Here is a 1,153,433-nt window from a genome sequence, read left to right as displayed (position 1 = left end):
GTGAGCAACCTCTGCTGCAGGATTTTGGGATGTGTGATTGAATGACCAAGCGGGCAAAATGCCTAATGGGGAAAAAGTTATCAGGTTATGGCTGAAAGCATATAAAACCACCATCTTGCTGAAGATAAGCAGATCTGCACCTGGTCAGTGCCTGGACTGGGAAGCCTTGCATTCAACAGTGGAAAACTAACATCGGATATCACCCAGTATCAAAGCTATGGTTTATGTTTTGCCTATCTTCTTGAAAGAGATGTCAGGCAGCAGACCCCAGACTATGCAGTTACTATGCAGTTACTGAGGAATGCAGTGGTTTACTTTGGAGTTGATCCCAGCTTGCCCCAAAGAAATGTTACGTACTTAGTTGTTAGCACTGAATATATATGCGGAATTGTCAGATCCACTTGGCTTCCATTTGAACCTACCTAATTCAATTACCATTCTGAATAAACTGGTCAGCATATGACATCAAGGCATGTGTGTCACCCAGAGACAGCATTTTAGGCGGCACTCCTGCACATACTTTCGCTTGAGTAAATCTCGTTGAACTCAATGGGGCTTACTTCTAAATAGACGTTTATAGGACTGTATTGCTAGAGCTGGGTTCAGTGAAGCTAGATAACACTTTACAGACCACTTTGGAGACAGAGAAATGAACTCATCGTTCATTTTTAATGGCTTTTACCTCAGATGAGCATACTTCCTGCTTTCATAGCAAAAGGCGTCAAAATCGCATTAAAATCAAGTGCTTAAGGACAAGTTTTCTATTTTTAAAATGTATTCTTTGCCTTTCAAGCACATAATCAGGCAGCTGTTTTTATTTGTTCAGACTTCTAATCCAACCCTATGCTTGGGATAGGTTATGGTTTGAGTTGAAGCATTTTAATTGATCAGCTAGATTTATCGATTTAACAGTTTTAAGATTCCATTTACTGGTAGTTTTGCCTCTGGCTCTGCACTACCCACCCTTTCTTAGCCCCTACATTTTTAAATTTCATGGTTTTTTTCTTGGAAAACAGCAGAGGGCAACGAAGATAGCTGCAAATGCAAAAGGCTTATACAGACAACTAGTTTTGGTGGTGGTCAAGGAACACTTGCAAGCATCTGCATGACTCATACAAGCATTTTGCCTCTGTTGTAGGGAAATCAGGTTACACAAATTGCAGTTGCTGGTGGAACTGTACACTTTAATTAAAAAATGTGTGTTTCTACTAATATGCCTGGTTGTTGTTGTTTAACTGTCCTGGACATATGTTGGATAGTGCCCACAACCATCAAGGTAATATGAGATGTTTCCCTCATGCCTTCACAGTTGCTAAAATATTGCTTTTTTATTATTAGATTCTGAGAAAGGTTAGCTCAGCTCCGATAAAACTGCATAGGGACTTGCATGGTCCTTTTGCAATAAGGGAAGGTGAAACTGCTACCTCTGCTCTGAAATAATGTACAGTACTGAGATATTTATCTTAAGTGGGTTCCCCCCCCCCTTTGAAGAATGTGTATCCTAAAAAGAAAAGGACACTCAAGGGAAGAAGAGTGGGAGAAAAAGGCACACATGATGGAGCACATTTGACAATCCATGGTGAATTATTAACAGTTTGGGCCAGGCAATATGCGTTTGCTGTTTTCTTGCTTGGATGAAAATGGTAGAACTTCCCAGAGGTCTTTTTTTTTGCCACCAATCCAAGGACCTTCCTTTCTGCAGTCCCAGGGCAAGTGGAGGTTGGAGCAGTGTTTGGGGCAGTGGTGGTGGGGCAGTACATAGCACTGGCCTCTCTAGAGAGACAGTGATCTTTGAATGGCAAGGATACCACGGAGGAGATGGAGATGAGGCTGTAGGAAGCAGGGAGTTCATTCCTGATCGGCTTGGGTGTGCCAGCCGATTTCCACGAGAAACTAGCTGATGTGCCTGAACCTTGGAGAAAGTGCTCCAGAAGGTCATAACCACAGCCCGAAAGATTATCGGTCACCCCCTCCCATCTCTGGAAGAACTATACAGTTCCCCTTGCCTTAAAAAAGCAAATAGTATTTTGCAGGATTCATCTCATCCTGGATATAGTCTTTTTGCACCGTTGCCTTCGGGCAAGAGATACAGAACAATTAAATCAAGAACAAATAGATTAAAAAACAGTTTTTGTCCAAGAGCTATAACCATCTAAAATGCTGTAACTAAATAATATGATCTTGGGGAGTTGTGGTGTGTGTGTATGCATGTGTATGTGTGGTTGTACTTGTGTTTTTGTTTTTATGGGATGGCATTCAATTTCGTTGTACTACGGTATGTACAATGACAATAAAGTATCTTTCTATCATCTATCTATCTATCTATCTATCCATCCATCCATCATCTATCTATCTATCTATCTATCTATCTATCTATCTATCTATCTATCTATCTATCTATCTATCTCAGGATTGAACTCCCTGCGCAACAGCTGATATGTGATGAGTTCAATCCTGCTTCGACAGTATCTCCTACTGAAGTTGGCAAGCTAGGATGGGGAGATAGAGATCTGGCCCAACAGGGTTCCCCAGAGTTCTAAACAAAAGACAAGTAGATCTCAGAAAACTGAAGTCTACTTACCCCCCCTACCCTCTGTAACAATCCACTACGTTGCAAGCACTTGGATCTCTGTTTATTGTTAATCAAAAGCAAGTTATTTTGAACCCAAAACGATGCTTCCCCTCTCCATCTAATTTCAGAAGCCTCGGAACATCTTCATTTTAACCTCAAGTGGTGCGTTGCAGCATGGTTCCTGGAGAGAACTTAATGAGCTGTTTGTTTAGCAGTAATAGGTATTAATCATGCAGTTGTCTGGCTACCACTGAGATAATTTCTCCCCTGAACACATCCTGCCACAATATCTTCTAACAGGAATCTATCAAAATAAAAGCAACGACAAATTGCAGCACTGGCAGGGTACACTCTTGCAACTGGGCAGTATCTGGAACCCCGACTCTATAACTTGAGATTCTATAGCATCACTGCAGGTGAAGTATGAGCCTAAAGAGTGACCCACTTCTCCCACCTCCATTTACTTTGCAGTAGGGATAGTGAATCCAGCTCCTGTGGACAAAGAAGGCTCAATGGATGGTCTCTGTGCCCTTGCCTGAGTTAAGCCATGAGCTCTGGGCCAAACATGGTGGATCCAAGAAAGCACTGGTGCAACGACATCAAATGTTGCTATTGCTGCAGGCTAGTACCTAGATATTTCTCGTGCATTGACAGTACGACTCTTAACACTGGATCCTATATATTTCCGCAGAAGACTGCAGGGATGTGAGCCTGCATGTATGCTCTGCATTAAAAATAATAATCTGTACCCACCTAGGAAATGCAAATTATGCATCATGAAAAGTTGCATTCTGCAGCTAGTATATATTTTGCAGACCAAACAGACATGTGCAATTTGTGTTTTTCAGCCACGGCTGTAATGCTACACACGCTTAGCTAAAAAGCTCTGTTGTGCACAGTTGGACTTACTTCCGCCTAAACATGTACAGTATATGTTTGCAGTTGCTTCGTTTGGTCATCAGGTAGGGCCCTGAAGCCTCATTTGCAACCTCTTGATCCCAAGACTGCAATGAGTATTATCCCTCTCCGTATACTTTCAAGCATATATTTTTGACATAAAGGCAAGAGATTTGCTTTTTGATGTGTCTGTATACATGCATGCACACTATCAAGAATGTGACTGCCACAGCTAGCACTATGTTCTACGTTTTTTCTGCACACTTCCAGAATCATTGCATGCACGCAGTCTGCTCATTAAGGGTGTGGACCAGTGGTTCCCAATTAGGAATCCAGAGACCCCTGGGGGTCTGCGGAACACACCCAGGGGGTCTGCAGGCCCATCCTTGCCTCACCCCCCCCAACTATTTTTTTTTGTCCTTTTTGCATGGTAATATCACAAATTTTACAGTCTGTTTTTTAGTATACCCAAAATCCTTTGCTTATTCAAGGCTACCCCACATTTTGTTCAAAAAATTGCTTTGCAGCAACTACCATAGTTATCAAAATTTTCAAAAGTAGCAGGTCCATGGCTTGGATTTTGAAAAATAGGGGGTCCTTCGTAATTAGCTAATTGGGAATCACTGGTTTAGACAACAAGGTAAGTTTTATTTAAATCTACAACCTGACTCCCTTCTCTTAGCAAAGGCCGAAGCGTCAAACCCTGCTCACAAACCTTACGTTTATTGCCACTCAGAAGCCACTGGGGAAGCTGACTCAGAAGCAAAGAAACATGCACTACTTCCATATCTTTTTGACCACTGTAGAAAACAGAAGGTGGTTTGCGGTGCCATGCTGGAGAAAAAGAAGGGCATGGTAGACTCCAGCCTGGATCTGACAAATGCTGCCCACAGCCGTTACCTGGAAGAAAATCTGCAAAGCCCCAAGAATTACAACTGGGGATTTTTTTGAAGGCATTCAAAACTTAGAATCATCATCCTATCCAGGTTGCTAACAGGACTCGACACACACATTATCAGATGTACCTGCAGCTTCTAACAGTCCGATCCCATGCCTGTTTATTCCACATTTTTCCACTACGTGGAATCTAATGGGTTTCACTTTGCTGATGGAAGGCATCTGTTAGCAAAAGAGGAGGGGTGCAAGCTTTCAGCAATTCCCCTCCCCGTCCCCTGCAACCTCTCTCAAAAATGGCTCCAGATGCAATCCTCTGGAGAAGATTTTGGGAGGTGGTACAGGGGGAGGAATTGCTGAAGATTTCCTCCATCCCTGTTCTGCTGCCAGTATTCCATCATCAGAGTGACACCCAGTGAACTCTACCCAATGAGTTGAATAAGACAACCTCCAGTGTGCAGGAGTAGGATTGAACCCACCAAACACCATCACCACAAACCTGAGTATCTCAGTTTGTTGCTCAGATTTACGAGTTGTTCCCTCTGACTCCTAAGTCACATATTACACAGGCTAATTCTGCCTAATATTAGACAGACGCAGGAACCCCCTTGTGTAAAAAGGGAAAAAAATGTGGAATTGGCATATCGCTTGTAAGATCAACAGTATAATTCATTCCAAAACAAGACCTGCAAATGGCACCATCAATCAATGCAGCTGTTTCCAGATGTTTTCTGAATGCTACTCCTAGGTATTCCTCGACTTGTTTTTAAAAATCATTGTAATGAACCATCTGGAAGATGTATGAAAACTTGCTTCTTTGTACCATAAGAAAAACCAGACACAAAAAGTGAATTTTTGAGAAAGCCCGTACTCACGCCAGAGTCTTCTGCCAAGAGCTATTTTCTTACCACATTCATCTATCCATTTTTTAAAGAACACATACACAGAGATAGTTTCACAGAGTATCAGGATCTTCTCTAAAACATTTGGGCAAAGGCAGCTCTTTCAGAGTTCAGGAGGAAGTTGAAAGATTTGTTCCAAAGTATTTTAAATTTAAAACATTTTAAAATGTGTGTTGATATTCCCCCCCCCAAAAAAATTAGCATGTTGATACAAGGCAGTCACTGCTTTTATGGCAGCAATAAAATGTGCACCTTATGTATTTGTAAACTCATTTATGTGCACTTTATTTTTTCTTGTGTAAACACCAACACTAGCTCACAGGGTACAATAGCTGCCTGTGAGAGCCATTTCCAAAGATTAATCTACACGTGGCCTGAGAACATGAGGGGTGTGTGCACTTCTCTTCATAACTGAAAGGGGAAATGGCCTGACTCCTTCCATTTAGATGCAGAACAAAACGTCCCAGGGGCCCTTGACATCCTCTCAAGACCTCTTATGATATACGGCACTGTTCTCCAGCAAAATCCGTCTCTGAGCCACTAGCAGACGCTTGAGTGACCTAGAAACAGGAATGTGTGTCAATTCCCAAGGTAATAAATGACTTGGAAAGGAGTGTAGAGCCGTCGGTCTCCTTTTGCCAGACAATCGCTTGAGAGAGAGCCTTTAACCCTGCCAAACCAGTGAACGTCTAACATCGCTGAACTAGTGTGGTGCTTAGGGAAGCTCAAATGGTACACTTGTACACAACAGCAAACATCAGTTGTCTGAGGGCTGTTACGGCGGAGGAAAAAACTGCTTTTGGTGAAGACAAGTCAGTGTAGAGGACAATCAGGGCCAGATTTAGGTTTGATGAGGCCCTAAGCTACTGAATGTACCGTAATGGGGCCCATTATACGTCCAGCTGTCCTCGTCAACAACAAATAGTCACTGTTTTTTTTTGTGTGTGTGTTGAATATATGCTATATGGTAATTTATGGACCTAATAGGTATCTAAAGCCACTGTTACTTTATGTAGGCTTTATTTTATTTGTTTTTTAGCTTATATTTTGGAAATATACATCCAGTGTTTGTTTCCTTTAAAATTATTTTGGGGCCCCCAAGAGAGTGGGGCCCTAAGCTGTAGTTTGTTTAGCTTATACGTAAATCTGGCACTGAGGACAAGGATAGTACTTTTACCACATTTCCCTGATCTAATGCTCTCCTCAGAGAAGCAGAGGGGAACGAGATATCTACCTCCACCCTTTTCCACCTCCCATGTGGCTTTTCCAACGCCATGTCCCAATGGCGTCCTTCCCCCACATTGCAATTCAACATGTGTGATTAAAGCCCACAGACGGGAAAACTAGGGAGATGGGAACTTAGTTGTGATTTTTTTCTTCAAATAAGTAGCTTCCTATGAAACGCGGGTGGCGCTGTGGTCTAAACCACAAAGCCTAGGGCTTGCCGATTGGAAGGTTGGCAGGTTCGAACCCCCGTGAAAGCACGTCAAAGTGCAAGTAGATAAATATGTACCGCTCTGGCGGGAAGGTAAATGGCGTTTCCGTGCGCTGCTCTGGTTCGCCAGAAGCAGCTTAGTCATGCTGGCCGCATGACCCGGAAGCTGTCTGCGGACAAATGCCGGCTCCCTCGGCCTATAGAGCGAGAGGATTGCCGCAACCCCACAGTCGTCCGTGTCTGGACCTAATGGTCAGGGGTAAGGTAAAGGGACCCCTGACCATTAGGTCCAGTCGTGACCGACTCTGGGGTTGCGCGCTCATCTCGCATTATTGGCCGAGGGAGCCGGCGTACAGCTTCCAGATCATGTGGCCAGCATGACAAAGCCGCTTCTGGCAAACCAGAGCAACACATGGAAACGCCGTTTACCTTCCCGCTGTAGCGGTTCCTATTTATCTACTTGCATTTTGACGTGCTTTCGAACTGCTAGGTTGGCAGGAGCTGGGACCAAACAACGGGAGCTCACCCCGTCACAGGGATTCGAACCACCGACCTTCTGATCAGCAAGCCCTAGGCTCAGTGGTTTAACCACAGCACCACCTGGGTCAGGGGTACCTTTACCTTAATACCCATCCAATATGGGGTTTTGAAGTACAGTATACGTGCTTGAAAAATCCATTAGAAGTGGGGAGGGCAGAAGAGCGCAGTGTGGGGAAATGAAGGTTGGGAGGGGGGATTTAGATGCTCCTTTCCCCTGCATCTCGATTCCTAGTTGCACTCATTAGAACAGGCATCCCCAAACTTGGCCCTCCAGATGTTTTGGGACTACAACCCCCATCATCCCTAGCTAACAATACCAGTGGTCAGGGATGATGGGAATTGTAGTCCCAAAATATCTGGAGGGCTGAGTCTGGGGATGCCTGCATTAGAAGCTGCTGTTTTTAAAACTTAAAATGACCACCAGACTCCTGCTATATGTAGTTGCATAACATGTAGCTTGGCCATAAGTTCAATTATTCATGGATCAAAAGTATGCGGTTGCCTGAAAACAAAGATGGGGCATATTAATTAAAACAACCAAGCCAGTGAAAAGATATGTAAGGAACTGCAGGATCCCGTAATGATTTAAGAGATAATAGGACCTGAGCTTTGGGGAAAGTCTGGGTTCTGCTTCTACATCAAAGGCAAAAAACTAACCTCTGTGGCTGTCTCTGGTAGTTGGACTGCATGTTTCATAAAGGAGATAAATACAGATTAGAGTAATTAAATTACTGGGCCAGAAGGATAGAAATCACCCTATGCCAGGACATAAGCTGGGACTAGGCTATCTTCCTAATGGTAACCACATACACAAACCTCATTGGGTAGCTAGATTGTGTGTGCAAAAGAGAATATATGCTCACACACTTATCTGAGAGAAAGTATATTTGAATCTTTTGATCACTATGTTTAACTCTTAACACCCACTCCCGAGGAGTACCTGCCAAAAAGTCAAGACCTATTAACGTAAACAGATTCTTCGTGCCCAAAGACTGATATTGATGCACTGCAAAGATATGACTGCACTTGCAACTTATGAAAGGATTGCTTATAGACATAGACTTTGCATGAACAAGTATAAGGTTATATGAAAAGCATTTATACAAAATATGGTAGGGGATAGATAAACAATAATACTTATTAGGTAAGTATATATGGAATTGTAAGTGTTAACTTTTATAATGCAATAGGATACCTTTCATTTTTATTTCATCCATTAAACTGTTCTTTAAACGTATTTTATTTTGCTTATTAGTTACATACGACCCATCATCAAAAGAGGGTGGTTCATCATCATCAACTTGTTCAAAACTTTACATATTGCAGCCACAGCATCGAAGCCTAGACTAGAATTACTACAACCACCACCCACCGAGCAAAATAAAAAAAAATAAAAATGATTGCTGATTTTCTTCTTTATGTGCTTGGCCATGCCAAGTGCCAAATGTAAGCAAATGGAGAGACTTCCAGTTCCTATTTGAACAATGGGCTTAGTAGTTGTAGTTGTAGTAGTAATATCCCTTCTTTAATCCCACTCTCCATCCTTTGTCAGAATAGGTACACTTGTCTCCTGTCAAGATCAGCTTGTTGCAGCAGGAAAACCAGCAAATGATACGTGATGTTGACCTGCTATTCTGGTTAACATAAACTTTAAAAAATCAAAACATAACAAAATACTAGGTTGTAAATTGGTTTAACTAAATTGCAAACTCCAGTTAACACTGGTGATGTGACTTACATCTGCTTCTAAGTATGTTTACTCACACACTCGGTTAAATGGGACCCTTTTCCTGGAAAGAGTGCTCAGGACTGCAGTCCTAGTTTCTACTGTGTTCTGTCCTTCATAAGACTTTACAAACTTGAACATATTTATTCCACTCCCCTGCTGTTGATTTTAACATTTTCCACTTGGCAAACATTAATTTTCTTTTGTCTGGGGGCAGCTGAAATCAACATGTCTCTTGTTATTTCCTTGTCATTACTTCCTGGTACACTTAATTGACCCATTATTGTGGTTAATGGTAGAGTTCTGGGAATGACGTTTTGAAGCTAAAGTGCTATTAGAAAGCTTGCCAAAGGAGCAGGGCAAAACAAAAATAGTACTACCTGATTATTCCTGCTTTATCTTTGCAGTTTAAAGTCAAGGTACAAGTCAAGGGATCAGAGACTTTGGGATCGGAGTGAAGAAGCAGTGGAAGACGATTGGAAGAAATTTAAAGTTTATTTAAAGAATAAGCGTGTAACAGAACAGAATTAATGGAAGTAAGGGAGATACAAAGAGGGTGTAGATAATACAATGGTGAGAGATAAGTGTTGTTAGAATTAGATATAATTGAGTAAAAAGAAAGGATATAGTTGGGAATGTAAAATATTAAGATATAAAAGATATAGAAATAAGTTAGTATTAAGTAAAATTTAGAGATTATGTAAGATTTAGAAATTACTAAAGATGATTTATAATGGAACGTAGAAAGAGGAGGAATGAGGAAGTCAATAGATTAGAAATAAGGTTTATAAGTTAGAGTTTTTGATTTGTATGTTTTTGTATGTTTGTTGTTTTTTGTATTTCAGTATTTTTGTATTTTGTATTTTTGTATCTTTGTAGTTTTATGTATTGTGTAGTGTGTGGTTTGTAGTTGTATGTTGTTGCTGTTATAAAATCTTAATAAATATATATATATTTTGAAAAAATTAAAGTCAAGGTACAATCCTGCCCGTTAAAATCAGCAGGACGTTTGCCACTGATTTAGTGGGAGATTAGATACTTAATCTTTTGTCAAGGCAAGACGAAAAACAACAACAATCATTTTGAAGATAAACCGCATGGTGGCTAAATTTGGGGCACAAATAACTTGCAAGCAGTCAGCTGCACAAAGTTGCTGCTTCCTATCTTTTTTCAATATGCCTAAGTAGAGTATTAAAATAAGGGTTGGACTTTTCTAAGCAAGTTTCTAAATGTCATCATTGTGAGGCCAGAAATGAACTCATGCAGGCAACATGCACAAAATGCTTGTGCCTTCAGAGTGCAGAATTGTTGCATCTTGTGTGTTTAACCTCAGGATTTTGCATATTTCACAATTCTGAACATGGAACAGGCCACATAATTCTGAAGATAGATTTCAAGCATTCAATGAGGAATAATGAAGTTTACAATAATCTGGTTTCATTATCTTTCAGAAACATGTGTGATTCAAAGACAATTGCTGTCTTATATTAACACAGAAGCACTGTGTACCTAAAAACTGGAAAGAAATGTTCCTGTCTGTCTCTCCAGCAATGGTCACAGTCTTATCTGCAGTACTGCATTCAGTTCTAGATACTGCCATGTTGAAAAGTTAAATCGCATTCCAATAATGACATAGGCAAAGCAAAGATACAGGATGCTTGAAACCTAACCACCTAAGAGTTGCCTTGACAATCTACTTCTGCAGCCTTGGGGGCCTCAATTGCCCTGACTGTGGCCTGGGGCCAAAAGTGACGGACCTGGACAAACCAAGCAGACTCTGTAAGACAGCTAATGCTTGCCAACTGCCTATAAATGGACTCCATATTATGGATCACCTGTGCTCAGGCACAACATTACATAAAAGTATTATGTCTTTCATCTGAGCTGAAGGAGTGTGGAATCTTTTCCATAGGAAACACAAATTGAAATCTCACTCAACAGCAAGGAAATACGTAAGTTGGGATGCATATTAATAAAGAAGCAGTAAACTACAAAGTTTATAGATTCATTTCGTAAGTTATTTAGAAGAATTTTAAGAAGACAGCCTAATGGCTATTCTAAGACAAATCTACATGATGCAGAGAAGCTAGTGTTGATGTATTTGCAATTGGCAAATTGGACTGAAAGGCAGGGTGTTGTCTATGTTGTAAGAATCCAGATCATTAAGACTTTACTGAGGATGATATTACATATACAACACACATTTGGTTGTTGTATATTAAGTGATCAACGTACATTTGTTCAGAGAGGTTATTCGTGGCCATTAGGCTGCTTTTCTTTTTGATTGTTAGAAAGTTTGTGAACTTCCTAGTGTTCTACATTGAGAACTATACATCTCAGCTTAAGCATTTTCGCCTGGTTCTGAGAGCTTGAAAGTTTCCCACCTTGAGAAAACGATGGCATTAACATTTTGCTATACCTTAATGAGTGTTTGAGGGTTCATCAGCAGCCGAACATGTTTAGATGTAATAAATAAAATAGCATCTGCAGCTGAATGTAACCTACCCAAGCAAACCATGAACTAGACCTTATACAAGAATTTAGGCACCAATTAATTACAAATTATCTCCAGCTTCTGTGATAAGAGCAATCTCGGACCAGTTCCTTGCAGTCTAATGTTCTGTTTTACCTGGACAGTACTACAATAACTGACAGTTGAAAATTGGGCCATAATTTGGGCTAATTGCTTTCCCTATTTTCTCCCCTTGTTAAAGAGTTACAGTTTTTCCTTAATTTGCAGTTGTGTGCCTGATTAATAGAGCCGATGTTCAAGCATACAGGGATACATTCATTTAGAAGAGAATCTGTGTGGCACTATGACAGGCTAAAACAATGGCTGTTTAATATAAGCAAGAGTAATGAACAAGAGTTTTGTTTTCCTCGGCATGCAGGGGGTCACTAACCAATGAAGCCATGTTCAATTAGTTATTCAGCAGTAATGTAGGATGCCCTAACTGAACCAAATAAGGCGTTTTCTCTCTCTACCACACCAGTGTTTGCCTCCCTTATATAATAAAATGTTTCAGAAACCGGTGCATTGCTGAACCTTCTCGTTTTGACAAACGTATGTCAGAATAAACTTCTGAAACTATACTGTGGGTTTCCCCCCCTTTAGCTATTGAACAAAAGAAAGGAAAAGTCCACAAACATTTGAACAGATGACTAGAATAAGAAACAAAACCCAAAATCTCAATTTCAGCAAAGATTTGTTCCTTCAAACTACCATCTTCCTTTGGGTAAAGGCTCCCCCTCCTGGATTAATATTGCTACTGATGTATCTGATGAAGCGAGCTCACATTCACCAAAGTTTGAAATAAACACTTTGGTCCAAACTGGCATAAGGGTCTTTATAGTTTCTGTTGCAGCAGACTAATATGGCTACCTCTCTGGAAATCAGTCCTATGGTATGTTAGGAACATTTGACACTGATAAACATGGGGAGGGGAAAACCCAAAATACTTTATTTACATTGCCAACAGCTTTTACAGCATGGTCTATTAATATAAAACACATGATATGTTAGCCTCAATGAGGCCGATATTTCTTTTGCATTTTTTTACACCAAAAACTGGTGAAGAGCCTGCAATTCTTCCATGGCAACCATGGATAAAACACACAATTGCTCACTGCACAAGCTGAGGTGCCCGGAAATGTTGAACTTAAACTTGCACCCGGTTCTGCAGGATGGCAGCTGCCTTGCAGTTCTGAAAAGCTTTACACAGGTTGTGTCTATTTTGCAGTTACATACCATTGCAGCCTGCATTCTATGCTTGCTCAGAGACATTGTTTGCGGCAGTTCCCGGCGCTTTGCTGGATGCTGGAGTTTCAGCTGCCCGCGGAGCCTGCTTTGGGAGACAGATGGGCACATAGACGTTGGAAGTACAGTGCTCCTTAAGGTATTCTCCACCCTTTTCTTCATAGTCTTTCCTAGTAATCCAGCCTTCATCATGGTTCATGTACTCCAGGGCCCACTCTCGAGCTCCATACCATGCATCTAAAACAGGATTGGAAGCAAGATGCACCTGGATGGCAGCAAGACAATAAAGGGATCTGTTTAGTGGAAGTCAAAGGCCACAGAACTAGAATGGCAACACATGAGCAAAGCTACATGGTGCAAACACCTGACAATCCTATTTGGTATGAAACAACCTGTTCCTTAAGGTTACCTTCTGAGGCTGTGCTCTGGATACCCGACCTCTGACGCTGGCAATGTAACAACCAGAGCGAAGGTCTTTTCTATTCTGCTAGCTCTTGTTTAGAACGCATTCCCCAGAAAGGTTTGCTGGGTGTCAGTTCTTCTTTCTTAGACACCAATCTAAAATGCTTTTCTGTTCCTCAAAGTGTTTAAGGAGTGCTTTTATTGCTTTTTGGATTTAACATTTTCATATTCTATGGTCTGCCCCTTGCAGTGCATTCTCAGAACTTGTTCCTTTGATCATTTGTAAACTGCCTTGTATGCTGAAAAACGGGAAGGAGGGTTACCTTTATGAAGACACAAAGCAGAATGCAGCAACCATGCCCCTGTTTGTTGTTCTATTGCCAGAATATGAAAGCCAAAAGCTTTGACGAACCAAGAAAATGTTCAAACAAAGCAGGACTACCAATAGCTCTCCCACATTGTTGCTTCCCACCAAGCAAATTCAAGGTCATACTGTCCCTGAACATGAAGGTTCAAGTGCTGGACAATTTTTTTAAAAAAAGTCCTCCCAGCAGGAATTTTTTTTATTTTTTGTTTCAACTACATCAGACCAACATGGCTACCTACCTGTAACAAGTGCTGGACAATATTTTTGCCTTTTTCTACAGTACTTTATGCTGCCCAGCATGGTTACCAATGTATTCTATAAATTTATATCTCTCTGTAAGCTTGCTGCCCAATTCAGGAGATTTTTTCAAATCAGTTCAAATGCCCCCCTTATCTTCACATGTGCAATAAAGTTTGGTCATTGTTGCCATGTACAGTATTTGGGTGTTGCATGTAGCCATTGCATTGCTAAAGCCAATACTACACCTGAAAAGACGACTGGAATGGTCTCATTTCAAGCAGCTCCTTGTAGATTCTGGCTTTCATTCCAGGATACATCATGTTCCCACCAGTAAGGAAGACATTCTGGACAAGTTTTTCCTGCTGCTCTTTAGGATACCTGAAGAAATAAAACTCCCTTAACAGATTCATAGTGCTTCTAGCTGGCTGGGATTGAGGATAGAGAATGGAAGGTAAAATTCATTTGTTGTTCTGCCCTCTTTTGCCTCTGGCCCCACCAACCAGAAGGTGGCACAGAAAAGAATGTGGCCCCTGGACTGAAAAACATCCCCCACCCCTGTGCTAAGGGTGGATGGGAAGAGAAAGTCCATGTAGTGGTAGAGGCAGATTTAATGTTTAAACTATTTCAAGGATTAAAGCACAAATCTGATTTTAGTTTGTTCCAATTCAAAAGATTCTTCCAGTAAAAAGCTCTTCTCTTCAGACTGCCTGTTAATTTACATTTTAACAGTGAGAGATTGGGGGGGGGGGCTGTGTGCGTACATGGCATTCAAATGTGTCTCTCAACCATCTTCTTTTATATAATTTGTGCCCTGCATCATGCACTATGCACAAGGCAGCTAACAAAATGTATAATCACACAATGCCTTGTTTAATGTGGTGGCATCCCGCAGAATCTTGTGAAACTGAGGGGTTTTTATATATATAAAAAAGTGAGGAGACTAATTATTTAGGTTCTACGGGAGAAAAACCAAGTACTCTCTGAACAGTGACAGCTTGTTCTTAAATACACAGAGGCTGCAATGCTACCCACATTTACCTGAGAGTACCACTGAATTCAACTAGGCTTATTTCCAGATACACATGTACAGGATTGCAGTGTCATTTAAATAGGATTTCAGTTTAAAAACTAACCTGTCCAGGACAAACTGTATGGTTTCTGCCATCCCAGCCTGCTCTTCTCCTATTAAGGATGGCTGGAAGATAATTTCAGGAACTCGGATTCTTTCCGTGCCAATAAAGAGCTGGTGATACTCTGCCAGGTTAAACACGGGCTGTAAAAAATCAGAGTCAGAAACGTACTGCTACTTGTCAGAACCTTTTATGTAATGCTCGACATTTTATTTAAAATATGTTGTAAATATGGATTAAGCTCTATCACCACCAGAATCTGTATTGTTTGCCCTCATCCAGAGAGAGACTTCAACTTTTTAACACATTCTGTTATGAGATATTATAGGTAGTTGCAGCAGCAGGAGAGATGAGATAGCATAAGATACTCTATCAGCTGGGACTGAAAGCCTTTTGGCTTCTCCCCTCCCAGAACCATTTCCCACAACCACGCTACCTGGTCATTAAACATTTGCGTAACTTTTCGAAGAATTAGTTCCTGAATTTACTTCCCCAGTTCTTTTCCTATGCCTTGTTCCTTTTGTACTGCATTTACTAGATTCTAAGCCCTCAGGCATGGACGAGTATTTTTTAATGTTTGGTGTAGTTATCTAGAAAATGTTAGGTGCTTACAGTTTACATTATGTCTGTGGTACGAGATATAACTGGTATAAACTGTGATCAAGGTGATAGCAGATACTCTTGGGGATGTTTCTTCCTATTGCTACAAGCATTTTTGGGGAGTGGAAATTAACACTTCTCCTGTAGGTCAATCATATGCATGTATACTTGAAAGCAAGTTTCACAGAGTTACTCCTAAATATACACAGAATTACAGCCATGGGTTGAAGTCAATGGGATTTGGTAGTCAGTGTCTGAAACATGAGTTTACAATCTTCATTTTTCAATGCTATGGGTTTAAATCACTATTATTATTATTATTATTATTATTATTATTATTATTATTATTATTATTATTATTAACAGAGGATAAAACTTCAGCCAAGGGATAGATCCTCTTCCAAGGACTTACTCAGTGAGGCCAGGGCTCAAAATTCATGCCCACTGTAGCTGACTGAATGCAAAAATATATACAGTCATACCTCTGGTTGCGTTAGCTGCGGGTTGCGTATTTTCAACTTAAGAACGTGGTGGACCTGGAAGTGTTTATATCCGGGTTTCACTGCACGCACATCTGCAGAAGTGTTCTACGCGCTTTGCGCATGCTCAAAAGTGCCACTCTGGATGCATATTTTTTGGAGTGCAAACGGCACCCCGGAATAGATCAGGTACGTATCCAGGGGTACCACTGTATCGTAAAGTAGACTAAGAGATAGGATGTGTATAAAGACAAACCTGTACTGTAGTAACTGGCTTTTCAACTTCAGGTTGCTCCTCAGCAAATAAGGGCTCAAATTCATTCATGCTTTCTACATCTTCCATTGATTGTTCGCTGCCCATTGGATCCAGATCAGGCATCTTGAAAACGAAAGAGACCACAGGTTCTTATATTAAAACAAGGAAGCCACAGAAGCTGGCTTGGCAATGTCAAGGTCTAAAACCAGTTATGACCAGAATGAACAAGCCTTTCCTGCTGGCTAAACACCAGCTATGCAGTTCTAAGACGATGCAATTAATCATAAAGTCCCACCAAGTTCAAGGGGGCTACTAAATGTGCTTAGGACTACAGCCTTAGTAAACCTTTCTCCCCCTCAATTTTTTGGTTTTATCTTTTTGTAAACTGCTTTGAGGGGTTTTCTTTTACCATTAAGTGGTGTATAAATTTTATGAGATAATAAAATCAATCAATATATTTACATACATCTAATTACTTTAACAGTGTTATCCACTTTTTAAAAATCCTCTGTTCAGAAGCATGCCTAATCCACATATACATAAATAAATAAATAAATGATACCAAAAGACTAGAGTAAGTTTAGAGCTTCAGGATGGCATAAACTTGGTGCATTTAAGACTCATCAACAGGTTTATGAAGTATTTTAGTCTGTTCATGTGAAGCTGGTAAACCAATATTTGCAGTCTAAATAAGTGGTTTGTAAATTTTGGAAAATTGCTACTTTCAGGCAGCAAAGTTCAGTGAAAGTAAGTATTATGCCAGAAAGGGCCACAAAGACCAGGCTGCTAAAATGACTGAATCAGGATGCCACCATAGTTCTACCGGTGCTGGCTGAATATATTTTTTTTTTAAAAAAACTATTTACTGAGTGAGGTTTCAAACCTGAGGTAGGCTACTTTACTTAGAGCTGTAATGCTAAGCAATTGGGGTTTGGGAATGTCATGCCAAGAATTTGGTTTTGCCAGCTGTAAACCAAAACAGGCTATTTTTGAATTTAGCAAATATGAGAAAGTTTACAGAACTTATAAAAAAAGGCTTACATAACGATAAAGATTAAACATTTTTCTGCATGGAAGTAAAAACATATCCTCAAATAACTCTTGCTTAGAATATGTCACTGCTTTCATGGTTCTCCTTTGCCCTACACATGCTAGACAAATGCTCATGAAAACAAAGCCATTACACGACCAGTATTCATTCTCATAGTTTATGAATATCATAGGCTCAGAATGTGGTATGCAATGCCAAGTTATCAATTAACATTCACACACCCTTTTCTATCATTCTCCTTATACTTGACATTAACGTTACATCAGTTTCATTAATCCTGGTTTATGACCCATGATCAGGGCTTTTTTGGGTGCCGAAACTCAGTTCCAGTGAGTTCTGGCTGAAAAAAGTCCTGCCCGTGATACTGGTAAGTGGCTCAGTCAATAGGCATCTTCACTTAACCTCACCTTTTGAGATGAGTAAAGGTAAAGGTAAAGGGACCTCGGACCATTAGGTCCAGTCGTGACCGACTCTGGGGTTGTGGTGCTCATCTCGCATTATTGGCCGAGGGAGCCGGCGTACAGCTTCCAGGTCATGTGGCCAGCATGACAAAGCCGCTTCTGGCAAACCAGAGCAGCACACGTAACACCGTTTACCTTGGAGCAATACATAGTTGCTTCAAATGTTTCCAGAAGAGGCATGAGTGTAAGTACCGTATTTTTCCGTGTACAACATGCCCCCATGTATAAGACACCCCCTATTTGGGGGGACTCAAAATTAAGAAAATGGGGAAGATTCCCCCGTGTATAAGAATACCCCCCCTTTTAACATTATTTTTAGTATAAAAAAAAACTTAGTCTTATACATGGAAAAGTACGGTATATTCTTGGCTTCTACCCAATTCTGTTATGTGAAGCTGACCCTAATTTCATATTCCATTTTTCAACTTTTTTTTTAACAGGGCACGAGGAATGCTCAAGAAAGATGCCAAATGCCAAGGAGGAACCTTTGCATAATTCCAACTTGAATATCCACTGCTTTCCTATCCTCAACCTCCAATAGGCCATATTTTTTAAAAAATTTTTTTAAATAGGCTATGGTCTGACTCAAGAGTACTCAAAACAAACGGCAGCTCAGTTTTCTGCAAGGAGATGAGGCTACTAAGCTCTGAGAACAGCAAATATTAGCATAGCCTCACAGAGCTTTTTGGGGAACATTTTCCTCCATGTTTTTATATTTTGCATTTCTGCATATCTTGAGATACACCAGGGCCCACTCCTACGGTACTTCTCAGCAGCTCCACTGGAGAGTGGAGTGGCTCCTGTTCAGTCTTTCATGTCCTTTTTTCACGCCAGCCATGTCCTTCTCCAAAACACTTTGTTCCTCTAAACCCATCCATTTCCCATTCCCCCCCCCCCAGACACTAAGCATTCTGTGACCCCAAGACCATGCTCGGTCCTCATTGGGCAATTTACTATCTTTTTCTACTTTTGCAACCCCTTGGATTCTCTCAAGCAATGCATTACAGTGGTGCCTCGCTTAACGAATGCCCTGCTTAATGAAATTTCCGCTTAACGAAAGGTTTTTTCTAGCGGAGGTTGCCTCGCTAGACGAATTCATTTTACGAAAAATTCGTCTAGCGAATCGCTGTTTCCCATAGGAATGCATTGAAATTCAATTAATGCGTTCCTATGGGCAAATTATTTTTTTTAAAAAAAATTCAATACATTCCTATGGGATTCGCTAGACGAATTTTTCGTTATAAGAAAAGACCCGTGGAACGAATTAAATTCGTCTAGCGAGGCACCACTGTACTTCCCTTCTGTTTCTCAGTGGCCCTATTTTTGCTGCAGTCCTGCTGGCACTCACCAACTGATATCACTTATGAGATGGAGGGATGGTGATGGATGGCAAGGCAAAAAGGAGACAGCAGGAGAATATAGCAATAGACAACTTGGCAGAAAGTTGTAATACAGTCAATAAAATACAGTCTTAGAATGGTTTTGCATATACTTATGGTTATGTGCCAACATAATTAATGCAACCTTACTGCAGTACCTCTGGCTTGCTATCAACAACGTCCACTTCAACGCTCACTTCTGCCTGTAGGATTTTCTGCTTGGTTTGCTCAATGGCCATACTCAGCTTATGAATGTAAGACTGAAGTTCCTCAGCAGAGTCCATGTTCAGTTCCATCAAGCCTTTGTGAAACTGATCCATTTGACCTTCCTCCAGTAGTTCCTGCACACAAAACACAATGCAATGTGATTTCTATTGCCCGCAATATAACTAAGGGGAATATCTCAGAAAAGCCCAGGGTGGGGGAACATTTCCAAATGAGCGAAAAACTTGCCCTTATTTTCTGGCGACTGTGATATCTGTAAATCTTTCACTGAGATGATATCAAAGTGACCCCATGACATTAAGTATTTTCCCCCAAGAATGAAATCTGGTATTTTCATATCATGTTCTCCTGCCATCAGCTTCTCCTTTTCAACTTCCACAAAGCTGCATCTCAAACATTGTGCGGGGTTACCTGAACATAAAGCAGCCTGTCCAACCTCTCTTGATCAAGCTGCAGCTTTTCCTCTCTTCGGCGAGCATTGAGCTCCTGGAGCCGTCGAAGTTGTTGCTGCCGCCTCTCCTGCTTCTCTTCAGATGTGAGGGTGCTCCCCAGCAGCTTATTTGAAAAGGGCAGCTGCATCTTATGCACATGGTTCTCATAATATTCAGGGGACCTCCACTTCTGCATTTCTGCTCAGAAGTTTCAGAAGCATAATAATGAGTTTTGCAGGCACAACTCTACAAGGTCTCTGCGCTGCTAAACAAATGCCTTTGGCAAGTTTGGATATTTGGAAATTACAGGGAAAGCCATCTGATAATCTATAACAAGAGGTTATCTTTAAAAAATGTTGTGAGCCACCTTGGGAGGTTAACTCTCAAAGGTAGCTTATAAACAATGAAGCAAACAGCCTGCACTATTACTGTTCTTGCTTACTTTTCAAATTGAAACTGCTATTGTCTGTTAGATACACATAGTATTCCCGACAGTTTTGCACCAAGTAGGAGACATGAATGAAAAGGAAAGGAGCAAAAGGTACTCAGGTCCCAGACCCTTGTTCCAAGGAGGGTAACTATGCTTCAGAAGAATGAGCAAGTAGAATCCCTAGAGCAGGCATGTCAAACCTGCGGCCCTCCAGATGTTTTGGCCTACAACTCCCATGATCCCTAGCTAGCAGGACCAGTGGTTGGGGAAGATGGGAATTGTAGTCCATAACATCTGGAGGGCCGCAGGTTTGACATGCCTGCCCTAGAGCCAACTCTCCCTAATGCAAACCTAGAGGGAGAAAGCGTGCAAATGACATGATGCAATGTGACTTGCTGGCAGTCTGGAGTAGGATGGAGAATAGACACAGCCTTTTATTGTGTCTGCCAAATGGACATCCTAAAACCAGTTGCCGACCAGATTCAACAAGATAATTCAGCCCCTTTAACACACTTTATTATTTATAAGGGCACATAATAAATAAGTTTGCTCAAAGCAATCTGCATCACTAGATACTGCTTGGGACAAGCTGCTGCATCTGAGGGATTATTCACCATACAAAAGCTTAATAAGGTAAAATCAGGTTAACTTTCCAGTACTGACCATAGCTCACATTAGTATTTTAAGATATGAATGATTTAGGTCCCAAATATCTGAAAGATTGGCTCCATCCCACCAACCTTCTTGGGTGTTCAGATCTGCAGAGAGGACGCCCTTGGTAGTCTCACCACTCTCATAAGTAAAGAGGATGGTGGCCCTGTGAGGGGTGCAGCTAGCCTGTTCACTGTTCAGATTTTGCTGTATGCTAATGACGCATGACTTTACCCTTTGACAAGTAAGGTATGTTGTTTGGTGGGACCTACCTCTTTTCTAGAATGCATACTGTTCCTATAATTGCAATAGCTGTCATTGTTATTATAACTGCATATTTTATTCTTGGACCTTATGTTGAAGGGTGTCTATTCAATCTTTATAAAGTGTTACACCTACAATATACTTAATGTTAACCATGCATATCAAATCTGAACTCAGGTTTAAAACTAACCACGATTAGCATTTTAACATTTAAGATATTTTCATACCTCTTTAGCAATATAAAATTACTTCTTAATATATTTTTTTCTCCTGGGATTGCCAGAACCCTAAGAGAAAAAAATATTTTTACCAAACCATGAGGGAATACAGTAGTATGTAACTTTAAAGCTGCATGACAGCCATTAATAGCAATGCTTACCATCCTTATAATCTTCTGCAACATAGCTGTGCTCATGCAGTATTTCCTCTACACGGCTGAGAGTAATGGCAGCAAAATGCCCAGGATATTTAAGCTGCAGGAGACGCTGAAGGTACAGAGCAGCCTGGCACCCTCCAATATTTATACGCTTACAGTTTCTAGCATCCAACCTACCAATCCACAGAAACAAAGTAAAAGTGAGTTGGTACACAACATAGGAATGGTTCATTAAATTCTTTCTACTAGAGTTCTCAATAGCAGGTTATCATCTACCTTAAGATTTTTTTAAAAAAAACAACCAGAATTCTGAGCAGCTTAAAATAAATGCTCTAACATAATTCAGTGTCCACATTTTAGGTATACATTTCCACACTTTATTATTATTAAATTTATATGTCACCCTTCCTCCCAAAGAAGCTGAGGAAACCCATACAACTTGCAACAGGTAGAGATCTTCATTTTTGTGCGAGGACAAAAACAAAATTCATAACAAAAGACTTAGGCTATGTGAAGCATTTATATAGGAACATTTCTCTTGTAAAGCTCATAAAGCAAAACAGAAAATCCTTAAAGTTATTCAGAGCACAGAATCTAGGTTATTTTAATGTTTTCCGCCTTTACTCATATTTATGAACAATCAGGAAGTTTAAATATAAGCACTCCAGAAGAATACAAGAAAAGAAAAGAACAGAACAGAACACATCAACTCCATGAAAAGGTACTTGATGGTATCACAAGGGATAAAATCAACATCTTCACCTGGCTTATAAAATACAGCATATTCATATATCCAACTTTTCACTTTAACTACCTAATCCAATGAAATTGAATGAAAATAATATAAACAATCCATATAGCAACTCTCTTCTGTTGCTTCAGGAAATATTCATGCAGCACAAGTACAAACTATTTTCTCGGAACCAGGGATGGCCCACTGCATAACAGAGTTCACTCACTCGAGGGAAACTGAGGGGACAACAACCACCCCATGACTATAAACTATAAACCTAACTAAGCAGAATTAAGGTGCTAGCATCTACATATTCTAGCAACTTCTTGCATACAGGATTAGTAAAAGTCAGACACAAAATCAATGGATCAATTGCAGTGGTAAAGATGACAAAAAGAAGGAAAGAAAGACAGCTGCACAGATTCCTTTTCCCAACGCCTTTCAAAAACATTTTTATCAAGGGAGCATAAACATTAATTTGATAAAGATGCTCAGAACATGTTGGGAACACCAAACTGTGCAGCTGCCTTTGTTTCATAAATTGATGGTCATCTTTAGAGGCAGAACTTCACAGAATTTTAAAGTATCAAGCAAAAAACTGAATTTAATCCAACTAAATTTTACTTAGAGTGGACCCACTGAGAAGTTAGTAACGTCCACTAATGCCTGGATACAGTTTATTGCAGCCAACTCACCGGCCATCCAAGACTGGCAAAATATGTGTACATTGATATCCAGAGGAAACTATGAGACCACTGCAAGGCCAGCCCTGCCTCTTGTTGTGATATAAACTGTACAAACTGTCCACGCCATAAGAAACCTTGGGAACTTGGTAACATTCAAACAGGAGCTCCGACATCATTTGTCTTGAATAGAGAGGGTTGCAGACTGCTTCAGTGACCACAACTGGGTGGTCAACACAGCCCTGTAATGAAATGGCAAGAAATGAAGACACGAAGACCTGGTTAAAACAGTTTACCTATGTTTGAAAGTTATTTATAGAGCTATAGATGAAAACAGACTTGGACTAGATGATCAGGAGCCCCTTCCAACTCTACAGCTCGATGATCTACCGTATGAATCCTGAGAGGCAGTGACTGGCAGGCCAGTCATCAGCATCTGGTGGGAAGCAGGTTGGGTACCGCTGTACTAATGAAATGGAACTATATACGTTGAGTATCGCATGCATAAACTCCTGGGCAGGTCCGTTGGTCAGAGTCTGGTGCTGATCATGCCACGGTTGCAGGTTCAATCCCAGGAATGGGACAGTTGCATATTCCTGCATTGCAGGGGGTTTGGACTAGATCAGTGGTTCCCAACCTTTTTTTGGCCATGCCCCACCTAAGCATCTCTAAAAATCCTGACCCCCCCCCCCGGGTGACATATAATTCTTATTATTCAAAAAGTAAACTCCTATTCACGTGGAGGAAGCCTAAAAGGCCATTAACTTGGTCTAAACAAGCTTCCAAAGAACATGGCATCTGTGAAAGAGAAAGATAAAAGAACGAAAGGACAGTTGAAGTACTGGGGAAGAAATCACTAGGAAATTGTTTTAAAAAATAATACAGTAATATGAAGTGATATGAAAAAATAGTATTTTCTGTATAAATAACCTCTCCATTGTTACCAGCTGACCGTTTACAGTACATTCCGATTTTAATTTTAACAATGTGTATGTCACCATATATATTTATATACTTGTTGTTTTATTTATTGTAGTTTAGAAATTATTTATTGTAATTGTTAAGCGTAGATTTCCGTTTAATTTTTATAAGCTGATATTTAATATTATTCTATACTATTCTAATGATTGCTGAATGTTACTTTATTTGAGGTAGGTTGCTCATTTTAAAGTTATGTTTTATTATCACATTTTTGTATTGCATTACATTGTTAGAAGGTGTATATTCTTTGTTTCTTCAGCTTGTAAACTGTCTTGGTAGATACAAAGACGGTATGCAAATTAAAAGTGATGGTGATGATATGAGGCCCCTAGAACCATAAGAAATGAAAATAAAATAAAATAGTGTTAACAACTCGATAAAATGATGTGTCCCACGCTGGGAAACACGGGACTAGGTGGTCCTCAGTCCGCCTACCTGCGAGGCGACCCCGAGGCGCTGGAAGCCGTGGTCGAAGAGCAGCTCCTGGAGCTCCATCTGCACCGGCACGTTGCGGTCGAAGGGCGAGCGCAGCAGCCAGCGGAGGGGCTCGGGGCTGCCCAGGTCGTTGCCCACCTGAGTCTCGGGGCCGGCCCCTCCGCGCGCCCCGCGGCTGCGCGCCACCAGCGATCGGAATCGGAGCAGTGGCTCGCTGGGCACCTCGGAGGCCCGGCAGGCCCAGCCCAGGCGCAGTTGGAAGGAGCCGTTGTCCAGCACCAAGGGAGCCGGAGAAGGCACGCGCACGGCCGGGCTCGGCTCCAGCGCCGGGTCCGGGTCCCAGCGGACGTCGCGGAAGGGGAAAACCCCTCCGGCCTCCTCCATCGCCCGCCCGGCACGCGTACGGAGGGGGGTGGATGGGGGACGCCGCTCCGTCGGACCTGCCTCGGCTGCTTCCGTTCCATCCGCCGACTGGAAACCAGAGCGGAGTTTTCGAGGTTCCGCTCTTCAGACGGGCCCCCGTAACGAAAAGCGGGGTTTCCTCGCTCTGTCGCTCAAACATACAAACGCATTTGGAGTTTATACCGTGCAACACGTTTCTTAGCATTCAAGGTGCCGCAGCACTTGCAGTTTACACGCTTCTCCGGTTTCTTGGACTGGTTGGGAGTTTTCCTGGAAGGTTTTTCCCGGGAGGCAAGATGGAATTAGGCTGAGCTCCAACCCAAAGTGCATGCTGTGTTCTTGTATTGCCACATCAACCCCAGACAAATTTAAAGCATGGAAGACCCTCACAGCTTCCCTCCCACCCTTCACGTTCCTTTCTCTTTAAATTATTTTTCTTTTGTATGAATGCCATGTCCATCTATCTTTGGGACTGCAACCCCATCCGTCCTGTCCATTGGTCACACTGGCTAGGGATGGTGGGAATTGTAGCCCAAAGGTTGGCAGCCTCGGCATGTTGTTGAAAATCTGACCCCTTGCCCTGATCTTCACTGCGCCTGATTTATGTCATTTCTGCACCATGCATTTAAAGGAGTAGTATCATACTAATTTAAACAGGAATCCTGGGATCTGTAGTTTAATAGGAACCGCTATAGCGGGAAGGTAAACGGCGTTTCCATGTGCTGCTCTGGTTTGCCAGAAGCGGCTTTGTCATGCTGGCCACATGACCTGGAAGCTGTACGCCGGCTCCCTCGGCCAATAATGCGAGATGAGCGCGCAACCCCAGAGTCGGTCACGACTGGACCTAATGGTCAGGGGTCCCTTTACCTTTACCTTAGGGTTGTTAGGAAGCAACTCTGTTCCCCTCAGAGGACTATGATTCTCAGAATGAAGATAATTAGCCTTGTGCTGGCCGTTTTTGCCTCTGCAGAGGGATATTGTAATGGCAGGGAAAGGTTGCAGGTTCTTCACAAAGCTGTTTTTGAGACCCAGTATCCACCCAGCCCCCCATCAACCAGTGAAATACACCAGACTACATTTTTGTGCTATACTGTACGCTTTTTTATTCCCTCCACCTGCAAAACAGGCCTAATACTACTTTGCAGTGCCCCGCAGTATTGGAAAACATTGCATGTGAGATGAGATATAACTTTTTTTTAAAGTAGGAATATTTGGTGATGGCTGTGAAAAGAGAACACAATATCATTATTTTTTGGGCCATTGGTGGGCCTAATAAAGGAATTTGAGGAGCTCTGTTATTTTCCCATTAGTTTGTTGTTTCTAATTACAAGTGGAGGAGGTGTCATTATACCAGGTGTGCTGCAGGTTCTCTAATTAACCTCCATATAATCTTTGTGTTCCTCCCTTAATGGGATTGCAGCCTTTTTTAAAAAATCAGCGGTGTTGGAATGACAGCATAGCTGCTTTGTGAGTCATGCTGTGACGTAATAAGCAAGTGTAAGTTATCTTAAGGTGCTTAGTGGAGCACAGCAAGTATTTAGTAAAACATGTGCACAGTCAGCTGAGGTGGATTTTGGAGCAGAGATGAAGTACCCTCTGGTCCCTTTAATTAATGACCTAACATTTCCTGTCCTTTTCTTTTGGTTTTGTTTGCCTTTTGCCATATTATTGATCCTTTTCATTTTCTGGCTTCAACATCTACTTAATGATGGTAAGTCTTGCTGTGAGACAGCTAAGATGTGCTTGTGTATTAAGGCTTTAGGTATTAGCTTTCCTTTTAAAGCATTGTGTTGCAAAACTATTTTTAGCTTAATGCTGATCTTGTGTGTCAGGCATTTAGACAGTTTCAAAAGAAAATAAGACACGGAAAATTTATAGTTTTTGATAGCAATGTTTTAAATAACTGTTTTTTAATTCAGGTTTAAAAGAAACTTTGTATCAGGAATGTTTGTTAACGGTTGTGGTATACCCAAATAAGCCTTGTAATTTGGTTGAAACCTGTACTGCACAGTACTTGCACACCTCACGATTGTTGGTATGAAAGAGAACATATATAGTAGCTGAAAAGGGAGAGTTGATGCAACTGAGGAGAAATTTCTTGCTTGAATTCCTTTGGCTTGTTCTGCTTTGTCCATTTTTATATTTTATTATTTCACTTCACATACACAATACTATGCTTGCTCATGTTTTCAAATAACAAACATTGCTATTGCAACTTGCAAGTTCAAAAATCTCGAACTGGACAGAAAGGAGTTTACTGCAGGCACTGTAAGTCATAATCATTCTTGAGATATGTACTCTGCTGTGAAATGGCTAGCTTCAAACTATTTTTACCTCTAGTGTGTACTACCGGTATTTGTTAATGGCAGAATCACTAGTACTGTACTGAAAAAGGAATGGGTGCTTAGTCTAGTCATTTGTCTTTCGGTCAAGTTTGAAGGCATAGTGTACCTCTTAACTACCCAGTGGCAGATAAAAAATTAACAGGCTTGACAATCCTAATGGGAACGGAAGCTGCTTTGCTTTGTAATTTGGAAACAGAGGCACTAGAAAAGCTTTAGAATATTTCTTTCTCCATAACTGTTCATTGTTGAACTGCTATTTTAATAGAAATATCTTGAGCCCATTTGGATAAGAATGCTTTATTATCTCATGTTTCAACTTCAGTTTTGCTTTCTGTTCAATGTTTTTAATAACTTGTGTGTTGGTGTTCTTGAGATTGCAACACCTATAGTGCAAGTACAGTAGGTACAGGGGGCAGCCTAGCTCATTTCACCATCTGAGGCGAATCGGGAAGGTGCCACCCCTGCGCTGAAGCCTTGCTTACTGGGGTCGTGTGGTGGCACCCGCTGGTGCAATCTCACAGAACTCTTGCAAGAGCTTGTTGGAAACTGTCACTGTGTGATTCTGGCAACTGCAGCAGGATCCCACCGCTGGAGGCAGGCTGCTTCACTCTGCCTCATGGGTGGGTTGGCCCTGAATAGGTATCTCTTCAGTGTTTTGCAGCTTGTAAAATTTTAATATGAAAGGAGAGGGTTTCACAGTCTGTTGCCTTTAAATGCATCCTAGGTGCTTCCTTTCTAATATGGTGAAGGATTCACCACTTTATTGTCCTGTTAATACAGATTTCTTGAGGCAGAAACCAAAGACTCTTGGGATCCCATGGTTAGATGCTCTGGGGCAAAGGCTACTAAAATGGTACTTTTCTAGTCAAACCGTGCCCAGTGAAAGCACACTTGAATGCCTACTAGTTACTAAGTCTGTAAGTAAAACCCCCGTTATGTTTGCTCTGATACAGTGGTATGTTGGGGGCCAGGAGTCACTGTAGCACAATTATTGCTTTGGAGTGGAACTGCTGCTGTTAGGACAAAACTGCTTTTTGAAACATACTATGTTAAAAGATGTCCTCTCAAACATGCCACAGCTCCCAAAAAAATTATTGGCACATACCATCAAACATACGGTATATAGAATTTATTTATGCATAAGTGACTAAAAGATACAATCCTATTTGGGAGTAAACTCTTAAGACGCTAGGACTTAATTTTGTTTGTATCCATGTGTGTGGCTATGCACAAAGCGTTCTAATTATAGGAATTGGAGTGACATTGCTGAAGTACAGTAAGTCAGCAGCATTTCCACTTGAATAATGGTGAACACTTCTGTTTTTTCCAGTGTAATAGGCATGTTCACTTACATCACTGGGTTTATTATTGGGTCAAGATCCATTTTGTTTGCAGCAAGGCTTAATGGTGAAAAATGATGTTAAACTGTCACTTGCCTTCTCCAAAGCACCACACTTGATAATGAGAAAATTCATTTTTGTTCAGAGTTGGGAATGTGAGTATGCTACTTCCCATAAGCTATTTTATGGATTTTTCAACTGTTCTCATCCTGAGAGTATTATCAGTTATGAAAGCAGTTTGTCACTGGAGTGGGTCCAAGTCTTCATTTGTGCCTGGGTAAAGGTATAATATTGATATTGCAGAGGCAATTTAGCCCTTGACTTTCCTGAATGACTATCTAAAGGAGAGCCTATTCCTGTTATACAAAGCTGGTGCATTTCTAAACAAAAAACAGTTTTGTTCAATGTACTTTCATAGCACAGCTGGTGCAGTTTTTGTAATCTGACTAAAATTACCTACCATGTTACTGAAGCTAAACTTTTGTTTTCAGCCCAAGTTTCCATCACTAAAGAGATAAAGATGCCACCCTCTGATAATTCTGATGGGAATGCTGACCTCGGATCAGAAAATGAGTTTAGAGAAAATAACAGCCAGGGCGAGATACACAGAAGAGCCTCAACAAGTGACATTAGGACAACTCTACCTGTGAAAAAACTGAGACCCAAGCCTGCCTATCTGAGTTCAAAAGAGGCTGTCCAGATAAAAGGCCTTTCTGCCTTTATTTCAGACAGATTGGACCAGAATGTAAAACAGTATTGCTTGGACAAAAATTCATTGTATAACACAGTAATGGTAAGTTATACTCCTTTTTTTCAAATGAGCACAAAAAGGTTTTTCCCTCTCTGTCTACTTCTCAGAGCATATTTCTGTAGGCAAGATGGAAAGGACCAAGTTTGTATCAAATTAATCTGTCCCAGGTCGTGGAATAATAGGTTTGGGATTAGAATTCTAAATCCTTTTGTGGTTTGCATCCTACATAATGACCTACAATCCTGAAGAGGCAATGGGTAGCACACAACCACAGGTTTTCACATTTCCCCCCTGTGCTATTTCACAAAACCACAACTGCTTCCTAAAATTTCCTTCAATAGAATAAGCTTTTGTACAAGTGCTAGCATCTCACAATGATGAACACACCTTTAGGTGAAACAGAGCATATGAAGTTTGCACATTTTGGTGGTCTGATAGTAGTGTTAAGACCTGGATCAGTCTTGCGAAATGCTTGTTACTTTCCTGTTTTGGGCGTTTGCTTTTTTGGGTGGGGTGGGTGCTCAAAGCTAGCTAGCTAAAAGGAATTATAAACCCCTTTTGAGATCAATAAGAGTTACAAAAATCGACAAGTCACAGTAATAGAAGCCAGTTGGTTGAGCAGTGAAAACTGATGCAGTGGGGGCGGGAGACAGAAGGAAAGACTAAGTATTTCTTGGGACTGCAGCCTAAAAGATATGAGTCCCTTATCTATTTGCTTCAGCATTACATAATAATTGCTTTAGATACTATTAATGAATTTCTAGGCTGCAATCCTATATCCATTGCACTGTAAGTGAGCCCTATCCCGCTAAAGGGATTTACTTCAGAGTAAGGTAAAAGGGATGTGGGTGGTACTGTGGTCTAAACCACTGAGCCTAGGGCGGTTCGAACCCCTGCGACGCAGTGAGCTCCCGTTGCTCAGTCCCAGCTCCTGCCAACCTAGCAGTTTGAAAGCACATCAAAGTGCAAGTAGATAAATAGGTACTGCTCCAGTGGGAAGATAAACTGCGTTTCCGTGCACTGCTCTGGTTTCACCAGAGACAGCTTTGTCATGCTGGCCACATGTCCCGGAAAAATTGTCTGCGGACAAACGTCGGCTCCCTCGGCCTGTAAAGCGAGATGAGCGCCACAACCCCAGAGTCGTTCGCAACTGGACTTAACTGTCAGGGGTCCTTTACCTTTTTAAGGTAAAAGGTAAAGGACCCCTGGACGGTTAAGTCCAGTCAAAGGTGACTATGGGGTTGCGGCGCTCATCTTGCTTTCAGGCCGAGGGAGCCAGCATTTATCCAGAGGGTTTCCCAGGTTATGTGGCCAGCATGACTAAACAACTACTAGCGCACAGAGGACTGTGGAGAGTGCCAGAGTGCACTGAAACGCTGTTTACCTTCTCACTGCATTTATCTACCTGCACTGGCATTCTTTCAAACTGCTAGGTTGGCACGGAAACAGGTAGCGCTGTGGTTTAAGCCACTGAACCTCTTGGGCTTGCTGATCGGAAGGTGGGCAGTTTGAATCCCCGTGACGGGGTGAGCTCCCGTTGCTCTGTCCCAGCTCCTGCCAACTTCTGAGTAGACAAGCATAGAACTATGCTACTGATTTGCTCTCAAGTCAAAGGGGGCGTAGTTGATTCTCCAGTCATATTTTCACAGCAGGTACCGGTAGGTTAACCTGAGGAAGAGAGCCAAAAACTAGCCATGATGGGACCAGCCATATTTATACATGAAGGCAGCCATAAGAATGACAAAGTGTGTGTTTGTAAATATGGTCTAAGGCCACACATGTAATGGAATCTGAACCCTTCTATCTTATTTTTTTATTTAAAATAATTATATACTGCTATATCAAATATATATATATATAGAGGCAAAAAGAAATTAAAAACAAACATCAATAGACCATTGTAGGGAATGTGCTCTTAAATACTTGCATAAACATGCCAGAATAGAAAAGTTTTCAGCAGACATTTAAAAGTTGGTAAAGAAGGCGCCTGCTGAATATGTCGGCAGGGTGTTCTGCAGGACTGGGCCAATGACACTAAAGGCTTGATTTCTTGTATTCTTGGTGTTCTTGTCACCGGCCTTTGCCAGAGCCTCAAGATCAAAAAGGCCACTGCTTAACAGTCTGCAAAGTGAAAAGGATAGCAGAGAAGATCAGATGAAGTTGTAGAGAATTGGGTGGGTGAGAAGTGAGTTTGGGTGGGTGGGCAGATGTTGCTGTATACGATCAGGCACTGAAGATTCAAGGCAGGTCAAAATTCACACATTTGAGCAAACCTTTTAGAGGAGGGCAATTGTGGCCTTGCATGTGACACAGGGCCTGGTTTTGATACCTTTATTCAGTGCATACAGTGGTACCTCGTGTTACGGACGAGATCCGTTCCGGAGGCCCGTCCGTAAAGTGAAATGCCCGCAACTCGAAGTGCTGCATCTGTCCAGGCGTGTAGTACAATTGGGCGCTTCTGCGCATGCGGCGAAACCCATAAATAACCCGTTCCAGTACTTTCCGGTGACCGCGGGATGTAATGCGAAAAGACGCAACATGAGGTATGACTGCATGTATATATACATGTATATATGTGCATATATATGTATATGTGTATATATAGAGAGAGCAGGCCTGCAACAATAGCAGCAGCAGCAAACTGCCAAAATCAGTGCTTTAAATTTTTCCTTGTGTTGCCTCTTGAGCCTTGTTTAGGCCTTGGGTGGTTGTTGAGAGTTTAACAGGTGTATTAAACAAGTTTCTATCTAGTTCTCTGGCAAGGATTTAAAGAAAGGTGGGACCAGATGCTGATTTTACGTATTTACAGAGACAGTACCAAGTTAATTCATTATGTCTGAATGCATTCGCAGCATAATTGCATGGGGGAAATGGCCATAATTGTTGCAGTGTTCATTGTTTTGTGCAATGGTGATCTTGTTAACTGCCGTGAGCAGATGTGAAAGATGACTTCTTCCTCTGTTCTTTCTTAGCTGATCTGCACTCTGCTGGTCTCTCTCCTCTTCAACCTTCTCTGCCAGTTGCTCGAGGTCTCAAATGTTCTACGAATCCAGCTGCTGCCTTCATCTCTGGCTGTCCGTGTGAATCAGCTCTTTGCCTGGGTGACCCAAAAGCCTGCAAAAATCATGATTTCCTTGAAACAAGAAATTTCTGCTCGATCAGCTTCTCTCTTGGGGAAGAGAGAGAAAAGAACTTTTGGGGCTAAAGCGTAATGCTTTGTACAAGGCAGGATTAAAATATAGTGACTCCACTCAACAAACTTTGTGTGGTGTATATTTGTAGGAATCACTTTTTCGGCAAGGAAACACTAGAATGTGCTTCATCACTCAGATAATTATTAGTAGTATTATTTTTCAGCAAGGAGTAGAGGGTGGGGGGAAGAGTGGTATGCCTTTTCAGTTTTTCCATTCCACAATGAGAACCAAAGCATAAAGCATTATTTGCTTATCTTGAAATAACAACCCTTCTTCTAGAGAACAATGAGGCTCTGATATGCATACCAGCCTAAACATATTTAAGAGCAATAAATGACTGCAAATATTATAATAACTTTCTCAAAGGGGGGTTAGTAAGGGATAGTGCAGTGGAACATCTCTCCTTCTATGTCACAAGGATTTTCTGTTCCTTGACTTCTACTCCAGTTGCAAGCTGTCCTCTTCCCCTCCAGCTTGCCCACAGCTCCACCATGGGGTGGTTGGCATACATCTGTCCTGAGAGACAATGGAGTGTCTCTCCAGGGGTGAAGTCAGATGGATGTGTTAGTAGCGCCAAAGTTACCTCCCTGGGCCTCAAGCCTAAATAGTGTGTATGGAGGTCCTGCCCAGACAACAAGACCTCCCTCCCAGCCTTGCTGATGTGGTCCAGAGGAAAACAGAGCAATACACTTGGCACTAGCTTGGCTGCAGGAGTTGCTAGAAGGGGGCATACGAGGTGCCATCCAACTTAGGGACTCTTACGTCTTAGGGACTCACCTCCAGATTTAGAGTTTACTCCTTAGCGTTTTCTTCAGAAGATATCCCACAAGGCAGCTGGGAGGTGTGGGTGGAAATGTGCACAAGATTGGGGTGGCCACTTCCATTTTTGCTTTGGCCACGCCCTCAGCTGTCATGTGGTTGACTAACAGTGAACAATCCTTGGGCCAAAATAAGGTTGTTTTCTAGAAAAAACTGCTTTCTACAAATAATTCAGTAATCTAGTAGCCATCCCACTGCATTTTTAAAGCTAAATCTATACGCCGGCTCCCTCGGCCAATAATGCGAGATGAGCGCGCAACCCCAGAGTCGGTCACGACTGGACCTAATGGTCAGGGGTCCCTTTACCTTTAGTAGCCATCCCACTGCATTATTAAAGCTAAATCTTTCACAAGCACTTTTGAGCATAGGAACTCTGGAATGTGTGATAATCTTTAAATAAGGTGAAGACATAACATTCCTGATCGTTGTGGGTTTTTAAAAAAAAACAATTGCTAGAAGAACAAGATCTGTGTACACCCTCATCCTTGCTCCTTGTACATAGAACTTATCACCTTTCCATTTACGGTATTTTTTTGGGCGTTTGTCAGAAGGTAAGTGTTATGTCTGTATGGCTGCTAGTTTCAAACCAGAGTGTGAAACTGAACAACACTGCAAAATATATCTCCTAACTCTGATTAAAGCTATGCTCTTAAAGAAGCATGAGAGTGCCCCTTTCATTAAGTAGATGGACAACAACAACAACAAATGTTCTCCCGTTATAAGCTTGTCAACTGATACCTGTCAAGTAAAAAACTTGAAATGCTCTACCTGATGAAGTCTATAGATGAGACAAATTTCAAACCGATCCAACTAAAATTGCTGCAACTACAGCAGCTTTAAAACTGTTAGAAATTAACACACTGACTTTGTTTTTACTCCAGCTTTTATACAAACATACCACGCTTGTAGGATTTGGAAATCTGAAAAATACATGCCTTGCAACCACACACAGTAATATTTTATTATTATTCCAAAATGTGATGCCATAAGCTTAGTAGTTTAAAATAAACATTGCTTGACTTGAGGCCATTATTTTGTCTAAATTTGTATTGTAACACTTGTGTCTATTGCACTTGAGTCTGCTGTATGCAGCCATTCAACACGTTGCAGTGCAGTGTAGAGCTTGCATGAGCAGAAGAGCAAATGTAACTAAAAACTACCACTTATTCAAAAACTAACAGGGTTATCTTGTGCTACTTAAAGAGTAGGAGGAAGATAGCTCTGATACAGTGGTGGCCAAACTTTGCCCTCCAGCTGTTTTAGGACTACAATTCCCACCATCCCTGGCCACTGGTCCTGTTAGCTAGGGATGATGGGAGTTGTAGTCCCAAAACAGCTGGAGGGCCAAGTATGGCCCCCACTAGCAGATTTTCTTTTCTTTTTTTGCAGGAGTGGATTTTTGCACTGAAGAGCTGGGGGCTCCCTTCAGCTCTGGAACTCCTAACAAATTCCAGAGCACAGAATTCTTTAATTCTAAGTGTTTGGCTGTGTTCACAGAGTAATTGTGTGCCCACTGCATTTTCTGTGCTGGGTTTTAATCTGTGTCCGCACAATCCTATCCAAAAGAAGAGGAGGAGGAGGAGTTTGGATTTGATATCCCGCTTTATCACTACCTGAAGGAGTCTCAAAGCGGCTAACATTCTCCTTTCCCTTCCTCTCCCACAACAAACACTCTATGAGGTGAGTGGGGCTGAGAGACTTCAAAGATGTGTGACACTACGGTAGCCCAAGGTCACCCAGCAGCTGCATGTGGAGAAGCGGAGATGTGAACCTGTTCACCAGATTAAGAGTCTACCGCTGTTAACCACTACACCACACTGGCGTATATCCTGTACTATATTAATAAATGCTATTGTTTGATGGGTTGTTTCTCAAACCAGCTTCACACCAACTGGAGTCTTTAAGCAGTTCCCAATTTGCTTCTAGCCAAGGTGTGAACATATTTTGCTAGGGTAAACACATCCTTGCCCCTGTCAACACCCCCTACTGTATACACAGGCAAAAAAAAAATCTGAGAGGAGTTGTAGGGCAAGAAACTTCACTACATTTTAAGGTGGTAATGTGAACCCATCCTGTCTTTTGCACCTACTCCAAGGTGGTGGATCTTGGGGTTCTGGCATAAAGTAATTCCTCATGCTTGATGTCTTCCCTACCCTGTTTTCTAATTGCTTTGCATGGAAGACTGCAGTATTTTCTTATGCATCTGCAATAAGGAGTGGCAAACGCCAGCCAAAGTTTCAACTATTATGGCCATTTTTGAGAACTAGCCATTTGTGGGGCTTTACATCTGTGCAAACATGCATAAGTTATGTGTAATGCATAACTTACTTACACCACCTAGAAATTATTTTTATTACGTGGTTTAAAAGCTTTTCTAATTACAGTATGAGATTTGTTTGCAAGCATTTCACTGATACTTTTCTGCATCGACCAACGTCTTGCCCCAGCGCTGTTACAGGCGCAGCTTCTACGGCAGGCATGTCAAACCTGTGGCCCTCCAGATGTTTTGGCCTACAACTCCCATGATCCCTAGCTAGCAGGACCAGTGGTTGGGGAAGATGGGAATTGTAGTCCAAAACATCTGGAGGGCCGCAGGTTTGACATGCCTGTTCTACGGCAACCCTTCCTAAACAGATAACCGCATTACTCTGCGCCACTCACATACTTGCAGCGCTTCTTCACCGAAATGTCCTAGGCCAAGACAAACCTCTGATCCTCCTTTCTTTGGAAAGCCTGAGCAACAGGCCAATCCCAGTTTAGAACAAGCCAATCCTCTAACGACTCCCTGATGTTTCCAACGGCCTCTTTAAAAAACCCATTTCTATAGCAACCAGGACAAGGTTATGGCAATAGCAATAGCCAAAAGAGAATGACCGAGGTTTTTCTCCGACGCTCTGCATCGCGTTCCCATTCGCTCGACTACCCAGCCGGGGGCGGCGGGGGGGGGCTGAGGCTTTCCAGGGGAGTAAAGACGCCTATCCCTTTCCTCTCGAGCGTTTCCCACCACTTCTAACTCAATTCCCGTCTTACCCTTCCCCCAGGCTTCTTTTATCTCCCATTTGTGAAAGACCCGCTTTGAAAAAGGACAGGGAAACGGTCTGCAATTGCATTCTCCTGCGGCGGCTGCGCCCTGGGTAGCAACTAGTTTGCAGCTACTTTGCAGAGGCGCACAAGCTCCCATCACGTGCAAAACCCGCGCAAGGTCCGTTGCTTTTGCTCCTCCTTGACCGGACAGGGGCTATTATTCCTCCCCTTCGTCGCCTGGGGGCTCCGCCCTCCCTCCATTCAAACGCTCCCACTCGGCGGCGCTCGCGCACCCGAAGCGCATCTCATCCATCCGAGGAGGCGAGAAGGAGGACGAGACGCTTTCGCTCGTTTCTTCCCCCCGTCCGCGCCCACTGGGATCCAGCAGGTAGGGAAAGAGGCGCGTGTCCCTTTGTTCTTGCAGGAGAGGCGCTTTCGAGGGCGGCTGCGGCAGCAAAAAAGAGAGAGGGATGCAGCGAGCGCTTGGAGAGGGTCTCCCCTGAATCCTCGGATCTTGGAGGGGATACAAGGCTGGCGATTCTCGGCTTGCGGGAATATCGGGCAAGGACTTTCAGCGGATTCTCCTGAGACATCCTGGAGAAACGTTACAAATATACAGTATATATATTCCATTTCCATAACTGTGTCTGCTGAAATAAAGAAGAAACAAGAAACGGTGCTTTAAATGCGCGGTGCGGTTGTGTCCTTGTTGCTTCTGCAAAACGGGAGGCGACTTCCCCTTCGCGTGGCTGGGGATAGGGAGGTCGGTTTTTAAAGAACTGATTCAAAATGTAGATCAGGAGCACCCAGAGGGTCTCTCCCCCCCTTTCGTGGAAAGGATTGGGAGATTATGAACTGGATGGGGAGGCATCAGTAAGAGGTCTAGGAATGAAGGAGGCTCGTTTAGGCTTGCTGAAAATTTCCTTTAATAAAATTTAGAAGGAGGGCTTTCATGTCGTCCGCCACAGCCCAGGCGTGTCCTCAACTTTTGCCGTTTTGATCTGGCAGCCTCTGGGTGGAATCCGCCACTGCAGACCCGTGTCTACTTCGAGGTAGGCAGGCAGCAATGGTGTTGAGCGGGGCTTGCTCTCTCTAGTTATAATTGTAGCCCAAAGTTCTGGGCTTCCTTGTGAGTAAGCATGCACGGCAAGGCGCCGTGAGGAAGGGACACTTGTATCCCATTGTTTGATATACGTTGCTGCCGCTGTAAATTTTTCGTACTTTTCAGCTGATCTTGAGCATGATTCATTGAAAAGCAGGATATAGACGTTCTAGACAAATGTCCAAGACAAGATTTAAATCTGATATGCAAAGCAGGGGGTGACTGTTGTAGTGGAAGAAACTAGATGACTTTTAGAACGGATCCAGTATGATCAAGAGAGAACTGTGTAGCATTTTTACCCTATTCTGTGCTAGCACTTTGGTGGTGTCCATCAGGCTGACAACTTTATTATCAGTGGGTGGTGTTGAGGGTTGCTCTCTCTCTCTCTCTCTTTGCCAGGAAAGAAATGAACGGTTAGTTGTGATTGCCGCCTCTCTCCTTACAAGAAACACATGCTGTTATTGTTTGAATTGAAGCTTTCCTAGTGTTCCCCATAGGGCGACTCCTTCAAGAAAAAAAATGATGCTTGGGAGAACTGCTTTTTTAAGGAAAAAAGCAAAAGTGATTTTGGTATCGCAAAACCAATATATAAGAAGCAGGGCCTGATCCTGCAATTACCAATATTAATGCAACGTGTCAATTTTCTTCGAACGTGTCATCTGCATGTACCGCATTTTGGAGCTATGTTGAAGCTAGGCTATAAAATACAACCTGGTGGTCTTCATACTGCGGGATTGAAAAGGGTCTGCAGGAAGCATTTGAGTGCTGTTTCTATAGTACACTTTAACATATCAGTTCGTTACAAGTGCCTTTTAATAAGGCCACACTTCTGCTTCCCTTTCCCATCAACCAAGCTCTGGTCTAGTTTGTCTGGTCTAGTCTTTGGCAATGGGGAAAGGCTGTAGATTTGAGGCAGAACACAATGCTTTGTGTACAGAAGGTTGCAGGTTCAGTTCCTGGCTGGTAATTGTCCACTTCCTGAAACTCAGGAAGGCTGCCGCTGGTTAGTTTGGACAATGACTTTTATCTGCAATAGCCGTAACAAGGACTATTCCAATTTTGGGAAGGAGGGTTTGTTTCTAAAGTCTGCTTGTGCAGCAATATTTCCTTCAAAAGTGTTTTATTGCAACTGGAGCTGTTATAAATTGGGGGTTGCAGGATGAAGTCATGCAGGACTTTGACTTCTTGGAACATAGGAAGTGACCTTGTACTGAGCAACGCTCAGCACATACTAGTGCGACCAAAGAACAAAACTCTGGATAGGTTGTGGCAATGAGGCTATGTAGATAGGCATGTATGGTTCTTAATGTCAGTTGATCAATCAGATTGATTTTTTAAGAAACAATTGGCGTCGCAAAAAAATCAAATTGTATTTTCAGTGGTTCCTACTGACTCCTGTGGAACAGCAACATTTGCTTTCCCTGACCTGCAGCCACTTTATTTGATCCTAAATGTAAATGATTCCCATTGATGTCTGTAGGGAAAATTAAAGGGGTGGTCATGTGTTCTAGCCTGTATTGATAGGGATTCATATTGGGTGTGCCTTGTGTTTCAGTGCAGAGAATCTGACTGATGGTTGAACCAGCATTTGCTTCATCAGTAAACAGGACTCAGTGTTTAAGTATCAAACTAACTGTGAAGGGGGTGGGGGTAAAGAGCTTTCTATAGACATCTGGTTGGCCACAGTGAGAACAGAATGCTAGACCTTTGACATCATCAAGCAGGGCTCTCCTTGCAGAAGGTGGGGCATGTCTGCTGGGACTGCCTACTCCATAGAGCAGGCATAGGCAACCTCGTCCCTCCAGATGTTTTGGTACTACAACTCCCATCATCCCTAGCTAGCAGGACCAGCGGCCAGGGATGATGGGAGTTGTAGTCCCAAAACATCTGGAGGGCCGAGGTTGCCTATGCCTGCCATAGAGCTTTCTCTTCCCTATACTGTACGGATTTTCACTGCTTGGCAGGCATTTTGCTAATAGAGGAAAAAATGTGGAAGCGGCAGCCTACTTTTCTGCTCAAGTTGTAAAATCTAAATAAAGATGGGCACACTTTTTCTGTGGGGGTCCCCGCATTCTCTCTAGGATAATCTCTCAGGGGGCACATGTGGATGAGTCTGATGTCAGCGGTGGGTGGGGCCAGTTAAAAAGTGGGTGGGGCTACAGCTTCTATCTCTCTCTCTCTCTCTCTCTCTCTCTCTCTCTCTCTCTCTCTCTCTCTCTCTCCCCCCCCCCCGGTACCTACCTTTTTCTCTTGCTTTTCATCCTTGCTCAGTAGGCTGCTGTAGGAGTGACAAATGAGCTTCCAGAATGAGGCCTGGGACCATAGATGACCCATCTGTGATCTAAAACGAAAGGCAGCTTGCCTCTAGAGCAGTGCAAGTGGCCCTAAGAGGAACTTTACAACCAGTATATTGTCTGTACATGTGATTATCCCTTGTGTTGAGTATAAGTTCATTAGATCAGTGTTCTTTGGAGCGTAACTTCGGGGGGGGGGGGATGGAAACAACATTTACTACTACTCATTCAGCCAACTCCGTTCCCTGTGGTCTAGAGGTGTTCTATCCATATGGCAAGTCTGTGGACTCATTAGGAGCCCAGCAAAGGCTTTGCTGGTGTGTTAGCCGAGGTGCAATGTCAACAAGACATCTTCCTCCACTGCATCTTTCTTCTGGAAAGTGGAGGGGGGTGGATTTCTCCTTAAGTAATAAACTGGAGATGTAGGAGAACTTGATTCAGAAGTGCCCTTTAAGCAAGCGACTTGACTGCTTATCTACAGCAGCATTTTGTTTTGCACTAGCTTTGTACCCTGGATTTTAAGTTCCTTAAAGAAGATGGTATCTAAAATTTAAACAGGTGTTTGGTACTTCTGCTGTTAGCTGTACAAGCACAGGATGTTCAGTGTCCTTCCTCCAAGAATTTTGGTTCTTTCATTGTGTAAACAGCACACTTGATTGCTTGTCTTGCAATGCTTGCAACATCCAATTGCATCAGTCCCCCCATCCCTTTTAAAAACAAGAAGGTGCTTGGGTCAGTGTGTGTGTTTGTGTGTGTGTGTGTGTGTGTGTGTGTGTGTGTAAATTGCCAGAAAAGGGCAACCAGAATAATCAGAGCATCTTGCAACTCATAATGTTTGGAGCTTGGTAGTTAAGGGAAAAAGGCAAGAGGGGAAATGGCATTAAGTTATGCATGGAGTGGGGAAAGTGGATAGAGAGAAGTTTTCCTCCTCCCACAGCACTAGAATCCCAGGGTTATCCAATGAAAATGAGTGCTGGGGGATTCCAGGGCAGATCAAATGAAGGATTCATTTATGCGGTGATGTTGCTGCCACAAGTGGTGATTGCCAACAACTTAGATGCCTTTAAAAGGCAACTAGACAGTTTCATAGAGGATAAAGCTCAATAGTTTTACGACTATAACTGCGGTGCCTGGAGAGAGGCAGTCAAGTCATGGATCCATAGCAGAGGAGAGATGACCGCTGGGAGGAGCACAGAGAGAAGAAATGCCATGGTACGTCTGCACCAGCACAACCAGATTCCTTCATCTGCCCCAGCTGCAGCAAAACAGTCTCTCCCGCATTGGTGCCTACAGCCACAGCAGGCACTGCAATCTTCGAATAGCTTGACCTCACCCCCAAAGGCCCACTCCTCCATTGTCTCCCGAGACAGACAGATGCCAACCAACCAGTTTTGATGGCTGTATGATACCTCCGGGATCAGGGTTAGCATGGCTCTGAATACCAGTTTCTAGGGATCCAGAGTTGGGGAAGAGTGTCCTCCTTGTGGGTTTCCCATAAGCACCTGGCTGGCTACTGTGGGATACCACATCTTGTTTCTGGGCTAGATAGGGCTTTGTCCTGATCCAGCAGGGCTGCTCCTATCTTCCAGACCAGGGGTTCCCAACAAAATTTTCTCGAGGACCCCTCATCGAGCCGCTATTGTGACAAGGACCCCCATTAATTCCTAATCCTAAAATTAAAAAGTGAGAGCCAAATTAAGAGTCTTTTTATATTTTTTATTTATACGTTTTTTACAGTTCTTCCTCTTCATCTGTAGGCCTTTGTCATTTTAACGAACCACTTTTTAACCAACGGTTCATTTTTAACTACGCAAACTGTAGCTGCCACGAAAAACAACGCTTTGTTTACAAACACTACTGTTTTGCAAAGAGGCAGCACGCGCCAGGGAGGAGGGAGGGGAATGGAGAAGACAGGGTACCTGCGCAGTAGCGCACAAATGAAGCCGACGCGTGCAAAGCATCTTGGGGAGGTGAGCGTTAGTAGAATGCGCGCGCTGCCTCTTTGCAAAACAGTAGTGTTTGTAAAGCGCCACCTAACGGCATACAGCAGAACTACTGCCTCTATCTACTTCTAGTTTTGCGCTAGACTCTGCTCATGCAGGAAGCGGCCAAAACAAAAAATCTGTTATACGAAATATATTTAATATATTTTTTATTCTAATAGCATCTTGCGGACCCCTCTGGCATAGCTCGCGGACCCCTGGGGGTCCCCGGACCACCTGTTGGGAACCACTGTTCCAGACTTTCTAAAAATGATTTGAGGAGGTGATGATACCCGAGGCACGAGCTCAGCAATACTTGAGTACTTAACCTGCATTTGCTTACTCTTTGAAACCCTTAATGCACAACTAGTCATACTGTTTACTGCCTATCAGGTTTTCTTTGGAAATCAGAAGTTTGCTGAGTGGATACATGGCACCTCACCTTCAACTGTAATGTTTGTGTGTGAACCAGAACCCGTTGTGCCATTTTGAATTTATTTATTATTATTTCATTGATTACATTTATATACCACCTTTTCCAAGGAGTACATGGTGATCTTCCCTGTTTCATCCTCACAACAACCCTGTGATGTAGGTTAGGCCAAGAGATCTTGACTGGCCCAAGGTCACCCAGTGAGCTTCATGGCTGTGTGGGATTTGAACCCTAGTCTCCCTGGTCATAGTCCAACACTCTAATCATGCTGCCTCATTCCTGATGAGAATTTTTGACTCTGGAGAATCCCTTCCTTTTAATTACCATCTGATCTGGAAACACTGGAGGGCCTGATGCTGCGCGTATTGGAGACTGCAAGGCTGGCAGCGAGAGTTGGCACGTCTAGTGGTTTCTCTTATTTAGAGCTAAAGAGTAGGTTTTCCCTGGGAAAGCAGTGGGGCAAGAGGAAAACCGCACTGACCCATGCTTTCTAGGCATTGGACAAACGGAAGTGTGTGCAAGCCCAGTTTGCAATGTGTTTATGCTATGTGATAGCCCATGGACAAAACTGCCCTACTTTTGTCCTTGGTGAGCACTGCTTGATCTCAAGTTCCCAGTTCAGCATTGTTCCTGTTAAATTGTGAATTTCCTTCCCTTCAGATCTACTGTCCTGGTGACAAATTTGCATTCAACCCCCCCCCCCTTTGTCCTTAGCACATATCCTTTCACACAGTGCATGCAGGTCCATGTGTACAACACCATTATAAAACAGGGCATTGAAAACAGAATGGAGAGAATGGGAGGCAGAGGCTTGATGGGCCTGATGACTTGTAAATGTTCCACTTATAGAGAAATAATATCCCACCTACTGTGAACTATGGGTTGCGTTCAGCTTAGTTACTGGGTGAGCTCCCCTCCTGTCAGGGAACTTCCCCTCCCTCTTGCTGCCTCCCTGCCCCATCCCTATATCTGCTTTGGAAAGTTGGGGGCAGTGCTAGGGGTGAGAGAGGAGAGGAAGTTGGATTGCACAAACAGAAGTTCCACTCGTGAAATGATGTAGCTGGATACAACTCACAGACTTACCATTAGGTAAGGTGACACATAGTGTCTCAGACAGTCAATTATGTGAAGCCATTAAAAGCAGCATATGGGCAATTATTGTTATTACGTTTTTATTAGCATAGGGTGCAATTTGGATATTCTGCCTTGAGCGCATTTGTTCCACTCTTTTGGCTCTCGGGCCATTTGCCGTTTTAAGTCCATCTTGCTCCTTTGCCTCTGTGTTCTCATAAAATGACAATAAAAAGTATTGCGGTACCTGAAAGACTGTTTTTGTTTGGACAGACTACCTTTGTAGAAATTGTCTGATTCTACGTAATTCAAAATAACTGCTCCCCCTGGTGGCTGGTTCTGCTCTTTTGTTTGTGTTTGGTAAATGTGGAGGAAGTGCAAATATAAACATCTTCCTCCGCACCATGAAGTCTAGAAACCTTTTCTTAAAAGAAATTTAAGGTTCTCAGAATAGTTACAGAAACAATCTATTTTGTCACAACCCTTTCCTTCCAGGTGCAAGGTACACTATACCTTGTGGTGGTTTTTTGAAGCCTGCCAGCCAAGGCCTACTGTTAAGTGTAGTGAGACAGATGCTGTAAGCGTAGCCCATCCATCCATCCCTCTTTTCTCAGGCAGGTGCTTAACTATATGACCCATCAATCAAAACGCAACCTGCTAGCTATTTATGATAACCATCCAGAAGCTCAATTGACCTGTTTTTGCTCCCTCTATGGATCTGTGTAATGGAGCCGTGTGGATGGATTTCAAATACCTTGTGAGCCACAATACAACACCTTGTGGTGGGTGATGTTTACCTTGGTGGACCACAACATGTGTAGGCTTCCGTCGTGTGTATGAAATAATAGAAGTTAATAACTCCCTTCTTCTAGGGAACATTCAGGCTGTGGGCCTAACATGGGCTGCTAGGGGTTCAGATTCAGCCTCTAAGATTTTCTCCAAACTCTGTTTATCTATCCCACACTGGATATCATGTGTGGCATCTGGTGTGAGACCAGTAGGAAAAGGAAAAGTACCCCATGGCAGTTAAGTCCAGTCAAAGACAACTATGGGGTTGTGGCGCTCCCCTCGCTTTCAGGCCGGTCTTTGTCCACAGACAGCTTTCCAAGTTAAGTGGCCAGCATGACTAAACCGCTTCTGGTGCAATGGAACACCGTGACGGAAACCAGAGCGCACAGAAATGCTGTTTGTCTTCCTATTTATCTACTTGCACTGACGTGCTTTCGAACTGCTAGGTTGGCAGGAGCTGGGACAGAGCAATGGGATTCAAACCGCCGACCTTCTGATCAGCAAGCCCAAGAGGCTCAGTGGTTTAGACCACACCACCATCCGGGTCTCAGTAGAGACCAGTAGAGATGTGGCTGTCAAGGAGCCAAAAACTACACTGGCAAAGGAAGATGGGATTTTATTTTAATGCCTGCCACCTGATGGACAGTGAAGCTGAAGCCTCAAGCACTTTAAAGGCTCTTTGCAAAGCTCTGCATGGCCCATTTAGGATCAGGGATTGTAAGGCTGTGAGGCAGTCGTTTTCATTTCCATATTTTATATTGAACTTTCATTACTTATGCTATTTTAATTGTGAATTACCATGAGTTTTGGGAAGAGCTGAGAGAGAAATGGGAGTGGGAAGAGAACAGTCACGGCAGGTTTTGACTGGCCTCGGTTCCTACCTTTGTAAAACGATGTTTCATAGGTAGGGTGATTTAAATACTGTGAATGAATAACACAGATTGTAATTCTTGAATATTACAAGGACTGACTCAGCTCCTCCTTTGAAGTGCTGTGCAGCTGAAACATGCTCGGTGTATTTTTGCGTTCCCATTTGGCTGCCTGAATCTCTGTTTGCAGTTAGTGATTCAGAAAAGTCGATTTGCTGTGATGCACCAGGCCAGATATTTCTGTTAAGTGGCTAATTAGTACCCATACTCCCAGCTGTAGTTTTCACATGACCCTTGTAACTATCACATGGCAGCTATTCAGTGGAATCACCCTATGGAGGGACAGCTGTTTTGGGTAGCCAGTTATCTAGATGCTGATCTAGATGCCGTGTCATTTCATGCATGACAGGCTCATCATACAAGAGCTGCCACCTGATTGCATGAACTTGCCCCCTGCATGTGTGTGCTTCTGCAATACCTGAGGTCAACATCTCTCACACACCCCCAAACACCTCCACTTCCTACTGGAAAACTGACTGAGTGAAGCAGGGAGAACAAATCTATGGAGTGGAACAGATCTACCGGTATGAGTAGAACAGATCTATGGAGCTGGGCGGGGGGTGGCAGCGGGCAGAGTCTGTGGTGGAGCTGGACTTAGCTGAGATGGCAAAGTTAATGTGCTTAATTAGAGGGAAAAACACCATTGACATTTATTAAGGATTGGAAACTTCTTGTGGACTTTTTGTGTGAAAGAGAAAATGAACTTGTAATATCTGGATTTGAAGATTGAAAAGAGATTGGCTTCTAGAAAACAGAATAGTTGGATGCTGATGAGTGAATACTATATTTAGCTGACAGACAGAGAACCAGAAGTCTTTTAAAAAATCTCTTTCCATTTTCTTTCTCCTTTTCCTTTTGTATATCTTTGGATAAGTACGAACACCCCATTTTGACCCATGTCATTGGCAGAGAAAGCATCTCTCCGGAGGGACGCCCGTGCTCTTGGAGTTTTCTGCAGGGGTACTTGCAGGATTTGGGGACACAGTGGGTTGGGGTGTGTAGGAGCAGAAATGCTGCCCTGCACTTAGTGCAGTTTCCTGTGGCCCAGTCATTGACCAAATGCTTGTTGGGAGTTGGCAAGTTGAGCTGTGATCTCCTAACCTTTGATTTGAAAGGCATACTGTACTATACTATACTATACTATACTATACTAGGCACATATACACACATGTATCATGAAGTGGTGTAAAACACACACGTTTTGAGAGCTGAATTGATTTAACAATACTACAGTTAACTCTTTCTCTTCCCCCCAAACCAGGGGGCCTGTGTACGTCTAAGGGCCCACCTGTGCTATACACTTAAAAGCGGTATTGCACCACTTTCAACAGTCAAGGCTTCCCTCAAAGAATCTTGGGAACTGTAGTTTATTAAGGGTGCTGTTAGGAGGCTCCTGTACCCCTCACAGAGCTACAGTTCTCGGATTGGTTTTTACAAGCAATCTCTTTTCTCAGAGATCTCTAGCTACCGTATTTTTCGCTCCATAAGACGCACCTGACCATAAGATGCACTTAGTTTTCAGAGGAGGAAAGCCCCATTTTTTTTTGGGGGGGGAGAATCAGCTCACAGTTGTGCAGCTTCTTTTGCAAAGAGGAAAAGCCCCATTTTCAGAGGAATAAGGGGCCTCCTAACAATTCTTAGCACATTTAACAAACCGTAATTCCCATTATCCTTGGGGGAAGCCATTGCTATTTTAATGCATAGTGCAGACGGCACCTAATTCAGAATTCCCATCACCTTTCCCAAAGGTTGTTAGTTGCATTGAATGACCACAGGTTCCTTGCTCTTGCTCTAGATTTTTGGAGAAACAAGGATAGCTAAAACAACTATAAAACCAGCACTTTATCTTAGTTTATATCTAAGCGGTAGTCATTTCATGATTATGTTGTCTGCCATAGGGAAGTAGTTTCCCCCCTCCCTCAGGTGTATGGTGCTTTAAAAACAAAAAAAACAAAACCCAGTTTGTAATTGAAGCAGCCTGATGGTAAACCTGTGAGGAAGTTATGTTATGAGGAAGAAGCCCTTTGTATTTCCCTCCCATCAGTCAATCTCTGCCTCTTAAAAATTCCCTTCTACGGGTCAAACTAGATGTGACATTACCTGCGTTAAACTCTGGATTTTTTTTCGCCTGGACCGATGAAGCTGAACAGTTTGGGGACCAAAAAAAAATTTTTTTCCTTCCAGTAGCACCTTAGAGACCAACTAAGTTCGTCATTGGTATGAGCTTTCGTGTGCATGCCTACTTCTTCAGATACCATCTGGGATGGGGGAGAGAGGTTTAAATATATCTCAGAACGCTTTTATTTGCATTTCAAGAATCATTCCCCAATGGTGCAAATAGTCTCTTGCGATTCTCCACGCTAAAGAATTTAGACTGCTAAAATAAGAGCCTGCGAGATGTGGGGTTTATTGTGTTAGTTTTCCTCATGATAATGCTAGCCCTGCTGCCCAGCTTTCTAATGTTCCTTTTATACTCCAGCACCTGTTGTGTTACGGACCTGTGGCTTTTTGTTTTGATATACAGTCATACCTCTAGATATGAATGCTGTGGGTTGTGTACAACATGGGTTACGAACGCGCCGAACCCGGAAGTAACGGAACAGGTTACTTCCGGGTTCGGCAATTCGCGCATGCACAGACGCGCCAAATGATGTCATGCGCAGAAACGCCGAATCGTGCGGTGCTTCAGGTTGAGTACTGCTCCGGTAGTGTGCGGGGCTCCGGAATGGATCCCATTTGCATCCAGAGCTACCACTGTACTGCCATGTTGTGCTAAATTTAATTCACACACAACACCAAACGTTACATGACATGTTGCCGCCACCCCCACCGCTTTCCACACATGCACACCTCTGTCCCTCCATAATTCACCGTGGAGTGTTCCAAAATACTGCCCAAAATTTCAAAATGAAACTGTGGAGGTGTGATCCATGAGACCCACAGATGTTTGCAACACAAAACTCCAACACAAAACTCCCTAGAACTTCCCATGAACACATTTTTTTTTCTGGCAACAATTAATGCAGAAATGAAAGCTATACTTCTGCTAGATTTTCAGAAGTGACATTTCCATCCATAAATTCTAGGCAAACCTCCAGGGTTTGCATGAAAGCTGTGGGAGGGGGCAGAGGGGGAAGTGAGCTGGGAATAAATGTGAATTTTACCTTTGTACAGTAGGCTAGTTTCGTCACACTTTCATATTCCTCTCTATCCCCCAGCCAGGATTTACTGCAGTTACTACTGGAATTGATCTTCATTATATTTCCAAGTCATGGGCATAGCTGGAGGGGAGCAGGGGGGCAGCTGCCCCCCCAATCAAGTAAATTAATTAAAATACTTAACTAACTGAGGTTCCGCCCCCCCCCAACATGAAGCTTGCCCCGCCCCCCAAACATAAACCCCTGGCTACACCCATGTTCCAAGTCCTGAATTTTGTGTGACAAAGCCAAGGTAGATTTGATTTAAAGCAATTCAATTTAAGATTTAAATCACTAGTCAGTAAGACTTGATTTAAATCATTTTTTTTACGGACTCAATTCTTGCTGGTATAATCTTAATATTTACAACAGATAAAGGTTTCATTTTTTTGAATAATGCATTTTCAGAGTACTTTTTACAGTTATATCAAAAATTACTGATTTGGTTATACTATTAGAAATACATTGACAGATAATTATGAAATTACGGTGAGGTTTAATAAGTTAACTGTTTATATTTGGACAACCGTTCTGCTGTACTTTATTGGAAGGAGAAAAATAATCATTTCCTTAATAACAATTTAAACAATTTATTTAAGTAAAACAATAACATTATAGCATATGTATCCATGTTTGTTAACTGATGTGGTTAAACAATTTTAAAAACAAACAAACAACAACCTTAGACTGAGTTTTAGCACACATGAAAACAAAAACAAATTTCCTTTGGACTACAATGTAACTTACCGGTAAATAGAAAACTATCTTTAGAAAGATTTTTCCTCCAAAAAATTTTTGTTTTAAAAATCCATTTATTTATTTATTTAAAAATCCATTTATTTATTTATTTAAAAAATCCTTGATTTTTATCACCCTGCTCAAAGCAAACCACCCTTCATTCCCATAATGGGTCTCTAGCCTTCCTGCTTCTAGAATCTAGACTGAGGTGGCAGGGATATGAAGAGAGACAAGCCAGCCAGCATACCAAAGCTATTAGTCACTTTAGGGCTCTCTCGCTATGTGATTTCTGTCATACAACTCTAGTTGTGTGTCAGACAAAGGGCTGCTTCACATATGCATTCATGCCGCTTAGCCATAATGTGACACTTCGAGGCGTTTTAATTATAGATGGGAGAAAACTTTCACGCTGCCTGATTTTCAGCTCACACAAAGCTTTTCAGCAGAGAGCATTCACACCTTCAGCTGAGATTTCTCAAATGGCGCTTGTGAGAAGTGCGAATTGGAGCTCAACTGGAGATGAAAAAATTCTGGGAATTGTGAACTGGAGTTGGGTGGGAAGGTATTCCTTCCCCGCAAAAAATAATGGATATTTTTTGGAGGAGAACGGGAATATACACAATGTTTATGACTTCAACCTAAACGTATGTTACTGATTTTGCAATGTTTTATTTAAATCCTAGTTAACATGTGAAAGTGTGCTATTTGACATGTGACAGAACAATCCTATGCATTCTTACTTAGATATAAGACCCAGTCTGTTCTGTGGACCTTAATCCCAGGTAAGCACACAGAAGAATTCATCCTCAAAAGTATTATTGCACGCCATCCCAATCTCTGAGCCTATAGGGGTTCTAGGTGTCTATCTAGGGTTCAGTTTCCTTGAAACGAGGTGCAGCAGAACCTGTGGCTACTTTTTGACATATGGTTTATTTACACATAAACACAACCTGAGGCTAAGATGGAGGGGCTCACAGTATTAACACCCTAGTCATGGGCATGGCCAAACTTGGCCCTCCTGGTGTTTTGGGACTACAACTCCCACCATCCCTGACCACTGGTCCTCTTAGCTAGGGATGATGGGAGTTGTAGTCCCAAAACAGCTGGAGGGCCAAGTTGGGCCATGCCTGCCCTAGAAAGTCCTGCTTCTCCCATAGCTACAGCCTTGAATTCCAGCATAAATTGGGCATGGCTCTCACCCTCTGGCTTCTGCCTGCTTCTAGCCCAGCTCTCACACAGTTCTGGCTATAGTACTTCTCACTACAGTACCAGCCAGGTGAGGGGGGCACACTCATTTGCTCCCTATTTTATTAAATTACGACCATTAACTTGCTGGGGAGCTTATCTGCACCTTTCCTCCACTCTTTCCAGGCACTGTCTGCGATTTAAAGCTCTGTGTCTGAGCACACACACACTTTCTGTTTTGGGGGGGCTAAGGAGTTTTCCCTGCAAAAACCTGCTCTTTAAAGCTGTATTGGAGCAAACACCAATCTGCAGAAAACCCAAATTGATGTTTGCTCTGATTTAGCTTTAAAGAGCGGGGTTTTTTCTGGGAAAGTGTGAGGCAACACCCCTCCCCCCCCCACAAAAAAACCCTATTGGAAACAGAGCGTTAAGGGGTGTATCTCTGCCTTGAATGAGTGGGGCAAAAGGTAAGTGTGGGTAACCTTGTCTGGCTTGTTCAATAATAGAATCCTCCGTTAGATTTCAACCCTTGCTGGATTGAAGTCCAAGAGGCTCAGCATCATGCAGGCCGACTGACCCCCCTAAACTCACAATGGCATAAGTACCTTAGTTTTGTGCCATGGGGGAGACGTGAAAAGTTTGACCACAAGAGAGGGGCCAGGTCAAAACAGCAACACTTGTAGTGCACCCAAACTAGATCCAAGAAAGCAAGCCACAGTTCAGGAGCAATTAAGTCCCCATGAACACTTTCTAAGTGTAGGAATGCATGTTTGATTTGGGTGTTGTATGTGCTTATTGCACAGTATATGCAGGAATTATTCTCCAAAGCCATATATGACTTGGACAATGAAGTTGGCCTTGGAGCTGCTGCAGAAAAGGGCAAAGGTTTGCTCTTGCTTAGTATAAAAGCTGTAGAGTGAGCCAGGATTATTGTATTGTTAAGTCCTGCTACTAGCCCAATAGCAGGTGGCCTTCATGTATCATGGAACAGGAAGGATATCCTTTTGCAGGGGGAGATGGATAAACAAAACACCATCTCCCCCTGCTGAAAATCTTGTAGAGAGCTGGCACTTGCAAATAACACCCTTAGCCCAGTCGAAGGAAATCCTGTCCTTTTGTGTTGGAGCCAGGGAGCAGGGTTGGTGTGTACAGTATACACATCCGTAGTGGCTGATCTGAAAAGCAGCTTGTTGGATTTGAGATTAGTGTTTTTTTTAAAATTACACCTTCACATTAGAGTGCAACAAGATATTATATCCCTTTAAAATTTCCCCACCTAGCTGAATAAGGTCAGGGACTGCATGGAAGCAGTCTCCTGGGACTTGATCCATCAGTATGAGGGGGTGCAAGTTGTGGGCTTGCATATACATGTCCCCTTTTGTCTCCCTAATTCCTCTTCCTATCCTTTCCTGTATAGGGACGCGGGTGGCGCTGTGGGTTAAACCACTGAGCCTAGGGCTTGCCGATCAGAAGGTCGGTGGTTCGAATCCCCGTGACGGGGTGAGCTCCCATTGCTCCGTCCCAGCTCCTGCCAACCTAGCAGTTTGAAAGCACGTCAAAGTGCAAGTAGATAAATAGGTACCGCTCCAAGTGGGAAGGTAAACGGTGCTTCCGTGCGCTGCTCTGGTTCGCCAGAAGCGGCTTAGTCATGTTGGCCACATGACCCGGAAGCTGTATGCCGGCTTCCTTGGCCAATAATGCGAGATGAGCGCCGCAACCCCAGAGTCAGTCACGACTGGACCTAATGGTCAGGGGTCCCTTTACCTTTACCTTTATCCTTTCCTGTCCTGAGTTCACAAATAATATCTGACTCTGCTTAATGTGCTGTTCATCTGAACTTAAAATATCCTTGAACACCTTATATGTGGACCATGCCGGCAACCAAAGAAACTTGAGAGCAGATTTCTGAACTCAAGTCTAGTAGAGAGGCATTTGTTTTGAAAAGAAATACACTTTTGTATAATCAGACAACTACAGAAAGCATCACCATTACCTGCAATTATATGTGCATGCTGCTTTTCAAAGAACGAAGGGATATACTTCTGTTGGAACAGTGAGTTCTCTTGAAGAACCCAAGATTGCATAGGATATGCATGTGTGCAGGTAGGGTCTGTGTGTGAGCTGAACAGTTGGATCCAACTGTGAGTGTGAGCAGGCACAATTTAAAGATGATCCACATTAGCCATTGATGCATGTAAATCAATGCAAAATGTAGCATCATATGCCAAATGGGATATTGCTTGGGTGTCACTATGGTAAAGCAAAAGGACCCCTGGACGGTTAAGAGCCAATGTGGTGTAGTGGTTAAGAGCGGTAGACTCATAATCTGGTGAACTGGGTTCGCGTCCCTGCTCCTCCACATGTAGCTGCTGGGTGACCTTGGGCTAGTCACACTTCTCTGAAGTCTCTCAGCCTCACTCACATCACAGAGTGTTTGTTGTGGGGGAGGAAGGGAAAGGAGACTCCTTAGCGTAGTGATAAAGCGGGATAACAAATCCAAACTCCTCCTCCTCCTCCTCCTCCTCCTCCTCCTCCTCCTCCTCCTCCTCCTCCTCCTTCTTTGGGGGTTGCAGTGCTCAACTGGCTTTCAGGTCAAGGGAGCCAGTGTTTGTCCACAGGCAGCTTTCCAGGTCATGTGGCCAGCATGACTGAACTGCTTTTGGCGCAACGGAACACCGTGACGGAAACCAGAGCGCATGGAAACACCGTTTACCTCCCCACCGCAGTGATACCCTGTTTCTCATATTTTAAGACATACCCATAAATTAAGCCATAGCAGGATTTTTAAGCATTCAAGGAATATAAGCCATACCCCGAAAATAAGACATAGTGATAGGCGCAGCAGCAATGCCGGCCGCGGCAGGAGGAGGAGGGAAAAAATAAGACATCCCTTGAAAATAAGCCATAGTGTGTTTTTTGAGGAAAAAATAAATATAAGACGTGTCTTATAATATGAGAAACACGGTACCTATTTATCTACTTGCACCGGCGTGCTTTCGAACTGCTAGGTTGGCAAGAGCTGGGACTGAGCAACAGGAGCTCACCCCGTCACGGGATTTGAACCATCGACCTTCTGATCTGCAAGCCCAAGAGGCTCAGTGTTTAGACCACAGCGCCGCCCGCGTCCACTATTGATGGTGCCAGTATTGATAGGGCAGTGGGTAGCTACACTACAGCCCAAGGCCCCACAGGTCTTCATGGAACTACCCTTAGCTGTACCACATGGTTGCAGTGTCCTTCTGCACATTGGTATCTTGGGACTGTGTCTGTGATTTTAAGCTTTACTTCTGACCATACATGCTCACATCTTGATAATTAAAATGCAGGCTGCTTCATTACCAGAACAACCCTATTAGAAACAAAACTGTGTAAAATACCAGAAATGTTCATCAGGACCGAAGGAAAAAAAAGCCTTTCACATTTCTACCCATTTTTTTTCTCAGAGTGCAAGTCACTCCTAACAAGCGGAAAGTCTATGAAGAGGGAAAAGGAAGCGTTTAGGGAACCAGGAAACAAAGTTTGGCTGTTGGGCAAGACAGCTGTGAACTTAGATAAACAAATCTATTGGAAGCTTAGTCTTAAAATTAACAGCAGCACTCATGCTGTACAGGTGCAGAAAGAATACTGTATGCATTTTGTTTGTGATTGGTCTGTTTGTTAAGATGCGAAAAGGTGGAGACAATGGCTGGCCTGAATCCAGAGGTTATTCATATTAAACTTCACCATCTCCTCCCATCCCAAAGTAGAACTTCAGCACAGACCCACGTACTGTAAGATCTGTGCAATTGTTTTGCCTGGTGCAGCTTGTGTGTATGATGGTGCATGTGAAGAACTGTTGTTGTGTATGTGTTCCAACAATCACAATGTCCTGACTGTGCTAACACATGAGCCAGGAAATGGGATGCTGTAGTGCCCTGGCTAACAGGATGTTTTCCTGATGCCTTCTTAGAGGCAGCCTTGACAAAACTGATCTAACCATATGCTTGTAATGCTGGACTTAGTCAAATAATTCTAAAATGGTTTGCACCGTACTCTTTGATTAAAATAAACACATTGGCTTACAATAATACAGTATATTAAAACATAGTGGGCAGCATCGAACGTGGGAGCAGATTTCTTCTTGTGCAATGGCAGTTCTCTTTTTTCTCTTCCACTGCAGCCCCCTTGTGCACCCCAAAAATTTACTCCAAGGAAATGTCTCGTGGTCAGGGATGATGAGAGTTGTTGAGACTTTTTACTGTAAAAAGCTAGTGATAAATGAAAACAATAATTCATGTGGTGCTGTGGTCTAAACCACTGAGCCTCTTGGGCTTGCGGATCAGAAAGTAGGCGGTTCGAATCCCCGTGATGCAATGAGCTCCGGTTGCTCTGTCCCAGCTCCTGCCAACCTAGCAGTTTGAAAGCACACCAGTGCAAGTAGATAAATAGGTACCGCTGTGGCAAGAAGGTAAACGGTGTTTCCGTGTGCTCTGGCTTCTGTCATGGTGTCCCGTTGCGCCAGAAGCGGTTTAGTCATGCCGGCCACATAATCTGGAAAGCTGTCTGTGGACATTTGCCGGCCTGAAAGCGAGGTGAGCCTTTATTGATTACAGGCATACCTCTAGTTGCGTTAGGTTCAGGTTGTGGATTTTCGGGTTGCGAACGCAGCAAACCAGGAAGTTCGTACTTCACACATGCGCAGAAGCGCTCTATTGCGTCATGCACACCGCAGAGGCGGCTCTCTACTTACGGACTTTTCGGGGTGCGAACGGCACCCCGGAATGTATCGCGTCCGTAAGTAGAGGTACCACTGTAGTATGAATCATTTTGTTTCATCTTGGGATTACAGTGGTACCTCGAGTTACAAACGCTTCAGGTTAGAAATGCTTCAGGGTACAAACTCCGCTAACCCGGAAATAGTTTTTCCGGTTTGCAAACTTTGCCCCAGGAAGAGAACGGAAATTGTGTGCTGGTGGTGCGGCGGCAACGAGAGGCCCCATTAGCAAAAGCGCACCTCAGGTTAAGAACGGTTTCGGGTTAAGAATGGACCTCCGGAACGAATTAAGTTCGTAACCCGAGGTACCACTGTACTGTTTGGATTTGTGAACTGTTTTAAGTGCCCTGGAAGCAAAGATAATAAATCAGGTAAATAGACATCCTCTAGGATGAGAATGTATTTTATTAAGCAAAGGCACTGTTCATTGCACAGCAATCCTTCTGCAAATCAGATTTTCCTTTTCATTGTTTTGTTTTAAAGGCCCTTCTTTGTCACATTTTACATGCATAAAGGGTAAGGTAAATCACCTTACCCTTAAATTATCTAAATCACATGCATAGGTGTGATTTAGTTAAGTCAGAGGAATACTTTCCTCACTCCCTCTTAGATGTAAGGCAAAGCCCTCAATTTCATTTTGCGTGCCATTTTGTAGTATAGAACTTCTGTCCATGTATTTCAGTAAAATTGCCTCACTGTGTGGGAAGTTGTGGCTTTGGTGTGCCAACTAGCCTCCTCGTACCAGTTTGTCAGCTTTCGAAAAGGTTCACCCTTCCCACACCAAAGAAACTGGCTGTTGTCCAAAGAACAAACCTGTAGGGTGGCATTTAATTCCCAGAGAAACCAATACTCATTCTCTTTCTCTCTTTAACCCACAGGCAGCTGGAGGTGAGATTGCTTTTGATAACATTTGCATGTTGTGGTTGCCTTTCTCACTTCTCCAAAGAAAAATGGCTGCCTAGCAGTAGGAGCCATTAATTATTTTCTTGTTATTCTTTATTGCACTCTATATCAGGGTGGACGTAAATGGAATCTCCCGCCCTCCCAGCGACAGGGATCCCTTTGTGGGACTCTTCTGGCTGCAATGGTCTTGGACTACACATGCGCTATGCTTCTAAGGCATCTGCCAAGAATCCTAGGAATTACAATTTAAGGATGCTGGGGGTAGTAGCAGCCTCTGCAAGATGTAAACTACTCTCGCCAGGATTCCTTGCTGGGGGAGAAGGGGATGATGTACTTTTACATTTATGATATATGTGTGGCCTTAATTGGAAGAGTTGCTGTGGTGTGCACCAAAATTACCTTCTGGTTTCGCATGTTATGGTGTGCAGGGGAGCGGGGGCGGTGGAAGTACCTGCCCCCATTGTGCTGGAAGGTTCTGTGTGACTGCATTTCAGGGGCAGAGCAGGTGCTTTGCATGCAGAAGGTCCCAGGTTCCATCCTCTGCATGTCTAGTAGATGCAGCTGGGAAAGACTTCTGCCTGAAGAGCTGCTGTTATTCAGAATAAACAATACTGGACTAGATGGACAAATAGTGTGATTTAGTAGAAGGCAACTTAGTAATGGTAAAGGTACCCCTGACCATTAGTCACGGACGACTCTGGGGTTGTGGCACTCATCTCGCTCTATAGGCCAAGGGAGCCGGTGTTTGTCCGCAGACAGCTTCCAGGTCATGTGGCCGGCATGACTAAGCCGCTTCTGGCGAACCAGAGCAGTGCACAGAAATGGCGTTTACCTTCCCACCGGAGCGGTACCTATTTATCTACTTGCACTTTGATGTGCTTTTGAACTGCTACCGGTAGGTGGGCAGGAGCTGGGACAGAACAACAGGAGCTCACCCCATTGTGGGGATTCGAACGGCCGACCTTCTGATCGGCAAGTCCTAGGCTCCGTGGTTTAACTTTAGACCACAGCGCCACCCGCATCCCCTATAAGACAGCAACTTTTGCCTATATTAATGTTGGTTTTATTATTTTGATTTACATGGCACCTATCAATAGCATTTTCTAGGAATGCCAGGGCTTATTTGGGCGTAGAATAGTCAAGGAGGGTGCAGTTTGTCTGCCTAGGATTGTGTTGTTCAATCTGTTCTGGATGGGACTTGCACACCTCCTAAAGGAGCAGGTTTGCAGTGGGGCGTTTTCCTGTCAATGGCCTCCCTTTTTCCATTGCCTTATTTTTTCTTCGGAAAATTTCCCATCTCATAATTTCCAAATTAGGTTCCCCTGTCCTAGAGAGTGACCCATTACCTGGTGGGCCAGATTTTGACCCAGCACGGGTCCCACTTTGGTCTGCAATGCAGTCCCCCCCCCCAAACCACACACACCTGCCCCTATACCTGATATCACTTACCATGTGGCATCATAATGGAGCAGGTAGAGACTTAGCTGGATTGAATGCACGGCTGAGTTCTACATCGTCTGTGGCACAGTGTGCCTTAGAGCAGTTTAGACTGATTCATCAGCTACTATCTGTTCTAGACAGATAGCCTAGAGCCTCAGTCGTCCTTGCTCCCATCACCTCCATTTGACTATGGCAATGTGTTGCATGTGGGGAGCTGCCTTAGGAAATGGTTCTGTAAATGCAGCTAGTTGTTCAAAACACAACCTTGAAGCTGCTAACTGGGACCGGTTAGTGGATAGTATGTCTCGAGTGCTGGCTTTCAGTTTGTTTCTGGGCTCAAATTAGTTCTGGTGCTTACCTTTCAAAGCCTCTCAGGGCTTGAGACAAGTCTGAAGTCCTATCTCCATGTGCACTTGTTGAGACACTGAGACCCTCACCTGAATGCCTCCACCATTGGAAGTACAGTGAGGGTAGTGATATCCTGTTTGTGAAACCATCTCTCTCCCTACTGGCATTGACTCTGATGACATTTCAGTGACAGGCAAATGTAGTCCTTATTTTCCCAGGCCTCTTAAGCTAGAATCATAGAGTTGGAAGAGACCACTAGGGCCATCCAGTCGAACCCCCTGCCAAGCAGGAAACACCATCAAAGCATTCTTGACATATGCCTGTCAAGCCTCTGCTTGTTGTTGTTGTTGTTTAGTCGTTTAGTCGTGTCCGACTCTTCGTGACCCCATGGACCATAGCACGCCAGGCACTCCTGTCTTCCACTGCCTCCCGCAGTTTGGTCAAACTCATGTTCGTAGCTTCGAGAACACTGTCCAACCATCTTGTCCTCTGTCGTCCCCTTCTCCTAGTGCCCTCAATCTTTCCCAACATCAGGGTCTTTCCCAAGGATTCTTCTCTTCTCATGAGGTGGCCAAAGTATTGGAGCCTCAGCTTCACCATCTGTCCTTCCAGGGAGCACTCAGGGCTGATTTCCTTCAGAATGGATAGGTTTGATCTTCTTGCAGTCCATGGGACTCTCAAGAGTCTCCTCCAGCACCATAATTCAAAAGCATCAATTCTTCGGCGATCAGCCTTCTTTATGGTCCAGCTCTCACTTCCATACTCTGCTTAAAGACCTCCAAAGAAGGAGACTCCACCACACTCCTTGGCAGCAAATTCCACTGTCGAACAGCTCTTACTGTCAGGAAGTTCTTCCTAATGTTTAGGTGGAATCTTCTTTCTCGTAGTTTGAATCCATTGCTCTTTGTCTGCTTCTCTGGAGCAGCAGAAAACAACCTTTCTCCCTCCTCTATATGACATCCTTTTATATATTTGAACATGGCTATCATATTACCCCTTAACCTTCTCTTCTCCAGACAAAACATACCCAGCTCCCTAAGCCGTTCCTCATAAGGCATCGTTTCCAGGCCTTTGACCATTTTGCTTGCCCTCTTCTGGACACGTTCCAGCTTGTCAGTATCCTTCTCGAACTGTGGTGCCCAGAACTGGACACAGCACTCCAGGTGAGGTCTGACCAGAGCAGAATACAGTTGTACTATTACTGTGCTTCCCTTGATCTAGACGCTATACTCCTATTGATGCAGCCCAGAATTGCACTGGCTTTTTTAGCTGCTGCATCATTAAACTGTTAGTCCTGGCAATTGGATCTGTGATGGTCATAAATGGTTGGTGGTGGTTGTTTTGTAAGAGTTCTTCTATTTATTCTTTGTTAGCGTAAGCCACCCTTGGAATGTGGATGGATGGTGAGGTAAAAATATGTAGAGCAAACAGCATGTCACAAACTAGCTGTCTAAACTGCATTGGGTGTCTCGGCATATGGATCTTGCAGTCTCTACAACGCTGAAACTCTCAAATATGGGGCAGAGCTGTGCCATTTCACAAATATAGGGCAGAGCACATAGCAAGCCAGGAAGTGGAATGAAAAGCAGCGTAACTGTCCTTCACTAGAGCGTGCCAGGCTATAATGTACTGTATGTATTTTGTCATGTGCATACTTTTCATTGTTGTATGTAAACATAAAAGCTTTTATTATGATGCAGGAAGAACATAATATATGAAATGATCTTCAGTGCTGTACTGATCAAAAGCTACCACTTTGTAGACTTGAAGACTATTTTCTCAGTGCTTCTCAGCAGTTTAATTAGTGTTCAGTTTTAATAGGTAAGAGTGGTTCCCTTCTATAACTTTTGTATTTCTGAAAAATGAAGCTTGGGTGGAGACTAAGCAATCCCAAATGATTGGCTGAGGTTCACTGGTATGTTGTTGGGGTCTATGAGAAAGGAATTTGAATTCTGTGCCATAAAATCCTACAACTCCAGAAGACTGGGTCTGTGAAAAGAGCTAGTTATTCAGGTTTGGTACATTTACAGAAATGTGCAATACTTGCCTAAACACCACATTGGTTGTATGGATTGCTTTTTGGCATCTAGTGGGAGAGTCAGGTTGGGCTCAGAATATTGGGAGGAGAAGAGGTGGGAAAAGGAAGGCTCAAAATGGAGTGAAGTTTCTGGAGTTTTTGCCATGATCTTGCTGGTAGGTTCCAAAACCTGACCAGGATTTTTATTTTATTTTAAATAGCAACCTTTTGCAGCACAATTGACTGGTCTGTTGCTTGTTGCTATGTATACAGTGGTACCTCGGGTTACAGACGCTTCAGGTTACAGACTCCGCTAACCCAGAATTAGTACCTCGGGTTAAGAACTTTGCTTCAGGATGAGAACAGAAATCATGTGGCGGCGGCAGGAGGCTCCATTAGCTAAAGTGGTACCTCAGGTTAAGAATAGTTTCAGGTTAAGAACGGACCTCCAGAACTAATTAAGTTCTTAACCCGAGGTACCACTGTATGTGGTAGGAACTGCCATTGTAGGGTTGGGCAGATCCAAAAGTGTCCATAGGTTCCTTTTGACAGATGGCAGGTTCCCCTACCTGTAAAATTGCTTGACATTATATGATGTTGGGGGATTTGTGCCTGCCAGAATGAAGCACTGTTGGACATGAAAAATCAGGAGTCTTCTCTTAGCTGTGTGAAATGGATTGTTCTTTCACAGGGCTTACACCCAACATTATTTAAACTTGGTGCTGAATGCAAGTCCTGATGGGACTGGTTATTCAAAGAAAACCTTGATCAATGGCTAAGGAGAGTAGGGGATATTATGCTGATGAAGAATTGCATGTCATATCTGCCTTTCAGAGGGAAGAATGAAAACAATCCAGATTTTTCAACAAAACTGGTTGTTGTTTTTATTTTGCAGAAGGAATGAAGTGATACATGTGGACATTCTCACTCTGATATGACAGTATTTGTCATACGATGTGTGCTTGCTGCATGATTGAAACAATATTTTGTAATTATGAAATCAATTTAAGATAAAAGAAGTGTGAAGAAAAAAGCATGCATAGGCTACCTTAAACCATAAAAACAACAACGAAAAGGTTTTTCTGCCTCATGGCTTCCTCTTACTAAGTTCTTCCTCAGGCATTAAAATGTCTTATGTGGTTTAAGTTTCAATATTGATCAAAGTTACAAGGCACGGGTTCATGTTTGGACAGGCATGCTGTAAGGCTGAAATCCATTAAACAGGAAATATAGATCATAACTTTCCTCCATGTGCTCCAAAGACCTAGTTTTTATATGAGCTTGTGGGACTGCTGTATGGTACCCCAGTATGCCATAGTATTTGTACTCTTTGGGGTGCATGAATTTTTGGATAGTTTTCTTCACGACTCCACTCTCTGAGCCTGGTTATCTATCATGCAAACCTACCTTCCCTTTTTAAAGGAGAAACTCTGGGTGGTTCTTCAGACTGTAGTTCAAAGGCCACATTGGTGTGCTGCCCTACAACCTCGTTCTCTCATGAGTGAAGATAGTTGAGCTATATAATAATCTGGATGCCATTTTTCAGTGAGGGGCTCACACTTACAGAGTACATGACCTTGTGTGATATGAGTTCACTGATAAGGATTCATGGGAATGTCCACTTTCCCCCTCAAGCCTGAGGAACGAATGAGCTTTTTAAAGGATTCCCTCAAGAGGAAGTCTGGCATCGGTCAGCTGTTTTTTTTTGGAAAAGCCATAGGATCTTTGTACAGGAGAGATGATATACAACCCAAAAGGAGACGTTGACATGAAAGTGTGGAAAAATCTCTTATCTCTCCAAGCACTTTTCCCTTCCTTAAGTGTGAAACTGTCACACCTTGATTAAATTGGATAGAGCCACTTGATAAATTCAAATTCGGTTTGTGGGCTGAGTTTCGTCATTCCCCTGTTGGGAATTGGCTTTTAGTTGAGAGTTGTCAGATGTGTACCAGTGGGCAACATATATATCTGGCCTTTCCTGTTCCACCTTCATCTCCATCTGCTAGTAACTTGCTTATATTATAAATACAAGTTCTTTGCTTCTAAAGGGCAGTGCGCTTATTCCCCACCTAAAGGCCTAATCTTCTGTTTGTCACATAACACGCTGGTGCTTTTAAAGCAGCTTAGGAGTCTCCATATGGAGGCACATCATGCCCTCCGTCATGCTGCTCTGGGCTGTGTGATCTGATTAGGTTTTCTGCACTTAGGAGAGCCAAACCTCTTTTAGCAATTGGATTGAGGAGGCGAAGGCCTCAATGACTATGGTGCTTTTCGCTTGCTGCATGTTTTGCTTAAGCGGTTTTGAAGGAACGTCACCGCTGGAGTTCTTCAAGTACCGGTAGCACCCAGTGCTAAAGTGACAATAGTGCTTCCAGGCACCGAATCTGTGGTGGTATGGATCCCACTCATCCATGTTGTGGTGTTTGACACTGGTAAGTGGAGGGAGATGCATGGGATTGAAGCTGGAAAGTTTTTACCCAACTATCAAAGGCTTGCCACTTTATTTTACTCTTCTACCATCCCTGGCTGACAAAATATTTTTTTAAAAAAAACGTTCTACAAACTCTCTTTTAAGATACCCGTTTGCACAAGCTGTTTTCTGAGGATTCCCTCTCCCACCACCTCATTTCACCCCCACTATTCATATTGTAATCTCTTGGAAGTTAAGCCGTATGATTAAAAACCACAAACCACTGCGGTCACCAGATAGCATGATGGTACTCCATTCTGTTCTCTCTCACCGCTCAGTACAGTGGTACCTTGGTTCTCAAATGCCTTGGTTCCCAATCTCCAAAACCCCAGAAGTGTTCTGCTTTGCAAACGTTTTTCGGAAGCCGAACGTCGGATGCGGCTGTTGGCTATTGTTTCCGGGGCGCCTGCACCAATCAGAAGCTGCTCCTTTGGTTTTTCGAATGTTTCTGAAGTCAAACAGAGTTCTAGAACGGATTAAGTTCGAGAACCAAGGTACCACTGTATTTGGTGCTTTTGTTTTTGCTATGTATTTTGCGTTTTTGTTTTTGAGGCTTTTTTGGTTAATTTGTTTTTGTGACTGTGTGGAGCGCAGTTCAGCTACTGTTTGATTGATTATGTGACTGTGGAAATGGATAAAATCCCCCCATCCAAACAATGACTATCATCAGTGCAGGTAAGAAAAAATAATAACATTAATTTTTATCATCTACTACAATACGGTCTTATTTATTTTATAGTACAGTACATTGATTATTGCTTTCATTTTATGGATCAATGGTCTCATTACATACTAAAATTCATGTTAAACTGCTGTTTTAGGGGTTGTTTTTAAAAGTCTGGAACGGATTAATCCGTTTTGCATTACTTTCTATCGGAAAGCACGCCTTGGTTTTGGAACGCTTTGGTTTTGGAATGGTCTTCCGTAACGTATTAAGTTTGAGAACCAAGGTACCACTGTATTCTTTGCCCACTGAGCATGCCCCATCTGTGGTTTGGGTGTTATCTGTCCCTTTAGGATGTCCTCCCCCCTCCCCCCCAAAAAAAGTTTTTTATTTTTTCAAACATCTTCAAGCGTTTTGTTCCCCTAAGCCTGCTGAAGATTCCTCCAATTTGTGCATTGGTGGTGCTGTTTCGATTACGTAAGAATGTACCCTCAGAAAGTGAGTTTGGTATGGACATTTGTGAGGAAGCGGTTCTGTGACTGGATTTTCACAAGAGCACTCTGTCCTCTAAAGAATAGTTTACTCAGGACAGACCATCCACCTCAAAATAATTGTGTGAATCAGCCCCGTAATCTGTCACCCGCGTTTGAACACTTCTTGCTTTGCTTCTTAGTTTGTGTCAGAAATAATGATGAAAAAGTTTCACAAATCACTGTAGTCAACTATGATTAGAAGAGAAGAATTAAATGAATAGGGAGAGCATCATGTACAATATTTGAGAAGGTAAAGTTGCATTGTGGAAAATATTCTTCCATCTCAAAATAGTTGTGTGAAATGACTCCAAATTCTTCCTGTTGTTGTTGTTGTTGTTGTTGTTCCTTTTCTAAAGTTACTGTGTAGTTTTATTGACATGATTATTTTCAGGACACCTCGCATGCTGCGAGTGGCTTCCAAATTGAATTTTTTATAAGGAAACAAAACAAAACATTGAGATGGGAAGGAGTTGTGCAATGTAATGGGGATTTGGGGACAGATAAGAGGTTGCAACAGGGCAGTGGGAGAAGCTGTTAAGTGGAGCAGATGTAGAGAAATGAGAGGAATTGGAAGAATTTTAATAGGCAGGGCCGAGTAGAAGGTATTGATGATACAGCAGCTCTCCCACAATCAGACACTTGTAATAATTCAGTGGTGCCAATTTGGAGTAGCCACCAATTTTTGGACTAGAATTCATGCAAGGGTGCTTTGTTTGGAAATTTGAATGACCCAGGCAAGATGGTAACCATATAGCACAATTTGAAAGACATGTTTAACTTGTAAGTAGTCTTGTCTTGGAAGTTTTGAATTGCCTTTCCAGGAAGTGTTGGATCTAGAAATGAATGCCCATTGCACTGTTGTATAAGTGGAAGAGTGGCGAAGTTGTGAATATGCAGGAATCTAGCATACTGGAATGCTGCAATACATTTTGCAGGTGTAGCAGCAGCTGGCCTGATCTACTGTAATGAATTGTTAGGGAAAGAAATGAGACTGGTTCCTCTTTTGGATCACTCAATGCATTTTAGGTGCCTCTCATTGCGAAACCTACCCAATTATTATTTTTCTATGAAAATGCAAAGTTTTAACATAATTTGCACTATTATTAGGTGTTTCATGAGTAATTTGAAATATTTGGCAACCTGCTTTACAAAGATTTTAAAATGATCACCCATGCATGCACAGTGCCTATCCTTTCTAGACAACACATCTGGTGATCCCTTGGTACAGTAGGTACAGTATTTTTAAGTTACAGGTGTGCTTGGATTCACAGAAAATAGTGGCAGACTTTTCACTGTTCGATTGCCTGCTGCATTTGTTTTCCCACTTGTGTTTTCGTTTTTCTATTGCGAAAATTGCAGCAAGGATAACATCCGTGCTGTCATATAACTCTTGTTCTTTCAAGGCTGTGAATCTTACTGGGCTTTCTTTACCTAGAGGACTAAATACTTAAAGACTTAAATTCACATTCTGAATACTGCAAGAAAGACTTCAGTGGATAGCCCGAAGTTCTAGTACAGGCATCCCCAAACTTCGGCCCTCCAGATGTTTTGGACTACAATTCTCATCATCCCTGACCACTGGTCCTGTTAGCTAGGGATCATGGGAGTTGTAGGCCAAAACATCTGGAGGGCCGCAGTTTGGGGATGCCTGATCTAGTATTACCTGAGATTGCTGCACCTGAAAAAAAAAAGGAATTGCAGCATTCCAGTACGTTAGATTTCTCCCCGTCCACTTTCTCAGTCGCTCCATAAGAGCCTATGATATTAGCAGTGTAGACCCAGACTCTAGGCCTCTTTCTTCAAAGTAACAAATACCTGTGTGTTGGGGAAAGATTTTGCTTGAGCCGTCTTTCTCTCATATATATAATGCGTGAGAGAGTTGGCTCTCCTTCCATTGCACCTGATTAAGAGGTAAAATAAATATTTACAAGATGTCATGTTATACCAGCAGGCATTGATATAAGCCGCAGGGGTGGCCAACTCCCAAGAGACTGCGATCTACTCACAGAGTTAAAAAAAAAACCTGGCAGTGATCTACCGCCTTTTTTTAGGGCTTCAGGTTAGGGTTGTTGACCTTTTTTAGGGAGGGGGAAAGCCATGCTTTTTTTGGCAGGCAGGGCAAAAATATTGAGCTTCTTTTAGGGGAGCCAAACTTGTTGAGCTTCTTTGGGGGGAGCCAGTGATCTACCACAGATGTCCAGTGATCTACCAGTAGATCACGATCTACCTGTTGGACATGCCTGAAAGGGAAAGGTGCCATCTTACATATTTTAAGGTTGCTTTTCTTATGAAATACATAGGGATCTGTGCGTGTGTGAGAGAGAGAGCGCGCACGCATACTATTATTCGATTACTTACCCAACCCTTCACCATAAGGTCTCAGGGAAGGTTACAACAAAACGATTCTAAAACAAAATGGTTACAACCATAAAATAAAAGAAGTGTGCAAATGGCGACTTCATTATACACCTGTAAGCGCCATGCGAAAACGTTCTTCTTCAACCAGGCCTTGGGCTGATTAACAGTCTATGTCCTTTTAAATATGTTTGCAAGAGCAAGAGGGTGTGTGTTTTTTGTTTTGTTTCTGGTTATGTTCTTTGTGGTTTTATTCTGTATTTTATGCTGTGAACTCCCCTGAGATCTTCAGATGAAGGCTGGTATACACATTTAATAAGTAATAATGAATAAGAGTAACAAAACAACTTCATTTGTAAAACAATCACATTTATTTAAAAAATGCAAACATTTAAAAAATTAATCTATAAAGTCAGTTACAAATAGTTCTGAGACAGATGCAGACTGGGATAATGATCTCCACTTAAAAGACTTGTTGAAAACATGCGGGATATGTTTATCATAAGGAGATCTAGGGCAGGGGTCCCCAGACTACGGCCCCCGGGCCGGATGCGGCCCAATTAGCCGCCCAATCCGGCCCGCGACGACCCCCGCCGCCCGCTGCCGCCGCCCGCTCTTACGGCACGGCGGCGATCTTCAAAATCGGCAAAAAATCGCCGAAAATCCTTTGTGCGCATGCGTATGGGCCTCTCCCGACCCAGAAGAGGTCACTTCCGATGCACTTCCGGGTCGGGGGAGGCCCATACGCATGCGCACAAAGGATTTTCGGCGATTTCCCCCCCCCGACCGTGTGCGTGTGTGCATGCGCACGGGCGCGCACTCCCCTGCCCTCCGGCCCGCTGCGCGCGCACTCCCCTGCTCTCCGGCCCGCCGCACGGTCGGCGCGGCGGGCACCGGCCCAAAGCCCGGTAAGTCTGGGGACCCCTGATCTAGAGTTTCTACGCATCATATATTTAGTATATTTAAAGTACATCCCTACCAATAATCCTGGGAACTTTACCCCTCCAAGAGCTACAATTCCCAGCACAAACTACAGTTCCCAGTTTTTACTTTTGCGGGGTAGAGGGAGAGAAGAGAAATCTGTTTTAAATGCATGGTGTGTGCACAGCCAAATTGTGAAGAAGCAGACTTCAGACAAGGGCACCATGCCATCTTTTTGAGTAGCATGTGTGTTCGTCTTTCTGGATTTTCTAGTTGTTGTGGGCATGACTTCTGGAGCCGTACCAGAGCCTTTAAAGTGCAATATTTAAGCTTTTCACTCCCTGCTGTCTTGACTACCAAAAGTAACTGTCTGTACCCTGATAGCATTCGTCGGGGCTAAACTTGCTTGTAGATTGACCTGGTATGGACAGGTATTTCCCGTTTTGTTCCCACCTCGCAGCCGACAAGAGATTGCCCAAAAGCAGTCAAAGTTTGGATTCTGCCGGCTTCGCCTGTCACCAGTAAAGCCTTGCTTTTCCAGCTTGTGCCTTCCTTATGAGCCAGGTATCCTTTGCGTTCCAAGCACGAGGTGGTTGATGACTGTTCTTGGACCGAAGTCATGGGTATGTTGGCTAGATTTTTATCTCTCCATTCTCACCCTGCCGTATATGAGGAGAGAAGGAGGAGGAGGATTTGCCGTCTAATTAGCAGCATTCCTGAGACGTGACTGGGTGGTGCTGCCGCCGCTGCGCTGTTGCTGCTGCAGTCAGCTGCTCAACAATCCAAAAGTGTTCCAGGAACTTACTCTGTTCGGGGACTATTTGAAGAGACACACAGATGGACTGGTGGTTGGCGCTTCTCTCAGCAGAGAAGAGCAATTTGTACTCTGTATAAAGGAATATGGATAAATTTGGAAAGCATGGCAGGTCCGGATTCATTAGGACTCGCATTCCTAGACCTCAGGTCCTACTGCAGCCAATCCAGCCTTCTGGTCATCCAGGTGTTTGCAGGTAATTCTCACACCTTTGTTTTGGGATGCCTCCTTTTTGGTGATTTACACTAGCACAGAAGGTGGCATGGAGTTAGGAAGACAGTATTGTACTCTGCTGGTAGTGTAATCAAAAGGAAAATCCCAAACTTAAGGGACTAATAAATTTCAGATTGTAGCGGATAATTGATTTCGCTTATTTGTTTTTTGGGTGGGTTGTGGTTTTTTTGCAATAGCAGTCTAAATTGGTGCATTTTAAAAGAGCTTCTTAGTAGTCTGTTTCAGGAAATGTAAAAAGTTGTTTCAGTGTTAGAAACTACTGCATAAACCATTATTAAAGAAATGATAACTTGTCTTGGAAACTGTTTCTGAGTAAAGGGAAGTAAAAGGGATAGCATAACTTCTAATGGACTGAAATTTTCTCAGTTATGGTTTAGAGCCAAATGTGGGAGTATGCCCAGAGTTTTTTATATAAGATATACATAGGTTACATTTCTCAGCACCCTTGTTTGCTTGTTGGTTCCAGTGAAAGCAGCTGGACAAGCTTCCAATGAGATATACTTAGGATCACAGTGTTCGTATATTTATTGTGGTATTGTGGATATTTAGTCAACTATCATGCACTCTGACTTGGGAAATACTTACCATTATCCATATCAATATAAGGCGGATTGATACATCAATACAAGTTTGGTAGTTTTGTTTTTGTTTTGACGGGCATTTGTTACCAGGAGTTTTTTCTTTGCTTTATATACTTCTCATTCTAACAGGATAGTTTTGGGTTTTTTGGTGGGGAATTCATGACTGAAGGATGGGCCTATGGGAAATTGTCAAAAAAGCAGTGGCAAATAAAATAAGAGGAGGGTCTATTTCATTTTGAAAACTTTTATAGATGGCACAGTTTAAGATGACTGTGGGTTTTTTTATTTAAAAAATCTTGGAAGTGTTTATAAGGATCTGAATTTCAATATATTTGTTGTTGTTTTTGCCTCAAACTGCATCATGTATGGGATTTTAGTATTGCAACCCCAGAGTCGTCCGCGACTGGACCTAATGGTCAGGGGTCCCTTTACTTTAAGGCCTAATGATGGAAATTCAAATATACTGCTTAAATTGAAATAATGCATGCATGCATGTAAGTCACGCAGTGCTTGCATAATGAATACTCTGTTACGTATTTGCAGGCATGATTGATGGTGCCTGTGATTACGTGATGCTTGCAAAACGATATGCCAAAAATCCCAGTAGTTTAATTGCTCTTCCGAATGGCCGCATGTTCAATTAGTGTCCTAGTAACCACAGCATCCGTACTGGATTGCCATTAAGATGCCTAGCCTTGTTGAACCCCGCAGTCTTCCGTGCTATCCTTTCCAAGAACTGTTACTAAGGCTGTGGTTATTGATCCAGATTCCCTTGCATCATCATCTCCCTCTCCTCCTCACCCTTCCAAATTCTAGTCGATGAAGCCTGTATTTCTAGTGTCAGCAAGCTGACTGAGAGCCACCTGTGCTGCATTTTCTCGCAATTCAAAAAAACCTGACTCGGCCACATTCCACAAGGTGACCAAACTTCATGCAGGAACTATTCAGTGCATTTTTGTGGCGGGGTTAACTTGTCTTCGAGATAAGCCTTAAAATAAACACCTATCCCTTTTTCTCTTTGTCTGTGACCCTGAATTTAACCCCATCTGTACATCTTGCTTCAAAGAAGATGTACTTCTAAGTGGCAGGTGCAGTGCTGAAGTGTGGATTTGGTTTTGTGAGCCAAACTGACCCCTCTCCATCTGGGTGGGTGGGTGGGGAAATGGTGACTGCAAGAAGCTTATGGATCTGTGCTTTTAATTTGCATTGCCCGCAAATCTCTTTAAGCATGCAGCTTAAATGGATCCTCCTTGGGTTCTGTTTTGGTGGCATTGGAAATAGTTCATTCCTCTACTGTTTACATCATTCCTTGCTAATCACTGAGCCGGAATAGTTTCTGTTTCCCAATGTTCTTGAGCAGCAAATGCTTCCCAAAAACGGGGAGGGAGAGGAGAGAGAGAATGCCTCCATTGTTGTATGGTGGAAATTTGGTCACCTCTGAAGGATGGGGTTGCAGAACCGTATTAAATTATATGATAGGTTTCGTACTGATCGAGTTAGTTGCATAACAGTCTAAATCGGCCTTCGCCAACCAGGCACCCTCCAGCTGTTTTGGACTACAAGTCCCATCAGCCCCGCACACATGCACTAGCTGGGGCTGATGGGAACTGTAGTACAAACAGCTGGAGGGCAGTGGGTTGGTCTAAATATGGTGGGAAACGCTTTCTGTCTAAGAATGAAAAAGGAGAATAGCATTGTTTGTACATTATACATATCATCCTGTCTGGTGGAAGAGCATGTTAGACATGTATCGAAATGACTACAAGGCCTGATATTTAAAGCACATGCTGTTTAAAACCCAACTGGAAAACGGTGGTTACCCTTGCAGACTTGTGAGTTGTGGGAAGTGAGGAAGGCCTCCTTTGGAAAGAAATTCCAGAGGGATTTGGTGGAGGGGAGAAGAAGGAATCATAGATGTTCCTCTTTAAAAACATTTCAGATTCTGACTTTCTGTTCATTTCAGTGGCACCAGTAGTGTTCCACCAGGCCTCTCAGGGAATCTTAGAACCATAGAATTGTCGAGTTGGAAGGGACCATGAGGGTCATCTAGTCCAACCCCCTGCAGTTCAGGAATCTTTTGCCCAGCGTGTGGCTTGAACTCACAACCCTGAGATTAAGAGTCTCATTCTCTACCGACTGAGGAAAGGTATGCAACTTCCTCTCTCACTGGATCACTCCTACACTTGCCAGGGAAAGTCTGCCACACATCTCAGTGTATGTATTAGTTATGCATTGGCTGACTAGCATGATTTATAGCACCCTGCAGGGTCAGACAGAGGATATTACAAGTATTGAAACAGCGTGCTCAGCTGCTTATGAACCCTTTGTTTGTTTGTTTGTTTCATAACATTTATATGCCGTTTGATTGTAACACACAAAAGAATAAGCAAAAAGAGTAAAACAATAAAGTGATCAGTCAAGAACAGCTATTTAAAACGAAAATAAAATAAAATTAATGGTAAGAGAAGCAGAGATTAAAAGACATGCCAGAATTCTAGATATCTGAGTAGGCTTGCCTAAACAAAAATGTTTTTACAAGGTGCCAGAAAGTGAAAGTGTCTGCCTGATGGCAATAGGCAGGGAGTTCCATACTAAAAGATCAATTTCTTACTAATGCAGAACAAGTATTGTGTGGCAGCTATGTAACACAGCCATTTTCGCAGATTGAAGTGGTCACGTGGTCATGTAAGGGGTAAGGTGGTCCTGTAAGTAAACCAGTCCCAAGCTGCGACAGGGTCTCACTCCTGCCAGCAATTGTGCTGCAGCATTTTGCACACTGAGTGTAGCTTCTTCAGCCTAGATAGCTCAGTTGGTGGGAGCATAGTGCTGATAATGCTAAGGTTGCACGTTCGATCCACGTATGGGACAGCTGCAGATTCTTGCATTGCACAGGGTTGGACTCTGCAATTCCACGATGCTACGATTCTAGATCATGTGCAAGAGAAGCCCCAGATAGAGCATTAGAAGTCGTCTTCTCTTCTCCACCACCTCTAGACGAGTGGGACAAAGGCCTTTATTGTACATCAGATTGTACATCAGATGTCAAAGAGATAAACAACTACCTGACATTTAGAAAACATCTGAAGGCAGCCCTGTTTAGGGAAGTTTTTAATGTGTGACATTTTAATGTATTTTAATCTTTGTTGGAAGCCGCCCTGAGTGGCTGGGGAAACCCAGCTGGATGGGCGGGGTACAAATAAATTATTATTATTATTATTAATTATTATTATTATTATTTACTGAAGTCTAGTCAAGGAATTGGCAGCTGAGCTTAAGAGAGAACCTTGATGTTTGCCTTCCACATCCTGTCCAACCGTCTTACAACTTGAGCCACACTGTTTCCAAAACAGTTTTGAAATAGATGAAAACTGCAAAAAGCTTCTTTAAATTGAGAAAGAAAAGCTGCTGTTTGTTATCAGGTGAAGCAAGGAAGAGCTTAGGTTAGTAGGCAAAAAACCAAACAAAAAAACACTGATCTTGGAGGAAATACAAATTGCCCCACATTGTGCTTTTGGCTCAGCGGCAGAGAAAGCAGGAGATCATCATATACTGTACGTAGTAAAAGTTGTTTCATTTTTACCCCTTCATTATTGATAGTGTAACGGGAAATGGAGAACACAGCTCATTCAGCATCCAATTCTTTGCCATATTATGAGGCGCATCAGGGATGATTTTGCAGAGGGGTTCTCAGCTGCTTGGGCCTCCTTTGAGAGAAGTTCTCTGAACTGTGAGAAAGCCTGTCCATTTTGTAATTCGCTAAGAAGCCTGTCAGGACCCAGTTGGCGCTGTGGGTTAAACCACAGAGTCTAGGGCTTGCTGATCAGAAGGTCGGCGGTTCGAATCCCTGCAATGGGGTGAGCTCCCGTTGCTCGGTCCCAGCTCCTGCCCACCTAGCAGTTTGAAAGCACATCGAAGTGCAAGTAGATAAATAGGGACCGCTCCGGCGGGAAGGTAAACAGTGTTTCCATGCGCTGCTCTGGTTCGCCAGAAGCAGCTTTGTCATGCTGGCCACATGACCCGGAAGCTGTCTGTGGACTAACGCTGGCTCCCTCGGCCTATAGAGCGAGATGAGCGCCGCAACCCCAGAGTCGGACACGACTGGACCTGATGGTCAGGGGCCCTTTACCTTTAAGTAGCCTGTCAGGGTTACATGTAGCAGGTGCCAATCCCATTGGACTTGGTTGCTTCGCTTGATACAGTCTTTGGGAGTGAAGTTGGTCCTGTCTCAGTACCCTTTGATTTTGACTTGGCTCATAAATTTGATAAGCAGGTGCTCTCCTTTTGGTTGACCTAATTGCCACAGATGTTGAGAAACTGAATGCCATTTGTGCCTGTAGAGGCAACAGCCACCCTAGTGCATATAGGGAAAACCAGAACTGGGAGTGGTGAGAACTGCCCTGTGGCAGTTACACAATTACTTCACCTCCCCGTTCGTTGCCTAATCTTTTTATCCTTTTACGCTAACAGTTTCCATCCACGTTAACACTGAATTGGCATTGGTGGAACACTGAGGAGCCCTGCTTTGAGCATGTCTACTTTGAGCATGGAGTTTTATTTATTTTACAAGGAAATTCACCAAGATAAAAGGAAAAATCTAGGCATAATTAATAAAGCCAAACAGGGAGAAAAGGAAGAAAGGTCATATATGGCCATATTCCTTAGCTCAAAATCAGTGGTCACACATATGCTGATTAAACAATTTCATTTTCATTTTCAAAAAATTATGAAGCCATAACTATTATACAAGGATCGACCTTGTGTTCTACAATGTTGAATAAATACATTCAGTCAGGAAATGTGTGTGAGAAAGAAATTATGTTCTCTTGCTTTAATGAGATACCTTATCTTGGCCATCAGGGTATAATCTCAACATCTATTAAAGCACTCTGTGATAGATGGAATGTTCCTTGACCTCCGTTTGGAAATAGGTATCTACAGTATTGGAATTTTAATCTATGAAATTCTTAACCTGTTGTGTTGCTTTGTTGAACTATTGGCTTGCACACAAGAGCCACATATACTGGTAGTGGAATTAGACCTGAATTCAGATCTGCATTCAACTGTTAAAATTATTGGATGGCTATTTGCCCGTATTCTGACTGACCGCCTTTGCAGGGTTTGTGAGAATAACATGAAGGGAGGTGGGAGAGTGGAACAATGCATGCTCCTCTGAGGTCTTAGGAAGGGTAGGATAAAATGCAATTGAAAAAGGAACTAACCTCCACTGGCCTCTTGTAATGTAAAACCATAAAACAGATAAGCATCATAAAACAACATTCCAGCAGCAAAGGGAACCAATTCTTTGAATCAGTTACCTCCCAAGACCTGAAGGAAGAGATGCATCTAAATGTGAAATCAGAAAACAAGCAATGTGTGCGGACAACAGTCAAGTCCACAAGCTTGCTTCTTAAGCTTTCTCTGAGCTGATTCACACAACATACTAAGCCACATTTAGCTTAGCAGGACCATGCAAATGTGCAGACTCCAGGAGATGAAGTCACATCCGCTTTGCTATTCCCTAGTCCTATTTTGTTGGTGCTCCACACTAAGCAAAGCCAAAGGTTTGGTTTCACACATCTTCCAAACTGGGGATCCGGTCTCTCCTGACAAACCATGAGCTTTAACCAAGGTTTGTTGCTGGCTGCTGCAGCTCAGGGTTAGTGAGGAGGGTGTTTAACCTTGAGTCTCCGTTCCAGTGGCATGCCAAGCCAAACTGGCAGCAAACAAGGATCTGGGAGGAGCAAATTGGCTCTGGAGCCCAAACAGGAGCCCACCTGTTTGGACAATCTCACAAAACCAAGTTTAGCTTAGCATGCTATGTGAACCAGGCCACTGGTACAGTGAACAAACGTTAAGAGCCCAGAAGTTCGAACCCCATATGGGACAGTTGCATATACTTGCATTTCAGGGAGTTGGATTAGATGAGCCATAGAATCACTTCCAACTCTACGATTCTGTGTATGCATAGTCCTACTAAGCCAAGGTTTGGCATGTTGTGTGAACCAGACCATATCCGATAACAGCGCCACAGTGCCAGATACCAGTAGCCTCTGGGAACTGCAGATGTTTGTGGAGAGGCAACAGTCTTGGTTGCAGTTAATGGGCTGTCGTCTCCACATTCTGTTCTAATACAGCACCTATACTGAACAGGTCCTTAGCAGTTGCTAAGAAGGGACTGACTTCTGTTTCAAGTGTATCTGAAGAAGTGTGCATGCACACGAAAGCTCATACCAAAATAAAAACTTAGTTGGTCTTTAAGGTGCTACTGAAGGAATTTTTTTTACTCCTGCCCTATCACCATATCTCCCCTTGCCTGTGCCCCTGTTGATCTGCACGCCCCAACCTTACCTCCCTCTCCACTGTCTCCAATTTTTAACTCTCCAAGGCACATATCTGCCTGCTTTCTCACTTGGCTGCTTTCCCCACCTCTTTTATGATTATTGTTGTTATTACTGCAAAGTTCCTGCACTGCAAGGGAGTCCTTGGTATCAGTTGATCAGGCCAATGTAGGTTTAAGTACTGGTAATTGCTTAGTACAATCCGTTATTGCAGCGAGAGTGCTCCAGGCATAAACTTGGAAGCAAATTAAAGAGGGACTTAGTTTCCCACTTCATTAACCCCCTCCCCCTTGCTCTTTTTTTATCCCTTTCATCCATCCTCTCTCTGCCAACTGATTATTTGACCTTGAGAGACTAGTTGAAGGTTGGCGGAAGAGCTGAATTTCTTAAAGCTGTTTGTCATTTCCTCTGACTTCCTACAACTCTCGGCACCCCTCTTTAGCAAATCCTTATGTGGTTATATGTGTGGTGTGTGTACTATGTATACACAACTTTGTGGCCTGATCCAGTTGAGTGGTCAAGCTTTCACCGGGCTCCTTGCACAGCTGTGTCTGAATAAATCCTTTCTGCCTAAGCTCGGATAGCTCGGATAGCATCAGGCTAAATGTCAAAGGCTGTTGTTGCGACTACTCTAGAGTAACGGCGCTCCACATTCTTGTCTTTAGACAGTTTTATTTGGTGCAGTCTATTTACAGTGAAATGGGGGTGCAGAAACATGTCTGCTTAGTCCGAGCCAGAATCCGGGAATGGCGCGCCCCTCGTCTTCTTCCAGCATAAGAGTCTCGGCACGCCAAACCTTCTTCCCCGCCTTCTCCTGCGTAATTCCGGAACCGGAGGAAAAAGGGGCCTGCGTTCCATGTTTTCCTTCTCCCCCCTTTCCCCCTCTCTTTCTTCCTCCCTCATGTGTAGCAGGGGCTCTTTGGTGTTGCCAGAGCCCTGCATCCCTCTTCCTCCTTCCTCACTGGACCCCTCCCCCTCCCCGCTGGCATTGCTGCTATTGGAGGAGCTAAATAAAAAATTTTTTTTCCTTCAGTAGCACCTTAAAGACCAACTAAGTTTATATTTTGGTATGAGCTTTCGTGTGCATGCACACTTCTTCAGATACTGCAGATGTAATTGGAGGAGCTGCTCTTGATGATGGGAGGGGGATCTCTGTATTCCCTTCCCCTTACACTAAAGGACCATTTAGTTCAGCATCCTGTTCCCACAGTGACCAGTCAGATGCAACAGCACTCTCCCCCAATTGTGATTCCCAGCAACTGCCATTCAAAGGTAGACTGCCTCTGACAGTGGAGGTACTTTGCCCCTAGAAATCGCTCTAGTATTCGGAATTTTCTTCTCCCAGTTTCGTTGGCATGGATGTCTTTGAGATGCCGCCGTCACCATTTCCGCTTTTATTGCAAAGCTAAGTTGGAACCATTGTAAAGTGGATCGCATTATTGTTGGCTTCTGCTTGTGGCAAGCAAGTCTACCCTTTAAAGCAGATGAGAACAATAAGAGGAAATGCTCTTTATTAACACAGCTGCTGAACTGGAAGGCTGTCTAATTCCATCCTCCATGTGGAAAGGGCGTTGAGAAATGCAAGGCAGGAATCCAATAGATTGCGGGGGCGGGGGGGGGGGAGAATCTATTTGGGTGGAATGATTCAGCCTTGGAACAACTGACTGCATATAGCAACCTTGGCTTGTGTTTACTGGTCAGTAACCAGTGCAAGGGGCATATTTTGGCCTCGTGAGCATCTTTTCCCTTTCCCCCGGGGGTCTGTCTTTATGGTGACGAATATTGAAAGTTAACTTAATGGGTTCTAATGTTGGGTTAACAACTGGGAATGTCCACTAGGGTTATGTACCACATTAGTGGCTTAAAATGCAGCAAGGCTGTTTTCGCCTTCTGAATTTCAAGTCATATTTGCATGGTGATGTACACATCCTAAGAGGAAGTGGGGATATCATCATCACTGTTATGTACTGAGCTGAATCCTAGAACAATAGGATTCAGAATCAGCGGGAGCTACCCAATCCAACTCCAGGTGGAAGTGAATCCGCAACCTGATTGGCCTGCTGGAGCAGCCAATCAGGCGGCTGGCAGAAGTGAATCTGCTACCTGATTGGCCTGTAGGAGCAGCCAATCAGGCTGCAGGCAGAAGTCAATCCACAATATAATTGGCCCACAGGTGTAGCCCTGAAGTAGCCAATCACGCAAGGCCCATTGTGTAAATAATGTATATAAGCAGATGGTTTTGGGAAAAGAGCCATTCGTCTTCTCTTCTTCTCCTTGATGAATATGAGCTGAATAAAGAGCATGAAATTCACTCTCGACTCCGAGTATATTTCAATCACCCAATGTCCATGGCCTGTTCAGACACACATGCCCTGAACTCCTGTTCATGAAGCTGTCATTTGCAAATGGGCACTTATGAGCACATGTGCGATTGCTGTCTCAAGTGTGCACATATGTCTTAAGTTTGATGTGAATCTGGCTTGTTTTCTAGTTGGATTGAAGCGGGTTAGAGGGGGGGGGACACATCAAAAGCAGTATATCTCAAGAAAGTCAAGGAATGATATGGTTTGTGGCTACCATCATGTGTATATGACTTCAAAAACTAGCAGAGGGAGTGCACTGGATGCAGAGTAAGTAGTAAAGCACACACAGCCCTAGATTGCAATTCTCTGCACCCTTAGCTGGGAGTAATCTTCTTTGAACAACACATCTGACATAACATGCATGGGATTCATCTGCTGGGTGACTTAATTTCTTCCAGGCATGCCACAAACCAGGTTAAGAAGAAGAAAGCAGTTTGGATAGGAAATTAACAGCTAACCATTTGTGCTCTGGGTCCTATAATGAGATTCAGGCATAGCATTGACAGGCCCAGGTTTTGACTTCAAAATGTATGCATTTGCTGCAGGAAAAATGCTGCTTTGTAATACATGCTATTCCTCAAGCAATATGAGGGCAGTGCTATATGCGACTTGGTTGTTGGATTGGGTGCAACGCAACGCCAGCACTTAAGGGTGCAATCCAAACCCGCAGTCCACTTCATGTGCGTCGGATAAGATGAAGTTCTCTCTTCACCCAGCTCAGAACAGCTGTGGAATGATGCTCCCTGTTCCGCCCAGGGGCAGAAGTAGGTACTGCTGGTGTACTCTGTATAAAGCCTGGAAATGGAGCATTTTTGGGGGGAGGGCAGGGGTGGAGACAGCCTGGGATCCACTGGTGACATCATGGCCTTCCTCTGCTTGACAGGGGTTTGGATTACCCAGTAAGGTTTTTTTTGTTTTGTTTTTAAATGAAAATTAAAATATGAGAGTTCAAGTGAACTTGATTTATTCATCATCTTCTAACCCTCCTCCCCACTGCGCTATTGTAGCAGCTGCCCCCAATGATTCATTGCCAGAATAATCTGCACTTTATCTAAATTGCTACTCGCCAGAGATCACTCAGTGTTCCTTCCTTGCTGTCTTCAAAGGGAATTCGACTTAACTTCACTGACGCACACGTTGATTCAGCGACCTCCGTGTTTCCAGATGTTGCTTATTTTTCAAAGTATTTCTTGAATCCCATACATTGTGTTTTCCATAAAACATAGCAGATTCTAATCTACATCAGAAACAGCAACTTTGAAGTGTGTGTATGTGTATGTTCAATTTTTTTTTTGAAAGCATAATTCTCTGAAAATGTAGCACAAACTAGTTTCTTCCGTGACTGCTACTATTAGTGAGCAGAGACATTCAAATGCAACGAGTTTAAAGTTGCACTCCTTCTCTATGCATGGTTAGTCCTTGTAACTCATTGCCATAGACATGGGTAGGCAAACAAAGGCCCGGGGGCCAGATCCGGCCCAATCGCCTTCTAAATCCGGCCCATGGATGGTCTGGGAATCAGCGTATTTTTACATGAGTAGAATGTGTCCTTTTATTTGAAGTGTATCTCTGGGTTATTTGTGGGGCCTGCCTGGTGTTTTTACATGAGTAGAATGTGCTTTTATTTAAAATGCATCTCTGGGTTATTTGTGGAGCATATAATAATTTGTTCATTATCCCCCCCCCCAAATGTAGTCTGGTCCCCCACAAGGTCTGAGGGACAGTGGACCAGCCCCCTGCTGAAAAAGTTTGCTGACTGCTGCCATAGGATGTGGTGGTTTAAAATTTGAGTATCTTTTTAATGAGTGATAATGACCTACATCTTCCTAGCAGGAGTGTTTAGTCTACCTAAAATTGGAAGTGGATAATTGAGACGCAGTACTTAGCAGAAGTTTTGTCCTGCCTGGTCAGCATCTTTACAAATAAAAGGAAAGCAAACTCAAGACACTCATCTGGTCCATTGTCCTTTAACCTGTAGCGGCCTATTGGGTACCTAGAGCAGTGGTTCCCAACAGGTGGTCCGGGGACCCCCAGGGGTCCGCGAGCTATGCCAGAGGGGTCCTCAAGATGCTATTAGAATAAAAAATATATTAAATATATTTCGTATGATAACAGATTTTTTTGTTTTGGTCGCTTCCTGCATGAGCAGAGTCTAGCGCAAAACTAGAATTAGATAGAGGCAGTAGTTCTGCTGTATGCCGTTAGGTGGCGCTTTACAAACACTACTGTTTTGCAAAGAGGCAGCGCGCGCATTCTACTAACGCTCACCTCCCCAAGATGCTTTGCGTGCATCGGCTTCATTTGTGCGCTACTGCGCAGGTACCCTGTCTTCTCCATTCCCCTCCCTCCTCCCTGGCACGCGCTGCCTCTTTGCAAAACAGTAGTGTTTTTAAACAAAGCGTTGTTTTCCGCGGAAGCTACAGTTCGCGTAGTTAAAAATGGACCGTTGGTTAAAAAGTGGTTCATCTCATTAAGAACTGAAAATTAAAACTAACTTATACTGATGGAGTACTCTGTTGTGACTGTAAAAAACGTATAAATATAAAATATAAAAAGACTCTTAATTTGGCTCTCACTTTTTAATTTTAGGATTAGGAATTAATGGGGGTCCTTGTCACAATAGCGGCTCGATGAGGGGTCCTCGAGGAAAATTTGTTGGGAACCCCTGACCTAGAGAAAGCCCACAAGCAGGAAATGAAGGCAGTATCCCTGCTCTTGCTGCTGTTCCCCAGGAGCATGCTGGATTTTGCATATAGTTGTAGCCATTGATTTCCTTATCCTCCAAGGATTTGTCTCATTGACTTTTAAAGCTATCTAAGTTGCGTGACTGGTAAGATGCTCTCCCAAATAGCTGGAAGGATCAGCCCATCTTCCAGGCAGCAATCGCTGCTGGGCAGAAAGTCTAGCACAGGTGGGGCAGCACTGGTTCTAGGTTGCAGGGGATTGATCAAAGTCATGCCCCAGCTCCAGTGAGCAGAGCTGGCCAGGCCGGAGTCGAATTCCAGAAAGGCCAGAGAACATGAGTCTGGTTCCAATATGAATGTCAGTTGGCAGCAAAGGATCAGGCTCTAAGGTGGCCGCCATGAGTGAGGTTCCAGGAATGTGCCCAGGCAAAGTGAAGTTTAGGTCTTTAATAAGCGGAAGGAGCCGCATGGAGAGCTGTGAGCCGTACTGAAAGCTGGGCAAATTGAATTTGGACGTCGTTCTGACAACTAGCAGATCCAGACCGGAGAAGCTCTGACAACTAGCAGATTCAAGTGGCTGGCTCCTTCCCCACAATGAATGAGGATTTCACTGTGAATGGGCAACTGCTTACTTTAGGAACCTTTGAGTGTGGAGGTGACTGCAGCCTGTTGGTGGCTATGGTACTGGATTCCAGTGATAGGTGCTACCTCCTCAGCATGGTGTGTGTGTGTGTGTGTGTGTGTGTGTGTGTGTGTGTGTCGGGGGACTGTTTTGTTGTCCCTTCCCACTCAGCAGCTACCCTTGTGGCTTCTCACACTTCAATTAAAAGTGGATGATGTGATGTGGTAACTCCTCCCATGGGTCTTTTTTTGTTTGTTTGTTTGTTCAAGAATGGAATGGTGTGCAACCAGAGAAACTGCAGAGCACTGGATAAATCAAACATTTGCAAATTTTTAAGTGTACTGCAAAAGAGGCAGAAATACAAAAATGCCTTTTGCAGGTGAAAAGAAATTGGAAGACAGTTTTGGCACAGCACAAGATCTTATTGCTGGTGTCAGAGCGAGGCGCTGCCTTGGGCCTCTTCCACTGAGGAGGTGGGATTAGGAGGCCCCTGGTTCATTACATCCTTTTTACTGGAGGCATACCTTTCTTATCCTCCCTACCTCAGCTAAGGACGATGTCATCTGGGTCTGTGCCTGTGAAAAGGATCAAGGGAAAGGAAGCTGGAGTACAGTGGTACCTCGGTTTAAGTACACAATTGGTTCTGGAAGTCTGTACTTAACCTGAAGCATATTTAACCTGAAGTGAACTTTCCCATTGAAAGTAATGGAAAGTGGATTAATCCGTTCCAGACAGTCCACAGAGTACTTAAACTGAAGCATACTTAACCTGAAGCGAACTTTCCCATTGGAAGTAATGGAAAGTGGATTAATCCGTTCCAGACGGGTCCGCGGAGTACTCAACCTGATGTGTACTTAACCTGAAGTATGAGTGTAATTGGTTCTGGAGGTCTGTACTTAATCTGAAGCGAACTTTCCCATTGAAAGTAATGGAAAGTGGATCAATCCATTCCAGACGGGTCCGCGGAGTACTTAAACTGAAAGTACTCAAACCGAAGCGTACTTAAACCAAGGTATGACTGTATTGGTGTGAGACTAAGCCAGAGAACTAGGTTTGAGCTCTGGAGAACACCTTCTGGACTGTCTCACAGGAGAGCTGATACGGGCACAAGAGACTTCACTGTTTGTGGAAGTAAAGCTTTGTGTCCACATCTGCTCAACTTGCTTATGACTTGCTTATGTGGTATCTTTGCCTCACGGTGCCATGTCCTAAAATACCAATCTTGTCACAGTTACCAATGCCTGGCGATACCTACATTGGATTATGGTTATTTTAATGTTATTTATTTATTTGAGATATTTCTACACTGCTTTATTATTCCCCTTTCTAAGCAGCAGACATTAAAAAAACCATCAGAAAAGGGGATAATAAAACAATAAACAATTTTTGTGAAATCAAACAGAACCTTGAAATGCCTGTTGTAACGCATTATACACGGGGCTGCTTGTGAAGGAGGTTCAGAAACAAAATGGAAGAGGTAGGTTATGAAGTTGGAGTTGATCAAGTATTGATCAGTACTGAAAGACCTTCTTGGCTCCTGAGTGGTTTCCAGCCATAATGCATAGTACGTTGTTTTGTTTTGTTTGCCTGTCAAACCATAAATAGCCTAGGATCCAGAATATCTGAAGGACCACCTATTCGCAGATGAACCTATCAAAGTGTAGACATAGTCAGATGAGGTCCTGCTTTTGAGGTTCACCAGCTTCAGGAGTGTGGCTTGTCGGTGTTGGTAACTCTTGCAAACACTTTCTGCCTGGTGCTCACCCTACTATATTCCCAAGTCACCAAGTGAAACCTGCCCTATTTTCCCAAATTTTTGGCAGGATGGAATGATGGCATTGGCAGATGACTTTACCTGTTAATGCTGAAGCTTTTCCTGCCTGATTTGGATGACTTCATTTTGTATTTTATTGCTGCATTGTCTTAACTGTGTATGTAAGTTGCCTTGGAAATGATTGATTTGGTATAAATCATTAAATAACTAAAAGTTTGGATGTGTGGATGAGTTTAGGTAGGTTTTGTGAAAGCTGAATGCAGTGGGAAATGTATTACACATGCTTTGAACTAAGTGACCTCAAGACCTATTGTTTCAAATGAATTAAGGAGGCAAATAGTATACAATTATTCTGGATGATTTCATCGTTCTTGAGTGAGCTTGACCTTTTTGGGCCCCCAAAGGAAAGGTGGCTGCAGCAGGTTTTCCTCCTCACGTGACTGTGATTTCCCTCCCCATTGCAGCATTGGCTGCACGGAGGGGTTCCTCTTTGCCTTTCAGCAATATAAGGGGAATTTAAGATGGGTCACCTGAGCTCTGGGATGGGCTCTGTGACTATGCTAATAATATAAGAGCTTGCTGGATCAGGTCAATGACCTATCTAGTTCAGCCTCCTGTTCTCATAATAGCCAACCAGATGTGTGCCGGAAGCAGGACATGAGTGCCACAGTGCTCTGCCTATCTCCATTTCCGGGCAACTAGTATTCAGAGGCATACTGATAATAGCCATAATGTATGTGGTATGTGTGCATGCATGTGTGAAGTTAAGAAGTAACAATGCCCACTGCATGCCTGCAGCCCTGGGGGTCTTGCAAAAGGGGCAATGTGACCCTTGGGCTGAAAAAGTTTACCCACCCCTGTGCTAGCCAATAGCTGAGTTTGGCAGGGTGCTTTTAGTGGGTTGTATGTGGCTTAATAGGGTGTGGGTGGCACTGTGGGTTAAACCACAGAGCCTAGGACTTGCCGATCAGAAGGTCGGCGGTTCAAATCCCCATGACGGGGTGAGCTCCTGTTGCTCGGTCCCTGCTACTGCCAACCTAGCAGTTCGAAAGCACGTCATCATCAAAGTGCAAGTAGATAAATAGGTACCGCTCCGGCGGGAAGGTAAATGGCGTTTCCGTGTGCTGCTCTGGTTTGCCAGAAGCGGCTTAGTCATGCTGGCCACATGACCCGGAAGCTGTACGCCGGCTCCCTCAGCCAATAAAGCGAGATGAGTGCCGCAACCCCAGAGTCATCCGCGACTGGACCTAATGGTCAGGGGTCCCTTTACCTTTACCTATGTGGCTTAAAGTGAAAGGAGATGAAAACAATAGCCTTTTTCAAGGTCAAAGGCTTACAGCTTATATTCAGCTCCCACCTCAGTTTTATGTGGGTCCCACATGCTGTTCTTTCCCATCACCCTGCACCCAAATAGGCACACACAGAGACCAATGAAGTGAAGCCCCTCTGTGCTCATGCCATATTTAAAAGGCTTCCTGGTCAGACTCTCATTTTCCTGGGATTGCAATGAGTTTCCTCTTCAAGTTTTGGAAGCTTTGTCTCTAGGTTTAAATCAGCTCTGAATCTTTTCCAAGAACCAGAAGCTCTGGTGCTTCCTTTGCATGAGTGTTCCCTTCTAGGTCATGTACAGGACAGTTCAAGGAAGCTTGCATTGTTGCAGCTCCACTCACGTCAGAACGCTGGGCTCGGTTTTATCATTCAGCTCACATTATCACTAAACAAAAACAGAAAAATAAGACACTTTGGAATTTTATCTTTCTTCTGGATGTCATCTTAGTTAGGAGAATGATGGGGTTTTTGTGTGTGTGCGCAGTAAGCATGAATGCCAAGCAGATACCGTTCAGTCTTTGAAACGTTTGTGTTCCTTTCCCCTCCCCATTAGAAATTGTGCTTGCAAAATGAGCCGCTTTCCTCGGAAAAGTTCCTCAGAGCTCCTGCAATCAGAATGCAGGCATTCCAGGGCAGATTCCTCGAGCAACTTAGCAATGGATACTTTTTGGCTAGAGGTTGAGAGCATCAAAGAGAGTACCGAATGTGAGCCGGACGAATGCGACCTTACGGATGCCAAACCCCCAGAAGGTAAAAAGTGTCTGTAGCTCCACTTGAGTTGTGGGAACAAAGAATAATGTGCAAAAGTACCTGTTTGCTGGAGTCATCAGTTGAGTAAGGTGCTTTAAGGGCGGGGGGAGGCATTTTTTATCATTTATTTTTGTGCTGCATTTATATCCCACCCTTTCCTCTAAGATATATGGTTTCCGCTCCCTCATTTAATTCCCCTGTGAGGTAGGTTAGGCCACAAGGTTGCAGGTTCAGTCCCCTTAAAGGACAGCTGCATATTCCTGCATTGTAGGGGGTTGGAATAGATGACCCTCAGGGGCCCTTTCAACTGTGATTCTATGAAATCCTTCTGTGTTTGAGGGGCAGAAGAAGTCCCTGTAGACACGTGACTGGTTCCCAGATGATGAACTGAAGTTCTGAAAACCAGTTTCTGGAAACTGCAGGGTGGGGGGGGGGAGTGCTCTCGTGCTCGAATCCTGCTTGCAGGTTTCTTAGAGGCATCTGTCTGGTCAGCAACTGTGAGAACAGAACGCTGGACAGCGATTGCACTGATCTAGCAGGCTCTGTTGTGTTCTGTGTTTTTAGGGGTATGGAGTTTGGGTTCATTGTTGTGAAACTTGGGGCATGGAATTTGTTTTGAAAATAATGCTTCAAAGTACCCTTAATTCCCCACTCCCCATTTTTTAAAAAATAGGATTCTTAAAAACAAACAAATCTAGACATACTAAAAAACAGTTGTGTGCACACCTTTCTCCTTCACCAAGAAGAATTGGGCTATAAATGGATGCCAAGTTTTGTGGTTCCACCCCCCCCCCCCCAGGGGTATGTTGCATGTCTGGCTAGACTTAAGGGGAGAGGAAATGAAAACTCCTATGGGGAAACAACTACCTCTGCCTTTAATAGGAACTGAGTAATAATCATTGCTTGCTTGGAATTTCTTGCTTGTGACCAAAGCTTGTCAGAAGAAAACTATACAACAGAAGGTTGTATGCTGCTTTTCGTGTTAATACAGTCATACCTTGGTTCTCGAACAGAATCCGTTCTGGAAGTCCATTCAACTTCCGAAAACGTTTGAAAACCAAGGTGCGGCTTCCGACTGGCTGCAGGAGCTTCCTGCACCCAAAAAAGTTTGCAAACTGGAACACTCATTTCTGGGTTTGCGGCGTTCAGGAGCCAAAACATTCGAGTCACAACTCACAAGGCGTTCAAGAACCAAGGTACAACTGTATGCAGTCTGTACCTTAGTTTCACAGAAAATGCTGATGCTACACAAAGCCTAATTGTTTGAAACCACTAGGTGGTGCTACAAACAATCTATTTTCCAATAGCCTGTTTCTCTGTGTTAAGCATCTTAGCTGGCCCTACTGGGGGTTGCTGCAGGTAGTCCATGATCTAGTAGCCCTATTGGAGGTTTTCCAGAGCAATAATAAACTGGAGCATGGGAGGAAATAGTAGGGGATATTATCCTCATTTTAAGAGAAATTGAATTTTATTCTCAGCAGAAAACAAATGTTTATCCATGGATAAAACGCTAGATCAGACAGACAGACAGAACCAAATATATCCATAACTATATTCAACACAAAATTGGAGAAACTACAGATGTATTTCCAGATGAGAAAAGGCTTAACCTGTTGAAGTGTTTGCCCAGAAAATAAGACAGTCACAGTAAAAGTGCATTAAAAGCGAAGGGGAAACAGCAGGTCTTTAGGACCCTGAGGGTTCCTATTACCTGGTGTTCAGACAACTCACCAGCCAGAGTTCTGGCTTCACTCATTGGCTAAAAGAACTGGCCGGTGGGATCAGCCAGTTTTGCTTAATTTAAAGAAATTGCTTAGAATGGTACCTGTATATTTTGCTGCATAGCTTGCTTTAGAGGAGAGCTTGAGACTTTGTTTTTAAAAACAGTGAAAGCTCAGAGTCTTGCGACTGTGGGGCCCAGGCTGGCGACCTCAGATGTGGAGCATACAATCTATTGCAGTAATCTATTGCAACTAAAGCATATGCTTCCTTAGCTAGATAATATTTCCCCAGGAAGAGTCACAGCTGGTGTACCAGACTAAACTGAGCAGAGGCACATCTGGCCACTGCTGCCACCTGGCTTTTCAGATGTAAAGCTGCACCCAGGAGCAGTCCTAAACTGCAAACCTACTTCTTCAAGGGGAGCCACCCCCATCCAAAACAGACAACTGTCCCGTCTTGATTTAGGCCTCCTTAGTCCAGCTCCAGAACTCTGCATCCATGCTGGTTCATAGACTCATCATTGTTTTGTGGGTTTACTTTGGGCGTTTTCTGTATTCCAGCTTTTGAACTGCCCATGATAGGTGCTATGTAACTGCTTTTGGAAACCTCAAAGGAAGGCCACCTATGTACGTGGTTTCAGCTAGTTTGGTGGAAGTGCCTTGGCTTGCCTCCCTTTCTTCAGGAGAAGGAGGGACCACATCACATAAATCTTGCTTCTGGGAGTTCAGAGGTTCAGTCCCTTTTGCAGTAAGAGAGGATGTTGGGTAAGGAGGACTGGCAAAGACCCCTCTACCTGAAACAGTGAAGAGCCGCCACCACGACCTGGCACAGTCCGTTTGCACCAGATTGACCACTGGTCTAGCCCAAGACTTTTATCTGCTACGCACCTTTAAGAGCTGAATGACAGGTAGAAATCCAACACACTTCCATAACTCCCTAGCTCTCTGTTTGGAAAAGCTCAACATGCTGAAATTATGCCTGTCACACATCTGTTAAAAACATTGTCTTGGCCAGGTTTCAGTGAGGTGACAACTGAACCTAGCTAGGATAAACATGGTAACCTGCCAGGAGGCTGGGAGCTGGGCAGGCTAGCCTACCAGGATTTACCAACTCTGTGGCTCTTCTCACTTTTTGACCTTGCCTTCCTCCTTGTTCCTTGCCTCTCAGAAGGGGAAGCCGAAGCCGAATGGCTCCAAGACGCAGGGCTTTCGGATCTAATTGGGGACCACGCCGCAGAGAATGGCAACAGTGTCCTGCTTTCCACGTTGACCAAGACTCAGGCTGCAGCTGTGCAGCGACGGCTTGACACTTACACCCGCTCTCGGAGAAAGAAGAACAAGCAGCCTGTCCGTGATGTCAGAGACATCTTTGGAGTGGTTGGCTCTGTGGTGTGTTTACTTCACATGCTTTGCTCTGCGATAGGCCCCTGACCCCACTTTTCCAGCTCTTGTTCCTCCACTAATAGAATAGAGTTGAAATACAATCAAGGAACTACTGTACAGTCACAGAGGTATCCTGATTCAACCTGATAAGGGCTGAACTCTGCTGCACAAATATTCATGATGTGGGCATACAGTTCCCCTCTCTTACTTTCCTTTTTGCTTTTCTATTATACTATCACACCTGAACTGAAAGTGTTTTTTAAAAAACAACAACAGACAAGTGTGCCCTTATCTTGCAGCCCTACCCAGCGGGTTGTCAGATGATGGAGCAACCCAGTTTTAAAACAACCGTAGAGCTTACAGTCCTAATATTAAGCCAATTTAACAGTGCCCTGGGGGACAAATGGACTTAAACTCCACAGTAGATTTGTTTTGTGTGTGTGAAAAATCTGTTGAAAAAACAACTCTGGGCTCTAAACTGTAACCATGAGCTGCCAGGTACAGGACATCAAGACTTGTCTCAATTTCTCTCTGTTGGTTAAATACCAAGAATTGTTTCCTTTCCCCCTAGCAGCTTTGATTTAATTTTAGAACTTTTGCACCCCTCCCTGAGTAATCTATTTTTGGTTGACAAAACAACCTGGTGGCTGAGTGCCACACACCCAGATTGTTCAGTGACTCTCTAAAAATTTGGAGCATTTCAGCATCATGTAGCGTGCCTTCTGTGCACTGACCCAAAGCTACTATGTTCCTGGGACGTCTGCAGGTCTTGTTGAAGGAAGAAGAGAACAGTGAAACTTCTCTGACTCTGATTGTCTCACTTGATTTGCATTAGCACTGATCCGCTTTGATCTATGACTGTATGACATCAGTGTTCAATTTGAAATAGAGCTTAGCAAAGAACCTTAGTTCCCAGGTGAAGCACTGAAGCAAATGCAGAAATCATGACAACACCCCAGCTACGCGAAGAATGCCCTTTCCTTTTAAGCACCGAAATTAGAGCTCATAATTTCCAGGTGGGAAGACAAGGCTTTCAGGTGGGATTGGTTCCCGGTCCCTCTCTTTGAAACTACACCTTGATGCTGCTGTATAATAAGATCTAGTGTACCCCCCTTAGAGAATATTAAGCACTGCATGGCAATCATAATAATGAATAGTTGGAAGCAGTTTTGAATTTGGGGAAAAGAATTGGCTGAAATAGAAACCCTAGGGTCTCCATTATTCCCTATTGACAGGAATCCTGCCTAGCTACAACATAGACCTCAGTTACGAATACCTTCAAACCATACACTACCGTAACTTGCTATAATAAATGTATAAACTAATACAGAATGAGTACAAAAATTCTCATTATTATATACACAAAAGCAAACTATGTCAAAGGCGAGGGTACAGTCCCAAAACTTAAAGTGTTAATAGAGATTGCAGTCCAAACAAATAAGATATTGGAGGAGTACCCCAAGAAAAGAGGCGCAGCAGGCGCAGACCAGACGCTCGTGGGTTCACTGGCAGGAGGGCGTGGTGGGCCCAAGTCCAAGAAATGGTAGCGGATGTGTCCACCGGTGCCAGGCTCAGCACACAGGTACCGTCCATAGGAAAAGGAAAGACAAGGTTCCCGGGTACATCCCTGTTTCGCCCAAAATGGGCTTCTTCAGTTGATAACTACATTGTATGAAAGAATATTGACAAAATATCATAGAAACATACAAATACAATAGTCAAGGAACAATAATTACAATAAAAATTACAATAAGAAATTTTCAAAGGAAAGTACATACCTTGCACAAGTAAGTTAATACAAACTATAAGCTTTCAAGTGAAATGCCATATGTTAAATGCATAGTCCAAAGGATCACAAACTCAATATAAAGGTCTTGGCTACAAATCAACAGGTATAGACAATCAGAGGGATCAATCATACATTCTTAAAGAGACAGTCCATGGAACAAAGCCTGACAAATCAACCAAATCTAAAATAGTATTACATAAAAAGATGAATCACAAAAAGGCACTATAATCAATCTCAGAATTTAAACCATTGGGATGTAGGGAATTGAACAAGAAAATAAACTTGGTTTCCTGTTGCATGAGTCTCTTTTGGGCCAATTCCCCAGGACCTGAATAAACCCATATAACAAAAAAGGCCAAATCCTGATCTGAATGTGATGCCTCCATGAAATGATTAACAAGTGGGGCATCCCAAACAGTGTTCCTAATTCTTGTTAAATCCTGCATAAGCATGGATGTTGGATCCAGCTGTTCATATCCATTAGGCATTGGAAAATATATCCCGTACGTGGATGTGCTCAAGAAAGGGGGTTCATTCTTCACGTGTTGCAGAACTAATCTGGAATAGCCCTCCCAGCATTCTCACAGGCCCATATAAGATCAGCGTAAACAGTTGGGCCGATGAGCACTTACTATTCCCAACCCTAACCCTGTGGAAAGCCATCTAATGAGACTTTAATTTGATTTTGACCTGTTTTTAGGAGGTAGTTTAATTATTGTTTGATTTTATACCAATGTTATTTATCTGATGTTAGCCACCCTGAGCCCGACTTCAGCCGGGGAGGGCGGGGTATAAATAAAAGTTTATTATTATTATTGCCTATGCATTTTGAGTTTTACTCAAAAAGCTGGTAGAAGTTCTGCATTAAAAAGCTGTACTTATACCTACCAATGATAGCATATTCTTGGTGGGATTATGCCACTGACCAGCTGTGAGAGTTTGGAGCATGTCAAGATTCTAACACTTATTCTGGACAATGAGTTCCTTTTAAATATTCCCAGCTTCCTCTTCTCCGTGACCAGTGAGGCATCCTTCTTTATTTTGGGAGGAAGGGCTGTAGCTGTGTTGGTAAAGGAAGTGTTTTGAGTGCAGAAGCTCCCAGGTTCAATTTCTAGGGTCTCCAAATAGGACAAGCTACCGATTCAGTTTAGACAGTACTGAATGGACTGGTTTTGTCAGACTTGCCATAAGGCAACTTCCTACGTTTCTGTTTTGCTTTATGTTCCCTGTGTCTAGGGTATAGTTCGCCTGGTATTCTGCTAATAGATTTCATGGAATGTGGCTTCATTTATGTTCTTTGTCCTGCATGTAGGAGACTGAGCCAGAGACAAATTTGGAAATGGACAGATCACACCGCAAGTCTGCATCATCAAACAACATCCAGAAAAGTAAGACAGTAGCCGTATTGTCATGGGTAGAGAGAGGGAATAGATCATTTAAAAGTCTTAAGTCTAGGATTCCAACGTGGGACTAAAAGCTGCATAGCTCTTCCTTCCTTAAACATACAGTGAGTATGCAAAGGAACTTGTAATGATGGTTTTTTAAAAAACAAACAAACAAAAAACTACAGTCCCGTACATGCAGGGAATAATGCCCCATTGAACTGAATGGGGCTTAGTTTTGAGTAGGCATATACAGGAACAGCGGTAGATAGGCTTAATGTTACACAGCATTTTGCAAGGCAAGTTTAGTTAATTCTTGCTTTCCCATTGTCACAGAGGGCAATGATTCATTCATTCAACGTACTTAGGATAGCTGAAGCTCCATGTGAACCTTGGATATATTATAGAAATAGGAGTGTGGGATATGGAATTTTAATGGGAATTTTGTGGGAATTGTGATGTCAGTTTGCAAGTGAAAGTGACCCAAAGCAGGTGAAAAAGTGAAACTCATCAAGCTGCCTTGATTGATCAGGCCAGACCTAAAACATGGGAATAGCCTGCATTGTAACATCATTTCAAAAGCAGCTAGATTTGCAAATCAAAAGACTTTGTTGTAGCTTTGTCACTTACAGAAAATTGCCTATTTGGATAAAAAAAACTTGATTTTTACTAGTAATGGATTAGCTGTATTTCAGAATATAAACTCAGGTGATTTTTAACTACTTAGTTGCCTTGTGTGCTCAGCTTTATGTCTTAGCTAGCCAGGCTTCTGCAAATATGACACACTCCAGATGTTTTTGAACTACAACTCCTGTGAGACCCGTCAAGCATGGCTGTGCTGACGGGAGTTGTAGTCCAAAACATCTGAAATTCTCCAGGTTAGAGTAGGCTGGTATAGGCTCTTGAAATGGTCCAGAATGTGGTCAGTGCTCAGTCTAAATGTGAAGGCGACCATGCATTTCAGGTGTCAGTTATAATTATGAATTTAGGTTCAGGTCCATGTTGTGTTGCAAATCTTGAATGCAGCTTTGCATTTTTTTTTCCCTTAGCAGATCCAACGGAAACCCAGGACTTCCCATCACCACTGAGAGGCTCTGCAAGAGAGGAGCTATTCAGCACAGAAATTGCTTATTCTGAGCAGGCAGCCATCCTGCTCAAAGGATCTTTCCCAAGGGAATCCAGGAGGATCAAGGATGAGAGTTGTTTACCTGTAAGTGCAAGACTTTGCTATATCCTAGCGGATTCCTGTGGTTGTGCTTTGACAATTATGATAATAATAACAACAACCAATAAAAGCAACAGAATAATTTGCATTGACTCCAATCTCCATCCCTCTGTCCTTCTTGCTTTAGAAATTTAAGATCCCCAAGGGGAGGCTGGGAGTGACCAGGATAGGAGACTTATCTCTGCAGGATATGAAAAAGATTCCCACGCTGGCACTCATTGAGCTGACTGCTCTCTGCGACGTCGTTGGCTTGGAGCTGAAGAGAAACAAAGCAGTAAAGCGGAAGGCTGCAGGTACCTGTTTTCCCGCTGTTTCTTAGCATGAATTTGACATCTTGTGGTTCTTGTCACTGACTAAAACCAAGGAAGGAAAACTATTGGTAGTTCTTAGATATCTGAATAAAAGGGCTTATCTGCAAGCGGTCTCCTTTTAGGAGAGATGGCAAATGATTTATTCAGCAGATTTGGTGTATGTACGGCCGGCATAGGCAAACTCGGCCCTCTAGATCAGATATCGGCAACCTTCGGCCCATGGGCCGGATCTAGCCCACAAGCCACCCGCTTGGCAAGCCCCTGTGCCCTGTGCTAAACTGGCGCAGGGTGGGGACTCGCTGAGTGGTACCAGATATGGCATCTGCGCATGTGCAGATACCAGAAACCGCGTCTGCGCATGCCCAGACGCCGAAAATCGCTTCTGTGCAGGCGTGATTTTCGGCTTCCGGGCATGCGCAGAAGGGATTTCCAGCGCCACAGACATGCACAGATGCGATTTCCAGCATTGTGCTGTGCATGTCTGGCCCACGGACAATTGTCCATGGGAATGATCTGGCCCACGGCCGGAAAACCTTGCCAGCCCCTGCTCTAGATGTTTTGAGACTACAATTCTCATCATCCCTGACCACTGGTCCTGTTAGGTAGGGATGATGGGAGTTGTAGTCCCAAAACATCTGGAGGGACGAGTTTGCCTATGCCTGATGTCTTGCAGGTATTGTCGAACTCCCATGCCTCTCATCCCTGACCATTGGCCATGCTAGCTGGGCAGGTGAAGTCCAATAATGCTTGGAGCACCCCCATGGCTTCTCCATGCCTGATCTGAGACATGTGTGCCTTGAACTGGATCAGCACGGGTTCCCCTGCTATCCCTGTAACAAAAAGGGAGAGAGACGAGTGTGGACTAGCATTGGCTATGCACAATCTACACTCTGGGCATTTCTACATGGGTGCTTAGTATTATAAGTGGGTCATTGGGGTATTGCAGATGGGTCATTGGCAACAGGGTTTTGTTTTCTTGTAAAAAAAAAACTGCTACCAAAATCTTGCTGAATTTTCCTTGATAAGGGTAAACCTGATGGGGTGAGGATATAGGCTAGTATTTTGATTATAACAGTATTGTGTGAATGTGGCGTGCATCATGATAATTTGCCCTTCGTGGTGACACTTCCTGGATTTCTGCGGATGGCTGTGTGTCCTTACTTATTAATTGAGGAAACAGAAATATTTATTTATTTGTGGAGGAAATATTTTTTTAAACGCTTGTAACATGGTGTCTTCTATTGCAGAGCGCAAGCTTTTTGGGGTTTCGCTTGGCACTTTGTTAGAAAATGACGAAAAGCTCTTCCCAAATACCAGGGTTCCATTGATTCTGCAAGCAGTAAGTTTATTTCACAACTTCATTCGTTTTTCTCTTGTTTTTTTTTAATAATAAAATTTATCATTGCCTATTCTTTGCTTTGAGCTTCATTGCAAACATTTTGCTGTCTTGTTTTATAGTTGCTGTCGTGTTTAGAAAAGAAAGGACTGGACACGGAAGGAATCCTAAGAGTTTCAGGATCACAGAGCCGCATTAAGGTAGAATTCAGTGGTCAAATTAATATACTATGAAATGTCCTGAAGTTCCTTGAAAATATAGGTAGAATCATAGAGTTGGAAGAGACCACAAGGGCCATCCAGTCCAACCCCCTGCCAAGCAGGAAACACCATCAAAGCATTCTTGACATATGCCTGCCAAGCCTCCGCTTAAAGACCTCCAAAGAAGGAGACTCCACCACACTCCTTGGTAGCAAATTCCACTGCCGAACAGCTCTTACTGTCAGGAAGTTCTTCCTAATGTTTAGGTGGAATCTTCTTTCTTGTAGTTTGAATCCATTGCTCCGTGTCCGCTTCTCTGGAGCAGCAGAAAACAACCTTTCTCCCTCCTCTGTATGACATCCTTTAATATATTTGAACATGGCTATCATATCACCCCTTAACCTTCTCTTCTCCAGACTAAACACACCCAGCTCCCTAAGCCGTTCCTCATAAGGCATCGTTTCCAGGCCTTTGGCCATTTTGGGAACATCTCATGAGGTGTTCCTCATGAGAAGGTCAGCATTTGTGGACACACGTCCCTCATAGATTTTGAGCTACAGCTACAGTATCTACATTCCCCTGTGATATACAGACACAGGAGAGTGCTGGGGATGATCCAGACCAAGGTGGATTAAAAAAAAAGGATACCATGGCCTATCTCTGGATTACTAATTTATTGTGGACAACCTAACACCTTCTGGTTGCTGAGATTCTTGTAAAAAAAATCTTGGACTAACAAGGTAGTTGTGCCTGCAGTAAAAGGACAGGGCTTAACCTGCTCATCGTCACAGCTGGAAGGCACCTCAACCACCATGTTTCTGGGTAATCATGGGGGAAAGATTGATGGTAGATAGAGGACTGATGCAGTTAGGTCTTCATATCCCAAAACGAGCATTTCATATGCAAGTGTGCATAATGGGAATCACTTGACACATACTGTTTTAGTTCTGAGATCCTGAGGGTGCCCGTTATCCCTTTGTAGTTGTAAAGTGGACTGGCAGACCCCAGAAGAAATAGGTCACATAGGTCAACCCACTGCTGCTTTCAAGCACATACTCAGTTCATGTGAGGTTAGTCAACGGAGAAACCCACACAGTGCCTGAGCAAAGTGTGTTGTTGAAAGTCATGCTCTGGAACCTTCCGTAATACGCAGGAGTCTTAAGAGATTCCTCATCCGACAGGTTGGTGTGGAAAGTGTTCCCTGGGGGTAGATATTCAAAAACTACCTGTATGGTGTTGTGTGTTGATGGAAGCAAAAGGTTCAGTGTGTCTTCCTTTGCCTGCCGTTGCTTGTGGAAGTTTCCCTGTGAATAACTTCTTTAAAAATGTGATAGCCTGTATTTCTGGTCAGACCAGAAGGTCTGCAAACAGAAATAGTCCTCCTTTTGCTGAACTCCAAGCCATAGAGTAACCTTCCCACAAGCCTGCTGGAGTTTTGAACTACAGCTCCCATCAGCCCCCACCAGCACAGCCAATAGTCAGGGATGATGGGATATGAAGTTCATTACATTTGAAGGGCAGCAATTTGGGGAAGGCTGGCATGAGAGATATCATGGTCTGTCTTAATTACAGGGGTGGATTCTCCGCCCCCAAAGGTGCAATAAATCATAGGTTTTACTTGCATGTTACATTGGAATCCTAGGTGATTATCCTCATGGGAATGTTTCCCCTGCTGAGACATCTCAGTCTTCCCAGTTCTTTAAAATGCAGTACTTTGTCACCAGGGAAAGAAATCTCACCTCTTCCCTTATCCTGCCTCCCAAACTCTGGTTTATTATTAATATTCATAGCTGCTTTTTATTGCTGTTCTGTTTTATTGCTGTTCTCTTTTTATTGCTATTCTGTTGAAACATTGCAGTCATTTCTCCCCATCCCTTCCCATGTTTACTTTTTACCAGATCTTTCTACCTTCAGTATGTGACTTTCCCCTCTTTCTCTTTTTCCTCCAGAGCCTGGAACAAAAGCTAGAAAGTGAGTTCTATACTGGTTTCTTCCAGTGGGATGAGGTCCATCAGAATGATGTCTCTGGCTTGCTGAAGAGGTTCATCCGGGAACTGCCCACCCCTCTGCTGACGGCAGAATACTTACCTGCCTTTGCAGCTGTGCAAAGTGAGTGAGGCCTTGGCCAAAGAGATCAGGCCCTGCCACCTTAAGCACCGATTTCTGTCTTCTTTCTTGTTGAGTATATTAGGCGGCCGTTGTATAGCAGATACATTGTTGGACATGGACGTCGGATAACCAAGGTCAATTTCTTGCTCAGCCATAAAGCTCTCACTCAAGAAACCTTGGGCAAAGTCATGCTCTGTAAAGCTAAGCCTAAATTTTCCAGAGCTTCTTGGGGGAGGAGTGTGATACAAGTGTCACTGGTGGATGGCTGTGAGCCAAGGATGGGGAATCTGCTGCCCTCAAGATGGTCAACTCCCATCACCCCAAAGATGACTGTAGTTGTAGCCCAACAGCAACAGGTTGTCTTTCCACACAGTAAGGGGTGAACATTTTCGGGTGATTGAATAGGAACAATGGCAGATATGCCATCCTCTTAAAGGTGCCTGGTGTTGTCTGTGTGCATTAACTGTTTGAGTAATCCGATAGTTCTAAGGCCATGGGAGTTGTCTTCATCTCATGCTAAGCCATACACACTACTTAAGAAACTGCCTAGGTATTACATGCTGGTTACTGCATACAAGAGACAGTGAGTGAGTATGAAATAGTGTGGCCCGGATACGTAAAACAGTCTTCTACTGCAGTGGTTCCCAACAGGTGGTCCGGGGACCCCCAGGGGTCCGCGAGCTATGCCAGAGGGGTCCGCAAGATGCTATTAGAATAAAAAATATATTAAATATATTTCGTATGATAACAGATTTTTTGTTTTGGCCGCTTCCTGCATGAGCAGAGTCTAGCGCAAAACTAGAATTAGATAGAGGCAGTAGTTCTGCTGTATGCCGTTAGGTGGCGCTTTACAAACACTACTGTTTTGCAAAGCGGCAGCACGCGCATTCTACTAACGCTCACCTCCCCAAGATGCTTTGCGCACGTCAGCTTCATTTGTGCGCTACTGCGCAGGTACCCTGTCTTCTCCATTACCCTCCCTCCTCCCTGGCGCGCGCTGCCTCTTTGCAAAACAGTAGTGTTTGTAAACAAAGCGTTGTTTTTCGCGGAAGCTACAGTTCGCGTAGTTAAAAATGGACCGTTGGTTAAAAAGTGGTTCGTTAAAACGACAAAGGCCTACAGATGAAGAGGAAGAACTGTAAAAAACGTATAAATATAAAATATAAAAAGACTCTTAATTTGGCTCACTTTTTAATTTTAGGATTAGGAATTAATGGGGGTCCTTGTCACAATAGCGGCTCGATGAGGGGTCCTCGAGAAATTTTTGTTGGGAACCCCTGTTCTACTGGTATAGTCAAACCTCGGTTCCCGAATGCCTCTGTTTTGGAATGTTTCGGCTCCCGAACACCGAAAACCTGGAAGTAAGTGTTCCGGTTTCCGAACATTTTTCAGAACCTGAATGTCTGACGCAGCTTCTGCTTGAGTGCAAGAAGCTCTTGCAACCAATCAGAAACTGCTCCCCGGTTGTCGAATGTTTCGGAAGTTGCGCGGTCTTCCGGAATGGATTACGTTTGACAACCATGGTTTGACTGTATATAAAATGCAGTTTTAAAGAGGCAGAGCTTTTAGGCCAGTGTTTTCTTCTTCCCAGTAATTTTGGATGTTGATTGTTCCTTCCATTGCAGATATCCCAGATCTGAAACAGAGGCTGCAGGCTCTCAATCTGCTTATACTGATTTTGCCAGAACCCAACCGAAACACCCTGAAGGTAATGTCGCCACCTCCTGGGGATCGTAGTGCCCTGACTGTAGAGTGCAAAATGATATATACAAGCTCATCCTTTCAGAACTGCGGCATTGCTGTACGGACAACATTCTTACATCACAATGTTGCAAATACGTTGTCTGCAAGCGCTCTCTCATATTCATCACCTCAGAATCCAGAAACAAATTGACTTCTCTCCCCTGCTGCCTACAGCTGATGTTTGATAACGGAAAATAATTTTCCTCCCCTCTTTCAGGCTTTGCTGGAGTTTTTGAGGCTGGTGGTTACCAGGGAGCGGAAAAACAAGATGAATCTTTGGAACGTTTCCACAGTCATTGCTCCGAATCTCTTCATGCACAAGGGGCTGCCAAACAAGATCCCGGAAGGGAAGGAGAAACAGCTGGCCGAGGGTGCAGCGGATGTGGTGCGGATGATGATCCATTATCAGGATTTACTCTGGACTGTAAGTTGGGGCCGTATTTTCTGAGTTATCCTTGAATTGCCATTGATAAAACTCTATATTGATTTTTTAAATAACTCTTTGGCCCATCTCATCCAGCTATCCTGATCTCACAGTAGCCAACCAGATGCCTATGGGAAACCCAAAAGCAGGGCCTGATTGTAGCTAGAGCTGGGGCACATATTGGCAAATTGTCTGAAACCAGTATGACATTCAGATTGTGATACCGCTTCTTGAGCTGGTAGTACATCATGGTGGCTGGAGAGCCACGATGTATTCCTAGCTAAAATTGACTGCAGACAAATTGATTTCCTTCCCCCTCCATCCTGCCTGCATCTGATGTTTGACAACAGAAATAATTTTATTTGCTCTCGGCTTCCATCTTCCTGCCTGCCTGTGCCTTTGAGGAAGCTGCCCCACCCCACTCCCCGGCTCATGCAAGTCAGAGAGGTATGGGGGCTCACTAAGTTTAAGGAAGCCCTAATGCCACTCCAGTTCATGCAAGCCGGAGTGGTATGAGGACTTGGGCTGGGTGATGTATCTCTGCTTCCTCCCCTAAGATGGGAGAAAGAAGCAGCTGAGATACATTCCAGACATCGTGATATATTAGAATATCGTGGAGTTTAGCTGCTGATTTATCACAGTGTTGAAAACAAGATATCACCCAGCTCTAATTGTAACAGCACTCTTTGTGATGCCAAGCAGCTGGTAGTCAGAGATGTGCTGCTTCTGGCAGCAGAGGTAGAACATAGCTGTAGATACAGAGTTTTGGAATAAAAGATCCTAAAAAGAAGGTCTGGCCTGCTGTGCCAGAAAGGTTTCTCACCAATCCACCGGAAGTCGCTTCTACGCATGCTCTGCCCATTTCCAAAATGGCCGCAGCGTCAGAAATCGCTTCTGCGCATGTCCAGAGACTCCAGACATGTGCAGAAGGAGCCTCCCCGGGCCGGTAAGAATCCGGGGGATTTACGGGTTTTAAAAAAATCCAGGCTGCCAGCGGGAAACGGCTGGAAAAACGGGGGTTTCCCAGGGAATACGGGAGACTTGGCAGCTATGCTCCAATCCACCCCTCCGTACATACCTTCTGTTTCTCCTCTCTTCAGGAGATACTTTCAGAATGACAACAGCCTCACACCTCTTTCTTTTTTTGCATTCCCTTTTAGGTTGCATCTTTCTTGATAACTCAAGTGAGAAAACTGAACGAGAGCAGCAGCAGGAGGTACCAGTTCTGTGACAGGAGGATAAAAAACCTGTTAAGGAAGATTAATCTGGACAAGGAGAAGACAGAGAAAAACCATGGCGAAGTGAGTAAAATCCTCATTGCCCACTGCATTGTTAATGCATTGTTGAGGCGTTAAGAGCATCCTTCGCCAGGCTGGTGTCCTCTAGGTATTTAGGCCTACAATTCCATAAGAACTTAAGAAGAGCCTGCTGGATCTGGTCAATGGCCCATGAAGTCCAGGATCCTGTTCTCACAGTGGCCACTTTGATCCCTCCTGTAGGGGCTCAAACAAGACCCAAGCATAAGAGCACTCTCTCCCCTGCGGTTTCCAGAAACACATATTCAGAAGTACTACTGCCTCTGCAGCCATGCTGGCTGGGGCTGATAGGAGCTGGGAGTTGTACTCCAAAATACCTGGAGGATTCCAGGTTGCTGAAGGCTGCATTAGAAGGTGGAACTGGGGCCAGCCAGGCCCACTTGCAATTGTCTTTTGGCACATGCAAACTGTAGGATAAGTCTTCCCATGTTGACTCGTTTCAGAGTTAGGGTGCATTTGCAAGAGTGAGTGATTTAGCAGAATAAGCTGGGAGAGCTACAGATAGAACTCTCAAGGGTAAGTGGGCCATTATCATGCTTGGCCGTTGGCTGAGTCGATAGGCCCCAAGTGAGTGGTGGTTCTCAGAGAGGCAACAGCAGCAGTTGTAGGATAGGTTCAGCATCAGAGCAGGGGATCCTGTGGTTTGATGCCTCTTAGATCTGTACAGTGGAACCTTGGTTTACGCCTACCTCCGTTTACGAACGCCGCGGACCCGGAAGTGTTTACATCTGGGTTCCGTGGCACTCGGATGCGCAGAAGCGATCTGCGCAGCTCGCCCATGCGCAGAAGCGATCTGCGCAAAAGAAGTGTGCCTTCGGCGAGCGAACGCCTCCACGAAATGGATTGTGTTCGCAAACCGAGGTACCACTGTACTTAAAAAGAAAAGAACTCTGCTAATCTGAGGGAGGGCACTTCTAGGTTTTGTAGGTGGCAGCCAGCCATGTTCTTACAGATCCAGGTTGTGCAATTAAAAAGGGACTGACATTCTGGCATGGCATGCCACCTTAAGAAACCCAGAATTGCTCGAGACAACACTGTATAACCTCCCTGCAAACAAATTGGAATGAATGCTCAGTGAACAGCCAGCATATGTTTATAACCACCCTGCAAACCTTGTGCAAAAAAATCAGGACGAGAGTCCAGTAAACAGGTTATCTGGAAGTGACCTGGGCCCATCTGATATTTCTTGTTTGCTTTTTTAAATCAAGTGATTCCCCAGAAATCTGTTTTGTGTGGACCTTTTGGTTCTCGGAGGCAACCAAACTCTGAGATGCCTGGCATGCAGGTTTTTGGTGTTTTTAATTGCTGTACAGTATATGAAATTTGCTTAATGGAGAGAGAGAAATTCTGGCTGGTGGTGACATTTTCTGCTTGAAACCAACTTTCCCTTGTGTAAACACCAGGGGGCACTCATGCTTACTTTATTAACTCTAGTCGAATGCTACTGCTTCTCACTGTGTGACTGAATCAAATTTAATATTTATTGCTTTGTATCCATCCTGTCCTTTGCCTGTTTATGGAGATGTGCATACACAACCATTTTACTTGGAGGACAACAAGCATTTTCAAACAGGGTGTTTGATTATGTCTTCATGTTTTGTGCACACGTATTGGATTTTCAGCCTTCTTTATGGTCCAGCTCTCACAGTAGTGATGTAAGGAAGTGAGAGCTGGACCATAAAGAAGGCTGATCGCCGAAGAATTGATGCTTTTGAATTATGGTGCTGGAGGAGACTCTTGAGAGTCCCATGGACTGCAAGAAGATCAAATCTATCCATTCTTAAGGAAATCAGCCCTGAGTGCTCACTAGAAGGACAGATCCTGAAGCTGAGGCTCCAATACTTTGGCCACCTCATGAGAAGAGAAGACTCCCTGGAAAAGACCCTGATGTTGGGAAAGATTGAGGGCACTAGGAGAAGGGGACGACAGAGGACGAGATGGTTGGACAGTGTTCTCGAAGCTACGAACATGAGTTTGACCAAACTGCGGTAGGCAGTGCAAGTCAGGAGTGCCTGGCATGCTATGGTCCATGGGGTCACGAAGAGTCGGACATGACTAAACGACTAAACAACAACAACCTCTAAGTTTCCTCCCCCCGCCCCCCTAACGCTACCTCCTTCATCTTCCAGCCATCCAAAATAGTGAAAGTCCAGGCTTCCCCGTTCCTAAAGGATTCCCTGGAAGTTCGCTTAACCAGTGCAACCAAAGCTGCAGATGTCCTGAGGCAGTTCCAGAAGAACCTCTGTCAAAACGGCTGGAATATTGTCAACACCGTCAAACTTATCAAATGGTAAAAGCACCTCTTCCCATCCCTCCTTAGCTTAGAAGGAAATGTAGCTTGTCTTCACATGCTTCCTGCGTGATTAGGCAGGAGGCTTTTTTATGTCTGTTGAGATGAGCAACATTTAATGGAGGGCACTTTCACTGTGTCACTTAAATCGGTCTTTTTGTTTTCTACGAGTGGAATCCAATGTAGAGCTACGCCAGTGCAAGGATTTTTCTGTGTCAAAGGGAACGTTCTCTCCCTCTCAAATTTTACACTGAGGCTCCGAGGGCTTTCTGGCGGTTCCCTCACTGAGAGAAGTGAGGTTTCAGGGAACCAGGCAGAGGGCCTTCTTGGTAGTGGTGCCCGCCCTGTGGAACGCCCTCCCATCAGACGTCAAGGAAATAAACACTATCTGACTTTTATAAGACATCTGAAGGCAGCCCTGTTTAGGGAAGTTTTTAATGTCTGATGTCGTATTGTGTTCTAATTTGTTGGAAGCCACCCAGAGTGGCTGGGGTAACCCAGTCAGATGGGTGCAGTGCCGGATTTACATTATAAGCTAAACGCGGGTGGCGCTGTGGGTTAAACCACAGAGCCTAGGGCTTGCCGATCAGAAGGTTGGTGGTTCAAATCCCCGCCACGGGGTGAACTCCCGTTGCTTGGTCCCAGCTCCTGCCAACCTAGCAGTTCGAAAGCACATTAAAGTGCAAGTAGATAAATAAGTACTGCTCCAAGCGGGAAGGTAAACGGCGTTTCCGTGTGCTGCTCTGGTTCGCCAGAAGCAGCTTTGTCATGCTAGCCACATAACCTGGAAGTTGTACGCCGGCTCCCTCGGCCAATAAAGCGAGATGAGCGCCTCAACCCCAGAGTCGGTCATGACTGGACCTAATGGTCAGGGGTCCCTTTACCTTTACCTTTAAACAAGCTATAGCTTAGGGCCCCCCTAAAAAATATAAAGGAAAAAAACCTGGATGTACATTTCCAAAATATAAGATCAAAAACAAACAAATTTGATAAAATACATATTTTGTTGTGTGCAAACGGCTTTAGATACCTATTAGGTCAATAAATTTCTATTTTAGGGTCGTCATCCCCCCAATGGTCTGGAGCAGATCTGGGGAGTGCACAGGATGCGTGTATGAGGAGGGGCAGAAAGCCCCATTGTGCACTGATGGGGGACAGTAGTTGATAGCTGGGAACTGTGTGTTCCATGTTTCTCGATACAGGGGGAGACTATCCAGTGGTTGTGGTCTTTTTAAACCATTGCTGGCAACTCCTTAGGTTAGCTTTGGGTGCTGTTCTTAAGAGCCCCTAACTTTAGAGAAAAGCTTTTTTCAGGTTGGGGGGGAAACTGCTATTGGGAGGAGAAGCTAAAAGGGTTTATGTGAGCATGAAACACCGGTCCACAGCCCATGCATTTATTTAATTTGAATGTAATGGGTAAGAGAATACAGTTGTACAGTGGTACCTTGGTTTAAGAACAGCTTAGTTTATGAACAACTTGGATTAAAAACGCTGCAAACCTGGAAGTAGGCATTTTTGTTTGTGAACTTTGCCTTGGAAGCAGAACACATTCGACTTCCTGTTTAATGTGTTCCATATGTAAATTGAGTCCCCCGCTGCTATGGGAAAGTACGCCTTGGTTTAAGAACGCTTTGGTTTAAGAGCGGACTTCCGGAACGGATTAAGTTCGTAAACCAAGGTACCACTGTACCTTGGAAGTTGAACAGCCTAGTTCTTGAATGTTTTGGCTCCTGAATGAACTCCTGAACAATTGAAACCCAGAAGTGGCTGTTCTGCTTTTTGAACGTTCTTTTGGAAGCTGAATGTCTGACGGGGCTTCCGATTGGCTGCAGGAGCCGCACTTTTTTGAACGTTTTTGAACGTTTTGAAAGTCGAGCTGACTTCCAGAATGGATTCCGTTCGACTTCCAAGGTACAAATGTATACGTATCAGAACCTTAAACCCGCTCAAGTTTTTGTATGCCCTAAGAGCATTTCCTTTGATAGCCGTTCCTTCCCCCCAGCGAACTCCAGGATTGTAATTCTGCGAAAAGGGGAAGGCTTGGGATTGCTAACAGGCTTTTCAGCTTCTGAACTACAGTTCCCAGGATTCTTTGGGGGGGGGTAAAAGGAAGGGAGTGAGATGCAAAAATAGAAGTTTGTGTGTGTGTGTGTGTGAGATAGATAGATAGATAGAGAGAGAGAGAGAGAGAGAGAGAGAGCATTATGCAGAGAAAATTGTTCCACAACTTTATGAAATTAAAGGGTTATAGAAACCATGGTCACCTTCCTGAACACATTGACTGGTAGTTTTAAATGCTTGATTGGGCATGTAATAAAATCATAGTTTTCTTCTACAAGTGGAATATGAATGCTGATTTCGTGCATAGATCTGTTCAGATATGCGGTATCTATGGCAACCAGAGGACTGATCCCACCTTGAGGAAGAAGAAATACACTAGAGTGAACCCACTGACACCTGTGACTCAAACAGTTGATACTCTTGAACAAGTTTTGATGTTATAAAATGCCAGGGGCAGTGGGGGGGGGGGGGGAGAAGAGAGCAATGAAGCATTTGGAAAAACCTTATTGAGTTTTTTTATTTGCTTTACTTATTTCAAAAATACTCAGATACAACCTGTCACACAAAACTTATCGAGACGGTATACAAAATAAAAAGACCAGAATACATATCTATTACTTAAAAGGTAAAGGACCCCTGACAGTTAAGTCCAGTCGCGAACGACTCTGGTGTTGCGGCGCTCATCTCGCTTTACTGGCCGAGGGGGCCGATGTTTGTCTGCAGACAGTTTTTCCGTGTCATGTGGCCAGCATGACTAAGCCGCTTCTGGTGAAACCAGAGCAGCGCGTGGAAACGCCGTTTACCGGTACCTTCCCGCTGGAGCGGTACCTATTTATGTACTTGCACTTTGACGTGCTTTCAAACTGCTAGGTAGGCAGGAGCTGGGACCGAGCAACAGGAGCTCACCCCGTCGCGGGGATTCGAACCACCGACCTTCCAATCGGCAAGCCCTAGGCTCAGTGGTTTAGAGCACAGCGCCACCCACGTCCTTATACAGTGGTACCTCGGTTTAAGTACACAATTGGTTCCGGAAGTCTGTACTTAACCTGAAGTGTACTTAACCTGAAGCGAACTTTCCCATTGAAAGTAATGGAAAGTGGATTAATCCGTTCCAGACGGGTCCGCAGAGTACTCAACCTGAAGCATACTTAACCCAAAGTATGAGTGTAATTGGTTCCGGAAGTCCATACGTAACCTGAAGCGTACTTAACCTGAAACGAACTTTCCCATTGAAAATAATGGAAAGTGGATTAATCCGTTCCAGACAGGTCCGCGGAGTACTTAAACTGAAAGTACTCAAACCGAAGCGTACTTAAACCGAGGTATTACTTAAAATGACCCATTACATTTAATGTGCATGTGTGTTTTTTTAAGGCAACTTTAAAGGGTGCTTGTCTGGATCTTTCCCATCCACTATACCCTTTTAACATGAGCTGGCCTTCCTCAGGTCTAGAACAGCTTTCCCCAACCTAATACCTTCCATGGCTGATAGTCAGGGATGATGGGAAATATAGCTTTGAGCTAGAGCTGGAAGGTGCAGCCGGTTGGAGAACTCTCATTTAGAGCAATTCCAATAATATATATATTAGCATCTTTGTCTTGGCAATGGTTATAATTATAAATAGTGTTTTGTTTTTATAATTTTGCAGTAATGGTTCGGTAGATACGATGAACCTGCTCTTCTATGAAGTTGGCGGCAACATAAGTATGCAAATTTGAACGGTTGTCATTTTATTTTTCATTGGTGGGGAATGTGAGTTAGTGGGTTAAGAGGTGAGGTTGGGCAGCTGAAGCAAACAGTTGTCCTAGGAATGAATCAAAACGGGGAACCACTAGGAATTAGCAGGCCTAAGCCTTGCTGGGCCACATAGGGTTGCTTAGAGGCATTTCCTTAATTATCGAGCAAATAATCAAGCAAGCTGGTTTAAAAAAATGTCCAAAGTGGCTTTGGACCAAGAAAACAGAAATACATTTCAAACAAAGAGTACAGAAGCAATTTCATAGCAACAATTTAATAATAATAATAATAATAATAATAATAATAATAATAATAAAAATAAATAGCAAAACAATAGCAGATATAATAATGTACAAAACCCACATTTCAATGCTATAAATATAACAACATTACCTAAATGACAAGCAGTATCCAAAAGCAAAAGTAAGAAGAGAGCTTCACAGTTTCACTTAGTCCTCCTAAAAACACTTCTTCCATGATGTGGTTAATGATTATGCCTCAATCTCTTGATTAGGAACATAGGAAACTGCCTTATAACAAGTTGGCTCATGAGTTCCTGTAGCTCTATACTGTCCTGTTTCTCCTATAGCCACAGCCTTGGATTCAAGCAGAAATCAAGCCTGGCTTCTGCCGGCAGTCTGCTCCCAGCCCAGCTCCCACACACTTTTGGCCCTTGTCCTTCTCACCAACACCCAGGTGAAGAGGGCGGTGGCACACCCATTTGACTTCTGGCACAAAGCCACTTCCTTTGCTACCCTAACAACCCATACTTAGAGTGGCCTTTAGCTCACCAAGAAGCTGGCCTGGCTATTCCAGCAATTGAATCCTTGGTGGATCCAGGAACAAGAAGGGTCTCATACATATAAGCAACCCACCCACCCCACAACTCACAATACTTGTAGTTCAGAGAGTGATAGGAGATAATATTTTCCAAAGTCCTGACACCGTTAGGGAGTTTCTTTAAAAATCTGAAACTAAGTTACCCAAAGTTACCAGGCACAGGAGGAATAGTGAGATCTAGATTTTTTTTGGAATGGTTTCTTTAAAATAATTTTTTTCTCTCTCTATCCCAACAGGTGAACATTGCTTGGACCCAGACACATACCTCTTAGACCTGTACCATGTGAATCCTCATGCAGAATGGGTTATAAGACAAAACCCATCTTTTCCAAGGACACTCTAGGAAGACTGACGAGAGGAAAATGATCTAGCTGGAAATAATGTTAAACAAATAGTTAAATGGGGGCGGGGTGGGGATGAAATTTTTACTCCTGGATTTTTATTTTTATTTTAATGGGAGGCTGTGAAGAAAGAAGCAATTCCCTTTAACTGTTCGCATGGACTTGTGGCTAGTTGAAGGTTACATTGGGGTAGCAGAGCATCTATAGGATGTGAATGCCTGTAGTAAAGGACTTCTGGAAAGAAAGTTTTTAAAAGGAACAGTCTTGTCCCTGAAGAAATTGATGGAGATCTGTGGATCTGTGCAATGTCTTCTGGGATGCAGCCTTGACATTACAGTTCAGTGCACAAACATGTATTTGTGTGTGCCCACACACTTCCACAGACATGTTGCTTATTTGATTAGAGTAAACCATCTCAGTATTACTGTTTAATTCAACCTTTTTAATGTTCAGATTGGATTTCACATCCCTGTCTGGTTGTAATAATTCCCCCCCCCCCCATAGCGATACTCCTCAGCAGAGACTTGTCTTCCTGTACTGGGCCCTAACAAGTCTTTTCGTTGTGACCAAGACAATCCGGAAACACCTGAGCCATATAATGTTCTTAGTCTTCATGTCGTCATTGTTTCTTTGGTGTTGCGTTTTTAAAACGTCGTGTTTGTAGGTATATTTACCAAAAGCCTGTTGAAATGATCTAGGCTATTCTGGGAAAAGTGATGATCTGTACTTAAAGATCCTCCTTTCCTTGTTTGCTCACATTTTTTAAAAAGGCCAAAGTATCTACCTAAATGTATAGAGGGTTTCTCAAAATTGATAGTTTTGAATATCTGTATTTTGCACTTGTGACTTAAAGAGGGCCTATTTATTTTGAAAATGTCAACTAATAGAGACATTTAAAGGGTTATTTCATGTTATCCGCTTCCAAGCTAGTGGACGTGAGAAAGCTAAGCCCTTTCTCAGCCCAAACGCCACAGCTGATGTTGTCAGAAGAGCAAAATATGAACACATATGCTGGAAGATTGCCTCATTTGGACATGAAAGGGTTTAGAAGGAGGCATTTTGTCAGCATAAGAAAGGAATTTGTGCTTAAGAGTGGATGAGTAGGGCAGGGAGTCCACCTTTAATACAAACATGCATTACACATCTGATCTCTGTAGAAAAGCAGCTTTGTAAGGAAGGAAGCATGTATCTGAAACCCCATTTCTTCTTTTGCAGCAGGGAGGGGAGAAGCGGCCTACACTAGGAGGGAAAGGGTTAATGGCCCTCCCTGCTGCTCAGCTATCAATCTTGCCCTCCTAAGGCTGCTGTTTTGAAGAGAAGATCAAGGGCTGTTGCATGTAACACCTGGTGAATAAGTTGCCATTTGGATAGGAAGAAAGCAAATTAACCTGTGAAGTTACTTTCCGCTTGCCCTGTACTTTCCTTCCTTAGCCCAATTATAGTCTAATTTGACTGCTTTCCCTCCAGTGTAAATGTGTGCTGTTGAGAGGTGATGCATAGGTAGTTCACGAATCCCTTGGGGGTTTATTGGAGGTCGGAATGAGAAATTGCATGAAGATGGGTCTCCTGCTAAAAACGACAACAGCGTGTAAATATCCATTTCCTTCCCCCTGTGTCGAACTTCGCCCCATGTCTTGGTATCTTTACTGCCAGTGTTTTCTTTCCCCAACCTCATTGACAGTCAGTGCTGGGGGCAAGGAAGTAGGGAATCATGGTGACATCACAACACAAAGCAAGTTTTATTTAACCATACAGATGGGGACGGAATAGTTCATGCAGAAGCTGTTTTCTTCTAAAGCTGTGTCGCTTTGTTCTGACCAGAGTGCAGGAGTCATGTCTTGCTCAGCATATACATTTCCAACTTTGCATTTCTCATCCTTTATAGACTTTTACTAGAGAAAGGATAGGCGCAGGAGTCCATTAGAATTTTCTGGAAAAGTACTAACAGATGTAATGAGCAGCACAGGCTGGATGACTCAGATGGGTTTAGGAAAGTATCTACATGTCACAGCACAGTCTTAAAAGAATACAGAATTGCCTACAAAATCCCTTGAGTATTTTTTTATAGCACACTCTAAATCCACTGTGCAAAAGTGTTTCATGCCAATGCATTGAAAGGAATCTGTACAGAGCAGTCTTCCCCAACCTGGTGCCCTCTGCATACTCCCACCCAGCTAGCATGGGAAATTTTCAGGAATGATGGGAGTTGTAGTCAAAGCTTGGGGAAGGCTGGTGTAGAACTTTAAGAGCATAGCAGGCTTGCCAAGCAGAGAGTAGGCTTTGATCCTGTATGATAAAGGGTGCAAGGTGCCTAGAGGAAGGAGCACTGGGGTGTGTGTGGCAATTTTGGTAATTCCGAAAAGGCCAAGGTAGAAGAGAGAGGCCAATCTTAGCTTCCAAGATATGAAAATTAAGTTTTGTACTTGGGGCCAATTTGAATGAATAGCTTGGGGGATGAAAGAAAATGACTACGATTCCTCAAATGCTAACAGAGTAATGTGAAATGAGTATTGGGGAAAGCTATATGTGCAGGAGCAAAACCCGAGAGAAACTAACATTTGAGGGGGAAACATGGTGTTATGCCCAAATCTGTCCATAATATTGATGGTCTGTCATCACTTTCACTGTCCTTTTGTGTCTCTCGAAATTTTATTGATGGCAGTTAAAGTGGCAAGGCATAAAATGGTAAAGCTCACTTGTGTGTGTGCGTGTGTGTATTTTTTTTAAAACGATGGTTTATATTATTTTTAATGCTGTATTTAATCAATAAAGAACTAGATACATTTCCAAAATGTCTTCACTTATGTTTTGTAGTTTATTTTGTCAGTAGCTGGATTTGTTTCTGTTGATGAGAGAGGTTCTGTGAACTAAAAACAAACAAACGGGGAAAGAAATGGTTTTGTACTAGACGTAAGAAGGAAACAGTATGAAAACACACTTCAGTAGCTAAGAAGGCGAGTAAGCAAAGACCCAGAAAGAGATACAACATGGGCTCGAGACATGGTTTTCAAACCCTTTGTTGGTCTCTCAACCAATGGCCTTAAAGTTGTTGTTTTTGTTTAGTTGTTTAGTCGTGTCTGACTCTTCATGACCCCATGGACCATAGCACGCCAGGAACTCCTGTCTTCCACTGCCTCCCGCAGTTTGGTCAAACTCACGTTCGTAGCTTCGAGAACACTATCCAACCATCTCGTCCTCTGTCGTCCCCTTCTCCTAGTGCCCTCCATATTTCCCAACATCAGGGTCTTTTCCAGGGAGTCTTCTCTTCTCATGAGGTGGCCAAAGTATTGGAGCCTCAGCTTTGGGATCTGTCCTTCCAGTGAGCACTCAGGGCTGATTTCCTTCAGAATGGATAGGTTTGAACTTCTTGCAGTCCATGGGACTCTCAAGAGTCTCCTCCAGCACCAAAAGCATCAATTCTTCGGCCTTAAAGTACAGTCCAGAAAACATCCAGTTTTGTTCTAACATGAACAGGGTTTTTGACGAATCACCAGTAACCAGTGGTGGTGCAGAACCATCCTCAAGGGTGTCACTGCTGTTTACCTGTTTGCAAGTGGTTGAGGCCATGCATTTGCACCAGTAGAATTGCTGGATTAGCCAATCTCTTCACCTCTCGCCTAGCCTGGTCCAGGTAAGAAACAACAAGGCTGGAATTGGGAGGGAGATTCCGACCCACCACACGCACACAGGCATTGTGCCATTGTCAATAAGAATAAGCAAAACCATGGCTGCAGGGATGGGGAACCTCTGACTTGGGGCTGAAAGCAATCCTCAAGCGCTCTCCCTCTGGACCACGGGTGTCAAACACAAGGCCCGGGGGCCTAATCCGGCCCGCCAGACCTCGCCATGTGGCCCGCGTAGCCGTCACCGACAATAATCGCTGACAGTAGTTCTGGAGCCTGCGATTGGCCGAGGGTCAAAACCAGGGGTGGGGCTGCAGGCGGAGGCCGGGGCGCTGGAGCTGCGCTGACGGCCTTGGCCAGGGAATTTCAATTTCGAATGAGGCTGAGGGAGGCGGTGGCACAGCGGCCAGACGGGGAAGTGAGATGCAGGAGGAGGAGGAGGAAGCCCGCCGAGGAGGTAGGAAAGCCCTGCAGGCGCCGCCGGCAAAGTTGGTGCCGGGACGGAGCAGCGCTGGATATTTTTTTTGGCGGGCTTTGCTGTTGTCTCCGAGAGAGAGTGAGGCGGCACTGGGGAGCCGCCGCCCGCCGCTTCCCTTCCTCTCCTCGGCTGCATCCGGGAGGTGGGCGAGCGAGCGGGCGAAAGGGACGCGGAGTGAGCCTGAGGGGGAAGTAGGCGAAGTGCAACAGTCGCTCTCTTGATGGAGCCGGGTTTCTCTTCCCTCTTCCCCCATTTTCTCCTCATAGACACTCGGGAGGGTGCCTGGCTTTTGCTCTGCCCCCCACCCCCGAGCCGCCCTTTGGCTTCTCAGTTCCGGCGGAGCTGCTCCCCGGGGGGCGGCCAGGAGGGAGGCGGCGGCGGCGGCACGGGTTCCTGCTCTTCCCGCTCTGCCGCCGCCTCCTCTCAGCCCCTCGTGATGTAGGGCTCCAGATGGAGTCGCCTCGCGGTTTGAGTAGGTGGGAGGGGAATTTTTTTGGGGGGGGGGAGGTTTTCAAGCCTCCTCTGCCTGCAGTCCCGGTAGGGAGAGGCGGCGGCGAAGACGACAACAGCGCGGGTGGGGGGAAGAGCAGCTCTGAGGCGAAGATGCACATCCGCTGGGGCTGCCGCTGTCTTCCTCGGGAAATCCGCTGCCCTCCCTCAGCGCGAGGGGAAGGGACTCTGGCGCTGAGGAGGGAGGATGCAAAAGCAAAGCAGGGAGTTGGCGCTGCACCGCATGTTCCTGCCCCTCTCCAAAGCATGGGGTGTGTTGCAGCGTGTGGCATCCTGCCTAGCGGGGTTTGGGTGTGCGCAGGGCGGGAGAGGGAAGCCCTCTTTCCATCTGCAGGTTTTTAATCCCAGCAGTGGCTTTCTCCTTCCTGCCAAAGGTTTGGTTGAGCCCCCCCCCCCGAAGCCATCGATCCCCACCTTTTGTTCAAATTTCCCTCGTTTACATCCCCTCCCACACACGCGCCACGACGCAGGAATGTGATCCGCGTGGGGGCGGGAATGAGCTTACATTATTACAAAAAACAGTAATAATTGAATGCAGTGACAATAATTTATGATAATAAAGAGTGGACACATAGTCCTACAGACACAACCGGCCCTTTGAGGGTGACCAAACTGCTGATGCGGCCCCCAATGAATTTGAGTTTGACACCCCTGTGGACCTTGGCACTTTGCCCGGGGGCACATCCTTGAACTGTGATAATGTCTCTTGCTTGCCTAGACGTGTGTGTGCACATACAGTATATGAGCACTGCATGGTTGCATAAAGGAAATAATACCATCCACAGCCCCATTTGGTATTGACACATGGGCCCCAGAAGGTTGCCTTTGGGCTGAAAAAGGTCCACCATTAACCTACTGGATGCCACAGCCAACAAAGCTCTCTTAATTACTGCCTGACTATCCAGAAGGTGGGAAGACTCTTAAGAAGGGCAGCAGAGGATGATCATGTCAGGGAGGAGATAGTCTTTAAGACACTTGCAGCTGAAGCCATCTTCAGGTCATTTCCAGCCCTTTCCTAATTGTGCTCAGAATGGGTCCTGACTGTGGGCATTCAAGTGGATGAGAGTAGAAGCCCCAACATAATTTGAAGGTGTGGTGGGCAGGCTTTGCGTGTGGGTCCCTGAGCACCTGAACCCACACCTTTGGAGTTGTTGGTAAGGGGATAGAGAACGGAGGCTGAAATAGCTGTGCAAGACTTAGGGGAGCTGTGGCAAATTGGTTTCTGTCAGGTGCAGGTCTGAGAATACTGTAATTAACTTAAGTGCGTGTCTCCTACTGCCTTCCATTACAGCTTTTTATGCATGGATGTAAATTGCGGTGGCAGTTCTCATCTGTGCTGATGACACTGGGAAGCTGTTCTCTGGACACAAGAGGCTGCCAAAAGGGGAATAATTGGGTCTTATTTATAACAAACCAACAGAGCTGGTTGATGAGCTGGATTCCCGTTTACAAGAGACAATTAAGGATATTGCATTGTTTTTCCTTTCTCCCCCCTCTTCAAAAAAAGGGAGCAAAGTCGCAGGGGTTCTCTAATAGCCCTTCTGACTCTGCTTCATGTCCTTAGAGCACATTTGTTGTGTGTTGCATTTATTATGATCCACTTGTTATTATCCCCTAATTATTTTGCTTGGGGGAGGTCTTACTCAACAGCGAAATTTGTGACTTGATGATCACTCAGCTGCCTGCATTTAAGGTAAAATTACTGCAATTAACGAACTGATCAATCCCGGTAGCTGTTTGACTTGCTCGGGACAGAATAAAGGGGCGACAAAAACGAGAGCAGCTTTAGCGGTATCAAGGCGGGGAAGGAGGGCTGCAAATTATAGGAATAGCAAAAGTGGGTTGCATCTTAAGGTTCCTGGTAACAAGCCAGAATGGAAATCTCTGCAAATCTTTCTTCTTGGGCCATTCTCTCTGCAGCCAGAGCACATTGCATCCACTCTCAGAAACTGGTACAGAAAGGGATAATCAGGGAAAAGAACAAATTCACTGAAGATGTCCGAAAGCACATTTTGTAATGTTTCCATGGGTTAGTGAACTGTTTTACAAGCCAGATCAGGCCAAGATTGTGTTCCCACTGTATATTTAAAACACATTTCCCCTTTCTCAAATCCTGGGAACTGTAGGGGTAAATAACAGTTCTCGGGATACTTTTTTGGGGTCTGGGGGATGTTATTTAAATGTATGATGTTTATGCAGCCCAAGACATTTTGTTGCCAAAAGAATCCAAAACACCCTGGGGCTTTTTTGTGCGGGTGGGGGGGGGGAGATAAGGTCCTGGATATATTCAAGTTAAATAGCAATTTCTTTTACAATTTTTGAAATATTTATTGTAGTTCATAATCATCAATGAGAGGGGAGTATTTCTGAGTAGTAATCATGTGTTGTTTGAAACGTCCAGTAGAGTAGTGTGTCTTCATAAAATGTAGCCCCCTTTTATCTGATGGCCCTGGAAGATCTCACAGCATAAAGGTAATGATAGTCATCTCTTATGGTTGGCCCCTGTTACCTAACACCCACCAATCTCTCTGAAGATTGCATTTCCATTTAGATGTCATGAGTAACAGTTGCTGACAGGCCCTTCTTACTTCACACAGCAATAATATAAATTAAGGTTAAATGCATTCTGCACGTCTGTAGATTCATATCTTGATTTGAAATGCCTTCTATGTTATTCATAATGCTTGTATGTGGGAGTCCATTATGCTTTCTCTCCATGGAGGATCAGAATGCTCTGCACTCCTACGGTATCTAAAGAAAAAGCAGCAAAACTTTCTGTAATCCTTTTACTGTGCAAAGTTCCCCTTCTCTGGCTCAAAGGACTGCAGCTCATAGGCCCTAGTGCATACATCGGCAACCTCTGGCCCATGGGCCGGATACGGCCCACAGAGGCCGTTTATCTGGCCCACGAGCTGCCCGGTCACCAAGCCGCCTGTTCGGCAAGTCCCCTGCACGCTGCGCTAAACCGACGCAATGTGGCGCGGGGACTCGCCGAGCAGCGCTGGAAATGGCACCTGTGCAGATGCCGGAAATCACATCTGTGCAGCCGCAGAAGCGATTTCCGGCGCTGCAGACATGCACAGAAGCCATTTCCGGTGCCTCAGACATGGGCAGTGCAGCGCCAGAAATCACTTCTGTGCATGTCTTGCCCACAGACGATAGTCCATGGGAATGCTCCAGCCCACGACCGGAAAACGTTGCCGATGCCTGCCCTAGTGGAATTACAGCTTTCACTCTGTCAGAGTCAACGACTGCCAAAGCAGGCTGGACCTCTTTTAAATAAAGCGGTTCTATCACTGAAGGCAGAGCTAGCATCTGAGGTAGTGCTGAAACATCCTACAGTATTTCAGGCTTAGGCTTTGAGCAGAGCTGTCCATGGTACCATGGAAGCCTTGCCCAGATATTGCTGAGGCATTTGCTCAAAGCAGAATACGAACAGCATCACTGGGCACAGCTGGATTGCAAGGCCTACCTTAGAGCTATTTTTGTCATGCAAATATTTTTTTAAAAGAGAAACTACAATAACAAAAATCTTGATTTGCAAGAATGTTGTAAGAAACAACATTCTTGGAAAAAATTATACAGAATATAGAAAATGTTGGATAGCATGCCAAGGGCCTTAGAACTATCTAAGCCATAATAAAGGTAAAGGGACCCCTGACCATTAGCTCCAGTCGTGACTGACTCTGGGGTTGCGCGCTCATCTCACATTACTGGCCGAGGGAGCCGGCGTATAGCTTCCAAGTCATGTGGCCAGCATGACAAAGCTGCTTCTGGCAAACCAGAGCAGCGCACAGAAATACCGTTTACCTTCCCGCTGGAGCGGTCCCTATTTATCTACTTGCACTTTGATGTGCTTTCGAACTGCTAGGTTGGCAGGAGCTGAGACCAAGCAACGGGAGCTCACTCCGTCACAGGGATTCGAACCGCCGACCTTCTGATCAGCAAGCCATAATACTTCAATGCAATTGCATCCTGCAAATTGCATGCATGCAATTGCAAAATTACATATTTGCAAGGAAACGCCTCTGAGACATTTTCTCCTATATTTTGCTCTTGCAGCAGATCTTCAGGCCGAGGAAGGAGCTGCAATTGCATGCTTTGTGCAACATCAAAGCCCTCTTTCCTTTCAGCTGCTTCCCTCTGAACAGCTGATATATGGTACAATACCAAGTAGATTGAATGAAGTCTGCTGAGGGCCGAATTTATAGAGCACTGCCAGATTATAGGTTGCATCTTAAAGAACAGAGTTGCAAATAAAAATATCCAGGCTCTTTATTAAGGGATTTATAAATGAACTAACCCAGGAAAAATATATGTTCATCTTTTATAAGTTAGTACTATTGTTGGACTACATTTCTTCTGTACTCTGGCATCTGGTGAATCATTGACTTCAGTTTTAGAGAACAGAATTCTACTCTGTGTTGAAAATTAAATGTACACAGTTTTGGATTTAAAGCATTCATTGGGTCTGCAATTGGTGTGTATATGTTTGTTTGTTGGTTGGTTGGTTGGTTGGTTTCTGTTTGTTATTAATTTCTCTTTCTCTTCCCAGCTGTCCTCCATTTTGGAAACTAGTGGCTGCATATCTGTCAGACATTTTGCTGCTCATACTCTATCTTGTTCGTCTGTCACTTTCCATTGGGCTTTTCCTGTCCAAACTCAGGAGGCATTTGTGTTTTGGAGGGGATGTCGCATGGCTGCTGTAACTGTCGCATACATGCGGGGAGAACCTGTGTTGAACCGTCAAAGGCAAGAGCCAACAGCATTTGAAAGCTTCATTAGCTGGCCTTTGTTCTGACTCAGTGCAGTCAGGCGGGCAAATAATGCCTTGAGTGTTATCAGCCATGTGCAGGCCTCAGTTGCCTAGCAACCCAGATTGGTCTACATCTCCAGTTTTCTGGGAGGAACGGGTGAGGGGGAAAATACTCATAATTTTCTTCAATTTAGCTGCAATGCAAATGAGAATTTATTTCTAGCTACATATTGATAGGTTTTTTTTATAGAAAACCAAAAACCAGTTTATGCCAAGAACCCTTGGTTTTTTTCTTACAACAGTTCAAGTCTTCAATGCACATCAGCTTACCCCCAGGTCTGTTTTGGACTCTTTGATGCTATTTTTAATCTTACGACTTAACGTGCTTACTGACTGGCTCTCTTTCTGCTTCCTGCTGGAATCTGTGTCATTCCCTTCAGACACGTTGGGAAGGTAGGGCTAGGGGATTCCTGTTGTGCAATCTGATTGCATTACTATTTTTAAATCACAAAACTGCCACAAATAGACTGCTTGTTTCTAAATATTTGTGTTCCCAGCATCGATGCAGAACCTTTTAAGCTGCTTTCAGAAACCGGGTCCATGGCATACATATGCAATATCCCGTAGCCATTTATTTGTGATAACAAACTTATCACTTACCACACTACCAACTTTACCCAGCTTCTCACCCTGGCAAAACCTGGAATTTGGCTCCTTGGAACTTGCAATATACTGGCCACTTTGCCAATGAAAGAGGATGGATAAAGGGCATGTGCTATTTTATATGTATATGGATGGATGGATGGATGGATGCAGTATATCTCACCATAATGGAGAAGACTATCACCAGGTGACCTGTGTGCCGGCTCAGTCTGCTGTCCAGGTTCTAACTGTTGATCTCTTCTTTTCCCCCTTCTTAGGGTTCTTGACCATTGTTGTTGTTGTTTCGTCGTTTAGTCATGTCCGACTCTTCGTGACCCCATGGACCATAGCACGCCAGGCACTCCTGTCTTGCACTGCCTCCCACAGTTTGGTCAGACTCATGTTCGTAGCTTCGAGAACACTGTCCAACCATCTCGTCCTCTGTCGTCCCTTTCTCCTAGTGCCCTCCATCTTTCCCAACATCAGGGTCTTTTCCAGGGAGTCTTCTCTTCTCATGAGGTGGCCAAAAGTATTGAAGCTTCAGCTTCACGATCTGTCCTTCCAGTGAGCACTCAGGGCTGATTTCCTTCAGAATGGATAGGTTTGATCTTCTTGCAGTCCATGGGACTCTCAAGAGTCTCCTCCAGCACCGTAATTCAAAAGCATCAATTCTTTGGCAATCAGCCTTCTTTATGGTCCAGCTCTCACTTCCATACAACACTACTGGGAAAACCATAGCTTTAACTATACGGACCTTTGTAGGCAAGGTGATGTCTCTGCTTTTTAAGGTGTTATCTAGGTTTGTCATTGCTTTTCTCCCAAGAAGCAGGCGTCTTTTAATTTCGTGACTGCTGTCACTATCTTGACCATTAGATTCAGCCAATGGTCCATCTAACCCAACATCCTGTTCTCACGGTAGCCAATCAGATGTCTATGGGAAGCCCACATGCAAGACCTGAGTGTATGGGGAATCTCCCCTTCCTGTAGTTTCCAGAAACTGATATTCTTTAAAAAAAAACTTTTTTATTAATAAATTTTATTTATCCAATACAAATGAATACAAAATACAAAAACTTTCCAACCGATATACAGAATCAACTTGTAACTACCCTATATCCCCCCTCCCTCCCCTCCCCTCCCCTCCCATTCCCCAGCCCCCCCAGCCCCCTTCTCTTTTTTTCTCACTTTTTCCACCTTTGATACTGTTTAAACCAAATGTTTTAAAACAACAATAACAAATGTACTAAACAATAATTTGAATGCAATAAACAATATATTTGTACTGTATCTAAATGTCTGTGCCGTTTTTTCTTTTACTTTTTCTTCTACAGTGAGAATAGGAGGAGAAGGAGAGCCTATTCAATGTCCTCTATACTTGTTTTTAGTTCACCTAATGGACTTCCTGTCAATTCCTGATGTATATTTTTGCTTTAAAGACGAACGTACATAACACAGTATACATCTCTATAGCAATTTTCTAATACGTTCTTACCTCCTAATGTACCAAACTTCGAATCTGAATCTTATCTTTTCCCAATATTCTTCAAATAGAAACTGATATTCAAACACACAGCCCTTGGTGTTTATACTATTTACGGAAGCTTTCTGGGTGGCTTCCACGATAAAAATATATATGACAGACTTAAAGTAATAATAAAGTAAAATGCAGCAAACACAACGCAACCATAGAGTTCTAAAAGGCCACTTCTGTGAACTGCCCTGAGACCTCCAGGTATAGGGCGGTATATAAATTCAATTAATAATAATAAATAAAATAAGATACCTGGTGCTCCTTAATGGACATGGATGAAATGTTTTTCTAGCCCTTTGCAATGTTTTGCTAGTGTTTCACGCCTGTCATTTCTGTCTCCTTTCATAACTGCCCTTCAGGCTTGCATGAGTCATTGTCGAAATTGGTTTGTTGTGCTCCTGAGGCAGCAGCTGGCCAGTGGATTTTATTTTTCTTGCTCAGGCGGCATTTGCACCTATAGCCAGGACCTGACAATCTCATTCACTCCCCTTACTATAGTGAAGAGGGAAGCAAGGTTCTGGCAAGTGAGGTAAGCTTATTTCAAACCATGGAGCTCTACAGGAGAGAGGGTGAACCCCAATTCTTCTCAGACCAAAAATTTGGCTGAAGCTTGGGGTTTGATTTGGCTCTGCATTTTCCTGAAGCAGAATCATAATAAGCACCTGTTCCCTCACCTCCCATGTCCAAGGGGAGGCAGGGGCACATTGGAGCCAACTTCTAGGAGCCGACGTCCCTTTGCCCCCCTCCAAATAAAATATTTGAGGGGCTCATCCCCCCTTCCAAAGTTGATGGGCATTGCCATTCAAATTGTGATCGATTATGCATGGTAGGGCTTACCTACCCCCCCAATATTTTATTCAAGTTGGCACCCCTGCAATGGTAGGCTACGCCCTTCCACCCAGATCTAAGCTAGGCTGGAGCCCAATCTTCCTGCTCTCCGCTTTGTCATTCATAGAACGACAGAAAAAAGAAGATGGTATTTATGGAACTTATTTCACCTTGATAGTGCAAGTGGATTTACTGACCATGTTTAGCACCAGGGTGTGGGACGCAGGTGGCGCTGTGGTCTAAACCACTGAGCCTAGGGCTTGCCGATCGGACGGTCAGAGGTTCGAATCCCCGCGACGGGGTGAGCTCCTAGTGTTCAGTCCCAGCTCCTGCCAACCTAGCAGTTCAAAAGCACGTCAAAGTGCAAGTACAGTCATACTTCGGTTTAAGTACACCTCGGTTTGAGTATTTTCAGTTTAAGTACTCCGCGGACCTATCTGGAACGGATTAATCCACTTTCCATTACTTTCAGTGGGAAAGTTCGCTTCAGGTTAAGTACGCTTCAGGTTAAGTACGGACTACCAGAACCAATTACACTCATACTTCGGGTTAAGTACGCTTCAGGTTGAGTACTCCGCAGACCCGTCTGGAACAGATTAATCCACTTTCCATTACTTTCAATGGGAAAGTTCACTTCAGGTTAAGTACGCTTCAGGTTAAGTACAGACTTCCGGAACCAATTGTGTTTGTAAACCAAGGTACCACTGTAGATAAATAGGTACCGCTCCAGCGGGAAGGTAAATGGCATTTCCGTGTGCTGCTCTGGTTCGCCAGAAGCGGCTTATTCATGCTGGCCACATGACCCGGAAGCTGTACGCTGGCTCCCTCGGCCAATAACGCGAGATGAGCGCTGCAACCCCAGAGTCGTCTGCGACTGGACCTAACGGTCAGGGGTCCCTTTACCTTTACCTTTAGCACCAGGGCTGGCCCACTCAACCTATGAGGCTATGTGAGACAGCTGCCTTGGGCGAGATCTTACTAGAAGCAACTGTCACTACACAGCAAGTGCCACCACCACTCAACCCAGGTAAGGGAGGCTGTGATGGTGTGGCGACACAGCACCCCCCCCCCTTTTCATCTTAGGCAGCAAAACGGCCTGTGCCACCTCTGCACAAGACAGTCTCATGTTAGTCTGATCGTCCCTAAACATAGCAATTATTGTACAGTATTTCCAAAGGTGATTCATGAAAACCGTATAAAATCTTTCTGAATGAGCATTATTGCTAAGGTTAAGCTATGCTGTTTTCCCCACTTTAAACCTACACACAGAGAGAAACTGTATCTTTCTTGAGTTTCTCATACTGGTGGAATCCCTCCTTAAATTGGCAAGCCATTTCTATTTTGCAGAGCATTTTAAGTTGGAATCCTTTGACTCTCCAAATGTTGCCACTGGCTATGTTTGCTGGACTGGTAGGAGTTGGAATCAATCAACATTAGGAAAACCGCAGGTTTTCTCCTGACACCTCATATATTTGGTTTCATTGTATATTTTAGTGTTTTATGATGTGTATAATTCATTATTTATACTTGTTCTTCACCATAAAATTTGAATGTAGGGCTGCATGCAAATGTTTTAAATAAAGTAAGTAATTGTATCAGGATTCAACACCTCTGAAAACTGCAGTCTGCTAAATGGGCGTTCCTTCTTTAGTCTCAGTCTCTACTCCCAATATTTCAATATCCAGAAATGATAGATTTTCCTTCTGTCTCATTAGTGATGCAGTTTGTGGATTCATACAGATTAACGACAATTCTCTGTGTATCAGACATTTAAAAAGAGAGAGAGAGAGAACCCAGGATGTTTATGAAAAGCAATTTCCTCAATGCCAAACAGTTTAATATTAACTCCAGAGTCAATGGCATAGAGACTCATTTATTTTGAGCTGCATTTCGAAACTCTGACGGGTCAAGAATACATAAATTTCTTGGATGGCAGATTTTTTTTGACAATATTGGGTTTTAAGGGAAGAAACCAATCTGATTGTCAACACAATGCCAGTTTGTTAACAGAACTGACTGGGAAAGCATGTGTGTAATCAAGCTAAATTTGGGGTAAGGTTTTCATTTCGTGAATGGAAATATTTGGAAATATTTCCTAGTTCTTTATTTTAAAAAAATTAAAGCCGTGCTGTTTGCAGTCAATAAATTCTAGCCTTTTACAACCTCACAGACAAATGAAACAGAAATATTATGACAGGTTGCTGATTTGAAATGCCCCCCCCATGACAACTGGAATGTTGTCCCCCCCATGGTATTATTTATTTATTAAAATATTTGTTTGTTTGTTTGTTTGTTTATAAAGGAGTTATATACTTCAATCTCAGAAAACGTCATGGTGGTGTAGAACAGGGGTGGCCAACTTCCAAGAGACTGCGATCTACTCACAGAGTTAAAAACTGGCAGTGATCTACCCCCTTTGGGGGGGGTTCAGGTCGAGGTTGTTTAGCTTTTTTTAGGAAGGAAAGCCACCCATGTTTTAGGGGGTTCAGGTCAAAGTTGAGCGCTTTTTTTTAGGAAGGAAAGCCCTGTTTGGGGGGCTTCAGGGCAAAGATGTAGAGCTTTTTCAGGGGAGCCAAAGTTGCTGAGCTTCTTTGGGGGGAGCCAGTGATCTACCACAGATGTCCAGTGATCTATTAGTAGATTAGTAGTTCCTGGTGTAGAACAATATGTACACAATAATAATGAAACACCATTTGAGGCACTGCAAAATAATTATTAAAATGACTTTCCAATCAGTGTTTTTAAAGAGCTGAACATAAGAAGAGCTAGATTAGACCAATTGCTCATCTAGTCCAACATCTGGTTTTCACAGCAGCCACCTCTGGGAAGCCCACAAGCAGGAGCTGAGCTCACAAGGGCACCCTCTCCTCCCACAATTCCCTGCAACTGGTATTCAGAAGCATAATTGCCTTTGACCAAGGCTGCATGGGCCTGTCAGCATAAAATGGTTTTCAAGAGATGCTTGAAGTGGTGGCTGGCGCCCATTGGGACCAGAGAGGCCAACTGTAGGTGGAGCCAGAGGCAATGACAGGCAAAGACAGTTCATTCAAGTTTTCCTCCGATCCTCTTCCCTGCTGAGTTCTACAAGGGCAGAGCAGTGGCGTCGCAACAGGGGGCGGGGGCAGTGCGCCCTGGGTGCCATGTCTGGGGGGGGGTGACAAGAAGGCACCCCACGGGGGCTTGCCCCGCCACTGTGGCACAAGCAGCTATTGCGTCGCCGCCGCTACAGCCACATGTGAAGGATCCTCCGTTCGCGGCTGCAGCCGCAAGCAGAGGATCCCAGCGCTGGTGGCAAACTGCTATGTACAGCGCATGCGCTGTGTCGCACTCATGCACTGTATGTAATGATGCCACATATGCGCTGTACATAGCAGTTTGCCGCCGGCGCCGCTCGAGCGCCATATGGACAGTGGTGGGATCCCTCCGTCACTGCTACAGCCACATGTGAAGGATCCTCCGTTCACAGCTGCAGCCACAAGCAGAGGATCCTGGCACCGTCCGTACGGCACTGGAGTGGTAGGTCTGGCAAACTGCTATGTACAGCGCATGTGCGGCGTTGCTACGTATGACGCTGCACATTCGCCCTACGTGGCGACGCCCCGCCCAGGGTGTCATGATGCCTTTGTTCGCCCCTGGGACAGACTAAGGAAGAAGAAGCTAACAGGTAGTGTCACCCCCTGGACTGGATGTAAGGAAGAAGGTAGGTGGAGGGCTGACTGAAGTTGGTGGGGCAGTGCCCAAGTGGTCCTAATGGACCAGTCTCCATTGGACAGCTGAAAGTCAAAAGTGGAGATGCCTGCTGAATCTTTGCTGGAAGAGGGCTCCAAGGGACCAGCAACACTAATTGCCTGGTTTCTAGTGGTGGTCAGTTGAGCATCTGTGACATGGGGGACAACTAGCAGCACACTTCCAGATGATCTCAGTGATCAAGCTGAGATAGAATAATACAATCATAGAATTGCAGAGTTGGGAGGAACTCTGAGGATCATCTAGTCCAGTCCCCTGCAATGCAGGAATCTCTGCTAAAGCATCCATGACAGATGGCTATCCAACCTCTGCTTAAAATCCTCCAGTGAAGGAGAGTCTACAACTTCCACTGTCTGACACATCTTACTGTCGGAAGATTCTTACTGACGTTTAATCAGAATCTCCTTTCTTGTGATTATTATCACTATTATTAAATTTGCATACCCAATACAACATAAAATCACAAAATAACAACACAAAATGCGTAATAAAAACAAGAACAAGAACAACCCTATTCTGTATATTATAGAGTTCTAATTCTGGAAATTAGGTGCCATTGGTTCAAGTCCTGCTCTCCAGAGCAGGAGAAAACAAACTTGCTCCATCTTCCATATGGCAGTCCTTTAGATATTTGAAGATGGCTATCATACCTCTTCTCAGTCTCCTTTTTTCCAGGCTAAACATGCCCAGCTCTTTCAACTGTTCCTCATAAGGTTTGGTTTCCAGACCCTTGAGCGTCTTGGTTTCCCTCTTCTTAGTTATATCCTCCTCTGGGATATAAGAACTCAGGTGGTCCTTCATGGCTTTATATATCAGCACAAGCACCTTGAACTTGGCCCAGTAGCATAACCCTAAAAGAACCCCTGCTCATCTGTAGCCATTAAATGTTTTTCCAAATAAGGACATCGAGATTTGGCCACTTGTAGCAAGGGTTATGCCAAATGCATTAGATTTCAAATTCTATGGCTTATGAAATGCTCTATTGTCATTGCAAGCCTTTCAGCAGGACAGGGGGGCCGTGCGTTTAAAAATCTAGGCTAATAAAATGGAATCATGGCTGACTTTTCAAGAAGAGGTCAGCCAAAAAAGAGGAACCTTTGCTTCCTCCTGTCAGATGCTCCTCCTTTCATTTTAAGGCTATGAGCTTCATGACTGCAGAAATTAGAACTTTTGGCATCTCTCTGTGCCCGTATGAAAAGGCTACAGCTGGCAGGCTAATGAGATGGAAAAAATAATCATTCACCTTGGATGTACCCCTCTTGGTTTATTCCATTACTCCAGGCATGTTTGCCCTCCCCTGCCTGAAAACGGGGGTTGTTTATGGCATACATATGGCACAGTGTACTGGGAGGGTCTCCTGCAAAGTGCCGTCGTGATGCAATGGGGTTTCATTTCAAGGGAGCGTGTGCAGGAGAACATCTTTTGTGTTTGTTGTCCAAATATAGCCAAGCCTCTTACAGTATCTCAGTCTTATTTGTGATGGATTAAATGGGAAAAACAGATTATCCATTCATCCATCATCCCTCTCTCCTCCCTGGTCCCCTGTCAAGCAAGGATATCTCTGCATTCAAAGACACTTCTGAGTCATCACTAGATGAGCTAGGCTGCAGGGGCAATGACTATATTTAAAACGCTGGAACACAGAACATCACGGAGGGATGCCCTCCAACTGCTACATCTGAAGGAACAGGAGCGATCACTCCCCCCCTTAAACTACTTAAAATTTAAGCAGTCAGTGTCACCCCAAACATTTGCAACACATCCAAAGCACTTTTTTTTAAAGGTCTTCTCCCAAACAATCTTGGGAACAGAGCTACGAAGCTCAGCACACTTAACAAACTACATTTCCAAATATTATCCCAGGGGTGGGAGTCATTTGTTTTAAATGTGCTTTGGATGGGCTTTAAATGCAAGGCTTGGGTCTGCTCTGTGTCTTTGCTTATATGTATGAGCTGTGGTTTCTAAATGCATAATTTTCAGAACACTGCATGTGCACTATTTCAATGCCACTTTACAGGAACCCTGAAAAAGTAGGCTGGTTAGCTCCATGAAAATGTCAGCATGCAGACAGTTTTTTCATTTTCATATATAGTTAACATGCTCTGTATCATTTTAAAGATGATTTTTCCAAAGTTTCAATCATAGAATCTTAACATTAGAAGGGACCCCACAGGTCATGTAGTCCAACCCCCTGCAATCCAGGAATCTCACCTTAAAAACCTCCAAGGAACCTCTTGTGAGTGTCTGTTCCACTGCCGAACAGCTCTTACTGTTAGAAAGATTTTCCAATTGTTTAGTCTGAATCTCCTTTCTTGTAACTTGAAGCCATTGCCTCGAGTCCTACCCTCCAGAGCAGGAGAAAACAAGCATACTCCCTCCTCCCTGTGACAGCCCTTAAGATATTTGAAGATGGCTATGATATCTCCTCTCAGTCTCCTCTTTTCCAGGTTAAACATACCCAGCTCCTTCAAGCACTCCTCATAAGGCTTAGATTCCAGACTCTTGATTATCTGACAAAAGTTTTTCAAAAAGGGGATTTTGCACATTATTAAAAGTACCAATATTGGTGTTGATAGTTTTACTTTCTCATTTGGTGAAATGACAGGAATTTTTAAGTTAGCAACAAAATTAGATGGGCTTAGGACAGCAAAGCTTGGGTTGCTTGAGAGTGTTACGTTAGTCACAAAAACACATATTCCCCTTCTCAAACAAATGAAAAGACAAATAGATTTGAACTAAACTGTAGTGTATAATGGTATATAGAATTGTATTGTATAGTATAGTAGTGTAGTGTAGTGTAGTGTGGTTGTGATTGTGTGTGTTTTGTATTATATGTTATATATAATACATTTTAATAATAATTAAAATTGAAAAAGAAAAAGAAAAAGAAAAGACAAATAGATATATTTGAACTTTATTCTTATATTTGGAATTCTTAGCATTGCAATAATGAGGTGCAATATTAACTTAAATGTGTTTTACATGTAACATTTCTTGTGACCAACATAACATCACAATGGTGCAACTTACATAACATAAATGTGTGCCATCTCTTTTTAGAACTGTCGTATTTTCTTCCCTGAGAATTTAAAAATTATTAGGGGGGAAGGTTCTATGCACAAGAAACTGGCGTGAAGCAAATAGGTGTATGTTAAGCTGGGGCAACGTTACACCGGATCCAGACAGGGATAAGTCCCCACTCTCTGATCCCACCCCTGATACACCCCTGGAATGCCTCTTTTGGGGGGGACTTCCACCAATCTTGGCTCAACTAGCTGAATAAATTATGCTGGCATATCTTTGGCTGAACAATGGGCAAAGACTTAATACCAATGGAGAGTCACTACATCATAATTTGCTCTTTCCAGTCAATATTGCCACTGCATTGCACCCAAAGCCTATTATAAGTACCATGCCATCGATGTATTTCATTTTACATTGATAAGGGGGTCGATGGGCATATGTCATTGCTTTGAGAAGAAATATATGTGTTAATGTATTTAGTCATCTATTACCTTGTAAGCTTAATTTTCACTAATTTCAGTGTGGGCGTGGTTTAGAAAAGTTCAGAATTTACACATTTCTCTGCTAGAACCCCCCCTCCATCCTTTCTTGAAGCATGAAGAGACTTCTACCAGCTCCCCCTCAGTTGCATCATCCTGACTACCTCTCCCATGTTGGCTAGAAATACATGTTAGGGGGCTTGGGTAAACCTCCCTACTTCAGCATAGTTACCTGGGCTACAGCCATTCCCCGAAGCTGATTATTCCAGGGAAGAAGTACAGTGGTACCTCGGGTTAAGAACTTAATTCGTTCCAGAGGTCCGTTCTTAACCTGAAACAGTTCTTAACCTAAGGCTGCTGCACTGCTGGCGCACGATTTCCATTCTTATCCTGGGGCAAAGTTCTTAACCTGGAGCAATCACTTCCTGGTTAGCGGAGTTTGTAACCCGAAGCGTCTGTAACCTGAAGCATCTGTAACCCGAGGTACGACTGTAGAGTGCAAAGCACACAAGAATACACAACAATTTGCAATCTGCATATTCCTGACTCCTTGCATTTCATCCTCTACCGCTGAGTCACAACTCTTTTGCTGCATGCTTGAGGTCTCTAGTTCTGTTTTATGACTGAGCAAAAGAGAACAAGAGGTGTTAAGACTCTGGCCAAGCCAAAAGCACCGGAAGTGATAGCATGTTCCTATTTTCATCTGCTGTCTTGCTTCTACGCCCTATTTCATTCCATTCTATTTCAATGGGAAAGGCGCCGTTCTGCTGCGTCTTAAAATATTGGCATGCCGCGAAGCTTGCGTGAAAATCATCTTGGCAGTTTAAGAAAAAGAAAAGCCATCCACCGTTTTAATCAACAATCCTCTAGATGCAGCATATGAGACGTGAAGAAAGCCCAGGTTTAAATCTCATAATCTGTGTGCTCTCAGGATTGACGTACATGGTTAATTCAGACTAAATAGCTGAAGATGCTTCCCCAAGGCTAATAGCAATATAATAATAATACTAGGAGAAAATACGGGGATGATTTAATACAAGATATCAAGGGCTACTCTGATAAATGATCATGTTCCATGGGTACACATCACGCTAGCTGAGATGGGCTTGTGTTTTTGAGGCACACTCACAAAATCCAATCAATCATCAGGCCAGATACAAGGCGGTTCGAAGCAACTGTTTGTGGACCGATGGCCAATGTGTTTATGACCCAGCAAATGCAAATAATATATCAACGGCTGCAAGCAAATGGAAAAGGTTCCACTCACACTTATGAGTGCTAGCCCTTCCATTGACTATTTAATATCAAAGCTTACGTGGGAACTTTGGAAGCTGCTTTATGCCAGGTCAGAACATTGTTCCATCTACCTCAGTATTGTCAACACTGACTGGCAGCAACTGTCAGGGTTGTTGTTGTTGTTATACACCATTTTTTTCTCTTGGATCTTGTCTGGACTAGGTGACACCTTCAAGGTGAAGCTATTTGCTTTTCTTACAGAATCACAGAATTGTATAGTTGGAAAGGGTCGCAAGGGTCATCTAGTCCTCTGACAAGTGGTCATCATCAAACTATGTAGACTCTTCCAAATTTTCAAACATTCCAAACCTGATTTAGGATTAGAATATAATGGACCCATAACATAGCACACTAGCTACCGGGTTGAACTCTTAATTGAGCTACAAAAGTCTGGATAACACATATGTTACTCATGTGAAAATAGGGATTGAGTAACCTATTCTTCTCTTTTCCCCTCAACCAACAATGTGCTGGGATGTTCTTGGGGGAAATGTCGTGTGGATGGTCTAGTACACAAGGCTCACTCAGTTGGAGCTATGCTGTGTTCCATCAATGTAATTAAAAATAAATAAATATCAAGTTTATATCCCACTCTTCCTCTCAAAGGAACCCAGGGTGGCAAACACCCCAAAGTTGAACCGATATTTACAACCTACCTAAAATGTGAGTAGAATCCGTTGGCCCACTGGCTCGAGATGCAACAGTTCCTGGTTTTCTGTGCCACCCTCAATATGTACAAAGCCACCACAAGTTCTCATAGTTCTTGAAGCAGAGAATTAATTTCTATTACTCTACTACTCTGCATGCTACAAACAATGGGAGTAAGTCCCCTTGAATGCACCCTTGGGATAATCTGTCAATATTGATTTATCTCAGTTTCTCATTTTTCCAACCTTAAGTTCAGGGCTTCACATTTCCCTATCAGTTTGTGATTCCCCCCCCCCTTAAGTCCTCATGAAAATACACACATTTTAATGTGAATAAACACATTTTTATATGCATTCTTTCCTAATGCACGCATTTCTGTGAGCTTGTTGGCCTAATACAATGCATTTTGTATGCCATTTTCATGAATATATTCATTTTTATGCACACTTTACCTAAGTTTATGCATTTGTATTGGACTCATTTATGGCTGGAGAGCTGCATTGGAAAATTTGGAGAAGTGCGGGGTTCAAAGGACGGCTGTGTTTTGGTTTGCATATTCCTTTGGAAAGTGTTGTTTTGGTAGATTCACTTTTAAAGGTGAACTAAATGAAAATTTCCCCCCATTTCTACTTCCGAGGAAATATGCATAGGGTTGCGCTGTTAGCATAAAGGATGGAGCTGGCCAGGAATAGAAGAGAAGAGTGCAAAGAGTTTCAAACCTTACCCTGTCTGCACAATTGTGCGTTTCTCTGTGAGGGGGGAAGAAATTGTGTCAACAAATAGTTGCAAATGACGATAATCATTTTCCAGAGACTGCATCTGAAAGAGAACAAAGAAAGCTGGCAGTCTCCTGATTGCGCCCTCATGCAATTTAATGCTCTGGTTAAGAGCCCCCCCCCCCAGTTTTTATCTTCATTACCAGCCAGGGGCTTCCACGTAGTAATGTGCAAAAATTATTTTTAAAAGGGGGCCTCTCTTTGAATATCCAGGCAAGATCAATGCCGAAAAGAACAGGGGGGGAAATTGTTTATTATAAGGAAAATTACAGCATTGTGAATAATGGGGAAGGAAATGCAGCTGAGGGCTCAAATGGAACCTCCATTATTCTTGTGATTAAGGATAATGTGTGAGGGGAAGAGAATTGCAGCGGGTTGAGTGGTGCGGGTGGAAAAATATGCTCTTTTGCTGTCCAACTCTTGCTTTGTTTCATGAAGGTCGATACTGTGTAAAGAAGGCTACCATATTGCAATCCCACATGCAAAAGCACAGCCAGGAGCTGATGTTGGTTTTTAACATTCAACTTTATTATAATACCATTTAACGCCATCAAGTTTCTAGCTCTTGTGGCTGTGAAAATACACATTAAAGCAGGAGTGGGCAGGCTTCAGACTTATGGGTTCTACTTTGCTTTGTGTGTTGTTGTTTTTTACTAGAGTCCTGAGATTTACCCAATGGAGCCTGGTACAAAAGGTAAACACTTAGAAATAAAGAATTCTGAGCCTTGGGATTTCGTTTTGAGTTCCAGAACGAAATGGAGCTCACAGTCCATCTTACACAAAAACACACCATTCTTGTAATTCTAAGCTTTCTCCATTTCTGAAGTATAATTTAGGGGGAATCATTTTGTTACTGCTATCATTAAACATAAGAAATCCTTGTTGGTCTACTGCAATTTACTCAGAAATTTACCTGTAGGTTCAGATTTTCCTTATATTCACCCCATATGTGGGAAATGCCAATTGATTTTCAAAACTCAAAAGGAAGGTTGAAAAAGATTACAGTAATACTGAAAGTGAATTACAATCCTATTCAGAAATGGAGGCATGAGGACACATCAAAACTTTCTTCTCAGTATAACTCTCTCAGTGGGACTAGGGCATTGGACATAGGCTTAAGGACTGGGTAAAACCAGCACTCTTGCCACATTAGAAATGGAAGCATGAGGAGACATGCACTTTCAATTCTTTGGGTTCTAAACTGTGATACAGGTGTACTTTCCCCATAAACAAAATGAAAATGTGCTCCTGTTGGTTGAGAGAAGGGGCAGTTATATTGGGATGGTAGCTGGGGAAAGGTATGTCATAGACACATGAGCAAAATGGACTCTACAGGGTGAAGATGGTGGGTCCTTCATATCTTTTATTCCTATTGGTTGGATAATGGGCAGGAGCATGAAATCAACTTAACACACTGGGGGATTTTAAACACTAGCCAATACGTTGTGGGGACTAAAGCTACAGGATTTTCCGTCACCTTGGAGGGACTCAAAACAGATTCCTTAGCATCAGGGCCAAAGTGGGTGGTGTACTCTCCAAAACAAACTTTACTATCATCAAAGGCCCTCTTTAGAGCCATTACATAGGTGGGGAGGGCTGGGGACAGGACTCAAATCTGCTCCTGCAGCTTGGCAGCAACACTCTATCATGTACGTAGGTAACACAATACCCTAAAACAAACTGTTTGTGTGGTGTGTGTGTGTGTGTGTGTGTGTGTGTGCAATTTATATCAAACAATATAACGATTATATCAAACAATCTAGCATTTAAATGGTATTTATATTCTGATGAAAGGGATGGGACTTTGGTGGAAAGGGGACAGGACACCTGTCACTTATTTAGTCTGATACAGGATAGTCCCTCAATTCTTCTTACATGCCACAAACCAGCACAAAACTCTAAAACAGCCAAGAAAAAGAGATTAAAATGCATTCAGTCATTAAGAAAAAAATATTAACCACAACAATTAAAACCTCTTTTAAAAAGGCACCACCATACATTCCCCCAAACCCTTCCTAAATGGGACGTTTTTGACCATGTTACAGAAAGCCACTTATTAGAAACTAGGCCAAGCAAGCTAGTATTATATCTGGTCCACTTTAGATGTAGTTCTGCATCTACAATCTAATGAATTGTTTTGCCTCCACACATGCCTTCTGCCCCGTTTGGGAAATGGCTGCTATCAGCAGCCTGCAGACTTACTTGGTTCTGGCTTATCTTGAAGTGGCACCGAGAGGTCAATGTTGGTTGTTAATCAGCTCAGTATCTGTGGGGTGGGGTCCTTGAGAAACCTTAACAATGGCTGCATCCATGTTATAGGCTTGTTTTCACTGCTCCTTTGTAATGATCTTATAACTCTAGACAAACACTGCCTTACTAAGGACTTTATTTTTGAACAAAGTTTCAACTGACATTTCATAATAATTTCCCCTATGTTCTGATCCCAGGGAAAGTAGCATTCCCATTAATGAAACCTGTAATGAAATCCTCTTAAAAGGTAAGTCCAGTCACGGACGACTCTGGGGTTGCGGCGCTCATCTCACTTTACTGGCCGAGGGAGCCGACGTTTGTCCGCAGACAGCTTCCGGGTCATGTGGCCAGCATGACTAAGCCGCTTCTGGAGAATCAGAGCAGCGCACGGAAATGCCGTTTACCTTCCCACCAGAGCGGTACCTATTTATCTACTTGCACATTCCCATTTTAGCCATATCAGCTTCTGTATTACTCTTAAATCTGCAGCTCAGAGGGGGGGTTAGCACAAAAGTCCCTACATGACTGCTTGAATCCTTAAAGCCAGCACAATCACTGAGATCACCTGGACAGGTGCTGTTAGCTGTCTTCCACGTTAAATATGGCTGACAGGCCTCAGCTACTACCCAGGTACTTTCCAGCAGAGATTTGGTAGAGGCAACCTTGCTTTTGACATTCAGGCATCTCCTAAAGGATATTTTATGCCAACAGGTCTTTTTAACTGTTTAAGTTTTAAGCTTTTGATTAATCATCTCCTGTATTGTTTCTAATGGTGTTTAATGTTTTAATGTTGTACATCACACAGATATTTTATGATGTGACAGTACTCTTATAAATAAATAAAATGAACAAAAGTTAGGGTGGCAGGACCTGCCCCTTGCCACCACCCTTCCCCATATATTAAGCAGTAATTTCACATTCTTACAGTTCACTTTTCAGCTGGTTAACCAAAGGACTTTTCAGTGTGAATCCTGATTGCTGTATTAGGGGTCAGGATCCCCTTGATTCCCCACTACCTAGATTAAAGTGTGTTTGTGTGAGTGCATTTTGCCATGACATGTAACTTAGTTCAGTTGCTCAAATTATCTGAAACCAATTTATCATTGGGTGATATTGACATTTCTGCAGAATGTTGCAGAGGATCCTAGGAAGTGATCAAGGGCACACACTCAGTTCATAGGGGATGCTATTAGATTCTAACACAGGGCCTTCCGGCAATCAATATGAGCATAGTTGCTGTTTGATCTGACATTTTAAAGAGTGGATTTGGAGCTGATTGCCTGTCCTTTTTGTCACATGTCTCAGTTATTGGAGAGGGAGTGTGGTTTTCCTTTCCAAACCAATGATGGGTTGTGCCCAAATTGAGAAACATGATGTGCCCAAAGCTGCTACAATATATCCCTTTGGGTTTTATTCCCCGCTCTGGTTCTTTCCACTTTTTGCTGTTCTATCATGAGCCAATCATAGGTGAAATCAGATGGAGGTTAAATCACACAGTGAGCTTTCTTGGGAAGCAGGGAGAGGTCGAGTTTGGCAGTTATCCTGAGGGTGTGACAACTGACTTTGAACTGTTGGACTGCAATATTAGGTCCCATTGAGCTTTTCATTTGTACAGGAACATTATCACACTTGTTTTGACCCAGGAGCAAAAGGTTTTCATCGATCTGCGTGGATTTAACACTGTGCCTTTTATGTGCTATGTAAGATGGCAGATGTAGAAATACTGAGAACATAAGTAGAGTCCTGCTGCATCAGACTGTGAATCTGTTTAGTCTAGCATCAATAAATGCATAAAGGCTTCCATCTTTACACTCATAGCATACTTTCAGTTTCTGTTATTTAGAGGTAAATTTCCTCTGAACATGAAGATTCCTTTTAGCTATCATGATGTTCATCTAGATCAGTGGTTCCCAAAGTGGCCAGTACCACCCCCTGGGGGGAATTACTCCCACCATCCTTGACCTTTGACCATAGTACCTGAGGCTGATGAGAGTTGGAGTCCAACGACATCTGAAGGACTTCCAGTTCCTCACTGCAGCTCTACACGGATATATGACTGGGTGTCTCATCAGAGGATGGAATCCGTATCTGTCAAGGTTCAATGGGGTCAGGGGCAAACAGCAAAGTCCAAACAAGTTCCAAAGCAGGAAGAAAAGTTTCCCGAGGGACAGAGGTAGATAACATGCTCTAACACATGATGATGGTCAGGATCCGTATGAGATGAGGAAAGATTCTGTTTAGTAGCTTCTCTCACAGACACATTGCTCAAGCCTGGTCCACTGTTACTGAGCCTAACTCAATCAGCTCCTAGTTATTCAGTGCAGTGTCTCTGCTAATAGCTTGTGTGAATTTTTGTGTAATATTTCTAACCCCCAGTGATTTCTGAGATATTACTGACATATACTCACATCCCAGATAAACTGGTAATTTAATTAAGGAGGGGAATCAGGGACAATAAACAAATAGCAGTCTCTTAAATGAACTCAGTGTTTCAGAGTAAGTATTAGCATAGTGAATCCCCTCCACTATCCCCAACAGACCTAACCTTCTGCTAGTGTGGAACTCACAGCCAGGAGAAATTGCAAGCACGATGAAGCCCTGCTCTTCTCTGACTCAGCAATGTGCCAGCAGAACCTATGGAGTGTAGCATCAGGGGAAGACCCCATATTTCTTACACACACACACACACACACACACACACACACACACACACACACACTGCCCTCTCTCTGTTTATCCAAGGCTTATCTGCTCTCATTTCTTTATGTTGTCCCTTGCACACAAGATCTGGCATGATGAACTCACAACAGCCTAATGGCCATGTTTGTTATGTTTTGGAAGGTGAACCACACATCTCACTTATTGCACAATTCTGTGTATTCAAGTCATGCACATCAATGCAAACATGAAGTGGCTGCCAAGGTCATAGCTGCTCATATGCCAGGCGTTTGGGCAATTTTTGTGGCAGAAGGATATACAGCCTGTAGGACTAAAAGTTGGAGCCAACCCAAGTGACTATTCTCAGTTGGTTTCATGACCTTATGGCCTCTTGTTTCTCCCCTTGTTTGAGAGGTGAAGATCAATGAGATGTTGTGGCAAAGTATTATTGGTTATCGCCCTGATATAAGTTGGTTCTCCAGATTGTTGCCTTGCAAACTTACTGAAAGAATCAGATTCCACTGTTGCATTCTGCAAAAGCAATTAAACAGCTTCAGAATGTTAACTAGTGTACCCAGTTTATAACCCATATGTGTCTTAGTTGACTAATCAATTAATCTTCCTCATCTGATCTAAATTTGCATGAATTTCCCTGGTGCTAAAAACAGTGGGATGCTAAAAACAGTGGAAACTGTTTTTTTGGGGGGGGCTTTCAGTTGATCAAAATTTCTATTAGTGCATTCAGCTGATTGGCTGAGCAATTAAAACTCCTCTTTGATTGGTGACTGGATGTCCTCCCACTCAGATCTCACAGCATTCCCCCTTCTACCCACCAAATGTACAGGCAAATAGGAACACCATCAATGAAATGTCTGGTGGCATTCTGGAGGTAGGGAGGGGGTAGGGCTAGGGCCAGAATTAGGTTTGATGAGGCCCTAAGCTACTGAAGGTAATGGGGCCCTTTATATGTCCAGCTGTCCTTTGTCAACAACAAATTGCCGCTGTTTTTTGTGTTGAATATATGCTATATGGTAATGCAACCAGTCCATGTAGAATGTAGGCACCCTATATATAAAATGAGCAAACCAGTGATATTTTAGGGAGCAGGCTAGCAGGCGGGGCCCATTACTTATATCATAGGGGCCTACACAACACCAAACACTGTTGCTGTATGTAGGTTTTATTTTATTTGCTTTTTATCTTATATTTTGGAAATGCACATCCAGTTTTCCCCCTTTAATTTTTTTGGGGGGGCCCTAAGAGAGTGGGGCCCTAAGCTATAGCTTGTTTAGCTTATACAGTGATACCTCGACTTATGAAGGCGATCCGTTCCACAGCGCTCTTCGTAAGTCAAAACCTTTGGTTGTCAAAGTGTCCATTTTGCGCATGCGCGAAGCATGATTTTGCGCTTCTGCGCAGGTGCAGAACGCACGCGCGGCGAAAAGACTTCTGGGTTTGCCGACTTCATAAGTCGAAACCTTCGGGAGTCGAGGCATTCAGATGTCGAGGTACCATTGTATGTAAATCTGGCACTGGGTAGACTAAGCTGATTCAATAACTTTTAAATTCCAAACTGTGTTGTTTTTTTGCCGTCACACAACAGCATGCCATGCCAGTTCTAGGTTGGTGCAGTAATCTCCCTGCTCCCCCTTCTGCCTTGGCTGACATGAGCAGCAGGGCTGTGGACCAGCAGTGGGCCTGCTGTTTCAAAAAGCCCTGCCAGCGGAGTGTGGTGGGAGGCCTGGATTGAACCCTAAAATACATCTTAAAGTGTTCTTGTAAGTATGGATTCACAAGTTATTTGAGAACATTTCTGTTGTGCGAATCTTGAGGCACTTCCACAAGGCAGTTTATGGGTGCTGCTGATGCCTGTAAGCTTTGCGCAGCGTCCGCATGGTGTCATCCTCATCTAAAAAGTCCTCCCTCGTGCAATCCAGATCTACCAGTTTTGCTGAAAACAGCAGCGCAAACAAAACAACTCCCAAACTAGATTAGGTATGTGGGGTGGGTGGCTGCTAATGGGCTGTTACTTTGATGAGAACTTTGTCTTATGGATGCTGTGAAAAGCTTTTGTGCATGAACAGCACTAAGTCCACAATAAATTGCCATGTGGAAACATTGTCGTCAAGTGAGCAATACCTCCCCATCCCCACCATAAAACTACTCCCAGTTAAAGCATATTTGAGAAGCAACTTCTTTTTAGGGGGTGGGGGAGAGGAGCTGTTGATATTTATCTGCACTCCAGCCTGGTCTGTTTGCTCTGCTGCTGTCTGTTAAACATATGCCAACGAAACAGAAAAAGAATAAATCGAGCTTTGGCTCCATATTTGGAGAGCCAAGCTAACAGAAGTGCCTGGAACTGCCTTGGGAGGACGCAGGCTGTAATTGAGGTTATTAGCTGTGCTTCTCCGCTCCCCCGCCCTTTTGCAGAATGGCAGGATGGTCTTTGAATGCGCTGCCTCCCCTTCCATCCAGCACTTTAAAATTATTGCATGTAATTGCCTTCCGTCTCAAAATCGGGCCTCCCTCCCCTCCTCAGCTTCTCCATTTTTTGTGTGTGTCTGAAGGGTTGCCCATCCCCTCTCTCGCCAGGGAGCATTTGAAATGACAGCCTGTCTGTTTAAAAATAAAATGAAAATTTAATGACTACAAAATACCTCTCTATCCATCAGACTGTGTGTGTGTGTGTGCGCGCGCGCAATGAGGAATAGGAGGACAAAGGGCACCTGGGGGAATATGTGATACACTGGGAATTGAATGGCTGCTGTTTGTATTTTTATTCTGCGGAAAGTCTTTGGGGGTACTTTGCTTTCCTGCATTTGTGCTCTGTGTTCATAAATCTAGGGTATTACTTCCTGGTTTTAGAGCTTGCATTCACTAATTTGGCTCAAAGATGCTGTCAGAGAAGGACTTTGGGGCAGTTGTCCAGGACTGCAGAATGAGTAGGGGGCAGGCCTCCCACACAGTGGGGTTGCTTTGTGAAGTAATACTCATTACCATCTAAAACGTGCTCTCCCTCATAAGAGTGTTAAGTTTATAACTACATAACTTTGCAAGCTGGTGTGATTTGTGCACTGGTGCCACTAGAGCCAGGTTGGCTCATCTGGAGTTGACTTGTACTTTCCACCTGTAACAAGGTAAATGTCCACATCTCAATGATCTTACTTAAGGGGTGGATCAATACATTGTCCAACAACAGGGTGGTGTCTGAACAATAGCCCCATCTGTGCTATTCATTTAAAGCACTAGTATTCCACTTGAACAGTTGTGGCTTCCCCATGGGAATTCTGGGAGCTGTAGTTTGATAAGGGCGCTGAGAGTTGCTAGGAGTTCCCTGCACAGAGCTACAGTTCTCGGAGTGATTTAACAATCAATCCCTTTTCCAAGGAAACTGGCACAGTGATCAAGCCTGGCTGTGGAGCCATCTTAGGATCCCATAGCTATAAAGCTCAGTTGGTAGAGCATGAGACTCATAATTTCAGGGTTGTGGGTTCGAGCCCCACGTTGGGTGAAAAATTCCTTCGTTGCAGGGGTTGCACTAGATGGTCCTTGTGCTCTCTTCCAACTCTACAGTTCTATGATCCTATGACCCTGGGCTAGCTCCACAGGCTGCCAGCAGCAAATATTCTACCAGTGACACCTGCACCCAGCTGCATATTTGCTGAGTGATGCTAGTATCACTCCATGAGAGGAGGCTAGGAATGGAGGGAATCAGTTCCGTTTGCATTCAAAGAGAACCTACCTAATTCACACATTCCCAAACAGTATGTGAAATGAAACACAGCCATCCTTCGAAATTCACATTTCTCCAAACTTTACAAAGCAGTGGGCTCAAACAAAGGCCTAGGTTTGGATTGTGCCATTGATTTCTGTGGGGCTGTTCTTAACATGACTTGACTAAGTTCTGGAATCAACCGATTACAGTCTTAGGAGGTCATTGTATGTGAACTGCCTGCCATGGTGCCAGGGTAACACAGAAACTGGTCTTAGCTTAACAACCATTCCATGGATTTTGCAGAATGAGTGGGTAGAATTTCGGACACATAGCAAATATTGTGAATAACAATATGATGCCAAGTTTTTCTAGTGTATGTAAACATCTTCCAGTATCAGGTGAAATAGGATGTCAGGGTTAAGGCTATACTGAAGGTTTCTTTCTGAGGTACTTGTTTACTATATTAAGGGAAATTTGCACATGGGACAATTTACAGATACAATCCTAAGCTACAGTCTGAAATGGTGCAGTCTAGAATCCTGCTGTCTCAGTCTGCATAATGAGTAGTAAGGCTCTGAGTTGCTCTCAAACTGTGTGTGTGAGAGAGAATTCCATTGACTGCACTGCGGTCAAATATGAAAAAGGAAATGAACAGCTAGAGTGTTCCTGGAATTGTAATATGGATGTGTGGATAGCAGCTGCAGTGTACATTTATTTTGATAAATGAGATTCTCTTTCTGGATTAATCTTCTCTTTACAAAGCTGAAGTGAATTGTTCCTCAATGCTATCATGATTTTAGATGAGCAAATTAAAATTCCTTATTGAATCATTTATATTGGTCATTTTGTTTGAATTTGCAATAAAACCCTGTGTGGGCCTAATGTCAATTAATTGTTTTATTTTAGATGTATACCCTACAATATTCCCTCAGGCCCAAGACTGGTCGCAGCAAATTCTTGTTTGCTTTGCTATCATAATACCTCTGAAAGACAGATCACTATTATTCTCATTTTACACATGGATCATAGCATCATAGAATTGTATAGTTGGGCAGGACTCCGAGGGTCTTCCAGTGTATGTAATGTAGGAATCTCAACGAATGCATTTATGACAGATGGCCATCCAAGCTCTGCTTAAAAACCTTTAATGAAAGAGAGTCCAGTGTCTCCCAAGGGAGTCCATTCCACTGCTGAACAGCTCTTACCATCAGAAAGTTCTTCCTGATGTTTAGTCACAGTCTCCTTTCTTGTAACCTGAATCCATTGGTTCAAGCCCTACCCTCTGGAGCAGGAGAAAACAAGCTTGCTGCATCCTCCATGTGATAATCCTTTAGATATTGAAAGATGTCTATCATATCTCCTCTCAGTCTTCTCTTTTCCAGGCTAAAATACCCACCTCCTTCAAGCAATGCTTGGTTTCCAGACCTTTGGTCATTTTGGTCGCCCTGATCTTTAAACGTTACAGCTTGTCAATAACTTTCTTAAATTGTGACACCCAGAACTGGGCACAGTACTCCAAGTGTGATCTGACCAAGGCAGAATAGAGCAGTACTATGACTTCTTTTGGTCAGGATGCTATACTTCTATTGATGCACCCTAAAATAGCATTAGCATGTTGTTGTTGTTTTTTGCTGTTGCATCACACTGTTGACTCATGTTAAACATGTTGTCTACTAAGACTTCTAGATCCTTTTCACATCTGGTTCTTCCTGCCTAAGTGAAGAACCTTACATTCGTCCCTATTAAAATTTATTTTGTTAGATTGAGCCCAGTGCTCCAATATGTTCAGGTCAGAGTAAATCCCAATTCTGTCTTCTGCAGCATTAGCTACCTCTCCCAGTTTGGTGCCATCTGCAAATTTGATGAGCAACCCCTCAATCCCTTCCTCCGAGTCATTTATAAAGATGTTGAACAACATTGGACCCTGGACAGAACCCCTGTGACACCCCACTTGTAACTTTTTTCCATCATGATGAAGAACCATTTGTGAGCACTCTTTGGGCTCAGTCAACCAACCAGCTACAAATCCACCTAACAGTTACCTCATCCAGCTCACGTCTTACCAGATTCTTCAGGTTGCTGTAAGGTGGTGGTGGTGTTGATGGTGGTGGTGGTAAGAACCTTACAGAATCATAGGATCTTAGCATTGGAAGGGACTCAAGAGTCATCTAGTCCAGCCCCCTGCAATGCAGAAATCTCAGCTAAGGCATTAATATTATTAATTTATTTATTATTTATGCCCCGCCCATCTGGCTGGGTTTCCAAGAGAAAAATAAAATAATTGATTAAACATTAAAAGCCTCCCTAAACAGGGCTGCCTTCAGATGCCTTCTAAAAATCTGGTAGCTGTTTTTCTCTTTGACATCTGATGGGAGGGCATTCCACAGGGCGGGCGCCACTACCGAGAAGGCCCTCTGCCTGGTTCCCTGCAACTTGGCTTCTCGCAACGAGGGAACCACCAGAAGGCCCTCAGTACTGGACCTCAGTGTCCGGGCAGAACGATGGGGGTGGAGACGCTCCTTCAGGTATACTGGACTGAGGCCATTTAGGGCTTTAAAGGTCAGCACCAACATTTTGAATTGTGCTCGGAAACGTACTGGGAGCCAATGTAGATCTTTCAAGACCGGTATTATGTGGTCTCGGCGGCTGCTCCCAGTCACCAGTCTAGCTGCCACATTCTGGATTAGTTGTAGTTTCCGGGTCACCTTCAAAGGTAGCCCCACGTAGAGTGCATTGCAGTAGTCAAAGCGGGAGATAACTAGAGCATGCAACTAAAGTATCCATGACTGATGGCCATCCAACCTCTACTTAAACACCTCCAAGAAAGGAGAGTCCACAACCTCCTGAGGGAGACAGTTGTACTGTTGAACAGCTCTTGCTGTCAGAAAGATTTCTTCGTATTTTTAGGCGGAATCTCCTTTCTTGTGTAACTTGAAACCATTGGTTCGAGTTCTACCTTCCAGAGCAGGAGAATATACTGTCCAGAGCTCCTTGGAGAATAGGTAGGACTCTCCCACCTCCAAAGTAATAAACATAACTGAACAATTATGTATACCAGCTCCAAGTTTTATAACCTGAATGTTTTGGGGAGGTGTGCGGGTTGAAAAGAAAAGGGGACCAGATATTACATATTTTCTTGGTACTGGACTGTTCTTCAAAACAGAGATCATAACACTATGAAAGAGCTGTATGTCTTTCAGTCTGTGAGTATGGTCCATGCACAAGTAGGCTGTGAGAGATTTATGTACATGCTCAACTCTCCCATTATTGTGTCCAAGTGCAGGGAAATTTCCCCATCCTGCAGATGGCTTTTTATTAGCATAGCTCAGTGACCGACTATAAATAGAAAAGAAATAGACATGCAGACTGAGGAGAGCAGTCTGGGATTTTTTTTCCTGGTGCTTTCTTGCCTGTGGTTTTCCCTCCCCCCCCCACAACTGATAAATAGGTAAAAGGCAATTAGAATGTTAATTTGTTGTGCTAATGTGCTACAGTGGGATGCAAAGGAAAGACGCATGGACTAATGTGGTGAGCCAGTCAGTTTGAATTAACAGTTCAAGCTACCTAGGGGATTCTCTGGCGCTGAGGGGAAAAGAGAGACAGAAAGAAACACAATCAGTGTGTTATCAAGGTTGACATTGAAAACGATGCAATCACGTTCAAGTGTCCCTGAAGGACCAAAGCACTGAATAAAGATAAAAGTCACACTCCACTCTTTCTTTTATCACTCGGGTCATTGAGAAGGGAGGTATATTAATAACCGATGTGTAAATTTCACTCCAGGGTCTTCTATTCTTGGTTTCCTGGTGCTGTTTGCTTTGCGTGTATGTGTGCATTTTCCTCTGAGTTATGTAACAGCGCCGGGTAAACATAGAAGAATATATGCTTTTAGGGTACAAAAGGGTTTTTCAGTGCTGCCACAATGCAGATAAATCCGCTTAACCGAACACAACTGGGACCTGCAACAAAATGTAACAGCTCGAAGTGTCCCAGTCAATCTGCCACATCCTCCCCCCACAACTCTCATCTCCATGCCCTCCTTTCTCTGTGCCCTCCACCTCAGTTGTCAGTATTCCATGGCCACTGAGAGAGCTCAGTGCTCAACTGCTCATCAAGCTATTTGGGGGGTTCCCCTCCTTAGGGTATATAACAGGCATCCCCAAACTGCGGCCCTCCAGATGTTTTGGCCTATAACTCCCATGATCCCTAGCTAACAGGACCAGTTGTCGGGGAAGATGGGAATTGTAGTCCAAAACATCTGGAGGGCCGAAGTTTGGGGATGCCTGGTATATAACTTTTGTAAACCTTGAACCTCTTGTGGATGGATGATTATATAACCATTTGGGCTACATAAGGATCCACACACACCTCTGAACCTTGGAAACAGAGGGAACAAGTGAGGCCCTGAAACAAAATGTTGAGTGTCAAGTGTTTCTGTTCAACTGATTTAAAAAATACCTCCTCCTTGTACAAATTAGAAAATGGCTTGCACAGAAAATGAAACGGTTCTCTCTACATTTTTATATCTATATGTGTCTTCTTTAATGTTTGCCTTCCAGCCACTACATTTCATTCCCCCTCCCATCTGGTGTACAGGTTTTCACCCCACTTCTTCCTGTCCTTCCATGGGTATTGAGCATGGTCAGTCCTCACTGGGACCCTTCCCAGCTACAGAAGTTCTTTTCCATCTCTTCAAATCTTGGGGCCTCCTGAGTCTGCAGGTGCCTCCATATTGTGAGTTGCTGCTTCCATTTTGGCCACAGTGCGTGACAGCTCTTGAATTGGGATTGGAACATGGGGTTATGATGGTGTTGAAATGCAGCTGCCATCTTCATGATTCTCTGACTGTGCCGTGTAAAATATGGGTAGAATATCACAGAAGGCAAAAAACATTTAGCTCTTGCTGAAAGCACATTCATGCTTCACTAAACTGAATGGGAAAAAATCAATGGAAGTTCCAATATTTCGCTTTGGCTGAATTCTGCCCTCTGCTTACCATCAGTTTAGGTGGGATTCTGCTTCCTTTTAAGTTCACGGCCATTGTTGCATGCTTCTTTTTTGTCATATTGATAATAAACTGCTGTATTTTCTTCTTCTTTTCATGTAGTGGAACCATATGAGTGATGAGAATGAGAGGAGGCCATATGACTATTTGCTAAAAAATAAGCCACATCATAAGCCTAATGATGTACATTACATGCAGCTGCTCTTTCCCCAGCTTTTCTTCTTTTTTAAAAAGCTATCACAAAGTTCAGTGAGTTAAATCAGATGATTATTTTAAGGGGCACTAATCTGTTTCTACGCTTTACAATGCTCCTATTTAAGTACTCAGCGGAAAGCCAGTTAAAACCAACCTATGTGTGTGGCTTCTACCTTCATGCATTTAATGATGTAAGGATTTGCATCAAAAAATGAAAATAAAAACCAGCCCCCAAAGCCGAACTGAAGTCTACAATAAATGTAGATCCTCTGCTAAACAGCCTTAGGCATACCAAGTTAACTGTTTTCCATTGTTCTATAGTGGCATATTCTAGGGGTAATGTTGAATCAAACATTTTGTCCCTACCTTGAATATATTTCAACAAAGTTCACATTAAAAACCTGCATTATGGAGCTACCTTAGTATGTAAGCTAAATCAAAATTCCAAGTGTCCCCAAAAGGATTCCTGATGAAGGGCTCTTCATTAACCAAGATTGTTGTGGTTTTTAAAAAGAGAAATGGGGAAAGCTTTTAACATCAATTTACAAGCAATTTAAAAGTCTCTTGTGGCTATTTAACATCACTTAGCAACACACAGTGGAAAGTATGCATAAAAGTGCCTAGAAAATAAAGGTGTAAAGTTTTAAAGCTCCTTCATCTTTGCCACTGTGCACTGTAATGGTCGATCTCAAATAAAAGCTATCGGAATACTAGTTTTGCAAACTATTTTTTTTAAAAAAATGAAAATGTTTGAAATATTATGTGTCCTCATTTTGGTGCTGTGAGCTGTCTATGGTGCTGAAATCAGCATGTGTGTAAAATACTAAAAATGAAATTTGAATACAGTAAGTGGAAATGAAATTTGGAGTATGTAACTTAGATATTTTTCATTAATGTAATAAACTGGTTCCTTTTTTTTAAAAAAAAAATTGCATTAAGAGCATAACCATCTACATTCCTTCAATGGGAATTATTCCCTGGAAAGTGGGTGCACGATTGCAGTCAAGCTAATAAATCTTGCAAGTGTCTCCAAGATTTAAACAGGTAATTCTAATCTGTGTCAATAATTATGAAAAACAACCAGGGGCTATATCAATTCCAGATTAATTAGTTCATAACAAAAGGCATGGCCTCTTGAGGATGCATCCAGCTTTAGAATTCATCTGAACCTAATCCATCGTCTGCTGCTGTTCTCACAACATGTTTTTACTTCAGTGCTGCTTCCCACATCCATAACATTTAGCTATTCTAGCCTAGTGGCTAAGTGACTGAACTGTGAATCAGGAGGCCTTCTGCTCAAATCTCACACCTGCCATAAACTGACAAGCTGATCCTGAGTTCACTTTGCAGTGAATGACTTCATATAATTCACTGCTTGCCTCTTGAAGACACTAGAAGGATTTTTAAAAAATCAACATTTTTCTGTGTGAGTCTGTAGAGGTTTTTAAGCTATCCTCTTTTTAGGCTGAGGGTTGAGAAAGTATTTACTGCTTCACCCTTCTTGTTCAGAAAAACAGGAGGGAGGGAGACTGTTATTACTCTCATTTTTAAATCCTACTGGACAGTGAAAATAGAAGTGAAATCCATAATTCTTTACATGCTAACAAGGGGTTTTGCTTTTGAAAATGCTTTTGTGGGAATTTGAACCCAAATAAAGTTAATGTAATTCTTTTAATGGGATTTGCCTTTATGGTGGGAACTACCGGTGCTTCCTAACAAAAACACACAGGATTTCACTGTAAGGAGAACTGCCAAGCTCAACAATGGAGTTGGCAAATGAGGCACTGCCTCAACCACAATCTGAGTTCTGCCAGCTCCTGCCTTCTTGCTTACAACCAGTTCAGAGGATAGCACTGCCTCATCTTCCTCCTCTTTGATGTGCTCAAAGGTGTTGCCCTTGTAGAACCTCCCCAGCAGTGGGGAGGACAGGGACAAAATAAGGACTAGTTGGTTCTGCCTGCCATTGCCTCCACTGTCAGGCTCTCTGCCTTCTGCCCTACCATTCGGGGGGGGGGTGTCATCCTCCACGGATGCTTAACTTACAGGGCTGTATCCATCCCACAACGACTTTTAGCTGTGCAATGTATCTTCCTTACACTCTCTTCTCCCTGTGGGCCCCAAACACCCCACCTAATTCTGCTTTCAGGGTTCCCCAAACCTCATGGAGCAGATTTAGGGGGGCACATGGCATGAAGAGGATGTGGGAAAGGTACATTGCAGAGCTAAAAGTTGTTGTGCTAACCACAACTGTTGAGTTGGATGCTGCCCATAATGATTTGGCTCATGTGTTTGCCTAGTGTTTCTTTGAACATTCCCCACCATAAAGAATCCCAAAGAATATTATTCAGGTCCTTCCTACTCATTACACAGAATAAGGTGGTAACTGGAAGTGGTAGCATATGACACCAAACTGCTTCAGACTGCAGGTGGAGGCTCATATCCCTACCCCACCCTCAACTATCAAACATTTTTTTAAAAATTATCTGCATGTAGTAGACAAGACAGAGTACAAATTGTAAAATTAAATTTTGATGCCATGCCTGCCAAGAAGTATCAGAATGGGGTGACTATTCTTTTGACAAAAGTCAAGATATTTTATATTACATTGGCCCCATATTTGTGAGGGACAACCCTAATGTTATTTCCATATGCTTTCTTTATAAAAATTTGGGCTTCACTAGGTGGAAGTCAACTGAAATTTACTCAGAGTAGGCCATTAAGTTTAATGGCCCTCACTTAGTCATGCCCACTGTCATTTATCAACATATATTTCAGTACTCTATTTTTGTGCATTTAATTACATTGTATTTGTAGGTGCATGCTGTCTAACAGAAATTCAAAACCTGCATAAATGTAAAAACCCTTACCGGAAACCTGAACCCCACAAGTCTGGAAAAGGCTAATTTTCTATGTCCTGCTGGGACCTGGTGTGTTTTTCAAACCCTGACCATAACACTGCAGTATTGTGTGCATTTTCCGCATCACTAGATAGTCAGATAGGCAGCAAATGGTGTCGGCTCTAGGTCAAAGAACATGAAAAGCTGCCTCCTGCTGTCCCCCAGTAAGGTAGAGTTATTGCATTGATCATCTTGTAATTGAAGGAATTAGCAGCCTAGAAAATAACCCAGAAGGGTTGTATCAAAGAATCAACATAAGAAGAGATTTGGGAATAATCAAGTTTTGGTTTTTTAAAAAAATTGCTGGTTATCAGTGTGTTGGGAGGGGAGGCCCTGAAGTTACAGGGCTGAATAGATATACCGGTAGTTCATTGAGTTCAATATTTTTCAGAAAAGCACTTCTCACTTCTTCAGAAGCACTGTAAAACATAAAATCTCATACCTTTAGGTAAATAATTTCAAGACTGTTGAAGATATCTCACTGAATTAAAATAAATTGAAACTGAAGATACTTGAAAAAGCACCACAGATTACTAACAATAATGAAAAGCAGCATGTTACAAATGGGACAAACTTGACCAGAAGTAGTTTTAAAACAATGTAAAGTAACATTGTTTATATCACTCAAAAAGGAACATCAACCAAAATGACTAGGATCATCTCATCAGTTCTAAGGACTGGTCGGTCTATGTTTGCTTTCCGCAGAGTGGTGTCTTCTGAAAGTTTTGCAAAACAGTTGACACCTTCCCTGGTCATGGGCTACGCTACTTGGGACAAATGAGAGTTGTCGTTTAAAACATCTGGAGGGCTCCAGGCTGGTGAACGTGTGAAATTGAGATTTATTGATTTGCTCTGACATGCATTCACTTTACGCCTCAAATTGCATTTTACATTTTACCTGCCGTGAGTCCCATCGAGGTGGCATGGAGCTTGGTAGCGTGGTGTTGGTGACAGGAGGGCACAGAGGAGGTGGTGGTGGAACATGTGAGGAGGAGGCAGCGGCAGGAGAGTGGGTGCAAAGGAGGCGGCCTCAACAGGCAGTCATTGAGGAGAAGGTTATGGCAGTGGCAGGCAGCACACTCACTGGAGGTTGGATTTGCCATCTGAGGAGATTGCCTCTCCTCGCTTCATGGACATGCTGGCCCTGCATACATCACAATCCACTTGGAGAGAACGGTGGACCAGCTTGGTCTAATAAAACTTCAGTGGCAGACAGGAAGAATTCCTTCCAATGATATCCTCAATAGGAGGGTCTGAATTCTGAATCCCAACCTGATTTGTACGACCATGTTCACTTTCAAGTCTTATAGATATAGGAGCTATTACCATGCAGAGCGGACAGGGAAAACAACCACACAAAGGGATTGAGTTGATGGTGTCTCTTATCTAAGGAAGAAGGTTGGCAGTACTGGCTCCTCCTGGGATCTTGCAGAGCAGGATAAAACAGATATGACGGCCTGTGTTGCATAAAGAAAGGAGATAACGCCAAAGGGAAAAAAAATCTCCTTTGGTCTAAGTCCCTCATGACCTGCAATCTACATCATCACAGCCCTTTGCTAATGTACCTTTGGCAGTTACTCACAAAAACACACACATATAATAACAGAATAAAACATGTCTTTGAGGTTCCATTGGAAATACCCTGCGTCAATTGTGCCTGTTTCCTAAGGAAGCAATTGGAGCTTTGCTTTGTTGTTGCTGTTGTTTAATATCTCTTATATATTGATCCCTAAGACAATAAAAGGCAGGGGATAAACACAACAACCCTGCTGGCAACATTCATTCAAACAGCCTGAAGGATATCAAAAATGTCTGGATCACCAGAGGGACTAAAACCATGTCGTTTTTTTTAGGGCTGCAAATTTCCGCTAGTTTATATGACCAATTAATCAACACAAGGTTAAGTTGATTAACTGGTAGGAATAGTGTAGCAGTGAGTGCAGTTTTTAATCAGTAGGCCTGGGGACTTCACAGAACTTCTTAAGGCTATAACATAAGCGACAGTTAGGAAAGGGAGGGAAAAGATTGTTTTTCTGTATGACAATGAGTGATAGCTTTTGTTTATTAACTTGTAAGTTATATCGCTCATTCATAACTTGTAAGTTATATCGCTCATATCTTAAAAAGGAAACTAACTGAGGTCTGAGTAATATGTCAGCATCTTTAAATTTAATTGATTCATAATTCAAGTAAAATATAACTGATTAAATAATAAAATTTAAAAGCAGATTATTTATCAGTGAAGCATTTTAACTGGCTGGCAAACAAACACTGTTTGGAAAACAAACAGTGAATAAAAACAGCCTTATGGAATTTATAAACACATCTACAGCAGCTCCTATAAAGCAACAACTATTTCACCAGCACAAAATCTCTATTGAATGGGCTTTGGCTGTAGATACAGCAGAAGCGGATTTAGGGTTGTGCAACCAGTGCGATTTCACTGGGTGCTGTGCTAAAGAGGATGGCAAAACAATGCTGTAGAATGGAGTGTGAGAGACCATGTGTGTGTGTGTGTGCGCCAAATTTTAGCTTTGCGCAGAGTGCTGTGGAAATCAAGTGTGCCACTGGATACTGGTATCCTCCTACCTCTGAGTGGTATGGGAGAACTTGGTAGAGTCTCTTTCACAGCCTATAATTGTGCATCCAAAACCCAAACGCCTTCCCTTCATCATATTGCATTGTTCTTTGCTGATTTCCCAGAGGGTCAAGGGCAGTGATTGTGGATTGTGGAGGTTGACGGTAGTGTGGGAGTTAGAGGGGGTTCTCTTTTTGGTTTTGGACTTGGTGGAAGAAAAGAACCTTTGTGAGATATCCAAGTCCCTATATTTGTATGAAAGAAGTTGGAAAAGCCAGTGGTTTGTTAATATGCATTATCTCAGTTGTGTGCAATTTATTCACACAAATTATCTTCATGGACATGGCATATGTCAAACAGTAGATAGTTGCAGCAGATGCTATCTTATTCTAAAATGTGTATTTTATGATGCGGGGAATTTGAAAAACCTTGACAGATGTGCTTAGAATGAATGATGGTTCAGACACATCTTGTAGCTGGACATTTTGATTAGCCTCATTATTTCTGACATTTTACCATTTTTGTCCATGCATTGAAATTGATGTGAAACTCTTGGGTAGAGTGGAATATAACTCCTAATAAATGCATATATAAAGATTTAATCTCTGGTTGTTCTTTTGAGATTGAATCTGAACTTGGTATCCTCAACATTAGTTGCTTCAGTTCCTCTGAAGCCATTTCCATTCAGCCAGTGTGCACACTTGCAGTCCTGTTCTTTTTAAAAATACAGGCTGGGAGCCCCAGGAATCATCAGAGAACCTCTGGGATCAGTAAAGTGCTCTGGAGAAGACCACTTGCTATCTCAAGGCAGAGGTGGATCGCAATGAAAGTATCAAAGTGTGTTTGTAAATTAATCTAAAAGAAAAAAACCAATAAACAATTCATCTTTAAGTACAGTGATATCAAAATGCCATTGCAGACCTCACCTGGAATACAGTTCTGGGCACCACAGTTCAAGAAGGATACTGACAAGCTGAAACATGTCCAGAGGAGGGCAACGAAAATGATCAAAGGCCTGGAAACGATGCCTTATGAGGAACGGCTTAGGGAGCTGGGTATGTTTAGCCTGGAGAAGAGAAGGTTAAGGGGTGATATGATAGCCATGTTCAAATATATAAAAGGATGTCATATAGAGGAGGGGGAAAGGTCATTTTCTGCTGCTCCAGAGAAGCGGACACAGAGCAATGGATTCAAACTACAAGAAAGAAGATTCCACCTAAACATTAGGAAGAACTTCCTGACAGCAAGAGCTGTTCGGCTGTGGAATTTGCTACCAAGGAGTGTGGTAGAGTCTCCTTCTTTGGAGGTCTTTAAGCAGAGGCTTGACAGCCATCTGTCAGGAATGCTTTGATGGGGTTTCCTGCTCAGCAGGGGGTTGGACTGGATGGCGCTTGTGGTCTCTTCCAACTCTATGATGCTATGAGATGGGTGGGGTATTATTATTATTATTATTATTATTATTATTATTATTATTATTATATAAATTATAGCACCTGAACAGACTTTCCTATATTGCTTTTGAGAGAGAAAGGCCAGTAACTTGGGCAGGGTTTTTTTTGAAAACCATGAGCCACCAATAATAAAGCTTTAGATATGGTCATTGCCTGACACACCTTGATTGGTGGAGGCACCTGCCCAGACCATGGTCTTCCCCTTCTTTAATAAGTTTATTGCACAGTAACAGAGACTGATCTGCTGAACTTATTCCTCCTGCATTTTAAATAGATGGAGCCCACCAAGTGATTTAATTTGGTGCAACAGCTCAGTGGTAGATCACCTGGTTTGCAAACTGAAGGTCATAGGTTCAATCTCTGCATCTGCAGGTAGGGATGGGAATGCCTCCTGTATGAAACAAATTCACAGAGCACAGGGCTATCAGTGGCTACTAACCATGATGGCTGTGTTTGACCTACACTGTCAGAGGCAGTATACTTCTGAATTCCAGTTGCTGGGGGAGAGTGCTGCTTGTGGGCTTTCTGTAGGCATCTGGGTGGCCATTGTGGGAAGAGGATGGTGGGCTGGATGGACCTTTGGTCTGATCCAGCAGGACTCATATGTTCTAAACCTGGAGAACTACTTATGGTCAGTATGGACAATGCTGAATGAGATAGTCCAACTAGATAGTCACTATGAGATAGCTTCCATTATTCCTATGTCCCTAACCATTAGGAAGTGTTTTTTAAACAGCAAACATTGATTTCTCATTGCCAGTCTCTGCAGGAGCAAAGTGTGAAACATCCACTATCAATGAACAGTGAACTTTGGATGGTGCTTCTGGGTGGCAGCCAATGTTCAAGCAAGTTATCAGACTTATATGCATATCCCTGTATAAATAGCAAAGCTTTGACACTGACGTGCAATTAGACAAAGAGGGAAATTGTCCAACAATAACAAGACTATCCTCCGACTCCCATTCACCCTGCTCCCTTGTGGTGGTTATAGATTTAGATTGTGAAATAAAACTTTAATTCTTATAAAGCTCTGAAACAGACACAGGAGGGGCAAATATTTATTCTGCTACTGACCTTCTCCAGCAAATAGTGCGTGAGGCTGCGATGGGGCTTGCGGTTTCACACTTCAGGGAAATGAGAGATCATTTTAAAAAGAAGGTGAGAAAGGGTTGAGGGGGAACAACAGATTGCTCCAGAGGACTATAATGAATTCTGCAAAGGACTGCACTCTGAAAATCCATTATCACAGTGAATCTAGCTAAATAAAATCCTTGGGTTTTTAGAGTAACATCTGTCCAAACAAAGGCAACCTTTCCCTTACTGTGATGTCAACATTCCTGTCAAGTCTACTGAGTTGGGGAAATGATGAGTGCCTGCTTTGAGCTGTATGCATAACTGGATGCCTAGTCAGGACTGTTCATGCAGCAGCAAATTCCTGGCCAGCTTTGACAGCGCTTTCCATCTTAGGGTAATACGAGGGCTCTGGGTTCATGTCTTCCTCTTCCTCAAGAGCTCCCAAAGCCAACCACCAGCTGCATAAGTACATGGATGCAGATCTTCATGCCCATAATTGCATGACAGCATATAGGTTTTGTGGGCTGACGGTCTCAGGCTCAATTCCTGGCGTCTCCAGTTGTGGAACTTGTGGCCCTCCAGATGTTGTTGGACAAAAGTCCCACCATCCCTGACCATGCTGGGTGGGAATTTGGATTTGCCAGCATCTGGAGGGCCACACATTCCCTACCCCTGAATTAAGTAATCATTTCTCTGCTTGAGATCTAGGAGACTTGCTAACAGAGTAGACAAAGCTTTTATTTCTTTATTACATTTACCCATATCCCACCAAGGAGCTCAAGACAGCACTCACCATGCCCTGAATTTTATCATCACACAACCCTGTGAAGTAGATTAGGCTCAGAGGTAGTAATAGTCCCAATATCCTCCAGTCAGCTTCATGGCTGGGTAGAGATTTGAACCCTTCTCTGTGCCTGGCACTCGAACCATGACACCATGTTGATTCCAGTGGCTTGGCTTAATATAAGACCACTTTATATGTTCAGTGTTCTATAGCCTCATCAAATAACCATTCCTTCTGTGATACTCTACCGGCACATTCTCCTCTCCCAATAATATCAGAGTGGCAACAGAACATGTGGTTTCTGTGTTTAATGCTGAGGTCCCCTGACAGAGTTTCTTTTAGGTCAAAATCTTCATTCTTTAACCAAGCAGCCCTTTGACCCTTTTATCATCACTCTATTAGCAGCTGCTGGAGCAATGGGATCTTGAAGCATCTCTAAGAGAGTGTGCATCAGAGAGATGATTGTTGTATGACAGGAGGTGGCAAGAAAGGTGAGTGGAAAGGAAACAACAATCTAAGCACTGAGAGGCTTGTGTACACGATGGCTGAAATGTGCCCAGACTTTGTTCTCAGGGCTTCAGTATCACCTTTACATCGGAATATTTGTCCCTTTTAATAGCATACGATCGGGGTAATGTACATGGAGAGGTGCATAATAACTGGCCATTGTACACATTCATCACACTCCTCTAGGGCTGGTTATAGGGAACATATGACATACTTGAACAGTTCCACAGGCTACCAATCTATTTTCCAGCATAAAGTTGCTGGTTCAAAGTGCTGGTTATCACCTCTGAATCCCTACACAGCTCGGGTCCAAGGTAACTGAAAGGCCATATTCCCGCATATGAACCTACCTGGGTTTTGAGATCTTCGGGGTAATCACGGGCATGCTTGGGAGGGATGCAGGTGAGGGTCTTCTCAATGGCTGCTCCCAGGCTTAGGAAATCTCTCTCTAGAGAAGCTAGACTGGCTCCCTCCTTGCTGTCCTTCCACCAGCAGGTGAACACTTTCTCTGGGCAAATTAACTGCCTTTAATTGAAGGGCTGGTGCCATGCTGTTTTTATTGTAATTATTGGTACATTTTAAACAGATTTCGTACAAGCATATAATTTTAATTTTATTGATGCTTAACTGTATTTTAATGATTGGTTTTTCTATGTTTTTAGCTGTTCTTGTTTTTATCTGTAAGGCACTTTGAGTCCCGCCAGGGGAAAAGGTGGTGTATTAATAAATTATTATTATTATTATTATTATTATTATTATTATTATTATTATTATTACTCATGGAGAATGTGCACATAATCTGTCCTTGAAGAGGAAATTTTGTACATTTCCCAGTCATTATACAGAATCTCAACCAGGCCTTGGGGAACATGCATATCTCGACTGTATTTTTTACAACCATCCGTCAATATGAGCAATCTCCAAGCTGTCTCGGAGAATCTGCATATCTTGACTGCGTTCTGTACATATGCTGGTCATTATGAACAATCTCCAATGGGGCTTTTTAAGTACCAATGTGGAGAGAGAGAGAGAGAGAGAGAGAGAGAGAGAGAGAGAGAGAGAGAGAGAGAGAGAGAGACTATTAGACTCTGATGCAACATAGTAGCTGTGAGCCAGGATGTACCTACTTTCAATCTAATCTTCATGGAATTGGGGGGGGGGTTATCATTCTGGCAGTGCCCACTGCTGACATCTGGTCTGGGAGCTCCTCTTAACATATTTTTGCTTCAGGCAGCTGGATCTGGGAGCCACAATTAGGTACCTCCATTGCTCGCTCCAGGGCATTGTGGCAAATTAAAATGATGCACCCTATTGGGGCCTAAGAGCTGCCTTTACCATGTCCAACAGTGCTCTGTTGTCCTGCTACATGTGACAAACATTGAAATTAAAATGGTGGCTCCATTGGAGCATTGCTCCTACTTACCACTGCTGCTAAAAACTACCAGGGAGCCCCACTTTCGTAGGAGGGGACTCCATAGATGGCATTTTACTGAGAGCTGTTAGATCTGGTGGCAGCCCTGCGTACATTAGCCACAAACACACCAAATGCTCTTCAGCAAGAAGATATGGAGGGGAAATAATTGTCAGACTCAGCTCCACTGATAACCTGTTTGCCGTATAGGTTATGGCTCTTGATGATGATGATGATGATGATGGTCGACCTTACAGAGCTGCTGTAAGGATTTCCGACCTAATGTTTGTGAACCCAAATTCACTAGAAAATTTTTGTCACTTATAAATCTAGCGGGGGTCTGCCCTATGGCAAAGATCTACCCCAGCCTGTGTTGCTGTCATTAAATGTGTGAGCTTGCTGCTCTGCCCACATGCGCATGATCTGTGTTTAAAAACACTAAGAAGAAGTATGTTATTTTAATCACCCAACATTCACAAAGACATTCCACAGGGGAATGAACACAAATGTGAATCAGCCAATTCCTGTACACATAGCATGCACCGACTCGTTTTGCAGGCTACATGTGCAACTTTTGTACCAGGTGAAATGGTTGAAGGCAATGGCCAGAAAGACAAGGCATGGGGGGAGGGCAATCTCTTCCAGTCAATACATAGTAAGCCAAAAGGACTGGGAGTAATTTAGATGCTTCCAGGCTCTTCTTTTTTCTTAGGTTTCATCCTTGTCCAGTACTGCCTATGAGTAGGAGGCCATAGAGAAGCAAGAGCTTCAGGGTTTGTGTGAGAACCCAGCCCTATATAGTCCACCATTACAACACTTCCACTATCATGGGCATAATACAGAAATATGTCTCGGTGGCATAAACAACCAAGGTAAAATCTGTCTAGAAACTGTAAAAATCTGTATAGAAACAGAAGTAATAAGCAGCCCAACTGCCATATATCAGATGAATAATAGGCAGTCCCAAACTATATACCAGTAGAATAACATTTGCATTATGCATTTTCATGTCATTACTTTGGACTTTAGCTGATTAAACATTCTACGGCATTTAAACTGCAGGGTTCTTTTGCTACTATGTTGTGTGTTTTTGTGTTTTTATATTGTAAACTGCCCTGTGATCCTCAGACAAAGGGATGGTATATAAATTTAATAAATAAGAATACTTCTTCAGAAACTACTAGATTGGATGGCAGCCAAGCATGACTCTCTCCGAGATATCACCGTGGCCTTTCAAAAAAAAAAAAAATGAAAGGCAAAACTTTTTTCTCCAAGGGGATAATTATCCCACCAATAAGCCAAATGCTTTCTAAATATTTTTTTAAGAGAACTAAAATTCCATAGGGAGGTAACTTGAATCTGGTTGCCATCTATATGCTAGTAACATGCGAAAAGGACTGAAGGTAGTTCCATTCTAAAAACAGGCAGATAAGGTTACATCAAGGCAAGCCAACATGGATGCCTCCAGATTGTTTGTTCATTCATAAAAATATGTATAGACCACCCTCTCATAAAATATTATGGCAGTGTACAACTATATAAAAACATAGCCATTAAAAGCAGTACAGATTTCTGGACTGCAAGTCCCATCAACCCTAGCCAACATAACCAATAGTGAGGGATGATGGGAGTTGTAGTTCAACAAAGGAGTACAATATTGGCTAGCCCTATGTTACATTTTTATTTTTATTCTATTTTTTGGTATAGTGAATTGTTTGCAGCTTGGAGCCAGAACTTGTGCATGCATGTGCATTCTGGCACCCATGCACACTCCCAGCTAGTCGCCGTAACCAGAATTGGAGGTGAAGGTGTGCAGCAAGGAAAAGGCTACCATTTTTGGTTCCTGCATGAGACTTTGAAGGCATCCACATGAGTTGCTCTACGAACATCTACTGGCCTCTCTGAGACTGCCTAGTGTCAGTCAACATCACAGTTGCTGTACTGGGCAGAGATGATCGTCTCTATAATGATGCCATTCATGGCTAATTGTCCAGGATTGAAAATGAACTGTAGCTGCTGCGGCTTCAACCTCTGCCGCATAGCAACGAGGGCAGAAAGTCAATTAATTACCTTCTTTCTGGAATCCAGGGGCCCTTTCATCCTCCGCTCAGTCGAGTGTGTAATGGAAAAAGGGAGAGAAACAGACTGCACTTGGCCAATTGGGAATTGAATGACAAAGTGAAAGATGAGCATTGGGGAGAAAGAGTTGGGGGGAGCTGGGTGGGGAACCTGGTTCTATGTCGTGGGGGGAGGAATTGCTCCTGATAACATGATTCAAACTATTCTAGTGCCTGTTTGTAGCCATCCTTACTGTTTTCTAGTGTTTGCTTTGAAATCCCAGATTCTGTGTCCAAGGCAGCTGTCTATCAGCTCCATCTGGTACGCAGGCTGAGACCCTCCCTGCCTGCAGACTGTCTCGCCAGAGTGGTGCATGCTCTAGTTATCTCCCACATGGACTACTGCAATGCGCTCTATGTGGGGCTACCTTTGAAGGTGACCCGGAAACTACCACGTTTCTCCGAAAATACGCCATACCCCGAAAATATGCCATACCCCAAAATAAGCCATACCCCGAAAATAAGCCATAGTGATAGGCAGTTTAACCTACAAGGTTAAACTGTACCATACTTAATAAAAAAAACAAGACATCCCCTGAAAATAAGCCACCGTGGTTTTTTGGTGTTTTTTTTGAGGAACAATAAATATAAGATGGTGTCTTATTTTTGGAGAACACGGTACAACTAATCCAGAATACGGCAGCTAGACTGGTGACTGGGAGCAGCCGCTCTGACCACATAACACCGGTCTTGAAAGATCTACATTGGCTCCCAGTACGTTTCTGAGCACAATTCAAAGTGTTGGTGCTAAAGCCCTAAATGGCCTTGGTCCAGTATACCTGAAGGAGCGTCTCCACCCCCATCATTCTGCCCGGGCACTGAGGTCCAGTGCCGAGGGCCTTCTGCTGGTTCCCTCGTTGCGAGAAGCCAAGATGCAGGGAACCAGGCAGAGGGCCTTCTCGGTAGTGGCACCCGCCCTGTGGAATGCCCTCCCATCAGATGTCAAAGAGAAAAACAGCTACCAGATTTTTAGAAGACATCTGAAGGCAGCCCTGTTTAGAGAGGCTTTTAATTTTTAATCGATTATTTTATTTTTCTGTTGGAAGCCGCCCAGATGGGCAGGGTTTAAATAATAAATTATCATCATCATCATCATCATCATCATCATCATCATTATCTATCCTTGCAGGTTTTCATGATCATACCATTGTGGAGATATTATCATGGTAGTCTTGGTAGTCTTTACCCTGACCTTGAAGACCTTATGGCTTGAAGCTGCTTGAACTTCCTGCTTACATCACCAGCTTGTTAGACATCTTCCATGACTCTCAGTGAGCCCAATCTTTTGAAGAGTTGCTGTCACTTATTATCATGGTAGTCTTGGTAGTCTTTACCCTGACCTTGAAGACCTTATGGCTTGAAGCTGCTTGAACTTCCTGCTTACATCACCAGCTTGTTAGACATCTTCCATGACTCTCAGTGAGCCCAATCTTTTGAAGAGTTGCTGTCACTTATCATCCAACACTTCTCTTTCATCTTTAGGCCGATTCTCTCCTTGCCCATATTGCTCCTTTTGTCATTTTATGAGACTTCTATGATGCAAAATCACGCACATAAATCATCTCATTGACTTTTGACTGGTCCCTGAGAGCCAAACAGAGGGAAATAATGTATGTTTTTGGGATGCAATGTCCGCTACGTTGCAGGATATCTTCAGGAGAAGAAATGACTAAGGAGTAAATCCGGAGTAGAGTCCCTAAGACAGTTGGATGGTAGATCCAATAGGTAGATAAACAGGTACAATAGGTAGATAAATCCTGTGGAGAGATGTTCATGAAATGTAGAAATGTGCAGAAAAACAAAGTATTGAGAGTATACTTCTTGCATGTTGCCTGGAGAAATGTTGCAAAAATATCCATCCTCCACACATCCATTTCTACATTTCATGAATATTTGCCTATGGCTTGGATCTCATCCTCATGAGTCAAACCTGACGTAGATGGTACTGTCATTTCTTCTTCCATCTTTGAGTGCAAGAACACATGCAACTCAAGGGACAGAAGATGTTACAGACAACCCACTCTGGCAAATGTAAAATGCCAGGTACAAATAATAGTTTTACCAAATCATTTCAAGGGGCTCCTGTGGTCAGTTAGTGACAAGTGGCTTTGATGTACCGTAGATGAAAATCCCTGAAGCTCTAGGACAGGCTTCCTCAACCTCGGCCCTCCAGATGTTTTTGGCTTACAACTAGCAGGACCAGTGACCAGGGATGATGGGAATTGTAGTCTCAAAATATCTGGAGGCCCAAGGTTGAGGAAGCCTGCTCTAGGGAAGCATCTCCCACATGGACAACTGACTTGCATGTAGAACTAATGATCCTATGCAAACTAGCTTTTATGCAGCAGAACAAATGGGGAAAATATTACCTGCCTACTAAATCTGTCCAAACGTCTTACAGCTTCTAATGGCGACAGTCAGTGTGTGTGTGATTAGGAACTCTATTATTTCCCCCCAGGTAGAAGAATCATGAATAAAGTCAGCAACCGGTCTCAGAAAAACTTACCAGCTGCAAGCAGACTCCTGCTGCCTTAAGAAGATGATCAAAAGTGACTAAGAGCAAACACCCACGTCTATCGCCAGCCTCACAGCAAGTCTTGCCATTTTCTTAACCAAGCCACAGATATGAATACGTCTAAATCTTCAAAGCACTTTTCATTGACTGATTAATCCTAACTACATCCCTCAGTGATGGAAACTAGTATTACTGTCTCCATTTAGCTGATGGCTTAGATGGCTTTGCTTAAGACGGGATGGAGATAGAGATTTAGGGGGAAGAGGGGGGAATTGAACTTGGCATTTTACAGAGTTCTTACTTTTCCTTAAAAACAGCTTTCAGAAGGTCCCAAATTGTAAGGATGTTTAGCTTTCATTCCCAAAAATACTCTTTAAATCAGCTTACTCAAAGTTGGCCCTCCAGATGTTTTCAGCCTACAACTCCCATGATCCCTAGCTAGCAGGACCAGCGACCAGGGATGATGGGAACTGTAATCTCAAAACATCTGGAGGGCCAAGTTTGAGGAAGCCTGCTTTAAATAATGAATGGCTAACTACTTTGCTTTTGTATGGAGACCCCCATATCCATAGCAGCAAATTGGAAATTCCAAGACGTATCATAAAATGTAAAGTTCAAAAATACCAAAGCAAAATGCACACATTAATATCACACTTTAATCATAAGCAACACATTAAAATGCCCAGTGCAGACTCATCACAGCACCAGGTCAAATAAAACCATAAACAAAGCAGCCATCACTGACAGTTAACAAGTGTGGTTTAATGCCTGTGCAAATCACAGAATGGAGAGGCCCATAGCTGCCAAGTTTTCCCTTTTCTCACTTGGAAGCCTATTCAGCATAAGGAAATTTCCCTTAAAAAAAGGGAGAACTTGGCAGCTATGGAGAGGCCCCAACATGGCACTTTAGGGAGGGGACTCCATACTTCTGGCACTGCAATCAAAAACTCCAACCTCTGTGCCCACCCATCATATTTCCACTGGCAGCAGAACACCGAGTAGGGTCTCAGTTTATCTTAACATACAGAAAGAACATAATGCGGGGCTGCAAAATTTTGGGGCTGCAGGCCAGTTCTGGACTGCCAAGAGGTGTAATTTGGCCCCCAATGCCATTATCCTGGGTAATGTCAGCAGATGGGTGGAGAGCAGAGCCCAGTCCAGCTCCCTGCAGGGAATGTGTTGATGAAGCGCACACAGGTCAACTTTGACAAGTGGGTAGGACTAGCTACCTATCAATCACCTGACATCATCATGATGTTGAAGTGAGTGGGCATAGGCCACGGGTACGTGAAATGGGCATATGCTTCTCAAGTATATAACTTCAGGAATATAAGCCATTTTGTCTTTCTGAAAAATCCTATATTCTGTCTCCCTTTGCCCTACTAAGATACTGTCCCTATGACAGTCAGCATTGCCCATGTTTACATAAAGCCACCTGGATATAGAATGTCCAGGACGTTTAGTCATAGGCAGGGCCGTCTTAAGCTTATCTGGCACCCTGGCGCTGTGGTGCGAAGAGCCCTCCGGCCCCGCCCCCCGTTTCGCAGCGCGGTTGTCTTGCGGGCGCCGCTGCGCGCCGCCGCCCTGACGCCTTGCGCCACCCAGCCTTGCCTTAGAGCCGGCCCTGGTCATAGGAATAGGCCAAGCTTAAATTGCCTTGAACGCCTGCCCTTCAGGAGATGCAGGATCCAGGGCAGAGGTAACTTAGTGGGTCACAGTAACCCCAGATGTTCCCAAATAAGGTTGGGATGAGCTCTTCCAATATGGGGTAATCCCAGATGTCCCAAATATGGTGGGGGATGAGCTCTTCTAAGAAGGAGGAGATGAAATTCATAAAGGGTAAATGGAATGGGCCTTGCCTTCACCGATTGGTAGTTCTCTGTTCTAAATGAGCCAATCTGATTGATTGTTCTGTAATGTATGGCTACCCAAAGGTACCGTATAACTATTTGAGACACCCATTGTTCTGGGCTCGGCTTTAGGAAGTATCCTCTGAGCCATTGCTTGCTGTCAGCAAACAATAAAATTTACTTTCCTTTTCTCTATTGCTGCGTGGCGAAGTTTCTTCAGTCTGCGTGGCAACCCTGCAATGTCAGATAGGTGACTGCCTCACCTGTCTAAGGTGGCCCATGGAGTGGGGGGAGATAAAGATCAAAAAGGTTCCTCACCCCTGCCATAATGGAAAAGCTTGTTCATCAGATATCCAAGTTTGAGATAGCTTTAGGCAGGGGTCAGCAAACTTGTTCAGCAGGGGGCGTGTCCACTGTCCCTCAGACCTTGTGGGGGGGGCGGACTATATTTTGAAAAAATAATAATGAATGAATTCCCATGCCCCACAAATAACCCAGAGATGCATTTTTAATAAAAGGACACATTCTACTCATGTAAAAACACCAGGCAGGCCCCACAAATAACCCAGAGATGAGTAGAATGTGTCCTTTTATTTAAAATGCATCTCTGGGTTATTTGTGGGGCACAGGAATTCGTTCATTTCCCCAAAAAAATATAGTCCGCCCCCCCACAAGGTCTGAGGGACAGTGGACACGCCCCCTGCTGAACAAGTTTGCTGACCCCTGCTTTAGGGATTAACCCCGGAACTTTTAACTGAGCTTGGGAGCAAATAGATATTATGTTTGTTTGTGTGTTCAGCTTGTATATCACTTTATATTTCAAGAAATCTCTAAGTGGTTTACAAAACTCAGGCAAAAAACCCAGTGTATATTATATAAAAATATAAATTCCACATTCAGAAATACTACTACTTCTACTACTACTTCTAATGTGCACTGTTTTAAGAAACGCAGTTAAAAATGAACATTGTACATAAAATAATATAAATGAAAATGAAAGTGAATCATATACAAAAGAAAAAACAAGTCAGGACACAACCACTTAATTATGTGGTTTTACAAGCGAGAGAGATTATTTAATATATAACATCATAAATTCGGAAATATGGGCAACATTGCTGGGAAATGAGAGGCTTTTTTTGCCTTATGGTGAACGAGATGCTGAAAACAGTTGACATAAAAAGATGGAAGCCGTGTTTCAATTTCTCTCAATGCTGTAAGTTTTTGTGTGTGGAAATTGCTGTACAATCACTGTGGTACAGGCCCTATGGGATGGTAATGAGTGGTTTGGCAAGTAGTGAGCATTTATTTACCTCTTGACCTAGGAGCTGCAACTACCCACAAACTCCATCACTTTTGTAAATTGTTTCTGCCCTGCACATAAATGATTTGCCTGAGGGAACAGCTCAGCAGGACATTCTTCTTGTTGAGTTTTCCCTCATACATTGCACATATAAGCACATTGCAGCTGTTCCACTGAATTCAGCCCCACTGAATTCTGAATAACCATGCCTATAATTGGACTGAAATCCAACCTCAGAGTTTTATGACAAGACAGGACAAAATCTAAAGAATATCAGTATGCATATAATGTTCTTTACCCTTGTTCTGAGGAAGGAACAGGGGGAAGGCTGCCCAAGAAATATCGTGTTTTATATTGTGGATTCGCGAACTGTTATGCTCATTTTGCCTTCAGTAAATAATTACTGGATGAAACTGATGGTGTCTGGTCTATTTTTTATTTTTATTTTTTGGGAACCCTGCATCGTGTTTTCTCTGATAACTAACACTTAGGTTTGCTCTGGATCGTTATGGAACAAAACCCTGACATTTTATTTGTCTGTCTTTCTGCTGAGTTACCGTATATTTAATCGGTTGTTTCATTTATCACTTGTTTTCCAAATAAAAAATGGCAGGATTTCCATTTATGGAAAAGAATAATTGAAAATGTCTTTAAACATTTGATGAGCACCTGTCCTGCGGCTGGGAAGGAGGCAGATCCGACCTCCAAAAAGGATTCTGCAGCCATCTCTGTCACTGTGGCAGCAGTGGGCAACACATTCCTTGGAGGTTGGATCTGCTGCCCCTGGGGTTTCTGCCACCAGAGGTTGCAGCCTCACCTTGCCTCGTGGGTGAGCTGGTCCTGTACAGAGGTGAACCTATAACATGTGTTGATTTATTCTAGTTTTTAAAATCCCTGTGAAACTTTTAATATGCTGTACAGCAGGAGTGGAGAACCATTTTGGTCCAGTAGGCAGCGGCGAAGCTGCATGTTCCGGCACCGGGGTGGAAAGCAGGCGTGGGCGTGGCTGGCACTCCGGGGGCGTGGTGCATGGCATGGTGGGGGGTGTACGGCATGTGTCTGGGGGCGGCCACGATGGTACCCCCCTCCCCGATGGTGCCAGGGCAGCGCACTCCCCCCCATTCCTCTGCCAGTGCCAGTAGGCCAGATCATTACCGGTCCTCATCCCTAGGGCCAGCTGTAACAAGTGGGCAGAACAACCCACCTGCCAATCATCTGATGTCACTATGACATCAGATGACTGACAGGTGGCTTGTTCCGCCCACCTGTCAAAGCCCCTTGCACAGTGCTCCCCAAATGTCTGAATGCCAGCCACTCAAGAAACACAGTGCAAGAGGCTGTTGTAGACAAGGTTGTTGTAAGGATTATAACATGATCATGTATGTGAAGCACTTTAAACATTTTAAAAATATTCTATAAATGCTTAGTGTTACTGTAGATTAGGTATAAGAAACAGGGATAGATTGGTTAAGGAGATGGAAGTCTGTCCCATCTTTGCATATGAATTCTAGGACAAGGTGCAATCAGGACAAATGAGGCATCCAACCAGCTTCAATTTATACCCCTAAATCCTTTAATCTCACTCTGCTGGGATTCATTTAAATCACAAAGAAATCTTTTATCTTCCAAAATGCCCACTTTGAGTTTAGCAGGTGCAGAATGCAGCATAAAGAAATAAGGTTTCCTTGTGTGACATTAAAGTGATCCTGCTTTTATGTCTAATCCCATGAGATGTTGCATCTATGTTTTAAACCGCCAACGTGTCTGTGTAATCATGACACACTCAATGCTCGTCATGTCACTGACCCAGCACTATATAGGTAACTCTACTCCACTGTAAGCATCTGTTGTTCATATCAGAAATGGTGGTGCTGTGATTATGGGGACTTCCAGGCAGATATCTATCATGGAATGAGTCCTTCTCATGACCACCATTCTTCACACACACACACACACACCCAAGCATTCATACAACATAATTGGTATCCAAATGCCAGCCCATGTTCCTTCTTTATATTATCCAGAGTTGCCCTTGGAAAAATTCTCAGCACCCTTAACAAACTACAGCTCCCAGAATTCTTTGGGGGAAAGACATGTCTGTTTAAAGTGGCATCATAGCACTGTAGGGTGTGAATGTGGCCTGAAACTATCTTACAGGCTCATTATGACGATTGTGATGAGATCACGCATGAGAAGCATCTAGAATACCCTGAAATATTCTTGTTATTATTGCCATTTTCGGGCTGACACACAGTAACGTTGTGCGGTGCCACGTGGCTGCAGCTTTGAAAGGCCTCTGCACTGGTAAGTGTTTGCTAGTTTGGATTGTTTGACATAAAAAGCAGACAACCCAACGCAAATGAATTTAGAAAAAAAACAGATGTCTTGGCATAGTAAAACAGCATGACCAAGAACCCCACAGAGGCCTTCTCTCTACAGAACCATATGTGAAATATCCTTCGACAGACATACATGGTGCCACATAATATGTTTCTGCCATGTTGTGAACACCATACCACATATGCACACACACCCCTCCCTACAAAAGTACGCTTTATTTCTTTTATATTCTCTTGAAATCCCCAGGTCCCTTCAGAGTTATTAACAAGGTCACAAAGCTGTTCCCAACCCAGCAGTTTACCTAATTGCCTTTTTATAGTGTTTCAATGCAAGTCTTCATTATTCTGTCAGAATTCTGCTCCAAGGCTCAGTGAAAGGAGAAGGCGGGAGAGATGAGAGGAATAGATTCCCCACTAAGTACACACACACGTGCAGGATAAAGAAAAGGAAGGGATGGTAGAAAGAGAGAAGCCTTAATCTGGAGATGTCCTTTACCAACAGGAGATGTCCTTTAGCTAACAAACCAGAGTAATCAACATCTACTTTAATTTTTTTAAAAGAACTATATGGACTAACAGAAAGCTGTGAGTTGTATATTTCTTCTTTAGTTTAAAAGAGGTTGAATTTAATGATATATTTAATCCTTAGCCATTGGTCCTCCTAGGTGGGGCTGGTGGGAGATGGAGCTCAAAATGGAGAGACAGTGTGGTGTAGCGATCAGAGTGTTGGACTAGGACCTGGAAGAACAGGGTTCAAATCCCAACTCAGCTCTGATACTTACGGTGTGACCTTGGGCCACTCACAGTCTCTCAACCTAAGCTGCCCTGCAGGATTGTTCTGATGAAGGCTCTCAACTCCTTGGGGAAAGAATAGGATAAAAGTGCAGGTGCTGGTAAGCCGTGATACAGTACATTGCATGTACGTGTATTGCATCCCACAACTTATGAGAAGAATACATTCCAATTTTTACTATGAATTAGTTCTCCTAACATGCACACAGAGTGAAAGTGGTATGTAATATTCCTCTAAGACATTAAAGGGGATACCATGCATACTTATATTAGATACACAATATACATTATAATTAATAATATATGTGATAATTAAGTCGCGAGGTGTCCTTGAACTTGAATCATCTAGCTTGTTAGTTAGGTCAGCAACCCCAACAGTATCAGTCTAGCACAGTGGTTTTCAACCAGTGTGCCATGGCACCCTTGGGTGCCTTGAATGAGGGTCAGGGGTGCCGCAGGCAACACTAGCTTCTGTCCCTTTTTCCTTCCCTCCCTCCTTGGATGGCCTCTCTGCCTCACAAAGGCTTGCACAGCTGTTTGTTGCAACCCTGGCTACAAGCTCCACTTGCGAATGGTGCCTGGGGCTGGCCAGGGGGTGCTGGTTGCCAGGAGCTGAGGTGGCATTGAAGCAAGCAAGCAAGCAAACAAACAAACAAATGGGTGAGGGAACCCAGCCAGCCAGTCCACCAACCCTTGCTGCTGGGAATGGACAGAGAAGTGGGAGGCCAGGCAGGCAGGCAGGCATTGCACTGGCCTTTCTTGTGCTTGCTGTGTGTAATGCCTGTCTGGATGCCCAGTGCATCCAGGTCTGGCAGCACCCGCTGCTGTCACTGCTGCCTCCCAAGGTAAGTAAGGTGCTGGCCTTACATTCACCTCTGGCCACTAAGACTGGGGGCAGCCTCTTTCCAGGCCCCTGTGGGGCAGTGTGAGGAGGCACCTCTCTTTGGGGGCGTGGCTCAGAGACCAGGGGTGGCAGCAGAGGCTACATGGAGGACTCCCAAGGAGAGGGGATAGGAGAGGAGTTTGAGGGAACACTCCACAAGGGAGGAAGTTCAAAAAAGGGTGAGAGGCTGCCAGCTCTGCAGGCAAAGGGTGACATAACTGGGCTCCTGAGCCCCACAGGGGTGCCACAGAAAGAATGTAGTTGGTCAAGGGAGGGAGCCATGGACTCAAAAAAGGTTGAAAACCTCTGGTCTAGCATTCGAGGAAAGGTAAACTCGGGTAAGGTCAGAAAGACATTCTAGGAAGCTTGGAGGTTCCCCTATCCGTAGACTTTCTCCACACGCAAACCCAACACCTTCAGTGCAACATCTCCCAACACTTTGAACGTGTGTAGATTTCCGACTTTTAATTTAAAAGTATAATAAATGCACTGTTACGATGATGCCAAAGCTGAACCTTTGCTGCACCTTCCTAGGACAGCCCTCACTGAACATTTGTTAGCAATCATGAGAACTAGAAACTTGCCTTAAAAAGGAAAACTGATACTCTTGCTCAGTTGTAAACAAGGGAGTTGTCGTTTTAAATGAAAGCCTAAGAGGAAGCAGTGGACGTTAGGAGCGGCCTCAGGGGAGTTATCAAAACTGTCCTGGTCGAGTGCTGAAACTCTGAAAATCCAATATTTTGGGCTCAGTCTACCTCCTTACTCCCGTCGCCTCTATCCATCCTTTCTTTCTCCGTGAGAATCTGAGCGCTCGGTGGCTTTATTCTGCGGGGGTTGTTATTAATGCAGGTTGTGCAAAACGCTGCCTGTTCCGAGGAGATAAGGGCAAAGCCGTTTAACCCTTTGGACGGCAGCTTATCGCCCTGCCCTTTGCAACACGACGGCTCTCTGACGGGGCTCGGAGGGGGATTTACCGTTTCAAGCAGAAATCTCTGAGTCAGGGTGTTCCTCCCCGTACCCCCTTCCAGGAATAAATACGCGAGCTCTGGATTTCTGAAAAACGTGACGTCCTCTTAAAGAGGGGGCGGGGGCGGGTGGGAAACGAGGGGAAACGGCACATCTTTTTTCCTTGACCTGGTTTAGGCTCCACAAAAAGCCTCCAGCTATCTAGTGTCTAGGTACTCACAGCCCCCACCTCCCTGCTCTCTGACACACGCGGGCACGCGCGCGTCTCGTTGCTTGGGAAAGCGAAGGGGGTTGCCAGTGGGTCTTCGCCTGCCTCTCTCTCTCTCTAGCTCCGTCCATTCTGAAATTATTTGGCCATCAGAATCACACGCTCCAGACCTGCTAACCTTTGGACAAGATTCGCATCCATCACCCTCCGTGGGAATAATTATTACCGCGCGTCAGTGACGCGGTGATCTATCCATCGGTCCGTCCGTCCACTCGCTCGCTCGCTCCCTCGCCTCCCTCTCTCCGCTGTTTCAACCCCTCATTCCTTGTCCTCTTGCATATGGAACGATGGATCTGCAGGCAAAGATGAATCCTAGGTAACCGGCACGTTTCCCTCTCTGCTTCTCTGTTCCTGATCCATTTCTCTCTCTTTCTTCCTAAATACGCTCTTCCTTCTCCATCTTTCTTCCATCCCTCTCTCCTTCTTTCCTTTTTAGTTCTCCCTCTCCCTCCCTCTCTTTCTCTCTTTCTCTCCTCCTGACCCGCTTTTCACGGGACATTTCCAGTGAAACGCTCTCGGTGAGATCAGCACCAAACGTGTGTGAGAGAGAGCGCGTGCGTGTGATTTGACGATGACGGTGACCGCGTGTCATCGAAATCCATCGACAGAAGCGAGCTCTTTTGCCGGCATCGGACCACCGGAAAGTTTCGCACTCTTGCGAGGGCGGGCAGGTACAGTATGAAAAGCGGCGGGGTGGCTAGGGGGCGGCACACTTTTATTGGGGCGTTTTTGCGGGCTGCTGCAACCCTGTCATGCAGGAGATTGTCTCCCTCCCGCTCCCCCTCCCTTTTGTCCATGTGTTTCTGCGTTCAACTGGCAACCAGTTCCTCCCCTCTCCCCTCTTTTTCCTTCTCTTTTTCTCAAAAGTCTGAAATGCTCTGGCTGCAGTCCTGGGCATACTTTCCCAGAGAACCAGCCCCACCGATTCCAGTCCTTTAGAGCGAACAGGAGCATCGGGCAATCGAACAAGGCGCTTTTATCCGGTTCTCTTCTGAAATGCAGCCGGCAGGGGTGGCACGCGAGGCGGAATCCGCTGGAAGAGCCGTACCGCGCGCGCCGCGGTCTCCCCGTGGAAGCCTGGCGCGCGGACTGCAGGCGCGGTATAAAGCTCTCCTTGTGTCGCGTGTGTGTTTGGCTGTCTCTCTCTGTGTGAGTGCGTGTGTATGTGCAGGAGGAGTCCTTGAGATATCTTGAATTTTAAAGAAGTCCTGGCTCTTCCTCTGGCAGTCGACAGGCTGAGAAACGCGCTGCAGCCGACGGACACCGGTCTAGTTTCGTGCGCCTCCGGGCTTGGTCAATTTTAATCGCCGTACGAGGTCGACTGCTTCGCTGCCGAACTTGCTGGATTCCGAATCAAGCCTTGCCCTCCCGGGAAGAGAGAATAATACTAAGGTTTTTTTTGGAGGGGGGAACGTTTAAAAAGAAACCGATAAATGAAAAGCTGTTCCTATCTCTCCACCCGCCCTCTCCAAGTTGTTAAGGCTATAAAGTATGCACTGAGCGATATCTAGCTACACGTTACAAACTACTAACGCCCATAAGAAGACAACTTTTTGAGCAATTTATCTTCGGAGGGAAATACGCATTTGGGGCGTCGAAATGGGGCGGGGCGTCTCGTCTTCTTCCCTGGCTTCCCCGCGCAGAGTTCAAAATGCGCGCGCTGAAAGGAGGGTTTCAGATCCCGTAGGATCCAAATAGAAGAAGAATCGCTGGCACCACCCCATTTCAAACCCAGTTTGCTTGGAAGAACGCGTCAGTGATGCACCTCTCTCGTCGTTTGATTACTAGCCGCTGAACGTGTGAACTGCCTACACTGGGGGGTGGGAACCCTTGTGCTTCACAACGGATATGATTGAAAACACTCGTCTGTGGGATCTGATTGGTGTGTGATGTGATGTGTGTTTCACACAGGCATCTCTCTGATGAAATTTATTTATTTATTTATTTATTTATTTATTTGGCGCCATCAATGTGCTTGGCGCTTTGCAGATTCACAAACAAAAAGGCAGTTCTCTGCCCCAGGGAGTTTACAGTATGAAAGAATGTGCAATCGGTTGTGGGAGACTCTGCATGTGTGGATTTGCTTTTGCTTTATTTTTGTTTAGGAGCGGGCTAAGGACATGATCATCTTGAAATGTGAATTCACCCCCAGAGATGTATACTCAAGAGATGACAATGCGAAATCCTCTTTAAATCCTTTTGAAGGCTGTTAGGAGCGAGCAGTGCTTCCGGATTAATTAATTCGGGAGAAACAGATTTATTAATAAATTTGAGATTTTGCCTTTCCCTTTCCCTTGTCAGCGTGGTGGTTTGCCCCCAAGCAACTTTTCTGGGTGATTGCAGTCAGTTAATCTCACTGGTTTCAGAAAACGAATCAGGTTAAATTCAAATAAACATTTCGTGTGTGTTTCGCGTGTGGATGGAGCCGGAGCAAAACAGGCAGAGGAAGACAACGATGCATCGATCTAAGCGTGCCTTTGAATGAATGCACTAATGAATAATGATTTCACAGGGACTAGATGTTTGCATCCAGCAAAGATCCTGAAATGTCTGCAATCCCCTGAAACAACTGGGTGTTAAAAAGAGAGACCTTTGTGGATTGTTTTTTTGGATGAAATGTGTCCGATTAAAAGCAAGATGTAATCCTGAAACCTATTCCAGACTATATTGTGTCTTTAATACCGAGACGCCGTTCTGGTTAGTATAGTTGTTTAAAGGACAACTATATAACTATTTAATTAGTGCAGGAGGCTGTACAAAATTGCGGAGGCTATGAAAAAGCTGTTGGAACGAAAAAACAGCCAGGAACCGGTTTGGTTGGACCTTGGTCTTGGGAATAGCGTTGCGAGGATGATATTGTGGGAGGTGGGATATCAGTCCACGCGAGAGCCGGGGCTCTTTGGGAGGAGGGAGGAGGTTGGGGGACACCCACGTCATCAAAAAACGAGAAAAGCTTAATGAAGACAACGGGGCTTCCCTGGTTTAGAGTGTACAAATAGACGTCTCCGAGGAAGCCGGCCGACCATGACCTTTTCCAGACCAGACAAACAACAAAAAGGCTGCTCGTTGTTTGATCTGACTCCTTTTCGTCTCGTTGAGAAAATCTCTGTTACGCCTTCCGGCGCCCATGTTTTAAGAAGGTCTATTTAAAACGGCTCATATAAAATATTGCCTTTATAATGAAAATCACAATAATGTGCAGATCTTGCCAATTCTATCCAGATTTTTGTGTGCAGAGGGTCAGAATTTTGTTTCCTTTGCTGAGATGCAAAGCAAGATTCCAAAAGGGAGTTAAAAGGCCATTCAGTCTGGTCTGTTTAGTAGCCTAAGAAGCGGGGCATGTTCAGTTGTCTATCTAGTTAGATGCTCATGATATTGTTTGGTTCTGCCCGTTAGGGTTTATCTCTCACACCCCTGTTGAGGTTCATCCGGGCTCTTCAGTGTTACTTCGTGTGAGAATCAGTTCTAAAAAACACGAGGGCGACAAACCAAACCTCCGGGGATTTTGCTTCAAAGAGATCGGCTGGGTAGATATCGACAAATGGTGGGGAAAGGGTAAGAAAGGAAGCAATGTAGTGGTTAGAGTGCGGTACTAGGACCTGGGAAAACAGGGTTCAAATCCGCACGGTTATAAAGCTGGCTGGGTGACCTTGAGCCATTCACTGCCTCTCAGACTAACCTACCTCACAAGTTTGTTATGAAGATTAATTCAGGAGGAGGAGGACCATGTTCGCCACCTTGAGCTCCTTCGAAAAGAGGTTAGGATTTAAATGCAGCTGCAGCAGCAACGTCTCAAGCGCTTTAAGGATCTTTCTTTGGGTTCCAAGTAAACTTGAGTCCCAGGCAGGTGTGTGGATTTGCGCGTGCGCGCGTGCTGTGAGCTGGGTGACATTACCTTCCGTGTGTGTTTTCTGCAATAAAAATTAAAACCTGGCTGCGATTTGGTCCTTCATTTGTGCCAGACGCATGTTGTATCTTTCTAAATATGGAGCGAGGGGGGCGGGCAACTCCAGGACTTGTCTTTCTCGACCTACTTGTGCAACGATATGTGATAATTCCTTCTCCAAAGCCAGGATGAAGCCTGGTTTTACTAAACATCGGAGCTCGGCTTCGAAATTGAGGTGTGTGTGTGTAATATTGGCAAGAAAGGGTTCATTTTGACCGTCCTCACTCACAACATTGGCGACAGAGGCCGCTTCCTTTAGCACAAAATAAACCCACCGATTTAAGATTTGTAGTTAGAAGCGCCATCTTTACTTGGAAGTCTTTTTTCTTACTTTTTTTTTCAAGCCACCACCGGGATTTGTGGCTGCGCAAAAGGGCTCCGAATCGTGTTAGGAATGCCGGCTCTTTTGAACCCCAGACAAGGTAACATAGTTGGGCTACGATTTCCTGCAACTATAATAGACGTCTTTCGAGAAACGTCACAGCCTTGTTCGTCCTCCTTTCCTCCAGCTCCCTTTTGGTTTTGCAATGTGATTTGGATCCGCTGTAAAATAAAATTCGGGAGCGATTCGGATCACGCAAAGGAAACAGCAAATAAAATCCAGAAAGAGCATTACGTCAGTACTACAGCGAGATGCTATTTTAGGAACATTTAACAATCAGTCATATTAAATGAAGAGTGAGTGGTGGGACGGCGGGGTGGGGGGGTGGGGGTCGGACCAATCAAACGAGGAACGAGAGTTTGCTGAACAACACGACTTTGTAAAAGCGCTTGGCTGGGATCCACATTTCCCCTTTCCTCCCATGTAAGCTACCAAATCGGCGAAGCTTTCTGCCTTACAGTATTTTAAAGGTGCTAGGGGCTCTCTAAACATCGGGCAAAAAGAAATGGCGTCTCATTTTTTCCTCCTATGGTATCAGATTACCAGGTAATAAAATTATGAGACCATCATTTGTGGTTCCCAAAGAGGAACATATTTGTAAATCTAACAGACGTACCGGGAAGAAATGAATTACGTATATGAACGTGAAGGTTTCCCTTGTATCTATTCTGTAATAGCAACAGGCTTTTTGAAAAACAAACAAATCTATTCCATCTTATTCTATTTTGGGGTTTACACTCTCATTACACGTCATAGAAGCAAAAGGATGAGCAGGTGCCACTCTACGCTTGTCGACTATGAATGAAGTCCTATGGAATTCAATGGGCCTTGCTACCAGTTACAGGATTGCAGCGAAAATCTCCCTGTCTCTCCTTCTCTGTGCGTAATAAATTCTCCCTCTTTTTAGGCCTGACTTTCTGTCCTTACCTCCTCTTGCCTCACGTTTTGGCACTGTTAATCTGCGGGGTGGGAGTGGGGATATGTGTGTGTGTGTGTCTGTGCAAGGCGGGGGGGGGGCAGAGCGAGAGAGATGATCCACAAATATTGTTGGGCGGAGGGAGAGATAAATCTATCCAGCGAGTTGGGAATATCTTTTCCCTAGAAATATCCATCATGGATATGATTGCCTTTGGTTGGTGGGTGAAGGTGGGCGGCGGGGCGGAGGGAGAAGAGGGGCTCCCTAGGCTGGGTTTTGTGGCATTCTGAGAACCAGGCTTGGAACAGAACAGAAACACCATGTAGAATTTAAATCGTGTCCCCCTCCTTTCCATCCGCAGTGTTTCTGAGGCGTGGGTGTTGCTGTTGGAGGAGGAAAAGGGGTGGGGGGAGTAGATTTTGGTGGGGACTTGCAGTACCTCCCCCAGAAATGCAGCAAACCTTTCCTCATCCCGCTGCCCCCCTCCCCTTCCTCCTGATAGATGAACGCGTGGGGATGGATACGTGTTGTGCACAGCAAAAGGCTTGCGTTGGCAATCTGGTGATCACCGCACGTCCCTCTTCTTCTCTCTCTTTCCCTTTCTTTCTCCCTCCCTCCCTCCCTCCCTCCGTCCCTCCCTCCCCCCACCCCCAGGCTTCTCTGCACTGCATTGGCACCGCTAAGGCTGGAGAGACAACCCACCCGCCTCTCTCCTGCTTAGGAGGAGGAAGAAGAAGAAGAAGAGGGAGGAGGAGGAGGCTGGGGAGAGAGGAAGACGAGGAGATTTCTTGGGAGAGGCGAGCCGGGCACCCAAGCAGCAGACATCCCCACGACCACCCCGCAGCCCTGCCCTCCCCTCATGCACCAGGTAGAAGGCGACAGGCTCATATGGAGGTGCCAAGGTGGACCCTCTGAGTGGTGTCATGGTCCAAGGGACACTGCGGAGGAGGAGAAGGTCCAATTCCATCCAGGAGTGGAGATAGCGCCCTGCTAAATCGCATCGCCACCGTCGGCAAGAGCACACGAGCGGAGCCTGGATCGTGCTTGGCGCAGAATTCCACCAAACCCCTTAAAAAAAACCCATAAACTTAAAATTTTCAACTCCCCCTACTTTTTAGGAGCGTGTTGATTCTCTCCCCGCCCCAACACACACACACAAACACGATTGAGGCGCAGCCAGAGCCAGCATCATGGCGACTCTAATCCGCAGCAAGATCTCCAATGTGGCCACCTCGGTTTCGAACAAGTCTCAGGCGAAAGTCAGCGGGGTGTTCGCCCGCTTGGGCTTCCAGGCGGCGACGGACGAGGAGGCGGTGGGCTTTGTGCACTGCGATGACCTGGACTACGAGCACCGGCAAGGGCTGCAGATGGACATCTTGAAATCCGAGGGCAGCGAGGAAGGAGGGGAGCCGCCCTTGGAAGGGGACATCCACTACCAGCGGGACGGCACTGGGCCCCTGCCTCCGTCCGCCTCCAAGGACGAAGGCGTCTGCTCCGAGCTGTCCGGCCAAGGGAAGCCCAGGATCACAGCCTGGGAAGCCGGCTGGAATGTCACCAACGCCATCCAGGTAACGCAACCCCATCCCCCAATTCCTATTGCTCTTCATTCGGTGATGCGAGGTCCTGGCTCCCTTGGAACCGGCGGCAGAGCCTGGCCACTGCCTTGCAGAGAGCCAGGACGCCCTCCCCCCCACCTCCTTCATAGGGGCCCGTGCCCATCATGGTTCGCCCTGGAGCGAATTCCGTAGCAGATGCGGCTCAGCCCTGCCCTCGCGCTCCCTGCCCTCATAGGACCCTAGAGGCGGTGGAGGAACCTCCAACGGACCAGCTAGTCCAAAGCACTTCTCCTAGGAACGTGTGGACTCCCGAGACCACGTTGCACATGGGTGATTGCACATAACATAACAGGGGCCGGGACATTCAAGGATTAGGGGATAGGTCGAGATTCGGGAGCACATACTTAAGATCACACGCATCAACAGCCAACAACTTCTTCTTTTAGGTCAGTTAAGAATGGCCAAATAATTCTCTCTCCACTTCAGTCTTTCTCTCTAGCCTTCTCTTTTCTCTCTCTCTCTTCGCCCCCTCCCTCTCCCCACCTCAGTTCGGTCCATCTTATTCCTGCAGTGATGATGTTAATCCGTGTTTCTGATGTTGAGAAATCAAAACGCAGACATTGTTACGAACACAAAAGACTGTGGTCTTGAGAATGCACCTCGAGATCCGAATGGCCCTTCCGCCTCTTCTTCCTTTCCTCCTCAATTCGGTGTTTTTTGTTTTGTTTTGGTGCATAGCACCGCTTCTGGCTCGATGCTGCACCTCGACATAACCAAGGCAACAGATGGTCCAAACAGGAGAGCCTCTTCCCTCCTCCCTTAGGCGTTTCAGAGTCTGTATTAATTTTCATCTGCCCATTCAGCTAATAAAAAGAGAAAGACGCGCATTTGGAATGTGACTCGCCTAAGGAGTAAATGGAAAAACACACAGAGACACTATACATTAACGTCTTTTTGCATCGTAGTACTTAAACTGACGGTTCCTGGTTTTAATTTCCCAAACCAAACTGCACAATCTCACTGAGCCCCCCTTCCTTTAAAGAGTTAATTTTGTGTGTTCAAAAGTGCAGGTGCATAAAGTCAAGAACTCCTGTTACAGACAATTTTTTTTAAAAAAAAGGCGATGTAACGAAATGACATCTCGGTGTTATTCGGTTTCAATCGGATATGCTTCAGATCCGAAAGGAGGAAAGTAATAATTGATCAGGAAATGCTTCATAGGAAGATAAAGTTGCATTTCCATATTTGTGATCGATTTTCGTTTGGTATTAAAAGGCTGGAAACGGAATGAGAGACTCCCAAGACTGTCTATTGATATTTTAAAAAATTCACTGTCCAATTTATTGCCAGGTCTGATAAAATTCAATTTAATTTATAGCCAAATCGAATTTTTGTTAAAAAAGAAAAAAGAAAAGTTTCCTTATTTAAAAATGGGGCGGTTTTTTTTTTGTATTTTGTTTTGGATACCTAGGGGGATCTTCGATTATCAAGACTGCTTCTAAAAATGCCCTCTCTAACGATTCACCAATATGGCTTATAAACCAGTCCAGCCATAGGACTGGATTCATTTGGCTGAACTGGTTTTCAGTTTGCATAAGGAACCTAATGGGAATGTCTTCTATCTTGAACTATGGCATTTTACATTTGCAATAATGAATTTACGAATGTTTCATTGCAGAATCGCATATTTGGGAGGGGGGGGGGAGGAGAGGAGAGGAATTGTTCTGATCCTCAGATTATAACTCCAAGCAGTTTGAAACAACACCAAAACTTTATTATTGTGTCTGATATTGCATCAGGTACTATGTACATTTTTTTATATTTTTATTTTAAAAGAGCAGCAAATTGAGCCAGCTGCTTACAGTCTTAACAAGATACAAAGGGGAAGGGGAAGAGTTAGGGATATTTGTCTTCGCTACTGATTCAAAACATATCCTTCCAATTTGCAAAGAAGGGAATGAATTTGAGAGCTGCCAGCCACTTTCCTTGTGTGAGATATTTTCAAGATTGCTTCAATGCTTTGGATCTTAAAAAACAAAAACCCAGTCAAACGAAAAAGGGCCAATAGCCATTTAAAGAAATGCAGTGAATCCATTGCATTCTTACCTAGAGGTAAATCCTATGGTGTTCAATGGGGCTCACTTCCTTGCAAGTGTGTTTAGGATTGCAGTCTTAATGTTAGTTAAAAAAGGAAAAACACCTCTGCAAGCAAGGACGATGATTTATTGCAATTTATTCCAAGACATTATGGATTACTTAACTGGGTTTTTTAAATTAAAAAATAGCTTTGAAATATTTAACTATTTATGCCTCCCCCCCTCTCTCCAAAGCATGCAACTTTAAGTTTTTTAAAAAGAAAGAAACCACAGACTTTAAATGACAGAATCCCACCACCACCACCTTAAATAAAGGTTTTGTGATTACATTCAAACATTTAAGAATTATTACATGCAGAAAAGTGAAGTATGCCATTTCTTTCTGGGGTCTTTCCTGATTTTTATTTTTATTCTATGGAAGATTGGAGGGATTGGGGTGGGTAACAGGCCCTTGCATTTTGTTTGTGCCCCTTCCACTTCCACCCCCCCCAGTTGTCACGTGCTAAGTAAAACTGAGCAACACAGTCTCCATTTTGTCTCTTTTTAGGGGATGTTTGTCCTTGGCCTGCCCTATGCTATACTCCATGGTGGATACCTAGGACTCTTTTTAATTATTTTTGCAGCAGTGGTTTGCTGCTACACTGGGAAAATCCTCATTGCCTGCCTCTATGAAGAGAACGAAGACGGGGAGATAGTCAGGGTGAGAGACTCCTATGTAGACATTGCGAATGCTTGCTGTGCTCCCAGGTTCCCCTCGCTCGGGGGCAGGATTGTGAATGTGGCTCAGATCATAGAGTTGGTCATGACCTGCATCCTCTATGTGGTGGTCAGTGGCAACCTGATGTACAACAGCTTCCCAACCTTGCCGGTCTCTCAGAAATCATGGTCCATCATTGCCACAGCCGTGCTCCTCCCTTGTGCTTTCTTGAAGAACCTCAAGGCTGTCTCCAAGTTCAGCTTGCTCTGCACCTTGGCCCATTTTGTGATCAACATTTTAGTCATTGCCTACTGCCTCTCCAGAGCCCGCGACTGGGCGTGGGACAAAGTCAAGTTTTACATTGACGTGAAGAAGTTCCCCATCTCCATCGGCATCATTGTCTTCAGCTACACCTCTCAGATCTTTCTGCCTTCCTTAGAAGGGAACATGCAGAACCCTAAGGAGTTCCACTGCATGATGAACTGGACTCACATAGCTGCTTGCATCCTGAAGGGACTCTTTGCCTTGGTTGCCTACCTGACTTGGGCTGACGAGACAAAGGAAGTCATCACAGATAACTTGCCATCCACCATTAGGGCTGTCGTCAACCTTTTCTTGGTGGCCAAAGCTTTGCTGTCCTACCCGTTGCCGTTCTTTGCAGCTGTGGAGGTCCTGGAGAAATCCCTTTTCCAAGATGGAGCCAGGGCCTTCTTCCCTAATTGCTATGGAGGTGATGGCAGGATCAAAGCCTGGGGACTCAGCCTCAGGTGTGCCCTTGTAGTTTTTACCTTGTTGATGGCCATTTATGTCCCTCATTTTGCCCTCCTGATGGGCCTGACCGGGAGCCTCACAGGTGCAGGCCTCTGTTTCCTCCTCCCCAGCCTCTTCCACCTCAAGCTCTTGTGGAGGAAGCTCTTGTGGCACCATGTCTTCTTTGATGTGGCCATTTTTGTAATAGGGGGTATATGCAGTGTGTCTGGGTTCATTCACTCTTTAGAAGGCCTCATTGAGGCTTATAGCACCAATACAGAAGACTAAAGGATGAATTGAGCTGGTTGCATTTAAAGGGAGGGATTGCGAGAGAATCACACAGGACATCCACATAGTCAAATGATTATGCATCCTCATCAAAGGAGAAATGTTGTTCTTTCTTTTTTTTGTTTTAGTTACACCCAAGAAATTCTATCACAGAACCTTAAGCAAAGTTTCCAGATCAAACACTTAGCCCAGCAGACTTTTTAAATAAGAAGACTCATATATATATATATATATATATTTAGATATTATCAGAGAGAAAATATTTGAAATATTTCCTTGTCCTGTTCATTCACTAGTCTAAAAACTTATCTTTATAAGGAAGATGAAATTCCATATTTGGAAATAATGAGAGGCTTCCTGGTAATATTTCTGCAAGTATTATGCAAGTCAATCTTGTTTTTTAGAAAGAAAAGGCACACCAGTCTCTTGGGATCCTTGTGCTGGGACACTGGGCAGCATAATGACCAGATGAAACTTAATGCAAGATTTAGATTGTATGAGCAACTAGTTGAAATGGTTTAAGTGACCAATGATGAGCCACAAAAGCTGTAGTGTTTACATTGTATATTAAAACAACTAGTAAGGACTGCTTAATACTTCCATACCAACTCATGTCCAATACCAGCGCTTCCCATTTTGACCTTCCTTGACCTCCATCTGAGATCAGAGACTTGGGAGTTCAGTTCTGGATTGGGTCATTTTTATTTCTAAATTACAAAATAAAATAAAATGAAGCTGTTGGATTTGAAAAAAGTATTCTGGATATGAAACAAAAAACACACACAAAAAACCATTCTGTGCAACTACCAGATCTGTGGAGCTGTTTCCAATGTATGTGTGGTGTAATTGTGGTAAAAAAGATGAAAAATGTATATCAGAAAATCTATCTTTAACATATAATGTGGTACATAAATATATCAAACAATAAAGAGAAACCATAATAACTTTGGCTGGCATGGTTTGTTCTAGGGGACTGTAATCTGGGAGCACACTGGGCTGCATCCAGACTGAGACTGTAGTCTTAACTACCGGTATGGCTACTCAGAAATTAGCTCCATTGAATTCAATGGGGTTTATTCCCAGGTAATTGAGGTTAGTATTGTAGCCAAGGCTGCAGTCACTTACCTGGGAATAAGTCTCATTGCATACAATAGGACTTCCAAATAGACATGGTTAGGATTGCTCGGTTATGTATCTGAACTTAAGTTCCATTGAAATCAACGGGACAAGCTGGTCATTACAACTAAACTGGTATGAACAATAGCATCCTACTGTGTTCAAACCTAGCATTTCACATACATTATCTCATGGCAACAAGCCATTAAGGTAGGTCAGTATCAGCACATTATTACAGATGTGGGGAAGAGGCTGTGAGACAAGGGCTTGTCTAAAATTCCTACCTCTGAGTAGGAATGTGCTGTTAACTATGTAGTGGGGTCATGGCAGGTACAAGGTTTGACTTGGCAGCTCCTTGACTCACATGACACATAATGTGATTCCTGTGTGACCAACTCCTTGTGCACAGAAATATGGTCCAAGTTTCTTCGCTGCTATGTTACATTAGCTGTCCTCTAACCAATACAAAGTCTATCATTTGTGATCGAGCCTACACACGATGAGGATTATCTTGTAGGGGACAGTTGCCTTGGCTCCTCCCATCTCAGTTTATGTGAGTGTGGCTCAGGAAGGGAGGCTAAAATAAGGATTGGGTGTGTGCCTCTGAATTTTGCTGATTGTGTCTCTGCGTTTTCAGTTCCTCAACCCATTAATAATTGTTGCTGTTATTTAATTCACACACCATTTTTAATGTACAAAGTATTTCTTTCCATAGCATATCTGCACAACAGCAGCATGCCAAAAGTGGGTAGTATTATCATTTTACAGATGGGAAGTTGAGGCTGAGCTCAGCTCTTACTGAGATGGGAATTAAACCCCAGAGTCTGACAAGTCTAAAAAGCGAAATACACATTCAGAACCATCCTATGGTACAACTCTTTCTGGACTGTATCTTTTCAGATTATAGGTAGGGGGAAATCACATGAATGAGTTTCCCCCCATATAAAATAATCCTTCCTGTCTGTAGTAAGATAGCATGTAAGGGTAAAGATTGCAAAATGTAGTCTTCTTTCTGATATTCTAGGTTGTTTTTCTTCAGGTTTTTTTTAAATAGGGTAATTAAAACACACTTTCTGAAGTGAGCCAGTCCTGACAGGGCCATGCCACGTTATAGTTGAATGTGTAGTTGGACTAGTGCAGAACTGAAATGAAACAGTGAGGAAATTTCTCATTTATATGTTTTCATTCCCCCACCCTCCCTGCCTTGTGTTCTCATTCAAATCCTCAAATATCAAATTTGCATATTGATATTTGAAAAATCTGAATAGCTCATCTTGATATCTGAATTTTCAACTTCTTATCTGGGATTTGGGTTATTTGTGGCTTTCCAGTGTAATTATAGCTTTGGTGGCAAAAGCTGATGTTCAGCAAAGAAGATAATTTTTTTATGATGTTTCTTTGCTCTTAAATGTATTCTGAAGAATTAGATTTGTGTAGTATTTTAAACTCTTTTATGTAACTGATGAGGAAGAAAATTATGCCAGTGATTTCTTAAATGTGATTTACCAAATATTCCAATATTTGAATTAGTGGCAATTTTGAAATTTGTCAGATTTAAGCAAATTTGTCGTTCAATTATAGTAAAACATGCAGCCCTTGTTAGTTCCTGGATATTGAAATTCATGCCAGATTCCATCCACTGCAGTAGGAAAGAAAGTATTTTATTCAAGCCTACAGAGGACAAGATGTTGGTGCTCATGTTTCCTTTATAGAATATATCATCCTAGTTCTAAACTGTTATTGTGCTATTGCTGGAGGCAGCATAAGACATCAGAAATGAACAGTCTCTTTTTAAAAAACAATCTTCTTACCCACCCATCTATTTCCCCTTATCTTAACTGGCTAAGTGAGTTTCATTGTACAGTATTAATTTTGGAATTAGGAAATTCCAAATAGCGCCTCCTCGTGGGCAGATAAGGTTTATTTTTCCCAGTACTCCAAGCGAACAGCATTGTTTGAAGCTTCTAGAATATCGAATGCTTTGAGATCTTGTATAACAGAGCAATCATTGAAGTAATAAGCTGCTTAGCAAAGCGTTCTACATAGAAATACCCTAGGAATTGGTGTAACGGGTGGGAAATGTTTTAACATTTTCTCTTCCGTTTTTCAAAGAGAGCACGGTGTCTCATATATATCTAATATTAACTCCTGGAATTTTCTAGCAGAGAAGAAGCAAGGCGGAATTTTCTCCTTGAAAGGGAAAAGGGCAGAAATATAAATGTATGTCGTCGTTTGCATTGCTCATCTGTCTATCTGAAATACGGGAATGGCCAAACTGAAATAGCTTTACTGTATATATCTAATATATGCCGCAATAACAAGTATGCAATTCTATGCATGCTTTCCTTGGAGTAAGGCCCAGTGGATACAGTGGGACTTACTTCAGAGTAAACATGCACAGGCTAGTGTTGTTTATTTATTAGTGTCGCATATATTTTAGATTCCATTACGTTACACGTTTTTGTATTTGTTTTTAAAAATACTGTATTATAATTCATTCACATGGCTTTTAAGTCAGAGGAAGGAAAATGAGCTATAATCTTCCCCCGCACAACGTCACACTGTGACGAAGAATTGCATCACCACTTCTTTCCCAGGCATGCAGCTGATGAATTGCGCCGTGATTTATTTTTTATTTTCTGCTGGAGGCGTAATAATCATAATCAGCACCATCGACTAATCGTAATTGATGTTGAAATATAATTCGGATAAACAGTAATATGATTTGATTCGCTTGTGTTACTTCGTAAAACTGGAAAACCGTTCTTTAATGAAAGGTACGGTAGTCAGCTTCCAAATTAATAAAGCCTTTGAAAAATTAAGGGCGAGGATACTGGTAAGTCGTTTTTTAGACAGGTATGTAAAATGTTATGAAAAAAGCGTCCTGAACTACCCTCGACCCCGGAGATGAGGGTTTGCCTTTTATTCTAACCACCCAGAGCAAAGAATTGGGCACTCCATCAGCGCAATTAACACAGAATTCTCGTCCCATTGATTCTTCTCGTAGGTTTAATTCTCAGCTCCACTTACATTAACAGCACGATCGTAACCATGCGATCTTCTTCGCGGGAAGGAAAGCGGTGATGCCGCCAGGAATGAATGCGCTCTTCGGCACTCGAGCGCAGTTCAAGCCTCTCTTAGTGGCAATTGATGAGGATTAATTTTTTAAAGAAACCATTGACGTTGAGGCCATCCTGTAGATGTCTACGCAGAAAGTTCCATTGAGTCCAGTGGGTCTTTCTCTTAGATAGTGGGGTTAGTGTTAAATTAAGTCAGGCCAGTCAAACAGGTCTCCGGAAAGGAAATCTGGATGTGAATAGAATGGCCCTTTTCTGAGCATTTATGGGCGCACGTGTTCGGGTTAGGAAAGCAGTTGGTCCCATGTTCTTCTTGCGGAGTTTTCTGTTTGCCAATAGGTCTGCAATGCAGGAAAGCGAGAGGGAGAGGGAGAGATTCGTCCGCAGAAGACGGTGAGGAAGGGGAAGAATTGGGCTACGAAAAAAGGAGGCAACTGGAAAGAACCAAGAGGCAGCGAGAGGGGAAAATCACCTTAGCGCAGATTCCTCCCTGAAGGGACCCCAAAAGGGCCTGAAGATCACCCCGCAGGATATTAAGTTGGCTCGATTCGAGATCGTGCGACGTTTAGCCGCAGAAGTCCACTGTAGGGCAGTGGCTCCGCGGTAGGGCGTCTGCTTTACGCGCATCTCCGGGTAGGCCCGGGGAGAACGTGCCCTTTCTGAAACCCCGGCGACCCGCTGCCAGCCAGCAGAGACAGCCCTCAGCTTAGCTGGACGGACTCTGGACGCATGATGGTCTGACTTGGAATATGAGGCCCCTTCCCCCACCAGACTCCCAATGCACCGCTCATGTGGCCAGCTTGGTTGCCTGCAGGGAAGAGCCCGCTTATAAAGCGTTAATAATATAGTAAGCTTCATTTAGGAAACACGGGGCCTCAAGCGAACGAAGCCTCCCCAACCTAAGAGCTGGCAATCGCGCGCGTGCGTCAAATTGAGCGGTTTAGAAGCCCTTCCTTTTAGAACTCAAGCCAGCCAGCCGGCTCCTTTTGCTCGTCGTTCTGCTTTTTATGTTTGTGTGCTTTAGGGGATGTTAAGGCGTTTGTAGCCGCGGGTGGCGCTGTGGGTTAAAACTACTGAGCCTAGGGCTTGCCGATCAGAAGGTCGGCGGTTCGAATCCCGGCGACCGGGGGAGCTCCCGTTGTTCGGTCCCTGCTCCTGCCAACCTAGTAGTTCGAAAGCACATCAAAGTGCAAGTGGAAAGCGAGATGAGCGCAGCAACCCCAGAGTCGTCCGCGACTGGACCCTAATGGTCAGGGGTCCCTTTACCTAACCCTGATGTTGGGAAAGATTGAGGGGACAAGGAGAAGGGGACGACAGAGGACGAGATGGTTGGACAGTGTTCTCGAAGCCACCAACATGAGTCTGACCAAACTGCGGAAGGCAGTGGAAGACAGGGGTGCTTGGCGTGCTCTGGTCCATGGGGTCACGAAGAGTCGGACATGACTAAACAACAAGCCATTTGTAGAGACCTATTGGATGACTAACAGCCCCTTATTCCTCTTTCCCTCCCCAATATTTTTTATTTTTATTTAACATTTAGCCCGATCGAGAATTCTTTTTTTGTATATAAATTTTATTAAGTTTTCTGTTTTACAATTTAAAGTACTCATTTTCCATCCTTAAGATATCAATGACTTCCCTTCTTCTCTTTCCATGGTTCATTTTACATACAGTTTCATAAATTTTACATATTTTACAAAAAACTATACCATTCAGTATTCCATCATTGCTTCCATCAAAACTTGTTTCCACTGTTGAATTTATCTTAATGTTGCCAGCGTTTTCAGCTGTACACAATTATTTCCCATATATTCAATAAATGTTTTCCAATCTTCTTTAAATATATGTTCTTCTTGTTCTCTTATTCCATATGTTGAGTCTGCGAGGTGCATATTCTGTCAATTCAAGTTGCATTCTTCTTTAGTTGGGACCTTGCTCATTTTCCATTTTTGGGCTAAGAAAACACAGGCCACAGTAGTAGGTAGCATACATATATAACCTTTTTTGATACCTGGGAATTTACTCTGAATTATCCCCAACAGAATGGACTCTGCTTTTTTTTGGGGGGGGGGAAAGTACTTAAAAATATTTTTTGCAATTCATTATGGATCATTTCCCAATTCTCTTTTACCCTTTTACAAGTCCACCATATATGAAAGAATGTTCCCTCCACCGATCGAGAATTCTGAGGCACTTGAAAGGTTACACATTATTCATTGACATTTTGGGTGGTCTAAGAAAGATGTTGCCCAAATAGAGACTTTGGGTTTTTTTTTCTTATGGGCCAAGACCTTTGCTCTCAATATGCACCACTCTCTCATACTCCTTAGCCTCTCTGCCTCCTAGTTTCTTACACATGGATTTTCACTTTGTATATGATGTATCCTTTTCTGAAAGTTCTCCGAAAGCATCACATTGAGAACATGGACTTCTAAGCATTTAAGTGGTGATTTGGAGGAGTGTGGGTATGTGCATGGACAGATACATTTGATACATATGTAAATTAAAAATAATAATAAAGGAGCAGGCAATCACCACCCAATATTTTACCTTCTGACCCAAGAATTGCTGTTCTGGACAATACTAATGATGTATTGTCCATGGAAAGGATCAATCAGATACTCAGTTTCCTGCAGCTCTTTCCTGTGGAATGTATCATCACTGAAGCAGGCAAGTACAACATTTTCCTCTTGCCTAGAGTGGACACACAGGGGAATGTGACTCCAGACAGGGAGGACTTCCTGTCATACCTGTTCTGGAGCCTCCTCCCCTTGTGTGTGACCAGGTAGATGGGCATGACCCTAGCAGAGGGTAAAAGGGCTAGCCCAGGGGGCGGCAATTTGTTTTAGCCGCGGGCCAGACCACTGTCCCTCAGACCTTGTGGTGGGCCAGAGAAGTGGCACCGGGGGGGGGGAGCTGGAAGAAGAGGCAAGGGGGGCAAGTAGTCCTCCTCCCCAGCCCCCAGCCCCAGCTGCTGTGCTTACCTTCCCTTGGTCCACCGCCGCCACCGCCACTGCTGCTGTTTCTCGTGGGTAGGTAGAGTGAGCTCGTCCACTCCACTCTCTGGCCCACAGGAGCACCAGGGCGGTGGTGGAGGGAAGAGCAGCGTGAAATGGCTGGCTCCACAGAGGGGCTACTTAAAATGGTGCTGTAATGGTGTTGGTAGCTTCCTCACGAGTAAGCGGCTCCAAACCCCTTGTTTGGTTTTTACAGGGTTTTATTATCGCCGAAGAATTGATGCTTTTGAATTATGGTGCTGGAGGAGACTCTTGAGAGTCCCATGGACTGCAAGAAGATCAAACCTATCCATTCTGAAGGAAATCAGCCCTGAGTACTCACTGGAAGGACAGATCATGAAGCTGAGGCTCCAATACTTTGGCCACCTCATGAGAAGAGAAGACTCCCTGGAAAAGACCCTGATGTTGGGAAAGATTGAGGGCACTAGGAGAAGGGGTCGACAGAGGACGAGATGGTTGGACAGTGTTCTTGAAGCTACCAACATGAGTTTGACCAAACTGCGGGAGGCAGTGGAAGACAGGAGTGCCTGGTGTGCTATGGTCCATGAGGTCACGAAGAGTCGAACACGACTAAACAACTAAAACAATTATATACATATGTACAAGACAGAGCATCAAAAAGCATGCCTGTACTAATCCGATTCAGAATCTGGAAGCGCCTCCCTTCGTGATTTTCGCCAGCATAAACCCCGGGGCACCCTGAACCTCCTCCATTGGTCCAGCCTCTTTCTCCCACTCTGTTGGGGTGAGGGTGCTGGTGGAGCACCCTCTCCACTAGAGCTGGTCAGTAGAGGGACCAGCGCTGTGGCTCCTGGAGCCTCCTCCTCTTGAGTGCTTGGGTCCGCCCTCTGCAAATCTTCCTCTGGAGCTCCCATTTCCACAACATCCCTAAGAGTTTGCATCTCCTCCAGAGATGCAAGGCGCTAGGCGGTGGGGCTCTGGCAGCATCCAAGAGCCCTTGCTCCGATCCACCAGACTCTCTGCTGACCCCCGGTGGTCCCCTGACAGGTGCCCAGCCAGCTCAGCCCAGCCCCCTTCCTCCTCTAGGCAGTGTGATGAGAAGCCAGGAGGAGGGAGGGAGGAGGCTCCGCCACAGTGTGTGTGTGTGTGTGTGTGTGTGTGTGTGTGTGTGTGTGTGTGTGAAAGTGAAATGAAATGGCGCAGAAAATAAATGGTGCAGCCTGAATGAACAGAATCCCCACGCTGATCCACAGACAGTCTGCAGGCTGGATCCTGAAGGCAATTGGGCCTGATCTGGCCTGCGGGCCTTAGCTGTGTGGCTAGCCCAGGGGTCGGCAAACTATCTTCCCATTTTTCCATTTTCTCCTTTTGGACTTCTCTCTTGGACCTCCTCTTTTGGCTCTTAGCCAGCACATGGCTCATCCTTACAGAGCATAGCTGCCAAGTCTCCCGTATTCCCCGGGAAACCCCCGTTTTTCTAGCTGTTCTCAGCTGAAAAAACGAATTTTTTTGTTTCCCCCCGGTTTATTCTGGCGCGGTGGCCATTTTGGAACTGGGCGGAGCATGCTCAGAAGCGACTTTTGATGCAGCTCTGCCCAGTTCCAAAATGGCTGCAGTGCGACTTCTGGCGTGGCGGCCATTTTGGAACTGGGCAAAGCAGTATCAAAAGTCGCTTCTGAGCATGCTCCGCCCAGTTCCAAAATGGTGGCAGCGCTACTTCCGGTCTGCTACTTCCGGTCCGGTCCCTTATTTCTCCCACACGAACTTGGTAGGTATGTTACAGAGGATGGAAGCCACAAGGTAGAAAGTCCAAGGCCTAGCTCAGACTTCTTTACTCTACAAATGTAACTGTAACCACAAGATAAAGGCTGCCTTCAGATTACTGCTGTGAACTGAATGTAAGTAAACTTTACTCTTATTTTTAAAGAATACTGCCGTGTTATTATTATTTTAAGAGAGAAATAAAAGGAGAAACTTCCAGGAACAATCCAGACTTGGACAGGCCAGACTGGATTGCTGAATTTAAATGATTCTGATGAATCCATCAACTTGCTTCCAGCAATCTGCAAGGGAATGTCCTCTGCTGCTTGCCCACTAGCATGAGTGAGGAGGGATAATATTGAATCAATATATCTTCTCCTACTTTCCTCAACATTCCCATAATTCCTTCAGTGATCTTCAAAGTATATCCCTTCCGGCTAGGTAGTTTCAGACTTATGGATGAATGGTCTTATGGATTTCTCCTAGTAAAATATTATTATTATTACAGTGGAATTTCGCCTTTCCACCAAGAACCTCAAGGCTACTATCAGTCAAACTTTAAAGAGACAGGAACCTCAGCAAAGAGGTCAAATGTACAGGGATACTCTGGGAATCTGGTGGTCCCTTAAGCTGTCTGTTTTAACACCGTCCAAACCCTCTGTTGCAAGCTGAGTTGCACCCACGCTTCCAACAGAAACCCACCAAACAAGGTAAGCAGAGAAAGAGGTAGGTTACATTCGCATGCCTGGCAAAGAGCTAAACTACCATTTTTCTTCTGATAAATATGTCCCTTTAATATGTTCATCTGAAGTGTCACAAAATAGTGGGCAAGCTTTTGACTCCACAGAAGTCTTTGTCAAGCTGGATGAAGCAAAGTATGAGGCGGATGAGAAGGAAAAGGTTGGTCGATATTGAAGCCATGGTCAAAAATTCATAGACACCTGCAAGTCTGAATTTACCACTACCCAACTGCTGACTAGCAGAGATCTGTGTAACATAGAAGCTTGATGTTCTACCCAGACAGGACCTTCAAAGCAACTGCAGGCTTCACAAGACCAGCAGACTTCCAACAATTTGACTTCACCCCAAAGGTCCACTCCTCCACTGTCTCTCAAGACAGACTCAACTCAACTCAAAGATGGTGGTGATGGTTAAAAATGGGAAAATTCCTATTGCAAAGACCTTTCTGAACAATATCGTTCTCAAGAGGCACTTGAAAGAAGGGAGAGAATGCTTCCTGCTGAACCTTTACTGGCAGGGAGTTCCACAGGGCAAGGCTTGCCACACTAAAGGCTCAGTCCCTAGGGCTAATGAAACCTCTGCCTGTGGGGAACTACTAAATGGGACCCATCAGAGGATCTCGGTGATGGAGGTAGAGCAAAAAGGATCTGGTGGTCCTTAAGGTACCTTGACCCAAGTTGTTTAGGGCTTTGTGAATTAACACAAGTACCTTGAACTCTCTCTGCCCCTCAGAATTCTCCCCAGGCCATGTTTCTCACACCCTCTTTGAGTGTTTTTGTCTGGCTGCATGGGCGTAGCCAGGATTTATTGGGGGTGTGTGTGTGTTACAGGCTTAATGTGTGTGGGGGTATTGTTAAAGAGAATGCCACTCAACCTCGTCCCTTGTTTTCCCCAGCCTTCAAAACAATGTGTTTGAAGGGTGAGCAGGTGACACATTCAGAGAAGAGGTTGTGGGGAAATGGCTGTTTTGCAGGCAGAATGTCCCTGGTTTGGTTCCCAGCATCTCCAGGTAGAGCTGGGGTGGTCCCCTGCCTGAAACCCTGGAGAGCTTCTGCCAGTCAGTACAGACAATACTGAGCTAGATAGACCAATGGCCTGACTTAGTATAAGGCAGTTCCCTACGTTCTTATGAAGTTCCATAGAGTGGTACTTGCCCCAAATCAAAAAGAGGGAGCTGGTGTTTGGAGGTGTATAGTGAAGAGACCACACCTTCCCAGCTGAAAAAGCCATGCATGGTTCAAAGGAAATGCAGGAGAAGCCAACATTCACTAAGATTGCCCCATGAAGTTCTGGTCAAAAGGAGCTCTCCTTTGTTAGGCCTTATGAGGGCAGCGTAAGAAGATGGCAGTAGGTATTTTGATTAACTAAAGACAACTGAAACATGGAACCTAATACTGGCATTCTCCAGAGAGGAATATTTGGGAGCGAGCAATACTTACCTCCCCATAGAGCAGCCTTTCTGAACCTTGCATCCCCAGATGCAACTCCCATCATCCCTGACCACTGGTCCTGCTAGCTAGGTTGAGAAAGGCCTCTGCAGAGGGCATTCTACCAAAAGGACCACCACAGAGAAGGCTCCATCCCTGGTCCTCACTAATCTAATAGCTCTCACTGTGTGGATCCACTAGCCACACCCAGAACAAAAAAAATAAAAATCTGGTCACACCTGATAAAATCATGTACTTGATATGGTCATTCAAATCATCAGTCAATTGTTAAGGGCAATTACTGCATCATATTTTCATAAGGAAATCATTTGATCGCAGCTTTTAAGAGTTTTTTTAGACCACACCACGGGTGGTGCTGTGGTCTAAACCACAGAGCCTAGGGCTTGCCGATCAGGCTCCCTCGGCCAGTAAAGCGAGATGAGCACCGCAACCCCAGAGTCCTCTGCGACTGGACCTAACGGTCAGGGGTCCCTTTACCTTTACCTGTTTAGAGTCACAGCTGATAATAAATACTGACATGTGCAAGGCAGCACAGCTGCTATTGAAATATATATTATGTGAGGGCCATTCATGGAGAGCCAGGAAGGAAGGATTTTGGAGGAGAGAGCATTTCCTCCTAGTTTTCCTCAGGAATTTGGCAAAGGAAAAGCATGTTGCAAGGAACTGGATCACTGTCACCTCCCCAGTTTTGGGAGCCCACCCCCTGCATATAATTTCTGGTGAGAGTTCACACCATCTGGAATATGTCTGGATTGAGCTTCTCTGGGATCACTGGTCAATCAACAGAACTGCTATCTTCTCGGCAATCAAGAGTAACTGCTCTTCAGAGTACCTGTTTCCACAGAACACCTGGTTTGTTGATGGAGCTCTTCTGTAAGCCAGGTAGCCACTCTGCATCATATTAAAGACAACCAGACCCAAGCCTTAAGCATATCTTTTTCTGTAGTGCCATCTTACGGCCATATAAAATACTACAGTACATGCTTTAAGAGTCAGAACAGAACTTCAGTGTTGCGTAACATTACGTACTTTGACTAATGACTAGTGCTATTCCCTTAAATATCCAAATTATGTTTTATGTTAAATAAAACATCTCCATTAGAATAGTGTGCTGCATTCCAGTATGCTGAAATATGTGGGGAACATCTGAAATGGATTCTTCTTTATCTTTTACTGTTGGGCAAAGAATTTAGATAACGTCACTTTTTTTTAAATATATACTTTATTACATTTTAGATTAAAAATACACTCAGCACACCCCAAAATAATACAGATACACCAGATAAACATTAATATATAAATAATGATATACAAAATCATATGAAAAACTAATAACGCAACCCATAATAATATAGAAAGAGAAAGAAGGAAAGGAAAAAAAGGAAAAGAAAAAGAAAAAGAAAGAAAAAAGGAAAAAAGAAAGAAAGAGAGAATCAAAAGGAACATACATTCCTCTCACCATACATATCCAAGAAAGACCATTAACAATATTTCATTAGGTCATCAAACAATATTTTCCCTACCAAAGACTTCCCCTTATCTCTATCTCAGATTTCATTAAGTCTTATTTACTGGTACTGCCTTCCTAGTTCTGTATACTTAACCAATGATAATCACCTATGATATAAACTCTAGTGGCATTCAAAATACCCAATAAAATGTGATAAAGTAATATAATAGATGAGTCATCCCTTTTCAGTTGTCTCCGTGTGGTTTTACTCAATATGGCTCGATACGGGGTACTAAAAATAAACCCAGGTCTTTACCTTGGGGCATTGTCCCTTCATGTATTCCCCAAACGTCACTTTTTAAAGGACTTTCCCCAGCACCTTCAGATGTACAAATATAAGAAGCATGAATGGGTCACAATTATTGCAATCACATATATAATTAACATACGCCAGGGCATTTGAATATTCTGCCTCCAGCATAGCATAGTGGTTAGTGTTGAACCCTGGAAACCAGGGTTTGAATTCAGCCGTGAAGCTCACTGGGTGACCTTGGGCCAGTCACTGCCTCTCAGTCCAAGCTACCTCACAGGGTTGTTGTGAGGATTAAATGAGGAGGGAAGAACCATGGACACCACTTTGAGCTCCTTGGAGAAAAAAGATGGATATTAATGCAATAGACAAGCAAATGTGGGCAGGCCCGATCGCACAGGTCTTTCCCAAAGAATTGGCATTCTTGCAAATTACTCACACAACCAGTCCCTTATTGTTTCTGTTGTTTCCTGGAAAAAGGTAGCTGTGACTGTGCAAAGTATACCAACCATATGTACCAAGCATTTGTTCTAATTTACTCCCAATTAATGAGCTTAGCACCTGAGTGTATGAATGATAGGGGGCAGAACTCTCAGGAACCCAGTTCCAGCACCTCTCAGGTGGGCTCCATTGGTGAGTTCTGGCACCTCTTTTTTTTATATAATAGCACTATCTTTACCTACTTTCCTTTTGTGTGTGTGTTTTACTTCCAATGTAGTAATTTATGAATCACAATCAGGTTTATTACATCGATGCCCTCTTGTGGAACAGAGTGTTTGTGCAAGAGAAAAAGAGAGAAAGTCTCAATTTTATAAACACTCGTCATATTTGTGATATTCACAGAAATGTGAAAGCATACGTGGGTAGGGATGGGACAGAACAATGTCAAGTAGTTTTCTTAAATAATTTTTTGTTCTTTTTACATTTGTAGAAGTAGTAAAAGATTAGAGGTGTGAGCTGACCTGCTCTTTTCCATCAGCTGAAGGACCTGAGGATGAGACAGAAGGTTCAGGGGCGTAGCCAGGATCAAAACTAGGGGGGGGGGCAAGCCATGGTCGTTCAGGGGCGGGGCCAAGGCACAGAAGGGGAGGGGCCACAAAGTGGGCGGGGCTAAAGGGCCAACGGGCCTGATGACATCGTGGCGGTGGCAGCAGCGGCCACCTTGTGCTTCTGGGGCTGGTAGCGTTGGCGGCTACCCTGCTTGGCTGGAGAGGACGGGAGGGTCGGGCAGGCGAGAGGGGGTGGCAGGGGGGGCGAGGGCGAGGCAAGACACGGCCGCAGCCACGACGGCTCCGAGGCGTTGCTGCATATCAGCATAATATTTCAACCATGGTTCAAGCCCCACCTTAGGAAAAAAATCCTGCATTGCAGGGGGTTGGACTAGATGACCCTTGTGGTCCCTTCCGACTACAATTCTATGATTCTATTGATATATTACCATAGCATATGCATCATTCTGCTTTCTTGAATTGTCCTACTCCTAGGCATAGCATCCAACTCCTAGAGGCCTAGGTGCCCCCCCCCCAATTACTGGTAAATACCGTATTTGAAAGAGTCATCCCCCCATGTTGATGGGCTTTCTATGTGGGGCTTATCTGCCCCCCCGTATTTTATTAAGGATGGAAGAGGGAGGGAAGGAAGGAAGAAATAGAGAGAGAGATAACTCATATTTGTGGGTGTCTCTGGATGACGCTGTGATGCTGGAACTCTGCAGCAAGAGGACAGGAGGGTCGGGCAGGCGAGAGGGGGTGGAAGGGCGGGCGAGGGCGGGGCAAGGCATGGCCGCAGCCACGACGGCTCCGAGGCGTTGCTGCATATCAGCATAATATTTCAACCATGGTTCAAGCCCCACCTTAGGAAAAAAAATCCTGCATTGCAGCGGGTTGGACTAGATGACCCTTGTGGTCCCTTCCGACTACAATTCTACGATTCTATTGATATATTACCATACCATATGCATCGTTCTGCTTTCTTGAATTGTCCTACTCCTAGGCATAGCAGCCAACTCCTAGAGGCCTAGGTGCCTCCCCCCCCCCCAATTACTGGTAAATACCGTATTTGAAAGAGTCATCCCCCCATGTTGATGGGCTTTCTATGTGGGGCTTATCTGCCCCCCCGTATTTTATTAAGGATGGAAGAGGGAGGGAAGGAAGAAATAGAGAGAGGGATAACTCATATTTGTGGGTGCCTCTGGGTGACGCTGTGATGCTGGAACTCTGCATGTACAGGAGCCTTGTAAGCAGCTTTCTCTCTGCTTGATTTACAGCAGGCACGTCCAACAGGTAGATTGTGATCTACCAGTAGATCACTGGATGTCTGTGGTAGATCACTGGTAGGTCACTGGCACCCCTAAAAAAAGCTCACCCAAAATTTTCCTCCTCCCTCAAAAAAGTTGAACTATGACCTGAAGCCCTAAACAAAAATGGGCCTCCCTCCCTCCTAAAAGAAGCTCAACAAGTTTGACCTGAACCCCCAAACACAGGGCTTTCCTTCCTTTAAAAAAACTCAACAGCTTTGACCTGAACCCCCCCCAAAAGGGGGTAGATCACCCCCAGTTTTAAACTCTGAGTAGATCAGAGTCTCTTGGGAGGTGGCCACCCCTGATTTACAGTATACAGATGCAGGAGGAGGGGCAGACTGGAACACCAATGCTTTTTATAAACATCACTGTGTCTGTCAAAGCTACAGCCCCCCCCCTTTCTTATTCACTTCTTTTTAGCCTTGCAGAGCCACCTTAGTCAAATTGAATCCTCTGAGTCTGCACCCTCATTAAATCGCCAATAGAACTCTTAATGCTCCTGAATGCTCATTAACAACTCCCACTTAAGAACAATAGGGTGAAATGGTCAGCTATCAAATCTTGCCTGGGGATATATGCTCCATTGTCTTAACTGGTTAACTACTGGTAGCCACTTTGCTTTATTTATTTGATGTGTTTTTGTTACTGCTGTGTCCCCCCCCCCCAGCAAGCGGAGACTTAGCTGCTCTTGCTAAAGCAAAGCCCTTTCCACTTCAGTTTTTGGAGGGGAAAAGTGCTGGTTATGGTCTGTAAAATACATTAATTTTTTGCTTCGGGGGGGGGCAGCTGCCCCCTCCTGCCCCCCTGCCTACGCCCATGAGAAGGTTCCTCATGCCACTGGAGGTGAAGAACCACCAACCCTGCTGAAATGGAGTTGTGGAAGGACCATGGCTTGGTGCTAAAGCATCTCTTTCCCACACAGATCCCTAAAATTTCCAGTTAGGGCAGGAGGACCAGATGGAGAGCTGCTGCCAGTCAAGTGTAGACAATACTGAGTGAGATGAACCAGGGCTCTGACTCAGGATAAGACTGTTATAGGAAAATCATTGGGCTCACTTGGATTGCCAAACAAAGACACCAGCCAAGAATATAGGTGCAAAACAGCAGCATGTAGGCTTGATCTTTAGTGTTGCAACAAGGCTTCCAGCCACAACATGGAAGAAGAAGGAAGAAGCCCCAAACAAAGGATGGTTTGCCTTTTTACCCACAACACCCTTAGTGAAGCATCATGCATACATCACAGATACATCATAGTTATGTCACAAACAGGGAGGGGTCTTCTGGCAGAAACTTGATCATCAGGTTTGCCCCCTCTTCTCGTTTGCCCTCCACCTCACACCCATCAAGTGATACAAAAAAAAAAAAAAAGATTTACAAGTTCCTGTTTTTCCGGTCAAGGTAATCACACTCTTTTGTCCAACCTAATCCATTCCTGGATGGTCTGCTATTGTCTATGGCAGGGACGTCCAACTCCAAGAGACTGTGATCTACTGGGGGGGGGGCAACTGGCAGTGATCTACCCATTTTTTGGGAGGGAGGCAGACCAAAGTTGTTGAGCTTTTTGGGGGGGCTTTCCATAGTTGTGTAGCTTTTTTTAAATAGTAGGTGTACAGAATTTATTTAAATCGCTCACCAACAACACAACCGCTAATAGACAAATGCAGCACTACAGCAGACAACAAAGAAACGCACACTGAACACAACACAGGGAAAGACCAAGGTGGGCAGAGACAGGATTCTAAACAACGTGAAAGATAAGGACTCCACGATCGCGGTCGACCGGTTGGACACCCCTGGTCTATGGGATGGCTTCTTGTCTGTCACCCATCTGCCCGGATGCCAGTGAATATCTCTTGTGCAAGAGGCAGCTGAGTACGTAATCTCGAGGTTCAGGAATTATGTCTGCCCCAGCCCACGTCCCAGACTCCCCCCTTGGTAACCATTCCTTTCCTGAACAGAACAAAGTTGGAATGGCACAAAATCCAATACTGGAGTGCTTTTATATGACTTTCTAAAGTTTCCCCATTGAGTCAGTACATAGATACATTTATCAGTGAATTGTTACATTTGGTAATGTGCAGCAGAGGCCCTTTGACTAGAGATTGGGAGGGGGGGACCCTGTGTAATGAAGTGTTTTGTGTGGACATTTGCAGGAGTGATTGTGTTGATTTTGGTAGTCGGGTGGGGTGGGGTGTGTATGATGTCTGCTGGAGGGGCGACCACCCCAACCTTTACATAAATTCCGGACATGGATGTTGCCCCCCACCCACCACAAAAAAGCACAAAACTCCATTTTTCTCATAGTGAAACATGATAACTATGGGGTGGTAATGTTTGTCTTGCAATCTTGTGTGCTGCCAGTGAATTTTTTTTAAAGGTGTGCCACACAAGTACAGAAACAGGCATGCCCAGAAAACAGCATGGGAATTGTTATAAGAAAAAAACTGCTCCTTTCCCCTTATGGGGTACCCAATAGCCTTTATGTAGGTTATCTATCAGCAGGAGAAAATAACAGGCCAGCCAGAGAATGTTGAGAAGCAAAGCAGCTACGGTAGTAAGCATGATTTGTATTAAACTGTTGCAGCAGGGTGCTCACCCCCCCCCCCACGCAGGAGGGAGGAGGAACCCAGAACAATGGTGTGCAAGCCCTTATATTGTTGTTTAGTCGTTTAGTTGTGTCCGACTCTTTGTGACCCCATGGACCATAGCATGCCAGGCACTCCTGTCTTGCACTGCCTCCCACACTTTGGTCAAACTCATGTTCGTAGCTTCGAGAACACTGTCCAACCATCTTGTCCTCTGACGTCCCCTTCTCCTAGTGCCCTCAATCTTTCCCAACATCAAGGTCTTTTCCAAGGATTCTTCTCTTCTCATGAGGTGGCCAAAGTATTGGAGCCTCAACTTCACGATCTGTCCTTCCAGTGAGCACTCAGGGCTGATTTCCTTCAGAATGGATAGGTTTGATCTTCTTGCAGCCCATGGGACTCTCAAGAGTCTCCTCCAACACCATAATTCAAAAGCATCAATTCTTTGACAATCAGCCTTCTTTATGGTCCAGTTCTCACTTCCATACATCACCACTGGGAAAACCATAGCTTTAACTATACAGACCTTTGTAGGCAAGGTGATGTCTCTGCTTTTTAAGATGCTGTCTAGGTTTGTCATTGCTTTTCTCCCAAGAAGCAGGCGTCTTTTAATTTTGTGACTGCTGTCACCATCTGCAGTGATCAAGGAGCCCAAGAAAGTAAAATCTCTCACTGCCTCCATGTCTTCCCCTTCTATTTGCCAGGAGGTGATGGGACCAGTGGCCATGATCTTAGTTTTTTTGATGTTGAGCTTCAGACCATATTCTGCTGTCCCCCTTCATGGATCAATGCCTTGTCGTGGTGAAGGGGCTTGAATAACTCAGAGAAGCTATGAGCTATGCCATGCAGGGCCACCCAAGATGGACAGGTCATAGTGGAGAGTTTTGACTAAACGTGATCCACCTGGAGAAGGAACTGGCAAGCCACTCCAGTATCCCTGCCAAGAAAACTCCATGGGCAAAGACAACAAGCCCTTATATAGACTTTTGAAATTGCCACCCTGTAGCTCAAGGCCACCCCCCAATACATCATACATACATCACAGAAGAGGTGGTCTACAGCAGAATCCTGTCTGCCAGGATACCTGTAAATGGTCACTGATTGCTTTTACCTGCCCCGGGCAGCCAGGCGGCTAGCTACACCACTGATAACAGAATATTCTCACAACTTGGACCAGCTACTGAGTGTGTGCATGGTTGCATGCCAGTAGTATATGCAGGAAAATCAGATCTGAACGGTCCATTTGTGAACTAAAGCCAGCAGCAGGATGCACTCTACAAAGTGGAGTGAGTTAGCTTCATTGCTGTACAGGAGCACAAAATCACACCTTTCCAAAAAAGCCTGGTGTGGGAGGCTAGTTTAAAGGCTCAACTGGGCCCCATAGAGATTTCTCCCCCCCCCATAGCAGGCCACACAGGGAGGGACAGATTGTGCCTCACAGTTTCAAATGGGTCCTTCCAGAAAATTATTCTCCCATCTCTTACTGCAGCATGGAAGTTCTGCTCCTGAAACCTGCAAGAGAAATTTGTGCCGTTCTCGCCTTTCATAATGTAAAAGCCATTTTAAAAGGTCGTGAGGTCTGAAAACATAAGAAAGGGAAATGCTGATTCCCATTGCTGAAAAGAAGCCTAACCTACATAAGTTTTGCGGACTGGATTCAAAAGAGCTGTGAGTGGTAACAAATCCAAAAACCTTCCAATTTAATAACTGGAGGAAAGAGTCTTTAATCAAGCCCCCGTATGGAGGACTTTCATCCTCCTGGCCAGGGGGTCTAAGATTTCTCATGACACACTTTACCTTCATTGGCTCTCTCCAGCGCTGTGTTTTTAAAAGGACTCTCTTATTAAGACAGATGTTTCTAGGGTGCCTCCAGCCTGTCAGGATTTTGAGGGAGAGATTGAAGCACACATCAGAATTTTAGGTTTGTGCATTTAAAGTGGATCCAAGAACTCTGCTGCCCTAGTGCAACAAATGTACTTTAAACACAACAACAGGGTGGGCCTTCAATTAAGCTTTATGAAAGGTAAAGGCATTGAAAGGCATGGGGATGAATGAAGGACTAACAGGAAGATGCATCCCACAAGGAAATCAGGAATAAATTATCATTGTCACATAACCGTGCTATACACAAATCTGAATGAATGCTCAGTGAGGACAAAATACAGGAGGGGTGGGGGGAAATCTTCCAGCCTAGGGACCACATTCCATACTGGACAAACTTCAGGGAGGCTACATAGCATTAATGGGTGTGGCAAAAGTCAGACAAACGCTTTTGGGATAGCTCAGTCAGTAAAGCACGACTCGTCATCTCAGGGTCATGGGTTCAAAGATTCCTGCATTGCAGGGGTTTGGACTTGATGACCCTTGTGATCCCTTCCAACTCTACAATTCTATTATTCTCTCTGCCCTCCATGCAGGCCAGCATGAGGTATTATCACAGTTCAAGGATATATTCCAGCCAGGTAAAATCACTAGAGGACGCAGAATGAATGCTCAATAAATCAATGTCATATAACATACCTGCAAACTTTGTGCAGACAGTTCACGATGAATTTTCAATAAATAGGTCATCCGGAAGCAACCTTAATATCATCAAAATTGCAGTTTGCTTTCTCCCTGTGTCTGAGGAATCGGGGTGAGTCAGCTCTTCTGAGCATCACTTGGCCTTCTTACAACAGCCCAGTCCTCATCATGTTTACTCTGAAGTAATCCCTATTAATTCAGTGAGGTTTACTTCCAGGAAACCAGGGTTAAAGACTGCAGCCTTAGATCTCTCGGAGACCCATCATGAGATACCAACACACCTTAATTAAGTCAGGGTACTGTCTCAGGATAATCTACAATGGTAAGCCTAATGGCAAACCCACAACATTATTAGCACAAAGAGGGTCTTGGAATTTTGGAATGTTCAACACCCTTGGTCATTGCCTTTTCCTGCCCCCATGGCAACAGGCAAAGAATGCTTTGTTCTGCCAAGCTTGGTGTAGTTATACCTTTTCAGACGTTGCAGAATATATCTAAGGACCAAACTAGACATGATTCAGATTTGCGAATAGAAGGCTGATTGCTGAAGAATTGATGCTTTTGAATTATGGTGCTAGAGGAGACTCTTGAGAGTCCCATGGACTGCAAGGAGATCAAACCTATCCATTCTGAAGGAAATCAGCCCTGAGTGCTCACTGGAAGGACAGATCGTGAAGCTGAGGCTCCAATACTTTGGCCACCTCATGAGAAGAGAAGACTCCCTGGAAAAGACCCTGATGTTGGGAAAGACTGAAGGCACAAGGAGAAGGGGACAACAGAGGACGAGATGGTTGGACAGTGTTCTCAAAGCTACTAACATGAGTTTGACCAAACTGCGGGAGGCAGTGGAAGACAGGAGTGCCTGGTGTGCTATGGTCCATGGGTCATGAAGAATCGGACACAACTAAATGACTAAACAATAACATGTCCCACTTTATAAGCACTTCTAGTAGCTATGGATCAGGACAGTGGAAGTGAGGGAGGAGCAATTAAACCTCCCTCCCAGAATGCTTTCCCAAGCTATTTGCCCAGAAGGAGGAAACCTACAGGACCATGTTCCCAATCTAAATTTTGTACAACCATTATATTACATGTAGTAAACATTGGTTTCTTGCTTGTTGCAACCTAACCACAGATCCCTTCCTTTCTACCCCAGATCTGGTCTCCGGATCTGGTGATATTGTGTTTGCAGAGCCCTCTTCATTGTCATATGACAGGTGGTTGTGTGAGTGTTATGGGCCCTCTCTTCAGTACTGTATTGTTTTGTGAAATGATGCAGGATGGATGATATAACTCTCTTCATCTCAAAGCCGATGCTATTTTGTGAACTTTTTGTTACTTTAAAGTGCCTAATTACCATTCATCTGGAGAAGCCTCTCAGTTGTAACACTTACCAGAGCCCTTACCATCTGCAGTGCCAACACTCAGCAGGGTTCGGGAGATTTATTTCTACATTTATTTGGAACTTTGCATGGAAAGCAGAAGCCAAGAAATTGCTTTCTTTTTCTTTTTTATAAAGAAAAAAGAAGTATTTATGGCTGCAAGGTCATATCACAGCAGGATTAGGTCTTTACTGTTTTTATTTCTTCTCTTTTGATTATAATTACAAACCTGAAGTTCTGGAACACAAATTCCACTGTTGGGTGCTAAATTCCTGCCCAGAAACTGAGTTCACACATGCATATCTGCTCTACCAGTCCAATTTATGCAATCATATCCACACATATGAATACACGATCAAGGGACTGGATCAACGCTCCCCCCAACACACTGACCTTTAACAGGTTCAGTCCCAAGACCCACCCCTGACTCCCAACTTGCAACCTGGGATGCATTTTCATAGAGATACCCTAGATATGGATTTCCCTCTCTGCAAATAATAATAATAATAATCATACAGTAATAATAATAATAATAATAATAATAATAATAATAATATCATCATCATCATCATCATCATCACCATCATATATTTATACCCTGCCCATCTGGCTGGGTTTCCCCAGCCACTCTGGGTGGCTTCCAACAAAATATAAAAATACATTATAAAAATACGTCAAACATTAAAAGCTTCCCTAAACAGGACTGCCTTCAGATGTCTTCTAAAAGTCTGGTAGTTGTTTTTCTCTTAGACATCTGGTGGGAGGGTGTTCCACAGGGCGGGTGCCACTACTGAGAAGGCCCTCTGCCTGCTTCCCTGTAACTTGGCTTCTTGCAGTGAGGGAACTGCCAGAAGGCCCTCGGTACTGGACCTCAGTGTCTGGGCAGAACGATGGGGGTGGAGACGCTCCTTCAGGTATACTGGTCCTAGGCTGTTTAGGGCTTTAAAGGTCAGCACCAACACTTTGAATTGTGCTCGGAAACGTACTGGGAGCCAATGTAGATCTTTCAAGACTGGTGTTATGTGGTCTTGGCAGCTGCTCCCAGTCACCAGTCTAGCTGCCGCATTCTGGAATAGTTGTAGTTTCCGGGTCACCTTCAAAGGTAGCCCCACATAGAGCGCATTGCAGTAGTCTAAGCAGGAGATAATTAGAGCATGCACCACTCTGGCAAGACAGTCTGTGGGCAGGTAGGGTCTCAGCCTGCGTACCAAATGGAGCTGGTAGGCAGCTGCCCTGGACACAGAATTAACCTGTGCCTCCATGGACAGCTGTGAGTCCAAAATGACTCCCAGGCTGCGTACCTGGTCCTTCAGGGGCACAGTTACCCCATTCAGGACCAAGGAGTCCTCCACACGCACCCACCTCCTGTCCCCCCCAAACAGTACTTCTGTCTTGTCACGATTCATCCTCAGTTTGTTAGCTGCCATCCATCCTCCAATGAACTTTCCCCCTGACACAGTCCAATTTCAAGTTGCTGCGAGTGGGGTGAGGATGATGTGCAATCCCATCTCCTGAGCACTCTCTCCTCCCAAAGCCACCAGACCCCTGCCATCACTTCCTGGGGCCCCATCACTGCCGTGACGACTACCAAGCTACCCCAGCACAGCTGACACTTCTCCATGCTAATTCCCAGTAAAATTCCATTCCAGGAGAAGCCCAGAAAGCCAGAGGAATAGACTAGAAAGTGGACAGAATGCCCCTGTTCCATAGAGAGCTCTCATACTACAGGCATAGCTGTAGGAAAGCAGAAACACCTCACTGAAAAAGGCTGATTCCTTTCTCCTGCACTCATGGCAAATTGACAAAATGAGTGTCTCACCAACAGAATGCATCCTAGCTGAGACACGGCACATGGTGCACCTTTAGCTAGGGACAAGGTGGAAATGGCTTTGCAGTGACCCACCTAGGATGGCGTGGCAGCCCACCTGTGTGTGGGTCTTCAACTCACTGGTTGAAGATCTATACCCTGAGAAGAAAAGTTACACTGTTTTGCGCTTTTTAGTTGGGTGGGTGAGGTACTATGGAGGTGTTCTGCTCATGGGCAGTTCTTATTTTGGATCCAGAGGCAATAAAATATATGCACATAACTGTGCAGGTGTCAGCAATTGGTTGCAAACCTCTTGTTGTGACCCACTTGTGTCTTTACCTGCCCCACACCCATAGCTGCCAAGTTCTCCCCTTTTTTTAAGGGAAATTCCCTTATGCTGAATAGGCTTCCTCGCGAGAAAAGGGAAAACTTGGCAGCTATGCCCACACCAGATGGCAAATATGATATCAGGTTTAGAGCAAGTGAGCAGCCTCAAGTGGTCTCAGCATCCTCGTGGGCTTAGTTAGGTTTATAGGTTGGAAGTTTACCAATGTGAAGGGAAACTCAACCCTCCTTTCCCTTTGTAACTCTTCCATGGCATCTCACCATCTCTGTAATTGGTGATAACTTCTATTATGACGTTACTTATTGCTTGTAAAATAAGTGAGAGCCTCCATTGCATTAAAAACAATCAATAAATAGTAATTGAAAAAGAACACACACTACTTTTCAATGGAAGCATTTGACCGATTTGGTAGTAAGTAAGTAAGTAAGTAAGTAAGTAAGTAAGTAAGTAAGTAAGTAAGTAAGTAAGTAAGCAAGTAAGTGTCTTTAAAGCCAGGTGTATAAGAAGCTGCTTTATAATGGGTCAGATTATTATTGCATCTAGCTTAGTATCAGATACGCTGACTGGCAGTGGCTTGCTAAGGTTTCAGGCAGGCAGGGAGTCTTTTGCCTGGGCTTATCATGGAACTATCTGCATAGAAAGCATGTCCTGCCAGCCACTGAACCTCAGTCATCCTCCGTCTGTGTTATGGCAATGTCTTTACTGGGACCAAAGAAATCTTTGTGACTTGGTTAAACCCAAGAAGCTGGGTTTTGTATTGTTGTTTTAAAGTCAATAAATATTATTTGAAAAATAAATAAATAAACCCAGGATGCTGATTAATCAAGTTCTGCTGGGATTTGCAATGTTAGGCAGGAATTTTGCACTGTTCCCCCCCCCACTATTGCGGTAATGTTTGGAACATTCCACAAGGTGGCGATGTTGCATTGGATTACAGCTCACTTCATTGCCATATAAATAAATAAGGCTAACTGAAGGTTTATTCAGCTAACACTGGAAGAATACCTGCATACCTGATGTGGTCACTCAAAGCTCACCTGTTTCCCATGCTAGGGACTGGCATGAACAAAATGGCAAGGTTGCAAGGCTCCCCAAAGCATCTGGTTGGCCACTGTGAGAAGCGACGTTGCTGGAGTAGATGGGCTGGTAGTCGGAGCCCACATGTTCTTAAAGCAATTGAGCATGTGCAGAGTGTCTCTCCTTCAGCAGTGAATCCAGCCAGCTCCAACATTTAGGCTGCAAACTTGGGCATGCATACTGTGGAGTAAACCTCATTGAGAAAGCATTAATAAACATGCACTGTTGGAATTAGAAGCGCTGCAAGCAAATACAGGATCTGGTTTCTAAGACAGTTTCCTTTTTAGAAATCGAGAACAGGTGTGAATGTACAGGCATGTTGACCAACTTTGCTGTTAAATTAGGGATACTGCTGGCTCATTTTAAGATCACTTTTCTCTGCACTCTACCTTGTTTACAGCAGTAAGATATATATTGAATGTTGTGCTGGATTTATTATATATATGTTTTTACCTACCTACACAAAAGCCTTGGTAATCAAAGCTGTCTTTCACTGTCAAGTGTTAATGTACATTTTGTACCAAACCTAACTCATCCTGATGGGAATGCTTTGGCAGATCCACTTCCTTGTATTCATTTGTATTTATTTATTTATAAAATTATCGCACAGAGCCTGTCAATTTAATGTCTTGTGATGGCTTTCCGGATTTGGAAACATTCAAGCATTTATCCACACTGTAAACCTAGGCTGTAAATTTTCCTGCGTGCTAAATTTCCGAAGCAAATATGTGCATAGAAAACAGACATCCCAAGAGAGTAGCAAGTACAGTTTTGTGTATTCAGGTGATAGTCTCTAGTTTATTCCTCTGTTTGCACACCGTTGGTGTCTTCATCAGCATCGGCACTGGGGCTTAGCAGAATTCTGGAAGGGTTTTCATTTCTTGGTTAACTCAAACAGAATTTATCCACAAGGATTAACCTACTTCAGAAACAGCTTTATTTTGCTCTTGATCAGAACCAAAATAAAGACCTAGCCTATGTACACATTACCATTTACTCCATCTCCAGCATGCTGCTACAGCTGGTGTTTGAAGCTGCATACACAGGACCATAAACCACAATTCACATGTGTCCTGTAGTTTCTTGAGAAATGGGACGTGGGTGGCACTGTGGTCTAAACCACTGAGCCTCTTGGGCCTGCTGATCAGAAGGTCAGTGGTTCAAATCCACGTGATGGGGTGAGCTCCCGTTGCTCTGTCCCAGCTTCTGCCAACCTAGCAGTTTGAAAGCACACCAGTGCAAGTAGATAAATAGGTACTGCTGTGGCAGGAAGGTAAACGGCGTTTCCGTGCGCTCTGACACTCACCACAGTGTGCTGTTACACCAGAAGCGGTTTAGTCATGCTGGCCACATGACCCAGAAAGCTATGTGCGGACAAATGCCGGCTCCCTTGGCCTGAAAGCAGAGATGAGCATTGCACCCCATAGTCAAATTCGACTGGACTTAACCATCCACGGGTCCTTTACCTTTTGCCTCTTGAGAAATATTGCTGTTTGATGTCTTTCCCCTCAAACCTGCTTCCAACTGTTTTGAAAACATGCAGTTAAGCTGAGGTGTGTTCATTTGAGACAGCTGTTGCGCATGTCCAGATGGCAGCTTTGTTGACTTGGAGTTCAGGGGGTTTGCAGGTGTGGGGAAACGAATCAAGTGATGCACATTGGGAGAATACATCCTTGTCTCCTCTCTGGTGTGTAGAGCAACATAAAAACACAGCTTGAAACACAGGGGGGGGGGAAATGACCTTGCTGTGTGTCAAACTGCTAATGTGCACATAGCCCTATTCTGATGTAGCATTTATTTTCCCTGGAAATGCTTTCGTGAAGATGCCAACAGAGGAGGTAGTGGCAGAGGAGGGGAGGCAAATCAGAGCAGTCCTGACCCTGATGGTTGCAGAGGAAGTCGCTGGCAGAGCAAAAAATGCAACGAAACACAAACTCTCTCTGAGTTTCTGGTCCATGGTCTGTTTCAGCTTCTGAGGAATTGATACAGCTCCTTGCCAAGGGCGCAAAGGCGCCTAGGTACACCTCTGGGGCAGAGGGATGGAGCCTGCTAGGTTCTATCTGTGGTGAAGCAGGCTCTGCCCTGGTAGATGTAGCGAGTTGCACTGAACAAAATTAGAATGCACCTCTTTGTTTGTTATGTAAAAGCACAGCTAGTGCTCCCCCGGGGAGGGGGGGGTACTCAAGGGTACGCAGTACTGGCACCGTTCTTTTCCCTAGAAGAAAAGCACTGGTAAAAAGTGTGGCACTCACTGTAACAACTTCATAGTGAGTACTGGCACCTTTTTCTAGAATAAAGAAATGTAGGTTTGGAAGGGACTGCAAGGCTCATCTAGTCCAACCTCCTGCAATGCAGGAATCTTTTGCCCAATGTGGGGCTCGAACCCATGACCCTGAGATTAAGAGTTTCATGCTCTGCCGATTGAGCCATTTAGATTGCTTTCCCTCTCAGGTGTGAAACAGACTGTAATTTCTCAGTTTGGCAACACAGTCTAGGATAATTTTCAATGGTATATTGTTTCCCTTATTAAAAGTCTGGTCCTTTCCATTTCCAGAGCAAGGATAGGGAACCTGTGGCTCTTAGGGGGCTCTTGGACTACAACTCCCATAATACCTAATCAGGAGCCATGCTGGCTGAGGCTGATGAGAGATGATGTCCAACAGTACCCAGAGGATCACAGGTTCCTCATCCCTGAATAAAGTAGGGCAGGGCCATGCCTTAAGGTTACTCCTGTGATGAAAGCCTGAAAGTTGAGAAGTGCTCTGTTCTGAACATTCATTGTGGATCCTCTGGTTGGGCTGGCTGAGACAATAACATCTCCACTAAGCCTTTTCTCTGCAGGAAAGATTACTATTGCATTTTGCAGAATGAGTTATGTCTGGCGCATAATTAATTCCCCCCCAAAGGTGAACAGACTGAAAAGGTCTTAAATAGTCATTTGGCCTCAGTCAATGCTGAGTAGAATCGTAGGCTTTTTTCTTTATTATTTCAAAAAGCTGCAGCTAAAGTAATTTTTTCTTTTTTAAAAAAGAGTTGAAAAGCACACAAGCAGAAAGATGTAGCTGCTTAATTCTTTAGTCCTTAGCTTGGGGTTGCATAATATATGCCTGCAAATGACCCTCTCTCTCTCTCTCTCTCTGTGTGTGTGTGTGTGCGTGCGTGCGTGTGCACCATCTTATCCTTGAAGCTCACATTAGCCCCAGGAAGAAAGATTCAAATGGTACCAAGAGGAAGGGGGTTCAGCAGAACCGCAGCACATGGGGGAAATTACCGATCCCTAAACCCCATGGTCCCAATTTTGCTGAGTCCCTCCAGTAGTGGGTGGCAAGCTGGGGCAGCATGATTCACCTGACCTCCTGTTACTGCCATCTCTGTAGCATACCAGGAGGGTGGGAAGCAGTGAGGTTGGCATGGTGCAAATGCTGCCAGAGTTCCTGCAACCCTCCAATTCACTCTTTCACACTCTTAGGACCTTACCCAGGGCACATCCTCATGGGTCCTGCTCCACACTTTCCTCCAGTTCCTTTGCCTGGCTGGCATATGTCCTTGAATTGCAATAACATCTCCTGTTGTACATGCAGAAACCTTTGTGTGGTTGAAGTGTAGCAGCCTTCCTCAACCTCGGCCCTCCAGATGTTTTGGGACTACAATTTTGAGGGGAAAGACTACAATTCCCATCATCCCTGACCACTGGTCCTGCTAGCTAGGGATCATGGGAGTTGTAGGCCAAAAACATATGGAGGGCCGATGTTGAGGACGCCTGAACTGTAGGCTACTGTACAAAGGTAAGAGTTGTCTCCCCCACCCACTGCTGTGGCATCTGGCTCCTGGGAGGTTAGCCTCCTACCATCCTTTTCCATTAGCCATGCTAGTGGCAGCTGGCAAAGCCACTTCCGCCTTTGAGAGGAGGTGGTGTTGCGGGCAGTCATGGCCTCCCCTCGTGCACAGGGGCTGGGTGCCCAGCCCCTGCACAATAGGGGGAATCCTGGCTGCGTCACTTGCCAGGCCGACCAATCTGGGCGGCCTGGGGGTGTGGCCTGCCCCATTTAAGCAGGACGCAGCCGGGAGATCCTCCTGTTCCCAGCTTCCAGCTGCTCCGGTTTTCCCACTCACCCACCCTTCAAGGTTTGCTTTTCCTCGACCTTGCTATGGACTTCGGTCGGTCTCCGTTGAGGGGCCCGGTAGGAAATGTTCCACTTGGCAAATTGGCACCAGCCATTTGGTTTTCGCCTAGCAATTTGTCACAACTCTTGGTTTGGGCGGTTAGGCATTGGAATATTTCTGGAGAAGAGAAGAGGGGAGGTAGCGCCATCACCTGTCCCCGCATATTGAAGGGTATTCCGTTAAAGGATCCTGGGGGGCGTGGCCCTGTCCAAAGCCTACGGAGGTTAGGGCCTAAGGCATGCCCCCAGTCGGTGACCCCAGGGGGAGCTCCTAGTTGATGTGCATCAGCAGGACTCCCCCTACTGGTGGTTAACCCTTCCTGGACTCCCAGCAGATAGGCTGGAGTAAGATATAGTCAGTTAGATCCAATGCCTAAGCCAATACCACTCATCATCTGTAACCAATAAAGTTGTGGCCTTTTCTGCTCATTAACCTTATTTATTGTGTTATGTGTCATTATTTTCCTTGGGGGCTGGGGGCTGGGATATCGCCACACAGCTAGCAACCTCTGGAGGACACCACATTAGCAACCCGTGTCCTAGAAGGTTAGCATCTCCCACCATGGTCTGACTATCCCTGGGCTACTCCATGGGGTGCCTAACCACTTTGTTTCTTAGTGGTGGTGGTGGGGTGGTATACAGCAGGCACCCCCAAACTTCGGCCCTCCAGATGTTTTGGACTACAATTCCCATCTTCCCCAACCACTGGCCCTGTTAGCTAGGGATCATGGGAGTTGTAGGCCAAAACATCTGGAGGGCCGCAGTTTGGGGATGCCTGCTATACAGGTTTTTTATGGGGTATTTTAGGAATATTTTTAGAATATGCAAAAATAATTAAAATTAAAAAGACAGGGAATTCTAGCTCTTGGAATATAGCTAGTGATATTGGAACTGAAAGTCAATCCATGCGGAATATTGTATCAGCCTTTGCAGCTGATTAGATCATGTGTTCTCCTGGTTTATCACACACCTTAAAGATGTGACAAGGGAAGAAACACCAGGACTGGCAGAGGATGAAATGCAAACATTTGCTCATTTGATTTTGTCTAGAATTGATATCTCCCCCCCCCCCAGTTTTGATCTATGGCCACTTGTTCTAAGGATCTCTCTTCTTGGCATAAACTATATGGTGGGAGCAACGTGGGAGTTACTCTCGCTGACATTCACATTGAAAGGATTAATTTTTCTCTGTTTATCAAGCTTTAATCTCTCCTCCAACTAAAACACCTGACAATGAATGTCACCTTCACATTGACACAAAATGCAGCAATTGCAAAAACCTGCCAGGAAATAGAGTAGACAGGTGATAGCTCTATCAGGCTGAAGTTCTTCTGTGCAAGGACAAATATTCCTTTAGGAGAAAAGAAAATACTATTTAAGGTTAAAGCATTGCCTGCCTAATAATACACACAAAAGATTTACAAGGCTTTCAAGACACAAAATACAAGCATTTAGTAAAAACATACTCCATCCATCAATCAAGAATTATTATTAAATCCATAGTGTTATACAGTTCCATTGCATTAGGAGGGCCTTCCTACCAGTTTCTGCATTGGCACCCAACATATTACATTATCTATCTTTATTTAATTATTTTTATTTAATTAAAATAAGAATAATGACATCTTGAGCTGAGTGTGCTGTTTGGATGCACTGATAATGTTTCTTTCTTTCCTTCCTTCCTTCCTTCCTTCCTTCCTTCCTTCCTTCCTTCCTTCCTTCCTTCCTTCCTTCCTTCCTTCTTTCTTTCTTTCTTTCTTTCTTTCTTTCTTTCTTTCTTTCATATATTTATATGACACCTGTTATTCTCAAATGCCAGGGTGGCTCACAGAAAATATTAAGATATCATATGTTAAACAACAACTTAGAATATTAAAAACAAATTGCAGAAAAGTATAAAAACATATTAATATAAGTTTTCTAAATCAGCAAATTTATGTTGAAAAAGACACCAAAATAAGTATTTAAAAGGCACTGAAACACAATTAAGGTTGGCAGATGTTATTCTTAAGGGCAAGGGGATTCCAAAGGTTGAAAGTCACAATCAGTAGAAGCTGATCTATTAGGGCAAACAGGGCACTGCCTTACCAACCTGTTCTCCCTCACCCTCACCTGCTTGTATCTTTATGTGCAACCAGTCAGAATGTGGCTCTCTCCGTCATTGGCTCTGGCTCCACCCCCTGTCTGTCTTCTTGCCTTCCACCCTACCAGACCCAATGGGCACTAGCATCCACTGGTCACGACAAGATGTATATCTGCAGCTGATGGAATACTTAGGAGAACCTGAACTAGAGATCTCAATGGACAAGCACATCAATATTTGAGAAGGTGCTTTGCTCAGATAACCAAGTAAGATGACATGTATTTAAGACCCCTGCTTGATCAGACCAAAGGTTTATCTAATTCATCATTCTGTTCACACTGTGGCCAACCATATGCCTATGGCAAGCCGCAAAGCAAAACATCTCTCAGAAGAGATTATCAGGGTTAGAGTGTCAGTCAATTATCAGTTGCTTATCAATCAGTTTTCTGTGAGGGGGGAGCTTTATTCTCTCTCTCTCTCTCTCTCTCTCTCTCTCTCTCTCTCTCTCTCTCTCTCTCTCTCTCTCCACTGCAAACAAATAGCAGCACAACAATAATGTAAGATCTTGACACCAGATTGTGATCAAACAACTCGGTTCATCCAAAAGCCTGAGAGTTTTAATCAAACTTGGGAAGCTCATGAATGCTGTAGCAGGATGAGCCTCTGATAGTTCCTTCTGCAGCCTGGGAGTCATGTCCCTGCATAACAAGACAAGTCTTTCCCTCTGAACTATATCCAGCCGCTCATGTCTCACAAATGTTAGGTTATACAGACATTGCATGAGTTGGATAAATTACAGGTAGGTAGCTGTGTTGGTCTGCCGTAGTTGAAACAAAATTAAAAAATTCCTTCCAGTAGCACCTTAGAGACCAACTAAGTTTGTCATTGGTATGAGCTTTCAGCATGGTTTAGATTTTGTTGTAAGTGATGGTGTTTTCTGGTCACATCCATTTGTATTCTGTGGCGGAAGCAATTGATGTACAGATCTAGTGTGGTATTGCATCCATCAGGAGGGGTCCACGTGGAGTCCCTTTTTGTGTAACATTTTTTCGGTGGTAGTTGGTGGTCAATGTTCTGTTCATTAATGTGTTGGGAGGGTGGTGGTTGTTCCCCAGTAGGTTGAGAGGTGTTGTGTTGTGAAGATGTTGTTTGTTCTACTTTGTCTTGTTCTTGGGTGTGTTAAAGTACTCCTTCGGGCGTAAATGACAGAAAAATGCTTTCCAAGTTTTTAGCCATCTCACCCCTTGTTTTTTCCTGTAAGACCAATTGCAGTCATTAACAGTTGTCAACAGGTTTACCACACCTATCAGCCAATCACGCATTCCCACCACCCTTCTGAATAATACCCCTCCCCACCCTCCCACTATATATAAGGGTCTGGTGACTTCTGTTTCAGTGTATCTGAAGAAGTGTGCATGCACACGAAAGCTCATACCAATGACAAACATAGTTGGTCTCTAAGGTGCTCCTGGAAGGAATTTTTTTATTATGAGTTGGATAAGGAAAAGCAGAAGGCTTGGGGTTAGAGTTCTGGAGTGTCTCCATCTTTGTTCCTGGTTGAATTGTCTGAATCTGCTCCAGAGGCTACACCTGAATGATATAGTTCCTAGCATAGCTGCCAAGTTATCCCTTTTTTTAAGGGATTTTCCCTTATGCTGAATAGGCTTCCTCGCGAGAAAAGGGAAAACTTGGCAGCTATGGTTCCTAGGGTCATTGTGCATATCTCCTTGTCAACTTTTTTATCTTGTTTTAGCCTCCTCCTTCTATCTGCCTTTCTAGTTAAGGGATGGGGAAGCTGTGGTTCTCCATATATTATTGGACTGGCCATGCTGTCTGGGGTTGATAGGAGTTGATCAACATCTGTGCATACTACAGGCTCTCCATCCCTCTTCAAATGCCCAGAAATTTCCTTGGTGGAGCCTTCCTAGATCTCATCCAGATGGATCTTACTGTAGACACCAGGAACATTGTTTTGCAGTTACTGATCCCTGCAGTCTGGGATGTGTGGGGTGCTTTAGCCATGCATAATCTTTGGTTTCTATACGGCTGTGAATTTGACAATAAATCTTGATGGATGGAGTGCCACCAATCCACATGGCAATGGTGTGCCTAACCTATGTCATCTATGCAGTTGGCTCGCCATGCTGACCACAGCAGTTACCTGGAGAGAATGCCATTAGCTTAGATGGCTTTGTAGAAAAGGGTTAGACAAACTCATGGAGGATAGAAGATGCTAACATCAACGCAGAGGAAATATACTTTGCTTGTGATCTTCCAATGGCTAGCCCAGATTCTCTTCCAAATTAATTCCCCTCCCATTTCCCCCCACAAATGAATTCCTGTAATTAATTGGTCCCTCTGCTTCCCAGCAAATACATATGAAATCTGAGTTGATTGAAAATTTGTATGATCAGTCAGTAAAATCAGCATATCTTGGGTTAGGTACACCATCTGAGAAGAAGCACCCTTTCCTTTTTCTCACTTACACAAATAAAGAAATGGCTCTTGTAAGGTGATGCTCTCAATACAGGCATTTGGTATATGCATTTATATTTAAAACTTAATTGTTTTAGAAATGTTGCAGATTTAATCAGAGACATGTTTTAAATAGATTTTTTAAAATAAATTGAACACTCTAGTCAACCATCAGCTAAATGTTGTAGGCTTACTGGGGTCACTCTCATAACCCTCGTGGATTCTTATGAGACACCCTGATAGTTTTGTTCGGCTCTTTGGCTGTGTGATCCACACTACTGTGTTTGCGCATCCAGTGAAAGCACATAAGAATGTTAACTGCAAAGCAGATAGAACTCTAGGAAGATTTTTCAATCCAGATTTGTTCTATTGGAAGGAGCTAAATTTAATTAAAAGGAAAATGTCCTGTGGCACATCAGAGACTAACACACACATTGTGGCATATGCTTTTGTACGCAAGCACCTATTTCATCAGATGCCTGGCGTTCACATGTTTCATTTTGAATATTCATTACAGTATTCCCCCCCCCACCCTCCGCAACCCCCCCTTCCAAATGGTACATCAGACATCTCAGACACTTAAGGAATGTTGATGTACAGTTTTTGAAGCTTAAATAATACAAGCCAGCAAACACAATCACAACTGGCTGCTGCTTCCTCCAACCACTTCTTAGACAGCCTTTTCTCTCATGCATTTTGAGCAGGGGTGGGGAATCTCCTGCCCAGAGACCAAACACAGGCCTCCAGGCCTCTCTGGCCCTCAGAACTCTACCAGGCTATGCCAGAACACACAGGTCCTGCTCTGTGCTCTCTTTGAGTGCTTTTGGCTAGCTGGAATGTATCCGTGGACCATTTTAATGCTTTCAGCTTGTCTGGATAGAGAGAGGGTGGAGTGGTGCTTCTAGCTTGCAGCCTCTGGAAATGCATTGAGCTGGTTCACACGACAGGCTAAGCCAAACATTGGCTTAGTGAGACCATGCAAACATGATGGCTCCTGGTGAGGAGCTTGCCATTGACTTGCTCCTCCTAACTGGTCTTTTTCTTCTTCTTCTGCCATGCTGTAGGAAGTCACTGTTTGGCTTACATGGGACTCATGGATAATCTTTCTCCCTGCTAAATTGGCATTGCTATAATGCGGCTATTAATGCAATGATATTGGAAAACTTCTCTCTCTCTCTCTCTCTCTCTCTCTCTCTCTCTCTCTCTCTCTCTATATCTCCCCACTAACTATGAGCTGTAGCCAAGGGCAGACGGGGTCGTTATGTGGTTTTAAATCAAGGATGGGGAAACTTTGGCCTTCCAGATGTTGTCCTTTATCTCTCATCAGTCCCAGGTAGCATAGCCAGTGAGCAGGGATGATGGGAGTTGGAATCCAGCAACATGGAAGGTCCCAGGTTCCCCAGCACTGTATTGTTGTAAGATGGCTTAAGTACTGTGTGGAAAGACAGGATGCAAACATCCCAATCAATCAATCATTATTGAATATGTTCATAAGGAGAGGAAAGGGGTCACTAACCCTGATGCTATAGGAGCCAGCTCCTACAGGCTGTAGGGGCTTCGGCCCCCACAACAAAATATTTGAGGGGACCACCCCTCCAAGTTGATGGGTATTCCCATTCAAATGGTATGTGTGCACTGTGTCATGTGATCCATTATGTGGGGCGGGCTTACCTGGGCCCCCACAATATTTTATTCAAGTTGGCACCTCTGCCTGATGCCATTTCTCCTGCCCCCAGCTGAAAGAAAGGAAGAAAGAAAGAAAGAAAGAAAGAGGAAGGAAGCCTCCTAATTTGGGTATGTTCTGGTTAGTTTATTATGAGAATATGGTAGCTGCATTACAAAAATCCAATAGTTTGGCCCAATATTTTGAGAGCACAAGTTTTCATCAGCACTGGTGCCATTTTGTATTAAGGAATGATCGTCCACTATCTTCCAAGATAGTTGAAACATTTGCTTCCCGCAATCTGTTCCATTTCTGAGAAGAAGGCTTTACATGAAACCACATATTTCTTTCATGTGTCCCACATGTCCTCAAAAACCTACTTCTGTACCAGCATAAAAAGCCAATCTGAACTAAGTTCAATCCCACCCCACTCTAAGGAGGACTCTACTTGCCTTAGAAAGCTGCATTATATTGAGTTAGACCATTGTTCCATCTATTCTAGACCAATATTGCATATGGTAACTGGCTGTGGTTCCCCAGGTTTTCAGAAAGGGTTATATCTCAGCCATACCTGGAGATGACAGGGATTGAATCTGGGTCCTTCTGCATGCAAAATGCATATTTCCCAAGATGCGATGTGAGCCCCGTGCAATGGCAACTGCGGCCGGAAGTGCAATGCAGTGATTCAAATTCATGGGTGCCATGTTCCGAGAGGGTTATGAAAACTGTCACCCACAATGTACAGAATATTTTGGAAACTGAGATGAGTGCATTCCCGTATGGTGTAAAAATGGTTAAGTTACAGAGAGAATTCTTTGGAAGAAAAGTTTAGGCTGCAGTTTGGTGGAATTGCATACTTTTTAGGAAATGAACCCAAAGTGCTAACCATTGCGAGAGCTGAACATCACTGCTAGCAGAAAATGACTCTCCACTTTCAACAAAATACCAATAATGATGGGTTGGAAGCTTCAAAGTCAATTTGGATTCAGTTAAAACATGACCCTTATAAGATCTTGGAATTGCCGAGGACATGTAAGGTCCCTAAATCCTTCTAGAGACACTGAATTCATTCTTCATTGCAAACATTTCCCCTTCCTTCCTTTACAACCATCTTCTGCTTCTCTCTCTCTTTTTCTCCCTCACCCCCTCAGAAGAGGGTAAGATTCTTTAACAATGTTGAAATTGTCATGGAATGGAGTAATAAACGATATATTTGCTGAGCTTAAATTGAACATTTTGACAAGCTCTCCTACTGTTTTCTCTCTCTTTCCAGTTACTTATGTATTCAGTGACAACCGCTTATCCTTTTAGAATTGAAACACAGATACCTGTGGTTTGGGCTTATAGGGCTTTAGCAATCTACAAGGACTGTCTTGGAGGGGAAATTAGAAATTGTACTGTCACAGCCCTATTGTGCCATTTTAGACAGCACCTTTTTTTTAAAGGAAAAAGTGTATTGATCTTTCATCTCAAACTTTATGACACAGGCTATTAAAGCTTTTCTATTTGCCTTGGTTGGACAGAACAGCTTCAAATGATGAGAAGTTCCTCTTTTGTATGCCAAAAAGTAAGATCAAGGCAGCACCCGAAGGCCAAGCAACAGAGTATAATAGTCTGCAAAGGTCAGAGGGGATTCTGAGGGTTGCATTTGGAATATAACTCCAACTGAGACTGAATTCAGAATTGCATTTTTTTTTAAAAAAAAGAAAGAAGGAAAGAGAACTTATAGTCATTTTTCTTTAATTCTGCTGGGACTCAGCTTTATAATCAGAATTCTGAAGGAAGAAATATTGCAAAGAAGTAAGGAATGACTTTAAGTCCAGCGGAATTTTTAATGTGGCTAGAAATAGCTCTGTAATTACATATTTACCCAGACAGGAAAATCCTTGGTGTTTTCTTCCTGTGGGCTATTGCTGCATTTGTTATCTTTTCTGCTGTGTGAAATGCACATGACATAGGTATATATTTTTAGAGGGGATATTTAATCCTCAGGAGGTACGATGAAAGGTTTATATCAGCACTCCTGTGGCAAACAGACATCACTTTACTGACTGAGCATCATCTGCTATTTCTGGGATCTGTATAACACACTGCATCTAAAACCATGACACCTACCATTTTGACACTAATATCTTCACACTTACAAGCCTGGCGGTAAGAAATATCAATACTATTAAAATCACATCACACAAAGTAGAAATGCTCAAACTCCCAAGAAGCAGCAGGGCCTTCATAGAGTGGGAGCAGCCACAGCTTTCTAACCAAGTGGAAACAGCTTAGCTTGGGAACAGAAGCTAAGTAGCCAATATTCAGACCATGGAGGCAAGAGCATATGGTGCCAGTAATAGCTGGTTTGGGGACCAACTCTACTGGAGTCAAATTGGAATGCTGCTTCTCACACTCCTGTGAACCATTCGCATAAATATTTCTGGAGGGTCTTGTCCATGTCTGAAACTAAGGACCAACATGCATAGGACAGGTTTTAACACATCTTAATGTCAGGGCCTGGACTGAGGAGGATGGGGGAGACCACCCACCCTCCTGAAACCTCCATAGAAGAGGAAGACAGTATAGGTTTACAGCAGTGGTTTGCAGAAGGTCACGACTCAGAAACAGAAGAGGGGCAAAGCTGGGAGATAATGGGAGAAGGGGGTGGGGAGAAGCAGAGCTGGAGCAGCTGGTTGACACGTTATCAATAGAAAGCATTCCAGACCCCTCTTCTCCCAGAACTCGTTGAGCAGTGAAAGTAGAAGAGCAAAGAGCTAAGAGGCAATTGGCCTTAAGCAGCCGCCGTAAGGGGGTGCTGCTGCTGTTGACAACTGAGAACGGAAGAGGTGGAGTTTACTCAGAGCAACAACATTACTCAAGGAGGCAGCATTTCCAAGCCTCTCTCTCTGAATATTGAATAAAAGACTTGGTAAGAGCATCTTGTCTATATATTACTGGCGGCCTGCCGTGGGGGGAGGATCGGATTCCCTGAAATCTGACAATTTAACATTTAAATGGGGAATGTGACAAATGTGTGTTTGCAAACCTCAAACAATAAAAGAAGGCATTGACTTGCTTTCTGGAGACAATGACCCACTGACCCCTTGAGTTGGGTGAGGAACCCTTGAAGGGCTAATATACTCGTAAAGCTGCCTTGTGTGAAAATATTGACCCCGACCACTTGCCTCACCTTCCTTGCTGCTTTCTTTACCAGTGAGAGTTGCCTGCAACAGTAAACTCCTGAGATCTTCCTGAAAACAGTACTGAGGACAAATGTCCCATCCAAAACAAACCCAGCCTTGAGGTCTAACTGCTATTGATAAGACACTGACTTGCTTTGGTGACATTTCAATATATGTGTTTGTGTGCCCATGTGAGAGGAGGAAAGAGAAAAGTGGATGGAACAGGAGGAGATATTAATATGAGAGAGAGAGAGAAAGAGAGAGAGAGAGAGAGAGAGAGAGAGAGAGAGAGAGAGAGAGAGAGAGAGAGAGGAGAGAGAGGAGAGAGAGATGATTTCATCAGCTTAGTTAATGGCCTAGTTACATCCTGCTTATTTTCAACCTTGCTTTGGAGGCTGCTAACTGAAGATTTAAAAGGAAGGATATTCTTCTGCCAGTCCTTTGGAATCTGTAATCCTGAGCTTTGAAGAGGTCTGGTTTTATGAGGCAGGGAACAAATCCTCACCAGAGTAGACTGCTCGTCTTACGCTTGTCATTTTTGGGGAGGTGGGTGGGTGGAAATTGTTAATGTTGCATGGGATTGGAAAATCAATGTTATAGTTGCAGATATAATTGCTGGCAGAGAACTCTTATTTCTCGTCAAAGTGCCTTGCATGTGAAAATGAGTTCACTCAGTGATACAGCTGCTCTCTAATGGGATCCTATTCACATGGAATTCACTTGGTGAACCATACTGTGTTAAAATGCATGGGAGTTCCTTGGGAGCTCAACCTTATTTTTAGAACCTTCTTTCTTTACAAAGTAGATGTAATATAGCGAACTATGATAAAACGAATGCATACATATATAAATTCATTTCAAATGGGATTTGTGCAATAAAAATCTACTTACACAGTTCTTCATATCTGTGGGTAGGCCCCACCTGTAAAGAGCTTACCAAGGAACTTCAGAGACTCTTCAGAGAGTGATGTACTCTTATATTGATTTAGGAAAGTGTTTTATACCAAATCAGACCATTGGTCCTTCCAGCTGTATTGACTGGCAGTGACTCTCTAGGGTTTTAGGCAGGGTTGTCTCCCAGCTCTATCTGGAGATGCCAGGGATTAAAGATGGGACTTTCTGCATGCAGAGCAGATGGCTCTACAATTGAGCTACTACCCTTCCTCAAAATATTTGAAGTAGCCAGGCAAATCACTGGCCACAGGTGTGCAGTTCTGCATCATTACTGCACATGTTCCAGGACCGTACATGGCACTCAAAACATTTCCCAGGACGAAGACCTGGGAAAGAGTGTTTCTTAGGTCAAATTAAGCCTGGACCGTTAGTATCTGAACTGGTAACTGTTTCAAAGTGGCTTTCAAAGGTAATTTCCTGCTGAAATCATTACAGTAATCCATGCTGGATACGACAAGGATGTGGGACATTATAAATCTGCTTTCCTACAATGTGCCAGAAAACAGCTACTACTTTAGTTCCCAACAATGCAGAATACAAAAGATAAAGATGTGGGGATGCTTTGCACATTCTGCAGTAATCCTTTTCAACACACTATTGAAGCACGGTGCTCTTTCCCACCCTGAAATAGCATCCACTTGCTTACCATCGCTACACTGCATTTTGACTTTTGCTTTCACATACCTGTGGAATTACATGTATTTTAGCAACTGCCAAGAATGTATCCGGGTGGTTGTTTTTCTATGCATCAACGATATACCTTCACTGTCTTCCCCATTATTTCCTTCATAAGCATCTGCCACCTAATCAAAATTGCTTTTGGATTACTGTCTATAAATAAGACCACTCCAAATAGAAAAAAAGTTCCATGACTCTATATTCCCAAATGAAGAGACTGGAATTTTAATGAGCATTACTGCTTCCTTGAAAAATGAACAGTTCTGTCCATTGTTGTATCTCTGCTTAAAAAAAAAAAAGGGGGGGGGGAGAAAACCATAAGATAAAAAAATAGTGTTTCAGTTGTCCATGGTGTTTAAACAAATGACAGCATATCATTTTAATTATCATTTTTACTGGATGATGATGATTTTTTATTCTGTAAAACCTCAGATTCTCTGCACTGTGATTTTGCAACCCATCTGCTTGGGTCTGAAACTGTCTGACTCCACTGTGATATCAGACTAACTTGGGTATTGACAGCAAGGAACTGTGACACCCTGTCCAACTGGGGCTGCAGGCCAATTAAATTGATTAAATGTATGAACTATAACAATCAATCAGTTGATTGCTCTGTTGATTAAGCTTGCATATGGGAGGAACCAATACTTCTTCAACATTAAACATCCTTTCTTTGTTTTTTGAGAATGCACACATGTGTACACAGCATCATCTTATAAGGGGATTTTGCTCCTGTGTGTGAGAAAAGGAGGAATATCTCTTTAACTCCAGTCTGTGCAGGTGTCTGTTAAGAGTTCTGAAATGGATGCGGGTGAGCAAACGGAAGCATAACAATGCACTCTGGTTGTGGTAATTGCCTATTCCAGCTGATTCTGGATGGTTGTGCTCCTTCTGAAAAACCAAACTCACAGCTTGGTCAACAAACTGAGACTCAATCCAGATGGGATGCAAGTACTGTCGGTCATTGGGTCACCTACTCTTGTGAGTGGTATTCAACCTGTTCTAGATGGGCAGGTCTTTCAAACAGAGGATGGATACTGCATTTTCAGCACTCACTGAAGTGACCTCTCTGGGGCACAAACCTGGGCAGTTTGTATGGAGGTCCTGGGCTGCTCAGAAGACAACACCCCCCCCCAAAGCCTTGCTGGTGTGGTCCAAAGGAAAGCAGAGCAATAGCACCAGCTTGGCTGCAGGAGTTGCAGGAAGGAGGCCTACAATATGCCATCCAACTGTCTTAGGGACTCCACTCCAGATTTGTATAGGGCTTCCTCCTTAGTCTTTTCTTCTCCCAAAGATGCCTCTCAAGGCAGCAGGTATGGCTCATTCCTCGGGGTTTACTCCCAAAGCCTTCTCACGAATGAATATAGCTGCAAGGCATATCAGAGATTTCCTTCTCCTAGATGGGCTACCTTCCCAAGTTGCCAAGCCCCATCTGCCCCTCTCCAACACAATGCAGTAACTGCCTTCATGACCAGAGCCCACCTTCTCATGCAAGGAAAAGAGGGTGGATAATGAGGTCTGAAAAGAAGCCTTCTCCAACACCATCACTGCTGCTGGAAGGTAAGCTGAGGAAAGGGAATAGGACCGGGGAAGCTCGGAATGGTCCATGCCTAGCCCCAATTCAAAATAAATTTAGAACCTTGTTATTACTGAACTGAGTTGTATGTATTTTTTCCCTAACATGTGCACTCAATTCCAGAACTTGAGAGCAACACTAGTGGCAATAAGCTGTACCTGTGGGCAGGTTGACTGTGTGGTACATACTGGTATATACCAGTAGTAAACATCATATTTAGAAACATAGATAGATGCCCCCACCAGCACAGGTACGTGCAACCACCCAAAAAGTTACAAAGGAAGACAATGCTCCTGCAAGGTCAAAAGAAGTTCAGTCCTGATTACCTACGAAAAGTTCCCCTTCTCATATCAGCTCAGCCATAGAACTCCTTTCAATGAGACCTTTTTGTTATATCACCCAAAATGTTTGCATTTATAAAATCTTTATCCTGAGTGTTCCGCTTGCATAGCAAAAACTGTTATATGAGATTATGGTTATGATATCTGGCTATTGATTTAGCAGGATATTATCTCAAAGCATTTCTACCTTCCCCTCCTCTCCCGGTCTTTGAGAGACATATCGTTCCCTCTTTAAAACAGCTCATCGCAGATGTATCACCCGAGGATCTATTTCTGAGTGAGATTTCACACTGAATGAGCATTATCCTTGATAGAATTTTTAATACATAGCTAGCAACTAGGCATTGATCGAGAAGAGTTAAGCTGGGGCTGAAGGCTACATAAATATAAATGTGTCGTAATTGCTTACAATAACTAGTTACAGGCATCGAAATAAGAGTGGCTATCTCCCAGAATACCTCCTCCTCTGTTTTCTAGCGGTGTTAATAGTCTTATGAGAGAAATATTTCCAGCTATCTTTCCCAGCACTGGAGCCAAATTTGTTTGGGGGATAAGATGGGGCATGACAGCAAGATGCTATAATCCATCAATCATTAACTGGCATATGGCTCATGGGAGGTTAACATGGACTACAATCAGAGGCGGAGCAAGGCGGGTGCGGCGCGCTCCGGGTGCCATCCTGACGGGGGTAAGGGTGACATTCCGCCCCCCGCCTGCCCATGACTCCCAAGCCTACACTGGCCCTGTTGGGGCCACTGCCGCATGGCAGCAAAGCTGCGAAGGAGCTGCTGCACGCCGCTTTGCGGCTCCCCCCTTTCCCTGGCTCGCTATAGGCTTGGGAGTTGCGGGCAGGGGGCCGGAATGTCACCCCTGTCAGGATGGCACCTCAGAATAAATCTCTGAATGACATCTTACAGAAGTTTCAGGCAGAAGAGTAACAGCATGGGAGAAATAATGGAACCCTGAAAAACCTCAAAGCACAACTGCAAAGGTGTTGAGCAGTAATCCCCTCAGCATCATCTTCTGGAAATGGCCACGCAAGGAAGAGTAGAACTTCTGTCAACTGCTAGTGGTACTTTCTACACCTGATCCAGACAGGGTACCATGGAGAGGTAGACTTGAAGGGAACCGACAAGGTCACACACACACCTGTCTTTCTCTTGACAAAGGTCATCCCACAATGCAACCAAGTCTGCTTCTTGATATCTGCAGATCAAGAACCCAAAGAAACTAAGTGAAAAAATTGGGTGTGTGTCATCCCCCAGACTCCTTGATTAGGAGTTAATCTATGTCTTCTAAAGCATTTCAGTAAATGAATGACATAGCTTGCTTTCCCCCCCTTTGAAATCTTTCAAAGTTATAATGGTTTCATGTTCGGTGTAAAATTCATCAAAACACAAGCCCTGCATTGGACAGCTTTTGTTTACCCATTCATACTTGAGTGGAACAATTATTTCTCTAATAACTTATATTATTAAAGCTTTCTATGAGCAGAGAGTGATAAGGGAGTGATGATGTAATTAGCAGTGCATTCATTGCTTTTCCTGGTAATTGTTTTCAAGGAACAAATTCACAGAAAAATGATTGCTTTTTAAAGAATTTAACCAAGTTTCAGGTGTAGGTCACAAATCAGATGAATTGAGTGTTCTTGGCTCAGTTCCCTGAGAACATTCATCTTCAACAGGAAAATTACCATAATTCCTGGTTAATTTGTTATTTTTTTAAAGAAACAACTAGAACTGGAATAGCAGAAGGGATGTATTTGTGAGTCAAAATTAAAATCTGCAAGCAGTGATGTGCGGGGGAAGCTCACACAATTCTATCTCCAGTCGTCACTCAAACACGGCTATGGAAAGAGTAAAATAAAGAAAACTGCTTCATTGCTTCATATTCCAGTTCTTCTACCTTTGTCACAACAACAGGGATAAAAGTAGATTCCATTTCAACACCAGGCATTCAGGTTGCATGTACACAGCAAAAGGAAAAAAGGCTGCAGTCTTATCCAAAATACTGGCGTAAGACACACTGAACTCAGTTGGACTTATTTTAGGTAAATATGAATGGGATTGGGCTGCATTTATGCAATCCTATGCACAGCAAGAAGTGATGTATATTAGTGCACAGCACAGGCCATTCCACATTGACAAAGGATTGGCTCGGCTTAGAGCAAAGGTGACTCAAGCAACCTGAATAAACAAAAGAAGCAGATCCCAGCCTTGCGAAGCAGTTCGTGGAAGGCGGCATAAGAAGGATGCAATGCATTCTTCAATTCCAGCCTCGCCCTCTGATCAGATCTCAGCCTTGACAAGCCTTGGCTGGCTCTGGGAGGGCAGCGTGATTGCCCAGGGCAATCGCCCCAACAGCCCTCCCCCGCTTCACCCCTGGATGAAGAATCTTTTTCAGCCAGAGGGCCAGTTCACAAAGCCGCTGCTAGTCAGTGTGCAGGGCCGGTGCTAGGGTATTTTTGCGCCCTAGGCGAGATCACCTTCTGGCGCCCCCCCTTTAATAAAAAACAATAAATAAATTAATAAAAATAGGAAAAAAAAGAAAATAGAAAAAAAACAAAAAATAAAAAAAAACAAAAATAAAAAAAAACAGCTGAGAGCCGCTTCTTCCTTCTGGGCCGTGTTCAGAAAGTTGGGGGGGGGGATGAGTGCTCAGACCCCTGGGCTCTCACTTATTGGGGTGCCTCAGGGTTCTGTCCTCTCCCCCATGCTTTTTAACATCTACATGCAGCTGCTGGGAGCAGGGCCGGTGCGTCCATGTAGGTGAACTGGACAGCTGCCTAGGGCGCCAAAATGGAGGGGGCGCTGGCCAGCCTACCTGCTGCTGCCCGCCGCCCCCTGGTGTGCCTGGGGCTGCCTGCACTGCGCCTGTCAGCTGTTGAGCGGCTTCAGGCAGCTATCTGCAGGCACGTGCGCGCCTCAGGATAGCGGCCTGAAGCCGCTCAACAGGTGACAGTCGCAGTGGAGGCGGCCCCAGGCAGCACCGGGGCGTGGCAGGCGGCGGGCAGGCTGGCCAGCGCCCCCTCCATTTTGGCGCCCTAGGCAGCTGCCTAGTTCACCTAAATGGATGCGCCGACCCTGTCAGTGTGGATTATACTGGGCTAGATAACTCAATGATCTGACAGTTTCCAGTGTAAGGCAGTGTCCTATGTTCACAACTAGAGCTTTACCAAATTCATTAGCAAAATACAGCAAAATAAGCAGAAAAAAGTGGGTAGCAATCAGACAACTTGTACTGATTTGGTGCATGTATGAAGAATAGCCCTTCCATTTGAGCACCACTAGATGGTGCTCCTGTTTTTGTGTTTATTTTCTCTAGTCCCCCAGATGTTGCTCTAATACCAGCACTGAAAAAAGGTAGCCAACTCAATATTTTCCAGAACTATAAAAATGTGATTGGCATATATACATGTGATTTCCAGGATAATGAATGTTGGAGAAGTCAGGCTGTTGGAGCAGAAATTATGCATATCTGTATGTGGGATGTGTGTGTGTCCATTGATGCATCCATTTGGGGAAGAAACTTTGGAAATAAAACAATTACTGGGTATGATACCCAGCATCCCTCTCTAGCTGCTGCATGTGGCTGTTTATGACCTGGTGTTGGAAGAACATCTTGAATTGGCTACAAATCTGTTAATTACAACTCAACCCATTGCTGTTCATTGGAAGTCAAGCGCTCCTCCTATTCCAGACTGGTGTTTAGAGCTACTCTTTTAAATCAAATTCACATACTGTAGAATAATTAAGGAAAGAAGATATCTAGATTCATACAGAAATGAACACTTAAAATGAGTCAGAAAGATGATCCAACAAGCTTAGTGTTGTCAACATTGATTGCCTGTGGCTCTTTGGGATTTGGGGCAGTGGTCTTTCCCAACCTTACCTGTAGATGACAGGACTAAATCCTTTTGCATGCAAAACAGATGCTCTGTCTCACTGAGCTATGGGCAGTCCTATATTTATATTGCACTGGGTCCAGAGATGTACTACTGCTGTACTAGCAGAATGGCCACAGCCTCAATGGCACAGTTAGCAATGATGCCACGACTGTACCTATACAGACAATGGGTTGCGTTCCTACAGTATTTGGCCCTCATAACCACTGCTTTATGAGCACTCAACACAGCATCCGCCAATGTCTCTGGCAGGAGGATTGTAGAGAGCAAATAGACAAGACTCACCCAGAGAAAGAAAGACCTTTTTTGAGAAGTGGCCAAGGGGAGAGTCCAGGGCATACACTGACAGCATAGGGCATGGGTTTAAAAAGCAGAAGAATCCCATCATGGCAAGCAGCAAATCTGGCCCATTTACCTTTTGGACACCAGGAACACATTAGCCACAAAAGCAAAAGAGAGGAAGCCACTGGGACTTGAAGCCACACTGCAAAGTCCACAGAGTGCTTCCCTAACCACTCAGCTGCAGCACCAGATGGCAATCACAGATATCCTGGGCCATTAGTCTTTCCCCAACCTTCAACCCCAGTCATGTTTGGCATGCTGGAGGTCCCAGTTCAAATACAGAGAACAGCCCACAATGGAGAAGGAAGAGACGGACTCCACTTGTCCCCACTCCAAACCCAGACATATTGAGCAACAGGAGTGCTACATGGAGCAATAGCAGTGTTGCTGTATTCTTTTTTGGAGGATGGGTTTTTGGAAGACGCCTGTGCATTAATTTGTTTTATGTGTGTAGATCAGTGGCATGCTGACCAACACACAGTCTTCGCAGTAAGGCTCTATTCCGATGGCATGAGTATCACGATGACCGGTAGATTCTTATCTACTGCAGCCTTCATGCGCCTTCACAGCCGTTGTAACATACCACTTGTTATCACCCGCCTATTCTGCTGTTGAGGACTTCTTGGATCATTCTTTGTCTAGCTCCTCCCCTTTGATCTTGCCGCCTTGGGTGTCCCTGCTGGGCGTATGAGATTTCCGACGGCTTCGCTCACAAGGGTCATAGGAATGTGGAAGCCCACTCATCATTTCAAGGTGATGATCCTGTGAGTGAGTTGCTATATTATTGTCCTCAGCCTATGCCCTGAGATTCCATTATAGAAATTCATTGCAGAGAAAAAAAACAACCATTAGGCTATTTTGGGTTTGGGGAGGCACAATCCCATTGTATTCAGTGGCCCACTTCCTCAGAAAGTTTATGGAAAAATTCTGCAAAGTGCTAGGTGTCCAGCTCCTCATTTGCTTATCATCTCATTGGTCACATCAAGCACCTGACAGCACTGGGCTGTGCTACACGAACTCTCTCTCTCTCTCTCTCTCTTTTAAAGGAACAAAGCAATGTATAAGGAACTCCTCTTTTGGGGCCTGACTGTTCCGAGTCCTTTAATCTCAGGCTTGAAAGAGACCTTCATACAATAGTACATCTTGACTAATGCCCAAATGACCCAGGCATGAATGGCATTCATTAAATCAAGATGCTGGCACTCGGAACTGAATCCGCACATTTTGTAATAAAAAACCTCGTAGGCTAAAAATACTTTCTATAGAGGATGTCATATGTAAGCAACCATGGTGCCTTTGTAATGCACACATCTCCCTGGACATTTCAGTGATTAAGGGGAAAAATATATGAAATGAAACTTCTGCAGTTTCCTTTGCACTAATTGAATTTCAGTCCATAACCTTTACCAACATTAAGAGAGATGCTGTATAATTACCTTCTCTTCACCTCCCCCCCCACTTCCTCTATTTTAAAACTCATTGTGTTGTGTCATTTTTTAGGAGTTGGGAATAAATCTTTTGTTAAACACATGAATTATTATTCCAAGTACACAAAGAGCATTAGAAGAAAAGAGAATGAAGAAAAACTGGATGCGATTTCTGAATTTCCCCTTGCTGCATAATTGAAAACGATGAGGAGACCTCTAGGTTTGCTAACGTGAGCTCATTTTTGTGAAGAACTTTCCTCATTCTCTGACACTGAGGTCCAGGAAAGGGCAACAAAAAAGATCAAGGGGAGAGAGTGATTCGCCTATGAGGAAAGGTTGCAGCATTTTGGACTTTTTAGTTTAGAGAAAAGGTGAGGAAGAGGTGACATCATGGAAATTTTTAGAACTATGTATGGCATGGAGAAAATAGATAGAGAGAAGTTTTTGTCCCTCTCCCATGACACTAGAACTTGTAGGCATCCAATGAAACTGAATGTTGGAAGATTCAGGACAGATAAAAGAAAGAACTTCTTCACACAGCACATTGTTAAGCTAGGGAACTCACTCCCACTGGAGGCAGAAGAAGACGGGCAAGTTCATGGGGATAAAGGCTACAGGCAGTTGGAGCTTACCGGAACTCGGTTCCTTTAAAAAAAAATAATTTATTTAGTTTTTCAAATTAAAATTTTACAGAGATATATCAAACATAAATCATAAAAACAAGATTCCAAGGAATCTCCTGGATTTTCATCCTCCCTTTTGTGGGTCCTATTTTAATCATTTCCTCCCACATCTTTTATGATGATCCAAACATTTTACATCTCCATTGTGTCTGGTATTCACCCTTAAACTACAAGTGATATTCCAACCCTACTAACGATATTAACTGTTTACAATGGTCTTTAAGATAGTTTATAATTTTTCCCCATTCCTTATTAAAATTTTGGTCTTCCTGATTTCTGATTCTTCCATTTTAGCCATTTCAGCATAGTCCATCAACTTCATCTGCCATTCTTCTCTGGTAGGAACTTTATCTTCTTTCCATCTCTGGGCCAATAACATCCGTGCAGCCGAGGTCACATACATAAATAGTATTTCCTGCTCCCTTGGGATTTTGGCACCTAGAAATTCCTAAAAGGAAGGCTACCGAAACTCAGTTCCAGCACCTCTCAGGTGGGTGCTGTTGCCATTATAAGAGAACAAGGGAGGTGTTCATGGTGAGTTCCAGCACCTATTTTTCTAGAAAAAATAGCACTGGCTACTAGCCGTGGTCGCCATCCTCTGCCTCCATGGTCAGAGGCAGTAATGCTTCTGAATACTAGTTGCTAGAAACCACAAGAGGGGAGTGTGGTCTTGTGCTTGGTTCCTGCTTACTGGTTTCCCTCAGGTATCTGGCTTGCCTTTGTGACAACACCTGCTCCCCATTATCCATCCTCATGTTCTCTTGTGTTCTTCAGGCAAACAAGCTACCAAATGAAAAACATAGGTTATAGGGACCTGGCAGAAAGTGAACCACCATCAGTCCAATTATTATTTGTTTCAGATGTTTCCAAGGTAGGGCCTGCACATGGAGAAGGGAAGGGGTTATCCTCCACCACCTGTCAGAAGCATTTTACCCAAAGTCATACAAAGTTAAGTGGGGTATTCATAGTGTGCTTCAGACATCGCACACAAGTTACTGCTGCTGTGATGATATACTTAGTAATTAAGGTGCATGAAATGGGGAAACCTTTAAGCAAATATTGCAGGCCAGTAGGAGACCAGGAGACTTTGACAGTCATCCTAACGAAAATGGCAAGCATGGCTGGATGACGTGACGGAGACTGGGCAGAATGAAACACATCTTGAGGTCTGTGTGCATCAGCAGCTACCTTTAGTGGCACATCCATGCTGCTCTATCTCACTGACTTTGTCACAGATCTTGCATCTTGTGGTCTCATGGCCATAGATTGTGTTTCAAAAAGAACTACCTAATTGAAAGAATGGGGATCTTATCATTTGGGATGAGATCACGTCAGTAGAGGAACTCTGTGGTGTGAAAGGCTATGGACCAAACAAGGCTCAGCATCTCCATTTGCTCTGCCCCATTCTCTAGCCCTGGGTAATTTGAAAAGGAATTGCTGCCTTGAAAGCAGCTGCCAAAGGGACCTCTAAAAATTGTGTGACCCTTTGGAGAGCCTAGCCTGGGGCACAGAAATTTTACGCATCCACTTCAGGGAGCCAGTCTCAGATTTCTCATAACTAAGGGAGCTACAGACTGCTGAAAGCTGAGCTTGGCCATCTAGCCTCTATGATTCAGCTTCTCATCATTCTTTTATAAGAGAAAGAAAAAGAAAGAATGTCAGCTCATATCATCTTCTCTAGTAGATTGAGGGGGACCGACACGGCATCCTGATGTCATACACACAAAGTTGTGTGACATCCTTAGTTATTAGACTATAGACCTAAAGGTAAAGGTACCCCTGGCCGTTAGGTCCAGTCACGGACGACTCTGGGGTTGCGGTGCTCATCTCAATCTATAGGCCAAGGGAGCTGGCGTTTGTCCGCAGACAACCTCTGGGTCATGTGGCCAGCATGGCTAAGCTGCTTCTGGCAAACCAGAGCAGCGCAGGGAAATGACGTTTACCTTCCCGTCGGAGTGGTACCAATTTATCTACTTGCACTTTGACGTGCTTTCGAACTGCTAGGTTGGCAGGAGCAGGGACCGAACAATGGGAGCTCACCCTGTCACAGGGATTCAAACCACTGACCTTATGATCGGCAAGCCACAGCGCCACCCACGTCCAGACTATAGACCTAGCTACCCTTATATTTGTAATTCAATTTCCTCTCCACATTTTGCTTCTTAATCATCATCTACACCAGGGATGGGGATCCTGCAGCCCTCCATATGCTGCTAGACTACAACTCCCATCATTCCTGACTGTTGGCCATGCTGGCTGGGGCTGATGGGAGTTGGAGGGCCAATATTTGGAGGGCCACATGTCTCCCCACCTGATCTTTGCCAAGCTGCCATGAACTGAGAGTTGATCAACTGTAGTTCAGATCCTCCTGGAGAATGTCAATATGCATGTACCATTAAGGGGACAATGTAAGTTCAACAATGTTGGACAGCAGAATATCACATTCTTATCTGAAGGGATATATATGTATACCCAAGCAAAGGAAGAGTTTGTGGTAAGAGTGTCTCTCAATCTGCATGGTTAATATTTGATTCCAGTGGAGGCTTATTAACATACCCAGACTGAAACATCACCCTGCCAATTCAGCAGCAAAATGGAATTAAGTAACTTTATTAGACTGTGCAAAGCACACAGAGAGATTTAAGTGAGAGTGAGATTATTTGGCTTGTATTCTACAAGATGACTGTAGACAGTTGGTAAAGGACCAAATGCAAATAAAAAATAGAGAAGGCTTTTTCGTTGTTGCAAAGCATTGTAGTGAGCGAGTGAGTTGGTCAGTTAGTCAGTCTCCCAAGTTAGTTTGTCAAGTAGTGCACAAGGGCAGAAACCTGGGGTCTAAATTTGAGCTTCAACAGTCAAGGGTGTGTGTGTCAGGGGCTGGGTTGAATGAAACTGTCAATTTTGGTTTCTCTCAGTTTCTCATTTTTCCAATGTTAAAATCTGCTCTATGCACTTACATGTTAGTTTGCAATTACTACTGTACTTTTCCATGTATAACACAACTGGAGAGTTGCAGTGCAAAAATCAAAAGTGCAAATTTCAAAGGATGGCTGTGCTTTGGTTCACACGGGGTTTCAAAAAGTGTGAATCAGGTAAATTTGTCTGTAAATATTATTATTATTATTATTATTATTATTATTATTATTATTTATACCCCGCCCATCTGGCTGGGTTTCCCCAGCCACTCTGGGCAGCTTCCAATAGAAAAATAAAATAAAATAATCGATTAAACATTAAAAGCCTCTCTAAATATGTACTGAATTGAATTTCTCCCCATCTCCCATTATTAGATGCACATGAGAAAGAAACCTGGAAGAACAACCTCCATCATATAGTTCATATCATTATATGCTTATTCTTTGATTGTTTTCCTGATTATAATGTTAGTGCTTCTATCCCATATGCTAACATTCCATTTATACTGCATTGCATGTTGCATTATGAAACTGTGACTTTTTGATCAATATGTTGCCCCATCATGCTAAATTTTAAATGGCAGGAAAGAACTGTATGCCAGAATACCACCTTGAATGTCATCACATGAAATTTTAACAACAACCCCCTACCCCATGATTTTACTGTTTGCGGAGTTACAAATCAGTTTTTCTTGCAAACAAATAAGACAGAAATTAGTGCGAATAGATTCCACTAGTATCATTGAAGCTGTTTTTATATCATGTGAAAAATCACACTAAACACGGAAATCACCAGGTAAGGAAATGACGGGAAAATGGAATAAAGTGCTATCTGAATGCTGGCCCTTGTCTGGCAACAGATGGAAGTGGGAACAACTATCGTGGCTCAGAAGTAAACAAAGCACGAGACTGACAGGCCCTTTCTCACCTTAGCCATGGGAACAATATGATTCTATCTTCACAATGCTTTGAAAAGTAAATAAAATAAATAAAACAAAATAGCAAACAGTTGCTCTGTCTTCTAAATTCCTTTCCTATCAGTGCAGAGAACAGAATGTGTGTTGGTGTCTGGCACACAAGTACTGATGGCCCACACAGGGCAGATGCATTGCAGAAGACGAAGCACAGGAAATCACAAGTGTGCGACAAGAATTGAATGACTAATTCCTTAAGTGCCAGTAGTTTTGCACGCTGAATCCTACCCAAGGGTTTAAACTGAAGGTGGAAGATCCTGGGGGCTAGGCATCTTTAATGGAAGCAAATGGAGATAGAAAAGGGGCGCTATTATTCCTACAGTGTGTCACATGCTGCTGGTATGGTGAGCCATGAGCTCACTGCTTTCAATCTCACCTTAGCCACTGACTCACTAGGTTCACTATTCTGACATCCGTTTACATATGAAGATAATGCTTCTGTCTGACATTACAAGGTAGTTTCAGTGTATGTGATCTAAAATGTATGTGAAGTGCTTTGAAGGTTCCAAAATGCTGCTGCTATTTTCTTTCTGTGTTAATCCCTGCCTCCCTTTCTTCTGTTGTTTCCCTGTGTTGAATTTTAGACTATAAGGTTCTTAGGGCAAGGACCTGCCATTCTGTAATCTGTAAAGTGTTGAGTATAGATAATACATGAATGATTATTATTATCCGTCCTTTTGCTTCTTTCTTGGGTTTTCTTTTCTGCAGGGCTGGACAGAAAAATCTTCCAACCTCAACTTTCTAGGAAGTACAGGGTGGGGTTCTTTAGGGAGAGGGACTTATTTGGGTGTATTTTCTTACATTTACAGGAACAACAGGTTGGATGTCACATTGTATATCTCCTTCTGGAAACTCCTGCACCCAAGCTGGTGCCAAACATATTGCTCTGCTTTCCTTTGGACCACATCAGCAAGGCTGGGAGGGACGTCTTCTTGTCTAGGCAGGCAAGGACCTCCAGACACACTGTCCCGGCTAGTGCCCTTGGAGGTCATTTCAGTGCTGCTAACATAGTGGTTTGACTTCACCTCCTCCCACAAGATGCACTCCATTATCTCTCAAGATAGATGGATGCCAACAGGTACAACATAGGAATCTGCCTTACACCGAGTCTTGTTTCCATCTAGCTGAGCTGTTTCCATCTAGCTCATTAGTGCCCATACTGACTTGCATTGGATCTCTAGGTAGGGTTCTCTCCAGTACTACCTTTTGATGCTGGGAACTTGAACCCATGACCGTTTGCATGCAAAGCAGATGTTCTACTACTACCATTTGATCCCCCAGAACAAACATAATAAAAGGGCAGAATGTGCCTCACTCCCAAGTAAGTGTGCATAGATTTATATTATTGTGGATTAAAACAGAGAAAAAGTAGCTTGAGTTGCTCAGTAGGAAAGGGGGTGTTAAACATAACCTATTCATGTAAGTAGGGTTGCCAACCTTCTCCCTCCTCATCCAGCTGGACCCATGTGCCATTAACATATGCATGATTGGATGAAATTCAACCGATGAGTCTTTTCGTGGCATGGAGTTGGTGACATGAAAAGACCTCATTTGCTGAATCCTGATCTCAGGAACACAGCATTCTTGAAAAGAGGGAAGCCCAAGGGTTAGGTTTAGGCTAGCATTTTAGCACCCATTTTTGGAATGGGAGAATTAGTCTGAGAGTTGCCCAGCCAATAAGATGCCAAATACATTGCTGCATTTTTTTTCTTTCTGCTCTCCAAAACTGCTCCAGACGGACGATCTGTTTAAGGATGCAAAAAACACAGTGGCAAAACCATGACTTAAGCAGAAACAAGCTGGAGCCAATGTCTGGGTGGATTTGGCCAAGATCCACTGATAGCAGATGTTAAAAGCATGGATCAGTCTGGCTGGTGTCATTTATGGATCAGAATAGGATAATTCAGCTATGATACATTTCTCTGTAGCACTGCCTCACTCTAGACTAGAAAGAGTCTAGTCATAGAATGTAGGGAAGGTTTCTGGGCCCTCACTCAGTGACCAAACCTCTAAATGCTCCAAATCACAAATCCCTGTGCTTCCTGCAGGTTCCTCCCCTGGTCACATTGTCCACCTTTTCGACACATCCATCCAGAGGTTTCTACAGGACTCCAGGTAAATGCCATAACAACATAAGAATGTGGGCAGGAAAGAAGACCAGCGGAGGAACAGGATGGAAGGCACAAAGGTGCCTCATAACATTTATGTGACATTCATATACTATTATTTATTACATTAGTCTTTATGCCCACAAACACATTCTTAAAATAAACTCAAAATCACATAGACCACTAAGAAAACATCCAAAAGTCGTATTTAAAATAGGCACAGTAATAATAATAATAATAATAATAATAATTAATAATAATATATTTATACCCCACCCATCTGGCCGGGTTTCCCCAGCCACTCTGGGCAGCTTACAACAGAAAAATGAGATAAAACAATCTATTAAACATTAAAAGCCTCCCTAAACAGGGCTGCCTTCAGATGTCTTCTAAAAATCTGGTAGCTGTTTTTCTCTTTGACATCTGTTGGGAGGGCGTTCCACAGGGCAGGCGCCACCACCGAGAAGGCCCTCTGCCTGGTTCCCTGCAACTTGGCTTCTCGCAACGAGGGAACCGTCAGAAGGCCCTCGGTACTGGACCTCAGTGTACGGGCAGAACGATGGGGATGGAGACGCTCCTTCAGTTAAAAGAAGAATCTTATAACAAGAGCCTACTGGTTCAGGCTAATGGCCCATCTTGTCCAGCATCTTGTTCTCACAGTGACCAACCAGTTGACTGTAGAAACGCCTCAAGCAGCACCCAAGCACAAGAGCATTCTCCTGTCCTCTGGTTTCCAGCAACTGATATTCAGAAGCATTGGTGCATCTGCCTGTAGAGACTGAGCATAGGAGTCATTGATAGCCTTGTCATCCATGAATTTGTGCATGAATTTAAGGCTGCCCAAGGTGGTGGCCATCACTGCCTCCCGCAGGAGCAAGTTCCGTAGTTTATGTGCCGATTGAAGTACTTTCCATCAACTGTCCTGAGTCTTCCACCACACACAAAGGTATTAAAGTTTCCTTTCTCACAATGCTAAACAAATGCTTTATGCATTACAGTAGGCCTGTGCAACAGGTCGATCGCGTTCTACTTTGGCTCCCTAAAGAAAGCTCAAGAACTCTGGAAAAAAGCTCAACAACTTTGGTCAATACAATGGGTAGGTCACTGGCAGTTTATTTTTTTAGTGGGAGTAGATTGCGGTCTCTTGGAAGTTGGAAATCCCTGCATTACAGGATCCATGGGTGTACCTTTGTGTCAGCTGTGGGAAACCTTTCTCAGACTAAGGGCCACCTTTTCCTTGTGAGGTCCACATTCCAGTGGTAGGCAGGGCAATAAGGGTGGGTGGGAGCTGTAGATGTGATCCCAACCTTTATACAGTATGCTATATTCCAAATGGCAGGGTGGCGCTGTGGTCTAAACCACTGAGCCTAGGGCTTGCCGATCGGAAGGTCAGCAGTTCGAGTCTCCACGATGGGGTGAGCTCCCGTTGCTTGCTCCCAGCTCCTGCCAACCTAGCAGTTTGAAAGCACATCAGGTTATCAAGTCCAAACTCTTCCTCCTCCTCCTCCTCCTCCTCCTCCTCCTCCTCCTCCTATTCTTCTTCTTCTTCTTCTTCTTCTTCTTCTTCTTCTTCCACTGAACGGTGGCTCTTCAGTTAGGCAAGCTGTTTGTCATGCTTTCAGCGTGATCGGTTATCTTCTTAAACTGTGGTTCAGGAGACCACCAGCATTCCCTGATGGATAACACCTGAGCATTCTCAGGACCATGATGAAAAGTCATAGTGGGTAATACTGAAGAGGAAGTAGTAACTTAGAAGTTTCCAAAAGGATGAAAGTGGTGCCAAACATCCATTTAAACTTCAAACTGAAAAGCAGTACATGCTAGTGCAGGGGGAAATGTCTGACATGATTTTCTACAAAGGCAGATACTGTTGGTTCTCAAATGCCTTGGAACTCAAACAACTTGGAACTCAAACACTGCAAACCCGGAAGTAAGTGTTCCAGTTTGTGAACTTTTTTCAGAAGCCAAACATGTTCTGTTTTGAGTGTTATGTTGAAGTCTGTTTTTGCTATTTATTTTGCATTTTTGCGGCTCTTTTTGTTTTGTTTTTGTGACTGTGTAGAACCCAGTTCACCTACTGATTGATTGATTGATTGATTGGGTGACTGCAGTACATTGTTTATTGCTTTCATTTTATGCATCAATGGTCTTGTTAGAAAGTAAAATTCATGTTTGAGTTGCTGTTTTAGGGGTCATTTTTAAAAGTCGGGAATGGATTGGTCCATTTTGCATTACCAAGGGAAACTGCACCTTGGATTTGGAACACTTTGGTTTTGGAATGGACTTCTGGAACAGATTAAGTTTGAGAATCAAGGTACCACTGTATATAAAATACGGTATGACTTCCCCTTGGGTTAAAAATAGGTAGGAGTCTTGTGATGTAAGGCACTGCTTTTGATCTGTTCCCATCTCTTCTGGATTTCAGAAGCAAGACCTTTATTACTATTGTTCCAACAGCTATTTAAAACGTATCAAGAAGTAATGAAGTTCTACTTTGAGTCCCTGCTGCTGTCAGATTACTTTTTGTAATACAGTAGTGTTAGGCCTGTGCTTTTATCCGCTTGTATTAATATTTTGTGACTCCACATGAGTTTTTTTTAAAAGGGTAATGATTATACACTTTAACATGTATGAATTAAATATAGAATTACTATAAATATATAGAATCTGGTACTCGCCAAGGAATTCAGCAGTTTGTGAATCTCATTTTATTTTTAAGAGGTTGTAAATCATTACATGCCTGTTTTTATCTCAATGTTTCTTAAATAAATATTTTTTTTAAAAAAAAAGTTTACCTTAATAGTTTTGTGCACTTTTTAAGTTTGGAAAATGGGCTACAATTGTACATTTTAAGATGCATAAATTAATTATGGAATTGCTGCAAAAAGAAATGCAGAAACTGGTACCTGCTGAAGAATTCAGCATCTTGAGATCTCCTGTTAATATTTTAGAAAACCAAAAGTTCTTTTCACATTTCAGTTCAAAATATGGAGCCTTTGCTTGCTCAGACATTCTGCAGGATGAATACCATACCTTTAATTCAGCATTAGCAGATGCCTCTCACCCTCCCCACATGATAGTGAGGTAGAATAGAAACACTTCAATCTCCTGGCATTTAAACTGGGGAAAAATAATGTTTATCAGTCTACTTATTTGATTACAAATTTAAACAGATATGCAATTATTGAGAGAGCCAGGAAAATGTATAGTGGCTGGTCTATGATGACCATTGGAAAATGGCTTAACTGGAAATAAATTGGCATCTTGCTTACCACCTGTGTGAAATTAATGCAAAATGTGTAACCGATGCATGTTTCTTTTTCAGTGAAAAGAGTTTCCTTATGGAGTTCAGTGCTCCAGTTCAGAAACACTTCACAAGCACGGCTTCATCATAAATTATATAACAATTCATTCACACAAGCAAATAAAACTATGCAGAGAGCCTGGAGCAGGAATCTGATATGGTTGCTTTCTTCAAAGCATTTCTTCAAAATTTCTTGTTTTGAAATTGATAGCTGTATGCTCGTTTGAAGTGCCCTTTAATACTAAGCTACCAGTTATTATATAATATCAACCTTCAAAATTTAACAAAGTTCATTCTCTGTGGCTCATTGGATTCTATACCTATAATCCAGGGACTCTATGACAGGACGGCCATGTTGCACTGTGCCACACTTCTGCCTAAAAATATAGTGTTAAAATGCGTGGAAGGCTAAGACTTGCCCCAGCCAGGGACAGATGGCTTGATGATATAATCGATCTGGTGACTTGGGAAAGGAGGCACTCTTGATGTGTTGATGAACTTCTAAGAAGAATCCCTGGAATTATTTGCTGAATCCTGCTATACTTTAGCACTTACCCCACTGACTCCCCCATATTATCTCTCTTTCTGCATCTTCCTCTTACTTCCTCTTCTTCATATCTTCTCTTCACAAACTTTTTCCTCTTTTCAAATTTTCCCTTTCAACATAGCTGTCTGCCTGGTCTCACCACGGCTAAACTAAGGGAACACCAAGATGAATAAGAATGGGGGGGGCAAGAGAAAATAGTAAGAATGGAGGCTAGCTTAGAAGTCACCAGTCTGGGGTCTTCCTGGTTTGTATTGTTTCATAATTTACCAAAATAAATTGATAAAATTATCAAGAAACAGGCAATGCAAAGGAAATTGCACACCTGCACTGTAATTCTGTATGCATCAACTCAAAAGGAAACCTCACAGGGTTCAGTGGGGCTTACACCCAGGTAAGTGAGTACAGGATTGCACTCTAAAACTGCTTTTCTACTCAGCAGTTCCTGAAAGTGGAAAAAAATGTTAAAGCATGGGCTTTCAGCACTTGATAAAAGCATGTTGTATAGAAATACTGTATAACAAAACTGCTATTCACTTAATTCATTATCTATGAATTCACAATGGGGTGAGCTCCCGTTGTTCAGTCCCAGCTCCTGCCAACCTAGCAGTTCAAAAGCACGTCAAAGTGCAAGTAAATAAATAAATAGGTACCGCTCTGGTGGGAAGGTAAATGGCATTTCCATGCACTGCTCTGGATCACCAGAAGTGGCTTAGTCATGCTGGCCACATGACCCAGAAGGTGTCTGCGGACAAACGCCGGCTCCCTTGGCCTATAGAGCGAGATGAGCACGGCAATCCCAGAGTCGTCCGTGACTAGACCTAATGGTCAGGGGTACCTTTCCCTTTATGAACTAAGTGGTCAGTCTCAACAGAAAACAAATCCTAACAGAATAGAATCATAGAACTGTAGAGTTGAAAAGGACCATGAGGGTGGTGTGTGTGTGTGTGTGTGTGTGTGTGTGTGTGTGTGTGTGTGAAATATCCAATTCCGCAGTTTCTGAGGGAACAGAAAAAGGAGATGTCTGTAAGAGACGGAGGGGCTTTGTGAATGTGAGAGGGATCCTGTCACTGTGGCACAATGGAAGGACAAGGGGGAGAGATAAGGTGCTGGCAAGGTCAGTGCAGTGCAAACACACTGGTGAAGCCAATCCAGTGCTCCTGCCAGTGCGTTTACACCATGCCAACCCTTCCAGCACCTCACCCATTTGCCTTCCGGTACACCACAACTGGACATTCCTGCATTGAAGGGAGTTGGACTAGATGGCCCATGAGTCCCTTCCAACTCTACTATTCTACTATTCTATTATCTGGTTCCCCACCGTGCAGGCAGAATGCTGGACTAGATAGACCTTTGGCCTGATCCAACAGGCTCTTCTTCTGCTTTTTGAACTTTTTCAAGGTTTCTACAGTTCACTTACATTTGATTTTTTTTTTAGGAATGAGCCACTCCTTCCCTCCCTTGCCCAACTTTGCTTTCTGTCACTTCCTTTCACCTGGAACAGTTTGCATCAAACAAACCAGGAGTTAATTGAGTACTTTATTTGCTTTTAGTGCAGCCCATGGCCCTTCTTCAGATCAAATGAAATGCTAAGAGCTACATTTAATGAACACAAAACTCAGAGATCAAAGCTGAGTGCTGTAAATACTCATTATTATTCTCCCCTCCCCCTCCAACATCCGCTTGAGTCTCTTTTAGTGAAATCTGAGTGTGAGTTGTCACATGCTCAGGTGTACAATTAGCAAACCAATTTGACATCCTATCGTCTGGAACAACTAATGACTTTAAAATCATATTTACTGCTCGTGTTCAGTGCTGCATCAAGAGTGGGGTCAATTTGCAGTAGAACTAGGCTATGCCAGTGAAAGCCTTAACTCCTGACATATGGAATTTGCAGTGTTATCTCTGACCAAAATTATGTGCAAAATTCTGTTATCATTCCTAGGTATTCCTTAATAGAAATACAATGATACTTTCATCTACAGGTAAAAGGCAGTGACTTTCATCCTATGGAATGAAGGGAAGTTTAGAAAAGCCAGAATGAATGAATGAATGAATAGTAGAATCTTCACGTTTTGTTACTCTACCAAAGATCCAAGATTTTTTCACCAAATCACTAGTAATGTACCAGACCTGTGGGAAGGGCTACTTGATATGTGATTGATTCCATCAGAAAATCATAGAAATGTAGAATTGGAAGGGACCATGAGGGTCATCTAGTCCAATCCCCTGCAGTGCAGGAAAATGAAACTGTTGCATATGTGGATGATAACCTTGGTGTTATCACCACGTTCTAACCAACTGAGCTATCCATGTATCCAAGTGAACGTATTTCGCAAAGGCTGTTATCCTATGCAAACATACTTTGGAGTAAATTCCATTCTGCTCAATGGGACTTACTTCTGAGCATATAGAAAGGGGTCCTTGTTTTGATGGATCTGCAGTTATCTGAAGATAACTGCTGCCAAAGAATCATGTTTTTCTCTTTCACTATTCAGCCTATTCAACAAGGGTGGCGCTGTAGGTTAAACCACAGAGCCTAGGGCTTGCCGATCAGAAGGTCGGCGGTTTGAATCCCCACGACGAGGTGAGCTCCCGTTGCTTGGTCCCTGCTCCTGCCAACCTAGCAGTTCGAAAGCACGTCAAAGTGCAAGTAAATAAATAGGTACTGCTCCGGCGGGAAGGTAAACGGCATTTCCATGCGCTGCTCTGGTTCGCCAGAAGTGGCTTAGTCATTCTGGCCACATGACCTGGAAGCTGTACGCCGGCTCCCTCAACCAATAAAGCGAGATGAGCGCCGCAACCCCAGAGTCGGTCACAACTGGACCTAATGGTCAGGGGTCCCTTTACCTTTACCTATTCAGCTTAAGCCCTTCCTGGAGCTGTCCAAGGTACTCTTTGCTGACCAGTGATGAAGTCAGTGCTTGCAACAGAACAGTATTCTAGGTGTGCAGTACAGTGCAGCATTTGATTTGTGTTTTAGACACAACCTAATTATCCCCAAGACCTCCAATTAACTTAATCCTACTTCCTGATTTCTTGAAAAGATAGTTCTATGATAGGGGCCTTAAATTACTTCATTGTTCTGTACAGTGCTTGGCTTAACCCAGTGCTAATACCAAGAAATGAGCTAGATAAGCCAGGATGTCTTTTCCACCTTTAGCTTACAGAACTCTGTGATAAAAATAAAGCACACTGTATAACAAAAGCACGTGTAGCAAACCAGTCACAAGAGCTGGCTTAATTATTCATTGTGAATCTCACACGCACACTCCTGAAGAATCTATTCTATCTGCTTGATAAAATCTCTCTCTCTGAATCGGATCAAATTTAATTACTATTGTTACCATTTAACACTTACCTTAGCACCAGGAGCAGGATAGACAGATACCCTGGTTCCTGATTTTCTCCACTAAACACACAATGGAGAAAAAAAGCAATTAAATCAATAGGGACTGTGCGTGTTCCAAAAAGCTAACTGTGTGAAGACGCAGTTTGATTTGAAAGCCAAGTTAGATGCGATGTCAGGAGATCTGTGATCAGATATCTTTTGCAAGGTAATTGCATCCTGGGATAGGGGAGGAGAAGAGCTGATTTGGACTGGTATTGTGGCACCAGAATGGGATGGTTCATATGGCACCATTCTGCTCCCCCCCCAGCCCCCTAAAAGACTACTAAGGATAATGCCTTATTCTATTATTTATTTTATCTATACCCCACCTTTCCTCCAAGGAGCTGAAGGTGGCATCCCTTCCTCATTCTGTAGGTTACACTAAGTAGGTTACACTAAGAGAGAGTGGCTGACCCGAGATCACACAATGAGATTCAGGTCTTGTTACAACACTATAACCATTATACCACACTAGCTCTAGTATGGAAGTGGGGCAAGGAATCTCAGGAGTCAAACACCACTGTTTATCTCACAAGGGTGGCGCTGTAGGTTAAACCACAAAGCCTAGGGCTTGCCAATCAGAAGGTTGGCGGTTTGAATCCCCGCGACAGGGTGAGCTCCCGTTGCTTGGTCCCTGCTCCTACCAACCTTCCTTTCACTCCCCTTAAAGAGGCTCAAAGCGGCTAACAATCTCCTTTTCCTTCCTCCCCCACAACACTCTGTGAGGTGAGTGGGGCTGAGAGACTTCAGAGAAGTGTGACTATCCCAAGGTCACCCAGCAGTTGCGTGTGGAGGAGCAGGGAAGTGAACCCGGTTCACCAAATTATGAGTCCACCGCTCTTAACCACTACACCACACTGGCTCTCATGCTTTCCATGCTTTCCATGCAGCAGGTCCCTAATTCAGTCTCTAGCATCTTCAGGTTGAGAATACTGAGATACATGGTCCAATGGCCTGACATTATACAACAGTTTGTTATCTCTCTCATGCCTTTTCTAGAAAACTTCCAAGAAGCAGAGGCTGTTTACATAATGCTGGAGCTAAGCCTACCTTTCCTGTAGTTTTAACGTTGCTCCGCTTTGAAAACTTAATGATGCTAGTCTGTGATATTGATACTTAGAAGAATCAACTTCGGACATTTTGAACTGATAGAGGCTTTGAAAAACCAATTAAGCTGGGAGCCTGTGGTGCCATTTTATGAAGTCCCATTTGAGAGAACAAATGCACCTCAGTGATCTTTATTATTTTGAATCATTCCATTGAGTTGACAATCACAAGGAAATGAATGTAAAGTGGCAACCTGAGCACTTAATGTTCTGTCGCTAGCCAGGTGTTTGCTTTCACAGTCCATTGGGATGGAAAGGAGAAGATGCTTTCGCCCGGAAGGCAATATTAGCAAATGTATGATGGAAATATGTCCCCCCCCCCGGAAAGAGGAAACTAGTGTATAAAAACGAACAGATGTTTCAAAAGAACAAGTTTTTCATCCAACAGTTCCATCAAGGTACCTTTTCGTCTGCAACCCATTGGCATTTCATTTCACCTACATTATTGATATGCTAACGATTTTTTCCTTCCCAGTTGTTGTTGTTGTTTAGTCGTTTAGTCATGTCTGACTCTTCGTGACCCCATGGACCAGAGCACGCCAGGCACTCCTGTCTACCACTGCCTCCCGCAGTTTGGTCAAACTCATGTTGCTAGCTTTGAGAACACTGTCCAACCATCTCATCCTCTGTCGTCCCCTTCTCCTTGTGCCCTCCATCAGGGTCTTTTCCAGGGTCTTCTCTTCTCATGAGGTGGCCAAAGTATTGGGGCCTCAGCTTCAGGATCTGTCCTTCCAGTGAGCACTCAGGGCTGATTTCCTTCAGAATGGATAGGTTTGATCTTCTTGCAGTCCATGGGACTCTCAAGAGTCCTCCTCCAGCACCATAATTCAAAAGCATCAATTCTTTGGTGATCAGCCTTCTTTATGGTCCAGCTCTTACTTCCATACATCACTACTGGGAAAACCATAGCTTTAACTATAAGGACCTTTGTCAGCAAGGTGATGTCTCTGCTTTTTAAGATCCTTCCCAGTTAGGCTCACGGAAAAACCATGAATTACATCAAGGCATCTTTTACCAGACCCCAAGATTATCAGAAAGCAAAGCTAAGACAGCAAAGCGGCTTTTAGCAAAGAGCTCCAGGTGATGTACATAGTCCTCCCCGCCCGCTCTATTCTATATCACAGCAAACCTGCGAGGTAGGCTAAGGCTGAGAGACTGCGAGTGGCTCAAGGGCATGCAGTGAACTGAATGGTCAAGTGAGGACTAGAACTGTACTGCAAGTTCGGGCAGGTTAACACGTTGTTTATTGGAGGCAGCCTTGGGGGTATAAAATATATCAGTGGCAGTGGTGAGATTAATAAGTAGGAACGGCTGGTTTGCTTGCCTCTCTTCTTCCTCATGGTACAGAACACAGTTCATGCTATCACTTGTATTCACCTTCTAGTCATGTCACCAGTGTAACTGCTTCTTAATAGTCAAGGATTTTTGCCTCCCTTGAAGTTAGCTTTGGCTTCCCTAGTCACGGAGCTGCCACCCCTTCTTGACCTCACATGACATTAAAAGCAAATGCTGCCTCTGAATAGATTCAGCCTTATGCATCATAAACTGCTACCTAGTACATGGAGAGTTTCTTGCTCCAGTAGTCTTTATGGTGTTCTCTCATGGTGGTGCCTTGTTCTGGGTTTTTAAAGGGGCTCTGTGTCCCCTATTGCTCATTACCACTTCAAGGAACAGCTCTTATAAGCCCACGTATTAAACAAATAAAAGACATTGAGGGAACTTAAAGCCACTTGCAGCTGCTTGCAAATTTACAGTTCCAACATTAAGCTTTTGTTAAATGCGCTTTAAAAATATATAAAGCAAAGCTTTATTCTCAGGGTTGGTTTTTTTTTTGGAGTCACCTACCTGTGACAGTAGAACGTGGGGTTATCAAAACATACTGGCTAAACGAGAGCATTTCACAACTGAAAGTTTATTGGCCACATCTTGATCACAACACTAAGTGCCTTGGTATTTATTTCAAATTGTCATGGAGGAAGTGTCCTTTAAAATATCCCCTCCCTCTTCACTAAGGGGAACTCTGTGGAGGTTTGAAAGCTTTGTTTTGATTAAGAAGAAATTCATTGAAAAGAGGCTAATTGTTAAAGAATATAGAGTTGGGGGGCAATGAACCCTGAAGGGGAAGGTTTCCAAAGCCATAGAAGGCAGAAAGAAGATAAGAAGAGTTCTGTTGGAACACACCAAAGGCACCCTCTTTTCCACAATGGCGAACCTGGTGCCCCTGGGAAGCCCAGAAACAGGACAGGAGGGCAATTGCCATTTCCAGCAATCGTCCCCCACCAACTGGTATTCACAGGCATTGGAATTCCTGGAGGAAGCATGTACCACCATGACCAGAAGCCATTGATTGTTTTATCTTCCATGAATTTGTCTATACCCTTTCTAAATTGCTGTTCGTCACCACAACTTGTGAATTCCGTAGTTTAACTATGCAGTGTATGAAGAAGCACATCCTTTATTCTGCTGCCTTTGGTAGATTCTATATCATCTCCATTCCATTGTGGTCTGGGGAACCAGTGTTGGATTTGGATCCAGGAGAGTCCTATTCACCAGGGCCGGCCCTACTATGAGGCAGCTGCCTCAGGCGACAAAGATTTAAGGGCAGCAAATGGAGAGAGCTCTGAGTGTGCTAGGCAACCTGTCCTGCACCCCTTAAACTAAGCCACGGCCCTTGGGGTGCAGTGGAGGATGCTGAAATAAGATTCAGTGGTCTGCTGAGCTTTCATACATGGAATGGGACTGGGAGGAGGCAACTTCTCTCCCTTTGCTTCAGGCAGCAAAATGCCTTGGGCTGGCCCTGCTATTCATAGTTACTTCAGAAAAAGTCTCATTGAGCTCCAGGGGACTTATTTCTGAGTAAGAGCTAGTACGATATAGTGATTAGAGTGCTGGATTAGGACCAGGGATCAAATCCCCATTTAAGCATGATGCTCACCGTGTGAGCATAGGCCGACCGCTGTTTCTTACCCACAGGTTTGTTAGGATAAAATGGGGAGAGGAGCACCATGTACAGCATCTTGAGCTCCTCAAAGGAAAGGTGGGATAGAAATGTAACAAACGAAAAGTTAAAAGAACAATATGACAATTGGATCAAGAGGTTTAAGTTAAGGGGAATGCTTGTCTAAACAGGCATGTCTTCAAGAACCAGCAGAATGTAAGTACCAATGAAGCCAATTGCATTTCAGCCGGCAGTGCATTCTCCAAAACAGGAGCCACAACACTCTTGAACGTTCAGGTCTTCTGAGTTCTTTGGCCATCTACTCATCTGACCTCAGTATCCTGCTGTTCCCCACACTACCAGAATACTGGGACACAGCACTCTGCATTATCCCATCCCATCTTTTGTCTACATTCTGCTGTATGAGTCCCCACAGAGCAGTGGTGTCACAGCAGGGTTTGTTATTGACACCACACATTGCTATCCCTTACGCGTGTATTGATGGAGAAGCCTTGTTCATTTCCATCCTGCCTTGTCCTGCTTTCCTTGTATTTGCATACAAACACCTCCGAAACTTCTCAGGTGACCTACTTTCCACACAGTTATCCCCTCCCCGTTTTGTTTACCAAACTTCTTTCTCTTAACAGTTTCCTCACTCCTCGGGGCTTTGTTCTTTTCAATTTTTTTTTTGTTGAAAATACATATATCAGTACATTATTTTTTTCTCTGCCCACCCATATGTTTATTTTATGCACCGTTTCCTTTCTCTCTTAGAAGTTCTATAAAAGCTGGCCTTGATATATCTGCCCAGTAAACTCAGTCATTTTTTTAAAGAGAATTTTTGCAGTCCCGGTGGATTCTTTAAAAAACTTTCACCTAGTTCAACATCCAATACAACAAGGATCAATGTAGTGCCCTCCAGATGTTACTGGCTGAGAATTCCCATCAATTTCCAACCTGTGCCCTCTGGCTTGGGTATCCACAGACGCAGCAGCAGCAGCAGCAAAAACTGATCTTGATGTTCCCATAATGCCTTGGAGTCATGTTACATTGTAAATCCACTTACCTTAAATGGTCAGCAGCGTTGCAGCCTGGTCTTGTCAGCTTTCTACACTTTTGAGTGACAGCTGATCCAGGGTTATTTGGTGTACCTTTGTGGACAATTGACTTGGTAATGTCTCTGTTATTGTATCAAAATCCGTTACAGAATGTGCAGGTTTGTCATTTCAATCACTGTATTTTATTGTAATGGATTTTGTTTTATATTATTGCCAGCTGATGAAGAACATTTATTGAAACAGTCTATTATCCCGGAAAGATTGTCCTGTTCCCGTTGCTGTGTTTGGAGCACCTACCATCATTCTTCAGTGTTGCTGTGCTTATAGCACCATCTCACTCCAGCCCACTCTCCTATTTTCTGTATAGGATATTAACTTTGGAAGGCGTTTAGCCTCAAAATTCCGATATGATCGTTTCCTTTCTTGGAATATCTACTTGACTCTTATTGGTTCATGACTCCATGTACACATTGTATCTTTTCCAATTGTGAATTTAGAAACAGTTTGATAATGTTATATAAATATTGTTAGTATATTATTAGCCTACGTGTTGCTTTATGTTTATCAGCTTGTCAGTGAACTGGCAGTTGGCCAGGTGCAGGGGGACAACTGCAGGTCTGCCTGGAGATTGGCCAATGGCAGGCAGGTCTGGGTCCAGGGATTCCCCAGGGGGAGGGGCCAGCTGGCCAATGGGTGTTGCTTGGGTCTGCCCCCGGGAAATAAATTGAGGCCAGCCCAGCATTCCATTCTGAATGTGCTTAAAGGTATGGTGTGCACACAGCCTAGACCAGGCATCCCCAAACTGTGGCGTGTAACAGATTAGCCCCAGGATGGGAGATTTATTACACCCTGGATTAGAAAGAATTAATCCACCTCCAACTTAACTGACAGCGCATCTTTAGGAGGCAGGATGGTGCCCGGTTTAAAAAGGAGGGAATAACTGTTTTGGCAGTTGGAAGAGGGAGAGTGTGGTGACGAAGAGGGAAGGAGAAGGGTGTGGGGCCAGGATAGTGGTGGTTTGGGTTAGGCTTAGGATAACTTGAAGTTAAAGTCTGACAGAGTTAATGTATAACTGTAACTAAGCTTGTAAACTTATGCATCGTTAAGAAAAACCTATGTTCTCAAGAAAATAAAATTCATCTTCTTTTTGTGCCAAAGAGTATCGTCTTGTTTATTCCAGCAGCGTATTAAAACTCACAGAGGTGGAGACTCAGAACAGGGAAAAACTTACCTAAGGAAAAAGGGATAGTTTGTGTCCTAGAGTCACACAGGAAGGGCAGTATGGTGAAAACCTAGAGTGCCACAAGTTTGCCAGGGTGATATGGCAGACTGATACAGTAGGGATCTGAGTTGAGGGAGTCCCTGTTCTGTAGGCAAGAGGTTGTTCATTCAAATAGCCCTGAGTGTTTGTGAGATCAGGCCACGAAAGCTGGAATTAGACTCTCTTTACTGAGAAGCCCAGAGTTGAGGGGTTTGTTTTAAGGCGTAAGGAATTGAGTGGGGATTGCTTTACCCCTGTACCCTTTTGTCTCATAATCTATCGGCAACATTGGCGAGGGGGTTCGTCGCACGGCCCTCCCTGGCTAACAGGACCAGTGGTCAGGGATGATGGGAACTGTAGTCCAAAACATCTGGCGGGCCGAAGTTTGGGGATGCCTGGCCTAGACTGTTACAGGAAGAGGCCTCCATTTTGTGATTGGCAAAGTAGGTGTTGTAAGCCAAAAAATGGCTTATCTTCTGAGTTAGCCAATAAAACTCAGAGACAAGAGGAGTTAGGAGTCCATTTTGTTCATTGCAAAGCAATAAGGTTACAGTCGAATATTTTCGCAAAACTGCTACCCCGCCCAAAGGCCAGGCAGGGGTATTTATAACATTTCAGACAAAGGATTTCAATTTAACCAATCACATAAATCATTACATCATTTTATATTTAATATTCATCATCTCATTTCATATTTAATACGTACATCATTACCTAATCTAATACGCATGCGCAATAAGCGTTGCTAACTAAACTTTGATTCTTACCATGATCTGTTACATATTGTTAGTTTGCATGTATGGGAACCTGTGTTACGTGTGGATGTAACAATTTATGTTCTAGTTTATGAATTGCTTCTTTGTGATTTACGTATTAGCTGACCTTCTATCCCAGTAGGGATGGCTTCTTGCTGAATCATCAGTTTCTTTAAAGCAACAGGTTACCATAATTCACTAATATAAGCATATTCCAGGATTTATAAGGATTTACATTATCACCTTAATTGGGGCCCTTTGGGCCCCTGCTACATAGGCACATATGCATTTGTCAGATGTGGAAAACTGAATGGATGATTGGTGCATTTCCTAATACAGAAATCACAGTGTGAAATATGAGCCCAACGTGACTGCATGAACACCACAGGAATGCTTTGCCGTAACTGAAGCCACTTGGTGGAGATTTGCGTGATGAATGGGATGGAGCAGAGTTCACCACAGGAAAGGGATTTTCGTTCTCCTCTATCATGCAATCCTTTTCAAAGGCAGTACACAAGGCCACCCGAGAAGAAAGACAACTATAATTGAGGTGGTTTTTTTTCTGCTCTGAAAAAAAGAAGAAAAATGCCTCAGAAATGTAGTCAATGCACGCAAAAATAGATCAAATGAACACGCCAGGAACTGTCCGACATGGAAATGTCCCACGGAGTCCATCCCAGCGCAGTAATGATTATCTAAGAATTTAGCCAAGTATACTTAGTTTTAGAAGAATAGCTGAAGTCACCCTTATTGAATATAATTTCGTTTTAACATATTGCTCTGTGCTTGAGTTATTATCTCCACTGTGCTTGGAGAAATAAATTACATTGAAGCCTTTATTTTTGACCTGTGACATCAATACACGCCATGGACCGATTCCAAAATCTTATCAGCTTTGGCATGGCTATTAAATTATAGTAGTGAACAAACCTTTTTAGAAATGAAAAATGCTTTTGGAGCTTTGACCTTTTACATTTCAATTCACCAAGCGCCTAGTGCAAATGGGAAATGCTGATCAAATCCAGTTACTTTAATTTGCCACGGTGTCCTTTCCACATAACAAAGAACAAATTGTATCTCCATGCCTACAAGCACTTGGGATCACCGCAGCATATTTTGCAGGAAACCATAAGGGATCCTTTACTAGGAAAGACATCCTTGCAACCTACAAGGAAATAATGTGCGCAACCTAAACAACCTCACACGTAAATAATCAGACATATGTTGACATGACTTTTAAATATCTTTTTAGCCTACTGCTGATATTAATCACCATTTGAATGTTTTTAAATACCATTTTTACTGTCTTTTTTGATAATTTAAAGATGTCATTTTTTTGGGGGGTAGATGTCTTAAGAGGTTTAACTAAAATCCAGAAACATATACATTTTGTTAAATAAACAAATGAATTGCAAATAAGCTTTCTTAACATCAAACACTCAGCAAGATTCTCTGATATACCAAGTTCCCAAACCAGCTACTTTAAGGATTTAAGCCACAAAAACAAAGCAGTATACTCCTACATATAGTAACCAGAGAGTAAGTCAAAACTCACTGAGACATACTTCTAAGTAAATCTGTTTGAAGGTCCTCCTGTTATACTGGATCCATTCAACTGTACTCTTCATATGAGACAGCCCAATGAGTTGAATGTTCCCACTATGTTTAGGACTTTATTCCTAACCACACTGCTTACTTCTGTTTAAGAATCTTTAGCACATATCTCCCAACGATAGCATTTTCAGTTATATGCATATGGGAGAATCTCCCAACACGAATACGGTAATAGCCATTGATATAGAAATAGGTAATCAACCCATCTTCTGAATCCATTTTAACCTTCAGTTTTAAGGACTTTCTTGGGGAGCATACCCCCATAAGTTCAGTGGGATCTACTTCTGTGTAAACATGCTAAGGATCACACTGTACATCATAAAAGTTTAAGATTGTAACTTCCGAGTATTCTTCTTTCTTGGATTCATAGTAACTACAGTGGTACCTCTGATTAAAAACTTAATTAGTTCCAGAGGTCTGTTCTTAACCTGAAACTGTTCTTAACCTGAAGCACCACTTTAGCTAATGGGGGCTCCTGCTGCCGCTGTGCCGCCAGAGGACGATTTCTGTTCTCATCCTGAAGCAAAGTTCTTAACCTGAGGTACTATTTCTGGGTTAGCGGAGTTTATAACCTGAAGCGTTTGTAACCCAGCTTTGAGGTTTGCCCTGGATTTGTCTTTAAAAAGCTGCATTTTAGTTTCTGCTTTATTGCCCCGTTTAAAAAAACGAATCAGTGTAAGTTAGGCAAGGTTTGTTTTCCTCACTAAAATAAAAGTTGGCTTCTAAATTGCGTGGATAGGCGGAGTCCCCCAAACCCGGAGGCGACCCCCCCAAGTGGAATAAATACACGAGACAACGTGCTATGGGATTCAAATTGGCCACAACTTTATTCAAATTCAGATGTAGGGAGACTTTGGCTTCAGGCATTGGGCGTTATCCTTCCCAGTCCCCAGCCAGGGTCCTGGGACGCTTTGGGGTCATCCACATGTATGGGGGTTCGGACTGGCTCTGGAGACCATATGTTCAAGCCTGCCCCCTGTTTGCTGCCACTGGTAGGGGGAAGTGATGACACCTATTGACATGGTCAAGGCTTCCCCCAATACCCCAATCTTGTCGCCGCAAGGGGGTGAGATCTCTGCCTCACATCCCTCCCTCTAGGAAAATCGCCAAAGAATTCCACCCAAGGCCTGACACCGCCAAGTTGTGACGTATTGCTACAGGAAAGGCGAAACCTGCCAATGCAGGGAAATTCCTTTCCGACCCTTCAACAGCGGCCTTGACTTAGCAGCACCTGAGAACCTGTAGAGAAAAGGTTAACCTGCAAAAGAACATGAATGAAGGGTGTGGAGGGTGGGTGAAGCTCTGGAACCAACTGGTGCTTGGAGGTAAGATTCAAATGCTATTGTCCAAGACGGTTTGTCCCTCCCCTTATGAAATATACTCGGAGTCGAGAGTGAATTTCATGCTCTTTATTCAGCTCATAGTCATCAAGGAGAAGAGGAGAAGAAGATGAATAGCTCTTTTCCCAAAACCATCTGCTTATATACATTATTTACACAATGGGCCTTGCGTGATTGGCTACTTCAGGGCTACACCTGTGGGCCAATTATATTGTGGATTGACTTCTGCCTGCAGCCTGATTGGCTGCTCCTACAGGCCAATCAGGTAGCAGATTCACTTCTGCCAGCCGCCTGATTGGCTGCTCCAGCAGGCCAATCAGGTTGCGGATTCACTTCCACCTGGAGTTGGATTGGGTAGCTCCCGCTGATTCTGAATCCTATTGTTCTAGGATTCAGCTCAGTACATAACACCCCTCCCCTCTAAGTTCCAGTCCTGCCCGGGAAGTTGCATTCGTAGTCCCCAAGGTCTGCTGGCCGCCTCCGTGTGCGTTGTGGCCTGGGGTGTTCCTTGGTCAGGGGTTCTGGTTCTGGCTCGTGTTCCGAGGCTGCTGGCTGTGCCGGGGCTGTCTGGTCTGGCGCCACTGAACCACTAGGTTGTAGCTCTGGTTCCGGTGTCCTTCCAGCCTCGGGGCGCCCCTCTGTGCCTACTGCTTCTGCTTCCCCTGCCCACCCCTCTCGCTCTACAGGCCTCACTGCCCTGCTGTCCCCTTGGGACCCCTCTGTCCCGCTCTCCTCCCGGGTTCCTCCTGGGAATCGTCGCCGTAGCTGGTCGCAGTGGCGGCGCCAGCATTGCCCCCCTTCCGTCAGTACCTCGTACGACACGGGACCGGTCACCTTGGTGACTGTGGCGGGTACCCATGCTGGGCCTGCCCCAAAATTCTTTGCATACACTGGGTCCTGGGCCACAAATGTCCGGGGGTTCCTGCCTTTCCCCACCACTACCTCATCCTGAGCTCTGTCGGGGTGAAGTCGGTCCAGTCTAGTTGCAAGGCGCCGGCCCATTAGTAGTTCAGCGGGGCTCCGGCCCGTCGTTGTGCTTGGGGTGCTGTGCTGTGCTAGAAGAAATGCGGCAAGGCGGTATTCCCAGTCCCCTTGTGTCATGCGGCGGAGGCTGTCCTTGGTGGTCCGCACCATGCGCTCCGCTTGGCCATTGGTGGCAGGGTGGAATGGTGCTGAGCGGATGTGGCGGATGGCGTTCTGCACTGTGAAGGTCTGGAACTCCTCTGACGTGAATGCGGTTCCATTGTCCGAGACGAGGGTGTCAGGGAGCCCGTGGGTTGCAAACAGCTTACGTAGTACCCGGATGGCTGCCGCCGTAGAAGTGGACGGTACCAGTGCGACCTCCAGCCATTTGGTGTAGGAATCCACCACTATGAAGAATGTTTTTCCCTGGAAGGGGCCAGCGAAGTCCACGTGCAAGCGTGACCATGGATGTCGGGCGGACTCCCAGGGCTGGACTGGGGCCCTTGGGGGATCCGGGCGGGATTCTTGGCAGGTCTGGCAGTGTTGGACCCAGGCCTCTATCTCTCTGTCAATCCCCGGCCACCACACATAACTCCTGGCAAGGGCCTTCATCCTCACTACCCCTGGGTGTGTCTCGTGTAGGGCTGTGAGGACCCTTTTGCGGAGGGGCTGGGGAACAACAACCCTGCTTCCCCATAACAGGCACCCCTTGTGGGCCGACAGTTCATGTTTGCGGTTTGTGTAGCCAGCGAATTCTGGCCCGGGGCTGCTGCTGGGCCATCCTCGCCACACCCAGTCCAGGACCCGGGAGATGACCCTATCTTTTGTGGAATGGTGCGCAACTTCTTGTGCCTGAATGGGTCGGTCGGGAAGCAGCTCCAGGGTCATAACCTCTTGTGCAGGCGCTGGGTCGGGGCCTGTTTCTGGTAGTGGTAGCCTGCTGAGGGCGTCTGCGTGGCCCATCGCCTTCCCAGGGCGGTGGATTAGTGCATACTGGTAGCCGGCAAGGAAAATTGACCACCTGAGGACACGTGGAGACAACACTTGGGGGGTCTGCTTCTCGGGGGCAAACAGGCCAAGCAACGGCTTGTGGTCAGTCACTATGGTAAAGGGCCGCCCGTACAAGAAATCATGGAATTTTTTTACGCCCTTCACGATTGCCAGACCCTCCTTGTCAATCTGTGAGTAGTTTCGTTCGGCTGCAGCAAGCGTCTGGGAGAAGTATGCCACCGGCACCTCTCTTCCATCCGGGAGTTGGTGTCCCAGGACAGCGCCGATGCCATAGGGAGAGGCGTCGCATGCCAGCACCACTGGCAGCCTCTCGTCGAAGTGTGCCAAGACCGAGTTCGAGACGAGCAAGTCCTTGACTGCCTGGAATGCGGCCCTTTGTCGCTGGCCCCACACCCAAGGGGCCCTTTTATCTAGGAGTCTGTGTAGGGGCTCCGCTACCGCTGCCTTATGGGGAAGGAAGGCATGGTAAAAGTTCAATAGTCCCAAGAATGACTGAAGTTCGGGCTTGCTCTTGGGCGCTGGGGCCTCACAAATGGCCCGTACCTTGTCACCGGTTGGATGGACCCCTTCTGCGTCCACCTTAAATCCCAGAAAGTCCACCTGCGGCACTCCCAGTAAACACTTTTCCCGCTTCACCTTGAGGCCCGCCGTCTGGAAACGGTGCAGGACGGAGCGGAGGCGGTCCTCAAATTCCTCTGGTGTGGGCCCGGCGATCAGTACATCATCAAAGAAGGGGGTGACGCCAGGAATCCCTTTAAGGAGAGAGTCCATTAGATTCTGGAATATGCCTGGTGCCACGCTAACGCCAAATTGCAGCCGCTTTACTCTGAATGCCCCTCTGTGCGTCACAATCGTCTGAGCCTCTGCTGTGGCTTCGTCCACAGGCAACTGTTGATACGCTTGGGCCAAGTCCAGTTTGCCAAAGATTTTTGACCCAGCCAGGGTGGCGAGGACATGGCTGACCACTGGCACTGGGTATGCATGGGCCGTGAGAGCCTTGTTTATGGTGCATTTGTAGTCTGCACAGATGCGGACCGAACCGTTAGGCTTGACGGGTGTGACAATTGGAGTTTCCCAGGGGGCGTTGGGCACCGGCTCCAGCACTCCTTGCTCCACGAGCCGGTCCAATTCCTCGTCTATGCGGGGTTTCAGGGCGAACGGGACCCGGCGGGCCTTGTGCCTGATAGGTCGTACAGCGGGGTCTAGCTGTAGGGCAATGGGGGGTCCTGTATATCGTCCCAATGCCCCATCGAAAACCCCTGGAAACTCTTTGCATATGGCGTCCACGTCCACTTGTAAGCTAGTGCGGTTCACCCCGGTAACGGCTAGCCCCAGAGGTCCAAACCATGCCAGTCCCAGTAAGCTAACGTAGGGGCCCTTAACTACCAGCAAGTCCAATTGTTGCTTTCGTCCTCGATATTGCACCCTGAAGGTCCCCACCCCCATTGTAGGGACCTTACGTTTCTGGAAGTCCCGGAGGGTGAATGGGGCCGGCCTTAGTTTGGGACCCCCATTAGGGCACAGTTCCCTTAATGTTCGGGCCGAGATTATGGATAGAGTTGAACCCGTGTCCAGCTCCATGCGGCATGGGGCTCCCTCTATCTGTACCTCTATATAAATTTTCTCTGTGCTGGGATGGGGCAACTGGAATACCTGGTAGTCCGTGATCTCCGTCGAGTTGCCTTGGTGCATGGTGCCGTGTGACCTGGGGCTCCTGGGTCGGTCATCTGATGCTTGTCGACGGGTGAGTCGAGCCCGACACACCCGGGCGATGTGTCCCAATTTTCTGCACTGCCTGCACTCTGCGTTGCGGAAACGACAGGTCCTCCTCTCGTGGTTCTCCCCGCAGCTTGCACAGTTCCCTCCTTCTCGTCGAGGCTGCTGTGGTGTGTGTGCTGCTTGAGTGCGCCGCTGTACTCGGTGTACTTCCTCCCTGTCAGATTCGGATTCGTCGGTGAGGTCTTCGTGGTAGACCCTCGGTTGGGATGGCGGGGCCGGTCGTGCCTCTTGCGATGACCTCTCGGCTGCTTCGGTTGCCAGGGCTTCCTCCAGAGCAATCTGGAACGTGAGGTCTTTTTTGGCGTAGAGGCGTCGTTGCAACATCTCGTCCCTCAGGCCACCGACGAGGCGGTCACGAAGCATGTTCTCCAACTCTGAGAAGTTGCATAACCGGGCGGCTTGGCGGAGGGAGGTCGCAAACCCAGTTATGGTTTCCCCCGGGGCTTGCCGCTTTGCGTAGAAGGCATTTCGGCAAGCTACCACCGAGGGCTGTGGTGAGAAGTGCTCCTTCAGCCGTTCCATTATTGTTTTGTAAGAGACGGTAGCGACATCTCTAGGTGCAAGGAGAGCCCGGGCGATTTCAAACGTCTCCTCTCCACAGACGCTGAAGAATGTCGCCCTCTTCATGGCATCGTTGGTGACTTCTTTCGCTTGCAGGAGGAAGTTGAAACGGGCGGCGTACCCTTCCCAGTCTCCTGATGCTGGTTTGAATGGCGAGAAGCTGCTGTCGGTTGCCATTCTGGGTTCCTTGGGTCCTGGAGCTGAAGCCTGGATGCACGGTGCGAGGCAGCGGTGCAGCAGGTGGCGGTGCTGCGGTGCAGTGCGTGGTGGCGGTCAGCTCAGCAGGATCCCACCTTCGTCGCCAGTGAAATATACTCGGAGTCGAGAGTGAATTTCATGCTCTTTATTCAGCTCATAGTCATCAAGGAGAAGAGGAGAAGAAGATGAATAGCTCTTTTCCCAAAACCATCTGCTTATATACATTATTTACACAATGGGCCTTGCGTGATTGGCTACTTCAGGGCTACACCTGTGGGCCAATTATATTGTGGATTGACTTCTGCCTGCAGCCTGATTGGCTGCTCCTACAGGCCAATCAGGTAGCAGATTCACTTCTGCCAGCCGCCTGATTGGCTGCTCCAGCAGGCCAATCAGGTTGCGGATTCACTTCCACCTGGAGTTGGATTGGGTAGCTCCCGCTGATTCTGAATCCTATTGTTCTAGGATTCAGCTCAGTACATAACACCTTACCTGGCCATCCCCTGGCAACACCTCCCCAGGCAGGATTGGATGCCAGGCTTGGGGAGGCGGAGACCCCTGGCATCCTACCTGGGAAGGCGGTGCCAGACCTGAACTTCCAGGGAGCCACCCTCTGGGATCAGGGGGCTGCGCGCGTCCACACAAAAAACGCCCCCCATTGATGTGTGGAGCGGTCATTCTCCACACCACTGACTCCTGACTCAGCGACAATAGCTATACAGTCATACCTTAGTTTAAGAACGCTTTGGTTTGAGTACTTTCAGTTTAAGTACGGACGGACCCATCTGGAATGGATTAATCCACTTTCCATTACTTTCATTGGGAAAATTTGCTTCAGGTTAAGTACGGACTTCCAGAACCAATTACACTCATACTTCGGGTTAAGTACGCTTCAGGTTGAGTACTCCGCGGACCCGTCTGGAACGGATTAATCCACTTTCCATTACTTTCAGTGGGAAAGTTTGCTTCAGGTTAAGTACGCTTCAGTTTAAGTACTCCGCGGACCGTTTGGAATGGATTAATCCACTTTCAATTACTTTCAATGGGAAAGTTCACTTCAGGTTAAGTACGCTTCAGGTTAAGTACAGACTTCCGGAACCAATTGTGTACTTAAACCGAGGTACCACTGTATAAGACCTCCATGATCAACGGTAGCATACCTCTGAATATTAGCTGCTGCTGATGTACAACAGAGGGAGGCTGTTGCATTCATATTCTCCTTGGAAGATTCCCCCAGGCATCTGGCTGACTTTGAGGAAAGCAGAACAGTAGATTAGACGGATCCTGGAATCCCAACTGGACTCTTCTTGCGTTCCACGCCTTCAAAAAGTCATAAGCCTTCCCCAAAATTGCATGTCCTTTGATGTGCAGTGCCCTTTTGCACCACATAAGGGGAATTACGTGTTATCTATAGTATATTAGTTGGAAGGAAACTAATAAATCAGAGTAATGATGGCACTGGCAGTGGAGGATGGTGTGAGACATAACGAAATGTATAGGCTGGGAAATAAAACCAGTGCTAGCAATAATACTTCAGCATATAATTTCATCCTTCTCATCCACTACTGACAGAACTTTACTCTCCTGTGTGCAAAAATTATGTTTGGCTCCACAGCAGACAGCATGCCAGACATAACGGTTTCTGCTAGATCCATAATTCTTTGCGCAATCATCCTGTTAAATCCTGTTAAATGCAGGAATTTGTTGTCGTTACTTCAGCCATTCAAACTCCCATGACTCAGCTGATCCTTAGCTTTAAATTATACAGAACACCTCAGGATTTTGATTAATTAGAATATCTGAGAGAGGAAAATTGATTTCTTGAGACCCTGAACCAGAGAGCATTCTAAATTTTCATAAACATAATTTACTGACTAGGCAAATTGTAGCAAAGGTAGCTAAAATACAAGAAAGGGGCAGGCTGTGTAACAGAAGCAGAGTTATAAGCTGTACTTGATGTTTGATCCATTGATTAAACACCCACAATTATTACTATGAAACATAGATAAGATTATGCATAGTAAAAAAGGGTAAGGCTTCCAAATGACATTTTTCCTGCATAGAAAACAACACCATGTTGTCCTAAAGCAGAGAATCCTATAATTTTGAAGCAACTGTAGAAAATGTTCTGCTCCACACTTCTACTGAACTCATCTGCTGAGCAGAGTAGTAGTAGTAGTAGTAGTAGTAATAGTAGTAGTAATAATAATAATAATAATAATAATAATAATAATAATAATAATAATTTATTTATACCCTGCTCATCTGGCTGGGTTTCCCCAACCACTCTGGGCGGCTTCCAACAGAAAAATGAAATAAAATAATATATTAAACATTAAAAGCCTCCCTAAACAGGGCTGCCTTCAGATGTCTTCTAAAAATCTGGTAGCTGTTTTTCTCTTTGACATCTGATGGGAGGGCGTTCCACAGGGTGGGCGCCACCACCAAGAAGGCCCTCTGCCTGGTCCCTTGCAACTTGGCTTCTCGCAACGAGGGAACCGCCAGAAGGCCCTCGGTACTGGACCTCAGTGTCCGGGCAGAACGATGGGGGTGGAGACGCTCCTTCAGGTATACTGGACTGAGGCCATTTAGGGCTTTAAAGGTCTTGAGTTTTACATTAGGCACAAGCAAAGGCATTCTTTATTTATTCAGAAAAGGTCTCTATCTCTTTATATTCAATAGAATCTCAAAACAATGTACAGAAAATAGAAACAAAATGCAACAGTTTCAGAACTTTATAAAAAGTTAAGATCATACCAAATAGACAGAATGTACACAATAAAGTAAAAGATGTGCATATGCATAGAATCCCATAATTTCGAAGTGATTGCAAAAGAAGGTTCTACTCTACACTTCTACTGATCTCATCTGCTAAGTAGAGTGAAGATAGATACATTCTGACCCTGATACACAGTCTGGGTTTGTGCATAAGGCACATGCATTATGGCTATGCAAATGAATTCATCTGCTATTTACACTGGGCATGAAAACGAGGAGCATATTTGGGCAGGAAATGGTTAAAAAGTGTGTAAAGCTCCTCTGCTCATCACACCATCAAAAATAAAGTGTGTGTGTGTGTGTGTGTGTGTAGGAATCTAATATATGTTAATTGAATGCCGATTGACTAAACTTATTCATTGAGGTTTCACATCTAGGTCATAAATAATGAATCTATTACATACTTCTTAAATCTCATTAAATAATTGCCAAGTGGTATTTAACATGCAATATGTATCCAATGAAACGTTTCCACACCTTAGTTAGAATATCTCAGACTCTCCTGTTGATTCATTTAGGAAACGAAGTTATCATCAAAGAAAATTCTAAGCCTGAGTTTTCTTGTAGGACTTAACTATAGATGGGTACTGTTCTGCTACAATTAAATGCCAGTTGAGTTAAAGGGCACAATTCATCAAGTTGTCTGGCTGGAGGAGGTTTCGCACTCTGAAGGGGCAACGAGGTTGTTCCGCTAACCATTTTCATGACATCATGTGACTTCTCACTCCCCAATGCCCATGCATTGGAGAGTGGATGTCTGCATTAAGGAAACTTCATTTGAATAGCATAGGTTTGCCATATTCTCAACAGTGAAAATCAGGAGAAAGTTGGCGGTTTGTGTTTTTTTTGGGTCAAAGTTGTTGAGCTCCCTCCCCCCACTCAAGTTGCAGAGCTTTTGGGTGGAACGTCTCCCCCAAAATTTTAAAATTTGGAGCTTTTGTGTAATTTTTATGGATTACTATCCCCCCTTGCCTGGACGCCATTCTGCTGCCCAAATCCCAGTTGTGTGCAGGAAAATCTGGATGTATGGCAGCCCTGGTATAACTATTTAGAGGTCTATGTGCATAGACTTTCTTGGGCTTAATGATAAAGTATGCTTTAGCATACTCAGGAATCAAAAGTTTTGTGTCTCTTTTGTAGGAAATATATACTTTTTTGTGCATTCTGCAATCTCCCTCCCTTTCCCAGGGAGGCACATAAAATTGGGGATGGAACAAAGGGCAGGAACGTCTTCCTCTTCAGTATATGAACACCCCTTTATATGGCTAGTGAGTGAGGGGGCTAGTGCCTTTGCAACATTAGCAGCTGCGACACCAATCCCAATCTTCTTCTCAAACCTATTTGCATGCTTAAGAATCAACACAGTAAGGAAAGAGGTTATTTTGAGAGGTTCATATAATTGCAAATGCATTTGATGAAGAGGAAAACGTCTCTGGGGACACCTTGGCTGATTGCAACTTTAAATAATTCCATGGATCAGTTCATTTTCTGGTCACTTTCTAGATTGTTTATATCACAGTCCAATATTAATGGCAGCTGTGCAACTTTACTCTACATTGTGCTAATCATAGCGACAATTGTGGTGCTACAGGGAGAGGAAGAGATCACCTAATCCTAGTACTAAATTAATGCAAATGCACAGCCTAAAAACATGGATTCTGCACATCAGGCAAGCAACTGCTGAATCATTGTATTAAAACAAATTGAGCGGAAGAACCCTAGAGGAGGAAGGAACTGCTGGAGTCTAGAATATGTTAGTTTATCAATAAAAGCTGAACTGTCTAGAAGATTCTGAACTGATGCCAACAGGTAAAACGCTCAATCTTTTTTGTACTTTCTGAATAATTAATTTGCACTTACAATGGCTTCAGTGAAGCTCTCAAAAGTATTTTACAGACACTAATTAACAGCTCTTGAGGCCTGCCTGGAAACCACTTTATTTAATCTATTGTGTTCATTGAAGTAGGGTTTAAGTAAACTATTAAAAAAAAGGAAGTTCAGGACATTGTAGAATTTCAAAGACTTAAGGAGGCTGGGATAGAATTTGAACATTCAAAAGCTCTCACCATAGCAATTTACGGAAATGAGGAGCTGGTGCTGACATGTGGCCACAATCCTGGTGCCCAACTCCACTCACTTTTGTGCAAAAAAGATCGCACAAAGGACAAGAGCAGGCAGGGCACAGGATGGCCAATTAAATGGGCGTTTCTTGACCTCAGACACATGCATTTGGGGCACTGGAAACAGGAATCACCTTGGGTATGGGCATCAATATGTGGGAAAGGGAAATATTAGCTCAAGGATAGAACAATCAGTGCCTTCCAGATGTTGCTGTATTCCAACTCCTACCAGTACTAGCCAACATGACCAATGGTCAGGGGTGATGGGTCCTATGTTCTCACAACTTCTAGAGGACACCACACTGGCTACCACTGCATTAGTTAATCTAATATAATCAGGGACTTCAGCAGAAGCTAATGGGAGTGCCTGATCACCTCATCTGTCTCCTGAGAAATCTCGATGTGGGACAAGAAGCTACAGTTAGAACTGGATATGGAACAACTGATTGGTTCAAAATTGGGAAAGGAGTACGACAAGGTTGTATATTGTCTCCCTGCTTATTTAACTTATATGCAGAATTCATCATGTGAAAGGCTGGACTAGATGAATCCCAAGCCAGAATTAAGATTGCTGGATGAAATATCAACAACCTCAGGTATGCAGATGACACAACCTTGATAGCAGAAAGTGAGGAGGAATTAAAGAACCTTTTAATGAGGGTGAAAGAGGAGAGCACAAAATATGGTCTGAAGCTCAACATCAAAAAAACTAAGATCAGGGCCACTGGTCCCATCACCTCCTGGCAAATAGAAGGGGAAGAAATGGAGGCAGTGAGAGATTTTACCTTCTTGGGCTCCGTGATCACTGCAGATGGTGACAGCAATCACAAAATTAAAAGACGCCTGCTTCTTGGGAGAAAAGCAATGACAAACCTAGATAGCATCTTAAAAAGCAGAGACATCACCTTGCCTACAAAGGTCCGTACTGTATAGTTAAAGCTATGGTTTTCCAATAGTTATGTACGGAAGTGTTAGCTGGACCATAAAGAAGGCTGTTTGCCAAAGAATTGATGCTTTTGAATTATGGTGCTGGAGGAGACTCTTGAGAGTCCCATGGACTGCAAGAAGATCAAACCTATGCATTCTGAAGGAAATCAGCCCTGAGTGCTCACTGGAAGGACAGATCGTGAAGCTGAGGCTCCAATACTTTGGCCACCTCATGAGAAGAGAAGACTCCCTGGAAAAGACCCTGATGTTGGGAAAGATGGAGGGCACTAGGAGAAGGGGACGACAGAGGACGAGATGGTTGGACAGTGTTCTCGAAGCTACGAACATGAGTTTGACCAAACTGTGGGAGGCAGTGGAAGACAGGAGTGCCTGGCGTGCTATGGTCCATGGGGTCATGAAGAGTCGGACACGACTAAACGACTAAACAATAACAATATCCTTTCCTACTACCCCTTCAACCATTTTGAAACTTTGATTGGCCCCATTCTTGGCATACTGATTGGCCAGGAGGATTATGTAAACTTCTGTTACCTGTGTGCAAATGCACTTAATTTGTGTCTTAGTAATTTCTAACACTCCATAAAAGAAATGGTGAGCTACATTAAGATGAATTTGAATGGGTTATTTTTGTTGCTTTTCAGACATTTTCTGCAAGTGGCAAATGCTGGGTTTGAGTAACAAGTGTCTCATCAGTGGTTTTGCATATAATGGCAGCTTTGTTGATCCCCATCACAGCCCCATAGAGTATACTGTATTCCTACAATTTCAGAAAATAACAGATGTTCCTTATTTCAAAGCAGTTCCATCGAATGTAATTTCAGAAGACACAGCTCCAGAAATCCCTTATTTTGGAAATGTTGATAGTACCACCATAGATCTCCACAACATGTTATTTCTCAGTTTCTCTGCCTCATTTAATAAAGCTCAAGGGAAGGGAAAGAGCATATTAAAAGTCTCACTCTATCAAAAACAGACAGACCAACCAACCGACCAACCAATCAGGGAGGAAATTTATAACAAAAACATTCTTAAATGAAAATGAATGGGAAGAAAGTGGAGAAGAAAAGAAAGACAACAATTCCCCTCCACTTGTTTTGTCTTCTATCTCGTGAGAATTTTATAATTTATAATTTAAATTATGTAAACCAGGATTTAGCACTTTTTGAAATGTTTGTTTGCATGGATGGTGGTTACCATGCTGGTCAGTAAAAAGTCAGATACGGTGGTACCTTGGTTTATAAACAAAGTCTGGTTTGCCTACATTTTGGATTACAAACACATCAAACCCGGAAGTGTGTGTCCTGGTTTGCAACCTTTATTTGGATTACAACCCATTTTTTTCGGATTACGAACAAATTTTTTTTGGAGGCCCGATTGGCGAAAGCGCGCCTTGGGTTACAACCTGTTTTGGTTTACAAATGGACCTCCAGAACGGATTATAGTTGTAAACCAAGGTACCACTGTATTAGGAAAAGGGCCAAAATATACATGAGTTTCCATATATAGGTGCTTGCAGAGCTTTCTTTCTCTCTCTCCATGGGGAGAGAGAAATGGCCAGAGAACTGGCAGCCATGACACTCACTCAAAAATCCATACATGCCCGCAAGCCTGAAAAGGTTGGTGACCCCTGTGTTCATTATGTAAATAATATTTGTCCAATCCCATGCATCTTTAGTCAGAATCAAGTCCCACCGAGTTCAGGCTTATCTATGGGGAAGTGACCCTTAAGTCTATAAAACTAAGTTAAAGTTGTTTATGCAAAAGTGGTTTGTAAAGTTTTTGGATTTGAACTTTTACTTCATCTCCCCTCCTCTGAGGCTTTTAGGTGTGGGAAATACAAGAAATTTAAACACAACATTTTTTGGGGGGAAAACATTACCATTGTCCTCTTTAACAGGGAAAAAAATAGCTACATTTGTGAAAACAGATGAAAAATGTAAAAGGGAATAAATGTGTGAGGTGTGTGTGTGTGTAGTGAAATATAATAAATATCGATTCTAATTTGATGCAAAAATTATAAAAGCAGGCAGTGTCCATAAGGTTCAGACACCGGCAATGAACACAGCACAGCTCATCAACGATATAGCAATGAGCAACCTTATAAAATGCCACTATAAAACAGTATTGCATCACCTTTGCATTTATCCTCTTGTTCCAATTATGCATCGTACGGTACTAGAGATGTACATGCATGGTCCTGTTACTTCTTGTTGTTTATAAATTTTCTATTTCATTGAGAGCTATAATGCACACCAGGCTGAGCATTTCCAGGGAAATGTTGTAATTCACTGATGGTTAATCACTTGGCCTTTGGCCTCCTGCCTTATAATTCCATTTGACATGTCCTATAATTACTACTTGGAGAGTTTTATTACTTAATTATCCTATCAGCTACTGCAATTTAACATGCCATCAATCTCTTCCAACAACCTCCTCCAACCCACAAACAAATCCTTACTCTCAATTAAGCTCCTCCACAAGTTTATGCAACACGACGAATCACAAAACTTTGCTTTGATCGGTAAGTTTTCTTTTAAAAGTAATTTTCTCTAAACTCTTTCTCACTGCTTTCTTCCGAGGCTGTTCTATTTTCCAGTGCATGTAATTTCCAGACTTTTTCCAAAACATAGAGTTATATTTACCAATGCTGGCATGAAACAGCTGCATCTCCTCATCCTTTTAAATGTGCCTCCTAAATAAACAAATTAGGAGCCCATAAGACAAGCTGTTGGCTTGTTTGAACATCTGCTTCATACTTCCTGGATTGCTTACAGAACATGTAAGTTACCTAGCTGCACCATCCAATAGACCAGTGGCTAGTTCAGGCATCCCCGAACTGCGGCCCTCCAGATGTTTTGGCCTACAACTCCCATGATCCCTAGCTAACAGGACCAGTGGTCAGGGATGATGGGAATTGTAGTCCAAAGCATCTGGAGGGCCGAAGTTTGGGGATGCCTGGGCTAGTTCTTTTTAACCAGTTAAGCTCTGCATACACGACAAGGAGAGGTGATAAGGCAATGGGCACAATCCAGCAAATGCTAATTATTATGGTAGTCCCACTAAAACTAGTGCTGGTTGGACCATTGGCTTGATCTATTCGCTCTTTCTATGTTAATCAGACAAGGTAGTCATGAGTAGGTCCCATTCTGTTGCTTTCATAAATAGAAGAACTGGGCTTTGGCTGAGTCAGTTTGAGACAGCCCTGGATTTCCCAGAGATGGGTTGCACCACCTAGAAGAATGTGGAACTGTCAGGAGGCAGTGCAGTGGGGAGAAGGGGGAGAAGCAGGCACTGCTAAGAGCAGTGAGGGGCTCTTTGCCAGAGGGCTTTCAAACAGCCCAGCACTTCTCTTTGGCTGCCTACTAGGGTGATGACTTTTTTACAACCTCATTTCCCTGTATCATAATTTGATGAGCTTTCATTAAAGATTAGATAAAATCTTACTTTCAAAGAGATTTGATACAAAAACACCTCATGCACAAAATGATTTAAAAAAATTTATTTATCAGTTTTTTGACCATTGTTGAAGTCACTGTAGGCAGATATAAAATTGAACCCAAGCTTTAGAGTCACATATATACAACATTATATAGGGTCATCAAACACACAAGGAAGCTTTTTTTAGCTGCAGTAACAGTATAGACGCCGCTAGAGGACGATGTTTTGCTACCTCTTCCTGTAGGTTCTTTTCCCAGCATGCCCGGCAGGGTCTGCTGGCTGAGTTTTGAGGTTCCAAAAAGGGGCTTTTACCTTGTGCAGGTGTGACATTTGTATACCCTATGTTGCTAAGAACACTCTCCATTGTGGAATGTGGTGTTGTGTCCAAATTTGATACGGAATATATATATATATAATTGTTAATACAATTTTATGAAATGGTAAAACGCCATACAAAAAAATAAATAAAAACGGTTTGTGCGTAACCTTTTTAAATATTTCAATGTAATACACCTCATTTTAGTCATTAATAGGCAAAAGTTCATCCATTTGTGCTACAGGAAATAATTTTTGAGAAAAAAATGAAAAAGTCATCACCCTACTGCCCATACCTGTTCCCAGCAGTCAAAATTTGCTCACCCACAAGAGATGTACTAGGAAAGCAGACCACAGCAGGATTTCACCCTCTGCTCACCAGTCGGTTGAACATAAGGTTCTGTCTTGATCTCTGCAGTGTGTTTGGTGGTGGTGGTAGGGAGGAAACACAGTACAGTATCTCCTTCCTGTACCTCCTGGATTCTAACTGTTGATGGACAACCTCAAGGCATCTGCTCTCCCTTTACTACAGTTCTTTAACTTTAAATTGGACAGCCCACCAAGCTGCCTTGAAACAGTTCTTTAACTTTAAATTGGACAGCCCACCAAGCTGCCTTGAAACAGCACTGCCCCCTTCCAGCCTTTCAAAGGGATTGTCCTCTATAAAGTAGGACACCTGGCCACCTGTATTATGTATTTCCTCTAGATTTCTTCCATATTTTAATCTCAGTTTGGAGACTTCTAAAGCAAAAAAGCCCACACAAAGAAGCAGAACATCTTTAATTTACAAAGCTTTTTGGGCTGTGGAAAACCTCCCTTAATTTTTCTTGATACACCCAGTTATTAACTGGCGATGGGGGAATAAGAAGAAGCATGCATGCATTATTTCTGTTCTTTGTATTACCTGTATTGAACACCTGCTGGATTGTGTTCTATTCTTACAGAGCTGAAGTCCACTCAAAATAATAGACCCTGTTTTAAAGATTTATAAAGCAGAAAGCTTCTATCTAGCTACTCCCCTGGAATTTTTTCAGCTCAGTCTCTAACAAACACGTGACTGATGGAAGATGTAAATGTATCAGAACAGAGATGGGCCCGAAATTCTGTACACAGTTAACCTCACTGAATAAAGCAGGACAGGGTTTACTTCTGAGTAAGCAGTCCTGGAACTGAGCTGCACTTGGTTTTTATAAACAAGAATATAGTATACTGTATATCAGACATATGTAAAATGCTTCTCATAGGCATCTGGTTGGCCATTGTGGGAACATGATGTTGCAGTAGATAGTCCTCTGGTCAAATTCACCAGGGCTCTTCTTACCATTTTATAAAATATTTGTGGGATTTACTGCCACAAGATATGATGATCACTAACTTAGGGTTGTATCTAATGCTAGTCCTGTACAACCCTTAGACCAGGTGCTTGCTAGGGCTGATGGGAGCTGTAGTTCAGCAATACGGTCATACCTCGAGTTAAGCACGAGTTAAGCACTCAGGTTGAGTACTTTCAGGTTAAGTACTCCGTGGACCCGGAAGTGTTTACTTCCAGGTTCCGCCATGTGCGCATGCGCAGAAGCAATCTGTGCGCTTCATGCATGTGCAGAAGCGATCTGCACACTTTGTGCATGCGCAGAAGTGCTCCATTGGCGCTTCGCACACACGCGCTATCACCGCTCGGGTTAAGTACTTTTCGGGGTGCGAATGGCACCCTGGAACCAATTAAGTATTTAACCCGAGGTACCACTGTATCTGGAAGGCCAAAGGTTGCTCACACCTGCCTTATATGCTTAGAAAGGGGATCACTCAAATTAATTGAGGATCATTCATTGGGAAAGGGCTCTAGCTGAGTGGTAGAGTTTCTGTTTTGCATGCTGAAAGTCCCAAGTTCAATCATTGGGGCATCTCCAGCCAGGTAGTGTAGGGAAGGTTTCCTGTGTGAATCCCTGGACAGTCACTGCCAGTCCGTGCTGACAATACTGAGCTAGATGGTCTGCTTTGGCTCAGTATGAGGCAGGTTTCCATGTCCCTAACAACAAAGCTCAAGTCCTTTGATGTCTGTTAGTCAGGATGGCTACATGCCAAGGATAGGGAACCTCAAGCCCCCAGGTCTAATCAGGCTCACCAGGCCATTTCAGCCAAGCCACACTCATCTACAGCTGACATCATGAACGATGTTAGTCATGCAACAGGTCAGCCCACCGCTTGGGTCTGAAAGGGTTTTTGCAGGTACCACTGGTCAGCTGATTATCAGATCTTCAGAAGGCCTGTTCAAAATGCTACACAAAATAGCACTTTTAATGGTGCTTCTGAGGACCCCTGCTAGTAAAAATAATAATAAAGGTCACATGTGATCATTGTGACTTAGGCAATTGACAGATGGGTGGTTCCATCCATGTCTCAGTTTGGGTCCACAAAGGGTAGTGAACTTAACAATCTGGTCTACCAGGCTAGAAAGATCCCCCACCCCTGTTCTAAGTTACCTCCAGATGCAGAGACAGTCTGCCGCTAAATAAATGCTGGTTGCCAAGGGCACAATAGCAGGAGAGGGCTGTTGCCTTCATGTTCTTCTTCTGCATTTGCTGGAGGCATGTGGTTAGACACTGTGGGAAGAAGGATGCTGGACTAGTTAGAACTTTGGTCTGATCTTCACGTGTTTCTATTCATGAAGCGCCTCAGAAAAAGCACTGTGCCATAACTGATTTTTTAGAGGAACAAACTCTGCCCTTAGGCTGTCAGTTTCAAACGACAAAGCCACCAGGGTATGGAAAAGGAGACAATAAGAAGGCAAAAGGAGGAGAGGTTCAAGGAGAAGAAACTGCTTCTGAATAAAGGGCTACTCATCAGTAGAGCCCTCCTCACAAGGAGGACTCTCTCCAGAGTCGCCTAAGATGCTACAGCTGGGCCCAGGGTGTGCTACTGGCAGATGCAGCTTAAAAGCCTCAATGAGAGGCTGAGAGAACAATGTATTGTTACTAATGCTGTGTTTTTATCTGGCAGTTTGCTTGCCTGGACCTTGGGCTGCCCCTTGATTTGCCTGTTACCTGAGTCCTTGTTCAAACCACGGCTTGTTGGGAATTGTTGCTCCTGTCGGTGCCCATGATAGCCTTGAAAGGTCCCCTGCAACCTGGAACCCAAGCTAGGACAACCACACATCATCTGTTGAGTGGGGAGTAAAATCCTACTTTGAAATGATCTTCCCTGTATCTGTGGGTCAACTTTAACTGGGTGATCCCACCCACCTGTTCAAGTTGGCCTCTGGAGTGAAGATAAATACCTTACCTGCAATGGAAGCCAACAGAGGCAGTGTAAATGTTGGTAAAATGCATTTCCAGAAAGAAAAATAAACAGCCTCTGGACTAAAGAATAGAAGAGGCAGGGTAAATGGAGGGCTGGCTGAAGTCATTGTGTTGGCTGAGATAAAGGACAAGATGGTGCTTGGACATTAAATTTACAGAAGCTGACTGGACTCGTAGCCGAATCTTATTTCTATCCTGCCACCTTATTGGGTACATAACATGTGTAGTAAACAGAACTCTGCTCTCCAAGAGAAGGGAGTGGCCAGGGGACTCAGCAGGAATGGCTGGGGGTCTTCTACTGCTGTCCCCTGGCATCTTTTGCCTGAGGTGATTGCCTCAGTCTGGCTTGAGCAAATGTGAGAAAGAGGTCAATGCCAATTGATTGATTTTGTTTAAGACGTTTGTATAAATCTGCCTTTCAGCTTTGCCTCATGTTCTGGGATGGCTCACAACACCTTGTACAAGGAAGAAGAGGTGGGTGACCAATTGCTGTTGTACAATTGGCTTCATGCATGACAGATAGCACAATACAGCATGGAGAAAAAGGGCCCTTGGAGAACATCTGAATCAGTCTTAAGTATGTCGTACTGTAAATTACAAGTGGTGCTTTAAATTACTAATGGTTCCATTCTCCAAGAGCTCCTTAATGTAGCTTGTGTCTAGGGATCAATACAAAGCAGTGCAGTTGGTGCAATGGTCTTGCATGATGGTAGTTTGAATCAAACAATGTGTATCATGTTAATATTTCAATCCTGTGTGAACACAACACTTAAACAATTTCCTAGGTTTCAGTGCAGAGTTTAAATAAAACTACATAAAATCACCCTTCTGGATTCTGCCAATGGCTCACCTAGGCCAGCATCCTGTTCTCACAGTGGCCAATTAGATCCTTGTGGGAAAACAGGATTTGAGCACAAGAGCACTCTCTCGTCTTGTGGTTTCCAGCAACTGGTATTCAGAAGCACTGCTGATTCTGGATCCTATTGTTCTATGATTCAGCTCAGTACATAACAATTACTGCCTCCAACTTTGGAGGTAGAGCATAGTTATCATGGCTGGTAGCCATTGATAGCCCTCCATGAATTTTTCACATCCCATTTTAAAGTCAACTAGCTTGGTAGCCATCACTGCTTCTTGTGGGAGCATAGCATAGTTCAACTACGCACTGTGAAGAAATACTTCCTACTATCTTTCCCAAATCTTCCAACATTCAGGTTCATTGAATGCCCATGAGTTACGAGAGAGAACTTTTCTTTATCCCCTTTCGCAATGCCATGCACAGTTTTATGGACTTCTAACTTATCATTGCTTGCTCGCCTTTTCTCTAAACTCAAACAAGGGATAGGAAACTCAAACAAGAGCAGAATGTAAGTCCAGTTGGTCAGTGGGTGCTGTGGATGGGAGCACACAATACCATTTTGGATATCAAAAAGAAGAACTTCCATGGATAAAACTGTCCTTCCCATCAACTGAACTTCAGGACACAGGAGCTCCTTGAAACTGCCTGAAGTTTGCCCAGATTTCACAGATAGCTTTGGAAGGGTACAGAGGACAGCGGCTTATGTTTGATTTATGAATCCTTTGTGTCAATAGAGGCCCTCACGGAGACATGCCTTCCCTGGCCTCACAAAATGCTCTTCATGAATTTTCATGGGTTTCAATGCCCATACTGATAGCAAGCTTGACAAAATTATAGGGTTTCAGGTTATGAAATGGGTAAAGAGAAACTTGCGACCTCTCTGCGGTTTGATGCATGGATCAGAGGCAATGACTTGAAATAATTTAAAACTCCCCTAACTGCACGAATAAAGGGTGCAGGTAAATCAACTCCTATCTAATTTTCTCTGTGCAAATTACTAGTCATTCCCTATATGACCACAATTCGTTAATGGCAAAAGCTACGGCAAGAAACTGGTTCCTATACCTTTGTACTGATGTGCCTTGCATGAGTAATGAAGTGTGTACAATTCATAGTGCACCTTAACACACAGCGCTGGAAGCACGGAGATGTTTATTTATTTATGTAATATATTAAATCTCGTCTTCCGGACACTTTTTGTCTCCCAAAGCGTCTCGCATCTTTCTTCTTTTTAATGAGAGGCAGGCCCTGACACTTGAGATGTATATTTTTATGACCCACCTTAATTATGTTATTTTAACACCCCATACACCAAAATTTGATAGAGGGGCAGCATATAAATGCCTTAAATTAACAAATAGAGTGCTCCAGTTCATAGGTTGAAACCCCATGTACGCTTACTCAAGAGTGCGCTGTTAGTGTGGCTTTATGGTGGACCACTTACTGGAGACCAGGGTTCAAATCCCCTTTCAGAAAATGAAGCTCACAGGGTCTCTCAACCTAGCCTAACTGTCGTTGTTGTGAGACTAAAAAGGGGATGGGGAGAACTTTGTTTGCCACCTTGAGCTCCTTGGAGGAAAGGTGAGATATAGATGTACAATTATTTTACTTTAGACAGGTATAGGCATACCTGCCAAGTCTCCCGCTGAAAAATGCTGGACGCAGCACTGGAAGTTATGGAGAAGCAACTTCCGGGCCACTCTTCCCATGTGTGGGCACCGGAAATAGGGCAGAGCGGCACCGGAAGTCGCTTCTATGCATGCCCGGCGGCCATCTTGGTGGTGGCCGCCGGGCATGTGTAGAAGCGACTTCTGGTGCGGCTCTGCCCTATCTCCAGTGCCCACACATGGGAAGAGCGGCACCCAAAATGGAGGCTCCCTGGCAGGTAGGAAATTCCGGGGGATTTCCGGGATTTTTCTCCATTCAGGAGTAGGGTTGCCAGACTCAACAGAGGACAGGACTTCTGTGCCTTTAATTGCCCTGCTCTCTTTTGAGTCTGGAAACCTTAAAGAGAAACCAGCAGACCCTTTGCTTGGAAATTAAACAAAGGGTCTGCTGGTTTCTCTTTAAGGTTTCCAGACTCAAAAGAGAGCAGGGCAATTAAAGGCACAGAAGTCCTGTCCTCTATTGAGTCTGGCAACCCTATTCGGGAGAACAGTGTGAAACGGATTAAAATCCGGGGGTTTCCCGCGAAAAACGGGATACTTGGCAGCTAAGGGTAAAGGACCAAGCTGGGAAAGAAAACAGAAAGCGTTTTTTTGTGGAGTCACTAAGTTATCACCAAACACCAATGCCTACCTGTTGTTTGATAGCAAATGGGATTCAAAGAAACATAGGGAACACTACAGATGCAATTTGCTTATCCCCACAGGATATCAAATGGAGAAAAGACACACAGCATCCTCTTTGATTAATGTATGCCCAAGGTCATACATGCAACTCTAGCAGTCAATAGCAATCAGATTAGTGTGATGTATTATTCAGCGTTTATGGTAGCAAATTTTTTATTAGTGGCTGAAAAGTAACCTGGAGTCTCCTGTAGCATTCTCTAAAGTGCTGCCTGATGTTGACATACAACTGAGACGTTTGCACAAAAGCTGTAGGTGAAGAACACTCATCCTGGCAGCAGTAGAGTTGGTGCTCTTTCTGAGGATGCCAGATTGATTAGCCCTAATTGTCCTTCCATCAATTAATAATTGTAGCTATTGGCTCCAAAGGCATTGCTTATTTAAAGGGAAGATAGTGAATTAATAATTAATTAAAATAAAACACTATAAGCTTACAGAAAGACAAAGATGGTGCATATCGAATCAACTGGGTTGACTAGAAAGTTGTTCTGCTTTGTTTCAAAATGGCACAGAAAATTTCCCACCTTATGCAACCAGGAAGCAAGCTTCTATCTTCCCATTGAAATATGCTATCATATATTAACAATGTGGAAACCTCAATTCAGATTGGGTTTGGGACATTAATAGCTTTTCCCCTGAGTGGCGGGTGGAATCCAATGGGTGTTGGTTCACTGAGGGAAAATATCTTGTCAGTGGAAGAAGGAGGGTTCCCATCCTGTACCCCCTCCTCCAATTGCTCCTTGCCCTAGATGGTTTGAGAATCCTCTGGAGCAGTTTTTTGTGGGGGATGTAAGACGTTTCAGGGTAAGGATGAATTGCCAAAAATGGTTTCCTTCCATGTTCTGCTGATGGCTGCCTTCTGTCTGTTGAGCAACAGGCACTGAATTTCACCCAGCACAGGGTGGGAGTGTTATTGTCTTTTTTGAGAGTGGGTCCTTGACAGATGTGGCAATTACAGGAATTGGTGATTGGGAAGTGGTTTAAGTGAAATACAGCTATCAGGGAGGGCAACTTATTTATTGAGGTTGAGTAAGTGTTCAAATAGGGACCCAGGTGGCGCTGTGGTTAAACCACAGAGCCTAGGGCTTGCTGATCAGAAGGTCGGCGGTTCGAATCCCTGTGACGGGGTGAGCTCCCGTTGCTTGGTCCCAGCTTCTGCCAACCTAGCCGTTCGAAAGCACGTCAAAATGCAAGTAGATAAATAGGAACCGCTACAGCGGGAAGGTAAACAGCGTTTCCATGTGCTGCTCTGGTTTGCCAGAAGCGGCTTTGTCATGCTGGCCACATGACCTGGAAGCTATACGCTGGCTCCCTCGGCTAATAATGCGAGATGAGCGTGCAACCCCAGAGTCGGTCACGACTGGACCTAGTGGTCAGGGGTCCCTTTACCTTTAAGTGTTCAAATAATCAAGTTACACCTAATATTCGAAGTGTTCGTTGGGATTGATGAGTGCCGACAGCAAAGCTGTAAAAGTGGGACGCTACCTTCAAATATATCCCTTGGTTGCAAATAGAGCAAAAGTTTCATAGAAAGGGTGCCTGACTTGTAATAAAAACGTGTATTAATAGCAGTGAAAAACCATACCCTGCACTAATTCTTTTGCAGACTCTGTCAAAATCCCTGCTCTTCTGCCCTCATCCTTTTCCCCATTTTCTTCTTCTGCTTTTCCTCTTTTCTCTTCCTTTTATTTCCCATAATTAGCTGAAGAGGAATTGTCTGATTCCTGAGCAACACGCAAGTACCAACATCACCTGTACAATGCCATTTATATACCATTTGCAGTATGAATGTTTGGAAAAGTCCTTATGTTAGATTTCTGAACACTTTCTGGGAGAGAAAGGGCTTTCTCAGAACCACAGTTCCCAAGGTACCACAGGAGAAACCATGGAAGTTTGTAAAGGGATGCCTGGTAGGTACTTAAATCACAAGGTGTTTTACATTTTTGAATCTTACATTTGCATGACAAAGCATGTACTGTAGACATGTATATACATATGCACTCCACCCTCAAACAATGTAAACTATATACATTCCCAAGGAGATGGAACCACCATCCCCTTCAAACAGTCAGCCCAGAGTAGATACAGATGTGTTTTTAAAAACCAGTGTTCCCCATGCTGGTATATCTGATAGGGAAAGTTATTTTGCTTTGGCATCACCCAGTGGCTTTTGTTTTGAAAGAATGAGGAATGGATATTCATAAGATGAAATCTTACATTAATTGCGCTGCAAGAATCAGGGCTGAGGGAAGAGATGAGTGAGGGGAGATAATTAAGTAATTGAGGTGAGTTGTCATACTTAGGAGCAAATGAGCAGACGTCAGCTGTGGACTCTCTGAAAGGGTGTAATTAAATAAACAAGAGCTGGACCAGGCAGGGTGTAAAGGAAGCCATTTGTAATAAAGACCAAGTCTTCTCCCCTAGCGGTATTATTGATTTGCAAGAGAAGACCCATCAAACATTTATAGCACCTGACCAAAATTTGTTCCACGGTAAATTATTTTATACAAGTCTGAAAGTCTTACATGAAAAACTAATTCTTTTTAATTGCATTCGGATATAAAGCAGCCTCTGATGGATTTAAAATGTATTTTAAGGACCATAAATAGAAGATAGCAGATTGGCTTTGAACACATCTCGTTAGGAGAAACTGCCAATCAGAGTGTCTTGGGGCAATTGTTGGACCTGCTCTTATTTAATAATGACATTAATGATCTGGAAAAAGAAAGTAAATGGTATGTTAATTAAACCCACAGATCATCCTAAAAATGAGAGGTGTTGCAAACACTGGTGGGGATAGATATATGAGAGATGAATCTATGATGGATTATCATAATATAGAAAATAATATAATGTAGCAAATAATGAAAAGTAATTCATCCCAGAAAGATTAATCTGTTTTGCCTTCCAAAGATGAATTTGTAATTATTATTTTTTTTTAAAAAAAGGTATCCGGAAGCAGAGAACTGTATTTACTTAAAGCAGAGCTGGATGAAGCTAGTGCTGTGTGAATGTTTGCAATGCTCAATGAAGGGCCAAATTGTTCTGTGAACTGAATGCTGTGGCTAGTGTAACTAGGGTTGCCAGACTCAATAGAGGACAGGACTTCTGTGCCTTTAATTGCCCTCCTCTCTTTTGAGTCTGGAAACCTTAAAGAGAAACCAGCAGACCCTTTGCTTGGAAATTAAACAAAGGGTCTGCTGGTTTCTCTTTAAGGTTTCCAGACTCAAAAGAGAGCAGCGCAATTAAAGGCACAGAAGTCCTGTCCTCTATTGAGTCTGGCAACCCTAAGTGTAACCCACTAGGATGTAGAAACTGCAACCTTAATTTTGGGTAGCCCCATTTTTGGGTAGCTTCCCAACTGATAGACACTCAAAACTAATTAAGCATCACTAAAAAAAGTGAGGACGAGAGAGGACACAGGTGTGAATATACTCATTTATACTAATTTTGTAGAGGACTATCATGTGCAAGGAAGGAAAAATGGTCACCTTAGCTGAGTTTAATGTTAACATTATGGTACATTGAATCATAGCTTTGAGCCCATCTAACTCAGAGGTGTATTTCCCTGGATTTAACTATGAGTTTGTGGGTGCCAGACTCCTCTAAATTCCTGGATCCAGTAAGTGTTAGATTTTAATCAAGGCTTGGGGGTGTTAAACTGGGTGCATCAAAAGTCGCTTCTGAGCATGCTCCATCCAGTTCCAAAATGGCGGCAGCGCTACTTCCGGTCTGCTACTTCTGGTCCGGTCCCTTATTTCTCCCACAGGAACTTGGTAGGTATGCCATTTCTTCTTGGTAAGCAGCTTCTGCTGTAAAGTGCCCTTGAACTGTTGTTTGGGGAGAAAAGAGGCATGTTTGAGTTGGTCCTGGGAATTTCCCTGCTTCTTTTATTAAGTTTGCTTTATTTCTGCTCTGTTGTTGTACCTTTATGCCCTCTGCTAAGTGTACCAGAATCTTATTGACATTTTAATATTAAATTACTATGACAAGAAGATTTTCCATTTGCTAAGTAATTTGTTTTAGTATGAGGAAAATTGGAAGCTGCAGAAAAAACCATTATGAAAGATTAAGATGGTAGAGTGATTCTGACTGATACAATATGAATTATTATTTTGTCTGCTGCACACCTCTGTGCGCTAATATAAGTTTCTTAATGATAAAGCTAACGACTATGAGAAACAAATCTTTTTTGGCGAAAACATATAACTTGCATAAAAATGAAATTCAAGGAGAGTTAAAAGTTGGATGCAAAAACACCACCAAATTAAAGAACAAACAGCCAGGAAAATTGTTTATAAGTGCTATTGCATTTAAATTTTATTTGCAGTTATCAGTTTCTATTTCAACATGATTCCAATGAAGTCACTTTCAGGTTTATGATATGCTAATCAAATTTGGTCTCTTGATATTCATTCAGATCTAACATAAATACAGATCAAGAATCAGTGGGGGTCTTTTTCTACATTAGGGATTAACTGCCACCAGGCTCTGATGCCTGTGAATAGTAAATTGCTGCATGTTACTAATGGCCCAAGATCAGCATGGTAGCATATTGTCTGGCGTTCAGTCAATGACTTGAAAAGAAGGGTAAGAAACCTTGTGTGCTACATAGTTAAGGAAGGAAATTTCTATTGGGAGGATTCCTCCCTTCCCATTTTGCTCTAAAGGACATAGCGTTTGACCCAGATTAGTTGCATGGAAACAGAGAGCTGTTCAACACAGTAGTTTGTATCCTAACTTCCATTCTGGGAACAAAACAGAGTTGAAATGAGTCCTTCCTGTTCCTGCTTCTGCCCACTCTGTCCCACAAGAAGCTGCTGCTGGAGCTTGGAGGACCCATAGCTGCCAAGTTTTCCCTTTTCTCGCGAGGAAGCCTATTCAGCATAAGGGAAAATCCCTGTAAAAAAGGGATAACTTGGCAGCTATGGGAGGACCCTCACAAATGATGTAGACCAGTAAGCCCCCCCCCCCGCATAATCAATCACATGATGCAGTGCACACACACCAGTTGAATGGGAATGCCAATCAACTTTGTGAGGGCCTGCCCCCCTGAAATGTTTTATTGTGGGGGCTGAAGGACTAGGACTTGGCTCTTACGATGTAGATTTCTGACTGATTTAATGTTTAAATATCAATCAGTCGTATACCATCTTTCATACCTGTCAGGGTTGTAGTGACTTTTTTATTGGTGCACATTATTTACAGTGTAACGAACTGCTGATTCCATGTCTACCCGCTCGAGTCAGATTCTTGCACTGCCCCCCTCCATGTTCTGGACCAACATAAAAGCCTCAGAACTGAGAAGTGCCTCCCTTTCCTCCTCCTCCTCAATTCCGGCGTTGGGGGGGGGCGGGTCTTCTGTCTGAGCGATTCCTGTCCTCTCCTTCCGCCTCCCTCTCTTCCTGCCTATGGAGCAGGGGCTCCCTTTCCTGACCCCCTCCACCAGACCCTTCGCTCTCATGACTGCTGGGAGACGGGCTGCTTCGGATGAAAGGGGGGGTTATCTATAAGCCCTCCCCCTTACAATACCAATCTCAATTTCTATTGCATCAAACATATGTGCACAGAAGCCGAGGTCCCTTCAGCCACCACAATAATTTTTTTGAGGCGGCTGGGTCCCTCCCCCCCCCAGGGTCGGCTCTACGGCCAGGCTGGGTAGCGCAGTGCGCCACGGCACCGGCCCGCCAGGGGGGGCGCCACGCAGCTGTGCCTGCCGGCCGGCCACTCCACCGCACCACAAGCCCGCCCGCCCGCCGCGCAGCAGCGCCCTCGGTGACTGCGCTGCGCGCTGAGCCCGCCCGCCCGCCACGCTGGAAAACGGGGCGGCGGGGGGCGGCGGAGGGATCCGTCACACCACAGCGCAAGGGCGCCAAAGGTGCTTAAGATGGCCCTGCTTCCCCCCCCCCAAAGTTGATGGGCATTGACATTCAAATGGTGTTGTGTGCTTGTGACTGATAATGCAGGGCAGGGCTTGCCTGGGCCTGCACACTATTTTATACAAGTTGGCACCCCTGCATATGCATAGGGAATGAAATATCAGTATGAGTGAGTGAGAGGTGTTGCAGAGAAGAATGAACATGACACTCAAACTGATGCCTAAGTGAGTTGTACATTGTATCAAAAGGTTCCAAACTCTTGGGTTGTGGTTGTGTAGCTCGGTAACTTCTGAGGGGGAGAAATGGAATTGAGGCAAGAGCTTACATCAATGCAAGTTTGGTGCCTGCTGCAAAACACCTTTATTATTGAAGGTGTTCAATGATCATCAATACCAGTTGGACCTAGTAGCTGCTGCTCTACTCAGAATTTTGTAATTTTATTGCTTCCCCCCCCCGCTTTAAATCAAAATGAATGTTATTATGTATGAAAGGGGGTATATAAATCTTTAAATAAATAAATAAATAATAAACAATAATTCTTAGAAAAAGGAAAATAAAGTATTTTGTGCAACTAATGAAATATATAAATGAACACTCACCATTTGTTATGAGTTAAAGTTATGAAGAGGCTTTGGGTAGCAACCAAAAATATCAGGTGCTCATTAATAAGAATCCCAATTATGGAATTGTCTTGGAATAAAGTTCTTGCTTGGGCAGAAAGGTGCAGGACCTTTGATGCTGAATCTTCACTTGCTCTCTGTAAGTGATCTTGGGGTTCTTTCATCAGGCTTTAAACAAGATGGTTCTCTGTCAGTATAAAGAAACTAAGCTTTCACATAAGATTCCATTAATGAACCAGCAAAAGAAAAGACAGGCTTCAATAACTCTTCAATTGGAGTGTCACAAATATATATGACACTGAACTCAGGGCCAAGTAATGTGATCTGAACTAAAAAAAAAACCCCTCATTGACTTGGAACTGAACCTGAATTAAAGCAGACTTTCAGATGACTCAAAATTAGCTCTTTGGATGCTAGACATGTCCTTGGTCTAGACCAGTTTTATGTCATCTGAGACCTCTTTCCCCATGACAAACGAAACAAAAATGCTACTTGATCAGCCTTGGATAAGTGCTTCTGAAGACTGAACAAAGCTTTCCAGAATTTACTCAGGAATTATTTAAATAGAGGTACTTTCAGAGGGCAGGAATTCATGGCGGATTCACTCTTGGTTATAGTGTTGGGTAATTAAACTTCATTTTGGATAATTGCAAAATTTGTCCTACTCAGTTCAGAATGAAGAAAGGCTCTTTCTAGCTTCTCTTTACCTTTTCTGGTCATTGGAGACAACACATTTCTATATGCCAGATTCAACTGAACAGTTGAACTAGTGGGAGCCGGTGCAATAACTCCTGCTAGTGCAACAGCAGGGCTGGTGGCAGTTTTGGGGGACAGCAGGTTGGAGGAAGGATAGACTAGCACTTAACAAGGACAAGGGCTCAGTAAATGGACACTAAATTCGGGGAAATGTATTGAAGGGATGACATGGTTTGGCATTCACTGGTAAGGATGAGATGCCTTTTGTTGTTTAGTCGTTTAGTCGTGTCCGACTCTTTGTGACCCCATGGACCGTAGCACGCCAGGAACTCCTGTCTTCCACTGCCTCCCGCAGTTTGGTCAAACTCATGTTTGTAGCTTCGAAAACACTGTCCAACCATCTCGTCCTCTGTTGTCCCCTTCTCCTTGTGCCCTCCATCTTTCCCAACATCAGGGTCTTTTCCAGGGAATCTTCTCTTCTCATGAGGTGGCCAAAGTATTGGAGCCTCAGCTTCAGGATCTGTTCTTCCAGTGAGCACTCAGGTTTGATTTCCTTAAGAATGGATAGGTTTGATCTACTTGCAGTCCATGGGACTCTCAAGAGTCTCCTCCAGCACCATAATTCAAAAGCATCAATTCTTTGGCAATCAGCCTTCTTTATGGTCCAGCTAACACTTCCATAAATCACTACTGGGAAAACCATAGCTCTAACTATATGGACCTTTGTCGGCAAGGTGATGTCTCTGTTTTTTAAGTTGCTGTCTAGGTTTGTCATTGCTTTTCTCCCAAGAAGCAGGTGTCTTTTAATTTCGTGACTGCTGTCACCATCTGCAGTGATCATGGAACCCAAGAAAGTAAAATCTCTCACTGCCTCCATTTCTTCCCCTTCTATTTGCCAGGAGGTGATGGGACCAGTGGCCCTGATCTTAGTTTTTTTGATGTTGAGCTTCAGACCATATTTTGCGCTCTCCTTTTTCACCCTCATTAAAAGGTTTTTTAATTCCTCCTCACTTTCTGCCATCAAGGTTGTGTCATCTGCATACCTGAGGTTGTTGATATTTCATCCAGCAATCTTAATTCTGGCTTGGGATTCATCTAGTCCAGCCTTTTGCATGATGAATTCTGCATATGAGACGCCTTAGTGACAGATAAATGTTCAATTAGGATCTGTGATATTGGGCATTACGTGCTATATTAACATTTATTATATTCCTATTGATCTTGTCAGCTCCCAATTTGGCAAAAACCCATAACTGTATAACACAGCTAACAATATCCTAACAGACTTATCTTACTGGAACACTAGGATTTGTTCTTTGAGCCTGCTGGGGGCTTTTTGCTCATTCAGCATTCAGGACACTGAAAATCCTTACATTATTGGGATTAGCTGCATTCTTAATGTGATTTTTTTTAATCATTAGCTTTTTAATTGTAATTTCCCCACCTTCTTATTTTATGCATGAGTTTTAATGACTCAAATCTGCCATAGACACCACTATTGGCTGAAAGCAATAAAACCTTTCTTTGTCCACTTTCACAGTATTAGCATTCCTATGCGTTTGGGGACATAACTGAATTTGTAAAACTTTTTTTGTATCGCTTGCACAACTACATAGATAAAATGAATGTGGTGCAGGGGGTGAGCTTATGAAAAAAAATCACAATGCCCTTGGCCTTTTCAACAACATGGCAGCTCATATCTTTCTTTAGGTTCAGGCAATTTTCCTGGGTCTTACACATGTAGTGCCACATCAGCAGTGATAACATTGATAGATAGGTCTTGCTACATTGTTGCCAATGTGCTTTTTTGTCCAAAATCCCACTAACCTGAGCTCTATAAACCTAATGGGGGAATTAATCAAACTCCACTATGATGATGCCCTTTTGCTATGAATTAGCTACAGGGAACACATCTTGGAAACACAAAATGAAGTTGGTAACTACAGTACATCACCAATTAGACCTTGTTTTACAAGTAGAATCCAGCAATGGTGTTATGTACTGAGCTGAATCATGGAACAATAGGATCCAGAATCAGCAGTCTGATTGGTCCACAGGAGCCACCTAATCCAACTCCAGGTGGAAGTGAATCCGCAACCTGATTGGCCTGCAGGAGCAGCCAATCAGGCGGCCGGCAGAAGTGAATCCACAACCTGATTGGCCTGCAGGAGCAGCCAATCAGGCTGCTGGCAGAAGTCAATCCACAAACTGATTGACCCACAGGTGTAGCCCTTAAGTAGCCAATCACGCAAAGCCCATTGTGTAAATAATGTATATAAGCAGATGGTTTTGGGAAAAGGGCATTCTTCTCTTCTTCTCCTTGATGACTACGAGCTGAATAAAGAGCATGAAATTCACTCTCGACTCCGAGTATATTTCAAATGGCTTGCCTCGTGGGGCAGAGCCAGGGCAATAGCTTCCTGGCAGTGAAAGGCAAGGCAAGAATGAGGTCAAGGCTAATCAGTCATAAGTATAAGATTTGTTTTCTATTTTTTTCTTCTTTTTTTCCTTTTTTTGTTTCTCTTTAATGTTTTTTTTCTTTTTTAATTTTCTCTCATTTGTATGGTATTTTCTTGTGAATGTTAAGTGTGATCCTTATATGTATCAGAAAATCTTAATATATTTTTTTTTAAAAAAGAATGAGGTCAAGGCTCTGTGGAAGTACTGGTGGAAGCACCAGATTGCATCTGCTAATGCAGCCATGCAGCCCCAACCTAGACACCATCTAACCTTTCACCTACCTGGTAAACCTTAGCGATTCCACTACCAGATGTGCTGCAGTTTTGCTCCACTGAGTGAGCCACTCCTGGTGGAATCAGCTATTTCTGCACCCCATCCTCCCCTCCCCTCCCCCCCAAAAGCCATTGGTTCATTCTCCCCTCTTTGATGGGAAGAGTCAGTGACCAGGTCAGATAGACCAGTGTTTCTCAACCAGTGTGCCTCCAGATGTTTGGGGACTACAACTCCCATCATTCCTGACCACTGGTCTTGCTAGCTAGGGATGGTGGGAGTTGTAGTCCCAAAACATCTGGAGGCACACTGGTTGAGAAACACTGAGATAGACAGTCTGAGGGAGATGGTCCAAATCCAATCCTGGCACCAATTGCTTCTGACTGACTCTCATCCTGCTTGGGTTCTTCCTGGCTATCCTTCATTATAAATATCCGACGACAAGGGTACATCAATAAGAATATAAAAATACAACATCATACAACATAATAAAAAAGCTATTGCAGAGTTATGAATGCAATAAAACATAGTTCAATAGCAATTTTCATACCAGTACTGGAGACTAAATATCTCATATATAAGGCTACCACTACCTAATTATGCTGCAGCTAATAAGCAGAGGCAGCCTCAGCATAAATGGATGCTTTTAATTGGTGCCAAAATGCACAGAGCAATGGTGTAAACTTTAGGCAGGGATGGGAACTAGTGGCCCTCCAGATGTTATTGCACTCCAACTCCCATCAACCCCAGCCAACATGGCTACTAGTGAGAGATGATGGGAACTGGAGTCAAGGATATCTGGACAGCCACAGTCTTCCCATCCCAGGTTTGCAGAAGCTCATAGTTCAGAGGCTGCAGAGGGGAGAAACTGGGAAATATTGGGAGAGCAGCAAGAAGAAGAAGCAGGAGGGGAGAGACAGCTGACAGACTCAGTGTCTTTAGAAAGCATTCCTGACCTGCCCCCGCTCTCCTAGGACCAGGCGTCATTGAGAGTAGAAGAACAGAAAGTTCAGAGGCAGAAAGCACAGATCAGCCGGCGCAAGGGTTATGTAGAATAGAAGAGACTGAAGGGATGAGACTTTACTTGGAGCAATGCCATTATCAAAGGGAGACCCCATTCCTTTGTCTCTCTCTGTGAATATTGAATAAACTACTTTGGTAATAACTCTTCTTGTTTTTCTGCTTCCTGGCTGCCACCTTTGGAGGGATAGGATTCCCTGAAGCCTGACAGGTGCACAGAGGACGCCATAACTAGTGCATCTGGAAGGCCACTGAGGGACATAAGGAAAGAGGCTACGTCTAAGCCATTTAGGCTTTTATAAAGCAAATCAGGATCCTAAATTGCACCCTGAAAACAAGTATGGACGTATTGTGGACATTTAGCACACTAGTTTTCATGCCAAGTGTGTGACCACAATGCATTCTATGCAAATTGAAGCTTAGGAAGAGACTTCCAGGGCAGGTTAACATCAATTGTATATCCCCAATGGCCAACTTAACTGCAAAAATGCGGCAGCAAGGCAATGAAATACGGCAGCAAGTTCATACAACTGTCTTACAGGGTTAAAGGTAAAGGGACCCCTGACCATTAGGTCCAGTCATGACTGATTCTGGGGTTGCGGCGCTCATCTCGCGTTATTGGCTGAGGGAGCCGGTGTACAGCTTCCAGGTCATGTGGCCAGCATGACAAAGCCGCATCTGGCGAACCAGAGCAGCACATGAAAACACCGTTTACCTTCCAGCTGTAGTGGTACCTATTTATCTACTTGCACTTTGACGTGCTTTCGAACTGCTAGGTTGGCAGGAGCAGGGACCGAGCAACGGGAGCTCATCCTGCCGTGGGGATTCGAACCGCTGACCTTCTGATCGGCAAGCCCTAGGCTCTGTGGTTTAACCCACAGTGTCACCTGCGTCCCGACACCTTACAGGGTTAGGGAACCTCTGACTCGCCTAATATTGATGAAATCCAGAAGCTATATTTCAGTTCCCATCATCCTTGACCCCTGGCTGTGTTGGCTGGGGCTGGTGGGAGTTGAAGTCCAGCAACATCTGGAGGACCCTCTGTGATCCAGTAGCTGGGCTTACGCATGAGATCCCTGTCTACCTTTTCTGCATAACAGATAGGAAGGGTCTTAGTGTTTCTTTTGTTGTTTTCCAGAAAGGTTCTGCATATTTAGTCCTACCCTGCTTAGCTACATGCTCCACACTTGATTGGATTAAGCACTTTTGTTTTTGCTGATTTTTGCAATACCAAATATAAATGTGCCCCTTTAGAAATACTGTATCGCTCCACAAAACAAGTATATTGCAGGCAAGTTGTGTTCTTGTTCCCACAATTGACCTTGTTCCAGAGGAGATACCTTTCCCATTTCTGTTTAAACCTGTTACTTTAGCAGAAAAGCATTTGAATTTTAAATGGGATGTATTTCCAGGAGTCCATTGCACACCAGTCAACATATCTTGATAAGTTTATTCAAGTTAATATAATGTTTTGTGAATCCTGAATTCCTCTTGAGCTCACTAACAACACAGCACAGAGAATTGTCACTGGTTCTCTAGTGTGATTCACAGGTAAGGTTTATTATGAATGGCCTCCAGCTATCCCCTATTGAATTTGCCATTTTATTTTCATTTGAAAATATGGGAGGGGGGAGTTATTTGAGCTGGGCTGCTTTAAAAGACAGTTTCAAGGGATGGAATGAGAAACAGTTGAAATCTCAGAGAAAATTGCACTGCTAATCGTATTTCCATAAGCAGCCCTCTGTAGCATTACAGTCACACAGTATATTTCTAATTTGGTTTATATGAGCTACAGTTTAGGTTGAAATTGGTTTCCTTTTCATAATGTCATGTTTCTCATTTCCTTTCTGAATTTCAGGCTGTTTCAATCTCTTATCAGCCTTTAAATCACTCGAAAACATACTCCGTAATTAAAATGCAACAGATCCTCATGAATCAATTTAAGTTTTTTTGATTTGTTCTAAAACACATTTAAGTGAAAGCCGAAAGCCTGTTAAAATGTGATATAATGAACATGAATACAAATGCAGGAGGGGGAGGAAATGAGCGTGTGGCAAGGAGGAGAAGTTGGGTGTGCAAAGCAAGGGAAAATTGCAGATGGGACTGTGTGCTGATGGAGAGCTAATGCACACTTGCAATATGAGGTATGAAGTGTAAATGAGACCTTTAAAAATTAACACACCTACCTAAGAAAGATGTGAAATATGACTGTGTGATAATAATTGTTCAATCCTATGGGTCTATGCAGAAGTAAGTCTCACTCACTTCTTTTCAGTGGGGGTTGCTAACTTCCAGGCAATCATATGTAGGATTGCTGCCTCAATGTAGTGCTAAAATTCATGCCATTGATATTTTGTGGAGGGAAAAACTGAAAAATTCAATGATGCACTGCAAAACACAATCCTATTTAATTATTACTTTTGCATCTTAAATGTGCTGCCCAGTTAATTCTTGCTTTATAGCTCTGAGTACCAAGACCAATATTAATTATTCTTTCATATTGCAAAGCCTATGAAAGTGGCTCTGAATTTTGATCCTATTCTGACGCCCTTCAATCTCTTCTACTGTCGGGATGTATAGCTAGTTGGCCTGGGAGATAGGAACTTTTCACTCCTGGCACCCCAAATTTGGAATGTCACTAGAAGAGGTACATGTGTCTGTGTCATTCTAACTGGCTTGTTCAGAATATTATTTTTAGAGAATTCCTATGCAGAAGCACCAAGAAGAGTTAAGACAATAGTTTGAGTTCTTAACGCCACGAATTACTCATTTTCTGGTATTTGGTTAAAAAACAACTGATCACCTGCATTTATTTTAGTTTTCCCACTGACCATACTGGGGAACTGCACCGAAATATTTTGGGGGCAATACTAGGTATGACATTTATTGCATAAACATTTGGAAAAATGTAAATAGGAGCTGCAGGGGGGTAGGGGAACACTATTGTGACCATAGGACTGGGTGGGGAAATGTTTAACCTTTGCACTCATGCGTTGGTCCTGACAAAAACCACAGTCCAGAAACTGTTATTCACCTCAGAAATGGAGCCAACATTGGCACCAATGGACTGCTGCCGAGAGCCTTATACAACTGCAGTTTGCATCTGGCTCCTCTCAATTTCTCATTTTTCCAATCCTAAATCAGTTTGCGATTTTTTAATTTATTTTTTTAATCCTCATAAACATTTCTTGAAAATTTTCCGTGCATTTTTTGCAAGCAATTTCCTCTAATATAATTTCTTAATTTCACCAATATATGCATTTTTATAGGCACTTGCTGCTAATATACATGTTTTCTGATTGGAAAACTTCCTTGCAACATTCAGAAAAGTGTAAATTCCAGAGGATCAGTGGCGCCGCAATGGGTGTGTGTATGTGGGGGGGGGGGTCTGGCAGTTCACCCTGGGTGCCATGTCTGGGGGTGTGTGACAAGGAGGCACCCTGCGGCACCAGGCAATAAAAATTTGGCAATAAAACCTAGAGATCTTAATCTTTACTTTAAAAAAACCACAAATGCTGAAAAGCAAGCATAAAAACATTGAGCAGATGTGTGAGAGAAGTTTAACTGGAAAGCAAACAAGGAACCTTTAAAAACATTTCCATTAGGCTGTGATATAAGCTTGGCCTCAGAGTCCTGTCTCCCGTACCCACCCCTCAAATTCCCAATCACCAGAAGTTGACAGAAGCTGCCTGCAAAATCCTCCTGCTTCTCTGATCAGCTCGACAGTAGATAAATGCTCCATGGCGAACTCCGTTAAGGAGCTTACTCATACATTTACGCTTAATTGTCAGCAGTTTTGATACTTCAGACAAAAAAACCCCCACGACACTGGCTTCCCCCCTTTCCAGCTTAGCCCTTCCACCTGCAGTGTGAGAAGCTTTAAAATGTGGTTTTTGGTGACTTAAATTAAAAAGTCTGCCTTTTGTAAATGTGCATATGAATGGCAAACCAACAGCCAGCTGACATGGTGTTTTTTGATGCTCTATTTTCCTCAACTGGCACAAAGTTGAAGGCAACTTAATGCCTGCCCTTATTCTCTCGCTCACCCATGGTTTCAGGTATAATAGCTTCATAACACTGCTAAGAAAACAAGAAGAAGATGGGGGAAAAATCTGAACATTTTGAAGCCATGGTGAGGCCATTTTGCCTATAGGGGAATTAAGTAAGGAGGGTTCACACCAAATTCCCAATCCATTAGATTTTATTTAGTAATGCATTACAGGACAGAGTCATAGAATCATAGAATGGTAGAGCTGGAAGGCATCCTGGGAATCATCTAACCCAATTGGGCAATGCAGGAACCTTTCTGCCCAAGGTGGGGCTCGACCCCACAAGCCTAAGATTAAGAGTCTCATGCTCTACCAACTGAGCTATCCAGCCACTGCAATTGTTCTCTTGGCAGCAACTTCTTGCAGTTGCCTTCATGCCCCTAAAGGATGCCTTCCAACTTTTTGTGTTAGTTTAGGTACACCTGATTAATTTTATTAATTTCCAACGCTTACATCCTGCCTCTCCAAAGAAGAATCACGGTGGTTCGCAAATAAGTAACAAAGCAGCAGTCTCAAAACAGAAACTACCGCAGAGTTAAAAAATGGGAATAACAGAATCCTACTCAAAACAAAGCTCCGTTGAGGTCGATGGGACTTATTCCCAGGTAGGAGTGGATTACATCATAAGAACAATACTCAGAAAAGTGATAGAAAGAGAATGAACTAGAACAGATCCTGGGTACCACAGCTGAAAAGGCTTTATTTCTCATGCCCACCATCCAGGAGCAGCCAGTGGAGTAGGAATATGCTGTTGCTCACCTGGCTTCTCAATGTGGAGGCTGCTTCCACTAACCAAGAGTGAGATGGGAAGAGCAAGATGGCAGGGGGGGGGGTTAATGGGGTGTGGGTGCAGCACCAAAGCTAATCCAAAGCTCCTGCCACCATGCCTCCACCATGCCAACCAACCCTCTCAGTTGATGGCAGTGACCTCTTTGTTGGGAAACCAGGTAAGCAATGCTGCTCCACATCGCCAGCAGCTACTGCCACCTTCTGCATTCAGGTACAGTGGTGCCTCGCTAGACGAAATTAATTCATTCCACGGGTCTTTTCTTATAGCGAAAAATTTGTCTAGCGAATCCCATAGGAATGCACTGATTTTTTTTTTACTTTTTTTTTGCCCATAGGAACACATTAATTGAATTTCAATGCATTCCTATGGGAAACTGCGATTCGCTAGACAAATTTTTTGTAAAACGCATTCGTCTAGCGAGGTAACCTCCGCTCAAAAAATCCTTTCGTTAAGCGGAAATTTCGTTAAGCAGGGCATTAGTTAAGCGAGGCACCACTGTACCTAACATGGGAGGCATTCAGAGAACATGGGAACAGAGGAAGCTGCCTTGATCAGAACCCAATATTGGTGAAAGTTGGGTTCTCCTGCATTTCCATTGAATCATCAGTGTAGTTTCTATATATCTCCAAACACCTCCTCATTCTTTTTTATTTGGGACAAGTACCACTCTATGGCATTGCAAAGAAACATCAGGAACTGCCTTATACTAAGTCAGACCATTGGTTCATCTGCCTCAGATTGCCTGCACTGACTGGCAGCAGCTCCAAGATCTACCTGGAGATGTCTGGATGTCTACATGCAGTGAACCATTAGAAGCAAAATCAATCAATCTTGATCTTTTCTGGCAGCTGGCCCCAACGCTTTATGCACTCTAGAATAACAGGTTTGTTAAAAAATAAAAATACTCTGAGAAATCTCTTTGACAACCATTTTCACTCTGGTCATCATGTTCTTTGGTAAGGGCTGGTAATTGGTAGCTTTTAGTGTCAAGCAAGCCTTGGTATGCAAGCCTACTAAACTAAGTAACTAAAGGGCACAGCTTTTTAGATTTTGATTGCTATTACCAGTGAACCTCACAAAAAGAATTGGCTTGTATATCTCCCCTTTTCCCCCGGAGAAAGGAAGTGAACAAGAAACATAAGTGCCCCCTAATAATTAAAATTATTTCAGCTGCATGTTTAATTACTTGCCTAATGAGCCAGAAGTACAGTAATAGGCAGGTGAAGCTCAGCTTAAATGTCCTTTTTATTTTTTGCATTTTAAAAGTAGGTCCTGTACAAAGAAAAGGGAAATTGATTGGGTTTATATTAAGCCTCAGACTTTAAGGGTCGCATGCTTGATATCTCATCACTTGTGGACTTGTTACCCTTACCTGAATTTGTGAATTAGTCCACTGAGACTAGTCACATTTTAACCAGCATCTGATGATATAAAGTTCTGCAGTGTCTGATCCATGATTGATGTTTCAGACCTCATCAGCCAAACGAGGTTGACAAAAGGCACCCCTTTTAAGCGCTGCGTGGGCAGAACTACAGCAGCAGTGTGTGGGGGTGCCAGCTCAGCAGACGGAATCATTTTTCCAATTCATGGATGAGTTATGCCTCCTGCAAGGACATGATAACCAATAAAACGAAATAATAATAATGGGAGAGTTGTTTGTGATGGCAGAAGGTTGCTTTACTTTGTGCAGCTCCTATATAAAAGTATCTTTCCCCTGTCTAAATAAAAGTATGGAAGTTGTCAACGCTGTCAGGCAAGCACCTGCCACAAGCGCTGGAATTCCTGAGAGACCAATAAAAGGCTTTTTCGAAAGTGCTGGGAACACAGAAATGTTTTGGTGCCTCTAATGATGAATGTGTAATATCTGGATTCCCAAGTGTTTAGAATGAGACTGTATCCAACGGGAAGAAATGATAACGAAATGGCTTTGCCCACATGACACGAGCGCATTTTTCAAAGAGCCCTAAGATGTTTTGGGTTGTGCTGAATTTGCACCAGCTCGTTGTTTTGCACTATGGCATGTGTTGGGTAGTCCAAGAGATGTGAAAGCCCAGAAAGCAATGGGAAAATCTGCGGTGGAAAGTCCCCGCCCCCAAGTTCCAGGAAGCCACATGCCTGTGGTGGGTGGAGCCAGAGGAAACAGTGGGCGGGGCTATGAGTACCAATTTGAGCTTTGTGCAATAGTTAGTTTCTACACATGCTCATATATGCTCTCTGTCTTTCATCCATTCAAGCAAGAGGTATAATCAGAGTTTAGGGGCCTATTTCAGCCAGACAAAAAAAATACGAGGGTGCAAAGCAGGGGCAGGCAAACTGTAAGGGCTGGGGAGAGCGGGTGTTGCAGGGGAATGGGGTGCTGGGGGGGACAGTCCTAAGGCCCCCAAGCCTGAGGTTCCACACCACTAGGTTAGGTGAAGAGAAACAGCTTTTCCTTGTGCCCCCAAACCTCCCTGTGAGAAGACCCCCATCCCTCAGTGTCCCAAACACAGGGCCTTCTTGGCAGTGGTGCCCTCCCTGTGAATAGGGTTGCCAGACTCAAAAGAGGACAGGACTTCTGTGCCTTTAATTGTTTAATTTCCAAGCAAAGGGTCTGCTGGTTTCTCTTTAAGGTTTCCAGACTAAAAGAGAGCAGGGAAATTAAAGGCACAGAAGTCCTGTCCTCTATTGAGTCTGGCAACCCTGCCTGTGGAATGCTCTCCCATCAAGTGTCAAGGAGATAAAGAACTACATATCTTTTAGAAGACATCTGAATGATGTCCTGTATTGGAAAGTTTTTAATGTTTTACATTTTATTATGTGCTGGAAGACACCAAGAATGGCTGGGGCAAACCAGCCAGAGGGGTGTGTAAATAATAAAATTATTAATTATCCTCCTCCTCCTCCTCCTCCTCCTCCTCCTCATCATCATCATTAACCTGTAGCCTTATCAGCTACTAAGGGTCCTTTAAGTTGTGCCCAGGCAGGACAGAGATAGTCAATAATGACACCGGGGGTTGAATTCAGAGAAAAAAAATTAATTTCTTATTAATAAGAGACTCAAGGTGATCAGCTCACGACAAGAGTAAAGAAACACAAATTGCAAAGCTTCTTATACACTCCTTGGGCTTCTTTCCCCCTCCCCTGTAAATGTGCGCACGCAAGGGGGTCACAAGTACATATATGGATCTTCCTGTGTCCGGTCCTGTGCATAAACACATGCTGACTCATGCTGCCCTGGTAGCATCTTCCAGCAGCCTTGAGTGCCTGTTCTCTGTGAGTCAGACTGATAGCGTGATAGCGTCAAACCTTGATAGCTTAGCAGGGCATTCTGTCTGGCTTACCCTTTGGCACACAGAGAGGCAAAGAGAGCAATGGGGGAGTGGTGGCTAAGCCATGCACTCAGGATTATACAATGCAGACTTAGCTCAATAACACAATTGGCAATTCTCTCCCTTCATTCAATTCCCGGCCAACACACACAAGTTTTTAATGTTTTACATTTTATTATGTGCTGGAAGACACCAAGAATGGCTGGGGCAAACCAGCCAGAGGGGTGTGTAAATAATAAAATTATTAATCATCATCATCATTAACCTATTTCTCCTTTAACCTATTGGTGTTCCTCTGTAAAACAAGCTGCTGGTCTCTGTTGCGGCTCCACCAATTCTAGTCCCGTGTTCCACTTCTGAAGAGCTGGCAACCTTAACGATGAGGTTTTTGTGGTTCTGCACTTATTTGATTAGTTTGCAGACAGCCTTTTTATTCTCCTCTCAAAAGCACCCCTCCACGTCCATTGTTCTCATGCTGTTGTTATTCTGCAACACGTTAGGCCATTCGCCTTACCATTATTTTTGCAAGTGTCTGAGTTTATTGAAGCTTCCCCAGGATTATCAGGTGAGAAGATAATAAAGAGAGTTGGCCTCTGCAGGTAGGGAAATAGGTGTGTTAAAAAAGACTCTAGCATTGACACACGCACACAAGCATTAACTCTGTTGGGATTTATCCCTCCTCCAAACCTAATGAAAAAGGAATTAGAAAGCCTCAGGAAGGTGGGGGAATAAACATCCTCAACCTAAATTAAAGCAACAAGCTCTAGTTAATGTACAAGCTTAGCTGACCAATTCTGAATGCATTTTCTGATTCCATTTCAAATGCACATAATTAAATATTGCATTTTATCTTTATTACCCTTGCCTCTGCAGAGAGAAGACCAGCAGCTCATGTGGAAAAGCTTCAGCCAACAGAAGAAAAGCAATATATAGGCTGCCATCTCACAAAACTCCCACCCACCTTGACTTCACCAGGCTAGTAATTAAGAAATAATTGGAAAGATATTAATAGTTATAAGCACATCATTATCACCGCCATCGATTGGGTGTAGCTGAAGTCCCTGTCAGAACCTGAGAAATTGATTGTCCTTCTTTATGGGGGGAGGGTGTGTGCAGGAGAAAAATAATTGGAATTACAGCTTTTTATTGCTTGCATGCTTCAGATTATTTATTGCTATACACCCTTAGATGGGAGCGAAAGATTAAAATATCAGCTAAACTTTAAAATGCACACAACTGCTTTAGAAAAGCACAGGACAGAATTAAGCAAATTCGAACAAAGGTTATGTGTTACTGTACTCCTTTGAGTGACAGATTTTATACTGTGGCAGGATGGACAAGCAAGGGGTGCATGACTCCCACACCCTGGTAGTAAGAGGAGGCTGAGCACCCTTGTCAACACAACTTCCCTGGGGGGATATTTGGCATAGGAGTTACGTACATGGAAGGAGTGTGATGGAAGGCAGCGGAGCCATGTTGGAGGGAGGAACTGAGCCATGTCAGAGGGCATAGTGGCAGACACTGAGTCAAGAGGAGGGAAGAGGAGGGCTGCAAGTTGCCAGGTCAGACCAGGGGCTATGAGGGTTGAACTCTGGATGGTGAACTGCTATAGGATGGGGCACTCTGCCTAAGTGCGCCTCAACCTCCCTCCACAGACCTCGGCACCAAATGCTGACCATGACACGGGTTGATTAATTGGAAGGGGGAGAAGAGGAGGTGGAGGCAAGAGCGCCCCTGCAGGTTGAAGGTTTAACTGTAGCATGACAACAATCTAGTATCTTTACTATAGAGAAAGATATGCCATGTCAGGCTAAATTTACCTACATTCTATAAAATCCTATAAAAATTCAAATATTATATATAGAATAAGTTCTGCAATTTCTATATATATGCAAATATGAACAATATCGTAAATCATTTTGTTGATAAATCCTATGTAGGTAGCACAGGCTTTGCATACCAATAACATTATCCTACAAGGGACTGCCAATGTGGTTAGGGCCCAGCTCTGCAGCATGGTTTAATTGAACTTGGTCACACAAGTGATGGAAGTTTGTATTTTTGCAGTCTGTACAGTGGCTAATCTGTGGATCAGCACAGATAACAAAATTCTCTTGGTAAATTCCTTTACAAATGTGAACAATCCTTTTCTAATAGCATAGTGCAGAAATCCATGCGTTGCCATGAAGCCAGGGCATTACAGAGGCTTGTTCTCAACTTTTAAGAGTGACGTACTTATCAGTCTATGTTTTGGACAGAATTCCATATGCAAATTGCAGCAACATAAATTCTTAGAGGAGCTAAACTACCCAAGCTGTTTCTTTGCCCTTTTGAGCAAATTTAGAACAAAGTTTGAACTTAATGCATTTGTCTCCGTGAGTTGCCATGACTGCAACAAAGATGTTCTAAATTGGGGAGATTATATAATCGTTGAGAATGACTATTTATTCAAGGAGGTTCACTTCACAAAGAGATTCAGCTGTATGATGCAGTACATCGAAAGGCTGCTGCAGCACCCTGGCATTAAGGAACAGCAGTAGGACATTTTATCCCTTAACACAGGAAACAACAGCAATAAGCCTTCTGCAGATCAGTTGGATGTATGGAAGAAGAAAGAACAATATTATTTTGTTAGGGGAAATGGTTGCAGACAGGCATCTGGTAGCATCAGAGGCAGAACAGGTGCAAGCAGATGGGCAAGGAAGGGCAGTGCACCCTCCCCTTCCCCAATACACATCTGGATTAAGAGTATTGTCAGATCCATTCAACTCTGGATGTTCTAGAGAACCTCTCTGGAGGGTCTATCAATTCTGGTTTCTCTCCATCTCTCATTATTCCAATCTTAATTTCAGTTTTCCACATTCTCATTTATGATTTTTTAAAAGGAATCTTAATAAACATTTGTTAGGATTTTAGTGACTATTTTGTATGCAATAAACATTTTTTTGTCAAGCAGTTTCCCCTAATATAAAGCACGTTATGTGTTGTTTTCACTAGTATATGCATTTTCACTGATCTTCACATTTCTGTATATGTTATTTGGTTTGAAAACTCCATCACAACAATGGAAGAACTGTGGGTTTAGGAGGATGGATGTGCTTCTGTTTGAATATTGTTTTGCAAAGTTTGCATTAAAATTCAAGCTGCTTTGATTCTCCCCTGTCCCCCCCCCCCAAAAAAAACCCTAGGAGGTTAACACTGGAAAGAAGCAATTGAATAGCTTTTTATCTGTAAATTAGCTTGGGTGAAAGGGCCCCAGATACCTAATAGTATGTGTGAGGTGGAGGGGGCAGTGCTTGAGATGGGGAGTAAGAGGGAAGCCTTTGCAGCCTTGGTACGGATGCCAAGACTCCAACCGTATAGTCCTTCTTATAATGTGGTGTTTTCCTTTAGGTGGTTTCATCGCATGGCCTCACTAGTACACACCTGGGAGCCAATAATTGGATCTGCCAATTTTACAAGCTGCAAATGATACCCTTGTCTCTGAGCTCTTTGGATACCCATAGGTTGGAGGGCAGCACTAGTTTTCTCCTGCCAGGCATGACAGCAGAGCCTTGGGGATTTCTGCACAGTGGCAGTGAGCAGCCAGAGAAAAGCTGATCGTGGCATCGATCAATGGATCCATTAGTCCAACCCAATTGTGTCTTTCTCACCCCTTCCAGTTTCTAGCATGATAAACCTTGAGCAAAGCTATGGTTCAGCACTAAGTGACAAAGAGAAATGGGTTGTGTTACTCTGGGTAGCAAGGACAGAAGAAAATGTCTATAGCTAGCACAAAAACTATATTAAAAACATTAAGGTTGTGCAAAGAAATTCAGTTAGAAGAGGGTGATACGCTGCACGGAACTGCTACGCAATAGGCTATGGAGGGAGGGGAAAACATCTTGCATCTTCCTTTATTGAATTTCCAGGGTTTTATTGCTGCCCTTCCAATTCCAAACTCGATTTAACGTACATATGAGTGACAATCTAGGAGTTTTTATACACCGGACTGAAAATTGTAGTACAGTGGTATCTTGGTTTACAAACACAATTGGTTCCAGATGTCTGTACTTAACCTGAAGCGTACTTAACGTGAAGCGAACTTTCCCATTGAAAGTAATGGAAAGTGGATTAATCCGTTCCAGACGGTCCGTGGAGTACTTAAACTGAAGCGTACTTAACGTGAAGCGAACTTTCCCATTGAAAGTAATGGAAAGTGGATTAATCTAGTCCAGCATCCTGTTCTCACAGTGGCCAACCAGCTGCCTGTGGGAAACCCTCAAGCAGCACCTAATAATAATAATAATAATAATAATAATAATAATAATAATAATAATTTTTATTACTTAAAGTCAGGTACAGTGGTACCTCAGTTTATGAACTAAATCCGCTCAGGAAGTCCGTTCTTAAACCGAATCCATTCTTAAACTGAGGTGCGCTTTTGCTAATGAGGCCTTCCACCGTTCAGCTTCTGTTCATAAACTGAGGTAAAGTTCGCAAACCGGAACACTACTTCCAGTTTTGCAGAGTTCATAAACTGAATAGTTCATAAACAGGGGCTGTGTAGTTGTTTATTTCCTTGACATCTGGTGGGAGGGCGTTCCACAGGGCAGGCGCCACTACTGAAAAGGCCCTCTGCCCAGTTCCCTGTAACCTCACATCTTGCAGTGAGTGAACTGCCAGAAGGCCCTCGGAGATGGACCTCAGTGTCTGGGGAGAACAATGGGGGGTGGAGACGCTCCTTCACATATCCTGGGCCAAACACTCTCCCCTCTGCCGCAACTGGTATTTAGAAGCATTATTGTCTACTAGAACATAAAAATAAAATGCCTGTGGTGTGATATTATTATGACTTCATAGAGGTACATGAAAACCAGATTTTCTCTATAAATGGAAGGTTGAATTTGCCAGGAAAGGGTTGTACTTTACAGAGATGGCGGAAGCCATCATGAAATCCCTCCATAATGAGTGAACATGAGAGGGGAAGGACAATAGGACAATTTGGAGGCAAGAGAATGGAATTACCGTAAATATAAAGGGTGCATATCCAGGTTGCAAACTGGCTGTGAAAATATGCAGATATGGCTATTCAGAAAATAGTAATGCTCATGAACTTTGGTATTCAAGACCGTATGCAAGTTTATGGCTGAGATTGCAAGTTCATTCCTTGCATCTTCATTTGGCGATTACAGTTGCAGTTGCGCCTTTATTCCTCAGCAACATGGCTCACTGCTTTGCAGATGAGCAGAGTTATTGCTGAGCACGTAGATGACAAAACATATTTCACACCTCAGTAACATATTTAGCTGTTTGTTTTGCTAAGTAACAATGCAAGTTTGCAATGCTAATTTCACAACCATGGTATCATATTTGCCAGATAACCATGTGGTTTCTAGAAGGAGAGGAAAATGTTTCAGGGCCGCCTCAGATGTGACAACAGCTGGCCACAATGCTGCTGAGCTACTATCACATGATGAAGACTTTTTCTGCCCTCCAAAAAAATGTGGTGGCCATGCTTAGTTTGATTTTACTCCTGCCCCTGCCTCTTAATCCTTCAGTGCTTTGCACTGATTGTTATGATTTTATGGCTTGTTTTCCATTGTACTCTTACCTATTTATTTTCATTTATATGTTTTGAAGGCCTTTGTGGTAATTTTTTAAAAATTAAAAGTGGTATACAGTGGAACCTCGGTTTATGAACACCTCAGTTTATGAATTTTCAGTTTACAAACGCTGCAGACCCATCTAAAGGTAAGGTAAAGGTAAAGGGACCCCTGACCATTAGGTCCAGTCGTGACCGACTCTGGGGTTGCACGCTCATCTCGCATTATTGGCCGAGGGAGCCGGCGTATAGCCGCTTCTGGCAAAGCCATTTCTGGCAAACCAGAGCAGCACATGGAAACGCCGTTTACCTTCCTGCTGTAGCGGTTCCTATTTATCTACTTGCATTTTGACGTGCTTTCGAACTGCTAGGTTGGCAGGAGCTGGGACCGAACAACGGGAGCTCACCCCGTCACAGGGATTTGAACTGCCGACCTTCTGATCAGCAAGCCCTAGACTCAGTGGTTTAACCACAGCGCCACCTGGGTCCCGCTGCAGACCCATCTGGAACGGATTAATTCACTTTCCATTACTTTCAATGGGAAAGTTCACTTCAGTTTATGAACAGACTTCCGGAACCAATTACACTCATACGGGTTAAGTACGCTTCAGGTTGAGTACTCCGCGGACCCGTCTGGAACAGATTAATCCACTTTGCATTACTTTCAATGGGAAAGTTCGCTTCAGTTTATGAACGCTTCAGTTTATGAACAGACTTCCGGAACCAATTGTGTTCATAAACCGAGGTACCACTGTACAAGAAAGAACAACGAAGGAATAAATAAAAATGAATGTAACGTGTATGTGTTTTGTTTTGAGTCTGTTGTTGCTAATGTGGTTTTATAACAAAGTTTTTAGTGATAATCATGTGTCGTAGTTAGGTTTGTTTTTCATTTTCGCTGAGATTCATATTTTAGATTGTAAACTGACTAGAGTCTGATTATTATTATTTTTGCCACAGAAAAAATGGACTATATGGCCAAACAAAGAAACAAACAGCAAGAGTCTTTACTGTGCTTCTGGTCTCCCAGCATCCCAGATTGCTTGATTTCATCTTGAAGACTGCAACAAAAGGAACTAGGGAGTTCGATTTTGTGTCGCACGTAGTCCTGAGAGAAAATCTATAGGTCAAAACCAACAGGTGGGCCCTGGGCAGAATTCTTTTCTTAGTGCCCTCTTGATCCAATTGGCGTAGCCATTGCGGTTCTTCTTTCAATGCAACTCCAAATTGCAAGTTACTTCTTCAAAGAGCCTTTTAAAATGAGCAGAGACATTGCAAGTTGGCAGACTGCTGAAATGATGAGCTCAATTTGTAAGCGCCACTTCAGAAGTGAGCAAACATGAGCAACGAAGTGCCAATGTTGTGCGAATAAGCTCAGAGTTGCAAACTTTGGTGAGTGCAGAACAGTGTTGCATGGGAGAAAGGGTCTCACAGTTACCATCAGTGTATGGAATAAAGTGATATTCTAAAAACTGCAATTCTACATGATGGGTATTTGTAAATCATGTGCATATTTCAGACCCGGTATTCATAGGGTTGCCAGACTCAATAGAGGACAGGACCTCTGTGCCTTTAATTTCCCTGCTCTCTTTTGAGTCTGGAAACCTTAAAGAGAAACCAGCAGACCCTTTGCTTACAACTTCATCATAGGGAAATTCTTGTAATACCGGTAGTACTGAAGATGTTCACACTGCAGTGAGAGTTATCACACCATTAACAGACTCTAGGGAGCTGACACTTGAGTCTTGTGTTATCACTTAGTTTCTCTTGTACAATACTGTTTTCCTGAGTACGCTGGCAGAGTGATGTTGCGAGATGATCCTGGGAAAAATAAAAGCCTCTTAACATCCATCCATTTCTCTCTCTTGCTCACAGATGAGCCCCACGAATGAAACGGAGATAGGGGAGGCAAATTCTTCTCGTTTAGAAAATCCTTTGCTCTGTGGATATTTGGGATCAAGTACTCCAAACCACCCTTTGTGATTATACCTTCATTATTATCATTATGAATATTAATTAAATTTCTACACCACCCTTTATCCAAGGATCACTGGTTTACAATATAAAAACACAAAAATCCATACCATGGGAGCAAACAAAAACAATACCCCACAGTTTAAAATAAGGCCATAGATGGATTAATTAGCCAAAGACAAGGGAGAAGAGGAATGTTTTTGCATGGGGGCTAAATACCTGGAATGAAGAAGCCAGGCAAGCCTCCTTGGGGAGAGCATTCCACAAGTGGAGAGCCACCACAGAAAAGGCCCCTTCTCACGTTGCTGCCCTCTGGACATCTTGTGGAGGAGGCACATGAAGAAGGGCCTCAGATCATGACTGCATGGTCTGGGTTGCTTCTTATGGGGAGAGGTGGTCCTTGAAGTATTGAGGTCCTGAGCTGCTTAAGGCTTCATAGGTCAAAACCAGCATTCTGAACTAGGGCCAGAAACTAATTGGTAGCTAGTGCAATCGGGCCAGGATTTGCATTATGTTGTTTATAAGTATTCTAATCCCTGGATTTAGCAAGTGTTAAAAGCTTATTAAGACAGCATAGACGCCTGACTCATGTCCTCATCAAGAGGACAAGGGGCTTGTCCAAAATGGCAGATGGACCGCCTCAACAGGTTAGGAGTGACGTCATGGAAAAGAAAAGCAACAAGATGAAAAGCCAGAGAGGGGAAACACCATGTTTAATGCATGTTTGAATCCAAGGCTTTGTTTATGGGGAAAACAAGACCATTTTGGGGTGTTGGTGCTGTCAATCATTTTAGGCTCAGGTTGTATCTATGTCCAAACAAACTGTCTATACTAGTGACATCACAGTCTTTGCTACGCCTCATTTCCTAAAGGAAACATGTACTCTGGGTAAGGACCTGGGACTCCTGGAGAGTGGTATATGCCCAAACGGCATTGCCCTGGTGAGCAACCTTGCCACTGAGTTCTGCACCAGTTGAAGTTTCCAAACCGTCCTCAGCAACGGTCACATGTTAGTGTATCTCTTTCTCTGCATTGCCCAAGACTGTACTCACCTGCATTTTTAACAGACTGATTGCAGCTCAGGATAGCATCTCACTTTATTCAGTATATATTTTGTTTGTGCTCCAGTTGTAATAACTTTGATTAAAGGCAGCATAGAAATATTATCCCCCCCAGGAGGATTTGACACCCAATTAACCTCTGATTTTGCATTGAAAGTTCTGGCAGGTGATATTTCGAATAAGTCCTAACCCTAAAAAGAACCTGTTTGCTCCCACAGCACTACTTAAATGTTTTTAGGATATAGCTCTGAACTGGACACGTACAAATTTTTTAGAGCCCTGGGCATTTTCATTTCCAGTTTAGTACAGCACCAAAAAGTAAAAAAAAAGTGAAATCTTCATGCATTCTCAGTATGTGGTTTATAAGAAGCGATTAATCTTCAGAAAGTGGAAGCCGGCAACTGTGTACCAAAATCAGATGAGATTTGAGTTTATTTTCCTTAGCATCCTGTTGTTGCTGAATTGACCCTTACATTCTCATTTTTAAAAACTTGTTTAGATAAGACATTTGAACCAGGAAAGGAAATGGAGGGAAGTCAGGAGGTTAAAGACAACCTCTGAAAAGATGTTATTTATTTATTTTACTTTAGTTCTATTATTTCATGTTGGATATTTTGTATTTCTCATTCTTTCTTTTTTGATGGGAAATAACTGTAGAAGTTGAAGTTGTAAAAACAATAAAAATTTATCCCTTCCCCAAAGTAAAATCTTCATGCATTTTTAGTATGTGGTTTATAAGAAGTGATTAATCTTCAGGAAGTGGAAGCCGGCAACTGTGTACCAAAATCAGATGAGAGTTGAGTTTATGTTCCTGTTGTTGTTGAATTGAGTCTTACATTCTCATTTTTTAAAACTTGCGTAGATAAGACATTTGACTGCCTTTGATAGTAGTATAACAAAGAACTCATTGCTCTTGTGTTGCTTTTCACTTGAAATTTTGTGTACCTGAAATAGTTTAACCTCTCTTTCCTAATTTAGCTGCCAACTTGAATAAAATATTGGGGGGAGGACCAGGTAAGCCCCACCCCACATAATCAATCACATGATGCGGCACACAGACACCATTTGAATGACAACGCCCATCAACTTTGGGGAGGTCCCGTCCCCCCAAATATTTTATTGGGGTGGAACAAAGGGACCTTGACCCCTAGAAGTGTTTTTTTTTAAAAAAATTATATTTGATTTTACAAATATAAAATTATAACAATACAACCATATACATCAACAGTTAAAAAATTCCTCCAAATCTCTGGACTTCCCACCTTCCCTTTTATAGCTCCAATTGCTAAACCTTTTCTACTGCATCTTTCCCAATAGTCCACATTTTATATAACTCCATTATCTCCACAGGTCTTTCTACATTGCAAGTATTATTGCAATCCTGCTAGTGTTCTCATCTGCTTACAGTGGTCTACAAGATCAATTATAAATTTCCCCCATTCTTTGTTGTAGTTTTGGTCTTCTTGGTTCCTGAGCTTCCCAGTCAATTTCTCCATTTTGGCATAGTCGAACAGTTTAATTTGCCATTCTTCTCTGGTACCAACTTTAACTTCCTTATATCTCTGGGCTAATAGCATCCGTGCGACTCGTTGCATACATAAAAACTTGGCCCGTAGAAGTTGGCTTCTATGCCTCATGTCCTTTCTTAAAAATCAAAATCAGGGATCGTAGAATCATAGAGTTGGAAGAGACCACGAGGGCCATCCAGTCCAACCCCATGCCAAGCAGGAAACACCATCAAAGCATTCTTGACATATGGCTGTCAAGCCTCTGCTTAAAGACCTCCAAAGAAGGAGACTCCACCACACTAGATGTAGTCAGGAAGTACCACTTGTGGTTGTAAAGACTCATGGGAAGGTCCAAAACCTGGGGGAATGTCTTCAGAAGATCCTCTTCCTAGCTAGATGTCTGGGGGAGAACAAAGCCCTGGTTTTGTTATCAGGAAGGAAAAGACTAGTGAGAGATATATTACTTTTTTATTGTCTTTTAAAAAATATTTTTTATTAAGTTTACATTTATATCATTTCCACATTACATTGATTCATCTCATCACCAAATGCATAGCTCATTCTGAGCTTCGACTTCCCCCCATCCCACTCTCCAGCTTCTTGAATATTCACTTAAGTCTTAGCATTGAATATTCACTTAAGTCTTAGAATTTCCATAAGCAACCTATGTACCTTCTTCATTTCTTAGTCAAATTTCCTTGTTAAATGTAAACTGGTCCCACAAATTAACATTACAAAATATTTTAACTCAGACCTACAAGCGTTTTCAAGTGTGTACAATATTCTTTTATATATTGTGTAAATTTACTCCAACTTGTCGCGCTGGTAATGGATTTTCCTTACTTTTTCATTGTCATACAAAGTGCGAATGGTGGCTGAGCAGACTATAGCATTTGCTAGATTTCTAACAATTCATAATCTCTAGTTAGTGTGTATGCATTTGTCAAAAAGCAAGGGATGCCTAAATACAAATAGCAGATCAGCACCTCCACATCTCATCTGCAACCTTCTAGATATTTGAAGAGAAAAACACTAGTGTTTGGCTACTGGCTGAAAGGCTTGACCCATCCAGTTTTCTTACAATAATACAGAGTGGAAAAACTAGGGCAAAGATACTTCCATAACCTTCAGGGACTGGGGTGTTTTTGATGGTATTTTCTGACTCCAGTGCAAATTTCAAAATGCTTCTTCTAAAGCCTTGTAAGAGCTGTGAAGGAAGTGGAGCATACAACGGAGATAATAATTTGTTTTTATTTATAGCACCTGGACTCCCAGGGAGATAAACTCTTAAGATAGTCAAGTCCGGTTTGTCCATGTCAGGAGAGCAGGATGCAACAAGCAGGATTCAAAGAAAGTTGTTTTGCTTCACAAGCGCTTGACAGCCTAACTATCCCCAGTCCCAAGTAGGCAACAAAAGTAGGCGGTTTACAGAACACTTGGCGGCCACTTGGTGCACTCCAGGTATACAGTTCCTGATCAATAACTGCCTCTGTTTTGTTCTGAGGTGTTTGTTGGTGTGGGAGTTTTGGATGGTTCTGTTTGAAAGCGTTCATATAAGTTCTTTGATTCGCCACTCTTCAGGTAAATGTGCATTTTCACAAGAAAGGCTTATCAGGTGCCATCGGAACAGAGGAGTCAGACCACTGGTCCATCTAACTCATTTACCGGCCACACTGACTGGCAGTGACCCTCCAGGGTTTTTGACTGGGGACAATCCTAGTCCTTCCTGAAGATGCTGAGATTTGAACCTGGGACCTTCCGCATGAAAAGCAGGTGCTCCCTTCCCCCCCATATGCATTCTCCATTTTGGACGCAGCCTGGATAACATTTGATAGGACAATTATGTTTTTTTTCTGGTGAATCTGTGACCCAAAGGACATTCACCTTTATTGCTTTTAAATGGGAGACATAGAATACAGCAGGTGGAGGAAAGTTTTTTTTTGTCAATGTAGAGGGAAGTTTTCAATGTTTGATGTTTTATTATGCTTTTACAGGTGAAACTCGGAAAATTAGAATATCATCCAAAAGTGCATTTATTTCAGTAACGCAACTTAAAAAGTGAAACCAGTATATGAGATAGATGCATGACATGCAAAGCAAGATATGTCAAGCCTTCATTTGTTGTAATTGTAATTATTTGTCGTTAGGCGGGTCAATTATAAATGGAATGTAATTAATGAAATCTCATAGCGATGTTTATTTTTGTTTATTTTTGTATTATTGTAACTATTTGTTTTATTACTGTGGAATTTCCAAAAGAAAGCATTTGTAAAAATTAAAAGAAAAATAAAAAATAAAAAGCTGCATTACTGAAATAAATGCACTTTTTGACGATATTCTAATTTTCTGAGTTTCACCTGTATATTTGTTGGAAGCTGCCCAGAGTGACTAGGGCAACCCAGGCAGATGGGTGGGGTAAAAATATTATTATTATTATTATTATTATTATTATTATTATTATTATTATTATTATTATTGGCAGTAGTAAAGGGGGCCCCCTGACCATCAGGTTCAGTCGTGTCTGACTCTGGGGTTGCGGCGCTCATCTCGCTCTATAGGCCGAGGGAGCCTGTGTTTGTCCGCAGACAGCTTCCGGGTCATGTGGCCAGCATGACAAAGCTGCTTCTGGCGAACCAGAGCAGTGCATGGAAACGCCGTTTACCTTCCCGCCGGAGCGGTCCCTATTTATCTACTTGCACTTTGACATGCTTTCGAACTGCTAGGTGGGCAGGAGCTGGGACCGAGCAACAGGAGCTCACCCCGTTGCAGGGATTCGAACTGCCGACCTTCTGATCAGCAAGCCCTAGACTCTGTGGCTTAACCCACAGTGCCACCTTAGTAGTAGTAGTAGTAGTAGTAGTAGTAGTAGTAGTAGTAGTAATGGTATGATGGGACAGCAATGCTTAGTGTTCCAATAAGTGTCTCACCAGCACAGTAGTTTCTCTACTATGCCAGCCTTTCTGACATGGGACTCCAGCTCCCATTAGCCTGAGCCAAGGTCTTGCCCAAGGTCAAGGATGATGGAAGTTGTAGTCCAAAGCATCTTGGGGGTGGGCACCAGATTGGGGTAGACTGATCTATGTAATGAAGGAAGGTATATCACCATTCACAGCTAGCAGCAGAATGAATTCACAATTTGTGCCGACCTTTTCTAAAACAAAGAGTGGGGACAACGACGGACTAATAAGAAAACATCTGTAGGCTTCCTGCAACTTATGAGGAGGTTGGATCCAACCAACAGGTGAACTTATGTCATCAGGCACAGTGCTGTTTCTCAGCTACAGGCATTAGTAGAATACCATGATGCCGAGTGAAGTGGCAACCTCAGGCAGCTGATGTTGAGTGACATAGAAGGGCAGCAAGGTATTTAATTTGTTATTGTTGTATTTTTCTTGGCAAGACTGGAGAGAGGAGTTTGTGGGCTTTTCTGCCTCAAGTGCCAAAATAATTTGACTGGCCTTGGATGCCTGGGCAAAGGGAAGGGCACAATTTGTTGTGTTCCTCATGCAGCAAAATGACCTGCACTGCCCCTGATAGGATGTGTTCAGACTTGGGATTTCTGTTTTATGAACATTTCAGCTACAGCACATGGCATTGGCAAGCAGTAACTCCCAAAGTATAAAATCATATCCTAAGAACCATTTGTCTTTAAAAATAGAAATGGAGGATTATGCGATGAACCAAATAAATAAATAAACAAACAGGGCTGGGCCTAATGCAGGCTTCCTCAACCTCGGCCCTCCAGATGTTTTGAGACTACAATTCCCAGCATCCCTGACCACTGGTCCTGCTAGCTAGGGATCATGTAGACCAAAAACATCTGGAGGGCCAAGGTTGAGGAAGCCTGGCCTAATGAAGTCATTGGGCAAATAAAATAACTGCCATTTGTGTAATGGAACTCCCCCTGCAATCTCCTAGATCTTCTCCAGAGGTTGGAGAAAGCCTTGCTCGCCCTCCGCCCGCCCTGTACAAATTTGGGTGGGGTGGGGGTTGCACAGTGAGAGAAAAGGAAGGGGAAGTTCTGTTGCATGACTGGAAATCATTCAGCTTACACAATGACTTCATTGGATACAACCCACAGAAACGTAAAGGTCAGATGAGGGGAACCTTTGACCTTCTATAGGTTGCTGAACTACAGCTCCCACAATCCCTACCCATGTCCATGCTTGCTGGGGTCAATGGGAGTTATAATTCAGCAATATATGGAGGGCCAAAGGTTTCCACAACTGATAGAGGCTTTTCTCTCCATTGCCCATACATATATGATAGGGGACATGGGTGGCACTGTGGTCTAAACCACTGAGCCTTTTGGGCTTGCCAATTGGAAGGTAGGCAGTTTGAATCCGTGCGATTGGGTGAGCTCCCGTTGCTCTGTCCCAGCTCCTGCCAACCTAGCAGTTTGAAAGCACATCAGTGCAAGTAGATAAATAGGCACCACTGTGTTGGGAAGGTAAACAGCATTTCCGTGTGCTCTGGTTTCTGTCATGGTGTTCTGTTATGCCAGAAGCAGTTTAGTCATGCTGGCCACATGATCTGGAAAGCTGTCTGTGGACAAACGTTGGCCTCCTCAGCCTGAAAGCGAGATGAGCGCAGCAACTTCATAGTTGCCTTTGACTGTATATAACCATCCAGGGGTCCTTTACCTATACCATATGATGTCTTGAGCACAGACCTTGGAGGAGCAATATTGCCAGCACTGTCTTGCTTTTATGAGCATCAGTATTGTTATGAGTTTGGGGTGTCAAGCTGGGTGCCAGACCCCTCTAAGCCAGGCATCCCCAAACTGCGGCCCTCCAGATGTTTTGGCCTACAACTCCCATGATCCCTAGCTAACAGGACCAGTGGTCGGGGAAGATGGGAATTGTAGTCCAAAACATCTGGAGGGCCGAAGTTTGGGGATGCCTGCTCTAAGCCCTGGATCCAGCAAGTGTGGGAATTTAATCAAGGCTTAACATTCTTGGAGTAGCCAGGCTAGCCTCCTGGTGAGGTGAGAACATGGGTGATGAGCCATTATGGGAGATTAAGGGGATCCCTGCAAGAGGGCAAATGTGTGCCCTCCCCTCAACAGATAAAGCCAGCATTTAGAGTGTTTGGAGCAGTGATGTGACATAGAAGTAAAGCAGCCAGTTGGAGAGAGAGTCAGAACAACATTTGATTTCTGTTTAAATCCAAGTCTGTGGGAAAAACAAGACCCTTTGGGGGGAGGGGTTGATGCTGTGAACCCCTCCGCTGCAGGCTCAGATTCTCTCTTTCTCTCTTTCTCTCTCTCTCTCTCTCTCTCTCTCTCTCTCTCTCTCTCTCTGTGTGTGTGTGTGTAAAAATAAATAAATTATAAAGACACCACAGTCTCTACTGTGTCTCATTCCCAAAAGTGAACAAGACCCCCTGGAATCTCGCACCGCTCAGAGATTGTGGTGATGTCAAAAACAGTATTACGTGTGTTTTTCACACAAATGCATTTCCACACAGGTGCATTTATTAGCGAAACTTAAGATAACTAGGAGATGAGCCTAAACAATGTACCTGTGCAGGAAAAGTAGCAAAGTTCTCATTGGCAGCCACACCAACAATTCATTTGCCGAGATAAAATGAAATATCACATTCTTCTCTGGAATTTGATGCTTCACAGTTGAGTGCATCGTTTGCTTTACACGTTACAGCCACTAGATGGAGCGAGTTGCCCTTAGCTACTGCTTCCCTGCTTCCTCCTGCCCCTTTTGTGAAGAAATCTGAAGCCTAAAGAAGTGTAAGTAAAATGCTATTAGGTCTTCTGGTCATTGTACTTTGGGGGCCATGGATGTCTCCCATTAATCCAAATTCTGCTATTGATCAGGGAGGGCAAGGTGTCAGTTTGCATGAAAGGGGTTCTGCTGCAATCTCACTGAAAAATGTTCACTTCTGCCTTTAGAAGCAAAAGTTCAGATTAATGAATGTACTGTTTGCCATGTTTGGATGTGAAATGTATAACAGTAATACTAGCAAAACCAAGATGGCAACATAATTATTTCCATACTGCTTGTAAACATGCGTTTTTGTTTTTGTTTTGTAAAAGTTTCATTTACTTTTTATTTATTTTGGTAATTTCTAGCCCGCCTTTCGTATAAGCATCAAAGTGGTTAACAAAGTAATGAATCAGAAAGACAGTAAGTTAATAAAAAAACAATTCAGCAGGAAATAAAAAGAATAAGAATACTGAGCCAGTAGGTGACAACTTTAGAATAATATTCCAGATTAAAAGGGAAGGAAAGAATTTATTAAAAGGCCACCTGAGGCTGCAAGCCTAACCTCATTTACCTGGGAGTAAGCGCCATTCAACAACAGGAATGATTTCTTGAGTAGGCAAGGTTAGGATTGCACTAGAAGCCATTAGAGCCAGGGGAAACTGGGCAGACCTTTTCTGGTCAGATTCCTTCACATTACTCCAATCTTGACAGAACCACGAGAGTTTCCTGTTCATTTCCAGACCCAAATTAAGGTGCTGGCATTGACCTTTAAACCCCCGAATGGCAGAAGAGCCTCCTTCTCAGTCATAGGGGGAGGCAAAACTGCCTTTCAGCCTCCCGAGAGCATAAACACCAGAAAGCACACCATCCAAGTGTCCCTATTTTCCAGGGACTGTCCCAGCTTATAGAAGCCGTCCTGGTTTCTGATTTGATCCCAGAATATTCCACTTTTCCTTAGGACATCCCTATTTTCATCAGAGAAATATTGGAGGGCATGGTAGGATGTCCTTGTTTTCATCTGAGAATGTCATGAGGAAAGGGGGTTCGAGAACAGAATTATGTGCCTGCAGCTTCCCCTGACTGGGCTCTGAGAGATCAGCTGGTAGAAAATACTTCCGGCTGCTAAACTTTTGCAACCTGGCTTACTTTCTTTGCTGCACCACTTGACTGACCTCCTGTCTCAGTGATTCTGCCTTTTGTTTTGTGCTAGATTCTAGGTTGCTTTATTGTGTTTTGGCCTTGGCTTCACCCAGACTCTGCTTTCTGGATTCCCTTTGTCTCTGACCAGTGTATTTATTGTGTTTGACCTTGTTGCATGGAACTGGCCCAACCAGTATTCAAGAACAGAGACTTGACCTCACTGGAGCCGGGCAGCAGCAATCCGTTATTGTCTCATATTACTCACTTGCTTCAAATGGTCTTGTGGTAGACACTGTAGAGGACATGACTTCCCAGTGCCAAATGTGGTAAGTCAGGCCTGCTGGGCTTGGGAATCCTCCTGGTCATTCTGCTAAAGCAGAATGTCAGAGAATTCTGGTAAAAACAGGAGTGGAAATTGCTGGTGTTTGCTTATTCATCCCATGTCTGGAATGGAAATTAAAGCAGCGACTGTGATTGCTATCCACTGTTAGTTTTGCTTTGACAGTTATTATCAGGGCCGTCTTAAGCACCTCTGGTGCCCTGGCGCCGTGGTGCGATGGATCCCTCCGGCGCCCCCCCGCCCCATTTCCCAGCGCGATGGGCGGGCGGGCAGGCGCAGCGCGGCTGCCGAGGGCGCTGCTGCGCGACGGGCGGGCGGGCTCAGCGCACAACGCTACTGCACAGAAGAGCGGCTGGCGGGCTGGCGGGTGCAGCTGCGATGCGCCCCCCTGGCGGGCCGGCGCCGTGGTGCCCTGCGCCACCCAGCCTGGCCATAGGGCCGGCCCTGGTTATTATGTCTCTTCCACCCCCCCCCAAAATGAATGGGGTTGAATAATATAATGACAACATAAGTTACATGATTTTGCCATAGTGGGCTAATAACGTAGTTTTTTGGTGGAAGATGAACTGCAGAGAATGGAAACCACGGTGCATGCAACAAATACAGGGCAGAGCAGAAAGCAAAGCCTTCTTACATCCCTAGTTGGGCTCTGGACTTCTGGCCTAAAGTCCTCCCAGTGTGCATTACTGGTGCCATCCCACCCTCAGGGTACCCAGCAGTGCTTTTTCTTGGGGGGGGGATGCAGGGGGTACGCATAGCCCTAAACATTTTGTGAATCTAAGTTTGGCCTCATTGAGGGGCAGTATTTCAAAATGAGTAGGAAAATGAGAGTACCCTTAAAGATTTTTCTTAAGAGAAAAAAAAAGCACTGGTACCCAGCAAACTTCTCAGGTGAACAAAAATGTGAACCCATGTCTGCTTAATCCAACTCTAGCCATCACTATACTATCTCTGACAAAGATCATTCTTTCTCACCTCCAGTCAGAGTGTTTACAATAGTACAGTAATGGGATAATGGTGTTAAGTTACAGCAGGGAAAGGAAATCAATATACCAATTTACAGCAAACTGGGGGGGGGGGGAATTCCAAAGAAAGTTATCAGCTGATGACAGCAAGTGTGATTAGGCTGGATAACTATATGCGGCCACCTCAGCCAGTTTGGAGGAGGGCTTATCGTGATAAAATGGGGAAAAGAAAGTGTGAAATGGATGTTTCATTCAGTTGCTTGTGCCGGGTGTCAAATTTGGTGCCGCCTGTGTGGCCTGAAGGTTGTGACACGCTTCCCAAACTCTGTCAGGCAGACCCGAAACTTATTTGCAGTGGGACGACATGGATTTTGGTCATAATAAAGTAAAGAGAGCAAGGGAGGGGGGAATCTAATAGTGTAGCATAACTGGGCTATGGTTAGAGGGCTGTCGCATGCTTTCAAAGCCTCACCAAACAGAGAGTTCAATTCAACTATCTATATTTGAAAAAATCATGCTTATATATCAATCTCCGAACCGAGATGTGCCCTCCAATGCAGGCTTTGATGTTCACCTTGGAGACCACTTCAGATTCCATCGTAAATAGGTTACACTTCCTTCTTGACATTCTGATGGAAATGTTTTCACTCTTTCGGCAAGGAATTTTGGATCACAGTACAATATACAGTCGTGCCTTCCTTGTTAGACATCTGAGACGTGGATTGCAGCCGGAATCAAACCAGTAGCAAAAACACGCCAGTTCTGGGAGTGGCTATTGATCCTTACAATACACATCTGCACACTGTTGCCACACTGGGACTGTGGATGGGTGAACTTCACTTGTGGCGCACTGGCTAGTTTTCTTCTTCCTCTAGAAGAAACAACAACACTTTGTGTTATGATGATATTGTTCTGTGCAGCCTGATTCAGTCTTCTTTATTATGGTATAAAAGCCTTTGCTGATAGCTTATTTTGATTCGACCCCAAACGCAACTGCTGTTGTGTTCATCTTCCTTGCCTGGTTTGCACCGTAGCACAAATGTGCCTGTTTCCAGCCCATATAGATCTGCTACCCTGTGAGAATTGTTGGAGCACTTAGTTGCCAAGCTGAAAATTGTGCACAGTGTCAGAGGTGCACATTCCCCTGCTCCCACTTACCATGCTGTGAAAAAGCATATGGGATGGGGAAACTATGAAAGGAAATGATCATTCTCTTTACACACCCTATGATAACTTTTCAGAGACTTGAAAGCGGTATGGGGAAATGAATGCTGCCTACAGTCCACCCATTCATTTCTCCTGTCCTCTTTTGATCTTGAGTCAAAGAGATCTGAAGTCTCTCCCCCCCTCCAAAGTACAGTACTAGAAAAACCCACAAAACCTAATTGACAGCATGTGTGGGGGCAGGGATGAATGCATGTACTAGTGTTGTGCCAAAATACGTCCTCCAATTATCTCAAAAGTTTTTTCCTGTGTGAAAGAGAATTCCATTTTGTCTGCCAAATTCTGAGGGCACTTTTTAAGAATAGAACTTTACTTATCTGTGCAATGGCAATCCCTCCATGTGTTCCTATTTTCCAGGGAAAGAAGCCAACCCAGTTTCTGATTTGATCCCGGAATGTCCCGCTTTCCCTTAGGATGTCCCTATTTTCACTGGAGAAATGTTGGAGGGTATGGAGTTATCCAACACACACACACACATACCCGAGCCGTCTGAAGGTAATCCTGTATAGGGAAGTGTTTTTTTAAAAAATGTTTACAGTTTTATTATGTTTTTATATATGTTGGAAGCTGCCCAGAATGGCTAGGGCAACCCAGTAAGATGTGTGGGGTATAAATAGTAAAATTATCATTATGCAATGGGATATCTCTATTTTCATCGGAGAAATGTTGGAGGGTTATGCAATGGCCTAGAGTAATGGTGCTGCTGGTGTGTACCAGTATGTGTGTGTGTTTCTTTCCAGTTGATGTAAACAAAATCTGCTCCTTTTCCCTTATGGGGTATCCAAGAGCCTGTATAGAGTCTTTAGGTGGGTTTCCTATTGGTAGGAGAAAATAACAGAGGTCAACCAGAGAATATTGAGAAGCAAAGGAGCTAGTAAGCCTGATCTTTATTAAACTGTTGCAACAGGTGAAACTCGGAAAATTAGAATATTGTCAAAAAGTGCATTTCAGTAATGCAACTTAAAAGGTGAAACCAATATATGAGATAGATGCATGATATGCAAAGCAAGATATGTCAAGCCTTTACCGGTATTTGTTGTAATTGTAATTATTTGTTGTTAGGCGGGTCAATTATAAATGGAATGTAATTAATGAAATTTAATAGTGATGTTTATTTTTGTATTATTGTAACTAGTTGTTTTATTACTGTGGAATTTCCAAAAGAAAGCATTTGTAAAAATTAAAATAAAAATAAAAATTAATAAGTTGCATTACTGAAACAAATGCACTTTTCGACGATATTCTAATTTTCCGAGTTTCACCTGTATATAGACTTTGAAATTGCCACCCTGTAGCTCAAGACCATCCTGCCAAAACTTCATGCATACATTACAGAAGGAGGCAGTCTACAACAGAAATCCTGTCTGCCAGGATACCTGACAATGGCCAGTGATTGCTTACTTGGGCAGCCTGGCCATTCTTTTGTGATGGTTAATACTTTATTCCTGAATCCAGATCATAGGCTCATGCAGTGGTCGGCAACCTAGCAACACAAGCGGCCCATGGGGGTCATTTAACCAGCCCAGGGAGCCCCTCCACCCACTCAGTCAGCTCCTGGCATGGAGCAGAGTGGGGACCGCCTTCTGCAGTGCTGGCCGGCTTCCCATTGGCTGCAGGAAGCTCCGGTAGCCAATGGGAAGCTGTGCACACCTCCTATGCAACAGAAGGAGTGCCGGAAATAGTGTTTGCGCATGCGTGCATGTGCGCACATTCGGCCCACCGCAGCATCTGCAGGACCGTGAACCGGCCAAGCCACAAAAACTTTGCCAACCCATGCTATTCAAACACAAAGATGTCCTAAAAACAGGTAAGCAAAAGACAATGGAGAGGTTTTCCCATTTCCTTCCTCCTTGCAGGGAGACATTTGAGGTCAATTTGGGAGAGTCAAAATGGTTTCAGGATTGTTCTCCTGTACTATTTCAGACACGTGGTTTACATATTTATGTGTGTGTTTGCCATGTAAATGTATGAACATTTAATTTACATATTTGAGAGCTTAAATTTTTATAACACAGTAAATATTGCTCTGCTACTCTGAAGCTTCCTAGGCTGCCCCTGCTTGCCGATATGAAAAGCTCCATGGAAGAAACTATCTCATGGTGTCTTCTCCTGGGCTTTAATTTAATTATGGACATCTGGGAAGGCTGCAGTGCACAGACCACTCCAGTGCCCAGGGTGATTTAACAATCAGTCCCTCTTCCCAGGGAACTCTAGAAATTGTAGCTGTGTGAGGGGAATACAGTGGCACCTCATGTTGCGAACGGGATCCGTTCTGGTGGCCCGTTCGCAACATGAAAAGGCCGCAACATGAAGCGCCGCATCTGCACCCGCACGTGACGCAATGCAGCGCTTCTGCACATGCACAAAGCACAATTTAGCACTTCTGCGCATGCACGCAGGTCATGGATGCGCCGAACCCGGAAGTAACCCGTTCTGGGACTTCCGGGTTTGGCGCATCCGTAACCTGAAAAGATGCAAAATGAAGCGGATGTATCCTGAGGTATGACTGTAAGTAAGGGTCTCTCAACCATTCTCATCATCCTTAACAGACTACAGTTCCCAGGATGCTTTGGTGGAAACCATGACTGTTTCAAGTGATGTGATGTTGCTTTAAATTTATAGCGCAGGTGGGCCCTGTCTCTGTCTCCTGAGAGCTCTTAATTTCTAGCGATTTTCTCTCATCGAAAGCTTTTTCCGAAATGTTGTAGCCTTGCCGAGTGAGCCCCTGTGCATTTATTTCCTGCAGTACTTCATTAATCACGCAGGGCAGGTTTGTTGTGCAGAATTCTGATTGAAAGTCTGCCTATTTGCTTGTATGGTTCAAAACTGGAGTTAATGGCTCGGCACCTTGGTGGAATAAAATAAAAATAAATGTTGTCAGGGAAGCAGATAGCGTCTATCTTGTCCATTGTTGACCCCACTGATTACGTCGACATCTCTGCCTCTGAATTTTTGTTTTTGCTTTGCTTTAGAAAAGGGACAAACAGTGGTGCTTCTTGCATCTTTCAATGTTTTTTTTTTCTTAAAAAAGGGGGGGATATCTAATGTGCTCTTAGTTACAGAGATAGAAGGATAAACATGCAGGCTGTATTCTACCCAGTTCCTTGTAGCAGAATTACACCCCATTTCACATTTCTTCATTCAGATTATTTTCCTCTTTGTACAATGCAGACACTTTGGATATTTCCATTGGAAGTTTTCTAAAGACAATTAAAGCTTCTTAAGCATCTCCCTTTGTTCTATGTTTCTGATGAAATTAGGTCCCCAAGCTGCTTTTACTCCCCAATCCCCACCCCTGGAAAAGATATTGGGAGAGGCAATTTCATCCCTGGAAAAATGGTTCCAACTAAAGGACCCAGCATTGTTTTGTGACTGTAAGTTTTTGAAAACAGTTTTTAATGTTGTGTTTTAAAATGTTGCAATGCACCCTGGGACCTTAGGCTGAAGGGTGGAACAACAACAACAACAACATAGTGGTTCGCCTTAAATATCTGCAAGTTTCATTCTACTTAACTTCATAGCACCTGATTAGGCAGGAGTTACACACACAAACAATATCTCAGGATAAAATCCTTGCTGGTTTTCTCAATTGAGAACCTGCACTGAAATCACAGACTAATTAATGATATCAGCAAATCTTTTCCCAAGTTGGATGGAAACATTTTAATATTTATTATATTCGTTGTAGTGGGCACATTTCCTGAATGGACCATGGACCATGGTAATGCTGATTCAACTAATTAGAAACAGGGTGGATGATTTTCTGAATGAAGAAGAAGAATGGCTAATTTGTGACACAAGTTGCTGAGTTGCTTCATGAATGCATCAATATTTTGCTCATTTCTTGCACTATTTTTCTTAAAAACAAACAAACAAGCAAACATGTGATTAATAGCTATTATTATTACATGGGGGAAAGCGCAAGACTTGGACTCAGACCAGAAAAACTTCAAATGACTGTGGGAGGAAATCCAATCAATCATTTATTTCTTCTTAGCACCTTCTACAAAGCATTGACGGACCCATTACACAGGCAACACACAAAAATCACTTCTGAGACTTTTGAGTTTTCTTCATTTTTTTTTGAAGGAATGTCTGTGTTGGGACAGATTGGAGGGAGGGAGGGAGGGGAGGGAGGTGCCCTGGAATATGTGACTCTGTATATGTATGGATTGATTGCAGCGCAACCACGTTCTGCGAAGCCAAACTATTAAAATAGCTGAAATTGTGACCTCAAATAAGGAACATCACAAGACTGAAAATCAGAGGAATGCAAAAGGCTTCAGGGGATGCAATTGGCTGTTAGAAATTAATGAGTGAGGCTACTGCTGGGCAGAAAATGATTCCTTCCCCTCGCTGTATTTTTAATGAAGGTGCACAAAAAGAACTGTTTGCTAAGCCAAGTAAGAGGAGAACAACTTGAAGATGGGGTGCAGCTTGAGGAATGGGGAGATGAAGGAAAAGGAGGGTAACCGTGATATGGGCACTGCAAGATATATGATGGGGTGGAGAGAATAAGTCTCTCATATTGATCTCTACATCTACACAGCAGGCACTGTAACCTTCCACCCGTTTAACTTTGCCCCCAAAGGTGTATTCTTCCCTTATTTTTGTTTTCATGCCATGCTTGTAAGCTTCCTACAGGCATAGGCGTGGTCACTGGCTGGAAACCATATTTTGGAACACTAGATAGACCTCGGATTCTCTCAGGACACTTATTATTTCCCAAAGAACCACATCAGAACAGCTTTCCTAGCTCTTTGGAATAGCACATGTCATTCTGACTTTGGTTATAACCATAGGCTTCACAATGCGCTCAGTTGTGGTAACTGAATGCCTTGTTCAATCAATATAGAATTCGTTTGACCCTGATGCTTGGTTACCTTGCTCTCTGAAATGCTAAATGTCAGGATGAAATGTACAAAAATGGCTATCTTTATCTTGCAGGCCTTGCTTAAGTCGCCTACAAATTCGGCTGCACAAGTTGCCTCACCAGCTCTCCCAGGGGCTGTGCAAACAGCAGCTAGTGATTCGGATGTGCAAACAAAGATGCATGGCTTTGATAAAGCACTTGGCAACACTGAGGGTTATTTAAACATACCTTTGTCTCTTTCACACCATAGGCTGTGGGGACTATTGATATCTACCGAGTGGTAAAGGACAACAATCTGCAAGTGGAAGAAAGGCAAATGCTTTAAAGTGAAATGATAAATAACAATTAGATCCTGCCGTTTTTATCAGACAATTCAGGCAGACCTGTAAGAACTTGGCAAAACAATTGCGGGACCAAAGGGGCTGAGTTATGAGAACAGATCAAAGGAATTAAATATGCTCACTGAAGCCTGAAAAATTGATGACACACACACACACACACACACACACACACACACACACACACACCAGGTTCATATTTCTGTTGCAGAATCTTGTTGCTTTCCTTGTTGTTGTTGTTTAGTCGTTTAGTTGTGTCCGACTCTTCGTGACCCCATGGACCATAGCACGCCAGGCACTCCTGTCTTGCACTGCCTCCCGCAGTTTGGTCAAACTCATGTTCGTAGCTTCGAGAACACTGTCCAACCATCTTGTCCTCTGTCGTCCCCTTCTCCTAGTGCCCTCCATCTTTCCCAACATCAGGGTCTTTTCCAAGGATTCTTCTCTTCTCATGAGGTGGCCAAAGTATTGGAGCCTCAGCTTCACAATCTGTCCTTCCAGGGAGCACTCAGGGCTGATTTCCTTAAGAATGGATAGGTTTGATCTTCTTGCAGTCCATGGGACTCTCAAGAGTCTCCTCCAGCACCATAATTCAAAAGCATCAATTCTTCGGCGATCAGCCTTCTTTATGGTCCAGCTCTCACTTCCATACATCACTACTGGGAAAACCATAGCTTTAACTATACGGACCTTTGTCGGCAAGGTGATGTCTCTGCTTTTTAAGATGCTGTCTAGGTTTGTCATTGCTTTTCTCCCAAGAAGCAGGCGTCTTTTAATTTCGTGACTGCTGTCACCATCTGCAGTGATCAAGGAGCCCAAGAAAGTAAAATCTCTCACTGCCTCCATTTCTTCCCCTTCTATTTGCCAGGAGGTGATGGGACCAGTGGCCATGATCTTTTTTTGATGTTGAGCTTCAGACCATATTTTGCGCTCTCCTCTTTCACCCTCATTAAAAGGTTCTTTAATTCCTCCTCGCTTTCTGCCATCAAGGTTGTGTCATCTGCATATCTGAGGTTGTTGATATTTCTTCCAGCAATCTTAATTCCGGCTTGGGATTCATCTAGTCCAGCCTTTCGCATGATGAATTCTGCATATAAGTTAAATAAGCAGGGAGACAATATACAACCTTGTCGTACTCCTTTCCCAATTTTGAACCACTCAGTTGTTCCATATCCAGTTCTAACTGTAGCTTCTTGTCCCACATAGAGATTTCTCAGGAGACAGATGAGGTGATCAGGCACTCCCATTTCTTTAAGAACTTGCCATAGTTTGCTGTGGTCGACACAGTCAAAGGCTTTTGCATAGTCAATGAAGCAGAAGTAGACGTTTTTCTGGAACTCTCTAGCTTTCTCCATAATCCAGCGCATGTTTGCTATTTGGTCTCTGGTTCCTCTGCCCTTTCGAAATCCAGTTTGCACTTCTGGGAGTTCTCGGTCCACATACTGCCTAAGCCTGCCTTGTAGAATTTTAAGCATAACCTTACTAGCGTGTGAAATGAGCGCAATTGTGCGGTAGTTGGAGCATTCTTTGGCACTGCCCTTCTTTGGAATTGGGATGTAGACTGATCTTCTCCAATCCTCTGGCCATTGCTGAGTTTTCCAAACTTGCTGGCATATTGGGTGTAGCACCTTAACAGCATCATCTTTTAAAATTTTAAATAGTTCAGCTGGAATATCATCAGTTCCACTGGCCTTGTTATTAGCAGTGCTTTCTAAGGCCCATTTGACTTCACTCTCCAAGATGTCTGGCTCAAGGTCAGCAACCACACTACCTGGGGTGTACGAGACCTCCATATCTTTCTGGTATAATTCCTCTGTGTATTCTTGCCACCTCTTCTTGATGTCTTCTGCTTCTGTTAGGTCCTTACCACTTTTGTCCTTGATTATGGTAATCTTTGTACGAAATGTTCCTTTCATATCTCCAATTTTCTTGAACAGATCTCTGGTTTTCCCCATTCTATTGTTTCCCTCTATTTCTTTGCATTGCTCATTTAAGAAGACCCTCTTGTCTCTCCTTGCTGTTTTTTGGAAATCTGCATTCAGTTTCCTGTATCTTTCCCTATCTCCCTTGCATTTTGCTTGCCTCCTCTCCTCCGCTATTTGTAAGGCCTCGTTGGACAGCCATTTTGCTTTCTTGCATTTCCTTTTCCTTGGGATGGTTTTCATTGCTGCCTCCTGTATATTTCTGTTGCAGAATCTTGTTGCTTTCCTTACACACCTGAGAACCTCAACCATTCTTTTTAAATAGGCAGGTTTCTAGCCCATATGACTATGGAGAAATCCTGAAGCAAATTACTCAGAGAAAACATTGAAAATGCAAAAAAGCCTACTGCTGGGAGGCTAAGAATTGATTCTCTGATTAGCAGCACCCCAACACACCATGACCAGGGCCAGTCCAATACATTTCGTTGTCTGAAGCAAAACGACAAGATGGTACCCTCCCATTCCTGGAGGGCATCGGAGTTCCAGAAAATGCCTGTGGATACCTGGTGCTGACATGCTGCTGTCATAGGAGTCAACTCCTAGGGGCTGAGGTCCCTTTGCTCCCACCAATGAAATATTTGAGGGGGCTGCCCCCCCTAGTTAATGGGCATTGTCATTCAAATGGTGCGTACACCACACCACATGATTAATTATGTGGATCGGGGCTTACCTGGGCCCCCCAATATTTTGTTCAACTTGGTACCCCTGTTGCCTGTACTCAGAATAGGATTGTGCCCTGAGTTATAATGGGTGAAGCCATCATGCACTTTTTTTGTCTTTTCTTTTGTTTTAATGGTTACAGACTTCGAAGCCATTGAAAGTGTGTTTGGTGAAAAGCTGAAATAAAATCGGGAATCAACCCAGGTGCCTAAGATATTTGCGGTAGCTTTGTTCTAAACACCTTTGAATGCAGAACATAGTTAAACTATGGACCACAGGAGGCAGTGATGCCCAACAAACCTACATAGCTTAAAAAGAGGATTAAACAAAGTCATGGAGGAGAGGGTTGCTAGCCATAATAGCTATGATCAGCCTCTACAGGCAGAGGCACCAATGCTTTTGAATACCATTTGCTGGAAACCAGAGGACAAGAAAGGGTTGTTGTGCTCTGGTTCTGCTTGTGTGCTTTGGCCACTGTGAGAACAGGGTGCTGGACGAGATGGGGCACTGGCCTGATCCAGCAGGCTCTTTTTATGTTCTTATGTTAATCACAGAGAACTTGTAGGCTAAAACCAAAGCAATGTTTAATTTAAACCCCTCCACGGTCCAATAAAAGACCCCATCCCATCTACTTCACTTGTGCAAAAAAAAAAAGGTGTGCTGAAATGTCTGTTGAGGACAGATAATTAATTTCAGAGTTTATCTCTGGGAAACCCAGTTGGCATTTTCTTATCTTAATCACTTTTGATTCATCAAACCTGCTTTGAGACTAATAGTCTCTATTGATGAAGTTCAGGTTCCTAATGCTTTTTCCAATAGGTATTCCAAGTGCTTCTTCCTATTTTAATCACCCCCCTTCACTAATCTGAAAAGATGCACATTTATAATGCATTGAGCCAAAAAGAATCTGAAGAACATGTTTATTAGGCACTTTTGACACCTACATATTGCTTCTGACGCCCAGGAGACTGCCAAGCAAATCAAATTTGCATGTCTCTTTTCATTTGCAGTGTAGCTAAGTAAAAGATATCAAAATGATGACCAGTGATGGAACTTCAGAAACATTTCCTGCTGTGCAGACAGGGGTGACAGAAACCTGTCAGATGTCATCCCAAAATACCACTTCCAGAGGGCATTTGAAGCATTTAATGTTGTTAAAACAACATTAAGAAATCCAGAGATGTATTTCTCGTTTTGTAAATTCCCCTGAAATGCTTCAGAATTGCCAAATGACTAAATAATAATAATAATATCCACAGGCTGGCCTGGCCTGCTGTTTTGACTTCCATGAAGAATCCCACTGGAATGGCAGGTGAATCCTATTTTATCACTGGGGACGGGACACAATCCTCCATTGCACCTGAGTGCGGCAGCTAGTTCAGGGGGTGAATGTTCCCTGGTATAGTACATTTTGTCCCTGTGCTCCATAATATATGTTTTTGTACATTATTTTCACAAACATATGCATTTTTATACACATAAGCATTTTTGTACATATAACTTGGCTGCAGAACTGCACTGCAAAATTCAGAGAAGTGAAGTGTGTACAGTGGTACCTCGGGTTAACAACTTAATTCGTTCTGGAGGTCCGTTCTTAACCTGAAACTGTTCTTAACCTGAGGACTCCCGCTGCCGCCGCACAATTTCTGTTCTCATCCTGAAGCAAAGTTCTTAACCCGAGGTACTACTTCCGGGTTAGCGGAGTCTGTAACCTGAAACATCTGTAACCCGAGGTACCACTGTATTTCAAATGATGGTTGTGTTTTGGTTCTCGTTTCTGAAAATACACATAAAGCAGGTACCCCTTCAAATGCAAGCTGAATTTAATTTTTCCTCCCATCCCTTAGTGGGAACCTACCTCCATGGAAAGAGGACAGCTAAACTGCTGCCTGCAATATCTACCCTAAGCCAGTAGGTCCAAAGAACTGCAAGTATCCCAACAGTCAAAGCTATGTGGCTGCTAAATCCAAGAACATTTCTTCTGAGGTCAGCCTCAAACCTCACACAGGTGAGCACGTAAATGGAGCAAAGGTTATCACATCAAATTAAAATAAGCAAGACCCTGCTCAGAAATAATGGAACGGAGGGTTTTTAAAGCATGTGTTGTGAAAACCGAGAAAGCCAAGAGGAGTGGCAACCAGCCAGTTATGGTACTACTAGAAAAGAGGGCTGCTTGGGGTTTTATTGACCGGGATCCTTAAATCATGGAAATAGACCTGCCTAGCCAATGATTACTGTGGGCCATGTACTGGAACCCTGTCTAGAGGCCTAACTCAGCTGCTGTAGGTCTCTTGTAGGTGACACCTGGCTTGAGAGCAGTACATGTGAAAAGGATCTAGGAGTCTTGGTAGACCACAAACTTGACATGAGTCAACAGTGTGATGTAGCAGCTAAAAAAGCCAATGCAATTCTGGGCTGCATCAATAGGAGTATAGCATCTAGGTCAAGGGAAGTAATAGTACCACTGTATTCTGCCCTGGTCAGACCTCATCTGGAGTACTGTGTCCAGTTCTGGGCACCACAGTTCAAGAAGGATACTGACAAGCTGGAACGTGTCCAGAGGAGGGCAACCAAAATGGTCAAAGGCTTGGAAATGATGCCTTATGAGGAACAGCTTAGGGAGCTGGGTATGTTTAGCCTGGAGAAGAGAAGGTTAAGGGGTGATATGATAGCCATGTTCAAATATATTAAAGGATGCCATATAGAGGAGGGAGAAAGGTTGTTTTCTGTTGCTCCAGAGAAGCGGACATGGAGCAATGGATTCAAACTACAAGAAAGAAGATTCCACCTAAACATTAGGAAGAACTTCCCGACAGTAAGAGCTGTTCGACAGCGGAATTTGCTGCCAAGGAGTGTGGTGGAGTCTCCTTCTTTGGAGGTCTTTAAGCAGAGGCTTGACAGGCATATGTCAAGAATGCTTTGATGGTGTTTCCTGCTTGGCAGGGGTTGGACTGGATGGCCCTTGTGGTCTCTTCCAACTCTATGATTCTATGATTCTTCCACAGCTGGCTCTCCAGTTCTGTAGGGTTTGCTTATTTTATGAACCCCATGTTCCATCTTCACCACCACCATCCCAGGGTTTACTTTAGGGATATATTATCAGAATCTCCACTTCTAAATCCAGTGCTGTAATTAGAGTGCTATAATTGTTTCTCGTTGATCTTTTGCATTTGCCACCAACACAGGTCAAAGCGACATTGGCTGTTAAGTCCTTTAATTTACACTTCCTCTCTCTTACACACAAAGATGCAAAATTATGTTAAATTAGCAGGCTATTCCACAGTGGTCTGTGCAGTGGCCTCCTGCATGCCTAAACTAGTGTTCTATAATAAAAAATGCAAGAGAAGCCCCGCTGGATCAGACCAGAGGCCCATCTAGTCCATCATCCTGTCCTCACAGTGGCCAAACAGATGTTTACAAAAAGCCCACATGCATGCCTCGAATGTAAGAGCAGTCTCTCACTTCTAGAGGCAGTGGAGGCAGGACCTGGGCTTCATTCAGACAACACTTTATTCCATTTCCATGAAGTTTCATGATAATCTCCACATTCCGTGTGAACTTTCTGGAAAGCAAGTGGAAGTTTAGCACTCATTTCCATGATTTTGTTTCCGGGGGGGGGGATCCCCAAAGCCATTTGCAACTTTGTTAAGCTAGAAAAATAGAGGGAGTTTTGCACTGTCATTTCATGTGACAAAATTTAGGATGTTATCCCAGAATACAGCTCTTTCCCACCATTTAAAATTTAGTGTGACTTTGTGGCATATCTATCAAAAAGCCACAGTTCCATAATGCAACAGGTAAAGGTTGCAGTCGCAAATGACTCTGGGGTTGCACTGCAGCGCTCACCTCGCTTTATTGGCCGAAGGAGCCAGGGTACAGCTTCCGAGTCATGTGGCCAGCATGTCTAAGCCGCTTCTGGTGAACCAGAGCAGCGCACGGAAACACCGTTTACCTTCCCGCCGGAGCAGTACCTATTTATCTACTTGCACTTTGACGTGCTCTCGAACTGCTAGGTTGGCAGGAGCTGGGACCGAGCAATGGGAGCTCACCCCATCGTGGGGTACTGCAGTGTAAAACAGACCTTAGAAATGAGGACAGAAGCACTAGCATTATGACCAGTAAAACTAACACAATAAATTCCACATCTGACTATAACCATAGTTAGTTCAATGTCTTTGCTTTCCATTCTTCTTGGACCAGGCAGCACTCTGTGTGTGCTGTTGGCCATGTAGAGACCTAGTTTGCACCATTCTTCTCCTCTTTAAAATATCCAAAGAGAGGAGAGCACACCAAATGGGTCTGCATGTGGCATCACATGTACAAATAGATGCCCGGTTCACATAGGAAACTGTGTGATGGAGGAAAGGAGCTTGGACCATTCTGCCACCACACTGCTACATATGTGGCAGAAGAGACGTCTGGCTGATACAGGGGTAGCCAAGGTGGTACACTCCAGATGGCTCCAGCTTCCATCAGCCCCAGTCAGCAGGGCTGAGAGGGATGATGGGAGTTATAGTCCAGCAACACCTGGAGGGCAGTGTATTGACTACCCCAGGGATGATATGTTTGTGTAACTAAGCAAAGGAGTGGTGCAATTTGCTGGAGGTGGTACCTCGACTTACGTTCCGCGGCGTTCTTCGTAAGTCGAAATCTTCGGTTTGTTGAAGCGTCCATTTTGTGCTTTGCGCATGTGCAGAATGCGCGCGCGGTGAAAAGACTTCTGGGTTTGCTGACTTTGTAAGTCAAAACCTTCGTAAGTCGAAGCATTCGTAAGTCGAGGTACCACTGTATTTGTATTCCATTTGCACGGTTAATGCATTCTTACCATTAACCTATTTAAAAGTGAGGCAATTATACATAGATGATCTACCTTTAAAATGAAATTATAAAATGAGTTGATCCATAAATATAACATTTGCGGATATTTATATGCTAGTGATTTAAAAGGCTTTGTCATGCTGGCCACATGACCTGGAAGCTATACGCCGGCTCCCTCGGCCAATAATGCGAGATGAGCGCGCAACCCCAGAGTCGGTCACGACTGGACCTAATGGTCAGGGGTCCCTTTACCTTTTATATGCTAGTGCTTAGGGAATGCCTGATTAATGAATATGACTGGCAAGAGAATACATGTCTTGTTATCCAAATGGTACTATAAAGGCAGAGGTAATCAGGCTTAGGTAAACAACACATCCATTTGATAGTCTCCAGTCTTTAGTATAGCCATTTCCTCCCTTAATCCCAAGGAGTCAGATATGAAAGGAGGCAGAATTTTGTCTACATATAAGCTAAATAGGATAGGTATCCAAAAGCATGCATACAAGCTGTCTTAAGAAAAAGTCAGCATGGGACAAATGGGGTGGGGAGGGGCACATTCTGCAGGAAGAAACAAATCACATACTTGCAAGTCGTAAATAACCGGAGTGGTGGAATGCATGTCAGAGATCTGGTTGTTGTGAAGATAAAATAGGGAGGAGTAAATATGCTGTCCTAAGGTTCTTGGAGGAAGGATAGGATAAAATATTGCAGTAAATAAATAAGATGGCTTGGGGGTAAAAAGAGAGTGGAAATGTCACTACGAGTGTTGAAAGATTAGGTGGGATGTGGGGCAGCAGGGAAAGGTAGGTGTCTAAATCAGGAATCATGGAAAAGGACTAACAATGCTCTCTCTCACTTGAAATTCTGCTAAAGTTCACTTTAACTTCCAGTAGATTGCCTAACTGCTTATATATTTTCATTCCCACCTCTGCTCAATCATGAGGGCTGCAAACTTCATTAAAAAAAAAGATACCCATGAAATTTCTGGTTTAATTCAATATACTCAAATGAATATGACTTTTATCATAAAGTTTGGCCTGAACATCCTAGTAATTAAAATAGGAAGAAAGTTGGTGTAGTCAGTGGAAACAGAGTAGAAGGAACTACTTGCTGCCACAAGCCCATGATGTCCATGGTGCGGTGTGGGGCAGACCGTGGAAATAAACCCAGGAGATTTATATTTGGGTTGAAATAGTCCACAACTTTATTGATTACTGATTCTAGTAGGCTTGGCAAGGGCATTGGATATGTATCTGGTATCAAGCAACCTGCCTGTTGGTTGATAATCATGGCGAGGTCGGCACTGAAGTGGGGCATCGCCCGTGACATGGTCCAGGTGCCACGACCCCATCCTAGGTCATCATTGGGAGGGATATTTTTGTCCATTGCCCCCCCCCCCCACGTGGGTTCCCAGACAGAGTCACCCCTCCTGCACTCATTTACCTGCTCAATTAAGGATCCAACTCAATGCCTTATCTGCCAGAGTTGTGACAGTTGCTATGAGTTTGGTGAAAACCTGCAGACCAACCAATTTATCTGCAGGAAAAAATCCTCCTTGGCCCTGAATAGGGTGACCAGATGACACCATAGCAAGATCCCAATGCCATCCTGCCCATTCACCTTCAGGCAGGCCCCTTCCAGCCTGGGTTTGTGGGTGGTGAATCCTTCACTGACCTCCCAAGAGGGTAACCTACATGAGGCCATCCTCTTAAATACAGTGGGGGCAGGCTTGGCTCACCCCCCCCCCTCCACGTGACCTGCTAGACAGGTCCTTCTTCTTGTTCCGGCATGGAACCTGGCTTCCATCTCACCAAGACCGAGCAGAGACTGTGCCGTGCGGCCATTGCCACTCCCCCAGAGCCCCAGGTGAGCAGATATTCTTCATGCAAAGCATAATAATCCTATGTTATTGATTGCCACAGAACAATGCTTTAGCTACTATTGTAAATGGTTTGAATTAAATAATTGGATAAATACCTAGAAGGTAGATCTGTAACCAGAAACAGCCTCTGTACTCAGCAAAGGTATATCTCCGACTACCATGGAAGCAGATATGTTAGCATTCCCTCCTTGTGAATATTCCTGGGTTTTGCTTTGGTCGTTGCTCATGGGGTGGACCATTAGTTTGACTAGCATATCAATTCAGCTAAGTTCTTAGTTTCAGTTTAATAAAGATTTTCATAGCATTCTGCCATTCTAGAGCAGACTAGTGAAAAAGAAAGCTGAGGGAATTGCTTGTAGCTGACTTAAGTTTTACTCAGATTAGACGAATTGAAATTAATGGGCCAAAGTTGGTCATCTTCATTCTTTTTAATGGGCTTACTCTGAGTATGACTGGAAACAACTCACAGTTTCCATCTGCCTTCCCAGTCACATTGCATCATCTACAGTGGGATTGATAACCTATGATTTTCCAGATGTTTTGAACTACCGTCCTTCATCCCTGACCTGGAAAATCATAGGTCATCAATCCCTGTATCCTGGCAACTGCATGTCTTCTGTCAGGGACTGGGCAGAAGAGGAATGGTGGACATTGCCGCCCCCTGGCCATTCCAGGGAGGAGGAAGAGGAAGACAGTATAGATTTACAACAGGGGGTTGAGGGATGTCACAGCTCAGAGGCAGATTAGGGGGAAAGTTGGGAAATCATGGGAGAGGCAGAGCAACTGGCTGACATTAGAAAGCATTCAAGACCCACCACCTTCCAGAACCTGGAAAGCCTCAAAAGTAGGAGAGCAAACAGCTCGAAGACAGAGGGCACCCATAGAGGAGGGGATGATGATGATGATGAATGAGGAAGTGGGAGAGACGGGTGTGTGTGGAGATTCACTCGGGAAAATGCCAATATCCAGGAGGCTGGGTTCTATAGCCTCTCTCTGTAAAGTTTGAAATAGAAAAGGACTATAAGAAACGTTTCCTTGTCTTTCCTGGACAACCAGCCAGGAGCCGCTGACAGCATTCTGACACTTCCACATTTTCACCACCCACTTCTCAACTGAATTGTCAGAATGAACTTTGCATCATTCTGCGCTCGTTCAGGGTGGGTGAAAATTGACCGAACCACATTTCAGGGTGCTGGATTCTGCTAATGGTGGCTAGCTAATGACCCATCAGCCCACAGTTACGTGGTGCCAATGTTCTCAGAAGTACATCGAAACATCTGCTTGTCAGATGTGTGTGTCAATTACTTTGGCAAATTTGCATAGCATGTCACCTGGAACTGCAGAGGGCCTGGCATGTATGATTGACTAACAAATATTATTGGATCAGGCAGGCCTGCTTTGTTATCCTACACACTTCTGCACTATCTTTCACCTGATACACATTTGCTGAAGGGAATAAAAGGAAATATTTATGCTTCAGATTGTATGCAGTGAATATATCAAGAGTGAAGCAGCTTCCTGCTGGGTATATTTGCATCTGTCAGACAGGAAGGAAAGCAAGAAGAGACAGCAGAAAAACAGAGAAGAACTGCTTTTGATCATTTCAGGTTTGTGACTGAGCGCTACTATGTCTCTCCAGGTAGATGAACACAACCATCTTGAGTTCAGTTTCCATCTGGATAAAATGAGCTGTAGGCTACCTCTGATGATGAATTTCCTCCCTATAAATGTAATGAATGCAAGAAGATTTAATGGAAATGCCTAGCACTCCACATATCGTTGTTAGTAGCAAAGTTTGCTTGGCCTTCCAAGATTTAAGCCAGTTGTGACCAAGCTGCAAAACAACAGCAGCCATCGTTCTGCAGCTCAAGTGATCATTAGCAGATTAATTGGGCTTGTCTGGGGTTTTTACCTAACTCACAGCAATCGTCACAACTTTGGTGGATCTGGCATTGGGTTAGTTCCTAGTCTTAGGTGGCGGGGGACTTGAGACCCTCTGCTTCTCCCTTTTTGGTGGTGGGATATCTTGATAAAGGAATCCGCTTGGCGATGCTTCTGTGCATATGCCCAGGTGGGGACTAGGGCCATAGCATTCCCCAACACGGCAAGTCTGTGGGGACTGCACCTCTTGAATATATGTCATAGGTCAACCACAAATCAGGCTTGACCCCCAGTATTCCTCCAGCAGGAAGGCTGGAGACAATGGAACCTACCCAATGCCAAGCCAAACTCACTTCTGTAATCAATAAAGTTGTGGCCTAATTTAACCCCACTAATGTTCTCTGTGGTCCTTAGTTTTACTCATAGGGCCTGATGGGGGTGAGTTCATGGTGATCATTATGAGTCCTGAAACTTCAGGGGGATAAAGTGACTTCCTCACAAGCTTTCTGCGTTCTCTGTAGCTTAGAATAAGAGCTGCATGTTCTCCAAAATCTGGAAAGGACCAAAGGTTCATTTCAAATGCCAACTCTTCAGTAGATTGCCTAAGTGCTTATACATTTTCAGTTTCTTTCCTCTTCAAGAAACAGAACTACAAACATGATCTTTTAAAACACAAACAAACAAACAAATGACAGAATACACCAGAAGCTGCAGGTTAAATTCCCTCCCACAATATTTTTTAATGGGATGTATATTCAACTAAGTTCATACAGAATTCAATGAGAGACAAGAAGGAAAACTTAATAGTGCTTTCCATAATTATACACCCAATTTTAAAGAGTTCATAAAAATCAAATAAACAAAAAGAAATTGAAAAATTCCATTAACAAAGATATAAAACAGAAACCATTAATTATCCTCCATAGCTCAATCAGCATGGATAACAACACCATTACACATTAACAGGTATCATAAACAAAATAAACAGTCTTTCATAAATTAGCTATCGGTTTCCAGGTGGATCATAGTTCCATGACTATTAGAATGTGATAAGACCTGTTTACTGATGGTTCTTTAGGTTTGTTTTCCATAGGTATGTAGTTTGTAGTTTGGGGATTTTGACTATTACTCCCAGGCTTCTGATGATATTTTCTTTCCCTCGTATCACCCACCAATTTGGTGGAAGGTAGAGGCAATGTTCAGGCTATTTGCTGTTGGTTTGTATATTGAACAAAGTCATACCAGAATGACACTTGTTCTTTGTCCACTTACAAGTCTCATTTTTCTCCATTAATATTTTTCCAGGAAGGCAACATGTCAGAGTTAATTATATGAAACATATGGGTGGAATTTAACGTTGCCCTACAGGGAGCATTCCATCGACACATTTCTGCTGGCCACATGTAATAATCTCTCCCATGCCGTGTGCTGTCCTGAGAGTTCTCCAGACCCATCTGCAAGGGAATTTGAAGACTCCTCAGGGGGCACATGGGGGAAGGGAGAGCCCTGATGTGCTAGCAGGACTCATTGCACTGTTTCTGGATAGCGCAGCAATTTAGTTGAATCTATGCCATGATCCTTTCAGGTTTCCCCACACTCTGACCATGACTGATCTTGGTGCCATTAGTATATTAAGTCCTTATTTTTCAAACTCATGTTTTGGTTGGTATATAAGTGCCAGTGTGGTACCATATCAATATTCTGCAGGCACCAGGTTGCCAAAGGCTATCATAGGCCCGTTGGGCAACACTGTGTTGTGTTCTGGTCTGATGCCAGTGGACCCACAAGGTGTTGCAAGATCACAAACAACGCCAAGTAAACAACTTACTCTGACAAAGGTTAGGCACAGGCTGTTAAGTATAATTACTTAAGTGTACGTTGAAATGGGAAATGACCCTGTGTGTGTATTGAAGTTAAGAAGAGCTCTCTGAGCACCTAATTGGGTTGATAATTAACTTAGGATGTTAAGGCAACATTCGGGGAACTTATGGCCCTCCAGATGTTGCTGGACTTTCACTCCCATAACGCTTGGCCACTAGCCTTTGCAGTTCAGGCTGGAGTCCAACAACATCTGGAGGGCCACAGGTTCCCTGGCTTGAAGCCCATTGGAAAAGAATGCATTTGAAAAACATATATATATATATATTCTAGATCTGTCAGTCAATTCAACAAGAAGTTCTACTCCATCTGCACTGATTGACGGACAGTGAGGTTATACTCCATCCCAAGGCCACACCAAGAGTTCACATATACTAGATTAGGAATAAGAGAGGTCAGGAGGGATTCACCTTTCTTTTAACAGAAACCACTACCTTCGCAGATAGGTTTGCTTCAGGCTAGGTCAGCCTCACATAAGAACGGTGAATTTAGGTGGAACTATATGTTGAGTTCTCCTTCTCTGTCTGTCTGTCTGTCTGTCTGTGATGTGAAGCAAAGTCATGACATCATCATGTTGTCTATTTCTTTGCCCCTGCCAATAGCACCCAGTGATGCGATTCAGGGGGGTAGCCTGCACACACTATTATTATTATTATTATTATTATTATTATTATTATTATTATTATTATTATTATTATTATATTTTAGGAGACATCTGTAGGCAAAACTGTATAGGATTTTTTTTATTTTTTTTACTGTTTGATGTTTTATTGTGCTCTCAATATTTCGTTGGGAGCCACCCAGAGTGTCTGGGGCAATCCGGTCAGATGGGCGGCATATACAGTGGTGCCTTGACTTACGAATGACTTGACAACCGAATTTTTCGACTTACGAATGGGGCAAATGGCCGCACGCTTACGAATTTCTCGACATCCGAATGGAAACCACGGCGGTTTTAGATAGGGTTTTTTCGACTTACGAATTTTTAGATGGGGTTGCTTCGACTTATGAATTTTTCCATTTCCAATGCATTCCTATGGGAAATCACGTTTCCAATGGCGCTTTTTGACTTAAGAATTTTTCAACCTACGAAGGTGCCTTCAGAACGGATTAAATTCGTAAGTCGAGGCACCACTGTAAATAATAAAATTATGATGATAACGAAACTAAAGAGGAAGAGTAGAAGTCAACAAGACAATGCCCATTCTGGGCGGTTGTACCATTATTTAGCACAGGGGTTCCCAACAAAATTTTCTCGAGGACCCCTCATCGAGCCGCTGTTGTGACAAGGACCCCCATTAATTCTAAAATTAAAAAGTGGTTTTATTTATTTTTCAGTTGTTTTCCTCTTTTCTTTATCCTTCTTGGGGGGGGGGGCGTTGGTGTGGTGGTGGCTGTGGTGGCAGCGGTGTGATGGCCATCTGGGGGTCGGGGGGTTTCCCTCTGGAGGGGGGGAGGTTTCTACCCTTTCAACTGGGTTGAGGGTGGTGGTGGGGCCCTCTCTTCCCTGTCGTTCCCTCTTCTTTTCTCCTCCTCTGGGGGTGGCTGTATTTGCGGCGGTAGCAGCGCCAGCGCCAGCAGGTTCAATGTGGCCTTTGTTCTTCGGGTCCCCACAAGGCTCCCCGTGTGGCGCGCAGGAGCTGCGGGATCGGGGGCCTTTGCTTGGGGGGGCTCCTTCCCCCTCTTGGGCAGCTAGGGGTGATGGCGACTGCAGTCGCGAGGCAGGCCCCCCAGGATCGTTGCGCGGTGGGAGGTCTCGGGCCATGGAGCTCCGCTCGGCCGTCGGCCGGGCGCCCTCGGCTTCGGCCCGGCGGGCCTGCGGGGGACCTCAGCGGCTCCTCGCTTGCTCCGCCGGACGTTTCCGACGCCCACGCGGTCGCCGCGGGGTCTGCGGCCTGGAAGGTGGTTTCGGGCCTCTAGGCCCAGGGGTTCCGCCGAGTCTCCGGCCGGGCGCACTCAGCCTCGGTCCGGTAGGGTCGCGGGGGGCCTTCAGCGGCTCCCTGGTTGATCCACCGGGCTTGCTTGGCGCCCGCGCACCGGCGGCGGCAGTTCTGCCGGTTCCGGCGGGCCAGAGGCTTGGCATCTAATAGCATCTTGAGGACCCCTCTGGCATAGCTTGCAGACCCCTGGGGGTCCCCGGACCACCTGTTGGGAACCACTGATTTAGCATAATGTGTCAGTCATTAAAACTTCCTATGACTGACAGCGGTGGGCCATCTTTTTATTGGTTATTTCCCAAGGAAAAGAAATGTCCACACTGTGGCCCACAAAACTGCACAAACAGCAGCCCAGTAGGATGTATTAAATTCAAAATGATGATCATCGCAAGCCTAGCTGAGTGATAGAAATTAATGCGCCATCTGAGCAGTTCCCTCTTTTTATCTCCCAGCTCTGCACTGATGTTCCTCATTTGAAATGAATCTCTCTAGACCTGAAGGGTATTCGGAAACAGCTGATGAGGCCTATAATAAGGATTCCAATCTTTAAGTCTCTGCTCTGAAATTAGACATATGTCCTGGTGTGTTGACATTAATTTGCCCTGTTGTAGCTGCTATAGGGTTTATTTTGGAGCATTTTAATAGAATTGCAAGGGAGATAGCTGCTCTGTTGAAAAAGAAACCGGGGGGGGGGGTGATGTGCTGAGAAAGTGTAATTCCAAAGGTTAATTTGAAACTGCTTCACTTGTCACAGCTTTTCTCTGTTTTAATACTTTCAGAACAGGTATTGCAAACAGGTATTTCACACTGAATAGTGTTTCAGATGAGGTATTGCACTCTGGAAAAAGAAGGCACAGCCCAGTGATAATTCATGTTACAGTGTATTATTGCTTACAGGAGGAAGTTTGGTTGGTATTGTGCTATAACTAAGTTGATCTAATGGTATAGTGCTTGCACACATGGACATCTTGCCTCAAAGTAAGCCCAATTTAACACAATGGGATTTACTTCTGTGTAGATATGTACAGAATTGCCTTGTAGGAATCTGATTTGTAAACCAAATTTTGCATGGCACTATCTAAGTCTCAGATCTGATTTGGCAAATCAGGTTTATTGTACCGGTAATACTAAGTTAATGGGTATTTGAATACTCAAAATTGCTACATACATGCTTAAGAGTTGCTACATACATGCTTAAGGTGCTGGAGGACACTCTTGAGAGTCCCATGGAATGCAAGAAGATCAAACCTATCCATTCTGAAGGAAATCAGCCCTGAGTGCTCACTGGAAGGACAGATCCTGAAGCTGAGGCTCTAATACTTTGGCCACTTCATGAGAAGAGAAGATTCCCTGGAAAAGACCCTGATGTTGGGAAAGATTGAGGGCACTAGGAGAAGGGGACGACAGAGGATGAGATGGTTGGACAGTGTTCTCGAAGCTACGAACATGAGTTTGACCAAACTGCGGGAGACAGTGGAAGACAGGAGTGCCTGGCGTGCTCTGGTCCATGGGGTCACGAAGAGTCGGACACAAACTAAACGACTAAACAACAACATGCTTAAGAACAACAGCTGCACCATTAATGTTTGTCCTCTTTAGACAGCATAGATCCATGTGAAGGCTGAGGTATTTTAAGGCTTGGAAGTTATAGGGACTAATAAGAACCCACATGCAAAGTGATCCGCAGACAGATATACAGGATTAGCAATATACCTACATAAAACAAACAAAAAGTTCAAAAATTAATGTGGGTAAGCAACAGTACCAAAATAGTATTGTGTCCAGAAACTATAAACAGCCTTTTTTGGCCTTTTGATGGTATTGGTATTATCTGGCAATGTATCAGGACCGGCTTTATCATTAGGCAGAGTGAGGCAACTGCCTCGGGTGTAAATGCTTGGGAGCAGCAAGGGCAGTCTTCATGGCTATTGCTGCCAAGACCCTTCTGTTGGAAGGCAAGAGTTGTGCATGTCAACTCAAGGACAGTGAAGGACATTGTCCCATTGCCAGTGCCAGCACACGCGTCAATCCAGTTGGCTTTTGTATGTAGTATGGCAAGGGGCGCCATCTTGTCCTTTGCCTTAGGCGGCCAAAAAGTCTTGGGTTGGCCCTGCTTTATATGTGAACTTGCTCAGTTGATAACACTCAGTTGCATTACAAATGAAGTGTCATTTCCCCCCAGAAGCTCTTCTGTTACTCAGAGTAGTAAAAGAGATTCTGCACCTCCATGATCAGCATTCAGCAGACCAGGCATTCCAAAAGCCAACAGCTTTGTAGCTGGATGTGCGAAAGTCCTTTTCATGTCCAGCCTTTACTTCCAATGCAACTTCTGTTAATTGCTGTGAAACTATATGAATTGCAAAGTCAGCTTCTTTGTAGAGGCAGCCACAGAAGTTCTTAATATTAAGCCCTCGCTCTTGACGAAACACTCACTAATTGCTGTGAACTATGTGACCCTGCCACCCAATCAAGCAGCCTTTTATTTGGAGATTTTTATTTTTTAATTTTTTAAAATGGGCCATTTCTTTGAATTGTTTCCTGAACATTTTTGATATAGAGTCATTTCCATCCCAGAAAACTTGGGAGGGTAATTTATTGTGACTTTTTGGTGTGAGATGATATCAGAGACCTGTTGTTGTTGTTGTTGTTGTTGTTGTTGTTGTTGTTGTTGTTAGGGTTCTAATTATTTATCTATCTGAAATGAGAAATCGTCCATTATCCAAAAATGGATTTTTGAGGGGGAGGGGAAATCAAATTCAAAATTACAAGATAAAACAAACAATCAATGTAAAAAAAAGTATAAGAAGAAAAACCATCTAAGCCACAGGTCAGCAAGGCTTACTGGCCATGGGCTGGATCACTCCTGCGGAGATCGTCCGTTGGCTGGACCGGAAATTGGTGCTGGAAATTGCTTCTGTGCATGCCCAGACGCAGAAAATCGCGCCTGCACAGAAGCAATTTGGGGCGTCTGGCTATGCGCAGAAGCGATTTCCAGTATCTGCACATGCACAGATATGACCCCTGATCTAAGCAGCCAAAAATGTCATAATCTAAACTGGGCAAAACCAAAGGGTGTATCAGTGGAGGATTTAGCCTTCTTCATTCTTAGCTGAAGTGTTTCCATTTGCTGCAGAAAATTGCCCATAGAAATCAATTGGGGCCACCCAAGATTTTGATATAGTTGAATTAGATGAGGATGTGGTCAGATGAGACAAATCACCATCCTCACCCAGCAGCTCCTCAGCCACAGGCTCATGCGTACACAACATGGATACTCTGCAACATTTGGTCACAGGGTCCTAGTATCCAAGAGGATTTCCTAATCCAGGGCCATGCTTAGACATTGTGCTGCCTGAGCCAGTACAGTAAATGGTGCCCACTCCCTAAGGTAAGGTACATCCATATTACCCAAAAGTAGCCAAGTTATTATCGTACGTGAGACAGAAAAAATTCCACAAGCGCCTCTATCCCTTCCTGGCAGCTTTTTTTTTAAAGCAAAAATACTAAATCAACTAATAATTTAATTGCTTTTCCTGATACTGAAAAATCAGCTGCCTTAGGTGGCCAGTTCATTCTGCCTAATGAGAACCCAATGAGCAGCAAGGCAGACTTTCCCTAACTCATTTGTGGATGAAAGTAGGTGCAAACATTGACTAGTCTGGTCTGCCACCCAGGTCCCACCACCCACTGATTGGCCCAAAATATTTGAATTTTAGCAGGCAGGCTGCGATTGTGAGGGGACATTCTGCCCCCAGCAGACTACCCATATTCCAATGTTGCCTCCAGGAGTAGAATTATGGTTCAGTCCCTTTCCACCTCCAAAGTTTTCCACCCCACATTTCCTGTTAAAAATCATTTGAGTAGGAAGCTTAACCCCTCAAGTTGACATGCTACTGGAAACTGAATGTTTGTCATTTGAGCTAGATAGTCCATTGATTTAACCTAGGAGTAAGAGATCTCTTTATTAGCAAACTTCTGCTTTTACAGTGAGGATGTTTTCCTTAATATTCCACTTAGGTCCATACCACTGCAACATATTCCATACAAACAAGGGAATCAATAGCTTAGTTACAGAACAGCCAGTGTTCCACCACAGAAACAAGAACGTAAAGTGTTGATGAAATCTCTAAATCAGATCCCCTGAAATGAGAGCTAATCAATTCCATTCCAGCTGACTGAATTTATGTACACAAGAAGAAATTACACTGCAATCTCCCCTTTTGAGACTGAGAGAGAGAGAGAGAGAGAGAGAGAGAGAGAGAGAGAGAGAGAGAGAGAGAGAGAGAGAGAGAGAGAGAGAATCCTCAGCAAAACGTAAGAGGGTAAGCTCTAGCTTTTGCTCTTCATATCGTCTGGTCTTTTATGAGGCCTAATATTGATTGAAGGCTTTTTCCAAAGAGAAAATGGTGCAAAAGGTTCAAAAGAATACATGAATGGAAGTAAGAGCAAAATAAGGAATGGTTGTGAATATTAGGCAGTAGCAAGAGGACAAGATGGTTGGACAGTGTTCTCGAAGCTACGAACATGAGTCTGACCAAACTGCGGGAGGCAGTGGAAGACAGGAGTGCCTGGCGTGCTCTGGTCCATGGGGTCACGAAGAGTTGGACACGACTAAACGACTAAACAACAACAACAAAGTGGCCTGGGAAATTACTTTTATATTTACTTAACTGCATACTTGGGGTTTTTGCATTGCCTGTCACTCAAATCTAAACTAGATGTGATGACTGCCATGTTTCAGGGTGTTGTATAGATGGTTTTTGTTATACAAACCCCATAAGCCCACTTACAGGATCAGTCATAAGAGACAAGGCCTTTTCTGTGCTGGCCCACAGATTACAGAACTCCCTGCAGAGGTGCAGATGGACCCCAGCTCTTCACATTTTAAAGCAGGGTTTAAAAATGCATTTATTCCAGGCCAAGTTTATTTATTTTTATATTTATATCCTACTTTACCTCCAAGGAGTTCAAGTCCCCCCCCCTCTCCCCATTTTATCATAAGAACAGCCTTGTGGGGTTTGGCTGAGACACGGCGACTGGCCCCAAGGTCAACCAGAGAGCTTCGTGGATGAGTGGGGATTTGAACCCTCATCTCTCAAATTCTAGTCTAACACTTTACACAGTGCGCCACACTGCCTCTTAATCAAGACTGTTCTTTAATGGATGACATGTGTCTTGCACTATTTCATTGTTTTGTAACTTCCCTGTTTTTAAAGACTCCTACTGCTGCTTTTAAAGAGTTGGTGTTTGACATTAGTGTGTTTATATGAGATGTATGCCTCCTCGGGTGGCCTGTTCCCCAAAAGACAGACTATAAACAATTTTCTAAATTAGTAAGAATGGATAGGACAGGAGAGCTTGAGCCGATTCGAGACTGGGGCACCCATGGGAACTTTTATGCTATTGCGAACAACGGGCGTGGGGAAGCTGGGCAATGAAAAAGAGTTCAATCCTCAGTTCCTATAGGTGGTGTATATCCATTCAAAATATTTCGTGGTGTGTTCAGACTACACTGTACAACGTTTCTGATGTAAGAGAGCATTTTATGGGACATAAAGTATCTCAAAATATTAGGGTGCTGTCATAGTTGTTGTGGCATTTGACTTATTAAGTCTGCAATCCTGGGTACCTGGGAGGAATTTTTATTTTTTGCTCCAGGCTGGTATAGCTGATGGCCACAAGGACTAGGTCCTTTAGGAGATCCATTCTCTGGGTCCAGAGCCACTGATTCAGTAGCCCTGTCCTGCTTCCTTTATTAAAAAAACAAAACCACCTTTGGGGACTTTCTACTTCTCACCACCAGCAAGAGAACCACCCACCTCTTCAAAGCTGGTTCTCTGATCCAGCAGAACCCCCTCCAAACAGCAGTGTTTGCTTCCCTCCACTGATGGAGGCCAGTAGAGAGGAGACCACATGCAATCCTCTCACACAGCCATCAACACCGGGGGGTGGGTGGGTGGGTGGGTTAATATTGCACTCTCAAGGTGGAATGTTATGCACATTTACCTGGGCGTGAGGCTCTGATCGCCATTGAACTCAACCGGCCTTATTTTCAGGCCTGCGCTGCAAGAGGCAATTTGCTCGCCTCTCCTGGCTAAGTGCAGTTTATTTTCAGAGGAGAAGGCGCTAGTGTAGGAACAAGGAGCTCAAAGTGCTTGCATTGTTATTTATTCAGTCCAACACACTTTGATTAAAGTCTTTGATGGGGGCACAGCAATCTCGATACCGGTACATATAATGGGAAAATTCAAACAAATTTATTAATAGCATTGCTTACCCTTCCTCTGTTCTGCCTGTGGGCTGGAAGGATGGCTTCACAACTGCTGCTCTACCACCCAGGGATGGGAAGAAGCAAAAGGTCAGATACATACTGCACTGCTGTTTTCACATATTAAAACAGTCGTCAAATAGGTGCTGACATTATAAGATAATATTCCTTCTGGTGTGAATGTTCTTTATAGTTGTTACCTTATAATAGCTGCTACTAACCAGTATTACAGTGAAAGCAATTAGGACTGTTAACTCCTGGCTCCCAAAAGGGAATGCTTATGGATTTTTAGATACAGGGGTGGGGGTGAGAAATTCAGCTAGTATGGCTTACCGCTTGAATTTTCTGCAGAATAAGGACACCATTCAGGGATGGGCAGTGGGGAGGGTCATCATTAGTGAATGGAAAGTCTGAGGGGAGCAGAAGGGTTATCTTGAACTTCCCCCTGCTGCTGGGGAAGCCAGGCCAAAGTTTCTCAGAATGTTTTGCTCCCCCCGAGAAAGTTTTTGAGATTTTTCTTTTTTGCACTCCCGTTTTATGATGGGTGCCATTATACGTTCCAATGCCCTTGAATGATACTAGATCCAGAGCATTGCGGGATGTGCAAAATAGTGGCCTGGTTACCAATGCAGGTGTGGGGGGGAATAAGAAGAAGTGCTACCGCGAGCCTCTCCCCTCAGAAACTATTGGAGAATTTCTCCCTGACCCACCCGCCTCACCAGAGAAATTGATAAAGCGGTCTTCTCAAAAGAGGCCATTGGCTTACATCTTGATCACAAAACAGATGAACAAAAACCTCCATCGTTATCAAGAATGCTTGGATCTGTAGTTTTAATTTTACCTTGCTTAATAGGTTGAAAAAGAAGAAGAAATAAGCAGTGTTTATCATAGTGAATGCTTATCATAGCTGGTGGTGAATGAAGCTGGCTGCTGAGCATGCTCATAATCTTATGTTTTGTCACAGAGAACGCTCACCAGCTTCCTCTCCCTCTCCATTTCTCCATGCTTATATTGATGTGGGCAGGAAGAGGAAAATGGAAGAAGGAAAGCTGACTCTCCTGAAGGAAACTGATTATGTGCCAGCCTACACTTTGGATGGAAATTTGGATTGGCTCATAACTGAACTGGATAAGCTAGATTCTGAAGTCTGATCTGATGGGCATACAGAGGTTGATGCACCCAATGTTCCGGCTTAGATTTTCATAACACACTTCAGCTCCTCTCATGGAACAACAGGGTTTCTAGTCAAAAGATATGCAGCCTCCTGGATCAGGCCAATGGCCCGTCTAGTTCTGCATCCTTTCCCCAAAGTGGCTAGCAAGCTACCTATGGGAAGCCTGCAAACAGGATCGAAATGCAACAGAACTCTGCCTCTTTGTGATTCCCAGCAACTGGTACACAGAGCCATACTGCCTAGGAGGGTAGAACATAGACTTCATGGCTATCAGCCATTGACAGCCTTATCCCCCATTTGTCTAAGCCTCCTTTAAAGCCATCCAAGTGGGTGGCCATCTCCACCTCTTGTGGGAGTGGATTCCATAATTTAACTGCATGCTGTGAAAAGAAGTACATCCTTTCATCTTTTCTGAATCTTCCAACATTCTGTTATGCTTTGAAAACCGTTGCACAAAGTTAACAGCAGCAGAGGGCTGAAGGAAGGGGATGGAAAAAAACCACCCCTTCTCTGATGTTTGGCAAACTTAGCTGGAAGGAAAATGGAACGCCGACACAATCCAAATTGTGATCTTTTGAAAAATGAAATTTATTTGAAAGGCAGAGCTGGTGCAGGTCAGGCCACCTCTTAAAAATAACACTACTGTATATTTTATTATTCTAGAATTGCATCTGACAACAAAAAGTCTACAAACTGTCACATTATGAAAAGCAAAAAATATATATATTATATGAAATTGTAGTTCCTGTGTTCCATATGGAAGTTGCAGCTGGGGTGGAGGAACCAATCTTTTGATTTTTATAATGTGTCTGCGTAGAGTGCACAATTCAAGTGGATTTTTGTGGCAATTCCCACTGTCGCCTGCACATTTCTGCTCTCTCTCCTTTTTGCAGTCTGCAGTTGTTTTGACTGTTTAATTAACTGATTCTCACTGCTCAGGTTAGGGTCAAGGGTGCCACATTGTCCAAAAGCTGCCTCAGTTGAAGGGAAGAGGAGGCAAAGGGTTGTTTATCTGCAGGAGCTGTAAAATGCTCTTCTTTTCTATACTTCACAAGGCTGCAGAGTACATTCTTTCTTTTTCCCTTTTTCCCTTTTCATAATTCTTTGAGAGCTGATATACTGCTAAGGCACTTGAACTCTATTATGATGTCAAGCATCTGCTACTTTCTATTATCCTTGGGACAAAAGCAAATCAAATCCCAGATATGTTCTCTAAGACTGAATTCCTCGGAGGTAATTGTGCCTCTTGCCCCATGTGCCGCCAAACCTATACAAATTAAAAGAGCTTAGTACCATATATATTTATGAACCAATATATTTCGCTCTCCTTCCAAATAACACAATTATGAGCATATAGCTGGTCTGCTGAGGACTCATTTTACCATCTTATTTCCTTCCTCGCAAATCCCTCAAGAAAAGATAAAGCTCTCTCTTTTTATCGACTGTGATTTGGATTTAATGACTTCTCTCTCCTCATCCTCCCCTTCCTTTAGGTCAGTTAAGAACACTGTGTGTGTGTGTGTGTGTGTGTGTGTGTGTGTGTGTGTGTTGCCTTCCCTCTTTTATTACCCATTTTCTTTTGCACTATATTTCTTATCAGGTCAAAGGAAGAAACAAAACCCAGGACAGTAAGGAGTGAAGCCTCTCCTCTCAAGCATCAACATATCAGAATCCTACTCATTATTTTCTGGCTTGACGGCACAGCTAGTTGTAAGCAAAAGCTAGTCTGTGTCTAGGTCACATCCAGACCATGCATTTAAAACACTCTTGTACCACTTCAAGCAGCCTTAACAAATTCATGATTCATTGGGGGGAAGCCATGCCTCTTAAAGTAGTTAAGGGTTCTTTGGTATGGATGTGACCCAAAGCTGAGCCAAAACCACCCAGATCATTTGGGTAGCATTGTCACCTATGGGGCAGGGAAATACCACTTTGTTTAATTTTATTTTAGGGAAGCTTTTTCCATGGTTTTTTTTTTTTGCCAGCATGTAGCCACACAGTCAGCAAGCAAGCCCTAAAGGAGTGGGGCAACCTTTGCCCCCCACCCCGATGTTATGGGACTCCAACTCTCATCAGCATCAGACAGCATTGCCAATAGTCAGGAATAATGGGAGATGTAGTCTTAACAACTTCTGGAGAGCTGTAGGTTTTCTACCCTCTGCCCTAAAAGGATTTGCTAGGAGAAGCTGCCCAGCCTTCCATCATCTTCTTCCCAAAAAAACTCTTCTACATAAGGTAGCAGGACAAAAATAGTCTGGAACGCTTGCATCTTTAATAGTTCCTAAATATCCATTAAATGTGCAGGAGCCCTTAACTCTCACCCCTCTCATCTGGCCAGGTTAAATTTCTGCATCTACTTCTTCTCCACTGCAGATGTGCGCAGTCTCCCAATGCAAGGGCACTTTTTGCATCTCACCATAGAGCAAAGATGGGAAAATTCTATTTTGGATAAGGAGGCTGTTCTTTCTGTGCTCCCTGCTGGGTCCAGGTGTCAAGCAGCCTTTGGGCACTGTGACCTGCACGGACTTGTGTGAGGGATTCCCCGTTTCCCACCCATCACTGCTTTAACAACAGAGGCTCTCCCTGTGCTTCTATACAAACGGAAGTAAACCTCCAGTGTCCAAACTGGACTTGTCTCCAGGGTACCTCAGGGCTCTGCGTTCGAAACCTATTGCCATGAGTGGGGTCTCCTTCCCATGGATCCCTACTGCTACAATTTGCCTCTCCCTTAGGCAACTATGTGGCTCCCTTGGCTTCACTAACCAGCCCTTTGTATGACAGGAGAAAAAGCAAAGTTTCCTCTTCCACAGGAAAGCTTTGTTCTCGCCTCTTAGTCACACCTCTGAAGGTACTGAGACATTGCCCGAGTCCACGAACGTTTAGGCACATTTAACTTTATTATTTAACTTGAAAACATGGATTTCTCTGGTTCTTAAAAGTGCATATCTGCTTTTTATATAATACGGACTTGTTAATACATCTCCTGCAGCTTGATAATGACGGTTATAACCTTTCTTCCCATCCACCCAAACCTCCTGCTCCCTCTCTAACCCTCCACTCCCCAACTGCCAAACCCCAACTGCCTTTCAACAGTTGTTCCCTCTCCATTTAGAACTCCGTCTAGCTCCGCCTCCCAGGGAACACCTGCCTATCATGGGAGTGATAGGTTAACCCATGATGAACCAGAATCATCATCAGGTACTATTTCCCCACAACTTGCCTCTTTCTTATTGGTATTGCACTGCTCGTTTGTTTTTTGCAATATGGGCAGACACTCATAGGAGAGGGCAACACAAGAAGTGATTGCTGCTGGACCTTCTCCTAGCTCCTTGTCATTGGTTACATGCTGTCAGGTGCGGAGAGTCCTCCCCTCCCTTCAGTAACATCACAGATAAGAATTATTCCGGGTTCAGCGCCAGCGCCGATCGGCGGGGTTTCGTCTCGTCTCCGAGACGGCCCGTCCCTGCTAGGAGTGGGGAGGGCAGCGAGAGCGACGCTGCGCCCCTTAGAACCTCGGGAAGGACGTCCCGGGGGCAATTTGCTCGGCACAGCCCCAATCCGGACTCCCCAACTCTTCGGTTAGCTCTAATAAGAGCTCCGGAGCGAGGAGGGTAGAAGTCGCGGGGGCCATTTTGAGCGGCAACGTTATTCTAGCAGGGAGAAGCTTCAAGCCGAAGGCGGAGAGCGCTGGATTCTTCCGAAAATAAAACGATTGGAAAAGACTGTAAGTAACCTCACGATTTGGATTATAAAACAATTTGGATCTGGGAGAGAGGGGAGAAAAGAGGAAGCCACCCCCCCCCCCACGGCAACAAAAGAGACAGTAAATAGAAACCCGAAGCCATAAACAGAAGATTTGCAATTCAAAAGGATCCCTCAAAGGCATCAAAGAGAATCTCCCCTTTGATGCAGGGTGAGAAGGGGAGAGAGACTGTGGTTTATGACTGCCCTGCAGCAAGAGGTAAAGACTGAGAAAAATCTTTCTTTTCCTCGGGAGCCAGCAGCCCAGACAACCCAGTGAGCTGATCAGGATTTATGAGTCAACTTTTATTTCACTTTGTATTTCTGGATTTTGTGGAATTTCTTTTTTGGTTTAAATGTTTGTGAAATGTGAGTTCGAACTTTATTGTTAATAAGACTTGAAGAATGCAGCCAGCTTGTTAAAATGGAGTCGAGAAAATAAACTGTGATCATATTCCACCCCACGTGACAAGTTTTGACCTTGGCAGGATTGAATTATGTCAACAAAAAAGTGTTCCCCTGAGTTCCAGCTGTCTGTTTTGACCTTAATGTGGGAAACAAGAATAGAGCTATGTCAAGAGGAGACACGACGGCAAGAGTTACAGAAAAAATTTCAGATGGTGATGGCAGAATATGATTTTTTAGGAGATGAAGCTTTTGACACTGAAAAAGATGAATGTGAGAATGACAATGATGATGACTGTGATTTGGAAGGAAAGGATGAAGATGAGGACTGTGATAATTCAACACAAAATGAAGCACACCACGAAAAAAATGATGACTTTACTCTACAAAAAGTTGGATGGAGTGCCCTGCTTTTGAGGGGGGCACGATTGGTATTATTGGAACTCCAGAACGCCCACAGGGAAGAAGGAAAAAATATGCAGAGAAGAGAAGAAATTCAGGGGTCCTGTATGGTGGCCTGGATGGCAAAAGACTGTAAACAGGGGGTGGGGTGAAGGGAAAGTGATGTTGTGATTATATGGATGGATTAACAGGTTTATAACTGGTCTGCTGATTATGGAATTTGCTGGATTGGGGGGGTGGAGCCGGTAATCGGGGATGTAAGGTTAAATTGAGAATAGTTATAGTTTTAAAAGTGAATGGATTTTGGAAAATGTGAAAATATGGAGGCTTATAGAGGGAGAAAAAATTAGGCATGGGAAGATAAAATGGGAGTTTGATTTTTCAGTGATTTGAATATTAGATGAAAATGTTAACAATTGATTTATAAGTTGTATAAGATACAAAGGTGTATTTTTATAAAGTAAGAAACTGTTGCAGATGATAAAAAAGGGATGAAAACTGGGGAAGGGGGGGGAGGGGAAGCCCACAAAATATGGTTTTACAATCATGAATGTAAGAAAATTTTTTCTGTTTTGTATTGTTTTTTTCTCTTTTTTTGCCCTTTCTTTTTTTTCTTTTTTCCTATTTCTATTTTTCTCTTTTTTTGGTATGACAATAGATGGTTGGATGGATGGCCTCCTGCGTACTGCCCTGGTTTGCTGGAGCTCCCTGGTGGCAGGGGGGGGGGGCTTTGGGGTCAGGGGAGGGGGAGGAGGACAGAAATCCGAGCATAAAATGGACCATCTCTGACTGTTCACATACATGGGATACTTCTGTGGCAGGGGAGGACCCATGTGGGTGGGTAGGAAGGAGGTGGAAAAGGTGTTTATGTATGTACCGTTTTTTTTTGTTTTTTTGTATTCTGTAAAATTAATAAAAAGTATGTTTAAAAAAAAAAGAATTAAGAACAGATAAGAACGAGCAGTTGATAGAGTTATAGACCTTTTATTATAGTGTCATGTTGCAAGCACAAATACACAGCTCTCCACAAGAATGGTTGCCTAGTCTTCTGACTTCCACAGCCTTTTGGGCGCCAACAGGAAGTTCCTCCCTCCCTCTGACTCCTTTGTTATCTGATATGTTTGTACCTCCAAGTCCGAGGGGAGGGGGAGTTCCCCACGCTCTCAAGAGACATCTCAGCTAGCTGTCCCCTCCCTTCTGGTCCTGTCGTCATTACCTCATAACTGGGTAACTCCTCCCTAAGCTGTTCAGCTTCTGCCTGTCTCTCTGCTTCTGAACACGGTGTGGATGGGTGTGGATGGGTGTGTGTGTGCTTCCCCTTCCAGCTCTCCATCACAGAGAAGCTGGTCTGCCATAGAATGCATTCCCCACTCCTTGTCTTCAGATCACTCCCTGGCACATGTTTAGAGAGGATGTATGAACAGTCAGTAATAGCCAAAAGGAGGGAAAACAGCTCAAGGGAGATCTAGAAATTTGCTGGACTCTTAATGAATTGGGGGCCTTGGCAAGTGCCCAGTGATTCAGACCTATGACACCAGCCCTGCCTGCGATGTATCCAGACCCTTATGCCCTAACCCAGACAAACTAGCTTTTACACCTCTCCAGCTTCTCCTTTTAAGCAAACTATAGTAGAAATATTGCCACAGGCCTAGGTTAGGATCTCTGCTGAGGAGCTACTGTATATAAATTAGTAAATAAACCAGTTAAGTTACCAACACTGGGTGCAGCTGGAATGCAATAATCAAAGGTTAACAGACACTTTTACAATCCCAAATTTGCCTCAAGCATTGTAAGCGGGAATGAACAGAAATGAAAGATAATAAGTAGGCTAGATTTCTTCTTCAATATTCCTCCAAAGGTTATGGTTTAAGGTTTATTAAATCTGTATATCGCCCTCCACTAAAGAATCCCAAAGTGCTTTACTGTAATTTATTAAAAGCACACCGTATCACTGGTACAACAAAAAAATGGTCTCCTATCTATGCAGTGGAAGTGACACCAAACATTCCTCATATACTTGTGATTCGTTCAGAACATATTCAAAGGTTGTCTTTTCTTTCTTCCGAGTCAATAGCTTCTCTTTCTCCAAGGTGGCCAAGCTCAGATCACGTGATGAAGGGGTGGTGTCAGAAGGCCAGTGCTTCTTTCATGTAGCAAATGACTATGAGATCTTATCCCCTGGTATGATTGCAGGTAGCAGGCCTTTTCTTGTTCTGGTTGCCAAGGAAACATTGGCTTTACTGACTTGAAACAGAAAGGGAGGGAAACAACAAGAACATAAACAAGCAAAATGGAGCAAATCCTATATGTGCTCTTTGAGGGGGGGGGTCCTTCCCTCTTCTTCTGTGTGCCAGAAGACTGATGAGGAGGGGAAAGCTAAGGTCCAATAGAGAAGGTGAACTTCTACCCAGTCAACAGCCCCTGTATGATAGAAGCCAGATCTGTTTATATGTATTTATTTGTTTTCATTTATAAACACTTCCTATAGACCTTGCAGGTGTCAGAAAACAGCTGATTAGTGGTGCCTGAAAACAGCCTTTGGCTCAACTGCTTCTTTTATCCATAGGGCAGGTGGGCATCGCTTGGTCAAAATGGCCTCATGGACTAAACGGAGAGACTCAGAGGCCAGAGATTCCCCACCCCTTCTGTAAATGGATTTGGTTTGAGAAAGGCAAGTCACACGGAAGTGCTCCAGCAAACTGTGAAAAGGCTACAGCAGACTTGAAACTATAATGGAAAACATGGATGCCATCTGCCTGTAATAGAGTTTAGGTGCCATCTGTCGATAATATTTTGTCTGATATTTCTGTTGAAAAAGAATCCATTCTCATGTTCCTTAATCCCCTGACAAATCACATTTGATTATTTACACCACTGGCTTAGCATAAAAGGAACTGTGCTGCAACCATATGTGGGCTGAAAGAGCAGAGAGGTTATTATTAATGGAATAAACATTGTCTTCCTTTCCCTTCCCCCCTCCCCATCACAATACCTTAATTAGCTTCAATTAGTGAAGGAAATCTGCAGACATTTTCCTGTGCAGAGCTTCTACCACCATGTATAAAAACACAATGGCATTTTAATAAGTGGAAGATTAAAGTGCTGTGCATAGCTGCCAAGTTTTCACTTTTCTCGCGAGGAAGCCTATTCAGCATAAGGGAAAATCCCTGTAAAAAAGGGATAACTTGGCAGCTATGGTGCTGTGGGATAGTGGTTAGAAGAAGAAGAGTTTGGATTTGATATCCCGCTTTATCACTACCCGAAGGAGTCTCAAAGCGGCTAACAATATCCTTTTCCCTCCTCCCCCACAACAGACACCCTGTGAGGTGGGTGGGGCTGAGATACTTCAGAGAAGTGTGACTAGCCCAAGGTCACCCAGCAGCTGCATGTGGAGGAGCGGAGACGTGAACCTGGTTCCCTAGATTACGAGTCTACCACTCTTAACCACTACACCACACTGGCTCTCCAGTGTGAGATAGATCCTGGCGGTTTCAGTTTGCCTTGATGGTTGGAACGGGTTCCTGGTCATCTAGGAAAGAGGATGGTGTGGTTTAGGGCATCTTGGCTGTGTGGGAATATGCAGACTGAGGAAGGTCTGTTGAGATGAAGCATAATTGGGGCTATTATTAAAGAGTATATAGCAAGGATGGGGAGCCTCTATCAGCCCAAGCGCCACATCACTTCTTGGCAATGTTTTGGGGACCATGTACTGATGGTATGCAAGGCCAGAGGCAAAAGTGAGCAGAGCAACAAACTGAATTTGATCTTTGTACAGCAGGCTATTTTCTGAGAGGAGGTAATACAGCCATCTTCAAATATCTAAATGGCTGTCACATGAAAGATGGAGCAAACTTGTTTTCTCCTGTTCTGGAGGGTAGGACCTGAGCCAATGGCTTCAAGTTACAAGAAAGGAGTTTCCGACTAAATGTCAGGAAGAACTTTATGACGGCAAGAGCTGTTCAACAGTGGAACAGACTCCCTTAATGAGGTTGTGGACTCTCCTTCATAGGAGGTTTTTAAGTAGAGGTTGGATGGACGTCTGCCACAGATGCTTTGCATGGGGTTGGACTAGACTCTTGGGGTCCTTTCCAACTGTACAATTCTATGATTCTGTGTTTCTCTATTCTTCATCCAGGCAAGCAGGAAGCATGATCAGAGTTCAAATACGCATTCTAGCTAAGTCAAACCCTCAGGGTGTATGCAAAGTAGAGCTGATAAGGGGTGTGGCCTGAGGAGACTCCCAAGGGCCAGACACAGAAAATTTGCATTTGGCCCCCGAACCTGCAGTTCCCCATCCCTTGAAAGCATGTACAGTACCTACTAATGCATTTACAGATCTCAAAGCACTCTTACAGTGCCATTAGGCAAAGATTTTGTGTCTAGGGCACCAAACGTAACTTGGGCAATTTTATCCTTCGATTTAACCCCCTGAACAACATCAGTGTTCAAAGGCTCCCTCATTGCTAGAGCATCATAATCCAGCAGTAACACACACACACACATAATTGTGTCCCCTCCCTTTCCCAATATCTGGCGTCCGTGCATTCAACAGAGTTGAACTGATCATAGAAAAGCATTTTAGCAAGCAGATCCCATTCTCTAGATGCGGGCAATTATCCACAATTTATCCAATTTTCATTCCCTTTAACTGTCTCTATTTAACCAACATGGTATCTGTTTTCTAAGAAGTAGGAGGATGTTCAGTTATTCCAGGAAAAGGCTGTGTAAACATTCCTGGCTTGAAACAAAGCTAGGCCATTTCTGTTTTGAATTCAGATCGAAGCTGGTTTTGGGGGGGAAATGCATGAAAATATAGCATTTCATTAAAACTGACAGGATAGGTGTGGATTGTGGTTCATGCCATATGCACACTGCTTCCCAAACCAGTGGTGGATGCAGAGTAAATGGAAATGTGCACAGAGCAGAATCTGTACACATACAATGGCAAGATGGGAGCAGGCAGAGTGGTCAGTCTCTGACCTGTTTCCCTTGCAAACTCTCTCTCTAGACACAACCTTTAGATACATTTTGGCGCCAGCTGCAAAATTAAAATGCAAGACCTAATTGGAGTTAAGGCTACAATTATATTCAATCCCAGGCATCAGAAACTGAAGTTAACTAATGCAACAATAATATTGCTGACAAAGGGGGCAGGGCACCGGTCACACTCTTCCGCCTCTCTCTTTGGGCAACACCCCCCTGACTTCAGGCAACAGATCAGGGAGTTAACTACCAGTGCCTTTGCCTGCTCATGGGAAAATAATGCAAGGAAGGACACCAGAGAGGTTCATATCTCCCCTGCCAACTATCCAGCATTCAAAGGAATAAGCCTCTCAGGGACCCAGGGGTGCCCCCTTCCTTTGCAGCCAATAATCTTTCCTCCAGGGAGGTGACCTTGGGTGCTTACAATGGCAGCTCAACTAAACCCTCTCCATACTTACAGTACCTGCCACAAGGGGGAGTCAGCATAAGCTTGGTCACCCCAGTTTTCTTGGCTTAATTTTTGTCCTGGGTTAGAGATGGAGAACTGATGGTCAGGGAGGGGCTAAATCTTGTCTTTCACAGACTTTTAAAATCACAGACTTTCTCCCTCGTAACTTCCATCATAGCGCTTCAGTATGCTGATGACAATATAGTGCAGGCATCCCCAAACTGCGGCCCTCCAGATGTTTTGGCCTACAACTCCCATGATCCCTAGCTAACAGGACCAGTGGTCGGGGAAGATGGGAATTGTAGTCCAAAATATCTGGAGGGCCGAAGTTTGGGGGTGCCTGATATAGTGTGTGGATAACCTCCAAACCATCCTAAATATCTTTGCAAAAGTTTACAAAATGCTTGGCCTATCACTCAACATCCAAAAAACCAAAGTGCTGCACCAACAAGTACAAAATAACCCCTCTGCAGCGCCACAAATCCAACTCAATGGTATAACATTGGAAAATGTTGATCACTTCTACCTAGACCAGTGGTTCCCAACAGGTGGTCCGAGGACCCCCAGGGGTCCACGAGCTATGCTAGAGGGGTCCGCAAGATGCTATTAGAATAAAAAATATATTAAATATATTTCGTATGATAACAAATTTTTTGTTTTGGCCGCTTCCTGCATGAGCAGAGTCTAGCGCAAAACTAGAATTAGATAGAGGCAGTAGTTCTGCTGTATGCCATTAGGTGGCGCTTTACAAACACTACTGTTTTGCAAAGAGGCAGCACGCGCATTCTACTAACGCTCACCTCCCCAAGATGCTTTGCGCGCATCGGCTTCATTTGTGCGCTGCTGCGCAGGTACCCTGTCTTCTCCATTCCCCTCCCTCCTCCCTGGCGCGCGCTGCCTCTTTGCAAAACAGTAGTGTTTGTAAACAAACCTAATATTTCAGAAATAATGGACTCAAAGGACAGATTTAACTCATCTCATTAAGAACTGAAAATTAAAACTAACTGAATACTGAAGGAGTACTCTGTTGTAACTGTAAAAAACATATAAATATAAAATATAAAAAGACTCTTAATTTGGCTCTCACTTTTTAATTATAGGATTAGGAATTAATGGGGGTCCTTGTCACAATAGCTGCTCGATGAGGGGTCCTCGAGAAAATTTTGTTGGGAACCCCTGACCTAGACAGCTATCTTTTCACAAGGGCCAACATTGATGCCGCTCGCCTGAGCTCTGCGAGTGTGGCTTTCTCTCGATTGAAGTGCAGAGTGTTTGAGGACCATGACATTCACAGGGAAACCAAAATGCTTGTTTACAATGCTATTGTACTACCAACCTTACTATATGCTTGTGAAACATGGACCATTTATAAACACCATCTCTAACTCCTCGAAAGATTCCATCAACGGTGTCTCTGAAAAATTTTACCCATCACTTGGGAAGTCAGGCGAACTAATATCAGTGTACTTGAAGAAGCAAAGATCAACAGTGTTGAAGCAATGATTCTTCAACATCAACTTCGTTGGACTGGTCATGTTGTTCAGATGCCTGATGATCGTCTTCCAAAGCAACTACTCTATTCCAAACTTAAAAATGGGAAGCGTAATGCTGGTGGTCAACAAAAGAGGTTTAAAGACTGTCTCAAGGCAAATCTTAAAAAATGTAGTATAAACACTGACAACTGGGAAACACTGGCCTACGAGCGCTCCAGTTGCAGAACAGCCTTTACCAAAGGTGTCATGGGCTTTGAAGACACTCAGGATGCAAGGGAGAAACGTGCTAAGAGGAAGGCACACTTGGCAAATCCACATCATGATCAACTCCTGCCTGGAAACCAATGTCCCCACTGTGGAAGGACATGTGGGTCCAGAAATGGCCTCCACAGTCACTTACAAACTCATTGTTAAAACCATGTCTATGGAAGAGAATCTTACTTGGCTACAAGTGCTTCGCCAAAGCAGAAGAAGAAGAAGAAGAAGAAGAAGAAGAAGAAGAAGAAGAAGAAGAAGAAGAAGAAGAAGAAGAAGAAGAAGAAGAAGAAGAAAGAAGCTTCTCCCCCATTTCAGGACACAAAAAGTAATTTACACATTTCCAAGCTAGTACTAGAGACTCTGTCTCCAGATCCTGTATTACATGGAAGAGCAATCTCCAATTAAATTGGCCCCACTGGTTTTATCTGTGTGCAAGTGGTCCTGGAGGATAGCGGACCTGTCCCTGGAGTCAGCATCTCTCTGCTTGTGTAGACAGAATGTGATAGGAACAAGAATGTGGTCTTCATTTCTCAGTGGGATCCCAAGAGATCAAACTCACTTTGTTGAAGAAATGAATATCCAAAGTGCTAAATATTCACTTCCAAATCAGTAATAACTTGCAAATCTGTCAGTCATGAAATATGCAAAGAGACTGTTGTCTCTTTCCTTTCCCCTCCCCTTGTTTTATACTTATTATAATACTTATAGCAAAAGGTGGAGGAAAAATGGTTTGTAACCTCAGCACCTTTATTTGATCTTTCTCAGTTAATTTATTTCCTCTAGTTCCTTCCATCCATTTTTTGTTTTAGTAGGAGATTTATGGAAGGCCATATTTGTTACTACATTCTTTTGGTAGAAGGGAAAATATTAGTATTTAGACTAGAAACTATTAAGATAAACTAAAGTTAGGAAACTATGTCAAATACATTGGCCTTGTTTACAGGTCTAAGCCAAATCATACCTTAGGCTGAATTCACATGGCAGTTTATTTCATTTTGACGACTTTTCACTGGTAAGTTCTGAGCTTTCGCATAGCATAAAATCTCTTCCCGTTCGGGGGGAGGAGATGTTGTGGGCACACGAGGACTTCACGTGGAGGGGGAATGGCTAGCGTTCCCCCCAGCCCATTGGCTGCCTCCCCGCCGCGGCGTGCCCTTGGCGCATCCAATCCCGATCCCTCGCGGGGGCGTGGCCTGTGCATTTAAGCAGGCCTGCGGCGGGGAATCAGCCTCTCTTTCTTCGACCCATCTCCTGCTTTTCCCACCCACCCTCCCTCTTTTTAGGCAGGGCCTCGCTATGACGCTGCTGCGGACTACGGTCGGTCGCCATTAAGGGTCCTGGTAGGACTTTTTCCCACTTGGCAAATTGGCTCAGGCCTGTTGGTTTTTCGCCTACCTCGTAGCAATTCGTCACAACTTTGGGGTTGGCGGTAGGCATTGGATTCTCTGGAAGGTACAGGTGCGGGGGGGAGGTTGCTGCCATCACCTCCCCCAAATGCGGAAGGGTACTCCCTTAAGGAGTCCGGGGCGTTGCCAAGTCCGAAGCCGTGGAAGGTGAGGGCCAGTGGGCACACCCTTAATGGTGGCCCCAGGATGGGTCCTAGTTGATGTGCATCGCAGGACTCATCCAATGGTGGTTAACCCTTCACAGACTGCCAGCAGAGCGGGCTGGAGTCAGATATAGTCGGTTAGATCCAATGCCTATGCCAATACCTCTCTTCATCCGTAATCAATAAAGTTGTGGCCATTTATGCCCATTAACCCTATACCAAGTGTCTTGTGTCTTTATTCTTTCGGGGAGGACTCGGGTATTGCCACACAAAAGCCACATCTGGAATGATAGTGGAAAGTAGTGCAAACTGAGTGCTGATTTGCATGTTATTTGCTTCCAATAAAATAATCCATTCGCAAATGATATGGAAATGAGTGCCAAAACACATTCCACTATAGTTCCACAATATTCCACTTTCATTCCGGAAATGGCTTTAACATTGTGTGAAAGCTCAACTATAATGTGGAAATGAACAGTTAGGGAAACGTCATGAAAAAGGAATAAACTTCTGTGTGAATGCAAGACCAAAAGCGCAGCCATTTTGCACCTCCCTTGGTTGTCCTGCTGCCATGCTTCCTGGAGGTGGGCCCTAGTCATGCAAATCCAGGCTCGTGGTTTGTCATACTCCCAACAGGCCATCAGCAGGAAGCCAAGAACAAACCTTGATTACATATTGCAAACAATGACTTAGTTCTGGGTAGTGCAGAAACAGCAGCACCAAGGGAGGAGTGCAGCAGCTTTGACCTTGACTCTGAGTCAAGGTCTCAGCTTGCTCTTTCTTGGTGATCCAAGGTTTGCATTAGCATGACGTGTGAACTGAGCCCACAAAGTAAGCATTTGTGTAGATAAAAATTAACTGTGAAATTGTGTGAAACTGAAATTGTATACCCAAGCTAGGGTCTAAAGGTACAGTGGTACCTCGGGTTAAGAACTTAATTCGTTCTGGAGGTCCGTTCTTAACCTGAAACTGTTCTTAACCTGAAGTACCACTTTGGTTAATGGGGCCTCCTGCTGCTGCCGCACTGCCACTGTGCAATTTCCGTTCTCATCCTGAAGCAAAGTTCTTAACCCGAGGTACTATTTCTGGGTTAGCGGAGTCTGTAACCTGAAGCGTCTGTAAACTGAAGCATCTGTAACCTGAGGTACCACTGGACAGCTATTGAGGGGAAATCATGAGCCTACTTTTTGCCTCTTCCTTTTGTTTGTTTGGCATGTGAAGATGTTGGATTCAATTTTGTATCACAGAAGGAGATGAATAGGAAGTTTGGTTGTCATTTTGTGGCTTCCTTCTTTTTGCTATTTTTTCTTAGATCACTGCAAAAGAAATGAAAATGTCCACCTATTCTGGAAGCATTACCTGAACAGGCTTTATTTTCCCTCATATCCTAGACTAGCTAGAATCACCAATGCAGATACACAATGTTGCCTTCTGTGATGTGAGCATGTTAGGGAATCTGATGAACTCTGCACTGCTATGACACCATCACATTAATTTATGATTCCTGATTATCTGGGTTGGTGAAGCATGATTTAACAAATGAGCACTCTGCCTTTAAAACAAACATACTGTATTTCCAGTTTGAATAGAAGAGGAAATGAAGCAATGAGTAGCAAAGATATTGCTTTTATTTTTTTTATCTGTGCTTTTAACGTTACGTTGCCCCTTTTCAGGGGAAGGGGTTATCGACAAAGTGACATAGATAATTTTAAACTAACTATTTATTCACATGTGTGGCCCGGAGGGGATTGTCACCCATGCTTTGCTGTCTTGCTTCATTATTTTGGAGAAAGAAATCACACCTATTTGTAAACTAGCTGTTTTTGTTTGATTCTAACTCTTCTAAATAACTGCTGTTTTAACATCTGCAAAATAATAATCTAAAACTGGCTATGGTGTCTCAGGAAATTCACCATATTTCACACTATACATGACAACATGAGGGACGTGTAACCTTCAAAGGTACATGTTTCCATTCATCACCATTTGCCTACTGCCCAGACCTGAGTTTGAGTCTTTGTCAAGTCTCGTCAGAAGCCTGATTTGGGTTGTGGGGTGCTGAGATAAGAGGGTAGTCCTCTTAGGCTGAAGTATCCGGCTAAGCCGAATTTTGTAGGATTTGGGGTGAGCAGGGCAGAATGAAACTGGGCAGCTGTCCATCTCCATGCTCCCCCTGAAGAATGTCCCTGGGAATGACTGTGTGCCATCACATAAGAGGTGTTCAAGTATTGCCTTCAATGCCTTTACAATCTGTATATCCAGGAGCACAAACCGTTCAGCGTTCTTTCCAGGAACGTGGCTGGCTGGAGTAGTGGTATTGCCACTTGAAGTGGTGGCAGTTGTATATGGAGAATAGGACCGTCCCACCCATGAGGCAGACATTTTGGACAGTGAAACCCCAATACATGGGGCCTTTGCAGCACCAGTGACTTCTGGCAAGATCTCGCAAGATCTCGCATGCTTTGTGAGATGTCGCAAGAGCTTTGTGAAGTCTCACTAGAACTCACTGCTGCCATTTTGCAGATGCTGCTGCATGACCTAGGTAAAGGAGGCTTCAGCAGAGGGGTCTTCTGTGGCAGAGTGGCACCTACTTGTTTGACCTCAGGTGGCGAAACAGGATCGTCCTATCCAGCTGGAGGGCCCTGAAAGTATTGGAGGGCCCAGATGTATAGAGATAGGATATGTGGTTCAATGGATTGAGGACTATATACTACCGTAGGATCTGGGAGGGAGATATTTAAATCCCAGTTCAGCTGGTATCTGTGAGCAAACTACTGCCAGTTTCGGTTTTCCATTTGTGAAAAGGGAATAATGATGCTGAGCTCCCTTGTGCAGTTACTATGCATGACACTAGGTACCATAAGTATTAGTTTTCCTGACTCCATAGTGGAAGAAAATTGATTAATATTCTTATTTTATTGATTGAAGGAATGGTAAGAGGGAAAAAATGCAAAGAGTTTAAGGTGGTCTGCGTGATGTAAGGACATTATGCACTTTATATAAGTTCGCATGTCCTTGACATTAAGATTAAAATATATTTTTATTTCTACATCAAAGGGGAAAAAACATGAAAGTGTGTCCCAGTTTACAGATATAAGGTGAATCTTGTGTCTGGACAGGTTGAACACCACTCCTCTGTGTTATGGGAGTTAAGAAGAACAGAGCTTATATCAGTGATTAAATTATTCTTTCTAGTTTTCTTTTACTTTGCACATTAAATAATAATAATAATAATAATAATAATAATAATAATAATAATATATTATTTATACCTTGCCCATCTGGCTGGGTTTCCCCAGCCACTCTGGGCGGCTTCCAACAGAAAAATAACATACAGTAATCTATTAAACATTAAACGCCTCCCTGAACAGGGCTGCCTTCAGATGCCTTCTAAAAATCTGGTAGCTGTTTTTCTCTTTGACATCTGATGGGAGGGTGTTCCACAGGGCGGGTGCCACTACCAAGAAGGCCCTCTGCCTGGTTCCCTGCAACGTGGCTTCTTACAACGTGGGAATCGCCAGAAGGCCCTCGGTGCTGGACCTCAGTGTCCGGGCAGAACGATGGGGGTGCAGACGCTCCTTCAGTTATACTGGACTGAGGCATATATATATATATATATATATATATATATATATATATATATATATATATATATAATGTATATTCTAAAATATATAACACAGCATCATCAGAAAATCCACCCGCAGTCCTAAAAATAGTATTGCTATCATGAGAATATAATTAAATGACATGCTGTGAACCATGAATTTCAAATATTTATTTGCTGAATATCTGTGTATTTATGTCCCCAGCCTTTCGATCTGTTTGCAGATAGAAAAGAATGGGAATTTATATAAAAATGAATGGGGAAAGGCTAGCACCCTCATGAGCTGGCACCCTTGTATTTTAAAGCGCAATTTTCCATGTTGTTTCCAGTGCAGAATAATTAGTAGATTATCCTGGCAAATGGAAGTATACAATGGCACAATGGTTTTCAATAGCGATTCACATTAGTGGCTCAGGTTTATTACACATATATGGGCATTATTAAATCTCTCTCTCATAAAATCTTATAACGATGGTAATAAACTTCAGAAGAAAAATTCATTTCGACAAACCTGTCTGCGCTTTCTACCATGTGTAGTCTGAGATAATTGCTCATGAGCCAACTGCTGAGACTCTGAGCACAGCAGAAATGGCACCAGGCTTGCTCCAGTCAGTTTTTATATGACAATGGTGGTTAACAGATTAGGAATCAGGCTTAGCAAATCCCCTTTCCGTCTTAACAGGTGCCCCCCTCCCAAATGTGTGAGTTATCTGTATAACCAAGTCCAGAGATGTTAATTCTGCAAGCCTTCAGTTCAGGGAGCGGAAGTGTGATGGCCATGATGACCCATAGAAGTTTCCTTGGCACCTCCAGGGTCAACTCCTTCCCCAGAAATGGGATGGGCCCTGCCCCTGTCTATTCCCTCCAGTCTCCATTTTCACCCAATGATGGAAACTATCTGTCATTTTAAATTGCCCACAATTGGCCCATTGAGGGACGCTTAAAATAATGGGCAGCTTGCAGTTGCGCATTGCATTTGATAACAATGATTGATTGATTGATTGGAATGATTTTTACACTGCCCTTTGCGCAAGACAGGGGGTGGTTTACAACAGACAAATAGAGAAAAAGATCCATAACATAGCACAACCCCTTGGAACAGGCATCCCCAAACTGCGGCCCTCCAGATGTTTTGGCCTACAACTCCCATGATCCCTAGCTAACAGGACCAGTGGTCGGGGAAGATGGGAATTGTAGTCCAAAACATCTGGAGGGCTGAAGTTTGGGGATGACTGCCTTGGAATTACCTTGCTAAAGAACCACTGCTAATAGGAGCAGCAGCAATCAGATATCTCCTCCTCTAACTACACATCGAAAATGATGTGCCTCTAACTCTCTGCCTAAAATATTATCCCTCTTCTCCTCCCCCCCCCAGTGGCTATACAGCATTATAAAGCAAAACAATATAATTAAAACGTGACAAAATTTAAAACTGCTGGGGGGAAAACCCCCACACTCAACTATTAAAAATATATTCAAGATTAATTTCCAGTTGTATGCAATAATCATGGCACTGCTGCTGCCATTAAGCTGCCAGGAAAGGACTCGCAGATGTCAGGGTTATTTGTGCCAGATGGCACTTGTATCAGAAGTCCACTTGAACCAAGAGCTGGCTTTGCTTCCCTCCCCTCCCCTCTCCTTTTTTCTTTCTACTAACCTATTTTCCTATATGCTCTCTCGCTATTTTCAATTCTCCGGGAATTAATAGATAGTTGTCTGTCTTTGTATGCATACTGATTATTGGATTCTCTTGTTGATCAATAAAATACTATTATGCACGCAGGTGAGGAGAGTTTACAGCTGATGGAATGAGGTTGACGCAGGCCCTTTCTTCACTAAACAAATCCAAGGTGCCAGGTTCCCCCCCCCCCCACTGCCAAGTGATAGGATGCCAGTGAGCAATTTTGTAACAAAGAAATCAGGCAACAGCCCAGTGAAAACCTCACTGAAAACTTCCCAACAATATGGAGAGGCTTATGTCAAACATGCCAAAAATAATAATAGGAAAAATGCAAGCAATTGCCGCAAATTACGCCCCTTCTCCAAAACCACATAAAGTCCAATCCAAAAGAAAGCAGAACAAGTCTGCAGTACACACAGTGAAATAGCTGTGTTTAAGAATTATGATTATACTGCAGAGCAAACAAATGATGGATGGTGTACAATCTCTAAAGAGAAACGTAAACATCATTTGATAGAAAATGCCTATTTCAAGCCCCCCCCCTCCTAATGCATGATGACTTTCAATAACCAGAGACAAGAAAATGAAGCTATTCATTCAAGCAGATGTAGAGGGAAAGGGAAACAAGAACTAGAGAGAGTGTGTGTCATGGGCATTGTTCTCCCTTGTTTTGAAAAACTCCTCTACAGGCACCAAAGAATTGCATTCGATTGCAATTTTAGAACACCACATGAACTGCTGTGCCGGGATACATCACACAATTTAGCTGGAAGTACTCTAGACACAACATAATTTTGGGTGACCATAATCACTTTTAGCATTTAAGCAAGGTTGCAGGAGATCTCTTTGCAAAAATAACATGAAATAAAAAGGCAGGTCAAAGGTGTAGCCAGTGTTCCAAGTGATAATGTAAGCATCCTCTTTTTCTGGGCCTGGAATTGAGTCATATTATGGCTGCGGGAGACTGTGCACGATAAAGAAAAGAACTGCATACGCCTTCAGGAGACTTTGCAATACTTTATTGGTTATTAAAATAAGAAAAAAATACATGTGATTGAATATTAAATGTATTACAAATGCAGTGGTACATTGGTTCTCGAACGGCTTAGTTGTCGAACAAATTGGCTCCCGAACGCCGCAAACCCGGAAGTAATTGTTCCGGTTTGGAAACATTTTTTGGAAGCCGAACATTCGACGCGACTTCCTCTTGAGTGCAGGAAGCCCCTGCATCCAATCAGAAGCCGTGCCTTGGTTTTCAGGCAGTTTTGGGAGTCGAATGCTTTAACTTCTAGTGTTCAGAGGGAAAAAACCCCTAACAGGTTGCTTCCCACCCCCAATGCAAGGTGGGGAAGGCTGAAACTTGGAAAAAGTTGTCTGTGTTGAAATATTGTTCTGAAATATCGATGGGATGTGCTGAAAACAGTCAAATAAAAAAGTAGCATTTGGCTTAGTTCAGATTGAAAAATTAATCTCTTGCAACCTTTTACTGATCAGCTCAGAGTGCATTATCTTTTGCTTCTTTGGCCTGGCCTGATATTAAAATGCCATAGATCCCTGATGAAAAGGCCATCTTGACATGCGTGGCTGTATTTGCTGAAATCTATTAACTTTTTTCCCCCAACCTACTCTTTATTTTATATTATATATTTCCAATTTTTCTATCAAGTAAGGACCTAAGGCAACATCTGCCCTAACCCAACCCAAAGTAAAATTTAAAACGCCACCAGCATAAACCGTTGCCTAATAGATCGTTCAATTTTAGGTGACGGTCCAGTCCAATGAAAGTTAGCCCTACCAAAGTCCGACTGAAATCTGTGGGACGAGTTTCCTTTGTTTAAGTTAAGTCCCATGGATTGAAATGGAAAAGTATGCACCCTCACATCCATGAACTTCAAATGCATGGAAGGAGGCTGGAGTTGTACCCCTGACTTGTGCTCATTAATGGAAGGTGAGGCTCTATGGATTTTCATCTGTAAGCGCAATTTGTATTTTATTTCTTTGTTTAGAAAAGAAAAAGAACTAGGCAGTGTTCATAAACATTATGTGGCACTTGTGAAAGTGCAAGTTCTGCAGATTGAAGCCGTTAAGTAAGCAGATATGGGGTAATTTTTCAAGGAAGCTGGTTCTGAGCTGCTAAATTTGGAACCCTGTTTGCAGTTCCCCAGGTCCTGATCCACACTTTCATTGTGCTTTTCCCCAACTGGAAATTGTCCTTGGACCCTGATGATGCCTCTTGCTTGCTTGGATGGGCATTGGCGCAGGGGTGTAAAAACCCTTAAATTTGTGGGGCTGGAATAGTTTACAAAAAAAAAAGGTTAAAACTCCCATCGGTTGCCCTAGTCACTTGTTACCTCTGGCAAGTGGCTCCCAGATCAGTGGTCATAGAATCATAGAGTTGGAAGAGACCACAAGGGCCATCCAGTCCAACCCCCTGCCAAGCAGGAAACACCATCAAAGCATTCCTGACAGATGGCTGTCAAGCCTCTGCTTAAAGACCTCCAAAGAAGGAGACTCCACCACACTCCTTGGCAGCAAATTCCACTGTCGAACAGCTCTTACTGTCAGGAAGTTCTTCCTAATGTTTAGGTGGAATCTTCTTTCTTGTAGTTTGAATCCATTGCTCCGGGTCCGCTTCTCTGGAGCAGCAGAAAACAACCTTTCATCCTCTTCTATACGACATTGTTTTATATATTTGAACATGGCTATCATATCACCCCTTAACCTTCACTGCAGTGTGGCTTTCAGGCTTAAAAGGATTCCCAGCTGTGCTCTATCCTGGGGCCTGTTTCTTGCTTTGACATACCTGTAGGTAGTTCCCTTTAATTGTTCATAACAGTCATTTACCATGTAGAGTTAATGAGCTGACAGATACCCCAGAGGAATTGTTGCAAATGGTCTGAAACTTGTGGCAGAAGAATCTCCTTCCAAATGGGGCTCCATACTTCTTCTTTTTCTTCTTCTGTATTTATTTTGTGACAGCCAGAGAGCTGCAGCTACCAGGGATTGCAATTAGGGCTGTGCTGAATGTTTGCAGGCTGTTAGCTGTGATGGTTATATGCAAAATATACCTATGAATATCAGTTGTAGCATCAACAGGAGAGACTATTGCCTTCAAACGCTGTTGCTTGTGGACTTTCTGACCACTGTAGGAAGCAGAATGCTGAGAAAGATGGAGCTTTGGTCTGATCCACAGGGCCTTTCCTGTGTTTTAATATATTGAGTTTGACCATGTTTCTTGGAGATGATGAAATGCTGTATTTTTGCTGCTGTTCAATGCTCAGTTAGCATCTGCTTTGCCACTGATGAAAAACAATGAGCTGCTTTATGCTGGCTAGGAAATGCAAGCCTGTTGATGATCATGCAGTTATCTTGAGGATATTATGACACAACAGTAATGCCACAAAGCCAGTTTGGAGTGAGGACAATGCTTCCCACTTTCACTTGGAACAGGCAAACATTTTTGCCCCTGTTTGCAGCCCCCCTCCAACTGCTGAAAGTAGGTGTGCTTTTAGCAGCTTGGGGGAAGCTTTCACCCCATGTGCCTCCTACTTCAGCTAAATGTTAGCAGGCCATTATCTTGATTATATTTATTACTGAATGGTAGCTGTTTTTCCATCTCTAATCGGTTTTCTTCTTACATTATAGAAACATAATCCATTTGCTGCCTTTGACAATCTTTTAACAATGTTATTGCACCATCTTACAGAAATTTAAAACCTTTATTAGGGTTCAATAAATCTAGGTGGGAAGCCCTGCCAAAATTGGGATAAATGAATTCTAGCAAACATTTTGCAGCATTGACTACATCTTAATTATTTGCCTTTGTTGCTGCTGTGGAAGAGACTTCCTCTGCTTTATCGACAGCAAGAGCATGGATTTCCCTTTGTGCCTTCCTCTGTACTCTCTGGCCCACTCCCCAAGCATTACCTCATGAAGCCATGATTGTGTTCAGTAAGGAATTTGTTTTTATTTGCCAATATTGTGCAAATGTTTAAACTTCTCTGAGGAAGGGATGTGGAAGGAAAGCAGCCTAATCCAGATGAAGAGCTTTCTTGCTAAGTACAGTCATTTAGCTGTGTTATGATGGCAGACAAAACTAGTAGGTGCCAGGGTCCTGAGTGCCTCAATTACTCTTTTGCTTCAAGATGTTGCCTGGAAAGGCAGAGGAGTTATTACACTGGATAGAAATGTACATCAGGAAAGTATTGCTGTAGTGCACAGAGCCCCAGCTGGCCTATTTGGCTGCCTGGGATTGGAGAGCAGTTAGAAAATAAGTTCTTGTTGTGCTACTGGTTGCTCTTTTTCAGTTAAACCATTCAGGGACATGAAATTACTTATCAGGTAGCTTTAGCATTATATGTCCACAACACCAGAGGAAAGAAAATACTGTATACAAAACTCTAGTAGATTTATGACTTCCTCCTTCCTCCACATTGTACTAAACTCACAGTTCTGACTTTCAGCCTCTGAAATGTCATTTGTCCCATTCAAGTTCCTTACCTAAAATCTGAGATTGCCCACTTGGTGGGTTTTGTAGAGAATTAACCCATGTTGCAGATATTGTTTACGTAGAAATGGTGAAGGCAAATATAAATGCTTCAAACCATTCCTTACTTTATCAGCCCCAACACGCGCAACTGTGATGGAGCACATTTAGAATTTCTTTGAGGGAGGAGTGTGGATGAAGAGAAAGGAGGGGGAACAGAGTAAGATCTACAGCAGCTCCCTTCCTTTGCAGTGTTCCATAGTAGATAGCTCCTATTTTGAGTTAAGGGACTTGCCAGTCAGAAAAACAACAACAAACCTCTGAATTATGGACTATATGTCTACCATGGCAGGACTGAGTGGAATGGGTGGGGAACCTTTGGCCCTTTGGGTGCTGTTGGGCTCTTAACTCCCATCAGCCCCAGATAACATGGCCAATAGTAAAGAATGATAGGAGTTGCACTCAAACAACATCTGGAGGGCACCGGGATCCCCATCCCTGATTTACTGTATCCCATCGAAAAACATCCAAAAAGCACTCCCATAGCCCAAGGCAATAAAACAGTAATGAAGAACAAGGGGTATCTAGTCAGATAGTGAGGCCCATAGCCACATGCTTTTGGTTTGTTGGCTTTTAGAGGAAAATGTCCAAGAGGTCAGGGGGAAAATGGAGATCAATACAGACGTACCTTGGAAGTTGAACGGAATCTGTTCTGGTTCCGGAAGTCCGTCCGACTTCCAAAACATTCGACTTCCAAGGTTTGTTGTTTTTCTGACTGGCTCGTTGTTAAAATCATGTTTATGGAAGACAATCTTACTCGACTATGAGTGATTGCCAAAGAAGAAGATAAGACTTCAGAGAAACTAACTATGGACTGATTAGGTTACTGTTTCTTCTGTGCATGTATACAGCCTAGGATATAATGGCAAGCGTGCAGAAGGAAAAGCTGAATGATGTGGCAATCTCAATTGCTATATAACTTTCTTTCCCAAACTAGATAGATGAGGCCTGTTTCATGTGTAACTTAACATAGGACAGTGTGGTTCTATGCTTTTCACTTTGGGGTACCCAGATCAAACTTTTAACTCAGTGGGTTTGTTTTTAGATACCTGTTGCTGGTGTATTATGAAATACACACTTTTTTCCAAAGGGGAAGGGGCAGAAGAAAATAAAGTATGACATGGACCCGTAATGGTGCTCAGACAGACAGCATTTAAAGCCCTAAACTGCCTCGGTCCTGTATACCTGAAGGAGCGTCTCCTCCCCCATCATTCAGCCCGGACACTGAGGTCCAGCACCGAGGGCCTTCAGGCGGTTCCCTCATTGCGAGAAGTGAGGTTACAGGGAACCAGACAGAGGGGCTTTTTGGTAGTGGCACCCGCCCTGTGGAACACCCTCCCAGCAGATGTCAAGGCAATAAGCAACTATTTTACTTTTAGAAGACAACTGAACTGTTTAGGGAAGTTTTTAATGTTTGATGCTGTACTGTTTTTAATATTCGTTGGAAGCCGCCCAGAGTGGCTGGGGAAACCCAGCCAGATGGGCAGGGCATAAATAATATATTATTATTATTATTATTTATTTATAAATTATTATTATTATTATTATTATTATTATTATTATTGCATGGATACTGTGAGATTCTGTTTTATCTGCTCTTCTCCACCTAGCTATCATTGTTCTGTGCACAGAACACAAATCCTCTACATTTAAAATTTACAAATGGCCCTCGCATGTTCAGAAATGAAATGGCTCTTTAAAGCATGTAAGCCATTTGCGAATGTTCACTCTGAATAAAAAAAGCCTCTTGTGAGAGCTTATTAAAAACCCATGCCCCCCCCCTAGACGTTTGTTCAAGAATTTGCCAAGGTGGTCCTTCATGGTAATTATGCACCTCCTTCATTTCTCCAGGCTTATGTCTAGATGGTAGAAATCGCAGAGGCAGCTCTCTAAGGTGAACCCTATAATTACATTTCAATTACTCAAGCTGGGTGTTTGTATTTTTGCTTGAAGCTGGTAGGTTACCTGTCAAGCACAGCCTTTTGAAGCTGAAGATAAATGGGAAAAGGTCAGTGCTCTCTTGGTGTTATTGCCTGAGCTTGTCTACCACCCTCAGTAAGATGTTGGTGAAATTATTTTACTAAGATAATGGTTTATTAAATGCTTTATTTAAAATATATTTCTGCAAGTTAAAACAAAAATACCCCACTACCACATGCTGAAGTTAATTTATTGTACTTGATAATCCCAGATTTCGTTGTTAACAATCATTTACACTATCTTCTCCTTCTCCTTTTGATGGGCCTCTTCAATCACCTAAAATAGTTTATTCGTTTCTAGATTATAGGAAGGAAGATGTGTTTTGATGCTGCTATTTTTGTTGAACAGATTCGGAATCTACATGGGCAGGCCTATCAATAGATATTTTGTGGTTGTGTGGGCTCTAAGGATTGATGGTGGTGTGTGTGTGTTTTGGGAGGTAAAAAAATCTGGTGAATTTTCATGAGGACTCCTTTAAAAAGACATTCACAAACTGATGTGAAAATGTGGAGAGCTTAAGAGTGGGAAAATGAGAGAGAGAGAGAGAGATTTCAAAATGGATTTCCAAAGCACGAAGTGCTAGTAAATAAATAGGTACCGCTCTGGCAGGAAGGTAAACAGCGTTTCTGTGTGCTGCTCTGGTTTGTCAGAAGTGGCTTAGTCATGCTGGCCACATGACCCAGAAGCTGTACGCCGGCTCCCTCGGCCAGGAAAGCGAGATGAGCGCCACAACCCCAGAGTCGTCCGCGACTGGACCTAACTGTCAGGAGTTCCTTTACCTTTACCTTTTACTCGGCATTTAGCAGTTAAAAAATTGCTAAATTTATTTTTTGTCTTCTTTTGTTTTGTACTTACTCATGCACTTAAGAGGTGCACAGCGAGAAACTATTTCAACATTAAGAAATACATGGTTTGGTTTCTTTAAAACATTCCTCTTCTCGCAGGCCTTTGACAAGATAAATGGTCTTTTAAACTGGGGGGGGGGGTAGGGTGGTTGTTTTTGTTTCTTATTATGGGATGTCTTTTGTGTTTTTATATTGTAAACCGCCCTGTGATCTTCGGAAGAAGGGTGCTATAGACATCATCATCATCACCATCATCATCACAGCTGTATCTAACTTTCCTTCTTTTTGGACATTTGGCAGATATGAGTTGCTATCAGTACATAGATCTTGGTGCTTTCTTTATGATATTATTTGCTTTCTGGCTTATCACCATTCTCACTTGCTGCCAGAGGGCAGCACTTCCCCATGGAGATCTTCACTGTACCCTTGAAAGGAGACACAAATGAGATCTCCGCCTGTAATGATTCTCAAAAACTGCTTTATAGTCTTTCCATCATATATGTTTCAAATGATCTGCCCCAGCCAAATAAATTGTCCGAGCCCAATTTCCAGGAGAAATCATTGTCAGAATTGCTGACCCAGTTTAATGCCAAAGCATACATTTATACCGAGCTGTACAAATCATATTGCCAAGCATGGGTTACAAATCGGACGGGGGGGGGGGGGAGTTTAATCAGAAACGAGATTAGATTTGAAAGTGTAGAGTGTTGGTGGCTGCTGAAACTCATATAGGCAGCCATGTCGTATATTCTTTTAACAGGTTTTAGAATGAAGCCTCTCTGGCTCCAGTCTAAAGAGCACTTCACATTTTGTGCTAAGGGTTGTGTTAAGGGATAGAAGCTAGCAAAACCAGGAGTCCAGTCATTCTCGGTAGATACGTCCCAATGGGGAATAGTACCTCTCCAAAACTAGAAGGACAGAGTGACACGACCAATTTAAAACCAAAGTGTCCACACTTTAAAGTTTTAGCATGTGGAAGTCTTGTAAAGTCTGATTATAAACTTTAGTACTACCGTATATCACTGAAGGAGAGATGAAAAAGTGGTTAAATATCTCCAGGAAGCTTTTAGCAAACTCTGGAGCAAAAGTGAATCAGTTAGAAAGTTGGAGATGATCTTTGAGGGCAAGATCAGAGAAAGAGAGACCTGAGTTGTATTTTGAAAGGTTGCCTTTAGTACAGTACAAGACCAAATGGCTTCGTACATTTTGTGAGTGTTGCCGGTGTTCAGCAGTCAAGTTGAATGTTCTGACACAGCTCTAGCCAATTGTCGTTGGCACATCATCTCGGAATCCACTGAGCAACACTCCTTGCCATTCTCAGTGCAACAAGCATATTTTCACTTGTAGTTCACAAGAGCCTTGTGCCCTGCAGCGATACCAGGCTTCATGTCCTTAATGCTGGTCGCAGCTACAAGCCACACTAGCTGTTTGAGTGTCTAGTTTTGGCGATTGGGGCCCACCCCTCCTGTCTGGATGCTTTGTTGGTTGACATGCAGATCACTGCAACTCTGTACCATGTCTGAAAGAACACATGCCTCCCATGAGGAGCTGAGGTACCAAAGTGTGGTGCCATTGCAATAATAATAATAATAATAATAATAATAATAATAATAATAATAATAATTTATTTATACCCCGCCGATCTGGCTGGGTTTCCCCAGCCACTCTGGGCGGCTTCCAACAGACATTAAAATACAATAATCTATTAAACATTAAAAGCTTCCCTAAACAGAGCTGCCTTCAGATGTCTCCTAAAAGTCTGGTAGTTGTTTATCTCTTTGACATCTGGTGGGAGGGCAGGTGCCACTACCGAGAAGGCCCTCTGCCTGGTTCCGTGTAGCTTGGCTTCTCATAGCGAGGGAACTGCCAGAAGGCCCTTGGCGCTGGACCTCAGTGTCCGGGCAGAACGATGGGGGTGGAGACGCTTCTTCAGGTATACTGGACCAAGGCCATTTAGGGCTTTAAAGACCAGCACCGACACTTTGAATTGTGCTCGGAAACGTACTGGGAGCCAATGTAGGTCTTTCAAGATCGGTGTTACGTGGTCTCGCGGCTGCTCCCAGTCACCAGTCTAGCCGCCGCATTCTGGATTAATTGCAGTTTCCGGGTCACCTTCAAAGGTAGCCCCACGTAAAGCGCATTGCAGTAGTCCAAGCGGGAGATAACCAGCACATGCACCACTCTGGCAAGACAGTCTGCGGGCAGGTAGGGCCTACGTACCAGATGGAGCTGGTAAATAGCTGCCCTGGACACAGGATTGACCTGTGCCTCCATGGACAGCTGTTGAGTCCAAAATGACTCCCAGGCTGTGCACCTAGTCCTTCAGGGGCACAGTTACCCCATTCAGGACCAGGGAGTCCTCCACACCTGCTCGCCTCCTATCCCCCAAGAACAGTATTTCTGTCTTGTCAGGATTCAACCTCAATCTGTTAGCCACCATCCATCCTCCAACCGCCTCCAGACACTCACACAGGACCTTCACCGCCTTCACTGGTTCTGGTTTGAAAGATAGGTAGAGCTGGGTATCATCCACATACTGATAAACACCTAGCCCAGGCATCCCCAAACTTCGGCCCTCCAGATGTTTTGGACTACAGTTCCCATCATCCCTGACCACTGGTCTTGTTAGCTAGGGATCATGGGAGTTGTAGGCCAAAACATCTGGAGGGCCGTAGTTTGGGGATGCCTGGCCTAGCCCAAACCCCCTGATGATCTCTCCCAGTGGCTGCATGTAGATGTTAAAAAGCATGGGGGAGAGGACAGAACCCTGAGGCACCCCACAAGTGAGAGTCCAGGGGTCTGAACACTCATCCCCCACCACCACTTTCTGAACACGGCCCAGGAGGAAGAAGCGGAACCACTGTAAGACAGTGCCCCCAGCTCCTAACCCCTCTAGATGGTCCAGAAGGATGTTGTGGTTGATGGTGTCAAAAGCCGCTGAGAGTTCCAGCAGGACTAGGAAACAAGGGGAGAGAGGCTTGTCTGCACACAATTTCTGCATGTTTTGAATGGACTGTGGAATAAAGTATGGTGTCTGTTGCTGAGCTGACCCAATGGAAAGAGTTTTGTCGGCATTTCTCCAATCCTAGGAAAGTGATCTCCAATTACAGCAAAAAGATTTGAAGATATCGACAGAGGGGAATTTTTATTGTTTAAATCCAGGCATCACTGTGCATTAGTGGCAGAGCAAAGAGGGTTTAACAAGTATGTTAATGCACACTAGCAAACATCAACAGGTTTTAAAAGAGTGCTTAACGTTCATTAGCAAGCATGTTATTGATCAACAACAAGCTCTAAAAAGCATGCTTTAATGAACATTAGCCCATATCAACAGACTTTAAGATTACTCTTTTAATTCCACAAATGTTTTTTTAACCATTTTTAACAGTACACAACAAGATTTTTTAAATAATGTATTTTAGCTCGCAGCAATGGGGCTGAAAAAGAATTGCAAAGTCCTTTCCCCCACAAAAACCGAGCCCAACACTCTAAAGACCAGGTTGAAATTGATTCTTCAAGAGTGCCCCTGAGGAAGAGCTCAGTTTGAAACTTGATGGACTAAAACAACAACAAAACACTTGTGCACTTGGGAGATCAGTTTTTATTTTTACTTTCACACACACACACACACACCAACACACTGACACAGTAGATTCTATTGTGTGTAGCTGGGAGGGGGATTTTCACAGACCTTTCTGAACTCTTAAATTCAAATGGCAATTTTTGCACTGCAAACCGAACATCATGAAAATTCAGTGCAGCAGTAGTTTCCTCTTGACCTTGTCCCCACACTGCAAAACAGGCTCCCTACACATTTAAGAACCTTGATTTTCCCAGTGATAGGGATAGGCGAGCATGCACCTGAAGAAGACTTCTCTCATGCTAATCTATTACTAATCCAGAATATACCCACCAGAATATCTCTTGAACAACAAGGAGAGAGGGAGAGAAGAGAGAGAGAGAGAGAGATCTGCAGACTTAAATTGAAATTTAAATGTAATGGGGGTGGGGGGTGGAATCAATCCAGGGATTACACTGTCACTTGAATGTAACATAAAGTTATTGAGGTGTCTAAATAGTAATACATCATTGAATAGACTTTGTGTCATGATGACATAAAGCAAAATGATGTACAGAGATGATCAGGACAAAATGGTTGATTCTCCAAAATTATATTATCCAAACCGGGGGGGGGGGGGGATATCTACAGGAGCATGATACAGTGGCTACAGTGCAGGATGCACCCCTTGTTAAGAAAGAAGGGTAAGGGAGGGATAGTAGCAGACCGGAAGCTCAGCGAGTCAATGGATTCAGGACCATTGAATATGACTGAGGAATATGGATATAGCTCAGAGATAACCATTGTATCCATGATATATCCCAGAGGGACCCATTAGTCAGTAAATAGTGTGTCACAGATTCACTGCATTGGAAATAGCTACTTTGGAGATAGTATGTCCTGTTCTTGCCAGTTACACTGGCAGAAATGTAGGGCCAGGATTGTCTCTGAGGTCTCACAACAAGAGAATTGGTGTACAATTATGTTGCAGTGCTACTGATTCAAAAAGGGTTCAGATATGCTACTGAGGTAAAAAGGTAAGGTAAAGAACCCCTGGGCGGTTAAGTCCAGTCAAAGGTGACTGTGGGGTGCAGTGCTTATCTCACTTTTCAGGCCGAAGGAGCCGGCATTTGTCCACAGACAGCTTTCCGAGTCATGTGGCCAGCATGACTAAGCCGCTTCTGGCACAATGGAACACCATGACAGAAGCCAGAGTGCATGGAAATGCCGTTTACCTTCCTGCCAAAGCGGTACCTATTTATCTACTTGTGCTGGTGTGCTTTCGAACTGCTAGGTTGGCAGGAGCTGGGACAAAGCAACAGGAGCTCATTCCATTGCATGGATTCAAACCACCAACCTTCTCAATCAGCAAGCCCAAGAGGCTCAGTGGTTTAGACCACAGCGCCACCCGCTCCCTCACAGATATGCTACTACAAGCCAAGGGGCCCCACATGACCACTCAAATATGGCCGCCTTGTATTCTGCTGCTACACTAACAAGAAAATTTATTTAATTATCCTTTCTCTTCCACTGTGCTCTAGGCTCTGAAAAATTATAAGGAAATGGGAAATATTTATCAGTTGTTCCAGCATGTCAATGCAATAAATAAAATAAAACAAGTATTTCTGCAAATTAGGATGCCCAACACTTAGAAATCATTGTAGTGCATAATATTTAAATATTAAACTAATATCCCTGATCAGAGCTAAGACTTTATTATACATCTGCAGTGTGCCTTGGGGTGCTGATTTGGGGGGACCCAGATGAAAATGTAGTCCAGGTTTGAAGACCATCTGGTCACCTCATCAAATAGTAAATAGAAAATCTGTAGTCCTGTACTCATTTATTTCATAGAAAGCTCTACTGAACCCAGTGCAACTTACTTCTGAGTAGGCATGTATAGGATTGTGCTTACGGTATTTGTCCTATTCTTCCACTTCTTATACAAGCCTTTCTTACATTTCAGCTCATCTGAAAACTCCCTGTGCAGCCACAGCAGTTTCGTTAGATGCCTCCCACTTTCCTTTCCTGTTGGAATTGTCTACCTTTGTGCCTTCAATGTTTCACCTTCAAGAGACTCCCATCCATCTTGGAATCCCTTCTCTTTGGGTATTTCTGACAATGGGACTTCGCCCAGTAGTTCCCTAAGGTTTTTGAAATTGGTCTTTCTAATTGTCCAACTACACTCAGCTTTCCCCTGCCTATGTATAATGAAACCCAAGAGTCCTGGGACCTTGAGATGAAAGGCAGGTAAAATGATGATGATGATTGATGTGAGCAAGCTGAGATCCAACTAGTATTTTGAGTATTTGTGTGCATACCCCCCAAAAAAAGATTTGGATTCAATCAGGTTTCACAATTCCCAACTGCCACTGTTATAGGACCCCATTTGTCTTAGTTTATAATCCTACATTGTGATCTGCATTAACTGAAGTCATTGTTTCAAGTGTGTGCGTATATGTGTGTATTCATATATGTGTGTATTCATGAACACATACAGTACTTGTACACACACACACACACACACACACACACACAGAGCATATGCTGGCCAATGTTCTCTTTCCAGTGTGTAAGAGGTGCACGTGAATTTGCCAGATCATTCTGATCTGATAGAATGCCATCAGCCTGACAGAGTTCTTTATGACAATTCAATAGCTGGAATAGATTCAATAAATATTCGGAGCCCTGTAGCTCAGAACACATTATATACTCATCTATTGCTGGACTCCTATGGTTGTAACTATTGACAGTTGTTTAAAGCAAGCAACCCTGTGCTGTTCTGTAATGTCATTCCACAGCAATGTGTTTTACATATACCAGGTGTAAGTGGTAATATCTGCTTGAGATATACAATGGAATTCCGCCCCCCTTTATATCAAAAAAAGAGCAAATCCGACACCCAAATGTTTTATGACAAAATATCTCTCTCTCTCTCTCTCTCTCTCTCTCTCTCTCTCTCTCTCTCTCTCTCTCTCTCTGTGTGTGTGTGTGTGTGTGTGTGTGTGTGTGTGTGTTTATGTCCACACAGCTGTGCAGAAAGGCCAATGCCACCTTTATTTACAGTCTGATCGGAAGAGAAATCATTCTGCCGGTTTCAGGAGATGCAACCACACTTCTGTCGGGGCAGAATGAGCAACACTGACATTTATGAGAGAATAGATGTTTCTAAATGGGTGTCGTATCAGCATGGCTCTTGTTACTTTTCTCCTTTTCCTGACATTCAGAGATGCTTTGAAGACAGCAGAAGCTTTGATTTGAGTCACACCAAATATATTGTTATGCCCATCCCAGTTCTCTGAATGGGAAGACATTCTAGAGGGGTGGAGCACTTACTCAGGTTGGGTTTCCTTTGGAAGGAAGTCATTGGAAGTATGTTCAGCCAGCATGGTTAAGAAAAACAACCTGATCTGCACTTTCCAGACTAGCATATGGATTAGGGCAGAGTTATCCTTTGTTGTTTTTTTTGTACTTTTCCAGCAATACAGTTCTTGGCTCACAAGATCCATATAAAATGCTTAGTTTTAGGCTACAATGCATACTAACACCCATGCTTTATTATAAAATATGTCCAAGTATATTTAAGGATAACATTCGTATAAAAATGAATTTTTCTGTTGTTGTTTTCTAAAAATTGCAGATGGATGCAGACATGGGGTGGGATGAACCTATGAAGGAGGTTGGATGGCCATCTCTCATGAATGCTCTGAGATTCCTGCATTCCAAGGGGTTGGAAGAGATGACCCTTGGGATTCCTTCCAACTTTATAATTCTATGATTCTATGAACATGTGTGAAATTGGTGCACCTCAGAAATAGGGTTTTCAAGCCCCACCATCTCTGACCACCTGCAATGGGGCAGATGTATCACAACATCTACGGCTGAGGTCTGCGTTTGATGATGTTAGAAAACAAGAAGAGCAACATAGCCCTGGCATGACACAGCGCAACTTCTTCATAAAGATTTTCGCATTTCCCATATCAGGTTTTTTTTTTTTTACAAAAATCTTTAGTTTACATATCCAATAACCAATATAAAAATTACATTTCACATACATCACATTTTCTTCAGCTTTGTATATACATAAAGCAATCCCCCCCCCAAAGTTCAAAAAAGAAAGAATAAAAAATCTCCAAGAAGGGGGAAAGGAAAAAGGGAAAAAAGGAAAGGAGCAATAAACATATCCATAGAACTGATATTAATACAAATATTAAAATATGACTTCCACCCTACCTTCATTCGCCTTTTTAAAGTCTTGCTTTAGACTTGCGCAGTTTAACTTTCTTTATGCTTAAAATCATAGATCCACTGTTATCGATATCTTCACAATCATGCAAAATTCTATTTACATGCTTATGTCATTCCAACTCATATGCCCTATAAATTTGTCTAATTGTCTTGTTTTGTTATACATTGATTTTTTTATTCTTCCTAAATAACCAATAAAGAATTTTAAGCTTTAATTATGAGGTTGTATTCATTCTGCTGGTTTGTTTATGTTTCTACCATCTTGTCCATATATCTCACAAATTTTCCCCATTCTCTCTCATATGTTTCGTTGTCTTGCTGTCTTATTTTTGATGTTAATCTTGCTATCCCCATGCATTCCACCATCTTCATGCACCAGTCCTCTATTGTTGGAATTTGGTCTTGTTTCCAAACCTGAGCTAAGGTTATTCTTGCACCTGTTGTTGCATAGAGGAGTAGCTTTACATCATTTTTCTCTACATCCTCACCCTCCATTCCTAACAGGAAGGCCTCTGGCTTTTTCTTTATTGTATATCTTAGAATCTTTTTATTTCATTATATATGTTCTCCCAATAGCGCTTTACCTTTTCACAGTACCACCACATATGGATGAAATTTCCTTCTTTAATTCTACATTTCCAGCATTTTTTTTATCTCTGGACTTGAACATTTTTGATAACTTGATAGGTGTAATATACCACCGGTACATCATCTTATAGATGTTTTCTTTCAGTGATGTACAAGCCGTAAATTTCATTCTTACATTCTATAATTTAAACCATTCTGCGTACTCAATGTTATGGCTAGGTCTATAGCCCATTTGATCATGACAGGTCCCATATCAGTTTTAACAGCCAGCTCAGTTCTACTAAAAGGGGGGCCTGACTGCTTGATGCATGCTGACTTTGAACTCCTATCCGTGACCATTTAACTCCACAGCTTGTCACTCACCTGAGCCTCATCTGAGATAAAATTGCACTTACTCCATGCTTACCATGTATTTGCATTTACTGTATTTATAGTTCAGCTTTCATCAATACAGACCATCAGGGCAGGGTGCAGAACAGAAAATTAAAAAAACAACAACCAGCCAAATAAATCTAAAAATAAACAACAAGGCATCCTGCAATGCACCACCAAACAAATAAAAACAGCTAAAACATTTATTATTAAGACAATGTGCCTCTGAAGAAACATTATAGTATATCTGCTTCTCACTGCCTGAATTTGATCACATGTTTCTGTTATTTGTCCATACAAGTGAAGGCTTTTTGCCATCCCTTTGTGAGGGAGGAGTTGATTCAGCAGGAAAAATACCATATATTAGAACTCTTTGTGATGTGTAATAGTGCTCATTTTTAACTTTACCGAGCACTCTGTCATTTTAAGTGATGGCAACACTGTACACTTTAGATAGGGAGAAGACATTAATTAAAGAGAGAAAAGGAATTCAACTTCCTCGGCTGGGAGAGCTTCTCCCAAATTTAATCTGGAACCCATAGGCAATCTGGTCTCCTTGCTGCTTGAATCAGTGCCAGTTCTCCATTCTGGCTGTGCCCCTCAAAAGCACCTCACTTTATGAGGTACTTTGCCAACTTTAGGACCATAGCCGGAGGAAGCAAATTATGCTCTTTTCTTCTTGGTTTAACTGGCATTAACTCATTGTGGACATTGGCTGTTAAGCTGTTCATGCTGATGCAGCTTTACAGGCACGGCCTGGGGATAAGAAACACTGAGAACATCTTCAAGACAGTTCATTCTCCTATAAGGCTAGGACATTTTTCCTTCTGAAATTGGATCAGTTTTGTCTTAGCTACAGGCCAGTTACTTTATTTCAGAAACTCTGCTGAGCATGCTCCACGAGCTTTCTGGGATTAATATGTGAGAGTGGGTTTACTCATCAAAGAGAATTGTCTTTGTAGCTGCTGAATTGATTAAGGATAACACAAGAGTGTTCTGTGTGCTCCAGGATATTTTGAGCTATGATAAAGCAACATGTTGTGCTTCTAAGGACAGAGGGAGAGCAAATTTGGAGTACTGTAGTGAGAATGTTTGGAAGGGAAGCATGGAATTAAGAGAAATGCTCTCATCATCAAGAAAGGATAGCCGGTCAATGACATGGACTGGCAACAGATTTGGAACAGGGAAGTAAGTACTGAAGTGGAGAGCTGGAGAGCTCTCTCTGTCCTTCTGCTTCGAAAGAGGCATATCTCATGCCTTCAGATATGAGGTATGCTTAGTATCAGATGGTGGGTGTGCTCACCTGAGCTCCAGTTTTGAAATTTATTAAATGCCAAACAATTAAAAAGTGTCCAAATCTGAGTCCCTCTCTGATTAGCCCTAGGCATGGTACAATAATATAAATTAAAACCAATATCTGTTGTTGTTGGCATTGTCATTGTCATGAGAGAGAATGGAGTGTGCCTCCAGGGGTGAAGTCAAACGACTGCATTCTTAGCACTGAAGTGACCTCCCTGGGGTTGCGTGTATGGAGACCCTGGGCTGCCCAGATGACAAGACCCCTCCCTCAGCCTCGTTGATGTAGTCCAATGGAAAGCAGAGCAATATGTTTGGCACCAGTTTGGCTGCAGGAGTTGCTAGAAGGAAGCATGCAAGGTGCCATCCAAGTGTCTTAGAGACTCCACTCGGGATTTGTGTAGGATTTACTCCTTAGCCTTTTCTTCTCTCAAATATATCCCGCAAGGCAGCAGAGGTTTAGGATCAGAGTTTTCCTTTTTCTAGATGGGCTATGTTCCCACACTGATGAGCCCAATCTGCCCCTCACTTCCCTCAGCTGCATGCGCAGAAACCACATTCTTGATGGTTCGACCTACTATTGATCTTGTCCACTCAATCTGCCAGAGTCTGTCTTCACATGCTGGAGAAGTCCCTCACTCACCAAGGGTTTGAGACCCATCAGCTACCCTCACCTGGTTTAGCCGGGCAGTCAGAGCCATTTCCCGGGGTGTGGACACTGTTGCATGTTGACAGCTTCTATGAGCCACAGGTGAGAACTAATTGCAGGACAGGAACTAAAGGTGGACAAACTACCCCAGAAGGAGCACAATGTGTCCCCCACCAGAGGTACTACCCCTCCCCTAATACCCCAGACACCCCAATCAACCACAATGATAAAAAACCTATAAACCAATCAACATAATTATAATTAGAAATATTAAAGAAGTAGATAAATTCACCCCCTTCATGGATCACTGCCTCGTTGTGCTGAAGGGGCTTGAATAACTCCCAGAAGTTATGAGCTATGCCATACAGGGCCACCCAAGACAGACAGGTCATAGCCGAGAGTTTAGACAAAATGTGATCCACCTGGAGAAGGAACGGGCAAACAACTCCAGTATTTTGCCAAGAAAACGCCATGGACAAAAAAAGAAAAGGAAAAGGAAAAGCTTTGAGAAGAAAGGGAGAGTTACCAAGGCATGCTCTGGTTCATGGGGTCATGGAGAGTCAAACACGATTAAGACGACTAAACAACAAAAAGAAGATAGATTCACAGCACGAGCAACAATAATAATCAAAATCCAGCCATGTTGAATGCTTGTTGAAATAGGTAGGCCTTCAATTGATGCTGAAAGCTCACCAGCAACCAGTTGCATTTCAAGAGGGACATTCCATAATCAGGGCACCCTCACAGAATAAGCCCTTTCCTGGCTTGCCACCTAGCAGATGTCCCTTGGATGCAGAATAACCAGAAGGTCATCAGCTGCTGATCTTAACACATGGGGCAATGTACAGTCTCTGTTTGTGTATGTGCTTAAAAGGAAGCTGTGAGTTCTAAGCACTTTACAAGGGTACAATAGAGAAAAGCTGGCGTTCCGTCATCTAATCCAGGTTTTATTCACAAGGTCAAAGTAAATGGTGTCTAGCTGAACTTTGCAACTGAAGGAAAGAGGCCACAGACAGACAAAAGGCAGAACCCTCTCAGGACTCACATAATCTTACCTGCTGGAATCTCTTCCTATTATGATGCTGATCATCTTCAGTCCTGTTCAGAACAGAGCAGGGCATTGGGGAATGAAGCAACATGAATGGACATCCCTAGTATAATCCTGTGAGAAATTAATTAGTCTGTGTTTGTAATTCACTCGGTGCTTCTCTGATGAAAGGTGCCAAGAAAGAGTAAAATATTATTATTATTATTAGAAATATCCCACATGGAAAATATTGTGTGTATATAGATGAGTGATTTACATCGATTTACATATAATTTGCTCCTCATTTATTTAGCTATAAAGGCTGTGTAAACTAAGATTTAAAAATCACTTTACATAATATCTGTAAACTAAAGCAAGCAAAATTATGCACCAAGAATAATCTATCCAGCAAATTTTCATTCCTTTTGTGTTCACGAGTTATCTATGAAAAGACTTTCAGCTTTATGAATTTATCCATTATTCATAGACATTTGATAACACTTTGGACAAACTCCTAGATTGGTGTGCGTGAGTTTAGCAACCACTGACAGCTACGAACCTATAGTGACCTACATCCATGGCAGATTAGCCTCATTGTGCAAACAAATTTCTGGGCTGTCTGTTGACTTCTCACTGATAAATTAATTGATGAAAGTCAAATTTTGTACCTGTTTTGCTCTTCAGTGTGTATGAAGATGAGACTCTACAAAGTACACATTCAGGATTACTTCAGACACAATTTGCAATCTAAAATAAAATTAAATTAAAAAAAAAATCAGCCATTTGTTCCCCAATCAGGAAGGCGAAAAGGACATGTCTTTGCTGAAACTGCTTTGAGGAGGGGCAGATCCTACTGTGATACAAAAAGGTTTGTCAGTAGAAATTCAACTGGATTTATTTATTTATGTTATTTCGTATCATTTATTTGTGACTTGATTGTAGGGGGGTGGGACTCAAAGCAGTTTGTAGGGAGAGATGTAGGGCTGATAGAAAAATGCCCAGATTTTATCCAATCTCTTCCAGTGTTTGAATCCAGCTTCTAGCTTGAAGTGTTTTCTGATATAATTTATAATGTGCTCATTATACAGCATCATTATTCCAATTGCTCACTGATGGGAGCCAATGAATCACTCTTATGGGGTTGGGGAGCAACTTGGATTCGTTCCTGAAGTCAACAAGTCCATTAAGACTATAAAGTCACATTAAGAAGCAAACTGTATATTTGCACTTTTTTGGGGGCAGGGAGCTGCAATGTCATTGGGTTAGTTATAAAAAGCGAACCTCCCTAAATAGCTAGTGATCTGTTTGTTCTCAAAATTATTTGAGGGCGTAATTTTATTTTTTAAAAACTGACTTTATTGGTGAGGTAATACATTGCATCCAGAAGAATCTCAAAATTCTGTTACATTATTGAAAGATCATCTATTTGCTTGAATAGCTTCAAATTCCACCCTGATGCGGTTAAAATCAGGGAAGAACAAAGAATGCTGGATGATCAAAAACTTGTGGAACCTTAACTATCTCATTGAAATTGAAATTTGAAATGCCAAAGTCTTGAAATGGACACAACCAATTATTAACACCTCTCGCCCTCTACTCTTTTTTTTACTGTGTGTGGTGCAGAATATGATGTGGAGGGGGGGGGGGGTTGTCTAATGATCCAAGGAATCAGAAAGCTCTCCAGTGGCATTAGAGACAGACAGTGAGGTCCAGAAAGGCTGGTGCTTAAATTCCAGAGCAAGTGGACAAAGGTCCAACGTGCCAGAGGAAGATGACATGGTCTAGGATGGACTAACAAGGGGACATGGAAAGTGAGTATAACCCTTTCTTTCAGACTGGTAAAAAGGTAAAGGTAAAGGACCCCTGACAGTTAAGTCCAATTGTCAATGACTCTTAGGTTGCGGCACTCATCTTGCTTTACTGGCCGAGGGAGCCGACGTTTGTCCGCAGACAGTTTTTCTGGGTCATGTGGCCACCATGACGAAGCCGCTTCTGGCGAAACCAGAGCAGCGCACAGAAATGCCGTTTACCCTCCCGCCGGAGTGGTACCTATTTATCTACTTGCACTTTGACGTGCTTTCGAACGTGCGGGGATTCGAACTGCCGACCTTCCGATCGGCAAGCCCTAGGCTCAGTGGTTTAGACCACAGTGCGACGGGAGACCAACCCTTAAAAGGGTCTTATACAGGCATCCCCAAACTGCGGCCCTCCAGATGTTTTGACCTACAACTTCCATGATCCAGTGGTCAGGGATGATGGGAATTGTAGTCCAAAACATCTGGAGGGCCGAAGTTTGGGAATGCCTGGTCTTATATGAGGCCAGCAAGGCCTCTATTGGCTTTTCAGGTCACCTGGTTCCTTTGATTGCAATCTCCCTTCTTATCACAGTCAATGTGGAGCAGCAAGGCTCACACCAGCCAGTTCCTCTACCTGTGAACAGAATGCTTTTGGAAGGGCTGTAACCGAGAGGTGGACCACATGTTTTGCATGCAAAGTGTCAGGTTCAGTCCCTCGCATCTCCAGGGCTGGAAGAGAATCCTGCCTGAAACCCTGGAGGTGTTAGAAACCCTGGTCAGTGTCAATAATAGATGGCCTAATAGTCTAACTCAGCATAAGGCAGTTTCGTGAGCCATTATGTCCCATTTTGTAAGCACTGACACAGATTATGGTAAGGGTTAACCAGGGTTATAACTTATATAGATTGTTTACTCAGAAACAAAAATCAAGGCTGCAACAGGGAAATCATGCAACTCGGCTTTACGAACTGAAAATAGCCCACAAAGCTGCAGTACATTTGCATACAAGGCTCCAAGCACAACAGGGGATACTTGCTGAACAAATATGGCTCACTCTACCTGAACCTTTCATCTCAAATAAGAGGAATGCCAATCCTCTGATATTTGGGTGAAACCAAGACTTGGGCTTTCCCCAGTTATTCTAAGACAAGACTTCACTGATGGAATATTGATCCTATGATTCAGTTTGGGGAAGGGCTGCAGCTCAGTGGTAGAGCATCTGCTTTTCAGGGAGAAGGTCTCGGTTTCCATCCCTGGCATCTCCAGGCTGGGTTGAGAAAGATCTCTGTCTGAAACCTTGGAGAGCCATTGCCTGTTCATGTAGATCAGTGTTTCCCAAACTTGGGTATCCATTTGTCTTTTGACTACAACACCCATCATCCCTAGCCAGCAAGACCAGTGGCCGGGGATGATGAGAATTGTAGTCCAAAAACAGCTGGAGACCCAAGTTTGGGAAACACCGATGTAGACAATGATCTGTATAAGGAAGCTTCCTAATTACCATCCTGAAATCAACTTGTAAAAGCCTAAATGCAATATTAAATCAACACAACTGAAGCTAACTCTCTTAGACGATTCTCACTTAACTGCCCCTTTATCTCTCCCCACTTGTATAAACCATTTTCCTGTGCAATGTTTTTCCCTCCACCTTTTTTTAATTAAACAAGATAGATAAATGACCTTATTCTTTGTACTATTTCCCATTTAAATGCTGTATTTATTATGTGACACAGGATACTGGTATAAATGTCTTTGTAAGCATCTGCTTGAAAGCTGAACCCTCCCATAAAATATGGAACAAGGGCCATAGTATTAATTTCAATTAAGATTTCACTGGACCTCCAAGCCATTCTGGTGCTAATATCACATACAACCCCTTGCCCCCAATAATCACCTTCACAACTATTCCACGGGACCATACATCCTCTTTTTCTTACTGTTCCTTCCAAGTTCTGCCAAGTCTGCACAGCCTTTTCAGTTCAAACTATTTTTCACCTGTCACCATCTGATCATAGCCTCATTTCTTAACCACAGGTCACTGACCCATAGTACATCACCCATGCTTGTATTCTATTAACTGCAACCATAAGCATAATGTTTCACATGAATTCAGAGCAATGGCTTCACATCTGTCAGGCCCATAGGTGGCTTGATGGGTGGGTCAGAGTCATGATGCTAGCTTCTCACCAGGGAGTCGCTGCCCCTTAACAGGAGGGAGATTGGGCAGGGTGCGGAAGCAAAGATCTGACATGGTTCAAACACACCAGCAGGAATGCAAGTTTGGTTCTGCTGGTGTATGAGCACCTCAGTGACCCCCCCCCATCACCTTTCCCAGTAAACAAAAGTGACCCTTTCTGGCAAAAAGCAATTGTTTTTTTTTTTATATATTAAGGGTTTTCTTGGTTTACAAAGATAAGAGCAAAAAGCAATTGTTGTGACTTCTCTTCACCCAGAGAGCTTCTAGGCAGGCTAATATTCTTACTATCCCAGAAAGGCTTTTGATACTTTTAATGGTATGAATGGTATAATAATAATAATAATAATAATAATAATAATAATAATAATAATAATAACAACAACAACAACAACAACAACAACAACAACAACAATAATTTATTATTTATACCTCGCCCATCTGGCTGGGTTTCCCCAGCCACTCTGGGCGGCTTCCAACAGAAACATTAAAATACACTAATTTCTTAAACATTAAAAGCCTCCCTAAACAGGGCTGCCTTCAGATGTCTTCTAAAAATCTGGTAGCTGTTTTCCTTTTTGACATCTGATGGGAGGGCGTTCCACAGGGCAGGCGCCACCACCGAGAAGGCCCTCTGCCTGGTTCCCTGCAACTTGGCTTCTCGCAATGAGGGAACCGCAAGAAGGCCCTCGGAGCTGGACCTCAGTGTCCGGGCAGAACGATGGGGGTGGAGACGCTCCTTTAGGTAACACAAGATGCCTCATCAAAAAGACTAGTGTTGTCCCTATTTTCAAAAAGGGGGAAAGAGAGGACCCAAACAATTACCGCCCAGTCAGCCTGACATGAATACCAGGAAAGATTCTAGAACAGATCATTAAGAAAACTGTCTGTGAGCACCTAGAAAGAAACGCTGTGATCACTAAAAGTCAGCATGGGTTTCTTAAAAATAAGTCATGTCAGACTAATCTGATCTCATTTTTTGACAGAATTACAAGCCTGGTAGATGAAGGGAACGCTGTGGATATAGCATATCTTGATTTCAGCAAGGCCTTTGACAAGGTGCCCCATAATATTCTTGTAAAGAATCTGGTAAAATGCGGGCTAGACAAAGCTACCATTCAGTGGATTTGTAACTGGCTGGCTGACCGAACCCAAAAGGTACTCATCAATGGCTCCTCCTCATCCTGGAGAGTAGTGACTAGTGGGGTGCCACAGGGTTCTGTCTTGGGCCCAGTCTTATTCAACATCTTTATCAATGACTTGGAAGATGGGCTTGAAGGCATCCTGAGCAAGTTAGCAGATGGCACCAAATTGGGAGGGGTGGCTAATACCCCAGAGGACAGGATCACACTTCAAAATGACCTTAATAGATTAGACAACTGGGCCAAAGCAAACAAGAAAAATTTTAACAAGGAGAAATGTAAAGTACTACACTTGGGCAAAAAAAAATGAAAGGCACAAATACAGGATGGGAGACCCCTGGCTTGAGAGCAGTACATGTGAAAAGGATCTAGGAGTCTTGGTAGACCACAAACTTGACATGAGTCAACAGTGTGATGCAGCAGCTAAAAAAGTCAATGCAATTCTGGGCTGCATCAATAGGAGTATAGCATCTAGATCAAGGGAAGTAATAGTACCACTGGCCTGCTCTGGTCAGACCTCACCTGGAGTACTGTGTCCAGTTCTGGGCACTACAGTTCAAGAAGGATACTGACAAGCTGGAACGTGTCCAGAAGAGGGCAACCAAAATGGTCAAAGGCCTGGAAACGATGCCTTTTGAGGAATGGCTTAGGGAGCTGGGTATGTTTAGCCTGGAGAAGAGAAGGTTAAGGGGTGATATGATAGCCATGTTCAAATATATAAAAGGATGTCATATAGAGAAGGGAGAAAGGTTGTTTTCTGCTGCTCCAGAGAAGCGGACACAGAGCAATGGATTCAAACTACAAGAAAGAAGATTCCACCTAAACATTAGGAAGAACTTCCTGACAGTAAGAGCTGTTTGACAGTGGAATTTGCTGCCAAGGAGTGTGGTGGAGTCTCCTTCTTTGGAGGTCTTTAAGCAGAGGCTTGACAGGCATATGTCAAGAATGCTTTGATGGTGTTTCCTGCTCGGCAGGGGGTTGGACTGGATGGCCCTTGTGGTCTCTTCCAACTCTATGATTCTATGATTCAAGGGGCACAGGTGGGAAATCACTCTCATGGTTGTGCTTGTCTTCAACAATGTCAAACAATTCCATTGGGCTGACTGGGGGTGGTTGACAATCTACCACATGAGAGATCTTGGAAAAAGCAGGATTGCAGTAGTTACAGAGCTACAATTTCCAGAGTTCCCTGGGAAAAGGGATTGATTGTTAACCCAGCCTGGGAACTGTAGCTCTGTGAAGGGAACAGGGGACTCCTAAGACCCAGGTGGTGCTGTGGGTTAAACCACAGAGTCTAGGGCTTGCTGATCAGAAGGTCAGCGGTTCGAATCCCTGCAACGAGGTGAGCTCCCGTTGCTCGGTCCCAGCTCCTGCCCACCTAGCAGTTCAAAAGCACATCAAAGTGCAAGTAGATAAATTGGGACCGCTCTGGTGGGAAGGTAAACGATGTTTCCGTGCGCTGCTCTGGTTCGTCAGAAGCAGCTTTGTCATGCTGGCCACATGACCCGGAAGCTGTCTGCAGACAAACGCTGGCTCCCTCGGCCAGTAAAGCGAGATGAGCGCCGCAACCCCAGAGTCTGACATGACTGGACCTGATGGTCAGGGGCCCCTTTACCTTTACTTTTAAGAACTCATGACTGTTAAAGTAGTATCAATGATTCAAATGTAGCGTGGCACGCCACCTCAATCTCCACAATGTGCGATGTTACAGGGTTTCCTAGCACTTGCTCAGAGTTCAGTTAACTTGGAATAAGGGCCAGCAGAGACTGGTGTCTTCAGATATATGGTTCATTTACAGCTGAGCTATGGTGGAGGGGCTCACAGCATCATCACCCCAGAAGGTCTTGCTTCTTCCATGGTCACAGCCTTGGAATCAAGCATGGCTCTCACTATGGCTTCTGCCTGCTTCTAGTCCAGCTCTCACACACCCTGCCTTTTTTCTTTCTCACTACTCGCTAGGTGAGGGAGAGGGCCAACACATTTGCCTTCTGACACAGAGCAGCTTCCTTTGTCAGACAAATAACCATACTTAGGTGGTAACCATGAGCCTTTCCTGGCTAATTCAGCAATGGATTCCTCCATTAGATTCTATCCCTTGGTGGATCGAGGACCCCAAGGATTAGAAGGGGCTCAGGCATCATGCAGCTGACCCCCACCCCGAATTCACAACAGTGTGGATGTGACCTATTTCGTACTTGCTCAGCTACTGTAGTTGTGAGGAACCACTTTTTTAAAACAAAAGTAAGGTGCTAGTCCTTGTGGAAATGGACAAAAATGAATACATGCAATTGCATGCTCAGAAGGGGGGGTTGTTTTGTTTGCTTATTTCATTGTTTTAAACCAGTCTCACAGACCCTCCAAGTGTCCCTGTTTTCCAGGGACAGTCCCAGATTTACAGAAGCCGTCCCAGTTTATGATTTGATCCTGGAATGTCCACTTTTCCTTAGGAGGTTCCTATTTTGATTAGAGAAATGTTGGAGGGTATGGAGTTATGTGCCCCCCCCCCCAACCAAGGAGATAAGCCAAGGAGGTGCAACCTTTAGAAGACATCTGAAGGCAGTCCTGTATAGGGAAGTTTTTTAATGTTTAATATTTTATTATGTATTTATAGATGTTGGAAGCTGCCCAGAGTGCCTAGGGCAACGCAGTCAGATGGGCGGGGCAGAAGAAGAAGAAGAAGAAGAAGAAGAAGAAGAAGAAGAAGAAGAAGAAGAAGAAGAAGAAGAAGATTTCCCTATTTTAATGTAAAGGTTGTGTCTCCCCTTTGCATTAACACCGCAGCACAGTCAGCTTGATATTTACAGTCTTTCTTACATATGCACAAGAAACAGCTAGAGTTCAGGATTATGCATCTGAACCCGTTGAGTCAGATTCAGGGAGTGGCTTTCTTCGATTTCCGCACCAACAAAGTAGGCGGGGGAATTGTGTGAGACGTCTTTGACCCTTACATTTCATTTCCCTCCTTGTCTGCGCTGATTTGAAAGCCCCCTCCCTTCCAGAGTCTGAGCTTCCTCTGTCTCTGGCGGGTTGAAAGGCTCCACAACATTCCCGAGCCCCTGCTCCACCTCTTCTGTCACTTCCTCCTCCCAATTCTCCCTGGCATTTAATCAGAGAAATTTTGGGAGGATATGCTTTCATCAGAGTTTAGCTCTTGCTTTTGAACATAACCCTGCGTGAACTTGCAAACTTTTGCCATTCTGGCAAGAGATGCAGCAGGTGCAGGGAAAGATGAGAAGCGATATCAAGTGGCTAATCAGTCCTGTGTGGAATGCTGGCAAGCGCTCAATTATTGAACACAGACATATTCTCTTTCAGATTCCATATTGTGCAGGCCCACATCGTATACAGTCTTCTATCTAAATAACTCACTGAAAAGTCAAGCTGAGTGAATGAAACAGCTGTGCCTCCAAAACACTACACTGTGCATACATAGCTCCTTCAAAACTTTTCCTTGACCTCCCACTCCTTAAGCAGTTATCAGTCCCAATGGCTGGAAAGGGTCTAACAACTCCATGTGGCTGTTTAAAGACAGAAGGGAACTTAATGAGTCCTGTACGCCATGAAGAATTGAATGTGGAGATCAGGCCCTCTGCTGGTTGGAGGCATAAGAGCTGAGAGTTGATGTTCCAGCTGCGAGATCAGCTCTTGCTTCAAGGAAGCTAATATAAATTCTCCTTTATGTGATTTATCTACAGATTTGAGAGCCAAAGGTTCTTGCTAGGGGATGAAGGAGGAATATATTTCTCATGCATGCCAGTTCACAGCGAAGAAATTGAAACAAGTGAGAGAAGAAGATATGCTCAGCTACTTAATTAATCATGTGCTCAAATCCCCGCACCTTAATAATATCATAGTGTCCTTGTTTAAAACAACAACAACCCAAAAGCAGCCGTTATAAGGGAGTCCAGAATATTATCATGGACTCCTACTGATAATTATTCAGGCATTTTGCTAAAGGTAGTAAATAGGATTCACTCATGTGCCCTTTGAGACCTTGAAACAATTCAGTATTCATAGTAAATATATCACTGAACTTCATAAGAGAACAGTTTTTTTAAAAAACAAAGCCCAGCTAGCTGCTTAATAATTTACCAATACCGATAGCAAGGAGAATATCTAATAACGAGCTGAGATTGACTTTCAAATAAGATTTGGTTTTTTGCAACAAAAAAAGAAAAGAAAAGAACATGTTTAGTTTTGTTTAGTTTTTAAAAATCCTAAGCAACCGACCATTATTACAATTAGAATCAGGTTCTTGTGACATTACTAGCTTGCTTTACGGACATTTGGGACTGGCAGAAGCAGGAAACAAAGGGTTGTGCTGGAGGAAGTTGCAGAGCCTCGTTCATATATATTTCAGAGCATTTTTTTTAAAAATATTTCAAACAGCCCTTTCAGCAGCTATGTGGAATCAATGCCTTCACTGAGCATCTTTGTTTATAACCATTCCTTCACGAAAACAGGGAAACATGGCCTTGGTAGAACAGGGGACCATTCAGCATCTCTTGTAGAACCATTACGAAGCAACCTTTGCAAAAAAAGGGAGAGACCCCACGGAGGAGAAGAATGCAAATTAATGCTGATATTTATATGGCGCTCAAATTATTTCCCCAAAGCATTGTACGAGCATCGTCCTCCCTGTCAGCACTCCACTGGTTTCTAATAAAAGAAATTAAATTAGTGATTTATCTGCTAATTCCTGCCATTATTGGATCCTACAGGGAAGGGAATAATAGATGATTTCTTGAGTATCAGTGACACTGGATTGGGCAGGGGGCACCTCTGCATCATTCTCATTCATTATGGATCTCCAAGGAAACAGGAAGGTAGACTAGATGCACCTTTGATCGTCCAGCAGGAATTCTCTTTTGTTCTTATGATGGCCAGGCACAAACCTCCCAGGAGACAGTGAATGAGTTGCACAAGTATGGAAAGCATTTATTTGTAGGCAGTTCAGAATCTTCCCTGAGATATTCAGCTTTGACCCTCTCTAAAGGGGACTTTCTCAACCAGGTTCCCATTGCCATTGCTACCACAACAGGAATGTAGAAGCCACTCAATGAGAGGTCCTTCAGTCACATTCCCTTCCTGGGGAAACAGCTAAAGAGTTTGGTTATGTTTGTTGAATTCATGAATTGCTTCCCACAACAAGAAGTCTCAAAGCAATTCATGGGATTAAAATACAGCAATACAAATACGCAAACCTTAAACATAGTTAGAATAAAAAACATCCAGTCATTGGTTCTGTCCAAATGCTTGGGAAAACAAAACAAAAAATGCCTTTGCTTGGTGCTGCTGAAACATGGATAAATGTTGGAGCCAGCATGGCCTCTCTGGTGAGATCATTCTACAGAAGGGGAGCTGCTGCAGAAAAGAGCTGCTCCCTTTGCACCAGCCTCAGTTGTAGGAGGCAGAGAAGGGCATCAGATGACAATTTCAGGGTCCATGCAAGTTCATATGGAAAAAAGGTGGGCCTTTAGGTATAAAGGTAAAAAGGAAAAGGACCCCTGGATGGTTAAGTCCAGTCAAAGGCGACTATGGGGTGCGGCGCACATCTCGCTCTCAGGCCGAATGAACCGGCGTTTGTCCACAGACAGCTTTCCGGGTCATGTGGCCAGCATAACTAAACCGCTTCTGGCACAACAGAACATCGTGACAGAAACCAGAGCTCACAAAAATGCAGTTTAGCTTCCCGCCACCCTATTTATCTACTTGCAATGGCATGCAGCTGGGACAGGGCAACAGGAGCTCACTCCGTTGCAGGGATTCGAACCGCTGACCTTCTGATCAGCAAACCCAAGAGGCTCAGTGGAAGCACTGGAATGAGACCCAGAAGCACATTGGCAGCCAGTGGGGATATCTGAGCAGGAGAGCCTCAATCCTGTCAGCAGTCACACTGCAACTTTCTTGTAGTTTCTTGACCAAATGCAAGAGGAGCAACCAATTGATCTCATCAGGTTCTCGAAGGCTCCGGGACTCCTTCTGCCTCCCACATTGGAAGTCAGCAGCCAATGGACCAGAAAGAGTTCTGATGACCAGCTACTAAAGGATGCAATGCAGAAAACAAATGCACTCTCCTAGCCGACTGCCCAGCCACATGGTAGGCATGCTTATGTGCACTAACCTGTACTCAGCTGACTTCAGAGTTTGACGGGTGCTCTACTCTTTGTCCAGCTTGCTTCAAAGCCCATAGCTTTCTAAAATATGAAGGAGCCATTCAGACTTCTGGGTATTGCAAATGGTTGTTGGCAATAAGTTGTTTTTTAAAAAGTGGGGATCTGGATTGCATTGCTCTCTGCTTCCTGTTTTTAATGATATGTGAGTTTGTAAGAGAAAACCAGTCTCCTCATTCCATGATGGCAATGTTTACTTACTCATTTTTGGTGAGGTGTTTTGCTAAAAGCTTTTTTGGACATCCAAATATATAATGCCTGTTTCCCATGGAAGCTGGCACTCACAAAGAACCCCAGGGATGTGCTATACAAAGGGATAATTGAATGGGTCAAGTTTTGTTTCTCTCCATTCCTCTTCCAATCTACAGTTATCCACATTTCACCATCAGTTTGCAATTTTTGTAAAAGTCCTCATGAAAATTCATTAGCGATTTAGTGCACAATTTGCTGAATATATACATTTTTGCAAGCAAACAATTCCCTCTAACATTTTTGCATGTTATAGACATGATAATACACATTTTTTTAGAACAGCCCCCCCCCCAAATGCATTATTGTACAAATTACTTGGTTGGAGAACTGCAAAATTTGGAGCAGTGTATATTTCAACAGAAAACTGTTTTTCAGTTTGCACACATTGTTTCAGGAAAGTGTGAATTAGGTAAAGGTAAAGGGACCCCTGACCATTAGGTCCAGTCGCGGACGACTCTGGGGTTGCGGCACTCATCTCGTGTTATTGGCCGAGGGAGCCGGTGTACAGCTTCCAGGTCATGTGGCCAGCATGACAAAGCCGCTTCTGGCGAACCAGAGCAGCACACGGAAACGCTGTTTACCTTCCCGCTTGGAGCGGCACCTATTTATCTACTTGCACTTGACGTGCTTTCGAACTGCTAGGTGGGCAGGAGCTGGGACCGAGCAATGGGAGCTCACGCTGTCGTGGGGATTCGAACTGCCGACCTTCTGATCAGCAAGCCCTAGGCTCTGTGGTTTAACCCACAGCGCCACCTGCATCCCATTAGGTAGTTCCACGTTAAAATGAGAACTGAAATAAATCTCTTCCCCATCCCTTGTCTAAATAGAAGCTTCACATGGAAGAACTGGGCTGGGCTCAAGAGTGGCTAAATCAACGAATACTGAGAAGTTCTAATTGACTAACCAAGGAATAGCCAGCTTCCATTCTCCCTTATCGGCCCCTTCATCAACTGACATTGTGCTGCCCATCTGTTACCTTAGAGGTGGGATGGCAGGTGGGCCTGAAGAGGTACAACCTGCATTACTCCTAAATGCCCAGTGACAACATAAAGAGGCCAAGGGGTTCTAAGCAGGAAGAAATGACGAGAAATGGAAGGAAAAGGCTCACAAAGAGTGACATAAACACTTCAGAACGACGGGGTTTGAACAGCCTAAGTTGTCGCAAGATGGAATGGGCCAAGGGCTATTCTAAGAAAAGCCATCTGAGGGCATGCTGATCTATCGAAAAAAAATGTTTTCTCTGCATTTTGTCCCCCACCCTTCAGAAGTCCCAACAATAGTGGGATAATTTTTATCACTGCTAGTAACGACTGTAGCTACACTCACTGAGATAATAAGGGTAATCAAATCTCATGCTTCAGGGCATAAACTGATCGCCTGAGGGGATCAGGAGGAAACTTATTCCCTCTTTCCACCTACAGCATTGCATATTGACATTACAGTGCAGGGGGGGGGGCATGTATCTCCCTCTGAAGCATCAGTGAATGCTGGAAATAGGTGCCTTGTTGAAATAGCCTAGGGAAATAATCGTAAACCAGTGACAATCATGCAAATCCCACAGTCCTGGAAAAGGGACCTAAGATTCAAAATATTAAAAGCACAAAAGCTCTGTATTAGTACAGTTTCCAAGAGGCATGTGTCTGAAGGAGAATGGGAAAGCTGTTTCCTATTAACATTCCACTAGAAATTTGAATTCTCGTTTTTAGAAACATTATGTGATTCCAGTGGCCAGAGGATTGAAGTATAAGTCAGGAGATCAGGGTTCAAGTTCTATATGCTGAGTGATCATGAGGACTAGTGCAATGCTGCCAAATGGAACGTAGAGTTTGCTCTTTTCCTCAGGAACTGAAATGTGGATGTGGACTGATGTGAACTCATGCTGCCTGGTGCTATAGCTGCTGCAGCAGCAGCAGCAATAAAATGACTGCTTCTTCACAGAAGTTTATTGTGAACTCAGTGTCTGGATTTGCTGTTCCCAACTTGTTGTTTCAATCGATTTTCCACGAAGGTGGTAAATCCAGATTAAACAGAGAAAAAACACAGGACTGACCACAGTGTGTGAAGTGTGGCACCACCATTGCTCCACCCCCTTGGCTGTGGCAGTGCTACAAAGGTTGTGATGGGGTTATGGTGGTGTCAGAGGTGTGGGAAGCACTGGGTTGGTGACAGCAGCATTAGAATCTAAAAAAATGACCCCCCCCCCCTTCGATCATTTTCAAATGCAATTTTCTTCCTCCTGAATTGATGGAGAATGGTTGCATGGAAATGTGGGGGAACATTTGGCACAGTGATGGCATGCTTGATTTTTATTTTTATTTAATGTGGCCGAGGGGACTGGATTAGTGTTGTGGCATGGGAGGGGGGACATCAACATTTTCTGCCCACCACAGTCCAGACTGAGGCCTCTCCCTTAACTGTCACCAGGGAGCAACCATGCCATCAGTTTGCTTCAGCAGGAGAGATGGGAAGTAGGGTTCTTTCCATCAGCTTTGCTGAAACACCAGCTCCATCAGGTACTGCCTACCCTTGAAATGTGCCAGGATGTCATTATAAGAATAAATAAGAATTGGTGCCTGGGTTCCCCCCATCGCCCCCCCCCCCCGGTCCCCTTTCCCTTGTGTGTCTTTTTTTGTTTGTTAAGTCTGTGGGAAGGGAGTGTCTTGTTTTAATTGACTGCATGTAAATCACTCTGGGAGCCTTTTTGGCGGAATAGTGGGGTACATATGTTCTACATAAACACCAAAGTAAATAAATTGGAATTGATGGGCCTCATGCCAGCTATTTGAAATGGCAGGAAAGTACCCATTGGCACCAGTGGAAGCTTTCCTGCCATTGCTAACAGCAGACACAGGAGGATGGATACTGACTGAAACTGTTATGTACTGAGCTGAATCATAGAACAATAGGATCCAGAATCAGCAGTCTGATTGCTCCACAGGAGCCACCCAATCCAACTCAAGGTGGAAGTGAATCCACAACCTGATTGGCCTGCAGGAGCAGCCAATCAGGCTGCTGGCAGAAGTCAACCCACAAACTGATTGGCCCACAGGTGTAGCCCTGAAGTAGCCAATCACTCAAAGCCCATTGTGTAAATAATGTATATAAGCAGATGGTTTTGGGAAAAGGGCATTCTTCTCTTCTTCTCCTTGATGACTACGAGCTGAATAAAGAGCATGAAATTCACTCTTGACTCCGAGTATATTTCAGAAACTTTAGCTGAGACAAAAGATTCAACCCTCCCTCATCTCACACCAGGGTCCTGATCTGACTGACTAGTCTGTCAGCCAATCCCAACAGCTGTACATTGGCCATGGACAGGACATGGAGAAAAGCATTCTCAGTAGGGAGTGGGGGGGGGCTGGTGTGACAGCACAGGGTCCCTTGGCATAGCTGCCAAGTTATCCCCTTTTTTAAGGGAAATTCCCTTATGCTGAATAGGCTTCTTTGTGAGAAAAGGGAAAACTTGGCAGCTATGGCCCTTGGAGAGCCTGAGGTGTAACTAAGTCGTTGCATTGACTTCCCCATATGCAATGGAACTTCCCCTCCCTTTCCTCAGTCTGCTTGTCCTCTAAACTACCCTGTTCCTCAGGGTTGGACAATCCCCAGATATATCCACCTGCACAGTGATTTCACTGGATGCAATGGAGCTTATTATCAAATTCACACAAACATCGGTTATGTATTATTGTAATCTAGTATTTGTACTGACCGGTGTAGCCCCAAATAGTCTCCTAGATTTGAAGCATTCAGCCCTCTCTGTAAAGAGGTTGTTTTTTTTTTTAAAGAAATCCTGTTGCAAAGGTGAAGTTGATATTCCTGACTTATTGATGCATGGTTGCTTAACTTCTCCCTAGGCAAGGAGGAGTATATTAAGGCAAATGGTATGTAGGAGATCAGTGCCAATGTGTCAGACATCTATTAGCATTTTCATATTGCAGCCAGATTTTTAAAAAGACAGCTGGTATCTGTGTTTATGCTCATACGTAGCTGCAAATATGCTAACAACTCTGGGAAGAGAAGCTGAGGGCAAAAAAACAAAAACAACCAGTTACTTTCAAGGGTCATGAGTGAAGGCAGGTGGTCCAATATTCATCCTGCTAGACTTCTTTTCATTTGCTGGCAGCAATTCAGGAAGTCAAATATTTCTCGGCAGTTGTTCTCCTGGATGCTTCTTAGGGAGAGACAGCTCTGTAAAATCTATTCTATCTGAACATTTGCATTTTCTGATATTTCGCGGGTGGGTGGGGGTGGCAGCAGAGCAGCCAAAATTCCTTTAAAATTCCTCACTGGTGGACTGGTGGGTGGGGCATAATATCTTTTTTTACTAGCTTGAGCAGCTGCTGAGCCAAATCTGCATTCGGCTTCTTCCGCACGGAGCAGCTGAAGAAACTAAAAGGAATAAGAAAGACGTTCAAGGCAAATCTCATCTCTTATACTGTCAGTGAGATGGGGGAAGTTGGAAAGAGATCTCTGCAGAGCATAATGGGAGGTCACAAAGCGACATTCACTTGCACTGGACATACATGCCTTATTCCAATTGGTTCACTTAGCTCAGGTTATCTGCACTGGCTGAGAGCAACTCTTCAAGGTTTCCCACCCCTATCTGGGATTGGACCTGGGACTTTCTATATGCAAATCAGATTCTCTTCCACTGAGCTGTGGCCCTTCCTCATTTTCAGACAGAGGAGATTGCATACTGACCCAATCTGCCTCTCGATTGTCGCACACATTAGAATAATTATTTAGCTCCGGTGTAACAGAAAATTAAATGGGAAGCCCCCTTTTAAAGGCTTTAAAAAGAGAAAGAATCTTTGTGGTTTAATTTTTGTTTTTTTAATTTACTAAACATCTCGTGGGCAAAAACAGTTTAACCAGCTGACTGTTTGCAAGACATAGGTACAAACAAAATTAGTCCAATTACAGACAACAGCAGCTGTGGCTCAATGTCAAATGTATGGGGCAAGGTTTACTTTTCTCCTTTCTGCAATTTTTAAAATTGGATGCCTTTTGCTAGGGCATTGAATTTCTCCCATTATTGAACCATGAGGAATGGCAGCCTGTGTGTGCATGAATTAAATGCAAACATTCCAATATCAGAAGAAAACTTATTCTAATTCCTTAATTGGCTATAGCATGTCAGTGTTAATTGTTTTAAGCTGCAAATCTGATGCAGGCTTACTTGCGAGTAAGCCCTATTGGACAACATGCAACTTAAAACTATAGGGTTGTGCTACATGTAATTTTTTAAAAAAGCAATGACTTGGGATTTATATTTTTTAAAATAATGCATGAATAAAGAGAGTCGCTCGTACAGCATTGCACAGGAAGATGAGAAAATCTTTCTGAGTGCATTCATTATACATGTCATCCAGTGCTTACAAGATGCTGCACTTCCACCCACAGCCTGTGTTAATTCCCTGCCTGTCTGTCCAGCAGATGCTTCATGCTGGGAACTATGGACCGTGCAAAAGAAGAACAGCAGCCCACCAAGGGGATTATTGTGATGGAAACACGCAAACCCACATGGTACGCTGTCCACTCTTTGTCCAGATATTTCTGGTTTTGAACTAAAATAGGAGTGAGGAACTGTTGCTCTCTAGATCTTGTTGGACTCCTGATCCCATCAAGCCTAGCCAGTGTGGTCAGGGATGATGGGAGTTCATAGAATCATAGCGTTGGAAGTTACACCAAGGGTCATCTAGTCCAACCCCTGCAATGCAAGAATCACAGCTAAAGAATCCCTGAGAGATTGCCATCCAACCCCTGTTCTTTTTTTAAAACCAAACAGCAGTGAAGGAGAGTCCACCACTATCAAACAGCTCTTACTATCAGAAACTTCTTCCTAATGCTTTAGGTGGAATCTCCTTCCTTGAAATTGGTATCCATCGGTTCAGTAGAATATGAGTTAGCTCCATCTTCCATGTGACAGCCCTTAAAATATTTTAAGATGGGTTGTAATCCAGCAACAACTGGAGAGCCACAGGCTCCCCATGTCAGAACCAAAGCATTATATAACTACAGGGTTGAAGATGATGAGTATTTACAGTCTGCACCTGTAATTGAATTATTTTTACACAATTTGTATTGTTTTATCACTTGTTGTTTTATACCCTGGGCTCCTTTGGAAAGACAGTGCATAGATTCAGTACTAATACTAATACTCAGTGCTTTTGTTCTGTGGGTACGCAGGGGTACGCATACCCCTAAGTATTTTGTGAATCTTTGTACTTTTGTCCATTTACTGTATTGGAGAACAGCCTTTACCAACAGTGTCATGGGCTTTGAAGACTCTCGAACTCTGGATGAAAGGGAGAAACGTGCTAAGAGGAAGGCACATTTGGCAAACCCTCAGCATGATCAACTCCCGCCCGGAAACCTATGTCCTCACTGTGGAGGGACGTGTGGATCCAGAATTGGCCTCCAGAGTCATTTACGGACTCACTGTTAAAACCGTGTTTATGGAAGACAATCTTACTCGGCTACAAGTGATCACCAAAGAAGAAGACCCATATTAGAACTGAGCTGGCCTGAAAGTATTAATGCTTTTTTGGTGAATATTTGCAGGGAAAAAAAAACATTCCTTTATTTGATAATTTGAAGGTAGGGTCACGGGGGGGGGGGACCTTAAGGAACAATCCTATAGCAAGATCTATTGGGATGAACCAGAAGGTGTCCATGTGGGGATGCCTGGTTTGCACCCCTTCAAAAATTATGTGTTCATGGCCACACACACACCCGGGCACACACACACCACTGTGCCCCTGCATCCACTCACTGCTAAGATAGCCATCCAGGGAGAGGGCAGGGAGTGGCAGGGAGTGGCGCTCCTGCCAACTCTGGCTGGTGAGGGGCCTTCTGAACTCCTGGTCAGGCCAACTCCTTGTGCTTCACCTGTTGTTTACTGTATGATTGCTAACTGGATAGGATAACCCAGGCTTCCTCAACCTCAGCCCTCCAGATGCTTTTGGCCTACAACTCCCATGTTCCCTAGCTAGCAGGACCAGTGGTCAGGGATGATGGGAATTGTAGTCTCAAAACATCTGGAGGGCCGAGGTTGAGGAAGCCTAGGATAACCCACGTGATTACTTCAGGAAGGAGGAAGATGAAGCTGAGGGATAGCTCAGTTGGTAGAGCATGAGGCTCTTCATCTCAGGGCTGTGGGTTCAAGCCCCACATTGGGCGAAAGATTCCTGCATTGCAGGGGGTTGGACTACTAGAGGATCCCCATATTGGATGAAGCATCCAGAAAGAGAAAGTGGTAGCAGGAAGCAGCAGCCAGGGATTCAATAGTGCTGAATAAGACGCTTTAAAACAAACAAAGCATGATGATGACATATATTTTCAGAGAAATTATTTGGGATAGCTTTTGTCCCCAATGAAATGGCTAATTTTAATCTGCATGCTGAAAAAAGATTATTCCGCATAGCTTTAATTGAAATAATAAGCCCCAAGAGTGGTTATATGAGTTTGCCATGACATAGAATAGTGTTAGTTTCATTTTAAGCTGAAATGAGCCAGTGTTCTGTCGTGGTTAGACCAGGCACCCCCAACCTGCGGCCCTCCGGATGTTTTGGCCTACAACTCCCATGATCCCTAGCTAACAGGACCAGTGGTCAGGGATGATGGCAATTGTAGTCCAAAACATCTGGAGGGCCGAAGGTTGGGGATGCCTGGGTTAGAGTCTTAGACTAGGACCAGGGAAACCAGGTTCCAAATCCCCACTTGGTCATGAAGGTCTCATGGGCCAGTCAGTCACTGTTTCTTGGGCTGCCCTACCTTGCAGGGTTTTTGTGAGAGTAAAATGGGGAAAGAGGAGAACCAATGTGCCACCTTGAGTTTCTTCAAGGAGGGATATAAACAATAACTAATGATTAAAGGAGATTAGAATAGAGGTTCAAGATTAGGAAGAGCAGACTTCAAAAAGGAAGACACTCCTGGATAGCTCAGTTGGTTAGGGTGTGGTGCTGATAATGCCAAGGTTGCAAGTTTGATCCCCGTATGAGATAGTTGCAAATTCTTGTATCCAGGGGGTTGGACTAGATAATCCTCAGGGTCCCTTCCAACTCTATAATGCTGCAGTGGGACTGGTTATAATTCACGGAGGCTCTGAAAGTGCACCACACATTCCACTAATGATGAGAAGTCTGCTTCTTCTGCTCCGATATCATGCACTTGTGTGAAGAGAGTAGGCTTTTGTATTATGGAGCACTAGCAGTTCCAGTATTTTCTGAAGAGACATTTCAAGGAAGTGAACTTCAGAATGGCATAGAACTTAAGGTATATCCAGCTGCAGTGCAGACCTAATAGGGAATGTGTCAGCACCATTCACAATAGACGTAGGTGCAAAAGAAACAGAGAAAGGTAGATTTTCCTCCTGACACTTCAACACCTGGTAGTAACCTGAGATAAACTCAGGGGTCTAACGCAGCTGTCTTATATAAACTGTCTTTTGCAATGAAAAAGCTTTTTCACCTGTTATAATTTGGAGAGTGATTGTGATGAGACTATGGACATATTTATACCTACTGGCTGCTGTGCAATCCTATGGATAACCACTCTGCAGTGAGTCCCAGTGACTTGTCTTGCAGAATGCAAGTTTTATTGTGTTGGCTGGCTGGCTGCTGAGCCCCAACAACAGTGTGTGTCGGGAACCACAACCCTAAAATAGCACCAACCTTTCTGACACAGCATCTCATTGCTGACCGGCACCCATTGAACTAGTTGTTACAGTTGCATTCCTTTCTCTTTTTCATTTTGTGGTTTTTGCACAGAACATTGGAACCTGCCTTCTGTTGAGTTGGACCATTGGTCCATGTAGTTTCGTTCATTGACCGGCAGCTTCTCTCCAGCGTTTCAGACAGAAGTCTCTCCCGGCCCTACCTGGAGATGCTGGGGATCGAACTAGGGACCTTCTGAATGTATAGCAGATGCTCTGTCACTGTGATAAATGGCACTTACCGAGACAGGGAAATTGACAGGGAAGACTGACTCTTCTAGTTGCTTTTCATTGCTATCGGCCAGCTTCTTGAAATGATTTGAAATTATCCTATCCCCCCTGGGTGAATGCAACTCCTTCCACTTTGGTCTCACCTATAAATCTGGAGAGCAGTTCTGTGCTGCAGTTCTTCCGCATTGACAGTTTTGTAGTCCAGGGTTTGGACTCCAGTGCTACACCAAGCTCTCTTGTCATTTCACCTGGGTAATGTTCTCTGTCCTTTTTCTAAAATTGCCAATCATCTTTTGATTTCCTCCTCTCTCTGGCACCCTGCCCCCCTCGACTTGCTGAAGGGGTGGTGGTGTAATATGGAAATGAGTTACTCTTAATGCAACAGTACCCCCTACTGGCCATGCGGGGAGTACCACCACACGGTATCCAGTATATTCGAATCAAGTTGCTGTGTGAAATTAGTGCCGACGGCGGGGGTCTTTTTGAGAAGGAAAAAAATGCGGTGGTGGGGGTTGGGGGTGGAGAGGCACTGTAGAGAGACGGAATGAGGCAGGATTATTAACAGCGCCATTAAAATAGCCGAGGAAGCTGCGCTTGTTAAATCGGAAGCGCTTTGACTGAAACGCACGCAGAGACCCCCACAGAGGAGCGCAAAAAAGCGTCCTTTGAAAGTTAAGAGAGATGCCATCAGAAACTCATCTCCCGCCGCGCCGGCGATGAAACCGGGGATGAGGTGGAGAGAGTTAGGGGGCTCTCTTCGGCGGCCTCCCCCCCCCCGTAAACCCAAGATCGGGCGGTAGATGCGTCGCCACAGAGGTTCGCATTTGCTGCTAAAGCAAGGTGCGCTAGCTAGGTGACTGGATGGAGAAGTGCCGAGTGAGGCGTCCGCGACCACCCCGTGCACCCTTCGCTTTCCGTAAAGCCGGGCAGGTCGTGGGCCGCCTCGCCTCGCCTCTGCGCGGCTGCTTCCCAAGCGCGAAACCTTGCAAGCGCGTGATGCCTCGCTCCCCGTGCGCGCCTGCTGAGCGTAGGTATTTAGCAGCCAACTCTATCCGAAGTTAAGTGAATAATGACGAAAATTACTATTTTCAACTGGAAATGTCTGTGAGCGCTTTAGAAGATTTGATCTAATAATGGCCTCCCTGGAAACCTTGCATTTTGGTGACTTTCATGCTCCTAGCAGGGGGGCTCATCTTCTCTTCTCTCTCCGTAGCGCGGCTTAACCGCAATCCTTATTATGCTCTGGCTGAGCACGAAAGGGGTGTGTGTGTCGGCGTGCGTGCGCGCGCGCCAGCGGGAAGGTTGCCCCCCCCTCGCTCGACGTTTCCCCTTCTTCGCCACCACGAGAATCACCAGGCGGCTCTTCAAAGGAAACCCACCTCAGCTGCGCTCGCAGTTACTTCTTGTCGCTGCTGCTCTGTTACAAAAGCAGTCGAGAGAGGCTCTTGGCACCGAGGTGCCACACAACGCAAACACGCTGGGTGGGGAAGCAACACCCGGCGCTCTTCCATTGATTATTTCGCTTTTGCGAGTGCTCCAACTCCGCTGCCTCCTTGCAGGAGTCCTTTCTCCGGCGTCGAGTTCCCGTGCAGAAGCATCATCTGCTTAATTATATTGATCTCCCCCTCCCTCCCTCCCTCCCTCCCTCCTTGCCTCCCTCCTCCCGGATCGCCTTGTGCCAAAACAAGACGGGATGCATAATTGGGGGTTTTGCAGTTGCTGAGGTCAAGGCAAGTGACGGGAGCGAGTGCGTGGCGTCCGCCCTCCCCTACTCTGAGCGAGAGACGGCGAGCGAGAAAAGGCAAGCGTTAGGACTCGGGGGAAATCTCTCTCTTTCTCTGCTCCCCCCCCTCCCGCCTCCTCCTCCTTCCCCTTCGCTTCTTCAATCAGCTTGTGCTACTCATCAGATCAGGGATAGCTGAGGCTTCAGCTGTGTGCGCCAGAGAGCCGCTCTCCCAACTCCTCGGTCGTTCCAATGCAAGGGATGTTTGCAAGGCGCGCGGAGAACCATCGGCTGTGCTGCTGCTGCTGCTCCCGCTACCACCCTGGGCAGGGGATGTGAACTCCTTTAAAGAATGACTAGGATTGCCACGATTGCCATTCTTTTGCAGCTGTTGCAAAAAACCGGGGGACAGGGCTTCGCAGGTAAGGGGCGTTGGGCTCTGGCCGCGTGCCTCCGTGCAGCGGGAGGAGGTGGGTGCCTTGAACTCCGAGCAGCGCTCCTCAAGACGACCGTGGGCGCTGCGTCGCGTCCTCCCTTTCCTTCCGGGTGTGTAGCTGCGAGTGTGAAAGGCTAGGTCAGATGGTCATTCCTTGCACGGTGGAAGCTGGACTCCAGGCCCCGTTTACTTGGGAGTCAGCTCCATTGAACTCAGTGGGACTTGCTTCTGAGTAGACCTATATACGTTTTTTGGTGTGTGTTTTTTTTAAAATTGCATTGTATTCGCTGGCTGTCTTGGCTTGTGGGAGATAGACTTCGCACGATGGGTGTCCAGAGCTTATCTGGCAAACTCTAGGTAGAAGCTGAGCTATAGGGAATATAGGCTTTTTGTGGTTTCCTTGCCCATCTTGTTACACACGCGCAACCATAAAACGCCAATCAGGAGGCAGCCTTGAGCTTATTTACCCGGGAGTAAGCCCCATTGAACTCAAGGAAGCTTGTTTCTGTGTAGGCATGCTAAGTACTGCACTAGTTTCTTCAAGTGTGATGAACACGGCTGAGGAACGAGGCTTCCATAGGCAACTGAAAATAAGGAAGCAGGTTAGAGTATTGTTGGCTTTTAGTATCAGAAATGGAACTTCCAAACTGTGTTGTGTTTGGCTTCATGGGATTTTTGTTGTTGTTGGGGGGGCACAATTAGACATGTCTTTATATTTTAAGGAGCCTGTTTTTAAAGAAAAAGAAAAAAAGTTGTGCCTTGTGTGATATTTGAAGGCATGCCTTCCTTTGGGGAGTCAAGGCACTCCAGTCCTTTTTATAGTAAACAGTTGGTCTCCCATCAAAGGAGGAGGAGGAGTGCCAAGTGTTTCAGAAATGTGCCACATCAGGCTGAGAAGTCCTACTGTACCTTTAAATCACAACTTGGGAATGTATTAATTGAAAGTTCATTGGGTAACTCCTCCACCCCTTTCCCCACCAACCTCAGGGATCTAAAGGGCTGGAACAACTTTCTTTGGATGGCTGACAAGTCTGATTTGTTAACTGACACTTGTCCACCGCTGTCATTTTAATCTTGAGAAAGGTTGTGTCTTGGAGCATACACAGCCAAAACCTAGAAGCCCTTTGGAATCTCATTCCCTTCATTCTTCAGTCAGAATTTCCTTGTGAGAGATGGTTCCTCACATGCTTTCTTTATCCTGCTATAAATTTCTCCCCCTCCCACCTTGTAGATCTAAAAAAAAAAAAAAAGGATTCCTCACATGTTTTCTTTGTCCTACTGTGGACTTTCTTTTATTTTTAAAAGTCCGTCTGAAAAGTAAATAATAATTACCTATATTTAAGAAAATGTCCATCTCGCCTACCTAGTTATTGAAAATTATTATTTTAAATGCCTACAACCCATTTATGGAGACAATAGCTGTAAAGCATGGCTACTTGGGTATTACAAGTATTGAGGCTCGACTCCAGCAACCTTCAGGCTTGAGCGCAATTCAGCAGAATGGTCTTTTGGGCTAAGAAGATGCTGAAAGATCAAAGAACTCTTGGCTGCTCTGTGAAATATACTCCTATTGGCAGAGCATGCAAATAGGGAGATCACTGTTCAGAAGCCTGCAAGAAATCTCTCCTTGAAGGCTTCTACTGAAAATGTTAAACTTAACTTTAAAAAAGGAAGGAATCTTAAGACTGGAAGTGACCCTATTACGCTCTGCAAAAGGCAGAGTGATCTGCATAATGTGCAACAGAAAGTAACTGAGTTACTGTATTTTGGACTTTGCTGGTCTGGTGTGGCTCAGATGTTTTGGACCACAGCTCCCATCATCCATGACCATTGGCCACACTGGTTGGGGCTGGTGGGAGATGTAGTCCAAAGGTTTATCAGATTGGGAAGGCTGCTATATGCCATGTACTGTATATCATTGTGGGGAAAGGAATAACATCTCAGATTTAATTCTAAAAAACTGACAAAGTCACCATTGTGAAACTCCTCCCATGAGAAGGGAGTTAAATATCCTTCCCACTGTTTGTGGCTGCTGAACAGAGGACTTCTGAGATGTGTAAATTTCAAGACAAGTTTAGACTAACATCCTGTTCCTACACATATCGACATGGAAATAACCCCCCATTTTCAGTAGACTTGCTTCTTCCTTTTTTTAGGATTGTTTCGTGAATTATCAACTTGTGCTTGAATCTTTACCATGTTGGATTCTATAGAACTTGCTTCATGCTTGCATCGTCAAAAAGCGGTGATCATATCAGCATTTGTTCTGCACTAAGTTCCACATAACTCAGCAAAACTTGCATAATATTTGTGCATTGCCCGTTACCATTATTGGTAACACAGCTTGCTAATGGCACATCCCCTACCTGGAGGGGCAGCCTGGAGGGTGTGTGTGTGTAATCTGTAAAATGGGGTAAGGGGGTAGATTGAGAGTTCATTATCAAACAGTAGCACTGTGGTCCTTTAATCTGAGTTTTGGTATCAATGTCCAAACTTTTATAAAGCGGAGGAGGAGGTGGGGGTGGAGCCAGAAATGGGAGAGATGGCGAACAAATGCAATTATAAAACTTAAAAGTGAATTGGGCCCCACAGATTAGCCAACGGGTCAGAAGCTTCCATTATCACTGTTTGTTAAGGAAGAAAGCCCGTGTTTGCTTTCTGTGATTGTGACTGCCACCTTTCACCCCTGCTTCAGTTGCCTGCTTTGCTGCTGAAAAAGATAAAAGAATCTTATTTATAGAAATGAACATGACTTGGTGAGCCACTTCTGTAAATGAGGTTATGGGAAGCGCTGGCTGTTTTATTTTTAAGATTACACTTAACCACCGAAGACTTAATGCCCTGTAACCAATTTGCATAGCTAATACTCTGATAATGAAAGCAAAGATGAAATAAACATTCACAAACGCCTCACCTCTCTGATGGATTTTCATGCCTAACCACATGAAAGCTTTCAACTGTTGCAGCCAGTGTATTTTCCCCATTGTCCATCAGATGGTGCTGCCTTCATAACTATTAGATGCAATTAGAGACTTGTCCACACAGGCTTTCCCATTGAGCTATGCTTTCAGTGCCTTTCCATCTTCTGTCTAAACTTCCAGGGTGTCCAGTTCTCTGAAGCTGGCTGTTGGAGTTTTGTTACTTGTTTGCAAAATAAAAAATGGATCGCAGAATATTGGGCCAAGATTGAAAAACCCAAGACTGAAGTGATATCTTGGTACTGCTTCCATCTCCATGTCCCATAAAAGTAAGCAGAGCTGAGGCAAATGCAAATTACAATCTTGTTTCTTGTGAAATTCTTGACCATCAACTTGTAGACTCAGGCTGCAGTCATAGCCCCACTTACCTGGAAGCAAGCCCCACCAAATTCAAAAGGACATGCTTCTGAGTAGACATGGTTAAGATTGTGCTCTTAGAGCAGTAGTTTTCAAACTTTCCTGCTACAGAGAACACATTCCACACACATTTATCTGCTTATGAACGGTTGTCTTCTGTGGACAGTTATAGGGAGGCAATGACAGCTTGTGCAGAGAAAATGTGTGAACTGAAAGCACCGTCTAGAGCAGGCATAGGCAACCTTGGCTCTCCAGATGTTTTGGAACTACAACTCCCATGATCCCTAGCTAACAGGGCCAGTGGTCAGGGATCATGGGGGTTGTAGTTCCAAAATATCTGGAGAGCCAAGGTCGCCTATGCCTGGTCTAGAGGCACTTATGAAAACCTCCACAGCTGCATATTGCATGGGGAGGATCGGTAGTGAAGAGCAGAGTGGGAATCTTCTCCATCATTACTGATTTTGTCACTGAGAAGCCCTTGATAAGCTTGAATCAGAACAATCCAGCATTCCCCCCCCCCCATACTTTTGGAAAGACCACAAGTGGGACATGAAACCCGTAGCTTTCACCTGCTGTGTTTGCCTCCAGTATTCTGTGGCCTGCTGCTTCTGTACACAAGAGATCCCATTTAGATCTCTCAGTGGCTATTAGCATTGATAGCTGCCCTTCATGAATGTGTCTATTCATCTTACAGAACCATCTCAGCCAATAGCCATCACCATGCCTTGTGGCAGCGAATCCTACAAATTATGCATTGTGTGAAGGGCTTTGTTCTGCCGGTCCTGAATCTATAGCCAATCAATGTCTTTATGTGAGTTCTAGGATGATGGGCTTTCCAAAGTTTGGAAAGCTGCATCCTAGCACTTCACATTTGGGGTGGGGAAAAAAATAAAATGACTGTTTGCCAAATGGGAATGTGTCACAATTAAGATGCAACTGACAGCAAGCCAGGGCATTTTCCCCACACATCTGTGGAAGTGATCACTTCTCACATAGCTCTGTGCACCACTTGTTAAACAATCATCTGTACTCATCTACTGTTAGAAGTTCCTTGCCAGACTGCTGCTGCTATTTCCTAACATGCATACCACTTGTGGTGAACGGTCAGTGTTTTCTCCGCAATTGTTTTCTCCGCAAAAAGAAAAGAAAAAGGCATGTAGCTCTTCCCTTAGGACTTTCAGATTTGTTCCACGGGTTTTCTTTGCAGGGCAGAATAGTAGAACGTTTCCTGTACTCTTTACATTGGAGTAGTCCATTCGCTTCAGAGTTGACATCTGAGGGGAGTGAAACACAGTATGTTTCATAAGTTCCCCTCGGACAGCAGTAGTCCATTTCAGCATATGTTAACTCTAACCACTGGCAGAATTCTTATTGGCATACACAGTTTGCATGAGCTTCACCAGTAAAGAATGGAGGGGAGTCTACCATCGAAGTTGACAATTGATACTGCTTTGGACTTACATATGAATATGTTCTATGGACGATCCCTGAATTAAGTCCGTAGCATTGGATAACTACTAAGGGAAGGAATGATGCTCCTGTTCAGGTGGTTTTTGGGTAGCAGATGGTGAGAAGTAGGGGATGGAAATGGTGGAGTGGATTTGTGGGGAGGTCTAGTTGGCTATGTAGCACGCCTCTCTCCAACATTTTGAATGTTTGTTGGAAGTCGCTTTGGGCACAGCTTATTGTGGAAAAATGGCATATAAGTAAAACCATTCTACAGTCGTACCTCGGGTTGCGAACACCTCGGGTTACGAACAACTCGGGGTACGAACTGCGCAAACCCGGACGTATTTTCGCTGCGTGTGCGTGCGCAGAAGCGCCGCGCGCATTTGCGCATGCGCAAAGCACGAAAATAGCGCTTTGCGCATGCGCAAAATGGCGTTTTCGGGTTACGAACTTTTCGGGTTACGAACTACGACCCGGAACGGATCACGTTCGTAACCCAAGGTACCACTGTACCTACTTACTTGGTGTCCAGCCCACCATGTCATTTCCCTGACTCTTAAGATAGTTTCCAAAAACTGCTGCTAGATTTTTTTTGCCTCTTGGGAATTTTATTGTTTTATCTGAATAGCAGTTTTTAGTTTCACTGTATGTTGATATATTAGTGTGTGTGTGTGTGTGTGTGTGGTCATATACACAAGTTTTTGGAAACCACTTAGAAACTTAGAAAACACATTATTTTTTGCCACTTAGAAAACACATTTTTAACATGAAAAAATACAAAATTATATAGGTATGAATTAAATAAATAAGTGCAACCCAGTGCCTTGTTATCATCCAGAATCCAAGAGCATCTGGGGGCGAATTTTGTATGCCTCGGGGTTTGTTTTGCCCTTTTCTGTGACCTTTCCTTTACATTACAAATTTAGCTGTAGCAGAGGCGTCATTTTCCTTCCAAATCTGTAGAATGATATGAATGCTTGGAATATTATCAGATGGACCATTGCGAAGAAAAATGCCGCATCATTGTATGAGGCAGCAGGTAAGGGCATTTTTGGCGTTAGAGGCAATGGAAGTTGAAAGTGGGTGGGGGCAGAAATGCAGAGAGATTTGGGAGTACAGTTAATTCACGTTACTAGCCCCCTGCCTTTGGTATGTTGGTCCTGTGCAAATGTAAGATGCTGAATGTGGCAACTGTTAACAATATAGCAATTTAACTACAAAATCACTTTCCCTTTCCTCTGGGGAACTTTTAGCTGTTCAGTCCAATGTTGTTTTCCTCTTGGCTGGCTTGATTTGTTTTTTTGCATAAAAGAACAATTAATGCTAAAAAGGCACTTGGAAAATAACAGCAGGAACTGGGTCTTTGCGTGTAAAAAGGAAAATAGTTACTGTACCTCCAATTTATATTGCACCCCCCCCTTGCAAATGTTTAGCCTTCTCTCTACACACTGTTTTGTCCTGTGTTTGTTTGAGGGAGCCCTAGAGCCTGCCACCCCATAAATGGTTTTTGGAACAGTGTGTGTGTGTGTGTGTGTTAGACAATTAATATTGAATACTGAAGTATCCTTTCTTTAAAATAAGGGATCACTGTTAGTTGCCATGGAAACTACTGTGCTGTCCAAAAAGGTAGATCTTAGTTTTGTGGAGCAGAGATTGGAGCAAAGGTTATTTCTTCTGGCAACTACTATTTATGATGTGCATTAAAACCTTTTGCAGCTAATAGACAAAATAAGATAAATTGATTTTGAGTATTTGTGGCTTTGAACGCTCCCTTAGTTCATGGATAGTTCATCGTCCTTGCCTTTAGCTTTTTAAATCTCTTACTTAGCTACCCCTCTACAAACAACTTACTTCTAGAGAAGTTGCGCTCAAGTCCAGAGGGTTACACCATAGAAAGAGTAATAAAAATTTGCTGTTGTTAAGCACATCTGCAGAAGAATGCAATATCTGTTTCCCTTAGCCTTGTGAGGACAGCAGGTCACTTTTGAATGAATGGTGCTAAACTAGGCAAGTGCCCACATCTGGCCAGGAACAGACTGTAGCTCGGTGGTAGAGCATCTGCTTTGAATGCCAGGGTCCCAGCTTCATTCCCCATCTTTTCAGGTAGGACTGGGTGAGACTCCCTGTTTGAGATCCTGGATAGTTAACTGCCAAGCATTGTAGACAGTGCTAAGCTAGATGGCCCCGGGTCTGATTCAGTATAAGGTAGCTCCCCGTGTTCCTATGTCCTTGGCCTAGGCCATGGTTCATTCATGGCAAGTTCTTCTTCCAGCTGAGCTGTTTGTCTCCAATGCAGATGATACCTCTGAGCAGACAGAAGCTGTGGTAGGTATGCTTAGATGGGAAGTCCAGCTCCGAGGGCCTTCTAGCGGTTCCCTCACTGTGAGAAGTGAGGTTACAGGGAACCAGGCAGAGGGCCTTCTTGCCAGTGGTGCTCTCCCTGTGGAATGCCCTCCCATAAGATGTCAAGGAGATAAAATAACTCTACAACTTTTAGAAGACACCTGAAGGCAGCCCTATATTGGGAAATTTTTAGTGTGTGGTGTGAGTGTGAGTGTTAGAACCCGTCGAGGGTGGCTGGGGCAATCCATATGGATAGGCGAGGTAAATAAAAATAAAAATAAATGATGGAGACTGCAACAGCTATTCCAACCATCTTTTCTTCTTTGGTCCTCTCTCCTTCCACACCAACTTGTGGCATATCTGTAGCCCTGTAGCCCACACATGTGGGAAGGGAAGGGAAACCTCTCCTAGGAGGTGAGAAGCTGTGCCCCATGGCTTGATTCAGTGCTGGGAGCTAAAGGAATTCCTGGTCACAGCCCTGCAAACACTACCTGCATGACAACGATAGAAGCAAAATGCTTGGTTCTTTGGTCCCTGACCTTAAGAATGGTTTGCCATCTGGATAAGGTGGGAGAAACTTCATTGATGGCATATTATGATACCACTTTAATGGTTACGTATTAATGTATTCTGCTTATTATATTCCCTGATTGAGTTTTTATTTTTAATAGAACAGACTGGCCACCTCCTTTGCATCGTGTGCAGTCTTATTATATTCACTTTCCCTTTGTTCAACTCTTTTAATAAACTCCCACTTCTCATCATGTGGCGTCATTTAGTGTGTGGAACTTCCTCCTCCCACTGGCCATTTTAATAAAGGTTATGCCTTTTCCCTTTGGATAACCTTCTCCTTGCAGATGGACTCCGCTTTTGCCGTTGTGGGAAGGTCATACCCATTAAGACACAGCCATGCTGTTTCTAAATGAACAACACTCTGCATATACGCAAACGATGACTTTCTCATGAGTCAGAGCTCTGTAGTCTGGCCCTGTGGGGTGCTGTAACAGCCTAAGCTCCCGCTGCAACTTGCTATTACAGCAGCCAAGGATCATATTTCCTTTATGGGAGAGAGGGGGGGGGAATGTTCTGTCTAATCTAAGCTAAGCATATCACATGCATCTTTTAATCAGGCCTTCTGTTTTTCCCCTCTCTCTTCCTAATAGCAGATAAGTGCATATAATCTTATCATGCAGTGATTCTGAAATGCAAAAAAAAAAAAAAATGCCTAGAACCAGATCCTGGTGCATTAAATAATATCAGAAGAGCGATTGTGATGACTTTATTAATATATAATGTAGCCCTTTGCTATAAAGTGAGCCAGTACTTATTTGGTATCTGCCCTTGCACAAGGAAAGCAGAGCTTAGATTTTAGGTAACCTATCAGTTTTCTGCAGACAAGGCTTTATAATGAGCAAAGCACAGACCTTGAGTTAGATCACTCCCCGCTCGCTTTGCTCTTTGTGTTAATGTGGAACTCAACTCCTTGCCTTTTTATTTCACTCAACCGCACCAGAGCAGTAGGTTTTGCTTTACTTGCCTTAATTCGGAGTTAAGAATGGCCATGCTGGTGTTCAGTAAAACAAAGCGGCTGGTGGAACAATCCTGTGCACATCTGCTCAAAAGTCAATCCTATTGAGTTCAAGGGGGTTTATTGCCAGGTAACTGCACATAGGATTGCACCCTCAGCCATTTACTTGACACATGCATTTTAGATGAAATGGAGTTTGATTGTGGTGGGAGAAGTTTGGTAGGGGGGACTGTTTGCATTGAGTAAATTAGCGAGAAAAACACCAAAATCAATATATTTCTATATGCAGGGTGTCAGTTTCCACATGGAAAGTGTAACACTTTCTGTAACAACTTCATGGTGAGTAATGGCATCTATTTTTCTAGAAAAAAAGCACTGGGTGTTAATCAGCTGGTGACTGTGGCTTAAAAGTGTTGACTTGCTTGCACGAATGAGCCAATGGACCACAGAGAATTTCCATATCCCCTCCAGCACAAGACATTTAAAACACCACCTGTTTTAAAAATTGAAAGGGCTCTAGATGTTGTGCAGGAATGGGGAACCTGTGACCCTAAAGGCAATCTGTCAGTGTCTGTCTAAATCTGTCAGTTTTATTTTTTTAAAGTTCAGATTTCCACATTTCTGCGTTAGTTTGTGCTTTTCTGTAGGTCTGCATAAAAATTCATCAGCATTAGGGCAAATTTATACTACTAATAATTTTCTTTTTGCAAGGAATTTCCCCAAAATGTTTTATATGCTGTTTTCACTAACATATGCATTTTTTTACACATACATATCCACCAGAGCTTTCCAAAAAGTGTGTCGTGACACATTAGTATGTTGGCTGCAGTGTGCAGGTACATTGCAGGGATGCTCCCCACGCTCTTCCCAGGGCTGGAATGGGATTAGTTTCATCTCTGGTTTGCTAGTTAAACTGAATTACTGTGTTGTGAAATAATGCATGTCTAAAAAGTGTGTCACCAACATGGAAAGTTTGGAAAACTTGGATATACACTACTCTGGAGCACATTATTTCTACGTAGAACTGGATTGCAAAATTCAGAGAAGTGCAAATTTCAAAGGAGAGATGTTTTCCAATTTGCATATTGTTTCAAGAAGTGCTAATTAGGTAGATTCACATTAAAATTTCTCCCCCGTTCTTGGTGACAATATGCAAAGATAAGTTACAAATTTGGAAATGTATGTACAGGCAAGTCACTGGCTGTGTGTTGTAAGGGACGTGGGTGGTGCTGTGGTCTGAACCACTGAGCCTCTTTGGCATGCTGATCAGAAGGTCAGCAGTTCGAATCCGCAGGATGGGGTGAGCTCCCATTGCTTTGTCCCAGCTTCTGCCAACCTAGCAGTTTGAAAGCATACCAGTGTAAATAGATAAATGGGTACCGCTGTGGCGGGAAGGTAAACTGTGTTTCCATGTGCTCTGGCACTTGTCCCGTTGTGCCAGAAGCGGTTTAGTCATGCTGGCCACATGACCCGGAAAGCTGTCTGTGGACAAACACCGGCTCCCTCAGCCTGAAAGCAAGATGAGCGCCGCAACCTCATAGTCGCCTTTGAATGGACTTAACTGTCCACGGGTCCTTTACCGTTACCTTTTTACCTGTGTACTGTAGAAAGCCGAGAATGGACACATGAAGATCCCCCAAAAAGAAATGCGAGAGAAAATGACTGTTTTCTCAAAACATGCCAAATGTTATTGGTGTCTTTTTACAAAGGATTCCTTTATTTTTCAGGGGGCTTATTTCGAAACTGACTTCTTCACTCAAAGGCATCTTCGGTCAAAACCACGTTTTCCTGTTACACTTTTGTGGTTACTGATTTTTAAGATGTAGGGAGCTCAGATGAAGGCAGCATTGGAGTCCTCCTTGCTTCACAGACCCCCTTCACCAAACAGAGATAATATGTGTGTGTGTCTGTTTGCCCCCACTGTATATAGTCCTGACCTCCAGGTGTTCAGCAAGTGATATGAACGAGCCTGCTTACATACAATTGTATGTGCACAGAATACTCTTTCATGATTGGGAACTTTGCTTTTCCTGAATTGTCCAGAGTTATATAAAAACTAGCAAAAAACACCTGTCTAAGAAGAGTCCTGCTGGACCAGGCCAAAGGACACACTTCTTTGAAGTCTCTCAGCCCCACCCACCTCACAGAGTGTTTGTTGTGGGGGAGGAAGGGAAAGGATATTGTTAGCCGCTTTGAGACTCCTTCGGGTAGTGATAAAGCAGGATATCAAATCCAAATTATTCTTCTTCTCTTCTTCATAACCAGGACAGCTCTCCTCCTTGTCGCTGCCAGCAACTAGAATTCCGAGGCATTCTGCTTCTGACAATGGAACATGGTCATCATAGCTCTTAGTCATGAATAGCCTTACCCTCCATGAATTTGTCCAATCCTCTTTTAAAGCAGGCCAGGTTGGTGGTCATCCACCACTATATCATGTGGCAGTGAATTCCATAGTTTAACAGTATGCAGTATTTTCTCTTGTCTGTCTCAAATCTTCCAACATTCAGCTTCCTTTCATGGCCCTGAGTGCCAGTGATATGGAAGAGGGAGAGAGAGAAACTGTACTCACTTTCTTCACACTATGCTTAATTTTATATGCATTTATGAATTTCTCTAATACTTGCCTCTTTTTCTTTGAACCAAAAAGGTCCAACTTTTGTAACTATAGGGTAGTTGCTTCATCCCTTTCACTTTTCTGTGGTGCCAAAATTCAGTCATCTCTATCCTATTTACCTTATTCACTGGCTTCTGGCAAATGTGCCACGCAGAGAACTTGTTGTCAAAGCTTCTGTAGGCTTAATAGTTGATCTAAAACTTGATGACACTCAAGCACACTTCTGATTCAAAAAAAAAGTTTGGCAAATGGTTTGCCTTGGAGAATTAAATTCTTTCTGGAGAAGCAAAAATATTAACAGCACAGATAAACATTTTGCCTTGATACAGTATATTGGACTACAATAACTGTAGGATACAGTTGTGATGACTCCCTCCCCTGTTAGATTTGTGTAGGCTTTGGATGTCTTCATTTATTTAAAGTCTTTTAAACCTGCTCTTCAGACTCCTAGCTTACAGTAATCAATAATAAGTTTGTCCCTGCCTTTGGAATTACAATGTAAGAGACATGACACAAAAGGAAAAGGAATTGGGAGGGAGGAGGAAAGCTTGGGCACTTCTTAGTTATAAGAGTATTATAAAAGTTCTCTCCCCCTCCCCCCGGGAATCAGCTGTTCCTTGTAGGAGTAAAATAACCTCCACATATGGCTTATAAAACATGCTTTAGCTACAGGGTTTCTGATTGAGTCAGGTGGATCTCTTTCTTGCTGTCCTGTAGGCCCTTGGTCGTCTGGCAATAGGTATAGAGCCTGGTGTCCTTCAGATATCCCCCTGCTGTACTCATCTGTTTCACTTTGTGGTGTGTATATGTGAGTGAGATGGATGGCTCCATGTTAGAATTCTAACCGAGTTTTAAATAGATTTTTTGTTTCTTTATAAATTTAGTTCTCATTAAAGTCACAAGTGATTAAATCCACGGAGCAGTCTCCAATTAAATGTAGCTTGTTTGACACTGTGTTCTGTTAGCGTGACTGTCTGTAAAGTGGGCTTTGCGCGTAAGTATCAAGCATTCAGCCTGATATCAAAGAGGTTATGCACTGGAATGTCTTCCTCCACAAACTACTTCCATGCCAGTAGAAAATCTCCCTCTCCAGCTTCAGCTATTTGCTGGATTTTGTTAAGTTTCTACAAATGGGTTTTACACAGTTTGATTTTTAACTTTTTGATTTGATTGTGCATACCTTCTAGCATACTTTGCACGCCATAATAAAATGAGAACCTGAGCAAGCATGTGGATAAACTGGAACACGTTGGATACCAATGTAGGGGTGGCAAGCTCACCGATAAGCAAGCATGCTTTTTTATCTGGCACAGAATTAACCCCAGAGGCTGCCAGGGCCTGAGAAATTAGAAGTCAGTGAACAGCCTCTGAATAATTAGTTGTCCTTGCGTGAACTTGCTAAGTAAATTGTATCTTTGCATAAGTATGTTTGTATAATACTATACATATGCATGGCTGTGCCTTCCTCCTCCCTTTGGTACAGCGATGAAGTGCCCATTATTTAACAGTGGAGCTTGGTAGCAAAATTGGAGAGCAGATGCTTTTAGCTTGGCAGTTTGCAAAATCTTGGGATCTAAATAAAAACAAGAGACATGGTTTTGATTAAACTCAGCAACAATAACCATCATGGCAGCTAACCACTAATAATTTAGAGAGGGCAATTGTAGGTATGCCTATACTAGTCTCGATATCCAAAATGAAGGCAGACATCTCATGAACAAAAGTCCTCATTGTTTAAGGGATCAGTTTCACACGCACACACACACGAATTTAAGCATCTTGGTAGTGTAGGGTTTTAGAAGACAGTACCATATTCTCAGAGCAGTGACTATAAGGAACATCTCCCCCTGAAATAAACTCTTTGCTGCCACCATATTTTGGAGGAGCAGAGCCAGGAGCTCCATGACACTGGATCTCACCCATGTGCTTGTGTAACAAGATGGTTCTCCCCCGCCCCATCCAGCAATCCTCTGTACACCCTCAGTATTGGCTCTGGAGGGTTGGGGTTGTCAGGAGCAGGTTTTGAGGGCACATAGAGTGGTTTGGAAGGGGGAGAAGGGAAACTGGAATACCCTTTGTGCAGGTGGCTGGACATCACTAGAAGTTGCTCATTGTTTGTTGCCCTTGGAAGCACCTGGTATTCTTAATGCCCCTGGAAATGACAATACGGTATTGTTTAGTCATTTAGTCATGTCCAACTCTTCATGACCCCATGGACCAGAGCACGCCAGGCACGCCTGTCTTCCACTGCCTCCCGCAGTTTGGTCAGACTCATGTTGGTAGCTTCAAGAACACTGTCCAACCATCTCGTCCTCTGTCGTCCCCTTCTCCTTGTGCCCCCCATATGGTATTATCTGCCTATTAATAGGAATTGGTTAGTGTGAAGTGTTGTACGTAGGATTTTTATATGGTGAATCATTATGATTGAAAAGCAGTATACAAATACTGATAATGGGTCTCGAGTAAGCTGGTTACTCAGAGTGAGTAAAGCGCAACATTGAAATCAATCTGAAAAGTGAGTCGTGACTAACGGAAGGCCAATTCACTTCAATGAGAATAAGTGCAACTAACTTAGGTTGCAGTCCTATATACGAAGTTGTTGTCGTGGACATTATGTGGATGTGTCTTTTGATAAACAAAATAGAGTGGATGGTTGGATGTGTGTATAAATTCAGCGGTGGTTAGTTTATTTTTTGGTTGCTGTTTTTTTAATGTTGTCAGTATTGGTTTATATATTATGAATGTTGTAGTATCCTATAATATGACTTTTGTTGTAATTGTGCTGTTTAGCTTATTTTTTAGTTGCTTTACTAATAGATTGTAATTGTTTTACTGATGGTTTGTTAATTATTCTATTTGATTGATGTATTTGTGATGTTCTATTTTGTTAGTGTCATTTATTGCTTGTAAGCTGCTTTGCAATTCATGTGAATGAGAAGTAGAATAGAAATTTAATAAATTAGTCAATTAATCAAAACTACTGCTTCTTCCATAAAAATTCTGTGAGCTGTGGTCTAGTCTGTTCAGGGTGCTGAGTTTTGTTAGGAGACCCCCATTCCCCCCTCTGAGCTACAATTCCCAGAATTGCCCAACAATCAACTCTGCTTCCCAGGGAACTCTGGGTATTGTAACTCTGTGAGGGGAATAGGGCTCTGATAACAACTCCCAGCATCCTTGGCAAATTACAGCTTCCATAAATCTTTGGGGGAAACCATGACTCCTAAAGTCCTAAATATATTATTATTATTATTATTATTATTATTATTATTATTATTGTTATTGTTATTGTTATTGTTATTGTTATTGTTATTGTTATTGTTATTGTTATTATGTGGTGTAATAGTGCTTTGGATGTGTGGTGTGGATGTGGCCATAAATATCTCTAGGAAGCTCACCAGTAGGGCATGCTGGTGTTAAGCAATTTACCATTGTTTGTTCCCGGTATCTAGCAATTAGCGGCATACAGCTTATGAACATGGAGTTAATGTGATAATGCAATTTTCTAAATTTTAATGGAGAGGTGCAAAACATTCTCTCCAGTGTAGTGAGATACTCTGCATATTCTTTGGAATAATTTGTGTGGTTTCCCAAAGTTAACGATGGCATTTGCATGATGATGATGTACTGCAATCATGACCCAATACAAATGCATTATCTATAATATGTAATTATATGTGGAAGATGATTAAAGAGTAATGCATTCCAAGATGAATATGAATTGAGGACATTTCCCTCTGCTTTCCTTAGCAGCTCTTTGTAGTGTTCACCATTAATTAGTCTCCAAGTCAGCACATTCTAGTTATTTTGAAAAATGAATCTAACATGTTTTCTTCAGTATCAGAGCTGTACTGAGATTATTTTTTGTCATCTGAGAGAGAGGAAATGAACTACTTGCTTTTCTTTAGCTGAATATGGAGTGCAGTTCCCTTAATACCCAGATAGGGACCCTGTGGGGCTCCTAATCTTACTGGAGTACAACTCCCATTATCCCTAACCATTGGCTATGCTCACCTGGGAGCTGCACCAATAAAGTCTTAAGACGCACAGCTTCCCCACCACTACCTTAATGGACAAATCTGTCTTCTGAATATATATTAAAGCTGTACATTGTAGAAATAAGTTTCTTCATGCAACTATTAAGCATGCACAGCCTTTATTTCACTAGGTAATAAAGAATAGTCTTCAAAGTTTTGAATGTGGAGAGTGAAATGCCTGAGTCTCTGGGCAGGCGTTAGCTCCTCCAACTTGTAAATCAGGGCTGCATTCACTGGGCAGTTCATTGAATTCCCCTGACATTCCCTAACTGCATTATATTTGAGCTGGTGTTAAAAACCACTTCTGAGAACCTCATTGAATGGAGCACACAATTAGGGCTCATTTCTGTATTATTTGATTCCATTGGGAGTGCCATACCTCCAACATATCTCTGGTGAAAATAGGGACGTCCTATTCCATCATTGATGATGATGTACCACACTCATCTGACTGGGTTGCCTCAGCCACTCTGGGTGGCTTCCAAAATATATAAAAACATAATAAAACATTAAACATTAAAAAACGTTCCTATACTGCCTTCAGTTGTCTTCTAAAGGTTGTATAGTTACTTGCCTCTTTGTCTCGGGGGGTCACATAACCTAGAAAATTGTGGCAGGGAAGGGACGAAATTTGGGTTAGTTTACTGGCATACCCCAGTAGTGATGTATGGAAGTGAGAGCTGGACCATAAAGAAGGCTGATCGCCAAAGAATTGATGCTTTTGAATTATGGTGCTGGAGGAGACTCTTGAGAGTCCCCTGGACTGCAAGAAGATCAAACCTATCCATTCTGAAGGAAAGCAGCCCTGAGTGCTAACTGGAAGGACAGATCGTGAAGCTGAGGCTCCAATACTTTGGCCACCTCATGAGAAGAGAAGACTCCCTGGAACAGACCCCGATGTTGGGAAAGATTGAGGGCACAAGGAGAAGGGAACGACAGAGGACGAGATGGTTGCACAGTGTTCTCGAAGCTACGAACATGAGTTTGACCAAACTGCGGGAGGCAGTGGAAGACAGGCGTGCCTGGCGTGCTATGGTCCATGGGGTCCCGAAGAGTCGGACATGACTAAACGACTAAACAACAACAACTGGCATAGAGTTCTTTATTGCCACTTTTATGGAAGAGTCATGGGGGAGTAGAAGCACACGTGTGGAAAGAGGGGGAATAGCGATGTCATCCAGTGTATTTTTGTGGCACGTCACCCCCACTGGTGTGAATAAAATTTAGCATGACATCCCGGTCAAAACCCCACACTTCCATAAGATAAGAGGTACTGCTGTGTGAAAAGAAGATTTGAAAAGATTAGCATCATAGTCAGGAAAACTAATGCCATATTCCCCACATCTGAAATCACACTAGATTATCTGCGTGCCTGGCTTTAGCGCACCTTTGGGGTCGAGGATTGTCTCTCTGATATTCCAGGCTGATTCCTAGCATATTTAACTTGTATTTTAAAGATATTAAGCTTCAAGCTTTTTTAATTAGTAAGATACAGGAGGGGAAAAATTCATGCAGCATCAGAAACTAGCAAACCTGATTCTGCTTCTGTTTTCCAAAGTTTTGCCAATGCATGCTTTAATCATAAAGGTAAAGGTAAAGGGACCCCTGACCATTAGGTCCAGTCGTGACCGACTCTGGGGTTGCGGCGCTCATCTCGCGTTATTGGCCAAGGGAGCTGGTGTACAGCTTCCAGGTCATGTGACCAGCATGACAAAGCTGCTTCTGGCGAACCAGAGCAGCACACGGAAATGCCGTTTACCTTCCCGCTGTAGTGGTACCTATTTATCAACTTGCACTTTGATGTGCTTTTGAACTGCTAGGTGAGCAGGAGCTGGGACCGAGCAACGGAAGCTCACCCCGTCGCGGGGATTCGAACCGCCAACCTTCTGATTGGCAAGCCCTAGACTCTGTGGTTTAACCCACAGCACCACCCGCGTCCCCTATGCTTTAATCATAGATGGCCCTTAATAATGTAATATTGATAACATTGCTAAGTATTAATTAGTATTTATTTAGGGAATTCTTCCCCCTATTTTGCACTAATTCATAATTCACTTCTGCCCCAATGTGTATCCTGAGGCCTCCCATCATGATAAACACCAGAAGAAAAAGTCAGGCTTTGGGTATGCAACCAGTGAGTGACATTCTCCTTTCTAAAGGTCTGGAAAGCCTGACATTCAGATAGCTTTTAAATAAATGTTTTATTCTCTTCACCTTTGTCTGATAAGGGAATTTGTTTCAGGAATAGCAGTGGCATTTGTTGAAATTTAGGTTTTCTGAAAATGGGTGGTTCCCCATTGTGGTTGGTGATCTCCTTAAGACATGTATGAAGTATCAGACATATGCAAATATTGTTGGCTTTTGCGACAGAATACAATGGCTATTTGAGGACAGTTGACAAAGATATGCAATGACATTCGTATCTGACTTAATGTGTCACATATGCAATGCTCATAGTTGTTGATAGTGGTCATGGAATAATGGTGGGTGTGCAAAATCATTGATGGAAAAGTGGTAGACTGACTCCCACCCATGGCTTGGGCAAGAGGGACTTCTTGGTGGTCATATCCACACCATGGAATGGCTTTGCTCATGGTGCTTGTCTGTGTTCTGTTGCCCGGTGTAGAATACTCTTTTTATTCCATCAAATGTTTGCCTTACTGGACAGATAATATTTTATCCAGTGATTCTCCCTTTTCATCTGCAATGCCTATTTCTGCACTGCTTTTTTGGTATATTGTTAGTTTATTATGAAGTTGTAGTTTTACTTATCATAAACTACTCTACGCACTATGAGAGTGGGGTATATTCCCTGATCATCTGCAGGTTGTTGGTTTTCTCCCAAATTGGGGAGGCTTATTTGACAACAGGATATCAAACCTTACAGTACTATGGGACATTCTGCCAACAGAGATTCGGCAGACTTCTTCTGTTCCAACTTTTAAACACCTGCTGAAAACTTATCTATTCTGCCAGGCTCATGCAGGCAATTAAATATTGTGGAATAAACATTGTGACATTCTTATCTGATTTCTGATTTTAATTTCTTATATAGTTTTTATTGTATCTGTTTCATGTACATTTGTTGTGAACTGCTTTGATGTTTTCTTTATAAATTAGCAGTGTCTCCCTCTGTGTGTATGAATTTCAATTTAAAATAAATCATATGGAGCAGTTAATGGTTTGCAGCATTTAATAAGTAACACTGTTTTCAAAGGAACCATCTCTTTAAACCCATGACAGAGCTGATGGACCCAATTAAAAGAAATTAAAAGAAACATCTTTCAATAATAATAATAATAGATAAAAATTTATTATTTATACTCTGCCCATCTGGCTGGGTTTCCCCAGCCATTCTGGGCAGCTCCCAACAGAATGTTAAAAACACAATAAAAGATCAAACTTTAAAAACTTCCCTAAACAGGGCTGCTTTCAGATGTCTTCTAAAAGTAAGATAGATGTTTATTTCCTTGACATCTGATGGGAGGGCAGGCACTGCTACTGAGAAGGCCCTCTGTCTGGTTCCCTGTAACCCCACTTCTCGTGTATATATCTTGCTGAGTAAGTATTTCTCTATCTCTAATACAGGGGTAGCTAACCTTTGGACCTCCAAATGTTGCTGGACTACAACTCACATTAGCCTCTGACAGCCTCAAGTATTTTGGAAGTTGTAGTCAAACAGTACCTGGAGGGGACACAGGTTAACCACCCTTGCTCTATTGTTTATCATTGGTAAAGTCTACGAACAACAAGAGAGATCTGGAGTAGTTTGTGTGTCCTCGATGGAACTACCTATACAATACTCTCCAGGTAACAGAATATTCTATTTGAATGAGGAGTTGAATCACACCGTAATGGTCTTAATACTCTCTCGTAATACTGCAACCCAGGTTCATCCAGCCCAGTTGACAACAGAAAATCCTCATGCACAGCTTGGTGAAGACTTTAAAAATTCAGCATACATTTTAAGTGCATCTTCTGATTTTACGGTTAACTGGTTTCATGCTGCATCCACCACTGCATCCTATTGGTTTCCATATTGTAGACCACTTAAAAAATGTAGTATTGAGTAGTATACAAATTATTTTAAACAAATGTCTAAACCATAGCTGCCAAGTTCTCCCTTTTTTTAAGGAAAATTCCATTATGCTGAATAGGCTTCCTCGCGAGAAAAGGGAAAACTTGGCAGCTATGGTCTAAACTATGGAATTCACTCTCATGTGATGTATTGATGGCTGCATACTGGATGGCTTTTGAAGGGGATCTGTCAAATTAATGGGAAATAAGGCTGAAAGTGGCTGCTATTCATAATGATGGCAGTTTATGACCTCCAATGTCAGAGGTGTTGTGCCTTTGTATGTCAGATGCTGAAGACCAGGCATCCCCAAACTGTGGCCCTCCAGATGTTTTGGCCTACAACTCCCATGATCCCTAGCTAACAGGACCAGTGGTCGGGGAAGATGGGAAGTGTAGTCCAAAACATCTGGAGGGCCGAAGTTTGGGGATGCCTGCTGAAGACCATGAATGGAGAGAGTGCTGTGTCACAGATATTGTGAGCTTCCCATAGACATCTGCATTGCTCTCAGAACAGAATGTTGGAGTAGATGGTTTTTTCTCTCGGAACCAGCAGTGCTGCTCTTATGGGCTCGCCTCGTAAATGGATATGTTAGGGGTTTTTTTTGCGCAATATCCAGACCTCTCCTCTCCTCTCCAACTAGCAGTGGCTCAATAGAATGCTTCTGGAACATTTAGCAAGTGTGAGTTCACTAGTTTAGAGCAGTCAGCAGTAATATCTATTTGTGCAATTACTTTTTAATTTGTTTTCCTATATACAGCACTGATCTATTACTTCAGGGATCAGTCTGGGTTAATTAATTAGCAAAGGCATCCTGGGCTATTAGCAGCTGCTGTTTTCTTAGGCTGCTTCCTAGGTGGGCTCTAGCAGTTCACGTACAGAATATGCTCCACGTTAGAGAACCCTTGAAATAGTTGCACACAGTGGATTCCTATGTTTTTTCCTGATGTCTTCATGCCTTTTTTGATACGATGGTGTTGAAAATCTATTTGGGGTTTGTGCATGCAAAATCTTGACTTGAACCCACTTCAGCTTTAGAATTGTTGACAAGATCTTGGAAGCATTCCAATACAAATCAGTTGACTTAGTAAGAATTAAAGGCTCTGGAGAGAAGTAATTAGGTAAACCAGGGATGGCCAGTGTTCTCAGACAATTCTACCTGGCATTATTCAGGGGGCCAGAACCATAAAATTAATGATTGGCTGGTCAGGCTCTTGTTTATTAAACACCTTTCCCCAAGGATCACAGTGGTTTATGTAAAGCAATTTAAAATACGGTTACTTCTTTAGGTATATTGTATGTTAGCCCACAATGGTTTGCCATCGTTTTCTCAATGTAAGCAAATGATTGAAAGAGAGTTGGGATGAAAATGCAGCCCTGTTTCACACATCTCTTTCTAGGCATCTGAGGATGAACTGTCATACTAGATGGTGCTCTGCATGTTCTTGTGGAAGGACACCATCACCTTGTGAAGCTTAGGTGGGCATCCTATCTTATTGAGCAGTGTGAAGAGTCCTTTTCAGGTGATGAGGTCAGGTCTTCGAAGGCGACGTCAGGTCTCTGCCCCCAGCATTTCTCCTGCAGCTGGCACAGTGAGATAACCATGTCGACTGAGCACTCTGAAGCCGCATTGTGACTCAGGATAAACCCTGTCCGTGATTGATTGCAGTCTATTGAGAACTACACGGGTGAAGGCTTTCCCCACAGTACTCAGCAGGGAGATTCCACATTGGTTGTTTCAGTCATGGTTCTTGTAAAGGGTCACAATGTCTTGGGCAGTGTTTCTCAACCAGTGTGCCTCCAGATGTTTTGGGACTACAACTCCCATCATTCCTGACCACTGGTCTTGCTAGCTTGGGATGATGGGAGTTGTAGTCCCAAAACATCTGGAGGCACACTGGTTGAGAAACACTGGTCTTGGGTCACAGATCAGAAGAAGCCCATCTTCTCCAACACCACAAGAGAAAGCTGTGGAGGTACATCATGAGGAAGGAGTTGAGGCCAACTTTCAGCCTCGTGTTGAGATTCCATCTTGGACCTGAGGCTTTCTGACGTGCCTGAGAGTTGATGGCATTCTTCAGTTTGTCAAGGGAGGGAGGGACATCCAGCTTTCCCAAGACAGGCACAGCCTGGATGCTGTCAGTTGCTTAGTTCGAGACAATGTTTCCCCATGAGTACAGTGCCCATGGGCCTCCTCTGCTTGCTGCGGTCTATAATGGTCAATCCAGACAAGTTTTTCAGTGGTGCAGTTTCCCTGACTGTTGGTGCAAAGGCTTTCTTCATGCCTTTGTACATTTTGCGAATGTTACCATAGTCACATAATAACGCATGACACATAATAACGGAGCTGTTACTGCTCTTGGCTGGGGTTTACATTTGCATCAACAAATGCAGTGATCTCTAATTAACCCAAGCAAAGTATGGTTGGAAACACTCTGGAAGTCTTTGCACAGACATAAGTAGCATTCTGCCAATAGCAGCTTCCATCCTATAGCTCTAACTCTGACAGGAGCACCTCCCAGTTGCTATTTTTCAAGAAGAAAAAGCAAGGCTTGATAAATGCATATCCTCTCTCTTTTGACCCTTCATCATCTTAAGCTGTGGCTGCAGGTTTGTTGTTTTTAGATTGTATTGTGGTTTTAAGAATATCACGAGCTCTCTCTTTTTTTGTGTTGCTGTATAAAAAAGGAGATAGGAATATTTTATAGTATAGGAAGCATGCTTGTTCTTAAACTCTCGTCTGTCAGTAGGCAAACCACTGCAAATTCAACATCAGCAGAGGAATTTCTTGCTTCTCTTTTAATCAAGTAAATGGAAAGTGGGAGCACAGGCAGTGGGTGTGCCAGTGGGAGAGAAATAAGAGCTTCACAGAGAACAGTGAAGTATATTCATATCATGGTTAAGGAAGGGCAAGAGGATTGATGGAGTTCCCAGGTGCATTTAGCCACTTTTGGACTTTCTGACAGGCAAGTGGGGGAGGGAGATTTAGTGCTTGAGGTTGTTAGGCATGAATTGTTGACAGACAGTGTTCCATCTACACCGTGCATGGCTAACTGCCTGAGGATTTATTTTGTGTTTAAAACTGCCTTGAGTTCTGTCTGTAAGAAATGTGAGATGTAAAGAGCCAGGTTGCATATACGCATGGATTAAAAGCCCATGACTTCTTCCCCAGACTTCTGGAAACTGTACATGACTCCTCACAGAGCTACCATTCCCAGCACCCTTAATAAACGACACTTCCAAGGAATTCTTTGGGGCAGTCATGCTTTAAATGTATGCTGTGTATGCAGCCGCAGTGTGGTATAGTGTAGTGGTTAGAGCATTGAACTGAGGAGACCAGGCCTCAAATCCCTACTCAACCATGAAGCTCCCTGGGTGACATTTCAGAGTTGTTCTGAAAATAAAATGGAGAGGGGGGAAGAAACATGGTTGTTACTTGAGCTCCTTAGAGGAAAGGTATGATAAAAAAGGTAAAAATATATTAATACTTGTGGTGATGTTTCCCCAGGAGATTCTCTTTGATTACAAGTTTCACTTCCTTCTTAGGGATGGATCTCCATTGCAGTAATGTACTTCCCTCCTGCCCTGAAGGCTCAAGCACCTCTGTCCCCCAATACCATTTTAGTGGTCTTAAAGAAGATATCAGGCTTCTAATATACAGTCATACCTCGGTTTAAGTACGCTTCGGTTTGAGTACTTTCAGTTTAAGTACTCCGTGGACCCGTCTGGAATGGATTAATCCACTTTCCATTACTTTCAATGGGAAAGTTCGCTTCAGGTAAAGTACGCTTCAGGTTAGGTACAGACTGTCGGAACCAATTGTGTACTTAAACCGAGGTACCACTGTACTCTTACTTAGTCCTACCCACTAATCACATCATTGTGTTCATTTTGAATCCCTATTCTGTCATTTGCGGCGTTGGCTACTGCTTTGGTGTCAGCTGCAAATTTGATGAGCACCCCCTCAATACCTTCACCTGAGTCATTTATAAAGACATTGAACCACAACAGGCCCAAGACAGCTGTATCTGGTGCAAGGGCTGTGGGTTTGTCTTACACCAACCCTGGTATAACACAAGTGCAATTCTCTGTGGATGCCAACCTCTGTGGATTTTCCAGCCAATAATATCTCAAGTCACATGTGATCCCGAGAGCTTTGGGGAGTTGGGGAAGAAAGCAGATACTTCCTGGGTGAAGAGGAAGATAGCTATGGCTTGTAGAAAGTACCCCCAGGATTTGTCTTTTTCTTGCTAAGCAAGATTTAATTGTGAACATTTTGTGATTGAGAAGGGACCTGCATAATTGTGGGGCAAGAGACCAGACTTTCCCACTATGCTTTCACAATTTTGGCATGTTTGTGTAATCCTGTGGGTGTTCGATGCCCCACTTCTGAATGTAGGGGCTGGCTTTCTCCTCAGAAGGATTGTCAAGCGATGTTAGAAGAGGATTCTGCCGAGACAACTCAACAAAGTGCCCTTTAAAGGACATTGTGATAGCAAGCACATGAATGCTGGTAAATGCAGTAGTATTTGGAGAGGGTTGTAAAGAATGGGTTTCATTTATGAGACTATCTCTTTCACATGTGACAATTTCTACTTTGTGGTGGAGGGAAAAGGTTAATGCATTTCCTCTGAGTGGCAAGAGCACTTATAATGGATTGGGGTCATTCTTCATCCTAAGTTTATGTACTTGACCATTTGCCACTTCATTCAGAGATGTTTTTCTTTTGATCTACAAAAGGACTCAAGTGCAAGTGTTGCTTCTTTGAATCTTTTTACTTTTTTTAAGTGACTTCTGTTTTTGTGGACTTCATCTAATTGCAGTAGTATGGCCTGCTGCTGCCTATGGGTATATAGACACATGAATTGTTTGCCTTTGCTGGCTTATACAGTGTCTCTTCTTCCCATGTCTAAAGTAAACTTTGATTTTGGATCACAGTTGAAGACAGCCAGTGAGGATCTTGATTCCCAGAAGGTCACTTGTCTTATAAAACTTATGTGCCTCTTGACTTGGCCTGCATGATGGCGCATTGTGTGCTTCCAAACTGATTTACTGTCTTATTTCTGTCTGGGTGAGGAAAGATAATACAATGTCATTGGGGATTATGCTGAAGGTTTTTTCTTGAAAAAAAAATTAAGTGAAGTGACTTGGAGGGAAAGAAAGAGAAATATTTTATTAACGTATGAGTCTTTTTGTTCAGAAACGGCAAACCTAATAGTCTAAAGCAGGTGCAAGGAACTTTTGGCCTCCCAGTTCTTGCTGAACCAGAACTCCCATCATCCCTGAACATTGGCTATGCTTACTGGGTCTGATGGGACTTGTAGTTGAGCAATATCTGGTACAATACGTCTGTACCAAACCAATTTGAAAAGACTAGCACCACTGGAAATGAGAATGCATAATATGAGATTATGAGCAGTTGGCACTGAGAAAAGCAAGTACTGTAAAAAAAAAAGTAACAATGAATTTTGTTTTCGGGAAGACAATGAGACCTTGGAGGAATGAAAAAGAATTCCCGCCTAGTTTGGTGCACTGGAACAAGACTCCATTTTGAGGCAAGGTGGATCTGGAAGCATTCATCAAAAACCAATGGATCATATGTGTAATCAGCTGTTTTCAAAAGAGATCCCCTTATTATTGAATTGAAGAACCTAAGAAGAGCTATGCTGGCTCGGGGCAGGGACCATCATCCCAGCACTTTGTTCCATCATTCAGCCAGGACACTGAGGTCCAGCACTGAGGGCCTTATGGCAGTTCCCTCACTGAGAGATGTGAGGTTACAGGGAACCAGGCAAAGGGCCTTCTCGGTGGTGGCGCCCGCCCTTTGGAATGCCCTCCCATCAGATGTCAAGGAAATAAACAACTACCTGACTTTTAGAAGACATCTGAAGGCAGCCCTTTTTAGGGAAGTTTTTAATGTTTGAAGTCCCCCCCCCCCGTTTTTAATATTCAGTTGGGAGCTGTCCAGAGTGGCTGGGGGAACCCAGCCAGATGGGCGGGGTAGAGATCAATTATGTTATTTATTTATTTAATATTCTTACAGTGGCCAAGCAGATGATGTGACACCTGTAAGTAACACCTGAGCACAACACTCTCTCTACCTGTGATTCCCTGCAACTGGTATTCAGAGGCATACTGCAGTGGAGTCAGCACACACCCATCATGGCTAGTACAGTGGTACCTTGGATTAAAAATGCTTCAGGTTACAAACGCTTCAGGTTACAAACTCCACTAACCCAGAAATAGTACCTCAGGTTAAGAACTTTGCTTCAGGATGAGAACAGAAATCGTGTTCCAGCGGCACGGCAGCAGCGGGAGGCCCCATTAGCTAAAGTGGTGCTTCAGGTTAAGAACAGACCTCAACGAATTAAGTTCGTAACCAGAGGTACCATTGTAGCCATATCCTCCATGGATTTGTCTGTTGTCTTCTAAGGAGGCCTTTTAGGTTTGTTTGATTTTCATATTTAGAAAGCTATTTGAAAGCAACTTTTCTGCTAACAAAAGCTCTGGGGCTGGATTGGTAAATATTGCAGACCTCTGCTCGGAGGGAGGGGAGGTGGGGTCTAGCCTCTAAGATTCCTGCTGGAAGGCAAATGCCACCTCTGTGTGGTTAAGGAGCTATCATAGGCATATTTATTCATGGCTTTATATTCTGCTCACTCAGAGAGGTTCACAAAATCTATATTAGTGATAACTGCTACTTACATGCTTACAATATAATAATAATAATAATAATAATAATAATAATAATAATAATAATAATAATAAAGAGGAGGAGGAGGAGGAGGAAACATATAAAATTAACCTCCTGACATTTCCTCTGTTGAGTGAGTGGTTAAACTGCATTTTAAAAAATAAAACCTCTTTTTGATGCTGAGCTCATTAGCCACACAGTCAACTCATTGATGGCCCAGGCAGTTTTTAGGGGACAAACTATATGGAATACAAGCTTTGTTGAATCCTCTTATCTCTTCCACTAGAAGGAAGGTAGTTCAAGGTAATATTTCATAACTGTAAATGGAACTTCTGTAAATGGTTTTTTTTAAAATCAGTAGAATCGGCTACTTTTTAAGAGATGTGAACCGTTGAGTGATGGTTCCAATTTGATTTCCTCCTCAAATTCCCTTTTATTGTTAGGGCTCTGCGAGTGGTAAGAAGTTATTTGCTAACCATAAACGGGAAAAGAGGCTTGCTGCAGGATTGCTGGGGTTTGCACTTTTAGAACTTAGTCTTTAATTTATTAGTGACCTAGAAACAGTGCAAGGATTCCTTAACAGGAGAAAGTAAAGGGCGCTTTAAGTTTTTGAGATCTAGCGTGAGTAGTGCCAGCACCTCATGTCATATGTATTGCACCTGAAAGGTCTCCAGTTTCAATAGCTTTTCACCTTGAGGAGACCATGCTGACATTTGACTTTTTCTTTTACACATTAATAATATAGAGTATTCACTTTACGGACATTATATCGTTCACATTATCAACAAACTTGTAAAATGCATCACTGTTGTTCTCTGTATAGCTGGAGAACTGAAGCTGTGAGTGACTTGCCAAGATCAACTAGGGAATTCATTGCAGGGTATGTGCCTTTGGACAGCATTAGGCTTGGTGGTCAGGTGCATGCTGTGAATGATGATTTGAATGACGAACTTCCCACGTTTAATCCCCTGGCATCTCCAGATCTTTGGGAGCAAGGCTGGAAAAAAACCTGTGTGATGCTGAGAATCTACTAGCAGACAGAGCAGGTGATATTTGGTCCTGGATGGACCAATGATCTAAGTTGATATAAAGCACCTCTCATTTTATTGTGCCGTACACTGTTTACTCTAGGTATTTGAACCTCTACCGCTAATCTTGGTTGCTCTGTTTTCATTTTGGTTATAGCATTGTACTAAATACACTTTTCATTCATTTAAATTAGAAACACAAGGAATTGGCTTATATGGAATCAGATCATTACTCCATTTGGTTCAGTATTGTCTACACTGCAGTTTTGTGTGTGTCTACACAAGGTGGATGTAATATGAGTGGGAATGTTTATATCAGTTTTTTTTTACAGTGCGACATCATTCCATGTCTTTTATTCTAAACTTCAATCCTGAAGAATTTGTACAACCACACCACTAAGCTTTAAATCAAGCACCCCCAAACTGCGGCCCTCCAGATGTTTTGGCCTACAACTCCCATGATCCCTAACTAACAGGACCAGTGGTCGGGGAAGATGGGAATTGGTAGTCCAAAACATCTGGAGGGCCGAAGTTTGGGGATGCCTGCTTTAAATGTTTTTTTTGTAAGAGTATGATTGTGCTTTGGTTACATAGTTAACATAGTTCCCCCATTCCCCAACCAGTATTTAGTTATTTTGTGGCTAGCTATAATAAAAGTTAGAATTTTACTTCTGCTTGCTTATGGAATTTAATCCAAGGCAATTAAGTCAAATTTCACCTTTTCTCCAACATGGAAGTAAGGTTGTGATTCCTGTGCCTTGATTTCCATTCTGGAGGCGTTTTATTGCTCCTTGGCACTATTGTTTTGCTGCTACAGTGGGTGAAGCAGCAGTTGTGACAGTGCTCCAGAAACCCTCCAGTTCTGTCCCTGAAGACATAGCTGCTTGCAATGAAGCTGGCAGCAGGAGCAGCTCATGTGCTCAGTATTGCTAGAGGAAGCAGCTGAGCTCAAGGCTTTAAATTGCTTTTGTTTGCTTTTATGGTATTTGGATCAGCTGTGTTGGCTTCTACACGTGGCTCCCCATCTGCTTTATCACATTTCTCCTTAAAGCTGCATGCATATAGTTGCAAGACAAGGACTAGAAATTAGCAGGATGACGAGTCTTCATTGTTTTCTCTTGCAAAATCGATACTGATACTTGATGGATTTTAAGGTTTCTCTTTCCTTTGGAAATGCACTATGGCTTGGCCTGTAGGAAATATTCAGTCGCCTGCTGTTTTCTTTATAAAAACTGAAAATGTTGGGCTTTACTATGACTACTTTATAGCTGAGTCTTTGTTTTAGAAAAATGAGAGCAGACTTAGCAGCAGTTTCAACAGCATTTTTTTTTTAATAATAAAAAAATCCCTACAATTTACTGAACTGTTCTGGCCTCTTCCAAACGATACAAATACAAACCTCTTAGCTTTTATAGGTAATTGGGCAGAGAAGGCTGAGAATATGAAATGAGGAAAATGGGTGGCCAAAAAAACAGAGCATGGACAAGATAAGCAAATTAAGCACACCTCTGAGCATTTGAGAGCAGTTTGAAGGACAGCCTATCTCTATTTTATAAGAGATTTGGAATATTCTTTGCAAAATTAGATGGACTTGTTTCATACCTGCCAAGTTCCTTCTTGAAAAATAAGGGACCGGACCGGAAGTGGCAGACTGGAAGTAGTGCTGCTGCCATTTTGGAACTGGGCGGAGCATGCTCAGAAGTGGCTTTTGATGCTGCTTTGCCCAGTTCCAAAATGGCCGCCGCACCAGAAGTCGCGCTGCAGCCATTTTGGAACTGGGCAGAGCAGCATCAAAAGTTGCTTCTGAGCATGCTCCGCCCAGTTCCAAAATGGCCACCGTGCCAGAATAAACTGGGGAAAAACAAAAAAATCTGGTTTTTTTCGGCTGGGGACAGCTGGAAAAACAGGGGTTTCCTGGGGAATGTGGGAGACTTGGCAGCTATGGCTTGTTTGGGTATTCAAAGTGAATACAGGAAAAAAACCAACAACTCTTGAGTGCCTGTCGTCTCTTCCCCTTCTCCAAAAAAATGACATGTTTTTTTCATTAGACAATGGTGGAGTGAACAGCATTGGTCAAGGAGCTCCAATGCCCTGCTTGGGTCTGCTTACATGAATTCAAATGGGTGCTTACGTAGTTGAACACAACTATGGTGAATTCTAGATCCAGCCCTGTAATGCAGGTATGGGGAACCCATCAATTTGTGGAAGAGGTTGGACCACATTTCCCATCACCTCTGACAAGTGAATATGCTACCTGGGGCTGAAGGGAGTTGGACTCCAACATCTAGAGCAGGGGTGGGCAACTGTCCTGCTGGCCAGATCCAAAAGTGGCCCATCCTCCACAGTCCTCTTTTGGCTAGTCGTCTGGCTTGCACACCTCTCAGTCACCTGAAATCATATGTTGTCAGGTAATTCAGTGTCAAGCTCTCACCCCAGATTCCTCCGTTCTACCTTTGGAGACTCGTCTTGAATCTGGGATTGCCCAGATTCTTACTGAAGGTGGGACTTGCTTTCAGTCCCAAATGTAATCCCTGCTTTTGACAGATATCACTTGAATAGAATAGAATCACTTGAATAGAATAGAATAGATCTTTATTGTCATTGTCCCCTTGCGGGAACAATGAAATTTCTCGATTGCTGTGTCAACTCAATTAAAACACTCCACATGAATTAAAACACTAATAAGCACAATACAATACAGAACAGTAAACAAATGAAAATAAAATGACTTAAAAGTCCAGAATTTTCATTTAAGGCCAAAATTGCTCTAGGAAAGAAATTGTTCTTGAGACGGCTCGTTCTCGCCTTCATTGTTCTATATCTCCGTCCCAATGGCAGGAGCTCAAAGAAACGATGACCAGGATGTGAAGAATCTCTTGATATGTCTAGTGCCTTTCTATGGCACCTGATGGTATAAATATGTTCTAAGGTAGAGAGAGAACAACCAATGATACTCTCAGCCGTTTTGATAATTCTGCTCAACACTGTCCTATCCCAACAAGTGCAGCTTCCGTACCACACTCATGAGCCATGCGTGAGCATGCTCTCAGTGGCACAGTGATAGAAAGCAAGCAGCGACTTTTGCAGAAGGTGATTTTTCCTTAAAATTCTCAAAAAGTACAGTCTGTGCTGTGCCTTCTTCGCAATCCCCCTTACACCGACACTCCAGGACAAATCCTCCTGTAACTCAATGCCCAGGAATCTGAATGTTGTCACCCTCTCCACACAGGTTCCATCAATCAAAAGAGGCTGGACATCGATTTTCTGCTTCCTGAAGTCCACCAGGGAGCTTGGACCAGGAGTTCCTGCGTAGAATCAGTCCCAGTAGGGTTTGCAAGTCCCACTTGCAGGGGAACAATTGGGAGTGCACTCTGAGGTTCCCAGTTGTCTTTTGCAGCTGAGACTTTACCTTCCCTGCACCTGACGTCATAAGGCATCAGGTGTGGGGCAGGTGAGTACAGGGGAGAAAAGAGGAAATTGTGGGCCAAATAAGGACCCCTGGAGGGCCAAATGTGGCCTGCAGGCTGGAAGTTCTGCATGTCTGATCTAGAGAACTTCAGGTTCCCCATCCCTGCTAGAAGTTATCATGCCTCAAGCTTGTGTGTGTGTGTGTGTGTGTGTGTGTGTGTGTGTGTGTGTAATATATACCGAACTTATTCCCCCCCCCCATAAAAGTTATTGTGAAAGTCTGGGATCATTTCTTCTCACTGTATCTTAGAGCAGATTTAACAGCTCTTTCTCCAGAGATTTAGCGCTGTAAGCAACACTTTCATAGACATGAAAGAAAGTGCTTTTGATCAGGAGTGAAAGGGAAAGGGGAGGAGGATGCAATCCTGAGCTTTTCACTTTAGTCTCAATGAATTCTGAAAGCTTGTCCTGGTTCTCTTTCCCATTTGAAAACCTTATTTAGGTGGGAGGCGGACATTCTGTATGCTGATAAATGGACCTGTGGAATTCACTTACAGAGCTACTGCAGGGAATCCTATGAATTCTGTGATGGTGTGTGATGTAGGCTGAGGATGCAGCAAAGCACTGAGATGCAAATAAAAGCCAGCTAGAGGATAAAAGCCATAATGTGAGAGATGCCACTTAGCATGATTGAGGAGTGAGATGAATTCATTGTCTTCTTAACCCTTGTTAGCCAGGGGGTTTAGGAATATAAGGAGTGTCTTGCTAAATCAGACTAAGGTCCGTCTCATCCAATATTCTTAGGATGGCCAGGTGCCTCTCGGGAGTTTATAGCATGTCCTCAGCTGCGGCTGTTTGCAAGTACTGTACTAGTCTTGGTTTGCAAAAAAAAGTTGCAATATAGAATGCTTCTGTTCAAGTTTCCAGCTCCTGCATTCCACTCTTGCCCATTTTCCCTCTCTCACCTCCCCCTCAGTCAATATTAAATTCCTACTGAGCATGCTCTGTCCCCATTGGGAAATCAGTTTTCCCCTCCCCGTTTTTGCTTTTTTTAAAAAATAAGAATGTAAGAGCCCTCGTGGATGAGACCAAAGGCCAACTAGTCCGGTGTCCTTTTCTTATAGCAGCCTCAAGGCACCAAAGTTCTTATTGGGTTGTTTTGCAGCTACATATCTCCTTCTTTAGGATTTTTCTCATGACATTTTTGTGTGTGTGCTTCTCTAAACCTTGGGATTAATGGAAATCAGAAATTCAGATGAAACCTGACCATGTCATATGGAATCCATTGAGAAATGTAAAAGCGGGGAATTTAAGAAGCACTAAACTATTAACCCAACTGTTAACCCATTTGTGGTTTCTTAATTGGCTGCGCTTTTAATACGGTCAGAGTGAAGGGAGCAGAATCCTTTGAGGAGGTCTTAAGAGGGCCATTCTAGTTTTTTAAAAAAAATAGAGATTGCAAATTGTTTAAAGGCCAGTTAAGTAAGCACTGTGGCTAGATTTTGAATAAGTTTGCTATTAATCATAAAAAGTGATGCTTTAAAAAGAGACAGTATGCAGGCTACAGTCCCCCATACAAGCTTTTAAAGTTAACAGGAATTAAATAGTTTAACTGCATGCTTTTGTATAGTAATCAAAAAAGCCTTGCAAAGTTGGTCTGTTTTGATGGCCAGTTTGTGTTAATGGCAGCTAACACAGTGCCCTGCAGTTCAAGACAAATGGAAATTGGCAAAGACATCAGAGATGGGGCTCATAATGGAAACTCTCCTTCTTGAAAGAAAAGTTGCAGCCCGTTCTGTGTTTCTCTAGACCGGGGATAGGAAAATATTTTTCAGCTCAAGGGCCACATTTGATTTTGGGCAACCTCCTGGAGGCTAGAAGCAAAACTGGGCAGAAAAACAAAAGTCAGTAGGCTAATTTCTACAGATTCGTATGTCTTCTCTGTCCTCTATCCAGGTAAACAAACACACGTTTGGTCTGAAAATGGCTTGTTCCTTCTGCCTTGGAGTTGAGCAGGTTGCAGAAAACAATCCATGCATATTACAGAGCTGTGTGTGCAACTAATGATGAACTGAAATAGTTACATTATCATTTACCCAAAAGTTCAGCATTTAAAATGTTCAGAGCCAGTTTCGCTAAATTCCTGCTATTGAATTCTTGTTTATGGTATCTACTAGAATACCATGTCACTGGTTTTTATGTTGTATCTCTCTTTTTTATGAAGCTGAGTTCTTGGTGTTGTGTTTTTTATAGCATTTAGAGATTTTTAAATAGTAAGTGGTTTAGAAATGCTGTTAAATAAAAAAAAATCATTTACTAGGGCCCAGTTTGCTGAACCCCTTCCAGTTACAGAAATTCTTTGCAATTACACTACCCTGGTATTAATATAGCAGTGTGCTATTCAACCTGGTATATATCATTTCCTGGTGATGAAATGAGTCAGAGATTCTTTTCCTTTTCAGCCAGTTAATTGGTTTAGGAAGGCATGGACTTTGAGGAGGAAAATCATTTTGAAGTGGGTTGATTAGGTAGAAAATCATCTGAGCATATCGTGTCTTTTTTGGTGTTGGATGAATGTAAAATGAGACAACAGCAGTCAGCTTTTGCTCATGTAAAGATATTGCATGGGAATTACAGGCTGTCGCAGTCTGAATGGCACAGCACAGTCTTGGCTTTACAATGCAACCTTTACAAAAGAATCCAGTACCAAGAATAGGAAAGGAGACTTCTTAAGATATCTTGTGCATGTGGGGAACTTGTCCACATGCCATTTGTGGTAGTCTGTCATAGCACTTTAGAAACTTCACTTTCCGTTTGTTTTCCACCTTCTGTACATTTTGATTTAATAGTTCTAGGTTTTAACAGGAAGCAATAGGGTTAACATAGTATTGCAAAAACAAACCAAAAACAAAACCAGTTCCCAATTATGTGAAGAGTGGAACTACAGTGGTACCTCGGGTTAAGAACTTAATTCATTCCGGAGGTCTGTTCTTAACCTGAAACTATTCTTAACCTGAGTTACCACTTTAGCTAATGGGGCCTCCCTCTGCCGCCACGCTGCCACGCGATTTCTGTTCTCATCCTGAAGTAAAGTTCTTAACCCAAGGTACTATTTCTGGGTTAGCGGAGTCTGTAACCTGAAGCGTCTGTAACCCGAGGTACCACTGTAATACAAAATCCAGCCCAAGAATACTCTTATGGGAGACATGCAAATGATAGACGTGTGGCTTGACCCCTCACTTTTTATGATGTTCTAACTCTTTCCCCATCATCGGGATCAGTTGTAGAATGTCAGCTGTCCATTGCCAACAACACAACACAACACAACACAACACAACACATCCGACTAGTTGCCCTCACTTCCCTGTTCTTTCAGTGTGCATGCACTGTTTGCTTCTCCTCCACCACCACCACCCAAGTGTTGCAATACGTCTTGACTACCCAATGGGACAACTAATTTGCTTTATATAACTTCACCATAAGGCAAACTGCTATAAAGTAACCGTATCACTCTCTGTACCAGGGACTTTGATTTCGTTATTTTATGCCACCTGCCAAATAGCTTCCAAATCAACGGTGGACTTTTTGAGACCACCCACCAATACTGTACGGTGCAATCCACAATGGGGACTAAAGTAGGCTTGCCATATTTCAAACAGTGAAAATCTGGACAGAAAAGTTGTGGAGTTGTTGTTTTTTTGGCAAAGTTGTTGAGCTACTTTTATGGAAAGATGGTACAGCCAAGATTGCCTGCCAGACGTAATGTTGCCAACCCTAATTTATGGCAACCCTAGACTAAAGGCCTCACTGCATGGATGTGGGAATTGGCTCTGGACATCTGGTAGGATGTTAGCTTTGATGATTCCCACTCTGTGCACCAGTAGATTTAACTCAGGAAGGAATCCCATTGGAATAAAACTATTGTGCTTGTGGAGAACTGTGGCATTCTAAGGATTCAGGCTGAGAGTCCTTGTAGAGTTCATGTCTGTGGTTAAGAGGATGAGCTGGAAGTTGTTAGTTAAACTCTCAACTCTGTCATGGACTCAGTGGATAGTTTTAAAACAATTATTGTCTTGCAGCACAATCCTAAACATGTCTAGTCAAGAGTATGGACTCATCACACATCTCCTTGTCCCATCCTTAGAAAGCATGGCTCCAAGTGTGCCTTTGCCCTGCTTCTTCCGCTGGAAGACCTGCTATTTACTGCTCGATCAGAGCAAACTTCAATCTGGAGGAAACCTGGTTGACATTTGCTCCGATTCAGCGGTAAACAGTGAGGTTTTTTTTGGGGGGGGGAAGCAGAGGGGCAAGTGGAAGTGTGGGCTCATTCATGCTTCTGTTTGCCCTACCACTTCCCCCCGGGAAAACCCACTGTTTACTGCTGAATTGGAACAAATGACAATCGGATTTTCTACGGATTGACGTTTTTTCCGATTTAGCACTAAAGATCGGGTTTTTCCAGGAGGGAGTGGTAAAACTACTCAAACCTGTGCCTAGAGAGCACAGCACAAGCAGAAAACTGCTCAGAGGCATGCTTTCTAGCCACAGGACAAGTGGATACATTCAGTGAGGCTTGCTGCTCAGAAAGTGTACAGTGAGGTGGATGATACTGTTGCAAGACTGTTGCAAGAATTACTGCTACAATGCATGTTTCCCTTTTTGAGCTCATAGTAATTATATAACACTCTTCTTAACTTCTACTGCTGTGTGGGTTCACTGGCTTTATAGATTTGACTCTTATGTTTATAAAGGTCCTTTCTGTTAAACACAGAAACCTAATATAATCAGTGCATCATTGGCCATGAAAGGAACTCTGTAGAGTCAGAGATGGCACAGTCAATAGAACAAAAAAAATATGAGCAGATCAATAACAGCGGATGGCTCTTGTGATCCAAGCAGCTGCGAAACATTGATTTGCAAAGAAGAATATGTGCACAGCAGCGAAAATATGTCCGGTGTTTGCACTTTAGATAATAAAATAATGCGAAGTGCCCTACACCTCAATCAAAGGCAAACTGTAAATCAACAAATGGCAACATGCATGCATCGCCTCTAAAGAAAGGAAACCATGAAGCGTGAAAATGAATATTAGAGCCTTGCAAAATAAAGTGACTGCAAAGAAGAAACTTAAATCCAGAAAGCCCCCCCCCCAATCAGTTTAAAGCTGAGCTGTCCTTGGTAGTTGTGATGTCTTATAAAAGGGAAAACAGCAGCCAGCCCAGACTGGATGCTGAATTCAGACACCGTGCTGAAGTAGCGTATTTGAACCTTGCTGGGAGATGCTGAAGGTCTGCAGTGATAAACTAGAAAATCTATCAAAAGAGATTTGTCTTTGCATCAATCGGTTGGGTGTGTGAGAGGGTAGGGTTACAAGGACTCATTCCAGTGGGAGTTTTTCTAGCACAGGCTCTATTTAAATGAATGGGTCTTCCACAGTAGCCCTTGAGTGAAGATGTGCCTACTGAATTGTGTCTAATATGTTCGTAAGTGAATGCAATATCTTCAGTTTCACTTGAGGGCTGAGTCCTCCACCCAATCACTGCCCCATTGCATTTATAGCAAAGGTCAAGTATTTATTCTCTTGCACAGCTTCAGGGAATTCTATTTTTGCTTATTTAGAAGCAAAAGTTCAGACCTGGCTTTCTCCTGTCCCTGTTGAAACTGGAAAATAGTTTTTTGTTTGTTTGGTTTTTTTTTAAAAAAAGTTGATACTTGACTAACGAAAGACATCAATTTAGTAAACCCTGAAGTTGGTCACACTTGCTATGCAGTCGAAAACACATTTCTCCAAAGACTTTTTAGGGGGAAATGCAGGTGTTGCCATCAAAAGAAATTGCAAATGTTTCAGTGCTGACATTTTTGGCAGAAGTGTTGCCTCCAGTTTTTGTAAAAAAAGAAGAAGAAGGAATAGACACCTTCGGTATGTGTGGAGTCAATCAATAGGGGTTGATTGGTCAGACATTAAATGTGGATTTGACACATTTATGAAGGGGAAAGTTGCAAATGGCTACTCGTCTTGGAGGATATACGTTACGGTACTTCCATAATTGGAGACACTAATACCAGTTACAGTGGAGAACTTGAGCAAGAGATGGCTATTGTGTTCCTGTCTTGTATGTGGGCTTCCAACAGACATCTGGATGTCCGTTGTGGTAACAGAACATTGGACTAGATGGGACTTTGGTCAGATACAGTAGTGCTCTCATGTACTAACATAATGGATGTCAATTTAGTGGCGTTTTGTGGTGCTGGGGAGAAAACAAAAGGGGTCAGGATGGTGTACATTGAGTGCACCCATTTTGGAAGCATGGGTAGGGCATGCCATCAACATCTGGAGCTTTAAGAGGTGACACCTTGGGCTGGTTCATGAAAGACACAAATACAGGATGGGTGACACCTGACATGGTCCCCGATTTGGATGATGTTACAAACCATACTGTGGCTTGTTTCATCCAGTGCAGCAGAAGGAAGTGGCCATCTCAGGCAGCAGATGCTGTAGCCTGCACCGGATTCCCTAAGCGAGACTCAACCGCCCATCTGGGTGACTTCTGTACATGAAACTATGTGGGATGTCATGTCTTGCACCTCAGGCATCAAAATGTATTCTGCCCTGAGAAGGATTCAGATTACAGCTGTGCTGCATGGGATGTGCAACTTGGAAGTCTCTGTGCGAATGCACGTAGGTACTGAAATAGGAAACTGTAAACTTATTGAAACAAAAGTTCTCTTTTGTGGTCTTAAAGAAGATATCAGGCTTCTAATATACAGTCAAACCTCGGTTTAAGTACACCTTGGTTTGAGTATTTTCAGTTTAAGTACTCCACGGACCTGTCTGGAACGGATTAATCCACTTTCCATTACTTTCAATGGGAAAGTTCACTTCAGGTTAAGTACGGACTTCCGGAACCAATTACACTCATGCCTCGGGTTAAGTACGCTTCAAGTTAAGTACTCCGCGGACCCGTCTGGAACAGATTAATCCACTTTCGATTACTTTCAATGGGAAAGTTCGCTTCAGGTTAAGTACGCTTCAGGTTAAGTACAGACTTCCAGAACCAATTGTTTTTGTAAACCGAGGTTAGTTCTCTGCATCTCTCACAATGTGCACAACTCAACACATGACATAGCATGATTGTCACTGCAAGTTTCTCTACTCCCGGTGATGTATGCATTCTTAGGAGGTTCATACATTTAATAATAATAATAAATTATGGTGAGTGGTGATGGTAGACTACAGGCAGGGATGCCAGTCGCAGCTTCAACTCAATGCATTTTGTAGCATACAGTTTTGCCACCTAACACTGAAAGTAAACGGAAAAAAAGTTTCTCACAATTACTTGGAAAATATTGTCCATCATACCAGTGGCTTTGAATGTAATTCTAATTTTGTGCATGCATGCACGCAGAAAAAAGAAAAGGTAAAGGGGCTTATTAAACTCAGGCATTTATATGTTTACAGTATGGCTCTGGATCATAATGATTAACTGATCATAATAATATGATACACAATGGAAGGTATGGTGCAATGTATTTGTGGCCAAGTTAAAATTCAGGCAGGTTTCAGTGTAAGCCATTATATAAATAACTTATTAAGAAAGGCACAAAGATGTTTCTCTTAGCAAATTTAAAATAATCATTAGACTCCTTCAACAGATTGCTGTTAATTGGATTGGGAATTAAACAGCTTTGTATGAGTGCGGTTAATTAATAGCTCATTACTTTTTTAATAAGGCAAATTCACTTGTAAGTAAGGACGATGCCATGGAATTTATCACAGATTGGATATTAGACTGGGATTTAACATATCCTTATCCATGGAGGGAATTAATCTGTAACCTCAGAAGGCCTGGACTGTGTTTAGAAAGCCTTAAATTAGCTCATCTCATCCCCCAAACATTCATATCAAAGGTTTCCTAACTTTATTAGTTAAATCTACCAAGGAGAAGGCAGTTTCTTTTCTTTTGTTGGTACATTTAATCCATACAAGAAGAGAAGGATCGTGAATCAAGAAACAAATAGTCCTTCAAAGACCGGCTTAAAGATGGGAAAGATATATGATCAATATAGGAGGATGTTGCCAAACCAACAAATAAATGGTCTTTTCAGTTTATAGCTGCTTAAATGCACAGTTTGTGTGTGTGTGTATGTGATGTGCATTTGAAATCTTTTATCCAGAAAGTGGTGTGAGGAAATAACTTGCCCGAACTGAACATCACAATACTTTTCCTTGCTAGAAAATTTTGTATCAAACTATTATACTGCTTTTCAACAAATGTTCCCCAAATGGAACCCTCATAAATTACTAATTGCAATGAACATTAAAAAAAGTTCTAATCCAGCTAAATAAATAAATAAAATAAATTGTATAAGTATCGGACTAATGGAACCAGCAAGAATCAAGACCCCAAAACATAAGAACAATTGAGCAAGAGTATCCTTTCCAGAATAATATATGTGAGGGAGCCTAATTCATCCCAGAGTTCCAATGATACTAATGAAAAATGCATTCCTCCAGCTGCCATGTAAAATGTGGCTGGTAGTTACTTTCCTCCAGCTGCCATGTAAAATGTGGCTGGTAGTTACTTTGAATCAAGGGAGGTTTTATTGAGGACCGGTTTTACAACTCCCTCCTTCAAGTAGGCAGGGATGACTTCCTCTCTCAGCACTCCCAGCTATCCCCTCCCTGCTAGTTTTTAACCAGCCAAGAGGGGCAAGGCTCCACACCCATCGTTCAGCCTGAGGTCCAGCTCTGAGGGGCTTCTGGTGGTTCCCTCACTGTAAGAAGTGGGGTTACAGGGAACCAGGCAGAGGGCCTTTTTGGTAGTGGCACCCGCCCTGTGGAACGCCCTCCCATCAGATGTCAAGGAAATAAACAACCACCTGACTTTTAGAAGACATCTGAAGGCAGCCCTGTTTAGGGAAGTTTTTAATGTCTGATGTGTTATCGTGTTTTTAATATTCTGTTGGGAGCTGCCCAGAGTGGCTGGGGAAACCCAGCCAGATGGGCGGTCTATAAATAATAAATTACAGTGGTACCTCGGTTTACAAACTTAATCCGTTCCAGAAATCCGTTCTTAAACCAAAACCGTTCCTAAACCGAGGTGCGCTTTCCCTAATGTGGCCTCCCGCCGCCGGTGCCCTTCCACCATTCGGATTCCGTTCTTAGAACAAGGTAAAGTTCTCAAACCAAGACACTATTTCCGGTTTTGCAGAGATTGTAAACAAAATCATTCTTAAACCAGACTGTTCTTAAACCGAGGTACCACTGTATTTATTATTATTATTATTATTATTATTATTATTATTATTATTATTATTATATCATCCAGAGTACACCCCATCACTTTCCTTTCATTCCCGCAAACCGTTGTACTCCTTAGTAAGGCTCAAGAAAACTCAGGCCACTGAGTCAATATATTCTCAGGATTTCAGACTTTCTCTTTCTTTCTTTCTTTCTTTCTTTCTTTCTTTCTTTCTTTCTTTCTTTCTTTCTTTCTTTCCTTCCTTCCTTCCTTCCTTCCTTCCTTCCTTCCTTTTTTAACAATTATGACCATGCATCAACAAAAGGAAGGTATCTGAATTAGTGGAAGTTTTTAGTTTTTTTTAAAAAAAATCCCACTTAAGTTTTTGCACCTGGATTCAGCAATTCTCTGAATACAGCAACTTTTGGTAATATTAAACGGGATCTCTGCTTAAAATAATTTTATTGATTGTTTATTAAGCTTGATTATTTACCACAAGTGGGCCCTCAGATCTATCAGCTGTCTGTTACTGTTTTTCCTTGCTCTTTCCCCCTTCCCTCCTTTGATAAAGCACAGTAAAGGGTAAAAGGTGACCAAAGCAGACCTTTTTATTATGGAGGCCATACAAAAAGTTCTATTAGTTCCTGTCATGTTTGAGGGGAAAAAAGAAATTCCCCTTGTGTCATCTGCCATTGATTTCTTTTTTAATATTTCTGTTTGAAGAGGCTTCATTCACAATGTTAGACCAAACAAAAAATAAAAAAAATCCTTCCAGTAGCACCTTAGAGACCAACTAAGTTTGTCATAGGTATGAGCTTTCGTGTGCATGCACACTTCTTCAGATACACTGAAACAGAAGTCACCAGACCCTTGTGTATAGTCAGAGGGTGGGGAGGGGTATTGCTCAGAAGGGTGGTGGGAATGGGTGCTTGGCTGATAGGAGTGGTAAACCTGTTGACGACTGTTAACGACTGTTAGACCAGTCATTTGGCCATAAAGATGTCACAGACAATTACCTGATGGAAGCCAAGAGTGTGAATGACTTTGGACAAGTCTGTTGGTTCTCTGGGAAGTGTACAACTACAATGATCTTAGTGTGCCAGCTAAAGATACGGTTTTGATCCTTGTGTGTTTCTGGAGTCATACACAACAAGGACCACATTGAAGCATGGGCTATGTTGTGTCTCCCGATACTAAATGGGTGCTTCCATCTCCTGGTGCCATGGTCTAGATCTCCCCCTTGTTTGTAATAATAGTACTTTCACACATGACTATTCTCTCTCTGAAATGTCCCAGCACACATTCACATATACTGTATACAATCATAGGGTCTATATACAGCTGAACAATACAGGGTAGCATATTGAATGTGTGTGACTGAGTCGCTGCCCTTGATGGTACAGTCTTCTTCATATTCGTAGGAACATCCTGTAGGAAACTGGTCTATACTGACTCGGGTCATTGGTTCATCTAGTTTAGTTCTGTCAACTCTTAACTGGCAGTGGCTCTCCAGAGATAGGCAGGATCTTCTCAGCCCTGCCTGGATACAACAGGGATTGAACTCAGGACCACAGTATCAGTGGCAGGTGCTCTACTACTGAGCTACCATCCTAATAATAATCAGCGGTGCAGTTGAAACTCATTCTCATCAGATGCGCAGTCAAACTTCCAGCGCTTGGATAGGATGGTTTTCTCGGGGAGGGAGAGCTTGAAATATCTCCTAGAAGAGATTATTAGGTCCCCCACCAGCTTTGATGAAAATCCCTTTCCTGCTTCCCCAGGTAGTGACAAGCAGTTGTGGGGAAAGCAAAGAAGGTCTCTACCTCCTTTTTCTCTCTTGCATCTTGGGTACTGAGTTGTAGCATGCCAGGACAGATTACCATTTTGTAGCTCTAAACCAGGTGTTGAATTCCAAATTCTGCCAAAATTTCATTTAATCAGGGATTAAACTGCTTGATATAGAACTTCTGCGCTGGAAATCCTACACAGTGTACAATTATCTGGTATATTTCTAACTTCAATGAATCTAAAATAAATTGATTCACGAGTAAGCGCCATTGATTACTCCCTCCTCCCATTCCAGTGAGACTTGCTCATAAATAACAGTGTTCGGGACTTCAGGCCAAAATCTTTTGGGCTAAGTACAAATATTGTAATGTCCTCTGGGTTAATTTTCTCTGTGTAAAACACTTTCACCACAGGTGAAATGGGAAGTATTGATGAGAACAGTGGAAAGCAAGGCATCATATTATTCTACAAACTTCAGGAAAGCACATTCAAGCGGAAAACATCCAGATTCAGTTTTTCTTTTTTAAATGTTGCAATTGTGGTTTTTTTTTCTATTACTACTGTAAGTTTGGTAAGGTAAAGGACTCCTGGACGGTTAAGTCCAGTCAAAGGCGACTATGAGGTTGTGGTGCTCATTTTGCTTCCAGGCCGAGGAGGCCGACATTTGTTCACAGACAGCTTTCTGGGTCATGTGGCCAGTATGACTAAACCGCTTCTGGCACAATGGGACACTGTGACGGAAACCAGAGTGCACGGAAACACTGTAAGTACTGAAAGCTAGAAGTAATCTCAGAAATTGTTTTGAACATTTACCTTTTTGTGCAAAGAGAATTGTGCCATGTTCATTAGTTTTACTGTTGGAAAAATCATCTTTATTATAATACTGTTCCTTCTCCCCTCAAAAAATACTGGTAGAGAATGTATAGTCTCCTTTTCTGCTTAAAGCAAACATCATTTAAAGTGATGAATAGCTGGGGTGATGAAATTTGCAACCTCGGCAGGCTCTCTGCCACCTCCCATGCACCTCCAGCTGCATATAAATCTAAAGATATTTTCCCCTTTGCAGGCATTGCTTCGAGATGTCCCTGTCTTTTTATCCAGCAACTTCATTACAGTTTAGAATTGCATCAAATAAATCCTTTAAACAAAAACAAAAAAAGGACAAGCTTACAATGCTGGAGAAAGTCTTTCTACAGGACAACCTGGTTTTTTTGCAGTGTGTGTGTGTGTGTGTGTGTGTGTGTGTGTGTGTGTGTGTACTGTACAGAGAGAGAGCCAATCTGGAATGTTTGTGTATTTTAGGTTTGTGTGATGCAAGCAAGCTAAGAGCTAGTGGACTTGGGCAGACAACATTTTTCTTCCACATCTCAGGGAAAATATTAGACTATAATAGGGAATGATGCAACATAGGCGCCAACTCGGGGGGGAGGGCTGGGTACCGAGCCACCCACAATATTTTTTTCTGTGGGTGCCCAGCTGGTCGACCCAATGCGCCACTTGCATGATGTCATACAGTGCGTCGAGTTCTAATAGGGCTTGTTGCAGCTGTGGGAGGGTCTGACAGGGCCTGCTGCGCCCTCCGAAAGGTGTGTGTACAGTATCATATGGCGCGCTGAAGCCCAATGGGGCCCGTTGCACCCTCCAGAAATGAGCCTTTCGGATGGTGTGACGGTTCCCATCGGGCCCTGTGGTGCTGTGTGATGTCACACATACACTGGGCACCGACAATGTGGGGTGGAACCCAGTGCACCTGAGATGCAAGGTTAGGCTTTGACGCCAGTAGTTCCAACTACTGAATATGGCAAAGGGGGATGCTATTTGAAAGTGCATTGCGAACATACGAAGCTGCTCTACCTGACCATTGGTCCACCTAGCGTAGATTGCCCTAACTGCCTGTTCTACACACCTTGTTGGACTTCAACTCCAATCAACCCCAGCCAGCATGAGCAATGGTCGGAGATTATGGGAGTTGTAGTTCAATGACTTATGGAGGGCAGCAAGTCAGGGAGACAGATCTAACCCATTGCTGATGATTCTGAACAGCAGCAGCACTCTGAGGTCTCGAGGAAAGGCCTTTCCTCACCCTGCTACCTGGGATCCTCTTTACTGAAAATAGGGACCCTTTGCCTGTGAAATATGTGTTCTGCAGAGCTATAGGCTTGCAAGTTTTCTATTTTGTTTTTAAGTCTAATTTTAAAAGTGAAGACGAGTGCTTTAATGCTTTGATTTCAAGTGGGGAGACAATGAAGTTGTTGATTGAGTCTTCAAAGGACAGAGCTGGAAACCATTCTGCTCCCTAGGGGAGGAGGCAGTGAGCAAAGCAAAGTAACTTGAGGAATCTAGGATAGCAGTAAATTTAGCTAGGTGGGTTGCAGATCTGTATAAAGCATTATTATCCAATGGGACTGAAGTGCTTACTTTGATAGTCACAGACGAATGAGTCAAGTTTTCATATGGTAATGTCACTTTGTGTGAATGTTGTACTCTTGAGGTTGCATAAGAACATAAGGAAAGCCTGCTGGATCAGGGCAGTGGCCTATCTAGCCTACCATCATCCCACCACATTGTATGCCTAGGCAGATACCCCCTGACTCCAGGCAACACCTGGGTAGAATAATGACTCATGACAACGTGTTGTGGGATTAAAACTGACCACAGCTTTATTAACTTTCAGATGTAGGAAGACCTTGGTTTAGGCACTGGGCGTTTACTCCTCCTAGTCCCCAGCCAGGGATCTGGGGCACATCAGGATTATCCAGTCTGTTTGGGGATTGGGCTGGCTCTGGAAGACATATGTTTAAGCAGAGAGCCCCCCCCCCCATTTCACTGCAACACAGGGGAGTGCACTGACAATCTTTCAGTATATGGCCAGTGACTCCCCTCAACACAATCTCTTTAACAGGGAACCCTGGGATTGCCACTGCAGGGGGGTGGGGCATGTGTCACCGCTTCATGCCCCTCCCCCCCAATTTAGGGAAGATAGACTAAAGGATTCTGCCCAAGCCCTATAACTGCCAAAGTTGTGACATTTTGCTATGGGGAAGGCGAAACCTGCCAATGCAGGGAAATTCCTTCCCAGTCCTTTAATAGCAACCATTGTAAGATGGCAGCAGTGCCCGCACACCTGGAAAGAAGAAGTTAACCAGCAATAAAAGGCCTAAATGAATGGAGGGTAGGGCGGGTGAAGCTCTGAAGCCGACTGACTGAGAGCTCCCAGGTAGGCTCCACCCCCTATTATGCTTAAAGAGCATACCCAACCCTTAGTTGCTCTGCTCCCCTGGCTACGCCTCCCCAGTCGTGATTGGCTCTTTGAACTGAGGTTTGGTGGGAACCTCAAGGTTTGCGACTTGGGGAGGCAGTTGAAGGATCACGTGTGCTGCATGCGAGGATGCAAAGGGACTCTCCATTTGATGTGGGGAGCCGTCATTTTCACAGTGTTCAACCAGATACCTGTGTGAAACCCACAAGCAGGACCCAAGTACAAGAGGACTCTGTCCTCCTGCGATTCCAGCAACTGGTATTCAGACGCATACAGCCTATGGCTGTGGAGGCAGAGTGCAGCCACCAATGGCCAGTAGCATGTTTTGAGAACTATATCACATTTCATGCCGAAATCTGCCTATTTAAACTTGTGTGTTTCATGGGAAAAAAGAAACTGCTCTTGATTTACTTCGTGTGGAACAAGTTCTTTCCTTTGCCCTTTTGCCCTGAGGGTAGCATTGGAGTTGCACATAAGGCAAGTAGACTCTTTCTGGCTATAGCTTTCGATGAGGTTTGGGAAACCTTTGGCCCTCCAGATGTACCAAGCATGGCCAATGGCCTGGGATGATTATAATTGTAGTTCTCAATACCCATACGAGACGTAACCGGCATAGCTGCCAAGTTTTCCCTTTTCTTGCGAGGAAGCCTATTCAGCATAAGGGAAAATCCCTTTAAAAAAGGGATAACTTGGCAGCTATGGTAACCGGCTGTACTCTTGCATAAATAAAGTATATTATTCAATGCATCATATTATAGATTTCAACAGAAATAAGTCATAAAATACAACGCAAAAAGCAGAAGAGTCAGTAGATCAGTACACACTCTAATCACTTCATGGATCAGGTCCCAGCATGTGCTAGTGTCAATTCCACCTGCGTCTGTTCATCAGGTCCACGCAATCCACAAGAAGAGTTGTTATAGTTTCACAGAATCCTCTCACAAAGATTAAGGCAAGGATTTCTGGAATATTAACCTTGTTTCACCGTCCTGGGCTTCATCAGTAGTACAAGCGCTGGGTAATGTAAAATCATACAATGCTGTAATCACATACATTTTCACAAAAAGAATAATGTAAATCCCATAAACAACTGTACATACCACATTTTATGTAACAAGATACTGGATCTATGGCATAGTAGTAGCTGCGATAAACAGCAACTGTTACAATGTGGGGTTATATGGACAAGCACAATATTGATTTAAGTTACAGGTGTTGGCAATCTACAGATACAAAATATCTTTCTTAAAGTGACCCGTGTGGCCCCGTAGAGGTAAAACCAAATTAATCCATGCTCAGGTATTATACATGTACATTAATACAAACACATGCACAACTGTAATCAGTTTCCAGATCTAAAATAATAGCAATTCACAGATACATAATTTATTTCTTAATAACAATAGCTTTGATGTTGTATTGCTATAATTGTAGTTCAGCAACATCTGGAAGGTTAAAGGTTCTCCACACCTGCTTTAGGTGATGAGAAACTGTGCAGTATACTGTTCCCTTTTATTTTTTATTAAAAATGGTGCATGTTTATATATTCACCATTAAATAGCCTCAACGTGAGGCCTTTGCTATGTATGAGTTGTCTGGCTTCTGGGCTGCATTTCTGGTTGGAGGATTAATTCATTAGTGCACATGCATGTGCACACACATGTGTGAGCCTGATAACGAAAGCACCAGGCAGTTGCTTGGGTATATTTTGAACTTTGAACTCACTTTGTCAGATAATTACATGTTTTAACCCCAATAACAAATTCTGCTTTGGCTTTGGAAATGAGTAGGGGTCAGGGATTTGCAGAGAAATTGAACACAGCAGAAAACCGACAGCTTTGAGCTTTCTGGAATGTGTAATAGGTTGTCTGTGTATGTGTGGGTGGTCTGAGACTTGGGAAATGATCTTCCGTATGAGAATAGTGATGTTAACAAAGGTGCCTCAGTTTTCATCTATGAAATATTGCAGGGTATGTAGTGTTTGTTCAAGCACTGTCAGTGCTCATAAGAACTGCAAACAGAGAGATTCTTCCTCCTGAATTCATCACCTTTACCCTTGCCATACCCACCACTCATTACATGCCTGTCATTTTTATTTTACTAAGGCCACATAGTGCATATCATTTTATAGCTGTGGACCTCTAGTTGTCTTTTTTTAAAAAAAGAGGGGGGAAAAAGAAAAGCATTTGAGTTTTCCAAGGAGAGAGGAAACCCCTCTCCAAATTTTATCCCATCTGGTGGTGGAGCTGTTGTCTTTCTGTCTTCCTGCCATCAAATTCCCATATCTATTTGTCACAGTGGCCGGAGTGGACTACTTCAGAGTAACGACGCTACGCAGCTCTGCATTTTATTCTTTTATTGGTGCTGCGTATTTACAGTGCTGAAGTCATGCTATTTACACGGAGTGATGTGATCAGTCGGTTTCAGAACCTCCTAATGGCTTTTGGCGCGTCTTTCTCCAACACAAAAGCTTTGGCAGACCCATCCTCTTTCCCCTCCTCTTTCTGCGTAGTTCTGGCGTTGGGGGGATGGGTCTCCCTCCCTTATTCGCCCCTTCCTGTCCCGCCTGGGACCCTGGCTCCTCTACCTTGCCTGAGCCTCGGACCCGACTTCCTGCTTCCCTACTGGAATCGGAACTCTCTCTGCTTTCCCCTGTGCTCGGTGATTGGCTTGAACTCAGGAGGGGAGGGACTTCGCGATATCCCCTGTCCCTCACACTATTTAATGCCACTTCCAAGCTGACTAAGATGGTGTTTAATAGATCTCTGATGTTGTCATTTCTCATGGCAGTCAGTTTCTTCTCAAATGCATCTTTTGACCATTTAGGGAGTTAGTGCTATCCTGCCTTTGCAGCTGGTGCAAATCTATTGCCATGCAGATCAGGCATGGCCAAGATTGCCTGTGTGTTCTTGCCAAAAGGATCTAAAGAACAGAGTGGCACAAGCTTATATTAGGCTGCAAATTGCAGGGGGGGGGTGCTCCTACTGGCAACTGGTTGCAGAAATGGGCTGCTCTCATTTCTAAGCAGCCTTAGATCAGATCGTCTCATTATAATTTATTCTTTGACTATTTCCCCATCTCCCTACCCTACACAGTAAAGGTGAACAGTTCACCCTTATGCCCACTGTGGTGTTCATGAAAGGTCTCAATAAATATCTTCTCAAAAATGCACAGTGAATGAGATATGGATTGCTTTTCCTGCTCCATTACTCTCTTCACAGCTTGGCTTCTCCAACACTGAACACTGAACTCTTAAACAGGCCCACATTTCATTGGATGCCGGAGCTGAACACCCACCCTACCATTCTGAACAGAGGAGAAGTTCTTTGAACTTCTCCCTGAGACCAGTTATGGCAATGGCTGATATAGGTGCCCTTTGAAGGGGGTGGGGTGGGGATGCCTAAACCATTTTGTGGTCCTGTCTCTTTTTTGTTCTTTTTGAAGAGGCATCCATTTTGTATTCAGCAGCACACACATACACTGGCCATTTTGTGACTGACACCGACAGCACTTTCTTGAAATGTGCTCAAGGGCCTTAAGAGATTGGAAACTCCTGCTGCAAAAGGTCTTGCCTGTTTTGAAAGAAGAAAAAATAGAGAATTAGTGTTTGTTTGTTTGTTTGTTTGCTTGCTTGCTTGATTGTTGTTTGGTGCCTTTTATTCTAATTTCTTGAAATCTGATTTGTATTTATAGTCAGGGAAGAATCATAGTTCAGTGGTAGAGCACCTGCCTTGCAAGCTGGAGGTCCCTGGTTCATTCCCTGGCATCTCCAGGTAGGGTTAGGAAAAACTTGTTGCCTGAAGCCCTGGAGAGGCTCTGCCAGTCAGTTTACACAATACTGAGCTAGATGGACCAGTGGCCTGACTCGGTATAAGACATCTTCTTATGTGGCAGTGAAGTAGATATGTACTGCACTGTCAGTGCCCTTTACACTGCCTCCTGTCCCTGTGACATAATGTCAGTTCATCTATGCCAGTGATGGCCAAACTTGGCCCTCCAGCTGTTTTGGGACTACAGCTTCCATCATCCCTAGCCAACAGGACTAGTGGTCAGGGATGATGGGAATTGTAGTCCCAAAACAACTGGAGGGGCCAAGTTTGGCCATCATTGTTCTATGCAGTCTGGAAACCAAAGGCCTAACATTAGTTCACATATGCTTGGGGGGTCCGCAAATTCTGTCAGCAACACTGGCTTCTGTTCCTGGAACCTCAACATCTTGGGTTTTTTATTTGCCAGTTTTCAGTCACAGGTTTCCCTTACTGGCCTTCCCAAGCAATCTGAGGCTCCTTTGTCTTGCCTGTCTTTGCTTCACCCTCTTCAATTCTCTGTATGTTCTCATAGACCAGTGGGGAGGGGAGCTGGTCACAGCGGGAGAGGGAGACTCTCTGGCTTCTTCAGCAGCCTGCCTCATCTCTGTCTCCTGCCCCCCCCCACTTGTCTGGACTTGTTTCTGCCACAGCCTCTTCCTGCTCACTAAACCTTCTTCCCTCTTCAGCTTCCAACATCACCTCCTCCGAGTCTTCTCCCTCTTCTCCCTCTGACCATGCATCATCATCCCACCACCATTCTCCTAGCTCTGAGCCTTCTTCCCCTGCAGGTTCCCTTGGGGGGTTCCCTTGCTGGTGTCTCCCACCACTCCTCTCCTTCCATCCAGTCCATGACAGAAGAATGTAAAAAGGCATTGTTCTCCATTGTACCCTGTATTAGTTGCATGTACCACTGGTTCTGTTCTGCTTCTGTTCAACTTCCACCAAAACTTATGCTATTCATCTCACGGTTGGCTGTGTGGAAATTACATGAGTAAATTATGTAATGATGTCATCATTACATTGTTCTCCCCCATTCATCTCAGTCCAAATGAAGCACAATGCAATTCGGGAGAAATGTACTCAATCACATATTGTTTGCACACTGAAAGTGACAACAACAGCAAATACCAGTTATATTTGCTAGGTTGATTTACATTCCAGACATGGGGCAAATTCTGTTCCTGTTTGCATTTTCATGTCAGGATTCTCCATCAGCCTGACTGCAAAGGTTAAAACCAGTACTGTTATTTGAATTGTACTCAGTAGTATACTGGTCACCAGTGAAGTTGATTTTGACAAGTAATACAAAATGGAACAACGGCAACCCTGAAATAAAACCACTCGGTGGGATTAGTATATCAGTGCTTGAAAAATGCAGGGCAAAATAAAGCATTTCTTTATAACAAATATTTCTCATGCTATTGCAATAAACTCACTTTATCAGATAATGGTTGTTGGTTTTCTCTGTGCAGACTCAAATAAGCAACTAAAGTATATTCAGCAATATTTCAAATGCAATCGTGAGTAAAAATCGGGGATGCAGTTTGACTGCTACCTTCTCCAGCAGCCGTAATAAAAGGTTACAAACTCCAAAATCGAAAATTACATCTTCTGGCAATATTAAGAGGAAAGCGCATCAAAAAGCTGTTAAACCTCAGCATGTGTCTTCAACCATTAGCAATATAAGCACGTTCCTTGACAATAGGCCGTGCAGCCTTACACAAATCCCCTACATCTGTATGCCGACACCAGAAACAAGAGCTTCCACATAGAGATGGGCAACAGCTTGCTTTCCCCTCCTGCAGTTTTGGCAAAGAGCTGTTTTGGGAGGGGCCCTAACTCAGTGGTAGAGCATCTACTTTGCATGCAGAAGGTCTGAGGTTCAACCCCCAATATCTGCAGGTAGGGCTCGGAATGCCCCTCTCTTGAAACCTTGAAGAGCCACTGCCAAGTCAGTGTAGAAAATACTGAGCTAGATGGACTAACAGAAATACTCACTTTAATGCAGCTTCCTGTTAATCTATTCTGATCTACCACTTGTTAGGGGCGGGGGAGGAACTCATTTTGTCTGCTTTTCACAGTGAACTGGCCTGATCCAACATCCCAAAACTTCTTTGTGGATCAGAAGACAATTTCCAGTCAGAATACACATATTGCCATGCACTTTCTGTGTGCGAAAAACATGCTCAGAGATGCACATTTTATACAGAAGGTTCACAGCGATTGGGTATTTTACTCATGAGTGCATTGGAAAGTGCATATCTTATATAATAGGGTTGCCATACAGTTGGAAGCAGTGTCTGGGTGGAAATTGCTGAAAATCTGGATGTATGGCAACCGATGTTGGAAGTCTAGATTTTGGTGAATTTCCTCAAAAAGAGCTAAAAAGCTTACTGCATAAAACGCTCAACAAGTTTGGGCAAAACTAAAGAAAAAGAAAAGAAAAAAGCTGAACAACTTTTGTGTCTGGATTTATTTATTAATGAAATATAGCAACCCTATTATATAAGAAAAATGCACAGAAATACATACAGCAGAATAGAATGGGAGAGAATGGACCTCAGACTAAAGCAGAATCTCCACCACAAAGAGAGTACAGATCTGAATTCAACCGGCATGTGCTAATTTATATGTAGCTGTGCACATTTAGAAATAATTACTGTAATTAAAATAGAAATACGATATATCTCATAATGCCAAAACTCACGTATATAGTGGAAATCAGAAAGCAGTACTCAGTAGTATAAAATGTACATTCTTCTTTATTGTCTTTTTTGACAGTCGCTAAAGACGTTCATCTTTCAATGAGTTCTCTAAATGGAGATCTTTATCCCAGTTGGTATCTCTGTTGGCTTTGAATTGATTTTACGTATGTGCTATTGGTGTTTCAAACTGCTTTTATATACAATTGTTTAAAATGTTCTTTATCCAGTGTGCAATTGTTTTAACTATTTTTATGCATGAAAACAGCATTATGTATGTTTTTATTACATTGGAAACTGCTTCGGGATGCCTCATGGGGAGCAATTCCTAAATCAAATAAACAATGCAGGAATCAAAGGGTGGGGTAAACACCTCTGCTTCAGTTGAAAATAGCAAATTCGAGGCAATCATAGCCTACCATGAATGGACCCCTTTCTCCATTCTGAACACAACCATGCTTCTACCACCTGCTCTCACCTATTCCCTTCACAAGGAAGGAAAGCTGAAATTGGGGGAAAGGATTGTGGTAGGCGGTTGCACAGAGGAGAGTTCTCAGGCTTGTCTGCTCCTTGGAAAAAGAGGCATGTGACCTCTTTCACTGGGAATTATGGGACTGAACTAGAATTATTTCCCAGCTGGCAGGGAAACCTGAAGCCTTTATCGTGCAAAAGAGCCTTCTGCCACCTCCCACAGATTGCTCCTTTGTCCTTGGGAAGAGGGACAAGGTGTTTCAGCAATTGCAACTGTTACAGTTAAGAGTCTAATGCTGGGGTGACCTGAGCCAATAATCACACCAGCGTGGAAAAGCTTCAATTTATTTAGACTGCAGAAAGAAGGTACAGTACAGGGAATGGATTCCAAAGACTGCACACCTTATGGGTGCCCAGGATATATTTTTTTATACATTTTGCTTACATCAAGCCATCAGGAGGGTAAATTGTGTTATGTGCTGATTGTTTACAAAGCACTGACGTATATGTTGTCATAGAATGACAACACAGAATGATGTGCACTCTATTCAACTTTTTCTACTGGTTCTTCAGCTCTGTGGTCAGTGTGGTGTATCACTTCCTTATCTTCACCTTTGTTACAGGGGTGTGTGTGTGTGTGTGTGTGTGTGTTCTGCTTGCTGCTCCTCCTCAGCAGTACATGCCAAAGGGAGATTACAAAAAGCAGAGCAAGCAAGACATGACCCTTTCACTTTAGCATAGTGGCTGCTGCTGGTCTAAAGTGGTGTTTGTCTGGTTCTGATCCTCTGCACCAGGGTTTCCCAAACCTGGATCTCTAGCTGTTTTTGGTCTGCAACTCCCATCACCCCTAGCTAGCAGGACCACTGCTCAGGGGTGATGGGAATTGTAGTCCAAGAACAGCTGGAGACCCAAGTTTGGGAGACCCTGCTCTACACAATCCATGAGTAAATGTTTGTTGGGTGCCCACCTAGGTTTGTGAGCATGCCCCAGTAATGTTTGCAGGGCACAGTTGTCTTTGTTGCAGGCGCTGTGTTTTGCATTGCACTTGCTCACCCTTTTGCGTGGTTGAAATCTACCTTTGGAATGGATTCATATCAAAGAACTTATCGCATATATCTGTGTTTACAGGTAGTGAATGTAACTCTCACAGTGGATTGCTTTTTGCATCTTCTGCTTTGTGGCACCTGTTCATCATGTGCAAGCGGTGCTTGTTAGCGAAGAGTTTTCACACGATCATTTTATAGTAATTGGTACAAATAATGTGACTGACAGTGTTGATCATTTTTGAGAATATTTGTACTGCATATGTATGCGATATTCCTTTTTTGATGGTGTTGATTGCAAACAGATTTCATTCTAGGGGAAAAAATGCTGCTAAAAATGCATCAAAGTTTATGCTTCAAATTAATGATGCTGCTTATCTTTCCCAGTCTATAGCAGCCTTGGTGTAAACGAATTGTGAGTTTTATTGGCTAGCGGTTGGAAAACATCAATAATATTTTTGTTGGCAGGAAAAACTGGCAGAACTCTCTCTGTGTGCGTTTGCATGCAAGCACACACATTTGTATTATAGAGGGGTTTTTTTTAAGCTCCTGCAATTTTTGGTTTCTCCAGCTTCCGTTTTCTTCAGAAACTGAACTAATATTTACACCTCACAGTAGCTTTACTGCCGGGAAAGTGCATGTATGGGATGAAAAATCAGTTTCCCCACTTCCTTTATGAACGATGGAAAACGTGACTATTCCTTGACCATTCCTGGATTTTGACTTTCAGTAGTGCAGCTTTTGGCAGAGAGTGTTGTTAATTCTTCCCTGCCACGTTCCTGACATTGACCTCAAGAAACATCTAGGCAATGCCAATTCCTTTGTTTTTCCTCAGCTGCAGAGCTGAGTAAATTGGAGGCACCTGTGCTATTCTCTTGTATTCTGTCAGAGCTGCTACCACAGCTGGGCAAGGGTGTAACTATAGAAATCTTTACAAGGAAATGTGTGGGTTAAAGGAATGTGCACACATGCACACTGACACCAAGTTCCCTTCCACTGCCACTGCTAGAAAATAAAATAAAAACCCAGTGTATGCTTCTTCCTTCAAAACTTGACTAACCCCACCTCCAGACTGTCAATATTTTACAGAAGGGATTCAAGTACATGCTGGAAATTTAGGTTGGCACAATTAAAGTGGATTAAAGTCTTCTGTCTACCTGGCACAACAAACCCACTTTGAAAATAAACAAAAAGCCTTTTTGCGGTCAGGAAAGTGTGGGATGAAAGAATGATTAAGAGGAAGGCATATAAACATTGCTCAATCAAATAGGAATGAATGCTCTGGAAAGACTGGATACAATCTAATCCAGGCATCCCCAAACTTGGCCCTCCAGGTGTTTTGGGACTACAACTCCCATCATCCCTAGCTAACAGGACCAGTGGTCAGGGATGATGGGAATTGTAGTCCCCAAACATCTGGAGGGCCGAAGTTTGGGGATGCCTGGTCTAATCTCTGTGTAAGCTTTATGGAGGAGGCCCCCAACATCCACAAATGCAGCCCAGAATTTCTTATCCTTGCTTAGTTCACCTCACCTAAAAATGAGGTTCTTAATTTGCCCCAGGGGACGAGAGGGTGGTGACCAGGCTGGACTCAAGAAGCTAAAATCTAGAGTTGGAAGGGACCCTGAGGATCATCTAGTCCAACCCCCTGCAGTGCAGGAATATGCAGCTGTCCCATATGGGGACTCAAACCTGCAACCTTGGTGTTATCAACACCACACTCTAACCAACTGAGCAATCTGTTTGGAAATATTTATTTTAAAGATATCAGCAGAAGACGAGTGAATGTATTTCAGCTTATGTATTTATTTAGTACAAGCTATACACTGCTTGATTGTAATTTTGTTTTGGAGAGAATCAAACAATAAAATTAGGACCAGAGAAGGAATGCCCACCGGGAGGAGTACAGAGAGAAGAATTGCCTAAGATCGTTCAAGAACAGCAGCATTTGTGCAGTTGACTGGCTCAATTCGGGGAATAGTGCCACCCTCAGTTGGAATGGGAGCACAATATTCGAAGCTTCTCATTGCACCTGGCCTTATTTGTAGGCGCTATGTCAGGGACTTCTGTAATCGGAATTTTTAGAGGTGCCACAAAGTGTACCCACATGCTGCTAGTACACATAGGATGTTTCTCTATAAAACTGCATGCCCAGTGACATTTGCAGGCAGAAAGAAAGAATGTCTGAATAGTCCATCTGAGTTGATCTGTAGTTATAATTTGTGAGGCTTCAGTAGCAATTTTGCTATGGCTTATTGTGATGGCAGATCTCAGTATTCAGTATAAACTGGAGAATCTGGAATACAAACAGTAACGTGGGCTTGCTTGCTGATTCGCTGGTGATCTGAAAGACAATGATGAGCATTGGTTCCTTTTTCGTTAGCGGGGCAACCCTTCCCTAATAAACCGGCTGCTTTTGCTGCTGTGAAACTGACCCTGCTCCACACCCCTTGATCCCATGTCCCAATTCCCACAGGCTTTGTCGTCTGGGTTGTGTGGCCTCCACTTAATAGATAAGCATGGGTTAGGAGGCTGCAAGTTCCAGAATTAGGGACTAATTAAGTTCTTGGACACGAATCACTTCACAAGCTCCACTTAGAGGATTTGTCTAATTGACTGAGGAAATAGTTTGAAGTGGAAGAACATTTCTTTTCATTAGTGTTCAAATGAAGTGCAAATTATAGAACTTTGGAGCCTTCATATTTCCTAAAGATAAAAGCTATAAAGTGTGTGTGGGGGGGGGAATGGGCAAATAGAGTTTTGTTTTCAAATTAGAAACAAATGTATTCCCCCCCCCATTTAATTTGGTTATTTTAAAAATGGGTTTGGGCAATTTTCTGCACGAAGTATATGAAAACAGCTGGCCTTTGCTTTAGTAGGCAAAAGCATAATTTGAGGTTGCTTTTGCTTTGTGCATGATCGTAGATGTGGGTCTGGACTTGAGGTGAGACAGACTAGAATGTGTTCTACTGTGGGATTGACTTCTAGCTGCTATAGTCTCTGTCTCATTCTGGAGAGAAGACAGAGAAGGACAGTGGAAGGCTGTGTATTCCTTACCATCTTAAAACACAGGGAGGTTGCCCTCACCCTGTGGTTTAAGTTGCACTTGAACCTTGCTGTTCACATCAGTATGCTTTGTTGTGTTTCCAAATCACCTAGTGCCTGTCCACACTAGTGGGAAGAGAGGAAGCTGAGATGTCTTCTGTGGTGTGAACTGCATGGATTGCATGCAGATTGAAGCTGGCTTTAGTGGGGGGGGGGGTGCATTAAACTGCACTGTTTCACAAAAACAAAACAAAAAAAACCAGGAAGATAGCTCAGCATTTTGGACAATGTCATGTGTACACTGGTGGAAAACCAGTGGTGGCAGCATACTGGTGTCAGATTAAATGGTAATGTGAGGCCAGACAGTGTTCCCTTCTGGCTTGCACTCTTTATAAAGACTTGAGGAATGAGATGATCTCCCCTCTTTTATTGTCCAGTCCACTGCCACAATGTCCTTTCTCTTGGCAGATCAAGATGAGCAGGTGACAGCAAAGGTTGCAAGGTTTTTAGCTGGGGCAATCAGAATAAGATACTGTATACTATTTGACTATTGATTCAAAACCCTTAAATGTATTTTATATAATTGACTTTTTATCTCTATGCTTTATATATCACATTGTTGTTTTATTGCTATGGTCAATGGCTGACACAAATAAAGATTCATTCATTCATTCATTTTCCTCTGAATGGTACGATGATAGTGTTGCCTCACAACCTTGACTGGAAGAAGGATGTGGTTGACTGGATTTAGAGTGGACCAAGAGGCTCAGCCAATGTGATTTCATTTTCAAGTGCGACTGACTGAAACTGAATTTTCTATAGTTGTTGAAAGGGCTATAACTTGTTTGTAAATGTTAAGCTGTTTTTCACTTAAACAAATCCATCCTAATAATGGATTTACTGTATCAAGTCTGGTTTTCTTTCAAGATCTTATTAGTTTAGCATATGCTCTCCATCAGTGATCCATTGGTAGGGCACGTGTACTTCTGTGATTAAATACTGTTATTTGTAACATGGGGATCACAGTCTCTTGCTGCCATGCAAGAATGTGAATGTTTTAGTATAATGCAAGTGAGGTATCTTGACAATTAAAGGTAAAGGTAAAGGGACCCCTGACCATTAGGTCCAGTCATGACCGACTCTGGGGTTGCGCGCTCATCTCGCATTATTGGCCGAGGGAGCTGGCGTACAGCTTCCAGATCATGTGGCCAGCATGACAAAGTCGCTTCTGGCGAACCAGAGCAGCACACGAAAACGCCGTTTACCTTCCCGCTGTAGCGGTACCTATTTATTTACCTGCACTTTGACGTGCTTTCGAACTGCTAGGTTGGCAGGAGCTGGGATTGAGCAACGGGAGCTCACCCCGTTGCAGGGATTCGAACTGCTGACCTTCTGATCAGCAAGCCCTAGGCTCTGTGGTTTAACCCACAGCGCCACCTGCGACCCCATCTTGGCAATTATGGGCCAGTAAAAAATTCCTAGATGTTCTCATATACTTGGAGACATTACTGCTTTGTGTGTGTTGGGATGGGGCAGTGATACAAGGGTTTCTTGAGCAAACTTGCTTGTCCCCCCCCCCCCAAGTATATTAGTTTCACCAATGTATGCATTTTTGTTTACGCTTTGCCCTAATATATGCATCATAGCACATTATTTCATGTCCTGTATACATACCTGAAGGAGCATCTCCACCCCCATCATTCAGCCCGGACACTGAGATCCAGCACTGAGGGCCTTCTGGCGGTTCCCAGAAGTGAGGTTACAGGGAACCAGACAGAGGGCCTTCTCGGTAGTGGCAGCCGCTCTGTGGAACGCCCTCCCAGCAGATGTCAAGGCAATACGCAACTATTTTACTTTTAGAAGACAACTGAAGGCGGCCCTGTTTAGGCAGGTTTTTAATGTTTGATGCTGTACTGTTTTTAATACTCGGTTGGAAGCTGTCCAGAGTGGCTGGGGAAACCCAGCCAGATGGGCAGGGTATAAATAAATAAATAAATTATTATTATTATTATTATTGGTACTATCTATGAGATGAACTCCCTCTGCTGCCAGTTATCTTCCCGCATTTTGCTGGTAAACATAAGGAGTTTATGCTTTTCTTCCCTAACCCTTACCACAGCTTGAATAGGGAGGGAAGCTATTTAAAAAAAAAAAAAACACGGTTTTGTGATTATTTTCCCATTTCTAATGTATTCCTCATAATAAGGGATGTACTTCTGGAGACTCAACATCATGAGAGATGTGGTCCTCTTATATATCCAGAAATCTTACTGCTGCATACTGTGATGATGATGATGATGAAAGAGTATGTTTTCATTAGTGGGAGAAATGATTGTGCTGAATACCACTGATGTAGCAATTGTGAATATTAAAAGTTTCTGTGATTTCTCGGAGTAGGCCAAGAAGTTATATATCCCACATTCAGTTACTCTTATCTATATCCATTTTTCAAGAATCTATATTGCTGTTCATTTTTTTAAAAAAACCTATTGTGGCAACTTTTCTTGTATTTTGGTCTTATTTCTTAATCTTCAGAAGTATGCAATGTTATCTGCCTCAGTCTAGTGATACCTAGGTACAAGCTTCCTGCAATTATGCGTCTGCTAGCTCCTCTCCGACTGAATATGGCAGGACAAGGTTTACAGAATCTCTCTGGGCTGTATCACTTCAAGGGATTGCATATGTATTTGAATATGTTGCGATGTTTGAAAGGCAGGGGAAAGACTAGAGTAGAACTCTTGCCCTCGCAGGCTGTCTTCCCAGGGGAAAGAAGCATCTGATGTATGGTAGAACATTAGAGCATGCTGGCACCTCCAACAACCTGAATTAGTACATTCCCAGGCCTGGCATTGGTGGGAATTTTTCCAGGGGGGCAGCGGTGAAGTTTAACACTGAAATGGTAAGCAGGGTAATCTCACACAAAAATATGAGAAGAATCATGTCCATTTATTTTGCTTCCTAACTCATGTTGTATGAATGCTCAAAATGTTTTCAAAATGATTTTTAAGGAATCTGAGGTTTAGGATTGGGATTCACCACAGGGAGGGGGCAATGTTCCCTTTCCCTGGTGGACATTCAATGGTCCTCACAAGTGTGCATCACCCTGTTTGTATGAATCTGAAAACAACCTCTAAAATGTTTAGCTTCAGTGTAGAGGAATATTTCTGTCACTATAAATACATTTTTTCATTTGCATAAGAGCCAAAGGGTGCCTTCAATCCAGATACTATTGTTGGCATTTGTTGTATGTCAGGGGAGGAGGAACATTAGGTTTAGATTTAATATTTCATCTCCAGAAGTCTCTCAGGTCTCCTCTACCTCATTCGTCTCTTCCTGAGATCAGGTTTCAAGTAATGTTTAATATAAATTGGAAAAAAGTTATAGTCAATAATAAGTTGCAGAGTTGTGTTTTGCAAAAATTGTTGTTGTTTAGTCGTTTAGTCGTGTCCGACTCTTCGTGACCCCATGGACCATAGCACGCCAGGCACTCCTGTCTTGCACTGCCTCCCGCAGTTTGGTCAAACTCATGTTCGTAGCCTCGAGAACACTGTCCAACCATCTTGTCCTCTGACGTCCCCTTCTCCTAGTGCCCTCAATCTTTCCCAACATCAGGGTCTTTTCCAAGGATTCTTCTCTCCTCATGAGGTGGCCAAAGTATTGGAGCCTCAGCTTCACGATCTGTCCTTCCAGGGAGCACTCAGGGCTGATTTCCTTAAGAATGGATAGGTTTGATCTTCTTGCAGTCCATGGGACTCTCAAGAGTCTCCTCCAGCACATAATTCAAAAGCATCAATTCTTCGGCGATCAGCCTTCTTTATGGTCCAGCTCTCACTTCCATACATCACTACTGGGAAAACCATAGCTTTAACTATACGGACCTTTGTCGGCAAGGTGATGTCTCTGCTTTTTAAGATGCTGTCTAGGTTTGTCATTGCTTTTCTCCCAAGAAGCAGGCGTCTTTTAATTTCGTGACTGCTGTCACCATCTGCAGTGATCAAGGAGCCCAAGAAAGTAAAATCTCTCACTGCCTCCATTTCTTCCCCTTCTATTTGCCAGGAGGTGATGGGACCAGTGGCCATGATCTTGGTTTTTTTGATGCTGAGCTTCAGTTGCAAAAATTAAGACACCTCAATACATATTTATTTCTTTTATTAAATTTCTGTCATAGAACCCAAAGTTAGGTTCATGTAGTCCATCCCTTTGGTCCATCCAGGTACTGACCAGACCTACGATAGTGAGCTTTAACCAGGTAGAAGCCTTTGAAGGTGACTTGGAAGGAAGGGGGCAGGGATGCAGGGAGTTGTAACCTAACAGCACCTGAAACTTCCCAAGTTCCCTGCTGCATTTCACACTCTTCCAGGTTTGGGATGCAAGTGTGCCTAATTATGGTTTGTTGTGATGAGAGTTGGGTAAAAATAGGATAAGAAGCCACATTTTAGTAAAGTATAAGACGTAACATACAAAAAGCATTTGTGTGCTTCTACAAAACTGGGTGAGTGAAGTCTCTGCCATGGGTGTCTCTGAATTTTATTAAATCTGTTTTCTGTGCTGATTTTTAGTTTTTTTTTCATTGTCTTGAGATGCATGTGTTGAAGGCAATATATTCCCAGCATTGATGTTCAACCTTAACACATTCCCAGCATTGATGTTCAACCTTAACACATAGGCAATATCAAAGCTCAATGTCAGCTGGATCAACCACTTTTCCAATTGAATCTCTTCATCCAGACTCATTTCCTATCAGTCCAAACAATATATTTGTAATATTGTACTAGTAGCCGTGTTGGTCTGACATAGTCAAAACAAAAGATAAAAAAATTCCTTCCAGTAGCACCTTAGAGACCAACTAAGTTTGTCATAGGTATGAGCTTTCGTGTGCATGCACACTTCTTCAGATTGCATAGTATTTGCAAAGGCAGGGGGGGCTGGTTTGATTGTTGCTTCCCTTGCTAGAATTCTTTTAGGCAAGAGGACTTAATTCAGGCTGCAACCCAATGCATGCTTACTGTGGGGTGCATAATTTGCCGGCATCCCATAACCTTTTATACTGCAAACATTGGGCAGTGTGTGCCTTGATCTTGTTGTACTTCAGTGCAGGAGTGTATTTCCAGACATTGGGGAACATTGGAGAGGAATCACAGTCCAACTAATAAAGCAAAATGATGTGTGGATGGTCTACTATAAATTCACCACTTATTATTGTGTCAGTAACATGTTGCAGAATACACCTGGAAAAAAACCCACCAGTCCGGAGAGATACTAACCCAGCATTTTAAGGCAAATTTTGAAACCTCCTGAGCTCCATTGAAAACTAATTTGAGACACCTTGACCAATGTGTGTAGCTCACTCAGTACCACATACGACAGACACTGACTTACCCTACCAATACATTTAGATTGATCTGTTATAAATGGCTTCATTATAACCAGATTTCTTCGAGTACTGTGAGTGTACAAGATTTCAATGAATTCTAAGCTAATATGAAAAGCATGCTCCATTATTGCTAAAATGATTTTGTGTGAAAGAAACATGATCCATTTTAAAAGCTAATCTTAGCTTACAATTGAATTATTGGATTTAGCTATAAATTTGCAGAAAAATTAATTCTGCGCTTCCAGTCGATGTTTGAAAGGGATCTGTGTATTATTTGCTATACATGTGAAAATGGTTGAAATCTTATTTCAGGAGCACAACAGAACTGAATGTGTATATACTGGACTGTGCTGAATGTTTCTTCATTCCATTTCAAAACATTTGCCTCTTTTGATTGTTCTATCATACTGTTTTCCACCTCTGCTGCTTCAGCACCATCCTCCAGCCCTAGTTACTGGATTATTCTTCTTCAGCTAGTCACATGGGCAGTGTGAGCCAACTGGGGATGTTACAGTAAACAGCACAATGCAGTAAACTCACAACTGACACACATTTAACTTGTGCACATTCACCTTTATGTGCTTGGCAAAAAGCCCACACAAATCAACAAAAACGGGGCAGGCACCTTGGGAAAAAGTCTTAGACATTCCCACTTGCCATTGCACCCAATGTGGTTTGACTATATGGAATTTGGGCTTTAGGTGTGATCCCCGGAACATAACTCCACTGTAAGTTGAGGGCTTGCTGTATTGGATTTGGTTAATGCTGATGCCACTGATTGCAAGCAGAGCCAATTGCTGAAGCACCATCTTAGCTCTGGAGAGTTGTGCACAGAAATGCCGTTTACCTTCCTGCCGTATCGGTACCTGTTTATCTACTTGCACTGGTATGCTTTTGAACCACTAGATTGGCAGGAGCTGGGACAGAGCAATAGGAGCTCACCCTGTTGCACAGATTCGGACGGCCGACCCGAGAGCCCAAGAGGCTCGGTGGTCTAGACCACAGTGCCACCCATGTCCCTGTATTTGCAGGACTGACTTCAGGAATGAGGGACACTCTTTGCAAAATGCCTCCCATAGGTGTTGATGCCCATCTCTCCCCACCCCATGGTTTACTAGTAGGTCCTACCATAGAGCTGGTACCTAGTTTTTCTTGAACTGCAGTTCACATAATCCTTGACAAATGACTGCACTGGATGGCACTGGTGAGAACTGGTGGTCCAAAGCAGCTGGACTAGGTTGGGGAAGGCTGACTGATAAAAATGAACAAAACACAGCTGCTACAAGCCCACAGTAAGTCTTGAGGATTCTTGATTTCAGAACATGCTTTTGGACATACCTAGACTGGTCATACGTAGTCTTCAGTTGTGTGCTATGGTGTAAATATTGAGAGTGTAGGAATTGTCACAGGCAGTACTAATGGACCTGTATGAATGCAGGTTGACTGTTCAGACAACTATGAAATGGTTGGCGATTCCCAGTTCTCAAATGTCTGTTGTCTTATGTATGGCACAGGGGCTTCATTCTCTACCCCAGGAGTCCCTGTATAGAAGGCCATAGCATGTTACGAGTGCCTTTTGTTGTTGTGTAAGTAGTCTGACCAGATGGAATTATTATGTTAACAAGGCATAATTACACACACTGTTTTAATGGCACAGATCCAAACTGCATGCCACACACGTCTTTTAAGCTTCTTTTGAAGAGGAAAATGGGGTGTTTGATGCTGTTACAGTACAAATATATTTGCCTAGTATGGCGGTCCTCAAAGAAAATTAAACAGCTTGTGTTATGAAAACTGCATGTAGTGAGCTGGGTCAAGAAGAATATCTTCCAACCTCTGTCTTTCTATTTATTCTGTTGTGGTTTACATGCCAAGTTTAGAAACCATCTGTTGGCCATATTCTTGGACAGGATTTTACTTTGTTTCCTCTGCTCAGAAATTAAAAAAACATGCTTGAAGGTGAATTTGGAGCTAACTAAATAGGGTTTGGCAACTTGGTAGCTGGATAACTAACAATCAAGGGAACAGTTTGTGAACATTTATGTTCTGCATTAAGTCTGAAAGCTTCTGAGATGGCAGTGCAGAAAATGTTTTGGGCTCTCAGGCATTTTAATCTTTAGTGTAGTGAAAGTAGAGTGACATTTTAAAAGGGAAAGTGCCTACAAATTTGTTTACTCTGTCATACGCTTTATCAGCTTGATGTATCAGCTTGATGCACCTGCCGGGTAGTACTTGGCAGCATAATACTGATGACCAACCCTAAGCTGAAAGAGCTCACCTGGATGGACTGGTGTATCATCATGTGTAATGGGCCTTTGTCATCTCTAAACATCTGGGCTAATGGGACAATAAAATTCATTGGGCACCAGAACCCCAGGAGCAGATGTGCTAAGCCTTAGTACAACTTGAATTTACTCCAGAGTCATATTAAAGGTAAAGGGACCCCTGACCATTAGGTCCAGTCGTGACCGACTCTGGGGTTGCGGCGCTCATCTCACATTATTGGCCAAGGGAGCCTGCGTACAGCTTCCAGGTCATGTGGCCAGCATGACAAAGCCGTTTCTGGCAAACCAGAGTAGCACACGGAAATGCCGTTTACCTTCCCGCTTGGAGCGGTACCTATTTATCTACTTGCACTTTGACGTCCTTTTGAACTGCTAGGTTGGTAGGAGCTGGGACCGAGCAACGGGAGCTCACGCCATTGTGGGGATTCGAACCACCAACCTTCTGATCACCAAGCCCTAGGTTCTGTGGTTTATTAAGATGCTCATTTCATGTTCTACGGTCGTTAAGACACCCAAGGGACAGGTACACTGAGCATCCACGGTTGCCTTGGTGAGTGAACCAGGAGGAGACAACCTGGGTTGGATTCCCAAGTAAATTTAAAAGTATTTCACTGTAACAAGTAGTCTCTCACCAACAATGTGGGACTTTGGCAAATATTGGGGAAAAGCACTCACCAGCAGTGACACAGGTCCATCTTAATGGCAAAGTCTTTGCCAAACAAATACCATTGATTTTGCATACCTTTTGGAGTATATCCTGTGATGAATATAGTCAGTTCTCCACTAATGGTCCTGTACCAGTATTCAACAAATTAGTTGTGCTAGTGCAAAGGGATTTCCCCCCTCTCTTCTGCATGCCCACGCCTCCCCCTAATCTGCTCCAGGGGCTTGGGGGAATCCTGGAATAGTTTAGGGGGACAGATTAGGAGGGAGGAATGTTCCATTGCATAAGGAGAAATCCTTGTGCTGACAGATTCATTTGCTGAACACTTTGTTGTCCCAAAGTTAGACTGTTGTAGGACACTGAGATTTATATATCTTTAGATTATGTGCCAGGAAAACCATTTCTCTACTGAATAACTCTTGTTGGTGAGTATTGACAGATCTGTTTCTCTGAAATAGTTACACACCCCTCATTATAAATTTTTACTTCTCTGCACATATTGAGGTGATGAAGCTTAAATATAATTTAACTATGCAAGTCCTACATAGTACAAATCAGGCTACAGTGTTCTCCGAAGGTTTGCTTCATAGATGAAGCTTTTATTGATGGCAGCATCCTTTTATATCAGTTGCAGATGCCTTTAATGCTGTTGTCCTAGTATTCCGTTATGTTCTGCAGAGTTGCAATTTATCTAGAGCAAAAGCAGCTAACTCCCTGTTTAGGGGTACAGCGCAGTCCTTCAAGCATTTTTCTCCCCCATGCAAGAGTCTACTGATCTTGTCAGTAGCAGCACACACACACACACACACACACACACACACACACACACGAGGTAGGTAGAGTTCATTTAATGAGCAGGGGCACATGATTGCCTTCGGCTCCTCAGCTGATGAGCACAATATGGGGGGCCATGTGCATGTAAGAGTGTGAGATAGTCACACCCAGTTTTGGACACATCCACTATTGTGTGTGTAGCCTGTCTTTTTAAGAGACATGTCTCATCTGTAATAGAAGTCCCCCCCCATGGGTAGCTTTCCTTTATAGTTCAGTGGGAGCTAGTTGAATCTTGGACTTAACGTTCTAGCAAGTCCAAGCTGTCATGCTGAGTTGTTTATCGGAGTTCTTGTTCACAAATATATACAGCTTTTGAAGTTTACCTGACTTCTGCAGTGTCACAGTATTAGGCAGACCCATTGGACGGTTTTCCTCACACAGTAGGCACCCTTCCCAAACCTTACAGAATACCACTTGCCTGCAGCAACCCTTTGTGCTACCATAATGGATGAATATAAGTCCTGATTCTGAAGAACCCCATTCACGAAAAGTGTGCTTTTTAAACAAACATGTTTATTAAATAAGCATCTGAAATATTTCGTTATTGTTTCTGGCGAAACGTATTATGTCGCAAAATAATTTAAGTGGAGTTTGTATCAGGCCATAGGCTGGAGAATTTCTCGTTGGCCTAATGCATTTCATTTAACTTGTGTAAAAACTCAAGAGCATATATTTAAATGTTTTCTCTGTAGCAGGTGTAGAATGTGCAGGAAATGAGATTGGGAAGCATTCCTAACAAGAAAGAAATCATGGACGTTAACACAGACCTGATTTCAAATCTCATTTGGAATCATCAATTTTTTATTCAGTCGACTGGCAACTCTCCATAGCCTACAAGAATTTTCTCTCAGAAAGTGGCGATATTTTTGGAAAGAAATGTTTCTTTTCATCTGATAGCTAAAGGGTTCCTTTCACAGAGAGCAGTAGCAAGCTGAGCCTGGGAGTTCCTTCTTAAATGCTAGGATAAGTTTTATTGTGATTATAATGATACCTTGCTATGATATGATAGACTAATAATTATTCATGTATGCCTTTTTTATCACATATTCATGCTACAAATGTTTAAAAACACACTTGCCAATGCTTTAGGGATCGTTCTTCAGTTTTAGTTACTAAATGAAATGTGAATGATGGTTGCTCTGCTGTTCTGTTTTAAATACTTCCTTCCTGGAGAAGGTGATGGAGAGGTCTGTGGCGAAACATCTGCAGACATTCCTGGATGGAACCGACTATCTAGATCAGGCATCCCCAAACTCGGCCCTCCAGATGTTTTGGAACTACAGTACCCATCATCCCTGACCACTGGTCCTGCTAGCTAGGGATGATGGGAGTTGTAGTCCCTGGAGGGCTGAGTTTGGGGATGCCTGATCTAGTTCCATACCAGTCTGGGTTCAAGCCTGCATTTGGGACTGAATCAGCCTTGGTCACCCAGATGGACTATGGTACATGCAGCCATGCTCCTTCTACTCAGTCTCTCAGTAGCCTTCACTAGGGCCCAAGTCCATTGTGTGGCAAGCCCATGCAATTCCTTGCTAATAATAATAATAATAATAATAATAATAATAATAATAATAATAATATGACTACAGTGGTCCCTTGGTTCTCAAACTTAATCCGTTCCAGAAGTCTGTTCCAAAACCAAAGCGTTCCAAAACCAAGGCGCACTTTCCCATAGAAAGTAATGCAAAATGGATTAATGCGTTCCAGACTTTTAAAACAACCCATAAAACAGCAGTTTAACATGAATTTTTACTATCTAATGAGACAATTGATCCATAAAATGAGAGCAATAAACAATGTAATGCAGTCACACAAGGAATCAATCAGTAGCTGAACTGGGTTCCACACAGTCACAAAAACAAAACAAAAAGAGCCGTAAAAACAAAAACGCAAAATAAATAGCAAAAACAGACAGACCTCAGTGTAACACTCAAAACCAGAAGTGTGGCACTCATAATGGAAGTGTGGTACTCAAATTGGAAGTGTAACACTCAAAACGGAGCACGTTCGGCCTCCAAAAAAAGTTTGCAGACCAGAACACTTACTTCCAGGTTTACAGTGTTTGGGTTCCAAGTTGTTTGAGTACCAAGGTGTTTGAGAACAAGGTACCACTGTAATAATTTATTATTTATACCCCGCCCATCTGACTGGTTTCCCCAGCCACTCTGAGCGGCTCCCAATAGAATATTAAAAACACAATAAAACATCAAACATTAAAAGCTTCCCTAAACAGAGCTGCCTTTCAGCTGTCAGATAGTTGTTCGGCAGCAGTTGTCCCTGATTTCTTTCAGACATCTTCTGATAACTGCACTGCTTAGATCAGCATTTCCCAAACTTGAGTCTCCAGCTATTTTTCGACTACAACTCCCATCATCCCTAGCTAGCAAGACCAGTGGTCAGGGATGATGGGAATTGTAGTCCAAAATCAGCTGAAGACCCAAGTTCAGGAAACACTGATTTAGATGAACAAAAAAGCCTTACCGTATATTCGGGCGTATAAGACAACTGGGCGTCTAAGACGACCCCCAACTTTTCCAATTAAAAGATAGAGTTTGGGAAATACTCGCCGTATAAGAAATATGACCCGGCGTATAAGACGACCCCCAACTTTTGAGAAGATTTTCCTGTGTTAAAAAGTAGTCTTCTTCTTCTTCTTCTTCTTCTTCTTCTTCTTCTTCTTCTTCTTCTTCTTCTTCTTCTTCTTCTTCTTCTTCTTCTTCTTCTTCTTCGGATCTTCATTCCTCTTCATCCCTATGCATTTCTACCAAACGTAAGGGAAATGTTAAGAACACGAGAATTACAGCTGCTGAATTATAACTCTCCCCACCTGTGGTTCCCAACACCTGGTATTTAAAGGCATACTAGCACCAATATTGGAGGTAGAATGCAACCCATCATGATTAGAAGGCATTGATAGCCTTTTCCTTCATCAATTGGTATAGCTACCTTTAAAACTAACCAAAGTTGGTTGCCATCACCACAATACTCTAGATTTTTCTCTTTTTAAAATATGTATCAGAACATTATTTTCTGATTAATTTCAGTCCAGCATTAGCCATTGGATCCAATGGCTAATGTGATTCTTGCACTGCAGGGGGTTGGGATAGATGGCCCTTTGGCTCCCTTCCAGCTTTCCACTTCTATGATTCTACAAAATGTGCCCTTCCTCTGATAGAAGGAATCTTCCTCCAGTGGAGGAAGAGAACTTTTTGAGTGCAACCCAGTGGTAATGTAATGTACCCGTTACGTTTTTGAGGGTGTGATCTTATGCCAGTACAAGTATATCCTTGATTGCTCAGAACTGTAACACAAAGAAGAAAAGACACTTTAAAAAGAAGGCAATTCACACTTTGTAAGTTTAAAACTCTATCGCTAGTTACGCACTGCTGAACCAATTGCCTGGATTTTTTTTGTTTTTTAAAAATTGGAAATAACCAAGTTGTGTAAAAGTTAATAATTCTGAGATCCTTTTAACAGAAAACTAAGTTAGGTACCATATTTAATACTGCTCTTATTTAAAGTCAGTGAGAGATTTACTGGTGTTGTCAAAAAAGTAGGAAGAGGCCAGCTGAAGATACACTTCCGCAGTAATGAATTACATAAAATGGACAAGGACCATCTCTTATATCTAATAACATACACGTTTATAGCTTGCTGGGAAGGTTTTTGAACTGGCAACAAGTACAGTACCCTCCATCTAATAGAGCAAAACTGTAAAGCTTCAACTGTGAATAATTTATTGACAAAATGAAGGATTCCAGCTGCAAACTAAGCAAACTTGGCTTCATTCTTATGCTCTCTTAGTTTCAAATCAGTTCCATTAAAGTTAATGGTATGGGACTTCCAATTAAAATTTGGGTATCAAAGTGTTGATCTTCTGACTATTTGATCCCCCAAATTTAATTGGAAGTCCCATACCATTATTTGAGAAACACTTAAGATACAGTACATGCAAATGACATTCGTATCCATGTAATGATGGCTCTTTATCATCCATATAATGATGCCTTTCTCCATAGATCTTAAGTATTTCTTGCAGACACCCAGGGGAGGAATGTGAATTAGTGAAATTCATAATGGAATATTCATTGTTTCAAAAATGAATCTTGCATGCTGCTAGTGCATGCATGTGTTGCAAATCAGACACCATTATGCTACTAGTTTCTATCTGGTTTCGTTTTAATTCACTCCTCCCTCCCATTTCCACCATTAATTGACCTGGTTGCTTTTGTGTCTTCTGTTGCTGTGGCGGGGAGATCTTTCTCTTTTCTCCATTCTCCCAGGCACCTGGAACACCACTAAGGGCACAGTGGCTCTGGGGAGTGCATTTTCCCCAGGGAAACCACATCATATTGGCCATTGTTGTTGTTGTATAGTCATTTAGTCATGTCCGACTCTTCGTGACCCCATGGACCAGAGCATGCCAGACGCTCCTGTCTTCCACTCCCACAGTTTGGTCAAACTCATGTTAGTAGCTCCGAGAACACTGTCCAACCATCTCGTCCTCTGTCGTCCCCTTCTCCTTGTGCCTTCAGTCTTTCCCAACATCAGGGTCTTTTCCAGGGAGTCTTCTCTTCTCATGGGGTGGCCAAAGTATTGGAGCCTCAGCTTCAGGACCTGTCTTTCCAGTGAGCACTCAGGGCTGATTTCCTTAAGAATGGATAGGTTTGATCTTCTTGCAGTCCATGGGACTCTCAAGAGTCTCCTCCAGCACCATAATTGGACATTATGGAACCTAAATATCCCAGGGCTCCTGGGGCTTGAGATGCTGCTTGTTTGTCAATTAGTTGAGGTAGCAAGCAACATGAACTGGTTGTGAGTGGCAGATTTGAGAGCTTACAGGGAGGCTAGAGATGTGCTCCGATTTTGTCCCACTCCCATTGAGGTATTCAGAAATGAAATGGATTTCCTATTGGGATTGGAATAAACCAAAGATTTCCTGGGATGGAGTGGGAGTTTGGATTTCCAAGCCAAAGACTAGAGGAAAACAGTTCTGCATCATCGCCGACGATAATTCTTCAGTTATCTGAATGAATCTGATATATAAAAGAAGAAAATGTCGCTGTCACACATCCCAAGTGGTGTTTTATGGGAGATTGGCTTGAGTATATTAAGTAATATGCACCTAAAATAGGAATATATTACTTTTCCGTACTGAAATGCAGTTGTTAATGCAGTTAATAAAATCCATTGCTCTCAATACTTAGAGCAATTTTTGCTTCTGGGCAGGGTTTTTATGGACAAATGATAAATTTCTAGTTTCTTATGATTCTGTGAGAGTCCTCTGCCAGTAGTACACCATTCTTTAACGGCAAGTGTCCAGTGGCAATTAGTGTCTTGTGGCACTTTGGCCTTATAGATGATGCTTGTGGTCTAAGTCTCAAACATTCCAGCCTATTGGACATGCTTATACTAGCTTTCTATATATTTTATGTTACAAAGCATTTCAGTTTTCTCTTGAATCAAATAAGAATCATGTGGGCTTGGGAAAGTGTATTGAAAAATCACATATATCTGAGTCCTTGACATTGCTCACTGAAGCACAAATTACAGCTGGTGAGCATGGCAATGGATGATCTGGAATACTGTCCTTGTTTTGCTCTACACCACACCACATCAAACCCGGAAGTGCGTGTCCTGGTTTGCAACCTTACAATCATTACAATCATATTTTTTTTGATTACGAACAAAAATTTTTGGGAGGCCCCATTTCCGAAGGTGAACCTTGGGTTACAACCTGTTTTGGTTTACAAATGGACCTCCGGAACGGATTATGGTTGTAAACCAAGGTACCACTGTCCAATACCATGGCTCTGTTATAGCTTTTGCACAGCTTTTCCTGCTCTTTTCCTCGGGAACAGTTTAAATACCTGCTTGAGCAAAGCATCAGCAGTTGATTTGGTATACATGTCAGTCAACCTTGAGAATGTGTAAAAGAGGTTTCAGGCATTCACCCAACTCAGTGGCGTATATGCCACTTCAGGGTTTGCAAAAAAAAAATGTACTGGAAAGTGAACAATGTGAACATTTAGCCACTCATCTGCTGCATCAAGGCATCAGCATGGAGGGGGTGAGGAACTTCACTGCTTCCACCTCTTCAAGGATGACCTCTTGCATATCCTGGAATGCTTGACCAATAATATGATTTATAAAGTACTGTAATTTCTGTGAACAGAGTGATCTTCTGCAAATACCACTTCACCGCCATGTCTTTGCTGGACGTGAAGTCTGCTACTCTGTGAGAGACACCTGATTTGTTGAAGTGCTGCATAATTTGCGTTGAATGCAAGTTCAGTGACTGATTCAATATGAAGCACTTAAGGGATGTTTCTTTACTGAGATTTTTTGGGGGGAAAGCGGAGTGGGCTATGATGCAACTTAACCAGTCAGTCCCATTTTAAGATGCAACTGTCATCACTATTTATTTTTTACTTTGGCATTGGCTTATGGTAACAGCCACAGACACGGGTGGCACTGTGGGTCAAACCACAGAGCCTAGGGCTTGCCAATCAGAAGGTCGGTGGTTTGAATCCCCACGATGGGGTGAGCTCCTGTTGCTCGGTCCCAGCTCCTGCCCACCTAGCAGTTTGAAAGCACGCCAGTGCAAGTAGATAAATAGGTCCTGTCCGGTAGGAAGGTAAACAGTGTTTCTGTGTGCTGCTCAGGTTTGCCAGAAAGCGGCTTTGTCATGCTGGCCACATGACCCGGAAGCTGTATGCCAGCTCCCTCGACTAGTAAAGCGAGATGAGCGCCACAACCCCAGAGTCGTCTGCGACTGGACTAATGGTCAGGGGTCCCTTTACCTTTACCAATGGCAACAGCCATATAAACATTTGAAAATCAGGGATGCCTGGGAAATTAGTTGGGTCCACACTTCAAAAAAAATCAGCTTGATCTTTATCCCCCCCCCCCGCCGCCCACTTTTCTTTTAGGTGCTATGTGATATTTTACCTCTTGAACTTACACTATAGAAGAGTTAACCAGTTTCCTCTTGGGAAAAGGAAGACTTAACTTGTTAATGCATATTCAGAAGCAAAGCACTGTACAAGTTGTCTGTTCAGGATTCGCTGCAGAGGTGTGAAATCTCAAGCATTCTAGTTGGCACTGCTGAGTTACTTGGAATATAGGAGTTCTGCACATAATAAAATAAAATAAAAGGAAAGGAAAGGAAAGGAAACTAAGGAACCAAGACTACTTCAGCCAATTAATCTTTTCTTTACTGCCTGTGATTATAACTAGAAGAGTTCTCAGTCAGCTGTGGCTTGGTTTAATATGAACCTTCAATGAAAGAAATCTCTCTCTCTCTCTTTCTGTGTGTGTGTGTGTGTTTGAGCTTGTGTGTTTGTGTACACACACACGAGAGAGGAAATGATAGTCAGGCAGTGCCTTTAAATGAAACCAGGTTGCAAGTGCAACTCAAGAAAACTCAGAAGTGACAGAGAATATTATGAAAACATCTTAGAGGAAAAATGACAGCAATATGAAGCCCACAGCAAGTAGAAGCAGATCTTAACTGAGAAGGATGCTGCCTCCACTTAGGAGGGGGGCAAATTTGCTGTACCCATCTCCCCCTGTAAACAAGCTTATCATGGTTTCTCCCAGGACAGGTATGGAGCTAAACACATATGCACTCTTTACCCTAATTGGGAAGAAGTGAAGATCAGGCTCTGCACTCTGACCTCTTCTTTTCACTTCACTCGCCCTCCTTTTACAAAGTGGCTTTGCTACTTGCCCAGTTTGGGGATGGGGTGTTGAAAATGATTTTTTTTTTGGGGGGGGAGCCCCTGATTGCCCTTGGAACTCTTTACTTATTGTCTGCTTCGCACAATTGGGAGTTTGCAAGTGTGACTAGAGAGGCTGCTTTCTGAGTTTGGCTCAAGCCCAGGCAGCTGAGAGGGTTGCATAAACACCCAATGCATTATTGACCCTCTCTGGTCATTTTCCATTGCCTCTGATTGGGTTTTTTCAGTTTGGCATGTGCAGCAGGGTGAACACTGGCCCACAGGGGCACCGTGTACATGTCAGGTTCATGTACCCAATGTGCACATACCGGTAGCAAGGATGGAGGAGTTCCTTTCAGCCCTTTGCTGTGTGGCTATAAACATGCTGAGTAGATAGGATTGCCGTATTCTCCCTCCCCACTTAGTCAATAACTCTCCTGCCTGGACCATTTTGATTGGGCTAATTGGTTTAATTGCACATCCCCTGAGTTATATTTTGATAAATATAACCTGCGTTCACCATATTTTATACTTTATGAATCTTCTTGATGAGTGTACTGGCAAAAAAACTTGGAAGGCATCAATAAACCTTGTTCAGATCATGGCTCAACATCTTCCAGATTACAGACTAATGCTAGGAAACAGTAAGACCCTGCCTTTACAAGCAATTAAGTTTACTTTTGGGTAGCAGTTTTGGAAAGATCTAATTTATTCCAAGTATTATTCAGACTAGATAAAGAAAAAAAGAGGACCACCCCTGAGCCAAGCCGGATATATGTTTTTCATTGTTACTAAAATGTAACTTATGTAGATACATTGGGATAGTAAATATCAATCTGTGACTACTTTAGAACCTAGTATCGGAGATGGAAGAAATCAACTGTTGGCTAGTCTACTTCCTTGCTCAACAGCATGAGAAACCATGTACCTCTATCTAGGCCAAAATTGCAAGGCAACAGCTCCAGGGTATTTAAAGCACAGGAGCCCAATATGCTCTACAAGTAGCCTCTGAAACAGTACAGTTTTCATCCATGGCTGTTAGCTAACTTGGGCTCTCGTTTTATACTGACTCCAGATAGCTGGCCAGGCGAACCCTGTATGAGAAGAAACTGTTCAAATGATGTATTCCTTAAGAACATTATATTGGAAGCAGCACCTGGCATCTTGCTTCTTCTTACAGTTTGGGCTCCATGGATTGGCTGGTTAAGTGTCCCACTGAGAATCAAATCCAGCACGAAAAAGACCTGATACTACATTTTGAAATGCAATATTCTTTTATTGAAATAATGAGAACATGGGTGCGGGCGCCAATGATTGTACAACAAAATCCTTTCAGCTGCACAGGAGTACAGGAGGTTGGACTAGATAACACTCAGGGTCCCTTCCAACTCTCCAATTCTACGCTTCTATGACTTTGGGATCTGCAAGTCCTTCATGCCATGCCAACATCCTTGTTCTGCCAGCATATTCATCTACTGGTAATGACTTTTCTATGTCATACTCTCCCAGAACAAATGAACCACAGTTATATTAGTCATTCTTTATCCATAAGTCAAAGTAATTTGTTTGAGCGCAATGACCATTTTGTTGCAGGAAGCTCCCAATGTTTATAAAAAAGGGGGGGGGAACCAACTTTGAAATACCCTTCCTGAAGTGGCTTGCATATGACAAATGGCATTCACTTTACCCTGAAGATTATCAGTTAATTTCGTCCTGCCTCCTGCTTAAATATGCAATGCTGCTAAAAGACTATTTTTGCTTTAACTATCCCTGGGCCCTTTTGTGTCCTAATTTATGCTACATTTCCAATTAGGCCACAAGAAGCTAGAAGAAAAAGTTGCATTTATTTTGCCCTATCTGTTTAGATGTTTTATCTTAAAGCCCCCAGCCACTGCATTGAAGTAACCAGCTCTTCATTTCTCTGAAAGAAAAAGGTCAGGGCTGGCCCAATACATTTTGGCCAGGGAAGAAAGAGTGAAGATCTACACCAGGAGCAAGACAGAGAATCAAATCAAGCTTACTTGATGGTTGAAGTGGGGATCAAAGGTCGTTGCAGGTGAGGAGAATGGGCCAGCTCTGATCATGCCAGGTGGGTTTAGAGCCCAGGACACCCTAGAAAGCAGCCCCCAATGTATCCTCCCTAAAGTGTGGGAGGGAACCAACAGTGCCCCCTATTTGCCAAGAGGCCACTGTAGAGGTGGCATTGCAGGTGGCCTACTGAGAAGACAGCAGATCTTAGTAGGGGATGAGTTCTCCAAATTGTAGATAATGATTAATGATCAGTTTGGAGAACCCAGCTCTCAGCTCTCTGTTCCCCGGGACCTTATTCTACTGGTTACAGGTAGGTAGCCGTGTTGGTCTGGGTCGAAGTAAAATAAAAAAAATTCCTTCAGTAGCACCTTAAAGACCAACTAAGTTTTTATTTTGGTATGAGCTTTCGTGTGCATGCACACTTCTTCAGATACAGTGAAAAACTTTTTCACTGTATCTGAAGAAGTGTGCATGCACACGAAAGCTCATACCAAAATAAAAACTTAGTTGGTCTTTAAGGTGCTACTGAAGGAATTTTTTTTATCTTATTCTACTGGGTTATCATTGCATTTGCCCCAGGACCACCCTTCAGAGGGGATTGATAGGAGGCTACCTAGTGAGATCCAAAATCCTAGCCTCCATCCCTCCCTTTATTTATGTCAAGGCTCCCCTCCCCATGTAGCCTAAGAACAGCAGCTATGGTGTACATAGCAAAATGTAATGGCGCTGAACCCCCTTTTAGCACCCCATAAATTGAACAGTGTCTTGTTATTACAAGTTATTGTAGTGTTGGCTCAGAAATGTCAGCATTTAGAAAAAGATACATTTTGTATTCTGAAAACAGAAAGAAGACTCCTTTTTGGGCACTAGGCCTGCCTTGGCCCTCAGATATCACCCTGCTGCGCATTAGTTCAAGTTCACAACTCATTCATTATTGCTTAGTCTTCAATTTGCATTGTAACTCTAGGAAATGAGTGAACCATTGGAATGCTTGAAAGGCCTTCATTGCTGATTCACCTCCAGCCACCTAAACTACAGATGAATTAATTATAAGCCGTGGTGATGGGAGAAAAATTAGACAGCAAGGATAAAAATCCAGGAATGGGAACAAAGCTTTGAGGGAGAAAAGGCAGCATCTAATTTTGAAGATATTTTCCTTTTTCACTGTGTCTGGAAGTGTTCTGCCTAATTTGAATAGGCTCCCTTGCCACCAACTGTTTTGGCACATTTGAAATGTTATACTGAATTAGGATTAGTGTTTCAAGCAAAACCTGCAAGACTATCATCTCCCATTGAGTTCTAGGAAATGTTTCACAGTATTTCACGAGCCCCATTGATTTAATGATAGCATAACTCCCTGTAGGGGAAAGTTAGTTGTTGTTTTTTTTAAAAAAAACAAAAACAAATACGCACCTTAATCCCACACTCTGTTTCTCATAAAGTATTTGTTAAGCTTCCTGCAACAACCATCAGTGGCCTTAGTGGTCATTTATAACATTTAACAACATATAAAATGGGGCGTGACATCTCTGTGTTTTAACATTTTTAATATAACTTGAAGTTGTTGGTTTTTATAGGCTTCTATTGCAATAGTTTGTAGATAGGCAGGGTAAGCTTTTCAAGCTTGGCTTCCTTATAGTATCCAATTGGATACTCTGTGGCCTTGATCAGAGGCGTCCTTCCCATAGGGGGTAGTGGCTCATTGCGCCAGGGCGCCGGCCTCTCAGGGGCACCCTAGCGGGGCGCAACGAGCTACTAAGCTCTATGGCTCCTCCTCCTCCTCTCCCTCAGCCGCGGGAATCCCCTGCCCGCCGAGCCGCTGTCACCTGAGGGAGCGGCCGGTAGCTGGGGGAAGAATATTGCAGGTGGGGAAGCCTTGCAGCATATGCATTATGGATGAAAGGCTCCCTACTGCCACCGCTGCAAGTAACTTCCCCCTCCCCTCTCTCTGCGAAGGACAGGGCGGCTACCGGGCATGGAGTAGGACTGCGCCGAGAGAGAGAGAGAGAGAGAGAGAGCCTGGGGAGCCTGGTGGGCTGCTGCTGCTGCTTGTGCTTCTGCTGCTACAGTCAGTTGCCGCAGCCATCAGTGCACCATCTCTTCTGTCTGCTCACACACTCCCCCCCCCGCTGTGCCCACGACCTCTTTATTATTTGAGGAACACAGAGCAAGAAATAGTTATATTGTTGGTCAGAGAAAGCTGCCCCTCCTCCACCCCCCGCACCTTGATTTATAGACTCTGTTGGGCTTGGAAAAGCAACTTTACAGAGTGATTCTTTTTTCTCTAGTAAAGCTTATTTGGTGGTTCAGGCAGGGACTGCTGCTGCTGTTTCTGAAGTGGGGTCTTGCTGTAGTACTTTGGAAATGCAGACAGTTTTGAGAGTGTGTGTGTCCGTCCCCTTCTACCTTCCCTTGGCTTCCTCTTTAGGGTGGGGGGAATACCGTGCATCCTGAATGCCCTGCAATTAACTCTCCTCTCCCCTGTACTATATGCAGTTTGCAAAGGGAAGAAATTAACCCATTAAGAACGTTCCACCTGGGCAGCAGCAAGAGTGTCGGCAGCGGGCTATAGTCAGGTAGTCCCAAAGGTGCCCTCTGCCCCAGGCTAAAATTTGGGAAAGGGAGGGGGCGCCGGAGGGACCTTTGCGCCACGGCACTGGAAGTGCTTAAGACGGCCCTGGCCTTGATAACTCTTTTCCAGCAAACCAATCTTCTTTCAAACACATTATCATCCCCAGTGAATTCCCTGCAGTGTTGTTGTTGTTGTTGTTGTTGTTGTTGTTGCTGTTGCTGTTGTTGCTGTTGTTGTTGTTGTTTGTTTGTTTACTGTTGGTCACAAGAGCCATAAATCCAGCCATTCTGTTAAATCATTTATTCTGAGGACTCTTGAGTCTTGCCTCTCTGACAGGCTAGTGTGCTTTCTGGATTAAATTCTGTACGTTTCACCAGAACAACAGAGGACTTCTCATCTCTCGCCCCCTTACCAGGCTCCTGGCTCTGTTCAGTGCTGCAGGCAGTCACCGGTTCCTGTATATCGGTACTCGGGTCTAACTGTTCAGGAGATGCCCATGATGCATCTGTCTGTCAAAGTGACAAGCACAAGACGGCTAGCATGAGGCGGCTGTTTATACTGCCAGTGTTCTAGGGACAATGAATGTGGAGAGAGATGACCCTCTTGTTTCTGTTGCCTCGGTAGTTTGTATTTTTTGACCCTGTCATCCTTCCTGATGAGGCCTGAAAAAGCCCTTCGTGCTATCCTCTCCCCAGCCCCAACCCAACTCCCCCACCCCTCTGAAAGCTGGGGGTAGATGAAGGGAATGCCTTCTCAGGGTCTGTCAAGGCAGGCTAGTGTGGGACTCTGAAGCTTTGATGGTATTAATTAATATCATTAATATTGTATTAGCTCATTATTTTTTAATGTTAAGCCTAAAGTAATAGTTAATGATGCTGCAAAGTACACTAATAAAATTGCTTGTAGTAATTAAGGGAGAAGTAGGGAGGGTCTCGTGAGTATTCAGTCACATACAGTTACAAATAAATCAAGGCCTGGCTCACAACTTTGGACGGTATTTCTTCTCTACTTTGCCACATCCCTCAGTTGTTTTTTTATCATGGGTCTTGAGCCCTGAAAGCTCTATATTGGAAATGCCACTGAGGTCCTTACATCACCATGGGAATAGGGCCCATGCATGTGATATGGTGGCCTTGTGGAACCTGCTTCAACATCTATCCAGAGACATGTACAGTAGTGTGTCTTACTGTGCAAATTTGTACAGTTTTGACTATATCAGTAGTGACAGGTTGGCCCACCACCTTGATCTGGAAGGGGCTCAGGTAAAATGGTTAATTTTCTTAACATTAAGCCCCTGCTGAGGTTCAGCTTGGCATGTTCCAGTGATGTCATAAGAAGCCTGATGCAACTTCAAGGCTTCCTCAACTTCTGTAAATTTCCCTAGTGTTCACACTTGCATACTTCTTCCCTTTTCCCAAAGTGCAAGTAACTCGTCGACATGTTACAACTTTGGCAGCATAAAGGATGCAATTACATGCACACATACACACTGAAGTTCTGTTATATCATGGGATCTCAGCATTCATGGGAGCTATGTTTTTCATGGATCATCATGGAAGCATGCAGCATTTTTCTAGGCGTGAAGGTTCTATAGAAGATGTTGTTTCTACATCTTTCTCAGAAGTGACATCATGAGATATATTTTGCACACGGACTCTGGGATGGGAAAATAAATGGGACAGCCAAAAAAGATGAAAGAGTTACTATCTTAGGCAAGAATGGAATGAATTTTTCATTTTAAATGAATTGGAACTGTCCAGGAATGGGTGCTATCCAGTAGCTGAACACAGTGTGATTGAAGTCTTCAGGATCCTCTCAAATAAGCAACAATTCTCGTGTTTTGCTACATGAGATGAACCTATTCTGAAATGGGTCTGAAGTTAGGGAAAGGTTGGGCTTGTATTTACTGGAATGGGCTGGGGGGGGCAGAATAGGACACTCCATATTTCAATGCACATTCACTCTTTAAATGTGGCACAATAATAATTTTGGAGCTTTAGCACTGTTGTTTGGATCAGTAAACCACGTAGATGTGTATTGTGGGCTGGCTGAAGCATGGGGCTTTAAGGTGGTGGTGATGGTGGTGGTGGTGATTTTTGATATGTTAAACGTTACTGGATTTCATCTTTTCAAGAGACAGACATAGTGTATACAGTGGTACCTCGATTTACAAACACAATTGGTTCCGGAAGTCTGTACTTAACCTGAAGTGTACCGTACTTAACCTGAAGTGAACTTTCCCATTGAAAGTAATGGAAAGTGGATTAATCCATTCCAGATGGTCCATGGAGTACTTAACCTGAAGCGTACTTAACCTGAAGTGAACTTTCCCATTGAAAGTAATGGAAAGTGGATTAATCTGTTCCAGACGGGTCCGCAGAGTACTCAACCAGAAGCGTACTTAACCCGAGGTATGAGTGTAATTGGTTCTGGAAGTCCGTACTTAACCTGAAGCATACTTAACCTGAAGCGAACTTTCCCATTGAAAGTAATAGAAAGTGGATTAATCCGTTCCAGACAGGTCCACGGAGTACTTAAACTGAAAATACTCAAACCGAGGCGTACTTAAACCGAAGTATGACTGTATAATATATTGATTATTCTTTTGGTGATAATATAATGTTGCTTAGCACAAATGCCACTGTCCCTTTTTCCATTCCCCCTGCCCTCACAGAGTGGATAGCTTTTGGATCAAGTAATCTTAATGCATTGAATAGATTTTATAATAGATAACAGGAGAACATAGCTGAATACCCTTGAGAGAGACAGTTTTTGTTGAATATGCAAACATGTTTCATAGCTTTAAGAATCACTTATTGATGTTTACAGATTCATCGGATGTCAATGGCAGCTGATTTTAGGTGAAGGGCAGGAAGGATAATTGAGGATGGAGAAAGAACAGAGGACAGTATTTCAGCAGAAGGGGCACTGGTTTCCTAAAGCACATGCTGGATCTTAATGCCCTCCTCTTTTTTTGTTTTAAAAGAAGCTTGAAATGTACCAAAGATAGAAGTGTTGTCAGATAAATATCTTAGGTTGTATTGTTAATCCTGCTTCCTAGACATTAAGTCCTCCCATTGGATTTAGTGTTGCTTATTTATTATTGAATTATTGAGTAATGTGTATTGCATGCTCAATACTCTGTGCAAAATTTGCTATAGGAATGGGTGGCCCAACCTAAGGCCATTCAATGTCAGTTTCAAATTCACCTAACCAGCGCTGTCAGTAGAAGCCCTGCAGAAGGATTGCTCTTTTGCAACAGGGCTCTCCCCTCTCCTACCCTGCACACCTCTCCCCTCCCCCCCAAAAAAACAGGCTGTGTGGGGTTAGGGAGAAACCCTAGCACAGCATGTGTGGAGAGGAGAGGGGGGGATTGTTCCATCTGACAAGCTGTGGTGCTTGTGCAGATGGAATGATTGGAAGAGTGCGACATTGAATCCCCCTGTAACTTTTGAGAATTTCTGACAGCATGTTTTTGAAGAAGAAAGCTGTTTTGACCACAGCGCCAGCCTAAGACATTTTGGCACCTGAGGCAAACCTCAACATTACTTCCTCCCTCCCTTCCAGAGAAGAAGGGGTGAAAGACATATTTTTATGTCTATTTTGAGATCGGAAATTAGACCATATTTTCAAAATAGTGGGGGAAAAAGCTAATGCTGAAGCAGTGGGAAATGATATTTATTTCTAAGCCTATTTAACACAGGGGAAAATTTGGAGTAATTGGCATTTTTTAAAGCAAACAAATAAACGAAACACTATTGAGTTGGCTTCAACATCAGCAAGAGAGATTGGGCTAGGGAGGACAACCTGGTTTATGAAAGTGCTGTCTGGGCAGATTGGAGCCTCACTTAATATTCATTGAACTGACAGCAAAGTCACACATTAAGATAGCAGAAAGCTGACCTCGACATTCTTGTCTTGTTCTGCTTTAGGATCAATGAGTCGATAGTAACGAGCCTGACGAGAATCATGGGCTGAGTTCGAAACCTTGATTATGACATCTTTGAAGAGAAGACGTGTAGCTAATTACACACCGCTTCTTCCATATAATGATATGCTCCTAAGGACAATGATTCCACTTTGTTATGGGGTTCGGCCATAACCATGGAATATATTGATAGAACCGAAGTGGCTGGGGTCAGGAACCGACAGACTGAGCCCCGGCCGCGCGCCCACTTAAATCAGTGAGCCACACACCCCGGGACATCCAGATTGGACGCATCGCGCCCGGAGCACAGCCAATGGCTGGGGGGAGAGCAACCATCCCCCCAGCGCGTGAAGGGCTTGTGGGTGCCTGCAACCTCCCCTCCTGCTTATGCCGGAAGGGACTTCTTATTGAGCTTCCAGAAAGATTCAGATGCAAAATCCAGGAAGAATGTACAATGTTCAATCAATATTGATTAATATTTTCTTTCTCCTTGCAATGTGACCATTGTCTACCAATTCATATCCACACTACCTCTTCATAGCTCTATTTTCCTACATGACTGGGTTGTTTTTTTGAAGTGTTCTTTGTTATTGGAAAATGATGCTTTTAATGCACAGAGCCATTTAGGCGAGTGCAGCTAGCTGCTTTCTTAACATATTTCCGCAACATTAGAGAACTCAGTATTCCTCACCAATTTGCAGAAAATCATGTCCTCCAGTAGCTGGTGGAGTATACATATCAAACAATGCACCAATACCAAGAGCATGAATAGTGGGCTTAATGTGGATTCTACAGAAATCTCTGCTCTATAGAGTCAGAGAAAATAGACTCTGTGGCAGAATAGAGAAAAATCTATTAATGGAATTTAAAAGTTTTCATTGAAAGGTTTAAAGTCATTTTCTCCTTTGCAGAGTCCTTTGTAAATAAAGCCTAAGCATTCCAGAGGCATAACAACAAGCTGTTTTAATGTGCTACTTTCAGAGCCTTTTGTAAACTGGCACAGAAGAGCCTGTGCTCCAAAGGCATTGACCGCACAGGCCTTGAAGCCAGATTAAAAGTGTGTGTGTAGACTTCGAACGTTTTAATCAAATAATGCTAAAAGCATATAATAACAGCACAGCTATGCTATGGCATTTTTGCTACATCAGTCTCATAAAAGCCATGTCTTGTTACTTATCCAAAACTAAGGCTCTTCAAATAAATTCTTTGTATTCATTAAGCTCAGTTTTGTATATCTAGATTTGAGTTACTCTACTTTATCCTTACAACAACCCCATGAGCCTCTTCTCTTATATCACAACCCTTGTCTGCTCTTTGGAATTGCTAGGCAATGTCCTATAAGAGGCAGCAGAATGTCTTAAAGTTCCCTTTTTCCTTCCCCACTGGGGCTCATATTTAGTTTGTGTCTGAATCCATGTTAATAATGAGGTTTTGGCTTCTGTCAACAGCTAGGGTTACTTCTTGGGCTACCTTTGTGTATCAGCTGTAATGACCGACAATAGGTCACACAGTCACCCATGTAAGAGTTAATGAGCATTTTCTTCTTCCATAGCATGTGGAGGATTTGTGGCTTTGCTAGCTTCTTGCTATGGAATTTAAGTTTCTTGTCCTTAGTTGCAGAAGGCCTTGAATTTGATTGTCAAATTATCAATCTTTGGTGCAACAGTGACCACATAAAGCTACAATGGCATTTAAAAGCAGATGAGCAAAAACAGGTGAATAACTTTGGAGTCGTGTGCTGCTGGCGACTGTATCATTTACTGTGAAATGCAGGTACTGCGATCTAGAAAACTGAATTTAAAAACCAGGAAATGTGAGTACAGTAATACCTCGGGTTACGAACGCGATCCGTTCCGGATCGCAGTTCGTAACCCGAATAGTTCGCAAACCGAGCGCGACGGGCGCCGCCATTTTGCGCATGCGCAAAGCGCGATTTTCGCGATTTTCGCGCTTTGCGCATGCGCAAATCGCGCGATCGCGCGCGCGGCGAAAACTTTTCCGGGTTTGCGCAGTTCGTAACCCGAACTGTTCGCAAACCGAGGTGGTCGTAACCCGAGGTACGACTGTATATATAAAATAACTGTCTCTTACACGCATTGGAATCAATACATTTCCCACTCACTCGAGAAGATATTTGGTGTTCTTATAAACTTCTAGCCAATTGGTGTCATCCAGCTGTTGTTGGACTGGAACTCTGATCATCCCCAGTCAGCATGGCCAGTAGTCAGGGATGATGGGTATTGTAGTCCCAACAATATCTGGATGGTGTCACATTGGCTACCCCTGCAGTAGTGTGTGTGTGGGAGAGAGGCGAAGAAGAATTTGACTCAATATGAATTCACCGTTTGCCCGTAGCATTTTGAAGGAAGCCTTAAGAGGCCAGTCACATCAGTGCCATAACTTGTTGTTATGGCTGAGTTATAATTTGGTTGCGTAAATTAGAGCAAGATGGTCCCTGCCGTTGTCTCACAATGCTTACGTTAGGAAATGTGTTTATCTTGCATATGTGTTCTGGGCTGCTTAAAAAAATAATCAAAAAAATCCTGTAGCTTCCAAAAGTAATTGTGACATCCTTCTTGCTTTGCAACATTATTGCTTTGGGAAAACACAAAATTGCTTCTATAGCAGTGTGGAAATTTTTCAACCTGCTTGGGTTAGATTTGAGGCACATGGTAAAAGAAACACACTGTGTGCTCTTCACCTTCACTAAGATTATGTACAGCCCTCCTCAGACGTCATCAAAGCACCTGCCATTGGCATGGTTGCTCTAGCTATGTTGTTGGCCTCCAACTCGCATCATCTCCAGCCAGCCTGGCTAATAGTCAGGGATAATGGGCAACATCTCGAGGGCCACAGGTTCCCCACCCCTAATCTGCAATGAAAGATATGGAAGAAGAAGGGTCAAGCTTGGGAGGCACCATAGTTTAATGCTGGTGGACATACATTGATTGGTGTTGTTGTTGTTTAGTCATTTAGTCATGTCTGACTCTTCGTGACCCAATGGACCAGAGCATGCCAGGCACTCCTGTCTTCCACTGCCTCCCGCAGTTTGGTCAGACTCATGTTCATAGCTTCGAGAACACTGTCCACCCATCTTGTCCTCTGTCGTTCGCTTCTCCTTTTGCAGTCCATGGGATTCTCAAGAGTCTCCTCCAGCACCAAAAGCACCAATTCTTTGGCGATCAGCCTTCTTTATGGTCCATTCATTGATATCTCCAGTTAAAAGGATAATGTTTCAGGTGAAAGGCCTCTGCTTGAGACCCCAGAAAGCTACTGCCAGTCAGAGTAGCCAATACTGGCCAATATGGACAAAGAGTTCCTTGCCACAAGCAAATATGCTATGGCAAAGAATTTCCAAAGATGAATTCTAGCCCATCAGTGGAAAGTGATGTTAGTCATTGCCAGCTGATTATGCCCAACTCTGCATGCATCTCTCACCATGTTGTGATGGGCTCTGTCCCTGCACCACCACTGTGCGTCTGGTAGGCCTCAGTAATTTTCAGCCATTTCAAGTGGGAGTTGAAAGTTTGAGAACCTGTGTAACTGGGGACACTGCATAGGTTTCCTCCATGTGATGGTATGCACTTTCATGCACAGAAGAGATGCCACATGTTGGGACAGTCATTAGCAGACTGACTTATTCTTGAAAGCCAGAAGGTGAAAACATATGACTTAGATGGTATTATGAAGTTGAACTTTATAATAGAGTTTAGGGGTTCTGTAACATTTAATCCTGCACTGCTTGTGAAGTATCTGTGCTCCCTCCTGACACCTATCCACATTTCATGCCTTTGAATATTAGGGGACACTGTGTCCTATATTTTCTTTCTAGCAGCTAATGCTTTTTTTTGTCTTTTCCCATCTAATGTCTTACATATGCTGAATTCCTAGTAGGTTTGTTAGTAAGAATTTAATCCAAATTATCTTATTAATCCTCCTCTTGTAAATACCACAGGAAAAAAAAGCAAATTTCATATTCATACGTCTTTTCACTATTATGGTAATGGCTTTCAATTTATGGCTAATTAGTGCTGCTCTGTACCTAACCTACCCCTTATTAGCAGCTGCAAACAGGGGGATCACTGTGTGTATGAATGGCTGTTGCTGATGTGAGCATTGGCAGATGACTTACCTAGCTGTCTCCATTCCACAAAGGTGAAGAGGAAGAAAAATAGGCAGGGTGGGGGGGGGGAGGGAAGGAGCTTAACTTATCATGGAAGTGCGTAAGACGCTTGCGTTCACCACATCTGTTCTCAGCCGCAATGACAACAGAGTTTTGTGTTGTGCTGTGATTTGTGGGGAGGAAGGGTGAGTAGTTTGGATGTCGGCTACTAATTAAATGCAACACACTTACCAAATGGAACGTTATGAAATGCAAGCCAGCCTTGTGGAATGAGGAGGATGTAGAGAGAAGGTGGGTGGGAGGAGGAGGAAATATGATAATGCGGCACACAGACGCGCTTTGATCTTGGGTATAATTCAAAGCAGTCTAGTCCCACTGCCAGTGGCATTAGATAAAAAGCACCATATTCCCTAGGTGGATTTTACTGGCACTGCAAAGTAATTAGCTTTTGCCTGTTTGTAAAGTGAACATAAACAGGTACTGGAGAAAAAAATCACACTTTCCCTTCTGGATTAATTAAAGGCTCATCTGCCAAAGGGATCAACAGTGGTGGTGGTGGTGGGGGGCTTGTTCCTTTTTTCATTATTGTCAAGAAATTTGCTAAAAATGGGACATCCGCTGGTGATGGACCAGCTCTGAAGGTTCAGCACACTGCTCCTGTTCAAACACTATTGATATTCAGATTACAGCCTAGGTTGACCATTAAAGACAAAATCATGATGCATGCCTCTACACCAGACATCCCCAAACTTCAGCCCTCCAGATGTTTTGGACTACAATTCCATCATCCCTGACCACTGGTCCTGTTAGCTAGGGATCATGGGAGTTGTAGGCCAAAACATCTGGAGGGCCGCAGTTTGGGGATGCCTGCTCTACACCTATGTTTTAATTGTGTTTTCCATTTCTAAAATAAAGTATTAACTTATTAATGTTATTATTTTATATTTTAATTGTATTTTTAATTGTTGCATTTGTTTTGTAAGCTGAAATGAGAATTTATGGGGGAAATACATCAATGCGGATAATGAATAAATGCCACCTCAGAATTAAGTTCCATTTAATTCAGTGGGACTTACTCTTACTTATGAGTCTATAAGACTGCAATGCTACCCTTATTTACCTAGAAGTGAAGTCCTTTGAATTCAATGGATTTTGCTTTGTGCAGATATGGTTAGGATTCTAGCCTCAGTCACTAAGCAAATCCCCCTACTTTCCTAAATGGAGGCATGAGAATATCTCTCTTAGCTAGGATTACATGGATTTGCTGACCAAGAAGTAGCAATAGTTTGCATATTGGGGGCATGTTTGCAGGTATATTTGATTCCATTTCCTTTCTCTGGCTTCCAAAGTAGTGCTGTGCTGAAAATCCTCTCGTCTTATCATTCTGCAGCAATTAATGAGAAAGCCTAGATCCTTGCATGTTATTCACTAAGTTCTCATTCTGAAATCAACAGATCTGCCCTAGGGTTGCAACACACATCTGGGAAATGCTGGAATAACCCTAATGTAGGGTGGGATGAGGGTAGTTCCTGACATATACTTCTAAAGGCACAGGTGTTGGTATCAGTGAAGATTTTGTGTAGCAATTCATCACAACTTTGGCAGTTTATGCCCTTGGGTGGAATCCTTTAGTCTTTTCTTCCTTATAATGGGGGGTGGGCATGAAGTGGTGACTGCGTTGATTCCAGGGTCCCCTCTTAAAAGGGGTTATATAATGGGTGTCACTGGCCATACACGGAAAGGTTGTCAGTGAACTACCCTGCATGTGGGGATATGGGCTGGGCTGCCTGCGTACACTTACGTCTCTCAGTACACCCCCATATCCCATTTACCCTGATGAGCCCCAGTTCCCCCCAGCTGGGGGGCTGGGAGGGATACACGGCCAAGGCCTGAGCCAAGGTCTTCCTACATTTGGAAGTTTAATAAAGTTGTGGCCTAATTTAATTCCATATAACATTGTCAGAGCCTTTATTCCTTTCCTATGATCCCTGGGGGCTGGGGCTGTCGCGGCCTAGTCACACAATGAGGCAAAAGCCCCTTTCTCTGAGAAAGAAGGGCTTTGAGAAAATGGAGGCTAGATTTCAGCACCATACTAGTCTTATAATTGTTTTTTTCTGTTGCTTGTGAAGAACAAAAATGGTAAACATGTGACCAGGAAAATTGGAGAATGTTTTTGATGAAGGTCAGCTTTCAAGATAGTTCCCTGTCAAGTTGCTTCAGTTTTCTGTCTTTAAAACGCATTGCAATAATACTCAAGCGGAGGTGTTGGCTATTCTCCCAGTCATTGTGGCTCATGGGGTGGGATATTTTGTGCATCAGGAGAAATCATTGAAATCTCCACACCATATGCGGTGTAATATTTCTTTCATCATTTCATATTCTTTGATGGGGAAATTGAAACACCTGTACACATCCAATAATCTGGAATAAATTCAACAGTAACGATAAATGTGTGCATTTGTTGGAATTTGTCTCTGATGATTGCCAAAAGATATTTCACAAAGAAAGTCTTATAGTGAGGTCAGGCAGACTGTGCTCTTGGTGAAAACAATATTTAACATTGTAAAGGATTTTTTAATAGTTGTAGTAGAATGTGTACTGTATATTATCCCTTTTAGAAGAATCACAACCAGCAATCCAGCCTGTGTCTTTTCCCTAACATAAGGTCACATCTGTTAATATTTAGAATATTATCATACCACTTTAAAAGTTCTTGGCTTCCCTCAAAGCATCATGGGAACTGACGGGAGCGGGGAGCAAACCTCTATTCCCCTCACAGAACTACAGTTCCCAATCAATCCCTCTTCCCAGGCAACTCTGAAGATGGTACTGTGAGGTGCATACACTACAGCTCTCCTAACACCCGTCTCAGCACCCTTTACAAACTACAGTTCCCAGGATGTTTTTTTTGGGGGGGGGGGAAACCATTACTGTTTAAAGTGACATGATAATGGATACACAGCTGGGGCCATGAAATTCCCTGTGTCCTTCAGAAATCTTCAAAGAAAAATATTCTATAGACTTATGAACCAATTGTTGCTGATGGATAATTTTCATAATGTGAGACCTAAAACTGTTACTCCCTTCCCTCCCTATTTTTCTAACACTTCTGGGGTTAAGACTTTAATTACAGACCCCACAGAGAACAGATGATCATGCCAATGAAACTTTTGCAAGTCTGAATATTCACCTCATACTTCTACCTCTATGTTCCTTTTGCCAGCATAAATTATTTAAATCAATATTGCTGGCCAGATCCTTATCTCTCTCACAAATGTGGTTTTTCTCGGCCCACCTGTCAACCCTCCTCGCAGGGTCCCAAGATGGCCACATTCATGGTGGGTGGGCAGCAGTTAGACCAGGCATCCCCAAACTTTGGCCCTCCAGATGTTTTGGACTACAATTCCCATCATCCTTGACCACTGGTCTTGTTAGCTAGGGATCATGGGAGTTGTAGGCCAAAACATCTGGAGGGCCACAGTTTGGAGATGCCTGAGTTAGACTTTTGAGTGGGAGCCAGGTTTGGCTTCCAACCACAGCTGGCAACCACCATATTAATACACCCAAAATACATATACAGATAAATGTTTTTAAGTGCTTTCTTTTGTCCCTCTGAAATCTGCTGCCACTCAGTTTCATATGAATTGCCATGTGAAGAAGCAGCAGCAAACTGGAGGCAGCAAATACAATAACCTGGAACAGCTTTCACCCACACAGCTTTTCTTTGTTGTGCTATGGCAACCCACAATAGCTTTATAATTCCAGGTACTGGGGTGTGCAACATTTCAATTTTTCAATTTCAATATGATCCTACCTTAGAGATTTCCGTCATATGTAGGAGGTGGTAGCCTTTTTATGATGACCTTTTGGAGCCTGCAAATTAAACATTCTAGTCACCGCTGCTCAGATCCTTATCACCACGAAATAGTTTGCTGGGGTGGGTGCAGGAAAAAAAAAAGAAGAATCAGCTTTTGCAAGCTAGTTTGGCCATTTGCCGCTTCACAGTGTAATTGTGCATGACTCTCCCTCATTAGACAGCAGTATTTACCTCTGGGAAATGGGGCTTTGCAGAACAAGATGAATTAAATTGAAACTTTGGCAAATGTTGCTGCATTTGGCAGCTCTGAAATAAATGAGCACTTTCTCTGTAATTTGGTAGGGCTGGGAAGGAACGAGCAACGCCTGGACTTTTTCTGATAGGCTCCAGAATGTACATTATTAGAGGGTCAGCTGGGAAGTTCAATAGCAAGAATCTATGGGAGTAAAGGGTTTGTTTAAATAAGAATTAGGGCATTTAACCTGCCTTCGTTGCAGTGAACCAGAGAGACACTCAGAAGGCTTCTTAGCCAAGAAATCTATTTGTGCCATTTTGCCGTGACATGTTATATAGAAATACCCAGAGATTGTGGGTTGTCTCTTAGGGGTCCACATCTGTGATTCTGACTCAGACATGCACTAATAGCCTATCTTTGTTTGAAGCCAGAAGATGCCCTATTAACTTGAAAAGATGCCAGCTGTGGATTCAGCGGCTCTTTTTAAGCTGCTTTATTCTTGTCAAGTGATGCAACAGGGTTGCCAGTTCGTAAATGGAGGGTCAGAGGCAGGAAGGCAATGCCCTAGGATGGACCAAAATGGGATGTGATCAACAAAACCTCAAGCCCCCACTGAGTTCCCCTCTTCAGCCCCAGCTATGGAAAAATGTGTTGTGACATCAATCACATTACATCTCCATGCCGGCTCCATGTTATTGGATGTCACACCACACACCTACATTAATTTCATGTTAATAGGGCAAGGGAGGAACATGACTTGCTGTTTGTTGTGGTCATCCCATGTTTGTTGTCTCGTCTCATTCTAGCCAACATGCAAACACTGAGGCCATTTCTGACTCCTGAAGATATATCTGGCAGATTTGTCACATATCTTATTTTGACTATTCCATTGTTTGCCAACCAAGTGCTTCAACTTCCAGGCTGGCAAGGGCTGATAGGCATCATCGCCCCAAACAACTGTTTGGTGAAGGCCAGACTATTATAATATTACCTTTAACAATGGACCTGCCTCCCATACCTTTGAAAATTTATTTGTCAAAGTTTCCTTTGTTCCACTGCTTGACTATTTGTTGAGGTTGATGTGGTTTTATTACAACGGTTTGTAAAAGGAAGGCGGCTTCACACAGCAAAAGGATGTGGCAAAACCAACAGATGTGAGATGCAGTAGTAAGCTGGCTTTGAAATCTTCCCATGTGTTTACAGGGAAGGTGCAGCCATTGTGTTTTAATTCCTATGTGAATGGATTTCATGTCTAATTATTCTGCACTAGATTCATTTTTCCACTTCTCTCAGAGGAAGAATATTTTATGTTTAAAATATATACTGGGAAATTTGCAAACCAGCTTAATTAACCTTCTTTGCATTTGTGGGTTTTGCCTTCTCATCACTTATCAGTTAAGAGAAGTGTTGTGAAGCCTTAACTGCTAGGAGTAAATGTGCTCCTTTTGCAAACGTGTTAGAATTGGTGAGGATCCTGCTTCGATCAAGCAAAGGATCCCACTGGCTGGGAGACTATACTATAACTGTAGCAAACCTTGATTGCGCCATAGGGTCTCCCAATACACCCACCCAACAGATTTTCAGGGTGTGCAAGGAACTGCAAGGGGAGTCAGCAAAAATCTATTATAATCCAAGCCATGGAATTCATTTAAACCTGAGCTTATTGATCTTTGTTTTTGAAATATATTTGAAAGATGCTGGTAACTTTATCAAACAAAGCTACAAATACATTGATTATAATTTACACAGATCACCTAACCCAGTGTTTCTGCTTTCATTTAGCATATCAGAATGTGATCTGAATGAATTCAAATATCAGTACTTGTTGAGTTGTGCAGTGGTGGGAAATTTGTGGCCTCCCAGATAATGGTGGACTTCAGCTCCTGTTGTCCCTGACCATTGGCCATACTGTCTGAGGCTAATGGGAGTTAGAGTCCAATGGCATCTGGGGGGCCACAAGTTCTTCATCTGTTTGGTAGTGAGAACAAGTGGCATCAAGGGAAAAGCCTAAACATCTCCTTAGTGGTTTTTTTTAAAAAGAGTCTATACACCAGGAAGGGAACAGAAGGCTCTTCCCTTCTGTTATCTAGTTCTTTAGTGAAGATCTACTTTGCTTACTGTAAAAAAGATAAAGCACCCCTGAATGGTTAAGTCCAGTCAAAGGCAACTATGGGGTGCAGCACTCATCTTGCTTCAGGCCGAGGGAGCCAGCGTTTGTCCACAGACAGCTTTCTGGATCACGTGGCTAGCATGACTAAACCACTACTGGCACATGGAGAACTGTGACGAGTGCCAGAGCGCATGGAAACACCATTTACGTTCCTGCTACAGTGGTACCTATTTATCTACTTGCACTGGAATGCTTTTGAACTGCTACGTTGGCAGGAGCTGGGACAGAGCAGTGGGAACTCACCCGTCACACGGATTCAAACCCCCAACCTTCTGATCAGCAAGCCCAAGAGGCTCAGTGGTTTACTGTATGGCCTGTTAACATCTGTGTTTAAAAAAGATTCTGCTTCATGCTATGGGTTCCCATCCTCTGAATTCAGGCATGACAAGTTAATGAACAATTTGAGCTCCAATAAGTGGCGATCTCCACTTAAGCTGAATAATGCGGCTGCAGCTGTCTGTGTTCCTGCCGTCAGCACTGATGGAGATGAGAAAATAGGGGAGGAGAAGTCTAATTTTATAGAAAGAAGCCAGGCAGGCTTGTCACAAGGAGGTTCTTAAGACTGATCGGTTTATATACAAGAGTGTGACTGATGGTGCTCACGCTTTGGGCTACTAAAGTATCTCTTTACTCAAAGCTGCTTCTTGTGACAACCGTGAAGACACCGGATGCTAGAAGGGGAAGAAGAATGAGATAGGAAGCAGAATGAAATCTGCTCTGCTGATCTGTCAGAAATACATTCTTGCAATTAGCTCTGTGCAGTGTAATGCATCTGATACTGAATGGCTTAGGAGCCATCTAACATGTTGGGAGAATTAACTGTTTGGATAAATGGGAGTGCTGTCGACATAGGATGCATCATTGGCTTAGAACTATGTGTAGGATGCAGAAGGCAAATCAGGAGTTTCAGATCAGTGAAGATTGGATAACAGAGATCGACCACATTTATTTTATAGTGAGCCTGCACATGTTGTTCAAATCCCATAAGCCCCAGCCAGCAGGTCAGGGATGATGGGATGTTTCTCATTCCTGCTGTACATCATGCTTTTGGAATTGGCATAATTCATGGCCATCTCCCATGTATGATTTAGTTGAGATTCCTGCATTGCAGGGGTTGAACTAGATGACCCTCAGAATCTCTTCCAACTCTACAATTATACAATTCTATGATTCATTATCTTCCAGCCACATATTGAATGAATGTAACACTTCTTTGAATTATCATTATTATTTGCATAAGTATGCCTGGCAGCACAATCCTGCACATGTTTCTGCAGGAGTAAGTCCCATTTAGTTCAGTATGGCTTGCTCTCAAGTGGGCATCACATTTGCAGCCTAAATGGGGCAATGAGGCATAATGTGAGGTCTAAATGCTCCAATTTAGGATTTCAGAAAATGTCAATGGTGGCCAGTGGAGACATCTTGGTAGGAATTGTCAAAGTAGAAGAATGAATGGGATGAAAATGGAGAATCGGAGTAATGGATTCATGGGGTCTCAATCAGTTGTGGGGCACTATTCTGGATCCCTGGACTGACATGTGAACTGTCAATTCCAGGGCACCACATTACAGCAGACTGTTGTGACCTCAGCACCATCTCCTGCCAGCAAAAGGCCTTCCCTCTCTGGGGAGGTGGTTTCAGATGACAAAAAGTACAGCACAGGTAGCTACTGTAAGTGAATTGTAGTATATTTTGGTGTGATTTTTGTGATGTTTCATTCTCAGTCCATCACTGGCTTATGGAACTGAAAAGAAACAAGAGCTGCAGCAGCTAGCCAGCATTACAAGTGCTGTAAATATTATATATTAACAATCCAAAGTGCTCCCGGGAGGGCCCAAGTCAGTCTACTAAACCATGCTGTGAACATAGATTCCTGAATTGTATTGAGTATGTGGAGCAGATCAAGGCTATTTGACACGTGGAAAGATGGTTGTAGGATTCCTTTGCCATGGATGGAATCTTCTTCTTCTTCTTCTTCTTCTTCTTCTTCTTCTTCTTCTTCTTCTTCTTCTTCTTCTTCTTCTTCTTCTTCTTCTTCTTCTTCTTCTTCCTACTATTATTATCTACCTTTCCTCTAAAAGGAGCCCAGGGAAGCAAACAAGCAAATAGTTTAACAATTAACACCTAGAAACAATTCCAATGCAGGCTGGGAAAGAGCTCTATGTGTTGGAAGAGGAAGGTAGGTGCCAAACGGAGAACAGTCTTCTGAAGATTTAACATAAGAAAATTCCAAAGAATAGGTGCCACCCGACCCACATTTAGCATGTCGCTGCTCAACCCACAACCAGCAGTTTTGTATTAATGCAACACAGGAAATCAAGGATGGCTGCCCTTATCTGTTATAGTGCTTGATTTCCATTTCTCCCAATGTGAAGTATTATTTATTGCCATTTATTACTAGATTTACAGAAGAATCCAACGGGGAGAAAATGCGCTCTCCAAAATAATCGGAGGAAATGCTTTATCATGGTGGCTCATTTTGTTGTAGCCACGCATAGGTTTAAGTGATGTTTTGTTTAGTCAAATGACATGGATTGCACTGGTGACCTATTGGCATAAGTCTCCTGACAAAGCCAGGTTTGATGTATTTAATATTTATATTTTGAACTTTTGTTTCAGTTTATCGGGCTTTGGATTTGCTATGGTTCTTGGATAAACGAATAAGCCTCCTGATGGGCTGGTTTGCAATCTGTGCACATGGAGAGTAGGGAATTATACCACCAATTTACAATGTGCAGTACAGATCTCATCCACCTATTTCCCTACCAATGCATCAGGTTGATTGTATGTATGAATTAGTCCTAATCATAGCTGCCAAGTTTTCCCTTTTCTCACGAGGAAGCCTATTCAGCATAAGGGAATTTCCCTTAAAAAAAGGGAGAACTTGGCAGCTATGGTCCTAATTCTAGATCATGGGAGGTGCTGGACAAAAGGCAGCTTCATGTGTTCATCACAATATTATCTGGGAGCTGAATATCACCAGGTAATTCAATTACAGGACAATCTTTTGCTGTTACAAACAGCTGTAGCCCATTTCTAGCACATGGTGTAGTGTTTCAACAATTTCCACAATCCAAGTGGTCTGTGTAAAATATAGGTTTGTTTGAAAACAATCCTCTTTCCGCCTTTTTACAAAGCCCAGATTTGAAATTTAGGTTTATTAATATTCACAAACACTGCTTAGCTAAGCCTGCTTTAATTTCTCTGTGTGTATTGTAAACAGGGATTACAGGGATGTTTGGATTTTGCATGCCAGATTTCTGGCTATTGTGTAAATCCTTATTATTTTCATGCAAAAATAAATGTGATCTTTCAAGTTTGCCTACCCTGCTCCCTGAAAAGTATAACATTCTTATTTTGTCTCCTCACAGTGTTGTTGTTGTTGGAATGCTTAATTCAGTATTAGAAGCTGAGCCGCAGAGATATTTGGGGTGACTTGGAATCCCAAAGGCTGGAAACAAGTTTTTGCTCTGTGAGACAGGCATGTTTGGCAGGGATAGTGTAGCATTAATGCTAGGAAAATGAAGCCTTCACAGTTTGGAAAGCATAGCCAGTCTCAGAGAAAAATACCCCTGTTGTTGAATCTTCCATTAAACTGTAACAGTTGTAGGCATTTGTTCCAAACCTCAGTAACCCTGGCCAAATGAGCTGGAAAGTGCAGCAGCTTTTTCTAATTACGTTCCACTGTTGGAGGTCGTCTTGCAGTGAAACATCTGCAGTCTTAGCCAGTGGCTGGGTGCAGATGAAGGTAAGCAAAGCAGAACGTTAATCCCTAGCCCCCTTTTCTATTTATTTTCTAAAAATAATAACTGTTTATGAATGTGTCATATTAATAACAGAGTTTAATTTGAAGTATGACTCGTTATGGCCATCCCTCAAGTCTGTTTTGATTACCTTGGCTTAGTCTTGAAACGTGCAAGATAATGACAAAAGAGAGTACCATCACCACTGGAAAACCATGGGTTGCTGTCACTCATCTCAGATTAAGGACTCAGCTCCACAGCTGCATATAAAGCTTTTTAAATATGTTGCAAAGTGCAATATACAAGTGTGCCACTAGATGGTGAAAGTGAGCTATGCAAAATTCAATGTATTTTTCAAAATGTTTTTTTAAAACATATTTTTACAGCGTGTGTAGATTCCACATAGGATGCAGAGTTACCAGACAGAAAGTATGACTTTTGAGCAGGCCCAAGACCCAACATAGTTTTGCTGGTCAGGCCTCTGATTTCTTGCTTTCTTATTATTGTGTCCAGCACATTTTCCCTTCTAGTTAATTCCCTTCTGCCCCTGGTATGTTGTGTCTCAAGAATGTTAAGATTAAGAAGCCTTCTCCAACTTGTTTCCCTTCAGTTGCTATGATTACCCTGACTTAGTACTGGCTGGGGCTGAAAGGAGTTTTCCAAAACATCTGATGATGAACAGGTTTGGAAAGGCTGCTTTAAACGCTGTTCCTTTATGCCCTGTTACTGTACAAGCCTATTCATAGCTCCTCAGAAATAAGTCTCATTGACTTTAGCAGAGCTTATTCCCAGGTAACTGTGTATTGGACTGTAGCCTTAATATCAATTCAACATTGTGGATAGTAGCACTTGACTTGCAGATTGACCCAAATATGTAGGTGTGTATCATGGCTTCAGGGCAACCTGACCCAGTTTGTGGTGGGGCCCTATCAAGAACATCTGGATTTGTGATTAGAATATCCTTGGAAGAAGGTGAAATCAAGAAGTGTGAAATATGGAAAGTTCATTTTTCATGAACCAGTCTAGGTCTGAGTCTTTCAGTTATATGCTGGTGTAGAACTGACAAATGCAAGCACAAAATGCCCAGTCGTCTTTTCTTGGCTTTTTCCGGGGTTCAAGTAAAAATGAGCACATTTTGTAACCACCCCCCATTCTGCAGCCCCTGATGAAAGTGAGATTCATTCATTAAAAAACAACAACAACAACACCATTTGTATGAAGCAGTGCCATTGCTCTATTATGTGGTGGAAATAGCATATAAACTGCACCATCCACACCAGTTTCTGATTCCAGGAAGGGACAAAAATAATAAGCACAGGTCCAGTGAGGACACCATAGTTATCATTCCAGCATTGCTACTTGCAATGGTCAGTAGGATTTTTACTTCTATGTAGAGTTACTTAGATGTGGCCTAATATTGTGGGTTTTGAGAAGGATATGAGGTGTCTATTTTAGACACCAGGATATGAAAATCGGGAAATAGATCGGTTTTATACCCTTCTGCAGAATCAGGGGGAAGTAACCTGAAATAAACTCCTGGGCCAGTTTCTGAATGAGATCTGTCCAGTTGTGATTCCTAAAAGCTTGGTATCATAAAGGAAAAGTGTAAAAACAGATGTTAGAGTTCAGGAGGGTGTCATTTGTTCAGAATCCTGATGAAAAGTCCCACCTGCAGAGGTGTCAAGTGTTTTCCACTTCATTCTGCTTCATTCTTGTAAGTGTTTTAGCTCTGCTTTGATGTGAGGTGTTTCTTTCTTTCTTGCTTGCTAAATTATAAACTGCCTTAAACTGCATTCTATGTCTGCCTGTTGGCTGTGTGTTGACTCTAGTCCAGGCATCCCCAAACTGCGGCCCTCCAGATGTTTTGGCCTACAACTCCCATGATCCCTAGCTAACAGGACCAGTGGTCAGGGAAGATGGGAATTGTAGTCCAAAACATCTGGAGGGCCGAAGTTTGGGGATGCCTGCTCTAGTCCATTTGATGTGTGCTGTGTGTGGATAACCAGCCTCATATAACCAACATGCTGAAGTCTAATTAATGCATGAAAGGATTAATACCATAGACTAAGCTGTCCTGCCAGGTTTAACTATGTCCTTCCCTTTCCTTGGGAGGAAATGGGTAATCAAGCCTGTTATTCTAACCTTGGTCTACCTGTGAAACTCAAGGTGTGAAGAGGTTTGAGCTGGTTGCTCCAGCTCAAACAGCATGGCTCTCATCAACCATTCTTGAATTCCCATACCAATAATTTAGGAGCTTTCGCCACTTTGTAACTAAGCCAAGTTTTCCTGCCTGTGCAGATGTATGGAAAAACACATGAACCAGAGCTTTGAAGAGTTGCAAGTAAACCATCTTCAACTTACTAAATCTGTGGTCTCTTTTGCTGTGCCAGGAGAAGAGGGGAACTTGAAAAGGCACATTTTAAGGTTTCACAGCCTATATTTCCACACTTTACTGCATGTTTTGTGATTTTAAATCTCTGCTGCGGTTCTCTCACCAAAAAGTACAGTACTTGCCCCAAACCTGGATCTTGGCATCTAGGGAATTCTTGTTTTTATACATATTTTTTTTTCTTGCACCAACATGCTGAACCTCCCATCTAGAGGGTTAAAGGGTTGATGATTGTGAGCTGATTGGCTACTCTTGAATATTCAATAACTTCTAGACCTAACACTGTTTACTCAAGCTTTTGATGGTTGAAAGTTCTGTCCGTGGCAAGAGCAGGTGTTTGATTTAAGGTGTTTTAAACTTTATAAAAGAAGCTTTCATTGTATTAGTTTAGCACTCAAAACAAAATAAAAAAAATCCTTCCAGTAGCACCTTAGAGACCAACTAAGTTTGTCATAGGTATGAGCTTTTGTGTGGAAAGATTTTTTTATTTTGTTTTGACTGCATCAGACCAACACCTACCTACCTGTAACTAGTTTAGAACTGACACTTGCTGCCCAGGGCTCCTTTGGAGGAAGGTGCAGAATATAGATTTAAATAATAATTCAGATATTGATGATCATTATTATTCCAGGCCAGACTACTTTCCTATCTAGTTCAGTTTTGTTTACCTGGATGGGTTGTGGCTCTCTTGTGTAGGGTTTCCCCCATCACCTACTATCTATATTTGATCCTGTTGCCTGTAGATTTCAGGGGTTCAACCTAGTAGAACCTTTTTGTCCTTTCCCCCACACTGCATTTTGGTACAAATTCACTGTACTGCAAATGCTGCATTACTTTGCTGTGTCCCAATCTCTTATAATATATTATAATATTACAAAAAAGAGCTGCCTCATTATACACCTAGAAACAAAGAATTTTCCAAAAATGCTATGAAATGTGTTTAAATGCTCCCATTTGGTTTCCAAATGTCCTTTCTTGGGGAATTCTAAGATAGCTTCAATAATTCTTAGTTTCCCTACTTTCCTTTCAATCTTCTAAATACTTTTTTATTATTAAAAAATGAGGTGTCTTTGTGTGTTTGGTGGAGGAAGCAGAATAATAGATATTTTTGAATACATTTTCAAAAACTGAATTCATCAGAGATAAAAAAATTCTAATTCAATAAAGCCAACTGCTGCTAAACTAGTCATACTGTGGAACCTCGGGTTGTGGACATACTGTAATCTGTGACAGAGGCATGTCCGCAATCCGCAGCATTTGCATCCTGAAGCGCCGCGTCTGCACAGGCGCCGGTGCGATTTGGCGCTTCTGCACATGTGCAAAGTGCGATTTAGCACTTCTGAGCATGCACAAGTCGCAAAACTCGGAAGTAACCTGTTCCGGGACTTCCAAGGTTCCCATGGTCCACAACCTAAAAGCACGTAACCTGAAGCGTCTGTAACATGAGTTATGACTGTATTCTGCAATCCCTCTAGGTGTTGCAAATAAGCTTTTGATTTAGAAACTTTTTAAAAAATAATAATAATAGATAATCTATTTCAACTACCCACTAACCTTCAGAATAGCTTGGGACTTGTTTGCTAAAGGTTTTGTGCAAAGAGCCAGAAAATGTCATCCCTGGTGCCTTTTGACAGTTTGCAGTTCAAATTACAAATTTAGTTATTCCAATAGATTAGCACTGTATACATTTGCTAAGTCACCTTTACCTTGGAATATTATACAACCATGAGTGTGGGTCTAAAGTAAAGTCAGGTTTTTCTTACTATGTTTTAAAATATCCTACCGAAATGCAGCATCAAAATTTCCATTCTTGATACGAATATGTTTCCTTTTGGGGGCCATTCCACCCAAAATAGCATGCTCCATAACCTGCACCATTTCTCTAAGATTTCTCAGAAAGATGCTGGCTATATTAATTTTTTTCCACAGCAGCTTTGCTAGATAACCCGCAGTTAGGCTTAACAAGGGGATTTACGCCAGGCACACTGATGACCACAGATACTCATATATATTAAAATTCATTCCAAACTCAGCAGTAGAAAAGTGAGTTTTGTGCCAAATGCTTCACTGAATTCCAGGGAGCGGCAGCTGTGAACTTGACATAACAGTGTTTCATGAGTTTTCCCCCAAGTGCTCTAATAGCACTTGACATCTGTGGACCACTCTGGGTTGCCAAGATGCTACAAGCCCACAATGAGACCACATGCACACAATGAATGCCCCATTTTTTGCACTAACCTCCAAGAACTGCATAGTGATGAGTTGACCATTGGTATTTTATTAGCACCAGACATTAAAATGGTTTCCACCCCCACATCCTGCTGCCATCTTTCTATGCCCATTTTCCACTACTATGCCCATGTGGTGTAGATAAATTTATGATCATGCTTGTTTGTTTTGATTCCTTTTTTGTGTATGTTCTGAATTCTGAATGACTAAAACCAGTGCTTCTTTATGGGGGTACGCAGGGGTACATATACCCCTGAACATTTTGTGAATCTTTGTACCTTTCTCCATTTACTGTATTTGTTTTTCCTGATTTGAACTATAAAGTGGTGGTTTTCTTATGTCAAAATGAGAGTACCTCTAAACATTTTTTTAAAAGAAAAAAAAAGCAATGACTAAAACTATATAGGCCTGAGGAGAACTTTGTTAGGCTGTGGCAAACAAGTTGTATTATCAATCAAATAATAGAGGCCTGATTTTTTGAAACCATTATTTGAACAGATAATTTCCTTTACAGGAGAAAGGAAAATCAACCTTAGGGAAATTAAACGAGTTACTACTGCTTCTTTCTCATAGAAGAGTGACATAGCAACACAGGGAGCTGCCTTACATTGAGTCCGATCATTGGTCCATGGAGCAATGGATTTTATGATGGGAACCATAGTCCCGCACCCATCCCTGCTTTAGTTGGTGTTCATATAATTATGCAGATATTGGCATACACATGAGGCCAAACCTTGGGGTGTGTGTAAAGTGCTCTGCTCAGTTATTGACCTAAAAAGAAAGGTGATAATCTTTCCTCTAGTGCAGACATGTCCAACCAGTCGACCAGCAGATCACAGGAGAGATCTTGAGTCAGTCAATGCAACATCCTTAATCTACTTGCCGGTAAGAGGCAGGAAAGGGGAGACAATTGTGAATGCTGCATGGGCTGCATTGCTTTGATTGGCACATAAAACAGGAACAGGCAGGTGGCTGCTGTTCGTTAAGGGAACTCTGCCAGTTTGATTCCAAGCAGTTCTCAAAACAGGGCAATTCCTTCTTTCAAGGGAAATGCCAGTCCTGATTTATCTGTGTCAGAAGAAGGTGAGGGAAGCCACCTCTTTTAAATAACTGTTGCTATTCCACATGTCACTTTTCAAGTACTATCATCAGAACAGGCAAGTCTTAGCCATCTTTTATGAACAGACAAAACTGAAATGGTAAGATTTCTTTTCTTACAGGGTTTTGTTTTGTATATTAAAAAGGTTATATGAAATGAGGTCATTAAGCTCTTTAATATCTAGAAACGAGTTTCTTGACAGTGAAAATAGAACAGATATTCAAAATAAAAATACTTCTGTAAGTGAACACACATATTAGGGTTTCTTCAGATTTGCAGCAGCTTTGTGTGCGGAGAACTTAAACCACCCTGTTACCTTAAGTTGGAGAGTGGCTTCAGAGTGACAATTCAAGCAAGAAAGCAAGAGGACTTTGTCACCTAAATGACGTGGAAATCATTCTGACATATGAGAAAGGACTAAAATACAATAGCATTCTCTCTTACCATTTAGTGCTGGCTAACACGCCCCACCTTTCTTCTGTCTGGGGATTGATTTCCTCTCCTCTTTTTTTTTTTTTTAAATGTAGGCTTTTTGCAAAGCTTTAAAGGAAACACAGCTGTGACTTCCCTTTCTTGTTTGACTGCAAAATTGTCCTTGCAACTACAAGTTCCAGAAAATACATCTATACTCCTGTTGGCAACTTGGGGTTAGGTTACACCCATTATTGATCATGTCCTGGCTTTATGATCTCTCCCTCCGTGTGTGTCTGTGTGTGTGTGTGTGTGTGTGTGTGTGTGTGTGTGTGTGTGTGATAGAGAGGAGGGGAGAGACTTCTCATTCTGGCTAGCAAAAGGTGGTTCTTTTCTGTGAATGGGGAACTTCCTCACCAACCACCCCAGTCTTCCCTCAGACAGCTCCTTCCCCCGTCTTCTTTCTTAGCCAACAGTCCAGAAGGTGGCACTGCCTGTCAGCTCCCTCCTCCTTATGCTCAGCTTTGTGCCTTCTTGAACCCACCAGGGAGGAGAAAGATGGTGGGTGGGTGGGAAACGTGAATCAGTTTGTTTCCTGAGTAGTGGCAACTGCCCTATTTTCTTAATAATGGTAGCTATACAGAGTGAATTTCATCTTGAGACGCTGTACCTACCAAGTGGATACTCCGTCTTTCTCTTTTTTTCTGTGGAGTGCTCTTAAAATATAGTTTTGGGTCCAGTGTCTCTCCTTTGTCATGCTTCCAGAAAAAGAGTATAGATTTGGGGTTGCGTTTCTACTGGCAAAACCTGTTGTCTCTGTGCAGTTTTCATAACACCAAAATAGACACATTTCAGGCACAGTTGTGTGAAATGTTTTGATATATTTTTAAAGCAATCATTTAGCACAAATCAGCCACGAGGAAGAAAGTTGCTGTTGCTGTTTCATTTCTTTCCTTGAGACAAAAAAGAAAAAAAGTCTATTGACATGCAGTGGGAGCTCACAGAGACAGCTAACCTAGAGGCTTAAGAGCTCTCAAACATGGTATGTCTATAAAAAACCCCAATGACTGTATCACACAGCTATCAAAAGAGATTTCCCATCTTCCGGCTGCATTTTTGTCACATATTCTTTGAATCAAAGGCCATTATATTCCCTGTGTGGGAATATAATGGGACAAAGCCAGAGCTGTCTCTCCAAGGCTGCACCTGAAATTTTGTCTTCCTTTAGGGTTTAATCTGATGTACTGGGTTCTCCTCCCTGTGTGGGAATATAATGGGACAAAGCCAGAGTTGGATGCAGATCCTTCCTCCGGATATGTTTTGTTTTGGTGCTTTGAAGAAAAAGGTTGGCTTTAGAAATTTAGCAAAACAAATTGCTTTGCAATTTATTTTCTAGCACGGTTCATTGTTTAATATTAAAGTAGGAACTGCCCCAAATGGACAATCATGACATATTATAGCTCATAGAGGCATAGTATTGTAAAGTTGACAGGGATCCCGAGGATCATCTAGTCCAGCCCCCTGCAATGCAGGAATCTAAACTCAATCGTACATGACAGATAGTCATCCAACCTGCTTCCTGATGATTAGTCGGAATCTCCTTTCTTGTAACTTGAATCCATTGATCTGGGTCCTAGCCTCTGGACCTCAGAATGTTAATTGTTGAATGTATTAATAATCAAATGAAAATTAGTCAATATGACAATTCTCTGTGCTGTTTTAGATTGCCTCTGAATCATCCGATGCACTTCTTACAGAGACTGCTGCTCTGATAGATAATGCAATTCAGTGTGGATGTTTTTATGTTCATCCTACTCACTTGACTAGGGTACAAACAGCTTTGCTTCTGAATCAGTAGGTAGTAATAAAGATTTTATTTTGAGTTTCAGTTTTGGAAAGAAAAAGTCATATACCAATTAGAGGCAGATGCACTTTGTTGTTCAAGACTTTGTATATAAAGCTGTTCACTGATCACATTAGACATTGCACTTGTGTTTGAGCAATTGCAAGCAGAAGCTCCCTGCACACCTGTAGATATGTTTGGTAGGACATAACTCTTGCAGATGTTTGTTTATTCCTGCTTTTGTAAGCACCTCTGTTGGTCACATTCTGGACGAATGGGCCCTAAACAAGAAACATGCAGCTTGGGTTATATCTGTTGCCTTGGTTGTTGTTGTTGTTTAGTTGTTTAGTCGTGTCCGACTCTTCATGACCCCATGGACCAGAGCACGCCAGGCACTCCTGTCTTCCACTGCCTCCCGCAGTTTGGTCAAACTCATGTTCGTAGCTTCGAGAACACTGTCCAACCATCTCGTCCTCTGTCATCCCCTTCTCCTAGTGCCCTCAATCTTTCCCAACATCAGGGTCTTTTCTAGGGAGTCTTCTCATGAGGTGGCCAAAGTATTGGAGCCTCAGCTTCAGGATCTGTCCTTCCAGTGAGCACTCAGGGCTGATTTCCTTCAGAATGGATAGGTTTGATCTTCTTGCAGTCCATGGGACTCTCGAGAGTCTCCTCCAGCACCAAGAGATATTGATGATTGCCAAGTGATATTGATGATTATAGAGTGTAACTCCTAGAATTAACATATTGTGAACAAGTGGATTACATCCCTCTGAATGCTGTTGAATACCTGCACTGTTTCTGGAAACCACAGGAGGGGAGATTGCACTTGTGTTCAAATCCTGCTTGTGGGTTTCCTGCAGGCCTCTGGTTGGCCACTGTGAGAACAGGATGCTGGAGCAGGTGGGCTATTACCTGATCCAGCAGTCTCTTCTTATGTTCTCAATTTTAATAGGATATGGACTTTTCCAGAGTGGTTTGATTACAACAGTATTGCTACAAAACAGCAATTGTTGTGACCTGGCACTCTTATCTGACTTTTTAAGCCTGTTGGCACAATTAAACTTTACTTCCCTCCCCTTCCCTTTCACCCTTGTTTCACTTTTATCATCTGCCTTCTCAGTTATCTGATCGAAAACAGAATCCTGGATTTCCAGTAATTCCTGCGAGACCCAAGGCTGCAACAAAGGGACATAATTGAATTATCAGAAGCTTCTTTCTTTTCCTTTCTCTCTTTTCCGTGCCAATCACTCAGGGATTATAGATATCTTTTCAACTCTTCTTCAGTCTTTTTAAATTCTAATTTAAGTTATAATTATTTCCCTTAATTTCTTTCATTATTTTTAGATAATGGAGAAAATTGCAATAAAGTACTGCTAGAACTTTGTACACAGCTGCCTTGCTTGGCATGCATGTATGGTTCACTTGCAGCTTTCTTCAAAGCAAAGGTATGGCCCGTAAGTTTAGGAGAAGGTAATGAATGTGGAGAATCCCTTGCTTTTCATCCATCCCGGGGAAATAGAAAACCATAATGTGTGAACAAGGGCTCAGTTACTATGGCAATGAACGTTCTAGCATTATGCACCTCTGTGCTGAACGGTTAGCAAAGTGAAATATGTAGAAGGAAATCTGAAACTCTAGCTGTCTTGGAACTGTCCAGAGTGCTGAAATATCTAACTCTCTGAACATGTGGCAAAGAGTCTTCTTAGTTTTGCTATTTAGTTACAAACTGTTATGTGGCCTCAAAAAAAAACAACAACAATTAGTGTGAGTTGCATAAATGCACTATTGCTGGAAGAAAAAAGCTTTTGACTTTTTAAAATTTCCATGACATCATGGTACAGTTCTGCTTCAAGTGCACAATCTTGTCAATGTAGAGCATTTTTAAATCCACTGATTATCATTTGGAGAGATGAAAGCTTTGGCTTAACTATGCCATTGAAATCAGTGGGGTTTAAAAGTGCAGAACTTCAGCTGGATAATTCCTTATGTATTGTTGTTTCTTGCACTGTACAATAGTCATTAAAACACATTTGTTGTGGTTTTTTTTAAAAAAACTTTTTGGCATTTTTATTAAAGGAAATAATATTAAAAAATGCCTTCCAGTAGCACCTTAGAGACCAACTAAGTTTGTCATCGGTAGGAGCTTTCATGTGCATGCACACTTCTTCAGATACACTGAAACAGAAGTCACCATACCCTTATATATAGTGAGAGGGTGAGGAGGGGTATTACTCAGAAGGGTGGTGGGAATGGGTGATTGGCTGATAAGTGTGGCAAACTTCTTCACAACTGTTAATGACTGCAATTGGTCTTACAGGAAAAAAGCAAGGGGTGAGATGGCTAAAAATAGCTTTATCATGTATAATAAGAATCCAATGTCTCTATTCAGACCAGGTCTCTCCATGGTTTTAAGTTTAAGTGAAAGGTCTTCCTCGCAGAGCTCGAGAAAGAGAACTGTCATTGTCTAGGAGAGGTTGTAGATCTCTGACAATGTGTTGTACTGTTTTAACTTGGGAGCTGTATGTGATTACTAGTGGTGTTCTGTTATGTTCTTTTTGGGGTCTATCTTGCAGCAAGTTCTCTCTGGGTATCAGTCTGGCACTGTTGATCTGTTGTTTACCTTCATCAGACAGATATTTCAGTTCTAAAAAGGTTTGCTGTAGATCTCTTATGTGAGAGTCTCTGTCTGTAGAGTTGGAACAGATGCGGCTGTAACATAGGGCCTGTCTATATACAATGGATTGTTTGGTACGTTTTGGATGGTAGCTAGAAGCATGTAGATATGTTTGTTGGTCAGTTGGTTTACGGTATAAGGTGGTGTCTATACTCCCATCCTGTATTTTTATAGTAGTGTCCAAAAATGTATTTCTTGCATAGATTGGTTCATTGTTAGGTTGATGGTAGGGTGAAAGTCATTGAATGTTTGGTGGAAGGTGTCCAGGGTCTGTTGACCATGTGTCCAGATAATAAAAATATTGTCAATGTATCGCAGCTACAAGAGAGGTTTGAGTGGGTAGGAGTTTGGGGAATGTTGTTCTTAATCTGCCATGAAGATGTTGGCATACTGCGGGTGCCCATTGGTGTCCCACTGAACTGGAGGATCAGGTCATCACCAAATTTGAAGTGGTTGTGGGTAAGAAAAAAATGGCAGAGTTTGGTAGCAAAGTCCGCTGTGATTTTATCTGAAATGGTGTTCCTTATGGCTTGTAAACCATCATTGTGTGGAATGTTGGTATACAGAGATTTAACATCCACAGTGGCCAGTATAGTATTCTTAGAAGGATTATTCAAATATTGTATTTTTCTCAGAAAATCTGTGGTGTCACATACGTAGCTGGGAGCACTGATAACAGTAATACCTCTCCCCACCCTCTCACTATATATAAGAGTCTGGTGACTTCTGTTTCAGTGTACTGTATCTGAATAAGTGTCCATGCACACAAAAGCTCATACCAATGACAAACTTAGTTGGTCTCTAAGGTGCTACTGGAAGGAATTTTTTTATTTTGTTTCAACTACGGCAGACCAACACAGCTACCTACCTGTAACAGGAAATAATGTGTTATTCAGATTAGAAATATAAAGTTGTATATTCTAAACTAGCTTTGCTTTTAAATTCTTTGAGTTAAGTTTGGATCCACCCTCCCTCCAGACTTTTATGAAAATAATTTGGGGAACTATAATTGTTTTGCTGAACACGCAAAAATATCTGGTAGTATCCATAGTTTTTGGGAGGCATCACACAGCACTCAGCATGAATGCTATTTGTCACTATGATAAATAGGGGGAGCGGGAGAAATACATAAGGTGGCCTTCATTGGTTGTTGCTTTGAGTGTGTGCATTTGTGTGTGTTGGGGAGAGAGAATAGATCCTGTTAGAATTGGATCCAGAGTTCTTTATTTATTTTTTCCCCCTTCCCCATCTCTAGTAATGACATTTCCCCATCGTATTTAAAGTAATTTAAAGTATTTTTTAATCTGTCAATCACACATTCCTTAAGACATTTAAAGGTCCATGAAAGTAGCAATCAATGAGATAAGGACTTGTTGTCTTCTTCGTTTAAGAGTAAGAACACATTCCTTGTAAAGCAAAACCAAGTTTGAGTGGCACCCTGCTGTGCAACATTGAAGCTACCCATTTTTGCATAGTCCCATTGATGCTGCTTTCCAGCAAGCAATGTTAAAGGTTGTGCTATTGGAAGAATCAGAAATACCTTTTGATCATACTAGACCCCAAACACCTTCATATTTCATGTTAGCAGACCCTACGCAGAACATTTTTGTGTAGCGTATGGCATGGATAACTATCATTATGGGCTGTGAAACAAATGCATAAATTGTGTTGCTTTTGGCTAATCACTAGATGCTCTGCAGATTAAAAAGTCCATACTGTAGAAAGCCCCCTTTCAGTATTAATTTGGGATGACATCAGCTGGGATAGGAAGGTATTGATGAACTTTCCTGCTGCCTTGATGCTTATTGTTCAGAAACTGACCACTGCTGAGTCATAGCAGTTAAATTCTGACGTGAGGGGGAAGACACCTCTTCCTCTTTTCCCACACACATAGAAGCTTGACTGCCTTAAGCTGTAGCAAAATGAGGTAGAAATCTCTTCTCAGCAGTATAACACTGCTGTTGAAGAGTTTCTCCACCAAGTGGCCAGCTACAGTGAATGCCTGTGTTTGTGACTGTGAATGGACTTTATCTAAAGTATAAACAATCACAGATAAGCAGCTTTTCCTACCTTGTATTTAGGGGCAATCTAAAAGAATCTTAAGACGAAGTCAGCATGTGGCAGAAAATGACGCTGTACATAAGCCATTGAAAAGCAAATTCAAAAATTCCATGCAGTACCGAGTCATTTTAAAGTGCGGGAGTAAGAATCACAGGAGAAGATAAGCAGGTGGTGAATCATTATAAAATGCTATCCCTGAAAGATTACAGGTTGCAGATGAGATCGAGGTGGCTTGGAGGAGGGGTTGATAGAATCTCAGAACCTGAGATCAGTTGTGTTATTTCACCCTTGTTGCCTCTAGCATGTCAATCAGCCATTGGACACTAAATAAATTGGGATTATATTTTTTTTTCAGTGTGACAACTGTTCACGGAAGATTAGCATCTAAAGTTTGGGTGATATCTAAGGGCCATCATACTTGGAATAAACCTTTTAATGTCAGTGGGTCCGTTCTGAGTATGACTAACATTGAATACCACTCACTATCTCTATATTCTGGCTTGGATTTATTTGTATGGACAGTCTTTTCCTTTCTCTCTTCTAAGAAATTGTAAAATGTATTTCACACACCATATAAAATTATTTGTGCAATATTTTTTCTGCTTCTTTAATTATTGACAATTAGTAAGCTGTAGTCGGCATTAATATTTTAAGTATCAGCTATTTATTTAGATGCTGACAAAAATAGCACAACTTCCCCATGTCATGCCTTAATGAGGTCAGATAAGACAATCCATTAAGTGCTATAACATTATTTTGAAAGGCAAAGGGGCCTGCTTTGTTTTTATTTTGTAGCATCTGCTTTCACTGTGTTAAATTTTGAGTGGGCCAATGTTGCCAGGCATAAACTCTTTATAAAATTATTCCTCCTTGTTACATAAATAGTACCACTACCACAGGGTCAGGGATTGAGAAGAGCTGCAGGGAAGCTCACAGCATGATAGCTGAATTTCTACATGACTTCTAAAAGTTATGGACCATACGGTCATTCACCACAGAAAGGATGTTTGGGGCAGCATGCCTGTGACGAGTGTAGCATGTTCACCAGCCCTTAGTGTTGGATCTGTAAATAGATGCAAGAAAGGAGGATTCTTGCCTTGTGATTCCTTGTGATCGCCTGTGGGATTTGAGTAAGAATGATTACAGCAGCCACCTATGAGATTCTACCTCTGTTTTTGAGGTTCCATATTCCCTGAAATTGGGATGCGGGTGGTGCTGTGGGTTAAACCATAGAGCCTAAGGCTTGCTGATCAGAAGGTCGGCGGTTCGAATCCCCGTGATGGGGTGAGCTCCCGTTGCTCGGTCCCAGCTCCTACCAACCTAGCAGTTCGAAAGCACACCAAAGTGCAAGTAGATAAATAGGTACCACTACAGCGGGAAGGTAAACGGCATTTCCGTGAGCTGCTCTGGTTCACCAGAAGTGGCTTTGTCATGCTGGCCACATGACCTGGAAGCTATACGCCGGCTCCCTTGGCCAATAATGGAAGATGAGCGCCGCAACCCCAGAGTCGGTCACAACTGGACCTAATGGTCAGGGGTCTCTTTACCTTTACCTATTCCCTGAAATGTTTTTCTGGCTATTAATTATGGGAGTATAGGTCTTTCTTTTTTCCATACCGATGTATTTCCAGAATCTTGCAGGCTGGAAGAGAAAAATAATAATAACCCACCCTCTGTCTTCTAGAGTGTGCTGTCACTGGTAGCATGTTGTGGCCTGGAAGGGAGAGGTGAGGTTAGAAAACACTTCTCCACTCTGTACCAACTACCACTGATATCTGACTGTCACAAATCTGCAGCTAAAAGAGAGAGAAAAGTTTCCGCACAGTCCTCTTACTCTTTCAGGCAGTCCTGCATGTTCATCCTAATATATATGCATGTCACTGATTTTTACAAGCTGAAACCTAACCAATCTGGAAAACTTGCCGTTCCAAACATATCAACAGAAACATCCTCCACAGCTTAGGTCTTAGAATCAAACACATCTGCAACAACAACAATAATAATAAATACTGGAGAAGACCCAACAAACTTAATGAACCCCCCACCCCACCCCAAGAATATATCCTGCCTGTCATTTATTCCAAATCCACCAGATATCCATATTTTCTAGATAAACTCTTCTCAATGAACGTGAAACTCTGGTCAATGAAGAACAATATATCCCATTTACAGAAGGCTTCTCCACAGCATCTCCTCAGTATCGCATGGCCATCAGAGAAAGCTACCCATTGTTAGCAAACTCTGAACATCCCGTGGAAGCAATCAGCAAGCCTCCAGTTACAGAACTTCACCAGTCTCCAAATCTATGCAGATTGTTTGTGAGAGCTGTACTTGAACCACCAATCAGCATCGCTAGATCATATCCTTGTGAATTCAAACATTGCATCACCTGTGTTTATCTTAGGGAGACAGTTTTCTTCAAGAGCACTGTGACTGGCAGAATATCAAGCCAAACATCACCTGCAAATCATGTAATGCAGTTTACATCATTGAATGCAAATTCCTAGGATGCCATATTTAGTACACGGATAAAATAACTGATTTGCAGACACGTTTTGAGAACATAAATCCACTATGTTGAGCAAAAAGTAGAATAACCCATTGCCAAACACTTCAGTTTAGATAATCACAGCTTCTCCTAGCTTCCACCTTTGGACAAAAGACTTGGAATTTTTGCCCAGGAAATCAGCATTTGGAAGTCAGCATTTGATCCTCCATGTCAGCTCAGGATGCAAGTCACAAAGCTCTAAAGATAATCCTCGGAGACCAGGAAACATGGCTCGGCATAAGTAAAGACATTGCCCCAACCCACTCCAATTTTAAAGGAATGGGGCAGGGGCAGTCATTCATGCAGTTCCCATCACAAGCAAGAAGAGTGAGCTTGCAAGTGTGCACTCCTGCAAGGGGGGGGGAAGGTTGGGTCTCTTTGTGCCTGTGCTGACAATGGCACATCCTTGATGAAAGTGCTTGAATCCAACTTTCACTCTGCCTCTGACCTGATTGGCTGGCCAGTTCCTCAACTGCCGTGGGAACTGACTCTCTTTCTGGAATACTTGGCTGTCCCGGGGCAGGACCCTCCTCCCAGTCTCTGCTTGAACTGTCTCCATCCCCACGCCTCAGGATCTTCTTCCCACTCTCACTCCATTACATACGGGAAACACTTTCCCCCCCCTGGAATAATAGGTGCCAGTATTCACCATCAAGTTGTTGCAGTAAGTGCTTCATTTTATAAAAGCAAAAGAGGTGCTGGTACTGAGTACCATTGAGTACACCCTAAAAGGGGCCCACAACACCTTGATGCTTTAAAATCTATCTACCAAGCTAGACACTTTTCGTGATCTGAATTGTGATGACCTCTTCTATATCTTCCAGGCCCGATTTGCCTAGGTCAGTGTTTCTCAACCAGTGTGCCTCCAGATGTTTTGGGACTACAACCCCCATCATCCCTAGCTAGCAAGACCAGTGGTCAGGAATGATGGGAGTTGTAGTCCCAAAACATCTGGAGGCACACTGGTTGAGAAACACTGGCCTAGGTGGCTCATGCCACAAAGTTTCTACTAAATGAATACAAAGATGTGTAACCAAGTGCAGTACTGTATTCATATTTTGCTGTTTCTTTACTTTCTCCTTATTGACCTACATTTTCTCTCTCCATCAGCTGATAGGCTAGTGGTATTATCTCATTCTCTTTAGCAGAGTAACTCTTGGTTTACATTGAGTAGATAATCAGATGCTATCTCACAAATTGAAAGTAAGGCAGACTCAAAGCCTTAGTTTCCCTTGTTGGCATTAAGAGAAGTAGTTCTAAAGAAGCGCCATTGCTCTTCAGCTGCCATTCCTTGTTCGACTCCCACAGTCCCTTTGGAATTGATCAGATTCTTTCCTCCTTAGTCTGAAATGTATGTAAAATACTCTTTGATGTGCTGATCTCCTCAGTTTTTCCTGGATTTAAGTTTTCTGCTTGAGGCAAAATAATAATAATCTGTGACACTCCATTAACTACCAGCAATGGTGCCTCTCGCCCACGTTTATGAGAAATCAGCAAAAAAAGAGGTTCAAATTAGTCATTTTTACAAAGCCCTGTAAGTATGTGGTGCTCTTTCAGTTTCTATTCTCGGGAGGTTTATACTGGAGCATATTGTGCAAGTATAAATCCCAGAGGGAGACTTTTCAACAACTTTTTTTTTTTGGCAGTGTGGTATATTATACATTTTTCATGTTGTCTACAGTGTCTTATGCTAATATGCATTTATGGGGAAATTATCAAAGGAGTTACAGAATAATATATGCTTAATATTCCTCTGAATGTCAATGATACGTGATCAGGGGTGCACTAAATGTTCTCCCAGTTTTAATTTTGGGGTCAATTAAAAAGTAATGCTTTAAGGGGGGGAGATCTTTTCAGATCATGAAAATTGTGAAATTATTCACCTTTTTAAAATCCTGTTTCTCCCCTTTGGTAGCTGCTGTGACAAGACTTATAGTTGCTATACCTTCCTCCTCTATATAGTCACATAGGCATTCAAGGGCCATAGTGTCAACAGAATCATAAAATGAGACTTTATAGGCAATCAGATTTGACCATGTTGCTTATTTTACGGAGGGCAAAGGAAGCTAATTCGTAGAGCACTTAATGCTTCCTGAGCACTCTCAAAGCAATTACCAAATTATCACTTACCGGTAAAAGCGGGTATTTCTGACACTGTTTTTTTTAATATATATTTAAAAAATACACCCCTCTGTCAGCTCAGCTCTAGAACCGATCACCTTATAACCTTTAACTCATCTGAAAAAGTGTTCCATTGCACTAGGAATTTTAGGTAGGTGCAGACTAATCGTTTAGGCTTAGATAAGAATTAGTTTCCCAAGGCACATCAGTGTTTGGTGAAAAGAGTGCACAATTCCAGTAGGAAACATGTCGAATGGGTTTTTAAAAACATAGATTTGTGCTCTACTCTGCTTCCTACCATGCTTGTTAATAGTTGGCAAAATGCTTAAGGCAAGGCTTAGGTTTATGAAGATAAGGTGACATTTAGACTGAATCCATAAATATCCCAAATACTGTACTTGATCCGTGGCAATCGGGTTGAAGCTACACATGCCATTGAAGATTTCCTTCAGTTGGATTTCCTGGTTTTTTTTTTTGGTTTTTGAAGTCAACTGCATTACATTTAATCAGAGTACCAGGATTGGGGAAAATATGCTTAATACTTTTCTGTCACTTGCCAGATCTAAATTACTGCCCCCCGAAAAAGCGGCTGTTAGCTGTGCGTGCATGCAAGTAATCTGAGCATTATTTGAATACTGAATTGAACAGGTTTCATTGTTTGTTTAAATTCAGTGCAAATTCTTTTAAAAAAAATTAATTGCTTTATTAGTTTTAAAAAAGAAAAAACAGTCAACAAAAAAACACCAAATGATAATACTAATTGCAAAAAGTAAATATATTTCTTACTTCCAGTCACACCATCAAGGGTTGCGGATTTCTTTCATGTAACACACTTTTTGTTATCACTCCACTCTTATCCCATATCTTTATTTTTATAAGATTATCTATTAGGGTGGGTCATATTTTTTTGGGGGGGGGGAAATGTTTCCTCCCTTGATCTTATATCAGGCGTATGGTATAAACATAGTCAAATTTCAAATTTGGGACTAATCGGTTAATATTTAGACCCTGCTCCTACAGATTGAAATTTTGCCTCACTACGAGTGATGAAAACATAGAAATTTGACTCATTTATTCTCAGTATGTTAAATTGTGAATTAATAAACACAAATTTTAGGTTTTATGTAGAGCAACAATAGTTGCATCCTGTTATATTCATTTATTTAAGATAAAACATGTTGATAATTTACATGAAAAACCAATGGTTTTGAACAAATTATATGGAACAATACTGTGAACTTCAGGTCTTCCTTCCATAATCTTTCCCATGCATCCATTGGAATAGTATAACCAAAGTCTGTGGCCCATTGGACCATTAGCAATTTAATTTCCTTCTTGACTTCTCAATCTAGGAGGAGTCTATACATTTTAGAAAGTGGTTTCACTTTGTTTTGAATTAGTTCTTTTTTGAGTCTAGATAGTTCTGTGGAGAAATCTTTCCTTTTATCTGATTTAAATGTCTCATTAAGCTAGTGATATTGTAACCAGTCAGATAAGTGAGTTTGAATTTCCGCATTTTTTAAAACTCTCTTCCAGTAGCACTCTATAAGTTACCCAATTTCCTTTCATGTTCTTTTTTTGACAGAGAATGCCTCTATCAGTGATAACCACCATGGTTTTTTAGGCTCTAATAGGTCCTTATATTTAGACCACACCAGATATAAAGATTTCCAAATTATGTGATTCAAGAAACCTTTATGGACCTTCATTTTGTCATACCCTAGGTAGGTGTGCCATCCATACCAATGATCGAATCCTTCCAAGTCAAGCAGATCACTATTTTGTAACAACATCCACTCCTGGATCCAGGAGAGACAGGCAGCCCCGTGGTATAGTTTCAGGTCTGGCAGGGACCCCCCCTTTTATATCTATAAGTAATTTATGTCTAATCCTGCCCCCCCCCCGGCCAGATGAATCTAGAGATCTCTCTCTCTGCCCTTCCTTGAAACAGCCCATTCCCCTGGTCATGGGAATTGATTGAAATGGGAAAAAAAGAAGCATCTTTGGAAGGACATTCATCTTTACAGTGGATATTCTCTCCCCAAAAGACAGGTTAAGTCTATTCCAGATCTCCAGATTCTTTTTATCTTTTTCAAAGTCTTTGTATAATTGTCTTGAAATAAATTAATGTTTTTTGGTGTGAGCCATATTCCTAAGTATTTTACTTTCTTGCTAATTGTCAATCCAGAAATCATTTCTATTTCTTCTTTTTCTTGGGTTTCCATGTTTTTAACTAGGAGTTTCATTTTTTTACTATTGAGTTTAAAACCCGCCACCTGTCCAAATTCTTTAATCATTTCTAGCACTTTTGGTAGGCATTCTTTTGGATTTTCAGTCGTAATTATCAGATTGTTAGCACAGGTTTTAAGTTTAAATGATTTCTCTCCTACTACAATTCCTCCTATATTTTCATCACTTCTTATTTTCCTAGTTAGTATTTCCAGTATTAAAATAAATATTAGTGGGGACAGAGGGCATCCCTGCCATGTCCCCTTCCTTATACTACAACTTTCTGTGAGACTTCTGTTTATAATAAGTTTGGCTCACTGTTCTGAATATATTGCCTGAATTTCTTTGCAAAAAGTTTCTCCAAACCCCATTAAGTTAATTAGTTTATTAGTCTTTTCATGAAGGACCAAGAGATGTTATTGAAGGCTTTTTCTGCATCTACTAACATTAAAATGGCAGGTTTATCGTTTCTTGCTTCCAAATATTCGAGTGCAAATTCTTATGGATATCATTTTTTCCATATCAAATTATAATTCTCCTAGAATCTCAGTTTGCTATCTGTAAAATGAAAGTAACAAAAGATAAAGGGAAATAAATGCATTGAAGTGTGTGAAGCATTTAGAAAGCAGAGATCATAAAATGGAGATAAGTTACATTCTTTAAACATAGGTGTCTAACTTAAAGCATCACTAATCCATGTGATGTCACTCTCTTTTGGTTATACTGCCAGTAGCAATCTAAAAGAATAAGAGACTCTAAACAGCTCTGAATATACATCTATTACATTTCTAGAACTGAGGTGCCATAGAATTATATTGTGTGTGTGCAGAATTGAGTGGAGTTCAGAATTCACTACAAAAAAAATGTAGTAGAAATCAGGGAAGTGCCCATATCATTGGCAAAACTATTTAGCAATCACAGTGAAAACAGAGGTCATTCCTCAATATGCAAATAAGACTTGTTGTTTCCAAAACCAAGTCAACACTGGCATGCATAATGAAAATAAGTTCTGCTCTTTGGCAGAAATTCTGCGACCACAAATACAGAAATTTACATATATCAGTGGTGCTGGATACACTAAATCAGGCTTAGGCAACCTTGGCTCTCCAGATGTTTTGGAACTACAACTCCCATGATCCCTACCTAACAGGGCCAGTGGTCAGGGATCATGGGAATTGTAGTTCCAAAACATCTGGAGAGCCAAGGTTGCCTATGCCTGCACTAAATGCTGTGTAAAATTACAAGTGCCCAGGGTCTGGGAACAATTACTGGTACTTGTTTTATAAGTTGGTAATCAGATCTCTAAAGACAATGCTAAACTGTGAGCAGCCTCTGTGTTTGTAGTGTTTGAAGCAAATTACTAATGTTAAAAGTCTGCACAGTTGCTGATGTGAAGTCCTGCCATTTTTTAAATCCCAAGATTATATTCATGCCAGTCAAGAGGAAGACAGGGTTGCACAGTGCAGTTTAGCTGACACAGGTCCTCTGTTCAGACTCTTGCTTTTTAGCACAACAATTTGTCTGAGTTCTCACAAGTCAGACTTCCTATCAGGAAACGGCAGCATCTGTGGAACTTAAGTTCACAGCATGCGTGGTATAAAATTCTCCTGGGGAAGCTTCTTCTGCCAATCTGATAGTAGTGTGGTTAGTAAAGAGGAACCAAGAGGAACACTCTTCCGTTTCCCACTATTCTCACTATGGTTTTTAAAGGAAAATGTACACAACTTGCAGGTCATAGAAGGCTGTCTCCAGTGCCCAGTGATATTGCCCGTTCTGCTGTATTTATAGGGACTTGACCCTCTGCTACCGGTAGTTGGAACATATTGCAGAATGACACACACACACACACACACACACACACACACACATATATATATCTGAATGAACAAGGCATGTATATTGCCGGTATCTTTTGCAGTGGCAGCTAATTGGGGCGGTGCAGGGGATCAGGGATTTTTTTTAGTATTAATCCACATAATTTATTCTCTGATCAGAAACTTTACATAGTGTGACAGTCTTGTTTAGTAATTTGCTTTTGTATTCTATGCTTTATTGTCAGCCTGCATTCAATTCTGTACACCAAGTTCTCTGCCTTTGTAAGGCTTAAAATGTTTGATTTTGGCTGGCTTGTGCTCACCTCCTTTTTGTTCCAGCTTTTGAAAGAGAAGTTTCTCATAGGAGAAAACACACACTCTTTTAACCACACAAACACCAAGATCTTGTGGTTGGGGGAATTTTAGCTCTGGAGAAAAAGCTCAGCCAGAATCTGACTTTGTTAATAGGGTAAGTCATTGCAGATGCTATGTTGTTGTTGTTTAGTCGTTTAGTCGTGTCCGACTCTTCATGACCCCATGGACCATAGCACGCCAGGCACTCCTGTCTTGCACTGCCTCCCACAGTTTGGTCAAACTCAGGTCCGTAGCTTCGAGAACACTGTCCAACCATCTCATCCTCTGTCGTCCCCTTCTCCTTGTGCCCTCAATCTTTCCCAACATCAGGGTCTTTTCCAGGGAGTCTTCTCTTCTCATGATCCCCTCATGATCCCCTCATTGATCCCCTTCATGGATCAATGCCTTGTCGTGGCGAAGGGGCTTGAATAACTCAGAGAAGCTATGAGTTATGCCATGCAGGGCCACCCAAGATGGACAGGTCATAGTGGAGAGTTTTGACTAAATGTGATCCACCTGGAGAAGGAACTGGCAAGCCACTCCAGTATCCCTGCCAAGAAAACTCCATGGACAAAGACAACAGGCATATATGCAGATGCTATACCTAGCCTCAACTCCAAACTGTTCCTGGAAGTTTTCATTCAATTTTCAGGAACTTTATTGTTTTCATTTTCAGTTACACGCCTTTCTCTTTCCACTTTTGTCATTATTGATTTGCCCTTCATACGGCTCGTGTTTTTTAAAGATCTCAAAGGATAACAATCTATTGTTGGTTTCAGAGTGATGTAACAGTATTAACATTCATGCTGCCCCCTCCTAGAACTGTGAGATACTTGCCAAAGAGAAGAAAGCAATGGAAGAAAAAAGGCCTGTGCACACCTGTTGCTTAACCAAGAGATAGCTCAGTTGGTAGAGCATGAGACTTTTAATCTCAGGGTTGTGGATTTGATCCCCACATCAGGCAAAAGATTCCTGCATTGCAGGGGGTTGTACTAGATGCCCCTTGCGGTCTCTTCCAATTCTTTGGTTCTGTGATTTTCTATTGAGAAGGGGAAAGCAGGGAATCTTTCTTTTGAATCATCAGTCAATATGAATTTGTGAAAGATGCACAATGACACACATAACATTGATTTGCTGAAAGGGCTAGTACCCCAGTTCTTTGCAAACTCTAAAAATGAACAAATCTGGAATGATTGATGGAAGATCTGCCTAATTTTGAGACGCATCATCAGAGCATGTAATCACAAGGAGTGTGGAAGCAAATTGATTGGATGTGCTGCTTCTTTGTGGATGGCTAAATCTGGCAATTTAAGTTTCTTCTTCTTCTTCTTCTTCTTCTTATTATTATTATTTAGACATAAGTTTGGTTCTCCACATTTCCATATTCATTTGTAATTTTTCCAAAGGTCCTCATCAGTATCTTAATGGAAATCTTTCCTAATATACACATTTGTATGCAATTTTACCTATGTTCACATTTTTGCAACGCATTTTGCCCTTGCAAAATGCATTTTTTTGTATGCTATTTTCAGAAATATATGCATTTATACGCATACTTTACTCTAAGATATGCCTTTTTGTACGCATCACTTGGCTGGAGAGCTGTGCTTTCAAATTTGAGACATTTGAATTTTGAAGTATGACTGTGTTTCAGTTCTCATATTGTTTCAGAAAGTGAAAATTCAGTAGTTCGCCTTCAAATGTGAACCAAAATGATTTTCCTCCCCCATCCCTGTTCTCCTCTAGTCAATGGAGGGAGCCAGAATGATCTTCCTCTTGTCATGATATTCTTCCTGGAAAGCAAGGAACACAGACCACCACCCCCCACCACCCTTTATGTGCTGATTGGTGGCAGAAGCTGGTTGTGCACCCCTCTACTTCTCCAGTCATTGAGCAGCAGAGTATATAAATGCCTTAAGAAAAATTTAATAAGAAACAATGACTGATGTTTTGCCAATTATTTAATAACCTTCTCATAATATTTTACCTACTGCTTTTTGTTGACGGGTGGGAAGTGTGAGTAACTGAAGCCCACAGGAATAACTCATGGCAGCGATTGTGGAGTTTGATATTTTATTTCCATTTTTTGAGGATGGATGATCTCTAGGACTCTACACTTGCATAGCAAAAAAAAAATCCTTGATTGATCTTGGCATATTCACTGAGTGTTACTCAGAGGGATAAGGTTCATATTCCCTTCTCAGAAAGAACAAAGGGAAACCAGGCAGGATAAGAAGATTCTGGGATTGCACTTCTCATAAATAGTAGATGGAACTGACAGGGCAGGCGCTGAAGTCAGGAATGAGTAAGTAACATAGAGCCCTGGGTGTGTGCCCTCATACAAACAGCCACCTGTCTCTACAAAAACAATCTACGTTGACAGAATACAATATTTTTGTCCTCACTTTATTACAGTGCTTCTGTTTCTATGGTAACCAAAGATTTAAAGGCAGATAGAGTATCCTAGAGGGAAGTAGGGAGAGGGCAGTGGAAGCATTCACTGCAGTCTACAAAGATTTTTCACCCAACATTGTAGTCCTGAGAAATATTAAAAAGGGGGGCTCCTGTTTCAAAGGTTCCTCAATGACACATGGACACAAGTATTTTAGGTTAATGGGCTAAAAAAGGCCACAACTTTATTGGTTACAGAATGTGAGTGATATTGGCTTAGGCGTTGGATCAAACAGACAATACTTGACTCCTGCCCAGGGAGTCACGCAAGGGTGTCGGACAGGAACCACGACCACTGGATTCCGTTAATGGAATATCCTTCAAGGGGAGGGGTAGGTGATGGCCACAACCTCCCCTCCAACACACAATACGTTTTCCAGTGCCTAACCCCCCAATCCTTACAAAGTTGTGACGATTTGCTATGAGGTACATGGGTGTACCCAGCATGGGGCAGGGGGGGGCAGCTGTCCCCCTAGAAGCAAAAAATATATATTAAATCGTCCTGCTTCACGGTGGCTGCAGCTGAGCTGGAGATGCATTGGGGTCCCGCAAGAAGAGCCTGAAGCGGCTCAGCAAGGCGCAGCGGCGTCGCTAGCCTTCTGGCTGCCCGGGGCAGCAAATCAGAAGGCACCCCGCCAGGGGGTCGGGGCGTCCGTCACGCGCATAAAGGCTAGCGATGCCACTGGGAGGAAGGGACCCGCGCGAAGGGAAAGGAGGAGCAATGGAGACAGAGAAGCGGCTTCCTCCTTCTCTCCATTTCTCCCTCCCCTCCTCGAGCTCCAGCGTGAGGGCAGCACGGGAGCCACGTCCCTAACCAGCCCAGCCCAACCCCAGCGGCGCTGCTGCCACCACTTACTGCTCCTGCCGGCTGCGACCCACAGCATGCTCAACCCCGCTGGTCCCGACTCCGAGGGCTGCACATGGGCCACTCCTGGCGGCTGCAACAATAGTCCACAGCGGTGCAGCGCCTCAGCAGCTCCTGGGTCGGCGCGCCCTCCGAGCGTGCAGCAGACGCCACCACCACTTCTTCTTGGGCTGCAGCAGCAGCAGCAGTAGCAGGAGCCACAGAAAGGGGAGGGGGCTTCACAGCAGGAGGAAGAGAAGGCGGAGGGGCTCTAAGCCGCAGAGCCAGGCCTTGCCCCCGGGGAGGGATGGAGGGAAAGGAGGGCAGACCTCAGCTCGCGCCCCTGCTGGGTCTGTGGGAAGCAGAAGCAACTCGAACGCGCAACTGCTCGGCTGCTCGGCCAGCCTTCCCTCTCTCCCTCCCTCCTCCTCCTACTCGGGCGGGGCAGCCGCCGGTGGAGGTGGTGAGGGAGCGCCGTGCCACCCCCCACAAAGTGGAGCCCGGGCCCTCCCACCCCCCTATTGCGATGCCCCTGGCCGCACATGTGCGCTCTCCCCCGGGGCAGCGCCCAGGATGAAACTTCTTCCCGGAGTTAGTTTCACATGGGCTCCGTAGCCCCGCCCGCATTCCCATTTTGTGGCCCCTCCCCTCCCGTGCCTTGGCCCTGCCCCTGAACGACCATGGCTCCCCCCCTAGTTTTGATCCTGGGTACGCCCCTGATGAGGTAGGTGAAAAAACCACTTCCGCGCCCGACTGAATTCTCGCGTTGGGGCTGAGAGCTTAGCCCCTACGCGATTGGGGAGGGGGATTCCCGCCTGCGTCAGCCCAGAGCCGACCAATCCGGTTGGCCAGGGGCGTGGCCTGCCAGCTTTTAAGCAGCCCGCAGGCGGGAATCCAGTCTCTTTAACCCCAGCTCCCAGCTGCAACTGGGGGTGGGGCTTGGTCCAGAGCCTGGCGAGGCCAGGGCCGTAAGGCACGCCCCTAACGGTGATCACAGAAGGGGGTTTGGTTGATGTACATCACTGAGCTCCTTTCTGGTGGTTAACTTCTCCCAGGCTCCAACACATGGGTTGGAGTCGGACATAATCGGTTAGGATCCAATGCCTATATACTGAATGTCTGAAGAAGGTGAGAAGGGAGATCAGAATTCATTGCTCATATGATGTATGTGCCACTCGTCTCGCATACGTACATTCAGTGAGATGCCTATAACGGCACATATATGTAGATATTTTAAATATACATATTTTTACTGTTGAAACAGAAAGGGGTCAAACCATCACAAGAGGTGTTGAAATTTTGGGAGGTTGGATAGTTACAATGGAATGGTGTTGGTGTAGGGTGCACATTTTTATTCTTATTTACTTATGGTTATTAAATAATAATAATAATAATAATAATAATAATAATAATAATAATGGGAAGAATCTGCACATTCTAAAGGAAATAATATATGCATATTTTATATTTGGTCCTTCTTAGCTTTATCTCCAACTGCGAATGCAGAGTGAAAAGATGGATGGAACATCACAGGATTTGATTAAACAATTAGCAACCTCTTACATAGTTTAGAACCTTGGAGCTGGCAAAGGACTAAGATGTTTTACTCTGTGGCTTGAGTGTATGCATGAGAGAGAAAGGGGAAAGAGAGAGTTCAGTGTGATAAATGAAGCATAAAACTCAGATCTTGGTAAATGTGATTTAAGAGAAAAATGTTGTGGTTTGGATAGAAAATGAAGAGAATTGCCTGCCAATGCTGAAAATAGAGATGTTACGAGAGCAATTTGGAGTGATCTTCATACTCACTGTGGTAATAGGTTAATGAAGGTGAGCATGTAAGCTCTCTTAAATTTTGTTATATTAATGTTGGCTTCTGGCAATGCATTAACGGTACTCCTATACCTTAGCATATTGCAATGGCCTATGGCTTTGTTAGTGGTGGATAAATTGCAGTGTTCCGTGCTGATTCCTGTTGTTTTTGGCTGTGAATCAAAGCGATCTTCTCTCATTTCTCTGCAGTTAGCATCTAAAAAGAATACTTAGAACTCTGGATTAAACAGGAGATTTATTTATTTAGAAATGACATGGCACACCCAATGTTTAACCAGTCCCCTCAGCTTTAATGTGAAAATCATCATAGAATTGTATAATTGGAAGGAACCCCGAGGGTCATCCAGTCCAACCCCCAGCAATGCAGGAATTTCAGCTAAAACATCCATGGCAGATGGCTACCTAACCTCTGCTTAAAAACCTCCAAGGAAGGAGAGTCCACAACATCCTGAGGGAGACTTGTTCCACTGTCAAATATCTCTTACTGTCAGAAAGTTCTTGCTGATGTTTAGTGGGAATCTCCTTTCTTGCAACTTGAATCCATTGGTCCAGGTCCTACCCTGCAGAACAGGAAAAAACAAGCTCGCTCCATCTTCCGTGCAACAGCCCTTTAGATATTTGAAGATAGCTTTCCTATCTCCTCTCAGTCACCTCTTGTTTTCTTGGTTGCCCTCTGCACACATTCCAACTTGTCAACATCAACACCAACTTGTTAAATTGTGGCACTCAGAACTGCACACAGTACTCCAGGCATGGTCTGAACAAGGCAGAATAGTGTGGTACTATTACTTCCCTTGATTGGGACACTATACTTCTGTTTTTTTGCTGCTGCACCACACTGTTGACACATGTTAAGTTTGTGATCTACTAAGACCTCTACACCCTTTTCACATCTAGTACTGGCAAGCCAGTTTCCTCTCATCTTATATTTATACAGCTGGTTCTTCCTGCCTAAGTATAAAACCCTACATTTGTCCCTACTGAAATTTATTTGTTTAATTTGGGTCCAGTTCTCCAATCTTTTAAGGTCATATTAAATCCTGATTCTGGCATCTGTGGCATTAGCTACCCCTCCCAGTTTGGTGTTGTTTCCAAAATTGATGATTATCCCCTCAATGCCTTCATCAGAGTTGTTTATAAGACATTGAACAACAGCAGGCCCACGATAGAATCCTGTAGCACCCCACTTGTCACTTTTTACCAGGATGATGAGTAGCCATTAGTGAGCACTGTTTCGGTTCAGTTACATAACCTTCTTCAGACCACATTTTACCACCCTTTTTGCAAGAATATCATGGGGGACTTTGTCAAAATCCTCACTGGGACTAAGATTGGCTATGTCCACAGCATCTCCCTGGTCCACCAAGCTTGTAACTCCATCAAAAAAAGAAATAAGATTCATATGACATGACTTTTCTAAGTGCTCACGGACTGACTCTTTAATAGTCTGTTCTAGGACCTTGCCTGGTATTGATGTCAAAGTGGCTGGTCAATAGTTACCTGTGTCTTCTCTCCCCCCCCCCCATTTGAAGATGGAGACAATATTTGCTCACCTCCAGTCCTTAGAGACATTACCCTTTCTGCAAGAATTCTCAAAGATTATAGGCAAGGCTCTGAAATTACATCCATAAGCCTCTTTGGTAACTACGGGTGAAACTCATCAGGCACTGGAGATCTGAATTTGTTTAAAGCAGCTTGGTGTTCCCTTACCACCTGTTTTCCTGCCCTGCCCTGCAGCTCCTTGCATCATTTATCTGGTTATAACCAGGTTGGCCACTGCTTTCCTTCTGGGTGTTCCGCCTTCTCTGTGTCAGTTCTGTCTTTCTCCATCTTCTGCATGCAGAGATCCTACTCCTTGCTTGTCCTTTCACTTGCTTCAAACATATCTGAAGAAATCTTTAAAAAAATATTTTTAACCTCTCTTGCAAGCCTGAGTTCATTCTGAGCTTTGGCCCACCTGAGCTTCTCCCTGAAACTGTTGACTATTCATATGTATACTCCTCCTTTGTGATTTCCCCACCCGCTGATCTTGGCAGAAGCTGTAACTAGTCACTTCGGCATAATCATGGGACAGATATTTGAAGCAATTCCCATTAAATTATAAATTAATACAGTTTTTTAAAGTAATTTAAGTTAAATTAGTATAACGGAACCTGAAGTAATCCATAAGGGTTTAAATCCTTCTAGCATGGGATCTTGGTTCAACAAATTTTGAATCCTGATAGATGGATGTTGTACAAGTCAAACAAAATATGCAAAAAGTGATGCATGGGATGTAAAAAAGTGGAGTGCAGAAGTTAGAGTTAACTGGCTTTTAAAACGACTGAAGGTGGAGACAATCTACTCCTATGTTTTAAGTTATTTCCTTCTCCAACTTTTTGTACCATCAGGATAGCTGTGCACCTTTGACCTTCTGCTTGGGCAATCCTCTCTTGTGCAGGTAGAAAGTGACACGGCCTTGAAGTTTCTGAAATGACAGTTCAAGTATCTACTGTCCATGAGAATGATGAAGAGCTAGTTTGGGAAACCTCCTCCCACAAAAGGTCTTAAACTGTTCATTTGTCTCCCCTGGTACACAATGTACTTTTAATCTCTGTACAGTGGGAAGTGAAATCATTGTAGCAGAGTGAGAGAGAGGCACTGGTTGCTAAAGCGAATCTATAATTATGAACAATGGCTTTTTTGTTCAATCTCTTTTAGAATAATGAGATGTAAATTTTGCTTATATTGCTAAAAATGCTAAATGATTATTTTCTGACATAGTGAATATTCTGTTAGTCTCCTCTTGTGACTGGGGAAGGACGTTAAGGAGAGTCTTGTTTTATTCCAGTAGAGAATATTTTGCAAGTCTTTTTCAGCTCTCTAACCACTCAGAAACCAGGGGCAGGAGATTAAGCAATGGTGTAATCTCACTGTTATACTCTTGATTTGTACTCTGTTCTTCTGATCACTGATCCTTTTCATACCCATCAGCAGTACATGTCCAACAGATCTATTGATTTACCTTGGCACACAAAGACATGGTTTTATATAATTGTTTTGGAGAACCATATACTAAATAGAACCAAAGAGGAAGTATGTTTTTACAGAGGATCAACAATTTTGGATAGACACAATAGATTAGGCCAGGCATAGGCAAACTCGGCCCTCCAGATGTTTGGGGACTACAACTCCCATCATCTCTGACCACTGATCCTGTTAGCTAAGGAGGGCTGAGTTTGCCTATGCCTGGATTAGGCATTGGCAACATGGTGCCCTCCAAATGATGTTGGACTGCAATACCCACTATCTCTGAACCCCGGACATGCTGGCAGGGACTAATGGGAGTTGTAATTCAATGACTTCTGCAGGAAACTGAATTGGCTACCCCAGAATTATATAAGTAGCTCAGGTAACCAAATCTTGCAGTTGATCCTGGTATTTGCTTGCTGCTGCAGTGAGCACCTGAACATAACCCCTTTATCCTAATAGTCAATGGCTCATCCATCTACATATATGCATCTCATAAGCTACCAATGCTATTTGGGCATTTACAGTGGCCAAATTTGTAACTGGACAGTGTTCTCACAGCTACCAACACTGCGGGAGGCAGTGGAAGACAGGAGTGCCTGGCGTGCTATGGTCCATGGGGTCACAAAGAGTCGGACATGACTAAACGACTAAACAACCACAAATGGGATGTTCACAACTGAATGCTAAACATTGGTATGTATAGAGAACAGTGTGCAACCCTCCCCAGATTCTTTATTTCCGTCCAGAATGTCGCCGTGCATGGAATAGTTTTAAAATGTAGTTTTATTAGTAGGCTGCATAACTCATTTAATTAATTTATTTACTTTTCTCAAGATTTGGGGAGCGTCTGTAGGAAGTATCTTGCTTTGTACTTGGCTGTGCTTTATAATCCTTTCAGTTTTGGTTTCCATCCTGATAACCGACCTCTCTTGGCTTTAGTGAGAAAATATGAGTATTGGGGTTAATGGGTTGAGTGGAGAAAATACATAAAAATAGAAACCTTCTGTTGTGCATTTATTAAAAACCCTGTACATAATCTCCATGTTAGAGAATGTGAGCAATTCACAGGGACCAGTGAACATGTCTGTAATTTCCTAGAGGATACTATGCATACTGAAGCGACTGAATGTGTGAAATACTTTGTTGATGATGTGATGGTCTGCATATTCCCTGCCATTATTCAGACATTATAGAGATGGATGGATTGAGTAAAATATTCTGTCAATGATGTCAATTTGTCCACATTCTCCATTTAACTTGCAGTTTTATTACAATCCAATTAGTGCATTTCACGAAGTAGTAGTCTACTCAAACCTATGCCACAAAACCTGCATTGGTCTCTAAGGAAGCATCTTGGATATTTTAGAAATTGAAATATGCTTCGGAAAAGCTGAGACATAAATGGTAAGAGCCTTTTAGTACCATAATTGCACTGCTTAACATGGCTAAAATAATGGACAGCACTGGATGTTTGCCTAATCTGACCATTTGTTTTCGCATCAGCCATTAGAGGCCACTGTGCTGTCTGCCTAAATTGCTTGAAGTTGCTTCAACCGCTAATTGCACATTGAAAGGGTGGGTACCTTTTTAGTTGTCTGTGTTCAAACAGAGGGGTCCATAACATTCCCTCCAAGCATACTAGCAGAGAAAGAGAGCTTTGATTTGATACCAACTTCAAATGCATAACCTTCCAAAAGAATTTAAAGCCAGTGAATTGTGAGATATCTACTTTTTTAAGTTTCAGATTATTAACATTTTGAACTTATTGTAAACTTACTGTAAACTTATTTGTGATCCTTGGTTGAAGGGCAGTATATAAATTTAACAAATAAATAAACTATATAAAATGAAGATGGACACCGAGCCTTGTAAGAGTTGCATTCTAACACATATTGTTACTTCAAAGTTCTTTTCAACTCAAGCTGCGTGTCTGCTATTATTCTGGGGTTAGCAGTTAGGTTTAGATGGAGTTTGCCACCCAATTTGGACTGCATTTTCCAAGCAAGGAGAAGGAAGGAAGGAAGGAAGGAAGGAAGGAAGGAAGGAAGGAAGGAAGGAAGGAAGGAAGGAAGGAGACAGACCTCCAGGTGCATAATATTCCATTGAACTCCAGCATATTACAGACAGAATTCTTGAGCTACCATTTTCAAACCTGTGTCTGTACACTGCTGCAAGTTGCAACAGTGGCGGCATTTAATTTGTAAAGGTTGAAATTGTTTGCTCAAGAGTGCCTCTGAGGAAGAATTGTATTCGAAACAAGTTGGGCTCAATTAAAAATAAAATAAAGTTTTATGCACCTGGAAGCTTCTTTTCCCATTGTTTTCCCTGAGACTGATGCCTATTCTTTTTTGCACTTCCAAACAACTAGAGCTAAACTGGAGGGGAAACCAGTGATTCACATTTTCAAGCCATCTGACCTAATTCAGTCTTAATATATGGGTTGGAATATTTACCTTTCAGGTTTCTACCTTTTAGATATTGCATTATAGTTTTCAGCTCAAATGATAATGCATTAAAATGCATATTTTAGGATAAAATACATGTAGTAATGTGGATACTGTGATACATATGTAAATATGTATTTACATATCTAAATATGTATTATGTGATTGAACTATGCATTTAAGTAAATATTTGGAGCATGAATTTTCATATGATTCTTTTAAAAATTCTGATTAATGTGGAAAGGGGATGACACAGACTTATGGAAAAGCTGTGCAAAACTGTTGTCGAGCAGAAAAAGGCTGATTTCTCCATCCCTATTTATTATGTGAATATATTTTTTCTATTGCTGTATCATAAAGATATATCTCAGTGGTATACAACAATATAAAAACAAAAAAAAGTTTTCAGCAGGCATTTAAAAGTCGGCACAGAAGGTGCTCACTGTCTCTCTGTTGGCAGGGTGCTCCACAGGACTGGGCTGATGAAACTAGGCTTGATTTCTCATTGTTGCCAATGAAGCATTGCCAACTCGGGAAACAACTAAAAGATGCAAATGATCTCAGAGATCAAGCTGGAATATAAGGGTTCTGGCAATCCCTGAAGTACCCTGGACCCAAATTGTTCAGGCTTTGTAAATCAATAGAAGCAGCTTGAACCTCACTCGGTAGCAGATGGGCAGCCAGTGCAGCTGTTTTAACAATTGTGTTGTTATGTATTCAGTGGTCTGTGTTTGCCTGAGCTTGAGTCTGGGCTAAGGATTCTGAGCTCCTGTGTTCTGATTCGATACATGATATCCAATCACAGAACATTTCAGGATTTGGGCCTCTGCCATTGGCTTTTAAACTCTGAGTCATAATTCGCAGTTTGGAAGTTTAGACAGCCAATCACGGTGGGAGTGGCCCACGCCTTCAGAAATGTATATAAGCAGTTGCTTTGCCCCTGTTATCCAGTTATGTAGTTCAATAAAGGTTCTTGCTGTTATCATGGTGTCTTGCCTTGTGGGAACCCACCTAATAATAATAATAATAATAATAATAATAATAATAATAATAATTTATTTAAACCCCGCCCATCTGGCTGGGTTTCCCCAGCCACTCTGGGCGGCTTCCAACAGAAAAATGAAATAAAATAATCTATTAAACATTAAAAGCCTCCCTAAACAGGGCTGCCTTCAGATGATCTCAGAGACCTACACTCCTGCTGCCACATGCTTTCGACCAGAAGCTCCCACCAGCAATCTGGATGCAGCATCCTGCACCAGCTGGAGCTTCCAAACAACACCCATAGGCAGTCTCACATAGAGCACATTACAGTAATCTAGACTCAAGGTTCCCGCTGCATGGAATAGGGTGGCCAGGCTATCATTGTCCAGGAAGGGCCATAGTTTGCAAACCAGACAAAGCTGGTCAAAGGCACTCCTAGCCACAGAGGACAGCTGAGCCTCTGGTGACATATCCATGAATACCCCCCAAAATGTACCCTTGAATATCCCCAAACTACACACTTGCTCCTGTTTGCAACCCCATCTGGAACAAGTAATTGGCCAATCTCCTAAACATGGGAACCATCTACCTAAAGAACCTCCATCTTCCCAGGATTCAAACACAGTTTATTGGCCCTCATTCAGCCTACCATTGCATCCAGACACCAGTCCAAAGCTTTCTCAGCCTTTACTGATTCAGATGTTATGGAGAAGTAGGACTACATGTCATCAGCATACATGTATCCTGGTTCACTGCTAGCCTCCTTGAATCCACAGAAGCTTTCAACTGTTTTGCAGCTTCTTGTATTTTAAAGTCAGAATGCTTAGAAGTGTGACATAACATGCATGACTTCCATTGGGCAGTTAGTGGGAAGCCACACAAATTTGCCTGCAGGAAGACCCAAAGAAACCAAATTGCATGCTTGGAGTGCATCAGATTATGTTACTGTGCAATTTAGAAATACCTCTGGAGAGGTATAAGATTAGTCTTAAAGAAAAGGAAATTACTTCCCAATTAAATAGCTGCTGCAGCTTTCATTAGTTCATGGGATGTATATCTAGTCTATGCTCCAGTTAACACAAGGGTGCAATCAGTACCTACGGACCATTTCGTATGCAAAAAAGATTGCCTATATGGATATTAGTTCTGTGTGGGAAATCCAAAGGTAAACTACATGTGTAATGAATGCCCATATATCTGTTTCAGCAAATATACAACCTACATGTAAACTGCTTTGAGGTTTTTTTCCATTACTAACAGTGGTATATAAATTCTAATGAATGAATGAACAAAAAAACAAATGAACGAATGTGGCTTTTCTAAAAGTGGGGATGCTTCTAAAATTCTTATTCAAGCTTTTCATGAAATGTTGGACATCTGAATTATCCAGCATTTCCCCCAAAGTGATCCCAGTGCGGTAGGAATCTTTCACTGTTCCAGTCAGTACACAGTTTGGTAAGAGTTCAATTCATGTTGCTGGTTCCATTCCCCGCCCACAATATCTAAGATCCCTGTTTCTTTCTGACTAAAGTTTGGAGCTGCAGGTGCACGGTGGCTTTTCAGTGTGCTTACTTGGCAGCCGCCATTGTCCCGATGAAAGTTTTACTGTCATTCTGTTCCTTCTCTTCCTGTTATTATATGGAAGATGTCCCTGGAGCCATCTTGATGGCAACAGCTGCTAGTTTAAATTTTTTATCAGGCCTCTGGTAATTAAAACTCAAGGATCTATGGATATTTAAGTTCTATACAAATGAAGTAACAGATGTTTTGAACTATGGTGGGGTGAGATGGAGAGAGGAGCAAAACGGTGAGTAAGTGAATGCTCTGAGGACTGAAGCAGGAAATTCATCACAAGTGTACATGTGACTCATTCATTTGTGAGAATAATGCTCCTCTGATGAAAATTAATTACTCTGTTATCCCAGATCTTGAAGCTGTGTGTTGGGTACTCAGCAAGAAGTCTCTGCATCCTTTCCCTTTGGGGAAGGAGCCACAGCTCATTGGTAGAACATATGCTTTGCATATCAATGGTCTTGGGTTCAGTCTCCACAGAGGGTTGGAAGATATTCCTCCCTGGAACCTCAAAGATCTGCTGCTAACCAGAGTAAGCAGTTCTGAGCAAGGTCAACCAATGGCCTGACTTGTTGCAATGTTCCTATGACATTTGGCTCCCAGGGTGTTTCAGCGACTGCAATAGATGAGGTTTGTGGCATCTAGAAATGCAGTGTTTGGGTTTTGTCCTTGTGCAATCAAAGTTGGGTTGTTGTTGTTTTTTAAGTCCACAGCTCAATGTGGCTTGGGGTCCCAACTTGCCTCTTAAATTTCATCTGAAGTGAATAGGAGCATTCCTTGCAATACTAAACATCTGAAGAAATTTCAAGGGAAGCAAGAAGAATGTCAGGGTGGCACTTCTCAGGGTGTACTGCACATCCCGGGTATGAACAAGAGGATGGGATAGGAGAGGGCACTCGTGTGTGTTTTGGTCTGGATTTCTTAGCCCACCCCACCCTTGCCTTGCAGAAGATAACACAAGCAACTCACTTGCCAAGACAAAGTTTCACTGAACTTTTTATCAGTCCTGGGTATCCTGCCTAATGGTCTTGCCTGCCTTAGGGGTTCTGTCATATTCCACCTCTGGTGTTGTTGAAGATTTGTAGCAAGAGCCTAAGCAATTCTCTTTTCAGCAAAGGAAAACTTGCCGTGCTGTGATCACATTTGGATGAGCAACATGATGTGGGTGAGTCCTTTGGGCTTTGCATCAAATGATCACATATATGCCACCATAAAAGCCATTTCCCTCCAAGCTAGAAAACCAAGCTGAGAAACCCAGAGTGTGTTAAACAGCAGAAGGTATTCAGTACAATAGAACCCAAGCTGCATCCTTAGTAGTTACAAGACAAGGGAACATATGAATGCAATTGTGCAAAGTTACCATAGGGTAAGGGACGCAGGTGGCGCTGTGGGTTAAACCACAGAGCCTAGGGCTTGCCGATCGGAAGGTCAGCAGTTCGAATCCCTGCAACAGGATGAGCTCCCATTGCTCGGTCCCAGCTCCTACCAACCCAGAAGTTTGAAAGTACGTCAAAAGTGCAAGTAGATAAATAGGTACTGCTCCAAGCGGGAAGGTAAATGGCATTTCCATGTGCTGCTCTGGTTCACCAGAAGCAGCTTAGTCAAGCTGGCCACATGACCTGGAAGCTGTACGCTGGCTCCCTCGGCCAATAACGCAAGATGAGCACAACCCCAGAGTCAGTCACGACTGGACCTAATGGTCAGGGGTCCCTTTACCTTTACCTTTACCATAGGGTAAGCCCATGGGTGTGGTCCTTGCAGAAGGACAACAGCACCAGCAATAAATGACAGACACCTTTCTGGGGTGGTGTATGGTCTGTATGCAAGGGACGTGGGTGGCGCTGTGGTCTAAACTCAGCCTCTTGGGTTTGCTGATCAGAAGGCTGGCGGTTCGAATCCCTGCGACAGGGTGAGCTCTTATTTATCGGTTCCAGCTCCTGTCAACCTAGCACACCAGTGTAAGTAGATAAATAGGTACTGCTCCGGCAGGAAGGTAAACGGCATTTCCTTGAGCTGTTCTGGTTCACCAGAAGCGGCTTAGTCATGCTGGCCACATGACCCGGAAAAACTGTCTGCGGACAAACACAGGCTCCCTCGGCCTGTAAAGCGAGATGAGTACTGCAACCCCAGAGTCGTCTGCGACTGGACTGAACTGTCAGGGGTCCTTTACCTTTTTCATGGTCTGTATAGTCAGCTTTTTGTTCATATGGTACAATAAGCAAGTCCTTTCCCCCAGAAACAGTTATAATAACATGGAACTGAATGTGATTAACTGAAAACTGTTTTGAAGAATGTTTGCCTCCATACTTAAAACATTCTAGAATTGGGGGGGGGGGATGAGGACAACATTGTTGTTTTTTAAATTATTATAAATCAATCAAAACTTCTTGAGCAGTTCATTTCTGTGGAAGGTGGCTTTGTTGAGCTGTGGTCAGCTGTGGTCAAATCTTCACAGAAAGTACATCTTGACCACAACTTATTCAGTTAGTGCCTTTGATTCTGCTTCAGTAAAAAATACAAATGACTGTGGCAATGGAAAGTAGGTTGCAGGACCTCATTATTTTGAGGGCAATCCTTTGGCGCCCCTATTAGCTCTTTACTTAGACTGGGATTTTTTCTCTCTCTCTTCCAAAGAGAGCTGTTTTAATAACAATGCTCGAATAAATAGCATTGGAATAGAAAGACTGGAGTCAAATTGAAAAGTTTAAATGGAGCAGATCCCAAGCCGCCTGATGGCCTTGACAGATTCCCCTCCACTTAGCAATGTCAATGATATTTAATGCCAGCGAATGCTACTCTTGGAGCTTAGCATGTATTTCGTACTTGTTTTATGACTGTTATTTTATGGTTGATTTTATGCGGCTCAGCACCGTGATATTTTCTCTTAATGTTGGCAACACAGAAAGTTTTGCAAATAAAGAAAATAAATGACACAGAAAGCGTTGAACGGCCAGAACCCAGTAGAAATTTGGCGTTGCAAATATTTTGAGAACAAGATCAATTAGTTCACTTTACTGCCTTCCAGTATCCTTGAAAGTTATGTTTGTTTCTTGCAACTGCAGAGGACATCTTCTCATGACCAGTGCCGGATTTACGTATAAGTTAAACAAGCTATAGCTTAGGGCCCCTCTCTCTTGGGGGCCCCCAAAAAAATTAAAGGGGAAAAACTGGATGTACATTTGCAAAATATAAGATAAAAAAACAAATAAAATGAAACCTGTGTTTGCATTATTAAGTTTGTTATGAATAAAAAACCATTTTAAGTTAGAACTTAATAAGTATTTCGCTACAATTCATAGACTGTATTTCTTTTTAATTGTATTTCACTATAAATTGTGAATTTCACTTAATTGTATTTCACTTCAACAATTACTTTGATAAAATTCATATTTTGTTATGTGCAAATGACTTTAGATACCTATTAGGTCCATAAATTACCATATAGCATATATTCAACACAAAAAACAGCAACAATTTGTTCTTGACAAAGGACAGCTGGACATATAAATGGCCCCATTACCTTCAGTAGCTAGGTTTCATCTAGTAGCATTTAGGTTTCATGGCTACACTGGGAATACTGAGTTGATAGATCCAGTGATACTTCTCTGTAAATAGGTGCATATATGACTGCACAGGAAGAGCTCTGCTCTGAGTAGATTTGTTGTCCGAAATGTGGATCAAATGCTCAAAGAACAAAGGTATGCATATCCCTTTCTCCCTAAAGCCCAAACTACATAATCTTCAGCAAAACGGCCGTATGGAAGAGTGTTCACAATGCATGTAGATGTGGTAAAAGTATGATAATGTGCTCATTGCATTCTCTGCCCACTGCTTTGACCCATCCCTGTCTCTCCAGCTTGGACTCCAAAGTCGTATTTGTGACAATCTAGAAGCCCACCTGGTGGAAATTGCACATTGTACAGTACCTCCCTAGCAACCCTTGTTCTGAGAATGATAGTGTTACAAGCCTGTTCCTATTTTTATCTGTGAAATTTGTACATGTAGTTCTGGGGTTTGCTCTGGTGGAAGTAAATAGGCTTGCAAGATAACTTGTTTGAATTGTGATTTGGCACCCCTGGAGGTTATACCTTTGAAGATGTATCCTCTTTTATTCATTGCAATATCATGGAGGGGGCAGGAAATAAAGTGGGGTGAGCAGTGCTTTGTGACTAAGCTGTGTGGATCAACGGATGGAGCAGTAATGCTAATCACCTACTGAACATCTGTGCAGGGATGAGAGAAAGGGAAGCTTTAACAATATAATGTGCCTGAACTAAGCCTCCGTGTGTGTGCGCGTGCGCGCGCCTGTATGTCTATAACTTGTGTGTGTATTAAACTGTCTGTATAACTACAATTTACATAATGATATATTTGAAACAGTTGATATTGTGGCTGATTCTGTTAACAGTGTTAGCCCACCACCAAAGAGTGGGAGAAAGACTGGTATGTAGAGAGGAATTTCTAGATTATTAACACATTTGTGTAAGGATCTTTATACAGGTATAGAAGGTATAGTTTCACGTAGCAAAACATGAAATCAAGTGAGGCAACTTGTGACCCACAATGCCAAATGCAGCCCATCAGTTATGCAGAAATGGCTCACCAGGTGGGGTGGAGCGATATACGAGTCTTCGGCTCAGCTTGGTTAGTCGTAAAAGTTTTTCAGAGACACTTGGAAGTTCTTTTATGTTTTAGTAAAGGCATGAAATGAAACTGATGACACTCCGAATCAAGTTAATCCATAATGCCAAGGATTTATATGGCTCTCATTTGAGGTCTCTCCAGTACTTGTAGGACTTCTCCAACCTCAAGAGATTCTCATGAGCCACTCTATGACAGTAAAATACTTAAGAGGCTTGAGACAGGGGCTACAGCAAGTGAAATCAGGTGCTTTACTCTCTGGACCAGCTAGCAAGCAGAGGGAACCACTAGCCTGGTCTTTACTGCATGGAAGTGTCATCATGACTGATAGATCCAAGGTGTACTACAGCTTTAAGCCCAGAGAGATCAGGTGAAGCAGGAAGCCAATAATTTGTTCACCCTGTCCTTCATCCCCATACTGAGCAACTCATTGCTGAGGTACAAGCTAGACTGACTTCCTGCTTGATCCTCCACCAAACCAACAACCTGTTTCTCTCCTGAATGATCTGTCTTCATTCAGGCCCCCTGTGCCAATGTTGCTCCTACGGTAGTTATCTTACATCCCCCCCTAGGAAAAGAGGACTCAGGGTCCAAGTAAGATGGACAAAAAAAAAAGCATGTAAAGTATATTAGAGAAAATAGCATTGGGTAAAATTGGTTTGCAAAAAAGAAAAGGAAAAAAATGCAAAATTTCATACAAACTTGAGTATGTGTGGAGAAATTCACATTCAGATGTTGCTGGATTTTCACAAGGATTTTTTTTTTTTTAACAAAACAACAACAACTGCCAACTGATGGGGAGAACTGAGAATGAGAAGCTGAGAGAAAGCGAAGTTGACAGTTCTGCCTTTCGCTACTCTGGACATTGCTGCTGCTTGTTGTAATGTCAAAGAGATTAAAAAAGTGTTGGGGGGTGAGGGAAAGGGAGGGAAATATACTTATGCCACCTAACAATCAAAGGTTAGACCTTCACTTCAAAAATGAGTCAACTTCCATCAGCAGAGGGTTGGCAATATTTCCTCCTGTTGCTTCACCCCCACCCCCACCCCCAGCCTCAGGAAAAGCTGTCAACAAAATATTTGTAGCAGTACTAGAAAAGAATAGGTTGAAATAAGTTTTGAGTCCATTGGGCTTGTCACAGTTATAAATGAAAAAGTGTTCCTAGGGGTGCAGTGCCTTTAAGTCTCCGACTCCAATGGCTGCAGTTTAAGTACATGGTAGCAGCTGGAGTAAGAATGTATGAGACCCCAAAACTTGTCTTTCTTTCCTTGGAATTATTAATTATTTCAGATGTTTGGTTTGAGGAAGAACCCCCAGTTTCATACAAAATCTCATTGTACGCTTTTTTTTTAAAATGGTGACAAATTTTGGATCTGCCATTAAGTTCTTTCTACATTGAATCACTTTGGGAGGATGGGACCATTAATTGGGGATGAGTAAATTAGTGTTTTTGTTTTTTGTTTTGTCCTTGTCACTTTCAGGTGTGTTCATCCAAAATTAAGACTAGGACCTGGGAGACCAGGGTTCAAATCCCCATTCGACCATGAAGCCTACTGGGTGAACATGGGCCAGTCACTGCCTCTCAGCCTAACCTACCTCACAGGGTTGTTGTTGGGGATTAAATTAGGAGGGGGAGGACCATGTGCATTACCTTGAACTCCTAGGAGAAAAAGTAGGATATAATACAATGCAAAAAGTGGTAAATAAATCTATTGTTTTTAAAATCTGCAGCTAGGTCTACATACATTTGAGTGTTTTTATCTCTCCAAAAATGCACATTTGTAAATGTACCGTATTTCCATACTTTTTAAAAGCCAAAATGTTGCAACATTTGAGAAGTACAAAACCTGGAGGATAAGTGGGATATAGTCTGTACTGTCGTCTGGGAAGTTCTGATCAGGTCAAGTCATATCAGAATTCATAAAGATTTTATTCTTCAGTTGTAATACTGTACCTTGGTTTCTGCAACACAGGTAACATTTGACTGCTGTGTAAACATTCAACATGCTCTCCTCTCCTCTAATTTAAAAATGTTCTTACTATGTATACTGGAACTGTATTATTTAATTAATCACATTCATAGCCCACTTTTCCTCCAAGGAGCTCTACCCCTGCTCTTCACAACAACCCTGTGAGGTAGGCTAGGCTGAGTAGAAAGTGAATGGCTGATGGTCAGCAGGCTTTCATGGCTGAGCTGGGATTTAACCCTTGGTCTCCCAGGCCCTGGTCTAACACCTTAATCACTTCCCCATAATAATATGTAGTGTTAATATGCTAGCACATCAGCGGCTAGGGCCAAATATTGCTGGCCTGCATGTGGCTCCAGTGCATATGGGGAAACCATTTTTAAAAGATGGGAGTTTCATGGCATGCTTACACAAGTAGCGATTTAGCTGTGGCTCACTCCCATCACATCTAAATCAGAGCAAACTTTGCCTTAGGCATTGCCTGCAAGAGAAAAGGGTCATTATTCAATGCAACAATACCATTATGGTTTGTTGTAGTTTCTCTTTTATAGCTTGCTTTTAATGCTGTCATGTGAAAAATTCCAATAAAAAAAATAATTACAGGGGGTGGAGCTAAATGGAATGCATTGAACTGTATAACTGTGATAGGTGCTTTCATTTTTCCTTGGCAGTAATATTTTTTAAAATCTATTTATAAATTAATCATCTTCCACATGCATGACTCAAGATCAGGCTTCCTCAACCTCGGCCCTCCATATGTTTTGAGACTACAATTCCCATCATCCCTGACCACTGGTCCTGCTAGCTAGGGATCATGGGAGTTGTAGGCCAAAAACATCTGGAGGGCCGAGGTTGGGGAAGCCTGCTCAAGATGATGCACAAAATGCAATAAAACAGCTAAAAAGCAGTTTAAAACAATGCCAAAACAACAACAGATACATTTTAAAACACCACAAAGTATACACCCATAGCAGAGCTATTCATGCTGCTGGGAAAGCTTGTCGGAACAAAAATGTCTTCAGTTGTTTCTTGAAAATGCAGATAGTGGGAGCATGTATGCTGTTGCACAGAACAGAGGCAGCCACAATGAAAGCCTTGCTTTGAGTGGCATCAGATCAGGCTTCTGGTATCTTTGAAACTTCAGGGATAAACTCTTCTGCAGACCACAGTGACTTACCAAGTATAATAGAAAAAAATTCCTTCAGTAGCACCTTAAAGACCAACTAAGTTTTTATTTTGGTATGAGCTTTCGTGTGCATGCACACTTCTTCAGATACACTTGAAACAGAAGTGTCAGACCCTTATATATATACAGAGGGTGGTGGGGGTGGGTGGGAATGGGTGATGGGCTGATGGGAGTGGTAAACCTGTAGATGGCTGTTAACGACTGCTGATGTATATTAGGGATAAGGTGGTCTCTCAAGTAACCTGGTCTTAAGCTGCATAGGGTCTTACGTGCTAGCATAAAAACCTTGAACTCAGCCAGTGCAGATCCCGTAAGCAAGGTGTTTTTATGCTGGTGGTGGCTTGCCCCCACAAGCAACCTTGCTGCCATGTTCTGCAGCTTCTAGAACCACCAAGGGTAGCCCCACACAGAGTGCACCTGAGTAGAAATCATATATCGAACAGATGGAAAGCTCTTCAATCTGAGCAGGCTGAAAGCAAAGAGTAAGGTTACCGTAACTTCCATCATAGAGCTTCAGTATGCTGATGACAATGTAGTGTGTGCACCCTCAGAGGATGACTTCCAAACCATCCTAAATATCTTTGCAGAAGCTTACAAAAAGCTTGGCCTATCACTCAACATCCAAAAAACCAAAGTGCTGCACCAACAAGTACAAAATAACCCCTCTGCAACACCACAAATCCAACTCAATGGTGTAACGTTGGAAAATGTTGATCACTTCTCCTACCTTGGCAGTTATCTTTCCACAAGGGCCAACATTGATGCCAAAATCCAGCACTGCCTGAGCTCTGCGAGTGGGGCTTTCTCCCAACTGAAGTGCATTTGAGGACTGGGACATTCACAGGGAAACAAAAATGCTTGTTTACAAAGCTATTGTACTACCAACCTTACTGTATGCTTGTGAAACATGGACCACTTATAAACGCCATCTCCAACTCCGCAAAAGATTCCATCAACGGTGTCTCCAAAAATTTTTACACATCACTTGGGAAGTCAGGCGAACTAATATCAGTGTACTGGAAGAAGCAAAGATCATCAGTGTTGAAGCAATGATTCTTCAACATCAACTTCGTTGGACTGGTCATGTTGTGCGGATGCCTGATTATCGTCTTCCAAAGCAACTACTCTATTCCAAACTTTAAAATGGAAAGCGTAATGCTGGTGGTCAACATAAGAGGTTTAAAGACTGTCTCAAGGCAAATCTAAAAAAATGTAGTATAAACACTGACAACTTGGAAACACTGGCCTGCAAGCGCTCCAGTTGGAGAACAGCCTTTACCAAAGGTGTCATGGGCTTTGAAGACACTCGAACTCAGGATGCAAGGGAGAAACGTGCTAAGAGGAAGGCACGCTTGGCAAATCCACACCGTGACCAACTCCCACCCGGAAACCAATGTCCCCACTGTGGAAGGACGTGTGGATCCAGAATTGGCCTCCACAGTCACTTACAGACTCATTGTTAAAACCATGTTTATGGAAGACTATCTTACTCGGCTACAAGTGATCACCAAAGAAGAAGCCTTGTAGTAATCCAACCTTGACATTATGAATGCATGGACAACTGTGGTCAAGCTGAATTTCATCTCAGCTCAACTTTTTTCATTAAATCCATGACTTATCTGTATTTTCTGGGTTGCAGTTGTATGAATTAGGCAGTTACATCCAGTGCTTTTTTCCCCTGGAGGACGCAGAGTACCCCTAAACATTTTTTTAAAGGAAAAAAACACCCACTGGCTACATCCAAGTAGGTGCCAACATTCTGGACATTCTTAAACTGAAAGATTCAAAGGACATTGATTCTCATTGTAAGTAGGTGTAAGAAAAGAAAAAAATATTCATATGCAACCCCCCCCCCCAAAAAAAAAAAAACCAGGAGGATCTTGAGGTCAATAAACCACCACTTTCTTAACTATATGAGAGAAATACATTTCTTCACTTTATTCCTGCTGTGTGCGAAATGCATGGAATAGAGGAATTTGTGAGAGGAATCCAGAGGAGGCCTAGGGCACAGTCGAAGCACAGGCAGGCAGCAGCAGACCGCCAGGCAGGCTTATTGCCTCTCCAGCCCACCTCACGGCTCCCCACCCAACCCTTTCATCTGTGAGGCTGATTTGGTTTGTACCTGGCTCTCATTTTGTTCTTCAGTAGTTTGGAACCGATGGACTTAATGTACCAGTCACTCAGGCTCTGCCGTTAAAACTGCATTCGACATTAGGCTTCGTTTTTTAAATGGATTTCATCAACATAATTATTACACAGCTTTATTACAGTAATAAAGTAACTCCAGGGGGCCTCTACCGGGGAGGTAATTGCAGGAACCAAGGCACTCTTAATATTGGCACATTCCCTCTGGCGGCCTTCCTGTGTTCACACCCCATAGTGTACTTCTGTGCTTCACTGTGCGGGCATAAGAACTTACCCTTTCTCATACTGCGGAGGCCCTTCACGTAGAAATTCAAACACCTCACAAAAACACACACACAGTCTCTTGAATCGCAGTCTTATAAAGGGACGACACACTAGACACTTTGCCCTACTTTTGTTTTAGAAAGGAGTCACTTCCATTTTAATTTTATTTTTTTGCAGACGGTGCCGTAAGCAGTCTTTTTGACAAGGGGGGGGGGAGATGTCCTTAGAATTTCAAGTACCTGGAGCAATTAATTTTCCATCTTCCCTTCCTCCTTTAGCCAGGTAGCTTTAAAAAACTATTTGTACAAAGCCTATGAGATAATACTTGACAGGGAACACACATAATCCCGTGTGAATTACCTCCCCTACCCTTGGCCAATTTCAGATGTTCTTGGAATCTAGGCAGGAAAATAGTTTCCATTGATTTTTATTTTATTTATTTTTTTAAAAAATCCTAAATGTAGCACAAGGGCTCAGAGTCACTTTATGTTCAATGTAGTAGCTGTCAGTGCTGGAGTGGATGACATGGTGGGTCAATGGAATGGGGCATCTCCCTTGACAGAGGTGCCACTGCTGCTTACCTGGATGGGACAGTGAGGATGTGGCTGGGCTGGCACACCAGTGGAAACAATGCAGTGCTCATGCCAGTGTGCCCCCCAGAGCTGCAACTTCGCCAGCACCCTGCCCCATGCCTGTACCATCCAGTTGTCATCTCCAGGGAGATACTCCATACACACATCAACAAGCCCTGAAATAAGCCTTCTATTAGCTGCAATCGAAGATTCCTCTCAAGTGTAATTGTGGTGGTGATATGTTTGTTGGCTGTCGGGGGTGGGGGTCACAGCTAGCCAAGGAAGTCACCCTCTTCTCAGTGGACGCTCTCAGGTTTCGGAACTCAGGTTTCCCTAGAGAAGCTTAGACTGGCTCCCTCCTTGCTGTGAGTCCCAGTTTTGGGGGAAAGGCAGGATGTAAATTAAGAATCCGTAACTCCCCCTCAGATAGTGTCTGTGCCACAATTAGGCCTAAATAAAATTCCTCCTTTTGCTATAATGGAAGGCTTCTTGGGGGCAGGGGACTCCTGGTCTAGGGGAAGACCTCTGTGGGGCCTTAGGTATGTGTGAGCATCATGTTAACAAGCTTTGTGGTCTCTTACAACCTTGGGCAAAATGGAGACTGAACTGGGGAGGGATGAATGGCAATAATCTAGGGCAGGGGTCAGCAAATTAAGGTCTGCGGGCCAGATCAGGCCCAATTGCCTTCAGGATCCAGCCCACGGACTGTCCATGGATCGGCGTGGGAATTCTGTTTGTTCGGGCTGCGCCATTTCCCCCCCTGCACTATTCCATTCCCCCCCTCTCCCTCACACACTCCGTGGTGTCGCCTCCTCCTTCCCTCTTCCTGGCTTCTCCCCGTCCTGCCTAGAGGAGGAAGGGGGCTGGACTGAGCTGGCTGAGTGCCATTTTAAGAAGCCCCTCTTCGGAGCCAGCCCTTTTGCGCTGCTCATCTTCCCTCTGCCACCACCCTGGTGCTCCTGTGGACCAGAGAGTGGAGTAGACGAGCTTGCTCTGCCTACCCACGAGAAGCAGCAGCGGTGGTGGCGGCAGCAGCCCCTGGGAAGGTAAGCGCAGTGGCTAGGGCTGGGGGCTGGGCAGGAGGACTACTTAACCCACATTTTAATCAATTTTTTTTCTTTCTTTTATGTCTTATTGTAATTTTATTGATGTCAGCCGCCCTGAGCTCAGTTCTGACTGGGGAGGGCGGGGTATAAATAAAATTTATTATTATTATTATTATTATTATTATTATTATTATTATTATTACTACTACTACTACTTGCCCCCCTCACCTCTTCTTCCAGCTTCCCCCCCCCCCCGGCCCGGTGCCACTTCACCGGCCCGCCACAAGGTCTGAGGGACATTGGAGTGGCCCAAAGCTAAAAAAAATTGTCAAGCCCCGATCTAGGGGCTGTAACTATCCTCATGCTGTATGACACCAGTTGCTTGCATTTTTCATGAAATATCACCAACTATATCTGCTCTGAACAAGAAGCTCTTTTCAAATATTTGTCTTCTTTCCCCCCCACTGAGAGATGGCATCTTAAAAGTATGAGGCTTGGCCCACCCTGATTCCTGCAGAATTAAGATGGGAGATTAGCAGTATGTTAACAGAAGAGATGTGTTTCACTCCAGGTGTCTTAATAAATTTGGATATCCTTCTTGGTAGAGGCAAATTAACTAGAGTTGTTAGGGTAATTAAAAGATGGCACAAATTTGACACCTGTCATGAATGCAAGTCCACAAAGCCAGAAGCTGCAATTAATTCTTGAATTAAATTATATTTTATCTAATATCCTTAAGGGGGAAATCTGACATAGGTTAACTATACTTATATGTGTTACCTTTCAACTGTCCTATTTTTAGAAACATGAGCTCTCATGGTGATAGAATACACTTTGGGTTATGTGCATTAAAATAAAAAATAAAATAAAAAACCTGCAGCTTGACATTTCGCAACATCACTAAATTGGAAGGAGAGGGTATGTGAACTTTTCATCTTCTGTAACTCCTAATGATTCACGAACTTGCATCTGAAACTACAGTATTACACCATACATTCCCGTCCTGGGAATAAAGTACTTATAATTGGATTCTCGCTACACATTAGATCACACTTTTTGAAAGGTGTTTCAATTTTTGCTGGCCTAACGTGGTCTTGAATATGAAGTTATACATGGAAGGATATGCTTTTCTGTACCGTGGGAAGAGACGTGCAGTCTCAGTGCTGAATTAAATTTTGCAGGGAAATGAAGACTGCAGGCAAGATCACACAGGAAACTATCTGGAAATGTGCAAAACTTACCTATTATTTCCGCAGATGTTCCACTTTGAAAAAGGGCATTGCACGTTCAGCACACTTGATTCACAAAAGCTGAAATGTAATTTTTATTTTATTTTATTTTATTGCAGCAGTGGGGTTTTCTAAAATGTTGCCTTCCATGTTACTTCCAATCTGTGACTTTCCAATCTGAAAGTCACAAAAACCTGACTTTGATTGTGTAGGGTTTCTGCACTGGAAGTTAGTGCAGTATTTTCAGTATGCCAAGTTCTTGGTTATTGCTTTTCTAATACTCCAATCAAACTGCAAACACGTGCTGGATTACAGTATTGAGAAAGCTAGAGAGTTCCAGAAAAAACATCTACTTCTGTTTCATTGACTACACAAAAACATTTGACTGTGTCGACCACAGCAAACTATGGCAAGTTCTTAAAGAAATGGGAGTGCCTGGATCACCTCTGTCTCCTGAGAAATCTCTATGTGGGGCAAGAAGCTACAGTTAGAACTGGATATGGAACAACTGATTGGTTCAAAATTGGGGAATTAGTACAACAAGGCTGTATATTGTCTCCCTGCTTATTTTACTTATATGCAGAATTCATCATGCGAAAGGCTGGACTGGGTGAATCCCAAGCTGGAATTAATATTTCCAGAAGAAATATCAACAACCTCAGATATGCAGATGACACAACCTTGATGGCAGAAAGTGAGGAGGAATTAAAGAACCTTTTAATGAGGGTGGAAGAAGAGAGCGCAAAATATGGTCTGAAGGACAGGAGCCTAGTGGGTCTGATAATGGCTGCCTTGGTGGTTTCAGTTGCTTGGTTGATGATGTCATTTGGTTTGTGGGTGTGGCTTAGATTTCACAGGAAGGGAGGGGTGGAGGAGGGTATAACGCCACTTGAGGGCGCTGTTTGACTTGGTGGAAAACAAGGTCTATAACTGGCCAGGTGTGTGATTTGAGGGATTTTTGTCCCCAACAACACTCGGAGAGTGGCCTGGATCGTTGTGTCAAAATTTCAGGACGATCGGGCAAGCGGTTACGGAGAAAAGTGGAACACACACTTTCACAATTTTTACATTTTTATATATATAGATGAACAAACATGAACCAGGCAGAGGGCCTTCTTAGTAGTGCTGCCCACCCTATTGATCACCCTACCATCAGATGTCATGGAAATAAACAACTATCTGGCTTTTAGAAGACATCTAAAGGCAACCTTGTGTCGGGAATTTTTTTTTAATGTCTAATGTTTTACATTTTTATGTGCTTTAAGCCGGGAAACCTATCCAGATGGGTGGGGTAAAAATATTATTATTATTATTATTATTATTATTATTATTATTATTATTATTATTAATTATTGCCTTCCTTTGGGTCTCAGTTACTGCTCCTGGGGAATGTATGGAGCTAGGTAGCTGTGCAATAGCTTTCCCCCTTAACTTCAGTTCTTCACTGTTCCACATCAGTTCATAAGGTGTTTTTGTTGTTGTTTATTTATTAAATCAAATAAATACAGTGTCCACAAAAAATGTAAACATAGCATAGCATTAAGATGTTAAATGATGTTAAAATCTTAGTTCATACTTTTAAAAAATGCCCTAATTTAACTTCACCAACATCTTAATGCAATTTTTTTGAGACACACATATTTGTATGCATTTTTACCTATAATACACATTTTCACAAAGGAATTTACCCATCAGAAATTCAATTTTCAGTAACATGAGCATATTTGTAAAAACTTTGTCCTACTAAATGCATTTTTGTACATCTTTCTTATACAAATATGCATCTTTGTATACATTTGTGAACATGGATTTTGTACACATTGTACTTGGCTGGAGCACTGCATTGCAAAATTTAGAGAAGCATCCATTTCAAAGGATAACTACTTTTTGGTTTGTGTATTGTTTTGGAGAGGGCAAATTCGGTAGGTTCACTGAATCTGAATCAGATGTCTCCTCCATCCCTATGTCTGACACCAGTCAAGTGACGCCAGGAGGTATGTGGAATGGGCTGCGGGCAGATAGCAAAACATTTCTGACCTGTATCATTCTGTAAAATTTGTTAAATGGTGAAGGTGGCAGATTTTGCTGTATTTTCAGTGATTGTCTAAATCAGGGGTCCCCAAACTGGGGGCCGTATGCGGCCCAATCACCTCCTAAATCCGGCCCTCGGACGGTCCAGGAATCAGCATGTTTTTACATGAGTAGAATGTGTCCTTTTATTTAAAATGCATCTCTGGGTTATTTGTGGGGCATAGGAATTCGTTCATTTCCCCTCCCCCTTCAAAATACAGTCCGGCCCCCCACAAGGTCTGAGGGACAGTGGACTGGCCCCCTGCTGAAAAAGTTTGCTGACCCCTGGTCTAAATCATATTTCGATCCCCCCCCCACTCTTAAATTTAAGGAGCCTACCAGAAGACAGTTTGCATGGGACAGCAAATGCCTCTTTGTCGCTTCTATATAGATAGGTGGAAGAAGAATAAAATATTCTAATGATCTGAACGATGAGCTTGCAGCCATGAAACATGGTCAGAATTAGCTTGAGGATCCTGGCTTTAGATTGCCTGCAATTTGTTAGGAGCTTCGGTTGGCCAGGGACAATTCTGAAGAGCAAGCTCAGCAGAATGATCTCCTGTGATAGATGAGGTGCAAGTCACAATTTTTATGCCTTCTGCTTGTGAGGTTAAGAGTTGCAATTGTGGCTGAGAGAATTGGAATCATCGGGTGGGAGTGAGCAGAGGAAAAAACCAGCCAGAGTAGCTGAACTGGAGCAGGTTTCTGCAAAGCAGACAAGAATCTGAATTGTTGTATCCTCCTCTGGCCATCAACAATACAAATGTTTCCAACAAAAGTTATCCGGTTGTTATTTTTTATCCTTGCTTTCATGGCACTTCCATTTTTTTGATGTCTCTATGGGGGTACCAGACATTTTTTGTTGCTGCTGTTAATGTTACAAGGTGTCTATTTCTTTTTCTGTATCCCACCTGCTGTCCTTGCTTTTAATAGCTAGCTTCAGATAGCAAGAACAGCTGGGGCTTTATATGTGTGCCATGGATCAGGTATTTTAAATCTGAGATCTGCAGCTGTGTATTTGCAAATAGAAAAGGGGGCTAAACAGATTACCTCTCTGAGCTTGGAAGAAGTCTCATCAAGTCAGGATTGTTCTGCCTGTTTGTGATGTTTTGTACAGGATGTCCAGTGTAGCAGGCTCCTTAAAATCCAGGCAAACTACGGTTGGTATGATGAGCAAATGTTTCTGACATCACTCATAAGATACATAAGAAGAACATAAGAATGGCCTACTGGAATGGACCAATAATACATATACAGTGGTACCTTAGTTATCAAACGCCTTGGTTCTCAAACGCCTTGGTTCCCAAATGCCGAAAACCCAGAAGTGTTCTGGTTTTCGAATGTTTTTCAGAAGCCAAACTGTTGGCTATTGTTTCTGGGGCACCTGCACCAATCAGAAGCTGCACCTTGGTTTTTGAACATTTCGGAAGTTAAATGGACTTCCGGAATGGATTAAGTTTGGCACTTTTGTTTTTGCTATTTATTCTGTGGTTGGTTTTTTTTTTTGAGGCTTTTTCGGTTAATTTGTTTTTGTGACTGTGTGGATCCCAGTTCAGCTACTGACTGATTGTGTGACTGCGGAAATGGATAAAAGCCCCCCATCCAAACAATGACTATCATGAGTGCAGGTAAAGAAAATTAATTAATTTTAATTTTTATCATCTGCAATACTGTCATTTATTCTATAGTACAGTACAATGATTATTCCTTTCTTTTTTTGTATCAATGGTATCGTTAGATAGTAAAATTCATGTTGAATTGCTGTTTTAAGATTTGTTTTTTAAGGTCTGGAATGGATTCATCCATTTTGCATTACTTCATATTGGCGAAGCGCACCTTGGTTTTTGGAAAGCTTTGGTTTTGGAATGGAATTCTGGAACAGATTAAGTTTGAGAACCATAGTACCACTGTAGCATTCTCGGAGTGGCCACCCAAATGCCTGCGGGAAACTTGCAAGCAGGGCCTGAGCCCAAGAGCACTCTCCCCTTCTGCAGTTTCCAGCAACTGGTATTCAAAAGCATTACTGCTACTAACTGTAGAGCCAGAGCATAGCCATCATGGCTGGTCGCTACTGAGATCCTTCTCCATGAATTTGTCCAATGCTATTTTTAAGTCATTCATGATGCAGAAGGTAAGCAGCTTGGGGAGGTCTCAGAATCTAGGTAGACAGGATTGTTCTTGGCTACAGCTCATGGCTAGCCAGAGGAGAACTTGACCATGAGTCCAGGTTTGGACGCCACACTAAGCCAAACCTTGGCTTAGTTTAGCATGGTCTGGGAGTAAAATAAAAGCTCCTCCTCTGTATGTTTGTGAGGTCCTGGTAAGCCATACTTTCTTGTTTGAATGCAGTCAGACCGTACTATATATTTAAAACATAACAAAAAAAGTAGAGGAACACCCCCCCCCCACACACACACATAAACAAACAAAAGGTGAAAACTAATATAGATTGGAAATCTCAATAAAGATTCTGCTTGCTAAAGATCTGCTATCAGAGTTTTGTTGTCATAAATTATTTCCCCGAGGAACAGCTTCCAGCTCAAAATAAACTGGAATCTGGAAATGTAGAATAAATAGTGGTTTAGCTGTGCAATTTCCTACTTTTCTGTGTTGTGTCAGACCAGTTGATGCCACCCTCTCATAGTGGGTGATTTTTTTATTTCTATTTTTAAAGAAGCAGCAGTAGTTTCTCAAAGACAAGAACATACTCTTACAAGCTTCGGTGGGAAATCCGGAAGGGCCACACTTCCTTATTGGTGAACAGAAGCAGGATATGTCCCTAACCTTGTATAGTAGGCTACGGTCCAGCCACCCAACAGGCAGCATCTCACATGAACACGCGCCATAACACTATCCTTCACCCAAGCAAGTTAAAAGCATTATCACAGTTCAGTGCCCTGTTCCAGGCAGGCAAAAACATTTGAGGAGGGCTTGGAGAAGGGCCAGTGGAAATCATGGCCTGCAAAGTGACAGTTGCCTATCCAGAGCCCCAAAGGCCACAGAGAGAGTCCTGGAGGGCTGCTTTTACAGCTTCCAAGTGTGCTCCTTGCCGCCCAGTTTTATATTTAATTTATTTATTACATTTATATACCACCTTTGTATTCCAAGGCTCTCAAGGTGGTGTACATGATTCTCCTCCTCCCCATTTCATCCTCACAACAAGCCTGTGAGGTAGGTTAGGCTAAGAGACATTGACTGGCCCAAGGTCACCCCATGAACTTCATGGCTGAGTGGGGATTCCAACCATGTTCTCTCAAGTCCTAGTGCAACATTCTAACCATTATGCCACACACAGGGGGTTTCAAAAGCCCCATATTGTCTTACAACACTTTCGCTAGTCACATCTATTCATTTCCCCATTTTTTACACTGCCTTTCAGCCAATAGACCCAATGCACTAAATGATAAACAAACAACCTGTTTGAAATCATAACCATAAAATAATTTTTGCAGCCACAATTTAAATAAAGCCTGTCTCTTGAAAGCTCTAACCATCTCAGCAATGTGTCACCAGGCTGTGTCTTCCTTCACCCACCATGTGCCAGGTAGCCGTGACCTATATTTCTAGGTCTTGTAGCATCAGCTCACCATCAGTGCTTATTTAGCAATATCTCAACACAACATAATTGCATCCCCGTAACATCATAAACAAGTTAGTCATCTGTGACCTGGAAACATTTATAGGCTATCAGCTTTATTAATAGAGGAAGGGAGCCCAGCATTCAACTCCCTCCCTTACTCTATTAAGTGTGTTGACACCGTAGACCCTGGAAAGACAACAGCTGGCAAGATGCAATCAGTTCAAAGCCACATTGCTCTTTGCTTACTGAAACAGGATGATGGCAACTACTGTAACTTGAAGATGTAATAGAGAATGTGTCCCTATATATGCTCCGCAGTTAATGTAAATTTAATAGGATACATTTTGATAAATACAGTTGAGGGTTGATGAATGTTTTACTGACCTTCAACAGCTGCAATAAATGCAGGCACCAACCTGTAGTTATCTTTTTTTTTTTAAAAAAAAAAGGTTTATTACTTATTTGCTTATAACACTAACCCTTCACCAAATATTTCCAGGCTGGGAAAAGTACCTTATGCAACAGAACACCCCAAATTTTGTGTTCGTTGTGTGCCATTAAATGATAATCGGCTAATAAAATGATTTGTGTTGAGTTTAACAATGAAACGTGCCTGGCTCATGTATTAATGTGCTTAAGATAATCTGCACAGATGCAGTCGATGCTTGTGGTGATTAGTGCTGCTGGTTTTAAAATAAATGTGCATTTTTAAACCTAATTAATCCTAGGTTTTGGAAACTATTCAAAAGATGAATTGTTGGAATTTATCTTGCAGGACAAAGGTCCTAAGCTTTTGAGTTCTTTAGCTTAAGTCATCCTGTTGGGGGTGTGGAGCAGACTTTCAAATAATAGTTCAGGCATCATGCAGACCTGCTCTATTTTCTGCCCTTTCCTCTTCTGTACTACCTGTGCTCTAGCTACTCTTTGCAGTTTTCATGAATATACAAGAGTTAGGCCAAGGAGCTTCAGTGCTCTGCTGTGAAAATACAATATGGAGTCAAAATCACAACCTCAGAGCTAGAATGCCTGCAGAGATTTTATGGAAGGAGTCGGGGAGGAGTTTATCACTTCTGTACTGCTTCTGTCTGTGTTCTTCCTTTCCCAGAGAGGAAGGAAGGAAGGAAGGAAGGAAGGAAGGAAGGAAGGAAGGAAGGAAGGAAGGAAGGAAGGAAGGAAGGAAGGAAGGAAGGAAGGAAGGACAGCTTACTACCAAAGAGATTTGCTATATATCAAGGCTAAGAAACCTCAGGCCCTGAAGCCAGATGTGGCCTTCCAAACCTACCCGGGCTGCAGGACCCTCCTAGGCCACACTCCCATCTTCCCAGGCCACACTCCTCCTCACTGGTCCTGCTTTGTTACCATCTATGAGTACTTGTTCCAGGTCTGAATGTGTCCTCAATTTCAGATAAGGCATCTTGCTTGCCCGGATAGGAAATAGAGGTGTTTCACTGTTTGTAAAGCTACTATACAAAGTAATAGTTACAGTTGCTACACCCACTTTAGCCTCTTACCTTGCCATGTGGCCTCTGGAACATAGTCCTCTCTCTGAAAAAGAAAGAGAAACCCAAGGAGGAAGTTGGTTCACATTGGAATGACCTTGACTCCACAGTTATTGCACTTCTGAACAAGGTACCTAATGTGTTATGGGATTGGTTTCGGTTTGTGCAGCTTTCGGTGAGGGGCAAGGTGCTTGTGGCTATACAGCCAACCATGTGCCCTTTTGACCCATATCTAAATTGAACAAAGCTTTTTCTTCTTCATTTGAACCCACACCCATACCTGCCCTGTACCAGTATGCCAGATATAGGGAAGGTGGTCATGGCTTCCCCAAAGCAGCCTCATGGACAAAATGGGGGAGGCTGACAGGCCAGAGTTTTCCCATACCTGTATTAGAAAATGGCATACTTCAGATACTATGGTCATGAGCGTCATAGTAATTTAAAGCTGAAAACCTGCACTTTGAACTGGGCCAACCAACACATTGTCTAAGCATTGAAATCTAATGCTCATGTATCAGAACCTTTTAAAGATAACATCAGAGCAAATCTATGAGGTAGTTTAGGCTAAAATACTGGGTTCCCCAAGGCAAGTGACTCTGGAATGGACTGGTGGTTTGTTGGTTGGAACTGTTGCTTGCTGACTAGAAGGCAACAGTTTGGGATGGGTTGTTGGTCTGTAGGCATGACAATTTGCGTGTGAGTGGCCTTGGATTCACTTTCAGAAAAGGGTTTGCACTAGCACAAAGAGGGACCATGCCATTAGCACTCAACACCAAGGCACATCCTATACACTGTAAAAGGACCCAAGTTTCCAGGTAATTCCAGATAACAGGTTATGGGAGAGACAACCTGGAGAGCTGGGTAAACAGTACTGGACCAGACAGAGAGACAGCCTGACCTGGTATAAGGCAGCTTCCTGTGTTAACTGAGGATTTCGCTCTTATTTTCCCTTGACCAAACTAGTAGACCATCCTGTACTGTGTCCGGAGGATGAGACACTAATTCACTATGTTGCAAGTTCAGGAGAAAGCCCATATTCAGACATCTTTGACCTTTTGACAAATGTTCCTAAAGTATAATGGGTCAAGATATATTTTAATCAGAATAAATATCATTCCTTAAAACCTAAACTCTCCATTTGCGAGAAATAATGTATCACCTTCCTGTAGGTTAACTGCAAAAGAAATGCTAATATAGAAAGTCCAGCTAAACCTTCTCTTTACTTTAATCCTGTATTGAGTGTTGAGTTACAGTATTCTGAGAAATGTCTAATACCTTAACTATAGGAAAGTAAATAAACCCTTAGAAATCTTCTTTCAGATAGGATTTTCAATAGTGCACTGTAAGAAAAAAATGTATGTACAATAGTTTAGCTTCTGATATGAAATAAAAAATCTGCCCTAATAGACTTCGCAGTGCTGACCTTTAAAGGGAAAGATGGAACAGATGGAGCTACACAGCTGTGTACTATATAATAATAATAACAACAATTATTAATTTAGCATTTTTGTTGTCTTTTGTCTTAAATGTGTGTTGCAGAGTTTATGCAACATTTTAAAGACAAGAGACAACAAGAGACAACAACAAAACTAGCAAACATGAATTTTATGAATATCAGAAACCATTTAGGGAATCCATTCTGAGACCTGCACATCTTTCTGTTCAGTGTTATTTTTATAGAAAAAGAGATGTCGGAACTCACCATGAAAGCGTCCCTTGTTCTCTTAGAATGAAATGGTGCCCACCTGAGAGGTGCTGGAACTGAGTTCTGGCGAGTTCTGGCTGAAAAAAGGCCCTGCTTTTATAGTGTTATAGCTGCCGGTTTTGTTTTTGTTGTTCTACATGCTTCCACATTGTGTTATTTTCACTCTACCTACATCCAAAAATTCTGCAGTCATCAAACCACCTTTTCATCTATTGCAAATATCTTGCCATTTGTGAAAGTTACAGAATGGCTCCACAATAGTCTCGTTGTGTAGAAGGTGTTTTGTGCAGTTTTCCACATTCAGCTGTTAGATTGAGTATCCTCTATTTCACGCCTTTCCCCCATCTTTTTTGACAGGAGGCCCGTCACTGCAGTCTCTAAAATAGTGGATAGCTCAGACAGACACTGTGAACTTAAGTAGCTGCTGCCTCTATTCTCCTAATACTGCCTTACTTCTCCTAATATTGTAATATCTCATGAAGTGGGAATTCCAGAATACTGGAGCAGCTTTGTAGGAAAACGACCATCACATGAGTAGAAGATGCCATCTACTTGTACAACAGGATGTTACTTTCCTCTCTTCTTCCTTGTAGCCTCTGATAACCATCTAGAAACCCTCAAAATTTGCTCCAAAGTGTTAGGGGACACTCTGAAATAGTTTTGGGGGTGCATGGGGGAGAGGAGAGACAAGTCCTATTGGGTGAGGAAAAGTCTGGACAACATTGGATTCTGCTTAGAATACAGAACAACCTGTATTCATCAAAGTAGACTGGCAGTTTATATATATGACCACTGGGAGGAGCACAAGAGAGAATAAATGTCACGGTGCATCTGCAGCAGCACAACCGGATGCCTTCATATGCCCCAGCTGCAACAAAACATGTCTCTCCTGTATCGGTCTCTACAGCCACAGCAGGTGTTGCAGCCTTCCAACCATTTGATCTCACCCGCAAAGGCACACTCCTCCATTGTCTCTTGAGACAGATGAATGCCAGCCCCAGCCCCTGCACACGCATGCACACGCGCGCGCGCGCACACACACACATGCTGGGAAAATACAGTTTAATATATTTAAGATACTTTATAGGTTGGCTAGCCTCACTGGCTATCTAACAACAAACGCATCTAGGGTTGCCAGACTCAGTAGAGGACAGGACTTCTGTGCCTTTAATTGCCCTGCTCTCTTTTGAGTCTGGAAACCTTAAAGAGAAACCAGCAGACCCTTTGTTTAATTTCCAAGCAAAGGGTCTGTTGGTTTCTCTTTAAGGTTTCCGGACTCAAAAGAGAGCAGGGCAATTAAAGGCACAGACGTCCTGTCCTCTATTGATTCTGGCAACCCTAAAGGCATCTACATTTTAGAAACTTATATATCTACTTGATTTATATAAGACTAAAAGTGTTGCTTCCTGGTATAAATACATAAGAAATATGATAGCTGAGGCAAGAATATATTATTTACTTAATGTTTACTTACAATACAAGAATTCTAGCAAGCAAAGTCAGATTATCTTTACACTTCATCTTTGAATCTGATATGATAAATTTTAAGAAAATGCCATATAAATCTTCAATCTCTTGCAAAAGAACCGACTTTCCCAGGTTCTAGTGGTTTGCTGCTAGGAGAATAAAAGTATGACTATTCAACTTTGACTAGGCAACTTAAATCAAACGATGGCAAATACAAACAGTTTGTTTATTGAACAAGAAAAATGCCTTGCAAGATAAACTGTGAGACTTCAGTAGGAAGGCCTGGGTTCAAATCACCACTGAGCCATGATGTGCACAGGGTTATCTCTAAGCTGAATTTACCTTCAGTTGATGGAAAATGCGGGAGATGGGAGTGCTGTTGTCTGCTGGCAGGCTTCCCATGGGCATCTAGTTGGCCACAGTGAGAACAGGATGCTGGACTAGATTGGGCCCATTGGCCCGATCCAGAATGACTAATCTTTTCTTATTATGATTATGTTGAGTATAAAATGAGAGGGAAACATCAAGATGAAGAGTCTCATGCTCTACCAACCGAGACTCTATCCATCTGCCATATATGCTGCCTTCAGAGGAGGGGTTTAATGCATATTTAACAACTCTTAATACAAAAGAGACAAATGTGAATTCAGCAAATATGCCCCCTTACTGTATATCATTGTTAATTATATGTCTTTGGTCAATAAGCCTCTTAAGTGAGTTCTCAGAAGATGACCTTGCGTGCCACAGAGAGAGTAAACCCCATAATATGGATTTGGGGGGATCAAGCATGATTTTCCTTTTTCTTTTGCCAATCCTCTTGCATTTTTTGATTTAATTTAGCACGGATCGTTATCAGGCAAAATATTTTTGCGAAGCTTATACAGTTAAGGGTTTTTCGTTTAGCATAGGCGCAATATCTAGATTTATTCAAAACTGTTATATTGGGGGGGGGTGGAACCCAAAGACTCACTTCCCTTTTTTTGCTGTTTTGCTGGAAATTCCCTTATTCCAGCGCCATTTCCTGCTGCTATCCTAGATTGCTAGATATACCGTAGACCAGGGGTGGCCAACTCCCAAGAGACTGCGATCTACTCACAGAGTTAAAAACTAGCAGTGATCTACCACCCTTTTTGGGGGTTCAGGTCAAAGTTGTTGAGCTTTTTTTTAGGGGAGCTTCTTTGGGGGGGAGACAGTGATCTACCACTGATCTACCACAAACGTCCAGTGATCTACCTGTTGGACGTGCCTGCCATAGACTGTCCCCGGGACAGGTGAGGCTGCTGATCCCTTATTTTCAAATCCGAAAGTTGACAGCTATGCAAAGACTATCGATAATATCAATTTATGGCAATGGACAGGTTTCTGTGACTGTTTCTATTTGCCATAGAAGTAAAGAGTTTTTTTTTTTTTGTATCTGAAGCCGTGATGTTGCTTTTCAGCCTCCAAATTGCACTTAATTTTTAATGTTTACATCAACGCGTGAATTTGTCTGTTTGAACCATATATCTTTTTTCATTTCTGCTCCTTCAACTGTAAATAAAAAATTCCAAAAGAAGATTACAATGAATTTTATCTTTTTGATGCTTTTTAAATATGCATCATACTATAATGCTGAGCCTGCAAAATTATTATCCATGATAGAAATAGATGTTGGTTCTGTGAAATATATACCTTGTGTCAAGAGCTGAGATAATCAAGTGTTCCTTAAAGTGATGATTGGTGTGTTTGATTGGGATTACCTTTTGCAATTTGACACCACAGTATCAGTGTTGGCTATCAAAGTACTGAACTGAATCTCCCAGTAACAACCAGCAGAAGGTGGGGCTATGCTTATGCTGCCACAAATATTGCTGTGCTGACTGAGAGAGCTGCAGGGTTTGGCTCAGCGGTTTTGGTAATCCCCACACTAAACTACTCACTGCGACCTTTCTCCTGATTGGCTTAGGGCTCCCATAAATACTTTCCAGGGTTATGCTGAACAATCCACATTCTGGGCATTGAAAAAGGCACCCTTATCTTATCTTATCTTATCTTAATTTCACGTATCGGAGGCTGCTTCTCAAAACATCTGAATTTTTAGAGGAAATTTCAGTTTGAATTTGTGAGCGCATAAGGACATATGCAGGCCCATTGTGGTCCAGCTTCCTCTTCTCACAGTAGCCAATCAGAGGCCTACTTACAGAGATGTACAGCCTCAAACAGTGGAGAAATGACAGCCACCAAGGCTTGTTGCCATTTATCCTCCTTAAATTTGTATAATCTTTTAAAGCTGCACATGTTGGTAGCCATTGCTACATCTTGTGGGAGCGATTTCAGTGGTTTAACCAGAGTGACTCGATTTATTTTCAGCCTCTCCTCTGGAGACTAGCCAAAACTTCACATTCAGAAGCTGCTTTGAGCCGAGTGAGGTCATTGGTCTGTCTGCACTGACCCCAGTGGCTCTCTGGGGTTTTAGATATGGAGTGTCTCCCATTACTAACTGAAAATGCCAGGGGTTGAAGCTGGGACCTTCTTCACACAAGGCAGATGCTCTACTGCTGAACTACAGCCCTTCCCCAGATTCTTCAGGCTATTTTGTACTAGCTCTTAGTAGATGAAGCTTATCAGGTATAAGGGAATTTTCACAAGTTAAGAGTTTTACAGAGTATCTTGTGTTGGTTAGGTTTGGTTTATTAAAGTCTTCTTTCCCACACCATGCAGCAAAATGTCAACAGCAGAGCAATCCAACCCCCCACTTTTTTTCATTGGGGTTTGGGTGGATTCAGTCATTTGCCAGGCCCTGCCAGCCTCCTCCTGAGGAATGATGCCAGCATCACTCTGCTGGCATTCAGCATCCTCTTATGGCTGCTGAAAGTGCAGGGAGATAGAAGTGCCTCTTGCAGGTGTTTTACCAATGGAAAACCCCCAAACGGTGTTTTGGGATGGGAGGGGTCAAGCCGGCCTGGGATCAGTTAGATCCTGAAATGGCCATGCTGCCATCACTTTATGGTGCGGGCCCTGATGCCCCACACCTTTTGCCATGCTTGGCATGCTTGGCTGAGCTACATAAGTGGTGGGGTGAGGATTGCACATGAAATCATTATGTCCAGGTTCTGATGGAACAACCTTTTCCAACTTTTTCTTTGAGCTCAGAACAGTCTATGTAAATCACCCTTTGGAGAAATATAATCAAATATGCAGTTTTGTGAAAGTGCTAGGACACAGCAGCTATGCAAAGGGTTCATTCTTAAAAGGATCTTTCTGGTGCCAATTAAAATTATAATTTAAGGCAAAGCTATCATAATTAATGGGCTTAGCATTAACCTAACAGAACCTTTATCATTCAACTGTTCAATTACTCTTGATCTGAATTTGTCATAAAATTTTAGGGTTTCAGGAAATCTCTGCTTCTATTAATTGCTATTGCGATGGCTTGTAAAGATATCCATTATCTTTTTCCAAGACATTTGCACTCGTTGGTATTGCTTTGACCTTCTTCCTTAATTGTGTGGTGTTGCATTGCAGTTCAGGGAAAGGGAGGCCAGGGGGTCCTTGCTTTCTTGAAAAATGCTTAGTTCTGTTCACATTTTTCTCCATCTCATCCTTATAGCCCTGTTAGTAGGTGTCCTTACCCCTCCTGAAAGGGCTTGGAGAGATGGCCAGAAGATAGAGGACCATGGGTGTAGGAAGTGGTACTAGTGGCAAGTGTGCTTACCTGTTCTAGGCCCACTGCAAATCAGTTGTGCTCCATTGGCAAAACTAGCTAGTAATCGGAGACCTCACCTAGAGCCTCTATAATGTGGGTGGCATAGCTGCCAAGTTATCCCTTTTTTAAGGGATTTTCCCTTATGCTGAATAGGCTTCCTCATGAGAAAAGGGAAAACTTGGCAGCTATGGTGGGTGGATAGTTCTCCCTAACATATTCTAAATTGTCAAACTTGGATTTAGCTCTTTTCTACTGAAAGGTCTGGTACAGATAATGCTTGCATTGAAGCCTGGGAATAAAGGTTTGTGTGTGGAAGTAATTGAACCCTAAATTAGGAATATTGGCACAGTTACCGTCCTGCTAGAAAAATGAATTTTTAGATGAAGTGTTGTACAACCACCCAATGTTCACAGTGTAAAAATGTCATTTTATGCAGTGGGCTCTAGTCGATAAAAGCTTTAACCATAGTAAATCCGTTAGGGTTGTATCCAGCCATATCTGTGCATCAGCAAAACAGAATTCCACTCATGCATCAGATCGAGTCCTTTCCCCTCTTACTTGTGTGTCCCCTGTGTGTCCTAAACATCTGCTCTGGAAGGTTTAGGGGAACTCCCCAGAGGAGATTTTCGGAGGCATGGGGAGGAAGTGAAGTCCCTTTGCATGAGCAGTCTCATCTCATGTGTCATTGGATTTCAATGGTTAGTCTTTAAGGTACTTTCCTGCCTTTCCAGCTACGGACTAACACAGCAAGTGCCTGCTTGAGGATTGAGCTTGCTCTCAGCAGAGTTCCTCCCGCAGAGTCCCCGGGGTCTCTTAGTTTCCCAAAAATGCAATGCCACAGAAACTTTTTCAATGTTTTTGTGAAGGTAGTCATCTCCTCTCCAAAAAGTGTTGTGATGCTCCAGGTTCAATCTGCAGCATTTCCAGGGGTGATACCAAGCCTGGATATAAGTATCCTTTTTAATCTTAGGTAGGGTGTTCCCTACATAGGTTAAGGTTTCTACCCAACAAAGTTATCCCATGAGTGCAGGAAATTCTTCTCGCACAACAGAGCGTTCCCCTCCTTCCCCTCCTCTGCACATTGGGTACCATTTATCCAATGAGCCTAGCTTAATTTCTTCTCCTTTTCCAGTGCTCTTTCTTTAGAGAGTCCACGAGTTTTTGACATTGGATGACTTTATAAAACATTCTACTAATTGGATTTGTTAAAATAAATAAATCAAAAGCTAATTGGTACGTGCCCTGCCATTATTTTTGCTTACTGAATTAGATATAATGGCGTGAAGTCCTTTTTATCATATTTGTGCACTTATTTAAACACCCCCCTGGCGCACACTTCTGCAAATTCAATTATATATTCAAAGAAAGCACTCAATTTATGCAAGGCTGGTTTACATTTAATCCAGGGGCAAGACTCAGTAACTGATGATAGGTCTGTTCAAAATTAATTAGGATCATTCAGAGGAACAGCAGCATTGTTACCAGCGCACAATGTAAAACAGGGGCTATTTCAGCCTTTGCCGTAATGAGTCACAACTGCAAGCTTGTTGTGGGTCAAGGGAGCCTTTGTTTATTTGGGTTTCTCTTTCCTCGCTGAGAGGTCACTTGTTCTTTGTCTCAGCTTCATGTGGGAAAGATTAATAAGAGGATTTCCAGAGGAGGATGCAAACAATGTCGAGAAGCCGAATGTCTTCTTTCCATCAGTATTCACCGAGGAAAGTGTTGGGTGGGAACCCATGGCTGAGTTTCTTTGTTTCCTCCCCGCAGGACGGGTGTCCAAGTCAGATGAAGGTGACATTCTGCAGCTTATCAACAAGCTGAAATTTAACATGGCACATGAGAGAAAATGAAGGTCTTTGAGCAAAAATATGTAACTTCCCTAAAATTTGCCTCTGTGCCAGAGGAGTGGACAGTAGAGATATAGAGAGCATTTGCGTAGGAGTGCTCAGCAAGCACTTGAAAGCACCCTTTGGAGCAGGTTCAAGGAGACCATGGCTGGTGAATAGAAGCAGCTCCCTGTTGACAGCACAGGGTGCCTCTGAATGCCAGCGTCTGGCAGAGAAGCAACAGGGAAGGGACATGGTCTTCATGCTTTGCTCATGGGCTGACCATTGTTGGATTCAGGCTGTTGGACTAGATGAATATTTGCTCTGATTCAACAAGACATTTTTTCTTTTCTCATACATTTCTGTAAACTGTATCATTTTCTTTATATTTTCAAGCAACTCTCAACTACTTTATTTATCTGTTGCAAGAAATATATATATCATCTGTCCTCCTTCCCTTCCAAAATAGCACTCCAATTGCTCATATTATAAATGTTTATTAGGGGTATTTGTAATGTCTAAATGCATCCGTTAGTTAAGTGGTTGGTAGGTACAGGTAGGTTTGTACTTTGTTTTTAAGATTGTATTTCGACTTCTAACATTTTTTGTACCATGCCTGTTTGAAACCAATTGCACTGTGCTGAGTTAGCTGTGATAAATGTCCATAATTGTAGGTAGCATGTGAGTTGCTTTTGGAGGGGCGGGGCTTATACCTAAGTCCTGCTGCAACACATGAATGTACCATTTTGCAAGCAGAAATCTCTTAGGCTAGTGGAACAGGAATGATGGGTGGCTTATTGCACCATCCAGTGTGTTACCAAAACCCTGATAGCACGTTTCCACTCAAAATTCAGCAAAGTGATGCCATCTAATTATATGCACGTGTGCTTGCTATTTTCCTTGTTCTTGTGCATTATCTTAACCATAATGTTGTTGAGGAGCACTCTTGCTGCCATAAGTAATCTTAGCAGCTGTTGATAAATAATGCCGTAAAGAACATGATCTCCTCTGATCTGCCAGTCTTTAGGATAGCTTAATAATGATGATTGCAATAAATATGCTGAATAATTATTTGAAGTGACATTTTCCCTGCAATAGTCTGAGCTTCTAGAGAAAGATGGGAGTCTTTCCATGTATGTTCATAAAATACATTCTTCTTCTGTATTAATTTCTTTTAAAATCTGTTAATCCTCTGAATGTGTCCAAAATCCAGATACTAGTGTCGCTCCTTGTTAGCCCCAATTAATATGTGAATGTTCTTCCACATTCTTTGCAGCTGTCTGCTTCATGAGATAATGTTGCCCTTTATGCTATTTCTGTTTACTTGGTTTACATTGTGACATTGACAAGCAATTAAACATTGGCCCGTTGTAGAAGTGTTTAATTACATTGTTAAAACAATTTACACCCCAGGGAACTCAGCCAGAGAACTCAGCCTTAGGGGGAATATTCAAGGTGGGACTTGGTATGAAACGGGCTCTTAGAAATCCATTTGACAAGTAATTATTTTAATAGAACATTAGAACTTTGTGAGCAGAATGGGCAATGCTTATGTGTTTCTGCATATTTATGTGGAAGGCACAAAAGTTTCTGTATGAGACAGTTGGACCCTCTTGCCTGTTCAACCATAAAAAACCCCCTGATATTCCTGATCTCAGCTCCTGACAATTACAACATTTTTTTAATCTGGTCTTGAGAAATCTCATTTTGCCTCACCTTCCTCTACTGTTCTTGATAAAATAACCTTTGATTGCTTACTTCAGTTTCATTATCCTTGCAATTTTCCTTCAATTTATGGAGTCATTATTGCTTGTTTTCATTTTGTTACTTTTTACATTTTCATAGAATCATAGAATTAGAAGGAATCCCATGGGTCATGTAGTCCAACCCCCTGCCATGCAGGAATTTGTTTTGGTAATATCTGACTGTCTATCAATTATCTATCTATCTATCTATCTATCTATCTATCTATCTATCTATCTATCTATCTATCTCTTTCACCTATCTAATCTATCTATCATCTATCTATCTGTCTCTGTCTGTCATCTGTAAACTGCCATAAGTCATTTTTGAGAGTGCCGACTGATAAATTGAATTAATACTAAATAAACAATTCCATTCTGGGATCTATCCCTCTTGGCTACTTTGATTGTACTCTATTCATTTTAAAACCCTTTTGTCGCATCTCCCTATCAGCTCTTGCGGGGGAGGAGGCATGATTAGGTCCTGCTGCTGCTTTTTCAGGGGTTACTCTGGGAGCTTATTTCCTAGATGTGGTGAAGCAATTGTTTGAATGCTTTGCCCAGAGGCCTACCAGCAGAAGCCGCATAGACCACCCACATTTGATGCAGTGGGGTGCAGGGATCAATGAAAAGCATTCATGTGGCCTGTCCTTCATGAATCTTATCAAAATTCTCTTTTTGATTTCTTCCAAAGAAGTCAGGTATGTTATTCAAGAAGCGTTCCCCCAAAATGATCTTGACATTTTGCTTTTGCTGAAATTTGGTTACAAATCTAAAAAATCAGCCCACGAAAGTGGCCATGTGTAAAGGTGCTTAATTACCTATCTATATTTGGAAGTCATCCAGAGTGCTTAATGAACTTAGCTTTGGGCAATATTCATAAGGAGAAGTGAAAGCAGGAACTAGTCTCTCCCCCCCCCCCCAGTAGTTAGAAGAAGAATATGGGATGGGGGCCAGATAGTGACTGTTTGAGTAAGTCATCACCAGGCATTTGTGTTTTTATTTCCTTGCAATGTTTTTAAAATGAAGCAGATGGTGAATATTGGACAGAAAGACATTGATCCCTTGTGCCAACCCTCTCTTGTCTAACACTGAACCACTCCAGTTTATTTACCCTGAATTTTTCAGGGTACGTACCTGGAGAATGTGGCTTATAGGGAGGAATAGAAGTCAAATAGCATCCCTTTAGCCCTTTTGGTTGGCATCCTGCAGCCGCACTTGGCGTTTCACCTGCAGAGCAAGTCAGGGGTGTTTCCAACCCTGCTAATTTGCTTTAAGAATTTCCCCAATTCCAAAGAGTGAACAGAATTCCAACTTGACTGGAGGAGGAAGCAAAATATGTTATAGCTAGCATGGTAGATGAATAAAAGCCAGTTTCCATAGGAAAACTAGGACAGGGATAGCTTACATTGAATACTGGATACATTCATTTATGACTTTTTCTCCTGAATGATAAGCAGGTTTAATAGTGATGATAAGATCCCATGTTGCGTGTGGGCAAGGTGGTACCATGCAGATTTTGTGGGACAACCACTCCTGTCCACAATCGGTGGGGCTGATGGGAGCTGGAGTCCAACAACATTGGCTACTGTTGCCCTAGTGAGGAACATTCTCTAAGATGACAAGCAGAAGCTTGTGCTATGGAAACCATCCCTTTTCGGCGGAGACTGAAAGTTCCAGGTCTTCTATCAATATCCAGGTCAAGCAAGCAAGCATTTCTTCCATACATGCCATGAAACCTAATGTGGAGCAAAAGCACCTCTGCATGGGTACTGGCAGGGCTGTCTTAAGCATGTCGGGCGCCCTGGCGCCGTGGTGCGGAGATCGCTCCGGCGCCACCCTGACCCGTTTCTCGCCACGACTGGTGGGTGGGCGCAGCTGCTGCGCGCCGCCGCCCTGGCACCCTGCACCACCCAGCCTTCCCTTAGAGCCGGCCCTGGGTACTGGTGACATCAACTACTCATGTGCCGGGTATGCTGTCCATTATAATCATCTCTCCTTCCGTGGCGACGTATTGTAAAACATAATTTGCTCTAGAAGGGCTACTGCGCCTGCAAATTCCATACACTTCTGTGAAAAGGGGGGAAGTCATAGCAGAGCTTTGTTTTTAACAGATCTAGATTGTGCTAATACTTTATGATCAGTTGTTTTTGAAAATCTTGCTAGTTCATATTCATATATAAGTATGTGGCAATATCAATGCCAGAAGAGATTTCTTTTTGTTTTAATATAAAACTCATCTAGAATGGGGGGGGGTAAAGTAGCCCTTTTCTAATGCTACTAAAAATAAATCTGGACCTTAGTGCACAAAAACTAGAATAGAAAGGCACACAAAACTGGGAAGATTTGTAACTGCAACACTCTTTTTTGCACTTTCAAAGGGAAACCAAAGTAGCAAGGGAGCGCCAAACTTTAATGTGCTGCTTATTCAAATATGAAGTTGTCTCCTTCCCCTCTGCGTGATCTTTTATGGACATTAGGTTTTACTGCACAATGCCTTGGGGACCATTAACTGAGATATGAGCACAAATCTTCAGATTAATGTGTGGCATATGACACTACTATCTATATTGTGAAGATTTAAAGCTGTGAGTAGGAAAAGTGACCTAAGAAACAATTGCTTATTAAGTTTTTTAAAAAGGCAAGCCATATGTTCCAAGTATACATTTAAGACTCAGAAATCTTTCCTATATACCCCCAGGGCAGTGGAAACAATTTAATGTTCCAGAAATTCATTTTATTTTTCCCTTGCAAGTTTTTTCCCCCCATATAAAAGGCACTGATTTAAATGGAGTAACATAACAAGACAGAAGTAATTAAGACAGAAGTATTTATTCATCTCTTTTCTCCTTAGGTGGTTGTTCGTTTGATGAACACTACAGTAACTGTGGTTATAGTGTGGCTCTGGGGACCAATGGATTTACTTGGGAGCAGATTAATACCTGGGAGAAACCCACAATGGATCCTGCTGTCCCAACTGGTGAGTAAAAAACATGTTGGGTAAGAAAGCCTCTAAACAATATTATTTATCTCGGGGTGAGAACTTCCAAAACTGTGATATGGGCTGATGTTGGCTGATACGGGCAGGAATAACAAGTTCAGCTTGTCATATCATTTTCCAGAATAGTGTAGACATTACATTTGACATTATAAGCTAGGACACTTCACATTAGAAGCCATTCTGAGTGTGTTGGGTTGTTACTTAGTAACATTTGTCATTGCCCAGAGTTCAGTGGTACCTCAGTTTAAGTACACAATTGGTTCTGGCAGTCTGTACTTAACCTGAAGTGTCCTTAACCTGAAGCGAGGGATGACTGTATGTTGGTTTTGAATCCCATTTCCCCTCCTTTCATGTAGCAATTTGGATTCTAAATGTAAAGGCTAATCACCTGCCTTTATAGTCAGTAAAATCTTCTAGGAACAATGCTAAGTGTTGCTTTTAAAGTCCTCTATGGCTTAGGATCAAGGTATCTCAATTGTCTGCCTCCTTTCATATGAACTTGTGTGCTACAGAAGATCTGCTGGTTTTGGTTTTGTCAGTGTCTGGGGTACAGTTAACGATGAGACAAAAAGGGGATTTTCAGTGGCCGCACCCAGGCTTTGGAATTTGTTTCCCCTAGGAGATACATTTAGCCCCCTTCATGATGACTTTTCAGCATCGGGGAATTAAACTTAACCTTTGTCTTTAAGAGCTGACTTTCTGTTTCCTATTTCTTAACAGTTTTATCTAATCGTAATGGAAGTTTCACCTTTCTGAGTAAAATTGTGGCTTGGTTTTATTGGCTCTTGAAGTGATTTGCTAGCTTTGCAATGTATGCGATTTGTGTTATTGTTTTTTAATTGTCAATGCAAACTGCTTTGAGTAGATAGGTAGCAATTGCTTAAAGAAAGAACAACCAGTTAGGTGTTTAGAAAACTCGGTTTGCATTTTAGAACAAAACCAAACCTGCATTACATCTGATTACTGTTTTTAATAGTAACATCTGACAGAGTAAAACAAGATTAAAGGTTGATACAATTATCTACATTAGTTTCTACAAAGCACACTCTCAATTTCTGTGTTGCCACAGCAATATTCACTGCATGATAAGTAACAAAGTTGTCACCGTTAGGCAACATATAAACAATCTAATAAGGATCATTGGAATTAATGAAGGAAAGTTTTCTAATATAGCTTTCCCCTGGGTGATCATATAGGCTGCGCCAGAGAACATAATGACAAATATTTCTAGGTAGTCTTTGATCTACATATGTTGTGGTTGTGGGGATGATTTCATTAATTCGATTGTATATTGATCTGGCTCAGGTAATACCCAGGTAATTCTCAACATAGCTGCCAAGTTTTCCCTTTTCTCACAAGGAAGCCTATTCAGCATAAGGGAAAATCCCTTAAAAAAGGGATAACTTGGCAGCTATGATTCTCAATCCATTTTGGAGTTCTGGATGTCAACAAACCAGGGACACAATTTCCCAATTCTTACACTTTTTCCCCATGTTCTTGCATAGAGAGATCTGTGTCTGAAATAAATGGTGACACTCGGATTAACTCTCAAATGTGTAACCTATGTTTGACATGCCTTTGACTTGATTTTGAGAGACAGCCAACTTTAATTTAATTAAATGGGGTGCACATCACCTTTTACTTGACTCTGGCACCCCCTTCTCTGATAGGGCTGCCGTTGACTTTATTGGTGGTATTTCTGCTGTAATAACCCAACCTGATGCTCATTGCCACAGTGAGAACCATTCAAAATCCACTAAAGTGACAAAGAATTTCATTCAAGTTGACTTTTGCAAAAAGGGGGTTTACCATTTTAACTGGTGTGAAAGTCATTAATTGTTCTTTCCCAATACCAGTACTGTATTGCCTTTTGGAGGACAGGAAAAGTTAATTTCTTAAAGGATGTGAGGTTTAAGTGCAGTTTCTTTTTAGAGATTGGTTTGATCTGCAAAACGGTGTGAAATCATGACCTCTCCTAAGCTTTAGAAATGGTAATAATCAAGTTGTTCTGTCTTTTAGTTTGCTTTGTTGAAACAGAGAAAGAGAAACTTTCTTGTCACTCCATTTCTAAATATCTGTGCTGACACAACTGCCTGTGATAGCAGCAAAATGCCACTGCGGATGTCGCTGCTACAATATCACACTTTCTGACATTGTTCTATCATGACGGTTGGCATGCCATATCCAAAGCACTTCTAGCTGCAGAAAGGCTGCCAGATCAGGTTGCAAGGCATACTTGAAGGGAAATTTATACTAGCTGCCTTTTTATTGTTAGTTCATGGGTGATAGCTGATGGCTAGATGCTTATATTCTAGCAGTGCTCTCTTGCTTTATGCTATTCTGGAGTGTGCATGTGCAGTCATGTTGCTATGTAAGTAATAATAACCTCCCTTAATGAGAGTACCATTAAGGCTGGGCTGATATTAACTGTGCATTCTTGAGTTCATTCCTACATTCCCTGAAATCCTCTGCATTCCCCATTGTATTTTTTTTTTAAGAAACACTCCTCTAAATAAATTGCTGTGGTTTTTTTTGGCTATTCCCTGCACTCAAGCCTGAGTTTAGGCATGACATATGATTAGTTTCACAGAACTTTGTGGTTTTCTTTCCCCAGTATCAAGATGTCACAATTTCATGCATTGCTACATAATGCCAGCCTACACACTGGTGGACATTAGACAGCTGGTTTATATGATAAATGATAAATATGATAAATATGACTGTTGGTGTCTTTTTCAGACTGAGTTTGCTAGTGCACACAGCCTCATAAAAAGTGTTCAAGTGCCTGATTTGTGTGTGTGTGTGTGTGTGTGAGAGAGAGAGAGAGAGAGAGAGAGAGAGATTCAGTCACTCCTTAGTGGCTAGTAGAGCTGTGTGATTTTGCATTTTTGAAAGATAGACTCCTCTGATATTATGTAAGCAAACTGAAGGTGGGCGTGATGGTAATTGCAATGGGGAAAATTATTCAAAAAATGGTTAGGGTAAAATAGCTACTAATAAGAGGAAATTTCCTACCCACCTCTTTAAAAGTCCAAGGGTTGTAACCAATGAAGTTGTCCCATTAGTGTCAGGACTTCCATTTGTACAATAGGAAATCCTAATCCTCTACTCTCCCTGGGGGGCTCCCATGCTTATAGATATAAGATGATAGATCAGGAGTATGTCCTGGATCCAAGGTACTGAACAGTTACTTTCTCTTCAGATCTTCCTCCTTGCCTTTGGCAATATGTACTCTTATGGAACGTTTTAATTTTTTTTTTTTTAAATGTCAAATATTGGTTCCTGGCAGCTTATACGCAATGAAGCTTTATGCAGGAAACCAGACATAGATTTATGTTTTCATTTCTCGAATAAAAAAAATCTATTCTGCAAAGCAATAATGCTTGTAAAGGGTGATACATAAAAATGTAGAAAATTGGCACTGTGTCTGAATTCATATGGTAAATTGTTAAGTGTTACGCCTTTACAACTTTGGCCAAGCTTTTTTTTAAAAAAAAAGTTATTTAGTGATTCCATTTGTCAAGTTAAACCATTAAGTATTTTAAATAGTGTGTAATAAAAGCCCTGCATAGTTCACAACTAATTTTGCCCATTAGCTGGGCACACTTTTGCTCATCACACATGCTTGAGTCTTACTCACTTTTGCTGACACAAAGAGCAGAAAACTTCACATTACTGCCACGGAAACAAACAAGTTGGTCGCAACTGATCTAGAAAGTGGTTCCATTTTGTTTAATTTTCAATCCTTAAATTGACATGTCATCTTTCCCCTAAGGATTATGAGGTGATGTTAATGGCTCTCCCCCTCCCCATTTTATCCTTACAATAACCCTGTGAGGCTGACGGACAAAGGCTGGCCCAAGTTCATCCAGTAAGCTTTTATGGGTGAGTGGAGATTAAAATCCTATCTCTCACCCTAGGTCCCAATCTGACACTTTAATCCAGGTTTCCAAACTTGTGTCTCCAGCTGTTTTGGGCCTACAATTCCCATCATTCCACTGGCCCTGGTAGCTAGGGATCGTGAGAGTGGTAGTCCCAAAATAGCTGGAGAACCAAGTTTGGCAAACCCTGCTCTAATTATTACACCACCCTGGCTTTCCATGAGATCCAGAACAATGGAATACCAGTTATGCATTTAAACACACACAAGCGTGTTTAAATTCTCCTTCAGTTTGGCTCTTCTTGGGTCTTATCCTTGTTCTGCCTTTCATTAACAAATGAACTTGTCAGGTATATGCAAAATTTGAAATGCAATAAAAATCAATTCTGCCAGGAATCTTCATTCTCATTAGCATAACCCTTTGACTAGTTGTCAATTTAGTAATGAATCTATCTACATGCCATCCGATATGATAGAGCCCTGCTCTAAATAGATTCAAGGGCCATTCAGATATTATTCCTTGGAAAGCATCTGTTTGGGTGAAGGATAATTGCCTGGCTCACTCCCATGAAATCAAGTTCACACTGATAAGAAACTAGGAACTTTCTTCTTTTTCACAGGAACGGAGAAAAAATAGCAGAAGGTTTAGTAAATGTTTAATGTAAACATTTAGTACCGGAGGGTACTAAAGGAGCTTGCGGATGTAATCTCCACCAATGATCTTGGAGAATTCTGGGAGAACAGGTGAGGTCCCTGCAGACTGGAGTTGCGAAAATGTGCTCATCTTCAAAAAGTGGGGAAAAGAATATTTCGGCAACTACCCACCAGTGAGTTTGACGTCATCATCATCATCATCATTTTATTTGTATGCCACCTTTTCATAGTTAAAACAATGCTCAAGGCAGCTTACAGCATGACAAGATTTTCATAATTACCAACATAACAAAAGTCATAACCAATAAATAAAGCACATCAAAAGGTACACAACCAAATGGAAAACAATTTCCACATAAATCATAAAATCTATAACTAAAAAAATACAACATTAATATCAATAACAATTTAAAATTACATAGATAAAAAATAAAAAAACAATTTTAAAGAGGAGCCATCGCTGTCGAGCAGCAGCAGCAATCCTTTATGGAGCCCTCCAAGCCAGGTGGAGAGAGGCAAGGCAGGGCCCTCAGGCTCCCAGCAGGTCAGTCCATACTAGGAAAGGTCTAAGAACAGATAATTAAACAGTCAGTTGGTGAACACAAAGAAAATAATGTTGTGATTATTAAGACCCAGAATGGGTTTCTCAAAACAAGTCATGCCAGGGTACTATTAGGTGTATTCGTAGCTGGTTGCCTGGCCCAACCCAAAGAGTGCTCACTAATGGTTCCTCAACATCCTGGATAAAAGTGACAAGTGGGGTGCCACAGGGTTCTATCCTGGGCACATTGTTATTCAACACCTCTATAAATGACTTGGAAGAGAGAATTGAGGGAATGCTCGTCAAATTTGCAGATGACACCAAACTCAGAGGGGTAACTAGTGCTGCAGAAAACAGAATATAGGTTCAAAATGACCTTAACAGAGTGGAGAACTGGGCCCAAACTAACAAAAATGAATTTCAGTAGGGACAATTACATGCTTACGCAGGAAGACCCAGCTGCATAAATATAAGATGGGGAACACCTGGCTTTCCAGTAGTACATGTGAAAATGATCTTGGGATTTTAGTAGACCACAATCTTAAAATGAGTCAACAGTGTGATGCAGCAGCAGCAAAAAATTCAACAGGTCATATCCAGATCAAGGGAAGTAATAGTACCACTCTATTCTGCCTTGGTCAGACCACACCTGGAATACTGTGTCCACAAGTGTAGAGGAGGAACAGGTGCAGAGTAGGGCGGCCAAGATAATGAAGGGTCTGGAAACCAAACCAAGAGCTGTTTGGCAATCGAATGGACTTCCTTTGGTAGGTTGCAGACTCTCCTTCCTTGGAGGTTTTTAAGCAGTGGTTGGATGGCCAACTCTCATGGGTGCTGTAGTTGAGATTCCTGTATTGCAGTGTGTTGGACTAGATTACACTTGGGATCCCTTCCAACATTACAATTCTATGATTCTATGCTTTAAAGATATGTTCTTAAGCAGCTGAACCTTGCTTGTCATACAGTGCATAATCCAGTTAAATTATGGGTTTTCTCAGTTCCTCTGAGCACCTAAAAATCTTTGAAATCCTTGTTCTCAGATATAATGAGCTTGTATCAATGGCTTACAGTGAGGGTTTTTTAGTCACAGGACACTTGACGGACACTAATTACTGCATCCCCCCCCCTTTTATTTGTTGAATAACAAAAATAAAATCAAGAACAATTTCAACTATTTCTGTTTCCAGCCACAGTTTGGGGGAGACACTTTCTTTTAGATCATTACAAACAAATGGTTTTTATAATGGGTTTCTCAGGATTGGAAACAAGCAACAACTTAATTAGAAGATTAAGAAGCAAATATTGATTTCCTCTCCACTTACCTTCCTTTTGAATGAATGTTCTATTAATGACATTTGTAAAACTAGTTCTGGGAGGCTAATGGAACTTTAGTTCATTCTCTTGCACTTTGTCCTAGCTGATTTGTGTGAACGTTCAATCATTACCCCTCTGTTCACTGTGAGATACTCACGGCCTTATTTTAAAACATGGATTTACAATCTCAGAAATGGCTCAGTGAAGAAATCCAGGGACTGGGGAGCTGGAAGCTAGAGAACAAGGTAGGCCTTGGGACTCTTAGCACGTAAAAGGAAGAGGTGTGTGTAGCTGATCTCTAACAACTCTCAGCACCCTTAGTAAACTACAGTTCCCAGGATTCTTTGTGGGCATCAATGACCACTGAAGTAATAAAACGGTGCAGTAAATATATGATGCTGATATGACCTTTGATGCTATGTTACAGCCAAGGGCCCATTACATGTTGGTGGGTTAGTTGGCGTTCTTGTAAAAGGGGGTGGTCTTAGAAGAATCTTGTTTGCTTATTTTTGGCACGGCTTTAGAGCTTCTACATTATGCATCAGGTTTAGGGATGGGAGAGAGGTTGGAAAAACATTTCCAAATTTAATTTAATTAATTAATTAATTTGTATGTCACCCTTCATCTGAAAATCACAGGACAGTTCACAACATGAAAATACAAAAATGAGAACACAACATACGTAATACAACAAGAACAAAAACAAACCAATAACCAGGCATTTGGTTTTATTGGATTTATTTATTTATGATTCAAGAGCATTTATAACCCACTTAACCATTCAAAAATATCCAGCCCATTGTTTCTGTTTTACCTGGTGAAGTAATCCTGTTGTTTCAAGACCCCGTTCCTGAATTCTGAAGCTATTTGTGTATTTGGTGTCTGCAAGTGTTATATTTTACCTTCAGTCAGACAGGTTGCATTAATGAAAATGAGTAGTGTGTATCTGTAAAAAATTGGCCTCCTCTGCTTTCTCGTAGCAGTGTAAACAACAAAACAAAACCCAACCTTTTTATAGTCCATACTACTGACACATGTGCAATCTACAGAGGATAAATTTAGACTTCGGGGGGGGGGGGATAAATAAAAATGTTTGGTGCTGCATACATAAAAACATGGGAATGTGTTTCCTACTTATTCCTCTTCATCACTTTGACCTAGGTTCATTTTCTTTAGCAATGCATAGCCTTGGATGCTAACCGGTTTGGTTCCAGGTCCCACAGAATGTGCCTTAGTTCACTCTTACTGATCCCAATGTGCCCATGGGCCTCTGTTTTCAAAAGCAAGCCTCTATAATGCAACAAATAAAAACCCTCTCTGGTGGACAACCAGACAGAAATAGATTTGATTTTTTTTTTTGCAAGAGAAGTCAAGATGCATTTAGCATTCCAAGTACCCCAGAGAAGACTTGCCAATCACTTTTTATAGCACCAGCAAATCTTCATATTTTATATGTTCAAAAGGTGTCATAGGCATTAACTAATTAGCTGCAGTGGAGGCCTAAACAGGGCTAACTTGATTGGCGTAATTACTTTGCTATCATTTTGTAAGGATGCCTGTGAATACAAAACCAACACTGCATTTCCTGTTTATGAGCAGTTTTACCAAAATGACCTTCAGTAATGCTGGCTATTAACTTTTCCGTTCCGCTACCACTAGACTTTAAAAAAATAAAAATACTAACAATCTGCTCAGTGCAGTACACAGTGAAATGGCAGTCACTACCTACAAAACTTACTGTGGATATCTTAATGCCATTATGCAAATCTATGGTACAATCACAGTTGGAATACTGTTGGTACAGTTGTGGAATTGGAAAAGGTTCAGAAAAGGGCAACTTGAATAATCAAGGGATTGGAGCAACCCCCCCCCCCCCAATGAGGAAATGCTTTAGTTTAGAGAAAAGGTAAGAGGTGACATTTTAGAAGTTTGTAGAATTATACACTGAATGGAGGAAGTAGACAGAGAAAAGTTTCTCTCATAACACTAGAACTCAAATGCATCCAAATGAAGCTGCATTTTGAAAGATTCAGGGCAGATAAAAGAAAGTTCTTCCCACATACACTTTTAAATACATGGTTGAATTATGTTTTTCTGTTTTCATTTTTCCAAATATGTGTCAGTTACCTGCTTAAGCACCTAGATTGTTTGGAAGCTGAACCATTTATGATTAACCCAGGATCACTTCTCCCCATCTGAATTGACATGGATCCTGTCAGGGCCGGCCCTAAGGCAAGGCTGGGTGGCGCAATGCACCAGGGCGCCAGGCCACCAGGGGGCACCGCGCTGCTGCGCCTGCAGCAGCCGCGCCCACCAGACAGCCACGCTGGGAAACGGGGTGGGGTGTGGGCGCCGAAGGGATCTTTGCACCACGGTGCCAGGGCGCCAGATATGCTTAAGATGGCCCTGGATCCTGTGATGATCACCTGAAGTCCTTCCTTGTGTTCCCCCCTCCATGAGAGGTCCAGAGGGTGGCAACATGAGAATGGGCCTTTTCTGTGGTGACTCCCCATTTGTGGAATGCTCTCCCTAAGGAGGCTTGCCTGACGCCCTCATTACATATATTTTGGTGCCAGACGAAAATGTTCATCTATAATCAGGCCTTTGGCTGATTAAACAATCTATGGGCTTTTAAATGTCTTTGTGGGAGTGGGGTTATTGGTTTGTGTTTGTTTTTGTTTTATTATGTATTTTGTATTTTCATCATGTCTTTTTATGCTATGTTCAGATAAGGACAGTATATAAATCCAATAAATAAAACAGTGGCAATAATAATGTGAACAGACAAAAGACATCTCTCCCTAATAGACCTAGATCTGGAGTTGACCATATCCCGGGGTTGAGTCTAAATACAAAGCCACCTTGCCCCAGCCATCAACAGATTCAGCCTTGGAACTTTTAGGGCCTGATACGGTTAACATTAAGAAAGGGGAAATATGTCATTTCTGTGCAGTGATCAAATTACAGCTGTGTTTTATGTGACTGTTTTGTCTGTCTTACTCACACAGTTGCAAAATGTTGATATTGTGCATAGAATGATCAGGCAGCTCCTAGCATGTGTTAGGGTTGCAAGGTCTCTGAGCCGTGCTTTTTTACTGGTAATTCACAACCAATGTTTACTGCACTGTTATAATTGTGCAACTGTTATAATTATGCTATATGCATATTAATAGGGTCAGTTAGACTCCATATGCCATTTGTTTAAGATTTTGTGCTTAGAACAGTAAGGTATTGTTAACATTCTACAGTGGTACCTCAAGTTAAGAACTTAATTCATTCTGGGGGTCCGTTCTTAACCTGAAACTGTTCTTAACCTGAGGTACCACTTTAGCTAATGGGGCCTCCCACTGCTGCCGCACGATTTCTGTTCTCATCCTGAAGCAAAGTTCTTAACCCAAGGTACTATTTCTGGGTTAGCGGAGTCTGTAACCCGAGGTACCACTGTATATTATTCTGCCAGTAAGTAGTGTTGTTGTTGTTGTTTAGTCGTTTAGTCGTGTCCGACTCTTCTTGACCCCTTGGCCTAGAGCACGCCAGGCACTCCTGTCTTGCACTGCCTCCCGCAGTTTGGTCAAACTCATGTTGGTAGCTTCGAGAACACTGTCCAACCATCTCGTCCTCTGTCGTCCCCTAGTGCCCTCAATCTTTCCCAACATCAGGGTCTTTTCCAAGGATTCTTCTCTTCTCATGAGGTGGCCAAAGTATTGGAGCCTCAGCTCCAGTGTACACTGATACAAAATCCAAATGCAGATGAATGCATGGCAGGATACAGTGTGACAGGACAAGCTGAGGAACAAACTAGGAGACATTCCACACCAAGCAGGGAAATGGCCCAGAAGTGAAGTGGGGCCATCTAGTGACTTCATTGTGTGACATGTGGGCCAGACTCAGGGAGTGCAGCAGCAGGCCGTAGACCCATAAAGCAGCCTGTGTCGTGGAACTGGCTCTCCTGGATCACATCATTCACAAGTTCAGGAGGGTTTGTAATCAACCATCTCTCTCTTAGTAGTTACCTTCTTTGATCAACAGTCCTAGTGGTAAGCAGAGCAGAGAAACTGGTGCCTGGCTTTGAGGCAGTGGCGTAGTTAGCTGCTTGGGCGTCCGGGGTGGCACAAATGCCCTGCATCTGGGGGTGGAGGAAGCCGGGGCAGAGCACAAAGTCTGTAAGCCCCACATTGCCATTTCAGGCAGCACAGAGCCTGTAGGTGCCCAAGCCACGTCCCGTGATCACCCCCCCCCAGTGATGACACCCGTGGCAGCCCACACCCACCGCACCCTCGTTCCTACACCATCGCTTTGAGGATCTTGATTTGAGCATCATGATAGCAGGCACCCTTGAATTGACCTAATGAGGCTCATAATTCACCACTTTCTGAAGAAGGGCAGACTATTATGGGATTTTTTACCTCCAGTGGTCTGTTTCATTGATTTGCATATCTGGCACAGTCTGTCACCTTGTAACAGTGTCCACATTAAACCAGAATGGGATGGAGTTCTTTCCATACTCGATAAATTTTTAGTACAGCTCTGGAAAACGGTGTGTTTCAAATCAAACAGCTTGTGCATCTCTGAGACATTACATTTATCTTTGTCTTTTTGATCAGGCTGCATTGGTTGCCAACAGCTGTTAGAAACAGCATTTTTATTTTTATTATTATTCCAGAAGCAATGCGATAAAAATATTACTATATTTTTGACTCGTACCTGGATGCATTAATTTTTGCTTACAAGGAAGTATGCAGACTTGTTAAAAGAATAGCTTTAGAATCTGACTGTGTACATCATGAATTATTATTATCTGTTCTCATCTAAGTCTAGGGAGCATGAAGGCATTTTCTTTGTGTTTCCAGAAATTCCTTAGGATGTACAAATAAACAGATTACTGTACAAGTTAGCATTGAGAGAGCAACATCAATTACATCAAGTATTGTAAATGTAGGTCTGGAAATCCCCTGAAATTTAAGGCTCATGAATTTATTGCTTAGTAACAAGGCTTGGGCTACTTTCACCCTGTTTGGGGATTCGCCTGACTTGGAAGGAGCCATTTGGGATGAACACACAATAGAAATGTGGTTTCAGAGGAGTTGGGATGAAATGTTTTGAACATTGGTTTTTTTTGGGGGGGGTGGTGCTTACAATGGCTATGGTGTTGGTGGCTTCCTTTTCAATTTTTTAAACTGTTCTAAAAAATGCTTTGATGGCGGAAATTCTCCCCCTCCCCTTTTTTTGCTTAACTGTATAAAAACTGCAAGTTCTGCTGCTACCATGATTTCCTTCACAAATGCCTCTTGAATAGTGACCAGAAGCAGAAGCAGCATTTTTCAAATAGGATAAAGTAAAATAACTGGAAGCTTACACCCACTTCATGATAAAGCAGCTCTGTGACAAAGCAGTGTGAAATACTACAACCCCCCCCCCCAAAAAAAACACCACTGAAGCTGTCATCCCAAGTTTGAAATTGCCAAAAATTCACCATCTGATCCTATTAACTGGTCTAAAGTATAAATCTCATCACAAAAAGCTAAACTTGTAATAGTTGTTTATAATTTTTATTGGAATGTTGTAAATTAGATTTTCAGGATCTTAGAGATGAATGAAATAGAGCAGTGGCGGTCAATTAGTTAAGTACTGCCCCTGTGTTTCAGAAGCCAAGCCATGCACCCCCTACTTTTGAAAGTTTTGATATCTTTATGATAATTTGTGCTGTGTGAATGGTGCCACAAACTCTCTGGGTGGGCTATGTGGACCCCCTGGGGTCCACGGACCACAAACTGGAAACCACTAGAATAGAGATTTAAGAGTATCCTGTTGATCCAAATTAGTGAAAAATTGCTTTAATATCTATATGTAGTGTTTCATTAGATTTAAAATTGAGATTGATTCAACAAAAAAAATGATGTTTAAGGTAGTTTAAACTCCACAGCACCTTTACAGGAGGGAATTGGCTATTTTACATAGATGATGTAACATTGGCAATGCTCCTTCGAGCCATATGATTTGGGCATTATGATTTTGGTCCCGTGCAGTGTTAGAAACCGAGATATGAAAGCTAGGAGCTAAATGGCACCTTAAACCTAGGTTATTGGCGCAACAATGGAATGTCTAGGCACTTTTTTGTTTAAAAAAAAGAATGCAAGACTGAAAATGAATGAACTGAAAATGAAATGAAATGAAAAGACTGAAAATGAACAAGAAAATGAATGAACAAGAATACAAGGCTGAAAATGAATGAACTGCAGCTAAAATATTATCTTCATTTTTCACATGGTCTAGTCCTTCCCCTACCCACCTAATATTCTAAAGAGGGTTTCGTCTTCAGTGTTCAGAGAGTAGCTGGAAGTGGGGAGGCAGAAAAAGGTCCTCCTTTGCTTCCACACTGCAGTTTTAATCTGAAATCTTAGGTGCAGGACTGCGCCCAGAGCTCAGAAACTGCTTCTGCTAATGAAATTCCCTGTTGCAAAATGCGCCTAGAACAATGGGAATTTCAAACACTGGTCCTATGGTGTATTATTTCTGGTTAGATATTATTATCTGCATTGACTTTGTTTTGAAGAAATCCTTACTAGATATCTAACCAGAAATAATACACCATAGGACCAGTGTAATACACCCGTAAATTATATTTCTGTGGTGCAGAGACTAATGGATGTACAACAAAAGTGGGACTTTGCAAGCATTTATGAGACTCATATTGCCTAGTGGAAAGGACAAACACTTATCTTTTCCATGTTCAAGTATACCACTTATAATAATCAATCTTGTTTAGATACCAATTTGACATATGGATGGCTTATATTAACATATGTGTTTAAATTAGAATTGATATACTGTAATATTCTTTTAATGTCAGCTGGTGCTGTGTTTACCATTTATTCTTTTTCTTTTGATAGAGTTGTAAATAGCTGTTACAGTCAATATAGTGGTAAATAAGAATTCAGAAAGAATAAGAAATTGTCACCCCAATTGGCTACCTGTGGGGCTTGTGAATCAAGCCAGCCCTAATTTATTTTTTCTCTGCACACCAGCCAATTTTTGCAATGCAAGGAACCATGTATTCTTTTCTTTGTGGGTAATTGAGTCTTGGCCCATTGGCAGGTAGATGACGAGATCAAGGTTACTGCAGTTTTGGACTGGAGTCAGGATTGAGCACTGCATCAGAGAATCATTGGTCTACAGCAGTGTATGATAAGGATTGAGAAACTGTCTCCCTTCAGATGATGTTTGATCACAACTCCCATGATGTCACTGGCAATGCTGGAGTTTGGGTTCAATGGTTTGCATCCTTGGAATAGTCTTCTAATTATTATACTTGAATCAACCCAGAAATTTTGGAAACTGTGAATAATAACAACATTGAGAGGCTCTCCAGAGACATGTAGTTGCCATTGTAAGAACAGAATGCTGGACTAGACGGGTCTTTGGTCTGATCTTTCAATATATTTGCTTCCAGCTATCCCACATTCATTAAAATGTCTAGATAGATATCCTACAGACAGATGAGATGTGACCAGACCTTCAAATGAACATATGGAGGTCAGGAGCAGAGCAGTTCATCCCCTGCCCCACATTCATTCACTAAATATATGAAAGGACTAGACTAGGGACAGGGAACCTTTGTGTTCTTCAAATGTTGCTGGACTGCAACTCCTTATCATTCCCAACCAGCATTGCCAATGGTGAGGAATGAAGGAAACTGTTGTCCAACATCTTCTGGAGGGCCAGAGGTTCCTCACCCCTGGCCTGAAGGCACAGTCTGTTGGAACTCAAGAAGTTCAAGCAAAGAATCCAGAAACAAATGTGCAAATAAAGAGCTGAAAATAAGTCAGGTAGGCGGATACAAAAAGGTTGGCACACTGGGAGGGCATCAGGATAATAGAGAGTTAAGGTTATCTAGATAGCAGCCAGGCAGCCACACACACAAGACCAGAGTTTGACTATTTCTCAGACCAAGACCCAGGGCTGAACACAAAGTATAGCCAATATAAGAAGAACCAATGGGCTGCTGGGGAGATTTCCTCATGCCTGAGAGGATAATGCTGCTTCTTTCCCTTCTACCTTGCAGCCCTTAGTAGGCTTATTACAAGTGGTACCAGGGAACTAACTAGAAAGTTTGAATGAACTTGTTATTTTGGGACTCTTCTGATGTACGCATGCACAGTTTAAAGGTTGGGGGAAATGGTGGATTTGGTGTTTTAAAAGGGAGTTTAAATATCTGCTAAGTGCTCTTGAGTATATAAATGCAAAATACCTGGTTATCAATCACTGTTTAAAATCACTCTTTTCTTAATAAGAGGACCCCTTCACTATTCGGTTCATGTTTTTGTATTTTTGGTTTTTTTTCTGGGGAAACATCCTCATACTGTATATATTCCTCCCTTCCCCACCAGGTGGGGAGGGGGAATTGGCAAGGTCAGTTCATGTCCAGCATATATTCCAGAAGCACTTCTGTACAGAAATCATACATCTCCCACAGAGCTGCAGAGACACTTCATCAGTTGCCCGCAGATACCATCTCCCTAAAAATGTGGAGGGGAGAAAGAAGTGTGTTGCGAAAGTGAGACTCCCAGGGAGGCTTTTAATGGTCCAGAATGAATTGTTCTCATCGGGGGGTCCATAAAATCACTACACCCTGGCTGTGTTAAATGGTACACTTGAGCTATTTTCAGTCTGCTCCCCCCCTTCTGCTCAGTGAAAGCAATCAAGAAGTGAGCGCTCCTGGCTGTGATTGTTGGCACCTTCCCATTATCACCATTATCAGGCTGGTAGCAGCATCAAGGACTCAGGGATGTGACCTGGCAGGGAAGGAGAGATAGGAAGAGGATATATCTAGGTGTTTTTTTTGTTTTTTTTAGCAAGTCCTGGATTGCCCAGTATCTTCTTTTGAAGCATCCCATATTGGTCATCTTCGGAAATAGCCCTTTCCTATTAATCCAGCAGAGGTTTATTTGGCATTAAAAGCAGGCGTATATTAGGCAAGACACTTTGGGGCTGCAGAAGTTGGTGTAGGTGATTGGCTTAGTGAAGCCAGATGGGGTATATATGATAAAATTATTATTATCATTATCATTATCATTATCATTATTATTATCATTTATCTGGAGGCAGAGGTTTTTTTTAAAAAAAATCCCCTTGTTTCAGAGGAGAACTAATAGTGGTAGGCAAGCTGTCTTGCAGGAAGGATGTAATCTGTTGCTGACCTTGTGAGTGAGGAACCCCTGCTAATCTAGGGATCCTTGGATTTCAGTTGCAAAAGCATTATTTATTTATTTCATAAAATTTATATACTGCTGGATTGCAGGAAGAAAGCGGTTTACAATTTGAGGACCCAATAGTAGGCAATTTCATTGTTCGCAAGAGGGGGAAATGTGCTTGACTTTAAAACAAAGAAACAAACACACACAGGTTTACTCAGCTTTACTTCACTCAGGTAATTTCTCAGGTGTCTGATGACAATATAATTCTAGTCAGACAATGATTCCTCCACCTGTCATGGAAACAGACCAAACCCAGCAAAAAACACAAACCAAACAGAAACAGAAATGAAGTGGAACAGGACTGATGTGCTACGGTATGTCATTTTTTATAAAGTGGGTGTGTAGGTGCACTAACTCAACTTGTATGAAAGTGAATTTATAGAATAACTGTTAACAGGGGGGAGTTGGCATGTGGGAACTTGCTTTCTTGCCTTGCTCCAATTGTGCATGTTGCCCAGGATCCATGCCTACTGTGAGATCTGGAGCAGAAGCTGACACTAAGGAGCGCAATGAGGGCTCTTGGCTGAACCAGGGAGGAAACTTAAAAGACCGATATCCTCACTGCCAGCAACTCTTTTTTCCTGATTCTGTCATAGTTTACCACTGGATCTTCTCCCCCCCCCCCCCCTCATAAAAAAGAACCCTGCTGGATTAAGACTGTGACTAACACACAAGCAGGACCTGAATGCAAGAGTGTTCTTCTGACTTGTGATTCCCAGCAAAAGGTAAAGGTAAAGGACCCCTGGACAGTTAGGTCCAGTCAAAGGCAACTATGGGGTTGTGGCACTCATCTCGCTTTGCATTTGTCCTCTTTCTAAGGCCAGCCATGTTGGGGGCTACCACTACATACATTTCATGGGAGCAAATTCCATGTTTATGCACTATGTAAGAAGTGCTCCTTTTTGTCTGGCCTGATTCTTTCAATAGTCAGCTTCACTTTATTTCCCTGACTTAGTTCTAGTCTTGTGAGAGAATGGGGGGGGGGACAACAACTACCCACTTTCTTGTCACAGTGCATAATCTTACACAACTCCTCTTGGGTAGACCCTTATTTGCAGAGAACCTCTGGCAATAGCTCCTTCTGGCAGCCAACTATGCTCACCGTGGACTTTCAGCTGCAGGCTGGCTGGAACCCTGAATAGGAGCACTACTGTTAGGAACTGAGGAAACAATGCAGGACCCTGGATGTAATGTTTAGAAAGCTTAAGGGGGGGGGAACACACAGAGAGAGTGCTGTTCTGAAAATAAATTATTGCATAGAAAAGCAGACTCCCATCATGACTTCTGAGCACAGTGAAGTCACGATGGCTTGATCCATACCAAGGCGAACTATATCTCATTCTAGGTAGTTTATTTAATAAGTCAACTTTACTTTGTGTAGATTCCACTTGATGAATGGAAAATGAATTCACTTAAACAAGTGTGCTATTTTCAGGAGGTTTTGTTATTTTTTTGCAGAAGAGGCAGCTGATGATAATGGTGTAGAGAACATCCTCAGGGGAGGGTGAAATCTGTAGAAATATTTTGAATAGTTTCTCCCCTCGGCACTCTTATCAGTATGGGTAGCAGATAGAGTCTGTAATCCTAGGAGATGTAAGCTGTAATATTGTAAATTATCACTTGTTTTGCAGTCTTGACTAGAAAAATAAATGCAATTATGTTTATGAATGTCGGGAAATGAAGCAGAGTAAAGCAATTTTGTATATTTTGAGGGTTTTTCAAATAAAAAGCATTGTTCAGTGAATTCGAATAGTCTTTTGCTCTTGCATATGTTTCGTTATACAATTTTCTGTGAATTATGTGAACAGATGTAACTTATGATAGCAATGATATGAAAGGTGGAATTTTAAAACAAAGATTTGTTTCCAAGACTTTTAAGAAGTGGCATGCATAGGCTTTCTGGATGTGCCCAGTTACCTTTTTCTGTACTACAGGGACAGAACAGTATTCTCAATATCAGCAGTTCTTCTTGGTCTTCTACTCCATATACCGTGCTTTGCCCATCAGTCTAGTTCCAGTATCACATCTCCAACAGTAGAGTGTTCTAAATGCTTTTCAGGAAACCACAGGGTAGTTATCTTTGATTACACACACACACACACACACACACACACACACACACACACACACACACCCTGGAAAGCATGTATACCTCTGCATCTGAATACAGACCACTTTCAGTTAGTGAAGTTTGTCATGATATGAGAAAACCCTTGTGGGGGCTCTAATGATGAAATATGGGACAACTTCAATGTTCCAGTAAAGTTATACCAAGCTGCCAGATAGAACTTTGGGGGCTTGCTAAAGCTCACTTCAAACCTGAGATAAGCTTTGTAAGTTCCAAAGTTCATTTCCATCTCAGATAGTTATATAAACCAGAGGAGAAATCCTGGCTTTTTCTCCTGAACCCAAAACCATACTTGACAGTTCCCCTAATCCCTCTCACTTTCCTCAATTTGGTGATGGTATGAGGAGACTCTCAATGCTCCTTTACTTGGTTAGCCTCTTCCCCTTAGACTCCACTCTTATTCTGTAGCTGTAAAGCTCCTGACATGGTGTTTAGAATTTTTGTTTTACCTCCAACAGCCTCCTTCTGAATTTTAATTAATTCTGCCATGAAAATGTCACAGACTTCTTGTATTACGATGGGGCTGATGCTGGAGGTATTCCCTTTTATCTTTTACTGTTATGTATCTGATAGGGTGTGTGTTCCAGAAGCCAATTGACTTGTTTTCATAGCATATTTTTAATTCTACAAGGGAAAAAAGATGATGATCTGATCTAATTTAATTTTGTTCTTAGCAAAAAATAAAAAATAAAAGGGAGGGGGGGGAGATCACTTGGCCAGCTGCTGTTCTGAGCACATGCGGAGCATGAAGGCTACGAGATAAGCTTTGAACTTTATGAAATCTCTCAGTGGTGTATGTTAATGAGTGTGTTGGGAGACTTCTGAAACTTCTTGCTTCCAGTTGTATTAATTAGTGTGCTGCTTCTGAACTGGCAAAGCATCTTTGGATTGAGCTGTAACTCCAAACTAATAAGTACAAATGCATACAGTGTGTCTGTTGGTCCTGCTGCTGTGTAACAGATCAGGTGGACTTTAAGGGATTTAGCACTGGCAGGGCGACTGCTTAGAGTGTGATGTGCTCCAAAGGGCACCAACTAATTCTGCAAACTATTTTTAGTGACAGAGCTTAGTACTGGAAGCTGAAGAGCTGCAACCTATTTTTGATGCCAATGTTTAGTACTGGTAATTGAAAAGTAGTAAAAAAGAAGAAATCCCTCTGTTTATGTGTAGAGTGCCTTTCTGGTGTCATGAGTAGGCACATCTAGCCTCTACAATCAGAGAGGAATTTGGGGGAGGCCTTCCAGAACTAAAAATGAGGCAATCGGGGAAGCTTTGACTCTCACGTTTCAGAGATTTGCTTTGTGCAAGTCTACATTTTGCTTCTTGGACATTCAGATCTGCCTTATAATGAGTCAGACCACCAGATATACCCCAGTTATCTTTTCTGAAAAGTAGAAGGAGCTGTCGAAGATCTGAATACTGTATATGCTATATCATGACTCTGTAACAGGAAGCAAATGGAAGTTAATTTGTTTGTTGTTTAGTCGTTTAGTCGTGTCCGACTCTTCGTGACCCCATGGACCAGAGCACGCCAGGCACTCCTGTCTTCCACTGCCTCCCGCAGTTTGGTCAGACTCATGTTCGTAGCTTCGAGAACACTGTCCAACCATCTTGTCCTCTGTCATTCCCTTCTCCTTGTGCCCTCCATCTTTCCCAACATCAGGGTCTTTTCCAAGGATTCTTCTCTTCTCATGAGGTGGCCAAAGTATTGGAGCCTCAGCTTTACAATCTGTCCTTCCAGGGAGCACTCAGGGCTGATTTCCTTAAGAATGGATAGGTTTGATCTTCTTGAAGTCCATGGGACTCTCAAGAGTCTCCTCCAGCACCATAATTCAAGAGCATCAATTCTTTGACGATCAGCCTTCTTTATGGTCCAGCTCTCACTTCCATACATCACTACTGGGAAAACCATAGCTTTAACTATACAGACCTTTGTCGGAACAGATCTCAAAAAGATCAAGTATTCAGCTAAAGTTGATGCTGGCCTGCAATCATATTTTGTCTCTGCTGTTTGGGGCTGATGGGAGTTGTAGGCTAGATATTTTGAACCACAACTCCCATTTGTCTCATTTGGTTTAACTGGTGGTCAGGCAGTATAGGAATTGTAGTCCAAAACATCTTACTAATGTAGAGATGTCTTATGTTTTGGAAGGCAAACCACATTGGTGAAGGGTCTGCAGATAGTGAAAAAAATGTCTCATATGTAGCACTCTCTTAATTCCCAAACATTTCCCCAGCATCACTTTTACTGCAAAACATACTGATGATTGGGGGAGATTTTCTCATACATGCAGATCTCTCTCCACCAAATATTAGGGAAGACCTTAAAAAAATCTGCTCAAAGACTCAAAGATTCAATTTAGATAGACTCCTGAAATTCTCAACTAAAGTCCTTCTGTGAGTTGAAAGTTTTAAATTGCTTGTTCTTGTTTCTGAAGAGGAATAAATGCCTCAGGAATCCTCCATTGTTCCACTTACAATTTTCCAATCTTCAACAGAGCACTGTACATGCAGTTTCCGACAGCTTTTAATTCCTGGAGTTAATTAATGTTGTCTCTCTATTTCTGTAGTACTATTGTACACATGCTGAATGTTAGAACACTGCAAATAATCATTATGGTGTAACTGTATGTTATGGGTGCATAAAGATTCTTTTTTGTATGGTGTTTTCCCATTCTGGAAGGGCACATCAACTAAACACTCAAGTGAAAACTGCAGCAAACTTTGCACGCTCCATTTATGGAATTAATTCTATAAATCCCCCTAGTTAAACTAGAATTAGGGAGGGGTGTGATGCAGCACAGAGCACATCTATGGAACACTAAGGATATGAAGAGGAAATCTGTCCTTATCCAATTCAGTCATGAATATATGCCTCAGAATCTGTGAGCAGCCATAGCAAAAAACTTTGCAAGTGGTAGATGAAAATATAATTATAGTACAGACTAGATGATGCCACCAGGAAGGGGGAGCTTTGTCTGGAACAAAGCACTTGGAACAATGCAGGTATGTCTCAGCTATCTTAAGAATATGGTTCATTTAGAAGTAGTTGAATCCAGGGCCGTCTCAAGCAGGTCGGGCGCCCTGGCGCCGTGGTGTGGAGATCGCTCCGATGCCCCCACCCTGGTGGGCAGACGCAGCGCGCAGCACGGCTTCCGCGTGGCTTCGCCGCAAGGCACCCCCCTGCCGGCCCGGCGCCCTGGCGCCCCGCGCCACCCAGCCTATCCCTAGAGCCGGCCCTGGTTGAATCCTGTCAGTGGCTACTCAACAGAACCAAATTCTGCAAACCACAAGCAACCTCAGTAGCTCTTGAAATTCTCAGGTGCTCAAAAACACCAGGAAGAACACAACAGCAGTTAGAATATACCAAGGCCTAGCAAAGCCTCTCTTCTCTTATAGAACTCAGGGACAATCCTATGAAGATGAATGTTGGAAGATTTGGGACAGGCAAAAGAAAGTGCTTCTTCTCAAAACACATAATTAAACTTTGGAATCCACTGCCACAATAAATAATAATGGCCACCAACTTGGATAGCTTTGGAAAGGATTAGACAAATTCACAGAAGGAAAGCTGCCATCAGCCAGTGGCTGCAATGACTAAGTTCTCTCTTCACTGGTGGAGGCTGGGAATGCCAATTGGGGAGAGTGCTGTTCTACTCATGTGGCCAGCATGACTAAACCGGTGAGTACCTATTTCTCTACTTGCACTGGTGTGCTTTTGAACTGCTAGGTTGGCAGGAGTTGGGACAGAGCAATGGGAGCTCACCCCGTCACAGGGATTCGAACCGCCAACCTTCTGATCAGCAAGCACAAGAGGCTCAGTGCTTTAGACCACAGTGCCACCCGTGTCCCGATCCCCTGGAATAGGATATGCATGGCTTAGGCACTTCAAATAATCCAGCAAAGCCTCTCCTTTAAACTCAAAAGTGGAAATGGAACAAGTACTTTATCCTATGAGGAATTGAGCTGACAAAATCCGGATGTTGGTACCACTCTTTGCAGAGAAGAACCCTTAGTATAGTGAAGTGGTAGATCCCTTTACATTTCATTTCATGGGGAAGAAAAATGTGATTTATGGGCAGGTTCGATTTAACCTTCCCAGTCAAGGACACTTGATTGTAGACTGCTTTATCTCATCTTTTGAACACAAAGAATCTTGTGATTATTGTATTACTATTTTACTATTTTTTTAAAAAGAAGAAGATATTGTCCTATAATAGGACTTCCTGGGGATAAGCTGACACAACAATTACAACTGGATCCTGCTTTAGCTCTTCAAAAGGCCGATACATAAGCATGCTAAACAGCAACAAAGATAATATAAAAGCACTCTTGGGCCTAATCAGTAGGTGTGGGTGTGCTGCTTGCAGAGACAAAGCAATACCAATCAAAGATGGATGCACATGTAGCATCCTCAGCATTCATCAATGCCATATGAAACAAAACATGTATAATAAGGGACCAGGCAAAGAAATGTAGCAAAAATCCAACATCTGCCTAAACTTCCTGCCCAGCAAGAGAGGTTATTTGCCAAAGGATCTCAAAGAAAGACGACTTTGCTGCAGCGTGATAGTCTCTTGTAGCAGTTCACATAGTTACAGAACTAATTTCACCTGAAGATGAAGCTACATTTCTCTGAGAACTCCCTGAACCTTCATCTGACATGAATACATATTCATATTCATGATCACCCAGTTGTTTTTTGAATAGATAGAGGGAACAGCAGCTACAGCTATGTATTAATATTATTTTTGCAAGTCATACAGACATAGAATTTTCATCCCTGCTGAAAAAAAAAGTTTCAGAGACCAGGTAACACTGCAGTCAATGTTTTGGGATTCTTTATGGCAGGCGAGAGAATTGTGGAACAAGAGACATATTTGCTCCACAATCTTGCCGTGCCATTCCTGTGGTTGCCAGCTGTTAAAATACTGTAATTTACCCAAAGACTGAACAAAATAGAGCAGTCACTATCAGCACAACATTAGCGGGCAATGGGCACTTCCGTCTTAAAGGATATGGGCAAAATGTCAGGTGGATACAAAATATGTTTGAAAGCAGATAAAACTACATATGCCATTGTGACATCCAGACATGTGTTTTTGCCATAATTGAATACTACACCCTTCATAAAGGGATAGAAGTTCTAGCCTGACCTTCTTCCTGTGCGCAGGGATTTTTCCCCCTTTGAGGGAGATTTCCATCATGAGTTTCCACTCATGGTTTGAAGTGGTACTGCTAGACAAGAGCCTCAGTCTTCAGAAAGAGAAGTGGGTATAATTGCAGAGGAGAAATGGGAAAGGATTTTTTTCCAAATGCTTTGAGTTGTGACACAACATTTCCATAAGTATAATGTAGCAAACTAAATGCAGCCCTCCAGGCATAAATGGGAACCCACCAGGGATCAGTCAACATTTCTGTTGCTTGTGTGGGCTACACAAATTGTTGTGTTTGTGTCATAGCTGCCAAGTTTTCCCTTTTCTTGCGAGGAAGCCTATTCAGCATAAGGGAAAATCCCTTTAAAAAAGGGATAACTTGGCAGCTATGGTTTGTGTTTGTGTGTGAGAGTGAGTTGATAAGCATTTGGGCTTGTAGATTACTTCCAGCTAGGTGTGTCACATGTTTTGCACAGGATATGAGCTGCTTTTTTAAGAAGCCAGTTTCGATGCCCAAATTTCCTGATAGCCGCGACCAATCAGACTTACCATTTAAGTGTCCTACTACATATTTTTTTGCTAGGAACATAATTTAGAGGGAAACACCTCCTTCGCAGCGCTGAAGAGTTTGAGTTAATTGGATTTTTCTCCCAGGTGCTATCTTGCACATTGGCCAGGAATAAGCAGTACGAGAATGGAGTGGGTGGAATGAGAGGCTTAAAATTTCATCAACAATTCCAAGAAGATAGTGGTTTACTAATTGCCTTTTTGTCATTTCCTGACAGCTTGTGTCACTTATCGTTGAGCACAATCTGTCTCCAGGTATAGTAACACGCAGATACATCAAGGCAGCAGGAGAGGGGAAAGCTTTTACCTGCAAGACATTCTTTGGATCACAGAACAGCCCTGGATTCCCTATGCTGCCAACCTCCTCCCTTCCCTGAAAGAAACCAAATAAACCTAAAGTCCATACTCATCTTAAATTGTTTATTTTGAAATAAAATATTTATCTATTAATTTAAAATGTTTATAACCCACCCTTCATTAGTATAAATGCCAGGGAAGACTACAGAGCACAAAATGAAAATTATACTAATATACACCATCAAAAAATTAAAAGTACATTAACAATAGAACAGAACATGATATCCTTCCTGCACTGAAAAATAAAATGCATGCATGGAAGTTTAAAGCTGAAAGGCAGATTCATGGATAGTGCAAGGGTTATTTGAACGGAATTGAAATTGCAGAAGTACAGTGGTACCTCGGTTTAAGTACACAATTGGTTCCGAAAGTCTGTACTTAACCTGAAGCGTACTTAACCTGAAACAAACTTTCCCACTGAAAGTAATGGAAAGTGGATTAATCCGTTCCAGACGGGTCCGCAGAGTACTTAAACTGAAAGTACTCAAACCGAAATGTACTTAAACCAAGGTATGACTGTATAAGGAAATAGTACAAGAGGAGAAAGGGACACTCACAGCTGTCACATACCAACCCTCTTTTCATATGGGAAGGACTGAGACACAGTAGCAGAGCATCTGCTTTGCATGCAGCAAGTCCCAGGTGCAATCCCCACCACCTCCACATAGAGATCCTTGCCTGAAAACCTGGAGAAATTATGCTAGCCAGCCTAGACAATACTGAGCTAGATGAACCAATGGTTTGGCTCCACATAAGCCAACTTTGTATGCTCCACCTGAAGCATAAAGCCACCAATCTGAGAATTAAGTAATAATCAAGCACTGGACTTGGGCTTGGAGAAGAGAATTGCTCTTCTCTGGGTCCAGTGATTAAATAATTCCCTTCATATCAAGCAAGATGTTGCTGGATTATTATCAATTTAGGTTTCACAGTTTATATAGTCTTTAATTCATTTAAATGTATTAATTAAATTCATTTAATTAACATTGAACAAGCTCAAAGCATATGTAAACTGCTCTTCTCCAGAGAGTTCCTTCTGCTATGGATGCCAGTAAGAATTGTCAGATGGTTTCAAGAGCTTTTTTTCTTTTTTACCTCCATGAATGCATAACCTCTCTCTCTCTCTCTCTCTCTCTCTCTCTCTCTCTCTCTCTCTCTCTCTCTCTCTCTCTCTCTCTCTGTGTGTGTGTGTGTGTTCATCAATATCTGACTTCTGTAGGCAGCATTGGGGGAAAGAAGCCTGTTTGAAATGCTGAAGAGCCATTACCTGGCAGTGTCAGTAATTCTCAGTCAGACCAAGAGTCTGACTCTGGCTACATTCACAGTATATGTTCAAAGCACTGGAATACCACTTTAGGTAGTCATGTGTCCCCATCCAATAATTCTGGGAGCTGTAGTTTGTTAAGGGTACTGAGAGCTCTTAGGAAACCGCTATTCCCCTGCCAGATCTCCAATTCCCAGAGTTGATTCATCAGTCCCTCTTCACAATTTCTGGAAATTGTAGCTCTGGGAATTGTCATGGGCCAGGAGTCAGCTTCACCTGCTGAACAGCAGCCTGAATGGAGAGAAGGAAGAGTGACTCCACCTGATCAGCCTGCAAGGACACAGAGGTGAAGGCGCTGATGAGAGCCAGCTGGCTTCAGCCTTCTTAAGCAGAGCTTCCAGCAGCAGTCAGATGCTGGAAACAACGTTTGTCATTCCTGGTCTGACCTTGCTGCTTCCTGCTTGTTCGGATTGCCTGACCACATGGACTGGTGCTTGCCTGACCCTAGGACTGGGCCTGACTCTACCTCCAGGCAAGTACACCTCAGAGACTCTTCCAGTTGGCTGGTTTCCCCCTCTACTGAGCTCTACACATTGCTGCTAAGCAAAGAGACTATGGCAATTGCAGCTTTAGAAACAAGGGTCTCCTAACAACTCCCAGTGGGTGGTGCTGTGGTCTAAACCACAGAGCCTAGGGATTGCCAATTGGAAGGTCGGTGGTTCGAATCCCCGCGATGGGGTGAGCTCCCATTGCTCAGTCCCTGCTCCTGCCAACCTAGCAGTTCAAAAGCATGTCAAATAGGTACCAAAAAGCATGTCAAATAGTAGATAAATAGGTACCACTCCAGTGGGAACTGCTCTGGTTCGCCAGAAGTGGCTTACTCATGCTGGCCACATGACCTGGAAGCTGTACACCGGCTCCCTTGGCCAGTAAAGCAAGATGAGCGCTGCAACCCAGAGTCATCTGTGACTGGACCTAACAGTCGGGGGTTCCTGACTGTCTTTTTAACAACTCTCAGCATCCTTAACAAACTACAGTTCTCAGAATTGGGGAGGGGGGGACAGCAATGACTGTTTAAAGTGGCATCATAGTGCTTTAAATGTATGGTGTGACTGTGGCAGGTGTGTTATAGAACAGTGGGTTACAAATGTCTTAAATAAATGCTAGCATGCATCTTTGCCACCATGTATTCTGCAGTGCTTACAGTATTTCTGAACCCTGCTATTCAAGTAGTGCTAGGCTAAGGGGATGGATAGTGGCTCTTTTGTAAGAGATGCAGAGGAAACAGAGTCTGCCCCTGTTCTTCCAGCTCACAAATGGATTCCTTCAATTACAAATAATCTAAGTGGGGCATGATGTGCAGAGCTCTAACTACAGGATAGAGCCTTTGGAGTGGTAAAGCACAGCTTGTGAAACACATTTGCATGTGTGTTCACTTTCAGTTAGAGAGGGAGAGAAAGTGGGAGAGCATTTGCCTCAAAAGTAAGGATGTAAAAATCTTTTTTGTCAGGATGAGGGAAATTCTTTCTCAGATCTTTAAATTTTAAATTATCTGGGCTTAGAGATAGAATATATGTGAATCCTGTAAGTTCTGAAGTTTTCTCACCTTCAGAAGCTTTGATCTCCCTTCCAACAGGATTTTTTTTTTCCTGCCAGTACTTCTAAAGATACCGGACATTTTTTCCTCCACTTTTACAGTTACTGGACTTTAAATGAATCTTCTTTTGAGCGACTGGAAGGGGGGAAAGGGTTACTCTTTTTGGCAATTTAAATACTATAAACCAGCAGTTAAGGAATGTGAATCTAAAATCCAATGAGAGACTAGTTATTACTCCCGTCTACTGAAGACAGTAAGGGAGAAAGTTCAAAATGTCCTGGAACATCAGCATCCTTGATGTACATTCTTCTTTGACAACCTGAACAGATGCTTCACTTTGGATGAGTGTAATGTGTTATCGTGTTATGCTTCTTGTCTCTTTAAAATCATACATTCCAGCTACGGCTGAAGCTGCTGCAGTGATGACAGGAGTGATGTGTCTCTCTGCCACATGCAGGCAAAGAGACAGGAAGGACCAGTCTCTGCTGCTCCAAGAGCAGCCAGGTTTGTGGAGTGGTATTGGTGGAAAGATGGGGTTCATTTGGAATTAGAAATATGGTCCTGTTGCTCTCTCAATTATATCTTCTGGAGTTCCACAGCATCCAAAACAGGCTCATAATTGTGCCCAGAAATACCTGATCTGTTTTCTAACATGTGATCTCTGACCAATGTTATTGAGACTAATGCAAGTTTGTGTCAGGAACACTCAATAATGTATTAAGGTTCCTACCACGTTTGTCATGTGGCTCAAAATTCTATCTTGCCAACAAATCAAAGGAACTGCTGTGAGACTTAGGGTTCTGTTTGCTGAATTTTATGCAGAGCAGACCAGTTGAAATGAATGGACTTAACTTAGACATGTTCATTAATTTCAGTGGATCTACTCTGAGGAAAATGTAATTGAATGCCACCCTTAGATGATCATGAATCAATATGTTATAGAAAGCTGGGCTATTGGCATGTTCTCATTGGTCCAGGTGTGGTTGGAACATGATGGCAGCTGTTTTGTACTGGCATCTACAACACTTTTATTGAAATATGAGGATACTTCATTTTTTATAAAAAAAAACCTGTGTGTGTGTGTGTGTGTGTGTGTGTGTGTGTGTGTGTGTACAATTTTGGAGAAATTAAGTTGGTTATAGGGGGGTTGTAACACTTAACTTTCTTTCAAGGAGGCCAGTGGGTGTTTGTTGTGAGTCCTTACTTTCATTCTACAAATGCTTTCTCCATTGTCTGTGGTCTTCCTAGGTGACCATCCTTCCTTGCTGTCTTCTTTACTATTAGTCAATCCCATCAAACAGAACCTGGTAGGAGTTGTAGTTCAACATCTGGAGGGCCACAAGTTCCTTGCCCCTTATTTAGCAAAATGACATATTACTTTACAATATGACACGCACCACTCTATAGAGACTGTGATCTACTCCCAGTAAAATAAAAAGCTGCAGTGATCTACCCATTGTCATTGCCCAGAGTTGTTGAGCTTTTTTGGGGGGAAGGAGTGACCACAGTTGATTTTTTGGGAGGGGGACAACTAGAGTTATTGAGCTTTTACAGGGGGAGGAGTTATCACGGGCACCAGGGGATCTACCTGTTGATCGCAGCTGACCAGTTGTACATTGAATAAGTGACGCCATGCTGAATGGTATTGAAGTGCTGTAGAAACATCACATGCACATAAACGCAGCAGGCCAACTAACCCAAGGCACTAGTGGAAGCTAGAACAAGGACTGCTGCTGGCATAATGGGCCTGCCTTCTCTCCTCCCCATGGTCATCTACACCTCCCCAAATTTGCTCGCAGGGGATTGAGAGAAGACCTAGAACAATACACAGTTGGAAGAGAAGGGAGATCATTTAATATGGCAAGCGGACCTTGAGTTCCACCCAATGGCTGTTTTCTAAAGTTCAAAGGAGCTGCAATAGTTTGCTTTGACAAGGTTCAAATGAGATAATTGACTCTAGTGGATATGGATATTCAAGGTAGTTCAGAGAGTTGTATAGCATTATCATTTTTTGAACTAGAGAAACACAATTACTGAAAATCCACAGTGATCTTAAGGGCGGCCCTTTAGATTTTGTAAAGTGACAGCAGATTAGAATGTCTTCAGTAAGGTGATAATCCAAGTCCCTTCCCCTCCCCAAGTGAATTCAAAAGGGAAATACAATCTCTGTGACTTTGTTTGGACAGGGAAAGGAAGGAGCAAAGTCTAGGTCATTATGGACAAAGGCATGTAATGGAATAAGTTGATGGCATCAAACAAAGCCCCAAGTCAGACAAGGAGCTCTATTCTCAGCACATGTACAGGAGGGAAAATTAATGGGGGGCAGAGGGCAAAACTGCTGCCTTCCAGCACCGTGCTGAAAAGCATTAAAAAGCCCATTACAAAAAGCAAATACTTCTGGAATTAATAAAACTGGAAGATACCATTCTTGCTCCATCAAAAGGCTAGGGAAGGTCATGTTCCCAGATAAGCAATTTTTCCTTGATTAGGAACTGTACTGGAGAATTGAGTTGCTGTATGATAGGAAATGGAACAGTCTGGTGCTTGATGTGTTACAAAACAAAACTTTTCAGCCAATCTTAACCAGTTTGGCTCCTATATAACTCAGGGGAATTTTTAAAAAGCCATTAGCTCCTCTAAAGTACTTTGCACATTGCCATGGGCTGGACCATCCCTCCTGCCAGCAAGATTGCTGTTACTTACCTGGATAGAATAAGGCTGGGATGGGACAGGACAGTGTTAATGCTGGGAATGCACAATCACCCCCCTTCCCTCTTTTATTCTTAGATGTCCAGGGACAACAGATTATTGCAGTCTTTAATGGCCATTTCTCCTCACTGATCTCAACACTATGTTGTTGATGATTAATTTAGATTGCAGTCCTAATCCAAATAACCTGGGGATAGACCCGATGAATTTAATAGGACTTACTTTTAGTAGATGCAGTTAATATTGCAGTGTTGGTCACTATGCTTGGTAGCATAACTGCCTGACCACTTTGTTAGGTATCATTCGTCACGAAACAGGAAAAGGGTGCAGATAACTTTAAGGACATTTCCTATGAGTTCTGGGTGTGGTTTTCCAGACTAATTAGGCACAGCTGCTGATATGTATAAAGAGAGAAGTAGTTGCAGCTTGAATTTGCCTGCAGAAAAGAGAACACCCACATGCTTTGTGTTTGATGTTTGTATAGTTGTAATAAAACTCTTGTTTGACTATTTTACATCAGTATCGTGGTTCTGTCGTCTGCCACCAGGGAAAAATTCACCTCCCGTAAACTTGCTTGGAAATACAAAAAAATCTAGTGAACGTAGAAGAACTATTAGATCCCAAACATATTCTTACATTGATTACTTACCATGTAAATCCTTTGTATTTTCAGTGATGTGGCTTTAAAAAGCATGAAATTATATGTATGCCTTCTCTACTCAGGTGTATGGACTTCAGTGTGTTAAAGCTGTGCTAGTTAATGAGCAAAGACGGAAGAGGGTGCATTTTATTCTGGGCAAAAGTAACTGATGTAAAAAGGTTGGGTTGCCATGTATGTTGCTGAAGTTAGTATGTCCATATTGCTCATGAAGCATGATTTCTGCCTACATTATATGCTTGAGGACTCTGTCCAGTCTAGTTGGGAGAAACTCAAGTGACGAGAGTTCCATATCTGCCCTGGGGTGATCATTTCACAGTCTAAAGCATTTTCCAACAGAGAGAGTATTTTGTGATAGCCAACATAAATGTCCTTTTGCTCAGTTTCATCCATTTCCTCTTCACTGCACCCATTTGGAACTGTTAGTTTACCTGATGCTGAAAATGTAAATTGCAGAGTTTTCCACCTTGCTTATGAGAGTATGGAATATCTTGACAGCAACCGCCCCCCGCCCCCCAATGTGCAGAAAAGAATATAGGTTGGGGAATCATTCAATTCCTTTGTAAGCTTTAACGAGTCCGTACTTCAGATGAAATAGGCAACGTCCTCTTCAGTTAGAGCTGCTATTGCTTTAAACCCATCTATTTGTGTAGGCAAGAAAGCCTGGGCCCAAATGGAAATATTAGCCTTTTAAAACTCCTGTTTCTCTTTAAAGCAAGTGGAACTACAAGTGCCATTCAAGTTGTTTACAGAATTTTGAAAAGGTTACTTTGCTTAAGGTGCTTTTCTACAGTTAACATGCTTGGATTTTGAAGGCAGTTCCACCTGTATGCTTGAAAAATAAAGCACTGTAAGTGGGTGTCGGCTTCAGGGACACATCTAGCACAAGATGCTGTACCCGTTGGTACCCATAAATTTCCAGTTGTAAATTGCATTGATATTTTTTGTGATATAGCAACATATAAATACTTTTATAAATAAATGGGGGGGGGAGACCTTCTTTCTATTCTCTTGAATGTGTCTCAGAGACAGAAGAAGGAGGAAGCTCAAAGGAGGTGGAATGACCATAGAACCAGTTAATAAAAACATAAGATAGCCCTGCTAGATCAGGTAAAAGGTTCAGCTAATCCAGTGTCCTGTGGGTTAAACCACTGAGCCTAGGGCTTGCTGATCAGAAAGTCAGCGGTTCGAATCCCTGTGACGGGGTGAGCTCCCGTTGCTTGGTCCCAGCTCCTGCCAACCTAGCACGTCAAAAATGCAAGTAGATAAATAGGAACCGCTACAGCGGGAAGGTAAATGGTGTTTCCATGTGCTGCTCTGGTTTGCCAGAAGCGGCTTTGTCATGCTGGCCACAGGACCTGGAAGCTATATGCCGTCTCCCTCAGCCATTAATGCGAGATGAGCGCGCAACCCCAAAGTTGGTCACGACTGGACCTAATGGTCAGGGGTCCCTTTACCTTTTACCTTAATCCAGTGTCCTGTTAGCCACGATGGCCAACCCAATTCTTTCAGGAAGCAAAGCATGAAGGCAATAGTCAACTCCCAGTATGGCTGTTCAGTGGTGTAGTGCTTGGTGTTCCACATAGCCAACATGTGATATAGGTATCCTCCAATTTTTGCTAGGAATTAATTCCAGAAAACGTAGCTTGAAGTCCACCCTCTATGCCAGGCATCCCCAAACTGTGGCCCTTCAGATGTTTTGGCCTACAACTCCCATGATCCCTAGCTAATAGGACCAGTGGTCAGGGAAGATGGGAATTGTAGTCCAAAACATCTGGAGGGCCGAAGTTTGGAGATGGCTGCTCTGATGCAGCCCCTCTAAAGTGACCTCTGGGCCAGGCCTTTATTGGTTCCAACTTCCAAGTTGTACTATAACAAGGGAAGGAAATTGCTGTTAACTTACCACAAAAGTGAAGTGACTTTATGTAGTGCTCCTTGAAATTAGCTATATAGGACATGAGAAGGCTTCTTATATAAACACTGGCACACATTAGAATAGGGGTAGCCAACATGAAGTCCTTCAGATGTTTTAGACTATAGTTCCCATCATCCTGATCACTTGCCACTCTGCCTGAGGCTGGTAAGAGCTATAAGGACAGGCAGCCCTCACTTGTAGACACACATGTGCGCGGTGCTGGGATTTGATTTTTTTTAAAAAAAAGCTGGATAGTTCCCATGGCTCACAAGGAGACCCTCCCTGGAGCCCAAAGATAGTATCATTGAGGGTGGAGGAAACCCCATAGAGACCAGAGGCACAGTGGGACTTTGTTTAGGCTACTCAGCCTCCCTGCCTAACAGCTGATGTGCGGGGTAGCGCAGAAGCAGTAGCTGCTGCTTCCCCATGTATCTTCCTGCCGGCCCTAGAGCTTCAATTGTGGTTTTCGGATATTTTGGGGTACAGTATTTTTGTTATGGATTGGAGAGAGTGTGGCAGAGAGGGCATTTAAAGGGTGTTTAGAGGGTGCTCCTCACTTTACGGGACCCAGGTGGCGCTGTGGTTAAACCACTGAGCCTAGGGCTTGCTGATCAGAAGGTCGGCGGTTCGAATCCCTGTGAGGGGTGAGCTCCTGTTGCTTGGTCCTAGCTCCTGCCAACCTAGCAGTTCGAAAGCACGTCAAAATGCAAGTAGATAAATAGGAACCGCTACAGCGGGAAGGTAAACGGCGTTTCCATGTGCTGCTCTGGTTTGCCAGAAGTGGCTTTGTCATGCTGGCCACATGACCTGGAAGCTATACGCTGGCTCCCTCGGCCAATAATGCGAGATGAGCGCGCAACCCCAGAGTCGGTCACGACTGGACCTAATGGTCAGGGGTCCCTTTACCTTTTTACCTCACATTACAGGAGTGCAGGAGCCCAGAATGTAACCCCTGTAAGTGGGGAGCCACTTGTAAAAGATACCCCAGCACTGGATCATACATTTCCCATTTTCATTGTTATTTTTTAAATTGTCTCTTGTGAAAAGCCTCTGTGTAAAATCTAACCTTTTCTAACACAAGTCTTCTCCTCCTTCAGCTGTGGGATTTACTAGCTCAAGATATAGTGATGGCATCCAATTTGGAAAGAGGATTTTGTAAATTCATGGTGGATACCAGTGGTGACTTCCAATTTGTCTCAGAGAACATGGACCTTTGGCCTGATCCAGCACTTGTCTTCTTATATTCTTAAGGAGAAAAATACATTGCAGTTCAATATATGAAATGTGCCGCTTGAACACTGTGTTTTACCACCTGCTAAGCAAATTTAAGTGAGATTTAATAGTTAATCCTTGGGAAAACTGGTGGTGCAGTTTTCAAGCTATCTATTGAATTTGCTGTCACTGCTGAATGATCAATAGTCTATGTGAAAAAATGTACACAGGTACTTGCATTAGGCATTTTAGGAACTTTTAGGAAGTTATTTAGAATATTTGATCAGATTCAGAGGGGAGTGAGCCTGTGCTTGTGTGTATGTCCATGAATCACATGTAGGTATGCTCATATATGCTACCTAATTTCCATTTGTAGAATGGAATGTGTGTAGAAACAGGCATGTTTTCTTCCGTTGAGAACTATTAGAATTGTGTTTCGCTTGAAAAGACCAATCTAAACGAATCTAAATGACAGTGTCACCTAGCATGCATCATTATTTGGGCCTCTGCCATCCTCACATCAGAAAGGACGAATTCAACATGATAAGAAAGGAATGGTTTGTGCACATTCCGGGTTCACTGTCTCAGTGAGAATAGTTTTTTGCTCGCTGGCAGATCTATCCTCTCAATCTGTGGCAGATGCAATACTGTTCTCCTGAATCAGGCCATAGCACCCATTCAGCCTGTTGAAGCAAAACTGTCAGCAGCTGAATTTCAATTCCAGTCACAGGAATGAAGGCTCTTAAGGGGATTCTGGTTTATTGCACATGAGTACAATAAATTTTGTTTTGCTTAGACTGGACTTAGATAGATCTAATTTAACTATCTTGCCACTGGGGCTTTTCTGTGCTGTTTGGCATCATATATTTATTGGGGAAAATGAAGGAATAAAATCAGCTTTGAGCAGAAAAGTAAATTTGCCCCACTAGAATCGGCTGTATAAAGTCTACCTTGTGTTCGGAATTGGGAATGTGGAATGAATAATTAACTCTGTGTATTGCACAGAGTCTAGGTTTCAGTTGGTATTTAGTATCCACAATGGGACAAGGAGCTGTGTGTCCAAGACATCCCAGGACCATGGGTATCTCAAATATTTCAAGGGCTGTCACATGGAAGAGGGAATAAGCTTGTTTTCTCCTGTTCTGGAGGACTCGTACCAATGACTTCAAGTTACAAGAAAGGAGATTCCAACTAAACATCAGGAAGAACTTTCTAACAGTAAGAGTTGTTTGACAGTGGAACGATCTCCCTTTGGAGGTTGTGGACTCTCCTTGCTTGGAGGTTTTTAAGCAGAGGTTGGATGGCCATCTATCATGGATGCTTTAGCTGAGATTCCTGCATTACAGGAGGTTGGACTAGATGATTCTTGAGTCCCTTCCAATGCTAAGATTCTGTGGTGGCTACAGCTCCCATGATCTCTTATGAGCTCTAGATGTCTCAGGTGCACTACACATTAAAGACAGCAGCTGAAGCCTTGTTGAAACCAGCGGCCTTTGGAGCCAGGATGTATCCTTCCTCAATGACCCCAAACCTCCAGTAAGCAGTGCAAAATAAGGGGGGTTGTAGGAAGGGTCCCATCCGTACTGGGATGGGGACAGGTCATTGGAAATCTGCTGATCACATCTCACTCCCATTAACATCATTCAGAGTATGAGAGGGCCCAAAAGGCTCAGATTCATTCAGAACAATAATTTTGTTAAAAATGTATTAATGTAGAAAATAAGATGCAGCCCCTCCTAATTCATGTTAAACAGAGATACTATGAATCAAACACAGAAGTCCACCACACGAAAAGGTCACACCAAAGAGAGGCAGCATGTTGATAAATGGTGCTAGACCTTTAACAGTCATATTGAAAAGCCATCTACAAGCCAAGCCACGTTCACATAAAGGAGTCAATAAAATTACTGCAAATTCACAGATGACAAGCTGTAGATAATGAGATGATTCATATGTATACGGGGGTGATGGAGGAAAGACTCTGATTTTGTTGGGCAAATTGCTTGATATGAACATCTTGCCTTGCTCTAGTCACAACAATGAGTCACATTTTGCACCAGCTGTGAGCTTGTGTTGTTTTTCATTTTTTTCCTTAATGATACATTTTTGTTTAATATATTTACCCAGGAAGGGATTTAGATGGAACAAGCATTCCCCTGCCAGCTTGATTCCAAGCATTGACACTTGGCGACATGATTCTGATCAACAGGTGGTGGTGGCGGCACAAAATGGGCAGCAGGAAGGGGGGGGGAGCTGGAGTCTCTGCATTCATTAGTTCTAGCGAATGCAGAGTGTACATCTGCACGGCAAGTTGAAAGAAAAGAAAGGGAAAGCATTTCTGAACATATATGTGACAAGAGCATATGGAGTCCTATCAGAAAAGAGTGCCATAAAGAAGTAGAAGAGAGGAAAAAAAACAGTATCAGCAGTGTTCCTTCCTATCTTCTGTTGTGTGATTTGCTTTTAAAATTGGAGCTTGTTTGTTTTCACCTGCTGTTGGCTTTGTTTCTTACTCTGTTATTCTTTTTAAGTATGATGAGCACCGCAACCCCAGAGTTGTCTGCGACTGGACCTAACGGCCAGGACCTTTTCCTTTGTCTTATTTTGTATTCTGCCAGTTTTGGGTAAAAACCACCTTGTGTACTTCTGCAGAAAGGTGGGGCATAAATTAATTAGTAATTATTTTTATTAGCAACAATGACAAGTATATGCTTTCCCCACATTTCTTTCTTTCTTTCTATGGAAAGGATTGATATCTGATGCTTTAACTAAGCCAAGGGTAGCTGGCATTATGTCCTCCAGATGCTTCTGGAGTACAACTCATGTGGCTGGTGGTCAAGGATGATGGGAGTTGTAGTCCGACACCTTATGGAGGGCATGACCTGCCAGTATGGCCAATGGTCAGGGATTATGAGAGTTGTAGTCTAACAACATCAGGAGGGAACCACATTTGGTACCCGTGAAATGGTGATTATTTATGACATGTTCCTTTCAGGAAGTTTCTGCACAAACCTACTTATTTTCTGTGTTTTGATAGCCTAAAACTGAATCGGGTTGTGGAATATTTACCTGAATCCTCTTTGTCAATCATGCAGCCAACTAATTCAAATGAAGATGATTTGCACCAATCATTTGGGCATCTGGGCAAAGGATTCAAACAGTTGTCTCACCCCCCACCTGAATTAAGCCTTGGTAGTGGCAGTAATAGTTGTAGTAGGTAGTGGCAGTACGGGTAAACAGTAATAGTAAATACAGAGAATGCAACTAAAGTCTTCTTTGTTCAAACCTGTGCAGTATTTTTACGGGACCATGGAACCACCCAAATTAGAAACTATTTTTTAAAAAGGTAGAGGAAGCCAATTAGCATAAGTTATTACTTGTTATGATTGAGGTACAGTGGTACCTCTACTTACAAATTTAATGCATTCCGAACGCACATTTGTAAGTCGAAAAAATTTGTAAGTCAAATCCCATAGGAATGCTTTGGGAGAAAAAATTCGTAAGTCGAAGCAACCCTATCTAAAAATTCGTAAGTAGAAAAAATCCTATCTAAACTGCATCCAAGATGGCAGACGGAGCTCCGTTCGTAAGTAGAAACATTCGTAAGTAGAGTTATTCGTAAGTAGAGGTACCACTGTAATCCTTTTACTTTCAGGAATATAGTCTCAGGGTGCAAATAGGCATTGAGGTAGGACATCCCTGATTCGATCTCCTGTTGTTCTTGTTAAAGTTTTATAGGAATGGTTAGACTGCTCCCCTTCCCAGGGGGAAGGAGTTGCTGGCGGGCTACGAGCCCTTCCTGGGAACAGCGGGGGATGGGGGTGATGTTGCCCACATCATCGGGATTCCTGGCCCGTCACGCTCCACGGCCGACCAATCAGGTCAACCTGGGGGCATGGCTCATCTGGATTTAAACCTCCGCACGGTCCTGTGCCAGATCTCCCACCCACCCGCCCTAATTTTATGCGTTCTCCATCTTGGCCTTGCTATGAACTACAGTTGGTTGCCTGTTTGCGGGGGGCCATGTAGGAATTTTCCCACTTGGCAAATTGGCACCAGCCATGTGGTTTTTGCCTGCCTTGTAGCATTCGACACAACTTTGTAAGGTTTGGCATTTAGCCATTGGTAAACCTGGTTTGTGGGAGGGGAGGTTGTGACCTTCACCTGCCCCTTCTCTTTAAGGGTATTCTGTTAAAGGGATTGGGTGTGTGGTTACTGTCTGAAGCCTGGGCATGGGCATGGGAGGGGGTTACAATTGATGTACATCAATAGTGCTCCCTCTACCGGTGGTTGACCCTTATGAGACTACCTGTGTGATGGGCAGGAGTCAGATTTAGTTGGTTCAGTTCCAATGCCTAAGCCAAAACCGCTCACATCTGTAGCCAATAAAGTTGTGGCCTAATTTATCCCATTAACCCAAATCATTGGTGTCTGTGTGTTTCATTAGCTAAGGAATTGGGGGGGGGGCCCTCGGGGAATCCAATCTTCATGACTGCCTATACACAATGGCTTGATTCTTGCCTCACAGACTAATGAGCATATTGGAATTTAGCTGTCCTACAAAAGTTGCACTTTCCTATGGTTGTGGTTCTCTAATTATTGTAAAAATGCCTCTAAATTGGTTCACTTGTGATTAATGTCAATGATACAACTTATAGTACAGACGACTGTGATTTGTTGTTTGTCTTTGGAAGAATTTTTGTACATTAGTTTTTAAAAAGAGGCACAGTTTGGAAAGAGACAGATGTACCATTCCTTAAGAGTTTTATAGCAGCCAGGAGGAAGCTGCTACACAAGGAGGATCATAGGGTTGTATCCAGCATAGGGCTAAGTAAGGCATCCCATCAGTGCAAGGATTTCTGCTTGTGCAGTTGGACTACCCCCTCCCTCTCTGTTTCCCCTAAATCTGTTGTAAGGGTTCCTCAATGCCCTGCAGGAGATTTGAGGAGGGCTCAGGGTGAATCCAGTGGGAGGAGGGATCGAGAGCGAGAGCCAGTGTGGTGTAGTGGTTAAGAGCTGTAGACTCGTAATCTGGGGAACCGGGTTCGTGTCTCCACTCCTCCACATGCAGCTGCTGGGTGACCTTGGTCTAGTCACACTTCTCTGAAGTCTCTCAGCCCCACTCACCTCACAGAGTGTTTGTTGTGGGGGAGGAGGGGAAAGGAGATTGTTAGCCGCTTTGAGACTCCTTTGGGTAGTGATAAAGCGGGATATCAAATCCAAACTCTTCTTCTCACTGCAGTAGTAGAAATTGTTGTATTGGTTTAATACAGCCCATGGTGATTTGAGAGTGGGATTAATCCTTTGCCGAAATGGCAATGCTGACTGGAAAAATCAGGAATTAAGAGGACAAAACATTACAAAAGAATGGGGAAAATATAACTTATCTAAGAGATCACTGTAAGCAGATGGAAAACTTGGCAGGATTTTGATTTCACTTGTAGTGTAATAATTACCATGGACAATATGGAGTGATGTAAAATTCAGACTTTGGAAGAAGATACAGTTCTAAATGTTTAAAATGGGACTCCAGGGAGGGGGGAGGGGAAAGCCATGAGATTCGGAGAAATATCTGTATATGGTGATATATTTGGAGTTTTAGAACTTTGTATTGGAAAAATAAAATAAAAATGATTTCAAAAAAATAAAATAAAAATCCTTTGCCCTACCATCTTTGCTGAGGAAAATTGCTTACCTTTGACACTGACTGTTGTTTTCCCCTCCCAATCAGAGGTTCCCCCTTGCTTCCCCATCTACCATTCCATTGCTCTTCATTCTGATTTTTATTTTGAAAAATCCTGCTGTGTTTTGTAGTTCTGAGGGATGGGAGGTGTTTTGGGGGAAAAACAAAAAAACAAAGAATGTACCCTGCTGGGCAGCAAGTCTTTACGTGTCTATCATAGGCGTCCATGGATTGCAGCCATGGTGATTAACAAAGGGCATAATTCTTACTGTGTTTCAGCAACACAACAGTGTAAATGCGGAAAGAACAGGATAAGGAGTTTGGGTCAGAAATCTGTTTTTACATTTCTGCGATTTTCTTTGACCAGCTATTGTCTTCAGAGATTTCTCCCAATTAAGTGATGTTGTGCTGCAGTAATCACTAGGGGTGAATCTTTCATTACATTTCATGAAATAAGGGACACAGGGGGAGGTTCTGCAAAAAACAGATATGCTTTTCAGAGTCTCCAAAATGCTTTTCAGAGCCTGAACTCTTTTGAAACATATTGTTGCAGGAAGTAATATACACCTGCTTCTTCAAAAAGGCAACAGATCTCATCATATCAATGTTCAGCAGGCAATCCCTCTTCCCAGGGAACTTTGGGAATTATAGGTCTGCGAGTGGGATAGGGGTCTCCCAAGAACTCTCAGCACCCTTATCGAACTACTGTTCCTAGGATTATTTGAGGAAAGTAATGACTGTTACGGTATAAAAGTACTTTTAAATGTATAGTGCGGATGGAACCTGATATGGCAAAAGCGAGACAGAGTCTTGTGGCTCTAACAACTAACAAAAATATTGTGGTGTAAGCTTTCCTTAGCAAGAACCCACTTCATTCACTCTAGCAAAATGGGCTTTGGCTCATAAAAGCTATATGCCATAGTAAATATTTCAGTCTTTAAGATGCTGCAAGACTCTTAGTTATAAATAGGCCACAAATTTATAGGCAGTAAATGCCTGGTTTTCTTCACAAGTAATGCCAGATGGCACAAATAAAGGCAAGTTATCTGCTCTGTGGGATAAACATAGAACTGATATGGGCCGATTTCCTGCTGGAATTTGGACCCTTGATGAACATGTAAAGTACTATTTTGGACCTGTGCAGGCAATCCACATTTTTAGAACAGCCATGCATATGATCCCCAAAAATGAACTGAAAATAAAAGATCCAGTTTCAGTGCTGGAGCTACAAATATTTAGGCCATATGGAAGAGCAGGGTGTGTGAAATAAATAATAAAGTGCCCCCAGCATATTTCACCAAAGGTCAAGAGCTGTTAAATGGCACAGCCAAGTCTGATCTGTTTCCCATTTGCCCAAAAAGACAGTCAACTTGAGCCAACTTGTCCTCTGTGGAAACTGAGTGGCGTGTTAGTGCAACATTTAATAAGTGACTTAGGTCTAAGCTCTTCCAATTTTCAGTTTTGGCTTGGCTCCTCTCCACAGTGTTTTTATTGAAGAGGATTTAATGCTGGCTCTGGGTCAAATTGTGAAAGTCTATTAACGGGATTTTACAGTCTTACATCCTGATTACATCTATGAATTTGGGACATTGTTAAATGCTGTCATCTTGCAAATGCCCTCAGTAAAATGGCTGTGTTAAGGCATTGCTAATTGCAGCCTCAAATTTCTACAGATAAAAGAGAGTTATGTTTGAGGTCTTAAAAAACATTCTAATCCTATCCCCCCTTTAGATCCTACTTATTTCAGTCTCCAATGCCTTTTAATGGTTTTCTATGTTTATTTTGTGTAAGTATCTTGATTACAAAGCAGATAACACTGAATGATATCATTAAACGCATTGACAGTACTGTGTGTCACCCCATTATCCATTCTGTATTTGCTGACAGCAAACTTTTCCCTAGGGAAATATTTGCCACCATTAAAATCCAAGGTCTGGAGTCAACCCAGACTATCAACATGCCACACACAAGTTACAGAAAAATACCACATGACTGATTTGATAAATGAGTCGGTAATAGAGTAGATATGTGGACTGCACCATGTCTATTGCTTCTCCCTTATCTGCGCATTCAATGGGCCATCTGTCAAGGGACACTCAAATACAAACTTCTTGTGCAGAGTACTGACAAATGTAAAATTGTGCGGACACACACACATAGGCACACCATGCAGTGTTGGTGCTGACCTTTAAAGCCCTAAATGGCCTCGGTCCTATATACCTGAAGGAGCGTCTCCACCCGCGTTGCTCAGCCCGGACACTGAGATCCAGCGCCGAGGGCCTTCTGGCGGTTCCCTCACTGCGAGAAGCAAAGCTACAGGGAACCAGGCAGAGGGCCTTCTCGGTAGTGGCGCCCGCCCTGTGGAACGCCCTCCCATCGGAGGTCAAGGAGATAAACAACTACCTGACATTTAGAAAACACCTAAAGGCAGCCCTGTTTAGGGAAGTTTTCAATCTGTGATATTTTAATGTATTTTGGTATTTGTTGGAAGCCGCCCAGAGTGGTGGGGGAAACCCAGCCAGGTGGGCGGGGTATAAATAAATAAATAATGCAGTGCCAATCATGGGCCCAACAGGTGTGTGGTACCATTCCCACTCAACAGATTAGTGCTCATACAACAGGATTTCCCTATATGTGCCCTGTACCATCCCCATATCTGTTCAAGTGAGTTGGGGGAATGCCCAGAACAGATTTACGGGGTGCATGGGGGTAAGAGAGAGGGAGATTGTTCCATTGCTCAGGGAGAAGTCCTTACATTGATGGAACAATTTTATTAGTACCGCAATGAATACAACCCATGTCTATGCATGGAAAGGTCTTTGTACAGAGAAACTGTGATGTCCGCCATCTAGAGTTCTATAAGCAGAAGGCAATAGCCACCAAGGAATTGGTGCATTTAACATAATTTGCAGGGTGGGTGTGGATGCTTAAAGGGGATTACAACAGTAGCAGAGCACCATAGTCATTTTGTTTGTTTCTCTTTGAAGGGGGAAACAAACAAATTAGAGTATGCCCCCACATAAATGCTGCTGCTGCGGTAATAATAATAATAATAATAATAATAATATAATATTGCACCCTTCCTCCCAGGAGGAATTCATGAACAAATGATCACCACTGGATTTAGGTGGTGTGGGCTGTTCCCTTGTATAGTCACATGACCCACAAGTCACTTTCTTCCTGCAAAAAGTGCTTTGGGGGAGCAAAAGCGCAGTTACGAGTTTGTGGCACCCAAAATGGTGCCCAGATCTCATGAGAAAAGAATGGATGTCCTTTTTTGGGGGGGGGGCAGTTGGAAAGTATGGTATTCTTGATTACGAGCAGGTTGGAAATGAAATTGAGCTGTTGAAAAAACAATTGTGTGTCTAGTGCTTTGAAAAGGGATGGACAAAATAGTCTAACTTGATATTGGGTCATTCCTATCTGATGCTGTTCAAGAATCATAATGCCATATCACAGTATCTATAATCTGTGCCTATGTCCTAATACTTGATTTGTTTGTACGCTCATTTTAATTATTTCTGAAATTCCCAACCTTCAGTGGTCAATTGACATTCCCAAGGGAGAGCTGGGTGTCTTCTGCTGGAACACTAGATAACGGAAGTCCATTTTGGCTCTTCTTAGGCATTGCTTAGTAACAATGACTCTTTCTTATGATTTTCATTGGAAGCATTTAGGAGAACCTGGCACACTTGTACTGTCATGTCCAGCATAATGTTCCTGTACTCACATTTTACAATTTGCAACATCATCTTGTGCTTTATGGAGAGCAGCTGCAGTTCAGTGTTAGCATAGATCAGGCCCTCCAGATGTTTTGGACTACAATTCCCATCATCCCTGACCACTGGTCCTGTTAGCTAGGGATCATGGTAGTTGTAGGCCAAAACATCTAGAGGGCCACAATTTGGGGATGCCTGGCATAGATGCTTTGCATGCAGAAAGCCCTCAGTTACATCTTTGGTGTCTCCAGGTAGAGCTGGAAATGAAACCCTGGAGAGCTGCTGCTAACCGTTGACCTCATTTTCTATAAGGCAGCTTCCTGTGTCCCTGTGTGACATTCTAGCTTGTGACTTGCCCTGCCTAAGGCCTGAGGTGCTTGAAAGTGATGTTTAATGGCCCAGAAAAAAATCAGATAAAAATTCAATGGTATAAGCAAGTGGCTTCAGTGTAACAGCCAGCTGTTTGCTTACTGTTCATTGCCATTCTTTTCTTTATTACTGCTACTCGGGTTCCAAAGCCAAGCTCAGGCATTAAAGCCAGTTATGAACCAGCGAGTTCAGTTGCAAAAAATGTGACTTAGGATGATCTAACACATCTCTAAAGTGTATTTTGAAGTTTGTCAAAGCAACGGTGGCTGTTTTCACATAGCCCAAAGATCAGTTCACCTAGGTCTAACTTCCTACTGCTTTGTTTATTCATAGCCATGTGCAGTGGGCATGTATAATAATTTATTTAATTGGGCTGGTTAGTTACTTTCTCTCCCCCACCTCAATATTTTGCAATGCTTCTATTAGTTGGCGATGCACAGTGAACCTGAGGTAGCTGGGGTGTGTGTGTTAAAACATGGCAGTAGCAAAGATGACAAGAATCTCTCTCACCATCAAAAGAACACAAGCGAATAAAGGAGTACCAACACAAACAAAGCTGACATCAAGCCCTACATATATTAAGCAAAACAGAAACATCGTCAACTACTCTCACCCCCATCCACCCTCCCATCCCCTATCTTACTTCGTTTTCCCTCTTTCTTCTTAGTGTCTTAACAAATGAAACTGATTTGCAAAAGTGATACATGTTAAAAGATGAGAGACACTGCATACACCTTTGTAATTCAATAAATCTTTAATAAAAATATTTTAAAAAGGAAGGAAGGAAGGAAGGAAGGAAGGAAGGAAGGGAAAGAAAGAAAGAAAGAAAGAAAGAAAGAAAGAAAGAAAGAAAGAAAGAAAGAAAGAAAGAAAGAAAGAAAGAAAGAAGAGAAAGAAAACATCTTGGGATTGAAATAGCTATAACTATATTGACCACAGATGACAGTAGGCTTTGGTGTAGGGATTGTGTATGAATCCCGATGAACCAGCCATCTACGAAATTCTGTGGCTCATTAGCCTCCATCTAGGCCTTTAGACAGAAACCTTTTCCCCTGAACTCCTTTACTAGGGTACATTTAAATTTCAACCTGAAATGGGAGAAGCTCCCTCTCAACACCCCCCCCCCCGGATTCCACAAATTTGTTTCTGCAAGCAAATTCCTCCTTGTTGACCAATTTATTCCACAGCAAGGACACACACAAGCACTGCTCACTTACCTTTGGGCAGAGTCAAACTTACAGGGTGAGTGGGTGAGACTTCCAAATCTGACTGTGCTGCTTGCTTGCTGTGGCGTCAGGCCAGAATAAAGACTGGCCTTATCCAGTCTGTCACCAAAGGACCCTCCTTGACTTGATTGTACAATTTTATTTTGCACATTTTGGCGGGCTATCCCCTGTGGTCAGCCAAGACAAAAAAAAGCATCAGCTGGTCATGTAGCACACCCTCTCTACCACCCTGCCCGATTCCATGTGGCTGCACAGAGCCACAATTACTGCTTCCCTTGAAGAAAGCTAAGCAGTCTTTTTTTTTTGTCAGAAAAAAAGCTAAGCTATAGTATAAATGGTCTTGCTAGATCAGCAGAAATCTAAGGGCGAAGAGTCAGGCAAGGGGCAAAAAACCCCCACAAAAACTAGAAAGCGAGTTCAAGGGAGCATTGGCAAAGGACATGAAAGAATGAAGGAAGTGGTTCATAAGAAGAGTGTGCTGGATCAGGCCAATGGCACATCTAGTCTAGCATTCTGTCCTCGCAACAGCCAACCAGCTTCCTGTGAGAAATCCATAAGGAGCAGCTGAGCACAAGAGTACTCTTCCCTCCTCAGATTCCCAGCAACTGGTATTACTGTGTCTGACAGTGGAGGCAGATAATAGCTAGTAGACATTGATAGCCTTCTCCTGCATGGTTGTGTCTAATCCACTTTAAAATCCACCCAAGGTGGTGGCTATCATAGGCAAGTAGCTCCAAATATAAGCTCTTGACTAGCCTGCCAGCAGCATCTTCCTGCTTCATTTTAGAAGGGCTTCTGCAAGGCTGGAACTTTGGAACACCGATGCTGTAAGACAGGATGGTAGTAGAACTATTTCTATTCTTTCCATGCTAGCGGTTCAAATGGCTGTTCTCCAGAACCTATACTGCCAGCCCACACCTCTTCATCATCAACCAGGCTTCTGCTAGTGCAGCATTTCTGAGAGTGAAAACTGCATAAGTTCCCAGCAGTGGGATATGATGAGCCTTTGCCTTGCTAAAGAGAAGTATAATTGGATGTGTTAAAAGCTGGAGCAGCAATCCATGAGTGTTAAAAATGGAAAGATGAATTTTTAAAATGGACTGCCTGTAGGCTGCGGAAATTGGATTCTTTCTCACAGTCAAATTTACAAAGCAAATCGTCAAAAAGGAGCCTGCTCAGAATTCTTCCCTACAGCAACTCATACCATGATGCCCCATGTGCAGTAGTAATAAAAGGAAGGAAGGCAATGAGTAAGCTTTGTGTGTTTGGGTTCTAAACGTTACTTTTACATTTAGACTACAAAGCAACAGTAGCCCATCTTGAGTTAAAGCCCATTGTGTCCAATCACCGACAGAAGTGAGCTATGCTTATGAGTAATGTGGGATAACGCATCACCAAGGGTTCTCTTTCAAGGTATTAACATTTCTATTATCTGCTAGCTAAAGCATATCCTCAACAATGGTATGTAATTACAGCACTGCGACTCTTTGCAAAGTTGGTATTTTCATAGCAATTGATCACCTCATGGGTTGGAGTATAAAGCAACGCTTCATTCTCCTTCCACAGTATTGCATTGGTTGCTGGATTCATTATGTTTTATCTTCCCCTGGAAAAAAGGCTGCTGTTCACAGAGCACATCAAATTTAAGGGGCCGCAGAGGTTCTTCTAATGCAGGTGCGCTCATATCCTGTTGTTGCAAACTTCACCATATGTTCTTCTTCCACTTTCCAGACACACAGGATGGAAATGCTAGGGAGGAAGAACTTCTATAGCAGCAATTGCAGTGGATTCCACCAGGATACCTGAGGATCTAACAGACCTTTGGCTCCCCACAGGACCACATGCATAGAGATGCACAGATCAACCTGTCTCCATCCTATGTTTAATTACAGACCCATCTCAGCTTGTTTTCGTGTGAATTTTTAAGCGGAAATCCTAGACAATTCTGCAGATTTTCATGCACTTTACACACAAAATGCTGTGCTTACAAGGTGACCTGGGGACTGCCTTCTGCACTCTCTTTCTGAAGAATTGTATGAGCAGAAGACTTGGCTGCCCCCAGTAGCTTATTGGGAGCATTTTAAAGTGCCTTACCGACATAACAGTGAAGTTATTCACTGCTTGAAGCAGCTCTGACAGGTTTTTCTAAAAGAAAACATAGAACCTTGTGAGTTCTGTTGTGGGAACAATGCATATATCAGTTTATAGAATGTGCAAACTAATCCACGTGTCTTATGTTCAGCTTTGTGTGTGCCTGTGGGACTAAAATGAGTGTGTTTGATCCAAAATATGAAGTAAACCAAAATACTCCAGCATCCCTGTGCTTGTGGCATGATAAATGAACAAAAAAGATATAAATCGGTTATCTGCAGCATGTTTGAATCAACATAAAAATCTCCCAACAGCTGCTCAAGGATTCTTTACCATTTATATTGAGAACCAGTGATTGGCCCTCTGGATGTTGCTGAACCACAACTCCCATCATCACATACCAGTGGTCAAGCTGAATGGGGCTGATGAAAGGTGGAGTTCAACAAGCTCTGGAGGGCACCAGGTTGAGGAAGTCTGCTGGGTTGCCATCCATTGTTTGTTTTCAAACAGGTCCCATGATTTAAATTGTCATTTCTGTTTACCTGCATACTGTGCCTTTGATATTCTAAAAGAGGGACCATGGAGAATACCCTACACATTTTAGAACATTAGAAGATCAGGTTTTTAAAATGCACAAGGAACCTCTGTGAGTACAGGAGGCTCTTTGTTTGCCCTGCAAGACATGAACAATAGCACACTCACCGCTAGGCTTCTCCCCACATGTTTACTGAACTCGGACATAGAACTCCTGAAGAGGATGAGCATGGCTAACTTATTAAGGGAACCGCCTTCTGGTAAAATGTTAAGGAAAGTTCTCTAACAAGTTTTTTTATAAACTGCTGTATTAATAAATGAGTCCAAAACATCCTAAAGATAGACCTGAATAAATATAGATTTCCAATAATTTGTAGTGGGAAGGTGATTAAAGTTTTTAAAAAACATACGCTTTGGCCATATTTAATTTCTTTCTCTAATTTCCTTAATTTTCTAATCAAGCCTTTAGTTTTTTAAATTGTTTCTATACATCTTGTTTAGGCTTATTATTTTTATTTCTGATTACGAATGAACATGGTTCATTAAGTAATCATTGTCTAATCATGATTCAGATGCATAGCTTGGCACAGATGCTCTATAACCGCATAAAGTATCATGGATTTTCATAAAGAAATTTATTTCAATAAAACGGTAAGACAGCTATTAAACCAATTCAACACTGTGTCCCCCTGCCTCTCCTAACAGGGCTATAGGGCATTCCAAGAACTTTTAATTGTAGTTGGACGCTTCTATTGAGTTTTAGTCCTATTCATAGTTACCTAAGTAAATTCAGTGAGAATTAGAATGAATGGGATTGTGCTATAAGTATCCAATATATTGGGACAATATCCTTAAGATTTATCACAACACGGTATTTCACTGTTCTAATTCCATTGCTAACATTCAATGCTAACATTCAGTGAATGTATACATATAATGTCTTCGGCAGCCTCACCATTTGTAAGGGTGGGGTGGGAGATGGTCAGTGGGGTCAGCCCTCCATTTTCACCATCCTCTTCTCCTCAGTTCTCCCTCACAATCTGTTCTAGTGGGTCCTCCAACAATCCATGAAGTCTTCATGAAACTTCACCAGCTTTTATCCTAATAATTGTAGGCAATTTTGCCCAACATACCTTTCCCCAAACAACAATTCCGTGAGTGCAATCCATTTTATATGCTATTTTCACTAGTATATGCATTTTCGTGCAAGCTTTGCTGTAGGATATGCATTTTTGTACACATTGCTAGGCTGGAGAACCTCATTGCAAAATTCAGAGAACTGTGAATTTCAAAGGTTTAAGTATTTGTTTTGGTTTAAGTATTGTTTCAGAAACTGCAAATTAGGTATGTTCTGAATCAAATCCTCGCCAGATCCCTGACTCACATTAATGGGGGGGGGGGGAATCTGAGAGGACCAGCAGAAAGCAAAGCTAAATCACAAGGCTTTAGTACATGGAAGTACAAGAAATGCTGGCTGGCAGGTTGACCATTCAATCTCTGCTTAAAAAACTCCAATGAAGGAGAGTCCACCACCTTCTGAATGAGTTTTTTTGACAGTGCAATGAACCCCCTGCCATTGGAGGTTTTTTAAGCAGAGGCTGGATAGCCATCTGTCATGGATACTTTAGTTGAGATTCCTGAATTGCAGGTGGTTGGCCTAGATGACCCTCAGGGGTCATGATTCTCTATGATTCTGAAACATTTTGAAACATTACTACTTCCATTAGAATTGGCAATGTGAAGTAGCATAGATCTATGGAAACATGTCAAATTTGTACATATATTCAGAATGACACAATAAGCTTTCAAAAGGCCCCCTCAAGCAGGCTTGGCTCAAATTGGGTAATACATTGGGGTTACCACCCAACTTACCCAATTAAAATTTGGGGTGAGCTTATCTCTAAATTCAAATCCAAGGTTTTAAGCTGTCCCTTGTGAACATTTATTTACTTTCATTAAGATGTACACCCCACGTTTCTAGGCAAATTATCCACTCAAAGTGGCTTACTGTTTGTTTGTATATATGTGTGTGTGTGTGTGTGTGTGTGTGTGTGCACGCTTGTTTGTTCTTATAACCTGCCCTTCAAATACATTATTAGATGAGATTACAATAAAACAACAAACAATAACTAATACTCTGGCTACTTCTTTGCAAAATGAACAAATGAATGAATAAAGATTCGTTGTTAGGGAGTTTGTTTTAATAATATCCATTAAGAACATGATTGAGGGATAAAACTACTGTTTACTTGCTGGATTTTGGGCATAGCAACACGAAATGATTGTGAGCATATATATTTTCTTTCTTCTGGAAAACACACCATGTGGCAAGTACACCTCACTAGATTAGTATAAGAGGTATGAATTTGGTTTTCATTTCTGAGAAAAAGGAAAATTATTGTGAATCTGTAACTAAAAGGGTGGTGACTTCTCTATAATTAACCATAATCAATCAAATGGAAGAAAATGTGCAATAACCCAGTCATATTTTTCAAATGAAAGTATTTGCATTTAAGGCTGCAGTGATAACACTCTCTTTATGTGTGTCTGTTTTGCCGAGAGCAAAGACCTGTGTAGATAAAAATTAAAAAGAAAAAAGCAGGGGGGAAATAGTAGAAGGTTGCCTGTTTACTTCCAAACTGGAATGGTATGCAAAAGGTAAGTTTCTGTACCTTTAAGTGAAGAAGATGCAGTTATACTAGGATCCAAAATAACAATGTGGAGTTCTGCCTCATGAAAATGCATAGCCACTTTCCTAAATTTTCATAATTACTGAGCTCACTTCATCCATAGGCTTAATTTTAACCTTGCATTGCTTCTTCATTGCGTATGCTTTGTCAACTGCATATCTGACAACTCCAGCTATGTGATGGTGGTCCTGCATGACTAACTTCATAAGAATTAACTCAGATGTTTTGTGATGATGTTTGTGGCTTATTCTATAGAAGGTTCTGGTGGCTTGTAACTTTTGTTCCTTCCAAGATACTGCTTCATAGGATAGCATGTGTTTTGTGTGAATAGTTGAGCATCTCATGGTACACAAACACTGGAAGAAGGACTGTTGGCAAGAGAGCCAATAAATATTGGGTGTGCTCAACAACTGCCTTTTACATCCAAGTGTTATATATCCAAGAAGCAAGTTGGACAACTGGCTGGTATAGTTCTCCTGCCTTCATCCCACATGCCAATGCTCTCCTTTCATTTGAGCAGAAGAGCTTGTATCTTCATTATTGCTCTGTAAATTTGGATTAGCAGAATGACTTTAGATGTAGATCCATTTTCAATTTGCTGCCTTATTTGTCTATCCAGCTAATTCAAGTTAATTTTATTTCATGATGGAAACAATATTAAAGAGCTCCTTTTTTGCATTTTAATTGAATTCTGATTTTTCTCCAAATGCGGTTTGACAAAAAGCATTAGTAAAACTTAATTATCTAGTAAATAACAGAGATTTTCTAACATAATGAGAAAAGTAGAAATTAATTACTGATTAAGCCTATACTGTGCAAGGAACTTGTTCTCAGTTTGTGTGCGTGAGCGTGTGGGGGCTGGGGAGGGGAGATTACCAAACTCCATGCAATAAGTGTTAGTGGAATAAATTGATACATCTGTCAAATTACTTTTGATTTACAGATTGTTTGAATTGGAATATACTTAAAATATGGCTCAGTGTTTGAATACACTGAGGAAGCAGCAGAAATTATCACCAGTTCAATGAATTTTTTAACACCTCATTATTGCTTAAGGGTGAGGACCTTTTTCTATCCTTCCATTGTGTACCAGTAGTTTACTCCCACTCTGCGAGTGTGGCTTTCTCCAGATTGAAGTGCAGAGTGTTTGAGGACCGGGATATTCGCAGGGAAACCAAAAGCTTGTTTACAAAGCAATTGTACTACCAACGTTACTATATGCTTGTGAAACATGGACCACTTATAAATGCCATCTCCAACTCCTTGAAAGATTCCATCAATGGTATCTCCGAAAAATTTCACACATCACTTGGGAAGACAGGCGAACTAATATCAGTGTACTGGAAGAAGCAAAGATCACCAGTGTTGAAGCAATGATTCTTCAACATCAACTTCGTTGGACTGGTCATGTTGTGCAGATGCCTGATGATTCCAAAGCAACTACTCTATTACGAACTCTATTACTCTATTACGAACTTAAAAATGGAAAGTGTAATGCTGGTGGTCAACAAAAGAGGTTTAAAGACAAATCTAACTGGGAAACACTGGCCTGCGAGCGCTCCAGTTGAAGAACAGCCTTTACCAAAGGTGTCATGGGCTTTGAAGACACTCGAACACAGGACGCAAGGGAGAAACATGCTAAGAGGAAGACACGCTTGGCAAATCCACACCGTAATCAACTCCCACCTGGAAACCAATGTCCCCACTGTGGAAGGGCATGTGGATCCAGAATTGCCCTCCACAGTTACTTACGGACTCAGTGTTAAAACCGTGTTTATGGAAGACAATCTTACTCGGCTACAAGTGATCTCCAAAGAAGAAGAGTAGTTTACTGTAACTTTCCGTGTGCAATAAATTGGTTCAATATAACAAAATATATAATTGCTTGAAAATTAAGGGTTTTATGTTCTGTTTTAAGAACCTCAGCCCCAGGACACTTAACAGCCATAAAATTAGGAATGAGGAAATGAACCAGTTTCATTTTGTAATACTTCCGGGATTACACCTGGTTTAACTCTGTTTGGAAGTTCCAATTCCAGAATGTAGCTGGTGAAACTATGTACCTGTTACCTAAAATTAAATAAATTTGTAGTTTCATTGCTGCACAATTAGAAGACTGCTTTTAATGTAAATGAAAACAATAATGTTGATTTTTATGTGCAGTGGTAACATTGTTTGAAGACATGTCTTCCCATCATTAGAACTTTTACAACTGTTTGTATTTTGAAGGGTGGGGGAGAAGAGCTAACTGCCATGGGGAGGGAGAGACCCTGTTCTGTCAACAACAACAACAAAAAGTTCAGTTTTATCACCCCTCAAAATGCAAACTGTTGCAAACTGAAGGAATCCTCCAGAATCTGTCAGGGTTTCTTTTTGCTGTGCAAGCCTATTTGCACAGATCCCCTCATCCAAGGAAAACTGAGCTGAGAATATTTCTTGAAAATACATTTATCACACAAAAATGGTATCATATTGAATCATGGAAAAGAAGTAAAAGTCCATCTAGTCCAGTTTATTAAACTGAGCCAGTGGTTCTCAAAGGGTGTGGCAGGAAAGGATGGCAAGTGTGGTGGGAAGATTCAAGGATTATCGCAGAAACATTTCACATTTCAGTGTAGTATAAAAAAATTCAAACAAAAAATTTCTTCCAGCAGCACCTTAGAGACCAACTAAGTTTGTCATAGGGGTGCAGGTGGCATTGTGGGTTAAACCACAGAGCCTAGGGCTTCCTGATCAGAAGGTCAGCGGTTCGAATCCCCACGACAGGGTGAGCTCCCGTTGCTCGGTCCCATCTCCTGCCAACCTCTGTATCTATATGCAACAACAAAGTAAACATAGCAATAATAATGTATTAATGTGAAAGAGGTATTTTCCCCACATTAATATTGGACATCTGGATACCTCCACATATATATTTAATGCTACAGCCTTTTACAGTATACATTTACCTGGGAGTCGGGACGCGGGTGGTGCTGTGGTCTAAACCGCTGAGCCTTTTGGGCTTGCCCGTTTGAATCCCCACGACGAGGTGAGCTCCCGTTGCTCGGTCCCAGCTCCTGCCAACCTAGCAGTTCGAAAGCACGTCAAAGTGCAAGTAAATAAGTAGGTACCGCTCCAAGCAGGAAGGTAAACGGTGTTTTCGTGTGCTGCTCTGGTTCACCAGAAGCCTCTTAGTCATGCTGGCCATATGACCTGGAAGCTGTATGCCGGCTGCCTCGGCCAATAACGCGAGATGAGTGCCGCAACCCCAGAGTCGGTCACGACTGGACCTAATGGTCAGGGATCCCTTTACCTGTACCTTTACTGTAGGTCTCGTTTGTCATTATATTTTGGTAATGATTCATGTTCTTATGTATTGCATTGTATTATACTTTCTAGATGCCCCATGATCACAAGGCAGTTGTGTTCTATGTTATAAATCAAGCACGGCTAGGGATTTTCTTTCTGTTTTCCAATGTATTTCTTGTCAATAAAAATTTGGTGCAGTGCAAACAAATATTCTGAAAGCTTGGCCCAGAGAAAAGAAGGTAGAGAACCACAGTCTTAAACCTTTCTGGACAGCTTGCTTACCAGATTTTTTTAAAGCATGCTTTTCCATCACCATTGTGATCATTTGTGCCATTACGCTGCAGATTCCTCTTCACATGTGTTGAAGAGGAAGAAGAAGGTATTATCTAGCTTTTAAGCATTTCAATGCTATTCCATGCCCCGTTGCTTCTTCCTCCCCATCCCCAATAGGTTGAAGTTCAGCCATTCCTTGTACAGTCTCCATTTTAAGTTCTAACACCTTTGCTCTTGTCCTCTATTGTGTCACTTACAAAATGAAAGCACACATTAGCTGGGGAAATATTTGATGCTGAATTTGAGTACTAAGGCTACTTCCAGTATGTTGTGTACAGTATTATTACTGTTTTTGAGGTGCGTGCCTTTATCTTATTTGCCAGTGGACCAACTTGCTCTGATGCTACACCTGCCCACTTTTAGTTTGCTTTTTCCTACTGTGCAGGCAGACCTCCTCCCTACCAGAAGACATCCATTCTTTCATTCTATCTCAAATTATCAGTTGGCTGGAAGCCAGCGAAAGATGCTGATGATTTAACAATGCTATTATTTAGCTGTCAGAGGCCTTTTAAAACCAGCACCTAGCTTGGTAATACCTGTGATTGACCAGTGACCAGGCTTGCAAAGCCATTGAAAATGCCTGCAATCAGCTGTTGCTCAATCAGGGGCATCTCAAAAGACCATGTGTGGGTTGCAATTATGAAGCTGTGGGGTAAGCCTGAATTCCTTAGTTCAGACCTTCTAAGGGACCTGAAGAACAGCAGTCTGTGAAGCTGCACATTTTTAAAAGGATGCTTTTGAGTGTGCAAACTGCTACGAAGTCAAGCAATTTTGTGATTGCCTTTTGAAATGATTCAATGTTCTTTTTAAAAAGAGGTCTACTGTTCGCGCGGCTGGTGTTACCCCCGAGGGCTCCTGAAATGTTTTTGAACGCAATCAATAGGGTTCTTTACCATGCATGATTTTGGACCTGTAAGCTTTAAAATAAAAATAAAAATCCAGTATTGTGAAACTTTTTTAAATGAGCACTGTGCATATTTAGAGGTCTTTCATCTGAACAACAACAACAACTAGGACCGAGGGCACAATCTAAACTCCCTCTCATCAGCAGGATTTATGGAGACTTTTGCATTGCAGCCCTGATTCTCACAATGGCCATGGTGGTGAGTTGGGCAGCAGGATGGTCTTTCCTGGTCCTTACATACCGTAATAGCTGCATCAGCTCCAGGATCCAGGGCTGACTCAGCCCTCCTTGCCCTTGGAACACCTTATTTCTGGGCTTACCACAGGCTACCATGAGTGGGCAGCCCAACCATTGCTTCTCTGTCCACCTGCACATTTGCTCAGTAGAAGGGGGAGGTAAGGGTCAAAGGGAAGTCAGCTCAGCCAGGAAAACTGGGGAGGGGGGGAGGACACCCTCTGCTTAATCTAACATTTCTGTTACCTCACGAGCCTAGTGTAAGTGGAGGTGGATTTCTCTGGTAACCCAGAGAATGTATATAAGCTCAGGGCCCGATTTAGGTTTGATGAGGCCCTAAGCTACTGAAGGTAATGGGGCCCTTTATATGTCCAGCTGTCCTTTGTCAACAACAAATTGTTGCCGTTTTGTGTGTGTTGAATATATGGTAATTTATGGACCTAATACCATAGGTATCTAAAGCCATTTGCACATGCAGAATGTACGCACCCTATATATAGAAATGAGCAAACCAGTGATATTTTAGGGAGCAGGCTAGCAGGCGGGGCTCATTACTTACATCAAAGGAGCCTACACAACACAAAACACTGTTGCTGTATGTAGGTTTTATTTTATTTGTTTTTTTATCTTATATTATTTAGGAAATGTTTTTTTTTCTTTTAAAAAAATTTGGGCTCCCAAAAGAATGGGGCTCTAAGCTATAGCTTGTTCAGCTTATACATAAATCCGGCACTGTATAAACTGTATATAAATGTATATAAACATTTAATTCAGTGCAGTAGAGCAAGATTGCAACAGTTTGAGTAAGTAAATTAAATATGAACACATCTCTTGTTTCCTCAGTTCCTCAGTTTGCAATTTGGCAGATCTTGACCCTGTCCAGTATCTGCCTTTAGGAAGGGTGGAGTTTGCAAAGATGTATCAGAAGAGCAACATTTCAGCCCATGTGCCCCAAAATCTCATAGAACTTGAAGCAGTTGTAACAGTGACCAGTGACTCTGGGTACTAGGAATAAGTTTTCTATCCTGACTCTTGTCTGGCATCACCACCACCATTATTTTGATTCATGTGTTTTGGTATATTTTAGTTGCGCAGTGGGGCTCCTCCCCTCCCCCATGCACCTCTTGTGATTGGCTAGGGAACAGGGGGTCGAAAGAGATCCCAAAGCAGTGTGCAGGGGAAAGAGAGGAAGGAGCAATCCATCTGGGAGGCTGAAATGCTTTCCCTGATGGAACAATTGCCTTAAGTGAGGTGCTCGATTCCTCCTCTTCATTTTCATTTGCTTGTTTGCTACATTGCTAAATCCATTGCCTCAAATGTTGGGGTCATGGAGGCATCCATATATTTTAATGGGAAATTCCATTGTTTCGAAGCTGCGTTGTCATGTTTATGTTTGCAATTAAAACCTCTCTCTTCTCTAAAGGTTGTCAATGATTACACCTGTTGAGGGTAGAAACATAAAATGTTGGAACATTGCGGACCCATTAAGCCACACATTATCCAATCACGAAAATGATAAGCAGCATATCAGTTGATGTATTGGTTGCTGGAATTCAAGGTTGGGGGGGGGGGAGAGAATTCAGCTGCACTTATGCTAAACAAGATGGGGCTCTGGTCTGATGCAGTGGGGATTTTCTTCTGATCTTACCCTGCTTGGTGAAAGGCAAAACTGCTTACTGGAGTTGTCTTGCTTTAGTAATTCCTATCCTAATCCAACCGGCAGGAACAGTAGACCCTCTCCAATCTGGCTGTGTGGAAGAAAGGAAATAGGTATCAAGTTATCTGCCTACAGAACTGGTGTGAACTGAGTGGTTACAGTTCCATTTGCTATACTTTCCCCAGTAGTTTTGTGGACACAAAATCTACCATGTGAACCAGTGTGGCCAGTGGAAGTAGATTAAAGCATAAAATGAAGTAAACAGATGTTTTGCAGTTAGGAAAGTGATGGGGAACTTTGAAAAGTGTGGAACTAAATGATTAACAGGAAGATTTCTTAGCAGCCTCTAAGCAAATCAGCATGAATCCTTAATGTCAAATATTCTTTGGACAACAAATTTCTATCAATTTTGGCTATCATTATAGGTTCCATAGTTTGACCTGCTCTAATTGGTCTGCTCTTTTATTTCTATATGCTTGCACTCAATGACCATTACCCACTGAAAATACCTTGGGGAATTCTTCTGACACCATCATTTAAGAATTGCCAAAGAAGGCTTTTTTGGCATTGCCATCATCACCCCAAATTAACTGCACTGTTGAAAGAACATTTTTGTTAATGTAATTTATTGCTGTTTCCACTTGAGCAATCATTTCATTTCTTCTTTATTATATTTCTAATAAAAAATGAAATGAACAGGTTCTCTTTGTCCTCTGTTTTATCACAAAGCATTGCCAATGCAGTGTTCCTGTTTGGATGATAAATTGTGTAGGCCCTTCAGTAAGCAGATTTGTGTGTTGGGGTTTGTTTTGTTTTTATCATTTGAGAATAGTATCCGTGTGTTTTTCTGACACGAGTCTATTGATTAGCTTCTTTACGGAGCAAAGGGGAGGTACCTTCAAGCACACCAAAGTTTGAAATTACTCATTAAAATGGTCCCCCCACCCTGTAATTCAACATTAGGGGGGTTCTTTTTTCAGCCCAGGGGATGCATTCCCTTCTGACCACCTTGCAAGGGGCACATGCTAGTAGTGGGTGGGGCAGAGGCAAAAGTAAATGGAGCAGTAACTTTTGTACTGTAGGCTACTTTCTGCACCCACCTACCCCTATATTATCCATCTAGGGAAGCAAGAGGGATTATTGGTAGTTCAAGGACACATTTCAGCCAGGCAAAAACATTTGTGCTCCAAGCAGAATCAGTGAGGTGTGTGACCTGAGAAGACAGAGTGTGGTCTGGGGCGCATTTAGAGGGCCAAAGACAGAGAGACCTGGGGGGCTGCATTTGGCCCCTATTCCTGAGGTTCCCCACTGCCCTAATTGATCGGAGCATAATTCAAAGTGTTGGTGCTGACCTTTAAAGCCCTAAAGAACCTCAGCCCAGTATACCTGAAGGAGCATCACCACCCCCATCGTTCTGCCCAGACACTGAGGTCCAGCTCCGAGGGCCTTCTGGCAGTTCCCTGATTGCGAGAAGTGAAGTTACAGGGAACCAGGCAGAGGGCCTTCTTGGTAGTGGCGCCCGCCCCATGGAACACCCTCCTATCAGATGTCAAATAAATTAACAGCTATCTGACTTTTAGAAGACATTTGAAGGCAGCCCTGTTTAGGGAAGCTTTTAATATTTGATGAATTATTCACAGTGGAACCTTGAGTTGCGGACGTAATCTGTCCCAGAGGCACGTCCGCAACTCGAAGCATTCTCATCCAGAAGCGCCACATCTGCACATGCGCGCAGCGGGATTTAGCGATTCTGTGCATGTGTGAGCGGCAAAACCCAGAAGTAACCATTCCGGTACTTCTGGGTTGCCGTGGGACGCAACTTGAAAAGACGTAACCTGAAGCGGACGCAACATGACTGTATTTTAATATTTTGTCGGAAGACACCCAGAGTGGCTGGGGAAACTCAGCCAGATGGGCGGGGTATAAATAAATTATTATTATTATTATTATTACAATAGTTTTTAGGTGCTGGAAATTAGGTGTGCCAGTCATTTCACCTGCATCCTGTTAAATGTGCATTTGGTACTCTGGTGTCTATAATGATTTAGCTTTTAAGCTGTGTGGCAGCTGAAAGGTGATACCGAAGCAGTCTCAACTGAGCTGGTCACGAGGGGTCCTTCTTGGTGGTTCATTTCTTCAGCTGTCATCTGCAGGAACACAGTCATGTAATCTTAATGAACAATGTGCAAAGCCATTAAAAACTCAATTATGGCTCTCTTTTTACTGTAGACATGAGAAAATGCAATCATAAAGTGCTGATGTGTAAACACAATAGGCACCATCTGCTACCAAGTACGATTTCGGCTCTGAAAAGAGGATATATGTTGCAGATGCATCAATAATAGGAGGCTTATCAAGGCATCATTATGCATCAGGGAGGGAGGGAATGAAATTTATGAGCATCTAGGGAGCACTTCGTGGTTTAATCCCCCAATTTTAGTGATATGTTCCATAACTGTAGCAATGCAAGGACCAGTTTAGGCTTCTCCTTTTTTAGTATATATATTTAAAAGAATTCATGTTTTGCTGAATCCTGATGATCTAAGCATATATTAAAAACTATTTTAAAAAATATCGATGAAACTGGGAGCAACAAATATTAATTACGCTAACCTGTTGATCAAACCACATAAATCAGGCAGACTTGATATCAACTTGCTTGAAAGACCATGTGCCCCTGTGTCTACATTAATAAGTACAAAAACCCTGGCCTTTCACAACATGCAAAATATCTCCTTTCCTCAGCTGTAGGATTATATTGTCTGTAGCCCTGACATGTTTGCAAATTTGAAGATGAAAATAGCAAATGGCAATATGGATGGATGAATGTTTAATTTAGGGCGGAAAATGCTAAAACAAAGATATAAGGTTGGCAGTGTTCCAGAAAATGAGCAGTGCTGGAAATATGAAGAGAAATAATATTTGATGTTATTCTCCAGTTCCTTTCTTCATTCAGATAGAATGAACTTCAGGTGATTCTTAACAGCAGCAAAATGATTGTTTATAACCATTCAAGTTGGGGCAAAGTTTTCTTTTGTGGCTGCAATTTAAAAGGCATGTTTGCCCAACAGTCCCATTCAACAATATGGCCATATTGTCTGAATGCATTTGGGAATGGGAATGGGATGCCTACACTGACTCTCTCACTTATGCATGTTCACAACTTCTGAACCAATCCTGCATGCATGATCAGAACATGATGGCTCTGGTCTGCCTCCATGGTCAGAGGCTATAATACTTTGGAATATCAGTCGCTGGGAACCACAGGAGGGGAATGATCTTTTGTGCTTGAGTCCTGCTTGTGGGTTTCTCACGGGGATCTGGGTGGCTATTGTAAGAACAGAATGCTGAACTAGATGGGTCATTGGCCTGATCCCAGTGGCGGAGAAGGGGGCGGGGGTTACGGTCCACTCCGGGTGTCATCACTTGGGTGTATCTGACAAAATGAGGATTTTTTTTTTTAAGGGTTCACGAAACTTTTTAGGAATGATGTGGTGGCTTAGGCACCTGCAGGCAGTGTAGAACTTGTGCCTGCCTATTTCCTCTCCCTCAGCTGCCCTACAGCTGAGGGGGAGGCGGCAGAGAGGCTCGCCCTATCCCCATGGGCAGATCGCACCGCCCCCACAGGTGGATTGCCCCGCCCCTGGCTGCAGGACACGCCCCTGCACCTGGCACCCAAGTGGCTAGCTATGCCGCTGCCTGATCCTTCTTTATGTTCTTAGTAGTGGGCTAGGTTCAGGCCAGTTTCAAGGGTGTATGAATGCAGCGCTCCAAGTCTCTCTACATGGCCCATGTGACTTCCCCCAAGTCCCTCTCTCTAGGCCGCATCCTCTTGTCTGATTGGAATGTGTTCTCAAACCGTGGCAATGCTTCTTGCTTGCCTCAGTAAGAGGACAAAAGATGGTACAGTCATACCTCAGTTTAAGTACACCTCGGTTTGAGTATTTTCAGTTTAAGTACTCCGCAAACCTGTCTGGAATGGATTAATCCACTTTCCATTACTTTCAATGGGAAAGTTCACTTCAGGTTAAGTACGCTTCAGGTTAAGTACGGACTTCCGGAAGCAATTACACTTATACCTCGGGTTAAGTACGCTTCAGGTTGAGTAATCCGCAGACCCGTCTGGAACAGATTAATCCACTTTCCATTACTTTCAATGGGAAAGTTTACTTCAGGTTAAGTACGCTTCAGTTTAAGTACTCTGTGGACCCATCTGGAATGGATTAATCCACTTTCCATTACTTTCAATGGGAAAGTTCGCTTCAGGTTAAGTACGCTTCAGGTTAAGTACAGACTTCCGGAACCAATTGTGTTTGTAAACCGAGGTACCACTGTATATTAAATCAGTACTATTACCCTCCATATTTTAGGTGGTGGTGGAGGGTTGAATCTTAAATTCAGTTCTCCACATTTCTGCTGGAATTCACATTTTTAAAAAATCCTCATGAAAATGATTCAGCATTTAATTTCATTTTTCTTCATTTCATTTTCCTAAAAGGTATACATTGCTTGGTTGTAAAAAAAAAAAAAACCAACAACCCTCAAAGCCAACCCTCAAATCGAGAAAAATTTACAATACTATAAAACACACAAAAGTTAAAATACCAAAACAGATTAAAATTCCCTCAGCATTTCTAAGCATCTGGATAGGATAGTCTAAACCAGAATGTTTTTAGCAGATGCCAAAAAGAGTAACATGAAGGCACTTGCTTGATATTGTCATTTTTATTGAAGGTTTTTCATAACACAGTGCAATAAAAACACTTTTCTAAATTACACACACACACACACACACACACCCTAGTCTCACACAGTGCCTTCTTGATATCAATAGGCAGGGTGTTTCAAAGCATAGATGCTGCCACACTAAATGAGTGAGTTCTTATAAATGCAGAACAGGAATTATGTGGTATTTCTAAGAGTGCCAATTCCACCAATCGATTCACAAAATTTTAGTATGAATTTCTGTTAACATTTTGGTATGTAGTCAAAGGTGACTATGTGGTTGCGGCACTCATCTTGCTTTCAGGCTAAGGGAGCCGCCGTTTGTCCACAGACAGCTTTCTGGGTCATGTGGCCAGCATGACTAAGCCGCTTCTGGTGCAATGGAACACTGTGATGGTAACCAGAGCGCACAGATATGCCGTTTACCTTCCCACCACAGCAGTACCTATTTATCTACTTGCAGTGGCAAGCTTTTGAACTGCTAGGTTGGCAGGAGCTGGGACTGAGCAACGGGAGCTCACTCCATCATGGGGATTTGAACCACCAACCTGATCAGCAAGCCCAAGAGACTCAGTGGTTTAGGCCACAGCACCACAGCGCTACCCGCATCCCAACATGATTAGCATCATTCATTGTAAGTGGCAAGTGGGTAAATGGCATTGGTGATATTTGTACTGGGGACTTGCTGATTTTCCACAGCTTGGTCTCTTAGCCACTATGCAGGAAATTGTTTTCCAGCATTCTCAGAAACATGCATTGCTTTTATTTTGGCTCCCTACGGTGATAGGATGCTTTGCATCACATGGAGCTGGTAATATATTATACCTTAGGACAAAGTGATATTGTTAATTAAGCCTTTGTTGTCTTTTTGTGAGCATCACATAAAATCAAGAATTGTGAGTAAATGTAAGTTTGAATATCACTTTTTATTTAGTTTGTGTGGCAACACACAAGGCTTTCAGTTAACAGCCACAGGCCATGGCAGTGAATTTAAGGTTTATGTATTTAGGATGTTGATTGATTGATTTAGAGATTAAATTTATATCCCTTCCTCCGAAAGAACCCAAGATATCATAAATGGCAAAATTCAGAGCTGAATATTTAACTCTGAACCCCAACTTATCTGCTAGAAACAGAAGTTATTTTCACTGGATCTTAAATCATTCTGCAGGATATTTTAACTTTGGGATTTTGATTCACAACATATTTACTACCAACCTTACTGTATGCTTGTGAAACATGGACCACTTATAAACACCGTTTCCAACTCCTTGAAAGATTCCATCAATGGTGTCTCCAAAAATTTTTACACATCACTTGGGAAGACACGCAAACTAATATCAGTGTACTGGAAGAAGAAAAGATCACCAGTGTTCTTCAACATCAACTTTGTTGGACTGGTCATGTCGTGCGGATGCCTGATGATCATCTTCCAAAGCAACTACTCTATTCCAAACTTAAAAATGGAAAGCATAAAGCTGGTGGTCAACAAAAGAGGTTTAAAGACTGTCTCAAGGCAAATCTTTAAAAAAATGTAGTATAAACACTGACAACTGGGAAACACTGGCCTGCGAGCGCTCCAGTTGGAGAACAGCCTTTACCAAAGGTGTCATGGGCTTTGAAGACACTCGAACTCAGGACGCAAGGGAGGAACGTGCTAAGAGGAAGACACGCTTGGCAAATCCACACCGTGATCCACTCCCACCCGGAAACCAATGTCCCCACTGTGGAAGGGCATGTGGATCCAGAATTGCCCTCCACAGTCACTTACGGACTCATTGTTAAAACTGTGTTTATGGAAGACAATCTTACTCGGCTACGCGAGTGATCTCCAAAGAAGAAGAAGACTTAAAACATTAGCTAATAATGTAATATTTTAAAAAATATTACAGTACAACATAAAAACAATAAAGAAAATCTTTAAAATAAAAAGACAGTATAAAACTAGCAAAAATATGGTATAAAAGCATATAAAATAGTAATTTGGGGGATTTAAAAGTTCCCAAAGGCTAAAAAAAGTACAGATAAAGATTTTTCTTAAGATGGTGTCTGCTCCAGATTGTTTTTTCAAATCTGAATGCAGACTGCTCCCAGAGTACTTTGCTTGCTGTAAAACTGCTCCCAAAGTCCTGGAATATGTGATTTGGACTTTGGCCAAGCATCTATATGATGTGGTAAGCTCATTCATGCCTTTCTGTTTAGCTGGGCTCTTCTCTTGAGAATCTGCATATTTTCTCTTGTCTAAAAGATGCGGTGTAGGTGGTTAGGAGATCAAGCAAAACTTCACATGCTTTTCCTCCACACCCCGAGTGTTCTCTTTGTATGCAAGTATGCACACTCATTCTCTCTCATCTCCATTTCTGCTGCCCATTGTGTCTCTATTTGGCACAATCCATTTTAAAACAGGGAGAGTCACACACATTTCTGTTGTGTGTAATCGTAAAGCAGTGGAAAAGCTTATTTGGGCAAATGCCGCCAGTGTCTCCTTCTCTAAACCTACTACATATGGCTGCGCATTGATCAAAAATGATCAGAATGTTTAACCGGCTCATCTGGGTGTCCGTCACACTGCTGCAACATGGCATACAAAAGAAAAGGGGGGGAACACTAACTTCAATAGGTTACTAGTGAGGCAAGCTTTCCCAGATTCAATCTTCTGTGAACTGCATGGGGGCCAGCAGAGAGATAACTTTTGTAGCATGACTTGGCAGCTGCATCGGAACTGAGAATGTCAAGAGGGCTGCATTTGATTAAAAATTACTATGCCTGACTGCTGAAATAGATATTCTTTCTTCTCTTTCTTTGCCCCCCTCTCCCAATCTCTTATTACTTTTGCTGGTTTCCCTCAAGGCATGTGTGCACACATCCACAAAGCAGATCTTCTAAAGAGAATTAAACCAACAGTTCTCATTATTTTTATTGCTAGAGAGGAGTGGTTTTTTTTGTCACATCGCTGCAGCCATGAAAGGGAGAATTTTAAATGCCTTTCTCAAAATATGCTTCTGTGGCTTCCCATAGTTGTATTTGTGTGTGTGTGTGTGTGTGTGTGTGTGTGTGTGTGTGTGTGTGTGAGAGAGAGAGAGAGAGAGAGAGAGAGAGAGAGAGAGAGAGAGAGAGACTAAGAGAGAAGGTCAACTGTGTGTATGGGTTATTGGAAAACAGCTACAAATATAACTCTAGCAGCATGGTGGGACAGACTGTAGAATACAACCCTTATGAAGAAACTAATGAGGCATATTAGAGTGCTCAGGCGCACGAAGAATAAAGACGGTTTTGAACCTGTATAGTACCTATTTGAATTATGGTGCTGGAAAAGACTCTTGAGAGTCCCATGGACTGCAAGAAGATCAAGCCTATCCATTCTTAAGGAAATCAGCCCTGAGTGCTCACTGGAAGGACAGATCATGAAGATGAGGCTCCAATACTTTGGCCACCTCATGAGAAGAGTAGACTCCCTGGAAAAGACCCAGATGTTGGGAAAGATGGAGGGCACAAGGAGAAGGGGACAACAGAGGATGAGATGGTTGGACAGTGTTTTCGAAGCTACGAACATGAGTCTGACCAAACTGCGGGAGGCAGTGGAAGACAGGAGTGCCTGGCATGCTCTGGTCCATGGGGTCACGAAGAGTCGGACACGACTAAACGACTAAACAAGTACCTATTTATTCAGTACACAGCAAAGAACAGGTTTGCCCCCTCACCACCAGCTACCCATTGCTTACTCTGTTTTTAATATTGTAAACCACCCTGGGACCTTAGGGTGAAGGGCAGGTAAAATAATAATGATGGTGGTGATGATGATGATCAAGGTTATTTTCTTTAACAAGAGGGGAATACATGCTAGATGATGCTAGGTGGAGCATCACAAGGTGATTTAACATCCTTGGAATTGATCACTTAATAAGCAGCAGGGTGTTGATCTGATTCAATTAGGTTGTAGGTTGCATGTCCATGTTCAGTTGCTTGGGACCTTCGAGGATAGGATACCCTCCTTCCCTTCTTTCCTTTCAATTCAGGGTGGGAGCCAGTCAGGTTGGTACAGGATTCCTGTCTATGATTGCCAGCATTGGCCATCTTAGCAGCTATAGACAGTTAAGAGACTCAGCTACGTTTGCCAATACAGTGGTACCTTGGGTTACAAACTTAGTTCATTCTGGAGGTCCATTCTTAACCTGAAACTGTTCTTAACCTGAGGTACCACTTTAGTTAATGGGGCCTCCTGCTGCTGCTGCACGGTTTCTGTTCTCATCCTGAAGCAAAGTTCTTAACCCGAGGTACTATTTCTAGGTTAGCGGAGTCTGTAACCTGAAGCGTCTGTAACCTGAGGTACCACTGTACAGTGATTCGAATGCGTTATAAGCATGTAACACCAGATGGCACCAGAGAGCACAAAACCTTTCTATAGCATTTTTACATACTGGTAGTTTTTTTCTTTTCTTATTATGTTTTAATTTCTGACTTATTTATAGTGTGTGTTTTTCCCTGTGTGTAGATCCACCCAAGGTGGATAATGGCAGACAAAGTGTGGGAACAAAAGGGAGGCAATCAGACAACAGAGCTTGGAACAGAACATAGTGGCCATTACTTTAAACTTTAAGTTTAGTGAGACATAAACAAACCAACAATTTCAAATTGGTTTTTCCCCCTTTCCCCAAAATGGACCATAATGAACATCCATCACAGTTTGCCAGTTTGGACAACACAACAAGCTGTGGATGGTTAAGCAAAAACAGAAGCGAAAGCTTCTGAGCTTCTCCTTGCATCTGTGCTAGAGAAGGAGGGGCACAGCCTGCAATGTCTGAATGCGGCCAGTGCAGAGTTGGGTTTAGGGCAGTGTGATCAGTTCCATTGAACTGGGTACTGAGTCTAGGGCAGGCATCCCCAAACTTGGCCCTCCAGATGTTTTGGGACTACAACTCCCATCATTCCTAGCTAACAGGACCAGTGGTCAGGGATGATGGGGATTGTAGTTCCAAAACATCTGGAGGGCCAAGTTTGGGGATGCCTGGTCTAGGGGGCACTGCAGGGCATTGCAACTATGACTTAGTGAATTGAGTAGAAGTCAGGAGCTGAGGGGGCACCAAATTGTAGCCTTGCATAGGGTGCTGCTGAAATCTGAAAGATCCAGGTCTACCCCTGGCCCGTGTCTCAGATAAAGTTTTATTGGAGTAGAATTATGACCCCCACCCAATTCTGGAGACCTGGTAAAAGCTGCAGCCAGGTTGAGACTTAGGTGTGGTGCCACCTGACATCCAATAGGCAACATTGCAAGCTTGCAAAAATATATATATAATGAAGAATTTAAACCAGAAGCTTCCATCTCAGCTCCTTCCTTCTTCATTTTTTTTTAACTTTGCCTCGCAGAAAGTGGTCGTTTCATGAGACTCCTGGTGTTGTCCTTCCAAACTGGTTATTTCCTTGTTTCTTTTGCCTTTTGTTGAATTTCTCTGTGTGTTTAGCCTCATTTTTAGTTATTCTCAGCACTCCTTTCCCCGCTCTGGTGTTTTCACACTGATTTCTTGAGGCCTATTCAGTTGTTGGTTTCCTTCTCTACAGTCTCTTTAGACCAGGCATCCCCAAACTATGGCCCTCCAGATGTTTTGGACTACAATTCCCATCTTCCCCAACCACTGGTCCTGTTAGCTAGGGATCATGGGAGTTGTAGGCCAAAACATCTGGAGGGCCGCAGTTTGGGGATGCCTGCTTTAGACTCTGTATTGTCCTTTGCATTGCTGACTTCATCTATAGTAGCCTCTGGATTCCCCCCCCCCAAGCTTTTTGCTCAGTATAGGTAAAGCTTTTCAAACCTCTAGTCATTAGCTCTCAGTGGGAGGTTAGACAGTTTTCCGTGGTGTTTTTTTTTTTTTTTTTTTTTTGCTAACAATCACCTAATGATCGACTATTGTTCAAACAGCTTCTTTTCCTGAGCTTAAATGGAAAGGCACAGAAGAAATGCACACTCTCCCACCAGGAGCAAATTGCAGCAGCAAAATTACAGCCCATAAATGCAATAGACAATATTACAGCTAGTTCTCCTTCTACCCAAGTTTTGACTCCAGCCTTCCCCACCATCGTTCAGGAGCAGCACCTGTTATGGCAGGTCTTCCCAGCTTTCCAGCTTCTCCTGCCCCATCTCTAGGGCTAGATCATCTCAGAGCTAGATCAAGTGGGCCCATGAGCTCCCCTCATTCTGGCATCAACTCTGAGAACCAATTGCAGCTGGAAAGGCGTAGACAGGGGAGTTGACCAGGTAAGGGGCCCACCTGGTACAATAGGGGGTGTAACCTACCTCAGTCGGGTCCAGAGCTTCTCCCGCCCTACCCTCCCTTAGTTTAGGCCTTTTATTGCTTCTCCCGCCCTACCCTCCCTTAGTTTAGGCTTATTTACAGGTATGTGGGCGCTGCTACAGTCATTGAGGGTTGCTGTTGTAGGACCGGGAAGGAATTTCCCTGCATTCTTTTTCTTCTTCTTCTTCTTCTTCTTCTTCTTCTTCTTCTTCTTCTTCTTCTTCTTCTTCTTCTTCTTCTTCTTCTATGCCCCGCCCATCTGGCTGGGTTTCCCCCGCCACTCTGGGCGGCTTCCAACAAATACCAAAATACATTAAAATATCACAGATTAAAAACTTCCCTAAACAGGGCTGCCTTTAGGTATTTTCTAAACGTCAGGTAGTTGTTTATCTCCTTGACCTCTGATGGGAGGGCGTTCCACAGGACGGGCACCACTACCAAGAAGGCCCTCTGCCTGGTTCCCTGTAGCTTTGCTTCTCGCAGTGAGGGAACCGCCAGAAGGCCCTAGGCGATGGATCCCAACATTGGCCGGCTTCACCTTCCCCGTAGCAAAACGTCACAGCTTTGGTGGTTTCTGGCCTTGGGCGGACTCCTTGGGTGACACACGCCCCCCCTCCAGCAGCGATCCCAGGGTTCCCCATTAAAGGGGTTGTGTTGAGGGGAGTCATTGGCCATACGCTGAAAGGTTGTCAGTGCACTCCCCTGTGTTGCAGCGAAATGGGGGGCGGACGGGCTCTCTGCTTAAACATATGTCTGCCAGAGCCAGCCCAAACCCCAGACAGACTGATTAACCCTGATGTGCCCCAGATCCCCAGCTGGGGACTGGGAGGGATAAACGCCCAATGCCTAAGCCAAGGTCTTCCTACATCTGAAAAATTAATAAAGTTGTTGCCAAGTTTAATCCCATAGCACGTTGTCATGACTCATTATTCCACCTGGGTGTCATCTGGGGTCGGGGGGGTGTCTGCCTGGGCACGCAATACAAAGCAATGTGGTTTGGCCTGGCCTCAGCCTGGAGAGCATTCACCAAGGTAGTGGTAGCCTTTGTTTCACACACACACACACACACACACACACACACACACACACACACATCTTCAGTCCATATTACCTTTTCTTTACCTCAACAACATACTGATTGCCTCTGCATCAAACAAGAGGAGACTTTTATGTGAGCCTATCAGCCTTCTAAGATCACAGCTTCATGATCACATACAAGAAGGGCCTTCTCTTTCCTTTTTGCCAGTTGATTCGTCTAGGAGGCCTCAAACACTCAAGCAGACAATTACATTATCTTCAGGAAAAAAACCATAACCAAAATTTTCTCAACTGTGTCCTCCATCCTACCCCATCAAGCTATCATCTTAATGCTGTTGTCAAGATGCTACGACTAATGATACTTGCCCTACCAGTGATGCTGTGGGGCAGACTTTGCTCACATCCCTGTCAATGGCTCCTCTTGCACCATCAGAGATCCATTCACAAGTGCTTTTATGGGGTCTCCAGAAAAGTCTGCTAAACTTACTGCGAAAGGTATTCCTGGATCCCATAAAAGCTGCCACCAGAGCCCACTCGGGCTGTCAGCAGCTGTTTGTTCTGTGGCACCTCACCACTTTTTTTTTTTGCCAATATACGCTCCATCATACTTTACCTTTCCTACCAGAGTGTCACAATGAATTTTTAAGGCAACCTCTCCTGTTAAAAGCCATCTCCCATGCTCTTCTGATACTGAATCTCCTCGTTTTCTGGCTTGTTATTTAAAAACTGGAAAAGGAAGGAGCAGGAAGGAGATAATATGGCAGCTTCCTGTTCTTTATTTTATTTTATTTTATTTTTTGCTCCCTTGCAATGTTACCTGTTGACTGCCGGGAGGTGTGAAACCTAAATCCCAATCTGGTGGCTGCTTTTTACAGGATCCAGGAATACCTTGCACAATAAGTATAATGGGCTTTTTTTTTTTTAAAATGCATTAGCGAACACACCGTCACAAAGAAGAGACAAAGTCAAGGCAAGGGATTGGATTTGGTGAACTTCTCTTGCTTTGAGGTTCTTAAAATAGCTGTTCTTAAAAGGTTGTTTTACAAATGGCAATACTTTTCAGCATGAATCATTTCCCTTCTTGCTGTGCTACAGCAGTGCTATCTGTGTGACACACTGGAATTGAGTTTTTGTTGATCAGAGTCTCAGCAGCTGTTACAGCATCTAGTCTCTAAATCTTGGGCTGAAGATGGATGCTATAGTATGTCACAGAGTATAAAATCCAGAGGAGGGAATGCTGCTGGTGTAACCCTTGCGGTTTCTAGGCTGGGGTCCTTGTTAGGTCATGAACCTTAGGAGGAATTTTCATGTTGGAAAGTGGGACTGTGGTTCCACATCCATTAAGAAAATGTTATCTACATGCTAGGACCTTGTTTATAGGCAACTTAATGGGCTAAAATGAAACCAAGCAGAACTAGAAGTTAATATTTGATTGTAAAACAAGTAACACTTCCCTGGGTGGCCCACATTGTGTTAGCTTTCCTTTCTTTCTTTAATTCATGAGTAACAAAAATCACTTAAACACAATTTAAGTGATGCCCACTTAAATTGTGTTCATTTGAGTGATTAGATCAGAGACATGTACAAATTGACAATTCTAAATTACGGGGACATGCACAAATTGATAATCCTTAATTACAGAGAAAAGTCATGCATTCAAATGGCACACCAGAGTTGTGAAATGGGCTACAAATGTGATTAAAATATAAGGAATTCAAACAGAGGGAGTGTCAAGGTAGCCATTTAGTCTAAGGCTCTCTTTTCTACACCTTAAGCTGGTGAAACCCCAGGCCCAGCTCGCCCATTGACTCTAGTGGCGCAATGCACCGTGGCGCCTGGGTGATCAGGGGGCGCTGGGGGCGCTGAGGGGCGCCCCAGCAGGTGGGGGAGCTTCGCGGCAGCCTCCCTTTTCCCTCCACCAGCCGCACCGCGAGAGCAGGGAGGGAAGCGAGCGGAACAGGGGCACTAGGACCCTGTTCCGCTCTGCAGCGCCAGGGTCATCCCTCACCCTGGCGCTGTGTTTCATTGGTAGAGGTGACGCTACAAGGCAGCACCTCTACCAATGAAACACAGCGCCCTGTTGGCGGGAAGGAACCCGTCGTGGCCCGGCCTGCCCAGGCACCCCGCTCCGCTGGGAGAAGGGAGGAAGGCCGCACGGAGCAGCGGCGCCCCCTCCCCCACTCAATCCAGCGGCATCGGAGTGGCAGGCGGCCTTCGGCACAGCGCAGCCCTCCTGTGAGGTGCAGGGGCCGCCGTGAGGCTCCTGCCGCCCAGCACGCCAGGTAAGAGTTTCCCTTTTTTTAAGAGTGGGGGGGGGGCACCCGAGGGATCCCTGCACCAGGGCGCCTGATGACCTTAAGACGGCCCTGGCCTGCTCAATATTTTAAGCTGGTGAAACCCCACAGTAACCCATGACCTGCTCAGCAGCTAATTGCTGCTGTCTGGTGGAGGAATCACACTCCTTTGAGTGCCACTGTGCCTTGCTCTTTTCCAGGGATGTATTATAATACATTGGCACAATACAAACCAATAAATTTAGTTGTGTTATAAAGGCTGTCAGCTTCATACTGCTTGGAAATGCCACTGGGAGAGCCTGGCCACTTGGCAAGAGGTTTGTACAATGTGTATGCACTTCATGCTTGGTGTGAATATTTTACTGTCAGACAATTTGAAATCCAGGGTAGAAAATTTGAAAACAGTAATAAATAATCCTCTTTAAGTGATGGTGGAGGCAGTGGGTGCAAATTTATTTGCAGCTCCTGTAATTTTGATGTCTTCTTGTCTTTTTCAGATAAGTGTTGGCATAAAATAATAGGTTTTCAGTTCTTTGAGATGAATACCTGTTTTGTTTTCTGACTGCTGGGCAGATTGTTTAGAATTATTGGCTCTTCATCATGCTATTGTTCCAGGGGAAGAGAAGGAAACCACTGACCTTATTTTTCTCTGCTGTTGTCCCTCTCTTTGTTTCACATTTATCTCCAGGCTCCTTCATGATGGTGAACAGCTCTGGGAGAGCGTCTGGGCAAAAAGCTCATTTGCTTCTACCAACCTTGAAGGAAAATGACACACACTGTATTGACTTCCATTACTACCTGTCCAGTCGAGACCGCTCCAGCCCTGGATCGTTGAATGTTTATGTGAAGGTTAATGGTGGACCTCAAGGCAACCCTATCTGGAATGTGTCTGGGATTGTTACAGAAGGCTGGGTGAAGGTAGAACTTGCAATCAGCACATTCTGGCCACACTTCTATCAGGTGTGTTTGAGATTCCCCCATCCCTAAAAAGTTGCATCACATATTTTGTGATTATATCATATCATATCCTATCTATTCTGTGATAATAACCACTTCCCCTTTCCCCCAGATACTACAGATAACTATCGATATGGTCTGTTTTGACCCTCATTGAATAACAGATAGTAGTACTCAGAATCACACTCTGATTTGGAAGAGAGCAGCCATAGTATTTTATCGGATTTGTCCCAATGCAAGTCAAGGAATGTTTGCATTCCTGTGAAAACTAAGATAAATGCTAGAAATGTAATTCACGTGTTTGCTTGCTTCACCAGACACCTGAATTTACATATGAACACACTTGCAAGTTTGTTGCTAATACAAATTTCAGCTTTAACAAACTTTTATCATGGTGTTGTTGTTGTTGTTGTTGTTGTTGTTGTTGTTGTTGTTGTTGTTTTGCAGCAGAAACACTTAGCTGACATTTTCCTCACCATTGAGGGGTACTGAGTACAATTGAAGCATGGAGACCCCGGGAGTAGGAGTGGTCAAATTTAGCCCCTTGCCCCAATACAGATAATTATATGGGGAATGTGGAGAAGTACACTTACAGAAGCCTTGATGGAAAGTACTGGTATATGGAGAGACATGTCATGAAAATAGTAGCCATAGTCAAAACTGAGTATTCTTGAGGATGTGGGGGGCAGATGGAGAAAGTGTGTTTAGCTCTTTCTCTGACATGATCCTGACAAAAATGGCATCTCTGAAGCAGCTGTTTACATTAGAGCTCCCATTTGTGCCAATGAAATAAGTTGGACATGAATAGGATTTGTGCAGTTAACATCACATCTGGTTTGGCACATAGCTGACCACTGTTATGTTCTTGACAGTGAAGAGGCTGTCCTCTGCAAAGACGGATAAGAGGCAGGACTTTCTACATCCAACAATTCCTCTCCCCTTGATTTCATCCCTTCTACCTCCTGTATCTGGAGCTATGACCCACTGTGTGGATATCATTTCTTAAATATACACACATCTGATACATTTCATGCATTGACTATCCCAGGCACCCCCAAACTCAGCCCTCCAGATGTTTTGGGACTATAATTCCCATTGTCCCTGACCACTGGTCCTATTAGCTAGGGATGGTGGGAGTTGTAGTCCCAAAACATCTGGAGGGCCGAGTTTGGGGATGCCTGCACTACATAGCTGCCAAGTTTTCCCTTTTCTCGCGAGGAAGCCTATTCAGCATAAGGGAAAATCCCTTTAAAAAAGGGATAACTTGGCAGCTATGCTGCACTAACCTAATGAGAGCTGCTATCTAATATCCTGATTGGTCAGCTCAATACAAAGGTCTTCTCTAGTGTAGTTAATACTAATTGAAAATTACATGCATTGTGTATTCCACATGAAATAAATATGGCTTGCTATTTAGAGTGTGTGTGTGTGTGTGTGTGTGTGTGTGCGCGTGCGCGTGTGTGTGTAAAACTTCAAACATCTAGAGGCATCCCAAAGCAACTTACAATGCTAAAATACAAAATTCATTTTTTGAAAAAAGTTATAAAACAAGATGATATAAACAGAATAGAATTCAGCCCTTTCCATACAGAATGAACACCAGTAGCCACCAAAAGCCCAGTCACCAGTGCTGTCCAGTAGCAGAATTTCTTTAAGGCAGGCATCCCCAAACTGCGGCCCTGTAGATGTTTTGGCCTACAACTCCCATGATCCCTAGCTAACAGGACCAGTGGTCGGGGAAGATGGGAATTGTAGTCCAAAACATCTGTAGGGCTGAAGTTTGGGGATGCCTGCTTTAAGGTGTCAAAAAGCAACATATGCAACAGATCTGGCTAGCAAGTACTGAGTTCTTGTAAGCCCTGACACCGATGATATTTAATCATTTGAGGTAGATGAGATTTCAGTGTTTTTCTTCTATGGTCAGCATATTCCCTTAATATGGTTCACCTTAGGCTACTCTTTTCATCTTCTCTCTAGTTCTTTTGGTTTTGCCATGAATTTTCACATTGTCCCAGATTGGATGTCAAAGTCACGACTCAGCTATGTTGGGACATCCCAAAGTCCCAAGGAATGACTAATGCTGCATATTACATAAATCACTTGCAACAACTTAATACTCGCAGTAATATCTTTGAAAACTTGCCTAAATGGAAAGAAATATTGTGTGTTACATCAAATACTTTTTTTTAATTAGGCATATGCATATGAATTAGAAATGAGAAATACATTCATTTCATTTCTGATTATTAATCCTTTAAGCATAATTATATTTTGACAGAACAGTGAAAGATTATAAATGAAATAAATGAGGAAGGTGACACAGTTTCATTTTAAACTGAAAGGGCTTCGTTGTTATTATTATTTTTAAAAAATCTAATTCCAAACACAGAATATTTATAAATAAATTAACTTGGAAATGTTAATGTTTTTAAGAAGTTTTTCACAAGGTTAATTGGCAAACTTTCCTCCATTGCTGTGAGCTGAATGCCTCTAAAAGGTGAAGAAGGCAAGGAATTGGGCATCCGGGGGGGGGGGAGGTGTGCCATTTTTATTTATCCCATGGTTCAACAACAGCAAAGCCACCTTCTGTGAGGTACTGTACTCTATTTATGGTGCAGCTAGATGGGAGCTGCTATTGAAATCAAATTGGAGATAGTACTCTGTTCTAGTGAGTACCAACACAGACACAGACACAGACACACACACACACACACACACACACACACACACACACAATATTATCTTACAGATAACTTTATAAATTCAGCATTATTTTAAAAATATTAGTTACCTATAAATATACTGAATAAGTATAATAAATGCATTGCATATGTACATACATCACATACATGGTGAAACATAAAATTGTCAAATTTATGATATATTTCATATATCTCCTAATAATGAATATGGATTGACCAGATCTTGCCCTTTATCATTCCAAACAAGCTGCATATTTCTGCATACCTGACATGGCACTATTATCTTCACTAATTAACTTTGTCAACCTAACCTACGGACAGATGGATAGTGACATGTTCTGCATGCCCAATACAGCTCAGGTAGTTTATCTAAAGGTGTGCCCAGTGTGGAGTTTCCCTCCCCAAGTGTTGCATGCAGTACATAATGACTCAACATAACTATACTATGAGCTTCGGCATTTCCAATGAAACAGGAGGAGAATTTACAGGGAAGCAATTTTGTTTGCGAGTTTCTTATAACACAGAGACTGCAGCCTAATCCCAGGGAGTAAGCCCCATTGAATTCAATAGGCCCTGTTCATGAGTAGACATGGTTAGGATTGTGCTGTTAGTTCTGGCACTGAAATCCTTGGTCTTTATCTGTTTTTATTAACATTTAACCTGGCTTCATGCTTATGCTTACTCTTAAGAGCAAATCGGTGTGTTCCCCTCCCCCCCAAAAACTTTTCCCAAGTATAAGTATGATATATATTTTCCAACATTATGTTCAGTGGAGACATATTGGAACAGGACAATGTGTGTATTTTTCTTCACTTCGCATTAATGAATAAACCTTTGAGGGGTTAGATTGGCTAGCTTATGAAAGCAATCAATAGGTTGAGTTGTGAATCTCTGTCCCTGGATTTTGAACGTTTTCAGCTTCAGCTATGCGAGAAAGAATAGGCGAGAGATCCTTTCGGACAGCTTACTTAAGCAGCTTGTTTTCCCCCTGTTGTATTTCAGGTGATATTTGAATCGGTATCGTTGAAGGGACACCCTGGGTACATAGCTGTGGATGAAGTCAGAGTTCTTGCCCATCCATGCAGTAAGCATACTCCCCCCCCCCCTTTTCCTTCCTAACCGTAGTAATGTGTTACACTCGGCCTTGCATCAAGAGGAGTAATTCGCCCAATTCAATCAGTTCTGAAACATCTTCTTTTATCCTTTCCAAATGCTTACAGAGTGGAAGCAATCAACCCTGAATAAATACATAATTTATCAAGTTGTGCAACAGGCAGAACTGCTACAAATGTGCAGCTAGTGCCAAAATTCTAGTCCGTTATTAAGGAGATATAAAGCCCTGATTGTTAGCGCTGATTCAGGCCATTGAAGGAGAAGAATTGCAGGGTTCTGATGGTATCTTATAGAAGTAAGTTAAAGGGGGAATTTTGGGATGTGGGGGAGGTTCTTTCATGTGCACACAACTAAGCAAATTAGTGCAACATTCACTCTGGAATAAATGCCCTGGAGTATACTTTCTTTAAAGGAATGTAAATCTTTTCAGTGGCTCAGTGAAAGAATTTAAAGAATATGTATCCCTTTCAAAGCACTCAATTCATACTGTGAAGTATAGAGTATAGAATAAGTCATAAGATTGTTTCACTACATCCCCCCGGCTGTTGTATTTTGTACCACCCGTTTTATCCATGGAAACATTCAATTAGGAATTTGTATCCATTTGTTGCTACAGATGTCCAACTCATAACATTCAGATACAAACTTCCCCAAATCCAGGATTAATTCAAAGGTAACACTAGGGCCATTTTTTGTGCTCATGGTACCTGCCTGGCATCTAGAAGCCAACAGAAAGCTTAATACTTGGGCCAGTGCAGTCACAATGAAGCATATTTAAGTCCTTCTAATTTCAACAGGCAAAAACTATGTAAGATTCTTTTAGAGACTTGCGTGACTTAAAAGGGATAAACATGGAAGATTGGGATCCAAAGGTGCTTTCTAATTTCTGTTCATGCTTTATATTTATCTGTTTATTACATTTATATCCCGGCTTTCTGCCAGTCACCCAACACAGTCTACAATTTTAAATGCTAAAAGAAATAAATGATATAAAATGTAAAGTTGACTGAGGAAGGCACAGGACTATTCCAGCAATGTTGTTAGGGACAGCATATATAAGGCATTTATGTTCCCCCCCAAAATAGAGTGCTGTTGCGGTTTCTTTTAATACTTGCTTCGCCAGCATTGCTAGCTAGAAGAGAATTAGTTTGACTCATTAGAGTATTCTCTTTAGAAGCTTTTCTGACCTTTTGAGTATCGGGTACTATACTATTGAGAGGGCCTTCTGGAGGTTTCCTCCCTGCGAGAAGTGAGGTTACAGGGACCAGGCAGAGGGCCTTCTCTATAGTGCCCCCCCATGGAACACCCTCCCATCAGATGTCAAGGAAATAAACAACTACCTGACTTTTAGAAGACATCTGAAGGCAGCCCTGTTTAGGGAAGTTTTCAATGTTTGATGTTTTATCGTATTTTTTATATTCTGTTGGGAGCTGTCCAGAGTGGCTGGGGAAACCCAGCCAGATGGGCACGGGCACTGTATTAATAATAATAATAATAATAATAATAATAATAATAATAATAATAATAATAATTGTGGTTGTGCTTGAACTCAAAGTCATCAACCATTTTTCCTTTCCTTTCCTTTCCTTTCCTTTCCTTTCCTTTTGTTCCTTTTAAAAACTGTAGAGGACTCAGTAGCAGTACGGTTGCCATCAATTAAAAAAGCCCATTTTGATACACTAAAGCTAAAAGGAATGGAAAGTACCAACTGTCACAACGGTTTGCTCTAAAAATTCTGCAATACTGCAAAAGCAGTATTGTTTTATATCAAGGCTTCTCCATTTCAGGTGACAGATGAATGACCCTGTCTCAGGCAACAGCCAGTACATCAATAAATTGTGACATGGATAAACTACCAGCCAGCTGAAAGGGATGGCATAACTCTCTTTGACTCTGCTGGCCAAGTGATACTGCTCACCAAATTGTAGCTGGCCTTTCACTGTGACAGAGCCTGCAAAGCTATGGTCCTCCGTACGTTGATAGACTCCTCATTATTATCCATGATAATTGATCATGGTAGGGACACGGGTGGCGCTGTGGTCTAAACCACTGAGCCTTGGGCTTGCTGATCAAAAGGTCAGTGGTTCAAATCCCCGTGGCGGGGTAAGCTCCCGTTGCTCGGTCCCAGCTCCTGCCAACCTAGCAGTTCGAAAGCACGTCAAAAAGTGCAAGTAGATTAATAGGTATAGCTCTGGCGGGAAGGTAAATGGCATTTCTGTGCGTTGCTCTGGTTTCATGGGCGTAGGCAGGGGAGCAGGAGGGGGCAGCTGCCCCCCCTAGAAGCAAAAAATTAATGTATTTTACAGACCATAACCAGCACTTTTCCCCTCCAAAAACTGAAGTGGAAAGGGCTTTGCTTTAGCAAGAGCAGCTAAGTCTCCGCTTGCTGGGGGGGGGGGGGGGACACACACAGCTGTAACAAAAACACATCAAATAAATAAAGCAAAGTGGCTACCAGAAGTTAAGCAGTTAAGACAATGGAGCAGATATCCCCAGGCAAGTTTCGATAGCTGACCAATTCACCCTATTGTTCTTGAGTGGGAGTTGTTAATGAGCATTCAGGAATCACATTAAGAGTTCTATTGACGATTTAATGAGGGTGCAGAGGATTCAATTTGACTAAGGTGGCTCTGCAAGGCTAAAAGGAAGTGAATAAGAAAGGGGGGGCTGTAGCTTTGACAGACACAGTGATGTTTATAAAAAGCACAGGTGTTCCAGCCTGCCCCTCTTCCTGCATCTGTATACTGTAAATCAGGGGTGGCCACCTCCCAAGAGACTCTGATCTACTCACAGAGTTAAAAACTGGGAGTGATCTACCCCCTTTTGGGGGGTTCAGGTCAAAGCTGTTGAGTTTTTTTAAGGAAGGGAAGCACTGTTTTTTGGGGTTTAGGTCAAACTTGCTGAGCTTCTTTTAGGAGGGAGGCCCATTTTTGTTTAGGGCTTCAGGTCATAGTTCAACTTTTTTTAGGGAGGAGGAACATTTTGGGTGAGCTTTTTTTAGGGGTGCCAGTGACCTACCAGTGATCTACCACAGACATCCAGTGATCTACTGGTAGATCACAATCTACCTGTTGGACGTGCCTGCTGTAAATCAAGCAGAGAGAAAGCTGCTTACAAGACTCCTCTTGCTGCAGAGTTCCAGCATCACAGCGTCACCCAGAGACACCCGTAAATATGAGTTATCCCTCTCTCTATTTCTTCCTTCCTTCCCTCCCTCTTCCATCCTTAATAAAATACTGGGGGGGGGGCGGATAAGCCCCACATAGAAAGCCCATCAACATGGGGGGGTGACTCTTTCAAATACGGTATTTACCAGTAATTGGGGGGGGGAGGGGAGAGGCACCTAGGCCTCTAGGAGTTGGCTGCTATGCCTAGGAGTAGGACAATTCAAGAAAGCAGAATGATGCATATGCTATGGTAATATATCAATAGAATCATAGAATTGTAGTTGGAAGGGACCACAAGGATCGTCTAGTCCAACCCCCTGCAATTCAGGAATTTTTTCCTAAGGTGGGGCTTGAACCCAAGACATGGTTGAAATATTATGCTGATATGCAGCAATGCCTCGGAGCTGTTGTGACTGCGGCCATGCCTTGCCTCGCCCTCGCCCGCCCTGCCACCCTCTCTCGCCTGCCCGACCCTCCTGTCCTCTTGCTGCAGAGTTCCAGCATCACAGCGTCACCCAGAGACACCCGTAAATATGAGTTATCCCTCTCTCTATTTCTTCCTTCCTTCCCTCCCTCTTCCATCCTTAATAAAATACTGGGGGGGGGGCAGATAAGCCCCACATAGAAAGCCCATCAACATGGGGGGGTGACTCTTTCAAATACGGTATTTACCAGTAATTGGGGGGGGAGGGGAGAGGCACCTAGGCCTCTAGGAGTTGGCTGCTATGCCTAGGAGTAGGACAATTCAAGAAAGCAGAATGATGCATATGCTATGGTAATATATCAATAGAATCATAGAATTGTAGTCGGAAGGGACCACAAGGGTCATCTAGTCCAACCCCCTGCAATGCAGGAATTTTTTCCTAAGGTGGGGCTTGAACCCACAACATGGTTGAAATATGCTGATATGCAGCAACGCCTTGGAGCCGTCGTGGCTGCGGCCGTGCCTTGCCTCGCCCTCGCCCGCGCTGCCACCCCCTCTCGCCTGCCCGACCCTCCCATCCTCTCCAGCCAAGCAGGGTAGCTGCCAACGCTGCCAGCCCCAGAAGCACAAGGTGGCCGCTGCCGCCACAATGTCATTGGGCCCACTGGCCCTGTAGCCCCGCCCACATCCCCACTTCGTGGCCCCTCCCGTGCCTTGGCCCCGCCCCTGAACGACCATGGCTTGCCCCCCCCCTAGTTTTGATCCTGGCTACGCCCCTGTCTGGTTTGCCAGAAGCGGCTTAGTCATGCTGGCCACATGACCCAGAAAAACTGTCTGCAGAGCGGACAAACGCCAGCTCCCTCAGCCTGTAAAGTTAGATGAGATAAGCACCACAACCCAATAGTTGTTTGCGACTGGACTTAACTGTCAGGGGTCCCTTTACTTTTAATTGATCATGGTGGCTGAGGCTGATAGGAGCTGCCCATTATGTCCCCCCACCCCACCCCATTATAGCAAATAGCAGAAAAGGGGCTTGGAGGAAAAAGTTAAACCCTCCCTGTGCCAGTGCTTCAGCAATGATCTGATTGCATAGCTGCATAGCTGGCCCACTCATGAGGCAAGGTGAGGTGTCTCAGGTGTCACGATCCACAGGCACAGCAGATCCTGTCTCTAAAGAATTCATTGTGTTGTGCTCTTTGGGAGTTGGACCTGCTGCCACCTTGGTAGTGCCTCTCCACAAAATAGCCATTTTACAGAAGGAAAATGGTGATGCTCAGGGCCTTTCCTCCCCCAAACCAGGCAAAGCAATGCAATGCAAAAGAAATAAAACATGCAAAAAAGCCAGGAACACTCCTGCAATAAAAGGCAGCAACCCCTCAAACAACAAAGATGGCAATTAATCTCTTTAAATATATAATATTGGGATGGGCAGAGGGCCTCGGTGGGCACCACTGTAGGGTTATCTGAGGGTGTCCATGAGCACCACATTGAGGACTCCATATATAAAGCCTCTATGCTCTGTGTGCTTACTTGAATGTAGGCCCCATTGAGTTCAATGGAATTTGGTAATGGTAATATTTTAATAGGGTTGGACCATATCAAGTTGCTGTTGTTAGCTATCTGTGAGTAGGAACCCAGGCCGCTTAGTAAAAAATATCTTGGCTCGGTTTTCCTTTGCCTACTTTTCATTGATATATTCATTGATTTCGTACATATTATGTTATATGTCTTATATATTTACATCCTTCCACAGAAGAAATTTGCTATTTGCTTCCACCGTATATTAGCTGAAATTTATTATTGGGGAATGTTGAATCCTTTTGGTGCAGAAGTGTTATTTATAGCACATTATCTGTGCTGAGATGGCTGGTGCTTTTGTTTTCGTATCGTTAGCTGAAAGCCATACTGTAGTATTTAAAACAAACCCCAAACTCAACATTGCTATGATGAGTAGTTTGTTCTGTGGGAAACCAGATATCCTTGTTAAGAATGGCTGGTTCCCATAGCATACATATGAACTGTGAAGCTCTACCCAGATAATATTTTGCATTTTTGTTAGGAAAAGCTCCTCACTTCCTGCGGCTCCAGAACGTGGAGGTTAATGTTGGACAGAATGCAACGTTCCAATGCATTGCTGGAGGAAAGTGGTCTCAACATGACAAACTGTGGCTACAGGTAAAGTAGATTGAGACTTGATGTGTTATTTTTCAGAGACTCCAAAGCGCAAATTGAGCTTCCTATTTTCGAAGACCACAAAACACAAATAGAGCGCCATACTTTCCAGGGTTTCCCTGTTCCTTTCAGTGAGTGGAATGATACTCTTCTGCATTCCTTGACAGAGCATTTCCCTTTGTGCAAAACCAGCAAAACCAACTTAATACCTCATTGTCTCAGATTTGTGCATGGAAAAAATATTTAGCTGAATATGTTGGGAACATTAATCAATTGGGCACATTTATAGAAATTAACTACCCTTGTATAAATGCATCCCCTTTTCCTAATTTAGTCCATTTGCAAAAGAAAAAGAAAAAAAGAAAAAAGAATTCAGAGTTTGGCAAATTAGAAGCTTGGTTCAAAGGCTGGGAAGACAAAAGAAAAGCAGGACATTAAAAGTTGACAAATGAATAGTGTAGAAGAGGAAGGATGTGTCACGTTGAAAGGAAGACAGGAGTCTTCAAAGATAGAGTTTCTAGTATTCATGGTTGTTGAAAAACATTGAACACACATGTGCAAAATATGTTGAAATTTTGAAGATTGTTGTTTGAATGCCCATAAAGTTAAACCAAAGTAAATTTTCATTCTTTGCACTACCCTTTCATTATATACTTGACTGTGCTAGAGAAATGTTATTATTTTTATTTTTATTTATGAAATAAATAGTTTAAAAAGCTATAGATTATTTAATTAGCTAGCCATAGGCTAATGCTGCATAATTGGCATGACAATAATTTCCAGAAGAACCAGGGCTGTTCCTAGACCAGTAGGCACCCAACCCTGTGGTTTTCCAGATGTTTGGTCCACAGCTGCCATTATCTCTGACTATTGGACATGCTGGCTGGTGCTACTGGAGTGCTACTATATCTGGAGAGCCATAGCTTAATTAACCACCCCTGTACTAAACCAAATATCCACTGTCAACATTAGAAATGTATTTGTTGCTCTCTCCTTTTATTCATTTCCCAAACACCTTATTTCTGTTGCATTCGTAGCCCATTCAACAGATTCAATCCATGATATGTATGGAAGATTAATCCCTGTCAGATAATACAATTATGTATGGCTCTGATCGCTATGAACTCACAATTGCACCATATGTTGCAAATGAAACTGATGTAAATTTTCCTGGAAACGATGGATCATACCCAACATCGTGTCAGCAGAAAGTAGCTTGAATAATACTTGTTTCCATTCCCCACCCCCCAGCTGTTTGTTCTCTTTACAAGCATCTCTGGGTGGTCAGTGGGACCTACTGAACATTGTGGTTGTGTTGTATGGAACTGCAGGGGGAAGCTGGAATCAGAAGTGTCATCTTCCCAAGTTTGGGAGAATCTTTCTTCCCACTGCAGCCCATTCAATGCTACAGTGGTACCTCTGGTTACTTAATTTGTTCCGGAGGTCTGTTCTTAAGCTGAAACCATACTTATCCTGATGCGTGCTTTTGCTAATGGGGCCTCCCGCTGCACGCACGCCTCCGATGTGCAATTTCCGTTCTCATCATGGGGCAAAGTTCACAAACCAGGAGCAGCTACTTCCGGGTTAGCAGAGCTCGTAACCTGAAGCGTTCGTAACCAGAAGCGTTTGTAACCAGAGGTACCACTATATAAGGCTTGATATGTCCCCTGACCCTCTGGGCAGACTTTTTGAGGAGCACAAGAGTCTGGGCAGAAGAAAAGGGGAGAGAACCAAAACCCAAGGTTGCCTTCCACTCATACAGTGTTGGGCACAGCTTAAAAATAAAAAAAATTATGTTGTGCTGTCCGTGAACATCAGGGTTTCCATTTTTTCTTTCAACTGTCTTGAGCAATCTTGAGTAAGCAGCCTATGACAAGCATTATCTAAGTTCAGCATCACCACACCTAGGCAATCATCTTTGTTTCCTGCAACAGAATCCAGCCCTGAGAGCAGCTCCTCTTTTTCGTGTTAGTTTCCCAGATAATTAACATACAACACAAATATTAAGGAACTGTTGGAAGAGTAAGAATTACTGTGAATTTCCTAAAAGGACTTAAAGGCAATAAAGGTCACCACCATTCTTCTATCTTTCATAAGGCCATGCAAGGTCACAGGACATAATGGAACAAAATTCAGGCAAGCTTCTGGCCAGAATGTGCAGATTGAAACTCTTGTTATCTATAGTGTTGTTGTTGTTGTTTACTTTACGAACGAACTTGATTACTGCAATCCTAAAGAAGTTAATTACAAATCATTAACATTACTTATGCCAGATTAAGACTTCAATTAATTCAATCGGAACCACTTTGAAAGTTAGTAGGATGAAGACATTAGAATAAGCAACTGTTATGAACACATTATTAAATGCATTACATTTACGTGGTTTTTCTTAAAAAATGTATTGTGAGAAGTTAAAGATGCATTTCACAACATTGAGCAAATAAGCAGTATCTGTGTGAACACATTCCCACCAATCTTGCTAAAAATACTAGAAAAAGAAGAAGCAGGGACTCTAAAAATAATAATGAATATAAGAAGCATCTTCTCTCTGGAAGCGAGAATTTATGTGCTATTGCTGTTTGTTTGTTTGTTTGTGTGTTTGTTTGTTTGTTACATTTGTTTGTTGCTTTATCTTGGCCAAGGCAACCCAAAGTGACTTACAACCAACCTACCAATCAACCAGTCCCCCACATAGATATATTAAAAACAAGGAGGGATATATTAAAAACATCCCACCCACTTTTTAAAAGGTCACAGATAGTTAAAGACCTGGTTATGAGGAAAGTTTTTGTCTGGCTGCTAAATAGAGGCCCGTTTGGGTGTTGCCACCCTCCAGACATGTAGAATCATCTTAGAGTAATTGGCCACATACCCTCCAAATCTCAATCATAAGATGGTTCGGTTGGCAGCTTTGGTATTCTTAGGCGCTGCTCATGTTAAGAGCTGGTTCTGCCCAAAACATATGTACACTTTTGCTTCATAATAGCTGAAAATACATACTTTATGTCTTATCTATTAACACAGGGCAGATTACCTTATGATATGGCATGTCCCAAATTATAGGTTCCTGAAAAATGGGGATTGATTAGCAGGTAATGGAACATTCTGTTGAATTCTATGCTTCCTTGAAGGCTACTTTACACATCCATGCCCAGAAAAAATTAAAGTGTTAACTCAGAAATATGTCTCATTGTATTTTACTGCATCTGATGTGGTCTATTCCCAGACAACCACACAACTATCTGGGAATAACCTCTATAGTGGCACTTACTTCTGATCAATATGTATATATTCCACTACATGCTCTTACAGCCCCTCTTTATGTCAGGAAAGGGGGTGTTAGAGTTCTCATTCAATGTTTTCATGAGCTGATTGAAAGGTCCCACTAATGGAGGGGGAATAGAAACTATTCTGGTTTTCGTAAATGAACTGTCTGTTGTTGCAGCATTTGTTTATAGTGGCTTTTTTTTTTACAAACCATTTAAGACAAGGATTACATGTCTCAGTAGAACTATTGAGCCTTGCTAATTTCTCAGTAGAAAATTATTTAGGGGAAGATTTCCCTGAATTTTGTGTATGAGTAAAAAATGATGAAGACTGAAGCATAAATGAATTAAATGATATTCTTTCATGATCATATCATATTTTCTCTCTCCCCTCCACCCCGGTTGATTTGGCAGCAGTGGAATGGCAGAGACACAGCTTTAATGGTCACCAGAGTCGTCAACCATAGACGTTTTTCTGCTACTGTCAGCGTAGCTGACACTTCTCAGCGCAGCATCAGTAAATACCGATGTGTCATCCGCTCAGATGGTGGATCAGGAGTTTCAAACTATGCAGAATTAATAGTGAAAGGTAAGTGGCAGCTCATGAAGTTTGTGTGTACACATGTGTATTGTCTTCAGCACCTGCGCAGGATACAGAGCTCTGACAGTGGATCAATGAGTCCAATATTAAAACATTTAAGAGGGGAAAAACACCTCCCAACAAATATCAGTCCATGAATTTCAGTCTCATGAACATGATCAGAAAGTACTTGCTGACCATAATTAGATTATTAGATTTTATTAAGTTACTTTACTTTTTAAAATACATTTTAAATATTGTGTTGATCTTAGATTTTTACGGACATCATCCTGGAATCCACGTTCTAGGTGAAGGTGCAGTTTAGAAATGTTGAGGATAATTTTAGAATTGAATTTTTTTAAAAAAATATTACCAACAAATAACAATGTTTATTTATTATTAATGTTACTGATATTTATCAAATATGTGCAGAAAAGAACCCTGAAATATTGTCCAGAGGTAAACTACCACAATGTGAAAACTTCATTAATTAAAAAACATGCATGAAAGAGAGCTTGGCATGGCTTTGAGACACAGACTGAAGTTATGGTACAGCCATCTCCAGATATCTGAAGGGCTGTCATATGGAAGATGAAGGAAGCTTGTTTCCTGCTGTTCCATAGAGTAGGACCTGAACCAATGGATTCGAACTACAAGAAATGAGATTCTGAACATCCCTAGGAAGATCTTTCAGATGGTAAGAGCTGGTTCAAAGTGGAAGGAACTCCCATGAAAGGTGGTGGACTCTCCTTCACTGGCAGTTATTAAACAGAGTTTGGATGGCCATCTACCAGGGATTCTTTAGCTGTGTTTCCTGTATTTCAAAGGGTTGGACTATTTGACCCTTGGGGTCCCTTACAATTCTACATTTCTTTGATTCTACTTGATATATTGCTCCAGAATGGAGGTTTCCAAAGAATTTCCCAGGTGCCTTTCTGCCTTCAAAATTTCTGTCAGCTAGATGGATTTCCATTGTGTTATTTCTACAACAGATTGACACCCCAACCCCTTTGCAAATTGTGCTATATTGTACTATATTGCTCCCTGGGATGGTTTTATTTTTATTTTTAGATTAGATAAGGGTACTGGTTTGAAGAGATAGGAATTCCATCCTTGACCAAGATAAAGAATATCACTGCATTCACAGATTTCCACTTGGCTGAAGGAGTGTAGGAGCTAAAAGCTTTATAGTTACAGCTATTGTGTGATAAGCCTTAAAACAGTACATTGTATATTTGAAGCACCTGAATCTATCCATGGAGAAGATGTTGGAAAATCCTTCGTGTATAAAAAGACTAGCTTCTGAGTGAAAGTATCTGCGGACATCTATCCTTAGATAGAGAAGGCATGAGCTGGCCATTGTTCAGAATCGTTGCTGTAACTGTAATGCTTTAATGTGAGCTGTAAACAGTGATGAATGGACACCCAGGAATCAAGGCATGGATAGATTTGATGTTGAGAGTAAACAGATGGGGAGGTGGAGAAACTGTTGTGGTAGACACTGCTGGTTTTGTTTTTTTTAAGGGGGGGTCAAGATAATTAAGTGCAGGTCAAGTATTATTTTGCCAAGACTTACTTTTCTTTGTTTCCATCCTCTTATTGATCAGGTAAATTTGTGAGAGCTTGATGCAAGGTTAGTCTAATGAAGTACTCTTGTCCCTTTGTAATTGTATGGATCAGTGCTTCGGAAAAGACCTAATTTGGTGAGGGTAATATCAAATTTGTAATGATGTGCTTGCACAGAATTTGAAATGAAAGCAAATTGGAATTGCCTAATCCCAAAGAGCTGCTTATTAAATTGCACTGATGTGTTTGGATATACATTATATTAGTTTGTAATTGAAGACTAGGTCAATTGACAGTCTCATCTCTAAATCTGTAGATCAAGGCAAGCTCAATTCACCCAAGTGCTTGAATTCAAATGTGTGCTCAAAGGCAGGATGGATGCAAAATGTTCCTTTTCTTTTATTGAATAAAATCCTGCATGAAATACATGACAATGGATGTGAAAGGGGGAAAATATGTTCACTTTGGAGAAGATGTAAAACAAGATGGTCACAATTGGAGGGAAATTAACAATCAGCATAGTGCCAAGAAACTGAAGCCAATTTCAAATGTTTTTTGAATTGGGGCTGCAACTTGATTAAAGAAAATTCTATTGATTAATTGTGTGGGTAATATCTAAGGTGACTTACCACTAAAACTGTCGGTGGAATAGAGATGGAGGTAATTTTTGGCAATTCTCCTGCAGTACCCCATACCCTTTTATTTTATTTTTCTCAGAAAGGTTCCCACCCTCTGCAACAGATTAAGACAAACACTACAGAAGGATTGCTGGAAATTGTCTTCCTCCTTTACTACTGATTCCATCAGTGGACAGTCACCATTGAATACAGTGGTGCTTCAGGTTACAAACACTTTGGGTTACAAACACTTTGGGTTACAAACTCCACTAACCTGGACCTAGTACTTCGGGTTGCGAACTTTGCCATTAGTGAAAGCACGCCTCAGGTTAAGAATGGTTTCGGGTTAAGAATGGACCTGTGGAACGAATTAAGTTTGTAACCCGAGGTACCACTGTATCACCTTATGGGTTTTAGTTAATTAATCTATTTATCTGCATCTACTGATCTGAATTGATCTATCTATTTAACACGTCATAAAAGCGTGCATCACCTTAGAAGAGATATTATTTGTTATGAAAGAGAGAAAGGGTGTGTGAAATAGGCAGTTTTATAAGCAATTGTTTAAAAGTAATAGGTTTTTTAAAAAATAAGCACACCTACTGACTAATTAATTTATTTGTTGATAAAGTTCTAAAATGATTAATTTAACAATCTGTTAAAGATTACAACCTTTCTTCATAGGTACTTCATGACCACTGAACTTCTATTTAAATGTTAGAATGGAGTTTACACTCTCTTCACTCAAGAATTTCCAAATTGCATGTGGAGTCTCTCTCTCCCTCCCTCCCTCCCTCTCTCTCTCTCTCTCTCTCTCTCTCCCCACTCTCTCCCTCCCTCCACTTCTTACCATAGCTGCCAAGTTTTCCCTTTTCTCACGAGGAAGCCTATTCAGCATAAGGGAAAATCCCTTAAAAAAAGGGATATACTTGGCAGCTATGCTTCTTACTTTCCAGACACAAATCAATATGCTGGTATTTACCTTTAAAGCCCTCAGGGGTTTGGCCTCTGTGTTTCCTAAGGACCATTTTTTTTCTCACATGTTCAATAATTATCTAAGGAAATTCTCCTGATCCTTCAGTCTGATGAGACACAGCTGGCTACTGTCAGGGCTGCCCATTTTCTGTTGCAGGACTCACCCAGTGAAATGCATTGGCAAGCAAGGTGTGTCAAGCTGGTAGGAAGCTGGTAGAGACATGACATGACTCTTCAGAAAGATCTTCAGCTTCTTTTTTTCATTGGCATTCTGTTTCATTTCGTTTTGTTTTGGGTTTCTTATGTAAATATTGTTGAATTTTTACGATTATGTTCAATTTGGGGATCATTATGCATTTTAAATGCATAATGAAGTGTTGCTTTGTTAACTACTTTGTTTGTTGGATTGTATCCTTTCTTTAAAAATGGAATAGGGAAGATATAATTGTTTGAGAAAGCATAACATTTTAAAACACATGAAATCTGGGCTGCATGTACACTACACCTGTAAAGCACATTCTTTCCCTCAAATAATTCTGGCAACTATGGTTTACCCCTCACAGGCTTAAAATTCCCAGTAACCCATAACAAAACAAAGTCATAAAAAGTCATAAAACGACTTTGTTAGTTGCTCAAGGCATACTACTAAGTGTTTATTTTGTGATGAAACAATATTTAAATAACATTTTTATATGGACTTTTAAAAATGCAAACTAATACAGGACAGGACAGATTTATGCAAATTTGACATTGACTGGAAATAGACACTGATCCATTTATCACTGCTTATATGATCCCCCCAATTGGAAATAAGGATGCTAGTTAGATAGATTTTACTTCATGAGTACCATCAAACCTCGGCTCCCGAATGCCTCCATTACCATACATTTCGGCTCCCGAATGCCAAAAACCCGGAAGTAAGTGTTCCGGTTTTTGAACGTTTTTCAGAAGCCGAACGTGCAATGCAGCTTCCGCTTGAGTGCAGGAAGCTCCTGCAGCCAATCGGAAGCCTCTCCTCGGTTGTCGAACATTTCGGAAGCTGAACACACTTCCAGAATGGATTATGTTCAACAACCAAGGTTTGACTGTAATAGTACCGTGTTTCCCCCTTTTTAAGTCGTAGCCATAATATAAGACATAGCAGGATTTCTAAGCAGTTGCGCGATATAAGCCATAACCCGAAAATAAGACATAGTGATAGACCCTTCCCCCCTCCCGCCAGCCAACTCTCCCCCATAAAAATCTCTCCCCATTTTACTGTCGCTCCAAAGACACGTATTTCTTTTAAAAGCTTGTAAAAATGCACCGTAGAGCCGTTCCTGCAGCCTCGTGATTCCCCCTCCTGTTTCTGTAAGCATTTTTTAAAATACCTGTAAAAGGATTCCAAAATATTTTTTTTTAGCTAGGCTGTGTGAGCTCTGCTTGCTTGGTGAAGAGGAGAAAAGTGGCATTTGCGGTGGGGAGAAGATGAAAGCACGAGGGAAAAAAGAGGGGCGATTGAAGACGCTGCCTTCCCCTTTAGGGAGAGACTCTGTGTGCGCGTCTCTCTCTCCCCCCCCCGCCTCTCTCTCTCTCTCACACACACACACAGCCCACCTCTCGCTTCCCCCCACCTTTCCCCCTTTTAATAGCCTTTTAAAAAGTGAGGATTCTTTTTTCTTTCCATTGCTTGTCTGTAGAGCTTCCCCTTTAAGGATTTGTACCGGTACCGGGATCGCTGCCGGTGGCGCAGTCCTTGCCTTGGGGATTAAGGACTTTCCCCTTCTCGCTGTTTAGGAGCTGCTAAACACTGCCCTACACCCTACACAAAAGTTAACATTTTGTGGGTAAGAGAAACACGGACGGGTTGTTAGGACCAGCAGATTATCTCACCCCGCTTTCTGCTGGCTCAATTGCTACTTAATTGCTACCATTTACCATCTTAATTGCTGCTCAGCTGGCTTCTTTGTTTTGTACAGTATCTCAGCCGGTAGCCTCTTTGCTATCAGTGCTACAAAGTGCTACATTGTTGGAACTTTCGCTCTTAAGTCTTGGGCAGTTGGCTGGCTGGTAGAGATCCTTATTTGCTTTAGTATAGGCTACTGCTACGACTGCATCACACAAATAGATTCCATTATACTGTACTGGTTTAAATTTAAGAAGCTCCAGTGTAGCAGATTGCTATTAAGTGAGTCCCCACCTGGGAGGGGAGAGAGAGAGAGCAGCCCTTCGGAGGAGCTCCTTCCCTCCCTCACGAACATCCCAGGGCCGGGGAGAGAGGGCTGGGCCAGCGATGCACACACCTCCCTTCCCTCAGACTCCCTCTCATGGAGCTTGGTGGTGGCTGTTGCCCGTCATTTTCTTTCAGTCAAGAGTCCTGCCCCGCAGGGAGACAGGGAGCAAGAGGGGCACTGCTCCTGATGTAATAAAAATACCGGTAAGACATTCCCTGAAAATAAGCCACCCAGTGTTTTTTTGAGGAAAAAAAGTGATAAGACGGTGTCTTAAAATGTGGGAAAGACGGTAGTAGTAGTAGTAGTAGTAGTAGTAATAAATAAGGCCCTCCACATTTTCATGAAACCTCTTTCCACACTGCTTTCCACACAGATTAAGCAACAGCAATGAGAGTTTATCCCCCAGGGTTGACTGCTATAGTATTATATTTTCAGCTTCAAGAAATGTGACTCAGCCAGTTGAATATGAATGTATGGTTTGCTATGAGAAGTAAATCATGGATTTGATGTGCTGTGCAATGAGGTTGCTCCATTCCGCCTCTGTGTGCGCACATGTATGTGTGTTTAAGCTTCCATAAAGGATATAATGTTCCTGAAATAATTCACACATCTAAGGACAGCTCTGCTGTTAGTTGATTTGGGGAAGGGAGAACTGTTCCTTTATGTCTGCTTTTATTTGGTCATTGCAGTTAAGTGTTACATCATAGAATTATATATTTGTAGTGTTGTAGTCCAACCCCCCTCCAATGCAGGAATCCTGCCCACAGCTGTCCCTGGGTGGGCTTGAACCACCAATCTTCTGGTTAACAGCCAGACACACTGCCCCACTGTGCCACAGACTGTTGCAGTCCAGTGCTGGGAATGACCTTGAAATAATAGGGAGAGGGAAGAAGGGAGCAGAACATAATTTTATTTTACTCATTCACTTCAATTTGTGTCACACCAGATTCTGAAAGTTCAAGGTGAATTTACACGTCTTTTGAAAAATAGTAGGGCAATAATTTGTGTCTCAACTGATTATTCCTGTTCATTTATAGCACTGTACTACTCTCTTTAGCCAAGCCAAAAGACTCCCATAGCAGATTTATATACTATTAATTAGAATGAAGTAGCTACATTTTTCAGGAGGAAGGCCGCATTGACAGTAAGCCATCCATTCAAAGGCCATGTATTAGTGGTATACACATGTGTACCTACATGTATAGACAACACATGTAGACCATGTGCACACATACCACACATGCAGCGCAAACAGTAATCAGACAAGCAGAGACTCTCCTAGGGATGGGAGAGAAATCTGATTCAGTTCTCATTTTTAGGTGAACCTAAATTCATTTGTAGTTTCTGAAACAATATGCAAACTGGAACATAGCCATTTCCTGATCAGATCCACAGATAAAGCTGCAGGGGCTGTCAGGCCACTCTCTGTGCATATACTGGCATAATTGTGTATAAAAGGTGTGTGTATGGAGCTCCATGCAGACCTTTCTGTAAAACAAAACAAAAAAACAACCCTTAGATATTTTTTTGCAGACACTGTTGAAAACTGAAATTGACAGATTTTGTTCCTATTTAGAATGTGGTTTTCCTTTATCTAAACTAATGAATAGGAAACAATGAGAGTCAGATCTAATGGTAGTAATTCTGTTCCCATGAGTTACCATGTGCTTAATTATAAATAAAAAAATTCCTTCAGTAGCACCTTAAAGACCAACTAAGTTTATATTTTGGTATGAGCTTTCGTGTGCATGCACACTTCTTCAGATACAGTGTACAGTGTATCTGAAGAAGTGTGCATGCACACGAAAGCTCATACCAAAATATAAACTTAGTTGGTCTTTAAGGTGCTACTGAAGGAATTTTTTTATTTTGCTTCGACTCAGACCAACACGGCTACCTACCTGTAACTTAATTATAAATAGTTTGCTTTCTGGACATGAATAAAATGCACTTCACTGAGAAGGGTGAGCACATTCCATTTCTGTCACATCTTGAGAATATTCTGAGCACTTAATCTCTCCTCTTCCCCCATGAAAACTTTTACATTTCTCTTTTTGAATTCCATTGTTAGTATATGGCCTGCTCTATGGGATTATTGTTTTTTAACTATTGATTCTGATTTTTTTCTTTACTCATTCATCCTCAATTAACAACAGCAATCAATTCGCTATTCATCTTCTCAGCATTTGGATTACACATCCTGAACGCGGAGGAAAGATGTCCACAGTTTCAAATGGTGCAAATCACCTTTTGTAAAGCCATTAAGGAGAGGTTCTTTTCTTTTTTTTTTAAGACAAAAATCCCCAAGGATAATTTGATACTGTGTTTACACTTCTTTAGCTGCAGCTGGCAGCTCAGAGATTCAGCCAGGTCTCCTTGGTAGCATATCTTCCATTTACACAGTGTTATCACTTAATTTTGAGTTTCAGACTGGAGCTAACAAACGTGCTAACTTTAATTTGTATGTAGTCAGAGATGGTGGTGGCGAGCCATCCCTCAGTAGGAAACATTTTATGTAAAACAGGCAAATTGGAAGTGCATTGGCTGTTCAGTGAGCCCTACAGAGCCCTTCTGTACAAGGGAAGCAAGCAAAGTAATTATAGGCAACTCTCTGTTTGTGCGGGGGTTGTATTCCAGGTCATCACGCACACCAGTGAAGTGCGTGTAAGCCTGCCCCGCCCCATTCCACCCTTGTTACACCCCCTTTCGATGCTAGAAATGGCGTGTGCATCGGCGGTCACGTGCCAATCAAACATACAGGTTGTTGCCTGTATGTTTCATTTATGAATACCAGTATTATAAGTCAGTATAATGACGGAGCAATCCTATGGCAGAAGAAACACCACCCTGCTGGGCTAGAGCCATCCAAGATGGAGGGGTTGCATTTTTCATTTAGCTTTACATTTACCTCTTTTTTTGTACTTGGCCTTTCTTTTTCATTCCACCTCCCAATGGTTTCTGCCTTATACTGAGTCAGAACATTGGACCCATACCTGCCAAGTCCTGGACTGCAGAATCCGGGACCGGCAGCCGCGCAACACTGGAAGTGGTGTAGACGCATCTTCCGGTGTCGCTTTGCGCAACAATGGACACCAAAAATGGCCGCCGCCGACACTGGAAGTCGCGTCTACGCACTTCCGGACATGCGTAGACGTGACTTTCGATGCCGGCAGTGGCCATTTTCAGTGCCCATAGATGGGCAAAGGCCACCGGCAGGAGAACATAAGGGAGAAAAATGGGAGACGTAGAGATACGGGGGAACGCCGGTGTCAGGGTTTGTTGTGACTACTATTGAGTAACAACAGTCCACATGCTTGTCTTTCAGACGTTTTTATTGGTGCACATTATTTACAGTGTAACTGATTGCTCATTTCATGTCTACCCGCTCGAGTCAGATTCCTGCACTAAATTCTTCCGCATTCTTGACCAGCATAAAAGCCTCGGTACTGAGAAGCGCCTCCCTTTCCTTCTCTTCCTCAGTTCCGGTGTTGGAGGTACGGGTCTTCTGTCTGCCCTATTCCTGTCCACTCTTTCCACCTCTCTCTCTTCCTGCCTACGGAGCAGGGGCTCTCCCGTGCTGCCAGAGCCCTCCTTCTCCGTTTCCTGACTCAGTCCCCTCGCTCTCATGACTGCTTGGAGACGGGCTGCTTCTGATGGGAGGGGGGTTTCTCTTAACCACTACACCACACTGGCACAATGGTTTCCCTTCCTTTTAGGGGATATATCATGGGAACTAGAAGGCTTTGGATCCTGCAGTTCCAATGACTTCCTTAATTTGTCCCCTTTCACCCTCTGCTGCTCTGCCATCTGCCATCGTGGCGGATCTTTCTGCCTCTGTAACTAGGTAGGCCTCTTTTGATAGATCTTCTTCTCCACCTTTGAACTCCCAGCATCCAGCAGCTCCTCAGCTACCCTCTCCAGGAGCTTAGGATTTCTCTGCCTAAGAGAGCGTCTAACAGCTATGCTAAGAAAGATAAAGGTGGTAAATTGCTCAGCTTTCATTCAGTAATGTTGATGGGTCTTCTGCAAAGGTTCGGCATTGATACAACATACAAGCAGAGTTCAGCACATGAAATGTAAGGGCAGCCTGTTGATCCAAGAAAGGTGTGAATGAGTTGCATAGAAATTTTAAATATACCTAATTGCCCAGAGGCGAGCGAAAATCTAGACTTTCGTCTTCACTGGCAGCGTTCAACAGTGGAAGTAGAATGGGGCTTGATTATGCTCAGTTGTACTTTTTATTTCAATTGAGCTATTCACCCTAAGCCATTTCCCCCCTTCTCCACTCTTTTAATGCTGCAAATGAGGTTGTAAAGGCTTGTTTAAAGTAAAGTGCTTGGGGTTTTTGGAAGCCAAACTATTACTTAGAGCTGCCTCTGACAACCGTCATGTTTCTGATTAGAACAAGTCAAGCCGTTTTCCACATTGATTTTTTAAATGCATGGTTGTGCCCTTCTGAGCTATACCCATGTCGAAAGATTAATCAAAGGAATGTGTTCCATGGAAAAAAATGTGAAGGGTAGTCCACATAGTGAAAGAATCAAAATCTACTCTCGTTGCTACTGTACTTTCCTATGGAGCTAGCTATCACTTTTTCCTCATCTTCTTCCAGGTCTGATGAGCTCGATATTGCATCATTATTCCCTTGCCTGACAGATTAGCGCAACAACTGAGATGAGTATATGGAGAAGATTAATTTAGGAATTAGCATAAACTGTCTTGGCTTTGTGAGCAGGTGATAGAGGTTTTTAAATGACTATGCAGCAGCATAATTTTGAAACATGCCTGTTTGAATTTTACCCAGGAACATGAAAGTGATAATTTGAATGAAAGGCTCACTATTGGATAAAAGTAACATGCCCTCAACTATCATTTTGGTCATCATGGACCAATAAAATAAAATAAAATAAGGCAAATTTTATTCAGGAACTTAAATGTGTAGGTTATCACATCTTTAGCCCTTTGGAACTTGATAGATTTCTCATGCAGGTAATTGGTGATGGATAGAAATATGTTGCCCATTATGATTTTAGGGAAGGAAGCACCTTGTAAGGGGGATAGGGGCAGAAACATGGCCACATCTTAAAATCTTAATGTGAAGAGTGGCCTTCAGGTTTTGCATAAAATACAAGCATTGTTTCAGCATATCTGTGCCTGAAAAGCAGCTTTTCATAGCCCACCAACCCTCTGCCAAAATCTGGCACATCTTCTTACCTTAGAAGAAGACATCCTCTGGCATGGCACCCCTTGCACTAAGGTCTTAGGGCTCAAGAACAGCATGGTGCGACGCCCTAGCAAGAAGACCTTAAGGCCGAGGAAACAGGAAGGGTGATCCTTTTAGCACAGATGGCCTGTCAGAGGCAGAAGAGAAACCTTTCTAAGGTAAGAATAGGGCTTTGCTTTTCATTTTTTAAATCCCATGGCAGCACTGCCAAGGGGAAGAAAAAAAGCTGTTGAGAACCCATTCCCAATTAGCAGAAGAGAAAGGTCTCTGCGAATATGTGTCTGTCTGATTGTGTGGCAAGTGTACATATGTGAGCATGTGCTGTATATGTGGCTAGTGCTTGGTATATACCATATATACTCATGTATAAATTGACTTTTTCAGCACATTCTTTATACTGGAAAAGCCCCCCCCCCCAAGCGAGTGAGGATCCCACCCGAGCGCATTTCCAATAGTGGCAAAGGCGGTGGAGGAGGAACGAGCAGCCTGAAAGCAGACCTTTCAGGCTGCTCCTTCCTCCTCCTCCGGTTTGCGGTGTGGTGAACCGGCTTATACTCAAGTCAATGAGTCCTCCCAGTTTTTTGTGGTAAAATTAGGTGCCTCGGCTTATATTTGGGTCGGCTTATACTTGAGTATATACGGGTATGTTCTGTATGTGTGGTTTTCATGTCATATGCAGTGTGTGTGTGTGTGTGTGTGTGTGTGTGTGTGTGTGTGTGTGTACACATTAGCCATTTTGGCTACACGTCACTGACAAGTAGCTCTTAGTTAAAGAATGAGATACAATATGGAACACTTCCCTTAAGAATCTTCAGGTTTTACAGGTATCAGCCTAACAGGAGCCTCTACAAAACAAAGTTGCAAGAGACATATTTAATGCTGGTAACCACAACAACTTGACCGTCTGTCCCTGGCTGCCCATGGACCACCTGTCCCCCCACCCTCTTTCCTTCTCCATCCTCTTTGGGACTTGTCTTTGGTCTGTCTGCCTTGAATGGAGGAATTCCTTTTCTTAAGCTTCCCTGGTTATTTGTCTCATGTTCTTTGCCTGCACTGCAGACCTCATTCTGTCCTTGATCCTCTGATATTGACAGGCATTTAGAGCAATAAATATTCTGGAACAAATTAGTTTAGAGCCATGTACTCGTAGTATAGGGTAGATGAAGGGAGGAACCTTTATGTGATCTGACATATGAAGGGAGGAACCTTCATGGGATATGACATTGCTATCACTACGGTAGTTCTGTTACTAGCAAAATGTCTGGGATACAAATTGGGCTTTATGCAGTAAGTATTATAGTAGTTAACCCTCTGATGGGAGGAGCTTACAGAGCAGGGCACAATAAACTGGTGTGTCCTATTAGATTTAAGCTTTCTTGCACTTGCCCTATACATCCCTTTGCCTTTTCTTCAGGCACATCATAACCTTGTTTGTTTTCATGGTATTTTCTAGTAAGTCTGCCGCAGGAAGTGTGTGTGTATGCATTTGAAACAAATGCAAATAGCAGAAAATTCTTGGGTTATCCATCCTTAGATCCCGTAAATCAGACTTAGTGTGTGCTTTACTGCCCTATTTGGTAGCCTGAAGCTAATATTAAATTGCACAACGGTACACAATATGCAAATTGTTTGTTCCTCAGCAGGCCTGCGTTGCTTTTTCTGTTTCTTTCTTTCCCCCATAATAGCAGATATAAACTTTTTGTAATACCTCTCTGATCTCATTTTCCCTTTGAATTTTGCAGAACCTCTTGGAAGCTGCTAGCAACATTATTTATAAGTAATTTATCATATAAATATGATGATTCATCCAAAGTTTTGGTGAATTGGTGTCTCTTTACTGACAGTAGGTCATATACAATACATTTTTCTATACTGTTGAAGGCAGATTCCAAGAATGTTAGTTTGTACTTTTCCCATCCCTGTAATACAGTACATGTGATTATCTCATTGGACCTGGTTTCCAATTGCTCTTTATGTTTTACACTCTATCATCTACCTACCTACCTACCTGTCTACAGTATCTATGTCTGTAACCCCCCAAAGACAATAGAAATGTAGGTTAGCAATAGAACTGCTTCACTGAACATTGCCATCCATCATTCTGCAGAAACTTCACTCTATATATGTGTCCTTGTGTAGATCTGTTTTCCCACCAGTTGTCTATAACCCTCAACACGTTTGCAAAAAAAAACCCCATACCCTTTGCTCACCAACAACTCTCAAAGTTCCAATAAGTGGAAAACCAGGTGAGGCATTTCACCTCTAGGGGACCAGCAAGAGTTAAGTTGTATGGGAGGTGAATAGCCAATAGGAGCTCTCCAGGCAGAAGCAGGGGTATATAGGGAGAAGCAGTCAGTCAGAAGGGGGTAGTTGATGAGTGAGGTGGAGAGGATTTGAGATAGATAGAGGGTTAGAGAAGCTAGTGAGGTGAGCTGTGGTGCTGAATCTGAGAGAGTAATAAGAAGGGAACTTCAGTCAGGGAGGAAATGGGGGGGGGGCTAATACTAAAGGTTAAGTTTAAGCAAAAGTACCTGAGAAACCGTGAAAAATTTATATGCTTCTAAGATCATCGCCTAATTAAACTTAATTGATTGGTTTACCTTTCACCTGACTGGAATCCAATATATGTGTACCAGTACGCAGACTTACTGGTTGGTGGCAGCAAGGAAGAATATAGGCGAGGGAGGTACTGGGTCAATAGACCGTGAAACGTCTGGGGGCCTTTACCGGGTAACCTCGCCACACCAGGCATCCGATTTAAGTGTTTTGGTGAGAGAGAAAGATAAAAAGGTAATGAATAACAGAAACAAAACAACGTTGTCAAGAAGAAAGATTATTCAGGATCTATGGACTAGGTTACTAGAGGTCTAGTAAAGTCTAGCTTAGTGATAGCGCACCTGCTTTTTATTGGGCAGATCCCTCGTTCAATCCCAGCATCTCCAGGTAGGGCTGGGAATGCCTCCTGCTCAATGTCCTGCAAAGCTGCTACTTGTCAGTGTGGATAATACTGAGATAGATGAACCAATGGGCTGACTCAATATAAAATAGCTTCCTTTGTTCCTATGAGTTGTAACCTTGAGGAGTATTAGGAGAGCTGGTGCAGCATAATGGCCAATTGAATAAGTTGTGGATCCTGAATTATTCATTTTTAATTGTGCTTCTGCAATGGACTTGCTAGGCGCTCTTTGGCAAGCTGCTCTCTCCCAGTTTCAGTCCCCTTCTCTCTGCAAAATGGGAGATAATATTACTAATTATAAGGTTATTATAAGGATTGCATCCAGATAATGCATTTGAAGAGCTATGAGGACTTATGTGCAAGTGCTGTACAAAGTGCTTATTAATTGTTTTTCTCCCTCTGCTAGTCTTGGTGGAAACATAGTGGAACATGGGAATAGTGAATGAAGATTAGCCACATATTATGAAATAGACAGGGAAATTATTCTATGACAGTGAGGTGAGGAGGTGCAACTACCTCCACACACACCAGAGAGACATCCTGAGCATGGTTTCTGAGTAATTGTTTTGTGGATTGCAGCCAGTGGCTGTGTTCAAAGCATTCTCCTTTGGAAGCAATTGATTCAATAAAATTCTGTGGGATCCTATTCCAAGAAAATATGTTTGGATCTAGGCCAAGAAGGATGATTTCCCCAACTCTGTTTTAAAAGTAGCTCCTTTTAAAATGGAATTACTGTGATGGAATGGAATGGAAGGACGGTAAGCAGAGGTTTTCACTGTGTCTAAAGTATAAGGACGCATGTGGCGCTGTGGGTTAAACCAATGAGCCTGGGGCTTGCCGATCAGAAGGTCAGTGGTTCAAATCCCCGCGATAGGGTGAGCTCCCGTTGCTTGGTCCCAGCTCCTGCCAACCTAGCAGTTCGAAAGCACGTCAAAGTGCAGGTAGATAAATAGGTGCCGCTACAGCGGGAAGGTAAACAGCATTTCCATGTGCTGCTCTGGTTCACCAGAAGCAGCTTAGTCATGCTGGCCACATGACCTGGAAGCTGTACGCCGGCTCCCTCTGCCAATAAAGCGAGATGAGCGCCGCAACTCCAGAGTCGTCCGTGACTGGACTTAACGGTCAGGGGTCCCTTTAAAGTTTAGGAAATACTCCTGCCTGAAACTCTGGAGTCTGCCAGTCAGTGAAGACATTATTGAGCTAGCTGGGCCAATAGTGGGAATCAATTTTGAGGCAAAACCATTTCCTATCTTCTTCTAAAAGTCATAGGACTACTTTGGCTACATGTGGAAATGTAACAAAAGAAAGACCAAATTGGTAACCTTGAGCATCTGACTTTTCTTTCTCTACCCCAAAGCTATAACTTCTATAATTAACTTTCATCACTTTTCTCTGGCTTTTCAGCATATGACATGGATGAGTACCTATTCTGAGACACTCCATAGAATTAGGAACACAAGGAGAGAAGTATATGAGGCAAGAAGCTTTGCATATTCCTCAGATTTCCTTGATTTGGGTAGCTTTACTGTAAAGTGTTCAGGAATAAATGGAGTTGTGGAGGGGAGCATAGTCAGAATGCAATGTACTGTGACAGGGCTGTGGGATTTGGGGCTGTCTGGCTTCCTCACTCCCACCAGGTTTCAGGCCTAATTTATATGCGACAGAAGCCATGAATGAAGAATTTATGTCCCCATGTGCCCACACCAGATTTAAATGCACTTAACGTGTGCATGCTAGTAATGGATGAATCTGTCCACTTCCCCTTTTTCTAAGTTTCTCATTCCAATATTAACTTCAGTACCAGGGCCAGCCCTAAGACAAGGCTGGGTGGCACAGGGCATCAGGGTGCCGGGCCGCCAGACAGGCACCACGCTGTGTGCAGCGCCCGCCAGTCGCATGCTTGGAAACAGGGGGGGGGGGCGGCGGAGGGATAGTTCGCATCACGGCGGCTGTCGCGGTCACACTGACCTGCACAACACCCCCGGACGTTTGACGGTCTATTGGTGTTGTGCCAACGACAAACAAATACTCTCAATCACTCACACACTTCAGACCAGGATATAGTAAAATAAAACAGAATAGTTTATTGAACTCTTATGCGTGTTGGTTACTGTACAAAGCTTAAACGGTTTCCAAAATCACAGATGGTTCCTATACCGGCCTAATACCTCTAAATATGATTTACCGGCCTATTACCTCTAAATAATACTAATAAAAATTATCACTAAACTCCTAACACTATATCCTGTCTATCTCGCTATTTAACAGCCACCACAATATTAACCAGCTCTATTCTTCACACCAGCTCCTCTCAACTATATCAATCTCTTCTCATCTAACTCTCCCTCCTCCTCCTCATCTCCCTCTCTCTATATACACCCTGCTTCTGGCTGGAGAGCTCCCATTGGTCGTTTCCCTCCCTGGCAACTTAACCCCTTCTAGGCCCTCTAGAGGTGAAACGCCACATACCTCCCCCCTTAATTAAGTTTGAAACAGGAGGGTTAACTTCTTACAGTTACTCTCCTGTTCAAACAACAATAGTTCAAAATACAACATTTATACTTTTACCTTTACCTCCTCCCATCCAAATGTACACATATACATACCACTTCTAAATGCATAAAACAAACTTTTTTTGTTTTTAAAATGTCCCCTTGGTCTTCTTCCTCCGGTCTCCTGGGTAGATTGTCAGTCCAAATTTCGGATAACAGAGGTACCGCTGTCACTCTTGTCGGATCCAGACGTTGGCGACGCACTTGATCTATGAGATGACTTTCTGTGGGTGTCAACTGGGTTTTCTTTTCTGGCGTAAGCTCGTGGACGCTCACAACCGATCTCTCTTTCACTCTTGTCTCCCTCGCGAATAGCATTCCTCTCAGGTGGGCATACTTTTAGTCTGCCTCTGGGTCTTGGAATCTTTGCTGCAGACACAACTGGCATCCCTCGGTTAAGACTTGTCTTTGGATTGACAGGCACTGCCATGGTGGTTGTCTCTGCTTTTTCTTTAACTATGGCTTGTTTTCCAGCCTTTCGCTTCCTCGCTCTTCTAAACATCTTAGGGATAGCTGCATCATCTGATTTCTCAATATCTTCCCTAGGTTGTTCTGACAAATTCTCACTTTTCAAGATTTCTAATTCTGTTACTTTTACTTCAGCTGCAACAGATATTTTATTGCACTTAACTGACCCACATTGCACAGTCAGCTTTCTTTTTTTGGCACCAATTTGGTTATTTCCTTCTGTATTACTTAAGTTAGGTTCTTCAGTTGTTTCCTTAAAAACTATAGGTTTGGCCCCTCTGGTTTCTTTGGAACTAATAGACTTCCTGATCACATACTCTGCTTTCTCAGCTGGCACTTGAGTAATATTGCAGCTATTTTGGACTTTGCTTACATGCCACAGGTCCTTCTGCCACTGAGTATCATAACAATTCAGACTTGTATTTGATAGAATAATTGTGTCAGTTACTGAAGTGAAACAATCTCTAGGCACGGATCTTGACCTATTGAGTTTTCCTGGAGCACGGTTAAACTGTACCCGTCTGGGTTTGTCAGAAGTATTCGAACTGCTCTCATTCATATGTAATATTTTCGCTGAACCAGGAACATGGTATGATAAGTTGTTCCTATCCATACAACTCTTGTGAGATTGTGCGACATTAGGAAGCTCTTGTGTGGGACCTGAGAGACAAGGATCACTCTCTAACTTGGAATCTTTTTCTCCCCCCACTTTAACTTCTTCATGCCCTTTTACTGCAACTTGACTCAGACTAGTTTTATCTACTTTTCCCCAGCCTTGATAAAGCAAGTTGTTTTCCTTTGCATCACTGGTGTTAGTAAAGGTATTCCCTAAAGAACTTGGTGGGCTAATTATTACTTCTGGGTTCTGAGTAATTTGCATTAACAATAAATCATGTGGCAGCCTCTCAGTGTCTTCATTTTGCTTTTTAGCCAAACTAAAGGTTTGGTTCGCAATCACAGGTTCTATAAACATTTCTTTTCCTTCCCTGGCTTGTGTAGCTTGAACTTCCCTATCTAAAAGTCTCTTGCTCAAGCCAAACTTTTCAGGGCTTTCAGGTGTTAGAGGATTGGCTGCCTCAAAACAATTTAACAACTCAGAATCTTCTTGTTGTTTCTGAGCAAAGCTAGGTTTTTGTTTTCTTATAATAGGAACCAACAGGGCTTCATTTTCCCCCTCACAGTTTAGTTCCTCAGCTCTAGCTTCATTGGCAACAGTAGCAATCTCCTCAGCATGAGGTGACTGCTGACTCACTTTATTACGTGTTAATACAAAAGAACTCTGTACATGCTCTATGAGATCCCATCCTATTAACACGGCAGAGGGAATCTCTTCAGATATTGCCACTTCCCATTCTCCTGACCAATTCTGGTACTGAATTTGAAGCCGTGCGACTTCCAGCACCACTGGCTGTTTAGAAATTCCTTTTAATCTCATCAATTTTCCAGGGATTATTTTAGAGGGACAGACTAGATCGGCGTGAACAATTGTCACCTGAGATCCTGAATCCCGAATCGCAATAACTTGCGTCCCCTCAATCCCAATAAATTCCCCAGCATTCTTCAACAACTGATTTTCATATTTAATGGTATAGCAATGAGCTACTGTGTCTTCAACTGCCACAGCATGAGGCCTGAGTGGGGCTGCTGTCGTCGTGGTGACTGGGCTAGCTTGACTTGCCTCAGCTGACTGGACACAATAAGCTTGCTTCTGAGGGCTAACACAGGGAGCTTTATCCTGCTTATTTTTACAGTGAAAACTCTTATGGCCAAATTGATTGCACTCCCAACATTTTACTTCTTTAGGATTTGTGTAATGATTTTTCCTCCCCTTCTCTTCATTTGTACTACTAGTGCTGCCTTGGGTTCTGTTTCCTTTCTCAGTCTCTGAGGAAAGGTTTCCCTTCACTGCCTGGGATTTGCTTTTGGGAGTCCCCCACAGTTTCCCGCCAAAACTTGGATCATCAAATCTATGGTCCCGTATTTCATTTATCTGATCAGCTAAATTAGCAGCTTCTTGAAGGGTTCTAGGGTGTTTCTCTTTTATTAGATATCTTAATTGGCCGTGTATAGTTTCATAAAATTGTTCTAAAGCAAACACTTCTTTTATTTGTGATGTGGTACTGGCTTTCTCTGTTTCTAGCCACTTGGTGAGGTAATGTGAAATCTTGGTGCCCAGTTGAGCATATGTTTCCTCCTTCCCTTTTGTCACACTTCGGAACCTCTTTCTTAGCTGTTCTGAGGTAATTCCGAAATGGGTAAAAGTTATTTGTTTAAATAATTCAAAGTCGTTTGCTTGCTCTTCTGGCATATTAGCATAAATTTCAGCTAACTTTCCACTAATTCTAGCCCTTAAAATGATCATTTTCTCCTCATCTTTTACTTGAAAATCATTACAGGCTCTCTCAAATGATATTAGAAAAGCTTCTGGGTTATCCTTCTCCTTAAATTCAGGGAAACGTTTCAAATCTATTTTCCCCTGTGTTTGGGAATTAGTGTTATTGCTATTATTTTGGTTTTCCTGAGCTGTTAGTTCTAGTTTTTTCATTTCAATTTGAAATTGCATTTCTTTCTCTCAATTCTATTTCTTTTTCTCTTTCTCTTAATTGTCTTTCCTTTTCTCTTTCTTCAGCTTGTAATCTCATTTCTTTTTCTCTCAACTGATATTCCTTCTCTAATTTCCACCTCTCAAATTCCTCAGACATTTGTGGAACCCTCCCCTCAGATGGGGTTTCACTAACTGTTTCAACTCTAGGCTCTTCAATTTGTAAAGACCCATTTTCCTCCTGGGTTCTTTCAACAGAGGTTTCCCTCACAACTGGTTTACTTTTCTTAGCTGGCATATTGTGAGAATTTCTATTAAGCTTAACAACTCTAGAGAAATTTCCTCTCAGTTTCTGTTCCTCTGGCTAGGCTCTTCAAGATTCCTGTCACAAAGTTCAGCTAGGGGTTTTCTCTCTCACCCTTTAGCTAACTTCCACTGACTCTGAATCTAACCCACAACCAGAACAGCTTTTGAGTTCTCTTCTCTTGTTGTTACAGCTTCTTCTCAGTACCTCAGAACCACACACTCACACCCCCAGGTTAGATAATTATTCCTCAGATTATCCTCCCCTCCAGGTGTAATGTTGTCCCTATTGGTACTAGTGTTCTAATTCGAACCCGATGCTGTCACTTTTACAGCGTGATAAATCGGATCCCGACGCTGCCACCAGTTTATGTCGCGGTCACACTGACCTGCACAACACCCCCGGACGTTTGACGGTCTATTGGTGTTGTGCCAACGACAAACAAATACTCTCAATCACTCACACACTTCAGACCAGGATATAGTAAAATAAAACAGAATAGTTTATTGAACTCTTATGCGTGTTGGTTACTGTACAAAGCTTAAACGGTTTCCAAAATCACAGATGGTTCCTATACCGGCCTAATACCTCTAAATATGATTTACCGGCCTATTACCTCTAAATAATACTAATAAAAATTATCACTAAACTCCTATATCCTGTCTATCTCGCTATTTAACAGCCACCACAATATTAACCAGCTCTATTCTTCACACCAGCTCCTCTCAACTATATCAATCTCTTCTCATCTAACTCTCCCTCCTCCTCCTCATCTCCCTCTCTCTATATACACCCTGCTTCTGGCTGGAGAGCTCCCATTGGTCGTTTCCCTCCCTGGCAACTTAACCCCTTCTAGGCCCTCTAGAGGTGAAACGCCACAGCGGCCCTGTTCAGCACTCCATATTTCCACATCACTTTTTTTAAAAAATGTCCTCATTAAAATTCATTAGCATTCAGCGTGGATTTTTCTCATATGCACATTTCTACAAGCAACACCCCCCCCCCAAATGCATTTTTGGATATTATTTTCATTTATCTATGCATTTTGCAGGGGGCACACAGTTGCTAACATAAGCATTTCTGTACACATTACTAGGCTGGATAACTGCATTGCAAAATCCAGAGCAGTGTGAATTTTGAAATTGCACTTATTATGCAGGTTTGTCTTTAAATGCAAACATTTCTCTCTCCTCTCCCCTCCATTCCTAGTGCCAGCACACTGGATGTGCCCCATAGCTTAAGGCTGTGGGCCCACAATAACTATCAAAGAACTGGAGTCAAAGAACAGCCATTGTACTCAAGTATGGGTTGTTTTTCATCTGGCTCTGCTCTCTGCTCAGTTTTTAGCAGGTTCTTGAAGCATTGCAAAACCTATTTCAAGACTATGGTGGGCAATGGCAATTCTGTTGTACCACCACAACAAGCCAGTCTGAAAAGAAGTCCACTACTATAGAGGCTAACCACAAAATATGTTAACAAAGGAGATGTTGGATTTTTAAATTTTTTTTAATGTTGACTAGTCACAGTTTTGTACTACAGAACCAGTGGTCAGGCCTGAAATTTGTTGGCAGCGAAATTGATAGAAGCAAAACATCATGTTGGGCTTAATGTGAAACAATGAAATAATGTTTAGTTTAGAAGAAATATAATAGGGCTGCCATAAGCCCTGATTTTCCAGGAAATGTCCTGGAATTTGCCTCTGAAAATGACATCCTGGATTATTTTGTTGGAAATAGGGCAATAATCATGATGAAAATGCCTCAAAAAGCTCCAGGTTTTTTACTTTTTGAAATATGGCAACCCTAAAATATAACCCTTATTTAGTTAGTGACAATTATACCATCCTTTTTTTCAAGTTTTGTGGCTTAGTCTGCATGTTGGATTGAATTTCTTTCCCTTTCCTTTCTTACCATTAGACTATATATATAGAGAGAGAGAAAATAAAATTGCCAAAACTTTTGATGCCTGTCATTTCCAACCATTATCATTATGTGCACACACAATTGTAATGATATCAGACATTCTAACTTTTATTACTACTTCAAAATGCATTTTGCAAGGGAGAAAGAAAGAATTGATCTTTCAGTCAAATACTACATAGTCTCTTGTAGAGAGCAAACTAAACTAAACATTTAAAAGTTTAGCTTTCAAATGATCGCTTGTACATCAAAAGCAGGGGAGCTGGTCAGCACTTAGTAGCATGTGTAGTGCTTCTGTCTTATCCGGGCTGACTCTTCATCCTGCCAAAAGTGGAAAGAGGAAAGTGGAAAAAGGGGTACCATAAGGGAGGTAGGGTGGGTTTTTTGCTGCTGACTTTGGCTCAAATGTAAAGGCTACATATCCTCAAACAAGCAGAACCAGCTACCATGATTTAAAACTGTAGTATCCATTGTTTGCTAGTTAACTTTCCATTGCATGATGTTAATTTAGGCAACAGCTTGAAAAGGGGCTAAATATCTGGAGTGCAAGATTTCATCTTTGGTTGGTGTCCAGGAGCATACAGAAGGATTTATCTTAGTGGACAACATGTCAAAAATTTAACACTGTACATTGGTTTACAAACTCTCAACCTTCTTCTCTCGGGGGTTCCGCAGCTGCATCCAGCCAATCCATGACACCAGGGTTCACAAGTAAGAGTTATGATATAATTTATGTCAGCTTTCCCCCAAACTGATGCCTTTCCATTGTTTTTTGGACCATAATTCTCATTAGTCCCAGCCAGCACATTCTATTTCCTAGGGCTGATGGGAGTTGTAGTGAAAAATCCTGGAAAGGTGTCAGCATGTGTACTAAGAAAGATTATATACCAGTGTCTTGCTTAAATGCCTGCCTATCTATCGTCTATCACAATTCTATCATACCACTTGTCCACGAAGATCAAAGCCCCATTCCTAGGTCAATCTCATTCTGTCTTCAAAATAACTCTGAGAGGTTAGGATGAAATCCCGGGCCATGATGATCTCTCAGTAAACTTTATGATTGTGTTAGGATTTGAACTCAGGTCTCCCCATTCTAGACCCAGCAGTTTTCACTTTACTGCTTCTGAAGGCACATCACTAGTAGCAACAAAGTAATCATAAAGGTTATCTGCAACCTTTATGCTTTGAGGCATAATCTGAATACATGTTTTCACCCCAGAATAGTCCCCTCAAGTATAGCATTGCACAAATGTCAAGGTACAAACAATTTCATTTCTTCTTGCCCTACTTGCAAAATATGGATTGTGCTGTTGGAAACAATTCTTATACAATTTATCACTAAGTTCTAGCTTCTATTCATTCTCGAGTCCAGCTGAAAGCTTTTGATAAGGGGAGACAGTGATTCTTTTATAGTGGCAGTTTCTGTAAATCTCTGAGGTCTTCTTGTTCCATGTTAACTTTTTCTGAGACCTGCAATTCCATTGAAAGACATTACCCATTTATTGCCATGTTTCTCAAGATCAGCAGGTTTAGCCATGGGAAGGCAATATTCTTTTTAGCAACTTGAGGGACATCTGAGGGAAAGAATAGCCCTGGGATTTTCTTACAGAATGTACTTTTTATGTTTTATGCTAACAATAAAAAGTAGTTCTTTTTTGCAGTACTCTATAGGAGGAATAGTATGTGAAAACATGAATGATGTTGGTATATTTTCAAATAAACAGTAGGACATTAGTAGCTGCCTTGTCTCTCCAACAGCCCCGCCCCCCAAGCACAGTCCAAAATAGCGACTCTGGGATTTAATACAAGAAAGTAAGTAGCAGATACTTAATGCAAGTGATCTGCTCTTCCATTTGTTTATGCACAAATATTTTCAGATATGGGACTGTTTGTCTTCTGTAGAAAAAAAAACCTTGAATGTTGATCTAAGCATAAGTTAAAATTAGATTGGAAACCTTTCCCAAATCAGATTCTGTCGATTCTTATGTCAATACTGGCTGCAACACAGATTATTATTATTATTATTATTATTAGGGGTATATAAAAGAGAGCAATAAGAGGTGACTTATGAATTAAATTAACCCTTCTAAAATAGCTGTGGCTACTCATTCAGAATGTGCCCCCCCCAAAAAAAACCCACTTTCACATAGCTGTAATTCAAACGTGTAATTCAAAATACATAGTTCAGAATATAATTGAAACTGCTGCTTTGTCCGCACTACAATTGTAGACAACAGTGATTCAGTACTGAAACCAAGAATTTCATGGCCACCCAGTTCCATCTATAGTACAGTCTCAGTGGTGCAGCCAGCACATCGAGAAGAGTACACTGTGGATATTTATCCCCCAGTCCTCTCAGATGTCATGCTTTACAACTTCTGCACAACCACATTACTGATCCACAAGTAAAATCAACAGCAACAAAAGTTTGGCAATCCACTGAGCACCCAACCATGTACATAGTTTGGGAAACGTGGTGATGTAGATCATGCTATTAAACTATAATTATGTGGGAGTGGAGGAAAGACACTCTGCACATGATTAAGGGCACTCATTATTACTTCACACATCAATATTAAAGGCACAATTAAGATTTCTCTCTCGTTTCCATCCTGCTACATGTTGATGTGTCAGGGTAAGTTGGGCAACTTATATAGTCTGGCAACCTACACACACACACGTAACTATGTGGTTATCTTATGGACACTGCCATGACCTGCAGCCCAGAAGCCATGCTCTGAATGACTCAGGTGATGGTAAGACTTCAGCTCTGTCCTTGAAGGAAGAATTGGCAGAATCATCTTCAGGAGCCTCCTAAGCAAATGACACATTCTTGCCACCCTCCTCTAATTCAGAGAAGGAGTAATCTACAGTTCCCTAGTCTCCCTGGCCCCACAAAGGCGCTGCGAAAGAAGCCGAAGACCCTTTAACCCAGGCATCCCCAAACTGCGGCCCTCCAGATGTTTTGGCCTACAACTCCCATGATCCCTAGCTAACAGGACCAGTGGTCAGGGATGATGGGAATTGTAGTCCAAAACATCTGGAGGGTCGAAGTTTGGGGATGCCTGCTTTAACCAGCCAGCACTGGTGCTCATAAAGCTTCTGGTAGGAAACTGGGAACTCTCCAAGGTCCTGCAGGTGCTCTGGGTGCCTTGAGCTTTTGATGGGACACTACTGGGCTTTCCATGCATAAACATTTATTTTAACGTGTAGGATCAGTGCATCCATTGCAATACCCCCCCCCCATGACTTTCAGATAAGAATTATACTCCCTATAGGAAATATATTTTTAAAATGTGTGACATATGGACAAATGTCAAGAAAGCCAGGGCTAAGTTAATTGCATTTAAGGTAGCCTAGTAGACTTTCTCCTTTAATTCTTAGAGTTATCAGTTCCTGTTATCTCAAGTAGCTAAATGCAAGAAGGTCGCTAATCTGCCTCCAAGCTCCAAGTGTATATCACTTTTGACCAATTAGCATTTTATTTCCCTCTTTGCAGAAAGGATTGCAAATTTAGTTAGCCAACAAATGCCTGCCTTGTTCTTTAAAGGAAGCCTTAGGAGGAGCCGTTTTCATTTAGGTTAAAATTAGATCCAGTATTTTTAATAAGGTCAGTCTGAATATTGTAATGGTTTATTTTAATACAAGAAGCTTTTCCTACAAACTGATAAATGAAAGCGCCAAACACCTCATTAAAATTATATCACTTCCATGGAACATTTTGCTGGCAGGGGTGGAGAGGAGAGGAAGAATTATTTAAGATATACATTAAATAACATTGCCATCTGTTCTCAATCATTTATTTATTTATTTATGCAAAATGGGCTGGAAGTATGGTTATGAGAACTCAAGCAATAATTAAAATCATGTTAGGTCTCTTTTAGACTAAATTGGGGGTTACCTAAGCACATTAAAGTAGATGCAATTTGCTGTAAGCTTTTCTTGCATTTTTTGGTATTTATAGCTTCATATGAGAAGAGAAATTGTGGGAAAGTAGCTGCTTAAAACCCGAGTAGGAGGACTGAGAGGACAGAAGTACAATTATTTGTAGTCAATGAACCTTGACAGTAATAACAGCTTTGATTCCTAAAACAATTTCTGCTTGAGACTACAATTCCCATCATCCCTGACCACTGGTTCTGTTAGCTAGGGATGATGGGAGTTGTAGTTCCAAAACATCTGGAGGGCCGGAGTTTGCCTATGCCTGGTTTAAAAGGCTATAGAAAGTTTAATTAGCCAAAAACCATGGGTGTGAGTTCTGTTACTAGGGCACTGCACGCAAAAAGCCCCTGTTACATATCACCACCAACTGCAGCAGTCCTGGTGGTGGACTTGAAGCAGTGGCTTGAATAAAGACCACAATTGATGGACAGGCTAATGCAGCAGAAAGGCAGTGCTTCAAATACCCATGTCGCAAGCAGGCCCAGCCCACCCACGAAGCAGGGTGAAGCAGCCTCCTCGGGTGGCAGAAGCCACTGAGGCACTGCCCCCCCCACAGGTGCCCCACCTATCCTGCTGCCTCCACTGCATATCAGCACCAAAGCCTGTGGTGGAGGTGGTATGGCAGTACCATCGTATGTGGGTGGTGAGGAAGCAGTGTTGTTGGAGGCAGGTGGCACAGCGGCAGTGCCAGGGGTGCAGGTCGAGGGGTGAGCGGCACAGCAGAGTGGGGTTGCAGTTGCTGTCTTGCCTCATCAGGTGCACCACCCCTGGTCACAAGCCATTTAGGAACCCCTAGATTGGTACATCATAAGAAGCAGAGTCTTTCTCAATGTGATCACAATACTCTGGAACTTCTTCCCCTGGGAAGTTTCTATAGCCCCTTCACTAACTGTCTTTACAAAGGGAGCTAAAATCCTCTCTTTTCACAGCAGCTCTTGATTTATCTGGTTAGCTTTGCTCCCGTTGTATTCCGTCTTGTGATTTTTGATTGGTCTTAAAAGCTTTATATCTCCGTATACTCCTTTGGAAGGTTTTGTTCTTTTTTAAATTAAAAGCGGTGGAAATAAATAAATGAATATAGACAGGGGAAAAGAGGTTCAGATAGCATTCCAGTCAATTTGGTGTGATATAAAATGATTTGCTTTGAATTAGATGGGTCAGTCGGGATAACCTGAAGATTGTCCCACCCTTCTAGTGCCCAGATATTACTTAGGGTGGCTCCTCAAAAAAGATTTCACACATTTTTAAAATCAGTTTGCTGTTTATTGCTTTCAAAGCCTTTTTGGTGGTCCCAACAATTTCCATATCCTAGGTAGTGATATTGATAAATGCTAACTCACGGAATGATTTGTTTAAGTCAAATTGGAGAAAGCCTATTAATTATGCTGATTGTGGCTGGGATTTTGAAAATACTTAAATCCCATCTTCAGAAGCCTTTCTAGGAGCTTAAACCATTTACTGCAGAATAATCCCATAATTGGGTCTGAAAGCCCTCAAGCCATGATGAAGTCATTTGAACTCAGCCCAGAAAGCCAGAAGTACTCTGTGGAGAGTAGTTGAAGAATTGCAGGGAAAATCTTTCAGAAAACCAGTAAGACTAGGCTTTGAAGTTAAAAGTGTCATAATGTATAACATTGTCTCGTGTGTGCACCGCTCCAAATGAAAGATGACCCATGATTCTGCCTTTAAGGTGTTAGCTATTGAAAGGCACATGTGGGAGACTTAACAGATGAAAGTGTGCTATATAATTTTGAAGCAAGTGTGTATGTTCTGAAATCCAAATGAATTTTGAACTGTCAAGAGAAACCTAGTATTAACAAAGTACTCTGCACTGCATTGTTTTTGCTTTCTGGAGAGAAGAGAAACTCTATACAAAGAAATAAATATTTGAAAGACTTTGCATGTGCCATTTACAGCTCAATCATGTACATGCCTACTCTGGAGCAAATCCATCTGAGTAAGTGTGGGATTGCAGCCTTAAAGTGCCTTTGAGCCTCTCCTCTCCTCTTATTGTACATTTGTTTGTTTGTTTGTTTCATAAATTTATATGAAATATAACCCCAAAGGGGCTCCTAGGACAGGTAACAAATCCAAAGAATTAAGGGCACCAAACTATAATCTTCAAGCACGATAATAATGGCAAAACAGCAGCATATGAGAAGAGGATATTAAAAGCAAATAAAAAGTAGGGCCAGTGAAAATGCAAACCGTTATTAAAACAGCATACCGGTAACAACAACAACAACATGTTTAAATCTGGTGCTAAAAAGATAGTAGGTACCAGATGAGCAGTCTCCAATTAAAATGACAATTTCACAATTTCACCACCTTAGTTTTTATTTTTCCTCAAAATATGTACGCAAAACAGCACACACACACACACTTTATTTAAACAAACTCCCAACCCAACACTTGGTGAGGCATCCATGAAATTGAAAAGCTTTCCCCTGATACTGTTGATTTCCCTGGAGAGGATTGACTTTCTCCAGGGCAAAGGAAACTGGAATCAGCGAAACTGACAAGATATTGACAGGCTCAAGAGACAGGGAACAGTGAAGGAAATGGCAGCGGACATGTATGCAGACATGTAGGAGAGTCTCCATTAATGTTATGATAGCTTATTTTGAGAGCTGGTTTGGTGCATAACAGTAACTTTGGGCCAGCAGACTGGGCTGAAAGGCCTATTAGCCTGCCTAATGTCTATGATTCCATTATGGCCAAAGTTGGAGAACCCTTAAGCACAGGCTATTGGTTGCTTACGTAGAGTGCTTGATTAAAACTCCTTCATTCAACTGTGATTTTTGGAGTGCTAATGAGTGATTGATTTGTTGTCTGCTTTTGTGCCCCTTTGCCATTGATATGGAGATGAATCTACACACAGTAACACACTGCTATGTGAAATATTAATGTATTTCAATATGAATATAGACAGGAGAAAAAAAATGTTTTACTTTGAGGCATAGCTGCCAAGTTTTCCCTTTTCTTGCGAGGAAGCCTATTCAGCATAAGGGAAAATCCCTTTAAAAAAGGGATAACTTGGCAGCTATGCTTTGAGGGTGTGTGTGTGGTATTTTTAAAAACCAATTTTGCCCACAAACTTATTTTACAATTGCATAAGGAACCTATGTTTTACTCCTTCCCATTACCTAGTTCTGTCTAAGGAATGTTATATGCACTTTTAAGACTGTTGAACTGGCACAGAAAATCAGAAGCAGCACAATTTTTCCCAATTATCCCACTCAGGGGTACAATTAACTGCACTTTTCCTGGGTGTCTTCTTTCCTCTTAAGTGAAAATTACTAGGGAGGCTTTAAGCAAATCAGCCGTCATTCTCTTCCATTCTAACTAGCACAGGTCCTGAGGAAACCAGGTAACTTTTGTGGTTGTTTTTGTCTCAAAACCTGAAGAGAGAGAGAGGAGAGAGGAGAGAGGAGAGAGAGAGAGAGGGAGAGAGAACAAAATGAATGTTGACAATTCTTACCTAAACCATGTTCTTGCATCTTGCTAAAACACTCATCACCAAGTGCTCCATCACATCCTAGGCAATCTGGCAGCTCTTTCTGCAATGTGATGTGGTGACTCAAAGCACAACTCAGGAAGTCTACCTGCATTGTGTTCCAGCGCTGACTGGAAGGAGAGAAGAATTATTATTCCTATGATCAACATCAGAGGCTGCCTTATAGAAGGTCAGGCTGTTTCCCCACCTAGACCAGCTGTGGGGAACCTTTGGCCCTCCAGATGTTGCTGAACCACAACTCCCATCATTCCTAGCCATGGTCCATAGTTTCTGGGTATTGTTCAGCAACACCTGGAGGGCCAACGGTTCTCCACAACAGTATTATCTACTCTGACTGACAGCAGGGCTCTCCACAGTCTTGGGAAGAGGTCTTCCACATCACTTGCCCCATCCTTTTTAAAAAACAAAAACTGGAGATGCTAGGACCTAGAGAAGCAACTTGGGGCCTTCTACAGACAAATATGTTCTGCCAAGTAAACCGCCGTATTTACATGAATCTAATATGCACACATTAGATTTGATGGTGCATTGACATTCACCAGCAAATACTTTTTTGGTTTCAAGGTTTTGAAAATTGAGGTGTGCATTAGATTCGATGATGCATTAGATTCGCGGAAATACTGTATGTTTCCTGTTAAAAGCCTGGATGACTCTCCCTCTTTTCTAGCCCATGCTATGTCCTGAGCACACGCAGCCCAAGGAGGACAAATGGTTGGCAGTTTAATTCTTTATTGACAAAGCACAAACTTACAGTAGTAGCGCTAGAGCTGCACAGACCCACATGCTTCTGGTAGCTAGGCAGCTGCTGCCCTCCCTGGTCTTATGCTGTGAGCTGAATTGTTGGAGCAAGAGGTAGCCAGGCCACCACCCTAATAACCCTCACCTGACGACATAAGCGCATGCAACCTGTGACTCTTTTGATGCAGAAGCTATCACTTTGCCTGCCTCTTCAGACCCCTGCTGGTCCTGGGGGGACAGCGGGGGAAGGAGCAGAGGGAACCCCCCCTTTTCAGGCAGCGTCTCTCCCTCAGCTCCTGGCATGTCATGCCCCTCATCCCCCCTCATCCTCCAGCTCTGACTCCTGCTAACCAGAGGCACAAAACCCCATCAATCACTATCCCCTGGATCAGTCCCTGGCCCAGCTACCTCTTCTGCCCATTCCACAGAACCCTGCCAGTCCCTGACATGCTTTGACTTGTAGGGCAGAAAGGGCAGTAATGCAATGCGGCTTCTTGGATCATTCTTCAAGAATGGGGGATGAAAGGAAGGATTTCTTAACACTGATGAATGAGGGCTTTTGCTCTCATTTGGCATTGAGCACAGCAGAAGTGGAGCAGAAAGTCTTCAGTGAGGATATCAAACGGGACAGTTGGAGGTGGCATCTAACAGAAATTTTCATTCATATTTCCTTAGTGTAGCTTCCAGCTTCAGCTTCAGTCTTAACAATCATTGTGAGCACCAACCTGTTCATTTCTTTCTTTTAAAGCCCTGTTCTGTCTTTAAATCTCTGCTGTGGGGGATTCCCTCCATCTGCCTCCTTTTTTCTTTCTACTTTGAGAATAGATACCAAGTGCTCAAACTTTTACAGGCTTATTAGATGTGCTCTTGAGATCACTCTCATGTAAAAAAAATATACTGTTTGCTTAAAACCAAATAAAAACACTATTAATTGATTGAACTAGATTGTTCAGTCTCGGTTGTATAGCGTTTTTAAAACAAATGCTTGTCGTGCGGGGGCAGGAAGATAACTATCCCTAATCATATTTAGATAAGAGATTTTGTTTTTCAAAGTAGAATGAGTCCCCCCCCCCAAAAAAGTCGTTTGTGTACATCTTTTTTAAAAAAAAAAAAATGCATGTCATAACTGGCAAGTGACACAGCTATGCTAGTGTGCATAAGTGTGTTTTGTTGTTCAAATTAACAAAGCAGTTTAAAACTAAATTATTGCTGTGGTTCAGCATTAATGTTAATTGACTGTCAAATCCGCTGGTGCCAGTTTTGATGTGTTATCAAAATTCCTAATCAGTGTATTGCTTACTATGTCAACTTTGGCATACTCAATAAGAAATGAATGAATAAGGTGGGAAAGTGCTTCAATCTGCCCTTTGTAACCTGATGGCTTCGTGCATGCAGCCAAAGCTCAATGAATGGGCACATACTGTACACTGTACAGAGCAGATCTCATGTTTCCATCTAGCTAGGTTTGGATATCTCAACCAGGCAGGAACCATATATGTTATGTCGCCTTAATCCGCCCGCCCCCCCCCCCCAAGCTTACAGTTCTCTGAAGCATTGCAGGAAGAATCTTCTCACAGCAAACACAACATTCTGTTACATGGATCACTGATTCTTATTCTTTCTCAGATGGACTGTCGTGCCTAGGTGGGAAAGAGGCAGCAAATAATCTATGATGACTCACCAGCTATTGTAATAGATAAACTTGCACTGTGACTCTTCAAAACGGGTTATGATCCAGGCTGCAACTTGAATGCGTTGACTTCTTAAAATGCTTTTTCCAATGAGACTCACACAATGCAAAAGCACACTATATGCATGTAATGACTGCAGCTGATTGGGGTGGTTGTGGGTGACCCAAATGAATCCAGTCACCCTCCGCTATAATCAGAGGGCCTTCCTGCGGTTCCCTCACTGCGAGAAGCAAAGCTACAGGGAACCAGGCAGAGGGCCTTTTCAGTAGTGGCACTCGCCCTGTCAAGGAGATAAACAACTACCTGACATTTAGAAAACACCTAGAGGCAGCCCTGTTTAGGGAAGTTTTTAATCTGTGATATTTTAATGTATTTTGGTATTTGTTGGAAGCCGCCCAGAGTGGCTGGGAAGACCCAGCCAGATGGGTGGGGTACAAATAATAAATTATTATTATTATTATTATTCAGTATGCAGCTGCTCGCTTTGAAGAATTCTGGAGCAGGCTGCATGTTAGGTTGCAGCCTATATCAGCATGGATATGGTTACTATGATGCTGTGCAAAAAAAGAGAGATAGCCTCTGTTCCTGGACGTAAGCCAGAGAAGGGAGAGTTTGTGGTTTTTGTTTGTTTGTTTTATTTTTAATGTTTTTGCCCACAATCTTCTAAGAAGCAAAATCTACTGAAGGCTAGCTGCCAACTCCGTATTAGTGTGATGTGCATATTAATTGTTGTGTAAATAACTCCCAGGATTTATTGATCTCCCCAATGCTTGATTTTCCCCCATTTAAAAGGTAATGTGACAAGACAATGCACAAAGATGCAAATGGACTAAGCAACATCAGCTTATTTTGTGTATAAATTGCACATTTGTATTCTTTCCTGATTTTTTTAAAAAAATGCAAATGACAATGCTATGAAGAATCCATTCCAAACTCTATCAAGGATGCACATATTACATTTTGTGTGTTAAGCATAGTCTTATGAAAACTATAGAAGCTTAGCAGAGTGCCCCCTGAACACCAAGCTTCCAAGTAACATAAGCTGAATTGAAAGCTGATTAATTTGCTTTAAGCTAATGCTTTGTTGATAATCGCTCTTTCACATCCCTGATAAATTTAATGCACTGAAGGCTGCCAAGAAGCAAGTGAAACTTGCTTTGACTGACTGGAATTGTCTTGCTGCTGTTGGATTGATTGTTACTGAGGAGTCTCAGTTCTTAATATGGGATAAGGTATATGCATTTTCATCACTCATGTTCTTTGATGTCCAATGCAGAGCATCTCTCTCACACACACCCCATTTCCCCCCTTTGACTGTGGAAGTTTAGCATTACAGGCTTCCTTGCTATCAAAGAGGTAGAGGATAGTGTGATTCATTGATAAATTAATCTGAAGAAGTAATTAACTTGTATCAGATAGAATTTCGTGGAGCAAACGCTTTCATGTGGCACTTTCCCTTTCATGTGGCTACTATGGGTGTCTCAAGAGATGGTATTGATTTGAAGAGCCTGCATACAGCTATTATATTAAGTGCAGAGGTGGCGGCGTACAAATCAAAAAGGAACGTGCAGGTTCGTAACGTGCAATTTATGTGAAATCCACTTTAAAGATGCTTTCAGAAGTCATTAAGGTCAAGATATTCAATTATCAGTGTTAGCTTATGCAGCACACTTTGACCAAAGAACGGTGGTGCTGGCTAGGATTTCAATGGGAAATGAGGTACCACTGTCTGGGAATGACATCAGATATTCAGTCAGCATTCTTTTTGTCCATTTATTTTGGAAGTGCTGAAAATCCTATTGACCGATTGCATTTGCAAAATAGATTTCTGTGCACCAGAGCCAATAAATTCCTTCCCAAGTGCCTTATCACTTGGGCTTCATAGAAATGCACTAGGTAAGTTGTTAATAAATCTTTGCCCTACATTTTCAGCCAAGCCAGCCTCTCTTTCACTTCTGCTCAGTCTAGTTCTACACACACAAATGGGAGTTATAGCAACTAATAAAAAGTGCTTACCTCCTTTCCTACACACAATTATACACACACAAAGCAGTGAAGTATATATTTTGAGCACAAATAGCAGCAGAAGAGGGTTGAGAAAGGGATAAACTTCTGAAAGCTTATCCTTTCATTTCACAAATCCGTAATCCTTCTGTGGCTAAGTTGAAAGCAGGGCACTCAGGATATTTTTGTGTGGCTGAAATTGGCCTCTGACTCTTTGTGTGTGTGTGTGTGTGTGTGTGTGTGTGAGAGAGAGAGAGAGAGAGAGAGAGAGAGAGAGAGAGAGAGAGAGCATGTGTTCAATACTTCCATAAACAAGAAGCAGGTGGGACAAGTAAACTTTGAACATAATTTTTAGCAAAGAATGTTCACAGGATGCAAATGGCATGCTGTAACGGAGGACAGTCTCTATTTTCATGTACCTGTTCTGGGTAAAACACTAGTGAAATGGGGATGTTTTAAACAAATTTTGTTAGCGTACATACACATGCATGGATACAGCATATACATATAGCTATTTCAGTTCCCTCCCCCAAGATTCTGGCACTTAAATTTCTAAGGATGTGATCTAATACAGATGTCTGTGTAAGTCCCATTGAACTCCATGATAATTACTTTTGCGTAGGCAGTATTGAGGACTGCATTGAAAACGATGGCGAGGAGGAGATGAAATATGAGTGTTCTGCTTCTTTTCTGTCTGTTCAAGTTAATAAATTTCATGGAACAGTAAGTGATAAAAAAATAGCAAGGGGGCATTATTGGGTTGTTGTTTTTATTTTGATTATATATTTTGTAGTTTTATATTTTGATTTTGTTCTGTGAACCTCCCTGAGACATCTGGGTATAGGGCAGTATATAAATTCAATAAATAAATAAATAAAAACAAATAGCAACTGGCATGACAGTTCAGGCCCAGCAAAGAGGCCCATCTTTAGTCGCCTTAAAGTCAACTTAAAGACGTTGATGACATTGGCATCAGATGCAAGGACTAATTTTGTTATGGTTGTAGTTAGGCATTTTTTTTAATATGTTGTAAGCCACCTTGAGCATGGTTTTAACTTTGGAAAGGCAGCATAGAAATAAAATGATTGGTTGGTTGATTTATCTTAATTTGCAGGCAGGTGCCTATATGGAGAAAGATTCCCTTGGGTATTTGGGTCCCAAGTCTGCATTCGCACCTCACATTGACTCAGAAATGTCTAGACAGTCAGTGCAGTTCCTTCAAAGCTGGTGGATATGGTACCAAACTCTGTGCCAGTTAACATCCAGGGAGCTGCATTCAGTGCTAGTTCAAGGAAAGCCCCACATAGACAACATGGAATTCTTCCATGGTAGTCACACACAGACCAAATGGGACGTTGCGTGTGGAGGTCCCCAAAACCACCCCTCAAATAACTCACACCATAGACAGAATTTTTGTTTAATGGTTTTTGGCATGAATTTGGCCACAACTTTTATTGAAATACAATATCAAACACGTGAGTGGTTGTGTAGGCATTGGTTCTCCAACTGTCACCTAAGGACAGAAATAAACTCGCCTTGTCAACAAGGGGAAACCCTACAGGGAGAGACAGGGAGTCGGGTCCAATAGGCTCTCCCCTCTCCCCTCAGGCTCCCAGGGGCTCATGCGTGTTGCTGGTCCCCTACCGGGGTTATGGACACTGCATAGAGCCCCTGTATTCCTGACCAGAATTTCCCCTAACTCAGGCATTAACACAAGGGGCCAACGAAGTCAACAGACCCCATATACAACCAATAACCAATGCCTAACTGCCAACCTTACAAGTTGTGACTATTTGCTATGCAGTAGGCAAAAACCAGATGGCACCAGCCAATCAGCCAAATGGGAAAATTCCTACCAGGCCCCTGAATACAGGCGACCCCATGAGAGGCACAGCAATGTCAACACAGAGGCCTAAAAACAGCGGAGGGAAGGTGGGGATCCGAAAACGCAGCCAAAGAGAAAGAGAAACCTCTCTTTTTGGCTTTTATACCCATCAAATTGCAACATCCAAATTTGCCCAGCAACAGCCGAGTGACCACTCATGCCCCCACCTTTGGAACCCAGGAGTGGTTTGCTAAGCCCCCACCGCAAATCGTGCTCACCATGATGGTGAACCCACATTACCAGAGAATAGATTACTCTTGAAAGGAATCTTCCTCTAGAAATGGTCATAGGTGGTGCATCAGCCTGAATCTTGTGGGAGGCACTCCTTTGACACCATTTGGGCCCCCATGTGACTTTGGCCATTGCTCTTACTGACTTTCCTGGCCACCCTCCCTCATTTTAAGAATTCATTCTTTGCTTGGGACATTGACTAGTCCCCAGCTGACAATGATGTAATTTTACCAGCAGTTGGCCTTTTCAATGTGAGGTTCTTTGACTTTCCCCATAGCAATACCGCTTGCCTGTTCTCTTGCATCTCTGACACAGGTTGTTCATTGCTGGACTTCCCAAGAGATGTGCTCCCTGTAAGGAATATTAGGGCAGTGCTTCAATGGCCTATCTCAGTTTGGGGGCTGGCATATCTACCATACACCCAGATTGAAGAATGAATGCATGCTACCAGTTTGTGCCCTGCTGGGCTCAATATTCCTCCCACTCCCACCAATGTTATCTCAGAACATAGGCTGGCCAATGACTGGATTTGATGTGTATACCAGTCTTTCCCAGCCTGCTTTCCTCAAGATACATTGGACATGCTGGCTGAAGTGGGTGGGGTTGCAGTCCAAAACAGCTGGAGGACACATAAAATCACAGAATTGTAGAGTTGGGTCATCTAGTGGCCAATACTGTAATCAATAATATATAAAAACAATGCATTGAAATGCATTATTGCTTATGTGTGGGTGTTGGCCCACAACAGACAATACCCACTAGATGTTGCTGGAGAGAGTGTGGTGGATATGAAGCAGTGACTTTTGTGATAATTGGAGTGTGAGTATACAAATGTGTCTCTATATCAGGTACCCCCAAACTACGGCCCTCCAGATGTTTTGGACTACAACCCCCATGATCCCTAGCTAACAGGACCAGTTGTCAGGGATGATGGGAATTGTAGTCCAAAACATCTGGAGGGCCGAAGTTTGGGGATGCCTGCTCTATATTCACCTGCAGTGTTAAAGGACATGTGAAAGCACCCATGCCCAGAGTTAATATCAGTGACAATGATCCCAGAGTTTGTTGCTGAAACTAGTGATGAATGGCTGTATTACAGAGCCAAGTGATAAATTTTCATGGACGCCATCATACATCAATCTGCTCTTTGCCTGCCTGTATCATCTGGGTTTGGCATGCTTTGTGTCCTGCCCCAAATCTCTGTGCATTCAAGCTCCTTGCATCACCTGTTGAACAGCCACAGTATTTGGTGCAAAGGAAAGTGTCATTTCAGACCAAACCAGGGAGACAGAAAGGACAAAAAATGTGGCTAAATATCAGTGGAACTCTGCATACAGATACTACAGAAGACAATGAGATTTTACAGCAGTTGTAGGAATGCTGGAGACTAAAACATAGGTGCAAATGCAAACCATGTGTGAGAATATGTTGCTCATTGATTTTTCTCAGGTATTTTGCAATATTTAGTTTTAACAGTATATTAAAGCCGTTTGAAAGTTGGTTTGCTTTCAAATGGCAAATAGTATTCCAACTAGCACTCAATCACAGATGTATGTGCATTGGTTTTAAATCACCATGCAAACTCGCTGCATTCTATATTTTGCTCAAAGATCTTTCAATAAAACATTTATAAAAATAAAATAGAGCTGTCAAATGGGATTGCCAAGGGGAATTGCAAAGACACAGACAAAAACATGTTAAAGGACTGCCAACGCTTTGTGGAAATTTATGAAACATATCTTGTTTGGAAACAAATCTGCCACTTTATCTTCCGTGTTCAAAAATACGTTCATTGTCACTTGTATTTAATTGCCCAGAGGGGGAAAAAATCAAATCTACTCACATAAAGACTTTTGGAACATCTGATGAACCCTGCTGGATCAGACCAAAGACCCACCTTTGCTTCCAGCATTGGAAGTACAATATGGCCATCATGACTTGTAGCCACTCATAGCCTTAGCTTCCACAAATGTGTTACTCTTTTTTAAGTAATGGCCAAGTGGGTGGTCATTACTACCTCTTTTGAGAGTGAATTCCATAGTTTAACTATGAACTATGTGTCTTGAATATTTCAAGATTAAGCTTCATTGGATGGCCCTCGGTTCTAGTATTAGGAGAGAGGGAAAAAATATGTTTTTGTCTATATTCTCTACACCATTCGTAATGTTATAGAAATCATCCCCCTTACCTTCTTCCTAAGCAAAAAAAAGCTCAGCATGTTATAAACTTTCCTCACTGGGGAGTTGCTCCAGTACATTGATTATTTGGCTTGTTCATTCCTGGACCTTTTCCAGCTCTGCATATCCTCTTTCAGGTGATCAGTTCACCTCACCTTTAGGACACTTGAAACTAACCTCCATCCTCAGTTTTCTCACAGTAACCCTGTATTTTGAGCAGGACTGTTTCACGCAATGAGATCTGGCATGTGCTACATGTTGGATGGCTTTAAGTCTGTCTTTAGAAGACAGAAATTGACAGGCAAAGGCACATGGAGAAGCAAGGTTCTTCATACATACACTTCATGGTGGCTTTTCCATCTTGGCTAAACCCAACAATATGCTGATATTTCCCAGACTTTAGCTGGATGGTTGACTCACAGATTGTATATCTGGAATAAATTGGCTGCACAAACTGAGCCTATGGGTATCAGATTTTATGCATGCATAAATGTTGAATGTTACAGTCATTCATGGAAGTTCTTGGCAGTGCATGAGGACTACTGCCCCAGTTGGAGTGGTGGTTTGAACTTGATCTTCACCCTACATGCATAGATGAGTGATTCAGGCAAACCACCCTCACATCAAATGGGATATGTTAACCAGACATCAGTCATTACTCAGATCAGAGGAAAGATAATGGGATTTCAAATGAATGAGGTTTTAGAGTCATAACTTCTTAAGCCACTCAAGCGCTTCATATATAGACAATGAAAATTTATGCCATGTGGCATCTTATTTCATCGTGTGAACCAAGCACTAGTGGTTTTTATTAGATGCCTTCCTTTCCTTCCACTTTTGCATCATCAAGGGAATAATGCTGAAAAGAGCTTCATGACTGGTCCTCTTCCCTGCTCAAAATTTAGAAAGAACAAGGGAAGCACACCTATAATGTTTTAACAATCCATATCTCATTCCACATTTCCAGCAGCCATGGGCAGCAAGGTCCAAGTGATTGGAAGTGGGTACCTCACTTGGGCATGGACATTTGCAGATGAATGTTCTGGATTCCAAACCCATGAGCATGAGAGGAAAAATGAGACTCAATCTTCATTGGCTATAAGGTCTGTGTTAAATAAAGAAAATAAATAGGGGAGGGATTTAGGGACCAATAACTCAATAGATAGCTAGAGTAGTAAGGTCAAGATTTATTTAAATATCATGCAAAGTGGCTCTTTATCTGTTCTGTTTTTCACAAAAACCACTGCACTGTGATAGAAGAATTTTTGTAAGCTCTGAAATCTGTTGGAGTGTTTTTACTGCTGTAAAGATATTTCTATTGTAGCAGCAACCCAGGAGATGTATTTCAGACAATGTGCTTGGTACATTTTGAAACAATAAAGCTTTCTTGAATGCAACAGCCCCTAAACTGCGGAAGGAGCTGAAACATGGAATTGACATAATTTGACAGATTTAAGCAGATTCATTTACACTTTTTCTTTTTGTTGGAAAGCTGCGCATTTGCATTTGTTTATAATTTAGTTAAATTTGTATCCCGCCTTCTACCCAGTGGTGTTCATGGCAGCTAGCAACAGTAGAATCCACAGTAAAATGCAAAATACAAAACATTTTTATAGGAAATGTAACTAAAACAAATAAAAGCTGATGGAACAGATTAGAACAAATGGGGCCAAAGGCTTATCGATACAAAATGCATGTTAACAGCAGCAATACATAATCTGCATGATTTGCTCCAGAGTCAACATCAGTTTAAGATCCGAAGACCTACAGTAGTCAAATAGATATATTTTTCACTTTTGCCTGAATGTGTCCCTTTGGCCAAGCACGGGACTGGCTGCCATAGGAGCTAATGGACAGAAAGTGACTAGAATGAGACATGCCTTCCCACCACGTTCTGGCTTTTGTTTTCCTGTCCACAAGGACTGTTCAGCTTCCTCTATATCCCCTCTCCGCAGGCAGTGACATCTACAGCATTTCAGTTCCACAGTCCCACTCACTGCATTTAGGACACTAAGGGTTTTTTCCAAGTCTTCAGGCACAGAGCAGAGAAAGTTTAATTCCAAAAAAATATATATTTATTGATAGAGTATGGAATAACATTATCATACCTTCCAACGTTTCGCGGAAAATAGGGACATTTACTATTCTACAACAGTATGACTGCTTTAAAGGGACAGGTGTCCCTTTTTGCCCAGAGTCTCTCGTCTCACTTCTTCTCTGGCGCTCTGCCACCCTCCCACCAAAGGGGGAGAGAGGGTTTGTCTTTCCCATACTACTACAGGCAGCAAAAGGGGGCTGAAGCACTCAAGTGATAGGAAGCTGTGGAGGTGAAGGGCTGTGTGTGTGTGTCATCTATCTATCATCTACCTATCATCTATCTACATATATTATTCTCTACCATTGCCTCCACTTCTCTCTTTTTTTACTTCTTCTTTTACTTTCATGGTGCAAGCCTGCCTGAATGCATGTCTCCATGGAAGCAAACCCCATGGAGTGCAATGGAATTTGCTCACAGGAAAGTGGTAGACATGTGTAGGATTGCACCTTCAGTTGCATTGTACAGTGGTACCCCGGGTGAAGAACTTAATTTGTTCTGGAGGTCCGTTCTTAACCTGAAACTGTTCTTAACCTGAGGTGCCACTTTAGCTAATGGGGCCTCCCGCTGCCGCCACTGCCATTGTGTGATTTCCTGTTCTCATCCTGAAGTAAATTTCTTAACCCGAGGTAATACTTCCGGGTTAGCGGAGTCTGTTACCTGAAGCATTTGAAACCCAAAGCGTTTGTAACCCGAGGTACCACTGTACTTTGAGTGTGTTGCAGGGGTGCCAACTTGAATAAAATATTGTGGGGGGCCCAGGTAAACCACATAATCAATCACATGGTGTTTCCGTGCGCTGCTCTGGTTTCGCCAGAAGTGGTTTAGTCATGCTGGCCACGGGAAAAACTGTCTGCAGGCAAATGCCAGCTCCCTCGGCCAGTAAAGCGAGATGAGCGCCGCAACCCCAGATTCGTTCACGACTGGACTTAACTGTCGGGGTCCTTTACCTTTACCTTTTAAGTGTCTGTGAACTTAACAATGTGTGGTTGAGTAGGTAAGGCTTGCCCTGTATTTTGATGCCCTTCAAAGCCCATTTCAACCAGATTCCTGGTTTGAATGAGTTGAAAACAACCATTGTAGGTTACACTTCAGGGCCACAGTTGGTACAGGAGAAGAATGAACCTTATGTTTAGCTTTTTCCTGAAATCATTTTGCCATGTACTAAATTTCAGGATTCTTCCTCATTGTGAAGTACCTTAAAAATTCAACACTTGAGGGAGCGGGGGAGGCTCACAAAATGCTTCTCATTTCTTATCATATATACATATCAGCAGCTACCCTGTGAGGGAATCTTAAGCTAAATAATAGTATCTAGTTCTAGCCCAAAGTCAATATGGCACTCTTTCCACTGCATCAGATTTTCCCGTGATACAAGCAAATATTGTATTCATTAATCACAAAGCAGAACAGGGATTTGAATGTTAAGTTTTAGCTAGCAGAATCTGACAAATTATGAATAAGACACTCTGTTTTCAGCAGGAGACATGAGCATAGCAGTACACGTAACACATGATTCATACAGGTTTTTCAGAATGAAATTAAAATGCTTATCTTAAGGTAGAATGCAGCGCTTGAAATCTGCATTTTGTATTTTGTCAGGAGGTCTTACTGACTAATAATCGACTTTAAAAAGCCAGCTTCAGAACTGGCTGAAGCTCCTTTTGAATGTAGAATCAAGTTTTTTTCCAGGGTGCTCAACCAGTCTGTCAAGGAACTAATCTGATTTTCATATATGCACATATATTTGATATACCTATTTTTAGTAGCAGGTTAGTGGGGAGGGGAGAATATGGCCATTAAGCAGCCAGTTGATACTTTCCTCAGCTGAATTATTTCTGAAACAGTGGCAGGGTTTTCACAGCCACTGCAAGCCTGTCAGATGTTTTTAAGCAGTTGTGCTTCAGAGGCTGCAGGCCTGTTCAAAGTGTGTTCAGGCAAATTGGAATCGTCAGAGAAAGCATTCTGAAAAATGCCTCTTTGAGCTGGCACATGGTCAGGGCTAAAAGGCCTCACTCCCGGGTGTTTTCTAAATCAGACCAGGCAGTAGAAATAATGGAAAGCTTTGGGTTTTGTCTTTTTAAACTTAGCTTCCTTGAGGGATTTTTCAAACAGTAGTTTAAAAGCAGAAGTACAGTCAAGTTCAGGTGCCCTGTTGCTTACTCTTCCATTTGGCACACAGAATTAAGTGGTCCGTTCATCAGAAAGAACAAGCTATTGCTTTGTATTTTATAGAGCCAGCTTTCACTTAACGTATTTTAGTAGCAATTTTTATGTGACTGCTAGTCACAAACAACTGAGACTAAACCTCCCTGTTAGGAATGTAGAAAGCTGCCTTGTGCCAAATCAAACTGTTGATCCATCTAAGTCAGTATTGTTTTCACTGACTGGCAATGGCTCTCCAGGATTTCAGTAAAGAGTTCTCGCCAATGTGGTGTAGTGGTTAAGAGCAGTAGACTCATAATCTGGGGAACCGTATTCGCGTCCCCGCTCCTCCACATGCAGCTGCTGGTTGACCTTGGGCTAGTCACACTTCTCTGAAGTCTCTCAGCCTCACTCACCTCACAGAGTGTTTGTTGTGGGAGAGGAAGGGAAAGGAGAATGTTAGCCGCTTTGAGACTCCTTTGGGTAGTGATAAAGTGGGATATCAAATCTATTCTTGCCAGGGCTACTTGGATATGCCAGGGGTTGAACCTGACACATTCTGCATGAAAAGCACACGCTCTATTATTGAGATACTGCCCTTCTCAAAGATCAGCTATGTCTATTAGTGGAGACATAGCCATGTATCAATCAATCACAAATGTGTGGTCCCTTCTTTCCAGAGTGTATTTCCCCCTTCATCCAACTTCAAGTTAAAAGAAACATCAGCACAAGCTAAACTTGTTTGAGAGGCAGGGAGTTAAGCCCCTTTCAGTGCAGTTTCACTATATTTTCTATGCAACATCTTGCTCTGAGAGGAAATTGCACACTTGCCTCTGGTGTTGCTACAGTCCTGGGGTCAATAAAGCATGTTCTACTTTGCCATTAAGTCATGTGTTCCCTCACTACCCTGGAGAATCACTGGCTGCTACATGGGTAGGGTGGGTCAGGAGACCATGCCCCCATGCTGCTACTGGGTGAGACACTTGTCCCTTCCTTATCTTATTCACAGAATGACTTCATTAGGGTCTTCAGAATTACCCACAAATGGCAGAACATCTAATTCTTCAGTACTGTATGAGGAAGTCAGCCTCCTATGGAATCTGGACTGTCCACCCCTTGGGATGGGGCCTTAGGGATTCCATTCCCTTCTCCTTTCTCTTTCTTCTGCCCACCTAGACTTGAACCTACAAAATGAAATATTGGTGCAGGATAACAGAAAAGGCACCAAATCCAAAAAGTGCCAGTGTTTCACTGCAAAGGAGCACACTCCGAGTGTATTCCCGATTCTTCCTTTGCAGCTGTGGCATAAATTCAAGCCGTGGCTGTGAATAAAGATTCTTACTTGAACTTGCCCAATTCCTGGCATCACATGATATGTGCAAATGCTCAGAATGCACAAATGGAGAGTTGTCTGTAGTGTTCTGAAGGCTCTACTGACTCCACATACTGTCTGGGCACAATTCAAGATGGTAGGCTTGATGAACAACACCAAGTATACTTGATCCTGTATACCCTTGCCCTATATTGAGTGTGATGGTTTCATGTTTGGGGCCTTTCAAGTCAGGTCTTCAGGCCTGTGACAATAAATCTCACTGGGAGTGCAGCACAGTGACTGCTCCCCCCCCCCCCAGTTTGCAACTATAAGCAATTGCTGCTGTCTCAGTTCAGGTTACAGTGGTAGACAGAACTTAATTCGTTCTGGACGTTCGTTCTTAACCTGAAACTGTTCTTAACCTGAGGTACCACTTTAGCTAATGGGGCCTCCTGCTGCCATCATGATGCCAGAGCACAATTTCTGTTCTCATCCTGAAGCAAAGTTCTTAACCTGAGGTACTATTTCTGGGTTAGCGAAGTTTGTAACCTGAAGCGTTTGTAACCCGAGGTACCACTGTACTTGTCTTTCTCTCCACTGTGGGCAGGAGCAGTAGGAAGTGGAGGGTAAAGGAACTCTCTGTTCCTGAAACTTTATGAAAAATTCTGCCTTAGGCTCTTAGCTGCCAACCTAGTAGGTTGTTGCGTCTTAAACTGCATAATCAATCCAGACAAATTCATGTACAGAACTTTTGTTATGAATCCCTCCAGTGACTTGCTATTTCAGCAGCTTACAGTATAGGCTAGCATCCTTTTCTTCTGTGCAAAAGGAAAAGTGCCACACAGCCAAAAGTTTCTAATTGCTTCCATAGCTAAACGTTCTAAACTTCACTGCCCTGATCGCTTCCCTCCTTGTAAACAGGTAGCATAGCGGCTGATGGAGCTGCTTAAGCTCAAATTGACCTGAAATTACACATTTCACAGTTTTCATGGGTTCCCTCCCCATGGACATTATCTCCCCTCCCTTTTCTGCATAGTGCTTGTTGAGTGTAAATCGCCAGTACCTGTGGGAGATTAGCAGCTTGCTCTTGCAGAAAGCTGAAATGGATTTAATAACATATGATAGACGAGTCGGAGCAGAACGCGGCACTAAGAATATGAGCCACAACTAAAGCTAGGCCAAACTACTTACTAGTGCAAAGAACCTTCCTTTTGAAAGGAAACCGGTGCCATTTGGGATTATATTAATCCACTCCACAGTAAGCTTCGCAGCTTTGCCGAGTGTCACTTATGCATCCTTGTAACTTGGTTAGCCCAGCTATCATGATTCAACAAATCCTTGATAGGTGTGGTATAATGTATACATTGGCACAGACTGCAATTGATCGCCAGCATATCTTTTTACAAAACACTGGCGGATACTCATGCCTTTAAGGGGCACACACTCAATTTTAGGGGCATATTGATTATTGTCATTTAAAATATCATTTTATTAATATACTATTTCCCTTTGCCTGGGTGGGAGGGTGGCCGGGGGGGGGGGGGCAGGCAGAAGAAAACATTTCCCCCCTATTTTGTGAATGGGAGATGGGTGATAGGTAATTTGTGCCAGACATGTCACGTAGCAGTACCCACTTCCCCAGACAAGGAATGCACTTACCTCATTTCCTTCTTCCTAATAGCTGCCATCAGAGCAGGAGCAGCACTTAGATTTGGGTGGAATAGGAGGGGGTTTGAAGATGGTGGTTGGATGTAATAGGTGGATGAGGGCAGGACAGCAATTCCTCTTCAGCTCTAAGCCAGATAAGAATGGAAAAGCCATCATGCTTACCTCATGAGCATTAAACAGCACTGTAATTGATATTTCTGAGCCTGGAGATTAAGGAAACAGAACAAATTAATCAGTTAAGGATTTTTAAAATAAATACGTAACTGATGAATAATGGAAGGAAAGAGAAATAATAAATGGGGAAAAGTGACAGGTAAATCCAGTTTAATGCAACAATTTTATAGGCTTGAAAATTAGATAAGTACAAGAATGAGAAAACTGAATAAGACACAGAGCAATAAAGTTATGAACTTAAGGGTAGGGAACTATCTACACACATGAAGGAATGTCCCAATTATGAAAATCAACAACACTAGGTAGTTCTTCCAAATGTTATTTGTTTGTATGAACTTCCTTTCATATTTATTTGATCAATGTTAATTATTCCTCTTTGGTTAAAAGTAGGGATGTTGAGAAGGTTCTTCCAAGTAAGGCTTAGAAATGAACTGAAAAGCCTGCCGCAAACCACAGCCAAGTTGTTAAAGCTCCAAAATTCTTCTCAAACTCAGATAAAATCTAAGCCAAAGGAAAATTCCTGGCTTCCCACCAAACTACCACACTCCTCTTTCCCTTCAGCCTTTACCTGAGTGCACAGTGGAAACAGTAGTGGCACACACAAGCAAAGGAAAGATGAGGATTCCTCCTTTCCCTCCTATCTGGTGTTTGTGCATCCTTCTGTGTTGTTCAGCTGGAGAGGCCCTCTAGCATGTCACATAAATAGTGGGCATAGGAATGCAAAACCTTGGCTAGGAGCAGCAGAGTGGTGGACCTTACCCAAATCTGTGATGCTTGTGATGGCGAGGGCAAAAGGTGGAGATACAGTTTTTCACAAGTTTTGTGCTGCACCAGCTCTAGGCTGGTAGAGCTGAGGGACCCAAGGAATGGATCTCACTGTGAACCCACAAAGCTTTGGATCCCAAGGTCCTAGTGTCCTGGCCCAACACATCTTGTTTCATGGCTTTTTGCTGATTGGTAGCAGCAGTAGTTTCCTGTGCACCGTGGCAGATCTTGCAACATCTGTCTTGGTGGAACCCCAAGAGGGGCCATGTGACACTGTAACCTACCTATCTAGCCATCAACATCAGAGACACAGGTTGTGGAGATCTAATAAATCCACCTCATCCCCTCATTGACAGGTTTTCTTCAAAAGACTTGCTTTGTTTCATCAAGAAGTCTGCTTGCCTTCTGCTTGTCTCTCTCCCCCCCCCATACTCTCCTCTTCAGTTGTCATAAACCATTGTCTTGTTTATGATTTTATTATAAAATTTGAACTTACTTTAACTATGTAACTCTTCCTTATATTGAATGTGCAGGGGGGAAATATGGAATCCTATAAACCAGAAGTGAGAAAACCGACCTGTGGAAAATAAGGGGCAACGTTGTGCTAGGGTTTTATCATGCTTCCTTTGTGCGGACTGCATTTTATGTACTTATTCTGCTGTTCTGTGCAGTTTGTGGTATGCAGGGAAGGGCAGTTAACCTTAACTATGCAGTAGTGTTGCATGGTACATGCAAATCAGGTGGCCAAATCAAATTTCTATGCAAGCTCACCCTAAGAATACCTCTCGTATCTACAAATCAAGGTTTTGCCTGCAGAAAGTCCCAGGTTTGATCTTTGGCATCTCCAGGTAGGGCTGGGAATGTCCTCTGTCTAAAATCTTGGAGAGCTCTGGCAGTCAGTGTAGATAATACTGAATTAGATGGATTAAATATAAGGCAGTTTCTCCTCTTTACAGATGATGTAAAGAGTGCTGAAGCAGAGCATAATAATAATAAAAAAGTTGGCAATCAGAAATAGAAGATTTACAGAAATGAAGATGAACTAATGGTAACTTGTGGGCTTTCATATTTTCTTCGTGTGTGTGTGTGTACCCACACTATATTTTAGTGATAGCCTTTTTAGGGTTTTATAACTTTTTTGTATAATGCTTCATTGCTCTGTGTGATGTCTTTAGTTTATCTCTTCATATTTGTCCTTATAAGCCATTATCTCATTTTCTAAAGCTATTATTTTCTTCTCTACTTCAGAAATTTTACTTCCTAATTAATTTTAACTCTCTAAGAACAAAAGTCCTTACTGAGAAGTTCTGCCATCTGTTTAATGGCAAGTCTGTCCTAAATTTCTTTAACTATTGCTATATTTGTGTTTCTTCCCTTCTTAAACTTATATTGCATCTTTATATTTTTATCCATTAATTCTATATGTTTTAATTTCAAAATGAATTACTTGATAGTCATTCAGATTAAAGTTAATTTCCTACCGGTACATGTAAATTTCAATTTAATTCCTTAAATTCAAAACAAGTTAATCGCTTTTGCCATAATTACTTCAAAACAAATTAACCAGCTTCTACCATAATTATATTCTTCTCCTATCAATTAATTTAACTTACTGTATTTTGCTAATTAATCCACTTGTTTGGCTTCCATCCTTATTATTTCTTCTAAATTAACTCACTTCACTTAAATGCATTTACTTATGTCAATCAATATACAGTACCCCAGGAGCAACAACCAATTCAGTTTGTAAGTGAAAGAAAGCTATTAACACCTAATATATCACCGCTTCGGCCATTCTTTATCTATTATAAATATGGGTAATAACTGATGGGAAGAATCTAGTTGATTAGTCCCATGCCTTATAATTGATTAATCAGTTGGTTTATGATTAATTGCAATTTAATTATTGCTAAATTGCTTCAGACTATTTCATGGGAAGGGGCTCCTAAATGAAATGAAATAAATAATTAAAAATGCCATTATTACTGTCACAGATGGGTGTTGGCTACTCCCGAGTAAGCATTCCACACCTCCTCTGGATTTTCAGAGTTTTATTGTGCATGCTATATACAGTGGTGAGATGTCTCAAATCATGTCTGCTCTGCATGGGGCAGAAGCCCGCGATAGCCTCTGGCGGGCTCTGACCCAGCCATTAAGACTGCTCCCCAAAATGCCCCTCCTACTGGCGCTACGGGATCCCCATTGTGTCAAACCTTTCTCCTCAGCTGCCGCTGATTCTTCCCTCTCCTTTCCACCCTCTGATGCAGCTGGCTCCACCCCTTCTTCTCTGCTTCCCAACTGCAGTTGAGGCTCCAGTATGCTGCTAGAGCCCTGGAACCTCCTTCCTGCCTTGATGCTCTTGCTGCTGCTCTCCCATCTGATGGAAGTAAGCAGAGTGGGCTGCTCTCTGCAAGCCCTCTCTCTTACACAAATTTATTTATATTAAATTAATTGTAATTGTATCATCAGAACTTAATGGCTGGTATGTACTAAGGAAAATGTTTCTTCTTGTGCAACAGTTATGCTTACCATTGATGGTTTACAGCATGGTGGCATTGCAGTATCGTGGCTAAATAAGTTGAATCTGACCCAGGTACAATTTGCCAATGGTAGCAGTGCCAGTAGGTGGGCACACACTCTTGGGGTGGGCTTCTCCCAGGGTTTTTAAAGAGAATGCCAGCAGTACGCTGAACACTTGGAGTTCATCGGATCTCCCACCCTTTCCCCCTATTGTTAGGCTGTATCCTACTCATTCCAGGGTAGGATGAGTTTAATGACCTTGCTATGGGTTATGATGGGCCATATTCAGAACCAGGGAGGAATTTGCCCTTTGAGTCAACTATACACCTGGGTTTTTTGCCTTCCTCATAACAACCGTCACAACTTTGGTGGATAAGGCATCTTGGAGGGGAGATTGCAAGGCTTTGCCTGCCTGCCCCCCCCAATAAATAAATAAATAAATAAATAAATAAATAAATAAATAAATATTAGTCTTGTGAACATAACTGGTCTTCTGGAGCCTTCCTTGAATATTAAGTATCACCACCAGATATATATTCCCACATGAACTCCTAGGTTTCTCAAAGCTTATTTCCTCCAGCTGCTCATGTTGTTTAGTCATTTAGTCATGTCCGACTCTTCATGACCCCGTGGACCAGAGCACACCAGGCACTCCTGTCTTGTACTGCCTCCTGCAGTTTGGTCAGACTCATGTTGGTAGCTTCGAGAACACTGTCCAACCATCTTGTCCTCTGTCGTCCCATTCTCCTTGTGCCCTCAATCTTTCCCAACATCAAGGTCTTTTCCAAGGATTCTTCTCTTCTCATGAGGTGGCCAAAGTATTGGAGCCTCAACTTCACGATCTGTCCTTCCAGTGAGCACTCAGGGCTGATTTCCTGCAGAATGGATAGGTTTGATCTTCTTGCAGTCCATGGGACTCTCAAGAGTCTCCTCCAGCACCATAATTCAAAAGCATCAATTCTTTGGCGATCAGCCTTTTTTATGGTCCAGCTCTCACTTCCATACATCACTACTGGGGAAACCATAGCTTTAACTATACAGGCCACCTGCTCATAAGCCCCACTAACAAGATGTTAATATGAGTGATTACTCAAAAAGTCTCTCTTTTACCACCAAGTTCTGCGCATAGGTGGAGAAAAGTCCTGAATGTTCAATGTATGAAGATTATAAAAATAAATGAATGAATAATGGAAACAAACTATAGTTTGGAAACAAACTATAAAGGATACTGTGATTTATTTATTTTTTTTGGCCATGTTTCACAACACATATCATAAATTCCTGTATATACAAATAATGTGTGCCATCTTAAGTTGCTCAATTTCTTTCTTATTTCCTTTTTGCTATGAATCAGCTATATAGTTTGAGTAGGCCAAGGCCATTTGTCAAAATGGCAGGTGAAGACATGTCTTACAGAAATATTAAGCCCTTTTCCACCACCTGCCTAGCTACCGAAGTACACAACAACACTGAACTTTCCCTTAACATTTGTTATAAGGTTGTTTTCAGGGTTTTGTTTTGTTTTTGTTCAAGCAAAAGTTTCTTTCAGTTTAATCCAAGACTTTCCTCCCCTCCCACATATGTTCTCATCAGTGTTTGTAGGTTAGCTTTTGAATAGGGGTTGTTGTTGCAAACTAGCCAACACAATTCAGAAAAAATAGCTGGCAAGATTGATACCTACTCTCCTTTTAACAGTTTTCAGATAGGCACAGCTTTCTATGAGAAGATGCTTTTACAACTCTCATTTTTTTTTGTACGGCTAATGTTCTGCTGTTAAAAAAGTAGGAGAATAAAATGTTTGCAAAGATGAAGTTCTGTGCATGTGAATAAAATGACTCATTGACTAGATATAATTAGTTTTGCTTATGGAGTCATGCACCATCCCTTTCAATTTGACATTTCTTTTCAGTTCTTTTCTTTCAAAGCAGAGCAGTGGAATCTATGTCAAAAGTTCACCTACTTTTGCAAATTTGATCAAACAATAACTGAGGTTGGTTTTGCATTTCTCCATCCTCAAGCTCTCACTTCAAGTACTGCTTTTACCAATACTGGCTGTGAGATGGCTCTGGCATGTCTTGATTTCTCTCCCCTTGAAAAGCGCAAACAAAGTGAAGCATTCAGTTCTAATATATCTGAGATCCGTAATAAGCTTCACAATTAGAGCAGCACATCTTCCATCTAATTCACTTAATTTACACTGGGAAATGAGATACAATTCCTCTAATCCAATGCTATTTTCCACTTTATCAAAGAATGAAAGCATCCTCTGAAGCTGTGTTGGGATTCAGAGTAAATCTAACGGGGAACAATGATAGATTCATGAAATAGAATGGCTTGTTAATTCCATCTTTTCTGCATCCTCTGTCTTTACACTTTAAGCTTGTTACTCATTTACAGCAGTGTAAAATTCCATTTTGCAAATGAATTTCAACAAAAGTAAAAAAAAGGAACAATAGAGTTGGGAAGCACTGACCTAATAGGGTAAGGGAAGATACTATAATTCTACTGGAGGGCAGGTGGTTAGAGTTCTCTTTTCCATACTCTCCAAATCTCAAGGCAAGTTGAGTCACAAAATTATTAGTAAGTAGCCTGTAGGCAGAAGGCCATCTCTCTCTCTCTCAGCTCTGTAGACATCTAGAAAGAAATCAAGATGACCCCAAGGTGAGGGAAGAAGGATAGATTGGACATTGATAGATCAGTTGAGAAACTGACTACAGATTTGTATAAACCTTACCTTCAAAAATGATGAATCTGGGATACTGTGCACCAGGGCAGTCAAATAACTTTTAGAAAGTGCCCACAGTACCAAGATAAGGATATGGAGATTGTATATATTTGCAACATATTGGGCAAGACTAAGCTAGATTGGCTCCGCAGATCCCCTTCCCATTCATGCACATTTTATCAAGACTCCAATTTCCCACATCATGGTTTGAAATGAATGGCTGAAACCTGGTGAAACTTTAGCTGACTTCCTTCAACTTTGGCTCATACAATGTGTAATTTCACGCAAACATTGCCACCAATGCTGGGCTTGAAATAAGATGCCTTGTAGCCCTGTGCAGTCCTCTAGTGAAAGTCGTAATAAAAATATGTGAATCTTTTTCATCTCTAAAATAAAATAAAAGATTTGAAGGTTCAAGGAGATAGCCAGTAACAGACACATCATGTTTACAGTGCGTGCCATAGAAATGTCATGTAAGAATTGCCAGCATAAATACTCCAATTCAGAAAATTCTGGCTGCTGATTATTAAAGTGTTAAAAAGAGGAAGATGGGGGGAGGGAGAGAAAGCCCTTGGACAATAACTTAAAGTGAATGCTGAGAGGAGACTATGAAACATTAACAGCAGGTAATAGTCATAAAACTAAAGTTAGTAAAGCAATACGTGAAACAGTGCTGACATCCCTCACCCCTTGGAACTAATAAACAAGAGCCTCTAATGTTCCCATTCTTTTCTGAAAAAAGCTCCGTTAACATTTCAAATCCAATGGAAGAAGTCCATCATGTGTTACAGCAGCTTTTGGCTTGTTATTTGCCCTGCGGCTATTGAGAAGGTGCCTATACAAACTTGGTTGGGTAATGTTTACTCTGCTCTCAGTGTAGAAAGCTTTCGTACTACAGGCCTTTTCAAACGTTACGATAAAGAGTCAAGGAAACATGTGAAGCAGGGCAGGGCAGATGAGTATGCTATCTGCATCACATGTTATCATTCCAGACACTCTCTCTTAGGGCTGTTCAGGGGAGCGAAGGGTGGAAACTTGCAGGTGCTGTGAACTTGTCACCATTGATGTTACCCCTGGTGGTTGGAGACTGTCTACCTTTTTCCTAGAAAAAATGGGATCACCCCATTTTTGGACAAAAGTGTCCCATTTGGACTTCAAACAGGATGCCCCCCCCCCGTATTTGAGCTCAGCTGGCCCAAAATGGCAATTGTGTTGCTGTTGGTGCAAGCCCAGGAGCCCAGCCTGGTGCAAGCAACAATAGAGAGAGAGAAGGGGGAAGGAGTGACCTCCTCTTCCTCCTTCACCCCCTTCTTTCCTTTCCTCTCGCTGGTGCTCCTCCTCAGCTTCTGCCCACCACTCTAGCATGGTGGGGTCCACCACTGCTTGGCCCCCTCCATCACCTCAACCAGACCTCTCCTGCCTCCCCCCCCCTCCATGCTTGAGTCTCTTCTGACGCCAGCATGGGCGGAAGGCTGGAACTGAGGCTCAAGTTGCCTGTGGAAGCCAGCCTGTCTACATGTGTCGAGGGGAAGAGGGGAGCCAGTGGGGTGGGGGTTAAGGAGTGGGTGGGAGGCTGAATGCAGGGAACCCTCTTCAACAACGGGGGGGGGGGGGATTTGGTCTCATGAGAGTGTGTATGCCACCCAATCCCCATCCCAGGCTGTCCTTTAGTTTGCCTGACCTGTCCTGTGTTTTGCCTGACCAAAGGTTGCCACCCTATTGAAGGCAGTTTGATAAATTATAGAGCATAGGCCATAGGGGATGGAAAAGGTGCATTATCTCACAGTAGGATCCTGCACACATCCACTTGCCTCTGAGTAATCTACCTGATTTAGAATACAAAAGCAGAGTTGCCGGCTAAATTTCCAGAGCCAGCTTTGGAGAAGATCTTCAGGGACTCATTAACTTCTGCCTCGAAGGAGAGAACAGAGTTTTACACATTCCAGATCCCTCCCCCTCCACCCCCCCCCACCAAGGCTAGATTGAATTCCCATTTATTTCAGTGAAATTTAAATGCATCCTTGTACTGCACTCAGTGTAAGGATTAAAGAGCACTTTCCATATATATAATGAAAAAGAGAGAGAACAAATATCTTTAAAGTTTCAGATATTACCAGTTGCAGTTTTAGAGACTTCCTATAGAGTTTGACCAAGCAACTATCAAAGACTTGAGGCTTTAACCATGTCTGTGGAATATATAGAAGGATTAATTGTAATGATGAAATTGTTAGCAGCTTGTAAACGGCAGGCTTAGTTCTCCTAGAGATGAAAGATCTGTGCTCTCTATCATATTACAGCAAGTAGCTTCTAATCCTGAATCAGAGGAATCACTTTGCATAGTTTCTATAGCTGATAAGACAAAAATATAATTCAGAGTGAATGCTAATTATACACAGCTAAATTTTGCGTGAAAGAAGAATTGCCTGCATGGGTGTTGCCAGTGCAACAATATCACAACAAGGGACTGGGGGACTGAGATTACAGAGAAAGTGAAGTTAGAAATTATTTGATGGGTTTTGTGCAGCATGACCACAGCATTATGCCTGTGTTGTGGTGGAGTGTTAACCATCTCAGCAGAAGGATGCCATACTTAAAAATGTGGAATCATGCCTTTGAAGAGATCTATGTCAGAAAAGAGGAAGCCGCTGTTGTCTTGGCAAATTGTTTTCAGAATATATTAATGTTAATCCCACCTGTGCTGGAACATAAGGGCTTTTTGTCACAATAAAGTTTTGTAATATGGGGAAAAAAGTGATAAACCACATGGGTTGTTGACAGGAGAGGAAGGATTCTGGGGAAATATACCAGCTGGATTTGTTTCTGTCTGTGTGCAGGAGAGAGGAAGAGGGAGGGAGAGAGAATGTTTACTCATAATTGTTCAGCATTTTCAACTTGCTTTCCGTATGGGCTGCCTTTGATATACACTGCAATGCTACTTCCACTGTGACATATGCTATTGTTTCTTTTGGGTAGAATTAAGCGTCACACACTTCCAGCCATTCTATCTGTGCAAACATTCAAGCTTGCCAGGCAGAATAATACATCCCCTCACCATTTGCTGTTCTGGGGTTTTTTTTCTCAGCCCCCTGAGCCAATTTCAGGAGGTAGGTGAAAGAAAAGGGGGATAAGCCTCATTGTGCAAGCAGAAGTCCTTGTGCACGTCTTCCCATGATGGGGTTGGTGAGGTGAATGCCATCCATAGTTTTCACACAGGCAGGGATATTTGTGTGCTCACATAGATTTTCGATCCAGCCTCATTTAGCATTACAAGCTCTGGTTCATGTACCCTCACCTTGAAGTTCCCAGCCAGCATAGCAATACATTTTGTCACTCTTAAATATTTACTTGGCATGGAAGTTTTTATTTCACATTTTAGTGGGGTGTTTTTAATAGGCTTTTACAGGTTACAGTGTGAAAAGGGCCTATTCAGGAAGCTCCAGCAAGGGTCTATTTAGTCTTAGACTAAATATTATTGTGTCATATTATTTGCAAAGATTATTTTGTCATAATTCTAAGGACTAGATGGTCACACTTTCTTGAAGAGCTAATATTGTACCATTTGAAACAATGAAGAATTTTGTTGGCACCATAAAAACTATTTAATTGATTATATAATAAGATTCCATGGACTAATGTCCACTTGCTCAGATGCATGAAACGTTACCCTCTGTAGGTATAATGCATGCAGATGCAGAGAGGGGAAATTGTAAACAGTGGAGTGAAAATAGCAAAGACATGCAAAACGTAAAGCCTGTAAACTTTAAAGAAGCATTTGAAGTTTAAATGTATGTAAAAATATTTATTTTATTACTTAGATGCATATCCTTTCATCCATCACCTTTGTGATTCCAGAATAGGGAAACAGAAAACTAAACATGGTCCATGGGGTCACGAAGAGTCGGACACGACTAAACGACCAAACAACAACAACAACAACAACAAAATTAAAACAAACAATTTACAATAAAACACAATACAATGTCCACAACAACAATCCTACCCTGACAAATTGTTGCAGCAACATCTGACAAAATATCTCAGCAAAATCCTTGGAGAATAAAAATGTTTTAATTGGCATCACAAGGTGACCAAAGATAACTCCAATCATAATTCATATGATTCATCCATCCCCCACATAGCCTGTGTGCTAGCACAGAAAAAAAGCCCAAGAAGGAATTTCTCTTCTAGGTTTCTCCTGTAGCAAATTATCACTAAATTATCACTAAATACCAATCTGATGGGTTTTTGTTGTTGTTGAATCACTACTCCCCCACCCATTGATCCAGCCAGTAGTTTTTGGAAACTTATTAATTTTTCCCTTATCCCCCTTGAATGGTTTAAATAACCACCACATGAATGTTCGGTACACCTTTATTACTAGTTACTAGTAGGGTGCCACAGGGTTCTGTCTTGGGCCCAGTCTTATTCAACATCTTTATCAATGACTTGGATGATGGACTTGAGGGCATCCTGAGCAAGTTTGCAGATGACACCAAATTGGGAGGGGTGGCTAATACCCCAGGACTGGATGGCCATTGTGGTCTCTTCCAACTCTATGATTCTATGATTCTATTACAAAACCTTAATATCCATAATTACCGCCAGAATGATGTTGTCTGCAAATCTGTCCATAGGTGACTGTCAATAGTCGCCGCTTTCTGTATTACATAAGTTGGATAAGAAATAAATTAGGGTACTGGTGGTCTGTATGCTGAGATTGGAGTCCACCTATTTTGATAGTGCCAACGCTTAAAACTATGGAGTGACAAGTTTGTTCATTTGGGTAATAGACAGAAGACCCTTGTTCATGTCCTGAGCTGTGTGTCTGCAGATTTGATGCTGCACAACTGTATTACAACATTTCATCAGGTCATGTAATTGCTTCTCATGTTACGCAGTGGGATGGGGCCTATAAAATATATTTTTAGAGAGGTGCACTTAGCATTTGAGGTCCCCATGGAGTTTCCATCATGATTGATAGAATAATTGTGGCTCTAGTCTTCTGTTCGGAGCTCTTGCTTTCCCACTGTCTTGCTTGATACCAATCAGCATTTCCTTATGAGAATTTGTCCCTTGGCCACATTTTGCTCTGTTCTCTGAGCTGTTGCCCCTAGTTTTAATCACATCTTGCAGTTTCTGCCACTAGCAGGATTTATGGGTGTGTGGAGATATTGTTAATTTAAAGCAATAAAGATTTGTAGGCTTTTGTATGGAGGAGAGGCACCTGCTGGAATAATGCTTTCCTCTAAGGCTTCATTTGGCATTTTCAGTGTGACACCCATTGTTGATTGGGCTGGTATCAGAATGTAATGTATCACAGAGGCTAATTTTCAGAAGCGGTTTTACCTAATCTTTCTTCAGTTCTCTATAGATCTAATGATGTGCACTAATCAGTAATTTCTAAGATTACTTAGTTTCTCTTGAAATATATATCTGGCTGCTATTCTGCCATGGCTGACTATAAAAGGAAATTGCATATTCCTGCTAAGCAGCCAAATCATTCCATTATTGACATGAATCCAAATGTTTTATACAGGGATTTGTCTACTTGACTAGTCATCATTTCTAGCATCCCTGTTTTCATGTCTTGTTATTGTTTCTAAGTGATGGATTAGCCATTATGTTGAAATGACCTACTAAGTGGGGCTACGACAAATACACATATATTTTTTGTATTGTGAACTAGATCAAGCATACAAGTGTGTATATCCTATCATAAAGCAGGGGGAATTTGCCACAATCTTAGTTGAAAGTAACTCCTATTTAAATAATTTCCTTTCTACTTTTAGGACATAGGATATGTCATTTGAGGCCAGAAATTCCTGTTTGAGTTCTCGCCACAACACTATGAAATACAATATCATCATTGGAGACAAGAACAGTGATAATAATAATAATAATAATAATAATAATAATAATAATTTATTTATACCCCACCCATCTGGCTGAGTTTCCCCAGCCACTCTGGGGGGCTTCCAACAGAACAGAACATTTAAATGCAATAATCTATTAAACATTAAAAGCTTCCCTAAACAGGGCTGCCTTCAGATGTCTTCTAAAAGTCTGGTAGCTGTTTTTCTCTTTGACATCTGGTGGGAGGGTGTTCCACAGGGCGGGTGCCACTACCGAGAAGGCCCTCTGCCTGGTTCCCTGTAACTTGGCTTCTCATAGTGAGGGAACCGCCAGAAGGCCCTCAGCACTGGACCTCAGTGTCTGGGCAGAATGATGGGGGTGGAGACGCTCCTTCAGGTATACTGGACAGAGGCCGTTTGGGGCTTTAAAGCTCAGTACCAACATGCTTTAAAGGTCAGCACCAACATGATGACATGCAGCTGCTACAGGTCTCCCTCCCTTCCACCCTGAGGCTGGCTTCACTATTAGTGGGCAGAAGCAGCAAAACATAGTAATGTTTGGCAGTGGATCCTGGCTAAACCATCCACCTGCATTGCAGGGAGCAACTGAGCAAGGGAGAAGATCCAAGACACTACACCACTAGCAACATGTTCATGCTCCTATGCAGGCAGCAACATTCAAGGGGCAGGCAAGGCTAGTGCAAGAGGGATGTCTTTCTCTTGCTCTCACGCTTCCCTCCCCACCCCCTGTTACAAGAAGTAGAAGCAGCTTAGGCAGCCAACCATGGATGATTTGGGGTGGGGAAAACATGGGTCCCTACCACAGAGTTCTCCTGTAGTTTCACAGGCTTGATTTTGCTTCCATCAAAAGAGAAAGCAGAGTTACAGCTTTTTAAGAATTCCTCAATAGTGAATGGAAGAGGAGAACAAAGCTATGTTTTTTCTTGAAGTGGACTTAGTCCCCAAATGAAGTTTGCCAGCTTCCAAAGTGCTTTGGACCAAGATCGAATTGTTTTCTTAAAGTGGCAGCCAGTATCTACTGAAATCAGTCAGGAAGAACTTTTTGACATTAAGAGCTGTTAGACAATGGAACTACAGGTAACTCCCTGGGGAGGTGGAACCTCCTTCCTTGGAGGTTTTTAAGCAGAGGTTGGATGGCCAACAGTCATGGGTGCTTTGTATGAGATTCCTGTCTTGCAGGAGAGTGGATGAGATGACCCTTGGGGTCCCCTCCAACTCTATGATTCTATGATCTTGTGGTTGGAAACATCCCTATCAGTAATGAGAAGGTCCTGTTTTCATGCATACAGCTGTTTTATTGCATCATTGAAAAGCTGACTATATCTATAGAAGAGCATTAAGTGCAATTTATACGAACACTTCACACATGTTTTCCCTATGAGTATCGGGGAACGGGGGTATGGGGTACCCGGCCATCTGTAAAGATTGTACATATGTCTGTTTTATCACTTGTACTTACATTGGGAAATTGCTGGTGGAAGTTGATTCTCAGTGTCTATAAAATATATTTGCATATTCTTTACACATGAGATTGTGTGCATGAGATTCATCTGCTTTCCACTTTACTAATGTAGGGAAAAAGTATCATTTATGCAATGCCCCCTTAGATGGATGATTCAGCAGCTAAAATACAGGATCTAGATTGAGCCTTGAATTTCATCCTTTCAAAATTGGTACCCCACTTTGAAATTACTGATGGTAGACTTGGAATCGCAGTGTGCTTTGCCTTGCCAGCGCTTTGCTAGTTTGTTTTGCTCTGTCTCTTGTTGTGCTTTACTCATTTTCAGAGAAAGTGCTGCAGCTGTCTCTCAATGAAATGGAAAGCAAAGCAAGCATTTTAGCAGGTTCTCTAGCATGTCTTCCTTGCATTTTGGAGGGGATAGATCCCTAGAATACCCATTTCATTGGACACCCAAGAACAATGCAATAGATTCAGCTACTAGCCTGACATTCTTCCAAAGTTTTTATAAATTAGAGGCCTTTCAGAGGGGTATTTTTTATTATAGTGACCTGGCTAACTCAGTTTTAATTCCTGTAGTAAATAACATTGCTTAAAATACGTTTAGAATTAATTATTGAGGAGGACAATTAAGGATAATTAAGATAGCATTTTCAGAACAAGAGCAGGCAGCTCATCTGTATACTGTGCAAGATAAAGACTATCAGCAAGTGGACCTGTTGCAGTTTCTTGAGATCATAGCTTTATTTTAATATATTATGTGATGAAATGCAAGTGTAAATGCTTAATTATGATTCAGTTAATGTCAGTGTTAACTCCATAATTGACTTCAGTGGCACTGAAAATTAGCTCTAACAAATCAGTTAAATAGAAGATTCCAGCACTTACTGGAATGCATGGCATTTTAAGAAATTACAAGCAAATTACTATTTCAACTGAGTAAGCCAGTTATTAGGTAGACTTGCCACCTATAGACTCTTCTATGTTAGTGAAACCAAACCAGTTTCTGTTAGTACATCATCAAATTTTTATTTTTTAAAAAATGTGAAAGTTACCTGTGAGAACGTCTGTGGCGCCTCTGAATATTTTTGCACCTTGTTTATTTTTTAAACATGTGTGTACCACTCAATTGTAATAAAAAGCCCTCTAAACGGTTTACAAAAATATAAAATGCAACATGAAAATTCTTGATTAAAAATCAGTTAAAACCAGGTATTTAAAAGCATTCAAAAGATTACCAAAAGCAACAGCTGCTGAGATATGAGCTGGTTCCGCATCCACTGCAGTGTCTCTCTGCCGGTACCCCATTTTTGTCTTAGGAAGTTCTATTCCTTGCCACCTGCCTCAGCTGCTTCCTCTTGCTGCTCCTCGCTCAATTATTACCACCATCCCAGAGTGGGCTGGATGAAAAAGTGTAGGTGAGTTACTCTTCAAGCCCCCCCCCCATTTGTTGAATAATTAAACACACAGACACCAGTATTTGGGGTTAATGGGATAATTAAGGCCACAACTTTATTGGTTACAGAATGTGAGTGGTATTGTCTTAGGCACTGGAATTGAACCGACTGTATCTGACTCCTGTCCACCATGCAGGTAGTCTAGTAAGGGTCAACCACCAGTAGGAGAAGCCCTGTTGATGTACATCGACTGAGGGTCATCGTTGGGGTCGTGGCATGGCCCTAGCCCATACTCGGGCTTCAGACAAGATCCACATCCCCGGATCCATTCAACAGAATACCCTTAAAGAGGAGGGGCAGATGGGCGGCTGCTTAAATGGCCCAAGCCATGCCCCTGGTGAACTGGATTGGTCGGCCGTGGAGCGTGACGCAGCCGGGGGCTTCCTGTGACGCGGGCGGCATCATCATGCCCCTCCTGTGCATGGGGAGAGCACGTGGCCTGCCTGCAACATCTCCCCCCCCCCAGGGAGGGGGAGCAATTTTAGCAGCTGTCATTTTCACCTACCATCGCTTCCTCTTCTTTGCCACCACTGGACACGTTAAATTGCATGTGCTAATAACCAACGACTTTCTTTCATTCTCAATGGATGCATGTACTTTTTTAATTAAAAAAATAGAAATACTTTAGATAAAAATATCATTTTGGAGGTGGGAGGGAAAGGAGGTAATGATGGTAGGAGAGAGAGGAACTAACTTTCCTTCACTAGCAGTTGGCAGGAGAGAAATATATTTATACTGTAAATGGCCATGCTGTTTATCCCCCCCCCCCCAGTTGGTTGGCAACTTTCTGGTTACTCATTTGGAAGTATAGAACCCTCATTATCATTATTCATGGCTCAATTAGCCATATTAATTATCTCTGTGTGTAGGTCTAGGTTTGTATAACCTCATGTAAACAGCACTCTTTTTTCTGATCTAATTATCTGACTATATATATATATATATATATATATATATCTTACTTAGCATGCTTATTTTAGTCTTGCTCTCTAGAGATTCTAAGCTTGTTATTGTCAGCTTCTCTCCTGCCCCCAACTCCACACATTGAACTTGACCGTGGTTTTGGACGTCAAATATAAGTAAGCATAAATGAGTCCATGGGGTCACGAAGAGTCGGACACGACTAAACGACTAAACAAAAACAAATGATTCAAATAGATTTGCCTGATCTCAGGCTTGACAGTAGATAATACATATCAGCTCTGTGTCTGTGTATAGGGAGGCTTTATCTCTATTCTATCCAGGATATTTATTTATTTATATTTTTTATTTATTTATTACATTTCCATACTACCCTTCACCCAATGATCACAATAAGAGAAGAGGAATGCTTTCCCCTGGCACCTAAGGAAGGCTCTAGGTAAGCTTCCCTGGGGAGAGTATTCACAAAGGGGAGTCACTGTTTCCACCCTCTAGACTCTCTGGGGTGGGGCATACAAAGAAGGGCCCCTGGTGATGATCTCAGAGTCTGGGTTGGTTCATATAGTGAGAGGTGGTCCTTGAGGACATTGGATCTTACAGGGGTCATTGCAACATACAAGGCACATTTGAAATCCCACTTGACATAGTGATGGGCATTTTTGGTGTTAGTATGGGATAAATGTGAAGAGGCATGTTATGCAAAGATGCTGAATCCCTCATATTGGATTAGCCACATAAAACAGAGCCAGTGTGTTGTAGTGGTTAGAGAGCTGGCTCAGGGCCTAGGGAAATCCCTAATTGGTCATGTCACTGGGTCACTGGGTGACCTTGGGCTGGTCATCTTCTCTTAGGCTAATGTGACCCACAGGGTTGTTCAAAAAAATAAAGTTTTTGCACAAAATCTACTCATTCAGTTTTTTTTATTCACTGAGACGCCAATTGCACCTGTGAATGTCTGCAAGCAACCAATGCCTTAGTAGACGGACTTAATGACAACTCTCAGAAAAGGATTTTTGGATATCCATTCTCAGGGCCAGCCCACCTATTAGGCATGGTAAGGTGGTTGCTTCAGCATGGCAGGTTCCCAGAGGCACTGCAGCCCTCCGTCTGCTGGGGCATTCATGACGCACCACTGGATGTTCACTGCTGCTGGGTGCTCTCCTCCTCTTCCAGCTCCTATGCTGCTGTAGTTGTACCCCCTCACCTCTTCACCTCCTCCATAGCTCACCCACTGCTGTGCCTCCTCCTCCTCTGTGTGGAGGTGGGTTGGGAAAGCCCAATGTGCTGATTGCAAGGAGCATGGCAGCAGGTGGCTTGCAGTGGTGGGGACATGACTGTGGCAGGGTGTGGATGCAGCAGCAGAGGAGGAACAGGAGGTGGAAGTGAGCATGCAGTGGTGGTAAACACCTGGCAGTGACAAACTGGAGACTGGGGAGGGGTGTAACAGTGTGGGGGTGTGCCTCCAGGGGCAGGAGGTGGTATTGAGCTGCCTCTGGCAGCAAAACATCCCATCCATTCTTCACAGAAAGATCTTAGCGAAATGTGTTGTTGAGGGTTGTCCTCAACATTTCTGGGGAACAGTGTTGTGGGCCTCCTTCCAAAGAATAACTGAAGTCCTCAGATTTAATGGTTGGCTTCAATTCAATACCAAGCTATCCATAAGAGAGGCAAGCTTCCACCTGTCTGCAGCCTGTGAGACATGTTGACCAACATTCAGTCACAAGCCTTCATTCTAATATGAAAATTTTGCAACTGATGGAGAGTTTGTGCTATACAAAGAGTGCTGTCCAATGGGGCAGTATGTGCCAGGCAACATGGCATAAATTCTGTGTATGTTTATAGATGAAGGCATATATGTGGTAGGGAAACTGAAGCTACCCCAGCAACTCAGAACCTAAGCCAGACAGTTGTTGAGAAACTGTCGATACATTTATAATGTTCTGAATGGAATGTTACAAGTTGATAACATCTTTTCCAGTGTCCCACTGGCCAGAGTGTTCACTCAGAACAACCTGACTCTGGCTTATGCATTCAGAAAAACAAACAAACAAACAAACAAACAAACCATAGCTGCCAAGTTTTCCCTTTTCTCGCGAGGAAGCCTATTCAGCATAAGGGAAAATCCCTTTTAAAAAGGGATAACTTGGCAGCTATGAAACAAACCAAAAACCCCAGAGTTCTTTGTCCACAAACCCAGAAGTGCCAACAGCAACTTTAAAAAAAAAAAAAAAAAAACCAAACCCAATGCATTGAGACTTTCCAGGACAGAGTAAAAAATAAAATCAAAACAAACTAGTAAAGAAAACTTCCAGAGAAAATGAAAAGAATGTCTTAATAATGTCCATTTCATTTAACGTTTTCAGTCCCACAAACTACAGACAATACTTTGAAGGTTCACAAAGTGTAAATGGATTGCCAATAAAATAGCAATAATAAAAATGATCAGGGCAGTGACTGTAGATGTTACATTGATTTTATCAAAGGGTGCTGAAGAGATGTGTTTTTATTAACTCTCCATTTTTCCACAAAAGTAATAGTATCTGATTCATATCTCCTAATGCTGTAATAGAGATCTTTCTCATGAAATCCATAAGCATTTTGAAGACTTAGCTAAGTGCCCTTGAATATGAAGTTGCAAAACTTTTCTTGTTCTTGATTCGCATGGAGTGAACATGATGCTTTAACAGTGGTGGCACTGTTGGCAACTACTCTGTTGTAGACTGAAGAGAACCTTTTCCATGATGCTGTTTCATATGGACTCTTTCCTCCACCCTCTATTTTAAGAACACTTTTAAGGACAAATGTGAACCCTTATGGGGTTGGCAAGGTACTTGGACCTGCTTCCAAGGACCTGAACATCTGTAAGGCTGATTCAGCTGACAGGCACAAGAGACGTGGCTTTTTCTGTGATGGTAACCCCCCCCCCAAAAAAAACCCTTCTTTATAAAGAAACAGGGTTCATCTGAACCCTTTCTTCAAAATAAAGCAGTATTGATTGTCTCATTAGCACGTGAAATTTGGCTGCCCATTTTAATGTTGGTGTCATGGATAGTAACTCTTGTGTGTGGTCTACTGCTCCCATTGCATTGCATAATGACAACCCATCTACTCCCCACCACCAAGAGCCCATCACCCACAAATATCCCCATTCTTCTTGCTTGCAGAACCTCCCACGCCTATTGCGCCTCCAGAACTTCTAGCAGTTGGAGCCACCTATCTATGGATCAAGCCAAATGCCAACTCCATCATTGGAGATGGACCTATCATCCTGAAAGAGGTGGAGTACCGTACGACCAATGGGAACTGGGCTGAAACCCACATTGTTGATTCACCCAATTACAAGTTATGGCATCTAGACCCCGATGTGGAGTATGAGATCAGAGTGCTTCTTACCAGACCTGGAGAAGGAGGAACTGGACCTCCTGGACCTCCGCTCACAACAAGAACAAAATGTGCAGGTAAGTCATATTGATTTTAAGACTTTGTGAGTGTCATACAAATAGGGGCATGTTATGGTAAAGGCTGATTTTCTGTTGAGCAAATAATCAGATGTAGTATATGGCCCAAGTAAGTTCCCCCACTCTTATTGTATTTTCACTGCCTGCTGCATAATCCCCCCCCCCATTTTTTAAAAAAGAAATAGGATATGTATTTCATTTTATTTGCTTATGACCTTTTGCCCTTCCCTATCCCATAATTTCAGGTTGTTTTATAATCAGTGCTTTTTTTCTTTAAAAAAAATGTTTAGGGGTACTCTCATTTTCCTACTTGTATTGAAATACTGCCCGTCAATGAGACCAAACATAGATTCACAAAAGCACTGTTTATAATATATTGAAAAGTTTAAAATATATGAATTGTGGTACAATATAAATGACTCTGCTTTGTAATCACATTGGTGTATTCCATTTTGATTTGCACACACACACACACACACACACACACACACAGTCACTCACATAAAGAGAGAAGGAACACATGGCAATGTGAGTGATGTGGGTTGTTCTTTTCTTATATTTCCTTTAAAAAAGAACCGGGAATCATTGGGCCTCAAGACTGAAGTCAGAGAACAGGGTTTTTGACCAGAGTTTTTCACTGTACTTCCACTTCTTGGAGGGCTCTTTCAAGAGTCTTCTCATTGTGATGGGAAGAAGAGTCGGTGCATGTCATGTATAATACATAATACAACACTATTAAACCAGCTTGTCCTTTGGCATCTCAATATTCTGTTTCTGAATTTATGGTTTCTGTGTAGAAAACTGATAGTGGGACTTCAACATTGCACTCTAATGGACACATTCGCCTTACTCATACCTGCCAAGTTGCTGTCAGAGAAATAAGGGACCAGGGCGGAAATAGCAGACCGGAAGTAGCGCTGCCGCCATTTTGGAACTGGGCGGAGCATGCTCAGAAGTGACTTTTGATGCTGCTTTGCCCAGTTCCAAAATGGCCGCTGCACCAGAAGTCGCACTGCAGCCATTTTGGAACTGGGCAAAGCAGCATCAAAAGTTGCTTCTGAGCTTGCTCCGCCCAGTTCCAAAATGGCCGCCGTGCCAGAATAACCCGGGGGAAAACAAAAAAATCCGTTTTTTCAGCTAGGAACAGCTGGAAAAATGGGGATTTCCCAGGGAAAACGGGAGTCTTGACAGCTATGCATACTGCATAGGGTTTATGGATAGTTTTAATGGATGAACATGAAGGACAAAATAACGGGGCTTCTTCTGCTACCTTTTCATTGTTATGTCAGTAGTATCAGTAGCATGAGAATTTGGAGAGTTGCAGTGTAACACCAAGCACTGTAAACAGGCCCTTGCAGAGGTGGGGGAAGGGGCAGCCGGGTACACTTGTCCTGGGCCTCAGAAGGCAAAGCCAGTTGGGTCAGTGTGTGGGACTGCCAGGGTTCTGCTGGACTTATGCTAAGCACACCCCCATGCCTCCCAGTCAACCAGAGACTCCCAACCCTGGGCCTCAGACAAGCTCTATATGGGCCTGAATATAAGCATACATTCAGAATATGCACCGTCCTGGTTTGCATGTTGTGGTATGTCAAACTACGGTTTCCTGGGACCACACAAACTTGCAGGCTACTTGAGAGATCCTTGTAGCCACTCTGCTCATCCCTGGCCTTCTTTGCTCTCACACTAAGCTAAGCTAAACTAAACTAAAGCCAAGGTTTGGTTTGGTTTGGTTTGGTTTGATTGATTTAGTATACCATCTGAACCAGACTCATGGTTAAGCACTTTCCTCCCTAACCACATAGGGTAGCCAAGAATAAACCTTTATATTTTTGGAGAAGACAGGGAGAAGTGATTCACACTGTTTATGAGTAGGCTATCATCTTTATAGTGGCACTCCAGAAAAGAATGAGGGAGACAGTAACAGCCAGAGCTCTGGGAAGCAGGTGACTTTTTAAAAAAGTTTAAATAATCATTTGCAAAATAAAAAGGGTGGGGAAGGGAAGCAAATCCACTTCTCATATTGCTGGATAAATTGTAGGCCTTGAAAGTGCACCCAAAGGGGCACCCTCAAGAGGCAATGGATGGCTGGATGGGCTGGTTGAATTGAATGTGGCCACTTCTGCCCTCAACTCAAACTCTGTGAAAACTTTGAGCCCAATCTTGCTTCACTGGTGGTCTTGGAGTATAGCTCAGGTCTTTCCTCTTAGCACCCAGGTGTGGGGTTGTGGGGTTGTTGTTGTTGTTGTTTTGCTTTTGTTTTAATGTATTACAGGCAGTAATCAGCAGGTGGCTTTCAGAAGCTAGAGGGGAAGGGCAGGTTTTCTATCACTGTTGCTGGTGGTGCGAGATGCGCAAAAAAAGGTGAAAAAAATAAACTATCATCCCAACAGGCTCGTTATCTGAGAACATGCCTGTCTCATCTTCTGCAAATCCTCCCAACGATGAAGTCACTGTCAAATCCTACAGCCTGAAGCCAAATTTTGTGTTGTAAAAGATTGTTTCAAATGACTCTAGTGGAAAGCAGAGTGATTCTGAAAAGTCAAAGCTGCTAGAGATTGGAGGCTGGTTGCTTTATGAAACAGGAGACTTGCGGCTGAGACTTGGTTGCCAGCCACAGCTCACAGTTTTTAATGTGAGACTTCACTATTCACAAGAGATGACAGTTAAATGACAGGATATGCATGCCCTACAAAGTAATCTGATATTTTACTCTGCATCTGCTGTGCTTCGTGCACTTTCCACATTAGTGTCTAATCTCCCCTGTCCCCGGGAGTATTCAGTGCTTTTAAGTTTGGGCCATAAAAGGGAAAATTTCCAGCATTTGTCTGGTTCTCATAGAGAAGAAAACCCATGTTTCAACATTTGTTTTACTGTAACGGGGACATTTATAAGAATATTGAATTACAGAAAAACTACAGGAATTTCAAATCTCACACTCATTGAAATCTCAGAGTTTTCTAGAGGAAACACAAACTTTCCCACTCACACCTGTTAGGTCCGCTTCTTAATAAGAGAGCAATCCAGATAAATTAATAAAGGTTTCACTGTTGTAACAATTGTTTTCTCAAACTTTATCTTCTGTGCCATGAAAATGAATAAAAACAGTATTTTTAATAATAAAAATAATAAAGGTTTTTATGTTGTCATCAACAACATTTGGATGTAGCCCACCTTTGCACAGGCTAACTAGCATTGGTACAGTTAAATATAAAATTGGGTAGTGGAAAACAGTCACGTAGACAGTAATAGGTTGACATTTGCTCACTTGTCACCTGTCTTTTATTGTTGAATAAAAAATCACCATCACAGAGATTTCACTTAGGTAGTGTCACGCTTCACATTATTTGCTTTTTGATGAGAATGAGAATTGAGACGGAAGTTCGCCAGTTTCAGATCATGAGCCTCCCTATGTCAATACAATTGATTAAATGTTCTTGGCTCTGAAGACAGAATAGCATGATAAATACCATTCCCTAAGTATGACTTCGGCAGTTACTATCATTATCATTATACATATAATTTTATCCCGCTTTCCCCCCTAATTTCAGCTGTTACAATAAAAAAACAGCACAGCAGCCACCCTTTCATTAAAGGCAGTCAATTCCCAAAAGCCTGTCCGAAGAAGAAAGTCTGCACCTGCCAGCAGAAAGACAGCAAAGAGGGAGCCAGTCTTAACATATTTAGGGAGGGAGTTAAGCCTGGGATCAGCCACCGAGAAGGCCCTGTCCACATCCCTACCAAGTATACCTGTGAGGGTGGCCTCTCTGCCTGGCCCTTGGGACTCACTTCAGATAACACCCTCTCTCCTCATGCCATAGCCCACACTCATCCTGCTTTGTAACCCAAGTATTGTTGCCTGGCTGGAATATGTCAATAAACCATGACAGTGCTCCTTATTTGCACAGGAGGAGAGTGAGAGAGGTGTGTGAGTGTGTGTATAGACACTAGTCTACTGTATAAAAGTAAAATTTACATTTGATTTTCCACCGGCTCTTGCTTCTGCCTCTGCTCAACACTGGCATGTGGACCCCAGAAGGTGGCCCAGAAAGAAATGTGGCTATTGGTTTGAAAAGGATTCCCTACCCTTGAAGTAAGTGCTGAAGACAGACGGCTTCAGCCATGGCTGATATATTCATTTTCCTAGAATTCTGGACACACTGGAACCCAGAGGTACTCCAGAGAAATGAGGATAATGAGGGTGTGGCTGGACTCTGGAGCCACCTTCTCTGGTGCTTCCATGAACTGCGCACCCACTTATCTCCCCACACCAGGAAATAAATGAAAGTGGTGGTTACTGGCTTACAGTACTGCATACATTGCCACCCCAAACATCTGCCACTGCTTCTGAGGGTCATTTGAGGACCCCCAGGACTTGCAGGGTCCCAGACCTAGGCCTCACAGCCCATGGGCAATGGCAGTACAGGGGATAGAATTATTTTGCTGCATTTTATAATAATAATTTACCATTTATACCCCGCCCATCTGGCTGGGCCTCCCCAGCCACTCTGGGCGGCTTCCAACAGAAAAATAAAACACAGTAATCTATTAAACATTAAAAGCCTCCCTGAACAGGGCTGCCTTCAGATGTCTTCTAAAAGTCTGGTAGTTGTTTTCCTCTTTGACATCTGTTGGGAGGGTGTTCCACAGAGCGGGCGCCACCACCGAGAAGGCCCTCTGCCTAGTTCCCTGCAACTTGGCTTCTCACAATGAGGGAACTGCCAGAAGGCACTTGGTGCTGGACCTCAGTGTCCGGGCAGAATGATGGAGGTGGAGACGCTCCTTCAGGTATACTGGACCGAGGCCATTTAGGGCTTTAAAGGTCAGCACCAACACTTTGAATTGTGCTTGGAAACGTACTGGGAGCCAGTGTAGATCTTTCAGTGTAGGTCTCGGTGGCCGCTCCCAGTCACCAGTCTAGCTGCCGCATTCTGGATTAGTTGTAGTTTCCAAGTCACCTTCAAAGGTAGCCCCACGTAGAGCGCATTGCAGTAGCACAAGCGGGAGATAACTAGAGCATGCACCACTCTGGATAGACAGTCTGCAGGCAGGTAGGGTCTCAGCCTGCGTACCAGATGGAGCTGATAGACAGCTGCCCTGGACACAGAATTGACCTGCGCCTCCATGGACAGCTGTGAGTCCATACTGATGAACACCCAGCTTTATAAAATGAAGTGAGCCAAAATGCTCTCATACTGAAGTCTTATCTTGTAAAAAAGGATCACAGATATATAGATCCACAGTCATCCTAGTCTAATATCATCTACCAGGCTTTTCCATGGATTAATATCTTGCTATCCCAAACTTGATTTATGTCTGCTGTTACAATATATCAATATGTTTTATGTATCTTTCTCTTTCCCTCTATATTCTGAGTATGGCTCTGTTGAAGTCATATTTATGGGCCCCCAAGGTGTCTGCAGAAACAAGAGCGCACTATATTGATGATACAATTAATACAATATCATTATCTTTTTCTAAGACGACAGGTGGGCAGCATCACAGTATATTAGTGAAATATGTGATTTTGAGATAAAATTCCCTGAGACTGAGGGGAAAGCATCATAGATGAAAATTTCATCCCCCCCCCCAAAAAAAAAAGCCTAATGCTCCAATCGATACGACCAGGGACTGCAGCATTTTGTGGCAATTTTTTGCCGGTTTGTCATAAGATTGTGCTCTCCAAAATAGGATTCTGTTTAGTAGAAGGAGGCAGTTGTTTTCAATGCATCCTCTTTTCCTTATCTATTAGCTCCAAGTGGAGCACAGTACCTGGGAGGGCTTGTTTTTTTCTGCTTCAGTGGTAAATTTGGAAAGTGACTTGATTATTATTTTAATAAATGCTCAGAAAGACAGGCTGTAACATGCCTATTCTTGCTGCTCATATTATCTCTCTAGCTTGAAACCTTTAAAACAAAAGAGGCTGCTATTATGGTACAATGAAATTGAAGCAATTTGCTGGTGCAATATTTCCATAACATTTTCAGTCTGATAAGAATGGAACAAGTAATGTGAACTTTACTTATCACCATCATCACAATAACCTTAAGATGTAAACTCCTTGAATTAGCCTAGTCTCTTCTTCCATGCATCCCTACTGCTTCCTGACTTCTTTACATAATTCACCCTATTAATTTGATAGTTTCTGAGCCTTTGCCATGTCCCCACCTGAATGTTGTCTATCTTCCTTTCACGATTATCTCCTCTTCAGCAGCCAGCATATTGCTAGAGTTCTTCTTCTTCTTCTTCTTCTTCTTCTTCTTCTTCTTCTTCTTCTTCTTCTTCTTCTTCTTCTTCTTCTATCACTTGTAGCCGACTAAGATTGTCTTCCATGAATATGGTCTTAACATTATGCCCATAAGTGTGTGGAGGCCAATTCTGGATATGCACATCCTTCCATGGTGGGGACAAAGGTTTCTGGGTGGAGTTGATCATGGTGAGGATTTGACAAATGTGTCTTGCTCTTAGAGTACAGCAAAGACCTGAACAACTTGAGCAGTTCATTGTATGGTACCCCCTGGCAAGGAAGCAAGTGGCAGAAATGAAATTTCACCAAGTGACAAGAATTGTTGCATTCCACATTTGGTTAGTTGCTTGTGGATTTCCATAGCTGAAGCAAAGGGGGAAATGGTTATTTAGGACTTGCTCCATTTGAATGACAGAAGAATTACACACTCACCTTTTCCCTCGGTGTGAGAAGGGAAGACCTTTACAAGACTTAGAATAAAAGTTTCCCCTATTGCTTCTGTCTCTGTTTTGTGTTGCTGCAGAATGGGAAGCAGTGCTAGCTGTTCAATCGAGAAAGGTGGCTCTTTTCATGATCAAAGGTGGAGCATGCCCTGGAGCAGATTTTGATGGGAGTCATCAAAATTGTGTGTTTGTCTCACTATACTTTTCTTCACTTTCCCATTCCTTTTGACCTCCCTTGGCCCATAAAACCCACGTGTTCAGACTGCCGTGGCAGGAAAAATACAATGTACTTGCTGATGTTTATAGCCTGTGAAATAGTAAGACCTGGTCCACAGTTTGTCTGTCTTCTCCATAGAACTAATACAACTGGCAAACATTGTTATGTAAAGGAAGAGGTGCTCTCAGTTGGCAAATAAGTCTTCTTTTCACATGTAGTTATTCATCATTTATTTTTATATGCCACTTTATGCAAAAATAGGCTTATAAGCAGCTTAACAAAGTATAAAAATATATAAAAACCCCACAAATAATCATTATCCATAATGAAAATACGCAATAAAACAATTTCACTTAAGCTACACAGGTATGAAAGTCAGAGATTGGGGTCCAGAGATCCAGTGAATTCCTGAGTAAAGAGGTGCATCTTCAAAAGCCAGTGGAATGCCAACAGAGATGGAGTCTCTTATATTTTAGTAAAGGGTGCATTCCATAAAACTGGTACTACTTGCCGCAAAACACACACATACACGGTTCTGAGATTATTTCCATATTCAGTGCTTGTGGTTTAAGTGGCCTCACCAGGCATAGTCATATATTTTGCAATGGTGCCAGAACTAAACTCAACTATTGAGCATCTCTCAATGGACAGATCTGTTAGTTTTGATTTTTTCTCAGTTTCTCTCTTTTCCAGTCCTATGTTCTGTTATCCACCCTCCTGAATTTTTCTGTGATAAACCCTTTTTAAAGCCCACCAAAAAATCACCTGAATTTGGGCTCCCATTTCAGTGCACTTTCTTCCTCCTTTATACATTTGCATCTGGGATGTTGCTTTATACACACACTTTTGCGAGCCATTTGCCCTGATATAATGCATGTGATATGTTATTTTCACTGACTTAATGGAGTCAACGGAGGACACTTTTTGCTCCAAATATGCATTGTTTGCACTTTATTTGGTAGGAGAGCTGCCTCGCAAAATCCAGTAAAGTACAAATTTCAAAGTATAACTGCATGTCAGTATGAATATCATTTCAGGGACTGTAAAGTAGGCAGACTCACAATAAAATGTGAATTGAACTGAATTTCTCCTTTATCCCAAGCAGGGAGTAGATGGAAGCAGAAAGACAGGAGCCACATGCTAAGCTGGGTTGAAAACACCCTCAATTTTGTTCCTGGTACACAATAATTAATACAGTATATTAAAATACACAATGAAACAACCCCATTGAGCATATTTTTAAATATAAACGTCCATAGTTAAAATATGTAACAAAGCAATCCCATCAGAATTTAGTTATTAAAACAGGAGGCACAGGTCAATGTTGCTGAGGGTATTAAGGCAAAATATGTTGTGAGCTGCTCATGTTGCCTGCAGCCACCAGTTTGAAGGTTTGGTTGGTATCCTATTTCAGTGGTGGACTGAGCTGTCCGCTCAGACCACTAGGCATGCTTAAGCTCCTCCCATTAAGATTTGTGACCCCTCCCATGCCCTCCATCTTGCCGAGTTCTGATAACATCACTTAAGGTTGTATTCAGCAGAGTGCTAACAAAGTGTCTAGATTTGAGGATGGTGAAGGCATGCACAAAGCAAGAAGAGCTGGGAGAATCCACTGCACTAGCGCAAGGGAGGAGAAACTCTTTTACACACACACACACACACACACACACACACACACTGTTGGAGAAGGAACTGGCAACCCACTCCAGTATTTTGCCATGAAAACTCCTTGGACATAAAAAAAGGAGAAGCTTTGAGAAGGAAGTGAGAGTTTCCAAGGCATCCTCTGGTTCATGGGGTCACAGAGAGCCAAACACGACTAAGACAACTGAACAACAACAAATATTTACTGCATTGAAATTATATACTGTTCTTCATCTGAGGATCACAAGGCAGTTTACAGTATTAAAATATATATATAACACAAAAACAAACATAACAATACCCCCCTCACACAAGGCCATAGATTGTTTAATTAGCCAAAGGTCTGGAAAAAGAGGAATGTTTTCACCTGGTGGGACTTAAAGGGGAGGGAAACTTGCAGAAAGGGTTTAAGACAGCCCTCACATTCCTGTTTGAGCCCCTGGAGGCTCAAATGGGAGCACAGGAGCTGTCTTAAAGTCTTTGTCAAAGCCTCTTTGATGCACCTTACGCACACTTTTGCACATGGCTTTAATCTCATTTGGTGAGTGCTGATTAAATCCTGTTGCTTTGCTGTATAATCTTGAGGCCTGCTTGGAACGTGACTGCCCAGTCAATGCAGGATTAAATTCTGTCCTCCTGCTCATCAGCTGACACTACTAGTGACATCAACTAATGGATGAGTGACTCTGATTTGAGAAAACAGCCTTGTGGGCCACATTAGGCTCCCTGGTAGGCCAAGACTGGCCTATAGGGCAGAGACTCCACACCCCTGCACTAGTGCAAATTATTGAGCTGGCACAACAATTTGGTTGAATGCCTCCCGTAGTTGTGAATCAAAACCCAGGTCTCACATTTCTCAATTCTTAACATAATTATTATTTTGTCAATCAGCAACCAAGCAAGTTCATGACAACTGAAAGTATTTCCAGTTTGGGTGGAAAAAGCAAAATATGTATTGCGTGCCGAGGTACCAAGACTTCCCACCAATAACTCACACTTCACACAGAATTTAAGTTTAAGGTTTTTGGCATTATTTTTGGCCACAACTTTATTTAAATACAACTAATGTGAGTAGTTGCTTAGGCATTGGTTCCCCAGCCATCTGTTCCCCGCCTGGGACAGATCTGACTCCCCTAGCGTACTGGGGAAGCCAAATTAGGTAAGCCCCCTCTAAGAGAGGCCAGGCCAGGGCCCCAAGCCCTTGACCTCTCCCCCAGATGCTCCCCAAGGCTCAAGCATGGTCCTAGCCCCTACCGGGGGTACGGACAAACATGTGGAGCCCCAGGATTCCTTTAACGGAATCCCCCTAAAGGCAGCAGTAAATTTGAGGGGCAGGCCCAGCCAAAATCCGTACCCCTCCATCATCCAATTTGAACCAATGCCTAACCGCAACCTTACAAGTTGTGACAGTTTGCTATGTAGTAGGCAAAAACCACAAGGCACCAGCCAATCAGCCAAGTGGCAAAATTCCTACTGGGCCCCCACATCAAAACGGATGACCCCATGACAGGCACAGCAACGTCATGCGCAAACAAACCCTTAAATATAGGGAGGGAGGGAGGGAGGGAGGGAGGGAGGGAGGGAGGGAGGGAGGGAGGGAGGGAGATCCGTTGCAAGCACCAAAAGTGAAACCGCAAGCTGTTTGCTCAGTATATATAGGCTGTGGCTGTCAATCAAATAAGTTGCAACATAACATTTACCCCAGCAACAATACCCCAGTGGTCATCCAAACTGACCCGCCCAACAAACCAGGGAATGTCTTGTTAACCCTTCCACAACCCATCCTCTCCTTAAGGGGAGAACCTGCTCTGCCCTTTCCCTAGATTTTCTCCCCTCCCTTTTTAAATGCCAGACATAGACAACAGCAACGTCTACTCCTCTCCAATAATCCAGCTCATTCCCAGCCTCCAGCCAATGAGTCCTGGCACTGTTGCTTACAGTCTCCCCCCTTATCCCCATCATGTCAGGAAGAAAATGGTTGCTTCCTCCTAAGCATGAGAAGTGTGCTTCTCCAGTTATTTCCAGATAATTAAAGAACACACATTTATCTTTGTGATATACTTTTGCTGGCTATGATCCAACATCATTATCCTATCTCTGCATGATGGCGGCAGCCTTGCTGCAGGGGATTTAGTCCTGCTGTGAATGAATAACAACTTCTGATCCTAAAGTCCTAATAAATCAGGGCAGGGGCAGATGCTTGCAGCAGTACAGGAAAGAAAAGGTAGCAAAACATTCCTGAAATAGCAGGTTATTGCTGTGGTTTGTTTGTTTGTTTCTTTTATTGTATGTCTATATTGCCCTTCATCCAAGGATCACAGGGCAATTTACAATATAAAAAAAACATACCATAGTAACAAGCAAAAACAATACCCTCCCTACAGTTTAAAGGCCATAGATTGGGGCGGGGGGGGGGGGGCAAAATGTATAGTACAGTTTAAAGGCCATAGATTGGGGCGGGGGGGGGGGCAAAATGTATAGTTCATTTTGGCTGGATGCATAGCTCCAAAGTGCTATGCACACTCTCCACTAAGAGAAAGCTCCCAGCAGGGTTTTTAAAATCACAAAAAGCAAGCAGTGTGTAAAACCTTTCAACTATCCTGTTCTAGGTACTACCAAAGCTTCCCCAATTCTACCCCTCTTAGTGTTGAAAAGAACACACACTTTAGTAAGTTTAAAAATGTTTTACTTACAAAGTTCCAAAGGTCAAGTGCATGCATTTATCCATGCAGCAGCAACTAATCACAGACAAAAATCTTGAGATACAAAATATAGTGAAATAGCTCTAAGCATGCAGTCTGAGCTTCTAGCCCCAATTGGAGCAGCGAGCCTTGGCAAGGGTTTCCACTGGCCGCCGGCTTACGTCAAACCGGCCAATGGCGGGGAAGTCTGAGGTTGCTAAGGCTTCAGATTGGCCAGCGTCACCGAAGTCTGAGCAACCTTGGAGCATGTTGGGAGATGTACTCCTGGGAAAGCGCCTCTCCACAGAGCTAAACTGGAACTAAACCGGCATGGCACAGCAACTGACCAAGCGGGCGGCAGGCTCCGCGGGCCGGATTTACAAACCTGGTGGGCCTTATCCGGCCCCTGGGCCTTAGTTTGCCATGAATTAAAGCAAGCCTTTTGCTTGTGAAGCAGTTGTTATTCTTTTCTTTTATGTTCTCAGAGCACAAGATTGTCTCTGAGTAATCTTTGGCACTGTATTAGCGCCACATTTTTGTCATCACAGGCAGATGTCTGCTTGGTTTCAAATAGGAAGGTATTTAACAGAAAGGGCACAGGTGTGTAATAAAGTGACTGGGTGTACCATGGGAGATGGAAAAGCAATGGAGTCTAAGCTAATTTGCCATAGCCATGTCACAGGAAGCAGTGATGAATTAACCAAGACATATTGTCCATCAGTAGAATTTAGGAGCAAAAAGGGACATGAGATTAAAAGATAAGAAATGGAGTTTGGAGGGGTGCTTAATACAATTTGTCTAATTCTCCTTGGGATACAGACACATTATGGGTCTAATGCTTCCGTGGAGATGAGGATATCCAGAAGGTAGTGTTACATTCTTAATTGGATATAGTGGCGGCTTTTGCAGCGTGTTAGCCTTGGAGGGGCATTTCATACTTTAACAACACCAAGCCTTTGGCTGTTAGAGGAAGGAGAGTGATTCCTGGGATAGGAAGGTGGTAAGGAGAATCACATAATAATTGCCTTCCTGGTTAGGATAGGATCCTCCTCCTCCTCCTCCTCCTCCTCCTCCTCCTCCTCCTCCTCCTCCTCCTTTGTCTTCCTCTTCCTCTTCCTCTTCTTCTATTGGGAGGCCCAAAGGGACCCCCCCCCCAGGAGTTGGCTCCTCTTAGTATATCTGGGTTGCTGCTCTGGATGTTCTGCAATCATAGAATCATAGAACTGTAGAGTTGGAAGGGACCCTGCGGATCATCTAATCCACCCAGGGATTGAACCTGCTACCTTGACATTCTCAGCACCACACACTAACTGAGCTATCCGAGCTGATTGATGATTCCCTGCTCCTTGCAATACTCCTTACAAAACTGCGACCTGTTCTGTTTTATCTTCTGGGCCATTCATCCCTGATTCTTAAGCCCACAGTACTCACCCACATTGATTCAGAGACCCCACCCATTAAGGAATAATTTCAAATAACAAGAACCTGATACTGAAGCCTTATGAAAGGTCTCAGCTCTTCCAAGTGCAATCTGCAGTCCAATCAAGCCTGTTTGGGTGGTTGCGGCACTCAGTCACATAAAATGGCAGAATAAGGTAACTACTCACCTACTTGCTGAATAAAGTGATTTGAATCATGATGCAAACATTTCTCACAATCCCTTCTTTTTCCTGATCTGTGCATTAGCTTGTGTCTGGAGCATGAGATTTAAGTATAACTGTGTCTTGATGCACACAGAAATGCAGCCCTTGTAAATGTTATTGAGAAGCTATCATCATAAGAGCATTAGGGCTTCCCTTATTCCCATAGAGATGCTTGCTAAAACTGGACAAATACTCAGGGATTTATGATTAAGAGTTGATTTTCTTTTTCTAAACCCAGATAAATAGTTCTCAATTCTTTTCACACATTTTGTTTTGTATTTAGCTATTCATTTCCACGCCAAGCTGTGTTTCCACAAATTATTTTTGGTGTTTCGATTTTTGGCTGCTTTATAGCAGAGTGTGAATTTAGCATTCTGTTCTGAGCAGCTAGAGACATGGCGATTAACAGGTTACCCTCAAGGAAGGCATGGGGTCTTCTGTGGACCTTATGCTGTTGTCACAATAAAAATATAGATGATATCAATAAAATGGCTTCTATTTGAAATTGCTCACTATACTTTGTAGACCATAAGCAGAATAAGCTGTTTTCCTTTTCTTTTGCATCTTGGCACATTTTAGCTATATACTGGCATCCTTTGAGGAGCCCCCCCCCCAATTAAATAGTGGCTTAAGCCTACAGTTTTGACAAAGATTAATCTGAAGCAAGATTTTGCCTGAAGCCTGTTTCAGATGCTAGGGGTTTTCTCTGGAACATGTGAAATTGTGATATTGTTTGGATAACTTCTGTGTCACCGCTGAGTAACCTCAGAGATCTGGAACTATGGAAAATGGCTTCCATTATAGAGGATGTGGGTTCAGTGTGGCCCTTGTGTTGAGCACCTCTTAGTTTAACTCTGAAGCCCAGCAGAATCAGCAGCAAATGGGGGCCATTGCAGAAGCAGATTTAGGGCAGCACGACCAGTTCCACCACCCTGGGCATCAAGCCCAGGGTGCCACAGAGGGTTACAACTATGACATAGTAGTGAATTGAGCAGAATGGAAGGTGAGTGGCAAGGAGGCACCTTTTTTTTTTATCTCACACAAGGCATCACTGAAATTTGACAGACCAAAATTTGACAGCCTGTGTGTGTGTGTGTGTGTGTGTGCGCGCGTGCGTGCGAAGTCAAAGGCCTGGATGAAGGGGAGCCTCTTCATGAGGGAATGTAAGGCAAGCCAAAAAGGTGTATGGCCTAAGTATAGAGTCAAACAAACCTCTATAGACATGAAAAGAAAGTTCCTTCTGGACTCCTGGAACGACATGTCCCTGTCCAGCTGCATGTCACAACACAATAGCCATTATGGAATCATCTGTGCAGATCTGTTCAAAAAACTAGTGTTTGTATGTTTTATTTAAAACAAAAAAAACAACCCATGGGAGAAAAGAAAAGAGCACGGAAGATAAAATACAATTTGGCAAGCACATTCCTTTTTACATCTAGTAGTAAAAATGCTTTCAGTCCATAACAAATTGCTTATGAGTATATTGTGAACACTTGTGAAAGGACTGGAGGGGAAAACCTTTTTGCATCTTAATATCCCTCCTAGCCAACAGATGCGTCTTATGGGAATTTACCAAATGAAAATATTAACCTATCATTTATGAGGATGTGACTTGACTACCTCCAGTTTTTTTTTATTAAATATGATTTTTTTAATAAAAAAAACACCTTGTCTTTTCAAACTGCATTTTAATAAGTATAATTACATTGAGGCAGTAGAATTGCATCAGCTGAGAATCTTCCCCTTCCTGCAATTTACATCATAATGTAAACTCTTCGAGAAATAGGAGAGAAATCTTTTCAGTTGTCATACAATTCTCAACTAAAAGCAGTTTGCTCAAATTGCATGGTGTCTTGTGCTGCTTAGTTAAGTGGCACCTTTCTTAAGCTGATAGTCTCCCCGTGCCATATTATTATCATTGTTTTTGTGGGGTGACATATGAAATTAGGATTCTATATGTATTTTGCAATAGAAATATGGAAAGTAAATGATATCAGATGAATTCCCAGATGCTAAGCCACAGCATAGATGCTGTGAACAGGTTGTTAAGACTTTATAGGACATTTTCCATAGGCATGCGAGTCTCTTTTAATCAAACAAATAAATATTGTTTCTCTTAGCTGCTGCCTTCCTCGGTGGCATATTTCCTCCAAAAAGGTTTCTTTTTCCTTTCTGCACCATTCATACAGGTGATCCTAGAACATCAGGGATACCTGATGTATACCTGCTAGTTTCACAACAAATCAGATTTTACTCAGAATATAAAAAATCAGAGTAAACAAGCTGGTTTCATGAGGAATCGGCTTTGACTATGTGCTGTCTCCACTGTGGACCATTTGTGTTAATGTAGATTCAGTGCATGCTTCCTTCCTGACTGATATTGGTCAATCAGTGATCCATAGCTACGTGGTCACATCACATTGGTCAAATAAAATCAGTTTAAGGTAGAGACAATGCTTTCTGAATTGATGCACATTTTTAAAATTGTCAAAATTGGGAGTATTTTTCAATACGGATAGTGGGCAAGTGTAGATCCAGTGCCTGGCGAGAGGTTAACCCTTATTGGGTAAGCAGCTGGAAAGTAATCTAACTTTTATTGCGGAGAGGCAGGCCTAAATAAAATGGTGGAATGACCACTGCATCCAAACAGAAACTCAATGGACAAAGGATCCAATAGACCGTTGATCAGCCCAGATCCACCTTTACTTGCTCCCTCCCTCCCTCATAATAATAATAATAATAATAATAATAATAATAATTTATTTATACCCTGCCCATCTGGCTGGGTTTCCCCACTCTGGGCGGCTCCCAACAGAATATTAAAAATATGATAAAATATCAAACATTAAAAACTTCCTTAAACAGGGCTGCCTTCAGATGTCTTCTAAAAGTCAGATAGTTGTTTATTTCCTTGACATCTGATGGGAGGGCGTTCCACAGGGCGGGTGCCACTACTGAAAAGGCCCTCTGTCTGGTTCCCTGTAACCTCACTTCTTGCAGTGAGGAAACTGTCAGAAGGCCCTCAGAGCTGGACCTCACCCCCCCCCCCACACACTTTTTTTTTGCAGTTTTCTGCTGGCTGCTTCCGGGGAAGGGGCACCAGTGGTACTTTCCAACCTTCTGCACTTACAGTGGGAAACTTCATGGGAGCAGAGGCTCCCCATCTGCAAAACCTGGCAGAGCTAAGCAGGGAAGGAACACCTCCACCACTGCAAAAGATTAGGGGTTTAGATTGGCCTGTCAGCAAAACCCTTGGGCACTCACTTAAGTCACAACTTCCAAGGCCCTTTACTTGAGTGTGGCCAAATCTGACATCTTATTTAAGAGGTTTTCTGCACTGGTCCAGTAGAACGCTTCAGCTGCGCTGTACAGACCAGAAACAGTTCTCTTTGCAGAGCATTAAGCACAGCGGCTGGATTCTTGTTGCGGTAAAAGCCTTGTAGCTTTGCAGTAGAAACGACCCACGGAAACCCAACTTTCAAAGACAGCTTTATTGCAGAAAAATAACAGAAACACCTCCAGAGCTTTCAGACATGACTGCTCCACACCCCACACAGGCAAACAAAACAAGCACTCTCTATATACTGAGCATCTTAACAACTTAACGACTTAACAACTTAAATCACATGACCTTGCTAATTTGCCAGCGTCTTAGGTTTAAAGTCCTAACATTATTCTGTTTCTGTTACTTACTAGACTGGAACATGTTTAACCTCCAGAAGAGGGCAGCATTTTTTTGTTCCCTGTTGACAAACATGTACACAGGGAGCCCACCACCTCACTAAATCTCCAACAAAGTAATAGGGAAAATATCCAAAAGTTCAAAACATCAAAATGCAGCAAATATTTGACAGTTGGCCACAGGAATCCTATCCTCCTCCTCCCCCCCCCCCCCGGAAAAATGAGAGTACAATCTTGCTTCAGAAGTTCTAAGGAACATCTGCAGGTGATCAAATATGTGCAAAGCACAAAAATTATACGAATCTTAAAACACAGATTGTGTTTTTCAGTCAACACACTTACAACAGGAGAGTGTTGAAAGCTGTTCTCCAATTTCCTGTTTCTCTGTTTGTACCTTTCGCTTTTCTGGAGACAGCTTGAAGCCTAAATGACGATTCCATTTTTTCAAATGTATTTTTAATGTGCACAACTCTGCATTAAAAAGCACTCAAATAATAAGAGGCATTTTGGTTTACACACTTAAAGTGCCCAATTTTAGACATTACACAGAATAAAGTGCACTTTAATCGGCTTTTTGAAAGCTCTAATGTGTAATGCAGAAGGTGAGAAAGGGGCCGGGTTTTAAAAGGACACTGTTAAATAACATTTTTATAGAATTATGCTTTTAACCTCAGATATGTAAGCCATTTTGGAGATTTTTTTTTGTCGCATGTTGGATTGATTTTCATTATGGCAAAGATGAATATTTTATTGTTCCCTTAACCCCCATCCCATGAATCATGAAATCTTGCATGGAACGTGGAGTTTTGTGTAACCTCACACCATTCAGCTATTGCCATGGACTCAGTAGCACCAACATTCCTCCCCTGTAGAGCAACTGAATATGTATTGCTGATATAAAGCGAGAAGCGGAAGGCAATGAGCATAAAACAGCCAGTCACCCATGAGTGCTTGAGATAAAAATCTGTACCTTGTGTACTGCAGCAGTTCCGATTCCTTGTCACAATTTTGCATCAGCATTTTCTTTGTGACATTGAAAGCACTATGTATCTAAAATATGTTGGATTTCAGCTTCTGGAAGTAACGTTGGAAGAATCTGATGTTGCCTTCCAGCCACGAAAAGAATCGCTCGGAGCAAACATTTTGCTTCCAGCAACGCAGTAAGACCTATGTAGCACATCACCAAAGTAATGTACTGTCTGAGCATCCATGTCAGATTTTGTGATATTTAAATTTATGCAGGGCCAGCTCTACATGTTTTGCCACTGTATAGGAAGAATGCCTTGACCCCACCTCTGCCCCCACAACACTGCCCCCCCCCCAGATACAGGTCACCCACGCAGCTTCCAGCCCCTTTGGCTGCACCCATACTACCACCACAATGCAGCAGCAGTGAGGGCGCAATGATGAGGGCACTGGGGCTGTGTTGGTGGTATGGGTGAAGCTCTGACAGGGCTTGCAGCCGTGCAATGGTGGGGAGAAGCAGGGCCGTCTTACGGCGTGGTGCAAAATCCCTCCAGCGCCCCCCCCCCCCGCTTGCTAGGTGCCGTTGGAACGGCGGCTAGCAAGCGTGCTATTGCGAGGGTGCATGGCAGGAACAGTGCACTGAAAAGAGCCCTTTCAGGCACTGCTCCCGCCACGTCCCCTCGCCTGGGTGGGCTTGCTAGCTGCCGTTGGAACGGTGGCTAGCAAGCCTACTGTTGCGAGGGGACATGCTCCAACCGCCCCCCCCCTCGCCTGGGCGGGCTTGCTAGGCGCCTTTGGAACTGTGGCAAGCAAACCTGCTGTTGCAAGGGGCCGTGGCGGGAACAGCACACGGCGGAGGATACAGTCGACCGCCCCCTGCAAGCACCCACCTCGCTCGACACCTCGAACATGAGCAGCGCGGAGGGCTGCTGGGCGCCCCAGCCCAGCGCCCCTGATGGGGAGGCACCATGGCGCACCGCACCACTAAGCCAAATGGAAAGGACGGCCCTGGGGAGAAGGCCCTTGGATCTGCCTCCTGAAGCAAATGGCTTCACCTCACCTAATGCATGGGCTGCTCCTGCATGTATGAGATAATTCACTGCTCCAGGGTCTCTGGAACCAAGAATGACTGACTGACTGCATGTGCAATCCTGCCTTTCCTTGAAGGTGCTCAGCGTGATGCAGATGAGGTTCCCAGATGGTCTCCTTCATAGCTGCAGCAAGGTTGTTCCATCCTTAATAATAATATCACAAAATATTTCCTCCCTGCAGAGACTATGCCGGGTAATCTCCTGGTCCTCATATATACCTTCTTGCTTCATATCTTCATCTGCTGTTTCTTGTGAGGGATGATAGGAGTTGTAGCGCAAAACATCTGGAGGGCATTAAGTTACGGAAGGCTGGCCTAAGTTTTGCTAGCCATTAGTGGCAAGCAATAGATGACTTCAAAACAGACAGTGTGTTTTATTTCTGTCACTTATTCAAAAAGAACAATATTTGCTGGAGATTTGGAGGTGAGCTTCTTTCAGCAGCTCTTAGCCCTGTGATTAGTGGATACTGAATAAAGCTAATCTGCCCTTCACTAGTAGCCACAGACTATTTCCCTTGCTTTGAAACCTTTTCCCCACCTCCACATTTATAAGCTTATCTTTATAACCATGTCAGCTAGAAATATTGTGAAAGCTGGGGTGTCCATAATCCTAGCAAGAGCCAAAAACTATTACCACCTTTTAGGGGTATGAGGGCATTATTAAGAATGTCTCTAGGCTGTTACTGTTTCATGGGAGGGGTTGAAGTGCTTACTGGAAATTTAGGTTTGCACCATTTGAGTGGATTAAAGCACTCTGCCGCCTTACTGATTAAACTAGAGAGAACTGTTTGCAGTTAGGAAAGTTATGGGGAACTGGAGTGGAAAATGTGGCCTGAACATACGATTGATGGCCAGACACAGAAGCACCCTGCAAGCAAATCAGGATGAATGCTCATTGTCATATAACCTCCCACAAACAAATCTCAGCAAACCTTCAGTGAAGAGCAGATATATACCAAACGCTGTATAAACTTTGTTCAAGCAAACTGGGGAAAGTGCTCAATAAACAGGTGGTCTGGATGAGCCCTAAGTGTTAATTTTGCTGCATCTCTTGATAAGAGCACTAATGTTTTGAATCTGGTTGCTGTCAGAATAGCACATACCTGACATGCTGGCTACATGTGGCTCTGTGCATTGGGACATGATGTGTGCACCCTCTTCTAATCTGTTGTTGCCAACCATAGAAGACTACTGACCAATGTGCAGCATCTTCTTGAATTTAATAATAATAATAATAATAAATTTTTATTTATACCCCGCCCTCCCCAGTCAAAAACCGGGCTCAGGGCGGCTGACACCAACAGAACCACAATAAAACATAGAAACAATTAATTAAAATACAGATTAAAATACAGTATTAAAATTTAAAGTGCAGCCTCATTTCAAGTAGGCCATAAATCCAAGCCATGAGGGAGAAAAACACAGGGGTCAGGCTGAGTCTAACCCAAAGGCCAGGCGGAACAGCTCTGTCTTGCAGGCCCTGCGGAAAGATGACAAATCCCGCAGGGCCCTGGTCTCCTGGGAAAGAGCGTTCCACCAGGTTGGGGCCAGTACTGAAAAGGCCCTGGCTCTAGTAGAGGCCAATCTAGCCATCTTATGACTCGGGATCTCCAGAATATTATTATTTGTGGACCTTAAGGTCCTCCGCAGGGCATACCAGGAGAGGCGGTCCCGTAGGTACGAGGGTCCCAAGTCGCATAGGGCTTTAAAGGTCAAAACCAGCACCTTAAACCTGATCCTGTACTCCACCGGGAGCCAGTGCAGCTGGTAAAGCACTGGATGAATGTGATCCCGCGGCCGGGACCCTGTAAGGAGCCTCGCCGCGGCATTCTGCACCCGCTGGAGTTTCTGGGTCAGCTTTAAGGGCAACCCTGCGTAGAGCGAGTTACAATAGTCAAGCCTGGAGGTGATCGTCGCATGGATCACTGTGGCCAGATTGGGGCGAGAGAGGTAAGGGACCAACTGCTTGATGCGGCGGAGATGGAAAAATGCCACCTTTGCTGTGGATGCAACCTGCGCCTCCATGGAAAGGGAGGCGTCAAAGATTACACCCAAACTCTTGACAGAAGGCGCTGGTACCAATTGAGCCCCTGCAAAAGATGGGAGTTGGCCCCCCAACCCCATGTCGCCCCGACCTAGCCAGAGGACCTCTGTCTTCAAAGGATTTAACTTCAGTCGGCTCCCACGTAGCCATCCAGCCACAGCTTCCAAGCACCTGGTGAGTGTGTCCGGGGCCGAGGCAGGGCAGCCGTCCATCAACAGATAGATCTGGGTGTCATCAGCATATTGATGACAACCCAGCCCAAAACTCCGGACAATCTGGGCAAGGGGGCGCATAAAGATATTAAAAAGCATTGGGGAAAGGATTGCGCCTTGCGGGACTCCACACACCAAGGGGTGCCGCGGCGACAACTCCCTCCCTAGCGCCACTCTCTGTCCCCGACCTGAGATGAAGGAACGCAGCCATTGTTGGACTGTGCCCTGAATCCCCACGTCGGCAAGGCGGTGGTCTAAAGTTCATGATCGACCATATCGAAGGCTGCTGACAGGTCTAAAAGAATCAGCAGTCCCGACCCACCTCGATCCAGCTGTCTATGGAGATCATCTGTTAAAGCGACCAGAGCTGTCTCGGTCCCATGACCAGGGCGAAAGCCGGACTGAAATGGATCTAGAGCCGATGTTTCATCCAGAAACCTACCAAGCTGTTCGGCAACCACTCTCTCAATTATCTTACCCAGGTACGGAAGATTCGAAACCGGGCGATAATTGGATAGATCTAAAGGATCTAGAGATGTTTTCTTTAAGAGTGGACGCACCACCGCCACTTGTTGGCAAAATAGAAGAAATATTTACTTTTTTATACTGAAGTTAATTTCTCATTGTACAGGGATCTGGAATACCCCCCCCCCTTTCTGCAATTAGGTGATTCATAACATCTCAGCATTTTTACATAAAATGATTAGTGCCTTAATCCGAGGTGGGTTCCCCCTCCCCTTTGGTTTATTTGCTCTACTCATTGATGCATCTGGACCCAGCCAGCTTCCTGCACACTAACCTCTTCTAACTGATTAGAACAGGCTCATTAGTATGAATGACTGTTTGCCTATCTTTATCTGTGCAAGCTTACAGCTAGAAGATATCCTCAGATGTACTAAGGGATAATCTCCAAATCTGATCAGGAAGACACAGGCTGAAAAGAATATTGTTTTGGTAAATTGCACTTTATCTTTAGGAAATGCACCTGCACCCAGAAGCTACAGTCATTATTTTATTTCAGATTTTGTCTAAATTTGCCAGATGGCACAAGACTCAAACCCATCAACGGCAGTGGCTAATTTCTAAAGAGAGAGATGTCTGGAAGTTGCCAAATGTGTAACTGCTGGCAGTTACTCAGTAAAGTTGAGGAAGTCACCCTGCTTTGCTCATAAACATTGTCTAGGACAATTAAAGCCCCAAACAACCATCCCTGGGTGTTGCTACCATGCTTGCTTTGGGGCATGTGTGTGTCTACACATGTCTGATGACTACTTCTCCATCATCAGAGAATAACCGCTTTTGTATTGGATGAACAGGAGAAGTTTAGGTCAGATGTGTTAAGTCAGGTGAGAGTAACCTGCACTTCTGCCCTATATTCATGCAGGTGGCAAGAAGAGGCAAAGGGGAAAGGAGGAGAGAGGTTATGTGCCCCATCTGATTTTGGGTCTTGTCTCACACACTACATTGAGCCCCTAATAGATTGTACCCCAATAGAACAGTTCCTGTGCTACGAGAACCCACTATAACTCTGGCTGTGTCCTTCTGGAGAACTGATTACTGTCCAAGTCATCGCCCCCCTCACCCCTGATGGTGGTTTGTTTGTTTTTTTGTCCTGGGAAGTGTTAGTCTTTAACTACTCTGGGAAGAGTAAATTTAAAGGCCCTTTACTATTCTCGATTTTCCTTCATAAAAGCAGTCATTAAAATCCTACGCTTTCGATCGTTTTTCTATATTGAAGATTTTCTGATCCTTTAAAATGTATAGCAATGTATTTAAAATTGTTGTAGAAATTTTCTATGATCACGCACGCTCATCCTTCAGTGTTTATTCCCCTCACTCGTTTTGCTCCCTGTGAATCACAGTTTCAGGTTATTTTAATCTGAATCCAATCCATTTACCTGCTAACCTTGTACTTTTTACAGTTTGATGCCATCAAGACACTCTGATTGTTATTTTCTCCTTTGCTCCCTGAGTCATGACTTTATAATGCTACAGTTGTAATAGCGAGGTTGTTTTAATGCAACAAACTCTGGCCAGTAAAATCACCATTCTGGGTTTATGGGAAATCCATTTTGCAAACAAATAGTAGTGCAAATAGGTTTTAAGATACGGGGTGGGGGTATTTTTTTCTTTTTCAAGACAGTCTGTTATGAAAAGAAAAGAATAGCTCATAAAATCAAAAGGTTGTTTGAAATCAAAAGTCTTTATTTTATTGTAGAAGTTCATGCCAAGAACTTTCAGAGCTTCGAACATGGGAAATGAAAGAGAGTGCTGATTGCAGCATGTGTAGAAATCTAATTATTGTTCTACCGGATCAGACAAAAGATCTGACTTGGCCAGTGCTCTGACTCGAAGAGTTGCCAACTAGGAATGTACCTAGGAAATTTATAAGCAAAGTATGGTGGTAAAAGAAATGGCTTGTGTTGATGTGTGTATACAGATAATGAGAGAGATACAGTAACTGAGCAGAGAGGTTCCATTTTTAGTTAGCACATCAATCCCCCCCCCCCCCCGTATTTGTAAGGAACTTCATAATCCTCAAGACAATCCTGTGATGTAGATTATGAAAATTCATGCTTTACAGAAGGGAAATTGAAGTTGAAAACATGCAATTTGCCCAATGCAACACAATTATTTAGCACATCGATAAATATAAAACTCTGTCCAGATGGGCATCATCTAGCATGAGGGAGAAAGAAAGAAAACTACAAGGAACAAGCTCTAAAATTGTGTTTGTATTAATTAGGCATTTCACCAGAAAGTCCATAAAGGTAAGGTGTAATTTTGGTTGAAAAACAAAGTGTGTCAGGAGGCAATCTTGACTGCTAAGCATATATCATGCTAATGGGATGTTGTTGTTGTTGTTTAGTTGTTTAGTCGTGTCCGACTCTTCGTGACCCCATGGACCATAGCACACCAGGCACTCCTGCCTTGCACTGCCTCCCGTAGTTTGGTCAAACTCATGTTCGTAGCTTCGAGAGCACTGTCCAACCATCTCGTCCTCTGTCGTCCCCTTCTCCTAGTGCCCTCAATCTTTCCCAACATCAGAGTCTTTTCCAAGGATTCTTCTCTTCTCATGAGGTGGCCAAAGTATTGGAGCCTCAGCTTCACGATCTGTCCTTCCAGGGAGCACTCAGGGTTGATTTCCTTAAGAATTGATAGGTTTGATCTTCTAGCAGTCCATGGGACTCTCAAGAGTCTCCTCCAGCACCATAATTCAAAAGCATCAATTCTTCGGCGATCAGCCTTCTTTATGGTCCAGCTCTCACTTCCATACATCACTACTGGGAAAACCATAGCTTTAACTATACGGACCTTTGTCGGCAAGGTGATGTCTCTGCTTTTTAAGATGCTGTCTAGGTTTGTCATTGCTTTTCTCCCAAGAAGCAGGCGTCTTTTAATTTCGTGACTGCTGTCACCATCTGCAGTGATCAAGGAGCCCAAGAAAGTAAAATCTCTCACTGCCTCCATTTCTTCCCCTTCTATTTGCCAGGAGGTGATGGGACCAGTGGCCATGATCTTGGTTTTTTTGATGTTGAGCTTCAGACCATATTTTGCGCTCTCCTCTTTCACCCTCATTAAAAGGTTCTTTAATTCCTCCTCACTTTCTGCCATCAAGGTTGTGTCATCTGCATATCTGAGGTTGTTGATATTTCTTCCGGCAATCTTAATTCCTGCTTGGGATGTTAGTATGAACAAATCAATTTCCTTTTTAAGTTTGTGGGGAGGGGGTAGTTGACCTCCCTCTTTCACATTTGTATTTAGAAGGGAACACAGTGAAGTTTTCTATCCGGCAAGGGCCTTTGAACATTTTCTTCATTTGAAAAAGAAGCTGGAATACACTGCTTTTGCAATAATTATAGAAATGGGTGTTGATGCATGTTTTGACTTAGCTGAAGAAGTAATATTTTCTCCTCTAGCTTAAATAATTTCTTTTGTTTCTAAACAGGAGGGGAAAGGAAATGGTGATTTTAAGAAATGTATAGATATAATCTGACTTGTAACATTCATACTGTGGCAGATAGATGGATGGAAAAAAACTAATTATTCTGGTAGAATATTCATTGTAGCGTAATGTATGTTCACTCAAGTGATACGGTATTATTAAATGTTCTGCGTGAATCATTAAATGCTGTGCAGGTTTATTAGGAGCTGTTGACCTGGCAGATAGTTTCTCCTGTGTTTTTATAGCTCAGCTGTGCAGGAGGGCAATGCAACCGTATTTCTTGGCTGATTTAAAATTGCAGTGGATATAATTGAAATTACAGTGACAACTGAATTCCTTGCTGGATGCCTCAGAAGAAGTAGATTACCAACATTGCCTAGAATACACAACCTGTGGACGTCATTGAGGAGAGTGCTTCTCAAACCCATTGAACGCCTTCACCTCCTTTCTTAATCACTCCCTCTAGTAGCAAACTCAGGTTGTGAGCACTGAGAGAAACTGAGCCAACAGATCCATTCAGAAACCAGGCAGAGTTATGAGCATGTTTTGAGGAACTCTGCAGAAGAACATATCAGAGTGTGTAATCACATGGGAACCATAGCTGCCAAGTCTTCCGTTTTCCCCGGGAAAAACCCTTTTTTACTTACCTTTTCCCAGTGGTCCCCCGTATCACTTTGTCTCCCGTTTTTCTCCGTTATTTTCTCCTGCTGGCGGCCATTTTTTTCTTTCCGATTTGCCCTTCTATGGGCACCCAAAATGGCCGCCGCCAGCTTCAAAAGTCGCATCTACGCATGTCCGGAAGTGCATAGACATGACTTCCGGTGTTGGCGGCGGCCATTTTGGTGCCCATAGATGGGCGGAGCGACACCGGAAGTTGCGTTGGCACACTTCCTGACATGCGTACAGGCGACTTTCGAAGCCGGCAACGGCCATTTTGGGTGCCCATAGAAGGGCAAAGTGACACCGGAAGTTACATCGACGCAACTTCCGGTGTCAAATGGCTGCCAGTCCCGGATTCTGCAGTCCGGAACTTGGAAGGTAAGATGGGAACATAGGGACCAGCCTTAATCCAACTCAGACAATTTGTTCATCTAAGTCGGTACTGTTTAGTGTCATGGCGACTTTGCAGGGTTTCAGGTAGGGGTCTCTCTTAACCCCCTCTGGAGATGATGGGAACTGAACCTGTGACCTTCTGGATGAAAAGCAGATACTTCCGTGGCTCTTCCCAAATGGTGTTTGGTGTCTTGCAGATAAACAAGGTGATAATAGGAAAGAGTGTTGATGACTGACGGTGTAGTGGGCTGCGATCAGGCAGGCTGATGGACAGCCATATGAACTTTGGTGGTATTGATTTTGATGGGGTTCCAACCCAGCGCAACTCTGAGCCAGGAAGAAGCTTGTGGTAATACTGCTTGCTGTTTAATGCCTGATCATAAAATGTTGAGGCAATGGTTGTCCTGACAGTGAACAAGAGAATTAGTTACTTTTCCTATTGCTTTTCAAATTAATGTTAACAATGACTGAGAGAATAAAGCTGATGTTACATTATTAGCTACCTTCCTATCAAGCTTAGCTACACTGTTATCTGTTTACAAGGACAGGGGCAAAAAAATAATAATCTATAAAACTCTGAAGAATTTATTGTGCTGTCATGCATGCCTGAATAGTATGTAGCACAATTGGAAGCCCAGATGCCCTTAGTTTGGAACAGGCAGCTATCTAAAAAGACAGGTATTTGGTAACAGTTACTTGTTTAGTGCTTGTTCTCTTGAGCCCCAGGCCTTCCTGCTGTTGGCTGAAGAGTCCTCAATGAGTATAGCATGGATGTGTTGCTTGTGCTGTGTGGGTATATAACTCAAACACAATGCCACCGGCTGGGAAATGACACTTTTTTGTGTTGAATCATAGGAAGCTTTCAGACGAGCTGCAAACAAGTGATTCAGATACCACAAACGGGTAACAGATTGTGGTTTGTTGGGGTTTTTTAAATCGGATTTTCCTCAAGATTCAATTGGGGTGGGGATTGAGGGTTGCAATTTTGATGCTAACAACATTGTGTGGATGCTGCAAAAAATGTTTGCATGCATGGGGAGCGCTGATCTTACAGCAGTCATCCACCAGGAATGTTTATTTATTCATTCAGTAAAATTATAACCTGCTTTTCAACTTAGAGACCCATAGATGCACATCACTCTACAATTCAGTGCTGGCCCTACCATTAGGTAGAGTAAGAATGCCACTTATGGGGACAGATTTGGTTTGGTGTTTCTTGGTGAGGTGTTGGAGGACAGAGCTGTGCACACCACTTTGACTGCCCTGTGCCTCCTAAGATATCCTACTGCAGGATTTCCCAAACTTCAGCTATTTTTTGGACTACAAACCCCATCATCCCTGACCACTAGTCTTTCTAGCTAGGGATGATGGGAGTTGTAGTCCAAAAAACAGCTGGAGATCCAAGTTTGGGAAACCCTGCACCCTGCCCTACTACCATCAGGTATAATGGAGAATGCTGCCCTCTTACCTGTGTTTAAGTAAGGGCTCATCCAGACTTCTTCTTGTGCCATGTTTCTAAGCATAGGTTAGTGCTTTGAAGCTCTGTTTGGTTGACTTCTGGAGATGAAATGGGAGGACAGGCCTGAGCTTATCCTTCACCCAGGCAGCCAAATATTTTAACCCTGCTTCAGTTGTCAATAAAATCATCTTCAGAGCCATATGAGGGGTACATCCCCCCCCCCCAGAGCAGAAAACAGTGGATGAGATAGATTGACCTAGCAATCTATCTGCAATTAATGTGTCTGCGAAGGTGGAGATGGATTATTGATCCTGGATTGCCAAAAGCTGACATACTTTAACTAGGGCTGCATAAATTTGCACTCAATTTGTTTTTTGAAGTGAAAGAGGGAATGAGGAGAAGAAATTCAGGTTGAATGCTGCCCTTCAGCCAATAAAGGTTAGCCACCCTGATACAGATATTGGCAACATGATGGCATTATGTTCTCAAGCAGTCAATCAGATTTTGACACATTGGGATCCTGCTATGTGTATGGGCTGTGGTGAGCTTTGAGGTTTCATCTCCCCATCTGTTCCCCACCTCCTCTTTCATGGATCAGAAGCTTTTGGGTTGTATTCAACCTACTTAGACTAGAGACACTGAAAGTAATGAACCTCACCTAGTCATATCAATTGACTTCAACAGGTCTACTCCGAGCAGGACTAGGACTGAAAACCACTTTTGTTTCCTGCTTTAAATAAATCACTTTTACTGACTATGTCCAGACCTTGGGAACTGATTTGTTAAAGAATGACAGGATTTCAAATATAAATAGGATGACACATGTAAAAGCGTCAAAAATTTCCTAGCTGCCCCCTGAACCTTACAAAAATCGTGGTTACATTGTGTACTAATTTATCCTTTAATAAAGTGGATAGTTTTAGCAACAGTAGCTATTTTATTTAGTCATTGAACAATTTCATATTAGATTTCTTTAAGAACTTTTGGAGAATGGCATCACTACGAATTACAGAAAAACAATTATGAAAAATTGTGAGCTGGAAGCTCTATGGAATATCTGGTGTATAACAACTTGTGTCCTTGACTGAATTAGCAAATGGAGGACAATCGAGCGTTAACCATGTCAAGACTCTAAGCCAAGGGTCCCCAGACTTACCCGCCTTCGGGCCGGGTAAGGGCGGGGGAGTGCGCGCGCAGTGGTCTGGAGGGCGGGGGAGTGCGCACACAGTGGGCCAGAGGGTGGGGGAGTGTGCGCCAGTGCGCATGCGCACACCCATTTACTGGCGCGGTGGCGCGCTTCCAGGCCGGAAAAATCGCCAAAAATTTTCGGTGATTTTTTTCAGATGTGGAAGTGTGCCGCCGCGCAGCATGCCACAAGAGCGGGCGGCAGCAGCGGGCGGCGGGGGTCGTCGCAGGCTGGATTGGGAGGCCAATTGGGCCACATCCTGCCCGGGGGGGCGTAGTCTGGGGACCCCTGCTCTAAGCTATATACTGGATACATTCCTGTCTATTATTTTGACAGGAAACTTTCAGCTGCATTTCATTTTAGTTTGCCAGCTCCTTTCTAAGCTAGCTCACCTTTCTGAGACAAAATGCAACTTTTTGAGTCAAAGTGCTCACGGAAGGACAAAAAAGTGGTGGGAAAATGTCCAGCAGCACTAATGTTGCTTATGGAAATCTTGAAAAGCATCATTTGAGGGGCAGCAGTTCATTGAGGTACATCTTTTTGATTTTGGAACACTCATTAAAAAGGTAGGGCTCAGGTAGGCAGGAGTAAAAGAGGACTGAGAGTTTGGTTTTGAAACAGGATTGGGTTTCAGGCTAGGCTGAAACAGAAGGCTAGGTAGGAAACAAGTCTGGTCTGGAAACGAGAGTAGTTCTGTTGCAGAGGCAGAAATTATGGGCTGTAAGTGCTAGGGTTCGCAATGTTAAAGAGTTTATCACAGGCTTCCTCAACCTTGGCCCTCCAGATGTTTGTGGCCTACAACTCCCATGATCCCTAGCTAGCAGGACCAGTGGTCAGGGATGATGGGAATTCTAGTCTCAAAACATCTGGAGGGCCGAGGTTGAGGAAGCCTGGTTTATCGCATGTAAGAGCCCCACAATATTATTCTATTGAGGTTGTTTGGGCACCAGAAACACAGAGCCAGGGCTTTTTTTCCAGCCTGAACTCACCAGCACTCAGTTCTGGCACCTCTCAGGTGAGCGGCATTGCCATTATAAGAGAAAAAGGGAGATGTTCATGGTGCGATCCAACACCTCTTTTTCTAGGAAAAAAGAAGCACTGCACAATGCTGTGATGGGCGATCAAGCAAGATTCTGCCCTTATTTCCAAAATGGCTTTCTAACAACTAGCATGGTTAACAATGGCTTTCCACACTGTTTCTGAACGGGGTGGCATAGTGACCAGTTGGCTACCTTACCACTCTCTGGACTAGCATTGTAGCAATATTGTTCATTGTTGAGAGAGAAAGGAAAAGAGGAAGTAGCTTTGCCCATGTATTGTCCCTCTGAGAGATTAGGATTCATCTGTTGGAACTAGACTTGCCAACTCCTGACATTTAGAAAAATAAAAATAAAATAAAAAGCAAGTTATAGGCAATAAGTGTATTTGGTCCATGCCCCTGCAGTTTTTGGCAGCTCTGGGACTGAGATAAATAGTTTCTGGCATCGGTAGCTGGCACAGTGGGGGAGTAGTGGCAGAGTGCAATTTGCTGGAATTGTGTGGGGCAGTGCTATTTTTCTAGGAAAAAAGGTGGCGAACTCACCACAAACACATCCCTTGTTCTCTTAGAACGGCAATGGCGCTCACCTGAGAGGTTCCAGAACAAATTTCTGGTGAGTTCTGGCTGGAAAGAAACAAAGGCAGTGGGTGGTGGGACAGGTGGCAGTGAGTTTGGGGCTGCACTGTGACACTGGTGGAACCAATTCAGTGTTCCCACTGGTGTACATCCACAGGCCTTTCTGTAGCATGAAAGAGGAGAGAGTTTTCAGTATGAATACAGTTGTGCCATATATATCTGAGATATATATTTTCCCTTAAGCTTTGCGTTGCGCTTTTAATTTGGAGAGAAAAATGGCTTCGTCCTAACTCCATGAAGGCCTTTGTAAATCACCTGAGGCACAGGGCAGATTCTTCAATGCAGAGTTGTTGTCCAAAAGTGGTCACATGAAAGGGATTTGGGATAATTTCACTCAGCAGGTAGTTGCTTAGACCAGGCTTTAAAAGGCGCCATTTAGGTGGGAAGGGAAGAGATGTTCAAAGCTGGCATTTTTCAAGTAAATAACTCTTTAACTTTGATATGCCTGTATCATGCTGCCTTGTCAGTCTTGAGGGAAAACATACCCTAAATCAAAGTAGATAGCTGAGAAGAAAAGCAAATAAAAGCTTATAATAAAGAGAAGAAAAAAACAAGGCATGGTTTTATCCCATCACAGCAAGCACCCCCAGGAATGAATTTCTAGCATGCAGGCTAGAGTGGGATTCACTAGTGAACTTTTTATCATTGCTTATTTAAAACTCTGTAAGGTGATATCAAACATGGCAATACAAAAACCCCTACTGTGTATTCCCCATTGTTGTGAGTTTGTGGTATTGTTAACAACAGCAATCAGGGGTGAAAAGGCACTCAAATTGCAAGTAGCTCTGAAGCCTGGGAATGGGTCTTTCGCCACAACTACATTTGTTGTGTTTGTTTGATCCAAATGTTTTTAGCAATGAAAAACAATTAAATATTTGATCAGAATATTAACCAGCTGCCACTATCTGGTTAAAAGGAATCTGAATTTGGTTGATACTGTGAACAGGAAAGTGGGTTGTTGGTTTTTTTTTGCCACATTTTAATTTTAATTTATAGGACTAGCTATAAACCACTAACTCATGAGGAAGAATGCAATGGTGGTGTACAGTAAAATAATTGAAAATAATAAAATATACAATCATAAATTACAGTGCAAATGATCAAAACCGAATCAAATTAGTTATAAACACTTGGCAAAGCAAAAAATGTTTTTGTCAGGTGACGGAATATCCAAATTGTAGGTCCCTGTTTAATTTCAATAGGAACCATGTTTCAAAACAGTGGTGGAACTATAGTAAAAGCCCTTGTTTGAATAGAGACAAAATAAAAATGGCAATCAGGAGGGCATCTCCAGATTATCAGGGATCTAGTCAGTATACAAGGGACAAGGTGGTCCTTCAGGTAACCTGGATCTAGGCTGTTTAGGACTTTGCACACTAACATTAATACTTTGAAATTTGCTAGATGATATACTGGCAGTAAGTGCAGAGCTTTCAGCACAGGTGTAATATGCTGATACAGGGCTGCTCTGTTTAAATGTCACACTGCAGCATTTTTCACTAGCTACAATTTCTGAATTGACCTCAAGGCTAGCCCCACACAAAGTGCATTGCAATAGTCCAGTCTAGAGTTTACAAAGGCCTGCAACACTGTGCCCAATATTAATATTGATCAGCAACATAAGAACTGACTCCTTTTGGGAATAAAGCATTGTCCAGACCCATGAAAATATTATTCAAATTTTACTAGAAGAACTCTTCAATACAAAACATAAGCATCGAAGATACAACCAAGATATCCATACTGTGTCTTGTGCTGTCCAGCACAGGCTAAGCATCTTACAATATATGAAATAATTCCAGCAGACACAGAAGCCAAGGTTTCTGTCTCCACAACTGCATTCCAACCTTCATTGGCCTTAGGCAGTTTACTCTCCCTTCAGGAGATCTTACGGTAATTTACATCTAAACTCCACAGAGTTTGGCAGACAAAGACTCAAAGGCAACAGCCTTCAAAATGGAGATTTGTGACTCAATACTTTCATCACATGATCTAAGGTTACAACACTCACATGTTAGCTAGCAGAGAACAACAATCAGTTAGTTAATCATTAACTCAGCAAGAGTTCAAAGTGGTGCCCTTGGCTTTAATATAGGCCCATGGTAAACCCCATGTTATCAATACACATTTAGTCATTTTCCATTTTAAACCTTCATTAATACACATACATTTTTTTATTTCTGTCTGAATTAAATCAATTATACTTAACAGCCAAACTCTCCCTGTCAGGGGATGGTTGTTGATGGCAAAGCAGGAAGAAAGCACTCATAGCCACTGAGGACCTCTGCGCCTCCAGCAGCAGTCAAGTACTCCCAAGCTTCGCACCTTCGTCTTCATAATGGTTTTAATGGATTGATGCTATGCAATAGGAGTCAGCAACCAGAGAGCTCTGAGCCAAGTGCAGTTCTTCCCCCTTGGCAATTGCCAGACTCGAAGGCAAAAGTGAAACAGAAAAATGGGCAAAATAACAGATTGGCACAGGCAGAATCATGTTACACAAAGCACTATTTCACAATAACTAGTGGCCTTTCAGGACTGTTCAGCCCCTATTTAGGATGTTTTGAGTCTAAATTATTTACTCTTATGTGTACATAGCATTCACTTCTGGGAGAAGGGTAACTTTCGTCTGCTGTCATAAATACCTGGAACAGAAGTTGACACAGAGTAAGTGAAATGGAGAATTCTGTGTTTGTGGGGTATTATAAGCAATAGTTCTGATAGAGCTATTTTAGGATGCATTCCGTACCCCCATTTCAGCAAATGACAATTGCCCCTCTGATTGTAACAGAACAGGACTGAGCTGCATATCACTTTAGGAAAATGGTGCACTAATCACATTTAATACAGGACTATTATCTAACAAGTGGCAGGAGTGGTAGTAGTGAGAGAGCACTAGAATATCTCAGAGAAGTCTGCCAGTAGCCATGTGCTGATTAATGGATTATGTCATGCATATTTCAAGTGTAAAACTCTCTGATTAAGCTACTTGATATCTAAAGTAGCTGATTTGCATCATTAAATGATTTGCCAAACAGCAACAAAAACTCTTTTCCCTTTTGTTCTTAATAAACCTGAAAATTTATTTACAATTTTTTATGAATGAAATGCTGATGTGGCGGAGGTTGCAACATTGTATATGTGCTCTGATGGTTCTGAAGGCAATGTATTTGGAGGCAGGAAATTTATGTTCTTTGGTGCTTCACTTCTATGAAGCAATTATTGTGTTTTGCTAAGTTCCCTTCCCACAAGTTGAGTGTTTTAGGCAGCTGGTTGGTGTCACAAAGAGCTTCAGAGTGGGGCGGGAGAGAGAACCTTCGGTAAATGTCCTTGGGAATTGTGAACTTTGAGAGCAACAAATATCAGTTATGCTGTCATCGTATTTTTCAATTTCCTCTCCTATCAAGAGGCAATTAAAAAAATGCATGACAATTGTGGTGATTCTCACAGTAAAGTGCTCAGGGAACTAAATGGAACTGGCAACAGCAAAACCTTTTCTGAAAAGAACCCTCTCAGAATCATGCCATATTGAAGAATTACAAGTTTCTAACACTCCAATTTTTAATTCCAACCCATTTTCAGCTTTTTCTCTATGATGCATAGAATCTAGATCCATTTCACTTTGGTTTTTCTCCTACGGGTAGTTTTGGGGCTGTGACAGCTTTTGTCCCTTAGATACCAGAGATATGTGGAGTGGAGCCCTATTGGTTCTACTAGACGTTTAAGCAGTTTTTGGCTTTTTTCTGGTTTTCCTGGCTGTGATAGCGATTGAGGGCACTGTTTTCTGGTGGTTACAGTTTTTCCTAGATAGTAGATTCTTGAATATGGTGCTGGGGGATTTTTTTCTTCTTCTCTACACCTTGTCCCCATGCTGCTTAACACAGGTAAAAGAAACCATTGAAGGATCTATGGAGTTAGTTGCCATCAATCAATTTCATCCGCAGTATTTGAGATTCTGAATCAGTGTCTAACAGCTGTAGTGGACTGGATATGTGCTAACAAACTGACATTTAATCCAGACAAGAGAAGGCAAGAGTCATTTTGATCAAGCTCACCCTGCTCTGAATAGGTTTGCACTCCTTCACTCAAATTCCACCATATCCCGAAACTCATAGACTATGTGAAGCTTTATAGTTATACAACTGGAAGGCCAACTGTCCAGATTGCGCCACCATTGAAAGGAGTGAGCATACCTATCTGCCTTTCATTGGGGGATCTACCCTTCAGAAACTTCACATTTCGTAAATAACCTTTTGTTCCAGCCCAGTGTTTGGCATTTTCCGCTTCTAGCTTGTCAAGTCTTTCTTAAATTCCAATTAGATAAAATGAGGCCCACTCCACACATTATGTGTTGTTTCGAACAATAAAGTACTTTCATATAGGAAAAAGAATAGGGCTAAGGAACCTATGGCCCTTCAGAAGTTCTTGGACTCCATCTTTCTTCTGCCCTGGCCATTGACTATGCTGCCTGGTGCTGATGGCAGTTGGAGTCCAACAAAAACTGGAGCTCAACTGGTTCCCAGACCTGGGGTAAACCATCACATATTACTGAACCTACCGTATATAGTATTTCAGTATATTTTGCCTTTTACCTTTACCCAGTATTTCAATACTAGAAAGTTATGGCTGGCCAATAACATTGCAGTTCATAAGTAACTAGTGCGATTGCCATTATCTAAGGGTGGGTTTTACATTCTCTTAGATGGAAGTAACTTTCATGTCTGACACGTATTCTACTTGAGGTGGCCTGAGGGACATTTGAGGAAAACAAAGGGAGTCAAAAATATCCGTTTGGGGGGTTCTCAATCTTAATCTAAATAGATAAAAACAAGTACCGGTAGATAAGGTTTGTGAGGCTGGCAGATAATGTAATATTTGTGTCTTCCAGGGCCATACACTGCTGTAGGTTTCTGTAAAAGTAATCGTGAGTCTCAGCTTTTTAAAAATCTGCTGCCCAGGCAGTTCTAAACTCTCATGATCAACGACAAAAAACATGATTGAACAGATTTTGAGTCAAAGACTTAGAATGTATGTTCTAGTTTTAACTTGCCAGTTATTCCAGTATGTTTGCCTGCATATGGTGGCATGGAATACCAAATTAACTTCCTCCATTGCTGCATTTCTTCCATATTGAATTTCATCTGTTTCTGTACATGGTTGTTTCTAATTTGGGCAGGAAATGAGGATTAACAGTGCAACCCTGTACATGTTTACACTTAAATAAATTTCACTGAGTTCAGTAGAACTTACTTCCAGGAAAACTTCTCCTGTTGAAAAAAAAACATCTGACATTTATGATTGGATGGTTCTACTGTATTTTCACTGGTGGTTTGAGCAATTTCCACTTCATGTCTTTCCACCATCTTTTCTGACAGGAGGCCTGTCACTGTAGTCTCCGAAATGGCGGGTAGCTCAGAGATGCAATCGGCTCAAATAGTTCCTGCCATCTAATATCTTAGGAGGCAGTCCTTAACTCAGATTGTCCTGGGTGAGAACCTATGGCCCTTTAGAAGTTCTTGGACTCTGTCCAAGCTGCCATCTCACTGGGGCAGAGCTGGGTGACACCAGAGGGCACCAAGCAGCTCCATGGCACAGACTGGGGCGGGGCTGGGGAGACACTTCATGGCCTGAATAACTTCCTGACTATTCAGTCATGGGACTGAAACTGCCATGGTCGCACTGGTTGATGATCTCCGGCGAGCTAGGGACAAAGGTGAGAGCTGCTTCCTAGTCCTGCTGGATCTCTCAGTGGCTTTTGACACCATCGACCATAACATCCTTCTGGACCGCCTAGAGGGGTTGGGAGCTGGGGACTGTCATACAGTGGTTCCGCTCCTTCCTCCTGGGCAGTGTTCAGAAAGTGGTGTTGGGGGATGAGTGTTCGGACCCCTGGGCTCTCACTTGTGGGGTGCCTCAGGGCTCTGTCCTCTCCCCCATGCTTTTTAACATCTACATGCAGCCGCTGGGAGAGATCATCAGGGGGTTTGGGCTGGGTGTTCATCAGTATGCGGATGATACCCAGCTCTACCTCTCTTTCAAATCAGAACCAGTGAAGGCGGTGAAGGTCCTGTGTGAGTGTCTGGAGGCGGTTGGAGGATGGATGGCGGCTAACAGATTGAGATTGAATCCTGACAAGACAGAAGTACTGTTTGTGGGGGACAGGAGGCGGGCAGGTGTGGAGGACTCCCTGGTCCTGAATGGGGTACCCGTGCCCCTGAAGGACCAGGTGTGCAGCCTGGGAGTCATTTTGGACTCACAGCTGTCCATGGAGGCACAGGTCAATTCTGTGTCCAGGGCAGCTGTTTATCAGCTCCATCTGGTACGCAGGCTGAGACCCTACTTGCCCGCGGACTGTCTCGCCAGAGTGGTGCATGCTCTAGTTATCTCTCGCTTGGACTACTGCAATGCGCTCTATGTGGGGCTACCTTTGAAGGTGACCCAGAAACTACAACTAACCCAGAATGCAGCAGCTAGACTGGTGACTGGGAGCGGCCGCCGAGACCACATAACACCGGTCCTGAAAGTCCTACATTGGCTCCCAGTACGTTTCCGAGCACAATTCAAAGTGTTGGTGCTGACCTTTAAAGCCCTAAACGGCCTCGGTCCAGTATACCTGAAGGAGCGTCTCCACCCCCATCATTCTGCCTGGACACTGAGGTCCAGCGCCGAGGGCCTTTTGGTGGTTCCCTCGCTACGAGAAGCCAAGTTACAGGGAACTAGGCAGAGGGCCTTCTCGGTAGTGGCACCCACCCTGTGGAATGCCCTCCTATCAGAGGTCAAAGAGAAAAACAATTACCAGACCTTTAGAAGGCATCTCAAGGCTGTTTAGGGAAGCTTTTAATGTTTGATGGATTTCCCCCGCCTAGGATTTTATTCTTTTTATTTATACCAAGTTTCAAGGAATGAGATTATTAATTCGCTTTTATTAATTATCCCCTGCTTATTTGGTTATTATTATCTTTCTCCTTGCCCTGACCACCCTCCCAAGGCTATATTCACAATCTTTCAGTTTGGCTGGACTCTACACTTAACCGGCCTGGAACATTCTATGAGAGAGAAGGTTGCCGCCTATGCGACAGAGGGATATCGATTGAATGACAACCCAGCTTTTACCTTGGGTTTTAATGGGTTTAATAGGTTTTATTGGTAACCATATTTGTAATGTATTTTTGTTGGTGTTTGTTTGTCTTTTTGATGCTATGGCCCGTCGGCTATGCAAATAAAGTTTGATTTGATTTGATTTGTTTGATGGATTTCTGTATTTTAATATTTTGTTGGAAGCCGCCCAGAGTGGCTGGGGGAACCCGGCCAGATGGGTGGGGTATAAATAAATTATTATTATTATTATTATTATTATTATTATTATTATTATTATTATTATTTCAGTGGGAGAGTTATACATGTACTTAAATATTTCACTTTACAATAATTGTAATCAATTAAATTTAGAAGTATTAACTTTGGTTGGCTTGTGCCCTAGATACTTGAATTTACAGGTGTTAATATTTTCAGCTGTCTCGTCCGTAGAGCATGAGGTTGTGTTTTAAGTGGGGGGAAATCCCTCATTGTATTGTTTTTCACAACATAAAAAGGTATGTTCTTCCCTCCCTCTAGTCTCAGTGAAAACAAAGGACAGGGAAAGGTAGTGTCTCACTACACTGTGACCTTGATGTCTTTCAGGCAAACTTTCAAATGAATATGCCTTCTTTTAAAAAAAATTGCCAAGATCGGATGCTATCCTGGAACTGAAATATTCCGAGTACTTAAATTAGAAAAGAAATCTGAAATGCACACATGAGCTTTACTGCCCAGGGCTCTGTGGAGTGTGCTCTGAGTAGAAGAGGCTGTCAGCAAACAATACAGCATGTTCCAAGAGAACAGTAAAAGCAATTATCTTCCTTGGCACCCTTGCTTTGAAAAACAACAGTGTTGTAGGGCAGGGAGCTAATTGTTCCATCTGTTGCGTTGGGTCTGGGATGAAGAAAGTGCTGTTTTGCTTCATTGTCTCACGCTTGCAGTGCCCAGTATGAAGAGGCCTATCATAGCAGAGGGTGATGGGCTGTGAGCTATAAATGCTAAATTTGTGGCTGCAAAAAAGTGGGGATATTTTACTGTTTTTATCAGGCCCATCTGGGAAACATATTTGCTGTAGTGAGGTGTGATCGCTGCAGACTTTTGCCAAAAGAAGGAAAAATTACAATCAGGTAGTGCAGGGAGGTCCTCCTGAGAAAAGGCCCTACCATCATCTCCTTCAAGGTGGTAGACATCTCCCTCTTCCAGCTAGCTAATTCTAGTCATATCAGGCAAGGGTCAAGAGATCATGCGGAATCATGGACCCCTGCAAGTGTCCTGTCTACATCCTAAAGCTACAATAATTTAAACTGATCCACTAAACTAGACCAGACAGTATTCTGGTCATTTCAACCAGACAGGTATCAAATACGGCATCAAGTCTGGTGTGAATGTGAGTGACTTGATCATCAAAGCATTTTTGCAAATTTGTCATATCAAGCTTCTGAGTGTGTTGATGTTCCTGGACCAACTTTTGACCAACATTTTCACCACACTAAAAAGCATTGCAGGGCAGCTACTTAAGAATGCAGTGGTTACAGAAAAGCACAACTTCTTTGCCATGGTCATGTGGTATGCACAATTATGTGCTTTCACCTGAGCTGAATCATAGTCACTGGGAACCTTTCCTTGAAATGTGCATCTCACCTGACCACTCCAACCCATGGGGTTGTGACTGACATGGTTAGGCAAGATGATTTTGCTGATAGTGATAAGCAAAGTCCCCTCAGGCCCATTGAGAAATGGGTCAGAAATTACAAGGACACCTGGTAGGTTATTGTTGCTCTGTATCATTTATTCATTTGTTTAGGAAATTGGTATATGGCATTTCTCCATAAGAATGCACTCAAAGCAGCTGAAAATAACTCCATTAAAATAACATTAAAATAGTCACAATAACACAACAGAAGCAGAAGCAGCGGAAAAAATATCAGTATAGCAAAAAAGACCAAGTAGGTTACCAGCAGATTAACAATAATTCATTCAACTTCAGCAGCTTCCAAGAAATGCAAGGCACAGGGTAAAACACAAACATATCAAAACTTCCTTCAGAGTAAATATTCGCATGATTCAGCTCTAAGTCTTATTAAGTTTGCAGTCCTATATACACTTACCTGGGAGTAAGCCCCGTTGAAAGCCTACAGCAGCTGAAAAGCGTCCAGTTCAGGATAAATATTTCCCAAAGTTTGACAATGAAAATGCTTGTGATTATCCATTGGGAAAGCAGTATAGATAGGCAATGAAAGTGGAGGAGGGATATGTTAGCAATTCAAAGAGACCAATGCACCATTGGATTAAAAGAAATATGCCAGGGACAATTGGAGAGAGACAGCATATTTATGCTAGAGGCCTGTGACCCAAACTGGGTAAGCTGGAATGCTTGATTTTAAAGAAGAACATAGATTTAGTAGTTGGCGACTTCAACCCTGCTATGTGGGAATCCCTTGCAGACAACTGCAGTGCCTGAAGACAGATAGTCAGGTTGTGTATCCATAGCAGTGAGCAGAGGATGAATGACAGCTGGGAGGAGCACAGAGTGAAGAAACACCATAGTGCATCTGCTGCAGCACAACCAAACACCTTCACCTGCCCTGGCTGCAACCAAACATGTCTCTCCTGCATTGGTCTCTACAGCCACAGCAGGTGCTGTAACTCTCAAACAGTTTGACTTCACCCCCAAAGGCACACTCCTCCATTGTCTCCCAAGACAGACAGATGCCAACTAATGGAAACCTGGTGGAATGGAGAGAACCAGTGGAATGCATTTACATTTGGATGCAAACTTTCGGAAGGTTAGGGAAGGGCATGGTGGAGCTAGTGTCCCTTGTACATCAAAGTGGACGTAAGTGTTGAGCAAGCTAGAAATCCTGAAAGGGCCCGAGTATTCCACAGAATCAGTATGGATGGATAGCAATACCAGTTTTCGTGAGTAATGAGGATGGCAACCACAAATAACCTTGAAGGCTTATTTTTTCCATGGTGTGGGTTAAAATGTTGCAACTAATTTATATTGAATGCTGTAAAATTAACAGCTGCTTGTCTGGAAATACTCTTTCTAAATTCTTGCTGAGTTAATTTTAACAATGGAAATTACTTCCTCCTCCTCATGAAACTATTCTTAAATTATATAAGTATAATCTAAATATAAGAAGCTACTTTCTGTATACAGTATCAGATTCCCTAGAGTAGAAGTTTAAGGATAAGTTCTCTTATAGCAACCACTTACAAAAAAAAGGTTATTGTGCAAGGGAGGAATAGTCTCCTTCCTATGGCACATTTAATTCTTCCTAGAAACAGAATCTGGGGGTTCATGGGCTGGTATTGGAGGAAATGAATAGCAACTCAGTTGGGCAGCAATTCAATTAAATACAGTTGATCAGAGACAGAAGTGTGCTATGCAATTGCTCTTACTAATATTTCTGCCATGAGAAAACGAAGGGATATAGGAACCTGGCTTTCACATCAGTCTTCTTTGCCTTTCCCCATTGATTTCTTCTTCAAGTGACTTGGAAGGGGGTGTATAAACAAGTCTAAAGCTGTTTATGGTCTTTTTCTTGGATTCATTAATCTAGATCATTAAATCTGGATCAATTCACCTGGATCATATTCTTGAATTAGTGGTCAGAATCACTAATGCCTTTAGACTCCCCGTTCTAGTAATGGAAATGTAGGGGGGGTGCCTGTCACTTTAAAATGTTATATCTAAATTTGCTCTGATAGTATCCAAGAATCGTGCTGATCAGCGCTACTTTTCCAGAAAAAGAGGTGCCAGAACTCACCATGAAGGCCTCCCTTGTTCTCTTATAAAGGCAATGGTGCCCATCTGAGAAGTGTTGGAACTGAGTTTCAGCGAGTTCTGGCTGAAAGAAAGCCCTGGTGCTGATCCACATTGAATGATTTTGTGCATAATCATAACCTTAATGAGAGGAAGGATGCTTTTCTTGCCATCATTTTAGGCCATAAACCAGGGGTAGCCAACATGGGGTGCTCTAGGTGTTGCCAGACTGCAGCTCCCAACACACTTGGCCATTGGCCTGAGAGCTGGGACATGGGAATTGGAGTTCAACAACAACTGAAGGACACTACCTTAGCAACCCCCGCCATAAGCAATTCAATAATTTGTTTCTTCTGTTTTGTTCCTCCTCCTGCTTAGCCGGTCTCTTTTGCTGAGAGAACGATGACATAAATATATCAATTTATAATAAAGCCATAAAAAACTAATGAGTGAAATAATCATTTAAACACACAGTTTTAAAATGTAATTAATTTAAAAGGCCAAACTGCAAGCAGCATAGACTTTATAATCAAGAAAATGGTACCATATTTGACCAATTTACAAAGGATAAAACCTTCTGTAATGAATCATTGTAATGAACCTGTAGACTTAAGAAGCCTACTAAAAGCTTCTGTATCAGCTTTTACTGTATCAGTTATTGTTGTATTGTGTTTAGAGAGAGGAAGGTGAGGCAGTGGAAAGCAAAAAGCAAACCAGCAGAATAAGGAGAGAGAGAGAAAGAGGACGAGAAAGAAAGAATAAAGAGAAAGGTGAGAAGGATAGCAGCCATTGGCAGTGGCGGAGGAAGGATGTGCACCTGGGGGTACGTACACCCGTGGTGGGGCGTTGCTACATAGCGCACATGTGTGGCGTCACTACATACGATGCATGCTTCGTATGTAGGGACGCTACACATGTGTGCTACATAGCGGCGGCGCTGGCACTGCCACTCCAGCACATGCAGGGATGGTGCCGGGCTCCTCTGCTCACGGCAACGTAGTATGCATGTGTGGCGCTGGTGGCAAACCGCTCCAGCGCCATCGTGAGCAGAGGATCCCGGCACCATCCATGTACGGCGCTGGAGTGGTGCCGCTCGGCTTGGGAGTCACCGGGGTGGCGCCGCCAAGTGTCACCCCCCTCCAGGGTGGCACCCAGGGCAGACGGGCTCCATTGCACCCCATTGCTACGCCAGTGGCCATTAGAATGACAGCTGCTTCAAGGAGCCACAGGCTGCATGGAAAGGAGTGCTCATTGTCATAATACCGTTTTAGAAGTCTATTGTGCAAGTGCATTTGGAATACAGTGTACAGTTCTGGTTGCCTCACCAGCTATTGTAAAAAGGATATAGCAGAGTTTGAAAAGGTTCAGAAAAGGGCAACCAAAATGATCAAGGGGATGGAGCAATTCCCCCATGAGGAGAAGTTGCAGTATTTAGGACATCTTTGTTTAGAGAAGGCAAGCGAGAGGTGATATGATAGCAGTTCATCATGGACATCCATTGAAGGGGAATGCTGGATGATTCAGGACATATATAATAAATCACTTCTTCATGCAATGCATATAGTTAACTGTGGAACTTGCTCTCACGGGAGGCAGTGATGGCCACCAGCTTGGATGGCTTTAAAAGAGGATTAGAGAAATCCATGAAGGATGAGGCTATTCATGGCTACCAACAATGATGGAGGCCATGCTCTGCATCCACAGTCAGAGGCTGTGTGCCTCTGAACAGCACTGTGGGAAACTGCAGGAGGGGAGATTGCTATTGTACTCAAATCCTGCTTGTGGGCTTCCCACAGGCATCTTGTTGACCTCTGCAATGCTAGACTAGATAGGCCATTGGCCTGATCCAGCAGGACTGTTCTTACCGTAGGTGTTTTTTTTTTTAAGGGAAAGACAAGAGTTTGCGACAGAGTGTCACCCCCTTAAGGCAGAGCTAGTAACAGGCAGCTTATGACAGAAAGCTGCTAGCAGGCCTGGGGTGCGTGTCATTTTATCCCTAAAAGGACAACCCCGGTGACAGGCAACGACAGACCCCAAGAACCAGGCACAATTGTTCAAGGTCTTCCTACCTTGGTTTTCCCTACTGGTCCACAGAAGGGCCAATAAGTCATTTTCATGCACTTCCCCAGGTTTCCATGTTTTGTTTCCATTACTCAGTTTTGGAATATGGAAGGTTTGATGCACCCTTCCCAAGAGAGCATGTGACAGCCACATTTTTTTAAAAAATGAACCACACTATAAGAAACTTTTGGGGCTTTCTTTATTATTATTATCTGGCCAACCCAGAAACATAATTAGTATATCTAGATTTCTTGTTTATTTTCTCTGTTGAATCCCACAGAATACAAGTTGTAAGCTATGTTCGTATTGTTACATGCAACTGTTTCCTGAATATAGGCAAAGTGGTTTACTTAAAACTTCCACACTTCAGTAATCATTTGGGCCTTCATGCTGCCATCATGTGTCTTCTTCCCTTATTATTGAGACAGCTGTGTTAGACATGGGCAGCTCACCATTAGAGAATAAATATGAAGTTGAAAAAAGTTCTTAAGCTTTCAAGAAATGAGGAAGGACTGCCTTGAGCTCTGTGCTTGTCATGTACAAATCTTTTTAAAAGTCTCTTCCTCCCTCCCTTAACTGAATTTATTTAATGGCTTTTCTGCACTAGCTTTTATTTCCGTTTCTCATGGAGAATAAAGTTGTAAACGCACATTTAAGGCTGGTGAAAGTCAACAGCTTGGCAGCCTTTTGGAAATTGTCTTCCAGACAATTTCCCTGAAAATAGTAGCAAAATAAGCTCCTTTCTTTTGTCTTGCTTTTCTCCACCTGCTCTTACAGCTGCTGCAACTGCACACATATAGGATAATTAAATGTACTCTCTCTTTCTCTCTCTCTTGTTTTGTACCCCACATTTTTCATAGGTAGTAGCACAATTCTATCATGCTTGCTCAGAAGTGCAGTTCAATAAGGCTTACTTCCAGGTGAAACTATAGGATTGCAATTCAGAAGACTTTGGACATTGTAAGGACAGGTGTGAAGCCACCTTCACTTGGCTTCCAAAAATCTTTTGGGTATCTGAGCAAAACAGATTCCTTTTGCCTTCTTATTAAGACTTTCCGAATCTAGTTGTGAGTGATAAGATTTTTTGCTAAAGAAGGAATGCAGACTTTAAGTACTGCAGGAACTCGGGTGATAATGCTCTTCACATCACTTTCAGAAGCCTATAATAAAGCACTCTAATGAGTTACGAGTGTGCTGTAATCACAGGTTTTTCTACTCAAGAATGTGAGCCATTGCATCTTTAGAGCTGCTAGGTGTGGGTTAATTTTTTTCATTTGCTCTTTGGTATAATCAGATAAGTCTTTGTGTAGATCCTAAAATTTAGCCAAAGTATGAGTCTTCATATTTAAAACAATTTAACTGGCGAGATGACAGCGACAAATATAGCAAGTAGCTGTAGCTGTTATGGCTGGCATCACATTCTCTGACATTTCACAAGCACACGTATGTACTATAATACGGCTAAAGCCTCTTACATGGGGTTCCCTGAATGAGCACCCCCTCCTCTATTAGACTTTGTTTAAACCTTTTCACACCCTTATGTATGCTGCCTGAAACTCCCCTTCCATAGTTAACTGTTCACTGGCTTCCAAAACTTTGCACACATACACACACACACACCAAAAAGAGAGAAAACAACAACTTCAGAGAGGGGAGAAAAAGATGAAGAGGGAGAACAAAACAGCAGCAAAACATGTAAACTGACTGCTCAACAGTATGTTTCCATCTCATAATTTTAATGTGATTCGTATTGGTTGCCAGTTTCCAGGCTCATTTCAAGTTTAAAGCCCTGAACAGCTCAGGACCTGGCCCATTCCCTTCCTTTGCCACAATGCCACAGGCTTATTCATTTCTCCTTGCATCTGTTTCTTATTTCCCTGGCTTATTGCACCTCTGGCATTCTCTTCCTTACTCCCTGCTTTGCCTCTCATTTCGCTCCCCTCACCTTCTTGTAGCTCTGTGGCTCGTTGCTTCTTCCCTTCTCTCTGCCACTGCTCTAGGGTGGCCATATGCCCTGCTTTACAGAGGACAATCATCTATATGAAGGAGTTCTCTGTCTGAAGTGCTGTCTGATCAAACAACAACAACCCAAGAAAGGAGAGCAGGGGTCTTGAAACTCCCCATCAACATCATCTGGAAAGCAGACTGAGCAGGCAAACAGGCCACCTGACCACAATGTTAAGATGCATTGTTTTTCTATTTAAAAAAGTAGTATTTTTTCCCTTAATGAGCATCCATACATATAAATTAGTCTATGCGAATCTGTTTCCTCTTTTGTCCTTTCATTTTGGTGATGTTTTCCCTCTCTTTTGGCAATGTGTAGGCAACTTCCTAAACTGCTCTCACCTCCTGCACCTCTTACTTCCTCCTAGTCTCCTTTCCTTTCCACTGGTATCTCAAATTCCTTCATCTGGCTTGGAGAGGTGGGGAAGACCTGGTTGTGCATGTGCAAGGTCCAGTGCTGAGGGAATGTTACTAGCCAAGGTGTGCTGAGTGCTTGCACACCTAGTTCTCAGCAACCGGTGGTGTGTGTGTGTGTGCTCCTTTGAGGGGCTGAATTTTAAATGTTGTGTGTTTGTGCACACCCTAGGGTTCCTCTGGGTGTGCTGAATTCTGTGGTTTGTTGGTTTATGAGAAGAAATGATCCATGGCCTAGCATAAAGAGACTGAAAATAGTCCTCATTTCTGCTTCAGATTTTCTGCCTGTACCATAGAGAGATGTGAACAACAGATCAGTATGGGGTACCATTGCAGGCACTCTGACACCACAAAAAGAACAGTTAACAATGGGGCCACAAACCTTGAGGGATTTTTATGTGGATTACAGCTGTGAACAGTTGCATTTCGCGCTCTTGAGGCAAAGTATTATTTACAACAATGATGTTGTTTCAAATTTACAGAACGGGGAGGAAAATCAGTTTAGACTGAAATAAACACATTTTGTTTCCATTAACCCACAACGTTCCCTCCCTGCTCCCCCTTAAATGTTCCATATGATAAAACTCCACAGTTCCACTGTTTCATCTTCTCTTAAACCTTGACATTTCTTATCAGAATTTAGTTTTGAACATTGTTTTGCCAAAAGTATTTAATGGTACAGTTTGAACTTCTTTTAAAAAGTACATTTCATTAAGAAGGTGCTTATTCCCTCAGCATTGTGCTGAAGCAATCTTGAGCCAATCTGCAACAGCAGATTAGCCCTTTCTTAGTCCTAAAGCTGCCCTTGTTGTAAAAGGAAAAGATTCATTGGAAATGCATTGTAGTTTTAAGAAATTCAGAGAACTTCATTCAAGCATTCAATGTCAAACTTTATTCAGATGGGGAAAGATCCATCAATTTCAAATGAATCCTTAGTGAATGAGAGGTTGAGAACTATTTTCCATTGTGAATAAAGGCTGAACTGTATAAAGCATATGACACCTAGGGCTCAGTTTACACTTGCCACCATTCGGTGGTGGTGGTGGTGGTGGTGGGTCTTCCTCTGTGGAGTTCTGAGAAAAGGATGGGATTCAGAGAGCTGGATTCAACTAAACAATTGCTCTAGTGGAAGCCAGTACTAGTCTCAATAGCCAACTGACCTTTTCTCTCCCACCCCTTCGCTGTGTGTCCCTTGCACCTCTGTCCTCCAAATCAGCTTCTAAGGGTGGAGAGAAACACCCCCCAAAACCATTCTGTGTGGCAAGCACAAATGTTTGTACCAGTGGAATGACTGTAATTGTGCGGCATTGAATTTGACCCTGAGAAAAGAATTGAACTAGTCAGCCAAGGCAATAAAGGGCATTTTCAGAGTACATCATCATAGTCTTGTCCCCTGGGTTCAGAAAGAAGAAGTCGTGCCTCAGCGGTGCATGAAGAGGGGAGCAACAGCAATGTCTTTTGGCGGTGTTGTTGCTGCTCTCTGGGACAAGATGGAGCGTGTCAAGGTGGCAGGAAGGAGCTCTGAGCTGGCATTGGTACTGTAGGTGTGCAGACCACCAGGGCTACCACAAATGTGGAGGTCCCCCAACCTTCCCCATTCCAATTCAACAGACACTGCTGCCATCTGGAGGGTGCTGCCACCACTCCACACCTTCATGAACTGCTGCTTGGGCCATACTGTTGCTGATTTGTCCACCCCACCCCACCCCATCCCCAGCAGTTGCTAATTTGTGAGAGGAACCTAATGGTTCCATTCAAGAATGTTTCAGTGGAGCAGGCAGGAGGCCTTTTAGATGCCAGAATAGTGCCTAGCACAGGCACCCCAAAACTTCGGCCCTCCAGATGTTTTGGACTACAGTTCCCATCATCCCTGACCACCGGTCCTGTTAGCTAGGGATCATGGGAGTTGTAGGCCAAAACATCTGGAGGGGCCACAGTTTGGGGATGCCTGGCCTAGCACCTCTGGGAGGTCCCTCAAGCACCCTATTTTATTTCTGAGAACCACAGTATATCAAGGTGGATATGATATTAGCCTCCGACTAGGTTAGTTGAGAAGTGGGGAACACATGGCATAAAGAAGGCTATAGGTAAAGGTACCCCTGACGTTTAGGTCCAATCGCGAACAACTCTGGGTTGCACGCTCATGTCGCTTTACAGGCCAAGGGAGCCGGCGTTTGTCTGCAGACATCTTTTGGGTCATGTGGCCAGCATGACAAAGCTGCTTCTGGCGAACAAGAGCAGTGCACGGAAACACCGTTTACCTTCCCGCCGGAGTGGTACCTATTTATCTACTTGCACTTTGACGTGCTTTCGAACTGCTAGGTTGGCAGGAACTGGGACTGAACAACAGGAGCTCACCCCGTTGCGGGGATTGGAACCGCTCAGTGGTTTAGATGACAGTACCACCCATGTCCCTAAAGAAGGCTATAGGAGGACTCAAATAAACTTTTTTGGTGGTGCAAATGGATCTAGACACACATGAGTGTTTCCACTGATTTGACCGGAACCATACATGTTTTAGCGTAAATATGTCAGGTTAAACAATTTCCTGACCACACTGTAAAATACTCTGACCCCTTTTCCAGATAAAACATCTGAAAGCAAATGCTCATGGAAGCAAAAGCCATTAGAAAAAAAAGCGCAACCAAATATCCATGGAATTTGAGTTACTTATTTTCCAACTGATGTGGTATCCATTTTCAAAACAGAAATTGGGTCTATAGGAAAGTGATTCAGGACTTAATTTCTCTGAGAGATGCTGCCTGTATTGTCTGTTCCAGCCATCAAAGCACATCTCGCTTTGATGGTGGTAATATTTGTTTTAATCTGTCTTTGGATGATGGATAACACACTTATTCAAAAGCTCAGTACATCAAGACGAGCAATGTATAAAAGCAGGAATGGCTTATTCCTTAGTGTTATAAAAATAGATACCATTTCAATCTACACTGCATCAAAATAATATCACAAGGAAGACTCCCCAAAAGGTATATTCTTACCATTGAGAATGCTTGTGTAGAAGAGTGGCTGATTTAGAAGATTTGCAGTGGTTTATAAATTAATATGGCTCAGTTTGGGGAATGATTTGTTCATTCTAAAGATGAGTTCAGCCCTAAATGTGAGCAGGGGCAAGTTTGCTAGGTCCCATTGACCACATCACTATGCCTGTCACTCTTGACATGTCTGAATCGGGCAGCCTCTTTTGCTCCTGAAGGTTCCCTGCTTGATTTAGAACCCCAGTTTTTCAAGGTTCTTATACAAGTGAGCTCCCCACTTCACACACACAAATACATACACACAGAAAGACACCTCCCCTTGAACAATGCTAGGGTTAGCTCAGGGACCGTACAGCTTGTAGAGCCTTAAAAATATTGTTGGGTTTTGCTTCAAGTTTGGGACTCCGATTTTAAAAATAAATAAATGCTTTTATATCTAGTCAACAGGACTTGCAACATTTATTCTTTTAAAACTGTTTTTCAGTAATAGAAAACCGATAGCTTTGCCTAACTACAAATAATTTAGAATTAAAGTATGCTATCAAGGTTGTTCTTTATGCTGTTCAGGCCACTGTAGAATAATAATAAACAATAAATCCAGTAATGCACTTTGAACAATCAATGTTTTTTTTCTGCACAGATTAACCCATACAAATGAAGGTGTCAAGTTTCCTGTAAATACTTCATGGTTATTTAAAAAAATCTTGACAATACTGTGGGTTTCTATTATAATAATCTATAGGAGTCTTATAAGTGATTTTGATGTGACTTATTTCACTTCTTCCATGTGTTAGGCTATTCAATTAATGTTTTTTCTCCCATAGAGGAAAAAATGCATATGCATGCATCAACATAAGACCACCATCCACAATGTGAAATTATTGGGGGGAAATAAGTGTGTCAACAGTAATCTTATGCACACACTTGGGATTAAGAACCTTTGAATTCAGTGGGGCTTCTCAACATGATTCAGATTGCACAGTAATTGAAACCTGTATAGAAGCAGGGCAACATCTCTGCTAGGTGCTTCTTACAATTGCACATTTGCGAAAGTGTACACAATGTGCTATTTTAGTAATACTACTCAGCATAATCAATTAGCAAAAATTATTATTATTATTATTATTATTATTATTATTATTCAGAATGTTTCAGAATAAACCTATGTGTTAGAAAGGATTTTAAAAAGGTAAAGGACCCCAGGACAGTTAAGTCTAGTCAAAGGTGACTTTGGGGTGCAGTGCTAATCTCACTTTTCTGACCGAGGGAGCCAGTTTTTGTTCACAGACAGCTTTCTGGGTCATGTGGCCAGCATGACTAAACCGCTTCTGCTGCAATGGGACCCAAGAGTACCAGAGTGCATGGAAATGCCATCTACCTTCCCACCACAGTGGTACCTACTTATCTCCTTGCAAGCATACACTGGTATGCTTTCGAAGTGCTAGGTTGGCCGAAGTTGGAAGAGAGCAACAGGAGCTCACTCCGTCACATGGATTAGAACCACCGACCTTCCGATCAGCAAGCCCAAGAGACTCAGTTGTTTAGACCACAGCACCACCCGCATCCCTTTTTAGAAAGGATAAGATCAGCTGAGGACTCAGTTCCTCCTGCCATACCCCAGTCTGCATGTTGATGTTCCTTCTGATGGTCCACAGTACAGTAATGTACAAAATGTTCAGCAATACTGTCATTGTTAGGCTCCAAAATGACTCCAAATACATACAACACATTGATTTTTCTCTGGCCTGGCCTGGCTATAGATGCTTCCAAGTGAAGCCTGAGTCTTTTGTTAAAGCAACATTCAATGTCTTGCATGTTAGTTGCAGCCAGCCTTAAGTCTGCCAGTTTCCTTGCTTCTCTGCTGCCTTCCTTTTCCCTTGGACTTACATCTCAGCCTAGATTTTGGCCAATGAAGCATTTGGCCACTGGACATCCCGTTTGAAATATATTCCAAACCAGGACTGGGAACCATAAAACTGTCCACATGTGGTTGAACTACAATGCCCATCATACTGGCAATTGTCCATGTTGGCTGGGACCGATTGCTGTTAGAGTCTCTAATACAATCTAGAGGGCCAGAGCCGCCCCAGACCTTTCTCAAACCTTGGGATAATGACTGCTGGAGCTTCTTGGCCCCTGACTATGCCTGTGACCCAGCACTGACACCATGACACACTACATGGTGAGAAAGCACTACACAGAGAAATATGTGTCAAAACTGGACATGCACACCCATTCTAATTAAGAAACACTGGACCCCATAAATCTCAGTATGAACTGTCAACCAAACCACCCTAATTCTGTCATAGTTTGGCAGGAAGGTATCTAACTAAAACTTTTGATCTATTAGCCAATTCCATGAGTTTTCAATAGCCTGACATTGTGAATGCCCCCCTTTTTTAAGCAGACAAAGAATTCTGAAGAAATACAGGGGTTGGAATCTTATTTATATCTCTGGCCCTTGGCAAGCATAGGCTGCTATAAATTCTTTTTACAGTGGTGAGATCTTCCATGTGTTTGCAATGTTAAAAAGAAAGGGTATTATGCCATAGAATCCAAGCATGAATAAAACACAAACTGATGGGGTACCAGGAGGACATAGGAAAGAAAGCAGATTCCTGGAAGGCAGCAATTCATCTACAGAAAACCAAGGAAGATAGATGAGTGGACTGTAAGATTACAGTTATTTCGGCCCTTGCCTTGATTTTTCCATATCTTTTCAGCTCAGTTTTCTGAAATGATGTGCATATCATCTTGAGGCCGTGCATAAATGGATTTTTTTTTAAAAAAAAATTATTTCTTTTCCTTTTCCAAAGATAACTCTAAAAGATGGTGGAGTAGATAAAATAGACTTGTGTCTTGAAAACTAGGGATTACTTAAACAATCTGCCACAGTATCATCCTTCAGCCAAATGAAATGGATTATTTCCAGAGTACATCCACACCCTTTTTTCACCTTTGCACATGCAAAGGTTTTATTTTATTGTGTTTTATTTATTTTATTGTGTTTTATTTAATTGTGCAGTAGGCCTCAGAAATACAGAGTTATGATTTGAGACCCAACACATCATCTTTAGATGCATACCTTGAGCAGGTATATTGGAAAATCCAGTGGAGAGCTTCTTCTCCTCTGATATTTTTGACCTTCACACATTAAAAATGTCAGAGGTGGACTTTGGTCTGTCAAATTTCAGTTGTGCCCTGTGCAAGGCCAAAAATTCTGCTCAATTCACTACGTCATAGTTGTGAGGTCCTACGGTAATCCCTAGGCTCGGCCCCGAGTGCGGCAGTGCTGCCCTAAATATGCCTCTGAAAATGTTATTCAGTAGACCATCATAAACATGGCCCAATTGTCAGACTGTGAGATGAAAAGGAGGAGCACATTCTTAGAGGATGTGATGATGAAGATAAGAAGAGCCCTCCTGGATCAGGCCAGTGGTCCATTTAGTGCTGCATCCTCCTCCCACAATGTCCAACCAGAGGCCTACTTTGAAGCTCAAAAACAGGATCTGAGCACAATAGCACTCTCCCTCATTGTGATCCCTAGCAACTGGCATACATGGGCATACTGTCTCCAAAAGTGGAGGTAGAACCTGAAGATAAGTAGAACCTCCAAAAGTGGAGGTAGAACCTGTAATGGATATTCTTATGATTATCAAAAGTCAGTGAAGTCTCATCTGGTATACAATCCTTAGAAGCTCTTCTATGGAAGAGTATTGTCTTGGGAAAGAGCAGATTTTAATATATTACATCCATTAAATCCTACTATACCTGGGTTGTGGGGCAAAGATAAGCCGAATAGTGATGTTCTCGTGCAAATAACTATCTGTCTATTACTGTGAGGGAGAGGTAAAAGTATTTTGAGATTTTCTGCCTCAAGTGTCAAATTGATTTGAGTGGCTTAGGGTACAATGTGCTTTGTGTTGTTCTTGGGTGGGTGGGCAATTAGCTGTTCCATTTCAGGCACCACATTTTGCCCAGGTGCTTCCCTCCCTGCAGTTCCCCACTCATTGTTTTATAATTTTACTGCTTTGTTGCTTTCTCGGTAAATAACTCTGTGCGAAAAGTTAACTAGAAATGTTTTAGGTAAATGCACATTTACTTTGTGTAGTTTATCAGATATATTTGCTGTAGTTTGAAATGTCTGTTTTTACACCACATTGGCAGATTTCCTGTTTTAAAAGATGGTGTCTCAGTTATTTGTACAGATATTGGGGTGGTTTTTTTTAACACCATCAGCAAATGGGTACCCGCTTGTGTTGGTTTGAACATGTGTACTGTCCTATGCGGTGGGAACTCCTACACAATCCATTGTATGTGCACTCCACTGGGCTTCCCAAGAGGCAGGATGAGGCAGATGCCTCACATTGCACCCCCCCCCCCCAGGGCACAGCCCAGCTTTGCCACCTGGTCTCCCCAGCATCTAGGGGGCAGAGAGGGACCGGAGGCAAAACTCTGCAGAATGCCTCCTTTCCTGCCGAGCCAGCAAGAGGGGAGGCATTCTGCCACCCAGCTTTGTCACCACATGGGAGGAGGAGAAGTCCCCCCAGTCAAGCAGTGTGGTGCGGCTTTGCACCAGCTTTCCCCAAAGATTTAAGATTTAAGATATCTTTATTGTCATTGTCCCCTTGCGGGAACAGCGAAGGAAGAAGCTGGTGCAAAGCTGTGCCACTGAATGGGGAGGGGGGACCTGAAAAGTCCTTATGAAAACCTCCACCACCACCCCCAATTGTGGGGGCAGCAATGACGTATTTCACCTCAGGTGCCGAAATGCTTCAGACTTCCCTTGGGCCTGAGGCAGGGGAACTAGGGTTGCCATATCTCAAAAAGTGAACATCTGGACAAAAAAGTTGTTGAACTTTTTTTTGTTTTGCCCAAAGTTGTTGACCTCTTTTTTTTTGGCAATTTTGAGCTCGACAAAAACAACACTGCTGATGTGGGTTGCCATACGTCCAGAATTTGGCAACCGAATAGCTGCCAAGTCTCCCGTATTCCCCGGGAAACCCCCGTTTTTCCAGCTGTTCCCAGCTGGAAAAACGGATTTTTTTTGTTTTTCCCCGGTTTATTCTGGCGCGGCGGCCATTTTGGAATTGGGCGGAGCATGCTCAGAAGCGACTTTTGATGCAGCTCTGCCCAGTTCCAAAATGGCTGCAGTGCGACTTCTGGCATGGCGGCCATTTTGGAACTGGGCAAAGCAGCATCAAAAGTCGCTTATGAGCATGCTCCGCCCAGTTCCAAAATGGCGGCAGTGCTACTTCCGGCCTGCTACTTCCGGTCCGTCCCTTATTTCACCCACAGGAACCTGGCAGGCATGCAACTGTAGTGAAACACAATACCAGGAGCAGGAGGTGTGCTCTCACTCTCTATCCACACATTTTACATCATCTATAGAAGGCTCTGACATTCCTTCAATTTAGCTCTTTTTCTCGTTAAACCAAGTTGTGGTCTATTGACAGGGTTGCCAAGCAATAACTAGAAAATGTGCCGTGTCAAAGTGGGAGGGTCATCAGCACAGCTTAAGATCCGCACCCCATTCTGCCTGGTTCATGTAACATTTTGAGTGTTACTTCCTACTACATGTAAAAATAAGATCAAGGAAGGCATGGGTTTGATGAACCACACCTGCAGTTTTGCCCACTTGAGTGGATACTTTTAAGTAGCACAACAGGCAACCCTGTTGACTGACTGTGGATATTTTGAATTATAGGCATTTTAGCAGCCAATGATGAGAACCCATGCATACAGTAATTTATATAGAGTGTTTGGTTAGAAATGATCTCTGGAGATGCTGGGCTTGGAATGCAAGGGTTAAAACCGAAATAAAGTAAAATTTGTTTGGCTTTTTATGTGTGAACAATTTTGCAATGCAATAGTAGTAGAACAAAGTGCTTGATTAAAAAATACAAGAAAAATCGCCATTCTACTTCATATAAGAAGACATTTCCATTTATTTTATTTTTGTCGTACCCTGAAGCTGCTCTGTTCATTTAACACTTTTAATAGAATTCAGAAAGTGTGCTAAATGGAAAATGTAGTTTGTTCATTTGTTTCTTTTCTGTTCTTGAAATGAAGGAAGATGGGGCCATTATTCTGAATCTTTTTGACTGGTTTTGGTTTTAAGTGAATATTTCTCTGCACACACCCATCTTTACACATCACTCAGAATATTAGATCTATACCTTAAAACACATATTGTCTCTCTTCAAGGAAATGTGAATGTGTATGTGTGTGTGTGTGTGTGTGTGTGTGTGTGTGTGTGTGATCTCTTTTTATACTTGAGGAGAGAGAAAAAGATTAAGATTAGTTTCACCTGCCCAAGTGGAATTATTGGAAATACATTTTCAAGTAAGGCTCTGCTTCACATTGTAGCTTTAGTTATCCTACATATTTGCATGTGTTTTGCCCTGTTTTAGAAAGATCAAGCTGATGAATTACCTGATTACCAATTGGTGTCATGGCAGGTGTATCAATAAAACCCAGTGCCTTCCTCCAAGCACTGAGGCCTATGCTGCACTTCGTCTTAATTAGTATTAACTCATGGAGCTGTGTAAGAGATGTTCAAAACAGTTTTATTCCTAAATGGTTGCTTGGCACCTACCGATCTATAATAGTGCATTTAGTGAGTTGCAAGGATACTGTTAGTATTATCAGTTTATCATATTGAGAATGTAGTAGCATTCATATCATTTTTTAAAGGGGAATATTGGTGAGTAATTAACACATGCTGCACAATGATGTATCTCCATGAATAATAGGGGGTAATTTATTTATTCCCCTCCCCCCGGGTAGTAGAATTCCATGGGAAATCTGTTCAGCAAGTCCCACTGCTTGTCTGAAAGGTGTGTGATGCTAGTTGTTTTATATGGAAGTTGTACCTCTAGAAATGACTATGTGAGTCTAATTGTAGGCATGATTTTGGGGGAAATTGTGGAGAAATCATGGTATGTGTCCCTGTATGCTTGTGGTTTGTATCATGCCCACAACAGTTTATTAGGCTTCCGTATGTGCCCACAGAATTAGAGTTGGCAACTCCACACATGCCATAAGTTATGGCCCATTACGAAATGAAGGTGTCACAATATTAGTTTCTCTGCAGCAGACTAACAGAGCTGTTGTTGTTGTTTAGTCGTTTAGTCGTGTCCGACTCTTCGTGACCCCATGGACCATAGCTGCCTCCCGCAGTTTGGTCAAACTCATGTTCGTAGCTTCGAGAACACTGTCCAACCATCTTGTCCTCTGTCGTCCCCTTCTCCTAGTGCCCTCCATCTTTCCCAACATCAAGGTCTTTTCCAAGGAAACTTCTCTTCTCATGAGGTGGCCAAAGTATTGGAGCCTCAGCTTCACGATCTGTCCTTCCAGTGAGCACTCAGGGCTGATTTCCTTCAGAATGGATAGGTTTGATCTTCTTGCAGTCCATGGGACTCTCAAGAGTCTCCTCCAGCACCATAATTCAAAAGCATCAATTCTTCGGCGATCAGCCTTCTTTATGGTCCAGCTCTCACTTCTATACATCACTACTGGGAAAACCATAGCTTTAACTATACGGACCTTTGTAGGCAAGGTGAGGTAGGCATGAATTTGACAGAGCTACCCCTCTGGAAATTGATCAGACCCAGGCCTGCTTAGCTTCCCAATCCTCTCAGATAAAATCTGCCGTTGTTGACTCCTATGTGTCAGTGACTAAAAGGGGGTTGGTTAGCCTTTTGTGGCTTCGTGTAAGTCAGCAAGGCAATTCAGAACACCTTTTGGACTTACGGAAACTGTAACTTTTGACCTGAATTTCACATTTATGGAAATAGCCTCTCCGCGAGCTGTTTGCACCAGATTATTCCTATTCTATTAAAGTTGACAAAGTTTTAACAGAACGTGTAGAGTGTTAATTGCACCCACACAGCAATGCTTTTAAAAAGATAGATGGTATTTTATTCAAATTAGACTTATAACTATACTTATACATTTGTAGTAATTGTGTTTAAAAAGCAGAAGCCATTGTGATTGGAGCCAAGATGAATATTGGCATTCAATACCTTTATCATGGGACTGCATTCATTCAAACTTAAAATGTGAAACTCAACACTGTATTTATTATCCTGTAACAAAAGAAAATTGCATATGTTGATGTTATTTGAATTTACCTCTTAATATTTCCACGTCTCAGGTATTCACGCATATCTACACATATAGACACATTATCTTTCTACCTATCTATTTATGCACTCACATACAATTTCAGTGTAGCAAATCGGGCCAAGAGAGTCAGTTGTTCTCTAAAACACAGTAGTGGCTGAAAAAAATCGCCAAGTAAACTTTTGTCTGAATTTGGGACCAGAGCTCAAGAAAAATACAGTTCCCAAGTATTATTTTTTAAAATTATATTTCTATACCAGTTAATATATTTAAAATTTCTCTAAGTGGTGTACAAAAAACTGAAACAGCATCAGAAAACATTACAAAAATACACAGTTACATATAAAAAATGTTGCAACAAATTTTTTTGGTGTGTGGAACCCAGCTTAGCTATTGATTGATTGTGTGACTGCTATACATTGTTTATTGCTTTTATTTTATGGCTCAATGGTCTCGTTAGATAATAAAATTCATGTTAAAATGCTGTTTTAGGAGTTGTTTTTAAAAGTCTGGAATGCATTAATCCATTTTGCATTACTTTCTACGGGAAAGCGCGCCTTGGTTTTGGAACGCTTTGGTTTTGGAACAGATTAAGTTTGAGCACCACTGTACTTACACACATATATGCATTCAATATATGGTTCATACACACAGTTCTTTGTGTCCTGTTTTTTTGTCCCTCAAAAACACAGCAGAAGTGTGTTGGAGCCTAGACTTTTGTTCAAGCCACTACTGCTGCCTTATCACACAATCCTTGGTGGAATCCACACACATATAAAACAGGCAGTGAAAATGCTTTTTTTTATTTAAAAAAAAATGTTTTGAAAATATATCGAATTTGCCATAGCTCACCATCATCATCTAGATAGAACCAAATTTGTATATTGTACTTTACAACACACTTAAAATGTTTTATTTGCAGCTGTATAGCTGAGTCCCTTGTTAGACTAAAACTACACTCATATACACACTTATTTCAAAGTAAGTCCAATTGAACTCCGTGTGATTTGCTTCCGAGTAAGCATGTGCAGGATTAGGCTACATGTCAAAATGCAAAACACAGAGTGAGGACAGGCATTTCTTTTCACTATTATGGAATCCCATGAGTTGAACTGAGAAACATCTTGTATAATCAGATTTCATTCCTTCAAAGGAGGAGCAGAATTGCAAACTTAATTGTTGAAAGATCAACTTATCTGTTACTTGCAGAACGAAGAACAAGGATTTCCATTGTTGAAGAAAAATATTGTTGGGCTATTTTTATTTTTAAAACCCTGCCTTCATTGAATAGACGCCTCTCAGGAGACTTGAGAAATGAACCACAATCCCAAAAATGCTTCTGCTTCTTTTTTTAATGTGAGATAAATGGAAGGAAAGTGCTGTACATAGAATACAATAGTCAATTCTTGGGTCCTCTTTTGTGTGAACCGTTTTTCGGAATGTGTTCTTTCACAACCCTTAGGACGAAATTATGGACTGAGTGGGAAATTTAGGGATCCCTATAGCTAAAGCTCATGACCTGGAGCTCTTCAATTACCTCAGTGGGTCACTAGAAGTCTTTATGTTTGTAAGATCATTCACCCCTGGTTGAAGTACAAAAGGTAGGAGGTCACAGAGATTCACTGGAACAGGAGCACAGAGTGCTTTGAATAGCAGCAAGGCTATTTTCTTAGGGGCACACACTTTGAAGAGATAAACACAGATCTCTCAAAGTGTACATAACCAAAGAATACAGAATGAGTGGAATTTTCAGATCTCAGTTCTTTGAGTGCTGATGCTTAAAAACTGACACAACAACATGCTTAACAGGAAGGCAGTATCAGGTTTTGGGAACCTGTCACATTGACCACTACTGAGTTCACAGCAACCCTGCAGTACTATCTATTTCTATTGCATTTATTTTCATTCTGCAGCTTGGGCTGAGAGAGTACTGAAGTGCAGTATTGTTCGTGGTTATTTCCCATTTGCAGTTGAAGGACTATGCTGAGAGAGAGAGAGAGAGAGAGAGGCTTATGACAGCCCTGCAGTGTAATCCACTGTTATAACTAAATTGCCCTTTCGCTTACACGTGGAAACCTTCTGCTCTGTTGATTTGCATGTGGGCTAGTTGTGCTCCCAAATGTTCAGTAACTAAATAGATAAACACTGTACGTTTTTCACATGAAGCAAATAGATAAATATGTTTTGCACATGAAGCAAGACCAAAGATAGAACAGGGACTTCTGCCTTGTATGGTAACTTTTGTTTTGTTTTTCCAACTCCCTCAGATGACACATGCACACACCAAGGACACATTTGGTCATAGAGCCATCACTTTTTAAAGCTAACATCTTGTTATTTTTTTCCTAGGGGCACACTTGCTTTGCTATTCTGTATGGATCTTGTCAACAGGTAGAAAGGTATGTCAGGAATGAGCCAGCTCCCAGCGAAGGTTTGCAGCCAACTGCAGAAAGCAGCCAGGAACAGAGAGGCTTAGATGTTAGTCAGGCAGGGGAGAGCCGGCAGCTGCAGACTTTGGCTCTTCCTGACCTTGATGGGCAAGCTGATAAGGAAGTAGCTGAGAGCAGGCTAGAACACAGCCAAAGCTCTCAGAAAGCACAAAAGGTGCGAACAGTCTCACAGACAGCCTCTCAGACCAGGAAGAGGTTCGAGCTGATCCACTAAGTCCGAAGAGTTGGCAAATTGGAGGGCTGCAAGATAGGAAGCAAAACAAGAGACTTATAGGTCGTAAGTTCATTATCTTCTGTAGACTCCGGAAGGAGTCTTCAGAAGGGTCATCTTGAGTAATGATGCCAGTAGCTTTGTTAGAGCCTTTGTTAGAGCCATGGAGCTATCTGTTTGTTTTGCAATAAATCCTCCTTTTTAATTACCTACGCTTACTGTGTTATCAAGCTGAGAACAGGGACTCCTGACAGTATAAAATTGAAACCATATTACTTTCTAAGGATTTGTAGTGAACCTTGCATGGAAATAGCTGGTTGGAAGGGTGTTGGAATTGGAGATGGTGGCTGAGTCTAAGTGGTTAATGGGGAGAATGCATGAGGTGGGTAAAAATAACATTTGAAATGGGGCAGATGGTGAGTGTGGAGAGAGAGGCTGGGAGAAAAGTGGACAGCTGGAAAAGATGTCTATTTATGACCTAAGGAAGATCTCAGGAGAAGGCTGAGAAGGATGTGGAAGCTAAGGGAAAGACTTTGTAGAGGAAGTGCTTTGCCTTCTGGTTCCTAGAAAGAAATCCTCATGCCAAAGAAAGGACTGAGAATGGAGTTGGGAAGATCCAGGAAGTCTGGGAGAAATTTTGACTTGAGTGGAAAGATACACCATTTGCCACTGTAAAAATAAAAGCTAGGAAAGACAAATAAAAGACAGTGTTCTAAAGTCAAAACAAAAACAGACAAGGAAGGAATGACATAATGGCTTGGGGAGGAGATCTGTATTATTATGGGGATATATAGTAACCAATAAACTACATGAACCACGAGGTTTTCACCTTCCCCAGAATATGGATGTGTGTGTGTGTGCATGCTGGAAGCCTAGTTATGTTTATGTCACAACTATGGCTGGAGAGGACACTGGGCAGGATTCATAGCTTACAAGGAGCTGCACTTCAAGGGTTCAGTTCTAGCTTGGTTTGGAACCAGATGTTGCAAACCTGAGGAACCTTGCTTTGACTCATTGATTGTCTCTACAAATATCATTCCTGTATAAACCATATGGAGGGAAGACAGTGGTTCATAATTCCAATCTTCCGTAATACAGTATGTATCATGTTAACTTGTCTGTCACTTCACTGCCTCCGAGCCATTTTCTTCTCTCTCACCTTTCAATCTCTGTTTTAGTTGAATATTTTATAAATCAGAGCTTCTAATCCTTCAATTATATGTGCAGCTGGCTGCAGTTTCCGCTGGGTCCCTGAGCAAATGACTACAAGGGCCCCCCTCTAACAGATTTCCTTACAGCTTACATGGAATATCAGATGTTTATAAAGGTTCCCATCATGTTCTCGCAACATCCTTCTGTCTTGGGAGACAGTGGAGGGCTGTGCTTTTGAGGGTGAAGTCAAACTGTTGGAAGGTTGCAGTGCCTGCTTTGGCTGTTGAGACTGATATGGTTCTGCTTTGTTACAAAATCTCCCCCAGTAAATCAGCAAAGCAACTCCACAAGTGGATTGGGAACAACTTAGATACTTTCATATACATGACCTGTGACTATTTATAAAGCAATTATGTGCACCAGTTACTTCTGCATTACCTAATTATATGTACAAATAGTAGACTATGTCCTCAAAATGTGCTTCATTATTTTGTATTTGTTTATTGTTTTGTTTATTTTATGTCTTGAATCCCACCCTGGTGTCTGTACACACGAAGCACAGATTACCAATAAGTGTGCTTAATTAAATAATCTAACTAAATCTACTGGCCTGGTAGAATACCAGTTTTTTCTTGGACTCATGCCAGAAGGAAACATTTTGCTTATATATAATGAATTTTAATTAGAACCAGGGCTGTAGCCAGATTTTTATTTCTTTTAAGAGGGCAAGAAATCCTGCTGGGGCTGGTTCTTTTGTGACAAAATGTTAATGGGTGTGTGCATGGATTCCAGGATACTTCACATGGGCAGAGTTTTAATGGGTTATTTCTGTTTTGTTATGTACTAAGCTTGGATCCTAGAACAATAGGCAAGTAGGATCCTAGAATGCAACAACTGATTGGCTTGCAGGAGAATACCAATCAGGCTCAGGAAGAAGTTAATCAGCCTATTAGGCTGGTAGGATCATAGAATGCAACAACTGATTGGCCTGCAGGAAAAGACCAATCAGGCCCCAGGAAGGAAGCAGAATCACCCAATCAGACGGGACTCATTGTGTAAATAATGTATATAAAAGCCTAAGGTTTGGGGGGCATTTCATTTACTGTTTTACAAGCTGCAATAAAGAGCATGAAGTCACTACAGGACTCCAAGTATATTTCAGCTTTCTAGTGTAAAAGCACAGCAGCCACCTCCTTTTTGCCACACAGAATCATTGACTGGGAAGATTTTCCAGTGACAGATTCAGTCAATGCACTGTAAGGGTGAAGGATGACTTAGGATCCTCATTATTTCCCTGGTTAATATATGGAAATGTAAAACATGGTCATCTAGTTGTTAATCTTGGTAGAACCACCTAGCCAAGGTAAAATGTTGGTCGTACCCTGTGGCTAACAGTGGAGATGAAGAGAACAGTGTGTGTGTGTGTGTGTGTGTGTGTAATAAATTATCTTACTTAGCTAAGAAAGTAGGGGGAGAACTAGTGTTCAGATTTGGATAAAACATCTTGCAATATGCAAGCATCTCACCTTCATCGTTAAGAATTCAAGCACTAGGCAATGTTGTGGTAGGTGATACATTCGGCTCAGCTGACACTGTAAAGCACAAGATCAGAGATTGATTGCTTTTAGCCACTGAGAACTTAATCAGTCGCTTTGCTATTTTCTCTTTGAAGTGTTTTGGTTGCATGTTCAAAAAGACAATGCTATGCTATGCTGGCAGTGGAAAGCGTGCTGCCCAGATTGAATAGACCTCTTCATGTTGCATTTATCCACCATATGAATAAGGAAAGGGAGGACATGAGAAAGAAACTGGCTCACAATGAAATGTCCCACTGCTAGCTATAGAGGTCAAAACATTGCATAAGCTTCTCCCCAGAAATCACCATCAGCAACCCATCTCATGGAAATCTCACTCATCATTAAAAAGCATTTTGCTTCTCTGGGAGTGTGTTGGATGTTTCACGTGGACAGACATCCACACATTTGCTGTAGAATCTTACTTGAAGGGAAATTTGGTGGCAGCTACAATATGAGGATGTGAGTGAACATATGCAATTATCCATTATGATAGTTGTACAGTCACATCTCGGGTTGCGTCCGCTGCGGGTTGCGTTTTTCCAGGTTGCGAACGTGGTGGACCCGGAAGTGTTTACTCCCGGGTTCTGCCACATGTGCATGCAAGGAAGCTTTCGGTGCGCTTTGCACATGCACAGAAGCACTATATCGCACTTTCATTCATGCATGAAAGCGCCGCTCGGATTGCGGACTTTTTGGGGTGCGAACGGCATCCTGGACCAGATTGGGTCTGCAACCCGAGGTACCACTGTACTCAAGATGTTGTCAGCAGCAACTTTGTCAATGATTGCAATAGTACAAATATTTTAATGGTTCACAAGGCACCAACATTGACCAACGCTAGACTCACATGAGAATCACATGGGCAGTTTTTTCCTTTCTGCAATGCAGATCACACTTACGTGTCTAAATGATGCCTTCTCCACACAGACCCCTGTGTTTCTGCTGGAGCAGATAGACACTAAGCAAATGGGAATGAGCTTCAAGGTAAACCTAGAGAAATACTCCAACATTCTCTGACTTCCCCAAGCTATTCCTAGTTATGCTGGTAGTGAGACCTATAAAGTGATGGGATCAGGTGCTATTTTTGTCTAAAAGGATATTTTAATATATCCATGTGCACTGTTCACCAAGTAAATAAATATTAAGGAAGCTCATATGAATTTATTATTTTATCAGTGAGCGGAGAAATGCAAATGTGGAGGAATGGCAGTAGCTAAGCTACAATGGGCTTGAAAGGTGGAAAGTATTTTGTTTCTTCTGTTACCCTCTCCTACGCATTCTGGGAGTTTTCCATTCAGAGCCATCTTCATAAGCTAGGCAAAAAAAGGTAAAGGACCCCTGGACAGTTATGTCCGGTCAAAGGTGACTATGGAGTTGCAGCGATCATCTTGCTTTCAGGCCAAGGGAGCTGGAGTTTGTCCACAGACAGCTTTCCAGGTCATGTGGCCAGCATGGCTAAACAGCTTCTGGCACAATGGGACAGTGACCGGAAGCCATAGCACACGGAAATGCCGTTTATCTTCCCACCACAGCTGTACCTATTTATCTACTTGCACTGGCAGCTTCGAACTGCTAGGTTGGCAGGAGCTGGGACCGAGCAATGGGAGCTCACTTCATTGTGGGGATTTGAACCACCGATCTTTCGATCGGCAAGCCCAAGGGGCTCAGTGGTTTAGACCACAGAAACTACATCAGCTCCAGGATGGGGACAGATTGACGTTCATGCTAGGAGGATGCTGGGGAGCAGGGGAGCTTTGGATGCTGCAGAACCACAGCCTCACTCAGCATCCCCCTAACACATGTCATTTTGGCCTGCCGCAGTGTTGGAGCACAAGCTCTTGGTGGGAACTGATTTTAGTTTTTGCTTGGGATGAGCAGCTTTTGCAATTAGGATTCATTCAAATATAATAGCCTACTCTCCGTTCAGCTGTTGATGGCCACAAACAAGCCTGTCCCAGTCAGGACATGACTGACATGGAGTTACAGAAGATAGTTCCGCTTGTCATCTAAGATATGATGCCTGTCATCTCTCTGTGTTTTTTCTTGGATGAAATATAATTGCTCCTGTGGTTGACATTGATGAATGGTGTTGACTGGAATGCATTCTTCTGATTGCTTCAATGAACGATGTGTACACCATGCTGATTTCTGAGTGACATTTTTTAAAAAATCTGCTTCTTGGAGCAGCCTTATGATTAACCTCTAAACAATGGCATTGCTTTTGGGATAGTAATATTTCAGCAGGGTTTTTTGTTTTGTCAAAGTTCTTGCTTGTAGAAAGGTTAAGTGTTCTGAAACAGAAATTGTGTGGATATATTAACTTTGTGATCATTCTGTTGCACTAGGAAGCACATTAGAGAAACATCCTTAACCTAAGAACTGAGCATTCCCACTATACTGTCCCACTGTAGCCATAAGGAAATGACCTTGCATCCTCCAGATATTTTGAGCACTCCCCCAAGGTTGTGCAAATAAATAGGCTGTGCAAATGAATGAATTTGTAGCAAGGAAGCGCTTCTTCATGCAATGCATAATTAAACTATGAAACTCGTTCCCACAGGAGGGAGGTGATAGCCATCAAATTCAATAGCTTTAAAAGAAGATTGGACAACTTCATTGAGGATAAGACTATTGGTGGCTCCTAGCCATGATGGGTATGTTCTGCCTCCACAGCCAGAGACAGTAATGCTTATGAATGCCAGTTGCTGGAAACTGCAGGAGGAGAGTGTATTCTATTGCTTGGGTCCTGCTTGACGGTTTCTCACAGGCATATGGGAAGCCACTGTGTGTGCAGGATGCTGGACTAGATGGGCTATTGGCCTGAACCAGCAGGCTCTTCTTCTGTACATGCTGTTCCAAGCATAATTGCAATAGTACTAATAATATTTATATAGAGAGAGTGCTCTATCCAAGTTTTCAAAGCACTACAAATATCTTCTCGGCAAGTCGTACAAGAATCCTGTGAGGTAGACCAGTAGCACTGTCCTCAAACTACAGATGTGAAAGATAGTAGTTGTGTGATTGATTGATTGATTGATTGATTGATTAAGACTACCCTGTATTAAGACTACCCTTGACAGTCCCATGGACTGCAAGAAGATCAAACCTATCCATTCTGAAGGAAATCAGCCCTGAGTGCTCACTGGAAGGACAGATCCTGAAGCTGAGGCTCCAATACTTTGGCCACCTCTTGAGAAGAGAAGACTCCCTGGAAAAGACCCTGATGTTGGGAAAGACTGAGGGCACTAGGAGAAGGGGACGACAGAGGACGAGATGGTTGGACAGTGTTCTCGAAGCTACCAACATGAGTCTGTGGAAGACAGGAGTGCCTGGCGTGCTCTGGTCCATGGGGTCACAAAGAGTCAGACATGACTAAACAACAACAACCCTGTAAATTTATCATGGCTGAGATGATATTTACATCATGGAGCGCGACACTCAGTTTCTTTACTTCTCTGTGTTGCATATTTATTTTAGTAGTCCCACATGAAAAACGATTTCTGTTACCTAAGCGATATGGACAGGGCAAGGATAAAAGGAAGAGCAAGGCCTAATAAAGCAGTAAGGAAAGATGCCAGTATGGTTTAGTAGATAATCCAAGATGAACATCTGAAGAAGGCTTGTAGAGACCATTCTGATGTCATGGGTTTGCAGTAGAAGGAAGGGACTGATGGAGTAGGTTGGTGTTAGAACACACAAGCAGAATGAGCTCCATTTACTAAAACAGCAAAAACTTTGTTGGGGCTCTGAACAGACATGGAAGCTAAGAAATGGTCCATGTCCCATTTTTGGTTTTGGTTACTTTTGTCAGGAAATTCACCTCAAGCTCCCATATCTACTTATTAAATGAGAATATAAAAGCAGCTGCAAAGGAAGCAATTAAAACAGGCCTAGGGCATCCACTCTTACATGTTCTTGACAAACTCATTTTATACCCTGGCTACTCATAATAACCTACTTATTTCCCTCACCCTTTCTTCTACCTGTTCCCCCTTTAAATTCTTGCTTCCACACACTTACTTGGCATGGTTTTCTAGAGCTCTCATATTTAGCATTGGCATTGTACTGACTTCTTCTCAGCTTCCAATTTCCAGTGTGGTATAGTTTTTAGAGCATGGGACTAGGACCTGGGAGACCAGGGTTCAAATCAACACACAACCATGAAGCTCACGTGTGACCTTAGGTCAGTCACCTGCTCTCAACCTAACTTACCACACAGGGTTCATATGAAGATAAAATGAAGAGGGGGAGAGTCGTGTACCCTATCTTGAGCTCTTTGGAGGGAAATTGGGACATAACTAAAATAAATGAAATAAAATAAAATATATTATTTCAACCCTGCCAATCTGGGCAGCTTCCAAAAGAAGGTTGGAAATACATTAAAACGTCAGTCATTAAAAATGATTCTTACGGAGTGGGGAGAGTTAAGAATACAGTTCAGAATATTGAAGAACTCTCAGGCACACACATTCACAAACTGTTCAAAAGCCTTGGCTGCTCAACATTGAGTCTACGAGTCTAGAGCATTGTTTCCCAGCTGTTTTTGGACTACAACTCACATCATCCCTAGCTAGCGGGACCAGTGGTCAGGGATGATGGGAATTGTAGTCCAAAAAATAGCTAGAGACCCAAGTCTAGGAATCACTGGTCTAGAGTGGGGAGGAGCAGGAAGAGGAAGAAAAAGGAGGAGGTGAATCCTGCAGATTCAGGTGGATACAGAGCTCTTCAGCCCCATCTTGCCAAAAAGGTGCTGTCTTCTGGAAAATCATTTATGCTCCTCTTTCCCCACCAGCTATGGGGATCAAAGTCTCTTTCATTCACCTGCTTTGTTATCTTAAAAAGGTAAAGGACCCCTGACAGTTAAGTCCAGTTGCGAACGGCTCTGGGGTTGCGGCGCTCATCTCGCTTTACTAGCCAAGGGAGCTGATGTTTGTCCGCAGACAGTTCTTTTGGGTCATGTGGCCAGCATGACTAAGCCGCTTCTGGTGAAACCAGAGCAGTGCATGGAAATGCTGTTTACCTTCCCGCCGGAACAGTACCTATTTCTCTACTTGCACTTTGACGTGCTTTTGAACTGCTAGGTTGGCAGGAGCTGGGACTGAGCAACGGGAGCTCACCCTGTCACAGGGATTTGAACCACCAACCTTCCGATCGGCAAGCCCTAGGCTCAGTGGTTTAGACCACAGCGCCACCCGCATCCCTTTGTTATCTTAAGCATAGGCTATCAGCACATGATGTAACAGATGTTAGACCTGTGGCATCAGAGACCGGGTATGTGTGTTCTTCCAGACCTAGCTCACATTTACAAAGACCTAGATCAGGCATCCCCAAACTGCGGCCCTCCAGATGTTTTGGGCTACAACTCCCATGATCCCTAGCTAACAGGACCAGTGGTCAGGGCTGATGGGAATTGTAGTCCAAAACATCTGGAGGGCTGAAGTTTGGGGGTGCCTGACCTAGATGGCTTCTATCTGGTCCCATCATCTCCTGGCAAATAGAAGGGGAAGAAATGGAGGCAGTGAGAGATTTTACTTTGTTGGGTTCCATGATAATTGCAGATGGCAACAGCAGTCACAAAATTAAAAGACGCCTGCTTCTTGGGAAAAAAGCAATGACAAACCTAGACAGCATCTTAAAAAGCAGAGACCTCACCTTGCCGACAAAGGTCCGTATTGTTAAAGCTATGGTTTTCCCAGTAGTGATGTGTGGAAGTGAGAGCTGGACCATAAAGAAGGCTGATCACAAAAGAATTGATGCTTTTGAATTATGGTGCTGGAGGAGACTCTTGAGAGTCTCATGGACTGCAAGAAGATCAAACCTATCCATTCTAAAGGAAATCAGCCCTGAGTGCTCACTGGAAGGACAGAACCTGAAGCTGAGGCTCCAATACTTTGGCCACATCATAAGAAGAGGAGACTCCCTGGAAAAGACCCTGATGTTGGGAAAGGGGATGACAGAGGGTGAGATGGTTGGACAGTGTTCTTGAAGCTACTAACATGAGTCTGACAAAACTGCGGGAGGCAGTGGAAGACAGGAGTGCCTGGCATGCTGTGGTCCATGGGGTCATGAAGAGCTGAACACGACTAAATGACTAAACAACAACAACAAGATGGCTTCTATTTTTTTGTAGTTCCAAGGAGATTAAGCATTTCAAGCTCAGCTAAGGCTTTGGGACAGTTCTGTATACCCACCATTATGATTATGAAGCTAGTGTTGCCTGGTAGCAGAGTGTTCTTTTCTAAGCTAAATATTCATTCTTCACTCATACAGTTTATAACTGATTTATATTGCACTGAAAGCATCAAAGGCTGGTACACATTTGCAGGCAACACTATAAAAATGGAAAGGCAGTTTATCAGGTTGAGGGAAGAAAAAAGTTTATACTTAGAAGCTTTGCGAGAGGCACAACATGCCTCCTACAAAAGAACATACATGAATACTTGACATGGAGAACACACATCAGTGTATACATCATCATAATATACCCAACAGTAGAATGCTTAATCTGTTTGCTTAACAAATACCACTGCACAATGTGAAAAGGAAGAATAAGAGGACTTCAGAAAGAAAATACAGCAAGGTGAAAAGCCAGCTGAAAAGATCCAGAGTGTTAAAATCTGTTCTTGGAAGAACTTTAGTTCAAATTGTAGATTGGTAAAATGAAATTAGCCCCCGCAATGAAAATTTGCCAAATGATATTTAGGTAAAGTTAACACTGGGGCACAAATAGGAATGGGAGAGAAACTTGCTTCAGTTCAGTTTTTCATGGAAAACTCCCTCATTCACACCTCTGAAAACAATACAGTAGTTGCATTTCAAGTCCTGCAACATTTGAAATTTGCACTTCTCCAAAATTTGTGATGGAATCATCCAACCAAATGTTTACAGAAAAAAACAGATAGATGATAGATAGATAGATAGATAGAGATAGATAGATAGATAGATGAAAACAATATACAAAATTCATTTTATTAAGGAATATAAAAATTGTCCTTGCAAAATGTGTAAATTAGGAGAAAGTCATACCAAAATACAGATGAATTTTCATAGAGAATTCGCATACTTGATCTGGAAATGTGGAGAACTGAACTTTGTAAAAATTAGAAACTGAGATAAACTAAAATTGACAGATATGTATCTTCTGTAGGCACAAACTAGACAAAGAGAATGACAAATCATACCGGTATTATTCCACACACAGCCTGTGCTATCTCATAGACATTACCTTTGTTGTGGTGCCATGGTACCCTACATTTCCATAGTTCCCATCATTTCCCTCATTGGCTTCTCACTTAGCTATGTTGCAGGTACCCTTGGGTCACAGAAAGATGATTCACACAGGGATGACAGCAAGATTTCTATCTTGATTTAGTCCTATACTAATGCATTCATTCTAGCACACACTTGACTTCATTGTTTTCTTCACAGTATAATGTGCATGCAAGGTTCGCCTATTTGAATGCAAAATAAAACTCACAGAAGTAGATGTAAAATGTCCTCAATTTGTATTCAAATACAAGAAGGCAACTATTGAAATACAAAATAAGCAGTGCACTAACAAATATGCAAGCAAACAAACGTAAATGTATTCATGCTTAGCAAGGGAGATTTCATAGTTCGTTTTATGGAACCTACCATACCAGGACAATTACACAGAAACTAACAGCTCACCCTCAAGTATTTGTTCTGTGATCTTATGCATGTAATTGAAAAGCCACAAGCATGCCAGCTGTTTTCTCTTTTGTTTATATGAAGATGTAAATAATCCACTACTAAAAGTCGTGAGGGCACCAGCTAATATGTTTGATGATTCAAGAACAATTTATCTCCAAGGTAACCTCTTCAGACAACAGATAACACACTACAGATAGAAATTTGTGGTATGTTTAGGGAAACTGAAAACCCCAATAAATATGTTTTAAAAGTTATCACCTTCACTACAACTGCTTAGATAGTTCATATGAACTCTGCTAACATTGAAACAAGTGGGACCTCAGAATAAAGTGTTGAAGGGTATCCATAGTGCGTATGTGTTACTCAAGTTTGTGGCATCAAAGCTAGTTCTTTTGTGGCTGCTGCTGGAAATTAAGATTTTTTAAGTCAACACGCTTAACAAACTACAGTTCCCAAGATTCTTTGGGGGAAGCCATCCATGAAGTGGTATGATACTGCTTTAACTGTACAGGTCAAGCATAGGGAGACAGAGCCAATGGTCATGACATCTGCTTGCTCAAATTTCATTGGGCTGTTACTCGAAGAGGGGGCTTTAGGGTTCCCCACTTTTTTGGACTTCTGCAAAGCTTTGGGTTTCTCCAAGATCACCAATACCTTCCTGGTGTGTGTGTGTGTGTGTGTGTGTGTGTGTGTGGTTCTGTTTGGCCTGCATAAGAATTGAAATCTGTGGCAGCTGCTCAGCATTAATAGGAATGATGATGACTAATTCCTGGTTTCTTGCTAACTTCTAAGAGCTATAAACATGTGCCTTTATGCTACCTTGTGGTAAAAAGCCCAGCCTTTTTTTGCTTCATTTCTCTTTGGTACACCCTGAAGCTGTTGTAGCCATCTTTAAGATCCCCATAGTCTTCAGAAACTTTGTGCCAGAGAACTTTTGAATAAAGATCTATGATAGAATGTTTTGAGCTCAAAAACATGTTTTTTTGTGCTGCTGGAGGTTCTGCCCTACTCTCTCTCCCCCCCCTTGCAATTTCTTTTTTATTTTGTTTACCAAAGTTGTACCTGAACATGGAGCAGAATGTAGCTTCTGCCTTCTAATTAGAAAGTGGAAAAACTTTAGAATTAAGGTGACTTTCTCCCTCTCTCTTTGGAGGGTGAGATTTGTATTGGAAAGGATTGGCTGAAGGACAGATTTTCAAATGTCAGGAATAATAGCAAGTCATCCCGTCCACTCCCCTGGGTAAAGGTTAGTGCTCATTTTCCTACCCTGGAGATTCACACTACTTAATTGTTCACCCTACCCCACCCTCTGTCAGGGTTTTGTGACAGCCAGGAGCATGTGGGGCTTGCAGCTGAAAGGAAATGTCCTCCTCCTTATGCTTATTATATTCAATGTATAATATGTCAAGTGCAGCTCTGTCATTCATATTCCTATCATGCCAGATTTAAGAACAGGCTACACTGATGTTTTCTTCTCTCTCTCCCCCAGCTCTTTCTTTACAAAAGTCATAAAGGACTGGGTGTGTAAGAAATTTGAAGCACAGCTAAGGCAAGAACCTGTCTCAAAAAAGCTAATGCAGTCCAACCCTTGCAGCCAGCTATATACGATTACGCACATATAAGTATGCCTTGTAATTTAAAGCCTTGTTTGCAAAGGACTTCAAAGGAAGTTTTTTGCTGGATCAAGCTTAAAGTGCTGACTACCTGCCTGGCAAGCATCCATAATTGACATGCTTGCAAATGGCGTGCTTTGCCCTCCCACTGGGTATGAGTAGGGTGACAAATGCAGAGTTGAGTTTTGAACAGAACGGTTTCCCAACGTTGTCATTATTTCTTAATACGAATAGCAGGCTGCGAGCACCGATTCTCCTCTTCATATGCAATTAGCAAACCTGGATTTACTGACAGTACAGGCTTTCCTCCCCTTCTTCTCCCCCCACCCCACCCTACCCCATTGCATTTGAAATATCAGCTTGGAAATGTCAGAATGCATTCTCATGTACAGTTGGTATTTCAGCTGATGGGGCTCAGTAAGGCTGATTTATAGTTCCGTATTTCTACCTCAGTATTAATTTCCTTTTACAAAGCGCTAGACACATTCACAGCCACTGGCTGCCACATGCAGCCATTTACTTTTCAAAAACATCTCTTAAGAAGCATAGTTCTCGGATAGGGGAATTAGCCTGCAGTTAATAATGTTGAGCTCCCTCCTTTTCTAAAAACAAAAAACCCCATCCCCCCCCTTCTCTGTTTCTTTCCATCCTGGGGTGATCGTCTGTATGAGACATACATGTCTGTTCATTTTCTAATGCCTGCTGATCAAAACCATGTCTCTTTGGGAGGGAAGAGGAAAGCTCATTCATCTTTATTATTAGGCCACCAGATTTGCATATTTTTTGGTGCTGTCATCAGTGCTGACAACGTAACCACTGTTCTTGCAGGAAGCCTGCTCTGTTTTGTAGTCTTCTCACGAATTCTGACAGCAAACTGTTGCAGTGTCAATACATGTCCTTACCACATTGGGGAAGGGATAGATTGATTAATATGTAACATTAATTGAAATATTTAATGCAGAGCACTGTGGAGTATCCCCCCTCCCCTTTTTGCAATAGGAAAATGATTTCCTGTATACCATTTAGCACAATAGTTTCCCACCCAGTCAAAGAAAGCAACAGGCTTTCTTCCATGATTCCTCCTCTGCCCTGTGCTATCCTCACAACAACTCTGTGTGTGGTTTAGGTAGAGATATAGAAACTCATGCAGAGTGGCAATTTGAACCTGGGTCTCCTCAGACATAGTCTGGCACTCTAACCACCACACTGCACTGGATCTCAGGTGGTCTGCCTGAGTCACTTTACATCATAACCTCAAGTTGGGCAGAACTTCATGCTTTGTTTTGGCATGTCCTTGCATACAACCGAGATTCCCAAGCATGCCACTTAAGGATACCCAGCTAGATCACATATATAATGCTTGAGGTTGTGTTTACTTTCATGGCAGGTGAATAATCCATTCTACATATAAGGTTAATTCAGTAATTCTTGTGAATTACATAATATGCGATGCACTAAGTGGTCATGTTACACAAACATAATTAGTTTTGCAGATATTGGAAGTGGGGAGAACCTTATGTCAGCCATGACAAAACTTGGTCTTTGTAGACTCCCGAGATTAACTTTAAATGTTGGGCAGTTCTATAGGATAGTTTTAGCTGTGATGGCAGGAATAACAACTTGCTTCATACCAGCTAATGACTTGAAACTTGACTTGCAAAAATGAAGCTCCTTTGTTGGCTTAATTTCAGCCCTCTCTTATTTACCCATAAGGAACAGAGGTTTAGGATTATGCTGCTTAAGGCCTACAGAGGTGAAACTAGCTCTACAGTCTAGCCAAACCAGCAAATGCTAGCATGGAGTACAGATGGAAGCATTATAAAGAAACAACTCTGCTGGGCGTCAGATGCGGTCAGAGAATCAGCACAAGGGAAATGTTCTCTCAAGTTAGAATTAGTTCAGTCAAGGCCCTATACATCTCAAGACCAGGTTACTTAAGAGACTGCCTTATATACCCAGTTGATTTCTGTGGCCTGCAGGAGAGTTCTTAAGCTCTCAGAAGCCTGATCTGCATTAACTAGGTGCAGGGCTTTCAATATGACCGCCTCTGTTCTGTGGAACAGGAGAACAGCATGCCTGTTGAGATACAACAGGCACTCACTAGCTGCACTTTCTGGAAACGATAGAATACTTTTTTGTTGCAGCAGGCTTTCTTGAACATTACCAAGATTTCAAAAAAGCTCAGCAATTGTGTGGGTCCCCCCCCCCCAAAAAAGAAAAAGCTCCACAACTTTTGGGGTGTCCTGGCTTTTTACTTTTTGAAATATGGACATAGCTGCCAAGTTTTCCCTTTTCCTGTGAGGAAGCCTATTCAGAATAAGGGAAAATCCCTTTAAAAAAGGGATAACTTGGCAGCTATGAATATGGAAACCCTATAAATGGGTGTTTGTCACAAATTTCTATTTTGTATTGTTTTAGTTTTGTTTTAAATGCAGTGACTGCTCTTTGTATTTGTAACTGTTTTCTGCTGTTTTTATTGTGCATCACTTTGAAAATTGCATAAAAAGGGAACTGATGTTGTTGTTACTACTACGGTACTACTACTACTACTAGTGGGCAGTGCCTGACGCTGCCTAGGAATTTATAGAATCTAACAAGTATTCTGTTGTTGCTGTTTGTTTGTCTTTTTAATAGATAGTGTAATTTTTGAGTTTGGACCAGGCACACCAAAAATCATCTGAAGTCACACCAAATTCAGATTTTGGTCTGCCATCTTGATTCAGAACAGTGCTTGGCATCCAAATGTTGGCAAAGACTGCCAATCCCACCTCATGAACCCTCATGCTAAGTATGGCAATGATATCTCGAGAGGCAGACAAACCCATGCCAAAAATTTGGGCCAAGTTACACCAAAGTAATGTTTCAGTCTGCTATATTGATTCAAAATGGAGCTAGCATCCAAATACTGATGAAAACTTCCACCCTCACATTGGGAACACTCAGCCAAATTTGGTGATGATATTGACAATATCTAAGCCTACAGAGAACTAAAAGACAGACAAACTACTTTCCAAAATATATAATAAATTAACAACAACAATAATAACAATAACAATCCAGAAGCTGTACTACTCAGGAAAAAAACCCAAAGACCTCAGTATACTGAGCCAATAGATTTTTGTCTATCAAATGCTGAGAACATGGATGGTTGTTCTGCCCCTCATATTGCCCTTGTGAACCAGTTGATCACTGTCAAATGTAGAATTGTAAACAAGATGAACTATTAGTCTGGTCCAGAATATCAATTCTTATCTCAGGCTGGAGCGGCCTCCCCTCATTCTTCATTTTGAACGAGTGCAGAGATTGTGAAACAACTTTATGCTAAATGTGAATCATGGGTTTGATAGCAGGTGATTTCATCGTTTATTTAGCAGTCTCAGTTTCATCCTATGTGTAAGGGCTTCCACTTGGCTGCTTTAATGTTTCATTGTAGGTTTTCAGATGTACTTTGCTTTGTACATTAATGCTTTCAAGTTCAGTTCTGCTGTGCATACCATGATGGGCATTCAACATGAAACGTGTGGCTACCCTCAAATGCAGGTTCCTAAAAAGGTGGGGGAAATTAAAGGGAATGATGGAGATCACTGGTGATCCCGCATTTTTCAGCGGGAGACTTGGCAGGTATGACACACACACACACACTACATTCTGTTAGTTGTTATGAGGGCTGAGTCTTCATGTTTGGAAGAGGGAGGAACTAATGGACAAAGTGGAAGCACTGGGAACCTTGGAAGGAAGTGATCATGTTCTCCTGGGTTTCATGATATAGAGACAGGGCCAGATTTAGGTGTGATGAGGCTCTAAGCTACTGAAGGTAATGGGGCCCTTTATATGTCCAGCTGTCCTTTGTCAACAACAAATTGTCGCTGTTTTTTGTGTTGAATATATGCTATATGGTAATTTATGGACCTAATAGGTATCTAAAGCCATTTGCACAGGTTGCCATGCAACCAGTCCCTGTAGAATGTAGGCACCCTATATATAGAAATGAGCAATGATATTTTAGGGAGCAGGCAGGGCCCATTACTTACATCATACCGGTAGGAGCCTCCACAACACAAAACACTGTTGCTGTATGATAGGCTTTATTTTATTTGTTTTTTATCTTATATTTTGGAAATGTACATCCAGGTTTTTTTTCCTTTAAATTTTTTTGGGGGGCCCAAGAGAGTGGAGCCCTAAGCTATAGCTTGTTTAACTTATACATAAATCTGGCACTGTACAGAGGCAAGGGAAAGTTGAGTGTAGCCAGGCATACACTCTGGACTTGAAGTCTGATTTCAGAAAGCTTAAGGAACTACTGATTCTTAAGATCTTATGGACAGAAATACTCAAAGAGAAGAGAGTCCGAGATGAATGGGAGATTCTGAAAGGTGAAATACTGAAGGAAGAAATGCAGACATTTTCAGCAAAAAAAAGTGGGAGGCATCTAAAGAAACCAGCGTGGCAGCATAAGGAGCTTACAGTTGAGCTGAGATTTAAGAAGGGCATGCATAAGAAATGGAAGAAAGGGGAAATCCTGAAGGAAGAGTATACATGAGTAGCCAACAATTAGAGGAATAAGGTCAGGCAGGCCAAAGCTCACAATGAACTCAGGCTTACCAGAGAGGTTAACTAGGATAAAAAAGGTTTATCCTGCTATGTTCAAAGCAAGAAGAAGAACAAGCAAGTAGTAGGTCCTTTGCTTTAATTGAGATTCCTGCATTACAGGGGGTTGGACTAGATGACCCTTTGGGTCCTTCCACCTCTACAACTGATGCTGTTGAACCTTAGGAACCACAAGACTGATCCTAATAAATTCATGATATAGTTGATCCATACAAACCTCCATTTATTTATTTATCTTACCTGTCTTCTATGGAACTGAAATCAGTATGTATAGAGAGTTTAGGGTGTCTTTCACCCTGCTTAACTTCAGCAAGGTTTCTCTGTTATGATGTCTACCATGCCCTGCAATATTCTAAAGCTGAACGTTCTAAGCTTGTATTTTACTTCATTATTTTAACTCAGTATTCTGCTTCTTCATTCAAAGAGATCACAGGACAGTTTAGAACATAAAACCACACACACAAACACACACACACACACACAACCCCATAGTATGTGCTTTACGTTACCCCTTATCCTATTCCCCGCTTCTTTTTCTGCTCTCATTTCTTTGTCAAATAGACCTCTTCATTCAATTGCTTCTAGAAATGCGCCTGCCACTTTTAAAGCATTACATTTGCAAATTTATTGCTAATGGACTTTTAAACATGTCTCTCCATGTTGTAAAGCACTTTTCCCTCTTATACTGAGAAAAGGCATTGTTATCAATATAGGGAACCTTTGTTGTTGCTTCTGTTTTTGTGTTTATTCCTACTGAATTGTTGTTTAGTGATATTGTATGGATTCTCCTTCTTTCTTGAAGCAACTTCATGATCCCAGTGGCGGAAGAAGGGGTGCGGTCCACCCCAGGTATCATCACTGAGGGGGGAGGGTGACAAAATGAGTTTGCTTTTTTTAAGGGCTTACGAAACTTTTTAGGAGTGATGTGGTGGCTTATGTGCCTGCAGGTTCCGTGCTGCCTGAAACGGGAGTGTGGGACTTGAATGTCCCTAATGCCTCTTCCTCAGCCACTCAACAGGTGAGGGGGAAGCTGCGGAGAGGCTGCAAGTGTTGGAGAGGCTTGCCCCACTTCCATGGGCGAATCATCCCGCCCCCGACTGCAGGACATGCCCCCGCACCAGGCACCCGAGCGGCTAGTTACTCCGCTGCATGATCCTACTATGTTGTTGTTGTTGTTTAGTCGTTTAGTCGTGTCCGACTCTTCGTGACCCCATGGACCATAGCACGCCAGGCACTCCTACTATTTTATGTGTATAGTATTTGTTAGAATCATAGACTTTGGGTATAGATAGGTCTGGCCACTGTGATGGGCTGAATGAGGGTGAGATTTTCATTTGAGATAGTGCCTGAAACATGCAACAGAATTTGCTGCTATTGTTACTACTACTATGGCATTGAATTTCAGTCTCAGTCTGGACCTGAACCATAGGTTCCAAATTGAATGATCCCGCCTCCCCACCTCCAAAGACTACACAATTCACACTGGAGTTCTGGTAGAGCAAATGATTTTTACCCCAAACTCCATCAACACCTCCTGGAGCAATGTGGAACAACTCACCCCTAAATGTAGACTGTGATTCAGCAAAAGGAACTGAACAGATGATTGATTTGCTTATAGATGATGTTTAACTGCTACTGAAATTTTCTCTCTTCTGTGTCGTTTAAAAAAACAAAACAACACAAAAATATTCATTTACTTGTTTTAAGGCTGAACCACTCAAAGAGTCTGCATATTGCAGCTATAAGTTTGTAAAGGAAAAGTTGCAGTCATCTGTTGGGACCAATATCCATATGTTTCTGCTACTCAATGTCAGGGACTGGCTCCCTTATCACTTTTTTTAAAAAATTAATTGCATGGTCACCTCTTCATTTTATTCTCACAACAACCCTGTGAGGTAGGCCACACTGAGAGTCAGTGATTGACTTTCTGGCTGAGTGGGGATTCAAACCCATGTCTCTCATGCTCGCCATCTTTTCTCCACCATGAACCCAAAGGAAAATTATTAGCAGCTGGAGGCAGGCAGTAGATCATCAGAAAAAGACCACCTGCATTCTCTCCAAGCAACATGTGCATGCATTCATATATATGCATATGCTACTGGAGAACAAACTGACCGTATGCCATGTCTTCCCTTTGCAGAACAAATGAGAGAAAAACATTGTCTCGGCAAAGACTGCCTGGACTACATGCAAACAATATTACAGCTGTGGGGAGTCATTGAAGCTTTGCAGCCTAAGCTTTCCCACATCTGTTCAGTAAAAGCAGACGCTGCTTTCTCTGCTCTCTTCTTTCCGCTGCACTTTCACAGTGTAATGCACTGATACTGTAGAACATTGGTCAGGGGAGCATTAGTGTGAAAATGGTGCTGGAAAAAGAATTTGCAGGTAATGGCTGTTTCTGCATTGGGCTTTCTAAGTTCCCTGGACAGCATCACTTTCAGCAGTTGGGGCTCAGAGCTTCACTTAAAGCAGTGAGGAGGAAAACTAATCTTTTGTGCTTGCTTTTCTTCAGTGGCCCTGTCTCATACTCTGATCCTAATGGGGTGGAAATGAGCTCAGCTGCCTAATTCTATTAAAAACGCTGGCCGTTATTTGCACATAGATGCTCATATGCTTGCTTGCAGCCTTGCTGCTACAATGCCATAGCAAAATGGAAGTGAGCCAAAGTCCCTTACAGTCTGGATCTCTTTCTGTCTGTCTGTCTCTCACTGCACCAACACTACCCACACAAACCTTTCCAGAAATCTGCAATAAGATAAACCATTGCACAGAGGTGAACTTGAAAAAAAGATACATGAAATCCCACTAGTTATTTCCCGAAAAGAAAGATGTTGTGGCCTAGAACTCACATTCTCTACTCTGGAAGCAAGAATCCTTAACTCCAGGTGCCTTAACTCCAGGTGGGTAAGGGGTCAATCCTAACTATTGTCAGCTAGGCTAACCCTCCCAAAGTCCACCTGAGAGGGATCAGGATGAGGCAGAAGTGTCATTCTGCTGGCAAGGCACCACTCTCAGCAAGCCCTGGTACACTTGCAGAACGTTACATAGGTAGAAGATCCTGGTTATGATCCTGCCAGTGCAAAGGGCCGAAACAGGACAGTTTGGAAGTAGCCTGTAGCCCACAAGAGACTACTCTGCAAGACTACTTTATATTGATCTCTCATTCTCACTCATTTACTGTTACGATCATTTGCAACTAAAGCCCACTTTGAGTTTCCTAAATGGGAAATGTAGATTTCAGTTGCCATCTATTTCGTGCTGGGCCTTCTGTCAATTTATTCAGTGTTTGGTACAAATCAGGCTTGACACTTCCAGTATAAGAAATGCACAATTCTATACCTCTTGCTCTGTCAAATGTTGCATCCTGAACTAACTCAGAGCATGCCCAGGTAATAGATGTGTTCAGTCATGCATTTCTTGCCAGGGGACTATGGGAAGATTATAGGTATTAGAAGCTTTAAAATCTCAAGTGAGTCATTTGCTGGGGAGGTAATTAATCCATTGCATTTAAAAAAAAGCTTATGGGTTTTCAGCAAAGTATGTTTGGACTTAAAAGAAAAATCGTGACTTAAAATATAGTGGATTTTGTTACGGCTATAGTAATTTCACTCCTGTGGCTTGCATAATGCTTCTTGCCAAATCACATTGGGAATACCAACTCTGGAAGCTAGTTTACTTCAAAGGATTCATTTGTTTGAATGGGAAAAAATGATAGATCCTTAATCTCTCTCTCTCTCTCTCTCTCTCTCTCTCTCTCTCTCTCTATATATATATATATATATATATATATAATTGTGATTTTGTATTCTCATGGGAGAGAGGATCTGTTGTTCTGGGCCAAGTCTTTGCCCCACCCGTCACAAATGGATGAAAGTTCACCAACGTTATGCAGACAGGAACATTCATGATCTAAATTAGCCAGTCTAAGTTGCATAGATTTTATGTCATTTTGGTTGTTCTGCTAAACCTCATTAAACAGCACAAGAACAAAGGTGTGTGCAAGAGGACATCAAAGTGTAATAAATGTACAGTACATCGTAAGTCGAGGTACCACTGTATATGGGCAAGGCTTGGTTTTCTTGTGGCTGTGTGCTGTTGATTTTATATGTGCGTATGTGTATGTGTATATATAATTGTGTGCTGGGTCAACTGTGGGAAAAATCAAAGTATAGGACATTTAATGCATGCTTGATTTACTCTGCTTCAGCTAGCCATGAGACAGAAGTCATGAAGGGCAATAGTTCTTGGTTTCACCAAGCAATGTCCAGACATTTTCAAGCAATAAATGCTGGGAAGCATAGTTTAGGGCTGCCATACGTCCAGAATTTCCCAGACACAGCCAAGATTAGTCCATCAAAAATGGCGCCCGAGTGAAAATTTAAGATATCGTTTAAAAAGCTCAACAACCTTTGTGTCCGGATTTTCACTTTTTGAAATATGGCAATCCTAACATAATTAATCTGTGCATAGCAAAATACAGAAAATGGCATAATCCAGAAAATGGTATAATCCAAAAGGGAGTTTCATTTTGATGTGCAAGCCAGCTAGGGAGCTTCAAATCTGGATGATCTGCTGTGAAACATAGACCAAACAAATTCATTTCTCATCCCTACTTGGACAAAAATATATGAAAATGTAAATCATTTGTTAGTCAAGCAAGAACTCTCATGGGAAACAGCTCTCAAGGGGTGGGATGCTTGTAACTGATGACCTGCTTTTGAACCAAGTTGAGGAGAGCATGCCCATAACTAAGTACCCCTGACTATCCCATTTTTAATCTGATTATATGCAGATGCACAATAAATGCATAGGCAGATGTTGAAAGCTGAGCAATGCCTTCTGTTTTGGGCTACAATCCTAACCTCCCTTCCCTAGGGGCAAGCCCCATTGAATTCAAAGGGACTTCTGACTTGTCATAGTAAGGTTTGCAGCCTAAAGTCTTGCATGTGCATTCTTTCAATGAATTCTGCCCTGGTCTGGAACCCAACGTTAAGTAGTAAACATTTCATTTGGACCAGTTGGCTGATCTCTAAGTACCATATGGACAGATGCCAATTATCAACACTGTTGCTAGTTCTTGTGTTATCGCAAAAAAGAGGGAGAGCTGTGATGAGGAGGGGCTGGACTGAGCTCAGCCAAAATGGTTGTTCTTTTGGCTAAAGTTGACAAGTCATCTGTGGTGTTTGGGACACTGCTATATCCAGTGCTATTTTTCTAGAAAAAATAAGTACTGAACTCACAATGAACTCCTCCCTTGCTCTCTTAAAATGGTAACGGGGCCCACCTGAGAGGTGCCAGAACTGAGTTGCAGCTGGACAAAAAAGCCTTGGCTATATCCATCATGTTGACTGCTCTGAGAAGGCCTCTCTGCAGTGACTCTCTATCACTAAAAAAATTCATTTTGGGAAGAACATAATGGATGGAACACTGATGCAGTCTGATGGTGAGCTTTTTCATCTGTTGTTGTTTTGAGAAAGAGAGAGCTGCCATAAGCCCACTTAATACTAACAGGAACTCTCTAGTTAACTCATACCTGAACCATGAATTCACTTAGGTGACCTCAAGCAAGTCACTATCTCTGTCTCGCCCCCCCCCTCTCCTGCATCTGTGATATGTGGATGATAATAGTAGCCTTTTTTGACATGATTGGAGCTAGGGATTACAGAGCTTTGGATGTTTTCTGTGTTGTATAAAATGCCAAGGAGAATTATTGCTGAAAATAAAGAAGCTGTTAACATTAAAGTTTGAAGGTTGCAGGCAAGTTACATGGAAAAAATAATTCTACTAGACACCGCAGAGGAATAACCTCTTATAATAACCACTTCAATAAGATCATGTCCCTGCCTGTTAATTAATGAAAGCAATAATAATTGGTTTTGTTTCTTCTTTGGAAGTGTTTATATTTGTGATAAAGGAGCCCCATAAGTAATTCATGTAAGCAGTTTTCTGTTTTCCTTATTAGCATTAGCTGTTTGACATAATCATCCTTTTCCCCAGGATTGTGGTGTTCTTGTTCCTTGCAAATATTTATCAGCTGAAAACTGCTGACAGAATAGTGGCAGAGGACTCTTGTCAGCAGGTTCTTTAAATGGACACTAGGAAGATGAAAATCATATGAAAAGCCATTCCTTGTCTGGCAGTTACTTGTAATGTCCTGTATTATGAATATTTTAAATCACTTGATGAACATTAGAGCCCAGAATGCAGAATTGTGTATGCGAAAAAGGAAAGAAAAGAGGATTCTCATTTGTATGTCTAATTTGTGTGCGTAAAAACCCAATTGCCCATTTGTTCCCATTTGTTGTGTTTGAATATGTAGAATGAAGTTGAAAAATGATGCTGAGCTTGAACCAAAGCTTTATAAGTTCACAAAGTGAGAAAATGCAGTGATTGTGTGGTGTGTGTATGTGTTTGTGTGATTTCACTCTGACCTTTCCCAGTATGTGGCCTAATTGTCTCAGGATGTAGAGTGTCAACTTCTACACTCCCAGTGACCATAGTAACCACATGTGTTTTCCTACCCCTCTTCATATAAGCTACTGTCAGGACTGTCAGGTAGACAGGTCAGAATGAAGACTCGAGACTCAGCGGCAAGTCAGCTTTTTTATTCAGAAAAGGAAAGCACAACAAAGTTCACCCAGGCTCAATTACCCTAGTTGACAGGGCTGTCTTAAGCATATGTGGTGCTGGGGTGCAAAGATTTCCCCCCCCCCCGGTTGCCCAGTCCCAGGTGCACAGGAGGGCAGAGACGGCTGGCCACCTCAGCGTCTCACTGGCTTGGTCCTCCCCGAACTCAAGGTGCAGAAGAGCCCGCAGCAGAAGAGCCTGCCACGGTGCTCCAAACGATGGGCAGGCTCTTCTCTGGACTCAACTTTTGGCCCCCGGACTCTCGGCCTGGTGCCCCTGAGAGCCTGGTGCCTGGGTGTCCCGCACCCCTAGTGCCTATGGGTAAGACGGCCCTGCTAGTTGAAGATTGCTTATTTTAAAGCTATGTTTTATTATTTGATTGCTTATTTTAAAGCTATGTTTTATTATCATATTTTTGTATTGCATTAGATTGTTATAAGGTTGTTTTGTTTTTCATGAGATTCTGTTTCTTCAGCTTGTAAACCGCTTTGAGTATTGTATGATAGAAAGGCGGTATACAAATTAAAAGTGATGATGATGATGATGTTGCTGGGACTGGTGTCTGGTCCCTCCTTCCTTCTCTAGTCTTCTGCCTCTGGAATCCTCCCAAGCAGATGTAAACTATGGTGAGGAAGAGGGACCCTCCCTCTGAGCATGTCTGGCCCATGCTCAGCAACGTGCAATGCTCTTTGCAGTGATGATGTCAGTGGATGAGGAGAGTCCACTGTAGAAAGACTTGCCCACTGCTGTGAAACTGAGGCAACGTCTGGCTCCTCTTGGTCAGAGTCTGCACTCAAACTGAGATTCTCAGCACCCCTTCCTGTCCTGGAATGGCGCCCTTCTTTTGACTCTCCGAGCTCACACCCAGCTTGTCCCCTCCTCTGACCTGTTCCCTGTGTCCCACCACCACTGCCCTGGTTCTAAGTCTTCTTCCTTGTGTCATCCCTGGGGGGTTCTTGGGCTGGCATTTCCCACCACTCTTCATCATCCAGCCAGTCCCCAACAGTTGCAATTAAATCAAACCCTTGTATTTTTTTTAATGTTGCAAACAATGTATTACTCTTTGCTCCCTAAAAAATTGAGAAATCTTCCTGTCATGTAGCCCCGTTGCCATTCGTAATCGTTCTTTTATAATTAATCCTCAGAATAGTTAATAATGTAGATTCCATTTCTAGCTTTGAAATAATATCTAGTTCGGTGAATGTATGATGGATGCTTTTTAATAAAGTCAGTAATTATCTTTTATTGTTGATGGGTGCTGATTTATTTTTAATTGTTCTTTTGTGGTTAGAGAGCACTAGAGTGTTGCGTTTGACAAAGGATTGAGCTATTTTTAAATCTTTATATAATGTGGCTACAATGAGGTTAACAACAGACTAATATATATTGGAGGGGGAACGTACAAAAAAAATCAAAAAAATCAGTGTTTTTGAATGGCACCTAATCCAAAATGTATTTAAATGGATCCAAGCTGAATTATAGCCATATAAATTGTCTCTTGCAGTCATGTTCTTAAAGGATTCATTTGCTAAAGGATGCTCTTCCCATGCCAATTGCATGTGCCCCAGGCCTAATCTACACCGTCTAGATCAGGCATAGGCAAATTTGGCCCTCCAGACTACAACTCCCATCACCCCTAGCTAACTGGACCAGTGGTCAGGGATGTTGGGAATTTTAGTCTCAAAACATCTGGAGGGCCAAGTTTGCCTATGCCTGATCTAGATCATACCATGCAGGAAGCAGAGGTGTGAATAAAACTGCCCATGCCAGTGGTAGCTTCATGGTTTACCGTCATCGTTCTCCAACTCCTGCAGGTGTTATGGACTCCAATTCATGTCAATTACAACCAGCATGGAAAATGGTCAAGGATGATGGGAATTATAGTCCAAAACATCTGGAGTATAACAGGTTTGGGAAGATAATAGCTCACACAAGTGAGATTATCCACATATAATGAACAAAATATCCAACACTGCCAGTTAGTTTGGCCTAGAGGAGAAATGATTTCCTGGCCTCAAATGTGGCAGTTGTGAATTATGAAGAATGTCTTGTCCTCACAGCTACCGGTAGGTAAAAAGCCCTTCAAATGAATACAGTATTAGAATTTAAATACATTTGTGAATGAGGGTCAAAATAAATATAAGCTTTGAATCCCCATGGCTTGCAACTGAAAGACTAATTTTCTGCCTGATAGAACTCTGTCTGTTTTTAACTCAAAATTCACATACTTCTAGACCAAAGCAGTAGAAGATAATATTCTTTGTTTATTTTGTGTTTCTTATACTATCTGTAAAATATGGCATCAGTTGTGTATATAAAATTGTAGCTTAAACATTGCTCAAACAAACAGCATTCATAACCCTTCTCCTTGCATTTATGGTCAACAAAACATTTCATATTTTCAAAGAGAAGGAAAACTGACTGAAATGAATACAAGGGATGTGAACCATGCACCATTATTATTATTATTTAAAGAACTGGTTGCTCTTTTTTTCTGCTGCAAGATTCTAATTCTGTGTGACCATATAATTTAGAGAATATTTTTGTTTGCTTTTTTTGAAGTATGATTCCTTTTCAGTTCAAACCACTTAAAAATATAGTATAGCTTTCAAAACAGAAAAAGAGCTCTGGTCTTAAGTCTCTTGTCTGCTTGATTCCTCCAGCGGTTTGAGAATCTTAAAAAATCAGTTCTGCTCTGCTTTCATTACCAGGAGTTCTGCAGTTCCTGGATTTGATAGAATATGTTATACAACCTCAGCTTGCTTATTACAACATGGTAATGAGTTATTTTCCCCCAAGAACAGCCTGAGAACAAGCAAGAGAGGAGAATGTATTTTCAGTCCTTTATTTTAAAATCAATCGGCCGTCAATATATTAAAAGTGTGAAATGTGTCTAGTCAGGTTCTGATCTTTGGAATGAAGGGCTTCCTTACCCAGTGCAGTATGGAGGCTTTATGCTAGGGATGGAAAGCACTGCATGGCTGTAGTGACACAATTTAATGAAGTGCTGAAGCTACTACTACAGTGGTACCTCAGTTTATGAACACAATTGGTTCCGGAAGTCTGTTCATAAACTGAAGCATTCATAAACTGAAGTGAACTTTCCCATTGAAAGTAATGGAAAGTGGATTAATCCGTTCCAGACAGGTCCATGGAGTACTCAACCTGAAGCGTACTTAACCCGAAGCATGGGTGTAATTGGTTCCGGAAGTCTGTTCATATGAATATTTTTGTGTTGTTTTGTTTTTTAAATGACACAGAAGAGAGAAAATTTCAGTAGCAGTTAAACATCATCTATAAGCAAATCGACATCTGTTCAGTTCCTTTTGCTGAATCACAGTCTACATTTAGGGGTGAGTTGCTCCACATTGCTCCAGGAGGTGTTGATGGAGTTTGGGGTAAAATCATTTGCTCTACCAGAACTCCAGTGTGAATTATGTAGTCTTTGGAGGTGGGGTGGCGGGATCATTCAATTTGTAACCTATGGTTCAGCTCCAGACTGAGAGTGAAATTCAATGCCATAGTAGTACAGTGGTACCTCGGTTTATGAACACAATTGGTTCCGGAAGTCTGTTCATAAACTGAAGCGTTCATAAACTGAAGCGAACTTTCCCATTGAAAGTAATGGAAAGTGAATTAATCCGTTCCATATGGGTACGCGGCATTCGTAAACCGAAAATTCGTAAACCGAGGTGTTCGTCAACCGAGGTTCCACTGTACATTCATGCCTGTTTTTGGGAGGAAGACAATGGGCCAATAACATCAAAAAAATAAAAGCCGAAGAGCTGAAGCAGAGCAACAGATAAAAATCCAAATCACAGGCAGGTGAAAGCTCAAGAATATCACAAGATCAAACCACAATTAAAATGACCTCACAGAGCAAACTCGGTAATAAGTAGTAAGAAATAAAATAAGTACAAAACGTACACCGAAAGAGTGTGGCACAGTTTATTGCAGTCATAGTGAACAATGGCAGCAAACCTGGACCGAATAATTCATTTAGAGTGTCATGAACTCTTAGCAAAAGTGTGGGTGGGGAGAGAAGTGGTGTGTGAATATGGGCATGGACATATATACCTGGTTGCACCAAGACCAGCTAGGAACAATAAGTGTAACAATGGCTGATATTTGTCAAAAAAAAATGGAGACAGTGCTGGGTAACAGTGAGTTCTCTTGTGTGTTTTCAGGCATGGAGAATCGGCCATTGTTATGCTTCTTGGCCCCAGCTGGTTTTTGTGCAACCTTACATGGAACCGAAAAGCCTACATTTATGTCTGCTATTTCTCCTGCCACTGCATATTATGATGGACTAGATCAGGCATCCCCAAGCTTCGGCCCTCCAGATGTTTTGGACTACAATTCCCATCTTCCCCGACCACTGGTCCTGTTAGCTAGGGATCATGGGAGTTGTAGGCCAAAACATCTGGAGGGCCGCAGTTTGGGGGTGCCTGGACTAGATGGTTTCAAGAACAGCCAAAACCCATTTTCTTTCTTCTCCCTGCATTGCACTGCTTACCACCTAGCTTGATTAAGAGTACCCAAGAATTTGAAAATTTGCACACTGTTTTGTGATACTTTGGTTGCCTAATTAAGGGATTGCCTTGTTGTGGATTTAGAGATTCTTATGGGCTAACATGACTGGCTGTCTTTACTTTCTGTGTGACGCTGAAGCTCTTTCTGGTTAGCTGAAGCCAATTACCCCTTCTTGTGCCTTAATCTTGTGCCTCATGCAATAATATTGTCTTTGAAGGCCCCGATTTCCCCTTACACTGATGACCTCATTATCATCTCAAGAAAAAAGTTGACCATTGTGAATCTGATACAGTTAGAAGCACCCCCCCTTCTGCTATCCCTTTTTCTTAACCTTCCTTTTTGATGGATGAAGATGATTTTCTTTCTTGTTTCTTTCCTGTTCTGAGATTTCTGGTTTGTAGCAAGCTGTGGGATTGGGAATTTTGATTTAGGCTCTTGTTAATAACAGCTATCTGCTTTGTCTCCTACTGCCAGGCAAGCAGGGGGGGAGAGAAGGCAGAGCTCCTATCAAAGTGTAGCGCTCTGAATGAGAGGCTTCAGCTGAGCAATGGAGCTAAATGGAGACAATCAGCCACTGCCCTTTAGGTTAACTACCTGCTGCAGGAGTCTAATTGCAAGAAATTGCTCCTGTCACTAATGAAACAGCACTACTGAGTAGAAGATGTCCATATTGCTTTGAGGCCCCCAAAGCCCATCTTTTGTGACCCTGTCGATGGCACGCAGCACAGTTTATTAATAGTGTAGATGCCTACTGATTAAATTCTGTTTCCTTCCAGTAAGTTACACAGGGACGATTCGGAAGGAAAAGAAATGAGCGTGACATATGGAATAGCTTTTAAAGAGAACTCTTCTCCACCTTTGATCTCTCAGATCAATATATAATACTGCTAAAAGAAGAGATGAATGCACATAACATACTGATGCTTGCCCCCACTCCATGCCTAAGAAACTGAGCAGGTGACATAGAATGCCTTGACTTGGGTAAATTCTACTGGGTATCATTAGATGTGCAGTTGACAGTAACTTATGTGTTTCAGATCGATCCAGCTTCATAGTGATTAGATAGATAGATAGATAGATAGATGCTGTGCATTAAGCCACTATTTTATTTTATTTATTTATTTTCTATATCGCCCTTCATTCAAAGATCTCAGGGTGGTTTACCATATAAAAACACCAAAATACATGCCATAGTAGCAAACAAAAAAGAATGCCCCCCACAGTTTAAAAGACAATAGATGATTGAATTAGCCAAAGGCTTGGGAGAAGAGGAATGTTTTCGCCTGGCACCTAAATGGTTGTTGGTTGCCAAGCACTTCATAAGTCACAGACTGTGGCTGGTAAGCTGCATTTAGCTTTGCAGAACACAGTTTATTGTGCAGACCCGAACTATAGAGCACCGGTAGTCATATAGGTTGAGTAACCATGAGCTACCCATTGGTGATTTAATTTCTCCTTCCTAGTGGGCTCCTCTGATTTCTTTTTCCTTTTGTTAATGACCAGTGCCTGTCTTAAATTTTGTTATAAATAAAAATTGTTAGCTATCTGTTATTAATTACTCATAATGATTATGCAACATTGCACTTACCCAGGCCTATAATACTTCCTAGGTCCCGTAAGCACCTTTTCTTAGCTTCAGAAGGTGTGTTCATATGACCAGCAGCCATTTATACTGGTGGTTGCTTCAAAACTATTCTGCAGAAAACGACCCCACATGAACATCCATCATTATTCAAACCCAGAACCTGGGATCATCATCTGAGGGCCTTCTTTGTGTGACGCTTCTGCGAGAGATCAGGAGGGCAGCCACATGAGAATGTGACTTTTCTGTGGTGGCCCCCCATTTGTATAATAATAATAATAATAATAATAATAATAATAATAATAATAAATTTTATTATTTATACTCCGCCCATCCAGCTGGGTTTCCCCAGCCACTCTCGGCAGCTTACAACACATAAAAATTGTAAAACATTCAACATTAAAAAAAATCCTGATTCAGGGTTGCCTTCAGATGTCTTCTAAAAGTCAATTGCTTATTTCCTTGACTTCTGATGGGAGGGCATTCCACAGGGCGGGCGCCACTACCAAGAAGGCCCTCTGCCTGGTTCCCTCTCCCCAGGGAAACTCGTCTGGCACCTTCAATAAGTATCTTTAGGTGTAGGGTTGCCAGACTCAATAGAGGACAGGACTTCTGTGCCTTTAATTGCCCTGCTCTCTTTTGAGTCTGGAAACCTTAAAGAGAAACCAGCAGACCCTTTGTTTAATTTCCAAGTGACTTATGAAGTGCTTGGCAACCAACAACCAGCAAAAACTAAAACACGCAGGTTTATTAACCCCACAGAGGGACATCAAATATTGCTGGTGGGCTGCACCTGCCTTGAAGCATCACAGCTTGGGCAGACTTTGGCTGTGGAATTTACTGTGGTTGATTCCTGTTCTGGAGGACAAGGGTCACCACTGTTTGAACTGCTGCCTTTGACTACAGGTGGGAAATTGACAGGTGGAAAAGGGTGCTTGAATCATGTGACACTTTTCGTTGCTTCACTTGCTTCGCCATGAAGTGCTCTGTCACTGTTTTTGTTCTTCAGGAGGTTGCTCTTTTTGCAGAAATGTACACTTTTAATTGCCTGTTAGTTGGCTGCCGAAATATTAATTGTTCACATTTTGTAAGCCCCTGTTGGCTAGGCATCTGTGATTAAACAAAAATGGATGGTGTAGAAAGCAATTTTTAATGTCAACCAGGAGAAGAAAAAAATAGAAAGATTGATCTTAGTTCTCATCTTTGTCTCTCTCTTTTTTATTTCTAGAAAAGTCATGCTAAGAATCCCTCTTTGATTAATTGCTTTACATGCTTTTTCTGTTGTGCTTTGTGCACTATTACAGGAACCATGGGGCTGGAAAAGCTATCAGTCTCTGCATGAGAAACCTGCACTCGTTTAACTGAAGCATGTGGGTTTAAATATTGTTTAGTTACATTTGGGCAGATGCTAAGAATGACACTTTTGAAGAATAGCAACCCTCGCTTCAGACAAAACAGGATTGTTAATTCCCTGAGCCTGGTCTGCACAAACCAGACCGTAAACAACCCAGGCTCAAAGTCCTAGAAGACTCGCACACAACCTTGTTCTTGACAGCCTTGGACATCCCATCCAGGTGAAGGGATACCTGGCTACCACTGTCAGGACCAAATAGCTTTCAGTAGGTGGAGTGTACAGGCCCCAAAGTATGCCATTTCCAGATCTCACTTACCACAATAGTCTTGATATTCAAGTCTAGAAAATCACTCTTTCACAATCGAAGGGTGGCCATGAAATATACAAGCAATTTTTAAAATGGGGATTCCACAATTAAAAACTCGCCCTCTCTGGTTGTCAACCACCTGAATTTGGTGGTACCTGAGGAAAGCGTCACCTGCTGACCTAAGCTCCCAGACAAGTGGATGTGGGAACAGGTGTGTGTTTTTTTCAGGTACCAAAGTCTCAGGCAGGTAGAGTGGTCCTAATGCTTGTATTCTCTTTACCCTCCTTTTCATTTAAGCTGGGTGGCAGTACATTTCCACACCTGCCTCCTTGTGAATAATCCAAATGCCTATTCCCGTAGGCAGGCCTTATTTAGTTGTCCTTTTTATTTATTTTTTATTTAAATATTTTTATTGAAGTATGATAATTTTTACATACATTATATTCTCTCCTTCCAATTTTTAATTTCCCGTAACATTTTTCCTTTCCCTTCCCACCCCCTCCCCCACCCATAATCCATTGGAAGGCTTCAAACAGTTGTCCTCAGCCACGGGCACAATGTCTTTAATTTCCACTGAATGTCTTCTGGTCCAGTAGTTGTTATACATTGAAGATAGGGGTGCAGGGAGATTTGGAATCTTCACAAATAATGTAAAGGAAGATCTGAAATCTGCAATTGGACCCAGGAAATTGGCACTAGGCATATGGAGGAGATGGCAACCTATATGGTTAAAAGGGATCTCTCTGTGGGCACCCTTAGAAAGCATATACGAGGCAATAGACGACCCCAAATGGTGGATTTAGTTGTCCTTTTTGAATACAGCTGTTGCATATTCTAGAGCAGAGATGGGGAATGTTGCTTTCCAGGTGTTGTTTAACTTTAGCTCCCATCATTCCCCCAGCCGGGCACTATAGTTTATTAAGGGTGTTAAGAGTTGCTAGGACACCCCTCACAGCCACAATTCCCAGCACCTCTAACAAAGGATGGTTCACAGGATTCTCTGGGAGAAGCCATGGCTGGTGAAGTGGTATAAAAAAGTGTGTTAAATGTGTGGTGTGGGTGTGACCAGAGATGTGTATTGCCTCAAGGTTGCTAATTTTTAAGTCAAGTTAAGTTTAAAAGCCTCTCTCTCTTGAAACACTTCCTCTTAAAAGCTGCTCTCTTAGTATTGGTTATTTCAGTGTTGACAGTTCTGTTGGTCGGGTAGTAATTTATACTGATATTTTTAAACCATTCCAGCTGGCCTAGGTTTTTAAGATTGCTAGCATCATTGTTGTTGTCATGTTTATTTTATATGGGCTATATTCAACTGTCCAGTTTTGGTAGCAAAAGCAAGTGCACGGACTCAAATGAGCATACTGGGGCTTCTCCCCTCACACATTCCTTGCATCTCTACCAAATCTGCTCTGGAGAGTTAGGAGAACCCTTAAAAGAGAGTGAAGGGAGAGGAAAGAGGAGTCTATTCTGGTGGACAGAAAAGCTTCCACTGATTGAACAATCTCCTTACTATGTTGAATTCTACCCTATCCAGGGCCGTCTTACCCATAGGCGCTAGAGGTGCGTGGCACCCGGGCGCCAGGCTCTCAGGGGTGCCAGGCCAGGGTCTGAGAGTTGAGTCCGGGGAAGAGCCCGCCCATTGCTCGGAGTGCCGCGGTGGGCTCTTCTGCTGCGGCCGGCTCTGCACCATGAGTTTGGGGGGAACCGAGCCAGCGAGACACTGAGGCAGCTGGCCAACTCTGCCTTCCTGCGTGCCACGGACTGGGCAACCTGGGGGAGGGGTGCCGGGCAGATATTTGCACCTTGGCACCGCATATGCTTAAGACAGCCCTGACCCTATCTGTACTGTTTTATAATGTTATGAGTTGTGGCTTTGCCCAGAAATGCAGCACACAAGATACTTTAAAAATAAATTAAACACTTCTTTAAATAGCAGTACCCCGGACTTGTTTTCCCATCCATGCAAGATAAAATTATTTCGCATATTTAGAATGTTGAGCCAAATTTGTTAAAACAGGCTTCAAAATAAATGTGACTATATTGAAGCTTTTTTTAAAAAAAAAAATGGTCATCTATTTCATAGATAGAAGCAGCACACCAGCTGCTCAACAAATCTATTCCTTGTTCATGAGCAGAAGTAAAAACAATGTTTTGCTTGTTCTCTTCCATAACAAGTTTTAGATTTTCTTCTTCATGTCACATGTGGTTTTGAGGACAGATGTCTATAGGTTTCCTTAGTTTTGTTTCTTTGTGTGGGTTTATATATATATATATATATATATATATATATATATATATATATATATATATATATTTCTTATATATTTTACTTCTACGAATTAATACAAGGAGAATATGGAATTAGCAGGTGATATAATTTCATAGCACCTTGAAATATTTTTCTATTTAACAAAATGTATACACCACCTGATTGCCGTAACACCTCAAAGAGGTTTAGACAAAAAAGACTCTTTAAAATTACCGGTATCAGTAAAAACAGTTAAAAGTGGGAATTTAAAAAACATTCAAAACGAATTAAACTTATACAGTAAGCTAAAGACAGATTTAAACACATGTAACTTCTACATGTCTGGATAGGTATGCTTAAACACAAATATTTTAAGTAGGTGCCATAAAGAGTACAGTGATGGCAACAGCCTAATGTCAGTAGAAGAGTTATGAGAAATAGAGAGATTATGAGTGGAAATTGCACTGTATATATATAATCCATCACTATGTTATGCATGTCCATATGTGCACTCATGGTGAACAGTTGGTGAATACAGTATTTGAGTTTTACTGTACACAGTATCAAAATGCACACAGTAATATTGTATATTATTGCATTCATAATAATGTATCACCACTGACATCTGCAAGGGCTTTAGGTAACAATACCCTTCCTGTGATGATTTAAGCTGGTCACAAGCCAGCTCTCTCAGGTAGAACTGGGTGGCAAGAGTTTCCCTAACTTCCTAGCCTGGATGTTGCCACTGGATATGATTTGGGGATGAAAAGTGCTTCTGGGAAGGGACTGCTCCTCTGAAGTGAAACACAGCCACAAACTACCACAAATACTAGCATGTGCTGGAATTTGCTTTCTCCTCTCCTCTCCCGTTCCTTTATCCTCATGTGCCAAGGATCTTTAGATTGTGAGCCTGAGAGGCAGGTGCATCAAATTTTTGTAAGCTGCTCTGAGAACCTTTCAAAGAACAACACAGAAACTTTAATGTTTAAAAAGGTAAGATATGCACAAATGGGCTGTTGGGGTCATACAGCGAAAGCTTGCACGCTTTCTTTCTAATAGAAGACAGAAACAACAAGTAATGCAATTCAAAGCATGTTAGAAATAAGCCGCTTATAATTAGAATTAGAAGAGGAGAGCGCAAAATATGATCTGAAGCTCAACATCAAAAAAACTAAGATCATGGCCACTGGTCCCATCACCTCCTGGCAAATAGAAGGGGCAAATAGAAATGGAGGCAGTGAGAGATTTTACTTTCCTGGGCTCCATGATCACTGCAGATGGTGACAGCAGTCACAAAATTAAAAGACTGCTTCTTGGGAGAAAAGCGATGACAAACCTAGACAGCATCTTAAAAAGCAGAGACATCAACTTGCCGACAAAGGTCCGTATAGATAAAGCTATGGTTTTCCCAGTAGTGATTTATGGAAGTGAGAGCTGGACCATAAAGAAGGCTGATCGCCAAAGAATTGATGCTTTTGAATTATGGTGCTGGAGGAGACTCCTGAGAGTCCTGTGGACTGCAAGAAGATCAAACCTATCCATTTTTTTAGGAAATCAGCCCTGAGTGCTCACTGGAAGGGCAGATCCTGAAGCTGAGGCTCCAATACTTTGGCCACCTCATGAGAAGAAAAGACTGCCTGGAAAAGACCCTGATGTTGGGAAAGATTGAGGGCACAAGGAGATTGGGATGACAGAGGATGAGATAGTTGGACAGTGTTCTCAAAGATACTAACATGAGTTTGACCAAACTGTGGGAGGCAGTGGAAGACAGGAGTGCCTGGTGTGCTCTGGTCCATGGGGTCATGAAGAGTTGGACACAACTAAAGGACTAAACAACAACAACAATAATTTGTGTTAATCATTCTCACATACACATTCATCCTTTGTCTCGATCTGAAACTTGATTTTATAATCTCAGTCATCCTGGAGTTTAAGTATCTCTTAAATGGATGCTTTCCCTGTTCTTAAACATTCATGTGAATGTTGTTATCATAGACTCTAACCACATGATAACCACAGTTTTTAAGGGAGAGAAGCACATATGCAGATTCAGAATGTGTTGGGCTCAGGGCCGGATTTAGATTTGATGAGGCCCTAAACTATTTAAGGTAATTTATTTGTCCAACTGTCTTTTGTCAACAACAAATTGTTGTTGTTTTTTGTGCTGAATATATGCTATATGATAATTTATGGACCTAATAGGTATCTAAAGCCATTTCCACATAACAAAATATGTATTTTATCAAAGTAATTGTTGAACTGGAATACCGTGGTACCTTGGGTTACAAACACCTCGGGTTACAAACACTTTGGGTTACAGACTCTGCTAACCTGGAAGTAGTACCTCGGCTTAAGAACTTTACCTCAGGATGAGAACAGAAATTGCACGGTGGCGGCACAGCAGCAGCGGGAGGCCCCATTAGCTAAAGTGGTACCTCAGGTTAAGAACGGTTTCAGGTTAAGAACGGACCTCCAGAATGAATTAAGTTCGTAACCAGAGGTACAACTGTAATAATAGTGAAATACAATTAAGAAGTATATTTGGGGGGGGGGGGACAAGAGAGTGGGGCCCTAAGCTGTAGCTTGTTTAGCTTATACATAAATCCGGCATTGGTTGGGCTGAATGCGTGTTTGCTCTTCCACAGACATGTTGAAGGAGCAAATCCAGTAGAGATAATCCTTAAGGTACACATGTAAACAGCATTTATCTTCTGCATGGGGCTTTAGCTGCTCCAAACCGAGTTCCATTGGTTGATCTTATGAAAAACATCCCATAGATCATTGGCTTTCTGTTCACCACATGAACATGGATTGTGGCTTGGATGCATAATGAGGCAGCAAATCTGAGTAAATTATGACCAGGTTACATTTTGCAGAGGTCACAGAAAGCCAAAGAGAATGCAATTTTGTCTCCTTGTAATTACTTTTCTCTTCTAAATTACCTCTGTTATAAGAATTTTGAGGTCATATCTATATATATATAATAATGGTTCATAAAACATGTACATGAATGTACAGAAACATGTCTGAAGCAGCACAGGAAGACAGGCCTTTCTGACACCATTTTGACTCTCTCTGACCAGGTGTTCCTCTGCAAGGAAGAAGGGGGGTGGGGGGAACCTTCTCATTGTCTCAGGAATTAAAGTGATAATCCCTGGCATCCTGATACCTGACTGCCAGACAAAAGGGTGTGATTAACTTGGCTGGGAAACAGGGAAATGTAAATATCTCTCAATTTTGTTGATTAGGTTTTGGGGGCAGGGGGCAGGGTCCAGGATGCTCAGATTACTGCCACCAGACCTCCCCTTTCATGATGTACCTATGATGAATCTAGGGAGAGGGGTCTTGGGCTACACCCCTTCTGTGACATATGGATGATGCTTCTGGGGGGTGGGCTGAAACCAATTTCAAATTTCTTTTTAAGGGCAAGACATCTTTGTTTGGGGTTCCTTCCTTGTTCTCCTGTGTGAGAGGAAGGACCCTGTTGCAACAGCAAAAATAAAAGTGCCTTGCTTCGTACGTCCTGGTTTGGTCTCTGTTATTTGGTGGGCAGGAGACGCTTAAATTCGTCTGCTTGCCTGGATCCTTGAGCTCTCCCTGGGTCAAGATCCATTTCTCTGGGTTCATAGGAACCAGCTTAAATTTTACAACAATTTGGCGACCACTTCGGGGACCCAGTTTTGCCTTGAGCTCCGGGTTCACTGAGGAAGGGGAGCCCAGCGCGCCCTTGCCTCTTTTGCAGGGGGGTAAACCAACCTCAGGACCCGAGGCACTTGGTAGTAATTGAGAGTCCAAGCGGGACCCCCAGGACGAAGCAACGTTTAAAGGGACAAGGCTGTTTTTTCTTCAGGAACCAGTTGGAAGCTGGAGACAACGGGATTTGACTGAAAGGATCGGTCGTGAGTATTAAAAGGGGACACTTTGGGTGAGCTAAGAACCACAGCAACTAAAAATCTATTTCTCCGCTTGAACTATCCTTTTCTACTCTCCTCTTTGGACCTCAGTTGCAGCAAGGCTGCCAAGGCACGGGTATAAAGTAGAACTGAGGTGCAGGGCAACAGTCTTTACGTTAAACGCAGTGCTTAGAAAGACTGTCCCAGCTCCCTTCTGCCAAACTGAGCAGAAGTCTGAGCAAACTGTCGCCTTTTCTACCAATCTGGGAATCTGGCTATCCCAGCTCTGTTTCCTATTCCTCTGCTCTTAATCTTCGGGTGAAGACGCCCCCCTGCCATGGCGACCCATTGTTGGGTATGACCCATGACCAGGGAACGCAAGTGCACCCGTTCTTTTCCAACCTTTTATTCCTCAGTTCCGACCTGGCATTGCATAGGCAAGCGTTCAGTAGGATCTGAGTTTAGTGTGTAAGAGGCAGGGAAGTTGCTGTGGAACCCTCAGGCAATTGATGACCAGTGGGAGGGTTCCAATAGGGTTTTAGCTGCACCAGGCCGCCTAGTAGTTAGTGCACGCGAACGGCAGGCAGGAACACCACTAGGACGTGGGGGTGAGTCATAGACTCGGGAAGTTAAGAGTGTCCAGGAACAGGGTCGGGGACCCAGAACTGCAGTATAAAAAGACAGAAGTAAAATGGGTGCAACCCACTCTAAGGAATTCCTTTCCCAGACTCCCAACCGAGGCAAAGCACAGCTGAGGCTTGGCTCCGGTAAGGACTTTGAGGATGAAAGTCCACTCCAATTCGCTCTCTTAAATTGGCATAAAATCCCCGGGGCGGACAAGCTTGAAGGGAACCAATTGCAAAAACTTTGTAAGAAAAAAACATTGGGTCCGATTTACTATGGACCACCCAGATGAGGGGAAATGGCTACCAGGAGGTTCCTTTAACATACAGTGAATCTCCGCTTTAAAATTAACCCTGGTGAACTCTGAATGAGAAAAGTTTTGTGAGGAATCCTACAAAGTATGTTATGGTATAAAATTATATATGTTTGCATGTTACATGTTTGTGTTGTCTGTTAAGTGTATGTGCGTCTGTTCCTTGTGTCTGCTATAGTTCATTGTTCCCCTTAAAGTAAATGAGAGATGTAATCCAGGTTTAGGAAATTAGGGGTTTGTGTTTAGAATTTGGCCATGACACCCACAGACTGCCTTTTTTAAGCATGCATAGTTTAAAATAATATAATAATAATGCAAGCTTGCTTAAATAATCTTATGTAAGGGCTTGATCAACCCAAAAACATGGCAAATATTTAAAAGAGTGGAGGTAGTGTGTAAAGGTTTGTTTTAAAGAGGCTGTAGAAGGCCATTTTTTTCCTCTCCAAAAAAAAAAAAAGGGGGGGGGCAGGATGAAGGAAAATAAAGAGTAGTAAGTTTGAAAATGCTTGCTCAATGCTTTGAAAATATTTTGAAACTTGAAAATGTTCACTTCATGAGGTGTGCAAATGTTTGTTATTGAGAGAGGCTCTAAAAGGGAGTCTTCCTCCAAGTGACTAGAGGAATATTGACTAAAGGAAAATTGAACAGCTATTCCAATAAAGGTGATTTGTTTGTCAAAAAAGTAGAGCTTCCATAGCCAGGAATTGTCTATCTGAGTCTAGTTTTAACTTCAATTGTGTTGGATAGAAGGGTTATTGTTGGGCTCCTAATATCAGTCTCTTAAGGAAAAAACTCATCTGCTAAAGGGTTCTGTATAAAGTTGGTATTTTCATTCAAATCTTGTGAATCCTGTATCTTAGAGGGTTAGACTAAATGACCTCAGGGTCCCTTCTAACCCCCATTTTAGAGCTATGTGAAAGGCAATGTGTCTGATGTGGTGATGGGTTGAAATTCAGCCCAGCTCTGCTTTCTGGCAAGGAAAGATTATTGGTTTTCAGAGTTGGAACAAGAGTGTAATTGTTGTTTTTATGGAGTGATTATATAAGTTTTTATCACTTTCTCTATTAAGGTTTAAAGTCTAAGCACATATGAAAGTCTTGAACATTTCCCAATCTTTCTCTAGAGAGTAAAAGAGGGGTGTATGTGCATACCTACCCCTTTCTGTACAGAAAGGGGGAGCGGGAAGGGAAAAGGGAGATTGTAACCTTGAAATGTTTGTTTGTGAACTCACAATATTTAAGGTCTGTGTCACAAGGGAGCCATGTGCTCTGTATGTAATGTTTCACCATGTGACTATGGAATATGGTGTTCCTTCTAGGGAAATGTTATTAAAAGTAGAGGCTCCATAGCCAGCAAATGTCTATCTGAGTCACTTTAACCTTGATTCAAATGGACAGAATGGTTTTAGTAAGGAAGTAAATTCCCTCTTAAACTGTTTATCCAATCTTAAGGTTTGCTAAAGGCTTCTATATAACGTTGGTACTTTTAATCTTCCCCTTCCTTATTTTTCCCTTAGTACACACATGTGCTTCCGTGATAGGGCATAGCCTGTGTTTCCTTCCCAGTCAGGCGTCTGTACTCAAATGTATGTGTATCCTAAGGGCAGTGATAGTGTTGAGATCCCCATATTTCAGAAGGGGTGGACTAGATTACTCAAGATCCCTTCCAACCCTTTCCAAACTTGCAAAAAGGAGGGAGAGAAAATGTGTTTGTAAGCACTGAAAAGTGAGTTTAAACCCTGGTGGTATAGTGAAATGGCCTGAATTCAGTCAAGCATTACTCTTTGGTGGAGAAGGATGGAAAGATAGATTTTTAAAGTTTGGCATGAAGAGTTTGAGGTGCCATTCAGAAAGAGGTAGAGATGGTATATCATGCATTGAAAATGAATGTCTGGTGTTATTTTTTCCACCATATTGTCAGCTATTTTTTTTAACTGCAAAACTCCAGCCAACAGTTCAAGCACATACAAATTCATAATCAAGCAGAATGAGCCTTGACCATCCCTGTAAATAAAGGGCCAGAAAATTTTGTCTGGAATTGGTAAGGCTGAAAATCAACAAGAATGCAAATGATTTTATGAATTCTGGCTCTATGACCATATTACCCATAGATAAGGGGGCAGAGAATTTAGTCTGCCATGGCTGTAATAAATTAATTAAAAACAAACAAACAAACGAAAACATTTGCAATTACGAATTCACCCCGAACCCTGTAGATAAAGGGGGCAAATCAAGATTTATTTTGCCTGGGGTATGAGATGTTTTGCCTGGGGTATGAGATGTTTATATAGTACAGTAAACATGGCTAATCAGTGCCATGTCTTCATTAAGGAGTTTAATTTGACCAAACTTTTCTTGCAGCTTTCTGGTGAAAATATTGGGTTGCCTGGATATTGAAGTTTTATATATTTAAAGTTTAAGATTTATAAGCCTGCTTCCTAAGCAGCAAGGAACAGGAAATAAGAGGTGTCAGAAATATCTCAGGACACAAAAGCTAAAGAAATGGATTTAAACTGACCAAAGAATTTAATTTCACCACTTTTGTTGCTGGTTTGGTGGAAGTGTAAATTGCTGGGTTTCTGTGTAAAATCTAACCCTATTTTAAAATCTACTCTTTCCCCTTCCCTTCCTTTATTCAGATGGTAATTTTGTCAAGAGGTGCAGCACCTTAAAAAATGGTATAATAGACTGCCGAATCATGAACTCTGTACATGCACAGAGGCTATGTCAGCTTGAAGAGGAAAATAGAGGAGAAAAATGAGGTTTTAACTAAGGGGCGAAGAAGTAATTTCTTAATGTAAAGCTCTGAACCACTGAGGGAAAACAACCTCATGTGTGTTACTGGTCCATCAAGGTTAAGTGGTTGCCAAGTTCCAAAAATCTCTAACATGCCAGATTCTTTCCACAGGTATAAATAGCAGAGTACTACTATAAGTCTGTCTCTTGAGTAGTTTATAAATTAATTAAGAGGTTCAAGGTTATGCTTTGCACATGAAACTTAAATTTAAATTTCCTTATGTGTCTTTGACTCCAGGGGGTCACTTGAGAAAACAAAAGGGTCAAGTGTTGGACCATCATTCCAAATCTAATATGCAAAATTCTTTCCAGAGGTAAATATCTCAGCACTCCCACTTTGAGTTCATCGCTTGAGTACTTTCATCGCTTGAGTACTTTTTGTTGTTGTTTGTTTCCCCTTTCAACAGGATACTGATTGTGATTTTAGTCAAGGGCTTAGAAAAAACTCCAGACTATGCAAACCAAGGGTCTGCTCCCCCTTTCCAATGGGTATTCAGGAAGCACCTTCAGATATTTATCTCGCATTTGCATTTCACCCCAAGCATTAACTCCTGCATAACCTCCCCCCTTGCAAAGTTCCAACCTAACATGCAAAAATTATTCTCACAGCTTTCCCAGGAAGAACATTTCTAAAGGATATGTGAACCTTTAAGAAGACTAAACCCCAGTAACAAGTGTTATTTTTTCCTTTCTCCCACAGCAAAAAAAAAAAAAAAAAAAAAAGGGGGGGGTAGTGAAGAGATACAAACAGTAATTTCTTTCCTTACAGTCTGCAAAACGAGCTTAAATCCCTGCTGTATTAGTTTACTTCCCGCTATAGTTTTATATATTTCCTTTACTTTGATGCTTCTCTTTAGGTTGCAAATAATCTGCTTTCATTTATTAAATCAGTTTTTCCATTATGTCTATGAAATTAATCTAACCATACTTGTACAACTTTAGATTGCTACTCTTTATTTTCATTTGAGATGCTCATTATTAGAAATTGTGTGTTTTAGCATTTATTTATTTATTTTGGTTCCTCATATGTCAGTGTTTTGTTTTGTTATATTTTGGGGCATGTCCACCAGTCCATCACGTGGAATTCAGCAGTAATTAAATAACTATGATCTTATATTCTTTGCAGCTTCCCAAGAAGAAATTTCTAGAATATTCTCCCCTTTCTTGACTATTGATCATTATTATACTATTTATCATTATTATTTTTTAACTAATTATATCTTCAGGCCCCAACCCCCTGCAGGCCTATTTTCAAAAGGATGTTTTACAGGAAACCAAATTGACATTTTATCTCTTTGATCACAACCTAAGAAGGAGGACCTAGAAAGCTATAACGTTTCAGCAAGGTTAGAAGTGCTGTTATAGAAGTACTGTTAACTTCCTCCCAGTGACTCGAAGGCAGACAAGAAAACCCCCTTGTTGGAGATACATGCAAAAGCAGCAAGAATTATCTCAAGTTCACCTGATTGCCTCAAGATATACAAATGCCGTATAATTAATAATTTGAAGGTTTTGTGCATTATGTGTTATATAGGAATACTGAAATGTGTCAAATGACTTTGGGACAAAGGGGGAAAGTGAATTGCAAGGACATTCTCTCTCCTTGACCTCAAGACTCTGTGCCCTAGGATTTAAAAGCAGCCGGAATTGTCTCAAGATCATGATGGCCTCAAGACATACAACTGATATATGATTATGTTTTATGTTGTGTGATATTCGACAGAAACATTGAACTATGTCTGACAGTATGTTATTTCCACAAGGAAGGGGGTGTGTGAACCAATTTTGTGTTTAATTGTTTTTTATGTTTAATGTATAGTGTCCCAATGTTGTTGTTTTTTGGATTATTGCCATGCATTGTATGCCTTTTAGGATCAGGATATTGCATAGTCCAGTATTTAGATTAAGATCAATTTATGACCACATTTTCTTGTCCCACCTGGCACTCTGCAGTGTGCCAGCCTTCTTACACAATTTTAGATTGTTTTAAATCATTTTACCAAGAATAAGCCCCAAGATCCATGAAACACCAGATAAATGAAGGTATTTATGTCTTGATTTAACAGGAATGATCCCTTTTAGAGTTAAAATTGACTAATTTGGACATGTTTTTTGGGGCTGTATAAATTTTAATTTGGCTTCAGTTCTAATTGGGCAAGTGTATCCAAGGTGCAAGTAGCTTTCTTCCTTTAAGAGCAACTGGGCAACTCCCTACAGTGCAAGGCCAGAGCCTATAATAAAGGCCCATAGAAAGCCCAAGGCAAAGGCATCTCTCTCATGACATGTCCAAACCTGTGGCAGCTATGGTGAGTGCCAGGCGACATGGTCAATATGAAAGCCCTAAGGGGATTCACCAGGGATTGTTGCTGTTGTGCCACGATGGAGGTGTGCAACCAGAGGAGAGCTAGCTTTTGACACCTGAAGAACACACAAAAGGGTAAACAAGCAAACTGCACTTTCCAGTCAATATTGGTGGACCATCCTGTTAAGTGTAATACATAGACCATTTTTGAGAAATGCTTCTCCCAAAGTACTAAAACAACACATCTGGTTATTCTTTTGTGGGGCAACAATTTTTAAGAAAAATTATAGCCCCAAATGGGGGATTGTTATAAGAATTTTGAGGTCATATCTATATATATATAATAATGGTTCATAAAACATGTACATGAATGTACAGAAACATGTCTGAAGCAGCACAGGAAGACAGGCCTTTCTGACACCATTTTGACTCTCTCTGACCAGGTGTTCCTCTGCAAGGAAGAAGGGGGGTGGGGGGAACCTTCTCATTGTCTCAGGAATTAAAGTGATAATCCCTGGCATCCTGATACCTGACTGCCAGACAAAAGGGTGTGATTAACTTGGCTGGGAAACAGGGAAATGTAAATATCTCTCAATTTTGTTGATTAGGTTTTGGGGGCAGGGGGCAGGGTCCAGGATGCTCAGATTACTGCCACCAGACCTCCCCTTTCATGATGTACCTATGATGAATCTAGGGAGAGGGGTCTTGGGCTACACCCCTTCTGTGACATATGGATGATGCTTCTGGGGGGTGGGCTGAAACCAATTTCAAATTTCTTTTTAAGGGCAAGACATCTTTGTTTGGGGTTCCTTCCTTGTTCTCCTGTGTGAGAGGAAGGACCCTGTTGCAACAGCAAAAATAAAAGTGCCTTGCTTCGTACGTCCTGGTTTGGTCTCTGTTATTTGGTGGGCAGGAGACGCTTAAATTCGTCTGCTTGCCTGGATCCTTGAGCTCTCCCTGGGTCAAGATCCATTTCTCTGGGTTCATAGGAACCAGCTTAAATTTTACAACACCTCCATACAAGAACGATGGCTGAAAAGCACCAGGACATCTATTTAAATGAGTTCAGTAGCCCTGTTAGTGTACACCAAACATTCTTAATGCACCTTAGTGCTGGAAGGAAACTATTTACCTAATCCAAACAACAATGTTATAAGGACTGGAGAAGATTCACTGTGCTAATACAGGTATGTCTGCAGATGATATGTCTGCATAGGCTTCACGGAATGAGTCAAGCAACACATTACACGGTCATTGTCATTTCTTCAAAGCATTTTGCACACATTGTTGTAGAAACAATAGGAGTGTTGTGAAGTTAAAAATACATTTCTGGTATTAAAAGTTTTCTGCATCTTCATACTAGTGATATTAGTCATCTGTTACTGGTCATGGTACAGGTATGAAATTTTGCTTTCTGCTAGTGTTGTTTTATTACACATTGTATGCTTCTCATTATTTTGTACACTGCTTCAAGATTTTTGTACATTAAACTGTTTTATAATATAAATTCATGATTCCCCTGAGAGTACCCAAGACGTTTTGATCCCTGACGAAGAAATTCAAATGGCAACTTCTGTGGTACAAAAATATAATAAGTGACATTATTGACCATTCGTTGACCCAGGCAATCCCGTCCTATGAGTCCTTCAGCTTTTCTTCCCTATAATTAATTGTGTCCCTGACCAAAATAACTGAGTTTTTCATCAGGTACTTAAATAGAACAACTATTATTTATTTAAGTAAACTTAACTTATTTCTACCAGCAAACTTAGCATATGAGAAGAGAGAAAGGTGTACCTTTTGGATGCCTACTTACCTAAAAACCGCATGCTTGCTCCACAGATCCTGTACATGGTCCACAGAATGTGGAGGTTGTTGACATCCGATCACGTCAGCTGACCTTGCAGTGGGAGCCCTTCGGATATGCTGTGACTCGTTGCCACAGCTATAACCTGACAGTCCATTATCAGTATGTGTTCAACCAGCAGAAATATGAGGCGGAGGAACTAATTCAGACGTCATCACACTATACTTTGCGGGGACTGCGCCCTTTCATGACTATCCGACTGAGGTTGGCTCTTTCAAACCCAGAGGGCAAGATGGAGAGTGAAGAGCTGGTAGTTCAAACTGAGGAGGATGGTAAGGAAAAAAGAAAGCGCTAATGACTTAAAATGTTAAAATGGTTGAAAACACAAGTTGTGACTATCAGTGTGTACACATGCACACACGCAGACAGCCACAAAAATGCAAAGGAGGCAAATTATTATTATTATTATTATTATTATTATTATTATTAATATTTCTATCACAATCTTGCAACTAGCCTGAATGCCCTATTTAAGTAGATGACCTAAACAATTCTGAATACTTCTTTCTTGTGGGTGAAAATTTTAGAAGAAGAAGGTATAAGTATTGTAAAAAATAACTGCTTTTTCTCATGTCCTTCCTAGTTCCTGGACCTGTTCCCCTTGAATCGATTCAGGGTGGACCTTTTGAAGAAAAGATCTACGTTCAGTGGAAGCCACCAAATGAGACTAATGGGATAATTACACTCTATGAGGTAAGGGGAATTGATTGTTAGATGATGCAAGATGTACTTCCTCCATCTGTGGTGAATGTGGGGTAGATGCCTACTAGTATGTCATAGATCCACTATCTTGTTACATCACATATGAACCTGTACTACTGATGAAGCCCAGGATGGCGAAACAAGGTTAATATTCCGGAAATCCTTGTCTTTGGGAAAGGATTCTGTGGAACTGTAACTACTAGTTATGTGGATTGCTTGGACTTTATGAACAGATGCAGGTGAAATAGATACCAACACTTATTTGGACCTGATCCATGAACTGATTAGAGAATGAACTGATCCACTGGATCTTCTGCTTTTTCTATTGAATTTTATGATTTATTTCTGTTGAAATATATTATATGATACAGTGAATATTATACTTTATTTTGCAAGAGTTGAGCCGGTTACGTCTTGTGTGGTTATTAGGGAATCTTCAGGCCTGCAGACCACATCTAGTCATTTTACTTCTCACTGTAATTCCTTTGGTTCTCTAGGGAAAAACAAATATCCTCTTTTTGTATGAGTTGAGTTGTTGTTGGTAGAAATCCTTTCTGGGTTGGAAGCAACCCACAGTCCTTACAATATGTACTCTTGGCCTGCATACAGATTTCCCTGAGCTTTTCTGTTAAGTGAAATAATAGTCTTTTGGGATCATTATCCACATCATAATGGATAATGGCCATAGCAGAGAACTGGGGTTGGAGGGATGGGGTTGCCTGTGGGCAGGATATCATTATTACTTTAATTTTAATCCACTCTGAGAGTCCTGTGTGCTCAAGAGTGGGGTAATCATTACCAATATAAAACAGGGGAAGTGAAAAATCAGCAGTGTTGAGAAGGTAGCCAAATGAAGTTCATGAACTCTTGTACAAAACTTAGGTCCTGAACTCTGTATTATGACAGCAAGGGATTAAATGTGAATACTAAAATTCCATCTCGTTTCCTGCCTATAATTTTCTTGAAAGGCCCATTTGATGCATTGGGGAAAAAAAATCTTTTATGGTAGAATACGATTTTGCCTGTTGCATCTCATTTCAACCACTTCTATGACTATAGCAATTCTATCGGTTGTCTGTGCTGTAAAAACAGATGGCAGAGGGCTGGCTGTTTGCAGCAAGGTTAATGTGCTGAGCCTTTCACATCTGGAAACATGATTTTCAAAAGTGGTTTGGGTCAAAGTAAGAAATTGAGTTGAATAGTTTCAGCTGAGTCTCTGGTGGCTGTTTGCACTTGTCACTAAAAGGCTTCCACAATTTGTTCTTCCCCGCAATGTCTGGGCATAGGAAATCCTCAGCTACATGAGGCATTAGTGTTGAACATTTCAGCTGAGGCACATGGCAGATCGGTACATGGGAAATGGCTTGCAAATGAATTAAGACAATACTGTTTTGTTTCACTGGCATGACAGGTGTGTTGCAGATCCGAGCACGTGAAGGCAGATAATAAGCTGCACATTGAATCTTACCTCAGTGGAAACTGTTTTCTGGGAATTTGTATGATCTTGTGAGTTACTATGAAAATAAAAGAGCAGCAGTCACAATGAAAAATATAACACCTTGTAATTTTTAAGAGACAGCTTACCGTTTACACTGCCTGCAGGTACAGAAAACTGGAAGGAATTTCCCACTCCTGAAGTTACTTATCTGGCTGAACAGATACAGAGTGGGGGTGATGCATCATAAAAATCATTTTGGTTGATTCCACATAAGGCGTTTAATTGATAATGGTCATCATTTATTCATTCAGCTTGTTATAGAGCATCCAGATGAGATGGCTGAGAGTATGCACTGAACACAAATTTGGTTCAGGCTCTACTTCAGATCTCTTGGTTCACAGTGATTCCGAGATTTTTCCTGTTTGCGTGTATGTGTGTGTGTGTGTGTGTGTGTGTATGTACACACACACACACACACACACACACACACACAATTTTAAAAATAAATCATGCAATTATGGCCAAATTAATAATAAATGAATGAACAAGAAACTTCCCACACTGCAAATAAATAAGTTAGAAATAATCCACCACCAGGAAACAAGAAATTGATAATTAAAGCCATGTTGTGGCTGAAAAGGGAGGAAATATGTGGTTTGACAACTGTGCGTGTGTGGAGAGGAAATTCACCTCTTACTAGATTTCAGGTGGGGGAGCAAGGGACCTAGGTCATCATGAAACTCATCTCCCCTCCATTTCCCCCTTTCCTTTGCCCTTCAATCCCAGGCAAGACATTACTGATATCACCTATTTAAGGAGGCATTTCCTGCTTCCTGACGGTATCTTTAATTAATTCATTTTGTTTTATTTTTAGGGTAATTGCATAGCTGCATAATTATGATTATAACTTGTTTTTTTTAAAAAAATGAGCAATTTAATAGTACACTGTAGGGTCATGGCGGTGACCCTACAGTGTACAGAGTTGTGTCCTTAATGAATGAGCATTTGTTTTCCCCTGGCACTTACACTTACCTAGAAGTAAATCCTACTGAAAACTACCTTCTAAACATATATGATTAGTATAAAGCTGTATTGGGCAGATTTTCATGTGGTGCAGAAGTGAAGTGGTCACTCCCGTGAAGTTCATTCTTTGTTTGACAACCAGGAGAGGCAAAATACGTTAGAATGGAAGATTTGGAAGAGGGGAAGCTACTGCAGATATTTATCAACAATCCTGTCATTTGGGGCAGCCAAGGAAACCCAGACTGAAATACCCCCAATATTTCAGCTTCTAAATGCTAGTGGAACCATACAGTCCATGACCCACAAAAGCTGGTGGCTTGTTCTTTCCAGGACTGGCCCTTTCAATAGGCAGAATGATGCAGGCATCGATCATGATGGGTGCTGGTGGTTGGGTGGGTGTGTAGCACTCTCTGCTGCCTTGGTCATTTTCTTTGAGTCCCTATGTTGGAAAAGAGATGTGTGCCACATAAATTGCAGTGTGCCTCTTAAGCCTGGGACAAGGATATCTAAGGAAGTGTCTCACCCCCTTCTCAGATGCAGAACCGCTGAAAAGATCATATGCCTCAGAGTTGCACTCTGCTTTGTTGTTTTTGGAGTTTATATGGTTGATTTTATTGGTTTTTTTAAAAGAGTTTGTTGAGTGGATTTTATAATTTTTAGAACTTTTGTTTGTGTGTTCTGTTCTGTTTTTATTTTGTATACCACTTTGATGGTCTTATGTTGTCAAGCAGTCTATAAATTTGTATAATAATAGAGGTTCCGGTTTCCGCCTGCAGGAATGGCGGACCTGTTTTCCATCCCTCTGACCTTCGTAAGGAATTTGGCGGTTGCTAGGGGAGTAAATGGCAACCCCCTACCCTCTCCGGGGGTTACGGAGAGGGGCCGCTGGCCCGCGATGCCCCCAGACCCACTCCGACTGTTTATGGAGTGGGGGGAGCTTGGGCTGAAAAGCACTTACGAGGGCCAGGACTCCCGGACGCTAATCTGCATGGCGGGGATTTCCATGGTTAAAGAAGATAATTAGGCTTAAATCTATGGACATACTTCAGAAGGAGGGGAAGAAGCGCTGTTTACTGCTGAGAAATCTATGCTGCTGAGGGAGAGGAGTTAAAGGCTGTATATCATCTGGAAGAAGGATTGATGGGGACGGAGCGATAAGGGAATTGAGTTTTTTTTATTTTTATTCATATGAGTGACTTCGTACCTTCCCAGACGCGATGTCCTGGCTTGTTTGGAGTGAAAGAGAAGCAAAAGACTGTGTGAGTTGAACTTTATAAACTGTTGTTACTGAGCATATTTTTTAAAGATGTGGAGTTGCCGATGAGAAAAGCCCCCCCCCCCTAGTCGGACGGAAGGAGTCCTGGACGCGTTCGGAGGATTTATGAGCTGTGACGCACTTTGAATTAGAGCAGCGACCTGAAGCTAAGTTCAGCTATAGGGCAAGGAGATCCATTAATTTACCAAGAGTTTATGGTTTGATGTTTGGGTCTTCTGCCTGGAAAGGCTGTAAATTTCATAAAGATCGTTAATCTTCATGGCTATGAGAGAAAACGAAAGTGATTTGAGCTTTTTAAGATGGCGCTGCTTCGACGCAACAGGGAGCTCCAGACTAAGAAGATTTATGGGGAGGCTGGACTGATTAACCCACACAGGAGAAAGAACATTTGTGAAACCTTGTATGATATTTATCTCAGCAGCTAGGAAACAATCGGTTGAAAGTGGAAAACATCTATGTGACTGTAAGGGGAAGATCTGGATTATTATGAACTTGGAGGACGATTTGAACTTTAGAAAAAAGACGGCAGTGGACGGTTGCGAGGAATCCCCAATTTCTTGAAGCATGGGAACCCAAATAAAAAATTCTTTAGACGATTTGGCATAACATTCGGCTTGATTGATATATATATGTGTATAATTTGAAATAATGAATGTGATATAATTGGTTTTAATTGGAAAATTAATAAAATATATTTAAAAAAAAAAAAAATATAAATTTGTATAATAATAATCTAACCTGCTGACTTCACATGCAGTGGAAGATGCTGTCTCGTAACCAGTGTCGACATAAGATTCAGCTCTCAGTCTAGTTTGACTTCCGTAAATTGAGTGAGGACTACCTTCTCCTTTGCCTCAGGCAGTAAAATGCCTTGTGATAGCCTTGAGTCTTTCTGGCAAAAGTTGGAATGCTACGCTTACCTAGACAGGCTGCCACCATAACATCTGTCCCAGTGCTTCAAATATGAGCTGTCTTGGCTAGCAGTTTTAGTTTGCAAGTTATTATCCCCTTGCCATAATGTTGATTCATTCAGTCAATCAATAACAACGGCTGACCTTACAGACTCTATATATCCAGATACAGTGCTACCTCGAGTTACGAACGCCTCAGGTTACAAACTCCACTAACCTGGAAGAGTTACCTCGAGTTGAGAACTGTGCCCCAAGATGAGAACGGAAATCGTGTGCCAGCGGCGCAGAGGCAGCAAGAGGCCCCATTAGTGAAAGCATGCCTCTAGTTAAGAACAGTTTCAGGTTAAGAATGGACCTCCGGAACAAATTAAGTTCGTAACTAGAGGTACCACTGTACCACATCTTCATCCTTCAAGGAGATCATCGTAAACAACCTGCAGATCTAAAAGCCTAACTATCTTCACACCCCTAGGAAGACTTCTTAGGATATAGAACACTGTTATGGCTAGCACATGCAGATCAACTGAAGTTGCCAGCATCAGTCTTCAAGCTGAAGTAAAGTCATGATAACTTTAGTCAGATATGGGGCAGCTTTGGCCCTTCAGGTGTTACTGAGCTACAACTTCCATTGCCCCTGGCCATTGACCATGGTTGCTGGGGTTGATTGGAGTTGTAGTTCAGCAACATTTGGAGGGCCAAAGGTTCATTGCACCTGACTTCAATTCATAAATAACTACCTCAAAGTGTAAAACAGTTTATACTTCCAATGTCCCCAATGAGCCTTTATGACTCCCTTGCTGCAGTGTGGTGTATTCTTCACACAAACACTATTTGCAGTGTTTAATAAATCAAAACTGCAGCCTTGCTGATTAAGAAAGAGATTTTAAAATGTAGAGTTTCACTTTTTCCAGTGATTCATTGAATCCAGGCAGAGAAGGGTTATAACACACATCACACAGAATGCACCCCCTCAGAACGCAGACAGAATCTATTCCAAAGTGGCAGGTAGCTAACTATTCAAGGCAGGCAGGCAGATGATTGTGGATGTGATGACTAGAGGATGTTGAGCAGATGGAGCCATGGGTTACAAGAAAAAAAGAGAGATCACAGTTGCATTTTAAAAATCAGCCAGGGAAGCAAACTGATAGGTGACAGAGCTAAAGAGAGACACTTGATGTAGCGATGTGGAATGATTGTAGGCATGCCTGCACAAATGTTTAAACTATGAATCCGATAGGCAGTGTAACTTTTGTAAATAAATAAATGTTTAAAATGGTGCAGAATGGATACTTTAAGTCTGATCCTTTAAGCATCTGCAACAGTGGTGGGGCTAATGTAAAGACACAAGCTCTGGACCCCAGCAGAGTGATGTATTAGGAAAGGTGTGTGGTGTGTGTGTGTGTGTGTGTGTGTGTGTGTGTGTGTGTGTGTTGAGAAGCATTATATGGATGCTCCGTTAACTCCGTTTCCTATCTAGATGTGAATGGCAGACCTAATACAGTTCATTAAGGTTTCTCTATTTATTCCTCTGAAAGCTTCTCTCCTATGAGTCAAACGTTCAAAATGCCTAAGAGGCATCACTCTGAATGATGTAGACTGCATGATGAGGGCTCTCCTGCAGCATTAATGTCATTTCCCTGAATTTGGAAATACAATTATGTGGAACTTATTGAAGACGATGATGATATTTACACTAACCATAAATTTGTAAGCCTCATAGCCACAGCCATCTGCATTTCTGTGCTGTGTGTGTGTGTGTGTGTGTGTGTGTGTGTGTGTGTGTGTGTATTGGAGGGAAGTTTTGAAGGGGACACATATTTTCACAGGTTTTCATGGTATCTTGAGCTGCATTCTGAGAACTAGTGTTCTTGGTGTTGTTGTTTTTTAAAAAATGATTTGCCTCAGTCTTCTCCAAGAAAGAAAACAACGCCCGACCTGAAGAATATGGAGCAGATGATTCAGCAGGGGAAACACAGCCCAGAATAAGTAAGGAGGTAGTACAAGAATACTTGGCTAGTTTAGATGTATTCAAGTCTCCAGGGCCAGATGAACTACATCCAAGAGTATTAAAAGAACTGGCAGAGGTGATTTCAGAACCACTGGCAATAATCTTTGAAAATTCCTGGAGAACAGGCGAAGTTCCAGCAGACTGGAGGAGGGCAAATGTTGTCCCTATTTTCAAAAAGGGGAAAAGAGAGGACCCAAACAATTACCGCCCAGTCAGCCTGACATCAATACCAGGAAAGATTCTAGAGCAGATCATTAAGCAAACAGTCTGTGAGCACCTAGAAAGAAACTCTGTGATCACTAAAAGTCAGCATGGGTTCCTGAAAAATAAGTCATGTCAGACTAATCTGATCTCATTTTTTGACAGAATTACAAGCCTGGTAGATGAAGGTAACGCTGTGGATGTAGCCTATCTTGATTTCAGCAAGGCCTTTGACAAGGTGCCCCATGATATTCTTGTAAAGAAGCTGGTAAAATGTGGGCTAGACAATGCTACCATTCAGTGGATTTGTAACTGGCTTACTGACCGAACCCAAAGGGTGCTCATCAATGGCTCCTCCTCATCCTGGAGAGTAGTGACTAGTGGGGTGCCACAGGGTTCTGTCTTGGGCCCAGTCTTGTTCAACATCTTTATCAATGACTTGGATGATGGGCTTGAGGGAATCCTGAGCAAGTTTGCAGATGACACCAAATTGGGAGGGGTGGCTAACACCCCAGAGGACAGGATCACACTTCAGAATGACCTTAACAGATTAGACAACTGGGCCAAAGCAAGCAAGATGAATTTTAACAAGGAGAAATGTAAAGTACTACACTTGGGCAAAAAAAATGAAAGGCACAAATATAGGATGGGAGACACCTGGCTTGAGAGCAGTACATGTGAAAAGGATCTAGGAGTCTTGGTTGACCACAAACTTGACATGAGTCAGCAGTGTGATGCAGCAGCTAAAAAAGCCAATGCAATTCTGGGCTGCATCAATAGGAGTATAACATCTAGATCAAGGGAAGTAATAGTACCACTGTATTCTGCTCTGGTCAGACCTCACCTGGAGTACTGTGTCCAGTTCTGGGCACCACAGTTCAAGAAGGATATTGACAAGCTGGAACGTGTCCAGAAGAGGGCAACCAAAATGGTCAAAGGCCTGGAAACGATGCCTTATGAGGAACGGCTTAGGGAGCTGGGTATGTTTAGCCTGGAGAAGAGAAGGTTAAGGGGTGATATGATAGCCATGTTCAAATATATAAAAGGATGTCATATAGAGGAGGGAGAAAGATTGTTTTCTGCTGCTCCAGAGAAGCGGACACGGAGCAACGGATTCAAACTACAAGAAAGAAAATTCCACCTAAACATTAGGAAGAACTTCCTGACAGTAAGAGCTGTTCGGCAGTGGAATTTGCTGCCAAGGAGTGTGGTGGAGTCTCCTTCTTTGGAGGTCTTTAAGCAGAGGCTTGACAGCCATCTGTCAGGAATGCTTTGATGGTGTTTCCTGCTTGGCAGGGGGTTGGACTGGATGGCCCTTGTGGTCTCTTCCAACTCTATGATTCTATGATTCTATGATTCTATGATTCTATGATATATTTTTTTTGTCACTGTGACTGTAATGGTGCTGTTGCGGCTACTCTTGAGTAAAGATGCCCAAGTCTGCTCTGTCTTTAAGAGTTTTGTTGTGCATAGTATTTACAGTGCAGAGATAGCAGAAAACATGACCTCTCAGTCACTCGCAGAATCTGAGAGTGGACGTTTCCTGTTGTGTGCCCAGCATAAGAGTTTGGGCACCCCGAAAAGCCTCCTCCCGACCTTACGTTTGGTGACCTTAATTTGGGCGCTGGAAGGGGCCGCCTGTTCCCCTCCACCTGTTGGTCAGGGCATTGCAATGGCTCTCTAGTATAGCTGAGCCCTGACTCCTCCATCCCACTAACTTCCTCATTCCCCCCACCTGACCCGCTGCTGCTGCTGCTGCTCTCACTGGGCGAGGTGCTGGTCAACAGCAGAGACGGAGGCTCCCTGTATGGAGATCCCCTGACAGTGACAATCTGGAGTAATGGAAGCATTCTTCTGTCCATCTTTCCCAGAATACCTGGTCAGCGGAAGAGGAGGAGGAATGAAGACAAGCAGGTGTGAGTGAAATTAGGGTAGCAATGGTACAGTTGACAAAAAGAGGGTGGGGTGGGGGTCCAGTACTGGCAGTGGGATCCATGAATCTTCTTATGTTCTTAAGTTGCTACTTCAGGGGTAGAGACATAGGTTGTGCCACAGCTGATGTGTCAGCAGAAGATCAGGCTGCCTGCATCCTCTTGTTAACCTTCACACATCCTTAAAATCCTGTAGTATCACTCAGATGTCATATGAGTGAAGCAAGCTATTGATATGTGACTTTCTCAGTTAATCTAATTGTGTCACACATTTCAAATTATGGTAATTTAAAGATACCACACATTGGGGGGGGGTGAATTAAGAATCAAGCCTTCGCACTATTTAAACACCGGGGGGGGGGGGATATGTGCCTAACCTATATCTGAACTTAACCTTCTTTCTGATTTTCCTTCTTATTGCGTTCATAACAATTCTGCAATTGTAATTAGATGAATCTAGTAGGATGTCTAATGTTTTCATGGGGAAAGAGTTGGGATTCATTTTAAGGAGTTTCTGCTTCTCTCTGAGCTAAAAGGAGTTTGTAGTTACCAGTATGTGTTTTAGCTTGCATTTAAATGCAGGCTTCTAGAATCCCTCTGGGATCCATATAAGCCAGAAAAGATCCCCATCTCCACTTTTGTCCTTCAGGCTAGATGGAATGTGTGTTAGATTTCTTGCAGTTCCTTATTTATACAAGATCCCCACACATACATGCCAGTAGAGAAGAATAATTGGTTCTCAAGAGTTTATAACCTTCCCAAGAGGCAAAATTTTGGGAATATAAATAATGTTATTTTAAAAACAATAAAATATCTCCAATTTTGCATAAGGACACCATCATCACTGCTCTAAAATGGAGAAAAGGCAAGAAAGCATGATATTATTTCTTCAGTCGAACTGCCTTTACTTTGGCTCAACATTCTTCATCCTCAATTTGGCAAATAATGGATTTTAAAAGAAAAAAACTGATTTGAGTGTTGAGCAATTGGCTTAATTGTACTGGGAGGGGAGCAATAGTATTATCAAGGGTGACATTTTTCATAGATATGGAGGGAAGGCAAAAGAAATCACAATGAAATTGATAGCTGGGCTCCACCAAAATGCAGTCCAGAATCCCACCACCACTACCAAAGTGGTGGAAAATGGGTTTCTACAACAAAGCAATTATCTGATTGCTTCATTAATTGCCTTTCAACAATCACTGTGTGGTGAACAATCCACATTCTACTCAGCAGAAAGGAAAACTGAAAATCCTCCCAGGGTGTAAAATAATTTTTTAAAAAATCACACTTCAGAGGTGTTTTTTAAAAGCCAGTCCAGGACACAAATTCAGTTATGTGAAGATAACTTATCAACAATTGAAATAAAAATAAAAATCCCAGGCCTGTTTCTGTAAGCACCCAACCATGGGGGGTCCTCATCTGAGAAAGAGGAAAGGGACTCTGTAGAGCTACCTTACGGGCTCCATAGGTAGAATCAGTTTAAACTGGCTCCACCAAGCTCCAAGTTACCCTCATGCCAGACTTGGTTCACCCCGTTCCAAGGTAATAGGGAACAAATGATGGGCATTCAGTCCCAAAACAGCTCTGAAATAAAATTCCCTGTAAATTCTAAACAGTAGCTTCAGACGCTGCGTACCATTTACACCAAACAGATAAAAAGAGAGAGGATTAAAAGCATTATGTGGATCATTTCTTCATGATATTTAGAATCATGCACATTCCAGAGTGATCTCTCCTGTTACTGATGCATTGTGGAATTCTGCATACTAGGTTTGTTAACCTCCTTCTGAAAACATTTTGCTGCTTCTCCAAATTGTCTTGGCTTCCTCCAGTTCAGGAGTATGGCCAAAATCTCTTCTTATCCATTTTTTAAATTGAATTGCTGAAGCAGTGCAAAGTGAAACTAATCTGGATTGTACCACTGTAGACTGGAGGTGGGCAAGTGCCTGACTGAATGTTCTGCCTACTCAAAAAGTTATCTGCGCACAGAAAGGGAAATGTGAGGGGAAAATGTTCTCGATTCACTGTCTCCCTGGCATACAGATGGTCGAACCCACTGAAGTCTGGCCCATTTGAGTTCTACATGGGGATGGGGAGGGACATAAAATTCTGCAAGAAATATGATTAAAAGCGCATTGAGGCAGTCCGAAGGCTAAAGCACTGCCCTTTTTAAAAACCCTTTCTAAAGACTACCAAAATATGTCACCTAAATATGTCACCCCAGCCTGGAGTAATTAGTATGCAGGGCTTCTTACCGTCATACCCTTTGAGTTAGAGCAGGCATAGGCAAACTCGGCTCTTCAGATGTTTTGAGACTACAATTGCCATCATCCCTGACCAATGGTCCTGTTAGCTAGGGTTGATGGTAGTTGTAGTCCCAAAACATCTGGAGGGCCGAGTTTGCCTATGTCTGAGTTAAAGTGATAGTACTTGTATGGTGGCAGGGGCAGGGCGGGGAGGGGGTAGCAGTGGAACTTATGCCTGTGCTGCCCAGGGCGAGCACACCTCCCAGGGGGCGGGGCACAGGGGGTGCCCTCCCAGGCATGGGATAGCTCAGGGGCGGAGGAAGAGGTGCGGTGGGGGAGGATCACCCCGGTTGTCTTCGCTGAGGGGGGTGACATTTGGCGAGCTGCCCGCCTGTGACTCCCAAGCCTCCCCCAGCTGTCAAAACAAAGTGGCACAGCTCCCCCCCCCCTTACCCTGATGGCTCAGGGTAGGCTTGGGAGTCACAGGCGGGTGGTGGGCCAAATGTCACCCCCCTCAGCGAAGACACCCGGGGCAGTCCGCCCCCACCACACCCCTTCCTCCGCCCCTGAGTGGGGGGATGTTATATTCAACAGCAAAGTCATCTGACTTTGGAAAATCAGAAAAAGCACCACCACCATCACACCACAGTGTGATGTCCGGCCTAGGTGCAGCAACCTCAGCCAGCCAGTCAGGCACCAAGGTGATTTTGTTGTCATTGTACTCCCTTAATTTCTAACACACTTGAAACATTGCCCCATATTTAAGAGCATTTTTTTGGTTTTGCTTTTTCTATGTGCATTCCTGCAGTACTGTAAAACAATTTCCAGATGAGGTATTCTCTGTGCTTTTCCAATGAGCCTTCCCCCCCCCCCAAAAAAAAACCTTCTACAGTTCACAGGAAGCGCTGGCACAGCAAGTTGTATGTGTATTATAGCAAAATATTCTTAGCCCCAAGGACTGAGAGGGGTACAGTACAGGAGATTGAATAACCTCTAGATGCTTTAATCTTATCAAAGCAATTTCTATAGTTGTCATTTTATGTGCTATTAAACTGAACAATGCTGTTCTCCAATAAAGCCATTTGAAATAACAGCTCATTAAAATTGCTTCTCTAATATATAGCTTTCTAATTAATGTCAATGGGTTACAGAGCTTGGGAAGCAGAATTGACTATAATGTTTGGGAAGTAGGTAAAATAAAAAATAATATATATTTTATCACTAATGACCTTTTAGTAAACCTAATGAAATCCTTAATGGTCTGTATACATCACAGTAGAGCTCACGGTTGCTTTGTTATCCACTTCATTTTCCCACTTTACGTTTACGTTGCTCCATTTAGCTTTATTTATAGCCAATGAATAAAACACCATTTTCAGGGAAGCATGAGTAAGATGGCAAGAACCCAGAAAATACAGTGGATTATGACCATAATATGTTGTGGTCCCAGTTTGGGGGGAAAGGAGGCAGTTAGCTATGGATGGGGGGCACACCATACCTCCTTGTCTTTCTTAGTATTGTTACAAAAGTTGGGTGCCAGCCCCCTCTCTACCAAGCTGCATCAAGATTCCAAGGGGTTCCAGGCACTCACCCAGGGTCTATGGTCCTTTGCAGGATTGAGACATGGCAGAGACTGTCGTAGCTTTAAGAAATAGGGTTTGTTCACCTATTTACACCTTCAGTCTTTATGGAGGGAGGGTGACACCTGGCACCCTCTTACAGCACGGTCATTTCAGAAGGGTCTTGTACCCCACAGCAGTGCAGGCCTGGATTCCTAGGCATGTCTCCCATCCAGCCTGCAGCCAGCCAGCCCAAGATCATAGCTGCCTAGTCTCCCATTGAAAAATGCGGGATTAGCAGCGGCGCGGCACCGCAGGTCGCTTCTACGCATGTCTGGACATGCGTAGAAGCGACTTCCTGTGCCGCTCTGCCCGATTCCCGGTGGCCAGACATGGGCAGAGGGGCACCCGAAATGGAGCCTCCATGGCAGGTAGGAAATCCAGGGGATTTCTGGGATTTTTTTTCTATTCGGGATAACAGCGGGAAACGGATTAAAATCTGGGGGTTTCCCGCAAAAAACTGGAGACTTGGCAGCTATGCCCAAGATGGATCCTAGTCTTCCTTCCTTCCTTCTTCTTCCCAGCAACACCTGCTCAAGACTCTTTCCCTGTCATGTCACACCCAGTTACCTTGGCAACCTTCCAAGCCCCCGAACTCTCTTCCCACCTCAGAGCATGGGGGGAGGACAATTCTCTTGCTTTGCCAATGGTCCTCAGTGACCTTCTATTGTTTCTTAATGGCCCTAGCTTGGCTGAGTCATTTTGCCTAGGCTTGCTCACAATTCTGCAGCATGTTTTTCTCCATTCACATCCCAAATCATCAAAATCCCACCATTTATAAATTTCTAGAGTTTAGGGGCCCCCCCTCTCAAATCTGTGACACTGACCCCCCATTTAGCAAAGGGGATAGCTCTACACAGCTTTGCAGCAGAAAAGAGAACAGTTACTGGCAACATTCAGAGCAGGGTAGGCAACCTAAGGCCCGGGGGCCGGATGCGGCCCAATTGCCTTCTAAATCTGGCCCACGGACGGTCCGGGAATCAGTGTGTTTTTACATGAGTAGAATGTGGCCTTTTATTTAAAATGCATCTCTGGGTTATTTGTGGGGCCTCCCTGGTGTTTTTACATGAGTAGAATGTGTGCTTTTATTTAAAACTAGTCATGAAGCCCGTTAAATTAACGGGTGCTAGAACAGACCTGTTGCTCTAGCAACCTCAGGGACATGTGCAGAGCTGACATTGCTCGCCCGCCGCCACTTGTAACAGCCGCTGCCACTTAGAAATAAGTCCACGCGAGAAATCAACGGCCTCGCGAGTGTGCCTGTGTGGAGACAGAGTGCGCTTGCTCGCAAGCACGGGGCTATCTCGCGCATCCTCTGGATTCTCTCACAAGAGCTGCTCCGAACGCCGAGAGGCTGAGCTCCCTTAAGCGCTGGCCAATGCGCTCCGTCTCTGCACTCCAAGTCCCAACAGCTGTCCGTAGGACACATGCGCAGTAGCGCAATCCCACAGACACAAGGACTGGATGCAGAGACACTTGCACTTTATTATATAGGATGCATTTGTGGGGCATAGGAATTTGTTCATCCCCCCACAAAAAAAATAGTCCAGCCCACCACATGGTCTGAGGGACATGGTCTGAGGGACATGGTCTGAGGGACACGGCTGAAAAGGGTTGCTGACCCCTGATTCAGAGCAATCCATCAAAGCAGATAATAGCACAGTGACACATTTAAAAACACAACAAAAATTCCTCTCTAAGTGATCTCCAGCTTATTGGATTCCTTCAGGACTTCTCTTTCCTCCTGTCACACCCCAGTGCAGCTTACTCGGTCACCCACACTTGGCAGCCAATATGATGAGCTTCCATGGCATGTTTAAGCCAGGATGTCTTCATCAGTGCCAGAGATGTCCTACCCACTGTCTTGGACTAAACAGTTTTATTTCCAGAAAGTAATCATGGTTTTAGGTTGCAAGAAGGTTAAAACATAGCAATCTTAATACTGTCACCATCCTGCCACATAGTCTCCTGATGTATGCCTAGCTGCAGTAAATGGATCTTCTCCCCCGATCCATGAATTCCAAGAGTACCATGAAAATTGTAGGTGGGTGGATACAGTCATGTAATCTACTTTGGGGTTGGAATTAGGATGGGCTGCCTGAAATTAGGATAGAATTTCTTAGAATTTCTTAGAATCTCCATCCTTAGGCAACCAAAGCTTAATATTACTGATATAATTAGATACCTCTGATCATAATACAATATGACATAATCATCCTGTTAAAATAGTATGGAGATATCACATTTACCCAGGTAGCTGCTTAGATAAGAAGTCACAACAATTTATTTGTACTTCACAAAATGCAAGCTTTCTTTCAATTTAGTTGTCCAGAATTTTTTATGTTATTGATGTGGACATCTCCTAATCCCTAGCTTTACCATTGAATACTATATTTATACTGCCCCTGTTATTTGATGTTAAAATAACCACTACTAAGGAATTTTTTAATTTTGTTTCCACTACTACACAGCTACTGTGTGTGTGTGTGTTTTTTTTTGGGGGGGGGGGGGAGTCACCAAGGAAATGTTTGCTCACTTGTTTCCCATGAAGATAAGACTCCTTGGCTACTGCACCACAGCAGTGTTGGCAAGGGAATCAGCAAGCCCATTGCACTACTAATGCATGATGTTCTAACGACCTTGGCTAGGCAGAAATAATGAGGCATAGCCTTGGGCTATAAATCACACTGATTTGGGAAGTGTAGGAACTCATTCTGTTTTGCCATCGGCAAAGGTCTGCTCTGCTGTCAGCAGAGTTTCTTAGACTCCTAGCTTCCTCTGTCATGGTAATCAAGTGCCAAGAAGACTGCTTATAAGAAGAAGTCCCCAGTTACTTCCTACTGGTTTAACTCATGTAATCCCAGCAACAAATATGGCTGTGCCAAGAAGGAAGGTGTTGCTTCTCGTAGCTTATTTTGTTGAGAGGTTTTAAATAAAGAAAACATTATACACTTTTACAAAAAGCCTGCCTGGACCACAGAATCCCCTACAGCAAGTGTGGGTTATTTTATTGTCTGCAAGAAGTCATATTGATGAACTGCTATCTTTCCTTGTAAGCAAAAAGAGAGGGAAAAAAAAGCCTGGGGTTTGTTTGTTTTTCAAGTGGTTACTTTTCATTTAGCAGCTTGTGGTTTCTTTAAGGAACAATAAGGATAATGGGATAATGATAACAGTTTAAAGTCTCTAGCAAGGAAAATGTAAGGGTTTTGATGCTTTTAAAAGCATTGCAGCTTAGTTGGAAACCAATATTTTAGAGGCTTGGGAATCATTTTTTAAAAGTGTCTAGTTAACTGCAAGTGTTTCTTACGCCTGCAGAGGATATTGGGAGAAGTGAGGAGGCCAAGAAGGCTGCAAGTTTATTGTGTATATCCAGCTCAATGAAGCATCCATGTGTATTAGCCAGGGCCCCAGGAGTGTTTGCCTCGGCAACCCCTAGCATAAATTAGACGAGTGTAAAATGGAAAGTGAATGGCTTCAGGCAGAAGAAGACGCAGCCTTATGTCATCTGCTATTATCATCCCTCTGGAGGTGTGGCTTCTAGCCTTTCAGGCCATAAGTCTCTTCTGCAAAAACAAAAAACACACAAAAACACACACCAAGATATCCAAAGAAACTATGGAAATGTTTTCAATGAAATTGCCCACAAACCAGTTCTAAATTAGATGTTACATGACATCTGTGTGTAGTTCCCTGCCCTTTTTTAAAAAAGGAAATAGAATCCAAAGGAAGCAGTGATCATGGGTGGAGGAATGATGGAGTCAGAGGCTGGTTAACTCTTTATTATCTTAGTTACGGGTAGGTAGCTGTGTTGGTCTGACGCAGTCAAAACAAAATAAAAAAATCTTTCCAGTAGCACATTAGAGGCCAACTAAGTTTGTCATTCCGGCCAACCTAGCAGTTCGAAAGCACATCAAAATGCAAGTAGATAAATAGGAACCGCTATAGCGGGAAGGTAAACGGTGTTTCCATGTGCTGCTCTGGTTTGCCAGAAGCGGCTTTGTCATGCTGGCCACATGACCTGGAAGCTATACACCGGCTCCCTCGGCCAATAATGCGAGATGAGCGCACAACCCCAGAGTCGGTCACGACTGGACCTAATGGTCAGGGGTCCCTTTACCTTTACCTTTAAGTTTGTCATAGGTATGAGCTTTCGGGTGGTCTCTAAGGTGCTACTGGAAGGATTCCTTTATTATCTTGTTATTTTAACTCAAAATCACCACCCAATTTGGCTTTCCAACCAGAGGGCAAAACCAAGTATCTTTTCCTAACAACTGGGGAGAAGCTCAATTAAAAATGGGTGTTTAACCAGAAGCAGCTGGCATGGTAGGGTGTGGTGGGACAGAGTGGCAGTGAGCCCATTCCAGCATTGCCACACAGACTCGATCTTGCTGCCATCCTGCCACATCCCATCCAACAAAGCAGCATTGATGCTACTGTTGCAAAATCTGCAGAGCAGCACCACCAGCTGCTACTACATTTCAAATATTTCAAACGTGTGTCACTTTTCTATAAGGCAGCATATACTCTTTTTAAAGTAAACGAAAAGAATATAATAAACTATTTTTTTTAAAAAAACCCAAACCACATGCCTTTGCATATCTTTCCTTTTGTTTCATTTTTCATTGGTACATTAAAAATCAATAAAGATATATTCAATTTTTATATAAAAAAGCAGACATACAACCATTAATATTTTTGAGTTTTATAAAACTCAGGAAATTGACAAGTCCATATCAAAAAGCTGTTGATCTGGTGTACGTCAACATAAATATATTGCTTTTCTTTGCAAAGAGAAGAAACATCAATATAGAAAATAGGCAGGGTGTTTGTTTTTTTTAAAAAATACTCTTATTAGTAGTATAGCTTGGATGAGATGGGGTCTAATGAGAAACTCAACAAAATGTTATTGTTTTTACTTTCAGTTTATTTAGGAAATCCAGTGACTTTGTAGGGCTTACATGTAAGTGTGTGTGTGTACAATCAAAAAGTGCATTGCTATTCCTATTTCCTTTAGCCTCTGGCCTTAGAGATTTTGCATTTTAGCCAATGTAGTGCTGTTGTGCTCAGTACTGCATTTAACAACATACCACTCTCTGGCTTCACTGGCTGCAAAACATTTCCGCTTCTAAAATTTATTGCTTATAAATATTGCCAGCAGCTAAACACATTGCGGTCTGCTGTAAGCCCATTCTTCCTTGGCAGTGCCTTGAAAAGTGCTCATTTTTGTAATGAAAAGTTAAGATCCGATGTGGCAGAGCTCCTCACTAAGATTGCGACTGTTTTGCTTGTCCAGTGTCATCCTGGTAGACATGTCCTTGGATAAATATTTAGATGAAGGAATAGGGCCTTCCGTTCGACAGCATTTGTGCTACACACAAAAGGCCCTGGAGTTAACTCTTCTTGTTGCAACATGCCAGATACCTCGTACTGTGAAAAAGACATTCAGTTTTATATCAGCGTTGCAGTCTTAAATGAATCAGATCAGAAAATGAGGAATGGAACATAAATGAGTATTATTCTAACTCCCATTTTGGCTTACTGGAAGTGATTAGGAGGCAGCAGAGGTTCCTCTCCACACAAAAGGCCATTTCCTGCTTTACATGTATGGAGTTAACAGTGTCAGTGCTTCAGGCCATCAGTAGTCAATATTATGTCCCCAAATGGGGAGGTAGGACAGTAGAGAGAGACACTAGAACAGGGGCCTTCCCAGGGGCGTCTTACTCAGAGAGGCTAGTGGCGCAGGGCGTCGCCTCCGCCATGCCACACCGAAGCAGCGCTGCGCCTGGAGCCTCCATCTGCTGTGGCCACCGTGGCGCAAAGCAGCCAGCTGAGCCGAGAGGTGCCTCGTCCAGCCTCTGCCTCTTCCCCGCCAGTGGAGCCGCCCTCCAGACGCTGCCTGCCTCCTCCAGCCCTGCCGACAGTGCCATCCTCCCTAAAAAAAACTCTAGGAAATGGGGGGGGGGGTAGAGGGAGCTTTGCACCACGACACCGGATATGCTTAAGACGGCCCTGGGCCTTCCTCTTCACCAGCTTAGAGCTGTTGTAACTAGTTGCTTCCCTGCTGGGACCAAAGGATACTTAAAAAAAAAGAAAAAGAATAAGCAAACATGACTCTCTTTAAACATGGCTCTCTAAAGTGGTGTTTCAAGTGGTGCTTCAAGTTGAGAACAGTTTCAGGTTAAGAACGGACCTCCAGAATGAATTAAGTTCTTAATTCATGTGTGGTGTAGTGGTTAAGAGCGGTAGACTTGTAATCTGGGGAACCGAGTTCGCGTCCCCATTCCTCCACATGCAGCTGCTGGGTGACCTTAGGCTAGTCACACTTCTCTGAAGTATCTCATCCCCACCCACCTCACAGGGTGTCTGTTGTGGGGGAGGAAGGGAAAGGAGAATGTTAGCCGCTTTGAGACTCCTTTGGGTAGTGATAAAGCGGGATATCAAATCCAAACTCTTCTTCTTCTTCTACCACTGTATTATTGTTAGGCATAGGGTGATGTACACAATCTGTTTTCTTGGTATAGAGGGAAAATATGTTCATAGAGATTGAGTTAAGCTGAATTACTCAAATATTCCTAAACAGATTGGTTTGTATCAAATGCTGTCCCTTCAGTGACAGAAGGATCTGGGATCCAGTGGAGGCTGTCAGAAACAGAAGGATTCCACCCCCTTCCAGCACACTGAGCCATTTCCTGCATTGTTCCAAAGGGTCCCTCACCTCTTGGAGTAGGGTTTGAGACAGTGATAGGTGCCGCTGGGTGCAAAGAATGAATATGGGGAAATTGACTTCCTTTTCCATTCCTCTGACAGAAGTCCCCACTAGTTCAGGCAGTATTCCTTCATCAGAGGAAGATGGTTGGATGCAGCCAACTCCCTACTGAATGAAATATATCTTCTCCATACTAGGATCTACAGTACATTCCCTCACAATGGCCAGGAATGCAGGGGGAAAAATTCTGCCACATTTCTTGCCACTTCTTACGAAACCATTCAGAATATGTAGCACTTACTGATCCCAGTCATCAGCGATACATGTTTTAAATGCAAGGCAGAATAATTTTTTAGTAGAAACTAATTACATGGCTAGTAATGCTCAAAGAAGACTTGAAGGTGCATCTTCGATATTGAAATACCAATAAACGCTGTTTCATATAATAACTTCTCCAGAAAGAAGACATTTAAATATCCAAGAAGTGAAAGTTGTTTTATCTTGTAAAATAAGAAGTTTGTACAGCAATAAAAACACACTCCAGCAACTCTTTGAAGCCCTATCATTCCTATTCCTACCAAGAAATGTCCTTTCATTGACATTTCCTTCTAGTTGCTTGCATTGTTTCCTCAATCTTTCAGCTTGAAAATGTAGCTGCAATAAAACAAAATGCCAGAGGAAAAAAGCAACTACTGTATAAGTGATCTCTTATCCCAGTTCCGATTTATTTTTGTACAGTAAATTGCATGCTTTGCTGATATAAGGTCATCTTTTTTTCTTGCGGACAAAGGCTATAGGATTTTTATCTGTTGTGTGACAAGGCCAACAGAAATCCCCCTAATAACTCACAACAGACACAATATTTTAGGTTTGGGTTTTTGGCATTATTTTGGCCACAACTTTATTTAAATACAATTTTAATTTTGAGTGTTGGCTTAGGCCCTTCTCTGGGAAGAACCATATTCATCTGCCCCACTTGGGACAGGACTCACATCATCTGTCCACTTGGGACAGGACTCACAATCTGTCCACTTGGGACAGTACCAGCTCCGACTTCCCCAAGCATATAGGGAAGTCAAGTAAAGACCCATGGGGAGAGGAGGTAGCTGTGCCCAAACATTCTCCCCTCTCAACCAAGAATGTTCCCCAAGGCTCATACTCTGTAATGGCCCCCCAGCCCCGCCTATGGCAGGGATGTAAGGACTAGAGCGAAAGCCCCAGGATTCCTTTAACGGAATACTTCTATGTGGAGCAACATTAAGAAGGGGGGTAGGCATCTGGATGCCACACCCCTCCTTCAACCAAATTCAATAACCAAAAGCCTAAACGCCAACCTAACAAGTTGTGACGATTTGCTAAGCAGTAGACAAAAACCAAATGGCAAAGCCAATCAGCCAAATGGCAAAATTCCTACTGGGCTCCTTGAACAGGTGACCCCATGAAAGGCAAAGCAAGGTCAGTCTAAAACCTGTAAAAGAAAGTGGCAGGTGGGAGGGAGAGTCAAACACCAAGGCAAGAGTGGCCCAAAAGTGAAAGAAGCTGAGATTAAGTATAGGCCCTCCTGCCAATCAAATTATACCCATCTAAATAACCATGCCTCCATTACTCAGCTCCTGACAAGGCCTAGGCCCCAGCCCAAACCTTAAGGGACTTCTTCCTAGCCCTTCCACAACCCACTCTATATTTGATAATATAAAGCGCTGTAACTATACTTCAGCACAGCTTTCCCAACCTGGTTTCTTCCAGATGCTTTGGATTACAACTCCCATCAACGTCTGCTAATATGGCTGTGCATTTTTGGAAATAGGGAACTTTCTCAATCAGTTGGTGGTGTGTTCTGCCACTCAGCTTTTCAAAGCAAGATTAAAAAAAAAATTAACCGTCATGCATGTTCATTGATTTGCAAAAGCCTTTGAATGCCAGCCACGGTTGCTTTCCACAGCACAGCTAATGGCATATTATTAAGCAGATCTGGCCCTTCAGTAATTCCAAAACACCAAACATATTCTCTCTTTTGCAGTGAGCAAAAATTCAGTTGACAGATACAGAAGCTCCAATTATTTTGTTTAGAGTTTATGGTAGAGAAATCGTTAACTTCTGTTTATTTAGGTCAATCAACTGGGCATCATTTGACAATCAAAAGCAGCGGGGGCACATGTATATATAAAATGTATCAAAGCATTCTTCAGTTGCTGGGTCTTTAGGCAATCGCTTTGATGCAAATCATTACTTTTCCAATAATTACTCTTAATTTGAATTAATTACAAAAACCTTGATTTTCTATTACTTTGTGATGATATCCCCACTTCCCCAGTGGATTGGTAATCCTGTTTAATTTTAAAGCTTCTGGTATTTCCCCATAAGAATAAGTAAAAGCTGTTTGAAATATGTTTCTTTCATAAGTATTTAGTCACAGGCAGAAACATTGCAATATCACTAACTTGAAACAATAGTCAGAATAACATCTATTCCTAGTTGGAATCTCTTTTAGTTACAGGTAGGTAGCCGTGTTGGTCTGAGTCGAAACAAAATAAAAAAATTCCTTCAGTAGCACCTTAAAGTCCAACTAAGTTTTTATTTTGGTATGAGCTTTCGTGTGCATGCACACGAAAGCTCATACCAAAATAAAAACTTACAGGTAGTTGAACTTTAAGGTGCTACTGAAGGATCTCTTTTGTACTTCATATTGGAGTCTCATGTGTGCTAAAGTGCTCACACAGGATCTGCACCCTGTTTTGAGGCAGCCACACTGGATATTGTTTGCTAAATATTCTCCCAGTGATGAGAAATTATCTACCACAGTGGTTCCCCAACTCTCCCCACCCCACACAGCACTTGAAAATTGTTGAGGGTCTTTGCAGACTATTTAATGATTTTTCTGGCTGTTGTAGCAATTATAATGTACAGCGCTAAATTTACAGGCACAGGTTCTGAGAAAAGGAAATGCAAGACATATCACATTACAGTGGTACCTCGGTTTTCAAATGTAATTCATTCCGGAAGACCATTTGCATTCTGAAATATTCGAAAACTGAAAATTCAAAATGGAAATCTCAGTGCAGAAGCCGCATTTCCGTTTTGACTTCCGAGGCACATTCGAAAACCGAAGCATTTCCTTCCGGGTTTACAACGTTCGAGTTCCGAAATGTTTGTCAATGGAGACGTTTGAAAACCAAGGTACCACTGTGTATCCATGCAGCAAGTAATGACCACAAAATAATGGATGTCAGAAGATCATTCCAGAGGCTCTTTGCATCGCGATGTTTCCAAATCATGGCTTTTGGCCTTAAAACAGTACATTTTACAATAGGATTTTAAAAGAATCCCTTTTTAATGCAGCGGTGAGACAAGCTTTGTTCCTGGCTACAACTCAGGGGTAGCCTATTCCACTTCACCTCCTGAGTGGGGGTGGGAGTGGGGGTGGGGTGAGACAATTGACAACTGGTGAGCAAAGACGCCCCAGCTCTCACTGAACTCAACAGGAGCTGGGGCGCTCCTCAATCTGTTGCCACTTGCTTAGCTTCTTTGCTGGGGGGGGGGGCAGGGAAGACGAGCAGCAATGCTTTGTTCCCAGAATGCCTCCCTCTCAGTGGCAGAAGCAGTGTGCACTTCTGCTGCCTGAGAGAGGCACTTTACTCCATGTCATGGGCAGGCTGACTCTGCTGCAACTCGTGGTCAGTGAAGGGATAGCTTAGCTACAAGTCCCAGTTCAGAAGTGATAGAATTGTAGAATCGGAAGGGACCACGAGGGTCATCTAGTCCAACCCTCTGGAATGCAAGCATCTTTTGCCCAACCTGGGGCTCAAACAGATGACCCTGAGATTAAGAGTCTCATACCCTACCAGCTGAGCTATCCATGCTTAAGCAAACTTTGGCTCAGATCAACACAGCGTGACAGTAAAAAGAACCAGAGAGGAGCAAAACCAGCTCCTTTCTGGAGCCCATTTCCATGGTCTTGCAGAGCCACCATTTGGCTTGTTGTGTTGCACAAACCAGCATTGTGTGCACGTGTGTATGTGTTTAGAGGGAACGGAAGGCAACTTACCCCCCAAAATGGTGCAGAATATTTGGAGAATATTCTTCAAAGTGGCCATCTTTTTGGATCAGTTGTATTAAAAGAAAAGACTGGTTTTACATGCTCTGCGGTTTTACACAGGGCAGCAAATGCTACGGCAGCACAGTTCCCCTGTGGAGAGAAGCACAAGTGTGGGAACAGCTTGCAGTGTCCCATGAGCGGATCTACGAAGCTTGTCTTGAACTTAGCACTTGTGCTTCCTGTTACTAAGTGGAATAGGAACACTACAAAGAGACAGGAAAGCTACTCCTCAGAGAACGTGTGCATTATGACAAGTGCGTTAAAGCCAAGGAAAATAATTTCTTCTTCAGCAGGGAAATTGTCCAAATGTCTCCCTCTCTGGCTTTCCAATTTTCCTTTGCTACTAAAGCCTAATGAGGTATAACTTTTAAGGAACTGCCAAATCCTATCAAGATCAGTTCAGTTCCGAGACTCTCAGCATGAGAAGCTTAAGCCTACATCCTCAGCAATTAACCTTGCTCACCTTCACACCACTCACAATTTTTAAAATGCTTGGCTTCCTCTGTTCCCAGATTTACTTAATTATTTAACAAACCCTCATGTAGCAGTGCTTTTTCAGCCTGTGGTATGGACAGCGACTGAGCACCTGCGGGGCAATGAACAAATAGTACTCTGCCTTCTTCAGTGTTTACTTATTTAATAGATTTGTACCTTGCCTTTCGCGATATATAGTGGTACCTCGACTTACGAACCGAATTTTTCAACCGAATTTTTCGGCTTACGAATGGGGCAAATGGCTGCATGCTTATGAATTTCTCGACATCCGAACGGAAACTGTGGTGGTTTTAGATAGGGTTTTTTCGACTTAAGAATTTTTAGATGGGGTTGCTTCGACTTATGTATTTTCCCGTTTCCAATCCATTCCTGTGGGAAACTGTGTTTCCAATGGCGCTTTTCGACCTACGAAGGTGCCTTCGGAACAGATTAAATTAGTAAGTCGAGGCACCACTGTATCTCAAAGCCACCTGCAGGAAAAATAAGACAAAATGTACAATATACAACATCAAAAGCGCCCATTAAAACACCAGAAAATAGCAAGCATCGGGGCAGCGTTCATGGTGCAAAGGCCTCCTGAAATAAAACCATTTTAACCTGGCACCTGAAACTCAGCCTGATGGTGTTTCCTGCTTGGCAGGGGGTTGGACTGGATGGCCCTTGTGGTCTCTTCCAACTCTATGATTCTTACAGGATGCTGTCTGCCTGGTTTCTAATGGGAGGGAGTTCTGTAGAACTGAGTCCAGCACAATGAAAGCACAACACCTCATTTGCATGAGTTTTGCTTCTGGGCCATGGAGGACCACTAATAAGGCTCTCCCCACCCCCAATGATCTCAGTACACTGGCCAAAATAATCCGCTAACTAGGAGAACCTCTCAGAAAGGTTTTTTTTTGGGGGGGGGGGAGATGACGGTCAATGGTTTCATAGTGCCGAAATGAAAACAAACGAACACTCCATTCAGATTTTCTTTTTCTTATTAGGCAATTTTTTGTTTTCCATCTCTAAATCAAAGAGTTCTGGAGAAGGGAGCCCCTCAGTCTCATCTGGCAGCTTGGAGGAGGATTTTCCACCTCATTAGTAAAAGGGCAAAAAGCTGAATTCCCCCCAGGGGAAAGGATTAAAAAGCATATATTCATATTCAACTACACTTTCATTCTTTTGGTGCCTGGTTAATTGTGATTTGGTTTGATTGCATTAAAAGTAAGCAAGGCTGCATTTTATAGGAACTCTTGATTGGGGAAAAAAAGTTTTTTCTCAAGTTTAAGGGTTCCTTTAATATTACCTGGTTGCATGGTCAGTAGGTCTTTCTTAAAGGTAAAGGTAAAGGGACTCCTGATCATTAGGTCCAGTCGTGACTGACTCTAGGGTTGCGGTGCTCATCTCGCGTTACTGGCCAAGGGACCCGGCGTACAGCTTCCAGGTCATGTGACCAGCATGACAAAGCCACTTCAGGTAAACCAGAGCAGCACACGGAAACAGCGTTTACCTTCCCACTGTAGCGGTACATATTTATCTACTTGCAGTTTAACGTGCTTTCGAACTGCTAGGTTGGCAGGAGCTGGGACCGAGCAACGGGAGCTCACCCTGTTGCGGGGATTCAAACTGCCGACCTTCTGCTCGAGAAGCCCTAGGCTCTGTGGCTTAACCCACAGTGCCACCCGCGTCCCAGGTCTTTCTTACCTGGCCTAAATTTTCAGTTCAAGGAAATGGGTGCAGGAAAGGATGATGCACAAATTAGAAGTTGTGTCTTTTTGTCCCTATTTATGTAAATAAATTCTACCCTGCCTTCCCTACACTGAAGTGTACAAAACCATACTGCAGATACATCACAATGTCTGACATGGTTTTAGGGCATGTAAAATGAATCTGGTTTTGGAACATAGCTCTTGTCAGCTTCATTCTGACAGGCAAAATCTACTCTACCTGCTCCTAGTTAATTTTGAATAGGTTGAATTTCTGTGGTTCTCAAATTGTACATGGCTAGTCAGGCTATACTTTTAGGGAATTATTGCTGGGTGGGAAGCGTCTAGGTATTAATTTTAAAAAATAGAAAAATAGAGCTGGGAAATTGCACAGGCTATTTCCTCTTTTCTCTTGCATTGAAACAGCTTCTTTTCAATCTTTCTTGGCGAGTAGAAACTCAATCTAGGACAGCTTGACAGTGTAACTTGTGAAGGCACTTATACAAACAGCAATCAGAGTCATTGTTTCGAACAGACAATGACAGGAAATGATCACACCTTTCACTTTTGTGCTTTTTTCCTCTCACTCTGCCATCTTGGGGCAAGCTCAGCGGTTAACTATAGGAGTAGGTAGAATTATTCTTTTCAGCCAGCAAGGCTCCCTGATTGGCTAAATGATCTTTTTCTTGCAAATACCCATTGAGGATGCCCCCTACAAGGGAGATTCAGATTTTTCATTTTCTCTCTGTACGTTTGGAAGAAGAGAGCTTTGTGAATCCCAATGAAATCAGTCTGGATGCTAGCCAATGTGGTGCAGTGATTACAGGGGCAGCCCATCTGATTTAGCTGCTTGAAGTTAAACAGGAAAATGCCACCTCCCAGGGCTGCTGCTGCCTCCCCCGCCCCTAACCAAAGTGCTCAGGGTTGCACAACTTACCAGGTTGTGTGGCTTCTGGCTGTGGAACACTGGGTGAACTTGGGTGAGTCACTGCCACTCAAACTTACCTACCATACAGGATTGTTGTGGGGATGAAGTGAAAAGGGGGAGAACCTTGAGCCCCTGGGAAGCGGGATATCATGCACATCTCCACACAAAGACGAAAGTGCACCAGGAAGATCTTGGGCATCACATGGCAGGACAGAGCCTCAAACAAAGATGTGCTTTCCCAAGCTGACATTTCCAGTGTGTTTGCCCTCCTGTCTCAGGGATGTCTACACTTCCTTGGTCATATCCACAGAATGGAAGATAGCAAGATCCCCAAGGATGTGCTCTATGGGGAGCTTGATTCAGGACCATTGGCAGAACAACTCTGTGTTACAAAGAGTCTGCAAATGGGATGTGAAGACTGGCAACATTAACCCCGCTGTGTGGGAATCCCTTGTAGGTGACTGCTGTGTCTCTGGAGGCTATCATTTAGGTTGTGTATCCACAGCAGGGACCAGAGGAGAGGAGGGAGGAGCACCGGGAGAAGAAACACCATGGTGCATCTGTAAAAGTGAAACCGGATGCCTTCATCTGCTCCAGCTGCAACAAAACATGTCTCTTCCGTATCTGTCTTTGCAGCCACAGCAGGCACTGTAACTCTCCAATGGTTTGGCTTTACTTCCGATGGCACACTCTTCCTTTGTCTCTTGAGATAGATTGATACTAACAACAACATTTGAAAGAGATAGTGTGAGACACATTCCTGTAGTGGGTGCGGACTAGGGACAAAAGTGGGCTTGCCCAGAGGCAAAACAGTTCAGGGCAGTGTATGTGCTCAGCACTTAAGACTGAAATTCTCCACTGCTGTACTAAATCATTGGAGGAGGGGCAGGGAGAACAGGAAACTCAATGAAATCCTAGCTCCAGGATGATGATCAGCAGCTTGCTATAAAAAGGTAAACAGACACATCTATCTATCGCTGCCTGGTTGAAGATGAAAGTTTTTGCCGGGCACCTGTTTTGTTGTTTAGTCGTTTAGTCGTGTCCGACTCTTCGTAACCCCATGGACCATAGCACGCCAGGCACTCCTGTCTTGCACTGCCTCCCACAGTTTGGTCAAACTCATGTTCGTAGCTTCGAGAACACTGTCCAACCATCTAGTCCTCTGTCGTCCCCTTCTCCTAGTGCCCTCAATCTTTCCCAACATCAGGGTCTTTTCCAAAGATTCTTCTCTTCTCATGAGGTGGCCAAAGTATTGGAGCCTCAGCTTCACGATCTGTCCTTCCAGACCGGGCACCTAAAGGTGTATAATGAAGATGCCAGGTGAACCTCCCTGGGGAGAGCATTCCACAAATGTTGAGCCACTGCAGAAAAGGCCCATTCTTGTGTCATCCCCCTCTGGACCTCTCATGGAGGAGGCACACAAGGAAGGGCCTCAGGGGATGATCTCACAGTCCAGGTAGGTTCATATGGGGAGAGGTGGTCTTTGTGGTTTTGCAGTCCTGAGCTGTTTACAGCTTTAGATGTCAAAAACAGCACTTTGAATTGGGCTCCGAAACTAATTGACAGTCAGTGTAGAACTCTGCTGTGCTCCCTGGCAGGCAGTATGATCTGTATGGAAGATCACTGGTATGTTCAGCTGTTCCAGATTATCTTCTTCTAATGAATTTTAACTTAGCTTTATGAAAAACCCAAAACCGTGCTTGATAGAGAAATCCCTGAGCAGCAAATAAATAATCCAAGATTTAGCTGTTAAGTGTGATCCGGCTCTGCCTGCTAATGTTGCTCCACATAGGGCATTGTGTGATGGCTACAAAGGTACGTTTTATATGCCAGTTAGCTCAAATAGTTTGCATTTAATGTCACATCACATGAGGAAGTAGCAAAAACTGACAGGAATGTGGAAGTACTGAAGACTAGGAGGTCTGGAAGTGTTGCATTCTCCTAAGACCAAACTCCCTTGTGAAAGACAAAGGCTGAAATCAAAGAAAACACTTCCTTCCCAAAGCACCATGAACTCTAAATCTAGTTAGGGTTTCACTTTGAGATAGAAATGAGTTAGCAGCACTGTGCAAGCAACTTGGCAGGAACATGTCAAATTCCTGGAAAAAGAGACTCTGAGCAAAACAGGCTACCTTAATTCTTTTTCTTTTATATTTTGAAAATGGAAAGTAACCTTGATACAGGGAGCTTTTCTTAAGAAGCAGGATTATGAGGGCTTATTTGTTTGCTACATGGAACAAGGAAATCAAGATTGCAGCTGATGTATTTACATTGGAAGCTGTTTACAGAATTGTATTGCTGGTTTTATAAAATACATCAGGGTTTGAGTCGGGTACTGAGCCCCATAATAAGGACTTTGGTTTACAAGGCCTTAGTACTTAGAACAGAAGGCCAAAGTTTTGCTTTTACTAAGCCCCTGATACGGTTCATGCCCAGTGGTGTCGTGAAGGCTAGGATACAGGTTTGAAGTCCAGGCCCTACAACTCTGAAGGTCCAGAGTTGCCAGAGAAGAAGTGGTTGCAGCAGGAAGCAGGACCATGCAAGTAAGTGAAGCAATTCATAGGCAGCTAAGACTGTAGCAGAGCATATTTCCCCAGGATGAAAGTGTCAGTGAGCTTAACCAAGCACATTCTATGTTTTGAGCTAGGGAGCCAATGAGGGCATCAGAGCAATGTAAGGATGTGTCAACCCCACTTTCTAGCATTCTTACTAATCCTGTGCCCCTAACCCTGTGGAACACCCTCCCACCAGATGTCAAGGAGATGAGTAACTATATAATTACATAACCTTTAGAAGACATCTGAAGGCAGCTCTATACAGGGATTTTTTTTAAAAAAAAATGTGTAGTGTTTCATTATGTTTTTTAGATATGTTGGAAGCCACCCAGAGTGACTGGGGCAACCCAGTCATGTGAGTGGGGTACAAATATGATGGTGATGCAGCCATGCTTCAATCCTGGGGCAGGACATAGAGAAGCAGCAAAAAAGGGTGGGTGGGTAATTCAATTCTAGGCTGAATCAACAGAAGTATAGTGTCCAGTTCAAGAGAAGAAATAGCACTTGGACAGATCCCACGTGGAGTACTGAGTTCTGAGCACCACAGTTTAAGGATATTGACAAGCTGGAGTGTGTGAAGAAGAGAAGGGCGGCCAGGATGATAATGGCCTTAGGAGGAATGGTTAAGAGTATTGAGTATGTTAAGCCTGGAGAAGACAAGACTTAGAGGTGACATGATAACCTTCATCCAATATCTGAAGGGCTGTCATGGTGCAGCTGTCACACAAGCAGTAGAATGTAATTCCATCACCGACCAACATATTTGCAACTGCATTCTGGGCCAACTTGAAGCTTCTGAAGAATCTGTAAAGGAAGTTCCCTGTAAAGCACATTGCAGGAATCCAACCTGAATGCAGCTAAGGTGTGTGTCATAGCAACCTTTTATCTCCGACATTCTTCCCCATAGGAAGAATGCTTTCATCATTTGTGATAGACGATCTCATGCTTGAGAAAGCAGGCAGCTCATCTCCCCTCCCCCTTCTTTTTCTTTTTCTTTTTTTGGATACAATGCAGTCATACGATTTATGCCTCGATCAAGGTCATTAATGTCAGGAGAGATTCACTTCTTTTTGCCAAAGGTGAGCCCAGCTGAACTGTCACCAGTCTACTTTTTGAAGAGCGGCAGGCAGAGACAACTTAGTTGACCTGCCTCAAATAGGGACTAGTGATACCACTAAACTAGACATTAATGAGCCCGCAACAAAAAAGATTCTAAGCTTGCAGTACTGATATATATTCAAAGGAGACCCCTTTCATTTCATCTTTCTCAAAATTTAACTTGAGATTATTTCGAGTGTGTGTGCTGATTTTGTGCCCGTACAGTGTGCATTCATCTGCTATGCACACTGGCAGCCACAGTTGGCACATGCTCAGATTGTTTTAACCCCTTACACTCAATTAAACTGTGTTTGATTGCTGAGATTTACTCAAGCTGGAAATTGGAAGTGTAATTTGCAATACTACACCTTTGCTCCAAGTAATCAAATTTTGCAGAGAATTTCTAAAGTTTGAAAAGGTAGGTATGCTTCCCCCGCAAGGGTGTGCAGCATGTAAATGGGAAGTTTAAAGCAAGTCACAAGTCCAGCATTTTATATTAAAAAAATGAAGAGCATTGCCTCATGGATGCACCATCTTTCTTTACCATAAGCCCTGCAATTGCGTGGCAAGGCCCCCAAACCAGTCCCTCGTTAGAAAAAAATTCACACTGACACAGAATTTTTGTTTAAGGTTATTGAGCAAATTTTAGGCCACAACTTTATTGATTACAGAAGTGTGAGTGGTATTGGCTTAGGCATTGGCAAAGGACTATATCGGACTCCTGCCCTCTTTGCAGGAAGTCAGTATGGGTAAACCACCCAAAGAGGAAGCCATATCAGGGGAACCCGCCTGCAGCTTTCCTCGGTGTCCCCAGAGGCCTGGCATGGCCCTAGCCCCTCAAGCGGACTTCGGACAGGATCCAGGCCCTGGATTCCTTTAACAGAATACCCTTGGTCAATGGAGGGGCAGGCGATGGCCGACCTCCACTCCCCCATAAATCAATGACCAATGCTTAACCACCAAACCTTACAAAACCCCAATCTCTCTCACCATCAAAAGAACACAAGCGAATAAAGGAGTACCAACACAAACAAAGCTGACATCAACCCCATTTATCCAGTTAGAAACACCTGTTGGAGTAAAAACTGTAGGCCCCTCATACCCTTAAAGTGGGTTAATTTTCATTTAAGATGAATGCATGGCATCTGTAAGCTGTGTGTTCTGCTGCCACCACATGTTGATTGAGAGCAGGGAGAAGAAAATGTGGTACAAGGGGAGGTTGTATGTTCCTGAGAGGGAGACTTGCATTCGTATCTTCTGGGACCTCAACCATGAACTGAGCCCTCTCTCCCTCCACTGCCCATCAGGTTTGCCAAAAAGTTTATAATATTAGTTAATTAAACAGGAATTGTGAAGTGTGTGTTAAATGATTCCTCTATTTTGAAATGTGTATATTATATTGAAAGCTACTCTAGATGTTGAAATGTATATTGATGCATTTTATTGTTTTAAATTTTATTGATGGGTTTAAAAATTTACATAAATAAATAGCAACCCTTTATTTCAGAGTATAAATTTATTGTAGAGTAATTTCAGAGTATCGATGAACAATATGGATGACCCTTGTTTCATAGTGTCTTGGGACGCAACAGACTAGAGATGGAAGCTCAGCCATTATCTTTCGTTTTATAAATTTTGATCTATTGACCCTAATTACCCCAGCACTGGACTACTTAACAGAGCTATAATGGGCAAATAATTGTTAACTGATTCACAAAAACAGCAATAATCAAGGCTTCAAAAAGAGAAATGCCTTAAAAATCCATCAGTCATTTAATTAGGAAAAGGGGGGAAACAGCCAGGGGATACAGTCCACTGTCTTTATTTTAATCTTGCTGGGTTCATCAGTGCTATCCACATAATGAAGGATTCATGGATCTACAGGTGTGCTTGAAAAGCATTTATCATTCAATATTCACATTTGTCTCGAAGAAACTGAGTCAATGGTGATTTCTAGATGGGTGTTTGTTGTGGAATCAGCATTCCATGTACATCCAAGTTTATCACAGCATCCACACACCATTGTTGACTAGCCAGATCATTAAAAAAAACAAATTCAGACTCTACCTTTATGTGGAAAATGTAATAAGTTGGGGGGGAAATTGCCAATGTCCTGTTTGTGATATCTGAACAACAATGCTAAGTCCAGTCTGGAAGGACCCAATACTTAATGCTAGGTGAGATGTAAAGCGTATAAGCTGCCAATGGAATGAATGAGTGTGCTGCTGTTTCTTGTTTGTTTGTTTTTGTTTCTTAACCTTAAATGCTTTAGCAATTGAGTTCACTTCTGTAGCAGCCACCCGATAATCCCTAGTTTATTCTCTCAACTTCTCTGCTCCAGCTATGTGTACAAGGCTGTGACAAGCCTCAACATATAAATAGCTCTGTTTCCAAGAATTGGTGTTTTGTTTTGTTTTGAAGCCAAGAAGAGATGCATTCCCCAGAGGGCCAGAGTTCAGATGCTGGCAAGGTCACAAATGCAGTGATTTCTTAAGTCTCCCCTTTCCCTGCTCCTCACTTGTCAGTGTCACAAGACCATTTGGATTTTGTGGCATGAATAAACATTTGCAGCTTCTAGACTCAATATAGCATTGGAATTAGGGCAGAAGGGTTAGCCAGGCTGTGTCCTGTGATGGGAAGTACACAGAATTTCAACCTATATGGGGGAGGGAAATGTGATGAGGTTTATATTGGAGTTACCATAATAATTTGCATGCATTATAGTGGCGATTAGGTGTAACCTGCACCAGAAATATCCAATTTCAAAGTGAACAAATAACCACTTAGAACAAAGCATATTGTTTAACCAAATCTGCACATACATACTCTGGGGAAAACATTCTGCATCTAAGATTAAAGGAAAAGGGACCCCTGACCATTAGGTCCAGTCGTGACCGACTCTGGGGTTGCGTCGCTCATCTCGCATTATTGGCCAAGGGAGCCGGCGTACAGCTTCCAGGTCATGTGGCCAGCATGACAAAGCCGCTTCTGGCGAACCAGAGCAGCACACGGAAACACCATTTGCCTTCCCGCTGTAGTGGTACCTATTTATCTACTTGCACTTTGACGTGCTTTCGAACTGCTAGGTTGGCAGGAGCTGGGACCGAGCAACGGGAACTCACCCCGTTGCAGGGATTCGAACCGCCGACCTTCTGATCGGCAAGCTCTAGGCTCTGTGGTTTAACCCACAGTGCCACCTGCATCCCCTGCATCTAAGATTATTCACTATCTATTTCCCGCTCCTCCCCACTTTGTTTGTCCCCACCACCTTTTGGCAAAAACTGGAGCTCCAATTTAGCCTGGCCTGGAGCTGTCCAAGGTACCATTGGAGCCCAGCCTGACTTTTGTACAGCTAAGGCCATTGCTCAAAACTGAACAGTGGTTCTCTTGCTGGTGGGAATATGTGGAAACCCCTCTATGTTTTGTGGTGGGGTGCAAGTGGCTTTAGATTTGCAGGATCCAAAGCCCCATGGAACCCCTGAGAAACTTGCTGCTAAGGCTACTTAGCTGTGCCTGTTTGGAGCTGACAAGAAAAACAGAAACCAATCCCTGCCTTCTGACCTGGCCAGTCCCTGCCTTCAGGTATGACGGTGGATTTGCTGCTTCATCCAGCTGCTCCCTGGGTTGGTTTTGTATTGCTCTATTAGTTCTCCTCTTTGATCATACTTGCCATCAGGCTGATAAAAGGGATAGATTTTCTATCACTGCATGTGACTATGCACTCAACAAGGTAGCTACTGCATTGGTGGATGTTTGGAGCATGTTCATTCATTGCTAAAATTGACCAGAACTTTTTTTAAAAATGGGCACTGTGTGATTCATTGTGTCTCCCCACATGTTGTGTCCTGAGGGCAGGGCATATATCATGTCAGTGTGACCTTTACAAATGCAAGTCTGATGGTTAGAAAAAACAAACGGCTTCAGTCATTTGAGAGGAGGGGAAAAAAACCATTAAAACTCTTGTTTGGAAAAAATAATAATAATCAAAACACAAATTATTGGGGGCCCACAGGATGATTTACTGGGATCATATCACACAATATTTGCCAATTATGGGGCAGGGTATAGTGGAACATGTATGATACATGGCAACTACAGAGGGAGTGTTGCACTCTTGCCTAGGTAATGCACTGACACTAGTGAGAAGTTCCCAAGCAGCTATTTCAGAAATAGCTGGAAAAACGTGATCCAGTTTAGGACTGTCTCAAAAAGCAATATGCCACCACCACCCTGCCAAGTATACACAGATTAGACTCAGAATTGGTGAGCATACTTCACTTAAGAAGATGAGGATCAAGTCAGTTCATATTGGACTCCTCAATGATCTCTGCCACCCCTCATTTGGCAACCACTGGAATTGGATGTTAGAGAGGACTCAAGAACCTAAGCATCTGTTTTTTAATACCTTCATTTCTCTTGCAAAATTCTTGCGGCAGGGGATTAATTTTGTAATGGGAAGTAAAATCTCATATGTATTTTTATTAGCACCGTTGCTTGCAGGACAAGGAATGAGAGTTTATTTTGCACTTCAGCTTGTAAAATTCCACAGCACTTTTTCTGGGCCATGTCCAATAGCATGGAATGCAAAGCCAAGCACTTTATATGCCATTGAATTCAATGGGAGATGGTTAAGCCTTTGCAAAACACCTTCGCTGATATCAACAGGATGTAAAGCTACTCACCTTTAGCTGGAATAAATATAAGAAGTCACTTTACACCAAGTCAGAACATTGGCCTATCTAGCTCAGCACTGTCTACACTGAACAGCAGCTGCTCTGCAGGATTCAGGCAGGGAACATACCCAAAGATGCCAGTAGCTGAGCCTGGGACCTTCTGCATGCAAAGCGGGAGCTCTACCTCTAAGCTTCCCATGGGCCACTTTGTGTATTTGTTGCCACCAGAAATCTCTACATAACAAAATGTTTGGCATTGATCAATCGGTAGCATGTTATCTGATTAAATCCATTTGCTTTAGATAATAGAATCAGCCACATTTTGCAACCTTTCCCCATTCTCATGCCACCCAGGTGCATTATTTAACATTTAATACTTTCATATTCAAAGGATTTTGTTTAGCTGTTTGTTTGGTATGCAATATGTTCCTCCTAGTATAAAATAGTGGTTTCCCCCCTCCCAGACTTTCTTATAACCTGTGAATTTGATTTTTGTGAAGTCCTTCATAAAAAATTGAAGATGTGTGTATATTAACATACATTGATTTATTCACAGTGTTATATTACATATAAGCGAGGATCCTGTAATATCAAGAAAGGTTAAGGGAGCAGTAGAGCGTGGTATATTTTATTGACAGTTCCACCGAAATTGAGCCACCTTTATATTGAATTTGGAACACAGAGAAGAAATTAGCTGGTAAATAAGTCATGAGGTTTACCTCTGAATATGTGTGTACAGTGGCCATTGATAATTATAATGGAACTTGGACAGAATTTCAAAAGGTGTGCTTTAAGCTTGTAGCTCTCTAAAGGGATGTTAGTAGCTGCAGCAACATATTTATTCATGAATATTTGCTTGGGTTTGTACTAAAGTGCCTGCTTTCTGAGGTGGAAATTGTATAGCAACTCTGAAAGCCAAGGACAGTGATCAGAAGAGGAGGAGGAAGAATCAAGGAGAATTGAATAAGTGGTCTCTGGCTTGCAGCCAATGCTTTCTCAAATATAGAAAAGCACTGAAATGCACGTTGTTGTTGTTTAGTCATGTCCAACTCTTCGTGCCCCCATGGACCATAGCACGCCAGGCGGTTTATTAAACATTTCACTGTTTTGTGTTTGAGAAGCATTACCTGTAAGCCAGAGGCCATTTAGCCCTGATGAAGCGTAATGAAGTCAGGGTTCTTTCATATCTTCTTCTTCTTTGGTAATCACTCGTAGCCAAGTAAGATTGTCTTCCATAAACACAGTTTTAACAGTGAGTTCGTAAATGATTATGGAGGCTAGTTCTGGATCCACACTTCCTTCCACAGTGGGGGTCTAGGTTTCTGGCAGGAGTTGATCACGGTGAAGGTTTTCCAATCATGCCTTCTCCTTAGCACATTTCCCCCTTTTGTCCTGAGTTCGAGTGTCTTTGAGTCCCGTGACACTTTTGGTGAAGGCTTATTATCCCATTGGAGTGCTTGCAGGCCAGTGTTTCCCAGTTGTCTGTGTTTATGCTACATTACCGTCATCAAGACCCAGCATTGTGTGGCCAATGTCCTATGTGAAACATGAGCTATGAAAAGTAGCTGCAAAGTAGGAAGATATGCACCCCTTTGTTGCCAGCTGATTTGAATTGGGCACCTTCCTCAAGCTTGGTTGGAGAAGCTTAGGGATTGCTCAGCTTCCTTGTTCCTAAGAGCTTTCCTATGCCATACCTGTGTCAGTAGCTCAGAGATTGCCTAATTCCCCAGATACGTACAAACCAGCTATGTGGTTGCTACTGGAATGGGGAAAAAATAAATTAAGACGTTTTGAGGGGTGATTGCAAAGGTGCAAGGATCTTGCTTTATACAGTGCCAGTCAGATGTGAACTTTTTAGATAAACAACTTTCAATCTATATATCAAATCACTATGAAGTGGAACATTTGTAATCTAATTAAGAATGATAGCAAGATCGCATGTTACCAGACCAAACTGGTCTTGGATATCTATGAGACAAGTAAATTTAGCAAAAAGCTTTTGGTCAATCTTGAGATCTATTGATAAATATCATCATTTTCTGATGTTTCCCATTAACCTGCTAATATGTTGCAAATTACTACCAAATACGGTAACAACAATTAAAAAAATGTCCTGTGACATTTACTATAGCATGTACAAACGGTGTAATTATGATCTGTTGAGAAGAGCCACTGGGTGCCAAGTTATCTAACTTAGGACAGTTGCATTCGCATCACATCTGCTGTATAGATTTTTCCAGGCATTCTAATTGAAAGTTAGATCTTTAAAGGAATAGGAAAGGGAATTAGTAAAACATTACAAAATTACACAAGGCCTCTGATTTTCTCTTTCCTTCATTTCAGATTACATACAAGGCTGTTGGGTCCCTAGATCCCACTGCTGACCTGTCTAACCAAAGAGGGAAGGTCTTCAAACTAAGGAATGAAACTCATCATCTCTTTGTAGGGCTGTATCCAGGGACTACCTACTCATTCACCATCAAAGCCAGCACAGTGAAGGGCTTTGGACCCCCCATCACCACAAGGATTGCAACTAAAATTTCAGGTACTATACTGCGAAGAAAAGAGAGAGATTTCAGTTTTCACAGGGGTACAGCCAGGGGGGTAGTCCTCTAGAAACTCAAAGCTCAGTTGTTGTATTCAACTCGGATGATCTTGGGGAAAATGTTGGTTATACTCAGGGTAGACCCACTGAAATAATTGACATTACTCACTCTGGTTCATTAATTTCAGTGGGTCTACTCTGAGCGCAAGTTAGTTGGATACAACACTCAGTTTCTTCATATCTGCTCTAGCAGTGAAGCTAGTGGTACAGCAAACCATCTAGCACTGTCAAGGCTAACAAAGAACTAGTCTCAAAGGAAGCTCTTCAGCATTTGTGAAATGTGGTCTTTTCTCCCCCCCCCCCCCAGTCAAGCACTGCTTCCTGGATCCATTTACCATAAGCCAGGGATTGCTCTTGAAAATATGCAAAGCATACACTCCTATCACTGAGCTTTGTGCAATCTCAGTTTTCACCTGCGGAAGCTCCTAGTGGTAAATGTCTTTGAGATTTATGACTGAATTATACTAGTGGATGAAAAATGTTTGCATTTTCATCCAGCGAGGTGGCATCGTAATACTACCTCCCTAAACATTGGATATTATGAATTATAAGTGATTGCCATATAGAATTCAGTGTGCAAAACCTGTTGCTCATGCCCAGCCACTTTCCGCTTAATACTTTTTGTGATTGGGGCTCATGGGTGCTTTTCTTTTGGGGTATAGATAAGAGTGAGAATATTTCTTCTTGGCTACTATGAAGGCTTAATCCTGGTTATGGTCTGTGTAAAGTTCTGTTAACATCACTCCAAGCTGTGTTTAATATCATAGGTGGTTTGCTAAACATATGGGGAATGGAGCCTTGTGGGTTCCCATTTCATGGATTCCATACAGTAAGGGATGCAACTCTGTTGTGTGTTTAGAAGTCCAGCAAGTTTTAATTGTAGAAATACAAATTCCCTTAATTGTAATAATTAAGGGCCTTCTTGGTAGTGGCTCCCACCCTTGTGGAACACCCTCCCATCAGATGTCAAAGAGAAAAACAGCTACCAGATTTTTAGAAGACATCTGAAGGCAGCCCTGTTCAGGGAGGCTTTCAATGTTTAATAGATTACTGTATTTTATTTTTTCTGTTGGAAGCCGCCAAGAGTGGCTGGGGAAATTATTATTATTATTATTATTATTAGCATCACTAAAGAATCCCAACATGATGTTTCAATTCTCCCCAATTCCTCAAGCTGTTTGGGAATGCAGTACAGGAATTTACAGAATGGCAACTGCACATACTGGAGCCATTTGTTGGATAAAAGGCTCTGGCAAGAGATCAGTTGCAAGTCAATATCTGAAATTGCAGGGAGAGCAGAATAATAATAATAAAATCTTCTGCATCCCTTAAGAGCATTATATACGTTTCCGAGCACAATTCAGAGTGTTGGTGCTGACCTTTAAAGCCCTAAACGGCCTCGGTCCTATATACCTGAAGGAGCGTCTCCACCCCCATCGTTTAGCCCGGACACTGAGATCCAGCGCCGAGGGCCTTCTGGTGGTTCCCTCACTGCGAGAAGCAAAGCTACAGGGAACCAATCAGAGGGCCTTTTTGGTGGTGGCGCCCGCCCTGTGGAATGCCCTCCCATCGGAGGTCAAGGAGATAAACAACTACCTGACATTTAGAAAACACCTAAAGGCAGTCCTGTTTAGGGAAGTTTTTAATCTGTGATATTTTAATGTATTTTGGTATTTGCCGGAAGCCGCCCAGAGTGGTGGGGAAAACCCAGCCAGATGGGCGGGGTATAAATTAACAACAACAACAACAACAATAATAATAATAATAATTCAAGCAAAAAATTGCTTTGGGTCCTAACCCCTTTCATTCACAGATGGGATCAACATCCAAGAGAGGATCCCGCTGGGGATGGGGGAGAAGGCAATATCCGCCTCACTCTGCAGACCCCAATGCTGTTTTAGAGAGTCCCTCAGCCATCTAGAACAGATTTGTAGGGGGCACCACAAGGGACTTAGTGGGAAGGGAGACTTGGCAAATGCAGACATGAGTGTTCTGTGAGTAGTAATCTGTGAGTAGTAGGGAAACTTCTCACAGTGGGAACCAGTGGCGGAGCAAGCCAATAGGGTGCCTGGGGCTGCGTGCATGGCAGCTGCCCATGGGGGCGGGGAAAGCTGCCTGTGGGGTGGGTCAAGCCGGGGCAGGATTCTCCACAGGGCCTCCGAGGAGCCTGCCTGCCTCCTCCCACTCAGCCGCCCTACAGCTGAGGGGGAGGCAGCAGGCGGACCATTTGACACAGCACAGAGTCCAAGCCACCGTGTCACTCCTGGGAGTGGCCCGTGACTTGGGCACACTGCAGGCCCTACGGTGAGTGCCATCCGGCATTTTGTCACCCCCCCTAGTGGTGACACCCAGGGCGGATGGCCCCTACCGCACCCCCTTCCTCCGCCCCTGGAGGGGGCAAACTTGGGATCCCAGTCATTTCCCCTTGGAACTATAAACATATCCAAAGCTATACTAAGGTTGAAGTCAAGAGTGGCTAAGAATAGCTTAATGTCCAGCTCTTCCTAATTGCTTTAAAATAGCAATCAAGTGCCCAGGTCATTGCCATCCAAGAATTGAAATTGCAGTGTTGATTCTCAAATGTCAATGTACCATGACTAGCTTCATATCTCATGACATGACAGAGATCATATTTAACCCATTGATCTCCCCTCTACTCCACAGCACCATCAATGCCTGAATATGATGCAGACTCTCCTCTGAATGAAACAGAGACAACCATCACAATCATGCTGAAACCTGCACAATCTCGTGGGGCACCTGTCAGGTAACATGCTCTTCTCTTCTCGGCTGCTTTCTCTTCTCCCTTACATTACAAGACATTTTTTTAAATAGCTTATTTTAATTCCACATTTTAATTTTCAGTGTGGCGAACAAGAATTGCAACAATATGTATATATTTTTAAAAAGCAGAGTAAAGCAGTGGCAAAAGAAAGCAAAGGTAGAAACACAAATAATAGTCCATAAAAAGCTTGGAAGAATAATGTAGCAAATGTCCTTGAGGAGAGGTTAGACAAGCTAAGGGATTGCACAGTTCTGTTTCTTCTGGACTTCCTGGACATTGTGTTTCAGAAGATGAAAAATCCTGTTTTGGAGGCATTTGTTTAGGTATCTGAAGAAGTGTGCATACACACAAAAGCTCATACCAATGACAAACTTAGTTGGTCTCTAAGGTGCTACTGGAAGGATTTTTTTTAACTTTGAGTGATTTTAGAAAGATATTGAAAAAGAGAAAATTCCAAAATAACAAAAAATATTATTTAACAATATATCTTTCGTATTTCATTTTACCACCTGCTGTCATAAGCGTTGCTATTTTCTTTCTTTTTTTATTGAACAATCTTTACGCTCTTCACTTATTTTAAAAAAAGCCTAATTTACCACACTTTTCCTATATTCAATAAATGTCTCTGTGGAAAAATGAGCCCATTATGAAAACCTTTCTGAGAATACACAGACACAGAGACACACACAGACACGCTCACACACAAAATAATATTTATTATTATTTGACTTATTATTCTACTTATACAGAGGTAATTGAAATGTCACACATATTATATACATTATTTCAAGAGTCTGATATTTCTATGACATTAATAATATTTTCTTCACATATAGGACTCAAATTCTTTTGAAAAGTTAACAAGGGTCATGGAAGCCTTTTCTTTCCTCAACCCCTACAAAAGTTTGCATAGACCTGAAAATATGCCTCTAAGGAAGGGAATGCAGTAGTTTTTGTTTTGTGACGATGGCGGTGTAATCTATAATTTAGCAATTATAAAGTACCTAAAATTATCCAAACGCTGTATGTATATTCATTTGGTAATTTCCAAGGTGGCTTCAAAGTAGTAAACAATTGTAAAAACAATTACAAACACAACACACACAATTAAATACACAATAAAGCAAATTTTCACAACATTGAAATAAACTACCACAATTAAAATGTACAATAAAACATGCTGTCAAAACAGCGCAACAATAAAAACCACTTACAATATTAGTTAGAAAAATTAAAACAGAAAATTCAAGACAGGGATTCAGGGAGATGCTTATTTAAACATGTGTGTCTTCAAGATAATTTGTCACAGAGGTGAAAAAGAGTATAAACAAAATGTAAAGTAAAAAGAACAAAATATGAACCAGCAGAATGCCAATAATGATGGGATTTCCCATATTCTGGCAGTACTGTAGAAGCATTCCACCATTCTAGTGCCACCAATTAAAATTCCAACTCTGTGCCACTGCAAGCTGATAATTAATCACCAGGCTATTGCAAAAATATTCGGTTTCCATTTGTTGGTCTTCATGCCTTTGCCCAACAATAGAGGGAAAGACGGTCTTTCAAGTAACCTGCTCCAGAGTTGCATATGTGTAAGTAGGCAGGATAAAATAGTCCCTGCTTAACTCACAGTCTAGTAGATGTGATGCATCAGGGAAAATAAATGAGGAGGGAAGAGGAAGGCAAGCATAGGGTCAGCTGCTCCTGCAGCAGCCAATGGATAGGGCCATGTGGTCTCCCCCTTGCTTTGATGGTCTTCTTAGGAGGCATGGGGTGTCACTGCTCAGTAATCCTAGGTTACTTGGCTTCCTAGAGCAAAATATACATCACGATGTATAGTCAAAATCAAGTATTCACTTCCAAAATTAACATGAAATACATAGTTTCTGGTAAATAAGCCACCATAGCCTCTAGAGCAGGGGTCCCCAGACTTACCCGGCTTTGGGCCGGTGCCCGAAGCGCTGATCGTGCGGCGGGCTGGAGGGCAGGGGAGTGCGCACGCAGCGGGCCGGAGGGCGGGGGAGTGCACGCCCATGCGCATGCGCGCACACACTTACTGGCGTGGTGGCGAGTTTCCAGGCCGGAAAAATCGTCGAAAATCGTTTGTGCGCATGCGTATGGGCCTCCCCCTGACCCGGAAGTGCACGGAAATGACCTCTTCTTGGAGCAAGACAGTTTGAACATATTACTCCAATCCTGGCCTGACTGCATTGGCTTCCATTTAGTTTCTGAACCCAATTCAGAAGTGCTGGTTTTGACCTATAAAGCCTGAAATAGCTCAGGTCCACAATACGTCAAGGACTGCTTCTCTGCCTCTCCCAAAATGAACCTACCTGGACCATGCAATCATAATATGAGGCCCTTCTTCAGGTTCCCTCTCTGCAAGAGGCCTGGAGGGCTGCAGCAGAAGAATGGCCCTTTTCTGTGGTGACTTCCCATTTGTCGAATGCTCTTCCAGAGGAGGCTTGCCTAGCGCCTTCATTACATATCTTTAGGCACCAGAAGAAAACATTTCTCCATAACCAGGCCTTTGGCTGATTAAACATTCTATTAGTGGGGTAGGAGAGCTGAAAATGATGCCAATATATTTCACATCTGAGCAACTTGGCTGCTAAATTTTACAGACTGTTTCCAAACTGTCTTCAGAGGCAGCCCCACATATAATGTGCTGCAGTAATCTCTGCTTATGTTCCCTGGGAAGTGAGCCCTCCTTGCCACCACAATCCCTCTAGTAGGTAAGTGTCAGGCAGGCTTTCAGAGACCCCCTATTTGAAAGTCTGTGACAGGGGCTAATAGCACAATTAAAAAGTCATTTTTGTATCAGACCTAGACTTTCAGAGGCCTGACTTCCAATGAAAAACATATCCATTTGCTTCAGAACACCCAAGTACATTTTTGAAAACTGGCTTGGTAGTGTTTGATGCCTTCCCTGGTTTGGACACAAATGCTCTTTAACAAGAATTTCACTGGCAGAAAACTCTAGCTTATAATTGTCATATAAACCCAGCTCACAAACTCCCATTCCACCGTGCCACTATCTATTATATATGGTAGTAGCATCAAGTATCATGTGCCTAAATGTTCTGAATGCATAATGAACAATCCAAGGAGTGTGAAACTCCTGTTTAAGTAATATTTTGGAGGCAAGTTCATTATCTCCAAGGTAATGTTAGTGTCAGATGTTGATTTTCTAGCTGCTGCTGTAGATCAGCTCAAGAAGTAAGCTAAGAAGCATTGCATTGTTCAGATTTCTATGCAAAATGAAATTGATATTCACCACTGATGAGGCATGCAAGGAAGAGCTTAGTGCCGGAGCAGGTTCATCGTACAGCTCTCCATTAATTTTGAATGACTTCTTCATTCTCTGTTTGTCTTCTCTGGGGTGTGTGGGGGTGTACATTTGCTCTATGCAACCATTAAACAAATACAGGGGAAATATGTTTACAGAGAACAGGTAGAGAATAGGCAACGTAAAGGTGCAGGTGGAAAAGGACAACATGAATTTTCTCTTGTTCTGCATACATCTGTTGCTGTCGATCTGTCACATACTGTTATCACTCAAAAGTAGAATCCAGAGCACAACTATGTGGTTATACGAGACTGAACTCCCATAGTGGGATAGGGCAGCTAGACACAGAAGGCCTGGACTGGCCAGATGACCCTCCGGGAAAAATTAAGGTGACCTAGGATGACCCACGACTCTTGAAAATTACACTTCACCCTGCTCATCATTAAGCCCTGGTGGTGTCTAGCTTATCTTGAGGAAAGATAAGAAGGGCTACCTCTAAGATTTTAACTGGGTGCCCAAATAATTTCATGTATCTGAAGGGCCTTTGGGTTTTGTGGGGGGGGGGCAGCAGTCCTGGCAGCCCCATTGCCAACTGCTGCCACTGCAGGGTGGCTGCAGCCTTTATGCGCTGTGCCACACCTGGCCTGGAGTTCTTGTCAGATCCCACATCTTCCCACAGTATCTTATAAGAGTTTGTCTAGGGCAGGCATCCCCAAACCCGGCCCTCCAGATGTTTTGGGACTACAATTCCCATCATCCCTGACCACTGGTCCTGTTAGCTAGGGATGATGGGAGTTGTAGTCCCAAAAATCTGGAGGGCCAAGTTTGGGGATGCCTGGTCTAGGGGGAGGGGGTGGATCCAGGGGCAGGGGGTGGATCCCATGATCTAGAGCTGCCACATCATTGGGCCATGCAGCAGTGATTTACTGTGTGCAAGCACTTTGATTCTTCCCCACTCCCAACTGTGTCGTGTAGACGTATGGTTTGTTTCCTCTAAGCCTTGGATTCTACTCATTGTTTGTAGAGAAACAAACCAGAAACACACCTATGATTATGACTTGTTTCATCTCCCATGCAGCACAGTCAGCAGCACGAGAGAAGCAAAATGCTTGTGTGAATTAAACCATAGTTTGCTTATGAGCTATGATTTTATGTTATGTGCAACAGGGCCATCGGCTATTGTGTAGCCCATTCACTGAATTTGAAGAAATTGCTTTCGAGGTTTCGCTATCTGCTTGGATTTTCACCATCCTGAAAAGTGTGGTCCCATCTGTAAATTTGTCTTCCACACTGCTCACTCCTGACTCCTGGTCATTTATAGATCAGGTTGAGAGCCAAGTCTCTGATTAGATAGAGAGTTAACTCTGTGCATCTTTTCAATGCTCATATCCAGGCCACCTGGTTCACAGTGTACCTAAATACATTTGCACCTCAATACAAAGAAAGGAGAGATGACTCAGCTCCACTTCTGCTGCTGTAGACTGAGGCATTTCAGGACTTAATTATACCACAGGTATATAAATTACGGAAACATGTTAATGTTCCCATGATTAAAATTATAGAGGGCCTAATTGAAAAAGCATAAACTGAATTGAAGAATTCCTAATTATAGTTTGCTTTGCAGTGTTAATTTTCCACCATAATGAATGCATAATTTCTTGGAACTAGAAAAGGGGGCTGCTGCATTAATGCGTGGGCTGCAGATGGAATGAGGGGATTATCATAAATGCACAGCAAAGATACAAAGGAAACCACAGTGGCAATTATGGCATTTCAACCAAGAATTCTTCAATAGTTCCCCTAAAAGCAAAAGCAAGACTTCCAAGAAAGCATGGGATGGGCTCCACATATACAATACCAAATCTAAATTTCAGGATTTTTATATTTGCCTGTCTATTCTGCACCCCAAACCATGTGGCCCCTTTGGCAGAAAAATTGTAGATAGATAGAATATATAGGAGAGGTTAAGAATGTATTCACATATATCAGGGGGGGGCAACTCACAAGAGACTGTGATTTACTCACGGAGTTATAAACTGGCAGTGATCTACTCCCTTTTGGGGGGTTCAGGTCAAAGTTGTTGAGCTTTTTTTTAGGGGAGCCAAAGTGATCTACCAGTGATCTACCACAAACGTCCAGTGATATATCTACCAGTTGGACGTGCCTGACATATATAAATGGCAGTTTTTATATTTGTCTTTCTACTTTTGGAAGTGCATGATTTAGGTGGGTAAAATTAAAATATATAGAACAGAGCTTGGGGGGGGGGAGTTTCAGTTAGTCTTCAAGGTTTCAGAAACGGCTCTCTTGGTTTTGTTGCAACAGACTAAGATGGCTACCCCTCTGAAGATCATTCCAATTTCATTTGTAAGCAGGGCCCTTGCTCCAGTATTGGGAGCTGGCCTGTGCTATTGTGCAATCAGGTGTGTGTGTGGGGGGGGGGGTCTTATACAAAATGCATATGCTATACAAATGGGAGGGACATAAATTTAGCAGGGTCATATGCTCCACTCTAAATCTGCTGAACTTCCCTACAGCTCTTAATGTTGATCCTCCACCCATTGTATAGGTGGTCGTCCCCTTGGTCTTTTGAAATTGTAGAGTCTCCATACTAACAATACTTTATTCCATTGGCGTGAATTACCTTTTGCCACATGCCCTGCATATGTCCATTTTAGCTTTGCGTTTTTTTCCACTACATCTGTAACTCTATATCCACTTTGTAACACACCACAGGTAATATTGGACACCTTAGCTTTCAAAATATTTCAAAAATATTGGACACCTTAGCTTTCAAGTCTAAGGAAATCTTTTTATTTTTTTCATTATAAAGCTTGAGTTTCCCCAAGGCTGTTCATGATTGTGCTATTCTCCTCTTTATTTCTAATAATATAGTTGCTTGTTGCTGTTGCTGTTGCTGTTGCTGTTGTTAATTTATATCCCTCACCCTCAACCAAAGAAGTCCAGGGCAACAATATTACTGTTACTATTGTGACAGAATAACATTCCTTGAAATCAGGTTGTTTAGGCTGATACAGTGTTTGCTATTTCCTTAAAATACCAGATATTTGACATCTCTAACTATGAGCTTTGCACATGTAGGATAAGTTCTGGAATTTCCACAGTTGCTATAAGCCACAGTAGGTTCTTCCAGACAACGTGGTTAGAGTATCTCCAGTCTTTGCTGAGTATTTGTTCTGATTTGTTTGTGGGGAGGTTACACAACAATATGCATTCAGAAATTACAATTCATCCTGATTTGCTTGGGTAGTAGTTCTGCATCTTCCAATTAATCATTCTTTCAATCCAAACTTTTCAGCACCTTTCCCTGTCACTTTCCTAACTGCAAAAAGTCTATGCATGTGTTTGTATGTTTAAGTGGATTGGTCACACCCAGGCAATAGTCCATTTTAGTGGTGCAAACCTCAATTTCTGGTCCTGCAAAATACTGACAACCTGGACGCAGCCAGTGTTTTGTCAAAATATGTCATCTACAAAATGTTTTGGGAGATGATGTGAGCTTTGTCCCACATTCCTGGTAATGCAGGCTATGTGAGCACAATTTAACATGCTGTATGGATGATAAACTCCAGTGTAACATTTTCATGCATATTGATCCATATGAATCATAACATAAAGCAGCCTCAGGGGTTTTAGTGTGTTGCATACATATCAGCTCTTGTCCTTGGATCTTTCCTTGTCACTCTGAAATAAAGCATTGGGTACCAAAAAAACGACTAGAAGATCCCAGCCAACAAAAATCTGCTTAATGCTCAGTGACATGAGCACCTTTTGGTTGCTCTGTTTTGCAAATCAAATGAATAACAGGTGGTTCACAAGGGGAAAGGCACCTCTAAATCCACTAGCATAGCTCCTCTCACAGCAGGCTGTGGATGTAGACAGTCATTATCTTTAATCTGCCAGCAAGGAGTAACATCGAACTGGAATGATAGGGGCCATGGAGGGAGCAGCTATTATGCCTAATCTGTGTTGCAAGGTCAGGTTTATGGAGAAGACTGTGATGATAGAACATGCAAACTTGAATTGTCCACTGCTGCTTCTCAGTTCTCTCCAGGTGATTTTGATGTAGAAAAGTGGAGCAGGGAATTTTATGCTACACTATAAACATGTATTTTATAAAAAGCTATATAATTTCACTCACCTCGTGTGTGCCGTACACAGGTTCAGGTAAAATGAATGTGTAGAGAGGAAGGTGAGGATTGAATTCACTGCCCCTGCTTCAATTGATTTCAGGTGATTTTCCTCTTCCACTTCAGCCCTGTATGACACAAGCTACAGTGTTCCCCAGGTCACCCCGACATTGTGCAAAAGCTTTCAGAGGGTTGTGGATGGGGGAAGAGAATGGAAATGTCTGCTCTCTGAGTTGCCTTCTGCTTGCACAACACTGACTACGCTTTATTTTGTTTTCAGTTTTTATTTCCTAATCTTACCTGATCCTAATTTTCTTTGCCCCGTTGAGCTGCACTATTAATTTATTATGATAAATTTACTTGGGGTTGACTTGACTGTACACATTTCTCCGAAAGGGATTACACATCCCACTTTGTCTGCTTGAAATCCTTGAGCAGATTGATCAAAGATAGCAACAGAATTAGAAAATTGCATGAATGCAAATTACTCTGAATATAGTACCTTGCCACAATTTTAGAAATAGGCATTTGAATAGCATTTCTGAGCATCTCAGCAAAATGGATGTTGCATTTATAACTAGATTTCTGACATAATCCGGTTTTTGAAAACTAGGAAGTTCTTTATGATTACTTGTATAAAAATTCCCTTTAGTTTGAAAGCTTTTTGTCTGATTCTTTATGGATTAATTTTATTCTTGAGAGGAATCAAAATTGTTGGGATTAGAAGAATGTTTGTATAAAGGAGGGAGTTGTAGATCTCTATCCCCTCCTCCCCTGAGGAAAATACACTTTAAAAACAAATTTTGAGCACTTTTTCTCCCAGACACTTCTGTTGTAACTCCAAATTGGGCTCTTTTAGTTTTTAATGTGTTCTCAGTGCCTCCATTCTGAAATTTATTTCATTGTTTTTAAGAACGCTACATGACTAATTGAACAGTTATATCTTAAAAGTCTAAGCCACCCTCTGAAGACTAAGAGTTTGTAAACTCTGTCAAGGTTTCTTTGAAAGGGACTTCAGTTTCATAAGTTTGCCCTGCAGGCTGCTTAACTTTCAGAGCCAAAGTAATTTGGCCAGTTTGAAGGATTATAATGTTGGAGTATTCCTTACAAGTGAAAAGCCAAGACTCATTTTGTAAAACATTATTTAATTGGAATTGTTGTTTGTACTGTATGCATTGGCCTGTTTCAGAGTGGCAAGGATATGCACATCAGCAGGGGATGTTTTTGGAGTAATTGTACTTGACTCCTTGGCAATTAAAGGTAAAGGGACCCCTGACCATTAGTTCCAGTCGTGACCGACTCTGGGGTTGCGGCAGGAAGCAGGGCTGAGGGAACCGGCGTACAGCTTCCAGGTCATGTGGCCAGCATGACAAAGCCGCTTCTGGCGAACCAGAGCAGTGCATGGAAATGACGTTTACCTTCCTGCTTGGAGTGGTACCTATTTATCTACTTGCACTTTGACGTGCTTTCGGACTGCTAGGTTGGCAGGAGCTGGGACCGAGCAACAGGAGCTCACCCAGTCGCAGGGATTCAAACCGCCAACCTTCTGATAAGCAAGCCCTAGGCTCTGTGGTTTAACCCACAGCACCACCTGTGTCCCTTGGTAATTAAAGGTAAAGGGACCCCTGACCATTAGGTCCAGTCGTGACTGACTCTGGGGTTGTGACGCTCATCTCGCGCTATTGGCCGAGGGAGCCGGTGTACAGCTTCCAGGTCATGTGGCCAGCATGACAAAGCCACTTCTGGTGAACCAGAGCAGTGCACAGAACTTGACTCCTTGGTAATTAGGACCTGTTAAAAACAGGTTGTGTCTGAGCATCACATTAAACCAGAGTATAGAATGACCTGAAGAAACCTAGGGAGGCAATGGGCTCTTGTGGAGAATTCAGCTACCTTGGTTAGTCCACTCCACTTCACCGTGGGGAGGAGTTGCGATGGACCATGTGGTCACCCACTCTCCACCACAGGCAGGGGCGGAGTCACTGTTGCCCGGGGAATCCGCACTGCATCAGCAACCAGCTTCCCAATCTGCTGGCTGTGTGTGTGTGTGGCCGGGACCCTTTAAAAGGTAGCGCAAGCCAGAGAGCTTTCTCTTAGCTTGCTTTTTGTGCAGGCCCCCCCCCCCAATGTTTTGGTTTTGCAGCTGGGCAAAAACGATTTGCCTCTTCGGAAAGGCTTGGACTTGCTCTTAAATATCAAAAAGGACTTGGGCAACCTGGCTCTGAACTTCCCCCAAATGACTCTCTTTTGGTTGATGCTCCTGGAGAAACGTGTTTCGCATGGCAGTGATTGCCCAGCTGCAACAGATCATACTCGAAAATGCTTGAATCGTTCAGTGGCACAGAAGGTGCACATTCTGGGTGGCTGGGTGATCGTGCACCCCACCATAATTTTCAGCAAGATGGTCCTATTTCGTGATGATGGCTTACACCTTTCTGGTTGGGGAAATGATATCTAGTTGGCCGATATTGCAGAGGGCTTGAGGCATTGGTTACAGGTGTGAGGGTATTTGGCTGCGAGCCTATAGGCTCTTGTGGTGGTTAGGCATTGTTTGACCTTATGATGGGGGAGGGGAGGTGTGCTCATCACCTGCCCCTCCAAGCTTAAGGGCATTCCGTTAAAGGAATCCGGGGGTGTGGATCTTGTCTGAAGCCCGGGGCGGGGCTAGGGCCATGACATGACCCTGTTGGGAACACCTGGGGGAGCTCAAGTTGATTTGCATCAATGGGGCTCCCCCTCCCGGTGGTTTACCCTTACCAGACTCCCTGCACAATGGGCAGGAGTCAGATATAGTTGGGTCCATTCAATGCCTAAGCCAATGCCACTCACATTCTATAATCAATAAAGTTGTGGCCAAAATTTGCCCAGTAACATAAACCTAATATCTGTGTCCTGGTGTTTAATTCTTCATTGAGGGGGTGGTTACGGGGTCTCGACACACAACTGTTACCTCCATTAACAGAGTCAGCATGCCTTCGATTACTAGTTGCTAGGAATCACAAGTAGGAGAGGACAATTTTGCTCATGACTTTGTTGATGGGCTTCCAAAAGGCATTTAGCTAGCCACTGTAAGAACAGAATGGGCTATTCAGCAGGTTTCTTGCATTTTCTCATCACCGTTTTTATTATTATTTTAGCTTGCCTTAAAAAAACACAAATTGTTTTTAGAAGAGTATGTCACAGAATCATAAAAAGGAGTCAGTGAGTTAAATGTTTGGATTCTTTTTCTTGCCTTAGCTGCCATTCCATTGTTCCCTACGTTGGTGAGACATTGCTCGAAATGTTTTGGGCCCATCTTCCTGCCACAACAAGCTTCTGAAAGCAGCTAGAATGATGGGCTGCTGGCTGTTCCCAGGCCTTCCATCGATCTTTCCTGTCTAACGAGACAAAGAGCCAGCCTCATATAGACAGCTGAGGGCAGCATATATGAATACTCTGATGAGAAGAGAAGTGACTTGCAGTGATACCTTTCTCTTTGTCAAATGGGCGACTAGTGTTAAGACTCAAGTATGTCTGCCTCTGCTGCCAAGCCTGAGAGCTGTAGGAATGACAGAGAGAACAAGACGCTCTGTGGCTACATTCACACGGCACTTCATTCTGCTTTTCTGTCATTTCTCTAACTCAATTTCCACAGTATAGTTCAGGCATCCCCAAACTTCGGCCCTCCAGATGTTTTGGACTACAATTCCCATCATCCCTGACCACTGGTCGTCTTAGCTAGGGATCATGGGAGTTGTAGGCCAAAACATCTGGAGGGCCGCAGTTTGGGGATGGCTGGTATAATTGAACTTTTACACAATGTAAAAGCTGCCTCCATAAATATAACAGAATATTGTGCAAGTTGTTGTTGTTGTTGGTGGTGGTGTGTGTGCTATGTCTTTCTGCAATGCTGCTGTAAAATATGTATTGGCCCAAATATACAATCACATTATCTTTTTGCATTCTCTGATGTATTAATAACACTCACATCTGACGAAGCAAAGTACTGTAACAGACACGCAAGTGTGCTTTGATGTGAAATTGCTCTAAAACTGATGGGTGGTCTTTTGAAACTTGACATGACTGCTTACCTTTTTTATAGTTGTGTTATTGAATAATTACGCTATTTGCTGGCAACATGCTATAGTTAATAAAAGTTAATTTGAGTTATTTTTTTATAGCTACTGGCTTGTCTGCACTGGCAACTTGCCTCTGGCTTACTGCTGGAGCTATCACTCATAACATGTTTTACTACTGATCTTTTGTAAGCCATTATGTGAGCATTTTTTGTTACAGAGCAGGGTAGAAATCCTTCACCTAAATAAATGATTATCACTGTGGGGTTTGCACTTCATGAGTAGTAGTTTGATCGTAAATTGATCAGTTTACTAGTGCTTCTTTTGAGATTAGAAATACCGTCCAATTACATCATTCAGCATTCATTATTGGGCCTCGGCAGAACTCGCCCTAGACTTTCAAGTGAGTGCACCATGTTTCCAGACTATGACATCACATCACATCAAATCGTGACTGTGACATTTTAGCACATCAGACTCGACAATCCACACTTCTGTTGTGATTCACCCCCATGGACCTGGGGTACAGATGCTGGTTTAAACAAAACAAAAATTCTCCTTTGCCTTTCATTTTGACGTTTCATCCATATAACTTCAGCCATGCTTCTGGTGCTTCAGGAAAACTAGGAATGTGCTGTTGCCTCCACCCTGTTAGACTTACACAAGTATAGGGGGAAACTTCCATCTGATTTGAGATTTTTATATATGCAGATATTTGATTATTATTTAGATTAACATTTTAATTTCATGTACTTAAAAAAATATATTTACTGGATTGGGAATTCTTGGGAATTTACTTGAACAGAGTCTTTTTTGTGTGAAGCATTTTGCTTTGCTTACTCACATGGCCAGTTCATACTCAACTTGTTGAATGGTGCTTTCTCTATCTTTCAGTGTTTATCAGCTTGTTGTGAAGGAAGAGAGGCCACAGAAGTCACGAAGAGCTGCCGACATCATTGAGTGTTTCTCTGTTCCAGTGAGCTACAAAAATGCTTCAAATCTCGACTCTCCACATTACTTTGCGGCCGAGTTGAAACCAGTCAACCTTCCTGTCACACAGCCCTTCACGGTGGGAGACAACAAAACTTATAACGGCTACTGGAATGCTCCGCTTTCGCCACTGAAAAGCTACAGCATTTATTTTCAGGCACTCAGTAAAGCAAATGGGGTAAGTGCTTTAACTTTCTGGCTTCAGCCACCCTTGTAATTGTCATCTCTGGCCTGGCTGGGATGAACTCAGTTCCATCCAACATTTTGTTAAGAATAAACGCTCTGGATTTCTAAAATAACATATCAGATTAAAATCTTATAACACTATTAGTCTTTAAGGTGCCACAAGGCTGAAGTCATATTTGCACCATACATAGGAAGTGTATGGCTTGCCTCAAAGTATTCTGGGAACTGTAGTTTATCCCTGACAGAGCTGTAATTCCAAGTACCTTAATAAACTACAGTTCCCAGGATCCTTTGTGAGAAGCCATGTGATTTCAGTGTGCTTTAGATCAGTGTTTCTCAACCTTTTTTGGGCCACGGCACACTTGTTCCGTGAAAAAAATCACGAGGCACACCACCATTTAAAAAGTTAAAAAAATTAACTCTGTGCCGCCCTATATTATAATTATGACTGTAAGAAACACGTGCCAAATATTGCTTTCCGGCGGGTCAGCGTTGCGTATTGGTGGCCGCCAGGCTCGTTTGCACTGAGCTTTGGGAAAGAGGAGGAGAAATATTGATTTCCGGTGTTGACTACTGGCGGCCGCCAGGCACGTGACAATGCAAATCGCCCTTCTCGTTGCCGCACGTCGCGGCACACCAGCCAGCGTCTCGCGGCACACTAGTGTGCCGCGGAACAGCGGTTGAGAAACGCTGCTTTAGATGTATGGTGGGAATATGACCATGTTGTTTAATTGCCTTGTGTTTATCCTCTGACCCTTTCCTGGCTCCTATTCCCCATTGCCATATATTCCAATTGTCATTGGTTCTTCTACGAAGTTAAGAAAAGCTTGCATAAGCCTAAAAAATCTGATGACAATTGATTTAGGCCATGCAACAAGAGAGAAGGAGTGACGACTTACACAGTCCGGCATCCCACACTTAATCATAGCTGTGAGGCTGCAGTTCAAACCTCCTGCTTCAAGGGAAACTGTTTGAAAATAATTAATGCCTGCACTTTTAATATGATGTAATCTTCTGCATCTATATCTGCCAGGATAGTCCATTTGCCAGTGTGTATCCCAGCCTTTTGGATTTGTTTAGAGCAGTTATGTAATATGCAGTTCAGCTTCAAACAAGAAGTGGAGCAACAAATGTAGAAAGTTAACATGGTTTCACCAAGCAGCATTGTTTGTGTTCAGTATACAGTCATACCTCGGGTTTAAGTACGCCTCGGTTTGAGTATTTTCAGTTTAAGTACTCCACGGATCTGTCTGGAATGGATTAATCCACTTTCCATTACTTTCAATGGGAAAGTTCGCTTCAGGTTAAGTACGCTTCAGGTTGAGTACTCTGCGGATCCGTCTGGAACGGATTAATCCACTTTCCGTTACTTTCAATGGGAAAGTTCACTTCAGGTTAAGTACGCTTCAGTTTAAGTACTCCACGGACCGTCTGGAACGGATTAATCCACTTTCCATTACTTTCAATGGGAAAGTTCGCTTCAGGTTAAGTACGCTTCAGGTTAACTACAGACTTCCAGAACCATTTGTGTTTGTAAACCGAGGTACCACTCTATTTGTGAGGGTGGGGTGGATCTGTGTGGGAAATTAATTTGGGACAATTGACTTGTTTTGGTAAAAGAAGCTGATTGTATTTCTCCCTCTCTGACAAGTAAGAAACTTGGCTTAGAATTTTGTTTTGTTGTTTTCCTTTTTATCAAACTCTGACTCATTTCAGTTAAGCATCTGGCTTTTGGCAAGCCCAAGGAGCAAAATTCACACCATTCAGAAAACAGGTGCTTTGTATAACAAAGCCAAAGAATATTCTGTTTCACAAATGTTCTATTTAGATTAGCTTCTGGGAGAAACACCAGATAGCCCAGCTCCCTTGTGACAGCCCGCAAGAAGAACTCAAATGAGCGTCTGTCTTACCCTACACCCAAATATATGCACATACACACAAATATAGTGTTGCATAACAAAAGGCGAGAAAACCTGTGATCTAAATCAGCTGCAGTTTACCACATTTGTTATATAACGGGCTATTAATTGTGCTGTTTTTCAGTGCAGCCCTCACAGCTAATGGTAACAGAGATAATGAGAACTTGGAACTGAGCTCCCTTTGCTATCGAATGACGTTGTAACAGTGCAAAAATCTTACACTACTTTTATTGCTTTTAATCCAGTAGCTGTTTAAACTGCTCAATTAAATTATTTCAAATAAAATTTTAGTAAAGGTTTAGAATAAAACAAAAATTTATCCCCCCTATGTTTATACACCTTTTTCATTTCCCATTGGACACCTGTAGAATAACACATGACTAAATTATAGTTTGTGGAGTTGCCAAATTTGGAATTGGTGGATTCTTCTTATTTATTTATTTATGTATTGTTAAAACGTTTCATGCTTTTGAAAGCCTGGTCTAAAAAGGTTCACCACACCTGTAGTTAGTGCCTGTGATGACCAGAGATAGTGTGGGGCAAGAGTAGCCAATATAACCAATGCAGTGATAGACAACAAGTTCCAATTTTCTCTGAACATGGCCTAGGTTTGTGAGGGCTTATGATAATAGAAAGAAGGGTCCAGAGCTCTGAGCACAGAAAGTGTTCTTCCAGGATGTTTTATCAAATATTCCACTACTCAACAGCCATATTTTGCTGATTCTTAGTTGCCTGTTGGAATATCTCCCCCCCCCCCTCTCTCTCTCTCTCTCTCTCTCACACACACACACACACACTCCAACAAAAAAGACAAAAAAATAGAAAACCTATCTCCAGATGTTAAAGAGTATTACACTTTCCCTTAATGCCCAGTGTGGTTTTGGCCAGAAAAGGCCTTTCTTGAGGGCTTTTCTGTTAGAGGGCTAGTCATTATTCCACAGTTCTAAGGCTGATAAATTAGTGGGAAGATTTTCAGTTGCTGATGTAGAGGTCTAAAATATTCTCAAAGCTTGCACAAGTAGTGCTTTAGGGGGAAGAAATCATCAACATCCATGCCATGAGATATAGAGGAATCTTTTTATCTAATCCAGCCCATAGAGAACATATTTGCCATAAGGGGGTGTTATTGAAACTGAACAATATTTTAGTCTTTTGAAATTACTGCTCAGATATGGTGATGTAGAAATTTCATACTGCAATGCCATGCTGATGCTTGCAAAATGTGCACAAAACGTATCCATATTAATGGGGCCCTGTTTCCTACAGTAATTTATGCAGTATTCATTACACCGGAGACTTGTACATGACAGTGTAAAAACGTAAGTGGAAAGGAAAGCCTGCAGCCTATTATTGCCTGACAAAGTAACTTTTCAGAACCACAAAGGCTTGCTATGTTGCGCACATGTTCATGGGCAGTATGGGTGTGATCTGTGTCAATAAATAATGTAGAGAGAAAGGGGGGAAGAGATTCTGAAGCCTGGCAGTAGCACATATTTACAGTGAATTGTTGTTTAGTCGTTTAGTTTTGTCTGACTCTTCGTGACCCCATGGACCAGAGCACGCCAAGCACTTCTGTCTTCCGCTGCCTCCTGCAGTTTGGTCAGACTCATGTTCATAGCTTCGAGAACACTGTCCAAACATCTCGTCCTCTGTCATCCCCTTCTCCTTGTGCCCTCCATCTTTCCCAACATCAGGGTCTATTTTGTGCTTTGTATATTGTGATTTTATGTTGTGGACCACCCTTTCTAATAATATTAATACCTAATTCACTGGAAGGACAGATCCTGAAGCTGAGGCTCCAATACTTTGGCCACCTCATGAGAAGAGAAGACTCCCTGGAAAAGATCCTGATGTTGGGAAAGATGGAGGGCACAAGGAGAAGGGGACGACAGAGGATGAGATGGTTGGACAGAGTTCTTGAAGCTACTAATATGAGTTTGACCAAACTGTGGGAGGCAGTGGAAGACAGGAGTGCCTGGTGTGCTCTGGTCCATGGGGTCACGAAGAGTCGGACATGACTAAACAACAACAAATCATGTAAAATATTACTGATTTTATGTATGTGTGTGTTTGCAGGGGACGTGGCTACCTTTAACAATACATTATCAATGGGTTGCATCCAGTGCTACACATGTGGAGGTCCACTCATGCAGTGGGACTTTCCCTTCCCCTACTCTCCTTCGGTGCCTCAAAAATATGCTTTGCAGAGCCTACCAACCCACTAAAGGAGTTTTTGAGGGCAGTGGCTGCAAGGATAAGTTCCATTGTGCAAGTGTGAGTCTGTTGTGCAATGGAATGACAGCAACGGATACAACTCATTATTTTTAAAAGAGGGCACTTGCTTTACTACTTTTGTAAATAGTACAATAAAACATAACCAGCAGATATTTCTGTTGTACATTAATACATAGAGTCTTTTGGCTTAGTGCAGAAAAGGAATGTTAAGTTCCTGATTGAGAAGCAGCTCATGCTGATATATAAATCATTTAAGAAAAAAGGTACCTAAGGGGAGACATAGTTTTTTCTAGTATCTGGTAGACATCTTCTAGGCTTATAAGATATTATTGCTTTCAAGTGTCTGGTAGTGAAAGTTTTAATGGAGTGTTTTGGCTCTTTATGTGAATCAGTTAAGTGCTTATCCGTACTTTTCAGATAAATACTGTATGAGTTATTCAGTAACATCTTTTTCAGAATAGTTTCTATCTGAACAGGCACCCATCAATTGACATGATACTCATAAAGCCATATTCCACAAGGCAACTGCAATACCTATGGATGCTATTGCAGTATTAGTGGGCATTATCACCCCCCCCCCCCGGTATGAAATATTGTTGTTTGAATCCCATTGATGAAGATGTGTGGTACCCTTGCAAGAGATGCACAGCATCTGAATTTTGCACAACAATTTTGCATTTATTATGCTACACATTCCAACGGATAGTTCAGAAAGACTGTTTCCCCCACTGTGGCTCAGAGTGCTGCTTCTTAAACTGTTCTTACACAAAGAAGCAGACATACCTGATGTTTTTCCATATTCTGTCATTTTCAGGAGACCAAAATCAACTGTGTCCGGCTGGCAACAAAAGGTATGTTGAAGACCTTTTTTAGAAAAACAAAACTTCTAGTTCTAAGCATAATGCTCATGTGGAAACCAGTTCTGTTGTGATAGAAAATACAGCCACCAGGTAATCTTTAAGGTGCCATAGGACACTTTGTAGTTCTGTTGTAATGGAATAACTTGCTTCTCTTATCAAAAGTGGCTTTTTGTCACTTAAACTATATGTGGTTCATTCAGAAAAAGAGAGTTATCAAATACGTTTTTTTGGGATTTGGGGAAGACCTGCTTTTGTTTGTTCATACCAGACAGACCGTGGTTGTTGTTTTAACCTCCCAACATTTCCCTTTAGCTTTGTTACTACAATTCTTATTACTCTTGTGAGAATATCTAGCATCTTGGTCTTCATTATGGATGGGGAGTGAGGATGGGTTATTCAAACTTACAAACAGTTCAAAGATAACCGCATGTATTAATTCTCAATGGGGATGGATTTAACAGTTTCTGAAAATGTCAGTCTTGTTTTTATACTGGTTGGCAGTTGTTCCTGGTTTATCTCCAGTGACCTTGACAAGAAAGACTTCAGATTAAAACTAATAGGAGACATGGAATCAAACCACTGGCCACCTACCAGTGTCTAGCTTGAGCCAAGTGAAATGGCAGTGCTTTGTTAAAATAATACATTTGTCACCTCTCAGTCTAAATGACAAGGTTGTGGCTCCTGTGGGAAAGCATTATATGTGTCCTAATATGTTTTTTCGATTATAGTAGTTCATATGAACCTCCTGAGAATGGAAGAGAATCACCCCGGAGGTAGCTTTGCTAGCAAAGGTGTCAATAAAGCAATTTTTTGTAACAAAATGTAAAGAAATGAAATGAAAAGAAAAGGAATATCTCTCAGCCAATTCTACATTCTCAATAAACATGCCCTTGAACACAATTGTAGAAATGAGGAGGGGAATTGTGGTTAAAAAGACTGCCTGGTAAATAGCTTTGTGTCGTCAAAATTGTGCCCAAACTTTGCACTGATATCATGCAGAAGAGCATAATGATCATATAACCCAGTTTATCTCAGTGTAATTGACAGTGGGCTCTTGCACATTTTTTAAAACTCGTATCCTTTCCTCTGCCTCATTTCTTGTAGTCACATGTGAAATGTTAGCCTATTGTTTGGGTACCTCCATGCCTTATCAAATTAGTCGAGGACAAGCCCAGCATGGAAATTTCAATGTACAATAAACCATCAAGGAATAAGAAGGTGGCCATATGATGGGCATGGAGTGATATGAAAACTGGAAATGCCCTTGACTACTCTTAACTTTGGTTTCTGTTGTGTGCCTTGTTCGTTGCCAATGTAGGCTTAACCAGAAAATGACTTGCTCATATGAACAATTAAATTGTGTGTCTGGGTCATCCCTTTTTGACAAAAAATGTATTTTTTTCTCATATTGATTAATAATAACAATAATTTATCAAAACAAGGTGAACTCTTGGATAATTTCTTGCTTACATGTGAATGTAAGACTGCACCTAGCATGCATGTGTACGCACGCACGCACACACACACACACACATGTCAGTTGAAAACACTGAAGCAACAACTGAGAAAGATCTCATCTCAGTACCCATCTATGATCTGCTACCAAAATCATATGGGAAAAACTAGTTTTCCAAAGCCCAGGTTGGAAAGCCAGATCTGAGCACCCATAATATCCACCTCAAAAGGAGAAGGGAAATTCTTGCCTGGCTCAAATTGAAATTGGAGCCAGGCAGGAATTCACAGCTTCCCTCTGCCCCACAACCTGCCTTTACGACCCCAAAGTTCTTCCCCACCAGTCCTTTCAACACATCCTCACTTTCCTTCCCTCCCAAACACCAGTGAGAGCTTGCATGGAGAAGGGAGAGAGGAGATCCCCCACACACATCTGGAAACAAAGCCTGATGGCTGAGAGGTCTGAGTTCTGTCAGCCACCAAGCATGAATATATATATTCTTGCATGCTGCTATTGCTTTTCTTAGCACCACCACTGGCATTTGGAAAGAATGTGAAGGATGATTTGCAGGATGGGAATGACTTTTGAGGATGGATAGGAATGACGGGGATGAGAGTGGGCATTTTGCCTTGCAATCTTTTAAAGAGGTTGCATCATTTCTGTGCCAAAATAGAGGAGAGCTTTGTAGAGCTTGCTAGTCTCTAATAGCAGCCCATAGCAGTTCTGTTGCGTTTAGGAAATGCCACAGAACCTGGTAGAGGTGCTGAGATCATAAACCTGTTAAGATGTGATGCAGCAAATGGGTTATGTCATCCCTCTATAGCAAACGGAGTGTGTTTCCTTCTTCTCCCTTGCATGCTGTTGTCTTGTGGATTTGTTTTAGTACATTGCTCACACTTTCTCCTTGTTGTTTTCCTCCGTAGAAGTTCTTTGTCAATGCATTACCTTAACTCCTATGTGTGCAGTAGCAATAACAAGAAAAACAAAATGGGTTCCAGATAATTTATTTTCTCATGCCCTTGCATTAAAACTTTAACAAGCACTGTGAGATACAATAATGCCATTGAAATTATAATGTTAATTCTTTTTAACTAGGCTTCCTCCCCCCCTCCCTACTGGATTTAGCAATCCTGAGACCATTTCTTACCATGTTCGTATATGATGTCCAGTGTAGGCTGGTGTGCCTGTCTTTACTCTCAGTTTCATTGAGTGCATGGCACAATGAGTAGTTAAGCATCGCCCAAAAAGAGACAGTCTGTTACCAACAAAGAGGACAAAGATTTGCATAAAATTGGCCTGAATTAGCACATGCAATAGTTAACAAATGCAATGGCATAGTTGCAAATTTAATAATTACATGTTTGTTTTAGTGGTTGCTTACCACAAGAAGTCTTGATGTAGAAAGACAAAATCCCATTACACAGGGCAAAAACAGCAACAACAACAAAAAACAATTGGACACACTTTAGGCAAACAGGCCATAAAAGCAAATACCTCCATCCTTCCAACACAGGCTTCATCACCAAAGAAAGGCCAAGGGTTTTTTTTTTGGGGGGGGGGGGGATCCATTAGCTGGTGGAGAAGATTAACACTCACTGCCTGGAAGAAAAATTAACACCTTTGTCTGATACTAAAAAGCTGTTAGCACCAAGCAAGACTCCCTGGGGAGAGCATTCCCATGGCTGAAAAGGCCAATTCTCTTGCTGCTGGAGGGAGGGACAGAGAGAGGAGATGCAAAGAAGACCTCAGGGTTCTATATCTTTAAGCCAGAGTTTAACTAGAGAGCTGTTTAAATAGAGGACTTCTTCAAAGAGGGAGCTGTCCTCTGTAAAGTAAGACACGCAAATACCCTGGCTCATGGTGATCTGTATTTGCCATGAACCTGAATGAACGTGTGCCACCAGTAAAGCCCTAATATGATGTTGTGGTAAGAGTGCCACAATATATATTTCTGTATATGGTGTGTAGACAATGCATTACCATAAATGGCTAAGAATGAACATGCAGTTGTTTTCTCCTCCTGATCACCATGAACAGGCTGGTTCAAGATAAAATAAGCTCTCACATATGTTTGGATTATTATGGACTGCTTCCACTCTCTTTACTGTCTGATAGCAAAGAGGATTTGGTGGAAGGATAATTTGGACATGGGCAAAAATATATGGAGCAGGAAAGATACTTAATGAACCTTCTTCCAAATTGCCATTGGCAGCTACTTTTCTAAAATAGCTCAGACAGAAAACTTAAAATGTCCTTTTTCAAAGCAAGCTCTGCTGAAAATCTGCTGAAAACCTACCTGTAACTGAAAATTGCTTGTTAATTTTGCAACGGGATGTGAAAGCTGGAAGGTAGATGTTGGGAGGGATGGTAAACAAGTTTTACTGGTTAAGATAAATAAAATAAAATAGATAGGCTGGTTTCAATTAATCTTGAAAAGAAGTGAAAAGCATTATTCCCTTTGTAGTGGACGCATGCAAGCATCGGAGTTACTCACATGAATAGGGAAAGCATGGTGGCAGGATGTTATTGTCGTTTTCTGCAGAAGCTTCCCATGACACTTAGAGACCTGGACCTTCTCTTCCTGCCAACCGCTTCTGCCCTGCCATCACACATATCCTCTTCTCATTTTTAATATAAAAAGAGGGGTAAACTCTTATTCAAGAAAGGATACATGTATGCCATCTAGAAACCTTTTTCTTTAATGCAATTGCATCTGATAAGGGGAGAATTTCCCTACTGTTTGTGTCCAACTAGAAGAAAATGTAGATTTTGCTGCTGCTGCTAATAATAATAATAATAATAATAATGGTGGTTTAAAATGGAATATAAGCATGAGGTGGCGCTGTGGTTAAACCATTGAGCCTAGGGCTTGCCGATCAGAAGGTCGGCAGTTCGAATCCCTGTGACGGGGTGAGCTCCCGTTGCTTGGTCCCAGCTCCTGCTGTTCGAAAGCACGTCCCAGCTCCTGCAGTTCGAAAGCACGTCAAAGTGCAAGTAGATAAATAGGGACTGCTACAGCGGGAAGGTAAACGGCGTTTCCGTGTGCTGCTCCGGTTCGCCAGAAGCGGCTTTGTCATGCTGGCCACATGACCTGGAAGCTGAACGTCGGCTCCCTCGGCCAATAGAGCGAGATGAGCGTGCAACCCCAGAGTCGGTCACGACTGGACCTAATGGTCAGGGGTCCCTTTACCTTTAGTTCTCTGTTATCAATGGCTACTGGACATTGTCGTCTTCTTCTAATATAAGTATGTGTTATAATATTTGTATTATATAATCCCAAGAGTGTTTCCATGTAACTGGAGATGCAAACCTAATGGGAGGCAACCCAGTCAGATGGGTGGTGTATAAGTAATAAATTATTATTATTATTATTATTATTATTGAACTGAACTCACCATCCAGGCATTAGTTGGTTGTAATGGCACAGGGGCTAATTTAGGCAAGAGTTCTAAAACCATTCTGAAAGCTTCTATTATTCCTAATCCTCAATCAAATCAAATCTTTATTACGGTCATAGACCAGCATATAATCCTAAATCCTTCAGGGAAAGGGCATGGTTCTCTATGGCATTATACAGGAAAGATTTACATAGTAGTTGGGTTCTTTAAGAAAGGAACGAAATGTTGTTCCCTAAAAGGGCACAATTCTGTTCATCACTAGTTCTCCCTTCATGTGCATGCATCGTGTCCCTTAGAGTTTGTTTGTTTTTCATCCTAGGCTCTGCTGTGGTCAGACCACATGCTCTCTGTGTGTGGTGTTTGTGTCTTGAACTGGAGACAGTCTGGAATGGCATTTTGTTCCTTTAGCCATTACCTTCCCCCTGGAAAACCACAAAACAGCTTGATCCCAAACAGCTTAACCAATATATTTTCCTCAGTCCTCCCCTTTGCATGACTGCTCACCCTCCCATCCCTGCATAAGTTGAGAAGATCTCTGTCTCTCCCGTTTTGTGAGTGCCAGAAGCTCTAATCCTCTTTCTCCTTGCCCAAATAATACATGAATTGAAAATGGTGCATGACATCCACCCTGCACATATCTTGCCAGTGGCATCCTGCATGAAACTCTACAATATATATCTCCATGACAATTTAAAAGAACAAAAGAACTAGGACAAAGCTGATTTCATTTCACTTTACCAATTGTAATAACAATAACAATAATTTATTATTAATACCCCGCCCATCTGGCTGGGTTTCCCCAATTGTGAAATTTGGGGTGGCATGTTGGCCTAAAGGAAAACTTCCTAACAATTTGTGAAGTTGGGGAGCAGGTGCATTTCAGCACACCAGGGTGTGCTGTCTTTTTGAACCTAGCAGTTCAAAAGCATACCAGTGCGAGTAGATAAATAGGTACCACTGCAGCGGGAAGGTAAATGGAATTTTCGTGCACTCTGGCACATGTCACAGTGTTCCGTGCACCAGAAGTGGCACAGTCATGCTGGCCACATGACCTGGAAAGCTGTCTGCGGAAAAACACCAGTTCCCTCGGCCTGAAAGCGGAGGTGAGCGCTGCAACCCATAGTCAAATTCGACTGGACTTAACCGTCCAGGGATCCTTTACCTTACGTTTACCTTTATCCTTTGGATATATGGTTTATTTACAAATAAACTGTATACAACCTGAGCCTATGATGGAGGGTCTTTCTTCTCTTGGCCTTGGATACAAGCATAAATCAGGCATGTCTCTACCTCACAGGATTCAGCTTCTTCCTCTAGCTCAGGCATCCCCAATCTTCGGCCCTCCAGATGTTTTGGACTACAATTCCCATCTTCCCCGGCCACTGGTCTTGTTAGCTAGGGATCATGGGAGTTGTAGGCCAAAACATCTGGAGGGTCGTCTGCTCTATCTCCTAGCATACACACACAATTCAACTCTCTCCTTCATTTAACTAACTACCATTGAGTTGAGGGAGAGGGGTCACCCCATTTGCCCTCCGGTACAGAACCAATTCCATTGTTATGTTAACAACACAAATTTAGAGGAATGGCAATTATTATTATTATTATTATTATTATTATTATTATTATTATTATTATTATTATATTGATATACCACCCTTCACCTGAAGATCTGAGGGCAGTTCACAAGATAAAAATACAGGAGAAAGCACAGAGTAATTTCTGGCTATTACAACAAATCAAACCCTTCCTTGGATTTTAACACTTGCTGGATCCAGGAATTATGTATTGGCATTCAGCCTACCCACCCACCCGCCAAACTCATAACACTATGTTTCCTTTAAATATTTCTTTCTTTCTTTGTAATGGTTTGTTTGTTTCACCACGTTCAGCAGAACCGTAGCCACTGCTGTCAATATTTGTCCCTCCTGGAAGCCCTAATCAGGCATCTGGTACCTGTGAGTACAGAATCTGCAAAGCCCCAGTGCATCAATTTTGTAACTACCCTACCCCAAACCACCCTGAAACAGCTGCTCCACTGTTGCCTGTGATTGGGGTGGCAAATTGAGGGTGAGCATTATGGCCCGCCTCTGATAAAGATACAATAAATATGAATTCAGTCTCCTAGTCTGGTGTTCCGTCTCGGAGAGCTACCAAACATTTGTTGATGATGTGCATAATCTTGAGCATTTATCATATGATCAACCCCACTCCTCACGTTTACTGAAGTCAATGTTAGAACACCTGAATTAACATGTTTCTCTATTAGCTAAACTGAAAGGTAAGACTGAGTACCTACACCTGCTTTTGTGCCCTTCCTTCTGGACTTACTATTTCCCCCACAATTACCATAAATGTACATTCAAGTTGTCATGTTTGCATTAAAAATATCTGGTTTTTTGTCTGTTTGTCTGTGACTACTTTATATTCACTTACACTGTCTGCCCATTAAATCCAAAATGATTTTCCTTCTTCCTTTTATTTACTGATGGTATTATCTCCTTTGTATCTTTTGCCTTTTTCATCCATAAAGTGGTACCCACCAATTAAATTAGAATGAAGTGGGGGGTCTGCTGAGGAAAATAATAATTTAACAGATTTGGGAACCTGAATGCATATCATTTGTGTAACAAGAACCCCTTTAATATCAGCTGATAATTAAACCCCAATTTGCCAGTTCTGTGCTACAGAATTTTAATTCAAAAAGGATTTTTAATCAGTTTTTGCCCCTTTAGCTTCCTTAATGACATGTGTTTTATGTTCTTTTTTTAATTTGAGCCGTTCGTTTGGCATGAACTGATTTCCCGCCCCTCTCCCCAAACAATATATGTTAGTATTGACACTTTATTAGTGAAAATTGCATTCTCTTGCTAAGGGGGAAACAATTACCTCCTGTGTTCTCAAAGCGTCTTTCATTAATTTTACCACCTAATTGAAACGAAGGCAGAGGGCTCATAAATGGTTCCGTATCTCTCAAGGTTCATTTTTTTCTGAGTACAAGTTCTTGGAATTAAAATGCAGTTTTATTAAGTGGCACAATTTTATTTTTATTTTCCTTTTTTCTTTTCTCTCTTGTGCATGCTGCCTGGGGACCGTTTTCCTTGTTCTTAGCAGTAATAAGTAGGCCACAGGTGACTACCCGAAACCCGCCCAGCCTCATGAGCACAGGTGATTATCAGTTCAGGAAAGGGGATGTCATAAAAATGCAAACCATTTTGGCAGTTGCAACATTGTTGTGTCATGTTTTGCCTGCATGCCGAAACAAGTATGATGCCAGGCTGATTTGTTTACAGGAGATTTTTAAATACTTTATGCATTAGGCCATCTCAAATCCAATGTGAATGTTTACATGTAGTAGTTAAGTGGATTGCTGCACTTAGAATGGCACCCAGAACCACGTGGAGATAACACGGTATTGCCAAACTATCCTTGAATTAGGTCCTAACGCTAGGACTCATCATTTCCTTGATTCCATTTCTATATACCTTTCTAGTAGACAATTGCAGTGATATTAAAGCTCTATAAATTAGCCAAACTTGTCATTGGGATACTAGATAACGAAGTCTGCATTCTATCCAGAGTTTCTTTGCTACCTCTTACCCAGTTCAGGCACCTCTCAGCTAATTCAGACACCCATATCTTTAAGATTTCCAAAACTATGAAAGGAAAAACATATTGGTGTTATTACTCTTACTTCACAAGGAAGGTGAAGAATACTGAACAACATCCCTACAGCTAACATCTTCAAGAGGCATCCCTCTGTTTCCCAATCTCCATATGTCTTCTTCTTCTTCTTCTTCTTCTTCTTCTTCTTCTTCTTCTTCTTCTTCTTCTTCTTCTTCTTCCTTCTCCTCCTCCTCCTCCTCCTCCTCCTCCTCCTCCTCCTCCTCCTCCTCCTCCTCCCCCCCTTCCCTTTTATCCTGAATTTCACTCATGACCTGTTTCCACTAGTTTTTGTTGCTGGATGGACTAACTGAGCTGGTGCGCAATATGAAGTGGTGACGTATTCAAGCGTTCTGGATTGGGTAGATGAGCCATATACAAGTTGAATGCTTAAGGATGGAAGAGGATGGTATTTGCCTCTTCAAATACTGAGAAATGCCATCCCTGGGCATGGAAAGAACCTTCTGAGCATTGAATGTAGACTCTACGACATACATGCATTAAACTAATCATACATAGATACAGAGTGTGGGCAGGGCATGTGATTCTGCTTTCTGGCATTACAAGCAACAAATGATAGGGAATAATAAACTAGCTTAGAAAATGGGAGGAAATAACTATTCCTCCTTGTCTCGGAAGAGTTGAGGCTAGAGGATCCTTGGTGTGGTTAATAACTTTTGTTGTTGGTGGTGGTTTTGGTGTTGTTTGTAGACTGTAGTGTGACAGTACTATTTGATTGTGAACTACACATGAGAACTGGGAAGAATTTTCTATTCATTTTGGTTTTGCTGTTATTCTTGCAGAAATATTCCTACAGCAGTGGATCAAGTAGATAAATAAAATGCTACCTAATGAGTTCCTTGAAATATGGACCCTATTTTGTTTAATGCTTTATTAGCAAAAAGCCATTCCATGAAATAGCTGCTTTGGAGTGCATAGTATTAGAAGCTTGCTCTTTGGAGACCTTTCCCACTGACTTTTATTTGGGGAGGGGCAATTCTGTACACTTATTGTCACTGTGTGCGCATGGAAGTGTTTGCAACAAAGCCAATGGTAAAGTCATATGGCACAGGAATAGCATGTACTACACTTAGTGCACATTGAATCAGTGACAGGAGCTCAAAAATGCACAGAGACCTTTATGTACTGATTGCAACACATATGATCAATTTCCTGTAAAATAAAAAGGAAATTCAGGTTGAACTTTATTCTCAATCAATACCTGAATAACTTTGCAACATCAGAAAGCTGTTCTTTAAAAAGGTTGCTCTTTTAATAGGTCTTGTTCATTCAGATTAAATTAGAACAGCTCTATTGTTTTTCAAAATGTGTTCCAGCTTCGTAGACAGATAATGCATCCTTAAAACAGACCTAATTTATTATGACAATTTATCTTTTTACACTTGAATGCTATTCCTTTGACAGGTCTATTTCATTCCAAACTCATTTTCAAATGGCTTTGCTGCATTTCATCCTAGGCTTGATCCATGAATATTTTCCTTTTGTCACTTCTAGGCTTTCCAAAAGATATTTTGAGTGTAGGCTCCTTTATCACCATGATGAAGTGTTAGCAACAATGGTTTATAGAACTCTTACCAAGTGATACCCTAGGTCAGAAAGACAAATCTGCTGAAATGCCCATATTTGTTTGGTTTATGAGGACACTTTTCTCCAGAACTTCAGCACCCTGCCTTTCCAACTTGTTTGAAACGTACATGCTGAGAAATTGCTGCTTCTGTAGTATAGTCTTACAAATGAATTGAATTACAGCCTAATTGAGCTTGGGGGGGGGGGTGGACTGGAGGCATTCTGACATCAGTATGTCCAAAAGTAGAAAACAGGCTATAGAACTATGTTTGAAGATGACATAGACAACATCGCCGTTTATTATAACAAATGGAGTATATGAAAAAGGTCTTCAGCTCAGCCAAGGCATCTAGCACCCCTCTGCATTGCACAAAGCTTTATCCAGATGAGTGTCGTAAGCATCAAGGCAAAAGGGTGCATCAAACCAGAAGGAATATTACAGCTTTAAAAGAATATATCTATGAACAGTCACTGGGTTGACATTCTGTTAATAATTTACATGCCATAGCACCTTTGCTTGAGGTGTGCTCGCCTGATCCCAAAGGAGAAAAGCTGTTTCACTGGAACAACATGAATTACAATTGTTCATTCTCTCTGGGTTGCTTCAAAAGGTTACCATGAATATATGATTGTCATTAAATGTCCATAAAGTTAAGCTTCCAAAGGCATGACAAGCCTGAAGCTATTATTATTAATACATGATGCCTTAGTTTCTTAAATAGATTTCTCTGGGAGCCCATCACCCGATGCAGCCATTATTATTATTAATGCATTTAGGTTCTTATTCCAGGTATAATGTCTAAGAACTCTGTAACAGCAATAGACTTTTAATAATGATGATGAAAGAAAGAGGCAGCTGTTGAAAAGAGAGGGCCTAGCCAGCGACCTACCTGCACAAAGAGAGTACCTTAAGAATACATGGGGTTTGTGGCTGATATTGCAGTCGGGAAGTATTTACATGGAAGATAGGCTTTGTTTGAACTGGTGCCTTCACTTAAAGATCAAACAAGTGGCTGTTACAGTTTGTGCATCTGCAGATAAGATGTTTTCCTTGGGACCAAGGGGAACAAGGGAGCAGAATCAAAAACCAAGAGAAGCAAGAGGCGAAACCTCAAAATGGTGCTAAACACCAAATCGTTATAACTTACGGTTCTTTTAATATACTGAAAAACCCAGTGTGTTTCATTTGCCTTCTGCCCATTTCACCCACACCTCAAAAAGACTGTAGGGAGGCTCAGATGCCATTTCAAGCTCCATCTCTCCATAGAACACTTAACTGAAGTTATTTGTTATGCAGGATCCGCCAAAGATTATTTCCCATCTGGGTTGGTGAGAAGGAAAACATTTCAGTGCTTGGAGCCCTTTGATATGTAAACCAAACACTACTGAGATGAAATGGCTTCCTTTTTGACTCCAGGGATGATTGCAGGTTCTGTAGTGCCAACAGTTGTAGGCTTTGTTTCCCCCCTGGAGTGAGGAGGATCAAAAAGAAGCACCTTTTCCAACATATATTGTCAGCTGGAACAGGCAGATTGGGCACAAAATACCAGAGCATTTCCAACAATTTATCCCAACAAGCAACAAAAGTGTGCAATTATAACATCAGCCTTTAATGTAATGCCATTCTGTTTTCTCCTCCTTCTTTCTTGTGAACTTGGCTGGCTGTGGTGATACCAGAACCTTCATTAACTTTCTCTTATGCCATAGGAACAATATACAACTTTCACTCTTATCTCTATATCATATATATTCCTATGAATTCATTTCCCCCCTTAGTTTGTGATTGCAACTTTGCTTAATAATTCTTTGTCTCATTGTCTGTATGGCATGCCTTAATATCCTAAATTTGTCTTCTCTAGTTACTTCTGTGTAATGCACCAAGTTACTTTTAAAGGAAATTCATTTTACATATTACGACTTCTTTTGAGAAGACAGATACTTAGCCTGCTAGTTTCTTACTTCCAGATTGTACTACAATCCATTAACTCTCCAGCTGAAAAAGCCAATTAAAAAATTTCCCAAGGGCGGAATCTTAGCTAGCATCTAAACTTCTTATGCTTGCCTTTCTTTTTTATTTGATATCCCCCTTGTTGTTGTTTAGTCGTGTCTGACTCTTCGTGACCCCATGGACCAGAGCATGCCAGGGACTCATGTCTTCCACTGCCTCCCGCAGTTTGGTCAAACTCATGTTAGTAGCTTTGATATGCCCCTACATATGCAGATATAATTCTACTGCACAGCCAAAATATGCATCAGAATGTGTAGGAAGTCTAGGCTGCTCCATTTTCCTGGGCTAAGCTAAATTAATAAAAAATGGCATGTGTAACCACATTCATATCTATGGCTATAAAAACAAATATTCATAGGATGTTCTTGGAGTTGTGCTGGGAACTCCTTCAATGGAAGTTGGTTTGAATTTCCCTTTTCCAAGAACTTTCCATAAGCACTGTTTGTACATGGAGTTGAACATATAGCATGCCTTGCGTCTGGATTTTGCTTTTCATCTTTTGTCCCCTTTTCCCATTCAGTGACTTTATAGTTAAGAAATGTGATGGCTAACACCTGCTGATCATTTTTGTGCATGTATGTATGTATATATTCATGACAGGAGCAGCTTAAAAGTTGCTAAAAGGAATCTTCCCAGCAAAAAGTGATACAAAAGTTTTGAAAAATATCTAATTGTTACAGGAATGCTATCAGATCCTCCTTACCATTGATTTTAATCCTTGTTAACTAAGTAGCTTAAAAATGTGTCATCTTCATATCCTAAAATAAGAATCATGAATTAAATATTTTATTCATCAAAGCCCTAAATAGGATTTAGCTGCTTTTCATTTTATCAGCATCTCAAGGATCACTTTGGCATCTTCTAAGCATCTTTGCAGAATTCTCTTGATCACATTAGTATGAATAAAACTCAGTATTAACAAGTAGAATAGAATGGAGGAATGTAGTGAACTGTAATGAAACTTACCTTATATTGCATAGGAAGTGCATCAAAACATCCTTAGTATAACACATTGGCTAAGGAATGAAAAGTGAATGTAAGAAACCAAATCAGATAATTGGAGCATCTAGCTCTCCAGCATTTTATGCAATAGTCTGTTTAAATGCTGGGGGTGGGGGGTGGGGTAAATGTGATCTGTCACTGAGCTACATCCCTTTCCCACAGACCAGGAATGTTTTATTTCTCCTTGTATTTCAAATTTACTTGCGTGTTTATTTATTTTTGAAACATTTCTATGGTGCCTTTCAGTTTTGTGCTTGCAAAAGCAGCTTACGAGAGTCTAAAATTAGTTAAAAGATGCAGATAAACACATATCAAGAATGGAAAATGGCAGGGATCCTTTCCTGCAGATGTTAGCAATCCCTTTGCAGGGCTAGGAGCTTACCCACATACATAATTGACATAAATTGGTGAGGAATGTCCTCTGTCCTCATGGTACTAAGGAATCCTTGCAGCAGAAGGAAGCACAGAAGTATAAGAGGTCGGTCTTCGACAGTTTTATAGGATAAAAAGAAACTTGTTTGTTTGTTTTTGCTTGGGACCTAAAGAGGGCCACAGAACTGGACTTTACGTTAGATGAAAACTGGACTTTACGTTAGATGAAAATTTACGTTAGATGAAGATTTTGCACGTGTAGTTCAAATTCTTAAACAATTCACCACTTGGCAGTCATTACAGCGCCAGGTATGTTCATGGCCAAAATCAAAAGACTGAGTTAGAAAGGTTGAAAGCTCTAGAGAGCTTTGAAACCTAACACCCTGACACAATTCGAATCTCTCTTATCAAAGTTGCATGTGTAGCTCTGTGTGTTAGATTGATGGGTTTTGAAATAGTATGGATATCATTTCAATTGTACACTTCGTTTCCTGTGGATAAATGATCTATCACCTTAAGAGATATTATTTTCTGGGTTGATGAGATTCGTGACTTTTGGGCAACAGTATCAATGAACTTTTGAGATTCCATCTGAAAAGGACAATTCTCAGATGTATGCAACTTCATCATGCAAATCAAGATATACAAAAGCCTCTTGCAAAGAACACAAGGAACCTTTAGGGACATTGAACCAAGTGAAATTAATTGAAAAATATATACCAGTACATTCTGTTCAAGTATAAATACCAAGGTTAGGTGATACTACAGTTCACGACACAAAGACACAGGATTGTACAGTCATACCTCAGTTTACATCCACTGTGGTTTGAATACTCTCAGTTTGAGTACTCCGCGGAACCAGAAGTGTTTACTTCTGGGTTCCGCGGCCCTCGCATGCGCAGAAGCGATCTGGGTGGCGCACGCATGCACAGAAGCGCTCTATCGGCGCTGCGCACACGTGCGCTAACAGCGCTCGGTTTAAGTAGTTTTCGGGGAGCGAATGGCTCCCCAGAACCAATTGGGTACTTAAACCGAGGTACCACTGTACAGCATGAGTACAAGTTCAATGATCCACCAGAATGTGCATGATTGGAGACATTAATATCTTCCAGATTCACTAGAAGCAGTGAGAGCTTGAAAACTGACTTCAATAAAAGAAAGATTGCACATGTAATTTGTGGACAAAGATTGATTTTTTTTCAGTTTTGATCAGTGCTTTTTTCTAGAAAAAGAGGTGTGTGTGTGGGGGTACTCACCATGAGGTTCTCACAGTAAGTGCCACACTTTTAACATATCCTCCAAATAAATGCAATCAAAGCTCTGACAGGAATACATGGGAAAAGCAGCCAGCCGCAGAACCATATAATTTTAGAGGGACCCTGGTTCTGATCATTATTTTTATCTAGCAAGGCAGGATTTCTTTTACATTTGGAACACATATGCAGCAGAGCATTCTGCAGTGTGATGTGAACCTTTATTGCTCAATTTGATGAACAGCTATTTGTACGCCACACATTATGGGGTATTATATACACCCTGAATTTACTGCAATTTGTTCTTTCGATATTCCACATTTACTCAGATGTGCTCAGCACAACAGATGGTTTTATAGTCAACTATACCCAGATCCAGTTGATCATGTATGATCTCCACATGCTTCTTGGGACTGCTCCATTATGAAAGCAGCACTTCTGCTGTCTAACAAACAACTATATAGAAACCTGAGGGAACTTCATAAAGACTTCTGGTACTGTGTGTGTGGGGGGGGGGATTAGTTTGGGTGGATGGAGTGTGTGTGTGTGTGAGAGAGAGAGAGAGAGAGAGAGAGAGAGAGAAAAGAGAAATCCCTTTTGCACTCAAATGTGTATTCTAAAGGATCCTGGGCAACAACATACTGCCATATTTCATTTCCATTTTCTTAGCATATTTCTCTTAACCAAATAATACTCTTAATACAAATAATAAGCCATGTGATATGATGGAAATATGTATCATTATTTTTTTTTTACATTGGGCTATATAAAATTCTGAAAAATCGTTGCAAGTCTTCACAGATTTCTGGACAAGCTTTGATGCCAATAATATAAATTTTCTTCAAGCATATAATGCCTAACAACAGCTTAGGGGTTTGAGCAAGAATGGCAATAGGTACTGACAGTTCTAATTATGAGAGTTCTGTTGTGACATTTTACAGCTCAGCATCATCTTCAAGAAATTCCAGTGGCCAGAATCTACTTTCTGAGCACCTACCCAGATTTTGATTTGATACCACCCAAAGCATCACTTAGAATCTAGTTTCTGTCTGACCTTCTCAGTTGTCACAGAGAGATTCTACACTTATTCTTGCTTGGACACTTGATATTCTTCCTCCATAGCCTTTCTAGATTAGTCTGTCATATAGCATCCCTTTAATCTGGTCCTTCTGCTGAGGATAGCCTTCCTAGTTCCACCCACTTGCTAAGTATAGAATCAACCACAGAGGTCCTCAAAAGCATGATTTTTTGGGTGGACCTTTTGTTTGTTAAAGTACTAAACAAATACACAGAAATGCATCAAGAAAGTGCTGCTATAGTTTTATGCATATTTTTGAAACCCACCCTGTCTCTATTCAGTTTGTCTGCCCTTTCAAACTTGTAGGCTGAGAATATTCATCCTTACCTCTATGGCTTCCATTTCAGGTTTAGCTTCTATTTTCTGCCAGTATTAATACTTCTTTCCTAGATGTCTATTTGAGAAGTTAGTTATTGCAGAGGTGGGAGGATGAGCTGTGAAAATGTGTGGAACATGTAGATCCTATCTGTGGTTTTGAGATAAATGCACAATCCATATTTTTCTAAGTATGTAGCCAAATCTACCTTGTAGATCCAATCTCTTGCCTTTTTTTATTTACTCAATTTCTTTTCACAGCAACTCAAAGTGACTTTTAATAAACAATGCAGCATAATGCAAACAAGAGTCTTCCACTGTAGATTGATAGGTGAAGACTCTTCATATTCTTCTGTTGCTTCTCCACACATCCTCTTAAAGCATCTTCTTTCATTGGCTTTGCATCTAGCTTCATTTCATTTTGTGCCTCCAGATCACGGGAATCTAGTTTTGCCACTGTCATCAGAATTCCCCATGATTTATTAGGAATCTCAAAGGACACAAGAAGCTCCATTGATATTCGAAAATGCTCTTGGACAATTGTTTGAGATGGATGAAATACATTTTATTCAAATGGTCACCCAGTGACCAGTATTTGGAGACAATCATCAATGAGGTATAAAGCTTTTAAGAGTTCTACTGGCCAGCTGGAAGGTTGGGTAGAATCAGGACAGTGTTTAAAATTTCTGGCAGACATCCCCCAGCCTGAGAGCTAACAGTTAAGTAGGGATGGAGGAGAAAATCATCGGGTTTGTATTTTAATGAGAATTTACCCAATTTGCACTTCTCAAATCAATACAAAAACCCAAATGCAGCTTGCCTTGAATTTTGTATTTCTGTGAATTTTGTAATGCAGTTCTCCAATCAACACATGCATACAAAACATGTGTCTTAGTGGAAAAAAGCATGCAAAAATGCATAAATGAGTGAAAACAGTGTACAAAAATGCATTCTCCAAGGGGAAAACTGCTTGCCAAAATGCATACATTAGGCAAAAAATGCATATATTTGGAGGAATGTTCACAAATATGTGTACAAATTTTCACAAGGAAAAAGAATCACAAATGAATGTGAAAATGGGGTGAACCAAATTTAGAACTAGAAAAATGAGAAACTGAGATAAAGCAAAATCAAGAGTTTTGCTCATCCCTACTTGAAATATTTGTTGGTTGGAAAGAGAGATAAGAAGATTTAGGGTACCTGTTGAAGTGTTATGAGGTGGACATAGCCAGGTTCGTATTCTCCCACTTTCCAGCCATTAAGCCTTGGCAATTCAGATAGTGTTCAATGATGGTTGGTGTTGGAGATGAAGACAGTTGTTGAAACTTGTGGAATGTGATGTGGGAATGTCAATTTTAATTGTTTTATAGAAACTAGTCAAAATGAACTTTGTCAGAAAGAACATATAAACTAGAGACATAGGGATATAAGGGAATTTTTTTTCCCATTTCATTTCAGTCATCACTCAATATGCCATAGTTCTGATATCTACAATACAGAAATTTCATGCTATAAGTGTGTGCTGATGGATTATAACAAGTGAGTCTGAGAGCCTAGAAAGAAATAGTAATGGGCCTTAAAACCATCAGATTCCCTTTGGGAGGAGGAGTTGTAAAACTATTCAGTTACATAACTTTGCAGCATTTACTTAAAGTCTGCTTGCTGTTTAGTCTCTTGTGTCAGTGTGTAATTGAATACCATCTATGAAAAATTTGCCTCATATGCTACATCATACTTGGAATAAGGGCTACATCTTCCTTTCTCTGATGATCTAACGCAGGACCGGTCTTCTGAAATGTTACTGTGAAATTGTTGTTGAAAAATGATTTGCCTGGGATATTTCAACAATACTTTTTATTGTCAATATTATTTCCTTTTTTTCTACAACTTCTCAAGGAGCATCTACACAGAATTCCAATGCCGTGGAGCCAGAAAAGCAGGTGGACAACACTGTGAAAATGGCAGGAGTCATAGCTGGCCTTCTGATGTTTGTAATTATCCTTCTGGGAGCAATGCTTACCATCAAGAGAAGGTAAGTTTCTAAGATCTCTAATTTGCTTTGTTTTGGGAATGGTTAATGTCTTTTGTTTTAAATTTTAGTACCTTGTTTGAGCATATTTTATGCTCATTTGGGGGAGCGGAGGCATAGATAGTTTAGGGCTGTTGTTTTTCTTAAATGGAGTTTTAAATACATGCCTGAAAGGCTAATCTGCCCTCCATGTGCTCACTGAATATGTGGGAATCACTTCTCTGTGGTTCTATCCCACTGGCTGTGATGTGTGTGTTTGGTATTTCTTGTGTGCGCAATTCGATGAGGGCAATCATTTGGGTCTTTCCCATCTCCATTGACATCTTTCTTTCTGGCATGGTAAGTGTGTGAAGAAGATAGAACATTTTGGATTTTCGTTTTCCAATATGAATGTATAAACATATAAGCATAACAAGAATGCAATTGGAAGTCCTGAGTTCTAGACCCAATTCTATCACTCGGCATATCCACACTGCAGACTTATATTGGTGATGTAGCCTATTCCCTCCTCCCAGCAAATTCTGGGAATTGTACTGAAGGCAGCAAGTGTGTGTGTGTGTCTCTCTGTCTGTGCGTACGTGCGTGTGTGCGCGTGCTTTCTACCAGAGTGCTCAACACTTCACCAAACTGCAATTCCAGGAATTCTTTAGTGGAGCTATTAATAAAACCAATATAAGTTTGTAGTTTAGATAGGGCCATCTTGTACTATCTGAGCAAGTCATTTCACTTAGCTATAAAAAGGAATCAGTGCCTCATGGAGGTGCCAAGGAACCTAATAAGCAAGCACTTCCACTCCCTCAGATGATAAGTAGCATTTCTGTAAGCGTAGAAACAATGTCGTTAAAGTTGAATTTATTCTTTTTTCATACTGGAATAGTAAATTATGAGGACATGGTCTGCAAACTTTATTTTCTGATTGTGTAAGTGTTGTGTATAAGTGTATTTAGAGAAGACAAAACATGCAAAAAATGAATATGTATGGCGTTTCCCATCTGACTTCAATATTACAAGCTGTGAAATGTGTGGGATGCTTCAAAAAACTGCCTTTCTATTCTTTTTTGAAGGAGCGGTGCAGTAGATCCAAGGTGATTATTAACCTTCTAAGTGTGGCTTGACTGTGCATGCTCACTGACAGCCATTTCCTCTGGACCGTCCATTCAGATGGACAAAGTTATTAAAAACTTGCCTGGGGAAGAGAGGTTGTCTGAGGATTTGTTTCAACCCATGTATGATCTTACCACTTTCTGAAGTCTTTGCTGGCATGTGTTGGGAACAAATTATCAAGCAGTTCCATCTTTTTTTGCATCTGTATATGCTTTCTATGTGAACCACTGGCTCTCACACTTTGAACCAGCATGGCATGTCAGCTGAGTCTCCTTGCTCTCATTTTATGATCACCACACCTATCACGTACTGTGAAGTAGTGATTCTGTTGAGCTGGTATTTTAAAAGAATTGGGGGGGGGGGTTGTCCTTGTTTTACACATGTCATTTTTTTGACATTATACTCATATTTCCCAAAGCACAGTTTTAAAGGAAGCCCATAGTTTGCTACATCCCAGCAATGCGATGGTAACGTGAGTTTGCACATGCAAGTAGCTCAGTTTCCCATCTTTAGTCACACTATTTCTAGTGTTGTTGTTTTAATTGTAGGAGTATGACTGCTTGTGTTGTGTTGTAACCGTGCAGTAAAAGCTGTCCTGGGACAAACATGATGGCAGGTGTGGCCAATGAGGTACCCCCCCCCCCAAATGTTGCCAGACTACAATTCCTACAACCCCTGAGCATTGGCTGGTGGGAGTTGTAGTTTAACAATGTCTGGAGGGTATCATGTTGGCTACTTATGTGTTATTGTCTCAGGAAAACCATTTCTACAACTTGTTCAATACACTTGTTCCCATTTTCTGTACGCTCATTTCTGAAGAGTTGCATCTTCAGAGTTGCAAAAGCAATCACTCCACTGAGAACCATGAATAAAAGAAAAGCTGATGCACTAAAGTTGACCTCAGTTTCCATTTGCTTCAGTAAATGTTGAAGATGCTTAGAAACTCTTAAGATAATATCTGCAAATACTACTTTGTACATTCGGATTAAGACATTCTTTTGTATCCTGCATTCATTTTCTTGTATTCATGTTTAAAATTCAGCCTCATGTGTTCTGAATCCCTTATACTCTTCTGTCTCTTTAGCAGCTTTTCTAATCCATGAGAGGGGGGAAAAATAATCCCCTTTATTGTGAAAAGGAAATTTAACAAGAGTCCCGTGTGCTCGTCAGGTTACCAGAGCTTTTGAAATCTGATAACATCTTCCCTGTGCTCTTGTTTACTGTCTCAAATTTGTCTTCATTCATGTGAAGGAAAATACCATTTCCCCCCTTTTGATGGGATTCTGGAAGTTTGTACTTTTCATATCTGGAATTTCCAAACCTTAATAGAATGTAAAGAGGCTGGAACAAAATTACAAATAGATTATATTTTTCTGCTACTTCTGTTTTACATTTGTAGTATAAATTTGGCAAGTATACTAAGCTAATAACAGTACAATGCTGGTTAATATGAATTCAAAAATTGGGGAGATCAATTAATTCCCTCTGATTTTAATAGTTTTAATGAGTGGCAAAGCATCACAAACCATGATTTATCCAAATAACATATTTTATATTGATTTGTTATAACTTACCTTTTTTGTTTTTGGTTTTGCTCTGAACTCCTAGAGGCATCATATGTGTGTTAAATTGCCTTCTGCTATAATCCTTAACATCATTCACTATTACCATTGACAAATGGATGTAAAAGATCTGTACTAGGGTATGGTTTTTAAAGGGATGCAGGTTCCATTTATTTCAGTGGAATTTGTTTCCAGGTAAGATTATTTATGTTATCAGTAGTATAGTTAAACTGCAAGTTCAAGTGCAGTCTTTAAAGTGGTTAATGGACTTGATTTTATTTTCTGCTGAGTTTTCCAATATAAGGTATCTTATGTTCACAGCAACTCCACTGAGAGTCTTGTTTTAAGAACTGCAAGTGCACATTGCTCATTGGAATTTTCTCATGGACACGAACCCAGATGTGGATGTTCTCCATTCATTTATAAATATGGTTGCTGCCCACTGCTTCAATACAATGTACATGTAAACGTACATTTCCCTATAGCATATCCCATTTGTAAACCCCTGCAAGAGTTAACACATCTAGCTACTTCCCAACCCCTGATAAAAAATCCATCAGATAAAAACTGAATGGAGTAAAAGTGCTCATCTGCTGAACTTCTGCATCCACAATGGAAGTTTACATGTCTCGATTACTGCACAGCATTCCTTGCCTTAGCATATATTTGTCACCAACAGATCACTCTAACACAAGCTGTAAGGTGCTTAGTTACTAATATCAAGCTGTGGTACGATTATACTGCTAATAAAGGCATTGTTGTTTGACTTAGCGAGGTCAGTTAGGGTATCTGGTTACCAAATTTTACTACAGTGTGTTGCATAATAATTTCCGTAAACTAGAGTGGTCTCCTAGATAAAGACTTTGAAGCATCGTAGACATTTTTAAACATTGGATAGTACATGAAGTCCATCTGTTAATTCACCCTGTGCTTCTAAATTACCATGTACTGTTCCACATTTCTCAGTAATGATATTCATCCCTCCAAAGCTGATTTGGAAAGTTGATGAATGGCAGAGTTATAGCACATCCCATTATTTCCAGCTATACAGAAGATGTAAATCCATTGTTGAGCTGGGTTATAAAGCAAACTTTAAAACCCAGTGATTCCACAGCTAAACGAAGATTTGAAGTCTGACCACAAAGTCAGCCATCAGCCTTCCAAGTTGTTCTGCACTCACCCTCATTCTGAACATTTGACTCAACTGAGAATGGGGAAAGCTAACTTTCTTTCACAACTACCAAATCAACATGATTTTCAGAATTCCAGAAATCTTCCTTTAACTTGTAAACCAAAGGCACTTAATTGATACTGTGCAAAACCAGTCTCAGAAAATTCAGAAGCAAGCATTATAAAGTAAAGGCTGTTGTACCAGAAAGTCTGGTACAACCTAGACTGGGCATCCCCAAACTGCGGCCCTCCAGATGTTTTGGCCTACAACTCCCATGATCCCTAGCTAACAGGACCAGTGGTCAGGGATGATGGGAATTGTAGTCCAAAACATCTGGAGGGCCGAAGTTTGGGGGTGCCTGGTCTAGACTTTTAAAGCAGACTGTACTTATACCATCTTATTGTTATACAAACAAATCTGTGAGAAGCCCCGTTCCATGCCCAATAGGCACAGAACACCTTTGCCAGGTGGCACTGTGGCCCATAGATTGCAGCAAAATACTGGGCAAGGTTTTGCCCAGTATCTTCTCTGTGTGATGGACTCATGGGAAAAAGCTGTCCCACGAGCCCTTGCTGAAGTGAGGAGGGCAAAGCCTATGTAAGACTGCTTCCCCTGGATCTCACAGCCATTTTGCTTTGAGAGCTTTCTGTCTGCCCACCCTCAGGTTGGAGCCTTCACTAAGCAATTTTGGGTCATTGGTTGACAGGGATGGAAGGGAATTTTTTTGGCACTTGGTTGGGGTTTCTTTTCACTTTTCTCTCAGAGAAATTATAGCTTTCCTTTGTTAGGCGGAAGAACATTGTATGAGGGTAGAAATGGCATTGGTCAGGATCAGCATAGTATGGGGGGGGGCATAAAGGGCCTGAGGGGAGGATTGACCATCGCAGACCCAAGTGTGAATTTGGTATCTGCTTGGTTGGAATCTACAGCCTGGTCCCCAGTGACACATTGCTTGCTCACCATGGCAAGGTTCAACACTGGCTGACTCCCGTCATACAGGTTCAGAACAATCCAAACCCAGCGGATCCATTCCATCAACATGGGGCTTTTGGAATGATGAACTCATCCTGGCACCCAATGCCATGACAACCCTTGCCCTGCCTGTTAATAAAGTCCAACTAAGTTTGTCATTGGTATGAACTTTTGTGTGCATGCACACTTCTTCAGATACTTTCGTGCATGCACACGAAAGCTCATACCAATAACAAACTTAGTTGTTCTCTAAGGTGCTACTGGAAGGGATTTTTTTTGTTTGTTTCCACTACAGCAGACCAACACGGTTACCTACCTGTAACTATTAATAAAGATTTAGCCTGATTTTATCCCATTACCATTGTATGATTATTTTGTTGCTCTCATGGGTCTTGCCTGAGCAACATCAACTATATATTTTTGAAGGTTAACTGTTTGTCTGTTCGCTGTACATTTGAACACCTCTTAAGATATCATGATCAAATTTTGCATGATGAGATCAAGGAGCAGGATTTATTTTTTGTTTAGATACAGTTGGATACCATTTTGAATCATGATTGTGAAATGAACCCTTCAGAACTGTGCTGATTTTAACCACTGATTTCGAAACTAATCCCAAGCAACATTGGATATGGTATATTATAAACTTTAAGAAAACTATGGTAGGGCTTCTCAGCATGAATGAGCCAAAGTGATTTAACCTAATTCAGTTGGTTCCAGTCTGTACAATATAGATTGGTCTTTACCATCCTATCTTCTTTCAGATGTTTGGAACTACAGTATTTTGATTTGGGTACAAATAAATGTATCTGGCTCAATTAAAAGTCAGAAACATGCTTAAAAATAGAACAGGGAAGGGGAGAAAATAGCAAGTATTATTCTCTGTCTCACAGATTGCTGACCACAAGTGTTCAGCCAGCATTCTCCTCTAAGGTCAAAGCCATATCTGAGTTTCATTCATCTTCAACTTATTTGTATGAAAGCCTTTTCTCCAGGGGAACCTGTGTTCCCAGTGTTGTTGGAATAAATTTCCCATCATCCCTCCCCATTGGCCATGCTGGCTGAAGCTGGTGGGGGGCAGAGTCCAAAATTTCCAGAGGGCACCAGACTAGGGAAGGATGTTAAAGATATTAAACTGGACATAAGTATGGACTCAAAATAGGACCCTCTTCTGCACTAAACTAGTTGATGCCCTCAACAAATTAATATTAAATTTGTTCATCTGATCATTTTGATCTGAAGTTGCACAATAGGATCATAGAGTCAAACTGAGAGATGTATTTGCCACATGTATCTTACTTTAAAGCTAATGAAGATTAGAACTACAATGAGATGAGAAACTATCCAAAATATTGATGGACTGGAACAATCATTATAATAAATGGATTATTTCTTTTTTTAATATGACAACTCCTAAATACATAAATTTAAAATAAAGATTACTCCTTACATTATACAGAAAGGAAAAAAGCAAGCATATGTGCCTTAGCTACATTGTACTCAGACTTCCATAATAATATCTTAACTCACAGAGAAGCTAGTATGAGATTCTCTTGCCTTTCAAGGCAATGAGGCAGAAAAGTAGTAATTTAATTAGACAAACTTGAGGCACTACCTTCAGACATCAGAGTGACATCTGTTCATGGCCCAGAGCATTATAACTGATCAGTAATAGACACATCTGATTTTCATAGCTGCCAAGTTATCCCTTTTTTACAGGGATTTCCCCTTATGCTGAATAGGCTTCCTCGCGAGAAAAGGGAAAACTTGGCAGCTATGCTGATTTTTCTGAATGTAGCATTTTGCTAACCAAATGGGGGAAACAGTGCCATTGTGGGATTGTATAAGGAGAAAATGTTTCAGGGTGAAAAGGACGCACTGCCAGAAGAAGTAAACATGACTGAAATTAGGGACGGGTGAACAGTCAAAGATTCCACCTAACTGACATAAACTCACTCAGTTTCAAATGCTTCTTGAGAGCTTACAATTACTTTCAGAAATTAAGATTCAGGTAGGTAGCTGTGCTGGTCTCAGGCAGTTGAAATAAATAAATAAAAAATTGTCCAGTAGCACCTTAAAGAAGGCTGATCGTCGAACAATTGATGCTTTTGAATTATGGTGCTGGAGGAGACTCTTGAGAGTCCCATGGACTGCAAGAAGATCAAACCTATCCATTCTTAAGGAAATCAGCCCCGAGTGCTCCCTGGAAGGACAGATCGTGAAGTTGAGGCTCCAATACTTTGGCCACCTCATGAGAAGAGAAGAATCCTTGGGAAAGACCCTGATGTTGGGAAAGATTGAGGGCACTAGGAGAAGGGGACGGCAGAGGATGAGATGGTTGGACAGTGTTCTTGAAGCTACGAACATGAGTCTGACCAAACTGCGGGAGGCAGTGCAAGGCAGGAGTGCCTTGCGTGCTCTGGTCCATGGGGTCACGAAGAGTTGGACACGACTAAACGACTAAACAACAACAAGCACCTTAGAGACCAACTAAGATTGTTCTGGGTATAAGCTTTTGTGTGCATGCACACTTCTTCTGAAAGCTTATACCCAGAACAAACTTAGTTGGGTCTGTAAGGTGCTACTGGACAATTCCCCCCCCCCCCAGAAATTAATCTTGACCCTTGTTGAATATTAGTGCCTCAAATCTGTTTGGTGGCATTATTTATCTTTATCAACTATCTATCTTGCCTTTCCAAAGGAGCCAAGGGAAGCAAACAACAAACCAACCAAACAATACATTTAAATATATTTACCTCTAAACAATCCAAAACATTTGAAAACAATCAAATACCCTCATAGCTAGTGATTGTAGGGTTGTTAGGAACCGTACATTTCAGCCATCAAAAGCCTAGGCCAACGGGAATATACAGTGGTACCTCCAGTTGTGGACAGGATCTGCTCCAGAGGTCTGGTGTGACAGATTGGGCTTAGTTTAAGGGCTTGGGAGTATCTCCAGGGTGTTAAGAGTTAAGTTGCACTCACTCCGTTAGAGTGACAGTTGGCTGCTGAAAGGTGGGACATTCCGCACTTTAAAAGGAGGGAGCAGCCGTTGGTCAGGAGAAGAGGGCGGGAGAGAGTGGTGACTGGAAGTTAGAGGGTGTGGGGCCAGGATAGTGGTGACTAGGAGAGATTGAGTTGGAATTATTGTTATTCCACTGAATGAAGATATGATATTGTAAACAAAGGAAATACTGAAACCGATGTGTTATATTAAAAATAAAGTCTGGTTCTCGTTGGGCAAAGAAATGTCAACTGTTTGATCCAGCAAGGCGGGCGGGCTCAAAGGGTGGTGAACTTGAAGAAAGGGACACTAGGACTTACAGGGTGATAAGTCAGGTCCTCAAGTTACACGAAAGAGGGGTGAAGGACAAGAAGCTCAAGAGTGCCACATTGTTGCCCTGTGTGCTGAGGTAACAGTAACAGGGAGGGACCCTAAGTGAGGGAAGCCCTGGACTGAAGGCAAAAAGGAGCTTTATTCCCAGTAACCCAGAGCCAAGCCTGTAACTGGCCGCGGTAGCTGGATAGGTGTACCCTTGTTGTTAAAATACCTTCAGTGGAAGGGAAGATTGCTATTTTAGGCGGACCTCGAAGTACTGGTGGGGCGGGAGTTTAAGAGAGTCCTCCTCTTCGACACAGAGAAATGAAAAGCAACAGGGAATGTGAGAGTCAGAGGAGGGGTCCGTCGCATCTGGTCAGATCCCGAGGTTTCTACAATCCAAGGACCTCTGCACATGCGCACATGGCAAAACCCTGTAAAATACTTCCGGGTTGGCCGCTTTCTCATCCCGAAATTTACGTAACCAGAGGGTTACGTAACCGGAGGTACTACTGTATTTAGTTTCTTTTGAATGTTGATAATGAAGAATGCAGGTGCACCTTACTAAGTGGGGAGATGCTACTGAGAAGGTATTTTCATGAGTCGGCACCACAAACAGGGTCTCTCATACCAACACATGGGGGTACAAATAATAAAATTATTATTATTATTAGTACATTGTCCTAGATGCTCATCTGGTCACCCCTAAGACATCTTCCACTGAAATGTTTGTTGACCAGAGCAAGCTGCCTTCACAGAACTCTCCAGGCCTATCACCCATGAAGATCAGCAAAAGTCAGTTTCGGTTGGAATATCTTGCATGTCTGGACTGCAGGCATCAAAAATGCTAAACTGTAACCCCCCTTTATCCCTAAAGTAAGATTTAAATGGCCAAGGCCAAGTGGCTTAACTCCTGTACTTTTGAAGCCTGTGATGGTTATCCATTATGTGTAATTCCCAGAAGTCGGTAATGAAGTTTAGAATATGCATAGGCCACTCCTCTGAATACTACACTCTCAATGCAGTTTACAAAACAATTTTAAAATTACAGCTTCAAAATAATAAGAGTAAAAAATGCAATATAATTTCTTCTAAACACTCACAGAATGCATAAAACAGCAGTACTAAAAAGTAGATTTCCTTCCCAGAATATCATATACATTGTCAACAATGTAATCTGCTAAAAGAATCGCTGTACCAAAAAGAAAATATTCCTGCATAGGCCAGCTGAAACAAACAGTTCCCCAATGGGTGCTTAATAGAAAGACAAAGGTGCTTATGAAAGGGGAACATCAGCTTAAGAACATAATTTCTTAACACACACATCTGTGCACCCAGTTCTGAACAAAAACTGTTTTGTTTTTTTTGGAGACACTTGCTAAATATTCATAGAATTCATAGAACTCATTTTAGGGGAAGATATGAATGTAGTTATGGATAATTTCTCTGATAAAATAGGAAGAAAGGGAAACACTTAAACCTTTGAATACATTATTTAAGAAACGGCATGATGTGTTTTTAGAGGCTATCTGTCAGCACATAGAAAATGATGATTATATGCTTTTTTCCAAGGCAAGAAACAGTTATTCCAAAATCAATATATCCTTCATTTCACATGCATTATCAGTGATATCAGAGAGGTTAACCTATGCGAAATATTGGAGGGCACTGGGTCTTCAATAACTGAATGGAAACACAAAAATGTGTGAATATGCCTTTCATGTCAAAATTCACACTATATTAGGATGGAGGAAAGTAGTCAAGGATATAATAGCTTTGCATGAAGTGTCATTTAGTTTTATTTATATTGGCAACAATACTCAAACTACTAATTCTCTAGAGACAATTCTATACATCCAGTGTACATGGAATTGAAGCTTCGCAAATAAAAGATGTACAAAACATAGTTTTAACATACAATGGGCTGTTTAGCAAAAGAATATACATTAGTGCTGTTCTGTGAACTCTTGCAGAAGTAGGCTGCTTATAGACAGAAGGCTGCTTATAGACAGTGCACTGCAATACCGTAATATACTGATGGTACATTATAGAATAAATATGTGGTAAGTTGCTATTTCCATATTTGGTGTTATTTATTGTATTTTCAACCAAGTATGCTGCTGTTAGCCTTCTTGAAACTTTGGTGGTAAGGCAGAATATAAATCCTGAAAATAAATATATAAATAACATAAATGAATAAGAAAGATGGAGGTTGTAGCATATCAGCTCTAGTGGACTGAAAAAGCTTATGAGAAGCAACTTGTAGAAGTCTTATGCAAGAGCTTGCAGAAACATAGCAATATTTTTTTTGATGGGGCGGGGTCACTTTTCTCATACAACACTCTCCTGCTAAGTTTGAAACACCCCTTCAGTGAGCAAAAGAGGACTCTTCCAGAGAAACCGTACTAGAGGACCCATTCTCCACACCAAAGCATGTTCTCCATGTACAATAGGGTAATGGCCAGGGCATTCTAGGACATCTTGTGCATCGCTGGATAGCATTTGTAGTGGACTTGCTAGTAATAATTATAATAAAATGACTGAGACAGAAACAGTAATATCAGTCATAGCCACCATTGACCAATGGCCAAGAATTCTGAGAGTGGTAGTCCAAAAACCCTGGGGGGGGGGGTGGAGGGCGCTAGTTTCTAACCCCCATTATAGAAACTCACTATCTACAGAACAAAAACAGTAATTCTACTTCTGCAAGCCCTGCGACACTTATTTGGAAAGTATACAAACCTGGGAGGGAGAGGAAGGAGCAGTTGGCTCTTGCAAATGCCTATCAACTACCAAGAAGAGGAGAGATTAAATGGCTTCTGTCAATGTGAATTCAGCATGACAACTGAATTATACTTAAAATCTGAGACATGAGAAAATGTACCCTCATCCCCGCCTGCAATCCACAAATCATTTATTCTGGATCAGTCTTCCAAAATTCTTCTTATCTGAATATCTCCTCATAGAGTAGTTGCTTCCAGAGTGGAATCTGTGCATTAGGGAATCTTCTGTGGTTCCATGATTTTTTGTTTTTGTTTTTTGTCTGCATTTCGAATGTACATATCTGCGTTAATAAAACACTGCAAAAAATGACAGTATCTAACCATGGGTATGATTGCACTGTGATAGTTTTTATGTAGTGTTTTAACAATGCATATGTGCACTTTTGTGCTCTGATAAAACACTGTAGTAAAGAATCTTGATGTGATTGTACATACAGTTATGTGAATAAGCTTTTTCCTTGGTAGTTTACCAATGTGCAGGACTACATATGTATATCAGTGAAACAGCTGACCGAATGCCATTCTAATACAATCATGTACATGATCACATGAAGATCTCTTTGTTCCCGTATTGTGTTGATGGGTACATACTCACTGGTAACTTGGAGATGGGTAAAGATGCAAAAGAACTATAATCTGTAGCAAACTGTGCATGCTTCAGTTCCAGAATTAATTTCAGAAGTTTTCCTAGTTAAACTGGAATTCAAGAGAAATAGAATGCAGGGCAGACTAAATTAAATTAATGGAAGAGCTAAGGAATGGAATGGGGAAAATCTTATCCCTAATCTTCTCAACAAGACCACATGACTACTCTTAATTTATACTAGAGCAACTGGTTTGTTAATTGCAGACCAAATAGTTCAGATTGTATTAGTCATCTTGCTGGTGAGAGTGTTCAAGAACTGCCAACCTCCTCCATTTTTCTTGGACACAAGAACCCTGTTCTGTGTTCAAGCAGTTCTGTGTTAAGCTGAATTTCCCTGTGTTTCATTGTACTGTTCTTGTCTGTTCCCCTATGACAGTATGTCATTGTTATGTTTGTCAAGACAGGACAACTTCTACCATGATGCATTGCCACACAGGTCTATGTTTGGCCCAAACTGTCAAATGTCCAATGCAAAAGAACCTCCCAAATTGTATTAACAGCACTTTAGAAGTTGAGAGGTAGCGTGTTGTATATTGTCACTAGGATAGTCTTAGAAACTATATACATAGAAGTGGATTGCCCCTCATAGTGAATAATATTTGAGAGATAAGAAGCCCTTATTTCAAAATGAGACAATAATATTATGCACCCTGTTCCAGGACTATAATTGGCTGCATTCACACAGTTTGTATGCAGCACTGCCAGGACTGGGCATGTCCAGCTCTGTTAAACAATCAGCAATCTCAACAGCTACCTGTTTCACGGAGAGGGTGAGAAGATTAAATTGTGTCCCCCAAGCAGCTTATTGGCATGATCACTGGTTTTCTAAATGGGCTATGTGAGCTCCAGCAGACTGAGGATTCTTGTGGGCTCCTTTTGTGTATCACCATAGCTGTTTTGGGGCTGGTGTATAATAATTGATCAGTATTCAAATTAGGCAGTTCATTGCAGTGGAATACTATGCACAACTGGACAAGGTGTATATGCATGTGTGATCATGATGCATGGAAATCTACATGCAGGTTCTCATTTCTAGGAACAGGAGATTTCTCAAGAAGAACACAGATTAAGTGTGTGTGTGTATGTGTGTCTGTGTGTGTAGATAGTGGTCTCGGTATTTTTTTCAACTCCTTTTTAAGTCAATACACTTTTAAATGAATCATATTATTGTGAAATATTCAAAGCTCTACATTTTGTAGAAATATTTGTGTATAGAATACATAATTATGCATTTTCATATATGCAGGTGTTTTTTTTAAAAACAACAACAACACAGAAACAAGAGCTGAGCCAAGAACTCTCCTACCTCATCCACACTGCTGGCACCCTGCAAAAAGGAGGTCCCTCTCTCAATATTTTTTGGGATATCCCTACACACAGAGACAGCATGTTTTCCCTATTCGGTCTGGTGCCACTGCTTTGGGGCATTATTTTATTCACAAAAACCACACACATCAACAAAAACAAAAAACCACACACATCAAGACTCCATACAGAGTGAGGGCAGAAAGCATTGCCCTCACTCTGTTTTGACTTCAGGTGCCATGTAGCCAAATATCACTGTGTACATTTCAATGAGATTTGACTATGTAGTAATATTAGAAGCCAAATCAGAGAGTAAGGACAAAACATGCTAGCCTTGTTAAGTTTGGAATCCTATGTGCAAATAATAGATGTGGGAAATTGTGCTCTGCGGCAGCAGGAAGGGCGGTGCACTGCTGCTGTCAGGATCACAAATAAGCAACCAATAAGGTTAGCAGTGAGGGCTTTGTGAACTATTTTCATCCCTGAAAGCCCCTCTTTTCAGAGCTAAAGTGTTTGCTAGTGTTCAGTTCTATCCTAGTATTAAGTTAAAACCTCCTACTATTACAGTACTAAACGTGTTTTTTTCTTCTTCTTCACATTTTTCATTGCTAGACTTCCCATGGACAGACTTAAAACTGTTTTGCAGCAATGGGTAGTTTCGTGTTACTCCTTGGTGAGGAACTCAAAGCACAGTGAAGTGACTTGTCCAGGGCCGTGCAATGCATTAGTGGCAGTTACAGTTCTAGAACCCAGGAATTCCTGTTCTCGGAGATTAGCTATCAGACCTTGGAGCAATGCTCAGAAATCTATAAAAGATAAAGCCAAACTGGGTCAAGCGCTGCAATACTGTGTGCATTTCAAGCTTAACATAATGGATATAAAGTCTAATCATGCTTTTTTTCCTTCTTCCCCACTTTTGGACATTTTCTTCATCTGACTGCATATTTAGAAGAAATGCATATTCCTACTCCTATTACTTGTAAGTACCTAGCTGAATGTGACTTTTCTTGAGCATGCTCATTAGAGTTGCAGGGTTTTGTTTTGTTTCTTAATTTTTACAAATTACTTTTTATTTTACCAGTCACATTTTCTTTTCTTTTTCTCTTTGTTCATTTTGGTTTTTGTAGCACTCTACATTTTTAAAGCACATCATCTATCCAATATCCGCACAACCACCTTTTTGTACTCATGAAGCTAAAATAATAATACAAAAGTCGTGGCTACTTCCACACTGAGAGCCTGCATGGTGTAGTGGTTAAGAGAGGTGGACTCGTAATCTGTTGAACCAGGTTCGCTCCCCCGCTCCTCCACATGCAGCTGCTGGGTGACCTTGGGCTAGTCACACTTCTCTGAAGTCTCTCAGCCTCACTCACCTCACAGAGTGTTTGTTGTGGGGGAGGAAGGGAAAGGAGATTATTAGCCGCATTGAGACTCCTTAAGGGGAGTGAAAGGCGGGGTATCAAGTTCAAACTCTTCTTCTTCTTCCTTTTGCAATTAAAACCCATGCCTTTATATCTCACTCACCCCTTGCAGTCTTGCTGATTATCATTTCTTTCTGGTGTAGACTAATAGGAAAATAGCAGGCTAAGCACCAAGTTACTGTAAACTTTCCTTCACTTTCAAAAATACTGTTTCCCAAAGCAGGTGGTGAGCATCTAGGGCAGGGGTCCCCAGACTTACCGCGCAGCGGGCCAGTGCCCGCCGCGCCGACCGCACGGCGGGCCGGAGGGCAGTGGAGTGTGTGCGCAGCGGGCCGGAGGGCGGGGGAGTGCGCGCCCGCGCGCATGCGCACACGCACACGGTCGGGGAAAAATCACCGAAAATCGCTTGTGCGCATGCGTATGGGCCTCCCCCGACCCGGAAGTGCATCGGAAATGACCTCTTCTGGGTCGGGAGAGGCCCATACGCATGCGCACAAAGGATTTTCGGTGATTTTTTGCCGATTTTTAAGATCATCGCCGCGCTGCGCGCCGTAAGAGCGGGCGGCGGCAGCGGGCGGCGGGGGTCGTCGCGGGCCGGATTGGGAGGCTGATTGGGCCGCATACGGCCCGGGGGCCGTAGTTTGGGGACCCCTGATCTAGGGTTCTCACTGTCTTCTCTTTCTCTTTTCTAGCTGATGGGAAGGAGGGTTGAGCAGCAATGGCTGGTGTCCGTTGGGACTGGTAGGGCAAAAGGGTGGGAGGCCAACAGTAGGTGGAGCTATAACCAATGGGAGGCAGAGCCCTGCTCCACATTATCCTCTCTGCTGAGTTCTACAAGGAACCAAATGATGTGGGACATCCATGATTAGGTTCTCTTGTATTTTAATCTGCTGTGTAGTTTAGGGTGGCAGGGAATGCAGCCCCTCCTTCGACACAGCTTTCTTTCTGAAGGGACTCTTTCTTGTCAACTTCATTGCCCAGATAAACTCTAATATTACATTGTATTGTGCTAATATATGAGCATGGAGACTATGAATATAGTTTCTAATTTTTAATGTTTACTTTCTTGTTAATTGTTCCTGGAAAATCATTAATTAAAAGAGAGGTTTTTTTTAAAAAAAATCCATGGTAGTGGAAATTTCAGATAAGAACCACACTGGGGGAGGAGTGTTTTCTACTTATGAAACTGCAGGTCCCTAATACCCAGATGTATAGGGAGACTAGTTATTCAGTGGATTGGAAAACACTTATAGTGCATTGTCAGGGGTGCTCTTGTATTCGAGGAATTTGTTTAAATTGTGGAGCAGACATGGTAATGAGGAGGAGGGAATAGTAGAGAATTGCAAAACTTTGATAAATCCTTCTGTCTTGCTCTCAGATAGCAAAACCCTTCAATCGAATAGCACAACCCTTCTGTCTTGCTTTCAAATGTTTCTGGGGATGCTTGGCAAATGATCAGTGAGTGCACAATAAAAAGATGCCCTTCAGGTGTTCATGGGGAACTGTGAGATGGAAATGAGTTGAAATGACATCAAAGGCAGGTGGTTCTTTCATGGGAGGAGAAAACTTCCAAGAAACCAGAAGACAGATTTCAGCACAGCACTAGATAAATTAATGAGGGATGGAAGAACCACATAGCACATTTCCTGCCTCGTCACTTTGTAGAGGTGCCACACCAACACAGGATCTTTCCATATTACTTGTTGCTCAAATCGTGTTGTGATCTACAATCTGTGAGTGAAGTGTAGCTCCAATCTGTGAGTGAAGTGTAGACCTCCGAGTATAGGGAGGTACATAAATTCAATAAATAAATAAAATGTGTGTTATGCAGAACACACTCCTGAAAGCTGATTTTTTTAAAAACACTTGTCTCAGGAGTTTTTAATAAAGGTGTGTACACACTCCCATTTACTCCACAGCTAATGCACTGTCACTACTGTTTTGTGAAGCCATGCACACACAATATTTGCTACAATCTACATTGTTCCAGTTGTTGGGTTTTTATATATGTATAGAAATACTGTGTTTTGATGTAGTTCCCCACCATTGGCTTACAACCTATTAGAAAATATAAGCTATAAGGAGCACCCATGCCCTCCTCTCTGCCCACTGGTGTGACTCTATAGGATATGACTTGCAAACACATCCAGCCATGCTGATGTGTACAATGAAGTGCAAATGTGATTTGAAATGCAGCCAGGGTGTGTCTGTGACCTTGCTGCATTTTAAGCTGGCAATGTGTACACAGCCTAAGTTTGTTTTAAAGGGTTAATTTGGTTTCACAGAGAATTCCCATGTGCAATTACTTCTTACTGCAATAATAATATTCCAGACATAAGGTCTGCTTTACATGTTAATTGAAACACATGGTTCCTGTGACCTCTGTAATTGCTCCCATGCTGCTCTGGGAATGTATAATCTTACACTCGTATTGTTCAGCTGCACTTGCATGTTTACATAACATGCCACTGAATCCCTGGGGTGGTGTGAGTTACTGGTGTATGACATAAACACTTATGACAAGTACAACCAAACAGCATGGACTTGAAGGTTCGCTATACTCCTTGGAGTGTAATTGGAGCAGCCACAAGTATGGTAGAAACCACAGTATGCCAGGCAATGTGCAAAAATCATCCAAAGGTATAAATGCTGGTGGATAGCTCTGAGTTCAAGTTCAGATACAAATTTCAGGGGCTCATAAACATTGCATACAGAATAGATGGGCTTTACAAAACCCTGAAATTATTCTGTGGCTCAGATTAAAATCTGAGCCACTGAAGAAGTCACAACTCCTCTGAACTGACCATCCAAAACACACTTTCTTTCTTTCTTTCTTTCCTTACTTCTTGGCAGATAATGGCAGCAGATAGAGGCAGCGGGAGGGATTAGATTGATAGAGCTGCATACAATTACTAATGACTGTCTGTTCTTCTTCTTCTTCTTCTTCTTCTTCTTCTTCTTCTTCTTCTTCTTCTTCTTCTTCTTCTTCTTCTTCTTCTTCTTCTTCCAATATTGTTGCTGGAGTGTAATATAGGCTAAAGCCTTTTCTTTTGCTGCATTTGGCTATCTTTATGAGTTTGAGGAATCTGTGGCACTACATCTTATCTCATCTAAAATATTTGCAAACTTCAACAACTCCAATATGAATTCCCAGCCACCATTTCACCGCACACTTAACATCTACTGTAGAGAACTGGTGTTGTGCAGGGAATACTTTTCATTCTCACTGCAATCACATACATAAGGCAATAGAAGGAGTAGTTCTTAAAAGAATAATTTGGGGAAAAATTATACCTGCAGTTTTGGAAAATGGCACCATTTACATGCTGAATTGACTTCTTGTTTTCTTGAGATACCTGAAGCTAAATAAAACATCAATTCTCATATAGTTTGAAGAAACCTTTGATCTTATGTACTTCACATAAGGTTCCCATGCCAAGCCCCAATGAGATCGATGGAAAGAAAACTGCACAACGGCACTACCTATTGGAAGGATTACATTTGGACAGACCCTTTTTATGGGTTGCTTGAGCAGTGGCCGGACAAGCAAGTGTTTGCAGATGGAATAGCACTTTGTACAATGGAAGTGAAGCAGAACAGATACCTTCAGAGACACAGAGCCTATTATACCCAAGGCTCATTTTCTCATTGTGTCCACATTCACACATTTCACCCCTTCACATAATATTGCTCAGCCTTGCTGTTTCTCTCTATCTTCTCACCCCATCAAAGCATTTATCATATCACTTCTGCCTAGTTTCCATCCAGCCCTTATGAACTGTGGACATAATTTTGTTGCATTTATATCACTGTCTTCCACCACAGAACCCAAGGTGGTGCACATGTGGTTCCCAGATGGTCACCACCCAGTTTCAGACCTGGTTAGCATTAGAAAGGTGGTGGCCTCATGTGTCTTCAGACCATATCCTGGAATAGCCTTGAACAGAGAATGTAATTGAGAAGAATAGAGCACAAGGTTTCTTTATCCCCACATAATTTAAGTAAATAGCTCTGTAGCCATTGCACATCTTAATTGAAACCTGGTCCTTATTAGGTGCTAATTATAAATAACTTCTTCACTGTTGCCTCAAAAGCATTCTGATAGACTGCATCCCCACATTCTTTCTTTGATCTTGGGCAAATGAAAGCAATACATGCAGTAATTCTTTGATATTGACATGTTGATGTTAAATTTATGTCAGCACACACTGGTTACTTCTGTTACATTCTTCTCTGAAGTATCCATCCAGCAGCTGTTTCTTCAGACACTTTTCCATTTACATAATGAATGAAACACACACATACAATAGTGAGCTTCTTGCTAGCTTCACACTTTATGCAGCCTATGCTTTGTGATTGACATTAATGTGATGAAAGCCACTTCCCCTGGATGTTCCAGTTGTTGTGTTTATGGGAAACTGGTCATAGAAGAGAGCAGGAGTTGTCATTGAAACAGGTTGTCAGGACTTCAGAGATAGCATTTCAATTGCTGTATTTGTAGAAGGGAAGCATTTTCAGATAAATGCTTCTGTCACTCTGAAGACAGCTCAACACCCCAGCTGGCTAGGCTATCCTCTGCCTTGGTTCTGCATGGTAGTTAGAGCTCAAGGTCTAGCAATGGTAGTTGCTTTAAGTTTTTTTAATCAATTTATTTACCCCTCCCCAAGAGGGATTGCCGTGCCTTCAATAGCTTAAAAAGCAAGAAACTAATTTGAGTTTGAGAATTTGAGTTGAGTTTGATTTTTTCATCTGGGTGATGGTGGTTGAAGAATGGTCTCTAGATATTGAATTATGGCTCTTTAAAAAAAAGGTGTCTACTTTTGTATGCCCCCCCCCCCCGGTAAAATCTCTGCATCTTGAATTACGAATGCTCACTCCAATGTAAAAGTGTCTTGTTTTCACAGTTCTGATTTACCTTTGTGATTGCACTGCTACAGCCACAGTTAGGTGGAAGAGAGAAACTCTTTTTGTTGCTGTTGTTGTTTAGTTGCTTAGTCGTGTCCAACTCTTTGTGACCCCATGAACCAGAGCACGCCAGGCACTCCTGTCTTCCACTGGCTCCCACAGTTTGTTTAGACTCATGTTGGTGGCTTTGAGAACACTGTCAAACCATCTCGTCCTCTGTCGTCCCCTTCTCCTAGTGCCCTCAATCTTTCCCAACATCAGGGTCTTTTCCAGGGAGTCTTCTCTTCTCATGAGGTGGCCAAAGTATTGGAGCCTCAGCTTCACGATCTGTCCTTCCAGTGAGCCCTCAGGGCTGATTTCTTCAGAATGGATAGGTTTGATCTTCTTGCAGTCCATGGGACTCTCAAGAGCCTCCTCCAGCACCATAATTCAAAAGCATCAAATCTTCAACGATCAGCCTTCTTTATGTCTACATATTTGAGCTTGTTTTGGGAAGGGCTGTAGTTTAAGTAGTAAGCACAGGCTTTTTTATACAGAAGGTCAAGATATCCTTGTCTGAAAACCTGGAAAGCCGCTGCTAGATGGACCAATAGTCTGACTTATGAAAAGGCAGTTTCTTCTGTTCCTAAATTCCCTACCATGCAGTATAACATTCATTTGAAATTCCCTCATTCTGAAATGTTGAGCTACAGCCCTTATAATGATTATGAAAGCCATGAAAGTTTCAGGGAGGACTGGAGTACAGCTCAAAGAATGTTTCTTCACTACTTAGCTCTCCTAATGTTCAACATGCTGGCCCTCATCTATTCTGGGGAGAAAACTGAGCTATGGTTTTACTTTTCTTAATACTAGGTGAAAGGAACTGAACTCTAGCAAATTCCAGCAAACCTCTCTTTTTAAACACCCAAGTCCAGATCAGCGTGTCTCAGAAACCACTTGTGTCCACTGCAGGAAAGAGAATCACTTTGCTGGCTTTGGAAACGCTTTAGTGCACAAGCATTTGAAGCCAAAATATTCCATTTTGTGGGGACTATTCAGTCTCAAAACAGCATTGTTCATTTCCTGAAAGCAAATGAAGCTTGCCAGATCCTTTGTCATTGTGAAGAAGCTGAAGCATCAGAGCATCCAGCCACCTATTGCCAGAGATAATTTAAGCTGAATTTAATAAGCAATTCTCAGCTTTGTTTACAAACCCCTCTTAAAGCATCAATAGTGGCCCAGAGTACTCATTATTAAGGACTTATTCATTTTAGATTAGCATTTCCCACCGAGAAATCTGACAAACTTCTGGTGCCAAGTAATTTATGTACCTGTGTTCCATTAGCAAATCCAGAAATCTGCCATTATTCCAGATCACATAGACCAAAATACTGAAGCCATGTATGGTAAAAAGATATATAAAAAAAACTTCACCTGAACATTTACTGCAATAACCTGACCCTTCTGTGATATATAATATCCTCCTTTCATAAAGGATATATCTGTACATTATTTTTTTTAGCTCTCAGTTCAGTGCTTTTGTGCTCAGCTTGAAACAGCAGAAAATATGAAAGCAGGTTCCTTTCCCCATCCACTCAAAATGTGATAACTACCAGGCAAATTACACCACACTGGTACTGCAGCCACCCCTGTCAGTCATGCCGGGATAGGCAAAAGAATGGCATAGGCTGACACCACCAGTGTGTGTGGACTTTGGGGGCTGAAAGTTTAAATCCCCCATTAGAACAGCCATATATTATCTCCCTCAGCTTTTAGTACTTTGCACACCCTTCTGGGAGTGAGCTCCTTCGAACTCATTTGGGCTTATCTCAGAGGGGACATGCATTGCATTAGACTGTTGTATGAAGGTTGATACATCACCCTAAGGTTTGTGTCTTGAGAACATAAATGTTGGTAGGAAATGGTTGGTGATAACTGGTTTTGTTATCAAGTAGTTGGCTTTTCGGTGAAGGGAGGTGCAAGAATGGTGGAGTAGAGTGGTGGAGCTGTCCTCCTGAAAGGGGTGTCATGGCCACTTACCATGATGGGGCACGGGCAGGGCAGGGAGACTATGAGGTCAATGCTGCATGGCCACACTGGCAGAGCTGGCTGAAGTAGAATCACAGAATGAGCCATAGAATCATAGAATTGTAGAGTTGGAAGGGACCATGAGGGTCCTCTGGTCCAACCCCCTGCAGTGCAGGAAACTTTTGCCCAATGTGGGGCTGGAACCCATGTCCCTGAGATTCTCATTCTCTATCCACTATGAGCTATCTTGAGCACCTTAATTCCACTGAAAAGTTATGTAGCAGTTGGTTGTTTCGTTCCTTCATTGCATACAATTGAAATGTTCAGAATCCTGTAATAAGATTGTGATGGTGTTCATTAAAACTCACTAAAGGTTGTAAAGGTACCTCACTGGAAACAAAGTGCCGTATAGTGATCGCTTCTTCTGCTGGAGCTCCCTTTGTTTCAGAACCAGCTCAGATGTAAGAGCAGCACTCTGAAGGTGTTGGTTGCCAAAATTGCCCCAAACCAAAATACTGCAGGACCACTGATGTACAGACCACAGCCTTAGCAACTGCGAGTTTTCCCATTTCAGGAGCAGCTTGATATTTTAGATGTCCCTTCCAGTGCAATAAATAAAGAAGCTCACATTAGTGACAGCTCCTCCTCAAATGTGCACTGGACCTTCGCTCTGTACAACAACCCACTAACACTGGGGTTATATATCCTGTGCTGCTGGAAATGCAAATTTCAATCCATTTCAGTAGGGGTTGAACATAGCAGCCTTTGTAAATATTTAGGTATTGATGCTCTTTATTTATACTCTGCATTTTGACTCAAGGCAGCTTGCAAAAATTATGGCTGCAGTGTACACAGCTAGTCTTGGGTCTGGCTGCCCATATTTGGTAAACATGAAATGTAATTGAGGCTCCAAAGCTTTAATGTCTCTATCCAACTTCCTGTCAAAAAGGATTAACAGCAAAACAGACTGAGGCGGCAGTTTTGGACCTGCTTACTAAGAAGTAAGCCCAATGGGACTTACTTCCAAGTAAACATGAATTGGCTTGCACTGACAAACCTTTTAAGTGCCTTCCCCTCCTCCCTCATTCTCACATTTTGAAATAAATTTATTTACATTTTACTACATTTGTTCAATGTTTTGGTTTCCCCCCCCAAAAATACAGAAGATTAGTTTCTTTATTGCACAGTGGTCAGCATTAAGCCGAAAGCAACACATTTGGATATACAGTGGTACCTCGGTTTAAGTACACAATTGGTTCCAGAAGTCTGTACTTAACTTGAAGCGTACTTAACCTGAAGCGAACTTTCCCATCGAAAGTAATGGAAAGTGGATTAATCCGTTCCAGACGGGTCCGTGGAGTACTCAACCTGAAGCATACTTAACCCGAATTATGAGTGTAAAAGTCCGTACTTCAACTGAAGCGTACTTAACCTGAAGCGAACTTTCCCATTAAAAGTAATGGAAAGTGGGTATACGGAGTACTTAAACTGAAAATACTCAAACCGAAGCGTACTTAAACCGAGGTATGACTGTATATTTTAGCAGCATGTGATATTTTGAGAAGTTTCTGCGATAGATTTGGCTTAGGTGAGACTCAAGGTCTTATCATTTATTTATATATTTTTTCAATATTTCTATGCTGCCTCTCAGGACAAGCCCTCTGGAAGGAGTCCACATATAGGAATGAAGAAGAAATTAATTTGGTTCCCATTTAAACTTGAACCTAGCTACTCAGGAATTTGCAGTCCCTGAACCCTAATGAAGCTGCTTTAACACACACACACACACACACACACACACTTTTCCAAATGCAGTTCTTCAACAAAACTATGGATACAAATTACAAAAAATATATATATTAGGGAAAACTGCATACAGAAATGTGCACATTTTCAAATTAAAATAGCCAGCCCAGAATCAAAACAAGCAGCAAGCAGCAGATCAAAGCAGGTTCCCAGCAATACCAACTTTCTGAACCTGCTCCATTAAAAAAAGTGTGGCCATGCCATTGTTGTAATCAAAATGCTGTATGCAAATGGTATTTTCAATCGCTGGCATGGTACAAGCAGCCATAGTAGAGACACTGAGGGAAACGGACAACAGCAGTAAGCTCTGGGAAAGCATGTGATTCTTATTTGTTGCCTCACAGCAAATGAATGCAGAGGGTAGGAGTCATCCTATCAGTTGACAGGGCTTCAGCAGTCACCTTATTCTGATGTTTAAATGTGATTCATTGTCATTAAAAGTTCAGTTCTGTTGTGACTTTTCTAAATAAGGAGCAACCTATGGTCCTAAAGCAGCCTCTCCCAACCTGGTGCCCCCCATATGTTGTTGGACTACAACAACAACAGCATCCCTAACTGCTACCCATGCTGGCTGAGGGCTGGTGGGAGTTGCAACCCAAAGCCAATCTATAGGGTACCCAATCAGCTTGGGGAATTCTTTCTAGGTATATGTGCAACCATGGCTTTTCAGCAAGCCTTACTTGGCTGACTGCAGTATTAAATAAGCATGGTTGATAAATAATTGAAAAGAGAGATTTTCTGTGCAAGGATCCAATTAATTTTTCCTTAAAGATGGAGGCATGATTTAGGCTCATCATTGATTCTGAGCAAATCAACTTAGTTTGTGGGAAACTGCAAACTCTTAACATAATTTAATTGCATTATTCAGATTTCAATAACAAAGAAAATAAGACTAAAGTCCCTACTTACAGTAATCTTCCTTCCTTTCCTTATATTTGTTTGTTTTGTTTTCTTATCAATGGAGGCCATGTGAGCAAACTTCTTTGCTGGTGCAGAGGATTTGTGTGGTCTCTTTCCAGGCTGCTGGTTTATAGAATGTCAAATATTCATTCTGAAAGAGTCCCCTCCGCCCACCACCTTCAGATACGAATGAAAACTTGAACAGCCAAATGTCAACAGAACCCTCGTTGACCACTCTTCTCCATTTTCATACAGCTGGTAGCCAGAGGCAAACAATGGGCTCTCCCATTGTTGGGTAGGTTTGGGGTGGAGTGGGTAGATTTGGGGTGGGGGCGAGGAGAGCAATTTTAGAGCTGACAGTGGATTTGTTGTTTATTATTCCAAAGGTTTTGCTGTCACACTTAATCAGTTCTGATATTTACACTCCACAGACAAATCTCCTGTAGAAGGGTAGTTAATTTAATGTGACTTTTCTCTTTCTTACAGGCCTAGCGCCTTATTTTAGGATATTTCTGCAGTCCCTTTTAGGAAAGTGTGAGAAACAAGTCGGATACAGTTGCTCTTACACCAATTCTGTCTCAGTGGGTAGCTTTGCTCTGCCTAAGTGAAATGATGAGCCTTATTCAAAGAATTGCAGTCACATCCCAAAATGGTTTATGGTGGATAGAGGTAGGGTAGACACTAGTAATTCTGGTGAGATGTTATATCTCCACAGATGAATATGACATCTCAGCATTTGAGATCAGTGTGCTGAAATGTTTCTTTTATTTATGTTTCTTGGTGTAAGACGAAGATAATTTCCTGCAAACATTTTCCATATAATATTACTTGGTCTCTTTTCTCATATTCAGTTTTAATGTGGCAAAGCCAACATAAGATGGCATTTCTCTGGTGAGCAGTTTCTTCTCAGTGAATTTCCACAAGGAAAGATTTGGGACCTAGTGTTTACTAAAGAGGAGAACTTCTAATTCACATCAAATTCACTAGGAAAATAAAGAGAGAAATAACTGCTTCTTTTCTGACCAAGTACATTTTCAGAAGTACATTAGCCTACTCTCTTACAGCCCCTCCCTATCACACACTCAACCTCATGGACCCCAAATAACCATTCCCTTTACCTTTGAAGTGATGTTCTGTCAGCTATGAAGAGGAAGGAGGGCTTCTTGCTCTCCCCTCTATGGCAGCATATCAGCAGCATGTCCGTTGTCAAAAAGAGGAAGGTGAGAAAAGCTTATTTTGTTCTCCTTCCTATGTCAGACCACTGCTGCTAATGCTCCTTTGTTGTGATCATTTAGGTGCTCTCAAGCCTGTATCTAGACTTGAGTCCAGTGTGTTTCATTGACATCAGAGGCATGAATAATTTTCTGAAGATCTTTGACATGCAGATGGTTCACAAGGTACAATAAATACAGGATTTGGGGATCTTATGACTCATAGTTGCTCATAGTGCTTGCAAGGAGCACCAAACATCCTATGAGCTCTGCTCCCTATTCCTATCTTAAGAAAGGTACCCTGGAGAAGGAAAGGAGATGGCAGTGGTAGGATCTCCTCGAGGCCCCAGCAACCCACTATCTTCCCCTGCCCTCGTACATACTAATACTGGATCATTCTCACCACATGGGACCAAATTCAGGAGTATTGCTCACCACCTGAAAATGATAGGTAGGAATTAATCAGTAGTATTTTCAACCAAATCTGATGTGTATATTAAATGTGGGCTGTGTCTTCTGTAACTAATGTGGAATATGTTTCTGTTTAGAAATGGTAAACAGGAAATTACAAGGTGGAACATAAGTCTCCTGCAGTATTAGACCAAGGGTCCATCTCCATAATCCTGTTTCCAACAGTGGCCAGCTTTCAGGAAAAGTCCACACACAAATAGTGTGTGAAGGAAAAAACCTTCTTCTGCTGTTTGCTGCCTTCTCTCACAGCATCTAATATTTAGATGGATATTGCCTCTGGAAACAGAGCAGTGGTGAGGAAACTCTGGCCCACAGGCCAAATTAGGCCCATGAGCCTATCTCATTTGGACTTCAAGGCTGTTATGGGAACAACCAAGAGCCTTAGAGAGTGGACTTCTGATTTCCTTGGCTTGCATTTTTGGACTGTTTAAATTGGGCATGGAATGCAAGCCCTGCTGCCTTAGGCAGGATCATTTCTACTCAGGAGCTCCCCTAAAACCACAACTGCAAAGGGACAATTGGGGACTTTAGAAAGTGTTGTCAGTTGCAGCCTGGACTTGTACTTGGTGCTGCTTCAATTTGGAGCCAAATACAAACCTTATTGCTTTTGGGGAGATTGAATCTACCTGATGCCATATCACACCGTCCAACTTTTCCAAAGCCAAAACCATGATCTTCTAGGATCTGCTCCCGGGTGAGTCTCATGACCTGTGTCATGCTCTCAAGTGCTTTGCTCAGGGTGAGAGAGCATGGCATGAAAGAGAGAGGGGGGGGCAGCCAAAATGGCCGCCATGATCTCACACAAAAAAGCAGGATGTCCCTTTTTTGGAGCACTTGGGAAGTATGCCATCATGTCAGGTGACTAAAACAGGTGTATAGGTCAAATGTGACCCACAGAGCGTTGCCACTTTTGATCCTGAAAATGGTTCCCTACCCATAACATTGAGGGTTTCACAAGTGAATAATACCCCAAACAAGAATGTTTTTCAGCCCAGGATATATATAAAATGTCACTGTTCCTCTTGATGTTGTAGGAATCAGGGAGAAAAACATTCATTTTTAAAAAAATATATATGTAAATACAACTATTGAGTGGTAGCTTTTCATTACATTTACACTCAGGTATGGGAAATCAAAAGCTCAGTTTAAGCAACTGTGTCAACAACACCTTAAAGAGTGTTTCCTTCTGTGTGATACCTGCTCTTTTCTGTTAGGCTTCTTTGGAAACAAGGTAAAGGGACAAAGCCCCAACCTGAGAACCCCACACATTGCCCCATGGTGACAACCATCTTTCCACTTTGGATTGGTATATGGGGAAGAGGCAAGGCATTTCTCAAGGGAAGTAGATTTGGCCCTGGACTTTTAGGTATTGATCTAGTGTAAACTTATGACTGGAAAATTCCAGGCTGGATTTAGGCAGTTGCCTGGTATTTCCCCATTAATATCCCATCCTGCTGTTTTCTCTTTTCCTTGGCCCCACTTTTGTTTGCTCTCAGTTTTCATGACACTCCATTGCTGGTTTCCATATGCACTCTCCGTTGCTAATGCTTACAATGGAGATGCAGTTGTGATGCTTCCTCACATTTGCAAGAAGGCCTGCATGTTGCTCAAAACCAGAAAAATATATTTTTTCTCTCTTTTATGGTATTATTTTGTCGGCTTGTTTTCTTTCTATTTGATCAGTTAAGAAACGGTAAAACAAAACCAAAAACCCTAACAATGATTTCTTCCCTCTTCAAAACACCCTGAAGGAAACTAGCCAAGAAGCAAAAGGAGACACAGAGCAGCAGTCAGAGAGAAATGGGTCCTGTTGCTTCTTCAGACAAGACTGCTACGAAACTCAGTTCTGCTCATAACGAAGAAGGCTTTTCTTCAAGCTGCCAAGATGTTAATGGATTCAGTAAGTTTCACTTGTTTGCAATTGGTACCTCCAATATTCAGGAAGCTTTATGGTAATTAAAAGTATTGGATCCCATGGGAGCAAAAATCTTAAGGATTTGAAACTTACTGTAAGGGAAACAACAGTAATAAAAATAACTGGGAGAGTGAAATGTCTCCATTTCCATTCCTGAGATGTTTCTTTTTTGCTACAGGTCTCTGCTTTTTCCAGTGTCACTTGAATAAAAGTATTAAAATGTTTCATTTTAGCACCTGAGAAATTTAGGCAAATATCTATTTCACTGAATTCTGACTTGAGTAGAAAAAAACTGCACATGGTTCTTAAAAATGGCTGTGCAACCCCCAAACAGACAAACCAACCCCAGGATTATTTGGAAGCTGGGGTTCTTCATGACCTAGTGGCCATACAGCAACCATACAGTTGTCACAGTTCCAGGTCAGTTGTTACATGTCCATAGCAACCTATTCCTCCATGACTAGGTCCAGATCAACCCAGCATTGTTACACAGCTGCTGAGCCCTGCCATATCCCATGCCTGTGGTTTGACTGCCCCCTGCCCTGGCACTGGAAGGGAATATCACATCAGTACAGTGCAGCTGATGATGATGGTGCTGGTAGAATTTAAATTTCCTCTAAGATTGAAGGATATGTCTTGCTGGACAGCTGAGGAAACACAGAAAACAGAGCACTGCAGTTTTGTTACAATCCTCTGTGCTTTATTTTATTTTCTCCAAAACAACACATGGCTCAGTTATTAATCAATACCAGGGGTCAGCAAACTTTTTCAGCAGTGGGCCGATCCACTGTCCCTCAGACCTTGTGGGGGGCCAGAGTATTTTTTTTTGGGGGGGGGAATGAACAAATTTCTATGCCCCACAAATAACCCAGATATGCATTTTAAATATAAGGACACATTCTACTCATGTAAAAACACCAGGCAGGCCCCACAAATAACCCAGAGATGCATTTTAAATAAAAGGACACATTCTACTCATGTAAAAACATGCTGATTCCTGGACTGTCCGCAGGCCAGATTTAGAAGGCAATTGGGCTGCATCCGGCCCCTGGGCCTTAGTTTGGGATCCCCTGATCAATACTATCTAAAACTATGCTAAGCTGTTTTAGTTAGAGAGTGCAACTTCACAGGCAAAGTTAGAAACCAGAAATGCTGCCAGTGTTAGTGGACACCTGTGGTCCTCGGGTCTAATTTGCTGGATCTTATTAGCCATGGAAACTACAGACATTCCACTTCCACCTGCAACCACCCTCAGTAGCTGTTAATGGAAGGGCTGTAGCTCAGTGGCAGAGAATTGGCTTTACATGAAGAAGGTCCCAGGTTATATCCCTTGCATATCCAGGGAAGGCCACAGAAGCAGAAATGGCCTCAGCTTTTGTGCTCATTTGTGGTCAGGAATAGGACTCTGGTAACTGTGAGGGGTAACTGCAATGTCTTAAAAACCAGGAAACATAAAATGATTATGTGGAGTGTTGAATCTGCAATTGCTCTGTCATATAAAAAGCCCTGCATCAAATCTGCTGTGATTTTACCCAGTACCCTACGAATAAAAGAGATGACAAGGAAGATCAGACTAGGGAGCTAAAATTATCCACAAGTATCTGTAGCATCCAGTGAGGTACATTACACAGAGCACATCTCCTGAAGCCTGGCATCCCATGAGCATGATGAGTGAGGTGCCATATCAAATGAACAATGATACACTAATGATCCATCCTGTGCAGAGGCACTGCTGCGCTGACACCACACTGATGGACTGTCATGCAGTAGGTCGTACATAAAGCAGATCTGGCAGGAGTGGTCCAGAGGAGGACTCTGCATCATGGACACAACCAGGTTGACAGCTGTTGGAGAGTAAGAGAAGAAAAAGGAAGATAAAGTTTAGTATTTTATCACAGGTTGCTTTTTCAGGAATCTCAGTTTGGAAGCCAGTTTTGCTTTGAAACTAAAGGGCGTGAAATATTCACTTCTGAAACAGAGGACATTGCCTAAGGAAGTCCACGGGAAGGTGTTATGCTAGCATGACATCTGATGTTGCATTCAAAGCCATGCTGTCATGTGCAGTTATAAAGTTAGCATTGCCTACTGGGAACTTAGATGGGAACAATAAGGGCAAAGATGATGAGTGCAGAAAAAAGTTCCTTATGAGTATCATTAGAGTTGACACTGAAGTTCACCAGTTGTGAAATTCAGGTTGAATACCTAACTCCTGCAGTAGCTGAAGCTTTCCTCCAGATCCTGAAAGCCTCAGCAAAAAGCTGCAAGACGTATTTCTTCCATGAAAATCAGTCGAGTACATTCACTATACTGTGTATAGAGCAAGAGAAAGGACGTGATTGTTCTATTTGTATAGAATAGTAAACCCTTGTTTACTTGCCAGTGTGGTGTAGTGGTTAAGAGCGGTAGTCTTGTAATCTGGTGAACCGGGTTCGCGTCTCCGCTCCTCCACATGCAGCTGCTGGGTGACCTTGGGCTAGTCATACTTCTCTGAAATCTCTCAGCCTCACTCACCTCACAGAGTGTTTGTTGTGGGGGAGGAAGGGAAAGGAGAATGTTAGCCGCTTTGAGACTCCTTTGGGTAGTGATAAAGTGGGATATCAAATCCAAACTCTTGTTAGTTTGGGGGCAAAGCAGCACAGTGGTGGTTCATGAAGGGGTTTCATCCTCCCAATTGTGGTGGGGCTGAACTTGGGTGGGGATGGGACAATGTAGGGGTAGCAAACCTTGTGGAGCTCCAGAGTTGGAGGTGGTGGCTCTGCAGATGTGGGCATACTGGTGTGGCTGCTGCCACCAGCCTGGAACTCCACCAACCTTGCTGCTTCACCCTACCTGATCCTTGTCTAAATAAGCACACCATGATCACTGCTGGGGACACACTACTGCTTCCATATACACACAAACTCTCACAAGCCACTGCTGTGTTGCTTTGAAAGCACTGGCAAACCCATTCTTATATATTAGAATTCAACATTTTAAGGTCTGTATGGCACAGTGTGCTATCATTTTGGATTATATCCACTGTAGTGGTAAAGTAAGCATCCTGTCAGTGCAAGAATTTCTGCTTGTGCAACTAGGCCTTTTCTCCCTTCTCCCCATGCATATCCCCTAAATCTGTTCTGTGTTTTTCGCCAACCCTCCCTAGGAGATTGGGGGGAGGGGTGTAGGGCAAGAAGAAGAGGAAAGTACCATTGTGCAAGTGGAAATCCATGCACTAATGAGATGAGGAAGTTGAGTACTTCCCTTTGCCTTAGCAATCTGAAACTGTATTTATTGAGGCACTTTTGTTTTGTTTAATAATAATTGAACAATTAACAATAATTAATGATGATGATTTTAGAAAAAGATAGGTTTCCGTCTGGAAACCCTGGAAGTCTCGTCCCAAACCTTGAGAACAACAGAGTCTTGTGTAATGGTGGTGGTGTGTCTCTCTGTGTGTGATAGTTTACTTTATTTTAGCTGTTCTTCTTCAGCTCATTTACTAGCACAATGTTAGCCCTGGCTCAGGACTTCCAAAGAAAACCCAACTTCTGGATTTGACTTGGCAGAACAAGGAATATATTTCTCCATGGAGATTCAAAGCATCTCTTGGTATCTTATCTTGTCTTCCTCCTGAATCTCCTATCGTCTGCATAACTCCCAGGGCTACTTGGAATCAGAGACAAATGGTGTGCTCCAGGATGGGCACAGGTTAAAACAATGGCAAGTTTGAAGAGCCAGGTACAGGCACTATAGACCACATCAGGCCAATAGTTAGGTTACAGGGAAGATAAAAAAAAGTGCAGAATAGGCAGAGGCAGGAGGCATGGGCCAAGAGAGTCAGGTTCTGGAAGGATGGAGAGGTGATGCAAGGCACAAGAATGTATGACTACTCAAACAAGAAATTGCTTAGATTTGGGATGCAAAGGCTAAGAGAGTTTTTACACAAAGCCAACAAGACTTCTTGTGTCATCTGAGTCCTCTGGGCTGGGAACAGCAAGGCCTTCAAACTGTCCCGGTGTCTGCAATAGCAATAGGAAATCTAGCCTTTGTTCTAAGATTTACTATGTAGTTTATTTTTCAATGGCAGTTGAAGTAACAAGAGCCAGAATAGTCAAAGGATGTCTTCTTTGCATTCACTGGATAATTCAGTGTAATGCTGCCTGTGGTGCTGTAGAATGGGTTCACTAGTGAATTTTAGGGTTTCTTATAGAACGTATGCAGAAGGAGCACTAGCAGGTCAAAATAATCCCAGTCTCAGTATTTTAAAAAAACTAATTTGCATTCTTAGTGTAATTATTTAGGAATGTTGTTGGACTCCAACTCCCATCAGCCGCAACCAGCATGGCCAATGGTCAGCATTTATGGAATCTGAAGGCCAACAGTATCTGAAAGGCTGCAGGTTAGCATCTCTACTTTAGGCAATGGTTTTTAAAGGCTCATGTGTTCATATCTAAAGAGCCAGTCTATCGAGTGCCTACATGTTTAGTAGTAAACAGTTCCATTTCTTAAGGGAAGACTTTGGCTCATTAAGAGATTTGTGCAACATGTGAGTCAGGTGCATTAAATGCCATCAGTGAAATCTTACTTGGTACAGTTCCCTTGTTATAAACAACCTTGTTAACAGTAGATTCTACTGGCACATTAGCACTTTGTTCAGTTTCCCATGGGACAATGCTTTGGAAAATTGCTTGACCTGCTTTTTTAAAGTGTAATGGAAATATCTGTAGGCTTGATACAACTCCACCTGGAGTCTGTTAGAATAGCACTATTCACCCCATAGAGTAATTCTGATGAGCTTTTATTCATTTGTAAGTAATGTTTACTCTGGAGATCTAGAAATTGTTTCTGAAATTACTTTGATGTATATTGGATTTTATCTACTTTTATATGGTATTATGGAACAATTATTTCTATTTTATCTATTGACATCTCTCTTATTAATGTACTGTGGGTTTTTTGCATTAACTCATTTCCCGTTACAGTGAAGGTGAAGCCAAATATATAATTGTAACACTGGGAACAAATGTGAAAGGACTGTAAACCACATTTTCTGAGATCAGAGTACCATAAATCCTTAAATATTGGCTGGCCCATGTAAAGCCAGCTTCCAAGACATATTAAAATGTAAAAGTGTTGCATAAAGTGTCGCATATACTATGATTTTGACTGGATTTACAAGCTTGAAGATTGAAGGAAGATATATTCAATCCAAAGACATGGTGGGTTTCTTGTTTGAATCCCCGCTCCCAAATTGTGGGGGTACCTCTCTTCATGTACAAACCTGAATATAACATGCACAAAGCTAACATGTACAAAGCTGAATTTGATCTCATCACCCCACATTTATAACAACACTCATACCAGCATTTTGCACTAGCTGAAGTTTGTGAATTCTCTTCAAGGACAGTCCCACATAAAGCATATTACATCAGTTGATCCTTGAGGATTTGGAGAAATAAATGTTCTTTGGATGCTGAATGTCTGATGGGACTTCCGCGGCTTCCAATTGGCTGCAGGAGCTTCCTACAGCCAATCAGAAGCCGCGCTTTGGAACTCGAATGTTCCACTATTCGAATGGGCTTCTGGAACAGATTCTGTTTGACTTTCGAGGTACGACTGTAATGTGCGTACATGTAGTTCCTGGGAACTAGAATCAGTTGACATCAGGTATCAGCCAAGATGCAAGTAGGATGAGACAAAGTTGGCTTAAGGGAGCCTCAGAATATGATACTAAAACTGACTCATAAGAAGGGCAAGAAACTAGCTTGATGAACAGTGAAGAGGAGACTGTTGCAGCTCTAGAGAGCATTGACCACCAGGGATATCAGATTCCAATAACATTTCCAATAACAACTGAAAAGGGAGCAGAAATTGCAGGTGTTTGCTTATTCATCCCATGTACATCCCTACTGCCCACTCCAGTCTCAATATCCAGAAAAGTTAACTTCAAATTCTCACATAAATTCAAGCCAACTTGTGCTATCAAGAACCATCTGTTTGAGGATCAGGCTTCTGTTGCATCTGCTAATTTCCTTCCAATTTGTGATTTTTGTGTACATATTTAACATTCTTCACCCCGTCAACCCAAACCCGTGAACCTGTTTAATAGAGAACTCCCTAATTTTTATTGTGTAAAAATTGTGATACTGCAAATTGATAATACTGATAGACTTGGCTGGAAGTCCACCTCCATTAACATGTTTTAGTCCAATGCAATTCAGGTAACTTGTGTGGTTCTTGTGGGTTCCAAACCTCAACTATGGATTTATTCCTCCATATTCTTATTCTGCAGTCTTCTGCAAATGTATGTGTGGTGTTTGGGGAAGGAGGAACATATGTAGCTTAGCAGGAGTGCCCTGTATGTGTTATGTTGCTTGTCTCTGCTGTATATGAGCAGTTCTCAGGTTTTTGGCACCCATTTTATTTGTGTATTATTATTATTATTATTATTATTATTTAAAAATACCATCTATTGGTGGTATTAGAAGACTATGCTTGCTTCTAGGCGGTTTAATTATGTCACATCCAGTGAATTAAATGCTACTCTGTTCTCTAAGGACCTTTTCTCTCGGTTCTGTTTTCTTTCTCTGTACATTTCTAAAGCCTCTTCCTTATGTCTTTCCTACCTAGCACCATCCTCTCCTTGTTCATTTTCTGTCCAAAGCAAAACCCTTCAGAGCAAATCTTTGTTGAATTCCTACTACTCAGGTACTTATGTAGACTTTATTCTTGATTGTGTGCTTTTGTGCCTTTCCCTGTAGATACATAAATATGGCAGTAAAGAACCGAGTCTTTGGGATGTTGGAAACAGCTAACTTTGTGTTTTTATTTTCATTTTCCACATTATTTTTTCTCCTGTTGACCTTCTGTTGGGTTCCATTGATCCGTGTTCTGTGCGCAAATGGAAATTCATCTCAAAGTATCATCAGACACTGTTCCATCGACCACACTGTTAGGTAAGAGGACTGTTACGATGCACAATAGCCTGTTGATGAGAAAACACATCCATTCTATCTGAAAATGGCTCAATAGAATATTGGCAGACATATTCCAAAACTGTTGTTTGTTTGAGGCGGTCCCCATTTTGGATAGTAAACATCTCCTCATCATCACCAAAATGTCTAACTGATTTTACCATATGCTCAGTGCCAAAACTCTGCCACCTTATCAGTCTCATTCCTTCAAAGCCTATGATGCAGTCTCAAGTGATAATTATACACTCTCTCTCTCTCTCTCTCTCTCTCTCTCTCTCTCCAAAACAGCATTGTGGGAATGCTGTTTGAAAGTTAAAGGATTAGAATTAACCCAAAAGATGAATTTGAGGGACTTTGATTTGGAAGAAATTGTTAGGAACATTTGTTCTGACTTCTACCGATACAAAAAGAAAAAGAAAAAATCATGAAAATGTGGCTCTCTGCTAAGCCCCCGAATGAAGAACATTTGAATCACATAATGGAATTCATTTCTTTTTTTATTGATTCCCCTTTCAATAAAAAAGATTGGATTATTCCTTTACTCTCAATTCTTGTCATTCTGTTTTTCCTTTTTTAAGATTAGATATTTGTATGCTTAGGGATAAAAGGCTTAAAAATATGTTTGTCATTTTTGCACACCTAGTAGAGCAAATAAAATAGGTCGTGCCTGCAAAGCTGATGCACAGATGTTGCATGTCTGAAGATAAAACCCAGGATCCCTGATTTGTATAAACAGAGCATTGATTTTTATTTTTATTATTATTTTTAATAATTTCCTCTATGGTGTATCAGAGAGCAGCACATTGAGTGGTTCCAGAGGCTGAGTACTGCTGTAGGCAGAAACATAACACAAGCAAGGTGAAACCATTTGTGCATTAAAAATAATCCAAGGGGTAGGAACATGAACAAACAAAACACCACAACATTCTTTTTTTAAGGACTTCTCCCATTTTTTGTTTGTTTGATGATGTCAGACTGGAAGCTGGGAGAATATCCTGTGCAGAATAGAGCTACTAAATTCTGTATCCTCCTTGAAAAAGAACAGTGGTTTGGAATACCTCTTGAGGAAAGTTGTACTCATCATGTGTGTGAAAATAGTTGAGTTCTGCTCCTAGCCCTCTGTAGGGTGTGGTGTTTGGGGGCCCTAGATACCAATGTGTAGTTTCAAAGTGGGTTTTGAGTAGTCAAAGGTTTATTAGTATCCACAAGACAAAATAAATATTGTATGAGGTAGGCAATAGATATTTTGAGCAAAAAATATTTCCTATCCCTGTTGATGGCTTACCTGATGGCTCACCTCCATCTGTAGCAACCTCTTAGCACAGCACTTTGGATGGTGAAGATGGGAAGTCTTCCATCATTATGCCAAAGCTGCAGGAACAAACTTCTGTTTAAGGTCCAGGAGCGGACTAACAATCACAAGTTCTCTCTAAGGACCGCTTCCCAGTCCAACTGCTGAAGGCCACTAGTGCTGTCATTTGGTTCTCATGAGTGACAATTTCTGTGGCCTCATCAGGGCAGCACTGTTATTTGTGAGCCACATGCTACTCATTCATTCATAAATATGTACCTGCCTCCCCCAGGTCCCAGGCCCGTTTCCATTTATGTAGGACCCGGGACTTAAGTTTCTTTGCTTAAAGTTGAAGTTATTTATGAAATTCCAAGATCATGAAACTGAAATCTCTAAGCCAGCATATGTTATTCATTTAGAAAACATTGTGCATTATAGACAGCACACCATGGTATTGTATATTAACTCTATCATAGATGTTTGTGATGTTGCTTTACCACACTCCATAGTCATGTTCATGTTTCTTGACAATCTGTCCATAATTTTGTATGTGGCACAGTTATTTAATATATTGTAAACTTTTGGGAATTATTGGTATAATGGGAGGTGGACTGAGCAGTGTAATTTCAGTTTCACTAGCACTTTGTCATAGGCCCATTCAGGTCCCATTTTGTGCAGAATATCTGGAAAGAACACATGAAAAGTTTGCATTTAAATTATATTCATCTTGTACAAATTGTTTGTGCAATTTTCATGTGATATAAGCACATTTCACATACAGTGGTACCTCTGGTTAAGAACTTAATTTGTTCCAGAGGTCTGTTCTTAACCTGAAACTGTTCTTAACCTGAAGCACCACTTTAGCTAATGGGGACTCCTGCTGCCACCACGCCGCCGGAGCACAATTTCTGTTCTCATCCTGAAGCAAAGTTCTTAATCCGAGGTATTATTTCTGGGTTAGCGGAGTCTGCAACCTGAAACGTTTGTAACCTGAAGTGTTTGTAACCCAAGGTACCACTGTGTGTGTATCCCTGCTTTGTTTTTGACAAACAATCAAAGGAGAATGGTTTTGGTTCCATTCTAGAGAGAATATGCAAAGCAATTGATAAAGATGGGAGAACTCTTTCTTGTTTACATTTGATTCAACCTACATGGTTAAAGTGCTTTCTTTAATCACTGATCACTGATCACTGTCCGTTTTTTATTGTGTGAGTTAGCCACCCCTGGAATAGATCTAGGATAATTTCCTGAGCCAAAGTAAGTATTGGAGAATGACCTCCTTCCACACCAAATTTTGGGGTTCCCAGTACACAATCACTGCCAGGCTGCTATATCCCATAACATATTTTCCCCCTTTCTAATTACTTACCCGGCCAGTGATGGTGAGAGTTGTGACAGCATGAAAGAAGGAAGCCAATCCACCTCTTTCCCACATCAGCCTGTCACCAGCAGTTGTGGAGTAGCAGCAATTGCATGTGAGGAGTGAGAGGATCGATTACCCCTTCCTGCTTTCTTACTATTGCACTGATGGCTCATTGGATTTGTTGTCTTTCCAAGGGCTATGGCAGTGGCAATGGAAGACGGAATGCAAGGTCCACAACACATTTCCTTGAGGCTCACTTCCTTGCAGTGTGGCACAGTGAAATAGAGAAAGCATGGAAGGGACAAACCGCTGGCCTTTCCTCCTTCTGCCAACCTAGCAGTTCGAAAGTGCAAGTAGATAAGTGGGTACCACTGCCGCGGAAAGGTAAATGGTGTTTCCGTGCATTCTGGCACTCGTCACAGTCCTCCGTGTGCCAGTAGCAGTTTAGTCATGCTGGCCATATGACCCGGAAAACTGTCTGCGGACAAACGCCAGCTCCCTTGCTCTGAAAAGTGAGGCGAGTGCCACAAGCCCATAGTCACCTTTGACTGGACTTAACCGTCCAGGGGTCCTTTACCTTTTTACCTTCATCTTGCCTCATCCTCCCTCAATGCTCCTGGCCAGATAATTAAATAGAAGGTAGAATGGTGCTTTTCAGAGTGGGGAATTGGCAGATGGGGTTGCCAGGGCAGCCAGAACTTCTCTGGCTTGATTTTAATCCAAGATGCAGGTGGGGAGAAGGTACCTTGTAAAGCTCTTCTCTCCTTGAGATGTGAACATTTATGTGTTCCCAAGGTTCTCTTCTGTGACACCACCTTCAGAGAACTTCACTTGAAGCTCTACTCATAAATTCACAATGCACATGAACAAATACATAGGTGAACAAATAATGAACAAACACATAGGTGAAAAACAGCTGCATTTTGTAGTCTCCTAGCAAGTGCTGCTATATGCATCTAAACAGCTGAAAAAGCAAAGTTGTTGATGGTGTGTTATAACTGAGTTTCAGCGTCATTAACTTGATCTGAAGGTTAGATTATTTTATAGTGGGGAGCTCACTGGGGGAGGGTTTATTTTTTAAAAAAGTGGAATTTTAAAAACTGACAACTCAAGCCATGATACATTAGCTGCCATGCTGCAGTCTATTCCAGAGTTTCTGCAGGGACAGGATCCTAGCTTCATCTGCAATGAAAAAAATCCACTGAGTTGTCAAGGCAAAGTGATTGATATTCCACTATACAATTTTGACTCATTTTGAGGAATTTAGTAGATAATGATAGGTATGATACAAGGGAAGCCCTGCAAGGGGGGGGGGGAGTAGGGCAAAATTGGCATTTATTTATTTATAATTAAAGGGTGGCCTATTTATAGTTTTCAGATATTCATACAATGCCAGAAATGAGAGAGATGGACCAGTTGATTACCATAGCCAATACGGATATGACAGAAAGCAGAGAGTTAATTACATAGGCTATACTATTATGGGGGTGGGGGTGGATCTCACTATAAGAACAGTTCATCAATGGAACAAGTTTAAGTAAACGATGGACTCTCTTCCACTCAGACTTTCAATACAATATTTGACATTGAATAGTCAATCTGTTTTTTTTTTGTGTGTGTGTGTTTTTTAGGAATAGACATATTCATGCGGAAAAGACATATTTTGAATGGTGAAATATAAATAATGTTTTGGTATGAACTGCTTTCATTTTGAAATAGCCATCCAAAATAATGTCTTAAGACATTGCTTAGACATCTTAAAATTCTCCACCCCATTTGTGAGCAGGGAAACTGAAGGTACCATTTAACTGAAATTCTCCGGTGTGTGTGTGTGTGTGTGTGTGTGTGTGTGTGTGGATAAGTTATCCTACAGTTTCTTGTAGCTGGGACTTACCATTTGAAGTGGCAATACCAGTAGTACTGCTTCTTTTCTTTTATGTTGCCATTGTCAGTGGCAGCAGCAGCATCTGTGTTGACAGACTGGCCTCCGTTTTACATGTGCGGAGGAAATGGCAGCTGACACACACACACACACACACACACACACACTCGAACGTTGAGACTAATCAAATAATATTCTGCAAAGTTGCCTTCTTTTTCCGGGGTGTGGGGGGTGGGGTGGGAATTTTCTGAGAAATGTCAGTCCAGCTAAATAATTCTTACTTTGCTCCTAGAAGTAGGATCCAATGATTTTCTACTTAGGTTGATGACTCAACGTTTTACCATTGGCACCAGATCCCCAAAGGGTATTAATGTTGTACCCATGCCTGTGTTCACACTATTAAAATGATTGCAAGCATGGTGCCTGTGTGAACCAGTGTGCCAACCAGTGCCTCCTGTGGTACTTCCAAAGTTCCCCTCTTTTCTTAGGATAGAAAGTGATCACGTTTTGTGAGTTAAAAATGGTTTACTTACAAACGCTTCAAAGGTCAGGTTCATGTGCTTTTCCATAAAGCAGCAATAAAAGGCAGGCAGTATTACTAAGGTTGCAACATGTTAAGAGTTTCTAAATTACTTGTATAGAAATACAAAGATTGTTTGTTTATGCTTGGAGCATCCATCTTAGACCACCTTACTAGTAGGGTTCACAGGGTGGAAGCATGGAAAGTGGGAGTTTGGTTGCCCTTCCTCCCAAGGTGAGGGGGCGTGACCTAGCTAAGCCTGCCAGGACAGCTTACTCTATGGTCTTAACCCCTTCATGCATTACTTGGAGTTAAGCATGTTAGTTATATGATGCTGGAATGGCATGTAATTTATTTCTCTGACCAGCAGCCTCAGTGTCAGAAGCTAATGGTATGAACCTTGAAGTGCCTGGCACACATTTTTTAAAGCACATGCTTAGTTGTGTTCAGTCAATAGTATGATAGTTTTCCACTTTGGGCCATGTTTATGTTATATTAGCATATCACCTTGAAACATCATAACCTAGATGTGCATGAAAACAAATAAAACCTGTAAGCCAATTTTGCAAGTGTTTCCATTACCACTGGGGTAATGCAGAGGGTGATATTAGCCATTCTGGAGCCATCCTTAGGAGATGTCAAATAAATGACAACCCTTTACTCCAGGAAAGTGAGATTGGATGTGTGTGTAATTAAATCCATTGCAGACACCAGCCCAAAAATAATTTATTTTGTGCAAAGGATGTCTTATCATGTTACACACTTGCCAAGGCTAACCGAATAAAAATATAAATGGATATGATAGCCTTATCATATCAAAATCAGAGAGTCTGTGGATATTAAGGGAAGAGTTTTGAAACAAAACTTTGTTTTTTGTATTCAGGGCACACTCCATTGTGGTAGTGCTTGAGATGTTTCCAACAGAGCTTGGCCTTATCGTTGACAGGCTTCCTCTCCCCCCACCCTCCCATCCTATTCTCATTTTACCAGATTAGTAGTATGGATAGAAGAAAGAAATATGTTTCCCATCCTTCCTTCCTTGCAAAGGAGCCAGGGCATCAAACACACAAACAGATGTGTGTTTGCAGACTGGGAAAGGTCTCTTCAGGAAAATACTTTCTGGAAGAGGAAGGTCTTCAGTAGGCACCAAAAAGACAACAGGGATGGCAACCTTTCCAATATTTAGCAGGGGGATAGGTGCTAATAGGTGCAAAATGGGCCTCCTGATATGATGGTATTTGCAGGAAGCCCTCACCTGCTGAGTGCACTGATCAGCTGGGTATATAAGACAACACTAGGGTGGGATATAAATTGCCCCCTCACTGCTCATCCGGTTTATAATTTGATGAGCAGAAAGGGGGTGATATCTGATTTGTTGGATCAGCTGTGGAGGTATGGCTGCCTGCCTGTGTGTTTATGCTGGTCACACCCATTTTTTGCCTCTCCCATAACTTTGGCTCCTTTGGGGGTTGGCCAAGGTTGAAAAAAGGGCCTCAGGCCAAAAAAAAAAAAGGTTAGCTACTCTTGTTTTGCATTATTGCTCAGATACAGCACTTTGTTGTTTGCCTCTGTCTGTCTCAGGACACAATGGAAGTGTTTGCCCTTGGGAGTAAGGTCAAATCATTGGAAAGTTACAGTGCCTGCTGTGACTGTAGAGACCGATATGGGAGAGACATGTTTTATTGCAGATGAGGCAGATGGAGGTGTCCAGTTTCACTGTTAACAGGTGCGCCATGGTGTTTCTTATGTCTGCGCTCCTCCTCTTCCTCTGGTCACTGCTGCAGATACACTGTCTGTCAGCACACTTCTCCTGTATTGAATATACATAGTTAAGAAGTAGACAGCATGTTGCTTTCAACACTATGGTCTGCTGTGCGACTAAGAAAGCTGATTGGATTTGGTGTAATCACTGATGCACAAGTACAGTGCTGCATTGTATAAGAAGAAGAATGTTCTTGCATTGATGTGACTCAGTGCGGTTCTCGTGCACCATAAAAAGTGCTGAAGAAATCGTATGGGAGTGGGGTGGGGTGGGGATGGCTGAGCAGGGTCAGCCCAAGACATGTTGACACCTGAAGTAAACCATAAAATGGTGCCTCCATTTTTCTTCCCTGCCAGGGAAGAAGGGGTGAGTGAAGATCTACATCAGAAACAGAGTGCGGGGAATAAGGATCTACATTGGGATTGGCTGCGGCTGTGGAACCTGCTTCCTTCCACATACATGCATATCTCAAGGGAATGTACAAACTGCAATAAAAAACATCCTCAAAAGGAACAGTTTAAAACAACATCCACAATAACAGCAGATTGAGTTTATTAAAAAAAATACCAAATAGATTATCCAAGACAGAGATCTATTTATCCATCTGGGAAGGCTTTTTGGAACCAAAATGTCTGCAGTAGTTTTTCAAAAAGTGCTGATAGGGGCACCTGTTGTATCTCAACAAGAATGCTGTTCCAGAGAACAGGGGCAGCCACACGAAAAGACCTACACCGAGTTACTGTGGCTTCTGAGATCTAAAGTGATAGACCATAATTTTTTTATCTGCAGAGGTTCTTCTTCTTAATGATTATCCTAAATTAGAAATAATAACTTCTTCTTCAGTTAGATATTGAATTTTTCATACAGGTATTGTAATCAACACTTCTAAAATGTCCAACTAGAATGTATGATTAGTCTTGGTGGCATTCAGTCTTAGACCATGATTAGACATATTGCGAGCAACATGTTTCTTGTACATGCAGAATATTTTAATACCAGTCTCATTTTGCAGTTTGCCTATGGGGAAATATATTTTTCTGCTCTTTCTTTTACAAAAGAGAGAGAGAGAATCAGGATCTGGCTGCGATAATCAGATGTCCATTTTGTGTTGGCACCAAAAATATGGTTTATGGATACTTCAAGGAATCTGGGGTAAAGAAAACAGACTCTTTTATCTCTTCCCCCCATTGCTTTGGGATGAGTTTAGAACCTTTATTTCCACTTCACTAGCAAACTTGTCTTGGTGACAGCTATGTCTTATGAATTAATGGAACAGTATATAGCTGATTACTTCACAGGAACCACAATCACATCCAGTATGACATTCCCAAGTGGTAGAGCAGTGAACAAGAGTGCCTGAAAGTTACAATATAGGGTTTAGAAAGAATCAGGGATTTGTTTGGAGGATCCATAAGTAAGTTTGAGCTGTGATGTATCTTAGGCTGGTGATGGCCAGCCCCTTCCTTATGGTATAATCAGATGGAGGGTTGGATCAAAACCTAGCCATCCACAAATGGGCACCTTCAATCTATGGAAGGCATTTGATCCAGATCCTGCAGGTGGATCCTGCAGGTGGAAAGGAGGAGGTTCTTTTTTGCAAATTTCCTGCTACTCTAAAGCCTCCCCTTTTCAAAAGTATTCCCCAATACTCCAGTCCAGGACAGATTTTTTTTTTTGTAGGGCTCAAGTGGCTACAGGCAGATTTGACAAAAGTCACCTTCCTGTTTTCTACCAGCTGGAATATCCCCTGAGTGGAATTCCATTCAAGAAATGGACTTGCAAGAGACACCAAAGTCTAGTTCCAAGCTCCTATCTCCTGTTGGGCAGGATTCACCTAACAAACATCATCAGTATAAGACCCTTTCCTCTCTCTGCATGCTCTTCACCCCCACTGAAATTGACTATGAGGTGGGGTGGGGGAATCAGGAAGACCCCTCCACATAGCTGCCAAGTTTTCCCTTTTCTCGCGAGGAAGCCTATTCAACATAAGGGAAAATCCCTTTAAAAAAGGGATAACTTGGCAGCTATGCCCCTCCAGAACAGTGCATGGGGAAAGGAGAAGAGGGGTTGTTCCATCTGGGAAGGTGATATGCTTGTGACAAATGAACATGCCACATAAAGCAATATTGAATTACGCCCCTTCTTTCTGTACCAAAACCCCCCACTGTCATATACTTCAGCTGTTACATTTCCAACTATAGAACTGGAAAAGGACGCTATCAAAAGCAACAAAAAATAAAGCCCAGAATAGAATTCATTCTGAATATAGAAAATAATGATTACACCTGAATATGCTGAGCTGAGTAGCTTTGAGTTTAACTTTATGACAAATCCAAAGGCCTGTGTGTGCTTTTATAGGCCAGCTCATTACTTTTTGTTTTGTTTCTTTGGTTACGACTCCTCCTTGGAATGGAACCTTGTAATGTTTTTAAACTGAGGCTGATAGAAGATTAGGGTCCTTGGAGAATTCAGTTGTGAAACTGGGTTTGGATTCAACCTAATGATAGCAAATTAAGCAGATTATGTAGCCTATTGCAAGTAGTCCACCATTTTTTAAGAAAATGACCCAATTCTCTATTGCAAAGGGTTAATGGGGAACAGTAAAGATGCATTGGGAAAGTAAATCCAGCCCGGAGAACTAATAAGCCTTGAAAATACCCTCTGTTCAGAGTCCTCACATTATCATTAGTAACGGCATTAGGCGGGTTATTGTATAAATAAATGCTTAGCTTTGCTGCCTGGCTTCCCCCTAACACAAAAAAATGGCTTTCTGCAAGCTAGCGAATATTTATGTTTCATCTCTAATTAATATGCTTACATTGATGAAATTTTGAACTTTGTGTTAATACTCAGTGCTGTATTCTATAGATGCAGATTTCTTCATCAGGAGTTGCCGGGACTTTGGGGACAACAAATAAAATAAAAATCAATCTATTTTCCTTTATCAATGTCGGGAGGAGAACCTGTAGGGAAAGTGTTAAGCAATCCCTTTCTCTGCCATGCTGCTTCAGTCAAATTTAGAGTCTGCTTCCTACCTCCCTGGTAGCTGCAGTAAACTGAAATCAAAAAATCACGAAGAAAGGTGTCTCCTCCACATCATGTTTAATGTGACCCAAAACCCCTGCCCCCGTCATTATGTTCTACTTCATCTTCCTTAACTTCCCAACAGCCCCAGAAAAACACCCTTCTTTCCCCACTGAGGACTTAATAGAAATACAAAGGGATACAAAATACCACTGTACACTCACGTGTACAAATATCCTAATCACAAAATTTGGGATTTGCAGTAAAGAATTCTCCGTCATTTCCCTTCCCCTGCCCAGTCCCCATCCAAATTGCAAAATATCAAACTTTGTTCCATGGTCTGTGAAGCTGTATAAGGAATTATGGCAGGCACATCACCTAAGTTGATTCTGCTTTTGGAGAAAAAGTGCAGAATACGTTCCAGTACATGCAAAGTTTGAGAACTAGTACAGCATAAAGCATCCCTGAACTTAAAGGAGTGTTTAATTCAGGGTGGGGAAATTCTGATCCTCTGGAGGTTGCTGGACTACAAAGACTGTAATCCTTGACCATTGGCCAAACTGGCAAAGGCTGAAGGGAATTGGAGTTCAGCTGAAGGGCCACATGTTTCCATTTCTGATCTAATGCTAAATCAGTACAGATGAGCAACAAAGAGAATTTGCATGCATGCAGCCCCTGCCTTCTAGCTCTCTTTCTAGGGGTTCCCCTCTCTTATCCTGAAGCAGAACCTGTTGCTTTCACATGTCCAAGGCATGGAACAATTGCATAACAGAGCATTTCAGGTTTTCCTGCCATGATACTGTACCTGTCTGTTCTTCACTCTCTCCCTCCTGTCCACCTACTGAAAAGTGGCATTGGAGTCCTGCTTGGTTTCCCTGGCAAGGGATAAAGGGAGAAGAACTGACCAGAGGCAGGATATGCCCTTCCTGTATAGTCTTTTCTGCCCTCAAGCTGGAAAAGCAACAAGCAGGGCAAGAGATGGGGACCTTATCAAATGTGATTAGGTAGCATGAAAGAGATTCCAATTTCTGGTGTAACATGCATCAAATAACCATATTCCCTCCTCCTGTTGTTGTCACTGTTTGGTAATTTGCTGCTTCTGTGTTTTCTTCATTTCTTGTCACACAAAATCCAGTGTGTGTGTGTGTGTGTGTGTGCATTAGCTTTTTCAGGGGGATGGCTCTGGGCAGGTACAGTTTTCCTACTGTGTTTCATTTCAGCCATGGGAGGGAGGGGAATTAACCTTGGGGCGGAAGTCAACAAATAAATAACAGCTGGGTGAAAGTTTGTTTTGCCTCCCTATTTTTTTAAAACAGACAGTAGCCATGGGGAGATGACTCAGCCGACACTGACAATCCAGACCCATCCCTATCGAAGCTGCGACCCAGTGGAAATGTCCTACCCCAGGGGACAGTTCCAGCCAGCAATCCGAGTGGCCGACTTGTTGCAGCACATCACTCAGATGAAACGGGGACAGGGCTATGGCTTTAAAGAGGAGTATGAGGTGAGAGCGACATTCACTCACTTGAATACCAAGCTAAAGAATGAAAATTAAGGCTATTGTCAAATCAGAACAAGTGCTCTTGAGAAGCGTCTTGGTAGCTTAAGTGGCTTATTTTATATGCTAACCAGAATGCCTTCCCCCAATTTGCTCCTGAATCCTTGTCTCGAGTCCTCTTTCTGTTATATGCAGTGGCCGTCATCCTAGATGTTTCTGCCCCAGTCCACTGATGTGGGGAAACGGCTTGGCTTTTGCCATAAAGGCTTCCCGGTAGCCCCACTTATGCAAAAGGATGTGGCAAATCTTTCTCTTTTCATTGAAACTCTCACACAGCAGAGCATACATGGAACTCTGGGTTAGGGACCATGGTACTAGCCACCTGATCTCTTGTATAAACTCCACCCAGCCATAATATAGTGTAGTATAGGTGCAAACCAAAGACTCACTGTTTTGAATTTATTGTTAGTTGAACTGCTAAGAGTTTGTTCACACAGCAACCTCTGGACCAGCGTCCATATGATGAGAAGCCTCCAGGTGGCTGTAGTATCTAGTCCTACTGGCAGCTCTCTCTGGCAGAGATGAGCACGCAGCTCCCTTCATCATCACTTTCTGCCGACAGGACCAGGTGCTGCTGGAGGGTAAGCAGATGGATGACAGACCTGACAGTGTTGGTAAGAGGCTTTCCACAGGTGACAACCAGCTGTCAGAAGAACTGCTAGCTGGTACAGCCACCCAGAGGCTTCTGGCTCTATGAAGGTTTGTTCAGAGACTGTTTTGCGAACTAACTATTCGTGAAAGTCTAGTCATTTCTGTCCCACCGTCCCCAGGAGTGTGCCAGAGATTGTAAAGGGAGGTAGGCTGGGAAATGGAGCAGTACTTCCAGATTTGGGGTGCCACACCAACCATATCACATTTGAAGAAACACAGAACTACATTGCACTGGGGAATTATTTTTTTGGTGCCAGAGAGATCAGTTGATGAAAATTATATTCCAAAACGTCCGGAGGACACCACATTGGCTGCCCTGCCCTAATCCCCAGCTCCTTTCACGTATGAAGTGATGAAATACAAGTTTGCAATTCAGGGAGGGGACTTGATGATGGCATGGTGAGCAACTGGAGTGTCTCTGCTGAAGGCCTTCCATTTAAACAAGACACTCCTGGCTATCTCAGGTCTGGCATCAGCACCTGGCACCTGTCCACTGGCAGCCCCATCAGGCTCCGCTGGTGCTGACACCAGCCCTGGACACGCATGCTTACCTGGTGGTGAGAGATGATCAATTTAATCCCCCATTACTTTCCTAATGGAACATTTGAGGACATTGCGAGAAATTAAAATTGCAGCCCCTGAGCATTCTGGGAAATTAAAGTGGCTGCCCATTACCGCTGCTGCCAAAGGGCTTTCTCGGACTTGAAGCTGCCCCTGGCTATCTTTATATATGTCTCTCTCCCCTTCATCAATGGATGAGTTTTCAGACTGTTGCCAAACAAGACACTGAGAGGCAGGAAGGCTGCTTCTGCCTGAATCGGTGTGTGCTGCTAGAGCCTTGTTGCTGCAATTAAACAGTTATTGTCTTTGGCAGAAGTATTGAATCCCCATAATCAACATCTGATGGATGTGGTATAGCAGCTGTGATCAAATGCCGGTCTGGGAGATGGCTGGAAATATTTTCTCTTGGCTGCCTTTGTTCCTTAGTTAGTTGTGTATCGCCCAAGGCTTTGCAGAATTTCGCCATGATCAAATGCAACGTGGGATGTTTGAATTTAGTTCTAAGTTTGGACAAGTCCAACCTTTGAGCCCCGTGGAAAAACAACTGAATAGTTTATAGAAATGGCATTAAAGGCAGGGAAGTGGCCTGGGACTGTATTGGAATAGTAATGGTGGAAAGGAGAGAAATAAGTAAGAACAAATTTTCCTGTGACTTGGCTCCACAGGTATTGGAGAGAAAACTGTAGTTGAATAGGTGTTGAGGTGCCTTGGGGTTAGCTTAAATATGAGATAACCACACATATTTTTAGCTATCTACCTTGACATATTGTGGTCATCTATCATAGAAGATGTACGACCTTTACTGCCAGGTTGGGGAACCACAGGCCTAGGAACCGAATGCAGCCCAATAATTCTCTCTATGTGGTTCTTGAGATTCTTCCCACATCCCTTTCCCCAGACCTGGCACCAGCCCTCCTTCACACCTTCCTTGAGTGTTTTTGCCTAACTAGACTGTGTCCTTTTACTCTGAGAAAGCCTCTTGCTTGCCGGGATAGAGATGGGTATGAGTGTATGTAGAAACTAGCCTACTGTACAAAGCTAAAATTTACATTCTTTACTCCATGCACTTTTATTCCTGGCCCTCGCTATTGGCATGCGGCCCCCAGAAAGTTGCACAGAAGGGAATGCAGCTCTCAGACTGGAAGAGGTTCCCCAAACCCTGTTCACAACATGGGGGTGGGGTTTAGTCTCTCCTATCAACCTCCATATAGCACATTGTGGTGAAATGGCTCTCCACTGCAATATTTGGTGGCCATTTCTAGTTTCCAACAAGCTGGGGACCAAGATTTAAAAGCAAAATAAAATAGATGCTCATTCCATCCCATGCCAGTCTTACTGTCAGTGCAGACTTTCAGGTATATCAGATGAACAAAGAGTGCTCGGCTCTATGAAGGATGCAAAGGGGATTTTTCTCTTGCAACACCTGGTTCCTTTGTGTGACAAGTGAATTGCATGTGTGGTTCTTGAATTATGAAAGGACAGATGTTTGAAAAATTGTCTCAATGCTGAAGGGGCAGGTAAATCAGTGGTTACTGCAATAATACCATACAGTATCATTTATCTGAAGGACTGGTATGTCATTGAAATCTATATCCTATTTCGAAGCTTGTGGACATGATTTTAAGGTACTTCCAGGGGTCAAACTGATGTGGTTCAGACCTTAAATTAAACTGTACTATCTTTAGATGTCGAGAAGAATTACTGTCAACCTCCATTTGTTCTTAAGGGGACACTGAGCAAGCACATGTTCAGAGCACTGTACTATTGAATTAAAACTGGGCAGTTCCATTTTGTGGGATGAGGTAGAGGGAGTGAAAATATTGCAGCCTGGTGGAAGCAGCTGTTGGAGAGGAGGGGAACTGAGTTCTGGTGAGTTCCAGTTGAAAAAAAAGCCCAGTTTAAAACCATCCATGCATCCTGTCTATCTGTCACAAAACACTTACCTCTATCCTGTTTCGTGGGAGCACAAATGGATCAAGCCCTGAAACAATAATGTGCTTTGTGTTTCACATTGGGGATGGAGCTGGATCCTGGGTCTGAAGAAGTCTGTAGTGATGAAGGAGATATTGAGCAATCATATGCTCATCTCTTTGGTCCACAAGAATGTGTACATGTTTTCAGGTGGAATATAAACAACTATTATAAGGACTGCTTCTGTGCTGTCATGTTTTTCAGCTTCAGTTCAGTGGGTAACGGGGAGTGCACTTTCTCCCATAAGATGACTGCACATTTTTGGATATACTTCCATAATGTGCCCAGTCATATAACTTAATTATTTCCCTCACTGAAGGTGCTGACTCTAATTTTGCATACCTGATGTTTTATTTGTCCTGTAGAATATGTCCTTGTATGGCTATGTGGCTCATAATTTCAAATTACCACACTTCAGCCAAGCTTGCATTGCAGCTTCTCTCTGAACAACAAACAAGAGCTGAAACATGGTTTTCATAATTTTACAATTACTAAACTAGTCTACCTAATTTGGTATAATATGGGGGTGGGGAATGTGACTAGAACATTGCTTCCATAATTTAATATTTATTGCAAAGTTCTGCACTTTCAAAGTGCTACATAAATAATCGGTAGGAATTTTTATTTTTTTATTTTAGATGGCATGATGCCATCCCAGATTCATGAAAGACAGAAGATGAATGGCCTTATCTTTGATGTCCAGGAGCTGTATTTCAAAATGTGATGTATTCTAGCTTGGTGCCTGTCTCACATATAAATATACTTGGCCTTTTAAGATATATTTTTCGTCCTCTACCCTGTAAACAAGTTTCATAAATTACGATCTATTTAGTGACATTGTACCAAATAATTTTTCTATTATGAAAAGGCTCTGTGAGTTGCCTTCATCAATCACTAACTCCATTAGACACCCCCCCCTTCATTTCTTGTTCCAACTATACATAGTTTTTCCCTTTCTCCCCCTCGCTCTTTCTCTTGAACAGTCTTTCATGCAAGCTAACACACACAGTTGATTTTAAACCATATCCCTAGCCCCAGATTTGAGAAGTAGTTTGGTAGATATCCTGGGAGTCTTGCTCAAGGCTAAACTGAAGAGGACCTACTTGTGTGCTTTCTACATTTTATTTCTTATTTGTTTAAGGATATTGACATACTGCTTTTAAGGCAAACCTCACAAAGTAGTTTATATAAATTATTGTAACAATAAATATCCATGTATTTTTAAAATAGCTGCAATGAAAGGAAAAGAAACTTTTCTAGAAGAATCTGGTAGTGCTTCTTCTCCTATCCCATTGCCTCGGGGCAATGCATCTCCTAAAGCTTCTCTCTTCTCCGCTCCTCTCAGGTGACTATTTCTGGACATTTTAATTTATTTGTCCCAGACAGTGCCAGATTTACATATAAGGTAAACAAATTATAGCTTAGGGCCCCACTATCTTGCCCCCCCCCCAAAAAAAAAGTAAAGGGAAAAAATTGGATGTACATTTCCAAAATATAAGATAAAACCTACATACAGCAACAGTGTTTTGTTTTGTGTTGTGTATGCTCCAATAAAGTCATGGGCCCTGCCTGCTAGCCTGCTCCCTAAAATTTTACTGGTTTGCTCATTTCTATATATAGGGTGCCTACATTCTGCATGGACTGGTTGCATGGCAACGTGTGCAGATGGCTTTAGCAGGCGCATAAGCAAGGGAGGGGCAAAGGGGGTGGTCCGCCCCTAGCTCCACTCTGGCGGAGGCAGCACCCCCGGCCCCTGGCCCGCCCCTCCCCTCCCCCGCCCGAGCAGGAAGAAGCAGAGCATGCTACGGAGCAGGTTGCCAGGCGGCAAACCACCGCCCGGCAACCCGCTCCATAGCGCACTCTGCTTCAGAGCGCGCCGGCCGAGTGCGCCAGCTGAGCAGAGCAGCAGCGCCAACCCGGACGGATTGCACATGTGCGGCAATGCACAGTCCATCCTGGCTCGTCCTGTCGCGTGCGTTGTGTGTCATGACGTCAGGATGCATGCGTGCTGCGGAGCAACGCCCCGTCCCCAGGGGGTGCTGCCCTGGGCAGCCAAGCGGCACCGTTCGCCAGGGGCTTTAGATACCTGTTAGGTCCATAAATTACCATATAGCATATATTCAATTTTTTAAAAAAAAAACAACAGTGACAATTTGTGACAATTTGTTGCATGGCAATGTGTGCAAATGGCTTTATTACATACCAAACTATATCAGTTAATTGTAGGGCAGCAGCATTGACCCCAATCAGCATGGCGCCGTCTCAGTGTGGATGGGATCCAACTCCCACCAGGGCACTGTCAGAGGGCTACTCCAATTTTAAATATATTTTTTTTCACACTGCTCAGGTATTCAGTACCAATGCATGAAGAGATTCTCTACAACATTTGAGCTAGCCCCATCTGTTAGATTCCAATATATAATCAGTGCCCCTATATTGGGGTTCTATACTAGATGCATAGTAGGGTTTTCCCCATTGGGGCAGGTATCCTGGTCCATTAGGCTTCCTGTCCCTTGGAAGAGAGTCCTCCACACATTTACAGATGCTTCAGACTGAATCTGATCACATGCAGACGTCTAAAAGGTATACAGGGTTAGGCTATGCTTTCCATATACAGTGGTACCTTGCTTCTCAAACTTAATCCATTCCGGAAGTCCGTTCCAAAACCAAAGCGTTCCAAAACCAAGGCACGCTTTCTCATAGAAGGTAATGCAAAATGGATTAATCCGTTCCAGACTTTTTAAAACAACCCCTAAAAGAGCAATTCAACATTGTTTTTATCATCTAACGTGACCTTTGATACATAAAATGAAAGCAATAAACAATGTACTGCAGTCACACAATCAATCAGGACCTGAACTGGTTTCCACAAAGTCACAAGAAACAAAAAAGGGCCGCAAAAACAAAAAAGCAAAATAAATAGCAAAAACAGAATACAGACCTCAGCGTAACACTCAAAACGGAAGTGGGACACTCAAATCAGAAGCGTAACACTCAAATCGTCAGCGTGGCACTCAAATCGGAACCATAACACTCAAAATGCAGCACGTTCGGCTTCTGAAAAAGGTTCACAAACCAGAACACTTCTGCGTTTGCAGTGTTTGGGTTCCAAGTAGTTTGGGTACCAAGGCGTTTGAGAACCAAGGTACCACTGTTGTCTCTTCACGTATTCAGTACTCACAGGTACCAAATATCTGAATGTTGAAATTATGGCCATGAGTTCACAATTCTGCATCCATCTATTGTATAGCTCTGCAGAAACCTATGCATTATATATCTACCGTATATTCTATTCACAAAGGCTTTGGTTTCTACAGCTAATAACCATGACCTCTTGCAGACCCTTTATGGCCCTTTATGAAATCTGCTAAGCAGTTTTGTAATATATAAAATATGTGCTGCCTGCCTTATGGGGTATCAATAGACTGTGAAGGGCTGAATTGTTCTGACTCTGATAACCTTAGATAAAGGTGCTTAAAAGCTCGGCTGTAAGTGAGAACCGGGTTTTAGTTTTCAACTTTGGTGTTTGATGGCTTTGTGGCAAATAAAATATATGCAAACCCCCCACCACCACCACCACCACACACACACACACACTTTGGCACTTTTAAATGCAAGGTAGTTTTTTAAAAAGAGGTTGCAATTTTTTCTAACACATTGGAAAGCATTTTAAGGTCAATACTCAACGTCTGCTCCCAGCACAGCACAGTTTTGATCCAGGGATGACCCTCCCCTCCCCATTGACCCAGCATTTCCCTTTTCCTCTCTTTCCAAAGTTTGGAAATCTGTTGTGGCTGTTGGTTCAGTTGGTAGAGCATGAGAATCTTAATCTTAGGGTCATGTCTTCAAGCACCACGTTGGGCAACAGATAGATTTCTGCATTGCAGGTTGGACTAGATCAGGCATCCCTAAACTCAGCCCTCCAGATATTTGGGACTACAACTCCCATCATCCCTAGCTAACAGGACCACTGGTCAGGGATGATGACAATTGTAGTCCCAAAACATCTGGAGGGCTGAGTTGGGGGGGGGTGCCTGGATAGATGACCGCCGTGGGACCTTCCAACTCTACAATTCTATTATTTTGTGAGGCAAAAGATTAAGTGAACTCCCAAATGTTACTGTATTGGCCCAAATATAAGCTGTACCCAAATATAAGCCACACCTTAAAAATTGGAGGGGGGGGGAGGAAAATACCAAAATATAAGCCACTCCCTTTCTCGCTGCTCCTGGCTGCATACTTGGCAGGGTGGGGGGCTGAGAAAAATGTGCTGCGTGGCCAGTGGCCTTTCCCCTTCCTTGCTCTCTTTCCCTTCCTGGCCTTGGGGAAGAGGACAGGGGACTATGCGTGGGGCGGACAACGCTTTGTCGCACTCCTGGCACTGTTTGCCCTGCGCTCCTGGCTGCATACCGTAAGGTCACAAATATAAGCCACACTTTAACTTTTCACGGTCAGAATTTTTGGGGAAAGTGAGGCTTATATTCAGGCCAATACGGTAATTCCCCCCATCACAAAGCCAATCCAGCAAAAGACTCCAATTTATAGGACGCCATAGCTGCAATCCTCAGCACAATTCGAATAATATTGCTGAACCTGGGTCTATGCATGCAGCAGAATACTATGGTAAAGCCGAGACCTGGAAGAAGGCTCAGTGGCAATTAAAATTGGAGCTAGAACCACTTTTGAATGTTCTCCCATGTTAAAAAAAAAGCCACACCCAAATAAACACTTCCTTGCCAGAAGAATACTGGCATAGAAGGGGGAAAGGTTCGAGCCAGTCATCTAGCTGCTCTCTTTGTTTTCTACCTACAGGGAGAGATTTGGGGCTGGGAATGGGACCAGTGTCAATGAGATTGGTGCCTGAAGGTCCCATAGAATGCCTACATTTTTCTGATAAATGGGATCCTCTTCAAGGAGGGTCCTGCTTGTGCTCAGGACCTTGGGGCCCCCATGGCATCCGGAAGCAGGGCTTAGCCCGGCGTTGCTGGGGTGGTCTCTCGATTGCCCCAGTTCCAGCACCCAATCAGGTTGTTCTCAAGTTGGGGGAGGGGGGGTTTATAAATGGCAGCACGACGTGTCAGAGCCACTTGCTTCACGATGCCAAACACACACACACCCTCTTCGGTTTCTGTGCTTTGGCCTTGCTTGGGACTTTGGTTGGTTGCCTGTTTTGTGGCAGGGGTCTGGTAGGAATTTTGTCCACTTGGCAGATTGGCACTGGCCATTTGGTTTTCACCTACCTCCCAGCAATCGTCACAACTTTGTAAGGTTTGGCGGTTAGGCATTGACTTAGTTGTGGGTTTTTTTTGGGGGGGAGGTGCGGCCATCACCTGCCCCTCCTTAAAAAAGGGTATTCCGTTAAAGGAATCTGGGGGTTCTGGATCTCGTCCAAAGTCCACTTGAGGCCAAGCCAGGACCACAGGAACCACAGGGTGAGCTACAGCCGATTTGCATCGATGTAGCTCCCTCATTTGGTTTACCCTTCCAGACCTCCTGCGGGGCGGGCAGGGGTCAGTTTTAGTTTGTCAATGCCTAAGCCAATACTGCTCACATTGTATAATCAATAAAGTTGTGGCCTAGATTTTGCCCATTCATTTTAAACTAAAATTTGAATTTATTGATTGATTGAGCAATATATTTTATTTATTTATTTATTTATTTATTTATTTATTTACCTGAGGTCCTCAGAGCGCAAATTCAGATTGTTAGTGAGATCACTATTGCTCTTAAAACCGGTTAATTGTTGCTACAATTCTGTTGTTAAGCTGACAGCAGTTATGAAAGAAGTGCAGATTAGCCATACTTAGTTGGTGCTGGTAGTGATATTTTAAAAATTCCTGATTTTATCTGTATTGGATACATTATTTGTTCCACTGCACTTCACTATTTTTTCTCATTGTAACAGGTTATTGTCCCATCTATATCAGTAGTCTAAATTTTCAAAGACAAGTTTACCAGTTACGTTATTGTGTTTAGTGCTTTAAAATGACAGCCATACAGTGTGGGGGGAAAATAGGAGGGGGGAAGAATATAGATATACACTGAGAAGTTTTAATCCATCATTCCTATAGTTGCTGAAATCTCAAATGGCATTTGATTTTATCCTGAGCTGTTTATATAGAAATCAGTGGTTCTCAAACTTCTTTTCCCATGGACCGCTTCCAAATTACTGAAGGTCTTTGTGAACCACTTAATTTTTTTTTCTGCCTGTTGCAAACTCTAGTAGGATTTTTAATTGTATTTTTACAGGCATACGACAGACCACCTTGTGGACTACTGATAGTCCACTGACTGCAGTTTAAAAATCCCTAGTGTAAATCATACTATAGCAGAAAGTTATATATATGTATATGTATATGTATATGTATATGTATATGTATATGTATATGTATATCAGAGATTTGATTATATTTTTAGTGAACAGAAGCGGCATATGTTTTCTATACACACACTGGATCTTTGTATTTTAAAGCAAAAACCCGCTGTTTTGATAAGACGCCTGTTGATCAAACAATTAACATCCGATAATAGCTGAATTGTGCATTTCTTTGGAAAAGTCACTTTTACCATCCTATGTATAATGTTAGGAGGCTTTTATCCCTCACTCATCTTTTCCCACATCAATAGCACATGTTGAGATCCCGAATGGCTGCTACCATTCTCTGAGCAATCATTTGTAACTAGACTCTAATGTACAAATCATGTGTCATTTCTTCTCTATCCTTGATGATAAAAATGGGGTCCCTCATTTACGTTTTTTGTGCTGCCCCCCTCCGCTCTAAAAATTCACCACTATTAAGCAGCCCTTTCTTGGTACAAGGAAATAGGTGTGTGATCAAAGATCTTCCCGTTTGCTGACTCATTACTTCATGCATGTGGAGATTTGAACCAGATCTGCTTTTATTATCCTTCTTTGACACATACAGGATCCATATCGTATCCTGACATTACTTCCAGAGGGAACCATTTGTGAACTGTGGTTTGGCATGATTATAATATCATTTTTAGCACATTTCACCACCACCACCCAGCACAAATGCAATGGCTAGCATTACAAGAAACAAACAAATGCAATTTCTGTTTTGGTTTTTTAGCAAATTGTCTGTTATTGAGCAGCAGGAAATGTGCTTTTCTACGACTGGGTATGTTATAAAGATAATTATTATTTGGGCATAATTCATGAGCACAGAATAAGGTTTCAGAAACCATAAAAAGCACTATCTTTAAAGCACGCCAAACGAAAACGAAACTGGGTTTATGAGTGGTGTGTGGGAGCTCCGCTTTACTACCTTCATTGCAGGAAAGGGCCAAAATATGGTATCAGTTCTGTGAAACAGGTGAAGATCCTTCAGTGTTACTCAAGAGTATCATGGCAATTTCATCTTGATTAGACTTATTATCAGCCTTATTATCAGTCTACCATTCTCAACAACATGAAGGGGAGTTCATATGGTTGCATATAAATGAAATTTGCAACCCCAGACCACATGGGTCAGAGCATAATTATCATTTGGATTTTGCACATCTCCAGATTTTCAGTACAGTTCTTGGTTAAAAAGAAAAAAGAAAAAGCCAAAATGCATCGAAATGTGTATTTTAAAAATCCATAATAGATTTTTTTTGTACTGAGTGGTTTTTTTCTTTGAATAAATAAATCACTGATTAAGGTGGAAGTCAGAAAAGGAAGAATGCTAAGAATGTATCTTGTGCTCTTGTGATATAGACTTGGTGGGTTGATTGTATCTTCGTGTATTTCTTCAGCTGAAATTAAATGGGACAAAAGTGGTAGCTCTCTAAATTAAAGGAGCCTTGATCTGAATTTAATCAGCACTTTGAATTGTGCTCACTGCTGCAGCTACAATGCAGTATATGGATATATTACATGGGACATTCAAATAACTCATGAGTTTGAGAAACCTTTATGCCTTGTTTTATATTACAAAAACATTGCCTCTGTCCTCTGTCAATTTAAATATTTTACAAGGCAACTTGTATTTCTCAGAGGCATAAGAGAAGCAATCTATGTCCCTGTGTTAGAGATGGTGCATCGAAAAAGAACCCAATAATTACAAAGCCGGAAGCAAAATGTTCCCCACTTGTTTTAGTGCCATTTGCATTGGGAAAGCAATTGTAAGCCAGTTTAAGCCATAGGATGCTAATGGTCTCTTCATCATTTTCTTATTAAATGTGCCCTTTCCTTGAGAAAAAACACAGTTGGCTTGGCTGGGTGTTAAATTGCATGCTGCCTTTTCCCCTACCCCTATTTCGTTTTGTTAAAACACCTGAAGGCATTGGCCATTTCATATAAACACTCTGCTGTTGTTTATTTTGCAGGCTCTACCTGAGGGGCAGACAGCATCTTGGGATACAGCCAAAGAAGATGAAAACCGCAATAAGAATAGATATGGCAACATCATCTCCTGTAGGTGCAAATTCAAACTGAACTGAACTTCCTGTGTGTATCTGTATACATCTAGCTGAGAGAGGGGGTATGTCTGTCAGCGTAACTGTGAAAAAGAATAAGAGCACAGAATTCTGAGCACTCTTAACCTTTCCCGTTTGATAATTTCATGCTCAAGTTTTTTGTTGCCACTCTCACACCACTTTTTCTCCCTTTATCTTTCTAATATTGTGGGATTCTTATTTTTCTCAATGAACTGGAATGCCAGAACCCTGTCCTTTCTTGCCCTTTCCAAATATAATAGGTTATGTATGAACATGCATGGGGGAATGGTCTCAGGGCTGAAGGTTCTTCTCCTCTCCACGTAGAACATTTGAAGAGGGTTCTGCACATGTCACCCTTCATGCGATCATCAACTCTGTTTTTTATTTTGTTTTTTTGCTGGGTAAACAGACCTGCTAACTGCATTACATAGCCCTCTGCACGTCCACAGGACTGTCTTTACATATTCTAAAGAAGTGGACAGATTAGGGAATATGTGCTATTATTTCTCCTATGCGCTTTTGCAAAAGCCGTACCATGTCTGAACACAGCAGGGGTAGGGGAAAATGCGCTTCTAGACATTGTTGGACTGCAGCTCGCACCACGCCTAGCTGGTGTGGTCAATGATAATGGATGCTGGGAATTTTGGTCTCAACACCCGGACAGTCACAGGTTCACAGACCTAGAAGAGTCTTTCATAACATGGGTTGTAACCAGCTTTAGACACTGAACGAGCAGAACAACATCCACTTGTGCAGCTGAACTTTCCGTTCTTCTTCTCTGTCCCACATGCTCTGCACACACACACACACACACACACACACACACACACACACACACCATCTGCAAATCTGGAGAGAGGGGAGAGAGGGGAGAAGGGGGAAAGCAAAATTTTGTGCAATGACTTCATTAAATACAACCCAAAGAAGAGTTGAAACTCAGGTGTGGCCTTGATTACAGAGAATTGTGGCTTTAGCCTACTGGTAATGGTCAGACGTTCGTGGGACACAGAACAATACTTGTTCTTTTTTTTTTCAATGTTCCTTCCTTCCTTCAATGCTCCTATTTTCAAGCCTTTTCCTGACCTTTAATTGACAAAGTTTCTTTCTTTGAACCAAAACCTGAAGCATTAGTCTTTATGACTTTACACGATAGGGAGCGCCAAGGGGCTAAATGTACACATACTTTCTCATTTTATCTCCTTTCACCATTTGTTGGCATTATCTATACATATTGGAAGCTATTGCTTGTGACAAACACTTCTAGCTCCGGTGCTCTTCACTCCTAAAAGTGCCTGGGCCTTAAGGGACAGGTTTATCACCTCACTTACAGATAAATGGCGAGCACAAAATCTCTAGGTACTAATCACATCGGCTACTTCTTCTTCCTTGCTGTGCCTTCTGACTGAGGGAAGCACAGGGCATCTGCAAATACCAGGTGGAATGTAATGATCCTCAAGCAATAAACTTAGGTGAATTCACCAGGGAGGAATCAAATCCAAGAAGAATTGAAAAGTTAAGAACTCGAAAGCAGCGAAAAGGAAACTTAGACCAAGAGGAAAACTGTTAGGTTCCCTCCAGTACTGGGCTGCTGTACCTTTATTAGTTGAATGGAAAGGAGAATTTTACCTGGTACAGCTTGCACCACACTTGCAAAATAGATTTATTCCTACAGACTATTTGTTTTTCATGCTGAATTTGGTGACTCTAGTACTGAAGTATTCTGTGCAGCATTGGCATACCTTCCAACATTTCTCTGATTAAAATAGGGACATCCCATTCCATAATGATAAGTTTAATTTTTATACCCCACACATCTTACTGGGTTTCCCCAGACACTCTGGGCAGCTTCCAACATATTAGAAAATAATTTTTTTTAAAAAAATTAAACATTTTAAAACTTCCATATACAGTGGTGCCTCGCTAGATGAATTTAATTCATTCCACGGATCAATTTGTATAATGAAAAATTTGTCTAGCGAATCCCATAGGAATGCATTGAAATTTATTTTATTTTTTTATTTTGCCCAAAGGAACGCATTAATTGAATTTCAATGCATTCCTATGGGAAACCGAGATTCGCTAGATGAATTTTTCGCAAAACGAGTTCGTCTTGCGAGACAACCTCTGCTAGAAAAATTTCTTCGTTAAGTGAAAAATTCGTCTTACAGGGCATTTATCTAGCGAGGCACCACTGTACAGGATTGTCTTCAGATGGCTTGGGGGGTCAGTTAACTCCATACCCTCCAACATTTCTCCGATGAAAATAGGGACATCCTAAGGAAAAGTGGGACATTCCAGGATCACATCAGAAACTGGGACGGCTTCTCTAAATCAAGGACATCCCTGGAAAATAGGAACACTTGGAGAATCTGCATTACTTGCAGGCTCAAGCCTTAAACGGGACTGATCCTATTCACATTGAATTCCACATACTCACTGGAGCACATCATTGCTTTCAATTGCAGGATTTATCTGGCTTTCACACAAGACACTTCCTTGCCCCCTTAATTATAAAACATTTCTATATGGCATTTACGTTTTTTAGCACTGCTGTAATGATTGATGATCCTGAGTTTGTGATCTTCAGAATTCGTTGTGCATGTGCAATGAGGCTTCCTAGCAGCAGCAGCAGCAGCAGCACAATCACAGCTTCACAAGCAGCACCTGAAACTTCTCTAAAACACAGAAAATGCCCCCATAGCAAATTTCAAAAATAAATTATTTATTTATTTATTTATTTATACATACCCCGCCCATCTGACTGGGTTTCCAGTGAACAATCAGAAAAACAAAAGGAACAACAATGATAACAATACTACTGCAGCTATTTATATGTTAGGATTAGTGATACAGGGCTGAAGAGCGAAGTGGAAGATACACATATCTAGCAGTTGGTGTGATGATTGAACAGTCTTTTCGCGTATGTCATTTTTCAGTATCTCAACCTCTTTTCTGTTCCCGCTGTTCCACTGAAAGTCATCAGTTATTAATAATGCATAAACGCCTTGCAGCCTTATGAAATATATGTATCTTCCCAACACCTTCCAAACAGATAGAAATATAAAATTTAAAAGATAAGTTATGCTGTTAGTCTTAACCAAGCATAGCCCACTAAAAATATGAATAAAATGAAAGGCCTCATTGCCTTCTGAAGGTTGAGCTGTGGTCGTTTATATTTCTTAGCCTTGCTTTCGAAGCAAAGGGTTCTCCCGTGCCATTCACACTTTTGAGAAAAAAGGACTCCCCGCGAGAGATAAAACATTGTGAATGTTGCAATGTTCAGTCACTTGGCAACAAAATTAACCGCCCAGAACTGTTAAAAACCCAACAGGACACAAACATTTGAAGATCTCCTTCATTGTCAGAATTATTTCCTAAATTCAGGATAACATCTTAAATAATCTCACAAATGTTTTCCCCCTACATTACAGATTTCCACTTGTATAAAGCTGCAGCTCTCCATCCATATATGAATGCCTATTAACAATGTATTTATCCATCCTGGCATTCTGATTCTTTCTTTCTCCCTGTCTATTCTTTCTTGTATCCCATCTTCTGCATAGTAGCTCAGGAGCCAAAGTCTATTTATAATTATTATTAAAAAACCACTCTGCACACCACATCATTATAGATGGATGAATAAATGAGTTCTAATAATCAGCCTATGGAAAAAACCTGAATCCTAATAATTTTCATCTATCTTCATTGTGCTATGAATTATCTTCCCAGCTCCTTATCTACTTCATTTAACAACAAGTGTTTTAGCTCGCACCAAGCAGGCTGTTTATATATAGCCTGCCTAGAGATAATTCTTATGCAAAAAAGTTTGCTTCTTGTGTCTGATTCAACTGCTTTTCTGCAATGATTCAACTGTGCAATCCCGTCAAGATGTTACAAAAGGTGCTAGTATTTCAGAACTTCTTGAAGGAAATACTAATGCCAAGCAGTGTATTAATTAGATCAGAAATCATACTAAGGGTATGTGAGAAATGTGAATTTTGTGAGTTCAAATAAATAAGAGACAAGCTTCTGAATAACTCAGGCAGGCATTGAGTTGAAGCAATGGGCATTCAGCAGTTGAAGAAACATCAGTTAGTGTTGAAAATCCTTTCACCCTGAATCTTCTATGTTCTTTCTTTTTTCTGCAGTTCCTATTTTCTTTGATACGTATTTTCCTGGCTTCAAGTAACAAAACAACATATTTTCTTTCATTATTTTCAGATGATCACTCCAGAGTGAGACTGCAATTGCTGGAAGGAGATCCCCATTCGGACTACATAAATGCCAACTATATAGATGTAAGTGCTATGGAAACTTTAAAGGATCTTAATGGTGGGTGGGTGGAGTAAGTGAGGTGATAGTGTTTGTTCTTGGATCAATGCCTTGAAGTAAAATAGAATTTGAAGCCCCCAATACTTTTTTTTACAAGCTGTACCTTCCCCAACCACTGATCCTGTTAGCTAGGGATCATGGGAGTTGTAGGCCAAAACATCTGGAGGGCCACAGTTTGGGGGTGCCTGGTTTAGTCTGAAAGGCAGAAAGTCTAGGGTTTCAAACTGGTTTTTTGTTGGGAGGGGGGTTAGGATTACCTGTCAGCTTATCATTTTTAATCAGAACAAGGCCATAGCTTAGTGGTAGAGCACATGCTTTCCATGTAGAAATCCCAGGTTCAGTCCTTGTTATTACTATAAAAAAGATCAGGTAACAAGTGATGGGAAAGAGCTCTTCTTGAACCCATAGAACAAGTGTGGATAACCTTTGGCCCTCCAGGTGTTGCTGAACTACAACTCCCATATTCATCATCTTCATCTTCTTATATTAAATTTGTATACTACCCTCCATTTGAAGATCACAGGGTGGTTCACAACATAAAAATACAAAATGAGAACACAAAGTACATGATAAAACAAAACCAATAACTCACCTCCTACAAAGACATTTTAAAAGGCCATAGCATGTTTAATTAGCCCAAGGCATGGTTATAAAGAAATATTTTTTTGCCTGGCACCTAAGGATGTGTAATGAAGGCTCCAGGTGAGCCTCCCTGGGAAGAACATTCCACAAATGGGGAACCACTGCAGAAAAGGCTGGGCTCCCATGGAGTGGGCACATAAAGAAGGGCCTCAGAAGATGATTGTAGGGTCAAGGTCAGTGCACATGGAGAGTGGCAGTCCATGAGGTATTGCAGCCCTGAGCTATTTAAGGCTTTATTGGGCAAAACCAGCACTTTGAATTGGACCCAGAAACTAATTGGTGGCCAGTGCAGTCAGGTTAGGATTGGTGAGCAACCTGGCCACTGAATTCTGCATTAGCTGAAGTTTCCAAACGGTCTCCAGCAGCAGCTGCATGTATAATGTGTTGCAGTAATCTAACCTAGTGGTTACCAGACAGGCATCCCCAAACTCCGACCCTCCAGATGTTTTGGACTATGATTCCCATCTTCCCCAACCACTGGTCCTATTAGCTAGGGATCATGGGAGTTGTAGGCCAAAACATCTGGAGGGCCGCAGTTTGGGGATGCATGCTATACGACATAAGTTAGGCTATCCACGTCCATACAGGGGTGCAGCTAGGTCACCAGCTGAAGCTGGTGGAACCAGAAGTACCCCTAAGCCATGCATGTCAAACCTGCGGCCCTCCAGATGTTTTGGACTACAATTCCCATCTTCCCCAACCACTGGTCCTGCTAGCTAGGGATCATGGGAGTTGTAGGCCAAAACATCTGGAGGGCCGCAGGTCTGACATGCCTGCCCTAAGCTATGTACCTGCTCCTTCAGAGGGAGTGTAACACCATCAAGAGCAGGCAGCCCCCCATCCAAACCCATTTAGGGAACCACCCCTTTAACAATGCCTCAGCCTTCTTTGGATTGAGCTTCAGTTTGTTGGCTCTCATCTAGTCCATTAACAAGGCAAGACACTGGTCCAACACACATCAACTGCCTCACCTGCAGATTTAAAGGAGAAACAGAGCTGTGTGTCATTGGCATATTGCTGAGCACATGCCCTCAAACCCCTGGCCATTGGTCATGCTTGCTGGGAATGATGGGAGTTGTAGTCCAGCAACAGGTTTGCCATAGCTGCTCTATAAAACAACTTCCTGTGTCCATATGATTAGACCTGGCACTTGTATTCTAGGCATATGAGGAGTTTGGCTTGTGCCCTAAGTGTGCAAAGTAGTACAGCTTAGCATTTTGAAGGGCAGGACACGTAACTCCTTGTATGTATCCTGATAATGTATAGCAATGGAAAGAAGGATTCAGACATCGTTTTGAACACTTTCCATCTCATTAATAGAGAGCTGTGGATTCATGACTAAATGGAAAATGTATTAAGCAAAGTATTTAATGGCAGTCCTGTTTCTAATGTACGTAAGTCTCTTTAATCCTTAATGATATCACAATGTTTTAAAGGGATCCTTCAATTAAGGGAAAGGAAAAACATATTTAATATAGAGCAACCCACACAGTTTTAAAAATCACTGATGCCTGAGTCAGTTTTGACAAGAAACAGATGTGTTGTTTTCAAATGAGAGGACACAGATTTCTCCATGTTCAATCTATTAATGACTAAGTAAGTAAGTCTTCCTAAAGTGAAAGCAGTTTTAATAGAAAATATGAAAATGGGAGATCTGGCTTTCATCTTTGCAAGGTCACATGGGATGATATTCCCTACTGGTCCTACTCAGAGTAGACACTTTGAAGTTAATGGGCATAAGTAATTTAGGATCATTGATGTCAGTAGGTCTACTCTGAGTAGGACTTGATTGAATCAAACCATTCCCCTCTCCCTTTCTTGCTTTTGAAATATGAATGGTTTCATAATTTTCACAACAGTAAGAAACATTGAAGCAGTTCCTGTGATGAGTTTACTGACTCATCAATGATACCATGTGCTTTGGCAGCCTCATTTGAAGGCCAACAGATAGCTGGTAAAGTGGGAAGCACATCAGCAGTAGAGATGCTGGTGCATCTTGCTCCATCCCAGCTCAACTTTGACCTTTGGGAGCCTGCAATTCTCACCTTAAAGGGCCATAAATTGTTCATTACCTGAGATTTAGAAGCTAGAGAATAACTCGCAGTTTACCTGCTTTTCCCACCCTCCCACAACACTCTGTCCCCCAGTCCCCATCCCTCACTTACAATTAAACCACATTTACTGGGCAATTACAAGCAGCATTGGTGCTCTGACCATAGACAGACAGTCCTCCTATCTCTGGCACCTGGAGCTCAATGTAGAAATGAACCACAATGCAGTGTTCCCGTATTTCTTGGAAAAGTCATTTACACAATATAGTAGCATACACAATGCTCCAGGTATCTAAGGAGGGAGGGAGAGAATTCCCTGCTTCCCTCTCCCCACCGCAGAGCACTACTTCTCTTTCAGATGAACATTGATATGCATGGTGCCAAGCAAGCTTCTAACCTTATAGATGCATACCCCGTATCTGAAGTGTCCCTGAGATGGGAGCCTATAGAATTCCTTTCTTTTGTTTTCTTTGCAGGGTTACCATCGGCCTCACCATTACATTGCAACTCAAGGCAAGTAGAGTGAAACCGCTCAGTGGTCTGAATGACATGGTATAAACATTTAAAAATAAATGCATAATACCTGACCTAAAGATTTATAGAAGTGACCTGTTGAGATTAATCAGTAATAAAGGCACATTGACAATTATAGGTTTTTGCGTTAATTAATGTATTTTTTTTTAAAAAAAAAAATCTGAATGATGACTAGTGGATGAATGGTGTACATATTTGTGCAAATGTCTGTGGTAGAAAGACAGAATAAATAGATGATGAATGGGGGCTCGGAGAAAGAAAACTGGTGTCCCTGCCAGATGGGAGGGTTCAAATAATAAATTATTATTATTATTATTATTATTATTATTACTTTGACTTTGCCCATTCTTTGGCTTTGACCCTGACATGACCAGCTCCGATCCACTGGTCATCAGTGTCTGTGGCCCTTCACTTTTGCTTGATTTAGAAAATGAATTCCTGGTGTATACAAGCAGACCTCCCTCTTTTGCTAGGTCAATCTACAACAGCAGTGAGCGCTGTTTTCTCCTGAGTGGTAATGATCTGTCTGGGGGCCACATGCAGGCAAAAGATAATAGTGTTCTGGATTAACAAATCTGGAACATAGGTTGTATTGCTTTAGTTTTCACCATGGCTACCTCAGATAAGCATTCCCAATGCTATGTAGGCCTACTCAGAAGTAAGTTCACAATGACTACCCTAGATAATAATTTCTAATACTATGTGGGTCTACTCAGAAGTAAATTCTACTGGGTTACTCCAGGGCTGGCCAACCCATGAGGCAAGGTGAAGCAACCGCCTCAGGTGGCAGGATTCCCAAGGGCAGCAAATCCACACTCCAAGGAGTGCATTGCCTGTTGTTGTTGCTGCTGCCTCAGTATTAGTGACAGCTGTGGCATGTTCCATCGAAGCCAGATTGATCTCTTCCTTGGCAGCCACCCCTCAAATGCCACCTCCACAGTGGCCTCTTGGCTACTGGTCTCCTCCAAGCCTTCCTCCCAATGTAGATGTTTATTTCCCCCTTGTTTTGGAGGTAGATCTTCACTCACCCCTTCTTCTCTGGTGGGTGGTTCACCTCAGGTGCCAACATTTCTTGGGCTGGCCCTGGATTACTCTTAAATGAGTATAAGAGGTGTGGGGAACATGTGGCCCTTCAGATGTTGTTGCGCCCCAACTCACATCAAACCCAACCAGCATGGTCAATGGTCAAGGATGATGGAATTTATAATCCAGAAACTTCTGAAGGAGCCCATGTTCTCCATCCCTGTTATACAGATGATATATTTGTATAACAGATCAATGCAGTTACTGTTCTGGAAAGCAATTCCTTTCTGACTCTTGTACATTATGTATCAGAAGCGCGGACAGCTGGGGGAGGCAAGCTTATTTGCCTCAAGCCTGGAAAAGATTATTTTTTATCAAATAAAATAGTGCCTCTTTCAATTGTTCTGAGTCTACATAAAAAGAGGGGAAGACTTTTAAAAGACAGGAAACATAACGAGGAAATAAACAATCTGATGGGATGAAGAAATGGACAACTTGAGGAGGCATCAAGGGCCATACTGAGATGGGGGCCATAGGTTGCCCATCTGTGATCTACAAGAAATGAAATGATACAACATCTCAGAGCTTGAAGGATAATTTGTCTTCTGTACAGAAACACACACTGTATCCTAACTGGAAGATGGCAGAAAAAGCCTCTTTGGTTTATGTCACTCCAGAAAGTGAAGACTAAAGAGTTTGGCATCCCTGCAGCCTACACATGAGAAAAGTTTTAAAGCTCCAAGAGGCAGGCTGATAAAGCTGAGTAGAGACTATAGATTTTTGAAGACTCTTTAATGTGGTGTGATAGATCTTTCGCTGCCCACTGCTATATACATTCAATAAACAACAAGAGCTGTTTCTGATCAGAGGCCACAACAGGAAAAAGAAAATGAATATGTATACTCACGGGCACCAGGAGTTCTTACTACCTTCAAATCTCCGAAAATCTATTTTTTATACATTTGCTGAAAAAGAACAATCTACAAAAATATACCTGAATTTCTTGGGCTGTTATTGGAGTGGGTGATTCATTTTTATTACAAACTGAACTTTTAGTGAGCCCATTCAAGGGGACCCATAATGATGCTTTTGATTAAGGAAAAAAAATCCAACTTTTTGCCTTTGATTTGAACAACAGGAAGCCCTTTTCAAGCCACAATATTCTTAGCACTACATTTCGGTACTGTTAACGATTCTGTCAAAAATAAAGTAATGCAGAACAAAGGCATAACTATGAAAAGAAGCATCTAGAAACAAATCCAGGGGGAGGGAGCTTTCTGTTAAAAAGCCACACATTTTAGTAATTAAACAACAATTAAGTTGTGACCCAGAAGTATTAGGTTGATTCCAATGGCCTTTGTACAAGTGGAATGACCTCCATTCATGCAATGGAAGACCTCACCCAACTTCACCTCACACATGATCAATATGTTCTGGGGAACCCCCAACCTTTTGGAGCAGATTTGGGGGAGGCAAGGTGGAAGGAAATGGAAGGAAAGTGATTGACTTTGTTGGATTCAACCCACTACCACCCAAAATCTCATCAAGTAATTGAGGACACCTCATGTTTATCTAGTAATTACCCTTCCCAGGCCCAGCACTGTAGATTTTATTTTGAGTTGTGTCTTCACTTCCTTCCTCATTTGCCTCCTCCATTGCTCCAAATTGAGCTACCAATGTATCATTTTACATCCTGATCACTTTGTTGATTTAAAAGTTTTGTCACTCAAGAAACCACACAGGCAGTCCAGTCCATGCTTTAGGAGGTTTGGCCTTTCAGCTGCGGTGGGGAAAGAAATGGATTGTGCTGCAATCAGCACATGGATGTGCATTCTCTCTCACACACTTCTTTTCACCCTCAGGACCGATGCAAGAGACGGTCAAGGATTTTTGGAGAATGATCTGGCAGGAGAACTCTGCAAGCGTAGTCATGGTCACGAACCTGGTGGAAGTTGGCAGGGTAGGATGACGATTGTTCAAAGCAAATGTGGGGGCAACATTATGGCCAGGTGGGACAGATCTTTGTCTCCCCCCAGTTTGACAGATGGACAGGGCAACCAACATATCAAAGCGTTGACCTGCAGGGTGGGGGGTGGGGGGGTGGGAAGGGTCTCCTTCACTGGAGGTTTTTCAACAGAAGTTGGATGGCCATCTGTCACGGATTCTTTAGCTGTGATTCCTACATTGCAGGGGTTGGATTAGATGACTCTTGGGGTCCTTGCCAACCTATGATTCTATTTGTAGCCATACATAATGTACTAGCATTCAGTTTGTGATCTTTATTGTCATAGGTGAAGTGTGTCAGATACTGGCCTGATGATACAGAAGTCTATGGCGATATTAAAGTCACCCTAATTGAAACAGAGCCATTGGCAGAATATATCATACGCACTTTTACAGTTCAAAAGGTAAGGACACACTAGCCCTCCCTTCACCAGCAGATACTTTTTCTTCCCACTAGGTCAAAGTTGTTCCACATTTCATTCAGATTACTGATGGGTAGCTATGGAGTTGCCAATACTATTTCTAAGTGTACTGGAGACAGATTAAAGGAAGATAACACTGTCAGTGACAGCTATATTCTACCTCCCAGAATCAGAGGCAGCATACCAGTTGCTGGATGGCACAAGTTGGCACAACACTATTGCCCTTGCACCCTGCTTGTGGGTTTCCCACTGGCCTTTGGTGGGCCACTGTGGGGAAATAGAACGCTAAATCTACATAGGCCTTTAATTCATTCAGACAGGGGTCTTTTTATTTCTTAAGCATTGTTCCTATATGATCAGAATGGTGATGGTTAACTTTTATTTGTATATCTCAGAGAGGTACCACCTGCTCTCAGATTTAGAAAATGTATTTAATTTTAGGATTGTCCCACTCATGTGTAGGACCCTGGCAGAGACACATGCCTGACTAGCATGTTCTCTCCCTCCTGGTTGATCGTTCTGGAGCTTCAAAAGCTTTCTTCATCCCAAACATCACAGCGACTGATACCAAGAAGCATCAACACACTTAGGGATCCTGCAGAGGATTCGCAGTTTGCGTAACAGAACTCAGTAGCACAGCATTTTGGCTAATCTTATTTATTTATATATAATACACTCGGAGCTATCTGACTTAGGCTCCTTCCTCTTTCTCATCAGACAGCAAAGAGAAAGAAACAAAGGACAATAGTCCCACATCACGGAACACAATAACACAAAACATCCTGTCTCTGTCACTTCCCACACTGTGAAATGAAAACATACACCATCACAAGACAGAGAAACCAGTAGGAGAACACTTCAATCTCCTAGGACATTCTATACAAGATCACAAAGTAGCTGTCTTATTGCAAAAGAATTTCAGAAACAGACTGGAAAGAGAAGTTGCTGAATTGATACCCATTACCAAGTTTAAAACCATGGAGATACCTGGTCTGAATAGAGACATTGGATTCTTACCTCATTATACATGATAAAGCTGTTTTTAGCCATCTCACCCCTTGCTTTTTCCTGTAAGACCAATTGCAGTCATTAACAGTCGTCAACAGGTTTACCACACATATCAGCCAATCACCCATTCCCACCACCCTTCTGAATACCTCTCCCCACCCTCTCACTACTGGTATATATAAGGGTCTGGTGACTTCTGTTTCAGTGTATCTGAAGAAGTGTGCATGCATACGAAAGCTCATACCAATGACAAACTTAGTTGGTCTCTCAGGTGCTACTGGAAGGAATTTTTTTATTTTGTTTCGACTACAGCAGACCAACACGGCTACCTACTTGTAACTATACACCATCATGTGATAGACAACAATCTCATGACTGCAAACACAGAGCAGGAATCCTAACAGTTTAGGCTTGTATCCAATGCAGCACTAAAAAATCCTTTCTGCAAGGATTTATGCTTAAGCAACAAGCCTTGCCCCTCTCTCCCCCACCTCTAATATGTTATGGGAGTTCCCCCAGCCATTTTGAAGCAGATTTGGAGAGGACACAGGGCACATGCAGAGAGAGGAGAGGAGAAGAGAAGCCATGCTGCATGAGTGTATATCTTTGCACTGATCCAACAGTTACTTAGTGCTGCATTAGATACAAGCCCCCCGCTTTGTTCATTTAATACATTTCAACTAATTCAAGACAATAATATATTTTAGAAGCACAAGTACACACAACACCAAAGAGCAGAAGAGAAACTTGGAAAACAGAATTAAATTAGTGAAAACATTAAAAGAGCAGTTAAAAAGGAAGACCACTGCCATTTTCACTATGTTAGGATTTTCTGAATTGTTATTCCTCATTTTACTTCTGTTATTAATTGGGAATGTAGCCTAACTGAATATGGTTCCCCATTGAAAGGCAGGGAGGCCTGGCATAATTGTGTACTGTTTCTACTTTGGAAGGAGTCAGATACTCTCATAGTCTTTTTATTTTATTTTATCCAGCTTGCTGTTGGGTAGGTTCCCAGGCCATTTCTCACTATGGCATAAATGTTCTCCATTCAAAGCTTGGACCAGCTTTCAACATATTTCTGCATGCAAAGGCTTAATCAGCTTGCTAGTGTTCATCTTGTTCCCCACACAAAGCCCTGATTGGACTTGGGCTATTGTGCATCCTTCCCTCTTCTGTGAAATTAACTGTTCAACATCTCTTGTAAAAATGAATCCATCATAACTGGTTGGAAACCTGTTGTTGTCTTAGAACCATCAAAGTGGCATTTTCAGTTTTTCTCCTCTACCGTGAAAAGCTGTGTGTACAAAGTATATATGAAATGGTTTTTGAATAGAATTAGGTTTAAAATGTGACACCATTGTAAAGAAGTGGCTGGTTGGGGAAGGGTAGATGGCAGAGAATTGATGGTGGTAGTGATGATACTACTATTACAGGAAAAAACAGTGTTTTTTTGTATCCTTCTTAGAAAGGCTACCATGAGATCCGAGAGATCCGCCAATTCCATTTCACCAGCTGGCCAGACCATGGGGTTCCTTGTTATGCCACTGGCCTCTTGGGCTTTGTTCGACAAGTGAAGTTCCTCAATCCACCAGAGGCGGGGCCTATTGTTGTGCACTGCAGGTATGCCTTTATTTCTCTCCCTCACTACTTTTCACCCCTTTTCCTCCTGGTTGTGCTCATTCCCTTGGCCCAAGCAGGCACTCCACTACCTTGCCCTAGGGGGTCATGGGAATGAATATTGTGCAGCTCAAACCCCTGCTTTATAACAGGATCCCACCCCCCAAATTTGCTTCATGCATTAGCCTACTGCAGATTAACCCCTATTAGGTAAGAGTGTCACAACCAAATGAGAGAGGTGTGTGCTGTCACACAGAAGATGGAGCAAGCTTGTTTTCTCCTGCTCTTGGAGGGTAAGACCCAAACTTATGGATTCAAGTTAACAGAATGGAGATTCCGACTGAACATCAGGAAGAACTTTCCGACAGTAAGAGCTGTTCAACAGTGCGAATTGAATATTTCAGAAGGTGGTAGACTCTCCTACCTTGGAGGCTATTAAAGTAGACGTTGGGTGGCCATCTGTTATGGATGATTTAGTTGCAATTCCTGGACTAGATGACCCCCCAGGGTCATGTCCAACTATAATTCTATGATTTTGTGGTTGCCCACTGCCTGAGGTGGCTGCTTCAGCCTTCCTCATTGGCGGGCCATCCTTGATTGTGCTACACATTTCTGAAGTCTTCCACTTGGAGGCTGGGTAGTGCAACTTATTCATAATAAGTTGCAAAGTTTTAAACAGGCATCTTTCCTTTGCAGCAGTTATTTTAAAGGGGAACAACTTTTTTTTCTTTTCAGCCCAAGGGACGTGTTTCCTCATGGGCAACCTTTTGGGGTCTATATGCCTATGATGAGTGGGGCCAGGGACAAATGTGGCAGAGCCAGAGGCAGAAGTGGGTGGAGCAATAGATGTGAAACCTATCTTTGTATGCAAGAACATTCCAGCCATACAAGACCCAGATTTATCTGCACGCACACATTTCTCCATCCTCATAAGCAAATAGCATTACCACAAGTTCAACAACACATTGCAGCCAGGCGAAACTCTCAAGGAGTGCACACAGGAAGGTCAAGGAGGAGGGTGGGTGGCATGGAGAGAGTCTCAAGGACTGGATTGAGTGGTCTGATGAGTCATATTCTTTCCCCAGGCCTGAGGTTCCTCGTCCCTATTTTAAAGCATGTCGATAGCTGCTGGTCCTGGTCATGCCCCTAGTGGCACCAATGAACCAGAACATTTGATTCCTTTTCTTCTTAATTTTAGTGATCAAATGACATTCCCTCCTTTAAAAAATTTAAATGACCAGCCCAAAGTAGTAATTACTAAATTTTCCCTAATGCTTCCTTGGACAGTATTACTGTCATTCAGTATTTATGAAGTGCAGGGTTCCTCTAAATATAGAAATCTTACAGCTATTTGTTCCAATTTTGAATTGCAGGAAGAGAGTTAACATTAGGGAAGGGCCATTTATTCACTAAGATTATTCATATTATTCCTTCCCAGCTGTCGATTGATCTGGGCCATTGATTCATTGCCATTAATGTTTCTCTGCTTTGCCCATACTTCCTGCATCTGAATTTTCTCATTCCTTTAGGAAAAAGAGAAAGACTTTCTAGTTTCTCCCATTCTTTGCAGATTGGGAGAAAGGAGATCTGTGATAAGGCTTCTATTTAGAGACTAAACATTTGTTCATCCAAACCTGAGCTTTTGTGCCTGGGACAAGTAGCTGGTAGATGTTACTGGGACCTATTGATAGTCCTGTGGGCCAATGAAGGGTAGAGGTGGTGGTTGAGGGATACAACCCAGGATGCTGGGTTGTATCCCTCAACCACAGCAGTCACCACTGTGGAAATGTGTGGTTACTAGCAAACTTTTTTCTTGGGGTGAATAGTCAATCAGCCACTGGGTGCTTGCCCAGTATTGACTGAGGTGCAGCCACCACAACCTCCCAGCTACTACTGGGGCCACTTGCCACTACTGCTTGTCCCATAACAGCAGCCAGTGAATCCTATGAGTGACCTTCTTCACCAGCCAGTAATAAGTAGCTACTTCACCACCACTTCACTTCAGCACCATATTCAAGGCTCTTTCTCAAAATCTGGTTTTCAGAAGCTCGTGTCTTGAATATTGGAATTAATATCAGATAGAGCATCCTGGGTAATGGCAGATCACATCACCCTCATCACAAAAAGGCAAACTACAGAGCCAGAATCCTCACAATATATATCTCTTGGTACACTGCATGTCTTCACATGATAAGTTTATACTTTTCAGTTAGAAGGTTTAGAAATTCCTCCCCACAGCGGGGAAGAAACAAATGCCTGTGAATACAAAAATAGCATGCTGGGGATTGTGATTTATGTGGGAATTTGGCCATGTACTTTTTGATATTATATTTATTGTTTATGATTAGTTTTGTTATGTCCCCTTTTTTACAAAATGGAGAGGAATGTGGACAATTATTGATGTTTTAAAATACATTTTTTATGGATATCTATCTAAAGGTTTTATTATCTTTTGTATGTTATAATCCACCTTCAGTATACTTTATAAAAGTGAGGGTTGCAAATATTTAAACAAATAAATAAGTGCAAACATTACTGGACAGTCTTAATACCCCAGATAGTCAGAACCGTGAGATGCTTGCTTTGAAACTTCTTGCGACTGGATATCCACCTGTATGATCTGAATATTTTGCATAGGCCAAAGGGTAGAAGTAAACCACTAATCATTGTACAAATGTGTCTGTCTTGGAGAAACTGGAAATTGGCTTTTAAACAAATGAAAAGCTGAAGAGAGACCCCTTTGAAATCTGACTTCAGAGTCTCTCTCTCTCTCTCTCTCTCTCTCTCTCTCTCTCTCTCTCTCTCTCTCTCTCTCTGCTTGTCAACAGAAATGAGTTCCACACCTGCTGTTCCAAGCTGTTTGACATACATATGTGTTTTTGTTTTTAATTTAGGGTATTGCAGAAAGTATGACCGCCATCTTGGTCTTCTTTTCCCTTTTGGTATTTTCTCCATTCTTTCTTTTAATATCTCTGCTCCGTACCTTTTCCTGAAGTTTTCTAGCCTTGCCTTCCCCAGAGAGCTGGAGTGGCACTGCAGTGCTGTCCAGACCTTCAGGGCAAAGAGGGACTAATGAAGGAAGACAGCTGAATTTACAACACTCATTCCCACCAACACCACGGCATGCTCTGCCTTTTCACGGTCCATTGATCTGGTCCCTGTTTTTTTCCCCTCCCCCACCTCTCCTTCAGTGCTGGTGCTGGGAGGACAGGGTGCTTTATTGCCATTGACATCATGCTTGACATGGCAGAGAACGAAGGTGTGGTGGACATATTTAACTGTGTGCGGGAGCTGCGATCCCAGAGGGTCAACTTGGTGCAGACGGAGGTAGGTGTAAGGATGCATTTTCTTGCCTTTCAGCTTGTTTCCAAGAAACAGCTCTGCACTACCAGATGGCTGTAGCCTCTATAATGGAAGAAAAGGCAAACAAGTATGCCTGCAAAGCCTGCTCAATTAATCCCTTGGTGCAATTTGTGGAATTACGTTGAAGGGTTTGCAAAGTGCCCCCAATTAGTGGGCCAGCAGATATAATTTATTAAATTTATATCCTGTGCCCTTCCTCTGGAAGGAGCCCAGGGTGGCAATGATCTATATTTATTTTCAATACAAGTACCTAAAAAAAGCACAGGCTGCTGGCACTATCTGAAAAGAGGCATTTCACGTACACATACAAGGAAATGTCTCATAATCGAGTGCCTGACTATGACATGAACATGCATCACTGGAATCACACAGCGTAATTTGTAACGCACAAGCTAACATTAAACACCTATCATTAGCTTCCAAATCCATCTCACAAAGCTGCTGTTATTAAACCCACCAGTTTCCATTAATTGAAACGCAGTCTGACCCATATCCAGCCTCTTTAAATTTCCCCAGCAATCATTCAATTCAAATATACTTTTTAGCTGGGAAAATCTGAGGTGGCCATAGTCCTTGTTTTGCATTCAGCACCTGCAATCCAGGCAACTTCAAAATAAGAGATTTGACATGATCATCATCACAAGATTGTATACATTGTGTTCATCCCACTGCTCACTAGAACAGGATGTCTTAAGTATTGGGCTACTTCGTACATTACACCTCTTAGCCATACACATATTTTGTATTTATACTCCAAATGTAAGAGATTATTTTGACAAACAAGTTTTTGCAAACATATCACAATGCAGACATGCTGATCAAGGATCTGTGATTGCCGCCAGCACCCTGTTGAACGTAAATATGGTGGCAAACCTGGGTTTGTCTCCACTGAAATTGCCCTTTTAGAAAAAGCAGTTATCTTCTCAGAACAATCAATAATTAAAAACCAGGTAAAATATTTCATAGGTAAAATATGTCGCGGAATAAAAGTCTATGTCCACTTGTATACCTTTGCTTAAGCATGTACACCAGGAATTATAGTTATGTGTTGTAGAATGTAAATTGCTATATGCATGAATGGTGCTATAGAAATAATTAACTGGATTAAGGAGATGGATTAAGATCCAGGCAAAACTTTGCCTATCATTCCACCTGTCCAAATGCTTTTTAAAATGCATCTGTTAGCCATGTTTTGACATGTGTTTGCCTTGGGATTGGGTTTGCTTTTATCCAGGAGGGGAAAACACACACACACACACACACACACACACACACACACACACACACACTGATAAAATGCAAGCACTTCCCACTCCTGTTGGACGGTAGGAGTGTTTTGCTGACCTGAGAACTCTGAGAGGGAAGGTTGGGCATTTCATTATTAAAGTAGGGTGTGTAAGATTGATCCTGAGGAGACTGACAATGATCAATGTACAACTTCTTACTGCGTAGGAACAGTATGTCTTCGTTCATGATGCCATTCTAGAAGCATGCCTTTGTGGCAACACAGCCATCCCTGTTTGTGAATTCAGATCCATATACTACAACATCAGCAGACTGGATCCGCAGACGAATTCCAGCCAGATTAAAGATGAATTCCAGGTAAAATAAAAATAAAAATGCAGGCCTCGTATTTTGTCAGTCACGGAATAGGTGAAAACTGGCATGTCTCAAATTATAATAGGATGCCCAGGATCCACGCATTGTCAAAATGCCCACATTTGTCACCTTCCATGTATTAGATACAAAAGAGAGTGTGCATAGCTCACAATGGCATATAGTCAGGTTACAGATTTTCCTTCCCTTCTGGGAATGTGGAAGCATCATTTATAGTAAGAATATGTGGTTCAGTAATGGAAACAAAAAGAGGCTCAGGCTGAAAAGTCAGTGGCTATTGGGTGGGTCCCGTTGCATGGATATGTAAGTATGAACAAGTATGTTCATATATGGGGAGTGGGGGGAGAAATTTGATTCCATTCACATTTGAAGCCAAACCTATCTAGTTCACACTTTATGAAATGCTACCATCCTTCCAAATCCACACTTTGAATTTTGAAAGTCATCCTTTGAAATTTGTACTTCTCTGAATTTTGCAGTACAGTTTTCCAGGCAAGTGAAGTGTACAAAAATACATTTACAAGAGTAAAGTATACAAAAAAAAATGCATAAACAACTGGAAATAACATGCTAAAATATTAAGGGTATATGAGTATATTAGAAGAAATTCACACCAGAATACTCCTTACTCTTACTCTTACTTCTACTTCCAAGCACAATTCAAGGTGTTGGTGCTGACCTTTAAAGCCCTAAACGGCTTCAGGTATACCTGAAGGAGCATCTCCACCCCCATTGTTCAGCCCAGACACAGAGATCCAGTGCTGAGGGCCTTCTGGTGGTTCCCTCACTGCGAGAAGCAAAGCTACAGGGAACCAGGCAGAGGGCCTTCTCGGTAGTGGTGCCTGCCCTGTGGAACGGCCTTCCATCGGAGGTCAAGGAGATAAAAAAACTACCTGACATTCAGAAAACACCTAAAGGCAGCCCTCTTTAGGGAAGTTTTTAATCTGTGATATTTTAATGTACGGTATTTTGTTACTTGTTGGAAGCCGCCCAGAGTGGCGGGGGAAACCCAGCCAGATGGGTGGGGTATAAATTTAATAATAATAATAATAACAAAAACAACAACAACAACCACAGGCTGTCCTCACACACCTGATGTTATGGAACTGGGCACCCAGTCAGTATGTGTTAAAGCCAGGCATAAATTAACTACTGAGGTGAGTTTCTTTGTTTGCAGTTTTGTTTGTGTAGCAGATGTCTGTGCATCAGATTGCTTTATTTATGTCAATTTGCAAGACTGCTGAAAAGTTACAGTTCCATGAATCGAAGAAAAGGTGACCAACGGGTGCCTCAACTTCTGCTGCAGATATTTAGTGCTTTCACGAAGGAAACATTTAGGTTGAATGGACGCTTTCGCTAATGTTTGCCTGGGGCTGTGAAACAAAAATGTAACCATTTCTCTCACAGCAGTGAACAAAATGTTCTGCTTCCATTCACCAAATTGTTTGTAAATTGGTTTATGTTACAAAGCTCACCTTGCTTCATCTGAAAATGGCCATTATGAAGCTGGAAGATGGACTTTCTCCCTTTGAAGTGTGCCCAAATCTCATTAACATTTTGTTTACAGCTCTTCTGTTTGTTTCCTCGCAGAGAATCGAAAGGTCATATATCTCTTCCAAAACATTGCTTTACACAAAGGTGTGCTTTTAACCAATAGATTCCATCAGTTTGCTGCTGCCCACTTTTGAACAGGGTCTGGTGAGAAACATCAGCGATTTTGCTGTTTGGCTGAACAACTTTAAGCTGCCCTTATTTAAGTTTCACAATCCTGCTTCAGTACTATCTCCAATGTGCACAAGAGGTGCATTCCGTATATTATTTGTGTAGAATGTTGCAAGCAGTTATGAAGATCTGGATTTAGGGAAATGTAATATGCACCCCATGGGACCCAGGTGGCGCTGTGGTTAAATCACTGAGCCTAGGGCTTGCTGATCAGAAGGTCGGCAGTTCGAATCCCTGTGACGGGGTGAGCTCCCGTTGCTTGGTCCCAGCTCCTGCCAACCTAGCAGTTCGAAAGCACGTCAAAATGCAAGTAGATAAATAGGAACCACTACAGCGGGAAGGTAAACGGCGTTTCCGTGTGCTGCTCTGGTTTGCCAGAAGTGGCTTTGTCATGCTGGCCACATGACCTGGAAGCTATACGCTGGCTCCCTCGGCCAATAATGCGAGATGAGCGCGCAACCCCAGAGTCGGTCACGACTGGACCTAATGGTCAGGGGTCCCTTTACCTTTACCTAATATGCACCCCATAAGTTACTACAGTGCCCCACTCATCTTCTCTGATTCAGAAAAACAAACACCTTCCTGGCTCTTTGAAAACTGCACAACCAGTATTCAAAGCACCAAGAAGGTAGACAAGCATCTATCTCAGAGAGGATGCCATTGAGATTTGCCACAAGGTAAGAAGTTGGACTGTGTAAGAAGTTGCCACCAGGTAACTGGTTGGAGGCTTGCTGGTGGGGGATGTTGAGACCCTATCAGGAATGTGGTGGTGGTCAGACCTTTGAAATTAAGAGCATCAGCAGAACCATGCTGGATCAGGCCAAAGGCCCATCTAGTCCAGCATCCTGTTCTCACAGTGCGCCAACCAGATGCCAATGGGAAGCCCAAAAGGAGGACTTGAGCACATCAGGAGCTCAGGTCCTGGTTAAGGGCTACATCAAGTCTACAGATCTGGGCTCTGGCACCTTCTTTATATAAATGATGAATGGGCCAGATCTCACTGTGAATTCTCCTGTGTAGTCACATATGCAATGTACACATTGAAAACGTGGCTGCCATACATAAAACTAGAGTAGATTCTGATTTATGATCACTCTATGTATCTGAATGACACCCAGAGGCCTTTGTTGGTACCATGACTTTAGTTTGCTGATCTGTATAAAAGAAGATTTAGTTTCCAGCTCCAGCCTCTTAAATAAACCCTATGTACATTAACTGAATGGCTGCAGGGATGGAGAGAGGAGACCAGGGTGACATTAAAAGGTGCAGGTTTGCTTGTTTTTACAGCTAACTGCATGATCTGGAGCTGTGGGCATGTTTGAGTGTTGGTTTATCAAGATTAGTGGGAAAGAGACATTGATTAATCACTAAGAGGCCAAATGTCTAGCCCTTCTCGTGATGCAGCTCATCATGTGCATCCGGGCAAAGGAATGTCATTACAAGGAATTTTAGGTTCTACTTTGTGCCAGACAGTTGCCTGAGAGAACTCCATCAAAAGGATTTAGCACTCCAAGAGAGCATTCTGGCCTAAATAATTTTTTTGGATGGTTCTAGTTATCTATAGCATGCATCAATTCCTGCTGAGATCACAGATTTGAGCATCAAACATGGATTTGTCAGTTTGAAGTCTTTTTATTCGAGTTCTGATTTTAATGTTTGGAATACCAGGAATCTATGTGAAATAATAAATGAGTGTTATTCAGTATGGTGTTGGTTCAATCAATTTAATAGCTACGTAGGAAAAACTGGTTGAGCTTCTAACCTTAATATACTTTCTTAGATGAACCGTAATGATTTTACAAGTTTAAAAGCATGAACAAAGGCTCTGAGTGCACCCATTTTTAGCAAAAGCTGATATAATCTAAAGATACACAGTACCTTCAGGTTTGCTACGGAGTAATATTCTTTGACTTAGCTCTTTAAACTGAAAGAAATGAAAACACCCAATAACATATGAAATGTAGCTGGAGTACAATGTAATAATAAATATGAACATTTAAAGCTGAACTTAAATTAAGATGGGCAGATTTCACCTATCACAAGCCTGGAAGCTTCAGTGACTCTTGCATGGTATGGACATTATCTGGTCTTACTATTAGCATAGACATCCAAAATAGCCACAACTAAGGTGATATCAGACATGACTCACACCATTATGTTTTATGTGTTGTCGCTTGGTCATACTTTTCATGTTCTTTGGCTGCTCAGATACCTTATTGGGTTCCTGCAGAAAAGAATATTAAACATACATTTTCTGAAATATTAAAAACAGCCTCAAAGCAAGTGTTCGGTTTTCAGCACTCTGCAAGCACCGGGAAAGTTTCAAACCTGAATTATGAAGGAAGGTGATTCTATCCTCCGCCACCCCAATGTACCAGTATGAGTTCCAGCCTTGCATGTTGAGAAGATTTACAAGTTCAGTCTGCCTGCTATCAGATAGATTGGCCAAAGAGAACACTTGTATTTTATGTGTAAAATCACATCTTTTTATGTTAAACACTAATCAGCTCCTGTTTCTTCCCTTGCCTACAGACCCTTAATATAGTAACGCCTCGAGTACGGCCAGAAGATTGCAGCATTGGACTCTTGCCAAGGAACCACGACAAGAATCGCTGCATGGATGTACTCCCCTTGGATCGGTGCCTCCCCTTCCTTATCTCTGTTGATGGGGAATCAAGTAATTACATTAACGCTGCACTCATGGATGTAAGCAAACCTCATGTTTTCTTCTGTATAGATAAATAGAAAATGGGCAGCTCTAGCGAAATATTTTCTGCCAGTTACAGTGGTATGTTTATCAGGATATTTTTGTTGTTGTTGTTGTTATTCCCTAAACCAAGTGTCAATGGAAATTAACCACAAGCATACTGGTCCCGCAAACCTGTCTGCTTATTCCTTTTCCATTGCCTATGTGCTCAGTTCAGGCTATCGTTCTTGTGAGAACCTCTGCTGTACAATCAAATGTTTGCATCTCTTACCAAAAAGGGGGAAAAAAGGCTTAAGATACGTTTAGACACAGTATGTAGTCTTGTCAAAGTGATTCAGAGGCACTGTGATACTGGGTACATATCCGTTATCTAACAGCCGAGTGAGCAAAGGCCTTTACTGCTTCACTAAGCAAAAGCTGTTTTCTGCACAACCCGTCTGTGTCTAACTCTGGGTTGTGCTGCTGCCAGCAATGAAACCGCCGTATTTTTCACATTTACAGAGATTGGACAGTGATCAATTCCACTATGAAGCTGAGATCATCCTCATGTCTTACAAACCCCTTCTGATCTTTCACCCGCTGTCCTTATTACAGATTGGAATTTTTTAAAAAGTGCTTATTGACTAATTATCAGCAGTGACCTGTGAGGGGGTAGAGGTGTGGCAGGCAGAAATAGGCCACCATTTTTGAACAGCAATTGAGGGGAAGGGAATGAAATACAGACACACACATAAAGGCCTGGTGTCCTTAACTGTGGTTCAGATCTATGTCTGCACTAGGGTTGTCAGACTCAATAGAGGATAGGACTTCTGTGCCTTTGATTGCCCTGCTCTCTTTTGAGTCTGGAAACCTTAAAGAGAAACCAGCAGACCCTTTGTTTAATTTCCAAGCAAAGGGTCTGCTGGTTTCTCTTCAAGGTTTCCAGACTCAAAAGAGAGCAGGGCAATTAAAGGCACAGAAGTCCTGTCCTCTATTAAGTCTGGCAACCCTAGTCTGCACCAACATTAAAAGTGGTTGATTCCCGCCCCCCCCCCCCCCGCCCCCGGATGTGCTTCTACCCTGAGTTAGAGTAAGGTTACCAGACTTTTCCCAAAGAATCCGAGGACATTTTTCAACTTCCTACTAAATAGATGGATTTTGTCAGGGGACTGATTTGTAAATCCGGGGAAATGGGGACATCTGGTAACCTTAAGTTAGAGGCATCTCATAGTTAGGATGAACTATAGTTAATAGTGCAGGCATAATATCAAATCATGGCTAATGGGAAATTGTATAATGGAAGCAATGGAAACAAAGGGGGAGAATGCAAAGATCAAGAAAGAAAGCAGTCTTGTGGTCCATTCCCAATCTCTTAATGTTTGGCATTACACCAGCACTAGTCCTGATCCATGTTGGTTTGATCTCTATTTTTGAGTAGGAACAGAAGGTCATGTATCCCCCTATTACACTGGCCAATTGTTTTAAGGAGTTAAATGTCTGCATTTTAGACTGATCCCTTATGCTAATCCACGTGCACTCCACAGATGTTTAGAAGGGATTGTTTACTCACTTAAACCATAAGCCACAGTCAAAATACAATAATGCTTTACATATGTAATCTCTTTTCATGCCAGCATTTTCATATACTTTAAAGCACAGATGAAGCACAGGAATTTTGTAAATCCACGTGATGGCAAAGGCATTGTCAATTGCAGACTCTGGGCATAGTGGGTAGGCTAATCAGAACAAATAATGGGTAGCTCTTCACAGTTCTGTAGAAGGAGGAATATTGTCAGGTGCAGTTTGTCAAGTGTGGTGTTTCAGGCAGGAGGCAAATTGCACACACCTAAACTCCTTTTTCTACATAGCTATTAAACATACTTATTATATGTCCATAATCTTCAGAATACAAAATGGTGGGTTGTTGTTGTTTTGTTGTTTAAAAAAGAAATAAAATTCATTTCTCAAAACAGTGAAGAAAAAAATGTCAAACCTTCAGCAAATGTGCAAATAGGATGGAGGGGGGATTTAATCAGTTCACATTTATAGGCAAACTTACTGAATTTCCCCTTTCCAAAGCAATGCATGAACTGAAAAACAGCCATTCTTTGCAATTTACACTTCTCTTAATTTAGCAAAGCAGTTCTCTAAGCCAGGTAATGTGTGAAAATTGCATTTTACTAGGGCAAAGTGCATAAAACTGCATATATTAGTGGACACAGCATATAAACATGCATTGTTGAAGAGAAAAATACAAAGATGTGCATGTTATTGCATACAAATGCAGATATTAGGAGAAATTTGCACTGGACCTGTTTCTTTTTCTTTTCTTCATAAAGCAGCCTTCGCAAACCGCATTGCAAACTGGTTTTGGAACTGTGTGGAATTGAAAGAGCAGCCTTTGTGACAATATAGGGCTGAATTGTTAAATGAAAAGAAGTAAACAACTCCTGTTGTGGCGGGTGGGCGGGCAGCTGTAGTACATTCCCATTCTGCAAGCCTGCTTAGATCTTCATATCCTGACGACTCTGCTTTCAGTGTCTTTAGAAAAAGGGAAGTCCTTCTTCCAGCTGTCCCCTTCAATCATTTCCTCAAATTATCATCATTATTTTTGCCGAGTCTTGACACATAAATAATTCATAAGGGATAATCCTCATTCTTATGGCACTTCTCTAATGAAATGTCTTCATTGGGATCCCATTACAAAGGCTCCATTCATTCAATGTGCAGCGATAACAAGGAGTGTGAGGTGCGATTTGTATAATCTGGTTACATGGCTTCGTTTGCCTGCCCACAGCCTCCTGGGTTTAATATTCTTCTGAAATCAATGGTGATTGATTTTCCCCCACTAACATTAATCCCTTCTTTTTCTTTCTCTTTCTCTTCCTCCCTGCCAACTCTTTTGTCAGAGCCACAAGCAACCTGCTGCCTTTATAGTTACCCAGCATCCTTTACCCAACACAGTAGCAGATTTTTGGAGGCTGGTGTTTGATTACAACTGCTCCTCTATTGTGATGCTGAACGAAATGGATGCTGCACAAGTAGGTAGTTTCTGGGGTGTGTGTGAGAGAGAGTGAGTTCATACAGACCAGGCACCTTCTGCCAGTCTTTTCTAGGCTAAATACTCTGATCAAAACAGTAACTAAATATATGCATCCAAACTGATTTCCAGAAAACTGATTTATTTCAAAGTAGTTGCTTCTCATGTGATCAGAGATCAGAGATAAGCCTTGGCAGTCCTGGGCTCCTCCCAGATTTCTTTGGACAATTATGCTGATCTTTGTTGCAGTGAGGGGAGAGATTCTCACATGTTGAGACTGCCATATCTGGGGTTGGCTCAAGACTTCAGGCAGTATACTACTAATGTGGCACATCAGCACAAGGATTTCTGCTTGCGCAATGAAACAGTCCCCCTCACCTTCTCATGCAGGCCCTGCACCATCTCCAAATCTGATCTGGAGGGTTGAGGGAGGGACCCCTAGGGCAAAATTAAAAGAATGTGCAGGGGGACAGGGATAGCAGAAATCCTTGTGTTGATGGAACATTTGCCTTAGTGCTATGTAGGATTCCACCTTTGATTTCTACCATGGCAGTCATGAGGCTGTCTCATCACAACATGTTATTGGCCTACAACATTGGCCAGGCACACACTCAATTTGGTTTGCTCTATCTTGAAGGGTCCTGTTGAAGTGATATACCCCCAGAGGCTTATGGATTCTGAAGGATTCCAAGGGATTCTAGGGAATTTTCATATTGATTCAGCTGATGTTCCCTATTGAAACTTTGGCCACTCTGAGGAATGTAGGGACCACTCTGGATGCAGTCTCAATCCCAAATTAAATCATCAGGCTTCAGAGGAGAGTCTAGCTACTGCTTGAAGCACCATTTAGACCCCTTTCTTGCATAGATGGAAAGAAAGGAAAGGGAGAAACCGTGGCAATCTCATGTTTAACGCTAAGTGCACTCCTTCTGAAAAGTGCTTAGAATCATTCCCATGCCAAATAAAAAGAGGAGGCACTGATATGCCCCCTCACCCCATGTTCATGGAGGACAAATGGTCCCACAAAAATAGGGAAGGAAAAATTGTCTTTGTCTTATGTGTGAAACACTGTTGAAAGCATTATCTGAACAAAATCACTTCTGGCTTCATCCAACAAGAGTAAGCTACAAGGCATGAATCAGTTTGCTAGATGCCTTTGCCTTATGAAGTTCTGGGTTCTGAACATGGAGAGGAGAAATGTTATCAAGCATCTGTTCTTCATGAGTTTTCAAAATCCCGTGCATGCAACATCCTCTAAGAAATTATTGGTTTGGTCAATTCTGACATTGATGATTGCCAATTTGATGCTGGGGGTCAGGAGGCTGAATACGGGCTCCCCTCATATTCTATATTCATTATGTTATATAGATGGCAAATCATGTTAAAGGTTTCACTATTATAACTGGCTATCTTCTCATTTGATGTAATGGGTTTTAGTGTAAAAGCTGGAATGTTGCAGGTTCCTCCATTCTAATTTTGGTTTGTGACGTGCTTCCATTTTCTCTATGAGCAGCTCTGCATGCAGTACTGGCCAGAGAAGACATCCTGTTGTTATGGGCCAATCCAGGTGGAATTCGTTTCTGCTGATATTGATGAAGACATCATCAATAGGATATTCCGGATCTGCAACATGGCAAGGGTAAAAAGATACAATCCCTGGTTTTAACCCTGGCATTTAGTCTGGGGTTGGTCCCCTGGACAACTCCATCAGATCAATAAGCTTTAAGTATACAGAGGTGTGGCTGCAAAGTTCTCACACACAGGAACAGATGCAGCTGCCTTATACCAAGTCAGATAATGGAGTGGCAGTGGCTCTCCAAGGTTTCAGGTGGGGGATATTCCCAGCCCACCCTGGAGAGGTGAGGGGTTGAATCTTCCCCAAGTTGCCTTCTTGCCCACTCAGGTGAGCTTGTACCACAGGCTTTGTGTGCTCTCTTCCTCTCCACTCCCTACTCCCCACACCAAACCTCAGCTTCTACTTCTTATGGTTGAGGGCTCCCTCTCTACCTCCCTCCCTTGTCTTTCCACAACTTAAAGGTATAGGTAAAGGGATACCTAACCATTAGGTCCAATCGTGACCGCTTCTGGGGTTGTGGCGCTCAACTCGAGTTATTGGCCGAGGGAGCCAGTGTACAGCTTCCGGGTCATGTGTGGCCAGCATGACTAAGCTGCTTCTGGTGAACCAGAGCAGCACACGGAAATGCTGTTTACCTTCCTGCTTGGAGTGGTACCTATTTATCTACTTGCACTTTGACATGCTTTCGAAGTGCTAGGTTGGCAGGAGCTGGGACCGAGCAACAGGAGCTCACCCCGTTGCAGGGATTCGAACCGCTGACCTTATGATCAGCAAGCCCTAGGCTCTGTGGTTTAACCCACAGCGCCACCTGGTCCCTCTTTCCACAACTTATCTTTAAAAGTTATCTTTAAAACACTATTCACACGATCACTGCAGCATATCTCTTTCTGCTTCCAGCTCTGTTTCCCTGGAGACTATACCACCCTCCAGTTGTCCTTGAATTCCCCTGATTGCCCTTGATCTTGGAGGAGCTATGCTGGGCAGATTCCGCAGCAAGGAAGTGGGCAGGAAGGCAGGATGGGCAGTGCTAGTGGGAGGCAAGTGCCTCCCCAAAGGAGGAGATCATGCCCCCACTACCCCCCAATCGCTGGACTCCTGTCATTAACAAACCTGGTCCCCCCCACCCCCGAGATCTTACCATGTAAAGACACAACTTATCCACCTAGAAATATACTTTGCCCCTTTTGTTCTCTCCCACCCCCAAATTAATTTCCGTTGCCATCACTGGATGGATCCAAGATCTGCCATAGGGATGGTTAGGGAAAGGATCTGAGTCAAATTCAGCTTCCACATTTTCAAAGAATTTAATGTTACTTTTTAGCACTCAGACATTTATTAGCACAGAAGGGTCATTTGAGGTAAAAACTTTTTTTGTCATTTCCCAACAGCAGGAACTTGCAGACCCCCCACCTATTACTAGCATGTACTTACACACTCTTTTGTCTCTAGATGTCACCCATTCCTGGCAAATATCTGATCCCTCTAACCTGTTACCTATCCGTATCTTTGAGCCTGAAGATGAAAGGGAAACAGAGTGCTTACAAACTATGATTCTCTGAAAAGTCTCAGGAAATCTTGTACTGCCAATGGCAAAGATTACATTGATGTTCAGCATCCGTCAGAGTAATTTGTCCCACGCAATTAAGTACCAACTCTCTATTGATTGCTTGTCTGTTAAAAAGCTGGTCATAGTGGGCCTCAGGGAGAAAAAAAGACATACCTTTTTTGTCAGCTACTGTATGAATCAGATACTAATTCCAAGAACTAGCTTTCTGCAAATGTTTTCTCATGACATTCAGGAGAAGAAATTATTGATCCTGTTAGCTACCAGCCATTTCTTCCATGCTCTAAACCAGCGGTTTTCAACCAGTGTGCCATGGCACCCTGGGGTGCCTTGAATGATGGTCAGGGGTGCCATGGACAACACTGGTCTCCTTCCCACCCTCCTTTTTTTAAAAAATAACATTTTATTAATTTTCCAAAAATAACAAAAAAATCAAAAAAGTAAACCATAATTTTGCTTGACTTCCCTCCACTCCCTCTCTTGTTTAGGGGTACTCTCATTTTCCTACTCATATTGAAATACTGCCCCTCAATGAGGCCAAACTTAGATTCACAAAATGTTTAGGGGTATGTGTCCCCCTGCAAACCCCCAGAAAAAAGCACTGGGTGAGAGGCTGCCAGCTCTGCAGGCAAGGGGTGACATAACTGGGTTTTTGAGCCCCACAGGGGTGCCACAGAAAGAATGCAGTTGGGCAAGCGAGATGTGGACTAAAAAAGGTTGAAAACCTCTGTTCTAAACTGTGGATGAGGAACCTGTGGAAATTCAGGCACTGCTGGACTCCAAATTCCCATGAACCCCAGCTCTGTTTGCCAGGAATGATGGGAGTTTAGTGGTATACACACCATACATTTAAAACACATTTATGCCACCTTAGCAGTCATGGTTTCCCTCAAAGAATCCTGCAAACTGTATTTTATCCCTCACAAAGCTATAATTCCCAGCACCCTTACCAAACTACAGTTCAAAAGATTCCTTGAGGGGGAGCATGACTGTTAAAGTAACAAGAGTATTTTACATGTATTGTGTAGATGTGACCTTGGAAAACAACATCTGCAGAACCAAAGGTTCCCCACACCTAGTATAGATCCATCTCATTCCATGAGTCTCCAGACAGTGATTACAAGAGGTCTGAATTGTCTTGTCTTGACATGGCACCCCCAGCCTCATTTCCTCAAGCAGGAAAAATAAGCAAGTAAAAATGAGCAAGTCTTGCATCAGTTCATCTAGCATAACTGAATCCCTTCCTGATATTGTTTACTTTGTTGATGTGTCAACATGAATAAACTTCCCTGCAAGTGAAAACAGCTTGAAGTTGCTTCCATTGGTCTCCTTTTACAGTGGGCAGTAGGAGTAGGAAGTAGGAAGCCTCTTTCTTACAATGGGATATAGAAGAGGACTCTCAGAAGACAAGCACATGGTCTTCTGAGAGTACATAAAAGGTCTCATACAAGTCCTTCACACAGCCCAACCAAGATGTATTTCTTTTCTTTTAGCCCCAGGATGGGTACCGTATTGTCCAGCATTTGCAGTACATTGGTTGGCCAGCATATAGAGACATACCTCCTTCCAAGCGCTCCCTCTTGAAGGTGGTCAGGAGGCTGGAGAAGTGGCAGGAGCAGTATGATGGGCGAGATGGGAGAACTGTGGTCCATTGCCTGTAAGTAGTTCGCCTTTGTTTTCTGTGCTCAGTATTGGTTACAAATCAGAAAAGCAGGGAAGCACTGCTGATGAAATAAGCCTTCATGTCCGATGCTTTGATGGAACAACATACCCTGCATTTGTACGTGTGTATACCGTAGTGTTGCTGATCCAAATGCCTGCTGAGCAGAATTGCATAGAATTGCAGGGCCAGGAAACACCATCTAGTTCAGGGCTGGGACAAGTTGAATGGGCCTTGATCAGTGTCCTATGGAGGGCTCCTTTGTCCATTGGTAGATCCTGGGGGGCTTATCAAGGGAGAGCAGCAAGATCTAGTCCAGGCTTCCTCAACCTTGGCCCTCCAGATGTTTTGAGACTACAGTTCCCAGCGTCCCCTGACCACTGGTCCTGCTAGCTAGGGATCATGGGAGTTATAGGCCAAAAAAAAAAAAATCTGGAGGGCCAAGGTTAAGGAAGTCACTACTTAAATTTCACAAAGTAACCCCAAGCAAGCAGTGCTCCAGGGCATTGTTGGAAATCTAAAGAGCAGCTAGATCTGGTATGCCTTCATGATGCTACCCAGGTATGTCTCACCTTCTGCTGTGTGCACTGGATGGTTACCTCCTCCTACCTGGCCAGTCCCCCCTGGCAACACCTCCCCCAGCTGGATTGGATGGCTGGCTGTGTGGGCGGAGACCACAGGTATCCAGCCCAGGGAGGTGGTGCCAGCCTCAGAACTGCTAAGGGCTATCCAGGGGTTCCCAGGGGCTGTGTGCAACCGCACAAAATGTGCACCCCTTTTTATATGAGGAACAGTCATTGTTTTTTTTAAATGGCCCTGATCTGCTTAAGTATTGGGCAGCTGAGGCAAGATCCTTCAAACCCAACACTTCTAATCTTTAAAATAATATTCCAGTCTATCATAGAATAGAGCCTTATCCCTATCAGTGCATGAAGGAGGGAAGTGGATCCCACAGTTGGTGTCTGCTACTTCCATGTGCAGCTTTGCAAATCAATAGGGCACATTGCATGGCAGGATGGGGGGGGGGAGAGACAAATAAGCCACTCCTCAAAGTCCTCAGCTAATGCAAATCCCCCTACTTTCCCCGTCTTTCCTTATGCACCTAGGAATGGGGGTGGCCGCAGTGGCACCTTCTGCGCAATCTGCAGTGTGTGTGAAATGATCCAGCAGCAGAACATCATTGATGTTTTTCACATAGTGAAAACCCTACGGAACAACAAATCCAACATGGTGGAGACACTGGTAAGTACTGTAGGCTGGGTTATGGTGTAGGAATGCATCTCTAGTGAGATGCTTACACTACAGGCCAGTTTCAAATTTAATTCTGTGGGTGGAATTCAACATCAGGCTAAGGAGAACCATTCCATCAGCCAGCACAAGCATTCCTGTTTGCAAGATGAAATGAGCTACCCTCCCACCCCCTGCACACTGAGTTCTCCTGACCCTTCTGAGCAGATTTGGGGAGAACCAGAGTAGGTCCCATTATGCTAGTGGGATTCAACATGCTGGCTTCTGCTAGTGCAACAACGTAGTTGAATTTGGCCCTACGCTTCAGCTCGGATGCTTTGTGCTTTTGGGGTGATTGCCAATTAATTTGATTCACTTCCACCTCACCCTTCATTGTTGACGCACTAGGCACCAACTTAAACTGGGGTGCCACCACACAGAAGGCCCTCTCGTGTTAATGCGTAACATACCATTTCTGTCTGTGGAACACTGAGAAGGAATCTCAAAGGCCTCTTATGTTGGCCTTTGGAGGAATACAAGTTAAGGTTCAACTAACAAAGAGGCAAGTATTAGAAATGAATAGTGCTGGGTATGCATTATCTTGGCCACATTTCATTCTGGATATTGAAAGATAAAAAAAGTCCCTGAAAATGAACAAATGTTATCACCCCCACTGTCACCCAGCTTCACTTGGTTGTGACTGTCTCCATCAGTTTCAATAGACATCAGACAGCTAGCAAGGAGCTTTAAAAGCTTTATGTTTCCTACATGTGCACACATAACTCCTCCCAATAAGTTGCAAGCCATAAATATTTGTGCCATAATTTAAAGCCCTTTTAGAGTTACACGTCAACATGCATAGCCCATTGGAACTATTCTCTCCCCCCCCCCCTAGTTTGCAAACATTATGGAAATAATTATGTTATTTACTGCATTGTTTTTGACGTTTAACCTCTACTGAAATTAATCATGTCATTAAGGAATAAGGAGATGAATAACATAGGTTTTAGCTGAAGTCAAACTGGAATGAAATGGATCAGGGGAGCCAACTTGGGCCCCAGATTATGGTGCTCAGTGTGCTGACATCATGACGTCATGTGCGGTGTGATGTCATGACGTCATGCAGGCACTCCCGGCCTCAGAACCTGACTTCCGGTGGTACCTGATGACCTCATGAGACCTGAGAGATGCTTTCCAAGGTCTTGCAAGACCACAGAAGTTACATGCAGGCCCTGCGGTGTGGGTGCTGAACACCCACAATTTTTTGTGGGTGTTCAGGCACTTAGAGCCCCATATAGTTGGCACCTCTGAAATGGATACAGTGCTTATCACAATAAACCCAGGACTGGATGGAAATAAGCAGTGCTTTTCTATGGCGGGACGCAGGGGGATGCATACCCCTAAACATTTTGTGAATCGAAGTTTGGCTTCATTGAGGGGCAGTATTTCAATATGAGTAGGAAAATGAGAGTGCCCCTAAACATTTTTTTAAAGAAAAAAAGCAGTGGAAATAGCCATTTCCTTACATCCCTGCTCAGAGGAGACACATTGTCCATTAATTTCAATGGGCATACTCTGAATAGGACTCATATTGGAGACAATCCAAAACTTACATGCTCAAGTAGAACAGGAGGATGAGGCTCATAAAAGCTCTTTTTTCTCATCAGGCTCTCTCTTTTTCTTCTCTTTTAGGAACAATATAAATTTGTATACGAGGTTGCACTGGAATACTTGAGTTCATTTTAGCCCATGAAAGGTGGGGAGCTTGCTGATTTCCAAAAGCCCTGATATCTGAAGGACACTGGTTCCCCTCGTACTTAAAGGGAGCGATGGGGTGAGGAAAGCAAAGCTCTTCACCCTGGAGCAAGAGACTAGGTCAGATCTCAGTGCAATTGGAAGGAGGAGGGATCTGCTACCATCTGCTTTCTCCAGGAATGTCTCTCACTTTTTAAACAACCTACTGTACAAATTGGCAAGCCAAGAGGCAGGCTGGAAGACTGGTTTCTAATCCTTTCTGACTGCTTCACTCTGCCATTTTGGATGTGTATTTTTGTTTCTCCTTGATACGAACGGGGAAGGGGGATTACTGGAATAATCAGTCGCCTTTCAACTCCTCTTTCTCTTCGCCTTCCCCGCAAATCCTCACTTTATGTTTTTCGTTTTCTATACCAGCCGTTTGGCAAAAGAGGAAAGCTTCAGTAGACCCACGTTAAGGCTTTCAGCACAGTGAGTCTTTGTGGTCAGTTTTTCAAATGAAAAGGCCACTGCAATGGAGCTGTAGTTTTCTGTCTGCTCCCATTGTCTTAGAAGCAGGCCATGGAACCAAGAGGCTGTTGGTGAATTTGCTGCCTTGGTTGCTACACAGTGCTTCTCAATTTCCAATGTTGTGCATGGGTTGGTTCATAGCGGCTTCAGCGTTGGTGAAGCAGTTCTGTTAAATCGCACCTCCTAGCCATCTAAATCGAAGACATCCTAAAATTATCTTCATGCTTCAAACAATTATTGGTCTTTGGTTTGTAATGAAATTAATTCAGTTTTACCTTAAGCACTTGTTTGTGTACAATGTCTCTTTAAAAGCAGGATGCCATGGAGGGGCGGGCTTGTTATATATCTGCTGGTTGTTTTGCAGCTTGGAGGTTGTCTGCACCTTCTATATAGTCATTTTCTGAGGGCAAGTTCTGTAAGAGAATAGGCAATAATGGTCAGTCTGGCAGGCTCATCAGAGATACAACTACCTGTTTTGGCAAGCTTCACTAGACTACTATAACTGAGCCTGTAAGAATGGGTGACTGCAGTTTCACACCATCTAATGAACTGAGTTATATGGGGAAATATAACAGGTGAACTCATTATGAGTTTGCAGCAGAGTCAGGTTTACAGGTTAACCTTGCCAATCAAAATTCTCAAAACAAGGAATGTGATGTAGACCTATCTGGCTGTGAGAGTCGAGAGATGATGTGGAGTATTCATAACTCAGAACAAAGGAGATTGGTAAAGTATAGAATTGTCGCAATGTACGTGAGATCTGACAGTTCTCCAAACAATCCGATTCCAGATTGGTACATGGGTAAATTGATGGTTATGCCTGAAAACAGAACACTTAGCTTTTCTAAATTTGTAAAAGGCAAGAGGAGTATGCTATACCCATCTTACCCATCTCCAAATATAGGAACTGTCGTGTGTGTGTGTGTGTGTGTGTGTTTCCTTTCAAAAGGACAGAATTCAGGTAGAAGTTGGCAAGCACACAGAGAGGGTTGATGTTGGTATATTAAGGGGGACAGGGGAAAAGTTTTATTCTGCAGATGTTTCTGTGAAATCCTAAGAAGCAATTCTTGGAAACATACACTGGGCAACTCTGCCTTGCTGTCCCAGGTCAACAATTATATTTTGAAGCTGTAGAACCGTGTGTAAATTGGATAATATGAAAAGGCTGGTTGATGTTTCATTGTGGGCAGCCAACCCTATTGAAATGATGCAGCTGTTATAGCTGTTCATGTATTTTTTATGTTTAGCCATCAGGCTTCTTTAAAGAGGTGCAGAAAGAAAGAAAAAACATTGTCTCCATTGGTTTCAACCCAGTCCATCATGTTAGCTAGTGTGGGGTTATGCAGCAGAAGCAGCTCTATCCTTCCAGATGACGGGGGTCATTGTGCAAGATGTGATGGCCAAATCTGACACACAACAAGTATAATTACCTGGAAAGTTGTCTTAGCTGTAGACCTATCTGACTGTGAGAGTCGAGAGACAATGTGGAGTATTCAAGAGCTCTTCGCCCATCTTGGCTCATCACATGCCAGCTTTATGGTCTTACAGATGCCCCTTTACATTTTTATCTTTCCAAATGCTTGCCTCATATATTCTACCAAGAAGTAAGTCTGAATGATTCCAATGGGTCTTACACTCCAGGTAACTGTATTTAGGTGTACATGCAAAAGAGGGTAAGCACTGCCATATCCACAGTGCATTTTCCCATCATCATTACACATGTAACTGGCATCGTTGTACATCGCTTATCCTATTTGAAAGCACAGAAGTATCTAAAATACCTTAATGTAGGCCTGAACCATTATCACTCATTGCATCCATATGATTTGCAAATGTTCAGCAACTTTCACAGGCAATTAATGCTCCCACCATCCACTCTGGTAGACTCACGTCACCCCAATCTCTAAGCAGTGTGAGATTCCAGGGGTTCCAAGCAGTTACCTAGAGTCCATGTTTCCTTCCTCTCAAACCAACCACAAACTGGGAGAGGGCTCCACTCATTTGCCATCTTGCACAGAGCCCCTTTCCTTTGCTTCCCTTAACATCACCTCAACAGAAAGCTAGCCTGGCTTATATCTTACATTTGCTGGATCCAGGGGTTAGGGGGGATCCTCTGTATTCACCTACTTTCCCCCTCCCCAAACTCATAACAATAATACTGTCAAATCACTTCCTGTACAGGCTACTTACAGTATCTGCAACAGGAAGGTCACAAACCTACATAGAGTCCAATATACTTTTAAAAATCCATTTCAAAATAGAGCAAGAACACTGTCTTAGTCAAGTAGAATTAGGAAGCTATTCCACAGTGGCCCCCACAAACTGCACTAATTGGGGCTAATAAGCCCCAGAACCCCAACCCCAATCAATTCCTATTTCAGCCTCCTCATGAAAACTTCAAACAGATGGGCAGAAAGTTGGGTTGTTGTTTTTTACCTTTGTTGAAGATTTCAGCAGAAAAGCTCACAACTGAAAAAAAGATGAACCACAAAGCAAATAATACACAATTATATTAAACAGTTCAGTCATGAGTAGATCAGTCATCAAATAAATTTGAGTCACAGAATGTTCCACTCAACAAAGAATGCAGGTGGTAAAAGCTGAGAGAAGAACAGAGGATGGGTTTTACAGTGGGGTGGGGTGGGAAAGCATGCTGTGTACTGCAAAAATGCTGAGCGCTTGACTCAGGTGACAGAGTTTAAAATCCAGCCAATTTCTCACACAGGCCAGAGCTGGCATCCTGGCCTGATTCCTGCAGGGAATCAAACCAGACATGATGACCAAGATGTGTGGACATATCCCCTGGCATGTAGTTTTCTCAATGAAAATCATTGCCACCCAAAGCTGCTATTTGCCCAGATTAGAACATCATATAGGAAACCGAACTAAGGCAGGAGGATCAAATCACTTCTCTTTACATGTCAAGTCCGGAGGCTCATGACAACTCTTTTTAAATATTGTGAAAGTTGCACCTTTCTTGAAACATTCTGTTTGGCCATGATTATCTATGTAAGAAACACTTGAATTGCTGGCATGGGTATTACTACTTTCCTTGGCTTATTCATTTCAATTGCAGGTTGGTGATTGGGGGGGGGGGTTCTGTTAATCAGAAATAATTCCATACAAACCCCTGCTGATGTGATTCTATCCTCTGGTCATTTCATTAATAACTAGGCACTCAGGCTTTACACATTGATTTTCGGCCTTTGAAATATAGTGTTAATTTCCTTTTTAAAAAAGAGAGAGAGAAAGAGAAAGATAAAATAAATAAATAACGGTCGCAATACTGCAAGACATTTTAATTTAGAAGGCACCTTTAATTAGTAATCCCTTTTGCTTTCAAGATATATATTTTTACAAGTTCACTGGGAGGGTAAAATCATTAAATCCCAGTGAAACAATCTTTGTTTTAAATGTGGAAGTAAATAACACTATTGCAGCTACGGAAGTTGCAGTATTGAAACCCAATGTATCTGATAGAGGGGTGGTGGTGGAACCATTGTGAATTGCATACCAGGCCTTTCATTGTCAATGCAGTGGGGTCATGTTGCAATTCCTCTGCATCCAGGGAAGGGAGAAAACCTGTTCAGGGCATATAATAATATGGAAGAAAAAGATGTTGTTGGAAACATGTGAACCTGTTCTTTGGTCAAAATCTGGAGCTGATGAATGGCCCATTTTATGATCAGATACTGTACTGGAATCAAGAATTACCAAAGGTGAAATATAGCATACAATGATATTTTTAAAGAGAGGGGGAGAAGGGATGTGGAAGAAAGGCAGCCACAAGGGTGAAATGAAGACATGTCTAAATGGGAGCATCCCGTGCTCTCAGTTTGGCATGGAGGCAGAAGTAGAGACAACAGTACCTGAAAGCAGGTACTATGATAGGTTTGATGCTGTGTGCCATTTTCTAGTGTTAATCCCTCTACTGATGTTGAGCCTCTAATTCCACCCAGTCTGCTATGCATGCACCAGTGCGTGTGGATGCGGTGGGAAGATCCACATTGGCTCATGGCATGAAGCTGGTGGGAATGGTGCACTTAATCAGTGCACCAGCCCCCAAAATCTATCAATGATGGGAATGCAAACAGGTTCCATTTGAAAAGTGAAAGACAGGGGAGGTGAGGTAGAGAGGAACAGAGAAAAAAAAGAGAAGCGAAGTATCACAAGTGAGATTGCAACCTTTCTGGGAATTCAGTTGGTAAAAGGAAAGGTACAAATTTGAACACCTTTGTTTCTGATGCTGTATGTGAGAGTAGGAAGAGAAGCTTGTGAAAGTCAAGAATGTCCTTATTGGCTACATTAGCAGCTACATTGCTCCAGGAAGAGTTTTGTGAACTTTGAGCACTGTTGCATTTGGTTGGTCACTGTAAGAACATGTTGTTGAATAAGAGAGCTATTTGGCCTGAGTTAGCTGGAATCTTCCTAGCATCAGACCTTTCTTATAGCTCAATGTGATATATGCACACATATCTAAGAAAATGCACTTTTAAAGTAAATAAATAAATCACATACATAAATTAGAATATCTAAAACCACATTAAATCAGTGCAGTCAGCAGCTAAGTGGTGGTGGTGGTGGTGGGAGGAGAGAGACTCACTAAGCAAGATTCACTCAGCAAGGTTGGAGACAAGACAATAGACCTGAAGAGCATTTTGGAACTGGTATGAAAGCGGGAACACTGCCATGGTAGACCCCTTTCAGGTCACTGCTGATTAAACTGATTGTAGGTATTGCATTTTAGATTTGTTCCCTGTTCACATTAAGAACAAATAATGCAAAGCAAACCTCCCCATGATGTCAAATAAATGCTTTTTTCCTTCAGCTGCAGCATTCACATGGCAAAACTGTGCAGGAGGTCTTATTATGATTATTTTCTAATGAAATTTGGAAGATAGCAGAAGTCCTTGAAATGAACTCCCAGCTTCCAAAAGGGCTCCATGTGGGCAGTTAATTAGAACAGATATGTACAGTGTTTACTGGTGTGTGTGTGTGTGTGTGTGTGTGTGTGTGTGTGTGTGTGTGTGTGAGAGAGAGAGAGAGAGAGAGAGAGAGAGAGAGAGAGAGAGAGAGAGCGCAGAAATGTGACCTAATTTTCTTAACTGAGCTAGGAAAAAACTTGTGCAGTGTTAGACTGTACACAGATGAACGTTATATTGACCATTGACTGTGCATTAAAAAGCTAAAAGGCTGTGCTTGATATGTTCCTTGAAATTTGAGCATCAGTAATACAATAGTGTTGAGTGATGACTCATTGGTATAATTGCCATTATTTTTATTTACTTATTTATATTTTGTTTTTCTGCAAACCTTAGTGCAAGCTTTGTTTTTAGCAAGCAATTACAATGTGCAAACTTGTTGTCCTTATCAGAAGACCATCTCCAGCTAATATCCAAATGTACTTTCCCCCAAGTCCTACTGGACAAGCAATCCATCCTATCATCATTTATTGCCGTATATGTAACATTTTAAAAGAATGCAACTGCCTTGGCACATCTCATGTGGAATGCTTTACATTATCTGATTCATCAGCCTTACGAGACTGCTCATTTTTATTTTGCTGTCACAGGACAACAAGCTAGAGAGCAGGGGCTTCACCATGACCACCTAACAAACCCTTAATGAAGCTCCAATAAGGATAGCTGTGGGAAGCTGGTAAAGTTGGGGTGGCAGTGGATTTTGTTGCATTTTAAATACAGGCAGGTTACACTTGGTTTCCACCAGTGTGTGGAAGCAGAATTACTGGCTGTTGAGAAATATGGCTGCCTGAATCCAGCAATAGTGTTACTAAAGTTTATCCTACTGCAGCAATAGTCCAGGAATGTGTATACGGTGATACCTTGGTTCTCAAACTTAATCCGTTCTGGAAGTCCATTCCAAAACCAAGATGCGCTTTCCCATAGAAAGCAATGCAAAATGGATTGCAGTAATATGTTCCAGACTTTTAAAAACAACCCCTAAAACATGTATTTTACTATCTAACAAGACCATTGATCCACAAAATGAAAGCAATAAACAATGTATTGCAGTCACGCAATCAATCAGTAGCTGGACTGGGTTCCACAGAGCCACAAAAATGCAAAATAAATAGCAAAAACAGACAGACCTCAGTCTAACACTCAAATTGGAAGCATGGCGCTCAAATCGGAGCACGTTCAGCTTCTGAAAAAAGTTTGCAAACCAGAACACTTACTTCCATGTCTGCAGTGTTTGAGTACCACGGCGTTTGAGAACCAAGGTATCACTGTATATGTGTTAGAGAAGGATGGATGGGGAGGTGTCAGAGAGAGGGAGAAGGAAGGTGAGTTAGAGTTATTGGAGGTGGAAATTTTGCACGATCTGGTTTGTATGCCATGTTGTAGAATACAAATAGTCTCTTCATGCTTGGTCCATGGTAACTACACAGCATCTTTCTAGACATGGGATTTACCATGAGCTGCATCTGGGACATTCCAGAGAGAAAACTCTTCTGTGTTATATAGCACAATCCTACACATTTCTACACATCCTGCTGAGTTAAAGGAGTCGTACTTCCAGGTAATGGCAGCCTTACTTGCCGCTCTCTGCATCCTTCACCAACCTAAGCTTTAGTTCATGCTCGCCAGCCATTCAAGGCTATAAAGCTCATTCAGCAGTGCCTTTGAGAAGAGTATTGATTCTGTATTGTTAAAGATTATTTTAGGCTTGAGGAGTGCTTGACATTCTCCAGCCTCCACCACCCTTGAAATAAATGAGACAAGCTGAAATGAAATTAATATTGAGCACAGGATGATGGGAGTGGGGGGGGGGGGGAATCCATTCAAATCATGCCAGTATGCTGCATGTGCTTCTTATGTGAATGCTGACAAGTTGGCCTTGAACAGATCAAAAAGTGCATTTAGGTTTCAGCATTGTTCCTCCACCTTGTTGGCAGAGATATTCAACCAGGAAAGAAATTTCCCAATATGCCTCACCACTTTCAAAGTCAAAATAATGCTGCCTTGGAACTAATTAAGCAACACCGCTGTATTCTTCTTGCTCACCTTTGTTATGTCAGGAATAGAACTGCAAATGTTAGTGTCTATTTTTCTATCACAGTCTGGCTGGGGAGGCAGGGTGGTGGAGGAAAAACACCTCACTGAGGAGATGAAGAATTTCACACACACACACACACACACACACACACGATAGAGAGAAACGTTTGTTCGAGGTTTCATGCACAGTCAATGTGAACATCTCCTCACCTTATGATTGGCTTACTTTCTTGAGGAGCTCTTCACAAACCTAGCAGCTAGAGACTATTTTTAAAAGTAGCTCATCTGTTTTTAAGAGAAGGCGGAAGCAGTTGCAGCAAGTGCTTGGCTGAACCCAAACGCGATAACAGTAAATCTCTGAAATCTCTCTGCGCCACTAGAAACCAGATTGCCCTTTACGAAAGAGAGATCATTTTTCTTGTACTTTTTCAACAAAGGTGTCTGTGCCATAAATTCTTGCCCATGTCTCGGACACCAAAACAACTCAAGCTTGGTAATGAGAAAAAATGTATGACAAAAAATGTGGCCTGAACACATTTCTCCCCCTTTTCAAACCCAAAGAACAGTTTTTGCCGCTAATTTGGACCTCATGCTGGTTACATTCATTGCAGTTATTCATCCCAATGGCGGTAGCTTTAACTGATCGTGTGGTGCTGTACTAAGAAGGTGCAAGTTAAACACAGATAACAGCTTGAGGGTGTGGGTGTGGGAAAAACTATGGAGATTTGGTGTCTAAGAATCCCACTGCCTGCTTTGTGTGTGTAGCTTTCCAGAAGAAATGTTAGGTTGCAGCTGCAAAAGGAAGAGCTAACATATCTCATCATTTGCTGTTTGCCAGCACGCTTTTGGTAAAAAGTCCAAGCAGTTATGGCTGAAATTAATTGTTCATATTAGTGACATTCTTGCCATATTATCATCTCTCTCTGCTATTCCTTTCTTTTTAAATCATTTAAGACCCAATTCAAAGAGCCCTTTGTGTCTGAGAAATGTCACACAAAGGTTACTTTTACATTTGGCATCAAAAAGCAGTCCTGTGAATTTTGTTTAGAACACAACTTACCCTATCCTCAAAAAACATACAAACAGGCATACCCCTACTGTGACGGGGGTGGAGGGTGGAGATCACATATTGCTGGCTTTTCCCCAGATTAAAAATAGCTTTGAGAATCAGGTCCTATTCATACATTTAAAAAAATACAATTGCAAATTCATTTCATCTGGCCTACACTACACAGATCATTTAGGAAGGGTTTGGTTAAGTAGATTTACCCCTTTCTATTTCCTCTTTCCTCCCCCCCCCCACTCCCTGTTGAAACCAAGAGGTACTGGCATCCAACAAAAGTATTGTGCCAACAGCATTCTTGTTATGTTCTCCCTGCAAGGCTAAGGGGGTTATAACTCTGCCATCAATATCCCAAGCTAGCTAGAAGTTCCCTGTATTAGCTCCTTTGATCCAACTCTTTGCTAGCTGGGAGGGGTTGTTGCATGAGAGCTAAATTTATTTTCATTTGCAGTATCCCCTGGATGCTTAAGGTTACCAATTAAGCTCACTTGTACAGTTTGGATGTTTGATAGATAAAGCACGTATTTAAAAAAGGGGGGAAAGAAAAAATATATAAATACAAAAAAAATCAGCACTGTGCGTTCAGAGTTCTTTTCTTTCTAGTTTACAAGAAGGGAAGGTAAAAAAAAAGTCAAGTCAATGAATATCAGATATATTTTTTGACTGTACATTACAGTGGTGTAATCTTTTTTTACAACTGCAAGTCCATCTTATTTATTCTTGTAAATGTTTCCCAGACAATGTTTGTAAAATGGGCTGTGTTGCAAAATCCATACAATAAACCTGTGATCCAAGATTAATGTTTTACTAAGAGATTCTTGCACTGGTGCTTTTTTTTTCTTTTGCATGGAATTCAGTGAACGTGAACAGAAAGGGGGTTTCAAAATCGGGTTGCCAAGAACAAGGCACACTATGGTCCTCCTGTAAAGCTTAAGAAGATAAGCCTTGGAACTACCACTGTGTTTACAATACAGAAGGGTCAATGCCATGCTAATCTGTCTTGGAAGCATGGGAACCTATTCTCTAGGTTGGTGTGGAGCAGAGGCATTCCCAGGCTGCCTTGCACCCTTGGCAAGGAATTGTATCCATGTGCCCCCGCTGAAAAATCACTTTACCGCAACATCCACATTATTTGTCTACAAATACTGCTAAATTAATTTAGTTGTGAATGCTTTAATTCCATGGATTAAATGTTCCATGTGGGTGTGAAGGTCTGAGGTGGGCTAGTGTGTTCTAGCATTGGGTCACCCAACAGTGTTCAGGCAATGGGTCCGCTGGCTGAATTCGGGCTAAGAAAGGCAACCGAAAGGGTTTCCTTGAGCCACAGTCTCTCATCTGCTTGCTTTGTGGAACCAGGGGGCTGAAGGCACAGGAAGAAAAGCAGCCAAAAGTGGCTGTTTGGGGGAGGGGAGCTGCCCTGAGCTTACTCTCTCTCTCTTAATACTTCACAGCCAGTCTGCCCCCCTCCCCACAAAATAAAGGGGTACATGATGGCCAACTTATTTGCAAACAGTCAACCTTGTAATGTTTACGTGGGCACAATCCATTCAATGGGACCAAGGCTGCAACCCTAGTCATACTTATCTGGGAGTAAACCTCATTAAATTCCTTTACTTCTGAGTATGCATGGCTAGAACTGAGCTGTCACGTCTGACTTCCTAGCTACCAATCGCTATCCATACTTACTGGGAAAAGCATCTCCCTCCAAGTTCAATTGGGACAATGACACCCACTTGGGACTGATAATCCTCACTGAACGGAGGCACGAGGCACGTGAAGCCCTCCTTCGTAACTAGGCTAGAGCAATGAGCCTCCCATTGAGTAAAGCAGCTTGAGAATGTTGTGCTAAACTCCAGGAAGCTGCGGACCAGAGAGGCACATTAGTGGCCTTCAAAAGCCTAGAGGTCTCAGAGTCCTGAAGTCTGGCAATTCTCCACATTATTTCTTATATGAGCTCTGTGCAAAGCATTCGGCTAACTTCACAGTTATGCAGTGATTCAGTCCTTCCTGCCAATGACCAATGACCCACTTCCAAAGATGCACAGCCCACAATGTAAGATGAGCCCCTTTATACACAAATTTATATGCCTAATCTGTCCAGTAACACTGATAAGGAAGTAAGCAAATTCAGCCAAGTGCATCTCAAGAATGAGAATGAGTCAGCTCTTTGCTCATTAATGCAATTAACCCATTACCTGCACTCCTTGACAGTCTTATCCTGCATGGGAGTCATTTTGGACTCACAGCTGTCCATGGAGGTGCAGGTCAATTCTGTGTCCAGGACAGCTGTCTATCAGCTCCATCTGGTACGCAGGCCGAGACCCTACCTGCCTGCAGACCGTCTCGCCAGAGTGGTGCATGCTCTAGTAATCTCTTGCTTGGACTACTGCAATGCACTCTATGTGGGGCTACCTTTGAAGGTGACCCGGAAACTACAACTAATCCAGAATGCGGCAGCTAGACTGGTGACTGGGAGCGGCCGCCGAGACCACATTACACCGGTCTTGAAAGACCTACATTGGCTCCCAGTACGTTTCTGAGCACAATTCAAAGTGTTGGTGCTGACCTTTAAAGCCCTAAACGGCCTAGGACCAGTATACCTGAAGGAGCGTCTCCACACCCATCGTTCTGTCCGGACACTGAGGTCCAGTGCTGAGGGCTTTCTGGCGGTTCCCTCACTAGGAGAAGCCAAGTTACAGGGAAGCAGCCAGAGGGCCTTCTTGGTAGTGGCACCCGCCCTGTGGAACACCCTCCCACCAGATGTCAAAGAGAAAAACAACTACCAGACTTTTAGAAGACATCTGAAGGCAGTCCTGTTTAGGGAAGCTTTTAATGTTTAATAGATTATTACATTTTAATGTTCTGTTCTGTTGGTAGCCACCCAGAGTGGCTGGGGAGACTCAGCCAGATGGTTGGGGTATAAATAATAATTTATTATTTATTTATTATTATTTATTATTATTATTATTATTATTATTATTATTATTATTATTATTATTGACATTTAAAGTCACCCAAGTTGGTAGCCATCACTGCCTTTTGTGGGAGCATAGGCTCATTATGTGCCAGTGAAACAGCAGTTTGGAAAGTGAAAAAGCTGGGTTGGAAAGCACTTTGGCTGCTGGGCATGTTCATTTAGACCAGGCATCCCCAAACTTTGGCCCTCCAGATGTTTTGGACTACAATTCCCATCTTCCCTGACCACTGGTCCTATTAGGTAGGGATCATGGGAGTTGTAGGCCAAGACATCTGGAGGGCCGCAGTTTGGGGATGACTGATTTAGACCACGAGAAGGAACCTGCCAGATCAGACCAAAGGCCCACCAATCTAGAAATCTGTTCCTACAGCAGTCAGCCAGATGTTTATGGGGGAGGGAGCTCACTAGCAAGACACGAGTGCAGTGGATTTCTCTGACAGTTGTTTCCTAGCATCTCGTGCATAACTGCCTATGTTCCTGAAAGTAGTTTACAGTCATCATGACTAATAGCCATTATTCTTCATTTAATCTCATTTTAAGGCCAAATTGGCCACACAACATCGTGTGGTAGCCAATTCCATCATTCAACTATGTGCTGTGTGTACTTGCTTAGAAACTGCATGGACCCCTTGAAAATTATCAGTTTTGGGGGAATGAGTGTGATAAACACACACACACACACATACACACACACAGACAAGCTAATATTTCCTATATCCAAAAACAAACCTTTAGTTTGGGTTCAATCCTACTCAAAGCAGGTTTCTTGCTTTACAGACACCGCAAACGTTTAGCAAGTTTTTGGGTTCCCCCCACAATATATCAAAAACTCCATTAACTGTGCTGTCACTGTGTCATGAAAAATATTTATACCCTAATGGCCTAATCCTGTGACCTGCTGCACCAGCAACATGGTGCTTAAGAAGCAATGACCAGACTGCTGTGCCAATGTACTGTCACAAAGCATGAATTATGACGGGTTTTACAGGCAGATGTGCTGATTCAAACATTTAGGGTCAACAGGCCACTCAGGATGAAAAGACTGCTGGAAGGGATTAGGAGGAGTAGTTAAGCATAGAAGGAACATATTTGCTCTGTCATAGAGGACTAATCTCCAGGAAATAAATTCTTAGGTGGGAGTGAATCAACTACTGCAAATATCTAGCTTTTTGACATCTCCCAAAAGGTGGGGGGGGGGAGGAAGAGAGATCTCCAAAGGGGGATTAGGGCCATAACTCGGTGGTAGAAGATCTGCTTTGCATGCACAAGGTCCCTGGTGCAATCCTCAGCACCTCCAGATAGCTTACCTGTATGTCCTGCTTGTGAGCTTCCCAAAGGCCACTGGTTGGCCACTAAGAGGAGAAGAAGAAGAGTTTGGATTTGATATCCTGCTTTATCACTACCCTAAGGAGTCTCAAAGCAGCTAACATTCTCCTTTCCCTTCCTCCCCCACAAGAAATACTCTGTGAGGTGAGTGAGGCTGAGAGACTTCAAAGAAGTGTGACTAGCCCAGCAGCTGCATGTGGAGGAGCAGAAACATGAGCCCGGTTCCCCATATTACAAGTCTACCGCTATCAACAACTACACCACACTGGCTCTCAAGAGAACACAATGGCTTGATCTAAAAGGACACTTCTGGGGGGTGCGGTGCTAGTGAGAAGCTCTTCCCAGGCAAACTGGCAAGTAGATTTGCAGGTGCTTGCCATTAAATAACATTAGGGGGGGAGCAACATCTTGGTGTGAAACAATCTAACGAAGAAATAAAAGCAGAATGCATAACAGGGCTGTGGATATCTTTTTGTGTTGAAGGCCACAACCACTTTTGTGTTCGTTCTTTAGCAGCCTGCAATTCCTGCCTTCACAATAACGATCTCTATTATGGCACCAAATGGGGGCTTAGCAAGGACTTCTCCAGGATCTGATGTAATTTCTAAGTTAACGGGGAAGCACAAGATGATCTGAGAGTAGCATACATTCCAGGGGAACGAATCATATTTTCATGGTGATAAGCCTGTTACTGCAGGAGGCAATTATTTCCAATTTGGTTCTCTCTCATGCCTCCTTGCAGAAATGTGAAAACAGGGGAGGCTTAAGGGTTATCAAACCCATGGCAAACTCTTTGGGTTTGATAAGAGTACACTACCGTATACCTACTGAACTCAGAGATAACCTTTAAAAAGATTATGCTTGCAGATGGATTTAATCTTTTTGAAAATGAAGTTATTTACTGTGGCAGGATCAGCATTGGACACTTTGCTTAACAGATTCCAGCTACTCTCAAGAACCAGCTCACAAATCACTGTTCTTAGCTATTCTCTTACGAACTTTCTCTGAGGGCCAAGCTACATAACTAACCTGGCATACCAAAAATGTTGGTTATTCAGTGGCTCTGTGGAGAATTGGTACATGGGAAGAAAGTCCAGGCAAAGACTTGTCTCCAGAGTTGACCTATGGAAATAAATGAACCTAAGATTGTCATGTTTATTACTTTCAATGAGCCTACTCTGAGTAGAGCTAGCACTAGTTACAACCTCAAAATATTTAAACAGGTTCACATGTTACAGTCAATGAGTGTACAGTCTGTGTACACAATAGTGGTGCTCTGCAGCCCAACAAGTGTACACTTCCACAGAAAAACTTGTACATGCATAAAATCCATCTGTTCTTTCATTCATTGTAACACGTTGTTATGTATATTTCACACATGAACAAGCCTTTCACGTTGAATTGAATGTGTAAGCCGTCCTAAAGAGAAGAACTGAGGGAGGCAAGGAATAAAGAGAGTCTCTTTCTTCTCTCTCTCTCTCTCCCCCCCCCAGCAGTTCCTCACTGTTTTGTACTTCTCTTTGAATTTGCATCCTGTCCAACCTAGTCATTGCTCTTCTTCCCAATTTTGACTCATCTGTACATTTGCAAATGTGATGAGCTTTTATTCCCATTAAGAGAAACTGAGACGACATCAGGGGTGAGTGTTAGCAAATGGATGAGAACACTGAAGAGAAAAGCTCACATTCAAAAATCTGAAGACCTTTAGAAACCTGCTCTAATCTCTGTGCTTTGCAGATAAGGATGGGCCCCTGCATGAAATCCTGCAATGAATATTTCACATAACAGTGATGCATTTGGATTGTAAAAATTTCTCTCTCCCAACCAGCCCCCCCTCTCTCTCACACACACTTTCATTGTGGGATGATAAATGAAAAGTTCATCTTCAGCTTTTAAAATATATATTTAAAATGTTGCAATGGGGGCAGGGAGAGAATCAAAGGTGACAAAGAGCCAACAAGGAGCATAGGCAAACATCAGTAGCCATGCCAAAAGAAAATGTCTGTTGTCAAATGTTGTCACTGGCTTCGTCTCCTATACCTCTGTATCTGGGGACAACTTTGATGTTAATTTTGGTGCAAAATTTCCTGTAAGGAACTTGAGCATGCACACACACCGCAGACCTTTCCTTGACAACCTGGGGACCAGAATTTATATGAAAAGCAAGTCTGGTAAGGAATTGCTCCTTGGCTCAAAGGTCCACCCCACTGTCCAACACCTAGAATCATAGAGTTGGAAGAGACCACAAGGGCCATCCAGTCCAACCCCCTGCCAAGCAGGAAACACCATCAAAACATTCCTGACAGATGGCTGTCAAGCCTCCGCTTAAAGACCTCCAAAGAAGGAGACTCCACCACACTCCTTGGCAGCAAATTCCACTGTTGAACAGCTGTTCCCTGTTGTTGTGAAGCAAAGTCAGCAACAAGCTTGAGGTTTCTGACAGACTCTAACCCAAAGCGGTTCTCAAATTTCTTTTTCATTCAGAATGAAAAGTTTTTCACACCATACTGAATTTTTATTGATAAGAAATTGATTGGAAAATAAGAAGAAACAACTCCTAACCATGCTTGATTTATAGCACAGAACATAACTGCTTTATAATATGATCATGGGACATTCACGAAGTATAAAATAATGCAGGTACATAAGAACACGAATCTGTAGGGATTCTCACTTTTGATTTTCAGGCATGTCTGGAAGTCCCTTTTATGCCAACAGGCCTTTGGAGCTGTTTAAATTTATTAGCCAGCCACTTTCAAGATTATTTGTATGGTTTTAAATAGTGTTTTGTTTTTTTACTGCTCTGCACCAGTGTTTCTGAAACATTCAATGATTATGTAACCCTTTAGAAAGTTTAGTCTTACCAGGGTACCCCTTCTTTGGCAAAGATAATTTGGAGGTAGTTTTACTAACACTATTTTATCTTTGAATAATTTTCCACAGTTAAAACAACTGTGATGACATATTTTTTTTTGCCATGTACCCTTTGAAACCATTTCATGTATCCCTGGGTATTTGAGTACCACACTTCAGGAAACACTGCTGTACATCATATTGATATTTTATGATATGGTGGTATAGGTAAAGGGGTAAAGGGCCCCCTGACCATTAGGTCCAGTCGTGACCGACTCTGGGGTTGCGGCGCTCATCTCGCATGATAGGCTGAGGGAGCCGGCGTACAGCATCCAGGTCATGTGGCCAGCATGACAAAGCCGCTTCTGGCGAACCAGAGCAGCACACGGAAACGATGTTTACCTTCCCGCTTGGAGCGGTACCTATTTATCTACTTGCATTTTGACGTGCTTTTGAACTGCTAGGTTGGCAGGAGCAGGGACCGAGCAATGGGAACTCACCCCATCGCAGGGATTCGAACCGCCGACCTTCAGATTGGCAAGCCCTAGGCTCTGTGGTTTAACCCACAGGTATAGAAATTCTGAAATAAATAAATAAATAAATAAATAAATAAATAAATAGTCTCCATTGGAGACATCTACGCACAAGGCATGCATCCATGTTTGTCGGGCTCCCCAGTTTGATTTTAGTCAGGGAGCAAAGTAATTCCTTCCTAGATGCACTCTTCACAATGAAAATCTGACTCTGCATTTCCCTATAGTTGGTTGAGGAAAAACTGCTATTGAAATTAAGCACATAGCTCATTTGGCATTTAGTAGCAAATATCTGGAAAAAATAGGCATGGCTCCCAGGAATATAATTATATGAAACAAATAATTGCAAAGTTCGGTGCTGTCTTCTACTTCCAGTGCTATTAAGCAGGATCAGCCTATAAAAGAGAGAAATCATCTTTGGAGGAAAGCATCTGCTATGCCCCAAATTTGGTCTCTCTCCCTCAACTTTCACTAACCTGTATTGATTACAGTACTATTTGCACAGAATCAGGTATATAGGCCCAAATAATTCTGTATTTAATAGCTCTAAAAAGTATTTTCATGTCTTAAAGTTGTGACAATCCTCATTGTTTCAGCACCCCCTTCAATATCCTAAACCAGATTGTCTCTGCCTAGAACTGTAGGCAGAAACATTATGGTGAAGGGGACCATTGGCAGCAGTGAATCATTGCAGAGCAGCCAAAACATAAATATGTTTGTTGTTTGATTGTGTTGCTTAGTAAGCAACTGCCTACAATACTGCCTGTGTGATTTTCTTCTTTTAGCTATACAGTTATTTCTTTTGAATGAAACTTGAAAATTCATGGATGAGCTTGGGGGGAAATCATAGAGCATTCCTCAAGGGAACAAGCCCTAGTGGATACCAGCCTTATCTCCACCATTCATGTCATCAGTTTAAATGCCATTATACCATGCAATTTTAATCATGACTTTCTTCTACCACAGGAGTGGGAAACCTTTGGTCTGGGGGTAAAAACATGGCCCTCCAATCCTCTGTAACCCAGCCCAGGCCACATACCCCAACTTCCATACACTTCCATACCCACCAGATGAAAACTACAACACCACCATTTATACCACCCCCATCTGACTGGGTAGCCCCAGCCACTCTAGGCATGTTGCAGCCTATACAAAAAACATGATAAAACATTTTAAAACTTCCCAGTACAGGGCAGCCATCAGAAGTCTTATAAAGGTTGTACAGTGCCCAACAGTGCCCTTCAGCTCTCTATATTGGACAAACAGGCCAAACCCTACGCCAAAGGATAAATGGACATAAATCTGACATCAGGAACCAGAAGACAGAAAAACCAGTAGGAGAACACTTCAGTCTCCCAGGACATTCTATACAAGATCTCAAAATAGCTGTCTTACTACAAAAGAATTTCAGAAATAGACTGGAAAGAGAAGTTGCTGAATTGCAACTTATCACCAAGCTCAAAACCATGGAGGGACCTGGTTTGAACAGAGATATCGGATTCTTATCTCATTATACATGATAAGCGATCTTCAGCCATCTCAACCCTTGCTTTTTCATGCAAAACCATTTGCAGTCGTTTTCGGTCATCAACAGCTATCAGTCAGTCAATCACCCACTTCCACCACCCTTCTGAGTGATCCTCCCTCCCCTCCCCATCCCCACCCCTCCCCACCCCTTCTCTACATAAGTGCCTGGGGACTTCTATTTCACTGTATCTGAAGAAGTGTGCATGCACACGAAAGCTCATACCAAAATAAAAACTTAGTTGGTCTTTAAGGTGCTACTGAAGGAATTTTTTTATTTTACTTCGACCCAGACCAACACGGCTACCTACCTGTAACCAAAGGTTGTACAGTTACTTTTTTCCTTGGCTCGGGGGGGGGGGGGGTACCACATATCTCCATACCCTCCAACATTTCTCCCATGAAAATAGGGATGTCCTAAGGAAAAGTGGGACATTCTGGGATCAAATCAGAAACTGGGATGGCTTCTATAAATCTGGGACTGTCCCTGGAAAGTAGAGGCACTTGAAAGGTCTGCACCTCGCAGTGGCTCCGTTTCCAGAGGCGTCTTTCCCATAGGGCCTAGTGGCTCATTGCGCTAGGGCGCCAGCCTCTCAGGGGCGCTGGCGGGGCGCAACCAGCCACTAAGCCCTATGGCTCCTCTGCCTGCTCCTCTCCCTTGTCTGCAGGAATCAGCAGGCTGTTGTCATGCAGAGGAGGAGGAGGCGCCCTGGAGCCTTGCACGTGAGTGCGGGGTTCCGGCGGTCTGGCCAAGACTCCGCGTCGTGCCTCCTTCACCTTTCCCCAGCCACCAGCCACCAGCGTGCGCACCGCGCCCAAGCAGCTGTTGCTGGTCCTGCAGTGTGCGGACTGGGGGGGAAAGGAGGAGGAGGCACGGCGTGTAGTCCTCGGAATCCAAGCCGCTCCTTCCTCCATTTAAAAAGCCGCCCCTCCAGCTCCTCCCCTCTGCAAAGGCTGCTATCTATGCACTCGTGGGAAGAAGCTCTACAGCCGGAGTCGGGGAAGGCAAAGGAGCTGCTCGCCTCATGCCTTGGGACCTTGCACTCTCCTCAATGTAGCATTGGGCGCAAAGCCCGCTTGGGGGGGGGGGAGAGGCGGTTGTTGTTGCTCCTAGCAGCTCCCCACTTGCCTGATGGAGCTCAGGGCGCCGCTTTGACTCCGCACCCGCCGAGAGGGCCCTGAGCTTGCCTGAAGGAGACTCTGTTTCTAGCATGGTGGCTGGCAAGAGAGGGCCGGGTATTGGTCAAGTTCTTTTTCCTCAATAAAAGAAACGGAGGGGGGCACTGGATGGATTTTTGCATCATGGCGCTGGTTGTGCTTAATATGGCCCTGTCCATTCCACATCCTCAAATGTTTCTGCACATTCTTGAACTTTGAGAGAACCTCTTGCTTAAATGGATGGAAAGATGTGTGCATGCAGGTGAGGACACAAACATGCAACAGAATGTAGGCTACACCTTTTGCTCAATCCACTTTTGCCTCTGGCCTTGCCCACCAGTGGCATGTAGCCTTCAGAAGCTTGAGCTGTAAAAAGGTTCCCCCTTCCCCTGCTCTACTGTAGACACTGATATGGTCCAGTCTTGGCAGATGTTGCCTAGCCTTTACTGAATATGTGTCACAGCCTTGGAGCTATGAGAACAAGACCCAGCAGTGGCAGCTCTAAGCCACTTAGGAGCAGAGTGCACTTTCTGCCAGAGTTTCCACAGAGACACAGAGTTTCATCAATCAACCAACTGCCTGCAGGGATCTTGTTTTAAAAAACAAAAGCCATTGATGGATAGAACCACTACCTGGATCTTTAGATTCAGGTGGATGCATGCAATCCTCTGTGAGTACTTAAAGCATCTTTATTTTGGGGGGAAGAAACACAGAAACCTTTTATCTTCTTACATATGACACACAATGTGAGACATTGGGGAAATCTGTATCATAGGATAAACCTGAAGAGGCAAGACGCAGAATAGTCTGTAAACCTTATCTGCAAACTAAAAGTCATGTTGTGAGGTGACACCAGGGATCTTGTTCAAATCAAAGCAACCCAACAAACAGAAGCTGATTCAGAGCAATAACTGAAAAGGTATCACATTCCAAAAGACTAGCCATGGAAGTGGTCTATGAAGCTGGGGAGTTACATATATCTGTCAAAGTTCATTAGAAAACTAACCAGGATGCCAAGCAGAAAACTATGCAGTAGATACAAGTGGTGGTAAACTCCAGATTTTGGGTCCATGTAACAGTGGAGTCCATATCTTTTTAGGTTAGAGTCGGGTCTGAAGTGGATCCTGAATGGGGCCTTTAAAGCATCCAAGCCCATTCATGCCATGAACATGGCTTGCCTCACCCCATCATTTTGTATTGGCCTAAGCAACTACATGAAACTAGGAGCACGTTTTGCCATATTTCCATCCTGTGCCAGGCTCCATCTTGTCCCATTTGTGGGTGGATCCTTTTAGGGAAAATTCTCTAAAATCCTTTATAAAAATCCATATAGCTTTACAAACAAATAAAAATGTAGCCACAAGGAAGTCTGAGACGGCATCTTTCTTTCTTTTAACATTTTACAGCTGCTTAGAGCAGGTCTGTTGCTGTGTAGTAAAAATATCTACTGTACATGTAAACAAGTGTACATGGCTATGCAGATTGTACATCTGTTGAGTGTAATAATATGTAAACAACCTTATTGTGTGATGAATTGTACATGCAACTGAGAAGTGCCTAGCCTGTTGTGCAACATCCAGACCAAGTTGGAAATCATGTAACATTTCCATGGCACAACCCAGGCATCTCCAAACTTTGGCCCTCCAGATGTTTTGGACTACAATTCCCACCATCCCTTCCCACTGGTCCTGTTAGCTAGGGATCATGGGAGTTGTAGGCCAAAACATCCGGAGGGCTGCAGTTTGGTGTTGCCTGGCACAACCCTTCCCACTGGCCCAGGCTAGATGGGCTATTGTGCAGGCAGGCAGCTTCAGGGGACACCTCTTTCCCTGTTGGAAAACCTTCAGCCAGGGCTAATTGGAGTCAGGGGTTGTTCCTTGCATGTGGGAGCTTTTCTATTCATACATGCAAATAATTCTTTTCAGTGAACACCAAATGGACATTCATTGGGGGAATGGACCAATAACCGCCTCTGTGCATTCATTCAATGAGCTCAGTGGAGTGGGAGACCAGCCAACCGGAAGAGACTCTGAGGTGTACTTGCCTGGAGGCAGCATCAGCATCCAAAGTCAGGTCCAGTCCAAGGGTTGGGCAAACAGCAATACACATGGTCCAGGGATCAGGGAATCCGATAATCATGGAGTCCAGGGTCAAGATGAGCAGGAAGCTGCAAGGTAGAGCCAGGAACTATTAGCAGTGTTTCCAGCATTTGATTGAGGCTGGAAGCTCTGCTTCAGAAGGCTGAAACCAGCTGGTTCTCATCAGTGCCTTCTCCTCTGTCTCCTTAAAGACTGATCAGCTGCAGGTGGAGTCACTCCACCCTCTCCCGGCTGCTGTTCTGCAGGTGAAGCTGATTCCTGTCCCATGACGGTATACCCAGTTCTCTATACCATTGAGACATCCCCATGGTTTCAGCATTTTCCATTTTTGCTACTGCCTGATTTTGTCCATTGTTGCATGATTTGCTTGGCCCTTTTCTGCTTACTGTGAACGTTTTAAAGTTCTTCACTGTTAGCTGTATTTAAACATTGTTTTATACAGTTTGAATTGCCTCAGAAGGCCATATATTGAGATCTAATATTCATGGTAGTGATATCCATATTTTATAACTTGAAACAATAATGGCCCCACGACCATCAATGTACCAGAGAGGAAGAGAGAGCAAGCATAAAACAGAGCTGGAATGTAAACTCTGTATATTAAAAGGTGCCAATAAATATGCATCCAGCTGGAGGTTTGCATAAATGCTGCGCTGGTATTGTGACAAAGGGCTGGATATCGTTTCTTAAATTATTAAATGGAAAATATGTGCTAAGAAAAAAAGAGCAACAAGCCATTTGGCATTACATAATTCCCAAACAAAATGATAGCTTTTTTTATTTTAAAAAATGGATTTAAAATGCAAATAAACTAGCCCTGTACAGCTTGAGACTAACCAGGCCAAATGGAGCCATGAACTGTGGTGTGTGAATCTCACTTGCCTCAAAATAGAATTGAGGTACCATCTGCACTAAGCATTGAAAGCAGTATCGTACCACTTCCTCCAAAGAATTCTGGGAACTGAATTCACGCCTTCCCCCAAAGAATTCTGGGAATTGAAATTTGGTAAGGGCCCTGACATTTGTTGTCACAAATCCTATTCCCCCCAGAGTTACAGTTTTCAGAGTTTAAACACCAATCCCTCTTAACAAACTATACTTCCCAGAATTCTTTCAGGGATACCATGGCTGTTTAAAGAGGTATGATACTGCTTTAAATGTATAGTGCAGATGGGGCCTGCACATCACAAATTGCATGAGTAATGAGTCCTCCTCACACTGCTGACCCTGCGCACAGCTATCCTTTGAAACCTGCACTTCTACAAGTTTTGCAGTGATATTCTCCAGACAAGTAATGTGCACAAAAACGAATGTACTGAGGTAAAGTACGCATAAAAGTGCTTATATTATCGAAAAAAAGAAAAGCATTGTATTAGTGAAAGAAATGTTTATATTAAGAGAAATTGGCACTAAAATGGTGGTGGATTTTCATGGGGCCTTAAAAAAATATCACAGAGAAAGGGATTTGCTGTGTTTGTAGAGCTCTAAATTGGCTTTAAGTATTTTGCACATAATATCAACAACCTCAGATATGCAGATGACACAACCTTGATGGCAGAAAGCGAGGAGGAATTAAAGAACCTTTTAATGAGGGTGAAAGAGGAGAGCGCAAAATATGGTCTGAAGCTCAACATCAAAAAAACCAAGATCATGGCCACTGGTCCCATCACCTCCTGGCAAATAGAAGGGGAAGAAATGGAGGCAGTGAGAGATTTTACTTTCTTGGGCTCCTTGATCACTGCAGATGGTGACAGCAGTCACGAAATTAAAAGACGCCTGCTTCTTGGGAGAAAAGCAATGACAAACCTAGACAGCATCTTAAAAAGCAGAGACATCACTTTGCCGACAAAGGTCCGTATAGTTAAAGCTATGGTTTTCCCAGTAGTGATGTATGGAAGTGAGAGCTGGACCATAAAGAAGGCTGATCGTCGAAGAATTGATGCTTTTGAATTATGGTGCTGGAGGAGACTCTTGAGAGTCCCATGGACTGCTAGAAGATCAAACCTATCTATTCTTAAGGAAATCAGCCCTGAGTGCTCCCTGGAAGGACAGATCGTGAAGCTGAGGCTCCAATACTTTGGCCACCTCATGAGAAGAGAAGAATCCTTGGAAAAGACCCTGATGTTGGGAAAGATTGAGGGCACTAGGAGAAGGGGACGACAGAGGACGAGATGGTTGGACAGTGTTCTCGAAGCTACGAACATGAGTTTGACCAAACTGCGGGAGGCAGTGCAAGACAGGAGTGCCTGGCGTGCTATGGTCCATGGGGTCACGAAGAGTCGGACACGACTAAACGACTAAACAACAACAAAATTTTGCACATGCTCACAATGATGCCTAGGATTTGTTATGTAGGATTTTATATATCATTTGTCTTCACAGTGATGCTTAGAACTGGAAAGCAATGGGTTCCCTAGACCAGAAGGTTTGTTCTGGCCTCCAAACAATTGCCTGAAGCTGCAAGTGGTTTATGACACTTTCCCCATCATGTTCTACTTCGACTGTCAGAGGTGGCATGCTTTCTGATGTCAGTGGCTGGGAATCAAAAGTGGGGAGAGCGCTGTTGCGCACAGATCACACTTGTGGGCTTGTCACAGGCATCTGGTTGGCCACAATTTAGTATCATCAGCAAAATGGTCAGGTATGATGGGACCTGCCAATTCGACAACAAATGGAAGGCCGCACATTGACTCCTGCTGAGCTAGGGGGACCAATGGTGTGACTCAATATAAGTCTAATCTCCATGAATCAATTCCCATTGACCAGTCCAACTCAGATTTACATGCAGAGGCATCTTTCCTTGCGCAGACCATGTTTGTTGGAGAAGGGACAATTCATTTTCACTGCTTTGTGGGGGAAAGTATCTTCTCCTTCAAAAATTCTTCACAGAGTTCAGTGTTAGAGTTCAGGAACGTCAAACAGGCTATACACAAACACACACACACACACACACACACACACATTCCCAGAAGCCTGGAACACCTTATTTAGCTGATGGAATATTTCACAAGACAATTTTTTTGTAATTGATTTCATTGTACTCTGACAACACCTCCATAATTCTTGGCAATATAGAGCAATTAATCTGCCTTTAAGTGGTTAATTGGGTACCATTTGTAAAAACTGTATGCACACATCCCATTTTGCAGTGGTGTTCTTCTTGAAGAAAGCAATTGCTGTGGGCTCTTTTCACTCTTCGAGCTCTGTGGGAGAAAAAGAGTCCAACTCTTGATTACAATAATTGCTTTTAATTTCTGATTGTTGTTGGGTTGTTGTTGTTTTTTTAAAAAAGGGTGTGTTTTTTTGAAAAAACTTACTTTTCTTGGCCATGAGTGATCATTCTAAAAATAGCCAGGCAAGGGATTAATTTTTTTTGACTGGAAAAAAAAAACTGAGGACCAAAAAGAATTTGCTGTTGTTTGAGTTATTTTTATGTATTAATTGTAGGTCATAATACTTTCTGGTTGCTGAAATGTTTGCAATAATAATAATAATAATAATAATAATACTGTGAGTGCTCAATCATGCCAATTCATCCATAATAAGGAGTCTTTTGAGGGGCAGATTGTTAGCAAACAATCCTATTTGTTGGAGTCACAGGTGAAACTCTGTCATGTCAGTGCTTGATTGCCAGCAGCATCTTTGAGTGGGGTGGGGTGAGGCCAAAAATATGGGCAGATGAGCTTTGTCTGCCTGAGTACTTGGTGCAGCACCATTCTAGGTCGGAGGGGTGGAGTGGGGGGGTTGCAGTCCATAACAATTCCATCTCCCTTAGCAGAAGACTTCACTGTGCCTGGGTTTCTGGGATTGTTTTTGGTGACGGGCCAGAGAGACAGAATGGGGGGTGTATGATAGTATATATCCACGCCATTGTTCTACAGCCTCCTTGACCAAGTTGATGGAAGTAGTCTCAGGTGTGGTGCTGGAGAGATCTTTCATGGTGGTGTTGAGGGATTTCAATATCCAGACCAAGGCTGCTTCAAATGGGCCAGCTCAGGACCTCATGGCCTCTGAGGCAACGATGGGGCTGTCTCAGTATAGAACTGGTCCAACGCATGTGACATGTCTGGTGCTAGGTAGAAGAACACCATAGAGTGACTATGGGTGACACCTGGCTTGAGAGCAGTACATGTGAAAAGGATCTAGGAGTCTTGGTAGACCACAAACTTGACATGAGTCAAGAGTGTGATGCAGCAGCTAAAAAAGCCGATGCAATTCTGGGCTGCATCAATAGAAGTATAGCGTCTAGATCAAGGGAAGTAATAGTACCACTGTATTCTGCTCTGGTCAGACCTCACCTGGAGTACTGTGTCCAGTTCTGAGCACCACAGTTCAAGAAGGATACTGACAAGCTGGAACGTGTCCAGAAGAGGGCAACCAAAATGGTCAAAGGCTTGGGAACGATGCCTTATGAGGAACGGCTTAGGGAGCTGGGCATGTTTAGCCTGGAGAAGAGAAGGTTAAGGTGTGATATGATAGCCATGTTCAAATATATTAAAGGATGCCATATAGAGGAGGGAGAAAGGTTGTTTTCTGCTGCTCCAGAGAAGCTGAGACGGAGCAATGGATTCAAGCTACAAGAAAGAAGATTCCACCTAAACATTAGGAAGAACTTCCTGACAGTAAGAGCTGTTCGACAGTGGAACTTGCTGCCAAGGAGTGTGGTGGAGTCTCCTTCTTTGGAGGTCTTTAAGCAGAGGCTTGGCAGCCACCTGTCAGGAATGCTTTGATGGTGTTTCCTGCTTGGCAGGGGGTTGGACTGGATGGCCCTTGTAGTCTCTTCCAACTCTATGATTCTATGACTACTTATGCATTATCAAAGAAGAATCAAGACAACATCAAATAAGAGGACAAAGAGGCCTAAAATTCAGATATCGGATGCAAAATTAGAAATAATTTACCATAATTTAAATAGAAGTACACTTCATCTCTGCATAGTGGGGAAGACTGTGGTCAAGTGATCCATGTACCTGTCGGCTATTTAGGTGCTAACTTTTGATGGGCTTCTCCATAGACCCTGCTCTCCTTTCTTATAGTTCTTTTGCTTTAAACTGGACTTGGACCAGAGAGACTTTCAACTAAAGAATGCCATCAAATAGAGAGCTATCCTCTGACAGTCCTTCAAATAATGGATTGCCCTCTGTAGAAATGTCACTGACATGTTCTCTTTTGCATTGAAGGGTGGAGGCTGGTCTGGTCAGTTCTGTATCCTTTGGCAGCCAGTGAAAGACCAAGATGAACCCTGAGAGACAAAATGGAAATATGAGAATGAAATACAGGCATTCTGCCATCACACTGCCCTTCCACAAGGCCTAAGAAGAATGGGTAGTAGGTGGCTCCCCTTATTTGGAGTCAAGAATAATACAAATAAGGAAAATTCAAAGGTGGTGTCACCAGACTTAGATTGGGACTGTCTTATTCAAATCTCACTGTCTTATTGCATTTTCAGCCTCCACTTTTTTTTAAAAAAAACAACCTTTCCTGATCTAGAGTAGGAGAAAAAGATTAGCGATTAACGAAATTGTGGCAATAATAAGTAATATGACAGCAAACTGAGAGATAAACAGAGAAACTGAAAGCACTGGTGGAAAGAAGCCAGAAAAGTCCAATAAATATTTCTATTTCCTATATGAAAACAAAACATTCCCATTCAATTATTGTAGTAATCTGCTTTCAGTTCTCATCTGTAGAGCAGAATAAATGAAGTTCATTGAAAAGAGCTGTCACCAAGCCCATTTCATTGAGAACTTGTAGAATTTCAAGAAGCCTAGCAATTGAAGGTGTTTATGTGTGTGCAATATTCCAGGTATAAAATAAATTAATCACAATCTAAATCTGTAGTGGTCGCCGATGGGTACAAATACCTGGTTCTTCGTGGGGTTCCACATACAGCAACTTAGCTGCATTGTCTTCTGTGGTGGGTGGGGAACTTCAGGTCTAGAGGCTGAATGAGGTTCTACAGGTATTTCTATCCAGTCACTGAGGTTTCCCCAAGCCACAACCCCTTGCCAACCCCACTACGTGGCCGCCTTGATATACTTGCCTGACCGCAATGTATCCTTGAACTGTGACCTCTTGACTGAAGCACAGGTAAGTGCTTAGAAACCTCTGGTTTTTGCATGTCTGGAATGTAGCCTACTGCACAAGGATAAACATCTATTCTCATTGCCCCTGTGGGTGTTTGGGCAGGGGTTGCTAACATACCACCTGTGGTCACAGAGGGCTTCCTGGTGTCTGTTGGCCCTCTTCCCCTGCTGCTCCTCCATCTCAGCCAATTCTTCCAGAGGTTTCATCATTATCACCCCTACCAAATCACTGCTTGAGGGTTCATCACTGTAACATCTCTCACTACACTGTAATATAAACCAGAATTGTCAACAACAACTCGTGACAGTCTGCTGTATCCTCCGCCCTACCCTTGACACCTCTTCTTCATTTATTCTGCAACATTTGCTTTTGCTTTCCTAAGTTTTAGGAACCTTTTATCTTATTTGCATCGCTGTGGTTGACATTCACATTCCCTCTTTCTGAAACCTTTTATGCTTTCAACTTAGATTCTGTGTCCCTTTAGTGTTAAACCACACAATTATTATGTTAATTCTTCTCGTTTTTCTTTTGGCTTCCACCCATTACCTTTTCATTGATCATGGCCAGTTAGATGGATTTCAAAGTTGTGTATTTGCACTTACACAGGAAATCCTGACTTAGATAGACGCCTCCTTCATTGTCCACTTTTATGTTGTTGTCCATTCTTTGCCCAATGATGCATGACTCAGTCTAAGTCATTTGCCAACTGCATCTACTAAACACTTTGGGTTCTCCATTTCTTTCAAAGCTATACAATATTTCCCTTGATTTCTTCTTAGAAAACAAAGCCAGTTTCTATTTGTTTGCCAGCCTCTTCAGTCCATTTCATATTTATTTAGAAACTTGACTGTATGTTGAAGACATTGCTTGTTTCCAAGGAGGGCACAAAAGACTCAATAGCATTGGGCCCATAGCAGTGGTTGACCTTTTAATTTATTGCATCTCCTAACAAAAAACAGCTCCAAGTGGGAGAAAAATATGGCAGACCTTTAACAATAGGATTTGGTAGCTGAAAGCAAGCTAACAGTTCATTATCTCTGGATTGCTTCCAAAGCCCACCTATGCAGAGTTTTAGAAAGTTAGCAAATCCTTTAAAAAAGGTTTCATTTTAGTTGTAGGAATTTCTTCAGGTTCAGTGATCATATTTAACTACTCATCTCTATGGTCCTTGGGAAGTATCAGATCTCCCTCTCCAAGGACAGAGAGAGGTCCAACCTTGAAGAGGGAGATAAAATCTTTGATCCCCCAGCTTATGGCACTGCATAAATGTTCACTGCTTTTGCCCTAGTGATGTCGGAACTCTGGGGTCAGTAGGGCTGAAAAGGGTGTGTGTCAAGGATAATAATAATAATAATAATAATAATAATAATAATAATAATAAAATTAATAATACCCTGCCTGTCTGATTGGGTTGCCCCAGCCACTCTGGGCAGCTTCCAGCAAATACAGAAACATAATAAAACATCAAATATTAAAAAAAATCCCTATACAGTCATACCTCAAGTTGCATCCGCTGCAGGTTGCGATTTTCCCAGTTACAAACGTGGCGGTTTCATGGTTTCACCGCGTGTGCGTGCTTCGTGCATGCGCGGAAGCGCTCTATCACGCTTTCGTGCATACTGAAAAAGCAGCTCGGGTTGCAGACTTTTCGGGGTACAAACGGCACCCCGGATCGGTTCACAACCGGAGGTACCACTGTACAAGGCTGTCTTCAGATGTATAGTTGTATATATAAGTTGTATAGTTCTTTATCTCCTTGACATCTGATGGGAGACCATTCCACAGGGTGGGTTCCACTACCGAGAAGGCCCTCTGGCTGGATCTCAGTGTCCAGGCTGAACCAGGATGAGGCAGGGGAAACCATAGACCAGATGCACCTATAGACCTCCTGGTCCTGCAACATGCCCTCAAGCAAGTGAGAAAACTATACCTTGGAGCTGGGGTAGTTTATTTCTTTCTCATTTTGCCAAGTGGGAGGGACATTATAAAGGAATGAAAGGTAAAAACAACCAAAACAACCACAGAATAGAACACAGGTGTGCAAAAGTGTTGCTAGGAACATAGGAAGCTGCCTTATAGCATGTCAGAACATTTGCCCAGCTAGCTCTGTCCTGGCAGTGGCACTCCAAGGAAGTCTTTTCCAACTCCAACTGGAGATGTTGGGGATTGAATCTAGGAACTTCTGCTATCAAAACAGATGCTCTACAAACTCTCCCTACCCCTTTTCTAGAAATGCAGCTTTAATAATGCTGATTGTTCACAACTTTGATTTGTAGCTAGAGGTTTCTATGAATAAGGCACATATTGCATTAGGCAAAGGTAATCAGACTCTGTCTATAACTTCTCTCGTTGAACAGAGGCTAATAAAGTTCAAGACTGTTATTCGATTGTATGAGCTTTTGAAGAAGAAGAAGAAGAGAGCTGGACCAGTGAGAGCTGGACCATAAAGAAGGCTGATCGTCGAAGAATTGATGCTTTTGAATTATGGTGCTGGAGGAGACTCTTGAGAGTCCCATGGACTGCTAGAAGATCAAACCTATCCATTCTTAAGGAAATCAGCCCTGAGTGCTCCCTGGAAGGACAGATCGTGAAGCTGAGGCTCCAATACTTTGGCCACCTCATGAGAAGAGAAGAATCCTTGGAAAAGACCCTGATGTTGGGAAAGATTGAGGGCACTAGGAGAAGGGGACGACAGAGGACAAGATGGTTGGACAGTGTTCTCGAAGCTACGAACATGAGTTTGACCAAACTGCGGGAGGCAGTGCAAGACAGGAGTGCCTGGCGTGCTCTGGTCCATGGGGTCACGAAGAGTCGGACACGACTAAACGACTAAACAACAACAACAACATGAGCTTTTGTACAATGGCTCTGTATGAAGTTGAATGATCTGTCCTTGCATGCTCCACTGAGATATGAATGGTCATTGCATCTAAGAACAAAACAGAGACAGCGGTTGATGCATTTTAACCACTTGTGCTTAGAAGGCACGCACCTTTGACCAAACCTCCCCAAACGCACCTAAATATTTCCCTGCTAAATTCCATCTAGATTCTCAACAGCACAACATTTACAATGCAATCCTACACAGAGTTAGGCATGCCTGCACCTACTCAAGTCAATAGGCTTATAGGAACTTAACTCTGTAGGATTAGGCATCTAAGTGTTCTGTCCTTTTGCTTTTTCTATTAATATTATCCCCAACCCACCTTGAAAATAAGTATTGCTCCAAGCAGCCAGAAACAGCTCTTAATCTCCTGTAATGAAAATAGATTTAGAGAAATACATGCAAAAGGCACTTCATACCCCCAAAGTTCTTACCTGAGCATTGCTTTTGGATGGGGACCTCCCTGAGAAGAGAGGTGAAAATTCCCGCAAGAGCAGCTGCTTCGACACTTCTTGTACTATGTGTACAGCTATAAAGGAAGAAGTTGGACTCAAATAATTTGTTTTCTCTGTCATTTTATGGAACTTAGGGACAAGTTCCTTTAAGGTTTTTTTCTTTTTCTGAAACTTCTCTTCAGCTAAGGGAGGAAGTTATCCTCTTCTCGAGACACATTTTTTATGAGTTTAATTATAAGCAGGTAATGGAGTCTATGTAAAAATTACCTCTTAACTCTGCAGTAAAAATACAGTCCCCCAGAGCAAAACAAATCTATAAAATGCAAAGAGATCACCATGGTGAGCCTATGGGGAAAGTGTCTCCAAAAAGAAAGCAAATGAGATTCACTTACTTAAAAACTCATGCGTCTTCATCCCTTGGCATAGGCCTTAGCTTCTTTCTTGTTTATATCTGTTTCCATTTTGGTTAATATCAGTTCCACGGGGCAATTACAACCTTATATTCAAAACTCCCTTATTAAACATGTGGGGCGGAATTTACTTAACCAGTCTCGTCCGCAGAAGTCTTGCTCAAGGATTTCCACTCATGTAACAGGGCCTCCTTCTCCCCTCCCCTCCCCTCCCCACGTACCCCTCCACCCACCAAAATTGACTCAGGGGGGTGTCAGGAGAATCCCTTGAACAGTGCATGGAGGGAGGAGCTGACATATTGTCCCACTTGACAAGCTGGAATGCTTGCATGAACGAAAGGTTTGGAAGAGTATAATGTTGCATTCCATCTGTGATTTCTGGGTTGTATAGCTGATCCCCCATTCTCCATGTTCTCCCCTGAGGAGCCATCTCTCATGTGTTGTTGTTTAGTCGTTTAGTCATGTCCGACTCTTCATGACCCCATGGACCAGAGCAAACCAGACACTCCTGTCTTCCACTGCCTCCCGCAGTTTGGTCAGACTCATGTTCGTAGCTTCGAGAACATTGTCCAACCATCTTGTCCTCTGTCGTCCCCTTCTCCTTGTGCCCTCAATCTTTTCCAACATCAGGGTCTTTTCCAGGGAGTCTTCTCTTCTCATAAGGTGGCCATCTTCGGTACCCAGCATCTCCTGTTAAAAGGAACAGAGCTATGCCTGGTGTTCCATTAATAGATGGATTTTTTGTGTGAGCTATTTATAGGAGGCTGAAGGGTGGGATAAACAGTGGGCTCCATGCCTAAAGACCCCTTGGCTTTAGAAGCCTAAAGACCCCTTGCCATAGAAGATAAGGCTAACAATGGCTACCAGAAGTGGTTTACCAGATGAAGTGGAGAGAATATGCTAGCTTCTGGGCAGATGGGTTGCTGTTGCTTGATGGGAGAGAGTGGAGTGAGGTGACATGGACCAGTGAGGTGCAGATGCCCTGGTGAGGCCAATCCAGTGCTCCTGCTGTTGTGTTTGCACCACACCAACCTCCCTGCTACCTCTTCTTGCACTGTCTCTCTCCCAGTAAGTAACAGTGACCCACCTACCAAGAAGCTAGCATAGTGGCTCTGCCACACCCTGCAAGCTACTGCTAGTCATGATAACTGGGTAGCACGTGCTGCTAGCAGCAAAACTAGGGTCGCCATGTTTCAAAAAGCACAATTTTGCATCAATCGTACAAGATATATGCAAAATAACTAAGCAAGTATTAGAATTCGCCCCAGAACTGGCCCTACTAAACATCTTCCAAGATAATAATGCCCACTCACATAATAAAGACCTCATAACCCACCTACTCTCAGCAGCCAGAAGCATCATAGCCAGACACTGGAGAGACCTGTCAGGAGTAAGCATGGACCACTGGTACCAAATAGTATGGGAAACAGCCTTATTAGAAAAACTAACCAATAAACTGAAACTGACATGGGGACAAATAGAAGAAGACGCCTTCAAAAATAGTGATTTTAAGCTTTCGGAGCTGTTTCCACTGCTTTTTCCATCGCGTTCATACATCCAGGTTTTCTCTGACATTTTGCCCATTCGACAAAATTCCTCCCTGACGCCGTTTTTACACCCAAAAACCAGGACGTGTCAGATTTTTTTCTGATTTATGGCAAGCCTAAGCAAAACTGAAGTAGTACAAGTGGTATCCCTGCACAGGGGTGGGGAGCACAAGATTTCGGTGCCAATGGAGTGTAGCTGAAAAGCATTATGACAGCGCCAATTTCATACCTTCAAATATAATTTTCCAATTTATTTAATTGTCGAAGTATAAAAATTACCCACATGTAATTAATAAAACCAGTGGATAATAGAGTTGACTTTAATTTGAATTTAAATACACCATATAGTAATAAAGCCAGTGCTAGATAAATGAAATATCTGACATAATATAATCAAACAATTAGCCATTAAAAGCCAGAATAGAAGTTTCAAAGCCCAATGAAAACATCACAGGAGCTTATTTAGCTTCATCAGCAATCACATTACATAGATATGAGGCACTTCCAAGAGTAGCCTGTTGTGTAAGCTCACCAACCATACAGTATTAGTTGTTGGTGTAATATCTCAGTAATATCAGAAAAGTATATGGTAGTTGATATAGGCAGAGACCAGGGATGGACTAATCTGTCAACTTCGATTGATATGGGTTTCTCATTTTTCAGTTTGCACCATTTCCATATCGGTTTGCAAAGAATCTGCATGAAAATCCATACAAATCTTTGTGTGCATTTATATTATATTAGGGGAAATGACTCATATATGCATTTTATAAGCAATTTCCCCTGATATAATGAATTTATGTATGCTATTTTTTACTAATATACACATTTTGTGAAGTTTTTCCTAATGTATGTTTGTTTGTGAACATTTTGGGGGAGTTGAGAACTGCATGGCAAATTTTAGAGAGCTGCATATTTTGAAGGAAGGCATTATTTCATTTCCCCTTAAAGCTGAATGAATGTTTTCCCCATTGCTAGTGGTCACTGGCCAAGCATTCACACAGTCAGCAGAAGCAATCTAAGCTTTACCTCTTTGAATCCCAAGGCAAAACACATTTAAATAGAAGCAAAAATATTTATTCTAGAAAAGCAAGAAGACATGTAATCACATCATATTTTAAAAAAAATGCATAGTGTCACAGTGGCCGGAGTAGGCTACTTCAGAGTAACGACGCTACGTAGCTCTGCATTTTATTCTTTTATTGGTGCTGCGTATTTACAGTGCTAAAGTCATTGCTATTTACACGGAGTGATGTGTTCAGTCGGTATCAGAACCTCCGAATGACTTTTGGCGCGTCTTTCCCCAGCACAAAAGCCTCGGAAGCCCCATTCTCTTGCCCCTCCTCTTTCTGCGTAATTCTGGCGTTGGAGGGATGGGTCTCCCCCCCTTACTTGCCCCTTCCTGTCCCACCTGGGACCCTGGCTCCGCTACCTTGCCTGAGCCTCGGACCCGACTTCCTGCTTCCCCACTGGAATCAGAGCTCCCTCTGCTTTCCCCTGTGGTCAGTGCTGGGCTTGAACTCAGGAGGGGAGGGACTTCGCGATATCCCCTGTCCCTCACATCCACCCCCCTTCCAAGCTCCCCTTCTCCCCTCCCCAGGTCCCCCCCAGGTGTCGGTGACGACTGGAAGCCTAGGAACTCAGTGCTTTCCGAGCCCGTTGGTGTGAACACCTCCGCCCAGTCCTGCGAGGCCCCCCCTTCCGCCTGGGAGGACTGGAATCCCAAAAAGTCCGTGGCGTCTGAGCTGGTGGGGGTAAAAATGTGCTGCCAATCTGCTTCTGCCTCTGACTGGGTGGATCTTGGTGACACCCATACCTCGTCTCCCGATTCCTCAAACTCCGCCTCCCAGCGCCATGGTGAGCTGCTCTCCCGTGCCTCCTCCTCCTCCCCCTCCCTTTCCATGTGCCAGGGCTTGGGTCTGTGGGGAAAGAGGGCGTGAAATTCTTCCACCAAGAATTCCTCCTGTATCTGAGTGGCGGGGACCCATTCATTCTGGGAGGGCGGAGCGTCCTCCCATGCCATGAGGTACTCCAGGCCCCCCACCCCCCTCCGTGAATCAAGGATGGCCGTGGCTTCATTGAGTTGCTCCCTGCCTCCCCTCTCCCCCCCTCCCTCGGGGGTGTGTTCGCTGTCTCGGAGCCTGCTGCTTTCCCTGTACGGCGACAGCAGCGATCTATGAAACACTGGATGCACCCTCATGTCCTCTGGCAGTGCCAGCCTGTATGCCACCGGGTTGACCTGTTGCGTGACTGTGAAGGGACCCAGCCTTCTGGGCGCCAGCTTTTTGCACCTCCCTCTGGTGGGCAGGCCCTCCGAGGACAACCAAACCTTGTCCCCCACCCTGATGACCTCCCCTTGTCGCCTGTGGCGATCTGCCCCCCTTTTGTACGCTTCCTTGGCCCTCTCCAAGTGTTCTCTGAGCTGCTGGTGCACCGTCTCCAGTTCCTCTGCCCAATCCTCAGCCTGTGGGCCCTCCTCCTCCTCCTCCCCCTCCCTCTCTGGGAAAGATCTGAGGTCGCGCCCGTAATTGGCCTTAAAGGGCGACACCCCTGTGGAGACGTGCACCGCATTGTTGTAGGCAAATTCTGCCAGTGGCAGTCGATCCACCCAGTCTGTTTGCCGCTGGCTGACGTAGCATCTCAGGTACTGCTGCAGAATGGCGTTGACTCTCTCCGCCTGTCCGTTGGTCTGCGGGTGTCTAGCTGTCGACAAGCTGACCTCCACCTGCAGGAGGTTCATGAGCCGCCTCCAGAACCTGGAAACAAATTGGCGGCCTCTATCCGAAATAACCCTTAAAGGTAATCCATGCAGTCTGAATACGTGGTCCACAAACAGTCTGGCTGTCTCTTCTGCCGAGACCGCCCTGGCACACGGTATAAAGTGGCACATTTTGGACATGAGGTCCACCACCACCAACACTGCGGTCTTGCCCCTGGAAGAAGGCAGATCTGTGATGAAGTCCATGGACACCACTTCCCACGGCCTGTGTGGGGTGGCTAAGGGCTCCAGCAATCCTGGTGGCGCTGCTCTGACCACCTTTGCCCGCTGGCAGGTGTCACAGCCCCGTACATAGTCTCGAACATCTTCCCGCACCCCTGGCCACCAGAAGTGTCTCATGACTAGGTGGGCGGTTTTGTCCCTTCCAAAATGACCCGCCGTTGGGTTGTCGTGCATCTGCTTGAGGACCGTACGTCTCAGCTGGGTGGTGGGCAGGTACAGTGCACCCTTGTAGAAAAGCAGCCCCCTGCGTTCTGCAAAGTCTTTTGCCTGCTCCCTCCCCCCTCTCAGTTCTCTGAAGATGCGGTTGGCAAATTCATCCGCTGCCGTCAGTGCTGTGAGTTCTGCCTCGCTCACCACTGCTGCTCCGCAGGACCATGCTGACGGGGGGAAAATGTGCCTGGGTGCTGGTGGCGCCTCCTCCTCCATGTACTCTGGCTTGCGGGAGAGGGCATCCGCCCTGACATTCTGCTCTCCCGGGATGTAGTGGATGGAGAAGTTGAAGTTCGAGAAGAACTCTGCCCACCGTATCTGCCGCTGGTTGAGCACCCTGGCAGTTCTCCAGAACTCCAGGTTCTTGTGGTCTGTGCACACCTGGATGGGGTGCTTTGCGCCCACCAGGAAGTGTCGCCAGTGCTGGAACGCAGCGTAGATCGCGAGAAGTTCCCTATCAAACACTGTGTAGTTGCGTTCAGGCTGTGTCAGCTTCCTGGAGAAGAAGGCACAGGGTCTCCACTCCCTGTTGGCGTCCAGTTGCAACAAAATGGCGCCCACAGCTTTTTCAGAAGCATCTGTCTCAATGCGTAGGGGCGCATCCTGCACCACGTGGAACAGGTTCTGGTCTGAGGCGAACACCCTCTTGAGGCTTTCGAACGCTGCTTGCGCCTCTGGTGTCCACCTGAACTTCTGCTTGCCTCTCAGGCAGTCAGTGATGGGAGCCGTAACGCGAGAGAAATTCTTGATGAACTTCCTGTAGAAGTTGGCGAAGCCTAGTAGGCGTTGGGCATCTTTGCGCGTCCTGGGGCTGTTCCAGTCCAGGATGGCCTGCACCTTGTCCTTGTCCATCGCCAGCCCCTTGTCTGACAGCTTGTAGCCCAGGAAGTCCACCTCTTTGGTGTGAAACTTGCACTTCTCCAGCTTCACATACAGGTGGTTCTCCTTCAGGCGCTGCAACACCTCTCTGACATCTTTCACATGCTGCACTGGGTCATTTGAGTAGATAAGGATGTCATCTAGGAAGACCAAGCATTTCCTGAAGAGGAGGGACCCCAGGACGTGGTGCATGAAGGCCTGGAAGCATGCTGAGCCCCCTTGCAAACCGAAGGGCATCACCAGATATTCAAAAGAGCCCAGAGGCGTGAACATCGTGGTTTTCCATTCATCGCCTTCCCGGATCCTGATCAAGTTGTACGCCCCCCGTAGGTCCAGCTTGGTGAAAATCTTGCCCCTGCGTGCCGCTGTCAGGAGATCGTCCACTCTGGGCATGGGGAAAGCCACTGGCTCTGTCACCGAATTCAGCCGTCTAAAGTCCACCACAAGACGGCGCTGTTGCGTGTCTTTCTTGTCCACCCAGAAGACCGGGCTGCCCCCTGCTGCCTTGCTTTCCCTTATGAACCCCCGCTTGAGGTTCTTGTCGATGAAAGCGCGCAGATCCTCCAGTTCCTGGTCTGACATGGCGTACAGCTTGGCTGGGGGTATCGTCGCCCCTGGCACCAGGTTGATCTGGCAGTCAAAAGGCCTGTGCGGGGGTAGGTGGTCGGACTCCGCTTCGCTGAAGACCTCCTGCAGGTCCCAGTACGGCTTGGGTATCGCCTCACCCCCTTTGATATGCATGGTGGCCACCGTGGCTATCGGAGGCCCCTCCCCTGGTTGGTGCTGCATGCAATGTTCCAGACAAAAGTCCGACCCAAACGTGATGCACCTCTGGTGCCAACTGATGGAGGGGTCGTGGCGCGCCAGCCAGCTCATGCCCAAGACGATGGGGGGGTCTGAGATGGTGGTGACGTTGAACGCCAGTGTCTCTGAGTGCCTTCCCACCGTCATTCTCATGGGGGGGGGGTTTGATGTGTGATGGCCCCTCCCAGCAGCTCCCTGCCGTCAATGGTTGCCACGTGCAGAGGAAAATCCAGCTGCAGAAGCTGGATCTGGTGCTCTTCTGCAAAGTTCCTCGAGAAGAAGTTGGCTGATGCACCACTGTCAATTAAGGCGAGGACTGTCAGTGGATAGCCATTTGGGAGCGTTAGCGTGACTTCTAGAACCACTCCTGCTCTGGGAGGGGTGGGCTGGCTCTGCTCCTCTCTGTGCGGGTGGGTGGGTTGGGGCTGTTGTCTGCTGACTGTGCCTGGCTGCTGCCCCTTGTCTCCTGCAGCCAGGCTTTCCCGTTTCCCTGCTGTGGTGCTGCGTCAGTGGGGGAGGGCACCACCGTTCCCGCCTTTCCTTGCCACTCCCTGCGATGTGGGCAGTCTCTGACGAGATGCTGGGGTGAGTTGCAGAGAAAGCAATTCCCGCCCCTTCCCTCCTTGCGTCTTGGCGCCGCTGGGGTTTGAAAAGCCCGCGCGCGCGCGCTATCAATCTGCATGGGCTCCTGGTCCTGGCTGGCCCCAGGCGTGGCTTGAAAGGGTTGTTGAGGGAGTGGCTTCTCCTGCGACCGTGGGAACCAAGCCCGCTTTGCGCGCGTCGCTTGCTTGTCGTTCCACCGGGATTCCTGTCTCACCCCCACCGCCAGAGCCGCTTTGCTCAGCTGATCCATAGTACTGGGTTTTGGACCTCTCGAGAGCTCATCCTTCACCTCCTCGTGCAAACCCAAGTAGAACGCCGCTTGCATAGGAGGCGACTCCAAAACCCACCCCAGTCTGTGCACCAGCATGGTGAATTTCGCCCAATATGCGCGAACTGTCATATTTCCTTGGCGTAAATTATGCAGTTCCTCCTTAGTCTGGTCCATATGACTATCGGACGAATACATCGTCCTCAAACCTTCTAGAAATTGTTGGACATTTTTCATGCAAGGATTCTTGGTTGCGATTAACGGTCTTAGCCACTCCCTGGCTGCTCCGGTAAGATGTTCCACAATAAACGCTACTCTGTGCTCATCATCGGGGAACTCATTATGGTGCAGCTCAAGAGCATACACGATCTCAGTCTCAAAGCCATGATATTCCCTCGGGTCTCCATTGAACTTGCTTACTAGGGTCCCTGCTCTCCTTCCTGGCAGCACTTGGACTTGGGGGGCCCCTCCCGCCTTGTCTTTCTCTGCATCCAGCTTGCTTTGGAGGTCTACCGCCACCGCCCTTAATTGCTGCTCTCTTTCCTGAAGCGCTCTCACCTGTTCCGCAAGTTGTAGCCGGTCTTCCTGGACCTTCTTAGTCTCTTCTTTAGCTGCCTTTAATTCTCCCTGTGCATGCAGAGTCAGCTGCTGCAGCTCCTCCTGTGCTTGTTCCGCGATCTGCCGCCATTTCTCCGCCTCTGACACGCTCATCCCGGCAACTCCAAAGTAGCCCAAAAAAGATTCGGAGGTTGCTGTCACAGTGGCCTGAGTAGGCTACTTCAGAGTAACGACGCTACGCAGCTCTGCATTTTATTCTTTTATTGGTGCTGCGTATTTACAGTGCTAAAGTCATTGCTATTTACACGGAGTGATGTGTTCAGTCGGTATCAGAACCTCCGAATGACTTTTGGCGCGTCTTTCCCCAGCACAAAAGCCTCGGAAGCCCCATTCTCTTGCCCCTCCTCTTTCTGCGTAATTCTGGCGTTGGAGGGATGGGTCTCCCCCCCTTACTTGCCCCTTCCTGTCCCACCTGGGACCCTGGCTCCGCTACCTTGCCTGAGCCTCGGACCCGACTTCCTGCTTCCCCACTGGAATCAGAGCTCCCTCTGCTTTCCCCTGTGGTCAGTGCTGGGCTTGAACTCAGGAGGGGAGGGACTTCGCGATATCCCCTGTCCCTCACACATAGGTATAGAAAGTTTTGTCTTTTTAAAATCTCAGTGGGGTGGTTGACATCTCCCATCACCAACCCAGTAAAAAAACAGCAAGCTGTTTCCATTATGAATGATGATAACTTTCTCTTAAGTCAGAATCCACCGTTGCTACTTTAAGTGTCTGATTTTAATGCCCTTTATGTAAAAGCAGAAGATTCCTTTCTGGGTTTAATGAAGTAAATTTATAGGTAGTCAATATGAGTTCTAATTACATGCGGGGAACTGCAGGATTGATAGCAAGAGAAGGAGTAGGGCAGGCAGTTTGTGCTGGGTGACCATAATTAGTTGTCACTTGGCTCTCTCTGTAAATCATTTATAAACATATTCCAAATGTTATGGCCTGTCAATAGCACATCTAATGGTTAATGAGATGCCTTTTCACTTTGCAGATTGAATGTCATAACAGCCCATGTGTTTTTCACGGCCTTTTAGCTCAAGCTTTGTTCCCTGTGCAAAGAAGCCTGTACAACTTGATGCAAACAGGGTTTCACCTTAATATACACCTGTTTTTCCTTTCACCATTCCTATGGCATTACTTTTTGTCAAAAACACGGCATGATTCCTTGAGAGAAGTGAGACACAGAGACAAGGCCAGCCCCAGTAAAGTGGGCCCCCTCCTATCTTGCATTTATTTATTTATTTATTTATTTATTTATAACAATTTTTAGATAACACGTTTCATAAAAAATATAATAGCAATCTATAGCAAGTATACTTAAAACCATACCATAAAAACTATTTGAAATGTTGCAATCAGAAATGCATATACAGACATACATAACTGTCTTTGTGTGCTGCCTTTCCATAGTCAAAACCATGCTCAAGATAGTTTATAAAATGGAAAAAATACATAATTAAAAGCATAGCCAAAGTAGTCATAAATAATAAATAAAACAACAAAAAAGACACAACCAAATTAAGCAAATTCCAGATAAACCATAGTAAGATCTAAAATAAAGATACGAAATAATAATATCATAAACAGCAGCAACAACACCCCCCAAACAAAGAGTCTGTTCAACAGCCTCAGCTTTTGCAGCTGGAGTCAGTCAGGACCCCACAGGAAAAGGCCTGTAAGGCAGGGAGCAGGTCTTTCAGGACTCACAGTCTCTGACATCTTCATAGCAGCCTCAGCTTTTGCAGCTGGAGTCTGCCATTTTCATTTCTCACCAATGTTCCAGAGCAATGTTATGTTGGGGGCATTGTGGGATGTCAATATGGCAGCTCCCAAGCCCAGCTGCCTGGTGCAAACCTTTAAGAGTAAGGTATCGGTACTAAGCCTTGCTAGGGCTCTGGGACCCTGACAACTGTCAAATGATGCTACATGACACTAGGCCTGCCTATAAGTCTTTGCTGCTTATTTGCTATAGGGTTTCTGAAACAGAAAAGAAATCCTTTATGGACTATGCCTGCCAGACAGAGGGGAATTTGTACTAATAGGAACCGCCACAGAGACTTTATGACTTAGTGAAAGACGTCGTGAAACTTGTAGTTCAAAATGAATTGGTAGCGCAAACCTACATATTATTACACATGATGGCTTGTGTAGAGCCCCCCAACCTGTCGAAATTGATCAGTTAAGGGCTGGGGTTGTAATGATTTGGACCACTGCCTGGATCCATCTCCCTGTTTTTCTTGGTAGATGGATAGATGATAGATAGATAGATAGATAGATAGCTAGAGAGAGAGAGAGAGAGAGATGCATTTAAAAAAACCCTCTCTTTGCAAATATTTATGTCAGGGCTTGACAGAGCTTTAGGCAAATGTATTTTAGTCTAGCTCATGAGAATGTGGAAAAGCTGGAGTCAGTAGACACTACTCTATGGAATAGGCAAGGACTGCTTGATGATGTTTTGTACTCCTTTGCCCAGAAGTATGAATTTCTGCTGCTTGTAATGTTCTCCCGTAACAACCCTTGAAAATTCTACTCTGAAATGAAGTCTTCCCTCCGATGGCTGTGAGCCAGCAGCCCCAGAATATGAAATTTCTCCATTTGTCAGTAGCACTAGGAAAATTATACCTCCCTGTGCTTCTGGCACCTGGCTTGCAGTTGTAGCAAGACAAAGAGGGCCAGGGGAGGGACACAGCATCCTTCTCCCCCCCCCCTCCCCACTGCCACTGATGTCGCTGGAGCAATAAGCAGGTGGTTGTGAAGAAAAAGGAGGAAGAGGGTTTGAAAGCTCTTGGGGAAGGCTAGGTAAAAGTCAGATCCCACTGTGCTTCCACTGATGTGACAATGTTTAATTTTGCTCAGAAACTGGTCCAGAAATGGGCTGGGGCAGCAGGATCAACAATGGGTTCAGTGCTGCAATGGAGGAGACCTTTAAAAATCCAGTGGAATAGCTGATGTTCTTGTGAGAGCCTATAAAAAGCATGGAACTGTAGAGCAGGGGTGATGTGTGGGGCGAAAATGAGAGGAAAAATGTGTGCAGGCAATGCCTGCCTTGAAGGGAATGTTGAAGGGAGGTCACCAATCATGCTCCATACCTGCTTCCGAATGCTTGCTTTGATTAGAATGTGTGGGTGCATGTCAGAGAAACTTAAAACTTCTGTGTGTGTGTGTGTTTGGGGGGGGGGGGTGTCACACCAATGTAGAGATGGGCAAATATGTCAATTTCAATTTCTCTCAGATTCTCATTTTTCCTATATTAAGTTCCATTCTCTATATTTCCATATCAGTTTGCTTTTTTTAAAAAAAAAACAAACAAGTTCTTTTTAAAAAGCAAAAAACCCTCATGAAAATTCATCAACATTTTAGTGTGGCTTTCTCCTAATATTTAGAAAGCAACCCCCCCCCCCCGCCGCCTAATTTAATGCATTTTTGTATGTTATTTTCACAAACATATGCATCTATATGCCCACTTTACCCTAGCATGTGCATTTTTGTACATATTATTTGGAGACGTGCCAATTTTGAAGGATGCCTGTGTTTGAGTTGGCATATTATTTTAGAAAGTACCAGTGAGGTAAGTTTGCCTGTAAATGCAAAGTGAATTGGATTACTTTCCCGACCTTACGCACATGTGACTGTGCAGCCCCTATGTGTGTGCCCCACACTCACTGTCCCCCGCTGCTTGTGGCTCACAGGGCCAAAATATTTGCCCACTCCTGGCCTATCCCATTTCAGGTCACTCACCAAGCTATGTTCCTGCCTGAGAACATAAGTTTTATGATTCAACACCAGAGTCCTCCACATTAAGTCTCTGAGATCACACATCTGTTTTTGTCTTCTTTCCTGATAACTTCGCACAAGAAGCGATGGACTTAGATGCACACACCTGATAAATAAACCATGGCACACTTGAATGAGGAGTTGTTACCTCTATTGACAAATGACTTTCCTTTTCAGACATTCTCCCCCAGTCTGCCAATCTTGCTTACACTAGAAAGGGGCCAGAATGTCACCGGTTTGATTTCTACAGTCCCTTGGAAGCTGTTACATGAAATAATAAAATGAGACATTTGGTGTTTTTTTTGCAATTCATGGAAGGAAAACCCATTTTATGGAAGGGAGGGTGCTATTGTTAACCTGCATGAAAAGGAAACCTGCCATTCTCTTTGGCGAGGCTTTCCTCACAACCTTTTTTATTTCCTGGTGAGAAGGCAATTCTATTAAAATTACATATTGTGTATTTCAGAGACAGAGAGAAGAAAAAAGCGAGAGAGAAATGAGAAAATGAGCTCAAAGAGCTAAGACATACTTTTGAAGTGGATTTTTAAAAACTCTCTCTTTTCTCCTGAAACATGCTACTCAAGGACAGAAATGCTTATCTCAGCTCTGCTGAAGTTTCATTGAATGATAAGGATCTCTTTAAAATCTGACGCTCCATAAGGCCTTTCGTAAATTGTTTGTGACTATCTATTTAGATGGAATTGATATCTAATCTCCTAGGGATTCATTCCCATTCTTTATTTTTTCGCCCCCCCCCCATACCCATACTCACACCCCAAGTCATCTTCTGCTCTCACCCTCCCAGATTATATTAAGACATATCACAAAGTACTTTAAGCATTCAATTCAGACACCATTGAAACCAGTGAGGAAACCTTTTCACTCATTTAGAAAAGAAGACATGCTCCCAACCTGTCTCTGGGCTTGTGTCAGATTTATTTATTTCACGAGGATTATTTCACCAAACGTTTGTCATTTGTTCTGTCATGCAATAGCACCTTGCAGGGTGCTGCCATTTTCTCCAGTTGTGTAAAATAGGACTTGGGTTAGGGGGTGTCATATAGGTGACGCCTGAGAGAGACAGGGAACAAAGCAGAGGTGGTTATCCTTTTCAACACGTGGCACAAGTCCCAAATGTATTTTATTCCATTTACAGTATCTCCTTCCTGACTTTCTTCTGTGCAACTAGGCATACATACACCGCCTAGGCACAGAGCTGCTCAGTTGCAGCAACATTGCTGCATCGTGTGCATTCAGAACATGTCCTTGGTTTTGAGAAATAATGCCTCCATTGTGCTTGCAGCCCTTGTGCCTTGCTATAGTATTGCGAGGAACAGCCCTTTGTTTAAACCTAAGACCTTGGTCAGGGATGGTGAACCTGTGGCTGCCCAAATGTTGTTGGAGAACTACATCTTCCATCATCTTTGGCCATTGTTCATGCTGGCTTGCACTGATGGAAATTGGAGACCCACATCTGAAGGCTCACAGGTTCCCCATCCTTGGTTTAATCAGATCTTTTAGGAGTCCTCAGTACAGCTTGCAGCATCCCTAGCATATTTTACCCAAACTATTCAGTCTTATTTAGGTGCTATTTACAGGTAGGAAGCCGTGTTGGTCTGACGTAGTAAATAAAAAATAAATCCTTCTAGTAGCACCTTAAAGGTAAAGGGGCCCCTGACCATCAGGTCCAGTCGTGTCCGACTCTGGGGTTGCGGCGCTCATCTCGCTCTATAGGCCGAGGGAGCCGGTGTTTGTCTGCAGACAGCTTCCGGGCCATGTGGCCAGCATGACAAAGCTGCTTCTGGCGAACCAGAGCAGCACACGGAAACGCCGTTTACCTTCCCGCCGGAGCGGTCCCTATTTATCTACTTGCACTTTGATGTGATTTCGAACTGCTAGGTGGGCAGGAGCTGGGACCGAGCAACAGGAGCTCACCCCATTGCAGGGATTCGAACCGCCGACCTCTGATCAGCAAGCCCTAGACTCTGTGGTTTAACCCACAGCGCCACCTGGGTCCTAGTAGCACCTTAGAGACCAACTAAGTTTGTCATAGGTATGAGCTTTCGTGTGCATGCACACTTCTTCAGATACACTGAAACAGAAGTCACCTGACCCTTATGTATAGTCAGAGGGTGGGGAGGGGTATTACTCAGAAGGGTGGTGGGAATGGGTGATTGGCTGATAGGAGTGGTAAACCTGTTGATGACTGTTAACAACTCTACAAGACTGCAATTGGTCTTGTAGGAAAAAGCAAGGGGTGAGGTGCTAAAGAAAGCTTTATCATGTATAATGAGATAAGAATCCTATGTCCTTATTCAGACCAGGTCTCTCCATTGTTTTAAGCTTGGTAATGAGTTGCAATTCAGAAACTTCTCTTTCCAGTCTGTTTCTGAAATTTTTCTGTAATAAGACAGCTACTTTGAGATTTGTATAGAATGTCCTGGGAGATTGAAGTGTTCTCCTACTGGTTTCTCTGTCTTGTGATTCTTGATGTCAGATTTATGTCCATTTGGCGCTGTGGTTAAACCACTGAGCCTAGGGCTTGCTGATCAGAAGGTCGGCGGTTCGAATCCCTGTGACGGGGTGAGCTCCCGTTGCTTGGTCCCAGCTCCTGCCAACCTAGCAGTTCGAAAGCATGCCAAAATGCAAGTAGATAAATAGGAACCGCTACAGCGGGAAGGTAAACGGCGTTTCCATGTGCTGCTCTGGTTTGCCAGAAGCGGCTTTGTCATGCTGGCCACATGACCTGGAAGCTATACGCCGGCTCCCTCGGCCAATAATGCGAGATGAGCGCGCAACCCCAGAGTCGGTCACGACTGGACCTAATGGTCAGGGGTCCCTTTACCTTTATCCTTTGGCGTAGGGTTTCACCTGTTTGTCCAATATAGAGAGCTGAAGGGCACTGTTGGCATTTGGTGGCAAACACAATGTTAGAAGATGAGCAATTAAATAGTCCTGAGATGGTATGTTGGATGTTGTTGGGGCCAGTAATGGTGTTGTTCGGGTGTATGTGGCAGTAAAGTTGGCATCTGGGTTTATTGCAGGCTCTGGTACCAGTGTCCATGTTAAGTCTGGTGGTGGTATTATTGTGGGTGAGGAGTTGTTTAAGATTGGGTGGCTGTCTGTAGGCAATGAAAGGTCTTCCTCCCAGAGCTTGAGAAAGAGAACTGTCATTGTCTAGGAGAGGTTGTAGATCTCTGATGATGCGCTGTACTGTTTTAGCTTGGGAGCTGTATGTGATTACTAGTGGTGTTCTGTTATTTTCTTTTTGGGGTCTGTCTTGTAGCAAGTTCTCTCTGGGTATCAGTCTGGCTCTGTTGATCTGTTGTTTAACTTCATCGGGTGGATATTTTAGTTCTAAAAAGGTTTGCTGTAGATCTCTTAGGTGAGAGTCACACTTTGTTATGGATCGATTTGTTCAAAGAAACATTGTCCAAGTATAATGTACCCAACAGATACATCATGCTGAATATTTTTCATATTTCTCATTTGAGGTCTGATTATGGTGTTATAATCTGGCAGAACTACATTTTTTGGGAGAGAAAATTATGGAAGTTGCCTCAGAGATCCGCTTTGGGTATGAATAATAAACCAGCTGCATACAATCTACCAAGTAGTCCATTTCCCTATGCAACCAATTTTCACATGTGCCTTTGTTTAATTATTGTTCTGAGGTCTGTATTAGAAACCTGTGTGGCAAGACAGCCTTCAACAAAACTATTCTCTGAAGCTCTCTTTTAAATTAAAAGCAACATAGAAAGTAAGAGGCAGATCAATCCTTTAAAAAACTTTGTTCTGCCAGTGAGATTGAAGTTTGCATAAGGCTTAACAGTTCTCCCCAAATGATTGGTGCTCTCTTTTCTGCGGGGTTGATTTTATCATGCTTTTAATAACCTTTTACAGCAAAGCATGATGATGATGATGATGATGATGATGATAATAATAATATTAAAGTTGGTCAATATTGCTCTGACTGTGTCTGTAGTGCTCCAAAATGGAACACCGTGAGTCATTCTGTTTATGAACATCACCATCAAGATACAGGGAACAGATGCACTTCAAAGCAGCAGCAAAGGCCCAGTTTTTCAACTTTGCACCAAAGTGCAAGTATTGGTGATTTTGGAGATTTGCTTCAAGATACCGCAGTTGTGATTAATTTACTTGTCTTTTGAAGTTAAAAAAGGTAAAGGACCCCTGACAGTTAAGTCCAGTCGCAGGCGACTCTGGGTTGCGGCGCTCATCTCGCTTTGAGGACGAGGGAGCTGGTGTTTGTCCACAGACAGTTTTTCTGGTTCATGTGGCCTGCATGACTAAGCTGCTTCTGGCAAAACCAGAGCAGCACACAGAAACGCCGCTTACCTTCCCATTACCTTACCGGAGTGGTACCTATTTATCTACTTGCACTTTGACATGCTTTCGAACTGCTAGGTGGGCAGGAGCTGGGACCGGCCAATGGGAGCTCACTCCATCGTGGGGATTTGAACCACTGACCTTCTGATCGGCAAGCCCAAGAGGCTCAGTGGTTTAGACCACAGCGCCACCCAAAGTGTTAATTTCGAGTGACTTTAAATACTTAATTTTTTCACTTGTTTTATTTTATGTTGTAAGCCACCTTGAGCACCTTTAGCAGTAGACCAGCTCATACAGTTACTGTAAATGAAACAAAACAGAAATAGAGACACTTTTGTATTTTGGTGGCAGGGGACAGGGGAACAACACGCACCCACCCCTGATAGTAGGTAAACAGATGCATTTTAAATTCTGGGTTAGCACGAAGGCAAAAGCCAGGCAAAGGACCTGCAAAGAATATTAAATCTGTTTGCTTAAGTGAGCATGGCTGGCTGGCGCCTAGTAGCTTTTGCACACATCCCACCTGCTTGTTTAGAAAGAAACAAGTTGGCCATTGGGAGCTCTTGCACCTGACTAGCATACAACCATGGAGAGGTCACACTGTTTGGTTTGGTTAGGTTTGGTTTTGGGAGAGTGATGCTGTTCCTGACTGTGTGCTTCTCTGTACCCCCATATTCAAATTGCATATTTGTAAGTAAGCATATTATTAAAACACACAATTGGCTTCTTCATGTCGAATTAGCCTGCAATTGCAATAGACAGCCATGGGAAAGGGAAGAGGTGTATGTACATGATTATTCCATGCATGGTGCAGCTATAGAAAGCTAAAGTCTTGCTAGTCTGCTGTTTTTCAGGAAAGGAGGGAGCTATGGATGTTCAGCAGCATCAAGAAGCCAGGAGCCTCCCCACCTCAATGCCCTTGAAAATTGTGACCTTACTAGCCTTGACATTTTCCTGAACACTGAAAAGGTTTAAACATTCCCCCTTTCACTTTGTATAGACTCCCTCCCTCCCTCCCTCCCCCCCTCTCTCTCTCTGTTGTTTTTGCTCAACCTTACCTTTAAGCTTTTTGTAAGGCCTCTGCATGTACATCTGAAACTGTGTTGTTGTTGTTTTGGCCAACAAGCCTTTTCACTTGCAGCTGTTTAATTTCTTTAATTTTGATCAGCCAGTCTCCTTAATGGTGTCTGTGGGTGTATGGTTTTAATGTTGTATGGGTGGATCTACGCAAAGTAAAAAACAACAACATAAATAAATAAGTCATAAATGAAATTGTTATAACAAAAGAAAAAAATGCTACAGAAAATCACATAGATTTTTTTTACTCTCCATCGCCATCTGGTGTTGCATGTTTATAACACATTCAAAACACTGTTTTTTGACTAATGTAGCTGAGTCCTATGTCATCCAGATGCTTTTATGCTATGGGTGTATAGAAAAATATAACAATATTGCAATAGTTTTATCTGTTTTACTAATGGTGTGTTGTGTTGTTGTAACCTACCCTGGGACCATAATGGTGAAGGGTTGGATAAAAGATTGGATATGAGCTGGGAATATGGATCCAGGGCCTGTTTACACATGCATTTCACCATCCTATTGGCTCAGGGTACATAGCGCTAAAATGTGAACTCTTTATAGAGCTCAGATCTAAGATATTTCAAGCAGCCTTTATCAAGCATTAATGCTATTTAGTTACCAAGTTAATGAGTTTGGAAAGTTTCTCAGTTAACTCCAAATATAACAACATGGAACATGTTATTGTTGTTCTTTTCTTTACACAAAGTGCAAGAAGAAGAAGAAGAAGAAGAAGAAGAAGAAGAAGAAGAAGAAGAAGAAGAAGAAGAAGAAGAAGAAGAAGAAGAGTAAAAAAGGAGAAAGAATAATATAGTATATCACTATAAAAATATGAAGCTTGTTGTTATTTTTAATTACCTTTAACATGGGTAACATGTTTGGGGAAAGAGGTTGGGGAACTCCAGGTCAGAACGAGGAACTAGAGCTCCCCTCTCTCTTTATTTTAACAGGTTATTAGGTATGTACTCAAATGCCACCAGAAGCAAGATATACACATTTAAATGAAGAGTCACCAGCTCCAGGGCAAAAGCTCTCCAGGGAAATGTGAGTGACTACCTTGATCAATTCAGCCATAGTTGCTTCTTATTTTCACCCAGCCACTACACAACCTCATTTACCATCATAAGCCTGGTATGTCAGATTGAAAGGAAAGAGCTTCAAATATCACTGGTGTTGCTAAATTGCTCCCCTAGGAAGTAAAACTGCACAGGTGCATCTGATTTTATTACTGTTTTCTGACCTTATTCCCTCTATTTATTTATTTTTTGCACATCATTTGTTCAAAGCAAACCAGGAATTTTGCAGGAATACTTGTTGTCTGCATGGATCTGATTATCCAGAAGGTAAACCCACCTTTTCATCAGTGGACGGCATTGCAGCCAGGCAGCCGTGCCTCAATAGTTTTCCAGGTTAGGAGTGGAAGCAAGCCACCTCCCCCCTATGTCATGGCTGGCCGTGTCATCTGTGCTGGGGGACAGCCCTAGCCAATCAGCTGGCAGGGTGGGTATGGCCGCAGGTAATTTAATTGCAGCACAGCCAGCTGGCACCCTCTTCTTGCCTCTTTGTCTGATCATCCTATCCACCCACCATCTTTTCATGCTTTGCTCTGATATGACCTTGCTATGGCAATCGTCAGTCACCACGTTGTTGGGGCCAGGTAGGATTTTTTCCCCACTTGACAAATTGGCACCAGCCATTTGGTTTTTGCCTACCTGGTAGCAATTGTCACAACTTTTGTGAGGTTAGCTATTGGGTAAGCCTTTGTTCAGTTGGAGGGGAGGTTGTTGTCTTCGCCTGCCCCTCCTCAGTAAGGGTATCCTGTTAAAGGGATCCAGAGTGTGAATACTGTCTGAAGCCTGGGTATGGGCTAGAGCCATGTCAAAACCCCTACAGGAACCCCTCAGGGTGCCACTATTTGATGTAAGTTATAGGGCACCCCTTAAGACGCGATTGGTGCTGTGGTCTAAACCACTGAGCCTTTTGGGCTTGCCAATCTGAAGGTCGGCAGTTCGAATCCCCGCAACGGGGTGAGCTCCCGTTGCTCAGTCCTAGCTCCTGCCAACCTAACAGTTTGAAAGCACACCCAAAAATGCAAGTAGATAAATAGGTACCGCTCTGGTGGGAAGGAAACTGGCATTTCCATGCGCTGCTCTGGTTTCGGTGTTCCGTTGCACCAGAAGCGGCTTAGTCATGCTGGCCACATGACCCAGAAAAACTGTCTGCGGAGAAATGCCAGCTCCCTTGGCCTGTAAAGCGAGATGAGCGCCACAACCCAGAGTCATCTGCAACTGACAGGGGTCCTTTACCTTTACCTTCATAGGGCACCCCTTATCAGTAGTTTACCCTTCTGTGGACTCCGTGGAGATGGGCAGGAGTCAAGATATAGCCTGGCTTCACCCAGCGGTGCAGGAAGCCACTCAGACTCCTGGGGCGGGGCGGCTATAGGGGCGGGGCGAGCTGCCCATAGGGGTGGGACAAGCCACCCATAGGGGCAAGGCGCACCACGGGGGCCCCGGAGTCTGCCTGCCTCCTTCCACTCAGCTGTTCCACAGATGGGGGGGAGGCAGTGGGCAGACTGTTGGGCAGCGTGGAGCCTCCGGATGCCCAAGCCACTGTGTCTCTCCCAGGAGAGATGTGTGGCTTGGGCATGCTGCAGGCCCTGTGGTGAGTGCCGCCCGGCATTTTGTCACCCCCCTCAGTGGTGACACCCGGGGTGGCCTGCATCCACCGCACCTCTCCTTCCTCCGCCCGGCTTTACCCCAATGCCTAAGCCAAACTGCTCACATCTGTAACCAATAAAGTTGTGGCCTATTTGAACCCATAAACCAAAATACTCCGTGTCAGTGTGTTTTATTGTTCCCCTGGGAACGTTGTGGCTCAGGTGCCTTGGCACCCAACCAAGCAATGGCTCACCATCCATAGAACATGTGCAGGAATTATGAAGGAGGGTTTTTTCCCCTTTCCTGAGTGATGCTGGATTTTACATTTCTTAGGGTTAACACACTAGGTTTCCAGATCAGGTATTAGCTCCGGAATTCCATCTGTGACAAAACTGGAAAAGTGCAGAGTTAGAAAGAAGGGCTGCAAACTTTTCACATGAAAGGAAAAGAAACAATAGGGACTGTCACTATTTTGGGTTGGGATGCAGTCACATCCCAGCAGATTCAAGCTGTGCAATTAAAGCAGATTTGCAGCTCTTGCAAAACCATCTTCCCTCAAAGTTCAGAGTTTTAGTGATGAAGAAAGTAGTGAGAAAATGCAATGGAAAATGCACTTGGCTTGGCACAACACCATCTAATCTTCCCTCAAACAAATAAGGCTGAATGTTCTTTAAATAGTTGATGTTTCCTAATGCCCTTGCAAACAAATCAGGCTGAGAGAACATTAAACAGGTTGTCTCGAAGTGATGTAGGACTTTTCTTTATTTCCTGCAAATGGCACTGTGTCACTATTTCATGTGTGTTCTGGAGAGACAAAGAACTACTGTACTGTGAATCTGCTTTCTTGGAGTGGGGGATATACTGGGAAAGATTTCTCTCTTCAGCACCCCAGTCAATGACTAACAGCCCTCCAAGCTCACGCATTCCACACAGCTCAAACCTAGGTGATACTAACTTTACTGAAGAGCTCTACGCAAAGTAGGGCAGAGGTGATTCTAGCCCCTGGACTGGAGAACAGTTTGCTACAAAAGAGGGCCGACCCCATGCTAAACTGTGCTGATGAGGACTTTGATGCAATACCATGCTTGAGCTTGCTGTCGGTCCTGAGGTTTTAGCAGACCTGCAATCCTAGCTTTTTAATATCCACCTTTTCTCCATGCATGCTACTGTTTCAAATGGACACAGGGTGTGTTTTATGTTCCTGTGCTAACCAATCTCCACAATGCAGGACGGTCTTGTTCCATAATAGCCTCGCTATGCTTCAGTTGGTGCATCAAGTAGCTCCTGCATAACAAGGGCCTGATTCCAGCATCACCCACACCAATATCAGTCAAGAGTAACTCTACTAAAATCAATGGGCCTTGCATGCCTAATGCAAGAGGAGAGGCAAGCCCCATCATTTACAGAATGTTATACTGGAGAGTATAAAGGTGCAATAGAAATGCAAGGTATTATGGCACTATTTATTACTGTACATTAAATCCATGTACCGTAGAAGTGCAAGTCAAATATAAGTGCTAGGTGCAATTTGGTGGGTTCTCTGGATTTCTGTTGCTTTCTTTCTCCATAGAGCGATGCCATGAATAAAGAGATCAGAGATATAAAATGTGTATGGCCTAATAAAAAACTCAGCTCTTTTTTATAGTACTGTGCCAAAAATTGTCCCTCAGTTCCTCAAAAAAGCTTTCTATTTCTGTGAAACAGGACTCGGTTTGTCTGCCTCATTCTCACGGCGCTTTATTACAAGGTAACAAGGGAGCAGTAGGCTTTCCCCCCACCCGTGGACATTTCCTCACCACTCTGCAGCCTCCCTGGCTGCCTCTGCTTGCTGATCTGACAAAAGTCCCATGGGAGGAGTTGCCTCATGCTGTCTTGCCCTGGACTTTATTTGAAGAGCAGAAGGTGGGGAAGCTGCAGAGCACAGACCAATGAGGAGAGGCTTTGTAGAATGAAAGGAAGAATCTTCATCACCCCTTGACCACCTCAAAAGTAAGGTAAGTGCATAAAAAAAACCAACCACTTGCAAGAGTGTCAGCAAAATTTTCTCTTCCTTTTGGTAATTTCTGAATGCAATCCCCTCCCCACCAATGAATTGATGAAGAATGGTAGGGGGTGGGGAATGCAGGAGTTTGTTTGTTGTTTTTTGCACAACACTACTACAGTGGTACCTCGGTTTTCAAACGCCTCCATTGTCATACGTTTCGGTTATTGAATGCCGAAAACCTGGAAGTAAATGCTTCTGTTTTCAAACGTTTTTCGGAACTCGGACGTGTGATGCGGCTTCTGCTGAGTGCAAGAAGCTCTTGCAACCAACGGCAAGCTATGCCTTGGTTTTCAAACGTTTCAGAAGGCAAATGGGCTTCCGGAACGGATTATGTTCGAGAACTGAGGTACCACTGTAACTGGAAATTTCAACAGCATCTTATCTTTGTCCTTATGCTTCCTCCTTTTCATAGTCTGGAGGGCACTGATCAGTCAGGAAGAATGTTCTGCCCAAGCTTCTGTAACACCCATGTTCACTTACCTTAATCCTGTTTTTAAGGTACCTAAGCACAGTGCTTTTTTCTATTAAAAAATTAGGGGTACTTTCATTTGACTCAAGAAAACCACCATTTTATAGTTCAAATCAGGAAAAACAAATACAGTAAATGGACAAAAGTACAAGGAATCACAAAATATTTAGGGGTATGTGTACCCCTGCAATCCCGCCGCCACCACCAAAAGCACTACCTAAACATATCTCTCACTTCATCTGCTTCACGGCAGAGCTTACGAGTCACAGTTCCAGTCCTCTGGAATGAATTACCAGCCAAAATCAGACTGGTGCCTGGTGAGATGATGCTTAGACACCTACTGTATACATTTTTGTTGTTTAGGAAGGCTTCCTGTGAGGTGTGACCCAGTCATTTATGGGGGAAAAATACATTTTATATTTCATTGAATGTTTTCATTGTTTTTAGAGTTTGTAAGGATGGTTTTATTGTTGTAGAACTTGTTGAATTGATTTTATTGTGTCTGGTTCTGCTTCTTACCCTGTACACCACTTTGATGACTTCATGTCATGATGCGGTCTATACATTTGTTTAATAATAAAAAAATAATATCAATATTAAGAACAACAACTTGATTTTGTTTACAGGGGGAAATAACATTAAGCAGTCCAGAAGTCTTAAGACTTCATTTCCCATCTGTTCCAGCCAACATGGCCAATGGTCATGCATGATGGGAGTTGTAGTCCAAAAACATCTGGAGAGTCACAGGTTCCCCACCCCTAATACAGACAAAGGGTGGTTGCTGCCATTTTGGAATTTTAACATGCAGCAGTTGAAATACAACCAAAGCACATTTCCCCATGGGGAATATATTCACAAAGCAGGTGGTAGCTACACCTTTCAGAACTTATTATTAAATGAGGACTAGTGTAATGAATGGCCCACATCAGACTGCCTCAAAATGAGACATCTGAACAAAGGCAAATCTGTTTTCCCACATCATACTAGTGTAGGTTTTCTTTTCTCTCCACTGCTCTTCTATACAGAATTCTCCTTGGGCCATTGGGCCTTGATAGCCTTAGTGATATACATGGGCGGTTGTCCATCATCCATCACTTTTCAAATGAAGAATTGTACTGTAGCTCATTCCATACACTCCGTCAACTGCTTTATGATTTACTTCAGGATTTTTATGCACTCATCCCAGACTCAGCTGATGTCAGGAGTAACAGCATCTTTGAAATGAACACTATGCCATGGTAGATCGAAAGCTCATGCTATTGTTTAATGTACCAAGTATAATAGGCAGTCCCTCTTACTTTGACTTTTATCTGTATCCTTTCTGCTTGAGTGTTCTGAGTGCAAAATGCCAAGTGGCAAATAAAGGAGCCACAAGGTGCGCTTACAGTGCATATATTTCCCTTAAAAGATCAACAGAAGGACAATGGTTGCCTTGTTTGCATTCTTCTGAGAGCAAGGCAGCTTGCACAACTTGGTTCCCCTGCTCAATGTATGTGTACCTCCAGAAGAGCAAATATATATGGGAGAGATCATAGCTCTTGCATAGGTGCAAGTTAATCGTTGGCATCTCCAGTTAGCAATATCAGGTCATATAAAAGTCTTCTGTCTGAGACCAACGGAGAGCAGCTGCCAGTCAGAGCAGACAGTGCAGGGCTTGAGAAACTAATAATCTGACCTATTATAAGTCAGCTTCCTATGTTCCAAATTTTTTGCATGACCTCCAACATATGCCCTTTGTTGGTAGTCACCATTTAAAACAAGGATGGGGAACTCTCCAGATGTCATTGGGAATGGCAGGAGGAATGGCCAGAGTGGGGGAGATACTGCAACACACACCGGTGGTGCTGTGGTCTAAACCACTGAGCCTCTTGGGCTTGCCGATCAGAAGGTCGGCGGTTCGAATCCCTGCGACGGGGTGAGCTCCTGTTGTTCGGTCCCAGCTCCTGCCCACCTAGCAGTTTGAAAGTATGTCAAAGTGCAAGTAGATAAATAGGTACTGCTCCGGTGGGAAGGTAAACGGTGTTTCCATGTGCTGCTCTGGTTCGCCAGAGGCGGCTTAGTCACACTGGCCACATGACCCGAAAGTTGTCTGCGGACAAACGCCAGCTCCCTCAGCCTATAGAGCGAGATGAGCGCTGCAACCCCAGAGTCTTCAGTGACTGGACCTAACGGTCAGGGGTACCTTTACCTTTAATGAAAGAGCTGGTCCTATTAAGTTCCCAGAGACATTGAGCCATCTATCTCTGGAGCCAGAAAACAGGACTAAATGAGCACTGGTTCAGTTCTGCAGAACTGTTATTACACTTTAAGACCCCATGGTCTTAGGATGACATTAGAATAGAATTCAGTCTGCTTTCATAACAAAATGAGTGTGGTTAAATGACATGTTTTCAAGATGCATCCCAGATGCATCTTGAGGACATGACTGACCCTATCATTAGTGAAGTGAAGTTGCTGTATCAGGCGGCAGTTTCTGAGGAGGGGGCACCACTGGCAGCTCCCTGGCTGTACCTCCTGAACCCCATGAGTGTGTGTCGTGTGTCATGTCCTGCACCCCCAAAATTAGCCTGCTGCTCTGTGGCATGTATGGAAATAAGATTCTGTTACAAATTCAGATGACTTCTGTACATTGATTGGCGAGGGCGTCATCTTGTAGCAAAATATCCTGGACCCCCCCCCCCCCTGCTTGGGGAAGTTGAAACTTTGGAAACCAGGCTATAACACAAGCTAATAAGTGTACTTTGTGATGATGAGGTTCAGTTATATGTATAAATGCTGTGTTTGTGTAGCCTACTTAGGGATATTGACTGGCCTTGCATGGTAGATTAAAACAGGAACCTCCCCCACAACACTCCATAATAACTGTTTTCATTGCATAAAGTGAAAAAAAAGGATAATCAAATTTTATGCTTCAGATAGCATGTGCAGGACTCCCACTGAAGTTGATAAAAGCTCTGTGGCTACTCAAACCCTTTATTTTTTCTGCTTTACTTGTTCAGAGTGGCTCAGGATATTTGCCAACTGTTATTGAATTTAAGCACTGAATGCTAACAGAGTTCAGCTGACCCTGAAAGAATATTTTTTTAAAAGCAGTGATGTTTTTGAAGTACTTACGAACAGGCCATAATTGTCTCGCCATACACTTCTGTGTTTGGGGGGAGAGAGATGAGTACATTTAATGCTAATTCTATGCAAATTGCTTTAAAAGCACAGCCGGGCCATCTCTTTAAAAGCAATCGCAATGGCATCATCAAAAGGTGCTGGCAAATATAATTAGCCAACTGAAGAGCTTCTGCTTCCGACGCTAGAATCAAAGAAAGAAGTTGGAGCAATTTATGAAAAAGAGGAAGTGTAGAAGAACTAGTCCAGGAAGCAGCAGAAAAGACAACGTTATTCCCAGTGAGACCACTCTTACCAAAGACTTCCTTGTAACTAAGACCTATGGAGCTCAGCTCCAGTAAATAACTCAGATATCCCAGTCATTGTCAGCAGTGCCTGGAAGTGATATCATCTAAGTCAGGGATGGGCCACTTACAACCCTCAGCCCAATTTTATGCAACCTGGGGCCTTATTTCATTCAGGTGGCAAAAAGGGAGGAAACAGGTGGGAAGAGGCTGGCAGAGAGAGGTGCCCTGGGCCTCACTTTTGGTTCTGGTCCCTCAGCATTTGACTTTGGTTGTGCAAGTGAGAAGGTGGCATGACAGATGTTCCATTAGTTGTTGCTGACCTTCACCCAGACGGAGAAGATGCCAATGAAAGACATCTTGGATGAGGAATCTAGTCCAAAGGAGAGGGCAAAGCTTCCTATGAAGGAACACAAAAGAGCCAATTACATTTATTTCTTTTTTGGCCTTTCCCTTGTGCAGGGTTGTACAAGACCTGAAAGGAGAGGTTGGTCAACGTAGAAAGCGATGAGGGAAAATGTATCTGGGCAGAGGTTCATGTGGAAGGAAAAAGTGATAGAGCATATATTTTGACAACATAGCCACAAAGTCCTGTGATCTACACCACCTTTCTGCCCTGGTAAACATCACATTTCTTCAACAGAGTGTATAGGGCTGTATTCAAACATGAGGATTATTACTGGTACGTTAGTTTTCCTGGTTATAATGCTAGTGCTTCTGTCCCAGTTTCTAATGTTCGTTTTACATTGCATCCTGTTGCCTTATGGAACTGTGGCTTTTTTAATCAACATACTGCAATATTGGACGGTCCTGGAAGGATCCTACAAAAAAGTCCCATATGCCAAAGACTCTGAGCCTGTTCATTGGGGGAAATAGGAAGCCCAGAGCACCTATTTTTTAGATGTCCCCTGAGCCAAACTAGGTCATTTGAAAGTCCCTAAACCCAGTTCCCCGAGTGACCCAGGGCCAGTTCTCTGTGGCAGCTTATCTTAAAGCTTTAAGTACCTTTACGCTCACTGTATTTTTAAACATTAATTTTATCATTGTACAAAGTTTTATATGTATGTTTTGTCCTTTGGGATTGCTCCCTGAAACGTGTTTTAAAAGCTGGTCTCCGACCATAATATTTTTTTTCATTCATTCAATATTGGACTGCATTTCACTCACACCAGTCATGACGTGACATGACAGACTTCTTTAGACATCGCGACACCCTGTGTGCTTGCATTCCCCCATGAAAATAGCAGGAAAGAAATGTGTGCTGTGTTACTGCCTCATGATTTTCCCAGTTACCGATCTTTTATTGTTGTTTTACTTTTCTGTATGACACTAATAGAATTTATTTTAGGAACTGGTTATCTCTTTCTTTTTCTTCCATATCCAACTCATTGTAAAATTCTGCAGCCTTTTCTCTTCTGTACTTTAAAAACCAAGAGTAATACTTTTCACTTGAAACCATCTCATCTACACTATTAAAAACCCTCCTTGATAACCTTCCCCGCCAACAATCTCCCCTTCAGCCAATTCAACAACCATTTCTCTCCCCAACCTAAGAAGTATGTATGCATATGAATGAGCAAAATGTGGATTTTAATTAAAGTAGTTCCTTGCAAACAGTTTCCAATATTGATTCCATCTTTGCAAGCCATCTATGAATTACTCTTCAGTCCCTACAATTAAGGTCATTTACCTAACAATAAATTATGTGTGTAGGTGGTTAAATCACAAGAAATGGATGACTTTATTGAATATTGTTCAATGAAAAATAAGATAGAAAAAGTCCCTTTGAAAAACAATTTGGCTTCAGTCAATGGTGTGATTAATTTGTCTCGCTGGTTTCATTGGAACTTTGGTACTGTGTGGTATTCAAACACAGTGGCTTAACTGAGCGCTGCCCCATTATTGTACAAGCAACAACATTGCCTGCCTTGAGAATCCATCACCTCTTTCTTTCCTCGGTCAGCTTGCAAACTCAGATTAGTAGTCCTGCTAGGAAGCTGTATAAAACCCCACCAAGAAGTTACCAACACCTCCACGGAACCTAAATTTCATAGTCAAGGTTCAACACATGTATGATTAACTGTAGTTGGTTAGGTAGTTAAAACAAAATAAATTTAGGAGCATGGATTTGTTCATCACCACTGGATGTTGCCCTGTTTGTAGAAAGTATGTAACAGAGGGGCAAGGACCATTACAGGCTAATGGGGCAGATAGCTTCTGAAGGTCCTAAACGTGTTCACTTGGAAATGCAGTCCAATCCCACTTATTTATTTCATTGAATTTATATCCCTCCCTTCCTCCCCAAGGATCCCAGGGCACAATTTGAAAACAAAGGGGGCGGGAATCCTAAAACATTTAAAATGCTCTAAAAATAATAACCATTAAAAACATCTAAAAGCAGTTACACTTAAAAGCATTCTAAAAGCAATTCCATTTAAAAACATTCTTCCATCCAATGATCTTAGGGTTGCCAGGAACAGTATTCAGTATTATATTCCATGGTGCACAAGGTGCTCTTTAGCATTACATCATCTTCTGCTTATCTTTTGATCTCTGTTCTTTCTAGATGCTATAGGTGAACGCTTTGCTTTTAGAAAAATGAGCCGCAGCTGATTTCTAATACCTTCTTCAACAATGGGTGTGAAATGGGATTCCATGGAAGCTTTCAAATTACGGCCCACTTACATGTGTGCATTGTATCAGCGGTGACAATTTGATATATTGATAGCAGGCTGGCAGTTCTTTTGACTGAGTGGACTTACGTTTGCCCCAAGGATTGAGAAAGCAGGGGCACTTGCTGTCACGAGACATATTGCATGCACAGACCAGGATGACATTTTGGTTAAACAGCTACATGAGGCTGTGTCTTGGAAGGCAAAAGGCAATAACATGATTAGGAAAATTGTGCACTACAGTCATACCTCGGTTTAAGTACGCCTCGGTTTGAGTATTTTCAGTTTAAGTACTCCGCGGACCTGTCTGGAACGGATTAATCCACTCTCCATTACTTTCAATGGGAAAGTTCGCTTCAGGTTAAGTACGCTTCAGGTTAAGTACGGACTTCCAAAACCAATTACACTCATACCTCAGGTTAAGTACGCTTCAGTTTGAGTACTCTGTGGACCTGTCTGGAACAGATTAATCCACTTTCCATTACTTTCAACGGGAAAGTTCACTTCAGGTTAAGTACGCTTCAGTTTAAGTACTCCATGGACCGTCTGGAATGGATTAATCCACTTTCCATTATTTTCAATGGGAAAGTTCGCTTCAGGTTAAGTACAGACTTCCAATTGTGTTTGTAAACTGAGGTACTACTGTTCCACCTAAACATTAGGAAGAACTTCCTGACAGTAAGAGCTGTTCGGCAGTGGAATTTGCTACCAAGGAGTGTGGTGGAGTCTCCTTCTTTGGAGGTCTTTAAGCAGAGGCTTGATAGGCAGATGTCAAGAATGCTTTGATGGTGTTTCCTGCTTGGCAGGGGGTTGGACTGGATGGCCCTGTGGTCTCTTCCAACTCTACGATTCTATGATTCTATTATACTGTACTGAGAAAGTAAGCAGAGGCCTTGCAGTGCTGGGCTGAATACTCCACCCAGCCTGATTTCTGCGATTTTTGGGGTTGGTAGTAGGTTGAATCCCTCCCTAAGAACTAATATGGTGACATGTTCAGGGTGGGATGGCGGACTTTGGAGAGGGGTGCATTATGTCCTTTTTGTTATTAATAATAAATTGCTCCATGAGGTTTTTCTTATTCGGTTTAAAAAGCCGTGCCACTCAGCTGTAGGCTAGCTTCCACATTCTTTGAAATAGGGCTGTTCTGAGAAGGAAGCAACCATGGTGATACAGTGGTACCTCGGTTTATGAACACAATTGGTTCCGGAAGTCTGTTCATAAACTGAAGCGTTCATAAACTGAAGCGAACTTTCCCATTGAAAGTAATGGAAAGTGGATTAATCCGTTCCAGATGGTCCGCGGAGTAACCGTTCATAAACTGAAGCGAACTTTTCCATTGAAAGTAATGGAAAGTGGATTAATCCGTTCCAGACGGGTCCGCGAAGTACTTAAACTGAAGCGTTCATAAACTGAAGCATGGGTGTAATTGGTTCCGGAAGTCTGTTCATAAACTGAAGCGTTCATAAACTGAAGCAAACTTTCCCATTAAAAGTAATGGAAAATGAATTAATCCGTTCCAGATGGGTCCGTGGCGTTCATAAACTGAAAATTCATAAACCGAGGTGTTCATAAACCGAGGTTCCACTGTATACTGTTGCTGCCAGGGACACAGTTGTCTGAGGCTGATGGGAGTTGTAGTCAAAAACATTTGGGGGGCACCAGGTTGTGGAAATCAATCATAGATAATAGGCCCTGGGAAGCCTATGCTCCATGAATTTGTCTATTCCAGGCATAGGCAAACTCCGGCCCTGCAGATGTTTGGGACTACAATTCCCATCATCCCTGACCACTGGTCCTGTTAGCTAGGGATGATGGGAATTGTAGTCCCAAACATCTGGAGAGCTGGAGTTTGCCTATGCCTGCTATTCTTCTTTGATAGCCAACTAAGCTAGTGGCCAGCAGCAAATCAGGAGGTGGTGAATCTCATTGATCAGGGAAGGTGAATCTGAATCAATGGTCAGTTTCCAACCCTGCCAAACATCAACCATTCACCATGTGAGCAAATGCTCCTGTTTTTTCTTATCTATATCTCTGTTTCATTTGGGTGGCTTTGGACTCTAGTGTTATAAGAGATGGATAAAAACTTTTCTCTATCTGCACCAGGAATAATTTTATAAATCTCAATCATGTCCCAATTTTACTGGACATTTTGGCACCTGTCCCGCTCTTTTGTGAGATGTCGTGGTCAGAACTGTATGATGCAGTATGCCCTATATTTATTTGTATAAAGGCTTGACAAGACTGAAAAGTTGCCCCACATCACATTCAGTCAATGTCATAAGAAAAGATCCAGGATAACGATCTTACTCCTGTTGCTTGAAGTGCCAAGAAAAGGCAGTCTATTAACATAAAAAGGCTTGAGAAGAATTGTATACTGGTAGGTTAGAACACCATCTAGGACTTTCATAGAGAGCTATGTATTTCACACAGAGACTTGACTTTCTTTTGCTTCATTTCTAAGCTATAACTCTCCTGCCTCATTAGATATCTTGAAGACACCAAGACTCATTATGTTGCAGGCAACTAAACCATATTTATGGGATTTTTGTTTGCTTGCTTGTTTCCTGTTCTGCAGCAAACCTCTTACTGTATTTATTTCCGATTCTTCATGAACCTCATTGCCTCACGAAAGAGTGATTGCTGAAGCTCTGCCAATGGGGTGAGATGCCTATTTCATTATTTATTCTTCTGATATTTAGATGTACTGAAGTGAGTGAGGGTGAAATTATAATTTACGTAGGATAGCCTTTTTCGTTCTCTATTTTTGCACTCCAAGAACAAGGCTGTTTATGTCTGATGCTTCTTTATGTTGCTTAGGGTTGCCACTTGATCATTCTCATTGCTCTCTGCAAATTTGCCCATGATTTGGATCAACAAAGCACTAGGCAGCACAACAGCAATTTTAATAACAGGCTTACACTAGACACCTGGATTCTGGCCAGGACAGGAATTATCTCTCCATATCTCTCTCTCTCTCTCTCTCTCTCTCTCTCTCTCTCTCTCTCTCTCTCTCTCTCTCTCTCTCGTTATAGAACTTTTGTAATGATGAACTAGAATGGAGAGATTTAGAGAAAATGAGTTTTCTTTTCACTCCTTTTCCTAATGATCTCTGGCATGGAATTTTCCATTTTCACAGCTACTACATACTGGGTTGACATCTTCATTGAGTTATCCATGACATCCTCAAGGTTTTTTTTAAATTGTTAATAGTTGTTAAATTAAATAAATTGATAAAAGGTGGAGGAGAGAAATGAAAGGGGTGAAGTAACATAATGAAAATGCCGGTCAATGCAGAGAAAGCGTTCGACAATATTTCTTGGAGATTCATGAAAAGCATGCTGTGGCATATGGAGATGGGAGACTCATTCTGTAATGGAATTCAGGCTATTTATACAAAGCAGAAGGCAAAAATCATAATAACTGGGAACATAACAGAAGGATGTGAAATCAACAAAGTGACAAAACAGGGCTGTCCGCTCTCCCTGCTTAGATTTATTTTAGTAATGGAAGTTTTAAATAAGAAAATTAGAGATGAAAATAATATTAAGGGCATAACACTGGGAAATAATATATATATAAACTACGGGCTTTTGCGGATGATCTTCTTATTGCAACCGAAAACCCTAAAGAGAGTCTAGTGAAAATCTTGGAAATAATCAATAATTATGGAAATGTAGTGGGAATCAAACTGAATATAAGTAAAACCCAACTTACAATTATATCAAGGCATGGGCAGAAGTTTAAAAGAATATGGAGATTTGGAGCAAATTAAAACTATCTTTTTGCGGGCGTATATCTGGTGTTAAACTATTTTGCCAAAGATGCTTTTCTTGTTCCAATCCATTCCTGTTTTAGGGAAAACAAGCTGCATTGAAAATTGGCAGAAGGAAATATCTAAATTCATCTAGTCAGGAAGCAGACCAAGAATAAAACACACACTTCTTATAGATCTTAAAGAAAGAGGGGGATTCGGCCTGCCCGACCTAAAATTATATTATGAAGCAGCCTGCTTTTTGTGGATAAGAAATTGGTGTCAGCTTAAAAATGATGATCTATTAGATTTAGAAGGGCATGACAACTGTTTATGGTTGGCATGCATATTTGAATTATGATAAAGCAGAAGTACATAAAGGCTTTACCGACCATATAGTAAGAAATGTTTTATTTAGGGTTTGGAAAAAAATATAGAAGATTAATGGAACAAAAAAAAACCCAGATGGATTTCTCCATTGGAAGCAAATGCCGTAAAGAAGAAAAGTATGAGAGGAAGCTGGCCAACATATAACTCATTATTGTTGGAAGAGGATAATCAAATCAAACTTAAGAAATATGAGGAACTCAAAGATCAGCTAGCTGGAATATCATCAACTCCATGAAACATTTAAACATTTAAACAAGACCCCCCTCAAAAAAGGGATTTTCAAAAGAGCCCTCCAAATTCAAAAAGGAATTAATGAATAATAAAATTAAGATAATACCCAAAATGTACCAAATCCTCCTTGAATGGAAAGTCAAGGAGGAAGAAGTTAAGGAAGTTATGATTAGGTGGGCTCAGGACATTGGTCGCCCTGTATTGCTGAGTGTGTGGAAAAATCTTTGGAAAACAACTATGAAGTTCACTGCATGTTATAACATCAAAGAAAATATGCTAAAGATGCAATATAGATGGTACCTTACCCCATCAAAGCTCTCTAAAATGTACAAAAATATCGCAAACAATTGCTGGCAATGTAGGGAAAGTTCTTTCTTTTCTTTTTTTACCCTGGATTAATGAAATATAAATGAAACAAGTCAAAGGTTAAGTACAGTGGAACCTCGGTTTATGAACACCTCGGTTTACAAATTTTCAGTTTACGAACGTCGCGGACCCATCTGGAACGGATTAATTCACTTTCCATTACTTTCAATGGGAAAGTTCGCTTCAGTTTATGAACAGACTTCCGGAACCAGTTACACCCATGTTTTGGGTTAAGTACGCTTCAGGTTGAGTACTCCGCGGACCCGTCTGGAACAGATTAATCCACTTTCCATTACTTTCAATGGGAAAGTTCGCTTCAGTTTATGAACGCTTCAGTTTATGAACAGACTTCTGGAACCAATTGTGTTCATAAACTGAGGTACCACTGTACTGTTCTAAGAATGTATTAGAAAGGATATAAAGAACAAGCTAATAAGGTTAGGTATATTCACCATCAGAAATAAAATACTCATCGGGAAATGATAGGAAGTCCAATTATGTATTTGTTTGTTTTTCTTTTTTCTTTTTTTCTGTTATGTTTGTTTTTTAATCTATGTTAAAAAACAGAGGAGAAAATAAGAGATAGTGGAAGTATAAAAAGGTTTATTGTTTGTTAACAAATATAGTATTACTTGTATACGATTGTTGCTTTGTTTATAAGATTTATAATCATGTTTAGTCAAAGAGGATGTATACTATAGTTGTTGTATAGGATTGTTAATAAAAATGCAATTAATTAATTAAAAAGAAAAGAAAAGGAAATGAAATTCTCTGTGCAATTTCTGCAATTACACAAATTACGCAAGTTGTGTAATTTCACCACAGTGGACAGTGAGACAAATAGCATAGTTTTGGGTGGAAGGCAAAACACAATGTAATGGAAACAGTTCTGCATGTGGCAAATCAAGAGGGGAATGGAAAATGTTGCCTTCTTACAGCCCTATCTGCCATTGAACCACACAGTCCTCCTCCCTTTCTCAATGACACAGGAGACAATGTGACTTCCAAGAGGGGGTCTCAAGGATAAACATGCCTTATCTAAAAGCAGAGGAGGTTTTTTATACATTCCTAATGATTGTTTTGTTCAAAATTTAATAGATAGATTAATTGATTTAAATCCACGTGAGTAATTGAGGGATATTTAATTGTTCCTTCTTAATTGGGTGACAGCCCTGCTTCTCATTTTTTTATGTAATGAGAGGGAAGCTGACTGTATCTTTTCCCAAGGTGCTTCTATTTATCACAAGGACAATGACTAGTAGAATGATGATTGTAAAAAAAAAAAACATGGATTGCCTTCCTAATACTAGTTTATATGAATGTACTCCTTTGGCTAGAAATCAGATTGCTGGAAAGCTAGGCTTTGTTCTGGAATTTATTGTATTTCCTGCAGATGTTGGGGTTAGACATAATGTGAGATCACTGCAGTGTTCAATGACAGCATCATTGCTGCTGTATATATCACAGTTGGATGAGTAGTAAGAAATAACTGATTTGCAAATAAAAGCACAGAGTTCAGCATTCTGCTATGATTCACTGGGTCACATAATTTATTATACACAGGTAGAAGGGCAATAGAAGAATAATTCACAACAACATGGTTTGCAAAACTAAAACTTTTCATGGATTTCAGCATGATTGAATATTCATCTAAAATTTCATGCTCAGTAATACTTTTTATTTTTTATAAATTATTATTACAACCAGGGATGCTTGAGAAATCCAATTTCTGTGAATTCCAGTGCTAACTGACCTGATTTGCACCATTATCCTTTGGATTTTGCAAATTTTGTGACATGATTCTCAGCTCAGAAGAAGTATTGAAATGCATTAAAAAACACATATTAAATACATTCAGAAATGCATGCATTAAAAAGCACATTTAAATAATATGTTATGATCTAATGTATATTTAAAATATGTAAGGTAAAATATGTAAAGGGGCCCCTGACCATCAGGTCCAGTCGTGTCCGACTCTGCGGCTGCGGCGCTCATCTCGCTCTATAGGCCGAGGGAGCCGGCGTTTGTCCACAGACAGCTTCCGGGTCATGTGGCCAGCATGACAAAGCTGCTTCTGGCGAACCAGAGCAGCACACAGAAACGCCGTTTACCTTCCCGCCGGAGCGGTCCCTATTTATCTACTTGCACTTTGATGTGCTTTCAAACTGCTAGGTGGGCAGGAGCTGGGACCAAGCAACGGGAGCTCACCCCGTTGCAGGGATTCGAACCGCCGACCTTCTGATCAGCAAGCCCTAGACTCTGTGGATTAACCCACAGTGCCACCTGGGTCCCATTTAAAATATGTACTTAAATACAAAACTTTGTGAAGATATTTTTAAAGGCAAAAAGCATAGCTTAATGTGGAAATGTGGCAGAACTGACTTATGAATGAAAACATGCAAGGCTGGCACAAACCCGTCATTCCTAATTACAACTATATATTTGCAAACGAATCAAACACATGTATAATTTTTGAGTATGGATATCTACAGGATCCTTGCAAGTAAACTGGCCAATGGGGTTCAGTAACATTCATCAAAATGCATGGAGTTCTTTCTAGATGAGGCAGCATGTTCTGGGAATTATCCAAACAACCTCAGAGCACAAATAATGAACAAGACAACAAAATAAGCGAGTAACAAACAACTGATGCCAGAGGCAGAAAAATAATTTATCCACATTTATTGGCAAATACTAACAACACAAGCATTCACGAAGAGCCACGAGCTGTTTGTGATAGATTTGCTAATCCCAAAGCAGTTAGCTTAGTTATGAAGTGTATTTGAAACACATAGTTAAAAATCTTCATGGGGAAATGTAGGGAAACATATAGAGGAAATTACAGGAATTAAGGAACCATGGCAAAGTGTTGCAAACTGAGAAGGTAAATTCATTACTCATTGCAAGTCTGCTTAGGTTTGTGTTTTGTTAACCTGCAATCATACATTTGTTCTCATGTCTACTTAAATCTCATATTTTCCGCACCCCCTAAGTTTTCCCATTACAGTATATCATGGGAGAGGAGTTCATTGAAAAAACCCAACCTGGGAACACTAAATGATAGAAATGGCTATTTCAACAAAGATTCTGTGAGCACAACACACCATGCATCTGAAAAGACTGTTCAAAACAACACTTGATGTCCATAGGCACACATTTGCTGGACTGGAGGAGGTGCATTTGTTCCTCTGTCCAGTATTGCTGTCATGAATGAGCCAGCTCCCAGGGAAGTTGTACAGCCAGGGAAGAGTTGCTGCTAACTGAAGAAAGCAGCCAGGAACAGAGAGGATTAATGGCCATGCAGAATGAGCACCGGCTAGTGCCAACTCCCCTGCCCCTTGGAATGCTGGCTGATAAGGGAATAGCAGAGAGCCTGCTAGAATGCTGTCAAAGCTCACCAGAAGCACAAACAGGTGGGAAAGAGTTAAGAGACAGCCTCTCAGAGAACGGAGAAGAGGTGGGAGCTAATCCACTCTTTCTGAGGTCTCAATGAATGGGAGGGCTGCAAGACAGGAAGCAAAACAAAAGACACCTGAAGTGAAAGTTCAGTTGCTTCTGGGCTAGCAGGAAGCAGTCTTCAGAAGGGTCATCTTGAATAATGGTGCCGGCAGCTTGTTAGAGCCGTCCGGAGATATCGGTTTGATGGATGGGCAGAACCTACCAACAGTGGTAGCCCTGCCAGACATAGCCAGTGGAGTCCCACAAAACAGGACAACTGGGCTGCCAAGGGACCTGATGGTTGAAGAGCCAATCATGCTGCCTGCCACCACATGCCCCTTTTCCCTGTCACCCTGGGAGATGGCATAGCAAAAAGACATTTTGCCTCTCCCGCAACTGCTCAGTTCTGCCCTGGCTCATACAGTCAGTGAGGCTGTAGGTGCAGCAGTAATTATGGTGGTCCATTAAGCCCATCTGCTGCCATAAAATGAGGACATACAAAGACCCTGCTGGATCAGGCCAGTGTGGCCCATCTAATCCAGCATCCTGTGTGCAAAAAAAACAAAAACAAAAAACACCATATAATAAAGAGTGCATAAAAACAAACATACAAAATGCACTGTAGCAAGGAATAGTGCTTTAAAAAAATGTGTCTATCAGAGAAATTGCGTACAAAAAAGTATGTTAGGAGGAACGTACATTATAATGCCGACAAATTATCATGAGGACTTCTTAACAAAATCACAAACTGACGTATAAATGTGAGGAACTGAACTTAAGCTTTTTAAAAAAAGGGAAACTAAGCCCATTTGTACATAAGAGAATATTTTAAAACTGGATGAGATGTTATAACTTTTGTAAGGGACACATAGTATCTGCAATAAAATGTTGTGGTGTGGAACAACACTTACCACTACAAACAATTAAAGATGATATATTATTGGCGTGAGTGACTAAGTCCTACTAGAAACACAAAATGCAATTTTGTGTTAATCCCATTTGCTAGAATCAAGACAAATGGTCAACAGAGAAAACTCCACAAGCTGAATTTTGTGGCGTATTGAATAGCCTCACAAAAGAACAACTAGTTTCGTGCTAACTCTTGAAAATGTGTTCTTATTAAGTGGAGCTAGCAGCTAGCATTTATCATTTTTGGTGAGCCCCACATCAATGCTTCACTAAACAACTTAGATTATTTCCCTGTAATTGCATCCCCAAGCTACCTAATAACCTCAATTCATTTCCATTAAATCTCAGGAGGGTTAGATCATTTAGCAACTCTACACCCATTCCCCGCTTTCTCACTTTCTCCCATTCTGTAAATATATGCAATTGCTGTCATGCAAGTGGAGAAGTCCAAATAGAAACAAAGGCAATGGCAGCAATCTTTTTCGTTTTCTTTTTGGCATATATTTTCCTTTCATTGTGCTGTACCGCATATGTCAAAGAAGAGCAAAAACTGAGTTGTTAGTAGCTTGGTTGCTGCTGTGGCTCTCCAGGAATTTCTCAGCTGAATTTTGCCTTCAGTGCCCCCCCCCCACTTAACAATCCTTTCCTCCCAATGTTCCCATCCTTGATTTTCAAGTGAGAATTACATGAGCCTTGAAAAATGGATAGACCTTCCGTCTCCAATGGCAAAAATAGCTGAGATCCCGTCATTTCCAAAACATATTAAAATTTCACATTAACTGTACACTCTTGACCCCACCAGCCGCCAACATTTGATCTCTGTGAATCTTGAATCTCCATTTCTCCTCAGCCCTGGCAAGCCTCAAAGTAATTTCTTTCCCACCTCAATGGGTCCCAACCTGATGTACAAGTCCAGGGAATTACCCACCATTATAAATATACCTCTGGTTGCTTCCTGGTTGCCTCCTTGGCCCTCAGGTTACGGGAGCCCAGTGCGTCCCCCCTACCTTGGAACCTGACTTCCGGTGGCACCAGAAGTCAGATGCCGAGACCTTGTGAGACCTCAGAAAGCATTGTGATCAACCTATTTTACTCTCACCAGTTCACCTATTTCCCCTGGGTGCAATGCAGATTAGGCACATACAAACATTATTCCCATGGCCAATCAGGTGTACAGGTAAAACATTCTGACTCAGTCCTCAGAGCCAATCTCCCTCTCAATCGTGGATGATATGATGTTAGGAAAGAGGACCAAGGTCAGCCCAAGACATTTTGGCACCTGAGGCAAAATGCCCCACCACTACAAGGGGGTGGGGGCGTGAGGCTCTACAAGTTCTTACCCTCAAGGAAATGTCCTTGCAAAATTGTACTAACAGGCGGGATGGGTGACAAACTCTGCAAGCCTTTGGAATGCCTCCCTCTCACTGAGATTTGGCGAGAGGAGGGTGTTCTGCAAAGCTTTGCTGCTGATTTCTCTCTGCCCCTCTCTCTGCAGAATGCTGTGCTGCTCTACCACTGCCAAAGCCTCCCTTACCTGAGTGTAATCAACTCACATTTTGAAGCTTTAAGGTTCCAAAATAGGGTTAATGCAATCTGGGCCCTGGGCTTTTAAATATAGCTCCTCAAACACTATGTTCCCATTTAAAATCAAATCTTTGTTTCTCATCATTCTTCCAGAAGTTCACTTATTACAAGATGCTCCTTATTCTTCTGATAATTGTTATCACATGAACATATTATCAGCCATTTTAAAATCTCTCATGTCCTAGTTATTATTCTGGTTTATTGCAGTTTCTTTTGAAGTTCCCATGACCAATATGTTCATTAATTTGAGATCCCAATCATCCCCATTGCAATCTGAATTGTTGATTTTATTGCCATTGGGGGGGGGGGGGAGCTGCAGAGAATCGCTGGACAGGATTATTTCCTATCTTTCATTTGCTATGGGTCAGCCATTCTCTAGAGCAGGCATCCCCAAACTTCGGCCCTCCAGATGTTTTGGACTACAATTCCCATCTTCCCTGACCACTGGTCCTGTTAGCTAGGGATCATGGGAGTTGTAGGCCAAAAATATCAGGGGCCCCAAGGTTGAGAAACACTGCTCTAGAGCAGGCATCCCCAAACTGCAGCCCCCCAGATGTTTTGGCCTACAACTCCCATGATCCCTAGCTAACAGGACCAGTGGTCGGGGAAGATGGGAATTGTAATCCAAAACATCTGGAGGGCCGAAGTTTGGGGATGCCTGCTCTAGAACCTCCTGGGTGCCAACTAGTAAAGGGGAAACATAAACTAACTAGCAAAGTATGAAAATGTCAGAAGAAGAAGAGTTTGGATTTTATACCCCGCTTTATCACTACCCGAAGGAGTCTCAAAGCGGCTAACAATCTCCTTTCCCCTCCTCCCCCACAACAGACACCCTGTGAGGTGGGTGGGGCTGAGAGACTTCAGAGAAGTGTGACTAGCCCAAGGTCACCCAGCAGCTGCATGTGGAGGAGCGGAGACGCAAACCCGGTTCCCCAGATTACGAATCTGCCGCTCTTAACCACTACACCACACTGCCTCAGAGACTAGGCTGAGGAGTGCTACTCTGAGGAGGAATGGTGGGAGCCTCCCCTTTCCCATGACCAGGATCCTGAAGCTGTCCAGGAGCAGTGGAGTAGTATAGATTTGTAGATTTGGAGCAGTGGTTTGCAGAGGGACATAGTTTGGAAGACAAAAGCTAGGCAGAGTTGAGTGGGGAACAGCTAGGAGAAGACGAACAGAGAGAGAGAGAGAGAGAGAGAGAGAGAGAGAGAGAGAGAGAGAGAGAGAGAGAGAGTTAACAGACTCCAGTTCGCTGGAAAGTGTCCAGCCACTCAGTCCAAGGGCAAGGAGATTAGATAAGGTAGCTACACAGAAGGCACAGTGGTTGTGAGATGAGGTTGGAAGACAAGGAAGTGACTTGGGTGACTCAGGGGGAAGTAGGTGGAAACCTTAATAGGGAGCACCTTTACTCTGAGTATGGACTCTTTGTCCTTTTGGTGTGATCATTAAAATCTTCTTAAATGGTAAGAGACTCTTTTCACTTTGTTCTGCCTATCCACAGCCAAAGGGAGGGAAGACGTCACTTCCCTGAAGCCTGACAGAAAAAGAATCAGAACATTTTTCATATAGATTCAGTTTCCCCCCCAACCCAATGTAGGCAGGATTCAATGTACCCAGTGCACTAATGGAAAACAGAACCAGGACGCCCATTAGTGCAACAGGGGTTTCACGCTGCACCCCCCCCCCCCAAGGCTGCTCTGGAGAACAGGTACAACACCTAGAGAAGTGTTTGAGAGAGGAGAGGGCAAGCATAAATTATTGTGCTTATGGAAGCGTAATTGCACAGTGTTGAATTCCATCCTAAGCAATAGTCAGGTAGGGATGCTCATCAAAGGAGACCTGCTTATCCTTGTGTAACTGCTTAGAGTAAAATCCTCTTTCTTGAAGCATCTGACTCAGAAATAATAGCAGAAGGGCATAACACAACACAAACCCAGGATAGAACAAAGAGCCCTGATGGATCATACCAAGTGCCATTTTTTTTGGGGGGGGGGGAGTCAGGTCCAAGAGCCATGGGCCTCCAGCCATCTCTGGGAGGCCCATGGCTTCATCCCCCAAGCCATGTCCCTTCTTTAGGGCACTCCCTTTGCTAGCCCTGCTCCATGCCCTGCTTGAGTGACTTTGCCTGACTGGAATGTGTCTTTGATCCTTTTGCTTGCCTGGTCAGAGATGTGAAAAACTTTTTTCTGTCCATGTTTGCTTCAGACCCTACCCTTCACTAGCATGCAGCTCCTGGGAAGCTGCCGATGATGGGATGGGCCCCTCAGGCTGAAAAATGTTCCTCATCTCTGGCCTATCAAGTCCAGGATCTACTTTCCCAACCAGATGGCTATGTGAGGCTTGCAAGTACGACATGTGGCAAATAGCCCTTCCTTTCCTTTTCCTCCAGCAACTGGTATTTAGGACCGGCTAGTAGATCCTGAGCAACCACTGCTATGCAGCAACCCCCCCCCCTCTCTCTCCTGAGCTCCATGGAATTCAGAAATGGGATTGACGTGAGATTTTTCTCAAACTTTCTAGCATATGCACGGATAGCAATACTGTAGCTTGGTAGGCAGAGGGGAAATTTTAGCTCAAAGGAAACATAAACTTGATGCCTGGCTGACTAATGTAAATGGACACCTGGAAAGTCATCATTCCACTGCACAAAGCCTTTTTATTTAAATTCCTTAAAAAGAAAACACAGTCGATAAATCTCGGATTATAGTATCTGTGCTTTCTGTCTCTTATACCCTGTGTCAGCCCAAGAGTGTCACTGTGTAGATCACATCCAGCTTTGCTAGGCCTCCAGGGCTATTAAGTCAAATGAGGGATTGCTGCAGACTCATTCTCAAACAGCTGCTGATGTTTAATCTTTTTTCCATCAAATGCACTGGAAATGAAGATATAATGCACTTAGCATCTGCTAGACTCGCTTTTGCTTGTACCTGGTATGTGAAAAATGGGGGGCGGGGGTCTGTTTTATCTCCAAATCTACTTCTGATGCGCAATCTCCCTTGAACATCTAGATAGCCATTTAACAGCACACTCCAAGCCCTCAAAATCACAGCGTGAGTTACTGGACTTTAAAACAGTCTCAAGTCTGGGCTCACATTCCAATGATAGCCATGCTTAGTTCAGCTGCCAAAAATTGCTTCAAAGCATGCAATCGTTTTTCTTCTCCATCATTTATGTACATCAAAGGATGATGAATTTTATTTTCCATATCATGAGAAACCATATAACATGTTCTCACTGCTTCCTCTGACATCCTCATTTGCTCCTTCCCTACCCCGCCTCCCTCTCACACACACAAACACACACAACAATATGGTCACTTACGGCAAATTTACAGAAGGAAAGGCCTGAGGAATTTTGATTGGTTTCAAAGTAGGGAGAGGAGTCAACAAGGCTTTTACCTCATTGGAACACTAGAAAGAAACAAGTGATGGGTTCTCCACAGTCAATGTGTTTCAAAATTATTTTTATCAGGCAGTTCCCCCCACATCATAACAGGATTCCCCTTTTTCTCTTTCCCCTTCTCCATATTTAAGATTTAGTAGTGAGAGGGAAAGCGAGTTCTCCCCCTAAGGAGAGCCCGGGTTGCGGACGGGTTAACAAGACATCTCCGGGTTGTTGGGCGGGTCAGTTTGGATGGCCACATGAGTGATTGGCGGGTTTTGCTGTTGCTGGGGAAATTGTTACGTTGCAAGTGATTTGATTGACAGCCATAGCAGTATATATTCTAAGGAAGCAGTTTGCATTTCACTTTTGCTGCTTACAACGGATCTCCTGCCCGCCCTCCATTTATTTAGGGGTTCTTTGCGCTTGACATTGCTATGCCTGTCATGGGGTCGGCTCTTTTGGAGCATGGGCCTGGTAGGAATTTTGTCCACTTGGCTGATTGGCTGGTGCCCTGTGGTTTTTGCCTACTGCGTAGCAAATTGTTACAACTTGTAAGGTTGCGGTTAGGCATTGGTTCAAATTGGATGGGGAGGGGTAAGGATTTGGCTGACCCTGCCCCTCAAAATTGCTGCTGCCTTTAGGGGTATTCCGTTAAAGGAATCCTGGGGCTTCACATGTTTGTCCGTACCCCCAGTAGGGGCTAGGACCGTGCATGAGCCTCGGGGAGCATCTGAGGGAGAGGTGAAGGGCGTGGCTCCCTGCCCCATCCTCTCTCAGAGGGTGCTCACCTACTGGCTTCCCTAGTTCGCTAGGGGGAGTCAGATCTGTCCAAGGTGGGGGACGGATGGCAGGAACCAATGCCTAAGCAACCACTCACATTTAGTTGTATTTAAATAAAGTTGTGGCCAAATTAATGCCAAAAACCTTAAACTTAAATTCTGAGTGATGTGTGAGTTATTAAATTACAATAATCTATTAAACATTAAAAGGTTCCCTAAACAATGGAGCTGGGTGTCATCAGCATACTGCTAACACCGTACTCCAAACCTCCAGATAAAGCCCTGCAGAACCCCACATTGAAGGTTCCATGGGGCTGTAGGGCACTCCCCAAGTAACACCCTCTGCGAATGACCATCCAAGTAGGACTGGAACCACTGCAAAGCGGTGCCACGCAGCCCTCCGGAAGGATACCATGGAGTCACTCCGGAAGGATACCATGGTTGGTGGTATCAAAAGCTGCTGAGAGGTCAAGAACAATTACCAGGGACATGTTTTCCTTGTCTCTCTCTCAACAGAGGTCATCATACAGCGCCCTGTACAATGACCTCTATTGAGAGAGAGAGAGTTTCTGTGCCAAAACCAGGCCTTAACCCCAATTGAAATGGATCCAGAAAATCAGTCTATCCCATCACCACGGGCCTGTGCAGAGCGGGTGCAGCTGAGTATACTTGCCCCAGGCTTGGAGGACTAAGCTAGGGGCCTGCCAGACTTACAATGTCATGCCACAAATGCTCTGTGCCTCCCATCTGACCAAAGGCTCCTGTCCTAGGCCTCAGACAAGCCCTGTATGGGCCTGCATCACCAAGAACACAGTTCCATTGGAAACAGACCTGTGTCCCTCAGATCAGCCCACACCCAACCAGCATCATCAGCATCATAAGAACAGTTTCACAAGTGAGCGAACTGCTTCTCACCATTAAAAGCTGGTGGGAAAAGTGTGTCAATTTGTTGAGACATCACTGAAGCTTTCATGCAGTCTCAAACTCTTGATATTGTTCTTGAATTCTCTAGCTGCACCTTTGGTGTTCTGCACCTGTAGACGTTGCTACGGTAGCTAGTTTTTTTCCCCCTACTAGCACATACTAATTTTGGTCATTGGGGGCAGGAGCCAGGGCATTCCTTCTGACTGTGAACCCTTTTATTTTATTTTATTTTAAAAAAATAATTTAGATGCACTTAGCTACAGTGGTCCGTAAGCAGCATAGTGATTATGCAGAGTTTCTCAACATGTGTTGATGATGTTTGGAAGGACCAGCAGGGGATGTAAGGGCAGAGGCGAGTCAGCTTGCTCACCACTACATGGCTTGCAATCATGGGGAATGATTGCCTGAAAAAGGCTATTGAAATCTTAAAATACCTGACATCACCCTTGTGGGAGTCCAATGAGCAACTGCCCATTATTTCCCCTTTCTATAAAAACAGAAACCGTGTTTATTCCTATCTAACCATCTAGGACCTTTCTTGTCCCCTATGAGTATACAAATATAAATGCTAACGACTTCTCGATTTCTGCAGCAATTTCCATCAGCATCCTGGGGTGTAATTCATCAGCCCCTGCTGGCTGAATTCATATGCATTGGACAAATATTCTTTAATTTGCTGCATTTCCGGGGCTGACCTACAAACCTTCCTCCACCTTGTGTGTTGTTTGACTGCGATTTTACATTTGCCTTTGAAGTCTCGTACAAAGTAAAAGTTAAGCAATTTCTGTTTGCCTTGCATGAATAGTGTTTTTCCCCTCAAGCTGAGCCATAAGTTTAGACATGTTCTCACTTTGTGTTGCCTTCCTTTTGCTTCTACCAGATGATTTGTTCATAGAAGACTTTGCAAACAGCAATTTGTTGTTCGTTAGTACTTGCCTGGCTGGATTTGACATCTCATACTAATTCTAACCATGCACCGAGTTCTGTGAGCACCCGTTATGTTCCCATTCATGGCCTCTCAGGTTCTGTGGGTGATACTTATTAAATGCTGCTGCTGAATGGTAATTATGGTGAGGGGTGACCTGTCCATGGTGCTGAAATCCTTTCTTATACAGTACAGAGATCTGCACAACTGGTAGCATTATGTACCTGGCCCTCCACAGTTGATGCTTGGTAGCAACTGTTCTGTGGCTACTCTTTGGGTTCTTTCAAAGACCTGCTTGTAAATACCACAAAGTCCTCTTCTCTCCTTATTAGCCTCCATGATCATCACTTTCTGAGTTGTATAGAAAGATGTCTCAAAGCTCTGCCACTTGCCTTTTGCTCGCAGCTTCAAAACCAATGGACAAAACCAAGCCTGCTTTCCTACCAGCTGTATTTTAGTATAGTAGAAAGGAAGCCAGTGTGATGCCCTCCAGGTGTTGTGGACTACAACTCCCATGAGCCGCAGCCTGCATGGTCAGTGATCAAGAATGATGGGAGTTGTAGTCCACAATGTCTGGACTACCTGTGTGCAAAACCTCCCCCCATTTGCTGTTGACTCAGAGACAACATACAAAAAGATGTGAACAATTTAAGCCCAAATGTTGCTTTGTGATTAATTTGTATTCACTTGGATAAAATTGTATTCAGTTGTAACTAGAACTTTATTTGAAGTTTTACATGAACAGACAGTCACTTAGGACCATGTCATGCTAATGTGTTTGGGATGTGTGTGTGTTTTAGATTAATTTTCTTCAACAGGATTACTCTTGGTGAATAGGATTTGTCTTCTAATGCCTTAAAGAAAACATATCTTTGGTTGCCTCTAAGTTCTTTTAAGTATATCTCAGAGTAGATTTATTCCAACAAAGCGTTCATATTGCAGAAGGCTTTGAAATACAATGAAAGAGACAAACGTATTTAGTGTGTCAGGCAGTGTATACTAAATTAGAATTAATGGAAACAGACAAATGAGCAGGGAATTATCATGATCAATTAAACATATGAATTAATAATGGGGGGGGAGGGTAAGTTGACACAGAGTGCATTTCTGGAGTATATTTCCTAGTGTTAAATTTTCTATATTAAATGACCTGCTCTATGAAGATTGGAACTTGCCTACTATGGATTGGATTTTGTGTTTCTCTGAAGGCTGTGTGGCAGTTCTCTGAAGCTTTAAACAAATAAAAATGAATACTTTGAGAAAAAATATGCATTTAAAATACGTATTTTGAGAGGTTTGAAAAGGGGTACTGCAGATTAACACAGAAACAGGATAGAATGGAATTATGAGCATTAGCATGTGAAAGATTTCTCCCTCCCTAAAATGGAAGAATGGTGAATCATTCTCTCTCTCTCTCTCTGAAGTTAGAATGTTTAAAGGTTGTGTGCAATTGTTTTGATGAAAGCATACTTCAAATTAAAAATGCTGTAATCTATCAGCTGCTAGATCCTAATGTAACAGATACCACTGCATGTTATCAATTTAAATGCCATTAGATTAAAGATGTTAATAATAATAATAATAATAATAATAATAATAATAATAATAATTTATTTATACCCCACCCATCTGGCTGGGTTTCCATCAAATGGTCAAATATGAGATGCCACTCATTTTCAGACTATTTTTCTGGGAACCCTGGATCGCAAGCTTAATATGAATTACTCAAGGAGGAGATCCATACAGGTGCACAAGCATCTGTGAAAGAAAGCTTGACCTTTCACTGCTATGAAACAATTGTGTAGGCTTTTAGGAAGCAGTATCAGGGCACAGCTGGGGATTATGAAGCTGTCAATGAGTTACATAGCGGAGTGTGAGTTTGAACCAAGGTCTTCCTAGTTCTAGTCAGATAGTCTAACCACCATACAACACTGGCTCTCATATACTAAGAGTGCAGTCTAATGCCCTAGAATGCTCTGCAATATGGAGATGGGCTTTTTGGCAGACAAGGTTATGTTTGGAATTCACCATGATAGACTAATGCATATTAGTTTCCAATAGAGTGCACCGTAAAATGCCACTATTGTATACAAACTGACAAATAAATAAATAGGCAGGGATTAAATATTGAAGTGAAATATCACTGGGTGTCAAATACAGATACCAAATATTTGATGGATATTTAGGAGCTCTTTGAGGTCTCAGAAAATACGTGAAGAATATTTAACACTAAATGTCACAAAAGAGTTTGGGAATACATGGGATGAAAATTAGTTTCAACTAGACAGTGCCCTCTCCACCCCGGCCCCACAAAAGGAATATTGTGCCATAGTCTGTCAAAACCTGCAATTACTGTCTATCTCCCAAAAATTATGACCTGTTTTTAATTTAAAAATGAATATTATATAGCGACTAGGATAAATTACCATGGCTTAATTTAACCCAGGTCTCTGCAGTTCATCCCTGCAGTGTGAGAACTTATAAAAAAGAGGGTATTCTCAGACCATGTGCAGACTGAATTCACAGTTATTGTCAACCCTATACACAGGGTTACATTGATATTGAATATTGTCTATGAAATAAGAAACATGGATGGCAAATATTGAATAGTGAATCAAGTATTATAGTGTAGAAGAAACCTGTAGGTGTTCAAATATCTCCTGGAGTGGGGGGAGAACCACTCTTGCCTATCAAGTCTGGAGAGGAACTGTAGCTCAGTGGTGGAGCCAATGTCCAGCATTCAGAAGACCCTGGGATCAGTCCTTGGAATCATGTTGGAAGGAACAGTCAGAGACCTTGGAGATCTGCTGGCAGTCAGTACTGGGGTAAGGTGGACAAATGCTCTGAGGTTATAGAACAGGAGGGGACCTTTGGCCAACAGCCCTAGCAGGCATGGGCAATTACCAGGGATTATAGGAGCTGTAGTTCACCAACATTCAGAAGACCACAGGTTCCTCACTTTTGTTGTAGATTAGAAGACAGTTTTGTACATTTCTTTCTGCTGTCTGAAATCAGATACCCATCTGATATAGAAAAGTGCCATACAAACAGCTTCCGCTGTTGTAATCCCCCAAATGCACCCCCAAAATTCAAGAGCTTCTAACAAAGCACAGGGGATTGTAAAAAGGACACAAACCAGACAGTACTTTGTGTGTGTAGGAGCACCTGAATTCATACGCAGGCTTCTTTAGATTGTGGCGCAAATTCTTCTGTACAGCTGCAGCATTGGCTTGGCAGATCACAGGATTGTTTAAACCTGCATTCCGAATGGTACTTTGCAAATGCTACCAAAAGCATCATCATTAGCACAGGTAGCCGTGCCTTACTGCTGTCAAAACAGATACTGTACTCTAAGGATCTGCTATTCAGTACTTTCAGAATTCCAACAATAATGGCTGAACTACATTGCATGTGAAGCATCAAATGTTGTCAAATATCAACTATTGGGTATAAAATGTGCCCCCTTCCCATGGTTATTATTACATTTATATCCTGCCTTTCTTCCATCCTGGAATGCAAGGTGGGATAAATGGTGTTTCCAGGTGGTTATCCATCCAGACACTAACCAGACCCAGACCTCCAGCTATAGTCAAATATTCAGGAAACCTCCCTAGAAAACCTAGAGAGGCTCCCTGCCCGGGATGGTTTTATATCCATTAGTCAGTGAATGTTAGATAAAGGAATTGTCAGAGGACAATTTGGGAAGGCTTTAGCAGTGCAAATTCATTGTAGCTCTGCACAGTGTAATAATGCCCCCTTCATTCAGCTTTCATACCATTGGCATGGACTTTGAACACCAATAACCTTTTAAAATGAATGTTTCATGTAAGCATCTAATAAAAAGAAAACCTGCTCTACATCTCTGCACAATAGCTTTATTTCTCCATTGATCTTTCTTTTTTTAAAAAACAACAACGAAAGGCTTTGCCAGACAACATGACACGTTTCCCTTTTTTATTTATATACACACAATAGGCAAGGAATCATTTCTGAACAAGTAAATCCTTCCTGTTCCCATAAATAAAGAATAATTTGGCATGGGGAGACACATGGAGTGAGGGTGGGTGGAACTGAGTAATAGAGCTCTCAGTTTTTCTGTAAATTAGGAACGCCCGGTTTGACAACCAACAAGTTGTCTTCATCAATTTGCTTTCTCCACAGAGTGCAAGTCCTCAAAAATAAAGCTTCCTGTCCATTTCATACCTAATCATGTATATCATAAATCCAACAGAACAGAGACTGCTTGTCAGGCTCAAAAGATCACCAGGGGCGTTTGTGTGGAAGTGTGATAATGGCAAGACGTTTGCTTTCATATTCTCAGTCTGCCTTAACAGGATCATGGAAACTCAGATGCTCCAGGGAAGAAATATGTAGTAATTAGTGCTGTGCTGAAAATTTATCCCATGTTTTCCCCCAACCACCATCACCACCATTCTCCATCAGTGGAGAAAAGAAATTGGGTTCAAAACTATCAAAGAGGGGGGCGGGGAGAAAAATTCAGTGAAACTTTCAGGGGTAGGTATGTTTTAGCCTTATTTGCCACTTGCCACATCCTTGTGGTGACCTGATGAACTGTTTGATCCTCAGCACATCTCTTCTGTATCTTATACATCCTTTGATAATGCCATGGCTATGGTGTGGTACCAGGGTCAGAAAGTCTCACATAGTAAGTAAGGCACAATGCTTGGTTTCTGCCTCCTGCCAGTTCACACCCAGAACTTTGATGTTTGTTTGTTTTCCCTTTAAGGGCACATTTTATGTTGATAGGCATTTGCCTATGGGATGTTCTGTCTCATACATGGCCTTTGAGATGTTTAGCACAGTGCCTGAGTGGGCGGTGAGGTCATAGGAGCCAACTCCTAGGGGCCAAGGTCCCTTCACCACCCCCAATAAAATATTTGAGGGGGCTCCCCCCAAAGTTGATGGGCATTGCCATTCAAATGGTGTTTGTGCACCACATCATGTGATCAGTTATGCAGGGCGGGGCTTACCTGCCCCCCACAATAGTTTATTCAAGTTGGCACCCCGGGTGACACACAGGATTGCCTCTGAGTTTGTTTCCCATTATTTGTATAATTTTCTCTTTGCTGGTGTGATGAACTTGGATAATTGTTGTTGACTTATTTGACTAATTGGCATTCAGTGTGGGTAGCTAAGGAGAGGTAACAACTGAATTTACTGCAATCTTCAGGCATTGTGGGTGTTGGGGTACTCTTGAGTTATTTCCTAAAGCCAGAGGCTTGGGGGGGGGGGTTCCCTTAGTGCCTGATGTGCACGTCACGGTGAACGTTTGACTGTGTGGCCCAGGTGCGCCAGTTGGACTTCACTTACCCAAGCCTCACTTAGCAAGGAGGGAATATTTCTCCCCATCCTTGGCTGGGGAGCAGCTAACCCATTTTACATGCCACAGTGTGAGGGATAATTTTCTTACATGTAACCATTGACTCTCTCTATCCGAACATAGTTGTTTGGCTAATTTGGCAGATCCTCACATTTGTTATATTTTAATAAATATAAGCCTTTTACCACTTATTAAAGTTTCTCGAGTCTTCTTTCTGGGTGTAGGGGCAATTCTACCTTTTAATTTCCTCCTTAGCTATGTCTCCATAGCACAGTCCTTGTTTGGAAAGGTTTATTTTCTGTGCTAGGTGTTTTGGAGAGGGTTAGTGTTTGCTAATTTACACATGCTTCCTCCTTCGAGCCTTAATTTCTCTTGTAAATTTCTAACTGGGGTCATCTCAGCAGGGGCTGGGAAAGGGAATGTGCCTCATTTCATACAAAGCACTACAGCCAATATAAGAACGAGCCCTTGATGCCTAACTACAATTGTTCAAGTGGAACTAGAGTAACCTAAATGAAGCTGCGCCTTGGGAGACCAAGCTGAACCGACTGAGAGTGGAGGCAAAATTCCCCAGGCAGATGGCAAAAGTTTTGCGGCTGACATGCTTAAAAATGCAGCAGTACTTCTTCAGTCCCATAGAGTCCAACATTAGCTCCATAAAGCGCTGCTATTAGGGAGATGGGAGCAGCTATAAGTGTCTCTTAATGCCAGTGGGGAGGCAGGGAGCAGAGAAAGAGAGACTAATATAAAGGAAAGAGGAGTACATTCACCAAATTAGACTGGGCTGCTTGAGGTCTAGCTGCTGAGGTCTGCTTATTTCAATTAGCAATTGTGCAGCAAAGTTCCCTGGAGGCTACCATTAGCTCTCAACATGTTTCTTTATACAAAAATATATACAGCACGAGCAGCAGCAGCAGCAGTGTAGGCTAGCTTGACCATATCTATATAAGAATTCTTCAGTGTTTGGAATGAACTTATTCAGATGAACTATTGCATTGTATGCATTGTATTAATTCAAAAATCTCATATTTCTATAATTTCTGAGTGAACTGGACATGAATCATATTCCTCTTGCAGTTCAACTGTGGGTGATTTTCAGTTCAGTTCAGTTTTGATTTTAATTCATATAGGTTTCATTGCTCTTAAATCTCTGCTTGACTGGGGCCATTGCATGTGCCATTTTTGCCTGTGTGAAAAATGATGCGGCTGTTTAAGCTTAAAGATCATAATTGTTGAGGGAATTAATAAAATAACAGTTCACTTTACACTGTGTGGGTGTTTTGATGTTTTCTTATGTATATTTTATACTTTAGCAGAGCCACTTGTGAAATTCTGAAGGCTGTTGGAGGGGGCGGGAAATACCGAGGAGCGCACGAATGAATTGTGAAGTGAATTGTGAAATGAAGTGGAATGGGATTAGGTCCATTTTGGAGGAGGTAAACTGGAAGTGGAACTAATTCCTTTTTCAAATCAACTTTCCAAGCACAAGAATGCTTACTCTCCTCCTTCAAGGAAGTAAAGCCAAGTTGTATATGCAAATAGATTCAAGAACTGACCTGGGGGACAAAAGAAAAAAAAAAACCTGGCCCTGCCTTCTGCATTTAAAAGTGGCTTGGAATGCAAAAAAACGAGCTAGTTAAGCTTTTCACAGCATGGAGGAAAGCAGAATCACCTGTCCATCAGGCTGCTATGAGCATCCACTGCTGCTGTGTCCATTTGAAAATCTGGCAACCATATGAACAAATACCCATTGCTTCTTCATGATTTTTTATTTTATTTTTTAAAATTTATTATTTATACCCTGCCCATCTGGCTGGGTCTCCCCAGCCACTCTGGGTGGCTTCCAACAAAATATTAAAATACAATAATCTGTTAATCATTAAAAGCTTCCCTAAACAGGGCTGCCTTCTCCTTGACATCTGGTGGGAGGGCGTTCCACAGGGCAGGTGCCACTACCGAGAAGGCCCTCTGCCTGGTTCTCTGTAACTTGGCTTCTCACAGTGAGGGAACCGCCAGAAGGCCCTCAGTACTGGACCTCAGTGTCCAGGCAGAATGACGGGGGTGGAGACGCTCCTTCGGGTATACTGGACCAAGGCCGTTTAGGGCTTTAAAGGTCAGCACCAACACTTTGAATTGTGCTTGTAAACGTACTGGGAGCCAATGTAGATCTTTCAAGGCCGGTGTTATGTAGTCTCAGCGGCCGCTCCCAGTCACCAGTCTAGCTGCTGCATTCTGGATTAATTGTAGTTTCCGGGTCACCATCAAAGGTAGCCCCACATAGAACGCATTGCAGTAGTCCAAGCAAGAGATAACTAGAGCATGCACCACTCTGGCGAGACAGTCCGTGAGCAGATAGGGTCTCAGTCTGCGTACCAGATGGAGCTGGTAGACAGCTGCCCTGGACACAGAATTGACCTGCGCCTCCATGGACAGCTGTGAGTCCAAAATGACTCCCAGGCTGCGCACCTGGTCCTTCAGGGGCACAGTTACCCCATTCAGAACCAGGGAATCCTCCACACCTGCCTGCCTCCTGTCCCCCCAAAACAGTACCGCTGTCTTGTCACGATTCAACCTCAATCTGTTAGCAGCCATCCATCCTCCAACCGTCTCCAGACACTCACACAGTTCTCAGTTGTGAGTTTGCAATTGCCAAAATCATGATCTACAGCATAATCCAATAAATAGGTGTGTCTATTTATGATAGGGGTGTCGGGGAATTTCAATGGAAAAGGGGGGTGGAGATTGCCACAGTTTCCTGAACTGTCTAAAGTTCAGAAAGTGCATGTTCTGAGTAGCTGAGAAACCTGCTGCCCTGCCAATTGATCTTAGTTCCCACACAGGTACATACAGGGAGACATGTTCCTCAAAATATTTAAATCACAGATCATTGAGAGTTTTATAGGTCATCTGCAATATACTGAATTCAGCTTGGAAACGTATTGATACCTAGAGTCAGTCTTTCAGCATTGGGGTAACATGGAGTAAGAAGGCATCTGTTGGTAGCTGCGCTCAAAAGATGAACTGCCACATTTCATGTTTGGTTCAGTTTCCACACCATTTCCAGAGACTGCCCCATATCGAGTGTGTTACAACAGCAGGTTACCAGAGCGTGCATTATTGCGGCCAAGCTACCGCTTTTCCAGGAACAGACACAGCCGGTACACCAGCCCAAATTGAACAAAGGCACTCTGCACTGCTGTTCCTCCAGTGAGAGAATCACATGAGGATCACCTATGCACCTGCTCTTCCAAGGGGAATGAAAGCCCGCCAAGAACAGGTCATTCTCCTGTTTCCTGGACCTTGCTAGCTAGGAGAGGGACTGGTAAGGAGGACTGCTCTCACACATTTACCACTGTATGAAGAGAGGGCACACTTGCTGGCCATGCTAATAATGATGATGTTATTTATTACTTGTATCCTGCCCATCTGACCGCATTGCCCCAACCCTCTACCATGTTCCAAACAGTCTGGCCCTGCCACATTCCATGCACTGGGGCATTTATATTGTGAACCACCCTGAGATTCTGTGATGAGGGGCAATATATAAATCTAATAAATAAATTTATGGCACTGAATGTATGCAGCAGGGAGTTGGCTCTAGTCACAGGGGCTTCTCGTGCAAACGCTGCTTCAAAATTGTATGGGGAGCATTTATGACTAGAGTGGGCTCTCTGCCACAGATATTCAGCCCCACAATGCATGGAATGCAGTTGAGCCAGGCAATCAGGAGTGTTATGGCACTGGGGCCAGCCAGTGTGCCTTCAGCCATCCTTCCTCTACCACCACACACACACAAAAGTTGCAAACTGAAATTCCTGTTTCAGTTACCTGTGGAAATAGATTACAGGATTGGATTCTCTGATAGTGTGTGGAAGTCACATAGCTAAACCTTCTTCCTTGTTTTCTGCAGAATCATTAGAGTGGAAGGAAGCCTATCCTCTGAATGTGGTCACCATACACCCAGCATATTCTTGCCAGTAAATGGGGCAGCAGTGGTATAGTGGTTGGAGGAGGGACAATCCCAACTTAGCCTTGGGCTAATCACGGTGTCTCAGGCTGACCTACCTCACAGGATTATTGTCAGGTAAAATTAAATTTGGGAATCAAAATTTCCTTCAGTGTCCTGTTTTATAAAAGTACTGCCTAACCCCCCCCCCCAATGAAGCGAGCTACTTTGGATTGTTGCTTGAAACCTCTAAATCGTTAAATATGGATGCATTATAAAACAACAAAGGGTTGTTTTTCTCTAAGATAAAGAAAGCAAAATTATCTTTACGGCTGATATATTTCAGCTATGTGGAAATAGTCCTATGATAATATAGTAAGTACGTACTGTACTTTCTTCCAAATAAATCGTAAGTAAACAATAAACTAACGGGCTAACTTCTTCCGTGCCAGACACATGTATCTGCTGCATTCAATAAAATTACAGCGGGGGTAGGATTTTTATTTTATTTTTTAAAAAAACAAATAACAACACAAAACCCTCTGCAGTTTATTTTCTCATTTTCTTTTGTATGGCTTCATTGAGTGCTGCCGCACTGAGAAGGAGCTGGAAGCCATTTGAAAAACCCAGGGTGGCAATTTAATAAAAGTTCAACAGATGTGAAATGAGATGAGAGGGTGGCTTTCAAGATGTTTTAGAGGCCCATACACCACAAAGCTCTTTAGACACTGGCAGTTAACACACACCTTGTTCCCGCTTTGCTTTCTGACTCCTGTTCCCTGAAGGAACAGAAAACTAAATTAAGGGCATAAGTGTAAACAGTTCCTGAACCTGTCTCTCCACTCACTCTCTCCTGCAAATCAAGATGAAAGCAGAATGAGGAAATCATCAGTACAGACAGAACATTTACATGGGACAAATGTCTGAAATTTGTAGGCCTGGCAACTTTTTCAACCAGCTAAGATAACTTTAACAGCAGGCTGATGTGGAGACATTAGCAGGCGACAAAACTTGTCTCAATGTTGTAGTTGGACTGCCCTGAAATGCAGCCCCCTCTCTATTCACAGGATGTGAAAATAGGAGCAGTGGAGCAGGGCTGGGGAGATGAAACTCAGAGAAAGGAGCAAAACTGAATCATACCTCACATGAACCAAGTGTGCACTATAGAACACGCCCTGGACTCCTATGGAATATGTAGGACTTTCATGGAGGAGCCACATATGAAGCTATGTTTTTTTAAAAAGTGTTCTCCTACTGGTTTCTCTGTCTTGTGATTCCTGATGTCAGATTTATGTCCATTTATCCTTTGGCGTAGGGTTTGGCCTGTTTGTCCAATATAGAGAGCTGAAGGGCACTGTTGGCATTTGATAGCATACACAGTGTTAGAAGATGAGCATTTAAATACCTGAATCTGGACATATTTGACACAGACAAGATCAGAATGGAGATCTTCCCCCCCCCCCCCGGATTAAATTCATCTCAGATTTTTCTAATTGGTGGGGGATTCTGCTGAAGAAATAACTGTGTTTGTGTCAAGAATGCTATATACTCCCCCCTCATGTGTGTGTGTCCATGCCTGTGTAAATGTTTGTGGGTGTTGTTCTTTAGTCGTTTAGTCGGGTCCAACTCTTCGTGACCCCATGGACCATAGCACGCCAGGCACTCCTGTCTTCCACTGCCCCCCGCAGTTTGGTCAAACTCATGTTCGTAGCTTCGAGAACACTGTCCAACCATCTCTTCCTCTGTCGTCCCCTTCTCCTAGTGCCCTCCATCTTTCCCAACATCAGGGTCTTTTCCAGGGAGTCTTCTCTTCTCATGAGGTGGCCAAAGTATTGGAGCCTCAGCTTCATGATCTGTCCTTCCACTGAGCACTCAGGGCTGATTTCCTTCAGAATGGAAAGGTTTGATCTTCTTGCAGTCCATGGGACTCTCAAGAGTTTGTGGGTAGCAACTGGTTATTTTATAGCAGCGAAAGAGATGTCATCTATAGTTTCCTCCTTTCAAATATGAAGGTGCTCTTAGAGTTTATGCAGTATTTTATATTTTAATGTGCATTTGATTTGATTGGTTTTATTGCGATTGAAGACTTAAGATGTGGAGGGTTAGAAATTTACCATTTTTTAAAAAATAACTACTGTGACTTTCTGCCCATCTCTCATAATAGAATTCTATGTAGTATACTTAGGGGTTCCCAGACAGTCTCACATTCAGCCACTGATAAGACCTGGACTTGTTTAGCTTAAGTGAGATTACTGCATCACATGCCTACAGGCCTTACTATTAAAGGATAGTTACACTGAAATGCAATGTTCATGAAGTCCCTAGACATAAAGGATTAACATTCTTGAAGTACCATGTCCCAAATCCAGTCTCTCCTACCCAACACCCAATATGACTGTGTAGGGAGGACAAATGTCACAAATCTCATCTCAACTCATATAGCTTGGTCCTAAACTGTTCCCCTCTAATGACTTTCTTTTTTGCGGGGGAAGCTGGGAAGCTGTTAGGGCAGGATTTGCAAACAGAAATCCAGGGGCCCCACTCAGCAGAATGAACAGGGGGCTCTCCAAGCACAGCAGAACTGGCTTGCCAGATTTTGAAGTATCTGATGTGGTACACATCTAAAGAGAATAGCAGTGTAAGGCCACTAAATACAAAATCTAAAATTATGTAAGTATTTGGGGCATGTGTATGTTTGTGTGCAAAAGTGATGTTGCACACCACAGATCTATCACATCTACAGGGGATATGGCAAAGGGAACTTTTGCACATTTAGGTTTCCGAGTGCCGAGCACAGCTATTTATTATAATGTTGTTGTACATTCTTTGGTTCCAGTAAAAGTTTATAGTCTGTTTAATTTCCTATGTCACAATGCCAGGAGAAAACAAGGTAAGAAAACAACACTCATAAAAACAATGACCCAATAAATTTGGGGAGAATTTAGCAACTTTTGTTTTCCTTCTAAGACTTCATGTACGTGTCCATGTGTAACAAGAGACAGCTTCACTCCTTCTTCTCTCTCTGTGGATTCTGCGGAGACATATTTCACTGAAATAACAGCTTGCCACAGGATTTGACACTAAGAGAAATCGGGTCCTCCCTCAAAGAGGGAGACCTGGAAACCGACACCCTGTGTTGTGGGTGGGTAAGATTGGTCAGCCACAACACCCGATTGGTAGGTCCCTCAATGTTGGGTTCAATCTGCCCAATGGGGCACAGTCCAAACGGATCGAGGGACCTATATATGTCCATTAGGGTGATGACTTTTTCATTTTTTTCTCAAAAATTATTTCCTGTAGCACAAATGGATGAACTTTTGCCTATTAATGACTAAAATGAGGTATATTCCATTGAAATATTTAAAAAGGTTACGCACAAACTTTTTTTTAATGCCATTTTACCATTTCATAAAATTGTATTAACAATTCTATATATATTTCGTATCAAATTTGGACACAACACCACATTCCACAATGGGGAGTGTTCTTAGCAACATAGGGTATACAAATGTCTCAGCTGCGCAAGGTAAAAGCCCCTTTTTGGGATCTTAAAACTCAGCCAGCAGATCCTGCCAGACATGCAGGGAAAAGAACCTACAGGAGAGGTAGCAAAACATTGTCCTCTAGCGGTGTCTATACTGTTACTGCAGCTAAAAAAATCTTCCTTGTGTGTTTGATGACCCTATATAATGTTGTATATATGTGACTCTAAAGCTTGGGTTCAATTTTATATCTGCTTACAGTGACTTCAAAAATGGTCAAAAAACTGATAAATAAATTTTTTTAAATCATTTTGTGTGTGAGGTTTTTCTTTTATCAAATCTCTTTGAAAGTAAGATTTTATCTAATCTTTAATGAAAGCTCATCAAATTATGATACAGGGAAATGAGGTTGTAAAAACGTCATCACCCTAAATCCATGTGACCCAGAGCTTCCTCTTTCAGTGCATGCATATGGGTAGGGTTGCCAGACTCAACAGAGGACAGGACTTCTGTGCCTTTAATTGCCCTGCTCTCTTTTGAGTCTGGAAACCTTAAAGAGAAACCAGCAGACCCCTTGCTTGGAAATTAAGCAAAGGGTCTGCTGGTTTCTCTTTAAGGTTTCCAGAATCAAAAGAGAGCAGCGCAATTAAAGGCACAGAAGTCCTGTCCTCTATTGAGTCTGGCAACCCTAGTTGTGGGGTCTGGATACTGAACACTGGCCCAGCAGAGCTGCTATAGCATATTTTGTCCAAAGTCATTCATGGAAGTTAGAGATAGCAGGAGGGAATTATTGTTTAGTGTACCCCACATATTGCAGGTGGGGAAGAGATGATAAGAATGGAAGGTACCTCCCACATGGGCTCCACAATTCTAAAGCCAGGACTGTGCTGATACTCAGTGCATCTCAGTATGGCTTCCTGGGCACTTAACTGCTGTTATTGCAGAGGCAACTATTTAGGCCTGCACTGCAGAGCTCAACGTGTAGCTTTAAAACAGGAATGGTTGCACTTTTCACAGGAACAAATCACACATTGATGCTGTGGTGGGGAGATGAGATGTCAGCAATTAGATTAGATGGTCAGACAATTAAATATCAAGAACAAAGAGATGTTAAAGTGTAGAGCAACTTTCTCTTAACTCATTTAAATGTAATTGAATGGAAATTGCTTCTATGTAGGCCACAGATGAAAGAGCAAAGGGCCTCTGTTAATTATTAGCCTAGATTTCCATATCCTCCAACATTTCACAAATGAAAACCAGGACATGCTTGTATGAGCATCCTCATTTCTATACTAAGATTTGCTGCCCGAGCCCTTTGTACTATATTATACATTGTTCGGGCCTCTATTCCACTGGCTCTATGTATTTGTTTGGGGGATTTGTTTTTGAAATAATCTATCTTCTATTGATCTCAAGGCCAAGAGGATGTTTGTTCTTTTGATTAAAGATAAAGATAGCAGCGCAATCCTATAAATGTCTACTCAGAAGTAAGTCCCAATGGCACACTGAGTGCTGTGTGGCAGACAGGGATGTTGGATAATTTGATGGAAATGGAAATTGCTGCAGTTCGCATGTTCACCTGTTGTCAGAAACAGAAAGCAGCTAAGTGAATATGATCGGCAATCACTCACATTCTTGTTTTTTAAATTAGTTACAGGTAGATAGATGTGTTGGTCTGATGTAGTTGAAACAAAAAATAAAATAAAAATTCCTTCTAGTAGCACGTTAGAGACCAACTAAGTTTGTCATTGGTATGAGCTTTCGTGTGCATGAAGAAGTGTGCATGCACATGAAAGCTCATACCATTGACAAACTTAGTTGGTCTCTAACGTGCTACTGGAAGGAATTTTTTGTTTGTTTGTTTTTTAAAGTTAGCAAACAATACATTATTAATGACTTTTTTACATTGTTTTGACATTTCCTTTACACTGACATGTGGAACTTATTTTTATCTTTTTAAAACCAACAGTGGTGGGGTTTTCAAAACAATTGTTTTGTGCATAGCTTTATTTATTCTTCCATTCTTCCATGGCAGAAACTATCCCAGGCTTCCTCAACCTCAGCCTTCCGGATGTTTTTGGCCTACAACTCCCAAGATCCCTAGCTAACAGGACCAGTGGCCAGGGATGGTGGGAACTGTAGTCTCAAAACATCTGGAGGACCGAGGTTGAGGAAGCCTGATCTATCCCAACATCCTGAGACGAAGACATGCTGCCAGAATGCAACTGAAAATGAATGAAAGGGATGTTGCAAACTTAGGATAATTGTTGAATGGAATTGAAGGAATCTATTCATCCCTAATTTTATTCCAAGAAAACCGCATAGTGATAAGAGTTAAACACTGCCCTTAAAATAAAAATAAAAGCTGGGAGTCGCTGAGGAATCTTCTACATAAAAACAAGAACACCAGGAAATCAAATCATTGAACTCCTACATGACGTGTAATGTGGTCATGAATATCAACAAGCACAATATTTCAGACATTCATTGCTTGTTAACATATGGAACATTTCTATAAACAACTGATAAAGATAGCATTAAACTGTAAATGGCTTGTTGCCCTATTTTGTATTTCAAGGAGATTATTCAGAATTAATGTAATGGACAGATGCATTTGTATGAATCTGCCTTTTACAGAGACACAATGTCTAGTGGTATACAATTGAAATGGAGCCCTTTTAAAATTCAGCTTGATCCAGGCGACCTCTGTCAGAAGAAAATAATCCCAAACAAATGTGCTCAGGATTAGTAGTGCTGGGAATGCGAGACAGCCCAGCAGGTCAAGTTCCCAATTATGCGGTTAAGCAACGTATTCCACTAACGGAATGTTCTTAAAATGATATAATAGGAGCACTGCTCTAGTTAAGGCAAGTAGCGAAAACAAGGTTCTGTCACTATAAGCCTCAACATTTGGTAGCTTATACAAATGGCATCTGCTGAGCTAATAACCTGAAACTTGGCAGACATGGTCTAATTTAGGAGTCCTACAGAAGTACCAAATTTAACACTGATTTGATGAAATTGCCAATGATATGGCAAATCAAAGAGTGCTGAGAGTTGACATTTTGAGCTCCTTTTTCGTGTCATTAAAGAGCATCTATATTTCGTTTCAGTTTTGCCGAAAAAACTACTGATGTACTTTATACAGGCTTTTTGCAGAGTATATTCTTTTACTGGTTTGTCTGATGACCAGTGAGCTGCAGCTGGACTATAACCCTGCAATAAAAAGTAGTACTGAGGACACAGAAAATGATTACTCTTAGTTTCAGTCGCCGCAGGCCTTGTCTTCTGAATTAATTTCACCAAAAAGTAATTAGCACCTCTATTAAATTAGTGGCACTTTTTAATTTAGTACCATTTACCATGCATGGCAGGCAAAACAAACACTATTGGCATCTAAGAGTGAACAGTCAGTATCACACCAGAGATTAGCTGTTAACGCATGATAAGAACATTGTTCTGTGCAGAGGCAGGTCATCTAAAAAGGAATCCAAAAATGAATTTTCCCATTCTTTCATTTCCGGTTGTTGTACCCTGAGAATTTTAATCCATGAGACTGGGCTGCCAACCCCTGGTCGTGTCCCTGAAAACTTGCTTGCAAATATGACAACCCAACTTTTCACGGTAGTGTTTTGCTTAGCTTGCTAATGTGGATTTAAATATCATTATGACATGTATAATTTGTTCGCTCTTCTTGTGAGCCGCTTTGAACATAAATGTGGAAAAGCGGCATATAAATAAATTGATGATAACGAAAGGGAAATAGCCCCATTTCACTCACCACAAAGACATAAGGTAAGTGTGTGTGTGTGTGTGTGTGTGTGTGTCCATTACCCATCTCAGCAAAAGATCTTGGGAATAAAATGTTTTATTTTAAATAATGCAGAAGCAGATTTAGTCATATCCACAAAATCCTGCTTAATCCATGGATTTGTATCATTTGCTGACTACGCTGAGAATTTTGCCTGCATTTAATCCTTCCGCTTGTGAAGATAAATGGTTTATTTAAATATTTAGCTGCACTTTGTCAACATCAGAGGAGTGGGGGGGGGAGGGGGTGATGGATGGCAGCAATTATACAGGGTGCATCTCCATTAACACACAATTTTTGTCCAGGTATGAAGTCTGCCTCTCAGAGGAGTCGCTTAATGATGAGGACTCAAAAGGAATTTTAATTACCACTTCAGAGTTATCATGCTCATTTGCAGTTGGATCTCAGAGTAGTTAAATTTGACAGTGGTTAGACGTCTAAGTATAGTTAGGGTACTGTGTGTGAAGTTTTGCTTATCTGCTTAGCAATGTTAACTTCCAATTCCTGGGAGTTAAATAGGCTATCACCTGTTGGAACCAAGCTCCTCCATGCAAGATGTTTTTTTAAAAAAAAACACTTGCTAGCTCTTGGGAAGGAGGAGTTTCTCTTTTTGTCTGAACATCAGTGACTGGCCCACATAGAAAAAAGGAAACCGATGCTGTGGAATTGCAGGTTTCTCCCACCCAAAGGAATACCATTCATTTTGGGAGACTATGAGCTAATTCAAACCTCATGTATCAAGCAGAGCTCTATGCAGACATCCTAGTTTCTAAAGACTGCTTGCATTGGTGCTAGTGATAGGGATATAAGGAGACAGTGATTTCCATCCAGTGCTGTGTCCACCACAATCAGTGCTATTTCCATTCCATTGAAGTTCGACTTCCGGTAAGACCTACGTTGTTGTGTGCCATGCTGTCTGCCGTTGCCCAAACTACTGTAATTATGTAATCAGTTTTGAGGGAGATAGCATAGGGCTACAAAGGGGTAGAGGACCACAGAACTGTATTGCTGCTAGATCACACACCCCTAGATATAATGAGGCCACCAGAGGCAAAGTGTTGCTCCCCATCCACAGCTTGTCACAGCAAACACATGGAATAATAAAGCAAGGATAGAAGGGAATCCTTTTATCCTTAGCCAGCAACATGAATGTAAGATTGGGGCCATTCATATGGTAACCTATTATTTCCAATATGCCATCCTGCTCTGGATAAAGTATGAAGGGATACCCATGTGCTTAGTGGTAGGTGTGTAATTCTAAAACCTCAAAGCATTACCTTTGATCACCTGTTAGGTATGGTTGATCTGTGGAGACTACTTGAAATGCCTCCTCATGCCAGTAGCTCTGTCTTGCTGCTGTATCATATGGATCGCGGAATGCAACCATCTGAGTAAACCCACATACCATGTGACTCTATTGCCAGACAGGAAGAGCTGCAGAGATTTCCATCTGGCTACTGTAACATTTCAATTGACCTGCATGGGAATGTAAATCAGACATTAAATCCTATAAAAGCAATGTGATTACTCTTCTGCAATAAGAGCATAAGAACATAAGATGAGCCTGATGGATCAGGCCAAAGGCCCATCTGATAATGATGGTTAAGTAAGAGGAGGATCAGAAATGCTGACAGATTCTGCTCCAAATGGGAAATGTTGAGAAATATACCATCTCAACCATTATGGATCTACACTGGAATGGATTGGGGCTTAACAAAATCTGACAGGCACCACCAAAAATTGGCAAAGCTTCATCAGTACAGGATTCAATACTATACTCCTTTACCTGAGAGTGCTTGGGTCCTGCTTGGCGGTTTCCTACAGGTTGGCCACTGTGAGAACAGGATTCGGGACTAGATGGGCCACTGGCCTGATCCAGCAGGCTTTTCTTATGTTCTTAGTAAGCCCCTTAGACCTCAATGAGACCAGATTGAGTAGAAGTGATGGATGTCAGCAAAGCTCAGATGCTGACAGGAGGAGAAGAAGCAGACATAGGGAGAGGACAGTTAAAACTGGAAGGCAGGGAGGAGGGGGAGAGCAGCTGTAATCTGAGCTCTGAGCAAAGGGGAGAAGAAAAACAGGGCCAGAGTGGCAGGCAGCTATGTGAGAGCTCCAATAGTGAGTCAGACGTTGGAATGCAGGAAGCATTCTCTCCCAAATCTCGTAAAGTGGCCAAGACAAGAGAAAGATACCGGAAGAGAAGGTGGGGGCTTCCGTGCTGGGGAAGGGGGAGGAGCTCAGTCTGGGCAACTCCATCTTCTGGGGAGGACCATGAGTAGAGGAGCTCCATCCTAGTTTGTTGTTTTAGCAATAAATCTGAAATAATTAACAGCCAGAGTCATCTCGCATTTGTGGGCGAGACCAAGCCATTACATAGGATTGGGCACACAATGGCTTCTTGATTCATTTTCATATTCTATGGGTTCCTGGTTAAACTAATATTGCTAATGTTAAGGTCTCTGTTAAGGGATGCCATAGGATTTAGAAACATTAAAAAGAAAACAGAGACATTAAAAACATTTGAATTACAATTTAGAACATGGCAAGCTTCCGCCAAAATAAAAAAGGAGGGAATACAAACCCTTGAATTCTATAAATAAAAACTACGCTAAATAATATATTCCAATTATTTCTGTAGCTATAGGACAACATTTCTATCGACAAGTCTAAGAATACAAAGGCTACTAATCTCAATTCTGTATTTCACTTGCTGCTGCAAAGAAACATACAGTAGCCTCCTTAAAAAGTAATTAAAACCAGACCACACAATATATCTGCCCAGCATTGCCATCCATTAATGGGAATGATGGATGCTCTGCATTAATCCTGCCACAGTTACAGCCCTATGTCCAATGTGAAAAAAGCAATGTGATTCAGTAAAGTTACCTCCTGCAAATTGTGTCCATATTTCACCCAAATAGCAGAAATCCTGTCTTGGTAGACTAATTCTTGCTTTAACTGATGCAGGGCTGAGCTAATCTCATGTTACTAAGAGATATTGTGAGGTTCCTGACAAAGCTAAGGGTGGTATTGGTTGCTGGCAAACGTTACCAGTTGCTGGGAACTGCAAGTGGGGATAATGTTTCTGCTCTCCTGTCCAGCTTGCGGACTTCCCATAGACATCTGGTTGGCCACTGGGAGAACAGGATGCTAGGCTAGTTGGGCCATTTTATTATGTCTTTATGGCAGCAAAATGTGTTGTGTGGCAATGTCCCGCCCTCCCAGTGAAATAATACACAAGACACAATGAATTGATTTTAAGTGGGTGAAAAGGCCACAACTTTATTGGTTTTGGATGTTGAGCGGTATTGGCTTAGGCATTGGAACCTAACCGGCTATATCCGATTGTAACCCGTGTGTTACAGTCTGGGAGAAATTAACCACCAGAAAGGAGCCCAGTGATGTACATCTACTGGGACACCTCCTGTGGCCACCGTTGGATTGGGCTGGGAGCCGGGGAAGAAGAGGCTCAGTTCCCGCCTCCAGCTTGCTTAAAGGAGGGGAAGCCCCGCCTCCCGGCTGACCCTATTGGTCAGCCCGGGTCTGACGGAGGCGGGAACTCCACAAGCCCCATCCTGAACACCCTCAGCTTTGATCCGATGGTGACTCCTGGTAGACTTCCAAAGACAGTAGTAAAGAGGGTCATCACAAAAGGAAAGATGGTGAGACCACCTCTGGTCACTGTGTAACTCAAACATCGATCATACTGTAGGTCTTTCCTGATAATCAGGCGGGGGGAGGGGGGCAGCAACACTTATATGTTTTAAATATAAGGAATTAAAGGCCAATTATTTCCTGAAGTCACATGAATAATCTCCTGATATGTTTGTGAGTGCAAGACACAACAGTAAGACGATATACAAGGTTGTTGGGTAAACTAGGACCACAATATTTCACAATATGATCTGCAACTTAACATTAACAGGGTTCACACACTTACCTAGCCAATCTGGCTCCTGGGTTTTGGGATAGTCACCCCACTATTGCTTCCCTAGTGGCCATGTGTCGGAGAAAACAGAGACTCACAATCAGCAGCAAGATAAAAAGGCAGCTACCAGTTTGCCTGATACAGGTACCAGGTTGGAGAGCAGAAAGAGAGAGAGAGAGAGGGAGGAAGTGAGACATTAGCAGGAAGAAGATTAAGAGAAGCGGGATGGAGTTAGAATGAAAAAACAATACCAGGAGGTGAAGGAGAGTCTAAAGTGAAAAAGAGCAGAGGGCAGCAGTTACTAGGGTGATAGATGCTGACAGAAAGGGTAACATAGAGGAAGCCGCCAAAGACTAGGAAAAGAGGAAGGAGGGAGAACACAATGAGAAGGCCAGGAGGAATTGGCAAGCTCTTCTCCAGGAGTGAAAGAATCACTGGGCAAGGAGCTGCTTAACACTTTCACTCATCCTGTTATTCTTGACTCAAGATTTCCCTCTCCATATTAGTGGTACTATAGGTCTATGGCTATTCTGAATTAAGGTTTAATTATTTTTGTTACTTCAATCCATCGCAATGTATTATTTACTTTAAGATTTTGCACTATATTTTTGGTTTTATTTTATTTTTTATGTGTATTGTGATTTAGTATTTAGTCATTTTTATTGGTAGTAGTATATATAATTGGTAGTTTGATTAGTTCATCGTATTATTTTATGATTTTGTATGTTATGTTGGCTTAACACCAAAACAGTTATTATGTATGTTACTATATGTGGAAATTCCAATTTACAGCTTCTAGTTTAACAATATGTTTGTGGTTCTTATTGCTATCCAATCCAATCCAATTCAAGGGTCCATTTAGCAATAACCACACAAGGTCTCAGGTATTTCCCAGCCCATTTCCCAAGATCTTGAGATATATGCCTCCCCTTCCATTGCACTATACATCCTAGCGCTGTTCTCATGCTGGTGCTGATCTAGCAGTAGTCCCTGTAATATCCTCCTACCCACTAATGCCTGAGACTGTAGCAGGGGCCTTATTGAAGGTGGCATATGCAAAGGTCAGTAGAACACACTGCTTTCAGAAACAATGAGTGCAACCTTTCTCTTGTTTACCTGGAAATAAATCCCACTGTGTTCAATGGGACCTATCCTCAGAGTTTGCATAGGATTGCAGATTAATCCTGCATATATTGAAGGGCAGGTCTTTGAAGTTTGCTGTGATTCTTTCATCACTGTCATCCTGAGCTGAAACCTATTTATTTCATCCCTTGAAATGGCATTTCTGCAGTGCAGAGCAAAGAGAAAAGGGAGGAATTAAAAACAGCCCTGCCTTTGGAGCACAGCATTGATGCCGGGGGGGGGGGGGCAGCTTTTTAGTGCCTTGACAGAATAATACTAAGCAATATATTCTCAGACTTTGCTGTTTTAGGAATGTTTAGAAAAACAGCCATGATCCATGTGAGTAAGCAATCTCTGGAAACCACGCAGAGCACTAAGTTCGATTGCAGTACATTTGAACATGCAGGGGATTTTTTATTTATTTTGTATTTTGTATTTTCCAGAAAGGTGTAAAACCCAGAAGGGTAAGCAAACTTTGGATGCCAAGTTTCAAGAGTCACATCTAAAATTTACTAAAATTGAGGAAATTGAGGAAATTCATCTTAAGCTGTAGCTCAGAGGAGAAGACTGAGGTTGCGTTCAGACATGGGGTTTACTGCAATAGTTTTTTAAAAAAATGTCCAGTAGCACCTTAGAGACCAACTAAGTTTGTTCTGGGTATAAGCTTTTGTGTGCATGCACACTTCTTCAGAAAGCTTACTTTATACCCAGAACAAACTTTGTTGGTCTCTAAGGTGCTACTGGACATTTTAAAAAATAAAAAAAAATTATTTTGACTGTGTCAGACCAACACGGCTACCTAACAGAATCTGCAATAGTTTTACTGAGGCTTATGCTAGTGCTTCTGTTCAAATTTCTAGCATTCCTTTTACACTGCTATACCTGTTACACTTTGGATCAGGGGCTTTTTGATTGACACACCATCATGTCACTCTAGATTTTAAATAGCAGGAAAGAACTCTATGCTGAAATACCATAGGAAATTGCAGTGTAAAAGCTGTGATTTTCCAAGTCAACAGGGTTGGAAACAGGTTATTGTTGTTGTTTTCTGGGAACAATTAACACAGAAATCAGCACTAAACTCCCACTCGATTTCCAGAAGGGGCTTTTGCATTGTGACATGAAAGATCATGCAAAACACAGAATGTGTCAGGTAAGTAAACATCAGGAAAATTAGGATAAAGTACTGTCTGAATTGTCTGTACTGTCAAAGTACTGTCTGTTGTCCATGGGCCACTGGTCCCATCACCTCCTGGCAAATAGAAGGGGAAGAAATGGAGGCAGTGAGACATTTTACTTTCTTGGGCTCCATGATCACTGCAGATGGTGACAGCAGTCACGAAATTAAAAGACGCCTGCTTCTTGGGAGAAAAGCAATGACAAACCTAGACAGCATCTTAAAAAGCAGAGACATCACCTTGCCGACAAAGGTCCGTATAGTTAAAGCTATGGTTTTCCCAGTAGTGATGTATGGAAGTGAGAGCTGGACCATAAAGAAGGCTGGTCGCCGAAGAATTGATGCTTTTGAATTATGGTGCTGGAGGAGACTCTTGAGAGTTCCATGGACTGCAAGAAGATCAAACCTATCCATTCTGAAGGAAATCAGCCCACAGATCGTGAAGCTGAGGCTCCAATACTTTGGCCACCTCATGAGAAGAGAAGACTCCCTGGAAAAGACCCTGATGTTGGAAAAGATTGAGGGCACAAGGAGAAGGGGACAACAGAGGACGAGATGGTTGGACAGTGTTCTCAAAGCCACCAACATGAGTCTGACCAAACTGCAGGAGGCAGTGGAAGACAGGAGTGCCTGGCTTGCTCTGGTCCATACAACAACACTGTCTGAATGCATTCTTGGTCAAAGGTAACCATTGTGGTGTTCTCCAGTTGTTGTTGGAGTCCAAATCACATTAGACTCAGCCAGGATGGTCAATGGTCAGGTATTGTGGGGGTTGTGGTCCTGCAACATCTGGATGGTGAAAGGGTCCCCAACCATTGGTGCCAATAGAAGAACATCATTCAAAGCCTCACTGCTGTGCAAGGACAGACTCAGGAAGGGAGTTCATGGAGCAGGTAGGGAGGCCCTTCAGGTGAGGGATGCCCTTCCTCTGCTCCAAGTGATAATGCAGTAACAATATAATTGGTTCAAGCCAGGGATCAGAGGTCCCTGTGTAACCTGTATGGTCTGAATGAAGCCGTTCTGGAAAGGACGTCTGTAGAAACAGAAAGGACCCTCTTCATGTCAGAGCCTGTATAGCCTTTACAATACCCTCAAGTCACCTTCATTTCTAAAGTGCATGCATGTTCCTGGTATCCAGACACATGCAGCTTGATGGGAAGCCAAGCTCCTTTGCACTGGCGTAGTGAAGTGGGTGGTGGCTGCATAGCGTTAGTTTGGAATGAAATGCCTACTTACATTCTTGACCATAGTCAGGACTTTTTTTCCTGCCAAAACTCAACCTCTCAGGTGCGTGCCATTGCTATTTTAAGAGAACAAGGAAGGCATTCATGGTGAGTTCTGTCACCTCTTTTTCTAGAAAAATAGCACTGACTATAGTCAAGTTAAGTATATGCAGGTATATGTTTTTCCTTTGCCCCTAGAGTCTTCTCATGTGACTTATTTTCCATCTTGTGTTTCTCAGTCATTTCTGGTTTGCAGAAAGTAAGGTCGGTAAGTTGCCCCCATTGATGAGCACTTGGCTGATTACAGGATACAATTGTCATCTTAGTGGGAAGGCAATCAAAGTATGGAGAGAGGATACTTGCTAGTACTTGGCAATGCTCCTTGATTAAAAAGGAAGCTCTTAGCTATCCCAAGCCGGAGGAATGTAAACAGCTAGACTGGTGAGGAGGCGTTCATTATATCATTGTTCCTGAACTGAGTGCTTGCCTATGTCCGTGTATGATTCATCATGCAAAGGTAACCTTTCTGTATGAGGGCCATACATGTTATGCTGAAGATTTCCAAACTTAAATGAATAGTGATCTGATCATGTAAATGTTTACCAATGTTATAAATGGAGTTTTAAAAACAATTAATGGTGTTCTACTTTACGAATTTGGCCATTCCTGCCAATTTATAATATACTTTAAATCTTGAATGTGATATGGTTTGTCACATCTTTCTCATTTACTTGGAATATGAAATATGGTCACAGATGCCCATCTATCAGAACCATGAAAATTATCTCTATGTGGCAGGAGGGCATTCTCCCTCTTACTTTGTCAGCTAATAACTTTAGGATATTTACATCTACACTTGGCTACCATCTTTGTCCTTTAAAGTTCATTTATATTTAAGCATTAGAACAAAAACATTTGTTCTATTTTACAAGAGTTTAACAAAGGCATTTCGTACCATGAAAGTAAAAAGTCATTGCTAAGTTACTTTCCTACCAGTCAGTTCTCCATCATTTCCTAATTCAGAGTTAGGTATTAATATGCACAGATCATTCTGGGCTTAGGTGACAAGCACTCATTGCTTCTGTTTTTGTAGCCCAAGGGATGAGAAAGTCTGAGGTCTTAGTCAAACGCATGTGCAGTTTTAACAGGAGCACCCCACCCCCCAAATAATGTCCACAGAAGTGGTTATTATTCCAATACTGGATTGCAACTAATGTAGCTGTTGACAGTAAAAGTATTGTAAACTCCACATGGTTTTTAGGTTTATCCAACTACCATCTATACTAATCATGACAAAATTGGAAATTGGGGGTTCTCTGTAACAGTGTGGATAACAGAATGCCAGCTTGAGTGTTGGGGAGGGACCTTCAATTCAAAATGAGGAGAGCCTTAGATGATTGACCAATCTTTTATTTTGCAACAAAGAGAGAGAGAGAGAGAGAGAGAGAGAGAGAGAGAGAGAGAGAGAGAGAGAGAGAGAGAGATGTAAATCACGAGATCAAGCCCTTCATTTTGTTAAGGAGAAATGAAATGTTGTTCTTTGCCTGATAATTACCTGCTGGACCTTTCAAGTCATCTAGATAGGCTCAGATCAAAAGAGTATCCTTACACTCATAATTTCCATGTGTTAAAATACATGATGTGCTATCAGTTACCATCTCAAAAGAGACTAGCATAAGAACCATTAAAATAATGTTATGAATTGCTTGAGCTCTAGGATAATTACATGCCTCTGATAAGAGGTTTCTAAAACTTGCCTATATATTTTCATTAAGAAATACCACCACCACCCAAATCTAAACACAGAAAACTTGCTTTTTTTTTTAAGGAACATTCACTCATATTGATAGACTTCAAAGAGATAGCTCTATTCCTTATTCACAGTTGACTAGTTATGATAATTATAGTGAAAGCAAATTGCAGCTGCTTAATTATCAATGACTGTTTAACCTTTCAGAAGATTTAAGAATGTGGTGGTGGCAGGAAGAATGTGTTTTCTGCTTAGCACCGAAGTTTCTCCAGGCAAGCAGAAATGAGGACAATTCTCCTATGTGGCATTTGGGAATGGACCCAGGGTGCAGGAAGCATAATCCTGAAATGGTGTGACAGTCAATCATCACAGAGGAAAGGCTGAACAAAATTCAGCCACTGCCACCCAATTCTCAACGGAATTTCCATAATGGAAAATGTTCACATTTCTCGTTCTGCTCCCATTCACTACAGAGGAATTTGAGAAGAGCCTGGCTTGAAGGAGGTTCACCTAATCTTGCTAAAGTACTGTAAACCTGTCCGTGGAAAAATAAATCCTTTCTCCGTGGTTTCTGAAGCACTCTGTAGGAGGCCACTAGAAACTCATTTGCCTTTATCCATTCAGTCTAACTTCATAAAGAAAACCAGCAAATTTGATAAACACATAGAAGTAATTCTATTCCATGCACTTGACCTGGATGGGTTTGGATTGGGATGGCAGCACTGCATCCAGTCCTGAAACAGGGTAGGATATATTGGCTTCACATGAACACACGTGTAACATCTTTGAACGCTCACCAGGGTAGACCCAGAAATCCCTATACCACTCCTAGCAGACTATAATTGACAGTGGTCCCATCACTGTTGTTGCTGTTGGTGGTGGTGGTGCTGCAACTGCTGTTGTGATGACTTGCTTGTTGCTTGTTACCTGAAGTTCACTAAGTGACTTACAGGAAAAACCCAGAACAAAGCAACCCCCATAACAGACACAGGAAACTTGGCAGCACACTAATAACAAAGCAACACCTTCTCAATCTGTCAAAAGCCTGGAAAAAGTGATAAATCTTTACCTGGTGCCCCAAATATGTCAACCAAGGCACAAAGAAGCAGAACTTACTTGCTGGCGAGAGCATTCAACAGATGGGGAACCACAACTGAAAAGGTCCTCCATTTTGTCACCACCCTCTAAGCCAGTGTTTCCCAACCAGTGTGCCTCCAGATGTTTTGGGACTACAACTCCCATCATCCCTAGCTAGCAAGACCAGTGGTCAGGAATGATGGGAGTTGTAGTCCCAAAACATCTGGAGGCACACTGGTTGGGAAACACTGCTCTAAGCCTCCCTCAGAGAAGGAACCTTGAGAAGGGCTTCAGAAGGAGAATTAAGGATCTGGCCAGATTTCTGTTATGTTTCAAGTTAATAAAATAGTGGCTCTAGTTAACACAACAACAAATGTCTTGTCTCTTTAGTCCTAGTTTCCTAGTCAGTTGTATACATTGCCTTTCAAGTGTCTGAACTGTTAAGTTAGGACTGAATTTGTTCCTGAATCAAATTTGAGTATTGTTTTTCTTTGTTGAGCACTTACATTCAAATTCATACACTTTGAAAACTTTCAGCTTCTATCATTTGCTCAATTCAGATTTTAATAGAAGTCAGACTTCAGCTTGGACTAGTTTGATTGGTTTGACTGGACTGTTTAAAGCCAAACTTAATTGGAGTCAAAAGCCTACTGTCATTAAAATTCCAGCAAAGCATATGTAATCAGAAAAAGGTTGTTACTGAATTGTGCCAGCCATAAAGTGAATGTCAAGGTTCCAGCTAAGTTTCTTAACTCCCCTGGATATTTTGATGGATAACAAATAGATGAAATCATAGTTTTATATGGAAATAAGATGTTTTGCACTGACATATTGTAGAATTAGTAAATTACAGCTGAATTACCATATATACTCGAGTATAAGCCGACTTTTTCAGCACATTTTTTGTGCTGAAAAAGCCTCCCTCAGCTTATACTTGAATGAGACGGGTGGCGGTGGAGGGACGAGCGGTGAGAAAGGAGTCCATGGTCATCCAGCAGCTGCATGTGGAGGAGCAGGGAAGTGAACCTGGTTCACCAGATTACAAGTCCACCTTTCTTAACCACTACACCATGCTGGACCAGCCATAAGAATGTAGAAATCCTAGATGGGGCTCAGCCATACTTCATACCTGCAACATACTTTCATCCTTCCCCTCTGAAACTTGCTTCTATCATCCCCATAAAGCAATCTTGAGCCTAGTCAAAGCTTCATGCTACCCTATTTCCATTCTTACTGGGTCTATGCTTTTAGCTTTCCTTTAGTTCTGCTTATATACCCCTCTTTCCCCTGAATGGCAGAAAACCTACCTCTGCTTCCTACTGGTATTTTCCTTATTACCAACCTACCATGCTGCTCTGTGACCACCCTTGCCACTGCTGCTTCTTCATAGGAACCTAGATCAGTGCTCTGGCTCAGTATAATACAATTTTCTATCTAGTACCAAGTTCACACTAGGATACTACGGGATGGTTATTTGCTTGGTTCACACTTCATGGGTTCTCCAAATTCCCCTTCTATGACCCCAACTGCACTAAGCGATTAAAGCAGCCTAGTGCTACTTTAAGCACCCATGGAAACTGTAGTTTGCTAAGGGTGCTGAGTAGGGTTTAGAGACCTCCATTTCCCTTCCAGGAGCTACAATTCCCAGAATGATGTTTAACAATCAATCCCTCTTCTCAGGTGGTAGCATCACAGGGCTTTCCATGCACAGTGTGAATGTGGCATAGCTTAGTTTTGTCCATACTGACTGGCTGTGGTTTCCAGGTAGGACGCTCTCCCCTACCTGAAACCTTCTGCGTGCAACACAGATGCTCTGCAATAGAGCTACAGCCCTCCAACCTCTCCAGATGAAGCCAGGACCAACTGAATTTCCAGTGCAGAGGCTGGAAGAAGTACAGCGGAAATGCCAGTTCATTCAGCGGCACAGATGGGTCTTATTAACCAGCAGAACTGAGATTCTAAACAATGGCGTTTGGGCTTGTTCCCAGTTTAGTAAAACTGTTGCAGTACTTGGAGCACTTCAGCCTTCTTTGAGCACAGCACTTCACATTCTCCGGGAGGAGGGACCTGTTAGATTTAGTCCAACAGCTTTGCTGGCAGACTGAACCTCAAAATCAAAGCAGGTTCTCTACGTATAATGAACAGCTCTTCTGAGAAGGGGGCTGCTGCATCAGCACCCACTTCACTACACCAGTGGAAAGGAGTTTGGCTTCCAAGCATGAGTAGCTGTCATCAGCCGTCAACATTAAAAAGGGGAAAGGACTAAAAAGGAAATGCTTTTATAAGCAGGCTGCAGAATCCTGTTCGTATCTGAAATCTTTGATTAAAGAATGCAAAAGTGAGGATTAACTTCTTGCCTGCAATTTTGAACTATTATCACAATGAAAATCTGAGTGCTATTACATATGCAATGGATAATGTTGGATCACATGTGGTCATTGCCTTGCCAATTTGTGTTATGTACCTGTCACAAATGTTTGAGTTACTAGGAACTGACACAAAAGCTTCCGTTTCTTATTTGTTTAATGGTGATATAGCTCATAGACAACAGGAATGTTGTCTATGAGGCTATATTTATTAAAATATAACAACTGTTGTGCAGCATGCAAAATGGTGGCCATGCTGTCCCAAAGTAATGTGACCTCTGAAAGGTTTGGTAGAGACAGTAGTGAGGAGGCTAATACGCCCTTACTTCTTCCTTGCCCTAAAAGTAACTCCGTGTGTGTGTGTGTGTGTGTGTGTGTGTGTGTTTTGCTTTGTTTAAAAAAGCAGAGGATGAATCTGTGTGTTTAACAGATTAAAACAATCTTTGTTGCTTCATTTAACTAAAGCATTTTTCCAGGCAAGTTCCCCTGCTCAAATGTTCCTTCTAATTACCATTTTCTTTTTACAATATGTTGTGTCACACTGTTTGGGAGGACACACATAGTGAGAGAGAGCACCGGGGTTGCATAGGAAATATGCCCTGGCTATTAGGAAGTTCAGTGAAGCGCTGGTTTTTATATCATCATGCAGGGACGGGTGAAACGGTCCAGAAAAAAACTACCCCTAGCTGGGCTCCTAGGTCGACTGGGAAAAACAGAAAGACTAAACTGTCTGTGTGCTTTTTCTAAAACAATTCTCTGTCAGTTGCAAAGGGCTTCTGCACACTTTCTAATGTTTTCACTCTAACAGTGTGGGTCTCAATGATGGAGATTTGTTGATATCTGAATTGTCTAGCCTCTCCTACAGATCCCTTCAGTCATGCTGTTTTATGCCAGGATTATCGCTGGGCCTCTCATTAGGGCCAGATAGAACCATTTCTTCTATCTACGGTAAGAAGAAAAAAGCTGATAACCCAGTCCTCTGGATGCTTACTTGAAAGTAAGTGCCATAGTGTTCAGTGGGGTTTACTCCTAGGTAAATCTGCTTGCAGCCTTAGAGTACAATTCAGATACTTTCACTCATGTCAACTTCCTGAATCATTCACAGCTGTTAGTTTTACAGTTAAGAATGCTAATCTTCTTAAGGCAACAGCATCTGTTGCAAAGTTTTAGACGATGCAGCCCAGATGAAAAGTTAAGAAGCAATGGGAGTTCAAAGAATAGGGATTGGAAGATCGGTGCCGGCATGTCTTCAAAATAGAATCAGCATGGTATCCATGCTTCTTAATGCAATATGATCGCAGATAAAGTTTTTCCATTTTCCTCTCAGCTGCAGCCCTCGGGGTCAACAACAGTGAGCCATTTGGGCTGTACATAGGCAAGGAGGCACAGGAGATATATGACACCACTGGGGATGCCATTTAGAAAAGATAGGGGGAGCTGTGATTCAAACCCTCTGTGATTATTCCAGATTATTAACCCAAGTTGACCTTTGCTTCAATTGAGCTCCAAAGAGTGGGATTTTGCAGGGAAAGCTCCAGGGCAAAAGCAACAGCAACACTCAGACACAGAGCTTTTAAATGTGGGTCTGTGCCTGGAAAGAGCAAGGCAAAAGGTAAGTGTGGATAAGCCCTTAGACTGCGGCTGAAAGTGGAGTCAAGGATGAGCTGGCAGGTTTCCGAAAAGGTAGCTCTGTACTTGATCCTTGCTTTGCTTTAGGTCATTTAGCTGAGAAATATATGAGATGCTTTGCTAATGGTCTATATCAGGGATGAAGAACCATTTTTCACCCAGAGGACTGCATTCCTTTCTGGGCGACCTTCCAAGGTCCACATGCCAGTGGTGGGTGGGCTTAGAGGCAAAACTTGCAGAGCGCAAAATGCAAATTTTGCCTTTGTACAGGAGGTTATTTTCTGCATGTGCTCACACACAAATACCCCTCTCTATCCTCCATCCAGGCTAGTAAAAGGCATTATGCTTTTTACTAGTCAAGGACCAATCCAGCTAGAACAAAAACATTGGAGGATGTGAAGCAGAGTCAGTAGCAGGTGTGGGTGGAGAGGATTTGTGATCTCAGGTGAGTTCTGAGGTCCACATAAGTGATGCCTGGGGGGCCAGCTACATTTAACCCCTGGGCCATCCCTGGTATGTTTGCTGCTTTCATAGATTTGAAATTTGCCTTCATTTACAAGGGATAGATTATGAGCTAATTGTGCCTTTTGTCTATTGATAAGAGCTTGCTTTGTCTTAATTTATCAAAAGGTAGCGCCTAGTGGTGTTTGCCAGGGTTGCATACATGTTCCCATATTGTTTAATATATGTTTAAATTGTTAGATTGCAGCTTCATCACCTTCTGATTTTCATTTACCTAAACTGGCTGTTGTGTGCAGCCCCTGCTTTCCTTCCGTCTTTAAATACAGTCGACTGGGCCTGGAACAATTACTTTATAGAGTATTCTCTGTCGTAACCCACCCACACTGTGGAATATCCTCCTCTCACATTTTTGCCAACCTAGATAGGTTTTAGGCACCTTATAAAGATGTTTATATTTAGGCATTTGGTTAGTTAAATAAACAACTCTGGGAACTGTAGCTCTGAGAACAACTCTCAGTATCCTTACTAAGCTACAGCTTCCAGAATTATTTGGGGAAACCCACAAGTATTTTAAGTGGCATTATATTGTTTTAAATGTATTTTGTGAATGTGGCTCTAGCCATTCCAGAAGCTTCATACTATCTAGCCAATCTAGAGTCTTAATACAGGTGAAACTCAAAAAATTAGAATATCATCAAACGGTTCGTTTATTTCAGTAATGCAACTTAAAAGGTGAAACCAATATAGGACATGCAAAGCGAGATATGTTAAGCCTTTATTTGTTGTAATTGTGGCTCACACCCTGGCTGTAAATCCCTTCAGTCCAAGGTAGCCGGTAATAGGCGACTCCCCTCCTCTGGAGAAGAGAGCACGTCAGTCTTCTGGCATATCTTGGCAGAAGAAAGAGGCATGTGTAGTTCAAAAAACTACTTTATTAGCAGTCTTATATACAGAGAATCCATCAGTACGTCTGTGCACTCTCAGCACCAGTACACAACTGCATAGTAACTCAAAAGAGAAACTAACTTCCAATAGTACTCAGAAGGAAGAGATAAGACTGACTTCCTTTCTCACGCTCTCTCAGACACTCACATGACATCACAAATCATAGTACCCCTCGCTGGAGCAGCTCAGATAGCAATAATCCTAACATTGCATACGGCTTAAGTTAGTCTTGCTGGGCAGAACAAATCCTAATTGAAATGCAGATGGGAGTTAAACATTATTGTTTTACTTTGGAAGGATTTTAACTTTTAAGCTCTCACAATTTCTTTTTGAATCTCTTAAACTGGTTTCAAATAATAATAATAATAATAATAATAATAATAATAAATAATAAATAATAATAATAATAATAATTTATTATTTATACCCCACCCATCTGGCCGGGTCTCCCCCACCACTCTGGGAGGCTTCCAACACACATCAAAATACATTCAAATATCACAGACTAAAAACTTCCCTAAACAGGGCTGCCTTCAGATGTCTTCTAAAGGTCTGGTAGTTGTTTTTCTCTTTGACATCTGATGGGAGGGCGTTCCACAGGGCGGGTGCCACTACCGAGAAGGCCCTCTGCCTGGTTCCCTGTAGCTTTGCTTCTCGCAGTGAGGCATGGGAAGTGTACTGTTTGTTTATTCATTTATGTATTTAAGAAAATGTATATACCACTCACAAGACCTCTAAGTCATTTGGTATAAAATATATATGCCACCTCAAGGTTAGTATAAGTACAGGGGAGGGACAGACTTTGGTAATATGGTGCCCTGAGCAAAGACAAAAATTATCACCTCCCCACCCCCAACAATTATTTCCACAACAGTTCCTTTTGGTGGTTGTTTTTAATGGATCTTCTCAATAGGTGCTTGTATAAATATAGGTATTTTTATTTTATTTTATTGAATTTATATACCGCCCAATACCTGGAGGTCTCGGGGTGGTTCACAGAAAAGATCACAACATATAAAATGAAAATAAAAACAATAACCCAATAACACACACACACACACACACACACACCAATATTATTATATTGTGGGGGAACCATCTGCACTATCCTAAATCTAGGACTGTTCAGGGACCATTTCAGGGCATGCTAGGGTAGTGAATGGACTTACACTTGGTAGATCCAAGGTTGCCTGCGGCCCACACTTGAGATGTCCTGAATAGTCCCTACTGCCAGTGAGAATTCCACCAGATATACACCTGCAGAGTTTTCTGTGGACGTATTGTGTGCCTCTGGGTAAATGTGCTACCCTGGGCCAGCAGAGCCCCTCTCCAATAACATAGGGCTCTTCTCAACCATCCTAATTCCCTTAGTTAGCCTGTGGTGGGGCTTATGATTGCTCTGTTATCCCAGATCTATAGGGACATGGGGAACTGCCTCACACCAAGTCAGACCACTGGTCTATCTAGTTCAGTATTGTCTGCATGACTTTTGTGCCTTTCTGGCATTTGTGGCAGGGTTCTCTCTCAGCTATACCTGAAGGTGTAGATAGAAGATCGAACCTGGGACCTTCTGGCTAGCTTAACTAAGCTAAGCTAAGTCCCATTGATTTGAAGGGGACTAAAGGATGGCTAGCTTAGTCTGGATCTAAACTTAAAATTGAGTACTCTGATTTTCATTTCATAGGCTACAAAAATGCAAGTATTGTACTATGATACATTTCACAATAATGTTTGACCATATGCACCCCTCATACGATGATTTTAAATACTGGCATTTTGTGTGGTATATATTTGTATCTACTTCCTATTAAAAAAAATTCTAGGACCTCTGAGTACCTTACCGTAGTCACATGTAGTAGCATCCACAATAGGTTTTATCATACAGGTGCTTTTCAGACAAGGGAAAAACCAACAATTGATGCTTATTTACAATGGCTCCTATGAATCAAAGCGCTCTCTGGGCACATGCAATGGCAAACAGAAAGGAAGTGAAAGCTTTTAAGGAATCTACTTTATAGTGCCGCATTGATGACATGCATTTAAATTTTCTTTATGCCATCAAATGTGAATTCCAATTTAAATGTCAGACTGGAAACTCAAACTCTCGTCCTTTCGTAAAATCATTTGTTACCCTCCAATACCTTGTAATGAAGGAACAGAGACATAAAAGAAAAACTAAGCAAATGAAAATACGATTTTAGCACCTAAAATCCTAGAAAAATCCCCTGCCCTTCTTTTTATACCTTCCCTTCAGAAAAAAAGAGGATTTTAAAAACAAGATAAAAATAACGAAGCCAAAATACCATTTTTAGAAAAGTAGGGAAAAACAAAGACTTTATCCCCCCCCCCAAACCAGGTTAAAATGCTAGCTGTAATCATACAAAATATCCTTTCCTGCTTATCACTTGACTCCCATCAGCAGATGATTTACCTCTTTATTTATTACTACTGCTATTGTGATGAACTTGAATATGTGCTGCTGGTGGAAAGTCTTTAATATTAAATATGCAGCTTTTGCTCATACTTTCATGCAAACTTAATGAAAAAAACACTCCAATTCCTTGCCACCTTACAAAAACTTGTTTCAGCTAAAGTCATTTTTACAAAATGACTTCAGTATTTCCTGATTTATTGTTCTTGGGGGAAATCTGACTTAGTGTGAAACAAATCAGGAATACAACATACATGGGGGGGAGGGGAAATACTTTGATCAAAAGGATCAAAGGTAATCTGGTTTGTACAGAGATTGATTGTTCAGCACTAGTGATCATCCAATGTCCAAATCCAGGCCAGGCAGGTTCATTATGGGTTTTTAGTAACACTTCCATATAAATCCTTTAAATTACACACAAGCACTGACAAAATGTTTGAGTTGTGCGCACTTAAAATATGGTCTGAGGGCTACACCCCTTCTCTTGCCATCGAAACCAATATAGCAAGTCTGCCTAGGAGTGATGGATCTTGACTGGTTTCTGATTGGTTTAGAATGCTTTCAAGGGGTTGCAACTATTTCTGCTATAATTGTCTGATTGGTTAAGCAGTAATCACCTGTGTAGTTAGTTGGACATGTATTGAAGATGATGTTGGACATGTATTGAAGATGATGCCTGACAAGGTCAGCATGCAGCCTCCTTCTGATATTTTAAGAGGCTCACTCTATGTACGTTTATATTAACCAAGGCCTAACTTTGAACTTATGGGACGCAGGTGGCGCTGTGGGTTAAACCACAGAGCCTAGGGCTTGCTGATCAGAAGGTCAGAGGTTTAAATCCCTGTGACGGGGCGAACTTCCATTGCTTGGTCCCTGCTCCTGCCAACCTAGCAGTTCGAAAGCACGTCAAATTGCAAGTAGATAAATAGGTGCCGCTACAGCGGGAAGGTAAACGGCATTTCCGTGGGCTGCTCTGGTTCACCAGAAGAGGCTTTGACATGCTGGCCACATGACATGGAAGCTGGCCACATAATGTGAGATGAGCGCCGCAACCCCAGAGTCGGTCACGACCCTAATGGTCAAGGGTCCCTTTACCTTTTGAACTTTGAACTTTACCATTTTTTCCCAACAGATGTACCATCCCTCTCAGGGGTAATTTTATGTATGAGACATTCGATTTCCCCAGAGACTATAAAAGAGAATTGGACATAAAGTCAGTAAATGTACATAAAACACATAGATGAGTCAGCCCCAATGGCCCATCTAGCTGGCAGCGGCTCTCCAGGGTTTCAGGCAGGGGTCTCAACCAACCCTACCTGAAGATACCATGGATCGAACCTGGGACCTTCTGCATGTAAAAGCAGATGCTCAGCCATTGAGCTACAGTCCTTTCCCCTGAGAGTCGACAGCACATCAGCAAGGCCCATCGCACCGGGAATGGGATGTTACATTAAATTGAATGCACACAGCAGCAGGAGCTAGCTGCTTGCAAGGGGCTTAAATTTATACTGAAAAACAACAAGGCAGATAGGCAGCCATCAGATCACTTCGTATGTGAATCCAGAGGGTGAGTGGGAATCCAGCAGTGTGCAACCCTGCCCTGATCCCTGAATTGATTTGTGGAGATCAAATGCATTGTATCTGCTTTTGCACCATGACTCGGTAGATGCATCTCCCATCCCTGCTCAGTGCTCAGTGATACAGAGATGAAAATATGAACTGACTCCACTGAAAGTGACATATAAACTGACAGCGGATGACATTAAAGATCTACCTGTGGTGTTAGATCAGTGATGGCTAGCCCTTTCAGATCTGTGATCAGGTGTGTGATCTGAAAGGATGAGTGGGGAAAAGAGATTTTGAATGGTCAAATGTTTAGTGGCAGGGGCGGGGGCAGAGGGGGGAATTCTGTTGCCCAGGGGTGTTTTTCTTTTTCTTTTTTGGTAGGGAGTATTGTTCCACTTGAGTATATACTTTCTGAGACATTGTTATAATGCTGATACTATCATACTATGTTCAAGCATGTGTATCTGAATACAAGCCTATTCTGCCATAGTGATCCCTCATTTCCATGCTCCACAGCTGTGGCACAGATCCTTCTAAGTAGAACCCCATGAAAAATATGACATTTCTGTACTTAGAATAGTTAGTGTCTTCTGTTCCAATTGGAAAAATCAAAGCTTCAGTAGTGATGTCATCAAAGGTTCTAATTTCCTGGTTAGAATATGAATTTGTCCTGCTCGTAATACTGTACTTGGATGCATTGCAAATCAAGCGTAATTTCTTCAAGAAATTATCTGGCCCAGAAAGTGTTACTGTACAGTCAGTGAGTTTTCAACTGCCCATCAAAATGCTTTGTAAGGCATCTTGGAACTGACTGGTCTGTGAGCACCGGCTCAAGGCATGCTGTTCAGGAAAGAACCTCAGCCCTGAGAGCAAGGACATTGTGCAATCCCTGAGCTTGTCAGTGGAAGCGTAGGTAAACTCACCAACTGAAGGTTTAGACCAAGGATGAGGACCTGTGGTCTTCCAATATTGTTGGACCCCAGCTCCCATCAGTCCCAGCCAGCATGGCCAGTGGCCACGAATGATGGGATCTGAAGTCCAGTGACAATCTGGAAGGCCACAGGCAACCTTTTCCTGGCTTAGGTTGAATACCTTTGCAAACCTCAAACCCATGTGACCCGTAGCAGTCGTGCTAAGAGCATCATCCTGGCACCAGCTACAATCACATAGTCTAATAAGTGATCATATAAAGAGCAGCATTTGGACAAAAACATTGATTCATGTGATTATGGAATATCTTCTAATTTACTTCATAGGAAGTACATTTACGCTGGAACTAAATGCAGTTAGGATGAGTAAACCAATGGCAACAATTGAAGTAGTTTGAGATTGGGCTGCTGCCACATGACCCAGAAAGCTGTCTGTTGACAAACGCTTGGCCTGAAAGTGAGATGAGTGCCGCACCTCATAGTCTTCTTTGACTGGACTTAACCATCCAGGGGTCCTATTGTTAGGAGCATCCTACTCTCGTGTAGGACCCTGGCAGAGACACATGCCCGACTGGCATGTTCTCTCCCTCCTGGTCGATTGTTCAGGAGCTTCAAAAGCTTTCTCCAACCCGAACATCACAGCGACTGATGCCTTGGAGACATCAGCACACTTAGGGATCTGCAGAGTATTCACTGTTTGCGTAACAGAACTCAGTAGCACAACATTTTGGCTAACCTACGTTTATTTATATATAATACACTCGGAGCATTCTGACTTAGCTCCTGCCTCTTTCTCATCAGACAGCAAAGAAAGGAACAAAGGATAATAGTCCTACTTAATGGAACACAGCAACACAAACATCCTGTCTCCATCACTTCCCACACTGTGGAATGAAAACATACACCGTCATGTGATAGACAACAATCCCATGACTGCAGACACGGGGAGTGAATCCCCAACACCTTTACCTATTTTGTCTAAGACTACTGTAAAGTGACAGAAGGCAAGTTGCATGAGCCAGATATTATGGATACCCACCCCCCAATATCTCGGCATGAAAACACCAACTTAATTAGTGTGGGGCTCCAGATGTCAAGGTGCCTTACTTTGCAAACTAATTGCCCAGACCAGCATGAGAAGAAGGCTAGTTACAAGGGGCCAGCCCTTGGGGGATGTGTTCGAACTATTGGCAACCAAACTGGAGAGAAAAGGAGCAGCAACGGCCAAAAGACTGGCTGCTTATCCATCATCTTCCCTAAAATTTGTCAAGTTGCATCAGTTATAATTCATCAAACAAATTGTGGGAATTATGGCAGCCCTGTAAATGGAGAAGAATCGTGCTGACAATTCCAAAGCTCAAAGAATATTCTGCATGAAATGTTGCCTTAGCATCTCTTTAGGCAGATATTTGCCCTGCTTCTCCTTGGATGCTGTAGTGTCTAGACTTCAGGATCTGAAGCAGGATATATATAAGCCATGGAATTTTGACCGTGGCCTATCTGGATCTGGTCAGCAGGAAATCTCTTGTGAACATCTGCAGTTCACCCTTCATGCAAATACATTGTCACGGGCGCTCCCCAGCCAAAGGAATCCACGTGGCATATAGTTAACTCTTCATTCTCAAAAGCAGACACAGTAGCTTCTATGGCTCTGAATACCCATGCAAACCAGTCAAGTGTCCAGGCAGCTACTGACTGGTCTGCACTCCAGGGAGCAGCTGCAGCAACAGGGGACCATGCTCCTTCCACCAGTTTATGTACCTAACCCCTGCCAGGCTGCATGCACACAGCCAGAGACTATGCCTGCATGAAAGCTATCTCTGCTCTTTCCTCTTCAATCCCCTCCTGGTTCTGGGAGATAGTGGTGCAAAAGAGTTTGGGGAAGCACCCAGCAGTTCACTTGCCTGACCTGCCTCTTCCCCCTCTTCCTCTCACCCCTCAAGTGCTCCACCCTCCAGTTCTGAAGCCTCCTGGCTGATATAGGTCCCCACAAATCAATGCTCCCCTCTCCAAAGTCAGACTCCTGTCCCCCTTCCCCCAATGCACACTCATCAGAGTCCTGCATCTATGAAGATTTTGGCAGAAATCTCCTTATCGTTGAATGAGGGCATGGCTTAGGGAAGAGAATCCACAAGTTTCAAGAACAAGACCAAACAAGTCAGAAAATACTGATCATTTAAAATATTTGATCTATGAATCACATTAGGAATGGGAGACAAAGTCAAAATAGGTCGCATTCAAAGTTGGACCTTCCTAATTTCCACTTTCAAAAATAGATGCAAACTGAAACTCAGCCATGTTTTGAAATTCACATTTCATTTCTCCAAATATTTCAGTGCTGTTCTCCAGCTAGGGTGTACAAAAATGCAAAATTAGGATAAGATGTGCAGAAAAATAACACATAAAATGCATTATATTATAGTTGAAGTTTCTGAGTAGTTTTATTTTTACAAAAGGATAATGGATGATAATACAGAAGAATATGTAGTCTGAAAATAAGTAGGCTGTAGGAAAATGCCATGATAGCTACAGGGAATTGGTGAATAGCTGCTTAGCACTTTGAAATTCTACATATAAATACATATAAATAAATTCAGTATATCCTACTAACTCCTGTAATCACATTTATTTACCATAATTTTACCTGTGTGTGTGTTACAGTTCAGTGGTAGACCACATCCTTTGCATAAAGAAGGTCCCAGGATCAATTCTTGGCAATAAGAACCTGAGCTGGCAGGGTCTTTGTCTGAGCAGCTTGAGAGCTGCTGCCAGTCAGAGCCTTGAGCTTAATAGACCAATAATCTGATACACCTAAAACTGTCCAAATATGTTGGCGATTTCTAATAAATGTGGAAAATTGCTCTTATTATAAGTAGAACTTTCAGAGCCTAGACTCATTTGTCAGATACATGAGTCTGAAGTTGTGCGGCTAACTCATGGACATGAGGTCTACATATCCAGTCCTGAACGGAAGAAATAAAGGTTAATAGATGCAGATGAAGGAGCAACTGATGCTGTCAGGAAGTGATTAAACTGCAGAATAATCTTCCACCTGGAGCTGTCATGCTGCAGCCTGATGTTTCACTGAAAGAAGGCTCTCGCCACTCCTGATGAGTAAATGACAGAGAAGATTTGAATTAGGCATGTGGCTGAAACTCAATGCTGAAATGTTCAGAAGGTTCCCTTTTTCTTCTCCTGCTGCTCTTTCAGAGATGCTGGGCTATTATTAACACACCTATGGGTTGGGATTACAGGTGGGCACTAGAAGCAGTCGTGCCAAACCTGTGTTATTTCTTGGTACTGATAGTGATGGCCCACTATTCTTGCTTCAAAATTTACTATTGGTTACTTTATCTATTTGTCGCATTGTTTGCCCCCTTTTATGAACTGAACTTTGTGACATGTATCTTTAATAAATCTCAATCAATGTAATTTTTAAAATAAGAAAATTCCAAGTTCTGTGCTCTGTGCATGACACATTTCATTCTTCCAATCTGTAGTGAGGCATTTCATTGAACACAAGGCAATATTATTCTATGGGAATGTTCAGGGTGGCAGGAGAGGATATATTGTTTATTAATATCCTTCCTAACTTGCACTAGCAAGTTCCTTTACTTAGCAGAGTGCATTCCCCTTTACACAGCAGAAAACTAGTTGCAAACTCGTGTGAGTTTCTTAAGACAATACACAATTCAATCTGGCTTGTCCAGATTGAAATGTATTCTAATATTTTCCTGGTAGGACCACTTGAATCCCTCCTAAAAGAATAAAGACACCACAGTCTTATTCATAAGCAATAAAAAGAAAGTTTACTCACGATCAGGCAGAGCACAGTGTGATCCCTGAAGGCAGGCTTAAGACTTAAAGTTACAAGCATATACAAACAGGTTTACCCCATATGTGGATTGACCTAGTGACTGCAGTTAGCAGTCCAGGAAGTTTGCAGGATGAAAGGAAGATGGAAAAGAGAGTGGTAGCATGCCTTGGCCTTTTACCAGGTCTGGAAAGGTCATGCCCACCCACTAGTCACCTGAAAGGATGCTCCAGGCCAGGAGGAACAGGAAGTTTCAACTGGCTGGACCAAACATTCCCTTGCATGTCCACTCTGGCAAAACAAGGAATGTTGTATTTGTAATCCCAGCGGATTACATCCCACATTCTACAGATGTGATGGCTGCTAACATTACTGGCCGCACTGCATCCAGAAGCTGTGAGATATAGGGTTATTTAGTTTCCCTGCTGACCAAGAATCAAAGCATTGCCAGTGTGGTCAGTGCAGCACGTTAAGCTACCAAATAGGATGCTGGGTTATTTATTTTAAATGGTATATATAAAATATATGCCCCAGCCAGGCCCCTGCAAATCCCAAAAGGATTTACAAATGACGCAAATGTGTGGGCTCCCCAGTCACAGCATAAGAGAGGCCCATGGATGTGCCTTTAATACCATTAGAATAAATCCAAACCTTTTACACTACATTAAGTTGAAACAAAAGACTTTGCCTGACTAAAGTAACCCATCTCCTATAATCCCCTGGAGCATGGAGAGTGATTCACTTGGCTGCCTTGTCCTTAGCCTTCTGCAGGCTCTTATTTATATATGTGTTTGCTCTTTTCTTTGTTTGAACCAGTGATATTTCAGGCTGTAAGGAGGTCATACAGACGAGGTCTCATCTCAAGCCATCTGTCTCTAATCTCTACCCTGTCCAAAAATAAGAAATTGCTTTATAGTCAGTTAGTCCCATGGTCTCCCTGGTTCAACACCTGTGATTAGTGGTAGCAGGTCTCAGACAGAAGGTCTTTCTCTGGAAGTCTCCAGAACTTCATATTTTCTGTTTTGTATTCAGGAGCCCATTTCTGAATACGACAACAAAAATGATGTCATCAAGGGAAAATTGTATGCACAGTGCTTTTTTTCTGGGGGTATGGAGGGGTAGGCATACCCCTGAACATTTTGTGAAGTTTGGCCTCATTGAGAGGCAATATTTCAACATGGGCGTACCCAGGATCAAAACTAGGGGGGGCACACCATCCACACCCCCAGCCATGCCCCCCCAGCCACCCAACTGGATAGCTGGCAATGGCGTGGCCAGGATCCCCCAAGGAGGCATGGTCAACATCCACACACCCCAGAGAAAAGGGGACTGTTTACAAGACAGCACACAGAGCCACCCGTGCTTGCACTCCTGCCTTTAATGGCAGCAGTGACTAAAATGAGGCAGCAGCTGCCTCCGCTGAAAGAAACCTGGACCTGGACCTGGGCTAACTTCAGCTCACACTCTTTCAAGTCACAGCGAGCACAGCACAGAAAGTGCTGCCCCACAATGCTCTGCGTCACCTCATTTGCATATATGTGCAAATGAGGTGACGCAGAGCATTGTGGGGCAGCACTTTCTGTGCTGTGCTCGCTGTGACTTGAAAGAGTGTGCAAATGAGGTGCCACAGAGCATTGTGCTGCATACATGCAAATGAGGTGACGCAGAGCATTGTGGGGCAGCACTTTCTGTGTTGTGCTCGCTGTGACTTGAAAGAGTGTGGGCTGAAGTTAGCCCAGGTTTAGGTCCAGGTTTTTTTCATCAGAGGCAGCTTTGCTGTCACTGCTGCCATTTTGTTTCAGCCAAGCAGGCTGAGGCAAGCACAGCAAGCAGTGTCCTTGCCTGCTCTCTACAGCTGCCCTGCTTCTAGGGGGGGCAGCTGCCTACCCCTGCCCCATGGTGGGTACGCCCATGTATTTCAATATGAGAAGGAAAATGAGAGTACCCCTAAACATTTTTTTTAGAAAAAAGGGACTGGATATGCATATTGTGTGCATTATAGCTCAACCAAGCAATTGCTTGGGGTGGAATGTAGCAGCAGCAGCAGCAACAGCAACCACTAATGTAATTCTAGCTATTGACAGATGCCAATATGTTTTCAGAATGAAGTCAGGGAACATGACTCTCACTCCAATTGAATCATGACAATGCCACGTGCAGACATAGTGCTAACTAGAGTGAGGGCAATGCTTCTTGCTCTCACTCTGGAGAGCTGCAGGTAAAAAAAAAAAAGTGTCCACCAGCTGCCAAGATCACAATAACAAAAAAGGTGAACAGCCACACTTGTGTATGTCAAGGAGAAGTAGAGCTGTGTGTCATCAGCATATTGTGGACAACGTACTCCAAAACTCCACTCAGCTGTTTCATGTAGATATTAAATAGTAGGGGGGGGGGGAATGGAATCAAACCCTCAGGAACCCCACATTGAAGGCTCCATAGGGCTGAAGAGTACTCCCCAAGCATCACCTTCTGTAAACAACCCAAGCCACTGCAAAGGGGTGCCATCCACCCTCAACTCAGACAATGGCTCCAGAAGGATGCCATCACTGATTGAGAATTTGCCGCCGAAATGAATACAGGCACCAGCTTGCTAAGGAATGGGCCTCCATTCTCATCTACTCTGCATGCCAATGTCACAATGCATATATGCGTGTTCTGTTCAAAAACGATGCTGTTTCCATCACCTTGCAAGGAACTGCTTGTCATGACCCTGCCTGGTTATTGAATTTGATAGTACGCAATTCCAGAATCCTAAATAGTGATTACATTAAAACAAGGAGTGAACATTTTCCCTTGAGCACAGCCTTAAGTAGTTCTCTTCAGGGACTACCTCACCACATATATAGCAGACTTGTTGAAACTTTTTTCATAGTGACATTCTCTGACTGAGACATGGAAACAAGAGCACATTTGCCCCCGTTACAAACAACAGAAACTATATTTTAAAGTAAAAATGTTGTGGTAATACTGCAAACTGTCTAGAAAAAACTTAAACTGAACACCAACATTAACTTTTTCAGGTGTGTGTATGTTTCTTACCCCATTAAGAAACCTACAAGACAACTGTTATTTTTCCCCAAACAATATTATATGGTGTGTGCCAACCTCTTGACATACACCACACATGGCTTCTTGACCTTACCCTGACCATTTTTCTATGGGAAAATGATGTGGTATTTTAGTCCCCCAATCTGCTAACATGGGCTAAGATAATAAACATCCCTACAGTGGTACCTCAGTTTGCGACCGCAATCCGTTCTGCGGAGGCGGTCACTCGCCGAAAGCACGCTTCTGCACGTGCGCGAAGCGCCGATAGAGCGCTTCTGCGCGCACACACACTGTGCAGGTCGCTTCAGCGCATCCGATGCCGCAGAAACCGGATATAAACACTTCCGGGTCTGCGGCGGTCACTCGCCAAAGCGGTCGCTTGCCGAGGTAGGTGTAAACCGAGGTTTGACTGTAGAGAACAAAAATCAATGCATTTCTGGGATAGTCCATGTTCCAGGTCGTTCTTTTTGTTTCCAGAAGGAAAACTGTGAGAGTAACTGGCTGAAATTGTAGGATGCCATAGTAGAGACAATTTGTGACAATATCCCACAAGGACTACCCTGCAGGTCTAGAGATTCATTGTGGAGATCTCACAATGAAAAGTGCACCTAGGGTACGTTTTTCACCCCTAGAAAATTAGATGCTTGAAGCATGCAAAACAAGGATACAATCCAGCTGAAATTAAGCACTCCTTGCAATAAACACACTTTAACACAGTATATTTAAACTGGTTGCTTTTAGTTTTTTAAAAAGCATCTTTGGGACTTCCATCTGAAATAATCTTCCAATCCAGAGTGGGAGCCTTTGGCAGTTTCTACTGAAAAATCCTCCCCCCCCCCCAGCAATTTGTTCTACAAAGGTGCTTGGTACAGCAGACAAGCCCATTTAGGAATGTATTCCAACAAGGCAGGTAACTTTCAGCAGGAGACTAGTGTGGAACTTTCAGCAGGAGACTACAGCTGCTTTTTCTTCACAATAGGAGCAATCAATTTCCTTTTAAGCTCACTTTTTCAAGGCAGTGTGTTTATTGCAACATGCAGTCATGGCTCTGCTCTACACTGGGGGATGGCATCCCTGTGCCCCCCCCCCCGAAAGCGGTCCATTTTCTTCAGAGAGGGTGCTTATTCGTCATTTCTCCTCCTCATCTTTCGTTGATCACTCAAAGTCAATCCGTTTTTAATGTGTGTTTTTAAGTCAATTTAAAAAAACCACTAATACTTTATAATAATAATATTTTATTATTTAAAATATTTATTATACTTTAGGCTGTTTATTGCAATCTGCTGCAAGGCTTTCTGTTGAGTAAGCGGTATATAAATTTTGCGAAATAAATAAATTCCTTCATTCTCTAACACTTTTCTTTTTGCCCTCTTTTCTCTTAGCTTCCCTTTTATGCTTCCTCTCTGCTTTATGTTGTATGCTGCTCATGCCTCAGCATGAGAAAGAAATTTGATTCGGTTCACATTTAAAGGTAACTCTAACCTAATTTGCAATTTCTGAAACAATACAGGAACTGAAACACAGCCGTTCTTCAAAATCCACACTTCATCGAATTTTGCAATGCACTTCTCCAGCCAAGAAATGTGAACAAAAATGCGCATCATATTAGGGTAAAGTCTGCATATGAATGCAAATGTTCATAAAGACAGCATACGAAAGTGCTTGCAAATTGTATGTCAAAGCTGCATCCCAAAATATGTGTATTGTGATAAATTCTCACTAAAATACTGGCAATTTTTTATGAGGATGTTTTTTTAAAAAAAAATCACAAATTGCTGTAGAAATGTGGAGAACTGAATTTAAGGGGATTTTGGGGGGGGGGGGACTGGGGGAACTGAAACTGACAGATTTCCCCATCCCTACTCACTTAGAAATTGTTCACAACTTATTTAGGCAGCTGGACACCCGATGGAAGGAGGCAGAGCAAGACAGTGAGGCTTCTCTGCTGACAGTTTCCTTGTTTATTTGCATCTCCTCTCCACACGTCTTCTGTTTCCCCTGATTTACCAGTGCTATGTAGCCAGTAAATCTCTCAGCAAACAGCCGCAGAGCTAACATTTTGAGAGTTTGGGTGCCCCACTTATTTATAGGGAAAGAGAGGATGGGAAGGAAGTGACACTGGAGCTCAGCCTCACTGGGAGATGGAGAGGCTGTGGACAATTGATTCTTCCCTTATTGTGGCTTGTTTCCCCCAGAGGCTGAGGCATGGATTTGTGACTTCAGTCCCCCTTGGTTATTGACTGGCCTTCACTTTAATGAGCACTCAGAGGGCAATTCAGTATTACATTGCAGCCTAAAGGGCATTGCATCTGGGGAGATTTAAGACTTCACACCTGCTTTTCCAGGGACGTGCCTGCTATAATGTTTAATCTTTCTATGACAGTAAATAGAAAACCTTAAGGAAAACAAAGTTTTCCACGGTTTTACCATGCAACTCCTAGCTATCTTTCTGAGGCCAAATCCATACCATACATATTACCGTACTATCAAAAGGTAAGGTAAAGGACCCCTGGACAGTTAAGTTCAGTCAAAGGCGACTATGGGGTTGCCGTGATCATCTTGCTTTCAGTCTGAGGGAGCTGGTGTTTGTCCACAGACAGCTTTCTGGGTCATCTAGCCATACTTGGCAGCTAAGTTAGTCGTCTTAGTCGTGTTCGACTCTCCGTGACCCCATGAACCAGAGCATGCCTTGGAAACTCTTACTTTCTTCTCAAAGCTTCTCCTTTTTTATGTCCATGGAGTTTTCTTGGCAAAATACTGGAGTGGTTTGCCAGTTCCTTCTCCAGGTGGATCAAATTCAGTTTAAACTCTCAGCTATGACATGTCCGTCTTGGGTAGCCCTGCATGGCACAGCTCATAGCTTCTTGGAGTTATTCAAGCCCCTTCTCCCCCCCCCCCAAAGAATACTGGGACCTGTGGTTTGTTAAGGGTGCTGAGAGTTGTTAAGCAATCCCCTACATGCTTCACAGAGCTACAATTTCCAGAGTAGTTTAACAGTCAGTTCCTCTTTTCCAAGTGACTGTAGGAACTGTAGCTCTGTAAGGGAATCACAGGTTTCCTAACAACCCTTAACAATCTGCACTTCCCAGAATTCAAGGGTATAATGGTCCTTTAAATCAATGGTGCAAGTGTGGCCTTAGTCTACAATCTTTTTATTTTTATTTTAAATCCTGCTTTTGGATCATTGGCTTACCCCTTAATTCATGAGGAGAGAATTGCATGTGAAAGCAACCTTCATATGTGTCACATACGTGGAGCCACATGTTTACAGTGAAATGCTCAGGCAGGTAAGAGGGAACTCGCTGGATGGATGCCCTCATTTTCTGAGCCTCTCCCTCTCTCTCTCTCTGAAGTTGTTACACGTGACTAATAGTTGCTCTTGACTAGAGATTCTTGGGGCTAGTAACACTCTAGTTTCATGACCATAAAGTTTGAAAACATGACTTCTGTTTGCCCCACTGACCCCAAAACCAAAGGAGGCAAATAAAATCCAATCCTAATTGATTATTGTTTCAATTCCTAACATTTCCATGTGGCTTTTGAGTCACTTTGGGGAAGCACCTTGGCTCCGTGGTGGAATATATTTGGTCTAAACCACTGTACCTCTTGGGCTTGCTGATCGGAAGGTCAGCGGTTTGAATCCCCGCAATGGAGTGAGCTCCCATTGCTCTGTCCCAGCTCCTGCCAACCTAAAAGTTCAAAAGCACACCAGTGCAAGTAGATAAATAGTTACTGCTGTGGCGGGAAGCTGAACGGCATTTCTGTGCACTCTGGCACTCATCATAGTGTCTTGTTGCACCAGAAGCATTTTAGTCATGCTGGCCACATGATCCGGAAAGCTGTTTGTGGACAAACGACGGCTCCCTCGGCCTGAAAGTGAGATAAGTGCCACAACCCCAGGGGTCCTTTACCTTTACCTTTATATTTGCATACAGAAGGTCCCAGGTTCAATCCCCAGCATCTCCAGCTAGGCCTAGGAGAGATTCATGCCTGAATCCCTGAAGAGGTGCTTCCAGTTGGTGTAGACAATACTCAGCTAGATGGGCTCAGTGTAAGGCAGTTTTCTTTGTTCCTATTTTTAGAGTATTTAAAATTTGGAGTTCGACACCTATTTCTGGCTTTTGATCAAAAAGAGCATTTGGCTACAATTCTATATAGGTAGCTCCCCATTTGCACACAAACAGGGAGTCGCCTGTACACACTTACTTGGGAGTTTTTGAGTAAATATGCACAAGATTTAATGAAAAAGAGCTTTTACGCCTGCCTGTGTTCCAAGGTTCCCAGGGAATCACACTTCACATCCATCCTATTTTTTGCAGTGCTCATGCAGCGCTTTGGAATATTCCCAAGAAGAGCCTGCTGAATCAGGCCTACAGCCCCTCTAGTCCAGCATCCTGTTCTCACAGCAGCTGAACAGTTGCCTGTGGGAAACCAGCAAGCAGGATTTGAGCACAACAGCCCTCTCCCCTCCTGTGGTCTCCAGAGAATGCTCTTCAATCTCTTTTAACTTCCAAAGGGTGTCAGCCATGGATGGGTGAGATACATGGCTGCCAGGGTTCCTTCCCCTGCATTTGTGACTGGTGGGTTTTAGGCATCTGGGAAAATACATGGGCGTAATGAAAGTTTGCTCTGTCTATCATTCACTGTAAACCAGACCCCTCCCACCCCCTGCCAGTATTGCTTCCTCTCCTTCTCTTTGTTAGTAGAGCACAGACACACAAGGGTAAGCTGCTCATCCTCTTGCTTATTGTTGAGTAGCTGACTGGGCGGAGATCCCGCACTGTACTGGAAGCAAGAGTCAGGTATTTGGGGCATGCATGCATGCATTTAACTGAAATCATTCTGCTTGCTTTGAGAGATGAAGCTTTGCTAATGCTACGCAGATTCACTTTTTAATAAAATGGAGGAAAGCAAAAATGGAGGAAGTGAGAAAAGAGAAAGTGAACTCCCAGCGATCATTAACTGGCGGACTCTCTTTGACATGCAGGTCTTAGTGAGTGCGCTTGTTGAAAGTTTAGCGGTGGAGACAGTACACCTAATGGGATCTCAAGGGAGGCATCTTCTTGCCCATGGATAACATACTGAAGAGACAAAGCTGTCAGCTTGCTCTGATTTACTTCTTCCTCTAGCAGAGGAGAGAGATAAAAGTTCCCACATCTCCTAGCAAAGCAGGCAACTGGCTCCTGGCAGAAACAGTACGTTTGTTCGGACTGGAAAAAGGGCACATGTCAGCGTTGATCGGAGATGTGATGCGACCCTTAAATGAGTATGAGGGCAAAATAAACAAAAGCAGAAGCGACTCACCTGCACAGCCAGTGGGGAAGTATATAATGAAGCAGAAGAATCTCTCAGGCTAGGTGAGGTGTGGAGAAGGTCCAATTCACACAATATTTTGAAGCTAAAAAGCCACACGCACATACGGATTACCCTCCCCACTCAATTTCCACATTGTAAAATAGTCTTGCAAAGATTCCCTGTAAGGTTAAGAATGCAAAATAGCAAATCTCAGATACTGCTTTTAAAAAAGGATGTGGTAGCATGATGATGCTATTTGGACTACCTTTAACAAGAGTGCTTTCTCATGAGAAGAATAAGGGGGTAAATATTAATACAGCATAAGCTGAAAAGCCACTAAGGTGTGTTAGAATATTGGGATGTGGAGCCCTAGATTCTTCCTTCTGCCACTGGCTTCGGTAAAGAAGACAGCAAACAATCGTAGCTTTTAACTACGTTTATTAGAGAGCGATGGTTAAGTGTAAACGCCATCACTCTCACTCAGTCAGAAGTGAAAGTAAGACAGAACAAAGACCATCACATGACAGGAGATCAGGTAACAGGGTCTCCTGTGTGTGGGAAAGTATAGCAGTCACACATCCAAACATCCTGTCTCGCATGCAGCTGGGCAGTGGAGTATGCTAACAAGGTGTAGTGGTTAGAGTGCTGGGCTCAGACTTGGGAGACCAGGGTTAAGTCCCTGCTCAGATATCAAACTCACTGGGTGACCTTGGGCAAGTCTCAGCCTAACTTACCTCACAGTGTTGCAGGAAGGAATAAATGGGGAGACTGGGGACCATGTATGCCACCTTGAGCTCCTTGGAGGAGGTTATGGGATATGGGATATGGATGGATGGATGTTCTCATGGCAAATGACTTAGATTCAGTGTTAAGCAGCAATGGATATGGAAAGAAGGAAATGGACATATGAGTAGACCAAAAGAAAAGAAGTAAGTAGTTGTGCTAGTGGAAGCCAGAAGAACAAGTCCTCTCCCCACCCATGTGCCCCATGTTGCCTTTGGGGTGGTATTATCAGAACTACCTCCAGAGCAGCACGTGGAGGGAACAAGGGGAGATCATCTCACCCAGGCAAGAAATGTTTGCACTGATGGAATGATCTCCTTAGTGCTACTTTGAATTTAACCCACTCCGTTTCATGTTATATCTCTATCAAAAGTGGCACATTGTCTTTGTGTCATTTGGTTATGAAACTCAAGAGCAGATCATGTCACTCAGGGCCAGCGGTGGTTAGCAGGTGGTACAGCTCAGTTGGTAGAGCACGAGGTTCTTAAACCTTGTTAATGTGTGCAAGAAAAACTAGAGAAGCTCATAGGAAATAAACAAGAGAAAAGTGAAAGGACTCACATTGCTCTCATTTTGTGAGTTGCGGCAGTGCACTTTTGGTGTTCTGGATCCTTTGTTATCTACAGACATAAAATCTGAAATAATGGCATGGGAAAGATGCAGAGGGAGATCCTAAATGACCTCCCATCAGATGTCAAAGAGATAAACAACTACCTGACATTTAGAGGACATCTGAAGACAGTCCTGTTTAGGGAAGTTTTTAATTTGTGACATTTAAATGTATTTTTAATCTTTGTTGGAAGCTGCCCAGAGTGGCTGGGGAAACCCAGCCAGATGGGCAGGGTACAAATAATAAATTGTTGTTGTTGTTGCCAGTGACTAGTACCATTTGACCATGGCTCCCTAGGTCTGATGAATGCCTAACCTTAGGAGAGTGCCCGCCCAACAAAAAGCCCCAAAACCTGCATGCCTTTTGAAGAACCTTTTTCAAATGTTCTTCTGAAACTTCTGATAATAGAAAATCAAGCATGTTAAGGTTTTTTGTTCTGTTTTTTTATGCCAGACCTCCAACCATTTGAATGCTGAGAGTGTACTTTTGCTCTACAGAAAGAACATTTATAAGACAGTGGGTAGCAAAAAAAAAATATACAATCAGTTCCCCAATACCATCATGGGATTAATTAGAAATACCATTTAACTAAAGAGTTCTTCCTGCTCTTCAGTTCTGCAACCCCGCCCCCCTCCTGGCTGCATAACTTTTTCATCTCTCATCTTACGACAAATCTTTTCTCCCCTGACTATGGTGCTTAATTTCCCTCCCTCCTGCTCCCATCTCTCTTTCTCTTAATGGCTTTGCAAGTCGGTGCTTTGATTTATTCTGTATATTGTGCTTTTCTATAATTTGCATCATACCCTCTTGTTTGCGGGCTCTTATTTAATTCTATAGAGACACTATACCTAATTAAGTTCTATTGTACAGACGTCGAGCCTATTGGAATGCTGTGACTAATATGCAGAAAACAAATGGCGAGAAATGAGAATTAAGACGGCGAGGGCAGTGGGGAAGTAATAAATAATGACGCCTAATAAGAAATCATACAAAGATTCGCAAAGCATTTTGCAAAGCTGGTGTCGGTTTTCAATATTATTGTTATTAAAAAGGCCAGATTCAAATGATATGCTAGTAGTGCGCAGTTGCTGCCAAGAATGCAAAATACATGGCTGCCACTCAGCCCATAAACTCTTCGCATGAAGCTGTGGTTCAAGCAGATTTTAACTAAAGCTGCCAAATGTTTTCTCAGCATTTATTTTTAGGTTTTAAAAAACAGTCATTTTTTCTGCAGTAGAAATGTTCCCAAATTTCCCCGGATAGTGTGAAGGTTTCACATCCTCTTCCCCGCATTTAAAGTTTGCTTAGCATCATCATATCAGCTGGTTTCTGCTTCTGTACAATCTCTGTCCTCCATACCCCGACTGGTTGTGCTTTCTAGATAGCACCAGTCAGGGATCACACACACACACACACACACACACACACACACACACACACACACATTGCACAGGGTGACAGGAGTGCCAGCTTGGCCCCATGACTGGGGGTGCCCAAGGGCCATGGGTGCAATGCAGCGTGCATGGCCCTGGCACCAAAATTTATGGGTGCCTGGCCCCTTCATGGGGAATTTTGTGGGTGCCCGGGCACCCAGGGCCCCAGGGAGTTAGCACCTATACAGGGTGAAATCACAATGCTGCACAGCCAATCAGGTTTGTTCATGTTATTGTGGCATCATCACAGAAGGCAAGTGAAGGCAATGGAGAGTAAGAACAAATATGGGGCTGTGGATGAATATTGTTGCATGGCACCCCAATCTCCGAGCAATGACAAATTCCAGGGGTTCCAGGCACTTACCCAGAGCTAGGTTAAATGTCCAATCAGAAACCAATCTGAACATGAATAGCAAGGGAAGAACAATCACACCAGAGTTCCCAGTCACACACCAATCTACATCTCAAATGTTAAAGATACTACTGGATTAGGGCTGTTATCACAGTCTGGCACGACGTTCTGGGTTTTCTGATCTAATCCTGATGCAATCTGACTCTGCTTTTTTAATTGAAGTATAATCCATCATGCCCTGATTTTGGGCAACGTTAGATGTTGACAAATGGGCTATTTGCTGCAGTAATAACAGACTGATTGATGACTGGAGTAGGAGAATTATAGCCACCAGGGCTCTGGCATGTGAGTAAGAGGATGTCATTGTCGCTGCAACATTTTTTTTTTTTAGAGGCTAATGTTTACCATCTAATGTGATGAGAGGACAAACAAAATTGGAATCAATCATTCCTTCAGAGGAGGCTCCTGAGAAATAACATTTTGTAAGCAGTATCCTGAGCAATGTTGCTCTCATAGTAGCTATGTGTGAGTGTCTGGCTGCCATATCTGGAATGGGCTGGTGGTATCAGTAAGGAAAGTATTAGGAAGTGTGCAATTTGCACATAAGTATTCAGTTCTCACATGCAATCCCAACCTTCCTCTAAGGAACCTTTTGACACTGAGACCTAAACACACCTCAGAATTAGACACCCTAAGGCAGGGCAGCCCGACTTTTCATAGCAACATGGAATCCATGAGCTGCACACTGCCTTGTTGTGCAGGGGTGGGGGTGGGGGGAGCAAGCACAAAATTTGACGCCCTCCTCAGGCCTCGTGCTGCCTCCCCAATGCCATCTAAGTGAGGCAACAGGCTTTGGGAAGGAGGTGCAAGGCTGTCAACACACTAATGCCTTCCCACCTCCTTCTAAAAAGTGGGAAAGCACTACCTAGGCTTTGGGAAGAGGGTGTCAAGTGTTGCCAAGGGCTGCCCAAAAAGCCCTTGAAAGCTGCATGAGGCCCTTGGGCCTCATTTGTTTGTTAGGAGAGTCCTACACATGAGTCCTACACATGAGCAAGACAGGAGTGCCTGGCGTGCTATGGTCCATGGGGTCACGAAGAGTCGGACACGACTAAACGACTAAACAACAACAACAACAACACATGAGTGGGACCTTGGTAAAGACACATGCCCAACTGGCATGTTCTCTCCCTCCTGGTCGATCGTTCGGGAGCTTCAAAAGCTTTCTTCTGCCTGAACATCACAGCAACTGATGCCAACTGACATCAGCACACTTAGGGATCCGCAGAGTGTTCGCAGTTTGTGTAACAGACCTCAGCAACTCAGCATTTGGCTAATCTACTTTATTTACATATAAACACACATGGAGCACTGCAACATGGCTCCCTCCCTCTCTAGCATCAGACAGCAAAGAAAAAGAACAAAGGATAATAGTCCCACTTTACGGAACACAGTAACACAAACATCCTGTCTCCGTCGCTTCCCACTCTGTGGAATGTAAACATACACCGTCATGTGATAGATAACAATCCCATGACGGCAGACTAGAGGTCAAAGAGAACAATTACCAGACCTTTAGAAGGCATCTCAAGGCAGCCCTGTTTAGGGAAGCTTTTAATGTTTGATGGATTTTTGTATTTTAGAATTTCTGTTTTTTTGGAAGCCGCCCAGAGTGGCTGGGGGAACCCGGCCAGATGGGCGGGGTATAAATAATAAATTATTATTATTATTATTATTAAATCTTCAACATTGTTTGACCACCTTGATGTAAGAAAGTATCACATTTGTCACATGCAGCACTGTTTCCCTTCTGCTATACTTCATTTTCTGCCCAAATTGACATTATTTGTCTCACTATACACAATGGGAAAAATTATGTAACTTACATAATTTAAGGAATTAGTTGCATAAATTATGAAATTGTATTGTCATTATGTTACCCCATTCATTTCACTGTAAAGGAAATGCATTGCAAATAGTGATAAATGTAATCAGCTACATAAATTCTGTGGACTGAAAGGAACAATTGCAAATACCAATCATGTTTGCTGGACTGATTTCTGTTCCAGACAGAGGATGAATAAGTGAACACAAGCAATTTCTGCTTCCATTTTAGTTTTGTTGGAATTATCCGATAACCCCTAGTTGGGGATATTTCTGTAGCGACAGAATGAAAAAGAGAAGGAGGAGAGAAGTGAGGGAGGGAAATGAGGACTCTTTGGTGTCTAAAAGATTCCTAGTGGGTAAAATTAAAGGCATAATCTTTCATGCTCCAGTTGGGCTTAACAATTAAAACAAAGACCAAGACTACAAATCCTGTCTTCCTGGCAGTGACCAGGTGTTCGAGAATTTTCAAATGGTGCCAGTCAGGAAGAATTTGTCCTAAATGTCTGAGAAATGGCTTCTGAAAATGCATGTTTATTCTGCTTTCCCGCTGACTGGTGGAAAAAAGGATTAACATATATTTTGGGCTTCTCTGTCGGGATCCTCAGGCCACTGAAACTTCTGGGTTAGCTATGGTAGGGAGGGGGGAATTGGCATCTTAGGTGATTTGTAGGCTTAACACTCCTAGAAGGAATGCAATGCTCCTTTGTTTACTTTAAATTTACATGTGGGAGCAGTGATTTACAGTGAAAGAGGCAGCAATCCATGGATTTGCCAGAAGGAGATGCAACTCAGCTTGCTTGAACATGCAAGCCTGGGTTCCCATAATTGTCAGGCTTTGGGGACTTGGCTCCCCCGCCCCACCTTTGGCCGTATATAAGCAGAACAAAGTGAAAGGAGTCGCTTACCATTTAAAGAGTCTTTATGATCACAGCAAAAGAACAAAGCACCCATTCTCAGAATGAAGGTGTTCCCAGTTAAGGTTTCCACCCACTTTCCCCCAGTCTCTTCCGCTTCTTGCAACCTGATCCTGCAACCACTGTGCTTTTTGTGTAGCCACCTTATCTACTCTACGTGACCTTGGACTGATAGGCTGGATACTTTCCAGTGGGAGTCTATTAGATCTCTCTCTTCCAGTTCTTCTTCACGTTGCTGTTCACCCCCCAGTTCATCCCAACTTTTGTCTTCAGAACTATGCCCCTCTGCAAACCACTGTTCCAAATCTATACTCCTCCACTGCTCCTGGGCAGCTTCAGAATCCTGGTCAGGAGCAGTACTCCTCAGCCACACACAGACTCACCCAGGTCAAAGCAGACCACAGACTCACCCAGGTCAAAGCAGACTTTCCTTCTTAAGTACAGTCTACCATAGCAAAAGCTGGATTTTATGGGTGCTTTGTAAAGGCTGGCCAGTCAGCAAACATGAATTTGCTGAATGCTGAGGTGCATTCTGCCTCCACCACAACTTGTTTAATTTCAGGTAAGGGCAGGAAACCACCTTCCTCTTCAAACACCCAAGACTCTAGAGAGGAAAATCTGGTACCCAGGGATCTGGGAGATCCTTGTTCCCCCCACTAACCCATAACATTGTTTTATATGGTTTAAAATTGCTTTCAATGTTGTAAGCTGCCATGGGGAAATATAGCGATTTGAATGGTGCCTAAGAAATAAATATAAATTAGATATAGCATGTGCTTGCAAATCAGGTACCCAGTGTCAAATCTAAGAGTCCTCTGGACTTCACATCAGGTCTTTAAGAGGGAGTGTGATACCAGCACAGTCAGACCACCAACCACCAGTGTTTCCATCTTGTCTAGCACAAGTGTTAGCTTTTGTCTGCATCCAAATCCATCACTGCTCATACACACCTGCCATGGGAATCCACAGCCACATCTGGATCAGATAGAGGGAAAATAAGCAGCTCAGATAGAGAACCTTTGGCATAGCCCTATGATGTGTGCAGTGCATTTCCTTTCACTTTAATAAGTAAACTGTTAGATAGATTTTTTTTATCCATTCAGCACTTTTAAAATAGAATCAAAGGATACAGCAAGTTAAACTGTGAATGACAGATGTTTGGTAATAGATGATTGCATAAGAAGTCAGATACAGAACATGCCCTATCTTTTAATTGGATCTCTTCTTTTTTTCCCTCCTCTCTTTCTCTATCCTTTCTGCCTCAAACAAAAGATTAATTTTATGGATAATGACAATATTTATACTTACATAAGATGAGTTAAAATAAGTTAGTGATATGCATCCTCATATAAAGGGTTTAAACCAACCATCTGTAATCACAGTTCTCTCTTGGTTCACTCTAGGAATATTATTATTATTATTATTATTATTATTATTATTATTATTATTATTATTAGAGTTTGGATTTGATATCCCACTTTATCACTACCCAAAGGAGTCTCAAAGCAGCTAACAATCTCCTTTCCCCTCCCCCCCACAACAGACACCCTGTGAGGTGGGTGGGGCCGAGAGACTTCTAGCCCAAGGTCACCCAGCAGCTGCATGTGGAGGAGCGGAGACGCGAACCCAGTCCCCCAGATTACGAGTCTACTGCTCTTAACCACTACACCACACTGGCTCTATTACAGAATTGTTCACTGATACTGCTATTTCATGTGCCAGTAGTATAACCTGTTGACCATTCTTATGAAGATGCATTAGCTGAGCCAGATGCTTCAAGGATTGCTAACTTGGTTTGTAGAACAAGCTTACATAAACATCTGACAAAACAGTCACTTTCATGCTCTTTCATTGCTTCAAACAATAGCCAGGAAGCATCTCAAGTCACCTATGACCTCTCCATCACCTAGCTTCTTTCCAGTCCACCAGCTGCCTGTATAACCCACCCACCCTTTAAATTATTTTTTTCATTTTTCTAGGCATCACCCACTGATGAAATCACCAGCTAGCTTGTTAGTTGCTTTTAGCAAGCCTCCTGCCACTGCCAGCCTTACCAAGTCCCGCCACCTTCAAGCAGGATCTGCGGAGAGTTGGTGCCACTACAGCGATTGCCCTTCTCGGAAGTTGCTGAGGGTGCCAGCTCACCACACTTTAAAAAATTGGGACAGCTCTTGAATTAGGTTAGTGTTAAGTGAAGGGCGGGAAGCCAAGCAAGCTCCTTTACATAACTCTGCTATGCAGAGAAGACACAAAGGATGATGCTGACAGTAAATCAGTTAGCAAGAAAGGATGGAGATGAGAAGGAACATAAACATGAATTAAACATCACATCTGAGAAAGGAGCCCAAGTGTGAAGCACTTCAACTAACAGTGCTAAAAATATAAATTGAGCTCCTAAAACCATGGCCTGGAAAACCATTCTAGTTTCTCTAATAAAGGAGTAATAGGAGACTTACAGGTGTCATGGAAGATTAAATGTACCTCTTAGTCTTAGGTAGACAGTAAACATTTATTGAATGAGTAAAGAAAGAGAAATAAGACATTTAGGGAACAATCCAGTTAAGAAATGGTGTTGTCCAGAAGCCAGACTTGGAACAATAATCTAGGGCAGGGATCCCCAAACTGCGGCCCTCCAGATGTTTTGGCCTACAACTCCCATGATCCCTAGATAACAAGACTAGTGGTTGGGGAAGATGGGAATTGTAGTCCAAAACATCTGGAGGGCCAAAGTTTGGGGATACCTAATCTAGGGGATCCTCCCTCAACTGATGCTGACTTTCTATGATGTCCTAATTTCAGCATTTCCATGAAAGCAATGGTAGGTTTCCTAGAGCATCCCAGGATAGTTACACCATCAGAAAGTGAGGTCTGACCCTGTAAGGCTCCTTGCAACTGACACAGTCCTTTCCTCCTCACATACCTGCCAAGTTCCTCTCTGAAAAATAAGGGATTGGACCGGAAGTAGCATACCGGAAGTAGCGCTGCCGCCATTTTGGAACTGGGGGGAGCATGCTCAGAAGTGACTTTTGATGCTGCTGTGCCCAGTTCCAAAATGGCTGCTGCACCAGAAGTCGCACTGCAGCCATTTTGGAACTGGGCAGAGCAGCATCAAAAGTTGCTTCTGAGCATGCTCTGCCCAGTTCCAAAATGGCCCCCACGCCAGAATAAACCGGGGGGGGGGAATCCATTTTTTCGGCTGGGGACAGCTGGAAAAATGGGGGTTTCCTGGGGAATACGGGAGACTTGGCAGCTATGCCTCCTCAATGCTGGAACTGCTCCATTGGTATGACATGCCAGGGGCAGATCTGAGAAAGAAGGCATGGATCCAAAGGATCCAGGGCCTTCAGAATCCCACGAGACACCCCTAAAAGCAAGAGGAAAAGGCATAGAAAGGCATGAAAGTGGTAGGCAACTGTGTCACCATCACTTCTGTCCCATGAGCACAAACCTAGCAGGGCATAGGAAATGTTGTTTCATTCAATGTTGCCTCTGTCTCCTTCTTCCCATTAAGATCACTCTGTGAAGCAGCCATCAAGTGATGGATCTCGGAGTCTCAACCCTCAGGAGCACCCTGTACAATGCCAAAATTTGGTGAGCCTCTGCCTCTTGCATTCCACTCTAAATCATAGTTGTGCCATTCCTGGCAGCGCCCCTGAGGCTTCATGCCCAGTGTGAACAAACTGGTCATGCTCTCTTAAAGTTCGTTTCTGCCACTTACCTGAGAGAAGGGATGGGAGAATTTGACAGTGTTGTTTTCTCTCCATTTCTTATTTTTCTCAAATTTAAGTTCAGTTCTCCACATTTCCACATCAGTTTGTGATGATGATGATTTAAAATCTTCATGAAAGTTTGTCAGCATTTTGTTGTGAATTTCTTTTGATATACTACAAATTTTTGATACTATTTTTCTTCAATGAACTGTGCTGTCAGTACCAAATATGGTATACCCTGGATATGGTACATGGAAAGGTAGGAATCTCATCCCCCCTTTCCCTGAAACATTACCATTTGACTCTTTCTTGAAAGTAATCACACTGATTTTAGTAGAACTTGCTTCCCTGCAAAATGCAATTAGGACTGTAGATTTCATCATTCTTTCTGACAATTTCAGTTTGGTAAGACACAGATAATGACACAGGGCCATCTGTAAGACGGGAGAAGAGAGGTTGTGATGGGAAGTGGTGCAATCTGTATTCCATGGGTCTCAAGTATTTCAATTAACACAGAGAAATTATTCAGCCATGAAAGGGAGCCTTGGTGACATGTTAGGGCTAAAACATAACATGCAATGCCGTGCACTGGAAACATTTTTCATCTTCAAAGTGATTTACAAGCAATTAATTAATCACTTCTCCCAGCAACACTCTGAGGCAGATAAAGATCATAACAATTTTACAGAATGCTGGGAAAGTGAAAATCTATGCTTCTCCCATCACTTTGTAAAGACAAAAGCTTCAGGTTCACACACAATCCTGAAGCTTCATCACTTTCTTGCATTTTGTTATTTTCCTCATTATTTTCTTGCATTTATACTCTACTTTCTTCTAACATAGAAACCAATGAGGCTTCCCAACCAATCACCCATCTGGACACTGACCAGATTCAAACCTCCTTAGGCCTAACTTCAACAAGGTGTTTGCCTTATGTTCCTTAAGACCATAGTCTGGGACATGTGAACACAGGACTCATCCGGACTTCCTTTTGTGCCATGTTTCTAAGCCCAAATCTATGCTTTCATAGTCCATGTCTGAGCACTTCATCTTATTTTTTCGCCTCTGTGCTTTCCCCACAAAACCTTGTTCTTTATTGCCAAATCAGAGCAAACAGCAATTTGCGGAAAACCCCAGTTGCTGTTTATTCCGAATCAGCACTAAAGTGTGGGCTTTCCTGGGGAAAGCGGTGGTGTGTGTGGAAGTGCTCATACCCAGACTGGGACAGCATAGACTAGAAAGCAAAAGTATGTATGAGCTCACTATAAGTACATGCCCACAAGAAATCCCCATTGTATAATGCATATAAAGATGCCTGGGACTGACTGGCTGTCAGGGTCCAGGATTCTTTAGCTATGATTTGTGAATTGCAGGGGATTCTATCAAGTGGCCCTTTTCCTTCCCAGAGCTCCATGCACAGATAAGATTTGCTGCTTTTTAAAAAATGTTGTTAACTGATGTGGTGCACTTGAGGGCCTGAGGCAAGTCACAGCCTCTCACCCTAACCCTTATACAAAGGGTTGAGATAAGGCTAAAAAGCTTGGAATAAGGGACTCTGTGTGCTCAGCACCCACACCGCAGGGCCCCCAATGCAACTTCCGGTGCCTCGTGAACTCAAATTCTGGTGCCACCAGAAGTCAGGTCCGAGGTTTTGCGGTACCTTGGAAAGCATCTCTGAGACCTCACAAGATGCTGAGCTCTTGCGAGGTTCCGAGGCTGGGGGGGGGGGGAGGTGCACGCGATGTCATGGGATGGGACCCATATCCTGGGGCCCAAGTTGGCTCCGCTGGCTTGGAGGAATTGGAGTATACAAATGAGGTTAGTGAAGCTGCGATGTGTTGTTGGGCTACAGCTCCCAGAATCCCTGGTCACTGACCATGCTGTATGGGGGTAATAGTCCAAAAATATCTAGAGTGCCACTTGTTCCCTGTCCATATTCTATAGCTACCTCCATAGAGTGGCCTCTTATAGGGTGGCTAAAGCAGTGGACAAAAGAGAACACATATTTGCATGCACAAATTTATACATAAAGAGGCAAATTTGGGAATAATGGCACTGCACAGTCCTCTCCCTTCTTGGGGCTCTTTTTCTGTAAAATGGGCAGCCCTTCAAATAAAGGTTATGTGCAAATGCTGGACTATCCTTGGACACATGAACAGCCTATACCTTCTTCTCTGCAAAGATGAAAGGACTTCTCGGTCCTGTTTTGGAGCATGATGGTGGTCTTCCATGCCTTCTGAAAACCAGAAACCACGATTGCAGCATTTAGTCAACAGTAAATGACAGAGCCTCCCAGAACAGATATTAGGTGCCAACTGGCTGGAAGGCAGAAGGAGATAAATGAATGCCTTTGAAATAAAATGCAATCATCAAACCATTAGCAATTTTTCTGATAAGGTCATGGCTAGCAGCAGAAGCATCAGAGAAAACCTTTGATACCCTAAGAAAGTTTTCCCTACACACTCCTGACAGCTTTCAGAGACTGGGCCTTCTATCACTCAAGACTAGCCATGGGCATTAATTCTCTGATTTAGACGGCCTTGAGGAATCATCTGTCTAAATGTCAGTTTCTAAGTAAGGACAGATAAGTCAGAAACAAGAGGCTATGCAGCAGAGGAGCTCTTTGCACATGGAAGTGGAAAATTTGATGTTCACATGAAAGAAGGAGCTGAAAGCCATGTCAGGAAAGGCTGGTACGGACTTTGAGATTGTAATAATTTTGAACCCTGGGATAGCTTTTCACTACAATCATGGGTTTATGTCTTGAACATGTCCTTTGTATCGTATGCATTTTCTACAGACTTGCATTAAAGTTCAACACAAGACGTATGCACCAAAATCAAGATTTGGCTCAGGCGCCACTACAATGCTGTGGCAAAGACCAACTTCACATTGGCTTGAAGCAGAACCTCTACAGAAAACATGAAGCTTTGTGTCTGCCCATGATATATTATGAGGAAATGGTATATGTGTGTTGAATCCCATCTCCTGGCAACGACTCTTGGGGCAACAGGGTTCGTGGCAGGTTTGTGCATAACCTCTTCCAGGTGTCTTCAGAGCTACAAGCTTTTTTTCTCATCATGTGCTGGAAGCTGGACTAGATGGGCCACTGACATGATCCAGCAAGCTCTTCGTATGTTCTTATATGCAAACCAATGAAGACATATGTACATGTATCCACTGGTTTGGAGGGCAGAGACCTGCGCTCCCAGGAAAGGCCGTTCCTTCAAGAATCCTTGATAGATCCTGAACTTTGTCCCTTATCAACTGTTTTCAAGGGTGCAATCCTTCCCTGTATCAAGTGCTTGCAGCACTGGCTTCATTGCATCCCTTTCCAAAAGGTAAGGTGAGACACTGAACTCAGGTTCTAGATTTACAGACATCTTTTAGGGTGGCTGAATGTTGGGATTCTGCAAGCACCAATACTGTATCTGACTGTCCAGTGAGCAGCCCCACTTCTCCTTGATCAGTCACTCCAGTAAGCTCATCAATAGACTCCCCTGCATCTTTACTTGAAAAGAAAGTCTGTAAACTCTTTCCCCATCTCCTATTGGTTATTGATCAGGAGGACCAAATCTATTTGGGAGCCAAACTGAAGCCTGAAGTCAAAATGAAACAAGTTCAGACAGTTTGCTTCATCAAGAAGCAACTGCATATGTTTCAACTGCATATGACATTTTGGACGTTTTAAAAAATCTATTACAATAAATAGTTGCTGTAGTAGCATATTTCCCAACAGCGGCATGGAGTTGGACTAGAAGCCTTTGAAGGGCCCTTCCATCTCTGTGATTCTAATATAATATGAAATATCTTAGAGATGTGATATTAGTCATCATAGTTGTACGAATCAGCAAAACAAATTCTCTTTTAAACTAACCAATAACTACTGATGTCTAATTGATATTTATAATATCAAGTTAATGGATAGTTTTACAGATTTAATTACATTTTGTATGTTGTATAATACCCTGATATATTTTATGAAAGTATGAATTATACATGTTTCAGCTATTAAATAAACAAACAAATATCCATGGCCAGAGGCAGCTTCACTCTGAATATCAGTTGCGTGTTTGGACCCAGAGACCTCCCTTCTAAATAAATTCACACTTGACTCAAATTTTAGTTTTGGTTTTGGGCAGAATTTAGGCCACAACTTTATTGATTACAGAAAGTGAATGGTTGCATAGGCTCTGGTTTGACTAGCTCCCTGCACCCTTGCAGGTAGTGCTGACCCAGAGCTATGTCCACCACTCAGATGTCCCCCTGGACTCAGGCACAGGTACAACCTCTCAGGGGTTGACCAAACCATTTGAGTCCCTGGATTACTTTAATAGAATACCCTTCACATAGGGATGGCAAGAGCATTCTCCCATCCCTATCACCTGAACCAGTGCCTATCTGCAACCTTACAAGTTGTGATGATTTGCTACCCGGCAGGTGAACCCCAAATGGCACCAGCCAATCAGCCAAGTGGGGAAAATTCCTGCCGTGCCCCTGTCCCAACACGACACACGACGGCATAGCAAGGTCAAGCACAAAAGCCCTAAAAGTAGGGAGAGGTGGTTCTGAATGCACGCACCGAAAGAGGAAACTCTGGGTCACGTGCATGGACATATATAGGTCCCTTGATCCATTGGCCAGATTGAACCCAACATCGAGATACCTACCAATTGGGTGTTGTGGCTGACCAATCTTACCCACCCACAACACAGGAGGTCGGTCTCCGGGTCTCACCGCAACACGTGCCCTCTTTGAGAGAGGACACGATTTGTTGGAAATTGTGCAGGAGAGGAGAGTGCTGTTGAGCTGAGGTTCTGGCTTGGCTGATGGGCTAGATAGGCCACTGGTTTGATCCAGCCGGCTCTTCTTATGGTCTTAATGAACACTCTTTACAAGACCAGTGAAAATCCAAACTGTGCCATTTTTGTGCAGTCTCATGTTCATGTCCAAGCATGCATACAAGGCTGCTAGACCTTGTGAACATCAGGTGTCAGGGACCGGGCAGAGGAGGAATGGTGGAAACTGCCTCCCTATCCTGACCCTTCCAGGGAGAAGTATAGATTTACAACAGGGGTTTGAGGGAGGTCGCAGCTCAGGGGCAGATGAGGAGGAAAGCTGGGAAATCATGGGAGAGCCAGAGCAACACCTGGCTGACATGTTGTCATTAGAAAGCATTCCAGATCATCTATCTCCCAGAACCTGATGAACCTTAAAAGTAGGAGAGCAAAGAGCTCATAGACAGAGGGCATGTAGCAGCACTCGTAGAATGAAGAATGAGGAAGTGGGAGAGATGGGGGGGTGGAGAGTCACTTGGGACAATACCATTATCCAAGAGGCTGGGTTCTATAGCCTCGCTCTGTAAAGATTGTAAGAAACTTTTCCTTGTCTTTATGCTTTCCTAGGCAACCAGCTGGGAGCCACTGACAGCATCCTGACATCAGGAGAGAGAGAGAGAGAGAGAGAGAGAGAGAGAGAGAGAGAGAGAGAGAGAGAGAGAGAGAGAGAGAGAGAGAGAGAGAGAGAGAGAGAGAGAGCGCACATAGAGGTTGTGTCTATTGATATTCCTGGTATGGCCAACCAGTGAAGAGCAGCAATGGGTGGGTGGGTGTTAGCAGGTAACCTTATTGAGTCTTCATACTTTGCAGCCTTTTCTTTTTCTTCTTAGGGCACACACTCCCATTTTCTCATCTGCCTTTGTCCTAGCCACTTGCTGTCCACTGAAAGTAACAAACCAGAATAAGCCAAATATGCTCCAACTCCCCAGGAGTGTTAGGAATGGCACGTGGCTAGTTCTCTTGCAATCACAGACCTGTGCAATGGAAAATGAAACTCTTTATTTCTTTTTTTTTCCTTTTCCTTTCCTTTTTCCCCCCAAATGAAGTTTTATTGGACACCTCTCCCAGCCAGTGTGAAATTACTAATCATCTCTGTCTTGGATGATTGATAATTGATTAGGAAGGTCATGGGGAGAAAAAGCCATGCACAGCCTCTCATCTGTAAGAGCTGAAAGTATTGTAAAATAGCTCCAACCCAATGTAGCGATTGACTTTGCCTCATAACCCAAAGCCAGCTCCTCCCTATCGCCAACACCTGATATGTGCTGCACATCAAATCTTCCTGCTGAATTAAATGCAACGACGCAGAAAGCGCCTCAGCAGCATTGTAGGAGCTGAGCTTCAGTCTGCTCTTTTATTCCCCGTTTAGAAGTGAATTCAATACCATCCTTTATACTCCACTGTGCTTAGAGGCCCAAGAAACTATAATTAGACGTCATAAGAATAATGATTTCATTAAGACTTATTGGATGGATTAAGTCGTGTACAAGGCAGGGTGTTGTAAGACACCGTCAAACAGTTTATCTTTCTGCTATAATTGGAGTTACAGGGATTACAGCAAAAGAGCACCAAAAGGTAATTTCCAATTTGGCCAAGTCTCTCCCCCAATTCCCTCCAGGCCCAAATTATCATTTTTCTTCTTTGAATCAGATCTCCCCCTCCATTCTCAAGCTGCTTTGAGCTCAAAGCTATTAACAGCAAACTCTAATCCTCACACATATAGCGCTGGAGTCATCTTTCCCCTCTTTACACAAGCCCCACATTTCCTGCTGAATGGCAGCAGGGATGTTAATTCAGGTAGCAGGAAGGCAAAGGAATGCACCCAGAGCTGAAACACAACATAGCAAACATGATTTTAAAAAGCTAATGATAGGATGCTTGGGCCTGATGCAAGAACAGGCCACAAATCGTCCGATTCCATATGGATCAGCCGGAAGCTACTTGCAAAAAAAGAGAAAAACCTAGCTCAGAGCCCCTAGCAGCAGCTCAACATGAAACCTTTGCAAGTCAAACACTGTAATTCTATTGATGTGACTATCTCTGTCACATTAAAAATGAAGAAAATAGTGGGAAGACACTTATCTCTGATCTCAGAGCCTATGTGTATACAAATGCCTGCATATAGAATCTGAACTGTTTGGAACCCTGCAAAATGCATGTGCAGGAGTCATGCAGGGAGTACTATGTGGTTATTTTTCTATGCACTAGGGATGAAATCAGCAATTTCCATTCTGTCATGAATTGTCTGGTGAAGAGCTGATTCCTTTCTGCTGCAGTTCAGTTTTTGCAAAACACACCATTATTCAACTCATGTTTCCCTATGCTCAGAACTGTACATACTTTTTGTTGTTGTCGTCACCTGATTTCATGTTGAAGTGTTACCTGCTTCTTCTGTGTTTTAGAATTGCATTTTCGACATAAATGAAGTAGCTAATGGCCCATCAAGATGCCCAGCACACTTGGACAGTTGGAGGAGAATGGTAGTAGCACAGGCTGCAAGCATAAATATGTCTACTCAGAGGCAAGACCCATTGAATTCAATTGGGCATACTTTCAGGTAAAGAGTTAAGGATATTGTCTAATTTCAGTTGTGCCTCATGCCTTCAGGGGGCAAAGTATGTTCAACACAGCTAAAGATGACCGGGGGGGGGGGGAGGAGGACTGAGCAAATTTCTCACAGGTTTTTTTTTTGGGGGGGGGAGTACAAATGTATAAATTGCAAGCCTTCTCTACTCAGAAATAAATGCCATAGAATTCAATGGGGTTTACATCCAGTTAAGGCAGTGGTTCTCAAAAGGTGTGGTGCACATATTTACTCAGAAGTCAGTTTCAATGGAGCTTATATCCAAGTAAATGTGTGGAGCATCATAGCATGCACAACAAGAAAGTAGAAGATAGCAATGCATACAATCGACAACCATCAGCATCTCATCATGACAGGAGGAGTTGAAGAATATGTAAATTGTATTTATCTTTTCTCTGCCATTATAGTCTACAGAATGCAAATGCAAGATAAGTAACCATGTTTTAAAAAAAACAGCTAATCAAGCTTCATTTATATTATTTATTGCATATCTGTGGGGGTGAATCTACTGGCAACAAATGCAACCTCCATTTTCATGATCCATTCCTGACAATGAGCAAATACGTGAACAGAAAAAATTCCCCACACTTTTTCTTTTCTGTTGGAATTCTGTGACATCCCTCATCATGACATCATCCTGTTCACTTGTGATTCCCAATTTCTTCGTTTAGCAAATTACAAAACAAGAAGTAAACATACAGAAGGTACAATATAGAAAAGAATTGTCTGGGATGAGCCATGATGCCTATCAGGAAGAAGATGCAACAGTGAGAAGTGGGGGAATGATGCTAAACCATAACAGAGAGGAGAAATAATGAAAGAGACCAAGACTAAAGGAATACTTTCAATAGGAGAACATTCAGTGCAGTCCTTATAGTCACAGTTGAAAATGCCTTTAGCGCCATTTCTCCATACCTTAATGTGCTTTTACTGACACTTTCATCATTGTTTAGTTAAATATCATGGCTTTCTCTTGATTTAAAAGAAAAAATATCTCCAAAACTTTAATTGATGGGGAACTTGCAAAAGGCAACAGCAAGAAATAAGTGCCAAACATTAAGCTGCTCGGAAATGGGACAGCATATTAGAAAAGAGCTTTGATGCAGCCGTTCCAATGAGAAAAGGGAAAGCCAACTTCAATAAAGAACAGTTTGTCCATTAAAGGACGTGACATGGATGGAAAGAGCCACTTTTCAATAGGAGCCATTTAATGTAGCCATTTAAAGGAGGACACAATTAGAGCTCAGTTACTCCCCTCAAAGGCAAGAGTTACCAAATCAGTCCACATCAGACTTTGCTTGGCTTTAGCATTAGAAGATGAATACTTCTTTGTGAAGGTTCTCGTAGCAATATCACAGCATTCTATGGCCAAAATATTTGATTTTCCTGGATAGGCTTTAATCTCTCGCTTCTGGCATGAGTTATTAAGATAGATAGCCCTCATACTAGTTGTATCCTATATTCATGTCACCCTACATGCGGCCTTTCTGCTTTTAGAACTCTGTTTACTTCCATCTTTATTGACGATTGTCACTGTAGGCTGGTTTTTTTAATATATGAAAAAGTTGTTTAATGCCTTGATTTACTTTTCTTTTCTTAAAGTTTTATAGTACACCATAAACAAAAGGGAAGCACATTTACTTTCTGCTAATGGCAAAAGTTGCAATGAAAATTGCCAGCATTCTTTATAATTGTATACAGTTGTGAGAAAGTTTTAGTAACTTATTTACCAGTATTCCCAAGCAAAGGCTGATATCCAATGTGGTTGCTCTTGTCTGGGAAAAGCTATTAATCCAGTGGAGGTATCTGCTAAACTCCCTTTTCCGTTGTGGCTCCCTGCACCTCACAAGCAACCTTGCACACTGGTCTGGTGGGTCCTGCAGTTTGGTGGGGGCGTACACAGGGGGATTCCATGGGGATGGAAACTTGGTGAAAAAATGCCTCCTCTCCTCCTCTGTTACTGATTGCCTTTGCTAGTTCAAAGATCATTCCACCAGTGGAATGACATCATTTGATATTGCCTGAAATGCCCAGCTAAATTTAATGTTGTGCATTATGCTCTGTGTTTGTAGGTAAAGCTGAGCATTTTAAAATAAAAAATGTAATGTGGAGTTGAGTTCTGACTGTATTTTGAAGGCAAAGTATAGCAGCCAGGGGGAATGAATTACCTGTGCTAAAGATGAATTGCCCAGACAGAGTGCATAGTAAATAGCTTGTCACAGGTGAAAGATTTGGACCCGTTCCATAGACCTAGATGCTCAGTAGTGCATATGCATGCAGTGACTATATTCTGCTGGGAGGAATGGAAAAAAGGGGGTGCATGGATCCAGTCTCTTTCACTCCAAATATGCCATTGGTGCATGCCTCTTCAGCATTATTCTTGAAATCTCTGTTCTATAGGGGAAACAGTCCACACTGCCCTGGGGGCTGGATATGGGGATCTAGCAAGATGAACCACCCATAGGTAGGTAGGGTTGGGGTTGAAATTGGGGTTGAAACTCCAAAACACAGCCATTCTTTGATTTCTCTGAATTTTTCAGTGCAGTGCAAATAGGGTGCACAAAAATGCATATACAAGGGTGTGAAGAAAATAACATCTATTAAGGAGAATTACTTTGCAAAAACGTGTCTATTAGGCAGAATTGCATACAGAAATGCTGATGAACTTTCATGAGGACCTTTAAAAAAGAGCAAAGTGATACATAAATGTGGTGAATCACACTTTTAAAATTTTAATTACAGGTAGGTAGCCGTGTTGGTCTGACATAGTCGAAACAAAAAATTAAAAAAATTCCTTCCAGTAGCACCTTAGAGACCAACTAAGTTTGTCATTGGTATGAGCGTTCGTGTGCATGCATGTATCTGAAGAAGTGTGCATGCAAACGAAAGCTCATACCAATGACAAACTTAGTTGGTCTCTAAGGTGCTACTGGAAGGAAATTTTTTTTAAAAAAAAAAATTTAAGGTTTTTTTTAAAAAAACTGAGACACAGAGAGAAGCCACAGGTGTCATATTTGCCCATCCCAATCCATGAAAGAAACATTCTAAAGGAGGAACTCTGTAGTGGAGTTTATGGGCAGGATTTCATATTTCCTAAACTGTGTCCTCTTTCACAACAAACCGGCAGCTTTAGAATCCTGATTTATCTGAACAGCATCTGAAACAAAGCTATCTTCAAGGATGCAGACAAGATGCTGCTCAGTGGTGGAATCATGGAGAACGGTAAGCCTTGTTCCCAATTGATATAGCATTAACAAATCAAACCTCCGTGAAGGATTCCAAATTGCCATCTGCCCATTCCTCTCCAGCAAGCTGATCCCCCTTCCCAGTGTGCACTACACACATGCAACGTGATCTGCTAAAAGCATTTAGAATTGGATACCTTCCATCACTATGAGCCCTTTTCTTCCCCTGAGTCAAATCACAGAAGCAAGCAAGGAAGGAGAAAGGTGGTCACAGCAATGAGAAGCAAGGAAGGAAGGAGAAAGGTGGTCAAAAGCACTCTGGCAAAAACACAAATATAAAGTTGAAACTCCTAAAATGATTTCTTTTCTGGCTGCCAGGTGAAGTGACTCTAGCCTATGAAGAGCTTAGTCCAGGGGAAGCCAACATGGTAACCTCCAGATGTTTTGGAGTTCCAGCCAGCATGGCCGATGGCTAGGAATGGTGTGAGTTGACACATCTCCTCTTCCCTCGATTGATCCTCCGATCTGTGATCACTGCTGCAACTGCGATGGATCCTCAGGGCTGCGCCTGCGCCACTGGTGGCTCTTGTTCCTGTGCCGGCTCCTGCAAATGCAAAAATTGCAAATGTGCTTCATGCAAAAAAGCTGCTCCTCCTGTTGCCCAGCTGGATGCAACCAATGTGCCAAGGGTTGTGTCTGTAAAGAGCCGCTGTCAGATAAATGCAGCTGCTGCCACTAAAAATGCAGTTTTCTTGGTGTAAATATTATGCATGATAATGGAAAAGAGACAATTTTACTATTTTGTAGCTGCTCTTTCATGCAGTTGAAAGGAAGAAAAATGTTGTTTTCAGTGAAATAAGGAATGGTGGGAGTTGCAGTAAAAACATATTGAGAGCTCCATGTTGGCTACCCCGTTCCTCCATATTCTAACACTTATTTTATTTACCTGTCCTTAGGTCTTTAAAATATTTGATACTGTTTCGTTTACAAACTTCCGGAGTATCTTAAATCAGTATTTGAATGGTTCTGAATAGCCATCTTCCTGTTAAACATGGCATCCAAGAACCCACTAGCCAGTTGGCCACCTTTGTATTCTAAACCAAAGCCCTCACCAAAGCCTTTCAGGGAACAAAAAGAGCTTTTGTGAACACGGTGAGATTTGTTCCTCTCCCCTTTAAGGCTTCTGCAATTTTCTGTTCATGGCAGAAACTGTGTAGGATTTGCAAAGTAGGGTGGGTGGGACTAGGAATCGTGCAAAACCAACAGTGCCTTGACAACACTCCCTACTGAAAACATCACTTAACTTGACAAACAACCTGTAATAGTGCATGTGAAAATACAGGGTTAGACAGGTACAGAGATAATGTATGAAGAACATGCTGAGCAAATAACAGCCTTTTGAGAATCAACATTAGCATAATTGCTAAACATGGATAATTGCTGAAATAGCATTTGCTGGCACCATTTGTATTTCCAAGTGCAACTGTTTTTTCCCTCCAGCCCTTGTAATATTCCACTAGAATCCGGCTTTAGTGGAGAGCCATCAAGAGGGAATTGGCACTATCCAAGAGCCAAGGGCAATGAGAGGGATAAACTTGTAAAACAAGCGAGAGTCCAACCATCCTTTTAGTCCTAGGTTGTCATTTCCAGCATTCTATGCTTTGTAAAAATCCATATGCGGTACTATCTTCTCGGTCAATACCTGATAAGGCTGGACATTTCAAAATCAATTCCCATTGATTTCTTTCTACTGAAATAGGATAAGAAGGTGGCAGATACAATGAACATTTAGTAGAGTGTATTGAACCAGTCCAAGAGCTAGCAGAAACCTGGCTGTAAAACAAGAGGAATAAAATGTAAAAAATATGCAGAGGAAACCTTGGCTACCATTGCTATGATCAGCCAGTTCTTTTCATTTTTTTTCTTCTTAAAAAGAAAAAGCATTTGGCTATTGCCTAGTAATAGCCAATCAAGAGAGCCAATGAAGTTGAAAAAGCAAATAAATGAGGTATACACATTTCTCCAGAAGGCAGGGAATGACAAACTGCAGGTCTCTGACACCCAAAAATACATGCTCAATGCCCCACCTTGCAATCAGGAATATTTCCTGAGTTTGCCTTCCTATATAAATCTCTATGACAGAACAGCTGGAAGAAATGAGTGTGATGTCAGCCATTGGTCATAAACACATTTGGCCAGTGCCATAGCTGATACTGAGCATCTGCATTTCCTGAGACAGAGGTTTGGCTGCTATGAATGTGGAAGAAGCATGGGGCATCTTTCTAACCATTGGGAATGCAACAAATTTGGATGCAAAGACAGAAGTGGACAGTCTGTGCATGCGGTACGGCCAGATCCAGAAAGAATGAACACATGGGCTGCCATCTAGCTATATGGTAGCAAATGGTGCAATGACAAGGGAAACTGCCCCATGTACTCATAGCGTTCCATCTGCCATAGTTGGCAATGGGTTTCCTGTGCATATTTATTTCTTTATTTAAAATATTTATTCCCTGCTGTTTACCAAAAATGTAAAATGCAACATAATAAGCAGGAATAAAAACTACTCTCAGCAAACAGTAATTCTGAAACAATAGCAACAGGCACAGACACAAACATTAATACCTCTAAAATGTGCAAAAGCAAAAAGGCTGCAACATCAGCAGGTGCCTAAGATTCATAAGGCATTGTTGTTGTTGTTTAGTCATTTAGTCGTGTCCGACTCTTCGTGACCCCATGGACCAGAGCACGCCAGGCACTCCTGTCTTCCACTGCAGCCCGCAGCTTGGTCAAACTCATGTTGATAGCTTCAAGAACACTGTCCAACCATCTCATCCTCTGTCGTCCCCTTCTCCTTGTGCCCTCAATCTTTCCCAGCATCAGGGTCTTTTCCAGGGAGTCTTCTCTTCTCATGAGGTGGCCAAAGTATTGGAGCCTCAGCTTCAGGATCTGTCCTTCCAGTGAGCACTCAGGGCTGATTTCCTTCAGAATTGATAGGTTTGATCTTCTTGCAGTCTATGGGACTCTTAAGAGTCTCCTCCAGCACCAAGAGTTTTGACCAAATGTGATCCACCTGGAGCAGGAACCGGCAAGCCACTCCAGTCTCCCTGCCAAGAAAACTCCATGGACATAAAGTATTAGGGATACACATTCCTCTTGAGAGTAGGGATGGACATACAAAGTTATTTCTGATCTGTGTTATCTTAAAATTTGCATCTCATATGTCAAAGGCCAGGGCAAAGAGGTGTACCTTCAGCATCTGATGAAAACGTCAGAATGAAGATGCCAGGTACGCCTTTGTGGAGAGAGAATTCCACAGCTTAAGGGCTTCTACAGAGAATTCCATCTCCTGGGATGCCACCTCCCTCTAGGGTGGAGAACTTCCAAGAGATCCTCACTTTGACAATCTTAACCTGTGACATAGACTTTGGGGGAGGAGGTAGAATTTTCAATTTTGGGGGGCCAAAAGGTTGAAACACTGAGTACCTTGAACTGAGCCTGAAAACAAACTGGCAGCCAAATATTTTGCAATATCTGATTCAAGATAGATGAGATATGCATGGTTTAATTATACGTTGAGTGGATTATAAGTAAATAAATAAATATGGTGGCTCTGGTTTCTTCAAAAACAGCATTTTAAAAAGTTATTTCTTTATAGACGTTCAGTCTTTTGCTGTCACTTATTAACAGTTTACCAGACAGGTATTGATCTTGTTGTGTGGCCTGTGATATACTCTAATTGTTAGAACAGAAAATCAAGTTGCTGCAGTGCTTGACATTTCTTTTCTGAGAGGCTAGCAAAAGGATTACAAGAACCTCTGGTAGATAGATTCATTAATTTACCTGGTATGAAAAATAAAAAAGGATGACGGAGGCTACAATTCTCTAGCCACTTATCTGGGAGAAAGCCCCGGTAAAATCAATGGTGCTTCTGAGTAGATATGCAGAGTATTGTGCTATGAAACATCTTATGCAGCTTTCACAATCCTATTAATTACTATAGAAGAGCTGCCCATTGCCCATCATCCTTGGGTTAGCTTGCCTCTCCTGACTTTAGCAAATTCTTCTACCATCACTTATATGGCCACTTCCATGTTAAACTCAATTAGCATAAAATCTGTGCGCCCATGTTGAGCTGTACACACACCTACAGTTATTCAATTCTAATAATCAATGGGTACGCAGTGCATGTACCTGTGTGCGCAATATTTCAGTTGCACAATTCAACAAGTGTCATCATCATCCCCAACATAATTTTATAATTTGTACCCCATCTGACTGGGTTGCTCCAACCACTATGGGCAGCTTCCAGCATATATATAAACATAACAAAACATTGAACATTAAAAACTTTTTGATACAGGGCAGCCTTCAGATGTCTTCTAAAGGCTGTATAGTTACTTATTATTTCCTTGACATTTGAAGGTGGGTGCCACTACTGAGAAGGCCCTCTGCCTGGCTCCCTGTAACCTCACTTCTTGCAGTGAAGGAACTGCCCTGGAGCTAGATCTCAGCATCTGAGCTCTAATAGTGAACATGCTTTTACACAAACATGTGTACATGCGTACAGACAGTTTGTACATGTGTTCGGTGTAACATATGAACAAGTCTTTGGTCAATGAATAATGAGCTGAAAATTGGTCTTCCTTGTGATCACATCAGCAGCACAGATTCCAAACATGCTCCAAAGCTTTCATTGCAGAGTTGAATGATTTAAAAAGTCTTCTCAGCAGTTGTTTTGTCCTCCCCTTCACAACTTGGTGAACTTGAAAAAAAGGAAGAAAGGGAGAAGAGGCTGGTGCCAAACCAAAATTCAGAAGAGGGTTGGCCTTAGGTGGTAATGGCTGGATGATTTCTGTAATTCCTGACCTCACTCATTTCCAAAATACTTTTCCATCATCCACGAGAGGGTGCCTTTTCCATTTATGCAAAAATGCTTGGTACACAGAAGTAAACATGCCCAACTTATTGACGAGAAATACGTCAATCAAGCTGCTGATGCGGCTTCTGGAAACAATTATCATGAGATGTTTTGACTTGTGTGTCTTCTAACTCAAGCTCTCAGACAAATTCACACTAGATTTAAAAATAAACTGCAACCTGGGCCTATAGATACATGGTCTGCAAAGGTGCAGGAAGAGATCAAAGTAGCACCAGGCAGCACCATGAAACAAGTGAAGCATGTCCACTCAATGTGTCCTATCAATTGCAGTTTGATTGTAATAGGGGCATTTTATCAGTGGCCCTGATTGTTGCTTTCCCTACATGGAAATGCATATACAGTGGCACCTCCAGTTACGAACTTAATTCATTCTGGAGATCCATTCTTAACCTGAAACCGTTCTTAACCTGAGGCACACTTTTGCTAATGGGGCCTCCCGCTGCTGACGCACCACGGGTGTGCAACTTCTGCTCACATCCCGGGGCAGAGTTTGCTACCAGGAGCACCTACCTCTGGGTTAGCGGAGCTTGTAACCTGAAGCGTTAATAAGGAGGACTGTACGTAACCCAAGGTTCCACTGTACAGTATAGACAGCACAATATGTGAAGTAGGTTCAGCCCAGACTCTGTAGACAACTGGTTTTCATCAGCAAAACTGGTCCTGTTAGTTTTTTTCCTACTCTTTCTTCAGTTCAGTGAGACAGCTCATTAATAACTGAGCAGGGATCACATTTACTGAACCCTATAAAAACATCAATGGTACACCGATAGCATTAATGATGGCTCTTTGGTTTTGGACCAGCTTTTACAAAAGATCTTCCTAAATGAATCTGGAAAATGCAACGGCAAACCATTCGGGACTACAAAGGCTGCCCAATGAGAACTACAGTGTTGCAGCAGCAAGACACAATTTTACTATGGAACATTGCTGAAGAGCAAATGACTGACTTGAAGAAACTTAAAGACCCTCGTTTTCTTTTTCTTTTTCAATATGGGATCTGCAAAAAGAAAAAGAAAGCCATAGGAAAGGACTTGGGTGGGTCTTTTATGGGAGGAACTGGGCTCAGAGAACAAAGACCCTCAGATGCACATTCTTCATGACCAAACTCTCTCCTTGCAATACCTTAAATCACACACAAAATATTTAAAGGATCCTATAGAGGAGAGTCTGTGCTCCAAAGCCTGATCGGTACTAGTTAATTTCGGTATAAAAGGTAAAGGTAAAGGACCCCTGACAGTTAAGTCCAGTCGTGAACCACTCTGGGGTTGTGACGCACTTGGCAGGTATGTATAACATGTTTGCATGCATGACATTCACTTCACTAATGGGGCAAGTGAGGCTGTAAACAATGAATTCCCTAAACAGAAGTGAGTTAGCCATTAAGTCAACTTGAGTTGCCACTGAAATGTAACCAAAAGTGAAATTCAAAGCAAAGTTCTTCCTGGTGCAACAACTAAGGAATTTCAAGAAAAGCCATGGGAGTTTTAATAAGTAGTAAAATATATTGACTTGAAAAAAGAGGTGCTAGCTACTCCAAACTATTGATGATGGTATGAAACTTACTGGTTTCAACAGACCTGAATCAACAAAATGACAGCAGCATGCAAAAAAGAGAGAGAAAGATAATAATCTACATTGTAAAATCTAAGACAACAATAGAATGAAATTGCTTGAATTAAGACTAACAAATCTTTCCTTCATGGGAAATTGTCTACTAGCTCAGTATGCCTTTTTACCTTGGAAAAAATGTGCTGCAAAAGAAAAGGAAAAAAAGTACCATGGTTATTATGCAGCAACTACATGATTGTCCCGACAAAGGAAAATGTCAGGTTCATTGCCAGTGGTGTCTTAGCAGAATGTTACATGAATTTATTTGGATTTTTAAAGCCTTCCCTATAGTGACTCAGAGCAGATAAGGTAATAACTTTTAGAACAGAATCTAACCAGTTCTATCTTAAGAAAAATGAAACCAACTTTTAAGAAGAGTAAAATCTTCCCTGTTCCAACTATTATTCTGGATGTAGGGGCATTCATTATCAGCTGCTACTCAAATGCCATACACCCATCATTAAGAAAGGCATGGATAAGCATACCTGGAAATACTGGAAGAAACAAGATCCTTCTGTTATTCTGCCTAGTCTGGTATTCCTATTGATCCTTTGTTTCCTGTGTCTGTTTAGACAAGGACTTTGAAGGATGAAAATTTGTTCACACAAGGATCTCAGGTGTTTCCTTTTTCCATACTGGAGAGCCAAATATTTATTTTGTTGCAATCGAAACAGAACCCAATTAACACTGGGAAATGCCAGAACAATCTTTTAAGGGCCCTTAGAAATTAGGAATTCACAGAGAACAGCTAATTAATTTGAACCAGTAACTTGCTAAAAGGGTAAAGAGAAAAAAATACAGACTTTCCTTCTTTTTCCTGATTTGTATCCAATCATATGCATGCCTGTTTGAAAATGAGACCTAATGTTCTCAATAGACCAAGTAAGGGCTTATGCACACTTACCTTTCCTCTGCACTTTCCAGGCATGGTCCCTGCTTTGAAGTTCTGTGTCTGAGTGTTTTTGCTCTGGTTCCTTCTCTGTGAAAATTCACTCTTTAAAGCTGAATCAGAGCAAATGGCAATCCATGGAAAACCCAAATAGCCATTTGCTCCAATTCAGCTTTAAAGAATGGTTTTTTGCTGACAGAGCTCCGGGGGCGGGGGGAGGCACTCAGAGCTTTAAAGCATGGACCTGGAAAAAGTGGGTCAAAAGGTAAGTGTAGATAAGCCCTAAGTGACCGTCTACTTTTCTCTCCCTACTCACTCTCTGTGGTCACTTTCAGCCTGACTTATTTGCATAGAGCAGGCTTCCTCAACCTCAGCCCTCCAGATGTTTTGAGACTACAATTCCCATCATCCCTGACCACTGGTCCTGCTAGCTAGGGACCATGGGAGTTGTAGGCCAAAAACATCTGGAGGGCCGAGGTTGAGGAAGCCTGGCACAGAGCTTAGACAATTTCAGCTATTTAATGCATATTAATCCTGATTTATGGGGTCGTTACACATTGTTGAGTCAAAGCAAGTGTTATCCCACACATTCCAATGCATGTCCTGGTCACTTTCCATATTGCAAAAATGACTTATCTTTTTCTGAAGAAGGCTTGTTTTGCAAGAGCTTTATTTGTGTAGTCTGAACTTGCTGCAATGCAATGAATCCCACCTGAAAACAATGACAGTCTAGAAGTGCCCTCAGTCTTTTTGACTTTGTGACATTTCTTCCCTCTCAGCTTTTCTCCCTTCTGCAGTCTGCCCTCCTCTCTGTCTTTCGGGGTGGTAGTCAGTCAGTTTCACACAGAGTAGAAATGCCTGTACACTACATGAGTAAGTTAGGTCCATTCATTTTGATGTGCCTGCTCTGAGTTAAACTTACCTGAATACCTCCCCATATCTCCCCATGCCACCCCATGTCTTCTTCCAGCAACACCTATCATAGTACTGCTATGTATTTTGGTTCCAGTCCACTCTGGCCTAGTGGTGCACTTTGTGATATCATTTCTGGGTGACAGGCCAGTCAGTTTCTCTCTTGGGGTGCGGGTGGGTGGGTATGAATATTTAGCAATTCCGTCTCTTTGCATGGCACAATCTGAGTTCAAAACTGCAGCGGAAGGTTCTGCAAGTAGAGAAGTTTCCTCTCCCCTCAAACTCACGAGGGCTGCAAATGGTAAAAGGTGACACACTAGATGTGAGGAGACAGGAGCCTGGAAGCACCCCCCCCCCCAATGTTATTTGTTTACATGTGAGGAGACTCACAAGTGAGGGTTATTGTATGATAGCAACCAGCCATCATGACTGGTGTCTAGGACTTGGCCCTCACATGAGTGAGGTTTTAAACCAAATTAGTATCAGCTGCATACACACTTTGTATTTAAAGCATATTGCTCCCCGCACAGAAACCTGGGAACTGTGCTTGACCCCCTCAGTGAGCTAGAATGCCTAGCATCCTTAAGGAGCTACAGTCCCCAGGATTCCTTGGGGTAAGTCAAGTGCTTTAAATGCATGGTGCGCACATAGCCATAGTGCAAATTAACATTAAGAAGGTCATTTTTCATTCCAACCTGTAGAACAATTTTAATCAAATAATCTTCGGTCTGTATTACTTCCACGTATTAATTACATGGTGAGCAAATTCGTTTCCCCGAAGCAGGTAATTGTGAGTTTGGGGAACACCACAAGTTGTGGGAAGAACCGCATATACAGAAAACAAATTACCTTGCCCTTTGCTGGTGAAATAAGCAATTTTCCCAGACTGCATCACATTCTGTCTAAGAACATCCCCCATTTTCTGTTGCTCAGTTGTGTCTGTACAACACAATGCCCATCATTCCAGTCATCTTGTCAGAACAAAGGGTAATCCGTCTGTAAATGATCTTATTCTTTGCCTCTGAAGAGCAAATCCTGGTAGGAACACACACACACGAGAGGTCCTGCAACTTCTACCCAAGCATAAGCCATTGTGCCAAGAGCAGCACTGCCAGCTTCTGAGTTCAAACATTTGGTTAAGTATGGTGTGGAACTTCTCTTTTAATTCCACTTATGGATGCTTGTGGAAAAGCAAAGACCTAGTAATGCTAAAGTGTTCCAGTATGGAAAAGAAAGCCAACTGTGTGATGGCTTTGAATCCATCCTCAATGTGGCATAGTTCAAAGTCCTTCCTATAAGCAATTTCCATGCTATTCAAATAACCTTTTTAAAAAGGCATGAAATTTCAAGGCAGTTTTTTAAAAAGGCACATTTGTCTTCAGTTTGATTGCATCCTTTAAAATAATCAATGGAGGAAAAAAAACAATAAAATTGCAGATCCTCAGCAGACTTATTGTCTTGACATTCTATCTGACTTCTGATCTTAAAGACTCAGACTTGTTCTGAGAGTTTAGTTCAGAAACCAAATGCCAGAGAGTGAGAAAAGAGCCATTGCCAAGTAATAATTTACACAGGGAGGAAGATGACATAATGAGAGAACAGTTCGATATTGGGAGTCTAGTCATTAAATGGCTCAGAAGATGGCCTGATGAGGATAAATAAAGAATGCTGGTAGTTTAGATGACAAGACTCTGAAAAGAACATTGATAACTAAAAATGGAAAGAGGAAAGGATGCTGAAGTTCTTGTTAAGCCTTCAAAACAGAATAAAACAGCATGGATTTTTACATAGGTGGAGTTTGGTGTACAGGTGTCGCCCACGCACACATATGTATAACTAAGTTTTGGCCAAATATCATATAAAATAGAAGTATTTATATACCTATATGACTCTTTCATTGGGATTTGTTAGTACAAATGTGGGATCTTTAAATAAGCAGGTTGAAGTCTTTGCAAATCAGAGAAAGTCTTTTTGCAGGGTGGCTGAGGGAATAGATGTTTTCACAATCAACCACTAGGCAGTTGTAGTCCCTGTTAAAGTTGCTGTGGTCCATGTTTCCATTCTAACTGGATGGGGGCTCCAATCGGAATCCTCAAAGGCTCCAGGCATGTCCAAAGTCTGTTTCGGGGGCCTAATCTGGCCCACCAGTCGGTTTAATCCGGCCCCTGTGTCAGTTTATCTCCTGGGGTAAAATCCTTTAAAAAACCTCAATAACTTAAATCCTAAAAAAAAGCTGAACAGCTTTGGTTGGCCCTCACGGCCTTTCACTTCATCAAATCTGGCTCTCTTTGGAAAAAAAGTTTGGACACCACTGAACATAAGGCCAAACAGCATATTAGATTCCTGTGGAGTTTTTCCTCTGGACCTCTCCAGTGGTCTCTGAATATGCTGGACTAGACATACTTTAGGTAAAAATGCCACAAAAGGCCACAATCAAGTGGGTAGGAAGATTGTGCTAAAGCATGGTGCCCTTCTCTCAGACTTCCTTGCTTCTTCCTCGTAGCCAGGTTGGCTACTGGTGCTCTTAGTCATTATAATGACCAGACAGGCATAAGACCTTCCTATATTCCTCTCTAATGTTGGCCCCTTTTGGCCATGAGCACAGAGGGAATGGGTACCTGGTAACAGACAATGCGGTGCCATTGAGATGTTATTGCACTACCATTTCTATCAACCCCAGTCTGCATGGGCAGAGGCCAGGGATGATGGGAATTGTAGTCCAGTGTCATTTGTGGCATGTTTATCTCTTTGAGTGGACTCCTTCCTGCTTGCTTGGGGTTGAGTTTGTGAGGGGGGTGGGAATGATATTTTTGGTTTCTTTGGATGCTAGGCCCAAACACATATGTCCTGACACATCACTCCTAATAAGTAGACTGCCATTCATGTGCCCCTATTAATATTAGGGAGCATTCCCTAATTCCGGGTCTTAACCTTCCTGAAAGCTTCCAAAGAAATGCTCATAATGCATTGATAGCAGGTGCTACCACTAATAACATAAAAGCTAGCTCACCCAGGACTTGACTGCTTCAAATCTAGATGGTAGTACCTCACAACCCAAGGTCAGGAAGCACTGAAACTTTTCTCCCTCTAGTGTTGCAAAACCATATAGCCAGTTGACATTCATGCCACATACATCAATTGTTGACTACAGAATCAATAAATGACTTCCAAGTGTGAGTGGAGAATCTACTGCCACAGAGAGCCCTTTTGTATCACCTTGACAGTACAGCAAGGATATTCTTTACTTATCAAACATATCACTGCTTCATATCAGGATGAAACTTAAAGTAGAACACATGGTCCACACTGAGAGGTTTAATGTTGTGGGTACCTCTCATAGCCATTGGTTATAATTGCCATTCTATAATGTTACTGGCAGTTCAACAAATAAACAGTTCTAGATATGATTTTTTATCCAGGTTGCCAATCTATTTCCTCTCTGAGTTATCTCAGTTTTATGTCACTGTGGTAAAATGTGTGTCTTGGTTATGTTGTTAACATTACATTAAAGTGTACCAATTCTCATTTTGCTATAATATGTTCTAACATTCTCTCTCCCCCCCCCCCCTTGGTACAATATGACAGAGATCAATTACAAAACCATTAAACATCAATTAGCGTCTTTGGAAACTATATACTAAATGATCTTGCAAAAGCTACCTTGTTATATGCCATTTGTATGTGGAAATGCTGGTTAAATGTTTAATGAACGTGTGGGGAAAGCAATTAGCAATTGCTCTGCTTACATAGTGAAGAGTAACAAATTCCATTAGGGTTTGTTTAGACTGCCAAAGCATAGAGGCTACACATTTTTATGACTGAGTGACTGAGGTGATTGATGCCTTGGCTGGTGGAGGGGGGACGGGGAGGTTCATCTTGGGCTCTGTGTCCCCAACCCATCCAAATCCAACCAGAAATTTGTATACTCTGTGGATATTATCAGGCAGTTTATTTTGAGTAGTGTGCCATGAGTCCCAAGGCAGGCAGAGATGGATGAGGAGGGAGAAGAGAAGGATGCAATTGGGGGGTGGGGTGGCGGCGCTGAGGCCAAGGAACAGAGGCTGGAGAAAATGGGTACTTCTCTCTCCTAGGATACAGCTTCTCTGGATCCAGAAGCCTCCTCTCTTCCCTCCTGAGAGCTACAGTGGAATGAGGGGAGGGTGTCAACTAACGGTTGGGGGTGGAGGAACTGGAACCAGGAGGGCAGTGGCAGACTTAGGTACTATGGTGTGAGGTGCCCTGTGTGAGGTCAAATTCTGCCTCCAGCCCTAGCCCTCTTGCTGCCTTCCCAAATCCTGCTACACGAGGTGTCAGGCTTTGGAAAGGACATAGTCCTAGAGCCCCCCCCCCTCCTTCCGAAGCTGGGAAAACACTTACTAGGCTTTGGGAAGGAGGTGGAAGGGCTCTAGGACCCTGCCAGAGCCTCACAACCTCCTTCCCACAGCTCAGTGCCTCACTTACCGGGCTTGGATATGGTGCCCTCTTGGTCCAGTGCCCAGAATCCACCCATCCTCTCCAACATAGTGCATGTCTGCATGCTCAAAGGTATTGCAAGGCACAGGAGTCTCGTGAGTGAGATTACCTTGGCTCACCTTTGAAAAGTTGGCAGGTGCCACTCCTCTGGGACAACTCTGTTGCTTCCCTGCTGTTCAGAGTTTCTTGCCCTGATCTTGGACTCCTCTGCTTCTAGCCCACCTAGTTTCACTTTTCCTGCTTCTTAGCCTGCTGTGACAGTATCACTCCCTGTTGCTGAGCCTATACCTTTCCTCTGCCTCAATAAAAGTTTTTTTCTTATTCTCAAGGAAGAGCCTCTGTTGTGGTGGGAACCAAGGCACAGTGCTTCAAGGTAAGATGAGGTCTCCAGAGAATCAGGATCTCCAAAATATATCTGCACTGAGGGTCTAGAATGAGTAGAAAACAAACAGCAGGGACACAGGGTGAGGCAGGGTAAATAGGGATGGTTTCAGACATGGAGCAGGTGCATAGGAATATGCCTTACATCAAGTCAAACCGTTGGGCCAGCCAATGTCTGCATTGTATTGTCCACATTGACTGGCCCAGGATTTTAGACAGGAAGTCTAAAATCTTTTCCCAGGCCTACCTGGAGTTACTGGGGATTGAACCTGGGACCACCCACATGCAAAACAGACATTCTACCACTGAGCTGCAGCTCCTTCCCCCAAGGAGTGTGAGAATCAGTGCAGATTCCAAGAGTTATTTAATAGAATATTTGTGCCCCACATTTCAATGCCCCTGCAAGGCCCCTATCAGCAATCAAATACAACAGTACATAAATAATACTCAAGTCCATACATATCAGAGTAACAAATAATAAATAAAAGGATCTAAACAGACTACAGCGGCAGCAATAAATCACAGTGGCCAGAATACATAAGAATCAAAGTAAGCAGAGGTAGGCAAGAGCAACAGGAAGAAGGTAGTTAGAGGGTGGCCGGGTAGAAGTATTGATAAGCTAGCCAGGTATTCAAAAGTGGACCAAGGAGTGATGGTATCAGAACCTATTCGGCCCAGAGGTTGTGCTCATGACTGATCTGGCAAAGCTCTAACCAAAAAAAATCCAGTTCAAAACTAGGATGGAATCTACACACATATAAAAAGCATTCTGAAAATGCTTCTTTTTAAAAAAACGTTTTAAAAAATACATTGAATTTTCCATAAGGCTCACCATTGCCAGCTAGTGCCACATTGCATACTGCACTTAAAACACACTTAAAACCTTTTATTTGCAGCTGTATAGCTGAGTCCTAGGTATCTCTTGGTGGAATTAGCTTTGGGCTTCAGTTATATGTGGTGATACAAAGTCTCTGTTTTCTATGTTATACATATATGGGACTTGTTCATTATCCTTATAAGTTCCTAACACCACATCAACTCTCCTGTGATGAGAACAGTGACAAGATAGGCACATTGGTGCTCAGGTAATACCCCAAAGGTTTGGTGGGGAGAGGATCATTATGCTTCACATGTAGGCACAACCAAATTCACAGCCAGCCAATAGGGAAGAGAAGGGCTAGTACAGCCAGGATGAGGATCCCAAAGTCCAGAGTGAAAGAAATGATCCCATTGTCAGGGTAAAGGGCAGCCATTTTCTCACTATTGAATGACCTTGTGCAATAGGAAGCAACAGTACCAGGACATAGGCACTGGTGGCAGGAATAACATTTTTGTGCCTCATACAGTGGAGTTTGTACAGAGAACATCTATCAGTGATTGATGCTGAACTAATGTTCACAGCCAATTTCAGATTCAACAGGTCTCATCAGTTTGCCTGATGCGAATTCAAATATGCATATTTGTCAAAGAAAGTACTGCCCAAGTTTGATTTGTGAATTAATTTTGCCATGAACTTCTAGTGTGATGAATTCCCTGGGTTTGTATGGCACAACACTGTATCAGGAAATTCATTACGATTATGTGGCTGGAAAAAGCCTACTTAAATGTCACCCAACCCAATCTCCTGTGCTGACACCAGATTTCTCATGCCAAAGTTTTCTAACATTATTTGAGCACTAAATTCCATTTTGGAAATTTTATAAGATCCCTCTCTCTCAAAATGCCTTGCAACATTTATGAAGCAAGTAGGCCTGTGATTTCATTAAAGATTCAGCCTTAATAATTTAGCCAAAATTGCTGGCAATGCAACAGGACTAGTACCTAGGTCTTATAAAGTTTTCTGTTTTTACAATTGTGATAGCCCCTCTTTCCTCACATAATATCTTAAATTTTATTAAAATAGAGCCTCTTCAGCAAGTGATTTTCACCTAGGCAACTTACACGTTGGGGAAACATGAACAAAATGTTTAAACAGAAATACCCCTCACTATGGGCTTGCCAGTCAGAAGGTCAGCAGTTCGAATCCCCATGACGGGGTGAGCTCCCGTTGCTCGGTCCCTGCTCCTGCCAACCTAGCAGTTTGAAAGCACGAAGTGCAAGTAGATAAATAGTTACTGCTCTGGCGGAAAGGTAAACGGCGTTTCCGTGCACTGCTCTGGTTCACCAGAAGCGGCTTAGTCATGCTGGCCACATGACCCGGAAGCTGTATGCCAGCTCCCTCGGCCTCAAAGTGAGATGAGCAACGCAACCCCAGAGTCATCCGCGACTGGACTTAACAGTCAGGGGTCCCTTTACCTTTACCTTTATGGTGAATAAGACTGTGGCCTGGTGCACTATCCAACCATCTCGTCCTCTGTCGTCCCCTTCTCCTAGTGCCCTCCATCTTTCCCAACATCTTTTCCAGGGAGTCTTCTCTTCTCATAAGGTGGCCAAAGTATTGGAGGCTCAGCTTCAGGATCTGTCCTTCCAGTGAGCACTCAGGGCTGATTTCCTGCAGAATGGATAGGTTTAATCTTCTTGCAGTCCATGGGACTCTCAAGAGTCTCCTCCAGCAACATAATTCAAACGCATCAATTATTCGGTGATCAGCCTTCTTTATGGTCCAGCTCTCACTTCCACACATCACTACTGGGAAAACCATAGCTTTAACTATACAGACCATTGCCAGCAAGGTGATGTCTCTGCTTTTTAAGATGCTGTCTAGGGTTGTCATAACTTTTCTCCCAAGAAGCAGGCGTCTTTTGATTTTGTGACTACTGTCACCATCTGCAGTGAACATGGAGCCCAAGAAAGTAAAATCTCTCACTGCCTCCATTTCTTCTCCTTCTATTTGCCAGGAGGTGATGGGATCAGTGGCCATGACCGTAGTTTTTTTTTATGTTGAGCTTCAGACCATATTTTGTGCTCTCCTCTTTCACCCTCATTAAAAGGTTCTTTAATTCCTCCTCACTTTCTGCCATCAAAGTTGTGTCATCTGCATACTTGGTCACAATTGTTTGTAGCCCACAGACATTCAGGACAGGAGAACACCTCAGCTGGCTCATTAACATTTTGAGAACTGGAGAAGCAAGTTTTGGTTGTGTATCTGCTTTTTAACAAGGGAAATAGCATCATGTTCTTTGTTGAAAATATGGCCTCTGGTGAGGATTTTTTTGCCCTCAGGAGAAGCTATTTTTTATTGTGCAAGTCTCAGAGGACTATAACTTGGGAATCATTGTTATTACTGTATAGTTACTAAAATACCCGATCTCTGATCCTTCAGTGGAGCTCTGCATACATTTTGTTTCCTAGGTTAGGGGTACAATGTATATCTAAATACAGATATTGTTTATCACCATTGTTTTCAATGGAATATACATTCCGGTGTGATTTGCCATCCACATTCTGACACAACTAATAATAAATGATTATAATCATTGGCCTGAGACACTTAAATGCACTCATACAGGGGAAATGGAGATAATATTTTGCTTTTATTTAATGGCTATAGCACGAAGTGGAACTTTCTTAGGTTGTTTGACTGCTCAGAGAGCTGAGTTTGATAATTAAGTATCTTATGTGATAAATGGCAGCCTCGCGATCCCAATAATGAGAGATGAAATGAAATGTTACTTGCTTTGACAGACTAAATGTGTTTATGAGTCCCAAGTCACATTTAAGCAGCCTGGGGCGGGTGGGGGGGAAAACCATTACTGCAAATTAGAATCTCATATTCCCCTCATTTGAACAATACTAAACTTGCTTGAAGCTAAAAAGGAACAAGTCTTTAGGTAGTATGAGCCTGTGGATATTTAACAACTGTGGCTTATAGCAATCTCAACGTGACCAATGAGTGACCACCATTAATATGGCAAATCCCACAGATGGGGATGTAGTGAGATGTTCTTGGTGACCACTTCCAAGCTCCAGAGTTCTCTTCCCAAAACCTATCAATATTTTGGATATAATGTAAGATGCTGAACTTGTTAAGTAGCTCCCAACTAGTGTCAGGGGTTGGTCAGAGTTGGATGCCAGAAACTGGGCTGAGTCTGAAGATGAAGGAATGAAGTCACAGACAGAGCAGCCTCTGACAGAGGAAGAAGGGAAGGATTTGCTCCCCCCTTGCTTCAATATTCCCAGCAGTAGATTTAAAAGCTACACTGTCTAGAGAAGAGTTGCACAGTTTTGCGATAGTAGCTAAGCAACCAGGAGATAGGGAGCGTTCGGAAGGCTCTTCATTCAAGTGTGTGTGGGGGGGGGAATTCCCTCCCTCCCCCAAACTTGGAGGGCTGAAAGGGTTAAAGAACAACGGAAGTACATGGGAGGGACAACTGGACACTAGCAAGCTTCTTGCAGCGGAAGGGGAGGGGATTCAGAATGACCAACTGCTATCCTGATGGAGAGTGGCTCGGGGCTGCTCTCTGTATGTTGTTGAAAGCAAAACGGACTATAAACCTGCCAGAGGCTCAATAATTCTTATCAGAAGCTCTCTGAGAGAAGTGGAAAATCCCGTGCCTGCCAGCATATCTGACAACTAGAGATGGAAGAGGAATCCGGTTGAAATTATTCATTTCATTTACAATTTGCTTCCCATGAGGCACCTCAAAGCAATTTACAATAAAAGCATATATAAAACCGATACATATGTAAAACAGTTAAAACAACTGCATACTGTATATAAAAACAATTCTTAAAACCAATTACATATATAATAAAGCACATACATACATTCTATTCAAATCCAATACATATACTAACTGTTATTTATCAGCCATAGTGCATGAAGTGGAGAAGGGGATGGCAGAGGACGAGATGGTTGGACAGTGTTCTCGAAGCTACGAACATGAGTTTGACCAAACTGCGTGAGGCAGTGCAAGACAGGAGTGCCTGGCGTGCTCTGGTCCATGGGGTCACGAAGAGTCGGACACGACTAAACGACTAAACAACAACAAGTGCATGAAGTGGAATTGGGCAGACACTGAGCTGAACCGGACAGTCTATGAAGTCTGTTGGACCAAGGTTGGCAGTTTTCTGAAGTGCTGAATCAGGGCATGAACCAATACTTGTGGTCTGTGCACAGCTCACTATTCCTCTGCCTAACATGGTTCTAAACCATTGTTCTGATCTCAGTTAGCAAGGATAGGATACAAATAGGTTGGGCAGGTGATATCAACTTCCATAGTGGAGAGAATTGAGGAAGGAACCATTGCGGGGGTGGGGGGAGTCCATGTGTTCCAGGACACATTACCTTGATCTCTCAGGATATGGCAGGAAATAAATATAAAGTGCAAATATGAAGGGAGGAGGGAGGGGATTCTGCACTTTGCCCTCCTTAAGGCACTAGGCAAATGTAGCATTCAATATGCCAGCTATTGCTAATAATATGCAAAGTATTCAACAGATAGCATTAATATTTGTGAGAAAACAACAGCAGAAAATATAACTGGTCCTCCTAAAAGGTCAAATGGCACCAAGAACCAGCTCACCCACTGAAGCAGAGTCACAACACTTGCTTCCTGTCAGATGTGTGATTGCCACTTACCAACAGGGAGAGGGGCAAGGGTGTGAGCATGTTAGCATGGTGTGGGTGCAGAGTGGTTGACATGGGTTGGAACAATGCTTCTGGAATAGTGGGGCTGATTGTCCTTGTGCTGCGTTGTGAGTCACCCCCCCCCATATGTTGTCAGTGTCACAGCATTTAGCAAGAGGCACCCTGGGAAAAAATTGCCTAGGGGAAATCTAAATCCACTTCCTCCTCCCTAATCTGTGTCTGTGATCTGTATTTCAAACTAGTTTGTATTTTGGGTATTGCTTTCATGTACGGATACGACTTAGATACATCAGTGTGAAACAATGGATGATAAATAAATAAATAAATATCAGCTCTCTAATTAGCCTCCATCCCAACACTGTCAAATAATTTCAGCACCATACTGATTGGTTGGAAGGTAGGATAGCCAATTAGGGACTGTAGGCTCAGATCAGTTACTGTATTTAATAACATTGCAGACTCGGTCTAATTCCAATCCGCGCTCTATATTGGTACCTTCTGCCTTTCTTTTGGGGTGCAGGGGCAAGTGAACAAGTTTTAAATAGTCTATGTTTAGGTATGAGGAAAGAGACAGAAAATGACTAGGGAACAAGAACAAGAGAGTCTGCTGAGCAAACAGGCTGATTACGTCAAGGGACAAGAAGAGCAGCACTTGGAAATCAATACAGATGAGGCTTTGAAAAGGTTGACTGAGTGCACTGGATTAGCTATTGATTTTTGTCATTTTCACAGCTAGTGCTGCGCTCTCCACCCGCTGAGGCCATTAAACACGGAGACCTTAAACCTCTAATCCCTTGCTAATAACAAACAAGACAATGGCCCTGAAAGCTAAGGTTCTAACAGAATGTCCAATAGCTTCAGAGCTGTATTGAGTGCTCTGCTGCCTAAAAAGCAATCCAAAGAAAGCCCAGGGACACTGGTTAGAAACAAAATGCTGCTGCAGATAGAGACATGGATCATTAAGCTAGAAATTGGAGCTTAGACTTTCACTGTAACCAACTGTGGCCTGTTTCCTATCCATGTGCTTTTGGGAAGGTGGGATATTTCCTTTTGTTACACTCACTCGTTGGCTGTCACTAGGGTTGCTGACTCTTGAAATAAAAGGGTGAGGTACCCTTTAGATTGACGTAGTAGAGCCCACAGTGAGTAGGGGGTAGGTCTAGGGTGTCGTGCATATCACTCAAAAAAAGGGTATCTATTTGCATAAAATGTCCAATGCAACATTTAGGCTATGCATAATCTGAACCAATGTCTGAAAACAGTGATGGAGTGGATGAGGGTCAATAGACTGAAACTGAATCCTGCTAAGGCAGAGGCACTGCAGGTAGATGGTTCCCAGTTCTGAGAATTGAAAAGTCTGGCTCTGAATCAACTGGTAAGCAGTTTAGGGGTGTTCTTGTAAACAAGCTCTAGTGGCCTCTGTGGTGAAGAGCACCTATCACCAACCTATAAAACCAACGGAATCTGCAGCAATATATTGAATTTTCTTATCTTGCAAGTTTGCATACAACCTCAAATCCTAATATGCAGCTTTCTGGTCTCTGTGGTTAAGCTTTATAAGCATGAAAAAGCATAGCAACAATAAAAGCCATCATTTGTGCGTATGTTTGCATTCACAGACATGCAAAGAAAGTATATATAGAGCACTTATGTGGTCATTCATTGTCACAGGGTGAGTGTGTGTCATTTTTATGCTGATACAGAACAACCACATGAGACTAAGCTTTGACACCTAGCCTGATGTAACTCCCTTGGCTCTCCCTGCAAGTTGACATGGATATACTGATGATTACCAGGCCAGGACTGGTGGACTGAAGGCAAGCAGGCAAATCTTATGATAGATAGATAGATGATAGATAGATAGATAGATAGATAGATAGATAGATAGATAGATGATAGATAGATAGATAGATAGATAGATAGAAGATAGATTAAATTTCCATCTTCATCTGAGGATCACCGGGCAGTTTACAATATAAAAGCACAAAAATACATACCGTTATACTTCGGTTTAAGTACGCCTCGGTTTGAGTATTTTCAGTTTAAGTACTCCGTGGACCCATCTGGAACGGATTAATCCACTTTCCATTACTTTCAATGGAAAAGTTCACTTCAGGTTAAGTACGCTTCAGGTTAAGTACGGACTTCTGGAACCAATTACAGTATACTCATACGTACCTTGGTTTAAGTACGCTTAAGGTTGAGTACTCTGCGGACCCGTCTGGAACGGATTAATCCACTTTCCATTACTTTCAATGGGAAAGTTCACTTCAGTTTATGAACGCTTCAGTTTAAGTACTCTGCGGACTGTCTGGAACGGATTAATCCACTTTCCATTACTTTCAATGGGAAAGTTCGCTTCAGGTTAAGTACACTTCAGTTTAAGTACAGACTTCCGGAACCAATTGTGTTTGTAAACCAAGGTACCACTGTAGTATAGTAACAAACGAAACAATACCCCTCCAAGCAACAATTTGCTCAGACTAAGAAGTAAGTTCAGAGGCAGCCTTGAGTCACCTGACGCCTGCTAAGCTGGACTCTGCAATACCATCATTTGGCCATCTGCAGTGGTGGAGCTGAAGCGGTAGCATCTCTCTCTCCCAGACAATCCACAACAGAGGCATGGGGAATAAGGTGTTTAGGTCCTTTTTCAGTCCTTAGTTCAGACTGTCATTGCCTTATTGATGCCAGCATGCACAACAGCATTTCCGAGGCGCTAAGTACTTTGTAATCTCTTATTTTTCTCCAGCTGCATTAGAGAGGATGGGAGGTGGGGGGTAAAGTGAGACAGCTTCAGGTGCCTTTGAATGCCTGCAATTTTCACTTTCCTTGCAACCTGATGGTAAATGATGATTATTGCCAGTATACAACACAAATGGGCTCTGCTAGAATTCATCATTCTCTGGAATAAGAGGAGTTAGTGCCTTTGAAATACCAGACATCCTTGGGCACACACATGAATGGATAACAAAGGCAACTGGAAGGCATCAAGTGAGAGACAAAATGCCGGCATGCTCACAAATTACTGTCAAATTCATACACAGTGTCGGGATGCTATGTCCCCTGATCCTCAGTCAGGGGAACAGAACAGAAATTCCACTCAGTTGTTGCTGAATGAAATGTTACTGGTAGAGGATGGAAGCAATGAGCAAAGACTGAAAGGACAAAAGGGCCATGCCCATTCCTTCCTTCAACAATCTTAAACTGCATGGTATGGAGAAACAGTTCTGCTTCAAATTCTCCATGCTGTTTCCAGGCAGCGACATGCTTTTTCAGGGGAGGGATTTTGCTGGATAAACAAAATTTTCCAGCAGTTTGGGGGAGAGCTCCCTTACCCCCCCCCAGAAAAAACAAACAGAGAGTTCCTCAGAAAATTGTTATCTTTTAGGCCTTTGCTCAGCTCTCCGATTGCAAAACAAACACAGAACAATATCTACATGACCTAGAAGATTAAATAATATTATTTATTAGAATTTCCATTCAAAAACCAAACTATTCACTCTTGTCTTCTTCTTTGCAACCCTGGATATTTATGACCATTGGTATCGCCATAGTATCAAAACACCTGTATGGCTCTGATATGGCCTTATCTGCTGTGTCCGCATTTCCCCTTGAGAAGCAAGTCCTTTCCCAGGCTTGGTTAAGTAAGCCTTTGCAAGCCTCCCTCCCCCCCCCACCTTTTCTCATGAAGAACTGGCATTCTTGCCTGTCCAGATCCTATTGTGCTCGGAAGCCCTGAAAGCCACAAGGTAACAGAAACACGCAGCTTGCTATTTATTTCACAGGAGGTGGAACACATTTTTGTTTTATCTCTTTCCAGACAGTTAGCTTGGTTTAATGGACTGTCTTTCAGTCTGTGCATAATTCTTCTTCAAATTAAATTCTCTTAGAAGCCCAGCATAATACACACCGGGTTGTCAGCTCATTACTTTTACATCCTTTCTTGTTCTGTTTATGTGAGCAGAGGTTTAATTAACAATAATCTACTGTGTAGGCAACAGGAAAAGAGCCTACCCGAAGGTGTGTATTTATGTCCTATTATTATATTTTGGAGCTCTTTCTTATAGCACAATAATTTGCTTCTGCAGATGGGCCACTTTCCCCCTATATAAACACTGGCATGGAAACCTTTCTTTTGAGAAATGCTTTATGCATTAATCCGTTACATTCTTAATGCGGCATTGGCAATGACCTAAAGCTATAATCAGTAAAGTTAATGTCTCAGCATTACTGTGGACTGTATGAACATCATCACAATGATTGGCAGCCTGGAAGAAAGAATCAGCAGTTGCCTTGATTTTGTCAAGAGAAATCAGGAAATTGCCCACTTTTAATGAAATAGGAATCTTTACTTTCAGGAGAAAACAGTACAGTACTGTATCTCAAACTCATTCCAAAAGAAAGGAAGGAGTGGATGCAGTGGCAAAGCTCATTAGAAACTTTTTTAAAGGACGTTTTATTGAAATGTGGTTTCCTTTCTTTGGTTATACAAACAAGTCTGCTTCTACATTTCAGCTTCCAGCATTGCACAACTCCTTTTGGAAAGATCTTCTGAAATGAGGCTTATGATGGCCCTTCTGTACTATATGGCTAACTGCCTTAATGTCGGAACAAGTTGTTTTGTTTTTGCTGCTTTTGTATGATGTTGTTGTAGATCACATTAAAACAGATGATTAAGCCTCCTTCTACCCTTCCAGAATGTAAACAGACCATTCTATTCTTGAACCACCTCTATGTGAATGAAGGACAAAGTATAAGAAAAGGTGATTCATTTGATTCCTTCTTTGGCATAAATGAGCAAATCCTGCTTGCCGGTTTGCCACAGGCATCTGGTTGGCCACTGTGAGAACAGGATGCTGGACTAGATGGGCCATTGGCCTGATCCAGCAGGCCTTTCTTATGATGACAGTGATAGATATAAGTGGGCAGGCTACTAGCCAAGGACAAACAGTTGCTGTGGGTGGTAGCAGCAATTTTCCCCCAATAGGCATGTGTGGAGGGGAATTAAAAGTCTTAAACCTGTGTCCCAGTCTGCATTTCCTCTGATCAACATTGTTCCTTTTAGTTGTGGGGTGGTGATGGTTATCCCATTCTCTTACCTAGTTTGGTCCTATCTCATGGTTTGCCTGGAAGAAAGAATATTTTTGTGTATTCAGGGGATTTAATAATAGCCAACATTCCTGGAATGCTACAAAATTCATGGAGTGGAATTCAACATTGTGCTATGGTGAACATCCAGCCAACACAAGCATTGCAGCTTGCCAGATGGAATGATCCACCCGTCTTCTCCTCTTATATACTGTATTATTCTGTGGGTTCTCCCAACCCCATTGGAACCATTTTTTTGGGGGGGGACACACACTGGAGAACGACAGAGGAGGGGGGTAAACCCCATTACACATACAGAGGCTTGTACTGACAAGACTCATTAGGTGACTTCTACCCATGGCTTATAACTTTTAAACATGAAGATCTGCAGCATATAGTCTTACAGCAGGGGCAGGCAACCTAAGGTCCGTGGGCCGGATGCGGCCCAATCACCTTCTTAATCCGGCCCGTGGACAGTCACGAATCAGCATGTTTTTATCATGAGTAGAATGTGTCCTTTTATTTAAAATGCATCTCTGGGTTATTTGTGGGGCATAGGAATTCGTTCACCTGCCCCCCCCCCCAAATATAGTCTGGCCCACCACATGGTCTGAGGGATGGTGGACCAGCTCACGGCTGAAAAAGGTTGCTGACCCCTGGTCTTACGGGAATAAATAAGTCTGGAATTTTATACATATTTTATCTTTTTTTTTCCAAATGCAAGAATGAATCTCCTTATCCTGCCAGATGCTCAGCTCCTCTAACTTCTCATTGAAATCGGGATGAGCAGAATGTTGTACTCTTCATGCTGCAGATGCTTAGCAGTATGGAAGATTAGGCCATAAATTCCAGGCCATGGTATTATTAGCAAAGGAAGACAATATAGGATATGAATTATGGAGCCCCCTTCATTCCTTGTGAATTATTAAGTGTAAGGCCAAAGACTGAAAATATTCTCAGCACAACAAGGACTTAGTTAATAAACCATAATTCAAGGAGTAGAGTGTCTGATTGCAGCACTGAAATATTATGAAGTGTGGTGGGTTGTGTGTGTGTGTGGTTTTTTTTAAGTAGACATCTATGTTAATTAAGATAGTGGTTAGTTCGGAGTAGTAAATTACCTTGCGTTATTTTCACTGCCAGTACTTCTCATTAGCCCGTGTGATTGCTTGATTTCGCCAGCTTGTTTTGTAGCAAAGCTTTGAACAGAACAATGCAGTGCCATGTCTAATTTAGTTATGGGTGCCTTTTGCTGCATAGAGCAGTGCAAAGGCCTTAGAAGCCATTCAGAGGACCAGTTCTTACATAGACCATGCATGTACCAATAAAAAAATTCCCTCAGCAGCACCTTAAAGACCAACTAAGTTTTTATTTTGGTATGAGCTTTCGTGTGCATGCACACTTCTTCAGATACAGTGAAATAGAAGTCCCCAGGCATAATATCATCTGGACACATGGACAACAGACCCTGGAAACCTTCCACCAGACATTCAATGACTTTCACCCCACCATCAACCTAACAATGAACCAATCTATGCAAGAAATACATTTTTTGGACACTACTATAAAAATACAGGATGGACGTATAGACACCACCTTATACAGAAAACCAACTGACCGACAAACATATCTACATGCTTCTAGCTACCATCCCAAACATACCAAACAATCCATCGTATACAGCCAGGCCCTACGTTACAACCGCATCTGTTCCAACTCTACAGACAGAGAATCTCACCTAAGAGATCTACAGCAAACCTTTTTAGAACTAAAATATCCACCTGATGAAGTTAAACAACAGATCAACAGAGCCAGACTGATACCTAGAGAGAACCTGCTGCAAGACAGACCCAAAAAAGAAAATAACAGAACACCACTAGTCATCACATACAGCTCCCAAGTTAAAACAGTACAACACATCATCAGAGATCTACAGCCTCTCCTGGACAATGACAGCTCCCTTTCTCAAGCTCTGGGAGGAAGACCTTTCATTGCCTACAGACAGCCACCCAATCTTAAACAACTCCTCACCCACAATAACACAACCACCAGACTTAACATGGACACTGGTACCAGAGCCTGCAATAAACCCAGATGCCAACTTTGCTGCCACATACACCCGGACAACATCATTACTGGCCCCAACAACATCCAACATACCATCTCAGGACTATTTAATTGCTCATCTTCTAACATTGTGTATGCCATCAAATGCCAACAGTGCCCTTCAGCTCTCTATATTGGACAAACAGGCCAAACCCTACGCCAAAGGATAAATGGACATAAATCTGACATCAGGAACCAGAAGACAGAAAAACCAGTAGGAGAACACTTCAATCTCCCAGGACATTCTATACAAGATCTCAAAGTAGCTGTCTTACTACAAAAGAATTTCAGAAATAGACTGGAAAGAGAAGTTGCTGAATTACAACTCATCACCAAGCTCAAAACCATGGAGGGACCTGGTTTGAACAGAGATATCGGATTCTTATCTCATTATACATGATAAGCGATCTTCAGCCATCTCAACCCTTGCTTTTTCATGCAAAACCATTTGCAGTCGTTTTCGGTCATCAACAGCTATCAGTCAGTCAATCACCCACTTCCACCACCCTTCTGAGTGATCTCCCCTCCCCATCCCCACCCCTCCCCACCCCTTCTCTACATAAGTGCCTGGGGACTTCTATTTCACTGTATCTGAAGAAGTGTGCATGCACACGAAAGCTCATACCAAAATAAAAACTTAGTTGGTCTTTAAGGTGCTGCTGAGGGAATTTTTTTATTTTACTTCGACCCAGACCAACACGGCTACCTACCTGTAACCATGCATGTACCAGTTTCTGCACAATGAACTAGAAGGTATGAGTCCCTGGTCTCCACTCATTACCACCAAACTCAATATATCACATGGATAACAAGTCCGACACACAAATTCCCCACTCATACTTGCCCCATGTGAGTGTTTGTCTCCTCACATGTAAACAAACTGGTGAGGAGAATCAGGGGCATGCTTTCAAGTCCCTCTTCCTCCAGCCTCCTATTTTTACCCAGCTTAGAGCCCTACACAAGTTTGAGGGTGAAGCAGGGATTCCCATCTAGTCCTGGAGGCTCCTCTCATTGCTCGGAGACCCCTCGTGGGAAGAGAAGTTCCCTCATTTTAGATCTTCACCCTCACATTCATGGAGAGTAAAAAATGATGTGTTGGAGACTGTGAAACCTGGCAGCCCCCCCCCCCCCCCCGATTTTCCTTGAATGTTTCTTTAAACACAAGGAGATTTAATGCCTGGATACTATCTGTCCATGTTCTTGTCCCGCAGGGACAGATTGCATGGGTGGATTTACCCGGTTTTTATAGTGGCTGGTGGGGCTCAGCATCCCACATCATACTCTGTGCACAGTAGGATAGAGAGCATGTCTGTGTCTCAC

At 42.7% G+C, this 1,153,433-nt stretch overlaps 6 protein-coding genes and 1 non-coding gene across 10 annotated transcripts; 5 read left to right on the top strand and 2 right to left on the bottom strand.

The window, feature by feature from the left end:
* Positions 1–7,551: 7,551 nt before the first annotated feature.
* Positions 7,552–24,750, bottom strand: ACTR5 (actin related protein 5). The gene is made up of 9 exons (XM_035123479.2): positions 24,298–24,750; positions 22,894–23,123; positions 21,469–21,638; positions 19,725–19,942; positions 19,247–19,429; positions 16,198–16,320; positions 14,866–15,005; positions 13,978–14,110; positions 7,552–12,988 (listed from the first exon to the last, which is right to left on the bottom strand). The coding sequence occupies exons 1-9, from the start codon at positions 24,679–24,681 to the stop codon at positions 12,731–12,733; spliced, it is 1,839 nt and encodes a 612-aa protein (XP_034979370.2). The 5' UTR covers positions 24,682–24,750; the 3' UTR covers positions 7,552–12,730.
* A 1,533-nt stretch (positions 24,751–26,283) lies between these two features.
* Positions 26,284–32,347, top strand: ADIG (adipogenin). Its single transcript, XM_035122158.1, has 3 exons — positions 26,284–26,410; positions 28,876–29,177; positions 32,108–32,347. Exons 1-3 carry the CDS (start codon positions 26,284–26,286, stop codon positions 32,345–32,347), a joined length of 669 nt encoding a protein of 222 aa, XP_034978049.1.
* A 4,084-nt stretch (positions 32,348–36,431) lies between these two features.
* ARHGAP40 (Rho GTPase activating protein 40) lies at positions 36,432–108,779 on the top strand. Of its 4 annotated transcripts, none has more exons than XM_060277268.1 (15): positions 36,432–36,790; positions 83,589–83,785; positions 86,675–86,895; positions 89,991–90,066; positions 91,110–91,270; positions 91,413–91,578; positions 92,844–92,935; positions 93,055–93,132; positions 95,082–95,241; positions 96,867–96,949; positions 97,202–97,408; positions 98,569–98,709; positions 100,854–101,014; positions 104,725–104,780; positions 105,890–108,779. In XM_060277268.1, the coding sequence occupies exons 2-15, from the start codon at positions 83,605–83,607 to the stop codon at positions 105,994–105,996; spliced, it is 1,890 nt and encodes a 629-aa protein (XP_060133251.1). In that variant the 5' UTR covers positions 36,432–36,790; positions 83,589–83,604; the 3' UTR covers positions 105,997–108,779. The 4 variants fall into 4 exon arrangements, with proteins under 4 accessions (XP_060133251.1, XP_034978306.1, XP_034978307.1 ...); XM_035122415.2 differs by having other exon boundaries at positions 36,463–36,560; XM_035122413.2 differs by lacking the exon at positions 36,432–36,790 and adding an exon at positions 66,278–67,306.
* A 63,432-nt stretch (positions 108,780–172,211) lies between these two features.
* Positions 172,212–176,573, top strand: SLC32A1 (solute carrier family 32 member 1). Its single transcript, XM_035123145.2, has 2 exons — positions 172,212–172,702; positions 175,334–176,573. Exons 1-2 carry the CDS (start codon positions 172,325–172,327, stop codon positions 176,519–176,521), a joined length of 1,566 nt encoding a protein of 521 aa, XP_034979036.1. The 5' UTR covers positions 172,212–172,324; the 3' UTR covers positions 176,522–176,573.
* A 218,622-nt stretch (positions 176,574–395,195) lies between these two features.
* Positions 395,196–980,824, top strand: PTPRT (protein tyrosine phosphatase receptor type T). Its single transcript, XM_060277267.1, has 35 exons — positions 395,196–395,430; positions 559,196–559,321; positions 630,309–630,580; positions 634,282–634,363; positions 640,043–640,158; positions 643,836–644,010; positions 707,801–708,094; positions 812,426–812,722; positions 813,034–813,143; positions 850,388–850,589; positions 853,314–853,416; positions 865,824–866,097; positions 871,074–871,110; positions 879,082–879,138; positions 889,145–889,280; positions 890,342–890,362; positions 903,089–903,118; positions 916,612–916,760; positions 923,385–923,462; positions 923,675–923,710; positions 934,887–935,074; positions 946,646–946,733; positions 950,978–951,054; positions 954,258–954,294; positions 957,201–957,298; positions 957,630–957,746; positions 960,241–960,395; positions 963,584–963,719; positions 965,208–965,357; positions 969,627–969,800; positions 972,690–972,821; positions 974,334–974,459; positions 977,454–977,617; positions 978,727–978,862; positions 980,540–980,824. The coding sequence occupies exons 1-35, from the start codon at positions 395,361–395,363 to the stop codon at positions 980,591–980,593; spliced, it is 4,497 nt and encodes a 1,498-aa protein (XP_060133250.1). The 5' UTR covers positions 395,196–395,360; the 3' UTR covers positions 980,594–980,824.
* TRNAN-GUU (transfer RNA asparagine (anticodon GUU)) lies at positions 650,141–650,212 on the bottom strand. The gene has a single exon. It is a non-coding gene; the product is annotated as a tRNA-Asn (tRNA).
* A 145,858-nt stretch (positions 980,825–1,126,682) lies between the features above and the next one.
* LOC118088951 (metallothionein-like) lies at positions 1,126,683–1,126,923 on the top strand. The gene is given in 2 exon segments (XM_060277520.1): positions 1,126,683–1,126,826; positions 1,126,829–1,126,923. Coding segments are annotated over 2 exon segments (189 nt in total). The 5' UTR covers positions 1,126,683–1,126,732.
* The last annotated feature ends 26,510 nt before the right edge of the window (positions 1,126,924–1,153,433 follow it).

Source organism: Zootoca vivipara, chromosome 7, assembly GCF_963506605.1.
Source record: "Zootoca vivipara chromosome 7, rZooViv1.1, whole genome shotgun sequence".
Lineage (NCBI taxonomy): Eukaryota > Metazoa > Chordata > Lepidosauria > Squamata > Lacertidae > Zootoca > Zootoca vivipara.
Note: the sequence above shows the minus strand (reverse complement) of the source record. Positions and strands in the feature narration are given on the sequence as shown.

Coding starts and splice junctions, on each gene's coding strand:
- ACTR5 (XM_035123479.2), bottom strand. CDS start 24,681: ATGGAGGAGGCCGGAGGGGTTTTCCCCTTCCGCGACGTCCGCTGGGAC. Junction 15,006..16,197: donor AGCCAGTTACTACAGTACAG/GTTTGTCTTTAT, acceptor GATTTTTTACAG/CCCGTGTTTAACCTGGCAGA. Junction 12,989..13,977: donor CATTCCAGTCGTCTTTTCAG/GTGTAGTATTGG, acceptor GCTGCCATCCAG/GTGCATCTTGCTTCCAATCC.
- ADIG (XM_035122158.1), top strand. CDS start 26,284: ATGAAGTACCCTCTGGTCCCTTTAATTAATGACCTAACATTTCCTGTC. Junction 26,411..28,875: donor TCAACATCTACTTAATGATG/GTAAGTCTTGCT, acceptor TTTTGTTTTCAG/CCCAAGTTTCCATCACTAAA. Junction 29,178..32,107: donor CATTGTATAACACAGTAATG/GTAAGTTATACT, acceptor GTTCTTTCTTAG/CTGATCTGCACTCTGCTGGT.
- ARHGAP40 (XM_035122413.2), top strand. CDS start 67,197: ATGGATAAATTTGGAAAGCATGGCAGGTCCGGATTCATTAGGACTCGC. Junction 83,786..86,674: donor GGATGCCAAACCCCCAGAAG/GTAAAAAGTGTC, acceptor CTTGCCTCTCAG/AAGGGGAAGCCGAAGCCGAA. Junction 101,015..104,724: donor ACCGTCAAACTTATCAAATG/GTAAAAGCACCT, acceptor ATAATTTTGCAG/TAATGGTTCGGTAGATACGA.
- SLC32A1 (XM_035123145.2), top strand. CDS start 172,325: ATGGCGACTCTAATCCGCAGCAAGATCTCCAATGTGGCCACCTCGGTT. Junction 172,703..175,333: donor ATGTCACCAACGCCATCCAG/GTAACGCAACCC, acceptor GTCTCTTTTTAG/GGGATGTTTGTCCTTGGCCT.
- PTPRT (XM_060277267.1), top strand. CDS start 395,361: ATGACTAGGATTGCCACGATTGCCATTCTTTTGCAGCTGTTGCAAAAA. Junction 812,723..813,033: donor AGTTCAAACTGAGGAGGATG/GTAAGGAAAAAA, acceptor TGTCCTTCCTAG/TTCCTGGACCTGTTCCCCTT. Junction 879,139..889,144: donor GCCCAGCCTCATGAGCACAG/GTGATTATCAGT, acceptor CAACTTCTCAAG/GAGCATCTACACAGAATTCC.